This window comes from Crocodylus siamensis, chromosome 2 (genome assembly GCF_052110815.1).
Source record: "Crocodylus siamensis isolate JL-2025a chromosome 2, ASM5211081v1, whole genome shotgun sequence".
NCBI classification, from domain to species: Eukaryota; Metazoa; Chordata; order Crocodylia; family Crocodylidae; genus Crocodylus; species Crocodylus siamensis.
The window spans coordinates 272,316,345-273,210,486 of NC_143396.1; the positions used below are offsets into that span (position 1 = coordinate 272,316,345).

The 894,142-nt window shown below is 44.1% G+C and overlaps 8 protein-coding genes and 1 long non-coding RNA gene across 21 annotated transcripts; 6 read left to right on the forward strand and 3 right to left on the reverse strand.

The window, feature by feature from the left end:
• The first annotated feature begins 31,631 nt into the window (after positions 1 to 31,631).
• EML1 (EMAP like 1) lies at positions 31,632 to 369,649 on the forward strand. Of its 6 annotated transcripts, none has more exons than XM_090034008.1 (24): positions 31,632 to 31,833; positions 131,601 to 131,833; positions 134,465 to 134,647; positions 145,205 to 145,337; positions 164,621 to 164,755; positions 167,918 to 167,946; positions 172,608 to 172,737; positions 177,461 to 177,610; positions 181,270 to 181,339; positions 185,373 to 185,483; positions 188,070 to 188,165; positions 189,184 to 189,318; positions 193,284 to 193,383; positions 194,983 to 195,137; positions 198,580 to 198,705; positions 198,968 to 199,099; positions 209,153 to 209,220; positions 215,363 to 215,451; positions 216,013 to 216,110; positions 216,229 to 216,316; positions 216,494 to 216,589; positions 228,060 to 228,190; positions 228,517 to 241,691; positions 369,512 to 369,649. In XM_090034008.1, the coding sequence occupies exons 3-23, from the start codon at positions 134,491 to 134,493 to the stop codon at positions 228,640 to 228,642; spliced, it is 2,355 nt and encodes a 784-aa protein (XP_089890134.1). In that variant the 5' UTR covers positions 31,632 to 31,833; positions 131,601 to 131,833; positions 134,465 to 134,490; the 3' UTR covers positions 228,643 to 241,691; positions 369,512 to 369,649. The 6 variants fall into 6 exon arrangements, with proteins under 6 accessions (XP_089890134.1, XP_089890132.1, XP_089890129.1 ...); XM_090034007.1 differs by lacking the exon at positions 31,632 to 31,833 and adding an exon at positions 95,934 to 96,071; XM_090034006.1 differs by lacking the exon at positions 131,601 to 131,833 and having other exon boundaries at positions 31,633 to 31,833.
• On the forward strand, positions 278,462 to 484,480 carry EVL (Enah/Vasp-like). 3 transcript variants are annotated; one of them, XM_090034011.1, is made up of 14 exons: positions 278,462 to 278,499; positions 369,512 to 369,680; positions 378,324 to 378,501; positions 452,603 to 452,666; positions 457,777 to 457,841; positions 462,005 to 462,234; positions 463,233 to 463,354; positions 473,641 to 473,701; positions 475,287 to 475,350; positions 478,504 to 478,570; positions 478,677 to 478,739; positions 480,958 to 481,024; positions 483,180 to 483,237; positions 483,872 to 484,480. In XM_090034011.1, the coding sequence occupies exons 1-14, from the start codon at positions 278,477 to 278,479 to the stop codon at positions 483,907 to 483,909; spliced, it is 1,269 nt and encodes a 422-aa protein (XP_089890137.1). In that variant the 5' UTR covers positions 278,462 to 278,476; the 3' UTR covers positions 483,910 to 484,480. The 3 variants fall into 3 exon arrangements, with proteins under 3 accessions (XP_089890137.1, XP_089890138.1, XP_089890136.1); XM_090034012.1 differs by lacking the exon at positions 478,677 to 478,739; XM_090034010.1 differs by lacking the exons at positions 278,462 to 278,499; positions 369,512 to 369,680; positions 378,324 to 378,501 and adding exons at positions 412,352 to 412,618; positions 459,112 to 459,972.
• A 140-nt stretch (positions 484,481 to 484,620) lies between these two features.
• On the reverse strand, positions 484,621 to 513,006 carry DEGS2 (delta 4-desaturase, sphingolipid 2). The gene is made up of 3 exons (XM_090034013.1): positions 512,910 to 513,006; positions 496,066 to 496,808; positions 484,621 to 488,668 (listed from the first exon to the last, which is right to left on the reverse strand). The coding sequence occupies exons 1-3, from the start codon at positions 512,989 to 512,991 to the stop codon at positions 488,522 to 488,524; spliced, it is 972 nt and encodes a 323-aa protein (XP_089890139.1). The 5' UTR covers positions 512,992 to 513,006; the 3' UTR covers positions 484,621 to 488,521.
• Positions 513,007 to 538,934: 25,928 nt separating this feature from the next.
• Positions 538,935 to 580,250, forward strand: YY1 (YY1 transcription factor). Of its 2 annotated transcripts, none has more exons than XM_090034015.1 (5): positions 538,935 to 539,812; positions 558,615 to 558,777; positions 574,135 to 574,195; positions 576,290 to 576,448; positions 579,176 to 580,250. In XM_090034015.1, exons 1-5 carry the CDS (start codon positions 539,080 to 539,082, stop codon positions 579,356 to 579,358), a joined length of 1,299 nt encoding a protein of 432 aa, XP_089890141.1. In that variant the 5' UTR covers positions 538,935 to 539,079; the 3' UTR covers positions 579,359 to 580,250. The 2 variants fall into 2 exon arrangements, with proteins under 2 accessions (XP_089890141.1, XP_089890142.1); XM_090034016.1 differs by lacking the exon at positions 538,935 to 539,812 and adding an exon at positions 539,828 to 540,483.
• On the forward strand, positions 540,490 to 558,326 carry LOC149872203 (uncharacterized). Its single transcript, XR_016440367.1, has 3 exons — positions 540,490 to 540,649; positions 546,295 to 546,379; positions 548,190 to 558,326. It is a non-coding gene; the product is annotated as an uncharacterized LOC149872203 (long non-coding RNA).
• A 12,870-nt stretch (positions 580,251 to 593,120) lies between the features above and the next one.
• SLC25A29 (solute carrier family 25 member 29) lies at positions 593,121 to 602,108 on the reverse strand. Of its 2 annotated transcripts, XM_090034017.1 has the most exons (4): positions 601,910 to 602,108; positions 601,445 to 601,488; positions 596,358 to 596,441; positions 593,121 to 595,558 (listed from the first exon to the last, which is right to left on the reverse strand). In XM_090034017.1, exons 1-4 carry the CDS (start codon positions 601,941 to 601,943, stop codon positions 594,815 to 594,817), a joined length of 906 nt encoding a protein of 301 aa, XP_089890143.1. In that variant the 5' UTR covers positions 601,944 to 602,108; the 3' UTR covers positions 593,121 to 594,814. The 2 variants fall into 2 exon arrangements, with proteins under 2 accessions (XP_089890143.1, XP_089890144.1); XM_090034018.1 differs by lacking the exon at positions 601,910 to 602,108 and having other exon boundaries at positions 598,939 to 601,822.
• A 22,433-nt stretch (positions 602,109 to 624,541) lies between these two features.
• SLC25A47 (solute carrier family 25 member 47) lies at positions 624,542 to 642,195 on the forward strand. The gene is made up of 6 exons (XM_090034024.1): positions 624,542 to 624,719; positions 631,914 to 631,957; positions 632,757 to 632,828; positions 633,265 to 633,447; positions 635,166 to 635,436; positions 641,900 to 642,195. Exons 1-6 carry the CDS (start codon positions 624,692 to 624,694, stop codon positions 642,178 to 642,180), a joined length of 879 nt encoding a protein of 292 aa, XP_089890150.1. The 5' UTR covers positions 624,542 to 624,691; the 3' UTR covers positions 642,181 to 642,195.
• Positions 642,196 to 642,280: 85 nt separating this feature from the next.
• WARS1 (tryptophanyl-tRNA synthetase 1) lies at positions 642,281 to 687,961 on the reverse strand. Its single transcript, XM_090034023.1, has 11 exons — positions 687,845 to 687,961; positions 677,553 to 677,749; positions 675,970 to 676,177; positions 672,348 to 672,456; positions 670,599 to 670,718; positions 669,732 to 669,914; positions 657,736 to 657,836; positions 656,752 to 656,864; positions 655,282 to 655,455; positions 648,506 to 648,646; positions 642,281 to 646,033 (listed from the first exon to the last, which is right to left on the reverse strand). Exons 2-11 carry the CDS (start codon positions 677,664 to 677,666, stop codon positions 645,875 to 645,877), a joined length of 1,422 nt encoding a protein of 473 aa, XP_089890149.1. The 5' UTR covers positions 677,667 to 677,749; positions 687,845 to 687,961; the 3' UTR covers positions 642,281 to 645,874.
• Positions 687,962 to 688,072: 111 nt separating this feature from the next.
• WDR25 (WD repeat domain 25) lies at positions 688,073 to 845,716 on the forward strand. 4 transcript variants are annotated; one of them, XM_090034022.1, is made up of 7 exons: positions 688,073 to 688,242; positions 692,412 to 693,208; positions 776,633 to 776,780; positions 803,150 to 803,280; positions 839,133 to 839,303; positions 842,310 to 842,450; positions 842,839 to 845,716. In XM_090034022.1, exons 2-7 carry the CDS (start codon positions 692,474 to 692,476, stop codon positions 843,058 to 843,060), a joined length of 1,548 nt encoding a protein of 515 aa, XP_089890148.1. In that variant the 5' UTR covers positions 688,073 to 688,242; positions 692,412 to 692,473; the 3' UTR covers positions 843,061 to 845,716. The 4 variants fall into 4 exon arrangements, with proteins under 4 accessions (XP_089890148.1, XP_089890145.1, XP_089890146.1 ...); XM_090034019.1 differs by having other exon boundaries at positions 688,077 to 688,582; XM_090034020.1 differs by having other exon boundaries at positions 688,077 to 688,485.
• The last annotated feature ends 48,426 nt before the right edge of the window (positions 845,717 to 894,142 follow it).

The window sequence follows — 894,142 nt, forward strand, 5'->3', positions numbered from 1 at the left end:
TAGTGCCTCATGATATCTAGCCTGAACCTACTCTCAATCAACTTATAGCCGTTTTTTCCTTGTTGCTCCTGGTAGTGCTTGGGGGAACAGAGACTCTCGCATTGCCTGCTGGTCCCCCTTGGTCAGTTTATAGATGGCCACCAGATCCCCTCTCAACCTTCTCTTGTGGAGGCTGAACAGGTTCAGGTCCCTTCGCCTCTCCTCGTAGGGCCTGCCCTGCTGCCCCCAATCATGTGAGTGGCCCTCCTCTGAACCCTCTCCATGTTGTCCACATCCCTCTTGAAGTGCGGCGCCCAGAACTGGACACAGTACTCCAGCTGCGGCCTGACCAGTGCCACATAGAGGGGGAGGATCACTTCCCTGGACCTGCTTGAGATGCATCTGTGGATGCATGACAAGGTGCGGTTGGCCTTCCTGACTGCATCCCCACACTGCCGGCCCATGTTCATTTTGGCATCAATGATGACTCCAAGATCCTTTTCTGCCTCTGCACTGACGAGAAGGGAGTTCCCCAGCCTGTAGGTATGGTGCTGGTTCTTCCTCCCCAGGTGCAGCACCTTGCACTTGTCAGTGTTGAATCCCATCCTATTCTCGTCTGCCCACCCCTGTAACCTGTCTAGGTCCGATTGTAACCTATTCCTTCCTTCTAACATGCCCACATCTCCCTGCATCTTAGTGTCATCAGCTTTTTACCCCCTCATCCAAGTCACTGATGAAGATGTTGAACAGTGCAGGCCTAAGGACCGAGCCCCGTGGGACCCCACTGCCCACATCCCTCCAAGCTGAAAATGACCCATCCACTACCACTCTCTGGGTGCAGCCCTCCAGCCAGTTGGCGACCCATTTGACTGTGTGGGTGTCGACACCACAGTCCCCCAGTTTCTTAATGAGAACGGGGTGAGAGACAGTGTCGAAGGCTTTCCTAAAGTCCAGGAAGACTATGTCCACTGCTACCCCTGCGTCTAAGGATTTAGTGACCTGGTTGTAGAAGGCCACCAGGTTGGTCTGACAGGAGCTGCCTCTAATGAACTCATGTTGGTTGCCCCTAAGCATAATCTCCCCTGCTGGCCCCTGGTGGACATGTGCTAGAATAATTCTCTCAAAAACTTTACCCAGGATCGAGGTAAGACTAACTGGCCTATAGTTCCCTGGATCATCCTTCCTCCCTTTTTTGAAGATGGGAACCACATTGGCCCTCTTCCAGTCCTCTGGCACCACACCAGAGCACCACGAGTGCTCATAAAGCCATGCCAGGGGTCCCGCAATGACCTCAGCCAATTCCCTCAGCACTCTGGGGTGGAGATTGTCCGGACCAGCTGATTTAAATACATCCAGTCCTTCCAGAAGTTCCCTGACTAGATCCTCACTGACCCTTGGCCTAGGTGCACCTCCCTGGGGCCTGAGGGAGGCCTGCTTAGGAAAATGGAGGCAAAGAAGTCATTAAATAGGTTAGCTTTGTCATCTGGTGTGATAACCAAATGTCCTAGTGTGTCTTGCAGGGGCGCCACGTTAGCCGGTACCTTCTTTTTGCCCCCTGTGCATTTAAAAAAGGACTTCTTGTTGTCCTTGATCCAGGAAGCTAGTCCCAGTTCCATCTCCGCCTTGGCCTTCCTGACTGCCACTCTGCATCCCTGAGCAACCGCAGTATAATCCTCCCTGGTGATGGCCTCTCCCTTCCATTGGGTGTGCGCCTCCCTTCTAGCTAGGAGACGTTCCCATCCGGATGCTTTTGGTGAGCCATGGGGACTTTTGCGCCCTCCTGCCCCCTTTGATCTGTGCTGGGATTACCTTCCTTTGGGCTTGGAGGATCATCTCCTTAAGGAGCAACCACTCTTCTTAGACACCTGGCTCCCCTCCCCTCCAGGACCTCAGTGCTTCCCCGACTATTCTCCTTAGCTCATTGAAGTCCAGTGTCCCCAACGGGCCTTCGTGAATCACTACTAGGAGTCTGGCTCTCCGTGTCCGTGACCACCCTCTTTCCCGGGCATGGGTGTTACTGTGGTCGTTTGTCTTCCTGCGTCGCCAACCCCGCTTCTCTCCTGCCACGACTTGCTGTTACCCTAGTGGGGCGGGGTTAGTTCACAGGTCCCTCGGTGGCCCGGGGCCTCGTCGGTTACACACGGGGCTCCTGCCACCCCTATACCCCGGCCTCACGCCACCTGTGGCCTCCACTTCCCTGTGCCTGCTCAGTGATGGTCCTGCAGACTTCTATAGCGGCCTTCGTCTTTGAGTTTTCCTCAAAACCCTTGGGTCACTCCTGCCCTGACATAGGGCCTTTCACACCCACCTGTATTGGTGCCTTAGCCCTACTGCAATAGATACTTCACCACCGATCCGTCACCCTACACACCATGAGCTACATGCTTCCTCAAAGGGGTCCTTCTATACTGACTACGTCGCTGACCCACCACCAGCACCCTATGATCGTGCCCGGGAGTAACGCCTCCTGGATATTTAGTGCTGCACCCCCTTATCCTTTGATCGACGTCCCCTATTCTCGACGGCGATCCCGCCCCGATCTCTCTCTCCCGCCAGGTGATCCTTCGGCCTCTCACCCCTCTTCAGCGCTTCCCGCACCCACCGCCTCGGCACTTACTTCGTGGTCTTAATCTTCCGTTGCTCACCCGATCTGGCACCTCGGGATCTATCTGCCGGTGATCCAGTCGTCACTCCTTCTCTCCGGGCCACCATCCTCTCTGGCACGCTGGCTCTTCGTTGTCCATCCCACTGGGCTAGCGTCAGGGATGGCTTGGACAGCTGTTCGTTCCCCTCACCATCCGCCGCCTCCAGAGTGGTGGCTGCCATTTTTAAATCTGCTGGCCAGCATCTGACGTCACCATCAGCTGCCAGCCGCAGCTGTTCATAGACACGGCTAATGAGCCGCGTGGGCTCTCCCTCCATCGCGGCGTCCCTCTTGTCCCACTCTCCGGGTAAGTCTTCCTGGCTTCCTCGGGCCCCGGGACATCCGCCCTCCTGAAATCTAGGGCTGCTGCCTTGCTGTAGGCCTTTGCCACCATGCACTGGATGGCGAATTCCAGCAGGCGATGATCACTGTCGCCCAGGTGGTCAAGCACCCGCAGCCTCCTCACCAGGTCATCGCCTGTGGCCAGCACCAGGTCCAAAAAGGCATCTCCCCTGGTGGGGCTGTGCACCTCCTGGGCTAGATTGAGGTCCTGCATTTGGGCTAGGAACCTACATGAGTGGTCAGACCTGGCTGATTGCTCTTCCCAGCAGATGTCTGGAAAGTTCAGGTCACCCATGATGACCACGTCCTTTGACCTAATTACCTCCGTGAGCTGACTTAAGAATTCCTGGTCTAGCTCCTCCCCTTGGTTGGGTGGTCTGTAGTAGACCCCCACCGTTAAGTCTCTTTCCCCTTTACTGCCTTGTATTCTAACCCAGAGCACTTCTATGTGCCCCTCCTCTGACTCTGTGCTACCTGGTGAGGATGTGTATTCCTTCTTAATGTAGAGCACCACACCCCCCACCTTTCTTCCCTGTCCTGTCTCTCCTGTACAGCCTATAGCCCTTGATATTCACCGCCCAGTAATGCGTTGGGTCACACCACGTTTAAGTGAGCCCCACTATGTCTGGGTTGGTGTCAGCTAGCAGGAGGGTAAGTTCCTCCTGCTTGTTTCCCATACTGCGAGCATTTGTGTAGAGGCATTTGAGGCCTCCTGTGGATGTGTACGCTGCCCCCCTAATCACAGCAGTGCCCTGGGCCCTGTTGCTTACCTGTGTATATGTTCCCCATTGTCGGCCCATGTTCATCTTGGGGTCTATAATGACTCCAAGATCCTTTTCTGCCTCTGCACTGACGAGAAGGGAGTTCCCCAGCCTGTAGGTATGCTTCTAGTTCTTCCTCACCAGGTGCAATACCCTGCACTTGTCAGTATTGAAACCTATCCTGTTCTCATCCACCCACCCCTGTAACCTGCCCAGATCTAATTGCAACCTGTCCTGCTTCTCTAGCGTGCCCACTTCTCCCCACATCTTAGTGTCATCAGTGAATTTGAATAAGGTGCTTTTCACCCCCTCATCCAAGTCTCTGATGAAAATATTGAACAGTGCAGGCCCAAGGATCGAGCCCTGGGGGACCCCACTGCCCACATCCCTCCAGGTCAAAAATGACCCATCCACCACCACTCTCTGGGTGCGGCCCTCCAGCCAATTAGTGACCCATTTGACTGTGTAGGCATCAACACCACAGTCGCCTAATTTTTTAATGAGAATGGGGTGAGAGACAGTGTCGAAGGTCTTCCTAAATTCCTGAAAGACTATGTCATCTGTGACACCTGCATCTAAGGATTTTGTGACCTGGTCGTAGAAGGCCACCAGGTTGGTCTGACAAGATCTGCCTGTAATGAACCATGTTGGTTCCCCTAAGCATAATCTCCCCTTGCAGATATGTACCTGGATAATTTTCTCAAAGGGCTTCCCCAGGACCAAGGTAAGACTAACGGGCCTATAGTTTCCTGGGCCCTTCTTCCTCCCTTTTTTGAAAAGGGATTTGAAAAGATTAAGATTGGGTAATCTGAACTAGGAAATAGTTAACCCAGTCTCGTGAACACCTGTACACATTTTCAGTACAGGCCTGGGGCTGTGCTATTCCCATCCCCCCAACCCTAACTGGGATATATTAATCCGCCGACTCCCCCTTTGCCTGGGCAATGCCCCCTTACCACAGATCTACCAAACTCTTCTATGGGCCTGCTAGCCTCCCCTCCTGATCCTGCCTGCCTCTTCCTCCCACCCTAAGTTACCTACACTGGTTTTCCCACATGGTTCGTGGGAGTAGTGAATGGCTTCATGTGCTACCCTGGGTCCTAAGGTAAACTGCATAAACTTAGATGGAGTGCAGTGAATGCCTGTCTGCTCCCAAAAGTACCAACATGGAGAGAAATTCACACAGAATGAAATTCCTGCTTAGAAAATCTGACTGTCACAGAAACCACAAGCAATCCAGAAATGGAGATGAAAAATAAGCCAGGTTTTGGCTTTGGCCTCATAAAGATTCACCTGGCTTTGGTTTTCAAGCTGAATCTGGTGTGGATTCAGTTTTATCCAGAGTACAAAGGATACTGAAAGAGATGCAGCTTCCCACTCTAACTCATGGCACCTCACAGAAAATGCCATGAGTTAAAGCAACCTCTACCCCAACCCAACAGATGTTCATTGTTGAGTCAGGGTTGGCGGTGGGAGGGATTGAGCTCCACTTTGGAGCTGATCCAGCAAAAGAGCTGCCTGACTACAGCCTCTCTTCCCTAGGCCCAGCCCCTTCACCTTCATCTGATCCATCATTAGAAGAGTTAATTTATTGCATGATTGACCACTTTTAAAGCACTTGGCAGCCATGCACGTGTCACAGCATGGTTATAGAACGCTTTCAGGGGAGCTGATAGCATGACAAATGTCACTTCTGTCAGCTCCCTAAATTTCAGGAGGTAGAGGTGTTGGGTGAAGTGTTTTAACATGGCACAGAAGAAACCCAGAGTAGCTGATGTTCACCAGAATAAACTTAAGAGTTGGAAAACAGACTGCATCAAGCCGTGCTATGGGGCATAAAAGACATGTGGGGGAGATTGCTGCAATCAGTAGCAAAGCTCTCATTGACTCCAGTAGTACAGAGTCAGCCTCTGAGTGACTGTACTTCACTGACATGAATACGAGCAGTCTACATGCACAAATCCCCTTGAGGCTTGACAGTCCTTTGTGCCAAGATTGCATCCATCCCCTGAGTGAGGGTTGCTGAGTAACTGCAGAATGCTATGGTCTCTGCTGTAGTAAAAAAATCAGGCAGACCTGCCTCATCATTTACTCTCCAGAAAAGCCCTTTGCTGAACTCCAGGGAAACTAATTCCTTCCCAATGGTAGCTTGAAATCTGCAATTTAACTTTGTGGATTTCAGTATCTGTAACTCTCTGCTGTCCACACAGGACACTCATGCACTGTCAGTTCTGCCTAAAATTAATTTCTGTGCATTTTTGTGTAGTGATTACAGGTTGATATTGATATCTTATACCAGTTAAATCATGAATGAATCATATGAGGATAATTGGTGGAGGGGAAGGTATGCTGTCCATACAGTAAACAATTTGATTGGAACACAGTTTCTTCATTGCTTCTCATATTTTAAAAACTCCAGGTAACTTTCATTAAGGGTGAGAAGTAAATGACCCTCATCAGTGAAAAATGCAGAATCAAGATCCAAGAACAGTAACAACCCAGAAACAGCAGAATATCAGGTGTCTGCCATAGACCAGTCATGTTCAGATGTGCCTGCAGTTCAAGATTTTTTGTCTATAATATTAGATATTATATAATACTATAGGCCCAAGGGAGTGCAGCTGGGTCACCAGAATTGTACTCACAGGGCGTGTCAACACATGGAAGCATGTATGCTTGCAGCAGCTCAAATAGAAGCTGTGCAAATTTGAGCTGGGGCTTTTTGCCTCAGCACACATACTTGGACATGCACTTTGTTGTGGAGCAAATTGTGCCACTTGGGGCAAAATAACCTTGCCTGGCTCCTCCCGGATCTGCACCCAGGGGGAGCTAGAGCCTAGGGCCAGCACCTGTGCCATCCCCAGCAGTATAAAGAGCTGCCCTGTCCTGGCCCCATGAATACAAAAAGCTGCCCTGGCAAGCAGCTCAGGGCTACTCACTCTCAGGAGCTTCTGGGGTCCAACTGGTACCTGGGGATACTACCCCTTGTGCCAGCTGGACTGCTGCAGCAGCATCACAAATCCATTTTTTAAAATACCCCAAAATCCATGTTCTTCCACATTTAAAACAAAAAACCACTCTACACACATACACACATATATCTAGAGAGAGAGAGAGAGAGAGAGAGATAAGTTGGGTAATGCTTTATTGTTATATTTACAATGTTAAAGCAATTTGGAAGCCTACCAGTGTCTCTATCATCATGAAAAAATAAATTCTAAATACCTGTATGTGTTGATGTGTACTTTTTGTTTTCTTTACACATGATGGGTATGTGATGGGGGGATGTGGTGTTTGCAGGAAGAGGGTGAGAAGGGGTGTGGGGGGAGGTGGGTGTGTGTGGAAGGGTGTGTGTTGGTTTGTGGGTAGGTGTGGGACAATTGCTGGGGGGACTATGGGTGTGGGGGACCTTCTGAGGGAGCTGATCAGAAGTAGCCCCCCCAGCACATGGAATGTGCCCCCCTACACCCAGGGTCCCAGTCTGCCCCTGGAAGACCACAGCCCCTATCCCCCACAGGGCCCCAACTCCACTGCCCAGGGTCCCAGGCACCCTGGAGGCCCCCACCCAGGGCTCATAACTGACCTTTCAGAGCAGCAGTGGGGGGGACTGTGTGCCAAGTCCAGCTGGGTCCTGCTGGCCTTGGGGCTCCTCGTGCCACCCAGCTGGGCCAGTCTTGTGGTGGCAGGACCCAGCGCAGCACATGGGGATGGCGTGCCGGGCCCAGCTGGGTCCTGCCGCCCTTGGGGCTGCCCTGCCGCCTGGCTGGGCCCTTTCTATAATGGCAGGACCCGGCTCAGTGCGCAGGAACCACGCAGACCTGAGCCGGGTCCTGCCAGCCCTGGGGCTGCTCATGCCGCATGGGTGTGCTAGGCAGCACTAGCAGCCTGGGGACCACGTGGAGCCAAGCCAGGTCCTCCTGGCCCTGGGCTTCTCATGCTGCCCTATAGTGGCACGACATGGCCCAGCACGCAGGGACCGCGCAGAGTCGAGCCGGGTTTGCCAGCCCTGGGGCTGCTTGTGCTGCCTGGCAGAACCGCACTGGGCTGAGCCAGGCAGCACGAGTAGCCCAGGGCCGGCAAGACCCGGCTCAGCTTCGCAGGTCCCTGCACACCGGGCCAGATCCTGCTGCTATAGGAAGGGCCTGGCCGGGCAGCAAGACCCAGTGTGGCATGTGGAGTCCGTGTGCCGTGCTGGGTCCTGTCACCATGGGCTAGGTCCGGCCAGGGTGGGTGGCAGACAGGCCCCAGGGCCGGCTCCCACCTCTGCCACACTGTGCCTGCAGGGGGGGTGAGGACCTGGCCCAGCCCCATGTGGCTCTCTAGTGCAGCTTTGCACCACAGTGGGTCACACAGCTCCCGGAGGCGCGGCTTCTGTGCACGCCTCCCAGTGCTGGAGGAAAGCCGGACTAGCGAGCCACACCAATCTGGGCCAGGTCCTCACCCCCCTGCAGCCCCAGAGACATTCCCCTGCCACTCCCCAAACCCTCCCACATCCCCCTGCCACCCCTCACCCACCCACACCCATGAACCACTCCCCCCCTGCACTTACCTTGGACAGCACTGGGGGCCAGGGGCAGCAGGAGCACCAAAGAGAAGCTCTGGCCAAAACCAGAGCGTCCCTTTTGGAGGACCAACTCCCTGCTGGCTCTGGGCACAGTCTCAAACTGTGCCTTGCTCTGCTCTATTGTGCAGCAGTTTTTTTAGACCCCTGGATATCTAGGGGTGTAATTTTCTTCCGCGCTGCAAACTTGCAGCATGGGGAACCTTTTTTCGTTCCTGCACCTGCCTCTTGCCCCACCTCAAAGGGGTGTGAGACAGGGCTAGAGGCACATGAGTGCTCATCTGGACTCGCCCACAGTGTTTAATTTAGATTTCATTCCATTTGAATTAGCATCGGTTGTTTCACAAAGCAAGCAGAATTTACCAGCAGTTTTTCTTTAATCTCATGCTGTGGATCCCAGTGCATCATCACTCATCTCTGAAAAATTACACACTTTAGTCCTATTGTATCTATGCAAAATATTCATGAATAGAGAGAGAAATGCAGATAAGCTGTACATCTACTCTTCACTCTGCTAAGGAACTGGGTGATGTGGAGAAGTTTTGCCAAGGGAAACAGTAGTAGAGAGCTCTGTTGATGTAGATAGAAATAAAAAGTCTGCCCTGAGGGCAGCTTGTCAAATGAAACCTCTTGTGTCATTAATTACAATTTTGAGGTGCAGGAGGAATGTGTGTGTGATAGAAGAGGTTTGCTTTTTAATGTATTCTCTGAGTGTATCTTTAAAGAAACAACATTAAGCCAGGTTTTCATTTTGTAAATAATGGGGCTATCTTCCTTTCTTCATCATTATCTGTAACGTTCATTGACTTCTACCCTTCTATTCTGAAAATATTATTTATAGCACTCGTTGCATCACATATTAGTTGTCATCTTGAGATCTGACCAAAAGGATTCTGAACTAATATTCTCTCCATGCCCATATCAATTTGAAAAGCAATTTTAGATTAAATCTGTTTGTTAGAGAAATATGCTGTTCTTAGACTTATGAGATAAGAAAAAATGAATAATAAGGAATATGTGCCAATAAACCTTTTTTTAGTAGACTGTATTTCACATAAGCTTTATTTAAAATATTTTATAGAAATAAAATATTCAGGTGGTTACAGGATCATAGAAAATAGGGCTGGAAGAGATCTCTGGTCACTTAATCCAGTTTACTCCACAAGGAAGGATCATCCTGTACTGAACAGGCTGAAGCAAACATTTGTCAAGCATGTACTTACAAACATGGAGAACAGGTTAACCAGTTTCAATGAACAGGTTAACTCTCTAAGTAACCTGTTCCAGTGCTTGACCACCTCCCTAGTTAGAAAGTTGTTGATAAAACTCCAACCAAAATCCTTTGTTTTAATTTAAACCAACTTATTCTCATCCTGTTTCCAGTACATACAGAGAACAATAGATTGCTATCCCTTTTATAACAACACTTGTGAAGCCTGTCATCAAATCCTCTCTCAACCTTGTCTTCGCAGTCTTGGTTCTACCCTCACATGTTATGGTTCCTAGACCTCTCATCATTTTTGTTGCTCTCTAGACTCCTTCTAATTTGTCCCCATCCTTAAGTGGCAGGCCCAAACCTAGATACGGTACGCCAAATGGAGACTTACCAGGGAAGATTAAAATGGAAGCATCACTTCCTGGCACTTTCATATGATACTTCTGATCATATATCCTAGAGTGCTGTTAGGGTTTTTTTGTTGGCTGAGTATGGCACAAGGGCAGTGTGGACATACACTAAACGTCTTGGTCAAGATCACACGGGGAGTCTTTGGCAGAGCTATTAAATAATCTTATGGCTAGTGCCTTGAACACAAGAGAGACGGTCATTCTTTTACGGAGTCAAGGTAAATAACAGATAGCAGAGGTAGATGGAAATCAAATGGAGCCACACGAGAAAGGAGATACTTGAAATTTGATGGGATTTTAAATAGCTTAGAAAGTGATTAGAAGGGCAAGCAGGACCAGAGTAAAATTCTCTTTCACTAGTAGTTCAAGATGGCAGCAAGTACGTGCCAGGGCTAGAACAGTGCTAGAACAGTGAGGGCTTTGGAAACCTTGGGCGATAGGGGAGGCTTGGGTGCAGGGGTGAACGGAGAGAGGAAAAGGGTTCGTGAGAGAGGAGGAGAAAAGTCCAATGTGACTTTCAAAAACAAAGACAACAATTTTTAGCTAGTTCTCGAAATGGATGGGGAGCCGTAAGTGGGGATGTGTGGTATGAAAAGCCAGCAGGCAGCAGCGCTCTCCACATTCTGGAGAGCTGAGACTGGAACCCACCTGTCGGCACTGAGCACAGGAGGTGACAGTGCTGTTGCTGGAGCTGTCACAGCAGGATGGCAAGGCCTAGTTCAGCTCAGAATTTGTCAGAGGCAAAGCAGTATCGGAAAGTAACTCCACCGCCTCTTCCTCGGGGGCATGGCCTTTCTATTTGAATGGCATTCCAGTGAGAGGTGAGAAATTCATTATCTTGTGGAGTTTATTAGTTAATAAAAGGGAAAAATAGGAAGATTTTTGTTGGCAAGAGAGTAGTGAGCCAAATTCAGCCTTTGGACTCAGCAACTTTGGGTGGGAGCAGCGAATGCCTTTCCAAGAGCAGTGAGTCTCACTGCCACTCATGCGGTAAAGCTACCTGCAGTGTATGGCACGGTATGCCAGTAAGACTGGCCAAAATCCAGCCTTTGCTGTTAGTGGAAAAAAATAATCTTTTCAGAAATGCGCAGCCCCTTCTAATATAAATATTTTAAAGGGAAAGCTCTTCTGTTGCTTTCTTTCCCATAAAAAACACAACTTCACTTCAAGCAAAAGTTCACTCTGACTGGAAGTGCATCTGACATACTGCCCTATACTGCAGAAACAACTTGACACTTGGCTGTAAATAGATGTGGGTTCTGCTGCAAGACAGCTTTCTCATAGGTTTCTGCCACTGTCTAAATTAAAATTTTCCTTAAAGTTTTAATTTTCAGCTTGGTAGGGTTTCGCTTTTCCTGTCTATTCCTGGCAAGTTAACACATTGCCAGCAATAATTTGTAATTGTAATTTTTCCCATATAATTTTAATTTTTTCCCATATAATTTTCTGATAATACAACTATAACATTTCCAAAATATGGGGACCCATGATTAGTTCACATTAACTGCTGCCGGCATTTCAGCCAGCCTAATTCAGCTCTGCCCAATACAGTAGTAATTTCATGCAAACCCCCTGCTGAGTATTTTGCAGTCAAGAGTTCACTCACCTGCTTCCACTGATTCCTGTTCTGCCCATAGGTTAATAGAGAGACAGACCGGAGATGGATCTAGTACACAAAGCTCCAGGCCTGGAAGATTTTGTGCCAAAAGAGAATAAAGGATAATTTAGAACTAAAATCGGTGGCCAAGTAGGGCTGTTGTTAAGACACAGCAGCAGCCCTTGGAATTGCTGTGCCAGGGAGACTCAATTTGTGCAGACCCTTAGACCCATAAACAAAAGCAGGGGAGCTCAATCCCCAGTCCATGGGCCAGATCTGGCCTGTGCTGCTCTGTCATGTGGCCTGTAGGGCTTCCCACTGGTCCAGAAATATGGCAGTGGTGGAAGAGTGGAACAGCTCCCCTGCTGCCAAATTTCCAAGCCCCTGGGAAGCCCCAGACCCTGCACACTGAATCAGGCAACCAAACCCAGCATGTAGGGCTGGGCAAGGGTGGTGTTGGGCCAGGAAGCCAGAAGCCCCAAAAAGGTTTGAGGCTTGAAGGGCTGAGCAAAGGCCACCCCGCAACAATGATGGAAATCTGTGAGTACTAGGCCTGACTAGGGAGGTGGCTGGAAGTCATGATTATTGCCCCTGTGGCACAACTGGGGCTGCCTTAAAGGGGAAACCGTCCCTGTAGAATTTGGGGCAGAGCAGCCCTGAGTGCTGTACACTGAGGAGAGGTACCCTAGAAGAGGCTACCTGAGCCACTGGAGGAAGCCTCCACAGTTAAAAGACCTAACATCAAATCCACCTGGGGATGAATAAAATAGCCTGGTGCCAGGTACAGGGTAGAAAAGAGCTTGTTCCAGCAGCTGGGCTTTCCCAACTCTGGAGCTGTGCTTGGAAGTATACACAAGTTCAGACCCAAGCTAAGTTAGACTGCCTCCAAGGTACAGTTAACTTAGATCAGGTCATCCATTTCTAGACTATCTAACTAGCCTTAACTTCTGTACAGTTCACATGTAGATCCATCTAACTAGTGTAAGGTCTGCACCTGGGTGAACTAAGTTAGATTGGGTGACCATTTTTAATGCACTCTAACCTCCCCATAACTTCCCAGTGTGTTAATACACATGCTCCGGGAATGGGACACGGGGAGGGGAGTCCTTTAATTAACAGCCACTCTAATTAAAGGACCTGGAGTGTCTTGTGTATCAGCATCCCCATGCTTAAAAATGGTGGCAGCGGTGCTTTATCTAAAGCTCATCAAACAAGCTTTACTTAAAGCACCCCCACCATCATTTTTCAGTGCGGGGATGCTGATACATGAGATGCTGGAGGCTGCTGGAGCACAGTAATTACCACACTTCAGCAGACTAAATTAATTTTCTGTTCCAACGTGTTGTAATTACAGCACACTGGAGCAGCCTTGTTACATCTGTATAGGCATCTCCAGATTTCCTTACTCAGTCACATACTTGATCTGAGCCTTCAAGAGGCCGAGAAGCGATACACTTGATCTGAGCCAAAGGGTGGAGGGTGGGGGCTCAGAAGCAAAAATAAAGCCATAGCAGATATAGATTCACTATCTAATATGGCAGTAGTGGAACCTTAGAAACAAACTGGTTTGGAGAGGCATAAGCTTTTGTAGCTGACAGACTACTTTGTCAGTTGCTAAAAGCTGACCTAAATGCCTCTTTGAGCCAGTGCCACTCTGCCCTGTCTTGTGTCTGACTTCAGACTAAAAGAGCTAACCACCTTTCTACAATCACATTTGTGGCCAATATGTATAGAAGTGTCTTTTTATTGCTTCAAAATAAAGTTAAATACAAGTGATCTTTTATGGCACTTGCTTTCCTCCTCCCTCTTCATTCTCTTCTCTGTCCTTGTCTCTTTGTTATTTCTCTCTTTTTTTCTCCAGCCCCAGATAATTCTTTCACTTTCATTTTCTTGATGGTGATTGTGATGAGGGGGGTGAAGAGTGGGGACCGGGCACTCACAGAGTTTGATACCCTTCCCCCGCCCAGTTCTAGGGCAGGCTGCCCTCACTCGTCTGCCATGCCTTAATGTAAATGGCTGAAAATGCATGAGGCTGCCCTAGTTGCAGCCTTGGTGTACTGGGCCAAATACTTGGTTCCAAACTGTCCTTATACTGTGTCCCATGCCTCATAGATAACACCTACATCTACTACTACTCCCCCAGCCCCTCACTGGGCCGCACTTGACCTCTGGCCCACAGAGGCCTCAGATCCCTCCAGGTGGAATTTGGCCCTTTGGTCTCTCAATGGACCACTCACCCAGCCTCTCACTGGACTGTATATCACCCCATGTCTGGGCCACACATTCACTCTACCCTATCTCTGGGCCACACACCCACACTCTGGGCCTTTTGCCCCTTGTTCCCAACCAGTACACCATTGTGACAGGGGGAGTCCCTGGGCATCCCCAGAGACTGATGCCACCCACGAACCCCCATTCTATGGCAGTCTGTCCTCACTTTCTGCCATGCCTTGATGTAAATGGATGAAAATGCAGGTGGCTGCCCTAATTGCAGCCCTGGTGTACTGGACCATATACGCAGCTCCGAGTCAACCCTTCAGCATATCCCATGCCTTGCAGATAGCATCCAAATGTACCACTACTTCCACGGCCCCTCACTGGGCTGCACTCAGCCTCTGGCCTGTACAGACCTCAGGTCCCTCTAGGTGGATCTTGGCCCCTTACTGGACCACTCCCCTGGCCCTTCACTGAACTCCTCTGGGTCACACACTCACTCCACCCCATCTCTGGACCACAGCGATAAACAAGTGTTGCATAACATATTTAAGAACTTTTGCTCATGTGATAAATTGACATACAGGCCTATATAATGAATTTCTCTATTTGTCAACAGACTAAATTTGGTTGATAGGTCTAATAGACCTATGAGAACTTTGAGATCTGTAGATGGAAAGTGCTGTAGAGTAAGGCATACACAAGCAGTGAGGCTGCTGCAACATAGCATGTTGAAGCAGACTCAAGTAGTCAAGTCTGCTGGAGTGTGGTAATTACCAGAGTCTTGTGTATCAGTGTCCCCGCACTTCTAAATGGCAGCTGGGATGCTTTAACTAACTAGTTAAAGCAGCTGCACTGCCATTTTGAAGTGCAGGAACACTGGTACACAAGATCGTCTGGACACTTTAATTAGAGGGACTCTTGAAGCTGCTCTAATTAAAGCGCCCCCTCCACCACAACTCCTGAAGCATGTGTATAAATGTCCTTATATTACATTACAGCAGAGGCAGCCAGTGTTTAAGCTTCATAACTCCTCTCTCAACCTACGTCAGTGTCTGAACTCTGACCTACAGAGGCCATGTAAGGAGTTATAGGCTTTTTCATTCCCTATTTCTATTGCAACTTGGCCTTTTAAGGGGAAATTGCCAACTAGGTCACAGGCTTCAATTCACTGTGGTGGTGTTTCCCAAGAAGAGCACACTTTCACAAATAAATCGGAATCAAAGTTCCTCCTGAGCCATCCTTGTTGCCAGACATCATTGATGGATGTTTAAAAAGAAGCAAAAGATTCTGCATGTGAACAGGGTCATACTGAATCTAAGAGAAAATTTCGTCAACACCAAAGGGAATCGTTTTTCCTGCTGTTCATTCAACTCTGATTCCATTAGCAGTTTCTTATTCAGTCTGTCACCTTTCATGGTAGACCTTGACTTTGCACCTTGAAGATCTGAACACTCAAAATGATTGCTATCTGTCCACACCACCATTTGGTGCACGTTACTATCAGTGGTTCCAAAGACACTGAAGTTGGAAACTGCAAAATGCCTTTAACAATGATTTACCATGATTCAGTTCAAACCAAGATTGCTATGGATGGGCAGGCGTCTGATCATTTACATGCCTTCTGCTCGCCTTTAAAGCCCGTTGTAGTCAGCATGTGCCAATGGATACAATACAGTTTGCTTCAACCAGAGAAAAATGATAACCACTCGGATATCTCCATGTAGTCACTGCTCGCATGATATGCTTTCTTTTTTTAATTGGTGGCCAATTTATTTTGTGCCCTGCTGAATGACCTTGTCTTTCTTGATTTAAGTGTGCATATGTGGAAAAGATCAGAGGTGGAAGTCAAAAGAGGGTGCAGCCTTATTCATTACAAGATGGCAGTATTTGGGGCCTGTTAATGCTCCATGTTTTTAATGTCCACTGTGGGTCCACTTTTAATAAATCTAATTCTTTCAAAGCGGTGTGGGACGGTCGTCTCTTCAGAGCCTGCTCTTTGTGGCTTTCTGATTAGTATTGAACTGCACAAAAGGAGGGTGGGTTTCCCTCCCCCCCTTATAAGAAGTTTCAATATTCCTGGTATGATCCCATAATTCTTGATGTCTGCCACCTCAACCTCCTTTATTACTGAACTGAAATCTTTGGTCATGGACTGTGGCAATTAGTCCCCACAGCACTTACAATGTCTAACCAGAGTGATGGCTTTTCCCTTCTGAAAGGATGACATTACCCCTTCTTAATTCCTCCCGGGACATTCCAGCCCTCGAGCCTTTTGTCAGTTAACCTTGGAGATCCAAGCTGTCTGGGGAAGTTATTGATTCTTTTCAGCTCCTCCTCCCTGCCCAGTAAAGCTGATTTATAGGAATTTTGGTCGGAATTGCTGAAAACCTGGCAGAGTTCATTCATTTGTAAATCTGTCAAGGCTTGCCTCATTGCAGAGACTGTCTGTCTCCTTGAATGTTATTTTTGCAGCTGCCAAACCTTATAGATTTTCTAGACTCTTGCTGGCTCCTCAGACCTACCACTTGATACCATAATATTTACTTTCAAGGCTTGAAGATCCTTTTTCCATGAGGGTTGTGCAAAGTAATATCAGCTACAGAAGAACACAGAGGACTTAATCCTGTCCCTGTGAAGTGAATTGTAAACCTGTCCTTGAAGCCAGTGGCAGCTGGATGAGGCCTAAATTTTTAGTAATTCCTTTTTTCTCTACTTCAGTTCCCCTTGAGACTACTCATTTACACCTGGAACATTTTGACAGGTAACTCCAGTTAACACTAATTGTGATTATGCATGGAACTCCACATAAGCTAATACAAAAAGAGACTACGCTGATTTGTCTGTCCTGGGCAAAACTTGCAAACTGTGCTGGTGAGCACCATTTATCACTGAGTGCAAGAGGGCAGGCTCATGACTCTATTGTGTTTGCCTTCTGTGAATGTCAGTGCAAACAAATTTCACTTCGAAAAATGCTTGCGGCAAGTGTGTCTTAGAGCGTGCACGCTCTACTTGAATCCCAATGGGATGTCAGTTGCTTCTGCCAACAATAATTGGTACAGCTAGAAGCCAATCCTAACTTTCAAATGGTAGTTTGCATTAATATTTTCTTCACTTAATTTCAATGGCCTTTTTTAACTCCTCCCCAGAGGAGCAGCTGCTTATAAATAGATGGGACTAAAATGCTACTGAGACTTTCAGACTACCCACTCTTTCCTTCTTGAAGATAAATCCTATTCCAAGTCTTTGATCTTCTTATTTTATTTACAGTATATTGCCATCTTTGCATAAAGCATTTTCTTTGTGAGGCAACAATACCACTGGTGAGATACACATTTCTTGGAGGCAGCTGAAATTTTCCTCCTCATTTTCTCTTTGAATGTGCAAAGTTATATTCTCTGCTGCCGGATTGGTGTCACCTGACATAGTTAATCTTCTAATCTTCTCTCTAGGGTGACATCAGAGGAGATGATGGAGACATTTTCTCTCCTGAATACTAAGCTCAGATTCCCTTGCAACCAATAAGCATCTGGCTTAAAAACAATTCCCCACCATGCAAAAATATAAAGTAAAACCTGTTCTAATAGCAGGGTCTCATAGCTCTAAAACTAGTGTAAATTCCACTGTATATATTACATATTTGCAGCAGTTAGTATTATTCTATCTCTATTGTTTCCTGTCTGAATATCTTCTGTGGCTGTTATCTTCCTTCCTCTTTCTTCTTCTACTAACCCTTCTTCCTTATTTTAGAGAATACCCTTTCATGCTTCTGCATTGGATACTGTCAACCTTACAAATTACCTTGCATGGAGAATACAACTTTCCTTTTCCTATCAAGCTGAAAACACAACGAGTTCATGTCAAAAGATAGTTCTAAAATAAAATCCCAGTTATTGGAACTTATTGGTCATAAATTGGGTCTCAACCTGCTTGCTTTTCTCAGGCAAAATTCCCATGATAAAGAAGAGTTATTTTATGGTCATCTCTTCGCTGCACTAGTAGTAAAGAACTGAAGCTTAATTTTCACTGTGTAGACAAAAGGTAAGATTAAGTCTATGGGCGTTCGTAGATGATACTTTTTAATGGGTTTAAAGCAGGTTAAATGCTTTTTGCACTGATTTAATGGTATTGCTGTTTGCACATTTGATGGCGTATTGCATATTAATTCCAACTGCTGTAGCACATTTGGCAGTGTAATGCACCTTAAATGACTTGGGGATGCATCAAATGACTTTGGGGCATGGCTAAGTAAAACACCTCCAAGGAGTTTAGTTTCCTACTCCTACTCAGGGGTTGTGCAGGCAGACCGTGCAGGCATCCCGGCAGCAGCCTGTGCAGGCAGGCTCAACAGAAGGAAGAAAAAAAAAGCAGCGAGCCTGATCTTCCCCCGCCCCGGTGCCTGCCTGCCTGTTTGAGCTGCACAGAGGCCCGGTACTTCCCTCTGTGGCTGCAGTACCCCCGGGACTGCCCAAGCCCGGTGCCTGCGGGCAGCTGCCACCTCGGGGGGCTGCCACTGCTGCGAAGGGAAGCACTTTGCCCATTAGCAGCTCATTCTCCCCTTTCTGTCACTGGAGAGGCAGGTAAGGATCGGGCTCTGAGAAGGGTGTACACAACATGGGGGTTTACTTCTCCCTAAACTGAAGCAGTGTTTTTAAAAAGCTGCCACCTCAATTTAGGGAAAATTAAACCCCTGTGTCCTGTACAAATGCCCTATGGCTCTGACGCAATACAAGCAGCTGGATAACAAACTGACCTCCAACCCTTTATATTCTTCTGCTTGTATAAAGCAGTAGCATAACTAAGGCAGGGTGAGCAGGGCACCAGAATGGCCCTGGGAAGCCTGTGTGGTGACAACAGAAGTCAGGCAGACAGAAGTTACAGAAGTCACTTTATTTTGAAATGTCTTCATCTTACTACTCATGCAATCTGGGATCAGTTTTTCACCCAATTAGCTATTTTGAAGTTGTCTGCACTTGTGTTTGGTCATAGCTATAAACTGTTTTTGTGCCCAGATCGGGCAAAAATTGTCACTTCTATCTGCAGCCAGAGCATTGGGAGCTTGCACTCAACCCCCTGTGCAGATGTCAGTAAGAGGCATGCTATGGCTGGGGTAGGAGAAGGCATCTTAGTAATATAGGGCCTCCATTTGGAGGGTTGTTATGAAACTGAAGATGCACTTATGTATATTTTATGTCAGTACAACTTGAAAGACGGCAGTAGTGTTTCTCCTGATTTACACTTGTGTAAATGAGAGGGGAATCAGGCCTCTCATTTCACCACTGATCTTACCTAGTATGTTTGTTCAAGGAAAAATGTCTTTATTAACCAATCTATAATTTTGCCTTATATTGCCAAGGAAACAAAGAGTAGATAGTGGAAGAAAAGCATGTCTGTCTGAGAATGGATAACTTGTTCTTTGCTTTGGAGAGCTGGTGGTGTCTCCTTCACAAGCACCTGATGCATACAGCAAACTTGCCTGGAGATACTTTTAACTTGCAGGACTGATTTTTCTTTTTAATGTGCTAAATGTATGGTACTGATATATTGAGGTGAATGTGCCAATAGCTAATGTGCCAACAGCTAATTTCAGCCAACAGCTTCTTTCCTTTCCATTTCTCAGCTTCTCCCCTCCCCCATTTCTTATTTGGTCCTGTGAATCCTGCTGTACTGAATAGCCAGGAATCTCTTCACACAGCTGAAAAAAAATCCAACTGAATTTGCATAAATTAGAAGGGGAAAATGCATTTCTGTTATTTTCTATTTAAACTGCATGGAAATCACACTGATGCACGATATAAACCCCTGCAGAATTGGACTGGACTGAAAGATGCTTGGTTCAATCTCAGGGAAAATTGCAAATGTAATAATCAGATCTGACTTGATTAACTAAAGAAATCATTCTCACTCACTGTGATTTCCCTCTGCCAGAAAAGATAAATGGAGAGGGAATGAGAACAATTTATCTGTACTGCTAGATCAGTAATGAGATTATCTGAGCCCTTCTACTAGTGATTCTAGAGCCTTACCAGCCTGACTCAAGCAGGATGTGAGGTCCTGCCAATGAAAATCACAGCTTTCTTAACTGCAAGAGTTGTTTAGATTAATGCATATACATCCATGGCTGGAAATAGGGTGTATTCCCCATGAAGAGAAGGCCTAGAGGTCTGATTCTCCAAATGCCTAGGCTGTGTGTGACAGGGCACTGTTGGTGCCTGCCACTTTAAGCGTGGAGCCAAGCAGCCAGCAGGTGCTTGATTGTGGTGGCCATTTTAGACCTCTGGCCGCTTATATAAAGAGAGCAGTTCACTGCTGGCAGGCAGAAACATCACCTGGCTACAAGGCTGCATGCAACATCCTGGAGGTAAGGGCAGGAGCTACAGGGGACAGTTTAGAGGTTCCTGGTCCTGGGCATGACCTAAAACTACACCCTGCTGGGAGTGGATGGCTTGGTGGGGCTCTCAATGGTGTGGGAGCCCCCAGGAAATGCCAGGTGTTACCACCCTGGTGAAAGGTGGGTAGGGGTGCCTTAACCCCAGCCCTCACCTTTGGGGGGGTCACTTATCATCAGAGGCAGTTGGAGGCCAGGCATGGCTGCAGCCACCTGAGCCCCGTGGGGTGGAAGACCCTGAGGAGAGGTACCTGGGGCCAGTCATGGCTGTAGCCACCTGAGCCCCCTGGGGAGGGAAGCCCTGTAGCCCTAGTGAGGGGGTGGAGATGGCAGGAACCCTATGTGAGGGGAGTAGACCAAGGTCTCTGAACACCTGAGGCTGTAGTTTGGTCCAGAGGCTGAGTAAGAAGGCTCAGAGAGATAGGGGCAAGTCCTGACCCCGGTAAGTCCTCCACCACTGGGAGGCCGAGTGTGGGTCGAAAGTAAGACCTATAGTCAAGTGCAATGACCTGCTGCTCTGGGAGGGAGTGAGAGTCCCTGTGAGACCCTGAAGCACCAGTTGTGGTGTGGGTTAAGAACGCCCCGGAGGAGAGGCCCCGGCGAGGGCCAGGTGTGGAACCCCGGTGACGGGGAAACTAGAGGGTGGGGAGCCCAGCTTGTGTGTGTGAGTTCATAGAGTTGCCCTGGGGAAGGCCAGAGCAAGCTTGGGCCCGGTCAGGAAATTGGCTGACCACTACCCCAGTGAGGGTTGTGGAAGAGGCCCAAAAGATGGTACGTCTGCCATGCAAGGTATGAGCTAGCTAAAGCCTACAGCCTAAGGGGCCCGCTCCAAGACGGAGCAAGGCAGTACAAGTTGTCGAGGCATGAAAGAGACCCCGTGAGAGGGGGTGGAGAGTGAGAGGCCCTAGTGAGAGGAGAGTGGTATGAATGTGTATGTGTCTGAGGCCTGGCAACAAGGCCTAAGCTTGGTCTGGCTGTAGGCCAGAAGCATTGTGTCATCTGGATGCCATCTGTGAGGTTTGGGCTGCAGTGTAGGGGAGGAACGGAGCTGCAGATAGAGCCCCCTGGCATCGGGGCAAGAATGGGCAGCCTCCCACCTTAATTAACAACATAATTCATTAACAATAAGGCATGGCAGGAGAGACAGGTGGGTGGTGTGCCCGAAGGCAGGTGGGGAAACTAGCACTGTGGCTGGTCAGGGACCCCCACTTTGCCACACTGTGCTTCTCAGAGGCTTAGTTGAGCAGTTCTATGCCCTTGGCAGCATTGATGCATAGGGGTGGCAGCTACTTTCTGCCCACACCCCGTGACAGGTTGGTACCTGCAACAACTGCCCCAGACATGCCCCTGTAGGTATGCTACTGGTGCGACTACTCCAGTGGGCAAGGTGATATGTGTCTATGTTCGCACGACTGGACCCTTGACCTGCAAGTAAAATTTTTCATAAGGGCCTACATGATTTAGGAGCTCAATACCAGATTTGCAAAGGTATTTAGGCATCTAAAAACATAGATAAATGCCTAGTAAAATATACAAATGTATTAAACTCATTTGAGGCACATCTCCTTCCCAGTTCTTGGACATCTGTACAATAAGTCCCATCTGCTTGCTTTTGCTCAGGCACACAAACCCAGCAATTAGGCAGAGTAGATGGTTTAGGGGAAGACAGAGCTATCTGCTCTGCCTAAATGCCTGTCTATGAGCACCTGAGCAGTAACAAGTGATCAGCAGCAGTCTAACAACTGGCAGAGAGACCTCATAGCCAGGCTGTGACAGGATGGGGTTCCAGGGGGAGCCATGACCCCCTGGTGGCCATGAGGCTCCTGTCCTTCTCTGGAGCCTTGGGTACCAACCCTTTTCCTCTTGCCTACCATGCCTTGATTAAATTATTTTCTGCCGTAGAAGGCAGGCTGCCTGTCGCAGAGCACTTAGGCGCCCTGCTCCTTTAGAGAGGGGAAACTGCTAGGAAAGAGACCTAGCAGTGAGTGAGGAGCCCCAGCTGCTGGTTGCCAGGGCAACCAAAGTTAGCTGGTGACCCACACCTGCCAGCAGTCAGCTGACCGGAAGGGGCAGGGCCTGGGTCACATTTAAACCCCAGGGCTGGGGCCAGGCTGGCAGTTCCCTGCCAGCAGCCAAGGGAGAAGGAGCTTTGCCAGAGCAAACACAGGGGAGAAGCCTGACTGCACGAGCAGCTCCTGATTGCTGTTATGGGGTGGAGAATTCCCTGGTAGGGATGGAATGATGTTTAGCCGGACGGCTTAGATTTTATGTTATAGCCCAGGGGCTTGTGTTTTGTGTGTTTGCAGTTTAGAACCAGAGGTTTGGGTGAGGCTATCAGGGGTTGGAGGAGGCCTCATAGGGGAGCCGTGGCTGCGTGGAGACTCGGGCCCCAGAGAGGGGGCCAGTGAGAAGCCCCGGAGAGAGGGGCAGCGTTGACAGTGAGAAGCCCCAGGGAGGGGGGCAGCATTGAGGAATGCCCAGTGAAGCAGGGCCACGGAGAGCCCAGGGAGGACAGGTGGCCAGAGTATAGTAAGGCCCAGACTAACCAAAGTGAGTACCATCTGCAAGGCTTGAGCTGTGGTGTAGGGGGGAAAGGAGCCGCAGATAGCGCCCCCTTGCATTGGGGCCATAAAATGGGCAGGCAAAGGCAGGCAGTTGGCCCATAACAGGTGGGTGGGGTCACTAGTGGACAGACCCTGAAGAGGCACACCTGTCACACTGCCCCAGGGTCCAAGTGTGAGCCCTAGCCTACTTCGGCCACTGGGTCCCTCCCATACCCAACTGAAATCCATTCCTGTTCCTCAACTATAAGTGACCCCCCTTGGCCCCTCCGTGCCCCAGGGTACTGGTCACCTTAAGGGCTATTTCACTGAGTTGCCAGTTACTCACTTGCATAGGCTTTGGTCTTCTTAGCCTTAGCATAAAGGTTACTTTGGCTGTAGACTGGTAGCCTGGGCCCACTGGCTCTGGCCTGGCATTTCAGTCTCAGCCCTCTGAGTGCCAGCTCCAGCCCTCTTGGCCTTAGACATTTTGTGCCTTGCACCCCTGACCCTCACAGGACTCAAAACCCCCTTGTTGCCTCCTTTCCTCCCCTATCAGTCGTCCCCAGTCCTCCAGTATAAGCTAGAACAAATAGCCAAACAATCACTTTAAATTCAGTCTACCCTCTGGGTTAATAACTTCCCTGCAGGCTACAAGTCCCTAGTCCTCTACTTGCATCTCTCACAGGCAGCCTGGCTGCTGGTCAGTCCCTCTCTGCAACCATCCTGCTCAGGAGCTCCTCTCCCTGGTGCCTACCGGGCCAGACCAACTGACTAGATTCGGGCACTAGCCTTATGTGCCTCAAAGCCCCACCTCTCCCTGGCAAGTGGCCCTCCAGCCACCCACAGAGATTTTCATCTTGGCCTAATGGCTGGCCTGCCTTTCTCAGTGGAGGCTTAGCTGAGCTAGTTGCAGCTCTGCCCCTCAGCAGCCTAGATACCTGCTCCCTGTGTAGCTTACTGCTTGCAGCTAGCTCCCAGGATAGTTGCTCCCCCACCCCACGTAGCCCCTATCCTATTGCTATGGGTATGGATACTTTCTAGCAGCTAGCTTTCTAGCAGTTAGCCTGCTTCCTACATGGCCAGTTTAGCCTGTAGCAGAATCCCTTAAAGTAATAGGAACCCCTGGCTCCCTGTTACACCTGCCCTTCGGTGCATCACAGAATTCACCAAAGTTGCCTCTTTATGTATCAAAATACCTGAGCCAGTGGGCCTTAAGTTCCTGAGTGCAGTTTTGTCATGGCCCTGACATCTGGCAGACAATCTGTATTATTCTGTATGCTTTTTCCTGGTACAGCATGGATAAGTAATCTCATCTAATTTTTTTTTATTATTTAAGAATCTTATAGCATGTTCTCTAAGACAAAATCAACACTGTTTTATGATTACAATACGTATTTTTAATGTAGGTTTCTGCTTTGCTTTTTATGTGCTTTCGGGCTTGGATTTTCATAGAAGCTGAAAGGAAATGTGGCTATGAAACATCTCTCCAAAAGTGAATCCAGAATCTGACCATCCTTGGGAAGCATTACAAGCTGTCTACTTGGAGAATACTTACCCGCAGTAAATGAGACTCCCAATTCAAATACCCTCTTTATGCTCAGGTTACTCTCTGCTCAGAGTATGTGTTGGTTTGAAGCTGTTAAAGCAAGATAGGCTAAAGATTTCATGCAGTCCATGAGGGCCTCTGCCTTTGTTACTGCTTTTACATGGAAGGCACTAAAAGCCAGGTCTAATTTGTTCTCAGAGCAGCCTCAACTTAGGTGTTGCAATGCCAAAATATTAAGTGCATTGTCCCAGAAGGAAGATCCAGATCAACAAGTTTAGGTACCTCAGATTGCCATAAAGTCAATGGGAAAGTAAGCCACCTCCAGAGAGCAATCCAGAGCATTGTGTCTGTGTAGGGAGACACCTATTGCAGGCTAACAGGAAATCGCAGTTTTGTCCTCGTGAGATCCAGAGTGCCCAGTGGGGAGGTGCCTGATTTGCACTGACAGCAAGCAAAACCCTCCACCCAACACTCACTCTTGAACCCTGGTGATAGTCATGCCCACTTGTACGCTAGCCTTGTGGTTTGACCACTTTCCTCTGCCCCACTGCACCACAACATGTGGGTGCCCTAGGCCAGGGGCTTCCCCCTCCAGCAAGCTGCATCATCCTGCCCTACCCCTCAGGCAAGGGCAGAAAGAGGAAGCTGGAGGGATTCTAGAGCTCCTGATTGCTGCTGCAGCCAGATGATGAGCAGAGTGGTGGCCGGGTGAGAGCCCTGGGGGCCACAGATTAACTCCTTGTGGGCCATATGCAGCCTGGGAGACACAAGGTGGACACCCCTGCACTAAGCGACTTCCCATGGAATCTGAGGGGCCTCATTCCCTTTGGAAATCCCAGACTACAGCCACTATCAATAAATATTTAATATTCTTATATTTGCTTAATAACTAGCAAAATAATGTGGACTGTGATTTTTTTTTTCTCTTTTTATCCCATAACTCAGATTATAGCTCCTGCATTTAGTGCCATTCCAGATAACCAGGCTTTACTCATAACTTCCTGATGCATTCACCTTTCCTGCTTAAATTTTCCAGGCTTGGTCTGTGCCCAGAGGGGACTTTTTTTTTTTTCTTGAGGAAATGTGGTTTCCTGAAGGTGTGAATAAAGTAGAAATAGAGAGTTTTCACTCTGAATAGAAAATGCAATTTTTTCCTAAAACCACTTTTTAGCCAATATGGCTGGAAGGTAGAAAGCCACATGTGGATAGGAGTTCTTCTCATGGAAGACACAAGCTTAAGAATGTATAAGCAAACATCAGTTCTAATATGACCAAGTTACTGTCCCTTATGCCTGCCCCAGAGGGGATCTAGAGGGGCATGGTGGTGTGGCTACACCCTCCTTCTAGACTAGATGCCTCCATGGGAGCCACTATGGACTTCTTTAACATTCACAAGGCACATATGGCAAACTTCACTCCTTTTTCCCTCCATGTTCAGAGGCAGGTTCCCCTGCCCCTTCTCTCTCTCCCCCACCTGTTGCTGCTTTCTTTGCTGTCCTACAGTGGAGGAAAACTTCAAAGCCGCTTTTGCCTGGTCCAGCCAGGCTGTGGGCAGCTGGGAACAGCTATGCCACCACTGGACAGGAGCATGGGTTCCCCAACCATGCCCTTCTCCACCCTGGAGCTGGCACAGGGCCCCAAACATCACCACTGCTGCTGTTCCCAGCTGAGCCCAGGCCCCACACAGACTAGCTGGCATGGTGAGGAGCAGCCTTGAAGCTGCCCCAGGACAGTGGGGAAAGCAGCAGCAGTAGGTGGTGAAGGGGAGAAATGCCATGCCTCTGAGCATGGAAGGGAAGGGCAGGGGGGAGTCTTACTTGTTTCACTGACTGCAAAAGAATCCCCAGAGACTCCCACAGTGCAGTCTACCTGCACCACTGGGTGAGGGGGCAGGAGGCTGAAAGCAGAAGTGCAGCCACCCCTGCAGTGCAGGGGGGCTGCTCCCACATTCCCCTGGATCCACCCCTGGGCTGCCCTGCATAAGCATTTTTGCACAGGGTTTTCATGAAAGCCCAGTAGAAACTTTGTACAAGTCTGCGGATCTGCCCCTTTGACCATGTTCCAGCCGGCGTTACAACGTGGGTCAGCTTGCTTCCTGGGAGTAGTTCCACTTACTAAAATGATACTGGTGTATGAGTGCTTGGATACTTGAAAGTTGAAAGAATGCAGAGGGCTCAGAACTCCCCCCAAACCCTGTGCACTGGGATGTGGTGCCCCTGGGAACCACTCCTCCCACCCTGTGTGCTGAGATTGGGTCCTGGGGGTCTAATACTACCCCCCTCCTGACTCCCCACACTGGGATAAGGCCACACTGGCCATAGGCTTGGCACTGCCCTCATCTGGCTCTGTGCACTGGGACTGGGCACTGGATTCAGCATGCAGGACCTGGGGCTGCCATGGATCCAGAAATCTGGCCACCAAATTTCTTGACCCAGAAATTTTGCCACAAGATAGATGACACTGTGTCATGGGCAATAGTTGTAAAGGATCCAGTGGCACTTCACACTTGTGTGTGGCTAATATGACTATAATGGAAAATGTACAGCAGCACAGGGGGCTCAGGAGAGCTGCAAAGCCACATGTAAGGAGCACAAGAGGCAACTAGCTGCTGATGTTCGACAGGTGAAGAAATGCAGAATTCTGAAAGCTGGCCCAGGTGAGGTTTCCTTCCATGTTCAGGTCTCCCCCTCATTTACATGTGCAGAAGTGGAGCTCAATCACCTCCCTTCCTTCTAGCTAACAGAAGGCACTCTCTGAGTCTGGGTTCATGTGGAGGAGGAATAGGTAGGTTAGATAGGATGCTCATAGTCCTTACTAGAGCCATACATCATGGATCTAAATTAGCAGTCTCCAGTGTGGTGCCTGTGGACGCCATGGCATCTCCTGAGGTTTATTCGGGTGCCCATGTGCATTTTGATGATCAGTAAAAATCATTATTCCAACAAAAAATGCTATCATCTCTGCTTTTCCTTTTAAATTCTAATGTGCCCTTGGTCACACAAATGTTGGGAACCCCTGGTCTAAATGATCCTCTTTACATAATGAGCACCTATTATACTGTAATTTCATTGGCAGACTTAAGGGTTGCTGCAGCCAGGAGACGCTCCAATGGAGCTTCAGGCTAGCTGCGAGAAGGGGCCCTCAATCTAGAGCAGGCATAGGCAACGTTTTTTTGGCCGGAGTGCCGAAAAAACCACAATGTCTACCTTGGAAGGTGCCAGAATGCTGGCACGCCAAAAAACAAAACTAGGGCAGGGGGCTGGAGTGGGGGTCATGGCAGGATGCTCTGCATATTTAATACAGTTAATCATAAATGTTGCTTTTTTGTTGTTTACAGTAAATACCAGGTTTGCTTAAAATTCGAAAACTGGTGACAATAAATATGACATCATGTACTGCCTTTGTACTTGTGATTTTTTTTTTCTTTCTTATTAAGCATGTTATGATGAGGGGGGAGAGAGGAGCAGGGAGCAGCAGACACCGGGGGAGTGACCATGGGCAGGCTGGCCTGGCCAGGCCCTTGGGAAGGCTGCAGTCAGAGGAGAGTGGGGGTCAGGCAAGGAGCAGGAGCTGTCCCAGCGCTCTGAAGACTCAGGTCACAGTGGAGGGGCCCAGCAGCACCAGAGGTGGGGCCCAGCTGGACCATGCAGCTCCGCAGGGACGGGGCACAGCCACCCTGCCAGCAAAGGGATGGTGCCTGGCTGGGGCAGGATGCCAGGCTCAGGGGGCTCCCTGCTTGGTCTCCACGCATGCCAGGTACACTGTGAGTGGGAGCCGCAGCCACAGGCTGTTCCCCCAGGCTCTAGGAACAGGTACCGCTCAGGGCCGAGCCAGCTGGGAGCCCGTAGCACAGCGGCTCTATGCGGTCCCTGCCCTGGCTCTGGCCCCTTGAGGGGAGCTACACCCCTTGAGGGCCCTGGCAGGCTGGGGCAGCCACGGTGGCTGTTCCCAGTGTCCAGGGGCTCCTGTGGCCAGGCTCTTGCACCAGGGATGGCTCTTCCCTGGTTGCACTGTGCCCAGCATGCAGGGAGGCTGATTCCCAGAGCTGGAAGCCCCCTGAGCCTGGCATCCTGCCCCAGCCAGGCAGCATCCTCACATGCATAGGGTGGCTGCAGCCCATCCCGGAAGAGCTGCACAGGCTGGGCCACCACCACAGCTCAAACCCGCAGAGCCCCCGGGCAGCCCCCATGTCCTGCCCAGCCCCTGTCTTCCTAAGGGCCTGACTGGGCTGGCTTGCCCACGGTGCCTCCTTCCATGCCACCCAGACCCCAGTGCTACCCCACCCGGGTGGGGCAGCGTGTCTGCTTGCCTAAGCCCAGGGCTCTGCCACCTGCTGGAAGCCTCCGGGGCAGCGACCCTGTGCAGCCCCAGCCCCAGCCCTGTCCACCTGCAGCTCCCTCCAGGGGTCAGCCGGGCTGGAGGCCGCAACCTGGGAGCAAGGGGCAGGGGCAGTACAACACACAGGCTTTGCCCCGGTGCCTGCCACTGTGCTTGGACTTGTGGCTGCATGGGAGAGACCACAGCATCAACTTTAAAAAAAATTAAATTAAACAATTTTCTTTCATGCCTCCCAGAGTGTCAGGAAAAACATCTCCATGTGCCATTAATGGCACACGTGCCAGTGGTTGCCAACGCCTGATCTAGAGGCTGGGTGGAGGCACAGGGCCATCCCATGGATGGGCCTGGACTTTTGCAATCCCCTCAGATTCCTCATCATTTCTAGACGCATTCAGCCATTGGCCACTCCAATGAAATAACAAGGAAGGACTCGCCTCCTATGTCTATTTCTGTTTTCAGGATGGGATGTTTCAGGAGGGTAGCAAAAGAGATAGCAAAAGGCCTCCTGAGATGCTGGGTACATGCAATCTGGGAGCATCCAAATAACTCTACGCTGATCTCAAATATCTCTAACGGTAAACAAAGCCACTGACTTCAGAATGAAACTCCTGTGGTTATTATTTCTTTAATTTCCTTAAAAATAAAGTTTAGGAAATTGGAAATTCCATGCAAAAAAATTAATGAGGGAACACTAAGGAGCCCTAACACTGTTCGGCATCAAGATATGTAACCTGCGCTCTGATTCCTGAAGTCTATCCAATATGCTGCAGCATGGGCAATATTATCAGCTAATGCTAATCAATGGAGCTATTTCACCAGCTGAAGATCTAGCTTGCAGTCTTTATACAGTGGCACATACCATTTCCCAAATAATACAATACTAGTATTTCCCTTGATGTTTGATATCCATTTATATAAGTGAAACATACCAAATCATGAAAGTTTTTATGTGAAAAGTTGACAGTAAAGCATGCATTCCAAATTTATAACATTAAAAAGTATACCACAGAGAAAAATAGAGTAAATTACCTGGAACATGTAGCTCTCTGCATTTGCAGCTATTTAGCTTCTTACTTACCAGCCTCATACCGTGAATAGCACATAAGCCATGCTCCATTGGTGGCTGACAGGAAAATGCTAACAAAATTATTATGGTAAAATGAGTACAGATGAATAGCTTTGTTAGAGAGAAGGAAAAAAAAAAGCAGCTCATACAAGGAATCTAGGCCAACATTTTCAAATCAGGGTGCCTAAAATTAAGTACCTGAATAAAAGCAGTTTGACTTTCAGAGGTGCTGACTATGAACAATTACCACTGACATGAATGAAAACTGAGCCATTTTTTTCCAGGGTGCCTCAGGGTATGGCAGCACAGACAAGCTGCTGTGACGTAAGGTAAAATACAAACTTACAGCACATCAGCTACTCCCCAGTAACTGCCTGCGTGCACGCTCGCGCCCTGCGGCAAATGCAAGGTGGCTTTCCCCACAGTGACAGTGGGGTAAGCTAACCTCAAGTTTGCCACAGGGTAAGAGTGTATACTCAAGCAGCCACCATGGAGTAGCTGTCATACTATATGTTGGCACCCTCACTTACCTTACAGCAGCTTGTTCACGTGCCAATGCCAAAGTGTGGATTTAAGAGAGCAGCCAATACAATTTTAAAAGGTGTCCTAAGTCCAAAGTGATCTGAGGGTATGCTACAGCAACACAAATAAGGCAAGGATTAAAAAAGAACATTTTAAAATATGCTATTTACAGTTGGGGCACTTAAAACATCTCTCCACAATTCAAACATTCGCCAGAGTCCAGGGATATTCCTCATTAAAGCAGGGGAATCCATTAGAACAAGAAGGGATGGAGAAAAGGCAGTCCTGTGGTTAGAGAGCTCTTTAGCTAGGGCTTGGCTCCAGTTCCTTCCTCCGCAGCTCATGACTCATGTGATTTTAGGCAATTCATTTAGTCTTCCTGCATCTCAGTCAGTGGGGAAAGGTTCCTGCTCAGCTTTCTCTGCATTGCTAATGGTGGTACACATGTAACAGAATAGATGATGCGTCTGAGCTGCACTCAGCATGCCCCGGGGGTGGAGTATCGGTTGTTTTCTGCCACTTTACCTCCTTCCTCTAAACTAGCAACTAGGGGCTAGTTTGGCCCTGATGGAAGTGAACATCACCTCAGGGTTGGATCCGCTTTGCCAGATTACAATATGCCTCACATATCAAGGATGTTTCCCTAAAGCAGGAGTTCCTCAGCAGGATGAAGGGGACAAGCAGGAACAAAGTCATCTCATCCATAGAGCTTAGAATGTCATGAAATGAGACAGGGATGTCTTTGGTAGCTGTGCTGCCCTGAGACAAAAAGAGATGCAAAAATCTAGAACTCTTGGTTCAGAAATGATACCTTTTATTAGACCAACTAAGACATTGCAAAAAAATTGTCTTTTTCTGCAAGCTTTTGGGCTCACACACACTTCATCAAATGAAAAAAAATGCAAAAATGAAGTGTATTTCCTACCTATGGGGACTTTTTATCACCTTTAATTTTCCCTGAGCCTGAAGAAGGGCACGTAAGCCCGGAAGCTTGCAGAAAAAGACATTTTTTTTTGCAATTTCTTAGCTGGTCTAATAAAAGAGATCATCTCTGAACCAAGAGTTCTAGATACTTGCATGAAATGGGGTGGGGTGGGGAGGGGGAGTTAAATACAGGACTGTTCAGGACCATTTCTTTCCATTCAGGCTCCATGTGTCTAGAACTTTAGCTTACCAAGGCCGCAGCTCCCCCACGTATCCGGAAAACAATGCTAACTTGCTGCCCCACATGCTCATTGGAGACCTAGGAATGTCCTGGCACTGCAGCCCCTACCACAGATTTCACCACGTAACAATTAGTCAGTTTGTTCAGTCCAGATTTTCAGCTAAGCTCTTAAAAGCTGTTTCATAAATATTCTATGGCCTTTCAAATAGGGTAATGTGCCTCTGTGACATTAAAGAGGAAACTCCGGTGAAGGGGAGGGATGACAACAAATTTATCCACCAATAGCATGCTCTTTTGGCACAAAAGCACATTCTTATCTTTATATCCCATAATGAGAAGGCAGAGGCAGGATTGTTGCTCCAACTCTCAGAGCGGGTAGATGTCGAGTACAGGAGAAGGATAGCTGTAAATGGTTAGTTATTTTTTGCCCCTGCCTTTGCTAACAGAAGAAACTGAGTTTGTATTTTCCCGTGGTTTTCCTAAGTACCGTTGAGGAGAACTTCTTTTCACATGATGTCAGACTGCGAGGGACTGCCTGTGGGTAAGTGCCAGATTTATATTTACCACAGTGTCCTACCGACCAGTTCACATTCTCAGATTGCAAAGTCACACGCGAACCCACTTGGTTTTGAAGGCAGTCAGAGCCATAGCAGGGGGGAAAAACCACATGTAATCAACATAGTTCCTACATGCTTTTAGTTATGACATGTTCTCGGGTAGCGGTTATTGGGCGAGAGCCTACAAAGTTTTTTTTTTTAATTTAAATAAAGGCATGAAGAATAAATCAAGAGGCTGATTTCAGCTGTTCAGGGAAGTGGTCTGAAGTGACCGATTCTGTAGAAGTGAGAGAATCAGCAATTGTTTTCTGGAGCTTCCCAACAAGAATTTCTGGGAAGGGCTCCTGATACAACTCTGCTGCCTGTACAATGTGTAAACACACTCATAAACCTTTTCAAATGACAAGGGGGTTGCAGAAAAGGCAGATGTGTATATGAAAGATGAATTTTTAGCTGAAACAAAATGCATACTCTGTGCACTGTATTTCCAAAATAAAGTGCTTTGCACATAAATAAATAAAGTGCCTATAGCTAAGAAGCAGTTATTCACTAGCAGATATGGCTGGATATGTCAAACTTTCCCACACAAGAGACCCAGTTATGTGGTAAGAGGACATTTCCTGGCTTTTTTCCCCTCATTTCACTTCCATACATACTATAAACATTTACTAGATCGTCTGCATGAAAGGAAATCCTTGTGGAGACCAAGGAGCAAATCTGTGCCAAGGCTTATAATATACGAAGACATGGCCCATTTAAAAAACACCTCTTTTATTTTGCCGAGCTTTTTTCATATTTATAGTGGAATAACTTTGTTTGACTGGCTTGGGATGGTAGCTCATCAAAGACAGGGCCCTTGGTTTGAAACTGGTAATAGAGAAGCAACCTCTCTGTCTTCTCTCTGTTTTCATTTTATTGGGAAAAAAAAATCTTAAATAAGAGCACAGTGAAAAACAATTAATTATGTAGTGCAGAGTAAGCTGTTCAGTGCAATTTCCTTGCCAGGAGAGAGTCATCATGAATACTGTCTAAAGGCAGGTCAGTAGCCTATGTATATTTTTTTTTGCTTGCTTTTTCAAAGGGTTGATCTGGTGACCAGAATAGCTTCCCTTCCTCAGCAGAGTTGGCCTTGACTTTAATGGCTTGACCTCTGCTTGCTTGTTAAGCACTCTGAGTTGGGGGTGAGATATTTCAGGATGACAGTGACAATATTTAGCTGGCATCTGATATTAATGATGAAACTGATATTGGGCATACGTGGCATGATGGGTGCAAAAGTTTCTTATATCTCAATTACCTTTGCAATTGAAAGGGCTCAGGATATTTTCTTTGCAGAAAATTGTTGATGAATGTGCTTGGAGGAGGGAGGGCAGGCTGCTGAATAAGGGAAGAAATAAATAGCAGAGATTAACTGAAGTTTGGACCTGGTTGCAGATCTGTAAATTGCCAACATTTCCAGAGCAGAAGGTTCAGTTTCTTCTCCATGCCCTTTGTATTCTTCCCAACCTCCAATTGCTTAGAGAGGACGTTGGCAGTGTTTCCAGACCACTCACTGCCTCCTGTGCCAGGTATCACAACTGACTTGTGCTCTTCCCAATGTTTCTAATACCAGCAGAAATAACTGTGTGGCAGCCAAACCTGCAGGGCATGTCTGCACCACCTCTGACTGTGCTGGGGACAGCCCCAGGGAAATGCAGCACATCCATTCTGCTCATGCTACAGCCCAAGAAAAGTACCATTACCACTGTTTGGCACACATGCAGGATGTGCTGTCAGCCCCACATGCACCGATCAGCTTGCACCCAGTACCGCTCTCATGGCACCTCCCTTTCATTTGGCATGTACGGAGTGGGAGCAAATAAGCAGGCTGTAATTCATGACACTGATGTCATGCATGGCACAGAGACAGTGTAGACACACCTACAGACTCCACCAGGGCCACATGTGGTCTTCTGGAGTATGTGTACACATACGAGTATCAGTACTGCACTATATGTGGTTATGAAGCTATTTTTCATGACCCAGTTGCTGACAGTTAGCTTTCATGTGAAGGGACATTGAGATCAAACAGTTCTCTTGATGGTTGCATCTTTTCTACCAACTGTTTGGAAGATTAAAACTTGACCAATAAAAGCTCCAACAATAGGGGTTTAAAATATCAACAGCAAACTCTGGAGTAATATGATTCATATCCAGTAAGGCAAAGACCACCCTAGTGATTCCACTGAGTTCTGAACGGTGTACCTGAGGCCAGCATTCGGCCTCGTATCATAAAGATTACTGTTGAATTCGGCTAGACTGGGCATTTGCAAGCATATTGTTACACTAATCTATAGGACTAATGTTGTAATGTGGCTAAACAATAGTGACCTATTTATAGCAGAGAGTTTACAGATATATGTATGAATGCATACATGTGTGTATAGATAGTAACACACTTTAAATAGCACTGTATTGTCTAGTCACATTACAATATTTTTACAATGAGAGAGAGAGACCCTCTTTGCAGTGTGTCTCATAAAAAGTCCTGAGAACTGAAGTTTTTAGTTACAGTAGATGAACACCAAAATTTCTCTGCTGCTTTCAGCCTACACAAAAATGTAGTAGGAACAGCTGCATAATTGTTCTGATCAGATAAGCAATTCAGAGGGAATTGCTGCATCTGACCTTTTGATTTAAATAGCTGGGTATGAACTGCCCAATATAACTTTTGAACAAGGAATTTCACTTAATGAGAAAACTCAGGCTTAAGAATTAGAAATGATTAGGCACCTTTTCAGGGTGAAATACTATTTTTTCACCTTTGTTACACAGAAGATTGTCTTCTACATTAGATTCAGAACAATTGCACTCTTTTAATAGTTTAGAACAGAGAGTGAAATGTTTGGATTACAACTGGATGCAGAAAGAGGTTTTTGTCTTATTGTAGCACAAGGGCTGCAAAAACTGTCAGATGATGAAACAAGGGGCACAAGGCCTTAACAATTTTGGACTCTTTTCTACCAAAACGTTGGTTGTGTTCACTAAAGTGCTGAGATCAAAATGATCCATTAATGACCAGAATATTTACATTTTTATATAATTAATTTTCCAAACTATTGTGCCACTTATAGATAAAGAAAGAAAGATTATTCAGTTCAGGAAAAGATCACTGACTTCTGTTTTTTCCTCATCAGCAATTATTGACATACCGATGCTATCCATTAGTGCTAGGTACATAGATTTACTGTCATTCCTACATGCAGATAAAAGCAAAGCACATCAATTATTTAAGTGCTTCCCCTCGTGTGTATTATTTTTCTTTTGTAGGAAGACATTGTTCAGTCTCCTTACATCTGAACAGCTTTTCATACACTATTTTGATTAGGAACTTATGAGTCATAATGGTTCTGGTTCTTACCACAGCTCCTCCAACTTCAGATAAACCCTGTAAAGTTGAACAAAGGGCCTTAATGTGGCTATTCACTTATTTCCCACGTCAGAAACTGTGTCATCATACAGAGTCATTTTGACTACCCCACTGCTAGGTATTTGTGGATAAGCCATTCTGTTGTAGGCCTGAAGTATTCGGCTGTGGTGAGGTACAACTTCTATTGCCTGAGGGGGCACAACAGTTCAGATTCAGGGAAGCTCACTCATACTTATTTTATCTTTCATTTACTAAGATACCATTAAAAATGGAAGAAATAGAACTGGCTTAGCAAGTTCTGCAGCAAGCATCAGGGGCCTGGGAAGTCTAGCGCAGTTTTCACCTCTGGTTTCCTCAAACTTCTTCTATTTCTTCTTCTTTTAGCATAACAAAGAAGACCTATTAAATGCAGAGCATTCTTGAACAGCCAGTTAAATATTTCCTCAGATCAGTTAGCAGTGTTGTTTCTCAAAGGCTAAAAACATGCATGTAGCCATGTCTTTCAGAGAGGCTGTGGGCAGCTTTTCAAAATGTGGGTGGTCCTAGAGGCAGTCTCAGGGTCTTGACATGCACCATGCAGTCAGCCTGCATGGGGTATTTATGGCAGAGGCATAACTGGTAGAGTTTGTGCCACGGGCAGCAGACTCATACCTAATAGGGTTTACACGCCGGGGCTAGGGACAGACATTCAAAAAGCCTGACCCTGAATTGATTCAATCTTTGCAGATTAGTCTAACTTGCCTAGATTGAATCAGTTTGCAACTGAAAAGCCATTCCCTCTGGACTGAGGAAATGCAGGCACATGACTGCAGTGGCTCAGGCTAGAAGCCAGGGTGTGCTAGAGCAGCCCTCCTGTCCCTCCCAGAGTGCTGAGCTGAGAGGGGGTGTGGCCAGGACCTCTGATTAGGGCAGGGTTTAAACCCCCACCCTAGCCTGAATGTTTCCAGGCTTTTCCCTGCTCACTGCACAAGGGGCCGGAATGTTGCCAGCCCCCAGCCCCAGGCTAGCACTCTGAGGCAAAGGGGAGGTGTGCATGAATCTGTTGATGATACTGAGCTTTTCAATCTCGCTTTACCTGCTTCTTTATACTGTCTCTGAAAACCTGACAGGTGCAGGAGACAGCAGGGAGCTGATAACAGTGATTATCAGCCCATCAACAAAACAAAAGCCTCTCTCATTAGTTCAAGCTCTTCTTAAACAGCTTTTTTCCAAGGAAGGAATAGAGGGACATTACCAGCTGATCCGTTCATTAGCTCCAAAAAGCCCTAAGCAGACACTATTCTGTCTGCCTGTCCCAGTGAAATCTGGCATACACACGCCTCTCAGCATTAGCTAGCATACCACATGTCTAGGGTCTGTAGGATTGGGGCCTGTGCTGTGGGAGATGGGTGGGAGAGATCCCTGCTTGAGCAGTGAGCAGTGAAAGGGTCGGGGGAGCAGAGGGAAGCCAGGCGGACCTTGCTATGCCTGCAGTCTCTGCTGGAGCTCCAGCTAGAGAGCAGTGGGGCAGGGCCAGTCCTGTTCTCTGGAGCAGAGAGCACAGCCTAGCCCAGCCCAAGGCTGAAAAGCATCTAAGATGCTGGGGGGTTCTGGTTTAACTTAAACAAGGAAGTGGTCTGGGACAGACATTGCATTGACTGGTTTGACCAAAGTCAGTTAAGTCTGATACTACATTCAACCAGGTTTATCTTAAACCAGTTTCAGCCATTTTGAAACTGGCGTGTATGCACTGAACTTATGTTCTATTACAGGTTTAAACCAGTTTCTGATCACTTAAACTGGTTTAAGTGTAACGTCTGTCCGTAGTCTGGATGCTCCAGGGCTGTGCTCCATTTGGTTAGATCAGGCACTGGTTACCCAAGTGTACATACTGCACATTCTCAGGTGAACTAGTTAAACTGGGATGGCTATTTTTTTGTTGATCTAGATGCCTCCCACTATGTATAGTTCAGCAGTTATACTGAATTAATCCCACTTAGGCTGATCTAAGTCCAACCTCTACACACGCTCCATGTATATCAGGAGGGGCAATCTGTGATATAAACTTAGTACTGTCAGTTTCCTGGGCTAAAAGGGGCTTATGAGCTGCCTTTCCTATGTCTCCCCAACTGCCCAATGCAGATGAATCTCTTAGAAGTGGATTGGAATTTCTTGGAATCTCCTAGTTCTCTTGGGCTTTCTGATCTCTGAGAGTGAAATGATAGCTTCTCAACCCTACCCAAAAAACCCAGTACTTTGTACAATGAGGTTTCCCACATCACGGCCCAGGTCAGGTGAGAACATGTCGGAGCATGCTTAGATGCGTGAAGTTCTAGGCCAAAACCCTTAGACAATAAGAGTAAAAAGAAACCAGTTTAAATGTTTCTATGCTTGGGAAATTGGCTTGGAGGATTGAATTCTCAGCTATTTAATATGAACACAACTCTGTTCAAATAGGTAGAGCAGAGAAATTGGCCCTGAATGTTGGCTAGCTGAGCCTGTATAGTAGTTCTCTGAAAAGACTTGTATATTTGGCATTCCTGTTACCTAGCTTTCCTCATTGCACAGCCAACCACATTTAAAATTAATCTGCAGAGCAACAGCCACTGTATAAAAGTAGTCCTGAAGGATTAAAGTTAATAATGCCAGCTAATATCTCAATCATATTTTGAAGAAAAATATTGGGTCTACTCTTGCAGAATTGCTTAGCTCAAAAAGCAACATGACTCATTGTCAGTGTCATCCAATAGGTTCTGGTCTTGGTTCTGCTATTGGCTCACTTGAATGCTTCCAGAAAAGCCATTTAACTTTTCTGCTAATCAGCATCTGTAGAAGAGTGCTCATCTTTACCAAATGCTTATGATTACTGCACATGAAACACACTAAGTGCTATTACCAGGGCAGCCAATTTCAGCAAGCAAGAAGACCACCAGAGAATTGTGTAAGTTAGAAAATACATCAGTGGCTTATTCCTTGAAGCTGCTGAAAGCCCTTTATATCGTTTATAAACCAGTAGGTGCTGTTGGTGATGAGTATCTCACCATAAAATATGACTTGGCAATGAAAGAAGTCAAACCTAACAAATATTACGTAGGAGAGCTAGTGAAAATCTTACCAGTGGACTGTTTTTTTCTGTCAGGAAATTCTTGATTTGTTGCATTGGCATGTATCTATGTCATCACATTTTAAGAACCTTCTGTTTGGACAAACCATTTAATTGAGCAATTAAAAAAATACACCAACATAAAAATGCAACAAAAACATCAAAAGGGGCATTTTAAACCTTAAGGAAATTAAATTATTCAACAGGGTCCAAACAAATATATGTATGTTGTTTAGAAAAAAAATCTCAGTCTGTCAAAATGAAGTTTCAGAGTCTCAGACTTCTGTAGTGGGACAGGTATTCAGCTTCCTACCACCTCTGCTACTTCAACTGCAAGGGCTTTGATTCAACTGCCATCTTTTGTTTTCTTGTGTTGGTACAGCAGCTGACACCATGGGTACCAGAATAATGATTGTGCCTCCCAAATGATAGCAATACAGACAAATAATGTGTACTAAGTGTTCCTTGTGACTGTTAAGATCTAGGACCACTCTGATCAGGCCATAGATGGGGAAAAGTGTGTGAATCTAGAGCTCCAGGAATCAGTATTTCACAGGAACCATATCAGAAATAGGTTTATGGTAATAAGCAAACCCTGCTGAGATATATGAATGAAAACTTGTCAGAAACAGTCCTGCAAAGGCATCTCTGTGCATGAAGCATTTTAAAAGCAACCTATTATCCACAATATCAAAAGCAGTCAAAGGGTCATAAAGAGTTAAAATCAACTGCATGCAGAATCCACCTACTACAGCTGTTATTAGAATATAAACCTTGGTTAAAATGGCTCCCTACTGAGACCAGACTGAAGATTTTCAGACATTGCATTTTCAAAGAGAAAAGACTGTGGTAGGCCAAAGACATGCCTTCTTCTCCTTCTGAGATCCTTTGTTAGGGAAAAAGGTGGTTTTGGCTAAGATAAAAACCCAAGGGCTTCCTAATGAACGCTATAATTGCCACAGTCATGTGCAAGAGACAGAACTAAGACTAGAAGCTGCTCCTAATTATACTAGTGTAACACATCACCAAGAGCTGGATCTGGTTGTCCATTATCAAAGGCAGAATAGGGGAAAGGGAAGTTTGTCCTCACTGATACCCTGTAACCTAGGCTTTGTCCATAATAGAGGTTTGTCTCATTTTTAGTCAGCTGTGCAGCAGCACCAGTGCAAGTCTATTCTGTAAAGGGAGTTAATCACAAAGCTGCACCTTGCATTAGTACTGTTAATCTCCAAATAAACTTCACTGCTGCAAGACTGCAATTCTGCCACTGTTTCATGAGGTAGCCTTGGACAACTCACCCCAGTCATTTGTGTGGTGCTTCAGTACGCTCAGCTATAAAACGGCGATGATGCTTGTGTGACCTTGTTATCGGCTTCTGGGTTTAAAGAATGGAAAACAAACACTAAAGTATTTCTTATTGATTATTGTTGACAGCATTGGTGCTATCTAAATTCACTGACAAAGATCCTTGTTCCCACACAGCAACTTTAATACTGTATTATTTTGCATCCTTCTAGAATACCAAATTCACCAAAACTCAAACTTCTGCAAACGAGGAAGTGGAGAGTTAATGTTAATCCAAACTTAACTCTCTGCAAACCAGGAAAGTAATTCAAAGTTATCCTTGCTTCCTGAAGCTGGCAATAGTCAATGGGCATTGACCTGCAAACCCTTCAGCTGCAGTCAGTGTGTTTAGTGGTGCTGCCTTTAATGCAGGTGGGAGATGCTGGAGCTACTTCAGGAGGGTATAAAATAATCTGGGTGAACCATGTCTTTCTGAAAGTGGGAAGGACAGAAAGAAAGGAGAATGTATTCTCTGAGAAAGTCCATGTGTCTTATATAACTGAAACAACACAGGGCTGAAATAAGTAGTGGGCTTAGGGGGCTTTTTACCATTGGTTTTGTCACAGGTGGGAGACGGTTGTGGTCTGTTGGTCTAATGAGTAAGTGAAAATGTAATATTGGATGGATTGTATGTGTGCATAAGGGTGAGGAGGCTGTAAAATTTAGCAGATATGTAGTCAGGGATGACCTTGCCTTGAGCAGGGACTGGACTAGATGACCTTGTGAGGTCTCCTCTAGCCCTGTTTTTTTTTTTATGACTCTGAGAGAGAGAGAGAGAGAGAATGGGCTGGATTCTTGAATCAACTGGTATAAATTACAAGCAGGACAAGATCACCTGGTATTCACTGAGTACCAAGGCCCCACTGGTCCAGCAGGACATGGTCATCAAGTTCCTTCTGCCTACTGCAGAGGCAGGATACCTCCCAGATTACTCTTACAACAAAGTGTGGCAGGATAATTAGAACCAGAAACATCTACAGGAAGACTGAGGGTGACAGGACTGGCTGTAGTGAGTCAAAAGACTTCCTCTGCTCGAGTTCTGTCAGTCCCCCCTCACTCCCCTTCCCCTCTACCCCACCATAAAAGCTTGTGTGTGCAATGGACTAGATGAGGTAGGTGTTGAGTCCAAGACCATGTTGGACATAATAAGCTAGGGACAGAAGTGACACATAAACTGGTTTAAACCTGTAACAGAACAGAAGGTCACTGCATATAAGCCAGTTTCAAAATGGTCCAAGCTGATTTAAGATAAACCTGGTTGAATGTAGTATTAGATTTAACTGACTTAGATCAAACCAGTTTATGAAACTTCTGTCCAAGACACCTTCCTAGTTCAAGTTACATTGGAGTCCCCCAGCATTCCAGTATGCTTTGCAGCCCTGGGCTCCAGAGAGTAGGGCTGGCGCTGGCCCTGGCCCTGGCCCTCTGCTGCCTAGCTGGAGCAGTGAGGGCTGGCTCACTGGGTCACTAGACAAATCCCATCTGGGGCCAGGGAGGAGGGTTAAACTCACCTTCCCCTGAGAACAGAGCTACCCTGCCCTGCTGGCTTACTAAGTACTGGCTGCAACTATGGACTATAAATCCCAGAGGCACCTAGAAGCAGGAAGAGGAAGTGATGAGCAATCCTACAGAGTCTACTACTGTGATTATGGACTGCAAATCCCAGAGACCTTGGAGCAGCAGAAAGAGGAAGCAAGCACACAGCCCATGGTGGCTAAGTGCCAGAGAGTTGTGCTCTTGAATTCCCCCCCTGCTTCTGGCTTGAGCCACCGCAGGTATGTGGCTGCATTTCATGAATCAAAAGTGATTGTTTACTCATCTGCTTATTAGTTCAATCTTTACAGCTTAAACTAACCTGCAAAGACTGAATAAATTCAGGCTTGGGCTTTTTGACAATCTGTACTTAGCCATAGTGTGATCCTCTGGTCCATTTGGAAGGACTGTGAGAAAATTTGACAGCCGTAAGAAAATCAGAGGGGAGAGGCTGGTGAGGAGAGCAGGTGAGCATTATATATGAAGGATTTATAGAGCAATAACCCCAAATATGGAGTAATAGCTTTCCTGTACACCTCAAGCACAAATTCAGGGCAATCCAAGTGACTGCATGCATTCTGAGAGAGTGATGAGTATGTCTGCAATATACATTGCAGAGTTGTGTAGAGATGGCTGAATTTTCTCTAAATAAGATGGCTCTCTGACAAATGTAATTATGAATCCACTTCTCACACAGCACAGAGAAGATACTGTATATTGCCCTGATCCATTACTTTTTGCAGGGCTATATACTGTATACACAATCTATATAATTATCACCTTCTAATCCCTCAGAGTAATGACCTCAGATTTGGCAACTGGTTGGGGAAAAACAGTTCATCCATCAAAGATAATTGAGCTGTAGCCTGGTGGGATAGAAGATGCAGTGCAAAATGGTTTCTAATGCAGTTGGGCTCATGCCCCTAAAACCCATTTTTGTGGGTTCACCACTTAATAGGCATCTACAAGTAGAGGAAAATGTGAAGGTGCAGGGACTTGAAGGTGTCTTTGAGGTTCTATATGCATGACTGTGTGCTTGGTGTCAAACACTTATTGAGTCACATGGTTGCTGCAAACAGTGTTTATAGTTCCTCTCTTTCCCTAGCAGCTACTTGATCCCTGAAGCTCAGTAGCGAGAGAGCAGTCTTGCCAGTAATCATCTCCACAAAGTTTGCATGTATAACTTTTGAAAAGAACTTCAAAACCAATTCTAGTAGATCCACAAGCAGTTTCCTGATTGCAGCTTAGTTGTTTGAGAAAAAGACAGCCTACAGCTAGACATCTCTTGAGGAGACTTCACTGAAATGATTCAGAGAGGTCCAAAAGCACAAAGCCTGATGTGAGAGCGTTAAAACTGAGACATCTTTTAGACAGCATCATCTGGGCACCACAGATGGCTTGTAGAGAAATCATAAACAGAAATTCTGTGACCGACAGCATGTTCACTGGAGTGTTTTGCTCATTCATAGTACAGTGATTGGAAAGAGCTTAACTTGAAGTGAAGTTTATAATTTGTCTTTTGTCTCTGCTGGAAGAAAAAGCTTTAGCAGCTTGAGTCAGACCCTCCTTAGGTCCAGGGGCGTGATTCCAGCCACTCCAGTAGTTCCCATTGTACAGAAGGGGAGCTGAGGCACAGAGATCAGTCAAAAGTATCCTCTAATTTGGGTGGTCTATAGAGATGCCTATTACCTGATTTTTTTCTTTGAATATCTGTTGTGCTGTAAAATGCTAAGTGCTTCAGTTGCTGGCTTCAGTTGCTATTGTGCTATTGTGAGTATTCAGCACTTCTGCAAATAGGATCTTATGGCTTCAAGTCAGGAGCCTAGAGAATGAGGAGCATATCGTTGATGACTAGCCAGTAAAAGGTGCCCAGCAGCACATGGGAACTCTTTCGCACTGGCAGGACTAGGATCCAGTTGTCCAGGATAGCATTCAGATGTTAGTGCCTTAACCATGACACTATCCTCTTCCCACCCCCACCCCATCCCTTGTTCACTGTATAATTTTGTATATCAGGGGTGTTATAAACTCAAATGGGCTGGAGGGACACATTCCCTTTTTTGGGGGGTACTTGCATGCCACACCCTGGCTCATGCTGGCAGCCCCAGCGCACATCCATGTGTCTGTCCCTGCAGGGGCACAGGTGAACAGTTGTGATCCTGTTCTGAATAACTGGCAGCAAGCATCCTCCTTCACTCCCCTTCCAGCCTCTGGGAGCAGAACAGAGGAAACACTGGGGCAAAGCCCCCTAGCCCCTTCGCCAACTTGGGCAATGCCCAGCTTGGAGAAGAGAGAGGGACTGCCTGGCTTGGAGAACAGGCTGGGGGCTTTCTCTCACTCACTCCTCCCTTCCCTTTCCTGACCAGTCCAGGAGGGGAGGGGAGAAATAGGGCAACCCCCCCTTTCTGTTCCCCAGATAGAGACCCCAGTTTGGAGAATGGGCAGCGAGCAGGGAGCAGCTGCTCCTCTGTTCTTTTCCCAGTCTCAGGGAACAGAGTGGAGGGAGCAGAGGGACAGCTTCCTCCTTTCCTCTCCCCCTTGCCATTTCTCACTCTTGGAGTCTGGTGTGACAAGCAGGCGGGGTGGTGCTGCCTTAGGACACCAGGAGCTAAGTGGACTGAATCCCGGGGCAAGGCCTCTGCCCACTCTACATGCCTGGAGCTCTGTGTGAAGAAAGAGCAGGTGCTTTGTCCTTCTACCCTAGGGAAAGCCTCCCCAGGCCTGGCCTCACCAGCTTTCCCTTGCTGCCAGTGCCACCAAATGGGCGGTTGGGGGTGAAGACATAAAAGCCAGCAGAGCCAGTTTGGTAAAAAGGCAGGGAGAGGTAACTGGTTCTCCTTTCCCTCCCTGACCAGTCTAGAATAGGAGCTGTGGGGCAAAGCCCCCGGCCTGCTTTTCACTCCAGGGCTCCTGCAGCAGAATTCGGGCACTACTAACTCAAGCAGCCATGGGGGTAGAAACAACATGCCTTCAGCAAGAGCTGGGGTACAGGCGGCCCCAGAGGCACCAGTCAGAGGCCCACCACCACTGAGGCTCTGGTAGTGGTAGCACAGCTTCCTGCAGTAGCAGCCCGTGTCCTGGTGACAGCTGGGGTGCAAGAAGTAGGGCTGTGCGAAGCTTCGGGTGGTGATTTGAGTTGACCGAATCTCCGAATCCATATTGAATCAGGGGACCAATTTAAAGGTCTGAATCGAGTCAAAGCTCTCTGAATCAAAAGATTCAGAGAGCTTTGATGATTCGGGCAGTTCCCGGTGGCTACAGCAGGGAGCTGCAGCTGACTCTGAGCTGGTAAGTACTAGGGGTGGGGGGGGGCTGCAGGAGGGGACCATGGGGGGACCCCTGCCAGGTGCATGGCACCCCCCAGGCCCCCGCCCACTCCCCCCACCTGCCCCAGCTCCTGGTACTTTAATAAAAAGCCCCGGTGCTCACCAGGTGCTGCCAGGTGTCGGGGGGCAATCCCTGCTGCCCCACACTGCATGGGGGGCTCTGCGCGAGCCCCCCAACCCCCCTCACTCCCCCATGGTGCCCACATGCCCCAGCTCAGGCCCTATAAGGAGGTGAAAAAAAAGAGAAAAGCCCTGGGACTCACCTCGCCTGCAGCAGCCTCGAGGGCTTGTGCAGAGCCCTCCACATGGCACGGGGCAGTGGGGATCGCCTCCCACCAGCTCAAGGTGACTCCAGGGTTTTTGTGTGTTTTTTCTTAAAGGGCCAGAACTGACCCATGTAGGGCACCCATGGGGGGGCTGAGGGAGCAAGGGGGGCACTGGGGAGGCTTGTGGCAGAGCCCCCCATTCAGCGTGGGGCACTGGGGGGGCAGCAGGAATTGTCCCCCCGCCTGGCAGTACTTGCCGAGTCAGGTGAGAGATGGGCCTGTCTTGGCTGATTCGGAGATTTGACTGCTGCCGAATCTCTGAATCAGTTTGGGACAATGATTCGAATCACCCAATCGAATCACTGTCCTCTGAATCGGCTGAATCTGAAGCAAATACTAACTGCTTCGTGCAGGCCTAGCAAGTAGCTCCAGCAGCATTGCAGTCACAAGCTCCCTGGCTGCGGCAACAGCCTGCTGAGCTGGGTCTCTTACCCAGGCTTTGGCCACTGTGGGGGGGTTTCTGCCCATGGTGTTGCTCAGGGCTGCTCTCCTTGGGGTGCTGGCTGCCACTGTGCAAAGCCCCACCATTGCCACCAGAGCTAGGGCAAAATCCACAGGGTGGATGACCTGGGTCAGAGACTGGATTTGGCCCATGGGCAGTGTACGGTGGTCAAATTAAGGTTGCCCGGGCATTCTGGAAAAACTGTACAAGCAAACTCTCTCTAGTGTGTATTCATTTACACCAGTAAGAAAGGATGCTTTGCTTATGTCACTGTAGAGGTTTCCTGAGGGGAAAGTAAGCTCTGCCCATGAATCAGTGTCTTTTATTGGATAACTGTGTACCAGCCTTTTTGCCAAAGCAGAAGTAACACAAGAACTAGCACTCCTCACTTTATGTATATAAGCAAGAGTCTGTGGTACAGACCTGACCTTTGATCCAAAGATAATCACAGGCCTCATTAAAGCCAATGGGTGTGCTAAGTACATTTTCAGTGCTTGCGAGAAAAAGCAAGCAACCCTCTTTATGGAGTGAAAATAGCTGGGAGCTAAGGCATCTTCAAAGGCAATAGGCTATGTATCAGGTCAGCTCCACAGCTGCAGGCTGTATGTTTAGGAAGCAGAAAGGCTGAAGAAATGGACAGCAGAGGTTGGGGAAGTGACCAAGGAAACTGCTGCTGCATGTGGCTTTCTTTTTTGTTCCCAGCGTTGAGGGAAGTAGAGCTTTGTGTACATTGTTGTAAGCAAACAAGATTACACCAGTGATGAACCTGCTTCATAACTAATTTGTTATCTGAATGGAAACAGTGCTGCAAGGCTCCAGCTTTTGGCCAGCTCTTTAGGCAAAGGAGGGGACTTCTGATGATTTATATTTACAATGGCAGAGTGTACAGTCCTCTGCTTGTGTAGCCCTGCTTTTACCACCTAGCAAACACAAATCTGAAATAGCAGCAGGAGCCAGAAGTTTAAAAGTCCACATCCCTTATGTCAGTGAAGTGTATGTCTCTATGCAGCCATGTAAAGTTAATTTTATGGCAGGTTTAAGGGAGTGGTATTGCAGCCAGTGATCTGAACTTGACATGACAAAGCAGTGTATATTCTGAAATGCAAGTACTTCCAAGTGATTATATGAATGAAATTTAGCTCTATCATCTTCAGGAGAATTTAGTATCTCCCAGCCCCAGATGAACTGCATCAGTTAGTAATGTGGCTGAAATATTTAGTTAGCTTCTTCCAAATGCAATTGCCATTAACCTGTTAATGCTACAGATGTATGGACTGTAATAAGGCATCGCAGGCAACTTCTGCTTCCTGCTTCTACTGTCAATCCCAAATGGTGACTTGGGTGAATTGTATGAGGGTATTCAGTCCATGATATGGCAGAGTTGTTTCTCTCCAAAGCATTGGATCCATCCTGAACGTTATTAATTTTCATAAATTTATCATAAGGTGAAAGATGACATTTTCTTCCATTAGGTAGGTGGACTTGATTGGTTTCTTTTTGTCAAGTTGTATGATCAGACTGGAATCACTGAAAGGAGGCAAGGGAGAAAGTAGGTAAATGCAAAGTTTGTCAAATGTGTGGCAGGCCAAAGCACATACAAAAAAATTTCATTCTGTAGTGCTGGTGGAGAGCCTTTTTTTGACAAAAGCTGCTGTATCGAACACCACCCTCATTTTTCCAGAAGTCTTTTTATGAAATGGCTCAGAGCATTGGGAAAGTTCCAGGGAAACAGGATGTGTACTCCAGGGCATATGTAGTGCTCAAGTCCCACCACATCTTTCAAGAGGGATCTCTCAGTAGTGCAAAGGAAAGGGGTGAGGAACAGCTATTGTATGTTCCCAGCTACTGTACAGTGTAAAAAGCCATGTAATGTTTCTGCCTGTGTGTGCATTTTCTGTGCTACATGGCCAAGAGGAGTAACTTGGAAATGAGGCCAGAATTCAAATTCCTACTTTATTCAATAGGCACAGGCTGAAGCCCTGGGCTAGGTACAGACAGACAAAAAGCAAAGGCTGAAACAATACAGCCCTTGCAGGTTAATCTAAACTGCACAGATTAAATTGAAACAGAAATAAACAGACATTTGCTTTTGATTCAGGAAATGCAGCCACATGCCTGCAGTGACTCAAGCCAGAGAGCACTAAAACATGGTTCTCTGTCTGTGTGCTCACTTCCTCTTCCTGCTGCCCCTGAGGTCTCTGGGATTTGCAGTCCAGACTTATAGCAGCTGGACTCTGCAGTGTTGCTCATCACTTCCTCTTCCTGCTTTCAGGTGCCTCTGGGATTTGTAGGCCACAGTTGCAGCCAGCAGTAAGTTTGAGCAGGGGAAAGGGTGTTTAATTCCTAACCCCTCGGCCCCAGATCCCAGCTGGGGTTTGTCCGGTGGGGGGGCAGTCCCCACCTTGTAGATTGGACTGCATCCCCAGCTGGGCTTGTCCCCTCACCCCCCTGGTCAGCGAGCCATCACTGCTTTAGCTGGCAGCCCAGGGCTGGAAAACATGTTGGGATGCTGGGGGACTGTGATTTAACTTGAACCAGGAAGGGGTCTGAGACAGAAGTTTCATGAGCTGGTTTGACCCAAATCAGTTAAGTCTGATAACTACATTCAACCAGGTTTATCTTTAACCAGTTTCCGACATTTTGAAGCTGGTTTATGTGCACTGAGCTTCTGTTCTATTGCCGGTTTAAACCAGTTTCTGATCACTTAAAGCGTGTTATGTGTACCTTTTGTCCCTAGCCCTTACGTCATTTGCTGTTTCCTACCATTTCAGTTCCTCTGGCCCCCACTCAGTTCTGCTAACTGCATTCTTCTCTCCCTCCTACTCCATGTGTTTTCAATTTTTAGCTTTTCCTTTATTTTCCCACTTGTCCGTCTTATAGTTTCATAGTAGCTAGGGTCAGGAGGGACCTGAACAGATCATCTAGCCTGACCCCCTGCCACAGGCAGGAATGAATGCTGGTTTCACAAGACCCCAGACAGGGATCATCTAATCTCTTTTTGAATTTACCCAAGGTAGGGGCGAGGACCACTTCCCTAGGAAGTTGGTTCCGGATTCTGACCACCCTAACTGTAAAATATTGCCTCCTGATCTTTAACCTAACTGTATTCTCCATCAGCTTATTACCATTGTTCCTCATCACCCCAGGTGGTGCTGGGGAGAAAAGGGCTCTACCTATTTGCTGATGATCTCCCCCAGTGAGTTTGTAGGCAGCCACCAGGTCCTCCCTCAGCCTCCTCTTGCCAAGGCTGAACAGGTTCAGGTCCTTCAGGCTCTCCTTGTAGGGCCTGTCCTGCTGCCCCCTCACCAAGTGGGTAGCCCTCCTCTGAACCCTCTCCAGGCTGGCCACATCCCTTTTGAAGTGCGACGCCCAGTACTGGATGCAGTACTCCAATTGTGGCCTGACCAAAGTTGCATAGAGGGGGAGTATCACCTCTCTGGACCAGTTTGAGATGCATCCAAAGATGCATGACAGCGTATGACTGGCCTTGCTGGCTGCGGTCTGGCATTAGCAGCTCATGTTCATCTGGGAGTCAGTAATGACTCCAAGATCCCTTTCTGCCTCTGTGCTTTCAAAAGGGGAACTCCCCAGTCTGTATGTATGTTGTGGACTCCTTCTCCCAAGGTGCAGCACCCTGCATTTGTCTACACTGAACCCCATCCTTTTCTCATCTGCCCACTTTTGTAGTCTGTCTAAATCTAGTTGCAGCCTCTCCCTTCAAGTGTGTCCACCTCGCCCCACATCTTAGTGTCATCAGCAAACTTTGACAGCTTTCCACCCCCTCGTCCATGAAGATGTTAAACAGTGCAGGCCCGGGGACTGAGCCCTGGGGTACCCTACTACTCACATCTCACCAGTTTGAGTACAACCCATCCACCACTACTCTCTGGGTGTGCCCCATCAACCAATTTTTTACCCATCCAACTGTGCAGGCATCATAGCGACCACAGTCGCTTAATTTATTGATGAGAATGGGGTGAGAGATCACATATTAAAGCAATCACTGGAGTGCAGAAGCAGATACAGGATTTTACAAGGGAGGGTGCAAGAGCAGCTACCAGTGCTGTGTGAGATGCAACCATGTCTGCTCCCAGCCTTCTCCCCAAATCTGACCCCCTGGGACAGGCAGACTACACCAGGAAAGCAGCTGTCAGGGAATTACTTAAAGTCCTCAAAGCAGGTAAGAATTCCCCCTGCACCCAACCTGCTGCTGTGTCCCTGCTGTTCCAAGGGTGAAGGAAACTCTTGTCCTGCTCCAGCTGGGCTCAGTCTAGGACAACAGCAGTGTCAGTGGGCGGGAGGGTTTCCCCTCCCCACACCTGTTCCTGGGCTAACAGAAAATACCCACCAGGGGCCAGACAGGGAGGGTGAACCTGGCCGTCCACTGGCCTTGGCTGAGCCCAGCCCCCATACAGTCTGGCTGGAGCAAGGTGGGAGCTCTTCTTGCCCTTAGGACAGTGGGGATGCAGCAGGAGCAGCTTTGGGCAGAGGATGGGTGATGGGGAGGGGAGGGGATGTGCCTCTGAACATGGAGGGGAACAAAGAGGAGCAATTCTTACCTTCTTCAGGAACTTGAAGTCCACAGCTACTGCTTCTCCTTCATGGTCAGGAAGGGGTGTGTGCCTGCACCACTGCACCCTTCCTGGATCTGCCCCAGCCAGTGGGTAAGTATAAACCTGAGAGAAAAATGGAGTGAGCAACCTATCCGTATCCATACGTTTCTTGAGTTCTCATCACCATACAATCTAGAAGTTATTTAAAAAAAAACAACCTTTTTTGACAATATTTCTATAAAGTGTTTCTTTTCTGTAGTTTTAACCAGGCTTATAATTGTTCTAGATGTAAACATTCCTCTCTAATGTATGCAGTCACAATGTTGTACCATTTATTCATGCATTAGAAAAGGAAGTTGAATTAGACTTTGAACCAATTAAACATTGATTAGCTTATTTTTATTGTCTAAGATACCTGGAATGCAGAAGGTGAATCAGTGGCAGAAAGGTGGTGCAAAATTAATTAGATATTCAAAATTCTTTCCATTTTAACCTGGAAATATTATAGAAATGTGTTTTTAAGCACAATTTTTAACCTGACCGAGTCCCCTTGAAATCTTTTCTGTAAGCTTATTACAAGCTTCTGTGCATTATTAGAGTGATTATAATTAGCCAATATTAGAGGATCAGCACAGTTTGAAGATATTTTCCTGTCTCATTTATCTTTTCTTTCTTGATGTCTTGTCCATCATAAATTTAACGCAAGGCAGATAAGATATCAGCCTTTCTGTTTGACAAGTGGTGAAGAGGGAGGGGGGAAAAAATTAACCATCGTGAACCGCTGACAAACCATAAGATTAAGTTCCTTACCAATGTCAGCGTTAGCAGCAGTGCCAATGGCATTAGTGGTGCTAAGTTACTTATCTCCTATATAAAAATGATTCGAATAATTTATAGCTGTAGGCTTTAGCCACACTAAATCCTTTTCCTCCCCTACTCCTTTGTTTGCTGTCTCTTGATGTGCTACGTCTTGTATAAATTAGATTGCAAGCTATGTGGAAGGAGGGACATGTCTTCATTTGTATATAAAGTTCCATGGACAGCACTGGTACTATGAAAGAGAATGATAGTGTTGAACTGGACTGCACAAATTATTATTATTATTATTATTATTATTATTATTATAATAATATAGCTGGCCAGATCCTCAAGTCTTTCTTTTTTAGGCAAAACTGTGAAATAAAAGGATGTTTTACCTGAATAATGGTTGGGGCCCAGTTGGTTAAAAATATTTAATCAATGTTCCACTCAGCATTGTAAAGCCCAGGTCTCATTTGCAAAAATGACTTGGGGATTTGGAAGCTGAAGTCTCATTTAAGTCTTTAGAACTTAGTTTCTGAAATACTTAAGCTCCTTGTGAAAATAAGACTTGGGTTCCTAAATCACTAGCATCCAAATTCAAAAAAGACATTAGGCATCCTAAGTCCAAAATTTTGATCATGAAAATCCGACTCAGTTGACTCCAGAGGTGCCACTGTATAATAGAGCTTTAAATAATAGGGAAGGGTGGTGTCAGAGCAGGCATAAATTGTTGCCATCCTGCAAAGTGGGTTTGTAGGCAGAGGCTAGAACAGCATATGTGTTTATATCCTTGTGGATTTCCTCAAGCCAAGCCTTCCACCAGAGCTTGGAATGGTAGGATGATTTCCCTCTTGGTTAAGTGCAAAAACTATGACATCTGGTTAGTGTGAGAGCAGCATATGGGAAGCTATGTAGGAATGTAATCTCTGACCTACTGTAGGTCTCAGCCTTTTCCATAATGGAATCCCTTGGCCATTCCAGAAAAAAATGCTGACACTTTTTACTGGGCTTTAGCCCTCCTTGGCTTCTTTGCAGTCGTTAATGTCAGTGGTTTTTATATTTTATGTACCATCCCACAACAGCTGGACATCCTAAATGTATTTGTTGATGAAAGCAGGAAATTGCCTGATTGAAACAAGGCTGCTGGTTTTCTTGGTCTGGAAAGAGAATGAACACACAGAAGTCCACAAGTTTCATTTATTCACTTTACAATATCATCAAATGCTTGTTATAATCATAACAAGGATGATGATGATTATTGTATTTATAAAGTAAATGAAGTGCAAAAGGATTTGGGGTGCTGAACAACAGCCATAAAAAATCTTTTTGTAGCATTTCTAATGTTTTAAATTAAAGATTAATGTTAACATTTGTAAGGAATTATTTTGGGGAACAGGAGAATGAAAATTAGTTTAACTAACATTTATTTTAAAGGCTATCCAATCTTCAGGGCATCTTACAGTAACATTTTTTTCGAGGTCACGTAATTCACTTTTGACTGCACAAACTTCATTAGAGGGAGGTATAAGTTTCCCAGTATGGCTTCCAACATGGACCTGTGTGTGTGTGTGTGTGTGTGTGTGTGTGTGTGTATATATATAAGTTAACATCTATATTTTATGTGTGCAAAAGTTGGCTTCAACTTGAATGGGCCCAGGGTTATACTACATTAAAGCAGGGAGACACTATGACCCTCTAGGCTGCCTCTTGACTTCTCCTCTCCTACTTCTCTGACCTATCCTGTTCCCACTTCTCCTGGCTCCAGAAGCCACCTTGGATCTGCTCTCTGCTAGCATTGCCTTCTGCATAAATTGGGTTGAACATCCTGAAGAAGACACAGGGATTTGCAAAGTGAGTAGAGAGTTTGTAGCCTGTTATGATGCACGACTAACTTGATGCAAGCAAGTACGTTCATACCATCAAATGGCTATGATAAAAAACTTGGGAGCCTTTTTGGTGTTTTCTTATCATAATAAATGTCTTTGTCAAACAGAAAGATGAGAGGGGAAAAAAGATGCGAAAAGAAATCATGTTCAAGTTCTCAAAAATGGAGAACTTTTCTTTGAACAGTTCATCACAGAACACACGTCAAACTAAAAGGCAAGATAGAGATGTGCCTTAGACTAACTAAATCAGCAGTGCACAACATCAAACTACTGACATAATTAGGTAATGCTATGGGATTACTACAACAACTGTAAACTATCTGATACTTAATGTTGTTTGATCAAAGTCAGCTGGAGCTGCTTAAGGGTTTGTCCAATACATTCATTTACTTGTCTGAAAAAATTCATATTGGTCCAACCTGTAGACTACTTGAAGTCAAAGTTTTCATTGACTTCAGTCATCTTTTGCTTAGGTTCATGGCACAGAGAATTGTTCACAGTGTTCACTACGTGACTCCTTTTTCTTTTCCCTAAACTTTGTCTCCAAGTGAGTGCTTGTTACACAAACCTTATACAAGGTAATCTCCATGGCATGCAATAGTTGATCTAAAAACCAGCATTGGTACCTACATCTATCACCTTCCCTGGTATGTGTTTGGGACCCAAGAGATTAATTTAGCTGGTGGTGAGGAATGTTAAGAGCAGCACCAGGACAGGGTCACCCAACATGAAAAGGAAAAGAAACACTGGCTATAAAAAAGCAACACTGGGCATGTCTACATGTGCACATTTACTGCCCAGTAACCGAAGTTACTGTGCAGTACGGGTGTGTATCTATATGTGCATGCTTGTGCTGTGCGGTAAATATGGTGACTTAGGTCAACTTGAGCGTAAATTTGACACCTGCATCATGCAGGTATCAAATTTACACCCAATTAATTACTGTCCAGTAATGCACAAGTAGATGCCTTACTGTGCAGTAGCACTGTGTATGTGGACTGACTTGGGACTAACTTTAGCCCCAAGTCAGTCTACACACAGCATTAAGGCGCTTTAATGGCTGCATGTGTAGATGCCAGCCTATTCTCACTTGCTGCACAGTAACTTACTACACAGTAAAGTTATGCCGGCATTAAATGCATGTGTAGACATACCCATTCTGGAGAAAAGAGTAGCAAATATAAGACTGTGAATTTAGCAACATTTCAAATCTTTTGAACTGTGTCCAGCTCTAGCACTTAGAATCTTGTGAGGGATCTATTCCATTACATGTGATCTGGGGTTAGTTAGCTGATACAAGATTGGAAGGACAGTTAAATATGATACATATCCCCAATTGCCAAAGAAAATATAGCTGTTATTCCCAGGTAGATATGGCATATGATTATTGCTGTGCTTGGCTGCTGGAAGCCAGCAGTTTTTTTCCCAGCTTGGAACTGTGTACATGCAAGTCTTGAAGGTAGACATGAATAAATCAGAAGTTATCTGCTGTTGCCTTTTTAATATGATATATAGTCTGAGCATGTACAGTATGGATACCAAATGTACTATGGATGAGGAAATATTTTTGGAAACTTTCATGAATGGGAAACAAATATGCTAGTTTCTGTTACCTTGCTCCAATGAGTGCATAAAACAGTATATGAGGCTTACTAATGAAGTTGTTGTCTCCCTCAGTAATAAAGATGGCTCCTAACAAAAAAAATCATAACCGCAACTGTAAGAAAATAGAAACAATATTTTGGTGCAAATAAAAAATAAAAACAGATCTGGCTAGATGACCTTCCTAAAACACAGATCATGTATTTTAGAACTAAATATTTGTGTCAGAATTTTTCTTTATTTGCAAATTATCATACCAAACCTTAAATACCCTGACAAAATAAATATGCAGAAAATTTTAAAGACAGCCATATTTACACTATTTTCCAGGGAGTCTCTGCATCAAAAGATAAAAGATGTCAAACATGAGATCCTATTATAGCCAATGGAAAGAGTCATTAATCACGGTATCGCAGATGCATTCCCTCTGGAGACTACATTAATGGACACAATGAGTAGCTACTGATGTTTAAAATCCTGTTACCCATGTACTCTTTAGCTTAAGTACAGTCCAGAGCTCTCATTCTCCACATGAAGATATCTTGCAGATTGTTCACATCATCCTGCATAAGAATGCAGGCTGTAGCCAAGGCAATTCTCCACACTGCCTTCATGTTTCATAAAGATAATGGGCCCAATTCTGCTTTTAACTACAAACCTGCAATGTCATTTAAACTAGTGGCAATACTCCAGTGCAAGTGCCTGACCCAACCTCACCAAACCAACACAGTGCTTTGATATAACTTGGAGCAGATTTTGAGTCATGTGGGTTTGCACTTGATATCAGCAAAATTAAGATACAGTAACTGACCCTTTTTTCCCAGTTAAAAGGATAAATTTGTTTTGATTTTTCCCTGTCACATCAATCAAAGTGATCATATTTACACAGAAATATTTACACAATGGAGTCCACAAGCCACCATTCTCTCTCCATCTTTCTAATGATTGGTTATAAGCCTGTAGAAATCTTTTACCAAAAAAAAAAAAAAAGATGGTTTAAAAAATTTGTTAATATTATGAGAGTTAAGGATAAAAAAATCAAACAGAAACCATTTCAAATTCAGTATGTGAAAACACTCATCAATAAACAAATGCTGTGCATTCATAAACTACTGCTTGCATGACAAGACTGTTATGGAAAGGTCCAATTTCATTTTCTTCCACTGCATGGTAATTTTCAGAGCTGTGATTTAAGTCCTGGTCATTATCTCTCTGGTCTTTGTTTGTGGGAGGAGATGTTGAATTTCATATGAGGGCTTGCTTTCTTTCCTGGAATTAGCCCTATGTTGAGAAGTCATTCAGCTTCACTGTTGCTTATATAAATCAGAGCAGTGAGAAAGCTGTTATATGTGAGGTTTGCCCATGTGTTCCTGTCTGTGTGATTGTTGTGCCCTGTCTGTTTGAGAGAGTGGGGTTTTGTTTTAAATGTTTTATAGTTCTGAAGAAATAACAGGCAGCGATTTGTTTATGCAATGTTTAGAGGAGAAGGAAGTTGTGTTTAAGACTTGCTGCTGGGGAGGGTGATAATCAGAGTATCATAATGAATTTAGCAAAACATAAATATATTAAGCAGGGCTGGAGAAACATATGTTCTGTCTGGCTAGGATATTATGAAGTCAGGGAACAATTTTGAAGGGGGAACGTTCTGAGCACTTCCCCACCAATAAATGAATCACTAATAGGGTAATCTGACTAATTTGACTATTTTAGCAGGTGTCTCTACAGTTCTTTAGTCTTCACCAAGAGAAATCTCTGTGAAACGTGAAGGACATGTCCCTAAATATTCATAATGAAGTGAAGCTTGGCTCCTTTACACAGGCACTGGTGCTGCTTAAAATGCACCAGACATGACTTAGTTTGGCTGTGCACTGGGACCAGGAAATGCCCCCAGCTCTGAGCATTTCTGTATGGGGCTACGCAGATGGTCCCAAGGCAGGGAACGGGTGGGGTCTGCTAATCTGTGCACTGCCAAGAACCACTGCCCAAGCTTCACATGGGTGAAAGGGGCAAAATCCATCTGCTACCCCTCCTCAGCCCCATCTTATGGATCTCGGGGAGAGTTTGTCCCCCGATATCTACATTCTCCCTACTGGCAAAATCCTTGAGATTGTGATTTAGCACACTAAAAGGAACCTGCAGGTATCTCTATGTTGTTTTTATCATGGTACTTAATATTTAAAAATGAATGGGTGTATACTTGATTATGATTCATGACAGAGCATCACATTAACGTATCTACAGTAAAGTGAAATATTGCCATTGAGAGCACATAACAATTTTCTATATTACATTGATGTCTAGTCAGTTTGAATGGGAAATGTTTTTATGCACCGTTGAAGCACAGCTGGCGTATAACCTTAAAGTACCAAAAATACTGAGATGCCTCAAGAAGGTAACACTTGGAATTTATCTACTCTCTGTGGGGGAAATTCTGCCCAGACTCTTCCTTATTTTAGTTGAATTGACTGCATGTGCTTATACCAGGTACAAACTGGGGTAAATTTTGTGCTATGCCTACAATATTTTTAAAGAATGGAACCAGAGCCGTTTCAAGTAACCTCTGCCTTTGCGGTATTACCTAGTAGATTTTCAATTAAATTGGTGGTAAAATACATACAGGTCTAAGCCTTTCTACAAGCAGACAGGCACACAATATGTACCCATTTTGCAGTACAGGATATACATACTGCAAGGTGAGAGACTAGTGTTTAAATCTAGCAGATCAACATAAAGCCTTGGGGTTGTTATTCTTACTGCAATTACAAGTAACAACCATCAAGAGAGGGGAGGATTGTCGAGTCCCATGTAGCGAAGAGATTTTTTTCTCTTAAATTGTACAATGAAGACTGAAGACAAGGATAAATAATGGTTACTGTAAAGCTCTCAGTGACAAAGTGATTTCCCTCTATGCTGCTATTAGCTGCCTCTAGCGTTTCCATGTGGGATACCATGATATGTCATCAATGTGATCATTTTATAACTAGTAAAATAAAAGGTGTTGTTTTAGGAGAATCCTTGTTCATATTCATGACTATTAGTTACAAATAGTCCTACTGATGCCCAAACTAATATGCAGATTGTAGAGACAAGTGCAATGTTAACTATTAGAAGCAGAAGACAAAGAAACAAAGAACCTTTCCTTAAAGTTTTTTATCCACACGGAATGTTCTGACTCACTTCACTTCATCTGGGACTGATTGCTTTGAAAAAACAACATTGCCATCTTATTACCATGTTTGCAAGATCACAGCCTTTGGTTACAAACATCACTCTCTGGCTGATTTTATTACTGTTGGAATCTTACAGACTCTTACTCAGTACTGGTTGTCAGAAAGGCCGTCTGACCACAAGACAGTTCAGACATTCAACATTTACTGGTGAGAATGCTTCACAGTTGGACAATACTATTAGTGGGATGCATCACCACTTTATTGTTCTTAATGGAGAATAGATTCGCCAAGTCGTATCTTTACAAGGAAAGGAAAGTGAAAATGGCAAAAGACAATTGTTTCTAATTTTGATTTTTACAGAACGTGCTAGGGAGGTGATATGAAGTACTATACAAGTGGAACCCAGCACTTGGATTTATTTATATCATATATTTTATATAAAAACGTATTTTTTTTCCTATCTTTTCCCCATTTTTTAAATTTCTAAATATACAAAATATCCAATAAGTGATATATAGAGTATATGCTTATTTATCAAATACAGTTTTGCCCTCTTGTGAAAGTTTATATAAATAAATCTGTCAATATGATTGGTTTACTAACTGATGGAGGTACATGAGCTGTACTTTGCTTTATTCAGAAATATTCACCCTTCCAGCATGACACTAGTTTTATTATTCATTTATTTCTGTTTAGAGAGAAATAATAATAATAATAATAAACCCTTCTTCATGTTGGCAAATATATGCTGGATATCTAAGAAGTCCTTCAAACTGCAAATTGATTTATTACTGGAATTGTACTCTCCCTTTCCACTGACCTTGTTACCCTAAGCTGGTTCTTATGACATCACCTTAACTCTGGCTTAAAGGCAGCTTAATTAATGTAGCGTCTGTGTGTGTTCAGTCTGCTATTGTTGTAATCTTAACATAAATAAAAAGAAGATAAGGAATGCAGCTGTCTCGCATGCAAAGTTCTTTGAATGCTGGACATAAACCATCAGCAGCTTCCGAAGGATCTCTGAGGAATATGAAATCCATTCCTGAAGAATCAGTTCAGGATCACACTGGAGCACAAGAATTCTGCGCAGGTCATTAGTTCTTAACATTATTTTCCTCTGCATTCCCACTGCTATTCTGATTAGTCTGTATTTGGTAACTCTTTGAGCTTTCGTCTAAGCCCTACCAAACAATATTCTTCTTGTTTAGTGTAACAACAGCTCTTTGAAGTGTAAGCTTCTTAAGGTTACTATACTGAACTTTTCAGCAGTCTTGTTATTCTATTATAATAGTTTTCATTACTGTATCAATATGGTTGAAACCCCATATTTGGATGGGATAGAAAAAAGAAAGGCAAAAGATTTAATATTTGTATTATTGTTTTATCATTATGTTGAGCTTTCAAGATAGATGCTAATTTCTCTTAAGCACTGTTAATTTGTGACAGGCATTTTAGTTTCAACTAGAAGCAGAAAACAGCTTGCTTCTTCCTGCAGTTTAACTAAAAGAGCTGGACAGGTGTCAATAAGAAAAGGGTTGTAGGTCTAAACCAATCCTATATCTGGTGGTATAATGCCATTACTTATTTACTTCCACTTAAGGTATTTATTTAGTGTATCAGGATTGTAAACAACTGTAAGTTAAGAAAGCAAAGAAAAACAACATAGTCAGTGGTACTACCAGATTACAAATGTGCTTGATTTTTCTGTTTATGTTGTTTACCAGCTAACAAAAGAAGTTTCCATCCAAAGACCTAATCATGGAAGTCCAGAAGAACTAGCATTAAGGCTGAGAATAATCTGTGTAGAAGACATATAGCTTTATTGTTTTTCCCCATAAATTCTACTTGGAGAGTTGCATCCTGACAACTCGCTCCAGAAATAGAAGCAAGTTTAAGAGAGGAGGATGTGCAGTGTGCTTAATTTCCACCCAGCTCTTTGTAGGTATTCCAGAAATACCAACAATGTACTAACAATGTCAAAGGCTGCTATTCTTACATGACATTGACTGTGTAGCGTCTGTAAACTTAATCCTGTAAGGGATTTACTGGGAGCTTTTGAATGCCCTCCTTGAACTCAATGGGAAATGGTGATTTTTCACTACCTTACAGGATTCAGTCCCCAAAAAACTGCTCGTCAGGTAATTAGCATCACAGTGACAAATCGTGTTGCCTGAATTATGTGTATATCATGGCAAGCCTTTTCAGAGTGAGAGTATGTAAATAAAACCCCAACCACTTTATAATTTTACATGGTACCTCACAGTCTCATAAAATGCTGACAGTTGAGACAATCCAGGCAAAAATAGTAAAATTTGGAGCTCAATGCAAGGATCTCTAGTTTTATTTAGAATTAATTTTACAGAAATGTCTGTGATGTTTAGGAGAATGCTGTCAGCTACATGATACTCAGAGTACAAATGTCTTTTGGTAGTATAGGACCTTATTCAGTGAAGATGGAAAGACCTCTTAGGCAATCAAGATCATACCCTGTGCAGGCACAGGGTACTGGGCATATCAGACATTATGCTGATATTAGACAAGGCAGTGGTGGTAAAATCTGGAAGATATTTGAAACTCTTCTATCTTTGAGTGGATCGCAGGATCTACTAAATGAGGGCTACCCAGCTGAAATGTCCTAGAGGATTTAAGTCTGCACTTCCAGAATGTTGGGTCTTTTGCTGGTACCATCACAGTGAAGAGTGAGGCAGAGTTGGGTGTCATTTCTGCTGTCGGTGTATAAGAACTAAAGCAATATGAACATTTTTGAAAAGCTAGCTTTTTTTCCTCCCTCACAAAAATCAATGAGAAGACGCTTTTTGTACAAAATAGAAACTCTTTGTCATGTCTTGCCTTCAGTCTGTATTGAACACCTTTGAATTCAATGAGAAACCTATCCCCAAATATTGGGTTACAGTGTTTTTTTTAAAGACAGAGGTCCACAATCTGCATGTGAAAACTCAGGGCCACAGTTCAATCTCTAACCAGACAGAGTGGGAATGGATTATACAAGGGGAGGAACTTTTCAAATATTTTCACTGTTTTGACCATATTTTGATATTGAGATTGTCTTCTACACCCAAGCCCTGTCCTCTGACTTTGAACAACAATCAGCTTTCAGCTAAGCTTCAGCAAGTCCCCTTTTGGATGTAATAGAGACTTTTGAAATTCAGCAGATTTTTGCAAACATTTACTTTGTCTCTGGTCTCCCATATGTTGCCGCCTTACACTGAATTCTGTTAAACCCCAAATCTCAACAAGAAAGCCCAGCTTTAACTAATTTTGCATTGAAACCGTATAAAACCATCAATTTTGCATACTTCTAACTCATAAAATGACCTGGATTTACTTGATGATTTTGCTAGCTTTTTTGGCAAACCTGCTCTGAGTTTTGAGTTTGTAACTGAATACCAAGTCAGATGACTTTTGGTTGGTTTTGGTTGAGTTGCATACATTTTGCATAGTAGTCCTGTGATTATAATCAGTGTGTGGGAGGTGACTGGAAGGTTGCAAATACAGCCAGATATTTCAATTTGAGTGTGCAAAGAGCAAAAGAATTCAGCCCTTTGCAGAACCATTCTGCAATATGTTGTGGGGGGGGAGGAGGCTACACAAATGACACCATAAAAACAACAGTTCTGCTTTTCAGTGCTGAGCTGGAATTGACGTTGTAATAAGTATTTGATTCATGTGCAACAACTTTACAGAGTGACATTAGGATTGGGATTCCTGGAGTATTTCTGTGGAGAAACCAGGGAGTAAGAGATTCAGCAAAAACTCAGGGGGTTGTGAGAGTGGGCAGGATCAGACGCAGCAGTCTTCCTAGTAAAGTGTAAATGGGTTTGAAATAGCTTAAAAATCTAGTGTAGGTTTGAAAGAACACTTGCCATACAAATGACTTGGAATTGTCTGTGAATACAATCATTGCTTTAAAATCACTGTTCAGGAGGGTGGCAATATGTTCCTATGACCATAAATAAAATGTTCTGTCATACAATGAGAGACAAACCTATGCTTGGGTATAATATCCATGTGAAAAATGACTGTGTGTTTACTGAATCAATCATTCAGTAGTATGATTTATTGTTGATATTTTAATTTTATTTTAAATTATTTTAATTTAATTGCAATGATGACCAACAGTTCTTACAAATACTACTGGCATTCTCATCACCCAGTGTGTGGACTTGTTTATGCAATAAGAGACTGTGCCAAAAGCATACTGAAAATGGTGATATCTGCAAACTATCATTTGGTAGCAATGCATAATTGTGTCTAGCGTGTTGGAAGGAAGCAAGGAGAACACATTTTTGCTAGATCTGGGCAGATGAAGACTCAAAGGAAAGTTGTAAACGTGGCTGTACGTCAGGTAGGTTTTATTCACCATAGGAGAAAATGATTCAATATACAGTGGGAAGCAACAGCTGTGTGGCTGAAGCCATTACCTAACAGGCTACTGTGTGAAAACCATGAGTCGTGACCCCAAAGAAGGCACTGGAAAAAAGCTGCAAGGGTGGACAAGTATATAAAGGGCAGTAACATACTGCAAACAAATGCTGTAGGCAAAACATCCTTATATGGAGGAGGAGAAGACACATGTACAATTGAGAAAAATCATAGCAGCATAGAAAATTAGGGTTGGCATGGGCCTCAGGAGGTCATTTAGTCCAACCGCCTGCTCAAAGCAGGACTAGCCGCAACTAGATCATCCCAGCCACAGCTTTGTCTAGCCAAGTCTTAAAAACGTCCAAGAATGGAGCTCCACCACCTCTCTGGGTAACCTGTTCCAGTGTTTTACTACCCTCCTTGTGAGAAAATTCTTCCTAATATCTAATCTAACCTTCCCTTGCTGCAACATGAAACTATTGCTCCTTGTTCTGTTGTCTGCCACCACTGAGAACAGTTTAGCTCCATCCTCTTTGGACCCGCCTTCAGGTAGTTGAAGGCTGCTCTCCTCTTCCCTAGATTAAATAAGGCTAGTTCCCTCAGTCTTTCCTCATGAGTCATGTCCCCCAGCCCCGTCACCATTTTTGTTGCCCTCTGCTAGACCATCTCCAGTTTGTCCACATCTTTTCCATAGTGGGGGACCCAAAACTGAACACAGTACTCCAGATGGGGCCTCACCAGCACTGAATAGAGGGGAATAATCACTTCCTGCTGGCAACACTCCTACCGATGCAACCCAGGATGCCATTAGCCTTCTTGGCAACAAGGACACACTGTTGACTCATATTCAGCTTATTGTCCACTGTAACCTGCAGGTCCTTTTCTACAGAGCTGCTGAGGTCAATCAAGCCCCAGCCTGTACTGGTGCATGGGATTGTTCCATCTTAAGTGCAGGACTTTGCACATGTGCTTGTTGAACCTCATGAGATTTCTTTTGGCCCAATCCTCCAATTTGCCTATGTCACTAATTCCTAGCCCTACCCTCCAGCGCATCTACTACTCCCCTGCAGCTTGGTGTCATCTCCAAATTTGCTGAGGGAAGACTTGTATGAATTATGTTTGGTTTATGCAAGCACTGAGCTGCCCACTTATTCTTGCACCTGCTGGTGCCCTCATATGTCTATATCTGTCTGGTAGATACTGATCTTTCTCCTCCAACAGTGTTACCCTGCAGCTGTTTTTTCATCTCCATTAATCAGGTTAACAGAGTACTTATGTTCTGGCAGACGACAATTCTCTCCGTTATACGGTACAGTTTACTTTGTCTTGCCTTAATGTATATTTCTGATCCATGATAGCTATGTGCTTGGAAGGAAGTAGATTGACCCATCCAAAACTGCTCCTATTGCCATGTAGACCATTTTCTAACAGTAGACCTCTTAAATATACAATTAGTATCGTGACTAGGCACACTGCACTACAAGTGAGAGTAAAAAAGGTCCTGTACTAGTGCTCCTTTCAGGGAGTAATGACATTGAACATACCACTCTGACTTGTGACACAACATGTATCTGGGAAGCCTATATATTTAAGCTTCACATCAGCCAGCTGACTGAGGATATTCTCCAAAAATATCTGGTAGAAGATTGCTTGATCTTTTGGGTCACAGGCTTTTTCTCACACATTTACATACTTGTAAAGGTACATTAAAGAAATGGAGAAGGATTAATACTGCAAAAGGGTTTTCTTTTCTTTTCCTCTTGGTTGCAGATGTTAATTCTCTAATAGTCCTAAATTTTTCTGGTTAAGAAATTTGCTGGTGTGAATACAGAAAAATCTTATTATATGTGTAAGGGTTAGTCACCTGAGTAACCTTTTGAGTTCAGTCAGAAGTTTGCATAGTTAAAAACTGCTATAAAGAGTTCTTAAGGTTGGCATCTACCTTAGTACCTAGATAATATAAAGTAAGGTGTTTCTGAATATTCATACATTAAACCCAATTCATGTGTTCGTTAAACTGTTTGGCCATAGTAGAAATGAATTTGGCTTTCTGTGTATTTCACCCCTCAAGAGAGTGGATGTGAAGATGGATAATATGAAAGGTGCTTAATCTGATCATCTTTGTTTGTCTGTTCATCTACACCTTGGTCAGATGCGTTTAGGTGAGTCAATGTAGTCTCAGAGGAGGAAATGTTGACCCAGTAAAAGTTCCCTTTGAATTCAATAGACTAGAATTTCATCTAAAAATGTTGTTTCACTTTTGTGCCTATGTTACATGAGGGGAGAACTTCTTTAAAAAATCAAATATTGTGAGTACTTACTGTTTTGTTACTCCATTTGGAAAAAATAATATCTGAATTTGTTTTACTTGAAAGAACCCAGTTGCAGCATTAAAGAAAAAGGTATCTATGACACTTTCATTTTGCACTCTTGTTTGGAGCCCTTTCATGGTGTTAGTGCACGTAACTCTAGTGACTTCAACCTATTTACAATACTTAGACCTCTAAGTCCCAAATTCATGTATAATGGCTAAACTATAAGTCAATGAAGAACTGGTTTGTATTATTCTATTTATACTTGAACAAAGAAGCTGGGAGGTCTTAGAATAACATGAAGTGTGTCCAGAATAGAATATAAAGGGATTTTCCATAAATGCATGAATTCCAAAGTGATCATTAACTCTAGTCTTATAACATATGGCCATAGCCAATTGTTAGCAAAATAAACAGTCACAGTCATAAGTAGATCCCTGGCAGACAACTTGCACGTTACAGTGTTTACAAGACTAACTCTAGGCCCTGCTCCATGCCACATCATCTAGCAGTAATTTTCACTCCTACAGCTCTTAATGTTAGCCTTCAACATCTTTTAGCATTATTGCAACTGGACTTGAAAAGCAATGATGATGATGAATATGCACAGCTATCTTGCCTCATAAATAATTTATGGCACACTGAAGTGTTTTTAAAAGTAGGACAACACTTGAGAAATATGAAGTTCAGGGGAGAAAACAGCTTTAGAAAGGGAAAGTAGTTGAATTTTTTATTTGTGTATTTAGGTATATTAATGTGCTGCTTATTGCAGTACTTAAGGACAGAATAAGGTTTTATTTCCTTCTCAGAATGAAATGATATGATGCCTACCATGTTTTTATCAGTACATAGGTAATTTTTCAGACAATGTGCTTGCCCTTCTAGAAAAGTGGTGACTATAATGTGTATACAACAAATACTAATTGAAAGGGATGAGATCAGCTATTCTTGATTATGAGAGTGGTAAGGCTGAATTTGTTTTACATTAATTGGGAGCCTTATGCCTAGAATATTTGCTTAAGTCATAATGGAAGAGATGGATGCATGATAACATGACTGTCAACCATTTACTTAATTTACTGAAGATAAAGCTTAATAATTTTCTTTGAAACAGAAATTTAGTACTTGACCATCTTGATCAGCTGAAAACCAGCCTCCTATATGCGACTTGTTTTAGAGATTTATTTTGGTTAAATCAGGTCATGTCTAATATAACTGCCATATTATTGAAAATGTCTTTAAAAAAATCACCTTCTCCAGTGAATTCACAGGTTAAGATTGTGTGCAAAATATAATGAGAATTGTCAGAGATTGTTTTACATGTTTTATATTTTTACTAAGAAAGATCATCCAAGTCACCCAATGGTTAGTGGACATTTATCAGTGTGTGCTTTGTTGAATGTGTCTGTCAAAGAGATGTATCTGTGTTAATACTCCCATTTTTATTTCTGTGTATAACAAGTACAAATACAAGTTACATATGTGTGGGGAGAAAAACAATTCTTGTTACATATGATGGGTATATTTCATCTTTTTTTTTTCTTGTTCAAGACTCCTGTTGGCTTTGCTTTACTACAGGATTTGGTCATACATGAAGACTATTTTAAACACATCAGTATCTAGCTAATATTATGTACATTAATTCCATACAAACATTCTGTTCATTTACTTTTTCATTTATGAAATATCCCTAAAATGTTAGATGTATGAATAATCCATATCTAGAAATATATGAACTTCACAGACACATAATTATGACATTGATTTTGAACTGATGCCTGGCAATGTCAGTGGTGACAACCAAACACACCCCTGCCACAAAGAGGGATATTTTCTTTTTCATGTCCACCTATCAAAATTGTATTTCTACTATATTTTAGTCAGGCCCTATCTGGGCATCTGGGTCAACAGATTAACCTTGTAACATGACCTTCATAACTCCAATAATCTGTTAAAGGTAGGGTGTGAAACTCCAGACTGGAATTCCCTACATAAAAATGGTGTCAAACCTGCCTCCCATTTAGGCCTTGATCCTGCTAATGTATTACTTGGGACTTTCATAGTAGAATCACATTCCATTGATTTAAGTGGGAATTTGGGCCAACCTACAGAAGACAGGGTAGAGATGCACTTCATAGACTGACTAAACCATGCATCGTGCCTGAGCTGACTTCATCAGATGCTGTGAAAGGACATGCACAGAGCTGTCTATCAAAAAGTGTGATTTTACTGTTCCTGTTTGATAGAGTGTTCTATGCTCACAAAAGCTTTTTTATCTCTGATTTAATTAGTCTATAAGGTTAATTTCTACCCTGCCGCCTGCCTAACTTCAGACTAACACTGCTAACTACCCTCTCTGCTAATGTAGAGCCATGCTAGCACACCTGTTGTCATGATTGAGATCCCATGTACTATCAGCCTGAGCATGCTACTTGATTTGAACTCCTGGGGTATATCAGATGAAGAGAAGGAGGTTTTTAAATGCCCAGGAATCAAAACTTTGAAGAGTTACTTTTAGTTTGATTCATTCACTTGGTCTTGGTTTGATTTTCAGTTTGGTTGGTTTGATTTTAGTTTTGCTTCTTCGTCATGCAAAACATCTATTGACTAGAAGGTCCCTGGTTTTGTTAGAATGTTTTCTCTCATAATAACATGGAAATACCCAGTGGATATTGTTGTTGTTTTTTTTTAAGTTTGCTGTGCAGTAGATTTTTAATGATCTCTTAGTGGTAAACTTTTGCTTGTAGTTTCTCAGTGGACCATTTTTACCAGACTGAGTAGATAATGCAGTTTTTGTGTACATGTTCACTGTCTTTGGTTCAGTGTCCTCATGTTAGGGCTTGCTAGTGTCATAGAACTGTAAAGTTCACCAACAATGGTTTGGTTTAGTATTTTTCCATTCCCATCTATTTTGTACACATTCAGTTGAACTGCTCCTAGCATTTGTTTCATCTGATCATTTTCTCCCCATGGCTACTTAAATTTATCTTTAAAATAAAATGTCTGAACTCAAGAAAAAGGGCTCATTCATTCTAGATTATTGCCCAATTTTAGGGGTCTCCCCCCTCTTTTTTTTTTTACAAGATATATGGATACCTTCAATAAACTAGATGGAAAATTATTTTATATTGTCCCAAACAATGAATAAAGAAATATTCTTGTTCTGAATCTCACAGCATCTCATTATACACATAGAGCCTCTGCACCTTTGGAGGAGAAACTGGAAAATGTAATTCAGTGCATATAGATAGCATATTTAGAGTAGAAACAAATTGCCCTGGTTAGTAGATATTTCTAAGAGGATGGCATTAGATTCTGTCAGGTTGAACTGCAGGGTTTTAAAACACATAGATGATTTCAATGCTATTTTTCCTTAATAGTGTATTAATGATCTTCTATTTTCTAGGTTTAAAAAAAAAAAATCCTGTGGCCACAATAAATACATTCAGCTCCAAAACTTAATTTATGTTCTGTTGAAGTCCTAACTTAAAACCATAAAAGCAAACAAATTCAGTCAGGATTAAAATCTGTATTGCCCCTGTATCTTCAACTTTCATACTTTTTTTCGGGGGGGGGCAGATTTTATATATATATAAAATATATCACAGCATGAATCAAGACTAGAGATCAGTTTATATTTCTTAGGGCCAAATCCAGACCCTTGTACAAAGCCCACATAAATGAGTCTTAACCAACTTCACTTTAAGGATTGAATTATCTCAGCCTGATAGGTCTAGAGCCCCAGAGAAAGAGCTCCATAATTGCTATTAACATACTAGCAAGACCTTGAATTCCATCAGGCCATTTATGCCTCCTCTGCCAGGGGGTTGGTTAGTTTATCCATGTTTTAGTGCAGGGGTGGCCAACCCATGACGAGCGTGCCACAAGTGGCAGATTTGGCAAGGAGCAGGGAGAACAGCCGCGGATATGGCAAGCAAGAGAGGGTAGAACAAGGGATCAGCAGCCAAAACAGTGGCAAATAGGGCAGGGAGGAGAGAGCAGAACAACAGATCATGCAGGGGGAGGAAGACTGGAGTGACACTCAGAGGTGGATGGACTTACTTTGTGGCATGCCGGCCAAGAAGGTTGTTCTTCCGTGCTGTTTTAGTGGATCCAATGGCTATTTTGCTGCTCACTTTACAGTACAGCTCAGGTAACAGCTCCTATACCAGATGGGAGATGTGACCTAATTTGTCATTCCTATCCCTAATTCTGTGGGCCAAATTGAACCCTGGTAGAACTCTGTTAACCTCTATGGACTTTCACAAGAGATGAACTTGACCCCTATGATTTTAATCACTTACCATATGGTCTGTGGCAAACCACTTACATCTGAAATGTTGGTTTCACCATCCAGCCAACAAGGGGCGTAGCAAGTCCTATTACAAACTGGTGAAGCGAGTTTTAATGCATTACTGTCCCCATGGTTTGACCTCTCTTCCACCCTCCAAAAATAAAAAAGTTTTATAAATGTATGTTTTTTTTAATTTTCAGTGATTGTTTTCAGTTAATATTTGTCCTTTGCTTCATAGTGAAGGTTGTTTTCCCTGGGATATAGAAACTCATGGCCCTGTTGAAGTAATTGGGCATTTTGGCCCAATGATTTCAGTGGGGCCAGTGATTCACCCCTGGTCTTTAAAAGGAACCACATATGCACACCCCAGAGCAGACGGTGGTCGTCTTCATTTCTGTTCTGTCAGGGCCAGTTCCTCAGTGAAAATGTTCACTGAAGATATTAGGAGCTTTGCTTAAGTAAGGATTACAGGATTAAACCTTATGTTTTTACTCACGTTTATTCTGGGACTGTTTAGGTTTCATGTTCTCTGGAGCTGTTTTCTGGTTCTCTGCCATTCACTGATGCATACATACGCTATATGTGCCATTCTTGGAATAAAGTGGTCATAGAATTTATGAAGAGGCTTTTATATTTGAAGGGAAATGTTCTTATTGTACCATCAGTCAGCTAAAACTATGGATCTTTAGGGGTAAGCAGGAAAGAGTATGCAGATTCTGTTTCCAGTGAATGTTGCTATTGACATAATAATTCAGCAGCAATTTAAGAGCAAAAATGATTAAAGGCACTTTTTAAATTTTACAATCCATTTAGTTTTAACAACCTCAGGCATTATTATCAATACAGATAAATAATTTTTTAAAATTATTTTTACATTCACAGAACCTTTTTGCACAGAAGTGTAAATATTCATGCTAGAAGGCTTCAATCCCAGGAGTCTTTTTTTCAGGTAAAACTATAGAATAAGCTGTAATGTGCTGTGCAGAAAAGAAGATGCAGTGTGTAATGTAAAGAAATAATTACAGGCTGTTGGACACTCATTCAGGGGTTTGAGACAGCCTCTTTGAACAATTTACAAACCATTCTCTAAGTATAGATATTTTTTAGATGTCCATGGTATTTGCCAGTCTGTATTGATTGTTTCTTCATAATTCCAGATATTTGAAGATGTTTATCTATTTATTTATTACCAGAATTCCAATGGGCATGTTAAATATACACCCAAATCATTGTCAATTATTTATTTGAGTTGGCAAGGAAAAGTATTTTTAAAGTTTAATGAAGCCAGCAGTGTTACACATTCTCACGTTGCTGAGCAACAATACTGATGGCCAGTATTTTTAAGGTAAAAGATACAGTATAATAATGTTGCTGCCGTAGGGCTTTGTTGTACCTTCCCACAGTAAAACCCCTGGGAGGGGGATGAAAGAACTACGGAAACTGGTTTTCACTGAATTTCTGATGAAGAAGATGGGGCTCACAGGTCAGAGGGGAACTAGGAGAGAGGTTCCAAACATCAATATTGAAGGGATACATGGAAAAGGAAGCTTCAACTTTTTCCAACCTGGGAAGATTTGCATATAAGAAGAGACCAAAAAGATTAGGATAGCTTCTGTTAAAAGGAGACAAAGCCAAAATAATGACTGACAGTATACAGAGTGGGTATGTCTGGCACTTATGTTCAGGATTCAAGAACAAGGGTACAGTAAAATGAAATCAAAAGGCATTGTTTGAAATTGATAAAAGGAAAAGCACTTTTACACAACACATTAACCTATGGAACCTATTGCTACAGGCTGTTGTTGAGGCCAAAAGCTTAGTAGGAATCAATAGTTACTGTATTCACTCCAATACAAGACGATGTTTGTTCTCCACAATTAGCATGGGAGAAAAAACCCTTTGTCTTATAATTGCATACAGTGAAACATCATTAGATACATTGTCTATCATCAAACTGTTGCCAAAAGCAGTATGTGCTCAGCAATGGAAACCATGATATTGATTAAATGCAGCTGACACTGAGCAGGACTATAAAACACTTGGTCCATATTGGGCAGACATGCTGATGGAAACCTCTTAGACTGGCACTCAGAAAGATTGTAACAAGCTCTGAGCCCTTCCCCTGGTTCAGAAAAAGGCTGATGGGAACCCTTTTCTGGTGGGGCCCTTAAAAAAAACAAAAAAATGAGCAGTTGGTCCCCCTAGGAGGGAACAAGCACCAGGCCTGGCGGTACTGCAATATGCACTCAGAGAGGCTGGAGCAAGCTTTGACACCCTCCGTGGTGCCAAAAATCCTGATTTTTTTTTTTCAGATATATATATTTATTTTTAATTTTTTTCCAAAAAAATAGCAGGATATATATTGCTATACCACTACTAACATGTCTCGTGACTACTGTGATTCAACCGACAGTCCAAAACACACCTTTACAGTTACACCATTCTCATTCCTGTTACAAAACTGATCTGTGGTCCCACATGTCTAAGCACCTGTTTGCCTGTCACCATCACTTTCACCTTTAACCTTCGTAATTGTGCAAAGGACCACCTCCTTCTCCCCACTTCCAATTCCCTCGCCTGTTTGTTCAGTCCTTTCACTCGTCATTATATTCATTATTTCTGTTATCCTCATTGTTGTCATCATTGCTGCTCTCATTGGGGGCCCAGCCTCTGAACAGTCTACGCCAGTTCTGTCTTCCATATGATGTCTGCCATCTCTTGCTAGTCATCTTCTACCATCTTCCTGTAGTACTATCTGTCCTATTTTGATGCAGCCCTCAACTAAAAGGTTTGCATGTCTGTTAGTGCCCAAAATCCTGATAGGAACCTACCATAAGGACAGGACAATGAAGCCCATCTATGCAGGGTAGTACCCATTAAATTCAGTCCCCCTCACCAAGGATTCTCAAGTCATGATGAGCCACTACACTGCATACATTTCAACTTCGTCTTCACCCCTGCACCTGACCTGTGCATTTCTTTCCCAGTTCCAATTATTCCTGTTTCTTCACCAGCCTTAGCTGCCTGACAAACATCACAAAACTGGGTCCCAAACAGTTCACCCAGAATCCCTGTCACCCGCCTCTCTCAGCAGGTCACATGTGGTTGGGGTGGACCTGCCCTCCAAATTTTTGGAGGATTCCAGGACTCATGACAAGAACACCCAGTTCCAGTCATGAGTGTGGGACTAATTAGCACGTGGATCCTTTGTGGGGCTTGTCTTATAATCAGGGTCATCTTCTATTGGAGTAAGTGCAATATGTTATGTGGCATTTGTTTCCTTCAAATAAAGGATACGAGTCACCATGCTTCCATGAACAAGCCAATCACTGACTGGCAGAACTGGGGAGAAAATTCTTCTGGGGACAAGTTATTTCTTAAAGGGTTTCTTGAGTATGTCTCTGAAGCATCTGATAATTGGGTTAGTATGGCAGTCCTTGTTTATATATACTGTGACTCCCTCTAGTATATACGTCCTTAAAACCTACTCAAGTCTTTGGTTACTTCCTTTGGCCATATTTTAGTTCTGTGGGAAGGAATCAGGAGTAGTGAGGATCTCTCTGTGATGGTTACTGATCCTCCCTTTGGCAAGATGCTGAGGGTTTGTAAGGAAAATTTGCAGCCTTTCCATTTGGGAGGAGAATGCAGAAATGGAACTCTATGCACACCCGCCCTGCTCAAACATAGTCCCTCCTGATTTATGTAGTTTCAGGTATACAACAACACTGAAGGGCCAAATTTTCAGCCATGATGGGGAGTATAGTGAGGATCCAGTGATGACTTATGTATCCTACTGCCAAGATAAGGCACTTAGAATACATCCCTAAAATGGGTTTTGTATTCACTATTCTTACTGGTAATCACACTGATGCAGAGCAGTAAAAATCAGTAATGCCTAATATCATCCCCTACTTGTACATATTTCTTTTGAAAAGTGTGTTATGTGACCACTGGGAGTTAAGTTTTTGAATGTTCCTTTTTCTGTACTCTCTGAGTCATATTCCCATAATTCCTATACCTCACAATATTTTTCCATTGCCATAGTGACTGCCTATGAAGAAGGCACAGCTGAATAACTACAGGTTTTTACTGAACCCAAATTGCCCATAGACTGGACCTCAGCTAGTATCTGTGTTACATTAAGCAGTTAGTATGAACCAAGAAGTCCATTATTTCATCCAACAGAACCAGTTTCCCCGAGAAAATGTTGCCACCTGTAAAATCTCAAAAAACTTTGATGCTTTATGCACAATTTATAAGACTTGCTCAATCAGTGACATCATAATTCTGAAAGAGGGACTTATAATATGGATTACATAGCTTAAAATGTCATTTTAATTAATACATTATCAGTTTGGCTTTGTTTTTTCATTCAACCTAATTCCTTAGAATTAGGCATAGGTCTTGACCAACTCCCTGGATCTGAGTATCTCCATATACTGGATCAGGATTTTGAATGTTATAGCTAATCTACCTCTATCAGATGTTAAAGCAGAACTTGAGGTCTAAATACCCCTGTAGTCCAAATTCTTCTTGGTAGAAGTATGAATCTAGTTTTGATCTCTCTGGCTCAGACCTAGAAATATTTAAAAGACTATTAAATCATGTGAGGTTAAAATGTATAACTTAGGCAGGTATATAACTCAAAGTCCTATTACTAGAACTTGATCTTGCTTTGACTACAAAGTACCCATTCATAAAGTAGATGTTAATTTTAATAACATTAGTATAGGACTGTCGCTTGATATGGTGAAACATAATAAAATATCACTGATTTGTGGAAGATAAAGGAAAAGAAATTGCTTGTAATGCTGCTGTGTATAAAGAGGGTCACTTTCAGAGAAATGCCTGTATGTGGCTCAGAATGTTCTTGTTTGTTATCTGGTTGTACAAGATGAGAACAATAGATTCTGTCTCTGCACAGAACTCTGTGTTATTGATAAAAAACTATTTCAGTTAAAAATAATATTTTAGACATGCTGATAAAGGAAAAGTCCTTGCAAGTGTTTGAATCGCAGAGTACTCTCCTTTCCTAAGATTGATAAGTTTGTGTAGTGAGCATTCAATATGCTATTTGAACTGGGTAGGCAGCCCTAAAAGCCATGTGCACACAAGGTTCTTATGAAGTTTTAACTCTATGAACTTTTCCTTATTCAAGGACTACAGGATCAGGTCTGGAAAAGAGAATAGTATGGAATAGATAAAGGAAACATCCTCACATCACCAAAATGCATGGTTTTGGAGGGACTGACCGTGAGGTTAGTCTGCTCAGGGATTTCAGCTCTTTGGTTCTGTGACTAGTGCCCATTATTTTAATTGGCAATGTTGTTTTTTTTCCTCTGTGTGTTGTTCTGAGAATCCAGAGGAGAGCCATGCACATGAATAGAGGTCAAGAGAGCAGGCCTTATGAGAAAAGGCTGAGAGCCATGGGACTCTCCAGTGGAGAAGCGCAGGCTCAGGGGAGACTTGGCAACAGCCTATGATTACATAAGGGGTGTGCATCAGAAACTGGAAGAACCTCTGTTCACCAGAGCACCCCAGGGGAAGACAAGGTCAAACGGTCACAAATTGCTGCAAGACCGTTTTATACTGGACATAAGAAAAAACTTCTTTACAATCCAAGTATCCACAATCTGGAATAATCTCCCCCAGAATTGATGCAAGCACCTACTCTGAACATGTTCATAGATTCATAGATGTAAGGTTGGAAGGGACCTAACTAGATCTTCAAGTCTGACCCCCTGCTTTGGGCAGGAGAGAATTCTGGGCTCATACGACCCCAGCTAGGTAACTACTAAGACTCCTCTTAAAGACCCCCAAGGTCGGAGCCAGCACCACTTCCCTTGAAGTTGCTTCTAGATCCTAGCCGCCCTGACTGTGAAACAGTGCCTTCTAATGTCCAGCCTGAACCTACTCTCAAACAACTTATGGCCATTATTCCTTGTACTCTGGGAGATGTTCGGGGTACTAGGGTCTCTCTCATTCCCCGCTGGTCCCCCCGGTAAGTTTATAGATGGCCACCAGGTCCCCTCTCAGCCTTCTTCTGTGAAGGCTGAACAGGTTCAGGTCCCGTAGCCTCTCCTCGTAGGGCCTGCCCTGCTGTCCCCTGATCATGTGAGTGGCCCTCCTCTGGAGCCTCACCATGCTGGCCACATCCCTCCTGAACTGCGGCACCCAGAACTGGACACAATACTGCAACTGGGGCCTGACCAGTGTCCCATAGAGGGGGAGTATCACCTCCTTGGTCCTGCTTGTGATGCATCTGTGGATGCATGACAAGGTGCAGTTAGCTTTACAGACTGCATCCCCACATTGGTGGCCCATGTTCATTTTGGAGTTGGTGATGACTCCAAGATCTCTTTCTGCCTCTGTGCTTTTGAGAAGGGAGTTTCCCAGCCTGCTGGTTCTTACTGCCCAAGTGCAGTACCCTGCACTTGTCAGTATTGAATCCCATCCTATTCACATACACCCACCCCTGTAACCTGTCCAGGTCCCACTGTATCTTGTCCCCCTCCTTTTTAGCATGCCCACCTCACCCCAAATCTTGGTGTTACCAGAGAATTTGAACAAGGTGCTTTTCACACCTGCATCCAAGTCACTAATAAAGAACTTGAACAGTACGGTCCCGAGGACTGAGCCCTGGGGGACTCCACTGCCCACCTCCCTTCAGGTTGAATATGACCCATCCACCACCACTCTCTGGGTGTGGCCCCTCAGCCAATTTGTGACCCATCTGACTGTGTAGGCATCAGTGCTGCAGTCACCTAGCTATTTAATGAGAATGGGGTGGGAGACAGTGTCAAAAGCCTTCCTGAAGTCCAGAAAAACTACATCCACCACGACACCTGTGTCCAATGATTTTGTGACTTGATCATAAAAGGCAGTCAGGTTGGTCTAACAGGACCTGCCCCTAATGAACCCATGCTGGTTGCCCTGAGCATCATCCCCGCTGCTGGTCCTTCACAGATGTGCTCCTGGATAATCTTCTCAAAGAGCTTCCCCAGGATCAAAGTAAGAGTAATGGGCCTATAGTTGCCCGGGTCCTCCCTCATCCCTTTTTTGAAAACGGGGACCACATTGGCTTTCTTCCAGTCATCTGGCACCTTGCCAGAGCACCACGAGTGCTTGTAAACCCGTGCCAGGGGCCCCTCAATAACCCCTGCTAATTCCCTCAGCACCCTGGGGTGGAGAGCATTTGGACCTGCTGACTTGAACACATACAGCCCCTCCAGAAGTTCCCTAATTCAGTCCTCCCTGACCCTAGGCCTGGAGGAGTCTCTCCTGAGTCCATCCGGAATAGCGGTGGGGGAAGTGTTCAAGAAGTGTTTCGATGGTTATCTTGCTGAGGTCGCCTGACCCCAGCTGACTTCCTGCCCTTTGGGCAGGGAGCTGGACCCGATGATCTTGCAAGGTCCCTTCTAGCCCTAATGTCTATGAGTCTGAGTCCCTCCTTTGTGTATTTTCTGCCTTCTTATCGTATAGTTACAGAATGAAAGATGTTAGTTCAGGGGCTTGTGTGGGCAGGCTCTGTAGAGGAGAAAAAAAAAAAAAGCAAGCAGCTAGGGGCCTGATCTTCCTTCCCCCCCCCCCCCCCGAGCCTGCCTGTGTCTCCCCTGGCCAGGAAGCAAGCTGCCAGTGGGTCGTGCAGCCCCTCAGCTACAAGAGATCCCAATGCCTCCCTCTGCAGCGGCAGCACCTTCTGGGCAGCAGCCACCTGCTGGCACCTGGCCTGGGCAGTCCCAGGGGGTAATGCCATCATGGAGGGAAGCACCGGGGCCCCCTGCAGCTCAAGGCCTGTTGGCAGCTGCAGGAAAGATGGGCAGACTCCAGGGGAAAAAAGGGGATCTGGCCCCTCACAGATTTTTTTTTTCCTTTGTTGGAGCCTGCCCGCTGACAAACAGCCAACTAGAGTGTGAAGAAGTGTTCTGGCAGAAGGCAGCAAGCCGCCACGATGGTGGAGACACAGGGGACGGGGAGGGGGGCAAGGCCAACTGTGCTGGCTCCCTGGAGGTGGCAGCAACAGACCAGACACGTAATGCTAGGGGGAGTGGGCCTGGGCCAAAAGCGGGGGTGGGGAGCAGAGTGGGTCTGGGACCAATGTGGGGTGGGGGGATGTGGGCCTGAGTGGGAGACAAGGTGGCCTGTTGCAGTGTGCGGGGAGGGGGGGAGAAACAGCAGGCCCAGCCCAATGGGGCCACAGTGGCAGCTGGGGGAGCGAAGGAGTGGGCCTGCTCTCCCCCTTGGGCCTGGGCCCACTTCTCCTCCACCCCACTCCCCTGTGTTGGTTGTAAGCCTGCTTCTCCCATCCCTGAGTGGGCCCAGTGCAAGGGGTGGGGAGGAGCAGGCCTGCCGTAGCATCAGCAGTGATGGTGGGACTGGGTCTGGGCCTGATGCGGGGCGGGGAGTGAGCCTGAGCCAGGGGAAAGGCCAGCCCACTGCAGCAGTGGTGGGGGACAGCGGGCCCAGCTCGGCCCAGCCCAACATGGCAGCTGCAGGGAGAGGGGAGGAGCTAGCCTCCTGTCAGGTCCAGGCCCACTCCTCCCCCAGCCTCGCTCCCCAGCATTGGCCCCAAGCCCCCTTCTCCCAACCCCCTGCCACTGCTGGGTCGGCCTGGGCCCAGGCTTCAGGCTCCCCCCAGCCCTTCCCCCCCCCAGGCCTGGTCCTCCCCCGCATTGCGCCCTGGCCCACTCCTCCCTTCCCCCCCACTGCTGCCTACTTCCAAACTCCCTGTATATAAGAACTTAATTTGTCGGTATTATATCATCTGTATCAGCTTTCTTTAAAAAGCAGACTTGATCCTGCTCTTCAAGTCAATGAGAATTTTGCCTTTGGTTTAAATGGGGCAAGATGAGGTCCATTTATACCAGAAAACTGCAATATTTAATTGCTCAGTGGGTTTGTAATGGGATAAGTAGCCTTCTACCATTACAATGCTGGTTTAAATAAGATGACTTTAATACTGACTGAGTTAATTTATGGCTAGAGTAAGTGAAATGCCTTTATGTACTCAAGCCAGGTAGTAGTAAGGTCCCTCCAAAAACATATAATAAACCCAAGGGGAACAAAACATGTCTATGTTGTTGGCCCTACTGGCAGTTTCCACAGTAAGTGTGAGTAGCAGCTTAAGGAACCAACATAGACATAGGGACAACACAGAAAAGTTGTACAGGAAAGCAAACAAGAGAAGGGAACAAATGGGGATTTCAAGACCTGCATGTCATATTTCCTAATATCAAATGGAAAGAAATAATTATCTGTGAATGAATGATAGACTAAAGCTCCTTTTTGATAGAGATGAGCAAAAATGGAAGGTTGTGTTGTATCAAGATCTTCTGTTATTTGGATTGCACAAATAAAGTATAAATCAGACCAGAATTTTACCCATAGAGGGAGACAGCAAAAGAGAGAAGAAAGGGTTTTTCAGTAAGCTTCAAGACTTTGTGATTTGCTCAGCAGAACTGCATGTAAACAGATATTCTTGCTCTGCTTCTCATCTTTACCTAATTGTATCATTTTCTACGTCAGACATTGACAGTTGTAAATTGTGATTCATATTTATTCTTTGCCAGAAAAAAGCTTTATTTGTGTTATTTATTTATTTTGCAGCCAAGTAAAATTTAAAACAACATGATTGTGATAATGCCACATAATAGTCTTATGGTAGGTCACTTCTAAGGCATCCTACCTGATAGGCATTTGGCACTATCTACTTATTTGTAAAGCATGTTTCTTAATAATCAAGTGAGTGAAACTGATTTACACATATATTCATATTCTTTTTCCTAATGAATGATTGCTTAATCAGAAAATAGTTGCTTATATCTTGTATTGCTTTGAAATAAATGACATACTGGAGAAATAAGGAGAGAGACGTATTGGAGAAATAAGGAGAGAGAATATTGTGGCAGGTAGAAAAATCTGAATCCAAATTTCCAACATTGCCAACTTGGGGGCTGGATGGTGTGGGAAAGGGTTATATGGCTCTCAGCCCATCTCCAAATAATATTTGAAACTGGTCTCCATGATATAATTATTCAGTTTATTTTTAATTATTATAAAATGAAATTATTTTATTTAGCATAGTATATATTTAGCATAGCATTTGACTTGCAAATAGAAAAATGAAGTAAATTCTTAGATGAAGTGAGTGATGCTCTGCCAATTTATACCAGGTAGCCTGTGGTCCTTACCCCCCAGAACTTACAGTTTAAGAGCCTTGTTTTCCCTTATGTGAAAACAACTTGCCTATAGGAGTGAGATTATGGAGAAAGACAAGAAGATTTAGTGTTAAATTTTGTAATCGCCTATAACATCCCAAAATAATTTTAGTGTATTATTATCATAGCCAAAGTGTATTTTGTTTTACTTAACAGAAGCATATTTTTGAAGGGTTCTTTAAGAGAAAGAAAGGATCATAAGCAAAAGTAATAATTCACTAGGCTGCAAGCACAAGTCTGAAACCCAGTGCAAAATACTAATTTGGAATGTCTTGTAGTCATGCAGTGTCCCCTGGCAACCTTCAGCCCTTCATCAGCTAGTGGACTCGGCAGGGGTTTATGCTCTTATTCCTTTTGGTTCATGCCTGCATCTGCTTGTTTAATTTATGACACACAATTCATGGTATTTTTCTTTTGAAATTCCGCCCACTATTTATTTATTTATTTGGTGGGGAGAGGAGGCAGAGGGGACTGATTTACATATATCAAGGATGAAAATAACTTTTTAAATCTTTTCCTAAATTATGACCTGTACAAGTGACAAAATCCTTTGTAAATTCCTTTCATTTAATTTTCCATTACTTTGGTGTTGTCTTATTTTCTTGCACTTTGATAGAGAAATGTCCAGTTGTAAAACATTATTTTATGTCTAAGAATTAAAATTCTGCATCAGGCAACCTTTTTAACAGTTAAATAACTTTTGATTTGAGAACAAATAAACAATTGGGTTTGTTTTGTTCCTCTTTTTGTCTTAGTGGCTGGCAGCCAGACACCAGTGCCTGGGCAATTCCTTAGCACTTCATTCAGAGACTGTCATCATTGCCCCTATTTTTTCCCCAGTGTCTGTGACTCTCTTGAATGCCACCACCAAGAGAAGAATGCTATGTATGGCCTCCTCTGGGGTGGATTAGTAATAGTATACTTTGCACAGGCTGGCAGAGGTGTTTTACAAGCAGGGCAGCTGCATTTTTTTCCAAAAGACAAAATAAATGATTACCATAGGCACTTGATCCTGCAGTCTGACCCAGTTTTCCCACTCAGCTTGCCTGAATTCATGAGTCCAACCATATATTTTTTTTTATTTGCATAAAAATAAAATATTTGCTAAAAAATAAAAGGAAGGGAAGGGATACCTATCCAAGACATGGACAGCCTGTCCTGAAATTAAAATAATATCAAAACCAAACAACACACATAAAATTGACATGGAGTAGGTTGCAGGAACCAACACCTTTGCTGTTCATTGATCAAAGTTTAGAACTCTCTGGGTGCATCTACACATGCACTTTACTGCAGAGTAGATTAATTATCTCTGCAATAAAGTGTCACTGTCTACACATGCACTGGTATTAGGGCACAGTAAACTAACTCTGCCATTAGATAGTACTGTCAGTGACAGTACTGTCTTACAGTAGAGTAATTTACTGCACTGCATGCACATGTAGATGCTGGCCAGGGGAGTAAATTGTGCCCAGTAAAACCAGCCAAACTGCTGCTTTGTAGATGCTGTATTGGGAGCAGTGTACTCCAGCTCAAGATACTCCAGAGTTTATTGCTTCACATTAATTGCACACGTAGATGCACCCTCTGGGCATGTCCAGATGAGCATCCATATGCGTTTCCCCAGGGACAAATAACATTAGCACATAGTTGTGCTGCTGCTACATCTTATACCCAGGGAATGCCCCCGCATGCAGACTCTGGCACATGCCAAACTGTCCCATAAAACAACCAGGCTCCGGTTTCAGGCAATGCACACTGCAGTCATATGTGCTGCCCCATTTTATTTTGGTGCGTTTTTTTTAGGTACTGGGATTTCCCAGTATCTAATTTTGGCACCACACTGCAAATATGCAGAACAGAAAAACTTTTCACATGTGCCACATGCATTTTATGGTGCCTCAAAAACCTTTGGATGCATCCCCTGTGGCTTAATTTGGCTCCAAAATAAGCAAAAAAGTTTAAGTTAAAACAAGCCTATATTTCCCACCCCCCCCATCCTGCCCCATTGTCTCAACTAAAATTTATAATATATACTGAAAATTACTTCGAAATAATGGTGACATTGCTAGGGAAGAGTTGCCTCTCGTTGCATTCTTTAACTGACCAGCTGGGATAATATCAGGTAATTTAACTGCTTTCCTCCATCCCCAATGACTTTTGGAGGTTTGGTGAAGGTAGAGGTAGGAAAGGGCAGCAGAACAAGTGGAAAGAGATAGATAGATAGATAGATAGATAGATAGATAGATAGATAGATAGATAAGGCTCCTATGCAGGTAGTCTTGCATTCAGACAGATATAAAGAGACTCCATGTGCTTTGTGGGCTAAACTCCCTTCCTATTCTGTATTGGTCAGCCTTTCAAACCCTTACCTCCCAATCCATAAGTACAATGTCACAGAATTTCTAGTTTCCTATGTAGCATTAATTGGATAGTAATCGCTGGATAGTAATATGACCCATATTCTTCTAGTTTCCTCATAAGTATGCATAAATATCTATACAGTATTTGACCAAGATATACAGGAGTTTAACTGGTTATAAGAAATATAACCAATTAAACTCAAGCAAATGTAACTACGGTATTTAAGATTGCATGTAAATTATGTCTCAAGACAAAATGTGTCAGTAGAAGACACAAGCAATTCCTAGCAATGTTTAATTGAAAAGAGAATCCTACATGTAAACATTTATCAAATGAGGTCTTGTATATTTCTTCAGTTTGCATCTCATAAGATATTAACCATGGTGTATCTATGTTTCAAATTCCATTTTCGGTAAGTTATAGGAACTAAAAATGGTCTGTGTAATCTCTCAATTTGCAGTGGTACCAGATACCCATTTAAGCTCTCAACACAAGTAGAAAATATGGAATAAGAGACTGGATAGTTTTTATATACAGCTGATATAACAAATTAGCATGGTGTTTAATCTAATATATACACATTTATGTGCATTGTATTATTTATGTGGCTGACTGCTAATTTAACCAAATGTGGTACGGTTCCCTTGAGATGGCACTATTTACCTTAATTGCATTGTATCCTGATGAGAAAATTATTAAGTAGAAGTAGAGAAGATTGAAGATCATAGATGATATCAGCTGTTACAAGGTACAGCTGAAATATAACACTTTTACTGACTGAGTAACGTGACAAATACTGGTCGGGTCTTTTCTCTGTACACACTCTTTGGAGACTGTGTGTGTGTTTCTGTGTAATAGCCTTCTATCTTGGAAAGCAACTGAGATATCTTCCTTTATCTTCTTTCTCCTGAATTGTCTTCTACTATCACCATATTCTTGCAAATTGTTACATTCAAATCAAAATCTCATGCTGAACACTGAACAGAAAACATGTCCAGTACTGGCACAGTACACTTATTAAGAACTGAAGTTTCTTGTTCTACAACATCATTAGCCAAATTATAATCCTAATATTTAAGTAGAGGAGTAGTTAGCCATGTTGGTCTGAAGTCAGGTAGGTTAGAAATGCACCTTATAGAATAACAGAATCAGAAATGCATAACCTATGGTGAGAAAGAGCTCTCTTTATCAGATGCTATTATTGTTAATATAGATTTGTTAATTTGAGAGTGTGTATATATATATCCTGAGATATGAATGCCAAATTTATCTACATATACAGTCTCCCAGGCATTTTAAAATTGCTTCCCAAATTCTTATCTAAATTACACTATTAATTTTAGAAGAACTCAGACTGATGTAACTGTGGAGAAGTTGGTCCTGTATATTTATTGGGCTTGTAAAATAAACAGGTTACTTGCATTTATCTTATAAATAGGAGTCTACTGAACTTGAGGAGGTAGCCAGCCAATGTCACAGGCAGATCCTGGAGCCAGCTGCCATTTTCACAGGCTGAGAATATTGGGGTCCCCGGGCCTCTGATTGGCCAAGGGGCTGGACACTCCCACCCCTTCCCGCAGATTGCCACATGGCCCAAAATAGTGGCTTCATTACCCTGATTAAACTTCGGGAAACCATTAATACATATGTTATTAAGTGTGGATTAATGGGTTCCTCAGGTTTAATCAGTGTAATTAAGCCACAGTTGCAGGTCATCCTCAAGTGGTGGGCTTTGCGATTTTGGTGGACTTGCTGCTGTAAAAAAATAAACTTACTGGCAAGCAGAGAAGCCCTGTGGTCTTGGAGCACAAGGGGAAAGTGGAGGACGGAGGGTGGGGAGAGGGGAGGGAGGAGGGCACAGAGGGGGCTGCTTGCAGCAGGCGGTGTGGAGGATGTCCTCGTGCCTCCTGCTGTGAGCAGACCAGCCCTGCTCCACCCCTCCTCCCTGCCCCCTTCCCTCTGCTCTGCCTTTCCATCCAATGCTGCCCCTGTGCTCCAAGACTGCAGAGCTTCTCTGCTTGCTGGTAAGGTTTTTTTTTCTGTTTGTTTTTTGCAGCGAGACTGCCAAAATCACAGAGCCGACTTTTTTTCAGAGAGCCTGCACTTTTTCACAGAGCCCACCCAAAATCACAGTTTCCGTGAAGATTGTGCAATCATAATTTCAGTAGGTTTCTACTTCTAGACTATAGGTAGTGATGGTACAAAAACTGTTTTATGCTTATATTGGCATGAATTGTTACCAGTCATAATAAATATCTGCAGATGGAGGGTTAGATCCTGCAACTTTTGGCTACCCTTAATCATGTGAGATATTATGTTACATTCAATGGGATTTGGGCACAAAGATCTGGCCCACATTCTGCATCTTGTTCCTATCAATGGAGTACAGTGAATATATTGTACATATGTTACATAGTATGTATATTATATTTACACTATAAACGTGTTTAATATATATTTTATGACTTAGTAGATCTTTAAAACTAGGTTTTATGTTATCAAGCAATACCAAGACACAAAGAAAAAATTGAGTTCTCTCTGCTTAACTCTCCCCCATCTTGTGCAGAAATGGAATGCTAACCTAGCAAGGAATGTCCGCTCATTAGCACCATCCCTCTTTTTCTCTCTGTAGAAGCTCCTTCGCAGTAACTGTATGTGGGGATGGTAGAATAGATGGCAAAGTGGAGGCATAACCACCAGTGGAACTCCAGGGTGGACGGTGTTACACTTCCAGCTCAGAGTTGTATGTGAAACATATAGCCTAGCCTCTGTTCCTTCCGTGTTTATTAGCGAGCAACCATAGGAAACTCAGCTAATGGAGTAGCAATGCTGCACAGTACAGGAAGATCCTTGGTATGCAGTATAGTTCGTGCCCCTGAACATCACAGGTTCTCCTCCCTATGGATCCTAAGGAACCATGGGATTGAGAGGCTTCACTCCAGGTCTAAGTCAGGAGACACTAAAATCAAGGATTTTGGGCCAGGCTCTTGAGGAAGTGCTGTGGAGGAAACCTAAAGTGACCCTTCTTGAATTTATTTACCTCTTTAGCCATGTACAAACTGTTTCTCCATAGGATGTGACCTATAGTTCTGAGAAGGATATTTACATGCTATATCTTGAATATTTATGTCCCACATGCAGCTGTTCTCATGAACACATTTGCTCAGAAAGGGGTAGGGGGACAAGTCTTGTTTTGTTGTTTGTTTGCGTCTCAAATTAGTATCAGAATGTTGTATCTGATGATTCCATGATATGTCATTAATGTGCTCTCTTACAGGTCATAATTTATTTAATCTAATATGTTTTGGGATAATAATATTAGGAATCTCCCACATAAAGTTGAAAACATTTAATAATGTAATGTGCAGGTAATATCTGTGGCATTTGTGAGCAGGAAGGTTTGGTAGGTACAACACGCAACTATAATTCATTTTGTCTTGGTTCTCTCATTGGCTTGCTCATATAACTTAGTGCAACCAAAGTGGCTTTTCTAAGTTTTTAAATACATAAAATAAGGCTAATGCTTCAAAGTAGTAATGTAAATTTGAAATTACTATTGCTTGTTAAGGATGCTAACATCCTTGAATGGAAGCTGCTAGGGATGCCTAAAGCATTATTCTTTTCATCTTCAAAGTATTCCTTATGCATTTACAAATTAATCTATTTACAAAGCATTATTTTTTTGGAATGATTTTTTTATTACACTTATTAATTGCACAGAAAACTCCATTTCATTTCCATTGCATGTCATTCAAGACAACATGATTTATACAGACATAATGCAACATACTTTCATTTGGATTGTAAAGCATGCACATCCTGGATGCTTTCATTGCACATTTGTTATATTGTATTTTTAATGGGCCCAGACTGTGTGAGAATAATCATGTTTCTTCTCTTGTATCCCATCTTTTCCCACATGTATGAGGTAACCTTTGTAGTACCACTGTCTCAAAGACCCCTGCTGATGTAGAAACAGTAGAATCATGCTATTTAGAATGAACCCTTATGCTAACAGTTTAAATGTTTCCTAAATATGAGTAGAAATTGCAAGCCTTTTCTTCCTTTCCTAAGGATAAATAGAAAGGAAATCCTTATCTGAGTGCATGAAAGAATGCTTGCTACAGAATCCCACTCAAAATACCTGGAAACAGTGTATTTGGGAGAAAAATCTATTATAGGAAAAAGGTCAATTTATTCAACTTGTAAACTTCTCCTAAATAAGTCCTTATTTCTGTAGGCTGCTTACTCAGTCAAAGCACAAGGCTCACAAGACAGAATAAATAACGAGCAAACAGATAATTCAAGGCCCTACCGGCCCCAGGGATGGAGAGGTATTTCTTTCTAAAGTAGCATCAAGCTTCTGCCCTGTCTGTCCATTTGTATCCATTCCATTTAATTGGATCCTGCTGTTCCAGCTTAGAATCATAGAAAATTATGGTTGGAAGGGACCTCAGGAGGTCATGTAGTCCAAACTTCTGCTCAAAGCAGGACCATCCTCTACTAGATCATCTCAGCCAGGGCTTTGTCTAGCCTGGTCTTAAAAACCTCCAGGCATTGAGGTTTACACAACCTCTCTGGGTAGCCTGTTCCAGTGCTTTACTACCCTTCTAGTGAAAGAGGTTTTCCTACAACCTAACCTAAACTTCCCTTGCTGCAAACTGAGACCATTGCTTCTTGTTCTGTCATCTGCCACCACTGAGAACAGGACAACTCCATCCTCTTTATAATCACTCTTCAGGTAGTTGGAGGCTGCTATTAAATCTCCTCTCAGTCTCCTCATCTCTAGACTAAATAAGCCCAGTTTCCTCAACCTCTCCTTATGTCCCAGTACCCTATTTCCATTGCACTGTACTGGACCCTCTCCAATTTGTCCACATTCTTTCTGTAGTGGGAGGTCCAAAACTGAATACAGAACTGCAGATGTGGCCTCACCAGTGCTAAATAGAGGGGAACAACTACTTCCTTCAATCTTCTGGCATTGCTCCTACTAGTGCAGCCCAGTATGCTGTTAACTTCCTTTGCAACAAGGGCCAGCATCGTACCTAGACTCCTGGAGGCTGCAGGCAAACTTTTAGTATTGGGCCCTGCTTCACCAGAGATAATGATAATAATTGGACAATGGGAAAAAAAACCAAACATTTTCAGGCCCCCTTTCTATCTGGGCCCTGGGTGGCTGCCTGGTTCACCCATGCCTATATTTGGCCCTGTCAAATGCACGCTATTGGCGCACATTTATTTTATTGTCCACTGTAACCTCTAGGTCCACTTCTGCAGAGCTGCTGCTTAGGTAGTCCGTCCCCAGCCTGTACCGGTGCATGGTATTGTTCTGTCCTAAGTGAACGGCTTTGCATTTCTCCTTATTGAACCTCATGAGAGTTTTTTTTTTTTTTGGTCCAAGCCTCCAATTTCTCTAACATTACCCTCCAGCGTATCTACTACTCCCACTAGCTTGGTGTCATCTACAAACTTGCTGAGAGTGTACTCCATCCCATCTTCCAGATCACTGAAGATATTAAATAAAGCCAGCCCCAGGACCGATCCCTGGAGCACTCCACTTGATACCAGCTGCCAACTAGACACTGAGCCATTTACTACTACCCTCTAAGCCTGACGACCATCCAGTGAATTTTCTATTGACCTTACAGTTCATTCATTCAACCCCTACTTCCTTAGCTTGCTTACAAGAATGTTGTGGGAGACTGTATCAAAAGCCTTGCTAAAGTCAAGGTATATGACATCCACTGCTCTCCCCGTATCCACAATGTGGCGAAATGCCGGGCTAGCGGTTCCAGCACCGCTTAGGGGAGCTGCGGGCTTTGCAGAGTTGTGCGAGCGCGCGGCTTGTGGGGCGGAATTGAGGTAGCTTTTTAGCCACCCTCGAGGTTCGCCGAGTTGGCACAAGCAGACGACTTAGAGTAAGTTGTTAGTGTCTCTTAATCTGTAGGGTGTCCATTGGTTCACGAGGTTCCAGAGCCAGCCCTTGCGTTCCAACAGTGGAGCTAGTCCAAAGCTAGGTGCGGCTGCCGGCTCTTTAAGTCCCAGAACTGGTCAACGGCTCATCGAGATGGAATGTTAGTAATAAAGTTATTACAGAGTAGATATAGAGTAAAACAAAAAGATTTTATTCACTCACCTGGCCTCACCCTCTTACAAGTAAGAGGGGAGGCCGGTTGGAACGAAGATGCAGTAGATACAAATATAGCGAGCATAGGTATGCTGTCTAAGCTACGATGAGAGGCAGTCGAAAAGTAAGTGGAGCCTCCGATGTTTCTTCAGTTACAGTATGCTGGATATAAAGGGGGTCTGTTGGTTCACGGGGTTCCAGAGCCAGCAGCTGCCGGCTCCGTAGTCCCAGAACTAGTCAACAGCTCATGAATGGGGTAGCCTAAGGGGGTCTGTTAGTTCACGGGGTTCCAGAACCAGCCCTTGCTCTCCAACAATGGAACTAGTCCAAAGCTAGGTGCAGCTGCCGGCTCCGTAGTCCCAGAACTGGTCAACAGCTCATGAACGGGATACACAGCGCAAAACTGTAACACGGTGAACCGTTGTCAGCTGTTAAATTTCCGAGGCCTTTGTCTTCGCTGGGGTACGCCCAGACAGGGAGGCTGAGAACCGGTCTGTGGGGTGATCGGGCCCACAGAGTTTTCCAGTTGTCATCTTTGCTGCTTCCTGCTTCTTTGCCTCTTTTATAGATGTTCGTTGGACTGCCTCTATGACACTAACTATAATATAGGCTAAACATACAGAGATAGGATAATTTTCTTTTACATAATAGTTACTAGGCAGATTTTCTACACAAGTTCCGTTTCTGCAATACTGACACTTTTTAGATAAGAGGTAAAATTTATAGAGAACAGGTGTAGGGCCTACTGCCAGCAGAGCATAGTACCTACCAGGCACTTGTTTAGACTAATAGTAAAACTGCAAGGCAACAAAAAGCGGTTAACAGCACAGGCCTCAAGATTACATAAATGTGAAAGTGCCACATGGCAGTTATATAAAAAAGAGAAAATAATATAAAATATATGCTTTTATACAAAGATAATATAAAACAGTTATATGCTAAATAATATAAAATAATTACACACAAAACCAGTCTTTTCATCACAGAAGGTAAGGTCAGTCAGGCATGATTTGCCCTTCATGAATCCATGCTGACTATTCCTAAGTAACCACTGCCTTCTCCTCCAAGTTTTTAGAAATGGATTCCTTGAGGACCTGCTCCATGATCTTTCCATGAACTGATGCGAGGCTAACCAGTCTGTAGTTCCCCAGATCCTCCTTCTTCCCTTTCTTAAAGATGAACACTATATTTGCCCTTTTCCAATCATCTGGGACCTCCCCCAACAGCCACAAGATTTCAAAGATAATCGCAAGTGGCTCTGCAATCACATCAACCAACTCCCCCCGACTTTCTTCAAACAGCTAACGCAAGTTTACAACTGCAGCCCTGGTTCCCATGGGGGACTTCAATTACTCTGACATCTGGGAGGGCAATACAGCAGTGCACAGGCAATCCAGGAGGTTCTTGAGGTCTTTTCTGCATCATCTGTCACTAGGTTGCCTCCCCCATTCAGTCAAGGACTCACACTTTCCCTGATCTTTCTCTTGTTGCTCATATACTTGTAGAAACCTTTCATGTAACCCTTCATGTCCCTTGCCAGCTGCAACTCCAATTTCACTTTGGTCTTCCTGATTTCATCTCTGCATGCCAGAGCAATAGTCTTATACTCTTCCCTAGTTGGAAGAATTGGACATTGGAGTTGCAGCTGTCTAAATTTCCACTTCTTATAAGCTTCTTTTTTGTGTTTTAGCTCACTGAAGAATTCTCTGCTAAGCCAAGTTGGTTATCTGCCGTACTTGCTAGTCTTCCTGTGCATTAGGATGATTCATTCCTGCACCCTTAGTAAGGTATCTTATACCCAGGTCTCCTGGACTCCTTTCCCCCTCAGACTGGCCTTTCAGGGGATCCTGTCCATCAAGTTCCCTGAGTCAGAGTATGCTTTTCTGAAGTCCAGGGTCCTTACTCTGCTGGTCTCCTTCCTTCCTTTCTTCAGGATCCTAAACTCCATCATTTTGTGGTTACTGCTGCCCAAGTTGCCATCCACTTCTGCATTTACCACCAAGTCTTCCCTTTTTGTGAGCAGCAGATCAAGGAGAGCATGACCCCTAATTGGCTTCTCCAACACTTGCACCAGGAAGTTGTCCCCAGAAACCTCCTGGATTGCCTGTGCACTACTGTATTGTCCTCCCAGATGTCAGGGTGATTGAAGTCCCCCATGGGAACCAGGGCTGCAGTCATAAACTTGCGTTAGCTGTTTGAAGAAAGTCTCATCTACCTCATCCTTCTGGTCTGATATTCTATAGCAGACCCCTACTGCGACAACAAGACATCTTGTTGCTCACTCCTCTGACCCAAACCAAAAGACTTTCAACAGGCCTGTCTCCAGTTTCATACTGGAACTCTGAGCAATCATACAGCTCTTCTACATAAAGTGCAACTCCTCCTCCACTTCTCCCTGCCTGCCCTTCCTGAACAGTTTATACCCATCCATGACAGTGCTCCAGTCATGCAAGCTGTCCCACCAACTCTGTTATTCCAATCATGTCATCAGTATATGACTATGAGGACTTCTGATTCTTTTTGCTTGTTTCCTAGGCTCCATGCATTCGTGTACAGACACCTGAGGTAAGTAGTGAATTGCCCAACTTTCTCAGGATGGATGAGAAGGCCTCCTTTGTTGCCCCTTGTGCTTCCTCCAAGTCCCCCATTTCCACACATACCTCAGGGCTTTGGCCTCCATCCCCCAGCCAACCTAGTTTTAAAGCTCTCACTAGGTTAGCAAGCCTGCCTGTGAAGATGCTCTTCCATCTCTTTATCAGGTGGATACCATCTCTTCCTAGCAATCCTTCTTCTTGGAACAATATCCTGTGTTTGAAGAAGCCATAGCCCTGCTGGTGACACCCTCTGTGCATTCATACATCAATCTGCCGGATGCCCCTGCTCCTGCCTGGACCCTTCCCCTTGATCAAAATAGAGATCACCGCCTCAGCCCCTGATCCTCTCAGGGTCGCCCCTGGCAGTATCATGGGTGCCCACATGGATGAGTAGCATGGCATAGTAGTTAGAGGGCCAGATGAGTCTCGGTAATTCTTCTGTGACAACTTGGATTTGGGCTCCAGGCAAGCAGCAGACCTCCTGAGACAATAGGTCAGGCCAGCAGATGGATGCCTCTGTCCCCTGCAGAAAGAAGTCTCCAAATTATCACTACCCATCGCTTCTCCTTAAGGCCTGGCTTCTTCCACTAATGGAACATGCTCCTGCTCCTCCTCTTCTGTTGCTAGGGCTCCATTTCTGTTCTTCAGGTAAAGCACTGCAGGCAGAGCTAAAGACTTCTGCTTGCTGCCAGAGGTCACAAGCTTCCACCTTCCTGGAAGTCCATGTCCTCTTCTTCCCTAGTGCTTCCTACCTCTTGCATATCTCAGGGAAGTACTTGGCAGATATTACCTATTATATAAGGGAAACTTGTCCATAAACCCTTTCTGATTCCTTATGGGTCTATGCTGCTAGTCACAGGGGCATGAAGAGTACTCTAACTGTAAACAAAGGGCCAGATCTAAAGGGAAAAATTACATGTGTAATATATGTAAAATAGGATTTAGGCAGTTTTAAATACACAAGTCTGAAACTGAGTTCCCAACTTTCCTTCTCTCACACAGCCCAGCAGTCCTGGAGGGTCCTAAACCTGTCAGATGCCTTTCTTTATGACCTGGGAGTTCCCTAGGGGGGCTGCTATCGTGCTTCTACACATTCCCAAAACTGCTCCAGCCAGACAAACTAGGTACTTAATTGCTGCCCAAAACCTATTCAGGATCTGGAAACTAAAATGATATTTTAATCCCAGAAAAGGCCTAATTCAGTAGTTCAGAGCAGGTCTAACACACTCCCAAAACAGAAGTAGATTCAAGGATCCCAAGTAGATGTAAGTGCCTCCCTGAATCCTTAACTCAGGCACCTGAAATCTGGAGTGATATAGGAATCCAAATACACCCTACCTGGCTTAAGGCAACTGCTATGTAGGTTTTTTTGGATCACCTTTCTGAAAGCCCAGTTATTGCCATAGACTGTTTCTGGAATGTAAGCAACTTACTCTGGATGCTGGTTTCCACCTAGGATCAGGCATTCAAAAGCTGGTCACTGCAGTAACTAATTGCCCACTATATCCTTTATTCCATCTAACCCTAAGCACTATGTTAAATTTTGTTTTAATTAAAATATATTTACAAATTCTAACATGAACGCTGTTTCCCAAGTCCAGACACCTACAGAAATGAATGCAACTCCCTTTTATCTACACATTATAGTGAATATAATCCTTTATCAGACCGTTCCAAAAACTGAACAGAACAAGGTTTTCTAAAAACCTTGGTACTGCTGAAGGGCTCTTCAAAATATAGTTACTGTATATCACATGTTGATATTTTATCTTTTACCAGCTTTTAGTGAAGTTAATATTTGCTAATGTTAATATTGACAGCCTTGGAGGATAACCTTCTCTCTCTCTTTCTCTCTCTCTCTCTCTGTCACACATACAATTGGTGCAGCATGGGCAGTGACAGTACAAGCTTCTTTGTGCTACCCTACATTGATTGACTCAAATGAAAAAAACTCTAAAAATGAAGAAGTAATTCAATCACTATAGCAAAGTGAACCTTGGCATCTGCTAAAGCTGTCCTGGAGTCCACTGAATTCTAACTGCATTAGTGTTTGTGTGTGTGGTAGACTGTTCACTATGATCCCGATTCTGATACATTTATTCACACTTGAGTAGCATTGAGTAGCATCTCACTAAAGGCAATGAAACTTCTCAAGAATGAAAGTGCCACTCATTTTGAGTATGAAGCATGCAAAATGTCTCTCTTTGTGTGGACTTCTCTCAAAATTACTGTTAAATATAAACATGATTATAATTTTATAGTTATTTTCAGTTATTTTTTTAATAGCATAACTTGTACTGCCATTGTTTCATGTTGACATTGTAAGCAGGACTCAGGATCTGAAATTACGTATTAGATGGTCTCACATTATAATGCCATACAATTGTATATGGTTTCCATAGATATGAATTATAATACTTTTGATGTGAAAGGGCCAAAGGGTTATTTTTCTGTATAACATATAATACTTCTGATATTCAGTGTTATTGCACTAGAGTAAGAAATCAAAAAGAAAAAAGGAATAAAACAGCTGTAGAATGCACTAAATATTAAAACTCACAGAAACTGTACTGTAAGTGGGTAATGAGAGCAAAATTACTTTGCCCTAAAATCAAAATAAATTCATATCAAACCTTGAAATAATAACTCTTGAAAATTCTGCTACAGGTTTATGGAAGCTCTTTTGTTCCCAGTTACTGAATAGTTATTTGCTTTCTACTACTTAGTGCTGGTGATACATAAAGAATTAAATAATACTAAAATAGAAGATTAAAAAACATGTTGTCCCAAGATAAGCAATAAACATCCATGAATTTTCAATCACCAACTTCTACCAAATAAATCAATCCCTATGTTTCGTTCAGAATGTTCCATTCCCATTTATATTAATTTTTGATTTTCCAGTGTATAAGTTTGGATCTCTATGAATCATTAAGTATATAGTTTACTGAACGGAAGATTATAAAAAAAAATTGTTAGTTGTACCACTGCCATTTCACAGATCTATTAATGAATATTTCAGTTCTATTGTTCCTTTGTGAACATTGTGATATATATATTTCATTTTGTTGTTCTGTGGTATATTTTAATAAGTTTGTAACAGGTTTACAAATCTTTGCAATGAAATTATGATACTTTTTTTATTTCTAACCTTTGACCCCTGAATATAATGGTATCATAACAGTGTCTAGAGACTTGAACTGATATCATTTTATGCCATACCATTACGCTGATTTCTTCAGCATGGGTAGCTAATTGGTTTCATTCAGGTATTAGCTTTACAGGAAATTTCAATGGTAATCAACTTAAGGTTTTAGATATTTTGCCCTCCTTTAATGGTGCTGCCCTTGCCTCAGTTTCATATTTAATTTTCTAAATACATTTTAATTGCCAATCTTTAAACCAGAGTTGTGCCTCCATTTTGTCCCTTTTTCTAGATGTTGTGAAAAGTATTGGCTCCTCATTTCCAAAACCTCTGTAGTCCTGAGGTTTTATTGCAGGTTATCTTGCTGACAGTAGATCATTTACCACCAAGGTAATATTTGGGATGCAGTTCTTCATGGTAACTAGTATTGTAATTGGATCTCTACAGACCTCTATAGAAATTGTTTTGGCATTAGAATCACACCTCATAATGAGATTTTTATAGATTCATACTGAAAATGTTTGACATCATAATGAAATATAGATAACAGCTGCATTGACATCTCACTGAGAACAGAGTAATTATGTTAAACCTGGTTCTAGTTAATGGGAAATTAGCATATTAAAACAATTTTCAGGCTTAAAAAGAGAAAATAATCTAAAAATTGCACAAATGTTTTAAAACTCTCCATTAGAACTTGTATTAAACCTGAAAAATACTTTCCTGTGCCTACATATTAGATATATGTATATCTATGAAAGGAAGCATGTTTCTCTAAAGAACCCAGCAGCTGGATGGACTGTGCATATCTGTGAGAGGGCTCTAAAGACCTGTATTCATTTTGCAAGCAACCAAGAATTTATTGCAGATTTAAAATGTTATTATTTTAATCTATTGTATTTGATACAACTGAAAGTCACTCCCCCCCTTATAATTATATATAATTATAAGTTTTTATAATTAGGCTACTTTTTTTTTAATTCTGTAACCTGTGGCCATACAATACATGGCTGTTTTTCTTAGATATCACAAGCTTAGCAAAATCAGGCTGGGAAAATACTTGGATAGATTTCCTAGGATTTACAAGGAGTGTCATTAGTGATTCAAGAGGTGACACTTTTCTCTCTGAATTAGTACTGAATTCTTCTGTGACATCAGTTCAGTACGGTCTTCTCTTCTCCAAACTAAACAAGCCAGTTCCCTCAGCCTTTCCTCATAAGTCTTACGTCCCAGCCCCCTAACCATTTTCATTGCCCTCCACTGGATTCTCTCCAATTTGTCCGCATCCTTTCTGTAGTGGGAGGCCCAAAGCTGGACACAGTACTGCAGATGTGACCTCCCCAGTGCTGAATAGAGGGGAATAACCACATCGCTTGATCTGCTGGCAACGCTCCTACTAATGCAGCCCAGAATACCATTAGCCTTCTTCACAGCAAGGCCACACTGTTGACTGATATTCAGCTTATCCACTGTCGTTGCTGGGTCATTTTCTGTAGCACTGCAGTCCCCAGCCTATACCGGTGCATGGGACTGTTTCATCCTAAGTGCAGGAATTTGCACTTGTCTTTACTGAACTTTGTGGGATTTCTTTTGGTCCAGTCCTCCAATTTGTCTAGGTCTCTCTGAATCCTAACCCTACTTTCCAGTGAATCTGCTACTCCTTCCAGTTTGGCATCATCCACAGACTTGCTGAGGAGGGTGCACTCCATCCCATCCTCTAGAAATGATCTATGTACAGGACTCACCCCTGCAATTAGATGCACATGGTGGAAGTCTCCAGCACGGAGCAACTGGAAGGACTGAGCCTAGAACATACCTACTTCAGGTTCTAAACCGCTTTGGAAACCTCCAAGATGAAAAATACTATTAATGCAAGAAGTTGTTATCATCCCTGTTTCCAGTGGTAAACGTGGAAGTCAACATGGCTTTGTTCACTACCATTTTTTTGCATCTTTAATAGAGAAGTTGCAGTGAAAATAGTGCTCCACATTTCACATCCTTAGCGAAATCGACACCGGATCCTCTTCTGCCAGCACTCAGATACCACTATAAGCAGACATTATCAAGAGTCAGAGACTCCTATGAGCAAGAGCCATCCTTACTTTTCTAGCAAGGATTAGAGAACTATAGCTGCAACCTCATCACAAGTCATTTCAACTACAGATGGATTATTACCTCATCACAAGTAATTAGGACTACATTACAAGTTGGAAGGGTCACAAGACAATATGTTCTCTCACAGACCCAGAGGGAGGCAGCCTTCCATCTTCAGCTCCCTCTGTGCAAAAATGAAGTTTCTTTCCTACCTATGGGGACTTTTTACCATCTTGTACCCAGAGGTGACCCAAGCAGGGTGTGGGGCCCGGGCCAGATCAGCCCGAGGCAGCAGGCAGTGGCAGATTCAGCGGTGGGGGGGGGCCAAGCAGCTGGACGTGAAGCCGCAGCTGCTCTGCCGGGCTCCACAGGGCTCCCCCAAAGCGCAGGGCCTGGAGTGGTCCCCCCCGATTCACCCCCGCCCCCCCCCCCCAGGGACAGCCCTGCTTGTACCATCTGTACTTTCCCCAGAGCCTGACCAAGTGATCCCGAAAGCTTGCAGAAAAGGACAATTTTCCAGCGATTTCCCAGCTTCTCTAGCAAAAGGTATCGTGGGAACCAAGAGTCCTAGTTATTTTGTATGCCTACAGTTCCTGATGGCAGCTCCGGCCATGGCTTTCTTTGAGCCTTTGACACGCAATAAGTTTAAACACCAAGAAGAACAACACGACTTCCCAAGCCCCTCGGAGGCACCGCTGCGCGGCGGGCTCCGTCCTGCAGTCTCAGAGGAACCATCCCCGAGGGCAGCGGGGAGGGGGCCTAGAGACGAGATCCTGCGGCCGCACAGGTGCAGGCGGCGCGCACCCTTCCTCCATCCCGGCGAGGGCGGCAGTGGACGGCGGAGGCCGGGCCGCCGCCCGCCCGCCAAGGGCAGAACAATACCCGGGTTTCTCGGCCGGCCGCCGGGGACGAGGGGCCGCTCCTCGCACTTGCTTTTGGCCCCGCCCCGCCGCGCGGAGGAGAGGGGAGGAGGCCCCGCCCCCGCCCGGCACAGGCTGGCTCCGCCCCGCAGCGGGGGCGGCGTTGCCATGGAGACCGGAGGCAGGCGGCAGCCCGGGCCAGGCCCGCACGGCTGAAGGAGGCGGCGGCGGGGAGTGAGGGAGGGTGGCACCGCGGGGACACAGGGCGGGAGGCCGGAGCGCGGCGCCGGGATGGAGGACGGCTTTTCCAGCTACAGCAGCCTCTACGACACCTCCTCGCTGCTGCAGTTCTGCAATGGTACGAGCGGGGGGGCCGGGCGGGGCCGCCCCGCGGGGACTGGCGGGTAACGTGTGTCCGCGCCGCCGGAGCGGCTCCAACTGACACGTGTTTATTTCGCGGCCGGGACGGGCTGCTTGGTCCGGCGGGCACCCGGGGCCGGGCCCGAGGGTTGGGCTCGGCTCGCAGGAGGGAGGGAGGGAGCAGAAAGGCGGGGCTGCCCTCAGTAGGAGCTGCGGGTGGGTTGCGGCTGCGGGCGGGTGGCGGGGCCGGAGCTGCCCCTGCGGTGCCTGTCTCGAAAGTTTGCCCGCTGGTCGGGGCAGCAGGGAGGGCTCCTCTTCCTGCCTCTGGTCCCGGCTCGATTCCAGCTGGTGGGGTGGTCGGAGCCCAGGAAATGAGGGCTGGAAGGGACCTCATGTGTCCAGTCGCCTGTTCAGAGTAGAAGGGAGGAGGATTCACGTGTGCTGGGAGGACAGGGATGATCCTGCCTCAGGCGGGCGATCGGACTAGGTGAGCTCCGGGGGCCCCTTCCAGCCCGGCTTCTCCGGGATCCTGTGATGGTGACAGCTGCTTGAGACGGAGCGGGGCTATCTCTCACAACAGTCAGCTTGATAAATCCTGGCTGAAAAAAATAACCCACCCCCGGAGCTGGTGGGGAATCCTAATGCTTGTGGAATGTAGGGAAATACAAATCGTTTTTTTCAAAGTATTGAGAAGACTTTATATAAACCATATGATTCATATACTGTGCTATATCCACTTCATTTTCTGCAGCTCTCAAAATAAAAATCTCCCACTGTTAATGCTGTACAGCTAGCAGTTATGTTTTAGGATTTATACTTTCCCCAATGACAAGTTGCCTTGTAGAGCCAAATTTATGAGTTGTTTTCCTTGTAGAGTCCTCCTCTTAGTCTCCTTATTCAATGGGAGGACCGTTACTCTCACTGCTCACATATGTGTATGATCTCAAGTCTCACAGCTATCACCTAGCTTGGCTTGGCATGTGGGTATATTGTTGTGAATATAAACATGCAGTATGTAACTGTGCTACACAGAACTTTAAAATCTTAGTTCCTTCTATTTTGCAATTTAAAGTGTGATCTTGGAGAAAGTATTTTCTGCTTCTTTTCTAATATAAGATGTGTAGGTATTTATTTAAATTGTGTAATAGCAGACCTCTTGTTTAATGGAACTGGTGGCTATGATTTTGAAACGCAGAAGAAGTAGCTCAATCCTTCAGCCTTTCCTCATAGGAATTAATTATCATTAAAACTAATATACATGAGGAAAGACAAGAGGATTGGACTGATGGACTCTTCCCAAATAATGCAGAGAGGCGCAGCTGACCCATAAGAAAACAGTACAGATAGCCAGTGAGGTTGCTGCATTTGAAAGATGAGAGGAAGATTACTTTGTGGGAAAGTGGGAACCTCTTGCAAGACTAATGAGTGGTATGAAGCATTGAGTAAAGAGAGAAAGAAGGAATGTGCAAGAAGATTGGAGACAGCATAGACAAAAGCTGGGAGAGAGATGAAGAGAGAAGTGGCTTTGAGTATTAGGAAGATTATATAGAGCACATCTTGAAATTGACTGATTTTGGAAAGAGTGAGATGTGAAGAGGACTAAGTAGACCTTGCAAAGACGATCAGTGCATATTGCAGGATTTTCTCTGTTGCTTATAGAGAAGAAAGGATTTTTTTTTTTGTATTATAAGTGAAGAAATAATGGGATTTACTATTTCCTAGAATTGAAGGATATAGAGAAGAAAGAGCATTAGAGTGGAATACATTAGTAGAGAGGACAGTGGAGTTATCAAGCTCATTAAAGAAAGGAGGATAGGTAGGAAAAGAGAACTTTAGTGTCAATTTATCCATTAGCTTTGTATCTATAAATGAGGGAATAAGTTAATTTCATTATCATTTGAACAAAGAAAGTATCCCTTTATCCTTTGCATTTTACAGGATGAAGGCAGGGTAGAGATTTACCTTACAGACTAGCTGAATCAGAGATGCATAAGCATTTATGAGCAAGAGCTTACTTCATTTGACGTTAATGCATCCTGATTTCGTTACTCTGTAAGGTGCATTTCTACCCTGTCTTCTGCCTGACTTCAGACTAACATGGCTAACTACTTTTCCAGCGGGTCATGGATTTTGAAGGGTATACACTTTGATTTTCATTGCGTTAATGAGAGTGTTAGTCAATTATGGATGTTATTTCTTGGTCTCCTGATAGCTCACTGTTAATACCTTGAGCAAGTTACTTCCTTCTGGGCATGTCTGCATGTGAAATTAATTTGATGCAGAAAAACTCCTATACAATCTGCACCGGAGTTTATTCCCCCTGGGTGTGGCATTTACACATGCACATGGGACTGCAGCACACTGAGCCAGGGCAGCACAGCCCTAGCTGGCAAAGGACCTAGGGGGTCAGTTTGCAAGCCTGGAGCTGCCCTGCCTTGGCTCAGCATACTAGAGAGGGGCTGGCTGGGGCATAAGGGTGCTACAGTGCAGGGCTAGCTGGCAGGCAGCCCTGCACTATAGCACCCTTGTGCTCCAGCCAGCCCTGATCACCGTCTACACGTGCATTGCAGCAGAGTAAATAACTCCACTAGAGGTGTACTAATACATCAGTCTATTGTATTGGTACCAATAAAGGGAAAACTGAAATTATCAGCAATCAGGTTTTTTTTTTGGCTGATGTGGTTGATAATGTCGCTGATAAACGCCGCGTGCATGCGTGCAGCTGCAGCATTCACGTGTCCAGCCTGGCAGCTTGGTAAGTCTGTTGGGGGGGATTTGCCCAGTCAGGGTGTGGTGGGGCACCAGAGTTGCAAGTGGTTCAACTGGGGGGGGGTCTTGGGGTACTTCCTGCTACTGCACGCACCCCTGGGGGAGGTATGGGGGCATGTGCCCCCCAGATCTGTGTGTGGGGCAAGGGTGGGCTGTGGGCTAGAGGTGGCACTGGACTTTTCCCAGGGTGGGGGTAGGGGGCTGGGCTAGGGCTGTACTTGGGCTGGGCGGTGCTGGGAAGGGGGGCTACAGGTCCCCCATAGCCCCTCTCCCAGTACTGCTGCCATCCACCCCAAGCACAGCCCAGGCCAAGGCCCCCCACACTAGGAAGAACCCAGCCCTGGCTCTGAGTGCACAGTGGGCAGCCTGTCTTCACTCTACCCCACTCCCTCCCTCACTGAAGGAGCCTTAGTTTGCCCCTGCCCCGGTGCCCCTTCTCTTCCCCCCCGTTCCGTCCCCCTCCCAACAGATTTACCAGCCCGACACTGCTCTCCAAGCTGCCTGGCTGCATGTCAGGAATTGGATTGGTATTGACTGATATGGCTCGCTAATAATTTGTCTTTGGTATTGGCCCAAAAGATCTTTATTGATGCACCTTTATGTTCCACCATAGAATAGTACTTGTGTTGGGCAGTACTATCCTACAGCAGAGTTAATTAGTTTACTCCAATCTAATAGCACCATTCGTGTAGATGGTGACACTTTACTGCAGAGCTAATTAGGCAACTCCACAGTAAGCATCTTTTGTGGATGTGCCCTCTGTGTTACTTCCCTTATCTGTAAACTGGAAGCAATAGGCAAGGTGGTGAACCTGAGGCATGTATGCTATGAATGGTGTGTGGCACTCAGTATACAGGGAAAGTGACTGGCAGCACAGCAGTCTATAGGGCAAGAAACAAAGAGTAGGATATTTGGCATGGAGCAGAAAGTGGAGCAGCTGATCAGGCAAGAAGCAGAAAGCAGAGCATGAAGGATAGGGGCTAACTTGTGTACATGTCTGCCAAAAAGGTTGGTCCTTGCTGAAAGAGCATATTCTGTTGTAAGTTAGTTTGCAAATTAGTTTCTTATAAAGATAGAGTAAGGTAGATGGAGTAAGAGAAAGAAAACATGAAGGATCATCTGCTAGTAAAATGAAGCCATACGCTGTCTCTAGATAGCCCTGTTGGTAGTGACTGGAAAAGTCATAGAAAAATTATTAGCTCTAGGGGAGGAGAAATAAATTAGTTTCTGCTCAGGTTCATGTGGTTGTGATCACTTTCAGTTGTTTATGTTCCAGTTTATAGCCATCTTAAGTGGTCATTTTCTGCAATCATTTATAATCACAATATAAAAGAAATTGTCTGCTCTTACATCTTTGGTTATCCAGCATCAATTGGAAAAACTGGAACAAATGGAATAAATATACCCACCAGTCTTACAACCAGTCTTCTACCTAGACGAAGATAAATGTTTTAGCAGTATGAACAAGAAAATCAAATCCAGACACCAGGGTCCTTATGGGCAAGTGTCTTGCTGAGAAGCCTTGCCCTTGAAACTTTAGTTCCTTGGCCAGTGGGAACTGCAGCAGTATTGCATGATATTGGATGAGTGCAGGAATTAGCTGTGTGAGGTAGATTTTCTCTGCCTTTAAGTCATTAGTTCAGATTTACCATTGGTTGATAGTGACTGCATGTTTCTCACATTTGCTTTCAGGAAGTCCATTACATGAATTTGGCCATAACTCACTTCTCAGTAGACAGACGTGTGCCTCAGAATATCTTCTTAATTGCATGAGTGCATAAGTGGCACTACTGATGCTCTTGTTAATCCCAGCACAGGGTAAACACCAAACAGAACTCTCTTGTGTCTCATCTCTAAACCCATTCTCACTAGGGCAGGAGCACATCTTGAGCTTGGTTGGAAGTTATTTTGAGGGGATGGGGGGGCTCGCTTGGAAGATTGCTGTGAGAATGTGGGCTCGCTTGGAAGTTTTGTTGTATGTGTGTGCAAGCTTGGAAGATTGCTGTATGTGTGTGCTCGCTTGGAAGTTTTGCTCTGTGTGTGTGTGTGTGTGTGTGCTTGGCAGTTTTGCTCTGTGTGCATGTGTTTGTGTGTGTGCTTGCTTCTAAGGTTTGGGGAAGAGTGTATATGTTTTGTAGCTTGGTAGCCATAGTCGCTAACCTTATTCTTTATTGTAAAAATGTTAATAGATGAAACTTTGTCCTTTTTGGTTTCATCAGTTGCTTCATTATCTGTTTAAATAAGGTCTCTTTACCTGAAAACAAGAAAGAATTGGGCTTGTGATACCTGGTGCCACAAGATGTTGAAGATGACTAGGATACTAGATTTCTTTTCATTGGATGCTGATGCTCTCTCGGTGAAGCTGGTTCCAATATGGAGGGCCATGTAAAGCCTTTTCCAGCATGCCGTGAAAGCAGTTTAGGGGCTTTTTACTCTGACACAACACTGTAACTGTTAAATGTGGGCCAGTCAGACAGTATCTCAATTTAATTTCAAGGGTAGACTTTTTGTATGTATTGCTGCATATAACCACTTAGAATTGCTGATTGATCCACATGAGAACTGGAAAATGTTTAAAAATAGAATCTGTGAATTTCCAGAAATGACATATGTTCCAAGAACCTGAAAAAAGGCTTTCATAAACTCTAATAAAATATATCTTTATATGTTAGTGGGATGCAGAATAAAGTGAGTATGAGCCTGCCTCCGTATAATTAACTATTTATTCCTAGCTCATAAATTATTATACACTAGCTCATGTGTAGACATTGGTAGTGTTAATTCTAGTGTTTTATAATTGTCTAAAAAGAATAGCCAAGAAAAGACAGCATCCAGATATGGAAGAATTCTCCCATAATAAGCATCCCTCAACAGGGATTCAGTGTCAGTGTCAATAGTATGGCGTGAAACCCCTACTCAGGTATTTTATCATGAATAAAACAACATAAGAATTGTAAATTAAAGCATTGGGCTCTCACTAGGAAATCATTTTTTATCTTATCTTTTGAGAAGTTGCTTTAAATGTAATAGTTATTTACAAAGTCAGTAAAATATCTGTTTTAATTTCTAATTAAATATGTAAAATTTAATTTTTTTCACTGAAGTCTAAAATGCATTTGGACAATTTCGGCTTGATTTAAAATGTTAAAATAAGTGTATTAAAGTGTAAAACCATGTTGTTCTATAGTATACATCCTAATAGATTTTATACAGACTTTTCTTGGAAATTTAAGGTTAAATATTTCAATTTGGTAATTAAATTACTTTTTTTTTTATCTTTAGGAGCTCTGGCTGTACTAAAGATTTTTTTATAACTCTCTTGTCAGTCTAGGAAAAGAGATGGGAAGGAGTAAATAGGAAAGTTGCCCCTAATCATCTACTTAGAATTTTATTTTACTGTGGAGTTTGTTGTTTGCAAGGATGACATTAATTATACCACACAAAGCAACTGATCATAGATGGGACAAATTTTGGCTCAGGCTGTTCATTGTCCATGAAACTAAATTTAAAATGCTCCTCCATTACATGATTAAACGTGGAAGTAGCTCCCTGGGGATTTTTAGGGAGATGGGATGGGGATAATGATATGTTAGCATGATTTCATTGAATTAGTTCTTTGGAAAGTAATTAAGTGAGATTGCCCACACTCCATTACTTTCAATGAGTAAAATTTGACATGGTCCATCATTTTCTTGTCTTCCTTTGAAATGACCTATTATTGAATAAATATAATCTGCTTGTACAAAATCTTGTATCAGAAATCTCTAGCAATGTTTTCTAATACTGTATAATATGGAAACCAATTACCTTCTTGAGTTTTAAATCTGAAATAAACATCGGGTGGTAATATACAATTTGCATTCATTAATGGTACAGCTACTATATTTGCTTGCAAAATTATGTAAATCTCTGCTGGGCAGGAGGGAAATAAAGTATTTTCTATGTTTAATTATACCTTTATAATCTGGTAGACTACAAATTTACGTTTGAAATAAATTCTTACTTGCATGTGCCATTTCACACTTAATAAATATCAAAGCTGTCTGGGCATCGTATTTTGTGTTTGAAGTACTTTTCAGCATTCTCTAGAGCCAAATTCTCAAAGCCTAGGTTTCTAAATTTGGACCCATATCTCAGTTGGTTGAAAATAGACACATTTGTGTGTGTAGCTAGAGGAGAGAGGCAAATTTATGCTTAGAGCTTGTTAAGTATTTATGAATAATTTTGACAAATATTGGTATTACGTTGCTTGAAAGTTTTCAAATTTCAATCTTATATTTTTTTCTAAAACACTTTCGAAACCTGAAATTCCTAGCTGCAATTTTTTTACACAGGATATGGATGAGGGACAGATGACACATGAGAAGCCAGTACCACGCTTAGTAAGAATATTACATTCTTCCTTTGCCAGCAAAGTGAAACTATATATAGGTCTAATGAGCTAAAGAAAGAGCCCTGAATAGTGAACTCCCAAATTCAGATGCTGCTTTGAATCTTTTCTGTAAAAGTACGATCAGCTTTTCTGAATAATTCATTGTCGGGCCTAGCAAGAATGTCAGTTTTTACTCCCAGCCCTGAACTGAACACACAGTTCAAAGCATGTTAATAGCTTGGTCCTATAGGCTTTGGCATGCACTGTACACCAGGGAGGGAGAGAGCCTGATGGGTTAGAGATAAGAGTGAGGTCTAATACAAGATAGGTTTTCTGGGTTGCCTGGATAGCTCACTGGGGGCAAGAAGGACTTTATCTGAACTGATAGGAACCTAAAAAAATCAGATGTTGCTCAGATTCAGGCTAGTTTTTATTAGAACAATTTTTCTAGCTCTGTTTGTCACAGCATTGGTATATGTCTGCACTGTGTTTTTTCACATGTAGCCCACAATTATAGGTCACTGACAACTGCGGGTATTCATCTGAAAAATCAGGCTGCTTTTATGTATGCCCCTAAATCTGAATTCTGAAACACAGTTTGAGGCAAGTTTTATTCATGACTCATGTGTCCACATTGAATAAAACAAACGGACAGAACCCAAACACCATTTTTTTTATAAGCTGACTTTTCTTACCCAAAGGTAACCCAATGCAAATAGCTGTTAGGGGCAGGATTCTAGCCCCTGACCAAAGTCAGTGGGAATTTTGTCACTGGTTTTACTAGCGCTGGGATTCACCTTCTGAAGTCAGTGGTAAAACTCCCACTGATTTTTAGGGCCAGGTTTCTACCCATAATTTCCAGTCTTAATGACAATACCTACCACTGTGTTTCAGCTAGATGGGTGCTTTACATTTTACTTCCTGTCCTGAACAGCTGCTGTGTATCATCCCAGAAGTTGCTGTGTGTCAGTGTGGAAGGAAGTGATATCCTCTATGTATTGCTATTTTAAAATATTTTGGAATTCAGTAGGATGAAAAGTTTTAATATTCCTGTTGTAGAAAAGCACTTTAACATAAGCTTACATGCTCTCTCCTGAATAGAAGTGCTTTTCTGAATTGTTGAATGGTAAGTGCAGGGGTAGTGAGAAAACACTTTAAAAAAATAGAAAAGAAGAAATGCACTTGATTTATGGTGTTGTCACTTTTTAAACCATTTATATTATGTATTTACTTTTATTTGTAAAGATATTAAGCTCTTAGTAATGATGCTCCTGTCTTCTTTTAGCATGATACTTATTCTGTAGTAACTGCAATTCTGTCTTTAGCAAGAGATGAGGAGATGGCCAAGTTTTTAATACAGATTATGGAGTTTATGGTATAACAGATGTGGAATTTTGAAAATTTGCTGTATATTATCTTGAGAAGAGAGCGTTAATAATGCAAATAAGTTATTTTGGGGCTTTGATTGAAGTGGTAATTCTGTTGGTCCAAAGACTTGAATCAGAATTATTTTTCAGTAACTGGTACATCATACTGAAGATGGGCTTTGTGATGGAAAATGAAGAGCCATAGTTTCATGTACAGCAAAGAGTCATAGGTTAGACCGGGGGTTTTCAAGTTTTTTTAGTCTAAGTACCCCCAGCGGCTGGACACTGAGCATGGTGGGGTGTGGGATGGCACGTGGCAGGACACCAAGCAGGGAGGTGGAGACGGTGCACAGGTGGGTGGGGATGGAGCGCCGCCACCTCCCAGGAGAAGGGCCAGGGCGGGGTGAGGGCAGCAGTGTCCCTGTGCAGGGTGGGGAAGCTCACCGGGCTGGTAGGTGAGGGCAGTTGCCATCATGTGCAAGCTTCCCCACCCTGCATAGGGGTGCCACTGCCCTTGCCCTGCCTTGGCCCTGCTCCTGGGCGGTGGCGGTGCTCTGCCCCCACCCCCCCCAGCTCATACCCTCTAGGACCAGTCCAAGTACCCCCAGGGGTATGTGTACCCCTGGTTGACCACCCCTGGGTTAGACTGAATTATATCCCAGTTCTGAGTAGCCTGTTTCACTACCCTCCTAGTGAGAAAATTCTTCCTAATATCTAACCTAAACTTCCCTTGCTGCAGCATAACACATGAAACATCTGAAGTTGTGCCTAACACGATGAATTTTAATGGGACTGTCTATGAGCAAAGCAGTCTACCTAGCCAGTATATATGATACGACTGAGGCCTTGTTGTTTAGGTCTTTACTTCCATCACTGTTTCTAAAGTCACTTCTGCTCCATGGCCTGCCAGTCCATGGTCACTTTTGGTCTGGCAGCCAACCCTTTGCTGTCCAACACCGGGCCATGGCCCAGGGGTTGGGAAATTCTGGTTTAAAAGGCTGTTAGACTAAGAATATTAGATAAAATTAGAAGAAAATTTTCACAGATACTCCATCAGTTCTGTTTCCAAACAGTTTCTAGTTGTATACAATAAAAAGGTTATTTAATTCACATTGGTAATGCATGGGGGCTGCATGTGGGTGCACATGCACCCCCTAGCATGATGGTGCACCCTGTGCCTGATTCCTCCCAGCAGTGTCTGTGGGTGGTCGTTGGCACCCCCACCCACTGCCTACAGCACCGGCAGTGTCTGCAGGAGCTCCCCACTTAACGCTGCCTCTGCCACACTCCTGCTGCCACCAGTGCTGCCGTGCCCCTGCAGCTGATGGGGGTACATCACAATTTTTTACTCTTGGGCTTCTTTCAGTATATTGCATACCTTAGGCCCCTGGCAGACTTAAGGCATGATTAACCAGTTAATCATGTCTTAAATAGTAATGCAGACACATTCATTCAAAAATTTGTAATAAATTTGTTGTTGATTACCATCACACCATACACTGAACACATGGGTAGCACTAAAGCCTGCAAGAGCTCTAGTATCTCCTAAAGCTGGGAGCTCCTATCAGCTGATTTGTGTTCCCAGCTATGGGAGCATATGGAGCCAAGGACTTCCTCTACATGAGCAATAGAGCATGACTGGGATCTGATCCCTCAATCACACCTCCTACCAAGCCACGTGGCACAGCAGGAGGCATGATTGTTTGGATCCCATTGAGCTTTTAATGAAACACCCATCAGTGGCCTTATCGTGGTGTTAGAAAAAATAGGTTAAAAAACATTAGACAGCTTTCTAGCTTCCTTTTACAGTGCACACTTTTGGATCAGTATGTCAGAAGTTATGTATTCACCATACATAATATGGGATGAAATGCTTAAATATGGAACTGCAAAATATGGCCATAGTTTATATTATTTAGCTATGTTGTAATTAAAATTCAGTAGTTTCTATTGCAAGCTGAGGAAAACAGTTTAATTCAGATAGATACCTTTTATGTTCAAAGTTTTTAATATCTAAATGCATAGTCTATAGAAATTTTGAAGTCTTCACAGTTTATAAAGACATATCTGTGGCTTCATGCTTTTATGGTGTAAAAGTCAGTATCCATCAGAAGGAATAAAGAATGCTTCCTCCTGGTGTTCAGCATTGTCTTGTTAGGGATCTTATTTCTTTTAAAGGCTCATTAGTGGAATAGTTGTGTAACTCAGTTATTAGGAAAATATCCACACAAATAAATTAATCTTTCTTTGGTATGTTTGAACTATACACTCTGGCACAGTGTGGAGAATCTCAGGCAGTGTAGAGAATCCCAGCCATCTTTATTAACAATTTGGATGACGAGATAGAGTTCACATTTGGCAAATTTATGGGTGACACCAAGTTATGTGGAGTTGTGGATGCTCTGGAGGGGAAGGGTAGGATCTAGAGTTATCTGGAAACATTGAAAAATGGTCCTCAATCAACCAGATGATATTCGACAAAGACAAGTGTGAAATCCTGCACTTGGGATGGAATAATTGCATGTACAAACACAGACTGGGAAACGACTGACTGGACTGCAGTACTGCCGAAAAAGACCTGGGGTTACAGTGGACCATAAGCTGAATGTGAGCCAACCATGTGCTCTTGTTTCAAAAAAAGCCAACAACATAGTGGGCATGTCTACATGAGATGCTACTGTGCAGTGGTTACTGCATAGTTATTTAGTACTTGTATAATCAAGTACTAAATAAATGCACAGTAACCAGAATTACTAGCACTGACAAGCTCCTGTTTAGTGACGCTACTGCACAGTAGCTTAATAATACTGTGCAGTAGTGTATTAGCACTGTTGGTGCTGTGAAGCGGTACTGTGTAGTATTATTTGGCTACTGGGCAGTTAACATCTCATATAGACATGCACACTGTGTTGTATCAATGGAAGCGTCACTTGCAAATCAAGGGAAGTGATTCTTTTGCTCTGTTCAGCACTAGTGAGGCCTCACTTATAATATTGTGTTCAGTTTTGAGCCCTGCACATCAAGAAGGATGTGGACAGATTGAAGAGAGTTCAGTGCAGAACAACAAAAAAGATTGGGGGCCTGGGAAGCATGACTTATGAGGACAGGCTGAAAGAACTAGAGTTATTTAGTCTTGAGAAGAGAGGACTAAGGGGGGATTTGATAACAATCTTCAAAATACCTGAAGAGCTGTAATAGAGAGGCTGGGGAAGGGCTTTTCTTTGTGGCCATAAGGGACAGGACTAGGAGGAATGGTCTCAAGCTCTGCGACAGGGGAAATTTAGGTTGGAGATTAGGAGGAACTTTCTGAGCATTGGAAGAAGCTCACTAGAGAGATTGTGGAATCTTTATCCTTGGAAGTGTTCAAGAGCAGGTTGGATGGACAGTTGACTGGGATGGTTTAGTTAAGGATGATCCTAGCTTGAGCAAGGCCTGGACTAGATGATCTGAGGTCCCTTCCAGTCCTAGTTTCTTGGTGAACAGTCAGTCTGTAGGCCTGATCCAGCATGGAGTTAGTGTGTGGGTTTAGTCCATAGGTGCAATTTGGTGTGTGGGGTTGTGTCATCCATCCCATAGGATTCCTTAGAGGTCCCAAAATTTGGCAGCAAGGGTATGGTAGCAGCATTATTTGCCATGACTTTGGAAGCCATGGCAAAAAATGCTGCCATTGCTCCCCTGCTGCCAAATTTCCAGATCTGTTTGGAGCCATGTGGACTGGATTTGGCCCATAGAACAGAGGTTAAGCACCACTGACCTACAGTCTGTAAAACTGGGCAAACGTTTGAATCATTTGAAATGTATGCAGATGATGAGGCAAATTCACACGGAAAAGACTTTTAAAAAAATACATTTTCCAACAAGTTTAAGCTACTAGTTACTTTGCACGCCAGACTTTTCCAATTGCAAAAAGCTTGCAAAAACTTTTGGCACAAGCTTCCTTTTGCTTATTATGCTGTAAAAAGACACAGTGAAAGCTGCCAGGGCCCCAGATATGTTCAATATGTAACTGTGTGTGTGGTTTTTATTTTCCTTTAAGCAGCTTTTTTGCACCCATGACCCTTACAATAGCGACTGTGTACACAATATGAGAGGAATCGGGGTTATTAGAACCATCCACAAGAAGTTTGGAGAAATTTACTGTTAATGATTGGCTTTTATTTCTGCTTTAAACTAATTTGTTTATTTGACTACAACACCCTTAATGCAGGATGCCCTGGATATTGTATGTCTATAATGCCAGGATTACTTATGTTCAGACTTCAGTTGCATGCACTTTTTCTATTCACTTTAAAATTCATCCACCCTAGAAACAATATCTTTCTATTGTACTAAATAACTCTGTATTCTGAATTTTGCTCCTTCTGTGCCCCACACCCACGGCTTCAGGATGCCCTGATTTCCCCTTCCCCTGTTCCCCCCTCCTCCCCTCTCCATGCTGCTTCTGCCGCCCATAACCTGAGGTCCTACCTCCCTTCCCCCCATCTTTCCCCACCACTGCTGCTACAGGGCTAAACTGGAGCTATTCTCTGTGCCCTGGTCTCTAGCAGGGACAGAGCGTGCTGGCATGGAGCAAAAGTAAGGGACAGTGTGGCAGAGGGGGAGAGAGGGAGAAATGGTGTGTGTGGTGGGCGACACCGACTGGGGGCTGTTGGGCAGGAATGGCAGGGAGTGCAGAGGCAGTAGTAGAGGCAGGCGGCAGTGCAGCTCTGGCTCCAGTTCTTGCCCCAACTTTGGTTTGGGGCTATAATCATAATAGTTGCCTGCCTTCTTCCCCCCACCAGTTTTGTGCTTGATTGTAAGGCAAAGGCTTTTCTCCTATGTTAAATGGGGGGAAGCTTATCTTCTAATTGAGTAAATACAGTAATTCTGCAGGAAATGGATTAGTAGATGGTGTGCAGGTGATGTTGTTGGAGGGGTATGACTGTTAGGATTGATTTTGTGGCTCTGCAGTTTATTATACCTGTAGCACAGATTCTGCAAACAGATGTGCTCATCTGAATTCAGTTAATTGTGGGTCCCTTGCACATGAGTGGAATTTTGCATGGGTTTAGGAATCTCTGCTGATGCATCTCAACACATAGGCAGTAATCATGCTATATGTATGTACACTAGGCAGAGCTGATACCACCACATTATTAAAACTGCCCAACATTTCTGCTTATAAGATCTTGTTTCAGTTGCTTTATGCCAAACTCTATTGCTCGGGTTATGTTTTTTTTCATACCAGGTATCCACCTCTGGCTGAATTAATGTGAAAATGTTTTGGCAGCATTTGGCATATTTCTACCGAAGAGTTTAGGGAGTTTAGGTTTTGTTTTACCCATGTTTAGAATGCTTGGGCCATTTTCTCCTCTAAATTCTAGTGCCACTGTACTTAGGACTTGAGAAACTTGAAATTTAGTACAGAAGAAATGACTTTTGTGCCAAGGATTTGCCTTTGCCATTCTCATAAGAATCCATCAAGAAGCCTTTAATATTTCATTTCATGTATGCTTGCTAAGCCTACGGAGTTCTATCAGTGCTGTCCTAACAGAGCCTCTCTCACTCCTGATTCTTTCCAGACAGCAGATGGACCAAACTCTCAGGAATCAAACATGCTCCTTTCCCTCACAGCTATTACATGTGGCCTAAGTATGCATGTACCTTCCCCACAGACTGATTGAACATATTCTACAAAAGGGCTGCAGGAATAAAGTAAAACTTTCCTTGTAATTGCTACTCTGGGCTGAGCCAGGCTAAAAACCAGGACTGAAAAGCAGAGAGACTCTATGATCCCCTTGTTGGCACTAGGGCATGGCAGAGAAGGAAGCTATTTGATTGAAATGCCTAAGATCTGAAGGTCAGATAAGGAGTTTGGGGAAGGAGTAGATGGAGACAAAGACTCTGATGCAGACGTGGGCAATTATTTGGGCCCAAGGGCCACAGGGCATTTTCATGAGCTGTTGTGGGCCAGGTCTGCTCCTGCTCCCCGCACCCCCCGCCAACAGATCACCAGAACTCCCTATACGGGATGGAACCGTAGGCAGCAGTGTTCAGGAGTGGAAGGGGTGGGCAAAGCTGGGATCACAGGGTAGGGCCGCGGGGCAGTGAAAGCATGGTGCTGGGCCTGTGTCAGAGCCATGATCTGCTGCCTGCACACCCCTGTAATGCGTACAGGTTCTGCCTGCAGGGCATAAGGGGGTGGATCACAACTCTGCCCCACCCCAGCCCCATGCTTTCACTGGCCCATAATCCTGGCCCTGGGCCCGGGAACAGTTCCCACCCACCTGCACACCGTGCCTGCACAGCTCCCTGGAGCTGCATCCAGGGCCAGGGCCAGGTCCAGGATCTGGGAACAGTGACAGTGTGGGGCCAGGGCAGAGCTGGAAGTCACCATCGGGCCTTGCTGTGGGGCAGCAGTTGGAGCCCCAGTGAGGGTGCTGGGGCCGGGGCTGGTGCTGGGGCTGGTCTTCATGGAGACTGGCCTCTGACCTCAGATGCAAATGTATGAATTTAATACAACTGTATTATCTGTTCTTATCAGTTTTATATCTGCCTCAAATCCCTGTCTGTAGAATCAGAAGCCCCTAATCCTAGTGTTGTAAAGATTAATGTCTGGTAGCACTTAGATTGGGGCGGGCAGTTATTTCAGCTGGAGGGCCACTTAATGAGTATTGGTGAGCTGTCAAGGGTGGCCCCGCCCCTTGACAAACACCCTGCCCCCTGGTCACCATCTTGGGACTGGACATCCTGCCCCCTAACTCCTGACCTTTGCTATCAGAAGTTCCTCCCCTTACTCCCAGCAGTACTCTGTGGGAATGGGGTTAACATCTTGTAACGGAAAAAAACCCAAATTGTATACTAAAAATCAGACATCCACAATAACATTTTAGTTTTATTTAAAAAAAAAATTGTCCTGATATGGATGAGTTTGCATTGTTTATATATGGGGGATTTCATAATAGTTCAAAATGAAGTCTTACTCTTCTACATTGTGGGAGTGTTGAAGGGTGTGGAGGGCAGTCCAGAGGCAGCAGTGATGGAGATGCAGGGCAGCCTGGTGGAGATGGGGAGGGGTTGCTTCCCCCCGCACCCCTAATCAGAGCAACAATTTTTGCCTGGCACTGCCATTTCTGCTAGACTGGGCAAGTGAGCCCAGACCAAGCATGGAGCTGCACGTGAGGGTCCCCACTGGTACTGCGTGCCTAGGGCCAATGGTAGCAGTAGCCAGAAGGAACCTCCCCAGCCCCACTGCATGCCCAGGGACAGCAGGATGCGCCACAGCCAGGTGGTGCAGAGTGGGCACGAGGTGTGCCAGGTCGGGGCTTCACACCTGCTGGTACCATGGGGCTGGGGTCAGTGGTGGTGGCAGCCAGACCGAGCTGCCACCTCAGCTGCCTAGAAAGGCAGTCCGGCCACGGAGCTACCCCAGCCACGCTGCGTGCCCAGGGGCAGCAGGATGCGCCACAGCTGGACAGCACCTGAGCCAGTTGGGACCAAAGGATTTGCTGTGGACTGGACAAAGCCCTTCTGTGGGCTGGATCCGGCTCACATGCCATATTTCCAGATTTCCAAAACCTGGGATTTTTCTTTACTCTGTAGCCCAACTCTATTAGAATATAGAGGTCAGATGGGCCCCTACTTGTCTCACCAGCCTATGCTACCTCCCACAGCTCTGAGACCCCCCTGATCCCATTTGAAGCACCTGCCATTAAGTTGTGTGATGGTAGCAGAACTGTCAGGACCTATGACATATTCATCCTATCTGATATTCTGTAAGGTGTTATTGTGCATTTATTATGTATTATACATGCAATCTGTTTTTCTCAGTAAAATACCTTAATTCCATTACTGTCTATCTTATTATGAAGTCCTTTTCTGACTTTTCAAAAAAATATGGCTAGATTAGATTTATTTTGAATATTGAGATTCTGGATACCAGGGTTTAGTTCTAGCTTATAGGTTTGATTGTAATCAGAGCTGACTGGAAAATAGGATTTTGTTTCTATGAGAAATGTTTATTTGGTGAGAAATCAAAAACAAGTGCATCATATGAAAATCAAATTAGGGATTCAGAACTGCTGCTACAGTGCTTCCCGAATATTGGACTTATGCCTTGTGCTTTGCTCTAAGGATGAATGATGTTGGGCTTCTTTGAATGTACCGTGGTGTCCTCTCTCGGTGTTCTGAGGCATCGAGGCAGTTGAATAGTTGCAGGATAACATGGAAGAAGTGAATCTGACTAACAGTCATCAAAACTACACCATCCGTTAGGCACTCTGGTAGCATTGCACAGTTGAAATATTTTGTTTTTAGGCAAAAATAAAACAATTAATTTTGAAGGAGGGGGAGGCTTTTTATTTTTGAACATTGATATTCTCAAGGAGACTAGACATTACCCTCATGTTTTAGGTAAAACCCCAATTTTCTGTCAAAGAGGTTTTGATGGAGAATTTTTCACTTGTCCTAATTAAAATTGCTTTGTAACTGACCTTGAGAAGGTGAAGCCTTCAGCAGTAATGTAACTAAGAGAGTAGGGAAGTGGCAACCTGGGCAGCAGCCCCAAATGCTGATTGAGGAGGGAGGCCCGGAAAAGGTGAAAAAAAACCCAACCGCTGCCACCCACTGCCCAGGGTGCTGAATTGCCTTCTCTTGCCTTCTTTACAATGCTTCTGTTCTGAAAAAATACAATCATAATAGCAAAAATGCTCTGTTCATAAATCGCCTAATCTAGTGGTGCTTAGTATTTTGCTCTTGCAGGCCAGATGGGTGGTATGGGTTCAGTGTGTGGGATGGATTGGATCTCTAAGGCCTCTATCAGGTGTGCACCCACCCCTGTTTGTCCTGTGACCTGGGATTCAGTCTTGGGTGGCCTCTGCCAAGCCCTGTTTGCTAGGATGGGCCCTGGGGCTGTGTGCTGCCTCCACCCACCCCTGAGTGCTAGGATTTGGCTCCAGGGCACCTTGCCACCTCTTCCAGCCCTGCTTTCTGGAATTGGGCCCCGGGACCCGATGCCAGCATTGGACTCTGGGGCCCTGTGCCACCCATGCCCAGCTGGAATATGCAGGAACTGGGCCCCATGCTGCTCGGTGTGCTGGATCAAACGTGTAGAGCCATGACCTGTGGGGTTCCCCATGGACCAAATGACACTGCAGCAAGGACCAGACCTGGCCTGTGGACCAGGGGTTGAGCACCCCTCTCTTAACCAGTTCTTTTATTGGCTACTCGTCTTTGGTGATTTTTCAGTTGATTTAAGAGATTCCTTTTGGGGAGAGGTTTATGTATGTAATATAAATACTCTTGTATTCTCGCACTTGGGCATTAAGGCAAGATTAAGGTGTTGATACTACAGAGTTCATGTGTAGGGCCCTGACTTGTAGAGTTGAACAGATCAGAACCTCATTTTTTAAATTTCTTCTTTGAATAAGAAATCCAGAGAAAAGCTTGAAACTGTATTTCATGCTGTGTTCTGCAGACAGCCTGAAGTAAAGAGTTCAGTGCATGTAAATAACCTTATTCATTTTAGCTACCAAACTTATTGGAACTCTTAAGAAATACAAGACCAATGCAGGATGTCTGCTATGGCGCACCCTTTGTGGATTGTTCACAGTATCCTCACTGTTTTTTATTGATTTTTCTTTGTCATTCATCTCTTCTTCTAAACTGAATGTACATCTCTGGCCACATACAGATATTCCATTTCTATTGGAAGAATTGCTGCTCTTCCTGTAGAAACCACAAGTGTAAGATGTTGCAGGTTTTTTTTCTGGTATAAAAATAACCATTCCTGGCAAAAAATAACCTGACTCCAACAAAAAAGAAGTCACTTCTGAGAGAATGAATGTCTACACAGTTTCTGGCAGCATAACTGGGGACTAGCAGGAGCAAAGCCATTGCTCTGTCCTCTTTACTGGGCTCCCAGTGCCTATTAGTTGAGGGACCAGCACCACAAGTGTCCTGCCTGCTTCTGACTCTCTGGTATGGGAAGCAGGCAGAGGGCTTTGCCCTGCTGCTCCAGCCCCCACAGGAATGGGAGGACTGGAGCAGTCTATGCTTTCCCCAGACTGGGATCACCGAGCCTTGAGAGGTTGCAAAGAGCAGGGGAGAGAAGGCAGTTGTAAACAGTACTTGTCCCTCTCCCAGCATTGTTTCTAGCAGTGGAAAATTTCTGTTGCTAAAAATGAATGTTTGTATGTATCCTTAGAAACGTGTATCTCCTTCTGCGTGGTACTGACCTCACATGCTGGGAAGACAGATTGTTTCCTGAAGAACTTAGTCAGTGGAATAAGGGAGAAGTGTTTTCTAACTCTGTATAATTTTTAAGGCCCTGAGTTCAAAATATTGCTCAGTTTAATACGTAAAGAGTTCCTTTCTGCTGTGCTGTTGATTTACTGTAAATGGCAGCTCTAGGTGGGTTTTTAAAGATCCTTTTGCAAATGTTGTAAGTATGGCTCTAAGGTACTTGCATTTAATTAGGAGTGTAATCTTGAACAGATCTAATTGTCTGTTTTCTGAAGTGGCTGTTTTAGTCATAATGTCTGGTCATGTTGGTGATCTAGCAGGTTTTTTTAGGACCTGTCTGATGTCCTAGACTCTGACCCTATCTGGTCTCTCTCTATTTACAAAACACTTATGAATGAGAACAAGGCGGTTTTGCTAGGGAGCAGAAACATGTGGTCATGACATCTCAGAATATACTAGAGTTTCTCTTTAATACTCCACTGTTCTTTCTGGTGTGATCTATAAAAAATACTCTAAAAAATAATATTTCAGAGTATTTGATACTGCAGCTTAAAGGAAGCCAGACTGTAGAAATGAGGAAGTCCTTGTCTAAGTGGGTGGAAGTAATGAACCAGTGGTAGCCTCTTCTGCAGATTTCATAGATTTCATAGACATCAGGGCTGGAAGGGACCTCGGGAGATCATCGAGTCCAGCCCCCTGCCTAAAGGGCAGGAAGTCAGCTGGGGTCGTAGGATCCCAGCAAGATAAGCATCCAATTTACTCTTGAAGGTGTTCAATGTAGGTGCTTGAACCACCTCCGCTGGCAGACTGTTCCAGACCTTGGGGGCTCGGACAGTAAAGAAATTCTTCCTTATGTCCAGCCTGAAACGGTCTTGCAGGAGTTTGTGACTGTTCGACCTAGTCATCCCTTGGGGCGCTCTGGTGAACAAACGTTCCCCCAGATCCTTGTGGTCACCCCTGATAAACTTATAGGTGGCCATCAGATCATCCCTGAGCCTGCGCTTTTCCAGGCTAAAGAGTCCCATGTCTCTCAGCCTATCATTGTAAGATCTGTTTTCCTGACCTCTGATCATGCGCGTGGCTCTCCTCTGGACTCTCTCAAGCTTCTCCACAGCCTTTTTGAATTGTGGAGCCCAAAACTGGACGCAGTACTCCAGCTGCGGCCTCACCAAGGCCGAGTACAAGGGGAGAATGACGTCCCGGGATTTGCTCGAGAAGCATCTATGGATACAAGCCAGCGTTTTGGTCGCTTTATTAGCCGCAGCATCGCATTGCAGGCTCATGTTCATCTTGTGGTCAATGATGACCCTCAAGTCTCTTTCTTCTGTAGTGCTATCCAACGTAGCACTGCCGAGCCTATAAGTATGCTGCAGGTTTTTCCTCCCAAGGTGGAGAACCTTGCATTTTCTGGTGTTAAACACCATCAGGTTCTCACCCATTTGCTGAGCTTGTCCAGGTCAGCCTGGATCACCCACCCATCTTCTGGCGTGGATGCTTTGCCCCAAAGTTTGGTGTCATCGGCGAACTTGGCCAGTCCACTCCTGACTCCAATGTCCACATCATTAATGAAGATGTTGAACAGTATGGGTCCCAGGACAGATCCTTGAGGGACCCCACTGGTCACAGGGCACCACGATGAGTGACTGCCATCGATTACAACCCTCTGGGTCCGAACACGGAGCCAATTTCCCAGCCAGCAGATCGTGGTGGAGCCAAGGCCACAACCGGGCAGTTTGGCCAAGAGGTGATCATGGGATACCAGATCAAAAGCTTTTTTGAAGTCAAGATATATGACATCAATCTCATCTCCCTCGTCAAGATGATTAGGTCACCTGGTCATAGAAGGAAATGAGATTGGTCAAACAAGACCTACCCGCAACAAACCCGTGCTGGCTATCCCTTAGGATGTTAGCCTGGGCCAGTCCCTCAAGGATGGCCTCCTTAATAAACTTTTCTAAGATCTTCCCCAGGATAGAAGTCAGGCTAATGGGCCTGTAGTTAGCCGGATCCAGTCTCCTCCCTTTCTTGAAGATCGGCACCACATTGGCCTTCTTCCAGTCTTCGGGCACTACACCAGAGCGCCAGGAGTTTTCAAAGATCTGTGCCAGGGGCTGGGCTATGACGCTCACCAGCTCCTTGAGTACCCTGGGGTACGGATTGTCAGGGCCGGCTGACTTGAAGGTATCCAGCTTCTCAAGCTGTTCCTTCACGAGGTCAGCATTGATGGAGGGCAGGGGATCCCCATCACCCGGATCTCCCTGTCCCATAGCAGGCATGGGCGTCCCATGGGACTGATGAAAGACTGACGCAAAGTACCTATTTAATAGGTTGGCTTTTTCCTGGACATCAGTTGCCAGTTGCCCCATCTGGTTTAGCAGGGGTCCAGTGTTGCCCTTGCTTTTCCTCCGGCTCCCCACATATCTGAAAAAGGACTTTTTGTTGTCCTTGATGCTTGAAGCTAGTTGGAGTTCAGATGCAGCCTTGGCTTTCCTGGTTTGCTCCCTGCAGGACCGGACCAGTGCAGAATAATCCTCCTTGGAGGTGAATCCCGTCCTCCATCCTTTGTAGGCTTTCCTTTTTAGCCATAGGAGGTCTGCTAGGTCCCTGGAGAGCCAGGAGGGCTGCTGTGCCTTCTTGCTGCCTTTCCTCCATGTTGGAACAAATTTAGCTTATGCATTGAGGATCGCTTCCTTGAGAACTTCTTGAACTCCCATCTCCCTGGGGTCATGGTCCCTAAGGGCCTGACCGACAAGCCTCTTGAGTTTGTCAAAGTCGGCTTTTCTGAAGTCAAGGACTTCTGTGTTGCTGACTGACTTGCCAGCTTTACGGCAGATGGTGAAGGTGATCAGCTCGTGGTCGCTGTCACCCAGCTTCCCATCGATCACTAGGTCGCCGATTAGGTCGTCCCCCATAGCCAGTACCAGGTCGAACAGCGCTTTGCCTCTCATTGGCCCATAGACTTCTTGAGTCAGGTAGAGGTCATCCATGCATGAGGGAGAGCTTTGCGACCGCTCAGATTTTGCTGAGTGATCTTCCCACGAGATGTCCGGGTAATTGAAGTCACCCATGACAACCAAGGTCCTGGAGCAAGTGGCCTCAGTCAGTTCCCGGGCGAACTCCTGGTCAAGCTCAGGACTTCGAGTGGGAGGTCTGTAGTAGACTCCCACCATTGTGTCCCCTGTGCCGTATTCCCCACGAATTTTTACCCAGAGGGTCTCTAGCTGTCACCAACATCAGCTTGCAGGGACATGTAGCTTTCCTTCACATAGATTGAGAGCTAATATTTTCTTTTCTTCATTTTTTTCTCTAGTTTTAGTTAATTTCAAAACTAATTAAATCAAAGCTGATAACTAGGGACCTACTCAGTCCGCAATTTTGCAGAAATCGCAAAATCAGGCACTGTCCATGAAATCCAACTGGGAAGGGGAGAGGGGGGTTGCCAGCGTGAAGGGAGCTGCCCAGATGGCTGCCACCCTCAGCCCTCCTGCTCTCTGGCTGAGAAGGCTGCCTGTTGTGTAGCCCATCCCCCCACCAATCAGTGGCTAGGGTAGGCTAGGCACATGACAGACAGTTCTCGGCCAATCAGTGGCAAGGGGTGGGAACACCTAGCCCTGTCAGCCAATCAGGTGTAAGGGAGCCCTGCCACAATAAGCCCACAAAATGGCGGCTGGCCTTGTGATCTGCCCATGAAATTTGGTGCCTGCATCCTCAATTTGGGTGGGCTTCTATTGATAACTAATTGACAGTTGAAAAAGAGAAAAGCTCATTTTCTTCTAATGTATGATTAAAAGTTTGAGGAAATATTACCAGTAAAATCTTGAAGCATTTGAGGATCAGAAACAATCAGCTTATCTCATTCCATCGAGCCTTTACACAATCCTTCACTAATCAAATCATTTCTGTAAGTTCTGGAAATCAATCATTTTAACACTCATGTTTTGAGCATGATTGTACAATCCTGATTGTAACCTGGGGGGAGAGGGTGTGGCCCAAGCCCCATGTGGGAAAGGGGTGTGGCTCAGCCCCAAAGGGGTCGGGGGCCTGGCCCAGCCATGCTGGGAGGAAAGTAGGCATGGTCCAAACCCAAGGGGGAGCAGAAAGGAGCTTGATCCAGCCCTGTAGAGGAGGACAGGGCTTGAGCCAGCCCCAGGGGGTCAGGGGTATGGCCCAGCCCCATCTAGCCGAGGAGGTTGAGAGAGGGGGCATGAACCTCGCCCCAGCCTGCTGTGCAGGACTTGGGGTTTAGCAATTTGGCAGTGGGAGGAAGTGTCCATACTTACTGCCACCACTCCCCTGCTGCCAAATTTCCTGGCTGGATACTCGTGGGTTTACAGGCTGCATTTGGCCCATGGCCGGAATTTGAACACCCCTGATTTTAAATGGTCCTTCACTAATGAAATAAAATTTGTAACTCCATTTAGAAACCAACCATTCTAAACTTCGTCTGTGCTGAAAAACTCAATTATAGTTATAGCTGTCTAGTTATAGCTTATTGGCTGCATACAGGTGAAAAGCATATACCCAGATTTGTGGTTTAGTGCAGTGTTTCCCAACCAGTGTGCTGCAGCACAAAAGTGTGCTGTCAGAAATGAACAGGTGTGCCGTGGAACTTTGCCATGGCAATGAGCTACAGTAGGTACGAGGATGGGAAATGCCTTAACAGATGTGCTGCGGAAATTTTTTATTTATGTAAGTGTGCCTTAGGCTGGAAAAGATTGGGAAACACTGGTTTAGTGACTGCCAACTAATTAGCCATGTTGAGAATTTACTTCTAAGATAATTTTCTCTGATTTTGTTATTGAATAGAGGGCATCCAGCTCTGAAACTTGATCATCAATGCTATTATAAGGCTACTTTTCTTTTTAAACCCTGGTTCTAATTTTAGGAAGTTGTAGTCTTGTTTAATTTTTATTAGCAAACTGTCAGTAAAAAGGCAAGATATTTCTTACTGGCTGCATCTACACAAGACACTATTGCACAGTGGTTAGTGTTCATTTATTTAGTACTTATATAAATAAGTACAGTAAAAGCACTGTTATCCGGCACTTCATTAACTAGCATGCTCTATTAACCGGCATGCCAGTCAATGAAGCAAAAGCGAAACCAGAAATCCCACTTCTGGTTTTGCCAAGTCCCTCTTCGAGCCATGATCCGGGGCAAAGCAGCCTGCTCAGGGCCCCCTTCCCTGTCCCCTGGCACGCTGATGCCAGGGGAGGGGTGGTGCAGTGCCTGTCCCCTGGCACACTGATGCACCGGACGTGGTGGGAGGGGCATCTTTGCCTAACCAGGCAAAGACTCTTCTCGGGTAACCAGCATATTTGGTTATCTGGCACCCCCCATTCCGTATGGGTGCTGGATGACAGAGCTTTTGCTGTACTAAATAAATGCGCAGTATTGGGACTTATTGTGCAGTAGTGCTGGCAAATGCCTTTTTTGTGACACAGCTGTGCAGTATTCTAATACTGTTGTGCAGCACCATTGCATCACAGTTTTTGCCACATGACACTATTGTGCAGTAGCTCCTGCGCAGTCCGTGTCTTATGTAGATGTGCCCACTGAGTACTTTTTTATGAGTACCAGGATGGTAGTGATAGACATGCTTAGTTTAGATGCAGGACGTGAAACTTTTCACAACTTTAACTATTTTTATTACATATATGGAAAAACTAAACAATAACTTGGGTTACAGAAAATTTTGAATGATAGCAGACTGTTCATGGCATAAAGATTATTCATTGTATTGTATTTGTGTCACTGTAGTAATTCCTTAGTAGTCACTGTAGTCATTTATAAGTGGCCTGCTCCTTAGTCTCCCAAGAATTCTTTAATTATAGGCTTAGGGAGGCATGCAGATTAGTGTTACTCACAACGTCTGTGGTTTATTTCTTCCTCTGAGGACATGGAAAAGCTAATCTGACCTGTTGAAATTACAAATACATACCTTATTACTCAGAATTAGGCCATCTCCTTGCAATGCTAATCATCCTTATTTAAAACACAATATATTAGTGTATAGATTGGACTGAAAAGTTGTTGTACCTGTTTGAACTACCTTTAGCTGGGTATTTCATTGGCCATCCTGGTGTCAGGTTAAAAATTTAGATGTACTTCCTTATGCCTCACAAGCCTTGCTTGTCATGGTTGAAACTAGCCATAGTTGGGTTTTACAGAATAATCTGCACTTCTGTAATAAAGGTATAAAGGAACAAGCTTTTGCACTTAGTGTAATTGGAATTACAAAGCATTCCTTAACATTCATCAGGCAATTCTTTTCCTTTCTATTGCTTCATGAGTAGCAAAGCAATTTCTGAACAGATTCTTGTTAAGAACCTTGTGCATGTTTTGCTCAAAATAAAATGATTAAAAAGGGTAGCATCATCTTGGTCTTTGAGCCTGCTTGTTTCTTACTGTGGCAAGCCCTACTCCGGTAAAACTGTAGAACAGCAAATTTGAATGCATCAGTCTAATATGCATCAGTGTTGTAATAATCTGGTGTTTATATACATGGTCCCTGGGAATTTCCTGGGAAAGTAGAACCACATTTGGGAGACTTCAGCTTCATTTTCGTTGTGGCATTATTCATTAACAGAGACCGGCTGTATTTGTTTGAAGTCAGGCAAAAGGCAGGGCAGGTTTACAGACTAACTCACGAAAGCGTATACAGTTTTTTTGAATGAGTTGATCTTTAAGGTGCCATCCTGGCCAGTGTTCTGCCCAACTGTGGTAATGTCATGTTTAACAAAAATAGCCTTTATTTGGAGGATAAAGTATTAGTGTTGAGTATATGACACAAATTCCTCAGCATGTGGTTGTTGAAAACAAAAGCATGGCTTTATTTTCATATTATTCTTTCACACAAGTTCTCTGGTCTGGGAATGACTGTTGAATATCATGCACCCTAACCACTGTGATGCCTGAGAGGCTGTAGATGTCTAAGTGTTTGCCAGCTCCTTGCCAGAAAACATATTTAGACACCTAAAATTTTCCTGCCTCGTATATTCAGAATGGCCACCAGCTTGGCTGAGCTGAATGTCTCTGGGCTTATCTCGCACCAAAGGCTGTTTGGGACTAGGGGCACTTCTACACATGCTCCAAGAGCTGCTCTAATTAAAGCGTTGCTGTGTCTTGTATATTAGCGTCCCCATGCTTAAAAAGGGCGACAGAGCTGCTTGAACCAAATCTCATTTGATGAGCTTTACTTCAAGTGCCCCTGCTACAATTTTGAAGCGTGGGGACATTGATACACAAGATGCAGGAGGCTGCTGGAGCACAGTAATTGCCACGCTCCAGCAGATTCAATTAATTCATTAATCCAGCAGCGTCGAAGCAGCCTCTGTGCTCATGTATAAGCACCCTATGTGTCTTTGTACCTCTGTCCTCTGGAGGGCTTTAACTGGTAGGTGTACTGCACCCATTCCTAGCATATACTGACAAGATAAAATTTTGGACAAAATACAGCTTTCATGGTCACTTAAATACAAACACATGCCAGTGGAGGTTATAAAGCATTAGGGATCTTAATGGATCTTCCGTTGAAGAGTCACTGAATAAAATGCACAAATTGTGCTGGAAGCCTGTGTCGGTGTCCCAGACTGTTGGTTTTATTGTGATATTTGTGTTAACTGTGTTCACATTGTTATAATATTGTATGACTCAGTTTATCTCCTTAGCCTGTTCACCGAGAAGGAAACGCTGAGTGCCAGGGCTGGCATGTGCAGGAAGAGACGAGATGCACCTTTTAGCAGCAGCAAAGTCTGAATTGTTTACTGACCCATCCAGAAAGGCCCAGCACACAAAAGGTGTGGAGTATAACCTCTGACCTTTGCCACTGAAAGTCCCTCCCCTCGCCCCTGGAAGTATTCCTTTGGGGAAGAGGGTTTGCCATCTTAGGGGGTGGAAAAAAAACAAATTACATACTAAAAATTAAACTCCTATAATAATATATTTTAAATTAATTTAAAAATATATATTTTTGTTCTGATTTGTGTGCATTTGTGCTCTATATGCAGAAGTGATTGCATATGGGGGTTTGTGGGGACGTGTGGCTATGGATGTGGGGATGGGAGCCATGTAGTTCAGAGTGGCAGGCAGGCAGGGAAGTGGGGAAGGTGGTTGGGGGGGAGTGGAAGTGAGCAGGAGCTTGGGGCCTGCACTAATGTCCTGGGCCTAGCGCCGGCAGGGCCCTGAGCAGGATGGCAGGAGTGCGGGGTGCAGGCTGGCAGGGGTCAGGCTGCGCCAGCAGGGAGAGGTGGGAGCTGACCCAGCTCCGTAGAGCCCCTGCTGGCCAGGACCCCACGCTCCTGCCGCCCTGCTCTGGGCCCTGCTGGTGCTGGCCCTGGGACACCGGCATGGGTCCCATGCTCCCGTTTGGCTGCCAGTGGATCCCGTGTCCCCGGCCGACAGGGCTCTATGGAGCAGGGTCAGCTCCCCCCCTCTCCCTGCTGATGCAGCCCAGCCCTGCTCCACACACCCCTCCCAGCCCAAGACCTGCGCTCCTACTGCCCCAGTCTGGGCCCCACTGGCGCTGTCCCTGGGACACCGGCACAGGCCCTGTGCTCCCACTCCCTCATCTTTGACAGGAGCCAGGGGCAGATAAATATTAATTTTCTAAATTTTTTAGGGCCCCGCAGGCCAGATAGAATGGCTTGGCGGGCTGTATTTTGCCTACCCCTGATTTAGCTCCTTCAGAGGAGACAGAGAACCTGTGGCCTTTGCCTCAGTAAATGTCTTTCTGAAGAGACTGTCTGCTCTGCTGCTTAGGACTGTGTTTTGCCCTGGGCTGCCTGAAAAAGAGGTGACATTTCTCACAGGAGCAGAACTGGATGCTAGCTCCTTGATACAGGCTCATGGAAAACAAGGGAGGGTGAGGGACTGAAAGGCTGGGATCTCAGAGCGGGAAGGAACCCAGGCTCCCTGCTTTCTGTAGAAGCCAGTTGATTTAGAGGAATACTCCTGGAGATCAGACAAAGCCACAGTTAGCCTGAGCAAGCACCCTCCTGAAAGGTCACTTCAGCCCTATTCCAGTCGGAGCCACTCCTGCACCCTCCCGTGACAGCCTGCTGCATGAGTCCCATTCCTAAGGAAGAATTCCTGGGGAGGAATGTTTTGCATTTGAAAGCTTGTCTAACTTTATCCCAGCAACATAGTCTGTCCAAGATACAACCCTAAGAAATTCTTGCATTATGATTTCTGGCTCATTACAGCTACATCTCTCTTATGCTACCAGCCTTAAGTACCTAATTTTCTTCATTTATATCCACTACGTGTGGGTGCACACTTCTTACAAGACAACCACTCTGTCTCTAATCTCTCCATTCTAATTTTCAAAGGGAAGTTATAAAACACCTTTTGTAGACGAGCCTATAAACTTCTCTTCATAAATCTAATGGGTACAAAAAATCATGGACTAAATATAGACACTGGATTTATGGCACATTAACCTGCCTGACATCTGATACCCCAGGTAACCCCTCTACATTTTACTGGCTACTTTTTATCACCAGGTCAATATTCCCCTCCCTTTACCCCCTCCCCCTCCCAACCTACCTGTCTCACACCTATTGTCTCCCATCACCTTTGATCCTCACTGCCATGCATTTGCATTTTCACAGATCTGTATTTTGCATACTGGTTTCTATTCCACCGAGGAGAACACAAAACACCAACAGACTCTCCCTATGCCAGAAGGGTGTTTGTGCCTGAAAGTTTGCAAAGAAATTTTTTTCCCAACGATTAGCTGGTCTAATAAAAGATACCACATTTACCCAAAGAACCTTGTCTACCTAATTTTCTGTATTAACTATGTGGAGAATTTACACATCTAACATGTATTTGTGAATTCCATGCCCAGGGTTGGGTGCCATGCCTATGTCCCTTTGTGGATTGTGGCATTTGGTTCAGGAATGTTTGGTAATAGGATGGATCTGACGAGGTCTCTTCTGTCTAGTCCACAGCCTAACTGTCTTTGCCTTAAAATTTGGTGCCAGCTGCTGCCTCCAACACAATGCAGATGTCTAAGTCAGAAGCAGATAGGGAAAGGAGAATTAGAGAGACAACTTGAGAGTTGTCGCTCACACCCACAGGCAGTCGAAAGTGCAGATGTCCACTTGTGGCACATTTACACATGCTCCTGGGGTTGGGGGCGGTGATGCTTTAATTAGAGCAGTTCCAAGAGCTGTTCTAATTAAAGCGCCACCACATCTTATGTATCACTGTCCCCACACTTCAAAAAGGTGGCAGGGGTGTGTGAACTAAAGCTCATTCTACAAGCTTTAGATAAAGTGCCCCTGCTGCCACTTTCAAGTGTGGGGAAGCTGATACACAAGATGCAGGAAGCTGCTGGAGTGTGGCAATTGCCATGTTTCAGCAGACTGCTGAAGTGAGTCTGCTCCTAAGTGCTGGAATTCCAGCATGACGGAGCAGCCTCTGTGCTTGTGTATAGGTACACTTATAGCCGAGACAGTTGCATGAAATCTCTGCTGTGATGTGGGCAGAAATGAGGCTTGTAACTATCCTTTCAGATGGGAGAGTCATCCAGGAATAATGCAAGACGCTGAAACCCTTTACTGCTATCATAGGTGGATCCAGGATTTTGTAAAGGACAGTGCAGAAGCAGAGACCAATGCTTCAGAGGTGTTTACACGCTGACTCCTGGCCTCCTCATGCCCCACTGGCATGGGCAGACCATGCCATAGAGCAGGGGCAGGCAGTTATTTCAGGCGGAGGGCTGCTTACTAAGTTTGGGCAAGCCATCAAGGGCCACATGACAGGCAGCCAGGGGTAGATCAATATTAATTTTCTGAATTTTTTAGGGGACCTGCGGGCTGGATAGACAGGCCTGGAGGGCCACATCTGGCCTGTGAGCCGCATTTTGCCCACCCCTACCACAGAAGTAGCAACTAGGGACTTCTTTTAAGGCCTTGAATCACTTAAGAATCCTGCCCCTCCCTGCCAGTCTCAGCACCCCCTCCCACCCTCTTCAGGCATCTCTCCTCCCCTTCCATTCCTTCCCTCACTCACCCACCTGCTGCTGCTCTCCACACTATACCCAGCTAATCTGGGGTGGGGAGAGCTCCAGAGCCACTCCTGCACCATTTTAGCTAGGCTGGGTGGGTGGCCAGGCTCAGCTGGGGTTGGCAGCAGCAGTGGTGGGCAGGTTCCCTTTCCCTGGCTGGCACAGAACACCCAGGGGGACCAAGCAGCAAAAAGCAGCTGGCCCATGATGCTCTTCTCAGCTGAGCCCAGCCCAGCTGGAGCAGGGCAGGACCGCCTTTCGAGTTCCCCCTGCCCCTGGGGCAGTGGCAGGTGGGGGCTGGGGGGAACACAAAGGGAAGGGATTTGCTGCTGTGCACAAGCAAAAAGGAAGGGGGTGGAAGTCTTATCTGCTTTGGGTACCTTAAAAAAAAAGGCTGCTGCATGCACTGCATTGTCTAAAATGGTGTGACCATGCTACCCCATAATAGCTGTTACTAATATTAACTAATTAGCACTAATGTACTACCTCAAAAGCAGAATCCTATTCTGTTAGGTGCACGTGATAGATGCATAACAGAATCCCTACCCCAGAGAATATACAGTCTCAAGCTCTGACCCTGGAAGGCCTTACATATGCTTAACTTCACTTAGAATGACTTCAGTGAGACTACTCATAGTGAATAAAAATAAAGTATTTGCCATTCCTTGCAGGATCAAGATGTAAACGTTTTGGTGCTAGATTTATTTCATCATATTCTGTGCTGGCTTGGAGTAAACCTGGTTCTGTGCCTGCGTAGGGCACAGCCAGACTGTTCTTAATAAGCATTAGCCTAATGAAATTATTCTTCTTGGAAAAGCTAGGATGAAATCCAGCATCGATTGTTTGCTTGTTTAAACTTGGTCATAGTACTGTTGGGGAAAACAAGTGGATAATGTTCAGTTTTCTTGAAGATATCTTGAAATGTTATAGAGTTCTGATATTTTGTGGGAGTAACATTTAAAAGATCATTTTCAATAAGTTACTGTTGTCACCTACAGGTTCTTCTGCAGAGGATTTTGTGCCTTATTTTCAAACAAGTACACACAAATGGAAATGCACACAAACAAATACAAATATAAATAAGTCTTGAAACACCTTCAGTTCCCTAGCCATTAACCCGTAGTGTGGGTTTAGGTTTTGTCTTTTCTACTTTTGTGTAACAGTCTGAGACTTGAGAATTAACCTTCTTTGTGTTTAGCTGAAACAGTTGACTCATTGAGTCATAAACAGCATATCCTTCACTTGACTGTATTTCAGATATTTCTTCACATTTGGCAAAATTTCTTAGTAAGATGTTTCAAGCTGGAGGATTCTCTGGAAGCAGATTAATCATCTAAGTATTGTCCTCTAGTTGCTACAAGGACTCTGTCCAATCTCTGAGATCATGGATTAGCTAGATGGAAAATAAAGGGAGAACATAAGGAGCATTCCCTTTTTTTATAGAATTCTCTTTCAGACCGATTCTTGGCTAAGAAACAAGTGTTAAGAGCTGTTGCTTCCAAGCTGTTAACACAAATAAAATGGGAAGATCAATTCCTCAGGTCCTAAAAAAGGATTCTTCTCTCATCAAAGATAACCTAAATCAGAAAACATTTTCTTCAGAACAGGACATATGCGGATACTCAAACAACAGAGTATTCTTCCTCTCTAAAATATTCTTCAGGTCAAAACCTGTTTAGTGATAAATTATTGAACTCATCTTTTCATTTGTTCTGGATGTGCCAATGAAGATGCCGTAGTTCAGACCAGTGGCACCTAACCTTTTGGCCCCACAGGATGGATGAGGGCTGGTTGTGCACTAGTGCAATCTAGCATGCAGGCCCATGTTATCTTGCCTGTGGGGCTCCCCACAGGTCTGGTAACTTGGGAGAAGGGGTCTGGCAGTTAACACTGACACTGCTTCTCTGACGCCAAATTTTTGAGGTCATGGAGAGCCCCTTGGGCTGGAGGATGAGTACCCCTGGTTGAGACAGATGAGTTTTATAATTAAAGTACAGGTTCAGCACCTGTGTTATGCATGAATAAAATAAACATAAACACCATAAATATGCTGAGAATAAATAAGTTTTCAGAGAATTTAAAACCATTTCAACATAATAAATTGCACCCATTTAATTAACCTAGAAATTCTTTCTCTACCCAAGTGTTGTTAAAGAGGTAAATGTTGAGTAAATCTGCAATGGACAGAATTTTCAAGCAAATTGTTAGGATTTATATAACTTTTATGTGTTGTTTTTTCAAAACAAGATGTTTCTTTAACAAGTTGAAGAAGAAAAATTATCTCTGTCAGAGAAAATCTTAAAGAACTGCCCTTCCAAAACAGCAAAGATCTGTTATTTTAAATTGGATCTATCATTTTAAATGACAAACTTTTCTGGGATACGACAGCCTTTTAAAAAATATTGCCAAGTCTGATGGTAGTGATGTAGTAAGATAACAAAATAGGAAAACATCCAATATATTTTCAAAAATCAGCTTTGTCTCATTTTGGATCACAAAAATGAATATAATTAATCATACCAAATATTTATTGCATGGCAGGACTGTGAAATAAAGCTTGAATGTGCGGCTTAAAAGTTCATTTCCATATGTTTGGATTTCTTTTAAATTTAACCTCTTCATTTCTTGGATTTTATGATCTGTTTTGGATGCTATATTTACTTGAATCTAAGTAACCCCACTTATCTTAGATTTGAGTACAAGAAGGGGAGTGGGAAGGTTGCTAGACTCCAACTTTGACCCTGAACCCAGGATTGGAGTTTGAGCTTCAGTCATATCTTCCCCCACCCCACCTGCCCCCTACAGCATTTGTTCTCCCTCACCTTAGGTCTCGGTCACCGCTTACCTTCTCTCTCACCTTCTGGCTGGACCAAGGCAGGGAGCACAGAGCACATGCTGTCTCAGGCCACACAGTAGTAGCAGTAACTCTGGGGCTGGAATCAAAGCTTCTCACTGCAGCTGCATGGCTGGGATAGGACTAGAGGCAGCATATGCTTTGTGAGCCCTGCCCTAGGCCATAGGGTGGCCCCAGCTGGAGCCAGAAGTGCAAATGGAAGGTAAGTGGTGGTGGGGAGGGTCTTGGGGTGAGCGAGGGCAAGTGGTGGGGGATAGACAGGTGCCCAGGGGTGCAGGCCCTGCAGAGAAGGTCAGGTAGAAGAGGTGGCAGGTGTAGTTAGCAGAGGGACATACGGGAGCCAAGTGACAGGGGCAAGAGGCAAGTGGCAATATGAGCCCCAGGGGAGCAGACTCGGGCTGCACAGGAACCAGGGGGAACAAGTGGTGGAAGGGGCAGGAATCAGGCTGTTTGATTCCCCTGCTATCTACGCCAGCACAACCTGCCCCACTGCAACTGCATGATGAATTTAAGATGACTCTCCAAAATTAGATTCTAGACATTGAAACTTAAAACAAGTATTAATTTTCCATTTTAGGTTGTCTTAAATTCAGAGTAGTCTTGGATTTGGGTAAATGTGGTATTTTATCTTCAGTTACTTTGGGCTCTCAATTTTACAAGAGGCCGTTTTTACTGTGGACATAGATTTCCTTAGTAACTTTTCTTCAGTAAGAGGTTGGCTGCCATATATAGGGGCCCTATCAGAAACTAATATGCCATTATCATTTTATCTTTGGTGAGCAGGAATCAGCCTAAGCATAAAAAGGGGACACAACACACCAGGTCAGGCTTTGAGTTATAGATTTAATTAAGTCATTTTCTGGGTTTTTTACAACCTTTTTAAAAGCAGGGATGGAGTGTTGTTGTAGCCACGATGGTATGAGAAGTGTACACCGGTGAGGATTTTTTATGATATCTTCCATTGAACCAACTGTATATTTGGGAGAGCTGTTGGACCAGCTTTCAGGCATCAAATGCCCTTCCTCAGTTCTAAGAAAGAGGTAGACATGGGCTGAAGTAAATATCAGAGGAAAGCCTCCATTCAGACATAAACAGCCCTTGCCCTTTTTAAAATTAGCATGTGCCTCTTTGAAAATGTTTTGGAGTTAACTTTAACAAGAATAAGTTTGTCTTGGATGCAAACTAATGTACTTTCCATGTAAATATTAAGCAAATAATGCATATTGCATTTTAAACTTGCACTGTTTAGAAAACAATACAGCCAGTAGAACAAAATGTTCTTATAGTTCACTTATGTCTGTGTATGCACGAAGGAGGAAAGTAAACTCATCCTAATTGAACTGTCATGCATTTCATCACTGACCAAAGCCTTTTAGAAGCAGTTGGTTAACACTCATTTTGTTCAGTTTATACTCTGGGGAAATGTCTGCTGGTGGTTAGTAAACAGAAGACGTGAGATGTAAGGTGTTCTTTCTAGAAGAAAGTTAGCTACAAGGAGTATTTGGAAGTTAAATTCACAAGGAGTGGGGGAAAATGGCAGTCTTGGAAGGGATGGGATGAGTGCTATGTTTTCTGTTGCTCAACTAGGGGAGGGCAGAAAAGTCACTGCAACAGATGGGAAGTAGGAAGATTAACATGTATTGTATAAACTTTGTAATTGAGATCATTTACACTGGAGATTTTAAACATATTGGTGTCACTAATTCAGCACTAAAGTATTATTTTCTAATAAAATGACAGTCTATTTCTGTAAACTTGTTATTTGCAGAATTTGTAATAGGTGAAATCAAACATTTGAATGAAGACTTTAAAACAAAGAAGGGTATTTGGGAAATGCAGAAAGTGTATTTTAACACAGATGATGTCTCTTCAGCTTTTCTTTTCTGTTGTAGTCTTGGAAATATTCACCTTTTTGTTGACTAAAGTCAGACAAAACCATGTCATGCCATACTGAATCTGGCAGAATGCTAGAAGGTTGATTTTGGTTTGTATTGGTTAAATCAAGCTTTTGATTTCGTTGTCTGTTGTCTAGTATGCTAATCCATGTTATTTCCAGCTGAGTTAAAGTGTAAAGTCATTAGAGCAGCATGGGCCTTTTGTCTGTACAAGGAAAGGTTAAATTCTACAGACAGCTCATACTACTGCCAAGATGTCTGCTAATCTTATTTTTGGTATTAATTACCTGTAGCAGCTGCAGTATAGAAATCTGTTGCTGAACACAGTCATGATTATGCCAAGCTTAGGGGAAAAAATGGATTTTGTCATGAGAACTTTTTTAGCATGGGTTAAGAGATCTAGAGGTGTTTCAGTTTGTCAAAAGTTGATGTTTAAATTTCAGCTTTTTCCATGACTGAACATAACTTTACAAAATAATATTTTAATACAGGCATTTTAAATCAATTCTAAAAAACCCAAGCAACAGAATTTAAAAAATAGTGTGTCTGGATGGCAAACTGTTGCAAGAGTGTCCACTAGCCCACTGTTATATTTTGAATACAGTATGAGTTGTTTGTAACTCATCATTTTTAACAGCTATGGACTGGATTTAAGTATGAACAAACTTGGAAAACAAAATTTATTACAGGCCTTTGGGGGCAAATACATTTTACTAATTTTACATTATTTTTTGTTGCCTTTTTTTTTTCTTTTTTTCCTTCCTTGGTATTCTCTAACTGAAAACTAGTAGTTTATATGATATTTTGGATATATCTCCTGACATTTTAAAGTATATTTAAATAACAGTAATTTGTGCCTGTATATTCATATTAAAAAAAAAAAAAATTCAACAAGTTCCATTGTGTTGCCTGTCCTGTTCAGCATGTGTCTGAGGCCTCTGGGTTAGGTCATGATGAGATTTGGAGTGAGGTTACGGTCAGTATGCTGATAAAACCCAGCTCTGCCTTTTTTCTTTTTTTTTTAATCTGACCCAGGCTCTGCAGTCTCTGTCCTTACCCACTACCTGGCTATGGTTGGGGATTGGATACAGATGAACCAATTAAATTAAATCCAGAGGTGATGGTGGTTGACGGAGCTCCTGACTTGAAACCTATCATTGGGTTTCAGCCTGCCCTTGTTATATACATGCACAACCTTGGATCTTTTGCTGCACCTGGATTCTTGGATTGTGATGGTGGCTAGAAGCACTTTCCACATGCTCCATCTGGTGAGAAGGTTGCAACACTTCCTTTCAAATCCAGGTTTGGCCACCATCATCTATGCCTTTGCAACCCCAAGGCTAGACTACTGCAGTGTGCTTTACATAGGGTTGCCCTTGAGGACTGTCCAGAAGCTGCAGCTAGTACAGACCATGGCTGGCTGCCTTCTGGCAAGGGTGGGTCACCAGCACACATTAGTTCAGTGCTCCTGAGTCTGCCCTGACTTTCATTAGCTTTCCAGGAACAACTCACGGTGCTGTTTTTAACCAATATGACTCTAAATGGACTTGACTCTATATACCTAAGGGGCTGCCTTCTCCCATATGTTCTGTCATGGTCCCTAAAGTATGCGAAGTCCAACTTGCATATACCATCTGTGGACCAAATTTGTTTGGTGAAAACATGTAGAAGGTGGTTCTTGGAAGTTGTTTCACAGCTCTCAAATGCCCTCACCCTCGTGGTCTGTCAGGCCATTTGTACACGCCGCAAAACTGGCCTTTAAAGCAGCTTAATGCCCTTTTGCACAGCTTTAATGGTGCAGCTGTTTACACATGTTGGTGGCACAATGCATGTTAAATAACTTTGGGACACGGCCAAATAAAACATGTCTGAGGTGCTTTAGTTTGCTACCTTACAATTGGGGAGGGAAGCATCTGGACCCGTGCAGCTCAGGGCTGTGCAGGTAGCCCAGCAGCAGCCTGTGCAGGCAGACTCCATTGACAGAAAAAAAAAAAAATAGTGGCAAGCCTGATCTTTTTTCTTTTTCTTTTTTTTTCCCCTTTCCCTGGAGCCTGCCTGCCTGAGCTGTGCAGGGGCCTGGTGCTTCCCTCCGTGCCTGTAGGCTGGTACCGCTTGGAGGCACCGCAGCTGCCATGGAAGGAAGCACCAGCTCTCCCCCCCTGCAGCTCAGGGCCCTCTCCCCCCACCGACAACTTGCCCTCACTTCCCGCTGCCAGAGAGGCAGGTAAGGATCGGGCCTGACTCTTGTGTACATACCACAGGGGTCTACTCCACCCTAAACTGAAGTTGTGTTTTTAAAAACTAACCACTTCAATTTAGGGAGAATTAAACCAAAGTAAACCCCTGTGGCATGTACAAATGGCCTCTGAATCCAAGCCCGGGCAGCTGTCAAAGGCATAACACTTTTGTTTTAATTTGGGTGGGCCTTCATTAGGTAGGGTCAAGTTTAGGAGCATTGTCTTAAAAGTTTGTTCCTTTACATATTGTTATCTGACTTTATCATTTATCTCATTTTTATTGTAAGACTACCTAACTCTCTTTTTTCGGGGGGTAGGATAGAAATCTAATAAATGAATCTACATAGACATTAATTATCCTAATGTACAGACAATGTAACTTTCATTTCCTACTTTTTTACATCTGAAAAGAGAGTTGCTGATTTGGAGTACAGGGAAAATTAAATGCACAGACAACAGGAAAAGGAAAATGTGACTCTAGGAGTGTCAGATGAAACAATATATGAAGTGGTTGGGTATTTAGAATAATTGAAAACAGGATATGCTAACATCTCCTGTCATAAATACCCATTCTGGCAAAAAAAAAAAGATAACCTACTTAAATGAAATCATTTAAAGCAGAAACTTTGTTACATCAAGTTCTTTGCAAAAGCTCCCAAATTAATGTTTTTTCTGAATGACTTGACTGAGGGTAAATGACAGTACCAGTATGTAACATATTTTGTAGATAAATCTTTTTTCATATAGTCATCACTGAATGATATCACTTAAAGTGACCCAGTAAGACTAGGAGTAGCTAACCTTTTACTGGAATTATTTGAAAATATGTTTTTCTTGCAATTCTTTTGAGAAAGTCATCAACTTTTCGCTTTACGTTTTAGTACAACTTTGTGCCATCTTTTATCCATTATTACTGTTTTATTTTTTTTGTTACTTAAATGAAAAAGTCAAGAATTTATAAAAGGAAGTGTGACGTTCCTATTCAATAGGAAATGGAGTGGAATAGAAAAATAGGAATACAGTCCAAATAACTCTGTTTACTGGTCTGAGGTGAAAAGAGCACAGATTTCCTGCCAGTGAAGTGCAGTCCCTAAGCCTCAATCAGTCCTGCTTACTTCCAAAGAAATATGTACAACCATAAACTGACAGACTTAAAACTTGGTTCTTTCAGTGTGTGCATGCATAGGCAGTAGGACTTTTCTCATACAGTATAGGTTACTCATAAGCATAATTGCTTGCAGGAACCCAACATATGTGTGAGTAATATGGGAGATTTCAGTAAAGTGGAAAATGGCCTTTTTTTAGATACGTGTGTAGATACCAAACAATACCAATAGATAGCTAGTATTTTAGGCACTGATAATACTGAAGTGTTTTTATAAAGCGGGACACAATGAGATGTGTGGATAAGTTATGATGCAAATGGAGAATGCTTGGGTAGTTGGCGGTGGGTGTTTGATCAACAAAAAAATGAGTCTTGGAAGTAACATTCTGATTTTAAGAGGCTGACTCTTACTCCTTTTTTTTCTCTCCTTCATTCTCTGCATTTCAAAACTTTCTTTACTAGAATTCAACAGAACAGGCCTCATTTCTAGATAATGTAGATATTTTGTATTTTTGATGTGTTTTGAGATTTCATCTTTTTCTTACTGTTTTGTTTAGATGACAGTGCCTCTGCTGCAAGCAGTATGGAGGTAACAGACCGCATTGCTTCTCTGGAGCAGCGTGTCCAAATGCAGGAAGATGATATCCAGCTGCTCAAGTCTGCTCTGGCTGATGTGGTTCGACGTTTGAATATTACAGAGGAGCAACAGGCCATGCAAAACAAGAAAGGACCTACCAAAGGTATGCATTTGAAATCTATGTAAAATTCTATGTAATGATTAAGAAGTGATCATTTATAGATATTTATTATCTCAAGATAAACAAGCAAAATTCAAAAATAAAAATGTAAGCACAATTTATAACCAAAATGGAACATTCAAATAACCAAAAAATGCTTGGCGTAGCAATTCTAAATTACCTGACCTGTCAAAGCATCTGCACATCCTTTTAAATCCATGCTATAAATTTTCCCATGGCTACTATACATTGTCTTTTGAAAAAAAAAAATTACATTGTAAGATCCTCAAGGATTGGATCATTTCTACCTGGTCAAAATTCTACTTTTTGAGTATTGTGGCAATACAAATAACAAGGACAAAGTTAATCAGCTGATAAAGTTGGCTTAGGCATCATGGAGTACTTTGTAATTTAATTCCTGTTGTTCAGATAATGTGAGAAGCTGGATTTGTTTGGTAATATCTTTTATTGAACCAGTGTTATTGTTGAGAGAAATGTTAGATGAGCTTTGAGGCACAATTATTTTCTTCCTCAGGTGTGTTCCTTAAATAACTTGAAAAATGACATTGTATTCCCAAAAGCTTGTATTACATCTTTACTAGGTATATTGTTTGTCTAGTAAAAGATATTGTCAACCCTGTCCTGTTTCTTGCATGTTCCCAGGACAATCACAGTTACAGTACTACTACAGGTGCTGAGGGTAATGTCAGTTTATTCAAAGATAAATCAAAGAAATTAAGTTGAATGCCCAATACCTCACTGATAACAAAGTTTGAATGGGACCAGAGTGATGGAATGCGGTCTTGCCAGATTTTCTTGCTGTGAAAGCATGGCAAATTTTCGCCTTTTTCAGAATCTTGAAAAATGAGTGTATTGTCTTGGTAGAAATAATTGTGCAAAATATGGTTAGAGTCACAAGCTCTCTAATTTCTAAATGTTGTGATATAGTATATAGCAATTAAAAATTTTAATTTTTAATCCCATTAAAGGAAATTACACATTTTACAGCCTTTTAACTAAGAGCCAGCTTTACATTTGTTTTTGTAGGAGCTTCTGCTAAGGTGTTAAAATGCCTGCAATGTTGGTACCTTGTTAGTAGGATTGTTGACATCCTGTGTGACCATGAAAGTCATTCTCCCTCTCTGAGACCCAAAGAGGAATTGTGCTCATTGTAGGTTCTACCAGATTGCTTGTGATCTGTAATTTCTCTAACACCGTCATCATTGATATTTACATTGGCACAATGGTCACAAAATTAATTAATTGATTTTGATACCTCGGATCCCCATGCAGTCATTGGTGACAGTTAGTTAGCTCCACGGCGATCCACAGAGAGAGGAGGCTCCTAAAAGCAGCCAGTAAGAACATGAGGCACAGCAGTGTCTGAAGTCCTGCTTTTCTTCAGAGCATAGGCACATGACAGAAATGAGTGTTAGTTACTTTCTTCAACTAGGGATCCAGGAGCGTAGAGTGGAGATGTCTACCTGACCAATGCATAGATTCAATATGAGCAGGATTGTTTAATGCAATGCTCTGCACCCAGGATCACTTTCTCTCTCAAACATAGGTGGTATCTGTTGGTTATAACACTCATCCATGAAGTGAGAAACCTGAGTTTTAGGCCCTCCTCAGCGTCCTTTCCTAGGAGAGAGCCCTGACTACTAGAATATAAAATAGCTTCCACCCTTGCTGTTGAAGGCAGCCAAGAGTATAATATTCATGGGGCAGTAGGACAGCTAGCAATAGAGAACATGCACACGCTTATACAATTTGTATTAGACAGTCATTAGTTAAAAATAAAACACAAATAACCCACGTAGAGGGGACCAGAGCCCAGGAGAGTGTCGTCACCTGAAAATGTGTCCCCAGGAATTTTGTGCTCTTGGCTACCCAGCAGTCTAGCTCCAGCAGGAGGGGTAGAACACCCAGAGTATATTTTATAACCTCGCTTGGGAAATTCAGAATATGGGTTTGAGTTTCTCTGGCTAAGTGGGGCCTAGAAGCCAGGTGTCCCACTTCCTGAGAGAGCTGTGCAACAGGTGGGTACCAAGGTGTTTGAGAGCGAAATTTGCCTTAAGAACAGTGCATTGTACTGAACTCTATGTTACTATCAGTGTCAATCTGGAATTGTGTTGTATGAATGCTGAACAGACTGAGGACTTAGATTTTGGGGGCCTCTCAGGATTGAACAAGATCCCAACAAAGGTTAAGTGGGAGATAGGTACTTAGGGCACCTATACACATGCCAGACACCTGCTTTGACTTGTTCTAATTGGCATGCTTCAGCAGCCTCAGTGTCATGTGCATTCAGTGTCTCTGCACTTCAAAATGGCAGTGGGGCACTTTAACTAAAGCTCATCAAATGAGTTTTAGTTAAAGTACCCCTGCCACCATTTTGAAGCATGGGACATTAAATATGTGAGACACTGCGGCAGGGCCGTTCCTGCGGGGGGCTGCAAACCTGGGCGACCTCCCCAGGCCCCACGCTTTGGGGGGCCCTGTGGAGCTGGGTGGAGTGGCTGCATTCAGCTGCTTGATACCCCCTCACCCCCCGCTGCTGCCAATAGCTGTGGCAGGATTTTTGGATCTGGGGTGTGCGGGATCGGGGCAGGAGCAGGGCCTCACAGATCAATTTGCCCCAGGTGCCGCATCCTGCTTGGGTTGGCTCTACACTGCTGGCGCTTTAATTAGAGCAGTTTCCAAGAGCCACTTTAAATAAAGTGCCTCCCCTTCTGCCCCCCACAACCTTGGATCCTTGGAGCATGTGTAAAGATGCTCTTAGTTTCCAGAGGTCAGTTGCTTGTGAGCATGAGCACAAAGCTAAGTATGGGCCATTTTTTTGGATCATGAAGTATTTGCCTGATGATTCCAGGCACCAAAGCTGTTTTGTGGGTCTGTCTGGCACCAAAGCTGATGGGGTCTGTCTGGATTGCTTTGTTGTGAATTAGGCACCTATATTCCACCAAATTACCTATTTATTGCCTACCAGAACTGTTTCTATCTGGCATGAAGTCATAAAGTTGAAGATGAGAACCTGCACTTTTCACCCAGATCAGTCGTAGAAATTCTATGTGACCTTGTGCGAGTCATTTATTTTCAGACACTGATTCAGCAAAACTGCTAAACAAGAGCTTAAATATATGCTGATTTGGGGACTTAGTTCCTCTTTTAATTTGTGCATTTGTAGGGGAAGGTTGGGGTGATTATGGAGCTAAATTAATGGGTTGTAAATCACATTAGTTGTTGGATGACAGATTCCATAGGAATCCACAATACTTGGTGTTTCATTTTCTGTTCTTGGCCTCATTTCTTTCACAGCAAAGACTGACTGAATAAATGTTTCTGTTGGGTAGCTTTCTCATAACAAAATACTGCTGTATTCTTGAAATTGTTTGAGGGAGTAAGTTGCTTTATATAACATTTAGATTAGATATTCTTTAAAGTGTTGAGGAAAAGCCCAGTAAGTACTATGAAATCAAACAATCAGATAAGATCTTATTCTTGGGTTGTGTGTCAGTTTAGGAAATATATGGTGCTGTTTCTACTTCCATTGAAGTTTAATGTGAGCAGAGTTGGACCCTCATTTAGTAGATGTCACTGCTTTAATCATGGACCTCTAATATAGAAGTCTCAAAACTAGGAGGGATCATGACTTCAAATTAATTATGGCACTTACCAGGGGGTCAGAAGCCCACAGTCACAGCAGTTGGGTTCAGACCAGAAGTGAAGTTGCAGGCCCAGAAGTTGGGTCACAATGGGCATGTCTACATGTGCATTTAGGTGCGCCTAAATTTACTGTACATTTAGCTTAACATGCATTAAGGTGATTTAGGCTTGCATCTACATGTGCACATGTTAAAGTTCATTAACACCATATGCACAGATTGATGTGGGACTTAAGTTAGTCCCACATCAGTCCATACACAGCGTTAATATGCCTTAATGTGTCTACACATGTGTTAATGCGTTTTAACTATTTGCACCTAAATTGAATACCATCTTTTGCTTTTGCAGGTATCAAATTCAGATACAAATAGCCTAAAATCACCATTTTTAAGGTGCATTAAGGGCATACACATGTAGACACCTGCCCTTAATGCACCTTAAATAGGGCTAAAGCACCTTAAATCGGCACACATCGACATGTCCAATGTGAAAAAATTGGAAACTGCTGCTCTAAGAGGTTGTACCACTTCCTGCAAATTAATGGCTTTAAGTTATTTGGCCATCAGTGTACTGTAATAAGCTTTGATAGTATTAGCAGTTTGTTTTAAAGTGGTTTCCCACTAATTTCCAGAAATGGGTGTTCCCAAGAACACTAATATAAATCATTTCCTATTTTTACAGTGCTATTTCACTTCAGACACTAACCATGGGTCTCCCTTGTTTAGTTGAAGTATCTCTGAGGAGAGAAAAAGTAGACTAGAAAGCATATTAATAATTTGTTGTTTTGAGCAGGTCTGCCAAAATTCAAAATTTGGGATGCTGATGCACTTTCCTCATGAATAATAGATAAACCTAATTTTGAAAAAAGAACCTGCTCAGTCCAGATGCCAGCATAAAAATATTCAGTAATTTTTTACCATTAGACTGTAATTTAGTTTATTCATAGGAGCAGTTTAAGTTCAGCATTATAATTGAAAGCTGTGGTGACTAACAAAGACCATCATGGGAATGAATTTGACTAGAGACACCACACATGGAACCACACACTCTTAACATCTTTCCATTAATGCTGAGTGAGACTTGGACTATTTCCCCTTTACTGACATTTTACCCTGCAGATGCTGAATTGTAAGCCAAAAAGTTTAACTTGGATCTCAAACACTGTGGTGCAAAAACCCTGAAATATGCCAGTCAGTATTTCAAGTTCAGGATACCTTGTTACATTTAAGTGCTTAACAATTTATATGAAAGGTGCTGTGTTGGAGCCCACCTGCGGTAGAGCAACATCCCAGTTCAGTATGAGACAGCAATACTCTGTTTGCTACCTGAATTTCCTCATGGCCCACTAGCTAATTTATATTTATTTAAAGCCTAACAATTCCCAGTTTTAAAGCTAAGATGAATTAAGTACATATAGGGGAACCTGACTTACTTGCCTTGCCCATTTATGGAGCTCATTTACTAATGGCTCTTTTTATTTTTCTTTTGCCCACTATATGCCATTCAGAATGGCTTCCTACTTTTTCTACTTTTGTTTGTTGTTCTTTCTTCTTGCTATTGGTTCATTTGTTACCTTAATAGCACTATTAATTCATAGATCAGAGTGTGATTAAAAAAGCTGCTGCTGAGCCTGATAAACATGTCAGTGCTGTTACCACAGGTAAGACCCTAGAGCAACCAAACTTGCTAAATAAATATAACAACTGACAGAACAGTGATGAACGATGAAGTTACTGACATTCACTGCTTCTAATACCAGTACTAACGTGTTTGAAGTTCTTTTACTGTTTTAATTTTATCAATATAGGTTTCCATTGCTTTATACTGTCCATGTGTTCCTGGAAAACAGCACATAACTCAAATTCGCATTAAGGGAACCTACTTTACAATAGAACATATCCCTACTTGTTACAAGACCTCGACTGTACTGACCCCCAGGCCCATTTCTGCCACTTTTACAAGACAATTTTGGTACTCGCCAACAGCAGACAGTGCACACAAGCACAGGGCAGTTTCATAACGGGGATGACAACTACAGAAACACGTGTTGCAGACAGCGAGTGAGGAGCACAGACCCACACAGGAGACTGTATTTTGGTGTGCATCACTTCCAAAATACACTGCACAAAGCAGCTGACTGTAGGCTTCCGCCACACTAATCGCATAAGAGTGAATTTACCCTGCATATAACAAATTTTTGGTATAAAAAGGGTCATCGCGTAAGTGAATTCGCACATACAGAACCTGCATAAAGTGAGAGTTATTCTGAGAAACACAACAGGTTTCTATCATAAATAAAAACTGAACAGCCACAAAGTAAATGACAGATTAATTTAAAAAGTGTTAATAATGCATCACAGAATTCTATCAGTAGGCTGTTGCTTTGCTACAGATCATTGCCATTCTAACTTCATAGAGACAGAAGTGGGGCTGAATGGCAAATTAGGGACTAAGTAGTACAGAGAGGCATAAGCTTTTTTATGCAACAATCTACTTTGTTGGAAGCCATGAATGGAGTGGTGAAGTAGGCTGTCACCTACAAAAGTGCATGTCTCATTGAACCTCTATCTGACTTCAGACTAACAGTTAACTACCTCTCTATTTCTAGAGACAATTGGATTCATTCTAACTTGGATTCTCCTGCTTCAGAAGCATACATCCCTAGTGCTTGGTTTGAAACTAAACCTTTATGCTATATCAGTGCATAATTCTGATTACATCCAGAGAAGATTAATGCTAATTAGTCAACTCATTCCAGCATTTTAATGGGTTTATATTTGTATGTATGTATCTAGTATGTGAAGTAAAAATATTTTTATTTAAATATTTTAGTTGCTTGTTTGAGCATTTAGCTTTTAAAATAACTTGTTCATATTCTTAGAGCCTCTCAGGACCCTGTGAAAGAAGTAAGTTTTATATTTAGAATTGCATTCCCCAACATTAAATTGAAGTTATCTGGGAGGTGGTATACAGGGTACAGATAACAAGTATACTGTTACATATTAACACTACTGTCGATAAGTTTCAAACACAATAGGACATCTGCTGGAAACTACAAAAGGAATTTAGGCTGGTAAAAACTGAATTTTGTGAGAATTAATATGGCCAAACGAAAGTTAGGTAACCATATATTTTCAGGCCAGTGATTTTTACATGATGACTACAAAGCAGTACTTCCTTGCTGAGCTAGATAAATGGATTTTGTTCTGAAGAGATTTATATCTGTTAATGTGCATATTATAGTAAAAATAAAACCCAATTATTCTTAATGTCTGAGAAACTTGCTTACCTTGCATTCTTAAATTTGTGTAACTACTGTTTTTGTAAAGTGCAGTCAGTGCCAGCTTTTATGCTTGAAATAGGTTTCTATATGTGGTATTGACTGAAATGAGCACACAAATATATGAATTAAAGGTGCACTGATATATAGGTCTATAGCGTATTAGGACTGATAAAAGGAAAATTGACATTATCCGTAATCAGCTTTTTTTGCCCGATGTGACCAATTAATGTCACTGATCAATGGTGGGGCAGATCGAGGTCCCCATGGGGAGGGAGGGAGGGAGGGAGTGGGACTGGGGCTGGGACAGGGGCAGGTACTCCCCTGCCGTGGTGGAGCAGGGCAGGGTGCAGGATAGAGCCTCAGGCGGCTCATCTGGGGGTGGGGGGTGGCTTCTGCCACTGCGTGCACCCCTGGGTGAGGCATGGGCAGCATGTGCCTCCCAGATCTGTGTGCAGGTTGAGGGCAGGCTGCCTGCTGCGGTCTCGGGGCCAGGGACTGTACCAGCCTCTTCCCAGCGATGGGGGGAGGGGTGGGCAGCGGCAGTGCTGGGAGTGGGGGAGCCACATCAGGGCTATGGCAAATTTTGGGTGGATGTAGCCCACCCTGTAGCCCCACCCCCTCCCAGCACTGCCGCTGCCCACCCCACTACTGCCCACCCCCAATGTAGCCTGCCCCAGCCCATAGCCCACAGCAGGCAGCCTGCCCTTACCCTTGCCCTAAGCACAGGTCTGGCGGGCACATGCCCCTCCGCCTCACCCAGGGGTGCATGCAGTAGCGGGAGCTGCCCTCCCACACCCCCTGGACGATCAGTCTGCAGCTCTGTCCTGCACCCTCCCGTGCCCTGACTGGGCAGGGCCTGCCCCAGCCCCAATCCCTCCCTCTCTGTGGGGGCCTTGATGTGCACCCCTATGCCCTTTCTCCCCACAGACTTAGTGGCTAAATACTACTCTCCAAACTGCCAGGTTGCATATCAGGAATAGGACTGGTATCAGTCAATATTGCTGGTTAATAATCAGCTATCAGTATCGGCCAAAAAAATCTTTATTGGTACACCCCTAATATTAATGCTTGTTTTGTTCTTGTTTAAAAATTTTAAGTCTACAAGACAGTAACGACTGAGAAACTCCCAACCTTCAGGCTTAATGTTTTAGCAGCTAGAACAGAATGTTAGGATGCTATAATCCAGACCCAGGTGCAGGTTCACCCTGGTTTTTTTTTAAGGCTGATTTGTTTAATTTGTATTAAGCTGTTACGTATGCTTCGTTATTTCATTGTACCTATTGAGCATCCTCGGAATCTTTTAGATGTGTTTGTGCTCACAAAAGAACATGAGAAAAGAATTAAGATCTAAATTCTCAAAGGTATTTAGATGGTAGCTGGTATTGATTTACCTCATATTGATTAAATGTTTTTGAGGATCTGGGCCTAACTTTTTCAGTAAAGACTGAAGATTCAAGTGAAATGTAAGACTGCAGGTTTCATTGGGGAAGTGGTTAGTTGCTTTTTGTCTGTGGGAAGAAATAACATAGCCCAATAAAGATAATGGCCCCACTGTAGTTGGTAACATTCAACACAGAGGGCACGTTACACATGAAATTAATGTGACACAATAAACTCTGATGCATGTTGTGCTGGAGTTTATTGCTTCCAGGAGACAATTTCATGTGTGCCTGGGACCACAGGACATTAAGGTGAGTCAGAGCAGCCCTGGCTGGCAGGGAGCCCAGGAGGTCATCCTGCCAGCCTGGGTCTGCTCCAGCCTGGCTCAACATGCTGTGGAGGGGCTGGTTGGGGTACAAGGGGTTTGCCAACAGCCAGCCCCTGCACTGAAGCACCCTTGTGCCCCAGCCAGCCCCATCGGCATCTATTTGTGCATTCCAACACACTAAACAACGCTGCTATAGGATCGTACTTGTGTTTACAAGTACTAACCTATGGTGGAGTTAATTAGTTTGCTGTGGCCTAATAGGGCCACACATGTAGACGCTGAGACTTTACTGCAGAGGTAATTAGGCAGCTGTGCAGTAAATGTCTCATGTGGATGTGCCCAGGAAGATGTAGACCCTAGTCAAAGACTTAATAAGGAAAGACCACAGTCTTCAAATTTTGGCATGGAAACACTGCTGCAGCTACTGGACTGGGGGCAGCCCTGTGTCTTGAACCAGGATCCAGAGCTGCCCTAGTTCAGATGCTAACAATCAGCTCCAGGTCTGGGGCACATGCTTACATGTATGATGCCTTAAATTGAACAAGGTAGCCACAGAGATGTTAAGGTAAATCAGCTGATTGTTGGCATCAGGCCAAGAGCCCCACAACTTAAACCAGGGCCAAGGAAACAGCCTCACTGTGTTCAGTCCCCACGATGTGGATCAGGACAGTTCCAGGGCACCATTTGGCTCTTACTGTCATGCAGCTGGGATCTGAGGAATTTTATACCCCCTCCCAGAAACTGCTCATCCTGCCATGAACGTTTGGCAAAAGAGGTTGAAAAACTTGTGCAGAAAATTTCTATCTATGAACTAAGTATTTATAGAAACAAACAGAATCAGGTATAATAACTGTGGAGTTAAAAGATTCTGTTTTAAATATTTTCACTAACTGTATTACAACCTTACTTACCTCTCAAGTTTCTATTATTCACAACTGAACAATTGTTTGACTTTTTGCAACTAGTATGTAGTATATTTGAATGAAACTTCTTAAAAACTGTATCAAAATTAATTATGCATGTTGTGTGTATATAATAGAGTTTTAGGAGACTGCTTTTGGCTAGGATGATATAAATGGGATCATCTTGATTGATTATATTACAATTCTGTTATTTCAAGCACTTCCTCACTTTAAAACTGTATTTTCTTATTTTCTGAAATATCAGATGTGAAGCCTTATATTTCTTGAAAATGTGCTTTTTAAAATAAAATCTATAGGCCTTGGGGAGTTTGGCTACCTAAGTACTAACTAATAGCATCTTTGTGGAAGAGTTTTAAAAGGCTTCCTGCTCTCCTTTCTGGCATTTTGTTGAACTCCATCAATGTGGGATATGGATGTATATTTTTGAAGAGTGGTCTAATTTAGGATAGTGGGCTGACAGGTGTAGTTATTTTTGCACTTTCACATGCAAGTAATCAAGTAGCATTGCAACCATGTGAGAGAGGTTGCAGAATTGAGCCCCTAAGCAGTACCAAGGTTACTTTACAGATGTCATTAGGAATATCTTTGATGATAAAAAAAGATTTGCCTCTTACGTGAGAGATTTAGCTAATAGAATTCCAGAATTCTAGAACAGTAGGTTCATTGTAATGAGACATATTTGAATGCAGTATATTAGTCAAGCTGAACTTTTTGATAGTTTTGTTTATATTCAGTTTGAACTCAAACTCATACTTTCTTGCAAGATTACTTCCTTTTAATAATAAGCCTATGCTGCAGATTTAGTTAATTTATCCATTGTAAGTTTTAAGTCCCCAGTATAATGAAACAAAGGAAACACATTATAGAGGTATTTCTGAAGTATGTTACATTTTTGTTGTCTGCAGTTATAAAGATGTTATACTTATTCAGTGTATACAATTCAGTGTAGACTGTGACTTCATCATCTACTTGCCTTACAGCAAGACCCCTGGTACAAACACTGCCTTTAAGGACAACTGTTAATAATGGAACTGTGTTACCAAAGAAACCAAGTGGCTCTCTACCTTCCCCATCAGGAACCAGAAAGGAAACTGTATCGCCAGCAACAAAAAGGTTGGTTTAAACCAGAAACGTTATTAAACTAATTGAGAAAATAGCAAATCTCATGTGTTTATCTCTGATTAGAACTTACATGTGCAATTTTTTCTCTCTAGATAATGACAAAGTAATTGTTTAAATAATTAAAACTTGAATTAGTTACATTCTTGTAGAAGTGCTGTATTTACTCGAATCCAAGATGAGGTTCATTCTCCCCATTCAACATAGGGATGGGGGGAAGCCATGTCTTAGATTTAAGTAGCAGCCCACGGTAGACACCTGCTCTGGCCATGGCTCCAGGCCCAACCCAGGGGAGACCACGTGGTACAGAGTTAGGGGAGTGTGGGAGAGACCACTCAGGGACAGGGATGCTGCTGTGGCTTTGGCTCCAGCCCAGGGCCAAAACTGTTGCCATTTGTGTTACCTCATCAGGGATGGAGCTGGAGCCAGAGCTGCTGCATAGAGTAAGTGGTGGCAGACAGTGGAGCAGGCACCAGGGGGGAGGGAAGGTGCAAGGGGCATAAGCACCTGGGGGAGGCAAGGGGCGAGGTTCAGGCTGCCTTTTCCCTTGCTGCTGCTTTCCCTCCCACTTACCCTCTGCTCTTGCCTTGTGGGGTGGAGGAAAATTAATTTAAGATTTAATACATTTATAATGTTCCAGGTATAGAATCTAATTATTAGGGTGTTGTCTTAACTTGGTTGTTTTCAATTCAGGTAAATGCAGTACTGAAATTTCATCTCTCTTCTCATGCTGAATTGATCAGGATTAATCTTATTGTAGTAATTTTTAAAGGAGTACATAATACTTTGTCTATATTTATGTGTTGTTCTCTTCCCTCTGCAATCTACCAAGAGGTTAAAAGGAGACTCTTTTTACTTTGTTGTTTCATGACATCCTAAAATGTGGTTCCAGGATTCTATGTCATAGGCAGTGGAAGAAATGAAATATAGGGAAAGTTAGTAGTATGGTCACAAAGATTTACATGACTATTGCTTTATTTCTCTCATTCAGATGATTTTATGTAGAAGTAAAATATTCTTGGTTGTTTAGGGAAGTTAATGTATTTCACAATGATTAGCAAATACTTTATATTAGGATTGTCCAACTGGTAGCCTATGGGCTGCATCCAGCCCATGAGGGGTTAATGTGCAGCCTCAGGGTACTACCCAACTGCTGTTCCCCTCATTACTTCTGCTCCTGCAGCAGTCTAGGTCTTTGACATAGGTAAGCTCAGAGGGAGTGAGCCCTGTGAGCTTGTTGCCCATGTACTGGAAGGGGTGGGTGAGCCTTCTGGGCACAGCAGTGCCAGTAGTGGGGTTTATGTGGCAGAGGTGGGAGTGGATCACTTGTGCATCGCTGCAGCAAGAGGGATCATGCAGCACTGCTGGGGGGGATTTTTGGAGGGTGGGGGTTGTGTGTGAAGGAGTAGTGGAGGGGGACCCCTGCCACATGCCCCTCTCCCCCTCCCCCATGGTGCACGGCCCCTGGAAGGGGTGCGGGTGGGCAATGGGTGGTGGGGTGGGGATTGAAGTGGCAGTTGGGTCTGTGTTCTTATGTGACGGCAGCAGGGGTGTGTGTGAGAGAAAGGGAGAGATTTCGGGGGAGGGAGAAGTGGCCACTAGAGCTGGGCTTGGAAGCCTCCTGCCCCATAGAGCAGACTGCAGGGGGAGGCCAGCCTGGAAGGGAAGAGGCATGCCCAGCCCAGAGCCAGCAATAGGGACCCAGGTTGGGGTAGACGAGGCAGCTGATCCCCTGGCTATTTGGGGCCAGGAGGACACACTTCAGTAGTTCAAAACAGGCCACCACAATGAGCACTTCTTCTGGGTGATAACTGCCCAGATGGCAGGACAGGGGCACCTGAAGATATGACAGCAGTGCTGCATGAAGGCAAACTGTGCAGCCACAGCCCACTGGCAGCTGGCTCAGAGGTGCAGGTAGCTGTGCTGCAGTGCCTATACCACAGCCCAGACGGCCGTGTGGTCCCCATCTGGGTTTGGCAGGCACACAGTCATGGGGCCTTAGGTCTAAGGGGGCAGATGCTGTCTCAGGTGGCAGCAGGTCGCAGCTGGGCAGTAGCCCCCACTGCCAGGCTGCTGCAGTGGATAGAGGGTGCAAGGGCCACTCTAGGTCAGGGCTGCTGCGGCAGTCCAGCTGGCACAGGGGCTAGTGTCCCCACATACCAAGTGGCTGGGCCTCAGAAGCTCCTGAGAGCAAGTAGCCCTGAGCTGCTCACCAGGGCAGCTTTTTGTACCACAGGGGCTAGCACAAGTGCTGGCCTCAGCCTCTAGCTCCCCCTGCCTGAAGATCTGAGAGGAGCTGGGCAGGGTCAGTTTGCCCCAAGTGGCCCAGTTTATCCTACACCAAAGTGCATGTTCGTGCGCGTGTGCTGAGGCACAAATCTCTGGCACAAATTTGTGCTGATACTATTTGAGCTGCTGCTAGTGCACGTGCCTGGGTGTGTGGATGCACCCAGTGAGTCTTAATCTGCTATGCTCTTTAGTTGTCAAAGATCAGGTAAAATAAGATTTTATGTAGTCAGTTTTTCCTTGAATATTCCTCTGATTCCTGTGTTCCCATCCAGTTTTAAGTAGTAGTGATGCTCCCAGTTAACAATAAAGGCAAGTTGTAGAGATGAAATATTGATGTACCTACAACTGATGTATATTTGTAAAGGGAACTCTTTTTGTTAGGTGTGAGATGAAAACAGGTATTGTGCCATTAGCCACTCTCATTGTGAAAGGGGCTCAAGTTGTTATTACAAAGCAACTCATACTCTATACCACCAAAAATGCAATCAGTAGCCATCAGACTGTTGTTTCTACCTGACTCAAATGGGTTGAACATCTGTTACCGGGGGGCTCGCTGTAGCTGCAGGTTTATTGGGTTTGCAAGAACCAGTTTTGCTGATAGGGCAAGAAGGTAAATATGAAAGAATGTTAATGGTAGTTGAATGTTTGAAGGAAGATGAGAAAATTTGCATTAAAAAAACACTTGAGTGTTGCAGAAGTAAAGTATTAGTGATTTTGGATGTACTGGATTTTCAGGTTATTTTATTTTAGTTTTTTAAATCCCAGCATTAAAAAGGGGGGAAAAAAGATTTGCTCAGGGTAACTGTAAACAAAACAGAAGGCAGGAATATTTTTTCCTTCATCTATATACATAAATGATCTTGTGATCTGTCTCTAGAAGTGCAGGATAGAATTTAAAGATCAAGAAGGAGGTGGTCCTAACTTCATTTACAGTCACCTTGTGCATTCCTGATTCTGCATGAGTTAGACATTCTGTCACACCTTTCCTCACAATCTCTGGGCATCATCTCTTCCTGTAATCCTTGCAAAGCATCATATTGCATTTACTGAAATCCAAGGTGAGGTTTTTTCCGCTATAAAAAGGCAGACTCTAGTGAACTTTGTGTGAACAGGAGTTTGCTTAGGGAGTTCACTGAAGGAGGAAGCTAGGGAGCAGCAAACTGTATACATGTGTGCATGCATGTACAAAGGGTCCTGGTGTGAGTATTTGGTATGCAGGTTCTTGTGTAACAAAGATGATCAAGGATTTGGAAGGAAAATCACATGAGGAGAGGCTGAAGGAGCTAGTTATGCTCAGCTTGTGGAAAACGATCTTAAGAGGGGACATGATATCAGTCTTCAAATACTTGAAGGGCTGTCATAAAGAAGAGGGAATGCCATAAAGAAGAGGGAAAGCACCTTTTCTCTCTTGCAGAGAGGAGGATGTACACTAATGACTTGAAGTTGCTGTGAAGTAAGTTTAGATTGGATATCTAGAAAAACTTCTTCACTGTGAGAATAGTGAGGCAGTAGAATAGATGGTCTAGGGAAATTGTGTACTCTGTCATTGGAGGTGTTCAAGAAGAGGTTGGATGGCCACAGCTCAGGGATGATCTAGGCATAGCTATTCCAGTGTTCTACTATGGGTATTTCCCATGTCTCTGGGCTTTGCTGGTTGTTTCTTCCCCTCTCCCCTCCTCCTTCCCTCCCTTTTTTCCCCCTGTATGTGTCGGGATGTTTTTAAGCCTTCCTCAGGTGCATAGGGTGTTGGCTCCAGCCAAGAGGGACTTCAGGTGGGGTGTTCCTGGCAGGAGGGTATTGCCCCTCAGGGTCAAACCAATCACCATATTTAGGGTCAGAAAATAATTTTATCCAGTGGTCAGATTGGCACAGACTGCGGGGTTTTTTGCCTTCCTCTGTAGTGGAGGTGGGGTGGGGTGGCATTGCTCTCTATCCAGGACCTCTTGAACCTATATTGACAGCATTTCATGGAGCCAGGATGTTGGCTGCCCTGGTTCCCCCTGCTTTACTTGTGGCAGGTTGGGCTGTTAGGTCTGTGTTGTGTCAGGCTTAATAGTAATCTTATGGAGTTTAGAAGATGGTGTATATTGGGATTGTTTAGATGGGGACAGTCCTGCCTCAGGCAGGAAGTTGGACTAAATGACCTTCAGCCATCCTTTTCAACCCTACTTCTCAATGGTTCTATGATTCCCCCATTGAACATGGTGGGAAAGCCCCTCATCTTGGGTTCAAGTAAGTTTGGGAAGGAGGTACACTCTTGTAGAAGTGCTGTATTTACTTGAACCTGAGTCAGTGCTACAGCTGGTGCCCCCCACCTCCCCCTTGCAGCTCTGGCCAGGGCAGGGAGCATGTAGCACATGCTGCCTTGGGCTCTAGCCCAGCCAGTTAATGCTGGTAGCTGCACTGGCCCTGCCTCTCTGGGGTATGCTGAAGCTGCCTTTGCCACAAGAACTGCTGCTTGGCTGGACTGGGACCAGGGGCAGCAAATGATGTGTTCCCTGCTCTTGGCTTGAGCAAGGCCCTAGCCAGTTTTGGAGCTGTGAGGGGAAGGTAAGTAGCATGGTGGAGGGCAGAGGCACCAAGGCGGGGGATATGTGCTGAGGGCAGGTGCCAGGCGTGCAGGCACAGGGCGAGCAGGCAAGAACAGAATCAAGTGAGGAGGTTAGGCACTAGGGGGGCACAGGTGCCAGGAGGTCCAGGCACTGTAGAGGTATGTGGGGTACACAGTCATCAGGATGTCAGGCACCAGGGTGGGAAAGTGGTGGGGGTGACAGGTGGCAAGCAGCAGGCATCAGGCCAGTTCACTTGCCATTGCCCATGCCCCGCCACAGCTGCAGTGGTGGGGGACACAGAAATTTAAGATGACCCTCCGATAATTAGATTCTAGACATGGAAAATTCTTACAAATTTATACATTTTATCTATCTAGAATCTTATTATTGGGGGTCATCTTCAATTCAAATCAGTCTTTGATTCAGGTAAATAAGAGGTATTTAAAAGAACCAGTATTCTGTGTCGATTTACACTGGACAATGCATAGTTATCTACCTACATAGTGCTTTTCATACTGAAGAATTAAAAAATATTCTATTACTAGTAAATTTAGGAATTCCAGTAGCTTGATGGATATGTTAATAGAGCACATGAGCGTTACATAATAAAAGGACTTATATAACTTAAGAAGTAACTTCTCGCAATATTTCTATAAAAGAATTGTTTTAATACCTATTTTAAATATGCAGCGTGTTTTTTTTTTTAATTAAACAATTTCTCATGTCCTGGGAGTGGGGGAAGCACCTGGGAGTGATGGGAATAGTTCCCTCCTCCCTGCATGGTCCCCCAGGAGCAGGGGCAGAGAAGGGGAAGCCTCCCCCCCCACCCCTATTCCCAGTGTTTCTGTCCTAACTGAACACAGCCCCCACAGAGCCTGGATGGATCAGGAAGGAAGCCCCTCTGGTGCTTCCCTCATCCCAGGGACAGCAAGGAAAGCAGCAGCATCAGGCAGGGGAAGTGGGGTGAGGAGAAGGAAAAGGGAAGGTGTATTACCCCTCTGAGCAAGAAGCAGAAGGGAGGGGAGATTTTCACCAGTTTTAGGGACTTCAGAATGTCCCCAAGAGCTTCCCATGGTACAGTCCAATTCAAAACAGGGATGCAGCTGGACCACTACACCCCCTCTGGATCTGCCCTGATCACTCGATTGTGAGGCTTACTTTATTAATTAGAATTTGATCTTGCATGCTGCTGAGCCCCGTTAACTACTGTTGACTTTACAGAGTGCTCAGCACTTCTCTGTAGCCAGCCCAGAAAGATGAGGAGAAATTTATCATCTTTATTCTGAGGATCTTATAAATGCAACATACTTAGTATTTTTTTACAGTATGAATAGGGAAGTCATTTGGGAATATTGAATAGGAGGATTTGGAGTGCTGTCCAAGTTATTCTGAATATTGTGTTAACATCCATGTCATAATTATTTGAAATTTGAATTCAGAATATGAGAGTAATTCGGTATGTAGAAACAGCAGGTATTTTTATCCCTATGTTGTAATGTTGCTTGAAGTTCAGTGCTAAATACAAATTATGGCTCTGGAAGCAATCCAGTGCACAGTAGCAATGCTTTGTACCACTAAATAAAATCTAGATTTTTGTGATTGATATGGGATAGCTTTGTTTGTCATTAGTTCAAAGAAAAGAGGATAAAAATGTAGCGGGGAAGAATGCATACCATACCTTGCTCAGTAGGGATGCTGCTGCAGTGCATAGAATAGCATTTACTTTGGCTTTCAAAAGGAGACAATTACTCATTCTTTCTGTCTGAACAAATTGTAAGGTACAGCAATGGTGAAAAACTGAGTGTGGTAATCAAAAGGAGACATACTACAAGAAGTCTGGTTTGTAGATAGAATTACATGCCTTTAATATGATAAATTCCTGTTCTTCAAAACAAGGAATGTATGGTCTTTAGGAAACTGGCCGGTCTCTTAGAATTAATATTCTACATTCTCCACTCAGGACAGCAGTGATTTTATAACTGGCATACATACAAAATGCATATGAAGCCTCAAATACATTTTCCAGATTTGAATATCCTGAATAAAAAGTGTTTTTAAATTGAACTCTGTTAAAATTACTGTTTAATTTTACTGCATCCCTAGCAATAAAAGATAATATTTCTTGCTTGTAGGCAGGCGTGTCTACACAAAATGGTTTACTGGACAATAGATTAGTCTACTGCACAGTAAAGAATCAGTGTCTGCACATGCACAGCATTTACTACACTAAATTAGGCTGATGTGCTGTTTCCTAGCACCAAGAAATACAGGGACTAGATTAAATGTATAGTAGTGTGTGTGTGTAGACAGCTGATCGGGAACAAATTTCTCCCAGTCAGCCCTGGACAGTGTGTGTGTGTATGGGGCAGGGGGGGTGTCTCACTTTCATAGTTTCATAGTTTGTAGGGTTGGAAGGGACCTGAGTAGATCATCTAGTCTGACCCCCTGCCGTGGCAGGAAAGAATACTGGGGTCAAATGACCCCAGCAAGATGTTCATCTAACCTCCTCTTAAATACCCCCAGGGTAGGAGCCTGCACCACTTCTCTTGGAAGTTGGTTCCAGACCCTAGCTGCCCTGACTGTGAAGTAGCGCCTCCTGGTATCTAACCTAAATCTACCCTCTGCCAGCTTGTGACCGTTATTCCTGGTCACTCCTGGCAGTGCTCGGGGAAACAGTGACTTCCCCAATGCCTGCTGATCCCCCCTGACTAGTTTATAACAGGCCACAAGATCCCCCCTCAGCCTTCTCTTTTGGAGGCTGAACAAGTTCAGGTCCCGCAGCCTGTCCTCATAGGGCCTGCCCTGTTGTCCCCCGATCATACGAGTGGCCCTCCTCTGGACCCTCTCCATGCTGTCGACATCCCTCTTGAAGTGCGGCGCCCAGAATTGTGCAGAAACTGCCTGTGAGCCTAGTACCAAGCGGGTACTGCACAGCAACTTTAGTGCACATCAACTGCACATGTAGATGCACACAGCATAATTCAATAAAAGTTGTATAAGAATTCTTGAACCTGTTTTAATTAATGTAGAGGATGAGGAGGGGGAATATTTATAGTGAATATTGTGAATATTTTACCTAACCAGTTGGCAGACAAAACTCTTGCAGTAGAGATGATATCTTTTATTAGATCCACTAAATAGTAGCAAAAAAAATTCTTTCTTTCTTTTTGCTACTATTTAGTTGGTCTAATAAAAAGATATCACTTCTGTCCCAAGAGTTTTGTCTGCCTATGCTTTCAGACCAACAGGACTAACATCAATATCCCTTACTAACCAGTTAGAGTTTTAGCAATATTATATACAGTTTAAAATTAAATAGTAATTTGTTTTGATAAATTTGTTATGCATATTTTTGAACCCATGAATAATGCAGTTTTGAACTTGAGTGCTGGATTTCTGTTTCTTGCTTTATTTAGGAGAGATGGGTAGACTTTTAAGGATCAAAGAAATAAGAAATAAGAAAAAAATTCCAAAGAAATTGCCCCTTAGGCTTTTACACATCAAAAATAACTACATTAAAGCCAATAGTGTAACACTAATGTAAAATTTGTAAATTCAATAAATCTACTACATTTCTTTTCAGATGAGGCTCATCAGGCTAACGGAGCACAGGTTTCTCCTGTAATTGAGCAAAAACACTTAGTCCACGTCCAAACAACCAAGCGTGTGCCCACTGAAGCATCTCAAAGCAGTTTGAGACACCACAAGAGGCACATTGGGAACAAAAAAATGTTTTCCATGCTGCATATCTAATTCTGATACTGGGAAATCCCAGTATTAAAAAACAAAAAAAAACAAACCCCCCACTCTGAAAAGAAGCCGTGCAACCAGATGCTGGGTCCTCCAGAGAGGCACTCTAGCATGCAGCCGTAGTGTCTCTATGGTTGCCATGTGCCCCTGCTGCTTTTGCATGCTGCCTCAGCATGCTGGAGCAAATAGGAGCGGGACAAGGCTGCAGCAGCGGCTCAGACCCAAGCTCTGTCCCTGGTAAGCAGGGACATGGGGGTGGGAGACTGTTAGGGTGGGGCCCATCCCATCCCCGCCTTTCCCCCTGCGTGCACACAACACCCCCTCCCCGCCCCCACAGGAGCAACAGCCATCGGGGCGCTCATGCTCTCTTCCTGGCAGAGACCTCTGTCAGCCCACGTCACTGCCTTAAACCGACATCTGCACATGGTGTAGGCCTGGCTTGCTGGCGTGTGCCCTCAAGCAGAACTGGGCCAGCTCTTCCTGTCACCTGGGCTTCTAGCACAACATGCCAGAACTGTGCACCCTCGGGCTGGGCTGGGTCCCGCCTCCGTGTGCCCCATGCACTGTCAGGCTGGGCTGGCTTCAGGGAGGCAGGACCCAGTCCAGTCCAAGGGCATGTGGCTCTGGAGTGCATGCCAGGAACCCAGGTGAACCCAGGTGTCCCCCCCCCCACCACTACACAGCCACCTACCTCCTCACAGTCCCCTCACACCCCCAGCCCTGCACAATACACTCACAAACCCCACAAACCACCCCAACGACCCCCCTACCCACATACCCACTCACAAACCCCACACCCTCAAACACCCACACAAGCCCTACACTTCTCCCATAAAACTTACACCCACCCCCATGGCCACACTACAGTCCTGCCCCATGCCCACACTGGTACTGGGATATGTGGCCCCAGCCTGGGGAGTGCTCCTGGTCCCAGATTCACTTGGGGTGTGATGGGCTGAGGAGGGGGAGAGGGGCAGCAAGGGTGTGTATGAGAGAGAGATGGGGTTCAGGGTTGGGGGAGTGCTCAGGGTAGGAGAAGTTGCCAGAACTAGGCTTAGAGCTTTCCTGCCCCCATAGAGCAGCCTGTGCAGGGAGAGGCCTGTCTTGAAGGGTAGGGGCTTGCCCAGCCCAGTCCCTGAGTCCCAGTTGAGGGCTTCCTAGGAACAGCATGGGGATCGCTGGGTCCTGGGCACAGGCGCAGGGAGCAGAACAATAAGGGTTGTTGGTGCTGCTCAGAGCCACAAAGCAGCAGGTAGGACTGCTGCAGCTGGACTCATGTCCTGGTGCTGGGACAGAGCTGCTGCTAGGAGTGAGCTAGTGGGGGCAGGCAGGAGCTGCGGGTCAGGAGTGAGAGGCACCGATGGGGCTGTGGGTTGGGAGAGAAGGGCAAGGGTGTGGGCAGAGGCAGGGCAGTCGTATCCCACTGCTGTCTAGCAGAATGCATTTTATTATCGTGATAGAGGCACTGGTAGGCTTCCAAATTGATGTAGAATTGTAAGTATATCAATAAAATATTGCCCAACTGATCTCTATATATAGTGGCACTTCATTTTAATTGCAGAAGAACACAGATTTTGGGTATTTTAATGAGGGAATTTGGGGCTCTTTATCAGAGAATTTGCAATTTTTAAACAGGGAACACCAGGATCTCTGCTGGTGAGGCATGTGGCGGGACCCAGGCAGAGGAGCCTGCCCAGGGCCAGCACTGGAGACCTAGCTGGAGGGCAGACGAGGTGGCTGACCTGGCCATTTGGGGCCAGGAGGACAAGCTTTAACAATTAAAAGTGGGCCACTGCCATGAGCACATCTTCCAGAGCAATAGCTGCCCAGACAGCAAGGCAGGGGCACCAGAAGACATGACAGCAGCGTTGTCCAAAATCCACCTGTGCAGACACGGCCCACTGGCAGCTGGCCCAGAAGTACAGGAGGCTCTGTTGCAGTGACCATACCACAGGCCAGGCAGCCTTGTGGTCCCCATCTGGGTCTGGCAGGCACACAGTCGTGGGGCCACATGCTGTTGCAGGTGGCAGCAGGTAACAGCCAGGCAGCAGCCCCCACTGCCAGACTGCTGTAGAGGGTGCAAGGACCACTCTGTTATGGCTGCTTCCACAGTCCAGCTGGCCCAAAGAGCCCCAGATATCACCTGGCTGGACCTCAGGCTCCTGAGGGCAAGTAGCCCTGAGCTGCTGGCCAGGGCAGCTTTTTATACTGCTGGGGCCAGCACAGGTGCTGGCCCCAGCTTTCAGCTCCCCCTGGCTGAAGATCTGGGAGGAGCTGGGCAGGGTCAGTTTGCCCCAAGCAGCATAACTTACCCCATTCCAAAGTGTACGTTCATGCATGTGTGCTGAAGTACAAATCTCTGGCAAAAATTTGTGCCGCTGTTATTTGAGCTGCCGGAAGCGCATGTGCCTGCGTGTGTGGATGCACCCTTAGTTTCCTTATTTGTCTTGTGTCAGTCATCATTACAATAAGAACAGACAAATTGTAGAGAGAACTTCCAGCTTCTCTACTAATTTTGCATTAGCTGAAGACTTCCAGAATAGTTTGAAATATGTGTATCTGGTGTAAATATTCACTGGTTTATCAAACATTCCAGTTTAGGATGAAGAAACTCTTTCTTTGGGTCACTGAAATGGGAAAGGAGGGACTTCTGCCACATCCCTCTAAGCCTCTCTGTTTCTTATGGCAAGCCTTCTGTTTAGGGGTGATTGAGTGAGCCAAGAAGAGGCAGATTTATTTTCATTTTCCAACATTTCTTAGAGGTTTTGAGAGGTCATGTAAAATTTAAAAAGTGGATAAAAATACATAATTGTGGATAACATTTATAGTTTTAATAACTGATGATAATGGGGTTTTATAGTATTTTTAAAATCATTCAAGACCTCTCCATACTGTTGATTTGGAACATCTTGACTTCTTCTTTTTTAGGTCACTGTCTAATGTTTTGAATTGTAATGAAACAGTTTGACTCCTTCAAAAGTGAAATTTTGAAATGAGAAAATTAAGTCCAGAAAATTGACAACATTTGTTTAATTTCAGAATATTTTCCCCAATGGGAATTTTCCTTAAAAACAATGTGGTTTTAAACATTAGGACTTCAACAAAAACAGCATCTTTTATAAAAACAATTTGATACCTATATTCGCTAATTAATCATCTTAGACATCTCAAACCATTTTGCATAACTATGGTGTGTGTATATAAAATGACTGATTTTTTTTCTTATACTTATCCTTACTAAGGTAGTAGAAAAATTGTCTTCTAGTGTGGTTATTCAATCTGCTTCTTGTGATACCCCTTTTACTTTGCCATCATTCTTGTCATTAAAAGACACATTGTTGGACTCTGAACATATAGCTTGGACTGATTAAACATCTGACTGAGGAATTAGTAAATGTCACGCTACTTTAGTTTTGCATGTAACTTCATATCTTGAATGTGTGTGATTATGTGTCTTGCATAAGTTTCTTTGAATGTGTCTTCTTCCATGGTTTTATTGTAGCATTTACTTTGTATTCTGCTTTGTTTATGCATCTCTCAGTCATGGATTAAGCAGGTCTGTGAGTCTTCTCAATGCATGCAAACTGAAAAAGCCTACTATAAGGTGAGGGGTTCTTGCTACTATTTTAGTGTCAAGTTTCAGTAGTTTTTTCCCTCCTGTCATAGCTCAATATATAGAAATTGGTTACTTAGTGATACTAGTAATATAACAATACACAAATGTAGTTATTAATACACCCATTAGTATTTTCAGAAATTATTTTTTGCAATATACGATAATAACCATTGCACTAATATGTAGTAACAGTTTTAGAAAGTATGTAGTATAGCCATGGTTATCCAAGCCCCTTTGGACAGCATGTGCCAAAAAGCCCTTCAGGTAACTGAAATCATACAGGTAAGTGTAAACAGAATCTTGTGAAGAGTTGTACATACTAACACATGATGCAAAATGTAAAATCAAATTTAACAGTAGAGATATTAAATATGTAAAACTTAATGGAGAGCAGCTTGCTATGCAACACCAACAGTTAAATGTTATTATATCAAACCTATGAATAAACATATGTATTATATTAAATAATGTTTAAAAGAGAATAGTGTACAAAATAATTAAAAGATACAATACTGTATCAAACTTAAGAGTAGAGATACAGTACTGTATTAGATAAAACTTAAAAAGTTATACAATACCAGCAGTTACAAGTTAGTAAAGAAAGATGACATTTAGATAACTGGGGATGTACTGTAACTCCATTATAAAAAGAGGTAGCGTCTGATGAAGTGAGCTGTTGCTCGAGAAAGCTTATTCATCTCTGATTCAGTTAGTTTATAAGGTGTACTTCTACCTTCCCTTCCATTATAAAGAATGTACTTGAAATCAAACTAATTTTGTTTTGTTCAAAACTATACCTTTGCTTAAAATGAAACGAGACCTAATTTGGACTCAACTATGTTCATACAACCCTGTAAATCAAAGCTGTTTACAGGAGTTACTGTGGTACATTTCCTCCTTGTTTTAAATTTCGCTTGAAATGTCAATGGCCGCATCCATGCAATCAGGGGCTTGCACGTTGTGGCGCCACAAACCATGTGCACAGAATGTTAAAATGTGCCCTGCTCTGCAAATTTGCAGCATGGGCCAAAATTTACTACCGGGAAATCCTGGTAGGAAAAAAAAAAACCCAGGTAAATAAACACGGTGTGGCGCACACAACAGAAATGTGTGTCCAAAGACACAGGGGCTTAGTTCTCTAGGGAGATACTCTAGCTGCTGCCCAGAGTGTTTCCGCTCCTTCAGTTGTGCCCTAGCTTCTCCAGTACACCAGGAGTTGGAAGGAGCTGGGCATGGGCATTTTTCCCAAAGTGGGACAATTTGCCCCTCCACAAAGCACATGTACAGGGATGTGCACTGCAGCAAAAAGTAACAGAACAAATTTGTGCCGCTTCTGTTTTTGCCACTACAAGTGCACCCCCCTCCACAGCTGGATGTGGCCAGTATGTGTAAAGCCCATATGGTTATTCATTTTTATTTTTTTGTCTCACCTTATTTTTATATGTTAACAATTTTCAGACCTACTAAGCTAGTTAATGCCATGATTGTGTTGCTGCAACCATCATCTTTTCTTATCACTTCATTTCTATACTGTCTGTCATTCCCTAAGACTCACATTGGCCTGTCTAAAACCTACATTGTAGGCTTTGTGAGTCAGGGATTTTATCCTGCTTTTTCTTCTGTGAAGTGCCTGGCATGCTCTTCAGTTCTGTTAGATAAATAAAAGATATATAAGGATTTTGGGGCTTTGGCGCACAAATACCATTAATGTATTGATGACAGTAATTTAGTTGGTAGAAACTTTTTTAATATCAGTTTCCATAATACTTTTGTAATTTTTGTTTTTAGGTTGAGAGTAAGAATATTCTAACTGGATAAAACTAATTATTTTAAATATTAATGATAAAGCCCAAAATACCTCCTTTTACTTGTTTTGTAATTGGAAGAGTACTATAGATATTCTTTCTGAACTAGGACTTCTTTCTCCAGAAGGAAAGCATTCATTTAAACATCAATAATTTTCACTTTTTCCATAATTTTGGAACTATTTAACATTTGTTGCTTAAATTTGAGATTTTGAACTTATAATGTGCTATTATTTGCAAATTACTTAAAATAATAATTGGAAGCAAAAGGCTGCTTTGAAATCACAATTTTGTACCATACAGTGAAGTTTCATCATCTCCACAGCTAATGAATGTAACACAAAAAATGAGCTTTGATCCTGTGGACACTTGATATGGATTTAATTTCATGCCCTGGTGTAGAGTCTTACAGTGGGATAATTTAGGCAAATACAGGCCCTTATATAAGGATAAACATTTGGAGGATCAGAACATTAATCTGTAATTGGAACAATATTAAAATAGACTACATTATGAGATTTAGCAAGCTATATTTGGTTATTATGTTACCAGTATTTTATCTACGCTGAAGCTTACTGTGAGCATCCATCTCTTGCACTCAGCTCCTGCAGCTAGTGAATAGTGGTTCAGCCTGGCAAGTGTCCACAGCAATCCCTTTGTACATTTTAAATGTAAAATCTTAAGTGGTCATCTGTTTGGCTGTTAACTAAAGGTGTTTATGCCTGAGTCTTCCTTTTGGTCAAAGAGGGCTGGAAGCGGAGGGAACACAACAGGGTGATGTAAGAACATCCCAGGGTATAAGCAGACATTTATATTTGTTGCACCATATCAACTGTTTAAGTGCAAGAAAAAGCAGCTGCCCTCATGTTCTTGCTGTTTGTTGTGCTAAAAAATCCACAGATCCATGACAAAGAAGTTGTTGTTTCAAACAGCAACTTCATTGTCTGTCTGTGAATAACAAGTGTAATGTGTGGACAGGTCCTTCTGACCTGCAGAGTCGCACAGTGCTCAGTTCTCTCTTTGCCTTCAAGCCCAGCAGGGAGCAGTCAGGGACCCTGCAGTAACTGGCTTGCAGACAGCCCTGTCCCAGTTGCCACTGGGCCACAGCAGCAGCAGGGGCTGATCAGGTAGCAAGGGTAATGAGGCTGTCCGTAAGCTGGGAACTTGAAAGGGCTGCTGGTACTCAAGTTGGTGCAGCCTTTTTAAGGGCTTGAACATCAGCAGCCCTTTAAAGTTCCTGGCTCACAAGGTCTACAAATGCAGGGGGGCTGTTCCAATGCATTGTGATTACAGCATGTCAAAGCAGACTTGAGCCCACTGGAGCATGCTAATTAGTGTGTTTCAGCTAGCCTGCATCTCATGTCAGTGTCCCTATTTTTCAAAATGGCAGTAGGGGCGCTTTAACTAAAACTTGTTCGAGCTTTAGTTAAAATGCCCCTGCTACTGTTGTGACGTGCCAGGACGCTGATACACAAGACACTGTGGGCATTTTAATTAGAATGTCTCTTGGAGCCATTCTAATTAAAGCACCCCCTACTCCACCCCTGGAGCATGTGTAAAAATGCCCACAGGCACTCCCACACCAGCTTGCACTCAGCTTCATCAGCTGTTTCTGCAATGGCAACAATTAATCAGGCAAACCTGTCAGTGAGCCTGTCCCAGTGAGCCTCTCCCTGAGAATGGGAATGCTAAGGAGCAGCCACTTTTATGTCTTGGCTGGAGACCATCCCTTTATATCAACATTTTACTTCCCAGCTAGGGGGTTGTGCATTTATGGTCATGCACGTTGCACTATAGAATTCCATAGCACCCATAGCACGCCAACAATTATATCTGCCTAAGCACCCAATTGCTACCTTTTCAGGAAGGAAGATTGGAGGGTGAGAGAGGGAGAGAGACTTGCATCTCTGTGAACCCCATCCCAGAGGCTGGAAAATTTCACCATTTTTTTTAGATTGTAGGGAATCTTTTCTCATAAATATAAGTATAAAATGCACATTTTAAAAAAGATAATAAGCGAAGCTTCAGAAATATTTAAGAGCTCATCCATTTCAAGTGTATTAAAACTGTTTGAAATATAATGTATTTGATACTGACAAGATCATGCTCTGTGCATTTGCTTAGGAAAAGGATGCCATTGACTTGGCTTTTCCTACTCTTTCCTTCCAAATGACGCCACTCCAGAGTTCCAGGTTGCACTTGTTTCTAGTATTGAAGTCACCAAGGACAATAATTTTGTCCTCCTTGGGAATATTAGTGAGAACACGGTCAAAATTGGAGCAAAAGTGTTCATTGACATTGTCAGCATCAGGGCATATGCATTGATACAGTGATGTACTGGTTGTTGCTGAGCCAGAGGGTCATAAGATGTTTGTTGATGCCCATGGGGAATTCTAAGTTGACTAATGAGCATATTCTTGATGGCAAAACCAATGCTGGCACTGGTTTCCCCTTCCAGAAGAAGGCATGGCCTTCATACTCTTCCCTCAGCTGGCGCTTGTCTGGTTGTCTTGTTTCAGTCAGAGCTGTGATTTCGATGCATCTCACTGGAACCCTAGAGACTATAGCAGTTATTCTTGCCAGTCATTCATGATCTTGTTTATTCAACAAGGTCTGAACATTCCTTGTTACAGAAGTCATTGTCTTTTTATGATGTTTTCAACTGCAGAGAAAATGATCCCACTGGATGCGGTCATCCAGCCAGGAGCAGATAAGACAGCCCAGTTTTAGGGCACTTTTTCTAGTCGCCTTCCCATGTAAGGTGAGCATAGGAGATCTTAAATAGGACTGCTCACTCATGGTATCAGCTGCTGAATAGCACCCCTGTGTCAACCTAGGTGCAGGACAACCATCAAGCTACCTCTTTCTGCATGCATATTTGTGGCTGAAAATTGCCAGATTCACTGGTCCTGTCTCCATCACCACTAGTCCATCACTGTGCGGCTTTTGAGTGTTGGCATGGGAGAGTTGTGTTTCCTGTGATAAAAGCCCATGCTTGACTTCATGCATCATAAGGAAGCTGGTGTGCTGAAATAACCACATGATCTTAACAAGGACGTCTGGTGTGCTGTCTAGGAAACCAAGAACAATAAGGCTACTGGACTGGATGGCATACTTGCTGAAATCTTCAAGGCTGGTGGTAAGAAATTGATACTGAGACTCTACAGATTTATTCTCTGAATTTGGAACAACAAGGAATCTCTGGGGACCTGAAGAACATGAATATCGTGGCTGTCTTTAAGAAAGGAGATAACTCCTATCAAGATATTACCCTCCTTTCTATAGAACCCTCCTTTCTTGCCAAGGCTGTTGACTCCATCAGTCACAAAAACTTGTGGAAAGTAGTGGCCAGATTTGAATGCCCTGAAAAATACGTCGAGATGCTGAGGCTCCTCTGTGACCAGACAGTTGCCACTGTTCTTTGTAGTGGATCACAGATAGGTCCATTTGTCATCCAAACTGGGGTCAAGCAAGGATGCTTCATTGCCCCGATTCTGGTTCTTGCTAAGGACTACCTCCCTTCCAGAACTGACACTGAATACCAAATGGCTGGAGAGCTTTTCAACCTGAGCCATTTTTCCTTGAAGACTAAAATATTCAAAACAACCACCCATAACCTTCAGTATGCTGATGACTCCACCATCTTTGCCCACACTGAGAAAAAACCCCTAAAGCATGTTGGATCTCTTTGAAGAAGCCTACCAAACTTGGGGTCTCTTGCTCAACATTGAGAAGACTGAAGTGCTCTATCAGCCTGATCCAAGCCATGAATGCAACTCCCTTCCTCAAATTACCATCAAGGGGAAGACCCTTGAAGTCATCAAGCACTTCCCTTACCTTTCCCAGAGAGTGAACGTTGATGAGATCCAGCACAAGATCCAGTGCCCAAGCACCTCCTTTAAGAAATCGCTTCAGCATGTTTTTATTGATCATGATCTCTGGAAAGACACCTGGATCCAGGTCTAAAACACAGTCACCATCTCCTCTCCTCTATGAATGTGAAATGTGGGTAACCTACTGTTTTTTATCGCATGGGCCTGGAGAGGTATCATCAGTGATGCCTGTAGAAAATCCTATGCATCAAATGAGAAGATCACAACACAGACACCAGCATCCTTGCTGAAGCTAGTTAGCATCATTGAGCTTGTGATCCTCAAGCATCAGATTCACTGGACCAGAGATTGCATGGAGACGCCCAACTCTTGACTCCTGAAACAAGTGCTCTACTCCCAGTTTAGTTGTGGCCAGAGGAAATACAACAAGGACACATTGAAAGTATTTCTCAAGAAAACAGACAATCAAGAATTGGGAGGAGCTGGCTGCTAACTGTTTTGGATGGTGCTACAACCAAAGTGGCTGCCCGCTTTGCAGTAAAGTGCTTTGTCCTCTAAGCAGAGAAGATAGAACAGAGGAAGTAAAAGAACAGCAATCTTGACCTGCAGCCTACTCTTCCCTGTGGAAAGGCCTGCAATTTCTGTGGACAAATTGGTGGCTCAAGGATTGGCCTCTTAAGTCACCTCAAGATTCATCAATGAGAGGTGATGGGATTACCAATGACAATTCAATACTGAAGTAAAGGCTGAATGGATTTGTAAAGACACAGCTTTTTAGTTGTCAAAATTTGACCTACTTCTAATATTATATATAATCTGTTTGGGAATGAAAGCTGTTACTTTCTTTTCAAATCTCTCATACCATTTTTAAGGTGTTTGTAGGTTGTAATAATGTACAAAATGTCAAATGTGACCTCCCTCAGGTACTCTGCTTCAGTAGTAGATTGTATTACCTGAGCTATGAATATTCTAGCTGTTCTCAGTGATGCCAGCATAGCACACTTTGTAGAGCAAAAAATCCCAAAATCTAAACATGCAGTTTTCTGTTGCACTAGATCAGAGGTTCCCAACCTTTTTGGAGTGGGGGAGGGTCCTCCACATGCCTGCACCATGCTCAGTGGTGAACCTGGAAGTGCTATGCATGGAAGCACTGGTGGCAAACCCAGAAGTGCTCTTCTTGAACACTTCACGACCCTCCTGAGGGCCCCCTGCAACCCTGGGTTGGGAATCACTGCACAAATACCCAGCACTGTGCTGTGTTGTAGCTGCTGAATAAATTGCTATACATCAAAAAATATTTTTATTTGTTAAATAGATGTGATCCTAGAAATAAGTGCAGCAAAATATTCTAGGACAGTTTGTAAAAATTGTTTTTTGTATTAAAAAATCTCTTTATATGCACTACTGTGTAACTTACTGTCTTTTCTCTTAGTACTGTTAAGAGAACCAGTTCAGCTGAACGTGTATCCCCAGGAGGTCGAAGGGAAAGCTATGGAGATTCCAAAGGCAGTCGCAATCGCACTGGATCCACTAGCAGTTCTTCTAGTGGTAAAAAGAACAGCGAGAGGTATGAGATACTTCCTTACTTTCCTCCTCCCTAATAATTACTCTGGTAAGGAAGCTTTAAGCAAGTAGCTGGTGGAAGATTGGGGTTTGGTTTTTTTAATGTTTCACAAGAGTGTTTTAAAATGCTCTGTATCCAAATACGTTTTCGAATTAAGAGGTTACAGATTGTTTGGCTTTTTGTATTTGAAGCTATAAGCAATGTGAAATTCTCAAGATGATAGAAAGGTTCATAGATATGAATCCTTTTTTCCAATATCCTGTTAGATGCTGGTGTGCTGCTTTTCATGACTTTTCTCCTTTGATAATGCAGTTACTTGGCTAGGGTATCATATGTGGATTCTCCTGAAGTGTTAGCATATTACTGAAATAGCAGTTCACATTAGTAATAGGGGCATTGGTAACAATACAGTAGTTTAAACTGTGGTGAGATGTGTACTTAATTAATATACTCATTTACCCATTTAAGACTGATTTTACTTTCTAGGCTTTTTTGGCAAACTTCATAGAACAATTGAGGTTTCCATAAGTTTCTAAATAAAATAGTTACTAACTTTTGTAGAGGAGATATTTAAATTCACTTTTGGAACTTTGTCCTGTTCATCCTTATTCCATTGGATCCTTCTAGATAAAGGGTATCAAAGATAGGGCCATTGGGTTGGAACCAGCCCATGTAGCAGTTTCTCCTGGCCAGCAAGGCTCCTGGAGAGGCCAGGAATGAAGGGTACGGCAAGCAGGTATGGGGTCTGTTGCTGAACTTCTTGGTATGGAGCCTTGTTGGAAACCTGTATTGGCAGCAGGTGGTGAGCAACAGCTGCATTAACCCCCACCAGGTCTGGATCTTTTTGGTGAGGAGCCCCACAGTCTAGGTCCAGTCTGAGCTGGGGACTGAGTTTGACACTCCTGCTCTAAATAAATAGATTTTTTTCCACACATTCTGATAATGGTTTAGACTGGGGCGGGCAAAATGTGGGCCAGATGTGGCCTGCTGGGCCATTCTATCCGGCCTGTGGGGCCCCTAAAAAATTTAGAAAATTAATATTTATCTGCCCCTGGCTGCCTGTCATGTGGCCCTTGATGGCTTGCCAAAACTCAGTAAGCAGCTGCCTGCCCAAAAGAATTGCCCATCCCTTGTTTAGACAAAAGTCATTTTTTAAATTAAGCAATGCCATTCCCTTTATTCAAAAGTATCCGTGGAAAAGTAGGTGACAGAACAGCTGTGATCTTTCAGCTCCTTATGTTTTTTGATATGGCTCTCCATACCCTCCTGGTTTAGAGGTAGAGTCTGGGAGAGAAATGGGGTCTGAGTGCTGAAGAACATGAGGGAGACAGGCAGGCTTACTGAGGCATTTGTGGAAGAAGAATAGTTAAACAGGGCTTTGGAGACAGGTTTTGCAGGAACTTGAGTTATGTTGAAGAGCTGTAGAGAGCTGGAATATAGGGGAGCCCAACACCTTTACCTGTTCTTGAAGCACAACTGCTATGTCTGTTCAACACAATAGTTAGGAGTCATCTCCCCATGCAGAGTGGTCTTGAGTAAGTCACTGGCCTGAAATTCAGGACAGCTGATTTCCTTCCTTCCTTCCAGCATTTGTCACACGTTTTGTCTGTGACTTTAGTGATAACACTTAATTTCTCTGTGCCCCAGTTCCACATCTGTTAAAAAGGTGGGGGGAAAGGGCAACATCTCTATCTTGCAGATGTTGTCATCATTCAGGCATTAATAGTGAGAAGGATCATGTATCAGTCTAATGTTGCTGAAGCCTTTCATACATTAATGAAGCTATATGTATAGTCACTGCATTACTCACCCATCCAGCTCACTATATGGATCCAGGCCCTATTCAGCACCTACCCACAGAAATCCTCTTGCCTCCACATTCATTCACTGCCTTGGCATCCTCCCTGGAGAGATAAGGGTGGGAGGTGCAGTGCATTGAGAGGTGCTGAAATGTTTGTGGATAGGGTGTTGAATGACTTGATTGCTTATTTCCTTGCTTTAAGACTTTAGTTTGGGGCTATGAAGTCACACAGCTATAACTCAAAGTTTCTGAAGCTTTTTGTATGAAACATAATAAATTATCTGAGGAAGTCTTTGGGGAAAAAATGAAAATACCATGAGGGAGGATATAGTGAATTGTTTACATGAACCAAAAAGTACGTCAGCCATACAAAGCCAGTGGCAGTGTTTTCTTTGATGATTATATTCTTGAAAGCAAAGTGGGATTTCGCAAACTGATATTTTGCAACAGGTTTGGCCATTCTGAAAAGTTGACTCTGTCTTGGAACATGTGACCTTTAAGTGTTGTAGCAGGGGTATATGCACAATGCAACCTTGTCTCTTTTAAACCGTCCAGATTTTATAAAGACGATTTTATAACTGTATCATTACAGTGCTTAATAATTTTTTTAAAGGTCTTGATACTAGGCACTAGACTTGTTCCAAGCCCGGAGCTGAGGAGTAATTTGAAAATCATTTACTATAAGTAGGGACCTATTGAAATCATAGCATCATCATGGGCTCTGTGAAGAGCATGCGCTCTGCACTATTGGCAGGCTCGCTACATGCCCCCTCCTCCCCGCCCAACCAAAAAACTTACCAGCAAGCAGAGAAGCCCTGCAGTCTGGGAACATGGCAGGGAGGGTGAGGGGAATGGTAGAGGGGGTGAGAGGGAGCAGGGTAGGACTGCTCACAGCAGTGAGCAGGGTGGGCAGCCCTGCCTCAGGGCCCCAGATCATGCACGAAGCATTCGCTATGGTGAACCCACAGCATATCATTGAGTAAAGCCTGTTACAGGACAAGAGGCCACCACCACCTGGGGAGGGAGGAACGGAGAGGAGGGCAGTAAGTCAGGCACGACCTGCAAACTGCTAGCCCCTTGTAACTTTACTGGGTTCACTGCTGCTGGATTTTCTAGCCTTCCCCATAGTTGTACTAGATATTCAGAGAAAAAAATTGACACCTCTTAGGAAAGGGAATGTGATTCCAGGGATATGAAAATGGCAGAATGTGAAAACACTTTTAGTATCTGTGTCAAGAGGATACTCCAGGAGTGCATTTTATGTCCAATGTTATATTTCCTTTTTATACAAATTGTTACTTCACATATGAAGCATTTTATATGCATGACAGACTTTAAAAGAAGATTCTTGATTGTTTTTACAGCAAACCGAAGGAACCAATGTTCAGTGCAGGTAGGTTCTCGTTTCATTTTCTCAATATCAACATTTATAACTTCCAGTGAGTTATGGATGTCTCAGGGTACTGATGTTAAGAACAAAAGCCTTTCACCTGCAGGCACTGGTGGCCTTCTTTACAATGAGTTAGTCATTATGACAAATGTGATAAAACAAAAACAGTGCTTTACCAAAAGAGGAAGTGCATTAGTTTGACCCACCACCCCAGTGTCTGTCTGTACAGATTCAATCAGCTATTAAATAAAAGTGCCAAAAAATCCTGCTGAAGTGCCAAGTCTATACAGATGTTGGGCAGTCTGGGTCCGACTAAGGTGATGCTTCTTCTGGGCATGAGCTGTGTTCAGTTCTGGGGCACACCAAGTTGAAAGTAAAGCACTGTTTTTTGGGTTTTTTTTTTTTTTCCACGTCTGTAAGCAGCACCAGTTTTAATGTCCAAATGAGTTTAACTTCCAACTGGAAACTGTTGACCAAAGGCTAAAGAATTAAAAGGCAATGGATAATAATCATCTTATCCAGTAGTGGTGCTAATCTGCAAAACAGAATTAATATTTTTATGGATTAAAGAGTTGCATGAAAATCCAAACTATGGTGCTTGGTAGTGATGAGATTTTAAGGGTGATTTTCATACACGACTATGACTGAGCAAATGGTATTAAGAGATTTCACATCTGTCTCAACGCTTTTCTGACCACATTAGCCAACTGACAAAAAAGCAGGTGTGTTTTTTTAATTGTGATTCTAAAAAACTTGTCTTTTGACCCGTCAAGCTGTATTCTTACTTTCTTTCTTGTGCATTGTTGTCAGTTCTGAATCCTCAGTGTAAATGAAGACAGACTTTGACATTACCATTTGCACTTCAGAAATATTACAAATGATCCTTTTTTCATATGAGACATAATAGAATGCAGATTACTTCCCTTGTCTATGTTTCCTGTGCAGAGCCAATCAAAATATCAATACAATCTTACTTTTTGATAAAATAAGCAAATATAACTGATTTGCTGACAACAGATTTGTTCACAGTAAGTGTCACTTTTTGCAGATATTTTTGGCTATTATTATACATTAAACCGGAAAAAGGCAGGTTTCTTTTTCTTGGGTTGTTAATCAAAGTCCCAAGAAAATAGGCCCATGCTTAAGGATAAGCACTTACATATTGAGATAAGTAGAGCTTATTTTAAGTATGTGTTTAATTACTTCACTGGATCACAGCTCAAGCCTTTTTCATGGAAACTTGTGCTGTAGCAGAAGAAAGTAGCTTCTGAGCAACTAAACTGAATTTTTCTCTCGTATTTTTTTTCTTTTGCTTTTCTATTAACAAAAACATTTGACATGAATAATCTTTGTTAAAAAGTTTTTCAGTGAGATTCCAGCTGAGATGCAAATTAGTTATTTAGCCTCTGTGATCATGACCATGCTCTAATTCAGGCAAAATTAGTATTCCTAAAAATTGACTTTATTTTTAGCATGCAATTTCATAGTGAAGTTTAACAGTTTTTCAAATAGTAAAATTGTTCTAAATCTGGTGCTGTCAGCAAGAAGAACAGAACTTTGAATGCACTTGCACAGATTTGAACAGACCGTGGGTTAATGTTTTGCCAAGGAGTAGGTTAGCATCTAGCAGAGAGTACTTCTGAACAACCAGTAGAGAAAGGTCTTAGGTGAGCCTGCTGTACGCAAACACATCTTCATCTAGCACTTCTGTCTCTGTCTCTGTAATCACAAGGGAAGCGCCGTGTGACGCACTGCAAAGGTAGGCTTCACTTCCAAGACCTCATAGCTCTCTAAGCAAAATCATTACCAGGTGACAGAAGCTGTATGTTTGTACAGCCATCGTAGTACCTTTATATGATTTTTATACTGCTAAACTTCTTTATCTTTTAAGTCAAAATAGTAATGTAATATCTATTAGAATTATAACCCCTGGATGCACTTTCATAGTAACAATGGGTTATAATTGAGATTTTTGTTGACTTTGGGAGAATTTTTTTTAAATTCTGTGTTGAGAGAGCTATATGGAAACACATGAATGTTTCACTGTGTTTGAAATGGTTTTCTGCACTCTGCTAAAATGTCCTTTGATATAGAACCTGACCCTTTATTGGCTGCTTTGCTATAAGCCTGAGTATGTTTATAGAAGCATTGGTTGTCCCTTGCTGTATCTTCCACGGTAGATTGTAGATGTAGCTGAATTATCAGTAAATAGAGCTAGATATCTTACTAATTTTAAATGCTTTTTGCTCAGTATGATAATATGTTTAATAATGTATATATTTTTAAACCATAGCTAAATTGTACAGTCACACATTTGATGCATGTTTGTTGTTTGTGGTATAATCATGGATCTTGCTGTGGATTTTAGAAAGCATTTATTCCTAATAATGTTTTCACTAATCAACATTTTTTACCTTTGCATCTAATAACAATAAATTCTTATAAAAATTGACTTATTTTGCCATGAGGCCAAATTTTTGAAAGAGCTTCAACCCCATGATGAAATTTTATGCTTACAATCAGTGGAGGACTCAATTGCAGATCCAACTAACATTTAGTCATCTGACCTTCTTAAATGCAGTAAATGCTGTCCTTTGCTATCCTTTACAGCCACAGTTTATTTTGCACCTGACAATGTTGCAGGTACAAATAACAGTAACAATAATGATAATGGTATTAGCAGTAACAACCATAATAAGCTACTTAAAAATTTGGCCGTTGATTCATTTTTATAGTCCTCCAATTACTTTCTTTGTTTATACCTGTGTATTCAAAGTGATCTCCTGTTTTATACATTTGGTATGAGAAAGTAAGGGGAAAGGATGTGGGGTAGTTTTTATGCTTTAGTAACTTCTGTCATTGTGATTACTACATTTCAAGTGACCAAAGCAGTTCTCTGATGATTAAACTTCCCCAGCTCCCATCTTTAACAGTCATGATTAGAGTTGACATTGTTAAAAATCTGTTAGCTTTCCAAATGTGACTGACTCCATGCCCCAGCATTAGTGCAGCTGATCTCAGCCTAATCATAGAGGTATTACATGATAATACATATAATCCATGATTTTTCTGTATAAAAAGGTAATTTAGTTCTATATAAAGCAATAGAAATTGAATGTATTTATAAGTATCCAAACATGCCTACAGTATTATCATGCATCTTGAATTCTATAATCTGTTAAGATTTTAATTGTATCCATTTTCAACATTAAATTTTCTGTTTTTTTCACTTAGGATTTTGAATTTAAAATTAGTTATTTTTATATAAATGCCCTATTTATATATAACATCATGCTACCACACATAAGTATGTTCTTGCATCAAATGAATTACAGTCTAAAAAGCAACGGTACATATGTTTCTATCATACAGTAACAAAATGATACTTCAGGTCTTTTACATTTATTTGCTCAATGAATTTCAACTGTGGGTGAGGCAGGGAATTATAATGTGTGCTTGTAGTCCCACTAAAAATGCTTCAGGTTTTTTTTTAATTAAAATAATAATGGCATGTACGTAACGAAGCTTTAAAATCTTTAGTTTAACAGACCTTGTAAGTTTTATTTACATAATTTTGTTACTTCTGCCCTCCCATTTTCTGTGCCTGTGATTATTCTGTCTAGTAACTCTACAGATGTCACTGACTCCAAAACTGCTTGATTCACATGAAAACAAGGCTGAATCTCTTGATCTGCTGATGGAGCAGGAGGAGCCAGCAAGTTCTGAATCTGGACAAACTTCACCAGAAGTTCACAGGACACTGTCTTTGGCCTTGCCAGTTTCTAAAAGTCCTAGTCAGACCTTCATGCCATTTCCTAGATCTCCTAGTTTTATAAGCCCCATGAAGTCCCCAAGTCAGTATTTTCAAATCTGTTATTAATTCATGCTGCTATTCCCAGACATATTAAATAGAAAACCACTCACTACAGCATTTTCTCGTAGAAATGTTCACTTTGGTCAGCAAAGTTCAATTTGTAGCTCCTTCCGTGTACGCCCCTCTTTTCTTTTTATGATGTGTTGTCATTATTGTCATTCTGTTTTCAGTGTTTTAGCACTTCTTTAAACATTTATCTTTTCTGCATGTACATCAGCATGATTCCTTTTACTAATTGTTTGTGTTCTTTATACATAATGTATCTTTAACATTGTATCAAGTGTAAAGTATATCTTTACACTGAGATGCAGAGAATACAATTAAGTGTTAAAAAGTATTTTAGATGCTCAAATGTAAATATCCTTAAAAATAAATAAAAGAATATTAAGTGTCATTTCTGCGTTAATTGTAATTTTTACATTTGTGGTTTTTCCTAAGTTTTGCTATAAAAGATGTGCATATATATTAGTAGTTTCCCTAGAAATCACTAGTTTCAGACTTAATCCTTTTATTTTTTCTGGTTCTGCATTGCATAATCTGATTCTAGTTTGCTGCTTGTCTAAAAATATTTAAAGGAAAGAAGGAATTTATGTACTTTTTTCATAATCTCCTTCCAGTATTGATTTGTAATTAAAAAAACCCAAAAAATCTTCATATTTTATAAGTTTGAAATGGCTTATTATGGAAAATTATTGTTAATTGAAATGGAAATTAGGAGGGGATGAAACAACTCTAGAATTATACACTGTTGTGTGTATATGTAACTCTAAACTTTTCTGATCTTTTATAGAGGAAGGATATGTAAAAATGTTTCTTCGTGGACGTCCTGTTACCATGTACATGCCCAAAGATCAAGTGGAATCTTACAATTTGGAAGCAAAAGTAGAACTACCAGCCAAGAGGCTTAAACTGGAATGGGTGTATCCTTTTCATGTTAGAGCATTAATAGAAATCATTAGTTTTGTAATGATTTGCATTAAAATTTAGTTCTGAAATGTATTTAGTAAAGTTAGTCATGTTATTGAATGAGTTTCATTCATGAAGTCTTCACCTCAAATAGGTGTTGAGGTTGCTGCTTCAGACTTTATGCAAAATAGTAGAGCAACTCAAGGAGATTTTGCTTAAATGTTGCCTGAAGGTTATGTTTTAAGCATGTTAATTATTGTAAGTTTAATTAGGAGTGTTGTAATGAACTGTGATTACTAATTCTGTCATACACAAAATCTTTTCTGATGCATATCGGTAATATTGTAGTTTTTCATACTGTATTTTTAAAAAATGCATAGCATTGTCTCCTTGAAGAGTGCTGTAATTAATTACAGTAAAAGGATAACATTAAGAGTCATATTCCTGTAATTTAGAAAATACTTACGATGATAGAAATGAAGATCTATCTTTAAAGAAAAGATTGGAGCCTAAAGTTACATTTTTTAAACTACTTTTAGTTACTATACGTTGCTTTATCTTTCAGAAGCACTGACAAATAAGCAGTTGCCAATAACCTCAGTGAGTGCTAAATGCAATTATATATAATCTTGACTTTGGGGTGCGGGGAGAAGGAGACAAGAATCCCATAATTTACAAGATGAGTCTTGGGAGGCCAAGGATCTTTATTTTTTATAAGACACATTTTCCCTAGGCCCTTCCTATTTTAAATACAGCGTACAGAAGTTTACTGGAGAAGCAGCAGCAACAATTTGGCATTTGTATGATTCTGGTATATGTTTTGTCCTGGATAAAACATAAGGATAAAAAGATTTGTTTATCTTGAAATCTGTGTAATCGTTGGACTAAGATTTGTTCTTTGTAAAACCTGTCTTTTTAAGAAGAGGCTTTTATCACAACAATAAAACTTTGTGTTTGCCTTGTCTTTGAAAAAATAACGCAGACCACATATAGCCTTTTTCAAAATTATATAAATAGAACTGCCTATGGTTTTGAAATGTAAATGTTCCCAATTCTCCTCTCTTTTTCCCAATGACAGATTTAGTACAACGGTTTTCACTTGCTTGTATTGCTGTTAGACCAGTGGTGCACAGCAATGCTGTGTCACCAGTCTCCCACCACCAGATTTCCAGACCAATTGTGAGCTTTGCAGACTGGATGACATGGCTCTGCAGCCCAGATCACGCTTGCCCAGGGTTGTGCCATGGCAGTATCCACTGTGCCAGGTTAGGTCAGCGTGCATAATAATGCCATGACCAGTTGTGGCATACAGGGTCAAGATAGCACATCGAGTTGCACAGGTGTGCTGGATTGCATTGGTGGACAAATCTTTCCAGGTACAAAGGTCCTAACATTCCAGGTACAAAGGTCATTTTTGAAGCACTGAAGTGCTATAGCTCTGGCACTAAGGGATGGGAATGAGCACTTAGCCCAGCAAACATTGAAATGGGCAAGTTGAAGGGGTGTACTTCCACCCACACTTTGCGGGCTCCAGGGACTCAATGACTTGTAGCTAGAGGGGTTTTCAGCTTTCTGTTTTCTCTTCTCTCCTAAACATGAGTTCAGCCTGTATTTGACTGCTCTGCAGTGTGTTCAGCTAACTTGAGATTCCTGGGAGGGTGGAGGAGTCCTTCTACTCACAGTTTTGGGTTCCCAGAGGTCAGGGAGGTATGATGTGGAGTGAAGGGTAAGTAGGGATTGAGAGCATAGCTGGGGGTTAGATGGCTTTTACTGACCAGACAATATAGGGGCACTGATTGATTAAAAAGTGACAGCAAAAGGGGAAAAAGGGAGCAGTACAGTTTGGTCCATGTACCATAGCAGGGAGCAATGCATTGTGAGATACCTGAAGGACTGATTAGACCCATGTCACACAATGTTTGGTGTTGATGCATAACATTGATCCAGTTTAGAGTAACCAGTTCAAAAAAGCGCTTGATTTTCCAGGCACATTTTGAACCATTCCAGGCCACTTTAACCTGGTTTAACAGGTTGCTTTGTCTGCTTCAGGCTTAAACTTAATTTAAATCCATCTAAGTGCTATGTGTGATCAAACCCACTGCAGTATTGAAGCTTGAGAAGGACTTTGAATGTGACATCTTCTCAGCTTTTGATGGAGAACTCAGCCTGTCAAATGAGCTGGGGAGACTGCATGAATATTCTTGGTAGAAAATCTGAGACATGGACAGTGAAGGCTGATATTAATACAGTGTTGAAGCTTGCATTGGTTTTAATACTTCGTAAGAAATAAGTAGGATATGATAATAAGTAGGAAAGCTATATGTTACAAGTGTTGCGTAGGGAAAAATGTGCATATCAAGGAGGAAGTTGTTGGAGACTTCTGACAAGAATGGTTTTAGTGGAATGTCAGGGGTTGGAGTAGGATTGGAGAGGGCTTGGGATGGTATTAAAGAGAGGAGCTCCAGACAGCAGTTGTAAATGAGTGTTCACTAATCTTACAGATGAAAGGAAGAGGTGAGATGAGACAGTAGTTGGAGAAATGAGCTCCAGGATGGATTTTTAAAGGCAGAAAAAACTAAGAGCTTGATTTATGATACACTGGTATAAACAAGAAGTGGACACACAAGGAAAACCCCTACACTAGTATAACCTACCCGAATCTAGTGCAATATTACCAAAGAAAAATCAGGGGTTAAACTATGCTAGTGTAAGTTAAGCTGGAAGAAAGTGCCATGTGTCCCAAGCTGTTTTGGGGTAGACATTTTTGATAGGAAGAAAGGACCTCCTCTTCTGCCATTAAGAGATGAAGTGCTGTCACAGCATCTGTTGTAAATTAGCAACCTTGGTCATCTCTTCACTCCAGATCCCATTGTAATTTACACCAATCTACAAAACCAATGATAATTACACCTGAGCAAATATATCATGCTCAGGACCCAAGACATGCTGATATTGTGAGGGGAAAGACTCATAGGAAAGTGACAAGTTAAGAAAAAGTTAAAGGAAGGTAGGAGACTGGGCACAAGGGAAATTAGAATATATGTTTGACCCCTGGGGTCATTGAAGGGTAGAGGAAGAAAGTAGAAGAGAAAGTTCTGCATCTATGAGAGGAGAAAGAGGGAGATAGGGCTGTACAAGGAAAAGGGGGAAGAGAAAATGAGCTAGAGCATAAGGAAGGCCACCTTCCATTTTTCTAATTCCTCTTAGAAGAAATTGGTAAGTTCCTCTTCAGAGGGTGAAGTAGAGGTGGGTGAATGATACTGAAGTCCTGGGATTCAAGTTGGAGAAGCAGATTGCTTAGCTAGGAAGATAAGGAAGAACTGAAGGAGAAAACAAATTTGCAGTTAGTCAGCCTGCCATAGGATTTCTGCCAGAGACACTCCACAGTGTCTGTCAGATACTCTGGCACAGGAATGGAGGAAATAGATGCTGGATCTGAGCCAGGGCCGGAAGTTGGCTAGGCCTTGTGGTGGGGGGTGGGGGAGGCAAAAGAGTCAAGATGGAGGAAAGTATAATATTGAGAAAATCCACAAATGTATCAGTGGATAGGAGGAAAAGGTTGGAGAAGATTGAGAGCAGATGAGAAGTATCGACTGAAAGTGACGATATGTTAGTGATGGTGTTGATCTGAAAGAGATTCTGTGGTGGTCTGAGAGAGAGAACTTAACACAGAGAGATTCAAGAGAACAAGGAATGGTTGGTGATGGCCAGTCAAAGAGAAATGTCCCTTTTAGTGAGTGGGAGATTTGAAACAAGGGATATGCAACAAACAAAAAGGAATTTTGGCTGGAGATCTAAAGGTTGGATTCTTCAATCCAAATTTTGGTGCCTAAATACAAGTGGTTTAAGGTTGTTGGAGTTTTTTTTCAGAACTTCAGAGCAGCCATTAGTCCTGTTGAAGTCAAAGGTTGCTGTAGGTACTCAGTTCCTTTTTGGTAAATGAGGAAAGCTTTTATCTAGGTACCTGTCAGTGAAGCACCTGTTTGAAAATGTTGGCCTTCCATTCTACGTCATGTCAATGTAAAGTTTAAGAGCAGGATCAAGCTTCCATTACCATAGTGAATAATGCATGGAGGTCTTGTTAATGCTGTCAAATAGGATTTCTCAGTCTTTTTATATCATAGAACTTTTCTCTAGTAATCAATTGGGAATCCCTTCCCATACTGGAGGGGACCTTTCTGAGACATCGCTCCCATACTGGCAGTTGAGGGTGGAACTCCTAGTACAAACTAGCAGCAAAATCTGGACTGTTGTGTTTTACATGCTGTACCCAGTATATTAAAATGTATGATGCAACCTTTTATAATTTGAGATCCAATCTGCTTGGTAATGACTAGTGTAATGGAATCAGTGATCCCAAACAAAGGATAATGCAATCAATCCTAATATGTAGTTGGATGTACTGAATGACCTACCAGAGTTCTCTTCCAACCCAACTATTATTCAATAGGAAGCACACTTGAAACAAAACAGGTATTGTTCTAGCCTGAAACTTGCAAAAATGTCAAATGTTAGCTAAGAAAGTATCTGTAAAATCCTGCAACAGTCTCTATTACAGTACATTGTTTGATTGTTTGTGTGCCTTGCTTGCACATTTTTAGGGACTTGCAAATTGGGGGGTATTTTAGCACTTTTACTGTACAGTTGGGTCTACAATATTTTCATGCTTCTATGATATCTTCTCAGATTGTTAATTCCTAATAAACAGTGTTATTTCCATCTTAACAAGCATGCTAGCTACGGGTATAGGGGTCGGGACTGTCGCAATAACCTGTACCTGCTTCCGACAGGTGAAACTGTATATTTCATTGCTTCAGTTGTTGTGTTGTATAATGTTGAAGAACAACTTCAGAGACATTACACTGGTCACAATGATGATGTGAAGTGGTAAGTGTTCACAATACAGATATTTTTCATAAGAATTTAATCTGAGAAGCTACTTAAGCTAGTATGGTTTTCTCTCTCTCTCTCTTTTTTTTTTTTTAAGCTCTAATTCTAGTAAATTAACCATTGAGTCAGTGGTGGCCAGCCTGTTTGGCAGGTGTGTCTAAAGTGAAGCCCTGTGCCATCACTGAGTGCCACTTGGATGCCCCCCCCACATCCTCCACCTCACTTGATCAGCAAATTTACACACCCTGCAGTCGTCCCTTCATTTCACTGCATAGATAAACATTAAGGGCACATCCAGACAAGCATACATGGGGCCCCCTGGCCCCATCTCCCACCTGCCCCCTTATCCCTCTCCTCCCCCATAGCTGCCCTGCCCAGCCCCAGCATCCTGGCCATAAAAAAAAAAAAAAAAAAGCCCTGTACTCACTAGCAGTAGCAGCTGCTGTCAGAGTCGCTGGGGCCCTGTGGCAGAGCCCCCCCACACAACGGGGGGCAGTGGGAACTGGCTCTGGCTGCCTGGCACCTGCACTGCCACTGCCCCATCGTGAGTGTGTGGCCTCGGTTGGCAGGGCTCCCCATGCTGTCACCTGGGGCCTAGCACCACTCAGCCTGAGCAGCCCCAGCTGCCTGACAGCACACGGGCCACACCTGTGCCATGGGGCAGTGCAAGTGCAGGTGTCACGTGGCCGGGGCCAGTCCCTGCTGCCCCGTGCTGTGCGGGGCAGGGCTCTGCCACAAGGCCCCAGTGACCCCAACTGCTGGTGAGTGCAGAGCTTTCTTAAATTTGTTTTTATTGCCAGGATTCTGGGGCCAGGTGGGGTAGTGATCGTGGTGGGGAGACTTGGGGGGCAGGTATGGTCCCCTCTCCCTCCTCCAGCGCCCCCCCTCCTTCTCCTACTTACCAGCCAGGAAGCCCCAGTGTACCCAACAGCAGCTGCTATTGCCAGTGAGTGTTGTGGGGCTTTTTTTTTTTTTTTTTTTTTTAAAGTGCTGGGAGGCTGGCGCCAGGTGGGGCAGCCTTTGGAGGTCTGGGGGTGCAAGCAGGGGTGGTGCTGAGCAGGGCAGTAACCCAGGGGGAGAAGCAAAAATGGGGGGCATGTGGGCCTTGCAGGGGAGGGTGGTAGACCCTTGCACGGGCCATGTGGCCCCTGTTGGGGAGGCTGTGAGCCCTGTGGGGGGGGCAGTCCATGAGCTGTGGAGGGGGCTGCACCCCACAGCCCTGCATCCCTCCACAGCCACCCACATCTCCACCACCCCCAGCACATACCCTGCATACCCACCTGCCAGACAGGATGAGGCCTGCTGGCAGGAGCTGTGGCTGCAGGGGCAGCTGTCCCCACATTCTGGTTACTGAAGGGGTCAGGGGGAGCTCTAACTGGTCTGTGGAAAGAAAACCAAAGGAAAACGGGCAAAAACATATAGGTATTTAGAATTCATTTTATTATGATGATAGAGACACAGATAGGTTTCCAAATTGCTTTAACACTGCAGATATATCAATACAACATTGCCCAACTGATTACTGTCTCTCTGTCTGTATATATAGTAGTCTTCCATTTTAATTGTGGAGCAACGTGGATTTCAGGGTATTTTACAGAGTGACTTTGAGATTTTTTTTTTTTATCAGGGATTTTTCAGTTTTCAAATAGGGAACACCAGAATTCCTGCTATGGAGGCAAGTGGCAGGACCCAGGCAGAGAAGCCTGCTCAAAACTGGCACCTTGGACCCAGCTGCAGGTGGCCTACCAGTTAGGGATAAGGAGGACATGCTTTAACAGTTCAAAGCAGGTCACCACACTGGGAACACCTTCTGAGCAATAGCTGCTCAGATGGCCAGGTAGGGTCACACATGGCAGTAGTGCCTCACAAAGGCCAACTCTTCAGCCACAGTCCACTGGCAGCTGGCCCAGAGGGGCAGATACCTCTACTGGCTGTGCAGTCCCCATCCGGGTCTGGCAGGTGCGCAGCACGTCACAGCCAGGCAGCAGCCCCTACTACCAGACCGCTGCAGTGGGTAAAGGGTCTAGGGAACTCTCAGGGCTGCTTCAGCAGTCAGGCTGGCACAAGGGGTAGTGTCCCCAGGTATCAATTGGCTGGGCCCCAGAAGCTCCTGAGAGCGAGTAGCCCTGAGCTACTTGTCAGGGCAGCTTTTTGTACTGCTGGGCACAGGACAGGGCAGCTTTTTACACTGCTGGGGTCAGCACAGGTGCTGACTTTAGCTCTCCCTGCCTGCAGATCCAGGAGGAGCCAGACAGGGTTATTTTGCCCCAAGTAGCACAACTTGCACCACATGGAAGTGCGTGTCCGGGCACATGTGCTGAGGCAAAAAGCCCCAGCTCAGATTTGCACAGCTTCTATCTGAACTGCTGCAAGTGCATGTGCTTGCATGTGTGGATGTGCCCTAAGAGGCTTGCTAACGTTTTGAATTTTCTTCTAAAGATCGCTTTCTAATCCATATACAACCATTACTTGGTTTGGAACAAAAGGTTCATGAATACAGCATTCTGGTTTTCTTTGTTTTGTTCCTGTGATGTGTTTTTTGCATATGTAGAAAAGATGGAAAACCTAGAAGTTTGAGTTTGTTCTTAAATGCCTGCTTAACTTCATTTGAGGTTTTATGGTCTCTCTTGCCATATTGACCCCAAATCTTAAAGATACATTTTTAAGAACATCATTTGTTTGTTCTTAAGCTTTCTGTTACCATTCATAGTCATGCTCAAATTTACTTTTGTCCTTCCTTCTGAAGTAGGCTTCAGTGTTGCATTGTGAACTAGGTTAAGCATGATGAAATCCATTCGTCATTATGCAAAGATATAAGTGGACTAATAATCAAAGCTAGGTTCAACTTAACTGTTCAGCACCATCAGAATGTTACATAAAACTGAGCTCTCTACATAACCTAGTTGTTTTACAATGAGACTAGCATTTTGGTTCCTTCACATTTTCTGTCTCTAAACTCTCTACTCCTAAAATATTTCAAAGCATTCAGGTATATTAGAAAGTGGATGATGTTCTTTAATATAAAGCCAACTAAATTTCTTATGCCAAAATTAATTTTGCCTTATGTTCTGCTACTAAGTGGGCAGCAGCTAATGTGAAAGAAGAATTAACTCGATACTAGCAGCATGGCTTGCTTTCTTCTGTACATTACATTAAAACAACTTTTCAGTTTATTTTTTGCTACCCTAATGATTGTTGATTACCTTTTGATTCTCCGGGTTGCTGATTCTAGGCACGAAAAGGTGCACTTTAGTTCTGGATCATTATTTTCTGAGTGACCTAATTTTTACCTTTTGAGAATTTTGAAGAGGCTAACAATAGTTCATTTTTATTACATTTAGGATTAGTATCCAATCTCGTGCTCTGGAAAAGTTCTAAGTAAAACTGGACTGCTGTCCTGTATGTTATTAGGTGGGCATAAAAAAATCACTAACTGGCACTATCTTGCTGAGTTGTTATGGGGAAAATAAGGGGAAAAATAGCATAAATGTAGTTGTCTATATTGTATTAATATATGTTTTTAGCTGTTATATTTTGAGGATGCATAATACTTTGTGACTAAAGTAATAATGCTAAGACATCTGATTATTTTAGCTTGCATAAAATGTTCCATCAATGCTTTAAATGTGAGGTGTGACAGTACTTTTTATTTCTAGCCTAGCTGTCCATCCTGATAGGATCACCATAGCAACAGGTCAGGTTGCAGGAACATCTAAGGATGGAAAAGTGAGTATACTGTTTTTTTAATAATATTTCATAAGAGTATGTCTTTGTTCTCGCCATGGTTGCAGAAGAGAGAAGCTTCTTTTGTGCTGCAATTAAGCCTCTCTTGAATTTAAAAGAAGTAAAAATGCAAGATCTGTGTTCTTCCTTATTGTACTGTGCCAAGATTAGCTAGTAGTAGTATCAAGTTCAATCTGTGGCTTCTCATGCTGCCTGACTCTCTAGCTCTGTTCCATATGGTAGAGGCATAACTAGGCAGTTTTGTGCCTTGGGTGGGCATAGGTGCATGGGGATGTGGTGGTGATGGCAGTGGCCAGGCCTGCAATGCAGTGGCTGCTGTTTTTGCACCTAGAGGCATAACAAGGCAGTCAGGTGCCCTGGGCAGCTGTGACAGATGGGGGCAGTGGCAACTTCCAGCCGCCATCTTGCTGCCAAAACAATTGTGTGGCTGTAGTGACCCAAGTCAGTGTCTGGGGCAGCTGTTCCAGTCACCCTGCTACTGTGTGCACCCCCTGACCATCACCTAAGTTGGTGCCCAAGGCTGGTGCCTCAGTTTCTCCCTTTTAATTACACCAGTGCTATATAAATTCTAGGAGGTTTGAAAGAGAGGCTCTGGAGAAGAAATGGGAGCATGCTATGATCAAGAGGAATCTGTAAAAGGATAAGAATGGGAGGATCATGGAGGGCAGAGGAGAGTGGTGATTTCTGTTTGGATGAGTCGTACAGTACATGCAACTGACCATTGTGACCAGCTGTTGAACAGAAAACACTACACCATGCTACTTAGCAGCATCTAATTAATTGAGTCTGCTGGAACATGGTAATTGCCACGCTCCAGCCAGCCTCTGTGTCTTGTGTGTCAGCGTCCCCACGCTTCAAAATGCTGGGGTGCTTTAACTAAAGCTTGGTCAACAAGCTTTAGATAACATACCCCCCCTTATCCCCACCATTTTGAAGTGTGGGGATGCTAGTGCATGAGGGCTAGGGACAGAAGGTGCACATAAACTGGTTTAAGTTACAGACTAGTTAGGGGGGGACCAGCAGACACTACCCAAGCACTACCAGGAGTGACCAGGAATATTGGTCACAAGCTGGCAGAGGGTAGATTCAGGCTAGACATCAGGAGGTGCTACTTCACTGTCAGGGCGGCTAGGATCTGGAACCAACTTCCAAGAGAAGTGGCGCTGGCTCCTACCCTGGGGGTCTTTAAGAGGAGGCTAGATGTATACCTTGCTGGGGTCGTTTGACCCCAGTATTCTTTCCTGCCATGTCAGGGGGTTGGACTAGATCTACTCAGGTCCCTTCCAACCCTAGAAACTATGAAACTAAGTGATCAGAAACTGGTTTAAACCTGTAACAAAACATAAGTTCAGTGCACATAAACCGGTTTCAAAATAGGTGAAACTGGTTTAAGATAAACTTGGCTGAATATAGTATCAGACTTAACTGATTTGGGTCAAACCAGTTTACGCAACTTCTGTCCCAAGCTCCTTCCTGATTTTAAGTTAAACCAGAGTCCCCCAGCATTCCAGATGCTTTGCAGCTCTGGGCAAAGCTGTGCTCTGTTCCAGAGAGCTTGGCTGGACCCTCCCCTCTGCTCTCTAGCCTGAGCAGGAGTGGGAGCATGGCCAGATACATGGCCCCCTGAGGCAAAGGGAGCAGGGAGGGGGTTTATTCCCTCACCCTTCTACTGGGAGACTGCAGCCCCAGTCAGCCATTCTCCCTCTCCCCATTCCAGTGGCAGGGGAAGCTGAGCTGTCCTGAGAGTGCTGCTGAGGGTGGAGGCAAAAGGGCCAGCCCAGGCTGGACCACTGGGGCTGGGCCCTTCTCAGTGGGCTGCAGCCCAGGCTGGAGCCATGGGGGCCGCGCGGCTCCCTGCACCCAAGCCAGGTGTCTGTCATGGAGTCCCAGCCAGCTGCAAAGGGTGCCGCAGTGCTGGTCCACGGGGGCAGCACCCTTCCCAGCCTGCTGCGGATCTGTGACTGCCTGGCCCAGCAAGATGGGTGAGAACTGGCTGGGGAGCTTTCTGGGCCAGCTCAAGCCCAGCAGCTACCACTGTGCCCCTGTCTTGTGCAGTACTCTGGGCTGCAGGCGCACAACCAGCTTCAGGCTGGTGAGAGCCATGGGGGCTATTCTGCCCTCCTCGCCTCCAGCTGTTGCTGCTGCAGCTGCACTGGATGTGGGGAGCAGGAAGCTTCAGCTTCAGCTTCTTCCCAATACACGGAGCTCTTGCTCCTGCTCCCAGATGCCTTGGAAGGTGGAGGGTGTCTGGGGCTGCAGCCAAAGCTCCACGCACAGGGCAGAAACCGCCAGGCCCAGCAGGACTATTTTTCTCCATTCACCTCCAGCTGTGGCTCCTGTTCCTGCCTCAGGGTGCAGATCCGCTTAGGGCTGCAGGAGTTTCCTTCAGCTTGGTGGCTTCAACCTGAGCTGGGCTGAAGTGGCTAGGCTAAAGGAAGCTCCCCCTGCTCCAAGTAGCACTGTGTGGTGCAGCAGGAGCCATAGTTTATTCCCTAGCCTTTATTCCTTCCAGCCTTGTGGCTGCTGCCAAAGGAAAGGGAGGGCTGCTGTAGGGGACCCCCTTCACCTCCCCAGCATTGAAGCCTGAGCCACTGCAGGCATATGCCTGCATTTCCAGAATTAAACGTGAATGCATGTACACTTTCAAATCAGTTCAGACTAACCTGCAAAGATTGAATCAATTCAGGCTCCAGTTTTTGAATGTCTTTTTCTAAACCAGGTTCACTGGGTGCTGTAATTAGAGAGGCTCTGAGAGTTGCTCTAATTATAGACCCCTCCATAGGCGACTGGTAGAGGGGACATGGGGGGGCATGTGCCCCCCCTAAAATTGGCCCCCAAAAGTGCTGGGGGGCCCTTTGCACCCCAACTTGGCACTGCCCTGGACGGGGCCAGATGTGGAGCAGATCCCTACCAGCCCAATTGTACAGCCAGGGACATTTTTTAAATGTTCTGGTTTTCTACCCAGCCCCGCCCTCCCTGACAGCACTCTGGAGCCCAGACCATCAGAGAGCGCTCCGACCAACCAGAGTGCTGCCCCGCCTCCCTCCCCTGCACGGCCCCTACCTACCTGTAAAGAGCGTGTTCTGATCCCCCAGCAGAGGTTCTGTTCCTGCTGCTGGGAGACAGGTAAGCCTGGGGCTCTTACGGGGGGAAGGGAGAGTGGCCCAGGGAGGAGTGGGGGGAGGTAGTGGTGTGCTGTGCCCCCCCAGACATAGGAGGCACCAGTCACCCATGCCCTCCCCAGCATGTGTAACACACCCCAAGATTCTGTCCCTTGAACTTTGTTTTTGTGACTGTGTGACTTCATTAGTGACCTGAGGAAGGGCATATTTTATGCCCAGAAAGGTAGTTTGTTCCAAATACATAGTTGAGTCCAATGACATTACCAAACAGACCTGCTTCTTTTGTAAGATTTTTTTAAAGATATTTATTTATGGATTATAATTGATAAGAGACCAAAGGTAATGGCTGCTAATCTTTCTCAGGCACTGGAACTTTCATTTTCCTCTCCTTCTCCATCTTGCACACACATGTGTACATGCACACGCACATGTGTACATGCACTGCAGAGTTTGGTTTTTATTGCATAGATTGAACAAATTTTGTGCTACTGTTCCCATCTGCCTTCACATGATGCTTTAAATCACCATACATTTACAAGGACTGCCCTCTAGTGGATTTAAGAAGTACTTCTGTCTTCATGATATTTGTTATTACCACATATGGTGGTTAGAAGACCATTTAAAAATGTAAATTTGATTTGGAAATAATTCTGTTTTGGTGGTTTCCATATACCAGATTGATTATTTTAGGTTGAAAAAAATTGGTTATGATCACTGTTGTAAGAAGGGAGACTGATGATAAGATTCTTCTCCATAAAACAATTTTATGCAGTTGAACTGAAATGGGTTGTCAGGTATTTTCCAGTTTTAAAAATGAAGATGATCTTTACATTTTTTTTAAATGAAGATCTTTACAGAGATGGTCTCAGCTGCTGTTTCAATTTGTTTTACAGCAATTACCACCCCACGTACGTGTTTGGGATTCTGTTACTTTGAATACTCTCCATGTCATCGGAATGGGTTTTTTTGACCGTGCTGTCACCTGTATCGCTTTTTCTAAATCTGTAAGTAAATGCATGCTTTCATCAAATTTGTGTGCCAAACATAATGAAGCTATTTTAAGTTAAACTCTTCCTGATGGATTTGATGGCCAATCAGGCAGATGGAGCCCATGTGATACCTAGACTTCTATGCTAGTCTCATCACAGAACTCTTACGTACTTTTAAGCTTCCTGCTCTCATTATTTTCTCATTATTTTCTCTCTCTCGCATATTTTTTTGGGCATAGACTCCCTGTCTTCTGTCTTTTCACAGGGATGAGATCTTGTAGCCTAACTTCCCTAACCCAATTGCAACAGTTCTGACCTTCCCACAGCTTACAAATATCCCAGAGTTCCACAATGTGGATACCCTGGTATTCAGTTTACCTCTTCATAAAGAAAGCAAACAAACACACTAGCTTTCCAAGTGGTTAGAAGACTTATTTACTCTTTACCTAGCAAAATAAATGTACAGGTCTAAATAAATAACACATACCTATGTGCAGTCTCCAGTCTGTGGTACTTTATCACTCTTGCATATTCTTTGGGTTTAGTTTAAGGCATTCTAGTGAGTCCAGGTTCCTCCTTTTTTCTCTTGCCCATCCCAGACAAGTTTTGCCTTCCAGAATAAGGAGTTGCTCCTTTCAACAAATTTTCTTCTATACTTTTTTCTAAAAAGGTGAGAGTTGTTTTTATAAAAGCCAGTTCTCTTTATCACATGGTACTAAATTTGACTGATTGACAGTCAAATTTGTCTGCCTTTGCTTAGTTAACTTCTAAACTTAGAACTCAGACTAGAAAAACTAATTTGCCTTTGTAATAGCCAGCTCTTATTCCAAGGAATGTGAATAGAGAACCATTGAGGATTAACAGTCCTCTTCTGTAGGAATACACCGATAAAGATTTTTTGGGCTGATACCAATGGCCGATTTATTGACCAGCCACATTGGTTGATCCCGATTCGATTGCCAATATGCAGCCTGGCAGCTTGGAGAGCAGCATCCAGCTGGTAAGTGTGTGTGAGGACAGGGGCCTGGGAGTGGGAAGGGGCATGCAGAGGGAGCAGATCGAGACCCCCATGGTGAGGGAAGGTGTGGGGCTGGGGCAGGGCAGGACGCAGGATGATGCTGGTGGCTTAAGCAGGGCGCATGGTGGGGGTGGCTCCCACCGCTTCACTCACCCCAGGGGAGGCATGGGGGGGCATGTGTCCCCTAGATCTGTGCGGGCAAGGGTGGGCTGCCACTACATGCTTATGGGGTGTGCTGGCCTCCTTCAGCAGCTGTGCTCGGGTGGGCCTGGCAGTGGTGGTGTTGGGAGGGTGGGTTATGGGGTGGGCTAGAGATACCACTACAGCACCCCCATAGTCCCCTTCCCAGTGCTGCTGCTGCCCACCACATCCTGCCTGGCCCAGCCTGATTACAGCTGCAGGGAAGAGCCTGGCGCAGCCCCTAAGCATGAGAATGCAACGGTAGCCTGCCCTTACCATGCACACAGATCTGTGGGGCATATGCCCCCCATGCCTCCCCCGGGGTGCATGTAGTGGCAGGAGCCACTCAGCCCCCCACATGAGCTGCTCACGGCTCTGTCCCACATCTCCCCTGTTGCAGCTGGGCACTGCCTGTCCCTGCCCCCGACTCAGCTGCACTCTTTCCCTCACTGTGGGGCCCTCGATCTGCCCCCCGCTCCCCCCATGCCCCTTCCTTCTCCCGCACAGACTTACCAGCTGGATGCTGCTCTCCATGCTACTGGGCTGCAGCTGTGTGCATACATGTGGCATTTATTGGCGACACTGTCAGCCACATCTGCCAAAAAAAGCCCATTGCCGATAATGTCAATTTTCCTTTAATTGGTGCCAATACGATATGGACTGATTGTATTGGTGCACCTCTACTCTCCTGTTAATTTTGTGTCACCATCCTTTTGAATTTTAGTCCCTCACAGATATAAAGAAAAGTGACAAAAGTCAACCAAGATCCACATTCAAAATTGGTGGACTTAGGTCCCTGTTCAGAGTCCTCAGTATCAAATGGAATTCTTAAGCAGTGCACAGACCAATTCCCCCAATCATCATTCTTGAAACTTTGAGGGATAAATCTTGTTCTAGCCAGGCAAAGCACCATGATTTACTTCAGTTAGATCTATAGGGGACCTATATGTGAGCCGCGAGGATGCTCTGATGCACTAATTACAGCAGAGCAGACTCGATTAATAGAGTCTTCCAGAGTGTGGTAATTATTGCGTTCCAGCAGCCTCCAGAATCTCGTGTATCAGTATCCCTGTGCTTAAAAAGTAGCAGCGGGGACTTTTATTCAAAGCTTGTTTGATGAGCTTTAGATAAATCTCCTCGTTGGCCATTTTTAAGTGTAGGCACACTGATACACGAGACGCTTCGGGCACTTTAATTAGAGTGGCTCTCAGAGCCACTCGAATTAAAGCACCCCCCTGCTTCTATAAATAAATACCCTAGGATTTTTAACTAAGGACTTTAACTGGAAGTTAAATACTGTGCAAGTTAATTAGGCAGGACAATTTAATTACTTTTAGAGGTGTACCGAGGCAGTCTTAAGTTGTTTTTTTTTAAATACATTATTTAGTTTTTTTTTCTTCTAGAATGGAGGAAGCACCGTTTGTTCAGTGGATGACTCAAATGATCATGTGCTTTCTGTATGGGACTGGCAGAAGGAAGAAAAACTGGCAGATGTTAAGGTGTTGCAATAAGATATTTTGTGTACTACTATTTGCTTGTATGTAGATCTGAATTTCTTGCCATATAATTTATTTTTATACTTTTAACATTCTGTGCCTTTTAATTCTCAGTAGTGGTTTCAGATTTAGAAAAGGCAAAGAATAGAAAATGTGCCTAATTTGAATATTTCTTCTTTCTTTTGGAAGTAGCCCAATATCCTTTTCCTTTTTTGCTGTCAGTCTTGCTACAATTCACTAGGAAATTTTAACAAGCAACTCTAGGGATTTATAAGAGACATGCAGAAAAGAAATGCTGTAAGCCAGAGGTGTCCAAGGTATGGCCCTCAGAGCTCCCCGTGGGTCTGGAAATTCGGCAGTATGGAAAGCAGTGGTAGCATTAATTGTCATTCTGGGAGTGGCATTATTGGCTCTGGGAGTTGCAACAGTTAACACTACCACCACCTGACCTGCTACCAAATTTATAGACCTATGGGGAGCCCCACAGGCTGGATCCAGAGTGTGGAGCCATATCATCTGGGCTGTAGGGCTGCTCGCAGGGCTGGAAATTTAGTAGTGGGAGGCATGGCAGCTGCCACAGCTCTAGGAACCACAGCAATTAATGCTGCTACTGCCAAAGTCCAGCCCAGTGTGCCAGATGACATTTCCACACTGGCCGATGAACCAGGCCTGTGCCGCTCATCTGACTGGTGATGCCAAATGAACTGGGTACCGCTGCTGTAAGCTAATGGTAACTTTTACATACTGCCTTGTCCTGACAATATTCCACAGTTTTAAAGGGAGTATTATGTTAACTTTTGATCCTGATTTCAAAATTGGTAAGCCTCATCTAAACTTTAAGATTTTCCATTCAAAGGACTTGTTATTTCATAGTCTCTTTTCAGTTAAAGCAAGGGGAAAAAAGTGGCAGGGAATTTCTCTACTACATACTATAACATGATTTGATTAACAAGAAAACACTTTCAAATGAATCATATTGTATATTAGTTTTTGATACATTGTTTCTCTCTTTCTTTCCAAGTGCTCTAATGAGGCTGTATTTGCTGCAGATTTTCATCCTACAGACACAAATATAATTGTTACTTGTGGAAAATCACACCTTTACTTTTGGACATTAGAAGGCAATGCCCTTATTAAAAAGCAAGGATTATTTGAGGTAAAACAACATGTGTTCTTAACTCTTTACAGTATGCTATACCTATAGTAGTCCAGCTAAATTAAGGTTTAAATGAATCAAAACACCACGTTATTTACACTTGCTGTTTTATCATACTTTATTCTTTATTTTGTATAGTATTTGTATAGCATGATGAAGCTATCCTGGGTGTAGAAATGAATGTAGTTTTCATTTCAGTCCCTACCCTTCTTTTATCATTTTCTCATAATATTTTTTTAAATTCGTTTTGGGTTGAAACTTTCCATATTTGGCCACCTCTCCAAAATAAGTATGTCAGTTTTTAAATGAAAGTTTGAGAGACATCACTGTATTCATGCAAATGACTTAGAATTGAATGGCTTTTTTCTTCATTCTGCTCAGATACATTAATAGGGAGCCATTGATCCTTCTGGATCATGGTGTATGCACGAGAGGTCACCAGGGTCTTTGACAAGTATGCCTAGGTAGGAGTATGAATGATTGGAGGCCGCTCAGACCTTCCATGCTCCCTTTAGACGATTGAGACAGAATCCAAAGGCCAAACCAAATCCGGGCATTTGGTGCCTTGATGGCTGCAGTTGTATTCACATACAGGAATCGAACCCAGATCTCCCGAGTGGTAAACAGGGATTGTACCAGTGAACTACAATAGCGGGTATCAGACATGTACACATACAACTATACAAAAAAGTCCGTGGGCATGCTCTCTGTGTAAAGGGGACAGTGTGCTGAAGAATATTATGTTTAATTTTGTCACTTTTCCCATTTTCATTCCCTTTTTATCCTGTACCTTAGATTAATTATCCTGAAACATAGAATACTAGACAATTATGTCTTTCTAGGATTTTTCATAAACTTAGCTGACACATCTCTTGCTCCTGCATAGATCAACCATTAAGAGTCCACAGGACAGTCTTTAACTCAAATTTGTAACTTCATTCCCAAGCACTGATTGACTGAGATGATGAATACATATGAGACCTGCAAGACTGTTCATTGTAAATAAAGAGTGCTTATATAGCTTCATTGTAAATGAAGAGTGCTTATATAGCTTACTGAGCACTAGTAGTAACTGCCGTTGCTAATTTTGGGTGCTTCTGGCTTCTAGCTGAGTGTCTTGCACAGTGCAGAAACAGAGTATTTAAAAAAAAACAAAACCATAAAAAACCAGTGTCCCCTTCTAACTGTTTGTCTCCATTTCATAGAGTTCATAGACATTAGGGCTGGAAGGGACCTCGGAAGATCATCCAGTCCAACCCCCGAAGGGCAGGGAGTCAGCTGGGGTCATAGGTTCCCAGCAAGATAAGCATCCCATTTACTCTGGAAGGCATTCAATGTAGGTGCTTGAACCACCTCCGATGGCAGGCTGTTCCAGACCTTGGGGGCTCGGACAGTAAAGAAATTCTTCCTTATGTCCAGCCTGAAACGGTCTTGCAGTAGTTTATAACTGTTCGACCTCATCATCCCTTGGAGCGCTTTGGTGAACAAACGTTCCCCCAGATCCTGGTGGTCACCCCTGATAAACTTATAGGTGGCCATCAGATCACACCTGAGCCTGTGCTTTTCCAAGCTGAAGAGCCCCATGGCTCTCAGCCAGTCATCATAAGGTCTGTTTTCCTGACCTCTGATCATGTGCGTGGCTCTCCTCTGGACTCTCTCAAGCTTCTCCACATCCTTTTTGAATTGTGGAGCCCAAAACTGGACACAGTACTCCAGCTGCGGCCTCACCAAGGCTGAGTACAAGGGGAGAATGACATCCTGGGATTTGCTTGAGAAGCATCTATGGATGCAAGCCAGCATTTTGGTCACTTTACTAGCTGCAGCATCACATTGCAGGTTCGTCTTCATTTTGTGGTCAATGATGACCCCCAAGTCTCTTTCTTCCACGTGCTAGCCAGTGTAGCACTGCCAAGCCTATAAGGATGCTGCAGGTTTTTCTTCCCAAGGTGGAGAACCTTGCATTTTTCGGTGTTAAACACCATCAGGTTCTCGTCTGCCCATTTGCTGAGCCTGTCCAGGTCAGCCTGGATTGCCCGCCTGTCTTCTGGTGTCGATGTTTTGCCCCAAAGTTTGGTGTCATGGGCGAATTTGGCCAGTCTGTTTCTGACTCCAATGTCCACATTCATTAATGAAGGTGTTGAACAGTATGGGTCCAAGGACAGAGCCTTTGGGGACCCCACTGGTCACAGGGCATCATGACGATTGACTTCTGTCAGCCACCACCCTCTGGGTGCGACCATGGTGCCAATTTCCCAGCCAGCAGATCATGGTGGACCCAAGGCCACAATTGGCCAGTTTCGCCAAGAGGTGATCATGGGATACCAGATCAAAGGCTTTCTTGAAGTCGAGATATATGACATCAATCTCTTCTCCCTTGTCCAGGTGATAAGTCACCTGGTCATAGAAGGAAATGAGATTGGTTAAGCAAGACCTACCTGCAACAAACCCATGCTGGCTGTCCCTCAGGATGTTGGTGTTGGCCAGTCCATTAAGGATGGCCTCTTTAATAAACTTTTCAAAAATCTTCCCCAGGATAGAAGTCAGGCTGATGTGCCTGTAGTTTGCTGGATCCACTTTCCTCCCTTTCCTGAAGATAGGCACCACATTGGCTTTCTTCCAGTCTTCGAACACTACACCAGAGCGCCAGAAGCTCTCAAAGATCTGTGCCAGGGGCTGGGCTATGATGCTCGCCAAGTCTTTGAGTACCCTGGGGTGTAGATTGTCAGGGCCGGCTGACTTGAAGGTATCCAGCCTCTCAAGGTGTTCCTTCATGAGGTTTGGCATTTATGGAGGGCAGAGGATCTCCCTCACCCGGATCACCCTGTGCCATAGTGGGCATGGGCATCCCATGGGACTGATGAAAGATAGACGCAAAGTACCCATTTAATAGATTGGCTTTTTCCTGGGCATCAGTTGTCCCATCTGGTTCAGCAAGGGTTCAATGTTGCCCTCGGTTTTCCTCCGGCTCCCCACATATCTGAAAAAGGACTTTTTATTGTCCTTGATGCTTGAAGCTAGTTGGAGTTCAGTTGCAGCCTTGTCTTTCCTGGTTTGCTCCCTGCAGGACCGGACCAGTGCAGAATATTTCTCCTTGGAGATGAATCCCATCCTCCATCCTTTGTAGGCCTTTCTTTTTAGCCTCAGGAAGTCTGCCAGATCCCTGGAGAGCCAGGGGGGCTGCTATGCCCTTTTGCTGCCTTTTCTCCGAGATGGAATAGAATTAGCTTGTGCATTTCTTTGGGCCAACAAAAATACAGTATGTACTAGTTGGCTTCTATTTTTTAAATTCTAACTCCTTAAGCAAGCCAGTGTTATGAATACTTTAAAGCTGGCAGTATTTCATATGTCTTAATCTCACTTTATTTTTATTGAATTGTATTTTGATTCTCTATTTTTTTTATTAAAATTCCTATGTATAATAACAGTCGAACAATGGAAAAACCTACCCAGAGAAGTTGTGGAATTTCTTGGTGGCGGTTTTCCAAGAAGACTGTGGATAGACATCTGTCTGGGATGGCTTAGGAACAGGAAATCATGTATCTACACACAGAGTTGGATTATTAGATGATCCTGGTGATCCCTTCCAACCCTATGATTCTGATTTCAGACTCATTTTTAAAGATGGCCTCAATTTGGAACAGCAGTATAATGTGTAGGTTCATCTTTGACATAAATGTCCTCAAAGCACCTTAGCACCACAGAACTTGCACTCTGTTCTTCAACAAATTCTCAAGCTTTGCTGACATAACTTAACTTAATTTCTACAAACCTATAACAGCTTCTGGGGGTGGGTTTCTATGAGGATGGGGAAAGGAAGTAATTACTCTAATAATAATAATACTAAGACTGTATATGTGTAAGTTTAATTAATCTGTGATCTACAACTAAAACAAATTTAATATATACAACTAAAATGAATGAACAGTGTTCTGTTCTGAGAATATACTAATTTTCATACCACACAGAAACAAGAGAAGCCAAAATTTGTCCTGTGTGTGACCTTTTCTGAAAATGGTGATACAATTACAGGAGACTCAAGTGGAAACATTTTAGTTTGGGGAAAAGGTAAGATAAACCAGATTATAAACATGGTTTTGTATGCTACATTGAAATAAGAAGACTTTATTCTAGGAAGTGCTTTGAATTTTTATATAAGAGTATTCACATTTTAGCAAGAATAAACTTGACTTCTCTAGGTCCTTGTACCAAAGCCTAAACAATAGTTGACTGTCCTCATTTGTTTTAGTTCTCTGGTTTTACCACCTGTAAAATTGACAGTACAATATAAAATGCAATTTGCTGTAGAAGTTTAAATTTTAAATTTCCGGTAGCAAGATGAGAATAAAACACGATTTGGATAAAAACAAATGTGTGGTCTCTTATGGGTATTACTGAAAAGTAGAAGTGACGGACAATGTTTTTCTCTTTAATCAAAATAACTGAAAGAAAGTAATGCAATTTCTCTAAAGTTAAAAGTAATGTGGAAAGTAAGACAAACAAGCAAGGCAAGTCTCTTATGATGACCCCTGGCTTTTTTTTTTTTTTAAAGTGTGGCTTAAAAATGATGTTGGCTATGCTTTGTTGGTAAGAGTATATTTGAATAACAGAACCATTAATATATTCTCCTTGTATTTCACAATACATAATGATTCCCTATGATAAGTAAGCTAACAGTTGGGTCTGTGTATAGAGGTTTATGGACCAGATCCATAAAGATTTTTAAGTATCTAGCTGTCACTGGTTTCAATGGGAGTTAGTCACTTAAAATAGGACTTAGGGCACAGACAGAAGTGACAATTTTCACCTAATCTGGCCACAGAAAGTGGTCAATAGCTATGGCCAAACACAAGCGCATGGCTTCAAAGTGCATGACACAGCTTTAAAAATGGCCAATTGAATACAATTTTGAACCCTTGTTGTATTGAGGGGTCAGGGAAGACATTTCAAAACATAGTGTCTTCTGTAACTTCTGTCTCCACTGTCTCCCAGCCTCGAGCTGTTTTCAGAATGGGAGGAGGGAAAGGGAGCAGAGGGAGTTTGGTCTGGGGGTTTTTAGCCCCTGCTGGAGAGTGGGGTAGATGTATTAGAGTGCCCGCCCGCCCAAGGTGGGGGGCTTCCAATTTCATAGATTGATAGATTTCGTAGACATTAGGGCTGGAAGGGACTTCGGAAGATCATCGAGTCCAGCCCCCTGCCCAAAGGGCAGCAAATCAGCTGGGGTCATAGGATCCCAGCAAGATAAGCATCCAATTCACCCACCCAACCCTCCAGCACCAGCAGGGGAATCCCCTAGAATGAGCTCCCTCTGCTCCCTTTCCCCCCTATAATTCTGAAAACAGGGACAGGCTGGGAAAGAGGAGGAGTCATTGTTTGGGGAAACTGGCTGCAGGCTCCCAGCTAGCAGCTAGATTCCCACTCCCCCCTTTGGCCCAGTAGTGAACTTCTATTTGGTTCGGGGGATTGTTGTAACTCCAAATGCTTCCTGCAAAGCATTCTCAGTTACAGTGGGGAGCTGCACTTCTGTCTGCACCCTTACCTTTGTGGGTCTCGGCCTTGTTGTACAAGGATAAATTGTACATTTGGCTCTCCACATAATCCTGCAGTAAAATGAGTAAAAAAAAGATTCAATCAAATAAATATAACATATTTTTTTCATGTACCTAGGTACCAATAGAATAAGCCACGCAGTCCAAGGAGCGCATGAGGGTGGTATTTTTGCACTTTGTATGTTGCGAGATGGCACGCTGGTATCAGGAGGCGGAAAGGACAGAAAACTAATATCTTGGAATGGAAATTATCAAAAACTTCACAAAACTGAGGTGATAGCACTTATATTTAAAGACAGTTCTAAAAGGCAGTCTAAAACGTGACTTATTTCATAGATTTCATAGACATTAGGGCTGGAAGGGACCTCGGGAGATCATCAAGTCCAGCCCCCTGCCCAAAGGGCAGGAAGTCAGCTGGGGTCATAGGATCCCAGCAAGATAAGCATCCAATTTACTCTTGAAGGTGTTCAATGTAGGTGCTTGAACCACCTCCGCTGGCAGACTGTTCCAGACCTCGGGGGCTCGGACAGTAAAGAAATTCTTCCTTATGTCCAGCCTGAAACGGTCTTGCAGGAGTTTGTGACCGTTCGACCTCGTCATCCCTTGGGGCGCTCTGGTGAACAGATGTTCCCCCAGATCCTGGTGTTCACCCCTGATAAACTTATAGGTGGCCATCAGATCACCCCTGAGCCTGCGCTTTTCCAGGCTAAAGAGTCCCGTGGCTCTCAGCCTGTCATCATAAGATCTGTTTTCCTGACCTCTGATCATGCGCGTGGCTCTCGTCTGGACTCTCTCAAGCTTCTCCATATCCTTTTTGAATTGTGCGCCCACTGAAAAGCACACCCTGCCTATATGCCAAATATGGATATAAGGTAGTGAGAGCAGCCCCATTACCATTTTTAAAGAAATAACTCGCACCAGGAATTCCACCATCCAGGATAATGCTATAATCACTGGGTTACAGAGTAAAACTCCCTCCTGCTTACCCTCTTGATTCTTCAACTCCTTGTACTCATTGGCTGCATCCGGATGGGTGCAGCCATGCAATATGTGGTACCACAGACACATCTGTGGTGCCTTGTACTGCACATTCAGTTGTTCTCCACACTGCAGTGAAGCAATACTCAGGGTTTTTTGACCCCCCGTATATCCAGGAGTCAAAAAAACCTGCAGAAAAAAAAGCAGAGTGGCGCACGTGGCGGCAGCATGCACCACCCAAAGCTGGGGCCTGGCCAGCTGGAGCCACACTCAATTGCTAGCCAGGCTCAGTGTGGCAGGATCACTGCTGCAGCAGCCTTGGGAGACCCCCAGAAACCCAAGTAAGGCTGATGGGGCCAGCTCGGTGCTAGCCCCAGCCTCTTCTACCCTACCTAGGGTAACTTGCAACATACCACAGTGTGCATGGCATGGGCATTCCTCAGGGACAACTAGTGGCAGCACCAGGTATCTTGCTGCTACTTGTCCCTGGGGAACAAAACATCTGCACTCATCTGGACGCAACCATTGAGTTATTAATGGCTAAGTGTCTAGTTGGGAGGAGGTATTAAGTCAGATTCCCCAGGGGTCTGTCCTAGGTCTGATATTCTTTCATATCTTCATTGATGATTTGGATGATAGGATCAAGTACAAGCTTAGCAAATTTGCAGAGGATATACAATATAACTGGGTGGAATTGAAGGTACTTTGAAGGTACTATGGAGGGTAGGGCTAGGATCCAGAAGGCCTGGATAGACTAGACCGGGGTTCCCAACGTTTATGTGCCCAAGAGCACTTTCACATTTAAAAGAAAAGGCAGCGGGCGCCAATATGAATATTAAAGTTTAGAATTTAGATCAATCTGATCATCTCATCCATTACTTAAAATTGCATTAGATCTGCAACTTCAAAATGCAGCTTCCCTTTCTTACAAAAATATTTAAGTAAAAATATCTCTTGGAATATAGTACTATGTCTAATTTTGAGCTACACTCTTCAGGAAGGATTTGGAAAGTTTAGAAAGAGTCTAATGCAGAGTGACAAAAATTATTAGGTCTGGGAAGCAAGCTTTATAAGGAGAGGCTAGAGTTTTTTAGTTTGGAGAAGAGAAGCAGACAGGGAGAGATGTTAATAACAGTCTTCAGATACCTCAGAGAGGATAGAAATGTGTTTTTTTTCTGTGCCCCTGCATGACAGGAAAAGGAGTGGGGGCTGGGAAGGCATGGGGGCTAAAGTACATGGTTGACAGCCCAGAGGTTGTAAGTTCAAGGCCACAGCAGAACCACTCACAGCACAGCCCTGTCAGATTCCAGTGAATCTGCAAATTCTGTTAAGTCAAGCATTGAAACAGAAAGTTGTGGTATCTCCATCTCTGGAAATTTTCAAGAGCAGCTTGCACAGACATTATTGGCAGTGGTAATATGGCCAGGGATGTTCCTGCCTTGAACAGGGGGCTGGACTAGATCAGGGGTCATCCAACCCCCAACATGCATGGCACAGGAAGGCATTTTATTTGGCACATGTGCCTCAGGGCAGATGGTGGGGAAGGAGGCAGGGCTGTTACCACAACAAGGATGGGGTATTTTGCAGCTCACCCGCTGTCCGCCCAGAAATGTGCAGTTAGCTGGGCTATGGCTCTGCATACCTTGGTACAGTGGCTTGTAGCCTCCCCACCCCCTGCTGCAAGCAGCCTGGGCTCTGCGGTGGGCTCTGCAGTGGGCAGCCTGGGCTCTGCGGTGGCCTGGCTTGTGGTTGGTGGCAGGTGCATCTGTGCCTCTAGGCAGATGGTGAGAAAGGGGCTGCAGCTGCGTTGCCAGAACAAGGATCGGGCCCTTTGCAGCTCCCCTGCTGTCCTCCCCTGGCACACAACATCTTACAAGTTGAGGTTGGTGCTTTTGGCACTCCAGCCAAAAATGTTGCCAACTCCTGAACTAGATGAACTTGAGAGGTGCCTTTGCCTTCCAGCCCTGCTTTCCTATGATCCCACTCTTGGCTGGACAGTGGGTCAGGTTTAACAGGAAAAGGGAGGAAATCCCCAGTCAGCCTATCTCCTCCTATCTTGGTGGTTAGAGGACCCTTCAGGGACTCAGTCCCCTCAGAATAAGATTGACCTAAAATGAATCTCTACTTGGGTAGGAACCCAACCTCCACCATAAGCTCTGTGTGTGGTTTGCATTATGCTACTTTTGTGTTTTCAGCACCGGTCACTAGACATACCTCACCTGAAGACTCGGGAGTGAAGTGCACAGGCTGGTTTAGGTTGCTTCTTAGCATGTGCAGTAGTCCAAGTCTAAGCAACGAAGGATCTTTAGATGAAGATGGACATGCTTTATGAGTCAAAGCACCTATGCAGCTGAGTTAAAATCACTACAGAAATTGTAACCTTTCAGTACCTGATTTACATAGTTTTAACTAAGCAAAGTTAATGTCTCAACAATATAATTTTTTTTGGCAGTGTTATAAAGACAGACCTTCAGCTGATGATAAATTGTCTAGTTCTATTGAAGGTAGTGGAACTATGATTGTTTATACCAATTAAGGACCTGCTCTCTAGTATTTTGCTTATTTTATATAAAAATGATATAGCCATGGATTTGACCTCATCCAAGGCTGTGCTACTTCTATAAAACATAATTTGTTAGACCAGATATCTGTAATTTTTTTTTGTTTTTTTACAAAAAACTGTTAAGAAGTAATTTTGTACAAATCTAACACGTCCATTTTTCTATTATAAATACAGATTCCAGAGCAATTTGGTCCAATCAGAACTGTAACAGAAGGAAAAGGTGATGTTGTTTTGATAGGCACTACTAGAAACTTTGTTCTACAAGGCACTCTATCAGGGGACTTTTTTCCAATTACCCAGGTAAGCAGTAGCCTCACAAGTTAATAGACTGCAAATATTTAAAAATGTACAAGAACAATAAAAGCAGTTATTTAATTTTATAAAAATACAACACTTTAGTTAGCAATTACAGAATTTGGTAATTATGCCTGTATCCAAAATAAAGAAAATTTTGACAGTTTGAATATATAAGCTAATTTGACCACATTCATTGGTATTCATTCTGGATTGAATATTGATGTGACTCTACATTTTTTGGAAAAATATATTTCTGTTTGTACAGGGACACACTGATGAGCTGTGGGGACTAGCCATCCATTCTGCTAAACCTCAGTTCTTCACTTGTGGTCATGACAAACATATTACACTCTGGGATGGCACCACCCATTGTCCTATCTGGAACAAAATCATAGAGGTATGTTCTAGTAAACCAAATTTTTATTTACAGAATAAAGTTTCTAACTAAATTTGGTGATATAAAAGTACTAATGAATTGCCTGTCAAGAATGACCGGAGGAAGGAGGGGCACCGCCACCCACCACCCTGTACAGCCGCTGCCTCCCAGGAGCAGGGGCAGGGAAGAAGCTTGCCCCTCCATTCCCCTCTGCCAGCACCCCACGCTGCTGCCGCCTCCAACATTGCTGGCCTCATCCCTCCACCCCTTGGCCCTGCTCCTTGGAGGCTGTGGAGTGCTGCCATGATGGCAGGAAGGGAGCGGGGGGGCAAGGCCAGTGGCCACCTCTGAGGAGCAGGGCTGGGGTGGGGTGGGGGACGAGGCCAGTACCGCCAGCCTTGCCCTCCTGCTCCATCCTCACTGTCATGGTGGCGCTCCACACTCTGATTGGCTGTTTCACTAACCAGTCAGAGTGCTCCAAGAGTTTTATGGAGAGACAGAGGGACTAAGCCCTTTATTCTATAAGAATTTTTTTTTAATATAAGGGGAGGAAAAGAATTATACTATAAGACAATAGTATACTTTCCTATAAGAATTTATGTTATAGAGAATGATGACCACAAAACTGAAATTAGCATATTTAGGCAGTTAAAAGTAATCTGATCACTAACCTAAGCAAGTTAAGTAGATGGAAACATTCACAGCTGATAGATGATGCAGCCTTCATAGAAAATAAATAATATTAAATAAATACATCTATTTTACAACATCCTTTGTTTTATTTTTAAAAGTGAGGTTATAATATTGCTTAACTGTATTTTAACAGTAAGCATTAAATGAGCTCAGTCATAGCGTTTGCTATGTATTCAACCTAGTTAGTCTTCATTTCCTCTCTTCCCATCTGATATGGGACATTTGTCTATCGATAATGAAGATATATAAGGATAGTGTGTGAACATTTTGCACATACTTTAGTTAAGCCACCAAATGATTCATTTGGGAACACATATGATATGTGATTATAAATTTTAATTTTGGTTATTTGTATGCAGAAATAAAAGCTGGTTTCCCAAAGCTTATTGGAATAGTTGGAGGACTTTTCAGACGTCTAGATCAGTGAGGACCAACCTTTTTTACAGGCATACAACAAATTAGCCCCATACCCTCACTGAGTATTCTGATCCCCTTCCTCTGCCCATTCTGCTGCTCTGCTTTTCTGCTCTGAGCTCCCTGACAGTTCTCTTCCTCTGCTTTCTACTTCCTACCCTGTGCTCCCTGCCTAAACTTATGCTTCCTTCCCTATCTGCTGCTGTACTGCTTGTCCCCCATCTGATCCATCTCATCCCACACACAGAGGCTGCCCATGCTACTTGTGGCACTTAAAATACTTTTGGTGCTATCTATATGAAATAAGCTAAAGATTCTCCTCTTCAACTATGAGACAATCACGATCACATCTTTCCAGCAGTCTGTATTTATAAATCTCATTTTACTGTAAACAGTGAGCATTTTTTTCATGTTGAGCTATGTCATATCTGTGCTGGGCCATGAGCTACACTTTTCACTTTCTTCTTTCTGTTGAAACTAGAAGTTCCATGGCCACCTAAGGTCTGAAACTTAAACCAAACTGCTAACAAGGCCCTTGAACCTCCACCTCAAATTTTACAAGTGGGACTTTTGAAGTAAAAACCTCTTCTCCCTGAATCTCAACTTCCATGCATTTCCTTCAGCCAACTGGTCCGTGTATTTACTTTAGATTTGTAGCTTTGTTTCTCTAATTATTATTAATATCTGAATTGTGTACTGCATCAGCCAGTCTTCTAGTTATAATTATCTATCCCTTTTGCTGATGTACTTTCCAGTTCCTAATGAAATACACTGACAGTGTGTAAAAAACCAGCTCAGTTAATCTCTCACTCCCAGACTTCAAGAGTTAGCAGATGTGCAATTTCTGTAGTTCATCATTTGCACTGTAGCTATCACTTACGTGGCAACAAAAAACTGGGCAGCATGTACTGGACGTTTATTTGCATTGAGAGAGAGATCTGTCAAGACCTGAGTCAAGTGCTTTGATTCGGAGTCTGTCTGGTTAGTTCTAGAACAGAGACGGGCAGTTATTTTGGGCTGAGGGACTGTGACAGGGCAGGACCTAGAGGTGCCGTGAACTCCTCTAACGCCCCCTACCGTGTCAAGTCAGTGTCAACGCACCCTCACCATCTCGCCCGCAACGTCTTTGATGTCTTAAGTGTTTAGGGGAGGCTGCCTTTTCTATCTACTTTGATATGGTGCCCTGATGTATCTTGGCCAATGCTCTGTCTAGTTGCCCCAGTACACTCCAGCCCTAGGGGCTACACGTGGCTCCTACCACCCCTGGTACCACGCCCCAAGTCTTGCAGATGGACCGGACATTGTCTAGTCAATTACTGTTGCCCGTGCCCTCACGGACGCTCTCCAGGCTTGTCTCCCGCACCCTTGCAGACGCTCTCTGGGCTTGTCTTATACTCGTGACCCACACCGGGGCCTTTCTCTGTTCCCACGCCCACACTGGGGCCTAGCCTCATGATCCCTGCCCGCACTGGGGCTTCTCACAATCCCACAATCGAGGCTCAGGTGGCCATAGCCGTGCCTGGCCCCCAGACCCCCTTCTCGAGTCTTATGCCCCACTGGGGCTTCTCACAGTCGAGACTCAGGTGGCCATAGCTGTGCCTGGCCCCCAAACCCCCTTCTTGGGTCTGGAGTGAGAGTCCTCTGGGGCTTCTCGCCTGCATCCGCACTGGGGCTTCTCGCCTGCGCCCTCTCTGGCACCAGGAACCCCCACACCGCTGTGGAGCCCCTGTGAGGCCTCCTCCAACCCCTACAGCCTCACCCGGTCCTCCGGTAAACAGTAAACACAAACAACCAACATAATAACACAAGTCAATCGGCTGTAACTCAAACATAAGCCTCCTGGCTAAAGCCTTCTCTCCAACAACCGTTCTCGAATCCACACCATATCACACCCGTAACTAATGACTTATACCTCCAGGCCTTTCTCCTTTTTTTCCCCTTCAGGGTCAAGCTCTTTTCCTCAGCCTAACTGTGCCCCTTCAATCCAGCTGCCGGTCAGGAGAGAGAGGGAGAGCACCCACAGCCTCCTGTCTCTGTTTTATGGTGGTCAGCCCTGCCCCTTCTGGTCAGCTGACCCACCAGGTGTTGGCCCTTAGCTCCTCCTGGTTGCCCCTAGCAACCAATAGCTGAGCCCATGCTACTGTATTTCACTAGCAGGCACCTTAGTGCCCTGCTACAGGGATGTTTACCCATTTTTGGTAAGCTGACAAGGGCTGCATGGGTAGCCCTGCGCCTTGGTAGGTGCCCCGCCCCCTCGACAGGTGCCCCAACCCCCATGTCACCATCTTGGGACCAATGTCCCAATGTCTTGGGACCAAGGTCCCAGGGCCAGCACTGGTGGGCCCAGAGCTGGGCGCAGGCTGGCAGGGGTCTGTAGAGCTGGGCTGGGCAGGGCTGCACCAGCAGAGAGAGCGGGGTGCTGGCCTGGGTCCATAGAGCCCCTGCCGGCTGGGACCCTGTATTCCTGCTGCCCTGCTCTGGGCCCCACGAGCGCTGGCCTCAGGACACTGATGTGGGCCCCGTGCACCCGCTTATTCCCAATGCCCCCCAACCGCATGGTACAGGCCAATGGCAGCCCGCAGCCCTGACCCTGCGCTCACCGGCAGTGAAACAAGCTGGTGCTGAGTGTGGGGAAAAGCACACCCCTGGCCCCCCCCCGCTTGCCGCTCTGGGCAGTGTTTGCCACTGCCACCTCTGTGCTGCCCAGCGTGCAAGCTCCAGGCAGGCAGCAGCAGCCAACACTGTCCAGCACAGCAAGTGGGGGGCGCGGGCTGCAGCTGCTGCCGCCATAGCGCAGGCCCGACAGGCGAGCCTGGAGCTGGCAGTGGGGCTGGGTTACAAGCTGGTGCTGAGTGTGGGTAAAAGCGGCCCCTCACCCACCCTGTACCTGGCGCCCCATGCTGCAGCTGCCCCATGCTGCAGCCACTTGCAGCCTGGGTGGGTGTTTGCCCAGCTTGCCCTGGAGTGGTGGCAGGTGGATTGGGGCTCCACTTCTGTCTCCAGTCCACTTGCCTCCACTTCAGTGGAGGTTGGGCAGACACCAGCCTGAGCTCCCTCCTCTGCTTTTTCCCTCCCCCATCCTGAGACAGCACTTGGGGTGGGATGAGGTGGGGCAAGTCTGCAGCAGCCCAGCCACTGGAGCAAACAGAAGTTAACATAGGCGTTTTGGAGCGCCTTCATTTGAACCCTCATGCAATGCAGGTTAATTTGGTGCACAACTGGAGCACTCTGTAGCCATGGTCTTCTGTTAGGGCACGACTGTAGAGCATTTCAAAGGGGCCAATTGCACAACATATATCATTTCTGTGTGTACCTACAGTTCTGTTTTCAGATCTGACAGTGGACTATCTGTAAATTCAGTGTGGAGGAACTTGTTTTCCTTCCTTGTTTCTCAGCCTGTTTTTCTCTTGTGCTGCAATCTAGTGTCTAAGGACTAGCAGAAGGCAGTGTAGATTTACACCTGTGTAGACTAACTACATCAAAGATGTATAGCATAAGCATTTGTAAGCAGAGGGCTTGCTTCATCAGCTGCTGTGAAGGAACTGCAGGAAGCAAAGCTACTAAATAGAAAGTAGTGACTAGAATGCAAGAGGAGGGAGGACAGTACTGAGAGAGGCAAGGTGGGTAGAAGAGAGAAAAACAAAGCAGTTAATTAATTGAGGGACATGGGCCTTATAAAAACTCATCCAGGTAATGGCATCAGAATCCATAGTCTCAGTTTAGACTATACTTAACACAGCCCACAAGCTACTTGGCTAGTAGCAATCTGAACAGCTAATGAGCTCATCAAATCTGAAGATGGCATGTTACTTACAGTATGGACCTCCCATCAGTGGAGCAGGAAATATGCTGCACAAGGACTTCAGAACTTGCTGAATGTGCTGCTAAAGAACTTCATCCCCTCAGGATGACAGCTGCTTCTCAGGACCTGGACTGCTTTTAATTATCTAAGAATGGGCGTTGGACGGTTTAAGGCAAACTTGCACTCTTAAGGCCTCTCCAGTGATGCTGGCTACAGCTGTGGTACACAAGCTCAGATGGCTGACCATGTTCATAGGTTCATAAATGTAGGGTTGGAAGGGACCTGAGCAGATCATCAAGTCTGACCCCCTGCCCTGGGCAGGAAAGAATACTGGGCTTATGACCCCTGGTAAGTTTAAGCTCATATGGCCCAGCTATGTAGTTACCAAGCCTACTTTTAAGGTAGAAGCCAGCACCACTTCCCTTGGAAGCTGGTTCCAGATCCTGACTGCCCTGACAGTGAAGTAGTGCCTCCTGATGTCTAGCCTGAACCTACTTCCAATCAACTTGTAGCTGTTATTCCTTGTTACTCCAGGTGGCGCTTGGGGGAACAGGGACTCACCCATTCCCCTCTGGTCCCCCTTGATAAGTTTATAGACAGCCACCAGATCCCCTCTCAGCCTTTTCTTGTGAAGGCTGAACAGGTTCAGGTCCCATAGCCTCTCCTCGTAGGGTCTGCCCTGCTGTCCCCGGATCATGTGAGTGGCCCTCCTCTGGACCCTCTTGATGCTGGCCACATCCCTCCTGAAGTGCGGTGCCCAGAACTGGACACAGTACTCCAACTGTGGCCTGACCTGTGTTGCATATTGGGGGAAGATCACCTCCTTGAACCTGCTCGTGATGCATCTAAGGTGTGGTTAGCCTTGCTGACCTCGTCCTCATATTGGCAGCCCATGTTCATTTTAGAATTGGTGATGACTCCAAGATCTCTTTCTGCCACTGTGCTTTTGAGAAGGGAGTTCCCCAGCCTATAGGTGTGCTGCTGGTTCTTACTGCACAAGTACAGTACCCTGCACTTGTCAGTATTGAATCCCATCCTATTCACATTTGCCTACCCCTGTAACCTGTCCAGGTGCAGTTGTATCCTGTCCCTCCCTTCTAGTGTGCCCACCTCGCCCCAAATCTTGGTGTTGTCAGCGAATTTGAACAGGGTGCTTTTCACCCCTCGTCCAAGTCGCTAATAAAGAAATTGAACAGCACGGGCCCGAGGACTGAGCCCTGGGGGACTCCACTGCCCACCTCCCTCCAGGTTGTATATGACCCACCCACCACTCTCTGGGTGTGGCCCGCTAGCCAATTTGCATCAATACCATGGTCGCCTAGCTTTTTAATAAGAATGAGGTGGGAGACAGTGGGTGCCAAACAGGGATGGGGGACAATCCCTGCTGTCCCCCACTGCCCTGCACTGCAGGTGGGGCTCTGTCATGAGCCCCCAGTTGCCACTCCTGCAGCTGGTGAGTGTGAGGCTTTTTTTTTAATGTGCTGGAAAGCTGGGACCAGGTGGGGGATAGGGCCGGGCAGGGCAGCCATGAGGGCTTCTCCCACAACTCCTCCAGCTATGCCTGCCTTTGCCCAGTGGGGGGAGCTGCAGGGGCTATGCCCTGCTGCTGCTTGCCCAGCCAGCATGGGGTGCGATGCAGTGCAGGCGTGGCTCGCTCCAGGCAGCAGTAGGGCATAGCCTCTGCTCCCAGCGCTGCTGCACCTGTATCAGTGCTGGGAGCAGGGGCTCTTCTTTTTTGCCACTTGCCAGCCGGCGCAGACCATGCAGCATGTGGGTGTGATGGCTCTGGAAGCAGGAGCTGTGCCCTCCTGCTGCTGCCCCCTTCTGTCTGGAGTGAGCCTCACCTGCATCCCGCTCCATACCAACCTGGCTGGGCAAGTGGCAGCAGGGCAGAGCCCCAGCTCCCAGTGCTGCCACGCCCATATCCCACACCCCCCCCTCCCCAAGTAACATGCCCCCCATCCCGGCTTGGCAGCTTGTTCCAGCCCCGATCCCTCCCTCCTCCAAACTCATTCCCTCCCCCTTCCCCCAACCCCGACAGACTTACCAGCTGGAGGCAGCTGTCAGCTGTCTATTTAATCTATGGCTGAATCTCCAACCTGGCTGAATCTTTTCTGAATAAATTTGGATGCTTTGAATCGATTTGCAACTTTTACTTGGTCTCCCGATTCTCTTCAGAATCGGAGTTTCAGTCCCTGAATTGGGCTGAATCTTCTCTGAATCGAATCAGCTACCAAAGCTTCGCGCTGCCCTAGTGCTCAGTGCAGCAGTTGAGGGAGGAGCACAAGTTCACTGTACAGTGATGGAGGGGAATGCCTGCATAGTGCAGCAGGGCAGCTATCCATGCAGCATGCAGCTTGGGTGGGGTGGCTTGTGGTGGTGTGGCCCACAGGGCATGGTCCCCAGTCGCATAGAAGTTGGACAGCCCTGAGTTAAAAGCTGAGTCCATGATAGGGCAGAGTTTTTCCGCATGTATCTCTGCTGTCATCTTAAAAACAAGATTGAAAATTCAGTTGGTTATGAGTTAATTTTAGGCTTAATTTATAAATATTTACATAGAACTTTGAAGACATAAACATGATAAGAATATTATTATTATTAGTGAAACTATGAAAATCTACTTGAACCATGTTTTATTCTTTCACAATTGTCTTGTTTTGACTGTAGTAGCAGTGCAGTTTGTTAAAGTCAAGGACTCTTAAAATAAATTCACGTAGCCAGATTTTTATGACAATAAACCAGTCCTCCAAATAGTCTTTGCTTGATTAAAGTAGGTTTTCAGCTATCAGTCATCTTGACAATCTTCTCGTCGTCTACTTTGAAGCATCTTGGAGACCTTATTTCACAAAACTGACTTCTTATCAGGAGTGAATGAATCTTTCATTTGACACTATAGTCTTTCTGAGTCGCAAAGAACTTTTATCAAAATGAATGTTTAATGGTGACATGGTTCAGCAGCATGTTGTCATTCAGGTTGAAATCTTCATTTAAGCTCATTTCTAATGCAAGTAAGATCACAGAATTTACTATTTGGATTAGTACATAAAGAACTCTGGAGAATTAACAAATTTTATTTTATGGGATAGCAATGATTTGACTACATAAATGTAGAAATCATGCATGTTAGCAACCCACATCCACTTTAAGAACAGATTCCAAAAACATCTCTTCTACCCCTAGAAATTAAAGAAAACCTCATTTAAAACCAGCCACTAGAGCACAGGTGGGCAATTACGTGGGCTGAAGGGCTACTTAGGAAGTTTTAGTGAGCTGGGTCAGCTTCTCCACCCCTCTCCTCCTCCTGCCCTCCCCCCGCCCTGCTGTCAGCTCACTAAAACTCCCTAAATGGCTCTGCTCCACCCTGGGCTCGGTGGCTGGGATAGGGCCACAGGTGGGTGGGGAGTGGCATCCAGGAGTGGGATGGGCAGGCGGAGCCAGTGCTTGGATTGCAGGGCTGTGACAGAGCAGGGCCAGGGCCCAGGACAGAGCCACAATCCTCTCCCTGCTTGCCCCTGCAGTGGGCACTGGTTCCATGGGCAGGGGAGTGGATTGTGGCTTGGCCCATGCTGTCACCACCCAGTGCTCCCAGAGTCTCCCTGGAGACCAGCCAGGACCTGGGCAGGCAGGGCACACAGGCAGGCGGATGGGATGGGGCCACAGGTGGGTAGGGAGCTCCATCCAGGAGTGGGATGGGTGGGCAGGGCTGGGGCCTGGATCTTGGGTGGCGGCAATGCAGGGCCAGGGCAGAGCCATGATCTGCTCCCTACATGCCCCTGCCAGCACCCATTGCAGGGACGTTCAGACCCCAGATCGTGGCTCTGCCCCAGACCCCAGCCCTGTGTTTTCACCACCCGGTGATTCCTCCCCATGATTCTGCCCTGACTTTCCTGCGCCCATGCCGCTCCTGGATGCCACTACCAGCCTGCTTGCAGCCCCATCCACCCAGCTGTGTGCCCTGCCCAAGTGAATCTTGCTTCCAGTGGTTGGTGTGGGGTGGACAGGCTGGAGTGCCTGGGCAGTGGGGCTGGGGCTCAGTGGTGGCAGCTAGAAGGAGCCACCACTGCTGGAACTGCTGAGAAGTCAGTCCAGCCACAGTGCCACCTTAGCCTCTCTGCATGCCAGTGTGTGATGGGACTGGTTGTACGCACCATAGCCCAGGTTGCCCCCATGCCTGGGTTGGGCGAGACCACGGGACCCGCCACGGGCTGGACAAAAATCCCTTGGCAGGCCCAATGCAGCCCATAAGCTGTATTTTGCCTACTCCTACACTGATAGCAAGGCAAGTGAAGACTGATATATGCCAGAGTAGATCTACCATATTTACTACTGTATGAGCAATGACTCATAACTACAAATAAAGGCGCAGATGATTTTTTGCAAGGTTGCTTTTTGATTCCCTGCTTAGCCCTTTATTTAAAGTATGATAAAAATCTGCAAAATGTGTTAACTGCATATGCTAGGATTTTCTTCTCTAACTCATAGAATTCTGTGGTTCATTTTGTGTAGCTTGATATAAATGGAACGAGATTGCTTGATTATATTTTTCAGATTTCTTTTAAATGACAGGTAAAGTATTGTAAGGCTACCCATACATCCATAATAATGTCCTACCAGGTATGCTTAAACTTTTATGCAAGCTTTCACAGAGCTGTCGCTGGCCAGGCACTGCAAAGAGATCTAATTTCTGGGAGCAAAGTCAGGCTCTCCATTTGCACTCACTCCATTTTATCTGATATATGATATGTTCAGCAATAAAATTTATCTACTCACTCATCCTTCAGGCTATAGGTAAACTGCCTGCCACCTACAGGTTAGACATTTATAAAACTAAATGACATCTGATTGAATAATTCATTCAGTTGGTTTTCCCTTTGTGATTTCTCCAAAACTGGCTTTTATAAGGTTTGTTTGTTTGAAATTACTTGTCAAATAGTTCTTAAATTTGATTGCGCACCAAGGAAAACAGTAATTTTTATATAGGAAAAGCCTACATTTTTAGTGAATTTCAAAATGTAAGCCATTTTTTTTCAACCCTAAACAAAGGATTTTACTTGAAGCAAAACATGAACAACAGGGACTATGTCTGTTTCTGAATAACCAGTTTTAAAACATGTTGTTATACATTTATAATCAGGCAAAGTAATATTTCCTTTGAAACATTATAGGATCCAGCACAGTCTTCTGGTTTTCATCCTTCAGGGTCTGTTGTTGCAGTGGGGACGTTAACTGGAAGGTAAGATGTACACTTGCATTGGCTGTTCATAAATACAGTGCAACTTTCCTGCTCACAAAAAACAAAGCTCATGGTCTCCTTAGAATTGGGTACATACATGTTCTCACTGGTGCATGTATCTCATGTCCCTAAGTTTTAACCAGAAACTTCTGGCATGCTCTAAAACAGGTGCTCAACCTCTGGTCCACAGGCCAGATGCAGTGGCTCTGCATGCTGCATCTAACACACATAGCTCCCCACAGGTCAGGACATTTGGTAGCAGGGGAATTCTGGCCATTAATATGGTCTCACTCCCCCCTGCCAAATTCCCAAACCGCATGCAGCTGGTTGGGGCTGGACTAGGCCGGGCCAGGCTATGATCCCTTCCCATGAGGGACTGGGCTGGGCCACACTGTCCCTTCTCCCCCTACCCCGTTCCATGCTGAGCCATGCCTCCTTTCCTCCCATTGGAGCTAACTTGGGACCTGGCCGGGGGGCGGTTGCCCCAATTCACCCTCCTGCTGCCAGCTGGTGCCCACTGTGTCTGCCTTGGTGCTAGATTGGCAACACCAGGTAGATCTGGCCCACAAATGAACTGGACACTGCCAATCCAGCCTGCCAGGCAATAAGGTTGAGCACCTCTGCTCTAAAACCCTGTCTTGCGTAGGCATAAAGGGTAGTGCATGCTTCTTATTCTTCTCAATCACCTGGCTTCTTTTCTCGGTCTGCTTTGCAGCCTACACCATATTCAAAGCCTGTGCGTAGTTTCTACCTCTTACTTTATTGCTTTTCTCATTATGTTCCCCCCTTTCTTCCTTTTGGGAGTGAAGGGTGAGCATTTTCAGCCTTCAGGCTGGGGGTGGGGCTGGAGCCTTATTTCTCCCCTTATTGTCCTTTATTTGAGCAGTACCATGAAAGCCTTACTTTTGTGGGTTTTTTTCTTTTATTTCATCCTTTACCAGCAGCCTTTTTTCTTACTTATGAGTCTTTGTCACATTTTCTGGAACCAATAGAACTGTTCCTTTTTTTGGCAATGCCATCACCAAAGCATGTGCAGCTTTATTTCTGCCCTTCCTGCAAAGTGGTAATCCCTGCTTTGGACAGCCATGGCCCTTGTTTTATACCATATGGGTTTCATAGTATCTAGGGTCGGAAGGGACCTGAGTAGATCATCTAGTCCGACCCCCCGCCATGGCAGGAAAGATTACTGGGGTCAAATGACCCCAGCAAGGTGTGCATCTAACCTCCTCTTAAAGACCCCCAGGGTAGGGGCCAGCACCACTTCTCTTGCAAGTTGGTTCCAGATCCTAGCTGCCCTGACTGTGAAGTAGCGCCTCCTGATATCTAACCTAAACCTACCCTCTGCCAGCTTGTGACAGTTATTCCTGGTCACTCCTGGAAGTGCTCGGGGGAACAGGGACTTCCCCAGTACCTGACTGATCCCCCCTGACTAGTTTGTAACAGGCCATTAGATCCCCCCTCAGCCTTCTCTTCTGGAGGCTGAACAGGTTCAGGTCCTGTAGCCTGTCCTCATAGGGCCTGCCCTGCTGCCCCCTGATCATACGAGTGGCCCTCCTCTGGACCCTCTCCATGTTGTCCACATCCCTCTTGAAGTGCAATGCCCAGAACTGGATGCAGTACTCTAGCTGCAGCCTGACCAGTGCCGCACAGGGGGGGAGGATCACCTCCTTGGACCTGCTTGAGATGCATCTGTGGATGCATGACAAGGTGCGGTTGGCCTTCCTGACTGCATCCCCACACTGCCGGCCCATGTTCATCCTGGAGTCAATGATGACTCCAAGATCCTTTTCTGCCTCTGTACTGACAAGAAGGGAGTTCCCCAGCCTGTAAGTATGGAGCCAGTTGAGTATGGAGCCAGTTGTTCCTCCCCAGGTGCATCACTTTGCACTTGTCAGTGTTGAATCCCATCCTGTTCTCATCCGTCCACCCTTGTAACCTGTCTAGGTCCGATTGTAGCCTATTGCTCCCTTCTAGAGTGCCCACATCCCCCCACATCTTAGTGTCATCAGCAAATTTGAAAATTTGAACAGGGTGCTTTTTTCCCCCTCGTCCAAGTCACTGATGAAGATGTTGAACAGTGCGGGCCCGAGGACAGAGCCCTGGTGAACCCCACTGCCCACATCCCTTCAGGCTGAAAATGACCCATTCACCACCGCTGTCTGGGTACGGCCCTCCAGCCAGTTGGCAATCCAATTGACTCTGTGGGTATCGACACCACAGTTCCCCAGTTTCTTAATGAGAACAGGGTGAGAGACAGTGTCAAAGGCCTTCCAAAAGTCCAGGAAGACTATGTCCACTGCTACCCCTCCATCTAATGATTTGGTGATCTGATCATAGAAGGCCATCAGGTTGGTCTGACAGGACCTGCCACTGATGAACCCCTCATGGATGTGTGCCAGCATAATTTTCTCGAACAGCTTGCCTAGGATCAAACTAAGACTAACTCGCCTGTAGTTTCCTGGGTCCTTCTTCTTCCCCTTTTTGAAGATGGGAACCACGATGGCCCTCTTCCAGTCCTCTGGCACCACACCAGAGCACCACGAGTGCTCGTAAAGCCGTGCCAGGGGTCCTGCAATGACCTCAGCCAATTCCTTTAGTACTCTAGGGTGGAGATTGTCCGGACCGGCTGACTTGAACACGTCCAGTCCCTCCAGAAGCTCCCTAACTAGTTCCTCACTAACCCTTGGCCCAGGTGTGCCTCCCCTGAGGTCTGAGGGGGGCCCAGCGGGGGAGTGGCTGTTCCGGTCCCTGCTTAGGAAGATGGAGGCAAAGAAATCGTTAAATATGTTGGCTTTGTCTGGTGTGATGACCAAATTTCCTAACGCGTCCTGCAGGGGCCCCACATTATCCGGAACCTTCTTTTTACCCCCTATGTATTTAAAGAAGGACTTCTTATTGTCCTTAATCTGGGAAGCTAGTCCTAATTCCATCTCTGCCTTGGCCTTCCTGACTGCCCCCCTACAATCCCCAAGCAACTGCAGTATAGTCATCCCTGGTGATGTCCCCTCCTTTCCATTGGGTGTACGCCTCCCTTTTAGCTAGGAGACATTCCCGGATGCTTTTGGTGAGCCATGGGGGCTTGTGTGCCCTCCTGCTCCCTTTGATCCTCATTGGGATTACCTCTCTTTGGGCTTGGAGGATCGTCTCCTTGAGGAGCGACCACTCTCCTTGGACACCTGGCTCCCCTCCCCTCTGGGACCTCAGTGCTTCCCTGACTATTCTCCTTAGCTCACTGAATTTTGCCCTCCTGAAATCTAGGGTTGCTGCCTTGCTGCAGGCATTTGCCAACTTGCACTGGATGGTGAATTTCAGCAGGCGAATCCTACATCCTCAAGAGATACACAATACATGTAGATTCTTCAAATCTAGGACCAGAAGGGAAAAAGAGAGGAAGCCTTGAAATGTTCCTCTTAGATTAGGCCATATAGGTAGCCTCAGATCAGGTCCAGCACTGGAGTCAGCCTAGAACAGGGGTGGGCAATTATTTTGGGTGGAAGGCCACTTACTGAGTTTTTGGCAAGCCATCAAGGGCTGCATGACAGGCAGCCAGGGGCAGATAACTCTTAATTTTCTAAATTTTTTAGGGGCCCTGCAGGCTGGATAGAATGGCCTGGCAGGCCACATCCGGCCCACGGGCCACATTTTGCCCACCCCTGACTTAGAACAATGTCTCTGTTTTACTCTCTTTCCTCGGCACTGGCGAGCTCAGTGCTCTGGATCATGCTCCAGAATCCCACCCCAACCAGGATCTCGGCAGCATATCAAATCATCTTACCCAACACTAACACCAAAATCTTTCCTCCATGGCTGCTCCTCTCAACTTCAGTAGGATCTGAATGAGTTGTTTATATTGCCATAGAGCCCTAGTCATGAACCTATTGGGTTAGGCCCTGGTCCCAGAACCTATATACATCCTATGCAAATATAGGATGAAAAGCTAGTCCTGGTTCCAGAAATTTCAGTATAAAACAAGAGCCAACAAACTGACACAGGGAAGTATAAACAAAGCTATGGGATCATATTGGTCCACAGTGTATCAGAATACCAGCTTCCAAACCCCTAATTTTTTATAAACATTGCAAAAAAGGAGAATTTTAAAGAGGGATTGCAAATGTGTACACGGATATTTTTTCAGACATATGGGACACATCGTTCCTCATCTAAAAATGTCATGAGCATTGTTTAATTAATTATAATACAGTAGAAGCCACAACTGAATTTTAGCTAGAGTCTCATTGTGCTAAGCATTGTTCATATAATGTCAGACAGTTTCTGCCTTATGAGCTTCAGCTTAAATAGATAACACAGATAACCAGAGAGGGAAAAAGTGATTAGCACCGTTATATAGAGTTAAGAGAGGCACACGCAATTGGTAGCCATTTCTTTATTTGCACCCATTTTTCTTCAGTCATAACACTCTATTCAAGTACAGAGCCTTGGGCTCAAAAAAGGCACTACATTTACTCACTGTTCATTTTCTAGAACTCAGCTTGAGTTAATCAACATGAACAATGTTCATTAACTACAGAAACAGCTACCCTTAAGCATTGCACCTCATTAAGGCTCTTGTTATGGAAGGTTTCTTCTTCCTCTAATAGCAACCTCAAAATTGAAAGGAGCTAGTCAGTTGAATTGTTTTAGAAGCCTTGAAGTTGACTACTTCTAGTAGTTTCACAAATTATGCAGATACTCAACATATAGTTGAGTTATAAGGTAGACAGTGGGGCTGAAAAGTGCTGTGCACAGACAATTGATCTGATATGCAAGTAACCAGTGTTTATTATATTGTGATCAATAAGTAACACATTAGGACTAGCACTGTGTTATTGAAGATATGCAATACTAGCCAATTGCCCATCAAGAACGACGGGGTGGGGGAGCATGTGGGGATGGAGCCTCATGGCCCCCTTTGTCTGGGCCCGCTCCCCACTTCCCTCCTGTTGCTTGGGGTCCGAGCCCATTCCCCCTTCCCTGCCGCAGCCCAAGGCTGGGGTAAAGCTGGGCTGCAGTGGCAGGGGGACAGGAGGAGCAGGGGAGGAGCTGACCTTGGGGAGAGAGAGGTGGGGGATGGGTGAGCAGAGGAATGCCAGAGCAATCTGACTTGGGGTGTGCCCCTACAAATAGAGAAACCCAAGTCAGTGCTCCTGGGGCTTCAGGGGTCCAATCCTGTACACAGTGGCAATGGGAATTTCTGGGATGTGTAGAATCAGGCCCCTGAAGCCCTGGGAATGCCTGCCCTGGGCAGCTGGAGAAGGCAAGCACCTTTTGGGCTGCCTGTACCTCTCCCACTTTAAAATTAACAGACACACACCACAGAATAGTGGCACAAATTCATACCACCTGTCAGGGATGCAAATCTTGGCCATTTGTGCAGTGACAGGGAGCATGGATGTCTGTTTGTTTGACCTCTGTGCTGCCATAAAGCTTTGTATGGCAGCACAAAGATAATGTATGTTTCTAGCCTAATACTGAAAATATTTGCACTTCACTTAAAAATGTATCTTTATTTAAACACACATGGCTTTAGTATGTTTTTATAATAAAAGGGAAAATGTGATATTTGGGGAACAATTTATTTTTTATACTTATTACACTGAAAGCAGAATTGAAATGCAGATTTTTACATTTTTTATAAATCAGAGTCGTGTGCCAATAGGTACAGGGAACAGTTTATAATAAACTCCCAGTATAACTCTTAAAGACTCAATATGATCAGATTTTAATTTTCCAGCACATAATAGACCTGATTTTCAGTTATGTTAAGGCCCTTTTGTACTGTTCTAGCCTTTAAGTAAACATAAATATAATTAAACAGCAAAAAAGTGTAAGGGGACCTTAAAGAGCAAGATTGGTTATACAGATGGCATAAATCTGTCATTCTTTCTTTTAAGTAGTAATAAAATCTAATTGTTTACAGCAAGATCAACGTTATACCACCTTGTTGTGTATTTACTATTGGAAATATCTTGTTCAGTTTGTTACAGATAGTTTAGAAAATAAGTTAGCTTCATATTCTGTTTTTTTTCTTTATTTGAAACATGGAAAGTTGCTTATTTTGACCTCAGAAACACTGCATCAGAACTACTGTAGATTTGAATTCCTCACTGAATCACTTACTGACATCTTTCTGTGTTTACAACAGGTGGTTTGTGTTTGACACAGAAACAAAAGATTTGGTTACTGTGCACACAGATGGAAACGAACAGCTGTCGGTTATGCGTTACTCACCAGGTTTGATAGTCTCTTAGAAGTTTTTTTTTTAAGTGGTTTAATTTTATATAATTTTTATTCTTCAAAAATCTCCAATATCATATTTAAACTGAGTATAGAAATAACTGATTAAGTCCTGACCCAACTGAGTCAATGGGAGTTTTGCCACTGCCCTCAGTGAAGCCAGGATCTCTGATTTACTATTTTTTGGATCTTAATTTTATGATCTGTATTTTAGTTTTTTATCTGTATTTTATGATTTACTAGGATTGAGAATACAATGTAAAACTGTGCTTTCCTACATAAGTTCATGTAGAACCGTGATCAGGTTAATCGTCCACGACCATGGTTTCCTCTCTTAGTTGCCTTACGACATTTTAACTGCAGTATTCACTATATAAAGCTGTTTCAGTGAAATGTACATGAATGTATTAACAGAATTTTCCTCTTTTATTTTTCTTAATCTTTAGTTTTTGTTAAAAAAGTTTTAAGGACAAGGGTCATTGTCCATGTAAGATTAGTACTTCCTAAACTATTTTGGTTTCTTTTTGAGAGGTTTAATTTTTTTTTTTTTGTTTATAGATGGAAACTTCTTGGCAATAGGTTCCCATGACAACTGTATTTATATATATGGTGTTAATGAAAATGGAAGAAAATATACTAGAATTGGCAAATGCTCAGTAAGTAACTTATTCTGATTCACTAGAAACAAACTGCCTTGTAATTTTTGTAATGTATAGTAGTACTATCATGTTGGGAGCTGCTGTTAAAATTAATACAATATCCTTCTCTTCTTAGGGTCATTCCAGCTTCATTACTCATTTGGACTGGTCTGTTAATTCACAGTACCTTGTGTCTAATTCAGGGGACTATGAAATCCTATACTGTGAGTAACCAGTTATTTTTCTGTGCTTTATATGGAATTCATTCTAGGAGAGCTAATGCAATTAAAATTTAAACAGGATCATATAATTATTGTGATGGAACATATTTAATTATTCTGCTCCAATCAATTCATATGTAGCTATAAAACTAAAAATATTGTTTGCTGTTTTTTCTGTAGGGATTCCCTCTGCTTGTAAACAAGTAGTGAGTGTGGAAACTACTAGAGATATAGAATGGGCTACTTATACCTGTACTTTAGGATTCCATGTTTTTGGTAAGTTTCTATCCTTAAACTTACATTCTTTGCTTTTACATTTAACTAGCATTCAGAGCGTCAAGTTTTCATTTAAAACACAACTCTTCAAATTTCACAGGGCAAATATTAAATTTCTATTAATCATTTCTATCAAAAACAAGTGGTGCTTTAACATTATAGCATTTTATAGCTTATTACTATAACTGTTGTGAGTTTCTGCTTTATTCTGCTCTGGGAGTTGTGCCATTGTAATTTTAAACCTCTTTATTCAGGTTGAATGTTACAGAGGTTTAGCTCCACTATACAAGTATAGGAGCAGATGAAACTGCTACAGTGGTTCAGTTCAGGTGCACTCCCAAGCAGTAAGTTTTCCTTCCCTTGTCTTTAAGAAGATTTATTGTATTGTCTGTCCAGCTTCAGTCTTCTTATTTTAATCCAGAAAACCTCCGATTCTTGATAGCTTCAGATAAAAATATTTAAGTGCAGCATAAGTGGAAACCATCACAAAGTAGCCACTATGACAGACTAGTAACAGTGTGACCTAATTATGGAATCATTGTTGTTTTTATTGTGGTAACATTAAATAAATCAGTCAGGGTCAAAGTCCATTATGCACTGTGTTGTACAGATTTCCCTTGCTTTATGCGGGTTCTGTATGTGCGAATTCACTCTCATGCAATGACCCTTTTTGTACCAAAAATTCATTATATGCGAGGTGAATTCACTCTTATGTGATTGGTGTGGTGGAAGCCCACAGTCAGCTGCTTTATGTGGTGCATTGTGGGAATGATGCACACCAAAATATAGTCTCCTGTGTGGACCTGTTCTCCTCACTTGTCTGTGACACGTGTTTCTGTAGTTACCATCCACATTATATGATAGTTCCCTGTGCTTGTGTGTACTGTCTGCTGTTGGTGAGTACCAAAATTGTCTTGTAAAAGTGGCAGAAATGGGCCTGGGAGTCAGTAAAGTTGAGGTCTTCCCTATTTGTTACATTGTTAAAGTGGGTTCTCTTTATGCAAATTTGAGCTGTGTCCTTTTCCAGGAACACACGTACAACATAAAGGAGGGAAACCTATATAAACATGTAGGTGAGAATCTTTTGCCCAAAGACCTTACAGTATAAATTGAGATAATATATAGAAGCATGCAGAATTAGCAAAAGAAGGGAAAAATGGGCTGTGTGAGACAAAAAGAAGGTGATCTGTTGAAAATGCTTTTAATTTTCTTCATTTATGTTGATGGTATTTTGTTTTTTTACATTTTATATACATAATCTCTTACCCCACTTAGTGATGTACCATGCATCTCCAGGGCACCCCCCACCCCCGTCAATGGCTGATCACCAAGTGGTGGGGGGAGGGGTCTACTAGCAGTGGGGGGCGGGGGGGGTCTGCTGGTGGGCGATCACTGAGCCTGGAAACACTGGTGGCACTTCCCGTTTTGCCAGAAGTGCTGCCGGGGGACCAAATAACCTCTTGAGGGCCTGGCCCCTCCCCGCCCCAGGTCAGCACCCAGGGACATGGCCCCTCCCTGCCCCCCCTACCCCATTGGTATACCACTGATCCCACTGAAGTACAGCCAGACCAACCATTAAAGCAAAAGTTGTTCTTGAGGAGTGATTTGCAGGAGAAAGAGGGCAGCTGCCCTGAAGATAAATTTAGGGAGATGCCCTGTGGTTAACAGAGCTTGTGGGAGGAAGGCCTTGAGGTGGTTACAAAGAAAGCTGACAAATAGGCAAATAAGACTGGTTTTGTTGAAACTACAGAGGTGCTAGAATAATGCAGTAAGAGAAGAGTGTAGAAACAGGGATATTTGTGGCAGAGTGCCTTTCCACAGATGGCCGTGAAACCCCTGGAGTCCCTGTAGCCCTCACTTTGGAATCACTCATCGCGTCTTGATGCTTTGTTTTATTTTGATATGGGGGGGCTGCCCTAGGGCTTCCCAGATTGCTTTTCTCAAATGACCACCAGGTGCCTGTGGTCACTGCCTTATGGGCTAATTGCATGGCTCTGTTCCTCCTTTACACCATATCCTGTGCCTCCCAGATGTCATCCTCATTGATGTTTCCTTTCACTTACTTAACGCTCCTTCTGGGGTTCCTGAACCCTCTCCAGTCCTACACGCTCAGTCTCTCGCTAGGTTCTGGACCCTCCGTGATCCCACATGCTCAGCCTCTCACTGGGCTCTGGACCCCTTGCTGGGTCCCTAGAAACCTCCTCCTCCCCTCAGTTCAGGGGCAGGCAATTATTTAGGGTGGAGAGCTTGGGACCAGAGGCTGGCAGGGGTCTGTGGAGCCGAGCTGGGCTGCACCAGCAGGGAAGGGGGGGAGCTGGCCCAGCTCCACAGACCCCTGCTCTGGGCCCTGGAACACTGCCTCCCAGTGCCCCCCAGCCCCGCAGTACAGGCAGGGAAGGAGCTGGTGTGGAGTGTGGGGAAAAGTGGCCCCTCCTCAGCCCCGTGGCCGGCGCTCCCTGCTGCAGCCGCTTGCAGCCTGAGTGGGGCTGTCTTGAGCAGGCACAAGCAGCCCCACAGACTGCAAGCGGCTGCAGCATAGAGTGCTGGCCACAGTGCGGGCAAGGGGCTGCTTTTCCCATCCCCCACGCTCAGCACCAGCTTGTAACCCGCCCGTACTGCTAGCCTGGACCCCACGCTGGCTCCGGGCTCACCTGTTGGGGGTGTTCCACAGCAGCAGCAAATGCGGCCCCCCGCCTACCGTGCTGGGCAGTGTTTGCCACTGCCGCCTCTGGGCTGCCCAGCACATAAGCCACCATGCAGAGCCCCAACGGGTGAACCTGGAGCTGGCGTGGGGCCCAGGTTGGCTGCAGGGGTGGGTTACAGGACAGCCCCATATGGACTGTGAGTGGCTGCAGCAGGGAGCGGTGGGCAAGGGGCTGCTTTTCCCTGCGCTCAGCTTTTCCCTGGGCCACTTTTCCCAGGGCTCCTTCCCTGCCCAAGGTCCCCCCCCCCCCCCCCACACACACACACACACACCTGAGTTTCCAGTGTAGTGCAGTCACACAGTCCCAGGCCAGAAGCCCCTGCTGGGACTTCTGCCTGGGAGGGTGGGGCTGGGCAGGCCCTGCTGTTGCGGGAGCCCACTGGGCTTCCCCTGGTTTCTGTCATTTTTTACAGGAACCAAGGACAGATCATTATTAATTTTCTGAATTTTTAGGGGCCCCGCCAGCCAAACAGAATGGCTTTGCAGGCTGGATCCGGCCCACAGACTGTATTTTTTCCAGCCCTGCCTTAGTTCATCCCCAAACTTCCAGACTGCTTCAGCTGTCTTCTCTGAAATGGTGATCCAGCTGCGTTCTCTCATCAGGCTCCAGATGTTACTGCCACCTTCTTTCAGGACCTGCTGACTCCCTGGGCCAGCTGACCCCCCTGTTAGCCCTGGCCCGCACCTGCCAGTGGCTTCACAGGCTGCCTGGCCTCTTAAAGTGGCAGGCACCCCAAGTGCCCTGCCACAGTGGTAAAATGATGAAAAGCCTCAAAAGGCAGGGGGACAAGAAGCTTGACGTTATGGTGAAACAGGAAGCCAATGCTGAGCTTCAAAGAAGAGGATGACGTGATCTGAATATTCCACCCTTTACCATGCCCCATGCTTTGCAGGTTTTTAATGCATAGTGTTTCCTCTGTTAGAGTTTCAGCAGATTCAGCTTCCACCCCTTTTTTATGTAGCTAAGCCATCTAGCTTAGGCCCACTGTTTTGGGCCCAGCTTTGAGGCACTAGCTTCAATCAGTCTTACTTCTGTCTCTGGGCCCCAGCCCTATGTAGCTGCACCTCTGTGGCGCTGGGCTCTCTAGCCCTGTAGCTGCGCCCCTGTGGGTACTAATGAAGTCTCCACCCCCCCATAGCCTTATCTGCAAACCACCAGTTACAACATAAACACTAAGCTCCTGGGCTATAACAAAGAACTAATAGACACAGTTAGTCTGCTTACCCATGACTCCACATCTCTGGGTCACTCTGCCTGGTGCTCTCAAATCCAGGGCTGCTTCCCAGTTTCCTAGAGCTCAGTCCAGGGCTTATGTAGCTCTGGCCTGAGCTCTCACGTAGTCATGTGACAGCCCTAGTCAATGCTATCCTTTAACCCTTGCTTTGCTGACAGGCTGCACTCTGAAGACTCTGGCCTTAAAGGGGCCACTCTGCCTCCTAGTAACAGGGCTAGGGTTCCCTGTTACAAACCTTATGCTTTATTACAAGTTTCCTCCCTGTGGTATGACTGGGCAAGTGGTCCCTTCAGATGTTACAACAGTGATCTTTGGTAGTACCGGCCTCAGATCCCCTGCTGGGTAGGTGGGATGTTAGTTTCTGGAATCCCCGTTGTTCGAATAAGAATTCCAAGGGTGGCAGGATGGCAGCACAAAGCCTTTGTTTGTCCATGTGGCAGTGCACCTTTGGTGCCTGCCAGTTTAAGGGCTGGAGGCAGGCTGCTGGCAGGTGCTTGATTAGGGTGGCCATTTTAGGACCCAGCACACAGGCTGGGGCAGCAGCTAACAGCTGAGGGAGTAACATCACCCAGCTACTGCTCCTGGAACAACTTGGAGGTAAGGGAAGGAGCTATGGGGATGGCTGGAGACTCCTGGTCCCGGGCATGACATGAAACTGCACCCTGCTGGGGAAGGGGGGTGGGTCTTGTGGGCCTGTCTGTGGCAGGTCAGCCCCCAAGAAATAGCAGACCAGTTACCCCTCAGTGAAAGGGGGGGTGGGGCACCTTAATCCTGGCACCCACCATCTGGTGAGTAATTGTGAGAGCAGGGCAGGGCCAGGTACACCTATAGAGGGGCACCTGAGCCCAGCAGGGTTGTGAGACCCCGGAGGCCCCAAGGGGAGTAGTATTGGTTTGGAGGCCCGCACAGAGCAGGGTGCAGAGAGGCACTTGAAGGACTGTGCATGTGTGGGGTGCTGAGTAGGGATGTTGAGGGCAGTTTGAAGGGCTGTACTAGAGATGTACTGAATAGGGCTGTGAGGGGTGGCTTAAAGGACAGGACATGAGCCAGCCCCATGAGTGATACAAAGATGAAGTTGCCCAGTGAGGGGCTAGGAGCAGAGTCAGCCCAATGTTTGCCACAAGGACAAGGCCACATACAGTAGGGGAGCTTGAGTGAACCGAAGTTGCTGTATGTGCTGACCCAGAGTGAGAGTAGTGAGGCCTGATGACTGTGGGGTCGCTCAAGGGAGCAGGGCAGTAGAGTGTGGCCCAGTAATGGGCAGAGTGCAAGAGGCCCCTGTGTGAGGTGGGGGCAGAGTGAATGTGAGTGTGAAAGAGGCCCAGCAGTGTACTGAGTCTGTCCTGGCCTGAACCCAGGGAGTAAGTAATAATCTGCATGCTATCTACAAGGCATGGGCCACAGTATAGGGGAGGTATGGAGCCATGGATAATGCCCCCCTGGCATCGGGGTAGTAAATGGGCATCCTCTCCCTTGGGATACCAGAGGCACATTCAAGTCGTGGCAAGAGAGTCGGGGCAGATTACCCTAGACAGGTGGATGGGCTAACTCGAGATCTAGCCCCAGGAAGACCCTTGTCACAATCCACCACATTTGTAACTTTCTCACCTCAAATTGTCCAATCCTGAAGTTTCTTACCTCCTCTTTTTAGATAAGGTACTCCAATCATTCCATTTTTGGTCTCCTTTCCTTTTAGGGGAAACTACTGTACCTGGTTAGCCTCCTGTACCACTCACAACACTCATTTTCCCACTGCCTTATATGGTACTCTGTTCAATTTAATTGCTTAGTTCTGGGAGGGCCTAAAGTTAAAAGCCTGAGCATAACTCAGTTTGCCCACTACAGGAAGGTTTCAGAAGGGTAGCAGCTGGTACCTTCTAATTGTTAGGTGTAAACAAGATGAGAATGATTCAAATGCAGCAAATCAGCTCCAACTTTTAACACTCCTTTATCCACTCCTCAGCTCATTCTCTGTGCATACGCTGAGGGTGTGGACAGATATAAGCCTTAGAACAGTGGTTCTCAACCTTTTTTGTACCAGTACCCATTTGTAAACGTTGATGGCCAGTCCCAACCCAGTAAATAGTTTAAGTAGAAAACAGTCCCCTAGCCCTGCCCCCAGACCTAGACCCCAGTATGTGAGGCAGGGGGTGCATGTGTAGGGTGGGGGCATGAGGCATGGGGGGTCATGTGCCCGCCGCCATATTTGTGCAGCCACAGTGGGCATAGGCAGGACCCAGCATGGGAGGTCAGAGTGGGGCAGTGAGACATTGCTGTCACCACCACTGGGACCCCTATGCCAGCTACACTGCCAACAGCACAGAGTAGTGGAGGGGGAGGGGTGCCATGCTGCTCCCTCTGCTGCTGAATGGTCAAGAGGGCTGTCTTTTGTACAGCCCCAACCCTCTCTTCCAGCCAGTGGTGAGGGTGGGGGCCACATGAAAGGCAGCCATCTGCCAATCAGTGGTGAGGGATGGGACTGCATGAAAGGCAGCCCTTTCAGCCAGTCAGCAGCGAGGTGGGTAGCTTGCAATGAAACAACTGCAAAGATGGCACCAGGCACTGCAAGCAGCCCACAATTTTTCCTTTTCCTCAGTGTGCTTTAAGTAGCAATAGGGCTGCTCCAAGATGCAGCTAGGACTGGCCAAAGGTCTGTTGCCTACAGAAACAACAGTCTGTAGGGGTGCCCATGTATCAGTTTCACTTCGCTGGTAGCGACCTTGGGTGGGGGTTCCAGGCTTACTTGAAGTGAGGGGGTAGCCAGGTTTTGTGGGGAAGGGCAGTCTTTGTAGTAGTGGGCAGGTGATTACCTACTGATATGGGCACATCTGTCAATTCTTGGGGGGTGGGGGAACAGAGCCATTGCACAATGGGACCACAGTAGAATAGAATGGTTGTCAATTCCATGCCCATTGGGTTCATCTACATGTGCTGTTAAGGTGACGTGATAAACTCCAGCACAGCTTGTGCTGGAGTCAGCCGCTCCTGGATGCAGCATCTACACATGTACCCAAAACCACAGAAGTTTGAGCCAGAGTACAGCAGCCCCAGGCTGGCAGGGGATTCTATGGGGTCAGCCCTGGGCTCCAGGTGGTGGCATCAGGCAATGCTAGGGCTGGCTGGGGAATGAGGGTGCTAAAGTGCAGGGCTAGGCAGCAGCCAGTCCCCACACTTCAGCACCCTTGTGCCCCAGCCAGCCCTTTTCACAGTCTACACATGCATTTTGCCACACAATTACTCTGTGGTAGGATAGCACTGTCCTCAACAGTTAATTAACAGAGTTAATTAATTTACTGCTCCATAATACTCCTCCATAATTTATTGCTCCATGTAGACTTGTGATGCTTTACTGTGGAGCTAATTAGTTAACTGCAGTAACGTGCACATGCAGGTGCACCCAGTGTGAAGGGAATTAGCTCATGAACTGTATCTGCAGATGCATCCTCCGCCTGATGAAGGGTATTTGTGCCCAGAAACTTGCTAAGAAGAATTTTTCCAACTATTTGGGTTGGTCTAATAAAAGTTATTGGATTTACCCAAAGAACCTGGTCTGCCTTGTTCCTTGTGCCGCGCTCTTGCAGCCAGCTCCTACCCAGCTGGTTCTGTTCTGCACTTACCTCTATGCAATCACTGGCAATGCAGAATATGTAAGTGGTTGGAAAAGCCAAGGAGTTTTTTGTGAGGGAAGAAGGAGGCAAAGGACCCAGCCCCTTAGGAACCACAAATGGGTCCACAGGGCTCCCCAGTACCCGGCAACCCTTCCACTCCAACACCCTCCACAAGTCTGAGTTTTCCTTCCCCTCCAGAGGAGTTCTGGGAGAACTCTGGGCACTGACTCCTGGAAGGCATGATGGTCTGGGTACTCTACCACCTCTTGGTGGCATTTTGGTATAATGTGCTCCCTGAAAGGCAAGGTTGTACTTGGAACCCTTAACAGCGTATGCATAGATGGTTCTTTCCAGGGACAAGTTTTGAAACAGTTCCCAATCAGTGAAATTCTTGGAATGGTTCAGGTTTTTTCTGTACACACCCTGAGGTTATGGACAGCTAGAATAGTTTAAATGCAGTTTTAACCTGAAGCAGGCAGGCCTGTTAAACTGGTTTAAAGCCACCTGGAATATCTCAAAATCAAGTAATATTTTGAATCGGTTCACTGCGAACTGATTCAGTGTCATGTTATGTGTAGACACGAAGTGGTACATCACATGGGCCTGGTTGGTCCTCCAGGCATCCTGCACTGCATTGCTCCTAAACCCCAGCCCCACTGCTGTAATTAATTGCTCTGCTATGTAGCTAGAACTCTACTGACCTCTTTTTTCCCGCTTTTGTTGGCACTTTTTAATCAATGAGATCTCCCAACTGCATGGTTGGAGTAAAAGATATCACCCCAAGTAAATCCTTGCCCCTCTTAATTCCTGGACCCTCATGGCTACAACATTACTCTAATGCTGATATATCAACTGAACACTTCATTATCTTTCTCATGCATGTCCCTCTTCATTTTTTTGTGCTTTCATGTCTTACAAGTGGACACTTGCAGAGTTTTGGTGAAATCAGTGGGACTTTAGGAAATAATACTTTCCTCTTTTGCCATTTTGTTTGTAGTAATCACAAAACTGTTTTGATTTATTCTGTATAGCATATTTATACAAAATATAAGGTGTGTCAGTGATTAAAACCTGAAACCACTTTCTTCTTAAGGTTTTGCAACCTGTATGGGTTTATGTAACAGGGGGCCTACTCCGGGCCAATCCAACCATGGCCTGCCCACCTGTTTCTGGGCTAACTGCCCGCCTTCTTGCCCACCATGCCTTGTTGTTAAATAATTAATGATGTAATTAAGTGAGAGGCTGTCCATTTCCTGCCTTGATGCCAGGGGGTGTTATCTGCAACTCCGTTCCTCCCATAAACTGCAGCCCAAGCCTCGCTGATGGCATGTCGATGTTATCATCATCACCAGCCCCCACACTGGGCCCCAGAATCCTCCTAATTGAACCCCACCTGGATTCCTCCCCTCAGGCAGTCTAGTCCACCTTCATACCGGGCAGCATAGCTCCCTGAGCTACTTCCCCTTCAGGTGTGATTTTCCCGCCCCCCCGCCCGGACCTTCAGCTCACTGGCCCTGGCCCACCTCCAGGCCAGTCAGGACCCCAGGCCCTCGGCTCTTGGGCATCCCACGTGGTGGGCCCCTGCCCTTTGACCCGTCTAGTCCTGGCCCCAGCATGGGCCAGTCAGTGGAAATTCAGACAGGTGTGAGTCTATGGCCTTACTCTTTTTCCATTGGGTCCATCTTCCAGACCCTCCAACAAGGGGTAACCCACCCAGTGGTGGGGGGTAGGGGTTAAGGCGCCCCGACCCGCCTTTCACCAGGGTGGTAACTGGCCTGGCATTTCCTGGGGGCTCCTGTGCAACTGGGAGCCCCACCAGGCCACCCATTCCCAGCAAGGTGCAGTTTTAGGTCATACCCAGGACCAGGAGCTCCTCCCTTACCTCCAGATGATACCAGCAGCCCTCGGGCCAGGCAGTGTTGTTGCCTGGCCTCCAGCAGCAGAACTGTCCTGTTTATATGGGCAGCCCTCATCCAGCACCTGGCAGCTGCCAGCTCCAGGCCCTTTAAGTGGCTGGTACCAACAGTGCCCTGCCACAGTTTATAAGCAGGGGAAGTCTATGATATTTAGACTTCCAGTTCTAAATATTATGATATTTACCGTTCCAGTTCTAAATATTTAACAAAACATAGAAAAATCAACTTGTTCTGAGTGGACTCTTACAGTTAAGCAGCCTTTTTTGCTGAGTGAGGGAGCAAATAAAATCTGAAGTACGAAAGTCAATAAAAAACACTTAGAATGCAGAAAAGTCTGTATATGATTGTACAAACAGTAAAGTTTTCATATTCATTTGTGTTGTATTATATTTTACACCACACAAGCATTCATGGACTTTACAGACCATATATGCAAATGTGGTCCATACACTGAAGAACTAACAATCTAATTAGAGGTTAATTGAGCCAGATCCAGAGGGGAGAAGTGGCATTCCCCTTTCATTCTCCTTTCAGTCAACGCTGTGGGATAAAATCAGGGACTTTTTTTAAGTCCCCAAAGGAAGCAAGAATCCCCCCTCCTCCCACTCCTTTCTGTATAGCATGGCCTGTCCCCTCCCAGCTCCCTCATCCACTGCTCCTGACAGCTCAGCTGACCTGGGTGGGTAGAGGAGGGGGAGGCTCAGCAGCCACACTTGCCCCGCTCCAGCTGGGCTCCACAGCAAGCCATGCTCAGCCAGGGACAGCAGCAGTAGCAGTCAGGTTCTTCTTCCCTGCTTGGTCTCCCCAGGTGTTCCCTGTCACCTGGGAGCGAGGTGGGGGGGGGAAGAGAACCTGCATGCTCCTGTTGTCTCTGGCTGAGCCTGGCTCCATATGCAGCCTGGCTGGAGTGGGGCAGCCTTCCCACCCCCAGACCACCCCCACACAGCAGGGGCAGTGACAGCAGTGGCAGGGGAGAGGGGCAGTGGGAGGGAACATCTGGGAAGGGGGAGGACGTGCTGCTAAACACAAGGAAGAAGGGGGTGGGGAAGGAAGATTCTTACTTGATTGAGGCACTTAAGAAAAGACCGTGGCTGCTGGTCCTGTGACACAGTCTGCCGGCCCCAGTGGTGTGGGGTAGTTGGGAGTGGGGGTAGGGCCATCCCTGCAGCACTAGTTGCTGGTTCCCCACCCTGTCCTGCCTTTACAAGATCCTGGATGCACCCATAGGTATGAGAGCAACAACCAGTACTGGTCTGCAGTGAGTAACAAAAGCATTTAACAACTCCATTGTAACATTATAACATGGTTGTATCTTGTTGATGCCTCCATTAATTATGTTATCCATGTTTTAATAATGTCATTTCTTGTAAGCAACCAAAGTGGTACTTTAGGTTGGATTTGTGTGAAAAAAGTGCAGTGGGCTGTATCTTGTAATAATCTTCCAGTGTGCATTTAAGGGCAATGGCTACTGGCTCTCTGGGTACTCAGGGTGCCGCAGTTTTCCCATACTGTGGCTGTTGCGGGCATCCTGTGGACTTCCTGCACTCTAGGTGCTGCAGACAGAGACCCTGGGGTGGTGAAGGTGTGGGCAGTGCTTACTGACAATCTGCCCTGCTTCCCCCCTTCCCTTCCCCTGTCATGGGAGTGCAGAGGAGGAGAACAGAGGCAAAGGGCCGAGCAATCCCTATTTTGCTCCCCTGGCTGGAAAGCACTGCTGTTGCCTGCTAGTGCAGCAATTTTGAAGGGGAGTAGGGGGCTGTATATCTGTTATCAGTTGAAATGTTCCATTTTTTTAAATGTTTCAAATGTCTGTCTACACCCTCAGATCTTCATTTTTATTTATAAGCTTAAAGTTAAGCAAATACATTTAGGGCCTAAATCACTAGTCATGTTTTTAGGTTTTTTTATTTACAGTGACCTCATAGCTTAGGTTTTTGTTAGGACATCAATCAACACATGTATTTTGTATGCATAGCAGAAATATTTAATCAGTTACTCCATTTTTAGGTGTATGGCCAGAAGGTTCAGATGGAACAGATATCAATGCTGTCTGTCGATCACATGGCAGAAAACTGCTATCAACAGGAGATGATTTTGGCAAAGTACATCTCTTCTCCTATCCATGTTCACAGTTTAGGGTAAGGAATTTGCTTTGGTAGTGTCTGGTCTGGCAAAGCCTTTCAAGCATTGAAAATGTTACTCGCCTAAATAAAAGGAAAATACAATAAACTACAAGTTAAAAAAAGGAATCTATACCATTCTTTATATGAGTAAAATACTATACATAGATAAATGTGTGTGTAACTTGATTATAAGGCACGCATTTTAAAACCACCTGATTGAATTAATAGAAATAATGCAACAGTTTAATTTATAGTAGTTTAAGTGCTGTATATCACTAAGCATTTTTTTAAAGTAATTTATAGTTTCTGCAGTAATAACCTCCTGTATTGGTGTTTTCCAGGCTCCGAGCCATGTATATGGTGGACATAGTAGTCATGTAACTAATGTAGATTTTCTATGTGAAGACACCCATCTCATCTCCACAGGTGGAAAAGATACAAGTATTATGCAATGGCGAGTTATATAGAAGAATCAGCAGTGTGAACACGCATAATCGTGAGATGACCATGCGCAGAAGTTCTGTATAAACTGTATATTTAAAACTTAACAGTACGTTTGCAGTTTAGCCTGGTCACTGTGATTTTCTTTAAAAATTCTTACAAACCTCAGGAAAATTAAGCCCTGTGCTGGTTACCTTACTCAGTTCAGTGATTAAGTGTCACATCTTAAGAATGATCTTTATTTTTCTTTTATTGTACAATATACAAAGCAGTACAAGCTTAATATAAAAATGTGGCTTGAAAGTTTGCAATACAGTGATATCAACAGAACCGGTAATTATCTTAATTCTTTTCTATAAGCTCTACTAAAATGGTCACAAAAATGCCTTTCAACATACTGTATATACATGCTTAATTGTTTCACTATCTACACTTTGTACTGTATATCTACCTTATTTAGAAAATCTGTGGCAACACTGAGGTACTGAGTTGTTTCTGATTGACAGTGATGAACTGATACTAAAAGTATCAAGAAAGCTGGAAGACACACAATAATTAAAATGTCTAAATATGAAAATGTAAATGTTCGGATTTAATCATTTGCATTTTCTAGGAAATAGCATACCTTATATATCACCAATGAGGAGTTATATTTTCTTTCACATAGCTGGTTATGCCCCAATGTAACTTGAATATCTCAGCAGGGTTTACAGATGTGTATCTGGTTCAGGTGTTCCAAGTAAGTTTAAATTAAAAATCTTTTTTACTTGTATATGAACAGTTTCTTATTAAAAAACACAAACAAAACTTGGCCACATCCCAATTAATGATTGATATATTTAACTAATATGTATATTAATCAGCATGATGCTATAATGTACATGTATAAGAGTTTAGCAATTCATAACAAATGGTAAGGCAATCTAGGCTTTACTTTTTTATGCTTATGGATATTGTATATTTGTATTTTAAGACCAAGTAGACCAAGTCTAAAGATATCTTTTTAAGTGTACCCACAAACCTGCAGAGGGTAAAGGAAGTCTTGGAAGCCTACATGAAATATTAATGTGTAACTTCTGGCCCCTGTGTTTTGTGCATGGATGGATATTTATAGTATGAAATAAGATTGTGTTTTGCAATGAACTAATAATGGAGGTGATATAAAATGGGTAAAGAAGGCCTTATCAATTTCGATTGTGACAGAGATTGAAATTTCTTGTTTACCTTGAGGAATGTATCTAAAGAATTTTAAAAGAGCAGAGTTCTAAGCAGACTCTGAAAAGTTAATATTAAAATTTTGCTTGTAATAGGCAGTAAAAATGTTAATTCTTTGAACTCTAAAGCACTGGTTGTTTAGAGTGGGTTAAATGAAATAGAATCAGTAAATTTTGGAACCTTTTTTTATTACATCTCCAGCCTGCTACACTGAAAGTGCAGGGCACCAATAAACATGTATCAAAGTGAAATGTTTTGATGTATTTTTACTGTGCAGCTAATTCACTTCTATATTAAAGTTTTACTAAGATGTATTTTCATTTAATGGGACAAATTTGTAAATTCCAAATGAAATTTTCATATTCATAGGTTATTTAGGAATAGAAGTTGAGTTTTGTGTATGTAAGATATATACATACACAAAACTCAGCTTTTTCAGGTCAGGTTTTTCAGTCTCTCTTTCATCCTCAACTATGAGTTAAAAAATAACTCAGATAATTTTAAATTTTGTCATGTAAAATGACACCGTAACCCCACTAAAGTCAGCAGCACCCACAAAATATATTTATCGTCCTTCCAGCCACACTGACTGCAGAGGGCCCCTTCGCAGAAATGCTTTTTTACTGTCCTTATATATGCCCTCAGGGTCTTTTCTGACAGCCTTCAAGTTCCTCAAATCATCCTCTACAGTACCACGTCTTCCAGGATTAACACTGACTTAGGAGACCTAAACTTCCTGCCACATAGTTTCATGAGAGCAGGAAATAATGTACGCCCAGGGTTAGCAATTCTTCTGGCTGTGGGCTAGAATAGCCAGTCCTGGGTTGGAGGTGGGGGGTCAATAGGACTTGCTGCCACTTCTGCTTGTCTCCCTGGCAGCATAAGGGAAACACCTACAGCAAGCCTTTGTCCCTATGGTGGCAAGTGGAGAGCACCTGCAGAAGGCCCCTCTACCACTAAATGCTGCCAAAGTCCTACCTCCATAAGCTGTATCCAGCCTATGGGCTGCTGACCCCTGATGAAGGCCATTAACATTTGAAACTGAATGCTTATGTTTTCCTGATCTTGTTTACAGGATTTTGAACTTCCTAGGATTTGCAGATGACCTGTTGCTTCTCACAAACTCTTTATGATAATCAGAAGTCAGGTTTTTCAGTCTCTTTCAACCTGTGCCTTTAGTTATCTTGGGTTTTAACATGTCTACCCTTCCATCCTTCCATTTTCTATAAAAACTAAGAATTTTTGTCAGTCCATCTGAGAATCACAGATCAAGGGAGATTGTCACTAGATCCAGTCTATAGATATATCCTTCCTGTACTTCTGCTATTGAATAAATCCGTGTTTCTTTGTGGACTCGTGAGGGATGCATGGGCAAATGTGCTGACCTGGGCCAAGAATTCTGATCCTAGAAGGTGATCTTTTAGAAAGAGGCAAGTAATCTTTGGAGTGATACCTTTTATTTGACCAACTGCATGGTTGGACTAAGTTAACTGAGCTTTCAAATGCAAGACATTCTTCCTCTTGTCTGGACCTATCACACTAATCCTACCAACCTTAGGAAGTCATTCACTTGCTTGAAAAGAACTTCTTTATCTTTGCATTATGTTATTTTCTGGATGAAGAACTGAAAACTAAGGGGCAGGGAGAAGAAAGAAGAAAAAGCAAACCACGACAAAAAAACCCGTTTCCAGCAAATCTGAACAAAAAATGTTTTGGTTCAAATTATTTGTCAAAATATAGAAAACTTAAGCTTTGTGTAATTATTAGCATTTCCCATGTCATCCCAGGAAAGCATGAATGAGATCAGTTTTTCAAAAAGTATTAATTTAGAAAATGTAGTGGCTTTTTACTGTTCTTTTTTATCACAAGTAATTTGATACAAAGGAAACATCCTTCTGTGAAGTCTGACAGCTTCCACTTCATGCAGCTCTGTTCTGAAATGTAACCATTTACTGAACTGGAGTCCTTCACAAAGAACTAGATCATATCTTCAAAAATCTCACAGATGGTGAGATTACTTACGAGACACTGTAGGTATCTGATACTTAAAAGAATCTTAACAAGAGGAAGTTGCCTTCCACATGATGGTGGATTTGCATTTGTGGCTGGGTAGGTTCAGGTGAATGGCCCAGCATCTGATGGGATTTCCCTCATAAGATGATAAACATGCATACACATTTTGTTTTATACACACTCGCAAACATTTTTTTCTTACACAGGTGCCTCTTCTGTCCTGAAGAGCCATTCCTGGGGGGAGCTTTGGAGGTATGCACAAATGAGAAAGAATTGAAAGTGTAACTTCCTCCCTTGAAGTTAAGGAGGAAACTTGTAGCATGGAACATGGGACTAAATGCTTCAGCCCTTTGGAGTCTTATTGGAATCTACAGAATGATCTCATTGGAGTTGCCACTAGTTATGTAATACCAGTCCTCACTGGGTTGATATGAAAATTGAAACGTGTGAAGTTTCCTAGCCCTTACAAGGATTAAGGACTCCTTATGGGCACAGTCTGGCTCAGGCCCCTGAATTCCATTCCCATTTTAACTACTGAATTTTGTTATACTACCATTACTTATGTAATGTGCTTATGTAAGAGTGCTAGCATGTTGGCAAAATAAATTCTATTCTTTCTCCTCTGTATTGCTATATTATGCTCCAGCTCTCCTGGCTTGTTAGGGACAATTTTCTGGTTCAAAAATAGAGATTTTTAGATCTAATTCCACTCATTTAAATACTTTATCCTCCAAGGGGAGATGATTAAAGGTGAGTAAATTAGGGTGACAGCAGAATGAATTTCTCTGAGACTAAAATATGTGAGGAAAGAATAAGTTCCATCTTTCTTTCCTTCTTTCTGTTCCCTAATTACAAACGAATAGACTTAATATTTATTTTACAACATCATCAGCAGTCCTTCAAAGTCTAGGATGATTGTCTTCCATGATGGGGTCTGAAAATGACTGACAAAGTCTACCCAGGATTGACAGACTCTGTTGCAGCTCGAGCACATTTCTGTGCAGGGTGGGTGACTCTGAGTTCTTGCTTTGGTCCATGACGTGCTGTTTCTGTCACTTCCATTTTTTCATCTATTGTCATTGTAAGCTTTCAAAATACTGAGATCCTTGCAGCAGACTCCCTCCATTTGAGGCAGTTCTGGGCAATAGTCCGCCACAAGTTGATGTTGATGTTGCATTTTTTCAAGCTGGCCTTGAGGATGTCTTGAAACATTTTCTCTACCCTCCTCTTGAGGGTATGCCTTGACCGAGCTGGGAGAATAAAACTTGCTTCAAGAATCTGGAGTTGGACATCTGGAAGATGTGGCTGGCCCAGCAAAGTTGATGTTGGATGATCATTGTCGTGATGCTCATGCATTTGCTTGCAAGAGGATGCTAATGTTGGTGCATCTGTCTACCCACAGGATTCAAAGGATATTCTGCAGGCAGCATTGATGAAATCTTGTCACCTCAGAAGAGGGATGCAGGTCTAAGAGAAAGTTCTGCTTGCTCTAATATATATCTAATTTAATCTCTTTTGAATTTTCGTAGCCAAGGGAGAGTTTAGTGATGTAGGAAGATTGCCTCATGGTGAAGATATTAGGAGGATTTGGGAAGAACAAGTGAGTGTTCATAACTGCATAAATTTTTTTCAAGTAACTGTGGTCTTAATTTCTCTGAGTATAAGGAAGGTCAGTGAAAACATAATGGAGGCCACTCTAGAGGAGTGGAAGGGACGTTAGAGAAGGTCTGTAAGAAAAGGGGATTTTACCTATTAGTAGATGACTTTATTATTTCAGACCATTTAGTGCCTGATTTTCAAAAGAGTTATTTTGCATCCCATGTGGGTATCTACTTAGTAGGGCTGCGTGAAGCTTCCGTCCCTGATTTGATTTGGCAGAGACTTGTCCCGATTCGGTGGCCGAATCTGCGAATCTGAACTGAATTTAATCTTTCCGAATCAAATCAGAACCCTCCAAATCGATTAGGAAAGATTCAATGATTCAGACATGGATACAGCTTTAAATGTTTTTTCTGCATACCTCAAGGTACGAGGTGGCTCGTAAATGCTGAGATGCTGGGGCACATGGAGCATCCACCAGGAGTGTGGGGGGGGCTCCTCAGCATGCTTGGCAGTAGACCCAGAAGTGGACCAGAAGCACTTCTGGGTCCGCCAGGAAGCGCACAGAGCCCCACCAGCTCAGTGACTGGTGCCTCCTGGGTCTAGGGGGGCAACCAGGGTCCCCCTGCAGCCAGTAGCTGAGCTGGGGGGCCCCCAGTGTGCTCACCGGCAGACCTGTAAGTGGACCGGAAATACTTCCTCTCCACGTCCAGGTTTGCCACCAAGCACACAGGACCCCCTAACTGAAGCTCCTGTGGGACGCTTCATCCGCCCCAGTATCACAGCATTCACAAGCCACACCTGGTACCTTGAGGTATGTAGAAAAAACATTTTAAAGCTGTGTCTATGGCCAAATAGCTGATTCTCTGAATCAGAATCGGATCTTCAGATTTGGATTTGATCGAATTGAATTGAATCGGGGACAGTGATCCAAATCAATGAATTGAATCACTGTCCCCGATTTGGGTTGATTCGGAATCAAATATGGCCTGTTTTCCACACCCCTATTGTTTACTGATCAGGTTTTCAATGGGAGCTGCTGGGTTTTGAGCCATTGACTTAAAAAACTTTCTGGGGGCTAAAATCGGACTACATGAGCTGCATTTTCTCTAGGTTTCAGATAGCGGTCTTAAAAGAATACCCTCTGAGCTTTGGGTTGTTATTGTTAGATGGCAAAATTAAAATGTTGGCTGTGTTTTCCAGCTGTTAGACAAGGTGAATTACAGTAATCTTTGCATTGCCCTCTTGCTGCTCTGGCATGTTTAAGAGGAGGCAACCTGAAGGAAATGCAATTATGCAGAGGCAATTTACTTGACTGTTCAGTCTGGATTCCCTTTCTCAGTGAGACAGGTGCTGGGGCTTCGGTTCCTCCTTCCTGATCTGTCTTTTCTTTTGCTGTGGCTTTCAGTGAAGTCATAATTCTATGTTTATGACATCAGCATATTGCTATAGAAGTGATTATTCCACAAGTTCAAGTGTTATGGCTTGACTACACCATCTAAAAAGAGCAGAAGCTGAGTTCCAAGACTCCTTGGCCAAGGGTTGTAGCAGCTGGAGAAAGAACTGACAGGCGCTTTAAGCTAAAAGCTGTCTGGCATTTCCAGTATTTATGGTTCCTGTATGACAAAGTATCTGGCCACACACAGTTTAACAATCTGTACATTCCAGACTATCTGCAGCTGGACAAGCACAGCAGTCCTCTGTGTCTGACACTCTTAGATTGGCTGTTGTTGCCTTCCCCTTGTGATTGGCTTTAAGGGTCAAAGCCCAGCCAGGTTCAGCTGTGCTTTGACCTTCTGAAACTCTGGAAACTACTGCTGGGATGTAGTAACAACAACAACAACAACAACAATAATAATAATAATAATACCCTTACCAAACAAGCCACTACTTGTCTTAGTACAACTTCCTCTTTAAGTGATAGCAAAGGTGCAGATTCCTTTCTGGGGGCCCAGATCACCTATACATACCACCACAGGGAGAAAGCCTTGGTTAAACTCCCACAGGTTTTGGCAATTCTCAGTAAAGGTGGGGCTAAGCCTTATATAAAGTCTCAGCTGCCATTTCTTCAAGGAAGATAAAAGTTATTCATTGAAGGAAAAATTAGTTTCTTGCACATAAATTCTGCTTCCCACCCCCACCCTCCCTCATATGGAGAAATATCTCTGGAAATGTTGTTAGAACCCTACAGTCATTCATTACTCAGAATCCAGCAAGGCACAGTTGGACACACAATGGTTTGGCCTCTTTCAAGACACATTTCAGCACTTTCACCATGTAGTTTTATGCAGACTGTGAGCTGCCTTGTTTCCATCTCCTTTGCTTAAGCTACATGTAAAACTCCTTAAAGGAAGACATCAATGGCCTTGGATAGATAACTCTAATATAGCTCCCCAAAGGCCTGACACATAGCTGATTCCCTTCCAGCTTCCTGTAAGACCTTTATTTCCTGCCCAAAACTCTTTAATGATCATAACCCATACTCTCACAGGGTATTTACTGGAAAAATAAAAGTTCTGGCATGCTCCTCCCTCTCTCAGCCCACATACTGGCCTGAATACTCTCCTTCCAACCCCCAACTCCTTCTCTGGGATCCTAATTGTCTGCTTCCCTTTCATCCAGCTCCCTTTTTCTCATACAAAAGTGTACAATAAAAGCTGAGAGCTTGAGCATACCAAATAAAGCTGACTAGCCTTCTAGGTGCATGTCTTTTCCTACCTTTCTTCTTCCCATTCCATTTCCTTACCCCCTTCTCTCTCTCCCTCTTTTTTTCTCTTCCATGTTCATTCTTCCCCTTCTTTTTTCCCCCCTCCTTTTTCTTTACTGGTTTTTCCTTCATTTCCCACCCCTTTATTCTCTCTTGTTCATTTTTCTGAAATACCTGGTGGGTTCGCTCTCAGTTTCCCTCTTTATATTTGCCTTGTTCCCATTTGCTTCCTTGAGTCCCACTTGTCCCATATGTCCCCTTGCTTTTGTCCTTTGTCCTACTCTCTTTCTCTTACTCATTGTCCATCCCTACTATGTTTTTTCTCTCTAACGATCCACACTTTCGTTGTCTGTTTCTTTTTCTCTCTTCCTCTTCCAGTACAGCTTCTGTCTGACCCTCTTTTCCTGTAACATGGCTTTGTTGTTTGCCTGTGATATGCTTAACATGACACCCTCTCTACCACCAGCTTACAGGTCTTCTGTGTGTCATCCATCATATCTTCTGTTAGGAATAGGACCTGGACTATTACCATGAGATAATGTTGCAGATGTCAGGGATGCAGCCTATCACGGTATACCAGGTCCATTGGTGCTGCATGGAGGCTGCATATGAGCTCAAACCTAAATCTCACATGTCTGAATGATACTGCATGTTGAGGATGATTGATATGAACAGAGGCATTGCAAACTTTTTCAGTGCTCTGGGGGTGAAGGAAGAGGATAGGGAGAATTATAAAGACCCCTGGAGAGTAGGGTAGGGTAGGTAGGGAGGGGGTGAGGCTTCCTGGACTCTCTTCACTTGAGCAGCAGGTTCTATTGCTGCTGCTTTAGTAGCACAGGCTGAGCTGCTGTTGCTGAGGGAGATCCCAGGGGCCCATCTCTCCAGGCAGGAAACTCTGGTTTTCCCTGCTTACAGAAACATGCCCTAAGATTCCCCAGGGCATTTCTCTGTAGGAAGAGAAAGCCAGTGAGGAGTGCCTAGAGGTTGAGGGGCCCAATCCCAAGAATTTCCAAAATGCACAGAATCAGGAACCTCAAATCTCTGGAGCACCAGATGGAGAGTGTAGGCAGCTCTGGGGTGCCCAGGTTCTTATGCCACAGAGCAGACAGATGCCAGCTGCTAAATAGCAGGATAAATTAATATCACCTTTGTCACAGACACACATTTTGGGCACTTGTGGCATAACAAGGGGCATGGACATCTGTTTGCTTGGCCTTTATGCTGTCATGGAAATTTTTATAGTGGCACAAAGGCAATAAAATATGATTTCTGTTTCCACCCAGTCTCTGATGACAATGGCAATACCAGAATGGCTTGCCCTGCAGCTTGCAGGAGAGGATTCCAGCTAAATGACAAAACATCCAAATGAAGTGTTCTTCCAAAGTTTCCTTGCTCTGAGACCGGCCCCAAGATACAACATTTGGACCACTGAAACAAGTATTACAGGTAGTGGTGATAACGGGTACACAACACAGTAGTTCCCTTGGGCATGTCCTGGTGAGCATGCATTTCCTGTGGGACAGACAGCAATGGCAAATAGTAACGTACATATTTGTGCTGCTGCTATTTGTTCCTGGGCATGCCCCTGCCTGCACACTCCAGTGCATGGCAAGGTAAGCTGGGTGGGTTAGGGAAGGCTGGGTACAGCACCTGTGCTGGCCCTAGCAGCCTTACCTGGGGTCCTGGGGGCCTCCAAAGGCAGCAGCAGCACTGAGGTCGCCACTTGGAGCTTGGCTAGCAGCCAGAGCATGGTTCTAATGGCCAGGCTCCCTTTCTCATAGCGCACACTGCTGCTATGTGTGCCACACCACTTTTTTCAGCAGCTTTTTTTACGTTTTTTTACACCAGGATCTCCCGATCTCCCAGTGTCAACAAAATCTCAGCACTTCATATTAGCATCGTGGCAAATGGGTGCATGTGCATCACATGTAGTTTGCAGTGCCTCAAACTTCATGTGTGCACTCATTGGGACACATCCCTGGGATCAAATACTGGTCCTACCAAAGCTTAATGGATTTCAGTAAGATAAAGATTTGACCTGTACTACCTGTGTCTAATAGTCTGGAGATTAAGAAGCTATAGATTGAGCATATATGGCAACATGTGAAATTGCCTCTGTCTTGCCTTTCTCTTTTTTTAATTGCATATATCTATATATTTATATCTATATATCTAGATTTAGATACACATTTAACTGCATATATATTACACAATGTGTGTGTGTATTGCAAAATATTTATTAGATTAGCGAATTGCCCGTCAAGAATGAAGGGGGACAGAGGACCGCCATAATAGCAGGCCAGCACCGTACTGCCACTGCCACCACAAAGCAGGGCTGAGTTGGGGAGCGCAGCATGGCCCCTCCACCATGGCAGCACTCCGCCATCCCACGCTGCCCCCACCGTGCCCTCCACCACCACTCTGTGCCACCCTCACCCCTCTGCTCCATCCCCACTGTCATTCTTGATGGGCAGTTTGAGCCACACACAGCACTGGCTAGAGCCACACCTCCCAAGAGCATTACAGACAGACACACAGCCGGATGGACTAAACCCTTTATTATACAGAATATATATGCTGTTCGACCAACACGCAGAAAACTCTCTTATCACTTTACTTCTGCTATCCCAAATCATTTGACAAACAAGCTGCAGAACATCTTTAAGAGGTTGATATTCTACACATTTCAGAGCTGGGAAAACCAAGGCACTGAAAGGTTGCAACTTCACTAAGGAAACTGCATCCACTCTATAGTTGAGCCAGGAATAGTGACATCCAGTCCTCGTCTCTAATCAGGTGCTTTCTGCTCCTCCTGATGTTCATGAATAGCTGAATCATTTCTCTGACATGTATCACTTGTAGTATCATGTATTTATAAAGGGGTTCTGTGTAACCTTGGGTGTCCCTGTGTGCTGAGAAGTATAGGCAGAAGATGTCTGAATAAAAAGTTTTCATGCAGCTTTACATCAGACTTCCTTGCCTACTCTGGTTTAAAAAAATACAACATGCTTTACTTATGTTTCTTTCCTATTTGATATTGCAGTTTATTATTATCACAACCTTTGCTTTAAGAAGTGATACTTTTAAATAAAAATTGTGCCCACCATCAAATTTGGATTTGCAATTTTATTTATATTTCAAATTCTATGAATATTGTCATGAAACAGGAATTTGATGTGTCCTCATTTTTGTGTGCTTTCTACCATGTGGCACATGGGCTAGGCAATGACCCATGCTTTGAAGGGTTACTTACTCAGGATCAAAATAAAATAGGTTTTATTTTCCAGACATGCTTGTTACCTTTTAGTAATGTCATCAGAGAGGTAATTTGGATGAGTCTGTACAAGTGGGAGAATTTCAGTATTATGCCTAACGCTCCTGTTTCTTTATGCAAAGAAATGGATTGCACCGTCTTGAGATGCTGAGCTAGATGTATACACACAACGAAGAGAAGATAATTTCCATTTTCTAAGTAAATTTAATCACATATGCATTTTAATATTATATATCATGTCAGATTCTACAACCACTACTCATGTAGAATAGGCTATTATGCTATAGTTAGAAAGTACATATATTACAGGAGTACTTAACATCCCAAATCTGGATTAGTGCTCATTGTGCAAGGTGCTGAACAAACACAGAAGCAGATATTGTCCCTAACCTAAAGTCCTTCTGATGTAAGGCATTAATTCTATAAGGTGAACTAACTGTGTGTCTAGACATAGACTTATGGGGGACTCCATACCTTCACAGGGGTTTGGCTTTTGTCAGAGTTGAGTCATACAAATGGCTGGGGAGAGCCACAAATGATGCATACTGTGGACAATCATACTTTTAACCACATTAAAAGGGGAGGCTGAGCTGCTTGTGAGTGCACATCAGCAGTTATGATATATTGTTAAGCCTGCATGCTCCTGCAGCAATCCAAGCTAGCTAAACTGCTGTAAACTTAATCCTGAATAAACCAGGATTCAAGTTGCAATGGTTAAATTTTGTATCTGTACAGGAGGGTGCAGATATGACAGTTACACAATAATAGCTTTATATCCCATTTGATACAGATACAATTGTTATGTACAGGGAGTTTTCAATTGCTATAGGGAAGTCCCACTTGCAAGGGAGCTTGTGCTCAATGGTATCTTGGCAGATGGTTAAATGTAAATAGTCCTTGAATAATTTCAAACAGGAAGAGCTTCTCTTTCTTTATATAGCTGGGCTTCTTGAACAGTGAATGGGCACATTAATCAGCAAGGCATCTGAAGCAGATCTTGCAATGTAACCAGAATCAATGCTGCACACTTAAAATTGAATATTTGTGGCTTACACTTATGGCCCCTCTCCTACACTAAAACAAAAGCCCAGGGAAACTGCAGAGACACCATTGATGGGTTTAGCATGCACATTTTCACTATTTTCCTTAGCATTTATCTAACATTTAGCACCTTGTAAGTTAAAGCTGCTATGACCAAAAAAATCATTGTGAAGACCTGGGAAACAATCATTGCTTGTCCCTTGTACTGCAAAAAATGTGATTACTTAGATGTTAACAAGTGTTTGGAATTTGTTGTCAGGTTGAAGCTTGCAGCTGTGATGCTGAAACATATGAGGCACAGAATGTTTTTCCTATTAAAACTCCTTTTTGAGGTCATCTAGGATACTTGGAAATACCGGTACAGAGCAAGTCACTTCCCTGCACGCTGCGGCAGCCCCAGGTCAGAGCCGTGCAAGTCGCTGCACCCCTTGCAATGCCGCTGACGGTTCGGAGTGGCTAACGGGGCAAAAGCAAGTCGGGGGCTTGCAGCTCAGCGAGCTCTGCAGAGGATGTGTGCAGAACAAAAATCTCCATCTAAGCGGGGGGACGCAAGGCTGGACTGCAAATTAAAAAAGAGAAATAGGCCTGTTTTTATTATCTTAGGAAAAGAAAAACGGAAATCTGTTTTCTATTGATAACTGTCAAGGCAGCGTGTGTATAATTGCCAAGCCACGCCACAGTGTCTTCAGTGCAGGCCGGTCGCGGAGCGGGGTTTGCCACAGCTGCGGCCGGGGTGCCGCGAAGGCCGCAGCCGGGCCCGGCGGCAGCGCCGACCCGTGCCCGCTCCAGGCGGCCCGCTTCGCCCCGCCCCCGCCCCGGCGCGTGCAGGTCCGCGCACGTGCCCGTGCCCGTGCCGGCAGCCCCACGCGTGTGCGCACGTGCCCGCGGCCTGCCGCCGTGCTCCCTCTGCACCTGCCCGTGCCCCCGTGGGCAGCCCCCCGCACACGTGCGTGCCCGGGGGCGGCGCCTGGGCGGGGCTGCGGCAGAGCCCCGCGGCCGTGCGTGTGCGTGCGTGTGCGCGGGCGGCGCCTCCCCTCCTGCCGCCCCCCGATCCCGGCCCCGGCGCAGGGCGCGGGGATATGGCAGGGCCCCGCCGGCCGCCCCGGCCCCGGCCCCGCAGCTAGCGCCCGGCACCATGCGCCTGCGGGGGCCCCGGCGCCGCCCCGCGCCCGCCGCCGCCGCCGCCGCCTGACCGCGCCCCGCTCCGCCCCGAGCAGGACCATGAGGTGAGCGCGGCGCGGGCCCTGCAGCCCCGCCGGCGGGGCGTGGGCGGCGGATCCAGCTGGTGGCCGGGGTAGGAGCGGCCCCACTCCTCCGCCAGCACCGGGGCAGTGCTCGGCGGCGGCGGCGGGCGGGGGAGGGAGGCCGGCCCCCCGGACGCCGCACCCTTATCGCGCGGGTCGCGGCTGAATCGCGCCATCCCTGTCGACCGGCCGCACGTGCAAAGCGGTCCTGGCACGATTGGCGCTGCATCGCGCTCCGGTCACACGGGCGACGCCGTTAAAAACGATTCTTCTGCTGTAAAGGGAGCTGATCTGCTGTGAAGTTAGTGCTTGGGGATGTGTGTCGACTCTGTCGCTGGTTTCTGTCCGGCTTTCTTTTCAAGGCATGGCAGGGCCTTGAGGGTGACGATGTAGCTGCGATGGTCGGCAAGGTTTTCTTAGGATGACGTTTTTTATTGGGCCATCTGTAAAGTTAGACACGGTTGAAGAACTCAAGCCACCTCAGAAGTAGCACCACCTTCCGAGGTCCCTTCCCGCCCCAATGTCTATGAAATCTGTGAAGTAGATTTTTTTTAGGATAATGTTTTTTAATGAACGTGCTGGATGGTTGGGATAGAGTTAGACAAGCTTGAAGAAGGCGAGCCCCACCCTTCAAGCTTCTCTGACTCATGTATCCAGCTAAGATATAATTTTCCTAAGAAATCTGCTGCTGACCTGGTTTGAGTGGCAGGCTCCAAACTTCTCCCGTCTCGCTGCCCCTGTAGGGGAAGCTGCAGGTGAGATTGTCAGCTTGCTGTTTAGGAAAGGCAAAAGGCTCTTCTCCCTAAGCAGCCCCCCCAGATTGTCCCTGACCCTCCCAAGTCCCTGATCTTGCAGCTCAGACTTGCAGGTGTATCAGGGCCATGTCAGATGGCCAGCGCAGCGGGCACTGATTTCTTACAAACCTGCATTGCAAGGGAGGGCTGCTGTGCCACCAGTAGGCAGGGGTTCAGTTTTGTTGTAGACATCTCCCAGGGTCGTGGATAATACTATATTCCTGGTCCCCTGTCTTGTAGAGTTGATTCCTCCCTGCTTTTGTTATCTGTTCGTCAGTAAGACAATTTGGTAGGCCTCAGATTTGGTCATCTTAATTCAAGGCTGTGATCTTCTCCACATTGCCAATGAATTGCAAGATTTGTATTGGTCATAGCCCTCTAGTGCAGGGGTTCCCGAAGTTCTTCTGCCATGGCCCAGCAAAGTGCTGCCTGAACGTGGCCGCGACTCGACAACCCGTGGCCCAGCAGTCGCAGCCGACCGCGGCTGGAATTTCTGGTCAGAAGACGGGTAAGAGTACTCCCACCCCCTGCGCGGACCTTGCAAAAGGAGCCGTCGCCTCTCCACTCGGCTCTGGGGGGGCCACTGTTTGCCCGTCTGCTGCCACTTCCCGTCTGGCAGCCAACCGTGCTGTGGACGGGCAGCCGACCCGTCACGGCCCAGGGATTGGGAACCTGCTCTAGTGGAATTTTAAGAATTTTGGGCTAGATCCAAAACTGCCATCAAGCCCTGTCGTAAGCACCTAAAGGATGTGGGCATCTTGGTTTTTGGCACTGCAGTTCCCCAGGCACCTAAGGTTCTGCTTCTGGGTATGCTCAGTAGTGACTCGGTCATCAGAGTGCCAAGGAGCTTGGCATATAAGGCCTATCCACGATCCAGGCATTATCATACACGTGGTAACCATGCTCAGAGCTTGTGTAACAGCAGCCATCACAAAAAATGAAAGTGGCAGTGCCACTCCCCACCTTTTTCTAGTAGTTCAGTGGTTGGGAGCCTCACTCGAGGTGGGGGAGACTTGGGTTTGTTCTCTCAAGGGAGTCCTGCAAGCACCAAGATACAAGCCAAGCTGAGATGGGGAAGGCTTATTTGCTCCTGCTGAAGCTGTTCGCTTTGCATGAAATACTTGCATGTTCACTGTATGAGAGAGAAAGAGAGTGGGGGAACATAACTTTGTAGCTTAGAGGTTAGGTCATTGTCTAGGTAGGGTCCAGACCACAATTTCAGGGAATACTTACTGTAAAATCTTAAACAATAATTGAAGCAGAGCTTGGAAACAAAGTTTTCCCTTGCAGAGGAGGCTGCCTGACCTCTGGGCTGCAGTGTCAGGACCACTCTGGCCTGCTGATGGACTTTCTTCTGTGCAACATGGAACAGATTCAAGAGGAGGGGGTGAGAGCACCATACCTGACTCGAGAGTAGCCTTGTGGTCAGTTTACTTGTGAGAGGTAGATGTGTGTTTTTATTTGAAGAAATATCTTAGAGGCCTAGCTCCAGGATATGGTTTAGGGCTGTGAATACCTAAGCCCTCTAAGAGCACTTTGTTCTCACCATTTCCTGTTTGCCACCTTTGCTGGGCTGTTGTGAATGCCATTCAGAGGCATCTGACTTTCCCTGTAAATTGTGTAAGATTTCAGCGCAAGGCAGCTAGTAGTTAGGTTTTGTGAGCGCTGTGGTGCCTATGTTACACCATTCACCCTTCCCTCCTTCCTCATCAGGCACTCAGACCATGGTAGTATATGTCCTGCTTAAAAGTCTGTTTTGACAACTATGTTTTTTCTTCCCCCTTTGGGGTTGAAATTGGTTTCATCTTCCTTTGGGTAATTTGATTTCCCGTTTTTAAAGCTGTCCATTACTGACTGTCTCCCTTGCATGCAATCTGACTGTAATACGTATTGGAGAGTAGCCCAGCATCAGGATTAAGAGATACAGTCAGTAGAGTGCTTGTGAACACGTGTATATATCTCACTTGATTTTAACCCCTGGGAAGGGAAAGAAAATCCACTTGGAACATTTTTAGTACAAAATTCCTTTAGTTGCATATATACCCCCTTTCAATGGGAAATTAATTTTTTAGGTCCATGGACCTGTTTTAGACAATATATGAAATATATCTCACGTACCCCCTGGGGGTATATGTTGTACCCCTGGTTCAGAACCACTGCTGTAAGGGATCCCAGCAGAATCTGCAGTTGTTTAATAAAAATCTTGTTAAAATGTTTTCTACCTGCATGTTTTATTTATATTGTTGAGTAGATTTCAGGGTTTTCTTTTATGCAGTTCCTGAAGTGGCAAGCTTATCATTTTGAAGTAAAAATTTGCATTTATATTTTGTTAATTCTTGTGTGTCCCCAGTTCTCAACCCAAAGGTAATAACTAGGAACTTAACATGTGAGTAATGACTCTACCACATGGTGTGGATATCTTATTATAATTAGTTTTGTCACTGATGAACGTACTTTGAGATCCTCCAATGAAATACGATATTTAATTGGAAATTATTGTCTTACTCAGCATTTAAACATGCAGAAATATTAGCTGTATTATATAGCAAATATTGCAAGTTATTAAGTAGCATATTTTATTTATTCTTTCAAGTTATGTATGCTCTTATTACGGAAACATCCTTGAAAAAATAATGTAAGCAAGCATAATCTTTTAATCTTCTGGCAGTCTTTGTGTACTTTCCAAACTATTTCTTAATCTTTAAATTGGTTCCTAAAATATCTACATGGCAGGGACATCTATAATAGCTTACAAGCCAACTTTCTGTCTGGGCCCGTGAAATGTTTTTTTTTACCTGTACTTCCACGCGTAGCTAATTCAAGCTGCTCTACACAAGGCTGTTGAAGATTTTGTGTAGAGCTAGCTTGACTTTTTTATGTAAAACAGTGATTCTCAACTGGACTGCCGTGGTTCCCTGCGGTGCCTTGAGATCCTTTCAAGGGTGTTGCAGGATGCCCTACAATGTAAGCCCTGATAGGTAAACCCAGAGTTGTCATGTACAAATCCATACTGTTAAAACAGTCTGACCTGTTGTGACCTGAGTTTTTTGTGACAGAAGACTTACTTTATTATTTTTTGATAATAAAAAAAAAGAGTGAAAACTAAGAGCTGGCACTTTCCAAGGGGTGTGTCAAATCTAAAAAGGTTTAGATCTACTGATCTAAAAAGTAGGTGCAACATAGTTATTACTCCTAGCAGTGATGAGTGATTAATCAAAGAAGCTACCAAAGGAGGTGGTGGATTTTCTGTTTCTCTGTCAAGTCAAACCTGAATTCCTTTTTGGAAGATATGCTTTAGTTAAAACACAAGTTATGGGTTAAATACAAAGGTATCTGGATGAAATTCAAAGATCTATATTATAAAGGAGGTCAGACTGGATGGTTTAAACGCCACTTCTGACCTTAAAAACGATGCATCTTTCCAGCCATCTGTTGCAAAAGCGACGTCTACCTATGCTGAGTTCTCTGCCTAGCTACTGACTTAAAAAAAACTAAACAAAATGAAACAGAAAGATGCCATACCTTTGTACAACTTTAATTAGAAGGGAAGAAACAACTCCTGTACCTTGAGAAAAAGAGAACTGAATATGTGCACAGTAAATGTATAGTAATACTGTAAAGGGTGTGCATGATAAACTTTCTGATCAAGCTTTTTTAATTTTTCACAAAAGTGAGAAGAGCTTTTACATTTGTTCCAGCAAACCCAGCTTGTTAAGCAAGTAATTGCCCTCTCTATTTTCTTGCTCATTAAAGAGTTCATGAGATATCTTGGGGTATATAACTTTGCCACCACCTTTAGTTTTATGGAAAAAGAACTGAGGCTGTATATATATGGAGCTTACTAGTAATACTTTTCTGTTTGCCTGCATGACAAAATGAATTTTAATCATGGGAAGGGAGAATGTGCTGCTTTTTTTGCATGTTCTAGTTTTTAACAAAGAAATCACCATCCCCAGTGTACCATTAAGGCTGTCTTCTACAGCAGCTACTACATCATTCAGAGGAAGAAGAAAAACATCTTGAAATGGCTTATTGAAGAACAACCTGTTGGTAGGGAATCATCTTCTAACCATGTCAGTAACTGACTTAAGCTATGAAGCATGAAAGTTGCACGTTTTTCTAGTTGTGTTGGTGATGAAGCTAGTGTTGCCACAACTGTATGTTGGAAACAGGAGGGCCAGAAAGCCAACAACAGGTAGAATGGTCAATGTCAAAAAGACCCTGGGCTAACGAAGGAGAGCCATAAGGGTATTCATAGATGATGTGGTTGGCTGTCTGAGCTTGAGCATCACAGTTGCAGCCAGCATTGTTGGAGAGGCCCCAAGAATGCACGCTTGCCTTAACCATCTCAACAGGTGTTGGATAGTCTAAGAGCAATCCAGGCCCTGTGGAGCAGCTTTCATCCTGAGGGATGGAAGCTGATGCTGTGGATGAAGTTCTTCAGCCACAGTCCTTGTGCAGCATAATTCCTGCTCCACTGATGGGAGGTCCATGCTACAGATGACATACCATCTGCAGATTCGATGAGCTAATTGGCCTGAGTAGGGAATGGGTTCTGAGACTTCAGGCAGCAGGTAGTTTTCTGGCTTGCGGCTACTAGGCCAGAGTGCAGAGAATGGTCTGGATATTGGGCTTTGAGGCCTAGGGCCGGGGTAGCAGCTTGTCTCCAGATGGGGTGGAGGTGGGAATGCCTGAGAGGACAGGTAAGCAGTCAACTGGGGTTGGCATAAGGCATCTGGTAATGGTCCTTATGACACTTTTAAGTCTGGAATCCACTAAATTATTGTGCGCACCCCAGCCCCATACTGGTGCAGAGTACTCAGCAGGAATGTACGCAAATGCAAAAGTGGAGGTACGAAGTGTTTGGAAACTTGCAACCAGGTGATGCCAGCAAGTGGACGGATAAGAGCTGCTCTGCTGTTAACCTCACTGTTGACCCCTTCCAGATGCTAGCGGTAGGTAAGGGTCTGGTCCAGCTTGACTCCTAAATAAGTAACGGTGTAACAATGTCCGAGTGTCTGGTCACCAATCTTGATTTTTCTTTCTTTCTTTCTTTTATTTATTTCCCATCGTTTTGATTTTTGCCCCCCACAACCCTAATTATCCATGTCACGTATCTGTGATTTTTTTATATTCCTTGTATAACCATTTTATGGTAGTATAACTAAAACTGAACACAGTATTCCAGGTGAGGGTCTACCATTGATTTATATAATGCCATTTTATCTTCAGTGCACTATTCTAGTTCCATTCTGTTCACATCCTAACTTTCATTTGCTCTTTTGCCAGCTGCTACCTACTGAGCAGCAGTTTTAGTTGATTTATCTGCAACAACACCTTTTCTTTTTCTTTCTTTTTTAGTTTTAATCTACAACATGTATCAGTAACTTGCTTTGCATTTATTAATACTGAATTTAATTTGTTACCGTGTTACTTACTTGTGTAACTTGATGAGGCACTTCTGGAGTTCCTCACAGTTTTCTTGAGTCCTCATTTAACTTGATGTTGTATAATGTGTGCAGAGTTGGCACCTAACTGCTCGCCCTCTTTTCCTTACAGATGTGTTAAATGTGACAGCTCCTGCTGTAGAAGTTTGCAGCATCTTCTGGTTAATAATGTATATGGTGAAAGCTGACCGTTTACTCCTTTTTCTGTGTTTTGTTTGTCTCTGGTTTCTACTTGGAGAGGAGAATATTTCTCCCTTTGTGGTTCCTTAACTTCTTAACCTCTTAATAACCTCTTATCTTGCACCTTCAGAAATCCTTCACCAAATTGTCCACCCACTTTCCATGACTTCCTGTCTCAATGACATACTCATGCTCAGGGGTTCTAACAGATTATAGGGATGTGGTTTACTTTTACAGAAGTTGTGCTGGTTAGGTCCTACAACACCCTGATTCTGTCTTAATTTTTAAAACAAAAATGTAAAGAAAAAGGAATATATATATATATATTTTTTTTTTTTGTGTTCCAGTCACTTCTGTTGGTCTCAAAGCAGGTCTTCCTGAATTGTCATTTTCCAAATTACTCCCTTGTGGTCCAGCAAACCTACTGATTCTCTAGTGTGCTTCCTATTTCTGATATATACCAAAAGGATTTATTATTTGTCATTATATCTTTGGGTACAGAAAACTGTTTAATTCACCTATGAGAGAATTTATCATTCTGGTTTAACTTTCAATAATTCTGATTTCCCACCAGTGACTCCTTTTCTGCCATTTCCAATTACCAACCCCTGATAATTGCTTACTACTGGATAATTCACCCTTATTTGCATTGCCTTTGGAGTGGCACATTAACTGCTACATTTGTTCTTCAAATGTTCTTCCACCTTGGTACTCTTAGTTTCCATTCTAAACATTCTAAACATTCTAAACATTGCCCAACTATTTCCTTCATTACAGTTAAATTTTGTGGTTTCATAGTTAGTAGGGTCGGAAGGGACCTGAGCAGATCATCAAGTCCAACCCCCTGCCATGGCAGGAAAGAGTCAAAAGACCCCAGCAAGGTGATTGTCAAGCCTTGTCTTAAAGACCCCCAGGGTAGGAGCCAGCACCACTTCACTTGGAAGTTGGTTCCAGATCCTAGCCGCCCTGACAGTGAAGTAGCACCTCCTGATATCTAGTCTGAATCTACCCTTTGCCAGCTTGTGACCATTAGTTCTAGTCACTCCTGGCAGTGCTCGGGGGAACGGGGACTCCCCCAGTGCCTGCTGATCCCCCCTGACTAGTTTGTAACAGGCCATTAGATCCCCCCTCAGCCTTCTCTTGTGGAGGCTGAACAGGTTCAGGTCCTGTAGCCTGTCCTCATAGGGCTTGCCCTGCTGCCCCCTGATCATGCGAGTGGCCCTCCTCCGGACCCTCTCCATGTTGTCCACATCCCTCCTGAAGTGCAGCGGCCAGAAGTGGATGCAGTACTCCAGCTGCAGCCTGACCAGTGCCACACAGAGGGGGAGGATCACCTCCTTGGACCTGCTTGAGATGCATCTGTGGATGCATGACAAGGTGCGGTTGGCCTTCCCGACTGCCTCCCCACACTGCCGGCCCATGTTCATCTTGGAGTCAATGATGACTCCAAGATCCTTTTCTGCCTCTGCGCTGATAAGAAGGGAGTTCCCCAGCCTGTAGGGATGGTGCTGGTTCTTCCTCCCCAGGTGCAGCACCTTGCACTTGTCAGTGTTGAATCCCATCCTATTCTCATCTGCCCATCCCTGTAACCTGTCTAGGTCTGATTGTAGCCTATTCCTTCCTTCTAGCGTGCCCACATCCCCCCCATATCTTAGTGTCATCAGCAAATTTGAACAGTGTGCTTTTTACCCCCTTGTCCAAGTCTACTGATGAAGATGTTGAATAGTGTGGGCCTGAGGACCGATTCCTGGGGGACCCCACTACCTACATCTCTCCAGGTCAAAAAAGACCAATCCACCACCACTCTCCGGGTGCGGCCCTCCAGCCAGTTGGTGACCTATTTGACTGTGTAGGTGTTGACACCACAGTCCCCCAGTTTAAAGCACATTTGTTTGTTTCTCATGACTTCTTGAACCTTGCTGTTTGGCAATTTGATGTTTTTTGCCTTTTGTCTTGCTGTTTTTAGTATTATATCTCTGATCTGTCCAGGACCTGTACTGGTCTGAGTATTCTGCCTCTGTTCTTGCCAGCATTGTATCTCCCTCCCTCTCTCTCCTTCTTTAAGATTTGATTTACTGCAAGAATTCATTAAGCTTTTTCCAAATAAAATGGATTCTCCCTAATGTTCAGTCCCCATAATTAGGAAAATCCAAGCAAATAAATTGAATAAAGTATTGATTTATTTTATCTGGGGAATGCCTAGTAGCTGTCTCACATTTCTTTCCTGAATATGCTCTTCTACCTGATACTTCATTTCTTCTGACCAGGGCTTTATGCCTCAGTTGGAATAGATCTGGTTCTAGGGTCTTCACTTCATTATGTATTGGTTTTTTTCCTACAAAGTATGTGAGGCTTCAGAACATATCCCCTGTTTTTTCCAATACTCAGAGGTATCTATGATTCATAATGCCTATGTTTTAACCCATTGTGAGCCTTGTATCTAGTCTCAGTTTCTCAGGACTATCAAGGTGGGATTCAGGTAGCCATGCCACAGCTTTTTTACCTCGCATAACATATAAGCCAACTGCCTAAATAAATACTTCTTGTCGTGGGCCTTTGACATAGGCAGATTTCTTCAACAGAAGTCCCAAGACTTCCATATCATCTGCTTTTCTGAGGTAATGTGTTGTAATGAAGGTGATGCAACTGAGCAGACATCTCCTTTGCAGCTCAGATCACCACCAGATGTGTTAAGTCCCTTTGCCTGTAGAAATTTTACATCTACCACTGCACAATGCAGTGCAGTACAGAGAGAGCCAAGCTAGCTCCCAGTGGACTACCTGGTGTACTGGCAGCAGTTCAGCTTGCTTCTGTTAAAGAAGCTCCATGCTACCCTGACCCAGACTACTGCTGGCACATCTGAGCTAGTTCCCTTGAACACCAGGTAGCTGGATGCTACATGCAGTAGAAAGCGTGGCATCCACTTTGTTAGCATGTTGCATATTAGCGGTAGGACACTGTTCTCACAGTCACTCCCTGTGAGAGAGGCATAAACTACTGATCTGAGTTAGGGCTGTGTGAAATTGCAATTTTTTAAAATTTTTTTATTTTGCAGTTCAATTTCAGAGCGTGTTGCAACTACCGAGCTTTTCTTTTTCCACCAGAATTTACACAATTAAGTTTTCACACTGAACTCAATAAATACATAGTTGGCTGTGGGTTTTTTTGTTTTTATTTTTACAGACTGAGCCTCAAAAATAGAATATGACTCACATGAAGTTTAAAAATTATGAAAGCATTAGTTCCCTTTCCATCCCTTTTATGAAACCCTCTCAATCAAGCTCTGTGGTACTTTATACCCAGAACTTGGCTGTACTGGTTAGCCTGTTGGCCTGACCCCCCACCCGGAAGAGTCTGAATTAGGTCTTGTTCCTCAGGTTAAATATATTATTTGAACAATAAAACAAAGCTATCTTTCAAGGCAGGCAGCGGGGGCTCAGAGATCTTTTTTCTGGATCTCTGCCATAGAACTAATTTCCTGGCTTTCTTAATCCCTAGAACAGTCTTAGCTGGGAGGTATCTGATCAGCAGGAATCCTGGTTTTCTCTGATTTAAAAAATACCCAATTTTCAGATTTTAAAAAATAACCCCAAATCCACACTTTTCTGTGGTTAAAATGAAACACTGCCAATATATCTATCTATCGTGGTATTTCATTTTAATGATGGAATAATGTGGATTTGGGGTTACTTTTTTAAATCGGAAAACTGGATTTCTCTAAATCGGAGAAAACCAGGATCCCTGCTGATCGGTCATGAGCTAAACTCAGTTCCTCTTACAGCCGCCTGTGACACTCTTAGATACTGCTTTCATTTAGGCTGGTAGCTTCTTCACTGGCCTAAGTCTCATACCTTGAGCTCTGATGATTCTTCAGTGTCTTCTCTTACGTTCTTAGAACAGACTAGGTCTTACGCAATTCACTGGGAATAATTCATAGAGCAACTTAGCTGACTACAAAGAGAAATGGGGTATGGTCCCAGAAGTACAGCTGATATGGATGAATACAACGTGAATGAGGATATAGTAATTTAGGTAAGGCTTCATTGATGCTTAGAGCTGGGAGCTGGTTATCCAAGTTGCAGCTGTTGTGAAGATGATCCCTGACTTGCTCTTGGTTTGTTTTGTTTCGTTAGTTTTTGTTCCATTTCTTTGTTTCTGGAAGAAGCATGATAATAGCTAAGCTTCTTACTCCCTTTTCACACCATGTCTTAAGGATTTAGGTCGTAGTCTACCAAAGAATATAAATATGTGCTTGACGTCAGTTGCACTAAAGTATTAGTTTTACTACAGTGAAGTACTTTGAGGATGAACATTTCTTTATGCAGTAAATCGTACGCATCAGTACTGTTCCTGTCTTCCATACTCTTCCTTATCCATCTCTTCCCACCCCTCTCTCCTCTGTCGTCTTCTCTGTGCATCTGTATGTTCTCTTATCCTCCATCAGTACTGTTTTCTTTAATTTTATGCAGGGAAATCCACCTGGTGGCTTGTGGGCCACATGTGGCCCAGGGGGAGTTGAGTTGTATAGCTCCGTCTGGACACTATACCCTGTATAGAAATAGGAGCTGTCTATAGTAGCAAGAGTCTTCAGTCTTCCCCAGCCTCCTCTAGGTTTGGCTACCTGCCCCTGCCCCAGGGGTCAGGGTAGTGCAGTGCAGCATGACTGGAGAGCTGAGGGTGAGCCTAGGGGCGCGGTACATGTGTCGCAGCAGTGAGGTGGGGAGAGGATGCACAATGCTGTGGTGGGGGATGCCTGTGCCCCCTAAGGGACATGTGGCTCCCCTTGATGTGAATCTTGAGTATGCAGCCCCCAGTTGCTTAGCAGCTGGATGTCTCTGCTTTCATGTGTAGGCGGATCCAGAGGGAAGCGTGGTTTGTTTCCCCCAAGCCCTCCCCCTGCCCGCCTTTGACTGTGCAGTGTATGTGCAGTGATCTCGACACGGCTGCGGCTCCTGGTGGAATGCAGTGGTGAATGCTACCTCTGCTCACCCCCCACGCCCTTGCCTGCTACTGAATTGGGCAGCAGGAAAAAAGGGGGGTGAGCAGCAGCGTTCACCCCCTGGGTTCTGGAGTCGTGCCAAGGCAAGCTCTGGCAGCAGCCATGCTGATAAGCCAATTTGCTCAGAGAACTCATTGTACATGCACGGCGCAGCTGAAGTGGGTGTGTGGCTGCCTCCCCCTGGATTCTCCTCTGCTTTGATGGTTTTTAATCCAGCTCACCACTATGCTGGTAGTAAATAAATATGAATGCAGGAAAGACCATGACACAACTAACAAGACCTAGGCCCATAGGTCTTGTACACAGTCTTCTTCAGACTCTTTTCTGTGACATTTATTTAGAGTTTAGGCTGCAGTACGAGTGTGTGCAGCAACCTGGACAGATAGGGCAGCAAGCGGGGGGAAAAAACAAAAGATCAGGTAGGGAAAGGGGGTAGGAGTGGAATTCAAGGAGGGCGTGGGTCTTATCTTGCATCTTACCCATAAAAAATGTTGGCTCTCCTCCTCCCCACCCCCCAATCTAAGTTGATTTAGGTAAACTTATCTCCAGCAAATATTTTCTTAAGGAACAAAAATTAGATGGGTCAAAAAATAAACTGTCCTTGCATTATTCATGTAGCTGTTTTCACTGAAGCCCATGAGCCTAATGTAGTAAATGTTATAAAGTCACAGGCTGGTTGATTTGTTATGACTTTGATAATGTGGCCTGGATACAGAGTAACTTTTCTCCCTGTTTGTTACTACAGTCATTTACTCTGAAATAAGAACTGTCTGTATTTTGAATAAATGAAGGGTTGTATAGTTTTGCTGTGGCTTCAGTAAGTTCAGTGCCCTGACAGACATTAGGTAAAATGCTGTTTTATTAACTGTTACAGAATTAGTTCATGGTTTGTAGTAAATAGCCTTAAACCACCACTTTGTACTACAGTAAGTATTTTTCCTTCTTCTCATGCAGTGGAGTGATTGCTGTAAAGGTACTGGATATTTACAGCTTATTAGGTTTTACATTTTAGGTGTAGGCTGAGGAAAGCAAAGTATAAAACAGCTGTTTTTGATTATATCTGTGTGTGAGCAAAAGAACATTAGGCATGCTAAACTTTGCTCGCTTATGGGCAACTCTTTTGTCTGAAGGGGACATTTTAAGGTAGTATAGAAATGAAGAACATTTCTTCTTAATTTTTTAATTAAACATTTCTTTTATGTCATCTAGACAGCTTGGAGAGCATGGCTATATCTTGAGAACCATGATAAAGTGGATACTAGTATGTCAAATATAGCATAAGTCAAGTTGTGCCTTAGGAGAGGTAAGATTCCCCTTGAAGTCAAAAGTGATTAAGCACTTGTATTGAATTAAAAAATATGGCATGCCAGAGAGGGTAAAGTATCTTATTTTGGCTCCTGAGTTGTGAAGATGAGCCTTGTTCCAGCCTAAAGCCAAAGGCTTTCCACAGTTGGGTCAATGGTAAATGGGGGGGTTTGGTCAATTGGATAGCTGGAAGTAATGGGAGCCACAGCACTTATATTATGCTGGGTACAGAAACTGGTGGGTCTTAATTATACTAGCTCAGGGGTTCCCAACTTATTTAGACTCAAGATACTGCTTATTAGACTCGGGCACCCTCAGAAAATGCCATCTCTTAGTTTTCACTTGTGGGGTTTGGTTTTGTTTTTTATTCTGGGAAAAACAATTATTTTACAAAGGACTCAGAGAGACTACCACAGGTCTGAATGCTTTTTACACTATGGATTCATATTTGAAATCCCTGGATTTATCTTGTCAATCATGTTTGTACACCTAACATTGTGTGACACCCTTGAAAGGATCTCAAGGCACCTCATGGTGCTGTGACACCCTGGTTGAGAATCACTGCAGTAGCCCTAGGGGCTGCCGGGTTCAAGAGGACCTTTTGACTTTGGCTGATTTCAGGTGCTGTACAAGATACTGAGCTGAAGTGAGCAAAGAAAGCTTCAAAAAGTTGAACTTGCCACCAAAAGTTATGCGAAATACAGTGCGATTGTTTTACTGGATTTAAGGTCCTAATCCTGCAAACACTTATGCACATGCTACTACTTAACTGCTACAAATAGTCTCTTTGACGTACATGGAACTATTCGCAGCACTAATGAGACAATTCTTGGAAGCAATATTAAGTACATGCAGGCTTGGAGCCCAAAATAGGAGATGAAAATTTTGACCTAACCTTAACATACAAACAACAAATATTTCCCTCTAAATTTATTCATCTATGTTAAAGGACAGGATACACTGGAAGAAATCCTGTTCCTGCCCCGTACACAGAAATTGTATCTGTCAGTTAGCAGAGAGCAGTGATTCTCAACTGGGGTGGTGTATATCACCCTGGGGTACTGAGAGATCCTTTTAAGGGTGCCACAAAGTGCTACAAATCATTAACAATGTTAGATGTGCAAATAACTACACACAATTCACAAGATAAACCCAGAGGTTTCAAAGGAATCTATGTCAGGGGTCAGCAACATTTGTGGGCAGAGTGCCAAAAACACCTGCAACCTTGCCATTTGACTTAGAAAATGTTGGTGTGCCGGGGTGGAGAGCAAGGGAGTCATGATCCTTGTTGTAGCAGTGCAGCGCTGGCCCCTTCCCCAGCGTCCACCCTGAGGCACACGTGCCAAGCAAAATGCCTTTGTGTGCCACAGTGTGGTACTCCTCCTGGGGGTTGCCTACCCCTGGTCTACAGTGTTAAAAACCGTGCCCTGTTGTGGTCTTTTTAAGTGCTTTGCAGTAGATTAATCACTCTGTTATTTTTCTGTAGTCAAAAAATGAGTGACATCTAAGAGCTGACATTTTCTGAGGGTGACTTTCTTCTAAAAATGTCAGGAACAACTGCTGTGGAGGAATTGCTTTGGATTTGTTGTAAAGAAAGTTGTATCAGAGATGCAAAATTTTCCAATTTTGATGGGGGGAGGGTCAGAAAGGATAACTTTTTGTGAGTGTTTTTCCAGAAATAGTCGCATTTTCTGATAAGCTTTGCAGTTTGTGTACATGGGCTATCTACTACCCTGGTATCTAAACTCATTTGACAATGAAATGTACATATAACTCTTCATGTGCATTTTATTTCCTATATATCTAGGACCACAGTTCTCGAAAGCTGACTGTTAAGGTTTATGAGACAACTTTTGACCTAAGGTCCTAGGAGAAGATGACCTAATGGTTATTGTTTATACCACTTCATTGTCGGGCGTCGTGCTTTATGAGGTTTTCTGAACACATCACCATTTGTAGTTAGAGCAGAGACTTAAAATAATGAAAGATCTGGAGAACATAGGAGGGCAGCAGTGAGCGAAAGCAGCATGTTAAGTTTCCTGTATTTACTTCTAAGTACATAGCTATTTAAGAGTTGCTTCTGAAGAATACATAGGATTAAAGAACCTGGTTGCACAAGAAACCTATCACGTGTTTTATCTGAGATTGTGGTAAATATTACCGTGCTGTGTTAAAAGTTAGAAGGTATGCTGAGCAGTCACACAGTAATGGTTACTGTGATCTCAGCCTGCTCTGGATGAAGCTGGCTACGCTTCTCGGACACTAACCCTGATGCTTTCTGGGCACTGCAGCTTGCATGTCTGCCTGTGAGGGTGTGCAGCCTTCGAGCCCAGAGCCCGCAGGCTCCTTGCCACTTGCCCAGCACTACCCATCCTGGGAGTAGCTGCTTCTGGCATGCTGGGGTGAGCTGGGTCTCTTTCACTGGTGGTGCGTAAGGGGAGGCACAGGGGACCAAGCAAGAGAGAGCGTGCTGCTCCTGCCATTAGGTTTATGCCTGCCACTGGATCCATGGAGTTAGGTCTCTGCTGCTGGCAGACTTGAATTAGCTCTGGTGCTGGAGCTGTGACCAACAATCAACTTATTGTCGGACACCACACCAGAGTCTTGAATCTGCTCCAGTGCAGTTCAGGGGCTGGGACTGACAATCAGCTGATTGTCGGTCCCAGCCCTTGTGTCGCACTGAAATCTTGAACTCAAAATATCTCCGTGGAGCACTCTAACAATAGCTGAATATGTGTTACTTAATATAATGTGGAGATACTCCTCCTGGGAAAAGTCATAACTTTGCTATTATGTGATCATACTCAACACATGCTTTACTGCTTGAAAGCTGCTTGTGTTTTATATGTAGTTAACATGGCCTACATGCAAAATGCAACATGGTCCAAAGAAGGAGCTAAGTAGGTATTATAGCAGAAGGTGATACTGAGCAAGGGAAGAGTTGTTTGGGGCATGGGATGAAGGTCTTTCAACTCTCCTGGAATTGGAAGAAGAATCAGTGGCCTGGGCCGAGGCAGACTCAAAAGAGTTCATAGAAATTAGCAGCAAAGTAGACCAGACTGGGGCTATTCAAGGTATATGACCTGCTAACCTTGAAATAAACTTCAGCTAAAGCTGCTGGAGAATGTTTTGAAAAGTGAAGGAAACCAAAGCTAAGGAAACAAGGGAATAAATAGGAAATGTGGGCAGAACTGCTTCACTTGAAGAGTAGTAAGTAAACTCAGTTACTGGGAGAGGGCCAGATGAGTGGGAAATAGGACTGAAGTCTCTGTTGTGGTAAACTGAGAAGGGGCTCTGTAAATGAAAGACTTGATTCTGGGCTTGTCAGAGATGCAACATCTCCCACTGGACTGGCTTAGAGTGATATTTCCACCACTAGGTTATGCCAACTGCAGCAGTATTGTTGGGGCTGTTGTGTTGCCAGGGATGACAAATGCAAAGAAGCTGGATCGACATTTTTGAGTAGTGGGGGTATGGAGAGGAGGTGGAGAGGGGTGTTAACTCGGAGCCATCTTGGGGCCCTGTCATAATTTAGAGCAGTCTAAAAGCTGCTCTCAGTTATGCCAGCTATAATGTAATTTTACTGGCTGACTATGGGAAGCGTAATCGGAGGCCATGAATTTGTTTGCAAGTTCAAGCATTGCCTAGACTTCTTTCTGAATAAAGAAGAGTTTGAAGGATATAATGTAAAACAGGAAGATGAGATTAGACCCTAAATTAAGCTGGTTCCATTGGGCCAGATATCCTTTTAAAAGACTTCTGTGTATTGATTTCAGTGGTGTAGTCATAAGACATAACAAAAATATAGCATATATTTTGACCCTGGTGTTTCCATTTGGAGCATATACTCTGGCTCTCATTAGGAACCAGGAAGTCAGAAGGAGATTAGATTTCTTCCAGCTGAACCACAGAAAGTCGGTGCTTTTTTTTTAATCGGCATGGAAGGTTTCAGCTAATGGACAACCTGACTGTATTCATCCTTGAAAGCTCATTAACTCTAGGGTGTTAGCCTGTTACCTCTGGAGGTAGGGGAGTAAAACACCAGTCATTTCATGGAGTGAGGAATTTTTTTAAGTAGGCCAAGATCCTCCTTCATTTTTAGCAGAATTTTAAATGTTTGCTCTTGATTTGACTAAAATTTGGATCCAGACTTCACAGTTTACATCCACCCAGTGGAAGTAAGGCTTACTTTTTGGTGGCACCCTTGGTCTCTCCTGCTCTTTCTTGGTGACACTATTTTAAAGGATTTTCATACTAAGGATCTTAAGTTTGTCATGGCATGTTTGTGGGTGGAGGGTGCTAGATGATATGGCTGTGTGGTGTGGAGGAAGGATTGCAGAGGGCGTTCTTGTGAACTCTTATACAAGTGTCTGTTTACATGGGTGTCTCCATTTGCAAGGGACTGGACTCTGAGCCATATCCAGTCTTGTGTTCCTGAACTCCCCAACAAAGTGTGAAAGATGAGCGCATTACAGAGTTAACACAGGGGAAGGGTTGGAAGTACATATTGAACTGGAGAAGATTTATGCAAGTTCACAAAGGGTGTAAGTGTACATTATAGTTGCTTTATTATGAAGCACATATGTTTGAAACTCTGAAAGATGACCTTTTCCAGTTTAATGCCATGCAGCCAGTCCTTAACCCCAGAGTCAGAAATATATATTGTGTTGCGAGGCTGGTAGATTTTTTTCCCCCATTTTTTTTTTCCATTTTGAAAGGAAGAAGCATGAAAGTGGTTTTTTGTTTTTGTTTTTTGTTTTTCTTAGTGTGTCATGCTCAGGGTCTCCATTTCCAAAGGGAATAGGGGTTCTACATGGATACATCAATTTTTACATGCTCCCTTGAGACTTCACAGAATTTGGCTTGCACTTTGGGATATTCTGAGCAGTCATTGCAATGGAAACCAGGCCTCTTCAGGGTGTTTCAAGTTGAACACAGAAACTGAGACACCTAGAATCTTGGGTTCTGAGGAACAGTTAGGAGTTAAATTAATTATCACAAATCCCAAATGCTCATTCTGTCATGAAAATCAGGATGGGTTACTTTGCCCCCACACCCTGGACACTCAAGGAATACTCCCTTTATGTGAATGTATTTAGATTATAGCCATTTCTAAACCTTCAGGTAAGATCAATGATTATGCATAGGACAATTTAGGGGCTGTTATATCATTCATCCCAACTGATTATTAAGCCTCTTTTCAGCCATCTGCGAGACTGCTAAAAGAATTGGAGAGCAGGCAATGGAGACTGTAACTCTTGTTCTACTCTCTTCTCTTCTTGGGTGAACAAGTACAGAAATAAATAAATGAATTCTAGTCTGGCCGCTTTTCAGATGGCCAAACTCGGTGTATACATATATGGAGCAGAGATTGTTGTGATTATGTAAATATCTTTGTAGTAGTTGCTGGAGCATCATAGAAAGTCAGGCCCTTGGCTTTGTCCCTCCTTAACTGGTTCTAATGCTATTTGGCCAGATGTCAGTACTCTCTGTCACTGCTTGTAAGGGCATGAATTGGAGAAGTCAGTTATTGCAGATCCTAAGTGCAAATATAGTTTCATAGTTTGTAGGGTCGGAAGGGACCTGAGCAGATCATCTAGTCCGACCCCCTGCCATGGCAGGAAAGAGTACTGGGGTCAAATGACCCCAGCAAGGTGTGCATCTAACCTCCTCTTAAACAGCCCCAGGGTAACTTCTCTTGGAAGCTGGTTCCAGACCCTAGCCACCCTGACTCTGAAGTAGTGCCTCGTGATATCTAACCTAAACCTACCCTCTGCCAGCTTGTGACCGTTATTCCTGGTCACTCCTGGCGGTGCTCGGGGGAACAGTGACTCCCCCAATGCCTGCTGATCCCCCCTGACTAGTTTATAACAGGCCACAAGATCCCCCCCTCAGCCTTCTCTTGTGGAGGCTGAACAGGTTCAGGTCCTGTAGCCTGTCCTCATAGGGCCTGCCCTGTTGTCCCCTGATCATATGAGTGGCCCTCCTCTGGACCCTCTCCATGCTGTCGACATCCCTCTTGAAGTGCGGCGCCCAGAACTGGACGCAGTACTCCAGCTGCGGCCTGACCAGTGCTGCATAGAGGGGGAAGATCACCTGTTTGGACCTGCTCGAGATGCATCTGTGGATGCATGCCAAGGTGCGGCTGGCCTTCCTGACTGCTTCCCCACACTGCCGGCCCATGTTCATCTTGGAGTCAGTGATGACCCCCAGATCCCTTTCCGCCTCCGTGCTGACAAGAGGGGAGTTCCCTAACCTGTAGGTATGGTGCCGGTTGTTCCTCCCCAGGTGCATCACCTTGCACTTGTCTGTGTTGAAACCCATCCTATTCTTGTCTGCCCACCCTTGTAACCTGTCTGGGTCTGATTGTAGCCTGTTGCATCCTTCCAGTGTGGCCACGTCCCCCCACATCTTAGTGTCATCAGCAAATTTGAACAGGGTGCTTTTTACCCCCTTGTCCAATCACTGATGAAGATGTTGAACAGTGCGGGCCCGAGGACCGAGCCCTGTGGAGCCCCGCTGCCCATGTCCTTCCAGGCTGAGAAGGACCCATCCACCACCACCCTCTGGGTGCGGCCCTCCAGCCAGTTGGCGACCCGTTTGACTGTGTGGGTGTCTACACCACAGCCCCCCAGTTTCTTAATGAGAACGGGGTGAGAGACAGTGTCAAAAGCCTTCCGGAAGTCCAGGAAGACTATATCCACTGCTACCCCTGCATCTAATGATCTGGTGATCTGACCGTAAAAGGCCACCAGGTTGGTCTGACAGGACCTGCCACTGATGAACCCATGTTGGTTGCCCCTAAGCATGCAGTCCCCTGCTGGCCCCACCTGGATGTGTGCCAGCATAACTTTCTCGAACAGCTTGCCTAGGATCGAGGTAAGACTAATGGGCCTATAGTTTCCCGGGTCCTCCTTCCTCCCTTTTTTGAAGATGGGGACCACGTTGGCCCTCTTCCAGTCCTCCGGTACCTCACCAGAGCACCACGAGTGCTCATAAAGTTGTGCCAGGGGACTTGCAATGACCTGGGCCAGTTCCTTTAGAACTCTAGGGTGGAGATCATCTGGGCCGGCTGACTTGAACACGTCCAACCCCTCCAGAAGCTCCCTAACTAAATCCTCGCTAACCCGTGGCCCAGGTGTGCCTCCCCTGGGGCCCGAGGGGGGGGCCAGCAGGGAGGTGGCTGTTCTGGTCCCTGCTTAGGAAGACGGAGGCAAAGAAATTGTTAAACATGTTAGCTTTGCCGTCTGGTGTGACGATCAAGTTTCCCATGGCGTCCTGCAAGGGCCCCACATTACCCGGGACCTTCTTTTTACCCCCTGTGTATTTAAAAAAGAACTTCTTATTGTCCTTAATCTGGGAAGCTAGCCCCAGTTCCATCTCTGCCTTGCCCTTCCTAACTACCCCCCTACATCCCCGAGCAACTACAGAATAGTCCTTCCTGGTGATGAGCCCTTCTTTCCATTGGGTGTAAGCCTCCTTTTTAGCAAGGAGACATTCCCGGATGCTTTTGGTGAGCCACGGAGGCTTGTGTGATCTCCTGCTCCCTTTGATCCTCATTGGGATTACCTTCCTTGGGGCTTGGAGGATCGTCTCCTTAAGGAGCGACCACTCTCCTTGGACAACTCGCTCCCCTCCCCTCCGGGACCTCAGTGCTTCTCCAACTATCCTCCTTAGCTCGTTGAAGTCTGCCCTCCTAAAATCTAGGGCCGCTGCCTTACTGCATGCCTTTGCCACCTTGTGCTGGATGGTGAATTCCAGCAGGCGATGATCACTGTTGCCCAGGTGGTCGAGCATCTGCAGCCCCCTCACCAGGTCATCACCCGTGGCCAGCACTAGGTCCAACAAGGCGTCTCCCCTGGTGGGGCTGTGCACCTCCTGGGTTAGATGGAGGTCCTGCATTCTGGCCAAGAACCTACGTGAGCGGTCAGACCTGGCTGACTGCTCTTCCCAGCAGATGGCCGGGAAGTTCAGGTCCCCCACGACTACCACATCCTTAGCCTTCACTACCTCTGTGAGCTGACCCAAGAATTCCTGGTCAAGCTCTTCTCCCTGGTTGGGAGGTCTGTAGTAGACTCCCACCGTTAAGTCCCTTTCCCCTCGACTGCCTTGTACTCTAACCCAAAGCACTTCAGAGTGCCCCTCCCCTGACTCCTTGCTAATTAATGAGGATGTGTATTCCTCCTTAATATAGAGCGCCATGCCCCCACCTCTCTTTCCTATCCTGTCCCTCCTATACAGCCTATAGCCCTTGACATTCACCACCCAATCATGCATTGCATCCCACCACGTTTCCGTAATCCCCACTATGTCCGGGCTGGTGTCAGCCAGCAGGAGGGTGAGTTCCTCCTGCTTTTTGCCCATACTACGAGCGTTTGTGTAGAGGCATTTGAGGCCTCCTGTGGGTGTGTGTACTGACCCCCTAGCCCCAGTGTTACCCTGGCCCCTATCTCTTACCTGTTTATTCGCTTTGCTCATTGGTCTGGGCTGGGCTGTAGTTGTGGGTGCTGTTTGGTCTGGCAGTCTGATATTTCCTCCGCCCTCATCTTCCCCTTCCCCCAACGAGCCTAGTTTAAAGCCCGCCGGAGGAGGTCCGCCAACCTAGAAGAGAACACACGCTTACCTTTAGGGGAAAGGTGGAGCCCGTCCCATCCCAGCATGTCTCTTGTCGTGATATGCTGGTCATGGCTGAGGAAGTCAAAGCCCTCCTCGAAGCACCATTCCTGTAGCCACCAGCTGGTCTCCGCGATGCACGTTTCATGCCATCTGCCTCGTCCACTCACTGGCAGGAGAGAAGAGAAAACCACCTGTGCACCCATCTCCCAGCATCTCCTGGGTTCTTTACTAGTAAGGCCAAAACTACCTATGTGGCAACTGACTGTTATTTGAATTATAGGCTCAATTTATTGCTCAGGATGTTTACTTGCTATGAAAGGTATTGGGTTATTTACTATAGGCATATATTGGTTCTCTGAAGACTTCCAGGTTCAAATGTATTGACACATCAACCTTATTTCCCCCCAGTGGACACTCTCCTTATTCCCTTGTGCAGCTTGCTCTTAATATTAATTCTTTCAGTCCCTGTCTTTTTTGTTGGGCAAAGTTTGTGGCTTTAAAATTGACTAAAGCCTGTTTATCCATGGCTTGCATGAACAGAACTGCTGTTGACATCATTGGTTATTCATCACAGTAGGCACTTTCATACTTCCAAAGTATCCTGAACAGATGATACCAAATTGTCTAGAAATCTTCTGATATATGTTAGATGTGACTTGAGCCATTAGAAATGGGAAGTTTGAGATTATTTGGAAAGAAAATTTACAAGAATGATGTGAGGTCTTAAAAAACATGAGATGCATAGAGTTGGTCCAGTTAGTTTAATGAATGTTAAGCTATACCAAAATAGGTGCCCTTTTAGCTGCATTAACGCTGGAGTTATGCTGGCTTAACCAACATAGCTAAAGTACTATAGAAACTGTTAGCATCAGGACAAAAAGAAGGCGTAGAGGTGATTTGCCAGTTCATAAATATCTCCACAGGAAAAAGACAACTGATGCTAAAGGGCTGTCTATCTGACAGAAAAAGGCACAGCAAGAGCCAATGGCTTGAGACCAATTCGAACTGAAAATAAAGTGCAAAATGTTAATGATGAAAGGAAGCAACCATTGGAATAGTTTACTGAGGAATATAGTAAATTCTCTATGGACTGAAACCTAACTCAGAATATTTCTCATGAAATTTCAATACTAACGTGATGGGACCTTGAAGATCATGTGGAGGGATTTTCAGAGTGATTCTCCACCTCATCCAGTCTTGCTTCAGGTCTAAATGGTATGACTTAATTAATATGCAAGTTAAGAGCTTGTGGTTACATTAAGGGCTTGGGGGAAATTCCCATGTGCTATGCAAGATATCAGATAAGGTGATCATAATGACCCGTTCTGTTCGTAAAAATCCAAGAATCTTTGAAAAACCTCTTTAAATGCTGACTTACCAGGATGAATGTATTTCACCCAGGCATTACCCATCGTCTAGATCTTCCTTTCCTCTTTCCCTCTGTACCTGAGCAACAGAATATTAGTGTCTACATGGGCATAAATAGACATCTTTGGAGTCAGTCCAGCTGTGCTGGGATGTGGCCTGGCCCAGCTGATCCATTTAATGACATTTGAAAACGTTGCTGGGGTGTCTGTTCCACAGGGTTGGGCCCCTGCAACTTGTGGGGCTTCAAGGGTCCAGTCCTGTGGAATAGTGTCCCGAGGTACCCCCACATTCAGAGGCATGCGCTGGGTCGGGGCATGGCAGTGCAGTATGCACATCCCAGTAATCTACCTGTAGGGGAATTTCTAGGGCACTCATCTGTGCCCAGAGTGGGGAGCCCTGCCCTTGCAGACATGTGGCCAAGGAATTCCCCTTGAAGGGGGATTTAGAGGGTATGTATGACTGGGTCCCTGAAACCCCCAGAAAGCCTGTCTGAGGCAGCTGGAGAGCATGGGCAGCCCTAGGCTGCCTGTGCTCTCCCACCTCTTAAGCAAACACACATTCACTGCAAAAAGGCAGCAAAACTATTACTAGGCTTAGTCATGCTCACAAATGCAGGCATTTGCAGTACAACAAAGGACTTTGGACATCTGTTCACTTGGCTTTTGTACCATCATAAACATTTTCATGGAGGCACAAAGACGATGTCTGTTTGCAGCCTATCAGGCAGAAGGTAGGATAGAGTGGCATCTTAGAGATTAACTGGTTTAGAAAGGCATGAGCTTTCATGGACAACTTACTTTATTAGATTTGTACATCAGCAACCAAATGGTTGCTTGTGAGCTGGATGTGGCTCCTAGGCAGTTTAAATGTGACACCCAAAGAAAGAGAAGTAATGGAGTACAGATTCTGTTGACTCTGGTTTCAGGGCATGCACATCCTAAAAGATTTTGTATTCTGTGGCTCTTGAGCATGCCAAGATTTTTGGCGTGTAGCTAGAAGGTTAGGAAGTTTGACCAGTCCTGTTCTGTACCTTTGGAGTAGCTGATAACAGCATCAGAGGATTTTGGTACACTGTACTTTACAGCAAGCTCCCCTGTCCTGCTTTCTGAATGCTTTTTCCTCTTCAACTTCCTTCCTCTCAATCTGATCTATGTCCTGGAACTTTTTTACACAATGAATGCAATACATGGACACAGCATAGATGCAAAGATAGATGCATCTGAAAATGACAACATTTTTCTTCTCAAGAAAGTTTCCCTATATTTGTTGAGCATGGATTATCATGAGATATAAGAAATGAAAGCACTTCTAATCAAATAACACAAAGAAGGTGAAATACTAATAATACAATTCTAAAGGGAAAAATTAACTGTAAGAAAAGATGCCACTGTATATATTTCACTTTTGAACATGAAAATATTGTGCGAAATTACCAGTTAAGATGTATTTTCACAATATTTACAAACATATTTTAATAAAAGTCTTAAAGAAAGAATTAGGTTTTTTTAATATTTAGCCAAGAGTGTCAGTTGAAAGACTCCACCAGCACAGCTGGTCCCACTCCATACAGTTGTGTGAATACAGTATAAGTTTATGCTATTACAGTATATGGAAAAAACTAAAATATAAGAAAAACTAAAATATAAGCTCTAAATGTGCAAAATAATAAATTTAGAATGGTAGTTCTGCCAGGACTGTTCATGTGAATAAAGTGGCATGTATGCGTACAGTTTTGCAGAATTAGGACTTCAGACAAGAAACTTGATTATTTCCCTTTCTGGGGTAATACAAGAAGGAGTAAGTAAATGGAGCCCCACCTTTGGAAATCAGAGATTAGAGTTAGGTCAGGGGTGTGCTTTGTTGACATTGAACTAAAGTTTTTACCTTTTGAGTGAAGTTATCGTATGTCCCCCAATGAACCGTGCAGTGAGTGTGTTTTAGTTCTTGAATTTTCTGGAAAGTAGCCATATACTTTGCATATGAGGGACTTAGCAGGAAACTTTTAAAAAGATATCAGAATTGTTCTACCATCCATTGTTTTAGCTAGGGAAGTAAAAACTTTATCCCAAACTTAGTCCAGACTTTAATATGAATCTGTTAAATTCCTAAATCCTTTTGAAACTCTCTTCCAAGAGAATGGGTGTCTTTATGTTCAACTTCGTGCATTTGTACAGTTTCTAGTTTCAGCTGAGACTGGTAGAAAAATGCCAACATACTGCATGAAGACTGTTCTCACAAACTAGGAGATTGCAGAACTCTCATGGAATTTCCAGTCCAATTTGATCTGAAGCCAGCCTTCGAACGTTCAGAGCATCTATGCTTGTATTTTAATATCAGCAAACCAGACACTTATAAACAATGTGATTCTTCATGAGGTGACTAAGATTAGAAAGGCTTTGAAAAGATGTGCTGCTCAAAGCCATATATGGAAAGTTGTTCCAAGCTTGGCAGCCACCAAAGAATATTTTGGCTCCAGGACAGTTTCCTTTATATGGGTCTTCAGTAAAGACTCTCCAGCAGTAGGTGTGGAGAGCAAGTATTGGGTCCTGTGTTTCCAGAATTATTTTTTCATTTAAAAAGACTAACCAGAAATTGTGGAGTATATAACTGACTTTGAAAAGCAAGTTAAAACGTGCTAATGTTGCTTGGAATTATTAGGTGGATTAAAGAGGTTTTAGTGTTTTTGGCTTAGTTTGCCCTTGATTTATTTGTTCAGTGCCACATCTTGGTGTACAAACACAGGTTTCAATAGGGATGACTTCAGAAATGTAGAGGGTTGGTTTCTTCCTAAAATCATCCTCATTTGTGTCACCCTGAACTATCTTTTTTGGGACTTTCAGTGCAGAATGAAAATAGAGACAAATAGTGGAGGAAGGTGACAGGGATAGAGGGATAAGTAGGGATCCTGGTTTTCTCTGATATAAAATTGGGGATTTTTTTTTAAAGAAAATGTATATATATTTTTTTAATTACAGAAAAATGTGGATTTGGGGTTACTTTTTATCTGAAAATTGAGGATTTTTTAAAATTGGAGAAAACCAGGATCCCTGGTGATAAGGTGTACTCTACTCACCATAGAGTAATATGGTGAGAAGACGAGGAGGATGATAACATGAGTAACAGCATTTTGGAATAACCTGAGTAGGGATAGTTTAGAGAGAGTAAAAGCTTAAAGGAGAAAGTTATAGTTGTAAGATAAAGAACAACATTGACATGGGAATTCATAGTAGCAACAAGGAGACACTGGGGTGTGAAGATGCTAAAGGCATGAAGCAACAGTTGGAGATTTGGGGTTGAATAGAGGGGAGGTGTCAGATTAAAGAAACAGATTTGGGACTCTGTTGTGGAGGCAGTGGATGAACATGTGGAAGGACATGGGTGATCCACTGAAGTCAGCAGGAAGACCTGTCAGCAAGAGGAGCAGGGTTTGGCTGGTGTTCAGTGGGCTCACCTTCTGCTGGCCTGCAGGCTTTATATCCAGAATCTTTCCAGTTATAGTTTTAACTGAAGTTTTAAAGGTGATTGGTTCATACCTATCCCATATATAACTCTGCGGGTTTGACTTGGGATGCTTTGTGTGGTGGCCAGTCTTACCTGGCTACTTCTAGAAAAGCATTTGGTAATGCTAAAATGATTCTGCAGTCTGACATCAAGGGTCGTGTCTTGCTCACCCAACACGTTTGCTATCTGGAGGAAGAATAATTTCATCCAGCACTGAAATAGTTGACAGTTAATCCTTGAAACGTAAGTCAGTCATCTAGTGAGAGGGGCCAGATTCAGTGGTGTTATGTATTAGATGTTAGATATTAGATTTGGAGTTCAGGCAGGGGGTGAATTCATGGTCCCTTCTCAACTGAGGCTCGCCCCAGAGTCTGGTACAGTATGTAAATGCATGCTGGAGCTCTGCAACCAGTACTCAGTTGCCTCCAAAGCTGGGGTTTCCCCTGGGCTGGCCAATAATCAGCTGATTGTTAGACCCAGCCTCCAACAACCCAGGGTCTTGAAACAGCTGTCAGGGGCCAATGCTGATGGAACTATTCCAGGCATTTAAGATGGCTTTGATATGTCACCCATGCCTCGCACCCATAGAGGGGCATGGGGATAACCACTGCATTGTAGACAGACCTTAGTTTCTATCTGCAGATCTCAGTCAGCAAGGACACAAAGAAACAGCTTTCCAAAATTTATGTTGGCACAGCGAACCCTCAGTTCAATTTCTGCGTCAAGACTGACTGACTGGGAGAGGTGATTGCCAAGGTATGGGAAATGCTTGATATTTTCCAGGGGCTCTCCACCAGTAGTAATTTGTTGGGGGAGGGGGACAACTTGTGCTGGGGCAGGCTGATGGGAGCACCTTGGTCTTCCCAATGTTAAGGGAAAGTCCTAGGCTGTGATAACCGGTGACCTTTTCTCAGGAGCCTTACTGCAGATTGGTCTCGGTGTGCGCAAGGATAACATAGCTTCAGCACACTGAAGGTCAGTGATGCCAGTCTTGGTAACTTTTGCTGTGAAGGCACTGCAGGTTGAAAAGCTGACCATTCATTTGATACTCAACCCCAATTCCAGGAGGAAAGCAGTTGCAGTAAAATAGATGAAAAAAAGGGTTGTGGTGATGGTGCAGCCCTGCTTGACACCAGTACAGATAGTAAATGGGTCTGTCTCTGATATATTGCATACATTGTGGTGGTCATCCCATCATGGAGTAGCCTGAGGACACTGATGAATTTCAGTGGGCAACAAAACCTAGCCAACACATTTCATAAGGCTTCATGACTGATGGAATTGAAAGCCTTGGTTAGGTCAGTGAATGCCATAAACAGCTCCTGATGTTGCTCTCTACACTCTTTTGGATCTGTTGTGCAACAAAAATCATGTCTGTGGTACCCCGAGATGGTCTAAAGCCACACTGGGATTCTGGAAGGACATCTTCAACAAGGGTTGGGGGGCGGGGAGGGAGAAGATGATTTAGAAGGATACAAGTAAGAATCTTCCTGGCAACGGAGAGGAGGGCAGTGCCTCGGTAGTTCCCTCACATTTGGGCCTGGCGCCTTTGTTCTCGGACTGAGTAATGGCCCGCCAGACTTCCTTGAAGGATGGGGGATCAGCAAGAGGTTCTGTTACTGGGTGTTAAAGGATGGGCTCAATGGCAGCTGAGACCTCAGATTCATGGTTGGGTAGCATCTTGAAGTGCTCCTTCCAGCGTTGCTTGCTGGATACATGGTCTGTGAGAAGGGTGGAGCTGTCTCGGGATCTCAAGGGGGATGGGCCATTGGAACATGGTCCGTAGATGGCTTTTACTGCTTGAAAGAAGGTTCTCTTGCCATGTTGGTCAGTGAAACTCTGAATCTCCATGGTCTTCGCTTGCCACCACTGGTTCTTGATGTCCCATAGCCTCCTTTGGACTACAGCTTTGAGCCAGTAGTAAGCTTCTCATTTTTGCTGGTTGGAGAGTTCGTTTTGCCAACTGCAGAATGTGGCTCTCTTCTGATGGATAAGTGCAAGGTTTTCCCCATTGTTCTTGTCAAACCAGACTTGGTGACGGTAAGAGTATCCAGTTGATTCGGTGCATAACACTCTTAAGGCCTGGATGTCCTTGACATCATTAGGTAGGTCAGAAAGCCTCTCAGTAAGGGATTGTTGAAGAGCCTTGCATCTAGCTTGGTCTTGGAGTGCCTTGATGTTAAATCTCTTCCACATTCCTTTCATTTGTTTCCAGTGTTGTGATGCAAGCTGCATGCCCATGATTGATCTGACTAAATGGTGGTCCATCTAGCAGTCATCTGCCCCTCTCAGGATTCAGGTGATATGGACATCAGTAGTCACAGTCTCTGAAAATAATATAGTCAAGAAGATGCCAGTAATTGGAGTGTGGATGTTTCCAAGTGGTCTTATATTTGTCACCCTGTCTGAAGATGGTATTTATGATGAGCAAGTCATGCTCTGCACATTTGCTGAGGAGGACACCATTGGAATTGACTTACCCCACCCCCTCTTTCCCAATGGTGCCATTCCAGAGTTCAGTGTTGCCCAACTCTTGCGTTAAAGTTGCCCGTGAGGATGAGGTTGTCTTCCTTGGCGGTGGCAGTCAGGACTGTGTCAAGAGCACAGTAGAACTGTTCTTTATTGACTTCTTTATTGTCAAGTGTGGGGGTGTACACATACTGGTTGTTACTGAGCTTGAGGTAGACAGTCATACAGTATTCATTAATGCCCACAGGGAGAGGAACCTAAACAGTATGATGTGGCCTTAGGCAGAGGTCCTTCACTGAAGGCTTAGGTCTAATGGAATCAGACCATAGCTGTTTAACTTCCAACAAAATAGCTGGACAAATACTCTCCTCCATCTATCCAGTTGGTCCAATAGAAGATAGTACCAAACAAGCCTTGCTTCTTGCATCTTCCTTGGACCATCACTGCTGGACCATCTCTCCAGCCCTACTACAGCTTTGAAATATACACAGTGCCTGCAGTCATTCATCCGTTCTGAGGATGAACAGAAGTGAAAACTTGAGTAGCCTTTCACCTCTAAATATACGTTTCTGGTGAAAGTGTGAGTGATCAATCTTCTGAAATCATGGAGAACCTGAGTTTATTGTTCTGTTAAATTTTGCAGTGTATTCCTATGAACTGTCTAACGGTGCCTTTTGTGTCAGTTATGATGTAGAAATTATTTCTTTCATTCAAATGTATACCCTTTTCCAACAGCCTCTTGAAACATTAGCTCACATCATAGGGACTCCTACCAGTATGAGATGTTTATGTAACAACAAAAATAAAATGCAAAAGCTTGACTTTGTGATTTTAGACCATTTAAAAGGGAAAAAAAAGCAAGGAACTGTACATTAGGAAGTTACTTGCTATTAGTGCATTATAATGAATAATAAAAATAGTGGGTTGATTTCCTTCTCTTTTTACTTGGCAATGCGAACTTTAGGTGTTATACCCATTCCACTGAAACTTTCAGAAGAGAGTCTCAGACAGACTAACTACAGAAACCTTATTCAGCAGGCCAGATTATACTGTGGTGTATACCTGAGCAATCCTATTGGCTGCAATGGGGGTTGCCTTGGTGTAAATGAGAGCCAGATTTGGCCCTCAGCATGTATACATTTGTAGTCTGAAAGTTAATCTTCATAGTTCACTTTGCTGCATCTTACCATGTAATTAGGGAGTGCTGTGCTATAGGAAGACAAAATGTTAATAAGGTTTGTTCTCCTTCCTATGTTTACTCAGGAAGGTGTCAAGGAATACATGGTAATATTTTTACAGGGTAAGAATAAACCATGTCCTGACAACACACTTGATAATGATATCCAGGCATTAATAGGCATTAATGTGCTCAGCTGTGTGTGGGAAGTAGCTTAGTTCATGTTGGCTGCCACTTTTGACTGCAAACACACCACCAACATGTAATTAAATGCTTTATAAGATCCCCTGGGCCATTTGGTTATTTGAAATCTACTGCATAAATGCAGAGTATTTTTGATGGCATCTAAATACTCTTTTTTGTATTCCACTGTATAGCATACACATGCTTACTCACCTCCAAATGGCACATTATCAGTGCGTTGACAGCCAAAAAAGCTCTGGATGTCTACTGAGTCTACTGATGGATATCAGTTCAGAGATTGTTTTCCTTCATATGTAATCATTGTGTGTCACTACACACAATATGATCAACACCATTGATTTTTCCCCTGCTTTACCCTTCTTCCAAAAAAGCCCAGTTTACTCAAGTATGACGTGCCTGGGAGAAGTTTCCAAATTGAAACCTACAGCTGCTTTTATTTATTTCCTTTTAGTGCCATCCCTGTTTACTATTCAGCTTTTGTATTAAGATACTGATCAGTAACAACTGTAATATTTTATCGGTGTGTCATCTTATGATTCTTGAAGTAGTATATTTCCTAATTGCAAAGTCAAGCTCTATAAAAAATAATAATAAACTCTCCCCTACAAAAAAACTGTGGCTTACTATTGTTCATCTAGAACTAAGTAAGACATTACTGCCTGTCTGCCTTTAATTTCAAATTCATGCAGTTCTGTAGCTTTCCTTGGTCCAGGGTTTATAGTATGCTAAATCCCTTTCTTTAAGGAGTCAAAAATCCAAGTGAATAATTTATTTTTAAGGTTGTGGTTGTATATGTGAATTTTTCAAACACTGTCTGGTATGGAAGCTGGTTAGATTTTAAGATAGATAATGACCTAGTTGCCTTGCTTTCCTAATTAATTTGACATCTAGTTCAAACACTCCACTGGTGTGCGTATGTTATCCATTTCACCTGTTTACTCTTCAAAATAGAGACCCTTTCTCACTTTATACAGCTATCGGCATAATAGGGCCCCAGAGTCTTTGGGGTCTTTGGGCAATACCAAATTAAAATGACCAATAATTTAATTGGTTTGCACTCAACTTTGAGTTTCTAATTTATCACTAAATTCTGATGACTCTGAAATCCAAGCGGAAACACTGGAAATTGTGGTCTCTCTCCTCATTCCTCCGACCTCCTTCCCTGAGATATAAAACACAGCAAGTGATTGTGTTGAAAAGGCCTTTCATTTCCGTGCCGGGATGATTTGCTGTTATGTGCTCATCAGCACCTTGTAGAGAGTGTCTATTAAATAAAATGGGATGCAAGCCCAGTGGGGTGATAGCAAAGCTATCGTGTCAGAGCACAGGCTTGGGATTTGACTTCAGGACACCCATTCCCATGGTGATGTTTAAGGACTATAAAACTGCAGGGGAGAAGTGGTTGATCTCCAGGCGCAGTCTAGGGGGTAGTCAGGGCAGACTTTGTGAAAATATCCTTGTTCTGGAATATTCTTAAACCTATGTGACTGGGTCCCTACAGAGGCATGTGAATGTGACAGGCAAGTTGGAAAACAGGATGTGCTCATTAATGCATTACTTGTATGCTAGTTTGTGTTTTGGGTTGTTTTTCTTTCAAAAACAAATTGTATTTGAATTTATACAGTTGCTATTAATAACAGTAAAGAAGATGGGGGAAATTTGTTCTTGATTATATTGTGCAGGCATGAGGAAGGGTGGAATTAGATTCTGGATATGCGTAACACTTTACCTCAGAATATTTCTTCTTAGATAGGTTTTTTTCTGGTGATAGAAAAATGTATGTGGTATTTAAATGAAGACCACTGACTGAACGAAGTAATGTATTTCTCAATCCGTATCACTCTTGAAGTATACAAAAATGATCTTATCTAAACCATGCTGTCTCACGGTAAAACATGTTAGAAATCCCACAGCTGAAAATGGGACTTGTTCATTTTCCCCTTCTCTTTAATTGGATGAAATTTGACTGTGAGCAGTGTTGCTACTTTGCCATGCAAAGTATTAATACCAGCACCTCGGGTGCTGAACATGCATGCCATTATTCGTAAAAGTCTACAAGGCGAGTCTAATTGTTCCAGGAGGTGCAGTACCAGAAAAACCCTTCCCTTCCCACACTCTGATAATACTTTCAAATATTATTTTTGTAATTCAAACAAATGGACTTTTGAACACAAAGAAAATTGTATTGAAAGGAGATATTTAAACAGTATCTCTGGATGGTATCTGATTACTGTATCTACCACTGTGCAGAAAAAAATAGTGCTTGTATAAATATCAGTACTGCTCAGTGTATATACTTGTCCTTCCTTATTTCTCTGCTCTGTTGCCACTCTGTCTTCTTCCTCATCAATTGAAAATAAATGCTGGATCATCCCAGCCATTTCCTTCTTCATAGTAGTTTAAATACTGCTTTCCTGAAATCATGACCCAGTCCAGTGATAAATGCTTGCACAGTGAACTTTTTCCTTTGAGATAAGTAAGTACTTCATTAAAATATCTTGGTCTGTGATACCAGACGATATCATTTGGGATCTAGGAAGGCGTCATGGCAACTGAAGTCAGCAGAATGAGTCCAGCACAGAGCAAGAGAGTAAAAGCTCAATCCAAGGTGAAATTCAGTTCTGTGCAGAAGGTCACCACCATTCCTGAGGTACCTCAACCCCACTTAAGCCCAAAGGGTGGATTTTACCTGCTGACCAAGCCAATTTGCTTCTGGCCTGTTCTAGATTGTCATATTTCAAATCCTCTTGCTCAGCTGCCAGAATGACCAATAAGGATGACAATTTTGGTTATTTGAACACTTCTATATTGGATAAACCACCAGCATATTTTACATGAAGCCACTAAATTGCTGTCAAATTGTAATAGATTATGGTAGCTATCACTGCTTGAGCAACCTGGATTAGATTCAAACATGAGGAGTGGGAGTCCTTGTTTGTCATTACCAATAATTATAATTTCCCAATGTCCAACTAAGTCTAATTTGGATTTATTGTTCTATTCCACAGTTACGGGTTTGGGTATGAGGTAGGTATTTATCTTCAGTTGTACTTTCCCTGCTTACCCAGCTGAAACAAATGACTTATCACTGAATTATTCTTTGCCTTTTGTGGTTTCTGATGCACATGGCTCCTTTTGTTCTCTCCTAGATACCATAAAGCCAGTATTCACTACTCTTACTCATGGATATGAGAAATTGAAGTTTGATTAAGATCAGGGTTGCCAGCTATTTGTAAGTTTACAGGCATTTTGTAAAAAAAGAAAAGGATAAAAACTCTTGTCTGGAAAAAAAAAAAGAGAGAGAAAAGGGGTAGGGATGGAGCTGTCCATAAAAAAACTAAGAAACCATGAGCTTGATTGAAGATCTGTTATCAGAAAGAAGCTGGATGCCAGTGTTGATGGACAGTGAGACCACAGCAACACCACTTCGTGTCCGAGTGGGTGAGCACCCTGCAGGGAGCTCTCTGTCTGGATTTGTGGGCCACAGGAGCCCCCCTTCCCCAGTCGCATGCTGCCACTGTATCCTATAGGCCATTGCCTGCTTGTAACAGCTGTTTGCCTGAAGGTGGGCATGTCTGTGCAGCCCCAGGCAGTCTGAGACACTAGGCAGGACAGGGAGGGTGGCAGTGTTTAATGGTTAAGGTTTTCTCTATGGTTGTATGTTTATCCCTTGTTACACATGTAATAAACTCTGTTTTAGCAAAACATTACTTGTGAGTGGGGAAGTTTGTTCACTTTGTTCCAACAGTTACATTTGCTTTTCAGGTTTCTTGGTGTGGGCTCAGGCCAGATTTAAAAGTTGTTGTTAAACCCTTAAAGTCAAATGTGACCCTTGTTACTGCCATTCGGAGCCTGGCAGAAAGGTTACATTCACATTTTGTAAAATATATCAGTTAAAGAATTTTATGGACTCAGTAAATAATAATAATAATAATTGGGTTAGCAACCCTGTTTAAGAAGCTTCTGGCAGGATCATTCCATTCTTATTGATCCATAAGGCATTGACATTTTTGCTGCCTCCTGTGCTCATTATACTTTTTAAAGTTATACAGACTATTGGGCATTCATACACTAATCTTCATTGATGTAGACAATGCGACATGTATATGGTCAGATTTTTCCTCATCATGGGACTCTCCATTATTTTGTTTCAAGAAATGACAGTTCCTTCCACTGTGTAGATCAAAGCTCCTAAATGGATGGTACAGAACTCTACAAGTAGTTGAGAAACCATTGGCTTGAAACTAAGGTAACTTGTTAAATGTCAGATTTTCAGTAAAGGTCCACTGTTGTAAAAGCTTTCTGGAGGGTGTTTGCCCTTTGCAGCATCCTGCAGCCTGGACAGAGTGGCCATTGATTACCATGTCATGGTTTGAACAGCAGCTTGTTTCTTTGCATATTTGTTCACAGCGGTTGCAGCATTGAAAGTCATGACAGTGATTTAGCGAGCTCAAATCCAAGAGGGATAGATTACTGTTTTGGAAGAATGATACATTTTTTTTAAATGCAACTTTTTATGGCAGGCGTATCAAAACCGAACATTACACACACTGGCCAAGCACACTTCCTTTGAAATAAACAGCAGTTTAGCCACTGTCTTCAGACCAGGATTAGGGGCAAAAATTAGGTGGGTGACCCTCCTTCAAATTTTCTTTCTTCATTTCTGTGGGCTGTCTCCAGACTTAACCTTGACTTTGAAGCTGAAATCCTGGTTTCATTGTAGCTTAGGATGAAACTTCTGTTGTTTTCAGTTGTGCCAGGATACCTAGACCTTTGTGTCTAGGTATTTTATGTGCTTTCACCAGATTGTATTTTGAAGAAGGTGACTTTCTTTTCTGTTTGGTAGCTTCAGTCTCTTCCCTTCCTACACCCGGTAAGTAGATCAAAAGTATTCACTTTTCATTTCACCTCTGCATTTTAATATGCATTTCAGAGGATAAAATACTTTCATACTTCTGTGGCCAAATTTTACCCTTTGTTTACATCAGATATCAAAAGGGCATAACCAAAGGGAAAATTTAATCTTGTGCATTCTTATTACTGCAATATTGTAACAGTAATACAACTTTTTATAGCAGGCATATCAAAACCTAACATTACACACTGGCCAACCAGGGCATGTAATGTTATTATGACAGGAGTTTTTATTTCTGTTGTCACAACTTATTTTCTGTTACACAATCAAATTCAGGGTTTTCACTGTTCCTTTCCTACTTTCATCCCTAAAGAAAAACCCTTCTTGCTCCAGAAAAATGTAGTGTCAAGTTTTTGTTAAGACTGTAGTGGAGGTTGGTTCTCTTGGAGGTGTCTTCTTCTCTGAAGGCTCCTTGGGTTTAGGGTTAGCTTCTTGGAATCCTCCAATGAACCTTCACGAGGTGCAGGTTCTGCCTAAACAAATAATGGCTTTGATCCTAGCAGTGTTTCTAGCAGTCTTCAGCTCCCCTCAGTGGTGGTGTGTTGCTCAGCAGGCAGGGGAACGACAGCTCTATTGTCTTCTAATTTTCTACTTTTTTTTTTCTTTAGCAATCATGCTTATTAAAATAAGGTTCTCTCTGGTTGTTACTGACGAGCGTATGATTGGTCTTTTGAAGCATTCTAGGAGTGCGTCCTGCATCTTCCTTATTGTTTTTTTCCCCTTTCTCTACATATACTAGATGTAATTTTGTTCTCCATAGCCTGTGCTTGGAATATCTTTTAGCTCCAGTTTCTTGCTGTATACCATTTGTACTTTGGTGGCATCCTGTCACACTCCCTTGTTCCATGTTTTCATCATGTGACTTCAAAGGCTTTAAGTTCTGTCACTGTTTTGGGGAAACTTTCCATTCAGATGAACATGTGTTCTCTTCATCTAAGAACTTCCCGGGGTGTTTTAGTCTGTGACTGGGCAGCTGAAGAATCTTGAATCACATGCCACAAATCACAGAATTGTCAACTCTTCCCATTTCTATTTTTATCTTATTTTAAAATATGACTATTTGGCTTTTATCCGTCTCTCTTCAGTTGCACTCCTGTGATTTTTTGGCATTAAAGCCTGAATTTGACTTGGCACATTCCACACATGTTGTTACAAATTGAATGTGATAGCAGAGAATTCAGGGGTGAAGGAGTTAAATGGTCAGGAATAGTCTGCAGTAGAAAAACTACTTAATATGTTCTGGCATTTATAGGAGGGGGGGCTTATGGTGCTGATCTTCTGTTGTGACACTGACAATTCAATATGCATAAAAAACACCATGAGATAGTAAATATCACTGCAAGCTAAGAAAATCAGTGTAGATGGGCCTAATTAATCTATCAGATTGAAACATTAATACCGTATGTTAGTTGGCTTTCTCTTTGTCCTCTGTCTGATTCTGATGTAAAATGTGAACAATCATTTAGCTACAGAGTCTGTCATGTAAAGTATTTGACTTATTTGGCTAGAATAATAAAGATACCGGGCTGTATTCTTGGAGTATACTGCATTAATCAGACTTGCTGGAATGATCACATGGTACTCTATCGCCTTTCCCTGTTAGCTGCTGCTTGTCAGCAGCTGGCTGAGCTGTAGGCTGCAGGCCAGTATCTGCATACCCTTTCCCTTCAGAATATTTGCAATATACTGTCTCTTAATTATGCATCTTGCTGCAGATTGACAAACTAAATGGTATTCCTGCACATTAAGAAGAATATTTTAAATTTCAGCGAATTTGTCTTGTTACTAGGCCATGTATGCATTTGAAGAATTCAGGTAGGCTCTCGGTTTTATACATCAGTGTGCTTGGTTTTTGTTCTCACAAGGTTTTTGCTGTGTAATGTCAGCCTACATGTTAGTTCTTGAAGACGCAAATGTTTCTTGAATTTTAAAATATCTACCCTATGTATTGTAAGGAATATGTAGAAGGATGAGATGCAGGTAAATGATAGCTAACTGCATGATGCAGTGCAAAGCTGGATAATTTATTGTATCTTGCACATATTTTATAGCTGTATAACCAGACACTGCAAGTACAGTATAGAGTTATAAATATAAAGCAAACTGTTCTATTGAAAAGGTCTCTGCTATTTTTGGTTCCTTCAAACCTGACAGATGCTTGTTCTATAAGGAATAGACATCATGATAGTTAAGGGAGAAAACACTGATGTCTGGATCATATATGGGTTTAGATTTTGTGCTGCTGCAGATATACATGCCATTTTCATAATCTTGTAGCTGCTGATATCCTGTGAATTGCATTTAAAAATAATCTGACTAATTTGGGGTTTGGGTGGGGTTTTGTTGGCAAACATTTGAAGTACTGTGATTGTTAAAGTACAAAATTAGGACCTTGTTGATTAGTGCTGTTCAATAATGTACCTTCCCCCCCACCTCAAATATGCGTGCATCAAGGTCTGTTAAAATCATGACAGGCTTTTGAAGCTATATGAAAGAAAGCAAATAGAGGTACTGACACAATTGATGATTTCATCTGTAATGAAACTGTATTAGGGTCTATTAATTTTTCTGACCTTTCATGGGCCTTTCACTTTCTTAGGTTTATTTGGTTTCTTAATGGTCATAACATAAAACTGGCCAGATAAAAATGGTGAAGTGTTATGACAACATCAGGGTCATCTCCTGCTATGTTGTCTTTCTATGGCAATAATTATATTAATTTTAAAAATACCCCTGAAAACATTGGGGGGGTATGATATTATTTAAGTAGTATATAACTAGATGAGTTGATCAGTTGTGCATACACGATTGGCATTCTCCACTTGATTTTTTTTTTTTCTCTGAACTTTCAAAATTTCATACCAAACGTAGACAAGGTTGTCTGCTAATCTGTGCTTTGGCAAAATGACTAGGTTTTTAATGTTTTGATACTGAAAAATGTCTGGGGTTTTTGGTCTCATCAATTTCAAATGGAAATGAACGATGGGGGAAGGGAATTAAGAAAATGTCCCATATCCAGGTGTAAAACTGTGAGGAAATGAAGGCTTACAGTGAATAGAAGTTATGCTGTTTGTGGAATGCAGCAGGATGGTGCTTCAGTAAAATCTTTTTTTTAAAAGGATTTTACTGGAACACCATGTAGTACTATGTAACTGCAGTTGTCATAGGATTGTCAAGATATGATCACAAATTTTTATGCAGCCAATTGCCGACAGTAAATTAAGATGTAAATAGGCACCAGACTGACTAGTCGTTATCTATCTCTGTATGAGTTCATAGTTATTTGTATTTCACCTATGGAATTTAAGCATATTATTAATACAGCAATGCCGTGATCAGATTGTTGCTGGAAGATACGCTTTTGAAAAGTCTACTTTAAAAGCTCTACCTGTTTTGTTTTGTTTTGTTTTGTTTTCTTGTGGCAGACCCATTCACAGGAAGAGATCTCAGACAAAGACCTTTACTTAGTGTAGCAATGGTATTTAAATGCTGGTCTGCACATTGAATAAGACTTGTGAATTTTCTAGTCTTGTCCTCTTAGGCTTACTTCGAAAATAATGTTAAACATTGCATGTCTAAACTGTGAGGACATTTTAAGATCATCCACCCATACGGGCTGTGGCATCTGGTCGGTAGCCTTAAGAATGATATTTTATTTTACTCGGCATTTAAGTGGTGTTCCATTTTAGGCTGTATCTTAGAGTTGGTCTTTTGGCATAAGGCTGTATTTTAAAGTTGGTCTTTTTTCAGCATTCTCCCTTATGCCTGGTAAATGTATTTCATTGTAATGGAACAACAGGATATCTTACAAGATAAAAATGTTTGGCCTAGTTCAGTATTTGGATAGAGAACCTAGAGCGCCCAGGGGAGTGGTTCTCGACCCAAGGCACTCCTTCATAACTTTCCTGAATTTAGCAGCACCCAATTGCAAAAACTAATTGTAATCATTTCTTGACTACATAAAATAACAGAGCAATTATGCTGTTGCAAAGAATTCAGAAAAACCACAGCAAGTCCAACTTTTTTTGCCATTATGGATTCCTATGTGAAGTCTCTCAGTTTATCTCAGGAATTATGTGTAGGTAGGTGTCTGTATACCTTACAGTGCTAATATTACTGTAACACCCCAGAAAGGATGTTATTATCCCCAGTTGAGAACCACTGATGTAAGGATTAGAAACGGAGTTGATGAATCAGTAGATGGTGTTCTTCTCTGAATGCATGGCTTAAATGGCATTAGAGGGCCTTAAAAACCCACGAGACTCTGAAAAGTGGGTGCAGGCTAGCACTCTGGCTTAATTCCAAGTGGAGTGATTGCTTTCTCTTTATTTAAGTTCCCCCTACAGTTTCAAGTTTTTCTCCTCCTGGCCTAAGTGGTTGTGGAGCATCGTGCACTATTGCACAACTGCTGGATTTTTCAAGCATTTCACTCCGGGGCTGGTTGAAGTGACCCTGGCGTGCTGTTTATAAAATACTTTTTTGTGAAGTGCTTTGGGATGAAATATAGCCTTTGTGGTGATGGGGCAATGAGCCAAGACTTAAGCCCCAGAGAAACAAAGGGATGAAACCTCAGTGAGAATTTACTAATTCCAGATGTGGCCTTAACAGTTTATGTTCTTGAAAGGGAAGAAGGCATTAACTCCAGAGCACTGTTACTTCTTCCCTAAGAGTCACAGTGACACAAGGAGCCCTATGTCAGTAGTAACCTTGCCACTTTGCACCTTTTGAGGATCTGGTCTGTTGTCTTCGTTGTTTGTTTCTTTTTACTGTGTCCAGAGGATCATTAGCCCCTGGTATGTTTTATAGTTTTTCACAGTTTAATGTTCAACAACCTGTGAGAGGTACAGAAGATGCTATTCCTTTGGCCAAGAATAGACTGTACATTTATGCTCAGGCTAGATTAGTCTGTGTAGCACCAGGAGGGTTTGTAAAGCGAGTGCACCTTTTATCATGCAGCCACAAAACCAGCATCTGTAAGTTTCTGATGCACCTGACACCATTGTATTTCAGTGTTTTTAACAATGAACTTTCTATTTCTTAGGAAAACCAATAACAATACAAAAAGGACAGCAAGAGAAAGTCAAAATGAGCTGTTCCTGAATACAGCAAAAACCATGGTTTGAGGTATTAAGCTGCGGTAAAACACCTCAAAGTAGGCACCCAAAGACAAAGGCATCCCAAATCCCTAGTCACTTCTGAAAATGTAAGCCCTTTCATTTTTCTTTCTCAAGAAAATATCAATAACCAAGATGCAGCAAAGCAATAGTTTAAGAAATCTTCCAACTTCTACAAGAATGTGTAGGTTTGGGGTACAGGTTTCAAGAAGTGGAGCCATCACATTGTTCAGAATTGGTCATTTTGACGTCACAGGTTAAAGGGAGCAACTAGCACAAAATTTACAAAATAGGATACCTTGTTTGTTTTGGCAAGAAGAGAATAATCAAGGAAGGAAAAATGTTGAAGTTAAATGATAAAACCAAAGGGGCAGAGGTGTGTTTGAAATGGACTGCATTCAGGGTTTTACAGGACTGGATGCTATTTTTGGGCAGCATTTGACAGCGTCTCAAAACAATCTTGCCTGCAGCACTGAACTTACTGCAGTTGCAAAATTACATACAAAGCCTTCATGTGATACTTCATAACCACCAGCAATTAACCAGTAACAATATAAACCAAACGTTCCAGCTGCAACGGACTAAATCCAGTTACGGTTGAGGTCATTCCAAGTTCCTAGTCATTAAAAACACTCTCCTCAGATTTTCTCATACAAAGTTCTTCTTCCTTCTTTAAAAACAGGATAGAGTGTAGAATCTGGCATAAATGTATTGTCAAGATGGAAGATTTTAATTCCACACAGGAGTCAGAATATTTAGGTACGATTCCCAAAACAAATGCAAGCTTGTCATGTGTGCATCTCATAAGACACGGTACAAGAAAGCAGCTTAAGTGCAAGTGGTAAGTTTGTGTTTGCTGTGAGAACCATGGCTTGAAATCTCTCATAGATGAGAGAATTAAAACCTCAGCATTAATATTAAATATCGTTTAAAGCCCAATTTTGGTGGCCTTACTAAGGCACAATTTTCACTGAACTCACAAAACTGGAGCCACCAAGTATTTTTGCTTCAGTGAAGTCCACAGAATCCGGTTTCATTTTTTTTCCTCCAAATTGTATGAATGCTGGGAATATTTTCAAGTGACCCGTCAACAAAGCATAACCCCTGAGAGATTCTTGTTTCCTCATGGGAACATTAAATTCCCTCCCTTAAACAGCCAAATGAGTAAAGAAAAGGTTGCTGTTGCATACATGTTTTATTGTCTTGGTAAGTGAGTGTCAGAGAGGAAAGCAAAGAAATAACATGAGGAAAACTTCACTGCTCTATGTATGACTCTGAAACCATTTGCTGATGATAATGATGGGAATAACATATTCTAGCTATGTGGTATTATTTACTGAAGATAAAACCAGCTTTGTCCCAGTAAATAAGGTGGTAGGGATATTTTTATTAGCAAGCTAAAATTCTTGTGAATTGTAGTATAAGCTTGTCTTTGAAACAAATATGCTAGAATCGTCAGATGTCTGATGCATGCACCAGGAGGTAAACCTTGGCTCTCTCAAGTCAGTGGTAAGGCTCCCCTTTCCATATAGGGAGTCTAGCATAGGGGTGGGGGAAGGGCAGCTGTGATTGAGACATTCAGGAGATCTACTGCAATATCAAACATTTGCAGCAAAAAGATCTTCCAAGGGGAGAAATGGCACCAGGTTCCATGGGCCCTCTACCACATGGAAATTGGAGGCGTTTGCTCATCACTGGTATGTCAGTGGCAGATGTGTTCCTGTTGTACTGTCTCCGCACGTTTAGAGTTTGTCTTTAGCTGAGACTCAGCTGCTTTCAGGTCGTGCAACTGTTGCATGTTATCAGAGATGTATTGAAAGGTATGCCTGTCTTTTAAATAATAAAGAGAACCTGAATAACCTATTACAAAACCCATGAAGGTCTGTCTTGAAAGAAATGAAGCAAGTTAGTTTGCATAATACAATGATTTAAAAAACACCTCTGTATCCCCAAGGGAAGGATGAGTTAGCTTTAGCCCAAACTGCCTCTCTTCGTTCTTGAATCAAAATGCTGTAATGGTTTTGGGGGAAAAAAACAGTTTAAGGCAGTTCCCAACATGTAGTCCCAACCCAGTGCTGCTAGCCTGCAGCAATGAATCCTCCTTGACTGAAGTGTTGGATTTCCATAGGATAATGCTTTCTCTTAGCCTCAGGCATTGTGTCCAAGGGAAGGTACTGTAGCTATCCTCTCACCCTTTCTAGTACAGTGCACCTGACACATATGTTGCGTGATTTCCCTTACTTAAAAAAATGAGTAAGCCAAAGCACCACGTGCACAATTTATCATGTAAAGATACAGCTCCAAATGTATATGTGCCCATAACCCAAGGGTGTTGTTCCATGTTACACTTAGGCCATACTAAAGGCAGTTAAAACACAAGCATCCACATATTAAAGTGGGAAAACTCAAGCTAAGTGTCCTCTAAGTGTCTCAAAGTCATGCCACTTTGGGCAAGGATTATCTTTGAGTTATGCTTTACAGGTCATGGTTCAGTAACAGCAGACTGCTCCCACACGGATAAAGCGAGCATTTTGGGTTCTCCAGCATGGCATGATGCCCCCCCAATCCCCACCCCCTCTGCTCTGTGGACAAGCTACCCTCCTGAGCTGTGCTGCCCAGGGGATGATACTGCTCAGAGGCTGCCTGTGCTGGGAGTGGGATTGTGGCAGTGGCAACATGGAGCTAGGGAACCCTCTGCTGACTCCTGCCAAGCTGATTCCAGCCCTCAAGCCAATTCCAGCTCTCTCAGCCTTCCCCAGAGAGGACTGCACCTTTCACTTGGAAGTGGGCAAAAGCCAAGACAAAGTTCAGTTAACCTTGGTTGCTCAAGTTAACCTTGATGGGAGCTCTGACTTCCTTCCTCACCTCCCCCATTCCCATTCTGTGGTTGGAGAGGCTGGAAAGAAGCATGAAACCACTGGGATTTAGTGCAGCGGGAGCTTGGAGTCACGGGGGAGTGGTGGCAGAGCCGCTGGGGTTTAGCACAGTGACTCTGCTGGGCCTCCAGGACTTGGTGTGACTGGAGCATTGAACTATAGAGAAATACGCCTATGTGTTCCCCATGGGTCCATGCTCCTGCCTGTGTTAAACAGGTCGTGACTGGCTCACCAGAGTCCCAGCCCTTTCCTTTATGCGCAAGATGGCACTAAACTGGTTTGAACTCTTGGCTGGACACTGGTTTGAACACTTGGTTCAGCAGCTCATACACAGGGGTCTACTGAACTTGAGTAGGTTGCCTGGCCAATTTTGTGGGGAGATCCCAGGGCTGGTGACTATTTTTACAGGCTGAGTATGGTGCCCCCCCCCCGATTTGGCCAAGGGGCCCCAGTAATCCTGCCCCTCCCCTCAGATTGCCACATGGCCCAAAACTGCATCTTAATTACCTTGATTAAGCCCAGGGAAAGCCATTAATCCATGTGTTAATTCAGGGTAATTAAGCCATGGTTTGGGGCCATCCCCAGGCAGCAAGCTCCTTGATTTTGGTGGGCTCACTGCAAAAAAACAAACAAACATAAAACCCAATTTACTAGCAAGCAGAGAGTCTTGGAGCATGGGAAGGAAAAGGATATGGAGTGGGGCTGCTCACAGCAGGAGGTGCAGAGGCTCTGTCTGTAGCCCTCACACCTGCTGCTGCAAGTAGCCCAGCCTTGGAGCCTGCCCTGGTTGATGGTTTCTGCAAAAAACTGTGCAATTGTGAATTCAGTAGGTCCCTACTCAAAGTACTCATATGTTCAAACTGTTACATGTAAACAAATTGAGAATGATGCACATACACTACAGCAAAACCCCATCCAAGTTTAACACTCCTTCACCCAGAGTTAAAATTGGAGAGGTTTTGCTGCACTTGATCCTCAGCTCATTCACAGATAACAATTAGAAGGTACCAGCTGTTCCCCTTTTGAAAGGGCAGGCTATGGTGTAGTAAGTCCCAGCCCAGGGAGGTACTGCAGTCTGCCTGTAGCCAGTAGGACTGGAGCTCTTAGATGCTGGTCCTGAAGCTGTTATTTGTGTACTGTCTGACATTAAAAAAAGGTACTTCCCTGATTTTGATACAGAACGTTGGTTACTCAGAATTTTCCCTCCACGTCAAGTGATTATGGAGTCACTGTCCCTTTACATTAATATTGGTTTAACTAAGCAGCAGCTGAGAGATGAATTGTTAGTACAGCCAGCGGTGAAAACTCAGGTTTAGAGCTAGAGTTTGGACTACATTACCCTTTTTATTTAAGGGGACATCTCTCCTGTTGAAGTTGGTGGGAGTTGTGCTTCTAAGAGCAAATTAGGATGAGAGCATAATGTGATTCATTGGGTACTGCTGAGTGGCAGCTGAATCTCAAGGTGTGAAATACATACTAGGTACAGCAACTTGTTAAAACAGGTTTCTTTTCTTGCCCTGAATCTGGATCCTTCTTGTGTGTTGTGTGATAGATCATGGAGGGGACAGGCAGCCCAACAGCAGATAGGGCAGGAAGCAGAGCAGAAGATTAGAAGAGGAAGGGGACTGGAGTGGCACTAGGGGAGGATTTGAGGGTTAGTTGATGGTACACCTGCCAAAGAGGTTGGCCTCCATTGCTCTGAATGTGGGGGCTGAAGATCAATACTGATTCAGAGCAGAGGGTTTTTTCTATCCCAGATGACTAAATTAGGTGGATAGCCTTGAACTTTAATTTCCAACCCCCATGTTAGTGTCTGTAAGCATCAGTATGTGGCATGGAAGAGTTCCTTGAAACCATTAGGGCTCCAGAAAACATTTTTTGGCTTTGACGAAACAGCATGTTATCATGAAATGTCATGTGTTCAACAGTGCTCCTCCAACTCTAGTGATTACTCAGGCTCATTTTTGCAAGGCTGTGTTACCAACAAAATATTAATCAACAGAGTTCTGATTAAAGGTTGTTCAGTTTCCTTTTTCGGTCCCTGTGACTATATTTGAGATTTAAAGTCAAGTCCTACTTCCAGCATTCCCATGGAGGAGGAGATCTTAGGACCAGGTTTTAAAAAGTCTGCTTAAGCTTTGATTCACTTCTCTCTGTGGGAATGGCCAGATTTTCAAAGGCCTCTGCACCCAGCAATCATCCAAAGTTTTCAGTAAGAGCTGGTAGATGCTGGGTTACCATTCAAGTGGTGACATACATGGGTTGATTGAAACCTTCTGAAAACACAGCCTACTTGTGAATGCAGAACTGAATACAGGTGTGCATATGCATAAAAGCAAGAGATTAGACACAATATTAGACTGGAAAACCCCCAGGTGCCCTAAAAACGTCATTTTCTTGCATCCACGATTTTCTAGGTTAATGGCAAGCAAATAAACTAGGTAAAGCATTCCCCCACAAATACTTACATAACCTTCAAATTAGTTTCTTTTAGAAGACTTCAGCATGAAGTCAACAAGATGATTGGGATTCTCTTTTCATAATTTAATTGTGTGTGTGTATCTTTTAGTAGTTGAACTAGTAACAGTCACTACAGAATCAGAGAGAGGTAGGGCTAGAAGGGACCTCCAGAGGTCATTTAGTCCAACACACCCTGCCTGAGGCAGGATCATCCCAATCCAAATCATCCTCTACAAACCATCATCTAAACTCTACATAAGATGACCTCAGCCCTGATACAACACAAACCTCACACCCTAACCTGCCACAGGTAAAGCAGGGGAACCAGGGCAGCCAATGTCCTGCTTCTATGAAATGTTGTCAATATATGCTCAAGAGATCTTGGGTAGAGGGCCACAGCCCCTGCTACAAAAGGAGGCAAACCCTCCCCCCTCCCAGTCCATACCAGCATAACTACTGGGTAAAATACCTTTCTGACCCCTAATATGGCGATCAATCTGATCCTGAGCAGAGGGCCAAGACCCTCCAGCCAGGAACTTCTGCCTTTGTTCCCAGCAGGAGCATTCGCACACTTCAGTCAGACTACAGTCTTACCTGTAGCCGATACCCAGTGCCTCAGGGAAGGCTTAAACACTCTGACACACGTAGCAGAATGCATGGGGGTGTGTGGAAATGCAACCAGCAAAGCTCAGAAGCATGGGAAGTGCCCATTGTAGACTGTAGACATAGCTACACCTAGATCAGGGGCTGGTAACCCCTGGCACGTGTGCCGAGTATGGCCAGCGCCAGCTCTGGGTAGCTGCTGATTAGCCACGGAGCCCGGACTGCTCCCATGAAAGCCTTGCTGCAAGCAGCCTGGGCTCTGGCTGTCAGCAGCTACCCAGAACCTGGGCCAGCTGCAAACATCTGCTGCCTTTCTGCCCCGGCCCCAGCTGCCTCCCAGCCCCAGACCCTGCCTCAGGCCCCAGGGACAGGCCGTGGGATCCAGGGAGGCAGCATATACCAGCAGTGCTCCCCACTGCGCTGCCTTTGCCACTTCTGCAAAGCAGCGTTGGAAACTGGTGCAGCAGGGCACAGTGCGGGGTGCAGAAAGCTGCCTGCTCCCAGCTCCTCACTGCCCTGCCACACTTCCCCTGCAGGCAGGGGCAGCAGCGAGGGGCACATCCCTGCCCTGTTGCTCCCATGCACATGTGACCGGGGCCAGGGCCAGGGTGGACAGGCAGCAGATGTTTGCAGCTGGCCCAGGTTCTGGGTAGCTGCTGACAGCTACACAGCCTGGGCTGGGGGGCAGGGGCTTTGGGTCGGGGGCAAAGGTCCTGATCAGGGCTGGGGGGCAGGGGCTTTGGGTGGGGGGTAAGGAGGACAAAGAAGTTATCCTGCCATGTACCCCCTGCCCTTATTTTGCTTTTTGGCATGCCAGCACTCCAAGGTGGACATTGTGGGGGTTTTCAGCACTCTGGCCAAAAAACATTGCCTACCCCTGATCTAGATCATCCCCGACCAGTAGCTGTCCAACCTCTTGAACACCTCAAGTGATGGAGAGTTCACAGCTTCCCTAGGCAGTCTCTTCCTCTGCCTCACTATTCTCACAGTGAAGAATTTTTTCTAGAGAATCTAAACTTACTTTGCTGCGTCCTTCTCTCTGCAGCCAGAGAGACAAGGTGCTTTCCCTCTTCTTTATGGCAGTGGTAGCTGAAGCATTTTCTGATATGAAAACAAGCCAGGGCTAATATTAAGGAGGTCCAGCTAAGCTCCTGGAAAAATGAGTTTACAATGAATGGCATGTACCATGTCACCATGACCTTGTCACCATAGAAAGACTTCAGGCAATGGCATCTATGCCTAATGCTCATTCAAGCAACAGTTACTGGGAATAAACGAAAGCATGTCCCAGTTATGCCAAATAACTGCAGCATCAGTGTGGGTGCTTTGAAAACAAAGAATAAAGCCCAAGCTTATCTGTATTCTAGCACATACAAAACAAACCCTGTTAACCCATGTTGCAGTGCTAAGACTGCAACCTGTAAGCGTATGGTTTGATGCCATTGGACGCATACTGTTATAAACTTGAGACAATCTTGTTGCAAGAACTGTGTGTAATATAGATATAAGTAATGCTGTGGGGGAGCGGGGTGGATCTCTGTCAAAATATGGAGTTGAGATTTCAAAGTACTCACCTGCATGCCATGTTGATTGACAGCACTGGTGATGGGTAATTAAACCACCAGACCAGATCCTGAATTGATGTAAAATTAAATCAATTTAGCTACCCTAATTTTACTTGCATCAATTCAGAGTCTGGCCAGTTTCAGCTATGCCCAGATTCACACAGGATTAGCTCCTACACCCAATTTGCACATACTTATGAGGGGCAGTGTAAAAAGGAACAGAAATCTGATTTAAAAATAGGGCACAAAATGGTGTAGAGAGCTTGCATGTGGAGAGGTTATGTGAGCTTTGCTGATAGAGGGCATAACAAGATCTAACAGCTGGAAGTTTGCTGGAGCTTTGGCCGTTTACATTGGCAGAGGATTTGACGTTGCATCCAGACCAGGGGAGCTTGGGCTAATACAAGATCCATTGTAGAGATGGTCCTATTCAGGAATCCCATTTGTACAGTCCCTTGTTTAGCATGCAGACTAGGAAATCCCACTCTAAACTACCCCACCTTGAGGGTAGGGCAAATATGACAGTGACACTTGAGACGGGGAACTGAGGCTTTGTCTTCAATGCTGAGATTACTTTCAATAACATTTGCAGAGAATGATCATGCCATGACAAAAATTGTATTGGGTGCTTCAAACAAGCACCCAATACAGGGGGTCTTGGAAGCAGGCAGTCTGTTGTCCTCACTGCAAGTGTAGTGCGGCAGTTAATAGGATGCTTGCAACAGAGGTAAGAGCCCCTGTAGTGTACAAGAGCCTGCAGGAAGAAAAAGGGCCATGACACGATTCCAGCATCGGGGGATGGGGTAGAATTTGTGTGTCGCTGCTGGAATAATTGGATGGTCTTACTAGGCCCCGTCTTAGAGCTTGCGGTAGCATAGCGAGCAGTCTCTGTTCTGCTTGGTTGGCTGCATGTGTCCGAGGGACAATCTGTGGTAGTGACTCAGCATTTATCTAAGGATTTCATTAACACTCTCACTTTACGTTGGTTTTATTTTTCCTCCAATAATTCTCATATCTAGCTCCTCTCCTTATAGCAACAGCTGTACTTTTGCCTTCGGGCCAAGAGAACATACTGCTTCCTGAAACTGAAGTGCCAGATGACAGAGGCTGCAAAAGATGAATATCCTTGTACTTCTCTTTTTTCAAGTGACTGGGTTATATGGTCCAGTTCTGCAGGGGACTGGGATATCTGGGAGTGTAGGCCATTTATAACCTCATGGGAGATATTTGGCAACTTGAAGTATCATCTTTTTTTAATATATGGACAAAGCAAGTATACAGTAATAATGCTTAGCTTTTACAGAGACCTCTTCATTCTTTGACCTCAAAGCAGTTTACAAAGCAAGATATTCTTATTTGTGTTTTAAGGATGGGGAAATGGAGGCTTGAGAAGGAGAGCTGGGAATAGAGCCTATGGGTGAGTTCTTGACTCTACTTATAAAACTCCTATTTTCATCAGAGACTGTGGCACAACCTCCATCTTGGCACAACCCAAGTTCTACTTTTATGGCAGCACTTGTACTGACTGTTAGGACAAAGCATCAAGGGCCCAAGTTCCAATCTGAGTGACAGCCATGCTACTCTTGTCTTCGTATATATTTATACCTGTTTCCACATAGGGTGTGGACACACGAATGCTTGGAGCTCTTTCAGAAGTGCAGTAGCTGGTATAGAACCTAATTGTTTTGTGTGAATGAGCTGAGAACAAATCAAATGCAACAAACCTACTCCAACTTTTACGACGCCTTCACCTGAGGTTAAAGGTGGAGTGGGTTTGCTACATTTGAATCATTCTCAGCTCCTTCTGCACAACTATCAGTGTACTAGGCTCTGCCCTTTCAAAACACTCCCCTTTTGAAAGGGTTTCAAGTGTTCTGTGTCCATACTCCTTAGTGCTCTAAATCAGGGGTGTCAAACTTGTACACGCCAATTGAATGACATGGGGCTGGCTACAGGCTTGTCTAGGGGCTGGATTGGGCCTGCGTGCTGGCCCCACATGCTGGATCCTCTGAGCAGAGCCAATCTGGCATGGACACCACATGCAGCATGCACCCCAGCCCAGCCCAGCCCAGCCCATGTGCTGTGTGCAGCGCATGCCCACCCCAGCTCTGAGTAGCACATGCCCTCCTTAGCCCCATTTACTGCACACAAGGCCGATCCAGTGTACTGCATGCAAGTCCACTCTAAGATCCATGGGCAGCACTGCAGGTGAGATGATAGGGCTTCCTGGGCCATATTTTTGACACCTTTGCTCTAAGTGAAGCTATTTCCCCCAGTTAAAATGTTCTGTATCCCATGACATTTTTCCTAGAGCAAAGATCCATTTATTTATAATTTGGTGGCATTCCCATGGTACAGGATGAAGAAGGTATACTTCTTTTGTATTTTTTGTATTTTTTCTCAATTCAAGTTACTGCATACAGTGATTCAAATTTGGTTTCTAGATGGGAAGTATTTGTGTTAGTCCATTCAGCTTGGTAAAAGCTTGCAGATTTGCTTTTGTTACTGAAATTTACATCTAGTTGTCTAGTAAACTTTACTGGCAGAATGTCTTAGTTATAAATATCTTGTCATTTCTAGGAAGACAGGAAGAAACAAAATGCCTTACGTTAATTCTTGTTTGAATAAGACAAGTCTATGGGCAGAATCATGGTAAACTTTCAGAGTATCAGAAAAGATGTGAAACCATAAGGAAGTATGGCTATAAATACTCCTACTGGCAGAATTACCCAGAACAGTATCAATTCAGCAGTTATTTCAGTTTGTCTAAAAAGGTAAATGGCAATAGTACTATTGATGGAAATGCAGCTGATAGTTAATAGTACTATTTTAGCACCTCCTGACAAAGAATTCCAGAGCACTTTAAAGGCATGACTCAATTAAGACTTGCAGCATTCCCGAGGGGCAGTTATAATGATCCATACTTTACAGTTGATGGGGAAAAATGAAGCTAAATGATTGGCTCAAGGTCAGATACCACCTTAGTCACAGGGACTGGAATAGAAGCCGGCGTCCTCACTCTTCTGCTCTCCTCCTCCTCAAACCCCTGGGCTGGAAGGTCCTGGCATGGGTTAAAATTCCAGCCATTCTTGTGGATGCACCTTCTCTGCAGTGACCATCAGTGGCTAGCAAGTGCTATAGCTGCATTGTTGTCAGTGCCCAATATCGAGGGAGTAAGCCACTTCTGGTTGGTGCAAATTGTACTGTATAACAGCCTACCCTGTATTCAGCAGGTCTTTGCAGCTTTGTGGCTGCCAAAGCTGCAGTTAGGTGATATTATGGCAAGCAGCTGGAATAAGGAAGGTATAAAGTGCTCCATCCAGCATGTAAAAAGGTTGCTGTGTTCCTGCCCATCACAGGTTTTATAAGATCTGACTTGTCCTTGTTTTGAGTAGTTTTGGAAATAATCAGGCCAAGATCTCCCAATCCATGAGCAACAGTCTCTGGTTAATGTATATTCCAGAAAATTCAGAATTTGGCTAGTACTGTTTTTTGTTTTATGGTCCCTTCTCTTCACCTTCACCCTAACTTCAAGCCCCTGATTTGAACATCACATTTAGCTTTAGTTTTATATTAAAAAACTCACTATCTCTGACAGTGGTGTGATCACACCTCTAAGACGTGTTATTGCTTGAATATGTCAGCTTTATTTTAGTGAACTTTGTAACTATAGTTTACGTCAAGACAGAAGCCACTTATGATCCAGGCACAATTAGAAAAATGTTAAACAATTTAACATTGTTTTACCCTGTTATAGCTATGCCCCATTGAACAAGATGACCTATTGCCTGCTTGAAATGAGCATTTATCTGTTTTTTATTCTTTGATGTTGTTGTAAAGTATTGTAAGCTTAGCTTAAATTCTTCCTTAAGTGTCTGCCTGTGGTGCATACATGGCTTTCTGTCATTTCTTCAAGCCCTCTTTTGTATGTAAATGACAGGGAAGTGTCCACCTGTCACCAAGATATTATTCCATTAGTAAGTTAAATGGATGCTGGTTGCAGAAACAGAGACACTTTCCCCCTCCTTTCATTTGTTGGTTTATGCAAGTTTCTTCTATGTCACTCCATTCTGATTTCACTGCTGTTCTGTACCAGCCTAATTTCACTAATGCTGTATTTTCCACATTCCGTCTTCAGGAAAATGAAACCAGTTGTGCCTCCAACAATCTCACTCTTACATATTTTCCCAAAATGGGTGTTCTGTATAATTTGCACTGAAATCTACCCCTTCTGGCTTTGGTGAGCCATGAAGTCATCAAAAATATTGACATTTCAAGTATTATAACTGGCATGTGAATTAGCACTTTTGGAAATGAACAGGGCCACTCACAGCTTGTTTTAGGCTCTCTGCAAACTGTGTCAAATAGGAACTGCATCAGTTTCATTCAGTTCAGTGTGTTTGAGGAAGAGCACCTGATGCTCAAAAGCTGTCTCAGCTATGCAGTTGGTTCATTAAAAGATATCACAAAAGCTTTGCCTCTTGATGTTCCCTGGTCACACCTAGAACAAGACTTCAACCCTTCATAAAAATAGTAGGGTCAGAGTATTGTCATAGCTGTGATGGTCAAGGAAGTGTACAAGAGGCAAGGGGGTTTGTGATACCTTGTATAGCTGGGACAGCTGTTGGACCAGCTTTTGGGCACTGAGTGCCCTTCTTCAGGACGTCTGAGGAAAGATTTCAAGTACCAGCTTTGAAAGCTGAATTTATGGAGAACAATTAAGTCCATGTCCCTACCAACTCCCAAGCAATCTTTTATGTTCCATCCCGTGTGGGAGTGAATGTCACACTTTTAGAAGTGTTGTAACTGTTACTTTAGAAATATTAGTACAGCAACCTATTCTGTTTCATGCATTGAGATTTACATTTGCCTTCAGACCTCAGTAGCTACATCTCTGTTTCTGCTTGATAGTGAGTTCTGCCATTTGGTAACTCTCTGTTTGTTAGCGTATGCTTACTACTATATGTTATCAAATATTAATCAGATGCAAATGTAAGTTTGATTTCACTATGCTAACATCTTCACCACAATTATAAAATACTAGCTGTCATTCCCTTTAGCAAGAGAATTTCTTTCATGTGAAAAGGCATTGAGAGTTTTCCTTGTGTCAGCTAATACATGTGAGAGAATTAACTACACAATGAAATCTAGCTTGTAGTAAAAGCCATCATCTATTTGACCTAGTTTTAACAAGTGCCTTTTTTAAAAGCAGCTGGCTAAGTAAGCAGATGTTCTGGCTCAGGTCAATCCAGTAGTAAAACAGCATAAAGTGGCAAAAAAACGTGCTTCATTAAAATAAACAGCTGACAGAAGAAATGTTTGTTTAGTAACATATGCCTAACTTCAATGGCAGATATTTCAGCTCTAAATATGAGTGTTCAGCATCTCTTGAACAATGTTACACAGCATTATTTGAAACAGGAAAGTGCTTGTTTTGTACTTCCTTAAGGAAGAGGAGATGCATTTGTTGAACTGGTAGTTCTAAATCCTCGATTGGGAAACTGCTGTACACACCACATAGGAGGTATGTCCTTATAAAAATGCTTTTACAAATGCATAGAAAGGCACTTTCATTCACACAGGCAAAAGAGCAAATCTTATTGCAAGACTGGACGTTCAATTTATTTTGATCACACTGGTGTGAATTCATGACCAGCAAAACATAAACGTAGTTGGTCTTTCTTCCCCCAAGACAAACAGATTCATGCAATATTGTTCAGGTATTTTCAGACCTGCTCTTTGGGGATCTGTAGGAGTTCCTAGACTCTGCTAGCTTTGGAAACCTTACAGTTGGCCTTGCCTTTCATTTTTAAAAATTTAAAGTTTCTAGTCTTTTTGCTTGCAGAAAGAGGTGTGAAAATGGGAAGTGATCTCTCTACTGGAAGTTCAGTGCTGTTAGGTTTCAGGGAGGGGGCTGTCACATGGGAGCTATTTTTATGTGCCTGCCTTTGCTATTGAAAAGGGCAACCAAGTATGATGGGAGGCACCCTCACCACTAAATTGTGCCTACCACATTAAATCCACCAGTTCTTACCCCATCCACTGCCAACTGCCACCAATGAAACAGTTCCCATCGTCTCTGCGTACCTTCTGCAGCTGCACGTGCCTTGCATCTTGTCTTAAATATTCAAAGGACAGACCATGGTTGGTGATAGTTCTTTAATGAGTTGAGTCAGTTCCTCACAAGTTTTCTCTAGACAGTCCCCTTTCTTTTGCATCAAGGAAAGTCCAGTATAGGTGGTCCTCCTCGATACAATTATGGTAATGCTGCAAGATTCTGTCTTGCTCACATCCCATCCTATAGGTACTCAGTCTAGCACTGATAGCATTAATGTCTGTGCCCCTAGTTTGCAGTCACTACCTGAGTTAATGTGGCCTTTGGCTACAAGTAGGAGGAGAAAGCTCAACACTATGTAAGGTCTACTAGTAATCTAGGTTAAGAGTGTCCTTTGTCTTAATCGCACCTGTGACTAGCTCCACCTTGGTCCTTAAGCATCAGTCCCTTACATTCTTATGTACTCTGATATCCAAAAGATGAGTTTGTATCTCTTGTGGATATACCTGAGCTAGCTTTAAAATAGCTCACCCAGGTATGTGAAACAGTGCAGACCAGTGGCTTTCAACCATTTTTTCATTTGTGGACCCCTAAAAATCTTGATTGGAGGTGTGGACCCCTTTGAGTTTTAAGTGTAGGTATTCACATACTTTTGACTGACTACAGTAATTTTTCATGGATCCCTTAGTCTGCAAACCACAGGTTTGAAAACTACCGGTGTAGACCACAGAAGAACAGGGTTCAGTACAGGCTGCAAAATCAGCTCTCCTTCTGCCATAGATAGGTACTTGAGCTCAGTACCTTGTTGCTCCAGTTAGTAGGGCTCTGCAAAACTGATTTGATGGAACAGTGTTTCATTTTGAGCTTAATTTAGTTTCGAAAGCACTGTTCCATTTTGCTTAATCAAAACCGTTTTGCTGTTTCAGTGTTTTGCCTGTGGGTTATTATGGGGAAACATAAAATGCAACAGGCAAGCAGATCGGGGTCTTGCCCACACCCCGGAGTGGGCTGCGGGGGCTGTGCCGAAGTCCTCCCAGGGTTGCAAGCCCCCGATCTGCCTGCCAGATGAGAGAAGCCAGGCGCTGCCACCTGGGACCGGCGCTGGGAACATCGGTGCTGCTGCCAGTCTCAGGTGGCTGTGCCTACTCTTCTCGTTCAGCAGGCAGATTGAGGCACAGCCCCTGCAGCCCTCCCAGGGGTGCGGACAAGTCCCTGATCTGCCTGTCGGATGAGAGGAGGTGGGGACTGGTGCCAGGAAGATTGGTGCTGCTGCTGACCCCAGGCAGCAGTACCCAGCTCCTGTCATCTGGCAGGCAGATTGGGGGCCCGCACCCCCGGGAGGACTCTGGCACAGCCCTTGCCACCCTCCTGGGGGTGCGGGCAAGCCCCCGATCTGCCTGCTGAATGAGTGGAGGCGGGGACCAGCGCTGGGAAGATCGGACCGGCCACCGGACCCAGCAGTAGCACACAGCTCCTGTCAGCCAGCAGACAGATTGGGGCCTGCTGGCACCCCTAGGAGGCCTGCGGTGGCTGTGCCAAAGTCCTCTCAGTGGTGTGTGCCCCCAATCTTCCTGCTGGATGACAGAAGCCAGGTGCTGCTGCCAGGGGCCAGCGGCAGCACCAATCTTTTTGCCGCTGGGTGTGGGCTGTGCCCAGCACCAGTCTGTCTGTCATCTGGTAGGCAGATCGGGGGCTCACACCCTTGGGGAGGACTCTAGCACAGACCCCTGCAGCCCTCTTGGAGGTGAGGGCGAGCCCCTGATGTGCCTGACAGATGACAGGTGGCAGGTGCTGCCAGCTGGGGTTGCCACTCAGCCTGGCTTTGAAACTCGAAATGTTTTGAAACTTTTGAAATGTTTCGAGTTCCCTTGTTTCGTTTTGAAGCTGGTTCAAAGGCTTTTGTTTCATTTCAGTTTTACTGTTTCGAAACAGCTTTGAAACGAAACGCCAGGTGAAATTTCACCCCTACCAGTTAGTTCTCAGTCCCAAAGGTAGCTAGTTTATAGCTAACTCCAGTGTACCTGTATCAGATGCAATCATACCATTTGATTTCAGTGTAGACTTAGACTAAAGTTTTCTGTAAAAGGACATATGACACCCAGGGGAAGGATGTTTACTTAGTAATAGTTGCATAGTTTATAAAATATAACAGAGTGTAGAAATCTTCCAATGGCTGCAATTCTAATTATCCTTCTGCCTGTATCTTACTCCTACTCTATCTTCCTGTTTACTTTGACACAGCAGAAACCAATTTGTGTGTGTGTGTGTGTGGTTTTTAGCAATTAATTAGCTTACCCAGTTGTTTGGAAGGAGTAAGGCATTTTTTTTTTCAGCAGGAGCTTGTCTTTGAGCCTGAACAGTGTGCAGGGACAATATTGATAGTTTTTCGGACTTCAGTGTGGAACACGCCGAGTGACAGCCTTATCTTCATTTTCCCCAGCTTAGCATCGGACAAAGTAGGCTGTTGCCTACTAAAACCCGTACCTCTCTCACCCAGTTAGGCTCTAAGGGCATTTATATGTGTGCTCTGGGTGTGGGAGTGCAGGGGGTGCTTTAATTAGAGTGGCTCCGAGAACTGATCTAATTAAAGTGCCCAGAGCATCTTGTGAATCAGCATCCCTGTGCTTAAAAATGGCAGCAGGGACACTTTAAGTAAAGCTCATCCAACGAGCTTTAGTTAAAGCGCCCCCACTGCCATTTTTAAGTGCAGAGACGCTGATGCACGAGACCCGAGTAGTCTGCAGTATGGTAATTACCACGCTTCAGCAGATTCAATTAATCGAGCCTGCTCCACTGCGCTGTCCCATTCTGCCCTGCCTTCTGCCTTTCCTCAACTGTAGGAAAAAAGCAGATTTCAAAAGGGAGACTGCAATACTATGTGGATAGAGAGCTGAGCTGGGATGGGAGAGACCTCCATTTTCTTTCAGACTCTGGTCTGCAGCAAGACTTTGGGCAAGTCATTTTGCTTCATTTTGCCTTGGTTTCCTCCTGTGTAAAACAGGGCTAAGGGTGTGGAGCTCCTTCCAAAAGTGCTTTGAGATCTAGTGATAGAGACTGCTGTAGGAGAGCTGGGTGTTGTTATTAAAAGCTGCTGCCACTTGAACTTCATTCAAGGGCATCTCGGGCCATTTCTCATACATTACATATTGCTGATTCTGAACCTGACTTTTTACTGCGTGGGAGCTAGGTGAAGCTCTGTAGTTTAAAGCACTCTCTTGTTTCTAGACAGCTTTCCAGGACAAAAAATTAAGAGCACTTTCCTCAGATAAAAGGCTTTTTGTTCACATAGATGTCTTAATGTGCTACCTCAGGGCAAATGCAGGATCTGTTTGCTGTTCCTACTGCAGTTACTTTAAATTTCTGCCTTAGTAAGGAAATTTGTACTCTGTTGAGAATTACATTGGTGTACTTGGGGCTCTGAGAGCCAAAGAAGTAGGTGAGTCACGGGAAGCCTCACATCTCTTGTTGGTGTATGTTTGCAAATATAATTTTAATCAGTACACTGTACTCCTAAAGGTAGATCATGAAGTTACAGTAAGAATTAAAGAGAATCACCAAATAGATAAATTAAAGCAAACCAATTCCCTTTACCCATTTTCAATCAGAGGTAATGAATTCATAGATTAAGATTTTTGTACAACTAGGTGGCTAAGGCTAAACTTCTAATCTAAGTCCATTGTTAGAGAAAACTGCTGATTTCTATGGGCTTTGGATCTTGTCCTTAACACAGTGCAGGTATACATCTAAATTGCTGCTTGCTGTTGTCCATCAACTGTTCTGTATAAAGTAATAGTTTCAGCTGCTGGTAATTTCTGAATTTTGCAAATCATCTGATGCTGTTTCTGTAATTCGCCGTTAATTTAGCCCAAAAAATGGGTATGTTGCTAACCCAATCCTGCTATTTGCCATTGTTGTTGTTTTACCCATAGGCTTTTGTACCAGCTTTGTTACTTTAATATCTGAGCAGTTCATATGATGATAATTTATCCCTGTGTGCTTCTGTGAAGTGGAAGTATTGCTCCTATCTTGCAGACCTGGCTAGTTTTAATCTTGTAAATGATTTTATGGAACTCACCAGTCCTGTGAAAAACTGACAAAGATTTGATCCCATTTCTTCAGTGCAATGCAGTTGAGTGAAGGAAGCATCTAATGTCATGTTCCAGTTCAGCAAAGCACTGCAGTGGGTGTGCTTTAAGTATGTACTCGAGTCTCAATGACTCCATCGGGACCTACGCAGGGTTCTTGCGCTTTGCCGAGTAGGAGACTTAACTAAAGCATTTTTAACTCGGGTCTTATTCCTTAAATGGAATATAACTCAATTTCTTATTACAGAAGATTCAGAGAATGTTTTTGTGACCTGTGTGATCTACTGTCATTACAAAAATGTCACATATATGTAGGTGCTGGAGGGGCCTAGACAGCTGTTAGGTATAAATGGTATGCCACCTCAAATACTTGGGTCTTCCTTCAAAGATCCTACCTATGGTTACTGACAGACGTGGCAAAAACAACAACAAAAATGCTTTACTGAAAGAGGAACCATGTCATTTTGACCTGGCTTGCCCAACGCCTGTTATAGATCATGCACTTCAGCAGAGCTTTTTGGTGCTTTTATCCAGTTGCTGATTCAATTAGCTGTTACAGGGGTTTTCAGCCTTTTTAGATCATTGTATCCCCAGCAGCCAGGCATGGAGCAGTGTACCCCCGGCCACAGATTTGGGGAGGGGGTTCTGTGCAGCCGGACACAGAGCAGCTGCAGCTGCCATGTGCGAGCTTCCCTCGCATCCGGCCAGGTGGGCAGCGCCCACGCAGCAGCGTGGGATGTTGTCAGCTCTCCGTCCCCGCCAGACGCGTACCCCCTAGGGCCATCTTGGGTACCCTCAGGGTACATGTAGCCCCAGTTGACAACCCCTGAGCTATTGGATAAAAGCACCAAAAAGCCCCTCTGAAGCGTACAGTCTATACCGACTTCGGGTGAACCAGATCAAACTGATGCAGTTCCTCTTCTGGGCAGGCGCTACACTTGGTGTGGGGGCACACTGAGTGAAATCAAAGCACTGTTTTGTTTGGGGGGGGCAGGGTTTCCACGTCTCTCAGTGGCCTAATATAATGCCAGACCATGTGCTTTCTTGCTCAATCTCCATTTCTAGATGGGAAGAGAGCTGGGTGGGGAGGTGTTATAACAGAGCTGTTTGTAGAAATCCAAAAAATGATGCGACTCCTGAGTTCGTGTGTCCTGATGCAGAACCTCAGCAAGGCACTTACTTGGTTTCCCGTATGAATGGAAACCAATGCACTCAGCAAATGGACTAGAAATTGCTGCATCTAAGGCAATTGCAGTGTTTACTGCAGTATTAGTTACTTTTGATTGGATTTGCGAAGTTCATTAGACTACAGCACAGTTTATTTTAAAAAAAAAAAAGAAAAGAAAATATACTGTTCCTTCCTGAATGTTGTCCTGGCCTTTATGCAATGCTTTTTGATAGAGTTTGTTGTTGTAATAATTAGGGATCCTGGTTTTCGCTGTTTAAAAATTGAAAATTCCATGAGAAAATCCCCAAATTCCCTGATTAACCCCCCATCCACATTTTTCTGTGATTAAAATGGAATGCCACTATACATACAGGTATCAATTTAATACAATGTTTTATTGATATATTTACAATTTTAAAGCAATTTGGAAGCCTCAGTCATTATAATAAAATAAATTCTAAATACTATACATTTTGGGGTTTGATTGTGGTTTTTTTATCATGGAAAAATCAGAGCTCCCCCTGCTACCTTCACTCACCAGGATGTGGGTCCAGCTGTGGCTGTTCCCCCTCCCTGTCACTGCTTTGTGGCTCTGAGCAATCCTGATAGGCCAGTGCCCTGCCCTTGCCCATGCTATTGCCCCTCACTCCCAAGCCACAGCCCCCCATTCCTGCTGGTGCCCCTCCTGACCCACAGCCCCCTGGCTCTGCCACTGCCCCTCGCTCCCAACCAGCAGTTCCCTGCCCCCTGGGCCACGTTGGTGCCCCTCACTCCCATCCTGCAGCCAGTCCCCCATCTCTGCCAGCGCCCCTCACTCCTGACTTGCCCCCTGCCCCCCCGGTGCCCCTTCACTCCTAAGCCACAGCACCCCCCCAGCCCTGCTGGTGCCCCTCACTCCTGACCTACAGCCTCCTGTCCCCCCCAGCCCTGCTGGAAGGGGCCCCCAGCTGCCCCCTTGTGTCTGGGTGGAGCACGATGGGTGCAGTGGCTCTGACTTCTGCAAGTGGTGGTGGAACAAGTCCAGCCCTGGCACAGGCTAGAGGTCTGTAGCACCCCCTGCCCTAAGCTGGGGCTCCCACGCTGTGCCAGTGGGCCTGAGTACTGCCTCTGCCCTCCTCCCTCCCGTGTCTCCCAGCTGTCCTGCTCCTGCAAGCACAGGTGCTGGCCTCTGTGCCACCAACCCAGCCAAGCAGCTCCCTGCCACTCCTGAAGGGCCTCCCCACCCCTTTCCCCCACTGAAGGGGTAGGTGCCTTCCCCCTGCCACAGCCCCAGCACTTGGACACTTCCCTTTCACTCAGAAGTCTCTTTGCCACAGCTTCCCTGCTCCAGGAGTGGTCCCCTTGAAAGAAAGATGAAACAGTAATGGAAAAGCCGTATCGCTTGTTCTCTGGATAAGTAGAGGGTTTAATTGTTCCATTGCAGTCAATTCAGTGCCTTCCTGCAAGCCCAGCATTTGGTTAAAGGGTTTATCTGAGCAAACGGAGGATGTTTTTGATTTTATGCAGTGTTTGGCCAAGTTTACTGAGAGCTTCAGTAGAGGCCCTTGCAAGGCCTTTTAAGGTGAAGAAGCAATCTGTAAGGGGCCAGCAAAGAGCTGGCCCTTGTTGCTGGCTCCCTGCAAAGAGGGCCAGCTGTTCTGTTGTGAAGGAGTCTGGCTCTCTATTGACTGCAGTGGAATTATACTAATAAACCAGCAGAGACTTTGGCTTAGCATGTTTAAAAAAACCCTAAAACAAACTAATATCCATGTTATGGACCAGTTGCCTAATTAAGCAGTCTCTTAAGCATTCAGCCTCTATCAACAAATTCCGCTCCTAATGTGCTTTCCCTTCTTACTGCCTTCCTCTCTGTGCCTCTTCAGTAGCCTTCTGCAAGTGCAGGGAATGATTTTTGCAAACATGCCAGTAAGTAACCTGATTCAAAGGAGTAGTCCTACCTGAAGTCAATCCAGAGCACAGTTCTTTGCAGGACCAGGTTCATAATCCATTGTGCCTCCCGTATCTTGCCTTTCCTTAGGGCCCCAGCAGTTTTTGCTGCTATTAAATTCCACCTAGTCATGCAGCTAATACCATCAAAATTAATGGAACCATCTGTGAATGAAGGTGCTACTAAGCATAAATTGGATACATTCAGTGTAAACCTCTCTGTGAAGTCTTGGGCCTGACATGTGACTTCACTTTTGATCCTATGAGTCTCTTCAGCTATAATCCTATATCCATTCCCCCTTTCATTTGGCTTTATAGTGGCAAAGTCATGAATAAGGACACAAAGTGTATATTTATGGTCATAAGTAAACAGTTCCTAACCCCCCCCCCACCAAAACCCTATTTTATTTAACCTAAATTAATTTTATGCGAACTGTAGGTTGCAGATGCAATCAGTAACTAAAACGCTATGGTGACAAGTGCAGATTGTGGACCTAGCATAAGCCTAACTGATGGAGAATGTGTGCTTATGCTTGTATGTACTGAAGTGCGCAATATATAATCAACAAGCAGTAGTATGGGAAAGTAGAATATTGTCTTGTTAGCGATGACCATAAATCAAGATGAAAAGAATACAGAAGCACCATTCCATAATAGTAAAAGAAGGAGATTACAGTTGTGGAAGGGAGGATTTTTAACGTTCAGGGATATAAATCTAGTCTAATTTACACCTTCCTAGTTTGTAAGAAAACTGGTCCAGTTCCATCCAGTTCCCAAAGTTTCAATGAAACTAAGAAATGTAAGTAAAACCAAAGAATATTTCTGACCTGGGTGGCGGTATTTAAAGGATTTGTAATTGGTCTTTAATTTTGTGTTTAAAGGTAATCATTAAGGGAATTATAGCTGTACTTTCATTTGTATCAAAGCTTGCAAAAGAGGTCCTGATTATAGATGGGATGTCGTCTTGTTTCTAAAGACTGAGTGGTCCAGAGTTTTTGGTAACAAAGCAAACAAGTTCCCCACTGTGAAAAAATCCTGGGATTATGTCTCTGTATGTTGCCATTCATATCTATATCTTTTAAGTCAGTGATGAACAGAATCAGAGAAATTCTGTCCTCTCCTGTGTGTATAGCACTGGTGTTGTTAGAGGAATCTGCAGAGGGCTGAGGGAAGAATATGTTTTGCACAGATATAATGGCCTTCTGCTGCCCCCCATCCTAGACTCTGGCACATGGAGGGATGGGGATTCTGAGCTAATTCAAACTGGAGCTGCCCATAGGCAAGAAATGGGAGGCTTACAGATTGGGCCCATTTCTGACCCTGGTACAATATGGCTTACGGCCACCCTGGCCTCCCTGAGCTGGGCCTACGCAGGTGTAGAAAACAGAATTTCAGCCTATAGGTAACTGAGAAGACGCAAGGACTCCAGCTGCAGAGATGCAGCTCAATCAGAAGACATACATTAGACTGGATAGTCTAACATCAGCACTAAGTGTGCCTCATGATCAGGGAGCCTAGTTTTCCATGGGGGGAAAAGGTGGAAAAAAAATCTCTGTTTAAAGCACATAAGACACTTTTTTTTCCATGACCGGCTGAAAGCATGGTGGCACCCCGTGGCAAGCTGTACCATTCTGCTCTTTCTTATTTTTGCCAACATTTTTATCTCTTGGCCAGTCAAAATCAAATCCCAACCCCGGTGGCAGCCTTAGGGGAAGGCAAACCAGATGGGGTGCCCTAAAGTGCAGGCTCCTGGGTTGTCAAATGACTCCAAAATTTTGCAACAAATGTGAGACTTGCTTGTAGGTCATCAAACTTACACCTCTAAGGGGCCCCAAGTGACTCTTGTCCAGGGCCCCAACAACCCTGATGCCACCATGCCTCCCCACTGCTGTTGATTGGCCAAGAGGCAAAAATGGCAGCAAAAATAAAAGAAAGCGGAAATCACACCGCTTGCCACGGGGTGCTGCCACGTTTTCAGTAGGTCATGGAAAAAGCGGGATTTCATGTCTGTCTGTGGTTTTCCATGCCAAGCAGAAAACCAGGATCCCTGTTCATGAGATCTTATGAAAGGTGATCTCTAGTACAATGGTTCTCAGCCCTTTCTGGCACCTCTCAAAACTTGTGGCTCTAAGGCTTCATTGGGTTTTTGACTACAGAAAAGTAACAGAGCAATTTTTCTGTTTCAGAGGACTTAGAAAGACCAGAGCAGGTCAGAATATTTTCAACACTACAGATTCCTATCTGAAATCTCTGGGTTTACGTTGTGAATCATGTGTAGGTGTTTGCAAACCTAACAGTGCTTGTACCTAGCATGGCACCCTGCAGCACTTTTAAAAGGATCCCATGCCACCCCAGGGTGGCATAGCACCCAGGTTAAGAATTACTGCTCTAAGTGCTGTGCAAGCCATATCTCAGAGAGTGGGGGAGGAAACTTAATATTTATAACTAGATAAAAGGAACAAAGCAAACTTTAGATTGAAAGGAAAGATAAACTCACTTTGTTTAATCACTTTGGTTGAGATTAAGTCTTGTGAATAGTACATTGTGATGATTGTTAAGTGTTCTACTGTTGTTGCAACTTCATTTACAGCACACTCAGAAAGGCTTAGTTAAAGGAGAGAAGAATTCCAGGTGAAGAGCTCTAATAACCCTGTGCAAAGAACAAGAGAGATTTCTGTTTTAAAATTTGAAATACTGTGGCAAACAGGTGCCAGAAGAGCCCAGGCTGCTGATGGCAGAAGAGAAGCATTAATCTGTTCTTTCCCACGTGGTACATCTGCAAGCCTTTTGGCAGTGAAGATTCAGACTGTTGCATATTCCAGAGATTTTTTTATTGGAATCTACATACAGGTGGGAGCAACCTGTCATACTCTGAGCAATCTTATTTGAAGATAAATTGAATGAAACAGAGGGTTACAGGTTGTACAACCTGAATTTATTGTATGAAGGAGTTGGAATCTCTCCTTGCTTCTGTTAAACATTTGATATTCTTCTCAAAGATATTTTTGAGAGAAAACACCCGATGTCTCTGAAATTACCTGCTATTTCCTTAATCCTGGTCCTGTAGAATAGACCAGACAGCAGCAGTAGTTTCCAGCTGTGGGTAGGAATGACCTAGTTAGGATCTCAGGCTAACTCGCAGTAGGACCCGGTGCCTCTGCTCCTCCTTGCCACCTGGGTGCCTTGCAGCATAAGGAAAGCCCTACCCTCTGCAGAAGCCCTACCCCCTGCCAGGGCCTGCCTGCTGAAGCCCCCACTCCCTGGCTGCAGAGCCCCTCGCTGCCAAAGTTTCCATTTCCCAGTTGAAGTACAGTGCCCACAAAGCCCCCTGCCACCAAAACCCCTTGGGCCAGGTCCAGCCCATGGGCCATAGGTTATCAGCATCTAGAATAAAGTATTTGTGCATTAAAGTAATGATGACATCATTTTGGTTATGTACTAACCAGGGCCTGTGAACATCTGAGCTTTCTTTAGGTGAGCATGGATCTCACTCCAGTCCATGGAGATGGGTGCTGTAGTCAAAGCCCTAAGCAGCACTTTATCTTAGAATCTGAAAGCCCCACTTTCACAGCCTGTCCAGGGTCTATCAGCTCTACTTCCTGCTCTATGGTAAAGCCCCCTACATTTATCAGATGTCTTGGTTTGGATCCTGCCCCCAATTTTTCTGAGCAGTTCCTGAATTTAATTCGAGAAAAGCTGGAGATGCAAGTGATACTGTTCTGTTTCCTGAAGTGCTGCTCTGGCCACTGGAATAGGCTGTAGATTCATGATTTATGGCTGAACAGACCCAGGTTATGGAAAAGGTTTTTAATTTAAACCATTTAGCTATCAGCTTCAGCAGCTGGAAAATCATGAATGAAAGCAGGAATAGAGGCTAGGTACCAGCAGCTCTCTATATTTGAGTTACGGAAGCAACACCAGCATATTGGACTCATTGTGAAAGAAGAAAAAAAAAGTATGATATTTGGTGGCAGGTTTGTGAGGCTAGTATTAAAGCATTGGGGTGAAGATTTAAATGGGGCTAAAAGATAGCACAAGGGGTCTGAGGCTCCAGGGTTCTTTTTGCTCTTTAGTTGTTTAAATGAAAGTGTCTTATAATTTAAAGATCATATATTTAGCTAGATTTTCTGTCTTTGTATGTCCACTGGTGTATACATAACTGTTTACCAGGGTGGATAAAAATATGACCTGTGTATATGTGTGTATGTATAAGTTAGATATTTTAAAATGTAATTATTTTCCTTTAAAAAGATTGTTTGCAATTATGACAAACTATTTGAAGGCCTGCATTTGTTTAATTTTAAAATATTTTAATGGATTAAACTAAGAAACAATATTCAAGGAATCCATTTGCTATCAAAGCTGTAAAGAAATTCAGGCCATTTAACATTTGGCTGTTGCTGGCGTAGCAGCTGGAAGCAGATTTTTTTTTTTAAGCACTAAACCGACCTTTGGTGGTAATAGCCTCTTCTGTATGTGGAAAGAAATTTTAGTTCATTTTCGCTCTCAATTATTCAGTTAGTTCAGTTTGATGATTCGTTTTAAGTTGAGAACTTTGGACTAGAAAAAGGAAAGCTTTTTCTCCACCATTCCAATCTTCAAATGAGTAAAAATGTAATATGAGAGAATGTGATTTACTAGTTCTAATATCCTGAAGACCATAATGATCAGGGAATAAAAACCACTTCAGTTTACTAGGTACAGATAGATAGTATTTACTTTATTGAATATATCTATTAGTTTAATAGCAAAATATGTTTTTGTTAAATTTGTATCTAATACATTTAATCTTATTTTATTTAAATAATAAAAACATTTTAAATGCTGTTCTTGTACAGTTTTACTTGAATTTGGATAGAAACTCAAATTAAACTTGACAAAGATCATAACATTAAAAAAACTAGTAAATAAGAATGTGTTTCTAAAATAAATTTAATAATTATCTGAATAAAGCTTTGTTAAACCATGTAGTAGCTTAAATGTATATAGATGTACTACTGCACCTAGGGAGGAAGAACCAGCAGCATACCTACAGGCTGGGAACTCCCTTCTCATCAGCACAGAAGCAGAAAAGGATCTTGGAGTCATTATAGACTCCAAGATGAACATGGGCTGGCAGTGTGGGGATGCAGTCAGGAAGGCCAACCGCACCTTGTCATGCATCCACAGATGCATCTCAAGCAGGTCCAAGAAGGTGATCCTCCCCCTCTGTGCAGCACTGGTCAGGCTGCAGCTGGAGTACTGCATCCAGTTCTGGGCGCCACACTTCAGGAGGGATGTGGACAACATAGAGAGGGTTCAGAGGAGGGTCACTCACATGATCGGGGGCAGCATGGCAGGTCCTACGAGGAGAGGCTACGGGACCTGTACCTGTTCAGCCTCCACAAGAGAAGGCTGAGGGGGGATCTGGTGGCCGTCTGTAAACTGGCCAAGGGAGACCAGCAGGCTATGGGAGAGGCCCTGTTCCCCCGAGTGCTACCGGGAGTAACAAGGAGTACCGTCCATAAGTTGACCGAGGGTAGATTCAGACCAGACATCAGGAGGCGCGACTTCACAGTCAGGGCAGCTAGGATCTAGAACCAAGTTCCAAGGGAAGTGGTGCTCACCCCTACCCTGGGGGTCTTTAAGAGGAGGCTAGATAATCATCTAGCCGGGGTCATTTGACCCCAGTACTCTTTCCTGCCATGGCAGGGGGTCGGCCTTGATGATCTGCTCAGGTCCCTTCTGACCCTACCTACTATGAAACTATGTAGGAAAGGCAAGGATTTCTTAGGGTGATATCTTTTATTGGACCAACTGCATTGTTGGGATAGAGTTAGACATGCATTTGAATGCAAGACATTTAGGTCACCGTATAGATGCAGGGTCAGACATAGGATGGCTTTTAGGATTTCAGTCTGTAAGTGCAATCTTGTCTCACCAAATGCAAGTTACTGAAGCAACATTAATGGGCCTTCACCTTAGCCTTAAGGGCTAAGCTGTAAAGAGGAGGAAAAAGAAGACGACCCATCACTTTTGACCTGTAGCCTATTGCTTAGGGCAGGAGGGTCAAACCCACAGAGCTGGTCTGCAGGCCAGATCAGATCCACTGACCAGCCCCACTCACCAGAGCCAGCACACAGGGCCAGGCCGGTGCTGGCATCTCATCCAGTGTATTTCTTAAACTAGCACTGCAAGCTGCACATACCGTGTACCAGTCCTGGTCTGGGGCTTGCATGTGGAGTTGACACAGGGCACTCTGTATATGAGGTACTCATGCCAGATGGGCGCTGCTTGCTGACTCTAGTACATGGAGCTGGTCTGTGGGCCCCATTCAGAACAGCCCCAGAGCCAGTGCACAAGGCTATTCCAGCAGGGCACCATATGTTTCTTCTTCAGCAATATATAAAATAAATAAAAGGGTTTAGTCCGCCTGTCTGTGTGTCTGTCCATGTGGGGCATGGCTTCAGCCAGTGCTGCATCAAGAATGATGGGCGGGGACTGAGTGCCACCACCCACCACCCCGCACCACCACTGCCTCCTGGGGTGGGGGCAGGGGTGGCGTGGGGCTGGACATGGAGCAGGGTGGGGAATGGCATGGGGCTGGACATAAAGCAGGGTGCGGGGGGGTGGCATGGGGCTGGACAAGGAGTGGTGGCAGTAGCTACTGCCTTGTGCAAAATCCCCCTTCTCCTCCTCCCCTCCCCCCGCCCCAGGAGGTGGTGGCGGCACAGGGTGGTGGGTGGTAGCGCTCCATCCCTGCCTGCCGTCCTCCACATCACTCTTGACGGGCAATTCGCTAGTCCGTCATAGTTGAGGATGATCATCTTCTGTGATCATCTTGTCTGTGGATCTGAAGATGGTTGACGAGGCCAATTCAGGACTAGCCATTTTCATGGAAGATGTCTGTGCATCATTTCTTTTATCATGGAGAAGTTGCTGCATGTCAGCTTCCATACGGTTCTTGACAAAACAGGACCTTAATCCAGTGGCAAGGAGGCCAAGACAGTTGAAGATCTCGTTCTGCTTCAGCTTTTGTCTGCCTGTGCGGCCGTTGAGATTCTAACATCTTTTGCTGCCTCCTCCACCATCAAGGACTTATAGGCCCATGGCAGACTTATTGTACTGGTGATTGTACTCACCATGTCACAGTACCATCAAAGGATATATGTGGCTTTTCAGGAGGGAGAGCATCGCTTTCTGCTGTCCCCACCGCATTGTGGTGGTGCTCCTGCTGCTGAGCCATGACTGCTTATTCAGCACCATATGCAATGTGCCATGGATCAGCCCCCTGTGCTGTGTTCAACGCGCAAACCTGATACAGCACTGCAAATAGCTTGCAGCATGCACTGGCCCTAGTCTGGGGCTTGTGCTGTATCCAATGTGTGGGGCTGGCACAGAGCGCTGCATGTTGTGCCCGTGCTAGACTGGCCCCCAGGCCTGCACTTGTAGCACCCACACTGGAGTGGCTTTATGCAGAGTGCACCCTAGACTGGGCCCCAGTCCTATATGCAGCACCTGTGGTTTTAGGTCTAGCCTGGTACAGCGCATGCAGTGCACAGCAAATGATTCCAAACACCACATGCGATGTGAGGCTGGTCTGAGACCCACGGGCCAGATTGTAGGGCTCTGTGGGCTGGAACTGGCCTGTGGGCTGTGTCTAGGTTGCGGTTCTTGCCTATGAAATGGGAGACTAGGGTTTTTAGGCCCCAGTGAGCAGGAAAGAATTTTAATTGCATTTCCTAAGAAAGTGTCCTAACCACCAGGTTAGCCAGGGCTCAGGGCATCCTCCATCCTCCATGTTGCAGCTGGGCCACTGAGAAAAAGAGAATGCAAGTCATGGACTAGAGAGATGCTCTCCCTTGGGAGGGAGGAAGTCCACCTGTAGCAATGAATAGGTTTGACCTTTCCCAGCATTTGAGCCACTCTGTTGCTGCCCGTAGGTTTTTTCCCCATCCCCAATCTCTTCCAGGAGCTTGTGGGTGTCATGTAAAAGTGATTTATGACATTTAAGCCTCTTAAGCCTCCATTTATTCAGGTCTTTAGTTAACAGTTGATGGAACAGGTGATTTTCATCATCTCTTGCCTCTATTGCTAGCAACCATGTTAGGGCCTGTCGTCTATCACTTGGTCAAATGCCTGAGAGTACCTCTGTGTGAGTGTAACTTGTGCCGCCTTGTGTCAGCACGTTGTTAAGTACAGCGTTGAGCATTTTAGTGTGACAACTTCTGGGCCATACAGGAACACGGTATTCTGCTGGACCGTGGTGGTTCTGAGCGCTTTGAAGTTGGCATGCCATGTTGTGCTGGCTAAACCTCTTAAGGCAGCTACTCGTGCAGAGGCTTTACTGCTGACTCTTAGGTAGGTTGGGGTATGCTCACGGGGAAGGATGTGGTTGCCTACTCTGCTATTTATTCAGCATGCTCTTGGCTTGATGATTGTCCAGCTGAAAGAGTGATGATACTGATTTATTGATGCTCAACATTTTTAAGCACCACTCATGATAATCAGCAATGAGTTCCATGCCAGTACTCAGTGTTTTCCAGTTCTGTCATGTCTATTTGGTGGGCTACTATGGTGACGTCGTCAGTGTACATGTATCACGTCGATGTTGTACGAGGGGCAGTCTGAGGTACATACATTGAAAAGTATTGGTGCTAGCACGGACCCTTGGTGGGGAGGCAGGGGGACTCCATTCTTTAAGTTTGTACTCTGCTTTTTTCTCCTTGGCTGGTAATGAGTTTGACTGATCTGCTAGACAACTTCATGATGAAAGCGCATAGATTGTGGTCAGGTATCATAGAGTGCAGTTTATATTTGATGCCTTGGTGTCATAGGTCAATAAAGACCTAATTTTGATACTAAATCTTGTATTCTCTTGACCTCATGAATAGCTCCCCAAAGCACAAAAAAGCATGTAATTTTACCTTGAACAATTCAGATAGAATAAATGCAAGTATGAACATCAAACCAGGAGTCAGGCAGTGAACCTTGTGAGATTTCTTTGATTGTACTCGCAAGTTTTTTCCTTGACTTCCATAAGGATGTCTTTCAGGCAGGTATATTCCTTTATTCTGCTTTCTTGAATTTATTTACTTTTGAAGTGTGAAGCAAACAGAGCTGAACATTTCCACATGTAGCCTAGTTCTTAATATGTCAGGGTTTATCATGGATCCATTCCTCTGAGAAATCTAGAATCCCCCTCAAACGCATGGTCAGTGCAATGCCCCGGTCAACGGTTCCTTTGTCTTACTCTAATGACTTGCCTGTATATGAATGCACTGCTGCCTGCAAACTGACAGAGCTATGGCAGAAGATTTAACAGTCGGGGGTCTGGAATTTAGAAAGGTTTAGAGGTTCCAGGTTTACTTCCAACTGACAAAAGACCCAGATTGATGATGATGATGAATACTCATCTGGATGTACTCCCCGCTGGTGGTTTATGTTGCTTAGATTATATTCAGGTTGAGGGTTTTCCGGTGTGGATAGTCTCTGCTCCCAGAAGTGTTTATGAATTTTATTCTAAGATTGTCTGATGCATAAACAGGTGCCCAGCACTGGGTTCAGCTTTCCAAAAGGCAGGTATTATAAGACTCAGCAGATTAATTCCTGATTTCCACACTCCTCACCCTCACCACCATTTTTTTGCATCAAGTTCTTATTCCCCCAGACCTCACTGCCCCCTGTTTACGTTAATAAAAACTATGGTCTTTAGCCAGGATTGCTGGGAGATATTTTTTTGCCAAGTAATGTTTTCACTCCAAAATGCAGTTCTGGCTTTTCCCCAAAACTACTAATGAATTCCAATTTGGTGAACTGTTTTGCCCCCCAAATGTGGTAAATATTGCAAATGTTGAAATGATCCATTTTGGCATGTTCAGGACTTTGATTTTTTGGTAGGAAGGATGTAACTTTGTCAGGGGACATAAGTATTACTCCAGAACTAGTGGAGGAGATGGTGGTATCAGGCCCCAGGCTGGGATGTGAGAGTCTTGAGTTTGAACTCATGGATATATGCCTTTGTTGGTAAGAGAGAGCATTTTCTGAGTGGCACCTAAGTCCCCTTGTAAAACTAGGCCTTTCATAGTTTCATAGTTGTTAGGGGCTGGAAAGGACCTTACAGATCATTGGGTCCAGTCCCCCTGCTGGGTTCAGATGACCCCAACTTTGTTTAATCCCTGTGCTGCTGTTAAAAATGTAATTCAAACGCACCTAATTAGAATGAAAAACTCAGTTTTGGATTAAACCAAACTTTTGGTTCAGTCTGAAACACATTTTCCCCATTAGTTTGATCCAATATTATTTTTTTAGTATGGCTACCAAGCTAACAAGTAAGTAAATTATTAGCACAGCTAATCTTGTCAGCTGCTTGTCATTGTACGATGGTTTCACATATCACTCATCTCTGAGACGTACATTAGAATCTCTGAATAAACTGCTATGCATTTGTTTTGAGTGGGGTGAAATTATTAACCTTATTAACAAAGACTCTTCTTTACATGAAGATTGTATATGGTTTTCTAAAGTATATTCTGTTGGTGCAAGCACACTGCCACCCATCCACATAATGAACAGGTTTAATGGAAAGTTGCGCTCCTTATGACTTACAGGTTCCAGTGGTCTCTTCCCCCTCTCTTCTGTCTCTGAACAGTTGCTTGAATTTCAGGTAGGAAGTGAATTACTATTGTCACTAAAAATGTAGCAATTTACCCATCACAAGACTTGTGTTTGGGTTGAGGCTTTTAATAATCAAAGTGCATTGGATGTAGGCTTGGACTGTGGTGTAGTATGGGTCTCTGGCGCCTAGGAGCCAATGCTTCCATTTCCCCGGCACCCCGTCATCCCCAGCCAATCTCTGGAGGAGGGAGGAGGCCCTGGTGGATGATCGCTGAGTCGGCACCTGGGGGCATCCTGCCGCCCCTCCTGTTGCTATGCGACTGGGCTTGGATAAACTGGAGGGCTATACTGTACTTTGCTCGTTGACCCCCCTCACTTGGGATTCTGGAGGTGTAAGATCTATTCCCAGCTCTACCCCTCGGTGTGCCTTTTTTCCCTTCACTTCCTTTGTTTATATCTACTTTTATAAACTTTTCTGGGCAAGGGATGTTGCCTGTTATATGTTTATTTAGCACTTGAATCATCTAGTGATGACTATAGACAAACAAAGTGCTGAATTGAATAGGCTACCACCTAATTATTTATTTAAAATATAATTTCAGTGAATATTTGCATAACAGTAGTGCCTACAGGCTTCATTTGGGGATCAGGTCTCTGTTGCGCAACACACATGAACCACCACCAAATAGATGCAATTTTGGGGAAAACATATGAATATCATCTGACTATAGGGAGAAGAACTACTGCATGTGTTATAAGAGAGGGGACCCGCCTTTTTGGCAGGTGTGCCACAAATTAGCCGTGCACCATTCCCAAGTGCTGCTCTTGTCCTGTTCTCCTGCCTGATCTGTTGTTCTGCTTTCCGCTTCTTTCCCTGTAGCCCAGTCTGCTACTCTGCTTTGTGCTCCCTTCCCTATCTACCACTGTGCTCTGCTACATGTCACACAGAAGGCCTATGCCCCTGATGGCACCCGAGCCACAGGTTGGCCGTCCCTACACTGTACAGTGCCATGTGGTATAGTCTAATGACACTTGTTTTTCTGTGGTGGGGAACGGGAGAATAATTCATTAGAACAGTAGAACAATTAGCTGGAAACAAGAACCTACTGCAAGCACCAACATTTTGCAGTTAAGTGCAGGTCATGTATCTTTACCCTGTACTTCTGAAAATTTAGGAAAGCATTTAAACTGGTTGTGTATGAAAAAAGAATATAAATATAAGGATCTACTGAAATTGGAATTTTGTAGATTTTGTGAAATCCAGTATTGCCCATGAAACTGGGGCAAAGCCTGCAAAATCTGCAGGGTCACATGATGGACAGTCCTCACAGCCAATCAGCAGCGAGGAGCAGCTCTGTATAACAGGCAGCCCTCTCAGCCAATCAGCAGTAAGGAGCAGGGCTACTGGACTCCTCAGCTGATCAGAGATGGGAGGTGGTGCACTTCTCCCACAAAATGGCTGCTGGGCCCCACAATCTACCCATAAAATCAGCTGGCAGCTTCTGGAAATTCGAAAGGTCCCTGTGCATATAGCACAGGACTGTGGATTCAGCTGGGAATGTGATGGGCTAGCCAGCTTAATAGTAAATTGCTTCTCTCCAGCTCTGTGCTAAGGATTTAGCATCGTCTCAAGAGCACAAAATCCCCAAGAAAGATTACACGTACGCAGGAGACTAGTTAGCATACAGTTGCAGTTGCTGAGTGAACAGTTCATGATGGAAAAGAATATTTGGCCTCCCTGGAGGAAGAGAAGAATAGGTGTGCACAGAAAGGGATTTATTCCACGTAGCCAGAGAGGCCCTCGCTTCAGCGTGCAAGTGTTACTCAGCTTAATGTTCATTCCTGGACTCTTTCAGAGCCAGAGTATGGCTATCCACTCTCATTGAGAGACACTTACACTACTAGAAAGCCCAAATTTCATTTACCATATTGTCAAATGCTCCTTTCCAATTTTTCTACTAAGGCGAGAGAGATAAATCCTCGGTCCCTTACCTCAGTAGCTCACAAGAAATAAACAGGATGCCAGGCCTTTTATGTGCATAGCATGATATAGTGCACCATCCCTCCACACCTACAGTGCTGAGGGGTGAGGGAGATGGGGAGCGCGAGGAAATCAAGTAGTGGTGGTTCATAATAGAGGAGAGCTGGGGCTGTAGGGTGTTGTCTGCTGTTAAGTTCTGCTCACGGCTGCTTTTCTTTTAAAAGCAAAAAGCAACAGTACAACTACAGTATCAATATACACACCGTGTTTAAAATAGAATAATTGCAATGTAGCTGCACAAAACTTCTGCAAACTGAGTATAAAAATAGCACAAATATATTTGATTAGAATATGTTAGATACTTTATCATAGTCTTCAGCATACTTTCAACAACATTAGGGGTGCACTGAGATTTTCTTGGCCAGTGATTAACCAACCATATCTGCTGATGCTGATCTGATAACTAATATTTAGAAATAAAAAATGCTAAAACTTTTAAAGTACTTTAGATGTCCTTTAAATAGCTGAGGGATTATACAAGAGTAATTCATGCTGAATGCCTTTATATCTTAACAAACTGCCAAACCTGCACCAAAATCCAGTGAGTGAACTGTGAATAAGGAGCGACGTGCTTAACTCCAGAGCAATATTTTCAAACAATTTTTGTGAGAGCTCTGCAGGTATAGGGAGAGGAGATGACTGGCCCCAAGTTCAACAAAGCAATGGATCTCAGTGAGACTGAGCAGTTTTTTTGCCTTGAGTATCTTGTGATCCAATAAATGCTGTGCCCTGTTGGCCATTTTTTTGCCATTTTGTTTTTGTTCTGCTTTTAAAGCTTTTCATTGACAACCTGCTTCTGGTCTTCCCTGCTAAGTGTGAAATCAGAACAAATGTCATAACTCTGGCAGCCAAACTTCAATCTTTGAACTCGCAGCTATAAAAGCAATGGCAATGGAAAGGGCTCTTTTCAGGGCCAAATAAATCATTAGATTAGGACATTACAGTTTGCTCAAAGTAAAAATTCCTGCTGCAGCTAAAGACTGGTTAAGAAAACTACAGAATAAACATGTTTGTAAAGCAATAAGCAAGACATTTGAATTACCAATTACAATTACCACTAAAATCAAGATGAAGGAGTGTGAATGTATATGACTATTACTTTTATACTTTTAACCTCTGGTTTTCCATTTCTTTGTTTCTAATTTAGATGCTGTAGTTGTCCTGGACATGGTGTAGGATCAGTATATGCTAATTACAAATATAAGAAAAATACATTGTTCTAGTGGTGATGTCTTGAATCATGTTCAAAGTGACTTGGTGCAGCCCTGTGAGATCTGATTTTGCTCTGTTTTTGTTACCAGTAGATATTGATTTGTAGAGCATTGTTTGACAATCTGTCCAGCCATTTGCACCTAGTTCTTTTTTTTAACTTGATGTTTTTGTACACCATATTTTTATTACTGATTCAAACACACAACAATACAAGATCCAATTTTCCCTGATGTGTACTTCAGTCACTTAAAGAGATCCATGGGTAAGTCAGCACACAATTTGGGCTAAAGGTTTAATTTAGGAGTATAGAAAAGAATATTTTATTATTATTAGCAATTGAAAACTCTTCAAAATGAGTATTCTTTTTTTTCCTTTATATACATCTTAATGGAACATGCTCAACATTTTCAAAGCATAATCTCCTTAATTCAATTTGGTGTTTCCCTGTTTCATAGTTACAAATGTATCATGACTTCTATAATCCATAGTGTTACCATGCTGACATCAATGATATTACACTAGGGATAGTATTTTTCTTAGTATGTTTGGAAATACAAGGGCACAAAGTGTAGTTGGTATTGGCTAGTCACATGCCAGAAATTCTGCGTAGTATCCTAGTATCTGCAGTGAGAGTGCAGGGCAGAAGTTAGACACCCTGAATCTGTGTGCTCCAGAAAGTCACAGTAGAGTAATCCAATCCATAGGTCCTCCAGAATTGAGATAGCAAAAGACAGCGAGGCAAATTGGTACATTGTACTTGCATATGTGCTTTTTGATCAGACCAGATTAAGCAAAGATTCATATTGAAAAACATTAGTCTCCCTAGCTTTCTTTTTGGTGGATTGGGCTGTGAGCAGTGCTGGTAATCTGCAGAACATGCGGAGTCACCGTTAGCACTGTAGAGAAGGCTTTTATTCAGAGCTAATATTTTAGCAAGAACTGCAGCTCAGTGGCCTGTGCTGGAAGGTTGCTTCCACCACAATACGCCACCTTTTGTCCATTCCTGGCAGTTAACTGCAGAAAGCTCTAATGATCTTGATCAACGGAAAACCAAAACCTGTAGGTGCAAGAAGGGAAATGTAAATTTGTATCTATAGTAACCACAGCACTTAAAGGTAGAGTTTCTCGCTGGTCACTTTTCAATCTAATGAATTAGTTTATTTTCATGCCCAGCCTTTTGCAGCAATACGTTGCACCCCTGTATTGTGTGCCAATAAAATCATGTTGATTGGTGACAATGCCACTTGTGCTGCATGGCAGGGGATGGCTGGTAGCAGCTGGTATCTTTGCAAAAATTACAGATTTGCAGATGTTCTGACCACAGTTCTGGGAGCTGGAACCTCAGTTGTTTCCTGAAACAGACTTCCAGTTTGCAGCACAAAGCCACCCTTAGGCCTCAGTAGTATACAGACATTTTTGGTTTGTAATTGGATTCAGCCTGAAATTAAATATTTCCTTGCAGCATCAGGCTAGTACTAGAGCTGATTGCTCCAAAAATTGTATTGATGCGTCATATTTTTCAGGATGACATTGTAGTTCTTTCCTTTTGCTGCTTAAACAGAGCAGTTCTTCAGCATTTTCTTTCTGAAAGCAGAAATTGAAATGCTAGTGCTTTAATTAAGGCTTACAAAAAAACTAGAACTCTTGGTTCCAAAATGATACCTTTTATTAGACCAACTGGGAAATCGCAAGAAAACCGTCCTTTTCTGCAAGCTTTTGGGATCCAAGTTCCTTCATTGGGCTCTGGGAAAAGTATAGATTGTACAAGATGGTAAAAAGTCCCCATAGGTAGGAAATAAGCTTCAGTTTTGCACAGAGGGAGCTGAAGATGGAAGGCTGTCCCTCTTAGAGTGTCTTAATTAAGGCTGGTATTTAGGACATTGCTCTGAGAGTATCCTTTGGGACATTTGGGCTTGCCTGTACCACTGTAGCAGTGGATCCTGTTGAGGCATAGGCGGATTAATGAACAAATAAGCTGGGCACAAGCCCAGGGGCCCTTACCAATTTGGGGCCCTGGCCCCGGGATCCTCATCAGCAGGGAAGTGAAAGCCACAGTTTTAAACTTAGCTCCCATTTTCAACACCAAGTTTAAAACTGTGGCTTTTGAGGACAAAGTTGAGCATACCCTGACTCAGCTATTGCAAGACAACATAATTCCTGACACAGGTTTAGCAGACACAATTTACCGTCAAAAGTTTGGAAAATCTGCCTTGAGAATGTCTCTTCTGTTCTTCAAATTCTCTCTTTAGCCTGGTGCACTGTCTCAGATAAGCTTAAGAGATGATATTTTAAAGATCTAACCAAGAACAAAGACACCTTCTACTTAAAGGCTTTCTCTGTCCAACTCAGTAATGGGAAAGCTCATGTATAAATGATAAAGGCTTGTCCTTCTGTCATCCCCAACATCATTTATAGTTGATCTGTCATTTTGGCCTTTGGACCGGTCTCCCGAGGGAAACAGCAGAAACCCCATCACAATATCAACTGGTAAATTTTCAAATGGAGGTGGTGGTAAATGGGGAAGCCACTTTTTTTTTTTTTTGTAACGTGAGTGCCATTACAAAAGAAATTGTGGTCTTGCTTCTGACTAAAAGCTTGCCTAGACTAGCAGCAAGGGGTTTTCTTCTTCTTCATAAAATCTAATGTGAACTCAGATCTGAAGTATGCATATGGTCTCTGCTTTATAACCCATTCAGCCAACCAATTGCAGTTCTTGTGAGTAGGAATCTTTTACAAGCAATCCTGATCTGCATCTGAATGCTAAGACTTAGAATCATTAGGGTTTTGTTTTTTGGATGAACCATGCCACTAAGGGGAAGATGTAAGGTGGGAGAGCACTGCAGAGGGGAAGGCGTGCTGCATGGAGGTATGAAGGTACATGTTACAGGCAGTACTATGCAGAAATATCCACGGTACTTCAGAATTGGGAGATAACTCCAGAATTAGGAGCAGTTGGGGATTGCTGAGTTTTGAGACCAGACTCCTCCAAGCATCGTTGGACTCTGGCTGCACTCCTTCCTTCACAGCCAGTAAACCCAACATTCTTCCACCATGAACCTGCAGAGATTTTCCACCACTAGAGATGGCACAGAATGATTGTATGACAGTGATTTAAATCGCTGTGATTGCTCCAGAAACCACAACCATGTTATTTGGACAAGATAAAAGGTTTAATAGAAAGAAATTCATTCATTAACGTATAATTAAATTTATTTAAAGCAGCCTCTGGGGCTGTAGAGTACCAGCTGTGTAATCTTCAACACTTGCACTTGGCCAGGCTTGAAAGCAGCAGTAGTACTGGCTCCAGGGACATCTACTGCTCATACTGTTGTCTGAAGGAAGATGGCTTGATAGTAGCCACTGGAAAGCCTGACGGCAGGACACTGAACAGCTAAAGGAAATTTAACAAATGTAGAAAATTTGCTCCTTACGATCTTAAATCACACAAATCCCTGAGAGATAAAGGGTCTTACTTGCTTTTGCCCTGCATCTTGCCTGGTCATTTATCTCTGTGGTAGATAGAGGTAGAACATTACCACATCAGACAGTGGCTTTTTGTGCTTGCTTTTTGAACAGGTGGAAATGGCCATGCAAGCTGCCAAGCAGCAAAGATGGAGTCCTAAAAATTTTTCTTCCTAGAGCCATCAGGATTTTCAAACTTTCTAGCATGAAAAAACTTTCCTGCATGCTGAATTTGAGCTCATTGGCATGACCCTGAACTTCCCCCACAATGCGGTGATGACTTGAGAAGAAGACCTGGCCTTACCTCTGTCTTTGGCATGGTGGAGCACAGCACTAGATGGGAAACGGAAGGAACTTTGAGTTTGGAGGACTCGGATGTGTTTTGCAGGAAGATATTTTTCAGCCTATTTTTAAATTCCCTCATTTGGCATCCCTTCTAAGGGTTAGCATTGACATGTCTCCTCTTCCCATCTGTGCTTAAATGATCTGCCCCTCTGCATTTTTAGAGGACTTCTTTGCACACTCAGGTACAGGTTTCCAAGAAGAATCTGACAGAAACCCCTCTTCTTCTCTTGTGATTTATGGCAGAGACCAGGGAGTAAAAGTGTGTGTGTCTGGGGAGGACCAGGGATATGATGTGTATTGGGCAGTAAGGAAGTCAGGGGCTGTAGCATAGTAAAGCCCGCCCTGATCGCAGGGGACGTTCAGGAATCAGAAGCTCAGACTGAGTTAGCGTCTCTGATCCAGAAAGAATTGACTTCCTTTTGATCCTAAAGTTGAAGGATACAGGGCAGCTTGTATGTCTGGAAGTGCCCAGCTTGTGACCATGCCTTAGTGGTCTTGGGCTGCAAGTTCAGAAGGCTGTTGTTAATACTGTCTGCATCGCAAATAAAGCTCTGTATGCATGCAACTATTCACATGGCTGGAGAAAGTGATCTCAAATAGCCTTCACTGAGAAGGTGTTTCTAAGCAGCGTTTATCTCGTACTTAATTTCCTGTGCTGGGCTGTTCTTCTTTTCACCTCTGTCACAGAGTTTACCCTGTTGGAGCCACAGGCCTCTCGCTTCATTCTGCAGACAGTTGCTTATGGCCCCCTTTCATTTTATGCCGCCAAGTCAATTCAGGTAAATTAGCAGGACTCCTCCATATTCTGACAGTCACCTCTGTGTCTTCTGCGCTGCTACCTCTTACGTTGGAAAGGAGCGCCCTGTAAATAGTTACCAGATTGCCCTGTTGTCTTCCTTCAAATCCTTCACAACTCTCCTGCTGTGATGCCTGCAACAGCATTTCAGCCAGCTGATATGCAGTGGCCCCAGCCATCTACTGCGACAGAGCCGATCCCCGTACAGCGCAGTGGGGACCTCATTTTGGATCAGGTTCGGCTGCAGTACAAACTCAGTAAAGAACATGTGGCAGAAGGGGAATGGAGCCCTTTGGCCTATTTCTTCTGTCACACTGGTGTAAATCGTGAATAACTGCCACAGACATGGAGCCGTGCCAGCATAAAGTGACTGGAAGAGGAGAATCAGCCCCCCCTCCCAGCCCTCGCTTTTTACTTTCTCCTGGAAAGCACTTAGTATAAATGACTTTCAGACCAGATTTCAAATGGGTTTGGTGGTCAGTAAGAAATAACATAATGGATTTGTGTCCTGTGGAGCAAACCAACCAAGGTCTACAAAGTATAACTCTTCAAGAGGGAAAATCGTGTCATATTGCAGCTGTCCTTTATTCCCATGGTTTTAAAAGTCTGTTGTTACCCTGCATGTTCATATATCTGTGCGTTCCCAACCTGTCCAGCAGTTTATACCCTGAAGCCTCTGCTGGGTAATTCCACAAACCCCTTCTCCATGGCTTGGTCTAAGACGGGGGCAGGCATTTTTTCAGGCAAAAGAAGGGCCGCTTACTGAGTTTTGGCAAGCCATCGAGGGTCGCATGACAGGCAGCCAGGGGCAGATGTATATTAATTTTCTAAATTTTTTAGGGGCCCACAGGCCAGATAGAATGGCCTGGAGGGCCACTTTGCCCACCCCTGGATAAGAACTTTGTTATGCCCTGCTATCCGTATCTGCATGTGGTTTCTCTGGGACAGCGAGAGGCGCATTTACAATGCTAGATGCTCGCATTCCCTTTCTTAGCAATATTCAAGTAACACGGCTGACAATGGGGTGCAGTCTGCAGAAGCCTTGAAGCTGAATCATAGCACAAACATCCATTGATAAAGAGAGTGGAAGAGTCAGCTATTTGCCCTGTATAAACAAGGATGCTTTTCCTGAGCCTTGTATAGTTGGCCCTGAGCTCTAATGTAATGCTCTTTCAATTAAAGCAGAGTCTTTGAGATACAGCAACTGTATGGAAACATAATGTTACTATGTGGAGAGTCATACCAGTCAGTAAGATGGTGCAAGCAACCGTGGTTCTGTATCATCTAGGATTACAGCGGCGAGCAAAAGTCTGGCCCATGGGCCAGATCCAGCTGACAGTGGACTCCATTTCCCAGCAGCCCCAGCCTGCGCGGCTCAGACCAGTTTCCAGAGAGACCCCAGCAGCAGCCACAGTGTGATAGCACAGGGCTGGGCTTTGCAGCGCTGGCAGGCAGCAGGGGTGCCAGCCTCTTCCTGGTGGGGGGCTGAGGCAGGGCTGTGATGTGGGTGGGAGTGGGCTGGGCTCAGCTGCCACTGCCTGTGTGGGATGGGCAGCAGCACCAGTGCCACTGGGAGAGATGGCTATGGGGGGCTGCAGGGAATTTTGGGGTGCCTATAGCCCCTCCCCCGCAGTACTGCCCCTGCTGGCAGGGTGCATGGCACGGTGGGGAGCTGCTGCAGAGCTCGCCTTGGATTTTGCGGCAGTGACAGCGTGGTCCAGAGCCACAGTCTCTGGGCAGGGGCATGCGGGCAGTGGATCATGGCTCTGCCCCGGCTCTAGACCATGCTGTCACCACTGCAAGGAGCTGGGGCAGAGCCGTGATGCGCTGCCTTCACATCCTTGCCCAGAGCATGCTCTGCTTTGGCCCAGGACCATGTCACTGCCGCAAGATCCCAGCTGGGCTCCAGAGCAGCTCTGCACCCTGCTGGGCACCCTGCCAGTGCTGCTGGGGCCAGTCTCCATGGATACCCAAGCCTCACCCTATCACAGCAGGCCTGTTGCTGTAGTCTCCATGGAAACCAGCTCCAGCCATGCAGGCAGAGGCTGCTGGGAAATGGAGTCTGCCATGTTGCTCACCGGTTATAACATGATCGTATACTATAGCATTCGGAACGGATGCAAAAACTGCATACTAGAAACAGAAACACTGGAATGTATTGTTGGGCTAGGAAACGTATGTGTAGAGACAGGGAGGAAAGCAAGAAGTTGGAGTTTTCCAGAGTCCATGATGTCAGTGGGAAACCTCATTCACAGCTCAGACCCTTCCATCGGCCACAGTCTTTCCTCTTCCCCTTCCCTTTTCCAGATGGAAATTCCCAGTGTCACCTGTAGGGTGTATGGAAAGGAGGAGCTATTCCTAGTATCTTCTCTTTCCTTTGGGGAGCACCTTCAGAGCAGACTCGGTGAGCCAGGTAGGAGCAGGTTGCTCTCCCACCATTGTCTCATCCCCCACAGCATCAGGGTTTGAGTGGGTTACTATTTGCTTTGGCCCACGTCTTCTCTCTCCCATGCAAGAAGCACCTACAAATGATCTGTGACAACACTGCTGGGGTCTAAGACCCTTTGGATGTATAAAGCCAAGAGCAACTTTTGTAGAATTCTTTGTCTTGGGGAGCTGTTTCAAGGATGGATTCAACTGTGTCAGATAACTGTGAGGAATGTCTTGTCTCCTATGCAGGTTATTTGTCCTGTGCAGGCTGGTAGTTTATGCCTTTATTATTTGGTTTTGGAGACTACAAACAAATGGGGGCAAACTCTTGCTTTCTTTGAACACCCTCAGCTCCTAGTGACCATAGAAAAGCAGGATCAGGCTCCAGAAGAAAACTGTGTTAAAAGCAAAGGAGGTTGGATTGGATCCATTAAATTCATGAGTCATGCTAATGGTGTGCTATAGGTCTGGGGTATTGGAAGGAGAATATTCTACAATAACTTTATTTGCTTTTGTTCTTTAAATGTGATGTGTCTTTACATAGCTATGGGTTCTTTCACTGTCCTTAAGACATACAATACCAAATGTACCCTTCAAAGGAATACAATGAAACAGGGTACAGCAAAATCAAAACCTGCCACATTTATTTCTAAATTATCAAAGGTAACTAGTTTCATGGCTGGATGTGTCTGACATACATGAATGCACTAAACCATACCTACCAGACAGTCCTGGTACTGCTGTAATAATAAGTTTAAAAAAGAAAAAAACAATTATATAAATTGTTTGCCTGTGTTCTTTGTAAAAATGGAATGTGTGTAATCTAGGAGGAAGTACTGAACATGACAGAATTAAATAGGTTCATGTCTTGTCTGCTCATCTTACCAAATAATCAGTCTGGATATTTTTTCTTTTTATTAGTAAAATAAATTAAACACCGAATCAATGAGCACTTGAATATTTAAAGGCCACAATGTGCAGTATTGTGGATGCTGTGATCTTTAGAGGCACCGACAGCTTTCCCTCTGGCTATTAACATGTCTGCTTTACACAACATAAATGTCAAAATTGCTACAAGCCTAATTAGAGCAGTAGGTCAACCAGTGTCTTTCTCTGTAAAGTAACCTGGGCCATTAGCCACATTGAAGGGACTCCCTTTGTTAAACTTGTTCCCCCAGCCCTTCCTCCCCACTTTATCGAACAGCATCCTGCCAATGCATTTCAGCATGTTGCATCACAGAAATTCCATAAGGGACTGCGCTGTAAAAAAAAACTAGCGGCTTCCTCCACTTTGAAAATATGAGTCGTAAGGAAAGACCTGCTGTGATGGCAAACTTATCCTGGCCCTTAGATCTGACCTACATGAAGGAGGTGCATTGACTTGTCTTTGTTCCCAAGCAAAATGTACATTCAAAATGACATGCGAAGATCATTACAAGCCCCCCACACCTTTGAAGACAGACTAACCTGTTTGGCTAAGGTTTAAATAGTGAAGCCATTTCAGACCATTTCTGTTAACTCACACACACAGTAAAATTGTCATAATCTGATCTATTTTCCCTGCTTTAATGAAAAAAATCAGTTGGGGGGTTTTGGGGGGTTTTTTAAGTGGAATTTAGCAATTCTGGCTATTCCATTTAAGATCTAAAAAGCACTGTTGTTTTTGGTATCAAAGAAGGGACTGCTATTTACAATTAATCCCATTAGATTTTACAATGCGTTTTTTCAGTTGTTTCTGTTTCAATGTGGAGTATGTCTTGCCAGTTGAAATGGCCTGAAAACTGTAGCAATAAATTGAAAATTGTTTGAAGCTAGATGCAGACTTTAGCAGCTTTGTGTTACAATGAATGTGCATGATGTTGAATTCTGTAGTGGGAATCCTTAAAGTGCAATTTGCAGCATTTTTCATTAAGGTGGTCAGTGATCAGGTGTGCGGGCAGTGATGAACTGTGCGGTTTGCAGCGGATGTACTGCAGTTGTTTTTCTGACAGAGAATGCAGACTCCATCACTTTAGATCCCAGATAGGCCCTAACAATGGCTAAAGGTCTCTGGGGGTTGATTCTGGTTTCTTTTTTATTATGCTGTCACTAGCTCTGATGACCTACCCTTGATTACAGCTAACCCTTCACCCCTTCCATATAATGTAGGATGTCTCAAAGGGGATCAGACTCATTATAGACTGTTTATGGGGGTCAGATGCACACTCACCTATGCACTCAAGTTAACTCAGTCTATAGACATTGCATGGGGAGATCTAAAAGGGCATGTGGGGAAGAACTCTTCTACCCAATACATTGGCCTGGCTCCACTGCTGCCCCTAGAAACTTAAAGGCACTTTTAGCAGCTGAGGACATTGCATGCAGGCACTGAGCCCTGTAGATCCATGCACTGGCCCACATACCTTTCACCTCATCTTGGGCATTAAGAATGCTAGAAAGCATGGTTCCATGCAGCATGGTTGTAGGAGAGCATTAGCCCCTGAACCCCTTTTCAACCCTGGTAGACTTGAAACCCTATGGGACGGGGCTTCAGATTCCTGCTTGTACAAAGAGAAGGAGCTGGAATAGCATAAAATGGCAGGCAGTAACGCAAGAACAGGATCTTCCGTCACCTACTTATTTCTCCCTTCTTGCTGCCCCTCCTAGCCAGCACTTTTCAGGAGGGCAGCGTCTGCAGCCAACTGAGGCTCCAGATGAGGGGATGTTTCCTCTGTAGGAGAGTTACAGCTCTTTCCCGTGTGCTTTTTCACTTGCATAGTGATTGTCTTTCCATGGAAAATTTAAAACTTTTTTTTCTCCTTGATTGTGCAGAGTATCTGCAGACCTATGTTGTCCTTAAAAGCAGTGGAGTGGCTGCTGCCGAGTTTGCTGCAGTAGGTCTGTGACTGGGAGCTGCTAACCTGTTTTCAGTGGGAGCTATAGCTAGATTTTAAGCTTCAGCTTTTCAAGGGAATATGAGGAAAAGAGGCACTAACCCCCCCGTTGAATTAGATCAGGGCACCTAATTGCCTTATGCCTTGTGAGAATTTCAGTCTACATGATAAGGGCTTATCTGAGCACAGATGGAAACCAATCAGATTCAATTCGCATGTGTCAGGATTTCGGTACAGGTCTGTGTACACCTGCCCTTATTTGGGGATTGGTGTGTCCTGTTCTCAGTTTCATGTAAGGCAACGAAATACCATGCTTAAACTAAAACAAAAGTGCTTACACACAGGCTTGGACCAAACATGAATGCAAACCAGTCACATTGCCATATTCCTAGTTTTTGAACAATCTGCAGAAGATGCAAACAAGATGCCAAGTTTATAATCAGCTGCTGAATTTACTCTGTTAACATGCAAAAAGCACTATCTTTTTTTAGGGCTAGAGGAATGGGCATCTACTGTTTTGAGTAGTCCAGAGGGCCTGCATGAATAAAGCTTTCACAGTCTTTCTGAGCATGTCATTTATAGGATAGTGGCCTTACTGGGGAGTATCGGGCCCCAGATTTATGTAGTTCCTGTGCTGCTTTGGCTGTTAGCAAAGCGGGGCTCTGTGTTCCCCTAGACTAAGGCATGTCAAACTCATTTGGGTTGATGAATCAAATCGAAGCCCTGGGCCTTCTCGCAGGCTAGACAGAATTATCTCTGGTGGCAGAGTGGGTAGCAGCAGCAGCATTAATCCCCATGTACTGACTGCTTTTGTGCAGAAGCTCAGGCTTTAACCCCTGTGCCTGAGCCAGTGTGGTGGTGTGCAGGTTACCACCACCACCACTTGCCTTGCTGCCACAGAAGAGCATCCCCAGTGGGAGTCATGACCCAGAAATTTGGTGATGGGATGACCAGTACCCAGGGGTTAATGTCACTGCCACCACACAACCCAGAAATTTGGCAGCAGGGTAAGCAGTGATGTCATTAACTCCCTAGGTGCTGGCCCCACTGGGAGAATGTCCAGCCCCCTGGGCTGGATCTGGACATGCATCTTCTGGACTGCAAGAAGCCCTACAAGGCCCCATTACTCCACAGGCCAGATCTGGGCCAGTCTATATGTTTGACTCCCCTGCCCTAGACAGATTACTTCCTCCTACTGAGGGTAGTGGGTCTAATACCTCCAAGTTCCCGTCTTGGCTGTCACATTTAGGATTGAACCTAAGGGCCTCTGGAATTAAAGGCATGACCCTCTGGAGAAGGGGGGTCTCTCATAAAGCCTTATCTTCTGTGGATATGATACAGATAGGGACATGCAAGATGCTGATCCGTGGATAAGGCAAGCACAGCATGGATCTACATCAGGGGATCTCGACCTTTTTAGGTTCAGGGCACGCCTCCATAACATTTTTGTATGTGGCAGTATTGTTGCACTACCTCGGCTTACCTCAGTGGTTTTCAAGCTAGATGCTGCTGCTGCAGCTAAATGAAACTGCCTCATGCAGAAGCAGACTGGGAAGGGCTGTGGTGAGGGCATGCTCCTGCATGCATTAAGGTTGGCTGATAAAACCTAAAACAGGCAGGAGCTCCCAGTGCAACCCATGCGTGCTTCTAGAATCGGAGACGTATGAGACAGCATTGGCCACCCCTGCATGGCTCTGCACAAGGCATGTGGGGCAGTTTTACCCACTTGCAGCAGCGATGGTGGTGCCCACGCTGCGCACCCAAGAGGCTCTCATGGCACCTTGGTTGAGAACCACTCAGCTACATGGGTGGAGACTGATGTAGTAGGAAGATGGTGAGCCAGTGAATGCCACAGCCTTGAAGCACATCTCAGGGTCGAGAGCTCTCACCTCCCGCTCCACTAGGCATATATCTATCTATCTATCTCCATGTGCACATGAGCAAGGTCCTTTCATTTGGGCCTTGCCACTTTCTCTGAGGGTTTGGTTTGGTTTTGTTTTTTAATGCACTACAGTGGCATCCAGAGACCCTAACAGGAACTGGGTCCCTTAAAGCTAAGTACTGTAAAAAAACTTAGCAAAATGTTATTGCAAAAAAACACTTTTTACAATCTAAAGGTGAGTTTGCGGTCTAAGCCACTAGTACTTGAGCACATAACCCCTTTTCACATTTGTGACACTTCTCTGCAGCCCTATGGTACTGCAGTGTGGATCCTTAAACAGTAATGCTGGAGCTTCTCTAGCAGCCGAAGAGAGTTGGTCTTTGTTTTGTTTTTTTTCCCTTTCTGTTCATTTACATTTCTGCTTTCCTGCTTCTTTCTCTCACATACCCCAGTTTGAGAAATACTGAGATGTGATAAGCATCAAAGAATCTAAGAATAAGACCTGCTGCTGCTTTGTTGTTTTCATTTTAACAAACTGTGTGAGCTTAGTCTCTCACTGTCACCGACACTTGGAGTTGAGAGCAGTGGGGCATGTGAAACGCACATTAATAGCTCTTTTTCCCTTTTCTTGGGGGGTGCTAGTGAATTTTTTTATCAGACCAACCGTTGTTTTTTTGGTTTGTTTTAACAGTGTGTTGGGAAATGGTAATCATGGAAGCTAATGCACAACCCAGGGGTGGTGATAGGCCTAAGGATCTTGCATATAGCCAAAGGTGGCAATAGTGCACCTAGGATTCTGCTTCACGTAATCTAAGGAACAAAACATCTCCTGTCCTGCAATAGGTATTCAAAGGGAAAAACCCCAGTAAACAGGTTCCACCAGCTAGCTACTTAATACAAAACTGTAAGCTGGAAAATTTTCCAGGCTCAAGGCTAAGATAATCTTCCATGTGAGGCAGGGAAGTTTTGTTTTCACACATCATGTGTTTCACAAGAGTGTTCCCAAAATCTACTGTCTGATTTCTGGCTGCAGTTGTGTTATTAAGTAAATAAGGGCCATTGTTTGGGTGTTAGAAGTCAGTGATCCTAAACAGAAAGAGATGAGACAGGCAAAAAGGGCAGAAATAGTGAAGAGAAAAGCTTATGGCAAAAATGCAAACAGTACTTAAAAAGGGTGGTGTGAAGCTAATGCTCCCTAAGCCAGTTCCACTTCTAGTCACGAGAATGCAAGTTGGATTTGAATTTGAAAGGGGGTCTCAGAGGTCAATGTTTTATCCATTAAGCTGTACTGTAGCTGTTTAAACTGGGTCTGTGGCCCAGGAAACAATGGGGAAGGCTGCCTTGTTTCTGTTTGGACTTGGGGGAGTTTGTTTAAACAGACCAGATAAGGTTAAGACATTCCTCAGCTGGTAACAGACCAATTATAAAGTTCACCAGGTGAGGTTTTGCTGTGAATTAATCGAAGTTTTAACCAGCATCTTTAATAAGAGTATATTCTTTGGATGCTTCAAAACCCTGTTTCCTTATTAACAGGCTAAAAGTAATAGGGCTTTGGGAACTGATTTCCATATTCTTGGAAATTAGATGTGCTGCACTTGAAAGAAAAGAATTTGCCTCTCCATTAGGTTGGCTGCTGTTCCCACCATCACTTCAGAGGTATTTAGGCTACTTCTAACCGTTGCTGATATGAAACAGACTTCCTTGGTAGTTGGCACCTTGCTACCTAATGAGAATGCCTCTGTTGCATTAGCACTTCCAGTTCAGTTTCTCTAGGAGAGAGAGGGTGCTGAGGGACATGAGGGACATGCAGGTCCCCCATCTAACTCACGGGGCTCTAAATAAAGTGCCATGAGTTAAGAGACCTGCCCTGCAACTCAACATGCATTTGGCTGTTGGGAGGGAGGGGGGAACTGAGCCTGCCTGGAGCAGAGGGGCCCTTCCTCCCAGCCATTTCCCTCCACCCCCCTCCTAGCACCTGTGCTGCCTACAGTAAGGGAGAGGAGAGGAGGAGCAGGCTGGGTTTAGCCCAGCCTGAACTGGAGGTGATTGTGGGGGGCCTCGTGGCAGGGGGCTTCAATCTACCCCCAGCCCTCTAACTTAGGCCAGGCAAACCCCAGCCTGTAGCGTGTTGCCCCTTCCCTCTCCCCCTTCCCTTCCTGCAGATGGCCCCAGGGGTGGAGCTGGGCTCCATGAGCCCAGCCCTGACTGCACCACAGGTTAACTCTGGGGAACACAAGTTCCATTAGATAAGGGTTAATTTGTCACATGATCAGCCATGTTAAAAGTGCTCTACAGCTGTGCACATGTCATGCCATGACTAGAGCACTTTCAGGGTACCAATAATGTGACTTCTGTCTGTGCTGTAAAGCCTTAAAGCTCAGTGGCTCAGTTGTAGGAGTTGAGGGGCAAAGGAAAAAACAGGCACCGGTTTAACAAAGCTTGTGTGCCCTCTCATTTTCAATTATTTTTTGATCCTCCAACTCGTGACACTAGTTTTATGCCAGTGCACCTCTATTTCAGGGATTTTGTACCACTATGAAAACAATGTCATGTTGCAAGAACCAAGTCACAGACTGTGGCATTTGCACTACAGTCATAATGATAGTTGCTATTTAGTCTGTTTGCTGCTGGAAGGGAAGAAGGATGCCCCAAAAGATCTGGTTACAAGTCGAGCAGAATTTTTTGAAATACAGATTGTGAGTATACGGGGGTTGCCCATCTCTGGCCTTGTCTCTGCTCTAGTCACTTACACTTGGGGCAAGTGGCTAGACATTAAGGTTGAACCTCCTTTATTTGTCTGACTTAGTGGCATCTAAACGCCCTTTACAGAGAATAGGGTGGCCATAGAGATACCTCAAGAATAGAGGACATTGCCCCCCACCTGGGCAACAAGCAGGACAAGCTCGTCCTCCTGCTCAGTGCAAAGAAATATGATGTCATTGGGATAACGGAGACCTGGTGGGACTCCACCTATGACTGGACCACGGGTATAGAGGGCTATACCCTATACAGGAGGGATCGTGTTGACAAAAGGGGCGGGGGTGTAGCTCTCTATGTCAAGGAAAGCTACATGTCCCTGCAAGCTGATGTTGGCGACCGGCATGGACAGCTAGAGACCCTCTGGGTGAAAATTCGTGGGGAATATGGCACAGGGGACACAACGGTGGGAGTCTACTACAGACCTCCCACTCAAAGTTCCGAGCTTGACCAAGAGTTCGCCCTGGAACTGACTGAGGCCGCTTGCTCCAGGGCGTTGGTTGTCATGGGTGACTTCAATTACCCGGACATCTCATGGGAAGATCACTCAGCTAAATCTGAGCGGGCGCAAAGCTTTCTCTCGTGCGTGGGTGACCTCTACCTGACTCAAGAAGTCTATGGGCCAACGAGAGGCAAAGTGCTGCTCGACCTGGTACTGGCTACGGGGAACGACCTAATCGGCGACCTAGTGATTGATGGGAACTTGGGTGACAGCGACCACGAGCTGATCACCTTCACCATCCGCCGTAAAGCTGGCAAGTCAGTCAGCAGCACAGAAGTCCTTGACTTCAGAAAAACCGACTTTGACAAGCTCAAGAGGCTAGTCGGTCAGGCCCTCAGGGACCATGACCCCAGGGAGATGGGAGTTCAAGAAGAGTGGTTGCTTCTCAAGGAAGCGATCCTCAGTGCACAAGCTAAATCTATTCCAACACGGAGGAAAGGCAGCAAGAAGGCACAGCAGCCCCCCTGGCTCTCCAGAGACCTAGCGGACCTACTGTGGCTAAAAAGGAAAGCCTACAAAGGATGGAGGATGGGATTCACCTCCAAGGAGGATTATTCTGCGCTGGTCCGGTCCTGCAGGGAGCAAACCAGGAAAGCCAAGGCTGCAACTGAACTCCAACTAGCTTCAAGCATCAAGGACAACAAAAAGTCCTTTTTCAGATACGTGGGGAGCCGGAGGAAAAGCAAGGGCAATGTTGGACCCCTGCTAAACCAGATGGGGCAACTGACAACTGACGCCCAGGAAAAAGCCAACCTATTAAATAGGTACTTTGCGTCAGTCTTTCATCAGTCCCATGGGATGCCCATGCCTGCTATGGGACAGGGAAATCTGGGTGATGGGGATCCCCTACGCTCCATCAATGCTGACCTCATGAAGGAACACCTTGAGAAGCTGGATACCTTCAAGTCAGCTGGCCCTGACAATCTGCACCCCAGGGTACTCAAGGAGCTGGCGAGCGTCATAGCCCAGCCCCTGGCACGGATCTTTGAAAACTCCTGGCGCCCTGGTGTAGTGCCCAAAGACTGGAAGGCGGCCAATGTGGTGCCGATCTTCAAGAAAGGGAGGAGAGTGGATCCGGCTAACTACAGGCCCATTAGCCTGACTTCTATCCTGGGGAAGATCTTGGAAAAGTTTATTAAGGAGGCCATCCTTGAGGGACTGGCCCAGGCTAACATTCTAAGGGACAGCCAGCACGGGTTTGTTGCGGGTAGGTCTTGTTTGACCAATCTCATTTCCTTCTATGACCAGGTGACCTATCACCTGGACAAGGGAGAAGAGATTGATGTCATATATCTTGACTTCAAAAAAGCTTTTGGTCTGGTATCCCATGATCACCTCTTGGCCAAACTGCCCGGTTGTGGCCTTGGCTCCACCACTATCTGCTGGCTGGGAAATTGGCTTCGTGGTCGGACCCAGAGGGTGGTGATTGATGGCAGTCACTCATCATGGTGCCCTGTGACCAGTGGGGTCCCTCAAGGATCTGTCCTGGGATCCATACTGTTCAACATCTTCATTAATGATGTGGACACTGGAGTCAGGAATGGGCTGGCCAAGTTCGCTGATGACACCAAACTTTGGGGCAAAGCATCCATGCCAGAAGATAGGCGGGTGATCCAGGCTGACCTGGACAAGCTCAGCAAATGGGCAGACGAGAACCTCATGGTGTTTAACACTGAAAAATGCAAGGTTCTCCACCTTGGGAGGAAAAACCTGCAGCACCCTTATAGGCTCGGCAGTGCTACGTTGGTTAGCACTACAGAAGAAAGAGACTTGAGGGTCATCATTGACCACAAGATGAACATGAGCCTGCAATGCGATGCTGCGGCTAATAAAGCGACCAAAACGCTGGCTTGCATCCATAGATGCTTCTCGACCAAATCCCGGGAAGTCATTCTCCCCTTGTACTCGGCCTTGGTGAGGCCGCAGCTGGAGTACTGCGTCCAGTTTTGGGCTCCACAATTCAAAAAGGCTGTGGTGAAGCTTGAGAGAGTCCAGAGGAGAGCCACACGCATGATCAGAGGTCAGGAAAACAGATCTTACGATGACAGGCTGAGAGACATGGGACTCTTTAGCCTGGAAAAGCTTAGGCTCAGGGGTGATCTGATGGTCACCTATAAGTTTATCAAGGGCGACCACCAGGATCTGGGGGAACGTCTGTTCACCAGAGCGCCCCAAGGGATGACGAGGTCGAACGGTCACAAACTCCTGCAAGACCATTTCAGGCTGGACATAAGGAAGAATTTCTTTACTGTCCGAGCCCCCGAGGTCTGGAACAGTCTGCCAGCGGAGGTGGTTCAAGCACCTACATTGAACACCTTCAAGAGTAAATTGGATGCTTATCTTGCTGGGATCCTATGACCCCAGCTGGCTTCCTGCCCCTTGGGCAGGGGGCTGGACTCGATGATCTCCCGAGGTCCCTTCCAGCCCTAATGTCTATGAAATCTATGAAACCCTCAGCCTCCAGAGGTTATGGAGGTGTGCCCTGAACGTAAAAAGGTTGAGAGGCTGGGGCCATGGCGAGCTCCCACAGGCGGTGGTGTTGGCGGCAGAGGTGGGGGCTGAGAGGAGAACTCCGCAGGCAGCCACAGTGGTGTCAGCAGTGGGGGCAGGCTGAGCGGGGAGCTCCTGCAGGTGGCCACGGCAGTGTTGGTGGTGGGGTACCGAGCACTGAAAAATAGAGGACATAAGGGCATCCTGTAGAGGACAGAGGATCAGAAAACTAGACTGTTCTCTATAAAACTGGATGAATGGCCACCCTAGCAGAGGAGCATGTAACTGGTGGGTTGAAGGGCAGTGAAGAATTAGGCCTGAAAGACTCAGTATTTAAATTTACTTTGTTCAATCTTACCTCTACTATTTGGCCCAATTCTGCCCATCCTTATTCATGTGCAGAATTAAGTCATAGTTTCATAGTTGGTGGGGTCAAAAGGGACCTGAGCAGATCATCAAGTCCAACCCCCTGCCATGGCAGGAAAGAGTACTGGGGTCAAACGACCCCAGCAAGGTGATTGTCCAGCCTTGTCTTAAAGACCCCCAGGGTAGGAGCCAGCACCACTTCCCTTGGAAGTTGGGTCCAGATCCTAGCTGCCCTGACCGTGAATCGCACATCTAGCCTGAATCTACCCTCTGCCAGCTTGTGACTGTTATTTCTAGTCACTCCTGGTAGTGCTCAGGGGAACAGGGACTTCCCCAGTGCCTGCAGGTCCCCTCTGACTAGTTTGTAACAGGCCACTAGATCCCCCCTCAGCCTTCTCTTGTGGAGGCTGAACAGGTTCAGGTCCCGTAGCCTCTCCTCCTAGGGCCTGCCTTGCTGCCCCTGATCATGCGAGTGGCCCTCCTCTGAACCCTCTCCATGTTGTCCACATCCCTCCTGAAGTGCAGCGCCCAGAACTGGATGCAGTACTCCAGCTGCGGCCTGACCAGTGCCGCATAGAGGGGGAGGATCGCCTCTCTGGACCTGCTTGAGATGCATCTGTGGATGCATGACAAGGTGCGGTTGGCCTTCCTGACTGCATCCCTTCATTGCCGGCCCATGTTCATCTTGGCATCAGTGATGACTCCAAGATCCTTTTCTGCCTCTGTACTGATGGGAAGGGAGTTTCCAGCCTGTAGGTGTGGTGCTGGTTCTTCCTCCCCAGGTGGAAGAACCAGCACCCCTGTAACCTGCCTAGGTCTGATTGTAGCCTATTCCTTCCTTCTAGCGTGCCCACATCCCCCGACATCTTAGTGTCATCAGCAAATTTGAACAGGGTGCTTTTCACCCCCTCGTCCAAGTCACCAATGAAGATGTTTAACATTGCGGGCCCGAGGAACAAGCCCTGGGGGACCCCACTGCCCATGTCCTTCCGGGTTGAAAATGACCCATCCACTACCACCCTCTGAGTGCGGCCCTCCAGCTAGTTGGTTACCCATTTGACTCTGTGGGTGTTGACACCACAGTCCCTGAGTTCCTTAATGAGAACGGGGCGAGAGACAGCGTCAAAGGCCTTCTGAAAGTCCAGAAAGACTATGTCCACTGCTACCCCTGCATATAAGGATTTGGTGACCTGGTTGTAGGTTGGTCTGACAGGACTTGCCTGTAATGAACCCATGTTGGTTGCCCCTTAGCATAATCTCCCCTGCTGGCCCCTCATGGACCTGTGCCAGAATAATTCTCTCAAAAAGCTTACCCAGGATCAAGGTAAGACTAACTGGCCTATAGTTCCCCGGGTCCTCCTTCCTCCCTTTTTTGAAGATGGGAACCACATTGGCCCTCTTCCAGTCCTCTGGCACCACACCAGAGCACCACGAGTGCTCGTAAAGCCGTGCCAGGGTCCCGCAAGGACCTCAGCTAATTCCCTCAGCGCTCTGGGGTGGAGATCATCCAGACCAGCTGATTTAAATACATCCAGTCCCTCCAGAAGTTCCCTGATTAGATCCTCACTGACCCTTGGCCTAGGTTTGCCTCCCCTGGGGCCTGAGGTGGACCCAGTGAGGGGGCTGATCTGGTCCCTGCTCAGGAAAATGGAGGCAAAGAAGTTGTTAAATATGTTAGCTTTGTCATCTGGTGTGACAACCAAATTTCCTAGCGTGTCTTGCAGGAGCCCCATGTTACCCAGTACCTTCTTTTTGCCCCCTGTGTATTTAAAAAAGGACTTCTTGTTGTCCTTGATCCGGGAAGCTAGTCCCAGTTCCATCTCCACCTTGGCCTTCCTGACTGCCCCACTGCATCCCTGAGCAACCGCAGTATAATCCTCCCTGGTGATGGCCCCTCCCTTCCATTGGGTGTGCACCTCCCTTTTAGCTAGACGACATTCCTGGATGCTTTTGGTGAGCCGTGGGGGCTTTTGTGCCCTCCTGCTCCCTTTGATCCATGTTGGGATTACCGCCCTTTCAGCTTGGAGCAACCACATCTCCTTAAGCAGCAACCACTCTCCTTGGACGCCTGGCTCCCCTCCCCTCCAGGACCTCAGTGCTTCTCCGACTATTCTCCTTAGCTCATTGAAGTCTGCCCTCCTGAAGTCTAGTGCTGCTGCCTTGCTGCAGGCCTTTGCCACCTTGTGCTGGATGGTGAATTCCAGCAGACGATGATCACTGTCGCCCAGGTGGTCGAGCACCCGCAGCCGCCTCACCAGGTCGTCACCTGTGACCAGCACCAGGTCCAACAAGGCATCTCTCCTGGTGGGGCTGTGCACCTCCTGGGCTAGATGGAGGTCCTGCATTTGTGCTAGGAACCTACATGAGCGGTCAGACCTGGCTGACTGCTCTTCCCAGCAGATGTCTGGAAAGTTCAGGTCACCCATGATGACCACATCCTTTGACCTAACTACCTCTGTGAGCTGACTTAAGAATTCCTGGTCTAGCCCTTCCCCTTGGTTGGGTGGTCTGTAGTAGACCCCCACCGTTAAGTCTCTTTCCCCTCGACTGCCTTGTACTTTAACCCAGAGCACTTCTGTGTGCCCCTCCTCTGACTCTGTGCTACCTGGTGAGGATGTGTATTCCTTCTTAATGTAGAGCGCCACGCCCCCGCCTTTCCTCCCTGTCCTGTCCCTCCTGTACAGCCTATATAGCCCTTGATACTCACTGTCCAGTCATGTGTTGGGTCCCACCATGTTTCAGTGAGCCCCACTATGTCTGGGTTGGTGTCAGCTAGCAGGAGGGTAAGTTCCTCCTGCTTGTTTCGCATACTACGCATTTGTGTAGAGGCATTTGAGGCCTCCTGTGGATGTGTGCACTGGCCCCCTAATCACAGCATTGCCCTGGCCCCTGTGTATATGTTCGGCTCGTCCGTTTAGGCTGGGCTGTACTTGTGAGTGCTGCTTGGTTTAGCGGTCCAAGGCTTCCTCCTCCCTCGTCTTCCCCTTCCCCCAGTGAACCTAGTTTAAAGCCTGCCGGGGGAGATCGGCCAACCTAGAAGAGAACACACACTTACCTTTAGGGGAAAGGTGGAGCCCATCCCACCTGAGCATGTCTCTCGTCGTGATGTGCGGGTCGTTGTCAAGGAAGCCAAAGCCTGCCTCAAGACCCCGTTCCTGAAGCCGCCAGCTGGTCTCTGCGATGCACGTCTCATGCCGTCTTCCATGTCCGCTCACTGGTAGAACAGAAGAGAAAACCACCTGTGCGCCTATCTCCTTCAGCACGCCCCCCGGAGCACGGTAGTCTGCCATCAGGTGATCAGGGCTTCTGGCCGCATCATTAGTACCCACATGGATTAGGACCATGGGGTAGTAATCAGTGAGCTGGATCACAGCCTGGATCATCCCCGTCACATCGTGAATCTTTGCTCTGGGTAGGCAGTAGACATCGCGTGTCGAGGGGTCCTGGCGACAGATGAGGCCCTCTGTACCTCTCAGGATGGAGTCGCCTATGACGATCGCTCGACGCTTTCTCCTCTGGGATTGCGTAGCTCCTTCGGCCTGTTCAGAGCATGGAGAGTGTGGACTTGCCTCCTCTCCCTCCTTCTCCTCCAGTGTTGCCAGGGCCTTGTACCTGTTCTCCAGCCGGGCTGGAGGAACTGGTACTGCTGTGTCACGAGCAGCTCTGGTTCTGGAGGTGACCATCTGCCACTCTGCAGTGGAGGGCAGTTCCCGAGGTGCTTCTTCCTCGGGTGTGTGGCCCTGCAGGGAAAGGAAATAGCTGTCAATTTCTTCCTGATTCCCTTCAGCCTGCTAACCTCCTCCTGGAGCTCCCTCACTGCACCTCCAGGGTGCCTGCAGGACAGGTGTGGGGGTCCCCAATCCCTGCCCTGCCCCGGCCTTGCTGGGCAACCCCCATAGGCCAGGGGGTGGGGGGATGCCAGCTCCCCCATGGGCTCTCTCTGGGTGGAGGCCTCAGACAAGCCCTGGGTAGGCTGCTCCCCCTGGGCAGGGGCCCTGGCAACACACCGCGTCAACACCATCATAGGAGTTGCTGCTTGTTTTTAGCTTAGTGCAGTGCCTTCGCCCTGCCCTAGTAGGAGTCTCCCTTCTGGCCCTTCCTGCTTGCCCGCTTGCGCGAATGCCGACGCAAATGCCGGCATGCTCTTACAGAGCACACCTGTTTGCACGCTGTGTTCGCGTGGCGTGGCTTGGGAGTGCGGCTCCCTACCTGCTCAGCTAAGAGGGATCCGGGGGGGGCGACCCCTCTAGACCTGGCTCGGCTGCGTCCGGTCCCGCTGCCCACTTACCTTAGGTGACTCCGCTGCTGCTGCCCCTGCTGCTGGCTCCGCTGCTGCTGTGCCCGCCTCAGCCTTGGGTCTGGTAAGGGGGCACACGTGTGTTGGGCACACGTGTGCCTGGATCCCTCCTCTCCCCACTGCTCCTAGCTCCCAAGAGCCATGTTCTTCACATTTGAAGCCTGTGTGCAAGTGCCACAGACAAATCTGAAGCCTGTTGAGCTCAGTCACTCTTTCCATTGAGTTCAGAGAGTTGGAGAGCAGACTCCACTCGGGGTCAGACCGACTTCCATATGTGGGGTCAGGAAGGAATTGTACCCCATGGTCACAATTGTATGGACTGTGCCGGGTTTTGCCTTCTTCAGTAATGGGGGCATGGCCCTCTTCCTGGGATCTTTTGAACATATATTAACTATCTTTGCAAAAGCAGACTGTGTACCCCTGTGGTCTCTCTGCTTTCCGTATGGCAAATTAGGATGTTATGTCTGGTGTTGTGTCAGAGGGTAGTTTTGCTTAGGGGTTAGGCAGTGGATTTATGTGTGATGCTTTGGATAGGATAATCCTGCCTCAGGCAGGGGATTGGACTAGATGACCTCTCAAGGCCCCTGCCAGCCTTACTTTTTTATCATTTCTTTATCATTCTGCAATTGTAATATATTCAAGAGCTCAAGAGAAAAAAATATGGGTGCACTCCTATTATTATCCTTACAGTAAATACCATTGCAGTAGACATGCTATAGTAAGATATTGCGGAGGAACTTGAATTCTTCTTTCGGGAAATGCTTGACGAAGGAAAACAGCATATATGGTGGAAGGACTAATGATGGACTATTGCACTGCCTTGATTCAATCTCTTCTGCTAAGAACCTTTATTCTGCTCAGAGCATATCTTCCTTTATGCTTTAGCACTGAACAGTCATTTGCTAGCTATGCAGCAGTAGCATTCTATGGTCCCAATCGGCTTAAGGCCAATTATGTCAGCTATTGTAGAAGCATAAAAGAAAATGTGCTCTGCAAAGAATGAGAGTTGAAAAGTGAGAAATGTAGAAAATTTCCCAGAGCAATAAGTGGAACATGGCACTAGGTAGGCATTTCCTACTTTGAACTTACAGACCTAATGCTCACACAGTTTCCTTTGACCACGCATTCCTGTTTAAGGGGTAGATGGTAAAACTGTGGCAAGCAAACTTGGCTAGGCAGTCATAGCCACCAACATTAAAAAGCAGCTGGAGCTCATACTGTGACTTGGGAATCGAGGCTAAGCATCCTTTCATCAGGTTAAAATATATAGTTCAATAGGCCTCTCAGTCAATCTATAAAATGTTGATTAAAACAGAATTCAACCTTGGCTGTTACATTACATTATGTAATATTTTTATACATATGAAAAGGGTTTTTTTCCTGTAAATACCTGTCTTGTAGACCTCGTTACTGTTAACCACATATGCCATACGTGAGGGGCCAAAAGCTCATAAATTTGCTCCTTTCTATTGATTGAAGTGGAACAACACATCCATTAACTCAGGATCTGGCTTACAACAAACAATACGGTAACAAAGGTCTAAATTTCATAGACATTAGGGCTGGAAGGGACCTCGGGAGATCATCGAGTCCAGCCCCCTGCCCAAATGGCAGGAAGTCAGCTGGGGTCATAGGATCCCAGCAAGATAAGCATCCAATTTACTCTTGAAGGTGTTCAATGTAGGTGCTTGAACCACCTCCGCTGGCAGACTGTTCCAGACCTTGGGGGCTCGGACAGTAAAGAAATTCTTCCTTATGTCCAGCCTGAAACGGTCTTGCAGGAGTTTGTGACCGTTCGACCTCGTCATCCCTTGGGGCGCTCTGGTGAACAGACGTTCCCCCAGATCCTGGTGGTCACCCTGATAAACTTATAGGTGGCCATCAGATCACCCCTGAGCCTGCGCTTTTCCAGGCTAAAGAGTCCCATGTCTCTCAGCCTGTCATCGTAAGATCTGTTTTCCTGACCTCTGATCATGCGCATGGCTCTCCTCTGGACTCTCTCAAGCTTCTCCACAGCCTTTTTGAATTGTGGAGCCCAAAACTGGACGCAGTACTCCAGCTGCGGCCTCACCAAGGCCGAGTACAAGGGGAGAATGACGTCCCAGGATTTGCTCGAGAAGCATCTATGGATGCACGCCAGCATTTTGGTCGCTTTACTAGCCGCAGCATCGCATTGCAGGCTCATGTTCATCTTGTGGTCAATGATGACTCCCAAGTCTCTTTCTTCTGTAGTGCTAACCAACGTAGCACTGCCGAGCCTATAAGGGTGCTGCAGGTTTTTCCTCCCAAGGTGGAGAACCTTGCATTTATCGGTGTTAAACACCATGAGGTTCTTGTCTGCCCATTTGCTGAGCTTGTCCAGGTCAGCCTGGATCACCCGCCTATCTTCTGGCATGGATGCTTTGCCCCAAAGTTTGGTGTCATCGGCGAACTTGGCCAGTCCACTCCTGACTCCAGTGTCCACATCATTAATGAAGACGTTGAACAGTATGGATCCCAGGACAGAGCCTTGAGGGACCCCACTGGTCACAGGGCACCATGATGAGTGACTGCCATCAATCACAACCCTCTGGGTCCGACCACGAAGCCAATTTCCCAGCCAGCAGATAGTGGTGGAGCCAGGGCCACAACCGGGCAGTTTGGCCAAGAGATGATCATGGGATACCAGATCAAAAGCTTTTTTGAAGTCAAGATATATGACATCAATCTCTTCTCCCTTGTCCAGGTGATAGGTCACCTGGTCATAGAAGGAAATGAGATTGGTCAAACAAGACCTACCCGCAACAAACCCGTGCTGGCTATCCCTTAGGATGTTAGCCTGGGCCAGTCCCTCAAGGATGGCCTCCTTAATAAACTTTTCCAAGATCTTCCCCAGGATAGAAGTCAGGCTAATGGGCCTGTAGTTAGCCGGATCCACTCTCCTCCCTTTCTTGAAGATCGGCACCACATTGGCCTTCTTCCAGTCTTCGGGCACTACACCAGAGTGCCAGGAGTTTTCAAAGATCTGTGCCAGGGGCTGGTGCTATGACGCTCGCCAGCTCCTTGAGTACCCTGGGGTGCAGATTGTCAGGGCCGGCTGACTTGAAGGTATCCAGCTTCTCAAGGTGTTCCTTTACAAGGTCAGCATTTATGGAGGGTATGGGATCCCCATCACCCGGATCTCCCTGTCCCATAGCAGGCATGGGCGTCCCATGGGACTGATGAAAGACTGACGCAAAGTACCTATTTAATAGGTTGGCTTTTTCCTGGGCGTCAGTTGTCAGTTGCCCCATCTTGTTTAGCAGGGGTCCAACGTTGCCCTTGCTTTTCCTCCGGCTCCCCACATATCTGAAAAAGGACTTTTTGTTGTCCTTGATGCCTGAAGCTAGTTGGAATTCAGTTGCAAATGAAGTGGAATGATCTATAATACCCTTAAATATGGTTCACTGCCAAACTTGCCTACCATACTTGAAGGAAATGCTCCGAGGCAGGTGAAGCTTCCTGGCAGCATGAGCCAACCACCATTTCCAACCGTCTTTGTTCTGAGAAGTATTGCTTTTGGAAGCAAGACTTTAGGTGAGCATTCACATTGCTGTTGTTCTTTCTCCAATACTTGGCATTGACTTCAACTTGTCATTATTCTAGCTTAGTTTCCTTTTATAACCTTGACAGATTTCTCTCTAACTAGACTTCCTTCCCTAACAATAAAACTAGTGATTTAATCCTGCTAGAAAATATGACCTGCTTATTATCCTGCTTTGGGGTTTGTTTATTAAGGAAGATACTTAAGTTTGGAAGGTGGTTTTTCAGTTTCTAATGAATGCATGCTCCTACCTTGGAGGATTATACTACTGTATTTCATCTCTTTTTAGCCCCTAGGGGAGGGCTGTCTAAAAAGCAACAGTAAATGTCCTTTCTCATTACTTTTGGCAGTTTTCAGATTCTTAGGCCACATCTTGCTACTCTGTCATGTCTTCATCCAGTCTACCCTTTCTTGTTTCATATGATCTAACCGTATCTTCCCACTTTGTAATACATCTATAATGGTATGCTTATGACAAAAATATTTCCATCAGTGTGTGAAGGCTCTGTCATAGTAGGCATTGTAAGCAATGAATCTTACACATATAGATATATCTTAAGCTGTAAGCAAAGCATTAGGTTACTGTATTCAGGAATTTTGCTTGTGATGTTGGGTAGCGTCAGGAGTGAGTTTCATGCTAAATGTGAGCAACTACAAAATATACAGATGCGATTCCACATCTCTGATTTATGCTTCTGTAAAGTTAATGCTCCATTTAGTGATCTCAAATGTGAAAACTGATAAAACTGCTTTATTTTGGCAATTTTAATATTAACCAGCTCACCTTGTTTTCCCCTGCTGCCACTTAAAACCACTTGTAATACCTGCTTACAGGAGAAAGGAAATGGTGCCGGGTAAAAGTGAAAGCACTTCTGTTCTAGAACGGATGTTCACAAGTTTTCTGTATTTGATTAATATATGGGAGAATGTCTCTGAATACCCCTGGAGCTGGCTTGAGCATAAACCAACATTTGAAACCATTGATGGCAGGTGTTTAGATCTAAGTTGGTACTTAGCTTTTATTTTTCAATGGAAAAATACATCTCAGGGAAAATTCAAAGCAGTAGTGTAGAACAGGATATCAAACTTTATGTACAGTTTTTAGTCTTCAAAGTTTACTTTGAAAGGGCAGGAGGAAATCATAAAGAGTGTAGGCGTTGCGTGCCTAGACTTCACTAGGTTTTGGATTAGGCCTGCAGGGTGTGGTGGTTTCCTTACACAGATGTGGAGCTACCTGCCAGCTGTCTACGGTAGAAGTCCTGCCGGCTGTGAGTAGGGGCTGGGAGACAGCGTCTTTCTTTGTGCTGCTGTTTGAAGCTGAGCAGTGGGGAGTGGGTTGTTTGATAAGCAGTGTAAAAAGTCTGAGGCACCTGCAACCCCAAGTCCTTTCATGCAGTAAGGGAAACTTTCTCTGGCAAACGTGGATCAGATCATATCAGTATTCCTGAATTCCTGGTGCCTCAGTTTCCAGGAATTCACTGATTTGTGAGGCACATTTAGCTGATTTCAGCATAAATATCTTTGTAGGTGCTTTGTATGGGAACTGACCAACTATTTTTTCTCCATATGGTCTATAAATTGTTCCATTACTGTTTAATGTGGGTTTTGGACTCACTGCCCATGTATTGCAAGTCATAGGAAGGAGAATTTCAGGCAACCACTGTGTAATGCTGTACTTCCTAATATACTGTCTAAATGGCTAATGTGGTCCAAACTATTTGATATAGATAAAATAAGCTGACTCTTCACAGCTGAGAAGAGCCATGTCTTTTTTCATTGTGGAGCCAATGAGGGTTTTGCTGTTAACTTCCAGTGGGGCAAGATTGGGTCTTTAAAAAAAAAAAAATTAGGGGTGTGTAAGGGTTCTTACTAAGAAATGGGTCTTCGCATATGTAGTGGATGCAAATCTGGGAGCAGGAGAAATCAATCCTGTTTTCAAAGATGGCTAACAGCTGTGAAATGAGTTTTGCAAACATGGATGTGTGTCTGTGTATATTTATGCATGTCATAATGCAGCATTTGTGCATATATTGGACATACAATGGCTTCTGATGAATTTCAAAGTTTATTAGTGTGCAATCTGAATAGTCAATTCTTATGTCTATTAATCATGCTCTCTTGCATAGAATGGATTAGCATATGCAAATACTCAATTTGCATAGGACTTTGTAGTGCTTGCTTATTGTAACGAGTTGTTTTTAAGGTAAATAACGATAAATATGAAACGGCAAATATGAATGCATAACGATTATTTGGTATTGTGAGATACTTTGTTCATTATATCAAAAAAGGAGATATTTGCAGCTCTTTACCTTCAATACTTCCTGAATAAGCCAGGTTAATTTTGGAACATTGTAAATAAGGGGGGAGGGTCGCACGCGCATCCTAACCCATCCTATTTTGTGCATCTTTTCATTCTTAAAAAATGAAATGGTATGTGTGATCATTTTTGGCCTGAACCAGAAATCTGTCAGAATTCAATCTGTAAGTCCTAGAACTGATTATACTCCATGTCATCCAAAAACCATATGTGACTTGGTAATGCAGCTTTCTCTAGAAAGGAAATGCACACAGTGTCTAGTCCTACTTATAATAACATCCCTCATCTAGTGCATTCAGTAGGCATGTTGCTAAAAAGTTCACAGACATATCTACACCACTGCAGCTAAAGCCTGTGTCCTGTGTGCAAGAAATTCTGCCTTCTTGCACAGCCGTAAACAGATGGCACCAACCATGTTTCTTTTCTAAGGTCCAAATTGGAATCACTACTGGGTCCTATTTGTAATTTGTCCCAAGGTGATGTTTTCCTTCTAAGTACTCTCTTTTCCAGTCTAAACCCACTGAGACATTTTAGCAATGCAAATGGGTGAGTAGAGACACTTCTGGAATGTATACCATAGTGATTAATGAAGTTAAGTTGGCTTACAACAGGGCAGTAGAAGTCAGAGCTGGATTTTATTCCATTCATTGTCACTGTTACACTGTGTGACTTATAAAATATCAGTTGGGATCTCGTTTTCCAAGTAGCTGAGCAACCGCGATTCCAGTGGAAGTCAGCAGGAGCTGCAGGAAGTCAGCACTTCCAAAAATCAAGTCCCCAGGAAGAGTTACAGTTAGAAAAGCAAATCTCAAAGAATAGAATACTTTCTTTCAGCAAACCAAATCACTGTGCATATTAATCAGATCTTGTTTTTCTGTGAAAATTACGTGCAGACTGAGTAAGAGTGCTTTTCCCAGGGCTCATCACTGGCAGGCCACTTAAAATAGTTGTTTGTTAGGTACCAGGCTGGTGCCTAGTAGTAGTTTAAGCCAAACTCTTAAGCCACCTTTGCTGTGCCCACCCCCAGACTTGTGCCAAGTACAGCTGGATAAATTTATTTATGTAATTATGGGCCCAGATCACTAGAGGCAAACTTTTGAAGCTATGCTGGGTTTTTTTTCTTTGAAATACATAATGGCCTGCTGTTTATGCTATGGCAGTATGTATAGCAATAGTATAAACAGAGTATAAATTATATTTTTTTTCTGAGGACTCTTATAGCTGTTTTAAGGGTAGTTGGTGTAGACTGATCGCTGCTCAACAATGACTCAGACTATTGATAGAAAGAGGCCATGTCAGTCTGATAGGGCTATGTGAAATTTCGGCGAAATTTTGTTTTGTTTCGGATTCAGACGTTTTGGTGGTTGAAACACCGAAACGAACACAAGGTTCCAAAACAGCTCTGAAATGCAATGGGCCATCCAAAACGTTCCAGAAATGTTTTGAAATGATTTGGATGTTTCCGAAATGTTTCAGAGCTGTTTCGGAAGCGGGCTTGCAGGGAAAGAGAAGCTAAGAGGGAGGGGGAGGAGGGGGGGAAGGACTGCTCTGATATTGACATCGGTAGCTGGCCAGTGGCAATGATCTGTCCCGGAGGTCCCTTCCAATCCCAGCGCTCTGGGGGAGGGAGAGAGAAGTACCATAAACGGCTGTTTGTGAACTGCTCTCTGCCATTTTGCAGCTGTGTCTGTGTCTACAGCAAGAGCAGCATTTGTAAGCTTGCAGCTTGCTAGTGCCTTGCTACCAATTTGTCACCATTGCCAATCCTTTCCTATTTATTTAACCTTGGCTACCCTTCCCCAAAAATCCTGTTATTTGTTCTTATTTTCCCCCTACCTCCCCAAACAAAAAGAAAGCAGTGCTTCGCCTGGCAGTATCTCATCACCGTGCACTGCAGGAAAGCACTCAGTACGCATACATTTATGACACAGACGCACATTTTTTTCCAGCACACAAAATATGAAGTGTGCTGGAAAGGCAGGAGCCAAGTCTTCTGGCCGGGGGGGGGAGGGGGGAAGAGGAAGACCTGTAAGTCTCCTCCCCTCTCAACTTAAATCCAGCCTCTTCCCTAGCACTAGCAGGCATGAGGTTTCTGGTGCTAGTGGCGGCAAGGCGGTGGGACCAGTGCCTGCATCTGCACCCCCTCCAATAACACCAGCCATAATAATAACCCCCAGCATGCACGAGCAACATGACAGCCTCCTCCACCCCCATTTTAGTTCCTAGCCTAAGCCTTCCAGTGCCAGAGGAGGAGTTAGATCTGGAAGCAGGGTACCTGAGCACACTAGCAAAAGAAATTTAGGGGACTGAGGAGGAATCTGCATTTGTGCTCCATTCCATCCAAGTTCCCCTACAGCCAGGTCTCCTTCCCTGAGGTTCATGTTGAGGTTGTGGAGGCAACCTCAGTTGAGTCAGGTCCTCCTGTTGTTGTGCCTCTGCCTGCTGAGGAGGGGGTCAGGCAGGATCCGGACCTGCACCCCAGAAGCGAGGGGGTAGTGTGGTGTGGGATCATTCTGAGGTGGCAGATGATCCCAGGTATGCTATCTGCCTGCACTGCCTGTGTAAGACCAGCCGCGGAAAGAAGGAGAAATCCTTCAGCACCACAGTGATGCTGATGCATCTCAGGAGGCACCACCCCCTTGCCCTTGCTGCTCCTCAGCCTGGTACCTGTGGGAGCATGCCCAAGGGAAGTCCCCCTCTCACTCCAAAGTCCCTGTCCCCCCAAAGCAGAGGCAGGCCACCCTGCAATAGTAGTGCAAAGGTGGACAGAAAGGGGTTTGCGTTGCAAAGGTGAGCAAGATCACTCAGAGCATTGGGGAGATGCTTGCTTTGGATGGCCAGCCCTTCTCCCTAGTTGAGCAGCCAGGGTTCAGGGAACTCATGGCGCATGTGGCCCTGTCCTGTCAAGTGACTGCACACACCACCTTCATCAAGATAGTGGTGCCCTCCCCATATAAGGCATGCAGGGAGTACTTGAGGAAAGAGCTCCACAGATCAGGTCTGCCAGTGGCCTTACACTTTGCCTTGGACATCTGGAGTGTTGCACCTCATAACCGGTGTACCCTTGACCTGCGAGCCTGGGTCGGCATGACCGGCTTGGCGCAGAAGGGATAGATGACTGGACAGGTGGGGAGTAGCGGCAAGTAGGAGTCAGGCGGCTTGAAGCGTATTGGTTGTATGAAAGGTTTATTGTAGTTACGCTACCGATGGTCGCAGCGTAGGCAGGATAGCTGACTTGTTCAGTTACAGTGCATAAAACAGAACGGTCTAAAGGGGTCTGTTGGTTCACGGGGTTCCTGAGCCGAGCCCTTACTTTCTAACCCGGAGGCTAGGTGCGGCTGCCCGACTCAGTAGTCCCAGAACTGGTCAACAGCTCATGCACAGGGAAAAATTATAATGCACTTTCGATCAGTAAACTTCCGAGAGCTCTTTGACGAGACGATCAGACAAACCGGTGAATGAGATATGCCAAATGAAGAACGGCTGGCGAGCAGAAGGTGTCTGCAGGTGGCCAATCTGCTGACTGTGTCTCCTTGGTGTGCTCAGAGTTCTCCGCTTAATGGCGGGAATCTGCTCTTAGTTATAGTCAGCAGTGACCAGTCACTTCATCCCAATTGTGAATATTTACTGACCGCCAATTACGTTCTTACACAGTGACCTAGATACATGTTCATCTGACCTAGATACCTATTCATTTGACCCAGATACATTATTCATCTGGCTGCCCTCAGTGTATAAGGGTTGCAGCTATACAGGGAGGAGGCCCTACATCATCCTGGGCATGACATAAAACTGCACCCCAGGAAATACCAGGATCATGAACCTCCCTGGTGAAAGGTGGGTAGGAACAGGAGGCACATGATAACCTCCAGCCACTGCACTGTCCTAGCTGGGGAAAGCCCAGACCTGTAAAATCTTTGAGAGGCCTGAGGCTTATTGGTTGCAGTGGAGTTGTGAGAGTGAAACAGGGGCTACCATCCCTGCAGTTTTCATCCTGCTGCACCTTAACATACAGAGTCACACCTGTCATGAATTTTGCTTGTCTGCACCTTGAGGTGCAGTTTCCTAGAAAGACCTGCACTTTTCTCCTTGAAACTTGGCAGACTTCATGGCCTAAGAAGGGGCTAGTATCTCTGCAAGTTTCATCTGAATCAGAAGTGGCAAAGAAATGGCAAAGTTATAGGTAGTTTGTGATTCCCCGTATAGCCTATGGCAGAAACACCATCAAAATTCTGAAACATCTTTGAAACAGTTTCAGTCTAAATGAAATGGGACAGTGATTTGAAAAACTGAAACAAAACACTGTCCCTCTGAAAAGGCGACTCCAAAACCGAAACGAAACGCAGGTGTTTCGCAGAGCCCTATAGTTTAGGGCAGTGGTTCTCAACCTTTTTTGTACCAGGACCCGTTTGTAAACATTGACAGCCAGTCACCATCCAGTGGCCTTCACTTCCGACCCAGTGTCCCCTCCCCCCAGCCTCCCAATGTGTGGGGGAGGGGGCCCCAAGCAGCCCCTTGTAGCTGGAACTCTGCCAGCCTGCAAGGGAAATGCAATGGCTTCCCATGTTTTTCTCCTTTTAAAAAAGGATCGTTTTTAAAGTTTGTTTATCCCTTTTTAAAGGTTGTTCATGACCCTTTCATATCCTTGCGACCCACTTTTAGGTCACAACACACAGGCTGAGAAACGCTGGTCTAGGCTCAACCTCGATCTTCAGGAAAATAGCATTGTTATAAAAGTTAATGTGAAGAGGAATGTTTTCATGAGTCATTTTTAAACGTGAATAAAAACAGTATTTTATTGGGATGTAAACATTTCCCTGCAGGGTTTGCAACCCAGGTATTACAGCCTTGTGTCAATTACTGCAAGAGAATTTGAAAATGAAACAAACTAGATACTGATGAGAACGAACGGTGAAAGGATTAGACTATTTTCGTCGGCTGATTATTACCCATAGGCTGGTAATAATTAGTAGAGAGGATGAAAATCATCTATGATTTATAAATGTGGATGTAAGAAGATAATATATTACTAAGAGCACAAGCAAAGCAAGGACATGGAAATCATAGTATTATGTATTAATGTGGAGATACAGCACTAAGGCATTAGCACACTAAGCAGTTGTCATCTCTTACTGAAATGAGTGGTCTTGTTTAAATCTATCTATTCCTGATCTGTCAAATATAAAAATAACAATGTGTGTGGACCGCAGACTGCTAGCAGAGGCACAGGACAGGGGCTGCTTCACCTTCTGATTGGTCTGCTTTCTACAGCAGCCCTGCATGCACTACATGTACTAAAGTTACATGCTGTCACAGTGGCCGTGTCAAGGATGATTGCTGTGTTCCTTGCACACCAGTGCAATTTGCAGTGATAGTTTGTAAAGTTATCCTGATACAGTGCCTGATTTATCCAGGGGAGGTGGGGAGAATGACCAAAATACATATGCAAGATAAGGTAGGGCAGGGGAATAATTCACTAACCTCACTAACCTTGCAATTCTGAGAACTGGGCACAGGTTAAGCGATGTGATCCAGTAGGTGCTTTATCATCTTGGGACGGCACAGAGGCTCTATCAGGTATTTGAGAAGAATGTCGCAATAACACAAAGACTGGTGAGACTCACTTCCCACGTAGCCCACTGTATTTAACTGTGAACACACACTACAAGCCAGTTCAAATGATGTCGTGGGGAAAGAACTGAGGGTTTTAAAGTCAATTTGCTTCAAAATGTTAAATGAATGATGTTTAAAAAAAGGACTAAATGAATTCAAGAGAAGCAGAGTTTTATTTTACAGCATTTTCTGGCGTGTGCTCATTTCTCCTGGAGACTACGAATGAGAAGGGCAGCCAGAGTCTCTGGAGTTTCATTGATTTTTTTTTTTTTTCTTTTTTCCTCTTCAGTTATTTTCATTTTGTAAAGTTAATTTTCAGGATTCTGGACTTTGTATGTATTAGACCAGGGATTCCCAATGTTAATGTGCAAAAGGGCACATTCAAATTTAAAAGAAAAAGCAGCAGGCACCAATAAGACAGCATTTTTTGTTGGAATAATGATTTTTACTGATCGTGAAATGCGCACAGACACCTGAATAAACTTTGAGGGGCACCACATTGGGAACCACTGTATTAGACTAATTGGAGACGACAAGCAATATGTATCTAGAACTGCTATGAGAATTTTGAACATACTACCAAAAATCAAACTTTTTTTAATGAATTTTTTTTAAAAGCTTAATTTTCTAGCCTGCTATAATGTTACCTGCAATTTTATCTCATCTTCTGAGTTTTCCCTAGTAAGGCTATCTTGCATAAACTTCTGCACCTACTGTGAATCCATTCACACCCTAGTAAGCCTACTTCCTATGAAAAAGATTAAAGAGGTAGAATTTGTATCAAGTATGATTTGCAACATACATAGGCCTTTTCAGACCACGGGCTTGAGGAGAGAAATGAGATTCAGTGAGTTTTTACTGCTAGTTTCTTCTTGTATGACCCAGTCTGTCAGCTTGACCGGTTCAGCTCATCGCTGACACTGTAGTTTCACACATGGAGAAGTAGCACTGAAACAACCAGACTTTAATATTCTTCTCTTTTGGTTCCGTGTTCTTGTTTCTAGCTTCAGTTTCTCAGGGGGGGGGGGGTTTAATTCTCAGGATTCAAAATCTTTTCTCACTACTACTAGACTGTCTCTCTGCCTCTCATACCAAGACACACTGTGTTAGTTGGACATAGCAGAACAGGTCAACTGGAGGATGCATTAGCAACAAGAAAAGTAACTTTTAATTTATTCTCACTGTTCACACGTGCACACATGTGCTTGTATGTATGCTCATGTGCACCACACAGTGGAAAAGAAAGCATGTAGTCTCTAGAAATGATCAGCAGTTACCCCTGGCACTCAGTTACCAGAGAGCAGGCAAGACACTATGCAGAACAAACTGTATGAAGGAAATAGCAGATGACGTATTTTCCAGAACAGTAGCTAGGACATAAAGGACCCTTGCTTCTGAATGAACTTTGGAATGGTATTTAACCTAGACAGACTCTGTCCTACAAATTGAAGGTAGTTTAATTCAGGGCTTATAGGCTAAGTGTAGAAATTCAAAAAGCCAGAGGCTGAATCGATTAAATCTTTCCAGGTTAGTCTAAACCGTGTAGACTGAACCGATTAGCAAGTGAACAGACATTCACTTTTGATTCCAGAAATGCAGCCACAGGCCTGCAGTGCGTCAGGCCAAAAGTTGGGGAGTGCCAGAGTACACCTCCCAGCCACTGCGAAAGCAGAGGGAGGAGAGAAGCCCTTCAAGACTTTCCCCACCTCCTGCTCAAGCACAGTGGGGGTAGCCAGGCCCCAACCTGGGGCCAGCATACTGAGGCCAGGGGAAGGGGGGCTTTAAACCCTGCTCCCTGGCCTGAATGGGACCCCAGCCCCAGTTTGCCTAGGGGGGAAAGCCCCCACCCGGCTTCTGTCCTCCACTCCCCACTCAAGGGGGAAGCAGTCCCTGCCAAGATGTTGCTCCCGGTTGAGCAGAGTGGGATGCCATGCCCTGTTCAGGGACTCACAGAATGAGGTGGGGAGGCCCTTCCTGGCTGCATGGGAATGCAACCTAGGTCTCCCTCAGGGGGAGGATTTAAATGTCCTGCCTCCCCACCACAGCCCCAGGCGGGGGCATGCCCCTCCCGCACGCTCCACTCAAGTGAGGGACAAAACCCATGCAAGGGCTGCCCTCTCTGCCTCTAGCAAAGAGTGTAGGGGGTAGAAGTGTGGGAGGGGCTGCTTCTCCTCCAGAGCAACCCCTTCCCAACCCCTCTGCTGCCTCAGTATACTGGCCTGGGCAGCAGCTGGCCATGCTCCTTGCCCCTGTGCTTGAGCATGGAGCAGGGGAAAAGACGGAGGGGCTGCTCTGCCCCCACTAGGCAGAACCTGGCTGAGGTTTAGAGCAAGGTTTCTAATTCCCCCGCCCCCCGCCCCCAGCCAGCCAAAACAGTGCTCCAGCTTGGATGCAGAGGGGTGAGGCCAACCCTACTCCTCTGGAGCAGACAGCAGAGTCCAGGGCTACAAAGCATCCTGGGATGCTGGGGGACTGTGAGTTAACTTGAACTGGGAAGGGGTTTGGGACAGGAATTCCATAAACCAGCTTGACCTAAATCAGTTAAGTCTGATACTGCATCCAACCAGGTTTATCTTAAACTGGTTTTGGCCATTTTAAGAGATTTAAGTGCACTGAACTTCTGTTCTGTTACAGGTTTAACTGGTTTCTGATTAATTAAGCCAGTTTATGTGTAACTTCTGTCCGTACCCATAAGGGCTTTTAAAGTAGAGTTAAGGCAGCTAACCCTTCTTTGTCATCTCCAAAGTTTGCAGTCTCCTATTTGGGACTGCTTGGTATTGAGTAACCCAGGGCTGAACCAGGTTACTCAATACCAAACAAGTGCTATTCAGCATGAGTAGGGATACATTAAATATACATGTCTTGGGGTAGGAACTCCTTGCAGCAAAACTTCTTGCCTTGAATATACTGGGGATGGCTCTGATTTTCAGCAACTGGAATATTTTGCTGAATATTGTTTGAACCTTTAGGTAAACTCCACCAAGGCAAATGTTGGCTTTCCCTGCCTAGAGTGATGGTTTAAACTGAGACACTGACTGCCAAGATCAGAGTTGGTCCTCATCATAGGCAAGACTTTGGTGTCCAAGCACAGTGAGAACGTGGAACAAATGAATATCTGTCATTCCTTTGCACATTACTTTTGTGTCACTGAGCTCATACCAAGTAATAAAATGTTTCTATTATAACTTTATCGATAAAGAAAATGGCAACTGGTCTAATCTTAATCCATACACCTGTTTCGTTTAATCCAAATATGATGAAAATGGATTTAAAAAAAAGAAGTGTTATTTCCTGCTCTCTCACGCTCTTCTTTTTTGTAAAACTTCCTTTTCCTGTTTTGGTTACAAGATTTTGCATAGACTCTCAACCTATGTGCCTGCTAAGCTGATGTTCTGCTCTGTCGTTTGGGGAAGCAGAATACATTGTTTAGCACAAAGTTCAGGTGCCTGAAGGGGAGTCTGTTGCTTCTGAATCTCCCCCAGACTTCTTTCCTCAATGGCAAGCAGGTGAGTATCAGGAACTCAGCTTGGATGTGTTGTGGTTTCATTGAACAAAAGTGATGTGTTATTAGCACTTGTTTGCAGAAGGATTGTCTTTCAGTCATGAAAGTCTATTGGATTTTTGCAGCAATAATAAATCATTCTCATTCTGCTCTTGACAAAGGAGCGAATGACTTTGATTCAAGTGAGCCACGTTCATCACTGATGGAACTCACATTTGTTTGTCTCTCTTAGAATTGCAACTCCCATTGATGGATCAAGGCTTTATGTTGTTTTACTATGTTGTATGCGTCTTTGTGCTGATTATTAGTGTTGTGCTTGTAATTTGCATGTGTGAATATTTGGAAACTTTTGTTTAAAGCATTGTGCTGCTGGAGTACTGAAAGGACTTCACAGTGACTGAACGCTGCGGTCAGGATCTAAAATTGACATTTTCTGTTGATGGTGCAACTTCTGATTTGTGCATGTCGTTTTGCTATTTTCCAAAACTAGTTGCTTGCTTTAATTTCTGGAGATTAATGGTGAAAGAAAATAGTTTGTGATAGCAATGGCTTACTCATTTATGGTTACTTTTACAACTTTTGTCTTGGCACATGTCACAGTCACATCAGACCCACAGTGTTTTTTTCCTTAATTTACAAACACGATTCTTATTGATGGTTGTTGTGGTCACTTGATGCACAAATGGTGTATTAGAGGTGCTGCAAGATGTGACTTTAGCAATCCTTATCACACTATGGACATAACACTGTCGTCTATACAAATATGACCGTGACGTTGCAGATACACATTCTCTTTCCTCAAGGGCATTAGACTGGCTAACTAACCTTCAAGTGGACTTATAACTGTTGCTCTAAGTCAGCCATACGAAAGAAGACTCTTAAGAACTTGGTGCCTGTACTGGAAGGGTGCTTGCAAGATACCAAAAAGAACCACACTTTGTTACAAAAGGAAAAAAGTGAGCGAGTGAAAGTGCTGTAGAAAACAGAGGCAGGCATCTGTGGTTTGAATAACCTGAAGTTCAAGGGGAGGCTTCCTGCTTGGAGCAAGGCATGCTCTTGTGAATGCTCAGTGTTCTGATAGGTAGGGGATTTTTAATTGCCGAATTGCTAGTTATGACTTTTCCACCACAATTTTGATTATATATTTTTAAGATGCTGCATGGAGATATTCCCAGTTGGAGTTTGCTTTTAAACTTTTCCTTAAATTAACGGGTGCAGTTTCACAAGAACTTATCAGAACTGAAAACTGAGAGTTTAAAATGGAGTCCACCAGCTAGTATTAAAACTTTCAGAGTATGAGCTACATGTAGGGTCAGAATCTGCTCCCAGTTGTATTCACATAAATCTGGAGCAACTCTGGGCTTGATTCTCCCCTACCCAGCAGCTTGTTTTGTTATTTACATGTAAATACATGTACTGCTAACCAATCTGGATTCTCTTCTGAATTACACTGCAGGTGCAGAAGGTTACAACAGCTCTGAAATGAAATTCAGCCCTGTGGAAAATATCTGTTACCCTGGGCTCTCTTCAATTTGTGTTGTTTTTGCAGTACGGCTTACTTGAAACTCCCTGAAACAGAGTGAGGCAGGCTTTACTGATTACATCTGGGCTGCAGGCCTTCAAGTCTGCAGTTCACCTGACAGGCTGCAGGAATGCGGCTGTAGCCTCGTGTCTAGCTAGCCGGTGAGGTTAACGTGCATGAAGGTGATACAAACCACATCTCAACATAGATCATTTCATACTTACACCTCTTTTTTAAAGCTAACATTGGACGAAGTAGATTAGCATCCTGAACCTGCTATTTCTTGTATAACAGGTTTGACCACATGAATGTGGCTTCTGGTAGCCAGTCTTAGCGGAGTATTAAAAAGCACAGTATGTTGAAAGTATGCTGTGTTTATGTCCCTTGAGCAGTCGGTTTTTTGCAGGGTGGAACAGGTCCCTGGATAAGTCCATGGAAGTTATTTCTGATCTCAATAATAGTGATTAGACCTGTGAGAAAATTTGATGGAAGGAAAAAAAAATGATGAAAAATGAAACTAAAAGGTCAGGTAAATGTTTGCAAAGTAGCAGTTCACAGCCTCGGAGAACTTTGCATGTATTTCCTCGTTAATTAAGACTGCTCCCTTGGAAGTTGGGGTGAACATGTGACAGCTAGTATGATCTTGAGCCATGATATTCATGTGGGCTTTACTGGATCAAAACCAGAGTTCATGCCGTGTAGAATCCAGCTTTGAGTTCATAAAGCAGCTAGTTCCTGTGGGGGTCACAGTACAGGGGCAGGCTGAGCTGTGCTTTCAGCCCTTGGCAATCCCTCCCAAATGCACTGCTTCTGGATGGGATCGCACAGACCCACCAGTTTTAGACTGGGTCTCTGGGTTGCAGGCTCCCCTCACTCCCACCCCAGCTTTGCCAACCACAATAATAGAACAGTTCCAGCTTGTCAGACCCCTTTATACCACTCTTCCTTCAGTCACCTCTGATTTACAGCTGGCTAAAGGGGCTCAAAATAGCTTCTTTATAATAAAGGATGGTTTATTTACCCAGCAGTATGCAGCAAAGGGTAAAACAGCAAAAGGCCTTTGTGTCTGGGTCTTGGCTAACTTTATTCTTGCCTCAAAATGCCACTTGTCTCTAGGAGCCCCCTTGTATCCTTAGTATCTCTCCATGTCTTTACACATGCTCCAGGGCAGGGTGCTTTAAGTAAAGCACCTGCAGCATTTCTTGCATACCCCCCACCGCCATTTTGAAGCATGGGGATGCTGAATACATGTGATGCCGAGGGTGATAGAGCATGCTAATTGGTCTAATCTGTTGACCCAGGACCTTCACAAGAATCTTAAAGTGGGCTCGTTTCATTGCAGTTGCTAGTATTACTTAAGCAGGAATAAGATGTTACTATATCAAATGGCAGTGTATAAAATAATCGAATTGTTATTACCATTATTACTGGATTGTCTTGTTGCAGTAGAAGAACTTATTGAATTATTTAAATCCATAGGTCTGCCTAGAATGTAAATGGAAACTTTATTACTTTCTGGAGAACTTGGATGCAAATGTCTGGGCACCTAGGCTTAATGGCCCTTAGACCACAAGCCAGGCTGTACTGGGTCAGACCAGCAGTCCATCTAGCCCAGTATCCTGTCTCTGACAGTGGCAAGTATGAGATGCTTTGGAAGGAGAGTATATGAACAGGACATGTCTATTAGGGGTGTGCAAAGTGGGCAGTATTGGATTTGGATTTGGCCCAATTGTGGGGGAGACAGTGATCAGATTTGCTGGTTCGGATCACTATCCCGATTCGATTTGTCTGACTCTGAAGATTCAATTTTGAATCGGAAAATCAGTGATTCAGCCATAGACTTTGGTTTTTTTCTACATACCTCGAGGTACCAGGCGGAGCTCGTGAATGCTGAGATGGTGGGGCAGGTGGAGCATCCTACAGGAGCGTGGGCCCCACCCCCACCACATGCTTGGCAGCAGAACCCCTGCACCCCCCTCCCAGCTTGGTGATCAAGGAGGCACCAGTTGCAGAGCCAGGGGGCAGGGGTCCTGCACGCTCCACAGCAGACTCGGGAGTAGACCTGAAGTACCAGGTCCGCCGCCGCGCTTCTGTGGGACACTCCATCCACCTGAGCATCTCAGCATTCACGAGCTGCCTGTTACTTCAAGGTATATAGAAAAAAACCTTTAAAGCTGTGTCTGTGGCTGAATCGTTGAATCTCTTCAAACTGATTTGGAGGGTTCCAGTTCAATTCAGAGAGATTAAAGGGTCTCCTGATTCGATTCAGATTTGGAGGTTCAGCCACCGAATCTCCTCCAAATCAAATCAGCCACCAAAGCTTCGCACAGCTCTAATGTCCATCCCCTGTCATACCCTTCCTGGCCTCAACCATCATTGATTTAGGGATGTCCAAGGATACATCCCTTGACTGTTCTGTTAATAACTCCCAATGGACATGTCCTCCATGAATTTGTCTAATTCCTGTTCTGAACCTTGGGTCTGGGAATTGTAAACCTATAAGGCTAGATAGGGTCCAACAATTAAACATATCCTCAGCTTGTGGCTTCCCTGTTGTTCCATTCTCCAAGGACCTTATTTCCAGCGTATATTTGTTTTCCTGCTTGCTCCTTTTCACTGTCTCTCTGTTTTAATTCCATGTAACCAGGCAAGATAATATCAAACAGGGAACAGGAGAAATGTCCCTCATCCGCTGCAAAACACTTCTATGGTTTTCCTTTGCAATTATAGTGTGGTAACATGGCATTTTTACCATGTTTACCTTGCTGTTTGAGATTTACAGATGAAAAGCATTGTACGCCTAACAGGATAGGGGTCTGTTCCAGGACTGGAATATCCAGTGTCTTTTGTAATAACAGTGGTAATTACAATTGGATTATTTTGTATTTTCATATTAAAATTAAGTTATTTGTATTGAAAGAAATCAGCAGATTAGTGACTCTCAACTTCATAGCATTTGGAAGTTAATTTTTATTCACCCCTCTTTTACATAACCAAATCAGATACAGCTCCTCTTTAACAATGGATGCAAAACCTGTTGACGCATGTCTGCTGCTACAACAGTCAACACTCCCACAACAAACCCATCAGAATCCATGGACCCTGCATATGCCTTTCCCAAAGGCTAAGTATAGACTGTCAAAAAGCCTGATGCTGAATCGATTCAGTCTTTGTAGGTTAGTCTAAGCAGCGTAGATTGAATCAATAAGCAAGTGAATCACTTTTGATTCCAGAAATCATGTCTGTGATGTCTGTGCAGCCACATGTTTGTGATGGCCCAAGCCAGAAGACAGGAGGCAGTAGAGCCTCCGTGCTGGGCTGAATCAGAGAGCTTGGGCCAAAGCTAGCCTGCCCACCCTGCAGGGGACGGAGGGAGGGGGTTGCAGGGCAGGGCAAAACTAACTTGAATCTGTAGGTGATCTGGGACAGAAGTTCAATAAACCGATTTAATCTAAATCAGTTAAGTCTGATACTACATCCATCCTCATTTATCTTAAACCAGTTTCAGCCATTTTGAAAGCAGTTTAAGCGCACTGAGCTTCTGTTGTGCTACAGATTTGAACTGGTTTCGGATAACTTTTACTGGTTTATGTGTAATTTCTGGCCCTAGCCAAAGTGTGGTATATCTTCTGATATCATGTAATCCACACACCAAATGTCCTCATAGTAACTGCGTGGACAAAACTTGACAAAAAATAACCAAATACTGCGCTTCACAGTAATCACTCCACAGACTAGAAGCCATACCGTAAGCTGCCATGTTGCTGACCATTACCAGAGATAATTCATTACTTTTCGCATGAGGGGTTGTTTATATCATAGAAGTCGAGTCGGAGGGGACCTTGTAGATCTTCAAGTCTGACCCCCCACCTGGGCAGAAGAAAAACTGGGCTCAAATGACTCCATCAAGCCTCTTCTTAAAGACCCCCAGGGTAGGAGCCAGCACCACTTTCCTTGGAAGTTGGTTCCAGCTCCTAGCCGCCTTGACCGTGAAGTAATTCTTGCGGATGTCTAATCTAAACCTAATCTCCAATAACTTGTGGCCATTATTCCTTGTCATGCCAGGGTGTGCTAGGGGAAACAGGATCTCTCCCAAACCCTTCTGGTCCCCACTAGTGAGTTTATAGATGTCACCAGGTCACCCCTCAGCCTTCTCTTGTGAAGGCTGAACAGGTTCAGGTCCCGCAGTCTCTCATTGTAGGGTCTGCCCTGTTGTCCCCGGATCATGCGGGTGGCCCTCCTCTGGACCCTCTCAATGCTGTCCACATCCCTCCTGAAGTGCAGCTCACGGAACTGGACATAGTACTCCAGCTGTGGCCTGACCAGTGTCGCACAGAGGGGGAGGATCACTTCCTTGGCCCTACTTGAGATGCACCTGTGGATGCACGATGAGGTCCAGTTAGCCCTGCCAACCGTGACCTCGCATTATTGGCCCGTGTTCATCTTGGAGTCAGTAATGACTCCAAAATCCCTTTCTGCCTCCGTGCTCTCAAGAAGGGAGTTTCCCATCTTATAAGTGTGCTGCTGGTTACTGCTGCCCAAGTGCAGCACCCTGCACTTGTCAGTATTGAAGCGCATCCTGTTTTTGCTAGCCCACCCCCGTAACGTATCCAGGTCTTGCTGCTGTCTTTCCCTCCCTACTAGCGTGCTCACCTCACCCCAAATTTTGGTATCATCAGCAAATTTAAACAGGTTGCTTTTCACCCCATTGTCCAAATTGCTGATAAAGAAATTGAACAGCACGGGCCCAAGGACTGAGCCCCGGAGGACTCCACTGCCCACTTCTCCCTAGGTCGAATATGACCTGTCCACCACCACCCTCTGTGTACGACCTTTCAGCCAATCTGCAATCCATCTGACTGTGTAGGCATCAATGCCACAGTCGCCTAGTTTTTTAATGAGGATGGGGTGGGAGACCGTGTCAAAGGCTTCGCTGAAGTCCAGAAAGGCTACATCCACGGCGATACCTGCATCCAGTGATTTTGTGACCTGATCATAAAAGGCAATCAGGTTGGTCTGACATGACCTGCCCCTAATGAAACTGTGCTGGTTGCCCTTGAGCATCATCCCTGAAGCCGGCCCATCGCAGATGTGCTCCATGATGATCTTCTCAAAGAGTTTCCCTCAGACTGAGGTAAGACTGGGCCTATAGTTGCCTGGGTCCTCCCTGCTCCCTTTTTTAAAGATGGGGACCACGTTGTCTATCTTCCAATCATCTGGCACCTAGCCCGAGCACCACGAGTGCTCATAAAGCCATGCCAAGGGCCCTGCAGTAACTCCTGTTAGCTCCCTCAACACCCTGGGGTGGAGAGCATCTGGACCCACTGATTTGAACATGTCCAGTCCCTCCAGAAGCTCTCTAACCCAGTACTCCCCAGCCTGAGGTCTGGAGGCATTCCCCTCGAGTCCATCTTGCATCACAGTGAGGAAGTCCCGGTCCCCGCACAAGAAAATGGAGGTGAAGAATTGGTTAAAGAGGTCTGCTTTCTCCTCTGGTGCAACCACCAGATTGCCCAGCGTATCTTGCAGGGTCCCCACGTTTCCCGGTGCCGCCTTCATCCTCCCTATATATTTGAAAAAGGACTTTTTATTATCTTGTGGTTGATGGTAGTCACTCATCATTGTGCCCTGTAGCCAGTGGGGTCCCTCAAGGCTCTGTCCTGGGACCCATACTGTTCAACATCTTCATTAACGATGTGGACATTGGAGTCAGGAGTGGACTGGCCAAGTTCGCCGATGACACCAAACTTTGGGGCAAAGCATCCACGCCAGAAGATAGGCGGGTGATCCAGGCTGACCTGGACAAGCTCAGCAAATGGGCAGATGAAAACCTCATGGTGTTTAACACCAAAAAATGCAAGGTTCTCCACCTTGGGAGGAAAAACCTGCAGCACCCTTATAGGCTCGGCAGTGCTACATTGGTTAGCACTATAGAAGAAAAAGACTTGGGGGTCATCATTGACCACAAGATGAACATGAGCCTGCAATGCGATGCTGCGGCTAGTAAAGCGACCAAAATGCTGGCGTGCATCCATAGATGCTTCTCGAGCAAATCCCGGGACGTCATTCTCCCCTTGTACTCGGCCTTGGTGAGGCCGCAGCTGGAGTACTGCATCCAGTTTTGGGCTCCACAATTCAAAAAGGCTGTGGAGAAGCTTGAGAGAGTCCAGAGGAGAGCCACGCGCATGATCAGAGGTCAGGAAAACAGATCTTACGATGACAGGCTGAGAGCCATGGGACTCTTTAGCCTGGAAAAGCGCAGGCTCAGGGGTGATCTGATGGCCACCTATAAGTTTATCAGGGGTGACCACCAGGATCCAGAGTGCCCCAAGGGATGACGAGGTTGAACGGTCACAAACTCCTGCAAGACCGTTTCAGGCTGGACATAAGGAAGAATTTCTTTATTGTCCGAGCCCCCAAGGTCTGGAACAGTCTGCCAGCGGAGGTGGTTCAAGCACCTACATTGAACACCTTCAAGAGTAAATTGGATGCTTATCTTGCTGGGATCCTATGACCCCAGCTGACTTCCTGCCCTTTGGGCAGGGGGCTGGACTCGATGATCTCCCAAGGTCCCTTCCAGCCCTAATGTCTATGAAATCTATGAAATCTTTGATCTTGGATGCTAGTCCTAGCTCTATGTCTGCCTTAGCTTTCCTGACAGCCCCCCTACAGACCCAAGCAGAAGAGGTATGCTCCTCTTTGGAGATAGCACCCCCTTCCACCGGTTGTGCGCTGCCTTTTTGGCAGTCAGGCATTCCCAGATGCCCTTGGTGAGCCAGGGGGGCTTTCAGGCACTCCTGCCCCCCTTGGTTTTTGTTGTAATGGTCACCTCGTGGGCCCTAAGTATCATCTTCTTAAGGAACAACCAGTCATCTTGGGCACTGAGTTCCCCTGCTCTCGAGAACCCCAGCGCCTCTTCCACTAATCTCAACTCATTGAAGTTGGCCCTCTTGAAGTCTAGGGCTACCGCCTTGCTGCTGGCCCTTGACACCCTGCGCTGGATAGTGAATTCCAGCAAGCGATGATCACTATTGCCCAGGTGGTCAAGAACCTGGAGGCCCCTTACCAGGTTGTCGCCTGTGGCCAGGACCAGGTCCAACAGGGCATTTCCTGTGGTGGGACTATGCACCTCCTGAATTAAGTGGAGGTCCTGTATCTCAGCCAGCAACCTCCTAGAACAGTCCAACCTGGCTGACTGTTTCTCCCAGCAGATGTCTGGGTAATTTAAATCACCCATGACAACTACATCCCTTGCCTTAAGTGCCTCTGCAAGCTGGCCCAAAAATTCCTGGTCCAGCTCCTCCCCTTTGTTGGGGGGTCTGTAGTAGACCCCCACTGTTAAATCCCTCTCCCCATGGCCCCCTTGGATCTATATCCAGCTAAGAATCTTAAGGGGAATATGTCTGTATTAAGAAATCTACCTCAACTACAGGCCTGGGTTACATAACTAAAAAGTGACTACATCTCCCAAGTTGAACACAGAAAATAAATTAATTTTGCCATCACCAGTTTTTACCTGTATATCAAGAGATCACTTTTCTTCGTCGTTTTCCTTAAAGAGTGACATATTTTGGCTAAGTTATTGCATTTTTAAAAAAATATTTTGGAGAGTAATTCTTCAATATCCAGAATGCAAAGACAAGTTTCATTAATGTCTCTTCTCAGTCAAACTTAAATGGTATTTACATACATCCAGAATTTTTGTTGTTTTTTTAAGCCCCAGTGCATATACGTATATTGAAAATACAGATACTTCCAATATGGTATTTCTTCAGGTAGTTTCAGAATCAGCTAATGCTTAGAATATAGTCTTTGTTTGCTTGATTTATGTGGAACTATCCAATTTCAAATAACTCAGAGCTGGAGTTAGATACCCTTAATTGAATGGTATTTAATGTACAAATGGCCCCACTGAAATCAATGGGTCAGATTGTGTTCTGCCTTTCAGGTACTAAATGGTACTTTACCCCAAGTATGATACTGTTTCACCCTGACTTGAGTCCTTGACAGACTGATAATATAAAAAGTGGCTGGGTTACCTTCCTCACCACTTTTTGTGACACTTCTGAGGCTAAAGTGGACATAGCCAATGTGTTTAGTGATTTTTTTTTTTCAGTGATTTGAGCAGGATGGAATGGACTTGCACTTAGCTGTGTAAGTGCCATTTGGATGCCTAATTACTAGGATAGGTTCTGGCCTAATGTGACTGCCAGTATCAGAATCTTCAGTAATAAAAGAAATGAATTAGATCTGTGACCTAGAAGAGATCAGAGCTAAGCCTCTCTTCATGCATTGACACTTTGTTAAAGGTGCTCATTACCCTTTGATTTCAGCAGGGGCCCCTTGCATCTACAGGATCAGAACCTTCAAGGCCATCTCCCCTGTCTTCCACTGCAGGTCCCAGCAGCATATTACATATCCTACCATGAGTAATATCTTAGCCATTATTCCTGAGTGTCAAAGACTGCACATGGGAGTTTCCAAGCATGCAGGAAGAAATAATACCTATGTTCAGTGAGCCTGTACTGGAAAGCTGGATAGGCCATCAAAAATATGGCTTTATCATTCCTACAAAAAATAAATTATTCAAATGAAAAACTATTTTTATTAATAAAAGAGGGTGTTCTTAGGGCCATCACATGAGGACCCAACCATAAATCTAGAAGATTTGGACCCAGTTTTTGTTAAATGTTAATAAATTCCATTTTAAAATATAACTGTAATTTCAGTTTTTTATAATCCTGTGGAAAGTGGCAAATAAGGTCCAGGGTCTAAAATTGCTGTGTAGTGAATCAAGAAGACCATAGCGCTCAGATCTCAGTGGTGGAGATCATATAAAGACCTGGGTAGATATAACAATGAGTGATTGTGGGTTCTGCTAGCATGCATGTGATCTGCAAATAACTTCATTTGCTTTTACTTTAAACAAATTAGTAGAGGTTTGCCATGTCAGAGCCATAGTGCGTGGTGCATAATGGTGTATATTAAAATTCAGGGTGGCACTGGTTTCCGTATGGGAAAAAAACCCTCATATTAGAATGTAATTAGCCTGGGCCAGCATCATGTCTCACAGCACCTGAAGTCTTAGCCTATGTGTGAGGCCTCCAAGAAGGGCAGAAAAAAGTCAGTACTAGGTTTCAGAAAAGTCAAAGTTCTGTCCCCACCAAGCAAGCAGGATTAGAGCTGGCTCCGTTTCTGTAGCCGATGGCACCTACGAGAGTAACATGCTTAGGAAGTTTTGACTCCTTTACCAAATAGCCAGATTCTCGTTTACAGCCAAGTCAGCTGCAGCTTTCAGTGCAAATCTGGAGCAAGGGTTGAACTCATGCCTCTGAATAAGTAGCAAGACACCTTAGCTGTACTGCCATTGTGCCCTGGTACTGGACACAGCTAGAGAAGAGTGGACTTTTGTACTGCAGTATTTTGAATTTGGCATTACAAGATATACAAGGCAGTAATTTCACAGGCCTTTACCACCTTGTAATTAGAGTCCTTGTTTTTTCTAATTTTATCTTCCTCCTGTTCGATTGTCTGTGATGAAAATCCAGGCTGGTGAGAGAGCAGTCTGATAGCTTGCATAGTAATGCAATGTGATGTAATTAAAACATCAATATAGAAATTTAATTACATTTTGAATGTTATGTGTAATGAATAGTTCAAGTGGCCTTCTTCACTGTATCTCTGTTCTCAGTAGATCACATCAAGACAATTTCTGGATGGCTGAATCATGACTAAATACAGATATTATCCACACTGATCTGAGAGAGAGAGAAAGAATGTAGACTGTGCCTAATCATATGATACAGAGCATTACTATTAACATGTGGTATAGAGTTTTAACAGCAATAACAACTGTGTATAGCTTAGAAAAAAAGCTGGGAAATCTGCCCATGAGCTTTATGAGACTCTTATTTTCTGACCTAAGTTAAAAACCATGTAATGAGCCACTCAGTTCCCTTTGCAGTCAATAGAAAGAGTCGCATCGACTTCAGCAGGAGTTAGATCAGATGCTTTTTGAGCTATTTTCAGAGAAGCTGCTTATAGTAGCAGTGGGAATATTTGTCCTCATAGCAGGTATAGTGAGAAAACAGACTTCAGGCATAAAGAGGTACTCCTTGAGTCCAGATGAGACAGGAGGCAACAGTCAAGTCCCTGGAGGTACCATAGGGTTTGAAAGATTGATGAAGCTCTTTGTAAGGAACAGTTCACCATGCACTGTATCTCTTGTTTTATGTTGCTTACTGTTATGGCACTGGAGGCCACATAACAGATGTTGTCCCATTTCTATTGAAATGAATGGTAAAAAAAAAAACTCCCCTTGACTTAAGGGAGAGCAGAAATTGAGCCTGATAGGTTGTTTTATGTGATGGTGACAGTCTGTCTTTGTATCTCTGTCCCAAGGTGTGAATTAGTATTTCAATTATGGGACTGCAGCATTGCCATTGTCACTGTTTAGTAATGAGAGTGAGGCTGTTGAATCCAGGTGCGGGATGCTCTTCTTAGTGTACAAGACTCCTGGGGAACCAAACAGAAACAAAGCTCCCAATTGTAAGGCCAAGTTCAACTCAAATCCAAAAAACACTGGGTTCAGATTTTGGAGTCCAGTCTTGCCCTGTTGAAGTTAATAGCAAAGATCTTATCAACTTCAACGAGAGTAAGGCCGAGCTAATGTTTAGGTACAAGATTGTGAGGAAAAGGAGGGAGCGGGATGACGTTTTGCGATTTTTTTAAAGATGCTTCTGGGCACACATTGCTGTAGCGCCCCTCCAGTCACTGGAGTTATGCTAATTTATGTAAGCACAGGATCTGACTTTTCAGCAGTGATGAGGGGCATTAGGAGAGAGATGAGTCCCTACCGTGCTGGCCAGTGCACAGACATATGGTGAAAAGAGTCACTGATCTAGAAAGTTTATAATGCGTCTACTAGCCTCTGGCATGCTGTGGGCATAGACAAACTCTCTGGTTTACAACAAAATCTTGGCTGGTACAAGCATTCATATCCTGCATGACTATATGGAGGGCCATGTTCACACCCACAAGCACAGAGGGCTGGTTTGCTGTGCCGCGGAGGTGGGGAGACGGCGACAGGATCTGTCAGCATCCGTAAGGATCTGCCTGTGGAGATGATGAATCAGCATGTCTGGGTGTTAGGCTGACCCCACCTACACATGAAAGCTAATTCAGTGCATCGCTTTTTACTCCCCTCCTTAGCCTAGAAACAAAACTAGACTGACAGTCCTTTCATGACTATTTTAAGAGCCAGGGCAATGCATTTAAATGCAGTCACTCCAGCTAATCTGACACTGCTATTATGTGAGTCTTTGGATTAAGAGTACAGGAGTTAGTTAAAATCCCTTGGCTACTTCTGTTAGGCTTGTGGGGAAGCTGCTGTAAGGCATCTGTTCACCTTTAAAGGGATAAGTACAAAGGGTTTCATCTTTTGTCAATGTATTGAAAGTTGCGCTGATGTCCTGGAGGATAGAGAAAACACCCTTTGGCTGCTGAGGGGAGATGCGCTTTGCTCTGGAGCCTGTTCTTGGTGCCCTAACTCCTACTGGCTCCAGGGGAGTCCCTGATGATTAGCAGGTACTCAGACCCCCTAGCTTGGCCAGTTATCAAGCAGCTACTTTTTAAAAATTATTATTATTATTATTATTATTTTTAGTATCGGATAACTTTTTTTTTTAGTAAGGATAATTTATGCTTTTAAACAGAATGGGAGGGGAAGCATGCATCCTGTTTAACAGCATGAACTATCCTCCCTTATAAACACCAGGAGCTGAATTCTGATTTGTTCAGAAACCGCCTTCGAGCTAATACCCAGGGGCCTGTCTAAGCTCTTGGGGCGTTTTTGTTCTTAAATGGCCTGCTTGGGATCCCAGACCCTTTATGGTATAATGAAAAGAGGGTCTAGTCATGTACCAGGGTAACATGGATGAACATAGGTTTATTTTTGTAAACCATGTATGTAAATAAATTAATAGCTAATATTTTGGTCACATCTGGCTCTTTCCCCATTACTCCAATAACAACCCTTACCCATTTCCATGCTATAGAATACGTACAGCACATTGTCCTAGTTTTCTTTGTTTTGGGATAGCGTGTGCCACTATTGTACAAAAAGTAACAACCTCAAATGCTCTGTATCAGCTGTGGTCTATCTAATGTTCTCATAAGCATCTTATTCTGATGATTGTGCCTGAGCACTCAGTGAATGATGACAAGATCTGGATGTTTTTTGTTATTATTTAGTTTCTTTGTTCTTTTAAGGCCTGAAAAGGCATCCTCAATGGTGTAATTTAGCTATTGAGAGCAATGGGACTATTCAATTTACACCAGCTGAGAAGCTGGTTGTGTTTGTATGTGTGAAAGTGTGAGCGCTACTGAAGGAAAGCCTGGGCAAACGGGTGTGTGTTGCTGTTAGGAGAAAAAAAAGGCCCTGGGTGCAAAGTAGATGATTTGTTACCACTCTGAACCGGATTGTTAAAATGATATCCTAGCCCCTGGACTAAGGAAGACAGCTATGTCAGAAAGCATATAGGCATAAAGTTAGTAGGATTGCTTTGAGTTTAGGCTTTATAGCATGAATGGTATGACATAAACTATAATAATCCTCCATATTTTTGAAAGGCTGTTGGCTGCTTTTTCATTCAAAACCCTCTTATGTGGTGAGTCAGGGCCAGCTTAAGTCTCGCTACAATGTGGGTGTGCTGTTTTTTTGTTTGGTTGTTTTTGCCTCGCATTAGTAGTTCTGCTGACTGCAGGTACTGGAGCAAGAGCTGATTTCTGTTTGGCAATCCAAAAACATTCATGATAGAAGCTGAGACTTAATATGTTCCGTGTTTGTCAGTGACCTCAGCGATTTTCCCCAGTGATATCCGTTTCTCATGAAAGGTGTATTTCTTATATAAATCTGGAGGAACTCACTGTGTATCTGACAAAGTCACTACTATGTGAGCACATTTCAGTGGGAGGGAGGGAAGTGATGATCTCATGTGAAACTGCTGAACAAAAATAAACATGTTCAGCAACTGCCTTATAATGATTATATACTTAAAGAAGAGCCTTTTATTGCTTAAAACTTCACTGAACTCAGAAATAAAGGGAGCTGTCTTATGGGATGTTTAGAAAGGAAGAAAGTCATCCCCAGTAATTTCTCAGGGTGAGGAACTATTTGAAAGACAGTTCCCCCCTGCCACTCCCGACTCTAAAATTCGTCATATTATCTGTTAGTTTGAAACTGCTCTTTATGGCCGTGTCCACACATGGTGTGCCACCACTACTTGTCCCCAGGGAACGCCCGTGCCATACAGGCTGTGGCACACGGTAGGTTACCCTGGGTCGGATAGGCACTGAGCTGGCCCCAGCTGGGATTCTGGGGGCTCCCGGGGCTGCAGCAGCTGCAGTTCTGCTGTGCGGAGCCTGGCTGGCAGCCATAACACATCTCCAGGCGGCCTGGCTCCACTTCTGAGTGGCGCGCATTGCCCATGTGTGTGCTGTTCTGCTTTTTTTTTTTTTTTTCCATGGGTTTTTTTGATCCCTGGATATCCAGATGTTTGACCCCAGATATCCAGGATTCTTTGGCCCCTGGATATTCAGGTGCTCTCTGTGTTGCAACGGAGCAACACAAAGGGTTTGTTTGTTGTTTTTTTAGCTGCTCCACTGCAGCATAGAGAACATCAGAAAAGACGTGTCTGTGGCACCACATACTCCACAGCTGCGTTCGTCTGGACATGGCCCTGTTTAATAGGTTTAAATTAACTCAACATTGTAAATCCTTGCATTCTCCCATCCTTTCCTCTTGCTAGTAAACTGAAGTGAAACTGTTCGTTGGCGAGTCTGTGCATGTTTGGTGGTGTATGCTGTGACATCTAAGTACAAACTAAGTCTCAGTAATAGACATTAACTGGATTAGTGTAATGAACGTCTTCAGTTTACCTAATACCATTTTTGGTATGGAGGTCAACTCACCTTTGGTTTTATATGCATCTCAACTTTGTTCCCAAATATTTTTCCACTCAGCTTCTAAGTATAAATTTGTAATACAGATAGGACACTCAGAAAGTAACAACAGGAATTAATTAACCTGTAAATGGAGCAGTGTGGTATCTTTTGAAAGTGTATATGATATATGCTTGCATTATAGTATTTGCTGTAGGATAAAAAAAGGACATTAGCAGGTTAGAGAGAGTTTATGAGTGTGTTCTCTCTCTCACACACACACGCACGCATGCACACATTTAGCAAGCAGAATGAAACATGCCATCATTTCAAGTATCAACAGACCTGTTGCACAGTATTTGGCTTAAATGTTTTGGATGGTTTCTGCTGTGATTTCTTTAGAATATTTTGTAATAAATTGCACATTTACTGTTTTTTTTATGGTTTTGTTACTTTTGTTTTCCAGTGAACAGAGTATTTGCCAAGCCCGGGCTTCAGTTATGGTCTATGACGATACCAGTAAGAAATGGGTGCCAATAAAACCTGGACAGCAGGGATTCAGCAGAATCAACATATACCACAACACTGCCACTAACACCTTTAGAGTAGTTGGTGTTAAACTACAAGATCAACAAGTGAGTAACCAATATGCTTTGTTTCTTGAAAATTCTCCTTTGATATTTAAAGATATCATTTAGTAGGTAGCTAATGCATAATTTCCCTCACCCATGAAGTGTTTGTTAATTCATATTTTAGTCCAGCCACTTTACTCCTGTGTGCTTGATTGACCAATGAATGTACTTTTATCTGTTAAAATTTGATACTTTTTGTTTGTTTGTTTGAAAAAAGTACCTTCATTAAATTTCCATCGTGGAAGGTTTTCATATATTTTCCTTCTCCGTTTTCATTTATGATCATATTATCTGCTGGTGGCTTTGCTCCCTGCTGTTCATCATGACAATTCCATTCATAGTACAAACTTTTAGCATTGTACACGCTGAATAAACCATCATTCACTCTTCTTTGAGCATCTTCTAGATATGATTCTTGCCTTCCTAACTAATACCTCATATTGCATTTCAAAACCTTAGGCATGTATTCTGACTTCATGTCCAACAGCATCAATCCAGAGTAACTTGTTTGGCTTTAATAGAGCTACATGGGATTTACTTAATAAAAACTGAGACCAGAATCAACTCCTTACTCTGCATGACAGGGAGCCATTACTGCTAGTGATGGCACATTTGTTGATCTGAAATTTGATAGCAGTTGTTCACTTGGTGTCATGTTCACATTTATGATCCAGTAAACTATTAGGACTAGAAATCATTCCCAGTTTATTTTGTAGAAAAAAGGGCTGGGAGCCAGGGGGCCCTTTTTCTGTTTTTAGCACCACCCCAACTCTTTTGGGACATAAGGAACATTGCTTGCATTCAATGGGTCCAATTTTCTCCCATTGGTAAAATGTGATAATGCTTAGTCTGCTTTAAAAATGTGCTACGGTGCAGTGGTTGTTAGTTGTTGTTAGAAATTTAGCTGGACTCTCACTACCCTGATTAAAAAAAACAACCCTGAGGCAACTTTAAAATGATAGTGTGTTTGTTTTTAGCTGCATCTTTGAAACCTCCTTCAAAGCCATATTTTCTACCTCTGCTTTTACCTTTTCTGGACAAAACAGTTGTAGGTGGGTGTGTTGTATTTATTATACATAAAATTAGTTTTATGTTATATGTCCTAAACATTTTCTTGTTATTCTCAATAGAGTGAAAATAGCTGTATCTGCTGTGATTAATTAGTAATGAGATTAGGTATCTTGGTTTTAGCTTGGATGTCAGCATGGCTCTGAAATGCTGCAAATTAGCAAACTTTTACTAACTAACCAGCACAGAGAAAACAGATCATAAGTTCATGTGGGCCCTGCATAAATATCAGTTGTATAAAAATCACTAGCAATTGAGTGGTGTTTTTAAACTACATGTTTATAACCCCCTAGGGCTTGCTTAATTAGATTCTACCATTTGAACGTAGGTCAAATTTGGGGCTTGAACTGTAAATCTTGATGATGCTTTAAATATATTATTACATTAATATTAACTACTAATCTTACTGCAAAAGTACCTATTTATATGAAATACATAAGGGGACATGCATCACAACTGAAAATATCTAAAAGCAGAAGTAAACAAGTATAAAACACCTTACTTCTCTACGGTTTGAGCTATTCAAGGTGAAAAAAGGTTGTGAAAGATACCTTGGGGCATGTCCCCATATGCTGGGGCATGTAATTGCAGCAGGGAAAAAAGTAGCTATAGAAATTTGCACCACTACCAGGATCTCCTGGTAGCAAATTTTGTTCCCGGTCTGCAAATTGGCAGCTCAGGGCATGTTTTAATGTGCCAGGCTTAACGTTGCATAAAACGTGGATTTAAAGATAATTGCAGAAATTCATTTACAATCAGATCCATTTGAATATATCATGTATAATGTATATAACTAGTATTTAAAATACCTTTAAAGACATTTTTTGGCGTGCAAGGGATGGGGTATTATTGGAACCAAGACTCTCTAAATGTTGTTTGCCTTTAACAATAACAGCAACAAATTCCAGTGTTAATTGTTCTTCACTAGGCCAGCTCATGCATACTTCCAGCTTGTGTGCTGCAAAGCTGGATTGAAAGGCAAAGGTTTGTTAGAAATAAGACATCAAGTTTTCCTGGATAACTATTTAAAAGAGTCAGGTCCTCAGCAGTGTGGACAGGCGTAACAAAAATTTAATGGAGCTCTGCCAATTTATACTAGCTGAAGAGTTTTGTCGTCTTACTTTGGGTCTTTCAGCATCTTTCATTTTAATTTGCATTCTGTCCTTTCTTACATCTTCCACTGTATACAGCTTTTCCCTTTTTCTTTCTCTGGCTGGTTTTTCTTGCTTCTTATCCTGCCTCCTTTCCCTTTTCTTGGTTCTCCCTTTTATGACGTTTTAAGTAGTCTACCCTCATTTTCCTTTTCTTGTTCTCAGTTTTAGCAGTTCTGACCACTACTAAAAAAACTCAATGCAAAAATTCCATCCTGCAAACATGATGTTGAGTGTGATCATATATAAATTTAGTAACTGGAAATGGTCACTGAACCTCAAGAGTTGTTTGCTTTTAATTCGCACGGTTGCTTTCTCTGTCCCAGCTGCCGTGGTTAAGTATATACTAAAGGCCTATGGTAAACGAAGTCGTCTGTTTCCGCTGCACAGATGCATGTAGCTGCATAGACCCCTGCCAGCATGATTGACAAACCCAAAATGCAGCAGCAGTAACAGAGGCTAAGGCATTTTTGGAGCTGTGGTCATAATCAGCATGCTAACTGCTTCCGTTTTGTTAAAGTTCTTCACTTTGAATGTATGCTTGCAGAAAGCAGCTCCTTTAAGTCAGAGCTATGATTAAGTGATTTTTAAGTAAGAGATTTAATATCAACTGATCTGGCCTTAGGGGAAACGCGTTAGTGATCTTACAATCTGCATGTGGCAGGTCTGTCCTAAAGAATAGATGAGGCAAGTCAAACATGAATTGCTCTCCTGGGAGATTTGCATAATGCTTGGACCAGCAAATTCATGTAGAAGTGGGACTTTGGAACAGCTGGGACTTCTTGGATTTGAACACGGCACAGGCTAGGCCAGGATTGAGGCTTTTCTACTTTGATAGCATCTGCTGAGTTAAGTATACCCGTTTTTTTAAAATATAGGGTCAAATTCGCACATGCTACACTATAATGAAGTTGAGGAGGCTTGGGCCTACTTGCAGGAATGCTGAGTCTGAATTGCATTTATAGACATAGGAACCATTCTGAAGTAATTTAGCCAAAATCCTCAGAGTTCTAGGAAGTTTTTGAATGTTTTGAGTACCACAGTACCAAGCTAGTAGGAGATTCCTGTTCACCTGTATCATCACTGTCGTCATCATCATCATCATCACACAGAGAATAAGACCAAACCATAGATCAGAGCCCCACAGTTTTCGGCTTTGTACAAACCCATAGCAGTAGTGCCCCAAAAAGCCTTCAATCCAAGTCTAAGATTGAAGTACAATAAATGGGTTCAACAGACAATAAGGTAAATCTGGTTAGCATGCAGTGGTGGGAACACTGAAAGATGGTGCATTTTAAAATGGATAATATGAAATGCTTTTCTTTTTACTATTCACAGCTAGGTTGTGGAGCTTATTGCCACAGGCTGTCATTGATACAAAGAGCGTAGCAAATTCTGAAATGGAATCACACATTTTTATAGGTAACAAGGATACCTGGCCTTACACAGGAAATACTAAAAGGAAAGGGAAAATAATGTTCCAAAAGAAATAGTAAGCTTATGCTTCAAGGCTTAAGCCAGTTGCTATGTCAAATAGTAAAAAGGAAGCAGAACCTTTCTTTCGCAGCTTACTGCTGTGAAAGTTTACTTGCACCTACCTCTGGCACAGCTACTACGAGCTACCAATGGAAAATAACACCAGGCTGGACAGACCACTGGTGAGATCCAACATGGTAGATTCTTGACACACATGGCTCTGGAGGGATCTTCCCCTAGAAGTGTTTATAAAAGCTATCCTCTGAGCAGTGGTTATTTATTTTAATTGCTGTTTCTGATCATCAGACTTTTAAAGTCAGGATTTATCTTGTGATCTCAACACCAGCTACAGCAAATGCCACACTTTGCTTGTTCTTTCGCCAGTGTATAAACAGCCTTCTCTTTGCTTTATTCCGAGCTTACTGACTAAGGGAGAGGCCAAACTCTTGCTATTTCCTTTTCTCTTTGCTGGTTTTAAGCGGGTCACCCTTAGAAACGCCTTTATAATTCTTTTGAAGCCTCTGGATAGATAGTATGTGTGTCTTCCTAAGCGTGTGAGTTGATGTGATCAGAAAAGAAATCTGTCTTCATCCAAGCTAAGTGATGAGAGTGAGACCCCCAACGTGAGCCTAGTGCTCACTTTGCCCCACCTTGGACCAAATGCCCCACCTAGGACTAAATGCCTTCGGAAGCAAATCAAGTAATTTACCTGTCTTGATGAATCATTTATGGGGAAGCAGTTTTTTACAGTTCATGTCTTTCATTGTATTAATCACTTGTGTGCCACTCCATGAAATGCTCTTCAGACTTGCATAGACCTGTTATAAGTTGAGGAACTGATCTAGACCATCAGTGTTTGTCCCAGTGTTGGTCTGTAAGTGTCCCACATATAGACACCCCTCCAAATCTTTTCAGAATATAGTGATACCCCATTTACAAAACCAAGATAACTATATATCATAACCATAATAAATGCATTATAATTATATTATTAATTAATGTATTATTAATTGATTATATAATTATATTCACCCCTTCAGGTTGGTGGGGAGCATTCCCCTAGCTCTGCCTGGCCCAGTGTGCATTTGCTCCTAGTACAGCAGTGGACTCTGCACACACAACTCCACTGGTGGGGATCAGAAACCGCGGGCCAGGTTCTTCTGTTAGTTACCCCAGGATGATTCCGTCCTGAGCTCCAGCCCTAGGGCTGTAATGGACGGATTTCAGGGATGCCCAGCTGTCAGGGACGAGGTGCTTGGGCTACATGTGCAGGACATGGGGAGTGCAGAGAGGGTGAGAAAGGTAGGAGATGGGCAAAAGGATACACGAGATCTGGGAGGAGGGAGAGGGCAGGCCAGGGGGTTGCCGCAGCGCAGTCGTTGCCGTTACTAGGTGGAACTGTGCCACGAGGCTCCTGCAGAGCCATATTGGGAAGTGTCTGTGGCAAAAAGTCACACTGCCTTTATTATGCAGGCAGGTGCACTGCTTCAGCTGCAGCTGTTCCTGGCTCAGCTCCAGTGTGCCTCCTGAAAACCAAGCACGCGGGGCAATCTCTACCCTTCTGCTGCAGCCACTTCTCAGTTCAGCTGCAACATGCCTCCTGAAACGCAAGGCAGGCCGGGCAGTTTCACTCTGCAGCAGCAGTGTCAGCATTGTAACACCCCTGGTAGGTTCTTGTGGCACCCAATTGAGAACCACTGCACAAGATTGTTGGGCAAAAGGAAAGTGAGTCATCATGTCTTCCTTGTCCTCCTGCTACTCTTCTTCTATTAGATGTAGTCAGAATACTCTGAATAGATTAGGCTCTTCAAAGTGCTTATGCACAGGGAAAACTGGTTTGTGAACCTCAAACAGCCTCAGGCATAGTGGATAAAATCAGCTGTGTTTTCCAGTGTCTAGGTCTGTCCCCACTTAAGTACTGGAACAGACAGAACTGCTGTAAAGTGCCTCAGACTTCACATGCACATAAACATTAGGTGGAACTTTGCATGGGGCTGGGGCAAATGGGAGCACGAAGCCTGAGTGGGCATGGTGTGGGAACCCCCCCCCCAGTGGCTCCCCTGCCACTGACAGCACCAGTAGCAAGCCCTCAGGGTGCTCATGGCCCCTGTAGGGAGAGACACCCAGCAGCAAGTGGCTTCAGCCAGTTTCGGAAGCTGCACGTGGCAGCAAGGAGTGGAGCTAGGCCAGCTCATCTCTACTGTATGGGGCTCTTGTGCAGCTCCTGGGACTCATGTGCCACTATGAGGAAGCCCCACTCCCTGCTGCCACATGCAGCTCTGGGACTTCCCCAGAAAAGGTGGGGAGCCCTGCCCCCAGTGGAATCCCATGAGCTGCAGGTGGTGGCAGGGAGTGGAGCCAGGCCACTGGCTCTATTGTGTGGGGCTTTCTCCTGGTAGCACTCTCTTCCCCACTGCACCACACATCCCAGTGCGCTCCTACTGCGCTGTGCATGTGGACATACCTGCCGCTGCCCCACTACACTGTACACCCAGGTGCCTCTGCCTGCTGCACCATTGCCTCCAGGCTTCCGCCTCAGCTAAGCTCCCCCACTACAGGGAAGGGGAAGACAGAAGCAGAGGGAGACCCTGGCTGGAGCTGGAGCAATACTGGGAGTAGTGGCTGGGTGGGATTGCCCCGCGTGCTTGGTTTTCAGGAGGCACACTGGAGCTGAGCCAGGAACAGCTGGGTGGGAATTCTGGAGGTTGCAGCTTAACCCCTCAGCCTTCGGGCTGCCCTGCCTTACTATAACAGCTCTGAATTTGCTCTTTCTGCAGCTCTGTAGCTAAAGCATCATTTGCACTAAGAAAAATGATGAAAGTTTAAACAAAAATAGCCACCTAGAGTTTCTTGCCTAGATCAGTGTTTCTCAAACTTTTAAGACTCAGGGTACCCCTTGATAGTCTCAAAACACCCCTTGGAAAATGCCAGCTCTTAGTTTTTACTCATTTTTCAACTACAGACAAATAGAGCAATTCTTCTGCTGCAGAAAACTCAAGAAAGACCACAGCAGGTCAGAATGTTATCAGTGCATTGGATTCCTATTTGAAATCTCTGGGTTTAATCTTGTGAAGTATGTTTGTATACCAAAGTGTTAACCTTACATGGCACCCCATGGCACCTTTGAAAGGTTCTTGAGGCACATCAGTGTGCCATTACACTCTAGTTGAGAATCGCTGATCTAAATAAAGTACCACTTAAAGTAAATATAGAACCTATTTCTGATTTCACACCATTGGGAATTTCTGCAGAGTAGCACTGGTGAAGAAGTAATGTGACATCAGACTGGTAATTAAAATAAGTTAATGTTGATAATAGATTTGTATTGGCTCTTGAGTAATTCAGTAAGCACCGGCTATATGGGACATTTATGCACCTACCAAGGAAATTGCAATTTGATGTTGATTTGAATGACTGTGGACTGTGAAGCATTAAAGGAATAGCGATTGTGTCATTAATTACCAACTGACATACTAAGTTTTGCTCAGTTTTTTTTCTTTATATCTAAAATTATTAGACATTTACTAGCTATTTTGGCAAGATTGTCATCTGAAAAAGGTAACAAATATGTGAAAAGCAAGTACGTCATACATGCATTAGTAACTCATCTGATGTTTTTCAGCCAAATGTAAATTATTCTATCATACAGAAATGTCAGCCATAACAGTTATGACTCATCCGTATGTGGAATTATTATTATTTAAAATAACTTTTTTTCTCACTATGAGTTGAGAATAATTTTATTGAAAACTGGTTAAATATAATTAATTATCTGATTAATTAAATGTAAGGTTTTAACATCATTGCAAAAATAATCTCACACCTAACATTAACATAACTGTTCCTATTTCTATAGAATTGTATTGTTATTAGCTTCTATTAACACTCTACTATGGATGTTTAGAGTTGCACTCCTATAACACCAAGCTAATTCTTGCATAGCTTTGGCCTTTTATGCCATATTTAAGATAGGAGTGAATTTTCATTGTGGTGTCAAACAATTTGGGAGGAGGGTTTTAGGGAAAGGCTTTTCTATTCCTGTTTCACTCTTGTTTTACATGCAGAAGTGGTAAATTAGCAGGGTATGGGACTGCTGGAGATCCAATAAATCATGTCTTCTGCATCAGATACAGCTGGAGAGGAACTTAAAATCCCCATAGTGTCTCATTTTTAGGTCCTGCAGCTAGAGCAGTTTTGCCCCAATCCTGCCTCCAGGCAGATCAAAGCAGTGAGTTATTCCCAGAAAAACCTTGTCTGACAGCCACTGATATATGATGAGTTTCACCTCTTGAGGGCCAGACTTTTAAAAGGGTGGCTTTCCTACATAATTCCTTCCTGCAGTTGAGTGACATGCACAAATCTTCATACATAATGATAAATAGTGAATTGGGCAATGGAAGGTGCAGGTAGTCTGATCTACACCTGTACAGTGCTTACCCTTGTATCATTTCTCCTTAGTCTCTTCTGCTTTTTTATGGGATACCAAAACTATTCTACTTGCTTCTCCTTTCATTGTTTCTCACTCCTATCTTACCATCTCCAGTCATGCTGCCTTTGGCCTGGAAAACAATCTCCCAGCTACTGTGGCATTGGCTCAAACATTTAGTCTGCTGTGGAGAAGGACTAGGGCCAATAAAAGAAATCTTTCTCTTTTCCTAACAGCTGTGGATGATCCATCCCCCAAAAGATGCCAGCGCTTGCTGGCCCCAAGTCAAACACCTGTCTGTACTATGTGCACGGCTGCATGGTAGAAATGTTTAGGGAGGCACAAGCAGGTAACAGATTTGTTCAGCTCTGACAATTCTGATCTTGTCCGCAGATTGGCATCTCCTGATAGCAAAACTCACACTCACCTTGTTCTTGCCCTTACAGGCATAACCGGTCCTTTTTTTCCCCAGTTATACATGCATATATACAATATTTTAGCCCCCATCTCTATCTCAAATTGCAGGTAGTGATTAATTATTCAATTGTGAAAGGATTGAAGTACAATCAAGCGACACCCACCTTTCACCAGTGGCGTGATGCACGGCAAGTATACGGCTTGAACTTCGCAAGCAAAGAAGAAGCTACCACATTCTCCAACGCAATGCTGTTTGCTCTCAATATCATGAACTCCCAGGATGGAGGTAAACAACTTTTGCTTTCTTCTGTTAATTCTGTGAGTCTTTTCTATGATGCCTGCTGACGAGATTTATTTACCTCCATCACATGATGTAGGTACAAGAACTGTCTGTTGTTTCGAAAAACAGAAAGGTGTAATTGGTTTTCTTGTAGACGGCCTTTAAATAAAATAACGGTTGCTGTGGTGGGCACTGAGCATATTTGTATGCTTTTCCTCCCTTCCTTCTGTTTGTTCAGTGTATCTAGCCCATTCAGGAAAATTCTGCCTTCCTTCCTGTGGATTCCTACAGTGTGGGCAGCCCCACTGATTTATCTGAACTATTCATAGAATACGGTTCTACCTATGTGAGTAACAGGGAAATAACAGTATCTGATCCTAAAGAAACTAAAGCTGAAGCAAAGCTGCAACATCAACTTACATGTAGAACTGAGAGCTCGGGTATCAAGCATCTTATCTCTCCGGTCCAGCCATTAAGCACACTGCCCTGGCTCCCTAGGTCAGACAAAAAGAGTACATGCAGCATGGGGATTGTGGTTATGTGATACACTAAGATGCAAAGGCTTACGTTCTGGACCTTGGCATATGCCATTATAAGTATTATATTAACTGCAGTTCAGGTTTCATAATGGAAAATGATTGCTTCATGAATTGAAAAGGTGACTGGTGGTGTGACTGCTTGTCATAGGGGCTTTGCTCTGCTAAGGAGGTCACTTTTCTAAATTTCTGCAAACTCTGTCCTACTGTATGTAGACAAATTACCACTTAACCTCATTTGTATGGCTGCTGCCTTGCTGAAACTCAAGGGGTGACTTGAGAGTAAAATGCGGTTCAGGATGTTTTCAGTCTACACATCTTTTCTCTCCAAAAGATGGTGCAAGCCTCCATTTTCTTTAAGTGTTGCAGTTCCAGTTTTACATCTGGTGTGTATTACAGAATTATGTTGCCATCCCATCCAAGTGCAGCATTTCAGTGGTAATAATAGCAGCCATCTTGAATAAATGTAGCCATAACTTTCACAAATTGTAATAGTCTTTGATTCGCACAAAAATGCATTTCTGCTCAGTTCGATATCACTCTCGCCCCCTGCCCTAGCACCTGATTTAAAAAATCAGGAGAGAATGAGCAGATTCACCTCAAATTCTGTATTATGTCCAGAAATATCAGGGCCTAAATTCAGTCCTCTTCAGATCAGAAGACTTCTGGGTTAAGTACAGACGGTCAAAAAGCCTGAGGCTGAATCGATTCAGTCTTCAACAGATTACTCTAAACTGTGTAGATTGAACCAGTTAGCAAGTGAGCAGACATTCACTTTTGTTTCTGGAAATGCAGCCAAATGCCTACAGTGGCCCAGGCCAGAAGCCAGGGTAAAATAGAGCATGTCTCCCTGCTTGGCTGAAGGAGACAGGTTAGGCCAAGGCTAGCTTGCCCACCCTGCAATGGGGTGGGGATTGTGGGGCAGCTGCAAAGCATCCTGGGTCTGTGGGGGACTGTGAGTTAACTCGAGGGCAGGGGATCTGGGACAGAAGTTAAACTGATTTAACCAAAGTCAGTTAAATCTGATACTACATCCATCCAGGTTTATCTTGAATCAGTTTCAGCCATTTTGAAAGCAGTGATGTGCACTGAACTTCTGTTGTGTTACAGGTTTGAGCCAGTTTCCAATCACTTAAAGTGGTTTATGCCTAATTTCTGTCCTCAAAGAAATTCTGTATGAGTCTGCCCCACCTCTCTGGTCTGTTTCTAAGACACAGTTTGACTATAGACGTCCCTATTACAAATTTGGTTTCTTGTCTACATACTGAGCTCTTCAGTTAAAAAATAGAACATCCGATATCAGTGTTACAACAGCTGAAGAGTTTCATTATGGAACAGTTATAGTGATTTGATTTTACCAGACTTTGTGATGAGCATTATTTCCCTCCATAACTAAAATGTTTTATGTTTATTAGGCTCCCTCCACATGTTACAGGTATTGCACAATTAACTGGTTAATTGTGCAGTTACCTTCAGGTCAGCTATACCTGCAAAATAGCTATCACACAATAAAAAGCTGCAACCAGCTAAAAAATTAGACCTTGAAAATGTGTGCTAGCTTTATAGCTGATTGCTGTTCAGCTTTCATTTGCACCTTTAGCCATGGTCTCCCCTGCATCTGGGAGCCCTGACAGCTGACAGGGCTCCCAATTGCAGGTGTGCAGCCCCCAAGCCCTGGGGATTGCGACTTCCATGATCACCAAGTTTTGTGGGGGGGGAACCCCTGGGCCCACATGGGGCTCTTGGTCCTGTCTGCACCTTATGTACAGCTAGGACCCAGAGACCTCGCAGCCATGAGGCAGTCAATACCCAGAGGTCTGTCAGCTACTGGGACTCGACTCTCAGTCTTGGCTGTGTGTGCCTCCTCCTTCCCCCACCCCTGGCTCAGCAAAGGGGGCTCCCAGCCATGGGGGCCTGCTTCTTGCTGATGCAAGGGGAGCCCAGAATTGGTCTCCCCATACACAGGAATTAACATGTGAATGGAGCTAATGTGCAGTCCCACTACAGTTGTATCTTCTGAATATGTGGCATGGCAGGAGGCACAACTGTGTGGATCAGAAAGATCTAATTGTGCCTTTACGTGCACATGTAGAGGGGACCCTAGGTATCTAGGAAGTACAGGATTTGTGAAGTCCTGAGGTTATCTGGGGTACTCTGGAGAGATGGGAATTCAAACCAAAAGGGAGGTTTTTGTTTTTGTTTTATTTGATTTTTTTTTTTTTTTTTTAAATATAATTTGGTCTAGAAAGTCCAGTCTTAGGTGTCCTCAGTGAAGATTTGTTCCTCCACTGAACACTTTTATGTCCATCAAACTTTGAGCTCTCAAAATATCTGTCATATTCTGAAGAAACTTGATCTTTTCAATGGTTGATCAGTGACGATTAATATTTGCCGTGATTTATTTAATATCAAAAGTCTGGGAGGTGATTTAGAGATGCGTATGAAAATGAAACCCTGTTCCAAAAACTTCTGCGCTGAATCCATGTCATGTCAGTGGATGAAGAATGGAGTCACACTGATGCAAATATCCACATCTCTAAAAGTTTCTAGCCCCTGTTGTTGCAAAAGCGAATCAGCCACTGAAACTGAAGAAGGCCTGTCCAACTCAGGGTAATGCAATCTATTTTATAGATTTCATAGACGTTTGGGCTGGAAGGGACCCCAGAGGATCATCGAGTCCAGCTCCCTGCCCCAGGGGCAGGAAGTCAGCAGGGATCATAGGATCCCAGCAAGATAAGCATCCAAATGTGTTTTGGAGGCGTTCAAAGTGGGTGCTTGAACCACCTCCGGTGGCAGTCTATTCCAAACCTTGGGGGCTCGGACAGTGAAGAAATTCTTTCTTATGTCCAGCCTGAAACGGTCACAGTGGAGTTTGTGACCATTGGATCTTGTCATCCCTTGGGGGGCTCTGGTGAACAGTCATTCCCCCAGATCCTGATTAAGCACCCTTGATAAGCTTATAGGTGGCCACCAGATCACCTGTGAGCCTGCGCTTTTCCAGGCTAAAGACCCCCATGGCTCTCAGCCTGTCGTTGTACAGTCTGTTTTTCTGACCTCTGATCATGCGTGTGGCTCTTCTCTGCACCCTTTCAAGCTTCTCCACATCCTTTTTGATTTGTGGAGTAATCCAGCTGCGGCCTCACCAAGGCCGAGTACAAGGGGAGAATGATGTCCCGGGATCTGCTTGAGAAGCATCTATGGATGCAAGCCAGCATTTTGCTCACTTTACTAGCTGCAGCATCACACTGAAGGCTCAGATTCATCTTGTGGTCAACCATGACCCCCAGGTCCCTTTCATCTGTAGTGCAACCAGCGTAGCACTACCAAGCCTATAAGCGTGGTGCAGGTTTCTCCTCCCGAGGTGGAGAACCTTGCATTTTTCGGTGTTGAGCTCCATCAGGTTCTTGTCCACCCATTTCATGAGTCTGTCCAGATCTGCCTGGATTACCCTCCTGTCCTCAGGTGTGGATGCTTTACCCCGGAGTTTGGTGTCGTCGGTGAACTTGGCTATAATTCATGCCTGTTTATTTATGTATTTGATATTCAGACATCAGCAATCAGTAAAACGTTTTCTTGTTGGTGAAAATGTGTGTTCCTATGTTTTTATGTTTTTACTTTCAGATGAATCCACTGTTCAGAGAACTCATCCATGGTAGGGCTTCTGGCTTAGTTTTTTAGAAAATTTGTCCCATTAAGATAAACTGCTCCTGCATCTGCTCATGACATGATTTGTTCTCAGAATTTCTTTACTAGTCTAACATGATTAATTTTAGCCTATACAGTGTTGAAGCCAAGGGGACACAGTGGTGGAAGGTAAAGCCTCACAGACACCAAAACAATAGGATCAGGAAGCTGATATATGAAGCAAGCAAACTAAAAATAGCACATCCATGCATAGTACAAAGGGCGGAAGGAGCTGCTGTGTTGTACTTGCATACCTCCCTGCTTGTTATGGTTAGATTACAATGTCCAAAGAGAACTCCCCTATTTGTTTTTTGAGCCTGATTGCCTTTCTGCAGCCTCTACTTATCTGCGCACACGATTGTTCATACCTGTGCACTGTGCTGGCTTTTGCTGCTTCCCCCCCCCCCATTGCAAATTCACGCTATCGTGCAGTTATTGGATCTTGCACAGCAAAACCCGTTTCTTCTCATGGCTTTTTAATACGCAAAATCTAAACCTGGTACAATGTGCAGGTGAGAGAATCATTTGAGTTTACAGGCAGGGGTCATTGCCATATGCATGTGCACCAACAAAACAGTTTTGTGAGTCCACAGTGGAGGTTGGGAGGATGATGTGCTATCAATTTGGCCCTTTATGCCCTTTTGTCCAATGTTGTTTCCTGCTTCTCATCCCTCTTGGGCTAAATTGAACCTCTGCCTTTAAGGGAAGCACTGGGGTATATTCCAAGAGTTGGGAATATGGCATCTTTTAACATTTTACAGGGATTACCTTATTGTGTGGGGTGAATGTCCTTGTACCACACTGAGTTCCTGGCAGTGTGGGAGTAGGGGAAGATCCCCTCTCTCAACAGTTTAGGTAAATTTTTAAGACTCCATACTGTCCAAATATTTCTTCTCACAATATAAAGTGTGGATTGCGTTTTTGAAATGCTAGATTAGGAAATTCCAAAACAAAATCCCCAGATACTGAAAATGGGAATGAAACTTTTGGTTTAAGCCCTGCCCTTCTTCTAGAAATTATTTGTAATCCCACCTGGAGGAGTTGGCCCTATTTTGCAATGATGATATTAAATACTTGGATGCTAACTCCAAGGCCTAGGTCATCTTAATGTATCCATTGCTTTCAGCATTGTAAAAAAAAAAAAAAAAAAGCAGCTCTTTCTTGAAAGCCTTCAAAATAGAGATCCCAAGCCACTTGCTGTGGTAAAGGTAACTTTTTAGTGCATTATCTGACGCTGGCAGGAAGCTCAGCGCCTTAGTTTAGAAGGGCTACTACTATGAGCAGAACACATTTCAATCTTTTTAAAAGATACTTTCCTAGCAAATATCTTTCATCCTTCTGAGGTTGATACTAGTCAGTGTAAATCATGGTTGTTTACCTTTCAGCTCTTTTATGCACAAGTGCTTTATTTCCTTATTTCTCTCTGGGTTTTTGTTTTGTTTTGTTTTGTTTTCCTTCCACCTTTATGTTAGAAAATTAAAAAAAATTGTTCCTAAGCAATCAGCAAAATGACCACAAATGATACCCGTTCAAAACTACGCTCTTGCTCAGAGTTATTAGGGTTGTCATTTAAGACCATTAAGCTGACAAATGTCTTTCTATTAAATCAATTTCATGGGAGTCTGCTTCACAAGGTGAAGTCAAGCTTGTTTCCTGCCACTGGCTGCTTTGTAGCCTAGGTCAGTGATCCCTAAAGGGTATGGTGTGGCACACTAGTATGTCCCAAGAGCAGCAAAGTATATCACAAAAAATAGGTGGCATGGGGCCCTGGCCGTGCTGTCCCATGCGGTCGGATGGTATCCCTGCTGTGCCAGCCCTGCCAGGTGGACTCGGAGCACCAGCCCTGCACAGCAAGTTTGGAGCCCTGGTTGAAGGCTCGGATCGAAAACATTTACTCTTTTATCACGTGAATGCTCTTCTTGATATATGCTTCAGTAGCACTTGGATTGTTATGATTGGCCTTATAAGGCTAGACAATCCATAAAATATTTATATTTCTGAATTTAAATTCAAGCTGCACCTTATGGCTGGAGGGCCTGTTGGACACTGAGCGTTAACAGAGGAGTTGGCCGACTGGTACAAATGGCTTCCTTTTCTACATTATTGAGGGCAACATAGCGGAAAGTATGCAAATAACAGTGAAAGAACAGTTCAAAGGAAGCGCTTATGTAATGAGCTTTTATCATAGAATAGCATTTCCTTGTCCTCTGCATATATGCTACCCACCGACTTGCATATGCAGTTAGCCCTGTATACTGGACAGAACATGCAGAGTTCAGCTGAATATGTCTCAGCCCTTATTGGCACATACCACAGGGACAGCTCTAACTCAAGTTACCAATAAGCTCTGCACGGGAACATATTTTGGCAATGAGTGTAGATGTTCCTCACTCCCTTTCTTTGATTAAGACCTCTGCTGGCAGCCTCTTTTATTCCCTGGAGGTTGTTTCACATGTATTTGTCAAACTCCCATTTTTGTGGGCAGGGAGCTGAGAGCCTTTTTCAGTCTTTGAGTGTTTTCAGCATACCTCTTCTTGTACTTCTTTCCCGGAGCAGCTGTATTTCTGCAGTTCAGTATGGGGTACAGCTCATAAAGCACTGTCATCTGTAGATTGAAAAGCATGATGGAAGTGTAACATTCATCCAACAGATCCCATGTACTTTGGTAAAGATGCAGTATATTGCATAAAATTACTCTCTTAATTTGTAAGTCTCTGTCACCCAAGTATCAGGATGCAAATCATAATGCATGAGGTTCTGAATGAAATGGGATGTGGCATTTGGTTTGTGCAGAATTTCAAATTGTTACAGTCATTTTCTTTTCAGTTTGAACTATTCCGAATAGCCCGGCATACTTCTTAATAATTCAGAGGCAACAAAATTTTACTGCTTGTACTTTAAAGAATGGGAAGGTGAGAAAGTCAGGCTTATTCATGTTCCCCTCATCAGTGCTACCACTCCTGTGCTAGGTAACATTATCCCAAGACTTCGCACTACCATGAAAGATGCATAATGTGGGAAGACATATTGACGGTCTTTTCATTACAGTGCTGCAGACCCTGTAAAATTACTCACTAGTAGAGTAAATTTACTCTACTCAGCTGCAGGGAAGTGATAGCTGTTGACACTTTTAATGCTCTGAAAGGTTTGGAAACCTCTTTAGAGCAGTTGCTAGTCTGCATGATCTTGGTCACACAATGTACTGCATTTTAGCTTTCTGCATCAGGAGGTTAATACTTCTGAGTACCCTCTGGGGTGTTCCTCTCTCTACATGTGGGAAGCATTCTGCTTCCTCATGATCCCATTTACTCCCCAGTGGCTTTTTGTGCACATTCCTCCTAAGAAAAAGTATAATGAATCGAAGGAGAGCAACCCACAGAATGGGCCTGAGGGCCAGCTCGCCCAGCAGCTTACAGTGCCCTCACCAGCTCTCCTCTCCCGGAGAGACTGTCCTGCGTGCGCACACAAACGGCTGGCGAGTGTGTTTTGGGTTCTCCTATCTGCATGATTCACCCAGGGTTGGAGTCTGTTACAGCTCTAACTAGGGTGCTTTAATTCCATTTGGAGCAGCTCAAGCCTTTAGTTCTGGAGGAGCTGGGTTTAGCCCCAGAAATAGGGGTGCGCTTTCATAATTTGATCTGCAGTTAGTAGAAATGCTTTCAAATGTTAGTGGAGCCATAGATGGCAAGTCTGCTCCTATTACATGTAGAAGACATGGGTCTTTACCAAGTCTTCCTACAGCTCCCCAGGCTTTGCAGAGCTTGTCCGAAGCAGAGAGAGAAACTTAACTAAACTGTATCTCAGCTCAAGTGAGTGAAACACAGGAAGTAAATTGCCTGAATAGTTGATGAGTTAATTAGATCTGAAGAATCATTTCAGGATTAATGCTCTAAATATAATCATTAACTTGTCAGGGAATATCTCCCTGGCTTTATTTGTTCTTTTACTAAAGGTTAGGCCTCATTTATTTGTTCAGTTCTCCCAGAAGGAACAATCTGCAGTGGAAAATTTTCTCCCATGTACTTGCAAGATACCGTTTGTGGGGTGGCAGGACACTTTCCCAGTGTTTTGTTAATATAAGCTCAAGATAGTTTCCTGAACACCACATTGCCACTTTCTCTAGGACTCCTGTATTATGTCTGTTCAGATCATCAGCGATACCAGAGCAACTGCAACTGCTCTAGAGCAACAAAAGATTTCTGTAATCTTTGAGGAACATAACAAAAATCTAACAGCTCTTGCAGGCTTTAGTGATGTTTTTCTGTGGCACTAAATTCTGCTGTTTTAAACAAAAAGCATTTCAGGAAGGAAGCTGAGTATAAAGAGAAAAGTGGTAAGAGATTTAAGGAGGAGAGGCCTGCAGAGGAAAAGGTGCATACTACAATTGAGATTCTTTGATGCCACAATTCTCAGATTCTTGTTTTCCAGAAATTGCTGTAACGTGGTTAACGTCCCATGTTCTTCAGCAAAAAGATGCCTCCCCCAGGCCTTTCTACTCATCTTAGTATCTGCCAAAAGATCACGATAGTCTGAAAAAAGTTAATCCTAGAAAACAGCAACATAAGTCATGCCTCCAGTCACTGTTTTACTGGAGAATGTTATAGGCTGTTCTTTTCTTTGGTGAATATGCTTTCTAGACTTGCCTACCAGTGCTGAGTCCTTTTAGGATTAATATCTATATCCAACTTATCCTATGTGAACCATCTCCCTTCATGTTACATAAGGCTAGATTGTCAGTATAGGCTCAGTTTTGAGCAGGGAGTGGCATGGACCCTACTTCACTTCAGGAGACTGAGTCTACCGTGGGCTGCTTTATCCTGGGAGTTAGGTACAAAGCCCCTCTTGCCATCTCCTCTGTTAACACTCAGTGTCCAACAGAGAAAATCATGTTGTTTTTGTTGTTGAGAAATAATTGCTGTGCATGCAGGTATCAAAAGGAGAGACTGTTTTTTGAAGTTTCATTCTGTGCCCCTCACTCATGCTGAGAAGCAACTAACGGCTGCAAAATAAGGCTCACAGACAAGGTTGTTCAAAGTAGCCAAGGGAGGTAGACACCCAAATCCCAATAAAAACTATTGGTTTTGGCTGTTCACTTCCCTTGGGTCCTCTAGAAAATGTGGCTAATTATTTAGTTGCATCTTTCATATGTCTCGTTTCCAGCCTTTGCCTAAGTCTCTGTTTTAAACAACTGTTGTGTAGAAGGACTAACTCTCCTTGGTGAAGTCTCCATTGCTGTTCGCTTGCTCTGGCTTTATCTGGTGACTTGAGTCGCAGCACCATGTTTTGCTTACTGATAATGGACTGCAGGATTCATTTGTTTATTGATAGGGCACCCAGTATCTTTCAGAGAAAAAGCAGTTGTTCCTTGAAACATCTCATTTTTAAGGCCTCTTTCAATTTTATGTTCACTTTCTATCACCCTTAGTTAAGTGCTTCAATCACCAATATCCTTAGGTGGTCTCTTGAAAAATGTGACTTCATTTCAGTAAAGACAGGAATTAGTTTAACAGGGTAGTTAGTATCTTTTAGTCTTTGCATTTGGCCCTAGAATTGGAAACGTGGTGTGACCAGGTTCTATTTACTGTATTTACTCGAATAGATGATGACCCTGATTATAAGACAACTGCCTGCCGCCCCCCAGTAATTAGATTTCATATATGGAAAATTTTAATTTTGTTATAATTTTCCAGATTTAGACTCTAATTATTGGAGGTTTTCCTTGACTTTGTCCCCCTTCCACTGCTACAGCAGGGAAAATAAATCTGGGGCATTAGGAAGCCCCTTAGCTTCCCGCCATGCAAATTTTCCTCCTGGCAGCCCCTCCCCAGCTCCCTTACTGTCAGACCTTGTTGTCCCTGAACACATGGAAGTAAGGAGCAAATTTGAAAACAATAACTTTGAAATTAAACATGGCTGTAGCAATTTGCATATAATGCCTATGCACTTAATTCATCCCATACTGCTGGATGTTACCTTTTTTTCAAACCGTTGCAAGTTTTAGCCAGATACTCCCTAAGCACATGTTTAGCAGCACTTTGGAATCTGCTTATGTATAGTACAACTTTTTTTTTGAAAAACTTTCGTATTCCAGGTCCAATCAGCCAAATCAGTTCGGAATCCTTTTGATTAGAGCAAAACTCAATTGTTCAAACACCATATGTGGTGCTACAACCAGGAAGTGTCATCTTCCCCAGACTTTTCAGCCTGGGGCTTCAGATACTCCCAAATCCATTTGGCAGGCATCCTACGTTCAGACTTGAGCCCAGAGCTCTTGGGGTTTGGATGCCCCCAAGTCTCACTTGCCCTTAGCCAATGGCCATAGGAGCAAGCCAGGGAGGAGTCCCCCGTATCCATAAAGTAGCGCGTAGCTGAGATCCTACACTGAGAGCTGCCAGCTGGGAGGCTGGACCAGGCTCTTGTAAGATGTCCTGTCCACAGTGCATTGGACAGGGTGGGATTTCATAGATTTCATAGACATCAGGGCTGGAAGGGACCTCGGGAGATCACATCCAATTTACTCTTGAAGGTGTTCAATGTAGGTGCTTGAACCACCTCCGATGGCAGGCTGTTCCAGACCTTGGGGGCTCGGACAGTAAGGAAATTCTTCCTTATGTCCAGCCTGAAACGGTCTTGCAGGAGTTTATGACCATTCGACCTCGTCATCCCTTGGGGCGCTCTGGTGAACAAACGTTCCCCCAGATCCTGGTGGTCACCCCTGATAAACTTATAGGTGGCCATCAGATCACCCCTGAGCCTGCGCTTTTCCAGGCTAAAGAGTCCCATGTCTCTAAGCCTATCATTGTAAGATCTGTTTTCCTGACCTCTGATCATGCGCGTGGCTCTCCTCTGGACTCTCTCAAGCTTCTCCACATCCTTTTTGAATTGTGGAGCCCAAAACTGGACGCAGTACTCCAGCTGCGGCCTCACCAAGGCCGAGTACAAGGGGAGAATGACGTCCCGGGATTTGCTCGAGAAGCATCTATGGATGCAAGCCAGCGTTTTGGTCGCTTTACTAGCCGCAGCGTCGCATTGCAGGCTCATGTTCATCTTGTGGTCAGTGATGACCCCCAAGTCTCTTCTGTAGTGCTATCCAAAAGGGATGGCACTGTGGAGTAGAGGGATGCACCCTCTACTTCACAGTGCCATTCAGATCCATCTCAGTTGGGGCAACAGAACAGTGCACCACATCATATTGCTTCAGCTGTGATCCAGCGTGATACCCAAGTAGCTGCAAGCTATGTATGCTATTAATCCAAAGCCAAAGGCTTATGATTTACCACATTATTTGTTTGGCTAGGTCCCAACTGTCAAAAGCCTTTCGGGTCATGGTGACTCCACATCTCAGCTCAGTCTGTGCGTGTGTTTCAGATACTACCCACAAAGGATCCATGTGCTAATTAACCCCCAGTCGTGATTGGAACCAGGTGTGCTTGTCATAAGTCCTGGGGTGCTCCAGAAATTTATATGCAGATGAGGCATGGGGCAACCTGATCCAGCTTCACCTCATGGAGGGTGGAGCCACATTAATCATATGCAACAGACTCAGAGAGGGGGCAGGAGATGACGGTAGAGGGATTCTGGCTGAACTGTTGGGGGTCGTGTGGTGCTATTTTCCAAGCATGTATGGCTGGTAAAGAAACAGGAATCCCTGGAAATGGGAAAGGCACAGCTTAGCTGCATGAGTGAAGACAAAGTCAAAATGTATGCAATATTGTGACTCAGCTTGACTTGAAAAAGAGTTGGTGGTGAGAGACTGTGTTTAATGGGCACTACCATATGTCTTGTTCATATGTGCTGCACTAACCTGTTCTTCTGGTGGGTTCTCATCTGCATCTCTGCCTTTTTGGCTAAGATAAAATGTAGGACTTTTGGCACAAAGGGGAGAGTGGCTAGGGCTGGCTCTGGCCCTCCTGGTGCCAGCCTATTTTTGCCGTACCTCCAGGCCCAGTGCCAGTCCCCCACGTAGGGAAGACCTGCCTGTGGTTTTTTTTAAGGGACAGACACACACACACACACACACACACACACACACGCACGCACACATATGCACGCACACAAACACACACTTCCCCTCAGTGTGATCAGTATGTTTGCCCAGTATGGGCCAGGTGTTTTATAGTCATGCTCAGGGTTGGCTGCATTTAATCAGCTACATAGTTGGTTTCCACTCTTGGGCACAGGCTGCTTTTGGCAGCAGTTTAATGACAGACAATGTATTTAGTGAGATTTCCTTTTATATAGTTATGAGCTTGAGGGGCTTTTCCCCCCCGTGCCAATGTGGGGGAAAACCTTGTCTTGTATTCAAGTAAATATGGTAAATCTTTGCACAAGCATTGGATCTCCACCCTTTTCTTTTAAATTCTCTTAAAACTAAACATTAAAAAGGAAATTATTAGAATTCTTGTTCATCGCCATTATATGAAAAGAGGAAGACAATATTCAGGTATTTTATATGGTTTTGACAATGTAGGGAATACCCCTATCTTTCATAAAAAGAAATTTACAGGTGGCGCACTGTAATGATAGCTATACAGATCAAGATTTGGAAAAGGAATTAGTCAAATTTGCCTGCTTAAATTGAAACGCTCTAAAAGGCCTGATTTGGAGAAGGTATCGACCACTTTTTTGTTCCAAGAAGCCTGGTATCTCAGTCACTGCTAACTCTAGGAAATCTTGGCTATGCAAACTGACAAGACAGCATAAGGAAAACTAATCTTTCTGACTCTGAGGCATTCAGAAGCACATGTGTGCCTGTAGGGCACCCCCGTGTGAGACAACTGCATTTTCAATTTGGCAACTCACCTTTCAAGAAATTACTGCAGGCCCATAATACTACTGTTATCTAACAGTGTAAACAAAAGGACTTATTCTTGGTGTAACTCTCAGAACTCTGTTTCTCTAAAATTATTGGATTTCTACCAGGAACAAGCTTGGGAAGAGATTCACTAAGGGTTTTTTAAGCATTTATAGGTATTAGGATCTGGGCCTTGATCCCTTAACTTTTGATCCGTTACTAATTTTAGTTCTTATTTTTGGCAGACAGTTGTCTGAAATCCCAACCCTGAATACAATTATACAAAAAACATCTCGTCAAGAAAGAGTTCTTAAATTTTCTTCAGCTATGACACCCTCCCACACAGACCACTCATGGGATATTTGGTTCAGCCTAGGGTGACCATTGGTCCTGTTTTATATTTTTAAACCCTTTGTCCCCTGTCCATTTCTGAATGAGGAATGGACTACAAAAAGTTCTGTTTTTCAGTTAATTGGTGGAAAGACATGTCAATCATTTGTCCTTCTGATTCTGTTGGCTGTCCCTAGAGGGAGGGTGGTGCACAGCTGGGAGGAGCAGGGTTCTGAGCCAGCCAGGGAGGGGGAGAGAGAGTGAATTGGCCTTTGTGGTGGCCCCGCCCCTTGCTGCTGATTGGCCAAGGAGGTAGTGGCCCCACCCCTCACCACTGATTGGCTAACGGGGTCAGTAGTCCTGCCCCTCACCAGGGAGATGTCCTGTATTCTGGGGATGCATCCCCTAGTTCAGCCACAATCCAATTAGCCATTTGCTGTCATGTCATGGCAAGAAACCAGGGCTACTATGTGAAGTGGTGGGTAGCAGGTGGGAACGATGTGTAGGTGTTTATCCTTCTGGGAAGGATGGCTAGGCCACCTTAAATGGGAAACGACTTCTGCTGCTAGGGCAACTTGAATGGGGTATGCAAATGCTGGAATGAGCTCTTCCTCTCTGCTAGACCTGTTTTGGGCCTGGCAGTCTTTCACCAGCCCTTCCTAACCAATGAGGGAGTCATTCCTACCGCTCTGAGACTCCCAGGCTTAGTTATCAGGGACATTGATATCAGCATGCATTTGACCCATATTTTCCATGGTCTTCAACAGATTCCCTTGGAATAGTCAGCAAGTACCCAGGTTATGACATTTGAGCACACATCAGATTATCCCTTCTCTGACTATCCTGTTCCTATAAGGTGCTTCACATGGGCAAATGGGGGAATTTTTATTTGCCAAAAGAAAGTGTCTGTGAATTCTAAGAGCACATATGAGAGAGTTCATTGGAAATTTGTTCCTGAGATACCTTTTTGTGTGCAATTAAAAATAAAAGTGGTAGTGTTTCAATATTTTTAACCTACTTTAATTATATATGTTAATCACTGGATGAGAGACATGTTTTTGGCGTACTTGAAGTTCAATAGAAGATGCAGTCTCAGTCAAAACACGTGCCTGTCAGGAGCTCATAGTGAAGCAGTGACATAGTTAATGATGCAGTTGAAGAATTATAGCACAGCTATGCTGCCCTCTCTTACAACAGACTCAGCTGAGAGGAAAGACTCCTCATTGACTCTAGCTATGCTGAATGAATCACCATATGCTGTCTTTGTCAAGGCATGCAGAACAGCTTCTGCAGCTGGCTAGTAATCCCTAGAGAGATCTCACAAATGTTAGCAGTTTCTTTCTGAAACGGAGGCAGAAAAATCTTACTTCATGTGGTCACCCAGCTTCTTGCTCTTCACTAGGTTTACCATCCCAGGCTGCAAGTTACATAATGTTCTCAAAAAAAGCCCCTTTTCCTGTGGCAGTGTCCCTTGTAATTTCTCCAGTCAGCCCCAGCAAAATGCAGAGCACCAGGGAAAAACACATGTCCTGCCACCATCCTATTCGAGCTACATTACAAGATAAGCAATGTTTGGGTTGGGGCATGGGGCAACCCTGGGTCTGAGTCTGGGACCTGGAGATGTCCTCTACCTGATCCCAGGGATCAGGTCGGGGAGGAGGGATTCATTTCCCAGATCCTAGAGCTGTCCTGTGCTTGATCTTGATGCTCAGCTGAGCATTGGGATGGGACATGGGGCAGCTCCAGGTCTGGGACACATACCACATGTTCAGTTTAGGACATGATATAAACTAGCCACAAAGATGTTTCAGATCTTAATGAATATTAGATGTATTTAATAAGATTCCATGTTTAATGTGAAATATCATCATGTCATTGTATCACACCATAAATTAGCTGAACGTGTGTGGCATGTTTCAATTTATGGTGTGATTAACAATCACACCATAAAGGTAATATCTGTCAGGGTCCATAGCACCAGATCTTCAGCTGGTGGAAGGATCATATGCATTTGTATTGGTTTCCAATAGGTGTACAAAGCAACCTCAGTTAAGGAACTTTATTAACAGAGTGGGATTTGTGCTGATAAGGTAAGCAGAATCCAGCATCCTCACAAGTCAAGAAGTATGTCCTCATCTGCTAGGCCCCAAACTGTACCTGTGTAAATGTTGCACACTAAATATAGGAGGAAATGCATAGTGTTAGAGTCTCTGGTTTTTAGATTAGAAGCAAAGACATGGGAATTTCCAATGGGAGAGAGCCTATTATGCAGTGTCTATTCTGTAGTCAGTATTGAAGCCCAAGGGCCAGGTGTGGAAACTGATAGTGAACTATGTTGCTTCAGCTGAATGGGGTTGTACTCCATATCTCAGGTGAGCCATAGCCTGAGGGATGAGGCCTTGACAGCCCTTAGAATCTGTATCCTCGTTAGCGTTCACAGCATATGCTGTTCTTTTTTGCACAACTGTATAAATGTGTTTAGAAACTTACTAAGCTATTCTTTTCAGTAATATCCTGCATCGCCAGGTATCACAGGTTAATTATTGATTCTATAAAGACAGACTGTAGAGGGAAAAGAATTGTTCATATTTTACATATCACTAAAGCTGTGCCTAATTATCTCCACCAGTCCTCTGAAGCATAGAGCAGGCAGCCTTTGCTACAGCATGAGTTAGATATGAAAATCAGTCAACCGGAAGTGTATGAATCAGTTGTGCCCCCAGGGAAGAATACATTAAGCCTGCCTAGTGCGAAAGTTGTTATTTATAAACAAAACTAGTTATAGGGGTTATAGTGTTGGTATTTTGTGGACCATACAGTAACCCATCAGCACAGGAGCCTCTGTACAAAATCCTGTGTACAAGAGCATACTTGAATAACTTCTTCCCTATACTATCTGCCTTGCGCGCTCTCTCTCTCTCTCTGTCTTCCTCTCTCTCTCCCTCTCTCTCTCCCCCCCCTCTTTCTCTCTCTCTCTCTCTCTCCCCCCCCCCCCCCTCTCCCTGTGAGTCCTTTTTAAACCCTTTTTTTAAAAATCCTCTGCTACCTTCCTGTCTTTGGGCTTCAGGTTGGGCAGTGGATTGTTTTCCCACCAGCTTATATGATGTTCTGAGCTCATGGTTCTTTTATTCTGGTCTTCTGTGGGGCTCGGGAGAACGACGAGAGCCAAGGGAGCTGAGGAATTTCATTTACTTCAGGTCCCAGGTGGCGTTCTGCAATGCTCTTCTGAGGGACCTGGAAGCAGTTGACTTGATGGTGATTTCTGAAAATAAGCTTTTGTTAACATGTGCAAGAGTTAATGGAGGACTGAGGCACCTGGGGGTTACCTTGATGCGCCCTAGTGGTTGCTTCAGTCCTGTCTGGCTCCTGCTCTTGCCTCCTAGGGTCGTGCCCTGCTTCTTCACCTGCCACAACTTGTTACTGGTAATGAGGGACGCTGCCCTTGGAGGCTGGAGAGCCTACAGCACTTTCTCTTCTTTCTCCCCTTGGTCATTTCTTGGTCTTTATTGTCCTAAGGGTTAGCCCCTTCACCGCTATTGCCATGCCCATGCCTGGCAGGTGTTACCAGTTATCACTGTACGCTGCCTGGTCTCCTGCAGCCTCCAAGCCCTTTTTATAGTATCAGCCTTCTCAGCTTCTACCCCCTTTCTCTAGCAGAGCTCCTTTAGCTTAGGTGCACAGCACCGGGTCCCAGCTTATGAGCTGCAGCCCCGCTCAGATTCTGGGCCCCTGGCCCTGGTTTAGCCCCTCCAGGCTGTGGCCCTCTCGCCCCAGGCTGCCTCTGCCTCTGCCTCTGCCTTGTATCCTGCCCTGGCAGGGCTCTGAGTCTCAGTGTGTCCCACGACACCCCCCTGGGGCCGCCTCATTTCACCCCTCACAGCCGCTCCCAATCCACTGGTTAACTCTACCACCGAGATAAGCAGGTGCTTTAATGAAAGCCCCTTCCCACACTTTCAAAAGAAAGTGATATATCACTTTAGCAAAAGTCTTCTCATTTGGTGTTAACAAACATCACAAGAGAGCAAGCCGTCCTGGTGGTGAAAAGCCTCCTGACTTTTCACCATCTGGCCCCTGGAGCACTCTGGGCCACAAAAAGCTGTTGAGCCACGGCTGTCCTCGGAGAGCTCCTTCCCGTCGCTGCCTGCTTGGACTTCAGGGCAGGGCTTATGTGCCTGGGAGCCCGCACTGCCTTCCAGTTGCCCACTTGGTCCTCAGCCCTCACACAGGGGCTTTTAATCTCTCAATTAAAAGGCAGCCTGTGCTCCTGCTGCTCCATTCCTTTAAAGCAGCATGGCCCCAGATCCCTGGTGCAGGTCCCTTCAGTCCAAACTGACTGCTTCAGTTGCTGTCTCTGGAATTTTTCTCAGTTCAGTCTTCACTGTCGTTAGTCCGAGCTCCCCCCTGCCCATTTTTTACAGGCATCAGGTGCTCAGATTAAGTCCTTCTCCCCTCCACCCTCCTTTGGCTGAGTACCAGGGCTAGTCCCCCATTACAAGTACTCAGTTGTAAATATCAAAATGTAGTTTGTGCGGAGGTGATGCGATTCCAGTTGAGAGTGGGAGAGTGCAAAAATGGCCTCATCATTTTGTGTATGATGCTTTAAATATCATGTGCTATACTGGTGGTGAGGAACCATTATTTCTCTTCTAGAAAGTCTCTTATTGTATCAGGGTGACTAAGTAATTTGCCCACAATAATTTTAAATGGTTTGTAGTAAGCAATTTCATACTATTACTGTTCACACCAACAATATACACAAACATTGACAGCCTCCCTCCGCTCCCAGGAATTTACCATTCAAAAGGCAAGTATGCATATGGCCAGATGGACTAGAAGACCCAAAAAGGAGTGGGGCTAGTTCAGGAGATTTTTATTTGATGTCCTTTTCTCACCCTCCTTTTAACAGCATTTATAGAACTAACCATAATCTTTCTGTATAGTTAAAGAAGGCCAGCTTTTATCTCATGGTTGAAGTATTCAGTGATGAGTTGTCAGACTGGTGAGTTTAACTTTAGCCTGGAATGTACAGTCAGAGGCTGGATAGGTGATGATAGGTGTAGTGGATTGGGAGGCCTGGTCCTGTTGTTGAGACTTTTGAAATAGTTTGTTTTGTGGCTTTCTGATGCAGTGGCTCTTGAAACTAATTATGCTGTCATGGACCAGTTTGCACTACATCCTGTGTTTACAGAGTTTTTTTGGTTCCCAGCTTTGATCTTTCGTATTGCATTGATTCGGAGTATTTTTAAGTAGTCCTTGTATCTCTTCTCCTGTCCACCTTGTGAACATCTGCCAGAACACAGCCCGTGGATTTTTAACAGGGAGCCATCATGGATTTTTCTAGGAAGCCAGTTACCAGAATCATAAATAGGACCAGAACATCTTAGTTGTAATCATGACATCTTCACTTGGCATATCTGTTTTCAGAATTTGGGATTCTTCCTTGCCATCTTATTTTTCATTAGCTTAGATAAGCTAGGTGGAAATTATTCAGCTTCTTGATATGATAGTTTTAGGATACATGCAATTCACAGGAATAGTGTAGGGGAGGTCTGGTATATCACTTTGTAGAGTTTCAATTTTGCCTGTAGGGTTATGTCTCTCTTGTCCCAAAGCCATAACCTTCCAATGGCTGAGCTAGCTTTAGCAGGTCCACGGGAAACATCATCAGTATGAATTTCCTGTGGAGAAAAATACTAACCAATTCACCTATGACTTTAAGCACTGGTCATCTATTACTTTAAGCATGGTTGACTGGTGATACGTAGGGATTACCAGAAGCAGGCTGGTACATCACTTTAATCTTTTTAATGCTGATAGTTCAAAACATGTGCATGTGGCCAAGAAACAATTCTTGATGACTTGCATATCTTCCTGGGAAAGAACAACCAGGGCATAGTCATCAGCAAACAGAAGGTTGTGGACAAGTTCTTCAGGCTCCCTTGTTTTTGCTTGCAGCCACCTGGGTTAACAGTTTTCCAGTAGTCCTGAATCTAATCCTAACATTTATATGAAGATCACAGAATGCAATTGGCAGCAAACAGGATACTAAACAGTATAGAGACAGAGCTGCAGTTTTACAGTTCATTACTGGAAGTGGATTGGAATTTTCCATCACTGTGGCCATCTTCCCATCATGAAATGATTAACCCTTACAATGAGTTTTGTCAGGGTAACCAGTCTTAGCAACTTCCATAAGCCTTCTTTGCTGACAGTCAACAGAGACACTAGAAGTAAGTGTTCTGACCCCTGTATTTCTCTCATCTTTGCTGTGCAGCAGAGATCAGGTGTGTGGCTTCTCTCCTTTTTCTGAAACCAGGCAAAAATTTATCAGCTACATGACAATTAAAGTGTAACCAGCATAACTTATTTTATTTCTACATTTTGCTATCTCTGCTAAACAGTTTTCTGAAGTGTTTCTCACTTCCTGCCCAAAGACACAAAAGCTCTTTAAATGCACATAAATTGTGGCAACAAGAGCAGGTTAAATGACTTGCTCAAGGTCAGATTGCAGAACAGTGGCATAGCTGAAAATAGAAGTTTTGTCATGTGATTCCTAGTTGAGTGGCCTGCCTGTTGGAAAAGGGTATTGTGCAGAAATAAGATACTGAAAAGATCTGGTGGTTTTTGAGCGGAGCTGTGTTATACTTCAAACAGGTCAGATGCAGGAAGTGCTCCAATCTGGGGTTTTGGTTCATCCTCTTTTTATGCATAAAAGGTGCAGAGAGTATTTAAATATATGAATGTGGGTTTATATTCTGAACCCTGTTGCAGTCAAGGTTTTCAGATCCAGGTTTGGGTCTTTCCTCTAGCTTGGGGGTTTTCAACCTTTTTGAATCGCTGTACCCCTGGCGGCTGGACATGGAGTGGTGGGGACAGGGCTGGTGTGTGGTTGAACGTGGAGCAGCGGCAGCTGCTGCTTGCAAGCTTCCCCTGCCCCCTGTGTCTGGCTGGGCAGGCAGCGCCTGCATGGCAGCATGGGATGGTGCATAGCAGTGCTCCATCCCCACCTGCGCATACCTTCTAGGGCCTTCTCAAGTACCCCCGGGGGTACACATACCCCCAGTTGACAACCCCTGCTCTACCTTTCACTATGAGATCACTTTGCTGTTTTTCTTTTACATGCAGTATGTAGTTCCACAACCAGACAGGTTATTCCTTTATTTTGTAAAATGTATTGCCATGGCAGCTGAGCAGTTTAACAATTGTTGTCTAAGCACACCATAAACTGTATAGGCCACGAGCAGCAAATAGTGATATGGGCAGTAAAGGTGGGCCTGAGGTGCTATATTTGAAACCAGATTTTGACCATCCTTCTATGTTTGCATCTGGGCACTCAGATTATGCATCACTAATAAAGAATAGCAGTTTTACTCAGGGGGCACAGTTTGGTACCCAGCCAGGCTGGACGCTCGGTAAGTGAAAAACAAAACAATTTAAACCAGCAGTAACAACAAAACTAACTGAACTCTGAAGAAAATAAATAGGCTAATGCAGCATCTTGAAGTCTGCCAAATTACTAAGTGCTGCTTGTGACTAACAGGAATGGCATATATAAGACAAAAGCTGGCAGGAATAGCACCCAAAATGTTACAGGAAAGTCACCATTGTTCGGCAGAGGGAGTGATAGAGCTAAATTTAAATTGTATTCTTACAGGCTGGATTGTTCTATTGATTAGCCCAGAGCTGACCAAACTTTAAGTGGCTGGGGTGCCGCATACCCCAAGGACTGCTCCAGCAGGGGCCGCACACCATGGGGCTGCACTATAGGAAGCCACAAGCCCTCAGGGTTGTGTGTCATGCATGGGTCAGCAGGTGTTCCCCCACTACTTTGCACTGAGTGTGCAGGTGCTCCTCCATCCTGCTGCACCAAGCCTGTGGGCCCTCATCCACCCCGCTGCTCTGCTTATGCAGCCAGGTGGGTGCTTTGTTACCCTGTTGCATCATGCACATGAGGATGGGAACAGCCATTCCTGTGTGGCACAGCACCCTACCTTACCCACAGTTTCCTGTGGGCTCCCTTATGGCACTGTGGGCTTCTCCAACACCCTCGGTTTTACCAAGGACCCCCAAGCCCTCCACTGCTACAGCTGGAGTGTTAGAGGCAGCTGTGGCCAGGTGGGAGCCCAGGACCTGCATGTTAACCTGCTCACAGGCTGCATGCTGCCTGTAGGCCACCAGCTGGGACAGCCCTGGATTAACCTTTTAATATCTCATCAGCCTGATCTCATCAGCAACTATAATCTCCCTTCTCACTACTGACTAGAATTTAAAGCTTGTTTTTTTTTGTCTTCCATCACATGATTTATACAGATGCTATGTTTTGATGTTGGTTTTTATATCACTTTTAGATGTACACTGCAAAGTATGTAGAAAGGCATATACAAATAAATGCTGAAGCCTACTATTTTTCTTCCAGGAGACTTGATATTCCAGGAGAGAATTTTTAGTACATACCCTACTGAGGAACTATTATAAAAACATCAGCACTATAGAAAGGAACTGTCTTCACAGTTTGTAATGCTGCAAAAGTCAGTGTCAGCTTGTTGGGCCCATGAATGCAGATCATACATGCAAGATCTGCCTACGAGCCAAGAGCTTCATTCGGGCAATGATATTTTTTGTTCCTTTTGCTTTCACCTGTTTATTTCTTTAGTCAACTTAAGGACCCAAATGCTCCCTTATATATTATGTTACACATTGCAATATTTAATATAAAATAAAAGGTCAAACTTGGGATGAATATTTCATTATTGAAATTAATCTTTCTGATTGACCTGAAACAAAAAATAGTTTTGATGTAAACTTTTGAAACCATTTTGGTTTTTGTTCTGATTTGGAATCGAAACAAATTTTGAGATTGTGTTTTACAGGAAATTGTGGAATTTGGCACTGCTTTAATGTTTATGTCTGTTCATTCACGACATAAAGATTTTCTCCATTTACTTCATAGGGCACCATGAAATCTTGCAGAGAGGTTTCATAGATTTCATAGACATTAGGGCTGGAAGGGACCTCGGGAGATCATCGAGTCCAGCCCCCTGCCCAAAGGGCAGGAAGTCAGCTGGGGTCATAGGATCCCAGCAAGATAAGCATCCAATTTACTCTTGAAGGTGTTCAATGTAGGTGCTTGAACCACCTCCGCTGGCAGACTGTTCCAGACCTCGGGGGCTCGGACAGTAAAGAAATTCTTCCTTATGTCCAGCCTGAAACGGTCTTGCAGGAGTTTGTGACCATTCGACCTCGTCATCCCTTGGGGCGCTCTGGTGAACAAACGTTCCCCCAGATCCTGGTGGTCACCCCTGATAAACTTGTAGGTGGCCACCAGATCACCCCTGAGCCTGCGCTTTTCCAGGCTAACGAGTCCCATGGCTCTCAGCCTGTCATCATAAGATCTGTTTTCCTGACCTCTGATCATGTGCGTGGCTCTCCTCTGGACTCTCTCAAGCTTCTCCACATCCTTTTTGAATTGTGGAGCCCAAAACTGGACGCAGTACTCCAGCTGCGGCCTCACTAAGGCCGAGTACAAGGGGAGAATGACGTCCCGGGATTTGCTCGAGAAGCATCTATGGATGCAAGCCAGCATTTTGGTCGCTTTACTAGCCGCAGCATCGCATTGGAGGCTCATGTTCATCTTGTGGTCAATGATGACCCCCAAGTCTTTTTCTTCTGTAGTGCTAACCAACGTAGCACTGCCGAGCCTATAAGGGTGCTGCAGGTTTTTCCTCCCAAGGTGGAGAACCTTGCATTTTTCGGTGTTAAACACCATGAGGTTCTCGTCTGCCCATTTGCTGAGCTTGTCCAGGTCAGCCTGGATCACCCGCATATCTTCTGGCGTGGATGCTTTGCCCCAAAGTTTGGTGTCATCGGCGAACTTGGCCAGTCCACTCCTGACTCCAGTGTCCACATCGTTAATGAAGATGTTGAACAGGATGGATCCCAGGACAGAGCCTTGAGGGACCCCACTGGTCACAGGGCACCACGATGAGTGACTGCCATCAATCACAACCCTCTGGGTCCGACCACGAAGCCAATTTCCCAGCCAGCGGATCGTGGTGGAGCCAAAGCCACAACCGGCCAGTTTGGCCAAGAGGTGATCATGGGATACCAGATCAAAAGCTTTTTTGAAGTCAAGATATATGACATCAATCTCTTCTCCCTTGTCCAGGTGATAGGTCACCTGGTCATAGAAGCAAATGAGATTGGTCAAACAAGACCTACCCGCAACAAACCCGTGCTGGCTATCCCTTAGGATGTTAGCCTGGGCCAGTCCCTCAAGGATGGCCTCCTTAATAAACTTTTCTAAGATCTTCCCCAGGATAGAAGTCAGGCTAATGGGCCTGTAGTTAGCCGGATCCACCCTCCTCCCTTTCTTGAAGATTGGCACCACATTGGCCTTCTTCCAGTCTTCGGGCACTACACCAGAGCGCCAGGAGTTTTCAAAGATCCGTGCCAGGGGCTGGGCTATGACGCTCGCCAGCTCCTTGAGTACCCTGGGGTGCAGATTGTCAGGGCCGGCTGACTTGAAGGTATCCAGCTTCTCAAGGTGTTCCTTCACAAGGTCAGCATTGATGGAGGGTAGGGGATCCCCCTCACCCAGATTTCCCTGTCCCATAGCAGGCATGGGCATCCCGTGTGACTGATGAAAGACTGATGCAAAGTACCTATTTAATAGGTTGGCTTTTTCCTGGGCGTCAGTTGTCAGTTGGTTAACGTCTGGGTCTCCCTTTGTAAGCCTCCTAGTTAGAGAACAGATAGAGAACACAGCACTTGGACCCTTCACTTTCCCCTTTGTATACCTCCACAGCCAGAATCCCCTTCTGCAGTCGAATGGGATGTCCATAGCACTCCTGGTAGTACTACATCCCCTGAAGAACTGTCTGGAAGTTCAGCACTGATACTAATGAAACTACATGCTGTACCCTCTTGAAAGTCCTCTTTTGCTGCTCAAGTATATATCTCCCAGAGCTGCTACCAGAATGTTGCACTCTTTGCTTGTGCACTCTTTGAAAGCCACTGTAGGACAGTAAGCAAAGGCATAAGTCCACAGAAAATGTGCTGATCTGAGTAGAAGCAGGGTTGCTAGAACAAGGTCTTTTTCAAAATATCTTTTTAAATGTTAACAATACAGTAGTTCTTAAACAGCAAATGCCAGGCCTTGTGTTCCAGATTTAAAAGACAAGGAAAAAATCCTAATTGTTATTATATGTGAATTAAAAATGGTGCAAGTCAGGAACATGGTGACAAGTTGCCTATTAGAGCTTTTCAGGGCAGTCATCTGTTGGAGAGAAAAAAAACATGATTCAGAGTTTGGGTATGTCTTTCTTGTAATCTTATTTTCTCTACTCTATATTTATTTACACTGTACAAAATCCAGGAACTTAGGTTGCCTCAAATAGCATACAAATAAGCCTCCCTTTCTGAATTAAAAAGCCATACAACAAGGCTAGTTTCTAGGAACCAACTTGCCCCAATAATTAATTATCATGAAAGCGATTAAGGCATAGAACATACCACATACCCCCCCAAAAATCTATCATACAATTATATAATACATTCAATGACTTTACACTGTTTATGCAAAAGAAAAAGATCTTGTAAATGGAGCTGTGTGAAAAATTGATTTTTAGTTTACCACTGGGTGGAAGGCAGCCCTATGGAAAACAGTTTGCGAGTCTGGGTTGATCACAGATTCCCAATATGAGTCTGCAGTGTGATGTAACTGCACAGAAGGTGAATGCAGTTTTAGGCTGTATCAATAGAAGCATTAGGTGCAGGACATGGGAGGTGATAGTGCCTCTCTAGTTGGCACTAGTTAGGCCTCATCTGGAGTAGTGTGTGCAGTTCTGAGCTGCACATTTTAAAAAGGACATGGAGAAGTTAGAGTCCAGAGGCAGGCAACAAAGACGATCCAGGGCTTGGAAGGCAAGTCAGAGAAAGAAGCTGAAGGAGCTAGGCATGTTCAGCTTGTGGTAAAGGTGCTTAAGAGGGGACACGATAGCAGTCTTCCAATACTTGAAGGATTGCCATGAAGAAGAGAGAAAATACATTTTCTCTCTTACTGCAGAGAGGATGCAGACCAATGGCTTGAAGTTACAGCAAAGTAAATTGAGATTGGATATCAGAAAAAACTTCTTGACTGTTAGAATAGTGAGGCAGCGAAATAGCCTGCCTAGGGAAGTTGTGGACTCTCCATCACTGGAAGTGTTCAAGAAGAAGCTGGACAGCCACTGGTTGGGGATGATCTAGGCATAGCTATACCAGTCTTCTACCATGGGTATTTCCCGTGCTTCTGGGCTTTGCTGGTTGATCCCAACTCCCCTAATGCGCCCCATCTTTTTTCTGCTATATGTTTAGGGTGTTTTTTAAGCTGTCCCGGAGGCATTGGGTATTGGCTACAGACAAGGCTGGGGACTTCAACTAGGGTGTGCTGATTCTCCTGCTAGCAGCAATGCTGGGGGTTCCTGCCTACAGCGTCTTGCCCCTTTGCTCATGGTCAAACCAATCACTATATTTGGGATCAGGAAGGAATTTTACCCAGTGGTCAGATTGGTATGGACTGTGGGGGTTTGCCTTCTCTAGTTGGGGTGTGGCCCTCTACCCAGGACTTCTTGAGAGTTTATTGACAACATTTCATAGAAACAGGACATTGGCTGGTCTGGTTCCCCTGCTTTACCTGTGACGTGTTAGGGTGTTAGATGTGTGTTGTGTTAGGGTTGATGGTAGTCTTATGTACAGTTTAGATTATGTTTGTACAGGATGGTTTGGATAGGGATGCGGGCGGTTGAACCAGATGACATCTGGAGGTCCCTTTCAGCCATACTTTTCTATGACAAAAGAAAATGACATATGGAAAAAAAATCAAAATATCTTTCAAAGTGTTCAAATGAACTGTTCAATACACATTCACAGATAATTTCAGCCATCCTAAAAATTCATTTTTCAGTGGAAAAAGAAAAAGTTGTCTGGAAATTTTAGGCAGCTGAACTTGTAGGAAATATATGTAACAGTGCCACCTAGTGACTCCTGCCATGACTATCCTGGTTCAATGAGTCCCCCATTGTTTCCTTAAAGGTTGTTTGTAATGTTAAGATTCAAATAAGGCTAATGTAAGAACACTAATTTACAGAAATAGTTTTGTGAAACAGGCCTATTGTCAGCCTTCATCACACTGCATAATTTAAACCAGCATTTCCTTGTATTACATTAGAAATTAATGTAGGGGGGCACTTATCATATACCATGAATCAGAAAATATCACTTTCACTCTGTCAGTACCTTGCGATTCTCAGGATGCATATGCAGCACTGTCTTACTAAGATCAGCAGGAATGTGGACATGCACAGTGAAGAACTGTAGACACCTTTTCCACCACTTCTTCCCAACCTGTTTCCGGAGCTCTAACTGCAGCACTCCCATGAAATAGCTGTAGGCTTAGAAAGCTTTTCAAATGTTGGCATGTACATGCCTCATTGCACAGAGGGCTTTTCCTGCTTCTTCATACCCTAGCACGTGACTGTAAGTAGAGACAAACACGTCTTGCTTAGACATTATTTATGGTGGCCAGCTGCCATTGTTTTCCTTGGGATTCTTCATAAATGGTCATACTAATCAGGTGACTTCCATGTTCAGTCTTCAAGTCAGAGATTTCATTCTACTAAGGATTTTAAGTAGTGTTGTTGTTGAATTATTTTGACATGTTCTTCTATGGGCCCTATCCTTAATAAACAGGGTGCACACAGCCTTCCCTTGAACTCAGTAGCCACTCTTATGGGCAGAATGATAACAAGGTTAGGCCTTAATCTCTTTCAGTCCCTTTTTTAGGAGTATATTCTTCCCTCAGCATTAATTCTATTACTGTTGCACCATTTTAAAGGGCAGCTGAACATACAGGGTATCTTGCCCTGCGCTGCCCATTCAGTCCTTGTCCTTTCTGACAAAACACTGACAAAGGGGCTTTTTAACAGTTGTGTTAAGCAAATGATAGTAAATCCTTTTTTGGTCAGCCACAGAATGTTTTTCAAATGCTTTTATATAAGATGCTTAATTTCTATTAGTATTTTTGTAAGAGAGGAGATGAAACTAAAGAAGATAAACATTCTTTTCAAAAGCTGTCGTATCAGTCAGCCATACCGTCATTGGGGAAAGGTCTTGTTCTTGCTTGTGAATATCATCATTGATATTATTCATATTGTGGCAGTGCCGAGAGGCTACGGCTCCATCGTGCTAAACACTGTGCAAATATACAACAAAGAGACGGCCCTGCTCCACCGAGCCAAGTACAACATATTAGACAGCAGTGAATAAAGAAAACACCAACATAAAGATAATCCTGTCCAATACATTTGCATATACAAAGAGGTAAATGTGTTCTCTTGGTCTAGTGTTCCTTTTCTTTTAGTTCAAGGAAAGCAGCAAAAGCAAAACTCCCAAGAGAGAATACTGTTTCTCCCCTGGAACAAGTTGCAGTCTGACTTGAATGTACACATACACATCCTATTTCAAACTGCTGTATCATGTAGATCAGTGGTTTTCAACCTGCTGTCTGTGAGCCCTGGGGTCTTCAAACTAAGGGGTCCCTGAAGGATGACTGTGATCAGTCAAAAGTATGTGAATACCTACCTTTACAATTCAGAGGGGTCTGCACCTACATTTGAAACTTTTTAGGGTTCTGCAAATGGAAAAAAAGGTTGATAAGCACTGCTTTAGACTGTGTGTGATCAATCCCCCTCATAAGAGATGCATCCAGGATCTGTGGGGATCAGATCTCTAGCCTGGAAAAATAATAAAATACTAAAATGCTGTCTCATATAATAGCTGTCTCATATAGTAGCTCTTTGTAGAAGAATCAGGTGTTCTAAACATCACGCTGTCAGAAATACCTGTGTAACAAGCTTTGTCTTTGTGAGCTAAATATATCGCAGGTAGTGTATAAGCAAACAGGCCCTCTTGGGATTGTCTTACCTCCACATTGCCACAGTTCCTTGTCTTGCAGGGCTCCATACTACCTAGAATTGAACTATTTTTGGGGAATGGAAAAGAAGGTTGGAAGCAAAAAAAAAGAAAGAGCACTAGAAGACAGTTCTCATGGATTTATATCAACTTGCAGGAGGTCTCTTTAAAGAGCACATGACATTTCCCAAGTAATAAATACACCGTGCTTTTCTGTAAGAGTTTTATATAATCAGCACGTTAAATTTACATGAGACTGTGTTGTGTGATGCCTCATAAGCCAGTGACCCCTCTCGTATGTTAGTCCTTGCATATTTGTAACCACGTCATGAATCACATGCCAGTTTCACATGGATTTGTGTTTTTTAAAAGAGAAACCCTAAGCCAAGTGAATTTTTTACTTGGATTTGATGGATCATTTTTAAGGTCAAGCTGGGCATATATACCTTTGATGTGGCTGATGCATTCAGATAAGCCTTTCATAGGTTAAACTACAAATACTGCACTAATCAATCCAGATTTTCAGATCCATGCTTCATTTCTAAGCACTTGGAGCAGAAGGTGATTAAAAAAGTCAGCATGGATTCACCAAGGGCAGGTCATGCCTCACCAACCTGATTGCCTTCTATGATGAGATGACTGGCTCTGTGGATGTGGACGGAGCAGAGGAAGTAATGTACCTTGACTTTAGCAAAGCTTTTGATATGGTCTCCCACGACATTCTTGCAAGCAAACTAAGGAAGTACAGGTTGAATGAATAGACTATAAGGTAGATAATAAACTGGCTGGATCATTGGGCTCAAGGGGTAGTAATCAATGGTTCAATATCTAGCTGGCAGCTGGTATCAAGTAGACTGTCCAGGTGTCAGTCCTAGGGCTGGTTTTCCTCAATATCTTCATGAATGATCTGAAAGATGGGATGGAGTGCACCCTTAGCAAGTTTGCAGATAACACCAAGCTGGGGAGAGGGGTAGGGAGTAGTAGATATGTTGGAGGGTAGAGCTAAGATTCGGAGAGACCTAGACACATTGGAGGATTGGACCAAAAGAAATCTCATGAGGTTCAGCAAGGACAAGTGCAGAGTCCTGCACTTGGGACAGAACAATCCCATGCGCTGATACAGGCTGGGGACTGACTGGCTAAGCAGCAGCTCTGCAGAAAATGACCTGGGGGTTACAGTGGACATTAAGCTGGATATGAGTCAACAGTGTGTCCTTGTTGCCAAGAAGGCTAATGCCATACTGGGCTGCATTGGTTGGAGTGTTGCCAGCAGATCAAGGGAAATGGTTCTTCCCTTATATTCGGCACTGGTGAGGTCACATCTGGAGTACTGTGTCCAGTTTTGGGTCCCCCAACTGAGAAAGGGTGTGGACAAATTGGAGAGAGCCCAACAGAGGGCAGTGAAAATGGCTAGGGGATGGGGCACATTTGTTTAATCTATAGAAGAGAAGACTGAGGGGGCATTTATATAGCCATCAACTACGTGAAGAGGGCCTCCAGGGGATGGGGCTGGACTGTTCTCAGTGGTGGCAGAGGACAGAACAAGGAGCAATGGTGTGAAGCTGCAGCAAGGGAAGTTTAGGTTAGATACGTCAGGAAGAACTCTCTTACTAGGAGGGTAGTAAAACACTGGAACAGGTTACCCAGAGAGGTGGTGAAATCTCCATCCCTGGAGGTTTTTAAGACCTGGCTAAACAAAGCTTTGGCTGGGAAAGGTCCTGTTTTAAGCAGGGAGTTAGACTAGATAACCTCTTGAGTTCTTTCCAACCCTAATTTTCTGTGATTCCAAGTGCAGCCTGAAAGCTATTTGATAGTACTCTGTCAAAAGGTCTGTTTTTCTCAGCTTCAGATTGAGAGAATCAGTGACAGAAATGAACGTCATCCTAAGACTAAGCAAATAAAGTGAATTCTAAACACACTACTCCCCAAGTTAAAACTATAATCTTGTCAAAAAGGCAGGGGTGTGCTTCTACCCTGAATCAGATTTCTTTTTAACTCCTGAAAATGCCTCCCAGGTCTTAAGTGTTTTCTTATAGCCCAGTTAGCATAGGACCATGCCTCTCAGACAGTTACTGTTCTAAGATTTAATATATCGTTATTACAATTCAAGTTGCAGTAGGGAGCCAAAACGATTCAGACTGGAGTCATTTAGTAGCTATGATTTAACTGAAGTCAAACAGCACTAGGTTTGCAGAGTCTGAGCTCCCAGAGTGAATGCGATTGAACAGCAAACAAGAAAGGCTCCAAACACGGTTGTATTGAACAGCAGTTTGGAATTTGAATGACTCAGGCTCATTTCTTCCATTCTTAATAGGTGTGAAATCCTGCTTTCCTCCTGTCCCTATTCCTCTGTATCAGCCCACTCAAAACCCCTCTCTGACTCCAAATGGAAGAAAAAGTGTTATTTAACTCTCACTCAGTCAAGCCTGAGAGTAAGGCTCTGATCAGCCCCTCTGCCACCGTCTGGATGACAGAGCCCTAGCCCACTATTTCCTTCCTCTCTCCTAACAGTACCCGATTCCCTTCTCATTGTCCTCCCACTCTTGGTCCAGGTAGATTCTTCTTCCCGCTTATATTTTTAGAGGTTTCAAGGACAAGGAAAGGTTCCTGTGACATTTCTCTTCTTTGAGATTATAGCTCTGGTCTTTAACCTCATAAAGTTAGTATGAATTGAGGAAAATATTGTTGTACCGTAATTCATTAAAAATCACAAAATTCCTCCAAAGAAAATCAAAGTTCAGGTCTTGGTCCTTGCCTTGAAAGAGATGATTACATTACTGAAGCAGTCTCTTAATTAGATAATAATGACAAATATATGATGGGAAGGGTAATACTAAAATAGGCTTCAAACTGAATGAATGCAGTGTTGTCTTTCACCAGCAATCCTTCTGTTGAAAGCTGTCTACTGAGAAAAAAAATCAATGACTGTGAAACAAAATGACCTGGAGTGTTTAATACTTTTTAGTTATGAGCTGATGATGGCATGAGATGACCCTGCTATTGACCTGAACCAGATTTGTATCAATGACAAGATGTTACATATCCCTTACCAACACACTAAATACTCCAGCCACCAAATGCATTTGATATTTAATAAATTGGTAATTATTGTTTTGACCTGTTTCCCAGGAAAAATGAATGAATGAATTGCAACTCAACAAGTGCTCTGCAGCTAACCTGAGAATAATTGCTCAGCATTTTAAATGAGCTTATTTTGGCAGTGGCCTTATCCCTGTTACATTCCTGTGCTGCAAATCTTGTGAATGAGTTTATTAACAGAAGTGTTTGCAGTCAGTGACCTTGAAGCATTTTTTGCAGAATTTTGTAGAAAGTAAATTTTGAATTAAGAGTTGCAAGTAGGGATGTACCAATTAAAGATTTTTTTGGACTATACCAATGGCCGATGGTTAATCAGCCAGATCAGCCAATAATAATCCAATATGCCACCCAGCATCTTGGAGAGCAGCATGCAGCTGGTAAGTATGTGGCGGGGGAGGGCTGTGGGGGACTGGTTGAGGCCCCTAAGGTGAGGGAGGAAGGCACTGCCAAGCTGGGGTGGAGCAGGGCATGGGATGGAGCCTGTGGGTGGCTCGGCCAGGATGGGGCATGGCTCTCCGCCACTGTGTGCACCCATGTAGGAGGCATGGGGGGCATGTGACCTCTTCCTGCCCCCCGCCCCCCCTGGAATGGTGCATAGGGCGAGGGTGGGCTGTGGGGGCTGGGCCAGAGCTGCACTAGGATCAGGTGGAGGTGGGGCAGGTGATGGCAGCAGCATTAGGAGGGGTGGCTACAGGGGGCTACCACAAGGGTGGCAGTAGCCCACCCTGTAGTCCCTCCTCCCTGTTCTGCCACTGCCTGCCCCACCCCTGTCCACTCCAAGTGCAGCCCCGGGCCTAGCCCTCTGCCAGGAAGAGGCCCGCGCAGGCCTGAGCCCATAGCTCTCCTGTGCCCCATGCATAAATCCAGGGGGGCACAGGCCCTCATGCCTCCTGTGGGGGGTGCACAGAAGCAGGGAACTGATTTCCTTCCTCTCTGCCCCTCTGTGCCTCCCCATCAAGCCACTTGCGGCTCCATCCCACTCCCCACCTCAGCTGGGCAGTACCTGCCCCAGCCCTACTCCCTCCCTCACTGTGGGGTCCTTGATTTGTCCCCCCCATGCCCCTTCCCCCAACCCCCCTCACCAAGACTTACTGGCCGGATGCTGTTCTCCAAGCTGCCAGGCTGCATTCCTAGCTGTGTGCATGCATGCTGCAGCTGCGTGCATGCACATGGCATATATCTGCAAGATTATCAGCTACACCGGCCCAAAAAAAGCCAATTGCTTATAATGTCAATATTGTTTTTATTGGTACCAATCCAATATGGGCTGATTACATTGGTGCACCTCTAGTTGTAAGTGTATGTATCATTCTAATTACACCCATCCAGTCATAGGTCACACAGTTTGTTTCCATTCTATGTCCAACAACTCATATTTAGCATCTCAGATACTTTCAGCAAATCATTTGTATGAAAGCTACAGGCCCCAATCTGTAAGACAATATATTTGCAGAAAATCTTCACTTAAAATTTTTTTAATAACAAATGTTGACCAGAAACCTCCCCACCGCCTCCCAGAACCAGCCTGTTCACAGATTCATTGTATATAGAGAAAGGAGGGGAGATTCATTGCGTAACCCACTGATTAATAAATATTCCTTCAGCTCTAGCACTATATTGTACAATTATTTTTAACTGTAATACTACAAAAATGTGTTTTGTATCCTTGCTGTCACTCTTCTATCAATTTAGAAAGACTACTGTGATTTGCAGCCTCCACTGTAGTTGTGTTTTGCATTTAAAATTACTTGAGTAAAAATTAAATAAATCTCAAGTGAATATTTGGCAGTAAAAAATGAAAAATTCTGTTGCATTTGTGTTTTAGGAAACAGCCCTTAACTCATCAGTGAATTTAAGAACCAGTTTGCTAAAATAGGTTAATTGTGATAAAACGCATTCGGAGAAATAAATACTGGTGTAAAATACATCTGGTCCAAAACTTTAACACAACTTGAATTGTTAATTTTTCTTATGAGACTCACTAGAGATTTCTACACTACTTTTCTAAACCAGTGCATTTATTTACAGTCTGATTCAAAGAAGTGATTTAGCCCTGATGAGTTAGCATAGCTTGCAAGCTATTTCATTTTAGTATTGTCTTGCTTAATTGAAACAATCAAGTGTTACTACATTCACACTGAGATTTAAACTGTTTTGCTTAACAAATGTTCTTTCACCCATTACCCTGCCTCTCAGACAGGACCTCTTAACCCTACTGTATTTCACATTGACAAGTGACATGTGATGCTGGTGATGGGTAGGCCAGGTCTGATCTCGAAGACTCATCTCCTGTTTCAGTCTCTTCAAAGTCTGCCTAATCTACTACATATATGGTCTAGGAGGGCTTGCATTCGTTTTTTCCTGTCACCACGTCTCTGATTGGAGGACTTTAGGTCCAAAATATCCCAAGGAGTCTTAGAGTTCTTGGCTGTATTTCAGATAACTTTTTTCCCCTTTCTCCTGGGGAGTTTCTCTGCACATGGGGTTTCCCTGCTTAGGCTGGAGATTGATTCAGTCAATGTTTAACTCTAAGCTTCTTCCTGATGTATCATTTGGATAAATTAGTCTCTATGTCTAATGCAGAAATCAGTGTAAAGGATTGTTTAAACTTTCTCTCTTCATGTTGGGACGTGGGAAGTAATTTTTTTTCCTCCAAAAATGCCAGTCTGTCGGGCTCGGCAGGGTCATCTGAAAGGAGTAAGTTGGGCCACGATCAGCCTGAGCACTCGTTGTAAGTAAAACCTTAATGTTAATTGAGATGATTGCTAGGCAAATGGAACTGTAGCACTGTTGGGATTTCCTGAGATCACATTTTTGGTTGATTTAGTTCAACATGGGCTTCTTCAGAAAAAAACAGCATACAGAAGGGCCCCTTTTTAATTATTATTTCTATTTAAAAGATAGGAACCAGGTTATTATAAATTTGTTGTGTTAATATTCACTGTCATCTTTGCTAAATAAGTTATTCATTTATACTTGTTCAAAAAATGTACTTGTTGTACCAAGGTTGGAAAATATTTACCAAGGCTAAATCTAACCACTGCATATAGCTCTTCAGTCCAGCTTGTAGGATGATCTTTGCTTGCCTCAATATTTGTATTTTCTGAACACTGTGGGCCTTATTCTGGCCTTACACATAGATCTAACTACATAAACTTGATGGAGTTATTCCTGATATATACTTGCGAGAGCAGATTCCTGGCCCTTCAGACAAGTTTTGATCATAAAAGACCATCTTCTCTTTTCTTCTTCTGGAATCAACAACTTGATCTAAGTGTGGCTCCATTATTTCCCTCTTAATGCAAATAGGCTGTATGTTCACAAAAGGGCTTCTGTTTTTCAGCCACTCAAAATGAGAGGCTTTGCTCTTAATTTTGGCTTCTGGTAAGCCCACCATAATTAAATAACAATGCACTACACACTATATGAGAGGCTTGTGCATGCGCAACACACACTCTATATATATATATATAAAATTTGGTATCTGGTAAACACACCACAATGAAATAATAATGCGCTACACACTAATTAATATATATATATATATATATATATGTATATGTATATATATATGTATATGTATATATATATGTATATGTATATATATAGTGTGTGTAATGCATTATTAAATCATTGTGATGTGTTTACCAGGTACCAAAATTAGGAGTTGGCAGAGTTAGAAATAGGATGTGACACTCCTTTTGCTTGAGCTAAGTTTCCGTTCATGTCATTGTTTATTACAATGGACATTATTTTATAGGACCTGAGCACTCTCTCTTACTTTTGATCCCACTGAATGTTCTTTTCAGTCCCTGCCAATGTAAGGGCTTATAAGGAAGGGTCTGCTTAACTCGCAACAAGACAAAGCAATTTTCATGGCTTGGTTGTGGCACGGAGAGCCAATTTCCCGATGGCCCTGCCCTTTGTTGCTGATTGGCAGAGACATATACCATATAATTTAATAGCAAATTCTATGGGAAGTAAATTATATCCTATAATTTATCATCTTATAAATCTAATTTTTAAATGTAAATATATATTACAAATATAAATGTATATATAGTATGAACTGTAACCTATATCATCATAATTTATTATTATATGTAGCATTCTACAAAAAGTTGAGAAATACTAATTGATGCTAACCTTAATAGAAACATTTTAATTTCACTGACTGCCACCTTCGCTTATTCTGTGTCATGAGCAGACACTGATTTTCAGTCATGTCATCTGTAGCTGCAGTGATAGTCGCCTTGTCTTTGTATTGTGGTAAACACTGAGACATTCTAAAACAGTGTATTATATGAAAAATATGCTGGATTTTTTTTTTTAAAGTTGATTTCATGGGAAATCCTGGCCATTGCAATATTTCCTGGCAATCATGGACAGCACCATTTTTCATAGTTTCTGCAAAAATTGCAAAACCTCAACTTAAGTAGACCCCTACCTATAAAGAGTTGGGTTTTTGCTGGATAAGTGTACACATCTCAAAACCTGCCTACCTGTTGATTTCAACAGAAAGGGCCAAAGCTTGACAATCTTTCAGAGAGACTAGCTGTCCAGTTCCTAGATGTTTTATTCCAAAATGCAGTTAAGGCTCATTAATGGATTCCTGGGTGTGAGTATATGCTGCTGTTATTCAAACCTACCATTTCTGTAGTCTGTGAGTCTAGCAGATTTCCCAAACACCAGATAAGTTGAGGGAAATTGAAATGATACTGATTTGGCTCATTCTACATATGTGTATGAGTAGATATTAAAATACACTATTTGTTTAAAAAACATAATAATAATAATTTTTTTTTAATTGCAAAACTTTATCTTGTAACAACATTTCTTTGTCATTATTTATACCTCATGACTTAAGAATGCTAATGAATACAAGAGGCCTTAGGAAGGGTACTGTGATACCTGAAAGCTTGCCTATGTCTATCCCAGCTATGCAGTTGGTCTAATAAACGGTATCACCCACAAGACTTCTTTCCCCCCAAATTACAAAGTTATCTTTATTTCTTTCACTCTAACTTCCCCCTATTTTGGAACAGTTTCCTGGGCAGGTTGAAAATATGTTGTAAAATGCTTTGTACCTCCTTACAGGGGTGTATGTTGAAGCCATGTTGATCTAAGGACATAGGCAGACATGGTTCTTTGGGTATATCTGATCTCTTTTATTAGACCAACTAAATATTTGGGGGGGGGGGGGGGGTTTCTTAGCAAGCTTTTGGGTTCCAAAACCCTTCATCAGGCTGAGGAAGCATCTGCAGTTGGTGTGTGCACTCGTCCTGGATGGAATGAACTCCTAACTAAACTGAACTGGACTAAACTGAACATTTCATTCCATCCAGGAAAGGCACACACCAACTGCAGATGCTTCCTCAGCCAGATGAAGGGTATTTGTACTCAAAAGCTTTCAAAGAAGAATTTTTCTATTTGGGTTGGTTTAATAAAAGATAAAAGATTTAGCCAAAGAACCTGTCTGCCTTGTACCTCCATAAAGCAGCTATATGAAATATAGCAAACGTGAACAGCTATGGAAATTTATATAGTTTTCAAGTGCTAAAATAGAAAGACAAATCCCAGCAATCTAACACCACTGCCAGAACTGTAAAATTTGAGTGTAAATGGAGCAGGAGGGGCTGTTAGAAACATCTCAAGAAAATGCATTAATGTTAATACCTTCTCCTAGGCTTGGTTCCAGTAAAGCACTTCAGTGTGTGTTTAACATTAATCATGTTCGTAGCCCAGCAGGCCTATTTAACTCTAAACACATGCAAGTACTTTGCTGGAGAGGGGCCCTAGTGACTTGTGCCACCAAAGCATTGAAGAGTGAGGCATTTTCTCACATGCGCTGGGAGGTTTGAGAAGGTCTCGCTCGGGTGTCAGGTTCTTTCTCTCAGTGACTCTGCACAGCGGTCTCTGGCACTGACTGTCCAAACTCAGCACATTATTGCTCCCATGCCAGTCAAGAGTGTTAGAAGAGTGTCTCATTTAAGGTGAAACTGTGACCTGTGCACAGGGCCAGCATACCACTTGAGAGGCACCAGTCCGCTTCGCAGCAAGTAAATTGCACTTTGAGGGAAGACTGGCTCTTTGTTTACTTCTTATAAGAGACCTTTCCTCTAGCAGCTCCTACACTCTTATTTTTCTTCCTGATGCACTCACACATGAGACAGGTTCTCATCAGTTTAGCAGGTATATTCAGTGTATTTGTCTGAGCAAGAAGTACTAAACGATAAAGTGAGATAGCTGTTAGCTGATCTTGCATAATATATGGCTGATTTGGGCACTGCATTCCTTCAAGTCTGGCCCAAGACCAACTGAGACACTGGTCTCCTCTCTCCCCCTCAACTCCATCCCATCAGCCGGAAAGCACAGAAAGCTTCAAAGGCATGATACAGAAAACAAGTTAGTTAAGGTTTTCTATACCCTGTGTTTTCAGCTGATCAAAAAAAAGGTCACCCTTTTTGTTGTTGTTTTCAGCCAGCTTATGGTGTTTGAAATATTTTGAAAATTAAGAACGTCAGCAATTAAATTTGACAAAACCTATAATAAATGCTCTCAAAAGATACCTTGGATCTTAATCTGCTCTAAATGTGTTTTGTTTGCAAACTGTTTTGTGAAAAAACAAGAAAGATTGAAGAAACCCAGTGATTAGTAGGCAAATGCATATAAAAATACACATACAGTAGTACATACCCTCAAATATACCTAATTTCACTAGCTCACTATCATGTTCCGTATTTCTGAGACCTCAAAACATTAGAAAGAGCCAGTTGTTAAGATGCATGCAAAAGCTTTGTATGTGCCCACTTCTTCCCACTCCTAGCAAACCATACCTTTCCATGGGAGTCTAGCACAACCTCAGACCCCGTTAGCTGCACCCCAGAGAGTGGTGAACCCTTCAGGTGGTCCATTAAGTGAGGGAAGGGATTGGGTAGAAGCCGTTTTGCTACCTGAGGATCATAGAGAAATGTACTTCTGGCTCCATGGCTTGGACCGCTCCCATCACTAAATCTTAGAGGGAAACTCAAGAAATAAGGAAACTTTCAAATTTACAGAAGGAAAAATAATCCCACAATGGAAGAGAAGAAAAAGGTAATGATTCTCTGTTGTTTACTTTGGGTAGTTTCTGTAACGTGCAGAGAGAAAAGTCAGTCCTTTTCCTAAAGAACTTGCAATTAAACTTAGTAATATTACTAAGTAATTGAAAAAAATCAAATCTAGCTTTATTGCCTTGGTCATAGCTCCCAAAGCAAGCAACTCTTTAAGGCCCCCAGGGCACACAGGGCCAGTGTGACAGTGAGTAAGGCTGGCATAGGTGCCCTCCACCATGTCAGTAAGGAGTGTATTGTCCTTGCTAATGATACAAACCCTTCCCCAGGGCAGAACCATTCCAAACAGGGAGCTGATCAGATTGTATCAATCAAATGGTGATCCATGGGTGAAGCCCCTCAACTCGGGTATCAAACCAGTCAGGCACCCAAAACTGGCTGCTGATTTTTTGCTAGTTGTCTGAATACTGCAGACTTTGTTATGCAGCTGCTATAAGGAGCTGTGAGAGGGAACTGTGGGATATACATATGAATCAAAGACAGATCCAGCACTGTTTAGATGGATTGCTGTATACTTGCATAATACAGGATACCCTCAAAAAGGATGGTGGTAGAGACGCTGCTTGCACTGGTTCAGTTGCATGCATGCAAGTTCCCTAGTGTAGGTAAGACTCTACTGTGCAAAATCCCCTCTCCATCAGAACAAAGGTAGATAGCAGTCAGGCTCTTAACCCTTATTGGGCAAAACTCTTGGACTGCAAGCCCCTCCTCGTGTGGGTTTTACTCAGTTGCTGCCACAACTAAACTGGCTGACTTCAGTGGAACTGCTTACGTGATGAACTGCTCATGCCTAAGAACAGGGATTCACTTTGTGCCGTAGCAGTGCCTGCAGGGAGTTGTTACTGAGAGAGAACTACAGGATTTGACCAATGATGACTAAATATACATTGCCATGGCAACCACTGCATCTCGTGACACTCGGAGCTGCAGAGGACCTTTCTAAATTCTGTCATGATCTATGTTCCAGTTTATTTGCACAGTTCAGGAGCTGTTGTGTTACTTCTAGCATTAATTGATTAAACTTTGATTGTTTTTCTCTTTCCCAAGCATGAGAGAGTTTTGCAGAATTGGCCTTTATCCCCCAAATCACCTTTCAGTTATAAGAGATGTTGAATAAGCTTGCTTGGTATCCCAATTATAAAATTGGTCCAATAAAAGATATCACCAAAAATCCTTGCTTTGAGCATATTTCCTGGACCATCAGGGATACAACAATACTCCAAACCTGCTAATTACAGTAGAATTAATGGTAACTGAAGCAGCTCTTTAGCACAAAACCAATATAACAACACTGAACTAATTGTCACCGTTTAGCCTACTTATTTCAATCGAGACATTTTGAAGATTACAGCTGACATTCCAAGTTAAGCTAGTGTTAGACAGAGCTGGCCTTAGGGGTAGGTTACATGGGCAACCGCCCAGGGTGCCATGGTCAGCCCCAACCCACCCTGGTGTATCCCAGCCCCTCCACCTGTAGCCCCTGTTCAGGAAAAGTTTGGCATGGGCTGGTGGCCAGGAATGGACCATCTGCAAAGCCGGAAGTCCCTGCCGCAGCCATGTCCCTGCAGCACTGCCACGGGTGGAGGCAGCAGTGCTGCTCATTTGCCCCCTTCCCACAGGAGGTCCTGGCCCAGAGAGTGGAACAGGCCACACTGTATGCTCCAGACAAATTTGCCCAGGGTACTGTTTTCCCTAAGGCTGGCTCTGGATAAAAGAATATTGTAGCTGTGATGGTCCAGAAATATATGAGGGGCAAAGATTTTTTGGGGTGGTATCTTTATCAGATCAGCTGTATGATTGGGATAGAGTTAGGCAAACTTTCAAATACAAAGCATTCTTTCTCAGGTCTGAGGAGGAAAGCAAGCACAGTGATTTTTAAGAACAGTGGGAAGAACTGTAAAATTGGAAGGGGGAGAAATTCCCAGGGGAAGCAGGCAAACAATAGCAGAAGAAAAGAATCTTGATTACTGGAAGATTAAGACTTGTCAAAAGGTCATTAGTACCAGTAGTGTGTAGGAAGAATTTCAGGAATCGGGTAGATATGTCATAAAATCCATATTGATGTTCAGCCTTTGGGTCCAAGTGTCTAGCCAACTTATGAATTTTTGTTCCCAAGCGTGCCTTTTAAAGGTATTTGGTAGATTACCCTTGAGCATGGGGATAGTGAGGTCAGAAAGGTGGTTCTCTGAAAAATGTGCTCCTACTGACATTTGTGTGTCTCCTTTACATTTTTTCTGTGAAAGGTCGTTTTGATTCATAGTTGCTGTTTAGTTTTACCCATGTAGTTACCATGAGGGCATTTGGTGTATTGGACCAGCTATATCACATTTTGGGAAAGGCATGTATAGGTTCCATAAATTCTGATGGGTTCACTGGGGGAGTGTTGAATCTAGCAGCAGTGGGGATTTTGTTGACAGGTTAAGCATCTGTTGTTAAGGCAAGGCTGTGTCCTATTGATGTCTGTTGAGTAGTGAGGGGTTTGCTTTTGGTGATGAGTTTGACACAGTTAGGGGGATTGTTTGAAAGCCAAGAGCAGAGGGGCTCAGAGTATTTCTCTCAAGGTCTGATTTGTCAAGTATAGGCTGTAATTGTTTAATGATTCTTTTTAATTGGTTCTGGTATGGAGTGATAAGTGACTCCCTGTGGCCACAGGGAGGGTTCTTTTTGTATTGTAGCAGATTACTGCAAGGTATTTGGATGGTTTTTTCAGAGATGCAGTCTGTTTCTGTACTGGAGCATCCTTGTAGATTTCAGGCTGGCCGGGTGAGCATCACAAGGGCTTTCTGCAGAGTAAGGTGTGTTGGTATCTAAGGGTCTGATACAACTTGGCACAAACTTCACTTTCAATAATCAACACTTTCTCCAAACCATGGGCACAGCGATGGGCACAAAGATGGGCCCTCAGTGTGCTAACCTCTTTGTGAGCCACCTGCAGAAGGAATTTCTAGAGAACTGTACCACCAAACCTGCACTATACCTGAGTTACATAGCTGATGTTTCCATCATCTAGACTAAACACCTGGACTTGCTTGTTATCATACCTTTCTCCACAAGACTAGCAATCACCCCAAGCACACCAAAAAGGCTGTAAGCTACAGTCGGCTGCATCAGCTGAGCCCTGCTCCTGGATGCACTGAAAGATGTTAATGAAAGTGCTCCACTTTGAACCCTTCATATGAACCCACATATAAGAAGGGCTCAGATTGTCACTTGATCGGGCATTTTTAAAGTGCTCTGCAGCTGTGAACTTCTGTCAATGCATGACTGTAGAGCGCTTTCAGTGGCCAATCTGATAACAAACCATCACGTCTGTCAGCACCACTGTCACGTCTGGCAGCGCCTTATGTTTCATTGTCTCTCCAAGTGATTCATTATTAAATCAACACAAAGAGTCTAGGTTGGACTGATTTCCTATAACATACAAAGCAGTACTTTGAGAGGTTTTGTGGTGCAGGAAACTAGTACTAAAGCATTATTCTTTAATTTTTAGGTAGGTCATTGGTTTAATTCCACCTGCCAGGTCAGCTGTGACAAAAATCATTACTTATCCTCAAAGGCTCCTATTCAGAAAAGCACTTAAGCATGCTCTGAAGCATTTGTCTTAAGCTAACTTCTGAGTTGGCAGCTTAAAACCTCTTTCATAGCTACTAGAAATCATAGTAATGAATGGCATCTTTTGGTATCACGGTTGACAGTTTCTTTGGTCCACACCAAGTAGTTAGTGAACACCTAAATTGCATCTTACCTCATTGTGGGTGTCCCTCAGAGATGAAGGTGAGGTTTGGTGATGTTCTGTCTTTATATGGATCAGGGCATTTAATTTAAAAGACTGTGATTGTAGCAGTCTTCACCAACAGAAAGCTCACCTTAAGTCAGGGTAGTCCAACTTCTAAGCCCCTGGAGGCTACGCCAGCAGGGGCCACACCAGGTATACCATGTGGATGCTCCCTTTCCCACACCCCTCTAGTAACATGGCACTGAGTATCCCCCCCAGCACTTTGCTGAAGAGGCATGCATGCATGATCCGACCCCCATCACTGCAATGTGTGTCCACATGGGTGCTCCCCCACCCCACTGTTGTGATGTAGGGGTACACAAGTGTCATTTGTACCTCCCTTCCAACTGCAGCACATGAAATCAATTTCTTCCCCTCAACCCCTGCACAAGCCCCCTGACTCGCCCTCAACCCCCTGTGCAGCCATACTGCTCAACCTTTGGGGAGAGGGCAGGAAGTGGCAGCCCAAGGAGGGAGGGGGAATCTGGAGACTCCGACTCCTGTTTCAGTCCGAGTGATGGGCAAAACAGTGGCAGAGTAGGGGGCCACACAGTAACACCTCATATTCCTTTTTCAGCCCACAGCCCACTAGTTGGACAGCCGTGCTCTAAGTGATAAAAAATAAAACATAGCTATAGAACGAGTTGTGGTTTTCTTTTTAGTATTTGATGTTAATGTAGGTTATATGCTGTTGTTCCATTTGAAACTCCTGAGTGTGTGAGATTTCCTCTTTCCAATGATACTTTTTATTAAAAGAGAAAAGGCAAAATGCCTATTTAAAAACTGCCATGCCAGGAATACTATGCATCTTCTTTAAAGAAAGTAAGAAGGGAAAAATCTATTTTCTTAGGACTCCCTGCACAACAGTCCCCATTAAAATATTAATGCTTATTCTTTAAGTATGGGCATTAAAATAATGGGCATTACCATAACATTAAACTGATAGAAAACCCCTGCAATACCAAAGTATGACAACTTTCATATGGTAAAACTAACGTTTTGATGACAACCGCCATGACCCTGATCCAACCCCCCATAAACCAGCAGGAGGCTTTCCGCTGATTTCAGTCCATGTTGGATTAGGAACTAATTCTGTTACTGTCACTTTTTATTCATGAATCATTGGTTACTTTTACAAAGCAATCAAATTTATGTGAAGAAAGGTTAGTTTCCTTTATTTCCTTTCATCAGTGACTATTGTTCTGCATTAAGGATAAGCATTTCTCAAATTGCCAAACAAAATAAATTGGACCATTAAAAAAAAATTGTTTTAATTGTATTTGGCATGCAGGAATAAGCAGGTGTATCTGAGCGAAATTTCACTAAAATTCAACAAGTAATTACATTTATCTGAACCAGCATAGGATACTATTATTAGCAAAGCATTTAATTAACTGTCCATTGAGAGAGAGCCAAAAAAGAAATATCTTGGCTGGCATTTTCCTAAGTAGTCTGTCTTTCTAATAGTTCACAGAACAGCACTCTAAATTTAAGACATGCATCACATAGGGACTAAGTAGTGTTTTGATGCTCAAGGCCCGATGCTATGCTTAACTGTTTTATTATTACCTTCTGATAGGGCAGCCTATAAAAAGCATGCTTTTAAGAACAGTCATAAGACCAAATTAAATCAATAAGACTAATAGAGCACCTTGGAGTTCAAAAAAGGAACAAGCAAATACATATAAGAAATGCCTTGAATAATACAAACTAATCTCTATCAAGCTGTCTCTGTATCAGTCCCAGTATTTTACTGTGTAGGGGCTTTTGCCTCTACACAGTTAAAACATCAAAGAAGAGATTCACAAATAGTTTTTATTGTTGTGACAACTCCAGCCACGAGATGAGTCTTCAGGACATGGGAATGCAACCAGGATATAAATAAGGTGTGTGGCAAGGAGCAGTTTGCTTAGGATTTGATATTGGTGGAGCGTGCTGATGCTTCCTGCTAGGTGCTGAGTGCTTTCAGCTTCCAATAACTGCAGTGAAAAATGAGGCTGCATGGCCTTTCAGAAGGGGGCTCATCACTTCACAGGGTTGAGCAAAAATATTTCCGCATGAAGAGCCCTCCCAATCCCATTGTGCCAGGTCCCTGCAACCTCCTTATTCAGACAAACAAGAAAGCATGTATCAGTAGAACATGAAGTCCCTGATGTGACCCCTGCTTCTGGATTTCTGAGATAAGCTGCGTGCCTAGTGAGGTCAATGAGGGAAGCTTTCACTGAGTGCAGTAAGCTTTGGGACTGGCACCCAATGTACTGTATTTATCTGAATCCAAGACACAGTCAGTTCTTTTAGGGGAGCGCGAGAAGAAACTGTAGCTATCTGATTACAATCTCCATCAGAACAACAACAAAAAACTACAGTAATTGTAGACTTTGTCTCAAGTATGCAGCGTCCAAAGCAAAAAAATGAAAACTTTTCAAGACCTTTTTGATACTGTATGTAGGAAAGCTATCTAATTCCAGCTGGTTCAGAGGGTAGATATTGTGTTTGACAGTTATGTGGAGAAGTCACTGAAATAAGGCAAATGCTAGGGGAAGAGAGTAGCATACATACTACAGGGTTAAGTGGAACTATGACAGGAGAAAGTGAGAGAAGGGAAGCCATAATGATCACAGATGATGGAATTCAGGTATGCAATCATCTGTCTGCTGCTCTAGAAGAAGTAGATACTTGGCTGGTCATCCATTTATTTGATGCAGTTTCATCTGGTTTCACATGTCATAGTGCTGTCTAATGATACAGATGTTTTTGTCCTTCTTCAATGTCTGTTTTAGCTGTTTGAAAAAGGACTTCTGGAACTTTGGGTTAAAGTAGGCTTGGGTGATAAAGTAAGATTTTTTCCTCTTCACATGCTTGGACAGCAACTAGGACCAACTTTGTGCAGCATTCTTATTAAGGTCACATTCTCACAGGATGCGATGTCACCAGCAAAGTGGGAACAAAATTGTCAGCATTGAACATGTCACCAGATAAATTCCTGGTAGGTTTTGCTGAAGATAACACACTTTCTGAGGACATAGTTAGCAGTGCCAAAGAATCCCTTCTTAAGGTCCTACAGCCATCACTTCATTGTAGAACATTTGATGAGCTTCGTTTTACACCGTACAAAAGTAAACCAATCTCACAACTTCCCTTCCACTTCTTTCTCTATTTGAAATGGACATCTCAGGAGATGCTTCTTTGTGACACGTGAATGCTTTAGCCTGGATGATAGCAGCTACAGAAGTATGTTAAATCTGGAATAATTTGGGTGGTACAAAGACCCAGGTAGAGCTCTTTTTCTGGACCAATGTCTCCAATCTATTCCTGATAAATTATTGTTGACATGTAACTGTGCAACATGCAAAACGGCAAGATGCAAGTGCCAAAAAATTACATGTCTTGTACTGAATACTGCAAATGTGGTGAAAACTGTATAAAGAAAACCAAGTGGTCTAATAGATGATGTGTTGAATCACCTCAAAACATTAAAAGAAAAAATCTTTCAATAGTTACATTAACGTGTTTAATATCATGTTGTATGTTATAACACTTCTTATTAATTCCGTATTGATATTCCAATTGTATATACAGCATTTAGATTTCAACTGGATGTAAAAAAAAAAAAATCCACCAAAAAATTTCATAAATAATGTTGAGATAATTTTCCTTGAGAAAATTGTGAACCCTGCTTTCTTTTGTCACTGTTACATTGGATACATCTTTATTGGATTGTTTGACCTTGAAAACTGTGGGTTAGACACCAAGATTACCTTTGTACCATACTTAGAAGAGGAGATACCAGTCACCAAAGAGTGACTATCACCGTGTTCAAAGGTGGCGCCCTCCCACTTTCCATGCACCGAGTGGTGAAGTCCACCCAACTGGTTTTCATCTTTTCACATTTGTTTTCTTAAGTATAGGTGGTTAGCTTAGTCAGTTTTGACTTTTGTACAGGGGTCTATACCAGGGATAGGGCTAACTGTATTTCTTCTTTTTACAGTTAATCCAAGAAAAAATGAATATACATTTCCAACTATTATCTAGTCAATAATTTCATATCCCTCTTTCTAAGAGGGAATATCAGCACTAGGATTGATTAGGGAAAGTGGCTTATAGTGCAGAGGTGTTTACTGTGCGCCTTCATGCCTTATATAAATGCATAGTCAGGAGTAGGGTTTGAGAAGTAGCAAACATGCACACAAAACATCTGTTACATTTCCCATTCTTACATTTGTTGGCTAAGTGCGCCGGACCCTGCAGCTTCAAATGAAAATTGCTTGCTTTTCACACACCCTTAATATCTTATATCCAGTAAAAAAAAAAAAAAAATACTCAGGCACCATCCCACTCCCCACTGGGAAGTCCTGAGCAAAGGGCATGTGTTAGACCCATAACTTGGAATAAACATGGGTTGTGTTTCTCTTCTGAGTAGATATGGGTATTAGTCCCATAAATTCACATCTGTGCAAATCAAAAGGTCTAGTTTGGGTTTCTATTCTGTTGTTTTGTTCCTGCGTACAGAAATCCAGAGAATTCATGTTCACTCTGCAGAGGTCCCATAATATTAGAATTTGGATCTGACTGGCTGCAGGCACAGGCAGAATATTAGCATCTAACATACAGATCCTTCAGACGATTTTGTGTGTAAATGTAAAAAGTGTATTGTTCCTTGAAAGTTAAGAGTATGCATAAATGTTTACAGAATGGGAGCCTTCATGAAGAACGGATGTATAGTAGATGCATTATATTTTCAGTTGCAATGATTTAGAGATCTGTAGGGCAGGAGCAAACCCCACCGTTATGAGTGAGGCAGTTGAGCTATAATCATCTCCAGTGGGATCAAAGAAGTGACATTAAGGAATGACTTGAGGATCTGGCCCTTGACAGTAGTGAAAACTTGCAGAATATTCTGCAGTCCAAAAGATTTCATCTGAAGCAGCATTTTCCAAGCCTTGTGGGTTTATATTTCACCATAATGAAGTGAGCCACTGTTGCACCCACCCACTTCAGCCACCGCTACTGCTGATTGCCACCAGTTTCCTTTACTGGCAACAATCAGTGTCAGGTAAAATGGCGGCAGCAGCTGAAGTAGAGGGGCATCATGAGAGTGCCTGAAGCAGTGGGTAACACCACTTGCCACTATGATTCACACATGTCCACCTGGGAATCTTTTGTGCTGTCGCTTCCCTCGCCCTCCAAAGATCACACTTTGACAAATACTGATCTAAAGTCCCAGATCAGGCATTGCTCCGCCTTCCCTTCACATTGTAGTATATATTTATCTGGCTTTCGTCAGAAGGGGTAATAAACAATCACCATGCAGCAAAAAGAGGCAACTGTGTGAAAAAGGATTTTTCTTCCTCACTAAAATAAAAAGATGCAATTCAGGATACATCAAAGCAACCACAAAAACTGTTACTGTGTTTGAAGATCAGGCATTGCTTAAAAATGCATAACGTCTGTCAAAGTTCTTTAGCTCTCTAACTTTACCTGTATCAGGAAATTAAGTCTTGGTCTAAAGATGGTTTTAAAGGTTTATACAGTATTCATAAGCTGGGTGCTTCCTTATAAAGGGAAGTGAATTTGTTGTTGTGATGTATTATTTATGAACACCACAGGTAGAAGGAAGTTAAAAATGGAAAAATCCTACCCAGCTTCGTTTGAATTTGTTTGAAACAATCTTTTCTTTTATTATTTTGTCCCCTTTGAAATGTCAGATTTCCAAAATCTATTTTTTTGCAAAGGTAGAGATGAAAGTTAAACACACAGGCAAAGGAACCATGGTGCCATGTTTGGAAAATAAAAGACATTTTTAGGCCATCCTGTCCTACTGGAGTTGACAAGACAGCTATGCATTGCAAGGCTCTCTGAGCCCTGTCTCAGCTCCCCCTCCAGTGACTGCAGTTCAGCAAGCAGACAGGGACTCCCATGCTCATCAGTGAACCAGCTGTTGGGCAGATGATCATGCTAAATTTCAGGTCATTTGGTAACTAGGACAGGCAGACATGATTTGTGGTTCACCTTCGGTGACATGTAGACTAAGAGCATCATCAGCACAGTGCAAAATTGCTCACATTATGGAGCCACTCCGATATGTTCAGTTGATGCAGGGGGTGGACTTGGCGCTGCTCTGACACGAAGCATGCTAGAAATTAGTGCCTGCCACTTGCACTGGCTTGGTACACGCAGATGGGAAATTGGTGGAATAACAGTGCAGAAAGTTGCGATTTGTCTTGGTTGGTTTCCCAGCCCTACCGTTAATGCCCTTTTGAATGGGTTTATGCTAAAAACTCTGCACGCTCTTTGCAGGCATTGTTGGCTCTGCTTAGTCATGTCAGCAGTTTTGTAGACATAAATTAATTGCAATTCATATAAGAGTCGGCAAAGAAATGGTTTACACAGCTGCAGGGAAATAATGAGGAGTCCTCTCTGGTTCCTCCGACAGCTGGTGAGCGTGAGATAATGGAGGGAATACACAGTCTGGCAGGAGTTGTCAAAAGGATGGAGCTGCCTGACAGTGAGCTATGTCCTTTTTTGTGGTCAGGACTGGAGGAAGGGAGCTGCACTTTATTGGACTTTAGTTTATGGGCTTGGGGAAGGAGCTGCTCTTTGGGGGTGGCTGGATGGGTGTCTTCTAGGTATTCTTCTGTCCCAAAGTAGGGACAGCTGATCCTTGTGGCAAAGAACATGACTTTTCCTTGGCCCATATTCAGACCCTGTGTTATTGTCTGCTCTCACCAACAACAAGACAACTGCCATAGATGGACAGCTATTATAAGCCAGAGGGGACTATTATGATCAATTAATTTGACCTCCTCTGTAACACAGACCTGACAGCCTAGTAACTTCTGTTTTTGGGCCATACTTTCCATGTCTAAACTAGAAAGTGTCTTTAGAAAACTGCCTAGTATTGACTGAAGACCATGAGTGATGGAGAATCCATCATTTCCCTATTTAAGTTATTCCAGGCATTAAAATTATGTTCCTGTTTTCTAGTCTGAATTTGTCTTGCTTCAGCTTCCAACTGCTGGATCTTTCTGTGCCTTTGCCTGCTAGATTAAAGAGCTGTCTAATATCAGAAATCATTTGTATCCCAATATCCAGCCTCTACTGTGAATTGCAGTAACTTGGTCTCAAGTACAACTACAGAGAAATGCCCTAAAGCAGCCCCAGTGATACGCTTCTCAGTTTGGAGTGTGAGAAGGGGCAGGACATGTTTGGGAATATCCTGAGCACAGTGCCGGATTATGACAGCTGAGGCCCTAAACTATGTCCAGTTTAAGAGGCTCCATACAATAAAAATAATCCAATGTATGTATATTTTTGTCATATGAGATAAAAATGTCCATATTAAGAGTCATTTTCCCATATCTCCTTTATTCACCAACTGATCATTATAAAACTTGACATTGAGTCAGGGTTTTTTTTCTTATTTAGAGGCCCCTCATTGCGAGGACCTAAACTGTATCTCTAGTAGCTTAAGCCTAAATTTGGCACTGCCCAGGCAGGATTTGCCGCTGCTGCAGTGTTTATATCAGTCATATATCATTAGCACCTGGTGGTTTGAGCTAGTTCACCTATTTCATGTTTAATAATACTGTAACAGACTCTTAGTACTTCAGAGCCCAATCCAAAGAAAAACTTAAGCTCCTTCAAGTTGGGCACTGCAGCATGTAACTTTAGGTGCCTGTCCTAAAAGTGTATTAATTGCTTAGGCTCCATGTACAGTGCGTGGGGTGAGTTAGGCTGCTACTTTGAAGAGCCCAAAAACGTGTATGAAGAACTGGGAGGAACCAAAAGGGAGCACGGGGGTGTGTCTCAAACCCTCTTGGATATCTGAGTCAGGGTTGCAAAGGTGATGCCCCCACCCATTTGATATCCAAAGCCTGGAGCCCTGAATTATCTACCGGTATTCCTTGAAAAAGCTGAGCAGGGCTCACTCTTTGTAAAACGTGGCTGGAGGAGGTGGTAGTATATATATCTTGTATAATAGCTCCATCATAAAAACACTTGCCCAGGAAGATGGAGACCTGGGTTCCAGGTCCATTTCGAAATGAACAAGAGACTGCTCTAATAACAGGCTTTAGGTTAGGCCATGAGAGGCACCTTCCATCAGCTCCTGCCAAACCTGGTCCACATGGGCTGCCTTGAGTGCAAGATTTCTGCTAGAAGGAGAGTACGCGACAGCTCATTTGCCCCTAGTGGTTTGGGTACTCATGTGGGATAGGAGAGGGATCCCTGGGTTCCCATTCTTGCTCTCTTTCTGTTTTTAATCTAATGTCTGTTTAATGTAAAATGCATTAACAGGAAGCAGGGACTTTCTTTCCTTCATTGAATGGTGTAGAAGGGAATTTAAATGCCTTAATCCGTCAGACAAGAGGGACAGTCAGGTAAAAAACATGCTGCTTTATTTCTAGGAGAATCCTTGGAATCCTCTCTGCTAAAATAATATTTGTTCTTACTTCATGTATTGATTTTTCATGCCCACTATGGGTCAGGAAGGCCTGGGTGATGGAGATTCCTTGCCCTCCATCGAAGCTGACCTCATGAAGGAACACCTTGACAGGCTGGATACCTTCAAGTCAGCCAGCCCTGATGGGTTACACCCAAAGGTACTCAGGAAGCTGGCAAGCACCATAGCTCAGCCCCTGGCATAGATCTTTGAGAGCTCTTGGCACTCTGGTGAAGTGCCCGATGATTGGAAGAGGGCCAATGTGCCTATCTTCAAGAAAGGGAGGAAAGTAGATCTGGCAAACAGGCGCATCAGCCTGACCTCTATCCTGGGGAAGGTCTTGGAAAAGATTATCAAGGAGGCCATCCTGAACAGACTAGCTGAAGGCAATATCCTGAGAGATACCCAGCATGGGTTTGTTATGGGTAGGTCTTGCTTGACCAACCTCATTTCCTTTTATGACCAGATGATGCATCACCTGGACAAGGGGGAAGAGATCAACGTTGTATACCGTGAGTTTAAAAAAGCCTTCAGTCTGATATCCCATGATCACGTCTTGGCTAAACTGGCTAACTGCAGCCTTGACCTCGCCATGATCCGCTGGCTGGGGAACTGGCTCCATGGTAGGACCCAGAGGGTGGTGGTCAACGGGAGCAAATCATCTTGGTCTGCTGTGACCAGTGGGGTCCCACAAGGCTCTGTCCTAGGGCCTATACTGATTAACATCTTCATCAACAATGTGGATGTTGGTGTCAGAAGCAGACTGGCCAAGTTCGCCGACAACACCAAACTCTGGGGTAAAGCATCCACACCTGAGGACAGGAGGGTGATCCAGGCAGATCTGGACAAAGTCATGAAATGAGCGGACGAGAACCTGATGGTGTTTAACACTGAAAAATGGAAGGTTCTCCACCTTGGGAGGAAAAACCTGCACCACACTTATAGGCTCGGTAGTGCTATGCTGGTTAGCACTACAGTTGAAAAGGACTTGGGGGTCATCGTTGACCACAAGATGAACATGAGCCTTCAGTGTGATGCTGCAGCTAGTAAAGCAAGCAAAACGCTGGCTTGCATCCATACATGCTTCTCAACCAAATCCCAGGATATCATTCTCCCCTTGTACTCTGCCTTGGTGAGGCTGCAGCTGGAGTACTGCATTCAGTTTTGGGCTCCACAATTCAAAAAGGATGTGGAGAAGCTTGAAAGGGTGCAGAGGAGAGCCACGCGCATGATCAGAGGTCAGGAAAACAGACCTTATAATGAGAGGCTGAAAGCAATGGGGCTATTCAGCCTGGAAGAGCGCGGTCTCAGGGGTGATCTGGTGGCCACCTATAAGTTTATCAAGGGTGCTTATCAGGATCTGGGAGAACAACTGTTCACCAGAGCCCCCCAAGGGATAACAAGATCTAACGGTCACAAACTCCACCGTGACCAGTTCAGGCTGGACATAAGAAAGAACTTCTTCGCTGTCCGAGCCCCCAAGATTTGGAATAGACTGCCACCGGAGGCGGTTCAAGCACCCACTTTGAAAGCCTTCAAGACACATTTGGATGCTTATTTTGCTGGGATCTTATCATCCCAGCTGACTTCCTGCCCCTGGGGCAGGGGGCTGGACTCGATGATCCTCCGAGGTCCCTTCCAGCCCAAATGTCTATGAAACCCATGAAACATATAATTATGTCAAATCCCAAGCATTAAGTACACAGTAACATCTTCTATTACTGGTTTGCTTTTCCCTATTATTAATTAATATTTGTTTTCCAGTAACACCCATTCAGGGGTCAGGGTCATGGAGTGCTAAACAGTGGATGCACATGAACTGAAAAAGAGAGTCCCTGGCTCTTTAGATCTGAGCATATAACAGGAGATGATGAAGTGGATGCAGGGGCAGACAGGGGAGCTGATGTCACAGGAAGATGGTTATGACAGGTGTAATGAACCACTGATGCAGCACACTTAGCTCCACAACAATTTCCAAGGATTTTGTGAGCTCCACAGTGTAGGTAAAGGTAAAAAATTCATTACTCAGCAGCTTTGTACAGGCAGCTCTTTTCAAGCATGGCAGCAAAGTGCTTGTGAAAAAAACTGACTGTAATGGGCAAACTTCCTCATAACTGGAGTGTGATAATTATGTTAATGTTGTTTTAAGTTTCCTTCCTGCAGCTGGCTGACGTCAACTTTTACTGGTGCCTGTTGTAGAGGCATTAATACTGTATAGGCTCTATAAAGCTAATAGACACAAACAGTTAAAAAAAAAAAAAAAAAAAAAAAGGGAAAAAAAAGAAATGTGGTTTGGTCATGAAACTATATAGATTGTCACCCAGTTGGTCTGGGAATGAGTCACATGTCAAGGATGTGGCTTCTGTCAGTAGGTAGACTGACTGTACGGGTAGTAGCACTCCAGATGTCTCAGCACTGATCAGAGTGCTTCTGTTTGATAAATTTCCAGATGCTTACATGATTGACTGCATTAGGGGTTTTACCAGCTCTAACTTGTACCAAGAGCATTTTGGTTTTGCTCAGAAGCTCACCTGTTAGATATCAAAATGCAAAAGAATGATTAAAATCAGTCACCCGATTCATTAGCTGGTGTAAGTGGGGGGAATTTCCAGAAAGCCAGTCGAGCTAAACCAGTTAGATGAACTTTGAATTTGGCCCAGCCTGTGAGGACTGTAGGTTTGGCCCTTTGAAATCACCAGTAGACAAACTAATACAAAGCGCAAAAGATGGATGAAGGAAAAAGAAGGAATAAGCATGGAAAGAGAGAATTGATGAAAAAATTATAAGGGGAAGAGGACAATGAATAAATACTGTGTAGAGCCTCCTCAGACAAGCCATTAACTTCCTTACAAGGCCCTTCTGCAGCACCTGCCCCACTTAATTGTGGACAAAAGAGGCAATTAGCAGACAAAGTGAAAAGAGATGTGATGGATCAGGGGGACACAGGGATGGTAGGATGAGGAAAAGAACAGAGAACATACGGGGATTTAAACCTGCTCCTATGTAATTCTAAATCCAGCAAGTCTGCTAAGATTGTTTAAGCTTAAAGGCTCCAGATGCATCCCTTCTGTAACTCCATTGACTTCTATGGAGCTATACCCAGGGTACATTTAATCTAGCATGTACAGTTGTTTTTCATCATTATGATCTGGCTTCTCTTAGTCACAGGATCTTGGTTTATTAAAATCAATTGCACATAAATAAATCAATAGGGCTGAGACAGGTGAACCCAATGACAGCAATTTCTTTCTGATTTTGCGGTATGTTTTCGCAGTGTTTCTTCTCACTGTCCAGACAATGTGTCAGACTGTGGAGTCCAGCATTCAGACATCCTGAAGTGTTCTGATAGGTTAGGAAGAAGTTCTAATTAAATATTTAAGTGGAGAGGCCCATCTTACTGCTGTGACGGGGTATTGATTACACTCGCTGTAACCTGGTCTGTAGTGGGATGGTAGGTAAGTGCTGATCATGAGAAAGTTGCATAGAGAATTGTTCTAAAGAAGGTGCTGCCATACTATGGTCAGCAGGGAATGGATTTGGCATTGCTTCTGCTTCTGCCACTGTGACTGCATCATCCTTTGCAGAATGTCTTGTAGGTGATGGAAACTTTCTCTTCTGCTGTACCTTGCATGCCTCTATGTGATTCGAACTGACACTGGAAGAGGGAGGGATTTTTCTTTTTAATTATATTTTCTGTCAACCTATTTTAAATGAAGAACATCCTGCATCTCTGTCAAATTCTTGTGGGAAAAAGGTTATCTGCTTTAAATAGTATTTGATGAGCTAGTTGGCTTGTATATTGTTAACTTCATTGAGGTGGTGTTAAAATGCTAAGAAGTTAGTAACATTTGAAAGAAATACTGGAATGTATTGAGGGTGCTCTTACACTGGCCAGGAGAAATCATTATATATACTGAGCAAGATAATTATTTGGAGTTAGCAACATGTTAGCCTGTCTTTTGTTTTTCCTTGTATTTACTGTGTTAAAATAATTCACTGTTAATTAGCAGTAGTAGGTGGTTGCTTTAAAAACAATAGCATCCGACCAGGAGCAGTGAATGACACCAGCTATGATTTTACAGACTTTCAAGGCAATGAGCACCTTCTGGGAGCTGCCTGGAAGGCAGCTACTGTCTTCACTACTAGGGTTGAAAGGAGGGACCTCAGGAGGTCCCCTTCTTGACTTCCCTAGAGTCAAGCATGCTCAGAACCTTGCAGGATTGTGCTCTTATGCTATGGAAAGTCTCACCATGCAAGGAATCTGTGTAGATTTATTACAGAGGTTTCTGGTTTGTGGGCCTGTTCCAGCTCTCATTGAAGCAAACAATTTTGGCATTGAACTGAGTGCAAAGAGGGTCAGGCCCTACAGATGCATTCCTCCCCCCCTGCTATTTAGTTATAATTATGGCTTGTTTGTTTTTTGTGTCAGAATAGTGACATGCTTGAGTTGTGCTTTCAGCTTGACCCATAGAAAGCGAGGCAATCTCTGGACATGCAACAGCATAAAGGCCTGCTCTTGCACTGTCATTGTTCCCTGTATTTTTCAAAACAGTTCCACACTCCGTGGAAGTGGGAGTCTGTGTTGGCTGATCCTACTGCAGTATTGGGATTTATTGACCTTGGTCTTTTCCTTGATTGAAGGTGATTTGTGCATTTCAAACATACTGTTGCTATGATAAACTGATTAGTGTCTATGTGCCCCACCTGAGACTGGGACCCATTGTTCTACCTTGCACTGGTAGTAGGAAAAGATCTCACTTGCCTATGAGACAAGGTGGGAAGGGAACACAAACAGTGGGAAGGGAAAAAGGCTCACACTGGCTGACTTGAGAGTAAAAACCAGACTCCTAGGCCAGTGCTGTGCTTTATCCATATTGCTTCTTTTAGACAAAGTGTGTACTTCTTTTCTCATGTAGTGTATTCTAGCTCTTAGGCTTGATCTACACTACAAAGGTTTGCCAGCGTAGCTGTGTTGACTAAGGGTATGAAAATTGTTGCTCCCCCCCCCCCACACACACACACTTATATTGTCCAGGTCACACCCCTCCCCATTTCTGGCTATAGCTGTGCTGACAGACATAGGGGTTAGTCATTTGACTTCTGAAGAGAGGCTGAGGGAAGTGGGCTGCTTTAGTCTGGAAAAGAAAAGGCTAGTTGGACTTGATGATCTGCTTGGGTCCCTTCCAACCCTACCTACTATGAAACTATGAGGGGATTTAATAGCAGCCTTCAAACTACCTGAAGGGTGATCCCAAAGAGGATGGAGCTAAACTGTTCTCAGTGGTGGCAGATGACAGAGCAACGGACCAAAGTTCTCAAGTTGCAGGAAGGGAAGTTTAGGTTACATATTAGGAAAAACATTATCACGAGGAGGGTAGTAAAGCACTGGAACAGGCTACCCAGAGAGGTGGTGGAATCTCTAACCTTGGTGGGTATAACAAACTTAACCTGGGTATAACAAACTGTGGCTGGGATGATCTAGTTGGGGATGATCCTGTGTTGAGCATGGGGTTGGACTAGATGACCTCCTGAGGTCCCTTCCAACCCTAATTTGCTATGACTCTGATTTAGGGAAGTGATGTAGTAAAGTCAGTAGAAAAATGTGCAGCTAAGTTTATGAAATGTAGATCAGTCCATATACATTTGGATGAGCAAATTACATCCTTAGTGTTACATCCTTAGTGTAACTCCATTGCCATTAGAGTGAGGATGAATTGGGCCCAAATTTGACCTGCTGTGTTGTACATTACAAGAGGAATATAGTAAGACATGCCTGCACCTATTGCCAACCCGACCACCTTGTTGCACTCTAGCTGAAGGCTATAAGATACTGTATTTCTGCATCACCAAGAGAAGTCAGTCACATGGGCCTTGACACTACCCCACTGGAAATGAATCATAAGGATCCTGTTGTCTTCAGTGGAGCAGTTTCATAGTAGGTAGGGTCGGAAGGAACCTGAGCAGATCAAGTCCGACCCCCTGCCATGGCAGGAAAGAGTACTGGGGTCAAACAGCTGCGGCCAGGTAATTATCTAGCCTCCTTTTGAAGACCCCCAGGGTGGGAGTGAGCACCACTACTCTTGGAAGTTGGTTCCAGCTCCTAGCCGCCCTGACAGTGAAGTAGCGCTTCCTGAGGTCTAGCCTGAACCTACTCTCAGTCAACTTACGGCTGTTATTTCTAGTTACTCGTGGTAGTGCTCAGGGGAACAGGATCTCTCCTATTCCCTGCTGGTAAGTTCATAGACAGCCACCAGATCCCCCCTCAGCCTTCTCTTGTGGAGGCTGAACAGGTTCAGGTCTCGTAGCCTCTTCTCGTAAGGCCTGCCCTGCTGCCCTCCTCTGGACCTTCTTGATGCTACCCACATCCCTCCTGAAGTGCGGCGCCTAGAACTGGACGCAGTAGTCCAACTGCAGCCTGACCAGTGTCGCATAATGGGAGAGGATCGTCTCCCTGGACCTGTTCCTGATGCATCTGTGGATGCATGACAAGGTGCGGTTGGCCTTCCTGACTGCATCCCCACACTGCCAGCCCATGTTCATCTTGGAATCGATAACGACTCCGAGATCCTTTTCTGCCTCTGGACTGACGAGAAGGGAGTTCCCCAGCCTGTAGGTATGGTGCTGGTTCTTCCTCCCCAGGTGCAGCACCTTGCACTTGTCAGTATTGAAACTCATCCTGTTCTCATCTGCCCACCCTTGTAACCTGTCCAGTTGTAGCCTGTCCCTCCTTTCTAGCATGCCCACTTCTCCCCACATCTTAGCATCATCCATGAATTTTAACAAGGTGCTTTTCACCCCCTCGTCCAAGTGGCTAATGAAGATGTTGGACAGTGCAGGTCTGAGGACCGAGCCCTGGGGGACCTCACTGCCCACATCCCTCCAAGTTGAAAATGACCCTTCCACCACCGCTTTCTGGGTGTGGCCCTCCAGCCTATTTGCGACCCATCTTCATAGGCATTGACACCACAGTCGCCTAATTTTTTAATGAAAATGGAGTGAGAGACAGTGTTGAAGGCCTTCCTAAAGTCTAGAAAGACTATGTCCACCGCAACACCTATGTCCAAGGATTTTATGACCTAGTCGTAGAAGGCCACCAGGTTGGTCTGACAGGACCTGCCTCTAATGAACCCATGTTGGTTTCCTCTAAGCGTGCGCTTTTCTGCTGGCCCCTCACAGATGTGCTCTTGGATGATTTTCTCAAAGAGCTTCCCCAGGACTGAGGTAAGATTAACAGGCCTATAGTTTCCTGAGTCGTCCTTCTTCCCTTTTTTGAAAACGGGGACCACATTGGCCCTTTTCCAGTCCTCTGGCACCTCGTCAGAGCACCACGAGTGCTCATAAAGCTGTGCCAGGGGTCCCACAATGACCTCTGCTAATTTCCTCAGCACCCTGGGGTGGAGATCATCAGGACCAGCTGATTTGAACATGTCCAGTCCCACCAGAAGTTCCCTGGCTAAGCCGTCTCTGACCCTGGGCCTGGCTGTACCTCTCCTGAGTCTGTCTGGGATCCTGCTGGGGGGGATGTCCAGTGATGGTTGCACATTTTCTCTTACTAAACCAATTTATGCATGCTGCCATTTTTCTCAGGTTAATACAGTTGTACCACTGATGAGTTTGACCCAGTCTTACCAAAGCAAAACAAACACTTCACTAAAATCAAATTCTGCAATCTGCCATTATAGTGCCAATCAGATGATTTAACTGACTCATTAGAAATTACATACTGCCTTACAGACGCAGCACAGAATAGGACATGGAGGGGCACTGCTGCAGCTTTGTGCCTCAGGAAGAGCATGTCTGCTAAGCCCAGGTACCACGTGCATTATTTGCACAGAGCTGTCTTGGTGCCCTAGGTGTCTGGTGAGTGGGTTATTGGACTCAGCTTGTCCTCAGCCTGTTTGGAGAGCCTAGTGCTGGATTTGTGTAGTGGTTGGTCCAGGCTGCTGTAGAGTGGAATTGAGGAGCAGGTTTCTTTGTCATCATCCATCTTGCTTTTAATGCTCCACAGTAGTTGGTGCTTTTCTTAAATACCCACTCCAGTCCTGGAGGTGGGTAGTTATGGGGGAACTTGAGATTTTATTCTGTTTTTTTTAATTTGAGTTGATCGTTGCAGGAATAAAAGCTTGAAAGCACAAAGCCAAACAGCTCAGAAGCCAGAAGGCAAATTAAAAAACTCACAACGTGTCTTCATGAATTTGATTTGCAGCCTACCTCATGCTTCCAGGCAGGGCCTGTCTCAGATTTTTTGAACCTTTGATGTTGATAATATTGGCTTCTGGTGCCTTCTGTTTCCTTTTCCATCTTTAACATGCGCTCAGCAAAGCCCTTACTGGAAGGTTAAATTGACAGGAGCAGCCTGACTCAGTTTCAGTTCCAAAGGCTCAACACACACTGGCTCAAACAGCCTCTGGTTTAATAAACTTTTCTTCTGAACCACGGGCAGGTCCTATTGTAAATGTAAGTGAACATTAACTGATTCGAGTGCTTATGTACCATAAAACTGTCTATGGAAACAAGGACACTTCTATAAATGTAGCAAGGTTTGAGGAACCCTGCCTGGAGGGAAGGAGCTGCTAACTATTATTATGCTGCTCAGTGCTCCTGTAACAGGTGGCAAGCTTATTAGCCTGTATTTCATTAGGGCATAATTGAACAGTTACTGAATTATTTGTTTCTTGCTCAGGGCTCTACATAGGAAAGAAAATACTCCTGGGATGCTCCAGTTCCACCTCTCCATGACCTATACTGGATGTATTTTTCAGGTCATCTTACTAATACCACACTCTTTCTTAGAAAGCTTTCACACACACTGAGGGCCTGATTCTGCCATCACACTCCAGTCTAATGCTAATGGCTTTCATGGATCTAGAGCTAGGTCGAATATAAGGATTAGTTACTGCAATGTCTAGCTTCTGGTGCCTGGGTCCTGGAGTAGAATCCAGAAGTGTCTCGGCTCCTTATGCGGTGCTCTTTATGAGGCGATCCGGACGACTCAAGTCCAAAATAGTTGTCACGCTGAGCAGGTACTGCCTGAAGACCATATGCTCAGGGTACAGCTGCTGAGCGATGGCCAGCAAAGAAACACTGAGGATGGAGTGAGTCTTAAGTCATATTGTTCAGATGTTACATCCAGGGCTGCTGCAGTGAGACACGAATGTCCGCTCTGAACCCACAACCCAGACCCCCCTCCTCAGGGAATGTGCCTCTTTTTTCAAAGAACTGAACAAGGGCAGGTTTTTTTCCTTTTAAAATACCAAGGGAGAAAGAAGAGTCTTGCTGATGGCCCAGTGGTTAGAGCACTCACCCAGGAGGGAAGAAGTTATCATTCTCATAACTGCTTACGTATTGTGCATTAAACCCTCTTTGAATAAAAGACGGAAACAGTTGTGGTAGCAGAGAAGACAAGCCAGGATTCGTGCCTCCTAAGCTTGAGTGCTGGAGTGATGTTCTCTATTGTGCTTTCTCTCTGGTCTAGTGAACCTTGAATTCCATTTTTCACAGTGGTGTAGCTTCAGCAGGGGTGGTGGTGAGAGCTCCTATCCAAGACAGCATGGTGATTGGGGCACTTTCCTATGGGGGAGGGAGTGAGATGTGGGTTTGAACAGCCCTAGGCAGAGGAAATAATTGAACCTGGGTCTCCCATGTCCTGGGTGAGTGCTCTAAGGACTAGATTTCTGCATAAAAGAGAGGATCTGCCTCCTGTGGCCATGCTTTAAAAGGAAGTGGCAGCCATTGTATTTTGCTAGGAGCCTGATCTTGATTGGGGATATGTGTTGGCCCTGCTCTGAGAACGCCTGTCAGCCTGAGCCAGTAGGGCAAAGGCATGAGTGAGGTGCACAGTTGCTCATTCTCAGCCCTGTCAAGACTGTGGCATGTTCAGAGGCAGAAATCTAGGCTTCTGGGAGATGTAAAGGCAAAAATTAGTTGCCTGTGGAATTTGTGTCTGTGGGGTAGGGTGGCAACTAAGTGGGCTTTTCATGTTTGCAGTTCTGGATTCCCCCTAAATTTTGTGTTGGATCCACAAGAATCGTCTGCTGGATCTAACCCCCACACCTACACCACCACAGACAAGCTATGACTGTTTCCATAAAGAGCTTTCGCATACAACCGTATAAACAGATGTGGGGTGCACTTGCTCTTCAGTATAATAGCGAGGCATGGCGTTTCTTAGTCATGTTCTTCAAAGGCCAATTGGAGATTTGCATCATATGGGGAAAGCACAGAACTAGCAGACCTGTTAGTCTCTTTCCAAGGCTGTGCAGGCTGCATTTGGCCTGTGGACTGGAGGTTGAGCACCCCTGGCCTAGTTGGTAGAGCAGGGAGATAGAGCAGCAATATGGCTGGTGGGCTGGATCCAGCCCACAGGGCCCCTCCATAAGCCCTAGCCCTCACTGCCCCTCTGCAAGCCGGTGCTGCTATGCAGGAGGTATGGCCCCCCAACCCCAGCCTGGCCTGACCCACCCCACCCCCAAGCTATGGGGTACTAGAGACGAGAGACAAAAAGCCTCTGCCTGGCCACCTCATGGCTGTTTCCAGCCCTCCCTGCCTGGAGAGTGGGAATTTAGGTAAGGGCCTCGCTGGGCTGGGACCAGGGACTCCCATGGGGAAGAGGAGGACCGGGAGTGTGGGAAGCTGTGCGCTATGGGGCCAGGCTGGGCTGGCTGCACACAGTGCAGGAGCTGCACCCTATGGGGCTGGGTTGGGCTGGTCTGCACGCTGCCCACATGGAGCCAGGAACTGGGGTGGGAGCATGGGAGCTGTGCACTATGGGTCCAGGTAGGGCTGGACTTGTACGTTGCTGCCATGTGTGGTTGGGGACTTAGAAGTGCTTATGGGGCCAGGTGGGGCTGGCCCCACACCCTACCAACACGGACAGCTTGGGCAGGAGTAGTATTGGGCCAGGTGCGGTGTACCCTGCATGCTGCTATCGTGCAGCCAGAGACATGGGCAGGAGCTGCATGTTACAGGGACAGGTGGGGCTGGACGGAGACTGGGGTGGGAGCCTGGGGAGCTTTGCACTATTGGCCCAGGAGGGCAGGCCCCGCTCGCTGCCACCACATGCAGCTCCAGGGACTTCGAGGATCCCCCTCACGCACACCACCTCTCACCCCCCACCATACCCCCAAATACACCAACACCCTCCCACAGCCCCCACACACACTCTTATTCACCCACCATAACCTCCCACACCCTTCCACAGCCTCCTCACACACTCTCAACCCCCACCATGCCCTGAAATACACCCACACCCTGCCACAGCTCCCATCCCCCACCCCACCATACCCCCAAACACACACTCCCACATCCCCCACACACTCCCATCCCCCACTATACCCACACCTTCCCACCCCCCACCATACTCATAACTCACACACACCCACTCCCCAAACACAGTCCCCCACATACACCCCCTTTCCCCCACACAATATGCAAAAGTAAGATGATTTTGAGGTGTTAATCAATTGCCTTTACACACACAAATCAGGACAAAATAGTTTTTAAATAAAATTAAAATAAGTTATAGTAGATTTTTTTTTTTTTTTTTTAAGTATATGATTTGTTTTTTTCCCAGTTTCAAGATGGCAACTCCTCCTCCCCTCCCCCCCCCAGAGTACTTCTGGGGAAGAGGAGGGACTTCTGGTGGCAAAGGTCGGGGTTAGGGGCAGGACGTCCAGTTCCAAGGCAGTGACCGGCCGTGGGGCACCTATCAAGGGGTGGGGCTACCCTTGTGGCCCTCAACATCTCACCAAAACTCATTAAGTGGCCCTCTAGCCAGAATAATTGCCCACTCCTGGTCTAGCCCCATCCTCTTTGTAACCCCCCTTCAGGTAGTTGAAGGCTGCTATTAAATCTTAGACTCCTTTTTTCCAGACTAAATAAGCCCAGTTCCTTCAGCCTCTCCTCATAAGTCATTTTCCTCAGCCCTCTAACTATTTGCATTGCCCTCCACTGGACTCTGTCCAGTGTGTCCACACGCTTTCTGTAGTGGGGGACCCAAAACTGAACATTCTTCCAGATGGGGCCTCACCATTGCCAAATAGAGGGGAATACTCACTTCCCTCCATCTGCTGGCAATGCTCCTACTAATGCACCCCAGGATGCTGTTAGCCTTCTTCCCAACAAGAGTACACTGTTTACTCATATTCAACTTACTGTCCACTGCAACCTCCAGGTCTTTTTCTGCAGAGTTGCTGCCTGGCCAGTCAGCCCCCAACCTGTACCAGTGCATGGGATTGTTCTGTCCTAAGTGCAGGACTTTGCACTTGTCTTTATTGATCTTCATGGCCACAACCACACACGGTGTGGACATTTGGTTCCCCAGGGACAAGCAGCAGACCTTTCATTGCTGCTACTTTTCCCTGGGGAACACCCATGCTACACACACCCTGGCATGCTGCAGGTTACCCCAAAGGCAGTATGAGATGCTGAGGCCAGCACTGGGCTGGCCTCAACAGCTTTACCTGGGGTTCTGCGGGCCTCCCAGGGCCACAGCAGTGATGATTCTGCCTCGCAGAGCCTGGCTGGCAGCTGCAGCCTGGTTCCAGGTGACCTGACTCTGCTTTTGAGCAGCACATGCTGCCCATGCATGCCCTGCTTCACTTTTTTTTTCTCCGCAGGTTTTTTCAACCCCCCTGGATATCCAGGGCTTTGCGGTATGTGTGTCTACATACCGGATGGCCGTGTTCATCTAGATGCAGCCCATGAGATTTCTTTAGGTCCAGTCTTCTTTTTTCGTTTTAAAGCTTGTTTCGGTTTAGTTTTAAACTTATTCTCCATTCACTCAAGCAAGACTTAACTTAGTTTAGCTTGCCTCAGAATAATCCTTTGCACTGGTTTAACTAAGGGGATGGGTGCATACACTAATGACTGTAAAGTGGGGAGGAATTTACCATACAGTCAGCTGCTTCATGGAAATTCCCATGTGCACCCTTTTAATTTATGGTGTATAAAGTCTAAACCATACTAGCTTAGCCTGCTTTCAGTGACAGACTGAGTACTAAGCTATCATGAGTTAGCTTTAATCTCCTGCAAGCAAAGAGGCAGTCACCACAAGGAGCTGACATGGGTTAGACCCCTGCCATTTATCTCACTGTGGGCACATCTACACATGCAATTAATGCAATGCAATGAACACTGGTGCAGTTTGCACCAGAGTTTATTGCTTCTGGGCACCATGTTTACACATGCACCTAGGACCACAGGTGACAGGAGGTCCAGGGGGTTGGCCTGCCAGCCCAGGGCTACTCCAGCCCAGTTCAGCATGCTGCTGAATGGCTGGCTAGGGCACAAGTGTGCTCCAGTGCATGGCTAGCTGGCAGGCAGCCCCTGCACTGAAGCACCCTTAGGCCCTAGGCAGCCACGTCAGCATCTACATGTGTGTTGCGGCACATTAAATTATGCTGCTGTAGGATAGTACTTGTGTTGACAAGTACTAACTTATGGTGGTGTTTATTAGTTTACAGCAGCATAATAAAGACCTGTTTAGATGCTAAGATTTTATTGCAGGGCTCTCGGCAGTAAACATCTCATGTAGACATGCACCCACTAATTAGTTTCTGTGCCCAGCCCTTACATGCGTTTAAAGTCATACCTATACACACCAACTGTTGCCAGCCATTGACAAGGACTTCAGGTAACCTTGGGCAAGCTGTGTAACTCTTTCTGCTTCACAGGCTTCTTGAAACTTAATTAATACTTCTTAAGGTGCTTTGTTGTTCTCAAAGGACAGGCAGGTGGTGATATCATAGTATTTCCTTAGTGCGTTATGCTCTAGATGCTTTGAGACAATCTGCATATGAAAAGTGCTCTATAATACCAAGTTCTGCGTCATGGAGTATTTAATAGCAGTGAGAGAAGTACAGCAGTCATGCAGTACTTGTACCTAAGTTACTAGTCTACTGGGTGTGTTCTGCTCTGGCCATGACGCTTGAATTTTATTATTATGATTCACACTGTGCAGAGGGGGTATTTACAGAAAGCTCTGTGTGCCCGTGACACAATTAATATCACAGCAACCCTCCACCAATTGGGGCACCAAGAAAGAGGTGGTTCCCCAGCAAAGTCATCCCAAAGCTGTTTGGGGCTCTAGGAATCAAAACCAAAGTATTTAATTCCCCCCTGAAGACTGATGGGCAGCCAGTACCAATCTCAGAGCAGTGGTATTAATCCCAATGAGACATCTCACTTAGTAAGGGAACAGCTTTGTTCTGTGTCAGTCTGGCTGTCCATGTGGTTTAGTCCCACGTAGGGTGTATTGTAATAGTCTGATGTTGTTAAGGAGCCTGTGGATAGGTGCCAAGATCCATTACCAAAAACAGAGAGGCTGCTCTTATTTGTTTAAAAACTATGTCAAAAGCATGCATTAAATTAGATCAGCATTTCAGTTTCTCTGAATCCCAAAATCATGGGTGCTGAAAAATGGTTCTAGTTTGCTGTTTACTCACATGCCTGCGAGGAGTGCTTTTATCTCCATCTCTTTAAAGTGTTTACAGGAACAGGAAAACTACTGCTTGAACCTGTGACCTGTTGCAACAGCAAATAGACAGTGAGAGAGCTCCGTTCTGCACAGACTTTCTGTACACAGCTGAGTTAAATGCAAGCACAAGCACAGGATGTTTTTCAGTACTGATGTCTAAGTTTGAGAGAGATTTGAGCTCATGTCATGGCTAGTTTTCTGAGCTCTAGCTACCAGAAAAGGGATAGCCATGATTTTGAGAGAGAAAGAGTTTAGTAGCACCTGGCAAATAATACACAATAATAAAGACCATCAGAGAGCCTTGGTGACAGACCTATACTGCAAAGGTCCCTATTCAAGGACTGTTCGTTCATTCAGGAAAAGGGCAGGATGGCTGTAAAACAAATGTTGGGACAGAGTCAGTACTGAGATGTATTCAGCTCAGCTGGATTATAACCAGGCCTGTAGCGGTACCACTGGGCTGTGAGTCTCATGTAGGGCCAGGGTCAGTGACAGGAAGTGATAAGAAAACAGTAAAAGTTTTCTGCATTAGGAGGCACTGTGGATAATTGCTACGAGGGAAGGGGAAGCAAAGCTACCTCAGAAGATGTCCGGTATCTGTCTTCTCAAAAATATTTCCAGGGCTGAGTCACAAAATGTTCATATACATGCTGTCAATTATTACAAAGCAACAAGGCAAGGGAACTTCAGGCTTTCACAGCCTATCTCCCAAATTAAATCCTGATCACAGTGTTGATTACATGTAGATCACAACAGCTATGGACTTACAAGTGGGCGATTAGCTAAGGTGTCTCCCCTGATCTTTTTCAGTAGCACTAGGATCTCTGGGTCCAGTCCCAAAAGCTGTCAGGTTAAGAGGCAAGTCATATTGCAATTTGAGAAGCATGTTTATGTGGGGATGCCATTACTGGCAGCACTCTCTGCTCAGTCTGCTCATGTTTGAAAAGCATGTGAAAATGTGGGGAGCAGTTAAATGTAAATGGATTTATTTAATTACAAAACTCTTGATTTAAACAGGTGTCTGTTATCTGTCTCTCACAGAATGTACATTTATAAAGTCAAGCTGTTGCTAAAAATAATCCCAGCCTTCAGTATATGTATAAGCCTTGGCATAGTGCACTAAAAATAAAAACAAGCCCAGAAACAGGGAGAAAGTTTGAGTCTCCACTGTTGTAGGTCATTAGACTGGTATGTAGAGGTTTACAAAGGAACTCAAACTAGAAGCAAAAATCCTTCCAAATTAGTATTTCACACCAGCTGGTCAGGCCAGGCTCCTCCTCAGTAACTCAGCTGAGATTTGTAAATTTGCCTGGCAAACCTGGCCAGAATGTTGAACTTTTAACAAAATTCTACGGTTTTTAGCTTTTTTTTGGTCAGGTTTGGCAAAGGAAAATTTCACATAACTGTAGCAAATAGTCACCTTTGCCTGCCCCAGGAAATCACAGCTGGAAGGTTTGTGGGGAATGATTTGTAACGCTTCTGTGTAACCTGCCTAGGTGTAAAAACAAAAGTGGAGAACAGTGCTGGCCTGTTCTCAACTACAATAGTGAAGGTGCAGGAGGAGCAAAAGCCTGAAGACTCAAAAGACCCCAGTTATTCCCCCAGTAAGAATGACTTTCCTCCACCTCTGGATGCGGCAGTAATGCAGAGCTCCTATCCACACGCCACAGCTTGGGCTTGAACCCAGAGACTGACCCTATACTGGGATTTAATGCTGCTTCAAGCAGCATTATCTTTCTGCAACTTGGCTGGCTGTCTTGTTTTGCAGGGGAGAGGAGACAAGCAAACTGCCCTTCTCTTTCCACACATTCAAAGAGCCATGCTTTCTGCACAGCTATACCTATACAGTGCAAAACGTCAGCATGGAGCTCTTTCTGGTTTTACTCCCCCTATCTACCCAGGTAGTGGAGCAGAGAGGAGAGGGGACCAACTAGTTAAAGGCTTGACAGTTTGTTATTGTCCCTCACTGATGGTGATATTATGCATCCCAGCTGTCAAGTTAATTCCATGCTACCATCTTAAAATGTACTTCTTTTTCAGAATTCAGTAATAGCAAACATACTTAAATCTAAAACAATTTTAGGCGAAAATTGCATCAAATAGAATATTTGTGCAGAAGCAAAATAACAGCAGAAGGAAGAAAGGCTTTCTTTGGAAAAGATTTAAAGCAATGGATGAGCTTTCAGTCTCTGCAGACTGTTATATTTTCTGTTTCAGTATGGTGATTTAGGAACTCTCACCATCTGGAGACTCATTTCAGTCTTATATGTACAACAGTAATTGTCGCACATCTCCTGACATTTAACAGAGAACTAGGGAGCTTTGTGAGCTATGCAAAAATGTATTTCCAACAATGTATCTGAATGACCCTTGAAATTAATGTATGGATGGAAACGCATGTGTATTCTGCACCACTTCTATAAATAGGTTTTGTTTACGTGTATGTGAACAGGACAGATTTGTGTATTTAAGCCCTGAATAACTCCCTCCAATCTGATTCATTCTGTCCTCAGCTAGGGACAGAAGTAACACATAAACCAGTTTCAGTAATCAGAAACCAGTTCAAATCTGTTACACAATGGAAGTTCAGTGCATTTAAACCGCTTTCAAAATGGCTGAAGCTGGTTTAAGATAAACCCATGGGCAACTGGTGCCGCCTTAGTCAGGGGGTACGTCATTCCCCCCCACCCCCCGCAACCAGTCCCACTGATTGGGGGCAGGGGGGTGTCCCCTCAGCTGATCTTGCCAACCTGCCGATAGCTGCAACCACTTCCAGGAGTGGCTGTGGCTGCTTCTGGGAGCAGCTGCAATGATTGACTTGCGCTTGCAGGGTGGCACCAGTGCTCCCACCTGCCCATCACCTAAGAGGCAAGCACAGCCGGCCAGGGGGTGCACCCCCTATGGATTGCCACTAGATAAACCTGTTTGGATATAGTATCAGACGTAACTGGTTTAGGTCAAACCAGTTTATGGAACTTTTTTCCTGATCCCTTCCCAGTTCAAGTTAACTCACAGTCCCCCCGCATCCCAGGTTGCTTTGCAGCCCTAGGCTGGGCTGGGCTGGGCTGTCTGCTCCAGCAGAGCAGGGTTGGCCCCACCTCTCTGCTCCCTAGTCAGAGCACTATCACTGCTACAGCTGACTGACGGAAGGAGGGAGAGAGGGAGTGAGCCAGCCGGGGAGGTAGGGCTGAATCTGTACCCCAGCTGGGGTCTGCCTGCAGGCTTTTCCTCCTGCTGGAGGAAATGGGGAGGCATGGCCAGGCCCAGGCCTGCCCTGCCAGGCTTCTTCCTGCTCTCCATTCAAGCAAAAAGCAAGGGAATGTGGCCGGGCCCTGGCCTGAGATGGGGTTGGGGGGAGGTTAAACCCTTCCCTGCCCCCACCCCCCTGCTTTAGTGTGCCAGTCTCAGGCTGGGGCCTGGCCACATGTCCTGCTCTCCACTTGAGTGGGGGGCAGGAGGAAAAGCCTGGCAGGGGCTGGTTTCTCCCTCCCATCCCCAATGCAGACCCCAGCTGGGGTCCCATGCAGGCCAGTGAGGGTGTTCAACCTCCTCCCCAGCATGCCCTCCCCACCCCCAACACTTTCTGCTCAAGTTGGGAGGGGAGGGGGGGAAGCCTTGGAAGGTTTTTCTCCCAGTTTCCCTCCCTTCCCTTCCACTGTGGCCAGCAGGCCATGAGCCATTCTCTAGCACCCCCCAGCTTCTGGGCTGGGCCACTGCAGGCATGTGGCTGCATTTCTGGAATCAAAAGCAAATGTCTGCTCACTTGGTTCTCAGTTCAATCTATGCAGTTTAGACAAATCTGCAGTAATGTAATTGATTCAGCCTCAGGTGTATTGACTGGCTACACTTAACCTGTCTGCCTGTCTGTCTGTGGAGGGCATTTCTCAAGAAGTTTTAAAGAAGATTTCTATTTCGACACCTTAAATAAGGTTTTAAATGAGGTGTGAAATGTGCTTAATTTTAAGTACATTTCACACTTTGAACACATTAAAAGTTGCTAATTATTTTTAATTAGGTTCTTAAATAAGAAACTATGGCATATTTAAAAAAAATAATGTAAGGAGTTATTAATATACAGAGATGAGGTAGTGAGATCATACAAAGGTGGTATAATCAGGTTATACTATTGTGATTTAAACAAAAAAGAGTGTTAAATTAAGTTGACAAAACTAACCTGAAACTGTTTTGGACTAAAAAGGCCTGTAGCCTGCCTGGAAGCTATGTGGTTTGATTTTTTGACAGAAAGGGACAGACTTTTAAAATTCAGCCTCTTTTTTCCAACCACCTTTCTCTGCAATACACATAGTGGCCCCAGCCCTGCTGACACATCTGTGTGTGCATAAGAACAAACTTATACAACCGACTTAAATGGAAGTCCTTGCATACTGAAAAATAAGCATGGGTATCTTTGCAGGATCATGAGCTTATGAATCTATTTGATATGGAGGTGCAATCAGTTTAATAGTTTTCCAGATGACAGAGAATTACATCCCAATCTCCCCTTTGTACTTATCTTAGAGAGACTTCTGCAGCCTGCTTTGTACAAACTGTTCACAACTTTTATTTTAAACTTTAGCCAGACCCAGGTGGTAGAGAGAAGACAGAAGAGTCTGACTTTTGTGTATATTTTTATAAGGTCCGTTCCTAGGTTTCTTTTGCATGGCAAAACGTGGACAAGCTGGTTGTTATATAGTTTTTCCAGGTATTTCGCCTCCAGAGAGGTATCTTGTTAATGTAGCAGATTAACAGGGATCTGGGGTCTTTCATTTGGTGTGGAAAAATGTGAATTTTGACATTTGAAGGAGAAAAACACACATGCAGATTTTCCTCTGTGAAGGAGTAAACGGCAGGGAAACTGTGGGTTTCCCTTGGCAGGCTGGCAGCCTTCTAGCCTTCAAATGCTACTTGGGGCTGGAGGGAGCAGGGGGGAGGGTGTTTGGAGGCAGGGGTGCCACATTTGTGCGCATGCACATGACCAGCATACATCCAGGCAGGGTGGTGGGAGCAGCTGTGGTAGCTGGATACACATAAATTTATGGGGAGTGGGGCTGGAGAGCCAGGGATTGGAGATTGTCTGAGGGGGCTGTGGACAGTGTGTGGGTGGCAGGGGTATGTGGAGGGGGTGGGTATTGCCGGAACTTGCCAAGATGGGACCCTGTTTGAGGAGGGAGATGCAAGGGCCTTCAAAAGTCTAGCCGTAACCCCAAGAGTGTCTGTAGCTGCATAAATGTTTAATGACATAGTTGGCATGTGTAGCTATAAAAAGAGTTTTTGTAGTGTAGATGCTTCACACACACATCATGAATCCAAACCACATGCTTCCCTGAAGTATGGGGACGTTAGGGTCTTACTCTAGACTTTGAGGATGGTTCTTTCATCTCATATACAACTTTTGGAGATTTTGAGATCCAGCTTTTTGCTCAGCTGCATCTCTTAACAGTTACAGCACATCAGTGTTGATGATAGGTAACATTGGCACATGATAGTGTGCAGTTATCTTGTGCCTTTCACATGTCACCTGCAGTCTGACTTTTCAGCTATCACCATCAAGACTATTTCTAATATTCAGAATAGCTGAGCAGCTTTCAGTGAGACCACAGACTTCCTTGTCACATTACATTTTTTTTTTTTTTGTTCCCTACCAAAGGTGACATTTCCCCCTAAACCGTGTTGGCCAATTGGCAAGCAGCAGTCAGTACTAGATTTGTGATGGGTGCAAAGAATCAGAATTTTATCCTATTGGAAATGTGTTATAATTCCTCCCCTGCCTCACTCTTCCCTTGCACATTTCTAATCAGGCAAAATTTTGGATAGAGCTTCCAAAAGTGACTAGTGACTATAAGTAACTGTCACAGGGCGGGGACCCAGGAGCAGCCGTGATCTCTCCTGGTGCCCCCTACCGTGCCAAGTTGACTGTCAAGCACCCTCGTTCTCCCCCGCCATGTCTTTGATGACAAAAAGTATTATAAGGGAAGCTGCCTTTGTCCCTTGAACACGGTGCTCTTATTTATCCTGGCCCCGTCCCGTGTAGATTGATTTGGTGCCCCCCCCCCCCCCCACCCCAGCCCTATGGGCTGTGCGTGGCTTCTACCACCGCTTGTACCACGCCCCAAACCTCTCAGATGTACCGGACGTTGTCTTGTCAAACTCCTTTGCTGTGCCCTCACGGTGCCCCCTTGCTATAGCCCGCGCCCCCACGAGTGTCCTCTGGGCTCGTTTTAGTCACCCCACTGGGGCCTTTCTCCACGCTCCCCGCAGACGCCCTCTGGCCTTTCTCACGGCCGTGCCCAGACTGGGGCTCCCTCCTACAATCCCGCCCGCACCGGGCTCCTGCCTCGCGCTCCCTGCCCACACTGGGGCATTGTCTTGCAATCGGGGCTCAGGTGGCCGTAGCCATGCCCGGCCCCCAAATTCTCCTCCTTGGGGCTTCTTTCTGTTCCTCTGTGCGCCCTCCCTGGGCTTCTCACACTTGGGGCTCAGGTGGCCGTAGCCGTGCCTGGCCCCCAATGCACTGTGCCCCTTCTCAGGGCTGGGGTCAGTGCACCCCCTCCTCGGGTGCACAAACCCCACCGAGGCTCAGGTGGCCGTAGCTGCCTGGCCTCAGACCCGCCTTCTTGGGTTGCTCACTCGCGCCAGGGCTCCTCACCTGTGTGCTCGGCTGCCCCCTGCACAACACTGCCCCACTGGGCTGGGGTCCATACGCCCCCAAAACACGGCACCCTCTCCGGCACCTGGAACCCCCACGCTACTGGGGAGCTCCCATGAGGCCTCACCTGGTCCTCCGGTGTAACAACTACCAACACAAAACTCAAGCCCCCAGGCTACAACATAAACTCCAAGCCATCTGGCTAAAACACAATGTCTAAGCCCTCTCGCTAGCCATCGTTCAAAACCCTACCAGGGCTTGCTCCCCCAGTCCTCAACCAAAGCTGTTCAGGCTATCTCGCTTCTACTCCCACAGAGCTCTCTCTTCCTCAGCTGCCAGAGGGGAACTGCCTCCTTGGCCTCGGCCTAGGCTGTTTATATAGGCCAGGCCCTGCCCCCTTCTGGTCAGCTGACCCAACTGTCGTTGCCCTGGCAACCAGCACCTGTCCCTCTTTCTAGGAGCAGGGCGCTTCAGTGTCCTGTGACAGTGACTTAATTTTGGGCAATTTCAGACATTGCTGAAAACATTATTTGCAGCAAGTATTAAGTATTCCCTGGAAATGAAGTCCCTTTTGGGTACTCACAGTCAATGAATGGTTTCCAGGCAGCCAAATTTGTATCTCTGGCAAGTCGTGAGATATTGGTCCTTAGAAGCATGACATTATGAGCTACAGAAAAGGTATTGATCCTGGTTTTCAGTCCTTGTGCACAGTTAGTTTAATAACTGTGCCTATCTTCAGACACAAAGTAAAATGGTGCCAATCATTTCCAAATCCTTATGCTAATCTTATAGTACTATTTACTCCATGTCCTAATAAAGTATACTGTCATTTGAAATTATTGAGATTGGTGACTTTTAATCAATAGTGATCATCTGTATAACTCATTCAAAGCTTCTCTGCTTGTGGATATCTTGTCATCACAAATTCGTGTCAGTAAACTCCTTATACCACATCACATTGTATACCGTACACATACATATTGTGTATATTCTGTAGGTAGTATGTGCTTTGTTCTGAAATATGTGGATACAGATTTACATACATGTTGTTAAAATCAGCAATATAGACAACTGTCGGTAAAGTTGCAACTCAGGTTCCTCTGTTACTTCCTATTTGTACCCACTCATGGCTTTCTAAAACCATTAGTACTTTTTCCTGCCTGATAGGGACATTGAAAATTAAACAATTCCCTTCATCTGTGTACTGACTGTAAACGTTCTGTTCTGGACTTCAGTTTGGAAGATAATTTTTAAAAGGGCTGAGCCTTTAAATTTGACATTTTACAAGTGTATAAACCTTAATAGGGGTGAAACCAATAGTATTATAAAGAAATTGGTCTAAAACACCAAAAGGCTTCATGAAATTCGGTTCCCACTGGATTCAGTGGCAAAGTTTCTGTTGACTTCAGTGGGCAAATACTTTATTATTGAGCTTCACTTCTCTCAAACTAACATGTAACCACTAGTGAATATAATAAAAATGACCAAGAACAGAAGCAGATTCCAGGGCCAAATGCAGACAAGACCTAGCTGGTGGCATAAGTTGTGTTCAGCTGGGTGTCTCCTGCTGAGAAAGGAGACCGACAGAATTGTAGAAGGCAAAGCAAAACTGTAACCGGCCTTCTTTATCTTACACCTTCTCTGTACCACCACTATGCTTTTTCCTGCTCTAACCCTGCCCTTCTGCCACCTCTCTGCCAAAGTTGCACCAGCTTGTATTCATTCATACACATTCATGGTTGTAGCATTTACATCAGCATTTATATCACCTCCCACCCTTATCCTCATATATATGAACTGGTACATGTGAGGGAGGCAGCTTTCTGAATCGTACAGATAAGGGGAATGCAGTGTGACATTGAGCAGTTCTTTCATCTGCACGTTGGCAGTCCTCTTAGGGCAAAGTTCTCCCTTGATCCAAGCTGTGCCATCACATCCTGGGACCTCTATTACTCATCTACGTATGGGAAGCTAGTGTAGAAGTTCCTCATGTAAAAACTAGCTGAGTATGTGCAGGAAGGATGCCAAAATGTTTTCAGCTCCACAGAAATCAGAATAGTATCCTGGCAGAATGGTCGTCAGCTCCACTGTGACATTCTTCAGAATGTCACACACATGATAAAGGATGCTTGCATTATATTCTACATTTTATGGTACATGTGTTATAAACTAAATTCAGTGAGACTGAACAGCACTTTTGTCAGAAGCTACCACCATGTTGTATCGTATTTGCTTAGCTAATTACCCTTTGTTACGTATTCCACAGGTCCAACTACCCAGCGCCAGGTGCAGAATGGACCCTCTCCAGATGAAATGGAAGTGCAGAGAAGGTAAAAGCTGCTACTTAAGTTTAGTGAATTCAGGTAGCTTTACATTCTAGCTTTACATTCTGCAAGTTGATAGCATGGATCTTCCTTGTGTAAAAAGAAGGAACACCATGTTTTTCATATTTAACGTGTTGCATATTTTATGCAGCTAAATTTTACCGTGATTCTGACTTTTATGTAATATAAAATGCCACACATATATATATAAGTGTTTTAGTGGCATTTCATTTTAATCATGGAAAAATGTGGATTTTGGGTTACGTTGTTTACATCTGAAAATTGGGGATTTTTTTTATCAGAGAAAAACCAGGATCCCTGGTGATGACTGGTAAAGAATTGAAATCTTATGGAAACCCTGAACTAGGAGGCACTGATGTCCAGAGATAAGGAGGACACCTGTTTAAAAGCAATGTGCATAGTATTTAAGTGGGGGTTTCTAAAGCTTATTTAGGAAGCTTAACATGATCCAGTGTGGAATCAGGTGTTAGTGACAGAAGATCAGGTTTCATAGTCCCACCAGCAGCACATAGGCCCGGTGATAACTTGGTCCATTGATTCTAGTGCCTGATCCTTAATGGGGTACAGTTCCTTTTATTAGTATCTTTCCCTGACCCAGGATAATAACCACATGAAAATTATAAATTTGAGTTGGAGACCCCAATGTGAGCTTTTTCCAGGTCAGGTCAGGTCTTACATGTGCATCTTGCCTTTAATGCCACTATTCTCCTCTTCCCCATCCTCTGTCTTCCCTCCAGTTTATACGTATGGCTGCATATGACAGCCAACAGGATTTCAGGTTGGGATGCTCTTGTTAACTACTTCACCTGTGACTTAGAGGAGATTTCCACGTCAGTGTTAAAGGGAGCCAGAGGGCTTCATTCACAAGCTAAAGATAGATTTTTGAGCCTGCTAACCTACCAGAATGCCCTGGGTGGGAACAGATATTACCTATCATTGCCTTGTGCCACCCTAACAACTTTGTGGTCACAACACAAAAAAGAATTGTTGCTGCAACAAAGTTGAGATTAATTTGCATCACTATTTGACAGTGGATCTCTGCTATATAGTAGTGGAAACCCTGTCTTTCCCTGTTGATGGAGACATACCCTGGAGACCCTGGGGGTTGTGTCTCTGCAAGCAGGAAACCCAGACTTTCTCTGCGTACAGACATGTGCCCCCTACTCCCTGGGGAGCCTCTCTGTAAGTGGAGAAAGCCACATCCAGATACGCTCCATAGTGAGGAGTCCCTTACTCTGGGAGTTGTCTTTAAAGCATTCATGAGGTCCTTCTCTTCAAACCAATGTGACTATTTGTGTGTATAAGCACTGCTCGGGTCTGGGAGAAGGAGCCCTTCAAACTGAGGCAGACGGCTCCAGCCTAAAACACAAGCTCTTCCTGTGTCTAAATTGGGTCCCTCTCTCCTGGGGAGTGCTGTCCACCTGCAGTTCACCAGCAGTCCCAAACTTCTTTGCTGGCACAGCTGGGCTGGGAACTTGTTGTTAGTGTTTTTTGCTTCAGCCCAGACCCTGTGACATGAAGGGGGTATGTAGCATTGCCCAGAGTCCAACTACAGCAGGGCAAACTCTTTGCAGCATGTCCTGAAGAATGAGATCTGCCCAGAAACATAAATAGAATTTGCTCTATACTTTAGACAGAAAAATATCCATGAAAATGTGTGTCCCTCTCTTCCTTTTTCTGGCTCCTTCTTGTAACAAGCTGTTTAAGATGACAGAAAATGCTCTGTGTTTTATTTGTACAACTGAGGCTTCATCAGTACAACTGATGCAATTGTCTGGGCTGAACAGCTTGTAACTGGCAAATGAAAGCAGGAGATTAGAGATGAAGAAGGGGATGTAGATCCTCACCTGGTACAAATTAGGAGAGCTCCCATGAAGTCAGTGGTGGTATGACAATTTAAACCAGCTGAGGCAATGCCATTAGGCTGTTTTCCTGTGAATCTACAGTATTTCTTCCATATGCATTTAATGGTTTTCCCAAAATTGCACCGTTGTGTACTGTACTCTGTGATTTTTGTGTGTAGGAGTTGCATGGTAGTTTTCTGTTATGAATTTGGTTTAGGATTTATCCCTGGATAAGAAATAATCTTAATTATGGTTATGTCTGTCTCTTCTAGTGATTTGGTACCCAAAATGTAGGAGGGTTTGTTAGAAAAATGAAAAGACTTAACCTTTTTTTACATACCCAAACAGAAATTCTCCAGGTGTTTCTGCTTAAAAATTGTAAAAAAAAAAAAAAAAAATCAAAAAAATTAGAAATAATATAAAATGTAACAGGACGGCCCATATAAAGCTTTCCATGGCATATCGATTTATTATATGCCAATCATCTGTGGTCCAGGTTATCCTACTGTGAAAAGAATGAGGCAGAGGTCCTGTAGAAAAAGCAGCATACCATTACATGCTTAGGGATGTTGTTATAATGCATTTGCCTAAAGGGAACAAATTAAGGTTGTACAGGCAACATTGGTTCTAGAATTTCCTAATATTCGAGTGCTTGGCTTAGCACATTAACATTTTTTTTGTGTGTTCATTAACTTTATTTATGGAATTTCTGAGTTACAGCTATATGGTCTTGCAGTGTGTAGTTCCTGTCCATGTATATAGTGAAACAACTAGCTGTTTTTACCTGTTCGTTGTTTGAACTGAGCACAGAAATGTCAAGTAAGAGTTATCAGAGTTACAGTAAAAAAATTCCTTGTCTTCAAGATGGTTAAAGTGTGAAGGAGAAGACCTCTAGTGGGAAATTTGAGGAACTGCTACTCTCAGAAATTTGGCAACTTTTTAAATGCTGTTTGCTACTCACCATAATCACGGTTTTAATAGTAATTTTGTAGCGTCTCTTTCCTACCATGAGCTTAAAACTTTGCCTGTACTAGTACTGAGATCAATAGCTTGTTTATAATCATGAGGTTACTAGAAATTTAGCAGAGTAATTTTGTGATCGCTGATTATTGAGACAACCCTCAAATATTTGATTTCTAGGCGAGGGGCAGAAACCAGTATAAGTGATAAGCAACTACTTCAGATCCGTGACACAACAGAAGTTCAGTGCACAGACCGCTTTCAAAAGGGCCCAAACTGGTTTTAGTTAAACCTGGATGGATGTACTGTAGTATCAGACTGAACTGATTTAGGTTAAATCGGTTTATTGAACTTCTGTCATAAATTCCCTCCAGATTCAGAGAATCATAGAAAGTTAGGGTTGGAAGGGATCTGAGAAGGTCATCCAGTCCAACCCCCTGCTCAAAGCAGAACCACCCCGAACTAAATCATCCCAGCCAAAGCTTTGTCTAGCCAGGTTTTGAAAACCTCCAAGGATGGAGCTTCTGCCACCTCTCTGGGTACCCTGTTCCAGTGTTTTACTACCCTCCTTGTGAGAAAATTCTTCCTAATATCTAACTTAAATTTTTTGTGGTGCAGTTTGAGACTCTTGCTCCTTGTTCTGCCATCTGTCACTACTGAGAACAATCTAGTTCCATCCTCTTTTAAATCCCCTTTCAGGTAGTTGAAGGCTGCTATTAAATCACCCCATCAGTCTTCTCTTCTCCAAACCAAATAAACCCAGTTCCCTAATTCTTTCCTCATAAGTCATGTCCCCCAGCGACCTCACCATTTTTGTTGCCCTCTGCTGGACTCTCTCCAATGTGTCCACATCCTTTCTGTAGTGGGGGAGCCAAAACTGAACACAGTACTCTAGATGTGGCCTCACCAGTGCTGAATAGAAGGGAATAATCACTTCCCTTGACCCACTGGCAACACATCTACCAGTGCAGCCCAGTATGCCGTTAGCCTTCTTAGCAACAAGGGCACACTGCTGGCTCATATTCAGCTTACTGTCCACTGTAACCCCCGGGCCCTTTTCTGCAGAGCTGCTGCCCAGCCAGTACTGCTGCATTGGGGTGTTCCATCCTAATTTCAGGACTCTGACTTTTTCCTTATTGAACCTCATGGATTCAAAGATTCCTTTTGGCCCAATCCTCCAATTTGTCTAGGTCACCCTATTCTCCAGTATATCTTCTGCTCCCCCTGGCTTGGTGTCATTTGCAAACTTGCTGAGGGTGCATTCTGTGCCATCTTCCAGGTCGTGATTCACGTTAACTCACAGACCCCCCAGTGTCCTAGGATGCTTTGCACCTCCCCTGCACACATCCCCCACCCCACCTGGCAGGCTGGGTGGGCTAGGCTTGGCCCAAGCTGTCTGCTTCAGTTGAGCAGAGAGATGTGCTCTGGCATGCCCGGACTTCTGGCCTAGGTCACTGTCGGCATGTGGCTGCATTTCCAGAATCAAAAGTGAATGTCTGTTCACTTGCTTATCAGTTCCATCTACACTGCTTAGCCTAAACTGTGAAGACTGAATCAATTCAGTCTGGGCTTTTTGAGGGTCTGTACTTAGCTGTTGACCTCAGTGGGTTTGCACACATGCAGTTGGGCTGTAGTTTGTAGTGTTATATGTTCATTCTTTTAACTGGGCATCCCAGACTTTGCTCACCTATGGTGCTCTGCGGTGACAACAAAGGAGCTTGCTATTTAGCTATCTAAAGCAGTGAGTGATTTAGAGGTAGCTGCTAAACATAGACTGTATTTCATTAACGTATTATTAGTACTGAAGGTCCTTTGGATCCAGCTCCACGTGTCATTAAGGGATGTGCTTCACTTTAAGCTCATCAGATGTCTGTCTGTCTTTGGAACTCCTCATATGCTTGATCACATGCTTCAGTGCAGTGCTGGCTGAGACACCGCAGTGCTCTCTTGCTTTAAGTTCACTGCTAATCCTCATATTGTTATAGAATTATCCTGCACGAAGAAGCATGCTTCTATAGCAGGCATTTTTAGTACCCCACAAGTGCAAGGCTCTCTTGTGATTTCACTTCCACTGTTATGAATCAGGAGTAATGCTTTCAAAGCCAGGGAACTATATGCTAGCAAATGATATCAGAACTGGCCTATTTTGGTCTGGCCATTATGTCTACAATGGACTGACCCAGATGACTCCCAGATCTCAGATTTATGATGTGAGCCCATCTCAGCATATAGAGCGTTTCCCCCAAAGTGTAACACATAAATCAAGATTATTTTAAAAACCCTTGTTTTAGGCAAGTGATGGAGCAGCAGCAGCAGCAACGCCAGGAGTCTCTGGAAAGAAGAACGTCTACCACAGGTATGTATCAAGACTCTGTAAGCAACACAGATGCATTTCTCTGGCTGCTGGTGGTGCCCGTGTGTTGTTACTGAAGTACCAGCATGCTCAATATTGCAGTAAGGGTTTTAGGACTTCAAAACTTTTTTGGTTAGAAACTTAATACCTTGGGACATGGCTGCATTGATTCCACTGCTTTCATTAATGTTTAAGGCCCAGATCTTTGGCACACAAAGTGCAAGTTAGATTGAAGCTTTGCACTCTTCCATTATCCTGTGCTCTAAATTGGGCATTGCTACTAGTGCCCAGGGCTAATAGGCCTCTAAGGTACTGATAAAGCCCGGTCACCCTCTCTACACATTCACATAGAGGAGGGATGCTTGTGGCTGGCTTTGGGGTCCTTCACATCAAGGGTGTGATACCAAGTGACCAAAGCCCAGAAGGGAGCCCCAGCTTGAAGGTTTGCCCTAAGCCTGGGGTTTCCAGGAAGTAAAGGGAGCGATTTTTCTATACAGTTACTAGCAAAATATTGAATGAGCTTTAAAAATATTTTCTAAATATTAACAACTTGGGAAGAGGCAGAGAGACATTTTATGGCTGCAAAATGCAGTTTTTACATCCATGAAAAAACTGCACAAAGGTCAGAACTTTGTGTGAATCTGGCAGGAGGTTTTTTATTTTTACCCAGTGCTTTTTAATTTTCAGTCAACTAAATTATGTGCACAAAGAGCTAGTGCAGTGAGAGAGGGGCAACACTTGACTCCCAGTGTTTGGGAGCATGGTAGATGCGTACTATGTACCATATAGCATCACTTAACACAGACTAGTCCCTGGCTCTGATTTGCAAGGAGCCTTTCAGTGGGACCCAGCCACTGGAATTTCTCGCTGAGCAAACCACAGCATTCACAGAGGCATCACTGCTGTACACAACCTTTTTGCCCACCTGTGTTCAAAATGTCACTTGCTGTTACCTTTGGAACAAAGGTAATGTGTAATTCTTACTCAGGGTGAGGAGTAGGATTAGAAACAGCTTCATAAACTTCAAAACAGGAACTCTGGTGCATGATGTGTATTTCCCACTGGTTTGCACTAAAGGAAGGAACAGCTCTCAATTTCTGGGGTTATCAGGGCATCACCAAAATCAGTGTCTGCACCATCCTCTTTTTTTTGTTTGTTTGTTTGTTTTTCTAAGTTTCTGCTTCATTTGCTCTTTATTTCCATGTTCTCCTTGCTGCTGTGCCTTTCTGTATACCCATGTTATTCTTTTCACGTTTCTTTTCTGTTCTTTTAGTTTCCACCCTTCAGATAAAAGTGTGTTCTTCCCCCTCCCACTGCCAGTCTCCTCCTCCCGACTACAATAACTGCAGCGCACCTACTTCAGCTGGCCCAGCCCCTCCACCGTCTTACGCCAGAGCTATCTCTTCAGCACCTGCTGCCCCCAAGCCCAGTAATAAAACCTCTTTCAGATCCTCTGCCAGAGCCAGAGACTCCCCACAGCTTCACCACAGACATTCTGCCTCCGAGCTCTTGCCGTCCTCCGGTTCCTCCTCCTCCCCGGTCCTGCCAAGCCACAGGACTGTCACGCAAAGCATCAAGCAAATCTCATTGTCTCCGCCCCCTGCCCCACCTTCCCATTTTCCGTTGACCTCTCGCCAGCTCGTCAGGCGGTCCTCTCTATCCTACTCTCCTCAGCTGCCTTCTTCTCTAACAGTTACTTCCCCTGTACAGAAGGGTTTTGTCCTGCAGCCACATATTCCAGTAGTCCTTCCTCTGATTCCTGTCCAGAATGGCAGGATCAGAGGCTCTACAGGTATAACGGTCCAAGAAGCTTATGCAGATGTACCTCAGATAGGCCTGAATGGCCAACCCAAAGGACCTCTAACCACACAAATTCCTCTAAACTCCTATAGGACCCAGGTAGAAAGTGCAGATGGGTCTTTCTTCTCATGCTTAGAAACTGTGCCCATCTCCCAGCTGCCAGTTATCCAGGCTCCTTCTCAGTCCTCCCAGACATCCCCGCACCCTCCGCAGCAACTATACCAGTCCATGTCACACTTTGTCTCGTTACCTCCCACTTACGCTGCTGTGTCTGAGGTGAATATGTCCAAGAGGACCCCTCCTTACATGAGTTCATCAACCATTTCCCACTTGAGTAAGTACTTGTTTTGAATGAGTTATAACCTTTAAAAGAGCTTTAGCTTTGAACTGATTGTTTATAAAGCCCTGTTTGCCCTGTCCTGAACAAGAAATTGGGAAAATTTTTGAGCAATCTGAGACTAATCCTACTGCACATAATAGTTCAGAGAAATATGAAAAAGCCCACGCTTGTTCAGTTTTCATGTAAGGACTACCTCTTGGCCAACGCTGTGGGGAATGAATTGGGACCTCCAGAGATAAAAACATGAGCTGAAGAAACAAGGCTCTGTAGCTGGTTAATAAACTCTCATACTTTTGCATTTTCACAGAGGGGTCCTACAGCATGTTCACTAGTGGGCTTCCATGCAATTGGCAATAGTCTTGATACAAAACCCAAGTGAATGCTTCATACTTAGCATGGTTTGAAATCTAAGGCTCTATATCAGAAACATATGTTGGTGTGGTGTAATGTCTGTTAGAGGTGGGGGTGGGGTGACTTGTTACCAAGATTTCTATACCAGCAAAAGCCCTAATGTAGATAGTTACAGAAAGAAGTCCTTTCTGCCACTATAGTATATTTTCCTTGAGGAGTTGCGTAAGCTGCATAAGCACTTTGTTGGTAGAAACTGCATCTAAACTATCAGGGTTCACAAAAATCTTTAGGCTGGCTAATGTTTTTTAGCACAGAGGCCCCTTGAGTCTGGATCTGTATTTTGCATATTGACGCTATTTTTAAAATTCCCCACACTGATAACCTGCATCAGAACAGCTCTGAATTGGGCTTATTTGAAATCCAGATAGGACTTTTTTTGCAAATTGAATCCATTGCTATGAATAAAGTTATTGTGCATTAATTGATATGTCTAGAGAAGTTAGGAAGCACTGGCATGTATCTTTCATTGACAGATTTTCTGCTAAAGATATTACAACTGCCTCTTGATTTGGACCTGCAGCTGCTGTTAATCTTTGCAGATACATTCACTGCAGTAAAGTGATTTTAATTCATTCCAGCTGCATAGGTTACCCCATTATTTTTACTTCATTCAGTTGATATCATTAAATCATTTTTCAGTGAGGTCTCAGTGTGACCTCTGGTTTTGTGAGTGAAGTTTTGCAGCTATAGTTAACTGTGTCCTCAGTGAATTGCCAGTTCGTACTTGTGAGCCCACATTGGTAGCAAGATATTTAAAGATGTTTCTAATGGCACCCAGAGCTCATTGCAAAGGCAGAATTGTGAGTTTAACTATTTGCTGCAGTATTTTTGCTGCTGCGATGTTAAGATGTTACCTCCCACCCCAGTGATGAATGGTAGAAAAATCAGGCCCTTATTGTCAAAATATCATTTCAAAGTTTACCTTCAAGCCAGTAAAATCCTCCTTCAAAATAATATACATTACACAGTTGACTTTAAAATAAACTATCAACTGAAGCCTATGATGAGATAGAGTAATGGTGGATAACTACCCCTGATGATATACTCCCACGCATTACAAATAAAGACATGTAACCATGCTAAATCAATCAGTTGAACACTGCTACTTTCAGTCACATCTCTTCACCAGTGCTGTGGCTAAGTTCAATATTTGACCTTTAATTTTCAGAGGCATTAAATTTAGCCACCAATATTTCAGGAAAGTAAGCATGATACATACAACCTGAGAGTTCATGGAGGTGAATGTTGGTGTTCAAACTTAGCCGTTGCCTCTTATTTATCTGCAGATGGGAGGTTACAATAAAGAAATAGAAGAAAGCAGCTGCCTGTGAATTAGCACATGCATGCTGTGTTGTGACTTGTACACAGGAAAAGAAGGAGAAGAGGAGGGTATCACTTACAGATTTCCACATGAGGGCACAAGTTTATATGACAACTAATGCAGATGTTGAACCATTGATGCATTCCCCATGTATCATTCATCTGATGGCATGGTCACCCAGCACTGATTGCCCATCAGGCCTTTGTTCACCTGACTGCCAGCAGAAAGAGACCCTGATAATGTGTGAACGGGGAGGCACTATTCTTTATTTCTCATTGATTTCCTCTGTTTCAGGCCCCATCCTTCCGCCTGGTCATCCTAGTGCTGCTGCTGCAATCCCTGCATCATCCAGTGGACCGCCACCTCCGCCACCCCCGCCAGTACCTCCTCCACCAATGGGGGCTGCCCCGCCTCCCCCACCTCCACTGCCAGCAGGTGGAGCACAAGGGGCTGGCACTGATGACGGGTCAACGTCAGGATTCGCAGCAGCTCTGGCTAGTGCCAAATTACGGCGAGTACAGCGGGTAAGGACCAGGGCATAAGATGTTCTCAATAGGCCTGTCTTCACTGCAGAGTAAGACTTGCTTGGTCTTGGCTGAGCTGATTTACTCCATGTATATTCAGAAAGCATTACCAAACCCTGTAAAATGTGCTTTACATGTGCGTTCCATGGCCATGAAAAATCAGTTGCCTGGTTCAGCTTTGTTCATGTACAGTTGTACTAGAGACATTTAGGGTATAATCCAAGTCAAGACTATGTTGATCTCAGTAAACCTTCACCTTGTGTTTTTAAGGACTAACCAGTTATACGTACAGTCACTGCACAGGAGAGGTTTTTTTTTATAGCAGTTTTTACCCACGTGTCCCTGAGTTAACATGAATACAAACACAAGTGGAAGCATAGATAACATATTTAAAGCTCAGGTCTTTATAATGATCATTTTGCCAAAGTCTCACTGCCATAAGAGCATGTTTCTTTTTCTGGTTTCGTCAGTGTCATGAAGGAATTTCCTTTTTTCTCCCTGAGTTTTGCTCTGACTGTAATTTACCCTTTGCCCCCAACGCTCAGTAAAGATTAATTAGCAGATGACTGCCCTGAGCTCTCATATTACAGACTTCATTGCTTCTACAAAGTGTGCCAGAGAATGTGTACTTGTATTATACCATCACAATTATTATAAATCGTTTAAATGTACTATGATGGCTGGATTGTTCAGTCTTTGGGTGAATAAGTGCTCAGAATCTGACCATGAATGAACAAAAATCACTGTGGCTGTGTTTGTGGCTTTCCCATATGTTTACCCAACCCACAGTGGGGTTCTCAGTCCTAAATATGGATTGGGCACTGGCTTTGACCGCTTTTGCATGTGGCTTCTTTCTGATATGGGTGTGCTTTCCTGCCTCTGCCCTCAGGCTGCAGTTATGATACTTTACACCTAGTGATGATTTCAGCTTGTCACAAAAGGCAGGTTCCCAATATAAATTCCTTTCTGTGATTTGCAATGTTGATTTGTGTCTTAAGCCAGAAGATGTTTCAGGAGGCTCCAGTCCCTGTGGGGCCTCTAAGAGTGATGCCAATCGAACAAGCAGTGGTGGAGGCGGAGGAGGACTAATGGAAGAAATGAATAAATTACTGGCAAAAAGGTTTGTACTTCATCTTAAAGTGAAAACCCAGAACAGAGCACTGCCCTTATCTACCAGTTGGGTACCTTTGATTTCTCTTTGGAATTGGCACAACATTGCATAGGACACAGTATTGTGAAGGCTCAAGAAAGGAGGTTAACAGCCTAAGTAGGTGTAATTCACTGGATCCCAGTGGCATGACACAGTAGAGATGTAAATATTGCCAGCAACTCTAGCTGAACCTGCAGAACCTATAAGAGTAGGTGCTTTGAACCCCCAGCACATATTCTTTTAATGGCGCAATGGGATCTGATCCCCAATCCCAGCAGTTGTGCCTCCTGTCATGCCACATGTGCATGGCAGGATGTGCAATTTGGGATCAAGAATCAGATACCATCTGCACTGTTATTACTTGCCAGTGCAGGTGGAGTCTGGAATCATAATCCTAGGCTCCCCCTGCACCAGCAGGTTGAAAGATGTGTGCCTGCAGTCTGGCATGAACTAGAATGGCCTTGGAGCTTGGGACCCATAATCAGCTGGTTGTTGATCCCAGTTCTCAGAACTGCACTGGAACTGGTTGGAGACTCCAGTATAGTCCCAGGGTCAGGGATCAACTGTTAGCTGATTTCAGGTCCCAACCCCAGAACTGCACTGGGGTCAGCTCCAGAGCCCTGTGCACTGGGATGACAGAAAACCTTGTGTGCAGCTCACCTGCAAGTGCAGGTTTTTTAAGGTCCAAGGGCCCTGGGATATGGGGGGCTTCTCAATCCTGGGGTCCCAATGCTCCAGGGATGTCAGAAACTGCATGTGCAGACTGGCTGCACACATTTTTTAAAGGCCTTAATGCACAGGGACCCTGGGTTCAGGAAAATCTCCCCCCTCCCAATGTGCCTATGGCTAGGATGGGTCAAATACCTTGCTATGCCGATCTCTGGAAGCCGCTTCATAAACTCTCCAGCCCTTGTAGTACACAGGGGTTAATGGTTCTTAAAAACAACACAGGAGTATTCACTGGACAGTACTGGGAGTGCAGGCTACCGTTTTGTGTTATTGTTTGGTGTCACTGCAGCTTCGGTAGAAGGTGTTTGACATATAAATAAAAACTTCCTGCCCATTGTACAAAGAATGTAGACAGGACTATGGGAACATAGATGTTTCACTTGGAGTGTGAGAACCAGCTCAGCCTGTCAAGCCCACCAAGCCTAGGGACAGAAGTTACACATAAACCAGTTTAAGTGATCAGAAACTGATTTAAACCTGTAACAGAACATAAGTTCGGGACACAGAAGCTGCTTTCAAAATGGCCAAAACTGGTTTAAGGTAAACCTAGTTGGATGTAGTATCAAACGTAACTGATTTGGGTCGAGCCAGTTTATGGAACGTCTGTCCCAGTCCCCTTCCTGGTTCAACTTCATTCACAGTCCCCCAGCATCCCAGGATGCTTTGCAATCCTGAGCTATGCTGCCTGTTCCAGTGGAGCACAGACTGCTTTGCCCCTCTCCTCCTTAGCTTGCTGCCTGCCTGTGTCTGTCAGCCCACAGGGACCAGGGGGGAGGGGAGGGGAAAGCCCCTAGCCAGGGTTTACAGAGCAGTGGGGAGAGGGAAAGCCCCTGTAGTGGGGGCCCCTCCCCCTTCCCAGATGCTGATTGCTTCAGTGCTGCCACAGGAGAGAGGGAGAAAAAGACCTTCAGGATATGTGCTTGCCCATGAAGCCCAGCACAGGGGCACCAGGGAGCCCCTGCCTTGGGCAGCTTCCTCCCCCCCAGCCCAGGGTTCCTCAGCCGCAGGGAGCTGAGGGGAATTCTTCCCCTCCCAAAACACATTGCTGCTTGCCTCAGCTGCTGCGAGTCTCAGGCAGCTTCAAGGAGCGGAGGGAAATTCTCCTGCTCCTCCACAGTACCATGGCAAGGAAGTTTGGTGCCCGGGGCAAAGCTCTCAGCGGCAGCCCGCTCTTACCCTGCCACAGATGTGGGGGGCACCCCTCCCCCCCTTGCCTGGGACTTCATAGAGCAGTGGGAGGCGCCCTTCCCCTGTCCCCGCGCCCTCCCAATGAGCTGCTTGCGGCTCCATCCTATGCCCCACCCCAGCTGGGCAGCACCTGTTGGCACCCTTTTGCCTCAGCACCCAGGGCGGTCTCCCTGCTTGCCCCCTGCTTGTTATGGCACTGCTTCTCCACCACTGGTTTTGCCATAGCTGCTACAAGTCTGAGGCAAAACTAATGCAGGGGAGTAGAGGAATTTCCCTTCTCTCCCTGGGCTACCCCTGAGACTCGCAGCAGCTAAGGCAAGGGGTTGGGAACCTGGAAGGGAAGAATCTCTAGGTTCAATCAGTTCAGCCTCAGGCTTTCTGACCATCTGTACTTAGCCCAGAAGTCTCTCAGAACAGTTTAAAAAAAAAAAAAAAAGTAATATAAATGCATCATTTTACCTATCGATACATCCATGCAACTTCACGGAAATTAAGGCATTCTTATGCTGCAAGATACAAACCCCCATTTCAGCAGTTGGATCTACAAGTCCACCTGGCAAAGGGACTACATTTTTAATTTGAACCAGGTTTATACTTTTTTCCTTTCTTTTCCCTTTCCTTAAATGTTCCTCCCACCCCTGGCTGCCAGCTAGCTACGGCCTGTGCAATAAAAAGTTCCCTGATAATGTTTCTCCTGTTACACAAACTCTCTCTACTGCTTTAAAGTCTCCTCTCCATTATTACTGATACAACACCAGGCTCGACAATTTTTCTCCCTTCATATTGGTGCTGCTAAAATATTACTGGTCCAACATGTCTTTTAGGCAAATTCACCTAAGTGTTTCTCTTGCCTGGGCAGAACGTAGCTATCACACATTGGGTGATACATAAAGCGCTATGCAAATGTGCAGTGTTGTCTGTAGAATGGATACTGGTATAACACACTGAGTCTACAATTTTCATAGATTTCATAGACATTAGGGCTGGAAGGGACCTCGGAAGATCATCGAGTCCAGCCTCCCACCCAGAGGGCAGGAAGTCAGCTGGGGTCATAGGATCCCAGCAAGATAAGCATCCAACTTGCTCTTGAAGGTGTTCAATGTAGGCGCTTGAACCACCTCCGCTGGCAGACTGTTCCAGACCTTGGGGGCTCGGACAGTAGAGAACTCCTTCCTTATGTCCAGCCTGAAACGGTCTTGTAGTAGTTTATGACCATTCAACCTTGTCATCCCTTGGGGCGGTCTGGTGAATAAATGTTCCCCCAGATCCTGGTGGTCACCCCGATAAACTTGTAGGTGGCCACCAGATCACCCCTGAGCCTGCGCTTTTCCAGGCTAAAGAGCCCCATGGCTCTCAGCCTGTCATCGTAAGGTCTGTTTTCCTGACCTCTGATCTTGCGTGTGGCTCTTCTCTGGACTCTCAAGCTTCTCCACATCCTTTTTGAATTGTGGAGCCCAAAACTGGACGCAGTACTCAAGCTGCGGCCTCACTAAGGCTGAGTACAAGGGGAGAATGACGTCCCGGGATTTGCTTGAGAAGCATCTATGGATGCAAGCCAGCATTTTGGTCACTTTACTAGCCGCAGCATTACATTGCAGGCTCATGTTCATCTTGTGGTCAGTGACGACCCCCAAGTCTCTTTCTTCCGTAGTGCTAGCCAGCGTAGCACTGCCGAGCCTATAAGGATGCTGCAGGTTTTTCCTCCCAAGGTGGAGAACCTTGCATTTTTCGGTGTTAAACACCATCAGGTTCTCGTCTGCCCATTTGCTGAGCCTGTCCAGGTCAGCTGGATCACCTGCCTGTCTTCTGGCGTGGATGCTTTGCCCCAAAGTTTGGTGTCATCGGCTAACTTGGCCAGTCCGTTCCTGACTCCAGTGTCCACATCATTAATGAAGATGTTGAACAATTTGGGTCCAAGGACAGAGCCATGGGGGGACTTCCATCAATAACTACCCTCTGGGTCTGACCACGGAGCCAATTTCCCAGCCGGTGGAACCAAGGCTACAATTGGTCAGTTTCGCCAAGAGTTGATCATGGGATACGAGATCAAAGGCTTTTTTAAAGTTAAGATATATGACATCAATCTCTTCTCCCTTGTCCAGGTGATAGGTCACCTGGTCGTAGAAGGAGATGAGATTGGTCAAGCAAGACCTACCTGCAACAAACCCGTGCTGGCTATCCCTTAGGAAGTTGGCTCTCAAAGATCCGTGCTAGGGGCTGGGCTATGACGCTCGCCAGCTCCTTGAGTACCCTGGGGTGTAGATTGTCAGGGCCGGCTGACTTGAAGGTATCTAGCCTCTCAAGGTGATCCTTCACAAAGTCAGCATTAATGGAGGGCAGGGGATCTCCCTCACCCGACCTCCCTGTCCCGTAGCGGGCATGGGCGTCCCATGGGACTGATGAAAAACTGACGCAAATACCCATTTAATAGGTTGGCTTTTTCCTGGGCGTCAGTTGCCCCATCTGGTTCAGCCGTGTTGCCCTTGCTTTTCCTCCAGCTCCCCACATATCTGAAAAAGGACTTTTTATTGTCCTTGATGCTCAAAGCTAGTTGGAGTTCAGTTGCAGCCTTGGCTTTCCTGGTTTGCTCCCTGCAGGACCGGACCAGTGCAGAATAATCCTCCTTGGAGGTGAATCCCATCCTCCATCCTTTGTAGGCGTTTCTTTTTGGCCTCAGGAGGTCTGCTAGATCCCTGTAGAGCCAGGGGGGCTGCTGTGCCCTCTTGCTGCCATATTGCCTCTTGCTACATATTTTGTCATATGTCTTAGAATTAAAGCACTGGATTCAGTAGGCCAGACCCTGATTTCACTTTGTGCTGGGGTAAGACGACTAGCTCCACTGAAATGTAAAACTTTTGTAAGTATGCTTAGTATTGGAGCCAATGCCTGCCAGGGGAGAGAGGCAGATTCCTAGTAGAAACACTTCTGAGCAGAAAGACACATCCTCACACATGTAAACCTTAGTGCAGGGTTTTATTCTAAAATACGGCTAGATAAATGTGGCCTCTCTTAGGCAACACATCTGGATCTTCTGTGTTCAAAGTCAGATCACCTCACTCTGGGGGCAAAAAGGAGTTTTCCTTTCGTTTCTCTCCTGTTTGTGCTGCAGTCAGTACCCCTGAGAGCGGTGGTGCTCTTCCACCTGGCAGGCCAGCAGCAGAATTGTTTGCTGAATTCCCCTGGTACAGCGCATTGCAATGCATGGGAGGGCACTGGTGTTCCTGGGAAAATAAGCCGAAGTAAGTGCGGTTACACAGGTGTCAGTGAGGGCTTAATTTGGCTGGCAGAAACATTATTACAGGTAAGAATGCACACAATGACAAGGCATAACAGTAGCTAACATCTTGGATTGCTTTTGCAGGGCTAGCAATATGGAGGGAAGCCCCCTTTTGTTTAACACAAGTGTATGCTACACAAGTCCCACATGACACTTTCAGGAGCACGGTCAGAGGGTAGAATCTATGCAGAGCTGGCAAAGTGGCTGAGAAGCTGGGATTCTAAGGGTTCAAGTGATGTAAAGCTTTGCTTTCTAGGTCTAGTGGTTCCTGGGATAGCAGCTGCTGTGATCATCACTTCAGAAGTGCAAACAAAGCAGAATAAAATACAAGCTCACAGCCAGCTTTCCCATCTAGCCCTGTGGAGTTTACTACCATATATCAGAATTTAAATCTAACATTAGCACCAATATACAGGGGGAGATAATTCTCTCATGGGTCAGGGATGGTGGATGCAGAAGCCTGAGCTCTAAGCAGTGACTGTACTTGGCATGCCCTGGAAATATCAAAAACAGTAAAGCTATTAAAAATCTGTAAATATTTCCTCCCCCCCAACTCTACTTATTTCCTTTGTTCCCCCTGTGTTCTTTGTCCACCACCCCCTTTTGCAGACACACAGTCATGCACCAGTCATATAAAATGTTACATTTAAATCGCATGCTTATTTAGGATCTGTGGAGACTCTTACTTGGAAACCTCTGAGGCTTTTCCTACCAGCTGCAGGCTAGTACCTGACCAACACTTATCACAGGGTTATGAGTTGGAGCTCCATGTTGAACAAGAAACATCTTTTTTTACTTGGAGATGTAGCTCCATGGTAGAGGACTATAGGAAAGAAGGGGACCTTGCAAGGTCATCTAATCTAATCCCCTGCTCAAGGCAAAATCATCCCTGGCTAACTCATCCCAGTTTTCTAATCTGCTCTTGAAAATGCCCAGGGATGGAGATTTTTTAATTTCTCTAGGTAGACTGTTCCAATGCTTGACCACTCCTGTAGGTAGAAAGTTCTTCCTGATGGCCAAGCTACATTTCCTCTGCTGCAACTTGAGGCCATTGCTCCTACTCCTGTCCGCTACTGCCACAGAAAACAATCTATCTTCATCCTCTCTGTAATCACCCTTCAGGTATTTGAAGACTGTTGTCAGGCTCTCCTCAGTCTTCTCTTCTCCAGATTAAATAGCCCTAGTTCCTTCAGTCTGTCCTCATAAATCATGCTTCCCAGGCCTCAAATAATTTTTATCACTCTCTGCTGGACTCTCCACATTCTTAAAGTGTGGAGCACAATACTGGGTACAGCAGTCCAAGCGAGGCCTCACCACATAAGAACCAGTGCTGAATAAAATAAAAGAATCACTTCCCTTGATTTGCAAGAGACACTTACGTTAAACCAGTATGCTGTTGTCTTTTTTGCAGCAGGAGCATATTGTTGGCTTATATTCAGTTTATGGTCAACTGTAATCCCCAGGTCTTTTTCCATAGTATTGCAGCCTAGCCAATTGTTCCCCAGTCATATTTGTGCATGCATTTATTCCGTCCCCAGTGTATCTGGTTGATTGCGGACAATTTTTCCAGTCTCTCCAGGTAATTCTGGATCCTACCCCTGCCCTCCAGAGTGTCTGCACCTCCACCCAACTTGGTGTCATCCACAAGTTTGCTAAGTGTGCACTCTATCCCATCATCTAAATCATTAATGAAGATGTTAAACAATACTGGACCTAGGACAGACCCCTGGGGAGCCCCACTTGATACCTCCTCCCAACTGGACATTGAGCCATTGAGGACTACTCATTGAGCACGATGATCCAACCAGTTATGTATCCACCTTATAGTACTTCTGTCTAGTCTGTGTTTCCATAGCTTGTTATGCTGTGCATATATGAGGTCCAGGTTCAGTCCCCAGCATTTCCAGTTTCTTTATTAGAGCAGGGGCAGCCATCCTTACAGCATGAGTACCACAAGTGCCACAGGCAGCTTCTGTGTGGCATACATGGTAGATCAGTGGGGAGGGGAGGATAGGCAGCACAGCAGCTGATAGGGCAGGAAGCAGAAAGCGCTGCAAGACATTGGGCAGGGAGCACAGAGTTGGGAGCAGAAAGCAGAGAAGCATATTGGGCAAGGGAAGGGGATCACAGTGAAACTTAGGTTGTGGGGCTAATTTGTGCAATGCCTGCCAAAAAAGGTTGACCCCCACTGGTCTAGAGATATCATGGATGACAGAGACAATCCACTGTGTACAGGGAATTGGGCTAGGTGACCTCTCAAGGTCTCTTCCACCCTATTTCCCTATGAGTCTGTAAGGAAAAAAATCCTTTCACAACTTTCCTGCCCAGTTGTTAAAGAGTTCTGAAACTAGGAGGTAATTATGAAGTAGCATGGGGTTTTATTTTTCTTCAGTGAGATGAAATGAGTGTTGCCTGTCTGCATGACCTCCCAGATTGGTGCAAGAGGCCTCTGGCAACAAGAAAAGTGACTTCTGCAGGTGGAGGAGCATTCCCTGAATGACAGTCAATGCAGCTAAGGTCAAGTGGAGCCTCATTCCTCCTAGTAATCAACACTAGCATATCAGATGTCCTTCAGGTTTTCTCGCTGAGAGCCCTTATGCCCAGATAAGATGGATTCTCCTACAGCTGCCACATAGCATTCACAGGACACAGCACAGCCCTTCCAATAGGAAACAATCATCAGTTAATGTGAAGTGACCTTGGTGATCTCCTCTGTCTCATTACTACTGGTTGCATAGCAATGATCATCTATGTGTCTTGTTTCAAAATCAAAAGGCGGGCATGTGCTAGGAAGCAGGGTTGGGGGTAAAGAATGAGGGAAGGAAGGATCCTAGCTGGTCCTAGGTTGTCTTTTCATAGAGTATGGTCCATGCTTTGAATATTCACAGGGCCTGATTTGGCTTTCAGTTATGCTGGTGCAAGTCAGGAATGAGTTGCGTTCACATCCACCGAGTTAAACTGATGTAACCTCGGTGTATGCGGTGATAGGGCTCACTAACAATGTTTGCAAAGCACTTGGGAGATGCAGAACACTAGGCAAGCACTGGGTGTTGTGCACAGTATACATAAAGCTCCCAACAGTCTGGATTTCCCCCCACCCTGAGCATGTGAGTTAATTTTCTTCAGTGTTTTTAGATGCAAAGAAGCACTTGAGAATCAGGCAATCTTGTCCTTGGGAATGACCTTGGCCAGTTTTGGCCAATGTACTACAAGAGAAAGAGGAGAAAGGGAGTAGTCCCAATTCTTCAGGCAGGAGCTATTATGGCTTGTTCCTCCCACAGGGAAAACAGCAGGAATCCTCAGAGGCAACTCTGGCTAATGCAGGATGAATTCCCCTTGTGTTGACGCCTTTGTCCTTTACTCCCTCACTGCCACCTTCCTAAGGAGCCTAGATATATAAATACTAGCATTAGGCAGTCTTTATGTCCTAAGCCTCAGAGCTGGGACCAGCCACAGCCGTTGCAGACTGCCCCCTTGCCACTTCCCTGGCCTTTTGTGGTAAAGTTATTCCATGTCCCTATAGGTACTAGAAGGCTAAGATTGAAGTAACATACAGTTACATGGGGGATGCTGGTTAATCCCATATGCTGCATCAGGTGCACTAGGAGCATTCCAGTTGGTAAACTGCAGGATAACACGGCTTTTGCTGTGTTAGGCTGCTGTTCAATGCCCCTGCCTGTGCGGGATTGTTCCCATATAAATCATAGCTTTTGTAACCTGGTTAATCTTGGACAGTCTCAGGCTGACTAAGCAGCACAGACTGTGGGCCTCAATTCAGATATGCTTTATTCAGCTTCCTACAAAGAGCATGAATGCTACAGGTGCCAGGGGCTTAATCATTCCAGGGCCTTTGAATTGAACTTGGGGCACTGCAAAACTCATAGTATCCCAAGTGGGAAAGTGTTATCTACAGGGAAGCCCACGTCCTTGCACTGTGACCCATTCCTGCTTCCACACAACCAGTCTGTCCTCATCCACTCCTACCCTGGGGGACATCCCCACATGCAGGGGTGTGTGCTTCCAGTGGCAAAAAAAGTAGCAGCATAAATTTTTGCAGCTACTTTTTGCCACCATGCATGCCCTTGCACGTGTGCTTTGGTGCAAGGACAGAGTGCCCCACTTCAGGAAAACTACCATTTCCCCACTCCTTCCAGCTCCCAGCGTGCTGGAGGAGCCAGGGTGGAAATAGACGGGGGGAGACGTTCTGACCGGCAGCCAGGGCGTCTCCTGGGAGAACTGAGCTTCAGTGTCTGCTGGTGCACACTCCTGTGCGTTGTGCTGTGCTGCTTTTTTTTTGGCTGTTTTTTTTCCAGTGGGGTTTTTTTTGCCCCCATTAATGTGCCAGGTATGTGATTTATGGTACCACAAAGAGGTTTGCGGCACCACAAACTGCACTTGCCTGCACATCTGGATCTGGCCCTGGAGTCCATGTTCAGTAGGGATCCAGACAGCAGAAATGTTAATGTGCCACAAGGTGTAATGGCTTGCCTGTGAATGCCCTGTGAGAAATGGTTCTTTCACCCATCTCCCAGCATGTGTGCAGGTCCTCAGACCGATGACATTCTCTCCGTGTGTCAGGGCTGGGGGTGCAGGATGCTTGAGTTTGGTACATGGGATATCCAGTCTTCATATGTATTTTAAGGGGACAGTTGTCTCCTGTATGAGAACATCATGGACCCAAGTAGCCTCTGAGCCAGCACTTCTTGTTATAGATGCAGCCAGTTCCTGTGCCCTGCATCTGGAGTAAAACCGCCTCTTGGATTCTCTGTCACATGCAGTTGAATTCCCTCCCTCCTGTTCCTTTATTCTGCCAAACCCCTTACTGCCATGTGGAACCTTGTCTCAAAATACTGAGATCTTTCTTATTTTATAGAGACCTAGTGCAAACCCTGTGCAGCCCATGCCACTTAGCAGTGTCTTGTCAAAGACATTCTGCAAAAATAAAAAATAGTCCCTGCTAACACCTGAACCAGTCTCTCCGCATTTGAAGATTGATGCCTTATGTAGGAAATGTACTTTTTAAAGTGTTGATCATTATGTCCTGCTTTTTACTTGTGTCAAGGAGAAAAGCAGCATCTCAGTCGGACAAGCCAGCTGACAAAAAGGAAGAGGAAAGCCAAAATGTAAGTGAAGTGTTTACCATTGTTATGTGCTTGTGAACATAAAGGGGGGGATGAGGGGTCTCTTGATCCAGCAAACAGGTTGCAGCCCCTGAAAGCCTGAAATGTGATATCTGCATGCACCATCGCATGACAAGTAAATGCTGGTTTGCTGCTGCTGTACATTCAGGCAGCCACAGGCTAAATTCATTTGCTTCAAAACTTCACAGTATGAATATCCTAGAAATCAGAATCTCCTTATTCACAGATACAGCATTGTCCAAATCATTTCCATGGATGTCTCTTCACATTGTCCTCACAAAAGTGTCTTCAGAGTAAAAGAGCCCTGCCCATCCCTTGCCTCACCCAAAATATTTGTGCTGCTTCAAATGCACGGCCTGCGGTGTAACAATTCCAGTATCTCCTCTCAGATGCAGTCTACTGTCTTTGTTCAAACTTTTGACTTCCCAGAACACCAGACTTTAGCTGCGTTGAACAGTATCTTCATTTATGTATGATGCCTTTGGAAAGTGGTGTACTGTCCTCGCTGTAAAGCAAAGATCAAGTCACTCCAGATCACCAATTACATTTAAAGCTGGTTTCCCAGAGGGGGAGGGAAAGTGCTTTAGCTACTAGGCTATTCAGGAGCCATAGCATATCTTAGTCATACTTTCTATACTATCAGGGACACATATGTTTCAGTTTAATAGATTAAAACCAGTTGGGCAAGTGGGAAGGGCCAGTAATTTTGATGCATTTTTGTTTTAGCCATTCTGGCCATATGCTGCACACATTCTCAGGAAGATGAAATGGGAGCTTCAGTCTGCTTATGAACCACATTTTAGCAGGCTTATTTAGCATAGCACATTTTAGGGAGCTGCTAAATAATATTGACATGTCAAGTACATTAGGTTGGGTTTTGCACTGCTCCACTAGTGCTCAACATTTCAGCCATGTTTTGAAACTATTTATTCTGCTACTTAACTTGTAGGGTGGCAAATCTGAAAGTGCTGTCACCATAGTTAGACAGATTGGAACAAATCCTGCTCTTAGTTACGTCTATGTAATTCCACTGAAATGAGTGGAAATACATGAGGATAGGGGACTAAAATCTTGTTTCGTGTTTTCTAGTCAGGCTCAGTTTTCACAGTACAGACCATTCCTAAACTTGGGGACTGATTAGCTCCTAGGATAGGGGGTGGTAGCAGGCACCTTTGTCAGACGTTTGAATCCAGCCTGAGTGGTGAGGTGAATGTAGTAAGTGTTTGAGACATGGAGGTAGGAATTGGTTACCAGTTGCTGCCCACTCAGTGACCCATGTTGGTGGGCTCAGTTCCTGGTGGAAAAACAGCTACATGAAAAGCCCACCTTGCTTGTACAGAGACCAACATCTAAATGAACACATGAGCATGACATAACTTCAGCAGTCCAGGACTGTTCTGTATTGGTATGAAGCATGGCCTGATCCCATGCATGCTGCAACTGATCACTGGCTAAAAGAAGAATGTCGTGCTCCAGAACTGCTGGTTCAGCACTGTTCACAGGAACACAAGTTCTCTTTAAAACTATGGAGCCAAAAATGAAGAACTGTTTTCTTTTTCTTGTTTAGGAAGATGCTAGCACCTCGCCTTTGCCCGTTACACGAGGTCCCAGCCAGCCGCAGAATTCTTCAGGTACTTAATGTAATTATTCATGTTGTTTATCATTATCATCATTCAGGGCAGACATCTTGCCATTGGGATGCGAGGTCGCTGTCCCAGCTCTGAGTAAAGGGGCATTCCTCACATAATTGTTCAAGTCAGTTTGGTTTCAAATCTGTTTGGAGTCATATGTCTGTAGTGGGAATTTGAGTAAAAGGAAGGTGAATGTAAATTTCTTTCCCAGGGCCAGATAAAAAACAGAAGAGCTAGTCTCCTTATCTTTACCCAGAAGGCAGTGGGAATTAGGTGCCTTAAATGCCTTTGAGGATCTGTGCCTTGGTTCATCAGATGATGTTTGTCTGCAGACAGGAGTAGCAATGAAAAGGTTTCTGAGTGAAATGCATACGTGCCCCTTTGCCATTCCTGTTTTAGAAAGCTGAAGCCTCCTCTAGCACCAGCCAGGAGGGCCGTTGAGAGTAGGGAGGACCCTAACCCTGCTGCCAGGATTTTGACACTACATCCCAGATCCCCTTTCCCTCCCCTCTCTCCCTCTCAACCCAGAGGAGAGGTAAGGTGGGCTAGAGATGAAGGGCCTTGCTCCAGTGGGAGTCTCAGGAATTGGCTTAGGTCTGCTGGAAGGTGGGGTTGAAATGAGCCCATCTCTGGGTCTGGCAAGGGCAGGTGGATGGATTCCCAGTGGGTACCCACCAGTGCCCCAAGACCCAGAGTGGAGGCTGGCAGCTGGGCACCAAGCAGGCTGTTCACCCCTTCTCCCTCTCACCCTCCCTCCCTCCCTTTCCCATCCAGATGTAACAAAAAGTGCAGTGCTCCCAGGTAGTACGTCATGGAAAGAGGTGCTGGTTTAGGTTTCAGCTGCCTGTAGAATGTTTCTAAGAGCTTATACATGTGTCCAGCTGGCCCTGGGAAACTGCTAGGACTCTGATCATAAATGAAAGCAAGAGACTCCAAATAACAAATCAGCTGCAAGCTGTGCAGAGACTGCCATGCAGCAGTCCTGGGCCTCACGAGAACTAAAAGGAATAGAAGAGGCGGCAGTGAAATGAGCATGTAATGAGTCCTTTGTGATCCGCAATCCTGCATCACTTCTGAACACAGAAGCCAGGCTGTCTGCTGCTTTTTCAGTAAGGAGGAAAGATCAGTTAGGAAGGCATCATATAGATGAGGTTAGGGGGCTTATTTCTTCTCAAGATGCTGAGCCCAGTAACTGCCTGGAGTTGCATGACAATAAATTGGCCTGTAGTCGGGTATTCATGAATGATTATAAAATGCATACCCTAAATGTCTCAGGGCAAGAAAATCCTGACAGTTTTCGCCTCTGATTTTGTGATCATATATAATGGGTTCTGTAATACAGCCCATAGTTAATAAATCCTCTGTAGTGATGTGCATAGCTGTTATTGGGCTGTCTTTTCTGAGCCATCCATGTCCTTTACAAGGGAAATATTTTGTGCTTTTGAGACATAACCTAGGCATATGCTTCACATGGTATATTTATGCCTCATGTCAGACCAATCAGCAGAATCTCCCTAGCAGGATAGTTTCTCAGACAGATTCTCCACCTTTCGCATTTTGTAGAACACTTTATAAGTTCAGGGACCTCTGGTGGTGGCTTCAGCTCAGTAACTAGGGTGACTATATGTCCTGGCTTGGCCAGGACAGTCCCGGATTTCATAGGCTGCCTCAGCCAGTTGGTGGAAATTCAAACAAAAGCCCCAGACTGACACTTCCCCCTCTGTACTGCCCACCCTGGCTCCTCCTGAGCAGTGGCTGGAGGTGCAGGGGTGGGAGGAGACTGGGCTGGGAACCACTCCTGCCTGAGGCCAAGATTGGGCAGGGCAGGGTGTAAGGAAAACACTGCTGTGAGCATGTCTGCTCACACGTGTGTTCACCTGTTTGCAGCCCAGCAGAGTCAGGACCAGGGAGCAGCTGCTGCAGCGGGGCTTCCTCAGGGGGTGGGGAAACAGGATGCTTTGTACCCCTGCCATGAAGAGACTGGGGGTCCCTCCACCCCTGCCCCCCCAGCTGCTGGGGACCCATGTTTGGGGGTGTGGTTCTGGGCTCTGCCCTGGGACTGCCGCCTCAGCTGCCCCCATCCCATCTAGGCCCAGTCCTTGCTACCACCAAGTACATGTGTGTGTGTGCATGCATTGCAGGGAGGGTGGCAGGGGGCCAAGCTGGAGAGAAGGAGGGAGGGAAAGAGAGAGAGGAGTGAGTGGAGGGTTGCAGAGGCAGTGCGGGTGAGGAGGGAGCAGAAGGGGGTGTGGAAGAAATGTTCTGATAGAGGCAAGAGGAGACTGAACCATGATGGTCAAGCAGCCACACCAGGCATGGCGCACATACATGCCAGTAAAGCAGCCTGGATCCACAGCAACTGCACACACAGACACACACATACACAGATACATGCACATGTTGCACTAACACTTCCCATGGAATCGGTCTACTTTCTTCCGGCAACAGGCTCCAGCTCAGGCCTCCTCCTCCTCCTCCTGATCTCTTGCCCAGCTGACCTCCAGCCACCTGTTTTTGTGGCCTTGCTCACCCCATTTCCCCAAGGGCAGTCCCTCTGTTGTCGTCCCCCACCGCTGCTGCTAGCCAGTGGGGAGAAGGAACAGCCTGGTGGGGGTTGGGGGGGCAGTGTCCCAGATTTCCTTAAAAATAATATTGTCACCCTATCAGTAACCCATTTCCAGGGTCCTTTGTGTATATCACTGCAGCCCACTGTCCCAGTTTAGAGAATAGGCCCTTTATCGCTTTTTGTCTTTCTAGAACTTAACGTTTAAAGTAGAAATGAATAAATGAATGAATTAATAAAACCGTATGCACTGTGTTTCTGTAAACTGTATGCTTTATTTCTAACAGGGATTATTTTTTTATTAAACAAAATTCACATAGTTTTTAAGCACTTAATTATTTAGTATTAAGTAAAAAAATACAGAGCTTTGTGATCTTCATCTAAGCACATTTTGCTACTATTGGTACACTTAAGCAGTCATTCCTGTTCATTATTGTTAGCTTCCAGGAGCTCCTTCATATATATCTCTGGAGCACGTGTTCCTAACATTCAATTAAACCAAAGGTAGAAAAAAAACAATTTAAAGTTTTTGTTATGCAAAGAAAAAAAATCAGGATAAGATACCACAATTCTTCATGCTTACTTTACAGAACCGGGGAAGAAGCCATGGGAAAGAAGCAATTCTGTTGAAAAGCCTGTATCTTCATTACTCTCTAGGTGAGCTGCCCTGGTTGCTTTATAGGTCAGCTGCAAGGTCTGGACTGTAATCACACTATCATTATAACGTACTCAATTCACGTCTTATTTCATTCCATTGCCATAGAAATCCATCAGTGACGAAGAGTCCAGATGTTAAGAGCCCAGTACAATCTCAACCACCTTTTAGGTACCGAAAAATGCTCTGGCATCTTAACTATCTCAGCTTATCCTTTGAAAAAATCATGTCATCCTGCATTCAGCACTAACATTCTGTCGTTATTGTCATCTGTACTCATCCTGTTGTGATTTGCTTATCTGCTGCTTTATATACTCTGAGCCAGGTATTTGTCTCAGTGGGGTTATGCAGATATAAGTGGGACTAGAATTTGGCAGGTCTAATATCAAAGGGAGCAGATGCTAGAGCAGTGAACTGCTCTGTGAATATAGCCTTGAGCCCCAATTCAGGTAAGGGCAGGTTGGAGTCATTGGGACCTGAGCACATGCTTTAAGTTCAGCAGACACTCGTGCTTTTATGAATCAGGGCCCTACTTTTGTTCCTGGCATTGGCTGGGAGCATATGCTGTGCCCTGGGAAGGGCAAGAACCTAGAGGTTCTCTTTATTGAGTTCCAGCAGAACTTGCAGGATGGTCCTTTCTGAAAGGAGAAGCCTTCATTTCCCAATACCAGAGGGAGTTCAGAAGCAGAGCCTGTATGAGGGGCCTGTCTGCAGCCAGGCGATGGAGGTTATTTCTCCATCTCTGCAACTGCAGTGTAGAGAGAGGAAGAAGGAAACTGCATGTGGCAGAGGGTTTAGAGGATTCTGCTGCTAACCCTGTGAAAAACCCCAAGCCAGGGAGGGTACTGACAAATACAGAAACAGGCTGTAAAGCAAAGTAGTCTACAGCAGCGCTCCAGCAAACAAAATCCAATGGTCAAATTATGGGCCTAACACACGGTGCCAATCACACATATTTAAAGAAAAGGAGAAATCAGCTGGCATGGAAAAAGCTGCTTCCCAGCCCTTGGCCAAAAATAGCTTGCTAGGATGGTAGAGAGCTCTGGCAACAAGTAGGATATTACTGCTATTATAGATTTCATAGACATTAAGAGCTCAAGATCCTTGAGTCCAGCCCCTCAATTATTCAGTACAAAAATCTGTGCCGCCTTTTATACAAAGTTGTTTCATATCACAGGGCTAATAATCCACAGAAAGAGAAATGGGCAGCAGCCAATGCCTGTGCATACTTAGAGCTGTATTAAAGACCAATCCTGCCCAAAGTTTCACTGGCTTATGTGGAGATGCACAAGTATAACTGAAGGCAAATTTGGCCTCTTTTATCTGTCCCAAAGCTTCCATGCAATGGATGTCTGTGTACATGTACCAGTGTTCAGTAGATCAAGATTATCATGGTATTGCCCATCCTTGCAAAAACTTAGAAAAAGCTGGTAAAGCACTGGGTCCATTTAGCGAGGGGGACTCTATTTTATTCTAATTCTAGTATGTGGAATTGCACTGACGGTTCACTCATTTGTCTACTGCACGCAAGGCATTTCCCCAAGTACTCAGTGTTTTATCATAATTCAAGCTGAACCAGCACAGGCTGCTTTTGTAAAACACATCCCTAGCTTTGCTTGGAGCTCACTTGAATAGCATAACTAATCAACTCTATCAACCCAAAAGGACCTGATCACAGCTCCTTCTCAGGCACAAGTCCCAGTGAAGCCAGTCCTGCCTAAGCCAAGAACTAAGAAGAGAGAGAGGGCTCCAGTGGACAGAACATAAATTTTTCAGGATGCAGGAACACAGCTTGTTAGCACATGGGCTCTGCCTAACTAAGAGTGGGGTGCCCTTGCATTCGCTAGTACATTTAGGAGAAGCAAGTTTCACTTTTAAATGTTACCCTCACCTTAGCAGCTGGTGAAGGCATCTGCAGTCAGAAGAGTGGATATTTATGAAAAATAAATTCCGGCATGGAGGACACCACTTTCCAATACTTGAACTGCAGTCTATCCTGCCACCTGCCTCCTTCCCCACCCCCCACTTTCCAGCACAGTAACATCCCAAAACATTAACCATCAAGACTGTGCACTAACGTAGCTGTGAAAATATCTAGCTTCATTTTACTGATCAAGAAATTGTTGGCTACAGAAGGTTTCACTGAGTCTTTATCCTCTGCTGCATTTCAGTGTTAGAAAAGCAGATCTTTTGATGTGTAGTGGTGTAAGGAAGCAGCTTTGCAAAATCCTGCAGAGTGACACAAGAGGGAGCAGTGGAACATTAGAAAGATTAACTTTATTTCAGAGCTGGATGTGCAATTTTTCTATTTGCTGACTGCGGTAGCAGGGATCAGTTGTGTTGGCAAAAAATTGATTTGCTGCTTTATCCTTTGTCTCCCTCTCTCAAGGATGAAGCCAGTAAGCAGCAGCAATGATGTGGCTATGGATGCCTTAGATTTTGATCGAATGAAACAGGTGAGTGAGTGGGGTCTTGGGAATCTTATGTAGTATTTTGACAATTCCTTTCTTTTATATATGAAGAACTGTTGTTTGGCCAACATGAAAACAGCAGCTAGGGATAAGGGTCATCCAGTTGCTACAGTGTATCTGGACTTCCAGAAAGCCTTGGACAAAGTCCCACATCAAATACTTTTAATGAACTTCGATTGTTGCAGGATTCAAGGGCAGATCTGCTTGTGGATCAGAAATTGACTTAGGCAGAAAACAGAGTGGGTATAAATGGTCAGTATTCAAAATGGAAACAAGTAAACCAGGGATCTCTGTTAGGACCAGTGCTGTGGGACAGTCAATAGTAAAGTGGCTAAGTTCGCAAAATGACATTTCATAGACATCAGGGCTGGAAGGGACCTCAGGAGATCATCGAGTCCAGCCCCCTGCCCAAAGGGCAGGAAGTCAGCTGGGGTCGTAGGATCCCAGCAAGATAAGCATCCAATTTACTCTTGAAGGTGTTCAATGTAGGTGCTTGAACCACCTCCGCTGGCAGACTGTTCCAGACCTTGGGGGCTCGGACAGTAAAGAAATTCTTCCTTATGTCCAGCCTGAAACGGTCTTGCAGGAGTTTATGACCGTTCGACCTCGTCATCCCTTGGGGCGCTCTGGTGAACAAACATAAAATGATTGAGTGGCTAAGGACCCAGGCAGACTATGTAGAACTACAGAAGGATCTCACCAAAGGGGCAACAAAATGGCAAATTAAATTCAGTGTTGATAAGTGCAAAGTAATGCACATGGGGAAAAATAACCTAAAACACACAATGACAGCTTCTACATTCAGTTTTACTATGCAGGAAAGATCTTGCTGTCACTGGAGATAGTTTGCTAAAAACATCAGTTTAGATCTCAGCAGCAGTAAAAGGCTGCAAATAAAGTGTTAGGAATTATTAAGAAGGGAATGATAAACAAAATGAAAAGTATTTTTATGTCCCATTGTAAATCTATGATCCATGCATAGCTCAAATACTACGTGCAGTTTTGGTCCTCAAAAAGGTGACAGAAGAAGTAAAAAAGGTACAAAGGAGAACATCAAGGATGACTGGGAGATTAGAGGAGCTTCCATGTGAGAAGACACTAAATAGGCTAGCACTTTTCAGCTGAGAAAGATATCCTTGAGGGGGGCATGATGGAGGTTTACCAAATAGGAAATGGTATACAGAAAGCAAATAGGGGCTTATTATGTAGGGTCTTTTCCAATACCGGAGCCAGGGATTATGATATGCAGCTATTAAATCACGGGCTAAAAAATTAACAAAAATAAGTTTTTTTGCACGCGGCATGCATTTAACTTGCGGAAAGCAGCCTCTGAATCCAAACTTCCTCAGTCTCTAAATACAATGGGAGGAGCACGGTGTGGAAAATTTTGGACATACCTTGTTCACCTTCACCCTCAGCCTCTATTCTCTGCCACTTGTGAGACAGGATACTGGGCTAGGGTAGACCTACAGTCTGTCCTATTAAACAGGATTTTTGTGTTCAGCTTTGATTTTTTTGGCTCTCATCTGTTTGCTCAAGCCCTGCAAGACCTCTGTTATGACTCTGAGTAAGGCAGAATGGATCATAGTGGCCCCTTGACACTCAGAAGAAGACAGTCACATAGAGGATAAAGTGTCTGTACAGCAATGGTTCCCTGTTCTGTAATATATCACATCTAAGATCTCTTTCAACTTGACCTAGAGGGATATACTTATTTAGCTGCCACCAGCAATAGGCTTTTATCTCTATGTGGGCCAACCAAGAAAAGAGGACATGAATCAGTTAGGGCCAGATTTTATGTCACCTATTAGGTGCATAAATAAATTAGATGTTGAAGTAGATTTAGGCAGCTAAGTGTGATTCTGTATCCACCTACTTAAGTCCCTAAAAAGCTCTTAAAGGTAGGTCATCCTCCTTCTTCTCACTGTTTTTGTGCCACTTCATTTTATGGGTTAGATGACAGTGTGTTATAAGAGTTACTGCATTAATGGATTTTCAAAACTTGAACGCAATGGAATGAATTGCACTTAGGCACCCAAGGCCACTTAGCCACCTAGTAGGTGGAATAAAGTCTGGCCTCTAGGCTTTTTCTTCTACAAATTAAAAGGAAATTCTGATCAGATCACTTTTGTTTTCTCAGGAAATATTGGAGGAAGTTGTAAGAGAGTTACACAAAGTGAAAGAAGAGATAATTGACGGTAAGGAATGGAAAAAAATCATTTATTTTGATCCTTTTATCCTGTGAAATTTCATTCATGTTCAAAACAAGACAGAACGAACTACAGTGAATGCTTCAGGAAGTACCTCTAATAGCTGCTTGGAAAAACTCTTTTCTTAAATATGCATTAGTTTAATGAAGGTAAGAGTAGAGATACATGTAGGGAGATGTGACCATTCAAGGGCTGTGGTTCTCCTACAAATGCCCTCCTGGTCATGGAGCAGTGAAGTGTGCCCCAAAAGTATAAGCACAGGCATTGTGTATGTGTCTGTTTTTTCTGAAAATACACTGCAGTTCTGACACTATATACATAGTGACATAAGATAACATACTGCAGCTCCCAGTTAAATCAATGGAAGCCTGAAAGCAAGAACGGGGAGCAAACTATAAGTTGGAGGGGACACATTTTAAACCTGTTAGAACTACATAAGAAAATGTAGGGAGAAAGGCTGGGGCCTAGGACTCTATCCTGCATTTTCTTAATTTTCTCATCTACCATCCCACACTTCTGGCCCTTTCGGTTTAAGGGTGCAAACCTCTCAGTCACCACCTTTGCATTTACTTAGTCATTCTAGGAGTAAATGATTGGTTAACCTTTCACTTTGGTTTTCTAGCCATAAGGCAGGAGTTGAGTAGAATCAGTACAACATAATGACTGCACAGTATCTGCAAGGTACTAAGGATGCTAAGAAGACTGGATCATTTCTAAATGTATCAAGGTCATGCAAGATGGAGAAACAAGAGGACACCTGCACTGTCTTTGTTCTTAAACCCTTTTTATTAGCAGACTCAGCACACTTTGAAGCTTGCTGCTGCCTTGGATTTGCTTCATTTTAAAAGTCTTAATCTAAAAGAATATTCAATTTTAAATTTCTGGATTTTTTAGATTTCATCTGACTGCACATTGGATTTGTCAGCCTTTTTTGTATTTTGTATTTGCTTATTTAAATGTATTACATTTCTTTTTAGTAGTAGGTAAGACAACATGTGAACCATTTGCTTTTAATAGATGACTTCAAAGTAATTTTATTAGTAGTCTGCAATGTAAATGAAGCCCCTTTGCCAACAGAAATGTATTGTGGCATCACCAGAAGAAACAGAGACACATCAATTGTCAAATGACAAAGTTTTTTGTCTCAGTTATCACAATATTAAACCGGTACGTCAGTGCACCACAGTATCTGTGTTCATATTGGTAATAAACTGTTTATCGTCCACATGGCCCTCTGCTGGTTTTGTTTATTAGCCTCTGCAGCTTCGTACTTTTGGTCTCCTGTGTCACTCCAGTAGGTTTTCCCTTGGCACCACTGAACACAACAGTAAGGGTGCCTCTTGACTACCAAAAAAAAAGCCACATAACATTTATTTTTAATATAAGGATCAGACAAGGCACATCACTATTGCATTAGTCTGTCCTTGGAATACAACTACACCAAGTGCTTCAGGTTCACAGACCAGGCAGCTTATATCTTGTCCCTCTCTGAACACCAGCTCTCAGTGCAAGCACTATAGCAGCTCTGCAGCAGATCCACAAGAGAGGCTTCAAGACTTGCCAGCCTCACCTGTCTCACCACTTTCTTACTCTGCCCAGGCACAAGCAGCCGTCTAGAAATACTGCCTACCAGTCTCCAGAGTCCTTCATAGCCTTAGCAACTTCATCTGGTCAGAATACAGGGATTGTACGACAGTTTTTGAACTGCACTGCACTGTTTAAGCCTACGGCTCCTCTTAGACACCATAAGTCGGGGGTGGGCAAAATATGGCCTGCAGGCCCCAGCCTGCGACACCATTCTATCCAGCCTGCAGGGCTGCTAAAAAATTTAGAAAATTAATATTTCTCTGCCTTTGGTTCCTTTTAAAAAATGACAGTAGGACCCAAGGGAAGCCCAGCAGGCTCCCACAACAGCAGGGGCTTCTGGCCTGGGACCATGTGGCTGCCTTGTGCTGGAACTGCAGGTAAGGGAGAAGGACGGGGGGGAAAAGCGGCCCAGGGAAGGGAAAGCGGTCCCTCACCCGCCCCGTGGCTGGTGCCCTGTACTGCAGCCGCCTGCAGCCCATGCAGCGCTGCCTGTGCCTCCTCCAGACAGCTCTGTGGGGGCTGCGAGCAACTGCAGCAAGGAGCGCCGGCCACGGGGCAGGTGAGGGGCCGCTTTCCCTGCACTCAGAACCAGTTTCTTCCCTGCCAGTGAGCAGGGGGTCAGGGTTGTACGCTGCCCCCCCCACCTGTACTGGGGGCACTGGGTGTGAGTGGGCAGGGAGCCAGTGGAAACACGGGACCCACACCGGTGTCCCAGGGCCAGCGCCGGCAGGGCCCAGAGCAGGGTGGCAGGAGTACAGGGGTCCTGGCTGGCAGGGGCTCTGTGGAGCTGGGCCAGCTCCTCCCTCGTCTTGTTGGTGCAGCCCAGCCCGGCTCCACAGACCCCTGCTGGCCCTAGGACATTGGTCCCAAGATGGTGACCAGGGGGTGGGGTACCTGTCAAGGGGCGGGGCTACGTATGCAGCCCTCAACAGCCTGCCAAAACTGGGTAAGCGGCCCTCTGCCCAAAATAATTGCCTGCCTCTGCCATAAGTCCACCTCAGTCTTAGTCCTGTAATTCATTCATTCCTGCTTGCCCTCACACTTCCTCCCTGCGGGACCTCCCTTTCAATCCCCCGACATTAGTTTATGAAATCTCAAGTGCTGTGGCCTGTTCAGCACTAGGCTACTTGGCAATTGTAAAACAGTTTTGTCAACAGTCATACATGTTGACACTCTTCTAAATTCCCTGCTACTACTAATTTGTCACTGCCATGGCATGGGCTCAGTGTTGGGGTCTTTTTTTAAATGCACAAATTGAAATAGTGTGATAATATGAGCCTTAAAGTCCTATGGCCTGCAGGAAAACTAATGCAGGGAACTTGCCTTTTATTCTCAGAGCTGTGGCTGAAGTCCAAAAGTGTACACCCAGTCATACTTTGTAAAAATAATGGCCCATTCTTCCAGTCTAACCACAATCTTCAGTTTCCAGTTGACTTAGTTCATAAGCTTTACAAGAGCAGAATCTGATATCATCTTCTACCATTGATAGGTTTCTGTTGAAAGACAACTGTCTGAACTTGGTTATTAAATCTGTCAAACATTCTCCAGGACCAGTTACTATTGCTGCAGTGCTTCCTGCAGCCAGCTTGCAAAAAATTGTGTAGCCCTTCTGTTTTAGGCATGCAGTCCAGTGTGACCTTCCAAGTTTATAGAGCCTGTCTGGCTAAAAAATACCATTTGGAATAGCAGTAAACAGGCTCTTTCCAGAAAGGAAGCAAAAGCTGGCCAGTGGTACAACTTGGAAAGAACTGCCTAATCAACCAGAGCAGACAGCGCCTGCCTTGCAGTTCACCTTAAAATTTTCTTGGGGTTTCAGCACAAATAGCCCCACTCTCACCTCTTACTAAAAGTCCATTTTTACCCAGTTGTCAAACACTACTTGCTGGAGTAAGAACTTCACCAAGCTGGTTATACTGTACATTTAGTGCTGTTCAAAGAATTACCATAGCCCACATTTAGATCCAAGTTGGTCTAAGAGTTTGACAGAAGCATCAACTCAGTTGAACACATACTGTTAAATAACTGGAGCCAGGCTTCTAGAACTGCCTTGAAAAGACTGCTCCTTGCATACAAACCAGTGGTAAAGCAGAAGGAATGTCGGAGATGACAAGGGGCGGCGATTCAAAATAGCTGACAGATGCTCAACATACTGATGGATGGATCGATTCCTCTGCTTAATCCTTGCTGACAAAGACAATCTCTAGTTACGCAACAGTGTAAAACTGTATAGCCTGTACTACCTCTGCAAAGCTTACATCAGGACACAAGTAAGTTCTTCAGTGACCCTTAAGATGGCCAGTATTCATGCGACATTTAGAAACCGCTACATCTCAGATATGCTAAACCATTAGTTTCCAGTATATGCTCTTCTAGTACCACCGTTCTTCACTTCCGCTAGGTCTAGAAAAGCTGAGCCTTGTAACATGGTTCTGCTCTGCAGCGTAAACCAAAAAGATACCTTTTTTTCCAAAAGCTGTGCAGCCTGGCTGTCTTCAAGGTCTTAGAGACTATGGCCTATGGTAAATGTACTTCTAGTTTCTCCTATTAGCCCTGCAGAACTAAATCGAATGAGCTGAATTGTTTGCTGGCTCAGATTTAGCAGCACTGAGATTAAAGCCTTGCAAGGAAGTAGCTTGGAAGATTTCTTTCCTTTAATTTGAAGAAGCTGATCATGTATCACTGATCATGAACATGGAAATCCAGTGCTCACTTTCAAACCAGAAATCCACTAGAAGGAACAGATTTTTGCTGTTTTGCTATCATACATTGCAGTGGGCTCTACAGTTATTTCATCTACTTTCACTTTCATTTTGGGGTCATTTCCCCCACCTTCTCCTACATATGGTACGTGACAGGAGTGCAGCTGTCCACCCAGTTGCAGAAATCAGAAACAAGGAATTTTGGCTGGAAGAGTACTGCAAGGATACAGCCAAGAAAGCAGGGACTTTGGCATGCATTCAACTCCTGTTTGCTTGCAATAATAGTATGCCAAATACCTGTTTGAAGAAAATTTCTCCAGTGCTCCAAAACCTGTAACATTCTGCTTTATAAAAACAGGTCTCACTTGAATCTCATCAAAAATTCAGGACCTTAAATTAAGGGATATGTATTTTCTTGGGTTTTCCTTTGGGTTTTTTTTTGCTTTGTTGGGGGTTTTGTTTGTTTGTTTTTTGATTGTGACCTAACAAGTTCCCAGATGACAATGTTGTTCAGGCACAGGTGACTGGTAGGTGAGGCACGGGGGCACATGCCCTCCAACTTGGTACCGTGCAGGACGGGGCAACTTTTTTGCTATGCGGGCCGGAGGCATGTTGGGGGGGAAGGGGGAGCACTAAGCTGTGGCACAGAAGTATAGGAGTGGATATGGGGCTTTTGGCCCACCCACAAATTGTCCCCATCCCCCCCCACCCCAGACTCAGGAGGCACCAGTCACCCCTGCCTTCAGGAACACATGCATATGTAACGTGTTGTCAGGATAAGCACAAAAAAACCCAACCCTTTAGTAAAAGTTACATTACACTAAAATTAATATTAATGCCTTTGGTTGCTTCATAACAACATTTCTTTGCCTATATAAAACCCGAAGACATAAGAATGTTACTTCAGCTCTTCAGCAGTCTCTGAAAACTCAGTTTGGGAAATTAGGATCAAATTATTTATATTAATAAAAGCAAATGACACAAATCTATAGGTTTTCTCTTGCTAATTTACATATTCTCTTAACTCTTGAGTAAGGGCCAATTGTGTCATCAAAAACAAAATCCCAGAGAACTCGAACCCAAGACTGGTGCTGAGGAAGGTTGTCATAGTATTCTGCTGCAATCTTCTTCACCTGAAAAGAAAAAGAAACCCATTTAGCCAAGCATTGCCAAGGCCAGTTTTGTTTTCTAGGTCAGTTTATGCTTCACTTCCTTGTAGCTTTAAAAGTAGCCTGAAAGGCTTACTGTAGCACAAATCAAACTCCATCAGATCAAGACCTGCTGCAGTACTGAGAGCTGTTGCATTTTAGACAGCTAGTTCTTGTAGCAAAAAGTGCTGAGCAGAAGTTCCAGCTTTGCCGCCTTCTACTCAACATGTACACATACAGTATTTTGCCCACTTCAACTACAAAGCACTCTGGCTACACGTTCTCTTGATTGCCCTAACAAAACCAAGTATTTCAACTGCAATATCTAGTGGGACTATTTCACAGGTTCACTATTTAAGGGCTACTGTGAGTGTCAAATCTAGTTTAGTTTTATACATGGACTTTGAGAACCAAAATAGTTTTGGTAAAAATTCAGGTCCATTTGAATCCAGCTGGAGCTTTTTTAGCTGTGTTGTGTCTCCAACGGGCTGATCCAGCTCCATCCTCAGAACTTTGAAGAACCTAAATCTGATCGTTGGATTTTGGTCCCTGACATTCAGCAGCCCCAACCTAGGATTTTCGGAGAAGGGAAGAGACGGTCTCTGAATTGTTACTTCAGGGTAAATTAGAACAAGTACTGGACAAGGCCAGGGAGAAACAGGTTAGCCTGTGGCATGTTAGGCTACCCCAGTTTAAAACTTGGAACTCATGATGCAATCCCTCCCAAATTATCTAGCCCTGCCCTAACAATGGCAAGTTTACCCCCCCAATAGATCACAGCCAAGCTTGTTGTGCTTCTAGATGCCTATGTTTTCACTTCAGAGCCTGTTCATTTCTCGTGCTTTCAAATGCCCAGCCTGCTTCATTTTACTGACAGTCAGGCTAGTTGCTCCAAATTTATTCCTCAGGATGTGCTTATCCATATCTCAGATATCACCACAATAGTTACAAGTTCAGGTACTGTCACCTCACTTTAGCGATTGCACAAACCAGTGCAGAAGTGACCAAATACAGCTGGCTGCAGCCATCTCCCCATCAGTGCCATTACTGGGCATGCAGCAAAAATGCTGACTAATCTCAAATCCCTAATTAAGCTTCTCTCTGCTCACCCACAGCTCTACAAAGTGCTTAGTAAAGGGCCATGTAGGCTGCCCTCCTTATTCACAGCTTAATTTACAGGTTTGAGAATGAAAAAAAACCCCAACCAACTGAAACAATAGTCAGATTAAACCTTAATGGTTTTAGCAGGAAAGTGGACAAAAAGTAGCTACTGTCCATCTGTGATTACAGCAGTGTTCTAAAATCCTCCTGAATCTAAGCTGTGTGCTGTCTTCTACTTCATCCTACCCCTACTACTTGAGCAGAAATCTGATAATCAGCGAGATCACTTTCAGCTACCTGCTGTGCTCCTTGTGCACATCTACACATGCAAATGCTCCAGGGTGGGTTTACTCTAGAGCAATTTACTCCAGAGTAAACCCAGCCCAGGCAGGTGTCCACACATGCAGGAAAGCAGGAGCAGAGTCTCCTGCTTTCAGCCTGCTCCTTCCCCCACTGGTGCTGCACCAGCCCTATGCAGCAGCCAGGGGGAGCTCTAGCCCAGGAGCTGGTAGGACACATGGGGCAAGGAGACATCCATCTCCTGGAAGGGGCTGGGAGATTGCTCCCTGCCCTCGGGAGCTCCCAGCCCCTGATCTGCATTTGCACAGCAGGGCCTAGGAGCTCCCAGCTGCCAGGGCAAGAGGACATTGTACCTGCCCAGGCTGTAGTAGCAGGCAGCTCCCAGGGGCAGGGAGCAATCTCCCGCTCCCTGCTGCCCAGCTGACGGGGGCCAAATTTGCTCCTGGTTGGCCATCTACACTTGCCATAGTGCACAGTAATTACTCACAAGTAAATCTGCTAATTGTATTTACAGGTAGCAAAATGACTCATGATTACAGCAAATTACCGCACAGTAAGCATCTACATGTGTAGATGGCGACACTTACTGCGCAGTAATTTGCTCTAATCTCGAATAAAGCATCTCATGTAGATGCATCCCTTAGGTACACTCAGGAAACAGTTAAAAAGTCAATTGGTGTGCTGTATATTTCCAAAAACCCGCAAAGGGAACACACGCACACACCCCCATAACCAGGTAAGAGTTAAAACTAGAACTCCACCTTCTAGGCAAACAAAAGCCATAGCCTCTCAGATCAAAAAACAAGTTTCCTTTCAGCCAATTATTCACTTCCAATTAAAAAGCAAACACCCAAAGACTGTAAAAGCTAGCTAAGTCGAGAGCAATAAGATTTCTCCCCCCCTTCATTAAATTATGATGCCTATGGCTCATGGGAAGCATGACTAATTTGTATGCAGCTTTTTGACCTTCAATTTCAAGAAAAACAAAAAACAAAAACAACCCTCCCCCCCAACCTAAGAACCTCAGGTGGAGTTAAAATGTAAACCCGTATCAGTTGCAGCTGGCTGCACTATAAACTCCTTCAGCTTCCTGTTTTTACATCCCCTTTTGACAACATCTTGCACACTTTATGGTACAGAGAATTACTTTTTTTTACACCAACTTCTGGTTATGCAGCTTTTTATCCAGAAGGGGTTGAAAAAGTAAACCCTGGCACTCAGATACTACACACTTCTGCAAGAACTTGGATTGTCTCAGCTCTTTGGGTTTAGAGAGAGAAACTCTGCTAGAACAGGCTCTGCACCAACACTGTACACTAATCCATGCCTCCAGGAGCTCACAATTTAATGAGAGAAGTGATGGGATCTGGATGTTTCGCTAGGGCACAAGGGTCTTTACACTGTGCCTTCTACTTTCCTGCTCATCAGTCAGAAAAGAGTTCTTACTATTTAGCAGACAGATAAAGATTCATGTTGTTCAGGAAAAGGATGATCAGAACTTGTGGGAATATGGATTTAGTTCACAAGCTTTCTGTGACCTTAGCTTCAAATAGCGTAATTCCTCTGTTACATGACTTCTATTCTCTCCTCATGAAACGGGGACTATTTTCCCACCACATCTATTCAAGTTGTGAGCTCCTGGCAACAAGGACTAGTGCCTGCTGTGTTTGCGCACAGCCTGCTCTAGCAGATTCTAATTTTGGTGCCCAAATACTATGACAATAAATGTTTAGCTACATTTGCAAGACACTTTCAGAAAGTATTTGATCATCTAGAATGTGGTCATTACCTGGCTAAAACAGCAAGCACACACAACAACTTACGGGGTACCAGCAATACATTCCCTACAGAATTTAAGGGTTTTTTTGTTGTGGTGTTTTGTTTTTTTTAAGATTTTGTAAGTGGTCACAGGACGTTGGTTTTGTGTCATCTGAGAAGCCAGCCCCAGCTGAACAGGTCTCATTCCTCCTTCGCCCTAACGCTAAAGCTGGAATTCACTTAGGAAGCAGAAGGGCGCTGCCAACTGCCTCACCCTTACCACCCCCTGCAACACTGGAATTATCCCTCCTCAGCATCTGAAGGGGAGAATAAGTACAAGCTATGAAAGGGCCCTGAGCTTCTCTTCAAGCTGGCCTCCACCCCTACATTTTCTCTATTGCCAGACCTCTACGTGGGGCTGACATTAATGCGACTTCGTTCTCCCAGTAGCTCAGGCCTGATCTACACTACACACAACCAGTGTGCTGAGAACAGCAGTGCTGTCCTGCACTATGAAAACTACCTTGAAAACTACCTTAAAGCAAAGTAGCTATCTGTCCTACTCTAATGGGACCATTGATTCCGGGAGGCATCTACAATGCAGATGTCTCTTACTGGGTCATCCAGATTGTTGATGCTTGGGTCCCCAGAACTTTGCTTGTTCTGCTTTCTATCCAGCATGTAGAGGCTATAGACAAATATTTTCCATGTCCTAAATTAATATTTTGATTTCTTGGTTTCCCTGCTGTGCCACCTCACATAAACTATATGGAAGTTCAATCCTGCATACTAAAACCAGCAACATTCTTTACAGTCTTGCTTTGTTGATGAGATTACCATGGGAAGAAATCCAACATGAAGTCACCTAGTGTGTTTAGCTGTATAGTCTAACAGCATCATAAAACACAAACTGTGTACCCTAATCTCCTGGATGCGCAGGATAGTCAGGCTGACTGGAGAGATGACACATTTACACTTGTATTAAATCAATGCACAAACCTAGCTTTAAGTCACAATGCACAGAAGGAACTATTATTAAATCTCTCCACTAGGTGGCAGATGAGCCGGTAATAGCCTCTGTCTTGATCAAACTATCTTACTGCCCTGGAATAAGCTGCAGACAGACAGCACATTGTAAATCATAACCCAGCCATATGTTAAAGCAATTCATGGTGTCTAAAAACAAGGAATAAGCCAAAACGTTATGCTACAAAAACTGTACAACTTTGTGGCTGGTTCCTATGATGCCATCCAGAGTGCGCAGCCAGGATGCCCCATAGCTTGGAGCCATGTTGGCTGATATAGCCTCCCAGCCTCAGAGACATGTCATCCACCTTTGAGGTGAGAATCTCACAGCTGACAGGGTTCCTGGCTGCAGGGATGCACCATGAGCTCCTGCAGCTGGGAGCCCACAGCCAATGGAGCTTGCAGCTGCAGGAGCACATGAGGTGCCCCTGCAGCTGGGAGCCCCCCATCAGCTGCAGGCTCCCAGCCACAGGAGTCTGCAACTTGCCAGCACCTGAGATTGTGATGGCAGGTGTGGCACGCCAGGAAGAGTGAACATGTGGATTGCACATAAGTTCCTACCAGGCCTTTACCTGTATGTTTGGCAGGGTGCTACATATACTGGCCAATAGTGCCCCATTTGTCTGTATCCATCTAATGGTAGTCGTGAATTGTTTGTAAGCTCCTGGGGACAAGGGCATTCTCTTTGGTTGTTTGTACGGTGCCTGGCATAGGGGGGCAGGTAGCTGACTGGAGCTCCTAGATACCACTGAAATTCCAACCTCTTACTACAGGTATATTCACTGTCTTCTAGACTAGCTGCACTGTAGAAATCCCTGTGTGCTAGAGCCTATCTAAACATTTAAGATGATAAAAGTTCTTGCCATAAGAAAAAGTCTAAAAATAAAGAAGAGGGGATGATGGCATCAATCCGAAGAACATTTATAGGCTACCTACATGTGCGTTAATGGCTCCAAGTACTTCATTAAAAAAAATTAAGTGATTGAAAAGTTAACACTGGCTCTTATGAGTTAACCTGTGTTTTAAACAAACACAGCCACAATAGATCTTCAGGGTAGCCAGTTTATGTCTAGTTTTATACTCTGCTACATCCTCCTTCCCTCCCACAAGTTTGATAACTAACTACTTTGCCTTTGGTAATACTAGGTGTAACAACAGTTCCTTTTATTCTTGTTTGTAGAGAAGATTTCCACTATAATTAATGCATTTTCACAAGGGTGCGCAAGTCTACAGATAAACAGAATGTACCCTTTACCCCTGTTTAAAATCTGAGAATGAAGTTTGTGCAAAAGTAAATCCTAGTAACAAGTGTCACATTGATCTTTAAAACAAATACTTTGAAACACTATGGTATTAAATTTCATGGTATACAAGGTAAGAGGTAACTTGCATCTTATTGGTAAAGGAGACCCATGCAGCTTACATTTAATGGCTACCAGGTTACAGCATGACCCAGTGTTTCCTGTTTCTGTTCTGTAATCTTTCAAGGATCAGACTAATGCATATTTTTCCAGCAGCAAGTACAATGCTGGGACAGTTTGCATGAGCCATCTGTAGCAACAGACAAGACCAAGCATGAGATAAACAAGTGGATGTATGGTTCAAAGTCCAATTATTCTCTCATTCTGCCACCACCCCTTTAATACCAGCCACCAGACCAACATGGCCATACAATGCTCCCCTAACTGTTGCTATAGCATACTATATGGACCCTAATTCTTACTACAGCTGCCAAGAACAGGTGCGGTCCCCAGTACTAGATACAATGCACTGCATTTTCATTAGGTTTTCATCCGTGGATATCATTTTTTTTCATGAGTGAGTGGCTTTTACATGAAAAATAGTAGTATGTCATACCAGCATCTCTGTGCACCTGTGTACCAGCTGATGACCTGCTCCAATACATTCATTCATAGATTCTGTTCTGTCCACTCACATAACTAGTCAGGGGCAGAACTTACCTGCTTGAAACAGGTTGGGCAAGGGAATGAGATTACGTGTTGTCCTATTACCTACTAATAGGCAGGCTTCATCTCAAAGCTCTCCTTGAGATTGGGATTCCCTAAAAAATGTAAGTTCTTTGCTTCCTCATTCTTACTGTTGTGCCACTTGTGCAATGAAGCTAGTTGGGAAGAATTTTTTCTGTCCCTTGTTAAAAAAAAAAAAAAATATTAAAAAATTATGAATGGGACTGTTTTCTGCAAAATTTGATCTTCAGCTTTTGGTGGTTTTGGCAACAATTTTTTTCTATTTTGAGATTTCGCAAAAATTTCTACCTCTGTGAGTAGTTTTCTATCAAAAGCACTGACAAAAAATTCAGCTGAGTCCACTGCGCAAAAGCTTGATAAGTTCTCTAGTCCTTAGTAGAGGCAGACAGAGAAGGAGACTAACCTAAGATCCGTAGACGTATGTAGTCTATGCATCGTGACCAGCAGGTGGAACACTGCCAAGCACCTTCATGAGGTTCAGCTAGCTCTTCCCTGCCATCCTTGCCAAGGGGGTGAACTAATAGCTCCCAAAGCCCATGAAAACTGATCACACCTGATCACTGGACAAGTTTAATTGGATACATTTTATGTAAACAAGATGGTGGCAAGCAACTACCTCAGACCTATAAACTAAAAAGATATTCTTGTTTTTCCTCCCAGCTACTCAACTATTCACACACAGTTTATGAACAGCCGGTGGCATTTTTTATGAAAAGTAAATAAAACCAACTAGCCCCCTTTCACCTGATATATCAACTGTGATATTCCATTGCAAAGTTACTCTAGAGATCAGGCAAACATTTTCAACACACCTGAAGATGAAGCCATCTCTTTGCTCCAATTCATTTTCACCTACATGTACTTGTGACACATACCAGCGTATTTGTCTTGATTCCACCTTGGTGCACACCTACAAGCCTTGTAGAAAGAAAGGTGAACTTAAACTGAAGAGTTGAAGCTGAGGCTACTAGCAATATTTTTTATGCTGAAGCAATTACCATATTATCTAAACCTGCATGTTGTCCTATAACTCACATTTTGACTCCTTGCCTATCTTCTTACAGAATAGCCCTTCAGGAAATTTCAAGATATGCTTGGAGTTTTAGTTAAAAATTGTAGGGACCTTTGCTTAATTAAGAAAAGTTATAGTAGAATGATATAGCAATTTTTACATGGACCCAATTCAGTAGTTAAAACTTGCATGCTTACCATTGGCAGCCTGCATCCAGGAATGCTGGGGAAATCGTGATGCTCCATGTGGTAGCCAACATTAAAGGTGATCCAGTTTAAAGGTCCATAATATGAATATGTTTCATACCCTTTTAAGAACATGTAGTGTTCTGCAATGAAGTGCCCAGAAATTGGATGAATGCCCATACCCAGTAATGAGCCCGCTATTAAATAAATAACGGGCTTCAATCCCCAAAGGAAATATATTATGAAATCTAGAGTAAACTGTACCAGAGCATTACATATTTCCATGTGAGTGATTGCTTTGGGGTTCACATAGAGCGGTCTCAGGCTATAAAACAATGGTTGGAGGGCAAGCCAGATTAGTTTCCGAACCGGAGTACAAAAGAACCAGCCTTCAAAGTCTGTCGGAATATCCACGTCCAGTGCATCTCCACCAAGGTATCGATGATGGTCAATGTGGTATTTCTTGAACGAGGCAGAATAAGGAACTCCAATTGGCAGGTTGGCAAAGACAGCAAACCATCTATTCCATTTAGCCTGCTTGTTTCCAAAGGCAACATTGTGCGAAATATCATGGATTGCGAGGGTCAACGAGTGGTTGACGCAACCCCCAAAGGCATAAGCCCAAAAGAAAATCCATTTCCATGATAAATCCTTCACCAAGTAACAGGCTAGCAGCTGTGAGAAAACCATTCCAGAAACAATCCATTTTAAATGGGGATCTGGTCCCATTAGAGACTTGATTGCTGGATACTTTGCTGAAGAGAAAACAAGAATCTCACATAAGTAAGCAAGTAAGCATGATCATCAGCTGCATTTTCTAATACTGCACTAAAGGGTTGTTAACATGGTCCTAGTCTTACAAAAAGGTGATGCTAAGGCACAAGTTACTCCCTGAGTATGCAAGGATCATATTAAAGGATTGGTCTTTTCCAATACAGTTACACTTGCACAACTGTGATTTGGTGCAGGTCACTATAGAGGCTACATAGTATGATTATCCTATCACACCAAGTATTTTCCAACTTTCTAATATATACAGGTTAGAAGGATAAAATACCAAGGAAAGGCACTCCTAAAGAGTATTTCTAATGATTCCCCCACCCCAAGATAATGTTCTGTAATCACCAGTGGTTACATTATGAACAGAGACTCATCTGCATTAACATCACAAGGGAAACTGATAGCATAACAACTTGTAACAAAGAATAACATTTTCCACATCATTCTACTTATTAGCTTTTCGCAAACTACCAGAAATAATCATAAATTTTACCCTGATAAATCCATAACAGCCTGATATAGCTTTGTCTGTGAAGCTTCACAGTTTCATTAAAAATCACAAAAACAAAACAAAACCAAAAAAAAACCTGGTAAAACCTGACCTACTCCCATACTGATGCAGGATCACCAATTTGTTGAAGTCCATTTTTGACAACTGTCCTCTTGCTCTTCTATTTTAGAGATCAAGATAAAAGTGCACTTTACCCTTTGCCTGTCATTCATTGTATTGTCCCCTCTTACCAGTATTTGTGTCCTCTTTAAAAGAAAGTCTAGCAATACTTCCCTTTTCATTCACATAGCACCCTCCCACATTTGTTCCCTTGCTGCCCATTTTCTAACCCCTTTTATTTCTGTACTATATTCATCCATATGCAACTTGCATAGAAGAGACTGGATAAAGTCAGTCTGGGAACTGTGGTTGTACAGTATGTATCCATAGGTTCTGATATGTGCATTTTTTTTTAAATAGAAAGGTAAATGTCATCTGACTATCAAACTACATTCACTATTCCAGCAAAATCAGATTATGAAGGTGTGCGTCTCTGCTGTTGTGGATACTGCAAACAATGGAGACAATGTGAATAGTTCCTTATGACCTTGCCAGAGGCAGAATGTGGAAGTTTCACACCGAAACATGACTGAAGCAAATAGAAGTCTATTTCCATAAAGCACAGAAAATTTAGCATTAATTGTCTGACATTCGTGACAGATGGTGGCATAGACAATACTGTGCTGGACATTGCTTAAACTTATACAGAAACCTAAACTCAGTCCTAAAGAGCCTGCAGTAGTACAAGATGTAGCAAATGTTTAGTTGCATTCTGTTTCAAAACAAATCCATAGTTTTCTGTTGATGTGCCAGGGATTGCTATCCAACATTCAGATGGGCATCTGAATTTCTGACACAAGGCCTGTGTGACATCTCATCATGAAGGACAACAGCTCCTGGTCAGTGTGCACTCTGTAGGAATTAAAACCCAAGCCACCCATGTATACTTACCCCACCCCAAAAATGTATTAAAATTAAATTGTGTCACAAGAGGTGGGAGAGAGGGAGGGAGTTATCAAAATGAAAGTCCCTCAGTTATGTGGTTCATATTATTCCTAGATAAAAAATTTTAGCTAAAATTATTCACTGAAAAATGCAGCTTTGGGTAACCACGATTATTTGTAAATTCTGGTCAAATTGAGTAATTATTTTTGCTGAGTTTCAGCCACTAAATAAAGACGTCTGAACCATTTTTGTTTCAACAGTTACAAAAACTTATTTCTACGCAATGCCATAGTTTAGAAAATTGCTATTTAAAAAAGAAAAAGGGTTAAACCCAAAAGACAAAATTAAGAGTTTGGGGTCAAAGACACGTTTGTTGAGAAAAGATGAATTTGTTCTGATTTTTCATCTTGGCCAACAAGTGGAGAACAAATTTACACAGCTCTAAATGCTTTTGAGGTTCATTATTCTAAAGCCATTCAGTGACTTAATAAAGAGCAGGTTGATGAGTATTATAACATATATCTAAGACACAGAATAATTCATTAATTGCACAATATGAGATACTGCATAAGGATCTGTAGATGCCAATCATGCATGAAGACATTTTATGATCAACCCTCAGTGATCATATATGGGAAATATCAACTTCTAAATATCTTCCAAGATATATTCAGGGACACAACTAAAGTTAGTCTGTTATATATATATCTAAAACTCCAAGGTAAACTTCAGCATAATGGTTAATCAATGGTTAACCTGCTGCTCCTCCTGGTATCTGTCTCCTGGTGCACCACCCGCCTGGCACCCTGACTCACCCTTAGGTTCCCAGCTGCAAGCACCTTGCTGCACTGCAGGCTGCGCTGTGCTGTGCTGCACACACTGCCCCACAACCTCCCAAGGGCAGGGCAGAAAGGAGACGCCAGAGGACTGGGAGCCCGGGGCCCCAGCCGCTAGTACCAGTGCAATAGTGGGAGTGGTGGCCTGCTGGGAGCCTGAAGGCTGCAATTTAACCCCTTGGGGTCTACACCTGCTGCCAATTGGACAGCTCTGGTTTATACCATCCAAAGAAAACCCTTCATTTTCTAGTGTCAGGTTTGCACTACTGCCAAGTAACAAAGTTGAAAATATCTAGGATTGCAAGGTTTATTACACTGACATACAGGACAACTAAGCACCTCAGTACAGAAGTTGCAGCACTATGGGTGCCTACACATTGAAAGCCCCTGGCTGGAGTGCTACAAAGCAGTCAAAGAGATACTCTCCAGCCAAGGGGTAATGAAGTGCCATTTCTTCACTCCCTGCAGCTTACAATCACTGTAAGCCTGCCTTCTCCCCAACCTGAGAAGCAGGGAAAGGGCTGTTGTCCTAGTCCCAGGGGCAGCAATAAGCTGCCTGACACCTCCCCACCCTCTCTGTAACACTAACAGAGGGGGCAAGGGGGAAAGAACTGCTGCTGCCAGGACCACCATTGTCACTACAGCAGCACCATTTCCCACTCCCACTGCTGTAGCAGCAACACCTGTTTGTGCTGCCCCTAATAGAGGCACCCTCTGCAGTGCCACAGCTTCAGGGACAGGTCCCTGCCATCACCGTGGCAGCACCAGGGGCCCCAGCAGAGCTGCTGCTTCCTCTTGGGCAGCAGCGGCTGACAGCTAGTAGCTAACACAGGTGTAGCTTTGGTCTCTGTAGGCTGTCAGGGAGCCCCACCACTCTCCCTCCCTCCATATTGGAGCGGGGAAGGAAGAACAGAGCACGGAGAGACCAAACACCTTCTGCAGAACCGCTGAGAAGTACTGCACAAGTACTAATGCAACCGTCCGTGCTTCATAAAAACGCCACGCAGACACCGTGCTACAGAGAAGTGTCTGCTTGATACACCATCTTCGTAGCACTACAGAACATATGGGCATATATAAGCACAACCAAATATGTCCAAGGCCTAGGATCTCAAAAGCTTCTTTATGACATCTGCACATGCAAAAACATTAAACATTACACTGATTAGGCTTATGCAAAGTTTGATGGCACAGCATGAGCCTCAGTATCCATCCAGAAGGCAAATTTCATCCCTTAAACAAATTCCTCAGACAGTTCACTAGTGTGTCAGCTTTTATTTATGGCTAAAAACTGACAAGCCAGAAGGAACTCTATTAAAAGGTGAGTGCAACAGACAAAGGAAATGTTTATCCATAATCAAACAGAGATACAAATCTTAAATTTACTGAAGTATTTTACAAAGGAGGAACTTAATGCTGTCAACTGAAAAAGGAATGCACACATTTGGCATCCCTGTTTTGCTACAGTATTGGTATGTAATGTGTGCCCAAATTAGCTGTTGCTTAGCCCATTAACTATTCCACCCAAACCGGAACATTAGTTCCAAGAAAACCATGCGAGTGCTACTTGATTGTCCATACAACCTACTTGCAGGAAAACTCACATATCTTAATGAAGAGTTGAGCCCTTTGCTGCTTAGTTAAGCTTCATTCATGATCCACACTTTTTTGGGTATTGATAGAACACAAGTAGCTGAAAACTGGTCAATTCAACTTCAATTTGCTTAATTAAGGCTCTTAGTCCTTAAAGCTACTAGAAGGTTTTAAAATCAAGACTATTCTTCCACTTTTGCAGGTCAAATACTGCTGGACCTGTACTCCAGGTACCAATACGCAAACTCCCTTATGAAGCAGCCAAATGAAAGAGCAGCATCCATGGAAGCCTTAAGAACTCCCAGCAGGCAGAGGAGTGAACCTCAATGCCACAGGGCAGCTAGAAGCAGCAGCTGACAGAAGGGATAAATGAACAAACACTAGAAACATCCCCTTAAAAAATGTTAGGAATCACCCATTATTACCAGAAGTTTTTTAATGAGATACTGAACGAAAAAAAGTCTTCTGAAACCAGGAGAGCAGCTCATATTGCAGTAATCCCAAAACCTAGTAAGGATTTATCTACTTGTGCTTCAAGCAGACGTAATTCTTTACTGAAGGCACACAAAACTTGTCCTTGGTTTTAGCAGATTAAAAATACTCCCTTAATATAGACCAAACAGGGTTCATTAAGAATAAGTAGCTGATTGATAATATCCACAGTATTAGATTTGATTTTTTAATTCCAAATCAAATAATGAACCCCACCTATTTTACCACTGGATCCTGAAAATGGTTTTGATTGAGTCAATTGGCAGTTTAGGAAAAAAACCCTGAAAAATGATGCTTTTGGACTAGAAACAACATTTCAAAACTGGATATCAGCTCTACATGCTAAACCATATAGAGTTATAAAAATAAATGGACACTTGTCAGAAACATTTTTCATTTTAAGAAGTATGTGCCCTGAATGCCTATTATCACCCCTCTGTTTTGTTATAGTAACAGAACCATTTGCCCATTAGTCAGAAATAATTTGAATATACGGGGAATAAACATAGGACAAGAAGAACATAAATTAGCATGATATGCACAGAGTATTATGTTATCCATTACAAAACTAATTAACACTATGTGAACTACAAAAAAGAAATAATTTTAAATCCTGAAACTTTGCCATATTTTAAGTAAATTATGAAACATCAGAACTCCTACACATAGGTCAGGGTGGGCAATTATTTTAGGCAGAGGGCCACTTACCAAGTTTTGGCAAGCTGTCAAGGGCTGCATGGGTAGCCCCACCCCTTGACAGGTGCCACCCCCCTGATCGCCACCCTGTGACTGGAAGTCCCACCCCCTAACCCCTGATCTTTGCCACCAGAAGTCCCTCCCCTTGCCCCCCAGAAGTACTCCTTTCAGCAAGGAGTTTTGCCATCTCAGAACCAGAAAAATACCAAATTATATTTTAAAAATTAAACATTTACAACGTTCATTAATTTCATTTCAAAAACTATTTTTTGTCCCGATTTACATGCATTTGTGTAATGTACATAGAGGTGACTGCACAATAGCTTAAAATGAAATCTTATTCTTGTGTATTATGGGGGGTGGGGGTATGGAGTGGTAGGTATAGGTTTGTGAGGGGGCTGTGGGTGTGTGGGTATGTGGGGGCAGGGGATGATGTGGGTGTTTCTGTGGGGGTGTGGGGTGAGGAAGCATGTGGGTAGGTGTGGATATATGGGGTGTGGGGGTCTGTGCTTATGGCAGTGCGAGGGGGGGTGTGGGAGTTACCCTGTGAACACACACATGCACTCTGCCCCTCCCTACACACAAACCCACCCTGAGTGCAGCCCCATGCTTCCCAACCTGGCGATGCAGCCAGGAGCCACATGGTACTGTAGCAGTGCACAGGCAGGAAAGCAGGAAAATGGCTGGAGATGGGGCGGGGCTGCTCAGTCTTGCCAGCTCCCCCTGGGTCCTACTGCCCTGACTCCCATCACCATAGTGTCATAGTGCTTAGGGTCAGAAGGGACCTAACAGACCATCAGGTCCAACCCACTGCCCTGGGCAGGAACAAGTGCTGGGGTCATATCACTCCAGCCACATATCTGTCCAGCCTCCTCTTCAAGACCCCCAAGGTAGGAGAGAGCACCACCTCCCTTGGGAGCCCATTTCAGAGCCTGGCAGCCCTAACCATGAAGTAAAGTCTCCTGATGTCCAGCCTGAACCTTCTCTCTAACAATTTGTGGCCATTATTCCTAGTAACCTCCGGTGGTGCCCAGGGGAACAGAGTCTCACCCAATTTCTGCTGTCATCTTTGTCAGGCAGCCAGGAGCAAATAAATATTAATTTACTAATTTTTTTTAGGGCTCCTGCAGGCTAGATAGAATGGCCTGGCAGGCTGGATGTGGCCCATGGGCCTTATTTTGTCCACCCCTGACATAGGTATAAAACCAGACACAAAGAAAGAGATAAAAGATAGCTATAAAAAACAGGTAACTACTTCCTTAAAATACTAAGGAGTAAATATTAATAAAAATGGCAAGATTTTTACAGTTTTAATTATATTCCTTTGATTGAAAGAATCAAAACTAATGTAGAAAATTGGTCAAAATATGACATTTCATGGTTACGTAAAATCACAGCAGTCAAAATGAATTTTTAGCTCAAATTAATTTTTCTGTCCCAAACTCTACCTTTTATAATGCCAGATCTCTTAGATGAATGGCAGACTATGATAAATAAAATTTATTTTAGGAAATAAGAAACATATATTTAAAAATTCCATCCTGCAAAGAACTCAGCAAAAAGGGGAACTGGTGCTTCCAAACATGAAAAGTTTGACAGCCAACTTATAAATTTGGTGTGTTGGATAACACCAATTCACTGAGTGAAGATAGTAAATATACTGTCCATCAGTCACACTTAGCATATTACCATAGCTAAAGAAACCTTTCAAGCAAAACTATCTATAGTCACCCCTTTATGAGAACTGTGAAAATCTGACATAACACATAAGAAATGAAGCTCATACTCATCACCTTCAGCATCTATACATAACAGTGAATTCATTTTAATTTATTAGGAAGCTTTAATAGTTGGGAACATACTGGTATCATACATTTTGGACAATTATTCAATGAAAATATATTTAAATCTTTTGAAGAAATACAATGTACTGCAGGTGAAAAAAATCGCATTTTTCCCATACCTGCAATTAAAACATTTTTCAACAGATTCCCAAAGAAAGGGAAACCTCAGTAGAAATCGTACAGAATGAGAAAATATTGCTTACACTTATAAAACACAGACCTATTGTTTGCGTTATATAAAGCAATTTTCAATAGCCATATAGAAGAAAAACACTGTTTATGACAAGGTGGCCTAGTAATACTAGATCAAAAGTTAGTGCTAAAGAATGAGAGACCATCTAGAACAATGGTCCTTATACACCCATCTGCATGACAATAAAATAATTATTTTAAACTCCTATATTTATGGCATGTCACCCCACTTGAAAATTAAATGCATCTATGGCATAGCAACAGGGAAATGTTGGAGGAAGTGTGGTCAGTTGGGTGGCAAACGTTCCAATATTAAAATGCTCTGGAAGAAAGTTGGAGACATGGAGAGGGAAATAAAAGGATGGCAACTGTCAGTTAACCCCTAAGAGCAGTGGTGCTCAACCTTTTGACTAGCAGGCCAGATGGGAAGGCACTGGTCCTTCTGCAGGCAGGATCCAGTGCCAGTGGACCCACTCCAATGATTGGGGCATGCACAGCGGGACCACATCCAGCTGCATGGAGAGGGGTGGGGGCAGCCAGCCCCAATCCAGCTGAAGAATAGTGGTTGTCCTGGTCCCAACCTGCCTCTGAGGAGGGGAAGGGGGCATAACCCAGCCCCAATCCAGAGCGTGGTCTGACCCCACAGAAGGAAGGGGCCATGGCTCAGCCCCAACCTGGCCAGGCAGAGGGAAAGGGGCATGACCCAGACCCATGGGGGAGAAGAAGGGGGCATGGGCCAGCTGCAAACCAGCTGTGTAGGGGGAGGGATGTGACCTGGCCCCAATCCCGTCACACAGAGAGAACAGGGCATGGGCTAGCCCCAGTCTGTGAGGGAAGGGTTATGGCCTGGCTCCAGCTCACTGCATGGGGCTTGAAATTTTTACAGCTGGGAGGGGTGGTAGTAACTGCCACTGCTCCCCCACTGTCACATTTTCTAACCTGTGGGGAACTGCAAGGGCCAAATTCCAAGGCTCCATGGACCAAATGTTGACCACCCCGCCCTAGTGTTTCTGTTGAAACTTTGTGAGAACCATGCCACCTGGAAGTGTCAAAGGGAATTGATCACTCATCTTCTAGTAGCTGAAAGAAGAATTACAAAACTGCAAAAACCTGGAAGAGAAGTCACATGCCTAAAAATCACTGACTGGTTTTAAAAAGTTTGTGAAGTTTTAATAATGGACAAATTACCCTATCAAGTCAGTGTTCTACAGAGCACGAGGCAAAAAGATACTTACCTGGAAATCTGGTGGAAATGTTTTGGAATTTGTTAAAAACTAATCTTCTCCTGCCTCTAAACCAGAAACTAGGAGAAATTTTTTTGAATATTGAAGTGAAAGTTCTGTGACTAAAGACTTAAGAATACATTTAGAATAAATGTACAAATTAAAAGAAGAGCTGAAAAGATGATGAGATTTGGGTCATGCAGACTTCTAGGGAAAAGGTGAGGATGAATTATTGTGGAGACGAAGAAACACAGGGACATAGCATCAACTGAAACACGGAGGAACTGTTGGAGACTTGTGGGGAGAAAAGGGAACACAAAACTCCTATGGATATTGATTTGAGTTGTGGTAGCACTGTCCATAGAAGATTAATGTCCATCTTTGTGTATAATTTGGAGGATTAGTATGGTTTTAAATATTAAATCTGTTATTCTGTGTGTTGGATTCATTAATAATGAGGGTTTTTTTTAATGGTACTAATACAGTTAAGCCACCACAAGTCACTTAGCAAAGGTGAGCTCAGTGACCAGTTGCTACTGGTAAGTAAATACCATATTCTAAACTAATGCTGTAGGACTACTCTTCCACCCTCTCATACCTAAAAGGCTCCTCCAGTCCTGTCTGCTAATGTAAGTGCCTCACATCACAATTTACATAACATGTCAAAGGTGTACAATTCAAACTAACTACCTTTCTGTTTTTCTTAGATCTCAACCGTAAGGAAAGGGACTTTCAGCTGAGGAGCAATTCTTGAACCTAGAAGAAACCGTATCTCTGTGCTCAGTAGCGAAGGAACCTAAAACCTTCAGCTCCCATATATACTTTAATGGATGTTGCAGACAAGCATGTACAATAAAGTAGAGTTCATTGAGCACTAGACTTTTAAAAACACTTTACAAACTCAGGATAAAACCAGGGATATATTAGCCACAATAATGGCTTGTTAAAAACAGTAAGTCATCCTGAAATGAATCCCTGTCATAAGAAATACAAGGCACTACGCACTATTTAACCTTACTCCTCTGCTGTAGCCTGCAACTGATTTGGAATTGAGACAGATGAGCCAAATATTTCTGCCAGTTTGTATGTGAAGACTTTGGGTGTTTCAACAGCTCACCAGGCAAACAATTGGCACTGGTTGTTTTGGCTACAGTCTGAGCTCACTTTCTTTGTTTTTAGACCAAGAACAAACTGAGATACAAGTACCATGTAATAAATCTATGTACGTGACAAAACCGACTCAGATAAAAAAGTGTTGCTTGCTTCTAGCATCCCCACTAATTGTTACGCTTATTTTCAAAAAACAGCGTACATTTTGGCCTAGCTGATTATGAGGTTTAAGTACCTGCTGTGCCTGTGTGTCCCTGCCACCTCCCTGAAGGGGAACCTTTAGTCCCAGGATTACTGCATGCAGCAGCCTGCTCAGAGGTGAAGTTTGGGTGAAACAGCATGGGACCCAGAGCCGCGAAACAGATTGGCAGTTGTTTGTGTTGTGGCCGCTATGGGTATGGGTGACTAGGAGAGAGGAGCAAACCAATTCCAAACCCTTGCTCAAAGCCCCCTAAAAGTACACCCCCATCCCTGGTCCTGCTGTGTTTTCTGAGGGAATACAACACAATGCACTAAACCAATGGTCAGAAACCTTTTAAGGCTTCTGGCCAGATTGATCTAGTTTGGGTCAGAAACAGGTGCTAGGATCCAGCGGTTACTGCTGCTTGTCCCAGCAGTGGCCCAGGAAAGCACCTTATTGTCACTGCTGCTTTTTCCCTGCAGTGATGGCACAGGGAGAGAGTGTCTGCCACTGGCATTTTTTCCTGCAGAAGGGGAAAGCCACTACTACTGATCTTCCTCCATCCCCCACCAAATGCCACCAAACCCCATGTGCACAGGCTCAATCCAATGGCTGTGGGTGCAACCAGCTGGCAGGCCATAGGTTGGCACGTGGCTTTCCAGCTCCTGAGCAGCAAGAGCATAGCTGCATTCACGTAGCCAGGCCCAAGCTATTTAGCACTGCCTCCGATCTAATTAGCCCATCAACAGCACCACTCTGGCAGCCACAACAATTGGATCTGCAACCAGAACTGATGTAAACCACTTCCTTGTTCTGGAGCACCTTGAAAAGTGCCCCAGACTTTGCTCCCCAAGAGCTATTTCCTTTATCAAAAGCAAAGCTGAGGCAAGAGACATTTCACCCAATGGGGCAGTTGTGGTGACTTGCTGTTCTCAATGTTGGTTTTAATGTCAAAAGAGAATGTTTGGTTCTGAAATAGCCCATAGGCAGTACAAGATTAGAGCAGGCATTATAGTGGGAGATGTGTTTTTATAACTTGACCAAGAGTAAAAATGTAGGACCTAACTTAAATGTTCCCCAAAAAACAGTCAATGAGGCTTCAAAACCCAAGAAACAGGAAGGAAAGGCTACAATCTTAAACTTCAGTTACTCTCAGTTTGAGCACATTAGTGTTTACATGGGAAAAATGCTTTGTAGAAATCCAAATAGCCATAATGTCAGTGATGCACAAGCAATCCCATACCAGAAAATAATGATTTCTTGCAGTTACCAAGACCTAGAATCATGGAAAAGTAGGGCTAAAAGGGATCTCAGGAGGTCATCTAGTTCAGCATCTCAAATTAAGGCATGATCATTCTTATTTAAGCCATTTTACTAAATTGTTTGTCTAACACATGGGTATCAAATAAATTGGGATCCAGGCTGGATCTGGACAGTAGGGTCCTTGCAGACCAGATCCAGAACCACCTCTGACAGCAGTATTAGGGAGCATCAGACATTTATGTAAGCATTGCTCACCCCTTTGCTGCCAAAACATATCCCCGACAGGGCTCTATGCCCTGGAATTTGACAAAGCCTAGGAATCCCCACTAGGGCTCAATGCCTAGGAATTTCCCAAATCCCTAGCCCTCCGGGAGTCCTGTGGGCCAGAAATGGTCCACAAGCAGGATATCAGACACCCTGGTCTAATTTATTCTGACAGACTTCCTGGACAATGCTCAGGCATGACTACAAGGTTTGCCAGAAGCATCAAACATACCTTTTTACTTGGCACAGGTAAAGTGGAGGGAAGGAGGGGGGTAACAAGAACAGTGCCACTACAAGGAAAGGAAGCTTGTCCTATATCATAAATTCATTACAGTTTTCAAGAACAAAATTAGCTGTGTTATCCCAAAGACCTGAGTGAATTGCACAGCTGTCATCAGATGTTAACAAACATTTGGCCATAACATTCAAAGTTCATATTTGGCAACAATGAATCAGTCTTTATCTCAGTTGCATTTAAGCACTTTCATTCTTAAGGTATATTTTGCTCTGCAGGCCTTTTTAATCAGGATTAAGTGAATGGTTTTACAAACTGGACCAGATTCTGCAATGCAAGTGAGGTCTCCTTCTACCTACCTTTAATCATCTGTTCATCATGTAATGCTTGTATGCATGTTTCCAAGTGAAACAAATATTCAGTGTGTGTCTATGGAGTAATTGATTTCTGAATCATAAAACAGAGACTGCCACTCACGCTAAGTGGTGCCAAGAGTCCTCCCTCTAGAGCAACACACAGCAGCTTGTGTGGTCTTCAACTTACTCCGCTGTTTCCTAGAATGCCTTGCATGACACCACTGGAAATTCAACTGTTCCTGCTCAGGCATGGCCTTGGGTATATTGACCCATATGAAACTTCACATAAGAGTCAGTCTCCAGTTTTCTTACCTATGCAATGCTGCATCTGTCTCATACTATAAAAAATAAGAGTGAGTGTCAGAAATAAGAATGAAATGGGAACTGGGGAAGCAGCTATGACAATTTCTAGTTGTTCCTAGCACTCCAAGAAATGGTGGTAAGGAGAAAAGCAGTAAAATGGCTTCTAGAAGGTATGGGCTATAGGATATGTCTCATAATTTCTCAAGTACTAAGAAGGTAGCCACAAGGGGGTAAAAGAATGGGTCAGGAGAAGGATGGGGAAAGAAAATGGGACAGACCAGACAATAAAAAAAATAGAATGGGTGGGACTGATTAGGGGAATTAAGGGGAGCAAATGGAGACATTTAGAAGAGGGAAATATTTTTCCTAAAAAGAAGAGGCAAGAGGCAGAGACAGAAAAAATTAGTTGGAGAACAAAATGGAACATTAAAATGAGAACAGAAGATGCGAATGAAAGTGAGAGGCAAAAGGCTCACTCGCATATACCCCACTCCAGTTCCAAGAGATGCATTTTAGGATGATCAGAATTTCCAGTTCTGATTCACTTAATTGCTGCAACACACTCTACAGTCCACCCAGAGTTTGACAAAATCCACACTATAGTATCAAAACCCTGACACTCACTTTCTGGACAAAAAGGTAGCTACTATAAATCCTAGAAATCAGTACTACTGGTTAACTAATAGAGCCAGGGAGAACAGTTAGCATGTTTTTAAATTTATTTTCTAGTCCATCCTGCCCTCATTCATCAGCAAAAAGGAAGAGAAAGAGAGAAGGAAAAAGTGACAATCAAGGAAAACATCAACTTCTGAAGTTTTATTTAAAAAAAACTGGGAAATTTAAAACCCCACTAACAGTCAATGAAGCTTCTCCACAATGGCGATTTTTCCATTTATCAAAAAAGGTTCAAATAGAAAAATTCAGCTAGCTATCAAACTCTGGTGCAAGGAGAGGGAAAAGGTATTTTTAGAAAGAAAAAGATTGGTGATTTTTAGAAAGAAAAACATCACTCTATGCATTAAGTTATTAATAATGAATGATACAGTGTTGCTGGAGTGAAACTTCAGAGCTCCACTCCTACCTTCACATGTAACCTCTTTTGTGACCTTGAACACACACACCCAGATGCACTTTATTTTGGTGCCCACACCAAGATCAGGGGTCCATTTTACTAAGCACTGCACAACTTTATCAAGAGATAGACAGTAAACTCATTCGTGTAAGGACTACCTAATCAGGAGAGACCAATAGAAGAAGAGGGGGAGAGAAGGGGGAAGTTATTATTGCATTTGTTAATCTATTAAACTACACTAAATAGTAGTGTCAGCATAGTTACAACGGGGGGGGGGGTGTCAAATCATAGTTATTTCAGCAAAATTCTTCCATAAATTGTCATGTAGATGCAACTTCTAGCATATGCATTCAGTGTGGTTTAATGATGGAGATCTAAGAATTTATTTCACTGGTATAAACTACACCTTCACTAGGAGGTAAACAAACCAGGCAACTAAATTTTTTAGCTTAGACTGGCAAACCTCAGGACTTGTCCTTACAAAGATTGTGGTAATGCCTTAAACTGAACCTAGATCTCTGGAGAACCTCTCTAGTGACTAATCCATAGCCTCTCCTTAACCTCTATTAAGAAATATTTTTAAACTGTGTCTCCTGATTGACAGAGAAGGACAACACAAAAACATCCTTAGCCAATATGGCATTGAGGCAAGGGTGGGCAAAATGTGGCCTGCCAGGCCATTCTATCCAGCCTGCGGGGCCCCTAAAAAATTTAGAAAATTAATATTAATCTGCCCTGGGCTGCTTGTCATGTGGCCCTCGATGGCTTGCCAAAACTCAGTAAGTGGCCCTCTGCCCAAAATAATTGCCTGTCCCTGCATTAAGGTCACTCCAGGAGCATTTAGATTAATTAGCAACAACACTGCTACATGCCATCTCACCCACAGAGTAGTGCTTTTCAAAGGCTCCCTCCCCTGATTAATTATGCAGTTACCTTGAGACCAGGTACACCTGTAAAGTAATTATCACAGGATAAAAAGCTCCAGCCACCTATAAAGTTAGACCGGTCACCAACCACTGGATCTCAATCTACCAGTAAATCTCAGAGCCTCTCTGAGTCAAGCCGAGCCTGGGTTGGGAGGCTAAGTGCAGGGGTGACGTGTAGGGGGTGCATATACATCCCCTGAGAGCACCAGTGCACCCCTTGTCAGGCCGCATTCTCTGTTTATCTGCAGGGCAGGGGGCAGGTGGGAGTGCCAGTACCCCACTGCGGGTGCCAGCCAGAGAGCAGGGCTCCCAGCAAAAGCGGCTGTGCTGCTTTTGGAAGTGGCCACAGGAGTTCCAGAAGCAGCACAGGTGTTTTTATGGTGAGCAGGATCGGCTGCCAGGGGACCCCCCGGTTGCTAACTGGTGTTGGGGGGAGTGACATGCCCCCCCCCCGACTCCAGAGGCACCAGACACCCATGGCTGAGTGCCCACGTGCATGCATGGGTGTGTCCCAGTCCAGCAGGTCAGTCCATGGGGGAAAGAAGCAGCAGGGGCTAGATTGAGGTGCCACACAGGCAGGAGCAGGGGTAAGATGAGTGAGGCCCCAGCTGTGTGGGACATATCTGCTGGGGAGGCACACTCCCAAATAATTTTTTCTCCCTCTGCCTTGATCTACCCTCTCCTTTCCTTCCCCATGGACTTACTTACTTGGTGGGGGGGAGGTGGCACATGGTAAATCTTGGGTTGCTTTTAAATGCCAAAGGTGATCTCCTACTTGAAGGCTGGAGACCACTGAGTTAGTGCACTTTTTAAAGGTCTAACTATATAGCCAGTTGCTATCCAGCTTTAATTTGCACCTATGGCAGGGTCTTTCCTGCAGCCTGGGAGCCCTCACAGCTGACAGGGTGCCCAGTTGCAGGGATGCAACCCCCAAGTCCTGGGGATCACAGCTGTTATGATCCCCACCACTGGGGGGGGGGGAGTGAAACTGCAGGCTCGCATGGGGCTCTTGGTCCCAGCTGCACCTCACTTGCAGCAGGGACCCCGAGCCCTGTCAGCTGTGGGACTGGGTCCTGGCTGTGCATGGTCCTCATGGCTCGGAGCCCCCTGGGCAGTATGGTCTCCCAGCTGTGGGAGCCTGCTTCTTGCCAACACAGGGAGCCCAACATTGGTCTCCTCCTACAGTGACCGTGAGGCAGGACTGGATCTAATGTTCAATCATGCCTCCTGCCATACACGTGTGGCATGTTAGGAGGTGCAACTGTGAATCAAGCGTTAGATCCCATCGTGCCTTTACCTGCCCGTGTAGAGGGGACCTAAGGTGGCTCCAGTCGCACATTTCAGTAAAGGCAACTGGATATCAGGAAAATGCAAATGAAAGGTGCACCTTGACACACAGGAAAAGCAAGTCCTTTGCCCTCTGGGGTTTGACTTCCCTCTGAAATGTAATCAGACTTGGAGGAGACAGACCTGGACCCATCCATCCAACGGCCCCGTCTAGGAGCTCTTGCCACCGCCATGCCCGACACCGACAGAGCCCTTTTCTGGCATGTGAAGCGACCCAGTCCGGCTGGCTTGGGCAGGTGGCACCTGTGCTCTTCGCTCGGGCAAAGGCAAGTCTATAGTCCAAGGCCGCCGTCCCTCAGGGGCAGCTGCAGTTCCCGCGCAGCCTGGCCCGGGGCTGATGCCTGCCAGGGCCGCCAGCCTCTTCCCTGCATCAGGGACCCTGAAGAGGGGAAGTCGGTTGCCGCGGGCCGCTGCGCTGCCGGGGGCGGGCCTGCTCGCCGGGGCCACAAGAGCCCGGCGGCTTCCAGCCAGCCCTGCCCGGCACGGCTGAGGGAGGCAGAGGCGGGGACGCGCTGCCGGAGGTAACCGGGGGCCCGGACAGCGCGGGGCCCTCAGCCCTCCCACCCCCGCCCTTGCACACTCACTCTCACTTGCACACTCGCGCGCGCGCGCACCCCGCCCTTGCACACTCGCGCGGCCCGCGCGTACCCAGGATGTCCCGCCGCCGCTGCGTGTGGGGCTGCTCCGTGTAGACCCACTCGAAGTCCCCGCGCGTCGCCTTGTTGCCCATGGTCCGGCCCCGGCCCCGCGCCGCCCGCGCTGCGCTTTATGCTCTCGGCTCGGCGGGGCCGGGCTCAGCGCGCCGCGCCCCGCCCCGCCCGGCCCGGCCCGGCCCGGCCCGGCCCGGCCCGGGAGCCCGCAGGGCGAGGGCGGCGGAGCCGGGCGGCACGCGGCGGGGGGCGTCGGGAGCCCCCGCGCTGCCCAGCAGGGGCCCGGCCGGGCCGGGGGCGGCAGGGGCAGGACGGTGCCTCCGCCTGCAGCGCGTGTCGGGGTGCGCCGCCCGCACCTGCTCTGCGCCCTGCACCACAGCAGGATGTTGAGGCGTGAGCCGTGCCAGGGGCCGGCTAGTGCCATCTTATTTCGTCTAAGACCCAAGCCAAGAAACCCGAAGGAAGTACTGGCGGGTGCGCTCATTTGCTGGATGAATTAAAAAGCACGAGGGGCTGGGGAAAAAGGAAAAAAAAGAGCCAGACTCTTGCGACATCCGCTCCGCCGTCGTCACAGTGCAGGGGACGTTTTTATCCCGAGTCACAAAGCGAAGCCAGGCCGCGCGAGCGCCCCCGGCCCCGCCGCCAGTGCTGCGCCCGCGCCCGCGCCCAGCTGCGCGGGGCTGCGTCGGAGCGCGGGCGGGGCCGGCCCCTCGGTCCTCCTGTCGGCGCAGCGCGGCTTCGCCTGTTTGAATGGAAACCTCCGTGCCGGAGCTGCTAGACTGGCCTAGAAATTAGTGCCTGGTTTGGATGTCAGCTGGAGACTGACTGATGGGCTACTGCGAGCACGGACGCAATTTGGAGCTCATCTCTCTAAACTTTTGCTGTATGACACGTGATCTCCAAACACTTCAGATTGCTTCCCTCACATTTTGGTGACTGCCCCCTGAAGCCCTTGCGTTTGTTTTAGATGCTGGGAGAGATGTAGATGGTTACCCTGTTTCCAAACTTTTTGTGCCCTCTGTTTGGCAACATTTCTCTCTTCTAACCTTTCCTCCTCCTCCTGCCTAGGAGGCTCTTTTCTGAACTCATCCAGTTTCCAGTGGCTGTCCTGTAGCAAGCTCACTGAAACTAACCTTTGTATTCTAGTCAGTCACATAAGATTCATGCCCAGAGGAATTATTTCCTCATTCCTCAGTGGGGTGATGCTTCTGCACTTGCAGCACAAAGTTATGATCCATTTGAAATTCTTGTCTGACTTTGTCTCTCCTCACCCCAGGAATCTAGTAGCATTAATGCTTCCATTTAACTGAGTATTCAGGTTTTGGATCCTGTTTCCCCAGATGTATTAGCTTGCCTTTTGCAGAGCTTAAATTCATTTTGTTATGTTTCTTTCCCTATTTCTAGTTCTTCCAGATTCTTTTGTATTTCCCTGTCCCAAATGCCATCCACAATTGCTTCTGGATTAGTATAATCTGTATAATTTACTATGTAAATATAAAGGGTGCAACCTTACCCTCAGATACAGATGTCAATTCTCAGTGCAGACAAAAAGAGCTTTGTAGAACTATTGCCTGGCAGGATTTAGCAGTAAACCTCAATAAAGATGATTTTGGTCATCACTTGTGGAGGAGGACACATTCACCTCATTGTTTCCAACCAGTTTGTTTGTCAGTCTGTGGATAAAACATTACTTTTTATTTAAGGAATTAAGTAATATTTTATCTACAGAACAGATGCAGCAGTAGTAGTGGTGTACGACCCGATTGCCCTACTAGTGTGCCGTGTGGAGGATCTTTTCCATGCCCACTTGGTTCTTGATGTTGTTGACTGGACTACCATTACAGCCAATAAAGGTATCAGTTACTAAAATATTAATGCCCTTCCTTTCTGGATGCCCTTCCTTTCTGGAGTTGCCAACACTTTTCACATAAAATGCAGAACAGCTTAATTGGGGTTAGTGACCCACTGTCTGGATTTGATCCTGCAACATTGTAGTAAAATGCCAGATCTCCTACAGTGAAGGTTAAGAACCCATTTTGGTATGAAGGTAATTTTTTTCTACGTGCTCTAAAATCCACACACATACTGAGAATTCTGTTCTCTTTGGTACGTACGCATCTTGTAGTCAAGAGTACATTTACTGCTCAAAATTTGGGATTGTTTGAGTAAGCTTTCTGAGATTCAGAGCCCTCCCCCTTCCATTGGGAGAATGTGTACAAGTGGAAAGACTTCTCAACATCCAAAAGTGTTGTTTTCCCTTGATTACACATACAGAGAAAGCATAAAGTTTCATCTCTCCACTCCAGCCTCAGAGGGTCATAGACTAACTCACTATCATTGCAGTCTTCCCAAGGTACCCCAGATAATCTCTTTTATCATCCCATACAGCAACACTAAATGCAGTGAATGCAGTGAGAATTTTACAGGTAACTGGCTTTGGCTACTGGTATCTTCAGGGGGGCAGAGTTAAGTTTGACTGGCTGTGTATCACCTTTGTGTTTTCTGGTTTTCAGAAGTTTGAATTTTATTTAACATGATGTTTTGGAAGGGGATAAAATACCTCTAAGAGCAACCTTAGCAATACACTGACCTAGGGATTTTTTAGCATTTAATACAAGAGCTCCATATCTTGTTACAAACACATATCACTTTATGAGTCAACTGAAGAATTCAGTTCCCTCTCCCTTTGTGTGTGTCTAAGGGGAGTTTCATTAGCATGACTCAGTTTACCTAACTGACAAAATTAAGGCCAGCCTATCAGTGTAATTATGAAGTGTGGTTCACAGGCTTTTGTGCTGAAATTAACCATGTCCACTCATCCACACAAGTTACAAAGAGATGTTTTTGTGAGTATGGTATACGATTAACAGGTTATTTCAGATATTTATCCTGGTCAGGCTATTTAGCTTTTTAAAATATTTGGCACTCACATAACAATTTTCATCCACAGATCTCTGAGTGCCCTGAGGACGGTTGATACTGCCATACCCATCTCACCAGATGGAAGAAAGTAAGGCACAGAGAGAGAGAGAAACTTGCCAGGGTTCATGTGGCAAGTTAGTGGCAGAACTGGAAACAGAACCCAGTTCTCCTTTCCAGCATGACAGAGGTACAAGCATAATATATACCTGTAATTTTACTGTATTAAGTTACTTGCACAATAATTAGCTCTTTCTACTTATAAACCAGCGATATTTTCGCTTATCTCATATAAGTAAACTAGGTTTTTTACATGATGTCTTGCTGCTGATCTGCAAGTGGGACTCTCCACTGAAAACAAAAGTTTTGTGACATATGGAAGGACAGGGCCATTAATGAGTTTTGTTGTTTACCCAGGCAAATACCATACTACTTCAGCAGCTGTTTGGTTGATTGATGGAATTCTGACATCTAGTGGTCAGTCAGATTAATCGCAAATGTATTTTCAATAGGTACTAGGTACTACTGAGTAATTTTTGGAACAAGATCTGAGTTACCACTCTTCTAAATAAAATTATTCTTCCTTGACATTGGCTAGTGGAGACCTTAACAGAAATGTCATTAACAATCCATCAGCCTACTTATTATGTGCTCAGTCAACATGGAATCGAGACATAAAACACCCATAAAACAACAGTATGGATCTTTGGTTGGGTGATGTGATTGTTAACCCCCTGTTGTGTCTGGTCTGCAGAGGATATCAGTTTGCTATAGTAGGTAGCTAGGGAATAAGATATTAAGTTCAAGATGCAGAGATTCAAATTTAATCTCCAGAGATGCCAATTCAACCCCCTGTGAAGACCAAAGTGTTCATTCTTACATGATGATTTATCCAAAAAAGGATCAACTCTGATTGTTATTAATCTTTTCTCCCCCCCCACAATGGCTTTAAAACTAATTGAATGTATAGATACCATGACAAGAGACATATTAACTAGGCCTAGATAGTTTTTAAATATTATATTGCTAGATTCCCTAATGTCTATGTCAATGATTTTTCCATGAGATCCTTTTAAGGGTATTAAGTATGTAAACACCTCCACATGATTCACAACATAAGTCCAGTGGTTTTAAGTAGGAATCCACAGCACCAAAACTTTCTGACAGGTTGCGGTCTTTCTGAGTTCCTTGCAACAGAAGAATTGCTCTGTTATTTTTTCCAGTCAAAAACTGAGTAAAAGCTAAGAGCTGGCATTTTCTGAGAGCTGCCTTGAATCTTCTAAGGGGTCTTTTGAGTTTAAAAAGGTCTGTGCCAAAGAACAATTTTCAAAGTAAATTTTTAAGGCCAACTCTAACCACTTGTTGTTTAATTAGCTAATTATGCACCTTCCTTTGTATAACTATAAAGTTGTGAATGTACTGGATAAACCAACATCTAAAAGTATAATCCAGTTGCCTAAGGGTAATATACATTTTCTAGCTTTCAGAGCAATAAATCCATCATTACTTCTCTCACTCATAAATATTGAAATCAGTCCAAACTGAAAAAGATTTTTCCCTTCAGAGAAGGAATCTCTGATTTCCTGTTTGCAATAAGAATTGCTTGATTGCAACCCCTAAATGTTTTGAGTCCTTTTGCAATTGCCTATTTGAAAGGCTTTTAAAAAGTATTGACCTGATCTTTACCAAGAGCGTTATCTAATGCAGGCTTACTGCAATTAGCTACAGCAATTAACAGTGTGGTTGGATATACCATACAGGAGAAAGTATGTGCAGGAAGGTCATTCTGAATGAGGATGGAAATACTATCTTCTCTTACAGAAATGCCACGCTCCACTCTTGCTTTCTTCCTCCCTACCACCTTCAAAACAATTTTGAGGATAATGGCTCTTCAAAGCAGCAAAGGAGCATTGTTGTCCAATATTAGCTTCTGTGGATATTCCTCAGAAGTACAAAACAATTTTACTTTCCACATCATGAACACTAAACTATATGAATAGGGCTTGCAATTGTAGACAAGTTTAAAGTCCTGGAATTTCAGGAACAGTTTTACTTTCCCAGAATCTCAATATAAACTGTTAATATACATCAGCTATTTATGATTTCCTCCCAAAGCAAAAATATTAAATCTAAATAGATGAAAATCTTCCTTTCATTACATATAGTTTATTCCATTGTGGTTTCTAATGTGTTGCTTTTCATATTTTGTTTCTATGTAAGTACATTACATTTACATTTGAATGCATAATACATATGTCCTTAAACATAGAATGCAAAATTTAATAAGTAAACAGGGAAGCAATGTTCATAAGCTCTTTTCCTAACATTAATACTGGCAGCATGTGCTTTATTTTAAATGGGAAAATAAGGAAGAATGTTATTAACAAAATGCTATTTGTTCATGCTTGGTTCTGTTTTTCTCCTAATTCACTAATATGTTAGACCTCATAGGATGCACCACCATATACTGTGGTACTGTATACAGACACTGCATGCAATCACTATCACATTTTCTATCTAAAAGACCTGACTCAAAGAATCAATGGAAAATGCATTGCAGTGAATGTAGAAATTATCTTCCTCTTCAATATATAAATCCAGCTGCCTTGCATGCAGATGTTTCCATAATGATGGGTCAGTTCGTAGATGCCAGTAGCTATTCTGAAGAACTGTATAGGGGGTCTAGTCTCAAACATGGGGGTTATGTCAGGCTAATTTAAAGATATTCTCAAATTATTCAAAATCTGGGGGTCCCCTTATGGAAGCCAGGAGGTTAGGGTAAGCTTCCACAAAGCTGAGTTCCCTCCACTCTTAATATTGGAGACAGGTTTCCTATACAGTACTATATCTCTTACATCCTTAGTGCTCCACACAATGCAGCAACATTCACTGCACCATATTCATAACTTGGGGGATGTTTGCATAAATAGCCATTATTTTTCACTATTCCACAAAAGATACCAAGGAACTTTCAGAGCTGCTTCACTTGGCAACCAACAGATCCTTACCGTTAAGTTGTAAGATTCAGAGTGCAGGCCTGATGGCATAAAAGCTATAGGATTTCATGGTGGTCAGTGGAAACGATACCTGAATTCCTTGAAAAGTTTGCAGAATTCATTTTGCTGCGCGGATCATTAGTTTATTTGTTGCAGACCAGGCACTGACAGTTGGCATGACATGAACAGTGAACCTTTGACAATCCTGTGGAACGCCTATGAAAATCACATAGGCAAACACCCGGAGCCTGAAGTACTCAAAATGAGTGGACTGTTTTCAAAAATTAGGTCATGGACTCAACATCAACATGATTTGTATTTGAAGACAAGCAGCCTTTTGGGAAACACTACCAATAGAATCAATGTTTCTAAGTGATAGCTTTGCCCATTCAAAAGACGATCATGTTAAAAGGGGCTTACATGAAGTGCACAAAGGTGCTCAGATTTTCTTCTGAGAATGACTGGCCTACAAAACTAAGCTAAGCCAAACCAGGGCCCTCAAGTCAGACAGAACTTCAACCACTGAAAAAAATTCCATCTAGTAATGTTCTGTAGATCACAGTTTGTAACTCATTGCATTAATCTATTTTCTTTACTATTGACAAGCTGCACACACTGAATGCCAACTGTTACATTACATTAAAAAAAAGTCACCCATTTTGCTTTGTGAAGCATGACTATTATTCAATATTTGTACTTAAGTAGCACACCAAATAAAAATTGTAATAGTTTCCATACTTTGTTTTGTGTGGCAACTTGTAAAATGATCATATTTTATTACATGTGACAGCTGATGGAGCAGGCAATCATTTTGTGTTAACAGGCACAGCATTTACTGTCTTGTAGAAACATGACTGGTATGGAATAAGAAATTTTGCTGCCCTTGGGCTTCCATGGGATTGCAGTAATTTACACACCATGTTTATTTTTTCCAATTAATTAATATCGCCATTTCAATAAGGAATGATGTTCTCCCATTGTGTCAGTCTCCTCCTAAATATTAGTTTTTGGAAGGACTGTCAGTTCCACTGATTTCAGTAAGAGTACCTGTATGAGTAAGAGGAGCATGATAGGGCTTTGTGTGTATATATAAATATAATGCCATGAGAGAAATAAAGGATACAATATATCAAAGGAATGCCTTTGTCAGAACAATTGTGTGCAATTATAATGAGTTAGGGGTGATACGAGACAATAAATTAGAAATGAGTTTGCAGTATGAAGCAGCTGTGAAAAATCAGGCCTCCCCTGTGCTGTACAAACACAGATAAGAGAAAATTCCTTTCCCCTTCCCCTTGACTACTTGTAGTTGAAAAAGACACAAAAGGAGAGTAAGTGAGGGGTGAGGACATACCATCCATGAAGAAGAATATGGTGATGAATTGGTGCAGCTTCATTAGTTACATGATTTTTTTTCTGATTCATTATTTTTAGAAAATGGGAATTTTAAATAAGATAAAGAATGGAGGAAAAAATAGCCAGTAGAACATGGGAGAAAGAAAGAAAAAAGGCATAGAAGGCAGTTATAATTCAGCACCTGCCTCATTGTAATCAGTAAGGACCCTCTACACGTGCAGGTAAAGGTGCAATGAGATCTAACACACAATCTGTACAATCATACCTCCTGCCATGCCAAATGTGCCTGGCAGGAGGTATGATTGTGGGATCTAGAATAAGAACTTTTCCTTTACTGCTGGTACAGGGGGAGCCTGCGATCATCATCCCAGGCTCCCCCTGCATAGGCAAATAGCAGGCTCCTGCAGCTACAAGTCTGGCAGCTGATGGGACTCTCAGCCCCAGCGGCACCCCATGCGTAGCTGGGGCTGAGCGTCAGGTCAGCTGTGTGTGGTGCCCCTGTGGGTGGGAGATTGCAGCAGCAGTCTCTGTGCAAATTAAAGTTGGATAAACACCAGCTATAAAGTTATTACACATTTTCCAGCAATAACTGTATAGCTGGTTGGACCTTTTTAAGGCACTATAGTTAATTTGAATGTGTAACCAGTCTAAATCAATTGTGCAATTAACTAGATAATTGTGCAGTAGGTGTAACTGTAGGGTTTAAAGGCAGAAGTGAGATTTGAAGGAAGACAAATAGCTGCTGCAGAGATTCCCCTTCCCTCCCCCCCATTCAGTGGTATGGGAGAAGGTGCAAAGGTGTTTAAGAGAGAAGTTTACTGGTAGGCTATAAAGGCCACTAGAAATCAGTGGGCATGTATACATGTTCATTAATATACCGTAATTATGGTGCATTAAGCTTAGTACCTGTAATAACAGGTACTAACTTAATGTGCTGTAATAGGCACTACCACACAGCAGTGCTGGTGCATACTTTTTGTGATGCTAATATGTAGTAGACTACTTCTACTGCACAATAGCATGGTTTGTGCTTGTGGTGCTAAGATGCAGTAGTCTACTGTGCATTTAGCATCTCATGTAGATGCACCCCAGCTGATCATGCTAGATCAGGTCTCTGAGGAAAATTAAGGGATGATGGGCCATAGAGTCAAAAAGTTTATTTGATGTAAAAGAGAAGGCTAATGTGGTCAGCACAACTAATTAAATACATTATGGTTTCCCAGTAAGACATTATAAACCATGAACCTAAACTTTTGGCACAAGATTAATTGTCAGGTTTCCCCTCCTCCTGTTTTACCTCTAACACTAGTTATTCCTGGGTAGAGGTAACAATTAACACCTGCCACATCGAGTCAGCAGAACTTATTCCACAAGCTTTACGCAGGTCTTACATAGCTGTTAACAATGTGGGCCAAGAGGAGAGGTGCTTTTTTTTCTTTAATCAATCAATGACTTTCATTCAGTAAATGTGTGCTCTTTCATATGTAATGCACAACTGCTTAACTATTTTTTAAACTACCTAGTTTGTATATATTTTAAAGCTGATGGTAAACAAAAACACCTGCCTTTATAGATAATAGATAGGTGTTAGATTACACTACCAGTGCTATTTTTTTCTTCTCCAGCTATTTAAACACTGGGCAGAACGTTCTGAGTGAAACACATTTAACAAGAAACAAGATAAGCTGGAACGGGATGATGTCAAGGGTGGGAATTAAGGCAGTTTTGGGGGAAAAAAAACATGGAGACACTAGGAGAGAAGAACAAATAGGAGTTGAGGAGGGAACAGTTATTGAACAGGTTAAAGCATAAGAAAATAGAAGTCTCAAATACATGGAAGTAAGTTAAATAGAAATGCTAGAAGTATGACTATAGAGGAAAAGAGCAAGCCATGAAAAATTAGTATTGATACTGGTTCTCCCCCTCTCTCCTTTCATGGGAGATGTGAAAGATTTAAATTTTTGACTGAAAAGCCTTCTCTTTGAAATATAAATGTGGGTGTTCTTTTCTTTTTCTTTTTCAGTGAGCAACGTCTTGCTTTTAAGAGGGTAGTTATCTAATTCTGGTTAGATGTAATCAAGATTAAGAACCATAACTATTAATATTAAGGTGAAAGGCATATTTTTGTCTTAATTGACAGAGCTGATATATATTTTGCCTGAGGGAGAGTTATACAAAAAATGAAATTGGTGCAGATAGAGAGACTATAATTTGAGGTGCTGTTAACAGGTCAACAGAGGATAACAGACCAGGAGAGGAGAAATGTGGTGTTAATTATGGGGCCAATGCTGCAAGGTGTTGAACATCTCTTGTACACAAAGTGTTGAGTATTTCTCTGGACTGTTTTCTGAGTGTACTAGATCAAAATACTGCAAAGATTTCTGGTTAGGGCACCCTAACATTAGAGATTTAATTGGGACTGTTTGATGTCTAAAATCAAGCACATGTTTAAGTTTCTGCAGGATCCAGGGCATGGTAGCTGATTTTGAGAGATGCTGAACACCTGCAACAATGATAGTCTTTGACAAGAGTTGTTAAATCCTCATTACCTCTAATGCCATGAAGCTGCAAATTAAAACTAAGATATTAAAGATACTGGATGGTCTCATTCAAAACATAAAGTTGTCTTTTTTTGGCTCTTTTACAGACTTTTAAATTTAAGCCTCATGTAGATTCATCTATGCATAACAAGTAACATGCAGTGAAAAATCTCTCTTCCATCTAGTACTATTAATCTGCATGAAGACAAATCTTCGGCTTTAAAAAAGACTTGTGCACAAGGTCTCTTATAATACTTCCATAATAAACACAAATATGTTGGTCAGAAGAGCAAGATAGAGGTGTATATGGAGAGGTGTCTTGTACAAAGTAATTGGGAGGCAAGATCATCTCTTATTCTAGTTGATTTGAGGTTTCTTTTTAGTTAATTGCTTTCCATGTAGTGACCCTGTGTAGCAGTCCCTCAATTCAAGGATGACAGTCTTCCAGTAAATAGGGAAGTCACTGGTAAATCCATAGATGACTGAGGAGATTGACTGGAGATCTAAAGATGTGATAATTGGTTCCAAGAGCAGGGAATATATCCTGGTGATGTCAGGTCACAGCTCTTTCCCTTTGCCTCTCTACCTCCATAGTGGAGATGCAAATGATCAAAGCTTTGTTGTACATCCTGGCACTACTGGGGACAATTCAGTAATCAAGTCTCCCAGGTATTGATTTTAATGTTGTATTTCTTCAGATTGCCCTTCAAGTTGTCCTTGAATCTCTTCTTCTGCCCACTTCTAGAACAGTGACCATCAGTGAGCTGGGAGTACAGGACCTGTTTTGGGAGCTGGTTTTCAGGCATCTTTATGACCTGTCATGTCAAATGGAGCGGGTGCTGCATAGCATCTTCAATGCTGGTGATGGTTGTTTGAGCCAGAATCCTGGCATTCATTTTTCTGTCCTAATTGATACAGAGGATTTCCTGAAGACATTGCTGATGGTAACATGACAAAGCTTTTAGGTGTTTTGGATATGTCATCCAAATTTCACACCTCTCCTATACGGTAGGAATATCAGTAGTCTGGTAGACGAGAAGTTTGGTTTGGGTCCTGATGTCATGATCATTGAAGACATGATTTCAAAGTTGTCCAGAGGTAGCACTGGCAGATTTATCAGTATTGACTACTTTATCATCTATGTTTACTTTTTGGGAAGGGTGACTATCCAGGTAAGGAAAATGTTCAACATTCTCCAAAGATTGACCTCCAATTGTAATGGGTAGAAGAGCAGCTGGTTAGTTGGAGTGGGTTGGCAAAGTATCTTGATTTTTGTGAAACTGACACTGGGTGCATTGACATGAGGTGCTACAGCGCAGTCATTACTGTGCATTTATTTAGTACTTGTATAAGCAAGTACTAAATAAATGCACAGTAACTGGAGTTAGTGTGCAGTAGCAGCAGCGAACACCTTTTAAGTGATGCTACTGTGCAGTAGTCTAATACTATAAGCTACTGCACAGTAGCATCTTGGCATGGCTTTTGCCACATGATGCTACTGTGCAGTAGTATCAGGCTACAGTGCAGTCAGCATCTCATGTAGACATGCCCAGTGCATTTAAACATTTCATACAGTTCACAAAAACAGTTAAAAGTGACCTAGAGCTTTTTAACTGAGTGGGCAATCATCAGTGTATTGAAGATCAGTAATGGAGATATTGGTTATCCTAGATTTGGAATGTAATTGGTTTGATGTTGGAGAGATTCCTGTCCATGTGATATTGAGTGCTGACTTCAGATGGAAGTCTATCGTCAGTAAGAAGCAGGAGAGCTGCAGTAGAGATGGAAAGGAATGTTGGTGCAATCATACATCCTTGCTCAACTCCAGTTCTAATAGTGAGGGATCTGTTTCTGAGTCATTGCTTAGGATGCTTGTTGTTATGTTGTCATTGTGGCAGGGCACTGTTTGTGCCTGCCACTTTAAGGGTCTGAAGCTAGCAACTGGCAGGTGCCTGATGAGGGCAGCCATTTTGGATCTAGTGCTGCCCATATAAACAGGGCATTTTGCTGCTGGAAGGCCAGACAACAACCTTGCCTGGCTGCAGGCAATCATCTGGAGGTAAGGGCAGGAGCTGTAGGGGATGGTCAGGAGGCTCCTGGTCCTGGGTATGACCTAAAACTGTACCGTGCCAGGAGTGGGTGGCCTGGTGGGGCTCCCAGTGTTGCAGAAGCCCCCAGGAAATGCTGGGCCAGTTATCACCCTGGTGAAAGGCAGGTCAGAGTGCCTTAACCCCAGATCCCACCTTTGGGTGGGTCAGGACATCAGAAGTAGAGGGGGCCAGGCATGGTTACGGCCACCTGATCCTACCTGAGGGAAGCCCCAAGACCCTGAGTACTGGGGGAAGTGCGCTGTGGGAGCCCCACGTAGAGGGGGGCATTGTGGATGATCTCAGGGTAGCACCATGACCTGCTGCTCCAGGGAGGGAACGAGAGTCCCCTGTGAGACCCTGGAGCACCAGTCATGGTGTGAGTCACCCCATCTCTCCACATCCAGGAAGAGGGACCTGAAGAGAGTGTGGGGCTAGTGATGCCGGAGGTAAAGTGCCCCCTTGACTGGTCCATGCTGGGGCCAGGACCAAGAACGTCAAAAGGGCTAGGTGCCCACTGCGAGGGGCACCCAGAGTTGTGGGCCTGGGACCCCACCTGGCCTTGGAGGTGAGGCCAGGGCCTGTGTGTGGCTGAAGGTCCTGAGTGGGAACCACACCCAAGAGGGGAGCCAGCTACAAGGAGCTCAGCAGCCTGAATGAAGGCGGCGTAGGCCGCCTGAGCAAAGAGATCAAAGGTGGGTCCTTCCAGGAGGATTCTGGAGTCTAGTGTGGGGCTGGTGTGACTAATAACATCTGGATACCATCTGCAAGGCTTGGGCTGCGGTGTAGGGGAGGAACGGAGCCATAGATAGTGCCCCCTGGCATTGGGGCAAGAAATGGGCAGCCTTCTGCTTAATTAACATCAATAAATTAATTAACAACAAGGCATGGCAGGAAAGAAGGTGGGCGGTTAGCCCAGAAACAGGTGGACAGGCCACAGGGAACTTGGCCCAGAGAAGGCTCCCTGTTACAGTCATGAACAAGTCTGATAATGGTAACAAATTTTGGTGGGTATCAAAATCTGATCAGGATCTTCCATAGGGCCTCTCTGAATGAATCAAAGGCCTTGGTCAGGTCAATGAAGGCCATGTAAAGAGCTCAGTGTTGCTTGCAGCACTTCTCCTGTAGCTGTCTATAAAGGTACACCTACACATTGGTCCAATATTGGATCAGTACCGATACAAAGAAAACTGGCTGTATTGGAAATTGGCCTCAAGTAGTCAATAATTTATATGATAAATTCCCATGCGTGCCCGCAGCCGCAACACAGCATGCAGGCAGCGAGGAGCAGAGCTTAGCAGCATGCAGCTGGTAAGTCTGTTGTGGTGGAAGGGGAGGAGGGAAGGAAGGGATGTGGGGAGTCAGATCAATGCCCCCCACGGTGAGTGGGGGAGGGGGCAGGCACTGCCCAGTTGGGGTGGGATTGGTGAGAGGCGGAGCCGTGGCTCATCGGAGGAGTGGCTCTTCCCTCCACCTCTTCCTAGTGCGTGGAGGGAGGTGGAGGTTAAGCCAGGGCTGCACTAGGTGGGTGGCAGCAGCACTGGGAGTAGGGCTATAGCAAAATTTGGGGTGGTTGCAGCCCTCTCCATAGCCCCCTCCCAATGCTGTTGCTGCCTGCCCCAAGTCCAGCCCCCACTGAGAAGAGCCTGGGGCAACCCCAGCTTCACCCTGCAGATGCAGCCCACCCACCCCACCCTGCCCAGATCTGGGGGCACCCCCCCCCCCGTGCCATCCTGGGGTGCTTGCAGTAGAGGGAGCCACCCCCCTCCCCACTGAGCTCCGGCTCTGTCCTGAACCCTGCCACACCCTGGCTGGGCAGCACCTGCCCCTGCCCCCTCCCTCCCTCCCTCACCATGGGAGGCACTGATCTGCCCCCTGCCATGGCCCTTCCCTCACCCATTCCCTTCCACCACAACAGACTTACCAGCTGCATGCAGCTGTATTGGAAATCAGATGCCTCCTTAAATATCAGACTCCTTAAATATCAGACTCCAAAATCTCTATCAGTGCACTCTTAGCTGTTTAGCAACAAAGATCATACCTGGAGTACCTCTGTGTGGTCTAAAATCACATTGGGACTCAGGAGCTGTGTCTACATGAGACACTACTCTGCCGTTGTTACTGTGCATTTACTTAGAACTTGTATAAACAAGTACTAAATAAATGTGCAGCAGTGCTGGTGAACACCTGTTTTATGACATTGACTACACAGTAGCTTAGCATACTGTGCAGTAGTGTCACATCATAGTTTTTACCATGCAGTATTGGGCTACTGTGTTGTCAGCACCTTGTATAGATGCACCCAGGTAGAATCTCCTCAGTGAGGAAAGTGAGCCTATGGCAGAGAATGCAGGTGAGGACCTTTCCAGCTCTGGACAGGAGTGAAATTCCACAATTCCTTTCTTGAATACCATAATGATTCTGGTATCTCTCAAGTAACTGAGAATCTGTTCATAATAATGATGTGTAGTGGGTGAGGGAGCTTCTGTCCATTTTGCTTATGTATTTTATCTGGTATTGTTTCAGGACCACATGCTTTGTTGTTCTTCATCTAGTTAATGGCTTTCAAAGCCTCCTGAGAAGTTGGTGGATCTGCAAGGTAGTCCTTAATGGGGTATTGTGGAAGGGTGTCAGTGGTATTGTCTTCAACATTAGAATCGTGGTTCAGGAACTCCTGAAAGTGCTTCTTCCACTGTGTTGTTTCATCCTTCTGACCTCTAACCCCAGAGGGATAGTTCCTTGTGTGCTTGGCTCATAGATAGCTTTGGTTAGGCTGAAGAAACCACTGGGTATTGGAAAACTGCTGCATCTCTTTTGCTTTGTCCTCCCACCATTTGTTCTTTCACTCTTATATTTTCTTCTGGACTTTGGCTTTAATGTAAGGATAAGTGTCTTGCATTTGTTTGGACTTGATGTCATTCTGGCAAGCTTTGAAGGCTCTCCTTTTCCTGTCCATGAGAGAGTGTATTTCCTTCTCATTCTCATCAAAACAGTTCTAATTTTTCTTTGTGGAGAAGCCTAGAGATTCTTTGCATGCTTTATGGATGCCTTTCTCAAGGCTCTCCCAGTGATCAATAATTTCCAGATCATTGGGGAGGTCGGAGAGTTTCTCACTGAGGCACTGCTGGAGATTATCACTTTTAGCTGGGTCTTTCTTTTTTTATGTCATTTTGGGGTGATATGAACAGGCATGATCATCTTATGATGATCCAGCCAGCAGTCATCTGCACTAGTGATACAGATGTTGTGACAGTCTTCAGCATGCACTATGATGTATTTAATCCTGTGCCCCTGTTTTGAGTGGGGGTGCATCCATGTTTTCCGTTTGTTGCTTTGGCAGGCTAAGGAGTTTGTGATCATGTTACAAACGTGACTCCACCCTAACCCCAAATGCATATGACAAAATATGTATTCTAAAATTGATCAAGTACTGTCATCTGTACCCAAAGAAGATATGAAAGTTTTTCTCAGTGACTTCAATGCTAGAGTGAGCAGGGAAAGGAACAGCTGGAAAGGAAGGGGTGGGGAAAGCCAATTAAAATTTTGATTCTTCTCCTGAGCAAATTACCCCATATTATAAGAATAAACATTTGGGGAACTCCTTCCAAGTACAGACTTTTGACTTACTACTCCTGAAATATGTTCATAGCCACAGTTTGAGAACATATGAGTTAAAAAGGAAGTATTTACTTAATTAGAAAGATAGACAATAAAAAATGTAATTTAAATAGCAGTAAGGGTCTGATTGAACAGTAAAAACAAAACCTTGAATTAGGGTTTTGAAAGCTTCCCCGAGATAGAAGTCAGGTTGATGGGCCTATAGTTAGCTGGATCCACTTTCCTCCCTTTCTTGAAGATAGGCACCACATTGGCCTTCTTCCAGTTTTCAGGCATTACACCGGAGAACCAAGAGTTTTCAAAGATCTGTGCCAGGGGCTGGGCTATGACGCTTGCCAGCTCCTTGAGTACCCTGGGGTGCAGATTGTCAGGGCTGGCTGACTTGAAGGTATCCAGCTTCTCAAGGTGTTCCTTCATGAGGTTAGCATTAATGGAGGGCAAGGGATCTCCCTCACACGGACTGCCCTGTCCCATGGTGGGCATGGGCGTCCCATGGGACTGGTGAAAGACCAACACGAAGTACCCATTTAATAGCTTGGCTTTTTCCTGGGCATCAGTTGTCAGTTGCCCCATCTGGTGCAGCCGTGTTGCCTTTGCTTTTCCTCCAGCTCCCCACATACCTGAAAAAGGACTTTTTATTGTCCTTGATGCTCAAAGCTAGTTGGAGTTCAGTTGCAGCCTTGGCTTTCCTGGTTTGCTCCCTGCAGGACCGGACCACTGCAGAATAATCCTCCTTGGAGGTGAATCCCATCCTCCATCCTTTGTAGGCCTTTCTTTTTAGCCTTAGGAGGTCTGCCAGATTTCTGGAGAGCCAGGGGGGCTGCTGTGCCCTCTTGTTGCCTTTCCTCTGAGATGGAATTGAATTAGCTTGTGCATTGAGGATCGCTCACTTGAGGAGCAACCACTCTTCTTGAACTCCCATCTCCCTGGGGTTGTAGTTCCTTAGGGCCTCACTGACAAGCCTCTGGAGGTTGTCAAATTCGGCTTTCCTGAAGTCAAGGACTTCCGTGTTGCTGACTGACTTGCCAGCTTTATGGCCGATGGTGAAGATGATCAGCTCGTGGTAGCTGTCACCCAGCTTCCCATCAATCTCTGGGTCGCTGATTAGGTCATCCCTAGTAGTCGTTACCAGGTCGAGCAGCGCTTTACCTCTCATTGGCCCATAGACTTCTTGAGTTAGGTAGAGGTCATCCACGCATGACAGGAAGCTTTGCAACCACTCAGATTTTGCTGAGTGATCCTCCCACGAGATGTCCGGGTAATTGAAGTCACCCATGACAACCAAGGTCCTGGAGCATGCGGCCTCAGCCAGTTCCCGGGTGAACTCCTGGTCAAGCTCTTGACTTTAGGTGGGAGGTCTGTAGTAGACTCCCACCGTTGTGTCCCCTGTGCCATGTTCCCCACGGATTTTAACCCAGAGGGTCTCCAGTTGTCCACCCTGGTTGCCAATATCAGCTTGCAGGAACATGTAGCTTTCCTTAACATAGAGAGATACACCCCCGCCCCTTTTATCTACACGATCTCTTCTGTACAGGGTATAGCTATCTATACCCATGGTCCAGTCATGGGTGGAGTCCCACCAGGTCTCCGTTATCCCTATGACATCATAAGTATTTGCATTAAGCAGGAGGACAAGCTCCTCCTGCTTATTCTCCAAGCTCCTGGCATTTGTGTACAGGCAGGTGAGTGTTCCCTGGGGGGCTCTTGCCTTGCCCACAGATTGTACCTGGGCTGGGGCAGGGGTGGGCTCCCTTAAGTGCCTTGGCCTGCTGGCTTTGCAAGGGTTGCTCAATGGATCAGCAGTGGCGGTAGTCCCCCCGCCCCCAGCGGGCTAGATGGCATTTCAGGCTGTTATGCCTTAGATTCCTTAAATCTGCCTCAGTCCATAAGGCTGCTGGAAAATGTAGGCAAATTAGTCATTTAGAATCTAATTGGCAAGGCAAGAGAGAAGTGGAAGAGGAGGGAAGGTAGGAGGGAAGACTTAGTAAGAAATAAAAAATGTATTGCTCTTTTCAGCAAGATATGCTCAGGCATATCTGGCAAGGTTGTTTGGGTAGATGTGATATCTTTTATAAGACCAACTGAGTAGTTGGGGAAAAAAGTTCTTAGCAAGCTTTCAGGTGCCATCAGCCTTTGTCAGGCATAGGGAGTCTCTGACCAGCTAGAAAGAGACTCCCTATACCTGACAAAGGGTGACTGCGCCTGAAAGCCTGCTGGATGGTGAATATCAAGGGCTATAGGCTGTACAGGAAGGACAGAACAGGGAGGAAAGGCGGGGGAGTGGCGCTCTACATTAAGGAGGAATACACATCCTCACCAGGTAGCACAGAGTCAGAGGAGGGGCACACAGAAGTGCTCTGGGTTAGAATACAAGGCAGTCGAGGGGAAAGAGACTTAACGGTGGGGGTCTACTACAGACCACCCCGCCAAGGGGAAGAGCTAAAAAAGGAATTCTCAAGTCAGCTCACAGAGGTAGTTAGGTCAAAGGATGTGGTCATCATGGGTGACCTGAACTTTCCAGGCATCTGCTGGGAAGAGCAGTCAGCCAGGTCTGACCGCTCATGTAGGTTCCTAGCACAAATGCAGGACCTCCATCTAACCCAGGAGGTGCACAGCTCCACCAGGGGAGATGCCTTGTTGGACCTGGTGCTGGCCACGGGTGACGACCTGGTGAGGGGGCTGCGGGTGCTCAACCACCTGGGCAACAGTGATCATCGCCTGCTGGAATTCACCATCCAGCACAAGGTGGCAAAGGCCTGCAGCAAGGCAGCAGCCCTAGATTTCAGGAGAGCGGACTTCAATGAGCTAAGGAGAACAATTGGGGAAGCACTGGGGTCCCGGAGGGGAGGGGAGCCAGGTGTCCAAGAAGAGTGGTTGTTCCTCAAGAAGACAATCCTCCAAGCCCAAAGGGCAGTAATCCCAACACAGATCAAAGGGGGCAGGAGAGCACAAAAGCCTCCATGGCTCACCAAAAGCATCCAGGAATGTCATCTAGCTAAAAGGGAGGTGCACACCCAATGGAAGGGAGGGGCCATCACCGGGGAGGATTATACTGCGGTTGCTCAGAGATGCAGGGGGGCAGTCAGGAAGGCCAAGGCAGAGATGGAACTGAGACTAGCTTCCCAGATCAAGGACAACAAGAAGTCCTTTTTTAAATGCATAGGGGGCAAAAAGAAGATACTGGCTAATGTGGGGCCCCCCGCAAGACATGCTAGGAGATCTGGTCGTCACACCAGATGACAAAGCTAACCTATTTAACAACTTCTTTGCCTCCATTTTCCTGAGCAGGGACCAGATCAGCCCCCCCACCGGGTCCCCCTCAGGCTCCAGGGGAGGCGCACCTAGGCCAAGGGTTAGTGAGGATCTAGTCAGCTGGTCCAGACGATCTCCACCCCAGAGTGCTGAGGGAATTAGCTGAGGTCCTTGCGGGACCCCTGGCATGGCTTTATGAGCACTCGTGCTCTGGTGTGGTGCCAGAGGACTGGAAGAGGGCCAACGTGGTTCCCATCTTCAAAAAAGGGAGGAAGGAGGACTTGGGGAACTATAGGCCAGTTAGTCTTACCTTGATCCTGGGTAAGCTTTTTGAGACAATTATTCTGGCACATGTCCACCAGGGGCCAGCAGGGGAGATTATGGGCAATGGTGCTTAGGGGCAACCAACACGGGTTCATTAGAGGCAGGTCCTGTCAGATCAACCTGGTGGCCTTCTACGACCAGGTCACTAAATCCTTAGATACAGGGTAGCAGTAGACATAGTCTTTCTGGACTTTAGGAAGGGCATCGATACTGTCTCTCACCCTGTTCTCATTAAGAAACTGGGGGACTGTGGTGTAGACACCCACACAGTCAAACGGGTCGCCAACTGGCTGGAGGGCCGCACCCAGAGGGTGGTAGTGGATGGGTCCTTCTCAACCTGGAGGGATGTGGGCAGTGGGGTCCCACAGGGCTCCGTGCTCAGGCCCACACTGTTCAACATCTTCATCGGTGACTTGGACAAGGGGGGTGAAAAGCACCCTGTTCAAATTTGCTGATAACACTAAGATGTGGGTGGATGTGGGCAAGCTAGAAGGGAGGAATAGGCTGCAATTGGACCTAGACAGGTTACAGGGGTGGGTGGACAAGAATAGGATGGGATTCAACACTGACAAGTACAAGGTGATGCACCTGGGGAGGAAGAACCAGCACCATACCTACAGGCTGGGGAACTCCCTTCCCATCAGTAGAGGCAGAAAAGGATCTTGGAGTCATCATTGATGCCAAGATGAACATGGGTCGGCAGTGTGGGGATGCAGTCAGGAAGGCCAACCACACCTTGTCATGCATCCACAGATGCATCTCAAGCAGGTTCAAGGAGGTGATCCTCCCCCTCTATGCTGCATTGGTCAGGCCGCAGTTGGAGTACTGCATCCAGTTCTGGGCACCACACTTCAGGAGGGACGTGGACAACATGGAAAGGGGCCAGGGGAGGGCCACTCGCATGATCAGGGGGTAGCAGGGCAGGCCCTATATGAGGACAGGCTACAGGACCTGAACTGTTCAGCCTCCACAAGAGCAGGCTGAGGGGGGATCTAGTGGCCTGTTACAAACTAGTCAGAGGAGACCAGCAGGCACTGGGGAAGTCCCCGTTCCCCTGAGGACTACCAGGAGCAACTAGAAATAACAGGCACAAGCTGGCAGAGGGTAGATTCAGGCTAGACATCAGGAGGTGCTACTTCACTGTGAGGGCGGCTAGGATCTGGACCCAACTTCCAAGAGAAGTGGTGCTGGCTCCTACCTTGGGGGTCTTTAAGACAAGGTTGGACAATCGCGTTTGACTCCAATACTCTTTCTTGCCATGGCAGGGGGTCAGACTTGATGATCTGCTCAGGTCCCTTCTGACCCTACAAACTATGAAAACTTGCCTGCCTATGTCCTTATGCCTGAAGTTTTTGGTTGTAGCCATCTAAAACTTGTGCCTGGGAAAACACTTAGTAGTGCCAGGGAAAAAGAATGAGGGAAAACAATGGACTACAATGCCAGCGGTAAACAGAATGTATATATTGTCTGCTACAAAATAATGCTAGATAAAGGATTTAATGTAGCAGGTTTTAAGGAAGGAGATGAGTGGTTTTAGAAAACTAAAATAATTGAAACTGAGACTTTTTTCTAGAGCCAGTTAAATATGGCAATGGATTTTTCATAAAAAGGTAAATTCTTGTGGGGTTCAAAACACTGTGACATGTCATTCCCTTAAAACTGTTCTCCAAAAAGTACATTCGGAACAGAAAGGTTAGGTAAAGTGAAGGAGGGTCCATTTGCTTACAGTTGCTTGGCCTGGGCTCTCTCCATCTGCATTGCTGTTGTGGTCAGCTCAAACTGATAGACAATAGCACTGGCCATTAGTTTTTGATGAAAAAAAATAGGAAGAAATTATTCAAAAGAGAAGAAATTCACACTCCATTTTCCCAATGGAATTAAAAGAAATCAGAAATTTACAATGAAGTGGGGAGGGAGAAAGAAGGAAATATACAGACAATAGTATTAAAAAATGCTCTACTCAGGTAAAAGGAAGTGAGTAAAAAGGAACTAAGAATTTTCAAGCATATTTTATTCAATAGTTTTAACTCTGTTGTTTGTTGATATACTTTCCATAGATCACCATTATCTTATTTTATTTAGAAATCCACTGCAGTAGAGATTTGCATATTCATTAAATGTGTATTGAAAAATAACCACATGGTAGTTAAACATATTACTGACATTAAGAAGAACAACAAAATACATTTCCATTAAAAATGCAGAGTAATTAACACTTTAACTGTTTCAGGAAAGCACTGGCTTCATAAAACTTGTCTCAGTGTAAACTGTGTTAATCAAATTTAATGACGAAAAAATAAAATGGTCAAAATAGGAAGTTTTAACATTTTAAAAATGAAAACTTATTTCCTTTGGTTTGAAATGACTTTTTATTCTGAAATATAAATTAATTAATAAAAAAAATGAAGTAGTATCAAATCAAGAAGGTTAAAAACTAAGAAAATGTCAACATTATTAAAATATTGTGAATAACTTTGCTCTTTTTTTCCATTTGAAACAATGTAAGATACATTTTTGTCTCAGTTTGGGATGGAAAATGGTTTTTATCTTGAATATTTTCTTAAGAAAATGCAAGGTTCTCCACCTTGGGAAGAAAAACCTGCAGCATGCCTATAGGCTCATCTGTGCTATGCTGGCTAGCACTACATACAAAAAGGACTTGGGGGTCATGATTGACCACAAGATGAACATGAGCCTTCAGCGTGATGCTGCAGCTAGTAAAGCGAGCAATGCTGGCTTGCATCCACAGAAGCTTCTCAAGCAGATCCCAGGACATCGTTCTCCTGTTGTACTCGGCCTTGATGAGGCCGCAGCGGGAGTACTGCGTCGAGTTTTGGGCTCCACAGTTCAAAAAGGATGTGGAGAAGCTTCTGAGAGTCCAGAGAAGAGCCACGCACATGATCAGAGGTCAGGAAAACAGAACTTACGATGACAGGCTGAGAGCCATGGGATTCTTTAGCCTGGAAATTGCAGGCTCGGGGGCAATCAGGGGTGCTCACCAGGATCTGGGGGAACATTTTGTTCACCAGAGCGCCCCAAGGGATGACAAGGTCAAATGGTCACAAACTCCTTCAGGACCACTTCAGGCTGGACATAAGGAAGAATTTCTTTACTGTCTGAGCCCCCAAGGTCTGGAACAGTCTGCCAGCGGAGGTGGTTCAAGTACCTACTCTGAACACCTTCAAGATAAATTTGGATGTTTAGCTTGCTGGGTTCCTAACAATGACTCCTCCTGACTTCCTGCCCCTGGAATAGAGGGCTGGACTCGATGATCTTCTGAGGTCCCTTCTGGCCTGAATGTCTATGAAATCTATAAGATGGGAAAATTGTTTCCCTCTTAGATCTAGGGTCCATCATGTCCCCTTGCACTCTGGTCAGCTCTACAATTCTATTCAGCGTATCAGTCCATAATCTACCGCCATGATTCTGTTCTGTGCAAGCAGTGGTAGTACTCAAGTACAGACAAATCAGAAGATCCCATTTTTGAAGTTTATCATGATAAACTGAACAGAAAATGTTTAAAATTAAACCGCCACTTGATTTCCCCTGCCCAGACATCAGCAAAGTTCTTACTCCCATAATAATTCCAGGATTTTTTTTCAGGATCGGGTGCAATTTGACTTCCCTTGTAGCCAATGGTAGATGTAGCACAGATCTCTAGCAAAACAAGAGCTAAAACATGTGTTATTAACGTGACTTTTTGAAAGTGGCTGAAAGTAGCAGTTACTAAGTTGTGCGCATGGTAAGGATCTTTTGGAAGTACTACAGCATGGTGTGGTATGGGTGGTTACTGTGCTGTATGCATGGTGGATGGTTAGATTTCACTGCTATGTCACTGTAGCAGCACACTGAGGAAGAGTGCACTCCTATGGTGACATAGCTGGTAGACCCGCATAATTGCTAAGTTGCCATAACGTGTTGCTACATTGCCATAGGGCAACGTGTAGACATGCCCTAAGTGTAGCATTCTAAGAATACATGTAAGTGCGATATTGGGCTAGGACAAAAGGATTCCCAAATACTTCACTCCTAAATGGCATTCTCTTCTAGGCCAGTAGTTCCTGAGAGGCTGGAGACTAATTCTGTTGTTGATGCAAGTATTGTCTATCTTGGGCCTCAGACCAGTGTAACTTTGTGGGAAAAGTCATGTTCAGGGGCAGCATGAAGAAACAGTTTTCAGCTGAATGGTTTATTTGTATTTAAACAGTGGCTACATGAAAGCTGCACAAATGTGTGGAGTATCAGTAGTCCTGACAGATGGGTTAGTGGGTTTAGTGCAGGTATGGTGAGAAATTGTTACAAAAAATGAAATGCATCACAACTACCACCAGCACATGAATTATTAAAAAATGAAAATATTATTTCACAGTCAAGAAACTTGGTAATTTTTAGGGAGAATGAGTGAAAAGGTGTAAGGAAGGAAGGAATGAGAAAATGAGGCAAGGTTTACAGTGTGATAGGAAAGCAGAGCTATATGGTTTTATCTAATTTTAAAATAATGGAGCTTTCAGTAGTAATCTGACAATACTCATTTGTAGCTTTTCTGTCTCTATTAATGTTGTGATAAATCAGACACTTGTTTCCAAGTTGATTAACTAGTTTCATGGATAAATACCTCTATCTTCAGCCTGAACTTAATAACCCCTAGCTGTTTTATGGCACCTTTCCTCAGTAGCTCTTGAAATGTTTTGCAGAGGTCTCCTAAGTCCCATTCTAGCATGCTATCCACCAATCCATCCTTTTTGTAAACACTTTGACCTCTGTATTTTTAGCTCAAGCAATGAACATTACGTTGCAAATAGGAAGCACCTTCACGTAATTCCAATAGGGAAAACAACACACCTCAGTGTGTTCTGTGTATATTTAAATGCAAATGCACTTAACCCATTTTAAACCTACTGACAAGAAAACACATTGATGAATGCAGGGTAGTTGGGGTGGTATGTTTTTTCCTTTGCAGCCCTTCACATGGGAAGCAGCATGTTTGGGGGAAAAAATGCCTTGAAGGAATTGTGAAACAGAATGGTCCCACAGTGGTGGTGTAAAGAACTGAAATGGAACAGACTGCAGCAGAAACCCATTGACTTTTTTAAAGCATTGTGCCTTTTTCAGTGATTGAGGAGTTTGTGTTTTCAGAAGACTAAGACAATAGAGTTCTTTAAAAAATTTAGTTGTTTTTACCTGGCATCCTTGTCTAGGGGTAAACTGATTCAGTCTTAATTCCTTGGTATAGGGAGTAGAAAGCACCTTGCCTCCACGCCCATCCTCCTCCTTCCACATTGAGGAGCAAATATTTATTCTGCACATGTGATGGTCACTTTACACAAGAGGAATTCCACAGAACTGGAGAAGAGCAGAGTGCTACTACTATTCAGCTCTATGTTTTGGAGGTTGGAGTTGTTATTGTTTAGCTTGACAAAGGGGTTCCACTGGTTTTAATCTACAAATTCAGATTGAAGATTGCCTTCATTTCTGTTGGATTACCCAGAAGCATTCCTAACAAAAGCTGGATTTTCATTTTCCATTATTTTATGAGTGAATGAAACAGCTGGAAAACATTGCTGCTTACAAGTACATAATATTACAGAAACAAGTAACTTCTTTTCCCTGTGCAGGCAGCAGGCCTGGAAAACTCCAACAGGCTGTCATCGTCCTGCAAAACTTCCTTGTAGAGACACATGGCACTCTTCAAGCCCAGTCCAAAGAAGGCAGCATCTGAGGCCCCTGTTCCTCCATGGGAACTGACTTCCAGAAGTACCTTGTGCAGGCACCAGCTTTACCCCAGTGGATCTTCCTGTGGGATTGAACTCCTGAGGGTACACGCTTTCTTCGTGCAACCAACAGCTTGTAGGATTGGGTCGTAAAGAGAAGGAAGCAACGAAGGCAGGCATTTCCCTAAGTGATTACAACATAAGGGATGCATTTTGCTGGCTTTGGTCATTTCTTCCAGGCATTGCTTTTGCTGTGGATCCCCTGTGGCCTGTCGGGGTGTGAGGTCTGTGCTGGGTTGGGGTTGGGAGTCTAGATCAGAGGTTCCCAAACTGACAGACTGCGCACCAGCAACTTAAAACGGTACAACCTTAAGTATCACCGGCAAGTTGCTGTCATAGAAAGTCATTATGATAAGTCTGTTAATGCGTACCACAGGTTGGGAACCGCTGCTCTAGATGATGGGCTGTAGGGGGACGATCCTGCCCCAGGTCCGGCCTGGACTAGGCCTGCGGGCCCTTCCCACCCCGCTGCATCCACGCCTTGCTGCGTCTGCACGCAGGGACCGGTGGCGCAGCCCTGGCCCGGGCGCCACAGCGGCTCCGGGGAGGCGCCTGAAAGGGGCCGGGACGACCTCGGCTTGCCGCCGCGGCAGGTCCCGGGCCGTCCGGCTCTGGCGTCTCTCCCCTCTTCTGGGTCTTCTCTCTCGTCTTTCGCTTGAGCCGAGCCGGTCCCGCCCGAGGCCGCGGACAGGCTGCCCGGCGCGGTCTGGCTCCGCCCGCAGGTAAGGCGAGGCGAGGCGAAGGCCGACCGAGGAGGAGCGGAGTAGAGCTGAACAGGCCCGCCCCTCCCCCGGCCGGCACGTCCGTGCGTGTGGGCAGGGCCGCAGGGGAGCACGGTCATGGGTGGGGGAAGGCGTGGCCCCACCCCCACACCTCCGCATAGGCTGCGGAGGTCTGGAAGACGGGACCCCGCCGCTCGGCGCCCTCCCATAGGCCCTTCGCAGGTAAAGGGCGGGACGCTCGCGCCAGGCTCTTCCCGATAGGCCGCTCCCCGCGTTGGGGCGGGGCGTGCGGCGCCAGGCGCGCGGCGATAGGCGGCGGCACGCGGAGGAGGCGGGGGGCGTGTCCCGGAGGCGGCAGCAGCAGCGGCCTCCCGGGGCTGGGGTACGTCTCGGCGGAACTCTCGCGAGGGCGCGGAGCCGGGATTTGGCGGCTGCCTGCCTGCCTCCCTCCCTCGCTGGCTGCGCGGAGCTGGTGTTTGTGTGGAAGGGGGCGGAGGAGGCGGAGGAGGAGGAAGCGGAGCGGAGCCCGAACCCGAGCCCGAGGGGAGCGGAGCGGCCCCCGCTCCCCCCCGCCGCCGCCGCCATGGCCTCGGGAGACACTCTGTACATTGCCACGGACGGCTCGGAGATGCCGGCCGAGATCGTGGAGCTGCACGAGATCGAGGTGGAGACCATCCCGGTGGAGACCATCGAGACCACCGTGGTGGGCGGCGAGGAGGACGACGACGAGGACGACGAGGACGAGTGCTGCGAGGACTGCGGCCCGCACCACCCGCCGCACCACTACCACCACCATCACCACCACCACCACCACCACCAGCCCATGATCGCGCTGCAGCCGCTCGTGTCGGACGGCGACCCGAGCGGCGCGGGCGGCGGCGGCGCGGGCGGCGGCGGGGGACAGCTGCACCTGCACCACCACCACCAGGAGGTGATTCTGGTGCAGACCCGCGAGGAGGTGGTGGGGGGTGACGACTCGGACGGGTTGCGCGCCGACGACGGCTTCGAGGACCAGATCCTCATCCCTGTACCGGCGCCCGCCGGCGACGACGAGTACATCGAGCAGACGCTGGTGACCGTGGCGGCGGCGGGCAGCAAGAGCGGCGGTGGTGGCGGCGGCGGCGGCGGGTCGTCGTCGGGCGGCGGCGGCGGACGCGTGAAGAAGGGCGGCAGCGGCAAGAAGAGCAGCAAGAAGAGTTACCTGAGCGGGGCGGGCGGCGGCGGGGCCGAGGGCGGCGGCGGCAGGAAGTGGGAGCAGAAGCAGGTGCAGATCAAGACCCTGGAGGGGGAGTTCTCGGTCACCATGTGGGCCTCGGGTGAGTGCGTGCCGGCGATGGCCCGGCCGGTTTTGTTTTGAAGGGAGGCCATGTTGGGATGTGTGTGATGGGCGCCGCCATGTTCCTCGCCAGGGCAAGTATGGCGGCTCCCCCGAAAAGATGGCGGGGCCTTGCGCTGCTCCGGCTGCTGGCTCCTGCCCGGCTTCGGCGGGGGGAAGGAAAAGATGGCGGCGGCCGCCAAGATGGCGGCGGGGCGGTGGGGATGGGTGGGGGAGGGGCGGCGCGAGGGAGGCCGCGCGCCGCTGGCTCCAGGACTAGGCCGCAATGGCGTAGTTTCTGCGGCAGGGGGAGGGGGGGAGACGGCGGGCGGGGTGCGCAGGCCGAGCCGAGCCAGCCTCCTGCCTCGTCCCTCCCCCGCCACCGCCGCTCCCTTCCCCGCCGGCGGCCCTCGCTCCTCCCCGCCCTTTCTCTGGCGCTCGCGTCCCGCCCCCCGCGCTCGCCTCTTTCTTTCCCCGCCCGCCCGCGGCCCCATTGGGTTGCGCGCTCATGCCGGGCGCGGCTGAGGCGCGACCGTTACTGGGGGAGGGAGGAGCGGGAGCAACCGCGGGGCCGGGCCGGGCCGGCCTCTGCCTGGCCTGGTGCGCGAGGACGACGCGCTCTCGCTGGGAAACCCGGGGCCGAGGGGGCTGCGTCCCCGCCGCAGCGTGGAGGTGGATCCCGATTGTGCTTAGTGGAGCCCCGTCCCTCCCTCCCTTTTAGTGCCCGGGCTTGTGCGGGGCAACGTCTAGGCTCTTATTCGGCTGTGGGACGAGCAGGCGGCAGCCCGCGGGCCTGGTCTGCTGGTGGTTTCTGCGGAGCAACCTCAAGCCACATCAGGTCTCCCCTTCTGGAGGGGAGGGGGTGCTGTTCTCTGGCTGGGGAGGGATACTTCATCCCTCCCCTCACTTTCAAAGAGCTTTGGAGAATGAGTGGACCTGACACTAGGCTGTCCCTGCAGAAATTATTTCCACTGTGGAAGTTTATATAGTTGCGCTGAGTGTTTCTGTACTAATAAATAGCCACTCTGATTAAGTGATGTGGATTGTATTCCCCCCCTTTAGAAGGGGTGTAGATTAAAGTTTTGCAGATTGAATACCCTGCATAAAAATATGCTGACAGTTCTGGTTTGGTTTGGTTTATGGGTCCCAAGGAACAGGCTGGGATTTCATCTTTGTCTTGTGTAACTGGCTGATACTCTTTGAATTCCAACCTAAAGATTGCTTCAGTCCTTAAGCAGGTGGAAGATAACGATTTATTTAACTTCTGGACTGTTCTCAAGTATTTTTGTATGGCCACTTAAGTCTGTTCTTTGTCACAGATAGGGAAAGTGCTTTGAATTCTGTTACCTATGAAAGCTGAAATACTGTTGCAAAGGGGGAGTGGTATGGGTCTGGTCTGCTGCACAAAATGCAAATAATGTTCTGTGGGGTATTACTTCTGTGGTCAGGGTGTCTCGCTGAGAGTTAGTATCTAGAATTTTTGCTAGAAGCCTGATGCTTAATTGACAGGTAAATCTCCTTAAAATGACCTGCCTCTGAGCAGGACAACTTTTAGCATATAGGTAACTATCAAAATATCTGAGTGCTTCACTTTGTGTACCAACAAATGCCATTTAACTCTAGACAAAGGGTCGTTCTTGGCATTTGCCTGAAAGGAAAACCAGAAAGGAACTGAAGTTCACTAAATGATGGCCAGTGGTATCTGCTGTTGAAGTAACTGAAAATCAGCCATGTCTGACCCAGGGGACCACTGAGCAAACAGATTGTGGGAGCTTGCCAGGATCTGTTAGCGAGTGCAAGCATGTGTTAGAGCTCGGAATGTCAAAGTGCTTACTAGAGTGCATGTTTAGAGCAGCTTTTACATATAAATTGTTACTTGGTTTAAAATTGAGATGTTATGCATGTAATTAGTGGGCCCAATTCACCTCCCACTTAACCCTCTTACATTATGGCAACTCCATTGATTTCAGTGAATTTGCTAATTTTATAGTGAACATGAGTCTGATCCTGTCTTTCTTCTTTCAGGGATTAAATTGTACTGGAACTACTAACTGGATGAGAAATAGTTATGAAGTACCTATTTTGACTTCTTTTCTAGCAGAAAAGATTCTTTTATTTTGGAAAAAAGGTCTTTTTACCCTTTGGTTTGTGCTGCCTGGATTAATATTACCTGTTCAATTAAAGCAAGCTGTTGTGAGGTTCTCAGAATTTATTAGATAGGGTCGTATACCTCTTCTAAGGCAGATCAAATGTAAAAGCAGGTGGAGTGGCTTGTGGTCGCATGGGGAAGTCCTGAGACTTAATTGTCAAGTCTGTTTTCAGAAGTACAAAATGTATAAATGGAATCGATACCAGAGCAATTCCAGAAGAGCAAGACCAAAAACTCCAACTCCCCTGAATGGGGTAGGGTAGAAACTTACTGTTACTGTATTGTCATTGCACAAAATAGGAAGTTAGATGCTGCATGATTCAAATCTGGTTTAAATGATTGTTTTAAATCTTTCAGACAATTGAGTCAATTTAAGGAAAAACCTGTCCCCATGGATGTAAATAAACAGATCTCTACTTGTCTAGCAAGACTAGTTGTCTGATGGGCATATAATAGCAAGTTCATTAAAGATAGGCGAACAAACAAGGGAGCTGTGTCAGGCTAAAACAATGAATGCTGTATGGCTGCTCTTGGGTATTTGAATGGGGAGCAAAAATACTTTGCCTTCAAACACTGATGAGCACCAGAAATTAATTCTGCTTACTGTTTTCCACTGTTATTGAAGTAATCGTCCAGTTCCAAAGTAATACTCAGAACTTGTGTGCAAGTGCACGTTATATATCTCTTGTAAAATAGCCATATAGTAGCTGTCTGGTAGCAGTGTGCTTACAAAAGTAGCGAGAGACTCCAACCTGCTCTAGTTATATGGTCACTAAGTCAGTTTTACCACTGTTGGCAACCATTTAGGCTGGATGTGAGTTCACTTAAGCTTGCTTGGCAAGGTTCTTTGGGGAGATGTGTGATACTTTTATTAAATGAACTGAGTAGTTGTGGGGGGGAAGTTCTTAACAAGCTTTTGGGCACAGTCACCCTTCATCAGGCAGGCATAGGAAGTCTCTGCTGTTCTAAGACTCCAAGGAATGAGAGAAGCTAAAAGTGTGACAGGATGTCAGTGAGCATGTAAATGGGTAGAAATTAGAAAGACAAAAGGTAAAGTAGGGAAGTGGGGGTTAGGGAGCCAAAGGTGAGTAAGATTAAGTTTGCTTGGTGTGCTTCTCTGATATCAGAACTTGTGACAAAGTTGCTTAATTGAAATAGGCAGGAAAACCTTATGCCAGTCTTTCAAATTGGCTTCAGTGTTTTATTTATTTATTTTAATTTGGAGAGCTCTGAGATTCCTTTTTCATATGCATGGAAACATGTGGAATGTGAATTCTTACTGTTTTTACTTTAAATTTGAAACGTACATTGGCCCAGCCTTAACTTTGACTTGGTGCCTTGATGAAATTAATTGAAATAAATCACACCTCTTAGAGCTGAATAGTAAAGCTATTAGCCAAAGGGTGCTACTGAAGTAGCACAAGAGGACTTGCTGTCAGTGAGCAAGGCCATAGTTAGTTTCATAGTTTCTAGGGTCAGAAGGGACCTGAGCAGATCATCTAGTCCGACCCCCTGCCATGGCAGGAAAGAGTACTGGGGTCAAACAACCCCAGCAAGATGTGCATCTAACCTCCTCTTAAACACCCCCAGGGTAGGAGCCTGCACCACTTCTCTTGGAAGCTGGTTCCAGACACTAGCCGCCCTGACCATGTAGTAGTGCCTCCTGATAGCCAACCTAAACCTACCCTCTGCCAGCTTGTGACCATTATTCCTGGTCACTCCTGGCGGCGCTTGGGGGAACAGTGACTCCCCCAATGCCTGCTGTTCCCCCCTGACTAGTTTATAACAGGCCACAAGATCCCCCCTCAACCTTCTCTTTTGGAGGCTGAACAGGTTCAGGTCCCATAGCCTCTCCTCATAGGGCCTGCCCTGTTGTCCCCTGATCATACGAGTGGCCCTCCTCTGGACCCTCTCCATGCTGTCGACATCCCTCCTGAAATGTGGCGCCCAGAACTGGACGCAATATTCCAGCTGCGGCCTGACCAGTGCCGCATAGAGAGGGAGGATCACCTCTTTGGACCTGCTTGAGATGCATCTGTGGATGCATGACAGGGTGCGGTTGGCCTTCCTAACTGCCTCGCCACACTGCCGGCCCATGTTCATCTTGGAGCCAGTGATGACCCCCAGATCCTTTTTCGCCTCTGTGCTGACAAGAGGGGAGTTCCCTAACCTGTAGGTATGGTGCCGGTTGTTCCTCCCAAGGTGCATCACCTTGCACGTGTCTGTGTTGAAACCCATCCTATTCTCGTCCGCCCACCCTTGTAACCTGTCTAGGTCTGATTGTAGCCTGTTGCTTCCTTCCAGTGTGCCCACATCCCCCCACATCTTAGTGTTATCAGCAAATTTGAACAGGGTGCTTTTTACCCCCTCACCCAAATCACTGATGAAGATGTTGAACAGTGCGGGCCCGAGGACTGAGCCCTGCGGAACCCCACTGCCCACGTCCTTCTAGGTTGAGAAGGCCCCATCCACTACCACCCTCTGGGTGCGGCCCTCCAGCCAGTTGGCGACCCGTTTGACTGTGTGGGTGTCTACACCACAGCCCCCCAGTTTCTTAATGAGAACGGGGTGAGAGACAGTGTCAAAAGCCTTCCGGAAGTCCAGGAAGACTATATCCACTGCTACCCCTGCATCTAATGATCTGGTGATCTGATCGTAAAAGGCCACCAGGTTGGTCTGACAGGACTTGCCACTGATAAACCCATGTTGGTTGCCCCTAAGCATGCAGTCCCCTGCTGGCCCCTCCTGGATGTGTGCCAGCATAATTTTCTCGAACAGCTTGCCTAGGATCGAGGTGAGACTAACCGGCCTATAGTTTCCCGGGTCCTCCTTCCTCCCTTTTTTGAAGATGGGGACCACGTTGGCCCTCTTCCAGTCCTCCGGTACCTCACCAGAGCACCACGAGTGCTCATAAAGTTGTGCCAGGGGACTTGCAATGACCTGGGCCAGTTCCTTTAGAACTCTAGGGTGGAGATCATCCGGACGGGCTGACTTGAATACGTCCAACCCCTCCAGAAGCTCCCTAACTAAATCCTTGCTAACCCGTGGCCCAGGTGTGCCTCCCCCGGGGCCCGAGGGGGGGCCGGCGGGGAGGTGGCTGTTCTGGTCCCTACTTAGGAAGACGGAGGCAAAGAAATCGGAGGCCATGGTGAATCTTATTCTCCTGGATTTTGGGGAAAGAGAAAATACCAGGATTGCAGTTGATGGATGATGTGTGGGCTCAGTCTTCTACTAGCCAGAGCCAATATAAGTAGAGACCTACTCAAATTATGATTTCTGTGAATGCTGTGAAAAATGGTGGTTTCTGCAATTTTGCGTAGAATCACCGGGGAGCAAGGTGGATTTAGTGAAAATAAAATGGTGGCTCCCAGTAACCACCCATAGGGCAGGAGGAAGCTCCAGTCATGAAGGGGAGCAGCCAAGGCGGTAGCTGCTTCCTCCACTGTTGACTTGGCTGAGGGGTCTGCCTTTCATATGGTCCTGTCCCTCTCTGCCATTCATTGGGAAGGGGGTGGGGCTTGGTGCCCTGTTGCCAATGTGGGGGGGGGTGTCTGTGGGGGCGGAAATGAGAGGAGCCTGCCACAGTAAGTTGATGAAAATGGCAACTGGCACCATGATCGCCCCATGAAACTGCCTATCTGCCACCTCAGTTTTGGGTAGGTTCCTAGGTAAAATTGCCTGATAGATGTGATGTGGTAAGAAGAAGAAATAATATTTTTGCTTCTTCCTAAAAGCTTCCTGGTTGCATTGCAAGCAGGTTTAGGCAATAAAATGCTAATCCCTTGGTTTTACAGTGTTTGCAAAGGTGTCCTCTGTCAGTGCCTTCCTCTGCTTTGTTTTCAGTCTTTGTCCTCAGTGGGTTGGTCCTTGGGCTAGATTCTGATTGGTAGATGCGGGGGGGGAAAAATTACAATTTGCATTTTGCTGGAGCTTGATGAAACTGTGAATAGGAAGGGAGGCTTGGAACTGGTCTCCAGATTTGGGCAGGCAGCATTGAAATTGTGGCTTCACAAAGTCTTAGTGCCTTAAACAACAAGGGTCTGGTCTGCATAGAAATTGCATGTATTAAAACTAAATATCACATTTTTTGTGAAGCCCTCCTAAATAAGGAAAGCATAGAGTGGCCAAATATGATACTAAAACCACAGTGTGGGTTCAAAAATGTACATCTTTGGTAATCATAATACAGGAAACCCATGAAATGGAACTTGCACTTCAAGGATTTACACTGAGACTTGGGGATTTTAAAGGCCAATTTAAAGATGTACTCCACTTCACACTAACACATTGTAGAAGTTTTCTCCCCTCCAACATCTGCTGCTCTTTGTCATTAGGAACACAGGAACTGACGTATCTTATCCCTGACATCTAATGCACTGGCATTTGACTTGTGCTGAAGAAGAAGGGACCAAAATCTCAGTAAGTGGTAACTATGAATTAAGGTACTTACAGAAGGTTTTTATTCCCCCCCCCATGGGAGCAAGTAATTATTGGGCTATTCCTTTAAGTGTGGAGGACAGCCTTGCTTTTGCTGATGAAGACAAAGAATTGACTGTTCTATGATCCAAGAGTATTGAATCTGCCTTCAGATTTGTGGCAGATTTCAGAGGGTAATTATATATTTTAATCTGTTTAAGTGTAATTGTGTTTAGTTCTGAGTGTAAATTACACCCATCAGTAGCTCAACTGAGTTGTCTTTTTATTTGGCTCATTTCTAAACTAAAGAGTCCTCCTAAACTTGATTTTTCTTGAATTGTCATAGCTATATTGATGATTTGGAAGGTCAAAGTGCCTCTGAGTAGCCTCACAAAAGCTGGAATCAAATAGTGACAGTATTGATCTATGCAGCACTTTGTCAGTTCAAGATTCTTCCAGCAATATGATATACGAGGCTGGTTGACATGAGCAGAGGAGAGAGAACCTGTTCTCCATCTGCACTGTACGTCAAGAGTAACAGTAATGAGCAAATTGGGTAAAGAAAATAGATGAGGTAGAATGGAATTTCCATCCGCAGAAGTCTGCTGCGTAACTGGGAATTTGACACGCTGCTTTTGCTTCTGAGCACAACCAAGAATTTTTTTCTAGAAGAGAGTAGGCACAGATGCACTGTCCTAGTCTTGGTATATAGGAACAGATGTAGACTCACCATCCACTTTTCCTTTTGTCCGGGGTACTACAGAAAGCCAGGAAGTAAAAGGCGGTTGCGGTTCTGCAGTAGAACTGGAATTCATATTAATTAGCAAGCACTTGATCCTATGTGGCATATCTGTTAGATTTATCTGTTACAATATAGTATTGAAGAATGAGCTGTTTTCAAACAAAAATGTTTCTGATTTTGCAGTTATAAAGAAATCGTAGAGACAAACACATCATAAACTGTGCTGAAATGGTCTCTTCCTGAACTTGCAGAAAGCCTGAACAAATTGTTCTTGGGTGCAATTTTCCCTGTGTTTCAGTTGGGAGCTGCGGTTGCTGTAACATTTAGGGGATGCCAAAATTCTCTGTTTCTGCTGTAGACTTTTGTCTTTCTGCTATGCAGGCATTCTGGGGTTTGTTTGTTTGTTTCTGCCTGTCTTTGTGGGAACTGTCTGCTGTTTTTCCTTGCTCTCCTGATTTCTTACAATTTAATTAGATTACAGTGTATTCTCTGCTTTGTAATATTTGAGCCAGACAGTACAAGCATTTAGGGATATTGAGCAAGAGTCCAACTTGCATTTAAGAATGGAAGAACCACAGGTGCATTGGTAGATATTTCTAAAAAAAACAGTGCAGCAGGCAGTTGATGTTGAGAAGCCAAGAAATCAGCCCTCTGAAGCTCCCTGCAGATTTATCTTTTTTCAGATTTCCATGAAGGGTTGGGTGGATGTCCTTGACAACATCAGGGTTGCAGAGGCCCAAGAAGCTTTGAGACAAAGGAAAAGCAGACCATGGTAGTAAAATGTAACAGGAATAAAAGGACTTAATGGAGGTCTTAACTGTTGCACAACTCAAGGGTTCTTCTCACGGTTTGAGAGCATTTGGTACAAACCTTTGTCCTGTTTTTCCAAAGAGAATGCAGAACTAATTATAAGCCCTAATAAATGTGACAGCTTCACTGCCCCTCCCACACTGGCTGCTTCCTACTTGAGAAGAGACTTGAACAGGACAAACTGCCTTTTCAGTTTCTAGATCAACCGGATAGCTATATAAAATGTGTACAACTTAACTCTACTTTCATTCTGTTGGACAGATTGTTCTGGTACTGCCATCCCTTGAAGATGCTCTTAGGAATTTAAAGGTATCCAGCTAGGATGTGTTGCCATTGTCCAAGAGGTGGGAAACCTATAGAAGGAACGTTGAGACTTTTATTTAAGCATCTTTTCTAATACAGGTTTCCCTCGCTTTATGCCATGCATGCGTTCCTGGAAAACTGCACATAAATCAACTTTTTTGCGTAAAGGGAACCCAGTTTATAAAGTAACAAATAGGGATACGTTCCCATGGCGGTGAGATAGGAGGGCAGTGAGTCTGAGGCTGGGGCTAGGGAAGGGGCAGGTGCTTGGGGCAGGTGGCAGCCTGTTGTCATCCTGTGTGCAGATCTGGGGGTTCATGCCCCCCGGGAAGAGCCCAGCGCAGTCCCCCAGCCTGCACCCCTCCCAGTGTGCCTGTAGCAACAAGAGCTGCACCCACTAACAGTTCTGTCCACAGCTGGGGTGAGTGGGAACAACTGGAGCCCCAAGGGGCATGGGGCACAACTTGGCTTGTCTGCACTCGCCCCAGCTGCTGGATTGTGCCTTGCTGTGGTGCAGGCAGGTGGTGTTGGCTGCTCCTGGGGCCCCTGCACCAAGCGCTGGGGTAAGTGGGGACAGGTGGGGCCCTGAGGGGCTTGGGACACAGTGCAGCCTAGCAAGTGCACATAGCTGGCGTTGGCCATTCCTAGGGGTGCTGCAGCAAGGCTGGGGTGAGTGGGGACAAGTTGCGCCACTCCCCATGGCTCTACTTGTCCTCAGTCACCACAGCCTGTGCTGCAGTGGCCCCAGCGGCGGCAAATGCCAGCTGCCTGCACCACAGCATAGCGTAGCTCAGGGGCTGGGGTAAGTGGGGCCCTGGCCCCATGGCCCTTTCCCATCCCCCCACAGACTTACCTGCTTTGGGAGGGGGGAGGGGAGAAGTGTGCCTATACTGATTGTGTAAGAGTGAATTTACCTCACATATAACTAATTTTGGGTATAAAAAGGGTCATTGCATAAGAGCAAATTCACATATACAGAGCCTGCATAAGCAAAGGAAACCTGTACGGTCATCAGCAGAGACATCTGGCTCCATTTTGGGATGCCCAACATGCCAAGTATCGTCTTGCAGTGTCCTTTTGATCTCTTAAAGGAGGTGTCTCTTCCTTTACTCAAGTTACTCTTTAGATAGCAGCCACATAAAGCAGATGAATATAGGAATTGGAAGCCCTCTCTAGCGCCCTGCATTTTTTTCATGGGGCTAAAGTGGATGGAGCTAACCTGGTATTCCTCTGCAAAGTCAACTCCTATACAGGGCTGGCTCACCTATCCTGCAGAACCGGCAGCCACAGGGGGCCCCGCAGCTAAGCGGCCATGCCCTGCTTGCCCCCCACCCCCTGCATCCTGTTTAAAGGGCTCAGTGCAGGCAGGGATCCTCTTCCCAGCTGAGCAGGGGAGGAGTCCCTGGCTCTGTTCTGGCCCCAAGGAGGAAACCCAGGCATCCCCAGCATGTGCTGCCTCCACTCTGCACCCCGCACAATACAGCCCATGTGCATGCAGCCCCCCTGCCCCAACTATTATTTTTCAGTGAGTTTATATTGCAATTAATTGTAATTTTGATTTTTTTTTTTGATGGATCGGGGTGGCCCCCAAAACTATATCTTGCGGGGGGCCCCAAAAATTGTGGGGCAGCCCTGCTGCTATATAGCATGTAAACTGTGGGAAATGTGGCGGCCCTGTCTCAAGCCAGAAACTGGGGCGTACCTTTTATGTGGTCACAGCGCTAAACTGCTATTCAGTCCTGAATTGTTCAGGAAGTGGATCTGCTGCACTTCTCATACAGATGTGAAAGAAAATGTTGGGTCTCTCTCAATCAGGCCCAACTCTCAATCAGCCCCAACTCTAGGGTATGTCTTCATTGCAGGGTTAATTTAGGTCAGGGGTTGGCAACCCCCAGGATGTGTGCCAGAGCATGGCATGTGATGCCATTTTGCTTGGCATGCCACATTTGGCCTAGACTCTGGGCAACTGTCCCTGGCCACAGAGACTGGGTTGCTCACAGCAGGTGGCAGGGAGACTGCAAGCCCTGCTGTGAGTAGCCTGGGCTCTGCAGCAGGCAGTTGCTGTCTAGAGCCCAGGCCAGATGTGGCAGGCAGCTGGGAGGTTGCAGCCAGTCTGGAGCCCCCACCCAGCTCCATGGTAGTGCTGTCTGCATGCACTTTGCGTGCACATGACAGGGAAGGGGCTGGAGTTCCATTGCCCCCAGCCCCTTCTCTGCTGTGCACACCAAGGCATGTGTGCAGCTGCTGCTGCCATGGAGTCCAGGCTACTTGCAGCAGGTGATGGGCAGGCTGCAAACAGGTGCACTTGGAGCTCTGGCCTGGCTCCATGGTTGGTGATATCTGCATGCACATCTCGGTTTATGGTGAGGAAGGGGCTGGGAGCAGCACAGCCTCAGCCCCTTCCCCACCATGCTCCCTAAGGTGCACATTCAGCTGCTGCCGGTGTTAAGCTGCGCTGAGTTTGTGTGCCCTCATACAGGCTTGTGGCTGTCTGCTGTGAGCAGACTGGGATTTGCTCAGCCCATCCCTGATCCCTTGCTGTTTCTTTTGCAGTGGGGGTTATGTGCCCACTGCTTGGGCTTCCCTTGGGATGTGCCCTGTACTCTGTCTTGCTGTGCCCATGTCTGGTGGTCAGCAGCAGCTATCTCTTGTCTTTCCCTCCACTCCCATCACGCTGCTCCTATTTGTTTGGGGCGGGGGGGGGGGGTGCATTTCTTTGAATGCTGGCTCCCTATCTTCATTCTGTGTGTGGGGGGGGTGTGGCTGCAAATGTTTCCCTTTCTCCCCATGCCATTTTGTATGTGTGTGTACTCTGTGCCTTTGCTCAGCTGATGCTTTGTGATTTGGGGAAGGGGGCTTGCTGGAAGGCTGCTGAAGTTGCTCCCTGGAGGAGTTCTGGGTGGGGGACAACAGCCTGCCCCTGGAACAGCTCTTTTTTCCCCCCCATATGGAGGTGGTGATCCAGCTAGAGCCCAGGTTCCTTGCAGCAGGCAACCCCTGAAGCTGCAAGCTGTTGCACCAGGGTCTGGAGCCCTGACCTTGCTCATTGCTGGCAGCAGCTTGTGCATGCACCTGAGGAGGTACCATGGTAGGGGTGGAAGAAGGGGCTGGGTGTGCTGCTGTAACAAGATTAGGTCCTTTGTAGCTCCCTTGCCCTGCACCCCTGGCATGCCACCATCTTTGAAGTCCAGGTTGCAGGGTTTTTTGGCACTGTGGTCAAAAATGTTGCTGACCCCCTGGTTTAGGTGATAGGCATCCATATTAGCTGTATCTGTGTGTAAGCAGACATTGTAAAGGTGTTGTTACATGGTATACTTGGATCAGGGGTATGGCCAGGTAAGCAGTGCTGAGCCACCAGACCAAACCATAGCTCAACCCTGTGTTCCAGTGCATGTCCTGAAGCAGCCAGATTGGGCACTGTGTGCAGCTTCATCCTGCTCCAGCCTCTCCAGGGCTGCATTGTATAACCCCAGAGTTACTCCACTGATAATACTGATCTCTGACACTCCTGACTTAGACCATACTAACGACACTTAAAACATGAGTGTCTGTGTATTAAGGCACAAAAATTTGTGCCACTTAGGGTGAGGGTTATCTCTGGGTTGTGCTATGTAGGTGGTGTTGCAATAACAGCATTCTGCTCCCATGGAAAGAAAGCAAGCAATTTGGGCCCTCCAGGATACATTGCTCTTGGCCCTCCTCTCACCCTGCCCTTTTCTCTGGACTATCTATCCGCTCTCCTGAGCTTACTGCCGGGGGTAGTACAGCCTTGGGGGCAGGTGAGGCCCTGCAAATACTGGGAGGATGGTTGCAATGGCAAGAAGATGGAACGGGGGAGCCCCCAACCTTCCCTGGCTGCACCTTTTACCAAGTTGGTTGAAAGCTGTGGAAAAGTTCAATTCATTGCAGTTATTCAAGGCTCACTGAAATTTCCCCACACTGCTGGGTTTCCTTTGGTCAGGTGGCTTGATTGGGGCTATGGGTTACCTCCTTACCTCCCCCATTCCTGTCCTAGGGGTGCAGGGGGTAAAAGAAGGCACTGCAATGGGGACACTGGAAGCTGGAGTATGAAGCTGCTGGAGTTTAGTATGGTGGGACCACAGAGCTGCAGAGAAGTATGCTTCCCCACTCTGCAGCTCTGTGCTCCACCCTTGTTAAAGAGGCTCCATGCTGGCTGTATAGTTTAAAGCAGTGTTTCTCAACCAATGGGCTGCAACCCAAAAGTGGGTCACAAGAATATATGAAAGGGTCATGAGCAAACTTTAAAAATGGTTCAACAGACTTATAAAATGAAAAATGTGGGAAACCGTGTTTCTTCTCTTGCAAACTCAGTTCCAGGCTGCTAGTTTCTCCCCCCTGGCTCCACACACTCACCTCCTGCCCCACAGACTAAGGGACTGTGGCACACTAAGGGGCTGTGAGTCAGGAGTGAGGGTTACTAGGTTAGGACTGGGCATCAAAGTTTACACATGGGTCCTGGTATAAACAAATTTGAGAATCACTGGTTTAAGGCAGTGGTTTTCAATTTTTTTATTTTCATTTGTTGACCCCTAAAATATTTTGAATGGAGGTGTGGGCTAAAATATTTTGAATGGAGTTCTGGCATTGTTTTGCAGTATATGTGGAAGAACTAACCTGTCTTTCTAGTCACAGTGGACTGTGGGTTATCTATATTCAAATATTTAAGCTGTGTCCATACTTCAAAGCAGTTGAGTTATCAGACTTAATGAAAGCTTGCTTGGGCTTTACCTTTATAGCCCCAGGCAAGCCAGGTAGTCTATGTTGAAAGCACCATTAGGGTGGCAGGTTATGGAGCTTGTTTGAGTAAGAACTTAGTTATCTCTACAGTGCACACCTCCCAGAAGAGTAGTACTAGTCTTTTGGAAAATACACAGCTTTTCTGAAAGTTTCTCCTAAAAATCTACCTACTGATCTTCTGATGCTATTGATATAACGCTTCAGTTCTGGTAAGAGACTGAACTGCAGGCTGTGCAGTCCGTGTCTCAAAACTGCATGCCAGACAGTTATTTCAATTCATTATAGGCCGGGGTGGGCTGCATGTGGCCCACTAGGCCATTCTGTCTGGCCTGTGGGGTCCCTAAAAAATTTAGAAAATTAATATTTATCTGCCCCCGGCTGCCTGTCATGTGGCCCTCTATGGCTTGCCAAAACTTAATAAGCAGCCCTCTGCCCGAAATAATTGCCTATCCCTGTTGTAGGCTATACTAGAAAGTTTTTTCCCCTCTGTATATATGATGTGCCTAAATTGAATGTAAAAACTGTAATAAGTATTTCTGCATCTGAAAAAAAAATCCTTACGCCAATTTTCATGTATGTTGATCACATTGGTAAAGGGGAGCCATAATTGTTACTTGTGTGTTACAAAACAGTTTTCATGATTTGTGGTTGGCACACTTATAGTTGTTCATATTTTATTTGTAAGACTTCATGTAGGATGCAGTTTTCATCATATCTGTAGAAGTAAAATCTCACTTGATAAACTTCTTAGAGGGAGAGGTATGTCAGTGAGGTAACTGACCTTGAAGCAGCAAGAAAGTGTGTAGGTATGTGTAGGTCTCGAGACTAGCAGAAAAGAACTTGAGGTGGCATGGTGCGTTTCCTGCTAAACCTAGTGCTGGGGTCAGCAAGGTGTGGTGCGGCCACTTGAACTGAACTTGGCTCCAAGTGCATGCCACTTCCAACCCAGCCTGCACAGCTGCTGGAGCCACAGCCCCTGCTGCCCAGGCAGAGCTCCTCCCTCTTGAAATACACAGAAGCCCTGTGTCTGTGGGCCAGATGAAATGGCTCTGCAGAATTGTAGACCCCTGGTAGTGCATCTGATTTAGAGGAGAATGTGAAAGTTACATAAAACAGCTCAAATAAGTTTGGGGAGTTTGCAGAATTGTTCAACCCAGATGTAGACATAATTCATTCCAGCCAAAGGATTTGGGACAAGCTGTAACAACTTAGAAGTGCATAAAATTTATGGGAAGGGTATGGTTTAAAACCAAAAAGAAAAAAAGAAAAAGAAGAGACTCCCCTGTTAAGCATGTTATAAATGTTATTCAAATATTGTACCTCAGGCTGCTAACCATTTGAGGAAAAACATGGCTGTTAAACTTGAGGTTTATCTGCCTGCAATTTTGGAACTAGGATGGTGGATCTTGCTGCCTGTGCTATAAAACTGAGATGCTTAAAAGCAAAGGCTAAGTTTGAGTTCTTTGAACAATTATCAAACAATTCTTTGAGCAATTGTTTTTCAGTACTGTTCAAGATGAAAATACAGAAAATGAAAGTTGTTAGGAATAGAAAGCAATATTTGAGAGAATCACCTTTCTTGCTGCTTTTTGGTTTTATGTGGACAATAGGACTTGTTGATTTGTAGTTTTTTTGTTTGTTTTCTTACCAAAAGAAGAGATGAGGCTTAATGAGAGAGTTTATTCCCCTTCTTTCATCACTGAACACGTAAGAGCACTGCTATTTGATCTGGTAGATCAGATTAAACCCCCAAACTAGCAGTAACATTTCTAGAAATAGCTCAGTGGTATAGATTGAAAGAGGCCATTCCAAATTAGAGAGCACTGTCCTTACTTTGGTATGTTTCTTCTTCAGTTTGTGTGCACACCTTTTTTAACAACTTTACGTAATGTAGGTCTTTTAGTCCTCTTTTGCCTAATTTGCTGAGCAGTAGGTGGCTATGGAAGAAATACAGTAAAAAGTAGCAAGTAATAAGAATAACCCTAACATATCCTTCCCTATTCCTCTTACTGTTTCTATATTCTTGACATTTGTACCCCAACTATTACATTTTCCCCTGTAGTTCCTTTGCCTTGCCTTGTTTTCTGAATATTTGTGGAGCTATACCTAGTGCCCTGAGGTTGTGCTTTTCATCTCTTTAGTCTTTCTAAATTTTAGCTGCAAAATGGAATTTGATTTCATTCTAGGAAGCTGTGGCTTTTTTTTTTCTTTTTGACTTGCTTGTACTACAGAGGCAGCTTGGGAGAGTAGCACTACGCAAGTGAAACAGGACAGTGGGAATAGCATTACAGTACCCAGGGTGTTATTTCTGACTTGCTTTGTGAGCTCAGATAGAGTATAATTACTGGAGTAGGTAAAGATGTCCCATGTTTACCAGTATTTCATTAACCAGATTGTTACTCCTGTTTTTCAGAAGGCTCTTTGTAAACTGGAGTGGGTGAAAAGAAGGGAGATGGCTCTGGGTTTCTGATGCTATTAGCTTGAACTCTGCAATAATGAACACTCGGAAACAGACACCTCGGCTCCTCTCTAGAGCGAAGACGCCACTTGGCTCCCTTTGAAATATCTAGGGTAGCAGTTGGCAACATTTTTAGGTTGCGGGCCAGAGTGACCCAGTTGGGGTCAGAGGCATGTGGATAGGCAGGCTCTAGGACCCAGGCACTGTTACCACTTCTCCTTGTGGAGGCCTGAGAAGAGTGTGAGTTGCCAACCCCTAATGTAGGGAGAAAATATGGTAATATTGCCCTTTCCACAGGCTTGGGGAACAGGCAGGGCAGCAGCAGGGTCATGCCTGCTTGTCTGTTTCTTACTCTGATGGGAGTAAGAAACTCAAAGAAGGGAGCTGCTGAGCTGGCAGGGAGCAGTACTCCCTTGTCAGCTTTCAGATCAAAGACCTGAATTATCCCTATCCTTTATTTACAAAATGGGGTTGGGAAGAGGGAACCCAGTCTCTTCTATGCACAAGGTGAGAGAGAAACCCGTTGATATGATAGAGTTTCTTTGTAGGACATGAAGGAAGGTCTTGAAACCTGTAATTTGTTGCAAATGCCTTTGGAATGGCAGATCTGGTGACCATAGTTAAGGTGACCATATGTCCCAGTTTTCATTGGCTGTCCTGGCTTCCCAGCCGGTTGATGAAGCAAAAGTTCTGGATTCGGTTGCTGCCACCCTTTTTGCATGACCTGGCTCCTGCTGAGCAGTGCTTGGAGGGGAGGGGGTGCGCCAGGAAAGGAGGCCAGGGCCAGAACTTGGGCATCTGCATGGAGAAAGCCAGGATGGTTGCCTACCCCTAGCAGCCTCCTGCCCTGTTACTGTGGCTGCTGCTGAGGCCTGGACTGCATGTAGCGACTGCAATCTGGGCTGGATGCTAGTGGCAGGGGGAGGGACTGTTTCTAGCCCCCCCCCCGCCCCGGGGTCCCTTACCCCATTCTGGATTCCTTTAACTACAATATGGTCACCCTACCCATAGTGCTGTTTCTTTTGAAGCTTTGCTTTCAAAACTTGTCTCAAGAGCATGACTGTGTGTGCATAGGTTAGCACAACATGCTCTTTCTCGTGCATTTACCTAACCATTCTTTTGTATTGGCATGGTAGAAGAGACTCTTGGAGAACTTTGGAGAGAGATATGGACTGATCTGTAAAGCATCCTGAAGTGTTTTAAGCAATTGAGTGCAACAAGGAAAGCCTGAAAATTCTTGAGAAGGGTGAACAAATTGCTGATTGCATTCATTGGGAGAGAAAAGGGGGTGACCAATGGTGCCATAAAATAGTGAAGTTAGGAAGTGGATTGGGTGTGAAACGCTGCAAAAGGAAGGATTGGAAATCTCTCTGCAGGGAAGGAGGGAATGATGTAGCAGAATGACTGAGCAGGTAGATGGTCAGTGTGGTGTGTTGAATGGAGCTGAAAAAGGCATAATGGATTACAATCACAAAGATGAGACATGGAAAGAGGAAAGGTTGGTTCTTCACAATCATATGTAAGAAGGGGCAAGTCTTGGAGAGGCACAGCCAAACAACATGTAAAGAAAAGATGAGGTTGAAGAGAGTGCCTATTTATTGCCTTTCATGGTTGGTATTATTCCATTATTCCCGCTCCTGTTATCAGTGACTAGTTCTGGCTTTGTTAGGTGTAACTTGGGTATAGGGTTGGATGCTGGCAGATGTCCAGAATGGAGCATACATACCCTTCTGTTAGTGACTTGTCTTCTAGATTCGTGCTAGTAAACTGGGATGCAGCAGCACTCCAGGGTGCTCTAAAGTCCTTTTAACGGTGCTCTGGGGTGCCCTTCTCTGGGTGGCCCTAGTCTGTGCGTATCTACAGCCCAGGGGTGTGTGTGTGTGCGTCTTGCCCAATTTGACACGAAGGTTGGTGTGGACTTCTCACTTGCTCTGTGCTGGGCCTGCCTGCCACACCCTGAAGGACATGGCCAGCTGATTCCACATCAGTTCTTCTTGGGTCTGCATGATGGCTGTCTGTCTGAGTTGGGGACTGCCAAGCTAATATAGCCAGGTTCAGTCCCCTCTACACCCCCATTCCCTACCCTAGTCTCTGCTTCCCAAAGGCCCCCTCCTCCCTGTGTGCTGGGTGGGCAGTCTGGAACCGTGTCCCTGTCAGCTGGGCATACCCAGCATTCAGGTCCTACCCAGCATCCAGGCATCCCTGGATTCCTTCCATTACAGCCATGAGGCTCTGGTGTGTTGGGGGTGGGGAGATGGGATTGCCCTGGAGTTAATTAAGGGAAGAAAATGGCCCACTGGTCCCTGGTACCCAGCAGTGCCATGTCTAGGGAATTCATGTGCTTCACTGGGAGCAAACTGCACAGGGCTGGCCAGAGCCAGGGAACGTTCCCCACTGGCAGCCTGAAGAAATTTTATACTATTGCAGTATAACAATTTAATTAATTGTATATTAATTAATGATGCATTTATAAAGTCTGTATTATAATATTTATACTGTATTTATATTGGTTTTGAAAAGGGTGCTGCTAAATTGTGAAAACTTGCAAAGGCTAGAAGTTATTAAAATGCTCTGCCGGATCCTCAGTACAGTAAAAGCCTTGTTATCCTGCATTTTACTAACTGGCATTTCTATTTAACTGGAATTTCTGGGGGGAGGGGGTTCGCATGCTGCTGTTTCCACCCTGTGTCTCAGGTAACCAGCATTTTTTAGATTACCAGCACCCCCATTCTCCACTCATGCCAGAAAACAGGGCTTTTACAGTATTTTGCCTTTCAGGATACATTCTGGACAAGTAACATATTTATACACTTCCACATTGCATGTAGCTTGTAATATGTATGCATTACTTTTAGTACGTTTTTACTTTGTTTTCTTTAACTTTTGTTAGGTTTGGACATGCATCTGAAAATTGCGTTGCTGTCTTCTGCGCTTTCCTGTCACCCCACCTGAAAGTGTGCTGTGTATGTGCAGTTTGCAAAATTGTTCTGATTCCTTTAGGTTCTTGCCAGGTGAATTGGAAGTGGCTGGTAAACACCAGGGTAAATTAGAGTAGAAATGTAGCAATGGCTAACTTGGCATTTAAAAAAAATCCTGCCTACTTAAGATTTTGCCTGGTATTTGAGCTTATGTATACTAAATATCCAGGGCTATTTTGTTTGTTTCAGATGACAAAAAAGATATTGACCATGAAACAGTGGTGGAAGAACAGATCATTGGAGAGAATTCTCCGCCAGATTACTCAGAGTACATGACAGGAAAGAAACTTCCTCCTGGTGGCATACCTGGCATTGACCTGTCAGACCCCAAACAGCTGGCGGAGTTTGCTAGGTAAGTTGCAAGAGAGCATTAGTTGAAACTTATTTTAAGATGACTATCATTCCATTCTGGGCTTCCTCAAATCTCTAAAGAAGTTTCAATATGTGGTAGGTAGACATAATAATAGACTTCTGTCCATTGTGATTTTTAGTATCTTAGGTAAGAATATTTAAAACAGGGAATTGTGTAACAGGAGTTTAGATCTTTGAAAGCAAGGAGTATTGACAGTACTGTGCTACAGGGCTGCATGGAGTGTAGGGCCGTAGATCTTAGGGCTTGGTCATCCTCCCCCCACCACATGCACCTTGCAGGCAGCCTGGCTCCCCCTACCATGCATGCAACACCCGTACCCCTTTCCTGGCCAGGCATGTTGCAGAGGCAGCACACAGCGTGAGGATCCCTAACTTTTCCCTTTGCCAAGCAGGCAGCACAAACAGCACAGGGAACTTGGCTCTGTCCTGTTGCATCACCTTGCCTCTAGGAGTAAGGGCAGGAACCAGAAGCTGCAGGAAGAAGAGGGAGCCTGGAGACCCTGACTGCTGCAGCTGGCAAGAGCAGTGGGCAGAATGGTAGCCAGTTGGGAGGCCACAGGCCGCATGTTGGACAGCCTTGCTGTGACACATTTCAGATATGAAAGCCTTTTAAATCTGTTTTGAATCTATGCCAGAACTTCTGGTCATCATTTCTTTTCAGCCCCAGAGTACTAATAATGTTGATTAACTCAATCTGTAGCTTGTCAGCCTTCAAATGGCTAGAGAAAATCTAAAAATGCAAATGAAGGGTTGGCACTTCCTTTGACCAGACCAATCACTCTGTTGCTCAGCACAATAAGAAAAGGATAGTATTCAGTCTGAACTTCCATTCAGTTATTTCATCCTTAATCAGTTCAACCTGTAGTGGTTTTCATTGGTTCTACAGCTCACTTCTGTTGCTTCACTATCTCAACTAGAATAGGATACCAAATTCAGGCTATTGATTCATTTCCTAGTAAAAGAAAACCACCTTCATTTTGTGTTTGCTTTTATTATTGCCTCTTAAAAAAGCCCACACAAGTAGATGTTAGGTACTGAGTCAAGCACTTGAAAGGTTAGGAAATTCCAGAACTAATGTTGCCCATGCAGTATTAATTGGTTTCTTTTGTGTGTGCATTTTGTCAATGTATCTAATTGAGTGCACAGTTTCTTTCTTTCCACAAGATTGTAGTCTCAAAGTGCAGCTTTATTTCTGGGGTTTCCTCAGTTTTGAGCATGTAATTATAAATCTTCAATATTTTTCCTATAAAGTTTTGTAATTTATTGCCGTACATCGTGGAAAACTAAATTCTCTGCAGAACCAGGGTCATCATCAGTTAGGCTCTTCAGATCCACAGCCCAGACTTCTATAACTTGAGCGAACAAACTGGTAGTAGTTACCTGTTACTTATGGGGGGTTGAGGTATGGGAGTGGGGAGAGATGAACATTTTATTAGTGAAATTCACAGCTTTTGTCCAGGAGCCAGAAGGATGTTGACTGTGGAATCCTGTATTCTTCTTCCAAGTTCTTGAGAGGAATGTGTGTAGACCTTTGTGTCTTTGCTGTCTCTGGTCATGTGCCTTTAGCATAGTTTCTGTTGCTAAGTCAGCCTTTGTCATCACCTCTACCCTGTGCTACCAAAGCACTGCTGGTTAAGCACTGACAGCATTGGTCTGTATGCATCTCTGATGCTATATTGTCCTGGAAGGTGGAACTGCAAGAATACTGTGCTCATTTCCATGGTAGAATATGGCAGAATGTGAGGGTGGTATATGTGATGTTTGGTAGGTATAGAGCTTTGTGGCAGTGAAGCATGGAGAGTGTAAGCAGAATCCCTGCTGGCAGCCTGGAGCAGTTCTGTACAGGTGAGATCTAAACTGCTTATCCCATTCCTTCTCCAAGCAGTTTATAGTAGCTTTTTGCAGACCTAGTAAAAGGTACTATTCTGACATCGGTATTTTCCCCCTCACAGCATAATTCCCTGCGCTGGACCTTGCACAAGCTAAAGTCTCTCAATGAAATCGTTGTAAGAAATTCTTTTTAGCGTGAGAGGTAAATGTGGTGCTTTCCACATTCTCATTTGAGAATCTTTGAACATTTCAGGATACAAATTTCAGGCAAATCACCCTGAGGTAGGCAGCATAAAAAAGTCAGCTGCCATATTTGGGCTTGCCAAGCTGAGGTTTTGTTGCAGTTTTTTGTTTTGTTTTTGTTTTTTGGTCCAAGATGTATCCGTCTGTGCAGAATGTTCTGCAGTTGCCTTTTGAAGCAGTTCTGTTCGTGTTGGATTCATCCATGTATTGATCCTAAAGAACTAATTTCAAAACATTAATTATTTGCTTTGACCTTTAAACCTTTAAACTGTCAAGAAGTTTAACAAGAATCTTATTTTTGTTAAAACCAGTCTAGAGACATAACTGTGGTTCCACACACTTCTGTTGCGCCCATTAGCCTATCACTTGGACGTTTGCAGGTCTTAAAATGTTTCGTTCTGTTAGGCTGGCTACCTCAGCAAAATAATTTAGGTAGTACTTCACTGAGGATTTTTTTTTTCATGTGAACCATTTGTTTTGCAAATACTCAACGCTGCTATTCTGTGGTTTGGGTACTTCAATTATTCTTTTACTGAACAGGAGTTTGATGTAGGAGTCATATTTTTAAGCTTCCACATGGCTTTTGCCAGGTCTTTATGGAAAATAACAGTTCAAATGTACCTGCTATGCATTCTCATGCAAAAACTTGCATATAGCCAAATATTAGGAACTCACAATAACATGTAGAAAATTGTTGTTCTAGAATTCATGTAACGTCACTACCTCCTAGAAATTACTATTCAGTTAGGATCTGCCTTTTTGTGTGAATGCTTCAAAAATATTTTGCAAGTAATTTTTTAAAGAAGTCTGTCTGTTTATGCTATGGCCTTCTCAGCAGCATCTGATCATCATAGGGATACTATTTTTTTTTTTTTTTTTAAAAGCCCCAAAGTTGATTTACCTACAGTTGATATGTTTGCTGTAACTAACATGAGCAGGTCAGACTCTGCTGATATACGTTGTTTATATATGACAGATTGGATACATTGCTAGTTCTCAAACTTTCCTCTGTCTTGTACCCCTTTGGGGTTATTACTGTCCAGTAATATTTTCATAATTTTGCTATATGAGGAAACAAGAAAACTGGCCAAAGGTGGCTGCTCAATGTACAACATGAACAAAGATCGTAGTTCTTCTTATGTAGCAATCTATTTGCTACTTGTTAGTATAAAATGTCAAACGCATACGATATAAATTGATGATACCCAGCAAATATTTAGACGTTAGCCACTTTTATGTTTATTTTTGCCTGGTGTATAGGTGCAGTGCTGCCTAATGGCTCTATTCATTAAATTGATGGGGGTAGTGTAGTAGTGACTTCCAGGAGTCACTATTCAGAAATAAGCCATATTCAGCTTGCTTAAGCATAAAGCTGCTTTTGATTTAGGGCCATATTTACTGGAGCATCTGCATTCATTCCTGGAAACCAACGTTGATAAATTCAACACTTAGACGTTGGCCAACCTGACTTCTTCCTTTTGTGACCTGCTGTTTAAAATACTTGTAGGTGAAGGTTGTATTTGATGCTTAGTAGCAGTCAAATTCAGGTAGGATTTTGTGATTTATGTAGCTCCCCGTTGTTTGAATTTTTAGGTGCCATTGCCTTTCAAAATAAAATGTCCTAATCCTTCGGATACTTCTAGTTGTTGAACAGAACAGCAGGTGGGGCTGGTAGAGTGAATAGCCACATTGTCTCATAGCATGTAATTGTCATGTTTTATTTTGTGTGTTCAGTTCTTGCTGACTCATGCAGCAGGAATCGTAGGTCCTCTGTTAAACATAGTTGGAGTACAGCTATGCCTGGAAAGTAGCTCATCTACTGTCATAAAAACGCAACAACTAAGATTGCACCGTAGCAATGTGTTGGGTTGAACTGCACTGTCCAGTCGCAGTATATTCCATCATGAATAAATGACAATAATTGTAAAATGGCCATACACTTAATCCTTCCTACAACATTTTTTAAAAAGTACTGGTAGAATTTGTTACAACAAGATCACTATTAGGAAAAGAATAATTTGCTCCTCCCACATCTCTTGGTTCATCGCAGCTACAGCCATAACCCATGACTTAAATTTTGTTTTTAATAAGCCAGTACATTCCTACAGGCTGAGTCTTTGCAGTGTGGTGATCATCAGGGATCCTGGTTTTCTCTGATTTATATTTAAAAAAAGAGAGAGAGAGTTATCATCCCTAACTTCCAGGTTTAAAAAGTAACCCAAAATACACATTTTTCTGTGATTTTTAAATGAAATGCCACTCATGTATGTGTATATATGAGTAGCATTTCATTTTAATCATGGAAAAATGTGGATTTTGGCTTCCTTGTTTAAATCTGAAACTTGAGGATTTTTTCCATAGATTTCATAGAAGTTAGGGCTGGAAGGGACCTTGGAAGATCATTGAGTCCAGCCCCCTGCCCAAAGGGTAGGAAGTCAGCTGGGGTCATAGGATCCCAGCAAGAAAAGCATTCAATTTACTCTTGAAGGTGTTCAATGTAGGCGCTTGAACCACCTCCGATGGCAGGCTGTTCCAGACCTTGGGGGCTTGGACAATAAAGAAATTCTTCCTTATGTTCAGCCTGAAATGGTCTTGTAGTAGTTTATGACCGTTAGATCTTGTCATCCCTTGGGGCGCTCTGGTGAACAAACATTCCCCCAGATACTGGTGGTCACCCTGATAAACTTATAGGTGGCCAAACCTGCGCTTTTCCAGGCTAAAGAGCCCCGTGACTCTCAGCCTGTCGTCATAAGGCCTGATTTCCTGACCTCTGATCGTGCACATGGCTCTTTTCTGGACTCTCTCAAGCTTCTCCACAGCCTTTTTGAATTGTGGAGTGCAAAACTGGACACAGTACTCCAGCTGCGGCCTCACCAAGGCCGAGTACAAGGGGAGAATGACATCCCGGGATTTGGTCGAGAAGCATCTATGGATGCAAGCCAGCGTTTTGCTTGCTTTACTAGCTGCAGTATCACATTGGAGGCTCATATTCATCTTGTGGTCAATGATGACCCCCAAGTCTCTTTTTTCCATAGTGCTAGCCAGTGTAGGACTGCCGAGCCTATAAAGATGCTGCAGGTTTTTCCTCCCAGAGTGGAGAACCTTTTATTTTTCAGGGTTGAACACCATCAAGTTCTCGTCTGCCCATTTGCTGAGCCTGTTCAGATCAGTCTGCATCGTCTTCCAGTTTTCAGGTGTGGATGCTTTGCCCCAAAGTTTTGATGTCATTGGCAAACTTGGCCAGTCTGCTCCTGACTCCAGTGTCCACATCATTAATGAAGATGTTGAACAATATGGGCCCAAGGACAGAGCCTTGGGGGACCCCACTGGTCACAGGGCACCATGATGATTGACTTCCATCAATAACTACCCTCTGGGTCCAACCACGGAGCCAATTTCCCAGCCAGCGGATCGTGGTGGACCCAAGGCCACCATTGGCCAGTTTCGCCAAGAGGTGATCATGGGGTACCAGATTGAAGGCTTTTTTGAAGATATATAACGTCAATCTCTTCTCCCTTGTCCAGGTGATAGGTCACCTGGTGGTAGAAGGAAATGAGATTGGTCAAGCAAGACCTACCCACAACAAACCCGTGCTGGCTGTCCCTCAGGATGTTGGCGTCGGCCACTCCATTAAGGATGGCCTCTTTAATAAACTTTTCTAAGAACTTCCCCAGGATAGAAGTCAGGCTGATGGGCCTATGGTTAGCCGGATCCACTTTTTCCTCCCTTTCTTGAAGATAGAGGCACCACATTGGCCTTCTTCCAGTTTTTGGGCACTACACCAGAGCGCCAGGAGCTCTCGAAGATCCATGCCAGGGGCTGGGCTATGATGCTCTCCAGCTCCTTGGGTGCCCTGGGGTGTACAGGGCTGGCTTAGTTGAAGGTATCCAGCCTCTCTTGAAGGTGTTCCTTCACGAGGTCAGCATTAATGGAGGGCAGGGGATTTCCCTCACCCGGACCCCCCTGTCCCGTGGTGGGCATGGGTGTCCCATGGGACTGATGGAAAAACTGACATGAAGTACCCATTTAATAGCTTGCCGTTTTCCTGGGTGTCAGTTGTCAGTTGCCCCATCTGGTTTAGCAGGGGTCCAATGTTGCCCTTGCTTTTCTTCCAGCTCCCCACATACCTGAAAAAGGACTTCTTATTGTCCTTGATGCTCAAAGCTAGTTGGAGTTCAGTTGCAGCCTTGGCTTTCCTGGTTTGCTCCCTGCAGGACCGGACCACCGCAGAATAATCCTCCTTGGAGGTGAATCCCATCCTCCATCCTTTGTAGGCCTTTCTTTTTAGCCTCAGGAGGTCTGCCAGATCTCTGGAGAGCCAGGGGAGCTGCTGTGCCCTCTTGTTGCCTTTCTTCCGAGATGGAATCGAATTAGCTTGTGCACTGAGGATCGCTCCCTTGAGGAGCAACCACTTTTCTTGAACTCCCCTCCCCCTGGGGTTGCAGTTCCTTAGGGCCTCACTGACAAGCCTCTGGAGCTTGTCAAATTTGGCTTTCCTGACGTCAAGGACTTCCGTGTTGCTGACTTACTTGCCAGCTTTATGGCAGATGATGAAGGTGATCAGCTTATAGTCATTGTCACTCAGCTTCCCATCAATCAGTAGGTTGCTGATTAGGTCATCCCTAGTAGCCAGTACCAAGTCAAGCAGCGCTTTACCTCTCGTTGGCCTGTAGACTTCTTGAGTCAGGTAGAGGTCATCCACGCACGAGAGGAAGCTTTGCGACCACTCCGATTTTGCTGAGTGATCCTCCCGCAAGATGTCTGGGTAATTGAAGTCATCCATGACAACCGTGGTCCTGGAGCATGCAGCCTCAGCCAGTTCCCCAGCAAACTCCTTGTCAAGCTCTTGACTTTAGATGGGAGGTCTGTAGTAGACTGTCACCGTTGTGTCCTCTGTGCCGTGTTCCCCATGGATTTTAACCCAGAGGGTCTCCAGTTGTCCACCCTGGTCACCAACATCAGATAGCAGGGACGCGTAGCAAACAGAACCAGGATCTCTGGTGAGCAGTCCCTTTTAAATTGGGGGCTTCAAACTCATTGGGTCCCATGATATGGGGCCTGTCCCTGGGCTGGGTCAGGCCCATGGGCCAGCTCCTTGGCTGGATCTAGTGCACAAGGCTGAGGCCAGTGCCATGATGCATGTGTGTCCAGTTTGAGACCTATAAGCTGCACTGTGAGCTGGACAGTAGGGCTCCTTAGAATGGATCCAGCCTGCATGTAGTATCTCTGCCCCTGCTTCAAGTTCAAGAAAAGGCTTAGTTTTAGTCTGATTTTGGAGTTGAGCCAACTGCGTAACCAAGTGAGATGGCTGTAATTCTGGCTATTATGAAAAGCAGTTGGTTTTGTTTTGTTTTTATTCCCTATCTTCAAGAAAACCAAAAACTTGGTTAGTAATGTTAACATCACTGATTTTTCCAGGTACTTTACAGGCTCTGGGGTTTAAAGACAGCCAGACACAGGCAGCGTTGTTAAGTGAAGACATAACGGGGGGAAAGGAATAGAAGGGTACAATTCATCCTAGCCTTGAATCTGAATAGTTTCCATTCTCCCTTGCCTGCTTGTCCTCTGGTGTATTCTTTTTGATCCCTCTTTTTTTTTGTCATTCACTTTGTTCCATCCCCTTGTGCGCACAGGCCCCAAATTGCAATAGCTTTTTTTCTCTTAGACCTTGCTGGCTGTGTTTGAATGATGGTCAGCTATGACAGTTGCCCTTGATGTTGACCTAAGCTCCTGAAGGAATAGAAACTCAAAGAAGTCAATGTCAGCAGTGCTATTCTTGCCCCTGCCTAAAGTGCTGTAGTCGCTAATTTTGGTAGAACCAAGGAGGCCGTTATCTTATCTGCACTGGTGTGGTATCCTTGTTCTCACCGAAGAGAATTTCAGTAAACCTGAAAAGAATGTTTCCTAAGAAAATATGTACAAAAAGGTAGGGTTGAAAATAGGGTTTCTCTCTCTGTTGAGTGAGAGAATGACATGATAGGATGCCTACAAGACGAACTAGGGCGATTGGTGATGGAGAGGGGGGACAAAGCTGAGCTCTTCAGCGAGTTCTTTGTATCTGTATTCCTAGACACAGACCAAGACAAATCTCCCAGTTGGATCATAAATAGATACAGGCGGGACTCCAGCCTACCAACTGTTAGCTCAGACTTGGTGAACAGGCACTTGGAGGGGCTGGATGTGTTCAGATCAGCAGGCCCGGATGAACTTCGTCAAAGAGTGCTGAAGGATTTGGTCAGTGTCATAGCAGAGCCACTGGCATGGCTGTTTGAGCACTCATGGTGCTCTGGTCGGGTCCCAGAGGACTGGAAAAGGGCGAGCATGGTCCCTATTTTCAAGAAGAGGAGGGGGGAGGAACCGGGAAACTATAGGCCAGTTAATCTCACCTCTGTGCTTGGGAGAACTCTGGAAGAAATCATTAAGGATCACATCTGTGGGAGCCCAGCAGGGGAAATAATGCTGAAAGGAAGTAGGCAGGATCTACCTGCAATGAACCCATGCTGGACTAATTTTGTTTCTTTTTATGACTAGGTCACAAAATGGTTAGACGCAGGAGTCGAGGTAGATGTCATCTACCTAGACTTTAAGAAGGCCTTCGGTATGGTATCTCATTCTGTTCTCATAAATAAACTGACAGGCTTTGATGTAGATGATTACACGGTCAGGTAGGTGGCAATCTGGTGTAGGGGTCGCACCCAGATATTAGTGGTGGATGAGTTGATATTAACCTGGAAAGATGTGGGCAGTGGAGTCTTGCAAGCCTCGATCCTTGGACTGTCCGGTGCTATTCAATGTCTTCATCAGTGACTTGGATGAGGGTGTGGCGAGTACCCTGTCCAAATTTGCAGATGATACCAAATTATGGGGCAGAGTTAACACACCAGAGGATAGGGAATGGATCCAGGCGGATCGGGACGGGTTGGAAAAATGGGCAAAATAGGATGCAAGTCAACAAAGACAAGTGCAAAGTGCTGCACCTGGGCAAAAAGAACCACTAGCACACTTACAGGCTGGGGGAGGACCTTCTCAGCAGCACAGCAGCAGAAAGGGATCTTGGAGACATTACCGCCTCCAAGACGAACATGAGTTGTCAATGTGACGAAGTGATAAACAAGGCTAACTGCACTTTATCATGCATTAGCAGATGCATGACAGACAGGTCCAGGGAGGTAATGCTTCCCCTTTATGCAGCACTGGTCAGCCACAGTTGGAGTATTGTGTCCAGTTTTGGGTGCCACACACTACAAGGAGCAGACGGAGAATCATGAGAGGGTTCAGAGTGGGGGCCACAGGTATAGTCAGAGGCCTGCAGGCAAGGCCCTACGAGGCGGGACTGAGGGACCTAGATTTCTTCAGCCTTTGCCAGAAAGAATGAGGGCAGCTTTGCATCTCTCCTTTACAAAATTCTTCTGAAGCTAGTCTTGCCTCCTACATGAGGAACACCTTGGGGTGGGGAAATCCTGCAATAGCTTATAGTCACTGTGGTGGTTCTTCTATTACTGATCCTTTATCACAGTTGGATGGTGGGGTATTGGAGTGAAGGGAATGAATGTAGAAGGAATGGTAGTGGCTGACATTGACACCTAATACAGTTTCCTGTTCTGTCTGTTTTGGGACAGAAGGCCAAACACAAAGGAAGTTGTAGCAGCTGTTCATCATTCAAAGACTGCTGGGGAGGTGGGACATGTTGGAGAAAGTTGCAACTTGAAAACTATGCGTTGTACTAGAGCGGGGGGGGGGGGAATATGAGAAATGAGTGAGTTTGAGAACAGAAGGGCGAAAGAGAAAAGAAGGGAGATACTAGAGAAGGTTAGCAAAGCAGCGTGTCCTGGTGGCTTGACAGCTGTTTTCCCATCTGTGTCATCTACTTTATGGTGCTTTTGAGCGAGTGGAGAGAGCACCTTCTGTTGGTCTTCTCCTTTTGACCCCAGGTTCTAGACACTGGCTTTCAGTCAGGCCAGCCCTCTTGACAGATACCTTCTAAGCTAGGAGGATGGGGGAGCTAGAATTAGCTTTTGTTTTCTGTAACCACTACTTCCTGATGCTGAACAATCGCAGTGTAGCTTTCTAGAGCAATCAGTCCATTAATCTCTGCTTATTTTTTTTTTTCCTCAATCTTTTTTCTCTTGTCTTTACATGTAGAAAATAATCTGTTTCTAGGGAGCTGGTCTGCTAGGCAGCTAGTTGTTTGTCAGTCCAAACCGTGACTTTACACGTTAAAATATGTAGCATCCCACCTGATCTTTTATTGTAGTGTCCTAAGGACCATGGTCCAAGAAGCACATTTTTTTAATTCTCCAGACTCGTGTATTATGACAGGAATTCATCCTAGGGTATTGCAAGATATAACACACATACCAGAGCTCGCTGCAGAAAAGAAAATCCTGGTCTTGCCATGTAAACTGACTTTCTGCAAAGGTGACCATCACACTGGAAGTTCCACCCAGGTATCAATGCATGTCTGTAGCTGTTTTAAATGTGCTAGAGTTCTGTTTTTGATATTTCAGGCTATGAAAACTTGGACGGAGCCAGTAGAGGTGCTCTACTGGGTGGGACCCAAAAGTCTAACCACCAGCGAGGGTGGAGCTACCTGCAACAATATAAATAAGAGCAGCAGCCCAGATTCTAGTCTGGTGGTCACCTTTTACAGAAAGTTAATTTTAAAGTAAGACCAACATCTTTTTCTAATACATTTCAATATAAAATTTAAGTTTTTTGAGTGATTGTTCACAGATTATTGTTGGTGAGCAAGATCAAATACTTTTGGTCAGCAGTATCTGTTGAGATTGTACACACATGCTAAGAAGATGCCAGTGGCATAAGGCAGCACCCTATAAAGGTACACCAAGCTAGTTCTGTACATACTAGCCCTGGTACTGGAAGTATAAGCTTTGTTAGAGCAGTGTTGCACCTGAATTAATAAGCCCTCATTCTCAGGGAAGTAAAATGGCTGAACCCTGCTAACCTGGTCCAGTTCTGTAGATAGATAGTATGCACTGAGCTGGCTTGGGATATGTCTAAATACTGAAGGCATAACTGGTCAGTTTTGCATGTTGGGCAGCTCCTCCTCCCCCTTGCACCTTCTCTGCTGTGACTAGCTCTGGGAGGGAGGGCAGAGCAGTTGCAGCAGCACCTGGAGGTTTTCTGCTCCTGGGGGGATGTCACTTTATACTGTCAATGTGCCTGTCAAGGGACCAAGCAGTCTCTTCCTCCTTTCCTCCCTCCAGTGTTTAGTGGCAGAAAACCTCTGTTTAGAACTGCACTTCCCAGAACACCCTTCACTGAACATGTACATACTTGTTTGCTGCTACTCTGCTCTCCCTGCTGCCAGAGCTAGAGCTGCTTCAAGGAAGGTGCAAGGGGAGAGGGAGGCTCAGGTCGTCCTCATCCCCCCCACCCCCCCTCCCCAAGCTTCCCTTGGGCACCCTCTCCCTTCCCTGAGGCAGCACCCAGGACTTGTGCCTACTTTCCTACCTGTCTGTACACAACCATTAAATGCTGCCTTGGAGTATATAGGCATGCAAGAATATAAAGGGCAAACCCAGCTGTCCCTCAGTTTGTTCATATGGCACATGGCAGCACAACAGAACCTATGCAATATGTGTGTTGCTTCTCTGTGTGTGTTGCCACTTTATTTTATACTGCTAGCTTGAAACATAAAATTTCTTGGTTTTTAGTTATATGTGTACCCACATTTTACATGTCCATATACCCCTGTGTAGCAGAAACGAAATGCCAAAGATTTAAACCTGCTTCCACTGAGGTTTCATTGTTACTTAATAATGGGCAATTTAGATAGGTGTCTTATATTAAGAAGGGGACGTTCCTGGGTGATATGCTATATGTTGCTTCTCTGTGTGGCTTCAGAAAGTTAGGGAGCCTCCTTATGGGGTCACCCCCTTCCCTAGAAGACAGATGCTGTTTTATATCCTTACTGAACCTTGTACAGAAGAAGTCCTTTCACACTTAAGGAAGCATAGTGCAAGTCAGGAAGATATTTGTGGAGAAGGATGCATGAGAGATGGCAAGAAACTACCCAGGCTTCACAGTGAACAGCCAAGTTGATACCCCTTGACCCAGTTTCCATTTCTGCATCAGCCTTCCTTTTATTATGCTAGCGGGGGTCCAGTAGTGTTTTCATGGTAGCTTGGATACATGTAGCCCCTGCACAGTTTGATCACCCTGCAGAGGTGAGCTGAATGCAGTCAGGTCAGCTAGTCTTATTGTGAAGAACCAAGAGGAAGAAAAGTACAAAGAAGAACAATTTACAGCAGCTTGTTCTTTTCTCATTCAGTTAGTGAGAATTTAAATATCCTCCTGGGGAAGTTGCAGGGGGAACATCTTTTACTCGTCCATCGAACCTGCTGTACCTAAAAGTAGAGCCTGTAAAAGACTTACCGGGGTCCATTCTGAGTTGAAGAGAGATCAAGTTCTTGACAAGTGGCTGGCGTACTGTTAAGGATTAAATTAGATGACCTTCCAACCCTGTGATTTCATGACCAGCTGTTAACAGGGTTGCTTGTGATCCAGAGAGGTTGAATACAGAAAGCTAGTTGGACAGCCTGCAGATGCTTATGGTCAACAACCAAGTACTTCTGTCAAAATATGGCCATTAGAATTAGGCCATTTCAGAAAGGAACTACAGACCATGTCTGATGGGCAGTTCATAAGACAAGAGACAGTCTTACTGGATGTGTGTGTTAGGGTAACATTAGTGGTTTCAGCCTTGACGTGTAACCTCATAGTGGCCCAGAGAGGTCCAAGCAGTTGTTCCCTGGTTGCAGAGAGACATCTTTAGTCAAAGACTAATGTGGTCCTCTCTTTTTTTAAAGGAATATAGAATAGTTCCTGATTTCAAGAAGGAAGCCCATAAAACCAGATTTTCTTCAGGCAGTGGTCTTTTCCTCAGTACTGCTAAAGCCTCAAAGAACATTGAGGATTCTGAGAAGGAAGAAGAGGTTTCATCTCTGTGCCTGTCCTGCTGCACAGTTAGCATCTTCCTAACAAGCAGACAGTGTTGGGAACCTAGTGGCATCTTCAGGAGATCTTATCTTCTGTTCTCCAGTAACTATCTTCAGTATTTCTGGGAAGTGTGGCCTCTGATTAGCTCAGACTAGAGTTATGGACACTATAAAAGGAAGTATTTAGCCCTTTCTTTACCATTTTCTGGAATGTCTTGGGGATATACTGTCCAAACAAGAAGCAAGTCCCTTGTGCCACTTGGAGAAGGCGAGCAGGGATTGTTATCCCTCTGTCTTTTAACCCCCAAAATTAAGAGAATTATGATTACAGTCTTTACTTTCAGTAGGTGTTAACAAATTAATCTTTTCAAATTGAGGGTGTCTGGTTTTCAGAATTTCCTTTTTAGAGCCCCAAGTCTGGTTTTATGCTTTTGACATGCAAGATGCCTGTTGTTGTTGTTTTTAATATAACAATGAATCCAGCCCAGAAACGATACCTCTGTTTTTTTAGTAGGAACATCTTGCTATCAGAGCAGCGACTTGCTTGCTCTCATTAACTATGTGTAGTTGTAACGGTTTGTTCTAAGGAGACAAAGAATCTAGGTCTACTCATACCTCAGTGACTGAAGATGGTTACTTTGGCAGCTTGTCTCAAGTAACCTTAAAAGCCTTTGCCACGTTCGGCCTCATTCAGAAAAAGAAATGCACTTATTCTGACTTGGAACGTAGAATTCATAAAAACAGGGTTATGTTCCAGGTTAGGGAGAGCTTACTTTCTGCAGGAAGCATTCCTGAATTTGGGAGAAACAGTGCTGTGCACCTACATGATGTAGGATTTCACCTGGACTCCATGCAATGGTGCTTGAGTTCTGTGTTTGCGCCCAATCCGCAAATATTACACGGATGCACTGGTCATGTTCATTAGTCCTTTTCTTGGCAAACTGGTGGGAAGTCTTACAGATGTAAAAGAGATTTTCTGTTATCACTGCCTATGAATTCATTGCTAGGAGATGCCTTCACCCTGGGGGAACACATCTTTGACTTCAGGGCCTGTGAATTCCCTTGGGAAGCTTCTCTTTTCATAAACCTTGAGCTAGGAGCTAACAGTCCGTCATTGAAGGCTACTTCAGGGGTCCATGTGCTAACAGGCAACACCATGGCTGTGCGTTATGTTAACAAACAAGGGGAACCAAGATTCTCTGGTGTCTGACCTGTTTGGCTCTGAAAGTAGTTTGGTTCTTCTTAGGGTTTAAAGGTGGAGTTATTTTCTGGTACCAAGTTTCCTATTCAGGGTTCTTCAAGTGACTCATTGTTTTTTGGCTCTCCAGGTTCTCTGCCCCCAACCCAAGCTTCATTCTGTTTCATGTACCTGACATGGCAAAGGGAAAACTAATTTGGAAAAGCACCCAGACCTGGCCTGTGCAGAAGGAGATATGGGCTGGATGGTGTTGTCTAACCTAAGCAGTCTTCCAGCTGTTTAAGGACATGCTGTTAACTAATCTAGCTGTACTTGTTCACATAGGAGAGCTCAGGCAGCCTCAGTTGTTTGTTTGGGAAAATGTCCCTGTTTCTGAAAGCTGTAGGTCAGCTATGTCTGAACTCGCAAGACATTGGTTCATGAGCGTAGGCAGATGTCTGCTTTGGCAGGCTTGTTCTGTAATCTCTCTGTAGGTAGTGTCCACCTCCAAACAAATGGATAATTGCTTGTTTTCACAAAAAAGATTGCCTGTGTGATACTTTTTGGAGTGAGAACAATTACTTACCTTAAGCAACGTGTTCTGTCCCCATAGATTCCACTGTCTGCTTTCCTTCTCTGCTGCCATAGCGTTGTCAAACGCATTTCAGTAGTGGTGAAGGAACTGAGGATGAGTTGGAGTGAGACTTTTTTCAATGGCCTAGTGGAAGGCTGGAAGAGAGAGCAAAGGTATTGGGTCACAGCAGTGGTACTAAGATGTGTACAGGTGGTATATGCGTGCCAAGAGCACATCTTGAAGGCTCCAGTTAGTGTAGGGTAAGAAGACATTTCTAATGTGTTCAGAGGACTGAAAGTATGCAGTTTTTATGCATCTTGTTGTTATTAATGGAAGCCTCTACAGATTTTAAAGTTTGTCAGGATAAAACATGGGCATTTTGAAGAAACAAAGCAACTGTCTTCCTTTTTAAAAACCCGCCCAGGCTCCTGCTAAACCCTCTCCCACATGAGCACTGTTGAGATGTATGTAATGTTGAAAACATTTTAGGAAAGTAGTTTCTACCTGCTTTACCAACACTTATTTCCCCCCCCCCTTTTTTTTCCTTGTAAGAATGAAGCCAAGAAAAATTAAAGAAGATGACGCTCCAAGAACGATAGCATGCCCTCACAAAGTAAGTGGAGCTTGTTGTTTTTTCGGTGGTGAATTGCTTGTAAGAATCACATTTTTGCTCATGTTAATTTTCCGTTGGGGAATAAGACTGAAGATTTTTTTTCTAAATATCAAGGCGTGATCATTTAACTGAATTTTTGAAAGGATGTTTTTCAGAGGGCATTTCCAGATAAGGAAATTATTTTATAATAAAATAATTATTTTATAATTTTATAATTATAAGGATTATTTTAAATTCTTGTATAAACGGTGGTGTCCCTGCCCAGGAAAGGATTCTTGTTTGTGTGTTAAGTGGTCATAGATTGGTGGAAGGACCCTTTGTCCAAGTAATGTGATATTTGCTTGGACTTCAGGATCAGTGAAGTAGGAAGGAACCCATAGGAAGCATATCACTTCAAATTCTATATAGCTGTGACTTGCTGGTTCCATGATCCTGATCACATTAAGTTACATTGGTATACTTCATTCGGTAAATGTAAAGAGTATTTCAGACTCCCTTCTAGTTGAAGAGGCTGCTTTAAATAGCTGGGTTATTGTGGCTATCTGTTTCAGTTAAGGTGAGAAACTGCAGTTCCTTCTCAGGGTTAGTATGTCCCTAAACGTGTGGCTACCAAAAATGCATTCTTTTCAGTGCTAGTCTAAAGTTTTGTGATGTTCTGTTGTCTTCAGGCACTTAGAGCACATTGACATGAGACCTATTCTGAAAACAATTGAAACCATAGTCCTGTGATCTAGGACTGCTGACAAATGTGAAGGGGATAAAAAAGTGCTTTACCAGAAGAGGAGAAAGTATATCAGTGTGACCCAGCTCCCCAGTGTCTGTATAGATTGGGCACTTCAGTGGGGCTTTTTGGCACTTTTATTTAAAAAGCAGGTTCAGTCAGCTATTGGATAAAAGCACCAAAAAGCCCCACTGAAGTGTGCGAGCTAGACAGACATTGGGCAAGCTTGGGCAAACGAATGCAATGCCTATTCTGGGCATGCGCTGTGCTCAGCATGGGGACACACCAAACGGGAAATAAAGCGCTGTTTTGGGGGGTTTTTCACATCTGTAAGCACAGTAGATGAAGCAACAGCTGAACAAAGACCAGTCCTCTTTTGATAGGGCAGAGGAAATGTGCAGTGCAAGAATTGGGTAGAATTTTAAAGGATTTGTGAATATTAATGAAGAATGATATCTTAGTGAGAATCTATAAAAATTACCCTCATTTCTCTAGTTTTCAAATCCTGGCAACCAATAAATACAGAATGGAATTTAATGAATTGGTGGGGTGCAGAAAAAGGACTAGTCAAGGGCTGTTGTAGTTAGGTGGTATTTTGATGCAAATCTCGCTACATTCTCTTAGTAAATGTAACGTTCAACAGTAACGGACATGAAGCTACAGATGCAGAATCTGCCACAAGTAATGGGACTGAGTGACCACAACTGGGGGTTACCATCATCTCCAAAAACAAGTTCTCTACATTCTTCCTCATGACTTTAGCAGTCTGTCCTGGCTGTGATCTTATTCTGTCAGATAAACCTCGTCAGCGCCCTCTGAGGCAGATTTTCTTCTGTACCTGCCATGTCATGGAGTTCCTTTTTCTTTATTCTCTATTAGAAATGGGAACAGAGGGGGGCAGGAAGCACTGGGGGGGTGCAGCAGGAGGTAGAGGCGCAGAAAAACTCCACTTACGTCAAAGAATGAGACCTAAGATAGGTAGCAGTGCAGTGATCTTGCCCTACCTTTTGTTAGTTCGTGGTGTGGTATATACTGAAAGAGTTCAGTAAACATCTGTATGGCAGACTAACACAGCTAACCACATCTTGCCTTATTGTGTGGGGCAAGTTGTGGAACTTGTGATTTTATTCTGGCTCCTTATATTGTTGATGGTCAGTAAGTCAGTTTGCTAGTGTGATTTAACTTTTATTGTGAGTGTGTTTACAATTAAAATATGTAGTGGAGTTAGAGGGCCTGTTCCTCTTTAGGATTAGCTTTTAACTTAAGGTAACTTTGTTCTCCTTTAACCTTGAAATTACAGTGTTTTGGCAGACAAACTTGTTCTGATAACTGAATGTTCATCTGTTAATTGTTTTACTGTTCTCTTTTTGAAGGGCTGCACAAAGATGTTCAGGGACAACTCTGCTATGAGGAAGCATCTGCACACTCATGGTCCCAGAGTACACGTATGTGCAGAATGTGGCAAGGCCTTTGTGGAGAGCTCCAAACTAAAGCGACATCAGCTAGTTCATACTGGAGAGAAGCCCTTTCAGGTAATGGCCCATTTCTGGACATGCGTTACTACTGCAGTTTTCATCTGGAAATGAGAAACGTGTGTAGGTTATAATGCTAGTTTAGCTTACCTTTCAACTACATGAAGGTACCTTTTTATTTAAAATTGATGTAGTGATAGGCATGTTACTTCAACAGACTTCAGATAAAACACTGAGTTAATAGGTTTTCCATTGATTTCAGTGGGGTTAGAATCTGGCCCAAGGAAGCTTAATGAGCTATTGTAGGCCTAAATTCTCTGTTCATTAAGTATGGATGCTTAAATGGAACTGTGATTTCTATTTCTAGGTACATTTTTTGGAAGCAGGTGCGTTTTTGCTAGCAGCACATGATTTTAGATGTAATGATCAGTCTGTCCCAGTTTCGGGTTTTGGATAGCTTGCAAAGAAATGAATACACCCTTGCTCAGGGCAGGATCATGCCTGTCTAAACCATCCCAGCCAAGTGTCCGTTTGATCTCCTCTTGAAAATTTTTCAGGGGGTGAAAATTTCACAGGTTCTCTACATAGCCTGACTGCCCTCATAGTCAGAAAGCTTTTCCCAGTCTCCAACCTAAATTTCCTCTGCTGCAATTTGAGGCCATTGTTTGTAGTCCTGTCCCCTACAGCCAGGGACAGGCGGCTATTCTGTAGTCTTTATAATCTACTTCTGCTTCTTGACTAATCAAATCCCCCCCCTTCAGTGACTTGTTCTTCAAGTTAAAACTTAGTTCTTTGCAGTCTTTCCTCATAAATCATGGTTTTCAGGCCTGTAATCATTTTTGTGGCTTACTGTTGGACTCTTTCCAATATGTCCACATCTTACTTAAGGGTGGAGCCCCAAATTACATGCAGTACTCCAGGCAAGGCCTCTCACCAGGAGTACTGCAGGATTATTGGAATCATTCACATTTACTTCCTCCCTTCTAATATGCATTCTCCTGCAAAGTTGCAGGGATTGTGCTCGGTAGTGTAAGAGCAGTAGTCTAATTAGCCATCTAGAGTCACGGATCAAGACTAAAATTAGATGATACTGTATGAAATGCGGATTTTTGTTTTCCTAGAAGCTGTTTTTGAAATATGTTTATAAACTAGGAAATTATTCTCCAGGTTCCAGACTTTTTTTTTCTTTTTTTTAAATGTTAATTCTGAATGAGAGAACTATTCTTATTGTCATGTGACACTTCTTGGGCTATTTGATTTACCATTGCCCAATCAAAATGTTTAAGTCTTGCCATGAGCATTAACTAACTATAAATATAGCCACTGAATATCCTCAGGAGTCACTTGAACTTCTACCACAAGAGGTCCCCTATCATTAAACAATATAGGCTCTGAATAGAGCAGCATGAAAAGAAGTACCCGGTGATGTGCTGCTTAGCACAATTAAGTACAGACTTTTTCATGGAAAAAACAATTTAAATACCAAAAAATAGTTTTGGAATTTCATTCTGTGCATAGTTCTTTTACCCTAGAAGAACTACAGGTTTTTGCACTGGTTTTTTTTTTTCTGTTCTCAAACAAACTGCCACAAAAGGCTGATACCGGTAATTTGAATTGAAACTCCAAGTCATTAGATGCCCTCAGTTACTCATTTTCATGGAACTTAACAAATATTTTTTTCTAAAATTAATTTTATGACCTGAGGAGTCGGGGTTCGTACATGGCATTACAGTTTCTATGGCATGAAAAAACATCCTAGGCCAGGTTCCAGTTGTTCCTTCTAGGATATAAATTGATAAAAATGTGCATTTGCATTCACCTTTTTTTTTTTTTTCCTTTGAACCTGTGGGAGAAGATGGGTCTTCCAGTGTTTGCTGAAGGCCAGTGGAATCTAGCAGCTTTGAGTTGGTGAATAAAGAGCACCAAGTTGTGAAGTTGAGAGCTGTTCACAGTAATCAGCAATCCACTCTAGAACCAAGTAGGTTCTGGTGCCTCTTCTGCCTCTGCTGCCATGACTAAGGCAAGCACATTTTTCAACGAGACAAAATCACAAAACAATTTAGACTTTCAGGGATTAGAATCGGCTCTTTTTTTTTTTTTTTTAAATCCTCCCCTCCCTGCTCTCCCTCTTTGCCCTCCTCCCAGAAACCAGGTGACAGCCAGTGGACATAATGGGGAATTGGTGTCATGCTCTAAACAAATCATCTTCTATCCTCTGTCTGCACCACAGCTTCAGTTTCAGCATGGATTTAGGGTGCAGTGTTTTGTCATTCTAACTTGTTTCATTCACCTTTCAGTGGAAACAAGGAAACAAGCAGTGGCTCAAGTTAACTCGGCTTATCTTGCTGTGTTGTCATTCATAATTGATTTATTTGTATTTTATATATTCGTAATTTAGCTAAATATCTCCTTAGGGATGTGAAAAGGGAGCTTAGAGTGGAAGTCCTTTCTTGCAAGTTAGATCTTTGACTTTCTTACAATTCCTCTTCACGATAGTCTTTTAGTATTACTGAGAAGAATACCGAATACTGTTTTGTTTTTAGTTACCGCTTAAAGGGAACATTTACAATCAGCTGTAATAACCGCAGGACTGGATATCATTGCACATTTGGTTTTCAGGCAGAACTCCTGCTGGTCCTAATGGGAGTTTTGAGAGACTGGATAGGAAAATCAGGCTTTCTTATTTATACAGAAAGTTCAATAATTGAAACAATCGCTTGCTGACTAGGCAAATACTTGTTGCTTTTGTGGAGATGGTTTTTAACCTGTGCTCTTTCCTTTCAATAGTGCACATTTGAAGGATGTGGAAAGCGTTTTTCACTGGACTTCAATTTACGCACACATGTGCGAATTCATACTGGCGACAGGCCCTATGTGTGCCCTTTTGACGGCTGTAATAAGAAGTTCGCTCAGTCAACTAACCTGAAATCTCACATCTTAACACATGCTAAGGCCAAAAACAACCAGTGAAAGTAAGCATGGAAGAAGTTCTTGAACTCAAAGCATCTTACAAGAGTATGATTGGGAATAAATATGCCTCTACTTTGTATATTGTTTCTAGAAAGAATTTTAAAAAAAGAACCCTACACATCTAAAGGACATGTTTTGATAAGTAGTAAATAAAAATAAACTTTAAGGTGACGTTGCTAAGATGCTCTACCTTGCTCTGTAATCCAGTTTCAAGAACACGGTGTTTTGTAAAGTGTGGTCCCAACTGGAAGGGACGGTTCACGAACTTGTATCAAAAAAGACAATTCTTTATACAACAGTGCTAAAATTGGACTTCTTTTCACATTCTTATAAATATGAAGCTCACCTGTTGCTTACAATTTTTTTAATTTTGTATTTTCCAAGTGTGCATATTGTACACTTTTTGGGGATATGCTTAGTAATGCTATGTGTGATTTTTCTGGAGGTTGATAACTTTGCTTGCAGTAGATTTTCTTTAAAAGAATGGGCAGTTACATGCATACTTCAAAAGTATTTTCCTGTAAAGAAAAAAAAGTTATATAGGTTTTGTTTGCTATCTTAATTTTGGTTGTATTCTTTGATGTTAACACATTTTGTATAATTGTATCGTATAGCTGTAATGAAATCATGTAGTATCAAATATTAGATGTGATTTAATAGTGTTAATCAATTTAAACCCATTTTAGTCACTTTTTTTGGAAAAATACTGCCAGATGCTGATGTTCAGTGTAATTTCTCTTTGCCTGTTCAGTTACGGAAAGTGGTGCTCAGTTGTAGAATGTATTGTACAGGCACTGACCTTTTATTAACACCTGATAATATGTACATCCCATGTAATAGAAAGGGCAACAATAAAACAGTGGTCCGAAAGAAAGAATATGGCAGAAAATGATCTGTAAGCACAGTCTATTCTTTTGTTGTCCAGAGCAATTATAGTTCTTGAACCTCCCAGAAATTGGAAGCTAAATAAAACTCAAGTTTCCTTTACTTTGCTTTCATTATAATGATTTTTGACGTGATACATCTGTAATGACACGTCAGGTGGGTTTTGGTACTGTTGAACAGAATTGGTGGTAATCCTGGTCTTAGGAAGGACTTGCATTCAAATTAACTGTTAACGGGGAGACTGGAAATGTTTTCAGAGACTTTTGGGTATCTTGCAACTAGTCAGTAAGTGGAATGATGCTCTGACCTACTTAACTGTGCTTCTCTGCTTAGTCAAGGTAAAGAACCATAATAGGTAACATTTAGTGTGTGTTTAAATAGAAACTTGAATAGTGACACTAATATACTCAGGGCATGCTTTGATTAGACTTGTCTTATATCACATTTGATGCTTTTTGTTGTCTTGTTGAAAGTGATCACTAATAGTTTGTTACAAATGTCCAGAGTACAAATATACATAGGTGTTGCTTCAGGAGAATGGTTATAGATTTTTAGTCACTAGATCTCGTATAAGAATATAGTCCAGCCTACTAGCAATTTAAAAATGAAGGCTTAAAACGTATGTTTTGTTGGGATCAAACTTTAATTGCAAATCTAAAATATCTGTGTAATAGAGGTTATTCTGTGAACAGTAAGGAGTGCTTTTCATTTGCACCTATAGGAATTTTAAATTTCATTGCTAAAGCAAATAGCACCTCTCTGGGTATTTGAGTGTTTTAAGGCTACAAAGAACAGTGGGGTATTAAGCTTAATGCAGTGTATTTTAACTTGATTTAAAAGCAATGCTTAATTTGTTTTCTTTTTAATGTGGGATTGGTTACATTTTGGGGGCAGGGTGGAGAAGAAGCCCCTGGATGAATATTTATTGTATAATTATAATTCTATAGCTTTTCTCAAAGGGAGTCTTTACTGTACTTGAAATAAACAATTGCACTTCTTGGAAGGAGACTGGAGCAACTTGGGCCTCGTACAGACGTTTAGTTTTTCCTGGGAGCATAGAAAGAGCGTACAGAAGTTCAGTAAAAATTGCCACTCTAGGAGAAAAATAACCTGGGAACAACCAGGGTTAAATTACTCTCAGGAGAGTTTCTATTGGGAGAGCAAATGTTTGTACATTTTAAGTCTAGTGTTAGCCAAACTAATCTGTTTCCATATAGCACTCATCGTATTTGAGTGCCTTCACCAAATAAAGATCTCTCTCTCCCACCCCTGACACCCTATAAAAGGGTTTTTTGTTTGTTTGTTTGTTTTAATGTGATGCTGGGGAGAATAGTGAGTTTAAGATGAAAGGTTATACTTCATTCTTAGCTGACTTTGCCCTTGTACAAGACTTTCATCTGAGACCAGGTTATTTGTTTCATATTGTTCTGTTCTGTTAAATCGTCATGCACTGCTGTTATCACTTGATATATTTTTTACAGAAGTGGGAGTAGGGAGACTTTGGGCTGTTTTGTCAACTGTTCAGTACCCTGACCAGTGGTTCAATTTACTTGCTTAGATTCTGTTTCTAAGTCACAAAAAGGATGGTTTTTGCACAACCAGACATCATTTGAGAATTCCCAGAGCTGGTTTAAATAAACTCTCTTCACCCAGAGAAGCTATTCAACATGGGATGAATATCTTGAAGCATCTTTTAGAAATGTATTTTATTTTTTAAAGCTCCACACTTAACTGATTCAGAAGCTCCCCATAGACTTCTAGTGAAGATACTACAAGCAGAAAGCAGTCATAACCAAAGGAATAGCAGTGGAGCTGATTTTGAATCAACGCTGCCAACCTGTTATCCCTATGAACCTGCTACCGAGCTTGCAAGCAAACTCAGGTAAGGGAAGGAAAGCTTCTGTGGGGCCCCACATAGATGACCACTCTAATTGCCGAGGGCTCCAGGGTCAGCCTTTGTACTTCCTGCCATGTGCATATTGACTTGATTACTCATATGTTTTGTATAACTCAATTAACATTCAGGCAATCAACAGATAAAAGGGAAGGAACATTCAGGATTTAGGCTTAAAACAGCTCTGAAAAAGGAGGGAGAGGTTAATAAAATTGTACTACCTTCACTTTTAAACTACCTCAGTAACACTAAACAAGAGGGTTTGCTTCAGTAGGAAGTTAATGTATGTGGACCCTGTTAATAGCTTCAGTACTGTTTTGTGCATCAAGGGGAAGGATTTGACAATACTCTCCTTTTCTCTAAGGAGAACATTTGGGCATTTGTACATGCATGCGCCACAGCATCAGGCACGCTTAAAAGTGCCCGGTGCTGTGGTGCATACATTTTGTTATAAAAGGTGAAATGTGTCAGTGCTGAGAAAATGGCACGCTCTTGAAGTAAAACACATTGGAAGTGTTTTGGTTCAAAAGTGTACCAGCATTTTCTCAGTGCTGAAGCACATTTTTGCTGTTTATACAAATGTATATGCTGCAGTGCCAGACGTTGGTTTGCATGTGGAGCAGACTTCATTAATTGAAGTCTGCTGGACCAGTGCACTGAAGTCCAATGCACTGGACCTGTGGTGAGTCGTAGCAGTCAAATGTATATGTATAAATGCCCTTCCTGAAAGAAAAGTAGGATGGGGAAGTCTTGGCTTCAGTCCTGAGTGGGTGAGAGTAAGTGGTTTATAATAAAATGCCTTAAGATGCTGCTTTTTTTTCTCCCTGGTGGGGCCCCCCTCTGCAGTGACCCAGTTATTTACCCTTTTCCTTAGTCTCTAACGATTCTCTGCTCTGAAATAGAGCAACCTGTTGGTTATTATTTGGCTCCGGTCTAAATAATGCTGAAGTGACCTACCAAAAATATTGAGGCACAGGGCTTGGACTTCTCATCAGTGCCAGGTAGATAAGCCCAGTGCTGATAACTCTTTGCTGGCTTCCTGAAAAGTCTTACCTTTCCTCCTCTTGGTTACACTTCTTTCTTCCAGATGGTGACAGATTGATAATTGCTTTAGACTGTGGATGGCCATCCCACAGCACGAGTGGTACAGGCAGCTGCTGTGTGGTGCTGTTCAGTAAAGGTCCTTTGGAGGGGGAAGAGGCAGGATGCTGCCACAAAGTTGGCAGGTGTCACCACCTGCTTAGCTTTTCCCTGGCCTTGTAGCTGCTTCCAAATTAAGGGTTTTGGACCTTAATTGTCATGTAAAACTGAGGTGGTTGTGAAACCTGGGAAGGGCTAACCTGGCTCAGTAGTGATCCCTTCTCTTACAGTAGTGTCCTGCTCCAGCTCCACTCCACACAGTGGAGTGAAGAGTGTGGCCAGAGGCTTGAACCCTGCTGCTTCCTTCCTACAATACAACAACTTAAGATGGGTAAGAAAGTGCTGCTTTTCAGAAGCCTGTCCCAGTGTGATTTGTCTAACATCCCATCTCCATAGTCACCAAGCTATCCCTCTTTGCTATTGATGTACTATGACTCTTTTGCATGTGCCAGCCATGACACATCAAGAAGTCTAGTCAAAAGTTCAACAGTCTTCACTGTGGATGTCTGGATCAAGAGAAAATAATTTTGAATTGGGAGCAGGCACAGCTACCCCCAACTGCAATCTCATATGGTTGGGAAGGTGGACTCTAATCAAGTTCTGAAAGTGCTACACAACATGCTTCCTCAGCCAGCCCAATTTGGGAAACCCTGTAGCAAAAGAGAAGCTGATCTGGGGATTCCTTTGTAGCATGGTACTGAAACAGCAAACTTGAAAAACAACTTGAAAAAATTTAAAGGAATGGATGGGACTGGCTGGTAAGACTGACATCTGCCTTCAACACATGATGGTGTATGTATTGGTTTGGATGCCAAAACTCAATAAAAAACAGGAAGACCTGAAGAGAGAGAGCAAGGCGGTGGGTGGTTCAGTCTACTATTAAGAGTTCTTGATGTTTTGGTAGCTGGATCTTAAGATGTCACTTCCCAAGCAAATCACTTTTGATATTTTAATGATCTAGGATTCTTTGCAGTTCTTTTAAAAAAAAAAAAAAAAAAAAAAAAAAAAAAAAAAGTGGGTCCCTACCTGCTCCATTCCAAGAATACTAACTTTATGGGTAAAGTTCCTACAAGAATCCACCGTACTTTCAAACTGACCTCACTTCCTCAACTGTCCCTGCTGTGTCAGGACAATTCTGTGCAGAATTATCATTATCAGAAGAATCAGCAGCTACTTCATTCATTTGAAACCAGCTCTAGAGAATTTTTTAAGTTTTTGAATTTGTGTCTTGCTATAGTAGTTCTTTAGCATCTTAAATGCATAGACTGAATTTGCTGATTCAGGGTTCCTTAAGACCAAAAAAAATGAGAGCTGCTTCTCTTTTTGGGGGGGGGGGGGGGGGGCACTTTTTCAGGCAAATTAAAAAAATAGAGGGTTTTACTATTCTTTCTGGCAGAAATTTTTAAATTAAAAAAAAAAAAAGGGGGTATCCTTCTTAAGAAGTGTAATTACTTCTAGAATAATAGTTGGTAGGTTATCCTTTCCTCATCTCATGCTTTGGAAATAGCCAATGATTCCCATGCTGACTAGGTGCCCCCTGCTGGCATACATGTAGTTTTGCAGACATGTTCAGTGTTCAGTTTTTTTATGACAGTTATCACTTTGCCAGTACATTATGTGACCAGCAGAGACTCCCTGTACCTGAAGAAGGTGACCATGCCCAAAAGCTTGCTAAGAACTTTTTCCCAACTACTAAGTTGGTGTAATAAAAGATGTCACATCTACTCAAATAACCTCACCTGTAGAGTAGATAAGGTTTCCTTGGATTCTGTGTACCTCCTGTCCTTGGAAGGCTCTTTGACAGCTTTTAGTCCCACTACTTTATAAGATATCCTTGAAACTGGATTACAGCTAGCTACTAAAACACTCTCAACTGATATGATGGTAGCCTGCTGTAAGAGCATGTTGGACAATCACCTGCCAGGGGAGGTTGTTGGTTTACTAGTTTGCTCTTCTCTCACTTGATGAAAAGATGAAAACATTTGCAAAAGGTTAAGCCCATGACTTATCATCTAGGAGTCAGAATAAAGGGTCACCTTGCTGATGTGATGGTATAGGTGGAAAACCTCATGCAGTTCAGGGCATACAAGACACCCTACATAGTAATGATAATGTCAAAGGGTATGGGATTTCCCAAAACAAAAGAAGGTACTTTGTTGGATGATAGGTGAGAAACTCCAATGTTCTCAAGACAAGTCAAGTATTTTTAAGCCAAGGTCAGCAAGCAGGTGGACAAGGTAAATCCCTGCACCTAGAAGTAGGGCTCTCCAATAAAAAGAATCTTGTAGTGTTGACTAACACCTGGCTTTGGTGCCTAGTGAGTCTTTATTAGCTGTTTCATTAGGAAAATACCAACATTTTGCTTCTACAGGCCTGGAGAGAGTGCATTTTCATTGCCCTACACAGGCTTTGCTGATTTGTTTTCTTACCCATTTGTTCTGATTGTTTGGTGGATAGAAACATTAAGTAGTAGTGGCAACATTTACTTCATGAAGGCCTCAAAGCCCAAGCTTTTATCAGTATTTATGAACAATGTTGCTCACAGGCACATTGGGCTTCTCCAGAAAATGCAAGGAATTTTATAGGATCATTAACAGAGAGAGGGGTTCTGGTATGTATGAAATTAGTTTAGTTCCTCATATATCAGAAGCAAATACTACTCAGATTTCTTCCAAATGGTTTCCATTAGTCTAACATGTTCTCTCCAGGTGTAAGTTTCAGCACTGGCAACTGTCTGTTTCCTAGCAAATTGCAGCTGCTTCTTTACCTCCTACTGCTTTTAAAACTAGCGTCCTTTTAAAGACCCTGGCTAAGAGGCTGGCCTAAATGGTGGGGCTTCCTGTAAATGTTAAGCTCCCTTTTTGAACCATTCAAACAAAGCATCCTTTTGCTTTCTCATTGCCCAGATGGCTGCCTCTAGCAAACCACTTCAAGCAGCAGAATGTGATTTCATAGATTTCATAGACATTAGGGCTGGAAGGGATCCTGTAAGATCAAGTCCAGCCCCCCCCACCCCAGGGGCAGGAAGTCATCTGGGGTCAAAGGATCCCAGCAAGATAAATGTCCAAATTTCATAATGTCTATGAAATCTCTTAAAGGAGTCCAGAGTAGGTGCTTGTACCACCTCTGGTGGCAGTCTGTTCCAGGCCTTGGGGGCTCAGACAGTGAAGTTCTTCCTTACGTCCAGCCTGAAATGGTCACGGAGGAGTTTGTGACTGTTTGACCTTGTCATCCCTTGGGGTGCTCTGATGAACAGGCATTCCCCCAGATCCTGATGTACGCCCTTTATGTACTTATAGGTATCCATCAGGTCCCCCCTGGGCCTGTGATTTTCCTGGCTGAAGAGTCCCATAGCTCTCAGCCTCTCATCATAAGGCCTGTTCTCCTGCCCTCTGATCATGCACATGGCTGTCCTCTGGACTCTCTCAAGCTTCTCCACTTCCTTTTTGAATTGTGGAGCCCAGAATTTGATGCAGTACTCTAGCTGCGGCCTCACCAAGGCCAAGTACAGCAGGAGGATGACATCCTGGGATTAGCTTGAGAAGCATCTCTGGATGCAAACCAGAGTATTGCTCACTTTGCTGGCTGCAACATCACATTGGTGGCTCATACTCATCTTGTGGTCAATCATGACCCCCAAGTCCCTTTTGGCTGTGGTTCTAGCAAGCATAGCACTGCTGAGCCTATAAGTATGCTTCGGGTTTTTCTTCCCAAGGTGAAGTACCTTGCATTTTTTGATGTTGAATGCCATCAGGTTTTTGTCCGCCTATTTTCTGAGCCTGTCGAGGTCGGCCTGGATCACCATCCTGTCCTCGGGTATGGAACCTTTCCCCCAAAGTTTGATGTCATCGGCAACCTTGGCCAGTCCGCTTCTGATACAAATGTCCACATCGTTAATAAAGATGTTAAAGAATATAGGCCCAAGGACAGAGCCTTGGGGGACCCCACTGGTCACAGTACACCACAACGATCGACTTCCGTCAACTACCACTCTCTGGGTCCAACCTTGGAGCCAATTCCCCAGCCATTGGACTGTGATATAGCCAAGGCTGCAGTTGGCCAGTTTTTCTATGAGATGATCATAGATTACCAAATCAAAGGCTTTTTAAAAATCAAGATATATGAGGTCAATCTCTTCTCCCTTGTCCAGGTGATAGGTCACCTGGTTGTAGAAGGAGATAAGACTGGTCAGGCAAGACCTACCCACAACAAACCCGTGCTGGCTGTCCCTTAGAATGTTGCCATCAACTAGTGTTTCAAGAATGGTCTCTGATAACTTTTTCCAAGATCTTCCCCAGGATAGAAATCAGGCTGATGGGCCTGTAGTTCTTCAGATCTACTTTCTTCCCTTTCTTGAAGATAGGCACCACATTGGCCTTCTTCCAATCTTCAGGCACTTTACCTGAGCACCAGGAGTTCTTGAAGATTTGTGCCAGTGGCTGGGTTATAATGCTCACCAGCTCTTTAAGTACCCTGGGGCGTAAACTGTCAGGGCCGGCTGACTTGAACGTGTCCATGCTCTCAAGGTGTTCCTTCACATGGTCTGAATTGATGAAGAGTAACAATTCTCCTTCACCCTGGTCGTCCTGTACCGTATAGAGCAGGGCTGTCTCTCGGGACTGGTGAAAAACTGACACAAAATACCCATTGAGCAGGTTGGCTTTTTCTGGGCGTCAATTGTCAGTTTTCCCATCTGGTTTAGCGGGGGTCCAATGTTACCTTTGCTTTTCCTCCAGCTTCCCACACATCTAAAAAAGGACTTTTTATTATCCTTGATACGCGTAGCCAGTTGGAGTTCAGTCACTGAAGGAAAGCACGTTTCTCTTCTTAGGACGTTGATGAGCTGGTTTTTACTAAGTTCTCCCAGAGGCCGGAGGTTGGTTGGGAGGTAAGACTTATGGCATAACCCTTTTGAGAGTCTGTGCTATGCTTGAGTCTCACACAATGATGTGTGTGCATGTGTGCAACGATGCTACATCTGCAGCTTTTAAATGAGTGGAGTCAGCTATTTTCAAGGTTATAAATTCAGTGGGAATGACTTTATTAGCAGCACCTTGCAGCAGCTTGGGCTGACTAACATGCAGGTAGCCCTTCAGTTGCCTTAATTTAGCCTTTTAATTTGGATAAGGATCTTCCTATCTATTGATCACCAGAGTTGATGACCATTAATAATTTAAAACATTGGTCTCTGAGGTTCATTATGGGTTGGGAAAAAAAGAATTGAGGATGTTGGTAACTGCTCAGCACCAGCAGGATGTAACAAGCAATCAGGGCAGCAGACGTCCAAATAGGGGGCTGTAACTTCATACCTTCTCCAAGCGGAAACTTGCTGCTTAAAACTTGCCCTGTATTTTTAAGGATCAGCCTCATAACTTTGTAAGTGAGTAACAGTCAATGTTTGGAATTAGATGATGCAGGAAGGATAACAACCTAATCGTTTTACTTGAAAATATTTTTCTCTCGTGTGCACACACAATATCAGTCCTCCCCTTCCCTCACAATTGTCATTTGGAGAACTGTCTTCTAACATAGCTGTTGCTGCTGTACGTCTCTCCAGCTGTGGGTGGTGGCCCTGGGTTTTGAGCCTGCAACATCTTCACTGTGCCCGCAGAATGTCTGGCAGTCTCTCTCAGAAGGAGCAATAAAAATGTCCCATCTATTTCCAGTACCAACGGGTTTTATCCCACACTGGACAGAGAACAGCAGGGACCTTTCTATTGGGTTCTTCTTTGGGTAGAAATTAGATGAGCCAATTTTGTGGTGCCCAGGAACTTTAACAGAAGGAATAGTAGTGATCCAAAGGAGGCCTTTTAAAGAATGGCCAGAGGGCCCCATGCTACACAGGTTGCAGGCCCCAGGCTGCATGCCACGGGGGTTGCAGAGGTCCCCAGGACCCCTGCCACATGAGCTCTCTGCTGCCCCATGAACCCTCCCTCCTTGCTGCCACCACTCTGTTAATACAATTGCACTTACAAAGAGTGTAAACAAGCCTACAAATTAGTTGTTTCTTCCCTCATGATTTCAAGTCTCTAGTCAGTTCTGTGCTCCAAGAAACACTGGTCTCACTGTTTTGCTTTGTCTCCCAGCTACTCACTGTAATCTTCTGGTGTTCCCGTGGTTTAGCTTCTGATTGGCCTTTGCTAAGTGGTTCATTGCCTTGGCTAATGGCTTCTATTGTTTCCAGTGCTTACTGGTCTTAAAGCGGCTTAGATGCACCTTCATTTAGCTAAGAAGAAGGGTGCATAGCACACCTCCAAACTTTAAACATTTGTCTGCCTTATATGGCTTAATACTGAATACACTGAATTGATGAGGGAGGCCAGTGAGACAGAAACATGGAAAACAGGGCTAGAAGGGACCTTATCTAGTCTATCAAGGCAAGATCACCTGTCTAAACCACTTCAGACAAGTGCTTTCTAACCTGCTTTTAAAACTACAAGGAAGGAAATTCCTGTTTCTGTAGTAGTAATAGTACTGTGATCATGTTTCCTCCTTTCCAGCTTTAAGTAAAAAAAGGAGTAAGTTGAGTATGCCAATCGCTGTTGGCTAGAAGAGTATTTCCTGTACCTCAGAAACCATCCCTCACAGAAGGCTGACATTGGTGAAGAAATCCAGCATGGCCTCAAATGTGCAAGTGCAGCATTTAGACCCCTGAAATAACAGATATTCAACGATTGCAATATCAGATCCAAAATCAAGTTCATGGTTTATCGAGCATTTGTGATCCCTAGCTTGTTGTATGGAGCTGAGACATGGGCAAAGTACAGAAGACATGGTACTTCTCCAAGAACTTTAGATCAATGCTGCCTGTGGAAGATCCTCTGAATCCAGTGGGAAGACAGATGCACCAACGTTGACATCCTCCTGCAAAGAAATGCCATGAGTATTGAGGTAATGATCATCTGACATCAACTTTGTTGGCTGGTCATGTCATCTGGATGTCTGACTAGACTTCTGAAGCAAGTTTTATTGTCCCAGCTCAGCCAAGGCACGTACTGAAAGGCAAGGGGGACAGGGCAGAGAAGGCACTTCAGGGATTTTCTCCTGGCTAATTTAAAAAAATGCAACATTGATGTCAGCTCATGGGAAACTCTCTCCCAGGCCCACCGCAAATTAAAGAAAAGTCGGCTGCAGAGATCTCAGTACTTTGAAACCTCAAAACAACAGGAGATGGAAAAGCAGGAGCAGCAGAGACAACATATCACAGATCAAATCAAGAATCCAGCACCATCCACCCCACATGGACATACGTGTCTGAGCTGCAGTAGAGTCTGTCAATCCCAGACAGGCCTCATCAGCTATCTTCAGACACATAGGTAAGACAATCGTGGAAGACAATTACCCTCTACTACGAGGGACTGCCAAAGAAGATTCCTAAAATAAGCTTAAATTATGAGTAGCCAGAGAGACCTATTCAGCCAGGTTGTGATGGAAGCAATGCTTATGTTACAGATATGATAATAGATTGTGAAGAGAGCCAGGAAATTCATTTTACAGTGGAAAAAAAAGATCGAGATCAGTTTAAGTTATAAGCCTAGTTTTCCTCCTCTACCATACATACCAATATTTATGTACATAGGGCATGTTCTGTTGTATGGCGGGATTTGAGGATTGGGGATCAGATCCCAGTTGCATGTTTTCTACATGTCAGTGCAGGGTTGCCAAGCATCTGTACATTTATGGACAGTTCATATGGGGAAAAAAAGCTTTAAAACAAACAAAAACAACATTGAAATGAAACCAGAGACAAGCCTTGATGCACAGGCACAGCAAATCTCCCCGCCTCCCTGAGGTCCTGGCACGGCCAGAGGATATGGGGTTGACAGCCCTGTGCCCTTCGAGGCCTCCATTTTACCAACATGCATAGGTGTCCCAACTCCCTGCATATCCAGCACCTTGCAGCAAGTATTTGCATGTGCCACTTACTTTCTACCTGCTGTAGATGACTTCAGGAAAGAGCAGAAGGTGCATTATTGGATTGTTTTCCAAAAGCAAAACCCACTCTTTTGTCAAAGAGGGACAGAAGCAATGACAGAGCTTTCACATGTTTCTGAAAGGGGCAGGTTTGGACTTTATAATGCCTTAGCATAGCTCAGGTTCAATGCCTACTACACATCCCCATGAGCATTTAGCACACAGTGTTAGAAAGAGAGTGTCCTCTACTTATTTCTATATCACTTCCTCAAAAATGGAGTGGGTGCCAAGTACAAGCTGAGGTTGAATAACTGATCAGAGCCATGGTTTAAGATCCTGGTGAATATTCATAGGTGTACATAAAAACAGCTTGCATTATATGGACTGCAAAAATTATGGAAGTACAGTAACAAAGAAAAGCAGTAAAGAGATAATATAGGGAGCAGCAAATCCGTCATATTATCATGGCAGATATAAGTATGGGTAGAATTTCAGCATAACTGAATTTTGCAAAATTGACTCCCAAGTGCTGGAACTATGAGACTATGGTTAAATGCGTATCTGCATACAGGAGAGGACATGAAGCAATCAGTCCTCCAACCCATTTAGAAAAGTATGAAGACTCCATCGTATAATGACTATAGCATGGTTGGAATGCAAGCTGAAGAAAGGTGAAGGAACTAGGCATGTTTAGTCTGGGAAGCAGGAATAAGCGATCTCAAATGTCTAAAAGGTTGCTAGAAAGATGGAAAAAATCATTCTCTCAGCAGGGCACAAAGCAAACAGTTTAAATGGTAACAGATCTAGATTACATCTTGTGGGGGAAGAGACTACTTCCTAACTGCAAGAGCAATTGGGCACTGGAATTAGTATAAGCCTCTGTGACTTTCACAATAGCATACGTATTATAGCAACTATTCTTCACTATGCTATAATAAAGTATAGTCAAGAAGGAGCTGGATGGGCAGAGGCTTGAATTCTGACTTGATGTCCCACAAGGTCACTTCCAACTCTTAAGCTGGCTTCCCATTTGTAATTAGCCTGTCTTTGGGCTTACTCATTATTGCAGCGCAATGCAGTATCATTTTTCTCCTATAAGCTTGCTCACTTTGTAAGGAGACTTCAAACAAAAACTGCTACCTGCACTGCAATTTCCTTTGTGAATCTGGGAGTCCCACAATATTTTTGATCTAGTTTTTCAATAGAATCAAATTTAAGTCTCTTCCAGAACCAACCTGAGGAGTAAGAAATTCAGTACACTAAGTAGACAGGACAGAGCAAATCTGAGAAAGAGTTTCTACACACCAAGTCAGTTTTCTGCCCATTAAAAGTGTTCTATTTCCACCCAAGTTTGTTGAGATTAGAGGACTGCAAAAATGTTGCTGTTCTAAGGGAATAGGCTTAAATAAACATGTTTCACACAGGTAAGCTTGGCTTATCCTGGCAGTGCACAAGGGTAATAGGCTACAAGTAGGGTGATGGTATGTCTTACTTGGGCTGGGACAGTCCTAGATTTCATAGGCTAGTCCCAGTTAGTTGGCCAGAAGTCCTGGGCTGGAGTTTTGCAGGGAGGCAGAGCAGCATAGTGCGCCAGGCAGGTGGGTGGGCAGGCGTACCACTACTACTCCATGGGAGTAAGGCAGATGGATTGGACCTGGCACGTGCAGGCTTGGTGGTACCTGCTCCAGTCTGCCTGCCCTGCTCTTGCACAGCAGCAGTGGTACCAACTGCCTGGCACACCATGCCACTTTGCCTCCATGCTGGGACCAGTCTACAGAATCCAGGACTTTCCTGGCCCAACCAAGATACACCATCGCCCTAGCTATAAGTAGCAAACACTTAAGATGTATAGAACAAGTAATTTCCTGCAGGCAAACCTCCCCCGCCACCAGAAACCAACCAAACAAGAAACTTGACACTTCCTGAAAACTGGGTATATCAGAGTTTAATAAATACATAGGGGGTCATTGTTGTACTTAAAAACATACAGATGACAGATCAAAATAAAAAAAAAAAAAAACACACAACACAACACAACCCCCAGGAAAACTTATTCCCTCTAAATTGATATACAATAATTACAGAATACTGTACAAAAATTGTTATTGTCTTTGCTCTGAATTGTGTATGTGCAGCTTAGTAGACGTTTCACATTCAATTTGAATTTCAGTGCAAGTAGGCACAACATCCAACATACCTCCAAGGTATAAAGAGAAATAGCAGTTTTACAGGTTTCTCCACCATATTTTGTTACAGTGCAAAATGCAATATATTGTTTTTCTTTAAAAAACAAAAAACAAAAAAGAGACCATATAAATTAAACATATTGCACTTGTCCCAAGTAAAAGTGTAACATGTTCCATGCTTACCATCTTGGTGAAACAGCTTGATGCTTTTAATATTGCCCTCCTTTCCCAACTGGTGCCACAACTTGTGGCTCCTAACCCAACTTTTAACTAGTCTTAAAAGCAACGAGATTGAAGTTACCACTCTTAAACGTTACAGCTAATATTACAAAAAGTTTCCAGAGACCTTTTGGTTGTTGCCTTTCCTGTAGCACTGTAACTAAATACACAAAGTAAATCTGCATTCTGTAGGGTAAGTAGTTCAGAATACAAGTGTATTGAATGCCAGTAGCTTTGTGTCATTTCAACACCCTTATCACTATTGTGCAGAGGCACAAAACCATCACTTTAGACACACCTAGATATTTTCACCAAAATATGTACACAACACTCCTAACTCTACAAGTGACAGTCCTGCATCCTTTTATATTAATAGTTTGAGCAGCGACATGAAGGGACTTTGGCTTTAACACACCACTGTCATTGTGTGTTCAGAGAATGGTGGGCTGTCATGTAAACCTCAAGAGAATAAGCTAATTAATACATTCCGTGCACATACAAGTGAGGAATACAGGCAAATCACTTCAATCTCAATTGCACCGTCTCCTCAAATCTGCAGTTTAAAAGAAACAAAGTTTGGATGCTACCCCGTTAAAGCAAAGCAATTAAAAAGAAAGATGAAAAATGCTTTTCTAAACACAACTTAGACAGTAGCTAAAAAGACAGATAAAGCCAGTATAAACCAAGATATTACTAAACTCTTATATTATACAAGCAAAAGGAAAGAGATGTGGTTAGCTGAAGGTTAACTTAATTCATATAATTATGGGTAACCTATTCAATTCCTTCACCATGCGGTTTCTACACCCTCCCCCCCCACTAAACATCTTCCAATCATGTACAAAACCTTAAAAAATATTTTCAGCATAAATTGTTATCCATTGAGTCATTTGAAACATGGTTGGAAAAAAACCCCCAAATTCTGGTACTGTGAGATATTTCAGGCTTTTAGTAGCAATATAGTAGTAGTGTCTGTACAGTACATTTCTAGAGCAGGTCTCTACACAGTTTGGATTTTACAAGCCACTGTAGATCATGAATAAGGCAGTAGGCTGCTCAACCAGTGATAAAATGAAATCCTAATCCATACATTTTAGGAATTCTTTATACACAACATGTATTTTAAACAGTTTCTATAGATCAAGTGTTTATAAAAATAAGCCAAGTCAAATTTCAGGTTCAGGAAACAAACATGTAACAGTCACTAAATTGCTGAATTCACAAGCTTGAAGGCTGCTGGATTGCTGGACCTGGCTCACATTCACGGAGGGTCTCTTCTGACCTCATGTACATAAGGAACACAGTGACAGTGGCAAAAGTAGCTGCATTGACAGGGAAAGCTCGGAGAAGTGTAGAAGTAAGGCCCCTTGTAAACACCCTCCAACCTTCATCATGGTAACTCTTCCTGATACAGTCCAGAATGCCTTTGTACTGTGCAACTCCCCCAACTCCATCTGCCTGAAGCCGGGACTTGATCACATCCACAGGATAGGTTGAAAGCCAGGATACAATGCCTGACATGCCTCCAGCTAACAACAGTTTGGGAATGATGTAACTGTCCTCAGCTTCACAGCCTAGGTATCTGGTCAGACAATCATATGTCAGGAAATAAAAGCCAAAACTTGGTGTCTCTCTGATTAATGTGGAAACCATGCCTCTGTTGATGCCTTTCAACCCTTCCTTTCGGTAGATCTTAATTAAGCAATCCAGAGAATTCTTGTAATTCTTTGACTTTAATTTGTATTCACCTGTGCCTTGAAGTTGCATTCTTGTTTTTGCTAACTCCATAGGGCAGCAGATGACACACTGAATGGCTCCTGCTGCTGATCCTGCAAGAAACTGGTTTAGTGGAGTGTCTTTTCCAAGAGCACGAAGTGTGTTTCCCTGTACGCCAAACACAAGCGCATTAATGAAGGTAAGTCCCATCATTGGTGACCCAATACCTTTATAGAGTCCAAAAGCCTAGAAGACAAAAAAGCAAGTGACCAGTGAAGAAAAAAAAGGATGATTACTTTTAAAGTCTGTAAAGAACATTACCTTTTCTTTACAGCTTTTGCAATGGTGCTGCTTTAACTGACGTAGTTGGTGACAGGAATATGGATACATCCTAATAGCATAACATTGTTCACATTTGAACGTCAATTTGATAGCTCTCTTTCCAAAAAAAAAAGTCTTAATAGGAGAACATTCCCAAATATTTATAAGCTTGGTACCTAGTTACTGAATTACACCATCAGGAACATATTCAGAACACTCCTAGGAAGTCTTTAATAGTTTGTTGGTTAAGGTTAACACTTTCAGCTCTTTGTATTTAGTAGGCTGCAGATTTAACTCAGCAATCCCTGTAGGCAGCCTAATAGGCAGCTAGACACCTACCCTTGATATAAGGATTCCAAGTCCATTTGACACCTTGATTGGCTGTTCCAGTGGCTAGTTACCCTGTTAAAATTGCATTGCATTTCCAAAGCTTGAATTATTCAAACTTCAGATTTCAGCCATTTCTCGTTGTTTTTCATCTAAATTAAAAGAACCTACTAGTTTCTCTGCATTTAGGCACACAGGCCTGAAAACTAGTACAAGTTTTTAACAGTTTAAAAGAACATAACGAATCTACCCCAAAAGCAAAACTTGGATGTTTGATTCAAAAGTCAGTTAATCTGTCACCACTTTAGTAATCACTGCAGCTTTAATACCTCAATGCATCTTTTATACAAAGGACAGCATAAAAATTTGGAATTTGTTAACTAAATAGTCTACTTACAGTTTCTTGCTTTATGATGGACTGAAAGCAGTGGAAGGTCCCACGGTAGAGAGGTTTCTCTACATTTTGAACTTGAAGGCGCACCTATAAAAAGTATAGAGAGACTTATTTGTACAGCAAGATCAGGGTGATCAGTACATTAGTGCTCTGTACTTATATCCTACAGTGGCACATACTCAAAGCACACAGTTACAATACCAGAGTGCCATAATGGCGATGTGAAATCGTTTTAGAAAAACTCTTCTGTAAATATTTGAACTATATGTTTTTCAGAATCCTGAAGGAGAAGAGAAGGGAGTGTTCATTAATAAGCCTTTATGAAAACAGGGAAAAATTTAAGTCATCTCAAAAGTGCAGTAGGGCAAAATATATCATTTTATAGTCTTTTCCCCACCTAGCCTAAAGTCAAAACCACTTGATGATGCTGATAATACTGCCAACAGCCTGGTATTTCTATAGCATTTGTATAATATGCTTCCACTACCTATTAGATACAAAATGTGGCCAGCAACATACCATAAGGCATGAAATGGACAATTTGAGAAAGCTGTATGGCTTTCAAAAAGGCTAGTATCTTTGGGGGCCCAACTCAAGGCACTCAACGGGGTCTAATTTTTCAGAAGTAGGTGTACACTTTCTGACAAGTCCCTGCCAAAGGATTTTTAACTTGTAAATTGAAAAACAAATATACTCTTTAAAATTTTAGCCCAGCATTGTATAAAGAGTGCTCATCTGGAAGTTCAGAAACTCTATGTTATATGTAATCTTCACCTACTCTATTAAAGATGGGCCCTATATAACCTATCATTAATCAGTTTTTCTGTACTGGAAGGGGCATGTTTATCATAAAGATGCTATTCTTAAGTGCCAGAGAGTGGGGAATGCCTATTCTTGAAGGGTTGTAGACCACTTTCCTTAAAATAAGGCTGCAATTTTATTTCTTTCTTAATGTGTCTGCAGCATTTCAAAAGTTTCCAACTCTCCTCACTTGAGATGTATGCATGCAAAAAGCTTACTCTCCAGTAAAGAGCACCGATTTGGGATGAAGTGGTAAAATGAGAACTTTGCCTTTGTGTTGGTTGGTGGTATATTGGAAATGCCTACCAAGTATCAAATATACTGCAATTTCAAAGCAAAGCAAAGCAAAGACTGTTTTTTTAATTCAGACTTTGGTTAGAAAAACCACCCCACAAGTCTCAGATCTACATGAGATTCTTCAACATTGTTCTCTCCACTGTGTTGGTGGAAGCTTTAAACAAAAGAAGACCCATAAAGAGAGCAGAATACAGATAGTTAATCCAATGTATGGGTCAGAAACAGATTTTCGGCTATAGGGGTTTTATTTTTTAAAAAAAATATATTATTCAAGTTTCATATTTAGTGTTAGTATTCAAGGGAAAAAAGGGACAATGCATGTTTAAACCTCAGGCATTATTATTTTCCTCAAAGTAAAAACCAGATCATGTAATATGCAAAAAGGTCTCAAAAAACTGTTTTGAACTAAAGTTTTGGATATGTTTAGCCTCAGCAATCCATACAGAGACTTATTATAAAACTTTTCAGTGCATAGTGAGTTTAAGCTACAAACTGAAAGCTAAACTCCTCCAAGCTTACTCTGATGCAGACATTTTATTCTCTGCAGGTCACTCAATGTAAGCATGGTTTTAAGAATTTAACAATTCCCAATTCACTTATGCCACACATACTACCATATAATTTAAAGTTCATACAGCTCATTAGGATGCGATACCCCACCATCACAAACAAGACAGTAATTAGTTTAATTGTTACTGGGGTTTTTTCATACCCTCCAGCTGTAAAGAAGTTAGATTGTTTTGTTTTACTATGAATTCAAAGTGCGGGGACTTTGAAGGTAAAGACAATAAATAATCCAACTGCTGTTACCTAGTAACTTTTTTTGTATGTTAAAGCTAAAACCCAAGTGTTTTTTATACTGCTTGAAAGGGTTCAAATGCCAGACTATTTCCATTTCTAATTCTGTGGACGGTGAAATACTAACTCATAAACCCGTCACTTGTGCAAGATTAAATACAATGTATTCCCAGAACTTTAGCTAACCATTAGGCAAAACATTTCCAAATCTGGGACAAGTGAGCATTTTTTTAAAAAACACGGAAAATAGCAGAATTTTTGTTGATTACATTTCAGTTGCAAAGTGCCAGCAAAGATGCATTAATGGGCAACGTGTAAGTGAGGAATAAGAATGTTTATGCTTCAAGTTGTTACCACATGGCTGCCACTCTCATATAGCTCATAGTTAATATTTAGAACAACAAAATTGAAAGTGTGCAAGTTATGCAAGACTACATAAAGTGGGTTTTATTACAGAATTATGCTGCATCCTAACCTACACATAAAATTCTCTCTCATCTTTAAGTTTCTTCTCCCTGCATCTAAATCATTATGGCTTTTCAAGTTTATCACCCCAAGAGTAACAGCACTCCAATATCAGGTCACTGAAGATTTACATTAAGGCATCTGAGTGAGGAGGAAAAAAACAAAAAAGTTCTTTTGTTGTATAGCATCTTTATGCATTTGAGGTGTGTACATAAGCACGTACCCTCCTAGTGTAAATAGTACATACAACCGGTCTCAGTTGAGCATGTCTAAGATCCAGTTTTAAAGTGAGTGTGTGCAACCTTAAGCACATAGTGAAAAATACATTAAAAAAGAATATTCAAAACAAGATCTACAGACTTAATGTTTTCATACAGAGGGAAGCTTATAGCTAGTCCCTCCACTTTACAGCTCTAGAAATGGGAAGCATCAATTTAAAACTAAAAGTTAGAAAGGCTATAAATTGGTTTATTTTTGGGGGGGTTTTTTAGGTTTTTATTTGAACTAATACATTTTGGAATAAATTAAGACTGAGAGAAACAGAAGTGTTCACCTGGTCTATACTTACTAGGTAACTCTCCCGTGATGAGGCTTATCTGTCATCTACAACAAAGTAACACTTTTGCTGTTAATGAAGACAGCCCCTAGCTCAGAAAGTAAAGGCAGTTAAAAGCAACAAAGCAATTTTACACATTACATTAATAAACCAGGGATAGGGAGTTTGCCACTTTGGAGATTAAACTCAAAATCTGTTTCAGATTTTTCAGCATGACTTCAAAGATTCATTCTTTATCCCTGTGTGTCCCACCATACCCATATTCTGCCCCTCCCCCTCATACTTTGAACTTGGTGAAACATGATCATTGGCAAAAGAGTTAAGCTGAAGGCAAAGTAAAACTGTGGCTTGACTTAAGCAGTTTCCCCATGTCAAAACAACTGTATTAGTACAATGATTAACACACAAAAATCCACCGAAACACCCCAATTAGTCCCAACTCTCTAGGGCTGCCAAAGAGGCGTTAATCCTGAGCATAATACCCAAGAAATGACACTGTATACACATTTTAAAAAATAAGAACAGTGGTTTGATTGCTTAGTTTCCCCACATTTTAACCTCAACTAAATGAGCTGATGATATAAATATTATTTAGTATTACATTCTCCAATACAAAAAAAGGTATTGTTTCTTCTACCAATATAAAGTGCTATCCTAGACTAAATAAATGGCCAAAACATAATCTGGATAAGGAGTCTATTCCATGTTATATTTAGACTACAGCCAATTCAATTCTTGTTCTGCATTAATTCAATGGTTCCCAAACTAGGGGACATGAACCTGGATAATTTTATTTTGTATGTTTGCATTCACAAGTATAGAAGAGATGTATTAACCAGAAACAATTTGGGAGCCACTGATTACACTAAAAACAACATTGAATACAGTTGTTAACGCTAGACTGACCTACAAATGCTTAAACACATGCTTAGTTCTCTGTGCTACGTGTTGTTCTATAGACATGAGATGGAGTTATTCTTAAGCCTAAGCACGTATTTCAGCTCTGCTAACTCCAAAGGATAAACTCATAGTACAGTAGTAAGACATATCTAATCTTTTGCACCAAGTTTCTCAGCACCTATCAGCGAGATGCTCAGTGAAATTCAGTTAAATTGTTTACCTAGCTTTAACACATCCTGAAAAGCATACAGCTTTTCCTACATTGAACAGTGTGTGTTGGACTGACAGGCACTAGTAGCCATAAAGTCTGTCCTACGACAGAGATCCACGGGGCTAAGAAATATAAAGAGGGTGGTCAACTCATCACCATAACTGCTTCAGGTATTTCCCTTACTGCACAGAGATATGCAATCTTATTCTGAACTTAAACACAATGTCCGACGGTCTGCTCCTCAGAGCAGCAAGTGATCCAGTTTATTTATTATTACATAGATTCTCTCCTGGGAGATTTTTCTATCCTAGCAGGGACATGGACTTTTTGCATAAAACTTTCTAAAAGTGACCAAATCCTAAAACTACTTAAGTACTGTGGAGTCCAAGTCTCACTGGCTCCCCAGGCGATTCAGATGCTTTTGAGTGTTATTAGCTGTTAATAAGCCTCTCTCAGAGATAGGATGCTGGCGTTCTACATCTCAAAGATCAAGCAAGTCTGCCTTGGAACAGAAAAAAAAAAGCACATTTCATCAGAGCTAAAGGGGAGTGGAGCCAAAAACAAGATGTCAAACTGAAACCGCTTTGCATTGTATTCCTTTTGTCTGCTGATCTGACTACCACCCAGTATAACTAACAAAGTAATGCTTGTTGAATGAATAGGGAAGCTTAAAAAAATCCTATCCAAGAGTAAAGTAAAATTAAATCACAGCTGGGGGAAATAGGCAGTTTTAGATGTTAGTGATAAGCAGCTGCAGAAAAGCAAGTTTGGAGCCAAATTCTTAAATAATTGTAACTTGTCATAAATACAGGACATTACACCAATCAGTGTGCAGCTTAAGTCAAATCTTTAACCGATTTGAATCAGACACAAATGGTTTTCGTTCACATTTGAGGATGTAGGGACTCAGCAAATCTCCAAACCTATTTTAAAAGGATGGCTCCTAATTTTGGACCATTGAGTTTATGCTTCCAGCACATGTGCACTTTGACTTGCTCGAGAAGACCTGCGTGATGCCCTGCCTAGTCTGCGGTAATGAAACCTGTTAAAAAATCAACCCACCTTAACCGTGTCGAAAGGATGTCCCACTAGCACCCCAGCAGCACCTGAAACACAAACAGACAGCAGTTGTCCCAGTGCTGGCTTTCACCCCGTCCGCCCCCCGGCTAGCTCTTGACCAGTGGCCCAGGGCGGTGGGGCCTGTGGCCTCGCCACCTCGCGAGGAGCCGGGACAGCGCGGCTTCCAGAAGGGAGCAAGTGACAGATCAGCACGCGGGCAAGTGGGCAGTCGGGGCTTCACGAGAAAACAAGCGGTGCGGTCCTGCCGTGTCGTGGGCAGCCCGCGGCGAGGTGCGGCGCAGACTTGCCAGCCAAGCACCACTGGACTCCGCCTCAAGCTTTCCCCGGCCGGGGGGGGGGCGCTTCCGGCGCGGCCTGCCGCTGCCTGCGGCGCGCGGTCCCGCCCCCGCCCGCGCGCAGCCCCGCCCCCGCCACGCGGCGGCCCAGCCCGCTCCCTCCGCCGCTCACCCCCCACGCATCCCGCCAGGAAGTCCAGCGCCATGGCCGGCCCGGCCGCCCGCCCGCCTCCGCCGCCTGCTCCTCGGCCGCGGGCGCTGCACCGGACGCTCGAGGGCCGCGGGCGGCGGCGGCGGCGGCGGCGGCAACGACGCGATGCGATCCGCTCCGCTCCGCCCCGCGCTGCGCGCCCCGCACTGGCCGAGCCGGCAGCTGGCTCCGCCGCTTTGTAGCCGCGACGCGGGGGGCGGGGGGCGCGGCGTCCAATCAGTGGCGGTCCCCGGGACAACGCCCCTCCGCTGCGCCCGCCCATTGGCTGCGGCGCCGGGAGGCTCCTCCGGCGCCAGGGGCGGTGGCTGCCGGGGGCGGGGCCCGCGGACAAAGGACGGCGCGGTGCGGGTGGTGAGTGGCTGGTGCCGGGCCCTCGCACCCCCCAGCTGGTGCCACAGGATCTACCGTGAGAGCAAGACAGACCCCGCTGCCCCCAGTGCACTGGGCTAAGGGGCCATGCGCCCCGCGCTTCCCGCGCCCACCACACGGCCGCACTGGGGGTCGGGGGCGCAGTTTCTGCACCAGCAGAGGGTGTGGGGCTGCAGCCAGCACCTGGCGATGGGAGCGGGTGCGGCGGTGCACAGCTGTGCGTCCCCTCCTCCCCTCAGCTGGGTGTCAGCCGTGCCTGGGCACCTGCAGTGACAGGACAGACGTGCCTGTGCCGAGGCGCTGTGGCAGTGCAGTGCTACCCGTGTGTGTAATTGTACACGTGTACAGAGCCCGAGCAGCGGGCAAAGCCCAGAGGCAGCCCACCCCCGCTCCACGCACAGATCCAGGGGGCACCCCCCCATGCCTGCCTGGGAGTGCACGCAGAGGCACAAGCCACCCTTCCCTCATCCCTGTGCCCCCCCAAACGAGCCGCTTGCCCCTCCCTCCCATGCCCCTCCCTCACTGGGCAGTGCCTGTTGGTGCCCCTTTGCTTCAGCGCCTGGGGCAGTCACCCCACTCACCCCCACTTCGCTGCGGCACTGCATGCATGTGCCCATACTCACATGTACAACACCCAGCCCCTCACACCACAGCTTTCGCCACAAAATCTGCAGTGAGAACAAGAGGGAACAGGGTGCCCCTCATGGCCTTGGCACCTACAATGGCAGGTAAGAATGGCCTCTGCAGAGGCAATTAGGAGCAGCTCATAGTGCTTCATGAGTGTGTAATTGTACACCTGTGTGTAAGTATGTGCATGCGTGCACACGCATACATACACACACGTGCACACACACACACACACACACACACACACACACTAGCACCATGTGCTGTTGGAAATTACTGTTCCATCTTGATAGTTTTCATTTCTTTTTAAATGTAAGCAGTCTCTGCTGAGGAAGAAAAAGAGCTGGATTTGGCTTGGAGGGCTTGAGCTCCACTAACTCCTGTGAACAAACTCACAGCACGGTAGAAAAACTTATGACTAATCCTCTGCACCAACTTGCTTAGCAAAATTCAGTTTAATTGTTTACCTAGCTTTAAAACATCCTGAAAAGCATACAGCTTTTCCTACATTGAACAGTTTGTGTTGGACTGACAGGCACTAGTAACCATAAAGTCTGTCCTAGGACAGAGATCCCAGGGGCTAAGAAATATAAAGAGGGTGGTCAACTCATCCCCATAACTGCTTCAGGTATTTCCCTTACTGCAGAGATATGCAATCTTAATTTGAATTGTTTACCCAGGTTTAACGGATCCCAAAATGAGAAATGGAGCAAAGTGGACAAAACCTAGTCCCCGCTTGCACTGGCAATTGTCCTCCACACAAAGGAATTTGTGTCAGTGAATTGCTTAAATGGGAAGTACATTTAGTCTAAACCAGATCTGGTGCAAGCCAAGAAGAAAAACAGGAGGGTTACTGTAACAGGCAACCAAGAGTGTCACAATAAGTTCAGCTTCCAAAAATCACAAGACTTCCAAGAAACAAAAGTGAAACTAAGCTTTGTTGTGTTAAATTCAACATTTGTCAAGGTCAGGCACAAACATTAGGGAGTCATGAATGAGAAAACAAACATTTAAACACAAATAACTTTTAGACTCTTTTCATTTGCCCTTTTTCAGCCCTTTAAGATAATATTAGTTTAACAACTTTGCAATTATAAGGGAGTTAGAAACTTGTTTAAAAATGAGAGCATTTCACATGATTACCCGATTCCACAAGCTGGAGGAAAACCCCAGTTGCATTTCAAGGTTGTGGAAACTACAGGAACTGGCAAGACTGGAAAGAGGATTGAGAAGTGAGACTGCTGAAAGTCTCCATTGGAGTGGTTTACCTGATAGATTAAAATGTCCCTAATTCCCTGCCATTTTAGCTGCCCAGGACATTGGAGGCACTCATTTTTCTCATTTGTCTGCTTTTATAAATAATGTGTCCTGGACTTACCATTCCTAGGAAGTTTTACGATAGACTGCAGTTGTTTTTCATTGACTAATTTCTTTAAGATCCTGTTCAGTATAGAGTTCTCTCCCATTCTGTTGTGGGGGACACTTAAAATAGCAGATAACAATGAAAATGATACCAATTATATTCAGTTCCTTTTTTTCATCAAAATATAAGCACATAGCCTACCAGTTTGTCTAGGAAAGCTTTTCTGAAGCCGGTGGCTGCCTGCTTGAGAAGAGCAAGACCCAGGCTGAAATTGAGTTTTACTATAAATGATGAGGTTATGCAGAGCTGCTTTCCCAATTTAATGCAGAAAATTCAATTAAGGAAAAGAGCGATGCATTTAAAGTTAAGTATGAGATACAGTGATTGCTTCTACCAGTGCCAGTGGGAGTTAAGTACTTAGCACCTCCCACAGTCAGGTCTTGCACAATTTACAGGGGAGCAAAACTTATTGTAAACACTGCTCTCACCATTTATGTTCAGAATTGCTGATTGGCAAGGTTTTACCTTCCTTCAGCAGGAGTTTCCCTGTTACTAAATTTTTGTGGATAAAGCAGCTTTAACATCCACCCTCAGTTTAGATTTTGTTTGGCAATTATTACCAGTGGCAACTGTTACAGGGACTAGAGCTTTTGAGAGGGAGTCATTATAATAAGTGGAGTACTCTATAAGTATACCCAGATTTTTAGTTATGTAATAGATCTATTACAGGACTTAAGGTTTTTCCTGTTCTCTTATTTTACAGCAGAGGACAAAATGATTATGCAAGGCAATCATTAAAACTGACTGTGCATCTGCAAAGCTTTATACCAGGGGTGCAGAGCTGGCCTTAGGAAAAATGGCACCCTGAGCAAACTTGCTTTTTGGCACTCCTTTCTCCACCTGGCATCCAGCCTCCCCAGTGTCTGACCTCATGGCCCAGCAGAGAACAGCAGCCTAGAGTAGAAGGTGCCAACAGCGGTGCTCAGGCAGAACGGCTTCCCTTTCTGCTCAGAGTCCAGTGAGAAATACTTGAGGCCCAGGGCAGTGATCAAGAGCAGCAGGACACAGCTGGAGAGTGCAGCACAGGCTCCCCAGGTGCCCCACTTAATCCTCTGCCACTTCCCCACCCCTGCTGGAAACCCCCTACTGTTTTAGGATATAAAGGATTAGGATTAAAAAATGAATATCCAAAAATATTTAATATAAAAATTTAAAACTATGTGATACAATTTAATAAGTATTCAAAATATTCAACATAAATGATATTTAAAAACATTTAATAAAATTTTGAAAGTGATCTGTTTAACCTCTTCTGATCAGGTTAAATGGTTAATTAATAACAACTGCTGCTGGATGGGAAGGAGGCAGAGGCAAAGCTCACCACACAACACAGCCCACATGAAGCCACAGGCTGGGAGGGAGGGAGCACCTGTGAACAAGTAACTAATTGCTTAATTGACAAGTCATTAGGCCACCTGCCCTTTTTCTCTTTAATCTCATAGATTGATGCCACAAAATTTTGACCTGGTTAAGTGTACTTCCCTCTATTCTGTTAAGAAGCCTGCGAGATTAGCAAGATGGGGCGGTCAGTTTTTGAGCCTTGCTCTTTTTGCTGCAGCTGACATCTAGCAGAAAGTGACTTTAAGATACTACAACTACTATAGGTCAATTTTAAGTTTGTTTAAAATTGTAAAAATGCTTTTAACTTCAAATAGTAGAAGTTAGTTCTTAAACATGTTGGTGGGTTCTACATTCAATAAAAAGGGATGGAACAAGATCCCTTCTAAGTACTGTAGTTTTGCATTTTTTGGGTTGCATCTTAACAGGTCTTAATAGCTTGATGTATATACACCTAGATCTGATTTACCAAGCCATATGACACACAGAGTCCAGTTGAAGTAACAGTACAATTTCAGACACATATTCTAAAAAAAAAAAAAAAAAATCCCACTTACCACACAACACGTTAGAGAAAGGAAAAGATATTTAAGAGGAGGATTGAACCCTTAAACCCTGTCTGGGACCCAACACCTCTCAGGCTTTCTTTCCCATGAACAGACTGAAGAGGAAGAATATAGTGGAAGAAGAAGAATGGGATGTAATGAGTCCTTGATTCTTCCCATGTCTTCTTTACCAATTACAGCCCTTCTTCAATTTGTTTCCTTCTTACCTATGAAAGTTACCAAAACAATTTCTCAGGTGGATCTAGGATCATTGCCATTTCCTACAATGTATTCCTGAAACTGTGCTGGTATATTAGCCAATTCTGTACCCTTAGATAGTACATGGGGAAGCAAACAAGTTCTCACCAGAATCCAAGATAATGAGTGGAAAGAAGGAAATCATCAGCATAGTGTAACAACCAGCTGGTGGAAGAGAGGCAGGTAAATGATGAATTTGCTGGTTCTGCTGTTTTTTGCTGGAATTCATAGGAAAGTGGGGTTAGAAGGTACCTGAGGAAGTCATCTAGTCTAAACCCTGGCTCAAGGCAGGATTACCTCGGTCTAAACCATTCCACTTAAGTGTTTTTCTAACTCAGGGGGTGACAATGTTTTTGTGCAAAGTACCAACAATACCCGCAACTTCAACTTGTAAGAAGTTGGTATGCCAGGGCCAGATGTGGCGGGGTGGGAGAGACACAAAGGGCTCAAAGCTTGTAGTGGCAGTGCAGCCCCAGCCCCTTCCCTGCTGCCCGATCTGAGGTACGTGGACCTAACAAAATGCCTTCAAGTGTCATGCTCTGGCACCTGTTGTGGGGGTTGCCTACGTCGTGTCTAACCTGTTCTTAAACTTCTAAGGGTGGAGATCCCACAACCTCTCTTGGTAACCTGTTCTAATGCTTACCCACCCCATAGCAGGAAAATCCTTTTTACTATGCCAGTGGCCTCCAGCAGGCGCAGCCCGGGGAAGCGCTGGGAGCCATAGAGCCGCTGGGCCGCCCCCAGCACCGCAATCCCTGCGCCTACCACAAGCACCCTGGGCTGGGGCCACTGGAGATCACCCGCTGCCCCGAGGGAGGAGGCTTGCCCTGGTGTAGCCCACACTGGGCACAAGCAGAGGGAGGGCTGGTTGTTCGCACGCACTCAGCTGTGTCAGTGTGGTGAGGCCCAGCTCTCCCCAGGGCCACCTCCACCCCAGGCAGCCTATCCAGCCATCATTTCCATTAACCCATCAGTTCATTGCCCATTCTAAGGCACTTACTCCTTTTCCGATCCCCTTTGGCACCAGAGAATAGCCTGTTGTCATCATCATTATAGCAACCCTTTGTGTATTGAAGACTTAGTCAAAACTCCTTTTAGTTTTTCCTTCTTCACACTAAATAGCCTGGAGCTGAAATGGACTTCCTAGCAGTCTGTTTCCAAGTAGCAGCCCTGTTTCATCACAAGACACACCAACTCAGATGTATATCTTCCAGGAAGAGGTGGAGAACAATGACTTGACATGTTGACTTCAGAGAGGAACCACAGTCCTGGTTACTATTCTACAGGATAAGATCAGAAGTCATACTCAGTATAACTCTTATGCCACAACCTTTTGACCTAGTTATGTGTACTTCCCCCTGCTCTGTTAAGAAGCTTGGGGAGATTAGCAGGTGCTTTAGAAAGGAATGTTAATAAGCCACCTTGGCAGCTGGCATCTTTTTCCCTCAGGGTAGTGTATTGAACAGCTGGAGCAATTGGTAGTGACATATAAGGGCTTGTCTAGTGGGACAGCTGGGAAATTAAGGAAATTCAGCCAGAAGTGTGAACTTTACATAAGATAAAGTGACTTAAGCCACCCTAGGGAGTCTCTCATTCAGATGCAAAATAGGCTTAAATCTTTATAGCTTAATCCTTCCAAGTGAGGAAATGGTTACAAGGCAGTTAAATCAAAATAGTTTAGTTCTTCAGGGAAAGGAGAATGAGCTATGTCCGTATTTAGCTCTTTCATATTCCTTTAACTGTGTGCCCTCATTAGGGATTGCCCAGTAAACCTATTGACAAAAAAGACTCTCATCCTGTAAATGCAATAGTTATACAAAGTCTCTGGGTAGTCCAGACAAGGATCTTTGGGTAGATGTGATATATATTTTTAGACAAACTAAATACTTGGAAAAATTGTTCTTTGCAAGCACATCTACCCAAAGAACCTTGTCTGCTTGTGCCTTTAGACCAACATGGCTTGACTTGAGCCTGCATCTTAACAAGCATTAGCAAGGCAGTCCAGTCATGTGAAGCTAATTCAGTTGAGCTAGAAGGATTGAAAAGAACACAACACTTTTTCCCATCAAGACTGGGACACGTTGTGCAGAACAAGGGAGTGGTTTTTAAGAGGAAGGTTAATCTGGTACTCAAGGAAGCTCAGAGCTTAGTTTACTCTTAACCCACCCTGTTGTTTCCACTCATTGCAGGGTGCTCAAAACCTATGTCTCATTCTACAATACTGTCTGGTGACCCACAGTAGACTGAGAGGCAAAGATCATGTGCCAGGTCTTTTGTTAGGTTCTTTGCTTTCATCTCAGCTGAGGAACCAGGCATTTGTTGGACTTGTTCATCTTCGTTTTGATAAAGTAGTTCCAAATGCGGATTGTGTTTAACTGTGGCTATCACATAGATGGGAGCAGGGTAGCAGACGTTGTGCTTCCCCTTTTTCTGGGTTAGGGAGGGTAGCTCCTGTATGTCTTTGCTGAATGGTGAAATGTAGAATCACAAGACAGAAGAACTGGGATTTCTGGGGCTCCTAGTCTTCTAGACCAGAAGGTTCAGCAGGAGCACTATCATTTAATTGGGGAGGAGGGGGGAGATAAGAACACACCTGGTTTTGTTTCATCCTTACTTAAATATCCTGTTCCCTCCTAGAGAGAGAAGGGGGGATAGAGGAGACTCCTTGTTTCTAGGGAAAATTTGAATCAAAGATACTACTTTTCCCTTGCCTTGGGGCAAAGCATTGACCTTGTGAGTTCCCTTTTCCCATTTAGCACTCAACATTGGCTTGGGGAGAGTGACTAATGTGTAGTACAAGCCCTGATAGGAATAAGTGGGGATGGAAGATGGAGGGGAAAGAAGCTGGAAGGGATGAGGAGGAGCTAATGTTAGGATCATACTGAAAAACACTAAGTGAAGCAGTAGGGAAAAGACCAGAAATGGCATGGGACACAGTAACTGTGTAGAAATTGGGGTGCCATGAGACATATTCCTCCATAAGATGTTTTAAAATCCATCCTTCTTATTTGATATCAATGGAGATTTTTCAATTCTGTTGAATCCAAACAATAACATTTCTAAGAGTCCAAGTGGACAGCTCCTGGGACAATTTCTCTTCTCCATCCCACACAGCTCTTTTGTTGGCTGGCCGGCTGCCTGACAGCCTTTTCAGCTGCTTTGTTTGCCAGCCTTGTCCCTGTTCTCTTGCCAGAGGGTGATGCAATGCTGCGTCGGCATTTGACTTCAATATCTATTGGGTCAATCAGAAAACAAGTATGGTGCTTTTTCACATTGTGAACTGTTAGATGGACATGGGGCCAGGCCCAGTCATCCAGGACACTAGAAACCTCCAATTTGTTTTGGTCCTTACTGACAACTATCATCAGGCTTGTTGGTTTAAAATGTTTCCAATAATGTTGCACAAGGACAATCTAAAATTTTACCAGGCTGGGAGTTAGATTGCATTAATAACAGAAGGTCATAGAAGATGAGAGGTACCTCACTGCTTGACTAATAAGTTAGAATAGGCTGAGACAATAAGAAAACTTACATTAGCAAGAGAGCTGAGACCAGACGTTAGAACTAGGTTTGAAAGAAATATTTGCCAGTTGAGCTGCCCTTTGGAAAGTCTGTCTCCAAGTGAGTTGCTAAATATCTTTCAGCAATGGCATTGGGTGTGGATTCATACCAGTTTCTCTTTTTTCCTAGGTCTTTCTTCTGTTTGCATTTGTTTCTTGTCACTGGCTAGAAATTAATAAACTTTGTTTGCTCAAGGAGTGGTTGGTTTTTAGGTTAAAGCAGCCATAGAGTTACTTTGAGACAAAATCTTTATTATCCATTAACTTGGTGACCCTAAATAGCCTTGGGGTTTGCTGATTTTATTGTCTCTCTGGCTTCAAAGTGTCATATGTCAAGGGTTGAAATTTGACATGTTGAAATATATGATAAGACTGGTGTTTAACAATGTTGGAACTGCAGTGTGGGCTGCATGTCACGTTGGACAAGAGCTATGTTGTTTGTAGATCTCATCCATGAGAAGAAGGAAGCAATGTCATCTGCAAAGACACTGGTGTTCTCTTCTAAATCACTGCTTCATAGCCCCAGGCTTAAGCCTGGCTTCTCCCAGCAGGCAGCTAGGGAGTTGCAAGCCCTGCTGCAAGCAGAGCAGGCTCCATGGTTGGCAGCAGCTACCCAGAGCCTGGACCAGTTACAGTCAGAAGGCTGCAAACATCTGCTCTGGGCTCCGGCATTAGCTCCATACTGGTGGGTGCACACACCTCAGAGCAGACGGTGGGGGAGCAACCTGAGACAGCGCAACCCTGGCTTCTCCCCTGCTGCCAGCACAGAGCTGATGACTGGGCTCTGGAGCCCGAAGCAGCTGTTTATAGCCAGCCTGGGCTCTGGGCAGCTGCAGTAGGCAGTGGACAGGCTGCAAACAGCTGCACCAGGCTCCACAGCCCCAGCATCAGCTCCATGCTGGCGGCAGCTGTGTGCGCACCTCAGAGTACACAGCCGGAGGACTGTTCTGCCTCGGGCCCTATCCCCACCATCTGCTCCAAGGCACACATGCACCCACCAGTATGGAGCTTATGCCAGAGCCTGGAGCAGCAGTTTGCAGCCTCCCGGCTGCAGCCAGCCCAGGCTCTGGTAGCTGCTACCAACCATGGAGCCCAGGCTGCTTGCAGCAGGCTCCCACTCACCCCAAGCCCAGCTCCCCACCAGGATGAAGCTGGCACTGCCGCTTGCCCGGAGCACCACACCTTTTGCAGGCTTAGCTGTGCGGGGTGGGTGGGTGGTTGGGTTGATGGCAGGCTCCAGGCCAGGGCCTTGGCCAGTTGTGCTGCAGCCTGTGGGCTGGCTTCCTGGGGAAGCATGGGCTCTGGGAGGACCAGGGCACTGTTGGGTTGGACTTTGTCCAGTGGCCCAGGAGCCTGGCCCCATTTGCCTGCACATCTGGTTCTGTGTGTGTACACGTGTCTGGTTCTGGGTGTGTTCTGGTTCTCTATTTGTGCACATGGCTTTCTGTGTGCATACATGTATGTCTGGTTCTCTCTCTGCTCTCCTTTTTCTTTTTCCTCTTTCTCGTCTTTTTTTTCTCTCTCATTGCAACATGCTCAACAAAAAAGGAATACACAACAACAAAGGCAACATTTATGATTATTAAATATACTAATATGCAGGGCGTCCTGCAATGCAGTGCATCCTGCCATGTAGCCCCCCAGCCCTCATTTTATTTTTCTGGCATGCCAGCACTCCGGCACCTTCCAAAGTAGACATTGTGGTTTTTTCAGCACTGCAGCCAAAAAAACGTTGCCTACCCCTGAGCTAGATGTTCAAGACTTGGTCTGTCTTTCTCTCTCCCCAGGCCAAGAAGTGTAGATGCAGAGGACTATTCTTGTTCTGGGAAGGTGCTTTTGGGGGGTTGATTTTGAGTCCACGTGGCTGTGTTAGATGAGGCAGGTTGAAGAAGTGCATCAGGTGCATGGAGCAGAACACAGCGCGCTTTGTGATAGTCCTGAGTAAAACTTCATTCCCACTTGTAGTTTCACCTTTTTTTTTGTTTAAAATCTCTTTAGTTGGCTGATCTCTTTCCTGTAAGTGGGTGGCCAGGGAGCTAGAATAAAAGTCCCAACAGCTAGCTAAGCCCTGTACTTAGGACAGGCTCTGTTTTCAGACAAATATACTAGGAGTACTGGGGATCAATCAGCAAAGCCATTTCCAGCTTCCATCAGTTAGGAGGGGAAAAAGGACACATTTTTTCCCCTTTAGTAGCCTTTGCTGGCTACAGTGGGCAGATTCACTCTAAGTCTTCCCTAAAGAACATCTTTTGTTTTTGGACCTCTGCACCCACCCCACACTTTGGAGTGGAGGGGGACAACCTTTGGCAGGTGTGCCACAAATTCACCTCCACGCCCTTGCCAAGTGCCACTCGGATGTCCATTTTCTGTTGCCTGCCTTGCCTCTCCCTGATCTGGTGCCTGTGCTATTTGAGCCACCTGTGCAGCTGGTTAGACACCCCTGCTTTAGAGAAAGAGAAGTTCTCTAGTTTCAGATAAGTCAGGTGCTTGCTCTGAGTCATGTGCTATGTGAGTGCCGCCCCTGGCATACATTTACATGGCATGTAAATCCTGGTTTGTTATGCCTAGATCTTCCTTGTGCTTTTTATGTGGCCTTAAGTGCAGACACCTCAGCTGCAAAATGACAGGAAAAGCTCTTTTCAGTGTCACAGAAATGTGAGATTTAAACAGGATTTCGGTGCATTCTCACTGTACTCAGAAAAGCCTTTAGTTTGCCTGCTGTAGATATGTGTTCATGTTTCTCTAATTGTTTTTTTGTTTCTTAGTAATTGGTGATTGAAATCTAGTTAGTTAACTGTGCCTGTTTCATTGGGAATTGATTACAGTTCTGAGGGGTGTGATATCTTGTATGAAATTACATTCAAAAGCAAGGAGAACATAATTTTAAAAAATTAAATACTGATTTCAAGCAGAAGGGTGTGGGCAGAATTTAATTTATGCCGTTGGTGTTAATGTCCTATATCTGGCAAGCTCTACTTTTAAATGTGATGTGAATCAGGTACTTGCAGCTGGCTGCTTCAGAAAAAGGTTCTTGAAAGAATGGATACAAATGATCATGTCATGCCAAAAGCTTATAGGTGTTTAAAAAGGATTAGTAGGTAACTGCATTTGATTTTTGGTAGGCGCAATTGCATTTGTTTTGGGACTTTTTTCTGAGTGTGGAAGTCAAAGAAATCTCCAGCAGGAAGGGACTGGTTTATACTTTGAAATCAGAACTGCGTTGCTTGCAGATTAATGCAGCTTTTAGGTTTTGTTCCTACATTGCACACAGCTGAATGTCACACAGGGGAAAAATACTCTTTCCAGTTGAAAAGGCTTTTGGGGGAAAAGAAGGCAGCAATGGATATCTGACATGTGGCCTGTTCTTTCCCTCATCCCTCAGAATTATATATCTAGAGGAGTGGTTTTGTTTGGGGAGGTTGCTTTTGAGGCACTAGTTTGAATGTTCATATGGCTGAGTTAGGGAGGCAGCCAGCTGAAGAAGTGCATCAGGTGCTTGGAGCAGAACAGGTTGTGAAGGCAGCAGGTGAGGAATTGATTCCAATTCACATTCAATTGCCCTACTTTGTTTTTGAATAAACATGACCCTGCTCTTGCCTGGAGCTCCGCCTACTATAAACTGACGGGATTATTCATGGGCCAGGGAGATAGAAAAACAACCGTTTGGCCAAACCCCTTTCCTAAGACCTGGCTTTATTTTCAAACAAGACCAGGTAAATTCAGAATATGGGGCACAAACCAGCCAAGGCTTTGACAGCTTCCACCACTTGGGAGGTGGAGGAAGCATTTTTTCTTGGTAGCCCTCACTGGGCACATCTACACGTGCAATTAATGCGCACAAATAAACTCTGGAACTTATTACTCTGGAGTTTTTTTGCTCCCTGGCATGCAAAAAAACTCCAAAACAATTAGTTTCAGAGTTTATTTGTGCCTAGCATGTGCCCAGGTCAGCCTGCCAGCCCAGGGCTACTCCAATGGGGCTCCATGTGCTGTGGAGTGGCTGGCTGGGGCACCAGGGTGCTTCAGCACTGGCGCTGCCTGCTGGCTTGCTCCACACTGAAGCACCCTCATGCCCCATCACCATCTAGACATGCATTTAAGCACAGTAATTTACTACACTGTCGGGTTGTATTTGTGGCTGATGGGATTATCCGACAGTGCAGTAAATTAGTCTGCACTGGCTTAATTGCTGCACACATGTAAATAGTGACTCTTTATTGCACAGTTCATTAGTCTACTGCACAGTAAAGTGCACATGTAGATGATGTGCCCGCTGACTACTGCGGTCAGCCCAGTTTTAAGTTTTCCCTTAGGTCTCTTTTTCTGCCCCAGCCCTTACCTTAGAAGGGATGCCAGCTGCCCGTGTTTTGTGGCTGCAGTGTGCCCCCAGAGATGAACAGATGAAGCCCCCAGAGGCATAAACAGTAATACTGCAGAGGTGAGTGTGGGCAGCAAGGCCCAGGGCCCTGTCACATCCCTCAAACAATTCTCCTCTATCCGTATACTAGCCTCATGCATGTCAGCGCTCACACCCTTCTCTTGGACAACATGTTCTGAGTCTGCAGCCTGTCAGCAGGGTCCTCTTGGCTCCCCCTCCTCTGGCCTAGAGCCTGACTGCAGTACTTTCTCATGTGCACACACACACATGCATGCATACACATATATACACATAGGACCTGAGCCTGAGTCTCCAGCCTGACAGCAGTACTCCTCCCTTCACCCCAAGGACTGAACTCTAAGCCTGAAAGAAAGATTCGCCTCTCCCCTTCCCACAAGACCTGAGCCCCAGCTAACAATGGCACTCCTCTCTTTCCATGTCCCCAGAAGGGCCCGAGCCCCTACGCTGACAGCAGTAGGGCCTGTGACTGGGCACAGGGTCCTTTGATGAACATAAGGAACCAAGATAAGTTTGGTTGGACACCAGCCTCAAGTTTGGGAGGTCAAGGTTTGTCTTTCAACTGAAAATGTGTGTCATGAGCCAGTGACTTCATGGACACATTTTAAATACTGAACAGCTCAAGTCAGGAAGGATGTTTTGGCTAGACAGTCATTAATAGTTGATTTTCCCATTAATGTGTTGAATTTGATGTTAATGCTCATTTTCTGCCTTGTAAATAAAGCATTGATGTTGGGTTTTTTCCTGGTCTGGGCATGTTCCATTGTAGCAGAGCCCTTAATGCACTGCTTCAGGGTGATGCAGTAGGATTAAAATTTATTTCTAGGCATATGAGGTGGAATTCAGGAGTTTTGCCTGTCTTGTGCCGTCTGGATAGCTTTGCATGCAATCTTGGGTCTCATATGAACAATTGCCTTACTCTTGGACTATCCATTTGCATCATACAGGAGAGAATAGCAATTTTTTGAATGTAAAAGAATTGGTTTCATAGAAGGATTGCTTGAGAATGGAAATGTTCTCTTAGATGTAGTGATGTGGTGTTTTTAACTTTCTGTGAATTAAAACTAGAAAAAAAAACCCTTGGGACTTGATTTGCTCCCATTCAATGGCAAATAAACCTGTTGGCTTTAATGACACAAGACCAAGCCTTGTTGAGTTAAGTATTTGTGTTCACTTCTGGCCAGCCTACTGAATGCAGTTGGAGAGACCCTGCTTTCAGTAAACGAACCCACTTGAGCCATCGTGATGGTTAGACTTTCTGGAACCTGAACTAGCTTGTTCAGAGGTGACTGGTTGTTCTTGAGTATTTCTGCACCACATTGTGTACTGGAGACAAGCCCAGAGAGTCCTTGGCTTTTGATGCTGGAAAGCTTAATGTCTGTCAGCTCCATCCTCTATATGAGGAAGAAAAATATACTGGGGAAAACACAAGGATATTTTGTGGGGCATGGATACATTGAAGAGGAAGTGGGGAAAGAACATGGTAGGGGAACCTTCAGAAACAACCTTCCTTCTGACTCATTTTCTCAGGGACTTGCAACTGACTGATAATCTTAAATTAAAAATCCCAAGACCTCTGTGCTTTCCCAAGCCAGACTGTGAGAGAAGAGAAAGCCGGTGGCAAAATGGCACAAGGCAGTGGGGAAAAGCTCTCTGGCATGCTCCTGGCCTCATGTAGGTGCTTGACTGACCTTTCTGAAAAGACTTGTGGGTAGGAACTGGGCAGGAAAAATGTGTAGGTGGGAAGGAGAGTTGAATGAAGGCAGGGCTAAGTTTTCTCATGTACAGAACTGCCTTTGAGTTGCAGAAAAATAAATGAGGAGTTAATGCTACTCAAGTCACAAGAGAGCCATGGTTTGACATCTAGTACTGGCACAACTACTCTCAGTGATACAGTATGTATCACTGAAAATGGAGAATGCCAAGGGATTGCTTCTCTGCCTAACCTGAAGATCTGCCATGGGGAATCCACATACCCATTTCTAGGATGTTTCTCCATTTTCTGGCTGTCTTTCCATGGCAAGTTCACAGCCCTGCCAGTCTACTGGCTTAAAAGTAGAATACAAGGATCTGGTGGCTGTTAAGTATCAGAAGTGTCTTAAATATATGTTTAAATTAGATATTACCTTTTTGGTAGAGGACCTGTTATTAATTCAACACAGGTACCCACATAGAAAAGTTCCCTCTGTCTTGTTTCCCACTTTCTGAGAAATAAAATCTTCTTAAACTTGTCTGTATATGTCCCTTCTTAATGTAAGCTCATAATAAGGCCAGCATTTAGAAAAGTTGTTTTCTCCTGAAAGGTTTGGTACAAGTTCTGCTAGTTAAGTATCCTTGCAATAGCCCTTTCTATAAGATTTTAGCACCGGATATCAATTAAATTCTTAGAGAATAAAACTTTATAATTTCAGAACTAGATTTCCTTCCAAATTCTCAGATGCACAACTTCAGTCTTGGGTGGCTGATTTGTTAAATAAATCAGTAGTTCAAGTGGGGGGGAAAAAGCAGGTTAATAATCAGTAGTGTGATTTTACGCATGCTAGCACCTACGCAACTTTTTCCGGTGTATAAAGCAGAGTGCAAGAATCTCAGTAGGGATAGGGACGTGGAATTTGAGTATGATGCAAAATGAGACCTAGGAGCCGGTGGAGTGACTAAATGGCATAGCAATTTTATAGCATTAAAAAGGTGCTGGGGAGGGGAGGGCAGAGTTGCTGCTTCCTACTGAAGCTATTGCTTATTTAACTTATGTGGTAGAGGATTGCCTTTGTTCTGAAACAGAGCATTCTGGAGTCTTTATGTGCTGCTCCTCTAGGGGTGAGGCACTTAAATGTAACTTAATCCTGGAGAGCAATGTGTATTATTGCTAGTGGAAGAAACTTGTGTGGTTAGTCTTATTCAGTGAAAGTCAGTGTGGAAGCAGGACTCGGATTCTTATTTTCCAAGTCCTGCGCTCAGATCATCAGACCAAGCCTTTCCTTTCCACAAAATGGTCGTATGTGTGTAAAATACTGGGAAACTGCTGAGTGTGCAGGTATCTATAGGAATTCTGACAATTCATCCCTTTGGGACAGCTATGACTCCTTTTAGAAATGGCAGCTATATATGCCCAAGATTTCTGAGAGTTGGTTTAGGTGGTCCAGTGTACATTCCCCTTAAATAGTTCTTAAATATCAGCACTATGGATGGGTCAATTAGACATGGTAGAAAGGCTTTAAGTAAGCCATGTAAGTCAAATTTGTAAAAACCTTTTAACATAATTAGGAAAAAAACCTTTTCTCACTGTTTATCAAGAATGTCCCCCCCCTTTGTCCCTAATCCCTTTTATGTGAAGATTTCGAAGTGTTTTGGAAATACAAACAAATCCTTGCAGTTGCCACAATGAAGCAGCTGATTACTACCCTCCATGTAATATGGGTGTGAAGCTGAGACACATGGAGGTTAAGTGACACCCAGAGTCACAATGGAGTGTTGTGTCAGTGCTAGCCCGTCAACTCTTACCTCCAGCCTCAATGCATCACTGTCTTTTCTGCTCTCAGGAGGATGTGGGGCTGAGTCTTCATGTGCTTACACAACTGTTACGATGGCAGAATAATTGGATTTGCATCAGGCTCAACCCCAAGAGAGCAAAGGATCAGCCTGGTTTATTTCTTGGCTTTTTCATTCATTGTATGAATCCTTTGGTTGTATTTCATATTCCCAAAAACAAACCCCTTCTTTCTGAAATTCTATTGTATGGATTTAGCCAAGAGATTTCACCCTGTCCCACCCGCTAAGATGCGGGCCAGGTTTTAAGCCTTTCCAGATTGCTAGTGTCACGATTGCGCTCTTCTGTTCTGCAGTTTGCAAGCAGCCCAGTGTCATAGCCTGGGGGGTGTTGCTTGAATTACTCTGGAGTTAAGGCTTTTGTAAAATAGACTAGACAGGGATCGACTGGTCTATACATGCATCTATTTTTTACCCAGTGCTAAGGCTGTGGAAAATGTAGCATGTAATGGCATGAAATAACGCGGGAAAGTTTTCCCAGTGTAGCTGGCCTGATGATCCAGCAGATAAGCGATGGGACTGAAGGCTAAAAAGGGAATGCTATTCTTTTACTGAGCAGCATTATTCCCCTGCCATGGGCAATGTAAGATGAAGGCCTTCGTTTTTCTGTCTCACTCTTTCTGTTACATACTTCTCTTATGCTTCAATCAGTCTTCTAGTCTTCATCCACTCTTCCATCTTTCTTCCTTCAAGGCCTTCCTTAGCACACACCTCTTCTGAGCAAATCACTTTAAGATCAAGAGGTCTTTTAAGATGAGTTGTTTTCACGTATTAGAAAGGCTAGATATCAGGAGGCGCTACTTCACGGTCAGGGCGGCTAGGATCTGGAACCAACTTCCAAGAGAAGTGGTGCTGGCCCCTACCCTGGGGGTGTTTAAGAGGAGGTTAGATGCACATCTTGCTGGGGTCGTTTGACCCCAGTACTCTTTCCTGCCATGGCAGGGGGTCGGACTAGATGATCTACTCAGGTCCCTTCTGACCCTAGAAACTATAAAACTATGAAAGGCTTGGACTGATATCAGAACTGAACATGTTTGAGCATTTTAGCTCTTCCTTGGGCAACTGCTTCCTTTGCAAGGGTTGTTACTAACAATCATAAGTGTCTGGAGCACACAGGCATCACAAGTCACAAATGGAATAAAGCTTGAAGTTACTAAATTGCTCAACTGAAGGACAAACATGAAAATATTTCTACTTTTTGGGAACTTCCACATTTTTGTTTCTTTTAAAGTGTGGGGCAGGGAAGTGCAATGAACTTCAGAGATGTGTGTCCAGTTGGTGGGATGTGTGGGCTTCACTGTCAAGCCCTAAAGAAGGGAAACTGCAAGAGAGAAATGAGAGAGGAAATTGTAGGCAGTAAGGGGGGCTTAGGTCTACAGTGTCTGCAAGGATCAGAATTCCTAATGATGACTCCTGGCAAAGTCATTATGTGGTCATGACTCTGTGTCCTCGGGGCTGTTTCGTGCAGGGTGGTTGTATCAGCGCAGTTGCGTTGCAAGAGGAGAAGCTTTGCTGTGGTAAGCTCCAGTTCATAGTGGTGCAACGTGTGGGCACTCAAGGTTTGTACCATCTCTGCTGCTTTGGTATAGTTCCCTCTTCGTGCAAATATCATTGTGTGGAAACTATCTCCCAGGAAGGGCTTCTGCTTGGGTAGAAATGCAAAAAAATAGTTGGCACAACACCAGCAGAGTCTCCCTGTGCATTTGTGCCTGAAAGCTTGCAAAGAACATTTTTTCCAACTATTCAGTTGGTCTAATGAAAGATATCACATTTACCCAAAGAACCTTGCCTGCCAACAACTAGTTGAGATTTTTTTCAGTCCCCTAAGTATTGGTATCTCAAAATGTGTTACCAGTTTTTTTGCTTTGTTTTGTTTTGTGAAAAATATCAGTCATTGAGAATTCTTAATTACATTTGATTTATTTTCTTTAAAAAAATTAAAAATCTGAGGACTAGCATCAAAACATTTTGATAAATCTCTCCTTATTGAAAAGCCAGTTTTCAGTAAATCAGAATGTTCAATCGCTGTTTGATAGGAATTTTGATTGTAAATGAATGAACAGAGATCCATTGAAATGGATTAATTTCACACCCTGCACAATGAGAGTGACATCAAAGTATTTCACTGGCAAAGAATTATTTTGAGCAGCTCTCTACCCAGTTAATGAAGGCAGAAACCTTGACTGGACTTGTACCACTCAAGAGGATTTTTATTAGGTTTACTCTTAATGACTTCATAGATTTCATAAATTTCATTGACATTTGGGCTGGAAGGGACCCCAGAGGATCATCGAGTCCAGCCCCCCGCCCCAGGGGCGGGAAGTCAGCAGGGATCATAGGATCCCAGCAAGATAAGCATCCAAATGTGTTTTGGAGGCATTCGAAGTGGGTGCTTGAACCGCCTCCGGTGGCAGTCTGTTCCAAACCTTGGGGGCTCGGACAGTGAAGAAGTTCTTTCTTATGTCCAGCCTGAACCGGTCACGGTAGAGTTTGTGACCATTCAATCTTGTCATCCCTTGGGGGGCTCTGGTGAATAGTTGTTCCCCCAGATCCTGATGAGCACCCTTGATAAGCTTATAGGCAGCCACCAGATCACCCCTGAGACCGCGCTTTTCCAGCTGAATAGCCCCATGGCTCTCAGCCTCTCATCATAAGGTCTGTTTTCCTGACCTCTGATTATGCACGTGGTTCTCCTCTGCACCTCTCAAGCTTCTCCACATCCTTTTTGAATTGCGGAGCCCAAAACTGGGCGCAGCTGCGACCACACCAAGGCCGAGTACAATGGAAGAATGACATCCCGGGATTTGCTTGAGAAGCATGTATGGATGCAAGCCAGTGTTTTGCTTGCTTTACTAGCCACAGCATCACACTGAAGGCTCATGTTCTAGCTTCAGCATCACACTGAAGGCACACTGACCATGACCCCCAAGTCCCTTTCATCTGTAGTGCTAACTAGCATAGCACTACCGAGCCTATAAGCATGATGCAAGTTTTTCCTCCCAAGGTGGAGAACCTTGCATTTTTTGGTGTTGAACTCCATCAGGTTCGCGTCCACCCATTTCATGAATCTGTCCAGATCTGCCTGGATCACCCTCCTGTCCTCAGGTGTGGATGCTTTAGCCCAGAGTTTGGTGTCATCGGCGAACTTGGCCAGTCCGCTTCTGACACCAATGTCCACATCATTGATGAAGATGTTAAATGGTATAGGCCCTACAACAGAGCCTTGCGGGACCCCACTGGTCACAGCGCACCAAGACTCCCACTGACCACCACTCTCTGGGTCCTACCATGGAGCCAATTCTCCAGCCAGCGGATCATGGTGAGGTCAAGGCTGCAGTTAGCCAGTTTAGCCAAGAGGTGATCATGGGATACCAGATCGAAGGCTTTTTTAAAGTCGAGGTATACGACGTCGATCTCTTCCCCCTTGTCCAGGTGATAGGTCACCTGGTCATAAAACGAAATGAGATTGGTCAGGCAAGATCTACCTGCAACAAACCCATGCTGGCTATTCCTCAGGATATTGCCTTGAGCTAGTCTGTTAAGGATGGCCTCCTTGATAATCTTTTCCAAGACTTGATATCCTTTGGTCTGCAAATTACATTGGGTCTATCTTTATACGGCAGCAATCATTGCTATATCCAGATGCTAATACTGCTCTCAAAATGATGATGGGGATGTATATAATGACCCTTTGCTGTTTTGGATAGAGTGGGTTTCTTCGCTTACCCCAAGCAGCAACAGATAAAGGAGTGGTCAAGGGAATGCAAATGAAAATACCTTTAGCTACAGTTGGAAATGTTTGATCACATGAACCATCTGAAGGCCTGTTAATAAAACATATATGGTTACTAAATATAACAAGGGAAAAGCTACTGAATAACCTTGCATATTTGCTGCAGTTGCATTGCTACCTCCTTAGATAATATTTTACTTCTCTTTCTAGCCTTGCTGTGCTCAGATGTGTGGAATGAAATGTTCTCTTCAGTTTGGAAAATGTTTAACAAAGCCTTTTTAAAAATTTAAAGTGCAATTTGCTGCAAGTCTCTAAATAATCTACCGTGTGTATACCCTCCCAGCTCACTGTAAACTGTGAATCAAAGCCTGGAGTGGCTCACTGAGAAGTATATCCATCCAAAGAGTGAATTTGATGCTTGTGAAATGAGCCAGGGCCAGAGCCATCACACTGGGGACTAAACTACTCCATTTGTCAATGAAACATGCACAGTACAAGAGCAGCTGGGCAATTATCCTCTTATGCTGTGCTGCCAATATGTTTCAACCCTGACCTGGCACAACCTCTTCTAGAGATGTGTGACTCAGGCCTTGATCCAGCAAAGCACTTAAGTACTTTCACTGTGCCTTTGACACAGCAAATACTTCAGCTCTTTGCTGGGTTAGGACTTTAGTCTCCATGATCACTCAGGCCAAATTTAGTCCCCTCCTTTGCAGATGCAGATGCCCTTTGGGTGGGCATCAGAGTTGGTGCAAGGCCAAGGAGTAAGGGACTGTATTTGGGGATGTAGCATGGTTGTGAGTGTGCCTCTTCTCTCACTGTGGTTCTCCCTCTCCACAGGGCAGTCTTTCATGGATAGTACAGAGCAGTAAGCATTGTGTAGTGTTCCCTTCCACTCTTGGCTAACCTCGTTGGACTGTCTACATGGTTTGCTTTTTCTTTTCTCACCGGACTTTGCTAGGTGTGGTGATACTTTCGAAGAGATCAATTCTCTGGCCTTCTAGGCAGAGGAAGGTGATCAGAGTGATACTCAGGCAGGGTGAAGGTCTAATTTGTGGCATACTTGCCCACACCTGCAAAAAGGTTGGCCCTCACTGCTGTAGAATGTACTAAGTTGAGGGTTTGTGGGGAGTGAGATCACAGAACAGGTTTCACAGGTTTCATTTTTCTTCCCTACTTTTGTGGGAGCTGGGACAGGGGAATGGGCTCAGAATCAGGTTCCCCTGGGGTTAGTGTCAGTGTCCGGGGGTGGCAGTGGGGTGCCAGACATGGGTAGCAGGGCCCAGCAGTCAGGGTGGTGGTCCCAGGGGTTGAGGTCGTAGGGGTGGGGATGGGGGCAAGGTTCGGCCACTGGGGCAAGGAGGGCAAAATGCAAGTAAAGCTTACCCTGCTGCAGGTAAGTGAAAATATCTCAAAAAAACTTTGGTTGGAATGTCTTGAGTTTGCACTGCCTCGTGCTTGTGTACGAAAGCACCTGTGTTTTGCAAGCATTGGTTGTGTGTTGGTTATGACATTTGGCTCAGGGAGCCAAACTCATTTCTAGTAAAACTTGGTTGACTTGTGATGAATCACACCTGGGACAAGGTCTCTACCTGTGCTCTTCAGCTCCGATCCAACCAAGCTGTTGCAGGCTTAAGCAATGTCTCCTGTGTATCTGGAAGCTACAAGTCTGACAGCAGTATGCACTGATGCATCCCATGGCATAGATTTGCGTGTGTACAAACGGGCTCAAACAGCAGCTCCCAGCAATGGAGCTGGGCATCTAAACTAGTTGAAAATACTGCATTCCAAAATTATTTGACAGAGGAAGGGACATTTTTGCAAAAGGCATTATCCTAGGAATTGGTGAGTCCCAACTATATGTGGATGTGCAGAAGCAGTACTGAGAAATGTTGTACCTGTAAAGGAGTAAATGCTGACTTTGTAGCCCTCATGATGCTTGGGGATCTGGCACTGTTGGTGCCCCACTAGAGTCCTACCTCATCACTGAAGCCAGCACAATTGTTCTGTATGGCCAATATTAAAAGACTTTCTGCTCATGTCTGTATCTTGCTCCCCATCAATGTGTACAAAAGTGTGGGAGACAGAGAGAGAGTGAGAGAGGAATGGCTCCCTTTTTTGGCATCCATTATCTATGAGGTCTAGAAGCTGCTTCAGGGAGAGACCTCCTTCCTATTCCTTCTCCTGCAATACAGCTTTGAGGCCTTGCTGTTCTCCAGGGTGCTAACTCTTCCAGAGGCCGACTTCCTCCGGTTCTTGCAAGCACCCACCAGGGAAGGGAAGCAATCCTTCCATGCATAACTGAATTGACTTCTGCTTTTCAACACTCCCTGTGGTACAGGTCACTTGAGAACAGTGCAGGACTGAAGAGCCACGAGAGTAAGGCGGAAAGGTCTGGATGAATTTCTTGAGCACGACTTGGAAATGGGGCATGTTTTGCCTTTGTGAGAGAAGTGGGTTCACTTTGAAATGGTGCTTCTTGGCAGGACCATTCCACATGGTTGTGTTGCATGTGGCTGTGCATGGGCCAGGGATGCTAGCAACCGTCTTCCCTGACTAATGAGCACACCTCCATGTTCTCGACGTGCACTTTGTAGAGCCATGTTCTTGCAATTTTGCAGGTGAAAGGCAACCAGAATGGAGGCTTTAGTTCAATGTTCCAGTTCACCTCTGCACAGGATTATTTATTCACCATATTCTTGGAACTGGTCCAGTCTTTTTGTCTCACCCTGCTAATATATAATTCATTAATTCTGCCCCCTTCCCCCCCAGAACATAACCTTTGGAGAAAGGTGGAGATAGGAGGGGGGTTGGTTTTAACATGGTGCAAACTGCATCATCTCTGAAGGACTGGGGGCTCTTGTTCCTCATAAAGGCTGAATTTGAATCTACTTTTCCTCTACAATCCCAGCATTTGATCAGGACAGTTAAGGCAGCAGACTGTACAGATGGATTTCATTGCTGGAGCCATTGGAGGTAAATACATAGATAAAATGGTGCATGTTTGATGAAAGCAGACAGCTGTGCTTCTTTGCTATGTACTGGCAGATACTGATCACACAAGTGGTAATGCTATAGTTAAGGATCATTCAGTGATTTCATGAGAACTGCCTTTTTATAACATATTCTCTATTACTTTAAGAAGATCAGCAGAGTACATTTACAGAGCATGAATATCATTAAACTTAGTTAGTTGGGATTGCTGCTTTGTATTACCCCCTCATCTAATATCAAAATGATTAAGCAAAATAACACCAGATACTAAAGCACACAGTGCTACGAACACTGCTGATACGGTGCTGCTGTTATCCAGAGTTCGGGGGAACGTGACATACTGGTGGGCATTTGGGGTTTTGGAGAACTGACCGTATTTTCAATGGTGAAGTAACTTTGTTGCTGTTGAAAAAGGTTTAAATAAGGATATCCTTGGACCAGGATTTATTTGCAGCTTGGTCAGGGGTTATTTCAATGCAGGCTTGCTACATAGCAGACCTTGTTCCAGGAACACATTGATCACTAGTTTAAAAAATGATCCACTTTTAATTTGAGGCTTCTGGGGGGCCTGTATTTAATGAAACTGTGTTTTAAACCATGACATGTCTTTGGTGAATTTGAAAGACAAAATTTTGAAATAGCTAAAATGGACGGGAATGGGAGAATCGCAGAGTGAGGTCCTAGAACGAGCCGTGCCCATCTCCCACATGGGCAAGGAGTGTGCTAAAACTCTCCCATGTCTGTTCCGAGCAGGCTTCCAGGTCCTCTAAACTATGATGGTCTCTTGCTGAGCAGATCAGGAGGGAGCGGTTGCCCAGGCAGACATTGATATAGCATGACATACTTAACTTCAGCCTCTGCGTAGTAACTGTGTAAGTGAGCCCTGAGTCAACTCTGGAATGGCTGCAGGAGAGGTATATTTAGTCCCTTTGCAGTGACTCTTCTTCCTTCCCTCTTGTTTGCCTCTCTTTTGTGTGCGGTGGCTTTATGCACCTGAGCACAGGTCTTATGCCTGAGAATGTGAACTTGGGGAAAGTGTATGAGAAGGTTCTTTAAACCTTGGTATCAAATGCCCCAGTTCACTCCATGTAACTTGTGTCTGTGTCAGCTCAGTGTAATGCAGCCCCTTGCTTCTCTCTTCGGACATCTCTCTTGTCCGCTGTGATTTGTGACAATTATATACCGTAATTAAGGAGACTTCTGAAGTAAATCTCTTGGGCCCTGTCCAGGCCTTCAAACCAGTCAACTGGTATTCATCATGTCATCCTCTGTCCCACTGCCCTCAGGTTTGCATTTTACTACACCTGCAAAAGTGCATCTTCTGTGAATGTCACAACATAGTCACAGACCTGGTCCAGTAAGGTGCTCATTGTCCTCCTTCCTTTTTCAAGTGCATGGAAATGGAGGGCACCCAGTACTTTGTCTGATTCTCTAAAATGTATCTGGGATAGAGAAGGATCTATATGGTTGTAATTCAGAGTACATTTTAATCAGAAGTTCATTTGCTTATCCTAATTGCAGCTCATTGCTACAGGCATGTGAGACTGAGATTTTCCTAGCTCAGAGGTGGTCAGCTGTGTTAGTCTGAAGTCAGGCAGAAAGCAGAGCGGGGTGGCACATTAAAGACTAAATGATTCAGAGAAGCTTGAGCATCTGTAGGGAGCAACATACTTTGTCATTCATAGCATCTGACCAAGGTGGGGGCTGCCTTCTGCCTGTCTTCCTACCTGTTACCTATGGGAACTCAGTACCTGCCTATGAGGCACAGCACAGCCTTGCATCTATAGAAAACAAACTCCTTTCAGATACTTTGCTACACAGAGAGCTTGGATGTGAGGTGGTGGGGGCTTGTGCAAACTGCAGCAACTAGCAGTATGATCATCATCACCAGTCTGATGTGGATAATGCCATTATTTCCTTGATGTGTGCTTTCAAGGTTAGAAGAGCTTCCTATGAGAATAAACTGCCTCTCAGCCCTGCAGCTGGGTCATGAATTGCTTTGCAATGGAAATATGTATAAGAGTTGGAACAGGGTTGTCTACTGTATTTTCACATATCCAGACACCTTGTAGCACCAGCTGAACAAACAGCTAAAATGGCAACACAGGTAACAAGGTTTGTTTAATATAGGATGTGCCTGAGACCTTGATGTGTTTTGAGGGTTTTTTTTGTTTTTCTGAGAAAACCCTACCTGGCTCCTAGTGGAGAATAACAAAGGGACACAGTCCCCTTAAATCCTGACTGGTAAGGACCCAGGGTGATAAATTGTTTCCTTGTAAATGCACAGATATATTGATGTGTGTCTCTTCCAAATGCTGTTTATTGCTTCTGTGGCTCTGGGACTAACTGAGAGCCTGTGTCTTGTGAAAGTGCAAGTGTATTACCGTATTGCATGTGGTAATCTGAAAATGGGCTGGAGTTGTTCGTTAGCAGATCCCTTTATATATATCTGCATTCACTTGTGTTTTCTAGCTGCCCAGGGTGTGTGTGTATGTGACTAAAAGGACTTTTTTTTTCAAAACTCCAGCCCTCTTGACGATCAATCCCACCCAAGTGAAGAATGAGAGATTGCAGCAGAAAGGCCCCTCTGATTAACTTGTCTGCCTGTTTCCCTTTCCCTCCTCACCTCCTGTGGGGAAATGCTGCTTTAAGCCTTTCCTCTCCCTCTGTCCCTGCAGCAGTGGGCCTGGAAAGGAGAGAAAAGGATCTGGCTGAGGTGACCCAGGTTTGCAGGGTGGGGGGAAGGAGCCCTGGGAGGAGCAGAGGTCAGGGGGGATGGGCAGCAAGTGATGTGGGTGCACCCAAGACAGGATTCACTTTTAGGCCCTGTCTGCTGTGGTGGGTGACATGTCCCGAATGCTCATACTACAAACCTGGAACTGCACTGGTGATGCCGCTCTGGGGTTATCGTTCAGCAGCAGCTCTCGAGCATGCCTGAGACTGGCATCACAAGAGCTGTTGCCTCAGAGCATCTTCAGTGCCTAGTTTAGAGCACGAAGGTGGGAGCAGGTGGCTGGGGGATGCTGCCGTCATGGGGCATGCCTTTGGGGCTGGGGGCAGACTTGATTGCTGGTCTAGAAAGGGCTTGGTGGGTGCATGAGAGTGTGAGGGGACACATTTAATTGCCTTTCTAGGGCTGGGAGGAGCCAGCAGGACCCCAAACTCCATAACTAAGTCTGCAAATTGATCCACTGACTGGGGCGGCCCAGGGAAAGAGCAGAATTTAAAAGACCAGCCAAAGGACATGTCCTGCTCTTTGCTCTTTTTTCTTTTTTTGTAAAAGGGGGCTCTGGGCCTTTGTGCCCAGCTCAGGGGTGTTCTGGCATCTGTCTCCTCAGGATGTAACTTTTGGGCTGGCTGCTCCTGCGGGCACAGCGACTAGGCAGCTGCCTGCTGCCCTCCAGCAACTGAAAAGAGGGCATAGAGGAGATGGCTGGGATGAAGTCAGTTCAGGGGCCAGACATGTGGAGTGTACGCTGTGCCTAAATGTGCAGTGGTGTCTACTTGAGTCTGCAAATGGCCCTGTACAATAGACGGGTTTGTGTGGAAGGCTGGAGAGCCAGAGCTGATGTCGTAGCTCCCTAACTCTAAGATTTGCCGATACTGTTTTTCTCTGCCCCTTGGGTCCCTGTGTCTGTGGGAAGGATGGACGGGGCAGTACCGGCCTTGGAAAAGATGAGGGAAAGATGTCAATAATAACCTCTAGTTGAAAAGAAGGTGGTTGTTCCCTGGCCCGTCTGGGACCTGTGCACATAGTAGTGTGACGGGATAGGTGAGCAGGGTCCCTAGGTGCTAGCATAGTGGGGCACGGGAATGGCCAGCCCAGGGGGTTTTTGCCACTGCAGAAGCTCTCTTGCAGGGCATTGTCCCGGGTGCAGAAGCTGTTGGGGATGTCTCTGTGAGCACGTGCTGCAAGGCAGCAGGGATTCCTTCCTCCCTGGGTGCAGTGGGGCAGCCAGGACAGCGACACAGCTCCACCACACACAGTATCTCCCTTTTAACCAGCACAGGCTCCAAGCTGGCAAAAGTGCCACCTTTCAGCAGTGAGGGGCATGGTGCAACTTGCATGCATTGGAGGGGGCATGTAAGCAGTGGTGAATGCACAGCAGATGGGCCTGTTACTGGCTGCCCTGCCTTAGCTTTCCAGGTGCCACCCTGTAGTGATGTGCCTATAGGCGTTGGACCCAGACCGGCCGGGCATGCTTTCATTCTCTGCCTGTTCTGGAGCCCGGACCCAGTAAGCCCCTGTTCTTAATTCCTTCCTGCCTGCTCTGTGTCGTCTCCCTCCCCGTTTCCAACACTGTACCCTTCTTCTGTCTTTGAAATGCAAAAAGGACTGGCTGGCCCATTTTTCACCTGCTTCTGCTGTTGATCTTTCTTGCCAGGCAGATTTGCTGGAGATGCCTGCACAGCAGGTAGGACAAATGTCATTCTCTTTTCTAAGTGGGCGAAGGTCATGTAGGCTTTGTCCAGGATTTTCTTGTCCTGGATTAGCTGTGGGGACTCTGACTTAATCATGCAGATGCTGATTATATCATCGACATAGGACTAGTCAGTCACTAAGATACCTGTGTTATTTCAGGGGAGTGCATTTGCGGAAGTGACCACAGCAGCCAACATGCCTTTTTTTTTTTTTTTTTTAAAGAACTCAATGATGGACATTATTGAATGGGTAAGCCACCAGGAAACGTATGGCTCATAGTCTTTCCAGAGCTTACTTAAAGGCCGCAGTAGTTTTGCAGTAGTTTTAAGACCCTTACAGCTCCTTTCAGAAAATCAGGACTGGCCATTAAAAATATCCTGAATAGATATAGCTTAATTGTCTCTCAGCCTTTTGCCTTTGAGGTTGATGGATGCCTCATATTTTGACCAGATGTTAGCCAGTCGCCTGGTTATAACATTGAAAATAACACTAGTCAAGTGCAAAGCAGTTCATTTACATGTGGAGCCACAGGCTGGGAAATATAGTGGTGATAGATAGCAGCGGTGAAAATCTGTTAGCTGTGATCAAATGAAACATTCAGGGAAGCAGTTTGTTCTCCCCCACACCATGGCAGTCACTTTGCCTCCTAGAATTACTGAGCTTCCATCTCTAGTGACTATTTTAAGACCTAGAAATGTGCCCTGGTTTCTATATTTGGGGCAGAGAGATCCCAGGAGCATGTTAAAAGCAATATATTTACTGTCACTCTGTGGCAATAAAGGTCAGCTGGTGCACGGGAAAGCTCTGTTAAGCAGGCTGACTTTGTACATACCCCATCATTAATCCTCTTCAGCGTTCTTACTGGACGGTTGCACTTTAGACTTGCTCAGTTAGAGCTGAACCCTGGGGGCGGAGGGGGTGGGAGGGAGGCTGAACCGGAGGTCAGCTCTGCCATTTCTGAGTTGCAAAGCAGCCAGCGGAATTGTGCGGCACGCTGCATGCACGTTACTGCCCTGACGTTGCATCACATCCTGACTCGGGGATCCTGAGTACAGCCTGGCTCCCCATCAGGGGCTGCTTCCTCTTCAGCCGTTAATCCTTTGTTTTGTTCAGGTCTGCTTCTCTCTTTGCAATGTACTGGCACAGTCAGCGCACATAGAAAGCACACGCATCTAATTCTGGGCTTGATCCTGCCACAGGCTGCCTGCCCTTGAGTCCTGATCCAACTCTGCTGTATGATGTTTTTTAACTGTAGTCAGTATCTCCTTCCCCTTTGAACAAGGAGTGTTGCTTGCTGAGAAGGTGCAGCCTCCAAGGAATGTAGTTCTTCCTTAGTGTGTGTGTGTAATTAGCTACATTCTTCGCTATATGATACTTCTGGCACAGTTGCATGCACAAGCCCATTGAGACTGCTCAGTAGCCACTAGAGAAAGGGCGTCAAACAGATGGCCCACTGGACTACTGGCAGTCCCCCAGAACCTGGGGGCATGGCCCGTTGTGTGGCTCAGGGCCCTTGGGACCCGGAGCACATAGCAGGCAGGGGAGCAAGAGTTGACACAGCCCCATCACCCTCTGGCTGCCTTGCCTGTTGCCACTGCTGTGGCCCTACCTCCCTAGCTGCTGGCGCCTGCTGCAAACCCTATGCTGGAGCCTGAGCAGGAGATGCTGCTCTCTGTGCCATGTTGGACTCGGGGCTCAGTCATAACTGAAAGCACCTTGTGCTACATGTGAAGGCATGGCTCCTCTGCCAAGTGCTTACTGTCTGAGACAGGGGTCAGCAAACCCCGGCATGTGTACCGGAGTTTGGCATGTGAAGGCCTTTTACTTGGCATGTGCACCTTGGGGTGGATGGCAGGGGAGCCATGAGGGATCCTTGTTGTGGCAGCCCAGCCCCTGCCTCTTCAATGCTGGCTGCCTTAAGGTGCACGTATACCTGCAGCTGGCCACAAACTGGGCTGGGGCTCCGTGGACCCTGGTGCAGTTGCTTCCAGCTTAGTAGGTGCCCGCCACAGATGGCCCAGGTTCTGGGCAGGCCCCTGCTTCCCGCCACAGAGCCTGGGCTGCTTACAGCAGGCAGCGGGGAGGCTGCAAGCGCTTGCACCGGGATCCATGGAGCCCCAGCCTAGCTTATTTGCTGGTGGAGGGTGGATGTGCGCCATGGGCAGGTGATGGGAAAGGGACAGGGCTGCACTACCATAACAAGGACTGGGCCCCTGGCATGCCAACATTTTACAAGTAGGTTGCGGGTGTTTCTGGCATTCTGCCCAAAAATGTTGCTGACCTCTGGTCTAAGAGAAGGAGAGATGTACTGAGGATATTGAGGATGGGGGAGTGCAAAACAATTCGTTTGTACTGATCATTCATTAAAATTTCAAGCACAACTTAAGTCAACAGGACAGCTTCTTGTCCAGGGGAGGTGGCAGCTCTCCATATCCCTTTCATCACCTGTTTCTGTGTCCCTGCCAGTCCTGGCTTGCACCATGTCTCTGTGCCCTCATGGAAGTTTCTTTTTACAGTCAAAGTTCTTCTGTGAATGTGTCTGGGCCTCTTGATTAAGCTATTGGTTTTTATCCCTTGATCCTTTCCTTAACCTTTGTGGTTGTCATTGGCAAGTTAGAGAGTTTGGTTCTGAGGGCAACTTGACTTTGGCATTGAATGTCACTGTAATTCAGTTAATTACTTCCTTGGCAGTAAGAAAATAGCCTGGTTATTGTATGTGCTGGTAACCATGTTACACACAATGTCTGTTTCAGGTGGCTTAAGTACTGCTGTGGGTTATCCGCTGGATACAGTAAAGGTATTTTTTTGAACTTCAATTCTTATCTATCATGTGGAACTAAACCCGGGTGGGCAAGTATTTTGGCTGGCGGGCTGCTTAATGAGTTTTTCTGAGCCATCGAGGGGCATGCACATGATCTTTACAAGATATTTTAATAAATCATAGATAAAAAACAAATCATACATGGAAAATCAAACATTTACTTTAATATTTTAAATTTTATTGGAAAAAATATATTTTGCCCTCCCCCACCACCTGGCTGGGCATGTGTCCCCACAGCCATCCTTGCTTCCCTGTGCCACCTGCTGCTCGGAGCAGTGCAGTAGGAGCAGGAGGAGCCATCAGAGGTGGGAAGAGCCGAGCAGTACCTGGGTGGCTGCAGTAGCAGCTGGAGCAGCCCAGCTGGGAAGCTGTGCACCCTGCCTGGAGCCGGGGCTGGGGCCAGGGCAGTGACATGGGCAGGAGTTTGGTGTGGGCTGCCCCAGGCAGGACTTGGCTCTATGCAGAGTGTCACAGGGGCATCCATGGGCTGGATACAATCAGTCACAGGCTGGGTATGGCCCATGGGCCCACCCCTGAACTAAACTGTTGTCTTTTGCCTTTCTCTCTGTACTTACTAGATCAATCATATGAAAGAAAGCTTTAATTTTTCCACCATATTGTTACACAATTCTAGAGTCTTATGTGCTTTTTAAAAAAAAAATTGCAGATGTGTTTGGGGGTAAGGATTCCACAGGAAATCAAAAAGCATGGTATGAGTGCATTAGTCCGTAAGTTTAGCATGTTGTCGATGTCAAAGCTTGTTTTATGTTTACAGGTGAGACTTCAGACTGAGAGGAGCTATAATGGAATTTGGCACTGCATTCAGGAAATGTACAAAGCAGAAAAGGTAGGGACAGCTACTTTGACGCATCACATTTATAAAGGAAAACAACAGGAGAAATTATGTGAATTGACTTGGGAGCAGATGATGACCCTGCTTAGCTATTCCTGCTGATGCAAGCTGCAGGTAGCTCATCTCCTCTGGAGAGAAGGGAGGAGCGATCTTAGATGTGAGCCAGGGAGAACTAAGGCAGCTCTGGATTAGTCATCTTGGGGCTATGTGGGTTTTTGGGGAAGGGAAGTTCCATAAACAGCCACACTTCAGGGAAGAAGGCTTAAGTCTGAACCTTATTTTATTAATTTGCCTCTAAAGCTATGCTCCTGGGGGAGGTTTGTGACATGACCACGTATGGATTGGATTTCAGACTGGACTGGACTAACACAAGTGCCTTCCTAGGTCGTTCTCGTTTTTTAATCCTTCCTTTTTCTCTCTTTCATGCTAGATCCTGGGGTTTTACAAAGGCGTGTCCATGTCGGTTCTCACGGTGTCGCTCATTTCTTCTGTTTCTTTCGGCACTTACAGAAACTGCCTTTATAACATCTGCAGATTAAGATATGGCACTTCAGATGTGAAACCCTCAAAGGTGGATATTTCCCTGGCTGGTTGCGCTACTGGGGTTGTTCGGGTAGGTAAAGAGCAAATAAAATCATCAACAAAGTTCCTGTTTCTATTAATGTGAGGCTGGAAATGTGATGAGTACCTTTTCTCTGGTGCTTGCAGGAAGATCTGTGAAAACTCCTATCCATAATATCCCTTTGGAGTCTTCCAAAAGACTGAATATCATCTCCCCCTTTTTTGTCACTGGCAGAGCCCTGGCTTTCCTGTGCATGTATGTCCAAGGGTCTGAAGGTCTGAAGTGGGGATTCTGTGGGTTAACGGCCCACGTATGCAGGGGGCTGGACTTGATGTCCTTGAAGGTCCCTTCCAGTCCTTTGTTCCTGCCATAGTGATGGTGGCTTTTTTAAGATCTACTCTTCCATTGTTGTTCCCACACTGGTTTGTCTCATAAAGGTGTGGAGTCCTGCTGGGCTCCTAACACTGGGTTTATTTTAGAGGATACCCAAATATTTGTATAAAACCACTGAATAAGGACTTAAGGACTACACAAGGTTTTGCTTGTCTTTTAAAAACAGAATACGGGATTCAATACAGGATCTTCCCTTTCCCTCACTAAGCTTTTAAAGCGCATCCAGCCGTCCCTGGATAGAGACCATTTATGTAATAGATTCCTGCTTGAGTTAATGAGACAGCCCTGGTCATTGGTCTGTTAATAATGCAGGTCAAAACCAATCAGCATCACTGACTGGTGGATCAGTGTTGTGGTGTGTGTGGCCCCGCCTAGGCAGATATCCACAGCACAAAACTGCTTCCTTTATCACCTCTGTTGACATTTCAAGCAGGGAGGTTAAGAATGATCTGATCAGAAGGAATGAACCAGTCCGAGCCAGTGAGAACGCATGTAGAATAAGATACATTGGTAGAAATGCAGCGTGGGGCTTTTATCATGCTGTGCTTGCTCTGTAGGTAGAGACACTATAAGTGCTGTCAATTTAATGTGTTAGGAGAGCACTGAACTGCATCTCTGTGATCATGTCAAAACAGGCAGTATGTCAGGTTTTCCCATTAATTCTCTGAACTGAGCATGGCCCAGGGCACGCCAGGGAGGTGTGCAACTGGCAAGTGAAATTACTTGTCAAAATATGCACATAGCCCAGATAATGTGAAATTGTAAACTGCAGTGGAACTTAGTCGTAATTTTTCACACTCTGAAGAGGCTTATACGAACAGGGTGGGCACGCTGAATGCCAATGGCTCCCCCTCAATGATTATACATGGCGCTTGCATATTTCTGACTAGTCCTCGGTCTGTGCTACAATTGTCTCAGGAGCTTAGTTCCGGTCTATCAGATAAGTGTTGTCCTGCTCCCACTGGGTGGACCATCGATTGGATAATCTTCCCTCAGTGTTCGCTTAGCCCGTGCACTAGCAAAGGCTTTTTGCCTTGGTTTAATTGCCCGGATTCTTAATGGCAGCGGTTCCAATTCACAGGTGCTGGTGATCTTAGCTTAGGATTTCCCCCCTTCTCTTCACAGCCTGACAAACTGTTGCAGACGCTGGTTGTTGTTTAATGAGGATTTGTGGTAGTTCTGGTTTATTGCCTTTGCCTTCATTTCACCCGACTGCAATTCCCAGTTCATGCTCAGACCTCTTCAGCCTTGTAGTTTCCATAGGGTGACTTAGAGAATGGGGACTTCTGGGGAGGGGCTGAGACTAGCTATTCTTCATTGCTTTTGCCAAAGATTGAAGATGACATTGCTAATGTTGGTCTGGTCTTGTTTCACAGGTTGTGTTGATATCCCCTACTGAGATAACCAAAGTTCGAATGCAAACTCAGAAACCACATCACTCAGTTGCAACTTCCAATCCCAGCTCCAAGCCCAAGTATCGAGGATCTATGCATTGTCTGAAAATGATAGCAAAGGAGGAAGGTTTGGGGGGTTTATACAGAGGGTGTTCAGCACTATTGTGCAGGGACTGCTACTCATCTACTTTGTATTTCCTCACATATTCTGTCCTATGTGATTGGCTCACTCCAGCTGGGAAAAGTAAACCAGGTAGGTGGAGCAGGACTGCCCACAAAATGACTTGGTTTATATTGTGCTAGGAGAGAAGGCATATTCTTAATGTACAGCGTTTTACCCACCTGGTAGATAGTTCCCTCGGAATGTGTCCTTATCACAGGCTGCTTGCTTTTTGTTTTCATTCACATTTCAAACTATTCTTGCATTTATATGGTAACTTTCATTTAAATGGCTTCCAAAGTGGTTTCCTTTGGTGACTATATCAAAGCATGGATGAGTGTTTTGATCACCCTACAGTTGCAGGCCCCATAAGCTAAGCTGCACTGGCTAGCTTTCACTAGTTGAAGAGTGGTGGTCCCCTGAACAATCTCAAGCAGTCCTTGGCCCCCTGAGCTACAGGAATTAAAAGTACCCATCATTTGCCCCTTGGCTGCCAATGCGCGTGTCCCAACAGGACTCCATACAGCAGAACTCAGCAGCAAGCTCTGCTTGCCCTGCCCATAAATTCCCAGCCCCTCCAGGAGCCCCGCAGGCTGTATGTTTGACATCCCTCATCCAGAGGAATCATGCTGTCTAAGAACAAATGCAGATGCTACTGGAGTGAAACTTGGCAAATATTTAAAATGAAGAAGAGCCTGCTTAGTTGGAACCAAACTGACAGAATTAGGCTAAACAACAAAATTAGAGGTTCAGAGGCTATTGCTAGACGGAAAGGGACTGTAATCTGGTGTCACATGCTGGGGACAACACCCTTCTTCCATCTCATGTGGTCTGGGGGTTGTCCTGGACTGTGAAGGCTGGAACCATCCAGGTTGTGGAACCTTTACTCCGTGTGTTATGGCCCAGGAACTACTTGTGCCAGGTGCTGTATGAACACACAAGAAGATGGTTTCTCCTCAAGAACAGGCACCTAGCAGTGATTTGGAGGCAAGAATGAAATTGCTAATGACAATTTGGACAAGCCATTTAAAGGGAGCAGAATTACAGAATTAAAAGGAAGAGCTTCAGGACCTGGTCAGGCTTGTGTTTTCAGAGGGAAGGGCTGGCTATACCACTTTTAGTAGCAGCTCAGGTTTCTTATGGCTCCTGGGGAGTGACTTCGCCCAATTCTGCCTGCATTGTGAAATCACACAGTTCTGCAAGCGAGATGTGTCTTCTGCAGGTAGCAGTGCCCACAGGACCTGCTCAGCCCTCAGCCTGAAACCCATGCTGTGAGTTCAGTCACAAAAACAAGCCTATCCAGTTTCCTAATATGCAAATAGTCTCAGAGTTGCTATGAAATAACTTCTACTGCGGGCTGAACTCAATGTGAGATGCTTCAGCAAAGAGGATTTCAGCAACAGTTACAAGGCAACTGCAAATAGAACTGCAGAGGAGCCAGGAGCCCTAGAGCTCATGGCATTCGGCCCATTGCAGTGGCAGGATCCAGCCCAGCCATAACACACAAGGCTGGCTTTACTGGTGGATTATGTGGGCAACTGCCCAGGGTGCTGTGGTCTCGGGTCATGCTGCACGCATGTAAGCACTGCCTGCCCACCTGCCTGGTGCACCAGCAGCACCCTCCTCTTTCCCTGCCCCAACCTGGCCTGGCCAATCCCTGGCCCAGGCAGGAGAAGTGGTGCCCAGCCCAACCCACCCCTGCCTCCAGCCACTGCTCAGGAGGAGCCAGGCTAGGCATGTGTGGATGGCGTGGCACCTGCTCTAGTCCACCAGCCTTGCTCCCCTCAGCAGCAGTGGTGCCTGCCCACCTGCCTGGTGCACCAAGCAGTTCCACCTCCCCATCAGACTGTGTCCCATGCTCCTGCCCCTGCCTGAAGCAGTGCGAGTTGAGGGTGCTAAAATACAAGTTCACTAAGGGGTACATTTTCCCAGGGGCCAGCCTTACAGTACATTTCATAGATTTCATAGACATTAGGGCTGGAAGGGACCTCGGGAGATCATCAAGTTCAGCCTCCTGCCCAAAGGGCAGGAAGTCAGCTGGGGTCATAGGATCCCAGCAAGATAAGCATCCAATTTACTCTTGAAGGTGTTCAATGTAGGTGCTTGAACCACCTCCGCTGGCAGGCTGTTCCAGACCTTGGGGGCTCGGACAGTAAAGAAATTCTTCCTTATGTCCAGCCTGAAACGGTCTTGCAGGAGTTTGTGACCGTTCGACCTCGTCATCCCTTGGGGCGCTCTGGTGAACAAACGTTCCCCCAGATCCTGGTGTTCACCCCAGATAAACTTATAGGTGGCCATCAGATCACCCCTGAGCCTATGCTTTTCCAGGCTAAAGAGTCCCATGGCTCTCAGCCTGTCATCGTAAGATCTGTTTTCCTGACCTCTGATCATGTGCGTGGCTCTCCTCTGGACTCTCTCAAGCTTCTCCACAGCCTTTTTGAATTGTGGAGCCCAAAACTGGATGCAGTACTCCAGCTGCGGCCTCACCAAGGCCGAGTACAAGGGGAGAATGACTTCCCGGGATTTGCTCGAGAAGCATCTATGGATGCAAGCCAGCGTTTTGGTCGCTTTACTAGCCGCAGCATCGTATTGCAGGCTCATGTTCATCTTGTGGTCAATGATGACCCCCAAGTCTCTTTCTTCTGTAGTGCTATCCAACGTAGCACTGCCAAGCCTATCAGGAAGCTGCAGGTTTTTCCTCCCAAGGTGGAGAACCTTGCATTTTTTGGTGTTAAACACCATCAGGTTCTCGTCTGCCCATTTGCTGAGCCTGTCCAGGTCAGCCTGGATCACCCGCCTGTCTTCTGGCGTGGATGCTTTGCCCCAAAGTTTGGTGTCATCGGCGAACTTGGCCGTTCCACTCCTGACTCCAATGTCCACATCATTAATGAAGATATTGAACAGGATGGGTCCAAGGACAGAGCCTTGAGGACCCCACTGGTCACAGGGCACCACGATGAGTGACTGCCATCGATTACAACCCCCTGGGTCTGACCACGGAGCCAGATTCCCAGCCAGCGGATCGTGGCGGAGCCAAGGCCACAACCAGCCAGTTTGGCCAAGAGGTGATCGTGGGATACCAGATCAAAGGCTTTTTTGAAGTCAAGATATATGACATCAATCTCTTCTCCCTCGTCCAGGTGATAGGTCACCTGGTCATAGAAGGAAATGAGATTGGTCAAACAAGACCTACCCGCAACAAACCCATGCTGGCTATCCCTTAGGATGTTAGCCTGGGCCAGTCCCTCAAGGATGGCCTCCTTAATAAACTTTTCTAAGATCTTCCCCAGGATAGAAGTCAGGCTAATGGGCCTGTAGTTAGCTGGATCCACTCTCCTCCCTTTCTTGAAGATCGGCACCACATTGGCCTTCTTCCAGTCTTCGGGCACTACACCAGAGTGCCAGGAGTTTTCAAAGATCCGTGCCAGGGGCTGGGCTATGATGCTCGCCAGCTCCTTGAGTACCCTGGGGTGCAGATTGTCAGGGCTGGCTGACTTGAAGGTATCCAGCTTCTCAAGGTGTTCCTTCACGAGGTCAGCATTGATGGAGGGTAGGGGATCCCCATCACCCGGATCTCCCTGTCCCATAGCAAGCATGGGCATCCCGTGTGACTGATGAAAGACTGACGCAAAGTACCTATTTAATAGGTTGGCTTTTTCCTGGGCGTCAGTTGTCAGTTGCCCCATCTGGTTTAGCAGGGGTCCAACGTTGCCCTTGCTTTTCCTCTGGCTCCCCACATATCTGAAAAAGGACTTTTTGTTGTCCTTATTGCTTGAAGCTAGTTGGAGTTCAGTTGCAGCCTTGGCTTTCCTGGTTTGCTCCCTGCAGGACTGGACCAGTGCAGAATAATCCTCCTTGGAGGTGAATCCCATCCTCCATCCTTTGTAGGCCTTTCTTTTTAGCCTCAGGAGGTCTGCCAGATCTCTGGAGAGCCAGGGGAGCTGCTGTGCCCTCTTGTTGCCTTTCCTCCAAGATGGAATCGAATTAGCTTGTGCACTGAGGATCGCTCCCTTGAGAAGCAACCACTCTTCTTGAACTCCCATCTCCCTGAGGGCCTGACCGACAAGCCTCTTGAGCTTGTCAAAGTCGGCTTTTCTGAAGTCAAGGACTTCTGTGTTGCTGATTGACTTGCCAGCTTTATGGCAGATGGTGAAGGTGATCAGCTCGTGGTCGCTGTCACCCAGCTTCCCATCGACCACTAGGTCGCCGATTAGGTCGTCCCCCGTAGCCAGTACCAGGTCGAGCAGCGCTTTGCCTCTCGTTGGCCTGTAGACTTCTTGAGTCAGGTAGAGGTCATCCACGCACGAGAGAAAGCTTTGCGACTGCTTGGATTTTGCTGAGTGATCTTCCCACGAGATGTCCGGGTAATTGAAGTCACCCATGACAACCAAGGTCCTGGAGCAAGCGGCCTCAGTCAGTTCCCGGGTGAACTCCTGGTCAAGCTCAGGACTTTGAGTGGGAGGTCTGTAGTAGACTCCCACCGTTGTGTCCCCTGTGCGGTTTTTCCCACGAATTTTTACCCAGAGGGTCTCTAGCTGTCCATGCCGGTCGCCAACATCAGCTTGCAGGGACATGTAGCTTTCCTTGACATAGAGAGCTACACCCCCGCCCCTTTTGTCAACACGATCCCTCCTGTACAGGGTATAGCTCTCTATACCCGTGGTCCAGTCATGGGTGGAGTCCCACCAGGTCTCCGTTATCCCAACGACGTCATAATTCTTTGCACTGAGCAGGAGGACAAGCTCCTCCTGCTTGTTACCCAGGCTCCTGGCATTAGTGTACAGGCAGGCCAGTGTGCCCTTAGGGGCTCTTGCCTTGCCCACAGATTGTGCCAGGGCTGGGGCAGGGGTGGGCTCCCTTAAGTGCCTTGGTCTGCTGGCTTTGCAAGGGTCGCTCAGCAGGCCAGCGGTGGAGCTGGTCAGCCAGCCTGGCTGAGAAGAGCCTCCTCCCCAGGGGAGGCCATCTCTTCCCAGCAGCTCGCTGCCTCTCTCGCCAAAGAGCGGGCTGTGGTCATGGAAGCCAAAGCCTTCCCGATGACACCAGCTCTGCAGTCTTTGGTTCACTGCGTGGATCCTCCTCTCCCACCTCAGCCCATAGCCCAAGACTGGGAGGATCGACGAAAACACCACCTGAGCTCACAGACCCCTAAGCTCCGCTCCCAACTCCTTGTAGCGCCTCATGACCTGGCTGGGGGTGCTCCGAGCCGTGTCATTAGTGCCCACGTGAATAAGGAGCATGGGGTAGTGGTCTGTGGGCCGGAGGAGCTGTGGGATCCTCTCCGCAATGTCTCGGATGCGGGCCCCTGGGAAGCAGCAGACTTCCCAGGCTAAGGGGTCGGGGCGGCAGATTGCCCCCTCAGTAGGAAGCAGGCTTCTTGCCGACTATTTGGGCATAGAGGAAAGTCAAAATATATTTAAAATGTGGCACTGGAAGTATGTACATGATCTGTCTGGGAGCACTATAGCACTTACTGCTACAGGAAACAGAGACTAACAGCAGCCAGGCTAACTTGAGTCCTAAGGCACAGCTTAGCTTTGTCTGTGGGCTGAAGGACATTCCCTTCCTAGTCCTCAGTTGCTTAACTAGCAGCATTCATTAGACTTCTTTCCCTTTTTTCTGGAGCATCATATCAGGGAGGCAAATTGCTCTGGCATGTGGGAGTGATTCCTTGCTTTGATCCTGCAGCCCACCTTTAGAATAATAGTGTGACCCAAGGACTACCGCAGACTACAGTGGTAGTGTGGATGGGTGGGCTGTGGGCCTGTGCATGGAGCCCCATGTTTAGCTGAGTGTACCATACTCCAAATCTGCTCCCAGACACAGCCCGTTCCCACGCACTGTCATGTGCAGGCCACTTAATCCCCAACTCCCACAGCCAATTTCCCCTGAAGCCCCATGGCCTACCTTTCTTGTCAGACATGATGCAGAGAGCCCCAGCTAGCTCTACAGGCCAACTTTCTCTGGAATCAGTGGATCCCTTTCCAAATATTCTTGTTGCACAAGGCAGCCCTGTGCTGATATAATTCTCCTGAACAGGAGCAGCACAGGTGCCTGTGCACAGTGCAGTGTTATGGAGTTGGCCATACTATTTCCTGCTCAGTGGTGCAACGTCTTATCACAACCATTTGTGGGGGAAGGGAGGAAGGATCAGCTGCCCCCACTGTATTTACCTTTGAAACCCACCTGCTAAGAAGCCTCAGTATAAGAAATTTGCATGCTGTGATGATGGGAAAAATTCTAAATTGCTAGACAGCACAGAATGGTCTGATATGACTGATAGAGCCAATAACCAGTATTGAACAGATAGCCTACAGGGGAAGGTGATAAGGGACTGCGTGCAGAGTGTGATCTTATGTATAGTACTTTTGGTTTGTCCAACTGTCCAACACTACCTTGTAGTTAAGAACAGTGTCTATCCTCTTCCTTAAAACCATTCCAGAGTTAGATGGGAAAAACATTTAAATGTGCAGTTGGGAATTCTTTTTCTTTGGAAATGCTGCACCCATCTCCTTAGCCAGCTCTGGGTAACTTCCTATTATAACTTCTCTTTCTGCAGACATACTTGCTGTGCTCATTTCTGGAGGCTGTGCTGGAATGCTGGGGTGGGGTGTAGCAACTCCTATGGATGTCATTAAGTCTCGGATGCAAGCAGGTGAATTAGGACAACACAAATACAGAGGAGTGATGCACTGTGCCAGAGAGAGTGTGAAAGCAGAGGGATTCACTGTCCTTTTCAAAGGACTTGGGTTAAACTGCATCCGTGCTTTCCCTGTGAACATGGTGGTGTTTGTTACATATGAGGCTGTACTGAGACTCACAGAACATCTTACTAAATAAAAACACGTCACATCATTCTCTTCTAAGGTGGCTGCTTTCTTTAAGACAAATTTCATATAATCAATGTTGAAGTGTCTGATAGTGGAGATCCTGGATGAAATCAGCACATTTAATAGAATGGAAAGCATCAGCAAAGCAGCTTATTGATGTTTTTCTTGCAGAGTCCCAGACTAGTCAAGACACCTCCTGCTTTTCTCCAAACTTGCTCTGACGCGCTCCCAGCCAGCCTGAGGCTGCTGCTCAGGCAGGATGCACTTTCACAAATCTTGGTGTTTTGCTGCCCAAGCACATTCCGTACAGTCAACATTAAACATTCAAATAGCAACCCCTCCGAGTGGGAGCTCATGGGAGAGGGCCAAACACCTCTCCTATCAAAACAAGGCTCACTCTAGCAGCATGACTGCCACAGCACAAGGTTGATTTTTGCTCTGCACCTAATGATACATGCCATCTGCCATTATATGTACTTACATGGCACATGCACCAACCAGGGTGCTGGATCTGTGAATGCTGGATTTTAGGGGTCTGCAATTCTGTTTTTCTTAGTGTTGCCTTGACCATGAGCTGTGAAACTGCTACTTTAATAATTGCGAACTCCTACTTCTGATAAATTCTCCCAGCTAAAGGCCAGCTAGCACAAACACTGTGTGCAGAACCGTTTGAGTGGATCCTTCATTTTCCTCTGTGGTCACAAACTATTGGGGAGAGAATCCTCAGACTTTGGGCACCCAGCAGTCAAAAGGATTGCACCCATGTTCACAAGAGCAAGGAAAGACGGGTTAAAAGAAAAACAGCAAGAAATGAAGCTTAGTGCCTCCATTAAACACCAGTGGAGAAATCTGACAGACTTTCAGTACTTTAATCCATATTTTTATTATATTGCCATGAACAAAATGCCAGCAAGTCAAGGAAAATTTAGCCAGTGATTATGAACCTGACAAAAGCGCTCAGTCATTTCACTGGAGCTTTTGAAGACTTTGCCCTCATTGACCTTTAAATACCTCTGGGATTAAAGTGATCGTTCGCAATGGAAAGCTGGGAGTTTCTCCCCTGCTTTGGGACAGAATCACACTGTTATGAGTCAGGGTTGGTTTTCAGAAGCATGGCATTGTTGTAAGCAGCCGGTGCAATATCAAATTATCCCATCAACAAGCAAGTGCTTAATTTACTCTGTCTTCACATTCCCTTTTAGAACTTTCTAGTTGGATTTTAATAATTTAATTACAAAATAGATGTGTAAATTCTTGTGCAAGTTTGTCCTATATTGGTTTTTATTAACCAAGTTTTAACTTAACCTTGTTTATTAAACTGATTCTTAGTGATGAACTACATGGGAAATCTGCAAAAAAATCCCCTGAAGTGCAAATCTTTTAAAGAACTGAAATCACTTAAAGCCTCTGGCACATGTTACATTTGCTGCATGTTATATGTAAGCATTGTGTGACAAACTGTAAATACACAAGACATGAAACCAGCTTATTCCTGGATAAAAACAGCAAATCAGCCACAAAAACTGCTTGCTGAAACAGTGACTTCTGTGATGTGGAAGTATCCTGTGAGAATTCAAAGTATCTTGAATGTGGCCATTTGGCAGGTTATGATTTGTCACACAATACTTGCATATAATACATGACCAACATAATAGCTGTCAGGGGCCTTAGACTGAGCCAAATTAAAAAAAAAAATGCACAAGCATGGTTCATAGTGGGGTATGGAGAGCTAAAAAACCTAATTTAGAAAGTCCACCTCAACCACAGTTATATAAGGAAGAGAGCAAGGGAGATGATTTTAATTTTTTTTTTATATTTGGGAGATACCCAAAATCTATGGTAAAAATGGTAAACACTGACTTCAGTGCACTTATTAAATACCTCTGGTTTTAGTAGTGCTAGATCATAGTACTCTAGGAATAAGAAAACTAAGTATTTCTGTTTTCAGTATAAGGTAGAAAACAAGTGGTAACAAGACTGAAGCTGCTCTCTACTAACAAGCTTTAGCTTCCCCCTGGTCCCTTACAGACCTGTAACACATTGAAAAATACTCCACATGTGGCTTGGCACAACCAACAGCTCCTTCTCAGAAGCAGGACTGCAGAGTAGTTGCTAGCAGGGCCTGGGTGCACTGGCAGAACTAAGATTGGGAAGGCAGTTATTTTCCAGTATCTACCAGCTTGAGGCAGAGACCATCATTCCCCAAGGTCTTCTTCAGTAAGGGCCTGGGCCAAGGCCTGCTGAAAGTGAGGGGGGAAAGACCTCAGCAGGCCTTAAATTCACCTGCAAAACCTCTCCCTCCCCACTTGACAGTAACTATGTACCTACTATATGAACCTAAGAGTACATTTATACAGTTAAAACTATTGCATGACTGTGCCATATTCTACTGCCACAAAACCTGACAAACTGGCCTGACTGGCCTCTCCAACCCTTGGAAAAAACCCCCCAATATACTCTCAGGCCAAATACAGGGGGAATCTTACAGAGTTCCAGCTACTTTCATTTTGTTTGAAAGGAATTTCAAATGCAAAGTAACTGTAATAATTCTCATTACCTATATTTCTAATTCTATCAGTCAGGTCTGAGCTGTAGTCATACATACAACCATATATAGTCACACATTAGATCTAGTTTTAGCAGTACTGTTTTTAACATGGTGTACTAATAGAAGCTTCAGCTGAAATGTGCATTGTATTGCACACATCAGAACAATCACACTAAGACCAAAAGCTTCTTTTTGTCAGAACATTTCCTTGTCCAAGTTTGAAGTATTTCAACCAAGTGAAGTTCATTGGAATATATCTTAAAATAAATACGTCTTCACTTACTGAGGCTTGCCTATAAAACAAACACAAATCCCTTTGTCAAGCAATCACATCATGTGTTTCTTGCCATGATGAGAAGCTCTACCGGTTCCTTGTTATGGATACACGATTTGCCCGTCTCCAGTTCCTTTTGTGTGAGGATATCAAAATACTTTACAATCAACCAACTATCTGAGGCTCTGGGCATTAGGAATCATCAGTTTTACAGGTTTACAGAAATGGAGACACAGGGATGTTCTGATTTCCTCAGGTCCAACCAGAAGGGTGGAGCAGAGAGGGCCTGATTCCCAGCCCCCTGCTTTGGTAAGAAGGACACTCATAGTCTCTATATTTGGATCCTCAGACACACAGGAGGTTGAGTTTTACAGGCAATGAGCATTTATGCAAGTGCAGCATGTCTCCCTGGTAGCCAACTTCACAATTCAGTCCCTTAAACTGTGGTATGCAGGACCAAAGTTGGTGCTTTGAATAACTTGGTTTCTCTGAGATACCATTCCTAGAGCAATTTACAAGTTAGACTTCCACATTACAATGGAAACTTTTATTAATTTTTCTTTATATTTTCAACATGAAATACAATAAATAGGGTGCTTTTACCAACAGAAACAGTGCTCTGAAGAGTCTGAGAAGAGTAGCATTCATATCGCAGTGAATGCAATTCTGCAGTTAACTAGTTTTCATTCCTAAATACTATTTTGAACCAGATTTTTTTTTCTGAAGCGTCCTTGAGGATTCATTGCAAGTAACCTGTTAATAGTCACATTTATAACCAGTGACTGCAGCTTGCACATAATTATGAAGTGACGAAAACCAACAGAGGACTATGATGATTCAATATTGGTTTATCTAATGATAAATTAAATTACAGACATGTCCCTAAAATTCAAATGCCAGTTTCCGTGGAGTCATAAACTGTTTTACCATTTCATTTGTGACCTGTTTGCGTCTCTCCTGATGAGCTGCTATCAAGGGCTGCAATGTTTCAATAAGTGCCTTCTTCAGCTCTCCTGTGAGCAGTGCCCCACTTGTGTAATCCTGCCGAGAGAGGGGCAATGGGTTTTTAAAGCCTGGCTTTTGGTGAATAAAGATTTGGCTGCCACAAAGTTAATTATTTGCTTAGGTTCCCTAATATCACCCGTAAGTGCAATTTTCAGCATAAGGTTATGATACAGCAGTATGTTACTACACATACTATACAGACTGAGTAAGCTACGCGAGCAAAGATTTAACTTGGCTATCCAGTTGTAACAATGGGAAACCAAGCATTTTCCTCCCTAAGAGATCAAAATAAACAAAATAACATGTTTCTGGTCACTGTCATGAGTTGCATAAGAAAACTGTCACACTTTTTTGTTGTAGGGTTTCCTAAGAATCCAAATATGGATAGTATAACCCCCCTTACACTATAGGAGTGTGTCCAGATGAGCTTGCACATATGGTTTGCAGAGCTGCAGACCCCTTGTGTGGTGCTGCAAAATGCACATGCCACATATGGAGGTGTTTGCCATGCTGCTAAATTCACAGCACAGCAGGGTTTTTTGACACCAGGAGGTCCCTGTGTCAAAAAACCTGTGCCAAAAAAAAGCAGAGCAGGGTGGTGCATGTGGTGGCAGCATACGCTGCCTGAAACTGGAATCTGGCCAGGCAGAGCCACACTCTGGCTGCCAGCAAGGCTCCGTGTGCTTGGATCCCTGCTGCTGGAGCCCTAGGAGGCACCCAGGACTCCAGGTAAGGCTGCTGGGGCCAGCCCAGGTACTAGCACCAGCCTCCTCTACCCTACCTGGGGCAACCTGCTGTGTGCCAGACCACATGGGCATGGGCATTCCCCAGAAACAAGTAGCAATGGCACAACTATGCGCCACTGCTATTTGTTCCTTGGGAAAAGCATGCATGCTTTCATTTAGATGTGCCTTAGGGCTCTGACAGTCTCTGTCCAAACTGTACTGTTTACTCATTTCTGGTAATACATGCACCTGCATTGCTTTTGAAAGTGATTTAGCAGCTGGCAAACAGGCTCAGCCTGCATTCAACGCTATGTTAGAAACTGGTTATGGCCTGGAGAGCTCAACTTTTGTTTGAAATGGTAGCAGGTATATCAACAGCCCTTGCCATTCATGACACTAGTTCAAGCTTCTGCTATTGCAGACACCAGCTCAGCAGTGACTACATTTCTTAATGAAAACAAAACATAATTATTAAAATGTTTTTCAATGGACTTCTGGGGTTTTTGGATTCCTCTCAGCTATAATGGAGGGCACACACAACGGCTTCTTCTGAAAGCTTCCTATTATGGCACCATAACTGGTGTGGGTTCATTAAGCTAAGACAGATTGCAAGACCATCTTTTCTTAAATTTGCACCAAAGCAGCATGATGGCAAAATGTACTCTAGTGCTAGTGCCATGGAAGGAGATTTTTCAGAAAAAAAAAAAATAAGGGAGTGGGTCAAATGTGCTCCTGGAATACATAAGGAATTAGCTATTTTAGTCTAAAAAGATTAAACACAGTGTTTGGCAACCTTTCCCACTTGTAGGCTGGAAATGACCATCCTGGGTCAGGGGAAGGCAGGAAGGTTAGTGCTAGGATGCACAGCAGTCGGCACCTCCCCTGTGGTGGCATGATGAGCACGTCTGCAGCTGCTGCTCCCCACCCCCCGCCCCACTGAATGCTGCCAAAGCTCTGTCTGTAGGCTGGATTTGATTGCTCCATGGATCAGTTTAATCTTGCAGGCCATAGATTACTAACCCCTGGATTAACATCATGCCCAGTCCTGTTTCCTTTCCTGTTCAAAGCAGAGGCAAGGTTACATGGGGGAAACGAAAGGAAGAGTGTGCAGATTCTGCACTAAGTTACTATTTTTGTGCCCTTCTCTCCAGCAAGGTGGGCACTCAGGGCTGCTGTCCTAGTCACCTGCCCACTCTTTAGTTTTACTACTGCTACCACCACACTCAGGATAAGAAGAAGAGCCCATTTCAGGTAGGTCATAGAGCAAAGCTGCCTATATTTATGACAGCTTGTTTGGGCTTCATTGTATGCTAATAGAGAACACTTTTTGACTTTCCCTTTGTTTATCAGTTGTCTAATTGTAACTGCTAGTGAAAGTTTCAGGGGAGTTAGTAGCTGCAAAGACTTTTGAGGATCTGCACTCCAGACACAAGTAGGGCTTTTTAAATGATTATTAAAAATGCCAAAAACCTGATATAATTTAAATACAGGATATGGGAGAGGAAAAGCTCTCTTGCCCAAGATACCCTTACAAAAATATTAGAGGAGACAGAACAAATGACATATGTGAGGAGAAAATGCTGCAATCATCAAACACAAATCTTGACCACTTATTGGCTTGGAAGCATGACAGCGACTCAAAGGAAGGAGGTGACTGGGGTAATGTCACAGCACAAGTATCTTGCCCAAAGAGGTTCACAGGCAGACTTAGTTATAGGCTGGCCCCACCCCAGACCCTTCTGAGGGGACAGATAGCAATTAATATTTTTTCTTGGCTCCTTACCTGCTTCAATTGTTCAAGTTTGTCATCATCTTCAAGGAAGAAGGTTAGGTACATGTAAGACACATCAACATCACAGTTGCCCCCGTACTTCCTGTGCTCTTCAATAGTATCTTTTCCTCCAGAGAAGGCATGCTTGTTGATCTAGAATAACATAATGGTTTGATGACCTAACTTTTCTCAAATGTTAATTTCTATGTAATAAATACATATAACAAAAATCTACATTAAAGATCAGTTGAACTGCAAGTAAGAGCAGAGTGTGTAGTTTTAAAAGGCAAGGCAAGAAGCCTAATTTTAATGAATGAGTTAAAGGGAGTTCAGGAGGAGAAAATGAGGATATACAGAGTCAGTACATAAGCCTTGTGACTGGTTCAGTAGCCGACAGAGTGCATCCCAGTTTTTGCTATGGATTTGCAAGTCCTTTTTTGGTACTGTTGCTGCTACTTGTTGGGAAAACCACATTGGTTTTTACAAAAAGAAAAACTCTTCAAACAACATTAAAGAGATTCAACCTCAATAAGAAATTAACTTTGATGGGAGAGGACGAGGCACAATTCAGAGAAATTACAGTAGGAAAAAAATGAGTAGATTTGGTAACTGTAGTAAATACAAGGGGAAAGATAGCAGAGAGACAAGGAGAGAAGCTGCAGATACTAAGAACATAAACGTAAGAACATAAAAATTACCACTGGCTGAGTCAGCCCAGAGGTCCATATTGCCCAGTGTTACACAGTGGAAGAGAGTGGAGCTGAAAGGGAGAGTGCACTGGGTATGACTAGGGATGTTTTCCACTGTTCCTCTATCACTTGCACTCGTCAGCATTTAAGGTCTAGGAAGTTCTAATTCAAAGGCTGTATCCTTAATTCCCATGCTCCATAACATACTGGTGCCCCTTTCCTCCAAGAATTTGTCCAGTTCCTTTCTGAATCCAGCTAAACTGTCAGCTTCCACAACATCTGGGGGCAATGAGTTCCACATTTTAATTATACTTTGTGTGAAAAAGAACTTCTTTTTGTTAGTTTTAAACTTACTACCTACTGGTTTCATTTTATGACCCCATCACTTTACATTTATCTACATTGACATGTACCTGCCATTTATTGTTCCAGACCCTTCTGTAGTTTCTCATGGTCTGCCTTGGCCTTTAGCATTTTGAATAATTTTGTGTCATCAGTAAATCTGGGCACCTTGCTACTCACCCTCTTTTTCACATAATTTATGAATACGTTTCACAGTTTCATAATTGGTAGGGTAAGCAGGGACCTGAGCAGATCATCAAGTCCGACCCCCTGCCATGGCAGGAAAGAGTACTGGGGTCAAATGACACTGGTGAGGTGATTATCTAGCCTCCTCTGGAAGACCCCCAGGGTAGGAGCCAGCACCACTTCCCTTGGAAGTTTTCCCTTGGAAGTTGGTTTCAGATCCTAGCCACCCTGACTGTGAAGTAGCGCCTCCTGATATCTAGCCTGAACCTACTCTAACAGCTTATGGCTGTTATTCCTAGTTACTCCTGGGAGTGCTTTGGGGAATGGGGTCTCTCCCATTCCCTGATGGTGCCCCTTGGTAAGTTTATAGATGGCCACCAGATCCCCCCTCAGCCTTCTCTTGTGGAGGCTGAACAGGTTCAGGTCCCATAGCCTCTCCTCGTAGGGCCTGCCCTGCTGCCCCGGATCATGCAAGTGGCTTCCTCTGGACCCTCTCCATGTTGTCCACATCCCTCCTGAAGTGCAGCACCCAGAACTGGATGCAGTACTCCAGCTGCGGCCTGACCAGTGCCGCACAGAGGGGGAGGATCACCTCCTTGGACCTGCTCGTGATGTATCCGTGGATGCACAACAAGGTGCGGTTAGCCTTCCTGACTGCATTCTCACATTGCTGGCCCATGTTCATCTTGGAATCAATAACGACTCCAAGATCCTTTTCTGCCTCTGTGCTAATGTGAAGGGAGTTCCCAGCCTGTAGGTATGCTGCTGCTTTTTCCTCCCCAGGTGCAGCACCCTGCACTTGTAAGTGTTGAAACCCATCCTATTCTTGTCCGTCCACCCTTGTAACCTGTCCAGATCTAGTTGTAGCCCGTCCCTTCCTTCTAGGATGCCCACTTCTCCCCGCATCTTAGCATCATCCATGAATCTTAACAAGGTGCTTTTCACCCCCTTGTCCAAGTGGCTGATGAAGATGTTTAACAGTGCGGGTCTGAGGACCAAGCCCTGGGGGACCTCACTGCCCACATCCCTCCAGGTCAAAAATGACCCATCCACCACCACTCTCTGGTTGCGGCCCTCCAGCCAATTTGCAACCCATCTGCATAGGCATCGACACCACAGTTGCCTAATTTTTTAATGAGAACAGGGTTAGAGACAGTGCTGAAGGGCTTCCTAAAGTCCAGAAAGACTACCGTATTTTTCGGACCATAAGACGCACTTTTTTCCCCCCAAAAGTGGGGGGAAAACGAGGGTGCGTCTTATGGTCCGAAGGTGTGTGTCCCGGGGAGATGGGGCGGAGCTTGCCCGTGGAGGCGGCGGAGCCCGAGCAGGACATCCGCCGCTTGTTTAGACCGGAAGCCGGCGCCCGTGCCAGTGGCCGGGAGCCGGCAATAAAAATGGCCGGCCGGAACAGACGGGGCAGGAGTCCGAAGGAGGGACTCGCTGCCGCGGAGACTGAGGCTCCAGGAGGGGTGCGTCTTATGGTCCGGTGCGTCTTATGGTCCGAAAAATACGGTATGTCCACCACAACACTTGTGTCCAAGGACTCTGTGACCTGGTTGCAGAAGGCCACCAGGTTGGTCTGACAGGACCTGCCTCTAATGAACCCATGCTGATTGCCCCTAAGCATGATCTTCCCCGCTAGTCCCTTGCAGATGTGCTCCTGGATAATTTTCTCAAAGAGCTTCCCCAGGACCGAGGTAAGATTAACGGGCCTATAGTTTCCTGGGTCCTCCTTCCTTCCTTCTTTGAAAATGGGGACCACATTGGCTCTTTTCCAGTCCTCTGGCACCTTGCCAGAGCACAGGTGCTCGTAAAGCTGTACCAGGGGTCCCATAATGAACTCTGCCAATTCCCTCAGTGCCCTGGGGCGGAGATAGTCAGGACCTGCTGATTTGAACATGTCCAGTCCCACCAGAAGTTCCCTAACTCGGTCCTCTCTGACCCTGGGCCCGGCTGTGCCTCTCCTGAGTCCATCCTGAATCCCACTGGGGGGGATGTCCCGGTTCCTGCTCAGAAAAACAGAGGCAAAGAATTTGTTAAAGAGGTCAGCTTTATCGTCTGGTGTGACCACCAGATTTCCAAGCATGTCCTGCAGGGGACCCACGTTACCTGGTGCCTTCTTTTTACTTCCTATGCATCTAAAAAAGGACTTCTTGTTATCTTTCATCTGGGTCGCTAGTCCCAGTTCTGTCTCTGCCTTAGCCTTCCTAACATCCCCCCTACAGTCTTGAGCAATGGAGGTATAAGCCTCTTTGGTGATGGCCCTTCCCTTTCATTGGGTGTACGCCTCCTTTTTAGCTTTAGGACATTCCTGAATGCCTTTGGTGAGCCATAGGGGCTTTTGAGCACTCTTGCCCCTTTGATTCGTGTTGGGCCTGTCACCCTTTGGGCTTGGAGGATCATCTCCTTAAGGAACCCCTCCCCTCCGGGACCTCAGTGTCTCACCAACTAATCTCCTTAATTCATTGAAATCAGCCCTCCCTTAAACAGCATTTGTTCCAAAGCAGATCCCTGAGGGGTCCCTGCTGTTTACTTCTTTCCATCCTGAAAGCTGACCTCTTTGCTTTCTATCTTTGAGTCAATCTCTAATCCACAAGTGGACGTCTCCTGTAATCCCATGATTACCTCATTTAGTTAAGAGCTTCTGACAACCAACGGATCTTGTGAAAAGCTTTTTGGAAGCCCAGATAGACTATGGCAACTGGATTGCCCCAGCTCACCTGCTTACTGACACCTTTAAAGAACCCTAGTACAGGGGTAGGCAATCCCCAGCAAGGGAGCGTGGCATGCAAAGACATTTTGCTTGGCACATGTGCCTTGGTGCTGTCAGTGGGGAAGGGGCTGGGGTTGCACTCCTCAGTAAGGCAAACAATTTGAACCTGTTATCACAAGAAAATTTCCCTATTCCAAATCACACAAAATTCTAACTTTCCAATATCTTTTTCTGAGATGAACTGAACACACCATTGTTTTATAAAATGACAAAATATTTTCTATATTATACTTGACCCCATTTCTTATGTATCTTCACATTAGTTATTTTTAATAAAGTGCTTCTGCTTATTCAACAGAGGGTTTCACTGAGATGTCCGCAACTTTCTCCTGAGTTTTATTCTTTTATTTATATGATTTACATGCTGTCCTTCAAGGCTCAAGGAAGCTTATGGCAAGGGAGACACAACAGCAATTAAAAGAGTGCTGGAATAAATAAAGTAACAAAATCACAAAATAAAGCAGAGACCCACTGAAAAACATCTCTGCCTAGTTTTGGTTGATAAATACCTGCCCAAACAGAAAAGTCTTGCAGTGCTTCTGAAAATCGATTCAGATCATTTAGTTCCTAGTAAGATTAATAAGTAGTCAAAGATATTCTTTCATTTTTTCACAGTGAATTTAATCTACCATCGTGTCACCATTTACCTCACTTGATTAGGTCCAGGCTCGACTAACCTAATAGTGCATTATCTCATTGCTCACAAGCTTTTTCCGGGTCATTAATCATCATCAGTTCTGCCACAGAATCTCAAAGCAGCCCATTGTAAATCTTTTTGCCTCTATGGAAATATATCATTCATTCCTGCTCTTTGTTTTCTGTCTCCTGGTTAATTCACAATCCACAACAATATCCACCTTTAGCTGCATTAGTTCCTTGTTTCCTTAGTGGCCACTTTTTATATTTTTAAAATCTAAAGAAATATCAGCTTGTTCCCCTTCATCCATTACTTCATTAATGCTCAAAGAATTCTAAGGGATTGAACAAGGCATACATTTCCTTTGGCCAAGCAGTGTGGGTTACACCTTTATACTGTGATATTCACAGTGGTTAAAACTATATTTATAGTTACAGTTTCAACCAGTTTACTAAAACAGCCGACATAGGTTGGTAGCATCCTGGAGGTTATTTAGAGAGCAGGAGTTAGTCTGAAATCAGGTACAAGGCAGGGCAGGGTGGCACCTTAGCCTCCTACTACATGTTACAGGTACGGTACAATTAACTGGTTAATTGCACAATTACTTTGAGACCAGCTACACAAGCAAAGTAGCTGTTACACCATAAAAAGCTCCAACCAGCTATAAAGTCAGACCTCGAAAATATGTACTAACTTTATGTCTGGTTGCTATCCAGCTTTAAATTTGCATGTGTAGCAGTCTGCCCCTGCAGCTGGGAGCCCATCAGCTGACTGGGGTGCACCAGGCGCAGCTGGGGCTGGGAGTCCTGCAGATAATGGGACTCTCCCCCGCAACAGTGCCCCACCTGGAGGCACCGGAGGCCCCATGTATGGATCATGCTTCAGTTCTGTCACACCTTTACTTGAAAGTCCAGAGGGACCCACAGGTTCAGAGAGCCATAAGCTTTCATAGGTGACAGCCTACTTTGTCAGATAGTGGACTCACCAAAAGAATGGACCAATGTCATATTTAGAAGAGCATAATTTAGTGTAAAGCTTTGTTTAAAAAAACCCAAACAAACTCCACCTAACTGTACAGCACTGCAAACTGACATCCACACCACACAAATGCAAGACCCCAGTGACAGCGAGTTACAATTGTATTTCTTAAATACTGCTTATTCCTACCAGTTCACATGCAAGATACTGGTTCTTCAGTGTGGAAAAGTCTGATCAGTGCACTCCACGATAGCTTGATAACCATGTTAGGGCTGCTCCCTACTCATCTACCAGATGAAGAGATCTCCTCCTCTTCTGAATGACAGCAACCCTTCACTAATTACAGGCCGGATACTTCATCATTACACCCTCCATTAAGTGCTAACTTTAGGTATAAAAAGAACACCTGCCTACACGTTAACAAGTCAAGTGTCTCTCACAGCCAGAGCCCCGGAAGCAGGTTTCCCCATCTAACTCGTAACGTTTCCAGACCATTCTAAGGATGACTCATTCTCAGAGCAAATCTACATCACAGGGACACACCTTGCCTAATCCAGTCTACTACCACCAGCAACCTTTCTTTTAGGATTAACAGAAGTTATGGAAATATGCCTGGTTGGGGGGAAATGCCCATTTCAATATCAAGGCAGAAGTTAATGTAATATTTCTGTTCACAAGCTAATTAGCTGGAGGAGTCCACAGCAAAGGCAGATCCATTGAGAGCAGCAGTAAAAGCTTGGCTTGCCTAGCAACCGGCACTGGGTAACACATGGTGTTTGGTACAGTGCAGTATCAATAGAGAACAAGAGCTGCTAATTTAATATACATCACAGATCGTCAGTCTTTACAACTATGGAAACTGCTGAGTATTTTTAGAGGCAGAGAATCAACAGATCTTATTCTTACGCCAGAGCTCTGCAGACACCAGAGGAACCAACCAGACGTTTACTACATTAAATCTTACTCTGGTAGTTTAGCTGGCAAGGCAAAAGTGTCTATGAGGTCAGTTACATTTGTATGACTCAGTCCATTGCTGAACATAGGATGAAGGGTTCAAGGAAAGAGGATATGGCCAGGTATGAATTGATAGACATACAACAACAACAGATTCTTTTGTTACCCTGACGAAATCTACCCTTCTTCAATAGTGCTGTACATGTTCAATAAATGAACACTTTCTTACCTTCGTCTTGATTTGCTTGGGCGTGTCAGTGAGGAAGATGGAAGAGTTGGGATCACTGGCACTCATTTTTGTCTGTGCTCCTTGCAGGGCTGGGAAAAAGATGGAGTGTAGTAATGCTGGTTTTGGGTATCCAAGTCTAGGTGCTACATCTCGGGTCATTCTGAAATAAGGATCCTGGAACAACCACCAATAAAACTGAATATACACAGTTGAAAACTGCTTGATTATTTTTGACCTAGTTCAGCTTCAAAGCACTAATCTTCTGGCAGGATATTCCCTATTCAGTACCAGTTCCCTTAGGCAGCCGACCTACCCTAAAAAAATCCCTCTCTGTATCTCTGTAGTCTCTTTGTGGACTCATGTCATAATCACTCAATACATTTATTTTAAAAGAAGCTGTGTTATGACTTCAGTAACTGTGAAAGCCACACGTTGGATAGCTCAGACAAGAGTTGGCCACCTATCAACAGGGGCTGGCAGATGGACTGCAAGCTTCCACAGGCACAGAATCTGATCTAGAGCACTGAGCACTCTCCCAGCACCGAGTTAATAGTGCATTTTTACAAGCCATGTCAGGGGCTGACACACCTAACAAGTGTGTGTGTGGGGGGGAAATCAATTGTGGTGACAATACAGTATGAATGGAAAGTAATGGTTTCGTTTAGGGCTGTCTAACGGGCAACCCAGGGGATACATGTGGTCCTTGAGGAGTTAACTTGCAGCCCCTGGGCTCCTACCCAGCTGTTTGCTCCCCCCACTGTTCCAGCTGCAGCAACAGTAGGGGCATCCAGGCTCCCCCTCCCTCCTCCAGTTTCAGCTTCCTGAAGTGTAGTGCAGGCTGTAGCACCCCAAGAGCCCTGGCAGCCCTGACACCCCTGGCAGCCTGGGATGTCTGTGCGGTACGATACAGCTGGGGAGTTGAGGGGGAGGCTAGGGTGCCTGTGTGCACAGTGCAGCAAAGGGGGCAGTGGCCGCCTGTCTGGCCCATGTAGCCCCCAGACACTTATAAGTTGGACAGTCCTGCTTTAGTTCATACATCTCCCAGTGGCTGCTCCCAGAGGAGGTAAAGTCCTGTAGCTTATGGCATTCAAATGGTAAAAATCTATTGTTTGGATGGTAAAGGCTGGGGATTTGATCCCTCAAAGAAGGCCATGGTGCCTGACTAGGTGGGCACAACACATGCCTACACCTGTACACTACAGGAATTGAGCTGAGATCACGATGGATTCAATACTTAATAGAAACATGTACTAATTAGTAAAGTGTGACTCTTGGCTGAAGGGCTTTTGTTTTTACTGGACATAGTGTAAGACCCTTCCACTTTCTCACCTGTCTTCCTAAGGAAGGTGCTTGTGGAAATAAACTTTTCTAAATGCATTCATGCCCCGGCAGAGAGGTCTGATGTGTGCCTTAAAACCCGCCCCCACACCCCTTAAAATAAAGCTGATGCATAATAAGATGATTTCTCACTTGATCAATGGCACATGGAATAAGACACTGAATGTCCTCCTTGCCCTTGAAAATCTGTGGGAATGTTGAGCTGAAGGATGGAGCAGCTTGAATAGCAGGAAAACTGATCTTTCCTAGAAAAGAAGACATTTTGGAAGATTCTGATTTGCCCTTGCCAGTGCATTATCACCTAGGATGCATAATCAATTAATACTAAAGTAAGTTAACTTTAACAAAGTTCACTGGCATCTCTAAACTAATGATGGTGGGTGTCAGGAAGGGTAATGAAAAGGACTAGATTACTCTAGGCACTCAGTTGGGTCACTGTCAGAGACAGGCTACTGGGCTAGATAGGCCATTGGTCTGACCTACTATGACACTTCTGATATTCTTAATAAGACATACAACTACACAGAAACAATTAATTTAGTTCAATTTCTGAAATACATATTAATTCTATCTTGCTCAGATAGTGAATTGACTGAGAAAGAGAGAGAAGCTTTTGTATGGGATGTTTTGGATAGGAATATTTCTGCCTTGAGTCTCTTCCAGTCCTACTTTTAGGGAATTCTTTATGTAAAATATTAAACTGAATTTTATTTATTAATATAAATACATATAAATATATATAGAGAGAATATATCATAGAAAAGTAGGGATGGAAAGGACTTACAAGAGCAATATTTTTACTGAAACCATTCCAATGCTAATAGTAGTAAAATAAATAATTATTCACTACACTTAAGCTTATCACACAAACTTAGATAAATTCTGTATTTAATACTTCATTGCCATTAAGACAACAGTAGTATTTATATTGCAAAAAAAATTGTTAGCTGTAATTTGGCTTGAAGAAGGACACCAGTTTAAAATATTAATATTGAGCTGTCCTTCTCACCCTTTTAATGAGCGCAGATCCTAGTCTGTTTACATAACCAAGTTGCCTTTGACTTAAAAAGTGTGCAAAAAGCTGTAATTTCTAGTGATTCATATTCACAATCTTACCAATGCAATCGCTATCTGTAAAACCAAAGATTCCTTTCACTTGGTTAAATGTAACATGCTTCTGAATCTTTACAATGTTTTTGTAGAATCCAGGACTCATTCTGTAAGGCAAAATGAAAAGACAAATTAATAGCAAAATATAGTTTCCCTCTTCAACTTTTTCTAATATAATTTCTGCAATAAAACTGACACAATGCAAGTGAGCTGTTACTCCACCTGAGCAGTACTGCTTTATGACACATTCTGGATATACTTGTTGTTAAATAAAGATTATTTTACATTTTCTTATTGAAGCTACCATATATTTGTAGACGGGGCTCATGAAAAGCTTTTTTATGAAAATTGGCTTTATTGGTGGAAGACTGGGGTTTCCTAAATATGAAATTTCTCACAGTCGGTAGCTGCTGTACGCTGAAAACATAACCTTTTTGTCAAAAAACATGCCTGGAAACAGAAATATTCTGACTTGCAAATGATGCTGGGGTGATGCTCATGGGAGCTGAAATGGTGTCAGATCCCCATTTCCCTCTCTAGGCCCGGGCATTCTGAACTGAAATCTTCCATAATGTTCTATGGCCAGATACCATCAAGATACAGCATTTGCTCTCTCTTAGAAAGGAGACCATGGGAGATGTAGTTGAACTAGGGAGCTTGGTCTATAGAGAATAGGAGTGGGATGCACTTGACTATGATCCCATTAGACAGCATTTCTAACACCATTTCTAAATCAAAACAGTTGTTTTTTGAATTTCTACTGGAAAGCTGAATTTTTCACAGGAGGCTGTAGCTATTTTTGTTGTTGTTTCAGTTGGTTAAGGATGGGCAGCTCCAATGCTACAGCTAAATTTTGTAAAGCTATTCCATGTGTTGTCAACCCCAGAAATAATTCCAGTGCAAATGGGACCTGTAGTTATCAATGAAAGGAAGTAAAATGGCTGAGAGTATTTCTTCATCAGGATGACATCTTTGCAAATTCCTTGCGCTACAAGGAAAAACAAAAATGGTTTCTTTCCCTTTCAGGAAAGCAAGCATTGGGAACACTAGAGAAAAGCTCCATAACTTTCCTCCAAAGAGCTAACCTCCCCTGAATTAGAGAGGTTTTTTGGCATGCTTGTAACCTCCGTATCTGAACACCTAATTAACCTTCCTCTTTCAAGTGTCAATTATATGTTATGGGTCTACTAAGAACAGTTTTTGAAAAAACAGATAAAAACTTCTGGGGGAAGGATAAAGAAAACCCAAACACTAACAACTTCCAAGGCTAACCCTACAGTCTTTTCTTAGCCAAGACCTTCTATTAAAATTGCAAGGGGCTTTGCAAGAGTAGTACTGATCAAACCTGGTATTACTGACCCACCTCTCTGCAAAAAAAAAATCTGAAGTTGGCTGGGCTGTTACACAAAACAATACATCTGATACAAACATATTAGCACACAACTCATTTATGTACTTGGAGGTTCTTATTACTGTGACTCTCCTTCTCTCCTCTCTTTGCAATCTCTTCAGTCAGGAATTGTACTTTCCTGTATATTTTTATTCCCATTAGATAATGTAACCTCGATCCCAATTAGGGCCTTAAACTGTCACATAAATATAACAACATGGTGCTGTACAAGATGGAATGAGCCAAGGTCCCTGTCTCAAGGATTTTGTAGTCCAGTTGGTACAGAATTGGATCTAAGCCATACAGATGCTGCAGAACACATGAAGGTCTGATTATCATAGCTGTAGGGATACCTGCTGCCTATTCCAATTGTTTCTTTCTTCTGTTACTTTAAAATTCTTATGGAGCGTTTTATTTTTGCTTGGAAGGTACATTTGCTGTAGTCTGTGTGTGGCATAGGAAATTTAGATACAAGTTTGGGAGTATGAGACAATGCCCTAGAGTCTTCTCTTTTTCTGCTTCCCTATTATTAGTTCTTAGGGCATTAGAGGGAAGGGGAAAACATTGCTCACAATTTGCTCATCTTTACTTACTTAAGTAGCTCCTACTCATGCTGACTTGAATAGGACAGACATAAGAGTCACAAATACTCACCGAGTAAAAGATTTCAAGTTCAGGCCTAATATGTTTTAACAAAACATTTCCTCTCTTCCGTTTGCAGACAAAGGGAGGGGAATATAATACGAATGGGGGCACTCTGGAGAATTTTTCTGGGTTTTTGTTGTTGTTAAAATATAAAATATTTTAAAAACTGATTTTTATAAAAAGAAAGAAAGAACTATAATAAATGTAAAATGATAAATATATAGGACCAATACTTCTATACCAGAACTGACTTGAATCTCTGGGTCAGAAGATCTCTGATATTTAATATTGATCACAGGGACTTAGGAAAGTAGGGTTGTAGGGGACCTTACAAGGTTTAATGCAAGGTAATTAAAACATGATCTTATTAAAAAAAAGAGCTCCAAAAATATACATCTGTTCCCTGATCATAAAGTTTTGCAACTTTAATCTTTCCAGGGAACTGGAATTAATGGACAGTCAGGTATTAGCTTATACCTTCAGGGCCATTTGGCAATACTGGCAGATGCATGAGAACATGTAGCAATACTGCAGCTTCAGCAACTGCCATTCAACAAACATTTCTGCTATTTTTGTTCAAGACTGAGACAGATCTCAAAATATACACTGTGTTTGCACATGTACATGAGTGGAACTTGTAACCACACTTGTGGTCTAACTCTGCTGCCACTGGTCTCCATTAAAGGTTTATTGAGAATACAAATGGAAGCAAACTTAGGTAAACACTGAGGATGTTTCACAGAAATATGGCAGGCAGGCATGAATAAGTTAGAAGAAATTCAAAGCCTTATCAAGAAGTCTTTAAGCTTAGGCAGTTTGGAACATCTCAGAGGCACTGTCCTCTTGCATATTATTGAAAATGTATTTAATGGCATAAAAACAAAAATCAATGTAAAATCATTGAGGTCTTATGTCTTCACATGGGGCCCCTCTTACACAGGAAACAGATACTTGAGGTGGTAAAAATTTGCAAAATTAAGTCCTATAAGAGCAAATTCTTTTCAATGAGTTGAGAACCAATGCCATGTGGGGATACAAAAGGTTAAGTGCCATCTCTAAAGCGTTCTTCTCCATTCTGAAGTCTTCCTGGAAGCTTTTTCTCCTCACCCATGTGAGAAAGTAAACCCTACAACCTAATTTTCAAACTGTATTATAGATCAGGCAGTTACACTAAGCCGCTCATTTTTAAATTGCATGAATCTTGTGAGCTTCTATTAGCGGTGCACCCCCTACTGGAAATTAAAATGGTAACCTTCTTGTTATACTTCAATACAAGGTTTTTGGCAAGTTACTTGTATCCCCTAAAAAGAGCAGAAAAGTTATATCAAGCTAAGGACATCAGTAAGGTTTTGATCCCAAATAATCAAGTTTCAGCCCCAAGATTACCAGTGTAAGCCATAAAAGCATCGTAGACTGTGTGCAACATGTGCCATGTGTAACACAGGCTGAGGAGTCTGACAGTGGGCATGAGAGTGAGACAGTCAGTGTCTTTAAGGGAATCACAGAAAAGTGTTGCAACTTGTTCTGTGTTAGGCTCAGGGCAACCTAGGGAGTATTCCCCCTAGATTAGTGAACTTCGTGGCAGACTCTGTGAGAGAAAAAGAAAAAAGAGTCAGAGATGGAGAAGTGGGATGTAGACAAAAGCACTCCAAGTTTCTGGGATAAGGATGTGTTCTGTGGACTGCATCCATTTGCGCAGTTGTGCAACCAGTGGTCTTTCCTGGATAGTCTCCAGACATAAACCCTGGATGAATAAAAAGGCAAATAAGTGAGACGCCCTCCAGGGGCTGTTGATTGCATGTACAGCTTTGACTAAAGAAACGGAGCATTTACAGAATGCAGAGGATGAGTCAGAGAAACTATGGCAAGAGGTGGCTGTCTTAAAGGCACGAATGTATACATTACAAGGCATGTCCTTAAAGGACAAAGTAGATATTACAAAGTTAAAAAAACAAGTGGAAGCTTTATAAAACCAAAAAGAAGGAAGCAGATAAAGAAACAGCGTTGTGGAAATAGAAAGGACAGGATCCCACAAGCTGTGTGAGAGGTCTTGAAAGATTCTCCAAATTTAACTAGGTCTGACCACCGTCAATGACACCAGAAGATAAGAGAGTTGGAAGCTAAATTAGGAGTGTCAGAGGAAACTGTGGCAGAGATACAAGGCTTGGGGGTGGGAGAAGAGAGGAGGGACATGTAGGAGAAGATGGGTCTAGTGAAAATGAGTTAGAAGACTGGGATGACAATTGCCCAGATCTATATCTTTCCTATTACAATTACGAGTTCAATCACTGGGGTGACCCTCCCTATTGACCACCCCCATTTCCCCCTTGAGAAGAGAGTTGTAAAGGTTAAGTGATGCCTTGTTGCCTGCCAGAGGCCTATGGCCCCTATTGTGGAAAAGGGTCTTCAAGGGTGCCTATACATGTGCTCCGACATGTTCTAATTAGTTGCAGTTAGAACATGTTGGAGCAGACTCCATTAAAAGGCCCCCCTTGGCCTGAGAAACCAGCGTTCCCCGATGGCAGGCCCACTGCGCATGCGCGCAGTTTAAAAGGGCCCGCCAAACAGGGAAAAAAAAAGAAGAAGCTCAGTTAGGCTCCAGAGTGGTGAGAGACGCGCAGGTGATGCCCGCTGCGCCCCCGCTCCCCCGAAGGCCCCCAGACACCCCCTCAGCAGCCGCAGAGCCCCCTGCCGACCCCCAGCACAGCCGGAGGTAAGCGGGCTCGTGGTGGGAAGGGGTTAACTCCTCGCTTGCTGGGAGAAGGCGGCTGCGTGGAGCCAGCCGGGTCAAGCCCCTGCCCAGGCCCCTACTTGGCCCAGCCCCCCAGGGAGCCCCGCGACCGGAGCCGCGTGAACAGGCCGCATGAACAGGCCGCGTAAACAGGCCGCGTAAACAGGCCGCGTAAACAGGCCGCGTAAACAGGCGCTTGGGTTAGCGCGGAGTTCACGCAGGAGAGGGCGCGGGAGGGCACGAGACCCTGCCTGCGACCCCCCCAGAGTAGTCAGCCCCAGCCGTAGCCAGCCTATCAGAGGCATGACACGGATGGGCACGTGCCGCACCCCCTCGGGTCCCCTCGGGCTCTGTGGCCCCGCCATCGGGCACCTCAGAGACGGCCACCCAGACGGAGCCCGTGGTCCTGGGCTCCACGCAGACGGAGCCCCTGGCTCTTGGCTGCGGGGGCTGCCTGTCCCTTTTTCAGGCTCTGGGGCCTGGGAGCATGGCCACCTCCCCTTGCGGGGTCTGCTCCCTACTGGGGTCTCTGGTGCACCAGCTGGAGGAGCTCCAGGCCACAGTCCAGAGACTGCGCGCCATCAGGGACTGCGAGCAGGAGATAGACTCCTACTGCCAGGCCCTTCTCCCCCGGGAGCCGCAGGGGAGAGCTCCGTCTCCCTCCGCGACTAAGGAGGACTCTGGGACCTCCCGCTCTGCCCAGTCAGGGGCATGGACCAAGGTGGTCAAGGGCCCCAAGGCCCGCCGCACTGAGGCCCCTCCCTTGCTGGAGCTTAGCAACAGGTTCGCACCTCTTGCAGCCCCAGCAGAGCCTGCTTAGTTGCCAGCTCCCGCAGGCAACCCAGGCTCGACCGCAGCTACTAGCCCCGCTCTCCCCAAGACAAAGCGAAAGGTGTTTGTTGTGGGAGACTCCATCCTGCGGGGCACTGAGGGGGCAATCTGCCGCCCTGACCCCTTAGCCCGGGAAGTCTGCTACTTCCCAGGGGCCCGCATCCGAGACATTGCGGAGAGGATCCCGCAGCTCCTCCGGCCCACAGACCACTACCCCGTGCTCCTTATTCACGTGGGCACCAATGACATGGCTCGGAGCACCCCCAGCCAGGTCATGAGGCGCTACAAGGAGTTGGGAGTGGAGCTTAGGGGTCTGGGAGCTCAGGTGGTGTTTTCCTCGATCCTCCCAGTCTCGGGCTATGGGCTGAGGAGGGAGAGGAGGATCCACGCAATGAACCAAAGACTGCGGCGCTGGTGTCAATCGGGAAGGCTTTGGTTTCCATGACCACAGCCCGCTCTTTGGCGAGAGAGGCAGCAAGCTGCTGGGAAGAGATGGCCTCCACCTCTCTCCCCTGGGGAGGAGGCTCTTCTCAGCCAGGCTGGCTGACCTGCTCCACCGGGCTTTAAACTAAGCCCGCTGGGGGATGGGGGGACTACTGCCACTGCTGGCCCGCTGAGCGGCCCTTGCAAAGCCAGCAGACCAAGGCACTTAAGAGAGACCACCCCTGCCCCAGCCCTGGCACAATCTGTGGGCAAGGCAAGAGCCCCCAAGCGCACACTTGCCTGCCTGTACACTAATGCCAGGAGCCTGGGTAACAAGCAGGAGGAGCTTGTCCTCCTGCTCAGTGCAAAGAATTATGACGTTGTTGGGATAACGGAGACCTGGTGGGACTCCACCCATGACTGGACCACGGGTATAGAGGGCTATACCCTGTACAGGAGAGATCGTGTTGACAAAAGGGGTGGGGGTGTAGCTCTCTATGTCAAGGAAAGCTACATGTCCCTGCACGCTGATGTTGGCGACCGGCATGGACAGCTAGAGACCCTCTGGGTAAAAATTCGTGGGAAAAACCGCACAGGGGACACAACGGTGGGAGTCTACTACAGACCTCCCACTCAAAGTCCTGAGCTTGACCAGGAGTTCACCCGGGAACTGACTGAGGCTGCTTGCTCCAGGACCTTGGTTGTCATGGGTGACTTCAATTACCCGGACATCTCGTGGGAAGATCACTCAGCAAAATCCAAGCGGTCGCAAAGCTTTCTCTCATGCGTGGATGACCTCTACCTGACTCAAGAAGTCTATGGGCCAAGGAGAGGCAAAGCGCTGCCCGACCTGCTAGTGGCTACCAGGGACGACCTAATCGGCGACCTAGTGATCGATGGGAAGCTGGGTGACAGCGACCACGAGCTGATCATCTTCACCATCTGCCGTAAAGCTGGCAAGTCAGTCAGCAACACAGAAGTCCTTGACTTCAGAAAAGCCAACTCTGACAAGCTCAAGAGGCTAGTCGGTCAGGCCCTCAGGGACCATGACCCCAGGGAGATGGGAGTTCAAGATGAGTGGTTGCTTCTCAAGGAAGTGATCCTCAATGCACAAGCTAAATCTATTCCAACACGGAGAAAAGGCAGCAAGAAGGCACAGCAGCCCTCCTGGCTCTCTAGGGACCTAGCGGACCTCCTGCGGCTAAAAAGGAAAGCCTACAAAGGATGGAGGATGGGATTCACCTCCAAGGAGGATTATTCTGCACTGGTCCGGTCCTGCAGGTAGCAAACCAGGAAAGCCAAGGCTGCAACTGAACTCCAACTAGCTTCAAGCATCAAGGACAACAAAAAGTCCTTTTTCAGATATGTGGGGAGCTGGAGGAAAAGCAAGGGCAATGTTGGACCCCTGCTAAACCAGATGGGGCAACTGACAACTGACGCCCAGGAAAAAGCCAACCTATTAAATAGGTACTTTGCGTCAGTCTTTCATCAGTCCCGTGGGACGCCCATGCCTGCTATGGGACAGGGAGATCCGGGTGATGGGGATCCCCTACCCTCTATCAATGCTGACCTTGTGAAGGAACACCTTGAGAAGCTGGATACCTTCAAGTCAGCCGGCCCTGACAATCTGCACCCCAGGGTACTCAAGGAGCTGGCGAGCGTCATAGCCCAGCCCCTGGCACAGATCTTTGAAAACTCCTGGCGCCCTGGTGTAGTGCCCGAAGACTGGAAGGCGGCCAATGTGGTGCCGATCTTCAAGAAAGGGAGGAGAGTGGATCCGGCTAACTACAGGCCCATTAGCCTGACTTCTATCCTGGGGAAGATCTTAGAAAAGTTTATTAAGGAGGCCATCCTTGAGGGACTGGCCCAGGCTAACATTCTAAGGGACAGCCAGCACGGGTTTGTTGCGGGTAGGTCTTGTTTGACCAATCTCATTTCCTTCTATGACTAGGTGACCTATCACCTGGACAAGGGAGAAGAGATTGATGTCATATATCTTGACTTCAAAAAAGCCTTTGATCTGGTATCCCATGATCACCTCTTGGCCAAACTGCCCAGTTGTGGCCTTGGCTCCACCACGATCCGATGGCTGGGAAACTGGCTCCGTGGTCAGACCCAGGGGGTTGTAATCGATGGCAGTCACTCATCGTGGTGCCCTGTGACCAGTGGGGTCCCTCAAGGCTCTGTCGTGGGACCCATCCTTTTCAACATCTTCATTAATGATGTGGACATTGGAGTCAGGAGTGGACTGGCCAAGTTCGCCGATGGCACCAAACTTTGGGGCAAAGCATCCATGCCAGAAGATAAGCGGGTGATCCAGGCTGACCTGGACAAGCTCAGCAAATGGGCGGATGAGAACCTGATGGTGTTTAACACCGAAAAATGCAAGGTTCTCCACCTTGGGAGGAAAAACCTGCAGCTTCCTTATAGGCTCGGCAGTGCTATGTTGGATAGCACTACAGAAGAAAGAGACTTGGGGGTCATCATCGACCACAAGATGAACATGAGCCTGCAATGCGATGCTGCGGCTAGTAAAGCGACCAAAACGCTGGCTTGCATCCATAGATGCTTCTTGAGCAAATCCCGGGACGTCATTCTCCCCTTGTACTCGGCCTTGGTGAGGCCGCAGCTGGAGTACTGCGTCCAGTTTTGGGCTCCACAATTCAAAAAGGCTGTGGAGAAGCTTGAGAGAGTCCAGAGGAGAGCCACGCACATGATCAGAGGTCAGGAAAACAGATCTTACGATGACAGGCTGAGAGCCATGGGACTCTTTAGACTGGAAAAGTGCAGGCTCAGGGGTGATCTGATGGCCACCTATAAGTTTATCAAGGGTGACCACCAGGATCTGGGGGAACGTTTGTTCACCAGAGTGCCCCAAGGGATGATGAGGTCGAACGGTCACAAACTCCTTCAAGACCGTTTCAGGCTGGACATAAGGAAGAATTTCTTTATTGTCTGAGCTCCCAAGGTCTGGAAGAGTCTGCCAGCGGAGGTGGTTCAAGCACCTACATTGAACACCTTCAAGAGTAAATTGGATGCTTATCTTGCTGGGATCCTATGACCCCAGCTGACTTCCTGCCCTTTGGGCAGGGGACTGGACTCGATGATCTCCCGAGGTCCCTTCCAGCCCTGATGTCTAGGAAATCTATGAAATTAGAATGTTCCAGTGTGCCTCACCGTTACGTGTATTCAGCATCCTGCATTTCAAAATGGCTTTAACTAAAACTTGTTGAACGACCTTATATAACTGCCTTGCATAAGGCAGTCAACAAACAAGGTTAGGATTGGGATAGATACCTTTAATTTTAATGGCAATCAGAAGAACCCGAGCAGCGCATACGATTACCCCCCTCACCATGCAATGATGGGGAAAAAAAATTAGGCTCTCAGAGCATCGGTGGGTGAAAGGTCCATTCAATGAGATGCAACCCAGAATTCTCAAAGACAAATGGGTTCAAGATTTGTAAACTCAACTGTAATAGTTAACAGGCAAGTGTAACCCTAAAACCAAATATTAAAAAAAATGGACAGGAGAATGGGACCTTTACTACATCCCCAGAAATGGGAAGTAGGAGATCATGTACTAAACAGGTTGTTTAAAGAGATGGATCACTCACTAAGTCTTTTATGGACAGGGATTGTAAACAAGACTAGTGCGACAGTGCATCAAGTGGTAATCCAAAAAAATAAGCAACCTATACATGAAGGCATGGAGAGACCAATAACAGGGGCAAGAAGCTCTTCTTTTTTGTCTTACAGGGACAACATTAGTAAGATACAGATCCTCCTGATGATAACAGAAGCAGCAAAACTGTTCAGCTAGTCCAGATATAGCTGGTGGCAGAATGATTGTGTCAAGGCCAGCGTTAACAAAAACGTGTGCAATTGACATAATAGCTGGCACATGTCCGCTGAAAGTCATGGGCAACATGTCTCTATGTTGTAATATAATGACAGCATGAGATCACACTGGACACTGAAGATGAAGTCTGCAGCTATTAGCACCATGTTGATGGTACAATATACTGAAAACTTTATTATAGTTAGCAACTTTACAAAGGGAAAACATTCATGTAAAACCATAACCCATTCGGGAAACTATCAATGTGCTCTACAAACCAGTGATGGACAACAGGTGATAGAACAACAGGCTAAGGTGTTTCATAGAATCTAGAAAATGAAGGTTGGAAGCGACCTCTGGAGGTCGTCTAGTTCAACCCCCTGCTCACAGCAGGATTATCTCCAACTAGATTATCCTAGCCAAAGCTTTGTCTAGCCGGGTCTTGAAAACCTCTAATGATGGAGCTTCTACCGCCTCTCTGGGTAACCTGTTCCAGTGTTTTACTAGCCTCCTAGTGAGAAAATTCTTCTTAATATCTAATATAAACTTCCCTTGCTGCAATTTGAGACCATTGCTCCTTGTTCTGTCATCTGCCACCACTGAGAACAGCTCAGCTCCAAATAGTTTCCCCTGGTTCCAAAGCAAGATCTTCTTTTCAAAGAAATTAGTTTTGGCAACCTCAGTAGTTTGAGAGAAACTGTAACCAATTATACATTTATGATGTTCCATGTATGTATGAATGTAATTAGTTTTAAAGTTAGTAACATTAACAGCTCTTGTAAAAGGTTTATGCAAAATAACAATGAAAGGTTTAATCAATGTTTAGTGTTAATTATGCCAAATTATTTTCAGGGACCACAATCTGAACCCAAGCAAAAAATGAAAAAAAGGATTTAGAAGTGCTATTGGAACAAGTGGAAACTGCCGACGTGACCCTTAATTCTACAAATGTAAAAATTCTGGCTAATAAATTAATCACAGCAACAGGTGCAACAGATGAGTTGAGAAGCCCCAGGTCCAGCTCCTTGTTACATACCAACACAATTATTAATCTAACTAAAACAGAAGCAAGACAACTGGGAAAATTGTTAATAAAAAGAGTTAAGAAAACAATTAACATGATAGAGAAAGCCACAACTGACATGATAGAGCAAACTGCAAAAGCAGTGGCATGTACCCAAGCATAATCTTTGTTAAGTCAAACGCAAATGCAATTAATTAAAGATGTAGTACTGGGCACACCTGAAGTAGAATGAATGTGGATTTGTGAAAAGCATATAAAAACTGGCAGGAAAAATGGGCTTCATGGTAAATAATGGTGAATGGTACCATAAAACATGGGGAATGGGACTTAGGGCAAGTATGTTAGAAATAATTTGATAAATATTTCTTAGGGTTCCACTGTTTAAGTCTTCCAATGTTCCCAATGGAATATGGCATACCATAAAATGGGTTCCAGCACCCCAATGAGTTACAAAGGATGGAATGTTTGTTAATCTAAAGTACTGTTGATTGTAAGGGGCAGGGTATATGTATGCCCCACAAGCATATAAACCAATTGCAAAATTAGGACTAAAGTATAAACAGAAAATATTATGATGGTGAAAGTAAAGTGGACAGCACAGGAGGAACCACAGTAAGTGTGGTAGGAAAATGCCATGATAAATATAAATGGGAAACCTAATCTCACTCTTAATCACTGTGTAGTAGCGTGCTAGAATAATGTAACCACATTACTAACTGGTAATGGTGTCAGTTGAAAAGCCTCTCCCATCCATATGGCCCAAATAATGTTCAGCTATTAGATAAAAGCCCCAAAAAACCCTGTTGAAGTACCTGATGGATACAGATGTTGGGTAAGCCAGGTCAAACTAACACGTTGCCTTGTCTGAGCATGCGCTGTGCTTGGCATGGGGGGCATAAAGCACTGTTTTCTTTTCTTTTTTTTCTATGTCTGTAAGCAGCCACGGATAGTAAGAAAATTCTCATTAAAAGCAAAGTTCTGTGTTAAGTGGCACAAAAAATTGTCTCATAGGTTTCAAATCCAGTCATAAAGCTGTGCTTATGTTGCTAGCTGTTGAAAGTACACAGAAAATACTTTAAAACGTTTGATATGGGTCATGAAATTGTTATAAACTTACCCCAAGTAGTCAAGATCAGAAAAGATGAAGGTTTTATTGATGTTAAAACCACAGGCTATGATATCCTTTGCATTCTCTATAGCATATTCATAAGCTCTCTTAACCGTCAGATCTTTCCAAAGGTACTTCTCATCATCAGTCAACTGTATAACCAAAGGAATATCAAATACTTCTTGCAGCCACCTATTCAAAGTTAAAAAAATATTTTAAGATAACTTACAGTGAATAGGTTGTAAATTCAGAGGAAAAAAAACAAAGAAGTTTGAATCTCTACCTCTATGCATGTTATTTAGTCATTGATACTTTCACAAAACCATTGCAAAAATTCTATCAAGTCAGAACACGCAGAGTCCCCGTCACCCTCTCTCAGAACTACTCTTTCACACACATTTTGCATAGAACATAAATGGTTACTCAGGCAAAATTGAAACAAGGCTAGGTTTCTAAGGCCACATCAGTGGCTTCACTGTATTTGCTGTCATTCAGGAACATAAGTCTGAAAGGAATTTTGTGAGTCTTCAAGCCGAGTTCCCAGCTACTGTTGGTACCAGGTCATGCAAACTATTACATAAACTTGCTGAGTTGGCATACACTTATTTTACAGGAAAAAGAACAACGAATAATATTTACCTGACACATGGGAAAGTTACAGTGGGTGCTGGGACTGTAACATATTTACTTTACCAAATGTGACCTTAATATTTCAGTAACAGATTTTTACGTTTGCTCTTATATTTAACTGAAATAAACAGTTCTTGATTGTGATGCGCTGTTCAAATGTTATATGCAATTCAATATGTCCCTAGATGAAAACCAAATGTTCTTGTCCAATATGAAGTACATAACATAGTGGCTCAAGCTACTTACTTTGTGAAGATAAATGGGATCAGATGACCAACATGCATTGCCTCAGAGGAGGGGCCTCTACCAGTATAAAGGTAAAAGGGCTTCTTATTTTCATATGCATCAAGAATTTGGTTCATATCTCTACAGAAAATAAAAAAAAGAGGCAACACAATATGACTTTTATAGAAGCTGAGCAACAAGGATAAATGAATGAATTCTAGAAGGACAACTGTAAGAGAAAGTAAAATCTTGGATTTGAAGAGTGAAAGCTTCTGACTGCCAAATGTATTCACATATAAAATAAAGCAACTTAACACTCTATTATTAGCATACTTAAAAGGAGTTACCTAAAGAAAACAAGAAAAGAAAAGTTGTGCTTGCCTAAACCTCAGAGAGAACATATAAATAGGTTAAAAAAAGTAAAGTCAGAATTATTTAATAACAGAAAATACAGCATTTATATTATGACATTGGATGGGAGGCACTGGTTGTCCACTGGATTTCAACAGTGTTGACCAGTGGTTCTTAATCTTTTTAGACTTAAGGCCCCCACTATGGATTCCTATTTGAAATATGTCGGTTTGTCTTGTGGAGTCATGTGTAAGTCTTTGTACACTTACTAGTACTAATGTTGCGTGACACCCTTAAAAGGATCTCAAGGCATCCCAGGATGCTGTAGATCCTTGAATCTGTGTAGAGACTCAAGGAAACCAACAGACACTTTACATGAGCCCAGAGAGGTCTATGTCGTTAACTACTGATTGACGAATGGGCCTAGGCATGACTAGAACCAGACAATACCTAACACTTGAAAATTTTCCTGCTTGAATCAACAACTTGTATCCATCTGCTTTCCCTTGCACCTTGCTCCCAAAAAGTTTGACTGTACCAAGAAATAAGATTTTATTTCCAGGAACAAAGGGTAACTTTAAAAAGGACTTAGATGTGGGATTCAAGGGATTTTATTTCTGCTGATAAGCTGTGATACTCCTTCAATAGATGCTAAATGTGAGGAACTCAAGCAAGGAGAAATTGCTGAATCATACCCTATGACAAACAGCTTCTGAATCCTTCCCCTCAGTTATTTATAAGGGGTTATAACATTTCCTGTGCTGCCCACACATTCATTAAGGCCACCTTTGCAAAAGCGAGTCATGCAATAGCCATAAATATAACTGCTAGTTGCATCATTTAATAAATAAAGATGTGCTGCTTTACAGAAAGCTTTTAATATTTTAGTGCTAGACTTTAAGAGAAAATGACATGCCAAAACTACTTGATTTCTCTAGACTTAATATTTTAATACCAGCTGTTTCTTGTTAAACTAGTGACATGATAGTTTTTCTGTTTAACACAACAGCATTTATTTGCTATTTTCTATGCTACTGTTTCATGCACGTTATAAAAACAGTGGTCCTTATAATACAAGGTGGAAGGAAGGCATCACAGTGAAATAGCAAAGACTCCCATATTGCATTCCCCAAATTTTCCCTACTTACTTGGAATTAATGGTGAAGTATTCTAAATCAATGCATATATTCTGAAAGAAATTAACTAGCCTTTGGGGGCAAAATTTTTCTGTCAGGATGGTGTAAATCTGGAGTAACAAGCATAGTTTCAAGCATGTTCAATTGGGTTTACATTTGTAAAATGACAGCACAGCATGGCTTTCTATTGGACACAGGTTGCTCCCACTACATGGACAGGTGCTGTATATATTCTGAGCTGCACGCAGTCCTTGTCTTTGCACTGGTAAGAAAACTCACTCACCTATGAGAAAAAAAGATGCCTCTGCGTAGAAAGTGGTGAGGTTTTTGCCCAGTTACTCTTTCTATTCGACTGATCAGCTCTTTGTCAACTTTACTGCTGCCAAACCGAACTGCAATAAAAATTGCATAATTTATATATGTTGCCAGCTGAAGTGCTCTATACACTTAGACAGAATACATTCCTTAGGCACTAAACTGAAGACATCTAAAACAACATTACAAAGCTGAAATAATTTGGGTCACAGTTAATTACCATGTTCAGAAAACTTGCGAACAGCTGCTCACTCTTGCCACAGTAACAGCACCTCTGACCCCTCCTAGCCTTGTAGGATCACCTTTGTGATCTTTGGCAGAATCATTCAATTCTTTCACTCTCGGACCGGGACCTAGATACAGTCCCCTGGTCCCAACTGTGACTACCACAGCAGGGCATTCTTTACAGGTGGAAACCAATGACTGGTTAATACAGTACGTATACAATCTCCTTAAGATACAGTAAGACAAAAGTATTTCAGAGAAAACATCCCTTTAAAATCAATAAGAAAGTTGCTTCAGGAATGGATGCCGTGTAGCTCTACAGCTCTCTTCCTTACCTCCCAAAGCTTATTGCCAGCCATAAGCATTCAAACTGTTCTCTTTGCCTTTCACACCTCAGAAAGATTAAGTCCTTTGCTTTTATTTTGATACCATTATGGAAGCTCCAGCTTGACTGGATTCTCCACAAAAACATAAAGATTGAAACTATCTGGCAGCATTGCTGTAACCAAGATAGCTGAGTGAGCAAAGACAGTCTGCCCCTCTGGGATTAGAATAAATATGACCCTTCCTAAAACCGGTATCAGGAGAGCAGATTCTTTGAGAAAAGTATTCAAGGATGTATCAGGCATCAAAAACAGGCATGTAAACAGCTGTTTGGGTTTGACATCAAGAAAACAGAAACTGACAGCAAGTTCTCGTTTCGAGACGACAATATAAATACGCTGAATGCAACCTGAGAAGTCTACAGAACAAATGCAGGACAATGTTAATGATCTCATGAGAAATCATCTGAGAACAGCGCATCTCCAGAGGTAGAAGAAAAAAGGGGCATCACTGGGAATTTTAACCAGATTTATATTAACCACTGCTCATCCCTCCATCTCTTCCTCTGACCAGAATTTAAAGACAGGGAGAACCAATTGCTCCTTTCCACCAAAGCCCTAGGCCATAATTGTAAGATTGATAATACATAATCTTACAGAGCTTATCCTTTCAGAAGTCTGCCACCTTAAAAACAATTTAAAAAACCACACGCATATGGACACAGAAGGGACATAGGATGATGTTTACCAGATTATACCAAGGAAGTGGTAGAAATGAAGGTTAAATCAGACAAATAAAGGGTCCTAGTTAAAAAATTGAGTTTGAATTATTTTATTTCCTCTTCTGTCACTTTTAAATGTAAAGATGAGGACAACAGATACAGCTTTATGCCGACTGTGAGGGTCTTCAAAGCGTTTTTAACAATTCAGCTACCAGTATAGAAACTCAACTCAAACTTAAAGTCCAGCTGCTAATCACACTGGGAAAACTCACTTGTTTTCAGTTCTGCCTTGCTTTCAGTTTCCTTTCTTTCAATCTCCTTGATTATACCAGCGGTAGGAGCCAAACGAAGAGGAAAGGAGTGGTGAAGAACTGATTTCTGGTTAAACTCTGCCCCTTTCCCACAGACAGGATAAACCTGCTTGTTTCTGTACCCACAGTTAGCAGGTCAGAGTGCCTACAATACTGGCATGCCTGTCTTGCCAGGGGTTATTCCTTTCTCTTAATGTGTCTGAGATGACTTCAAGCCAAATGATTAATTGAACTTGGGAGGACTTTTCATGTTCACAATCAAAATCGTTCAGTAGGGAAGTGGAATTTTTTCCCTGTTTAATGGCAGTTTAAAGCATACCTTAGCGCCACCCAAGTCAGCCAGCTAGTATCCTTTATACTCCTCTGCTTAATTCTCTCCATATCCCAAATTCCAAACAGCAACTAATTTGGAGATTCTTTGTTGAAGAAAATCTTCATTCTTTCCTAATATATCCTTATAGTTATACATGGTTTCTCCTGTTTGGCTACACATAGCCATGTACGTTCAAGAAAGTTATGTTAGAAAAAATATGCCACTGAACTGCATCGTTTCTTGGCACTTTTGCTTCATGTCTACAGTTAAAACAAAGGGACTGTGGTGTTAACGAATATTCAGTCTGCAGAAATACCCTCTGCCTTGAAGAGTAGTCAAACTGTTTGCAATCAGGGATTAGGATTATAAACCTTTATAGAAAGGAAGATTTTTTAAAATATTTATTTATTGCTGAATAGTATTACATTTCCTGGAGTGCTTATTCTTCATAGGATGAAAAGAATCCTACCATTCGAATCTAATTACATTATTTCTCCACTCGAAATCCCCAAGGAGAAATGAAATCCCATTCTATTCTTAATAAATATCCCCTGCCGAACCCACAACTTGGTATGAGAGGCCAAAAATCTGTACACGTCCATGTACACATGCTGCTACTGAAGCAGCACAAGCTGGATCTCGTTGTTTTAATATTAAGCCCTCCTATTCTTTTATAGCGTTTTTTTTTACAAGTGTTGAAGTTATGATGTAGCTATAATATGCAAGAAGCAAAGATTTTTGTGAGTAATATCTTTTATTGAACCAACTGTGTGATTGGGAGAGACTTATATAAACTTTCAGGTATCACAGTATCCTTCTTCAGGTCCCCACCTGACCTAAAGGACATCTGTTCTTGAAAGCTTGTCTGGACATCGCTCTCAGCTATACCGCTGGTCCAACAAAAGATCACTAGATAACCCTTGCTTCCAACATATTCAGACCATCATACTTCCAAACAACATTTGGGAGAACAGAACAAACTGACACTTACAAACCAATATACATAAATTGCATGCAACAGATTACTGCAAAGTTAAGGCTGCACAGTTAAGCCAGAAAATGCATATTGCTGAATAGACACTATCCGTTTCAACAGGAGGGCTAGAAGACTTTCCAGTTTCTGTACAGATCTGCACATGTTGTAGGTACAAAGACTGTACAATGCTATAAATGAAAGAGATTAGACAGGACAGTATTTTTGTTTGCACTCCTTACTTGGTTTTCCCTGTTTAATGGCAGTTTAAATCATACCTTAGCACCACCCAAGTCAGCCAACTAGTATCCTTTACACTCCTCTGCTTAATTCTCCCTATAACCCAAATTCCAAAAAAAGGAATTCAGCATAAGATAAAACAAAACTCACAAAGAAGAGAGCAATCTGTGGATAGTTTCAGCTTAACAATCAATTCTTTAGAAATGCATTAGTGTAAAAAGACAGGGTATAATGGAAGCTAGTTTGCAACTAATTATAATGGTCCCTATGAGCAGTCTCCGTTATTATACACAGTAATAGCTTCATGGAAGTTCTGTAATTGGAAACGGTCATATTATTAGCTGGACATGCTGACAACACATGGAACTTCTGTTTCAAAATGTGAGGATATAACCAAACCTTTGAAAAAGTGTTAGGTTTTTAGAATCATTTTACAAAAGTTACATTTAGAATACAGAATTTATAGTATAAGAGAGTATATACCTATGAGTTTGTCATAGTCTACGCCTTTTGCACTGGATGTCTGCACTGTCCATGGATCTACAAAATCATAATCTTCTGCTAAAGCTGGAGCATTGTTTACTGGTGTGAAATCTGTTGGAGGTGAACCAGCTTTGTAATCTTGTCCTGTTGTTGCTTTATACATCAGTTTCAATGACAACAGTAACCTCACAGCTGTGTCAATTTCATCCTGAATAAAGGAACGTTTTCAAATTTAGTAGACTTCAGTGAAGGTTTTCCAATAACACCTCCAACATAGACGCTTACACACATACACCCTGACACACACACACACACACACACTTACTTCAATGGGACTACATGCATTTAAGTTAGCTTTTTGCTTATGTATCTGCAGGATGAAGGCCCATGAAGGAGGAAACGGAAATGATGACAGTTTCTGAGCATTTTTCACGCACAAATGATAAAAACTTACTAACTTCGGGCAAGTTGCTTAACCTCTCTGTGCCTTGGTTTTCCATTTATAAAACAAGAACAAGGATATTTACCTACCTTGAAGGGACTGATGAAGCTCAACTTCCTGACATACAAAATTCTTATATATGCTTGGATGAGAATGCTTCAGGATATTATGCTAAAAATACTCTTGCAGTGGTTCACCTTAAAACATTAATTAATTTTTCTTTGCAAGTGATCTTGGTGAACCTAAATGACTTCTTTATGACTTACTTAGTTATGTTCTATATCAGGGTGTCAAACTTATTTGGCCCCTATGGGCTGGAGAGGAAGTGTAGAACTCCCTATGGGACAGATCTGGAGTGAGAAGGTAGTCTGCAGGGTCATAAATTTGGCAGTGGGGTGAGCAGTGCCTGTGTTAATTGCTGCAGCAAGTAACACTGCCACTGCTTGTCCCACCATCAAACTTCCAGTCCCGTGGACAATATCTTTGACATCCCTGCTTTACATAAGAGAATGTTATTGGAACTATTCATATACACATAAAATCCCAGGGACTAAGACTTTTTATCAATTAAAAAAAACCCTGAAACCATATTGGGATCCCAAATCCTGCAACTTTTTCATATGTACAATTTATATGGAAATGAACACTATCTGCATACAAACAGAGGGCAGGATCTGGCACCTTGTTGATCCCACAAAGGTGGACTGAAAAGTGATGATTGATTCCTATCAAACTAGGAGTCTATTTATTGTCCATGTGCATACATGTATCCATGTGCACACACACACACACCAATTCATGGGTATGATAATAAAGTGTGTTTTATCCAAGATTCTCACAGAAGTGAGAAGGTATTGTTATCCACATTTTAAAGTTGAGAAAACTGGACTAAAGTTACAAAGCAAGTTGCTTAGTGGCAGAACTAAGAGCAGATTTCCATTCTAGTCACTTTCAGTCCTTCCTTCAGGATCAGTAGTTCATTAATACTGAGTTTCAGTCATGTTGACTGAAATTCAACAACACAAATATTTTTAAAAACAGAAAGATTTTTTTATTATCTCAAACCATCATTTTATTTTCAGCGCTGCTACGAGAGACCTAAGCTGCACAAGGGACAATTCAAGAAATGAAATAAACATACCTTTGGAGCTTCTGCTGCTTTAAGTGATCTGACTTTATCTCCTTGTATAGTCACCCTTTCAAAAAGTTCAAGTGCACTCAAAGAGCCAGAGTCACAGTTCTGTCTATTTGACATTTTCCAGGAATGTAAATGATCTTTTTTATTCACAATCTGAAATAGGTCTTGAAAGTTTTATTCAGCAAAAAACTGGAGGAGAACTGTAAAGAGATAAACAGGTTATATGATTTACTTTTTTCATTTTAAAGACTGCTGTTCACACCCTATTCTATCTTGAAAGTGACACTGTAGGTAATTTCATTGAAAGCAGGCAATTCATTTGAAGAGGTTTTTTTAAGCACTGGCTTTCAAAAGGCAAAGATGCTGAGAAAAATAAAATCCTGATTCACATTAGAAGTTAGACTGGTCCTGAAGAAAATAAAACCACAGATTACTTTGTAATATTGTTCTTCTCTCTTTCTCTGTCTCTCTCTTTCTCTCCCCACGTAAATAAATAATTCTGGTGCATTTTAAGTTTCATTTCACATTGTAGTATCCCTCCATCTCTCAATAGTGGACCAAATTCTATCACAAATAAAATCAACTACTTTTGTCAAGAATAGGAGTTTATGGTGGAACAGTGGATGCTCAGGTTATACACATCAGAGTCTTAATTCCTACTGCATGCTCTGTAAAAGAGGCAAGCTGGCTTTTTTTGTTTTTTAAGGTTTTTGTAGGACAATTTGCCATAAGAAAAAAAGGACTGCTATTTATGACTAAGAAATGTGTCAAACCTATTACCAACTTTAACTAGTCAGAAAGAATACCTGACTGCCCTGTAGGAGTATAGATTTCCCTTGGTGATCCTTATAAAAAAACTGTGCTTAGAACAATCATCAGTAAACAGATGCCCAATCAAAAATAGGTTGTTTAGAAACTAACAGGTTTTAAAATAATTTGGATGTTCAAATATAAAAATGAAAGCATCTCTGATGAACTACTATACAGGTAGTAATCAAGGATAAATTCAGTTTTGTAACTTGGTACAGCAAACAGAATGCTTACAAATACATTGATGGTTACAGCAACCTTTCCACACACACAGAACTGTGAATTAGAATACACTGTGCCGTCGATTAGGGTGGCAAAGTGTTAAATAGTTAAGTTGACTAACATAAAAACCCAAACTATTTTATAGCACAACCTTTTCCTAATCAAAGTCATGTAATCTTATTTCATAAACAAATGCTTCTTTTTATATGCACTGAATTCAGATAGGCTGGTGATAGATGCACAACTAATTGACAGACTAAATTAGTCTTGTATCAGGGCAGCAGTGAACAGTCTGAAAGATGTTACTCACACTTGAAGCATTCTTTATCAGTTTAGGACCCTGAAGCCCCACTGTCTTTAAGAGTTCTGGACTAGACTAGATAGAGAAAATCTGCCACTCATAAAGATCAGATTAAAGATTAATCTATCTAGTCTAGTACAGAACTCTTAAAAAGCCTCTCTCTGCAGAACAGCTTATATAGTACATGATTAGAAGTAAGTTTATAGATGTAGCCATAATACTAAAAGACAGCTACACAAAAAAATAAAAATCACTTAAATACTTGTTTTGCTAACCCAGCATTCCAGACACCCATGAGATTCACATTAGCTGTTTGACACTACTTAAATGTCTTCTTCCTGCCAAAATCAGACTGGTTATAAATTAAGTTATATTTATAACAAACACACACAAATTTTACCATAGATGAGCCATTTGCCTGCCTTGAAAACATAACACCAGGTTGCTGTGTTTAACTAGATCATAGCTAACCAGTAAGGCTCTGTTTGTTGCCACCTGCAATGTCCCCCGGTAACAGCCTCAGCTGAACACATGATGGTAGGTGGGGTTTGTCATGGTCCTTTCATGTGACAATATTTAGAGTTTCAGAGTTAGAATTTAGTGATTCTTCCATAAAGAGCCAACTTTAGTGTCCTCTCACAAGCAAATACCATAAGCATCAAGCGATGATTATCCAACATCAACTTTGATGGGCCAGCCACATCATCCAGATGGCCAACTCCAGACTCCCAAAGCAAGTTTTTATTCTCCCAGTTCAGTCAAGGCATATGCTTAAGATGAGGGCACAGAATGTGCTTCAAGGCCATCTTCAAGGCCGAACTGAAAAACTGTAATATCAACATGAACTCGTGGGAGACTATCACCTAAGATCATCCCAAATGGAGGAAGAGTCTGCTGCAAGGACCCATGCTCAACAACAGGAGATGGAAAAATGGGTGACAGAAATAGTGTGTCATGGACCAAATCAAGAATCTGGAGCCACCCAACCCGCATGGGAACATGCCTGAGTTGCAGCAGAGTCTGTCAATTCTGGATCAGCCGCATCAGCTATCTTTGAACCCACAGATAAGATGATTGTGGAAGACAACCATCCTTGACTGTGATGGACCGCCAAGGAAGGTAGCTGGGATTTATCGTGGTCCTGTCACATGTCACTATTCAGAGTTTCAGAATTAGAATGCAGTGATTCTTCTATAAAGGGGAGGTCTTTTCAAAACTCCCACACAATTTATTTATACTCATGTTTGGTTCCTTGTCTTTTCCTTTTAGTTCACAGACAGAATGTTTGACTTGATAAGTAAACAGCATTCCATAAACCCACATATGCAAAAGGATTTTTATGAACTCTTATCAAAAAGAAACATATCACCTTACAAATTCAATAAGCTTATGCAAAATTCAGATATTGCCATTTTATAATGAAAATGTTTTTAAGAATATTGAGCCCTATGCCAGATAGTGTTAGCTTTTTGCTGGCAAAAATCAGAAGACATCTCAGTCTGTAGTTCTGCACAATAGAAGTGGTCATTTGTTCTCTGATTTATCAGGCACTGTCTACCACCAAAAGCAAGATATTGGACTAATCAATTCATTTTAATGGGAGTTCAGATGCCCAAATATGTTTCTGCATCTGGCCCTGAATGATTTTGTAGATTGCCCTCAAACTTTTCTGCATGTTTGAAATCATTCTTATTACTGTTGACATTTAAATGCTCCAAATATATTAATTTAAATCATAAAATAGGTATCCTTGGGCTGGGCTCTGGTGTGGAGCCCAAGGCTTATAGGCTGGGACAGGGTGGGGTGGGGTGGGGTGGGTCCCCGCATGAGCTGATATGTCCCGGGCCGCCTGCCAATGGTGCCCAATCGGGAGGCAGATTGGGGGCCTGCATCCCCAGGAGCAGTCTGCCACAGCCCTTGCAGCCCTTCCAGGTGCTACAGGCGGGCCCCAATCTGCCTGCCGGATGGCTGGGGCCAGTGGCAGCACCGATCTTCCTGGTGCTGGGTGAGCCCAGCACCATCCCAGGTGGCAGAAGCAGCCTCCTGTGATCCGGCAGGCCAATTGGGACCTCCCTACACCCCTGGGAGGGCAGCAGGTCTGTCCTGACTTTTACTGGGGGTGCAGGGGGCCCTGATCTGCCTGCTGGATCACAGGAGGCTGGTGCTGCTGGCTGGGTGTAGCCCAAGCTGGGAAGATCAGTCAGTGCTGCTCTGGCCCCAGACGGCAGCACCAGCCTCCTGTAATCTGGCAGTCAGATTGGGGTTTGCTTGCATCCCAGGGAGGGCTTTGGGGGCTGTGCCAGACTTGTCCCAGGAGCATGGGGGCCCCAATCGGCCTGCCAGATGACAGGAGGCTGGTGCTGCCACAGTATTTGGGTCCATTTATGTAACACTGATAAGAATTCAAAAGAATGTGTCATGACAAAATATAAAGGAAATCCTGTTTTTATGAACGATACAATACAGTAATGTTTCTCAACTCAGTTTACAAAGCTGAAGCCCTTTGGTTAAATCCTAAAGTCTCCAGTACATCAACAAAGCAGGATGCCAAGACTGCAAGCCCCCAATTTGCCTGCTAGATCACAGGAGGCGGGTGCTGCTGGCTGGGGCTGGGGCAGCTCCGATCTTCCCAGCCAGAAGCACCACCTTCCTGTGACCTGTCAGGCCGATCAGGGTCCCACCACACCCCCGGGAGGGCTGCAGGCCAAGTCCTCCTGGCGGTGCAGGGGGCCCTGATCAGGCTGCCGGATCACAGGAGGCTGCTCCTGTTGCCTGGGATGGTGGTGGACGCAGCCCATACCTAGCACTGGGAAGATAGGTGCTGCCACTGGCCCCAGCCTCCTGTCATCCAGCAGGCAGATTGGGGCCCGTCTGTATACCTGGGAGGGCTGTGGGGGCTGTGCTGGACTGCTCCCAGGGCTGTGGGCCCCTAATCCGCCTCCAAGATTACAAGAGGCTGCTGCTACTCCCTGGGGCCAGTGGCAAATCAGCTCATGTGGGGACCTGCCCCCACCCCGGGATCGGGGCGGGTCCCCGTATGAGCTGATTTGCCCCAGGCCCTGCACCTTCCTTGGGCCGGCTCTGGTACGGGGCCCAGGGCATATCAGCTCATGCATGGACTCGCCGTTGCCCCAATCCCGGGGTACGGGTGACTCCTTGCACGAGCTGATTAGCTCCAAACCCCATGCTCTTTTCGGACCAGCTCTGGTATGGGGCCCAAGGCATATCAGCCGTGGTTGGGGCGGGGGTGGGTCCCCACACAAGCTGATATGTCCTGGGCCTGCCTGCCACTGGCCCTAGGTGGCAGCACCAGCCTCCTGTGATCCAGAAGGCAGAATGGGGGCCCGCATCCCCGGGAACAGTCCAGCACAGCCCTTGCAGTCCTCCCGGGGGTATAGGCAGGCCCCGATCTGCCTGCTGGATGACAGGAGGCTGGTGCTGTTGGCTGGGGCCAGCGGCAGCACTGATCTTCCTGGTGCTGAGTGTGCCCATTGCCATCCCAGGTGGCAGGAGCAGCCTCCTGTGATCCAGCAGGCCTACTGGGGCCCACCTGTACCACCAGGAGGGCTGTGGGGGCTGTGCCAGACTCCTTCTGGGGATGCAGGGGCCCAAATTTGCCTGCCAGATGACAGGAGGCTGGTGCTGCCACAATATTTGGGTCTATTTATGTAACGTTGATAAGAATTCATAATAATGTGTCCTGACAAAATATGAAGTAAATCCTGTTTTTATGAACAATACAATACAATACAATAGTGTTTCTCAACCTCAGTTTATAAAGCTGAAGCACTTGGTCACATCCCAAGTCTCCAGTCCATCAACAAAGCAGGATGCCAAGATTCACTGCACTTTAAAGGTGAGGGAATTGGAGTTTCACTTTCAACAGCAGTCAGTATACTTTGTATGCTGCAACCTCCTGCTCCATTGCTACTACTTCTGTACTTTCAGTTTGGAAAATTCACTGTTACACAACAGGTGCACTGTTTTCCTTATTGCTTTACAAACTTATTTCTTTTGCCTGCCTTGGAAACATACCAAAGGGTTGCAGTGGTTAACTAGATCACAGGTAACCAGTAAGGTTCTGTTTGTCAGCCACCTGCAATATTCCCAGGTAACAACTTTAACTGAACTTATAATGGTCGCTGGGAATTTCACTCACCATGCTCCTGATACATATTTTTATTCAGAATAAAATGAATCTGATCAAAGCCATACGTAGTTTGAATTGCCAGAAGATTTGCTTGTTTAGTCCATTACATTTTCAATAACATACTTAAATGATATACCATTTAGTCTTATTTCAGTAATCATTAATTTTTATGGTTTGGGTTTATCATGGTCCCTTCATATGTCACTATTTAGTTTCAGAGTTATAATTTAGTGATTTTTCTATAAACGGGAACTCTTCAACACTCCCACACAATTCCCTTAGATCCTCATGTTTGCTTTTTTGTCTTTTCCCCTTTTTTCCCAGACAGAACATGTGTTGACTTGACAAGTAAACAGTATTCATTAAACCCACATATGCAAAAGTATTTTTATGAACTCTTATCAAAATAAAATATTGTTCTTACAAATTTAACGGGCTTATGCAAAATTCAGACATTTCAATTTTATAATATGTTTTAAAGAAAATTGAGCCTTATGCCTCATAGTGTTAGCTTTTTGCTGGTAAAACTCAAAAGAGATCCTCTTCTCAGTCTGTAGTTTTGTACAAGAGAAGTGGTTGTCTTTTCTCTGACTTACCAGCCACTGTCTACAGCCAAAAGCAAGATATGGGACTAATTAATTCATTTTAATGTGGGTTTAGGCACCCAAATGTGTTTCTGCACCTGGCTCTGAATGGTTTCATAGGCTGTCTTCAAACTTTTCTGCATGCTGCTTTTCTTAAAATAATTCCTAGTTCCATTGGTATTTAAAGGCTCTGAATATCTTAATCTGAATCATAAAACAGGTATCACATAGTATTTGGGTCTGTTTATATAGTTTTGAAAATAATTCAGAAGAAATGTGCTGGCAAAATATGAAGAAAAACTTGTTGTTATGAATAATACAGTAGTGTTTCTAAACCTCAGAGTTCACAATGTTGAAACACTTGGGTCAAATCCCAAGTTCCCATTTCAACAACAAAGCTGGATGACAAAATTCACTGCACTTAGAAGTGAGGAAACTGGAGTTTCACTTTCGACAGCAGTCAGTATTCTTTGTGTGATGCAGCCATACAAAAGGTGAATGCAGTTTTGGGCTGCATCAGTAGAAGCATTAAGTGCAAGACCCAGGAGGTGATAGTGCCTCTTTACTCAGCGCTGATTAGGCCTCATCTAGAATAGTGTATGCAGTTCTGGGTCATTTTAAAAAGCACTTGGAGAGCTAGAGAGGGTTCAAAGGCAGGCAACAAAGATGATCAAGGACTTGGAAAGCAAGCCATATGAGGAGAGGCTGAAGGAAGCATTAGGGGTGTGAGAAACAGCATCGTTCTGCTTGACTTCTCTTTCGATGGAACAGTGTTTCATTTCGGGTTTTGTTTTGAAAGCACTGTTCCATTTCATTTAATTGAAACTGTTTTGCTGTTTCGATGCTGTTTCGACATTTTGCCCACCTGGCGCCAGGAAGATAGGTGCTGCCGCTGGCCCCAGCCAGCAGCACCAGCCTCCTGTAATCTGGCAGGCAGATTGGGGCTTGCACCCCCGGGAAGAGTCTGGCACAGCCCCCGAAGCCTTTCCAGGAACGTGGGAAAGCTCCCAATCTGCCTGCTAGATCACGGGGCCAGGGCAGCACCAATCTCCCCAGCTGGGAGCACCAGCCTCCTGTGATCCGGCAGGCTGATCAGGGCCCCCCCCACACCCCAGAGAGTGCTGCGGGACTCTGCCAACTCCTCCTGGGGTTGCGGGGGGCCCTGATCGAGCTGCCAGATCACAGGAGGCTGCTCCTGCTGCCTGGGATGGTGCTGGGCGCAGCCCACACCCAGCACCAGGAAGAGCGGTGCTGCCACTGGCCCCAGCCTCCTGTCATCCAGCAGGCAGATCAGGGCCCACATGCACCCCTGGGAGGGCTGCGGGGGCTGTGCTGGACTGCTCCCAGGGGTGAAAGCCCCCAGTCTGCCTCCCAGATTATAGGAGGCTAGTGCTGCTGCCTTGGGCCAACGGCCACTTTTCCCCACGCTCTGCACCAGCTCCTTCCCTGCCAGTGAGCAGGGGGTTTGGGCTGCATGCTGTCCCCCGCCTGTGCCACGGGGCTTGGGGGCACTGGGAGTGAGTGGGTAGGGAGCCACTGGGAGCATGGGGCCCGCATTGATGTCCCAGGGCTAGTGCCGGCAGGGCCCAGAGCAGGGTGGCAGGGGTACAGGGTCCTGGCTGGCAGGGGCTCTATGGAGCTGGGCCAGCTCCCCCCTCTCCCTGCTGGTGCAGCCCAGCCTGGCTCCACAGACCCCTGACAGTCTGCGCCCCACTCTGGGCCCCACCGGTGCTGGCCTTGGGACATTGGTCCCAAGAGAGTGACCAAGGGGCAGGGCACCTGTCAAGGGGCGGGGCTACCTATGCAGCCCTTGACAGCTTGCCAAAACTGAGTAAGTGGCCCTCCGCCCGAAATAATTGCCCACCCCTGATTTACAGGAATGAACGCAAGCCAACTTCTCGATGTTATATAAATTGTTTACGCTTACAAGTCTGAAGGAGAGACTCTGTCTTTTCCAAATATTGAAGTCCACTTGTCAATATAATGCATAAGAAAGGTGATTAGTTATGTTAGTCTGAAGTCAAGCAAAAGCCAGAGAAGATTGTGTTTCTCTGAACCAGTTAATTCTGGGGTTCTCAACATTTTTAGGCTCAAGACACCCTTCCATAACTTTTCTGAATGTGGTGGCAGCTCAGTTGAGCATTACTATTCCAGTCACATAATTAGTAATTTCTGTGCCCAGGGCATGGAGGGGATGGGGAGAAGATTGAGCAGAGAGCAGGCACTAGTGATATGCAGGTAGACCTGTCCCCGACTGTAAAAGTATTAATTTGGTTGTGAAGAGATTGACACGGGAGCTGTTACTACATAGCAGAAGCGGCTAATGTAGCAGCATTGACTCAAGCTGTTGCCCTCAGGAACAGGTAGCAGCACAAGTCTCTGGGGCTGCTCTGGGGTTCACCCCTAACCTTGAAGGCAGGGCTGTGCCCCTCATGAGAAAGCCTCAGGGTGGGAGCAGGACTCATTCCATTCTACTCCACTCCTCTCCCCAAATACACTGCTTAGCATAGAGCTGCACCTTCTGGGTTGTCCCTGCTGCAGGAAAAACTCCTGGGGGAAGGAAGCATACAGGTATCCCCTCAAAGCTGGCACCCAGACTGGTGCCCTTGCCCCCTGCCTTCCCCCTCCCCCACCCCCACCTCAGTTACACTACTACCACCCCTACCTACATCCCAGTGCGCTCTGCATGGTCAATACTGCAAGTTCATACCTTGCTTAGTTGCCCAGCTGTGGCCAAGCACAACTGTTCCTGGTGCCTTGGTTTCCAGAAAGGGATATGGAGGACAGGCTAGGAAGGGCAGAGCAGAAGTGTTCCTGCTGCAGCTGTTTCCCAGTCAGCCCTGCAGCTCCTCCCAGAAACAAAATGATGCAAGACAGCTCCAGCCAGATGCAATGGAGGTGCATCCCTGAAACAGTTTCCTGGTACCCCAGTTGAGAACTACTCAGTGGACATGTCTACATGTGCATTAATGCTCTTTTCCTAATGCACATCAAGTTTAGTACTGCCAATACGAAGTACTAAATAAATGCTCATTAAGTTGCTCTAATGGCTCGTGACATAGAGGGGATGATGAGGGGATTGTGCTGAGAGCAGAAGAGGGCTGGACAGTCCAGGTCTTTTTAGGTGACACTTTTAGGCAGCCCACAACCACCCTGGCCCTGCTCTGCTTAAAAAGTGTCCCCATGCTTAAAAATGGTGGTGGTGATGCTTGAACTAAAGGTCATTTGATAAGCTTTAGTTCAAGTGCTCGCCACATCATTTTTAAGTGCTGGGACACAGATACATGGGATGCAGGAGGCTGCTGGAATGCATCAAAAAAAAAAAAAGGCTTGTTTATGTCAGTACTTTTAAATGTCTTGCATTTATAGTAAATCAGTTATCAGATCAGCATTGGCTGATATGGCTGGTTAACAATGGGCTATTGGTGTCAGCTACAAAGAGCTTTATCAAGTCACCCCTACTTGTCAATGGTGGCAGCTTGCACTGTACATCAGGAGTCATGTCCCAGAAGATGCACAGCAGCCAAAAAACCCACAATCAAACATAGAAATAAGCAACTTGCTACCACAGTAAGAGCTTTAATGCTCCCACCTTGAAACCTGAGGCCCAGTTCCCATCTCTCTGAAAAAAAGCCAAGTTAAATGAGAAACATTCAGCCTCTGTTTCTGGCCAGAGTTTGAGAGCTCTTTGCGCAGAGCAGAGGGGAACTGGAAGATTTCCCAGGAGCAGGAAAAATGTTCAGTGATATCCAAGGGCATGAACAGATGTCACCGAACAAAACAGATCCAGATGCAGACCCAGACCCACGCTGGTGGATGTGGCTGCCACAGCTGATCCGCTCCACTGGGCAAGACGCATGCGGCCCGTCGTGCACTGGGCAGGGGCCTGATACACCTGCCCCCTGCAGTGTCCCTCAGCTGATCTGCCGCCTATGGAGTAGCCCGCGGTGGGACTGCTTGAGGCCTGTCTCTGCACGCGGGGTTCCCAGTTTCTCTCCCAGCCCGTCTGCGGAGGCAGGGAAAGCGGGTGCCCCCTGCCTGCAGAGCCCAGTCCCAGAAACTTAAGAGTAATCCTGCCTGAGGGTCACCCGAGGTGGAGAGCCGGGGCGATGCAGGAGAAACCAGTGCCCGTCGGACCGCCAGGACCGGTCTACAGAGCCACAAACGCGGTGTCTGTATCCACCCAACCCACCCAACCCAGCCCAGCCCCAGCCCCAGCCCCACTCACCCCGGCACCGCTGGCTCCTCACGCTTCCGTTGCATCAGCCCCACGCGGTGCAGCGCTCAATGCCTCCCGGCGGGAAACACAGCACGGCCGGAACCCTTGTGTCCCCTCCTCCCCTCGCCCTCCCCCTGGGCTACGAACGGGTCCGCTCCTCTGCTCCAGCCTTCTGCGCCTGCCGCGGCCTCGCGGGGGGTGGCGAGGACCCCCCCCCCCCCCACAGCTGCGGGGTCCCCAGGTCGAGGGGCCGCGTTTCCGCCCGGCGCCATTTGCAGACGGACTCCGCCCGTGAGTCCCGCCCCCGGGACAGGGGAGGAGGGAGGCGCCGCTCGGCGCCTGCAGTCTCGCGCCGGGCCGGCACTCCGGAGAGACGCTGCCAACGGCTGCCCTGTCCCGGGACCCGGGTTAGCGGCTGAGAGGGAAGGGGGAGAATTAGCCCCTCCCCCTGTGTTGTGCCGCCTCATTTTGTTGGGGAGGGGGTTTCGGGCTGCAGCCCTGGTGCCCGGTTGCAAAATAGAGCAGCTGAGGCCGCGGGGCCCGACCCGCGCCGGGGTTTTACTTCGGCCGCGCTCACTGGGGCCTGGTGCTCGCCGGTGCCGAGAGGTACAAACACGTTATTGAGGAGCGTCCCCTTCACAAACCAAGAGGTGGATTAATAACTTTTAGCCCAGTTGCTCCAGGGATTTGCGCTTGCTAAATAAATAATCGGCGCCCAAATGCCGCACGCCTGCGTCTTCCAGCCAGGTGAGGCTGCTCAGGGCCTCCTGGATACCCGGCTCCGGCAGGGGTTGATCTGGGTGGTTACCTAGCTCCTGTCTGGGTCAGCTCTGGGTGCATCTACACATAAGCTTTAATGCGCATTAGCTTATTTTAATGTGCATTAAAGTGTCACAAAAAACCTCATGCTTTTTAGCTAATGCCCATTAAAACAGGCTAATGCACATTTTTCTAGTATCTCACAGTGGAGGGACTGGATTTAATGAGTGTTACCTAAAGCACATTAATGAATGTATGGATGTACTCAGTGTGCTCTGTGGAGATAAAGCCAGCCATTTGCAGACCTCTGGCATCCCAGGATGCACCACTTCCAACCCACCCTGTGCCCCAGAGTGGGGATAGAGCCCAGATGTCCTTGCTGCTGGCCACAGACCCTCTAGTGGCAAGTTAGAGCTGTGCAGGCCTGAAGGCAGCATTAGGCCTCAGCACACTGCAACACTGCTGATTCTGCAGAGTCTAAGTGCCATATGTAACCTCATCCTAAAGCTCAGTTGACTGTAGGCAAATATGGGCAGGCAGATCTTGTTGGGTGTGGAATGGGAGCCTGGGTTTGAGCACGTTGAAGTCAATAACATCCTTTCAGTCTCCAGGGCTGGTATTTTTTTTTTTTACCTGATGTTTGTGTGTGTTGGATCACAGGTTGAGGCCTGTGAAAAGATTTGTCCTTGGCAGGCCTGTTTGTGTTGTGTTATTTAGAAGGCACAGTTGTGTTATACTGTGTAAGGAAAAACCTGTTTTTAGTTGTTTGTTACTGTTTTTGATGGGTTCGTCTGTTTGTCTTGTGTCCTGACCTGTTATAACTGGTCTCATCCAAGAACAGGATGTTTGGTCTCTAAATTAATGTGGAAATTCCTGTTCCTTATAAAACTGAAATGCACTATTTAGAAGATTTAGTTTCTGAGTCCTAACAAGAACATCTCATTTTCCTGCATCAGTATTTTTCCTGCTTTCATCTGTCTCTTCTGTTTATAGTTGTCAGTTTCTTACTATACTTGTTCAGTATTTAGCACCCATCAGGGGTGACTGGTGCCTCCTGAGTTGGGGGGGGGGCACAGTTTGTGGGTGGGTCCAGGGGGAGGCCTGGGGGTGGGCCAAAAGCCCCATATCCCATACTTCTGTACTGTGGCTTAGTGCCCCCACCCCACAACACGCTGCTGGCCTGCGCGGCAGAAAACTGCCCTGTCCTGAGCAGTGCCAAGTCAGGACCCAATCTCAGAGGGGGCATGTGCCACCCCCTCCCCCCCGTGTTCTTCCCTACCAGTTGCTGGTGGTGCCCATGGAGTACCCGTCATGGCCTGGGCTTTTGGGTGCTAATGTCATGCAAATGTAGTGGACTCTGTTTAAATGCATATCGTCAGGACTGTAAAAAGACTGTGCACTTACCTGAACCTGATGTAAATAGTGCTCACTAATTCAGCTCTCAGTGCTATGGAATTAGTAGCCCTGACACTGACTGTTTTCTTTCATTGTCAAGAATCTAATAGTCAGCTTCAGAGCTACCAGTGCTGTACAGTTCTGACAGTGCTGTAAAGAATGCTTATTAAATGCACAGTGCTGTCAGTGCTGTGGTATTAGCAGCCTCAGAACTGATGAGATCCATCATTTCTAAGGTTTCTAATAGTCTGTTTTGGGCTGCTATTAGAAGCCTTGAAAATGAGGGAAGATAGCAGCTGGGAAACTGACTAGCTCCTGTCATTTTCAAGGCTTCTAATAGCAGCCCTTTGACAGCTGTTTGCCTTTCACAGTTCCAGGCAGAGTACATTTAGTTCCAGAATAGATAGTTTCAGTTACAGTCAGTATGCAGTTAACTGGTATACAATTAAGTTGTAAAGTAGAGAATAGGGCTAAGAGACAGCATGCACTTAAACAATTTATGCACTTAACTGTTATGCAGTTAACAACTGTTTGTATAATGTAAGCAATAGGGAATTAGCATGGGTTGTATGTTGTACTTTTAAGTGAATTATGCACTTTCTGGCATGCATATTAACGCGGTTAACTGTAATGAACATTTGTTAGTTGTAGTTACAGTTATTCTTTATAAAATGGAGCATAAGCAGAATCTTCATGCAACTTTTTAGGGCCCAGGTGTTTGCATCAGAAAAGTCTTGCATTGGTCACTCAGTGACTTTTTGTCTTAAAGAAGTTCAGTCACTAATACTAACCATTTGATTTTATAAGAGATACTAGAACAGTCTCTGATGAATTTTTTTCATCCATCTAATTTCAAATAAAATTTGATTGTTGTACTGTCACTGTACATTTTTCCATTTTCCCATCCTCTTTGCGCTGGCATTTAAATAAATGAGGTTCTACTGTGCTGCAGAGGGAAGACCTGGATCTTCATCTGTTTTGCTTGTTGGTTATGGAATAGAGACTTATTATTTCATAGTATCATACACTTCAAATAAAGACCTGGGTTGTTCTGGAGGGGGAGATCCTGTAGGGGGAGATCTTGATGTTTTTATACTTAGCAGTTAAACATTTAGGTCACTGTCCTGTAAGAGGTATGCAGGGATGAATCTCATTCCTTTGTAGAATCTCATTTGATTCAGTATGTGCTTTAGCTTTCTGTGGATGCTGTAGCTGATAACAGTTTCTTCTGTAGTGTGGAATAAAACATGCATATTAGACATTAGTATTTAAACTTAAACCAAGTCTGACAAGCACTTATGCCATTGAGTAATATCTTGGAATTCAGTGGGATGAATAAGTGTTTACAAGGTAACATTTATGCAAGAAATTTAATACTATGAATGCCCATTTCAGTTTAATTTCAATGGGGCTACTCTTAATAGTAAAATTTTAAACGTGTGTAAGTATTGATACAATCATGGCCTGCACCTGCAAGAACCATGGACCAAATTACATGCATGTACTATACATACCCTACGTCTGAATGATTACAGATTATAATTTGTCATTTATTCCTATAAACGAAGCCTTATTTCAGATTATAGTAGCATAAGATTACAGGTTACTTTTTTAAACTGACGCTACACAGAGTAGCATCACAAATCTCTGGACCCACTGAGGAAAATATGATGCTTAGGAGCAGACTTTACTTCTGATGTTTAATACATAAAAGGCTAAAGATAGTCACCACCATATTTTGGTTCATAGTGAACAATGGCACATGAATATTTTCTAGGGAAGTCAATAAGCGCAGTAATTTTGGCGTGGCTTTCAACTCTGCTACTGATTTAACATAGGAAGTTATGTTGAACTTACTATATTGGCAATGTTAGATATACAGATTGTTCTTACAGTGCATTCCTTGATCCATTTAGTAATTCTGTGGGTCCTTTTTTCCCTTGGACCCTGCTCAGAGTCCTTTACGGTACCAACATTATAAATGGACTTCATATTGTACCAGCTCCATTTGTAGAATTTGCATTCCACTGAAAAAAGTATATTTCCTCAAGCCATTTTATTATTAGTATTACCTTGTCAGGGTAAGCCTTATTACAGTTTAGCCTAAAAGTATATTGGAATGACCAGATGAAGAAGCTTATGCTTTCCTTATTGTAATTCTGTGCATTACTATCTGGAATACAACCTGCTTACCTATTCAAATTATAATTCATGCATGTAAATTGCAGAAACACCTCTAAGTGAAAGATGCTATGTGAAGAAAAGTATACATGTGTTGAAATAAAAAATAAATTATATGAATAACTATGAATAAAAATGCATATCTATTTATAATTATAGAAATGATGCAGTTTTTAAGTAACTGGAACATTAAATATTGAAAATGTACTATTTTCTAAGTTCTCATTTTCTTTAATTGCAGATAATCATCATTTTGGAGGATTTTAGCACCCAGATTACTGGATTTTGCCATATCTAACCACAATGATTTCATCCTTGGTTGCTTATGATGATTCAGACTCTGAGACAGAGACTGGAAAGGCTGAAGATCCCCATATGTCTAGTAGAAAGACAAATCCTGCAAGTTCTGCTGTGAATCATCTTCAGTGTTTTGCACCTGGTGGTTTAGACAAAAAATTCACCTGCAAAATGCAGCCTGCTGAGAACACTGACAGTTCCACTCCAAGCATGGTTCATAAAGATTGCTCTGCATATTATGTACAGACTAAGAGGGAGCTGACAACTGCTTATCCTAGCAAAGTTTATCTTGGTCCTACTACAGGGTACATATCCTATAAAAGCTGTGACCAGGTATCAGGTTCCTTGATAAAATCAGAACTTCTTTCTGGAAATGGCACCTCCTCTCAGAAAAGAGTATATAAAGATGATGTTGCCACCATCTCGGGAATCCGACCGTATATCCCTAAAAGACTACGTCAAGAAAAATCTGCTAGTGTGTCTGAAAGAAAAGAATCTGAAGGACAGGGAGAGAAGACAAGTAATGAAATTAAACCAGATAGATCAGGAGAGAAAAGTTCCACAAAAATTTCTGAATTTATTAAGCCATATTTAGGATCTAAGTATAAATCCACTGAAATCCCAAAGAACTTGGTGTTTCAGATAGCTAAACACAGAGGTCCCATTAATAAAGTCCAGTGGTGTCCTGTACAAGAATGGAGTCATATGCTTCTCTCAGCTTCCATGGATAATACAGTCAAGGTAATGTACTTATATGACACAACAGTTTATGTTATGGATTGCTCACAAGACTTGGTTGAATATATTTTAAGCAGGTGGGACTAGTGTTTGTTTTCTGAAGTCCTCTTTCCTGCCTGCTTGCAATTCCAGTACTAAGACCCCAAGGAGAAATTTTGCCTGACTAGGGCCTATTATAGAACACAATTTTGTTACCCTTCTTAGGAACATTGTACTGCTTGCAGGAGTAAGGGTTGTGGGATCCTCCTTTGACTCATCTGTAGTAAAAGCCAGTGGGAGTCTTTTTAAAAGCCACTGTCCATTTATGTATTAAGTATAAATTACTTCAAATAGTTGTACTGTAGATAACTATTTGTACTGTAGATAACTAATATGCCAGTGGTGCTTGTAGAACCTCCTGTTAATTTTAACTGAATTTATACTACAGTGCTTCAATATTAGACACACAGGTTTGGGGCCTGGGTTCCAGTCCTGACATTTAGCATACATGTACAGACCTTGCCTCAGCCAATAGACAGGCAAAGAGGAGATATTGTGATCTACAAATACTATAACTATGTGGAATGGAGAGGAAATATTAGAACAGGAAGCAGACAAGCTGTATATAAAAATTTAGTCAAGAAAGAAGCTTTAACTAAAAGTTCATCCTGGGGCAGTGGCATGTAATACATGAAACAATTATGTATGGGTGGAATGGGTGATTATAGTAAAATGTTTACCAGTTAATTTGTACTATTTTCTACAAAGGATACAACTGTTGTTTAAATTCCCTCTTTTATTTGAACAGATAGCTACAATATAAAAAAATTACTTGCTTTTTAAAATTGTTTACACTTACTGTGACAAATATAAAATAATTTTACTTAATATTCATAGATTAATTTTGTATTAATGGGTAAGGTACAAGCTTATCTACTTGGTTAGTATGGTTAAGGCACGCTCATTTCTGTAGCCGGTGGTGCAGTGATGTGGCTAGCATTATGTTCAGCTGCCCTTAACTCGAATGGGTACCAGGTGAAATCACTTGGTACTGATTCACAGCTAGGTTGTGTGGGGGTGGCCCTTAGCCTGATTCCAGAGCAAGGCTTGACCTGTTGCCTCAGCCACTCTGGCACTGCACCTCATGTTTTGGATTGCTAAATGTGAATTAATGTAAATGCTTGATAAAATAGTACACAACTTCTGCTTTTGCAAAGATAAGGCAGAGCAGATATGGCTTTCGAATTCAGGGAAGGAGATGAAAATACAGAAAGCATTTTAGTTCAGAGTAATTTTATGTTTGAGTTTTGAACTTCTGAATTAGTTATGAAGGTATTTCCAAAAAGGTAGTAATATAAATTATCAGTTTGGCACCGAACTACTGTTGCTTGTTTCTAAACAATGAGCCTTTCTTACTATATATATTATAAATTGCTGCTTACAAGTACTTTATAGTTATTTTATAAGATTGCTTTATAGTTAAAGCATTTTAGATCTTTGTTAAGACTTACTTAGTGTTAGTAGATTCTGATTTAATGTACTCGTCCATCTTTCAGGTGTATAGGTTATAGCTGGGTTGGTCTAAGGACATGGGCAGACGAGGTTCTTTGGGTAAATCTAATATTGTTTATTAGACCAATTCACATTGTTGGAAAAATTCTTCTTTGCAAGCTTGTGGGTACAAATACCCTTCATCAGGTTGAGGAAGGATCTGCGGTTGGTCTATGTTCTTCCTGGATGGAATGAATAGTAAAGAAGCCAGAGGCTGGTATGCATGCAAGAAAAGTAGTCTCTGAAGATGTAAATTGAGGAGTGAGTAGGTGAGAGACAGGTTGGAGATGGAGGGGAATGAATGTAGCTGGTAAATAGTGGAGAGGTACCTGGGGAGTCAGATGTTAGGCAGTTTATAACGTGTCTTAATTCCAAGGTCTGTATTCAGTCCATGATTTTTTGTATGCAATAGATTGATGAAGTGAAGTTCATAGGCTTGTCTGTGAAAGGTGTTTTGTAAATTCCCTTTGAGGATTAGAACTCAGAGATTATAGAGAGTGTAGTTTTCTTGCGAGATATGTGCCCCCACAGGTAATTGGGTATTCTTGTCTTTAATAGATTTCCGGTGTGCGTTCATTCTGGTGACAGTTGTCATTTGGTCTCTCCTACATATTTTTCATCAGTGCATTTGGTGCTTTGGATGAGATGTATTACATTTCTGTAGGAGCAGCTGTAAGATCCAGGAATGCTGATGGTTCTGCTGTAGGGTGTAGTTGTGGGGGTTGATGGAAATGTGTTGGCAGGATTTGGTGTGTTTTGGGCCATAGGAAGTTTGCCTTTGGTGATGAGGTTAGCGAGGTTTCATGCTTGTTTGAAGGCTGGGATGGGTGGTTCTGGAAAGTTCTCTGTAAGAACTGGGTCTCCTTCTAGTATGGGTTGCAACTGTTTAAGGATTTTTCATATAGGTTTGAGGGAGCGATGATATGTCATAATAACCAGTGGCATGTGATTCATAGGGGTTTTCCTTCTGTACTGCAGCAATTCTTCATGTGGTGTATCTGGGTGGCTCTTTAAAAAGTGTGATCTGTCTCTCTGGAGGAGTGTCCTTGTTGGGTAGAAGCCTTTCTGAGACTTATGAGGTGACACTCAGCGGTTCTCAGTGAAAATTCAGTGGTATTGGAGGACTTGTCTGTATATTACAGCTTTCTTGGTGTGTTTAGGGTGATTGCTGGTTCTGTGCAGATATGTATGTTGGTTCTTGGGTTTCTTTGTATATTGTGGTCTGTATTTTACTGTTCTGAATAGTGATCATTGTATCTAAAAGGAGATGTTGGTGCTGGAGTATTCAAGAAATGGTCTGACGGAAGGGTGGTGATTGTTGAACTTCTGATGGAAATCAGAGATTGCAGGTTTTCTGTCCAAATAATGAAGATGTCATAGATATATCTTAAGTATAGCAAGGGTCTGATGGTACAGTCCTTGAGGAATTCTTCTCTCAGGTGGCTTATAAAAAGGTTGGCATGCTGTGAGACCAAACAGCTGCACTGGGCTCTGGAGCCTCAGCCACACTCCATGGCAGTGGTGGGTGCACGCTCTGGAGCCTGGTGCAGCTGTTTGTAACCTCCCAGCTGCCTGCCACAGCCAACCTGGGCTCTGGACAGCTGTAGCAGGCAGTGGGCAGGAGGTGCGCGTGTACCCGCTGCTGCCATGGAGCCCAGCTAGGGCTCCAGAGACCAATGCAGCTGTTTCCATCCTCCTGGTTGCAGCCAGCCAGAGCTTGCAGCTTCCCAGCTACCTGCTGTGAGCAGCAGCCTGGGCTCCGTGGCCAGTGTCAGCTGCCCAGAGCCCTGGGCGTGCTGTGGTGTGCCAAGCAAAATGGCCTTGTGTGCCATGGGTACTAGTGCTTTCTCCCCCTTGCAGTTCTCCCCTTCTCCTTGCTTCCTCCCTCCCTCCTGCCTGCCTGCCCTTCTGCCTTCTGATTCCTGCTGGGGCACGGCGTGACTTCCCATTTCCCCTTCCCTGCCAGACTGCGCCTGGCTCAAGCTAAAGGATAACTGGTAAGTTTAACTGGTTGTTATAGTGCATATCAGTTAAACAATTAATCATTTAACCTTTTACATCTCTACTGGCTTTTACATATTTTTTCAGAAATGGGGCTAACGAGTACTTTTGATAAAACTACCATTAGAAAATGCCTTTTCATGCTAAACTTGCAGCTATTTTACTTATTTAGTGAGGCAATCAGGAATAGAAGCCGTGGGATTTAAGCTTATTGTCATGATTTTTAAAATTTGGGCAGGTTTAATATAACGTTACCAAAGTTCTGGGTTCAGATAATGTTCTCATGATTTTGGTTTACATAAAAAAGCATTTTTGATGGCCAAAACTAACTTTTAAGGAGAGCAGATTATTCATCTGCATGTAATATATCAAGAACCATTATTTAAAAAATGTTTCTACTGAAATAGGAGCCTTTATGTTTTTCTAAATTCATGTTATAAAATGGAGAATAGAGTCTGATATTGCATGATGGCCCATGATGTTAAACAGGAAGAACAGACCCTGGTATGAACACATTTTGAGAAGCTAAATTAGGGAAAGAAACTCCAAAAATGAAGGTGAAGAGCCTCAACTTGCTTATTATGAAGTCATTTGACTTTCAATTGGTGGAAAAGTGGAGTGGAAACATGACATAGAGCCTTTTGATGGTTCAAGTCACTCCACTTTGGGATGAAGTTAACCCCAAGTGGGCTTGAAAAGTGGGTTTGCTGATCTTGTGTTTTCCACTAATGTGTTTCATCACAGGCTAGTCCATTATTCACTAATAATCCAACGGCCAAGCCCTGTAATAGCACGTACTGTGGGCAGCTTGAATTCGTAGCTGAACTCGTGATGTGTCCATCCCTTTTTATGGAATACATTTATTACAGAAAATAAAGTTCAGGTGAATTACTCCATAGGAGTCATGCTGTGTGTTCACAACCTTTGATTGCACTTCCTTCCCATCTGAGCCTGTCCTAAGCTGTTATGTCACGCTTAGTTGTTGCATGCTACCACCATGTAGCTGTTGTTTACTGATGAATGAAATTAATTATGTGTGTGCATGTGTGTATACAGTTTTATAAAGCCCTTTGGAATAAAAATTGTTATAGGTGTGTTAAATTGTTTATGAAGCATTAACAGAAGCTATCACATTATCCATCCTGTTCTCTGAGCAGGGAGACAAACTGGAAAACAAAATAGAATTATCCCTTTTCAAGGACAATCTTAAAATCCTTAAGGTGGGATTTTCAAAGGAATATGTAAAGGTAAGATGCTCAAACTCCACTGAAATTCACAATTAATTGTGCACATACTGTCTTTAGTATCGTAGAAAATTTCAATCCAAGTATTAGTAGCATAATATTTTAACAATGTAATTAATATGTAATACATAATATTGTTGTTTAAACTTTAAAAATACTTAAGGCTAGCATGTGTGGGAGTACTATACTGAACTGGGACCACAGTGCTTCATTCTTTTAATACTCTTATTTAAATAATACTCTTATTTGATCAAATACAATTAATTTCATAAGCTAGAAGAGGCTTTCAGGTAAACCTGCCCAGAGAGTATGTTGAAAATTAAAAATTCTTTATAGAATGCTTCTTAAATATTTAATAGGAAAAAAAAATAAAAAAAACTAACCCTCCAGGTGTAAGAAGCTACTAAAGTAGCTGTCATTAACAAAATAAATTAGACACTCAGAAGATGTAAATGACTAGAGTAGGTTGTGGTTATTTCATAAGCAAATGCAGGGTTTTGATGGTGTGATGAATAACATCTTAACACTTATAAGTAGCTTTATATTTGTATCCTCAAGCCAGTAGAGGGCACAGTTAGATTAAAGATGAGCTTTGCAGACAACTGAGACTAATTGCACTAACTGTTTCAGGGTCATGGGCCCTAATCACTGTGTGGAAACAGTATTTTATAATTCAGGAATTTAGGTAACAGGAACTAGGAAAATGGCTTAAGGATGGTTTCCCCTGAGAGAAACTTAAGTAACCATAATTGAAAACAATGATTTATATTCATAGAAGTGTAGCTTTTAATTGTACAGTCTTATTTTTGATCTATGAACTTGCACAAAGTATATGAAGTTCTTATAATAGTGTATGAACAAACATTTCTTCTCCAGAGCTTTGTTAGAAGAGAAATAATAAGTCTGTAACATGAAGAATAGATATTCAGAGTGAATAGCTTATTAGTTTTGGCTGTATGTGAGACGTTTTAAGCCTCCTTGGAATCACTAGTTTGAATCCTAATTGTACTGTCTTTGTCCTTTGCCCCTTACTATTTGTGGTAGTAGATAATAGTTCTAATAGTAAACATTTGCAGGGTTAAATTCACAGGCTGTTATCTACCAACTCTAGCCCTGAAGTTTAATCAACACATAGAGATACTTATGCTTGCAGAGTCCACTGAGATTTCATGGGGTGGGATGTAGTTCTGCCTGCGAAGGTCAAATTGGCCCTGATACTGCCTTGTTTGGAAGACTTTATTTTAATGAAAAGGTTTGTACAAATGTAAAATACTTCAGTTGTTATAGCTTGGCATTCTTTGAGAATCTGCAGCCAAATACCAGTGTCTGAATTCTTTCCAGAATTAGCTAAGCATTTTTGCAGCTCTCTGTTTATTTTTCCCTTTCTCTGCTTAAATATTATGAAGTATTTTTTTCATTACAAACTGAGAACTTTGCATTTGGCTACTTTAAGGAGAGGTCTGGGGGAAAAAAAAAAAGAATATCATTGGTAAAGTAAAAAATATATTTTAGTTCAGGCATTTGATGGGAAGAAGTAAAATGTATCATGAATAAACTGCCACAGTGGAATGCATTCCTACAATATAGATATGAAAGTGATGAGAAGGGTTTGTCCTGTGTTTGAAGTAGCATGGAAGGTGATATGCATTCTGACTTAAACCAAGAACATATCACAATCCTCCCTTGGGGTTTTGAATACAGTGAAAATTCAACCATTTCCAACTGTCATTTCACAAAGGAATACCAAAGCTCTAGGAAGAGCAGCTGTTTTAGAAAATGCTTATAAATGTCTTGACTACTTAATAAGAAAAACATACCTTTAGAATTTCTTTTCATTAAAAGTATTTGCTCTACATAAGCAGATGTGTGTATGTGTGTGCGCTAAGCCCAGTACTTATCATTTATTTATAACTGTAACTTCCTTCATAGCAATAGTTCCCTTGGAATAAGAATAATTTCTACCAGTAGGTGGAGTGTTCAGCACCTTGGAGAGTGGACAAAGAAGAACTTTTTTTAGAAAAGAAAATTTGGATGCTGCTTCCATTTTATGTATGAAAAAAACAAAGTCAAATTCTTTTTCTTTCTTTGTGGGCAATGAAAATTTGAAGCAGTTTTCTGGAGCTCTTTCTACCAACAAAAAAATGAAATCTCTTTTTAAAAAAAAAAAAGCATTCATGGAGAACTGGAAGGAGGTTAGAACTTCGTAACGATAAATGATTATAGAGTGTGTATTAGAAATAACTTTATTAACTAATCTGTATCCACAGTACCCCAACCTGAAACCATAATATTAAAATTCCATCCTGCTTTTAGGGTTTACTCAACAGTGATACAACTATGATTACTTCCCATCCTGTCTTGTGGCCATCTTTATATTCTTTAAGAATATTCTTATATTTTAACCATTCCCTTTTTAAAGTCTTTACTGAAAGCTTTCAGCTGAGGGGTGAGCTAGATTTCCCATTGCGTCCAACCATCTTTCCTTTTTCTTGGGCAGAGGAACTCATCCTAATAATTGGAAGCACATACATCACTTGAGGCATGTGTTTTTTCTGCAGTACTTCCAGCTCAGAAAGCTAGAGAGCAAGGCAGAAGATTTAAAGATAGGACAGTGTAGAGCATTTGCATCATAAATAACATACAACATTTTCAAAGTATTATATAATTTATATTACATTAAACAAATATAATAAATTATACAGGTTTGAGTATTCTTATAAAAATGAAAACACAGGATTGTCTCATTTATCCAACCTGCTGTGGGGTGAACACTTTTTTATTCCTTTTGCAAACATTGTTGACATTTTTATGAATACATGATGTTGAACTGCTGCTATAAGTGAATTGTAGGATCATGTGATACATTTAATACTGATGAAATCTATTTTTGCTTTTATCTTCTAAGTATAGTAGTATATTGCCTACGGTATTCAAAACTGGCTCATAATTTTGACGCCTTCAGTTTGGACTCTGACTTAAGACTTTTAAGTGGCCTGACTTTCGTTGTGTGGATTTTTAACACTTTCTGATAATTAATTAGGTCTTACTGGGTGTGTCCTATGCAAGATGCTACAGCTATGTAGTGTTGGCAGGCACAAACTGTGATACCGATGCTATGTTGGCATAGCATGAGCTACCATGTCACTGTAGTTCTTTGCTTTGGCGATGTAGCATCTAAAAATGGCCATGCACTGCGGGACTGCCTGGTCATTTAGTACTTGCTATAAAAAGTACTGACTGCACAGTACCAAATGTAGTCAGGGGCATGTGTAGATGCACCTATTAAGGTGTTTTAAGTTGGGCATTTAAAAGTGCAGAACCCCAATCATTGGTTACTTTGACAATCTTGGCAGTCATTCCTAATTTTTTTATGCCAGGATAGATGAAGGGTGTCATTTGGAAGATGCTCATTTTAACAGGTTTACTGATAATACTTCTAATTGCAAATCTTTTAGTCTGATATTTGTACTTGCATCATAACTATGCAATGCAGTTGAAGTCTAGGCAAGATTTCAATAGTTTGTGACACATTTCTGACACTTTTTTTTTCTGGGAGAAGTGTTTCAAAAAGGGTGTTTATGGTGTTGAAGATGACAGCAGTTATGTTCCGCTTATTGTACAGCATGCCGTTTTCTTTCAGTTTCTTCATTTTTTCCCTGCTTGTAGAACTAAGCTCAGGGAGAGTGAGAACTATGTTGCTCCAATACATAAGCCATTGAAAACAGACGCTAAAGTCTGTGAAACTAAGAAGCTGTATGATAAACTTAATCATTCTATCATTAACTGTGGTGATTTTTCACAACTTATAGAAATCAAGTCCGTTATGAAGTTAAAATCTCTAGATGTGTTCGTTTTCCTTATTACAGAGGGGTGCGGTAGCTGGTTACAGCCAATGATTTGGAATTGGGTCTTATGTATTCTGTCCGCTTCTCTTTGGAGATGCAGTTTGAACCTGGACGGGGTATTAGATCTGTATTCACCAATTTTTAAACTTGGTATAATAATGCTATCCTACCTACCAGATGTGAGGTTTGTCATGATTGTGCAGTGCTGTGAAATTCCAGGGTCAGAGGTATTCCTCATAAAATCCAAATATAATAAATAGATTCTTGCAGCCTGAATCACATTGAGTGCCTTGTGAAGTAATGTTGTATTTTGATTTTCAAAACTTTTTGTGTTTTTTTTGCATATATACTCTGATGAAAGATAGCAGGGTAGATTGTATCTCTCCAGAAGCTTATTCTATTTTTTCGTAAGTTTCCTGTCTAGAATTCCCTGTGTTGAACTTAAAAGCGATATAATGTGACATCCTCTATTCATCTACCTCATGAATACAGTGCTTACACTAGCAATACACATTTCCCCAGCACTATTGTTTTGCCTTTTGCTGGATGGATCACTTCTAAAATTATTACAGGTTTCAAACCAATCCAGTGCTGGGTGTGTCAGACAAAATAACCAACGTGTGTCAGTTCTGAATGTTTTGTGACATGGATGTCAGTTCACTAAATAATGACCTAGGACTGCCAACTCATTTCACAAAAGGCCACGGACACCCTCAAATGGTTCTCTCCTTGTCACTGCTGGGCTAGATTCAAACTGGTGACCTAGGGACACAAGTGACCTTATTGCATTGCTAATCCCATGCCATTCAGTATCCTTAGGCAGATTCATATGCAAGAATAACACTTTAAGAGTGGCTCTCTTTTTTTTCAACTGGAGTATATATACAATTAGTGCTTGGTGAACCTTTTTTCTAGAAAATTTCTCTTGACTTGTGGAAAGTCTTAACTGCGAATTGTGGAGATAAATTTTTTTTTAATAAACATTTAAAAAATAACAGTAAGTGGCATCCTTTTTCTTAGGGCCAGATGAAATATTCTCCTGATACTAGTTAGATGCTTTCAATGGAGTGCTGCTTTAGTATTCTTGGGAGAGAAATACCATCTTCCTGGCATGACACAGCTGGTTAAGAAGCTGGTGGATAAAAAGGAGGACAGAGGTGAACACATTTATAGGATGGTTCTACAAGTGATTGGGATCTAATCTGTACCACTCACTAATGCAGAGTAGCAGTTAATTCCATTTACGTACCGGTGAGACTACTTGGATAAATGCAAGTGCTACTCAGCATGAATGAAGATAGCAGAATTAAACACACAGAGGGAATGGAGATTTCCCTGCTGCCAAGAGTCTCCTCTTTTGCAGAAATCCTTATCTCTAAAAATGTTAGATCCCTGCTGTAGAATTCTGTCATGTGTTTAAAGAAATCTGGAACAGATAGAATTTCTGAATTCTTTTCATTTTTAGAGTAATTTCTATTGACCACTATTAAAAACTATAGCATAGTTTATATATAGCATAATAAGTGTAGCTACTGGTTCCATCTATCCCCGTATGTTCAGTAGGACTCTTTCACAAGTGCTGAACTTTTTAAAGTATTTCCATAAAAGTAAAAAACTGCTCTTTTCTATTTCTCCACCATTTCTCTAAGGAGGGGAATAGACTTCTTTCCTGTTCTAAATTGAGTGCCATCACATCCTTGTAAAGCATTTCAGCACTGTCTTTCCTTTTTCCCCTTCAAGCAGTGTTAAGTTGCTAAGAGAATGGCTAGGGACAAGTCTACCATACCAGAACTTTCCACACCAGTGATAAGGGGGGAGGAATGCTACACATGCTAAGAGCTGGCATCATGGGGGGCGGGGGGGGGTCTTGTGAATAATTACTTGGATAATAAAAATGTTTTGTGGCATAATGCTTGCAGTTGACACAACTGTCAAGCTTTAACAGTTAACTGATGTTTAGGTAAAGTAAACAGTATGTCTAAGAATACATATAAAAGGTTGCAAGAAAGGGCGAGGAAAAGGTACTCTGAAAAGAAGTCAACCTTACTACTTCAGAGTTGCCAGTGCAGAATTTCTTTACCTCAAGTTTTTTTTTAAACTTAAACTACTAAAAGGTAGGATTTCACATCCATATGTAGTAATACATGTTATCCTGGTTACTGTAAATGTGCCTTTTTCAGATACTTTGATACTTTTTAAAACAATGTGATTTGGTAACATTTCAGTGGGCACGTCTACACGAGACACCATAATGCATAGTAGCCTGTTCTACTGCGTGTTAGTACGTCACAGCAACATCTGCGTTAATATACAGTAAAATTAGTCTACTATTCAGTAAGTGTCACAAAAAAAAAATTTGCCTTTGCTTCTGCACATTAGCAGAGGCTAAATGTGCCTTTATGTCGTACCTCATATTAGAGGTACTGAAATGAATGTGCAGTATCAAAGGCATGTTAATGTCGGTGTAGATGTGCCCAGTGAGAAAGAGACTAGTGAATGCTTGGTTTACACACAAGGGATGACTTGTAGGAAGGAAACTGGTTGGTTAGCAGCCAAAGGTTGTGGCTGTGCTGGTATCCAGATTGTAATACAGGTCAGGACAATAGCTAGTTAAAAGAATCGCTTTATAGAGGCAATTATACACTTCCACCACAAAGAGATCTTATTGAGTATTAAACATACTTAGCTTTGGCCCCTGCATCCCCAAAGTACTTGGAATTTGCAGATGTATGGAGCTAACAGTTTTGGTGTGTTATTGCTTAGACATGTTAGAAGTTTCTTACAGAGATTTTTAAATTATTTTCTTGTTCCTGGCAATGCTGTTGTCAAGGAAACAGGAATCCTTGCCTTGCTCCACTTTCTCAGATTCCACAGCTGGAGACTACTTGTGTAGTGTTTATTCTGGTGATATACTCGTCTGCCTCAAAACGTTCTTTTTTCAAAGGATTTTGTTTCCTTGATTATAAATAGCGTCGGCCTGATCTTTGTATTGATGATAGGTCGTCATTCCTTTTTTTTTTTTTTTTTAAGACTTGAATACCAAAAGCATGTTCTGTTTTAGACTCCGAGCCCAAATTCATCTTTACGCTAATACAGCTCTGTGCGGAGGTGATATGGAAAGCATCTGACCTTCCTTTATCTGTGGAGAATTCTCTTGAGTCTGTTGTAACAGCCTGGCCTGTATTGACATCCACCAGGCATTTGTCTTCTGGGGGGAGGTTGCAGAGCTGCACCCCATAAGCAGGGGGTGTTCATGGGTGGTATTATGGTTCATCTGTCCCAAAGGCTCATTAGTTAACTAGTGACATTCTGTCCCTTTCGTCCTCTCCCCCCCTCCAAAAAACAAAAACCAACCAACCAACCAAAAAAAAGCTTAAACTAAAACCAAAAAACTGGGAAGTGAAGTGTTATAAGAAAATAATGGTATAAAGTGGAAAGTACTTTCTTTGTTTTGTATGCAGAAGAGCCTTTGCATTATTCATGTCCAGCGATGCTAGAATACTGTGGGACATCATTAAAATGGTCTTGAGTGACCTGGAGGGGCAGAAAGCTGGATTATGCTTCTCCTAACCCCCTTCATAATTTTTAAAATAGAGGGCTGAATATAAGTGTATTAAAGGTTTTTTCACTCTCTTATTTTTTTTTACTGTTAAAAAAGTGAAGAATATCAAGTTTTATCTTCCTTGTTTCAGAGGTCTTCCTTGACTGAAAGGGTGTTGGTATTATATTTTTACTAATGGAGCTTTTCCTTCACCCACGTATGAAGGATTTCAGTTAAATTGGTGTAAAAAACAAAAAAATAACGACTCCGTTTAAAAAAAAAAAAAAAGACTTCTCTCAGTTAATCAAGAGCCACTTCCTCAGTATCTCAAATGTCATAAACTCCTGCAGTTCTCCAGTCATCCATGGAGTCTTTCAGGAAGATTAGTGCAAAATAGAATTTATAGTTAGAGACAAGAGAAAAATACACCTTTTCCAAATAGAAAAAAAATTCAGGCATTGATAAAACACAAAAAATAAACTCATTACATTTTCTTTGATAGCTCACCTTTAAGTCAAGTCATATAGAGCAGTGAAAGTGAAAGAAATGTTTTGTGTTATTTTCCCTTGGAAAAAGCTTGGAAAAAATAATATAACCAGAAGGAATAGTTTTCAGATTTGTATTTTTAAAGGAAACTAAAAAGTTATAACAATTCCTTTTTCAATCTTTTTTTATTTTTTAAACTGTTGGAAAAAAATTCCAAAATGATTATACATAATATAAAGTATTAACTATTATTACATTAGTGCTCTTTATCAGGATCACATCTTTTTGGATATCTATAGTATATATAGATGTACATTTACAAGGTCTGTTATCAAAGCGCAATACATTTTTCAATTTGGTATCTTTACCTCTCTTGGTCTGTCAGTGCTGTTGTCAGGGAAACCAAAATCTTGGAGAAGCTTTGCTCTACTTTTTCAGATTCCTCAGAAAAAAAGAGATTACTTGTGTAGGATTTATTTCAGTGTCAGCAACAGAAAGAGTTTGCCTCAAATTTCTGTTCTTTCTAATGTGTTCATGTCTTCACTTTTTTTATCTGAAGCCACCTGTATTTTGAGCCTGGAAGGAAATAATTACATATATATTTTCAGAAAGTTCACTGAATGTGTTCGCTTGACTTTGGTTGTTTTGTATCACCCTTATTTGAAATAATAACACACTTATATTTAGGAACCAGCTCTGCTTTAATTATATATGTGGTTCTGCAAATCTCTTGGACATGGATTCCACTCATTCAGAGGGGAGAAATGGTACAAGGAAGAATCTTTGCTTTCATTTTATAAATACCACATTTTCAGCCGTATACCTTGTGAATTAGACTTTAGAATGCACAGAGTGAGCACTAGAGTTGAAATCGTGTCTCTGATCTTTCTTCCTCTCTAAAGATCACTGATTATTGGCTTCTTCAGAAAGAGAAAAAGCACACAAACTACAGTGGCAAACAACACTAATTGAGAACAACTTGTGTGTGATCAGTAACCTCCCAAAATATGGCATGTTCAATAATACTGTGTGTACACCCGAAATAAAATACCATTTATTATTAGTACATAGCAGTAGCTATTATATTAAAGCAAGTAATAAGAAGCAATAACTAATATGCGCGAGTTCTTTTTTATTTATATGACTGAAAAAATATAACAGAAGACGCTGTGTTTTAAAATACTTTTAAAAAGGTTAGTATATCGTGAGTTGAAATCTTTTAATTTTTAATTCAGTATCGAAAATGATAATTCAGTATCGGTGCAGATGGTGAGGATTTAAAGTAGTTATTTTTTGCCTTTTGATTAATGCCGCATCATGGGAGAATGTGTGGCTACCTGCAGTTGAATGGGCACTGCAGTTTGGCATTATATTGTATTCCTTTTGACTTTGTTTAGAGTTGAAATTCCTTGCCCAAGTGGGGCAAACTACCATCATTGGACCAGCTTAATCTGATGGTGAGGGATGGAATGTAGCGGACTTGCCTGTGCGTCTGCACTTAATCTTGATTGTGTCCATTACTGTGCCTTCTGTATAACATTCTGTTTTTGAAAGTTAAGCCAAACAAGAGCTACTCACAGTCTTCAACAAGTCAGAAAGATCTTACAATCTAGGTAAATCTCTGAAGACCATGAAGTCTGAAAGATAAATGTGTATGCAGATAAATCGGAAAGGTCCATTTGAAATGATAAGCTACTTGAGTTTGAATTGCTAGTAAGTATTTCCCATCGTTCATTAATTTGAGACTATATATGTTTGAAAATAAAAAAAACCCACATTGTTTAAAGCCTGTCCTCATTTTCAATTGGAAAACAAGTTTATTGGGAGTAAAGGTGATTATATTCAGGGCGGTTTGAGGACTGACAGAAAAGAGGAAAGTCCGTACATTCTTCCTCCACGTTTCTTGTGCTTTTATCTCCTTACTGTCTATAATTTTTTCCCCTCTTCCATGTCTTTCACTTCTGTGGACTTTCTCTTTTTTGAGCATATCTTTTTTTTTCCCCTCCTTAATCTTTCCCCAGCTACAGCATGCCATAATTTATTGTCAACTTGTCATGTAAGGCATATGAGAAGAAGAACCTGTGGGGCTCCCAGAGGGACTGTGAATTCAGGAGGAGGTGAGTGGGGGGAAGCGCCTTACACCAAATTCCCAGGGGTAGATTTCTGGTGAGCATGTGTATTTGGGATGAGGGGGCTGAGGGTTGGAGGGTGCAAAGATGGTTGTGATGCTGCTTGTCCCTTCACTACTGCTATGTCCAGATCTGCCTTCAAGGAGCCCTGTCGTCCAGATTCAGTCTGGGGTGCAGGTGATTTTTGATACCCCTGCTTTATAGCCTATATATATATTTTTTTTTTCCCTAAAATGTTTACAATTATGATGTCAGAGCTGTTATGAGGAAAATTAGCTGTATTATTCCCAGATTAATGGAAGGGCAGATATCAATGCAATGATGGCATGTAATTTTTCCAGGGGTCAGCTGGTGAGGACACAAAGCTTATGTTTTTTTTTTTTTTAAAATGATTAAGAAGTAACATTGTCAAGGCCTAACAGTTAGGGCAGCAAATTTTTTGCCTATATAGGGGGAGTTGAATATAATTATTACCTTAGTTACAGCAGGAAGTTTTGATTTAAGTGGTAAAGTTAATTACTGATCAGTATATTTAGAACTGTATTGTGGTAATGTATTACTCCCTGAATTACTGTAAAAATGCTGATAATCACTAACACATTGGAAACAGGTGCAGTATGTTATGCTTGGGTACAGCTGCCACTCATGTAATAACAGGGTTGGCAGCACTTTTCCATAGCTTTCTTCCCTGCTGCTCCATACACTCTCTGTGGAACATACCATGCAGGAATAAGACCTCTAAAACTGTTCTTTTCCATTTCTGTAGTTTTGTGATTTATTGTGTTCTTGAGTCTCTTAAGCTTGAAAGAGATAAAGAATATAGTACAATACACTGAGAGCTGGAGTAATTGCTGCAGCTCTGGTCAGTGGAGATATTTGAGGGAGAACCCAGGGTGGGCTGGCTGAGGCACTTGTCAGGATGCTGTGCTGCAATGCAATAGAATGACATGCCAGAGTTCAATGCAAATAATCTGAGTTTTGACTTCTGCTTTCCAGTGTCCCACAAGCTAAAAACATGGTTAGCCTTAGTTCCCCCTGTATTTTAATTTACTTGTTCCACCACTTAATATAGGTTAAATATTATTATATTATTTAGTATTTGAAACATAACTACTAAGATTGCACCCATGCTTTGATTCAATTGTCTTCAGTTGCAATTTATGATTAGATTCTGTAAAATCTGAGCGCTTCCTTCAAGGTATGCAGCCAGCCCTTAATTACCTAGTGGAAAGATAGAGGAGCCCTCACTACCATACACAGGTATTCTCTAAAATTACAGAGTTCTGAAACTGATGGACTCGGCTTGAAGGGAAACCCATTTTACTGGAACATAAAATTATAAATTTGGGAAATGATTGATGATAATGAGTAAGAAACATATATGTGAATGGAAAATAAGAGCATTTAATAAAGGGGTGTAGTAATTTAGCTAATTATTACTTAGCGAATTGTAGTATGTTTGTTCTGCAGTTTTTTTCATGCTTGCTAGTGAGAGAGAGGTTATACAAAAGTTTTTTTTCTAGGCACAATTACTGTCTGCTGCTAAACACTGTTATAATTATACAGTTAGATGTTCTGAACATTTTCTTATTGTACTAGTGATATTGTCAAAGAGAAGCTGCCAAATTTGTGCCCTGTTACTCTTTAAAATCCTGTACAGGTGCAGCAGTAACAAAACTATTCTAAAGTCATTCTTATGCTTCTTACTAATTAGCTTCCTGTCATTAAAGTATTAGTTGTCCTTGAGTTACCTGAACTTGTGGCATCAAACCATGCCAGTTTACCATTTGCCCCTCTAAGTTTATGCAGTACTATGTATAAAATGAGTGCTTTATTTGAAACAAACTTGTAAAGAGATTTGTTCTACAAGCCAAGTAGCACAACAAATATTTAAAGTTTAATGAGTGTATGTAGTCTGCCAGTTTAACTGAGGCATTTGATGATATCAGGCATTCTTTTTTCTTTATATAATAAAAACTAATGGAGATTATTCAGATTATGGAGAAACTGTGCTGGAAACCTTGATGTAGTATTGTAGTATTTTAAGACTTTAAAATAGGACTGCAAAACTTGTGATAATTTTTGTTAGTAAATTGCCTCTTTGCATTGTATTTTCCTAGTATGTGTATATTATAGTTTGCCTGTGTATATACTTCTGTAGTTGCACTTATAAGAACTGTAGTTGCGTTAACCATGTCGTCATCGATGGGGATGATAATCTTTCAGTAGATAGGGATGGCATCAGTGAGTTTGGAGATGACAAGAGAGGCCAATCTGAGATCTGTGTGTTCAACTGCAAACCTGTCATATAGTTCCAGGAGAAAGGAATGGATCCTGATGATGTTGGGTCACAGCTCTTTCCCTTTGTCTTTCTTGTCTATCCACCTCTGTAGCGAGGCAAGTTTGCTCAAAATGGTGGTATGGTGGTGTCTAGGGCCCAAGTGAGAATACACAGCTGTGGGGCCCAGCCAGTGAGTGGGTTGGAGCCATGGGTGGCTTGTCAGTGGGGAGGGGAGGAAGAGGCAGGGGGACTAGTTCCCTGCTGATGAGTGCACTCTTGAGCAGGGTGCCATAGGTGAAGCATTGCAGGGCCAGGAGGAGCCTATGTCCCCCCCACCCAGATTTGTGCACCTGCAGCACAGCATGGGGCTGCAACCTGGCTGGATCAGCACTGGTGTAGGAGGGTGGAGCATGGTGGTGAGACTTATTGCTGCTGCCGCTGTCAGCAAGACCCCCATGCCAGCTACCCGCACTGCCATGGAGTAAAGCCATGCTGACAGCAGCATGAGGAGTAATGGACCAGGGGTGGGGAGCTGCGCTGCCCTTGCCTCCTCCCGCTGCCTGCTGCTCACATGCCAGGCCATGGCTCTGCCTAGTCTCTGCCTCTCCCCATCAGGGTGCCCACACTGCCCCCCATGCCATCGCACTTCCAGGGTAGAGCTGTGGCCTGGTATGTGAGTGGCTGGTGCTAGGAGGAGGTGAGGGCACCCTGCCTGCTCTCCTTCCTCCCCCCCTCCCACACACACTGAGGGGCTGGGGCCTTTGGGTATGGGGCAGCAGGTTGGGAGTGAGGGGCACTAAAAGGTCTGGGGTGGGGGCTGGGGGTTGGAAGTAAGGAGTACTGGCAGGGATGGGGTGCTAGCTGGGATGGGAGACTGGGTCAGGAGTGAGGGGCACCAGCAGGGATGGGGGGTTATAGGTTGAGAGTGAAGGGCACTAGCAGGGTTGGGGGGGGGGGGGCTGTGGCTTGGCAGTGAGGGGCACTGTCATATCAGGGCTCCTCAGTGCCACAAAGCAAGGGGGAGGAACAGCTGTAGCTGGACCTGCATCTGGTTAGTGAACGTGGGGCTGGGGGGAGTTCTGATTTTCTATGACAAAACCAAAATCAACTGCTAATGTATATAAGTATTTATAATTTATTTTATTAAAGTGATCGAGGCATTAGTAGGCTTCCAAATTTCTTGAAAATTGTAAATATATCAATAAAACATTGTATTCAACTGATTATCTATCTATCTTGTGGCGTTTCATTTTAATTGCAGAAAAATGCAGATTTTAGGGGGGTAAATAGAGAATTTGGGATTTTTTTTTAACAGAGATAATCAGGATCCCTGCTAATAACACTTCCTTGGGGGACACTGTCTTTTTGTCAAAAACCTTTTGAGTACCATTAAACGGGATGCTGGACTCGGAGGCCACTAGCCTCATGCAGTACTGCCTTTCATCTTCTGCTTTGTTTTTCAGATGGATCAGTATGTATGCATTTATGAGGTATGATTCTAGGTATCAGAAACCAGGAGGTATCAGTTTTTTTTAGAGTAAGTCAGGATTTTTAAAAATGTATTGGAAAATGCTTCAACTGAATTTGTTTTGGAAAAATACCAATTTCTCCAAAGTTTTCTCAGACTGAGAGAGATCAGAGCAATTAGTAGCTGATATCCTGCATGTTCACCTGAGATGTGGAAGACTCAGGCTTTGATCTGTCTGAATCAGCTACTTTTAAAACTTGGTCCCTCACATACCGTAAATGGCATTAACCAGGATAATACTGTATATTGCAGGGGGGTTCCTGAATATACCTTGAGGTGAGATTTCTGAATTTGTAAGTGGATGAATAGGTGCAAGTTCAATTTTATTTTCACCTTTTGGTGTGAAAGAATTAGTACCAAGCAGCTGTATATGATATAAAAGCAATTGGGGAAGTTAAGGATTCCTACTTATTGAGTAGTTGTCTAACTGTATTATTACATTTAGCATTAGGGAAATTTCTTAGCGAAGGCCTTTCACTTAGTTTGAGCACATATTAACAGGTAAGCAAAGATATCTAATTTTCCAAAACAACGAAATACTTGATTACAGGTCTATGATAGTTTAAGAAGTATTTTCTGATGTGCTGAAATCAAGGACTTTCAGCAGATGATATTCACAATCACATTATGTGCTTAAAATGTCACATTTGGAAAATAGTGCCACATTGCTAGTTAATTAACAATAATTACTCAAGGCAGTACCTGTGTTCTGAAGTTTCTAATCAGCTGTGCAAAATATTTGTGTCTGTACAGGCTTAGTGGTCTGAAATTTAGACTGTTAACTCATTCTTAATACATTACTGTAACTCAGTCCCAGCATTTCACCTTTAGTTTCTTTTTATAGAAAATCATAACTATTTCTTAACTTTTGGGTACTCTGTCCAAGATAGCCAACACTTTTAATGACGATACCCCACAGTTCATAAGCATTTCTTTTTAGAAAATTCAGGGAGCTGAGCTCTATATAGGCATTTGCTTATTCAAAGTCTAGCTATTAGATATGTTGTGCTGAAATTCTTGGGATGAGAAATATATGTTAAAACATGCCTGTTAGCCATACCTCTGTTATTGCATCATGAGCTGGTCCAAGGAGGTGATCCTCCCCCTCTATGTGGCACTGGTCAGGCCACGGCTGGAGTACTGCGTCCAGTTCTGGGCGCCGCACTTCAGTAGGGATGTGGACAACATGGAGATGGTCCAGAGGAGGGCCACTCTCATGATCAGGGGGCAGCAGAGCAGACCCTACAAAGAGAGGCTACGGAACCTGAACCTATTCAGCCTCCACAAGAGAAGGCTGAGAGGGGATCTGGTGGCTGTTTACAAACTGGCCAAGGAGGACCAGCAGGCTATGGGAGAGTCCCTGTTTCCCCTAGCACTAGTAACGAGCAATAATGGCCATAAGTTGACCGAGAGTAGATTCAGGCTGGATATTAGGAGGCACTACTTCACGGTCAGGGCGGCTAGGATCTGGAACCAACTCCCAAGGGAAGTGGTGCTCACTCCTATCCTGGGGGTCTTCAGAAGAAGGCTAGATAATCACCTAGTTGGAGTCGTTTGACCCCAGCATTCCTTCCTGCTCATGGCAGGGGCTTGGACTCGATGATCTGCTCAGGTCCCTTCTAGCCCTACCTACTGTGAAACTATGGGAGTCGCAATGCTTCAGTGGGAGCTGAGGAGAATGGCCAATCAGGCTTCTCACCTGTACAGGACATTAGCTCTGGAGACCTCATTCTTTTGGTATTTTTCGGACTGCTGTCACCGAAAAATATCTAGTCTTTTGTGGAAGCAGAATAAATCCAGGACCCTTGTTTGTCATTGGTTCTCAGAACAGTTTTGCAGCTGAGGCATTGATCAGGTAATCCTACCCATCCCTTCCACATATGTCCGCATATACATTGAGCATATTATTTATCTGGTGTTTCCTTTTGTAAAATACTGGTAATATTTCTTTGTTTCTCATGGGTTTAATGAGAATTAATATTTGTGATGTACTGAGATAAAATGATGGTGCTGATAAGTTACAGCCACTCAGATTCTTTTTACTTCAACTGTCCTTAGACTGACCAATAGCAGTACAAGCCTTGTATTTTTTTGATAAGGTTAATTTTAACTACACCACAGGGCCTTACTACTTCAAGGCTTTGCTAAATTTGCAAGGCCTTACTACATCTTAAACTTTAATTAGGCTCTTAGCAACAACATATAGCTTAATATCTAAACAAATGACAGAAAAACACTTTGTTTAATCTTCATAGAGCCTTCAGCAAGCACCTTCATGACACGGACTTATTTTCAGCTGTCACCTGCCGTGGTGCTGGCACTTGTGGCTGCTCAGGAGAGCTTGGAGCAGCAACTTAAAACAACTTTTTGTGTTTGAAACAATTTCCTTGCATTCCTCCTGGTGTGCTGGGGAAAATGTCTCCATGTGCCAGGGGTTCCCTGTCCCTTTACTAGCTAGATGTTCTTTCTGCCTTGGGGTTTCTGCATTACCTTTTATGAATTGAAATATTTCATTGAAGTCTTAATATTAGTATATTTGTATACAAAGTATCATTTTTATAATCATCATTTTTAAAATATATGAATTGCTTAATTTATAGTACATCTTTTAATTCAAGTTTATGGGTACTTGCATGCATGCAGGGAGGCTATTCCAACACACTGTAAATCCAGTGTATGGGAGCAGACTCGATTAATTGAGTCTGCTGGAGCACTGAAATTAACATGCTCTAGCAGCTTCCAGTGTTGCATGTAGTAGTGTCCTGGGGCTGAAAAATGCTGGTGGGGTGCTTTGAACTAAAGCTTATTCAATGAGTTTTAGTTCAAAGTGCTCCTGCCATTTTTCAGCATGGGGATGCTGATGCGTGTGATACTTGGGCACTCTTAATTAGTGTGGCTCGCTAATTAAAGCCCCCCCCCGCCTTCTAGAGCACATCTATAAATACCTATATCTGCAGCATATGAAAAACATGCTACTAATAGCGTCTGTGAATTCAAAGACATGAAGTTGGAGAAAACCAAGAGAAAGTATTAAATGACTGCAGGATTGACATGAAGATTTATAGAACTAATTATGCAGGTTTAATACACTGGCAGCTAATGGAAACAAACTATGCACAAGTATTTGAAGATGTACACACCAAGGAAAATGAAAGCATAATTTTGAATAGTACAAGGAGGTATAAGTATGGGAACGAGAGATGAAATTTAGGTTTAATATTAGGAAATTGGAATGATCACATCAGTCAGACTATGGAATGATCTTCAACTTTATAGATAAAAAGCACAATAGTGCTAAGTCTTGTCCTGGGAAAAGTTTGAACAGTGAGTTTAGTTCCCCAGTGAAAGTAGTGGAAGTCTCATCTCCTCTGAAGTCATTTAAAAAAAGTAGTGAATAAACCACTGCAGAATAGAATTTGTGTAGCAATTCTGCTTTAGAAAGGCAATGCATTAGAAAAGGAAATAGGTGAATAGAACCATTTTATTTTAAATTCTTTATACCCAAAGAGCTAGATTTTCAAAACAGCTTTGCAACCAGACTCCAGTTTAGATACCTAAATACATGGCTTAATTTACCAAAATGCTTAGTACCCAGAAACTCCTTTGTTCTTTGGGATCATTTCAGAAACTCTGGCCACTTCACTTAGGTACCTAAATAGGAGCTGAGCTGTTCTGAAAATCTGCCTTGAATTGTGGGGATTGGGCACTTTAAATCTGCCTTAGAAGTTTTCAGTATTTTTTAAAAATCATCTTTTTTGTATATTGGTGTTTTCAGATGCACAACAGCTAGTTCAAAATATTTGCATCATTTTTGCCTAGATAGTCTCATAATAACATTGTTTTTATTTCAATAGGATTATTCATCTTGGGGGCATCTACATGAGACTGTACTATGCAGTAGCAATGAGAAGTAATGTTGCTGGACATTAACTGTGACGTGATGCTACTGCACAGTAGTGTCAGAAAAAATGTGTGGGAACAGTACTGTGCAGTAATGCTGGTTCAGCAGTCAGCCGTTTGTTTAGACCCAGCCCCTGTGATACTGAACGCATAAAATAAAATCAATTTATTGGGAATTAAATGTTTTTGGTATCCTAGTAGTGTTTACTGAAGCCTACGTAAGAAACAGTGATGTAAATTCTGCGGTGGAATTTTGCTGTGCAAAAATTATACTTAAAACATTTTTATTGCAATAGCTTCTAAAGTTCAGCAGGTTTGGGTCCCTGTTGTGGTAGCCATTATATTAACGTAGGAGATGTAAATTACATTTACATAGTCATATAAACGACACAGTAATTTACAGAAGTTTCAGGTTGACTTCAGACTCTGTTGTGTTGTAAATGTGTCACAAATCAGTTTCTGATGCACCCCCAGAACTCCAAGTTTCTTCCCAATGTCCTGCCACTTATCATAGATTCATAGATGTTTGAGTTGGAAGGGACCTTAGCAGATCATTGAGTCTGACCCCCTGTCCTGGGCAGGAAAGAGCACTGGGGTCAGATGACCCCAGCCAGGTGCATGTCTAGCCTCTGCTTAAAGACCCCCAAGGTAGGGGAGAGCACCACCTCCCTTGGAAGCCCATTCCAGATTCTGGCAACTTACTGTAAAGAAGTTGTTTCTGGCCTAACCTAAATCTGCTGTCCATCAGTTTGTGGCCATTGTTCCTAGTTACTCCAAGGGGTGCCCTGGTAAACAGAGCATCTCCTATTCCTTGCCTCCCCTGCCCTGCCAATGAATTTGTAGGAAGCCACAAGATCTCTTGTGGAGGCTGAAGAGATCCAGGGCCCTCAATCTCTTCTGATAGGGCTTTGCAGGCTTCTAACCATACAAGTGACCCTGTTCTGAACCCTCTTGACATTGTCCACATCTCTCTTGAAGTGTGGCGCCCAAAACTGGACTCGGTACTCCAACTGCAGCCTGACCAGTGCTGCAAAAAGGGGAAGTATCACCTCCCTGGACCTGTTTGTCATGCACCTGCTAATGCATGATAAAGTGCGGTTAGCTTTACTGGTTGCTTTGTCACATTGACGACTCATGTTCATCTTGGTGTCAACAGTGACTCCCGAGATCCCTTTCTGCTGCTGTACTACTGAGAAGGTCCCCCCTTCCAGCCTGTAAGTGTGCTGGTGATTCCTTTTCCCTGGGTGTAGCACTTTGCACTTGTTCTTATTGAATTGCATCCCATTCTGTTCTGCCCACTTTTCCAACCTGTCCAGATCTGCCTGAATTTGGTCCCTCTAGTATGTTAACTTTACCCCATAATTTGGTATCATCTGCAAATATGGACAGAGTGCTTTCCACGCCCTCATCCAAGTCACCGATGAAGACACTGAACAGCACTGGTCCAAGGACCGAGCCTTGTGGGACTCCACTGCCCACATCTGTCCAGGTCGATATCGACCCATCCACCACCACTCTGAGTGTGACTCCTAAACCAATTTGCCACCCACCCAACCATGTAATCATTTACGTCACAGCCGCTCAGTTGATCTGTGAGAATATAATGAGATACCATATTGAAGGCCTTCTTAAAATGCAAGTAGATGACATCTACATTGATTCCTGCATCTAAGCATTTTGTGACCTGGTCATAAGAAGAAACAAGGTTAGTCAGTTAGGATCTACCTGCTATGGTTGCCTTTTAGCATCGTCTTTCCCCCCTTTTCTCCCTACTCTATCATGTCTGTACAGCTCTCAATGCTTACTGCTCAGTCGTGTTTAGGGTCCCACCATGTTTCAGTTAGCCCAGCTAAATCAAAGTTCTTGTTTGCAAGCAGCAGTGTGAGTTCCTCCTGCTTGTTCCCCATGGTTCTAGCATTAGTATAGAGACACTTGAGCCCCCTGATAGGTGCCCTTAGTTCCCCCCTGTCCTGATGCCCATTAGACCTGTTAATATTTATGTGGGATGTTCCAGTGCATGGCTCGTGGTTTGTTGATCCTAGGTTCTCTCTGTTGTCTGCATCCCAGGCCCCCGATAAACCTAGTTTAAAGCCCTGTGTAGGACATCAGCCAAGCTATAAGAGAACAGACTCTTACCTTTCGAAGAGAGATGAAGACCATTACGTCCCAGGATGCCCCTTTTGTGGAAGTGAGGATTGTGGTCGAAGAAGCCAAAACCCACATGATGACAATCCAGAGGAACAGACCAGATCCTTGTCCCAACAGACCTATCCTTGTCCCAAGAAACGGACCAGAGTTTGCCCTGGGATAACTTCTTATCCCTGTGGGCCTTATGCCCATAAACAGGACCTCAGTTACAGCAGGGGACTAGGTGGCTTTTGGGTTGTGAAAGAAATTTTAGGTCCTCCTTTCTGTAGAAGGGGCTAGCCTGGAATATTGCTCACCCAAAGATCACTCTTTCCACAAGGAATCAGTAAGGAGACAAAAAACCAAAAGGATTTATTATGTAGGGGGAAAGAATTATATAAGCAAAACTGACCATAGGTTTGAAGACAGAAAAAGAAGAGAACTACAGTTTATTTCTTACCCTCTCATCTGGCTGCACTCTAGTTCTCCAGAGAGACCAGCCAGTATTTCCATAGTTGAGCCTTCCTGCTGATTACAAACCTGACTGGTAGGGGCATTGAACCTCCAAAGCCTGGGATTCAAAGAACGTGATTCTATTATAGCTAGATTTAAAAAAACAAACAAAAAACCTCCAAGCAACTCCCACCAATCAACATTATTTTAATTATTCATAAGTTACCAGAAATTTCCTCCAGAAATTTTTCTCCCTGGGACACCTGGCATTCTTCTTGCTGATGGGCCATTTCTCTTGGATGCCATTGTTGTAGAGGAGTTCATTTCCCCTTTATAGGCAGACAGTGCCTTCGGTGCCCAACCTAATAATTTCTCCTGGCTGGGTCTGAGTGGCAGGGGCAGATCTTCTTGCCCTAGTGTCACAATAGCAAAAGAGTTTATCAGTTCTTCCCACTCCCTTTCTTTGACTAAACCATATCTGAAAATGCAATGATATATACAGACAGCCTAACTAGGGTGGGCAAAATACAGTTTGCTGGCCAGATCTGGCCTGTGGGCAGCTGACAGTTCTGGTTGTCATGCGGTGCTGGGCAGGTGGGTGAGACTGCTTTTGCCCAGGAGCATGAGCCCTTGATGTGGCGGCATCAGCTGTGGACCCAGGTGGGGCTTCCACTGCAGCGGGCAGCTAGCGATGTCAGCTGTGGGTGCTGCCAGCAGGTTCAGGAGCCTGGATGCAGAACCTGCCAGTGGCATCCACAGCTGACACTGGTGCCCTCCCAGCATGGTGGAAGTTCCTGCCCAGATCTGGGGACCAGAGAAGAATCTTCTGCTGCACCAGGCGGGCGTCAATGTTAGCTGTGGACACTGCCAGCAGGTCTATGTTGGGGCTCTGGAACCTCCTGGCTGTACCCACAGCTGATGCTGTCGCTGCCTACCCAACGCAGCAGAAGCTCCTGCCTGGGTCCACAGCTCAGGGTGGGGCTCCTGGTGAATTGGGAGCTGGAGAGAGACTGAGAAGGATGTAGTCCTCGAAGGTCCTCAAAACTCCATTAAGTGGCCTTCCATCTGAAATAATTGCCCTCCCCTGGCCTAACATATGTATAGTGATAACAGTAACATAAATGGATATAGCATAACATGGGCTTTTCAATGAAACTACACATGCCATATCAGTGAAATAAACATAAGGAAGCATTCATGGCACCTACGACCCCCAAAACATAACAGAGTTCATGACATTATGCTCATCAGACCTTGTAAAAAGACAGTGCATAATCTTGTACACAGTGCAGCACATGTGCAAATTTGCATATTTGGATAATCCCGTTATGGTCTACGTAAATTCCAGGTAATATTACATTTCCCTGTAGTGACATTCTGTTAGTATCTACTAGATGATAACTCTGGACTGTCAGTGATTTAGGGTTTTATGAATGTCTCTTTCTTTTGGCAACACTATAAATAAATTTTTATTTCACCTGATACTAGGTCTTTACCACCAAGTGCTATTTCAATTCTCAGCACTGATGATGCAAAGAATTTAGCTTTTATAAGAACTATAAAATGAAGCTTGATAATGTTATCTCTGTAATGTGGCAAAATATGATAATCCACACAAGCTTTTAATTTAATTTTTAAACTTAACTGTAAAGTGTAGATATTTTTAATTCATTTCAAATATGTATGATTACTAGATCATCATTTTTCCTTCAGTTTTCTGTAATAGAGATGTGAAATTCTTGTTACCTGATCTGTACTGGCACACTCTGCCCTGAGTTAAAAAAAAAAAAAAAAAAAAAAATCACTTGAAGTCACCTGTATACATTCAGGCTAAAATGATAAAAATAACAATAATCTGTCTCTAGATATATATAGGCTACACTTATGTAAACTGTGAGGGAGAACCGGCTTGTGGATAGATCTATAAACAAAGATTTATTACCTCTTTTAAAAAAATCCTGATGTGCCTGCTCTCAAAATATTGAGAGGAGAGACTGAAGTGCTTTGAATTTCAGTACCAGAAATAACAAGTGCCCCTTGTGCATTGATAAAGATAGAGAGGATGATTGGTGGAAGCTGTCCGAGATAGTGCGAAGGGTAGCCACTTGTGTATTCAAAATCACGTCAGATTCGAGGCTTTTAAAGCCTCATCTACACTACAGCTATTTAACATGTTATATACAGATTGGTCCTCCCAGTAAGGCAATTTTTTTTTCTTTAGAGTCAATCAAATTAATGGGTTTTTTTTGCTAAGGTAGAGTAGGGCCATTTGATGTTTAATTTTTAATGTGGTATACTACTTGATTGTATGGTGGAAACGTAGGGGAATACATAAAAGCTTGAGCTGCTTACTTCATGAGCATTATGTTCATATAATAGCTATTTGTCAGATCAGGTTGAAGAACGTTGTGAGATCATCAAAATGACCTGAAGTGGCAGACTTTTGGATAAATCTGGATTACTTTCCAGGAGAAAGACTAAAAAAAATTTAGGAAATCTGTATTGATTCTTTGGGCAAGTGAAATGGTATTATGAGAGAAATTGTATTAATGTAACTTAATTACCAAACAAAGTATTTGTACTCCTTTCAATGTTGTCTGGTAATCATTTGGGATACTTTCTATCAAAAAGATCAGTTAAATGTGAAAAGATGAAATAACAAATAAAAAGAAAGAAGAAAGGTTCTGTTTCATGTGTACACACTGAATAGCTCCAAGAAAAACGAATTTGAGCATTCTAAAGACATGTGTTGACATTGTGGGAATTCTTCCGAGATGTAGTTTTTTTTTATTATTTTTGCTTTGTACTAGTGTTCAAAGTATAGAGTCATTGATGTTTGTAGCTTAGTGTTGCTGGAAAATTCTCTGCAATGCTCTATGGTCTTTTCTTTTGAATGTATTAATGACCTATTGTCCCTTGTTTTTTGGGGGGGGTTTTTGTCCCTTATCAGAACAGGAGCTGATGCTTAGATTTTTTTCTGGATGGTTAAGACTTGCCAAAAGCATCTGCTCCTGGGGAGATTATTGCTAAAACAATTAAAAGGAAATGCATAGTAAAAGATATAATATTAACTATTGTATTACCATAGTGTATTTTTTCTGCTGCTGTTAAGATAATGTCAGTATATATTTATATTAAGTTTGTGTTTTATCCATTGTTCTACAGTTTGTAATGCTGTATAAAAATGATTGAATTGAAAACTGTCTTGATCCATGAAATGCTAGCTTGGGGCTGGCTACATGACTTATCATGCAGGCCACCATGAAGGAAAAAGCAAATGTTAGGCACAAGCTTTGTTTCCCTACTCCAGCTACTTGCACTGTGGGTAGCAGTTCAGAGGAAAGAGGAGCCTCTGTGGTTGTTCACTTTTTTTCTTCCTTTCTATTAAAGAGAACATGTTAAAAAACAAAACAAAACAATCCCTTCCCCCACCCCAACAAAAACCAAACAAACCCAAAACCAAACAAATCCTTTTTTAGCTAGTGTGGCTATGATATAGGAATATGTCATACAAGAGCTTTTGCCTTGAGTTAATTGATGGTCAGTTAATTTGAGATGGCTAATACTTTTGAACTGGCTACTCAAGTAATTCCTGAAGCACTAGTACCTTTCTGTGCATATGGATATAAACAAACAGGGAATTACTGGAACTTGCATCTGTGCCCCTTCCACATCAGTCAGGCTAACTGCACTCTTCCACATCAGTCAGGCTAACTGCACTAGTAAACTAGAAGCAATACAGGGTACATGCAATGCAGATTGCACCTAGGGAACAGATTGTGGCCCTTTGGCCCCTGGTAGATGTTACACTATTTAACTGTGTCTTGAATGTGTGGCTGCGTTACTATTTAAGTATTTCATGGTACGAGAAAATGGGAAGACAGTCACAAAATTATTCCACAAAATACAATATTTACCCAAATTGAAGGCAAGGTTTTTTTTTCCAGTCAGTCAGCATGAGGGGGGAACATGCCTCATCTTGGATTTGAGTAATAACTCTCAGACTTTGCCCTGGCCTCGGGCCTTTGGCCTAGCCTGGAGCTTGAGCTGAAGCTGCCAGGGCTGCTGCTGCTGCAGCTTGGAGTCGTCAGCCATGTAGTCCTCAGCAGTGGACTGAGTGTAGGTCAAGGGCCAGGGATAGGCTTAGGGATCAGGTTGGGGATGGGGCAGCAGCACTCCTTTCCTCAGGCTTCAAATTACATTCAGACTCTTAAGGGGGGGGTCTGCAGCAGTGGCAGCCAGAAGCTGGAAGGAGCCACTGCCTGAGTTGCTCAGAAAGGTGTGGGGTGGGCCAGGGCTCTTATCTCTTATGGGGGGCTCTCATCTCTAATGGAAGGGAGCTTGGGGGGGCTCTTGTCCCTTATGGGGGGCTCATCCTCCCAACCTTACCCCCCACTGTATTTCAAACCTTCCCTCCCCCTAGACTTTGAGATTGGGGCAGGGATTGGGAGGGTCAGAGATTGGGTGGGGAAAGGGTAGCAGTGCAGGTCAGAAATTAGGTGGGGCATGGGGTAGCAGCACGGGTCAAAGGATTGGACAGCAACATGTGCTACTGCCCCATCCCACACCATTCTTGTCAGATGGTGATGATGAACATGGAATACTTGATGAAGTGAAATTGTTGTAACAGCATTCTCTTCCTTCCCTTAAAGAATCTTTTTCATAGTCATGAGAGAAGCAGTAGCTACAATTCCAGTACCACTGCCACATGATCAGGTGGCTCCTGAAAAAATTGCTGAGACTTTGGGTATTGAAACCCCATTATCCAAGAAAAATCTTTCAAACTTCTGGAGATTTTGAATTTTTTTGGTTGTCACTAAAGTTGTCCACCTGCTCGTATGGATATACTTGACCTGGCAAAAGTATGATGGCAAACAATTGGTATCATTCCTTTAACAATCCAAAAGGGACGAGAGAGGATTTGCTTCAGAAAGGATTTGAATATTAACATGATAGCCAGACCTTTTCTGGAGATCTATTCAGCTTCCTATCCTACTTCAGTGCTAGTTGATATAAGGTAAATAGTCATTTTCCCCTTCTTTTTAAAATATTGTATCCATGTAGATGTCACATCATGATCTGTGTTTCATCCTTGTTTTTTGGGATCCTTTTATCTGGGGTTTTGGATTGGTGATGTTAGGACCACTGTCCACCAGACAGTACTTGGGGATCACGAACCCTTAAATGGAATGTGCGATATGAATGTAGACAACTCAGTGTCTTTAAAATAAAAGTCTAACTTTATTAGTGCAACAAGTGTTATCTTGGCAGTTTCTGTATTCAGAGAGTAGAGAGCATTCAGTACAATAATTTCACCCAATCCCAGATGTTACTTTGCTCATTGGAAAAGATGGCCACTCAGTTCCTGGAAGCAAAGGGAATATCATGGGCTGGGGCAGTCCAGACAGGTGTTGAAGGCTGGATTTATGACGATGACAAATAACTTTCTTGTTCCCTCCTTTCATGCTTTTCTTCAACTTTGTCTTTGATGACTGACTCTTTGCTTTCAGATTGGTCTCTCTGTAGTCAGTATACTGTCCATCTTTTAACCCATCAGCATATTCCTTTGTCTAACAGACCCATCACAAGCATACCTCTTTATTTGGCCTTTTTCCCTGTGTCTGTCTTTGGGCATTGTCCGTTGGTCTCCCTTATCACCTTTCATTAATATATCCAATCCTTTCATCCCTCTGATTCAGCATGGTTCAGCTGGTTAGTGCCAACTTCAGTTAATTGGAGCTGATAACAAGGCCATTGCTATGTTATGTTAAAAGAACTTCTCACAAAAATGAAAAAGAAAAGATATAATGAGCACCTATGAGCTCTACAAAAACAACTTAAAGGCCAGCTAATAATAAAACCCAAAAAGTTACTAAGGACAAAACTTAAACAATGATTAAATAACACTAAATATAAACAATACTTTTTAGCAGGTGCAACTTCGAAGCATTAAACATAACAAGCTAGCCTAACAGTGAGGGATGGAAAGCTGGTTGCAGGTGTCTTGTGCTTTGTTTTTTGGATTAGAGCCATAAAGAGAGATGCTGTGTAGGTTTTGCTTAGTACATAATTTTATTCAAAAGCTTTCATGGTTGCACACTTGAAACCCACATTGCATAAGAATAACTCAGAGAACCACCATTAAGGTAATGTCATAATCCCCAACTCATGGTTCACAGGCAAAATATTTTTCTCATGAGCTCCTCTGATATTGCTTGTGACCATATAACATTTTACTTTACACATACACTTGTGTCTTTAGGTTGACAGGCAGAGCAAAATATGACGTTGCTTGAAGTGTGTTTTTTGCTCAGTATTGTTGCTCGGAGACTACCAAAGGTTGGTACCACTGCTATTAGCCATCTGTACTGTTGCAGCAATGAGAAAATAGTTTTCTACAATAAGTGATTTTTCTTTAATTGCTATATTAAGTGCCTGAGTACTATTGTGACAGGCATTTTACAAATAGGAAGACTCAACACAGTAAATCAGTTGTCTAGTGCCTGGATTCTGTCAGCTATTATTGAGTACTGTATGTACATAGAGGTATTATATCTAAGTACAACTTTGTAGAACAGCACTTCTCAACCTTTTTTTGTACCAAGACCCAATTGTAAACATCAGTGGACAATCCTGACCCAATGCCCTTCACATCTGACCTGATGTCTCCCACCTCCAACCCCAGTGTGTGGGGCATGGGGGGTTCAAGCAACTTTAAAGGAGAAAAACATGGGAAACTGTAGCTTTTCCCTTTCTGGCTGCATAGGGAAAAGCCATGGTTTCCCGTGTTTTTCTCCTTTAAAGGAGAATCCATTTTTAAAGTTTGCCGATCCATTTTTAAAGTTTATTTTTGACCCTTTCATATATTCTTGCAACCCACAGGTTGAGAACCTGTTGCAGAAGGTACCCAGCTGACTACAATCCTACTGCTTCGTTTTACATTATTTTCATAAATATGCTGCTACTTTTCTAGTAACCCTTACATTGGATTATAAATTGGGTTTAATGTTGTCAACTGCTGCCTTTCTCTTTAAGGTGGCTGTAAGGAACAGTTAAGCACATATTTCTGACCAGAGCCAAGGCAAATGCAATTTTGTTCAGGAATTCAGCTACTCTGGATGAGTCTTGTTAGGGAAGAGGGTGGTGTTAGAGGTAAGAAAGGGGACAGAACAAAAAGACAAGGAAGATTCAACATAGCCTGGACAGCATTGTTCGTTGCCTGGAGAGACTCCTGAAAAGAGAGCTTTTGGGTCAGGGTCTGGCTGAAAATATATTGGAGTTGTAAGGTCTGATTCTTCATGTGTTCATGAAAGCAGAACTTTGTTTAATATACTGATGAACAGAACTGCGTTAGACACCTGAGCCAATCAATACTTTCTCTTCTAATTCAGAATAACCTGCAAGATCTCAAATTCTGGCTAATGGTTCAGGTCAGTCAGGGTCCTAGTATATTCAGGAACCAACTAGAGCTTGTTATTGAAAATTTTGCAATCTAGAACAATCTTGGACAAAGCATTTTGTTTTGAGAGAGCCAGCAAACAGTACTGAGTACATTTTGGTACAGGAGGCATTCATTCTATGTTAAATTTTGAAGTTCTCCCATTATAGTATGCAAGACACTTTGTGGTTGTTTTATAACTTCAGAACAGTTTAGTTAATGGAAATCTTTGGGCTACAGAGCAGGAAACTGGTGAGAGATGAAAATGTTGGTCAGTGACACGGTAAAAATATGTAATAAACTATTACAGGTTTCATTTTAATTTTCTTTCTTCCCAATTAGTCTTCACTGTGAATCGCACATAAGGGTTCATTGCTGCAATGACGTTATCAGTTGTCCAAGCTGTATGGTGATTCACAGTTTTAAACAAAGTAGGACATAGGTTCTGTCCAATTAATTCATCATGATTCTTAATATACATTACCAGAAATACAAAGATCCATTCCCCCCACCTACATGCTTTAAAGCTGACTTAGATTTTTATTATTTCTAGCAGTATTTGAAGATATGACAAAATTGGATATTTTTTTCAATGCTTAGGCTAAATTAGTCCTCTTCACAATGTGAAAACAAGTTATTCAGGTAGAAAATTAAAGATTACTGCTTGGGGAAAAAAATATTGTAGTAGCACTACTTCGTAGTACCCATTTCACAGAAAATTCTGTTACATATTTACTATTTCTTATAACTAATAAGACAGTACATTTAATAATATATTTAATATATATTTAATAACTAGCAAATTTGATATTTAGGATAATATGCCTGTGGGTCGCAGCCCTACCGCCCCTTGTCCCCCAGCACTACTGCAGCCAAAGGCCCTGCCCCACAGCCCAGGCGCTGTGGGTGTCAGCAGCTACCCTGGCTCTAGTTAGCTGCTGGAGCCCATGGTGACTGCATGGGCACCTCAGGGCAGGCTGCGCTGCCCCGCTGTCCACCCGGAGGTGCACACGTAGTCGCTGCTAGCATGGAGCTGATGCGGGAGCTGTGCAGCCTGGCGGAGCTGTATGCACTCTGCCTGCTGCTTGCTGCAGCTGCCCAGAGCCCAACTGGCTCCAAACAGCTGCGCCGGGCTCATCACCTCTGTGCCAGGCACTGGGGAGAGACTGGGGCTGTGCTGCCTCAGGCCCTGCCTGCTCGGATGAGCGGGTGCACGTGCCAGTGCGGAGCTGATGCTGGAGCCCAGCATGGCTATTTGGAGCCTGCCTGCTGCAGCCGGCCCTAGCTCTGGGGAGCTGCTGCCAGCTGGGATCCCAGGCTGCTCCCAGCAGGGAGCTGGGATGCTGCAAGCCCTGCTGGGAGCAGCACAGGCTCTGTCACTGGCAGCAGCTACCCAGAGCCGGGGCTGGCCATGGCGTGCCAAGCAAAATGGCCTGTGTGCCGGGGTTACCAACCCCTGACTTAGGGCCTTGTCCTGTAAACATTTACTCATGCATATAGAAAGGTAAAACTCTGAGTCCTTAAAGCTTGAAAAGTTTTAGGTCAAATTTGAACTATATTGAGCGTTAATCATTGGAAACACTAAATTTACAATTAATCTCAATGAAATTCTCATTGATTTAAAAAATGGGTTGAGGGGAAGATTGCTACAATACAGACCACTGAATCAGTAGTTTGGTTTTATTTCTCAGTTGACTATTGTGGTATTTTGCTTTTTGAGCAGTGTTTCAAAGGGACACTGAAAATTGAGTCTGACATTTTTAAAGGCACACATGTAAGCAAAAAAAAAATCTTCTAGAGGGCACTAACAAGTGGAAGGCAGAGGTGCATTCTTCAAAAATGTCATTCACATTTCTAAAAATATATGACATGTCACTTTATAATTGCCTCTGAATACACTGCTGAACTTGCCTAATTTCATATAAAGTCATTTTCACTTATGGAAAAGTTTTGGCCATTTTTGTGCATTTTTATACACTGTTATAGGAGTGAGGCATTTCTGTTTTGTGATGACATGTTTTGCCTCTGATTCTGCAAATATTTTAAACATGATTCGCCTTTAAGCATACGAGTAATTTCTACAACTCCCAATGGGTATGCACATGTCTGTTTAAGTAAGGTATATACATATGTGTGCATGCCTTTAAGGCTTTATTAATATGGTTTGGAGTAAGCATATTTAGTTCTAGCTGGAAAACCACAGTTCTGTTTCATAAACAGTTTGAGGACTCAAATTTTTTCATTTGGTGTGGAATGGAAATGTAGGTTTTTGAAATATTTTTTGCAACTATGTGTGTACATATTTGTCCCACAATACCAATAGCCCAGTGCACTCACCTGTGGTTTGGAAGATGCAGGTTCAGGTCTGTGCTCTAACTAATTTAGGTGCTGGACTTGAACACTAAGCTAGCTCCTCCTTTGGAGGTAGTAGGTTGCATATACATGCTCTTCTTGTGTTGATCAGAGTTCCCACCCTAGACCCAAGAAACTTTTCTGACAGATATTTTCAGATAAACCAACACATTTCATATTCAGGCAATGTCCCTTCATTTGTTAAACTAAGTTTCTCAATTACTGTGAGTCCAACTCCACAGTTCTTAGAAGAAAACCTCTAAAATGGCCTTAATAGTTTTTTCTCTCTCTGTATTCTGTACCACTTTCAGCTGTTGTGTTTGTCTAGAATTACTGTATTTGAAAAGCTGTTTGTTTTTTTTCAGGTGATATTGTTACCCTTCTGCAGAAATAGGGTTGTTTAAAGTGCAAACTTTCAACCTGAAGTGTATTTCTCTGTGACCGAACATTTGCAACCAGTGGTCACGTAACTCAAAGTGAATATAATACTTGTAATGTATTATAATGGTTCTGTAAGTTTACTCTGTAAAAGAATACTGTGTTTCAAAAGAGTTAAGAATTAAGTTACTTCTGAGGACATGGCTTTGTCAGAACTCACTTTTGAAGCATCTTTTTCCACAGTAATTTCTTACAATCGTCTTTGTTTAAAAAAAAAAAAAAGTCATCCAGGAGGAAAAAATCATGACTTAAATAATTCTTTAGAAATAGTGCTTGGGATTGTTTTGGTAGTAGTAAAGTAGGCAGTGACTGGTGTCTTACAAATATCTGGTAGTTTAAAAGGTCTAATAAAATGTAGGTCAGTGATGTACAAATGCAGGATTAATATAAGCATTTTATTTAAGAACAGTAGAACTGTCAAGTCAGAGTTCTGTAAAGGTTCTTGCATGTTTAAATATGTCCACAATTATGTCTGGTTATGGTCCTTCCAAAGCCTTCTTCCAGTGAACAGTTTCAGGTTCTAACTTCTGTTTTTAGTGCCAGGGTACCCATCTGCTTGTCTTCAGGAGCAAATGACTGATGTGGCAATACTTCAGCTTGATGGTGCAGTTTGAGTCAATGTGTTTGAAGGCTCAGATCAAGTGTAGTAATAAGATGCTAAATAGTAAATGTCATGACATTGCGGCAGTGTCAGAGCAGACAGGCTCCTAGGCTGAGTGAACAAGGCATTTGGCTCACTCTAACAGATGTAAACAGCTGGGCACCTGTTAGTCACTACTGTGCTGGACTTGCAGGGAGAACAACTGCCCAAATGGCTTTATAACTAGAATGGATCGGGAATGTATTATATTCTTTTCTTGTTTTTATTGGGAAGTGTTAGTTTGTCAAAACTGAAACTTTCCATGGGAATGGATGTGCCAGTTCAGAGGACTGGAATTGTGGTAAAACCCAGGCTTAGAGGGCACTTGTACACGTGACAAAAACTGGCCATTTTTGTGGTTCAGTTGCATCACGCTGTACACGTATGGGTTTGTTCTATGATTTAAATGAGTTTATGTTGCAAATTAAACCACATCTACATGTAGTTTTAGTTTGTAATGTAGCTATTTGTAACATTGAAGCCTTTACATTATAGCCTTTTGACAGCTTGCCCTGCCTACCACAGGAGAGGCGGGCTGAAGGCAGAAGTGGTGAGGGGCCTGATCCCCCCCTGGTGGAGCCTGCCTGTGTCTCTTGTGGCTGGGGGCAAACTGCCAGCGGGCTGAGCAGCCCCTGAACCTGCAGGGGGCCCAGATCCTTTCCTCCGTGGCAGTGGTACCCACCAGGGCTGCCTGGGTGGGCGGCTAGTGAGTAGGTGCTGCCCCAGCTCCGAGGTAGTACCTGGTCTGATCCAACTCTTCCCTGACCCCAAGCTGGAGCAGCACCTGTCCACTAGCAGCCCACTTGGGTGGCCCTGGGAGGCACCACCACCGTGGAAGGAAGGATTGGGGCCCCCCGCAACTTGGGGGCTGCTTGGCTTGCTGGCAGCTAGCCCCCCCCCCTACCTCCCCCTTGCCATAGTACACTAGTAGGCTCTGTGGAAAAAAAAAAAAAAAAAAGGTTTGGTCCCTTTGCTGTAACAGTGATGGACACCCCTAAATTGAAATGGTGGGTTTTTATTGTTGCAATTAAAAACACACCATTTCAGTTTAGGGGACTGAACCCCCATCATGTGTACATGCCCCTGGAGCGACAAAGTGAGGAAGGAAGGAGGAAGGGAAAGTCAATAGCTCTGTGATCAGGGAACTCTCTGGGAACGAGAGAATGAGGATTGAGTCCCTGCTCTGCTTGATTCAGACCAGGGAGATGAACATCATACCACACTGTGAGTGAGGGCCTTCCCCAACTCACCACCAGGCTTTTTGTTGTTCTTTCTTGGGTTAGGGATATTCCTTTTAGCTTTTCATGGAAAATACAAAGTCTTAATTTCATCCCATTGTGGAATGAGAACATTTTTTGAAACTGTTATGGGGCCGGAAAGCCATTTCCTGTTTTGCTATGCTGCAGCTAGTTCAGGCCTGTGCTAGGTTGCCTTTTAATCCAGTCCAGGGCTGTGAAATATCTAAATTAGGATAGAAGTGTCAAAGTATTAGAATTAAACACAAACATTGCAGACAAATCAGCAGTTTAAGGACCCTGCCAAATGCCCCTTCTGATATTTTCATTAGGAAATTTTAGCTAGAAATACAGGTGCATCTACATATTTCAGCCTCCAAATGGAACCAAAATGCTTTGTAATTAGCTTCCCTTTAAATCCAATTAAAAGTGATATCCACATAGTAAATACAGCATGGGAATTATTTATTAAAGCTTCTGATTAGTTTTATGTATTAGAAACTTCCTTATGGCCTGAATTATGGGGAATTAAATATTTTGGAACTAATTCAGTATAATGAAATGCAGGAATTTGTTTCAGAATACTTTATTTGGTACTTGGTACCCCAAACATTGAGCTTTAGTTTAGTGGCCCTGGGTTTTATGTTCCTTTTTTTTTTTTACTAAATGTTTTATGTTAAAGTGTTGTCTTGTACTTTTTCAGATAGTTGACAGGTTTGCTGATTTGGATAACAAAGAGGAGAAAAAGCCAGCTGTTTTCAGGCTTTCATTTAAGGTTGCATGGCTGCCAAAACCTACATTTTTCAAAAGTAATCTTGGAAAAACACATTGGGTGATGCTACATGTTCTGATGCCATAGCATGCTAATGGTTGCTGTTTTCTTCATCTCTCTCCTTTCTCCTTCTTATTCTGGCACCTTATATCTCATGAGATTATTTACAAAAATACACACATTCATAACCTTTATTAAAACTCGGGCACTGATTGTAATATAGAAGCAATACCTGCCTTTTAATAAAGCATATATTCAATTGTCAACCCATGGAAAGAGAAATATGCACAGGTGAAAAGATGAATATCAATCTTTCATAATTTACCAGTAAAATTCAGGAGTATATGCAAAAAATACTTAGAATATGAAGCCAGGGTCAAGTTTACATATGCATCACATGAAAATGAATTAATGGGAACATATGGGAAAAGTTGTCGCAGTTCATAGTTGTGACCTTTTATGTCGTTCAGAGAGAAAACGAATAACCAATCTCTTAATTGAGATCAGTTGGTATACCTATGACAACCAGAGGTCCTGATTCATTGACATCCAAAAGGTTTTGCTTTTCTGTTTGATTTAATATTGTTGTTACTAAGTGATTGAGGTTATATGAGTTCTCTGCTTGAGATGCTCCCTGCTCTTTGGCTGTGCTGTGTATAACGTGCTGATACAAGTGGTCAAGTTCCCCAAGTCAAATAACACTTCTGTGTTCTGTGATCCAGGTTAGAGATCCCAATAGAGAGATTAATATTAAATTTGGCAACTTCTTGTATTTATAATAGGGTCCCATTTTGCGAGCCACATTTTCAAAAAATATCTGACCTTTGCACGTCTGTTGGCTCAGGCCCAGTTATTGATTGCCCTGCACCTCAGATTGGTGCTGTCCTTCAAGCATAGGAAATCTATCGTTCTTCATTTTAGCCTCTCATTTTCAGCTTTCATTTGGGTTATGAACATGGAATGAGGAGAATACATCTTGCTTCCCCCCACCCTGTTTTTTAAAGAGAAAATCTATCCGGATTAAATGGAAAATAATGGTTGACCCAAATAAAGCATCAATATTTATTTAATAAGCAAGAAAGCCATGTTCCAGTGTTCTTGGAGGCTCAAATATTGATGTGTAAACATCTGATTTACTTCATTTCCTTGCATGTGATATATAGATCCCTTGTAATTCAATCAGATCTCTTTAAAAGGACAGGATAGAAAGATACAAAAAATATTGCTAAGTACAGATATTGCTCTTCCTGAACAGGATTCTACACAGGTTTGACGATTACTCTCAGGCTATATGAGCAGACATCATTTTCAACTACTCTAAAGGAGGAGTGGGAGCTGCCACCTGCGAACATACATCAGCTGTTATCATGCAACTGTTATGACTGCCTGCTTCTATGGGCTAGAAGTTAGCTACATTTCTGTAACTTTGACAATTTTTCTGTAACAACTTTTCTGTAACAATTACAATTTGATAACTAGCATCAATTATCAATAATACTGTGCTTACTCTCATATGTTGACAGGACTCTTATATAATTATATCTATGTATATGATTTAATATAGTTATCTTATGTACATATATTGTATAATATTATAATTTTAGCAGATGAAAAGAGAAGGGCTAACATCTGCCATTCCTCCCTTAGTTGCTTTTTTTGGTCTTGGCAGATTTTAGTTCTTTGCTCCGTGAGACATGCTTTTGCTTCTGCTCCATTATTTATCTGGAACCCTTCCTTCCAAACCGCTGAATCACTTCTTCATTTTTAGTCATGCCTTAAAACTTCCTTTTCTTCAGTTTATTAAGCGTTTTACTGTAATTTTTCCATGATGACTGCATTTTAAGGTTGACTGTATGTAATTGAAATATACAGTTGGAGTATGATCCTATTTTATTGACTCCCCAGCTGCTCTGAAATTATCCAATGTTAGAGGGTAGACATAGGTCTACCATAATCCTTTAGTACTGCTCCTTTAATTTAAAACAGGGGCTACTACTGCAGATATTCAAAGACCATGTTCATTGCTTTCTCAGTGATCTCAAATGCTATCAGTAATACCTCATGTTTAGAGACCTACTGAATTTGCAGCAGAAGTGGGCTGTGCAGTGGCTACTTTAATCTTGCAGGTTCCCCTGCAGTCCCCTCCCTCCCCTCCTGATTGGTGGAGAGGACCTGCTGCTTACTCCTGATCAGCAGGGAGGCAAAAACTGAAGTTTTAAATATGGCACCATTTTTGCCTTCTGACCAGGTAGCATCAATAAGCAACAGGAGGCAGAAATTGTGCCTTATTTAAACCTGAAGCTTTTGCTTCCCTGCTGATCAGGAACAAGCGGTGGGGGGCGGGCATGTATCTTCTGCTGGATAACCATGTACAAATTGTTTAACAACTCTGACCAGCCCAGACCTGAAGAAGGGTGTCTTTTGCCAAAAGCTTGTCTAAAATTTGTCTTGTTCATGCACAGAAAAAGATATAACATTGAGCTTCCTCATTCAGCTGTTAATGCATTTCAGTTCAGCACCTGGCCTCTCCTGGCAATGGGGAAATTAATTCTCAGTTATTTTGTGCTTTTTGAGTTGTGGGCAACTATGTAGGCAAAACAAATGTCCATTTCTGACTTGAGAAGGATGTAACTATTAAGGCTGTGCAAGGCTTTGGTCCCTGATTTGATTTGGTGGAGATTCGGCCCGATTTGGTGGCCGAATCTCTAAATCTGAATTGAATCAGAGGACCCTTTAATCTTTGCGAATCAAATCAGAACCCTCTGAATTGATTCAGAGAGATTTGGAAAGATTCGGCAATTCAGACATAGGTGCAGTTTTAAATGTTTTTTCTCCGTACCTCTAGGTAGCAGGCGGCTTGTGAGTGCTGTGATGGTGGGGCACATACAGTATCCCACAGGAGCACAGGGCGTCCCCAGCGCGCTCGGCAGCAGACCCAGAAGTGGACCAGAAGCACTTCTGGTCTATTGCTGGGTTTGCGGGGGACTGTGGTGGGGGGCCCCCTGTGCCCCTCCCCTGGCTCAGCGACTGGGTTCTCCTGGGTCTCCTCATGGCCGATTGCTGAGCTGGTGGGGTGCAGGATGGTCCCCCAGCGTGCTCCCTGGCGGACCTGAAAGTGGACCGGAAGTATTTTTGGTCTACTTCTAGGTTTGCTGCTGCACACTTGGAGGCCCCCCTCTGCACTCTTGTGGGACGCTTCATCTACCCCAGCATCTCAGCATTCACAAGTCACGCTGGTACCTTGAGATATGTAGAAAAAGCTTTTAAAGCTGTGTCTTTGTGTGAATCTCTGATTCTCCTAATAGGCATTGAATCTTCAGACTTGGATTTGGCCAAATTGAATCAGGGACAGCGATCTGAATCAACCAGTCGAATCACTGTCCCTGATTCAGGCCGAATCAAAATCCAAATTGAATAGGGCCCCCCCGCCCCCCTTCGGACACCCCTAGTAACTATACACTTCTGGGGACAAAGGGTTAATTTACAAGCAATCTATTAGCTAATTCTCTAGTACTTAAAAACTGTTAGTAGAGAATCTATAAATACAAAAAGATCATTGATCTGATACCTCTTGTTCAGACATTTGTTCATGCATTTTTGTAAATATTATAGTTTTCTACCTTTCCAGCTCAGTATTATAAGCTTCAGTAATAATTCCAGTGCATCAGCAAACTCCTTTTGAGAGAGAGAAATTAAAGGGGGAGGATAGAACATATGGCTGCCAAACAACTTGGAGGTGTCACATGATTACCTTAGTAAGAACCAGAAAATCCCCTATGTGGAATGGTGCATATTGCCTTATACACATCATCCTCTTTCTATCCATATTCTGTAACTTCTCTTAAAACATGAGTATTCTATTCATGCCTAGAATAGCGGATAAGAATTGGAAAGTCACCATTCTTTCTTCTGAATTCCACATTTCCAGATTGTTAGGTATGTTTATAGTTTTGATTAATTTTATTGCAAAATATTATGTAAGTATTTGTTCTGAGAATCAATACAACACATTTTGTCATTACAGTTACAGCTGAATTTCTAACTTATACATGTCATTAATAGTTTATGATAGTGAAATCATAGAATCCATAAAGTAGACTGACATGTTTTTGTTTATTGGCCTCAGTTTCCTACCATTACTCAGTTGTATCACGCTTTCCTTCAGAGAAGCATACTAGGATTGTGTATCAAAGCTGTGCCTTGAACATTCCCATTGAGGCTATAGTAATGATGCTTACTGGCAGAAAGCAGCCAATGTATATGTTTAAACCAGATTTGTGCTTTCAATTTAGATCGGTTGATTAGGTTTCCCTTGTTATATAAGATAGAGTTTAGTCTACTGACTTATTATTAGGTATATTTATTTCTTGGAGCAGATGGCCAAACTTAAACTAAGTGTAGTAGTTCTCATAATTAAAATTTTGCTGTGTGAATTTCTATTTCTATGCACCCAGCAACACAGAATTTTTCTACTGTTGTGTTCCAACATATAGCCTTTTTTTTCTTTTCAGACTTCTCCCATTATAGTATGAAAAATTCTCCTTTGGGGGGATGAAAGTATCTGCATGTTTAGTCTATCAATGTTGTATTTTTTTAAATCAGTTCTATCTCTTTGCATTACAGAAAAAGTACATTTTTTGTTTAAATTTTTTTGGCCTATCAAAAAAAAAAATTCAATAAAACTGCACATTTAGCCAGTTGTTCATTTTTGTTTGAAGAAAAGTCTGATAGCTATTTTTTTTGGGAGGGGTGGGGTGGAAGCAGATGTTTGGAAACCCTTTTCATGGGCGCAGTGAGTACCTGCTAATGTTGTAGAAGAGCATAATGAATTATACCTTCTCTGATATTCCAGGGAAGCTAAGGAAAGCATATGTTTTCACCAAGTTGAGATGCAGTTACTGAGGCTGTTTGTAGGGGTGAAATAGTAAATATGCAACCGATACATACTTTCAAAATCTTTATCGCACAAAATATTTTCTACCTTTATGATAGCCATTAAAAAAATCTTGTTCACCCAAAAAAACTACTCTCAGCTGTAAATAATATAGAAAGAGAAATACATAATGCAGATTAAATGAGTTTTCTATGGGTGGCAAAGCATGAGATTCTGTTAGTCTTACACATTGGAGTAGTAATAAACTACTCTGCAAGTAGTCCTTTTGCTTTAAAGGGGGTATTTATGGTAAAAGGTATAACATGCTGTGAGTGAGGCTGGCAGAATCTGGAGCAATTTGAGGTAGTGACAGAAATAAAAATTGAACATAGATGAAGCTGAAATAGGATAGTGATGAGAGATATTTTAGAGTCTACATGGACAAAGAGATCCAGTCTTCTGCTTTAGTTATTAAGCTATAATGCTGGCAGGCAGGAAATTAGTATCAATTTATTGAATGAGGGACTGTTTGACAGAGGAAAGCATGACAAGATCAGTGTTTTTCACAAGGACAGCCACTAGCAATGGAGAAGAAGAGATTGTGATTTAAGGCAGTCCAAAGGATAGTCTTCCTATACGGCCTACCAACTGATTGGATTCAGCCCATGGGGGGTGCCTGCTAAGTGATTGGTTCTAGCCTGCAGCTGCCCCCATGGTGTTTCACATGGAGCTGAGCCCCACCTGGGGCAGCCCATACCATGCTCCTACCCATGCCCAACAGACCCAGCCTCAGTCGGTGCTCACAGCTTCCCAGCCAACTCCAGATGATGGCTGCCTTCCACCCACTCAGCAGCCTGCAGGTAGCTGCTCATTGTGCCAGGTGAGCTGACTGGGCAGAAGACAGCCAGGACCTAGAGCTGGAGCCCTGTGCGCTGAGGCAGGAGCCAGCTGGCTGAAGCTTCCCCCCACCCAGAGTTGCGCAGCAGGGGCAGGAGGAAGAGGAGACGAACCGAGCAGCACTTTGGTGGCTGCAGCTGCATTGAGAGCATCCCTGTTGGGAGGTGGTGCATGGTGGCTGGGGTCAGTGGGTGCAGGCACTGGGTACCCCAGGCAGGAGTAGGTGGGCTCAGCCCCATGCAGAGCATCATGAGGACAGCCACAGACTGTACCTGTACTATACCACTGGGGTGAGCTCTGTAGCATGTGTCCCCTGCCCCTTACCTCCAACTGGCTCCTGGGACCTGGCACCCAGGCAGCCCTACCCGACCCAGACCTACCCCCTACACATCCCACAGATACAATATACAAGAGTAAGACTATTTTGAATGGTTATACTATCACTTGTAAATACACTACTCAACAAAACAAATTGGGACAAAAATATTTTAAAAAATAAAATTAAAATGTTATATTAGATGTTTGATTTTTAGCATATGGTTTGTTTTTATCTATAATTTGCTAAAATGATATCTTCTGAAAAATTTTGTGTGTGCAGCCCTTGAAAGCTCATCAAAACTCATGAAGTGGCCCACCAGCTGAAATAATTGTCCATCCCTGCTGTCATGGCAGCCCGTTGGAAGATAGGAATGCCACTGTAGGGTGGAAGTTCACACCATAGAGATAGTAGGTTGTTTGTAGACTGCCTCATTTGCTTAGGGCTTATCACCTACATGTGGGCAAGGACTGAAATCAGGAGTCATGTAGCTCTGGTGGGATGAGCCCAAATCCAAATGCAATTTGAGTGCTGGCTTAGGTGGGCGGGGTGGGTAAGATCTTATGAACAGCAGAAGTGGCACTTACCTAGCCAATGATGATCATTAAGTAACACAGCAGAGACTAAATGTATTATGCTCAAGCAAAGAGCAGCAAAAGTACTCTGTTTGGGAGTAAGAGACTGTGGCTGCTGGTTTTGTTCTTTGTTGGGGAAGATGGTGTTTCCCTAGGTCTAAACATAAAAGATGCAATACATTGCATTCTTACTGGGATGGTGTTAATGAACTGGGTGGGGGGAAGTCTGTGAATGATATTTCGTGCTAACTAACGCTTTACGTAAATAAAACCAGTGTATCCTTCCTGAATGCATTATTTGTTTCTGTGGCTATTTCAGTTCCCTGTGATGGCTGTTAAAAGAACTGTGGAGCTCAGGTCTCTGTAGGGGAAAGTGGATTTCTCCATCGTCAGGTAAATGGCTTCATGTGTGGGAACTACACCCTTCATGAGGAGCCTAGAGGGCTACCCGGGATTTGTGATACTTTGTAGGCTGGCCAGTTTTGGTGGTTTTTAACAAGCTTTTCTTCATTTACTGTCTGTGCAGAACAGTTGTAGAACATACGTTGCAGACAATTAAATGGTGATAATCAAAATGGCAGTGATTGGCTTACAAAAGTACATGTTTATTATTCCTTGAAACTGTCTTCAAATACTGTGGTAAATGCACCAATGATATTCAAGGTGAAGCTATGAGAGGTCTATTTGCTTCATTAGGAATATTTTCTTTAAGGCAGGGTGCAGAAATGTAGCAGCCCCTACTGCTAAACAACTGATATCGTGCCAGTGTTTTTAGAAATTGCGTTCTGAAGGCAGGCAGCCATGACCTTTCTTTGCTTTAGTTGAGCTAGTGGAGTAGGCAAAATATGTTCTGCAGGCTGGATCTGGCCCACCAAGTGATTCTGTTTGGCCTAGGTGGGTACCTTACCACTGCCCAGCTCAGGCATGGGGAGCAGCCCAAGCTGTGGCATATACAGCTGGTCCCACTCTCCCTGGGCATGGAGGTGCCACCTGGCATGGAGCACAGTCCACTGCATCCCTACATGTGACTCTTGGACATGCTGGGAGCTGTAGTCCATGGTGCTGGTGCAGTGGCTGGACTCAGCACTCACTCTGCCCTTATACTTCTGGCTGCTGCTCCAGTGTCTCCACTGCTGCTACTGGACCTAGCCGTGCTGCCCAGGCACCGCTGCCCATCTTCCCAGCACATCTACTGCTGGGGGGACTGGATGGAGTGGGTAGGTAGGTGGGGTTTCCATGAAGACTGTCCTGGGATCCCTGCAGGCAAGGCATACTTGGCCAAGAGGATGGGATGGAGCCGTGGACAGGCAGGGAACAGCGTCTGGGAGTGAGATGGGCAGGCAGGGCCAGGGCTGGGGTTGGGGCTAGGAATTGCAGAATGGTGTCTGCAGTACTGGCATGGGTCATAGGGGCATAAGGGGAGCAGACCATGGCTCCGTCCCGGCTCCGTGCTGTCACCACCTTGTGATCCTGGCCCCTGCCCTAGCTCCAGCCCTGCCCACCCATTTGGCTTCTGGACAATTCTCCCTGCTCATCCACGGCTCCATCCCATCCACCCAGGTGAGCGTGCCCTGCCTGCAGCATTCCTGGGCTGGTCTCCACGGAGGCCCCACCCCGCGTGGAGCACCCAGCAGTGGATGCGGGTTGGTCAGGTCTGGGGCTGGATAGGATCAATTGGCCTCTTCCCAGTGTTGCCCCCACCCGATGCCACTCTGGATAGTGTAAGTGGACCGGGGGTGGGGGGTGGGATTGGGTGCTGAGGCCATGTCAGCACTTTCTCTACACAGCCTTCAACAGCTCTCCAAAACTCCGGCTTAAATAATTGCCCATCCCTGCCTCAAACCTTATTTATGTTAAATTTGAAAGCATATGGCAATCTTACTGAATAACAAGCAATTCCTGTTAAATATCCCTATACATTAAAAAATATGCTATTCATAAGAATGTATTTTCACAAAACATTGTTCAGTCCTTGCATAAGTTTAAGCAGAAAAGGTATACTAAGATTTTTTTTTTTTTTGAATTTCTGTTTTCTCCTAGTTCTATTGCTAGAGACGTCATAGAATTAAATATTTTTATTGTTATGTTTCTCAATTAAAACTTGCAGTCTGTGAGGAGATGCATTTCATGAACCGATGTTATGTTTTCATTCTCTGGGTAGAGCTTTTTAATTATATTTTAAAATTTCTTTACACAATCCTTTGTTGGTAAACCTCCACAATATTATAGCGTTTCAGTGGCTCCAAACCTTTTGCACATACTTTTTTTCAGAAGTTCAGATGTTAAAGTAATGTAATATATTATGTTGTCAGTAAAAAGAAATTAAAGACTGCTTTTAAAAAAAAAATTAAATCTGCTGTGGATCATTTTTATGGCATGCAACATTGTTTCAGTAAGTTTATTGGTTCTGAACTTTGTTTGAAACTGCTTGTCATGATATGCATATACAGATTGTACCTACAGAGCTGAAAGAAACATTTCCTTGAGTTGGAGAGTGTGCATATATATGTTAAAAATAAAAGAAGCTATACTGTATTCCAATTTTAATATTTAAAATTTCCATATATAATTTTTATTACAACAGTAGGTTTACAAATGATTTTTTTCTCTTTTTTGAGATTAGCATCTAAAATTACAATTTAATAAAGTATTTTTGCTCTCTGGAAAGTAGCATCTAATTTCAAAGGATTGCATTTGCTTTCCTTCTTTTTACCAAACCTGTTCATATATTTTCCTCTAAAATGGACAGGGCTCTTCCAGTTGTTATCAGGATCATAAACAGGGAATACAAAAAGGCAGTATAAATAAGCGGCATCTAAAATTGAAAGAGAGATGGTAAGAGTTTATTATGGTAAAGAGAAATGTCAGTATTTTACCTACTTTGATACTTTGGGAGTTGGCATTTTACACTACTTAATTATTTTCTTATAACTCCTATGCACAGTAGGGTAATTCTCTAATTCCATTTTACAGTTAAAGGGTTGATGCATAGAGAGGTTTAATAACTTGTCCACAATGGCAGAAAAATCTCTGGCAGAGAAGGTAACTGAACCTGTATTATCTGAGTCTCAGTCTGGTACCTGAAGCATCTGTCTTCCACTCAAATAGATTACTGAAGTTTTTTATGAAAAAAATATAAGCTCTGAAATCAGTCCAGGAGTGGCGAGTGTAATTCATTTACAATTCTCTATTCAATATCAAATCATCACACTCATTTACCATGCAAGCAAGGTTATCCTTTTTAGGCAGCAACAAAGAACAGAGACATCTGGTGACAACAAGGCATAATCCTTCTTACAGTTCCTGGCTAGAGCTGGGTGTCCAGTTTGTGGGATATTTGTGCATATTGGGGTTTGCCCTCCATTTTTTCAGCAAAAACAACTTAAAAAATTATTGTGAAACAGAATTTTGAAAAATTTGGATTCAGAAGCAATGGCACATTGTGTTTTGAAAGCAAAATGTGTTCTCTCTAACCCTTGCAGAAAGTGGCAGAGGTTGAGTAAGTAGGGAAGGCAGCTAGTCCACAAGTGTGAAAGCCCTGATGTCTCTGTCCCTGAAACAGTTCTGTTGGTGGAGCCTTGCAGTTGCAGACCCACAAGCCATCACAGGACTTCAAACCCTGTGGCGTGGAGCCTGTAATCCCCCAGAAGCCTAGTCAGAGCCATGTTCCCAAGAGTCCCTGCTGTGGAACCAGGAGACAGGAAACAGTGCCTGTCCACATGCAGAACTGCCAGGGAAGGGCCTTCCTAAGCCTGAGGTGATCATTCTTGGCACAGTCTGCAGGATGAGAATACAGTGTAGCCACAGAGCCAAGAAGCCAAAACCAGCCTTAGGGGTGGGCAGTGTGGGTGACCTCCTGGAGCACCACAGGCACACACTCTCTCTCTCTCTCTCTCTCTGCCCTGCCTTGCTGTTCGTGCCAAGTGGTAGCTGTTGGGGGACTTTGGTGGCAACTAATCCTGGGGGCTGGGCAGTAGGCCCCCCCCCACATACACACACACATGCACACATTTTTGTGTGGAGCTGATTAGAGCTGGCCAGCCGGTGCTGTGGGATACAAGCCCCTGGGTGGCGGTGGCAGCAGTGGGCACTATTAAGCCGCATGATGGGCTGGGAGGAAGGCGCCAAGGGCTGGGCCGGGCCAAGACCAAGGCGGCAGTGCCTAGCGAGAAGGCAGCGCTGCTGGGTGGCTGCAGCTAGAACACCTAGGGCTTCGCCATCACTGACCTGCTGGGGCCAGAGGCTGAGCTGCAGCTCCACCCTGGCCACTGCCACCACTGCTGAGGACATTGGTGGTGCTGAGCGATGGCGCCCTGCTGCTGAGGCTGCACTTCCTGTGTGGGTAGCCCTGCCTGCGGTATCACTGACTTTCTGGCCTTCCTGCCACCCCACACCAAGCCCCCACCACCTTTAGGCCCCAGTGCCAGGTTATCATCTCAGCTGAGCAGACATGCACTTCCCTTCAGTAGCCCACGCGTTCACCTACCACCTGTAGCCACTGGGGCATGTGTGCCCTTCAAGTATGTGCACCCCCCCCCACCAGAGCCATCCCTAGGGGTGTGTGGGGCCTGGGGAGCGGGGATGAGAAGCGTCTGGAGCTGGCAGAGCAGGGACGGGTGGCAAGCAGTGGGAGCTGGAGTGGGAGGGGGGCTATGTGGCACTGACTGCAGGGCCCCCCAAAGCGCAGGGCCTCTGCCAGTTGGCCCCCTCTATGGTTGGCCCTGCCCCTCACACTCCCATATCCGCACCCCCCCACAGTGTTAGTGACTTGGGGGGGAGGGATGGGGAGGCACCAATACACAAATTTGCCCAGGGCACCATTTTCCATAAGGCTGGCTCTGCTAGAAGCCCCACCACTTGGCAGGCTTATCACATGGCTCCTGGAGCTGTGACAATTATTGTTGCACTGCTCATCATACCATCACATTTCTGGACCCATAAGGAGACCCATGCTCTGGATCCAGAGTGTAGAGCTGTGGCCTATTGGGCTGCCTGTGGTGCCAGAAATGGAGCAGTGATAGGAGTGGCGGTTTCTATGGTAACTAATGCTGCTGTCATCAAATTGCAGTCCAGATGATGCAGCCTTGTGATCCAGATCCAGCCTGTGGACTGGCCTCTTGTTCCAGGTCTGGCCCTAGGGGTAGCCTTGTGCTCCAGATCTGGCCTGCAGGGGCTGGATGAATTGGATACCACTGGTTGATGTGCTTGAGTTTTAACAGGCAGTGGAGTAATGAAGACAAAAGTGGTTTCTGTGTTAATTCTAGTTTCTCTAGATTTAATTAGTTGAAATCTAACCTAATTTTTCATGTATTGCTTTCTGTATGGGGATCCAGTCAAAAAGTAAAATGATACCATTACTCTTTTCCCCATTACTAACTTTACATCTACTTAAAATTTTGTAGTGCAAGTGGTTAGCACAACATTTCTTTGTAATGCAGGTGAGTAAAATTTACAGTGCATAGCCTCATAAAAAGCATGTCATTTACCTATATTGGTGTAATACCATAAAAATGCTACAGTTGTACTATGGGTCAGGGATAATTTTTGTTTGCTTGATGGGAATAGTAAGCGAAAATTTTGCTGTAAATGTTTCTGGTACCAGAAACAGTTTTCAGGGTCATTAGAAGTTGTGCAGTTTGGCCTGGAGATAAAGTTATAATGAATTGCAGATTTAAAAAAGTGATTGGTATGCAAGGGCTTTTTATAATATGCTGGGAGGAACGAGACTTGGAGCCTAGTTTGCCAGTTTTATAGAACTGTATATAAAATGATGTATCTTCTTGGTTTCAGTACCGCATCCCTCTAGGGAAGATGAAACAGAGCTGACTTTGTAGATAGGTTAGAAAGAAGGTGAAAGTCTAAAAAGACAAGCTGTGTTTTAAAAAGAGCCCACTTTTAAAATTAGCAAGTCAAGGTTGGATCAGACTGTATACCTATGCAATTTTCTTTCTGTGTCTCAGAAAGTTAGAGTTCTGCTTTGTAGTTCTTGGAGGTGCAGGTGCTTCATATGAACATATATTTCCCCGTCACATCAATTACTCCAGTATGCTCAGTATGAGGCTGGGTCTGTAGAACACTCGGCTTCAGGTAGTGATGAATGTCCGTATACTTAAATGGGGGAAGGAGAGCAGGGAAAGGAGGGAAATCCAGTAGCAGAGCATTTTTGGTGAATAGTGCTTTTGATTTTACTTTCTCCCTTGCTATGGTTTGTAAGGGTGTGAATTTGTAGTGAGTATTAACACAGCTTTTTTTCTTAGTAAATACTGTAAATGGGACAGGGGTTATTTCTTTGTGTTGGGGATGTAGGAATACAGAAATACTAGATCAGCCCAGCAGTCCACTGAGTCCAATATCCTGTCACTAACAATTGCCAAAATTAGACGCTTGAGAAGGTAGTTGATGCCTATGGTAGGCAGTTGTGGAATAATCTCTCCCCATAGAAATTTTCTTTCGATCTCCTATAGTTAAAGATTAGCTTATGCCTGAAATCAGCGTAGCATCCCTTCCAAAATGTTTCTTTTTATTAATTACACTAATTACTCTTAATATCAGACTTTTTTGAGTCTTGTTAAGTTCTTAGCCTCCATGGCTTCTTGTTACAGTGCACTGCATGCTGCAATTATCAGTTTTGAATTTTCAACCTTAAAGTTTTATTGAATGTTCCCTTGTCTCTTATATTATGAGATGGAGAACAGAAGTTCCCCATCTACTTTTTATGTACTAGTCATTATTTTATCTACTTTTATCATGTTCCATCTTTTTGTCTCTTCTATGGTGAGCAGTCCCAGTCTTTTCAAATTCTCTTCACATGAGAGATTGCTCATGTTCAGTACTCTTCTATTAAGCCCTTTTATTTTTCCAGTGTCCTTTGAAATGAGGTGACCAGTAATGCACATAGTATTCCAGCACAGGCTCCTGCACTGATTTATATAAAGGCATTATATATAACATTTTCAGTATTGTTCACTATGCTGTTCCCTATGCATTCTACCATTGTGTTAGCTTTTGGGCCACTGCTGTCCTTTGAGCCCAGGTTTTTATCAAACCATCTACAGTGATTGCCAGGTTCATCTCTTGGGCTGATGTATTTAAACCATTATTTCACCTTACCAGGAGTCCAAATGAACTTTTTATCCTTGGATGTGCTTTACTTTCTATTTGTTGACATTACATTAAATTTGTTACATTACATTTCTCTGGTCCTGACTAATATAAATAACTTTATGCCGTCTGCAGATTTTCACGTCTTACTGTCCAGTAGACATTGTAGATCATAAATATATATGATTGATAAAGCCAGACCCCACACAGAACCTGGAGACACCCAGCTATTCACCTTTTGTTGTAACAAGAATTGCACATTTTTTCTACTTTGTTTTATCTCCTGTTCTTTTTTTCTGATCCAAGATGATACCTTTGCATATCTCACCTTTGCTGCTTTACTTCTTTATTGATCTTTGTGGAACTTGTGAAAGATCTTTTGAAAGTCTAAATAAATTAACTGTTTTGCCTTCATCCGCAAGCTTTAGAGCCTCAAAAAATGGGAAAAGAATATTTGAAACATGATTTTTCTTTTAATTCATGCCAGTTAAGCCCTATCAGATCATGATCTTCCAGATTGTTGTTGTTGTTCTGCTTTGAATTAACATTTCAACTAATTTGCCAGGTACAGGTGTAAGGTTTACAGGTCTGTAATTCTGTGCATCATCCTTGGAAGCTTTTTAAAATATGGGTCCAGCATATGCTTTCTTCAAATCCTCTGGAACAGTGTCTCTTTATAATGAGAGAGTACACATTTTTATTAGAATTGTAACTACTCTATATTTGAACTCCTGCAGAACTCTTGGCTGTACCAATAAGGCCTGGTGCCTTTTTGTAAAATACTCATTTTTGCCACCACTTCTGGGGTTTTTTTTGTCTTCCTTATCTCTGGGAATACACAATCTATATTACAAGGAAAGAGCAGTATCGGTTTAGAAATCTCTTTATTATTCTTTGTGATGGAGAAATTCCTTGTGGATGCAAAGAAATTATTTTTTTCTCAATCATCATCTTCTATAATTGTTATTGTTCCCTTTAGCACTTTGGAATCCAACCTTCCAATTCTTGTACAGATTTCTGGTTCCTAAACTATTTCTGTCTTATTTGTTATATCTTCATCTATTTGCTGTTTGAACTCCACTTGCTTTCTAAGTTTGATCTTCATTATTGCCTCATTATTGCCTCAGTACTTTTTTCTTCTTATTGGCATCACTAGGTTTAGATTTCTGTTTGGCTCAAATAGCCTTGCAATTTATCCAGAAAAGTTTTACTTTTTGCTTTTCTTGGTTCTCTTTTTATTTGGCATTATGACTCTGAGTTCCTCTGTTTCCCAGCCTCATCTAAAGATTTTCTTTTAGCTTTTATAGTGGTTATGATGTTTCTGAAACTGAACATCTCTGTTTCACTTTAGTTACTTTACTTGCTCTCTGGCAGTTCTAACTGTGGACACTGTCACTTATTTGTGCTTCTTGAATTAACTCCTGTGTCCTATTTAGGATGTCCATGTTTTTTGCTGCTGTTGTACTTGAGCTCCTTGTTAGTTTTTGATCTGTGTCCCCTTTTTAGTCTCATCCCCCTCCCCACTGAAGGTCAAATTCTTGAGCACACTTGAATAGGCTTTGTTGTTGATTGTTATATGTGCTAGTGTTTTGGTGCAAGGTTCCCTATTTTTTTCTTAAATTTAACCTGAATGACAGGTAACTGCTACCAGCTTCACTTAGGTTTAACTAACACTATATCGGTTCTCTCTGTCTCCAGTTCTCTTGTCTCCTTCTGAGTTGTTATCAGCTAATGGCAAGGCTCCACTCCTCCAGGCTGTCATTTCCAGGTGGTTTGTTATTTCCATATGTCTTACCTACCCAGTCTGGAAGCCAATTTCACTTGCACTCCCAGCTGATTACAGCTGCTGTTTGTGTTGGCCAGGAGGACAGGAACTCAGAAGGAATGACTGGCAACAGGGGGAGAGGAATTTCTGTTGAAGAGCTACTGGAAGCTCTACATGGCAGGAAGTATTGGAGCCCTACAGGGAAATAACAGTGAGCAGCAGTAGTATTAATGCCCTGGGGACTGGGTAGCTGTGTGGCAGGGCAGGGAGCTGCTCTGGGGCCGGGATCTTGTGACGGTGACAGCTGGGGCAGAGCTGTGATTTGTCTGGAGCTGGTACAGAGCTGTGGTTTGCTGCCTGTACGCCCCAGATTGCATCTCTTTCTCAGCTCTGGACCATGCTGTTATTGCTGCTAGATCCTAGCCCTGGCCCTGGAGCAGCTCTTTGCCCAGCCGAATGCCCTGCCAGTGCTGCTGCGACTGTTCTCCATGGAAACCCTGGCCCCATGCTGTCACGGTGTTGCTGCTCCTGGGGGTCTCCATGAAAACTGGCTATAGAGATGTGGGCAGGGGTTGCTGGGAGATGGCGTCTGGCTGCTGGCTGGATCTGCCATTTTGCCCACCCCAGTTTTCCCACTGGCTTTGAATGGTGTTTCACAGGCAGAGTTGATGGTATTTCTCCAGTGGCTGGAGTTGTCGCCTGTATATTGTCCATGTTTCAGCTCCGTATAGTAAGGTAGGGATCAAGGTTGCTTGAAAAATCACGAGCATGGTTTTGGATCTAATGTCATGATCTTCAAACACCTATTTTCTCAGGTGTCTGAAGGCTGCACTTGCACATTTGAGGCAATGTTGGATTTCTTTGTTAATGTCAGCTTCCGCGAGAGATGGCTTCTGAGATGCAGAAAATACATGGTGTTCTCCAGAGTCTCACCATAAATCTGAATTACTGGAGCTGGAAACTGCTCATTAAGAGCTTGTTGATGGAGGACCTTATTTTTATGAATGTTAAGTGTCAGTTTCACTTCCTTGTATGCATTGGTAAAGATGTCACTGATTGCCTGAAGATCTGCTTCTCACTGAGCACACACTACATCAGCATGTGCATCATCGGCATACTGGAGCTCAATGATTGAGGTTGGGGCAGTCTTGGTTTTGGCTTGGAGTTGGCCAAGATTAAACAGATTATTGTTCTTCAAGCTTGATGGCTTTCCTCACCTCATTAAGAGTTGGAGGAATTCTGGGTTCATCTCTAACTGGGTGTTGTGGGATGGAATTGAGAACGCTGTCATCAACACCAGAGTCAGGATGAAGAAGGTCTTCAGAATTCATATCTGCACATATTGTGAGGTTTTGAATCTCCTTTGCCTTGTCTTTACCATCTGTTCTTCATATCCTGGGTCCTCCTTTAGGCCTCTGCCTTTGCTTGTTAGTGATTCAGTTTGTTTTTTTTTGTTTGGAGTTGTTTTGCACAAAAGACCTTTTGTTTGTGGTTGGCCAACTCTTGGATCTCCTGGTCATTCTCATCAAATTAGTCTTGGTGTTTCCTGGTACAGAATCCAAGTGTTTCATAGTTTCATAGTTTCTAGGGTCGGAAGGGACCTGAGCAGATCATCTAGTCCGACCCCCTGCCATGGCAGGAAAGAATACTGGGGTCAAATGACCCCGGCAAGATGTTCATCTAACCTCCTCTTAAACACCCCCAGGGTAGGAGCTTGCACCACTTCTCTTGGAAGCTGGTTCCAGACCCTAGCCGCCCTGACCATGAAGTAGTGCCTCCTGATAGCTAACCTAAACCTACCCTCTGCCAGCTTGTGACCGTTATTCCTGGTCACTCCTGGCAGTGCTCGGGGGAACAATGACTCCCCCAGTGCCTGCTGATCCCCTCTGACTAGTTTATAACAGGCCACAAGATCCCCCCATAGCCTTCTCTTTTGGAGGCTGAACAGGTTCAGGTCCCATAGCCTCTCCTCATAGGGCCTGCCCCGCTGTCCCCTGATCATATGAGTGGCCCTCCTCTGGACCCTCTCCATGCTGTCAACATCCCTCTTGAAGTGTGGCACCCAGGACTGGACGCAATACTCCAGCTGCGGCCTGACCAGTGCCAGGATCACCTCTTTGGATCTGCTCGAGATGCATCTGTGGATGCATGCCAAGGTGCCGTTGGCCTTCCTAACTGCCTCTCCACACTGCCGGCCCATGTTCATCTTGGAGTCAGTGATGACCCCCAGATCCCTTTCCGCCTCCGTGCTGACAAGAGGGGAGTTCCCTAACCTGTAGCTATGGTGCCGGTTGTTCCTCCCAAGGTGCATCACCTTGCACTTGTCTGTGTTGAAACCCATCCTATTCTCGTCCGCCCACCCTTGTAACCTGTCTAGGTCTTATTGTAGCCTGTTGCATCCTTCCAATGTGCCCACGTCCCCCCCACATCATAGTGTCATCAGCAGATTTGAACAGGGTGCTTTTTACCCCCTCGTCCAAATCACTGATGAAGATGTTGAACAGTGTGGGCCCGAGGACCGAGCCCTGCGGAACCCCACTGCCCATGTCCTTCCAGGTTGAGAAGGACCCATCTACTACCACCCTCTGGGTGCGGCCCTCCAGCCAGTTGGTGACCCGTTTGACTGTGTGGGTGTCTACACCACAGCCCCCCAGTTTCTTAATGAGAATGGGGTGAGAGACAGTGTCAAAAGCCTTCTGGAAGTCCAGGAAGACTATATCCACTGCTACCCCTGCATCTAATGATCTGGTGGTCTGATCGTAAAAGGCCACCAGGTTGGTCTGACAGGACCTGCCACTGATGAACCCGTGTTGGTTGCCCCTAAGCATGCAGTCCCCTGCTGGCCCCTCCTGGATGTGTGCCAGCATAATTTTCTCGAACAGCTTGCCTAGGATCGAGGTAAGACTAACCAGCCTATAGTTTCCCAAGTCCTCCTACCTGCCTTTTTTGAAGATGGGGACCACGTTGGCCCTCTTCCAGTCCTCTGTTACCTCACCAGAGCACCACAAGTGCTCGTAAAGCCGTGCCAGGGGACTTGCAATGACCTGGGCCAGTTCCTTTAGAACTCTAGGGTGGAGATCATCTGGGCTGGCTGACTTGAATACGTCCAACCCCTCCAGAAGCTCCCTAACTAAATCCTTGCTAACCCGTGGCCCAGGTGTGCCTCTCCCGGGGCCCGAGGGGGGCCCAGCAGGGAGGTGGCTGTTCTGGTCCCTACTTAGGAAAATGGAGGCAAAGAAATCATTAAACATGTTAGCTTTGCCGTCTGGTGTGACAACCAAGTTTCCCGTGGCGTCCTGCAAGGGCCCCACATTCCCCGGGACCTTCTTTTTACCCCCTACATATTTAAAAAAGGACTTCTTATTGTCCTTAATCTGGGAAGCTAGCCCCAGTTCCATCTCTGCCTTGGCCTTCCTAACTACCCCCCTACATCCCCGAGCAACTGCAGAATAGTCCTCCCTGGTGATGACCCCTTCTTTCCATTGGGTGTAGGCCTCCTTTTTAGCAAGGAGACATTCCCGGATGCTTTTGGTGAGCCACGGAGGCTTGTGTGCTCTCCTTCTCCTTTTGATCCTCGTTGGGATTACCTTCCTTTGGGCTTGGAGGATCGTCTCCTTAAGGAGTGACCACTCTCCTCGGACACCTGGCTCCCCTCCCCTCCGGGACCTCAGCGCTTCTCCAACTATCCTCCTTAGCTCGTTTCTTCACAGGCGCTCATGATGGTGGACTTGAAGGCACGCCAAGTGCTGCTGACATTGTCCCATTGTTGTTGATTGGAATTTGCCAGTTTTTCATTGAGGCACTGGTGGAAGAGGTCTCACTGAATTGAGTCCTTGAGTCCTTTGATGCTGACCTTCCATCAGCATTGCTTCTGCTGCGGCCATTGTTTGGGAGCTAGTTTGGCTGACATCACTGAGCAGATGAGTTGGTGATTGGTTTAGCAGTCAATTCTGGGCATGAATGATGACATAGTCAATGAAGTGCCAATGCTTAGATTGCAGGTGTTGCCATGATGTCTTGTACCTGTTTTTCTAGTGGAACAAGGTATTGGTGATGCTTGGTGAGACCATGTTCTGTGCATGTGGTCAACAGGAGTATGGTGCTGGAGTTAACCTTTCCCACTACTTCTTTGTCAATAGTTTGGTTCCAAAGGTTTGAGTCCCTTTTGACTTGTATGTTAAAATCACCAAGTAGAATAAGCCTGTCTCCCTCTGGAACATCAGAAAGGACTTGGTCAAGACTGGCATAGAATTCCTCCTTGGTTTTGTCAATGGAGTCAAGAGTTGGGGCATATGTGCTTATATTAGCATACTAGTGGCATATTAGTTCCTTGCTAATTTGAGACAGAGAATCATGAGGCACTTATTAATTCTGATAGGGAACTTGTTGAGTTGGTTTGTCAGGCCATTCTTAATGGCAAAGCCAGCTCTGGAAAGTTGGTGTTCTCCTTCCTGTTTATCCTTGCAGAAAAGGATATATCTACCTCCTTGTTCCTTGAGCTGCCCATCTCCCACTCACTGGGTCTCACTCAGTGCAGCGATGTCAGTGTTGTATTGCCCGAGTTCTTGAATCGCAATTGCAGTGCAGTGGTCTGGGTGTTCACTCTTAGGATTGTCCATGAGGGTCCTAATGTTCAAGGTCCCAAAACTGATTAAGGCTTTGTTGCTTTTGACCACAGTAAAGGTGATCCCACTGGATGCGGTTATCCAGTCAGGAAAAATGTAGGCAGACTATATTTAGGGCACCTTTTCCTAGCCCCACTCCCCCATGTGGGATGAGCAGAGCAGATCCTAAAGAGGGCTGCTCAGTCACAGTTACAGCTGCTGAATCAGTCTCCTGCCTCATCCAAGTGTTCGACGACTTTCTTGTAACTGTTGCCTTCATGCCAGTTTATGACTAGAAGCTTCCAGGCCTCATAATCCTGCTCCCATTGTTCGTAGCTGGTCACCAAGGGGCTTAAAAATGTTCTGGAAAAGCCATTTTTGTGAAAGATCCTTGTGCGGGATTTCTTTTATCGTGGAGAAGTGGCTGCACATCAGCTTCCACAGTTCATGATAGAATGGGACCTTTATCCAGTGGCAAATAGACCAAGACAATTGGAGGTCTTGTTCCACTGCAGCCTTCGTCTGCCTTTGCAGCCATTGAGATTCTAACATCTTTTTCCACCTGGTCTGCCACTGAGGTCTTGTAGACCCGTGGCTGGACAGGCTTACTACAGTGACAGTCTGCACTGGCCATGTCACAGCACTGTCAGAGGTTAAATGTGGCATTTCAGGAGAGAGACCACTGCCATCTGTCCTCTCTATATCCTGGTGGTGCTGCCGCTGTTTGATCTGCAACTGCTTATTTGTCAGAGTTTACCCCTGCTTATTTCACAGCTAACTTTCCCTGAAAGTCATTCCATGGTCTGGCCCCTGGGGATGCACCGGGTAGCACAGCTCTGCCACCAGGCTCTCAAGCCTACTGAAATCACTAAATGAAAACGTAAGCACTGTTGTGCAATAATAAAAAATCAGGAAATGAAGTAAAAAGCTACCATCCAGGAAGATTTCTATTAGTTGTGGCGAAGATCTTTGAAACCCTTTAGTAGCTGTAGTGGGAAAATGCCTGAAGGATTTGGAGTGTAATCTTGACCCCATTGCAGTCAATGGCAAAACTGATGGAATTTGGGGCTAGGATTTCCTCAGAGGCTGAGGACTGCTAGCATGACTACTTGCTAGATATCTTTAAATGTATCACTACTTTTATTTAAAACTATTATTGCAGTATTTGTAAAACCACCACAAGCCATGTAGCTTGGTGCCTAAATACTATAGTGACTGGTAATATATGGTTATACACCGATAGCTGTATATTAAGAAGATAGTAAAATGATCTTCTGAGATTGGAACAATAATAAAAACTGTTCTAACCCCTTTTGGGGATTATTAATTTTCTGGTGACCTTGTCTACAGCAAACTATCATTTTCTTGGAGCATTAGATAATTCCCTTTTTCAGAGGCTGTGAAATGTAGCTAGTTTAAAACTGAAAAATAGAGTATTGCAGATAATGTCGATGCATTGCTGACCAGAGCAACAGGAAGACACCTTTCTTTGCCTCCCAGTCACCTTTATTGCTTGTTCTGTGACTTTACCTTTCTTGAATTCATCACTGGCAAAGCTTATTGGCATATATTTATAGCAGCTGCCTCAGTCTTACAGATCAGTTTTTCATATCCTTGGCTAATGCCTAATGATGCTCCTAACTCAAGTCAGCAAACATGACCACTTATGAAATGCAGTAACCCAGATGAAAGAAACTACAAAACAAAACAGTCTTAATTTCCCAGTGTGCTAGATTTAAAGAAGCGGGGGGGCTTCCCCCTTCATAGACTGAACATGTTTGAAGCCCAATAACGGTGGAAAAAGCTGAGGGACTAGAAACTAGTTGACAAATTGCAATTATTTTACCACCCTCTATATTGCTTCTTACCATGAGTAATGTGCTTTAATTACAAAACCTAACTCTAAATAAAAGAACTGTCTTGATGCTTGAAAGTCACTGGTGTTAAACTGCAGGCTGCAAGAAAATTGGAAGTACATCCACAGGAAGAGGGAGGCTTACTCAAGCACATGGGGCACTTGCTTAGCTACTCATGCTAATGTACAATGCTTCATCTGGGTCTAGGTTAGCAAGATAGGTCATGTTTAAAAACATAACAAAATTAAGACAAGCATTTTTAAATTCTAGTGTAGAAAGGGTTTAATGCTTTTAAAAATATATTAGCTGGTGATGAACAATGCTTCAGCCATTTGCTAATCAATGTGTGGCAGGACAATGTCATTAACACCTAAAAAGCAGTCTTTTCAAGACTTTAGAAATGATATCCCTTATAATACTATAACAGTATTAAGACTTATTTGAAACCGAATTACTGTACTGTGTAAACAATAAGTTTACTAAAACCTATAAGATGGGTCACACAAAAATAATGTTTTAGAAGTGGGACTTTTGTCGCTTTTAGTTTTTTAAAACTCCATTCTTGGGTAGATTCTAAACATTGTAAATGCTTTAATGTACTTTATGGAGGCTGAGCCCTGTATTTAACAATCTTCCTTCTTTCCCCAAACTTCATCCATTGCAAATATTGCCATATAGTCAGTAAGCAAAACAAAAATGGAACAGCTGACATCTTTCCTCTAGTCGAACAAGGCAGCTTGCACATGCATTATGTTAGCTCTCTTATCTTGGTCTTTGGAAGGTGCTCAGGAGTAGAGAGAGAATTTTCCTTATTATTAAAGGAAGCCTGAATCCAGATCTGTATTCTGGCAAAATGGTCTTGATGGGCGAATCATAACTTCTGGGTCAGGATGGTGCTAGTAGGGCTGCTTTAGTTTTTATGCTCTCTTTATTATATACTGTTTAAACAGGATAATAGTGAGGATGATTGAATAGAAAACATGGAGTGGCTCAGATAATGTCAAAACTCAAGAAGTTTTAGTAGTACCATGCTGACCAAGAAGTATTAGTTCATAATCTGTGGGATACATATATGTAGTATAGATCCTTGATAATGGCAGGGGGTGGCACCATACAGCCCATGGGATCTGACCTTCCAAGCTTTTAAGTGGCTCACCAAGGTCTGGGACCCTGTGGAGACTGCAAGAAACATCCTGAGCTGCAGTATACTTTTGGATTCGTGGAGAATCTGTAGCAGAAGTGCAATCTGTTCTGCCACATGCTGGGCTGATCAGGGACATACTGGTGCCTCTGTTGCAATCCCTACTGCTGCAGATGCTGCCCAGCGTGTGGCACAGAACAGAATACACAGCTGCATTTTGTACCATTGGCTGGGCTTGTCAGGGACATGCTGGCGCCTCTGTCACAGTCCCTGATGCTGCAGCTGCTGCCTAGCACATAGTGCAGAATGGATCTTGCAGCACATGTTCAGAAGTGCACTGTGCTTTGGGATGGTCCTTGCACTCTTCTGGGTTATGGGGCTTGGTGGGCCACACACTGGGGAGCATGTTCCCAACCAGATAGGCTGGCAGAGGAGTCCAGTAATGATCCACATGGGGTTGTGCTTTTTAGATTGGATTGCAGTGGGTGGAGACTCCCTGTGATTAGGGACCTGTGTTGGAGTTTCAGCTGCAGATGCTTTCAATCAGTGGGTGAGCAAGGGGCTGCCTCAACTCCCTTTGGGTGTGCAGAGCTGGGGACTGTCTCTCCCCACAGCAGGAATTTTCAACCCGGGTGCTGCAACTTTTGGGGTGCCTTGAGATCCTTTCAAGGGTGCTGCAGGGTGCCATGCAATCTAAGCACTGTAAACATGTTTCACAAGATAAACCCAGAGATTTCAAATAGGAATCCATAGTGTTCACAACATTCTGTTAAATATTATATGTGTGGTATAGATCCTTGGCTATGGCAGGGGTTTCTGAGTTTTTTGCAACAGAAGAATTGCTCTGTTACTTTAAACAAAAAGTGAAAACTGGGAGCTGTCATTTTCTGATGGGTGTCTTGAATTTAACAAGGGATATCTTGAGTTTTAAGAGGCTGAGAATCACTGCCCTAGGGTTTGCATCCCCTAGGGGGATGAAGGTTGCTGTGGTGGGTGTTTTGTGAGTCTTCCCCACTTCTAAGAAACTGTAAGGACTGAAGCTGAGTCAAGTAGTCCTTGTACATGTGCTTTGTGAAGGAGTCACTTGTGGTATAGACTGAGTAATTTGGCGAAGTTCCAAACCAAAAGTTCAGTTAGTGCAGGTAAAAGTATTTTATTGAAATTCATTTGACTTGATTTGACTGCTTTGTGACACACGTTTCATTTTCCAGGAAAAAGGAATCCTTTCTCAGCCTTTCTGGTGTTCCTTTTGAATTTGAATCTATTGTACATGCAGTTTTGGTCCCTGAAATTCACCACTAACCTCTGGTGTTTTGACAATTGAATCCTCAAACTAAGCAGTTCTCAGTTTGCTGGGCTATTAGTGATTGACCTGTCTTATAGACATACTATTCTCTTTCTGTGACAAACTCTTACATGATCTTTTTTTGCATTTTGATTTGTCTAAGGGAAGGTTTATACAGACTATCATAGACATTAAGGGAAAAAGCCCATTAAGTATTTGGCTCATTATCATAATTCCCTACAATGTTTTTTTTCCTCACATGTGCCTTACTTTGGAAAGGCAGAATGAAGGAAAAAAGGACGTTTTCAGAATCATGGCTACACATGCCTGAATCCTGACTGGCACTGCTCAGGTGAAAGTTAAGTGTTAACCCTCTCATAGCCGTGTTAACCCTCTCATAGCCACTGGCCAATTGGCAGCAGTTGGTGGCTGCTCAGCCCAAAGCTGCAACAAATTCCATAGTGGTTGTGAAATGATTAATAATAATTCTGACTATGAAGGGTGAACTCTGCCTGCTCTCCCCCTGAAACTAGTAGAAGGACGCGCAGCAGCCATTTTACAGCATCTCTATGCTTCCATTCCAACATAAAAAGTCAGTTTCCCCTCCTCAGACATGCACTTTAATTATGGAGGGCTGGTTTTGGGGGAAAAGGTGTGTGGTAAGTAAGTAAATATGGTCACATGTTTACCATACTTTGTTATTATGGCATTATAATCATTTTGTAGAAGGTGCTAGCTCAACTTTAGCATCTGATCCGGCATTATGATCACTCTACTGCAGACCAGGACTACATTAATAGTGGCCTGCATCAGTGGTGCTCAGCTTCTGGACTCAGAGATTCCCATGCATCCAAAAATGTGGTGGTTGGGGAGTGATGGCAGCATTAATTGCCACTCCCCTGCTGCCAGATTTCCAAACCCTTGGGGGAGCCCTGTGGGATAGAGCTCTGTGTGCTGGATCATGATAGTGAGCAGTTGGGCTGGCATGTGGGGATATACCCCAGCTGTGCCTGGGTGCATGAGATTGGGCTGGTGGCAGGGTGAATAAAAATCAATGATTTAAAAAAAAAAATCAGATTTTTAAACATTTAAATCAGATTTTTTTTATTTTTCATCTAAAAATCATCAATATAATACTAAATTTCTCTCATTTAAAAATAAGTTACAATTAAATCTCATTACAAACATGCTAAACACCCCCCCAAGTTACTTACCAATCAAACATGGCCATTCATTTCCATTTTTCATCTCATGGAAATGGCTCTAGTCTGTCTGTCCAGCCTAACTACAAGCTCTTGCTTCTTGTAAGGCCTGGGCTTTCAGTTTCTGTTTCTCAGCAGACTGAAGTCACATGTGCAAAGGCACAGGCTGGATAGGATTGTGGTTGTTCTGTGCTTACATCGTGGTGGAGCAAGGCAGAGGAGTTAGAGACAGAGAGACAATATAGGAAAGGAAGGAGGCAGAGTAGAAAGGAACATTGGAGTGGACTGGAAAGAAAAAAGGAAAACATTATTCAGTAGTACACACACAGCTTCCTATATTCTCTTACACTTTTGCCACAGAAAAACTGTCATGGCTTCTGGGTATAAGAGAGACCGTATCTGGGAATATTTTGAAGAAATTCCTTCTCCTGGGTAAAAAAGGAAAATGTGTCAAGTGTAAGCAGTGCAAGGAGATGCAGGGCCTAGCTGCAAGAATGAAACATCATAATGAAAACTGCTTATTGGGAGAAAATGATGTGGATGAAGATGTGGATCTGTTTAAAGAACAACAGTTGATGTAGATCAACTGGTTAGTAAATTAAATAATTCACTTTGCAATGCATTATTCTTCAAGACTGTCTTTATGCCTTTTAGTATAAGTGTGATTTAACAAGTAAATTCCCAAGCTGTTTGCTATGTTGGATGTTGCTAGCAAAAAAGTTTAGCTTGGCTAATCCTTATGGCTTGTTTAATTAGTTAACTAGGTTTAGAATCTATCGCCCAAGTTTACGGTACAGAAATCTGCAGTAAGAGAAATCTAGAGTTGACAGTTGCTCCTGAGTGTCATTTTCTTATTTTATATTACATAATACGTGCCCCTTATTTTGGAACATCATGGCCCCAGACCATAATAGTGATGCCATAAGTCTAGTCCCTATTTTACTTCAGCATAACTCAGCTTTCTGAAGGGAACCCCATCCTATGCTTGTTTTCTCAAAAAATAGAAGTGCCAGTGAGTTCAATAGGGCTTACTGCACTCTAAGTGCAGTCAGTCTTAGCTTTTTTGGTAATTTGGCATCTGAGCTGCATCCTTGCAGAAAAAAATGTAAATGATTAACTCAATAATAGAGTAAGAAGAACTGAGAAGAATGACTATTCAAAAATCATTTTTGTTTCAGGTTCCCATTTAAGCAGAGAAAGACTGATTGTCTACCTGCAACAACTTCAGAGTCATCCCTTAGTACTTTTAGCAGCAGTGCTGCAACTAAATGTATTTCAGACAACAAAGTATCAGTACCAAGCAAAAGATTTCAATCATCCAGTAAAACTACCACCATGGATCACTGCACCACCCCTCCAGCCCGTGGGGCCAGAAGGTTGGACATCACTGATCTGTATAAACCCGGTGTTAGCAGATTCCATACTGAATCAAGGCTGTAGTTCTTTAACATGAGTAATTCAAATGCATATAGGAAAGCTTACTGTTCAAGGACAAACCAAGCACTTCTAAGCTATTAAATAGGCAGTTAAGAATTATCTTTAACCTGTCCAGAGCCTCAGTGGTTACTAATGCAGATTCTGGGAAGTTTCTCTGGCTGCTATCCAGCTCAGCACAGATGGTAGTACTTTTCTTTCTTCCATCAATCTCTTTGTTTGCTGCTGTTCTTCATGTGATCCTGAAGAAAGGCAGCTTCTGGCATCTGTTTTTCTAAAAATTCTTAATTCTCAATGGCAGTTTAGCTAAGAGCATGTAATCTTAAAACAGAAGGTGGAAATGTGCTCTGTAGTAACTCAGTTCTCGCCCATTGTATGATCAGTTGTTTCACGTGCGAAGTATCTTCTGGGTTGGTGAGGAAACTGGTCCTACTGGCCCATGGTACTGTGCTGTCCTCTTTGTGTGGTCAGTGTAGTTTTCGGTGTATGTGAGGGCTCTGTCATAGTTTGTACTGCTGTAATTGCTTCAGGCAGTGTATATTCCCTGGAGACCTTGATGTTATAGAAAGAATGACCATAGGCTCAGTTTTGTGGCAAAAGCTTGAGTAGGTTTATTACTTACAAAGCATCTACTCATTAACATGCATCACCAGTGGGTTACACGGTCTTAGCTCTGGGTGTTTGGGGTAATGTACTGGCACAATTCACATAACAAATGCATCCCCTAGGCCAAATACAAAGTTCCAAGGATTTCCAGTTCCCCTATTATACACTGACCAAAACAACTTTCTGCTTGCATCATACATATCCTGTACCATGTTCTTAATAAGTATTAAAACATCTTTACCAGGTCATCATATTTCCTGTTTAAATCATGCATGTTCTTGTACATTTCATCATCTTGTGTTATTTAGACCGTCCAGTACCAGCCTTATTAATCAACCACATGATGAATTTGTATAGTCTGTTCCTGTGTGCACATTTCAGCCTCTATAAGCAGTTTGTGAATCAGTAATGTTTTTAGCAAGGCCTACTTTGGTCAATGCTTCAGCAGAGCCTTTATGTGAGCAGTATATATACTGCTCAGTGCTCCAGCAGGGTCTACGTAATGTATTGGGAAAACAGAAAACTGCAGAAGGATCTTTATTTCCTCATAATCTTCAAGAAGGTGAAACAGTACATGAAGATGAAGATGATGCTTTACCTGGTAGACAACAGACAAGAGGAACGCTGTCCATGGCAACTTTTCTGTCAGAAGTTTTGTAATTACTAACATATTTCCTCAGCTGTTTGTCTGCTGTTTTGGCCCCCTCAACTAATCCTAGTAGAGGTCATAAATGTCAAGTGGAGAAAACTATCTACAAAAAGGGTTGACACTATATCTATGTAATAGCTAATTTGTAAACTGTTTGTTTCCGTAACGATTACATCCCAGGGAATTATGCAATTATGTGTCTGCACATAACCTCATAATATCGCGTAATTCCCTGGGATGGTGAGTGAAAAAGGGAGCTTCTGCCTGCGGGGTGTAGGGGTGTGTTTGGGGTTTGTAGGTAGGTGTCAGCTCCTCCGCCTCACGCCATGGTACCCAGCCCCTCTTGCCAGCAGCAGGCAGCGGGCACTCCTGGATGGGGCAGGCAGAGCCCCTGGCAGTGTATGGCTCTGGTGAATCCCGGGGGCTGCACGTGGCTATCACCTGCAGTGCTGTGATCCGCAGGTCCTGGCACAGAGCCAGCCTGATCTTGTTTGAAGGCATGTGCCAGTGGGCTGGGCTGAGCTGGCTCTGTGCTGCCATGTGTTGCCCCCAGGATTTGCCAGAGCTGCGCACCACCAGGGGGGCTTTACCTGCTGCAGTCAGGAGTGGCCTGAGGGCCTGCCACCTGTTGCTGCTGCTGGTGGCAGGGGCCCTGTGCAGGGGAGGGCATGTGGCATGGAGCTGTGCATGGTGTTGGGGGCTGTGCATGGTGGGGTGCATGTGATGGCAGGGTCTATGCATGGGGTAGCATGTGGTAGGCAGGAGCTATGCAGAGGGGGTGTGTGCTGGGGGCTGTGCATGGGGGGTCCACACCCCCCACAAACCGCACACACACCCACACCCCTTGCACCTCTTCACAACCACCCATAAAGTCCACACACACCCACATTTCCCATACCTTTAGAACCCTCCCCCATGCCACCTCACAAATTTCCTCCCACACCTTTCACGTACAAGTACCCACATATATTTTTAAAGAAGTTTCAAATAGTGTTATATTTAGTTTAATTTGTAAAAATATAAAAGTAATTTTGCATAATTTTGAATTTTTTCTGCACATAATTTTGAATTTTTTTGCAGATAATTCCCTGGGGTATAAAATATTGAAGTAGTCGTTAGAGGCTGATCTACAGACATGGTTGATTTCCTGACTAGGAAAGAACTCAAACAATATATCATTTTAAAACTCTCAGTCTGTGGTTTAAATGAGTAGAAATTTTAATGACTATACCAACACAATTCCAGTGCTACAGTGCTAAAAGAGAGAAACACACACACACACACACACACACACACACACACACACACACACACACACATATAATTGAAAGTATTGTTTGTTGTCATATTTTAGAGTAGGGGTATTTGATTTCTGACAGGGGCTTCAGGAATGAATTACCCCCAGCCACACACAGCGTGGCCATTGGTCCTGTTTTAAAACCCTTTGTCACCCGTCCATTGCTCAATGAGGAATGGACAGCAAAAAGACCTGTTTTTCAGTGCACTGGTGGAAATGCATGTCAGTCATTTGTCCTCATGATTCTATTGGCTGTGTGTAGAGGCAGGGTGGTGGGAAGCTGGGAGGAGAGGGGTTCTGAGCCAGCCAGGGAGGGAGGGAAGGAGGCAGGGGAGTGGTGGCCCCACCCCTTGCCACTGTTTGGCTAAGGAGGTGGCAGCCCCATCCCTCACAACTGGTTGGCTAAGCGGCCCGCATCTCACCAAGGGGCTGTTCTGTATTATGGGGAAGCATCAGGTGCTATGCTAACCGCACACCATGAGACCTCCTCTCCCCATAGTATCATAGTGCTTAGGGTCAAAAGGGACCTAAACAGATCATCAGGTCCGATCCCCTGCCCCGGGCAGAAACGGGTGCCAGGGTCATATCACACCAGCCAAATGTCTCTCCAGCCTCCTCTTGAAGACCCCCAAAGTAGGAGAGAGCACCACCTCACTTAGGAGCCCATTCCAGAGCCTGGCAGCCATCATGCAGCAGACAACCTCCACTGCACCCCTACACTGTATGGGATCCCCAGGTCCCTGGTCACAGATTCCCTCAGCCCTGCAGGCTGACCAGCCTTGCTGCCTGGGGCAGGGGCACAAATTGGAAGCTGAAGGGGGAACCCAGAGACTCCAGTGGCAGCAGCAGGAGAAACAATGCTGGGGAGCAGCACCCAGACTTAGAGCCCAGGGGCTGCAAATTAACTGTGGGGAGGAAGGAAGGAGAGTGCTGCATGTAGCCCACCGGCTGCCAGTTGGACAACTCCATTTTAGAGTAATATTTCCATGTAGTAGCTGGAAGCATGTGCATCTTAGCTTGACAATTGGCAATCCTTTATACCGTCATAGGATGAAAACGTGCAAACATGATTTTGGCTAGAAACAAATGTCACCTTTGCCACTGTAAAAAAGCCGACCTATCTCTGCCCCTTGTCTTGCCAGAAGTGCCCAAAATTGTGGCTGTGACAGTAGATGATATAAATTTGTGCTGCTTTTTTGCAGTTTGGCTTTTGGTGGGAGAGTGCCGGCAGCCCAGAGCTGTCTGCTTTCCAGGTGCCCCAGACAGCCATGCTTGGGGCTTCAGGGTCCTGAGGCTGCGTGCTTCAGGAATTCTGATTCTGTTGTCCTGCAAAGTCAGATCCCTGCCACTTTGGGCCCCTGAAGCTTCAAAATTTGCAGGACCACTGCAAACAGAAAAATCCCAGATTCTCTATTTTCAATGTCTTTTGTCACTAGTGAAGTAAATCAGTGATGCCAGGAGACATCCTAACACAGCCAATTTGCTTTATTTGACAGCATCTGTTTATAGCTTTAGTGCTCCATCCAGTGATAATCCTGGATGCCTTAAAGGACTGAGTTTGAAAGAATGTGACACCTGCACTTAAAGCAGCTTACCATTTTTTAAATTGGTCAAAGAAATGAAATATAATTTCTATCTAAATTTTTCTGCAATACATAGCTAAAATTTGCATGGTTGCATACTTTTGACTTAATAGGAATGAATACATGCATATCTAGGAGAATGTATATCTTAGTTTCAATTAATAGATTTTTTTTCTTCTCTTGAACTGTTATTTTTACATATAGTACGTAAATCCCTGCGCCATGTAGAAGATTCCAGGGGGTTTATTTAATACTATTTATAATCATAGATATGCCTAGGAAAGCTCAGTAGATTTTGACAGCATTTAAAATCTAATTTTCTAAATACTTTGAAATGGGTGAACATACATGTTCTTAATTGGTGCTTTAAGGTTTACTTGTTTCAGTAGTATAGTGTTCTAGCCTTTGGCCTCAGCCTCTTGGCATTGCTGAAGTAAAAAATCTTATGTACATATGACGTCCAGACTGAATGAGCCGAGAATCTCCTTCAGGAAAAATGATCTCTGAAGAGCTTCGTTTTGGCTGGGTTATTTTCACATGCTGCTCTTTGCTCAAGGCCAAGTACTCAATAATGTAGTATAGGGATGGGCAATTATTTCAACTGGAGGGCTACTTCCTGAGTTTTGGTGAGCTGTCAAGGGCCTCAAGTGTAAGGTCTGTCTCTTGACAGGTGCCCCGCCCTCTGGTCACCATCTTGGGACTGGAAGGCCCAACCCAACCCCTGGTCTTTGCCACTGGAAGTCCCTCCCCTTCCCCCAGAAGTACTCCTTTTGGGAGGGGGATTTGACATCTTGGAACCAAAAAAAATACGTAACATAAATGAGAAGTCAAACATCTATTATAACATATAATATTTTTTAAAATAAAATTAAAATGTCCTGATTCATGTGTGTTTGCATAGTATATATAGAGGCAATTGCATAATAGCTCAAAATAAAGTCTTAATCTTCTATATTGGGGGACAGGAGGAATGTGGGGTGTATGTGGGTGGGGTGTGGGTATGGTAGGGTATGCATGTGGGTCCCTCCCCCAGAATCCCCCCCCCTTTTGTACATTGCACATGCTTCCAATGGCAGCAGCACCAGGCGATGGGCCTTTGGGGCACTAATGGTTTGTGGCAGGTGGAGTCGCCTGGTGTGGCTCTGAGTAAGTCCTGGGAGCTGCATGTGGTGGCAGGGAGCAAGTCCAGGTGAGCCTATGGCTCCCCATGGCTCATGCATCTCCCCGGGACTTGGCCAAAGCAGTGCACCACCAGGGGGAGCCCTGCGCAATAGAGCTGACAGCCTGGCCATTAGGGCTGTAAGACAGCACCGTTTCCTTTAGATTTCCATTTCACTGTTTTGCCAGGACAGTGATTCATTTTGAGTTTCATTTCATTTTGAAACCACTGTTCTGTTTTGTTTAGTTGAAACGGTTTCTCTGCTTCGACAGTTTGCCCATAGGATATAACGGGGAAGCATGAAACTGCCTATAACTTTGTCATTTTTTGGCAGATTTGGATGAAAACAGCAGGGATGGTAGCCCCTTCTGAGAGCATGAAGCCTGTTAAGTTTCAAGGAGATAGGTACAGGGGTTTCTGGGAAACTGCACCTCAAGCTGCTGACAAGCAAAACTCATGACGTGTAACTTTGTGTGTGTTCAAGCGTACTGTCACTAGTGCTGAGGCCTCTACGCGACACGGTAGTGTACAGGACCTCCTCCCCTACAGCCTCAGCTCAGTCTACCACTTTAAATAACAACAGATAATAACTTAGTGAGTAGCACGAGCAGCATCCTAGGCAACCAAACTGTCAGAGTCTTTCTTTCCTCTCCTGCAGGAGCTTCTTTTCCAGCAGCTGCCAAAGAACTCTCCCTGCCAGCCCCAGTCCTGGGGCTTAGATGTGCCCAGGGCCCTGCATCCTTCCGGTCAGCTGACCGGGGACAGGTGTTAGAGGTGTTGGTCTAAGGACGTGGCATTGGCAGACAAGATTCTTTGGATCAGTCTAATCTGGTATATTTTAGTAGACCAACTGAATAATTACAGAAATATATCTTAGCAAGCTTTCAGTTTGAAAAACCCTTTGTCAGGCTGAGGAAGCACCTGCAGTTGGTGTGTGTGCTGTTCCTGGATGGAAGGAATAGTAAAGAAGTCAGAGGCTGGCTTGCAATGTAGGGAAGAAAGTCAGTCAGTGAAAATGGAAATGGAAGCATCAGGGGATGAGGGACAGGCTGGGGTGGAGGGGAAAAGGGATCTAGTGGCACAGGTACCTGGGGAGTCAGATGTCTGGCAGGTTGTAGTGTGTCAGAATTCCAATGTCTGTATTGAGTCCATGAGTTTCTGTACCTAGGAGGTGATGAAGTGCAGTTCATAGGCTCGTCTGTCAAAAGCTGGCATCCGAGGCAGCTAAGCTGAGCTCACCTGGAGTCTCAACTTCACTGCGACCAGCAAGCCTCAGACCTGTCAAAGACGTAAGGGGTTTGGGTTTCCCCCAGCTAGGACTGTGTGTGGGTGTGGTGGCTGGAGGTTATGGCGCCTCCTACCTGCCTTTCACCAGAGGGATCCTCAGTCTTGGCATTTCCTGGGGCTGCCATGCCACCAGCAGTCCCACCAGGCCTCCTGACCAAGGCAGAGTGCAGTTTTAGTGGTTGCGTCAAGGACCTGGGGCCTACTCCTTCCCCATAGTCCCAGCCCATACCTCCAAGTTTGTCCTGGCACAGGAGCTCAGCAGGGACATGTTTTTCTCCTGGTGGCTGCTGAGGCAGTGAGTGCCCCCTCCAGCTCTGAGACCAGGGCATTAAGTGCCTTTTAAGAAAATTAAAAAAGGAAATAGGTGCGGATGCAGTGAGGAGGGTGACATTCATTCCATCTGCAGCTGGATCTTGGGGAACCCCAGCAGCAGGAGGTTCACCTTGAGGAATGCCGCGCCCCAATGCCGGTGCACCCTTGACCTGCGAGCCTGGGTCGGCACGACCGGCTTGGCGCGAGGAGGGGGATTTATGACCAGGCAGGTGGGTGATAACGGTGAGCAGGAGTCAGTATGATTTAAACACAGCGTGGTGGTTTCACAAAAGATTTATTTTACTTACGCTTCTGATGTGCTGCAGCGTAGGCAGAGGAGCTGATTGATTTAGTTACAGCATGCAGATATCATGTTACCCGGCATTTAGAGGGTGGGTAAGACAGTTGCTTCTGAGCGATTCATATAAGCCATCGCAGTCTGCAGATTACTAAGAGCTCTTGATAAGAAAGATAACGCCAACGATAAAGAGATAAACGGACTGGTAAGATGAGACGGGGGTACGCCAAAAAAAAAAAAAAAAAAACGTAGGCGGAAGAGATAACATTCGTTGTGCACAATCTGTTTTTCTTGAGTGTGTACACGGTTCTCCCCTTGGGCGGAAGTTCCTTCAAAGTTTTATTTGACACAGATGACCAATTACTATACGCCAATCATAAATAATTAATGAGCTGGCACTTGTGCTTTCTTTGTTTGCTCAGGTTTCATTAAAAAAGGGGGGTTATTTTTACTTGGGTAGTACTGGTTCTGTTTGGTCACAGGATGGTGCGCATAGTATATTTAATTTTACAACTTTACTAAAGTCAGCTAATCTCATTACTATAGGTACTTTATCTTTTGTGCTGGGCTGTCAAGGTCATTTTCTCTCTCAAGTAATTTGAAATGAGGCACAGACAGGGGTGTGTATATGCAGCACTGTTAATACAGAGGGATAAATTACAACCACAGAGTTTGTTGTGTTAGCTTCTGACCCTTTACCATCTGACCTTTTGCCATCAGCATCTGAAATCAAAGACTTTGATCTTTGACAAGGAACACCAGCTGTTCCACCAAACCAGGATCCAAGCAGGTGCAGTGGGGTGTCACTACAATCTCCTTGAGCAAGGCCATCTCATGGATGGCCTTCTGTTGCTCCACCAGCCTCTTGAGCATCAGTTCCACTGAGTCTCCACATCCTGCATGATTTTGTGTTGTGGGATGTTCAGCTCTGCTCGTTTGTCCTACAGCGTTTTTCCCCCATTGATGCTCCAGTGGAAGTAGCCTGCCACCTTCCTGCATTTGGAAATGAGCTTGCTGGTGGTGCTGGCACCATCACCAGCATCCCTGTCTCCCTCAAAGGTGTCCCTGACAATGAGGTGGAACTTGTGTGCCACACAGCAGATGCCAATAAGGTTGGTATTATGGACTGCCTTGACTATATTGGCCCCACTGTCGGTGACCATGAATCCGCGGCTGAGCTCGCCCTGCCCAACAAGCCACCTGCACCAAGTAGTTCATGGCACCCATGATCTCTGTTGCCGTGTGGGACTCGTCCATCATCTCAGCTTGAAGGAAAGCCCACTGACGGCCTGACTAGTCACACCAGTACCCTGTTGCGGGGGAGAGGTAGATATGATCTCCACTCCGGCTGCTCCAGATGTACGAGGTGAAGTGTAAGGCCACCTGCAGACCTGCCTTGCCTAGCTATTCCCTCAAGTACTCCCTGCATGCCTGATACAGGGAGGGCATCACCATCCTGCTGAAGGTGATGCGTGCAGGCACTTGGTAGGGTGGGGTCATGAGCCCCTGAACCATGGCTGCTCAACTAAGGAGAAGGGATGGCTGTCCACAGCAACCATCTCCCCAATGCTCTGGGTAATCTTGCTTGCCCTTGCAGTGTGCCCTCCTTTCTGTCTGCTTTTGCCCCACTTTTCTAGGGTGGCTGCCTCTGCTTGGGGAGGACAGGGGCTTTAGAGTGAGAGGGGGACTTCCCTTTGGGCACGCTCCTGCTGGTGCCAGGTTGAAGAGGAGCCAGGGCAAGGGGGTGGTTCCTGCGGAAATGCATCAGCATCCCTGTGGTACTCATGTGTTTTGTTCCCTTGCCCCAAGGGTTTTGGCTCGGTAATGCAGGCAGATAGCATATGTGGGATCATCTGCCAACTCACGGTGATCCCAGACCACACTACCCGCTTGCTTCTGGGGTGCCACTGCATGTGTAGATGCTGCAATTTCCCCCTCCTCAGCAGGCAGAGGCACAGCAAGAGGAGGAGCGGACTCAGCTGAGCCACTTGCTTCTGCAGCCTCTACTTCAGCCTCCTCTGAAGTGCCTTCTGGGAAAGGAGACTTGTCTCTAGGGGAAACTTAAAGTGCAGCTGATTTTCCCCCTCCTTCCCTAGAATTTTCCTTGCTAGGGCACTCAGATCCAGCTCTTTCTCTGCCACTGGAAGGCTCAGGATAGGAAGTGAAATGGGGGTGGAGGAAACTGTCGTGTTGGTACTGCTGCTTGTTATCATGCTGGTGGTGGTGGGTGGGGTTATGGCTGGTGCTTTTGGAGGGGACGCAGACTTAGGCACAGACTGTGGCACTGGCACTACTCCCCTCTCCTTTGCTGCCTATACTAGTGGAAGCCTCACCTCTGCTTGTTGTAGCAAAGAGGTTGCGTCTCAGTTTGGGGGCGGGGGTAACTTACACCTCTCTCTTTACCCCCTCTTCTGCCCCTCCCTGAAGGCTTGCCAGCTGCCTTTCCAGCATGCTTCATGGTGTGTTTCATAGTGGCTTGTCTTTGCTGTGGTCTGCTGGAAAATCTCTCTCTTCTTCTTCTGTAATGTTATCTATCTGATTTATGCAATATATGTAGATAGTAAGATAATTGTATGTATGTGTATTTATGTAATATATGTATGTTTGTATACAAGTATTTAGGTAATAAATAAAAAAATATAAATGTATATATATGCCTTCCTATATAATATTATAATATGCAATACAATAAATAAAAAAGTATATGTGTGTCTTCCTATATAAATTCTATATTATAATATGCAATAAAATTATGCAGTGCTTCCCTGCACAGTGAATGGAATGCACACTGAGAGAAAACACAGATTTGAAAAGAATTAAAATAAACTAAACAAAAAGAGTTTTGGGGGAGGAATAAATTGAAAGGAATCAATCAATGAATATAATAATAAAATAAAAGGGTATAGAAAGAAAGTGAAAGATATTGCAGAATCCCACTTGCTAGGCTAGCAAGTAGGAAGTCAGTGGTAGTAGCCTTTGTTGTCTAACGCTGCTGAGCTTCTGAAAGATAGCTCGGTAACTGAGCCTAAGGCAGAAAGCAGACCAACTCAAATAATGCTGCTTTCTATGCTGTTTTTCCATCCCTCCCACAGAGCACTGGGATTGGAAGGGACCTCAGGGAAGGATCACAGTCACTGGCCAGATACACAGTCAGTATCAGAGCAGTCCTTCCCCCTCTTCCCCCTCCCTCTTCTTCTTATTTTCTGGTTCCTTTCAGGCAAGCTCAGCTTCAGCTTTGAAACTTGAATTGTTTTGAAATGTTTTGACTGCCCTCATTTTGTTTTGAGGCTGTTTAGAAGTCCTTCGTTTCATTTTGATTTCACGGTTTCAAGCTCGAAACGAGTTGAAACAGCGTCGAAACAAAACAGCTAGCGAAATTTTGTACAGCCCTACTGGCCACACTCCCTGGGAGCGGTGACGAGTCAACCCTGCTGCATCACGTGGGGCTCCTTGCCACCTGGGTCCTGGGAGTTGCGTGTGGCGGCAGGGAGTGGGGCAAATCTGCCGGCTCCATTATATGGAGTTCCCTTTGGCAGCACATGGCTCCAGCTGAGTCCTGATAACTGCACATGAGCTGTGTGGAGCCCCGTGCTTTTGCCAACCCAGGATCCATGATCCCACCACCTTGCCCCGGCCCCACTTCTGCCCAGCTTACCTGCTGCTGCTTCCCTCCTCCTGCCCAGAGTGCTGCAGCAGGGACAGAAGGAGGAGCCACTGGAGGCAGGGAGAGCTCAGCAGTTCCGCAGATGGCTGCAGCAGCAGCCCAGCTCGGAAGCAGTGCATGCTGGCTGGGGCCAGTGTCCTTCCATGGGTGTGGGTGGGAGCATAGCATGCTGCCCTGGTGAGAGTGGGCAGGGCTCCGCTCCATGCAAAGTGCAGCGGGGCAGCTGTGGGTTACACCGGATACAATTAATTGGTGAGTGCCTGCCTGCAGGCCAGATGAAATCGCCTGGCAGGCTGGATCTAGCCCACGAGCTGTATTTTGCCTGCTCCTGTTGTAGTATCTAAAAACCATTTTTTTTTTTGGGTACGTGGAGTGGATGATTAAAATACGATCCAAGGTTGTTTTATCTCTCTTTCCCCTAGAAATGGGTGCTGTGGAGTGTCTTTTTTATGGTTGTGTTGATAACTTACTTAAACAATCAAAATGTTATTAAATTATGTGCTTTATAACCTTAGTTGTAAGCATATTTTTAGTGCATTGTATAACCTGATATGGAGTATGCATTTTTAGGATGTAACTTTTGATCAAACTTCCCAAAACTGTTAGGTAGGTTAAAAAAAACAAACAAGCAAAAACAACTGCCACCCCTGCCCAAAGTGCTAATGATCTTTTGAACTCAGCTAGTGTAAATCATGTAGGTATATTAGATAAGAAAAGAAGTATTTGTGGGCCAATTAATGTTTTAGGTTGGAAGATAAGAATTCTAGGAACTAAATATTTTCCGGTCTTAAACCTTGTTTAATTTACACCTTCCAAGAAATGCTTAAGAAATAGTTTGGTTTGATTCTTTGCAGTCCTAGAGAGAGATATTTCCACCTTTTTCTTTAAAGTGTAAGTTAGAGCCATAAATACTCATGTTGGGAATAAACATGGAAATAAGCAGGGCTGTCTATTTTGTGCTATCATTCCAGAGTTAAAGGAGGAAAAAATTGTCAGAAAAAAATTACTTTGTGTTCTTTTATTTTTTCTTTCTTCATGTTTAGCACTGTTTTTATTACCGTATGTACCCAAATCTAAGATGAACTTGAATTAAAGACAACCTCCAATATATAGATTATATATTATATAAAATGATAAATTTGTTGTAATTTTCCATGTATAGAAAATATTTATTGGAGGTTGTGGTAGGCTCAGGCAATCCACCTGGTGGCAAAGGTCCACTAGTGGTTGGATCTGCCTGCTCACAACCCCTGGTTTCTACTTTGCCTTGTACCTCTTTCCTGCCATGTTAAGGGACCTTCATATGCTTGGCTAGTGCACTATCCTCTGGGCTTCTCTGCTCCAAACTCTATGGGGTGGGCCTCACCTTTTAAGGCAGTCCCCGGTCAATCTTTAGAGGCAATAACTGGGATCTTCAGCTGCCCTCATAATCATGCTTATGGCTTGCAGATGTTATCAGCTTTCATTCCTGGGTGTCATCTTGCCTCAATACACAGTCTGTATTGCATCCTCCAAGTACTTGTTGGGGTCTTGGCTTTCTCAGGCTTTCACTTCTTTTTCTAGCTGGGCTCTCTCTACGTAGGCCCACCACATCAGGACCCGGCTTATGAGCTCCAGATTCTAGGTCCCTGACCCCTCGTTGGGCTATGGCCCCTGGCTCTCTCAGCCTTTGGCTGCCTCTGACTTGCACCCTACCCTGGCAGGATACTATGCCTTGGTGAGCCTCTGTGGCCTCCACACTTGCCCCTCCAGCCACATTCAGTCCGCTGGTCTAACTTTAACATAAAAGCAAGCTGCTGCTTTAATGAAAACTTCTTGCCTCCCTGGATACAATACAGCAATACAATACAGCAATGGAAACAAAAGTGCTTTTGCTTTAACAGAAATCCTCTCATCCCGAGTACACTGATGTCATAGGAGCTCTCTCCCTAATTTCCAGCTTCAGGCAGGGCTTATGTGTCCGAGAGCCCTTTCTCCCTGCTGATAGCTTACCTTCTCACCCTGCTTAGGAGTTTCTTATCTCTTAATTAAAGGGCAGCCTCTGCGCCTGCTGCTCCATTCTCTTAAAGTGGTAGGACACTGGCTCCCTGACATGGGTCCTTCTCTTTCAGACTGACTGCTCCAGTCCCTGTTTTTCTGTTTCTCTTTCCCTATCCAGGAGAATACCAGTGTTAGGGTCCCCTGTTATCAAGGATTATTTTAAATTCTTCCCCCTTACCCTATCCCTCACTGCTGTGATGGAGAAGGCAGCATCAGGGGGCAAGCAGCAGCAAAAGCAGTGGTGGAGGGACAGTCATGTGGCCCCTGCCCTCCCTTGCAGTGCCTTTGATAGGCAAGTGACAGGTAGGGTGGCTCCTGTCTCTTGTCTGTCCCTGGTGCCTGCCCCACTTGTCTATCAGTGTCTCACTATGGGCCACTTGCACTCCTTATCTCCCCACTGCTGTTACCCTATGTGGTGGCTCTGGCTCTGGCTCCAACCTGGGGCAGGGAACATATGATATCTCTAGTCCCAGCCAGGAAGCAGCAACCCTGGCAGCTGCAGCCCTGGCTCTGGCCTTAGGTCAGGGTTGGAGCCTGAGCCACAGCAGATCCCCTGCCACTTCATGATCTCCCCTGTACTTTGTGTACCGCGTGATCTCCCCATGCTGCTCCCTACCCCTGCACCACATGGTCTCCCCTGCACTCTCCCACCCAGCACTGTGTTATCTCCCCAGAGTCATGGACCCTGGACTGTACTTGAACCTAAGATGAGATTTCTTTCCCCCCATGTTGAATGGGGAAAAAGCCTCATTTTGGATTTGAATAAATTTGGTAGTTTCAGACTAGTAAATTCCATTTCTGTTTGGGTCTTTTAAAGGGTTTTGTCTGTCATTTAAAGAACTGGTGAAAGGCTAAATTTGGCAGGCAGGGTTCAGCTGGTTAATGGGCCACTAATCAGTTGATTCCTTCCTGTAAACAATAGTAGTTTATGCATTTTTGTGCTACATATTTGTCTGAAAAGTAAGTTAAAGAAATGCTCATTCACTTGGAATGGAAAGTTGGCTATTGATCTTTATACCTGGAAGGAATTCATTCCTGTGTTATGGCACTGAATACTGTTGGTCTGTGTTTTATATTACCTAGCCTCTGTGATGTGGGCTGCTACTAGCCTAAATCCCCTAATCTGGTGCTTCTCAACCTTTTCTGTACTAGGACCCTTTTGTAAACATCAGTGACCAGTGCTGACTCAGTGCCCCCACTCCTGACCTGCTGCCCCCTGCCTCCAGTGTAGGGCAGGGGGTGTGTGTGGGACATGGCGGGGCCCCAAGCAGCCCCTCGCAGGCTGGAAATCTGCCAGCCTGCAAGGGAAAAGGCACGGTTTCCCACATTTTTCTCCTTTAAAGGAGAAACCATTTAAAAAAGTTTTTGTTGATCCATTTTTAAAGTTTGTTTGCAACTCTCTCATATATTCTTGTGACCCTCTTTTGGCTCGCAATCCACAGGCTAAGAAACACTGCCCTAATCAGTATTGGAGACCTCCTGAGCCCTCTCAGTCTTTTTAACATACTTCTCCAGAGATTCGCCAAGGCTGGGCTGCTTGTTTGGCAAGAAGGAAAGGAGACCCCCTTACTAATGGAATTTCTAATGCATACAAACATTGCTTGTAAAGCCTTTGTTACAGATCTTGCAAAACAAAAGTGCTAAGATTCATTTTGCTGTAGTCTGATCTCACCCTTTTTCATATAGCTGTTTGTCTGTGATTTGGCTAGGTAAAACCCCTTATTTTCTCATCCTCCCTATGCACAGCTGGTATCTACCCGCCTTGCACTAGCGTGTCTCTACTACTTATTCCCCTGGCATTCTGGCCATCTTCCTTTACTGCCAATATGCAATTCTCAGTGGTGTTCCATGGAAGTAGGACCACAGTATAGAGACCATCAACTATGATGCTTTTATGGCTTCTCCATGTTAAGCCTTAAACATCAAGTGTCTTTCCCAGGTAATGTAGTACAGTAAGTTGTCTTTAGGCTTGTCCAGACATGTGTGGTTACCGTCTCCTTTTCCACACATAAAACTAGATGGGTATCAATATTTGACTCTCATATATTCCTGTCTGTCAGTTGGTCATTCACAGTTTTCCACCTTTCCATAGGATGGGTTTCATGGGAGTTGTGTGGTGTTTCGGTAGTGGGTGGCAATTAATGCCTGTATGGCAGCCAGGCAGCAAGAAAAATCAAATGCTGTTTGAGTGAGATGAGCTGATAGAAGCTAGGGGCTGGAGATGAATACAGTGACATTTTGTAGTGACTTTTCCTTTTTACTCTAATAGCATCATCCACATGTAAAAAATGTTTTTTCCTTTCTACAGAATGAATGCAAACATACAGCATCATGTGTGTTTCACTTCTTTCTCTTCCACTGATTTTCTGTCTAAGCCAGTGCTATTAAATGATTTTGAAACTTCTTTTACTTTCCCTTCTTGTTGAAATGTATTTTCATGTTTAATCACTAAAATGTAAGAAAACTTTCTGAAGCATTTATCACCTACTTTTTCTTGATTCATTCAATAGCTTTCTCATATAAAAAACCCTCCTGGATGTGATTAACCTTTCTGGGTTTTTATATGTTAGAGTGAAACTGGAAATAATCATGCAAGTCATTAAACAAGGTAGAAACTTAATTCCAAAAGCTCCTTAATATTATTCTCTGATTTTCCTTGCTTATAGTTAGGGTACTTAGGATACATTTGTTAGGGTGTTTAACTTAACTGACCACTCAAGTAATTAACAATAATTGGTTGCTTTACAAAGCAGAAATTTAGTGTATACATGATTAGTAGGTACTTTAAACAGTCTCCTAAGACAACATGTTGTCTGCAATATACAGGTAGAAATGTCAGCAAGTCCTTCCATAGCACTAACACTTTTCAGTCTAGCAAAAGAAAGAACAAAAATTAAGAGGTTTTTTACTTCCCCTGTTCCCTTTCAGATAATCTTACTATTTTGAGAAATCTGTGATGCTACTTCAAGGACATAAATGTTCAACCAAGCTTTGACATATGTTGTTTTTTTTTTCTTACACTGTGAATTTTTTATATAACAATTATATTTTATTAATTAATAACTGACTTCATTGGAGCTTCCTGGATGCACACAATGGAAGATTGTGGACCTACAGTCTTGCATATTGTAAGGCCTTTGAGACGAGAATGATCCTTTCTATGTAATAATTTGCTTAGCACACATAATAACAGTAGCAGCAACAACAATATTAATATTAATCCAGGCTTAGAAAATGAGCACTTTTTTTTAGGGCAGAAGAAAAAAGAATATCCTTGGTGGGCTCACAAAGCAGCCTTTGTTTGACGCATATAGCAAGATTTCATATGATAAAGATTTAGGTATCATTAACTAATTATCAAGAGTTTTTAGGTTTTCTTTAGTATCTTTAAGTAGTTTTAAAATTTCTAACTGCACATACAATAAAACTGTCAATAGTAATAATTAAAACATTGATTTAGTTGCACTGCTGTCTCTGGCAGTGAAAATACTGGGGTTCACTGACCTGTCCATTGTAGAATTTGGCAGAAATATTGTTTGGTTAAGCTCAAACAGCAGAGATAGTAATAACTCATGCAGTCATCAGTTCTTTTGTAATCTAGTATTTATTGAAGTAGGATATTAATGAAAAATGAATACTAGTATTTAGCCAACTTCCTATCTCACAAAAATGAACTTGCTAGATATTACTTTCTCATATAATTGTTCAGAAATTTCTGTTGTCGAGTTGTATGGTGAAAAAGCACTTCAATAGAGCCTGTGTTTTTGATTAATGAGGTGAGCTGCATATTTGATAACCTTTTTAATTATGATTTGAGTTATATCCATTTGCTAGGAATACCTTACAATGCTTCTGTTGATTCTGCTAACAATTACCTTTCCTTTTATAAAATAATTGGTTTTATTTTTATAATATGAATTAGACTAAGACATTCTAGAAACATTGAAAACTTCATCTTGAATGCTGTACTTGTCCTGTTGACTTACAAGGTTAAGATAATAAGTAAGGGTGGGCTTTTCAAGTGTTCTTAGTAGTGGCCTGGGTCTGCATATTCTTCTGGCTTTAGAAAAATCCCACTTCTGTCTGTATTATATAGTTTTGCCTCTGTCAATTGCGTCTTGGCTACCCAAACCCTTTTTTATCTGCATTGCTCCCCGCTTTGGTTTTGCTGCTGCTTCCAAACCTCCAAGGCTTCCCTGCCTTCCTCCAGCTTCCATTGCCTGTACCTACTACCCCTGGGGCTGGGGCAGAGCAGTGTAGCTTGTGGGGCTGTGGAAGCCTGTAGTTACAGGCTTGGGGAGATCTGGGGATCTGCATAGCATCTGTGCTGGTGCAGTGCAGTTGGAATTGCCTCTTGCAGTGGGGACTGAGGGTGGCATGTAGCAAGGGGGTGCTGTGTAGCGTGGCACAGTACATCTATTTGTGCAGTATGCTTCCATAGCATCCTGGATGCTTCCAGAATGATGCTACCCTGTGCTGGTAGAGCCCGTGGTGCAGGTGGGTTGGAAGGGCTTGTATGATCCATTGGTGGGGTCAGGGGGGTTGTTTACATGGCATGGCATGGATCCTGAAGACTGTGTAGCTCGGGGCCCTGTGGCTCCCAGTCACCCAGACATTGGACTTGGCTACAACTTGACGTTATGGATATAGGAGACTCCCACCTAGCTTGCTCCTGCAGCCATACGGCTGAGGGCAAGCAAAACTCAGGGGCATCCAAACCCCAGGCCTCTGTGCTTGGGCCTGCATGTAGGATGCCCACCAAAGGATTTGGAAGTATATGAAGCCCCAGGTGGGGGTGGAGAATGCTTTCCGGTAGCAGGGCCATGTATGGTTCTTGAATGTTTCTCACGGATTTGGAACTGAATTGGCTGATTTGACTTGAAACAAAACAAAAGAAAACAAAAGGCTGGATAGCCCTGCTGTAACTAACCAAAACCAGTTTTTCATACTGTTCTTTTTAAGCATTATTTAGTACTATGATGTATGTTTGCTTTTCAGTTCCATATAATAGCTTGCAACTGTTTCAGTTACGCAAATGACTTCTCAGCAGGTGCTTTCCAAAGGAGTTTGGATAATCAAGGATCAGTAATATCCTTCATGTTAAGTACATTTTGATGACAGCTGCAACATCCTTTTTGAAGTCACAGATTGCAAGACTAAGGGATTAGATATATCCTACATAGACAGAAGATCTCAAACTTGTTTGCCAGGTTTGTTGGGGGAGGTGGTACAGAAATGACGATGGGGAATTTGACATGGTCTGCCATTTAGAATAGTTTCTGCTTTTCCAGCAATTTACACATACCAAATATAAACTTATTGTCTTGATTTTCTCGCTAGTTAAGAAAACATTTTCATTTTCTAACTTAAGGGAACTTATTATTACTTGAAACCCATACTTTTAGCTTCAGAGAGATGAATTTGCTAGCTAAAGCTTTCTCAGCTAAACCAATTAATTTATTCTAATTCTTTTTCAGCATATTTAATAATTTAATTACTGTAGTTCTTCATATTTAAGATTTGTTACTCTGTTTCCTCTTAAGATATGGGATGCTGTCGATACAGGCCGCTGTTTAAAAACTTATTCCTGTCACTCCTGTGCTGTTCGAGCTGCTCAATGGTCTTTATGTGGAAGAAGAATTCTCAGTGGAGGCTTTGATTTTATGCTTCACTTAACAGATGTTGAAACAGGTAAATGTCATTTATAAGCATATTTGTAATGCTGTTTGCTAATATCCCCTAAGTCTTCATTGATAACTTTGGCAGAGAATTTTATTCTCCCATAAAGCATACAAGTGTTATTCCCCTCCCCCCCCCGGCCAAAATGATTAAAATATTCACAAATGTGGTTAATGTTATCCAGAGTTACAATTCATAAATTGATCTGCTGCTTCCCAGTGGTGTGGAGATTGTATGACTCTTGGTTACCTCAGTGATCAGCATCAGAATATGTCTCCTTTTATATCAACATCAATTTAGATTTATATTTCATCCTATCCAAAAAGACTCAGGGTGGCTTACAGTAAGACAAGCAACCCACAATAGACTTCTCCAGTTACATCCTAAAACCTGAAAACTCCACTACAACACAGCTGCTCCTGCTTCCCTGTCTATCACCCACAGGAGCAAACCCTCCATACCATCCCAACCATGTTTCTCAACCCCTGTTCACATTTAGGTGTAGAAGACCTCTTCCTCCTGCTTTATGAAGGTAGGAGTCCATGTTTATTCGGTAACACATGTAAACTTATGCTTAACTTTCAGGTTGACTTCAGTGAGATTTATATATGCAATTAAAGGAAGTACATGCTTAAATGTTTTGCTTAAAAAGACTTAAATAGGATTAAATCATGTGTTTAAAGGTGATGAAACAAAAACGGTACTTTGCTGAATTGGTGTCCTAGAGTTGTAATAAAAGTAAAAATGCTGGGTGAAGTTCTTACACAGTAATTTGTAGGGTTCTAGATTTGAGTGGACTTGGCTGTTGTTACCTTGTCACTCTGCTTTCCAAAATGTCATTTACTTCCTATGCTGCTTCAATAAATTGAAAGGCATATTTAATGAGTCTCCCAGATGATCTCTCCATATTTTTTTTTAGCACATGATCATCAGTCCTGTGATGGTATCCATGCAGATGAACCTAGGCACTTTCACAGAGCCTCTTTGACTAGGTACAGGCATTCAAAAAGCCTAAGGTAGAATTGATCTAAGTTATTGGTTTTCTGTAAGTGACATAGTTTAGATTGATAATGAAGAGAACACACATTCACCCTTTGGTGGGGGTGGCAAGTTTTTGACCAAATTCTGCCATTTTTAGATCAGTCCATGTGTGTTGAACTTCTGTTCTGTTACGGGTATAGACCAGTTTTTGATCACTCATACCTGTAAAAGTGTAATGTCTGTACCTGGCCATTGAGTTCAATGGGGATGTACTGGGATGTAGACTTTACCAATGTAAGTAGAATTGCAGGATTAGGATGTAAGAAAGTACCATACCTGATTCATTCTAAAAAACTATTGCCATTTAATCTACATTGAAATGAGTTGAACTGTTTTAAAATTTAATTCCCTTTGCATGTATATAATATAAATATATAAATGCAATGCATGGTCATTTAAAAATAGCATCTATATTTTTTTCTGCTATAAAATTAAAAAGCACTCTGCAAACTAAGATCTGATGCTTGTTAGAGAGCAGAAAAGCTGCAGATTAAGAATGTAGTCCTATTACAATGAGTTAGGAGCATGGCCAAAAAGATGTTAGAATTGTTCATACAGATGTTTAAAGAGAAGATTCCTGTTTGAGAATCGACTTCTCAAGATTTGTCATGCTATGTGAATTTAAATTTGATCATGGCTATAAAGGGTTGCTGTATCTTAAGAATATAAAAACACATGTAATCTAAAATATTGAAATTTCTGGGGTATTCAAGCTTAATGCCAGTATAAATAAGTTTTAAACCATCTGTTTTGGTGGCGGTCTGTGGAATTAATGTACCTAAACCTTCATTTTTAAGAGACTTTTTTAAGTTGCCTTCTTGTTTTTACACAATTTTATTTCAGAATATTTTCCTTGTCATTTTCGTTGTAGTATGCAACTAGGTTTAAATGAACCAGATAGGTTTAATTTTCTCTGAAGTGACTGATTATAATGGGAGTGTGACACAAAGTAAATTTTGGTTTTGTTACACATTGCCCTTAGCAGGTTTTATAGTTAGATCGTAGCAAGCATTAATAGGACTTAGAAAGTTTTCTGAACAATCATAAGTTAATGCTACAGTGGTCTAAATATAGATCATAGTACCCTGGAGTCTTGAACCAGCTCCTGGTCCCAGGGCTGAGACCTAAAAATCAGCTGATTTTTGTGTCTTAGCCTTGGGACCCCATAGCTTCCGTGTGGCAGGGGTGGAGGACCATAAAGCTGTTTGTCAGCTTCCAACCTCCTTACCTCACTAAGCCTTGAACTAGTAAGGGGAGGCCAGTAAACAGCTTTGGGCTCCCATCTGGCTTCCATCACATGGGCGTCTTGTCAGTTCAAGGTTCTAGTGTGATGCAGGGACCAGGAGTGACACCAGAATGGCACAGGAGCTGTTCCTGGCTCCTGCCATGAGCAGGAGCTGGTTCAAGGCTCCAGGTGCTGTTCTGGGGCTGAGACCTGAAAATCAGTTGATTCTTGAGTCTCAGCCCTGGGATTGCCCGGGAGCCAATTTGAGGCTCTGGATGTGGTGTAGGGACTAGGAGCACCCAGCCCTGTACTACATGGGAGCCAGTTCAAGGCTCTGATGTGGTGAAGGGTCTGGGAGTCACACTGGCACAGCATGGAAACTGTTCCCAGCTTCCACATTGTACCAGAGCCTTGAACCATCAACCAGTGGGGGCTAGGTGGGAGCCTGAAAAAGCTGTTTGTTGAGCTCCCGACCTTCTTAGACACCAAGCCTTGAAACAGTGAGGCTCAGGTATGTGGAGGGGTGGAACCCTGACAGGCAGCTTTTCAGGGCTTCCATCCTTCCTGCACCTCTACACCAGACATTCGCTGGTTCAAGACTCCAGTGCAGTAATGAGGCTGGGAGCCAAACAGCTAGCTTTGTCAGACTCCCCTGGTCCCAAAAATGTTGGTGGGACCTCCCACAAGGATAGGTTAGTGCAGCCCACCTGAATAAGTTATATGATAGTGCTCATTGTACTCAGTGCTGCTCAGTCCCAACTCTTTCAAGTCATGGTGTGCCTCTACACTGAATACATTGCAACTTCTTCTTTACTCCAAAAGGTGAGCTGCACCCTTCTTTCCTATTAACAATGAACCCTGTTTGTTAACCAGCCTTAAATGTCTGGCAACCATTCCACAAAGAGCTTACCCAGAGTCTTTGTCACCCCTCTCTCTCAGCCTCTCACATATGATTAGTGTGGCCCCATTCTTCATGAGTTGGAGCCAGATCAGGTTGCCCTGCGCCTCATCTGTACCTAAATTTAGGATCCCAGGACTCATGATAAGAATACCAGGTTCCAGTCATGAGTGGGGACTAATTAACACCTGGATCATTTGTGGGGGGGGTGTAATCTGGAGTATACTTGCATATCGACCAGTGCTGAGCTTTGGGGTTATCATGGCTTGAAATACTGTTGTCTCTGTTGGGGCCCAGCCCAGTGAAGTATGTGGTAAAGTATGAGCCTTTTGGCTTTGGACTAGTGTCATGCCATAACTCAACTTTTTTTATTCTAATACCCAATGAATGGCATTGTGTAGCTAAGGGTGGAGACTTGTCCAATGCACTGTGGGCGGGTCCCTTCCCATGAGAGTCTGCTATAGCTTCCCAAGGGGAAGAACTTGGTTAAAGCATCTTTTTTATGGGGATGGGGGATTTCTCCCTAGCTTGCTCCTTTGGTCTTTTGGCTAAGAATAAGCATGACCTGGGGGCACTGAACTCCAAAGCCTCTGGGCTTTGGGCCTGCACCTAGGATGACTGCTATGGATTTGGGTGTCTCTGATGCCCTGGGCTGAAGAGTCTGGGAGTGAGGATACTTGCTGGTGGTAGCACCACACAGGTTTGAATGACTGAGCTCTGCTCAGTCAATAGAATTTGGAACTGATTTGGCTAATTTGGCCTGAGACACAAAATAAAAAATACACGTTTGCACTGGATATAAATAGAAGTGCTGCTTTATGGTGTGTTTATAGAGTACCTCTGCTAGAACTTGCAGCAGTTTCAAAAGAGGCATCATGTATTAATTCTGGATGACCCCTGGCTATGGGTACCTGTAATCATTTCCATATATGCAAGTTACTACAGGTATGTTGATTTCTATGTCAGTGTTTTCAAATTTGCTTCTCACTTCCATGTGTTCAGGGAGAGCAGAGTCTGACAGTAAGGAGCGGGGGAAGGGGCTGCAGGGAAAAGAAGTTGGGAGGGCAAGCAGAGGGCAAAGGAGCTACCTGACCCTCCAGATTTATTTTGCCTGTTGTAGGAGTGGGAAGGGGAAAAAATCAAGGCATTAATTCTATATTTAGAAAATTGTAACACATTTATAAATTTTCCAGATATAGAATCTAATTACTGGAGTTTTTTTAATATTAAGGGTCATCTTGTATTTGAGTAAATAAGGTATTAATAGTTCATATCTTCTACTTGCTTGACTTACAGAACTAACATGAATCAACATTTCAAAGAACTCTTCATTGGATTAATTATTTTTAGTATTTTCTTTCCTCTCTGGCTAATTTTAATAATAAAATATTGCTAGTGTTTAAGACCCTGACAGCAGTCTCAGTGGCAGTTTATCTGGTTTTGAGTTCATTAAATGCAGTCTTGTAAATGGCCTTTTCATTACTGGTTTTCAAGTTGACTGTTTTATGTTGCTAATTGGCTGATGATGCAACTATGTTAAAATATAAACTGTGTATTTCTAATCAATTAAGATACCGGAGATTCCTCAATCCTCATTTTACGAAGAGGGCAGTACTGGTTTTTGTGTTGATATCCACTACCTCTGAAATCAAAGCCCAAGAATATTAGAAAAACAAACCTTTATAATAATACAGGGAGCATGACCCTTCCCTGCATACCCCATCTAAAACTTCTGTTTTTCTTGCAAGTTGTACAGTTGCCCTGTCTTTGTCATTCATTTCAGTAATTCTTTCAAAGAAAGAACAAATATTTTGCTTCTGGAATTCAAATTAGGTTGATATAAAAAGCCTCATTTCCATTTGAAAAACCTGAAGCCAGCTATGAGACTGATTTACATTAATTCACAGAATCATTCATCCTTCCCTACTCTTCATCACTGCTAAGATGATTTCTTCTGTGATTAACTTCAGAAGTACACATATTCCTTCACAAAGGGGACTTTTGGACTTCTGTTTTAATTACATTCCTTGCCCAGGTTGAACTAACTGTTAAATCCTTTAAATATATTAATTTCATGCAAATGGTGCTATAGTGTATAATAATGTCACTTTAAATGAGTTGTGACCAGAGAGCTGGTGCTGAGAGATCTCCCAGCTCCAGCTTCCCTATTGTGAAACAGGAAGACGTAGGAGCTACCTGCTGGCATCGGCTCGGGTACCAGTTCCCTGCCCAGATCTGTGATCACGAAGTTGGGCAGGGAACAGGCTCTCCAGCTTATTTCCCTGCCCAAAGGAGCAGACACATATGCATACGCACAACCAGAACCAGACATATGTGTGCATGCACAGACACATAGAACAAGAGGCAGACAAACACGCAGAACCAGATGCATGGGTGCACAGAGCTGGGCTGCTGGGCCACCAGACAAAGTCTGACCCAGCAATGCCCTGGGCCTGCCAGAGCCCTGGTGTTTCCCTGGGAAGCCAGCCCCCGGGCTGTAGTGCGACCAGCAGAGGCTCCAGCCCAGAGCCTGCCCATCAGCCCAACCATCCACTCACTCCACGCAGCTGAGCCTGCAAAGGTGCGGCACTCTTGGCAAGGGGCAGTGCCAGCCTCATCTCAGTAGGGGGGCTGGGCCAGTGCTGGGCTTGGAGCAGGTGGGAATCAGGCGGGCTCAGCTGCAAGCCCTGCTGCAAGCAACCTGGGCTGCGTAGCTGGCAGCAGCTACCCAGAGATGGGGCTGGATGCATCTGGGAGTCTGCAAACAGTTGCACGCATTCTTCCGAGCAGACAGTGGGGGTGGGGGGGCCTGAAGCGGCACAACCCTGGCCTCTCCCATGCACAGAGCTCCCCTGCTCCAGATCCCGGAGCAGCTGCTTGAAGCCCACCTGGGCTCTGGGCCACTGCAGCAGGCAGGATGCAAACAGTGGTGCCAGGCTCCAGCATCAGCTCTGTACTGGTGTGTGTACACATACCTTGGAGCGGGCGGTGGGGGGGCCTGAGGCAGTGCAACCTTGGTCTCTCTCCTGCTGCCGGCACAGAGGTGATGGTGGGGCTCTGGAGCCCGGCGCAGCTGTTTGTAGCCAGCCTGGGCTCTAGGCAGTTTCAGCATTAGCTCCATGCTGGTGGCGACTGGTGTGTGCACCTCAGAGCAGACAGCAGGAGTGCTGCAGTGCCACAGGGCCAGGTCCTATCCCTGCTGTCCACTTTGAGGTGAGCGTGCAGTCACCACCAGCATGGAGCTGATGCCGGAGTTGTGGAGCCTGGCACAGCTGTTTGCAGCCTGCTTGCTGCAGCTGCCCAGAGCCCAGGCTGGCTACAAACAGCTGCGCCAGGCTCCGGAGGCCAGTCATCAGCTCTGTGCCGGCAGTGGGGCAGAGACCAGGGTTGCACTGCCTCAGGCCACCACCTGCTCCAAGGCATGCATGCACACACACCAGTCCAGAGCTGATGCCAGCCTGCTGCACCCAGCCCTGGCTCTGGGTAGCTGTTGCCATCCACGGAGCCCAGGCTGCTTGCAGCTTCCCAGCTGCCTCCTGGGAGCAGCCTGGGCTCTGTGGTTGGCAGCAGCTACCCGGGGCTGGTGGTAGCATGCTGAGCAAAATGGCCTCGCATACCATGCTCGGCACACGTGCTGGGGGTTGCTGACCCCGATCTAAGTGCTTGCTATTAAACTTAACGGAGTGGTTTTGGAAGGTGCATTTGGGGAAGTCCCAAGATATGCAGAAGGGAAGTAGTGAGCAGCAGAAAAAAGTAGGAAGGACAAGGAAGGAATACATTCTGTTAAATAATGCATTCTAATTTAAGACGAGCAATATGAGCTCTTGAGAAGAAAATCACAGAACTATATAAAATAAATGCAAGATATGATGCATCATATATTGGAAGTCAGGCAAGAGATTACAGGAAACCCTCACTATTTGCAGACTCGTGATTCGCAGATTCAAATTGTCATGGTGCGCTGCACTGTCTCCCCATGCAGCGTAATCACACTTTGTTGCTGTGCATGCCCTTAATCTTGGCACCTAAAAGAAAAGCAAATGATAGTGCAGCGAGTGGGCGAGAGGCTAAAAGGGAAAAAAAAGTGATGAGTGTAAGCAAGAAAGTTGAATTATTGGATAAGCTTGCACGTGGACTTAGTGAAGCCTTGGTAGGTAGCATGTACGGCATTAACGAGTACGCTGTGTGATACATTAAGAAAAAAGAGAAAAACGTAAGGGATAGTATTGCTGCAAGTGCTCCATCTAGTGCGAAAGTGTCATGTGTGAGTCGTAATCCCATAATGGAGAAAATGGAAAAAGCATTAAGCATTTGGATTGACGATATGGCACAGAAACGAGCACCCATGGATGGCCCTGTGATTCGCGAAAAGGCTTTGAGCTTATGGAAGTATTTTGCACAAGCGTCAGGTGATGAGGGGGGTAGTGATGGCAGTGCAATTTGTTTCACTGCAAGTAAGGGGTGGTTTGAGAAATTTAAAAAGAGGAACAGCCTACATAATGTGAAGTTGATGGCAGACCGTGAGGCAGCGCAGGATTGTCCCCTACAGCTTCTTAAAATCATTGACGAAAAGGGTTACAAGCCCGAACAGGTTTTCAACGCAGGCAAAACTATCTTGTTTTAGAAAAGGATGTCAACAAGAACATACTTTTCCAAGGAGGAGAAGAAGGCTTCAGACTTCAAGGTAGCCAAGGACAGGCTAACATTTTTCCTCTGCACTAATGCCGTGGGTGACTGCATAGTGAAACCTATGTTGCTGTACCATGCATTGAACCCCAGGCCACTAAAGGGCAAGAATAAGCACAGCTTGCTGTTTTTTTGGTGGTCTAACAGGAGCACCTGGGTCACAGCTGATTTATTTTTGGACTGGTTCCACAACTGTTTCATCCGAGAGGTAGAAAAATACCTAGACTCCAAAGAGCTGCCCTTCAAAATGCTGCTCATCTTGGACAATGCGCCAGGCCACCCACAAAGTCTGCAATTTGCTCACCCTGATATGGAAGTGGTTTTCCTACTGCCGAACACAACTTCCCTCATTTAGCGTCTCAACCAGGGTGTGATTGCTACTTTCAAAGCTTATTACACCAGGTACAACTTGGGTCAAATTCATAATGCACTGGAAGGTGATCAAACGCATGATGTTAGGAAGTGCTGGAAGGACTTGCAAGTGTGTAGGAAAGTATCAATTAATCTAACCAATTTTTGTAACAGAAAGTTAATGAAATCTTTGTTGAGAAGATTTCTTATGTCTAAATTTTTCATGAAGGGGTTCTAAGAGAGATTTTGTTCTACCTGAGTCAGAGAAGGGACTTGAACTTGAGCATGCTACATTCCAGGTGACTGTTGGGATAATGGCTATCCTGGAGGGAGGGTGTGTCCTTTCCCCTTTTTCTTCCTTTCTGTCAAATTTCAAAATGTACTGTCTTCCAGTCAGCACTGTTAGGATTATGGGGATTATTTCTGGAAGTGGGAATGAAGGGTATGTGTTTATTTAGATGTGATCATACAGTGTTTATAGGGGCAAAACTTCCTGTGGTATTTAATGTTAGTTTTGCGTATATAACAATTTCACAATAAAACCATTGGGATAAAGGGTTCAGTTAACTGAGATAAGAAGGAGATTAGGATAGAAATCATTCCTTGTACTTTAATGTGATTAAAATAATGGCTTTTATTTAATTTTTTAAAATTCAAGTCTTTCTAAAAAAGGTCTGATACATTATTCTGACCTGTTCTGCATAATTCTGACCTCTATTCTGACTTTATCATATTGTTTGTTTAATATGGTTTCATTTCAAATTATCATTGTTGGATACTGCAACAAACAGGCCTGACTCAAAAAGTGCTTAGATAGGAATCTAACATTATTTATGTGGGCAGTCCTGCTGATTTCTATGGGACTACTCATGGCGCTGGTTTGCCAACCCAAGATTTTTACTGAAAACCTGTAAGCTTTTTACTGACATATTTTTTACTGATATATGTTTTACATAATGTAAATATAACTATTCTTCCAGGCCCTACCCCACTGGAAAGCCCCAATTGGAAGGATTGGCTTCAAATTTAAAAGTTTAACATCAACCATAACAAAAAGTTAAAGAGAAATAGAAAAGTCTGGCTGTCAGCAAAAAGTTTTTAAAAAATGTAATAGTAAATTTTTAGTAGTAAAATTTTTTCTTGGGTTGGCTTGACTACACCAATGACTGCATCCCCCCACCAGAGACCCCCTATTCACCACCACACCCTGATGCCCCCACTTCACCCTGCATCATTCTGTCCCCCCATCAAACCCCCCAGCCTTACCCCCACTGGTCTTGCCATCCCATCCCATCCCATCCCATCACAGACTTCCAGAGAAGCTTACCTGTACCCCAGCAATATTACAGAAATCCTGGGATGCAGAAGTGTGGCTGAGGCTAGGGACAAAAATTACATAAAAATTAAGTGATTGGAAACCTGTGTTCAAATCTGTAACACAGCAGAAGTTCAGTGCACATGCACTGCTTTTAAAATGGCCAAAACTAGTTTAAGATAAACCTGCATGGATGTAGTATCAATCTTAACTGATTTAGGTTAAATCGGTTTATTGAATTTCTGTCCCATATCCCCTCCAGACTCAAGTTAACTCACAGGCCCTCAGCATCCCAGAATGCTTTACAGGGTTGGCAGGCTAGCCTTGGCCGGAGCTGTCTGCTTCAGCTGAGGAGGGAGATGTGCTGTAGCATCCCCCAGCTTTGGCCTGGGCCACTGCAAGCATATAGTTTCATTTCCGGAATCAAAAGTGAATGTCTGTTCACTTGCTAACTGGTTCAATCCACACAGTTTACACTAACCTGTGAAGACTGAATTTATTCAGCCTTGGGCTTTTTGACTGTACTTAGCTTGAGAGAATACTCCTGCAGGGTGCTGCACTCCCACTCAGACACCAGGGAGCACTGCTGTGCTCTTTCAGAGCTGCAGTCAGTCTGTGGCTGCTTTGTTGCTTTTACTGATAGCTAAAGATTTTTACTGACTTTGCTTGCATCCATTTTGGCTTGATTTTTTTTTACTGACAGTAAATTTGCTGATAGTTGGCAACCCTACATAGCACAATTGGCAATGTACTTAATTGCCTGTATGGTGAGTATCTAGTGTGTGTGTGTGTGCGCGCGCACACACACACATGCACGTGCTTGGGACTTGAATATTAGTAAGTTCAAAAAATGTATATGGGAAGCATTATTTTTTTTTTTACAGTGTACTTTTGTCACCTTTCTAGATTTTTTTAATAACTTACTAAAACAAATGAAAAAAACATTGCTTTAATTTTCCAATGAACAAATAACACTTGTGTGTGGTAAATGCACTAGAATACTCGAGTAGTAACATTTGCTACATATGTTCAGTATAAAATCCAATGGAAAATATATTCCCCACAGCAAAGGTTATTGGTTGCTGTTTTTCAGTATCCTATTATATATTATATAAATATATTAAATATGTATATATTATCTAAAGCATATAAAGTATAATGTTTCATTATGAAAGTGAAGCCTTCTCCTTTTTATATTTAAAATATCGCATTTATCAAACCTTTCATTATTCCATGAATCAGAGAAAATGTTCAGTCATATTTATGCTTGGTGCTATACATTTTTCCCTCTCCTCCACCCCCAAATAACAGTAAAGGGCATCCATAATTGCCATAAACATTAGTTACACATTCTGTTCACAAGAGGGGGACCTTGGTTAGATTTCTTGAACTGGTGTGGTTTATTTGTATTTGTTTAAGTATCAGTTTTAGCAGTTGCAGGAACTAATCCCAAAGCAGTTGACACAGCTCTCCCTCTATTCCACTTTGTAGCTGTGATCGTATGCCTTTTTATTCTATTGGGAGTCTTTTAGATGATTCCTCAAAGAACAATGGCTTGATTTTTCTAAGGTACTTGGAGTCTTTGAAACTGAAAACATAAGATATGAAGCAGTAGGGGTTTGTTTAGGTGTCCTTGGCTGAGAGTTTTCCTCCTAGACACAGTTGAGGTGTGTTGATTTGTTGCCCTTCAACTGGCTTTGTATACATGACTTGTGAACTACTTTGGGATTCAAAGGGATGAGAATATTTTTATCATTTTCTGGGGTCTGTGATTCTTTATTATCATATTCTACAGAGTCCAACCGACTTTAGCTGGAAAAGGCCATAAAATATATCTTAGCCTGACTTTAAAAGTTAATATAATACTTTAATACTCTATTATGAGTAGATGGCCAAAAGGCCTTTGTTATATTTAGCAGGGTTTTTATGTGATACAGAAATCTTAGTGACACTCTGTAGAGAGTATTTCCAAAAGGTAAATAAGGTTCCCTTGATTTTTACACTGTTTTTAAAGCAGAAGAATTTTCAGAAGCTTTCCACTTTGATCTAACTACTCCCATTGAAAACACTGACAGTTTTACCATTGACTTCAGTGGGACTTCAGAGTTCGGTGAATATAAAATGCTTTGGAAATCCTGCCTTGATTGATGACAGGCTGTCATAGGTCTCCTCTCCCCTGTGTGGGAGCAGAGAAGGGAACACTCATCACCCTCAAATAGTGTTATTAAGGGCCAGAGTAGCATAAAGCGACTGCAACATATGAGGCAACTGGAGCCATCTTGTCATACCAGCATGCATGGATAGAACTCAATCACGTTTTACCTGTTAGAGGAGGGGTTTTCAACCGAGGGTACACATACCCTTGGGGATACTTTGGAAGGTGCCAGGGGGTATGTGGCAGCACCGCAGAGATGCTGCCGGCACTTCTGGTTTTGCTGCAGGGGGACTTCTCAAGCAGCCCCACTTCTCAGCTGGCACCCTGACCATAAAGGTCGAAGACCCCTGTATCAGAGGATCATTCTGATCTCTGAAAAGTCCTCCATGCAAAGAGTACCAGTATTAATCCATTAACATTAGAAGTTATTTTGTGTCCTTAGTATTACTATTTAATTTGTAAAATATGCCCTCTTGAAGGGGCATTCATGATATTTTAAAGGAAAATTACACGGGCATAAAAGGCCTCAAAGGCATAAAAAGTAGAGTAGATTCTCTAAGTTAACTCACATTAACAAATGGGAAAAATAGAAGGAGCTTCATTAATTTTAGCAATATAGTTAGCCATGTAGGTACAGTATACCCTTTCACCTAGTCTTCATCCTTACTGAAGTCCACATGTAAGTGAAATTTAAACCCTATCCAAAGTCAGTATCAAAACTCTGCTCCAGTCAGTGGCTCCATTATTTCACCTATTTATGTTAGAGCTCAGTGCATGGAATATAAGACCATTGCATTGGACTACTGGATGTGTGAATCTGAGAAGTATTGCGTTCAGTCAGTCTCAGTTACTGAAACATTCTCTATCAGATAACTTTGTGGGAAAGACTCAGAATGTTAAATAGCCTTTAAAATATCTGATATCTCGGTTGAGTAGTTTCACAGTGGACTGCAACATAAAACATGCAGAAACTATGTTCATGACTTATCAGAATTCTTTTTCATAAGCTTATATTACCAGTGTGCCTTTAATTTTTAAATATAATAACTTCAAAATAAATGAATAAATAAATAAGTAAAGAGAAACACTCTAGAAGACCATTGTGTTGCAGAAAATGCACTTAACATTTGTTACAGATGTCATGGAAGCTAAGGACTGGGGAAGCAATTGCTTCCCCACTTCAGAAAAATAAGACCATATTCTCTCACTTATACCACTCCCTAGAATATAATACTTGCCTGGTTTTATGAATGAAGGGGTGGGGAGGAAATAAAGATTTTTTCCCAGGATTATGGCTGTATAGAACAGGACGAGAGCCTTAATTTGCAGTTGACTGAGCTTCCGTTTCCTGTTTACTAAAGGTGAAACCCTACCTGCTGCTGAAGACTGGTCTCACTGGGTGGATCTGTGATTTTAAAAAGAGCTAAAGAGTCTCCAAAAATGTGAAATAGGAGTGGAGAGATCAGAAGCAGCTAGCAGGTAGCAAAATTGTCTTAATAAAGGTTCGCTTGATTAGTGGAACATCAAGACAATTAAAAACAGAGAGAGAATTGACACCTCTGGAGTGAAGAATAATGAGTCATTAAGTCAATTGACTGTCTCTGCTACCTGAATAGTGATGTAACAGCTGCTACAGCATGGAGCAGGAATCAAAGCAGTGAATTTATATCCTGGTCAGAAAATCAGCTTCCCAGCTTAATACGTGCACCGTAATCTATAGGAGCTGATTCTGGGGAGAAATGTGCGTGTTATATGCAATAAAATATGATACATCACATGGGAACAAAGAGGTAAATCTTAATTTGTATCATAGATTTGCCATAATACAAGCAAGTACATTAATAAAAAACCCTCATAATCTGTGGCCAATGAGTTGAATGAATCTCTTTTATCCTGAGAGTAGGAGCTTCTGAGGCATAGTAAATATATACATTCTTTGGAGCAAATCAGTTTGTCGTTTTGTACTACAGAGGTCCTTAGTTTTGATTTCACCAGATCTCTAATTTGTCAAGGTCACTTTAAATTCAGGTCCTGTTCTCCATTTCCAGTCTCTGCCTACCAGGCATCATTCACAAGATCTGTAAGTATGCTTTCTCCATTCCAATTTGTTCAATATTTTTCAATAATACTGGGCCTGGGGCAGGTATTTTCATGACCCTACATATGTCCTCCCACTTAGAAAGCAAACCTTTGATAACACACATTGAGAGGTTGTTTTTTTTTTTTATTATGAACAGTGTACTGACCTTGTCCTAATTTCATCTAGATCATATTTCCCTAGTTTTCTTATGAGAGAGGCTAATTTTGGAGTGTTGGATTGAGACAAAATGAGTTCAGGGTGAATCCTAGTTCTTTTGTATTGTGCCTATTAGTTACTGAGTATGGAACAAGTAACAAGTTGAATGTGGGGTCATAAATCTGTCTGTGGGGCACCCCCAGCACCACAAATATCTCCTTGTAATCCTGCCACTTGTCTCAAAGAACAGACTGAGGTTTGCCCTGGGATAACTCCTTATCCCCACAAACCTCAACTCTGCTGTCCTTGTACTGAACCTGCTGCAGCAAGGGAATCTCTACCAGCTCCAGGTGACATCCCTTTCGGTTGTGAAAGAGAAATTTCAGGTTACCCTTTCTGTAGAATGGGCTAGTCTGGAATATCACTTGCCAGATTATCACTCATTCCACAGGCAGTCTGTGAGGAGGCAAAACCACAAATCAATTTATTCTGTAAGTGAAAAGAATTATACAAGCAAAACTGACCATAGATTTGAAGACAAGAAACTTTGCTCGTCTTTTTATTCCATCTTTTCATCTGTCTGCAACAGGAGCAGGTGAAGTCTGGCCCATGGGTATGCAGGCAGCGGATTGCAGCTCTGCCCTGGCTGCGGACCATGCTGTCACTGCTGCAAGATCCCAGCCCCAGAGCAGCTCCCCACCCAGCCATGCTCCTTGCCAGCATTGCTGGGGCGTTCCCCATGGAAACTCTGGCCCCATTCCGTCTCAGCCCTCCTGCTGCTGGGGTCTCCATGGAAACTGGTCACAGCGATACATGCAGGGGCTGCTGGGAAATGGAGCCCAGTGGATCTGCCATTTTTCCCACCCCTGGTTTACAACCTAGATCTCCTGAAAGGCCTGCCAGTATCACTAGGCATCAGCCTTCCTGCTGATCCTGCCAGACCTGGCTGCTATGACCTCGGATCCTTCTTTAGCTTGGGAAAAATCCAAAAAAAATTAATTCTCATATAGATAGACTCTTAAAAACCTCAAAGTCAGCCCCATCTCCTCTCCATCCGCTTATTGAACATATGTGATTTTGGCTGTAGAGCCCAGTCCTTGAATTGCAGTTCCTTCTGCAGTTATCACATGTGAAGTGCATATCTGACCGTCCTGAATGTGGTTCTTCTTGAAGTTTCTTCTTTCTTGCACATGTTGGGCTCTTCTTTCCTCAGAAGCCTTGATTCCACACCTAGTTAAACTGTTTCCTAGTGCTTTGATCCTTAGCAATCTTCTCCCAGTCATTTGGCTCAGTGTTCATTGCCTTCATATCTCTCTTGCGAACATCTTTGAAATGGAGATCAGGACATGTGCTTGGTCTTGTTCCTGTAAACAGTTCTCCATACAAGAGATCCTATTGTGATTAGTGGTAGTGAATCAATATTTTGGCTCATAACATTGGTCGTCTTGATGCTGATTGCAAGACCAAACTCTTGGCAGGCATGGGTGAAGTGGCTGGTGAGGCTTTGAAGGTGCAGCATCATCAGCAAACAGAAGCTCATGTATGAAAACTTTCTGCACTTTAGTCTTTGCTTTAAAAAGTATGAGGTTAAATAATTTGCCATCTGAGACAATATTTAGTGCCAAAAGTATGCATGGTCAATTGAGAAGTGTTCCCTTTCAAAACAGCTAATTGCAGTATCTTCCATGTTTCAGGGATATAGGTTGACCAAGAAAAAAGCAAAATTCAGCCCCCTGCTTCAGACTTGGTTTGAGCCTCATTTGCATATTCACAGAACAACTTTTTCAAAAATGATTTTTCCTACCCAGAAGAAATGTACCATCTCAGTTATCCCGTTAAATATGAAACAACTTTACAAAAAAGACCAAAATTCAGCATCCTGCCTACCATCAGACACTTTTAAAGTAAACAAGAAGCCTAATTTGCATACTTGCATACTTGCAGAGCAACTTTTCACAACTGAACTTTTCCATCCAGGAGACCCATAATATGCTTCAACTCTCCTGTGCAATATGAAGTTTTGTTTCTGTTTCTGGGAGAAATTTTACAATCTTTGACTTCTCTGCCTGAAGAAGGGAGTTTGAACCCGAAAGCTTGCAAATAATTTTTTTTTGTTTGCATCTAGATGCTTTAATAAAAGATATTGCCTTCCTCAAGAGTTTTGGATGTCCAGTGTGTGGATGATTTCTTCTTCCACAAGTTCTTGTTCAAATAAGTTTTTAAAAGTTTGCTGTCTGAGAATAGTACCCTGAGGTCAGCAATAATGTACAGGGATGTTAAAGTGTTCGGTCACAGGTCTGCAAGTCTTTTTGTGTCTGTCAGTTCAGTGTGCATTAATTCTTTCACGTAGGGTTTGTCCCATCTTCCAATGTAGATAGGAGAGGGGTACTGTAAGTAATCTTTCTAAACTTGCGTACTCCAGCAACAACCCTACAATCCACTGTAATGCCACTAGTTTATGTAACCACACTCTCAGCCCAGCTGAGTTGTTTATATTATCCAGTGGTCTTCCCATCTGCCCCGCTGCACTGCTCATTGTGGTGCAGCTGTATGGAGACCTCAAGGCGTTTTTCCACAGATTAAGACTGAGGGAATATTTCCATGACAAGAAGTAATGAAGTGATCAATACAAGAAACACAGGAGACTATAGTTGCTTCCACATTCTGGGAGCCCAGGCCAGACATCTTTTATTTATTACTGAAGATCCACAAATCTGGCAGTCCAGAACACCTCATTCTCTTGGCGTTGGTGCCAACATGGAGGGACTTTCTGGCTATGTTGACTCTATCCTATTCCCATATGGCACTGGAACTGCTGGCTATTTGAAAGACACCACAGATTTCTTACAGCAACTGGCCTCTGTTGATAAGCTTCTAGTTAATAGCATATTAGCAACCATGGATGTCATATCTCTGTACAACAAAATCCCCAGTGAAGATGGATTACAAGACGCAAAGAATATTATCCAATGAGAAACCGGCTTCTGTTTCCATTAGAATAATAGAATCATAGAAAAATTAGGGTTGGAAGGGTTATCAGAAGGTCATCTAGTCCAACCGCCTGCTTAGAGCAGGTCATCTCCAACTAAATAATCCCAGCCAAAGCTTTGTCTAGCCAGGTCTTGAAAACCTCCAAGGATGGAAATTCTTCAACCTGAGTAACCTGTTCTAGTGCTCCTAGTACCCTCCTAAATTTCTCTTCCTACAATTTGAGACCATTGCTCCTTGTTCTGTTTTCTGCCACTATTGAGAACAGTCCAGCTCCATCTTCTTTGGAACTACCCTTTAGGTAGTTAAAGGTTGCTATTAAATCTCCCCTTAGTCTTCTCTTCTCCAGAATAAATAAGCCCAGTTCCCTCAGCCTCTCTTCATAAATCATGTACCCCAGGCCTCTAACCATTTTCATTTCCTCCGCTGGACTTTCTCCAATTTGTCCACATCCTTTTTCTATTGGGGGGCCCAAAACTGGATGCAGTACTTACTCCAGATGTGACCTCACCAGTGTTAAATCACTTCCCTTAATCTGCTGGCAATGCTCCTTCTAATGCAGTCTCATATGCTGTTAGTCTTCTTCTCAACAAGGACATGGCTGGCTTATTGTCTACTTATATTCAACTTATTGTCCATTGTAACCCCTTGTCCAGGGGTGGGCAAAATGGCAGATCCGGCAGGTAGCTGGACTCCATTTCCCGGCAGCCCCTGCCCGCACTGCTGCAGCCAGTTTCCATGGAGACCCCAGCAGTGGTGGGGCCATGACAATGCAGGGCCAGGATTTCCATGGATTCTGGCCCTAGCAGTGCTGATGGTGCACCAGATTTATGCCTGTGCAGGAATGGAGCTCATTTGAAATATCAGCCATAAGTTCTTCTTACTGAATTACAATAGAAGCGATTGATATTTTCTTCAGAAGTACCTTTTAAAAATGTTATTGTCTTAGATTGTTATTACATATTGATCAGTCCTACAGACTAAAATCCTTTCTTTAACCACAAATATTCAAATGTTACAGTGCAAATTTCCTTTCACTATATTTCAGCCTAGACCTAGAAGGATCTACTCTAGGGGTCAGAAGCTAGGTTACTATGGGTGGTCTAATTCAGTGGTTGTCAACTGGGAGTATGTGCATCCCTAAGAGTACTTAAAAAGGTCCTAGGGGTATGCAAACCTAATGTGGCCAATAAATGCCGTGTGCATGTGCATAACTGCAGCACAGCATGAAGGTGTCCAGGAGAGCAGCTTGCTCTGGCTGATAAGTATTCTATAAGGGAAGGGGCCAGGGGTCAGATAGAGGCCCCAATGGTGGGGGAGGGAGTAGGGCAGGGGCTGCCTAGGCAGGGTGGCTTCCATCTCTGTACACACCCTGAGAGGGCATGAGGGGCGTGTTCCCCTGGATCTCTGTGGGGGAGGGCAGGATGCCACTGTGGGTTGGTGCTGGGGCTGTGCAGGGCTCTTCCCAGTGCGGGCTGGGCCGGGCTCTGCAGCACTCTGAACGGGCAGCAACGGTGCTGGGAGGGGGCTGCAGGAGGGGCTGCAGCCACCCCAAAATTTGCCGTAGCTCCCCTACCCCCCAGTAGCCCCCTCCCAGTGCCGCCACTGCCCGCCCCCAGTGCAGCCTGGCTCAGCCACCACTGGGAACAGCCCGGCGCCGGCTCCAGCCTGCAGTTGCAGTCCACTGTGCCCCATGTGCAGAGCCAGGGGCACATGCCCCTTGTGCCTTCCTGGGGGTGTGCACAGTGGCAGGAGCCAGGGCAAAGTGTGGAGAGGAGCCACAGCTCATTTGGAGGGCAGGGGAGGCAGGTGGCAGTTCCAACCACCGTGCACACCCCAGGAGGGCATGGGGATGTGCCCCTGGACCTGCATAAGGCAGGGCGGGATGCCACTGCTGGCTGTGACTGTGGTTGCACTGGGCTTTTCCCAGTTGAGGGGATGGGCCAGGCTGTGCTTGGGGTGGGCGGTGGCGGTGCTGGGAGGGGGCTACAGGGGGGCAGCAGCCACTCCAGAATTTGCTGTAACCCCCCCATAATCCCTTCCCAGTGCCACCATCACTTGCACTAAGTGCAGCGCAGCTCAGCCCCCACCAGGAACTGTCCAGCGCCGGGCCCAGCGTTCAGGGGCAGCCTTCTTCCCCTGTGGAGATCTGGGGGCACACACCCCCATGCCCTCCAGGGGGTGCACATTGCTGCAGGAGCTGCCCCCCACGTGGCTCAGTCCTTCGCCCTGCCCCAGCCCCAGCCTCAGCTCCGCTACCTCCCCCACCACTGGCCTGTGTGCAGATCCAGGGGCACACGGATCCACACCCTCCCAGGGTGTGTGCATGAGCAGGAGCTGCCACCCCCTCCCTGTGCCCCCCAGATGAGCCACTTGCATCTCTGTCCTGTGCTCTGCCCTGGCTGTGGAGCCCCACCCCTACTCTGTCCCTCACCGCAAGGGCCTTGATTTGCCTCTCCCCCCCCTTAAAAACAAGAAAAAATATAAAGGGGTACCTGAGCTGGAACTTTGACAGAGAAGGGATACACTTGTTAAGAAAGGTTGAAAGCCTCCGGTCTAATTGGTTGCTTGCTTCTCTACTGAGATGACCATAAAAGGTGCCAGTTGAGATGAAGAAGTTTGAGTCACTTTTTTATCAATATATTTCTCGTTGTTTATCAGAGAACAGTCATTAGTTCTTAGTCACTACCATTATTTTCTGAATCTGAACTAATGATTCAGGATCTTTTGCATCATATTACCAGTGCCCTGAGGCTTCCAGCCCCCAAGAAGTAAAACTAAGTAAATCAGATATAAATGCCAGAAATATGCTGTGCTTCCTATAGGCAGTGCTGATCACTAGGGATCCTGGTTGTCTCTGTTTTAAAAAAAAAAAAAAAAAAAAAAATTCCCCGATTAAAAAAAACCCCAAATCCACAATTTTCTGCAATTAAAATGAAATACCACTATAAATTAACACAATGTTTTATTGATATATTGACAATTTTAAAGCAAATTGGAACCCCACCAATGCCTCAATCATTATAATAAAATACATTTTAAATACCTATATACTTTGGCATTTGATTTTGGTTTTTTTAGCATGGAAAATCAGAGCTTTCTCTGCCTCCTTTGCTGTCCAGGATGTGGGTCCAGTTGCAGCTGTCCCCCTAGATGCTTTGTGGTGCCGAGCAGTCCTGATATGCTAATGCCCTGCCCATGTTTTTGCCCCCTTCTCTCAAGCCACAGCCTCCCCAGACCTGCGGATGCTCCTCACTCCTGACCCAGAGTCTCCCACTCCCCTGGCCCTGCTGGTGCCCCTCACTCCTGACCCAAAGTCCCCTGTGCTTCTAGTGTCCCCAACTCCCAACCCACAGCCCTCCGTCCCTGGTGGTGGCCCTTACTGCTGACCCACAGCTTCCTGGCTGCCTGTGGCCCCTCATTCCCAACCCACAGTTCCTGGCTCCCTCCGCCCCCATCCATGCTGGTGTCCCTCACTCCTGACACACAGTGGCAGGGATGGCTTCCAACACGCAGCACATCTCAAGCAGAAGGCCAGGCAGTGGCTGAGGCGCCACATGCTGTCCCACACCACAAGCTGGGGCTAGGGTTGGGGCTGCGGTGCAACAGGGAGAACTGGGGCTGCAGCACAGTGTGGATGACCAGCACCATGCTCTACCGTAGCAGCATAAACCCAAGTGCAGCTCTGGCCTGGGCCATGCTGTAGAGAGCAGGAGGAGGGTGAGGGCTGCCAGGCAATCTCTGTCCTACCTGGGCTGGAGTGCAATTGCTGCGGTGACTGTGCCTCAGGTGGACCATGGCAGAGTGAGTCCGGCCCCAGTGCAGGCTGGAAGAAGGAGGAGGGGACACCTGTGGCACCCCTCATCCTGAGCTGGGGCTCCTGCAGTGTGCCAGGCAGAGGCAGCATCTCTTGGCTGCCTCACCCCTGCCCCTGAGAGTATGGGCACCAGCCCCTGGCATCACCAGCCTAGCCACACAGCTCCCTGCCCTCCCTAAAAGGCACCCCCCATCTTCCAGTAGTTCTTTCAGGCTTCACCTCCTGGTTGCCCCTTATCCTTCACAGACTTTGCAGAGCCTACAGGCTTGTGCAACAAAGTAAATGATCAAGCAAGCAAACAAACAAACAAACAGAGAAGAGGCTCTCCCCGTGGTGTTTGACCCCTGGTAACTCCAGGCTCTAGGCAGCCTGCTCCCTGGCCAAGGTGCAGCCCCTTGAGGCTGCTTTCAGTGTCTTTTATCCTGTGGTTTCCCAGCCTCCAGTGAGTTCTCCCAGGTCTGGGGTGGGCGTGCAGAGGTGCTTTTGGGGTGTGAGGCTGTTAGATTCCTCCAAACCCCTGGTAACAAGGCAGGGCCCTGTTACAGCTCCCACCACCCTGCCTGGCTGTACGCCAACCACATGTCCACTGCATCCAATCATCCTCCCCCTGTTCTCCGCAGTCCCTGCTCCTTGCAGGCTGGAAGGCTGCCAGCCTGCAAGGGGAAACCTGTGGCTTTCTGCATTTTTCTTCTTTAAAGCAAATAATTCGTGATTTTCTCCTTTACAGGAGAAAATCCCAATTTTTCCCTGTTTTTCCAAGGGAAATGGGAATCCTGGATCCTTGATAATGACTGCATGGTCTTTGTGTGAAAATATGACCTCAGAAAACAGTGTCCTTATCTCATGTTTGCAACTGTATAAACATTACATTTTTCTCAGAAAAATTGGTGGCGCATTTTTAATGTGGTCAGTTTTGAACAAGAGAAGTTAGGCAGAAAATCTTTTAAATTCCTAAGTATCTTTCTTGTACCATTGTACTTTATGGAGACTTTTTTCCTGCTTTGTTCAAAGCAGAATATCTCTTTGACTTACCAATGATTAGTTAGTTGCATATTAAATCTAAGAAACTAATTAAGAACAGTTTGCTTTTTAAACAAGGCAGGACATTTCCCAACTTGGTACCTGTTTTAAGGTCCTAAAAAAGACCTCGGTGTAACATTTTAAATTTTGAACTAGTTTAGATGACATTAACGTTTGCAGGTCTCAAATTTGAATATGCATTCTCCCCAGGAAAAAGATCATCACCAGAAATGTTGTCTTAATCTAAAGAAAAACAGACATAACATTTTTGTCATAGATTTTAAAAAAAAAGATGTTAATGAATCATGTAAAATGAACTATATATATTTCTAAAACTTTGCATTCTGCATAATAGATATAAAACTTTAATTATATTCTACCATATTAATTAAACAAGTTGTTAAATTCTTGGATATTTATTAGAGTGACAATATATCTTAATTTTTTTTAAAAGTATTATGTTTTAGAGTTAGTTACCAAATGACTGACTGTACATGTAAAATCCATTCCTAAATTAGAAAGAAATGTTCCAAAACAAAAAAAAAAAAATCTCTTGTATTAATGAAAAAAAATAAAATTGTATTCTATGTGGATCAATGTAGATTGAAACATTCAAAACTTTCAAAATATAGTTTCCTCTTTTATAATTTTTTTCTTGGTTAAAATGAATATTTTAAAGGGTAGCTTTCTGTACTTATCAAAAAAATCTTATGAAACTTCCCATTTTTTATCCACTTGAAGTGTGTTTCTGTTGTTTTCTCTTTTTTGTTGTTTAATATTTTGCTTAATACTTTACAAGGTAGACATCTTATTAAACTGTTGTTAAAGTAACAATATATTGTAATTAAGCATTAACCAATAACTGTCTATTTTATTTCTAATGATTTGCAAAGCTTTGGAGATATCGGAGTAGTAGACATTTTAAAATGAAACTTTTGTTCTTTTTTCCCTTTTTTGCGATTGTTACTGCATTCAGTGTTCATGGTTTATTTTACCAGTCAGCATTCAGACATATATTCAGTAGGCATGTATGAAGCAGCTAGTATTCACTTCAGATTCAGATTTGGCCAATTCGGGGGACAGTGATTCGATTTGGTGGTTCGAATTGCTGTCCTGAATCAATTTGGCTGAATCTGATTAGGAGATTTGGCTGCCACCAAATCGGCTGAATATTCAGATCAAACAGGCCCCATCTCCTGCCTGTTCTCCCAGCCCTGTCAATGGCTGCCCTGCCTGGCCCCAGTGTCCCAGCACTTAAAAAAGCCCGCGCTCACTGGCTTCTGCCAGGCTGGGTGATTCCCTTCTCCCCTACTGTCCCACACTGTGTGGGGGGCTCTGCCATGAGTCCCTGTCCCCTGCCTGTTCTCCCAGCCCCCCCAGTGGCTGCCCCGTCTGGCCCCAGTGTCAGCTCTTTTAAAAAAAAACCCAAAAAACAAGCCTCTCACTCACTGGCTCATGTCAGGTGGGGGGGCAATCCCTGCTGCCCCACACTGCATGGGGGCTCTGCCAAGAGCCCCAGAAGCCCTGTGAGCGGCTGGTGAGTGTGGGACTTTTTTTTTTTTTTTTTTAAAGGTCTGGGAGCTGGGGCCGGGTGGGGCTGCTATCGATGGGGCTGGGAGAGGGGAGCAGTTACTGCTGTGGGACTGGGAAATATAAAGTATATATAGTATATATTTTATATTTATTTTTATTATAATACCTCTGCCTTTTCCTTACTCCACATCTTTTGTTTACAAGCCATAGTTGCCACAAATGGATTCCATTGTGCTGTACAAAAATCTCTGAATTGGTGAAAATGCAGAATATATATATATATATATATATAGCACCTGATTTGTGTGGGATGGAATTGGCAGGAATTGTTGGTCATATGTTTGTGCCTCTAATAAAAGTTTTGTACCAGTTCTGCATTCCCAAAGCAGCTGCCAGATCTTTCTGCTGAGTGGGGCAGGGAGTAGCTTGGCTGAGTGCTGTCTCTTGGTTTTGATCCTAGAACCATCCTCTTTGCTTAGGAGTCTCCCTTCTCTTTCTTATCCAGTCCATAAGGAAGTTGCAGCCATCCAGCCAGATAGCTGTTCGATGGGGTGTGTGACTTCGTAAGGACGGCCTGCTAGTCTGTGAATCTTTTATTCTTTTTCTGCAATTTTTGTTGAAGGGACTTCTCTCCTTTTGGTATTTTCAAGGCCTTTAAGACTTGTTGTAGATTTGTAGTGTTGTCACAGCTCTAATAATTCTGGGAAGATGGGAGAAATGAGGTTTGTTTGGTAATACCTTTTACTGGACCAACTGTATAGTTGGGAGAGGTGTTTAGAAAAGCTCTCAAGCACAAAGTGCCCTCCTCAGGGTTGGGAAAGAAGCAGGTGGAGCCTAAGCTAAACGCCGTGAAACATCTTTTGTGTAACTTCATTATGTAAATAAAAATAGTCCTTTACAGAAAGGGAGGAGGACAGTAACCTGTGGAGGAAGGAAAAGTTATAAGAAGTAGTGACAAAGCAAGTAAAAAGCAGTTGAAATAGATAAACTGAATTACAGAAAAAATAAGACCATCCAAAACAGAGAAGGCAGTTAGCACCTGTGGAATACAAAGAGGTTGTTCCCAGGCAGATGGGAACAACTTAAGCTATATCTGCCTCCTTCCCAGACCTGAGGAAAGGCCTGTTGTTTCTGCAATGTTGTCCAATATCTCTTTCAACTGTATAGTGGGGCCATTAAAACCCATTACCAAACAAACTTTGCTTCGCTTAAAAACTTTCCTGGATTATCAGTAGGACCAAAATATGTAACCATTAGCTCAAGTGGCACTGGAAGCAGCACAGAGTTTGGTTTTGTTTCTGTTTTTGCTGAGAGAGAGAGAGAGAGAACACACTAGAGTCACCCAGAACAATGTCTGTAGGGCATCCTGACCATGTCAAATCGACTCACCCAATTAAGGAACCACAACCACTGCCTGTATCAAAACCAACCAAATTGTCTCTGAATTCAAGAAAGTGACATCAAGTATGTTAGATTTTCCTTTGAACCTTGTACCAGCTGTTCACATCATGAGTTACTGTGAGTCAGGTTATTTTGTGTTAAAGTTGGTCTAAAACAAAGATCTGCAACTTATGGCCCAGGGAACAACTGGTTGTGGTCTGCACAGCTGGAGGGCTTTGCCTTTGCCTGTGCTTGTGCCCATGCCCACACTCACACTGAGACTAGGAAACAAAGAGGTGGACCATGGCCTGGCAGTTTCCAGATGTACCTGTGCTGCTACTGTTCCCTCCCTTCCTCCCCCCAAGAGTGGCATGGGGGCAGGTTCCAGCTGGTGGGGGACTGTGCCAGGGCGGGGTTGCTTACAGCTGTGTCTGTGCTACAGGCGGGAGGCAGGAGAGCAGGAGGGAAAAGGAGAGAAGTCTAATGGATGCAGTCTGTAGCTGCCTGGTCCTGGTGCAGCTCCTCACTGGCTAGTAGAAGCAGTGGTGGCACAGGTGCAGATCCCAGCTGTCTGGCCCCAGTGTGAGTGCAGGAAAAGCCCCCTGCTACTGAGGCCGCTCAACCCATGTTGGACTGGAGTGGGGTTGTTCCTGTCTGTGGCTTGTTAAAGGTTGCCAGCTGTTGGTTTGGAAGGCCATTATTTGCTTTATGTGTGGAGTGATGCATGTTTTTATAATGCCCTAATTTTATTTTAAAGTCTGCAGTAGTCCTTGTATTTGGTGCATGCTACATAATATATCCTGTATGTATTTGGTCATTACATTTTTTTTTTTAATGCAGGTATTGCACACAATTCAGTGGGATATAAATTGCAATGACAAATATGAGAACTTGAATTAATGTACCTCAGTGCATAGTACTATTTCAAAATGTAACATTAACACCTTTCATTTGATAACAGCTATGAACTGGAGATAGAACCTGCAAATTTGTCTGGCTGAGTTTTCTATGACTTTGGAAGTGTTGTTTACAAGCCAATTAGTATTAAGCCACAGGATCCTGTGAAGATTACCATTCACAATTAAATTTAGACAACAGCGTATCCATGGGAACAGTTATTGCCTTAGAGTGAGGCTGTTCAAATTGCATCCTGCCTTCAGAGTGAAGTTTGCCCCTCTGTTGTGACATTCAGGTAAATAACCTGAAGTGAGTAAATGGGGCTTGGGACCTGGAATTGCAAGATCTGCCACTGATGATGGGCCTTTTGCCAGGATGCCATTACGCCAGCCTTTTCTCTAGCTACTGGTTTGGCTTATATGCGTCAGAATGACTGTGGCTTCTCTGGAGAGAGGTACCCTTCCAGCGAACCTGCGTAACTAACCCCTACCTATGAGTGTAATTGGACCTTTGTAGAACACCTACCCAGAGCACATGGGTGACATCATAATCTCCCTGTGCAGGGGCATTGCTAGTAAGCAGCATACAAGGACAGGAGTAGGATGAATTCCATGTAAATGGAATTAAGTCAATGAGATTATTTTTCATTAAAGCAAAACAATCCCACATGTTTTAACTTATGAACATGCTCATATTTATCTATTTGCTTTTGCAAACTGGAGGGTTTTTTGTTTTGTTTTTGTTTTGCTGCATAAAAATGTGAAAGTGAAATATTCCATCTTCTATTCATGTTCAAGTTTTAACTTCTACTTCCCTCTCCTTTCTTTTTTTAATTATAGGGGCACAGGTGTTTACCAGCAAAAATGAATCTCGAATCAGCACACTGAAGTTTCACCCCAGTGATCCTAATATTTTTATTTGTGGGGGGTTTGGCCCAGAAGTTAAAGCATGGGATATCAGGACCTGTAAGGTAATGAAACATTCCTTTTTCACCCCATAATGTCATTCAGGAGGGTGGGGAATGTGGATAGGTAATGGGATTTTTTTTGGCAAGGGAGGCGATAATTGGAAAATAATATTTCTGTTACCCATGCCTGGTATGAGTGAAAGGCAAACAGTAAGTCAGTGCCCAATTTGGTCTCTTTAAAGCAAAAACATTTTTTAAAAACCATTTTATTTCTTTAAAACTATGATTCTCTGTCTAAGAATTATACAGTTCAGTGGGTGTTTGAAGGCTCTGAGCTGTCAGACATTTAATGACTAATGTGTTTTCACCAATCAGTATTGGTGAATAGGTGATAAAAAGATGACAATGTAGCCTCTAATTTACTGAGAAGTAAAACTGTTTTTGGAGGGCATTTATCTGTTGAGTTTTTTTAGAGACTCTACAATATTCTTGTTTGCATCTTTGACTGTTTTCTGTGTCAGACTATCAAGTGTTCAGGCTTTACCGTAGGAGTTAGGATGTGCCCCACATTGACTTTGCTGTTCAGTACTAATGAATTCTGAACTGTTAGACATAACTGTCTTTGAGTGAGAGATGATTCTGAGATCCCTTCTTCCCATTTCTGGCAACTTTGCATTTGGAAGTTAAGTGATCCTTTCTGTACTGTGTTTGCAGCGCCAAGGAACGGTGCATAGAACTCACCTTATCTTACTTTACTTTTATCACCCAATAATAGGTTTGACTGAATTAACTGGGTAATTTGGTGGTGAAAGATGGTAACTTACCTTTACAGTAACTACAGTTCTTTGTGTGATAATCTATGCACGTGGATCCCACTCACGATTTGCATTCACCTTCTGAATATAAGTTTGGAGTGTTTTTATCTACAAGTGTTCATGAAGGCTCACACATGGCTCTGTATGCGCTCATGTTTTCTCCCAAATCCAAGGGCATAAAGGGCCTAGTGATTCCAACTGCTTCTCACTTCCTTCTCCACCCAGAATTCAGATGACAAGTTGTGGGACAGAAGAGCAGGTCATAGGATCTACATATACAGAACAATTTGAAGAACTATAGTTATAATAAATGTAAGGAACTATCTTTTTCTTCTTTCAGTCCTGGGCTTATGGATCTTGCTTGTGCTTGTTATATAGCTGTTTGCCCTTCATGGCGGTTGAAGTAGAGCTTCATCTGAATAAAGATTAAAGAGCTACTTTCCATCTCTTTGTTTGACCTCAGTGCTGTAACTAGAGAGGAACGGACAGTAAATGTATCAACTGAGCTCTGTGTAGCTGCTCTGTATATTTCAGCTATGGGGACTTCAAATAAAGCACTCTGGTGACATGGCTTGCACTCTTGTCTAACAAGCTCAAATAGTAGTTGAAAGAATTGCCTAATTAAAGTTGCATGTTGTCCTTAAACAACTGGCAATGTATATTGAATTTTTTGGATCCGTTACCAAGTGCCAGAAAAATTTTGAATGACTTGTAAAAGGATTTCATGCTATTAAGGCAATATAAGATTACTCTGTTAGCATTTCTCTTAACTCACCCCACATACATGAGATCTGGGAAAATGTATCAGTAAAAACACATTCTGAGCGATATGAAAATCTGATACCGCTTATAGGATAAATTTAGGCTGATCTCTCCTAGCTACCATGGCTTCATGGAAAAACTGTAGAAAAATGATTTGATATGAAAGTTTATATCTCACTCACTTTTTTACTAATGTGATACTTAGCTTATATTGATAGGCAATGTAAGGCTCTAGTGACTCAAAGAACACTTTCATTAAGTAATATAATACCAGATTTAGTTTCCACAATGATGGAATCTTGCTTAAGAAATGGAACATGTGCAATGTTTCTTTTAAAAATTTATGAGCTGTTTGGTGGGAAGAAACAGATGTGTCTCATAGTGGCTGATGGTAAACTGATATTGCTGTTCAGTGAATTGTAATAGAGCTTAATGGCAATCCTGAATGCTGTAAAAACACCTGATACTCCAAACCAGCTGGGACCAATGCTTCAAGTGGACCAGAGTCTTGAGAGGTAACCCAGTGGGAGAAATGTTTCCACTTTGTCATAGGTGCCCAGTCAAAGGTTTTCTACTGTGAATCAAAATGTTCCTTGATTTCGCAAAGCTGTTCCTGTTCACTACTGTCATCCACATAGCATCCATGTAGGCACATGATTGTAGCCACACTTTGGTTCTGAATGCAGAAATAGCCCACAGTTCAAAGAGATTGTGTCTCTGCTACAGTAGAGTTGTGAAATGGTGATTGGAAAGATGTAGCAGATCTGCAAACCATAATCTGTAAGACTATGCTTGACTTCCAAGGATAACTAGTGCATTGTCTTCTTTCAACTTCAGCAGAACACGGGGAATTTGTAGAACCAGGGGAGCAGCTGTATCAAATTATGTGACCACAGATTCAGGAAGGTGTCTGTTATGGATCCCAGACTTCCTTCTGCTGAAAAGCAATATTCAGGACCTTTGTAGATGCTGTTGGAGGTATAAAGTTCATCTGGAGGGTTCCCAAAGTTGGAAAATGTGGGAAGGTAAAAGTCACTTGGTTAATTGCTCAGTTAATTCATTTGATCTCTCCTCACACATATATTTCTATTATACTAATTTTGCTCATGATACAGTAGTCCCACAATGGATTTGACTTTATGTCTCTGTTCCCTTCTGCATTCATTTGGAGAATTTAATTTCCTTAAATCACCCAAACATGTAGATAAAGATTCACATACAACTCCTGCCAACAAAGATGAACTATTGTTATTTTTTAATAACACTGAAGGAATTAGCAAGGATTCTTAGTAGTATCTTTTATTGGACCAATTGTATAGTTGGGAGAGATGTTAGACAAGCTTTTGGGTACATTTAGGATCATAGGAAAGTAGAGCTGGAAGTCATCTTGTCCAGCCCCCTGCTCAAGCCAGGATCATCCCAGATTAAATTATCCATGTCTAGCATCTGTATAACCTGCTTTAGAAAGTTTCCAAGGATAAAGATTCTATAGCTTCTCTAGGTAACCTGTTCCAATGCTTGACCACCCTCAGAGTCCCAAAGTTCCTCCTAATCTCAATTTTCCCATATGGTGCTTGCTCCTAGTCTTGTCTCCTACAGCCAAAGATAAAAGACCATCTCTAGCCTCCCTGTAATAGACTTTCAGGTATTTGAAGGTTCTTATCAAATCCCCCTTCCGTCTTCTCTTCTCTACGCTAAATGTCCCTAGGTCTTTCAACCTTTCCCCATAAGTCTCGTCTCCCAGGCTTCTGGATAATTTTTGTTGTCCTGTGCTGGACTCTTACCAATCTGTCAATGTGGAGCCCAAAACTGCGTTGGAGAACACATAACACCAGCTTCTTTTACACCTTGGAGAAAACATAGCACCAGCAGAATTTGCCTGTGCCTGATGAAAGGCATTTGTGCCTGAAAGGTTGCAAAGAACTTTTTTCCCAACTTTTTAGTTGGTCTACTAAAAGATATCACATCTACCCAAAGAACCTTGAGGGCCCAAAACTAGATACAGTCTTCCAGGTGAGGCCTCATAAGTGTTGAATAGAGTGAAAGAATCACTTGCTTTGATTTGCAAGTGACGGTTATGAAAATAACCCAGGATGCTGTTGCCTTTTTTTGCAACAAGAACACACTATTGGCTGATATTTAGCTTATGGTTCACTCTAACCCCCAAATCCTTCTCTGCAGTACTGAAGGCTAGCCTGTCATTCCCCAGTGTGCATCTGTACATGTGGTTATTCTGTTCCAAGTGCAGGACTTTGCATTGGTTCGTGTGGAATCTCATCTGATTGCCCATGGGCAATCCTGTCTGTCTGGGTCATTCTGAATGCGAGCCCTTCCCTTCGGAGTGTCTGCAATTCTACCCAAGTTGGTGTTATCCACAAATTTGCTGAGCGTGCATTATCGATCCCATAATTCAAATCATTAATGAATATCTTAGACAGTAATGGACCCAGGACAGACCCTGGGGAACCTGACATGATACCTTCTCCCAACTAGATATCAAGCCACTGAGGACTAATCATCGAGTGTGATTATCCAACCAGTTATGTATCTGCCTTACAGTGCTTTCATAGTTTGTATTTCCTTAGCTTGTTAATGAGACTGTCATGGGAGACCGTGCTGAAAGCCTTCATCTGTAATTCTCCTTCTTGAAGATGGGCACTATATTTGCTCTTCCAGTTAAATGATACCATACCGAATGGCTCTGAATTTCCTCAGCCAATTCTTTCAGTATCCTCAGGTGCTTCTCATCCAGCCCTGCCAAACTGGCAGCATCTAGCTCCTCTAAGTAATTCCTAACCCATTCTGTAATTACTCTAGTCCTTGCCTTATTTAACTTCTCATCAAATAAATTTTCAGTTGAGATTCGCTAGCCTTTGATGTGCAGTTTTTAAACAATGTGCCCAGACCATGATTTGAAGCGTCTTGCTGTCCTAAGCAGTGCAGGGACTCAGTGAGCCTGCTGTTTAAGGAAGTGAACCCTGGATACAATGGATAGGATTTAAATCTTAGTGACCTAGGCTTAGTCATAGTCAAAGCCCCAGTATCATTATTGACCTCTCTAATGTACCTCTAATTCCTGAATAGCTGCTGGTATTGTTATTGTTCATTTTGCCAGTGGGCTAATACAGGCATTGGGAACAAATGGTGAGCCACCCCTTGTGACCCAGCCTTTTGCTGGTAGCTGCCGATGTCCTGCTGTCCATACATCCCTGCGATATGTGGAAAGCTGTCCTCTTGCCCCCTTCACACTGTCTTCACTGAAAGATGTGCCACTAAACACTGTAGTGATGGACATTTTGCTGTGACTAATTCAGTGGGGAGTAGATGGTGAGCAGTGGGGAGTAGAGGCTACAGTTAGAGAGAGGGGAACAATCACTTATCTGCATGGAATAGGGGCAGGTGGTTAACTACAGTGGACCAGCCAGCTGTTAATAAAATGTCCAAAGGTAGCACTGCCAGATTGTATCTGGTGTTGAATATTTTCATCTCTGTTTGCTTTTTCAGAAATGTGGCTACCCAGGTAGGGGAAATCTTCAATATTTTTCAAGAACCACCCTCTAATAGTAATATGTGGACATGCAGCTGGTTGGTTTGGGTTGATTAAAGTATCTTGGTTTTCATGAAGTTGACAGTGAGCTCAAGCATTTCATATTCTTCACAGAAGCAGTCAAGAGTGACCTGGAGCTCTTCAATTGAGTCAGCACATATGACAAAGTCAGTGTATTGAAGATCAGTAATGGAGGTGTTGGTTATCTTGGATTTAGAATGTAACCTGTTGATGTTAAACATATTGGCGTCCATATGATAGTGGATGCTGACTCCAGGCGGAAGTCTGTCAAGAATGGAATGCAGAATAGCTGCAGTATAAATTGAAACGAGGGTTGTTTCAATTGCACATCTTGTCTACCAAGCTGTTGTCATTCCTACCCTGTTGTGTGGTTGTGAAACTGGAACAGCATTTCAGTGATGGTTTTGGAAAATCCTCTGTATCAACTGGAAGGACAGAAGAATGAACACCAGCCTTCAGGCTCAAGCAAGCAACACCAGTATGGAAGCCAAGTTTATATAGCACCAGCTGTATTAGACAGGACAGATCATAAGGATGCCTGGTAACCTGTTGCTGAAACAGTTCCTGTACTCCCAACTCACTGAGGGTCACCACTCTAAAGATGGGGAAAAGAAAGAGATTCAAGGATACCTTGAAGGCCAATCTGAACAAATGAAATTTTAGCATCAATACCTGGGAGACTTGAGCACCAAGTAGTCCCCAGTAGTGCCATGTTGTACCTAAGGTATTGATCATTTTTAGCAAACTTTCCTCAGTATGGAGGCAGATAGAGGAGAGAAACAAAGGTAAAGAGCTGTGACCTGACATCACCAGGATCCATTCCTTCCTTCTGGAACTATTTGCCATATCTGCAGTCAAACTAGGTATTTGTTGTCCTTATAGGTAGATCTTGGATCAGCCTATACAGCCATCTCCAGACTCAGTGATGACTTCTCTATTTACTGGAAGACTGTCATCTTCATCTTGAGGGACTGCCACCACCAACAAGTAAAATGTGGAAAGTGGAGTGTGGGCCAGATCTGACAGCTGGGTTGCAGCAGAAGATTGGCATCAGTAGTAAAACATAGGCCAGATGCAGTCTCTTTGTGGCTAGATTCAAGGCTGTGCCTTGCCAACTCCTGGGTTAACACAATACTCTGTAATAATAATAATTAAAAAAACAAACAAAAAAACCAGGCAGCATACCTTGACATTCAGACTAGCTGAATGACATATTACTATTTGCCTAGCTGATCACACATTTTCTTTCCTGGTGCTGGAGTTCTGTTTAGAAGCTTTCTTAACTAACAGATTGCTGAACTGTGAACAACATGTTGTTGTCCTCATAGGCTGATCTTCAGGCAAAACATAAAGATGGTGAGAGATTCTGCACGCCACTTTTTTGTAGGTCCACTCAAATCAATAGACAATACTAACTTTCTACTATGTTGCAAGGCAGTAATTCAATTCCTAAACTAAAAATGAATGTATATTCTGACAAATTAAATTGACTATGTTTCTGATCCAGGTTTTGGGCTCAATGACAAATTGATACAAGGGAACATGATTGTTTCTGTTTTATACCTGTTCTTTATTGGTACAGCTTTTAGAAACAATTATCATCTTAGTTTCTTGAGACAAAATTTGATTTGTGTATAATGTCTTCAGTCAAGAAACAACTTGTTTAAGCAATTTCTTGGGAAACATAGCGATTAATTACCTTTGAAAGGGTAAGGAATAGCTTTGGGCCAGAAGCAGATATTGACATTTTTGCTTTTGTATTTGTTAATTTTAAGACTATAAACTTCATACTTACTGTGATTGATTAACAACAGCAATGTAGTTTACCTCCCTGCCTATAAAACAATGCTAAGGAATCCAGTAACAATTTCCTGTCTATCTTGTGGAGATACCTATATGTCAATTACATCCATTATTTTTGAGGAGCCTAAAATTATATTGATGTTAAAATACGATGTTGGGAATCGTTGGAGAATGTATATGCACTGGGTGCTATATTGGTAGTCATAACTGAATGGTGCCATAGAGATTTTTCTGCCTGAACAGTCTGATCACAGAAGAATTAGGATTATTTGTGTGGTTTAGATTGGCCATAAGCTTCCACTTAGAAGCATAGAATGATAGAAAGTTAGGGTTGGAAGGGACCTGAGGACTAGCCCCAACTAGATCATCCCAGCCAAAGCTTTGTGTAACCGGGTCTTAAAAACTTCCAAGAATGAAGTTTCCACCACCTCTCTGGGTAGCCTGTTCCAGTGTTTTACTACCTTCCTTTTGTAACATAATATCTAATATCTTTTGAATAGAAGGTAAACACCACTGTTGCAAAATAATCTGTAAAGTCTTTTGCCATAGAACAGCGTGCTGATTAGACATGAATCATCAATATTTAACATCTGCTTCTCCCCATCATTTGCAATTTCAACAGATTCCTTTAAATTAATTAATCCATTTCCACCCCTATACTACTACCTTTATTCACATGTTGCACTAAGCATTTTCTTATTCTCTTTTCCATCATATATTGGTGACAGGTCAGGGGGCACAAAAGAGGCATGTTCCCCTCCCCCAGATTTTTGTGCCCAGGGCAGGGTGCAGACATGGGGCTGCAGTCTAGCTGGAGCCGGCACCTGGCAAAAACAGCTGCATGGAGTTGTGCCCCTCTGCTGTGATGGTGGTGCAGAGTTGTTCCCCCTCAACTGACAGCACTTGTGTTGCCTATGTCATTATATAATCTTAACTATCATATTTGATGAAGTGTGCTGCCTAATATTTTACATTGTTTTCTATTGTAATTAGTGCTATTTACTTTTAACTTAAACTGATGGCTGGAGCATTTTCCCTGTTAATGGTTATGAATACATTCTCAGTCTCTCTCTAGTGCTTTTATCCCAAATCATTACAAGATCTTTTTGTGGTAATTGTGCTCTGAAAAATTTGCTGCAGCTTTGGTTCTTTTTGCCTCAGATTGTTTTTCAGGTGTTTTAACTTGTCATACAAGTCGGAGAAATAGCTGTAAGGGTGAAGCAACGAATTTTCTTAATGTTTTCTTCATCACATCCCTTATAGCAGCTTTTGTCAATATAATGAACATTATAAATCAAGGGTTTGAGTCATGTTATTTTCCCATTGAAAGCTTAGGTTTAATGGTCATTACATTTAAATTTCTAGGGCCAAGTGACCAGCATATCCTGCATTTTCCTTACAGGAAATGCATCTAATACCTCACTTGGAAATTTGCGTTAAGCACTGGGACAGTGTTGCAAGAATACTGGCAACATTGGACAGAGTACAGAGGAAAGCAACCTAAATGATCAGGGAGACAGAGAAAAAATTATAAGGAAAATATTGGCTGAGGCTGTGTATAACAGCAATGATAAAAATGCTTTTAACAAGAAATATCAGTAAATATAAATTATTATTAACCAATAATTATTCAAAAATTAATTTGCTTCAGGAAAGAGGAACTCCAGCCTTTTTGTAAGTTCTAAAAGTAGCAGAATATAACATCTGGCTAAATGTATTTTTTAAAACATTGAAACTTGGACCAACAGACCGTAAATTTGTTAATAAGAAAAGGCATTCATAAACTGATAGAAAGTTAGGTTTGGAAGGGACCTCAGGAGGTCATCTAATCCAACCCTCTGCTCAAAGGAGGACCATTTTTAACTACATCATCCCAGTCAAGGCTTTGTCTATCCAGGTCTTAAAAATCTCTAAGGTGGAGATTCCATATGCTCTCTGAATAGCCTGTTCCAGTGCTTTTGTGAGAAAGTTGTTTCTAATATCTAATCTAGCCTAAACTTTCCTTGCTGCAACTTGAGACTATTGTTTCTTGTTCTGTCATCTGCCATCACTGAGAATAGTTTAGCTCCATCTTTGTAATCACCCTTCTGGTAGTTGAACACTGCTATTAAATCTCCCCTCCATCTTCTAGACTAAATAACCCCAGTTCCCTCAGCCTCCCCTCATAAGTTACATTCCCCAGTCCTTTAACCATTTTTGTTGCCTTCCATTGGACTTCGTCCAATTTGTTCACATTCTTTCTGTAGTGTGGTGGGAGGGAGGGGGGCGATGTCCAAAACCGGACAGAATACTTCAAGTATGGTCTCATCAGTGCCAAATAGAGGAAAATAATCACTTCCCTTGATCTGCTGGCTATACTTCTACTAATGCATCCCAGTATGCTGTTACCTTCTTTACAAGGGCATAGCATCAGCTCATATTCACCTTATTGTCCACTGTAACCCCCAGGCCTGTGCCAGTCCATGGGATTGTTCCATCCTAAGTGCAGGACTTTGTACCTGTTATTATTGAACTTCATGAGATTTCTTTTGGTCCAGTCCTCCAATTTGTCTAGGTTACTCTGAATCCTAGCCCTACCCTCCAGCGTATCTATTACTCTGTCTAACCTGGTGTTATCCACAGACTCGCTGCAGGTGCACTCAGTTTCATCTTCCAGATGGCTGATGAAGATACTGAACAATACTAGCCCCAGGACTGACCTCTGGGACAGTCCTCCTGAAACCAGCTGCCAACTAGACATTGAGCTATTGATTAATACCCTTTGTGTAGCAATCCATACAGTTTTCTATTAACCTTAAAATTAGGGACCTAATTAAATTGTGGTTTTGGGATTTTCATAGAGACCATGAAAAATGACAGTCTCCACAATCACTGTGAAAAATAGCATTGTTGTGATTTCCAAAAAAATCAACAAAAATAAAAAGATGGCAGATGGAAGCTGCCCCTTTGTGCCTCTCAGAGTTGAGGGGTGGGGCTGCATGAAGGGCAGCCAGCAGTCAAGATAGTGGCTGCCCCCTTGTCCCCTCTTCCCCCTGGGGCTTCTCTGCCAGTCAGTGCTGAGGGGCAGGGCTGCTGCAAAATGACCATAAAATTGGCTTTTTGGGCTGTGACCAAGCTACGAAAATGCTTTCCCTCACCACATGCTAGATAGGTCTCTACTTGTAGTTCATTCATCTCACCCATACTTAGCTTGCTTGCAAGAATGTTTTGGGAGACCGTATCAAAAGCCTTACTGAAGTCAAGGTATATCACATCCACTGCTCTTCCCACATTTACAAAGTCAGTCATCTCATCATAGAAGGCAATCAGGTTGGTCAGGCATGACTCGGCCTTAGTGACTCCATGCCGACTGTTCTGAATCACCTCCCTCTCCTCCAAGTGGTTGGAAATGGATTTTTTGAGGACCTGCTTCATGATTTTTCTGGGGACTGAGGTGAGGCCGACTGATCTGTAGTTCCCTGGATCCTCCTCCTCCTCTTCCTTAAATATAGGCACAATATTTGCCCTTTTCCAGTCATCCAGGACCTCTCCTGATCACCACGAGTTTTCAAAGCTAGGCCATAAGTCTATGCAATATCAGCAAGCCTATGAAACAGTAAAAGGCTAGACTTTGTTACCTTTTTCGTGGTAAGTACAGCAAAAGCTGTGTTAACTGGCACCTTACAAGTCGGCATGCTCTGTTAACCAGCATGCCAGCTTGTATGGGAAAATGAAGCTGGAAGTGCCCACCGTGGAACTTCCAGTTTCGCAGAGTACCCACAGCCCAGAGGAAAGCAGCCTGCGCTGCCAAACCCCCATGGCCTGGGGGCATAGCAGGCTGCACGGGTCTCCCCTCTTTGTCACTTGGGGCCCACGGGAGGAGCAGCAATGTGGTGGGAAGGGTGGCAACTCAGCAGGAGGGGCAGCGACACCTCAGATGCGGCGGGACAGGCAGTGGCCCAAACAGGCAAAGATGCCTGTTCGGGCGGCTCAGTTATCTGGCATATTTTATTATCTGGCACCCTCCATTCCATGTGGGTGCTGGATAACAAAGCTTTTACTGTAATGCCCTACTCTGCTTGTGGGCCTATTGATTGCAAATCGTAGGGTAAGTTCTTACTCAGCATGAATAAAGGTGCCAGAATCTGGTCCTGAAATTTTCTTTTCAATATATAAGCTTATGGCTGCATACACACATTCAGATAATCAGAGAGAATTCTCATGGGTTTGTTCTCCAGGTAGAAGATCTTACCTGGAGGTGTCCGAACAGTCATTCAGACGCTGAGGCCTTAAAGAATCTGCTTGCACTACTGATGCTTCACAGCCAGGGGGAACCCTATGCACACATCTCAAGTGCTCTGCAGGTTCCCTCAGTCTGCCTAGAGGTAGACAGCACCAGTGCATAGGATAGTCCTGATTGGCTTGCCCAGACTTCTCAGGATCAACCCGTGTCTCTTTGCAGCACAATGTGTAGATAGTGAAGGAGGTGTGTTCTGCTCCCAGCTTGGCTGGAGGATTACAGTTTAGTGAGCAACAAAGTGTCTTCCTGTGGTGGGCGGGCAGGACAAAAGCACCCTGGATGTTGGAGTACTGTATTGTGGCTTCTCTCAGAAGAGAACATGTACAGCCATTTATTCTTCCAGGGTAAACTCTCCCGGGAGTGATTTAACTCAGGTTATTTTTCTCCCAGAGTGGCCATCTTTGCCCTGGGAGAAAAATCCTGAATATCTGTACATGACAACATGCTTGTGAGCTATTCAAACTGAGGGAGCCTGATGTGATTGGTAACACCCTACCCCTGAACAATACTAACAGTCAGATAACATTGATGGAGTTTTCCTGACGAGTGGTGGCTCCCTGGAGTCAGCTGAGTAGAATCAAGACCTGGCATCAAGGATTCCTTGTAATCTCAACAACAGAATTATTACAGCTGAATGTAATGTTAAATGCTTTTCTTTAGGTTCCTAGGGGAACATGGTGGTACTATCACAACAAAGCTTCATCTATAATACTACCTTGCACTGATACTGCTTCCAGCTGAGCTGAAGTGTCTACCTGTCTCTAGAGACTGACTATTCTGAACTGTCAAGCTAAGCTGAAGAATTTTATTTAGACATACTGGTTTCACCGCATAAAGAGTCCAGATTTGATATGTTGAAATGTGGGGGAGTCTACCTGCTCTATACAATACCTTATACAATAAACTATACCATATATTAAAGTCAAGAAGTCACTATTTTTATTCAAACAGGTAACCCCCAAACACTAAGAATTTCCTAAACCCTTCTCTACTAAGTTAACTCTATCCATTTAAATTCTGTAAACACAGGCTCCTAAAATCATATCAATGTTTGTTTTTTTTTAAACAAACTGCTATCTAATAGCTCAATGAATCAGATAGACAGTTCTTTCTAGGGTTGTCTGATTAAATTGGAGGTGAAGTAATTTCCTTTCTCCATTTAACAGATGTAGCCTATTTCTTTCTGTGTAGACAAACAGCTCAGCTCAGTCTGATTCTGCGCTGCCCCAATCCAGTTACATACCTCCTACTGCCCCAGTCTGGTTACCTCCTTCTGCCACCACCATTATCTGGCCATATGCTGCCTGCCTGCCAGATCCGGCCCTACACTGGCCAGGAGGATCAAAGGATCAGGATATCATAGGAAAAGCTGCATAACCTTAAGAACAAGAGTAATAGAAATGGGGTCAAAGTTATTAGCATTAAATGCAAAGGTGTGTATTTTGCAACTAATCAAATATTTTTTGCTATCAATGGGCTGTTCTTTAGTATTATAATTCAGGAGGAGAAGGACCTGGCTATAGGAATCAGTTGTAGGATGGCTTTGATTATCAGCAAGGATCTGGATTTTCCGTTTGGTGTGGAAAAATGCAAGGTTTCTCCTGAAAGGAGAAAAATGTGGAAAACAGCAGGTTTCCCCTTGCAGTCTGGCAGAGTTCCAGCCTGCAAGGGGCTGCTTGGGGCTGGGGGGAGCAGGATACAGGGGGCACCACATGGCAGTGGCAGCACCGAGCCTCCCTGCCTTCCCATGCTGGGTCCTACCTGGTGGATTGCGGAGGCATCCAGGGAGAGGGCAGCAGGGAAGGGAGCCCTGCAGTGTGCAGCCTGCATCCTCCCCTGCTCCACACGACTCACTGGCTGTGGCCTGCAAGGAGGTTGGGGAAGGGGCCAGTTTCCCCACTGTTCCAGCTACGGCAGCTGCTGCCTCCTTAGCACAGTAGCCAGGACTTTGGAACTGCTGGGATGGAGGTGGGGACTGCAGGCCCTGATCCTGTAGTCCTCTGGCAGGGCTGGAGGGGTCAGGGGAAGGGGACTGTGGGTTGGGAGTGAGGGGCACTGGCATATCAGGGCTGCTCAGAGCTACAAAGCAGTGGGAAGGACAGCTGCAGCTGGACCTGTATCCTGGTGAGCAGAGGGGACAGGGGGAGCTCTGATTTTTCTATGATAAAAAGCTGAAATCAAACAACAAAATATATAGGTATTTAGAACGTATTTTATTATAATATTGAAGCACTGGTAGACTTCCAAATTGCTTGAGAATTGTAAATAAATTAATAAAACATTTATGTTCAACTGATACATACATATATACATACATATATGTATTAGAGCTGTGTGAGGCTTCGGTCACTGATTTGATTTGGAGGAGATTCAGCCCGATTTGGTGAATTGAATCAGGAGACCCATTAATCATGGCCTTTTACGATCAGATCACCAGATCATTAGATGCAGGGGTAGCAGTGGATATAATCTTCCTGGACTTCCGGAAGGCTTTTGACACTGTCTCTCACCCTGTTCTAATTAAGAAACCGGGGGGCTGTGGTGTAGACACCCACACAGTCAAATGGGTCACCAGCTGGCTGGAGGGCCACACCCAGAGGGTGATAGTAGATGGGTCCTTCTCAACCTGGAAGGACGTGGGCAGTGGGGTTCCGCAGGGCTCGGTCCTTGGGCCCACACTGTTCAACATCTTCATCAGTGATTTGGACGAGGGGGTAAAAAGCACCCTGTTCAAATTTGCTGATGACACTAAGATGTGGGGGGACATGGGCGCATTGGAAGGATGCAACAGGCTACAATCAGACCTTGACAGGTTACAAGGGTGGGCAGATGAGAATAGGATGGGTTTCAACACAGACATGTGCAAGGTGATGCACCTCAGGAGGAACAACTGGTACCATACCTACGGGCTGGGGAACTCCCCTCTTGTCAGCACGGAGGCGGAAAGGGATCTGGGGGTCATCACTGACTCCAAGATGAACATGGGCCGGCAGTGTGGAGAGGCAGTAAGGAAGGCCAGCGGCACCTTGGCATGCATCCACAGATGCATCTTGAGCAGGTCCAAGGAGGTGATCCTCCCTCTCTATGCGGCACTGGTCAGGCCGCAGCTGGAGTATTGCGTCCAGTTCTGGGTGCCACACTTCAGGAGGGATGTGGACAACATGGAGAGGGTCCAGAGGAGGGCCACTCGTATGATCAGGGAACAACAGGGCAAGCCCTATGAGGAGAGGCTATGGGACCTGAACCTGTTCAGCCTCCAAAAGAAGGCTGAGGGGGGATCTTGTGGCCTGTTATAAACTAGTCAGGGGGGATCAGCAGGCATTGGGGGAGTCACTGTTCCCCCGAGCACTGCCAGGAGTGACTAGGAATAACGGTCACAAGCTGGCAGAGGGTAGGTTTAGGTTAGATATCAGGAGGCGCTATTTCATGGTCAGGGCGGCTAGGGTCTGGAACCAGCTTCCAAGAGAAGTGGTGCAGGCTTCTACCCTGGGGGTGTTTAAGAGGAGGTTAGATGAACATCTTGCTGGGGTCATTTGACCCCAGTATTCTTTCCTGCCATGGCAGGGGGTCGGACTAGATGATCTGCTCAGGTCCCTTCCGACCCTAGAAACTATGAAACTATGAATCATGTACCCCCCCGCACTCCTGTGGGATGCTCCATCCACCCCACCATCTCAGTGTTCATGAGCCGGACCTGGTACCTTGAGGTATGTAGAAAAAGCATATCAAGCTGTGTCTATGGCCGAATCGCTGATTCTCCGAATCAGAATCAAATCTTCAGATTTGGATTTGGCCAAATGGAATTGGGACAGTGATCTGAATTCGGTAACTGAATCGCTGTCCCCCAAATCGGGCTGAATCCAAATTGAATACTGCCTGCTTTGCACACTCCTAATACATATGCATATTTAATTGTGGAAAATCGTGGATTTGGGGGTTTAAAATCAGAGAATTTGGGATTTTTTCATCAGAGAATTTGGGATTTTTTAACAAAGAAAACTAGGATCATTGGTTAGCACTAATATCTTGCAGCCAGGAAAGAGGCAAATGTCATTTTAGGGTGTATTGAGAGAGAGATTTCTAGTGGGAATAAGGCTTTTTAATGTCATGGTACAAAACATCTGATGAGGGCTCATCTGGAATTCTACATACAACTCTGGTCACCCATGTTCAAAAAACTGAGGTAATAGAGAGAGAGGCTGTTAGCATAATCAGGGGAATGGGGAGGCTTTCTAATCTGTATATCAACTGAAAGAGTGTGGCTTGTTTCCTTTACCAAAATCAGGCCTGACATTACATTGGATGCTGTCTAAAACTTCATAGGCTAACCACCAAGGAGGGAGAATACCTTTTTCAGCTGAAGGGCAAAACTGGCACAAGAAGAAACAGGTATATAGTGGTCATAGACACATTTTAGCTGGTCATTGAAAGGTTGCGAGTTATCAGAGCTGTGAGGGTTTTGAAAAATCTTCCAGCCAGGGTACTGGAGGCAAAACACTTAACTTGAAACTTGAATACGTCATGGAATAGATGATATGATGTAGCTGATTGATGGGAAAGGTCTGGACTTGGTGACCCAAAAGGTCCCTTCCTGGGTCAGTTCCATGTTCCTCAGCACTAGTAATAATCTAACCCCGAAGACTGTGTAAATTATATACAAAATAATAATTTTAAATACACCTGGTACATACCTAGGATGAATGGGATGAAATTCAGAGGGAAAATTTAGGCTGAATAAATGCAAAATTAGAAAAAAAAAATCTGCTATATTTAGGACCCTTTAAAACTAGCCCAGAAAAACCATTAGAAAACCCATTGTAAGGAACAATTATTTATGAGCTGAGTAAAAGACAGATTAGTCGGCCTTTTCCATTTCTTAGTTCTATGATGTTGTGAAACAATACAAGTTATACTTTTGAAATTTAAGTTATTTTCATCAAACGCTATGTGTAAAAGAGGGATACAATTCATAACATATTATTACAGTTTTCTATATTGAGTCTCATTAAAGAACTGTTCTAATCTAATGAATTTTTAGAGTACAAATGAAGTGCATTTGTTTCCTTGGAAACATTCTAATGCAGTTGCTTTATGATGAGCCGCACTCCTTTTATGAAGTGTGTATTTAGGAGACCTTTAGTATAGCTATCTCTGAATGGCATTTAAGTGCAAACAAAGACTGTCTAAACTGATGGAGATATTTGTACTCCTGCAGTTTCTATAGAAACGGCCAATGTATATTCAGGTTATATTTAATAGGACAATGCAGTGTTTTAGTTATTTATGTGATGCCTTAGAACACACAAATACTATTCCTTTTTTCACCAGCCAAGAAGTCCTTATTGATACTCTGACCATTATCTCCTGTGAAAGGTGAAGCAGTTGCAGGTACCATTGTTGAATGCACAGCGGTAAAGTATTTGCTAGTTATAGTTTATTGGAACTAGACTGTTCTTAGTGATGGCAGATGACAGAACAAGGAGCACTGGTCTCAAGTTGAAGCAAGGGAAGTTTAGGTTAGATATTAGGATACACTTTGTCACTAGGAGGGTAGTAAAGCACTGGAACAGATTACTCAGTGTGATAATGAAATGTCTATCTTTGGAAGTTTCTAAGACCAGGCTAGACAAAGCCTTGGTTGGCTTGGGATGATGTAGTTGGGGCTGGTCCTGCTCTGAACAGGCGGTTGGACTAGATGACCTCCTGAGGTCCCTTCGAACCCTAATTTTATTTGATTCTATAGGAACAGCAAGTATGATAGAGCAAGCCTGCAGCATCAGGATCTGGGGGAATGTCGATCCTCCCAGTCTCAGGCTATGGGCTGAGGAGGGAGAGGAGGATCCACGCAGTCAAACCAAAGACTGCGGAGCTAGTGTCATCGGGAAGGCTTTGGCTTCCATGACCACAGCCCGCTCTTTGGCGAGAGAGGCAGCGAGCTGCTGGGAAGAGATGGCCTCCACCTCTCTCCCCTGGGGAGGAGGCTCTTCTCAGCCAGGCTGGCTGACCTGCTCCACCGGGCTTTAAACTAAGCCCGCTGGAGGATGGGGGGACTACTCCCACTGCTGGCCCGCTGAGCGACCCTTCCAAAGCCAGCAGACCAAGGCACTTAAGGGAGCCCACCCCTGCCCCAGCCCTGGCACAATCTGTGGGCAAGGCAAGAGCCCCTAAGGGCACACTTGCCTGCCTGTACACTAATGCCAGGAGCCTGGGTAACAAGCAGGAGGAGCTTGTCCTCCTGTTCAGTGTGCAAAGAATTATGACGTCATTGGGATAACGGAGACCTGGTGGGACTCCACCCATGACTGGACCATGGGTATAGAGGGCTATACCCTGTACAGGAGGGATCGTGTTGAAAAAAGGGGCGGGGGTGTAGCTCTCTATGTCAAGGAAAGCTACATGTCCCTGCAAGCTGATGTTGGCGACCGGCATGGACAGCTAGAGACCCTCTGGGTAAAAATTCGTGGGAAAAACCGCACAGGGGACACAACAGTGGGAGTCTACTACAGACCTCCCACTCAAAGTCCTGAGCTTGACCAAGAGTTCGCCCGGGAACTGATTGAGGCTGCTTGCTCCAGGACCTTGGTTGTCATGGGTGACTTCAATTACCCGGACATCTCCTGGGAAGATCACTCAGCAAAATCCGAGCGGTCGCAAAGCTTTCTCTCGTGCGTGGATGACCTCTACCTGACTCAAGAAGTCTATGGGCCAAGGAGAGGCAAAGCGCTGCTCGACCTGGTACTGGCTATGGGGGACGACCTAATCGGCGACCTAGTGATCGATGGGAAGCTGGGTGACAGCGACCATGAGCTGATCACCTTCATCATCTGCCATAAAGCTGGCAAGTCAATCAGCAACACAGAAGTCCTTGACTTCAGAAAAGCCGACTTTGACAAGCTCAAGAGGCTTGTCGGTCAGGCCCTCAGGGACCATGACCCCAGGGAGATGGGAGTTCAAGAAGAGTGGTTGCTTCTCAAGGAAGCGATCCTCAATGCACAAGCTAAATCTATTCCAACACGGAGGAAAGGCAGCAAGAAGGCACAGCAGCCCTCCTGGCTCTCTAGGGACCTAGCAGACCTCCTGCAGCTAAAAAGGAAAGCCTACAAAGGATGGCGGACGGGATTCACCTCCAAGGAGGATTATTCTGCACTGGTCCAGTCCTGCAGGGAGCAAACCAGGAAAGCCAAGGCTGCAACTGAACTCCAGCTAGCTTCAAGCAATAAGGACAACAAAAAGTCCTTTTTCAGATACGTGGGGAGCCGGAGGAAAAGCAAGGGCAATGTTGGACCCCTGCTAAACCAGATGGGGCAACTGACAACTGACGCCCAGGAAAAAGCCAACCTATTAAATAGGTACTGTGCGTCAGTCTTTCATCAGTCCCGTGGGACGCCCATGCCTGCTATGGGACAGGGAGATCCGGGTGATGGGGATCCCCTACCCTCCATAAATGCTGACCTCGTGAAGGAACACCTTGAGAAGCTGGATACCTTCAAGTCAGCTGGCCCTGACAATCTGCACCCCAGGGTACTCAAGGAGCTGGCGAGCGTCATAGCCCAGCCCCTGGCACGGATCTTTGAAAACTCCTGGCGCTTTGCCTGAAGACTGGAAGGCGGCCAATGTGGTGCCGATCTTCAAGAAAGGGAGGAGAGTGGATCCGGCTAACTACAGGCCCATTAGCCTGACTTCTATCCTGGGGAAGATCTTAGAAAAGTTTATTAAGGAGGCCATCCTTGAGGGACTGGCCCAGGCTAACATTCTAAGGGATAGCCAGCATGGGTTTGTTGCGGGTAGGTCTTGTTTGACCAATCTCATTTCCTTCTATGACCAGGTGACCTATCACCTGGACGAGAGAGAAGAGATTGATGTCATATATCTTGACTTCAAAAAAGCTTTTGATCTGGTATCCCACGATCACCTCTTGGCCAAACTGGCCAGTTGTGGCCTTGGCTCCACCACGATCCGCTTGCTGGGAATCTGGCTCCGTGGTCGGACCCAGGGGGTTGTAATTGATGGCAGTCACTCATCGTGGTGCCCTGTGACCAGTGGGGTCCTCAAGGCTCTGTCCTTGGACCCATCCTGTTCAATATCTTCATTAATGATGTGGACATTGGAGTCAGGAGTGGAATGGCCAAGTTCGCCGATGACACCAAACTTTGGGGCAAAGCATCCACGCCAGAAGACAGGCGGGTGATCCAGGCTGACCTGGACAGGCTCAGCAAATGGGCAGACGAGAACCTGATGGTGTTTAACACCGAAAAATGCAAGGTTCTCCACCTTGGGAGGAAAAACCTGCAGCTTCCTGATAGGCTTGGCAGTGCTACGTTGGATAGCACTACAGAAGAAAGAGACTTGGGGGTCATCGTTGACCACAAGATGAACATGAGCCTGCAATGCAGTGCTGCGGCTAGTAAAGCGACCAAAACGCTGGCTTGCATCCATAGATGCTTCTCAAGCAAATCCCGGGACGTCATTCTCCCCTTGTACTCGGCCTTGGTGAGGCCGCAGCTGGAGTACTGCGTCCAGTTTTGGGCTCCACAATTCAAAAAGGCTGTGGAGAAGCTTGAGAGAGTCCAGAGGAGAGCCACGCGCATGATCAGTGGTCAGGAAAACAGATCTTACGATGACAGGCTGAGAGCCATGGGACTCTTTAGCCTGGAAAAGCGTTGGCTCAGGGGTGATCTGATGGCCACCTATAAGTTTATCAAGGGTGACCACCAGGATTTGGGGGAACGTCTGTTCACCAGAGTGCCCCAAGGGATGATGAGGTCGAATGGTCATGAACTCCTGCAAGACCGTTTCAGGCTGGATATAAGGAAGAATTTCTTTACTGTCTGAGCCCCCAAGGTCTGGAACAGTCTGCCAGTGGAGGTGGTTCAAGCACCTACATTGAACACCTTCAAGAGTAAATTGGAAGCTTATCTTGCTGGGATCCTATGACCCCAGCTGACTTCCTGCCCCTTGGGTAGGGGGCTGGACTCGATCTCCCGAGGTCCCTTCCAGCCCTAATGTCTATGAAATCTATGAAATCCTGGAGCTTGTCTACATTGGGAGCTGTTCAGGAACAATGTGCTCATTCCTCTTCTGGAACAAGGAAGGAGGCTTTGTTCCTGTTTGGGTTAACTGTGTCATCATCAGCATGCACACATGGAGTTATTCAGGACTACTGGTTCCTAAGCATCTCCTGGTTGAGAGAGGTCTGTAGGCAATAATACAGTTGTACGTGTGTCCCACAAGTGTAGAATGGGATTTTGTCTGATGGACATTGAATGGGTATGATTTTTTTGTAAAATACAGAACAAGGGCAGTAAAATACTCTCCATCAGATTTTTTTTTTTCCTTTTCAAAGAAAATCCTTAGGATCCTCTTGCCTTTTGAAGTGATTTGAAACTCCCTTTCTTTGAAGTAACTAAGTGTCTTGTTTTTGCAGCCTGTGTGACCTACAAACATTTAGCCATGAATACAAGATTAAGCTTAACTGTCTTCAGTATCAATATCTGCATTTGTAAAGTGCTTAACATGCCTTTGTAGTCTGGATTTGTAATACCAAAACAGAAAGGAATAAAAAAATTCAGCAGTTCAAAGTGCCCAATCAAGAGAGAAAAGTCAAAATAAAATACTTTCAATAACATATAGAGCAGTGATTCTCAGCCAGGGTGTTAGGGCCCCCAGGGGTGCCAGCAGATCCTTTCAAGGGTGCTGCAAGGTATGAGGAGGTAAGATATGAGGCCATTTGACCTGGAGGGAGGTGGGCAGTGGAGTCCCCCAGGGCTCGGTTCTTGGGCCCGCACTGTTCAATTTCTTGATCAGCAACTTGGACAAGGGAGTGAAAAGCACCTTGTTCAAATTTGCTGATGACACCAAGATTTGGGGCGAGGTGGGCACTAGAAGGGAGGGACAGGATACAACTGGACCTGGACAGGTTACAGGGGCGGGCAAATGAAAATAGGATGGGATTCAATACTGACAAGGGCAGGGTACTGCACTTAGGCAGGAAGAACCAGCAGCATGCCTATAGGCTGGGAAACTCCCTTCTTGAAAGCACAGTGGCAGAAAAAGATCTTGGAGTCGTCATCAATTCTAAAATGAACATGGGCCGCCAATGTGAGGATGCAGTCAGCAAGGCTAACCGCACCTTGTCATGAGTCCACAGATGCATCACAAGCGGGTCCAAGGAGGTGATCCTCCCCCTCTGTGCGGCACTGGTCAGGCCGCAGCTGGAGTACTGCGTCCAGTTCTGGATGCCACACTTCAGGAGGGATGAGGCCAGCATGGAGAGGGTCCAGAGGAGGGCTACTCGCATGATCAGGGGGCAGCAAGGCAGGCCCTATGAGGAGAGGCTAAGGGACCTGAACCTGTTCAGTCTTCACAAGAGAAGGCTGAGAGGGGATCTAGTGGCTGTCTATAAACTTACCAAGAGGGACCAGAGGGGAATGGGTAAGACTCTGTTCCCCCGAGCACCTCCCAGAGTAACAAGGAACAACAGCCACAAGTTGACTGAGAGTAGGTTCAGGCTAGACATCAGGAGGCACTACTTCATAATCAGGGCAGCTAGTATCTGGAACCAACTTCCAAGGGAAGTGGTGCTGGCTCCTACCTTAGGGGTCTTTAAAAGGAGGCTTGATAACTACCTAGCTGGGGTCATTTGAGCTTAAACTTAGTAGGGGTCATAAGAGCCCTGTATTCATTCCTGCCCAGGGCAGTTGAACTAGATGATCTGCTCAGGTCCCCTCTGACCCTACTTCTATAGTCTATGAAGCAGATAAATTAAGCAGATAAGCACAGGTAGGTAAGCACTATAACAGGTAAATTAGTTTTTTAAATCAGGTGTTATTCAGTTTGCAAAAGTTAGGGAGAAGTGATTTGACTCTAGTGAGGGGTCCCTAAGTCCAAAAAGGTTGAGGACCTGGGCTTTTGGCATAGTTCTCTAGCCGAAAGAAACTTGCTTTTTGGGAAATGAAGACCCACTGTTTTGGCCTTTCTGCCCAGTGAGATTACCATTGAAATTTTCTAGATTGAGAAAAGAAACATAATTGGTTTTGTCATTTGTTCATTTGCTCTTTATAAATTGCTCCATTTGAATCTTAGGTGTTCATGAGTGGTTGATAAAGCAGATAGTATGTAGCAGCCACAACTGAACACAGGAAAATCTGATATATAGCATGTGATTGAATTGAAACATTTCAAATTATGAGAGTATATTATTTTAATTGTTCTAAATTATGATTTCATTTGTACTATAATTGAAGCCAAATGACTTATTTTACTGGAGAAAACTCTTCTATCCTGTTATGATTTGTATTATTATAGTAGTTCAGAGCATGCCAACACCTTGGCAGCCACGTTTCCAGGATAAGCTTTAACTGTGCAATCCCTGCTCAGTTGTTCCCCCAAGCATACTACAAACCATGAAATATTCTGTTGAAATCATTCGGGGGCATTCCTCTGTGGCTGCTCTTGAGACAGAAGAACAGCCATTTACTGGGCCAAACCATAGATACTTCTTGCCCAGTATCCTGTGTTGCATGGTGGCAGACAGTGGATGCTGAAAGGGAGAGTGAACTGGACATGACCGGGGTTTGTTTCTGGTGTTCCTCTCATTTGCAGCCTCCAGCATGGGTAAAGGAGCAGGTGGGTGGTTGTGCTCAGGAATGGCCTGGCCAGGATGTGATCACTGTGGTATAAACATATCTTTAGAAGACCCAACTGAGATTAGGGCCCCATTTGAGCTGGGCACTTTCTACACTCACTTTGAGAGACAGGAGACAGCCCTTGCCCCAAAAAGCCTATATTCTAAACCGTTTGGATTACAGTACATGAAGAACTGAGGCATAGATTGATTAACGATTTTTCCTAGGTCACACACACACTCTGTGGTAGTGCTAGGTTTGGATCTCACATTTCCCTCATCTCAGGGTAATGACTTAACCTGAAAATCATGCATCTTTCTTGTCACTTGCATAAAACCAGAGGAATTTGACTTTATAGAGTGCATGTAAATTGGGAAGTTGCCAACTTAGAGCCAGGGAGTGGGTTATGCAGAGAACTTTAGGTATGGGCTTTCTTAAAAATAAAATGAAATTGTACTACATGCATTGCATCTATGTTATGCAGGGAAATGCTGTAGACTATCAGTAGAAAAATAAGACACTTAAATTCAGTTTTGTTTTCTGCTTTTCAGGTCACTAAGACCATTAGAATCTATTTGAAACTACTTTCATTGCTTAAATTACCTTTCTTGAAGGTAGCCTGCAGCCCTGAACTCCTGCCGTTGAAAATAGTTTCATTATTTTGCTGGATTTTGTTGACACCAGGAACCATTGTTTCTGCCTTTGAAAGTGGTTCTTTTGTGTCCAGAGAGTGTTTAGATTGAACAAGTGGACTGTAGGTTTTCAAAGGCTTATGTATAATAAACCTGCAAATGGAAAAGGAGAAAAAGCCTTCATTAACAAACTAAAGCTAGCAAAGTAAGAAGACTGAAGCTTTGCCTAAGCTGGGATCCTCAGGCATGTCATGAATTAATGATCTATGTTAGAACAAAGCAAGTTTAATTAGCAGTACTTATCTTAGCAGGGATATTGCAATTAGTTACTCTTGCAAAACATCTTTATAGTGGAATTTAAATATATGTATTCTGAGTTCCCAATTACCAAGCAAAATGTTACTTCATTGTTCTCTTCATTTGTCCTTATTGCCCATACTGGTGATTGAACAATGCTTCTTTCTGAGGCAGGCACCCAAAGGCTATGATGGTGGAGAAAAAGATAGCTCTGGCAAAAAAGATTTGTACTTCACAGATTCACTGTGAAGGACTAAGTGAAATGGGAAACAAATTGAGTTTCACATTAAATAACATTCAGAGATGCATTTACTTGTAGATATCACCACAGGAAAGTGAAAACCACTATTTCTTATGGGATGTGAATTACATTTTGTCCAGATTTACAAATATATCCTTTTTAATGATGTCTCCATTGCTTATTCTGCCTCACCTCCCTATCTGTATTGGTCCCAAATTCCATGGAAAGAAAAATCCTATGAGTTACCTTAGGAGTATGCTGTACATAAGTATGTGCATGTAGAAAATGTGGAGGAACCTTGTGTTGCTGAGGACACCAGAGATGTGCTTGATTTTGTCTATTTTATCTTTGTAAAAAATCAATGCATTGGATTGCTGTTTGGGGCTTTCATTTTTTACCTTTGTTGCTTCTCATTATTCTCTTGTCTGTTCCCACACCTAATTATCCTTTATCACTCCTTTTCAGTTGCTCTCTTTCCCTGTCTCTCTTTCTCTGCACTTCTGTGCTTCTTCTCTGATCTTACCAACTATCTTGACTAGAATTTGACCCTTTTCTAAAGATTCCTGTTGCTAGGTAACCATCTCCTCCATTTCTAGAGCGCCCCCTTTGCAATACCAGACTCCTGATTTTTCTTTTTCATGGTTTTTTTCTTTTTTAAATAATCCCAATTTGGTTCAAGTCACATAGCTGTTAGGATGCCTTGCACTTTCCCACTGTTCTTTCCAAAACTAGCTCCTGTAAACAGAGCTTCCACATTTTTTCAGTTATTTTTTCCATTTTAGTCTTAGCAAATATTTAAATTTTCTCCTGTAATAACAAACATTGGTAACAACGTGCTGAGTTATCTATGCATAGTGATTTCTTCTTCACAGAAATATAAACCAGGGACTATTAATATGCAAATATCACTTGTGGCTTTACAAAGTCTAATTACTTTTTATATTATGCAGATTCCTAGGAATTTGAGAACTGAAGAGAACTGTTAACACATTTCTATTGTCGCCATTTGAAAAGATGGCTGGAAAGGATGTAAATTTTTGAGTTTTCAGGCTTTATATCTTGCCAACCTCATTACAGTGCCCAGGGACACTGTTTGCGTGACCAAGGGTCTACATCAAAGTTAAGCATTATGATTTCAAACTGATGAGACGGGTAGAGCATTTAAAGAACAATTGGAGCAACTGTTACCATATGTCCACATAGTGAGATGAAAAGTATCAGGCTGTCTCTTAGTTTCTCAGCTGGTAGCAGAGTTTTATTCTTTGCTTGATTTCTACTAGTTTGCTTAGAATTTGGTCAGCAATGTCTTAGCTGGGGACCTGATGGATATGAATCACATTATTTGCAAATGTTTTAAGAAAAATCCTGGTTTTCAGATGTCCAGTATCATAGAAAATGCACCATGGCATGACTCGCATAATGAAAGCTCTAATCACTGAGCTATTGCAGTCGTTCTAAATTTTCAAGTGGGACATCATTCTGTGAATAGCCAGGGCAGTCATTTCACTGTCTGTTACAAAAAATTAAGTTGTTAAAATGATAAGGATCAAGATAGTTCAGTCATTTAAATCTAACTTTATTCTTAAATCTAAGGTTCATTGGGATTAGATCAGAATGAAATAAAATGCTTCCTTTGTTCTGAGGACAGCTCCATCGTTGATTTTGAATTTCCTAGCTGTTAGGGATTGGGGGTTACTCTAAAGTTGTTGTTTTTTAAAACAATAAATATGGCTTCTAGCTCTGCATTTCCTCAGATGACAAGTGCCTCCTTTTGTCCAACTGCTTCTAGCACCAAGAAGGATTTTCTACTGTTTCAGTTTTTAAATGATACACATACATACAAAAGTGTGATTCATTTACATTTAAGCCAGTCAATCAGTGCAGAGCCATGTAAGTCAAAAAAGAAAAAAATGGCCAAAGATACCAGGGCAAATCACTGTAACAACAATTTTTTAAAGTTTCTAGTAGACAACAATAAAAGACCCACCTGCAGCAGGGGTGTCAAAGATATGACTGTGGGCTCATGGGCAGGAGCTAGATATTGAGTAGAGATGGGACCTGCCATCAAATTATGGTGTTTGGAGCCCTACTGGGGATGTGTGTCAGCAACAGAGGGATAAAAAATGGTACATGTAATCCCCATGGCTCAGGAACCTACAGGCTAAGTACAGAAAGTCAAAGAGAGCCTGAGGCTGAATCAATTGAGTCTTTGCAAGTTAATCTAACCTGCAGAGATTAAATCAAGAAACAACTGGACAGAAATTTACTTTTTATTGAGGCAATGCAGCCACATGCATGCAGTGGCCCAGGGCAGAAGCCAGGGGCACCAAAGCATGGTTCTCTGGCATGTTGCATTCGCTTCCTATTCCTGCTGCCCCCAAGGTCTCTTGGATTTGCAGTCCAGAATCGCAGCAGGACTCTACAGGGTTGCTCAGCACTTCCTCTTTCTACTTCCAGGTGCCTTAGGGATTTGTAGTCCACAGCCGCAGCCAGCAATAAGTTTAGCAGGGCAGGGCAGCTCTGTACGGGGGTTTGTAGGGGGAGGGAAAGTAGTCCTTGCCTCCCCTCTCCTAACCCATCTCTGCTGGAGCAGACAGTACAGCCCAGCCCAGCCCAGGGCTGGAAAGCCTTCAGGGGGACTGAAATTTAACTTGAACCAGGAAGGGCTCTGGGAAAGAAGTTTTCATAAACTGGTTTGAGCCAAATCAGTTAAGTCTCATACTACATTAAACCAGGTTTATCTTAAACTAGTTTCATCCATTTTAACACTGGTTTATGTGCCCTGAACTTCTGTTCCATTACAGGTTTAAACCAGTTTCTGACTTAAACCAGTTTATGTGGAACGTCTGTCCCAAGCCACAGTTGTTAACTCTGCCACCAGTCGCCATGCTGCTGGAAGTAGGTCCAGATTCAGCCAGCAAACAGCTCCAGAGTCCAGATCCAGTCCCAGGAGTCCCAGGGAGTTTAACACCTTTGGCCTACAGTAAACTGCATGCTGTTCAGTTTAGCTTTAGAAAGAAGTTAACCAGGCCATGCCTGTATGCAGATCTTGAGTTCCATAGAGTTCCAACTGTTTCATGCACTATGGACCAGTACACATGCCACTTGCTTTTGTTTTTCATACCAGTGCATTATAATGGAGTTTTCTGTATGTTTCTGACTTTACAAACCTTCCCTGCATGTTTCTGCAGCTTAAGACAGGTTTTTAGATACCTTCACTGTGCTTTTTATCTCAGCTGGAGCAGCTCTAATGAGTTTGCCTTAACTTCCCTATAGGCAAACTGTCCTACTGTCTGGTAGTCATTACTGTCAGAAAATGTTTCCAGATAACCAAACTAAGCCAACAAATTCTAAGATTTGCAGTTAATAGCTAGCTGTCAGGGTTCTTCTGTATACATTTCACCATCCTAGAGAGAAAAAAACAAACTTACTATACATGCAAAATCAATTCCTTTTCCCAGATATGCATACCATGGCTCTTATACCATGTATAGATCTTTCCCTGCAATATTTTAATTCAAGCAAAACTTTACATATCTGTTCTATTGCTGCAACCTAGGTTATGAAAGATTCAGATATTTTCTTTATTGCCTTAAAGCAAGTTGCACACTGCTGTGCTTTTGGTTGAGGACCCTTGGGTGAAAGTCACTCGGAGGCAATCAGATTATTTGCTTAGAATTTGCCACACACCTTAAGGGCAGGAGCATGGAACAGTAGCATGAGACTAGTAAGAGTTAAAGGCCTAAGCATATATTCTCCGTGACTCCCCTGCCACCCTTCCCTGAGGGCTAGACACAAAATTACCAGAAGTAATACAAATAATAGACCTTTTTCTTTATTCATGAACAGAATAATTAGGGAGTCTAGCAGCATGTCCAAGGAGGCAATCATTTCATATTGGGATTTAAAAAAAAATAACATTTGCTGTTGCTTATAGCAGAAAATAGTGCTCTGGTTTTAAAATTGTGTTAAACAGCCATTAAACAAAATAGATAAGAGTCTTCAGAGCAGGAGCCAGAATCCCGATCTCTCCTCATTACAGGTAAGGCCACAGAGTTGTCAAGGTGTAGAGGAAACCACCAGAATAATATGTAGTCAGGTGGTTAGGGCCTTCTCCAACTAAAACAGGACTGTAACAGCAACTAGAGGATCTACAAGGAAAAAAATATCACAGTAAGAGCAGAGATCTTGCTGTAGTCAAATAATGGAGGAATAAAATGAGAATGGTCAGGTGCTTAGGTGTGTTGCACCTTGCAAAGAAATTTAAAACTAAGAGCACCAGCTCTTAATTGATATAAATGAAAAGAGAAGTAGAAAGTACAAAGTGCTATATACATTGAAGATGAAGTAGATAATCATAGGATCATACAAAAGTAGGGCTGGAAGGGACCTCACAAGGTCATCTAGTCCAGCCCACTGCTCAAGGCAGGATCATCCCTGCCTAAACCTTCCCAGCCAAGTGTCTGTCTAACCTGCTTTTAAAAGTTTCCAAGGATGGAAATTTCACAGCTTCTCTAGGTAGCCTGTTCAACTGCTTGTGCACCCTCATAGTGAGAAAATTCTTCCTAATCTCAAACTTAGATTTCTTCTCATGTAGTTTGAAGCTGTTGCTCCTAGTCCTGTCCCCTGCAATCACAGAGGAAATCCCATCTCCATCTTCTCTGTAACTGCCCTTCAGTTGTTTGAAGACTGTTATTAAAATTCCCCCTCAGTCTTCTTTTTTGCATGCTAAATCACTCTAGTTCTTTCAGCTTGTCCTCATAAGTTTAGTATCCCTGATAGTTTTTGTTGCTTTACACTGGACTCTTGAAACTGTCCCTGTTCTTCTTGATGTGTGGGGCCCCAGACTGAATTCAGTCTTCTAGGTGAGGCCTCACTAGTGTTGAGTAGGGTGGAAGAATCAGTTCCATCGATTTGTAGGTAGCACTCGTGTGAAAACAACCTAGTATGCTGTTGGCTTTTTTTGCAACCAGGGCATTCTGTAGGCTCATAGTCATCTTATATTCCATTGTAACCCCCAAATCCTTCTCTGCAGTACTGCAGCCTAGCCAGTCTTTTCCTAATCTGTATTTGTACATGCAATTAATCTGTCCCAAGTGCAGGACTTTGCACTTGTCCTTGTTGAATCTCATCTGATTGGTTGAAACCATTTCTCCAGTCTCTCCTGGTCATTCTGGATTCTAGCCCTGTCCTCTGAGGTGTTCACAATGCCACTCGACCTTAAGCCATCTGCAAATTTGCTAACCATGCACTTGGTCCCACCATCCAAAGCATTAATGAATGTTTTAAACAATAGTGGAACCAGGACAGACCCTGGGGAACCTGAATTGGTACCTCCTTCCTACTAGATATTGAGCCAGTGAGGACTAGTCACTGAGTGTGATTATCCAACCAGTTATGTATCTGCCTTGTAGAACTTTCATCTAGTCTGTATTTCCTTAGCTTGTTAATGAGACTGTCATGGGAGAGCGTCAAAAGCCTTGTGAAAGTCAAGGTATGCCACATCTGCTGCTGTCCCCTTATCCACAGAGCCAGTCACTTTATCATAGAGGAGATCAGATTGATCAGGCATGACTTGTTTTTAATGAATCCATGCTGACTGTTCCTGATCACCTTGTTCTCCTTTAGGTGCTTTACAGTTGATTTTTTTGAAGACCTGTTCCATGATCTTTGCAGGTGCAGAAGTCAGGCTGATTGGTCTGTAATTCCCCAGATCCTTCATATTAAAGATAGACACTATATTTTACCCTTTTCCAGTCAACTGGGACCTCAGCCAATTTCTACAAATTCTCCAAAGAAATTACCACAGCCAGTTCCTTCAGTACCCTGGGGTGCATCCCATCTGGCCCTGCCAACTTGAAAATCTAGGTACTGAATGGACACAGACATTCTGAATGAATACTTTGCACCAGTCTTCAATAAGGCTAAAGATATGCAAGGAGGAAATAGGAAGTACCAAATGGGAATGGAAATTGCTGCATCTGAGGGTTAAGCAAAATTTAAGTTGCCGTTGCAAAATAAGGGGGCCTGAATAGTCTCTATTTCAGAATTGAAAGAATTGGTACATGAAACAACAGTTCCTTTAATTTGAATCTTCAGTGAATCACCCAACTTGTGAGTACTAGCCTATAACTGAAGAACATATAAATGTAGAATCTTTAGTCAAAATAGGGAAGAAAAGTGACACAGACATTTGTGTAACTATTAGCTTGACTTCAGTGTTACACGAGGTCTTAGAATAACTATTGAAGGCAAGATAATTAAGAATATGGTGGTAAACAGAAAATAGGACGAAATACAGCATTCTTTTTTTCCAAAGAAGATTGTCAGACCAATGAAATATTATTCGATGATGAGATAACTGACTTTTTAGATAAGGGCAGTGCATTTGACCCAATTTATCTAGATTTGAGCAAAGCTTTTGACACCAAGTCAAACTGGAAAAGTAAAGATCATTACTATAATTGTGAGATGTAGACTGGTTAAAAGGGAGAAAGAACAGGTTATACTGAAAGGAGAGTTATCAGACTGGGGAGATGTAATCACTAGTGTTCCTCAGGGCCGGGTTTTGGTATACACCATGTTGAGTATTTTCCCTAATGAGATTTGCAGGTGAACCACGCTGGGAGACATTCTTATGAAGGATGCACCAGATTATTTTACAAAAAGAACTATATAAGAATTTGGGAAGTGCAGTACTAGAAATGATGCAAAGTTTTTAATCATTTGATGTGCAAACTTATTCACTTAAGAAGTAATAGGAAGAACTTTCACTATAAAATAGGGATTTCTAGGCAGGAAGTAACCAAGGAAGAGTCGGACATTCACCTGCCATTTGATGGTAAGATGACCAAGAGCCACTAGTGTGATACAGCTATGGAAAAGGCTAATGCGCTTCTATGATGTATTAGGTGGGGTATATTCAATAGAAACAAGGGACTACCTGCATCATTGTACAAGACAGTTGTAGGACATCACTTAGAACCTTGTATACGGCTCTGATCATCAGTGTTTAAAAAAAGATGAATTTAAACTGGAAAAGGAACAAAAAAAAGAGTTACGGGGGTAGATAAATGAGCCTGTCTAATAGGGTGAGATTAAGATGAGATGGCTTGTTTAGCTTGAAGGCCAGTTATTACTTTGTATAAGTACATTTACCAGTGAATACTAGTGAGCAAGAAGAGCTATTTAAAGAACAGTATCATATTTTCTCACATGCAACACACTTCTGAATATAATACACACTTTGGTTTTGAAAGGCAGAATAGAGAGGGAAAAGATTTTTGCAGAGTTATAGCTGCATGGAGTAGGAATGGAGTCTAATTTTCAGCTGAATCACCCAGTTTTTTAGATTTAACCAAACCTCAAACTTCTGCTCCTGAAGACTGGTCTTCATTGGTGGATCTGTTATTTTGAAAAGAACAGAAAAGTCTCTAAGACTGTAAAATAGGAGGATGGAGATCAGGAGCAGCTAGCAGACAGCAAAATTGCCCAAAGACAGCATAGATTGATTAGTGATCCATCAAGACTACGAAAAAGGCAAAACCTCTGGAGTGAAGCATAATGAGCCATTAGGTCAATTGATTCCCTCAGCTGCCTGAATACTAATGCAACAGCTGCTGGATTATGGAGTGGAAATCAAAGCCAGGTGCTTCTATCACAGAAAGTAAGCCTTCTTGCTTAATTAGGGGGACCATATGTTCTGGTTTAGCTGGGGACAGTCCTGGATTATGGAGGTGGTCCTGGCTGGCTGGCAAGAATTAAAATCAGTGTCCTGGAAACACAGGGATTTAAAGCGGAGTCTGGTGGGGAAGCAGAGCAGTATGGTGTGCCAGGCAGGAGGGCAGACAGATAGTCCACCCACCCGCCTGCTCGATGCACCATGTTGCTTCACCCCCGCTCTACCTACCTCTACCCACTGTGGTGCTGTTGACTTGGGACTGTGGGGGACAGGAGGCAGTGTCCCAGATTTCCTTATGGTCAGCCTATGCTTAATACATGCACACCAGTCTTAGAGGGATGATTTTGGAGGAAAAGATGCAGGTTGTATGTGAGAAAATATGGTGTCAGTACAAGATCAAATGGCTGCAATCATGAACAAAGGTAAATGGGAAATGACACGTTTTTATAACTATTATAGGAATAGAGTTTTGGACTGATCTTCTGCAGACAGCATGAGGGAACAAAAGACCTGAATTGCTTCAGAAATATGACAAGATTTATGGAAGGGATAGTATGTTCTTGGATGTATTAGTTAGATGGATGTATTAGAATTAGTTCATGTAGTGTGTGGATTCAAGTATTTGCGCTCCCCCTGTTAAAGTTGAAAGAATTCATGGGTAGGAGATGCCTTGTAAAACCGTGGTTCAGGGGTGTGCTATTGGTTGTCTATATTGACTAGGAGGGATTTTTTTCCCTTTGTGAATGATTTATAGACGATTGTGGCGCATCCACTCTTGCAGGCACGTGCAGTTGCAGTAGCTCAAATAGCAGTGGCACAAATTTGTGCCAGAGATTTTGTGCCTCAGCACACGTGCCTGAACATGCACTTTAGTGTGGGACAAACTGACTATGCTCAGCTTCTCCCCAGTCTTCAGCCAGGGGGAGCTAGAGACTGGGGCCAGCACTGGTGCTGGCCCCCGCAGTATAAAAATCTGCCCTGGTGAGCAGCTCAGGGCTATTTGTGCTCAGGAACTTCTGAGGCCAAGCCCCTTGGTATTTGGGGACACTAGCCTCTTGCATCAGCTGGACTGCTGAAGCAGCCCTAACTTAGAGTGCCCCCTGCACCCTCTACCCACTGCAGCAGCCTGGCAGCGGGGGCTGTTGCCTGGCTGTGACCTGCTGCTACCTGGGACAGCATCCATGCCCTTGGACCTGTGGCTCCATGGCTGTACACCTGGCAGACCCAGACAGGTTCTGCATAGCTTCCTGGGCTCTGGTGTGGGCACTGCAGCAGAGCCTCCTGCATTTCTGGGCCAGCTGCCAGTGGGCTGTGTCTGCACAGTTGGCCTTTGTGCAGACCTACTGTAATGTCTTCTGGTGCCCCCACCCTGCCATCTGGGCAGCTGTTGCCTAGTTGTGCTTGTTGTGGTGGCCCACTTTGAAGTGTCAGAGTGTATCCCCCTGGCCCCAAATGTCCAGGTCAGCCACCTCATCTGCTCTCCAGCTGGTTTCCCAGTGCTGGCCCTTGGCAGGCTCCTCTGTCTGGGTCTCACGAGCACTCCTCACAAGCAGAGATCCTGGTGTTCTCTGTTCAAAAGTTGCAAATTCTTTAATAAAACCCCCAAATTCTCTCATTTAAATACCCCAGATCTGTGATTCAAATGAAATGCCACTATATATAGAGAGATCAGTTGGGTAATGTTTTGTTTATATATTTACAATTTTAAAGCAATTTGGAAGCCTACCAGTGCCTGTATCATCATAACAAATGGATTCGAAATATCTATACACCTTGGCTTTTGCTTTTGGTTTTTTATCATAGAAAAATCAGAGCTGCCCCTGCCCTTGCGCCTCACTCTCAATCCACAGCCCCATCAGTGCCCCTCACGCCTGACCCACAGCCCCTTCCTGCCCCCACTAGCTCACTCCCAGCAGCAGCTCTGTCCCAGCACCAGGACATGAGTCCAGCTGCAGCTGTCCCACCCACTGCTTTGTGACTCTGAGCAGTTGCAGCCCTTGCTGTTCTGTTCCCTGTGTCTGTGCCCAGGCCCCAGAGATCCCCATGCTATTCCTGGGAAGCCCTTGACTGGGGCTCAGGGACTGGGCTGGGCAAGCCCCTTTCCTTTCAGGCAAGCCTCTTCCTGTACAGGCTGCTCTGCAGGGGCAGGGAAGCTATAAGCCTGGCTCTGGAGGCCTTTCCTGCCCAGAGCACTCCCCCACCCCTGATCCCCATCTCTTTCTCACACACACACTCCTGCTGCCACCTCCACCCCTCTCCCCAGCCCATCACACCCTCCAAGTGGTTCCTGGGACCAGAAACGCCCCCCAGACTCGGGCCATATGTCCGAGCACTGGTGTGGGCATGGTGCATGGCTGCAGTGCACCTACCAGCAGGCCCTGTCCCATCCCATTTGGCTTGCTGGGTGTGCAGAGTGTGAGATTTGTTGCTGGGGTTGGGACTTATGCATGGGTTTGTGGGTGGGTATATGAGTAGGTGTTTTGTGGGGGTGGTTTGGAGATGTGGGGTTTGTGGATGTGGGGGGATTTTGTGGGTTGGGGGAGACTGTGTGGGGATGGGAGGAACTGCTCGGAAGGGGTGGGACCTCTGCCCACCCCCCCTGCAGCAGCGGCTATCAGGCACTCGGGGCACGTTGCTGGCAGAGCCCTCCCGGCTTTCTGAGACCCAGTGCCACCTGTGCCACATGGTGAGGGCCTGGCCTGGCCTGGGGATGTGTGCCTTCGGGCAGGCCCGGGCTGCTCTTGCTGTCACGCAGGGGCCATGCATCAGGCTGGGCAGGTCCTGCCTCCAAGTGCCACGCATGCTGTTGGGCCAGCCGACTCCACAGAGGTGTGACATGGCCTGGCCCAACGTGTGGTCTTTGTGTCTGATGATGGGACCCCGGGTGACAGTAAGAGCAGCCTGGTCCTGACTGAAGGTGGACTCCAGGAGTGTGTCCTGCAACACTTCAGCATGTTTTTTTTATACTGAGATTTCCCAGTATCAAACTTAGAGTCCGTGCTGCAAATATGCAGCCATGGAACATTTTTTTTGTTCTCAGAGTGCCTCTTTTGCCATCTCAAACTGCTTTGAGATGCCGCAACAGGCACATGTGCCCTTGGTGTTTTTGGTTGCTCCCTTCTTACGTTTTTCAGAAGCATTGGACATGTGTCACAGCTTGTGGTGGGAGTTTTGATAGGAGTATACTTGTTCCTCTATCAGTAGTTAATAGCCTCTCGGCTACCTAACTTGAGGGGCTTCCTGTTCTGTTGAGGGTTATACTGATTGAAGGAGATGTCCCTCAATATCATTGTCACTGTGGAAGATTTACTTTCCTCTGTAGCACCTTTTCTTTCTAAGATCATCTCAGTATAAATATTAAAGGTTAGTAATGAATAACTTCTCTCCCATTGCAGTGATAAAGCATTGGCTGGGACTGTCTGTCCTGCTTTTTATTTGCAACATGTTTCTGTAGGGTAATTTTTGTCCTGCTGTCTATAGTTTATGAGAGGGGTCAGAGAAGATAAATTTTAGGAATCTTTGGATGAATAATGTCTTGGAACATGCAGACGCTGGACTTGATGGCATGAGAGACCCCTCCCAGTCCTATATTCCAAAGACATGGAAGAGGTGGATTTGAATTCCTGGAGGCCAAGGAGAGAATTGAACTTTGATGTTTGTTTCCTGACACTATGGTCAACTCATTGAATTCTTGTAGAAATGGGAACAGCATGACACTTCCTCATCTTCTCCTGGCCTTACTGATCCCTGGCTCCCAACGTAAGGCTCTGGATTCCATTTTAGGGTTCAGACACATAAAAATTAGGCATTGTAGCACTCAGCATCATGGCATCTAAGTTCTTTGGATCTAGCCCTGATTTGTTAAGACATTTTACAACAGAGGTGTATACAGTAGAGTATAGTGAAGTAGTGCTTTTAGTAAAAGATATATTTCATTTTCCTGTACACTTGTTGTTAAAGAAATTTTGTTGTACATTATAACAATTCTTCCTAGATAAGCCAGCTGTGTAGTACTTACATATTTAAGAATATGGGTGTGCTAACCTGTTCTCATTCGTTTCTATTGAAAAATGTATTTTATTGGTGCTTTAATGAAAGCCATGAATTTCTATTATGACAATACACTTGTTCCTACTGTTAATAGGTAATTATAGTCTATTCCTTGTTGGGAAAAGTAATATGTTACTATGTAATGAATTTTACTGTCTCATAGGTGATAAAAGTCTACAAAGCTGCAGTACAGCAGACTTTGGATGTCCTCTTTCTTCCTGAAGGAAAAGAATTTCTTACAAGCACAGATGCAGTAAGCCGGGACTCAGCTGATCGTACTATTATTGCATGGGACTTCCACAGTGCTGCAAAAATCTCCAATCAGATTTTTCATGTAGGGATTATCTCTTATTCTTACTAGAATGCTGATTTAGTATATTATACTGTTGTCAAAGTAAAAAGCTCTTGATTTTCCTTAAACTGCTGTAAGTTATTGATCAATTTTGTTTCAAGTAGACATGAGTGTAGCTTATGTAGGATCACAGTACTTCAGCATGTTTTTAACTAAACTTTACAATATCACTGTGATGTTGAAAATGCTACTTACAATATGGCAAAAGCTGTATTTTCATATTGTTAAACCCTTATTCCCTGTAAGTATGAAATTCCCTAGAGTATTGTTAGCCACCCTCCTTGGAAAATGTTTCCATTTCAGTCCCTGTTCACTAGCATTAGAGGTAAGTTAAGGCAAGTACACAGTGGGCGTGTCTACACGTGACACTATGGCGACACATCAATGCACTCTGGCGACATGGCTTCCATAGGCATCTGCATGTGACCAGCAGCTACATTGCCATATCGACATGCTCCCCTGTTATAGTGTGCCATTATGGTGAAGTAGCTGCTAAAAATAACTGTGCATCATGCATATGGCACAGTAACAACATCACCATAGAAATATGTGTAAATGCGCCCAGCTAACAATGTCAATCTGACTTGCCAATTGTACCGTGGTAGTTGCTACCGTATACCTTATTTCCTTCTTCAGTATCTTTCCTGTGATATCAAAAGTGATATACTTGGAATAATTACAGATTAAATTTATTGAAGGACTCAATCAGTGAAATACACGAGCAATATTGTAGCATATATAGGTAAATATATAGCAATGTAGTATAACAAAAGATATTAAATGGTACTGGCAAAAATTATTTTATCAAACATAGCTATTGTATTTCTTGCACTATGTGGCAATCCAAGTAAGGGGTTTGCTTATGTGCTGAATTGTCCAGGGAAGCTAAAAACTTGAAAGTAGTTGTACTGTAGTCTCCACAGTTGTCTAAATCCCTGATCTTCTTTTGCAAATCCTAGCCTAATATCCCATATAATTTGAAAGCTCATATGGCTAGCCTATATACATGTAACTCTTTTTTTTCATTAGAAAGAACAATTCTATACTGGAAAGGAAATAGAAGAGAAGCTCTAATGGGGCTTCTCCATCTGTAATTTCAAAAGTTTTATCTTTGTTTAGTTTAGGAGCAGCACACACTATAGGTTAATCAGCTATTCTAGAAACAGAAAAGGTTCAGTGAATAAACAGCTTTTATAAGGGTTCTCTTCAATTATCTGTTCAAACAAGAGACCTCATTTAGAATTACAGCATCATTGAACGGGTCACTTTACTCTCTAACATAACAATTAAAATGGATAATAATTTTGGTAAGCTGCCTTTAGTTTTCTAATGTTTAATTTCTAATTTCTTTGAGATGGAAATATCTCAACTTCTGTAATATGATGAAGCACTGATGTGAACACGTTCTCTCTCCATTTTCACAAATAAATACTTACTTTGTGACCTAATGAACATATTTGTTCATTGACTTACTACCATGATATAGCTGAAACCATTTAAATTCAAACATTCCCCAAAAGACCTGCAACAAACATAAGGTCACCCCACCAAAAAATCCAAACCTCACAAGACAAAAAACAAACCAAGAAGTTTAAGACAAAAGTTTTGTCAATATTAAGAATGACTGAAAACAAAAAGCTATAGTAGAAAGTGTTAGGAAGCCTTAATAATAGGCTGCTGTGCTGTCTGTAATGTTTCTGTTTTTCACTCCCCCTTCTTTCCACCTTTAAACTCTATTTTATTGTCTTTTCTGAACTTAAGACTCCCTCTGTGTGCTTTTCTCTTTTGTTTCCTTTCCCTAAATCTTTAAGCCCGTCCCTTTGTCTTTTTTTGTTGTGTCATCTTCTCATTGGAGGTGATAATTCATCATTCCTTTTTAAACTGTTTTATCTTTTTCCTCTTTAGCCTTTGAAAGAGTATAATGCCCTTTTCACCAAAAGATATAATCCCAAGCATTTTTTATTATTCACAGACTAAAATGTAGATTTAAAAATCAATTTTTGCATCACAACCATAGAAGAGCATCCCTTGGCATATTTGGGGCTAGGGGAAAAAGAATTTTGGATTTGTATCTCTGAATCGAAAATGCTGCTAATGACTTTGGGTTGAAACTAAAATCAGAGAGGTCCTTTTTTAGCCTTATTTTGGATCTGGTCAAAGCCTCATGAGAGTGGTTGATCTGAGTTTTCACCATTCAGAATTCTGAACATTAGCCTTAATTCAGTCTGAAATCTGAGCATTGGCCTAAGGCTATTGTGAATCAACAATCATGGAATCCTTCTTTTAACTATAGCTGCCATTCTTGAAACTACAACTAGTAGAAGTTTTGGTTACAAGTGATATCATTTGTGATTACTGACCTTAGTAGGTTTAGAAGGGCCAGTTATAATTAACAGACCATTTTCTTCCTAATACAAAAGGCAGCAGTTATCTTTTACTATGTAGTAAATTTTGCTCCTGTTCCTGTAGTCAGAGAAGATCCTCTTGTGTCAGAACCTCGTGTCAGAACCGACAGGATAGCTAAGGCTACCTAGGCAATATGTCCAGTGTCATGAGAACACATAGGAAAGATTTAAAGCAGCAATAGAGAACTTACTGCTTAATGGAAACATTAGCTTTCTTTGGGCAGTAGAAGCTGCTTGATTGTTTTGGGGCTCAATCTAGCTTTGCGCAGCAACTATGCTGTTCTTTTATGGTCCTTGGGAAGGTGGGACCTTTGCTTAGTACCTGGCTTATTCTACTACTTTAAATAGAAACCAAATAGAAAATTGGCTCGTGAATTTTCAAGAGAGTGTATTGAGCGAAATGGGCTTTGTTTTTAAAAAAAACTTTTTTAGCTGCTATCTATCTGAAATATGTCAGTTCTCTCTCACCTAATAATTGTTCTGACATGTCAAATCTACAAAAGTTTGCCTGACTCATTTGAGCAAGTTGTGTTTGATACAAAAAAAAAAAAAGGAAATGTTAATCTTCTAAATTGTTTTTTAGGAGCGTTATACCTGTCCAAGTCTGACCTTGCATCCTAAAGAATCTACATTTGTCGCTCAAACAAATGGAAACTACATGGCATTGTTTTCTACCCAGAGGCCTTACAGAATCAACAAAAAGAAAAGATATGAAGGGCATAAGGTACTATTTTTTACTTAAGCTTATTAGTAGTCAAGCCTATAAGTAACATAATTTGTGTGTTGATACCACTGATTTATAAACAAAGATATTTACTGACCTGTATCTTCTGCTGTCTTATTTTCTCATAATTTAGTTAATTAAAAAACAGAGGCACTAGAAGTATGATGGAGATTAACATAATTTAAAAGCTTTGTGAATTGTTAATAACTTTACCAATTACTGATTGAATAACATTAATGGTTTAAAATCTACATTCTGTGTTTTGACAAACACCTGAGGAAATATATAAGTATACTGTATAAAAGGGACATGGAACTTTCTGCATTTTTAGAAATTAAACTTCTTGAGTTAGCACCTTGATTTACAGTCTTATCCTCAACTGTTACAGGTGGAAGGATTTGCAGTGGACTGTGAATTTTCTCCAGATGGGGCTCTTCTACTGACAGGAAGTTCAGAGGGCAAAGTATTTTTCTATAACTATCACACTGCTAGAATCATTCACACTTTGTCTGCACATGACCAGGCCTGTGTGAGTGCAACATTTCACCCAGTCCTTCCATCACTACTTGCCACATGCGACTGGGCTGGAGAAATTAAAGTCTGGCAATAACTGCGCTGAGTTCTTTTTCAAATGAGTCTAGCCAGTCTGTATTGGATGCATGGATGCCGGTGTTTCACCATCAGTTCATGTTGCGCACATCAATTTCTTTTTCCTGTGACTATCAAGCGATCTGTTGTCATTTTTCATATTCCTTCTAGGATTTCTAGGCTAAGGTTTTCAAACTAGACTAGTTCAAGTAACAGTGGGTGCATCTACATGAGATGCTTCAGGCACAGCCGACTAATTCTATTGTGCATTAGCGCAGTGGGCAAGACCTGTGCTAATGCGCAGTAGATATAGCCTACTGTGTATTAATGTTCAAAGACTGTTCATTTGCACTAATGCGCAGTACTACCAATTACGGTGCATTAAGTTAGTACCTGTCATTACAGGTACTAAACTTAATGTGCTGTAATTATAGCATATTAATGAATGTATAGACATGTCCACTGTGTTCTTGAAATTTCACCTCTAAACCTCTTTTATATTAAACCTAATCTTCTTAATGTGTTCCCAGTTGGGTTAAAAACAGATTTTTTTGTGAATATTAACGTATCAAAATTTAAAATGAACTTTTCACATTAATGTTAGGGTCTGCTGCTTAGAATCTCACTTCCTTGGTGCTCTTGGCTGTATAAACATTGGGGAACCCCAGCAGGGGCAAGTCTCAGGAAAATGGAAAATACTTCAGCTTTTTATAACAGCATCTTCCAGCCCAAATGCAACAACGGGGAGGAAATTTCACCTAAAGATTACAGGAAGGGGACCAGCTCTTCTATAAATATCTGTTGATTCTTTTAATGTGCATCTCATCAGCTACAGGCTTTGGAGAAGATCCTCAGATGGTGTTAAATTGTCATAGCGCCACTGAAGGGAAGTATCATAGTTATGGGCCTATTCAAATCAAGGAAGGAGGTGGCCAATTTGGCAGGCAGATCATGGGGCAAGCCACCATTTTTGCAGGCTTATTGCAGCAGGAGCCCCCCATGCCTCTGATTTGCTAAGGGGTTCTGGTAGGCCCACACCCCACTGCCGATTGGTTAAGTGGCCTGTCTGTCATAAGACCCCACCCCTTCACTGTCAGTTGGTGGAGAGGGCTCTCCATCGTGAGGCCCTGCCCCTTGCTGATGATTGGTGGATGGGGGTGGGGCCACAAGACAGGCAGCCTTCAGCCAATCATCAGTGTGGGATAGGGACAGCAACCATCGTGGTTGCCCCCCTTACCACTTCCCCCTGGCAGGCTGTGTGGCTGGGGGGCAGCAGCCATGAGGACTGCTGGCTCCCATGAGAGAGCCAGCAATTTATTTTAAGCATTTTTTTTGCCCCCCACAGATTTTGCAGACATCACTTGATTTCACAATTTCTGTGAAATGTGCAAAATTGCAAATTGAATAGGTGCCTAGTAATAGTTTGTACTACCTGAAGATCTGCCCCAAATACTTTTACATAGTCGAGAGAGAGAGAGTGTGTGTGTGTGAGCACGCACATTTATGAGAGGGAGAAAAAGTTCAGCTTAGTGCGTTCCAGCATCAACTTTGAAATCTGAGATATGCCAACTTTAGAAGTGTACAGCAGTGTAATAGCTTGAGTAAGTGGGGGTGACTGGGACATGAGACTAGGAGCTGACTTGGGAGGGGAGCATAAAAATAGCAGCTGTGAAGCTGCTGGCTGTATTGCTGTGACCACTGTTAGTAGCCTGGCTGCAGCTACTGCCTCATGTACTGCAACCACACAGAGCTGGAACTGTCCAGTTATGCCCTGCACATATGCAGTGTCTATGCAGAAGTTTCCTTTCAGTTTTGATGTTTGTTGAAAGCACATGCCTTGTGTGTTGGTGCTGATGCTGATTTTAATGTGTAAGGAGAACTCAAGAGTATCAGTTTTGTGGTTAATTGAATATATCAGGGTGCTCAATCCCTGGCCCATGGGCCAGATCTGGCCCCTTGTCATCTAGCCTGCAGGGTTCCCTAGGTCCATGGGGAGCACCGCAGGCCATGGCCGTGTGGTTAGATCCAGCATGCAGGGCGGTGCAGGACCCAGTCCCAGTGCGTGAGGCCAGGCAGGGCAGCACATGGCCCTGGATGTGGGGGCAGGTGGAGGTGGCACGGGGTTCTGGGGCCCTGACCTCTGTACACAGGGTTCCAGGGCCCCAGTCTCCACAAGAGGGATCACACAGAGGTGTCATCGGGCCCTGGAGCTTTGATTCCAAAATGTGCGGCTTGGTGGAGGTGGCATGGGGTCCTGGGGCCTCATTCCTGACATGTGGGCCATCTAGTCCAGATCCATGCATGTAGGCCTGATCCTAGGGTGTGGAGTTTGATCCAGCCTGCAGCCTGGCCCCACGCCTTTCATTTCCCTCCCCCAGCCCCTTCTTCCTCCCTGGGACCAAAAAGTTGAGCACCACTGGACTATGTGACCTGAAATGCAATAGACTGTTTTTAACCATGTTAACTGAATGCTTCTTTTTTATTTTAAATCTTGCCTGAGGCTTTTTAAACTACATACTGCTGTAGTTTTTCATATTTTATGAAATATGTCTTATATTTTGCAGTCCAGTTGTAAATCCATGTACTTTATCATGTATATATATACATATGGAATATGCTTGCAATATACCTGAGACCTGTCTAAAAAGAAGTAAACATATAGATATATGTTCATGGTATTTACATATTTTAAATTAATTTTAAATTATCTGATGCAAAGTAAGACTTAGCATATGGTATATTTTTCATTCAAATAGTAAAGCATCTACTTAAAAAGCAAAATTAAAATAAAAGCTTGAGTGCCATGAAATAAAAGCTTGAGTACAGCAAATGAAGAAATTTTATAAATGTCTTGACCACATCCTGTTGAGCTCTAGTACAGTCAAGGTGATCTCAAATGCTTGGAGTCATTAAGCACCAAATAATTCTCATTTTACTCACTGCAGCAAGTGCTACCAAGTGATACTTTTTGCCTGAGCAAGGAAAGCATGATTTAGCTATGAGAGAATAAATGGGTAGACTTAAATATATTTTATAATAAAGTATCAGTATTTTTAGCTGTTTTGCCTTGGGTTGAGTACAGGGTTTCATGTTTCAGCTGCAAGAATTGCAGTCATCACTGTGATGTAGAGAAATATGAACACCTCTCTTCATCTATCATTTGTCTTAGGCTTTTATAATATGTCTCATCCCTTTAGGGGTTAATTGAGACAGCAATTTTGGCAGTTCAAACACAGTACCCTATATTCAAACCTTTGTTTACTTTTAAAACAAGCTTGTTTGCAATGTCAGTCTCATGACAGCAGTCTCTTCAATTGTTATACTGGAAAATGATCTCTACTTATGCAGAGTGCCTTTAATTTTTGCAGCTCTTTGCATGAGCATTAAAAGCTATCTGATAACAGACTCATGCATTTAGAGTAGTGGTTTTCAACGTGTGGTTGTGGACCCCTCAGGCTTTCCAGACTATGTCTGAGGGGTCTGTGAAAGATGACTATGATCAGTCAAAAGCATATGAATACCAACGCTTAGAATTCAAATGGGTCTGGAGTTCCATTCAAAATTGCCAAAGGGGTCTGTGCCTCTATTCAAAATTTTTTAGGGATGTGCAAATGAAAAAAGGTTGAAACCCACTGATTTAGAGTGAGGCTTAGGTTGAATTTAAGCACATAATTACAAAAAAAATTGTGATCCTGGAAACCCCTGCACAGCTATCACCTCGGAGGTACCTAAACACCATTTAAAATTTAAAAGTTCCCTGTGTGCTAAGAGTTGCATCACTATGCATGCCCAGAACTGCCTCACTGAGAGTGGCTCAGTTCTTAGCTTATACCAACGTTTGATCAGAAACTAGGAGTTCTCTGTCTAAATTCCCTGGGGAGTTCAGTCCACACTTAGCAGATGTCGCCAGTAGCGAGCCAATCCAAAATTCAGTGATGCTGCTTCTTTCAAAACATGATCAGAAGAGGTGCTAGTCATAACCACATTTGGCATAATACACTATTGGTTACAATACTCATCCAGGAGGTGGGGGACTTTCTAAGCCTTCTTCAACCTGAAATGTTTAAACTTACATTTGTGCCAGCCACTTTACTGTACATGAGATGTGAGAGAGGACACTCCAATCCTCTTCTATTGGAGCTGGGCCACAGAGCAGCAAAGAATTCAAAATGAATTGGTCCAGAGATGGAGCATGAGTGACCATAACTCAGTAACTTGGTAATTAGAGCACTCACCTGGAAGGTGATCCCAGGTTTCAGTTTCTGTTCCCATGACTGATTATACATTTTAGTCAACACAAACAATTGCAATCCCAGAAAATAGTAAAAGTTTTGTTTAAAAGAAATTGAAATGTTAAATATATGGAAATACACAACTAAGATACCCAAACAGCATTTGACCCTGTCCTGGAAACATGCTAGGAAGGGAAAATATGAAAAGACCAATGCATAATTATAAGTCAGATTAATCTAATTAGAAATCAGAGACACTAAAACACTTTACTCTCAGGATGATATTGTAATTGCTTAGTGTCTCTGCAGTGAAGGGTTAAGATTGTTGGAACATCCTAACTATGTATATCTGTATGTAGTTTTAATCTGAGTTTCTTGGATTTGAATTGCTTGGTTTGGGGACAATCCAGTGTATTTGCATTACTACTTCTCTGCAAAAAGTAAGGACCCAATATCATGTGAATGTAATTTCTTTGCCTTGCAACAAGTATGATGATTTTGGTTTGTATTTGACAGTTTAACCTAGGAAAGTATTTAAATAGAATGTGCTCATTTTGCACTGTAAATTGTCTCTTTTATATGATGACAGATCCATAAAGGGTGTATAATATTTAGAAATTCTTTTTCAAGTGTACCATTGTGTTATTCTGCTGATTTTATCTTCCTATCCAAAAATATAACAGTTCATTGCCATTGTTAATGTTCTCAGTTTAAGACAGCTTAAAATGATCCTTTTATGAGAAGGATCCAGCGTAATGATCTGGCAGATGGCTATTTGAGTAATCACAAAAAACTGGAATATGGTGCTTTAGCAAACACTTTGTGTTCTGTTTGCTTGCAGTTCATGTACTTCATAGCTTACATTTAGAAATAAACCTGGATCCAGAAGCCCCTGTATTATTAGATCATTAGAAATTGGAGCTGTCTTATTTGTTTCCTAGTGACTCCAACAAATGGGTTATAATTTGAATCAAAGGTCTTGAATTTGAATAAGCCAGGCAACATATTTCAACACTCAATTTTTCTGAATTTTTTCAGTGCCCTGTTGGTTTTTAGTACCAGGCGTTATACAGTAGCCTAGAATTGTAATGTCTGTAGGAAGTCCTTCATTTTTTGTCTCTCTCTCTGTTACAGGGGGATGGGCACCTTTAAGGAGAGATGGGCCTAGTCCCACCTGAGTCTGTGAAGGATCTATGGGATTTAGGGGTTGAACAATAGGTTGTGGAGCACTTGGTCTTTACAAAGGCTAACAAGAGTTTAGCTGAGCTGAAGAATTGTGGGAGAAGGTAGACTTGTATAACAGGCCTTAGAAAAGGCAACAGAAGCTAGGTGCTGGTCTAAAAAGTTGTTCAGCTGCTGAAGTCCCCATGACATTGGTGAGAATGAAGTCCCGAACCAGTGTTTTGGATCTGGCTCCTAGCTAGAAATTGACAGCCTGGTGAGTGTGAACTGTACTGAGTAGTTAGGCTCCTGTGGGAGTCCCATGGTCAGAATTGTCCCAGCAGGAAGGTCTGGAAAGGGGAAAGAAAGATCTCTGGAGTCATTGTCCTTGTGGGGCAGATTTACTATTATTAGGGATCTACTTAAATTGTATTTTCACATTTTTCAGGGAGAGCAGGAAATACCCCACATTTCTAAAAGAGCAGGGGAAATGGCCTTCCTACCTGAAATTGATGCAAAATTGCCTGGGGGGGAGGGGAAAAGAAGAAAAAAATCTTACTGGAAGCAAGCAGCAGTATGCAGGGAGAAAAAGAAAGCATGAGAAACCTTTCCCTGCAGCACAGGGGCCCCAGGGAAAGTACAGGGTGTCCCAGCCCGGCTCAAGCGCGGGAGCCTGGGAGGATTTTAAGCCATAGGCTGGCTGCTCTACTTAAGATCAGGATGAGTGGAAAGACAGTCCACAAAGCAAAGCACATTTCTGCCACGGATCATGCGAAGCAGTACCCTGAAGGCACTCTTCATGCAGATAGTGACAAATTATTCTGTTCAGCATGTAATGTCACATTCGATCTGACCGTAAAGACACTATTGTTCAGCATTTGGAATCAGAAGAGCACCTGAAGAGGAAAGCTTCGGCAGATGCTGAGGGACAGAGCAAGAGCTGGACCACAATGTTATCTATGTTGAAGAGGGTCACAAACAGCAGTACAGCCTGAAAAGAGGCTACCTTGCTTTAGTCAAGGCATTCACAGCTGCAAATGTTCCTCTGCAGAAACTCAACAACCCTGTCCTACAGCAATACTTTCGAATGGGGGAAGTCTTCCATGCGCCGTCAGGCTCCACCAGGAATATCTCACTGAAGTGATAGCTACACACGTCCACTCCACAAATGGTGCAGTGAGCAAATATGACACTTTCTCCATAGTGGTGGATGAAACCAGCAACGCGCAAGATAATTATGTCCTGCACATTTGAATTGTTCCTGGTAGCTGGACAGATGGCAACCTGTCTGTCCTTCAAACCCGGCCAGTCCACCTAGAAGCTGTCAATCATTCCATGGTTGTGACCTATGGCTTAGAAGTCAACAAGATCCCAGCTTTTCTGTCTGATAATGCTGTGTACATGAGCAAGGCATTTTCTGATGTCCTCCATGGACAAATGCAGGTGACATCTGATGGAGATCCCTGACGTGGATAGTCTGCTGACTTCTTTTAAGACAGCTTTCAAGCGCTGTCCAGCTCACAGGCTCCAGTATCGGATGTCCACTGCTGCTCAAACCAGCCAAGCTACCTACAACTGTGGGACTTGCACCAGAGCCAGTCCTGACCAGGTGGCATTCTTGGTTCAATGCTGTGCAGCACCATGCCAAGCACATGGAGCGATGCCAGCAGTTTGTGTCCGAGGAACTTGAGATCACACAACTTACACATTGCATCCTCAAGCTCTTTGAACTCCTGAAACAGAGTGACATTGTGGATTGGGTGAGGTTTGTGGCAGAAAGCATCACCCAGACCTGGTGGTGCTGGTATGGACCTCCTCACCTGGTTTGAAAGTCAGCAGGTTTCCATTTATCAAGGATATAGAAAAGTGATGTATTTGATAAGCTGTGTGGAAGGCAAGGCTTCAAAAGATCTGTCCGCCTGCTGCTAGAAGAACAAGTAAAGACAAGAGGTGTTCCAGGCAGTGGCTGCCAAACTCCTACCAGTTGTACAGGTATGATCCGGTTCAGCCAACCGGCAGCCTTGTTTCTCAGTGCTGTGAGGATTTTTCACCCCAGCCAGGTGGGTGCTGTGAGTTTTGACTCTCTACTAAATTGATACCTGGGTGGAGTAAAGAGCAGGACTCTGAATTTGCTGCTTATGTGAACTTTGTGAAAGAAGGCCAGTAGCCCATGCCTGTTATTGTGTTTTGGGAGTCTGTCTGTGTCTGGCTCCCATATCTGTATGCCTTGGCAAAATGTTGCCTTACCATCCCAAACAACTCTGTGGATGCTAAGCATGCCATTTCTGTTTATGGACAAATGTCCATCCCTCAGAAAGGTGGGCTGTCACTGCTGGTGGGTGCAGCATGCTTGCATTTAACTACTAAAATTATGTGGGAGAGGTTCTCTTGCTATGAGGGGACAGAAATCTACCCCTGAAGCCCTTACACAGTGGGCCAGCTCTGTGCTACAGTGGGCCAATGTCAGGAAATTCACTCATTCATTTAATCTGTTTATGTATGTGTAAGGCAATTGAAGTTAAGTACTGTTGGTTCTCTTGTGTTCCTGTTTATTGTTAGGCAAAAAAAGTTAAGCACTGTAATGAGGTATGAATGTGTTTTTATATAGGCTACTGGTGGGGGGAGGGCAGTCAGGCAGGACTGTAGTGCTAAGCTAGCAGGGGGCCTTGGGGAATGTAACTATGCTTGGAGGGAGAGGGGAGATGGGAGCAGGCTGTGCAGGCCCAGAAGGGTTACACTGAAGTACTGGGAGCTGGTGGGGGACAAATTGGGAGTCCAGTGCTTGTTCTGTAGTGGTCACCTGTCCTACAGTTGTCTGTCCTCCCACTCCCAATCCCCCACCCTCTTCCCTTGCCGGTTCCTGCTGCTTCAGATTAGCCCCTCCCCTAACAGGATTTTTTTTTTTTCTTTTTCAGCAGTTGTTTTTGGGCACTGAATGTGTCCATGGCTGCTCGGGGGGGAAAAAAGTAGCGAGGGGTGGGAACACTACCAGGCTGCCAGCCAATGAGTGGCATGAGGTTGGAGTGAAAAAAATGGCAGCCACAGGCTGAAAAGCACCTGAAATTGGTGGCCACCAGCCAACACAATTTAAGTAGATGCCTAATTATTATATCTAAATTTTTGTTTAATCCAAAAAATTGTATTCTGAGTAAGAGCCAGGTGCAAATTCTGGTACATCTCTGTCCTTCTTGGGTCTGTGAGCTATTTTACCAGATTACACTTTTGTATAGCAATGTATGCAAAGTGGTTTAGATTTGTGCAAAGGTAGCATCAGATTTGTTTACTGTATGCATATTCAAATGTATAAAGAAAGGAAGTATTAAAATGTAGACTGCTTTGGCAATCAAACCTCCATGACCAGCTGAAACTCTTGATTGCATTTGAGTCAAAGGTTGTATAATGCAATGCCATTATGTTCACAACGTTATTTTGTGAAGATCATTTTATAATTCGAGGGTGATTAAAACCCAGACTGAAATTTGATAACTGAAAATATCTTTGTGTTGTGGTATTAATTAAGTAGTCATTATGAATGAAAGACAAGCTCTTCCTTTGTAGACTTCCTTTGCACTATAATCAACCCACAACCACATGGAACCATATCTTTGTGATTTAAAAAGTATAATTTGGGCTGCAAACAAGGATTGATGTGGTCAAATGAAGCTTTTGAAATGCAAAGATGTTGTTCATTTCATATTCTTCATAATATTCATGTTATTCATAATATTGTATTCAAGGCACAGCTTACACTGGAATTTTTCCCAAAGCCAAGTGTAATAAGGCAGATGTAGCCTGTGTTCCTGGCGCTTTTGGGAAGGGAAACTCTGGAGCACACTGCACCCAAGGGTTCCCACTCATGTGTGCCAAACGTGGAAGAGCCACTCTCAAGATCTCTATTTCTGGTGTGCTTGAGAACAGTCAGAGAAAGAACCCCTGGAGAAAGAATCACTGTCACTTGTGCAGGCTTGGGATAGGAGAGAGGGCAACATGCCTGGAAGCATCCCTCCCAGACAGCCCTAGTGATTGTTATATAGACATAGCCTGTATATTAATGCCAAACCAGAAGGTGTGTTGTTTCCGAAGGGAACATTATCATACAGTCTGATTTCTGCCTGGGTATAATTAACCAACCTTTTTAAGTTTAATACTCTTTTTCTAAGTTTTGTTTAAAAAAAAAAAGATAATACCAATTTCCACTACACTGCTGGTATTGTCTGTTTCATGGAGTTGCTATTAACTGAACTAAATGAATGAAGAACTAGTGCTGTTAAGACACTTTTATCCTTCTCCGTGTCCTGAGGACTGAGACAGAGTTTCTTGGGGCAGAGAGGACATTCCAGCCCTTCTGCTGGCACATTAATCATGGAGCGGTTCTGTCTACGTGAGCCAAGCTTGATTGGAAGAGCACTGTACAGATATGTATCATGATAACCTACTTTTTCTGTTTTGAAATATAGCTATTTAAAGTGTGGACAAAGCAAATCCAACAAATCCAAAAATCATAAAATCTGATTTTCTGATGGTATAGCAGGATTTGTGTTGTAAAAATTATAGTATGGGTTTCTGTGAGAAATTTGCAGTTTCATTTAGTCAAGTCTACAGTTCAGAGTTTCTGCGTTATGCTTCCTGGCTAATCCTCAACCTGCTTTCTTAATCCTAACCCTTCCTAGCCTAGGGTTACCATATTTTATGTTCCAGAAAAGGACACCTGTTGCATGGCGGAAGCAGGGAAATATGACTGGGGGGGAGAGGCAGTGATATGGCAGTGCCCTACCTCTGCCCATTCTGTTGCCCCTCGCTCACAAGCCAGAGCCTCTCCCAACCCTGCTGCTGTCCCTCACTCCCAACCTACAAACCCCAGCCCTGCCAGTGCACCTCACTCCCAAACTGCAGTACCCTGCCCCCCCGGGCCATGTTGAACCTCACTCCCGACCAGCAGCCCCCCACTCCCCATCAGCCCTGCTGGTGCCCCTCACTCCCGACCCACAATCCCTTGCTCCCCCCAGCCCTGCAGGAGGGGCCCCAGCTGCCTCCACCCCAACCAGGCTGGGGTGTGATGGCTTGAAGCGAGTCCAGCCCCAGTGCAGGCTGGAGGGAAAAGGAGGGAAGGCTTGTGACTCCCTCTGCCCTGGGCTGGGGCTGTTGTGCTGCTCCAGGAGGCCTGGCCATGACCCCCTTCCACCCCTCCCTCCCCCCCCTGCAGCATCTCTTAGCCCAGGGGTGGGCAAAATGTGGCGTGGAGGCTGGATGTGGCCCGCCAGGCCACTGTATCTGGTCCATGGGGCCCTTAAAAAATTTAGAAAATTAACATTAATCTGCCCTGAGCTGCTTGTCATGTGGCCCTTGATGGCTTGCTGAAACTCAGTAAGCAGCTCTCTGTCCAAAATAATTGCCTGTCCCTGTCTTAGCTGCTCTGTCCCTCTAAGCATGGGCACCGGCCCCTATGATGCTGGACCGGCCACAGCCCTCAAAAGGTGCCCCCTTCCCTTGCTGGAGGGGGTAGGCAACACCCCTGGCTCCGCTGCCCCAGCCCCAGCCAGGCCCCCAACCCAGACTTACCTGCCTGCAATCACCCCTCTCCCTGCTCCCACCAACGGAGCAAAGTAAAAACCTTAACATTTGCTCAGATATGAAAAACTCTCTTGGGCGGAGATAAAAGGACTCAAAAAGAGGACATGTCCGGGAAAACTCAGACATATGATAACCCTATCTAGCCATCTTCTGTCCCATCCCTCTCCTTTCATGCTCGGTCACTTCTTCCTTCTTTCAGCACCTTCCCCTCTGCCTTTAAATACACCATAACCTATATTTTTACTAGTTCCCACTCTTCTTTCATATCCCACATCCTCTTTTTCCATGTACTCAAATGATACCTCTACAGTCTCTCTAGCAAGTTTGTCCGTATAGGTTATAGATAGGACCCTACCCAAATTGAGGAGGCAAGTCACCAATTTTGCCGGCAGATCAAGGGGCTGGATGCCATTTTCACAGTTTTATTGTAGCGGGGGCCCCCATGCCTCTGATTGGTTATGAGGCCCCAACAGTCCCTCCCCTCCCCTGCAGATTGCAGATGGCCGGAAACTGTGTCTTAACTACCCTTGTTAATCCTGTGGAAGCCATTAATTGAAACATTATTAAGTAATCTAAGCATTTAATTAAACTCTAAACCGAAATGTCTTATGAAATGAAAGCTATACACAACATGAATTGTAACTAATACCATGACTATTTTATTAAATGGTGCTGAGATGGCACATGCAGTGTCCGCTGTGTTGGTTGGAATGGTGAGGCAGTGTTTTGCCAGGGCACGCAGATGTGAAAATCAGTCACAAACAAAGTCCCAAAGCACAGGCGCGGGCATCCAACGTTTAATGTGGTGCTAATAAGGCAGCTCTGCAGCAAACGCCTCCTGTAGATGCGCCCTTAGAAGATTTCTTTTCTTTGTTCATCCCAGGTCAATCCTCCTCATTTTGCAGCATGCCTCTGGCTGCTTAAAAGATGGTGTCAAAACCCTCTTGCTAGCCAGACTCGCGTCTGTACTGAGCCTATGTCACAAGCTCAGCCTCTTATTTGCTCTCTCTTCCCCACCTGTCTTCCCCTTCATGCTTCAAGACTGTAGGGATTCCTGCCCTTTTCTCTCTCCTGTAGATCTTCCAGGGGCACCTCTACAGGAGACATTTGCTGCAGAGCTGCCTTATTAGCACCACATTAAACGTTGGATGCCCGTGCCTGTGCTTTGGGACTTTGTTTGTGACTGATTTCCACATCTGCGTGCCCTGGCAAAACGCTGCCTCACCATTCCAACCAACTCAGTGGACACTGCGTGTGCCATCTCAGTGAACACAAGCGTTTGTCCGCAGAGGCAGAGAATGTCAGCAGCAGCTGTTGCTGGATGCTGCATACTAGTGTTGGGATTGAGTAAAATCCTTTTTACAGCATCATTTAATAAAATATAGTCATGGTATTAGTTACAATTCATGTTGTATATAGCTTTCATTTCATAAGACATTTCAGTTTAGAGTTTAATTTAAAATTATTTGAAAAAAGGTTTTTTTTCCTGCAGTGAGCCTGCCATTTTTCTCAGAAAATGCCTAATTTCACGTTTTCCACAAAAAATGCAAAATCGTGATTTCAGTAGGTCCCTAGTCATAAAGGGGAGAGAATCTGTTGTGTGGATGGGAATAATGGTCTCAGTCCCTCATTTTTCTGTACCTGAATGTTTACAGCTATGTGTCATATCCACATCCCTGTCCAGGTCTTTCCACATGAGCCTATTTTCAACCATCTGGAAGCTATTTATGACGGCCCATGGATGGTGGAGCCCCATTTCACTGTCATTCTATGATATTCCTCCCACACTTGAGAGTATTGCTGGTTTTCATTCAGGAAGCATTTGCTGAAGTCCTTTGCACCAGGTTGAATTTCACCCTTTGAGGATGCTCAAAGTTGCAGAAGTCTGGCAATTTCTATCAAGAAAATGTGAAGTTCCACCTCTGCTTGGACCAGCTATTTGTCTCCTATTTTTTTCAGCATAGCCATAAAACTCAAGTAATGTTCCTACTTCTGAATTGGATATAGCACTAGCAAATTGTCTGAAGCATGTCCTCAGAACAGCAATTGATATAAATAGAAAATTGCTGGAAAGAGCCTCAGAGCACTCTCCATGGTAGAGATCTGTTTACTTTGAGACAGCAATTTTCTTGCATTCAGACTGTTCTAGCCATTTCTTGTAAACAAGCACAGCAAAGAATTACCCCCAATATTATTTTTGTGTTATCCTCATGTGAATTCTAGTGTTTTTCATACGCAGATATTTCCTCTAATACCATCTTTTCTGTTACCTTTATATTAACTGACAGTGCATACAGCAGTCTTCTGACTTAGAAGCCCACTAAATATAGCATCAAATAAATAAAGTATCTGTATACAATATAAGGTACATCATCATATTTTATGGGCGAAACAATGGGCACCTTACTCATATTTTTTCCTGCAGTTCTGCTCTCTGCTTATGGCAAATACCAATTGTTTCTAATGGGCAGGAATCATCATAACAACCCCGATTACTATTCTGGGGCTTAAACCACGTGTTGTGAGATTCCCAATCTCTTAATAATAAAACAACTTCACAAGTGCTACTGTTCACATAAAATTATTGTGCTGATTCCTGAGACTGTTATGACAATTCCCATCTTGAACTGAAATCTAGTAAGAGTTTTAATTAAATCAGCCCTATTTTAACTGCTTGCATATTAGGTTAGCCTGAACTTGCTTGATTTGGTTTTTGAACCTAAGCCATAAATCTTGCCCTTAATAATATTCCAGATCTGAAACTACTTCCACAGCCTAACTTCAGTCCTCAACAGCAATATAAGTTCTTGTATGTAGGAAACAATTCTTGTATATAGGGAACCATATAAGAATATATGTTTGAACTTGGGAAGGGAAAAGGCACTGAATTTTCTCTAATGGTACGAAACAAAGAAATAAGTCTGTTCAATTCATTGGTAGTATTCTCAACATCTTTCCCCTTCCTTTCATGTGCAGCTTGAGAAACTGACAGGCTTCTCATATGAGCTCTCATTGGAAGCACATTCCAATTTAAGGAGTTATATAAAGCACTTACTTAAATAAAGCACTTCAGGTTGCAGCAAAGCAGGTTTAGCTTGACTGTTAGGTAGAACTTTCTCACTAGGAGGGTAGTAAAGCATTGGAACAGGTTACGCAGAGAGGTGGTGGAATCTCCATCCTTGGAGGTTTTTAAAGCCTGGCTTGACAAAGCCCTGGCTGGAATGATTTAGTTGGGGATGGTCCTTCTTTGAGCAGGGGGGCAGACTGGTTAAGCATTTCTCAACCAGTGGGTCGTGACCCAAAAGTGGGTTGCAAGAATATATGAAAAGGGTCACGAACAAACTTCAAAAATGGATTCTTCTTTAAAGAAAAAGACAAAGTAGGAAACGGTGGTTTTTCTCTTGCAGACTGTCAGAGTTTCAGGCTGCAAGGGGCTGCTTGGGGCTCTCCATGCTTCACACTGGGGGACTGGGGTTTAGAGGGCAGCAGGCTGGGGGGTGAGGGGCACTGGGTCGAGACTGGCCACCAATGTTTACAAATAGGTCCTGGTACAAAAAAGGTTGAGAACCACTGGACTAGATGACTTCCTGAGGTCCCTTATTTTCTATGATTCTATGGAATGATATGAATAATTTAAATGTGCTTTATGAAATATTACCTGCTGCTTCATGTTGAAATATTAGATGTTTCAATCAAATGTTAATGGTTGAAATTAAAAAATGGAAGGCCCAGAACAAAGGAAAGATGATACCCGAATTGCTGGATGCCCTCTGTAGATTTAATTATGATAATAACATGTATCAAGATGTTTTCTAATTACAGCAGTGTCACGTAGAGTGATTTATGGTGACTGCAGTTTAGACATAACCAGAGATGCTCTTTGTAACAGATCTATGTGTTTCTTAATTTTAGTTTCATCTAGGCTTCAGTTAAGAGCACCTGGATTTTTCTCTTAGCACTGTTTCATGAAAATATATTTTAACTATGTCCATACCATTGAAATTCTGACTAAATCCCACTGACTTCATCTGGGTCATGTGTGCATATTTGAAGGTACCATGTGCTTAAGTTTCTCTTAGCAACGGGGATTTTTTCCTGAATCAGGGTGAAAGAGAGGCTAGCTTGTAACTTGGCAGCATCTTTAATATGGGTCTGCAGCGTGACATAGATGCACAAGAGACAAATGCAGTTTTAGGCTGCATTGATAGAAGCATTATTCCATGCAGGACATGAGAGGTGATGGTGCCTATCTACACAGCACGGTCAGGCCTCATTTGTAGTATTGTGTGCAATTTTGGGTTACACATTTTAAAAAGGAAATGGAGAAGTTAGATAGGGTCCAGAGGCAGGCAACAAAACTGATAAAGGTCTTGGGAGGCAAGTCGTAAGAGGAGAGCTTAAAGGAGCTAGGCATGTTCAGTTTGTAGAAAAACAGCTTAAGAGGGCACATGATAGCAGTCTTTAAATACTCGTGAGGCTGGCATAAAGAAGAGAGAAAACACCGTTTCTCCTGTTGCAGAGAGTAGGACACAGACTAATGGCTTGAAGTTGCAGCAATGTAGGTTTAGATTGGATATTAGAAAAAAAATCTTCACTCATAGAACAGTGAGGCAGTGGAATAGACTACCTAGGGAAATTGTGGACTCTCCATCACTGGAAATGTTCAGGAATAGACTGGACAGCCAGTGGTCATGGATGATATGCCTGTGTTCTACGGTGGGTATTTCCCACGATTCTGGGCTTTGCTGGTTGCTGTATGGGGCTGGGACAGAATTTACACACCCCAACCCTGCCCCTGCATCCATCCCAGCCATCCCAGTTTCCCCTTGATGCTACATGTGTCAGGAGTTTAAGCCCTCTTCCTGACATCTCTTTGAGTGAATATAATCAACTTTTACAGCAGCAAAATATTGGCTACTAGGTTCCTCCCACTTAGTCTGTGGCAAGTTAGGAGTTTATGCCTTGTGACTGTGTTGGGGTTGACTGTTAAAATAAGAGGTTAGACAATGAGTTTGTATGGGATAGTTTGGATAGGAATGATCCTGCTTCAGGCAGGGGGTTAGGCTAGATGACCCAATGAGCTCCCTTCCAGTCCCGCTTCTCTAGGATTCTGTCATTTTTGTGGGGATCTATGCTCATACAGGCAGTGGGCCCTATTATTCTTTCCTCATTCTTGCACTAAGAATACCATCTTTGTACTTCTCAAACTGCCCTCCCTGCCTCAGAGAGGCCCTGAAGGTGCATGAATATATGTTCTGGTTTGCATCAAACCACTGCAAGCCATTTCCTAGCTGAAACTAGCTAGAGCACAGAGACACAGCCCATCTCTCATGCCATGCTGAAACAGGCTGAGCTTGGCAGCAGCCAATCCATTAATTTCACTTAGGTGAGGAACTGGGATGGTGAGCCTAGACCCAAACACTCTGGCTCCTTACATTAGGTGGTATCAGGGGGTCCTGAATGAAAAACAATACTCCAACTTGTCTAGTATAGAGACATCTGCTGCTAGTGATAGCTGATTGTAAGAGAAAATAGTCTGCATACAGTATTTTGAGTAAATCATACTCCAAGAATTGTTGTCATCAACAGCTCCAAAAACTAGTGCGATGTCTGTACTATTTAGTAGCAACAGCAGAAATTGAATCATTTTCCAACTGAGGAAGAAAACTCTCAGATTCCTGTTATCTGCTACTCGGGGGGTGACTCTGGAGGGGGTCAGTTGAGTAATTGCACCGCTTTTTGGACCATGCCACAGAAGCAGCAACCAGAGAGCAGCAGACCCTCCCGTATCCCCTGTGTTCACTTGCCCTATCTGCTATTCCTGCTGCCTCCAGCTTCCTCAGGGGCAGGGAGAGCTTCAGGGTCACTCCTATTCCACTCCAGCTGGGCTTCACAGGGAGCCGAGTTCAGCTGGGGACAGAAGCAGTGATGGGTTCTCCCAGGTGCTGGCCACCAGCCAGAATCCACCAACTGCTGCTGCTGCTGTCCCATGCTGATTGGCCCACACACCCCATCTGAAGCAGGGCAGAGCGGCTCTACAGCTCCTCCCTCCTACTCCTGGAGCAGCTGGGGATAGCAGCAGCAGTAGGCATGAGAGGGGAAAATTACCACAGAAGAGAAGGGCGGAGTGGGATGGATTCTTACATGATTTAGGGACCTTAAAAAAAGGCCTCAGCTGGTGCTCCTGCAGCATGGGCTGCCTGCGCCATGGGAGTGGAGAGCTGGGAGTAGGGGTACAGCCACCCCTGTAGTTCCAGGCTCTGCTTCAACACACCTGTTTTGCTGGTCCAGGAAAAGATGTTACCAAATAAACTTTGCATTTCTCTTATTTCATGTATCTGAGCTATCCAACTTCTAAGCAGCCAGGGCCATCTGCCCCACAGACCACACCCGTGGGGGCCTCCATGCTGCAGGGGCCTTACTAGTGGGGGTCCCCTTGTTGCACATGCATGTGTATAGGCTGGCATTCCTGCAACCCACTGCACCATACGCAGGTGGTTGGGCAGACACTCCTACACCTCTCAGCACTGTGTGTGAGCAAGCCGGCACCCCAATATATTGTCCCCATGCAATAGTGTCCTCCACCTCACCTGCAGCTCCCTAGAGGCTCCCTTATAGCACTATGCTTGGGGTGATCATTTGTCCCAGGCAAGCCTGAACTTTCATGGCTTCTGTAGTTGGCCCTGGCTGGTTGTTTGAAAGTTTTGGAGCACAGTCTGGTGGGGACACGGAGCAGCATGGTATGCTAGGTGGGTGGCTGGGCAGGGCAGGCACCACTGCTGCTGGGCACACTGGAGCAGGTGGCACCCCACTCACATGTGGCACATCCTTTCTCCCATCCAGTAGTAGCAGTGCCTGTCTGGCTGCTTGCCTAGTGCACCATGCTGCTCTGTGTTCCCACTGGACTCTGCTTTGGGACTTCCAGGAAACCAGCTGGGAACACTATGGAAGCTGGCAGTGTTTGGGTTTGCCCAGGACATATGGTCACCCTACCCATGTTTCATGGATGCAGCAGGCTGCCAACTTCCCTGACTCTGCAGGGTTTACTCTGCTGCCCACCCCTTTGGGGTGGGGACAGGCAGTGGAAACAGCTGGAAGAGAAGGGGCACCAGTCTCAAGACCCGGGATAGTGCTGCAGCTGGAACAAGGAGTAGTGTTGGCTGGTTGAGAACCGGGGGGGAGGCGCATATTATCCCCTCGCAGGTTGCATGTAGTCTGTGGGCTGCCAGTTGGACAGCCCTGCTCTAGACCAATGCTACAACCGTGCTGTGCTATTGAAAGTCATATTCTTTCAGGATCAGTTCATCCTTCTTTTAAAGTGCATGTTTTTAAACACCCCTCAAATTTTTGGCTGTCAATTTTTATTTGCTAATGAACGTAATCGGAGTATATGGGAATGATGTGATTAAAGTTAGGGAGGGTGGGGGAGCTCCAGTGGCATTGCACAAGAAGATGTGGAGACTGGAAGTTATTCTGGGCTACTATATTAAGAGTAGTATGTTTCAATTTTGTTATCTCTTGCATCCAGATGGGTTTACTATGGCTCGTTATTATTACTACCTTATTAATTCTCTTTCTATGTGGTACATTGGATAACCTTCCAGTTCCTAAAGTAGGAATAATAATACCTAATTCCTTGAAGGGTTTAATTCATTTATGTTTTCAAAGCACTCTGAGAGCTTTGTATGGAAGGCAATGAAGACATGTAACCTATCATTATTTATTCATTTCTCTGAGTTAAGAAACAATAATTTAAAATGTATTTGGAATCCAAGCTGTCAGCATTGTTCACACTTTGGTCTCTATTTCAGTAGTGCACACTTTAATGCTCCTTTTATTTATTCATGTGGTATAATCTTGTACTTACTCCTGAAAGTACTAATTGAACTACTATACTCCTAACCTTTCATTTTTTAGACTACAGTAAATTTGGATGATCCTCTAAACCACTTAAAGTTGGGGTGAAATGCAGCTTTAAGGTCTTCAGGAATGTAGTAGGCCCTCTGCATTGGGGTAAGTCTTGTTGGGGAAAGGTCAGATGCCTTGGTTCACATGTACACATTGACATATGGTGATGCTGCTACAGTGCTGTGCTTTAATACTTCCTTTTGGAAGCTCAGTGCAGTATGGGTGGTACTGCACCGGGTGTGCAGCGCATGTTTAGATTTTGCTGCTACGTTACCATAGTGGCTCACTATACTAGGCGAAAGTGCTGCTACAGTGACATAGCTGCTGATCATCTGTAGACCCATGTGTTTGCTATGTCACTATAGCACGCTGTACAGTGACATAGTGATGCGCTGTATTGCCTAGGGCAATGTGTAGATGCATCTTTTAAAATGGAAAGTTCAAAGTCAGAAGTAATGTGGCAAAAGTAACATGGCTTTAAAAAACCAGCTCACCTTTTATAATGGTCCATAGATCCATGCTTTTTGCTGGTGAACATGGGTAAATCTTCATTGAAATTATTAAAAATATGCCATTTCCATTATTAAAATGTGACCTGAGCATTGGCTAAAACTCAGGTGAACTTTTCTCTATTTTGACCAAATTGCAAGTTGTAATGCCCACTCACCTCTGACCTGAGCTGTGTCACTCCAGTCCTGCCATCCCACTGGAAAATGTTGCTGACCCCTGCCATAGGAGAAATCTTGACTTGAGAAGGAAAAAGGCCTTTCTGAAAAATCAGATGTCTGGAGCAGAAAGGAGCTCCGTGCTCTATTTTTATGGTCTATGGCATACATGCTGGGTAGGAATGGTTTTTATTTATGTTTATCTAAATCAGTGATTCCCAAAGGATGTGCTGCAGTCCCCTACTGTGCTGGAAGAGTGATGGGAGTGTGCCATGAGATCCCCCTGGGTGAGATGGTAAATGTTCCTGTGTCTGCTCCATTGAATCCAGCAGTGCCTGTGGCTGCTTCTCTGGGAACTGCGGCCATTGCTGCTGCCTTCCTTGCCCTCAAATGGCCCCTGTATTGCTCCCTCCCCCAGTCTCCCAGCTGTCAGTGGGCTGGTGGGTAGATACACAGACCGAGCTGCATTTTCAGTTGGGTTTATTCCCTCCACTCCTCCCATGCTCCTGAGGCCAGCAAGAGGGGCTGTGCAGGTGTGAGATCCTGCAGGAGCAGCCTTAGCAGTAGGGATTGCTCTTGCTCCCTGAGGTACAGACTAAGGGTTTGCAGAGGGCAAACAGTCCAAACAGCAGGGTATGGCAGGCAGGGGGGTGTCCTGCTCCCATTGCCCTTTAAGTGGCACCACCTAGATCAGTGATTCTCAGCTGTTCTAGGTTCAAGGCCCACCTCCATGTCTCTTCTGAATTGAGATTTATTTGACATAGATAAACCTTTCTGGGTGTAAGGGTGAAGCGAACTGCCAGTTTTAATCCAGAAAAAAAGTCTGTCCCAGGTATGAAAAGTTTGGGAAGCACTGCTTCAGCTAGGCAGCCATCAAACCTCTGGCTTATGGTGTACACATAAGAGGTCTAGTCAGATGCCTGATGAATCCTTTTGTGGCTGACATGCCCAATTCAGGAGTGACACAGCTTGTTACAAGTTTCCCAGATCCACACATTGTCTGAGTTTGAGTCCAAGTTTACAGCATGCTGCTTTCTTCTCTCTCGCTTTGCTTCCATCCTCTGGATCAAAGCTGCTTCATGTTGAGCTGCACCCAGAGCCAGCTGTTCACTCCAGATTAGATGGGATTCTGCATACTTCTCCCAGCTTTCTATGTTGATGTTGAATGATTTCCTATAATTTTTGCACACATCATGGTACCACCATAGAGAGAAGCTCTACTTTCTAGAGCCATCATGAATCTCACTATACAAAATATTACTGGGGATATGGTCTCCTCCCATTCTCCTGAAATGGCTGATCCATCTCAACCTCCTCTTCTTTATAGTAGTTTAGTATAGTGCTCTAAATCTAATTGTAATACTTTTTCTTCCATAACCCCTTCCCTAATATGAACATCAGTTTTACATTCTCTCTGAGAATGGGAGCCCTGCCTTCTTCAGTCCAGTCAAAATGTTCTGTCAAGTACCCACCAGGGCACTGGAGGCCAACCTTAAAATGAGAAATGGTTCAAATGATATTTTTGCCATGAAAAGTTTCAATTTCTCTTTTAAAATGATGAAATGTTTCTGGGTAAATTAGTCTTTCCACCAAATTTTTCTATTTATCGAAACCCCAGTTGTTCACGTTCCCTGTTTTAAACCTGGTCAGTATACCTGTCGAGTATAGCATTGCTGGGTATGTCGTGGAAAGTGACAACTATATAAGCAGATTGAAAATATTCATAAGAGAGCTTGTAAGAGGAAAATTGTGACAGCAATTCCAGTAAATGAAGGACACAAATATCAATGAGCTCTTTAAATATTTTCAAGATATCTCCTGTGGGGATGTTTTTTTTCTTAATTACATCAGAACTCATAATTTGCTTCTGAAAGTATTAACTCTGTTACCATTTTTAACATTCATAATGAGACCTTAATTTGCTCTCTAAATGCTTACATTTTAAATTTCTGAAGTTGTCCTAAAATAGCAAGCACTATTTTAAATCTCAGTGGTAGAAATTCATGATGACAACATAATAATGCTTTAAAACATGCTTAATTTTTGCTGATGGTTTCTTTTCAATGACATGGGGCTTAACCCAAGCCCCATGTAAGCCATGAAGTTTCTGAGTTCATGCCAGAGGCCCTAATTCTCTCCACTTCTAAGTATTAATTCTGCCATGAATTTGTCAATTTTTTGAAAAATGTTTGTGTCTGTGTTGTTACGTGTTTCTATTCCCCTAGTCCATCTATTTGTCTCTTCCTAGGGTAGGGACTGGTACCTATTTGAATGTCTATAAAGCAGCTTGAGCATCATGGGCATGAACACAGATATATCATAAGAATAATGGAAAGGTTAGAATTGTGAATTGTCCAAAATATATATGCTAAAATACAGTTGAGGTTGATATTATTGGGAGAGTCTTTAAGTACATACAGGGATTGTTCACAGGTTCATCATGACAAACTCTTTTACTATCTGGACCTTTAATGTCACACTTTAACTAGGAGAAGAACATGAAACATGATCCATTCCTAGGGAAAATATCATCTATCATCTTGGGATTCCATACAGGGTTGCTAACCCAAGACAGTTTTATTTCCTGACACTCTGCAAACTTTTTCCTGATAACAAACTTTTTTACTGGCATATGTTTTATATAATGCAAATATAACCATTTTGCTAGGCCCAGAGCAAGGCCAGATTCAGATTTAGAGGTTTAAAACCAATCATAGTAAAAATAGTTTGGTTTTTAGTAAAAAGTTTGGAGATTGTCATTAAGAAATAGACAAATGGATTTGGTAACCCTGCTTGGCTGCAGTCATTTTACACTATATTGTTCCCACCCCCTACCATGCTGTCCCCCCCTCAACCTACCTCCGTGCTTTATCCCCACTAGACCCACCCGCCTGTCCCAGCACGTACCCCCAAAGAAAGATGAATCCCTACCTACCTGTGTCCCAGGAGTGTTACATGCAGGCAAACAAATGTAGCAGCAACACATGGCCATGGGTGATAGAGGCTATGGGCTACAGATCCCTGAGAGAATGCACTATGCAGAGTGCTGGACTTCCACTTAGATACCAACTGGTACTGTTCTGCTCAGTCCATGCATGAAGGCTTGCTTCCAGTCTCATTCTGACTAGCTTCAATCAAGCTCAAAGCTTTTTAGCATTTTATGGACAGCTCCATTTTTTTTAAAACAAACTTTATGGACAGATGCTTTTAGGCTTATTTTTTACAGGTTGTCCATAAGTTTATGGACAACCTGTCAGTGTAGTCCCTAGCTTAATGGAAATGAAAAGCTTTATTACAATACTTTACTCATATGTGTGTGTTTGAAGCTCTTACAAGGTGTGTAAAATGACCTGAAACCAAGTCAAATAATTGCGCCTGTCAGTCTATAAAAGCCCTTTTGACCTATTTGTGCGTAAGCAGGGCCAAGGTATATCAAGTCAATTCAAATGCACATGTGTATGCAAACACACACATACACACATTTTTTACTACCAAGTTCCCTAGGTGCCCAAATGGAAGCTTTCATACAAAGTCTGAGGACTGAATTGCTTAGCTTCTGTCTAAGCTCTGCTGCAAGCCAGATAAGCAGCAACTAAACTATGTTTAAGCCCCCAAGACTGGATCCAGATGTGCAGGCATGTGTAGTTTGTGATGCTGCAAGCACACACATGGATGGGGTAACTCCAACCTAGGGCTAGACATTGTACCTATCCTTTCCAGGATTCTCTCCCTCTCTCTCTCTCTTTTACATTACACAGTCATTGGATTAAAAAAAATGTACAAACAGTCTTGGGACTGGAACATAGGTCTTTACTTTACTTTACTACTGGTTTACTACTTTACTACTCCTTTCCTTTACTACTGGTTTACAGCGTTGGGATCTGTTTTGCTAGTTCTTCTAATTGCATCACTCTTGCATTCTGGACTTCAGAATGGACCAGATTTATCCACCTCTTGGAAAGGGTGTTCTGCTGGGAAGAAGATATGGATTTGAATCCCCTAAAACCGAGGAGGGACTCAGGCCCTAGTCTCCTACTTTCTGAGAGAGCGCGGTAAACCAGTGGTTCCCAGCCTTTTTTGGACTCAAGGCACCCTTCACTGGATTCGTGGCACCCATCTATAATGTCTGTGAATTGAGTGGCACTCAATTTCAAAACCTAATTTATATACAACCATGGTTACCTCCTTACATAGGGGCTAAGCAGTAGGGGTGGGAGATTGTCCAGGCAGGGACAAATCTGAGCCTGTCTTATGTACTTAGCTTATCTCCTCATACCTTACTTATCTCCTGACATCTCATGGCACCATTCAAAAGATCTGGCATCACCCTGGTATGCCCTGTCTCCTGTCTCTCCCTGGGAGTCTCTCTCTTACTTGCCCCCAGCTCCTTTCCCTGGGAAGCTTTTAACATCCTGTGGCTAGCTAATTATCTCTCTCAGCTGGCCCAGTCCTCCAGAGCAGCCTGTAATGACTCCTAACTGCCTTTAGATGGGTTGTATCCCTTGCAAACCTGCAGAGTGCTACAGACAAATTTGTGCAGTCTGCTGCAAGCCTCTGCCAGCTAGCCTGCTACAGGTCCCTTTGGGCCACATCCACATGAGCTTTGAAATGGGACACATTGTCCTGCTGCTCCATGTGCTTCAAGGGGGCTGGCTGGGGCACAGGGTGCCTCAGCATGGGGGCTAGCAAGCAGCCCCCATGTTGAGGCACCCTGTGCCCCAGCCATCTCCCTTGCCACACATAGAGATGGGGGAGCAGGCAGGCTGTGGCTGCCTGCAACCCTTCTTTGTGCACTGTGGATACCCTGTACTGAGGCACCCTGTACCCCAGGCAGCTACTCCCTGACTGGCTAGGGTGCAGTGTGCCTCAAGGTGGAGAAGCAGGCAACCCTGGACTGGCTGTTCTCCTGTCTCTGCATGCCAGAGCATGTGGGCCCCACTGTGAAGCTCCCATGCTGAGGCACCCTGTGCCCCAGTCATCTCTGGAGCAGCTGGCTAGGGTTCAGTGTGCTTTGAGATGGGGGAGCAGGTGGAGCCCCTGAACTGAGGTACATGAAGACAGGGAAGCATGCAGCCCAGGGCTGTCTGCTCCCCTATCTCAAGGCACACTGTGCCTCATCCAGCCAGGGAGCAGCTGGATGGGACACAGGGTGCTGCGGCATGTGGAGAGGGTAAGCCAGCAAGCCTGGGCTACCAGCTCCCGTAACTCTGCATTTGTCCTAGAGCATGCCACTTTTGTATGCTTTGTGCTGCTTTTTTCTTCAGAGCTTTTTTTGCTACCTGGTAATCCTAGTAGCAAATTTTGTCTGGTGCTGCAAATTAGCCATGCTGCACATGGTTTAACATGCAAGGGGTGCAGCTGGTGATGCCACAAAGGGGTTTGCAGCATCACAAACAGCATGTGCCTGCACTTCTGGATCCAGCTTTGGGGGCTTAAGCATAGTTTAGTTGCTGCTTATCTGGCTTGCAAAAGAGCTTAGACAGAAGCTAAGCAATTCAGACCTCAGACTTTGTATGAAAGCTTCCATTTGAGCACCTAGGGAACTTGGTAGTAAATAATGTGTGCATGTGTGTGTTTGCATACACATGTGCATTTGAATTGACTTGATGTACCTTGGCCCTGCTTATGCACAAATAGGTTAAAAGAGCTTTTAAAGAACTCAACCAAGAAAGGAAAGACCTATGTTCCAGTCCCAGGACTGTTTGTACATTTTTTTTAATCCAATGACTGTGTAATGTAAAAAGAGAGAGGGAGAGAATCCTGGAAAGGATAGGTACAATGTCTAGCCCTAGGTTGGAGTTACCCCATCCATGTGTGTGCTTGCAGCATCACAAACTACACATGCCTGCACATCTGGATCCAGTCTTGGGGGCTTAAGCATAGTTTAGTTGCTGCTTATCTGGCTTGCAACAGAACTTAGACAGGAGCTAAGCAATTCACTCCTAAGACTTGGGTGCTTCCATGCTTGTATGGAAGCTTTCATTTGGGCACCTAGGGAACTTAGTAGTAAAAGTGCAGATACTAAATGTTAATGGATTTACAGCTATTGAGGCTGAAGGGATTTTTATTGTTTTCTTTGACTTCAGTGCCTAAAAGCTACCTAAATCCCATTTGGGGCAGCTTTGGTGCTTCTATGAATCTTGTTTTTAGTTTGTGAGAGATTTCTGTCTGTTTAGGTGCAGTGTAAGTAAGATAATAATGAAAAAACCCTAAGCCCCTATTGCATTTTCCCCCAAATATGCTGACTGCATCCTTTTGCAGCATGGCAGAATTTCTGAGTTTTGAACACTTACATGTTATAAATAGAGATGCCACAAATATCGTAAAAGCAGAAGTATCTAGGCACTACACGTACCTGTGTGTTAGAGTTGAAAATAGTTATTCTCTTCCAAACTGTGATGCTTCCATGAAAAATGAATAACCCAGCAAAACTGTTATTTTTTCCTAAGCAAACTCTGGAACATACCAGTCAAATGGAAATTCATTTTTCATATAATTCAGAATAGATTGCTGTTTAAGCTATTTAGCTGTGTGCTAAAAAGGATCAAGATGGTTAGTTTTCATGCTGTTTGTGTCCTAATTTGTCAAAATTTCTGAATGTAACTATGACGACTTGGTTATACAAGGCAAGTAAATGCAACACTATGCAGTTAAAAGTATAGACTCTGCATCATTAATAGTTTTTATATAACATCTCAAAACCCTTAAAAATTAGTTCATATGATATCATGAAGTACCATATGATATGAAAATTGTACCCTAATTTCAGAAGAGGTAAAAATTGCTTTTACCGTAAGTACGCTATGTTACATTGCCTCTGCCTTGGTATGCTACCAGATTAATGCTTGAAAAGGACACACAATCAGATTTGCAGACTGGAGCTGTATTGTGATACATAACACTGATGTTTCATATTTGGTAGGGTCGGAAGGGACCTGAGCAGATCATCAAGATCACCCAGGAAAGAATGCTGGGGTCAAACGACCCCGGCAACGTGTCTATCTAGCCTCCTTTTGAAGACCCCCAGGGTAGGAGCGAGCACCACTTCCCTTGGAAGTTGGTTCTAGCTTGTAACCACCCTGACTGGGAAGTAGCGCCTCCTGATATCTAGCCTGAATCTACTCTCCATCAACTTCTGGCTGTTATGCCTTGTTACTCCCAGTAGTGCTCGGGGGAACAGGGACCCTCCCATTGCCTGCTGGTCTCCCTTGGCCAGTTTATAGACAGTCACCAGATCCCCTCTCAGCCTTCTCTTGTGGAGGCTGAACAGGTTCAGGTCTCGTAGACTTTCCTCATAGGGCCCGCCCTGCTGCCCCCGATCATGCGAGTGGCCCTCCTATGGACCCTCTCAATGTTGTCCACATCCCTCCTGAAGTGGACGCAGTACTCCAACTGTGGCCTGACCAATGTCATATAGAGGGGGAGGATCACCTCCATGGACCTGTGTGTGATGCATCTGTGGATGTATGACAATGTGTGGTTAGCCTCCCTGACTGCCGGCTCATGTTCATCTTGGAGTCAATAATGACTCCAAGCTCCTTCTCTGCCTCTGTGCTGACAAGAGGGGAGTTCCCCAGCCTGTAGATATGCTGCTGGTTCTTTCTCCCTAGGTGCAGTACCCTGCACTTGTCAGTGTTGAATCTCATCTTATTTTCATCCGCCCACCCCTGTAACCTGTCCAGGTCTAGTTGTAGCCTGTCCCTCCCTTCTAACTTGCCCACTTCTCCCCACATCTTAGTGTCATCAGCGAATTTGCACAAGGTGCTTTTCACCCCCTTGTCCAAGTCACTGATGAAGATGTTGAACAGCGTGGGCTCAAGGACTGAGCCCTAGGTTACCCCACTACCCACATCCCTCCAGGTCAAAAATGACCTGCCTACCACCACTCTCCGGGTGCAGCCCTCCAGCCAATTGGCGACCCATCTGACTGTGTAGGCATCAACACCACAATCTCCTAATTTTTTAATGAAAATGGGGTGAGAGACAGAAGGCCTTCCTAAAGTCCAGAAAGACTACGTCCACCATGACACCTGTGTCCAAGGATTTTTTGACCTGGTCATAGAAGGCCACCAGGTTGGTCTGACAAGACCTGCCTCTAATGAACCCATGTTGGTTGCCCCTAAGCATAAGCTCCCCGGCTTGCCCTCGCAGATGTGCACCTGGATTACGTTCTCAAAGAGCTTCCCCAGGACTGACGTAAGACTAACAAACCTATAGTTTCCTGGCTCCTTCCTCCCTTTTTTGAAAATGGGGACCACACTGGTCCTTTTCCAGTCCTATGGCACCTTGCCAGAGCACCGCAAGTGCTTGTAAAGTTGTGCCAGGGTCCTGCAATGACCTCTGCTAATTCCCCCAGCACCCTGGGGTGGAGATAGTCAGGACCAGCTGATTTGAACACGTCCAGTCCCACTAGAAGTTCCCTGACTACGTCCTCTCTGACCCTGGGCCTGACTGTGCCTCCCCTGGGACCATCAGGGATCTCAGTGGGGGGGGATGACTCGGTCTCTGCTCAGAAAAATGGAGGCAAAGAAATTGTTAAATAGGCTGGCTTTGTCATCTGGTGAGACCACTAGATTTCCTGCAGAGGTCCCACATTACCTGGAACCTTCTTTTTACCCTCTATGTATTTAAAAAAGGATTTCTTGTTATCCTTGATCCGGGTCACTAGTCCCAGTTCCATGTCTACCTTGGCCTTCCTAACAGCCCCCCTACAATCCTGAGCAATAGAGGTATAGTCCTCCCTGGTGATGGCCCCTCCCTTCTACTGGGTGTATGCCTCCTTAGCTTTGAGACATTCCTGGATGCTTTTGGTGAGCCATGGGGGCTTTTGAACACTCTTGCCCCCTTTGATCCGTGTTGGATTGTCACCCTTTGGGCTTGGAGGATCGTCTCCTTCAGGAATGACCGCTCTTCTTGGACTCCCAACTCCCCTCCCCTCCGGGACCTCAGTGCCTCCCTGACTAGTCTCCTTAGCTCAATGAAATCTGCTGTCCTGAAGTCCTGTGTATTGAAACAGTATGATTCACAAGAAGTAGGTGACTGTAGTAGTGACCATCAAAGGAAAATCAGTTAGCTGAGGCCACAGAAGGACAGAGCTCACTTTGCCGATTGTGAAGAGATATTAGATTTGTTTTGGATCTTACACCACTGTACACTGAGAGAGAATCAGCTGAAACTGCTAGAGATTTATGCTGTGTAGCTTTTCCTTTTTGCCCATATCTCTCCACACAACTGAGATGTTCCTTCTAGCACTGTCGTCTTTTTGCAGGTGGGGAGCTGAGGCCGAGAGGGAAGAGGGAATTTACTCAAGGTTACATAGGGCACAGACAGAATTGACAATTTTCACCTGATCTGGCCACAGAAAGCAGTCTATAGCCATGACCAAACACAAGAATGTCCTCCAGATAGCTTAAAAAATGGCCAATCAGGCAAAAACCATTGCATGAGGAATCAAATGAAAATGCTTCAAAACATAGCATCTTATGTGTCTTCTGTCTGTGCTGCTTCCCAGCCTCAAGTTGTTTTCAGAATGGGAGTGGGGAAAGAGCAGAGGGAGTTTGGTTTGGGATTTTTTTCAGCCCCTGCTGGAGGGTGGGGTGGGTATATTGGGGTCCTTCCTAAGGTGGCTCCAGTTCACCCAATGCATCCTCCAGCGCCAGCTGGGGAATCCCCAGAACAAGGTCCCTTTCCTTCATTCCCCCTTCCCATTCTGAAACAGGGACAGGCTGGGAGAGAGGAGGGGCAACCAGTTTCAGGCTGCAGCCAGAAACTAGATTCCTCCCCCAAAACCAACAGTGAACTTTTCTTTGGTCCATGGGATTGTTGTAACTCAGAACGCTTCCCACAAAGTGTCCTGTGTTACAGCGGGGAGCTGCACTTCTGATAATGTGGGCATGGGATTGATCTTATGGGTGTGGACACATGTAACAATTAAAATGTTCCCAAAGGTCAGAAGGATACACATATAAGTCCTTCAAAACATTCTAAAATTTGTTGAAATTCTCCAAAAAAGCACCTTTTTTACCTGAAGTACTATTTTGGAATGCATAACTTTTTGCTATGGAGGAGAGAAGGAAAGCAAGTTGACAGCCTCTCTGCTGTCCCGCCACTGGGTCCTGCTCCAGCCCCTGGGGTACTCCTGGGATTACTGACTCCCCCTGGGACCCCTGCACCTCCAGATCTGGGCTCTCCAGCCCTAGTTCCCTCTACCTCTCCGCTGAGCTGAGAGGAAAAGAGAAGATTAGGGAAGAAGTGTCAGACTCCTGTGGCAGAGCCAGGGTCCCCCCTGCCTCAGGCTTACCTCTCTGCTCTGGGATCTTTACTCTTCCCTTCTTTCTATTTCTGGTCCTTGCAAGGGGAGGAAGGAAAGGGGGAGCAAAGAGTGAAGCCATAGGTCACTGCAGCTTGCTCTAGGTCCTTCCTGGCTGGCACTGGAGGAGGCAGCAGCATTTATAAATGTTTCAATCGGGAACAGCAAAGGGGTGCATGTGTCCCCTTGTGGTGGCATTTCCTTTATGAAAAGAAGTTTCCAAGTGCAATCTCCTGGGAAACATTTCAACTGTTACTTCTGTCTGCACTCTGTCTCCTGTCTCTAGTCTGTAGCATGAATTGCAGTTAGTGAACTCAGGAATGGTGACAGTCATTAAAAACCTCTCTCATACTCTGTTGGCTGCATGTCGTTTCACAGCATGAATTGAGCTTCAGCCCATGAAAGCTTCTGCTACAGACATATTATATATCTACTTCGGTTAGTCCACAAGGTGTAAATTTATCCTGCCTTCCAGTTGAAAACCCCAGCCAGTTTATGGGTGGCCTGGGATCCCCAAGGACCCCTGGCTTCTGCTGCATTTTTCAGGACTTTCCCAGTGACCGTCCTTCACTCCCACAGAGACCTGAGAGCCAGTGCATGTAAGTCAGAGTGTGTTTCTATGAACTGCAGTAGGAGCTGAATCAGGCTTCGTCCCCATCACTCTTTTGTTCCCCTTCGGGTGTCTGAAGTCCTCAGAGAATTATGGCCTTCTTTTTCAATGTAGTTTAGGGATTATTCTTTCTCTGAAGTGTGTTGGGCCCCTTCATATTGCTTGACTCGGGTCAGGAATCAATGGCCTTTGTTTAAGACATGAAGTGTAGAGACAGCTCTTTGTCTCTTGTGCCTCTCTCATTTTAATTCATTCTTTTTACTTGTGGTTGTTTTTTCTGTGTTATTTATGGCTATGCATACTTCTGCATTATGCATGCCACAAATGTCAATTCCTTCTCTGACAGACTGCAATACCCATATAATTGATGTAATGAGCAAATGTCACTGTCTGGAATAGCGCTAATAGGCTAGACTCAGTGATACCTGTATGAATCCATAGCAACTCAGCTGACCTTAGCAGAGTTACTCCAGATTTACCTTGGTATATGTGAGACCATAATCTGACCTGCTGTCATCAGATTCTAGAAGAGGAGATGCTTTAACTTGCTGCCTCGTGCTGGCCCATTTACTGGGCTTCACTTAGACACCCTCATGCTAGACATCTACTGAGGGGACCAAGCATCCATGCTGCGGTGCTCTGCAAGGGACTAGATGGAAGTTTGGAGAAGAGGGATAGGCTGCATTACTTCCAAATTCATAAACGCAATCCCACATTTATAGGATTATCTGATCCAATGATTCTCAATTGGCATGCTGCAGCATGCTGGGCTGCCTTGAGATCCTTTCAAAGGTGCCACCAGGTGCCATGCAATGCTAGCACTGTTAGGTGTGCAACCATGATTCACGTGATAAACCCAGAGATCTCAAATAGGAATCTAGTGTTAAAATCATTCTTCCCTGTTGTGGATTTTCTGAGTTCTCTACAACAGAAGAATTGCTCTATTATTTTTCTGTACTGAAAAAAACAACCAAAACTAAGATCTAGCATTTTCCAAGTGGTGTCTTAAGTCTATCCATGGATGCCTCAAGTCTCGAAAGGTTGAAAACCATTGATCTGGTCCAACTCCTTGCACAAATGCCAGATGCCTTTATTCCTAAACCATCCAAGAGACATACCTCTCTAGCCTTATTTTGAATCTCCAGTGAAGGAGATTCCACAACTTCCCTGGGAAGCATATATAATACTGTTCTGACCAGATCTTATTCCTGAAATTGAATGGGAGCATCTCCATGTACGCCCCACTGTGCAGTTGGTACTGTGCAGTCTTGGCAGCTCATGGGCTGTTTCTGACCCCACTGTGTAGTAGCCCATTGCTTCTGCAGTAGCAGCAGCGTCATGGTTAGTGCTTGCTGATGTTACGTCGCTGTAGTGATGTAGCCTCTCATGTAGTGGCGCCCAGTCCGTTTCTACTTTGTTGCAGTTTAAACCCATTACTCCATGTCCTGTCCTCTGTGGCAAAGGAGAGCAACTGTTTTCTCTCTTCCTTGTAGCAACTCTTTAAATATTTGAGCACTGTTATCGTTTCCACCCTTAACCACTTTTTCTCTGGTGTAAACAACCAGATGAGCCTACCTTCATCCAGTTGACACTCCATCCCCTTTATCCTCTTGGTCACTCCTTTCTGGATAGTCTCCAAGTTCTTTGCATCCTTAAAATACAGAGCTCAGAACTGCAGACGGTGCTTCAGCTGAGGCTAGCCAGTGCCAAATATCATCCCTATAGATGGTACAATCTTCTCCAGTGTATCGCATACAATACTATTAATGAAGCCCTACACTGCATTTCCTTTATTTTTTTTTGTGATGACTGCAGTATGTTGTTGACCCATGTTGAGGCTGTAATCCACCAACCCCCCCCAATCCTTCTCTGAAATGCCAGCAATGCTGCTGCTTAGCCAGTTATCCCCCTTTCTGCATGAATGATCTAGTGAAACCCTGGATTTACAGTCCCAGCTATTAAAATACCTCTTTTACTCACATACCACATGCATAATTCTTCCCAAAATCAGCCCTCCACAATTGGGGTCCCATGTCTTGGAACAGGGGTGGCTGATTTTATTCCCTGGAATAGAAACATGGAGGAATAGAAGTAGGGAGAGGGTGTTCTGCCAAATGGCTGCCCCTTGTCCCTGAGACAGGGAGGAATTGACAGCAGTTCAGTTTTTGGCTGCTCAGCCAAAGGTAACTGCCCATTCAGTAGGAGCTGTGAAAGGGTTAACACTGGACTCTGGCCCTGCTTCCTTGGTGTCCCAGAGAGGAGGAGCAGCCATTTTGCAGCACAAACTCTTCATGAAAAAGCCAGCTGTAGGCTATGACTCTGAGAAAAACCTTTTTTCTATATTCTGCCTTCCAAAAAAAGGGCTGTGTCTTATATGGGGGCATGTGGTATGCAAGAAAATACGGCACTTCCTCTCCTTCAGGAATGATGTTTCCTTTAACCTAATATTACAGGCAATGGAATTCATTCTATGGGAGAAGACTGTTCAGTGTATAGCTAAAGCATTTTAAGTACAGGTGCGTATGGCTCAAGGTACAGCTGTGTAGAGACACTCGGAGATCCCTGCATGCACTAGCTCTGGTAGCAATATGGACATGTTAGTGTGGTGCCGTGCCTGCGCTAATGAATGCTCATTTTCAGTCAAGTTTATTAGATCAGATGTGGCACTCAGCTAATGTGGCTGTTTCTGGTTGTACAGCTGACATGCATCTTTACAATTCTGCCCCTTTAGGGTCTGTCTGTGTAGTCCTACTCTGTGTCGTGTGGATATTCTTGAAAAGGACAAGACTGTCTAATCTCAGTCATATTTAACTGGTGTAACTCGCAGCTGCTCAGTGCTGAATTAACAAGGCATGGGTATGTCCGAATAGTGTGACAAAAGATTTTACTGTGAGTTTTTTAATGTACTTCTTTTTTACAAGCTTACTGTCTTTGCAAATAGTTTTGTCTAACAAACAAGCTTAGCCATAAGCTGAAGGGCTTTTCAAAGTTAAAATGTATTATGGAGGTGCCTGATCAGGGTGGAACCTGAGCAGCTGTATAACAATTTATGAGTACTGTATATTGACCTAGTTATTCAGATATTTACTGCATAAATATATTGGTTTAATGTAATAAGAGACTGTAAGAGAGAATAAGCTGGGAAGAAAAAGATAGCTCAAAATAAGTCCCTCCTCAGGAAGCAGTAGAGAGTTGTCAAAGATTAGTGCCAGACTCATTGGCTCTGAGGGCTCTGGCTCAGTCTCTTGCTGAGCTTCCAATACAGGTTTGGACCAGAAGAGCAGAAGCCCAAGAGCCCAGAGGACTGAAAAACTTGTAGGAGTTTCAAAAGGGTTTTTCTCTGAGGGGCAGTGAAGTTATTCAGGGATCTAAACGATGCATAGGAACAGGTGCATCTGATACAGGTCATCGGCAGTGCCATTCCTGGATCTCTAGAGCACCTAAGCAGACAGTCTGAAACATGCCTCTTCCTGAAGGAAGGAAGACTGTCCTACAGGTCATTCTTTTAGACTGGGCCACCCTTTGCTTCAGAAATCATCAAGAATAGCCCACCCTTTTGCTTTGGCTCAGCCTGCGCTCACTGTCTGATTGTTTTTCTTCATCCCATGGTCAAGGAAATTTTATATGACTTCCTGTCCACAACTCTCATTCTGTCAGTTCTGCACAACAGGATCCAGGACATTGCACAAGGACATTGGCCCTTTTCTGGATGAGATTGTCCTGGTTTCTGGACAAAGAGATCAAGGAAACTTCCTAGAGTTGGAGCCTGGAGATATGGAGCCAAGAGGTGGTAATGGCTTTCTCAAATCTTGCAGGAGGAACAGATGCAGGTATATTTTCGAAGCAACGGTAACCACAAAACAGCAGACAGGGACAAACAGCAGTGAAGCATGGATGCAAGCTCCCAAGGTTCTCAAGCAAGAAATCAAATTTAATTGGCACTATCTCTAATGCGCACAAATGCATTTCATTGTCAGCATTAATAGTTAGTGTCAAAAAAGAGAATGAAAGGGACCAAAATGTAGTCTACACATATTTTAAATAACAATGTTAGTTCAAGGGCTTTGTAAAGTCTAATTTCACTAAAGTTGCTGTGTTTCAGCATCTTAGCAGATGGCTTTATGGGCATTGAGCTCTCAGTAATGAGCTGTTTACAGAGATTCGTTCAATTAGACCATTTCTTCTTGAGTAACAAATGATCTTTTCTTTTGTTATAGTTAGCATTTTTCCCCACTGACAAATGTCAAGTCATTGTAAGCAAGACTGACAGAGTCTAACAACTGTAGCAAAGAACACAACCCTCTTGCTTGTGTAATATATTCTCCCCTATCCTCTTAAAAGGAACGATGGGAAAACTGTTTGTGTCATTGAAAGCTTTTTGTGGGGATGTCCCTTTAGGTGGTTTAAAGATCAGAGTAACATACTAAATATTGTGACTAAAATCTTGCATTATAGTGATGTGCAGGCACCACCATAGTCCCAGACCATCTTCTGTTCTGTTGTCAACGACTCTATCCTGTCAGAAAAATTCAAGTGGGCTCAAAACAATAATGCACAAGTTCTCAGTTGGGAGCAGTTATTTTTACTCTTAATGCAAACTTACAAATAAACCAGTTCAGCTGATATATAAACTCAAACTTTCTAGGAAAGAGTTGGTGTTTTGGATGCTGTTATATACCAATGCAATGGGATTCTCTTACTTCCCATTCCCAGTGTGGTCTTCCTTAATTTCAGACTATTGTAGTAAAGACAGGTGGCTGGTAGGACACGGAGAAGGCTGGTCTTGTGCTTATGGGCCATTCTGCAACTTCTAAGACTTGGGTTTATTTCCCTGCTTCTCAATGTGTTTGTTATGTAAACTTTAGATCCAGAGTCTCATGGATCTCATGTAGGCATCTAAATACCTTCATGGATCTGGCTGGGTCTGGGTCTCAGATCTCAAACTATGAAAAGGGGATAATAGTGGTTTTGAAAGAATAAGTTCATTATACATCATGAGCCAACACCATGCTCTTGTTGCAAAAAAGACAACAGCATGTTGGGTTGTATTAATAGGAGTGTCACTTGCAAGTCAAAGAAAGTTATTCTTCCTCTTTATTCAGTGTTGGTGAGGCCTCATCTGGAGTACTGTGTCCAGTTTTGGGCCCCACACTCCAAGAATGAGGACAGGTTGGAAAGAATCCCATGCAGAGCAACAAAAATGATCAGAGACCTGGGAGATGAGACTTATAAGGAAAGGCTGAAAGAAGTAGGGTTATTTACCTTGGAGAAGTGGAGACTGAGGGGGCCATTTGATAATAGTTTTCATATATCTGAAGGGCAGGTACAGAGAGAATGGAGATGGGTTTTTCTCTGTGGTTGTAGGGGACAGGACTAGGAACGATGGCCACAAGCTGCATCGGGGAAATTTAGATTGATGATTAGGAGCAATTTTCTGACTATGAGTGTGGTCCAGAACTGAAACAATTTACCTAGGGAAGATGGGGAATCTCCATCCTTGGACGTTTACAAGAGCAGGTTGGACAGACAGTTGGCTGGGGTGGTTTAGTCAGGGATGATCCTGCCTTGAGCAGGGGCTGGACTAAATGACTTTGTGAATTCCCTTCCACCCTTACTTTCCTATGATCCTGTGAGGTGCTCATACTGCAGTAGGAAGGGCCCATAAGAGTATTTAGGTTATAAAAACAATCACAGTACAGGAAATCATGTTGTCTGAACTGTATATTCCACTCCTTAAAAATCAGTTCTTCCTGAATAGTCACATCATTAGCACTCTGTTAAGAATGCTCTTATCTGGCCTACTATTGGGTCATCATCAGGGATCCTGGTTTTCTCTGTTTAAAAATCCAAAATTCTCTGGTTAAAAAATGTCACAAATCTGTATTTTTCCACAATTAAAATGAAATGCCACTATATATAAAGGTATCAGTTGAACACCAGATTTTATTGATATATTTACAATTTTAAAGCAATTTGGAAGCCTACCAGTGCCTCAAACATTATAATAAAATAAATGATAAATTCCTATATATTTTGGTGCTTGATTTTACTTTTTTATCATGAAAAATCAGAGCTCTCCCTGCCTCCTTTGCTCATCAGGATGTAGGTCCAGCTGCAGCTGTTTCCCAACTGCTTTGTGGTGCTGAGCAGCCCTGATAAGCTAATGCCCCTCACTCCCAAGCTACAGTCCCCTGGCCCTGCTGGTGCCCTTCACTCTCAATATGCAGCTCCCCATTCCTGCAAGTCCCCCTTGAACCAGACCCACAGTCCCCTGGCTCTGCCAGTGCTCCTCACTCCTGACCTGTAGCCTCCTGTTCCCACTGGTGCCCCTCACTCCCAACCCACAACCCCTCATCATCCCCAGCCTTGCTGGTGCCCCTCACTCCTGACCTGCAGACACCCATCCCCGCTGGTGCCCCCCACTCCTGACCCACAGCCCTACCGGTGCCCCTCACTCCCAACCCATCACTCCTGACCTGCCCCCAGGCCCCAGCCCACAAGTGTGTGGGGAAGGGGGTGAGCGTATGGGGCAAGGGTGTATGTGGGGAGAGGGGGTTATGGGGCAGAGTGGGTTTGTGTGGGGTGGGAGGGTGCCCAACCATAGCCAACACCGTAGGTGACACATCAGGGAAGGAAGCCGGGGGCACAGTTTCCCCTAGATTTATGCACGCACAGCATGCATGGGGCTGCAGCCTGGCTGGACCAACATGGCAGGAACCACCTCTGTGGCCCAGTGGGTGGGACCTGGTTGGGGACAATGGAGACTTGTTGCTGCCATTCCTGGGACCTGCATGCCAGCTACGCTGCCAGCAGCATGAGAAGTAATGTGGGAGGCGTGTTGCCTTTACCTCCTCCTGCTGCCAGCTGGTTGCGCACTGGGTCATGACTGCCACTGCTCCTCTCAGGCCTCCTGTGTTGCCCACCACCCCATCTACCCTCTGGAGTAGAGCTGTGGCCTGGGAAGTGGTAGCAGCAGGGGTGGCCAGGCCATAGCAGCAGGGTAGAGCACAAGTGGCTGGCGGTGGGAGGAGGTGAGGGCGGTGCAACCCTTCTCCCCTCCCATTCATTACTTCTCTCACTGCTGACAGCATGGCTGGCACAGGGGTCCCAGCAGTGTCGGCAGCAGCAATGAGTCTCACCACACTGCTTCACCCTTCTGTGCTGGGTTTGCCCACCGGGCTGTGGAAGCAGCTCCTGCCCATGCTGATCTGGCCAAGCTGTAGCTCCATGCCCACCATGGCCCCTGCTCCCCTGATGCATTGCCTTTGCCCCCCACAGCTGCCATGCCTTGCTTATGTCCCCTCCATGCCTCCCTGTACCTTGCCTGTGGCCCTCCCCTATGGCCTTACCTGTGGGGAGCTGTAGAAGCTGCTTTCTATCATGCTGCCTGGCTGCCACATGCATATGAGTAAGCACATCTGCACGTGGCACCCCCCGCCTGTGATCTTCCTCCTTCCACTCCCCCAGCCCCAAGCAGCTCCTTGCAGGCTGGAGCCCTGCCAGCCTTCTAGGGGAAACTCACAATTTCTCACATTTTTCTCCTTTAAACGAGAAAATCTGCATTTTTCTGTGGCAAACCAAAAACCTGGATCTCTGGTCATCATCACATTACCTTCCTCAGAATGTGAGGTCTAAATATTGGCTGGAAGCTTAATAAATGTCATTGTTTCTGACAACCTTCCAGAGCTCACTGAAAATCAGGGAAAGGCTCTCATCGTAGTCTGTTTGTGATGAAAACAGCTGCTCTGGGTTTTGGTTCTACAGACATAGTGAAGGGATGCTGACAGCCCCTGACATAAGACATTGAGGAAAGTAATCTTGAATTTATTGCTGGTTCAGTACTCTTGATGAGAGTACTATTGCTGCTAAGCTAGGTAGGGTAGCCGTGAGAAATTTCATTGCAGCTCAGTAGCTCATACATGTCTGCACAGATGTGTCAATCACGAGGGAAAAAAGTTTGATGAATGGACACAATTCAAAATGAATGAATTTTAGTTTCTAAAACCAAAATCTGACCATCAAAGGATTTATCATTCCATTCTCAAGCCACACCTTATGTCCAGTACACACAAAGTGGCTGGAAGGTGCAATGAGCCAGGAATGTGACACAAGGGTTTTGTCCTGTGTAGTCTTTGAATCAGGTCAAAGAGCATTATGGGTATACTTGGGTGTTGTGACTCAATTGAATATATTGGACAACTTCCAAAGGTACCTTTATAACTTCTATTTGGCGCATCTTCGTGCAATATTCTCTTTTTTTTTGGTTGAGAGTTCATCCCTGTTCACATAAAGATCTTCCCTTGTGTTGGTTGTTAGACCTAACTCTGGCAATTATCTCCTACCCTCTCAAAGAAGGCTTGGTATATAGAAGCATGTGACTTGGGGTTTGGGATCCCAATTAACAAGTCTGTGCAGCTCCTGCCTGACAGCGCACAATGCGTGTCTCCTCCATAGTTCACTGCATCAGTTCTGCTTCACAAAATTTTCTTTGAAATTTTAAATGTGCAGCACTGAGAAAATGCCTCCATCACTGTGACATTATTACAAACACCACATAACTCTCCCTGGGTTATCTACCCCTACTTACTAACTATTTCTCTGCTTCTGTTTTTCTTCATCTTTCAGCGTTGTGGAGTATACAGGTTCTAAGTAATGTTTTATGTAACCTTAAAGGGAAATTGTATCTTATTACAGGGAGACATAAATTATTGTGAGTGGACCTTGTCAGCTGTCATTGTCCCCTGAAGCTGTAGAATGGAAGATGCACAAAAGAGCCTGATTTATACTTGGAGTAAAAGGTTGGGTTTCTTAAGCAGGTATCATTAAAATAATCCTTTAGAGAAATGATAAAATGGTCTCTGTCCCCAGTGCTTTAGTTTCTAAGAATGTAAAAGGACATAAGGCTATTTTTTCTAGTTAATATTAGCAAGAAGTCACTGCAAGTTCTGTATTGATGCTTTGATTTTGTTATACCATCTTCATTTTGCATAGGGGGACTTTCTTTTCTTGTGAATCAAATAGGAAGCCCTTATCTATTAGAATCCTATCTGCGCATAGATAGAGCCAGCATTTTGTGAAGGGGGGTGCTGGAACAGTGACTGGCATTGCAGGGGTAGCTGCATGCCCACTCCCAGATCCCCCGCCTCTCGTGGGGCAGGCCGACTATGCTGTAGGAGAACCACTTGGGGCCTTTTTAAAAGTTCCTGAACTGGGTAATAATCCATTCCACACCTTCCATTTCCCTCCACAGTCATTCAAACCTTTCCCTGCTGCTGCTGTCCCCAGTTGCCCCAGGGGTTGGGAGGAGCTCTAGAGCATCTCTGCTCTGCTTCAGATAGGCTGTGTGGGGGGCCAGGCCCAGCCTGGGACAGCAGGAGCAGCAGTGGGTGGATTCCCCTTCATAAACCTGGTCCCTGGCCGGTGGGCAATGCCAGGAGCGGACTGGGAAGGGAGGAGGAACCACCACTGCTGCTGTCCATGACTGAATTTGGCTCCCTGTGCAGCCCAGCTGGAGTGGAGCAGGGACAGCTCTGAACCTCCCCCGGCTCCTGGGGAAGATGTAGATGGTGGCAGAGGCAGGTGAGCACAAGGAATACAGATACAACTTCTGTTGTTGCTACAAAGTAGTAGAGACAACATCACACTAGTTCTTGGAGCTGTTGCTAAGCTGACAACAATGACTCTTGGAGTATCATTTACTCAAAATATTGTCTGCAGACTATTTGTTCTTACCATCAGGTATCAGCAGCAGCAGGTGTCCCTACACTAGACAATCTGGAGCATTGATTTTTACTGCCTTGACCTATTGGCTAACTACTTTTCTCCATTTAGGACCCTTGATACCTCCTAATGTGAGAAACCAGAGTGTTTGGATGTAGGCTCAAGAAAATAGCATCTCAATGTAAGACAGATTCCCTGCCTAAGTGAAATTAATGGATTGGCCCTGCTAGCCCTATGCCAAGTTCAGCCTGTTCAGCAGTGAAGAGCTGTGAGAGAAGGGCTGTGTCTCTGTGCTCTGGCTAGTTTCACCTGGGAAACAGCTTACAGTAATCTGGTGGCAACCAGAACATAAATTCATGTACCTTCAGCTTCTTTCTGATGCAGGGAGAGCAGTTTAGGAAGTACAAAGGTAGTTTCCTGAGTGCAGGATTGAGAGGAAAATAGGGATCACTACCTGTATGAGCATAGAACAGGGGTGGGCAATTATTTTGTTTTCAGGCCCACTTAATGAGTTTTGGGGACCTGTCGAAAGCCATATCCATCACTCTCCCCACCCCTCTCCTCTCTTCTCTTCTCTTCTTTCTGCCCCTCTCCTTCCCCCTCCTTCCAGAACCCGGCCGGAGCTGTAGTTCGTCAGGTGCCCTGATGCTCAGCTGTGGACCCAGGCAGGAGCTTTTGCCCTGCTGGATGGGCAGCGATGTCAACTGTGGGCACAGCCCGCAGTTCTAGAGCCTCAACATGGAACCTGCCGGTGGTGTCCACAGCTGATGCTGTCTCCCACCCAGCACAGAAGATGATCCTGCCTGGGTCCGCAGTCGACACTGATGGCAGGTTCCAGGTCATGGCTCTAGGCAGGAGCTTCCACTGTGTTGGAAGGGTGGTAGTGTCCACAGCTGATGCCGCTGCACCAAGTGATGATACTGCTGGGCAGATATAGTCCTGCCCACCCTTTTGACACCATGTACCATCTAGAGCTGCTGTCAACCCGTGGGCCAGTTCCCACGAGTTGGTGGCCATCCACCAGCAGGCCGGATCAAATCTGTTGGCGGGTCAGATTTGGCCTGTGGGCCAGATTTTGCCCACCCGTGGCGTAGAACCATGGAATGATAGAGTCCTAGAGAGGTAGGGCTGGAAGGGACCTCGAGAGGTCACCTAGTTCAACCCCCTGCCTGAGGCAGGATCATTCCTAACCAAAAAATCCTATACAAATCCATTGTCTAAATTCTTAGCAAAACTACACAGTCAGTCCTCGCACAATGCAAGACATAACACCCTACCCTGCCACAGGTAAAGCAGGAGGACTACAGTGGTCGACCTTTACAGAAATCTAGGTTGTTAAGATATGCTTGAGAGATCCCAGGAAGACAAACATGCTTCTCACTGCAAAGGAAAGCAAAACCCCCACAGTCCATACAAAGCTGACCAGGGATAAAATTCTTTTCTGACCCTAAATATAGTGATTGGTCTGACTCGGAGCTCAGAGGTAAGGCCCTCTCATCAGGAACTTCCCGCTTTGGTCCCAGCAGGAGCACTGACACCACCCGGTCAAAATCCCCAGCTTTGACTACAGGCAACACTCAATGCTTAAAAAAAACCCAGGGGGAGTGAGGGAGAGAGGGAAAGAACCTTCGCAGCCCCATGCAGCAAGCAGCAAAGCCCATAGGCATAGGGAATACCAATACTAGAGCATAAACTTAACTAGACCTAGATAATCCCTGACAGTGGTTGTCCAACTTCTTCCTGAATACTTCCAGTGATGAAGAGTCCATAATTTCCCTAGGCAGTCTGTTCCACTGCCTCGTTGTTCTAAGTCTAAGATTAAGAAGTTTTTTTGTGATAGCCAATCTAAACCTACTTTGCTGCAACTTCAAGCCATTGGCTCATGTCCTACTCTTTGCAGCAAGAGAGAGAATGTGTTTTCCTCCTTCTTTATGGCAGCCCTTCAGGCATTTGAAGACTGCTGTCATGTCACCTCTTAAACTCCATTTTTGCAAGCTGAACATACTTATTTTCTTCAACCTTTCCTTGTATGAGCAGCCTTCTAAGTCCTCTATCATTTTTGTCACCTGCCTCTGGACCTTAATTTCTCCACACCCTTTTAAATACACATATTCCAAAACTTCACACAATACTCTAGATAAGGCTTAATTTGTGCTGAGTAGAGAGGCACCATCACCTTCTGTGTCTTGCTCTTGATGCTTCCATCCTGAAATTGCATTCATGTTTTGTGTGGCTACATCACACTGCAGACTCACAGTTAACAAGATTTATCAAAATTCGTCTCTGTAGTGTTGCCATCCAGCCAGGTGTCACCCATTTTATATTTCTGTTCATAATTATTCCTCCTGAGGTGTAGTACTTTTCATTTGTCAGTACTGAACTTCATTCCATTAGCTCCAGACTAGCTTTCCAATCTGTCAAGTTCCTTCTGAATTGCACTCCCATCCTCCAGTGTGTTTGCAGTCCCTCCCAGTTTCAGCTCATTTGCAGTCTTGCTCAAGAAGATTTCTATGCCAGCATTCAAGTTGTTAATAAATGCATTGAACAGCACTGGGCCCAGGACAGACCCTTGTGGGACTCTACTTGAAACCTCCTGCCATTTTGATATGGATCCATTTATAATTGCTCTTTTTTCAGGCTATTGAGACAGTTGTTTATCCACCTTATAGTAGTTTTGTCCAGCTCACATTTTCCAATTTGTTTATGAGAAGGTCATGCAGGACTCCTTGCTGAAGTCCACATCCACAGAATTGTCTTCATCCACCCACAAAGTTACTTTGTTAAAGAAGAAGATCGAGCTTTTTGACACAATTTGTTCTTATCCATGCTGGCTGCTTGTGATCAGTCTTTCTTTCTCCAGATGCTTGCAAATGGACTTCCTTAAGATATGTTGGGTATATCGTAGGTATTGCAGAGAGGCTAACCAGTCTGTAGTTCCCTAAGTCCTCACTTTTGCCTTTCTTAAAGAGGGGCACTATGTTGGCCCTTCCCCAGTCTTCTGGTTGTCGGCAGTGGTGGGAGTCCCTGGAGTCGAGGATGATGTCCTCTGGTACCTCATCCATCTCCCACAACTTCATGAAGATCATTGCCAAGGGTTCTGAGAACTCTTCTGCCAGTTCCTTCAGTATCTTGGGATGAAGCTGTCCAGGGTCTGTTGACTTGAATTAATTAGACCCACCAAAAGCTCTGTTTCTTCTGTTATTTCATCCCCGTGCCTTAGCCAAATATATTTTTAGGTGTCAGGCTGCAGTTTAATTTTTTTGTGAAGATTGAAAAAGCAAAGTAGCTGTTGGGTAGCTCTGCCTTCTTTGCATCTTGTGTTAAGGGCTCTGTCTAACTCATGAGTCTCCTGTTTGCTGCACAGGCATACCTGTGATGTGCATCTCAGAACTCTGTAGAAGGAGCCTTGCTTAATCATACAGCTGCCCTGGATTTCAGGGAGTAATGTGGGGACAAGTTTTAAACCTCTGTCAAGGAGGCACTACACAACTGGGAACTCTTTAGATTCAAATCCTTAAGCTAAACACTTGAATAAGAGTGTGTTTCTTCTGGTGGGAAATGTTCAGGGGATTGTGCTGAGCAGAAAGAAGGGCAGGAAGCCCTTGGGAAACATGGGAGCTGCATGGTACTTTTTAACTTTTCACTTGTACCAGCACATAAAGCTACAAGGGGGTAGGCATCAGTTCAATGCCATCTCGGGTAAAGGAAAACCCTGGAGAGGTTGATTGTCATGGCCAAATGTTGGCTTCCAGGAAATGTTCTCTGGATTCTCTCTCAGCTCAGCAAGACCTGAATGCATCTTGATCCCTGGAGTTTGACTGGGAGCCCTGCCCATGCACCGAAAGGCAAAACTGGAATCATTGTCTTCAAGACCTTAAACGACCTTGTCCCCACTTTCTACTGCAAGTATTTTGGTATTGTCCCTCCCATGTTATTCTTTACAGGAGCAGGATTGCTCGCTGTTCTGTCTTAATGTCTATAAGCTTGTGGGGATTTGCCCACTGTCAGCTAAAACCCCTAGTCTTAATAAGACTATGATTGTTATTGGTACTTTGAAGCGTAAGCTGAAGCCCTGTTCGTTAAAATTTGCTTTTTAGCTGATTATTGTTCACCACTCAGGGGAAATGTTGTTTAAATCATTTTAAGGCGTTCCAGGAGACAAGGGATTAAAAAGGCTGATACAGATAAAGACTGTTACAGCTGAAGCTCAATAGGATGGTATTCTAAAGCTAAAGCTCAGTATGAAAACCATCAGACAAGACTCATTTTCCATTTTCAGATTAAACTGTATCACTTCCCCTAGGCATTAAAAATTATGGTTCATATTTAGCAAGTCAAATGTTCATGGCAGTTCCATGGACAAGCAGATATGTAGTACATCCTTTTTACTCGCATCATTTTGGGTCTGATTCAGCAAAGCATGTAAGCATGTGTTCATATCCAACTGAGGTTAAATTTCTGCTTAAGTAATGACTACTTCATTTAGAAAGTAAATTTGGAGGTCTAAGATGTAACAGATGTGGCTACAGGGAAGCTCAGAAATGCAAGGGATGCAAACTGTTCTGCACTGGAAGTAGAAAACGGGGGAAAAATATACAATTGAGGTTTCCAAGGAAAAGACAGAGACAGGAAAGTGCAAGACCCCAGAGCTATAAAGGCGAAGGATTAAGCCCCAGTGGAAGTCAGTGGGTGCATCTCCGCGAGACATTATGTTGCTCAATTAGCTCCACAGTAAACATATTGGCATCTACAGGTGTGGCCTGTTAGGCCACAGGAAACTAATAAACTGCACAGCAGGCTAGTACTTGTAAGTACAAGTACTAAACTGTTGCAGAGTTTTTTTGTGTGCAGCAATGCTCATGTAGACACTGACCCAGCTGGCTGGGGCTTGAGGGTGCTTCAGTGCCTGGACTGCATGTCAGCTAGCCATGCACCGAAGACCCTTGTGCCCCAGCCAGCCCCTCTGCAGCATGTTGAGCTGGGTTGGAGCAGCCTCGGGCTAGCAGGCTGACCCCCCCCATCCCCCCCAGCCCCCTGCCGCTGAGACTGCTCCTACTTGGCGCAATGTGCTGCGGCCTTGGGCGTACATTCATACAGTGCACCTGGGAACAAGAAACTCCAGCACAGTATGTGCCAGAGTTTATTACTGCAAATTAATTGCACATGTAAATGTGCCCAATGTGACTCAATGAATAGCTGTGAATCTTCTGTTTCCAAGGGCTGAATCTGTCCCAGGTTAGGTTTTTCAAAGTTAAAAAAAGTATGAGTGTCCTTAGAAGCACTCTACTGATACAGCTGTGGAAAAGGAAATACAGGTTTCCCTTGATTTATGTTGTACATGGGTTGCTGGAGAATTCGCGCATAAATCGAATTCGCATAAAGCGAACCCACTTTACAATGTAAAAAATAGGGATCAGTTCCCAAGGTGGTGAGGGTGGGAGTGACACTGGTACTAGGGAAGGGGGACTGGGAGGGGTACCACTCCTGGGGCTGCACAAGGCAGCAAAGCAGAGGGAACAGAGCGGTACTCACCCCAGCACCAGCTGCAGCGGCCCCGGGAGCAGCCCTCTGGGCTGCACCGTGCTCTGCCCATCCCCACTCACCTCTGCTCCTGGGCTGCGCTGTGCCCTGGTGCAGGAAGCTGGTGTCAGGTACTCCCAGGGCTGCTGCAGCTGGGGCTGGGGTGAGCGGGGCCATGGCCCTTTCCACGCCCTACAGACTTACCTGCTTGGGTGGGAGGGGGCATCTATGCTGATCACATAAGAGCAAATTTACCTCACATATAACAAATTATGGGTCTAAATATGCTCATTGCATAAGAATGAATTCACATATAAAGAATCCGCATAAATCAAGGGAAACCTGTAGTAAAAGGAATGGGAGCTGGGATTAATGATTCGTTTAGAGTAACTGAAGTACTGAACTTTTGTAAGAACAGGTCTTTCATGAAGCTGAGGAGAAAGGAAGCAGAAGGTAATGAAAACTGATATAATAGCACTACTGACGTGAGACAGACAGGAAAATAGTTAAATAGAGTTCATACAGGAATGGATTGTGTGCATCCCTGGCCACTGCTTAACTTAACATGCCTTAGGGACTAGTGCTAGATACAAGGTAAAATGTTCAAAAGTGCCTATGTCCCATTTTAAAAGTTAAATAGACTTTTATGGCCAGACTTCTAAAGCATTTAGTTATGGAGGCCCCCTCTACACATTACATGTATTATGCAGCTATTTGTGTGCAATTAATTTAGACCAGTGATGCATGCAAATTAACTATCATGCCTTAAAAAGGTCCAATCAGCTATAAAGCTAGAGCTGGAAAATATTTAATAACTTTATATCTGGTTTCTATGCACTTTAATTTGCACATATGTTCCATGTCCCAGGCTGGAACAGGGCTGGAGCCTTCCAGAGCCAGAGGGTAAGTGGTGGCAGCAGGGGGGGAGAGTCTGCAAGGAGGGTGTAGGGGGCAGGCAGCAAGGGAGGCTATTGATGGAGGCACCAGAGGGATGGGCAGGTGCTGGGAGGGTACAGGCATGGAGGGGGACAAGAAGTGGGGGAAAAAAGTGGCAGGGGAAAGGTGTGGGGGATGCAAGGGGCAGGGATCAGGCTGCTTGACTCCACCACCTGCCCCTCTACCACCCCTCTGCCTCTTACCCCTGCTACTGCTTTCCCTGCTGCAGCAGTTTGGGTGGGGAGAGGGGGGATAAATTTAAGATGGCCCTCCAAAAATTGCATTTTATGCATGGAAAATTATAACAAATGTATACATTTTCCATATATAGAATAATTGGGGGTTGTCTTAAATTCAGAGTCCTTTCGGGTTCTGGTAAATACAGTAATAAATTTGGAAAGGTTAAAGCCATTACACACCACAGACCATTACATTTCAGCTTGTTCATCCTTTATTGACCCAATAACTGTTTGCTTATATGGTGTCTTCCTGAAAGACATTTTATCTTAATTTGAAACCATTTAAAAATTAAAAATCTACTGCTTCCTTTGTAGTTTCTGACCAATGTTTAGTCACTCTAGCTGTTAAAAAATTCCAGGTTGAAATTAAGAATTATTTGTCTGGCTCTAGATTGTTGTTAGGTATTTCCCTGTTAGATTAGAGAACTCTTCAGTGCTTGATATTTTCCCTCTGTGAAGTTACCTGTATGCTGTAATTAAGTAATCTCATGGTCTTGGTCCCCCCCCCCCAAGATAAAGTTCTTCAAATCTCTCTCAGGAAGGCATTTTCTCTAGCCCTCAATTTATTATGCATCTTTACCACACACTGGTAGATTTTCAACTTTTTTTTTTTTTACACATGGACATAGAAATGGGCACTCTATTCCAGTTTTAGTTTCACCAATGCCATATAATCACTTCCCAATCCATCCTTACTGACCCTGTTTATGCTTTTAATGATCACATTAGATGTTTTGCCAGACTGTTGTACTCAAGAGTACATGTGAAGTTGGTTATCCACTATGGTTCCTATATTTTTCTCAGATTCACTGCTTTTCAGATACAATTTCTCATTGTGTAAGCATGGCCTTATATGTAGTAGCTCTCCCACTTCTGTTTATAGAAAATATGTCTAATGACATCTGCTATACATGTACTTCCATATTAACAGCTTTGGAATAGCATCCTTAAGGCAACAACCTCTGACCTGAATGTGTAAATATCTGAGTTTGAAATTCTAACACTTTTAATTTAACGATTAGTTAATGAATGTTTATATTCTGTTACTTTATTTTAGTTCCCTTGTTCCTAAGTATCTAATTTAGGTTTGGCTGTATTAAAATTAATTTTGCCCAGATGGAATCAGCTTGGCAAATGATCCAGATCAGCCTCTGTGACTGCCCTGCCCTCATCAGAATTTTAATCATTCCTAGTTTTGGTACACAGTCACTGCATCGCAGGCTAGATTCATAGTTCCTTCTCGTCTCTGAACCCAGTTTATACATCTTGGATCACCTCAGTACTAGTCAGATGTTGACAAATCAAGGTGTTCAGAGAAGAAGAAGTAATTAAAGGCTGAATGTGAGTCTCTTGTAAGGAAAAATTAAAGGGCTAAATATGAATAAGTGATATTTAAAAGGCAATATGATAATTGTTTATACGGATTACAAGATATAAGCACAAAAAGGAAGCAGAATTCTTTTTTTCGACAAAACAGTTTTTCACAAAAAGTGCTGATTTTTCAAAACTTGAACCTTCTCAGGAGACAGAACTGGTTTGGTAGAAAAAAGTTTGATATTTGTCAAAATTGCCCCTTTCAGGCATGATGTGACTTCATAATTTGACAAAGGTCAGAATGAAAATGAAATATTAAAACATCATCTAACTGAAACTTTTTGATTGAATTGAACCTATTTTTTTTGTTTTCTGGTTTGTGAAAGGTTTCAAGATTTCAATTTTTCACTGTGAGTTGGGATGGAAATTTTTTGTTTCTGGCATCTCAAAACTTTCCATCTGATATACATGCCTTCACAAACTTAGATGTTAGGATTAACTCTCGTTTCTTGTTTCTCAAGTAGCTTTCTGCTTTTTCCAGTGTTTTGAGGAGGCCCTTCCCCGCCCCCCCCGGTTTCATGTACTGCAGTCCTCTCTGTCTTGTACTGACTAGTGTCCAGCCACAGTAAATTTTCTGTCTTCCATTTCCCTTTCTCAGGACGTATTTCCTATCTCCTGTTTCACTAATCTGTTGAGAATGCTTCACTTGAACTTCAGCTTTTCTACCACACTTTATTAAATTCAGGGATTCAGCAAATGGAAAATCCTGCTACATGTGTCTTTTTCAGGCAGAAATTGCATTTCCTTAAACCTCATTAAAAGAGTCTAGGTGTTTGACAGCTTTCCACACTCTCTCTTCTCTTTCCTGTAGAACAATATCAGGTTTGCCCATAGCTTGGGAGGAGCCGTTTTGGGACAAGTCCTTAGCTATTTGACTTCAGGGGAGCTGTGTTGATTTCCATCCCCTGAGGATCATCCCCTTTTGTGTCTCAGGACTCATATGGCATTAATAGATGTACCAGTGACAACATGTCTATCACAACTAGCAGCCCAAACCAGATACACAGTAATAAGTGGATGAAATAAGATATTCTGGGAGTTGTTATTTTGTTAATCTCTGTCTTGATTTATAAGTGTCCTCAAGACAGTACTGCATGTACTGTGGAATGTATTTATAAAAAGCAAGATGAATACCCATTTAAATTAGGTCATAGCATATCTTCTTATATTAAACAAAGTATGGCATATGTTTCTCTCTCAGAGCCTACTCTGTTTTAGCTGGTGCTAAAAGATGGTAAGACCTCAACAGTCTTTAGCCTATACTTAGGCCATAGATTTTGTATGATGACACAGCACTGTTAAAGCCTTAGTGCACATACATAAGCAGACTAGTAAAACCTGATAAGGGAGAGTTTTGAAAGCTTTGTAGAGTAAATTGCCAAGTTACTTTTAAGTACTTTTATCTATTTGTATCTAAATCTATTCAGTGTTGTGTCTCCAAATGATTTGTCCTAGTCTAAAGCAAGTAAGAATTGAAAACGTGCAAAAACAAGCGCACAAACAAAAACAACCCAAAAGAAGCACTAGCATCTCTATGTTCTTACACCTTTGATTTCTCAGCTGCTGGAGAAGGAGTCTTACAAGGAGGCCAACATAAAATGGGTCAACAAGTAAAAGAGCACTTTAATGAGAAATATCAAAGTTGTCAGTTTAAATAGTTTGAAATTGGTCAATTTTACAAAACATGGGCCAGAGTTTTACATTTTGTCTCAAAATTGGCATAGCTAACAAATTAAAATAACCACCAGGATTTTCTGGTTACTGAAAAGCTGATTTTCAGCAAAGGAAACAAATCAGATTTTTTGACAGCCATTTTGATAAATTGTATTGAAAATACTAGAATATTTTGCAAAAAAAAATGTTTTTCTATTGTGTAGAAAAACTGTGATTTCCCCCTCAAGCACCCTAGCAATTCTAATTCAGAATCTTACATAATAGTATATATAATCTGACCAGTATATAGGATGCAGCTATTAAATATTTGGATGAGATACAAAAGAAAGCATTAGTACTGTGGTAGAATGACAAAAATGGAATGCTACCATCTTTTAAGTAAGCAGGAATTATCTTCTGTAATATAAACCACATTCTGTATAATAATTAAAGTAACAACTTTAGTATCAAATACTGAGTTGTGCTGTAAAGGAATTAAAGAGACTGATTTCTAATTCAGTGAGTATCCTGTTTAGTTTTATTGACTTAAGAATTAAATATTATCCTTCACAAGGGAGAGGTTAATTTTTACATCTTGAACATTGTATAGTTCAGTGAACAAGAGAATCAAAGTAAGTGTTATTCAAATTTGTTGTAACCATTCTTAAAGGTTGATGGGAATTCTGTATCCCTGAATGAGCTCATGGTAGGATTTCCCTTTTGGCTTCTATTAGTTGTTTTAATGGGGTTATGATCTTAGAGGTCCCTAAATTCAGTTATTAGAGTTAGATTATTATCTGACTAGCTCAGATTCTTCCACACATATACACAGCCTTGTCCCAGGGTCCTTTGCTCCAGTGGTGCTCCACCTCCATCCCAGAGGCCAGATCTGGCCCATGGAGCTATGTCAGCTGGCCCATGGGCTCCCCATGGGTCTGGAATCTGGTGGCGGTGGAGTGGTAATTAATGCTGCCATCACTCCCCCGCTGTCAAACTGCCAGCCCCTGCAGGCCAGATGACATAACTCTGTGCACAGGACCAGGGCTGCAGGTGCAATTAGGTATGTGGGGCTGGTATCCAATTTGACATGCAGGCCCAGTCCACAGGAGCATTATGGCATGTAGGATGGGGCCTGATCTGGGATGCAGGGACCGACCCCACTTGCTGGATTGCCTCTAGTTCCACATGCCAGACTGAAATCATGGA

Excerpts from the sequence above, each read along its gene's own strand:
- SLC25A47 (XM_090034024.1), top strand. The coding sequence starts at position 624,692 with ATGGATTTCATTGCTGGAGCCATTGGAG. Across the intron at positions 624,720-631,913 it reads CATTGCTGGAGCCATTGGAG|GTGGCTTAAGTACTGCTGTG; the intron begins GTAAATACATAG and ends TGTCTGTTTCAG. Across the intron at positions 631,958-632,756 it reads ATCCGCTGGATACAGTAAAG|GTGAGACTTCAGACTGAGAG; the intron begins GTATTTTTTTGA and ends TTATGTTTACAG.
- WARS1 (XM_090034023.1), bottom strand. The coding sequence starts at position 677,666 with ATGTCAAATAGACAGAACTGTGACTCTGGCTCTTTGAGTGCACTTGAA. Across the intron at positions 670,719-672,347 it reads GGCATCTTTTTTTCTCATAG|AGATATGAACCAAATTCTTG; the intron begins GTGAGTGAGTTT and ends TATTTTCTGTAG. Across the intron at positions 656,865-657,735 it reads TACAGATAGCGATTGCATTG|GAAAGATCAGTTTTCCTGCT; the intron begins GTAAGATTGTGA and ends CTTCTTTTCTAG.
- EVL (XM_090034010.1), top strand. The coding sequence starts at position 412,546 with ATGCCAGTCTGTCGGGCTCGGCAGGGTCATCTGAAAGGAGTAAGTTGG. Across the intron at positions 463,355-473,640 it reads AATAAATTACTGGCAAAAAG|GAGAAAAGCAGCATCTCAGT; the intron begins GTTTGTACTTCA and ends ACTTGTGTCAAG. Across the intron at positions 478,571-478,676 it reads GTATCTTCATTACTCTCTAG|AAATCCATCAGTGACGAAGA; the intron begins GTGAGCTGCCCT and ends CCATTGCCATAG.
- DEGS2 (XM_090034013.1), bottom strand. The coding sequence starts at position 512,991 with ATGGGCAACAAGGCGACGCGCGGGGACTTCGAGTGGGTCTACACGGAG. Across the intron at positions 496,809-512,909 it reads GCGGCGGCGGGACATCCTGG|CAAAGTATCCAGCAATCAAG; the intron begins GTACGCGCGGGC and ends TTTTCTCTTCAG. Across the intron at positions 488,669-496,065 it reads CTGGATGCAGGCTGCCAATG|GTGAAGAAGATTGCAGCAGA; the intron begins GTAAGCATGCAA and ends TTTTCTTTTCAG.
- SLC25A29 (XM_090034018.1), bottom strand. The coding sequence starts at position 599,028 with ATGTGCTTAAGGTTGCACACACTCACTTTAAAACTGGATCTTAGACAT. Across the intron at positions 596,442-598,938 it reads GTACTATTTACACTAGGAGG|GTGCGCCTTCAAGTTCAAAA; the intron begins GTACGTGCTTAT and ends TACTTTTTATAG. Across the intron at positions 595,559-596,357 it reads CCATCATAAAGCAAGAAACT|GCTTTTGGACTCTATAAAGG; the intron begins GTAAGTAGACTA and ends TTTGTCTTCTAG.
- EML1 (XM_090034003.1), top strand. The coding sequence starts at position 96,005 with ATGGAGGACGGCTTTTCCAGCTACAGCAGCCTCTACGACACCTCCTCG. Across the intron at positions 193,384-194,982 it reads CATTTTAGTTTGGGGAAAAG|GTACCAATAGAATAAGCCAC; the intron begins GTAAGATAAACC and ends TCATGTACCTAG. Across the intron at positions 216,317-216,493 it reads GGACTATGAAATCCTATACT|GGATTCCCTCTGCTTGTAAA; the intron begins GTGAGTAACCAG and ends TTTTTTCTGTAG.
- WDR25 (XM_090034022.1), top strand. The coding sequence starts at position 692,474 with ATGATTTCATCCTTGGTTGCTTATGATGATTCAGACTCTGAGACAGAG. Across the intron at positions 693,209-776,632 it reads CCATGGATAATACAGTCAAG|ATATGGGATGCTGTCGATAC; the intron begins GTAATGTACTTA and ends TTTCCTCTTAAG. Across the intron at positions 839,304-842,309 it reads TCTCCAATCAGATTTTTCAT|GAGCGTTATACCTGTCCAAG; the intron begins GTAGGGATTATC and ends ATTGTTTTTTAG.
- YY1 (XM_090034015.1), top strand. The coding sequence starts at position 539,080 with ATGGCCTCGGGAGACACTCTGTACATTGCCACGGACGGCTCGGAGATG. Across the intron at positions 539,813-558,614 it reads GGTCACCATGTGGGCCTCGG|ATGACAAAAAAGATATTGAC; the intron begins GTGAGTGCGTGC and ends TGTTTGTTTCAG. Across the intron at positions 576,449-579,175 it reads CTGGAGAGAAGCCCTTTCAG|TGCACATTTGAAGGATGTGG; the intron begins GTAATGGCCCAT and ends TCCTTTCAATAG.